We start from the raw sequence: 1,123,003 nt of genomic DNA on the forward strand, positions 1-1,123,003 counted from the left end.
AATTTCGATTCTTAAACACAGAAATAATTAATATAATGTGTAAAACATAATATATTTTTTATCATTTCATAAAAATAAATTCCCGCCAAATTATACTTCACATTTTAAATACTTGACACTAGCGACAATTTCTATAGGTTCTTTACCGGAAATACGTCATAAGCGCGGTTAAACATATAATTTTGAAAGAAATGATTATAAATGTATTTTATTAAATTAATATACATGACAATTGACCGTGAAAAAGTGACAGGATAGCAAAGTGTCGCAAGATACTAAAGAAAGGTCACGAATTCGGGAACAGAGTACACGTTTGAGGTGTATGAAGTGTCATGGTCTTAAGGTGCGGCCGTGCCAGAAGATTGAACCTGCGCAGAACTCTGCACGTGACCTGCGCAGCTATTCTTAGCAGAGGTCCGTTCAACGAGAAGAACTCACTCTTCTCGCTCACTCGTCGTCCGGCGCGCGTCCGAAACATTGGAGTTGGTTCCTCCTGTTTCTTTTGTTAACCCGTTTTCATACACCAACTATCCGATACAATATGTCTGGTCTTGCGGACCCAGTGGCATTCGCCAAGGATTTCTTGGCTGGTGGTGTAGCCGCCGCAATCTCGAAAACGACGGTTGCTCCTATTGAACGTGTGAAGCTGTTGCTGCAGGTACAGCATATCTCTAAGCAAATTTCTGAAGAACAACGTTATAAGGGTAAGTTTTGAGATAATTATATTTATTTTATAATTTAGAAAAAGAATAATTAAATCATTAATATTATAATATAAAGCTAAAGAAGAACACGAATCACAAACTACTGTGCCTAACAGTAAAACAACGACATAAGAGACATGTGACAGAAACATTTCTCTCGTGTCGGCATCGTGAAACTGTTAAGCGTTTCCGCTAAGTTCATCCACGGCGGTTAGATTCCTGTTATGTAATATCATTTCATTCTATACACTAATAATACGTCAGTACTATCTAGCTCCAATTTTCTACTTTATATAACAAAGATGAAGTTTCGAGTCTTACATAATTTTTACTACATCGATTGAATAGGAAGTCAGTTTTATGACAAACGAATGGGTCGATATTCGATAAAATGACTCGTCTGCCAGATGGCAGTGCATGGCTTTGCTCTTTGAACGAGACTCCTAAGAACCGATCGATGACCGTGCGGTCCAATATGGCCGTCTTTATGCTACAAATTAGTATTATAGATAAATTGCATTTGAAGTCATAAGTTTTTGATATTAATGAATGACTAACACAATGCTTATGATAATACATATCATATTTCAAGCAATAATTAATATAAATATGAAAAATGACTAATGATTCATTTAAAAATTAAGAATTAAATTGCAAAGATTTAAGCATGAAATTATGTTGTTAATGAATAATAATTTTTTCATAATTGTTTTAAATGAATATTTTATTTAAGATGAAAATTTAATAAATAATTTTCATAATATATATAGATTTTATTAATTTTATTAATATCTTCGTAATATATTATTATTTTAATTTATATGATTAATTTATATAAATAATGTAATTTTTAATATTTTTTTATTAAATATGATTTTGATATTATTATAATATATATATGTGAATATGTATATATATAAATATATATACATATATGTATATATATATATATATATAAATCAATATTACAATAAACTTTATATGTTCATTATACATATATTATTCTTGTAAATATAGTTTTAATTTAAGAAGTAAAATATATAAATTTAAAACTATTAATGATTTGTTATATAACAACTTGGAATTCATGATATGATACAAAATAAAGTTTATAAAATTTTGAAATTTAACATTTAAATATAAAAAAAAGCATTTTAATGAAAAAATTAAAATATTTTGAAAATATTAATGAATATTAAAAAGTCATTTTTGCATAAAATATTTTATGTAAAATATATTTAATTTTATGTTTAAAACAAAGAAAAAATATAAATATATATTTATATATTTTTATATTCCAGGTATGATCGATTGTTTTGTGCGCATTCCAAAAGAACAAGGATTCCTCAGTTATTGGCGTGGTAACTTGGCTAATGTTATTAGATACTTCCCAACACAAGCTTTGAACTTTGCTTTTAAAGACAAATATAAGCAAGTTTTCCTTGGTGGTGTTGACAAAAACACACAGTTCCTGCGTTACTTTGTTGGAAATTTGGCCTCTGGTGGTGCTGCTGGTGCTACATCTCTGTGCTTTGTTTATCCCCTTGACTTTGCCAGAACTAGGTACTTAATATATTTTATTTTGATATTATTTTTTATACTCAATTGTTAATATTTGTTAAAATTTGTATAAAATAAATATATTAATATTAATATTATTTACAGATTGGCTGCTGATGTAGGCAAAGCTGGTGGTGAACGTGAATTCACAGGTCTTGGTAACTGTCTGACCAAGATCTTTAAGGCTGATGGTATTACTGGCCTTTACCGTGGTTTCGGAGTATCCGTCCAGGGTATCATCATCTATCGTGCTGCCTATTTTGGTTTCTATGACACTGCCCGCGGTATGCTGCCAGATCCCAAAAAGACACCATTCCTTATTTCATGGGGTATTGCCCAGGTTAATAATTTTTTCTCAAATCTTGTTAATATAATTATAATTTATTTATTAATATTTTTTGTAATGTTTTTTGCAGGTTGTCACAACTGTTGCTGGTATTGTATCTTATCCATTTGACACAGTACGTAGGCGTATGATGATGCAATCTGGTCGCGCCAAATCCGAAATTTTGTACAAAAACACTCTTCACTGTTGGGCTACTATTTACAAGACAGAAGGTGGCAATGCTTTCTTCAAAGGAGCATTCTCTAACATTCTTCGTGGCACAGGTGGTGCACTCGTATTGGTACTTTATGATGAAATTAAGAATCTTCTTTAAGATATTATAACGATCCTCACCTCATTACCTTCACAACTACAATTACAACTACCATCTTTATTATCCTTACCATCCAATGTAACACCAGATCAAGTGGTTTCCAGACTGAAACAGTACACAAGCTGTCGAGAAAATTGAAGTACACTTTAGATTATAATTTTTTTTTGGTAGTTTCTTATGAAATGCATGGAGCTCGGCAGAGAATGTATTTTGACTTTAGAAGGAAAGAATTCGCTTAATTTATTGCCGGATTCAGTATTTTCTTGAAAGGGTTCACATGTGCCATATTTCATATTTCATTTTCGCAAAAAAGAAAGAAAGATATATTTATATAAATATATCTATGGAATTAATAACATAATGGCTATATGAAATATTTGATACATGTGACTACATAAGAGATGGTCAGGACATAAAGTAGTAAAATTAATCCAAAAAAAGTAAAAAAAAATAAGCGTATACAATTGAGCAAGAGAAGGACGCGCGACGAAATACCATTACGGCGACGGCGGGGCGCGTAGACTTGGGCCGCCCCCCGCCCTTATTCTCGGCCCATTGTAGATAATTAATAAATGATCATATTTACGATATCAATGAAGTTCATCGAGTTTCAGTGAACAGTAATTTAATTTCGCACTCCAGACAAATACGTGTAAGATAATGAGAAGCGTTACTTGTAAGTGTATGCATCCAATGTGTTCATGTTAGGATGCGTGCAAAGAAAATAACAAAATCAATAAAAGTAATAATAAAATTTGTTTTGCAATTTTTCTACCTTAAATCTATTTTTTAAATTTTATGATTAGATTTGTTATTATATGATTTATATTATATATTTATTTAACATATAAAATAAGATAATTATCAGAGTTTTTATTTATTTACTAAAAAAGTATTGAATTTAAAAAAAATACATTTTTATATTATATATAGAGTAAAATTATATTTTGATGTTTTTACTGTTATATATTTTATATATTTTATTAAAAACATTCCAAAATAAAAAATACATTTATCATTTAATATCATTAATCTATTGAAGTAGTAAATTAATGATTATAAACATTTTTTTTTAAATTTTGATTTTCTATCTTTTTTAATATTCTTAAGGTTTGTATGATTTTTATAGTAATAGTATATGAAAATGAAAAATCTATGCATTGTTTCTATATAACATTTCTAAATTGAATAAATTGACATTAATTGAATTTTATTGTTTACATTTGATATTTATACAATACAAAAAGAGATCTGTAAAATTTCAGAAGGGAATGATAAGAATGTTTAGAGATATAATATAAAATAATGGTTCTTATATACAATGATTTGAGTGATACATTAACAAATATATTATACAGTTGTTCTATTTGGATCTCCTGCAATTGAATCTAATATTTTAGATATACCTGGTAAATTTAAAATAATTCTTAAACCAGGTACTTTTCGTAAAACATTTATCGCAACTGGGAGGAAACCACTGTAACATTAACAACATTGAACAACATTAACAACTTTTAATTAATTATGTAAAAAATAAATATATTACTTATTTTATAATAAAATAAGTATTTAAAATAAAATTTATATACCTAAATAATAATACAAAACCATATGTTTCTATGATCATGCCTATAATAGGCCAACCCATAAGTACTACAATGATACCTCCTAAAAATGAAGCACTGGCTTTTATTTTATGTTTTTGAAAAAAAAAGCTGAGAGTTCTCTTTGGTCCAATAACACATGCTAATCCAGATATAAACAAAATCTGTACAGAAATAATTAATTCAGAAATGATGGAGTAAAGTTTTTACAAAAATATGAGAATAATCCTTACGTTTCCAATAGCAAGAAGACCTTTATCAAACAGTAATAAAACCCCAAGAAACAGAAAAGATATTCCAAAACCTACAAGTCCCACTCCAATTTCTGAAATCAATATCTTATCATTATATATTGTTTTGAAATTCGCATTTCATTTCATGCTTGACAGAATTATTAAAAAATCATATACATTTTTTATAAATTATAAATTATTTATTACTTACTTTGTGTGTCTGTTATTTCGAACATTATTTATAATTTGTGTTTAATGATAAATACTTAAATTATTTTTATAATATTATTTCGACAAGAATTCTAGTAACAGTTGTAACGTTGTGCATAACCTAACCTAAATCCACGTCATTAATTATGATACTTTTCAACTAAACACTATTTCTAATCACCGTATAAAAATTGTAAATTGAATATTGTATATATGTTGTAATAACCAGCATATCATTATTTTTATAAAATTTAGATATGCTCAATCATTAGTGAACTGAACATCATTACATATATATATGCTAATGATACGCATATAAGATTGTTTAAACTGTTATCTTGTATTTCATTAATGTACGATATGTCAATTATATAAAAATATTATATATAGTAATTATAATAGAATTTAATACAATATATAAGAATAGATAAATATATAATAAAAAATTTTATTACTTATGTAATGTTATTTCTAAAATATAATTTCAAAAAATAATTTCTAATAAGAATTTTTTTAATAAATAAATTTTATTATATATAAATTTATATTATCCAATTTAAATTAAATAAATAAATATATATAGTATATAAAACTCTGTTATGTAACTTATATTACAAATAAAATAATTATAATATAAAATAATTATATTACATATAAGATTATCATACGAGATTAGGAAGAGATTAATTTATAAATTAATTCATAAATTAATTCTATATAAATAAGAATAAAAATTAATATATGATAAATTAAATTTTCAAATTTTTTTAAAAGATTATAAATCAAAGATTTAAGACATTTAATTGTTAAAACACAGATTTAAGACATTTAATTATTTTGAAAGAAATATAATGAATGAATATTCTATTGACATTTTGTAAGTATTTCGTCTATTATCACGCGCCAAGAGTAGGACAAGGAAAACAAATAATTAAAGAAGGATAGAAATAGGATAAAAATTAACTATCAACGGCATCTCTTGAATATCAAAGACATCTCTTTAAAAAGTATAGGATAAAACAGACTAAGAATTAAGAACTAGCACCATTTTTTAGTTGTTTTTAGAAAGATGATTTTAAAGAGATATCTTTGGTACTTAAAAGATGTCGCTGAAGATCAATTTTTATTCTACTTTTATCCTATTTCTATCTTTTCTTATATATTTCATTTATAGTATAATTTATGGTATAATTCTGAATAATCATTCTGAAAATGATACTGATTTCTGAATTTTTATTCTATCTTTGTCTTTTTCTTATTATTCTCTACTCTTTTTATTTATGCAAAATTTATACATTTGAGCATAGCCTATTTTGATAAGAAATTTATTTACAATGAATAATTGTTTATTTTGAATAAAGGGACTGTACAAAATAAATTTACTTTATTATGTATTATGAATTTCTTATACAAATAACATATAATACATAGTCACTTATAATGTTTAATCAAATGAAGGAATGATGATTGCTAATGGCGAAAACAATGATATTTTACAAACAAAACAAAAAACTTTATCGTTAATTGTTAATATGGCTAAAACTTATATCTATATACGATGTAGAAAACATTATTTACAAATATTTCAAGGTACACACACATTATGTTGAGTAGTGAATTCAGCACATCAGAGATGATCTGAGCCACTAAAAATAAATATTAATATTTTATAAAATAGTTTTATTTTCTATATTTAAATTAAATAAAATATGAAATATAATATACCTCAGTTAAACTTAATTTTATAGTCCCATTTTGCAAAGGATCTTTACTTTCAAATATTCCTATATATAAAATAAAATTAAATATTAGTACAAATAAAATATAAAGATAGGAAAAACAAAAGATAAAAATATACCGAATGCATCACTCAAATGTAAAATTGCCGAAACAAAGTCGCCAAATCTAAGTGTTCCATCTTTTCTCATATATCGAAGAATTAAAATTGAAAGAACATCTGTATTTAATTGGAATCCTAATAGAAATATTTTTTAAATATTAAAAATTAATATGTCATACGTTAATAACTGAATTAAGTATCGGTAAATATTTACTTACCCACTTCTAATAATGCGTCTCGTAATCGCTCCGCTTTAAGTATACCAGTCTTTTCCTTTGTGTGATTTTTAAAAGCAGCTTGCCAATATTTTAAACTACACATAAGATCTTTGAAATCATTAAATTTCAATCGACCACTTCCGGAACTCTATATTGATATCGATTTAAGGAAAACAAATAAATTTTAAGCATAGTTAAAACAAAATTGAAATGGATAATTTTAAGGATACATCCATTGTAAGAACTACTTGTCGACATACTTCCATACAAGCACAGCTCTTTATGTAGTCTAAAAATAAAATATAATAATATTTCTTTTAGTTTAAATAGTTAAAATTTTTTAAATTCCTATCATAATAATTTTCAATAGTTTTAAATTTTACCATTTGGTAAACAAGCCTCGAGAAGTTCTTGTAATTCAAAAGCGTTTACTGTTCTATGCTCATCAGCGAGTTGCAAAAAAACGGCTTCATATTGTGAGAAACCTTTGCCTTCAAGAGGTGGTGCTTTAATAATAGCCGATTTTACCAAAGATGGCAGAGTATCAAGAAGTCTAAAATTATTATATAAAGTATAATTATATTTTTAAATAATGCATTAATGTTGAAATTGAATTACTTGAATTACTTACTTCAGTTTTAAGGGTTTACTACTATAAACTCGCAATGTGAAACTTGTTTCTTGCGTAGGTTCAAAAGTAGTGGGAACTAATAAATATCCACCTTGATCTAATTGGCACCTATGGCTGACTTGACGGCTATTCGTATATTGTGAATTTACCAAAGATTTATTTTTTTTAAAGAACTGTTTGTTTATTGATTCTGTGCTATTTTTCGGTAAAGTATACGCTGTGAATCCTATTACCTTAATATAATGAAAATATTATAAACATTATAATTAATATAATTTCTCTAAAATATATAATATATATCATAAAAAATACATCTTACTTTTATCTCCATAATAGAATGTTGATATAAAGAAACAATTACTTCTTCCATTTCGCTTAGAATTAGATGTAATTGTGGATTAATATGGAAAGTTTCTGTAACATAGATACATTAATAAAATCATAGAATATTTTATTATAATTTCAATGATTTATGTAACGCATTTTCAAATTTTCGTTGTAAAATGTTTATCATTGATAAAGTGCATATGAACCTTCATTGTTTCGACATCCTCCCGCAGTTACACCTCTCCTCCAGCTACCTTGATAGAGTTTCATTTGCCAAGTATGTTTGCTATGCAACGATGGTTCATCCCTCGACGTTTCAGCATCAAGATGTACGACTTCTAAATGAGTGAATGTCTTCACAAAATCTGAATATGATATCCTACGATTGGATTATGACTGTCATTATCATTTCAATAATATATCCATATTACTTATCATAATTAAATAAAATAATAATATTATCAAAATTCTTTTTTATCAAAATTAATTAATCAAATTATCAGAATTAAGAAATTATAATATTAAAATTAATTCACCAGAATTCCCCCTCGGCCATGTTCCTGACCGCTAAACGATCTCTTTCCATTGGTGGTATTTCATCCCATTCGAGGCCACCTCTCGCCCAAGCGCCAACATATTCCCTACCAGGTCCAAGAGGATTTCTTAATTTTACTAATTGAACTGCTTCGCCATTGAATGTTTCCACCTAAATTTATTATATAATTAACTAATTTCAGATACGAGCTAAAAAGAAATAAAATCATCAAACGAATGTTATTTACCCTTTCAATAGCATATAATCTATAATTGATCCCCATTTGAATGCCATTTGCAAGTTTCTCCGTACTAGCACGAATCTAAAACATAAGAATAATATGACATAAGAATAAATAACATTTTATTTGAAATAAATATCTATAATCTATAATTTAGAGGGAATATTAAGAAAGCTTACTTGTTGCTGATTGTTATTTACTGTACACGTGATAAGAGATGTCATGTCAAGGAGCTTCGCAAGGACACGTCCGCACGCGGTAGGATCTTGACGTATTGCGATACTCTCTGTGATTCCTCCGGTAAGATCAGATAAACCGTCTAACAAAGTTCCATATTTCAGGGCTTCGTAAGATCCGTGCAATCTGAAATGAGCGAAAATCAATTTCTCTATTTCGAGATAACTTTCTCAGTGAATAATTATCTTCATACAACGGATGAAATGATACACGGAAAATTTTATTTATTCGATTTCAATGAACTATTTGGTATTTCTAGTCACGCCAGTTAAACTCGTGGAGAAAACTCATCTATCACACGTACAGTCTTTTTTAAATGCAATGTTAAAATGGACTCAGGGAAAGCGAATATATAGAATTTTTCGACCTGTGACCTCTTCCTATTGACGATGAAACACCACAATTACTATGCGATCGCGAGTTCCTCATCGATTACACGAAGAAAGTTGAGTCGATGCGACGCGACGGCTCGTTAATCTCGCTTGCCACGCTACCGGAATATCTTGGTTCCATGAAACTAAATCTACCGAGTTGATTAAGCTGGCAATCTCGCGTTGCCGTATTTTTCATTTCAAAAATCACCCGTAACATATAGGAAAGAGAGATCTCGTTTCAATCGATAAGAGAAATAAGAGATACGAGAAGTGGCGATGTTATCTGTACGTATGTGCCGTTTCTGCGAGAATTAGCGTTCTCTAGATAACGGGGTTTCTTTCTCTCGCTCTCTTCGTCAACTAGCTCGTCCTAGTAAACACCAACGCCTTCACATCCACACGCTTTAGGCTAGATAGGGAGTTTCCCGTGCCACATGCAAGGTGGTATGCATACACCTAGTATGCACGTATAGGTTAATCTCTAAACCGTAACCATTCACACGCGTCGCTCAGTCACATGGGTATTTTCTCAGGGAAGGCAAGCGCAACGCTATCAACAGATAAATCCGTATATACCAATTGTGCATCTTTTATGGACGAATTCGGTGTGTTCTATTGGAGGAAATACAGCAGCTCGGAAATGGTCAGTGTTGGTCTACAGTTGGAATAATAGCGAAATGAGTTAACAGGGCAATAATTCGAGATTCGATTATTTTCACCGATCGAATCACGTATCGCAGAAATGAACGATTCGAACGTTAATGATTATTGGCCAAATTGTTCGCTATTGATTTGGCGTAAGTAATTTGATATGCAGTAGTTTTGGGATATTGAATAAAATTCAAAGATAACAAATAATAGATAGTGAATTTTTATCAGATTATGGAAAAATGGAATTATCGCTAGGATCATCTTCGACTGAAAACACTATGCTAACTATGTAACTGCCGTTGTCAGTTTGTGAGTCAACGGTAATACGAGTCTTACCATTGACGTATTTCCGTCCTGTGATCATCTAACGGAGTCTAATGACGTGGATACGAAATGTCATTTGCAATTCTTTTATGCAATTGCCAATGTTAATATATACTTTATATTATTCATAATAATACAAAATTAATTAACAATTTTGAAATTAATAAATAAATTGCATATGTAGAGTAATATTATCTACATAAAACCGTTTCATAATTTAAAAAATAGGATAATCTCTATATTTCTATATATTCAATTCATAAGTAACATTTTTTTTACTTTACTGAAAAAAAAGATATTCTGATATGTGTGTTTTAATTAGTGTTTTTAATTAGTTATCCACGAGAGAACCAAATTCGTAATTTCAGAATAGAACGACAAACTCGCAGTATTTATAAACCGATAAGATTTCAAGATTAAGAAATCAGATGAGTAGATGAACTTATTAACAAAGCTCGTTTTCGAGTCTCCATTAGCACGAACCGCTGTTGCAGCAGTTTTCGTGCCCGCAGATACAAGCTTGGACTGTGGTCACCGGTGCACTGACCTCCGATCCATTGCTGGCAACCAACGAACCGACTACTCGTCGAGTGAAAGTATCCGCGGATATACTTGCTTAGTATATCCATGGTTGGCATGTGCGTGCACAAATATACAGCGCCGAATATAGCCCGGTCGTACCGACGTATTCGGTACTAAGCTATGCCGAATTCTAAATTCTTATTGCTGATGAGCCAAAACGGACGATTCCACTGCTGAAAATTTCGTTCTCCGTATATCGATCTTATGAAACATCGTTCTTGACTTTATAATCTACAAAAAACAAATTTTGTTCGAGTATTATAGAGATATTTTTTTATAAATAATAAAAATTGCTTTTACCATTGCAAAATCTAAATTCGTTCAAAGTTCAACTTTCATTTTATTCTATATGACAGATAGATATATACGAAAAAAGAGAGAAAGAGGTTATGTAACAATAGATTCAATTTTGTATTACTTTTGTTATATCATTTACTTATTATGCTTTATTTTTAATGCAATGAAGAATTATATATTATCGCTTACAGATAAGAAATCAAATCACTTTTGTCGACCATAAAACACGTTAATTACTCCACGAAATGGTTACAGTTACAAAATAATTGGCGGTATCATCGTAGGACTAGCCGGTGTACGCATAATGCGTTATTTAGCGATTCTTCGCTCGAGATATATCATGCATCAGGCGCATGCGCAATGGTTTCTAATGGAAATCGCATTCAACATAATTCTTTCGCTGGCCATGCACGCGATGGAATGTAAACGTATGAGCTTTCTAACTGATTTTAATATTATTTATAATGCCAGATTATTAAGTTTGGATTCACCGTACGTTCCGAATCGATTCGATCCGCGCGACAGGGTTATCGTGAAAGATGAAAGGTCGGCCAATGAACGATTCTCTCCCCGTGAAAAGAAGTGTGCCATCGACGAGAGATTCTCTCGTTGGTTGGAGAACGTGTCCTCTTGTACGTTTACATTGAATTGAAACGCATAGAATACTAATTTGACATTGCCACGAAATCCATCGGTTTTATCATATCGAAAACGGGAATCTTCTTGCACTAGACGAATTCGATTTCACTGTTAGATAGATAATATCAATTTTATAAAATTGTAAATTTTTAACGTTGTACAAAGAAAAAAGCTTCGTTAGACACGGTTCGCATGCAATATAAATTTTAAGATCATTTTATTGCTGTAATTAGACAATAGTGAAAATAAATGGGACGATTAATAACTCAATGACTTATTGCGTTTTCGTATCGTCGAATAAACCATGTAGTAATCAAATCAATTAATTGATATTTTTGTAAAATTCTTAATTTTAACGTGAAAATGTATAACATTTTTAAAATTAAATGATTAGTTTTTTTAAAGATATATTTAAAGGAAATTAATTTAAATAAAGATCTTAATATCAGAAATATTTTAATTGCAAATTTATTACGAGAATTATATATTTACTTTAAGAATATATTTTTTCAAAATAATGATCACATTTAGTAACAGCAATTAGCTTAACTATTGTAATTGTATTTTAAGATTATGACATAGTTTGTCAACGAAAATTAATGATAATATCGTTAAAGATTCTCGATATTTGCTCATAAAATGTAAAATCCACTACGAGTTGTCTGGCATAAAGGCTAAATACATTACAATACACAAACGCGAAATATCGTTTCATCACAATCGTTTATGGGTACCAGTTGATTTCAAACGATTTAACATTAATCGATTGCATCGTTTATTCAACGTCGAACGGAAGCCATCAAGAGGCAACAACGCATTATCAATTATTAATGAATCCCGACCTCGATTCCTTTGCGAAGTTGTTGACCAATACGATCGTAGCCACATCACAATACATATTTTTCGATATCTAATCGACCAAATCGAATTTCGACTAAATCGAAAAGAAATTCCATCGCTTGAGGAAATCGCGTGTCTTTAGAAATTAATAAAAACTAACGTATATATAAATTTATCCATCTTTTCATTAAATGTTGTCCTCGCGACTTTCGATCTTTTTTCAATTCGAGAATCGTGTCATTTTTTAATCGATTTAAATCGACAATAATGCTAATTAGATAAATTTAGATCTAACGATATTAATCAGTTTTAATCCGGTAATACTTAAAGTATTATAATCATATAAGATTTATTACAAGTGTAGGAATGTATTAATCGATTATTTCACTTTCGTGCCATTTTATGATGCAAGTTATAAGGTTTGGTCTCTTTGTTCTGCTTTCTCCTTGCAGAACGCGGCACAACCACGACAATTTCTCGTTACGCGTGCACACATATTCGCCATTGTGACGCAAGATGAACGCGTTTGATGATGAAATTATAACGAGCTGTGTTCTCGACCGTTAAATAGATGTACTCGCTGCAGGTATTTTTCTTAAACTTATGAGCAATGGAAAAGATTAAAAATTTGACTCGATCGTATACTATATCAATACTATATCAGATAGAATTCTAATTCGTTAATAACATTAATAGAAATCATATTTGGTTGGCCAATGTTTGAACGAGTAACTAAGAATAAGCATTTTGTTTGAAATTTTGTTAGTTTCAACACGATATTTACGAATTTTTTTTTTTTTTTTGTAATTGTGTAATTCGAATAAAATTTAAATGAAAAGTAGGACTTTTAAATCACGCTGCGTTCGCGTTATCCAGGCATTCAAATCTCCAGTTTCTGTATATGAGAAACAAGCAAAAGCATTCTGTTTGTTAAAAAAGATTAACAAATTATAAACAATAACACTTTCTAAATATTTTTACAGTTAAATATTTATCGACAATTAATTATTCATCACTTAATGATACAAAAAATACATTTTGAATAGTTTCAAAAAAAAGTATCTACGGAAAGGTATAAGTCTTGCGTCTGTTGATCTTCAAATGATATCTGACAGATAATATTAATCTTTCGGTATAAAATCCGGAAAAAAAATTTTTAACAATCTTGTTAAGAAACGATTTACAGATTCCTTGAAATTTCTTTCATTTCAAAAACTTTGGATAACATATAACTATAAAAAACGAAAACAAAAAAAAAAAAAAAAGAAAAGAAAGAAAATCCTTTTTATTATCCATATTTAATGGCGCAATATCAAAGCGTTCTTCAGCTTCGATAAAGCAACGATACACGCACACGTACGCTACGAGCGTGTAAATATCGCGTTATCGTCGATGAGAAATTTGTCACGGTTATGGATCTCGGTAAACAAGAAAAGAGGGGAAAGAAAAAAAAAAAGAAAAGAAAGAAAAGAAAAGGCGAGGTATGAAAACTCGGCGATTCTTATCCCTCTGCTCTTCTTTCGTTGCCACTCACGGGGTCGTCTTCCTCTCCGAGGCCGTCACGTTGCAGCCGTTTCAAGTGCAACGCCCAGGGTTTACATCCCTGACGGCAAGAAACGAGAAGAGGCCGAGGAAGGGAGGCGAGTAAGAAACGGATAACGAGGTGAAGGAGAGAAGAAGGAAGGAGAAACGGTCATCAGCGGAAAGATTAAGAGGAGGAGCAAGGACCTTCGGCAAAACCGGTCATCGTTCGTTCGTCCGCGTAAACGCTTCTTCCACCTCGCAGAGGAGATCTCTTCGCGCTGTACCCGCGGCGGAGATCCGCTCCGTAGATCTTGCGAGACATCGGGAATAAATTCTGTGTCTCTACGATATGAAACGTTCGCTTCGTTTATAGTATTCGCGAAACGCTTGATTACACGCCCCTTCGTTACAGATCGTATCTTCTAAGCGTCATGACGAACCGTGTGTGTTTTCATTAGGCCTTTGAGATTGCTGCGACGTTGCGGCTCATAAGTTTTATGTATCTATTAATGATCCTTATTGCTTCTTTTTCTCTCGCTCGAAGGCGGCGTTAATTTTTCCTTTTCGAATCGATAACTAGAAATGGACGATTACCAGAAATTTCTTATTTTTCGAATTTTTGGAAGATTTAACAAAGGAAGAATTTATGCGATAACTTTTTAAATTTTTATATATACGGATATGAAGAAATATCATTTAATGTTAGCGATAAAATTTACGTAAATAATTTTGTAGAGATTATAATAAAAAATGTGTAAATGTTATTTCTTTCGAATAAGAATCTCTCTCTCTCTCTTTCTCTCTCTCTCTCTCTCTCTCTATATATATATATATATATATATATATCTTCGTACATTGTTTATGGAAAGCATCGAAAATCAGAATCATCGGACGACTTTCGAATTTTCTTCGAGAATGGAAGACCGTGGGTGGATATGCAAATACGCGAATAACTTTCATGCTACCACGGCCAATCTTGTAAGTTCGGGTGGGTGGCGTGGGTGTTCATCAGGTGGACGTTCACGGTGCGTTAGCACGAGAATCGACCTTACCGAGATCGATCGATGAACCCAGATACACCACCACGTTATACGCCCACGCGAAATCGCGATTCGATTGAAACTGATCAATTGCCCGTTTCGATGTTATAACATTCTATCTCGGTGTTATAACACCGAGCAGAATACACACGTTTCTTCAAAACTCGTTTTCTACTCGTGACATCATCATTTAAATGTCCATCACATTATAATCAACATTTTTACGTAATGAATATTTCGGATGAAATAAGCACGAAAAATAAAGAAAGTTCAATTATCCGAGAAAATTACATTATGCGACAGAGAATATTTATTAAAAAAAAAAAAAAAAAAACTTTCGACTTTACGTTTCTTTAAATCTTTAAATCGAAAGGTGAAAAGAAGAAAAAGAAATGAAAAGAGAGAATAGCGAAAGAAAAAGTACAATGTGCGATAGAATAATAGTCGCACGATAAAATTATGCGATAAAAAAGTATTTTTACGTAATTACATTATTCGAAGGAGAAAAATTCTTTCAATCTCACGTTGACATCTCGAGTCGACTCACTTCCCTCTTCTCTAAAGCCATATCGGAAAATAAAGACAAGAGGCAAGCGCGAGAAAGAATCTCATGCGCGGCCGATCACTTGATGGACAAATAGCCGAGCGCTCTCGAGCCCGACCACTTCCTACTCACTTGGCGTACGCTTTCTCCAGAAGAGCCGGCCAGAATTGATCACTGTGACGACTTTGCACGAAAGCTAGCCGTCCGTGAATCGCCGGTAGCCTGTCGTCGACGAGAACTTCGACCCATGCGCCGCACCACCATAAACGGAACCTGAATACCCCGGCGTACTCGGCCGTCGGCGATCCAGGCGGTTCTCCATTATTCCCGAATCCTTGGTCGGCTGGAACCACCCTGTAGAACAATCCTTTGCTCAGGTGGAGAACTCCCAGACAGGAGACCAGCCATTTGTCACCTGAATTTAAGAATAAATTATACGATATTAATTCTAATTAATTTTAATTCTTAATAAAAATATACGCGTATATATGATGAGTTGATAAAATGAAGAAATGTATCAAAGAAATTTATGCTTCGTTTATTCTGAGCTCAGTCGAACGATTACGCTTCGTTTCCCTTGCTATTGAATAAACAGTTTTATTTAAACAGATCAGTGGTGTTACGTAAGTAAAAATGATATAAGAGATCGACTAACAAGCTTATTCTTTTTTATTATTGAATTAACTTTTACTGAATATGAATGAGCTGCTTGTGATGCGTATTGCAAAGCATATTGATTTTTTTTTTTTTTTAAAGAAAAAGACTTAAAACAGGTAAACAATGGAAGAATGGGGAAACGTGTTTCGCAAAATTAGGTAAATTATAACTGAACGTTCTCGTTTATATATCTGTTCTTCGTTCATCGCACGTGAGATCGATATATAGATATAAAGTGAACCACATTGCGATTCAAATTAACTTTCTGTTAAGTACGTTCCGCGTTATGCGTACTGTTATCGTTAATTAATCTGGCGTAGAGTTACGAGGGATACAACTTCATTGTTCGTTGCAATTATTCATTCTATTATAAACAGAAGGTGTCGGAAAATGCTGAATAATGATTGAAAGTGAGAGGATGTTAATATTTATATAAATTCAAAAAGGAAAAATAAAAATTACGCATTTCATTTTCTTTTTGTCTCGTTATTAAAATTAAAAAGAAATATTTAACGCATAATCGGCGATTACACGTTTCGAAAACGAAAGTCAATCGAGTAATGAATCGTCGTCGTTACGGTATTCGATCGAAGTAAATGTTCTCACGAGGTTACGACACGCGTCGACCGAACATTACAAATCTATTTCACCTGTTTACATATTTTATTAAACCTGTTCCATAATTTATCGAATAACACCTCTTTCTCGCGGATTTATTCACGATCTCACGTTTGTTTTTATTCAAAACGAATAAATCAAATTATAAATACTTTCCATCCATAAGATAAAATCAATAAAAGAATCTGAATCTGAAATGTAACTGGCTCGATTAAAAAAAATCAATAAATTCGATAAATAAATTGAAATTCAAAATTTTCCCGCGCAAACTTCCATGTTCCATTTTTCCCTATGCGTAGTAAAATTGATCTTTCAATCGGTTTAAAAATCGATACATACACATTTTGATTTTCTCAAAAAATTTGCACAGTAATTAGAAAAATGAAAATCCGTTAAATATCCGTAAAATACGATATTTCTGTTCGATATTTCTAACGTTAAAAACATCGTTCATTAACAAGATTTTTACGATTCTCCATAAATAACTTATCGTTGAAGAAACTACCTTTGACTTTCTTTTCGAACGAAGAAAAAAAGTGAAGTCGTTACGACACACTGGGAAGAATATCGCAATTCATTCACGCGTGATGATCGTTTCTCTCGAAAGATGATCATCAAGAAATCGTCGCCGGAAAAAATTCGTCGTAAACGGGGTGATCGATCATTTACCATGATCTGATTAACTCTCGTATGTCTGTTCAAACGATATGCGCACCGATCCACTCTCACTGGAGTCCCGAGGCAACCGATTTTCAACCGCAAACGATTACAGATGAGCTAACCGGTGCCCAGTTTTCAACGAGTAAACAAATATTTCTACTCGACGCGAGCAAACCAATCGTTTCGTCGAGCTTCGACAACTCTTGGAGGAACAATGCCCGCGTAATTATGCCCACCAAGTGGTACTCCATTGACATTGGTGTCAAGAGTTGCAAGCACATTGTGCAATGACAGACGATTTCAGGACGATTTCGAGCGTGATGGCTTGGCTTTCGTCGAATCGTGGGAAAATAATTATTGATTAAGACTCGTGTAATCCTTATTTTAACGGCTTCCACGAGACAAGATTGTTCGATACGTTAAACGTCGTCTGCATTGTTCTCATTTGATCGTAAACATGTACGTCGGCGCTTGTAGAGCGGAAAAAAATGTGGCTTGACTATTCAAATAAACGAGAAAGAATGAACGTCTGTGAAAGAATTGTCGTGCAAGCCTGTAATTGTATGACTATTTATAATTGAAATCGTAGAACTATATCAACTATATTACGATGATCTTGAACTTTTAAATTTTTAGTTCATTTATCGTTGTTATAAATCATCTCATTCTTCGTATTACAAGATATAAAAATTATAAGAATAAATCGCACTTTTTTTTTCACGGATTGCAAAGAATTAAATTAATTTTCGATTTTCGTATTTATCCATTGTTTATTTTCACATATATAATTATCTTCTATATTAAAAGTTCATTCGTATCTAATCGATCTTAAAATTTGAATATATTAGAAAAAAATATTATTCTTTTTTTCTCATACAGAATCACTCGTGTTCTAACTGAATCACTATTTCAGAGATATCACTTATGTGTATCATTAAACGTTACGCAATAAATGAAATAAAATGTGAAGAAGAAGAAGAAAAAATATTCTATCCGAGGAGAGAATATTTATTTTAAAAAACGTCGAAACATTTCCAGTCACTATATTCCAATCACCTTGTTTCGTAACGCGAGCAATTTGAATCGTCTTAATGTAGGTCGAAAAGAAATGATCACGTGTCATGGTAATCCCCATTCGGCCGCGCATGCTGTTACATGCTTATGCACACTAACGGGACACGATGCCGCGTCGCCTTGGAGAACACGCGTTTGCACGAATTCCCGGATCGCTCGACTTCCGTCCACGATGTCCGCCAATTGCACGAGTCTCCTCACGAGACGGAGATTAAGACCGCGATGCGTTCCACGTTCTATACTTGGCGTAACTCGTAACTCGTCGACGAGCGATGCGACAGGTCGATAGAAACACGCTTGCGAGAATCTTACTGTTTAACACACGTGTAGAGGTAAAATTACAAATTGTCGAGAGTACGTTTGGAGTATGGTAAAATTATTTATATCTTTTTATGTCGAAATTTCGTCTTGTAAATCGATCGCTACTACTTCCATCATTTTTTGGAAATAGAAATTTCTCAAGCAAAGTCAATTTCGATCTTTAGATCCAAAGATATTCTCATACTTTTAATTATTATCCTGTCTATTATTATTCAATAAAGTCATAAATCTTATTTGATATTCGATAAAATTGATTTTTGATTTTCATTAAAAATTTATATGATCCTTAGCATGAAAATATTAATATCGATTTTTAATAACAGGAATAATATGATTGAATTATGGTATATATGGTACTTCAAATTTACAATGATCATTGAGTATGGATAAAAATAAAATAATATTCTCTGGCTTCCACATTCCTTCAAAGCGATGTAAAAATAAAAGTACACGAGATAGCCGTGCGATTATCATACAATACCGCAGTTCGGTTATTCGTTAATTAAATTGCCGGGAATATCGATTATATCGGTACATGGTCGTATATGTCGTGGCTGGAAGAAAGTCGTTTCGTTCTTAACAGCTTTGAACCACAGTATCCGCAAGAATATCTCCCACGTTTCTCAAAGGTTACCGGAGTCACTTTCAGGGTTTGTACGATTTCGAGGTCGTTCATAGAAAGACTTGTATCGATTCGTGTTTTCGTGATGATAATAACATCGTGTTAAGAGGAAATATTATAATCATTGATGTTAATGTGAAAGATGTGAAAGTGGCTGCAAGATGTCATCACGGATACATGAAACATAGAGCGTGATTCTTCGTCACTTTCTTCTGGTAAAATCGAAATTCAATATATTAGAAAAGATATAATAAAATAAAATATAAATTTAATCGTATAAAGTATTTTGAATTGAACGTTTATAACTTAATAATAACTTATATAAGATAAGGTGTTTAAATAAAATACAATAAACTCTATTATAATTTCTATCAAGAAATCTATTTTAATTTCCATCAAGGTGATTCATTCATGATTCAAAATTACGAGCGTATATATTTTTATGCATCGGATCAGAATAAAACGGAATTAAATATTTAAATAACTTTATTTCTTCTATTTATTTTATCTTTTTTAACGAACTAAGAGGTATCATATAAAATATATGATGATAATAATAATAATGTGAATTGCAAAATAAAAATTTTATTACACTTACCCATTTTTCCAGGAATTACATCGAACTGAGCTGGTGTATCGCTGACAAATATTGGACGATTGCATAATTCCTAAAAAAAACAAAAGAAAAATTATTCGTTGAAAAATAAATTATTTATTAGTTTCAGATGTAAATGCTTCTCTTGTTTCATTTAAAAAATACAATTCTTTTATTCGTATTAATATTTAAATATACTAAAAGTTTTATGCAATTTTAAATCGTAAGAAAAGTCTAAAACAATTAAGAAATTTATTTTGCATTACAGTATTAATTTGTCAGAAGTTTGATTACATCCTCAACTATGGAACAAAGGATGATTATATAACGTTTTATGTTCCACAACGGATAAATATTCTCAGACAGACTTGGAATGCAATTCGCAATGAGTTCTATGCTTGGTCGAAACCTTCAGAACCTACTTTCTGTACAGGTGTCATCTTTTTATCATTCTTTTCGCATCTGAGAAATTGTTTCCACGTTGTTTCCGGTTTCGGAAGAAATTTCTTGTAATTACGTGATTTAGAATGTCTAACACTACATGACAGATAGTCGTTAATTACGGATAATTATAATTCTGGAAAATATCATAAATGCCGTTTATATTTTCATTGCCATGTCCATCCAACTTTTTCCACTTCCGATTTTTATTATACAAAAACGCTTGTTTTTGTATGATACATTTCATCAGATGAGAAACGTAAGCGATTCTAAAGATATATAAAATTCTAAATTTAAAAAACTTTATAATATTTCCTTGTTTATAAAATTTTAAATTTAAAAAATTTATTTTCTAATTGTATTCGATTTCCTTATTAAAAATTAATACTCAACAGACTTTCAAAAAACAAATTAAGATGTTACGTAATATAATATAATTACATCATAATTTCATTTTGATTTATACTTCTTCGACGATTTTTCTTTTCAATACAGAATATTTAACCTGTCGTTCTTCTTCACTACTCTCGTCACGCTCACCTTCGATCCTTTCCGGTCGCAGTAAAGTGTGACACGTAAATGTGCGTCTCACGTAATACCTATTGCGTGAACGCAATTGTCGACACTGTTGTAGAAACCAGCCGATGTCAGTAGCTTTTATTACGATCATTATACGCAACAAGGAGAACCATAATGTTTCGTTTCAAAGGCTAAATAGGCTCCAGTTACGCGTAGGCAACCTTACGCTTATTCTCGTTTCTCGGTTCGTCGTGCGTAATTAATCTATCGGATCGTTGATCCCTTGAAAATTATCCTCGTATCCTCGCATTTATTTTTAAGATAAGCAAGGTAACTTTAGATACCCTCACAATTAAATATTTCGCAGCAAAACTTTTCCTTGCAAAAATTTTTGTTTCCTGTTTAACTATTTAAAATTGTTTTCAATATTTGATAAAAGTATTTAATAAAAATTGTCAATCTTAAATATTTTGAATAAATTTAGAAAAAGCGTATCTGCTAAATTTTGGAAAATTCTCTCTGTGAGAACGTTAATAATCTTATTTCGATTTTTAGAGATCCTGGAAGATGATGAAAAAGAATCTTTTTCTATGAATCTTTGTAAAAATTGTATTTCGAATATCTATATTTAAAATTACGTTGTATATATATATATATATATATATATATATATATATATATATATATATATATATATAGTAGAATAATTGTTATAAGGATAATCTTAGAAAAAACCCGTTAGTACATCATGTACAGTAAAAATGTTACTACGATCATAAGCACGAAGATGACAAAGACACGCACTATGTGTCAAGGTTGCGTACTGTCGCCGTTACGGTTCCTAGATTTCAGATTCCCCGTTCTTCCGTTGGAACTGAAGCGAATCAATGCCACTGGTCTCTACTCGATGATAAATGAATATAGTTCGCATCAATAATGATATATTGATCGCAAATGAACAGTTACAAATTTTTTGGAATTAATGGATCATTACATTAATAAGGAATATCAGAGTCACTACATATATAAAACTATACTCGTGAAATTTAATATAGGTTTTTAGGGTTATATTAGGCTGGAAAATCTCAACTTATAAAGAAACAAGAGACTATGGGAGTGTGCAAATATTTAACGCTAAATTCTGAAATCTCAAGAGAGACAAAAAAATGAATGATACCTATTCTTGGACTAAAATCATATATGTATTAAGTACAAGAAATTTCAATAGAGAAAAGTATTATCTATGAATCATGAAAAGCAGAATTTTCTAGGATCTAAACGCTTTAAGAAAGCTAGAAGAAATTTTGATGTCAAGAAAAAATGATTATTTCAAATTCATGTAGAATTTTTTTACATGTGAAACTTCGATTACAATTTCACGATTATAGAATTGGCTGTGATTTTTAAAAATTTTAGAATATATCGACTAAGTCTCGGCTGAAATTTTTAAAATTTTAATAGAATTCTTCAACTAAAATCCCATGGTTTCAGGAAGTCTCAAGTTCTCTATGTCAGATACCACAATCCAGAGTTGCTTCGCCTGAATTCTACGAACCGAGAGGTTATGCGAACTAGGTAGAGATGATGTTAACTAGTCGTACACAAATCGTAATTGTAAATTATGCTTTTCACATAAATATTACTCTTATAATGCGATTAATAATGATAATATAATTCATACAAATGTAATTATGTCGAGAAATTACCTTTGGTCTCTTCCATTGAAATTGAAACGGAGGTGTTTGATGATAGAAGACCGAGGTTTGCGTTGCTGGAAATTCTGGATCTTCCCATAATTCACCTCGTTTCAAGCACGAACGCTTGATTCGTTCGTACTCGCTCATTACGTCCTATAACAATAAAATTCCACCCGTTAGTTAATTACTACAATTTTTAATCCATTAATATTTACTTTCTATTCTTTGATTCACGTATACATATAACTGTCCCTTTCGAGAATTTCTCGTTGATATTACTACAATGAGGCTATTAACACAACTGGATCAGTGTATTGCATTCTTAATTAATATTTGCAACAAGTTATGTACGAAAGATGAGAAACTAACAGTACAAATCTTCATACTTAAATTATTATTTTAATTATTTCATGATTATTATGATAGAATTCCTTCGTAACGTTGCTGCTAGTATTAAATATGTATTAATATTCTATCGCAGACATGATCAATGTTTTTATGTTACGTAAGATAACACCGTGAACATCAAGCGCATTAAAAACGATTATTACGACCTCGATAGGATGTGATAACGTTTCAAGACTTCATCGAAAACCCATTGTATCGAGGTCAACACTTTCTCTCCTGGTTGAAAGACTTCGTTACTTCGAATACGATGTTTCCTTTTATAACCGCAAATAAATTCATTTCTATGGGCAAATAAAAATATTTTTAGATAATCATTGAACGTGAAAAAAAAATGACGACTCATAGTTTATAATTATGATAGCTTGAAATTATATTACTTATGAATCTGTGTTAATAGCTAATAAATAGACACGTTTCGTTTTATATTTGCTATATTCTTTGGATATTATTACGACTTTATTGTGTCTTTCGTTGTTAAAAAATTTTCTCAATTTGAAAAAATTATGGAAAAATTATTTCAAATATATATAACTTCTCGTTTATATTTATATTAAAGCTTTTCTTCAAATATTAACAATCTTTCTGTTTGTTAAAAGTAAAATTGAAATATAAAAATTCAAACATTCAAAAAGATTTGAAATAATACTAATGCATGGTAAATAAAATCGAAACTTATCTTATTATTTTGCTATATTGTCGATCGAGTAAATATACCTATCAATACCTACCAATCAACTTTTTACAAGATGATATATTATAAAAGCCAAGATAACTATGAAAATTACTTTTCTTTCTTTCGAATATGATTTCTTTCGCCTAGATCTGCAGATCTGCGTTAAAGCACGATCTCTCGCCTGGCCCGTGCAAGAGTAAACGCTTTCGAATCCTAACGAATCGTCGATTTCCCCTCGGCAGAATCATCCGTCTGTTATTACTGAAGATCATCTTCGTCACGGAAGAGATACCCACGAACTAGCTGATATTGTAATTTGCACGTCCAAAAGGAGGATGTTCGTCGTGGTTGAACGAGTAGTGTCACTGCAATTATATTTCACAACCATACGATTGATAATACATTTTCACTTCGTGTAGGCGATAACGCGAGAGAATGCGCATGCGTATGCGCATGCGTGTATACACTCGCGAAAGCGTCACGATTGCGAAACGCATAATTATATCGGTTGGTCCGCCACGTTCTGACCATTGTTCCAGCCAACTAAACCTGTCCACGGAACAATCTAGTGCACCAATTAAGATCGTAACGAGTCCCTACCGCATAGCGGCTAATTAGAATGCCTCCGAGACTCTTCCACATTGAACCATTTGAACGGTTTTCTGCTATACCGATTATAGCTTGACATATTGGATTAAGGTGCGCCCTTTTCTATTGTTATTTAACAAAGATATGGTATTTGTCTCTTGAATTTGTCCCTTTTGCAATAGGATAGGAACATGATCGTTTCAATGATTATTTTATGCTAGTATTTTACGCTTTCTATTCTTGAAATAATTATATGGATCTAGAATAGAGTATTGATATGCAATTCACTCATTAATATTTTAATTTTTGAAAATATATGTAAAAATGCCATTTTCGATAATATTATCAATAATCATAGTACAGAGTTAAAATACTATGATAATTAAAACGTGATAACGAAAATACAAAAAATAGAAAAAGAACGTGGTCATTATTGTTTCGTATTTCAGTTTTCTATAATGATGTGTGTGGCACTTAAATATATTTAACATTTTAACATTTAATGCTAACGTTATCATTCTCTTTTAATGTCTTTCTTAACTAAATGCGTTTTCGCAATTTTTGTTGCCTTGTTAAAACTGAATAAACATTAGACAATACGAAGCTACCAAATTATATAATATCATCGTTGTGATGTTATCTCGTTTATTCAAATCAGAGATTAACGAGCAAAAAATCAATGAAATCCGAAATATACACCGATACATACATTTAATAATCGATCGGGAATGAATATTTTAAATATTCTATCAACATATCGCACAGCAACATGTATCATATATTGCACTGAAATTAACATTAAATTCTAAATTATATACAAAAGTTTTGAAGCTCTTACAATTATATCGAATTCTTAGAAAATGTATGATTGTAATAATGACAATCGAGACAATTATTCAATTATTCATTATTGAATCAATTTAATAAATAGATCTTTGTTCAATCGTGTTTCAAGTAACACGTTCGTTATAGAATGATTCAGATTGTCGTTGATAAATTTTAATTCCGCGAACCGGTTTAAAGGTAATTGTTTTGGTAGGCCAGTGAGCTTAAGCGCTTATAGATTCCATGTTGTTTCTACGCAAAAATCTAAGAGATCTGTGATTCATAAAAGAAGTTATATGATATATTTCGTTTCTCAAAATTGATCTCCGAAAACTTTCATTCTATTTTACTTCGTACTACCTTCTCCAATTTAAAACCATTACGATCTTAAGAATATATTCAACAACCGTGCAACGTTGAACCGTGTAACAAGATAATAAAAGAAACTGATCACTCGCAACATGATTAGTGGCCTTGACCGATTCTTTGTTGAACAAAGAATCGACCAAAGAATTAACATTCCGGAACTTAGCTTGAATTAACATCAACTCGAAACGTTAATTTTCGCAATCCAACACCTGTGTTTTTTATTTATTCGAATATTTGCAATCGAGTATATAATAAATAAGTAACGAAAATCAAATAATTTATGATTCGTTAATAGTCAAAATATTTGATCGAAAATCATCTGCAATCTCATTTAGGATCCGCATCCTAACTTCAAGAGTTTAAGTTTCCATTTGAAAAATAACACAATTTAAGAACAAAAACGGTCGCGAGAAGCGGTCATCGGAGTTCACTTCGCAGGAAACCACATTTTATTTACAGAATTACCGGTTGCTCGGTAATTTTTTTCCTTTTTCTTTTCTTTTTTTTTTTTTTTTTTCTCCTTCTTTTGCACGGCCAGCATCGCGCCGCGTTGCAATCATCCGACGAAGGGAAGCATGAAGGCAGCGGCATGGTATTCCGTCAGAGATAGATGCCCCTGGCACGTACCACGGGGAGAGAGATTTTACATTGTACGTGCCGGGTTATTCGACTTCGCCTTCCGCTAAACCGAACACTTCTCTCCGATCCACTATACACGTTACCCGTATAATAGCTACCATACTCTCTCGTACCGGTCGGACTAGTTTCACGCTTGGCTCTCCCGCGGCCTTGAAGCGCGCCAACCGCCGCTTGCAAACTTGCGACGAGAGAACACCTTTATGGTTTTGCCTCTCCCGACGATTCTTCGATCCAATCGCGCGGTCTCCATAGATTCCTGCTCCTTCCGGAATTTCAGTTTTTAGCACGTTTATGCGCCTGCGATGGAAGACAACACGAGCCAACTTGGGACGCAAATTACCTACGGTAATTCTAATCTCGGCGTGTCTCTTGGTTCGAAACGATGCTGGAAACGAATCGATTGGAAACGTTCTTTCTCGAAAGGAAAGGCGTGGCTCGGAATAATAATATTTTTCGTGGAGAGTAGACGGAATTTATAGCGAATGTCGGATCAAGTAAAGAAAATTTAAAAGTAATATAGATAATTGTATCTATGACGGATATATGGATTGTCAGAAAAGTTTTCGGGGAATAGAAATTGAGTTTTGATATCGGTAATACAAAGATTCGAGGCGATGATTTGATAAAGTTATCGTACTTTATCCACGTTTTGTTTCGTTCAATTCTAAGCAATTTTTTTTTTGTATATTATTATTTTAATCTTTGAACACCTCCAAAGATATATCCACGAATATATTTACATTCATATATTTTACACGAATAAAACCACAGAAAACACTTGGCGTGAACGTGATTCAGTATTTACGTCCTCGATGACTAATCGTGCACTTTCTATTCCGTCGATCGTTTTTTTTTTTTTCTCCTATTCCACATGCTCGTTCATGATCCTTTCAACGAGTCCTTTTAAAACTGGTGTAACTAAACGCTCTGAAAAATCTCGAAACGGCACGGAATTACGCAAAGGCTGAGGACGAAAGCGTATCAGAAATTTCTCTTTTATTCCCAAATAGTCGACCTCGTTCATTATGGTTATCCGCCCGTCAAAAATCGCGCTCAAGAAACTCATCCGTAACAAAGTTCTACTCGACTAACGGAACACGTGCGCGAAGTTGCGTTCCTTTCGATTGGCATACGCAATCAATTATCACCTTACTGTTACGGCGTGGAATAGGTAAGACGATTGGGGCTTCGTCGTTAACGAGAGAAACGTGTGTCAGTGTTGAAGATTATTTCTTCGATGAGCGGCAAAGCGGTCGTGGCAAGTTGCTCGCCGTAACGGGATACCAAAGAAAGACCAAGGAGAGTTCTGTGCAACCTCGTGCACTACGACCTTAATTTCCTTCCTTCTATTATGCGCTGCTCCATTTTTCATCCCCCTTGCTCGACCCCCTCCTCTTGCTCGCGAGGAGGAACAATTCGATTTCGAAATTCGCCACTGAATTCTACGTATCGCGCTTCACGCTCCATAAATTTTATCATTTTGGGACGAATGATCTTCACGAAACGCATTTATATTTACATTATTGTTATTCAAAAGTTGAAGAATATATAAATCATATATTCTCGAGATTTCCTCCTCGTTAATTTTATTCTTCCGCGTGATCTTTTCGTTTCGAATAAAATATACATACACGCTCACACACGTATCTTAGAGGTTTCTTCGTTAGGACAAGATATCGCATTCGTTCACAGATATTCATTGTACATTACAAGCTTATAATCTGTAATAATACTTATTATCGTTTGTATAAATCGCGAGATAACTATAAACTTAAAAAAAAAAAAAAAAAACGAAAAACAAACCAACCAAGAACGAAATCGAATTCCCAACTAACCGGGAATTTTTACCAATTCTCGATACCGAACCGCAAAGAGAAACAAATTATTTTCAAGGCAGGCAAAATCCTCGAAGCGAAACCGTGTCTCCTGCAAGGTGCAACGAGATATTATATTAGTTCGTAAATGCAGGAATCGCTTGTCGTATTATTTTAATTTAAAGACCGAGCGGATCGCTATAATCCCTCGCAAGATTATCCTTAATAGTTTGTTGATTCATTCACCGGCGAGATACACCGGTAATTTTCCTCTAGGAGTCATTGCCAGGTCTCCTCGTCCTCCGACGTTCCTCCAAAGATCTTGGGGTTCGATTCACAAGTGCGTTCATCCTCGGTAGGAGGATACACATGCGCGTGGTACGTGTCGGAAATGATTAACGCGACCATGTATGGATCTCTATCTATTATTTACCCTTTGCCTCCTCCGATAAATTATACCTCTTCCATTCCTCCTCGACTTAAGTATGCATTCGGTCGATTGAATATTTCCCTAAATTTAATCTGATCTAGCATCTACAAATGATTTTTAATTATACGTTTTTCGATGTCGCGAGCAACGTTTCTATTTATTTATTATTATCAAGTAATTTTTTTTTGGTAAAATTGTTAAATTTTACATTTTAATATTCGAATGTGTAACGAATGTTTTTCATTAAAACTCGAGAGAAAGAATATATTTCTGTTATTGATAATTAAAGATAAATTTCTTTTCCGAAAGGAATAAATATTTTTATGCTGGAACTTGAAAGAATCTTCGTTTGATTCGAATCGAATTTGATATTTGGATCGAAAGAGTTTCGATTAAAAAAGAAATCCGCTCGCTTTCGTTTAACTCTGTTATTCGTTCTAATTCTCTTCGCAGATATGTTTCTTCGAGAGGGTTCCAGTGACACTGTTTAACGATCGAAAGAACAATAGAGTATATTACTTTGCCGCTCACCACCGGTGACCAAGTTTTGCTTGTATAAACGAGACGCTTTCTCGCATTACAAATAGTAGATACATTAATGCGCAAACGAGCACACGAATTCGTACATTTCAACATCTAAAACAATCCTAACGTTTATTACGTTGTATCAATATTTATACAATCTAACATCAATCTTTACGATCATTATTTCCAAAACATATTCATTATCCCAATTGTGGAAACGATTTCGAAAATTATCCTCGTTTCTCGATCGTACTTTCTCCGATTTGCAGATATACTCTATTGCGTTCTACCGCATCGAATTTTACGCAAATTTCCTCAGTTTCTCGTGTACGTACGTACGTAAAAAACGTTTAAAAGTTTAACGTTCCGTTCGAACGAGACGTTCATTATCGAAATGCACCTGGAAGTCGAATATAATCGTTTCATATCTGTGGTAACTCGTTAAGCGAAGGCGATTCCGCCTCTCGCGAACCACTTCCTGCTCGAACGCGCAGATTCCGCGGCAAAAGGGTTGCGTAACCCGGTAATATATCGTATCCGGATATCTCTGTGCCAGGATTTCCGCGGTGTCTGGTCGGGATTTTTACTCGGTTTCGAAATCGGGAATCGATCGAAGCTAGGGATAGGAATATCGTTTCTTATTTATTCATATTCACGCGGTTCAAACGGCAATCGCCATTGATTATAATTTAACGATAATATCGGTTCCCTTTTCAAACTAGTCACGCACCCTACACACACACATACATACATACGACCGAGAGCAACATTTTCCTACGAACGATTCAAGCGAGTAAATATAAACCGCTTTGTTAAACTTTCCATAAATCTTGCCCTCGCTGTAATTAAGTTTGCTCGTAAGCATCGCGACTTGTAATTTAGCATCGGAACATGGCTTCGAGGTATAAATCCAGTTTATACACGCTGTCCTTTAGGGTGCGTTCTCACCGACCTCTCACGACAATCGACCGACGATTTATTACGAAAGCTCGAAAAATCGTCTGATATCATCCGCGGCAAAATCGTCGAATAGACGCCAAGTTTTTTCATGGTGAGTACAGACTACAATAACGACAATTTCGTATTGGAGCAAGGAAGTTGGGAACGGCGAGGGAAGGATGAAATTTCATCGTACGGGAGGAGGCCGATTTTCTGGGGGTCTAAATGGCCGCGCTCCTCGGGCTCCTTTTACCTTCGAGATCGCTTCGCACGATAATAGAACAACCTGTAAGCGGCCGGCTCGTGCTCCCACTCCCTTGGCAAATACCGGAAATTTGTGCAAGCGCCTTAAGCGCTATCGTCCCGACGATCGAGGAGCACCACGAGCCTCGATCCTCCACGCACTTCACCCTCCTCCTCCACTCGCCTCCCCTCCCGCCCCTGTTCTCCTATGCATCATCATCGTTGTAGATGCAAAAAAGTTTAACGGAAGGAACGGGGGAGGAATGGTGGTTGGCTATCCAAACGATTTATCTTTTGGAAAAGATTTTGCCGCGTATCCCTCCTTCGTTGGAGTTCGAGACTTCCTGATTCTGGGAAGGGAAATAAATAGACGTAATTCTTGGGATAGGAGAGATATCGCGTGACATCCGAACACGTCGCGTTATGACGGTAGATTCTTGATTCGAAGAGAACGACTCGCATTTATTTATACGTGACTAATCGATTTACGAAGAAATTACTCATGGATCGGTGGAACTAGGTGAGAAACGATTTGTCACGGTTTTGTAATTTTTTCTTTTTTTTTTTCTTTCTTCTTTAATTCTCTCGTGATCTTTAAATTTGTGTCACAATTTCGTTATTAATGCATAAGGAACTTTTTTTTTTTTTTTTTTTTTTGAAATTGTAATTTAGGAAGCAAGCAACGCAACTTCTTTTGCGTTTTCTTTCTTCTTTTTAATTTTTTGGAATTTTTTAATGATCGAAAAGAAAAGTCTAATTTGTTTAAAATTAATTTGTCGTACACTGTCGATGTATTTTTATCTCTGTCTTAAAAATTATTCGATTAATAAAAAATAAACGATTGAACGATTAATCATTTATGATAAATGGAAATTTGACTAATCGTGAAAAATGTGAAACATAAATATATTCCACGGCTAATGTAGCAGCAAGTGACATAAAGATGAAATATTACGCATATATAAAATTTCTTTACGACGCACGTTGCTTCATCGAACACATTTTTGCCTCTCTAATCCGCTCATTAACCGATATTAATTTCAATGAACATTACTTAATATCACAACGCGTGTTAAATGCATATGTGGCCGCTTTTACCGTTTCTCTCGTGGATCGTGGATTTACCATTGCGAATGACTCGATAATTACGAACACATCATTCCTGCGGCTAATCCCCGTGTCGAGAAACCACAATGGGAAAAACTTTCAGAGATTGTTAACCGAGTATAAAAGGATTAAAGAAACGATTGAAACGTCGACGTGATTCAACGAGATGCGGCTATGATATAAATGCAGCTATGATGAGATCTCTCCTGAACGACCTTTCGAAGAATGTTCTTTAACACTGAAACCTTGACTTATTGTGTTTTATGCGTTACACGATGAATTTCAATAATTATGAATTTTATCGATAAGATAAATTTTGAATTTAATGTTTTTTTCTTTTTTTTTTTTTGATTCGCAAACTTTTCCACTCCGAATTTTCGCGAAGAAAAATATATAGTTTCGAGGTTAACTTTATTTATATAATGCGACAAATAAATACATCGACGAGTATTTTGGAATCTTTCTAGATTTCTTGAAAATCTAGTAAAAAGAATTTTGTACGGTAAAGATATTGATATTCTAGAATTTTTTAGATTTTTTTTAAACACAGTAATTAATCTTCTACGAATGATAAAGATATTTAAATTTCATAGCGTTGCATGCACGTTATATTTCATAGCTTTAAAACAAACAAAAGTTCATTCTGCAGATTGCAATGCAAATTTAATACGATTTCCAGATATCGTAATGAAGATTCTTCGATACTTTTGATCGTGTTTCTCGAAGAGCGATTGTTAATTTACTATTCGACTTGTGGCCGATTTGGAACGAAGGTATTCTTTAACTGACATTAATTTCATCTTGAAGAGAATCTGATTTACGAGGACTCGTCCAACGAGTCGAGTTTCTTCTCATCGACAGCGAGCTCTAAAATGTTTTTCTGATTCCGAGGTTGAGGTTGTTGCTCCTTACCTCCATTAAAATCGAAAAGTTCAACATGAATATTTCGTTTCTTCCATGATAAATTTCTTATTAGTTATAAAATTAACAAATTATAAATTTCAGATTAGATTTTTCAGAGTATGGAATTGAAACAAATTTTAGCTTTTAGATTATTCTTTTTTAAATCGAATTAAGTAGATTTATATTAAAAAAAAAAAAAATTCCCTTTCCATAAAATATAAAATTCAATTCTAAAATTAAGTTAATCAACGAACACCACAAATATTCGAAATGTGCAAATGTATTTTGCACAAACCTTTCCTTTCTCTATTTCGTAAATCGCAATTCCACTTTTCACAATATTGCCAACCATTATCCACGGCAGTGATTTAAAGAAAATTCAACGATGATTCATCGTGATTTAGTGGTTCGCCAACATTTTTAATCCGTTTCTTTGCGGTCAAAGATGGTTCGACTCGAAAATCGTGTCCTTGATCTCTCTGTTGTCTTCTTAATTCTTTTTCTTTTTTTAATCACTTCCTCGCTATTCGATCCTTGACATTTTAAATAATCCTTTATTAAAAATAATTTCACACAGAATTTACGAAGATTCTTTTATCGAGGAAACTAGCTTTCTAAGTTTTTACTTTCGTTCGATATTATCCAGAAACTTTATCCAGGCCGTTATTCAACCGATTTTTTTAACATTGAAAAACATTCGAATTGTCTACTGGAACTGGACGAAAACACCACGAACGCTTTCTCGCGTGTCGCAACGTCGATGAAAAAAATTCGAGAGAACAGCAATCCTAAAATTTCGTAAGTTTAATAATATAATTTAGAAAAACTATCGTTCCTTTTTTTTTTACATTTTACTCGTATTAAGCGCGTAAATTCATGCTAGAAAAAGAAACAAGGATACAAAAACAAAAATACGCAATCAAAGAACGCAGAATATCATCGCAAAGAAGCAAAAAAAAATTCAACTCATCTTCAAATTTCAAGATAGAAATCACAATGAAAGGAGGGTATCCACTTTCAAGTCTTGTTATCTTTAACAAATCTTCACCGAAAAATTCTCCTCTAAAATTTTTTCCCCCCTTTCGTTTAAATTTTCCCTCCTTTTCAAGTTGAAGAGAGGAGCACGCGAGGCATCGTGGCTGCAAGCTTAATAAATCTTGCAAGAACCAAGAGATTCCCTCCAATTTATAATCCCGTTTCCCCTCGTGGGAGGGAAGGAATATCTTCGAGGGATCGTAAATTCTAGGAAGCGAGCCCAGGCCAACCTATCGGAAGCGCTCCAACTACGGGGTTAGGGGGAGGGGAGGGGACTTTCTACCCGTCCCCGGGAAAGAGTTCTTCTTTCCTGTTGGGATCGACGACGACGACGACGAGGACCACGACGAGAAAGATCACGACCGGTCTCTTCTCCTCTATCGCTTCTCTCTTGTACGCACGCATTGCTTCGTAATTTGTGTGTTTCGAGGTCGTGGAGAGAAGAAGACCCGGTTTCGAGGCTGGAAGGGAATCTCGTGGTGGTAGGAACGTGTCGGTCGAGTTCGAGGTATGTAAGTACACGGGCGCTGTTGCGAACATAACTTATCTTTCTTCTTCTTTTTCTTCCTCTCTCTCTTTTCTTCTTTCTTCAATTAGAGAACATCGTGACAGATGGATCGTTGTTACACATTGTGTATACGTATTTGTGTATGATAATTGTAATTAATTACCAGCCAATGAAATGAAATTTTCAGGATTGTTCGCAGATTTAAATCTGGTGGAAATTGAAAATTTCGAGTGGAAGTTCTTCGAATATATTGAATCGAGTTGCTTGTAAAATATTTATTCAATTTTCACGAGGAGCGATACGCAAGTTGCAACAGACTGACCTAACGCAACGTATAAGAATATGCGGGATGTGTCGAGCGAGATACGGTTATACACCGCATAGGCAAGCCAAGTATTAACGGAAAGGTGTCGATGGCACGGATGTGGGCGACGGCGTTCGAGAAAGTAAAAAATACTCCAGGGCCACGTAGTACATTGTGTTGCGAGCACACCGCCCACTGTCAACCTTATCGTAATCGTATGCGGGCACCGTGCGTTCAACTTATGAAATCATAATAAGAAGAAGGAGGGAGGGAAGGATTTTGAAGAATGCGAGATCACTTTCGACGGATAGATAGATCTTTTTTTTTCCTTTTTTCACGAGAGAAAAATTATCAAATGATGCAATCGTTGTCTCGAATATAAATTTTTAGTTTCGATAATTTGAACTTCGTTAATTTGTGATAAAAATCTTCCGTATCGTAATTACGATGAAATTGAAACGAGAACATTTCTGTGAAACTCGAGCGGAAAAAAAATACACGAGGAAATCGAGGAAGAAGACTTTTAAAATGATAAAAATTATATATATAGCGTGTTTAGCTCGTGTATTTATCTTGTAACATTTTTAATTATACAAATGTTTAATGCTGTTTGGAATTACATAGGAATTAAATTAACAAGTTACACCAGAGGTTCTCAATCTCTCGTAAGTGCATACTGTTGTTAAATTCTGGTATCATTAAGATATACACAAATCTAAACTATATTATATTGTGTTTTTAATTTTTATTACGATTCAAATGTAATAATCCTTTCAAAAAAAGTGAAAACAATATGTTGATCGTATCGAGATAGCAATTTATATTTGTTTTTTTTTCTTTGTTTCATTTGAGTTATCTCGTGATTATTTAAAATAAAAAAAATGAAATTTTTTAAGAAATATCGTTATTTGAGAATCTTTGAATTACACTATAATAATATTTCACAATTTCTTTTTATTACACAAATTACAAAATCACGAGAGGATGACGAATTATACAATTTTCGACGAATCTTCGTTTTATATATATATATATATTGTTACATGTCAAAAGCGTTAATGCGCACGGATTTAATGCATCGAAATTAATCGAAAGAGAATTTAAGAAGCGGAAATGAAAACATAGCTTAAAGGATAAATTACATTTAGTCACGTAAACGAAAGCTCGTGTTCGGTGTGTTAAAATATCTATAGCTTTCGAAGTCGTGGACAGTGTTACAAAGAAATCACTATTCTTCGCTCGTTCCTTCGCATGCATTATCCTGCCGATATTCTCCTCCAGACTAACGTTTCGTATCTTTTTACTGGAAAACGTATTCGTGATATGAGTCTAGACGGTACATATCTATGTAAATACCTGCAGAACACGTATCCTGTACGAGTAAATTATACAACACTGAGGTGATATTTTGCTGAATTTCTAGTTGTAGCTTTTAAAATATTGAATACTTTAATCGTTTAGAATGTTGTTAGCATTAAAGTATTTTATGATAAATATATACTCATTATTTAATCTTCTTTCTAATATATCCTAATTCAATTAACGATAATGCCAGTAGAATATTATAATCATACGAATTTCATTTTATCTAATAGCCCAACCTAAGATGAATATATTAATTCTAAATTAACATGAGAATGTTCACATCTTGATTAATGCATTCTGGCGCAATAAAAACGATTTATTTTTAACAATGCATTTTTGTTACGAGATACGTCTCGTTTTACGTGATAAAACGACGTTAATATCTGAAAATTGTTTCCATTCGAAAATTTGTTTCTTCTTAATCAAAAGGATCTGTCTTCTAATTTATTCGGATATTCGATGTTCCAATCTATATCTCTGTTTTATTATTATATAATAATTGGACGTTACAGCTTTCTCTCAAAAGTTCATATTTTTGAACGAGTATACCTCTATTTATTTACAAGTTTCTTCAGTTATCCTACTCGTTCACATTCCACGTGGATCAAATAGTTTCCATTTCACTAGCTAGATTCGGTGTACCATTCCAGGGTGACTTTCACGCAAAGAAATCATTCTGGTCACATAGCGCGGCGCACCTCGCTAGAAATTCCATAATGACCTACTACTAGGAGGGAAATCTTGGCGCGCACGAGTATCCTCCTCGTGTATGTTTACCCAAGTGTGGAGAAAAACGAAGAATTTCTTTTCACCGAATACGATTTATCGGCATATCGGGCCGAGCAAATGGATCCACCTCGTAAAATATTAACTACGAATCCGTCCACAAGTGTTCACAAACTAGAAAATGTTAACAAGAAGCAATTGTGCACGAGGTTTGAACGTTTACATTCGTATGCACATTGAAACAAAACCCTCGGCTATCCCCCGTCTCGTGTTTCGTTTCTTTCATCGTGTAGGAAACGGTGTGAATGGTTTCATAAGTAATGCCAACAACTACTTTCTCCAGTCTCTTTTAATAGCCTTTGTTACATTACGTCGAAATTGGATGCGAAGTAACGTGATATGCGATTAAATATTTAAGCCATTTATCAAAATCATTGTAAGTAAGAAATATTTGAACAATTCATACACGTGAAACGTTAATTAAAAATGATTACATTTCGTTGAACGATCGTTTTCAATTAATCAACGAATCTCAGAGATCTTCGTATATTTTAAAAGTATGAAGAGTTTAACGAGTTCGATAAATTGTATTATAAAAATTAAAAATTCCTTTTGTTTCTACACTGTTCTACTTTGTTGAAACATTGTAATGATAAAAGATAATGAATTAACCTTAATCATATACAATAATTCTTTTATCAATAAATTATCATTTCGAAGAAGTGATGAAATCAATTCTTAAAATTAATCTTATTTTAAATATAGTTTTATAATAGTATGAGATAGAGTAAAATTTTAATGCTCTATTTTCCTATTGAAGGAAAATAGACTTCTATATATTCTTCTATATATACAAATTATAAGATAGACTTTTGTAAATTACATAAATACATAAATTTTCTATATTGAAATTCGATCAGAAAGCATCGTAGCAATACTCACGTTAACCATCCGTGGCTACGTTTACGTCCCGTCTTCTCCAGACTGTCACCTCTTCGTGGAGGTCCTCTTCGAGATCCTGTTCAAGGTCGCCACGTACCTCTCACTTTATCACTAATCCCAAGTCGGAAGAAAGGAAGGTCCTTACGCACACACTGACCTTACTGCCACTTGCACTTTCATCGATCGACTTCACTGCGCAGAACCAACAACGAGTTGGTGAAAATAAGATTAAAGAAAAGAAGGTGCAAAAGATCGAGAAAACGGTCACGGTGCTGGTCGATAAATCGTAACGAAGCCGTGTCGACGAGAGGTTGAGTAATACATTTGAGAATCACGCGAACCGAGATGCGAAAGGAACATGTCGCAGCTCCGCGAGCGGAGCGAGTTCTGCCACCAACTGACTACAATCGACCGACTGAATGACTTGACTGACTGTGCGCTCACTACTAGCCGTGAACTGCCACTCGCGGATCCGGACTCGATCACCACCATCCTAGCTGGCCTTCCTTCTCTTTTTCTGACGACCATCCTCTCTCTTTTCGCCTTCCTCTTTACCCGCGCGACGCCGCGCCGCCCCCCCCCCTTGCCTATCGCAGGTACCAAACTTTGTTTACGTTGTTCACGTAAAGCTTTCTTAACGATCGATTAAAATATTTACCTAGTTGTGTACGATGTAGAATATTGAATGATTCGTTGAGCGAAGAATGAATTCATATCTGCAATAAATAGAAAATTTATCGGTATATATAATTATTTTGCATTATTTTGAAAAAAATTAAAATTATTTTTTGGATCTTCGTATATTATAAGTTGAATTTTCATACGGTAATTCTTCTTTTGTGTTGATAAAGGGTGCATTTTCCGTGTAGCCTGAAATCCTTCCATTGTTTTGAGCGGTGTAGCATGGCGGGATCTTGATAAAGTATTCCATAAAATGTTCAATTCATGTATGGTTACCGGAAGTCATTCCTTTTGTAAAGAACTTTTCCTCGATGTTGAAATGAAAGGAATAAATAACGTGTAACAACGTTAAGAAGAAAAATTTTTGCTCCTTTTCATTTCGATTAATTATTCATATCATGGAATAATCCAATATACTTAAATTTTGATGGGAAGTGAGATTGAACTTTTTCAAAAATTTATATGCTTTAAAATCAAGTTTTAAATTGTGTATCATGATTTGCCTAGTGATTATCTAAATGAATCAGGAATAGGATTGAAACATGATATGTTTATTTAAGCGAACGATTAAATTCTTTCTTGTAACGATAGACAGTTTAGTCTATTATAACGGTGAATTTTTTACGACAGAAAATATACGAAATTTACCTAAATGGCAAGTGAAAAGTACACGAGAGGAGGAATAAAATGGGAGCGACCAAGAGACTGTATTGAAAAAAGAGCGTGCAAACGAAATGTAGTTGAAAGAAGAGAAAATGAGGATCGTAGCCTCTGGCTACAGGCTGCTCTGGTGAAAGCTTGTATACGTTGACTTTGCTCGAAATATTCGTTTCAATTTTATGCGAGATATTGTTTATTAAGCTACAACTGATTTCTAAAATCAGTTCATCGTATATAAATTGAATTTTCTGAAAAAAATTGTTTTTAATCACATAACTTAATAAAAAATCTTATTGGAATATTCTTTCTACGTATTTAATCTTTTGATTACTATACCTTAATTACTATACTTCTGTTTGTAATAAATATATTCGATGACAAAATTGACACATAAAAAAAAAAAATAAGAATATTAAACGAGATTGTAATACATTAATATATTAAAATGATATAAATAAAAATTCTTACCAGTTGAAAATAGTTTTGAGTGTTGTTAAACAAAAAATACTACAAAAAGATTTAAATTAAATAATTAATAATAATAATTAAATGAAATAATTAAATATTATAAATTAAATTAATAATATTATTAGTTATAATCAGTGCATTGGCGCTGAGTTGAAACATTCATATGTAAACATTCAGGGTATATTATATTTTATAAAACTATCAACTGAGAGATATACTGTTGAATTAAGAATATAATATGTAAATTTTCTATATTAAAGATTAAAACAAGTTGTAATTTTAAAAATAATGAGAGAAAGTTCAATTGACATTTCGTATCTCATCGTATACGCCAGAACAAGTATAGATAAAAATAGTAGAAGGAGAGCAGAGATAGAATAAAAATTTGGAAATCTGTGCTATCTCTAGAATGCCGTAGATAAAACACAAATATGGATAAAAAGAACAAATAATGAAACAAGAATAGAAATATAGGAAAAATTGTGAAATCAGCGCCATCTCTAGAGTGCCGCAGATAAAACACAAGAATAGACAAGAAAAGTAAATAGAAAGAAAAAGATAGAGATAAGATGAAAACTAACCTTTTGCGCAATCTAGTGAATATTTTTAGAAAAATAATTCTTTGAATGTTATTGGCATTCAACAGATGGAGTTGATAGTCAATTCTTATCCTTTTTTATCATATTCTTCTTGTCTATATTTCTAGTTTCATTTGTAACATTTTAAAGATAATGCTTATTTTTATCTTATTTTTATTCTTAACATATTATTTATTCTTCTTTTTCACTTTATAAAGTTCACGCACCAATATTTAATTCAATTTTATTATCTTTTTTTTCAAACTGTTGATAAAAATCTTAATAAAATATAATTAATCGAATCTTTTACGTCATGTACATTTTATTTATGTTTATTTTAATCACTTATCCTCTTGATAGAAGCACTAATTATATCCGAAACTGATATTTAACTAATATTTAACTAATATATGAATAATTTGTATTCGAAACAAATATTTAAAGAAAAAAATACTAACGCGACCGTTAAGTTATAATCGATGAAAAGTTATTAGACAAATGAATAAATATCGATATATAATCGATAAATTAATAATCGATAAAAAATCAATAAAATAAATAAATTAATAAGAAAATATATAAATAAAGACATTAAATAAATAATTATTAAATTAATAAATTAATAATATTAATAAATTAATAGTTTTGTATATATTTAATTAGAATAATTAAAATATATTATTTATGTAATTATTTTTCTATGCGATTGTAGAATTCGATTTCGATTGTAGAATTGGCATAGATGCTAGCCAATCAGAATGCTTCTATTTGAATTGTGGCGTGTGGCAACAGTCTTCTGTGAGAAGTCATCGTGACAAGTTGTGTTATTCAATTTCATCCATCATCGAATACGCAGTAAGTAATTTTATTCTTATTCTGTTATCGAATTTATAAATTATCATCAATTTCGTTTATTTATTATTACTTATTTATTCTTATCATCAATTAATTAGTGTTTCGAATTTCTTTATACTTTTCGTCGTCAATTTTCGAGGTTACCGGTAGTTTGTGCTTCGTGAAGATTTGAATTCACTTGCTTCATCATAACATAGTTTCTTTTTATATATTTGTTTTACGTTTTTTGATTTTTATTTGGAAAAATTATCGTTTGATTATCAGAATAATTTCGAAAAAAATGATTTACAATATACATATCATTATGATTTATAGTTGATTTTGATGTTTTATTTCTTTTAACAAAGATTATTAACAGGTTTCTATAGTTCTTTTATCTGTATCGAAACAATATACAAAGTCAATTTTATTTTATGAAATTAAATTATCTCAATTGTACTACGTATTACATTTACTATATATTACGTTTCTAAACATCTTTTCGTATGTCTTGTTTATATTTCTGTTTCTACTTTCGTTCAATGTTATATTCGAGATTGATGACATTCTTTTTCATAATATCATCTTTCAAGAAATTGAGGGTTCGCGTTTATATTATATTATAGTTATATCAGGTTCGACATATTTCGACATATTTCAGCATATTTCGATTTGCTGAGCTGCCGCGTATCTTCTCCCTAATTCGCGATTCGATAATCGAAATTGTGACACGACGCGTCACTGTACTATCGATATTAATAATTAGAAGTTCCATTTTTCTTCGAGGTGTGTGATTTATTTGCTGATATATTGTTATATATTTCCTTCTATAGTTATATATATATATTTATCATTTGTAATATTCAATCAATACACATTTATTACTAGAATTCAATTAATATATTTATCGACAATATATATATCGACAATTTTTCGAAGGTAAATTATTTGCTTTTCTTTATTCATTATTTAATGATTATAGTTTCAGCTAATTCATATTATAACTTTCTAAGAAGGAATTTGTGTTTGATTATTATTTTAATTTAATATAATCGATTAATTTTATACATTTTTATGTGTTTATTTGAAAATTCTTATTTTCTTTTATACAGATTAATTGATTATTGGATCAACTTCAAAGGAGGGAAAAATTTCAATATGGCCGTCATCATATTTTTTCAAAAAGAAGTTTGATATTTTGCTTATGTACTGTATGTATTTATTCTATTTATATTCGATCGTTTTTATATAATATACTCTATTATTTCAAAATATATTTATATTTTTATAATGAATATTCACCACAAATATTAATATTTTAGTTTAAATAATAATTTAAAAATATGCATTATATCTTATATATTTTTTTATTTGTAAAAAAGTAATTAATCTATAATTTTAAAAGAATTGTAATAATTGAGAAAAGATTTCAGGAAAAAGAATTGTATTTTCTGAAACAAATGTTTGAACAAAAAGAAAAAACAAAAAAAATTTTGTTTTTTATGGAATATAAATTTTCTTTTTTTTTTTAATTTTTTCATTATAATATACAGTTTTATTTTCAGAAGATTTTTGTGACCACGTGCAATGTGGTTGGTAGATTCAGTTAGTTTCCTGGTAATTTTTTTAATATTTTAGTGCATAATAAATTAAATTATCATAATTATTCGTGAAACTAGAGTCAGTGCTTGTTCGTCGTCTACGTTTTAAATCAACGCGATTGTAGTTTTTTTATCTTTTATTTTATTTTTTTAAATATTCGTTTTTAAGTAGAATCAGTGCTTCTCGAAGGAATAGGGCAATCATCCACCACGCGAAGAGGTAATTATTTATATATATTTTCTAGTTCAATTTTATTAAATAATCAGTATTGTGTTTTAATTATAACGTTTCATTTTTTGTTACAGTTTCCACTTCTTGATGATGACTACTTTGACGATGACATCTTGAGACGATAATGCAGATTCTTCGCATCTATTGGTGAGTCGCATGCATTTATGTTCCTCCGGTCATTCAAACATGTCGTAGGATGAAAGGTCCTAATCGACACGGATGATTGGTTGTATACGTAGATTTTTGCACGAGCACAGTGATCGCGGGTATTTATTATACCCGTGAGTAATAACATTTCTTTTTTTTTATATTTTATTTATTAGATCAGGATAGATCTTCTTGCACGTCGCGTTTTTCAGAAAATGATATTAATAAATGAATGATATTTTTTAGTGAAAAAATTGGATACTTTCTGGATTTGACACAATAAAAATGCCAATTATTATAATAATAATAATAATAATCCATATTATCATTAATGTAATAATAATCAATTTTTAATTTTATCTTTTGTTACATTATAATATTTAATTATTTGTTGATGTTTTGTTATGAATTTGTTATAAATTAAGTATGTTAATATAAGTATTTAAAATATAAAAATATGTTATTTCCTCTGTAAAAAAAATGTATGAAATATTATGTGCAAGAAGATATCTCGCGACAGGTAGATTTCTGAATCAGAGTTTTAAAAAGTTTTAAAAATTGATTTTGCATTTTCGAAAATGTACTTTGATGATGAGATCACTTGAGACATTTTCATTAATATTCCATTTACTCAATTATTTCTTACTATATTAATTTTCATAAATAAATTTATATATTTCTTTCTATATATAATAATTCATTAAATTTATAAAATAAATTTATTAAAATATGAAAAATAAAATAAAGATAGAATTCTTCAATTCTAAAGAACATTAGTCCGTTCTAGATACATTAACATTCTTTTTAGCTCAGGATTTTCAGATTTAACCTTTTCCATGTCCATTGCCAGTATTTCATTCACGTGCCCAGGTGTTACTTGGATGAGAGAAAAGCGATGGGCATGATGATCATAGTTCATAAATTTTTAATAATTTCTCAGCGACCGACGATGCGTTAGTGTATCGTGCACGACGTATTTTCCATATTGTGTGTATGGTTAGGCTATGGAACTGCGTCGTTTCATCCATCATACGTTATATACGTATAACTAAAAGATATTTATTCACGATTAATCTCATTACAATTTCCAACGAACAACTTGCATGCAACATCACAATTCTTACTTCGGTAATTTAATTGCCTTAATCTGTTCATTATTAAACATTCATGATTAAAATTAAGATATGTTTTTATCGCATTTCACGCAATGGTCGCTAGCCATCGTCAGTCGATTTCAGGAAAATGGTACGTACAGTTAGAGTGTGAAAGTAGCGTGCCAAGCTCGGGTGTCGGAGGCGTCCCGGGTCGCTTTCCCTAGTGTAGGCTCTTTGCGCCCGAGCGTTATGAGTGAGAATCGTTGAACGAGAGTGTTGGTATGCCTGTTTTGCCATTTTTTTTAAATATAGGGCTAGGTAGGATAGGTAGTATACTTCTGGTGTGCCTGTTATAATTATAAGTAGGTAGGGCCGGGCAGGTTGTCACAGTCTCTGATCGGGTAGGCGCGTTTTCGCGTGACAACCTGTTTCAGGGAATAAAATTTGAAGAATCGAGTGAATGAAATTGGAACGAGTGGGGGATACCACTCGTAACTTGTTCATCGATTTTTCGAATTTCGCGGTTGCGCTCGAGATTCTGCGCATGCAACGATCATTATAACGATCGTCGATCGTTTGTGTGCATTCAGCTTTCGCGACTTTTTTTTTTTCTTGCGATTAGGGAATCTCGAGCCTAGATTTAAGTTTCAGCGGGCATAGCGCCCGAAGGAGGAAGACCGAAGAGGCCCGACAAACTGTCACGAAGAGGGCTGCAACGAATGGTTTCTCATCTTTTGGATCTTGTTTAGGTTCAAAGAATGGGAAGTCATTGTTATTACTTTATCACTGTGCTCGTTTTAGTAATATGTAGTATATATGTTGCGTTGTGTTGTATGGCCGATTGCTTGTCGGCTCACTGGATGATCCAGTCATCATGGGCATCGCGATTTTTTTTTATTAGTGTTGCGATTGATCAATAACGGGTTGAATTAGAGTTGCATCATAATTTTCGCGCTTCTTTAATTAGATTCGTTAAAATAAGAATCGCGTTGGCATTATGAGATATCGCGGTTTTTTTTATTATAATTTTTTATAAAATAGTATTGATATTTGTATCATTTGTTATTAAATTCTTCGTTTTAATAGTAACTATTCTAGTCGTATAAAAATAATGTTTTTATTAAATTTGTTTTAAAAATTTCGATAAATAATCGCGTTTGTTTAAGTAGTGTTGCGAATATTGAATGCCCAAATTTCTTCCACTTAAATTGTGGAAGTATTCATATTCTTGGTTCTTGGATCACTTTAAGTGGCTAAAGAAAGCTGCAAGAGTGATATGTCAGCAGTCATTAAGGAGACTGCATTGGATTTCTCGCGTTTATTATATTGCGTTATTAAAATTTGAGTGCATAGAGTAAATAATTTATTTTTTGCAGGAATTTTCTAATTTTTTTTTTATTTTTTTTTTGTCAGTCGTAAATTAATTAATATTACAAATGTAATAAAGCACTCATCGTAGTTGATTTAAAAATGTTTCGTTATCGAATATTTAAGATATTTTTATTTTAGTTCTTTTTCAGCATCCTTTATTATATTCTACGTTTGTTGCAAAAAATATTGCTATATATATTTTGTCTTCATTATTGGTTAATAATTTTCTATAATTTTTCCAAATTTCTCTATAATAAATTTAAATTTTTTAAAATCAATAATGGTGAATATTCATTATAAAATTTTTTTTTTTAATGAAACCTTATAGTGTTTCAATTTTTCTTTTTTTTAAAGATTACTAATCCTTCAATTAAGTTTGTTTCAGATATATTAATTTTCAGAAAGCACCAGTTATATATTATACACAAGAAATTGTGACATTTGAGTTTGTCATCAATTAAAGTAAGTAATTATATCTTATGCAATTTTACTAATTATTTGTAATGTGATTTGTTTGAGAAACTATTATGAAATCAACCAAAATACATATTTCTTTCTCTTTTCTTATATTAATATCATTCTATAAGATAGAATTTTAAATAAGTCATAGATTCTTACAGAAATATATTTAGATTTTGTATAGGTAGGATGAATTGTATACATGAGTCTATTATAATTGAAATAATTAAATATATATGTTTTATATAAATTGAACTGCTGTTATAAAAATATTGCTTAAAATAGAATATAAGTGCATGATACATGCAATATAAGTGCATGAGAATAATAATATTGATATTAAAAGTGGTGGTGGTTAATAAAATATATATAACTCTATGTAGAATACATTTCATTCTCTCTGGTTTTTTTAATTATCAATATTTTATATTTTCATAACAATGAATGTATAAAATATCGATACATACATAAATAATCTGTAAAATTTTATGTAGAATTATTAAGATAATTTAATTTTAGGTTTAGATTGCCCTGATTTTCCTTAGGATTTCTTTTGTTGCTTGTTTTGCATAACGATTGAACGTTTTGCAATTTTACATTAGAAGGAAAATTTATCATTGATTTTAAATAAATTTTTGCATAAAAAAAAGTAGATAAGATAGATGTTTTGAATTTTTTCATAACATATATATATATATATATATATATATATATATATATAGATCTTTTTTGAAGATAAAACGAATATAATTTTTACATTGATTATAATAAGAAACACTGCTTTTTTCGAAGTCGGTATTTCAGAACAAAGAGATAGAATTCCGTAAGATGTCGTGTTTATTCTGTACTTTGTAACCGACCTGATCTTTTCTCATTCGATAACACGATAATTCGTGTTAAAATTTATTTTATGGTTAGTTTAATTTATTTAAATTTAAAGTAAATCGAAAGTTTTGATTCAAGTTTTAAATTTAGAATTATAAGTGATTTGTTTATTTAAAAAAAAATCATTATTTTCCGTGGATTACATTATCATATATCGATAAAAAAATTTTTTAAAACTATATTATCGATCTCGCCCGTTATATCTCGTTAGTATAACAAAATGACTGAAGATGGCTGGTACGAAGCGTCGCAAAAGGCGCCATCGGCGCGTTCGAAATGAATGGGAGTGTACCAAAGAACGGTCGGCGACACGGCAGCAGACCGGCCGGCACTTCGTGTATCGTCGTCGCGTCGTACGGACGTGTTGTTCGTCGTTCTTTTCTTTCACAAGGATCTCCTAGCGGTATGACACTCCTAATCAAAACTTTGCTCGAAAACGTACATCGATAGTGCTATTTGAAAACGATTCATTTCCACGGTTCTCGTTCAAATAAAACTCGCGTTAATTCGCCAAGGAGTCGTATCGTTTATCCAAAGAATGCGATTCGGAAAAAAGAGATTCGAACGATGATTCGGAAGTGAATGGAAGAACAGTGTGTTATTGTCAATTAAGTGTTAAAGTGCCTGTACAAGAGAATTTATCTTATTTAACATAATAAAATATCGGAAAATGGAGCCGCAACATTCATCGGAAAGACTCTCGTTTTTCATAACCGCCAGATGTCCCTCTCTCGGTTGGATCACTGGCGGGAACGATCGTTTTATAAGCGTCGCGAACTTGTGACGGTTGACCGGTGGTGTCTCGCTCTTCGAGACGGCAGTGTTTTCAAATCCTGTTCTTTCGGTTCTAGTGTTATGTGTGAATGTGTCGGTTGATTTCGTTTGATCGAAATCATGCCGTTCGTGCTACGCAGAGTGGAGCCGCGTTTCTTGTGTCGCGGACACGTGCCAGCGGGATCGACAGCCCAGGGTTGGCCAGTGGGTGCCGAATTGGAGGCGGTGGCGAACGGTGCGCTGACCACCTCGTTGAAGCAACTCGCCTCGCTCCTCACCATCGCCGAGGACATCTTTGCGGAACTGACTACCGAGTTGACCGCTGTTGCCGATCGGAGCAGCAATCTGCGCCAAAGGATAGACAAGGTCGAGGAACGTCTCGCCACCGTCGACCCGAAGAAAGTACCAGTCCGTGAGTACCTACCCACTTGCTTATACCTTCGCTCGCTTCTGCATTTCCGCTCACCGCCTTATCGATGCAACGCACAAGCGGCTCGTTGTGCGAGATTGAAGGCGGTTGAATGTCGGTGTATAAAAGGTTAAACCTTTTAGAATACGACAGATATTAATTTTGAAGAATTGAATGAAAGGAATTTTTGAATATCCTATCGAGAGGATTAATAAGAATTTTTAATGTTAAAAAAAAAATCGAGTATTATTTATACTTTTATAATTTATAAATACATTTCTTTTTTCTTTATAATCAACAAATATTCGAAAACTAATTTTTATTCTACGATTTTTTGTTTTATTCTCGTGTTTGATGCATGCAATAATCTTTTGTCAATCATCTATTCGAATATTCATTATAAAATTTATTTATTTTTATCTGGAAAATATAAGAAATAAATATTCGCTGAATTCTCGAAACTCGCGGAAGATATTTAAATCGAAAGTGAATCGGTCATAAGATAATTTTGAGGTTCATTCAACCGCGAAACATCCATTCATTCTGACCGATATCGAAATATTTGATTTGAGCCGAATGATAACCGATACTTTATGTTACACATAAATGTTGTGTAGATATCCTATATTCGTTCATCGGATCGAATAACTTTGAAGTTAAGTATCGCTTCAGTTGTATTTAGTGCACGGTTATTCTTTATCGAGAGGAAGCTTTAATAACATCGCGTCGTAAAGTCGAGCGTTAACCGTTGATCTGTATTTTGGCGATGAGATAGTGTGTTAGGAAAAGTGGACATTTCCTAGATAAATAAGGTAAATTAGATAATATGGTAACAAAGATTGATTGAATTTTTATTTGGCGGGCAGAAATTTTGATATCTTTAATGTTTCTCCGATTCTCGTGATTCTTTACGCGAATTATTTTTTTGACTATAGTTTTTTTTTTTTTTTTTTTTTTGAAATAAATATAGGAAAAGAATACATAAAACTTCATTTTCTTCGTAGAATATTTTATCATAGAATAATTTAATAGTTACGGTATAATGATTACAAAATATTACAATTTTATTTTCTAATTTCACGTTCTATAATATTTTTTTCAAAGTTTGAATATATGAAATAAAAATGAAATTCAATTCAATTCAGAAATTACGGTAGAAAAATCATTAAATTCTTCTTAATGATTTTTTGAATCACCAATTATGATCTAATTAATTAAAATAAAAATAATTTATTATCCGGGAAGAAATATTTTCTCATTTCTCGTTCGAAATCTCGTCTATTCGATTTAAAAGAATTCATTACTTCTGCGCGATAGACTTCAATTAGAATTCACCATTGTGTTTCGTTATACACGAAACGTCAATTATTTTTTCATCCCACAAAATCATTCCCTCTTCTGTTATAGTGCATCGAGGATTGATTTAATAAAAACTAAATTAAATGTACGTGAAACATTTGAAAGATATATAAATCCATACCTCGGTAAGATAAATTGAATCCAATTAAACCTGAATATTATTTTATACAGTAATTATATTTACATAAAATAACTGAAGTAAATTAGAATTTTAAATGAACAATAAATCATTTCTTAGAATTTTTATCGGTATAAAAAATTTAATATTAATTTAATATATTTTTGGATTCGAATTTTTTCAAGAATTTCTAAGGTTTTCTGAATTTTTTTAAAATTATTTTTATCCTATTTTATTGCTGTCCATTAAACTTCTTTCATCGTTAAAATATATTTGTTTGTGTGACAATTCAATTAATGGAAATAGTTTACCACTATTAGTTTTAAAAAGTAAAAATTCAAAAACAATTTTGATAAACAGTTTTTTTTTGTGAAAAAAAAAAAAAAAAGAAAGGAAGAAAAAGAGAAAAGGAACAGGTTTGAAGATCTTAGAATAATACATAATACGTAAACTCTTCGGATTGTCGATTTCACTTTTAACACAAGTGTAATGTTTAGCCGGAATCAATAAAATACACAATGAAACATTTCGTTTTCTCTCGAACAATTTAAACGTCAAAGCATCGCATTCGAATCTCTTTTGCGCAATCTCTTTTGTTCATCCTTTTCGATAAGTTATCCTCGAATTTTAAAATAATTCAATTCATAAAAAATTATAACTCATCTCTTATACTTATTTCATTTGCAATTACGTCGAACTCCACGGTAGATACGGCGAATTAATTTTTTTATCTGGCGAGAATGATGAAGAAATTTTTTTCATTACAAATTTTAAAAATTAAAATACAAATTACGTACACTTTTCCATCATTTACACAATCTTGAATCTTCATTCTTTTCACCGAGCAATCATAATAAAATTCTAGCTTATCCTACAAATAACACTCACAACTCACACACGTAATACTTATATAACAATCCATCCACGTGGAAAGTTGCTCGCCACCCAATCGAATCTCGTGGTGCACACACGTATCTGTTATACACCAGATCCTACAAATATTTCTCTCCGCGTAAACCACGTGTTTGGAAAGCGTCTTTATTATCCAAAGAATCGTTGTAATGCTAGAGGGAGCAGCGTTCGGAACTGGGGTTCTTCTTCCAAACTCTCGCCAGTTTCGAACCTTCTCTCCTATTCGCCTATTCTCGTCGATTCGTCTTATTAGCATTCCATTCGCGAACGCATCACCGACTTTGATTGGCGTGTTTTTCTCCGCGATCCGCTTTCTTCCCACTTCTTTTCCTGCCATAGCTGCAAGAAATTACGATTATTTCTTTCTGGGAGTTATAATCACGAGAAAGGTTCGATCCTTTTTAACTTATCTTTCGAATCATTTTCAAAATAATCCGAATTTTTCGATTTCGATGAAAACAAGCGCAAAAATATCAATAACCTCGAGACAGATTTCCTCCCTCGCGTATCCCCGTTTATCCAAAACTTTAACCAACAATTTTTGTGTGTACCGAACCAATTATATTTATCTTCGAATCAACCCTTCGAATCTATTAACACCCTATACTTCCAAGCGTTTCGAGTCCCATCGCCATAAGCGCCGAACGATTCCGAGGCAGAAAGATAAGAATGCCGGATCGAAGGAGGAGGATCGAAGAACAGTAGAGGGAAGGACGAAGAAAGAAAGAAAAAAGAGGGGCGAAGAAGGAGAGTGGAGGGAGCGGGAAGGGGATGGGAGAGATGTATCGTGGAGACCCACATTACGGGGAAAACGCTCCGGGTTACCTGGCGTACCGTGGGAAACGGGCCTCGTCGCCGAAAGCGAGTTTCACCTGAGGAGGACGAAGGATTAGCCCGACGCTCATGCCTCCTCGATCTCCACAAAGAATCCCTTGTTCCGTTCTCTCTCTCTCTCTCTCTCTCTCTCTCTCTTTTCTCGAGAGGAACGTTGGAAGGAACGAGCTTCCGTCGTATAAAACCGCCACTGCTCGGGAAACACCTCGCAGCAACAAGATGGAGTATCTAATTATCAGGGAGGTTGATCGTTGTGTAATCCTAAGCGAGGAGGAAGTTAAGTCGTTAGGAATTTCTCCGCTATTGTTGCGAAAGTGACTCGTGTTGGAAGCTCGAGGATATATAATCGCGTGGAAACGAAGATATACTTGTTGGTGAATAATTAATTCGACCGAATTAATGATAAAACCTCGAAAGAAGGAAAAGGCAATCAATTCACGATCACGAATTGTAATTGAATGTCTGTATTATTCTCGGAATAATTGAATTGTACGGGATGATAATAGAACAGTAATCCACACGTTGTATCCGTGCGGCATTGCAAAATTTCGCAAAGAGAAAATCTCAGATCCGGGGTTTCGTAACTAACTCTCGGTGCGGAGAAACACTCGAAGCGTAACAGCTTCGTTAGTAGCATCGTTGTTCCAGCTACAGCCATTTCAACCAACGTTAACCGCGACATTACTGTTTTAATTAAAGACACCTTCCTCGAACGATCACTCTTCCCCTTAACCATTATTCGTTTCCTCGGAACTTCGAAACGCACCGAAAGGGATATTAAAAAAAAAGAAAGGGAGAAAAAAACGAATAAAATATCATTTAGAGAAACGATCAGTCTCCATCTGCTTATCCATTACCTTATTCCTCGAAAGTAATTACGAAACACATTGTGCAATGAAAAGAATGGGGGAAAAAAGTATTGTTTTATTTCCCAGATATATACCTTTCTCAAACTGCCAATCTTCTTCTTAACCGTTACCTTATTTCTCCAGTAAAATAACTTCGAGAACCGTATCGAAAGGATTTCAAAAAAAAAAAGAAGAAAGTACAGACAAAAAATATACTTGATATTTTTCAATAATAAACATTGCAAATTTTGGTTGGAGAATCCGGTTGGCAGAACGATGAACTCTGGGCATACCTCTCCTCCGAACATCCTCGATAACCTCGCCACCGTAGTCACGCCACTCGCTCCTCTGCATCCTCTCCTAAACGCGCGCCGAACCGAGGAAGCACGTGGTTTCGTTCCGCCAGGTTTCGAGCGTGTCCTGCCCTCGAAATACGATCTACAGTGCAGATCCTCCACGTATGGTCCTTCGTTCCTCCTCCATACCTTCCTCTCGTCGCGCCACCAAGCCTTTCCTCTCCAACCGTGCCCTTTATTTCTCTCTCTCTCTCTCTCTCTCTCTCTCGTTGGTGAAAGATCGAACACCCTCGACCGTGCGAGGTATTACCATATTACCGTTCGAGCATATCAGCCGCGTATTACCATACACGACTGTATCCAGTAACAGCTCGAGGCGTTTCTGTGTTGCGACGCGGAACGCACGGCCTACAGGCCTAGACGCTGTAAAAAGGCGGTGGTAGGGCTTCCATCGGCAAACAGCTGAGGCTTCTCCCTACGGTCAGGTCCCCTAACCCCGAGGGATCGCTCGAGTCGTGTCCCGCGGGCCGCCTCTTTTCAGACGTTTGGGGGCCGCCCGAGCGGACAGCTGACTACTGGTGCACAAGCCCAGGTAGACGTTCAGCTGGGCCATCTCTCTTGCACCGATTCTTCTCCCTTTAACGCAAGGGAGGAAGGTTATCAATTTTTGTTACGAGATTAGAAGAGATTAGAGGTAAACGAAATTGAAAATGATTGGTATTACCAAATAAATTGAAAAAAATTTCCAACTTTTCTGCCAGCGCTTGAATATGAAATCTCTCAGATTCTATCTAATAATTTTCTATTATATTGACACGTTTGAAGGATGTACGTTGTAATTTCTACGCGGGAAAAGTAACGTTCCTATCTCAAAATTTAATATTGGTTGAGAAACGCTGTCGTAGAGCGCAAGACTTTAAATCTAACCTTTCCCTAAATAATGCGAAAAATCAACGCCTTTTGAGTTTTTGAGATAGTTTTTTTTGGGAAAAAGTGGATGTATTCATCGCCGATGAATACTTTAACTTTAAATTCGGCGTTTGAAGGAGATAAGCGTGTCGTGTATCCGCGCGCGTTCACGAGAGATGTTAAGCGATCGTTTTTAATTAAATCAGGAGTCGCGAGGCGTAAATCGTTTCTCGGTTCGACTTTGACGCGGCAATCGGTCAACGATTGTGTCCGACCGGTTAATTAAATCTTGATAGAGTGGCACGTCGTAATTTCAAGCGTAAGTTGGAGGTATACGCGAAGGCTTTGTTCTTCTTGTGGATTTTTTTTCTTGGGGAAATAATTGATATACCATGGTGGTGTAAATTCAATTAATAGAAAATGCGTATTGTAATTTTATATTGTTTCGAGTTAATTGGTATATAATATTTGTATTTATTTATTAGATAATAGAAATAATAAAGTGTAAGTTGTAATAATAAGCTGATCTTTTTTTTAAATATTAATTCAAAAGATCCGAGAAATGGATAATATTTGAAGAACTCAAACCAAGGATTTAATTTTTATTTCTGGATTATTATTATAATTTTTCCAATACTCGTAGAGATGATTAAAAGTAAAATAAAAATTAACCAATTTTAATTTATCTTATAGTTCGGGTTATCATCGTGTTAAGTTAAAAATAAAAATTCCGTTATAATAAAAGAGTAAAGAGAAAGTCGTAAACTTTCAGGAGCATAAGTAAAAGGTTAATTCTAACACAAAAATTTCGTTTATTGCATTTACAAAATATTCAAATCGTGTACAACTTGATTTCGAATCGTGGAATATCCTACTAGATTTACCGCCGATGTTTAAATTCGGTTCGACGAATAGAAAAATTACCAAGTAATAAAAAAAAAAAGAAAAAAAAAATGGTAGGCATTCCAAGGAACGTTTCAACGTTCATAAAATTGCGATACGCCGCAGCTCGAAAGTATCGACAGCCTTGAACCCTCGTATAGGCAGGTAACCTCGTGAAGGGTATCGTGAGCTGTGGTGAAATCGCGATTTATGTCCACGTAGGGAATATGGTGTTTGGAGGGAAGAATATGCTGGTATAAACATATCGTTTAGCTTGTTTGTCGGCTTCGTATTAGCATAAAGTTGCGTGTCCTGTTCTATGCTCTTACTTTGCATCTTCCAGAGGTCTGCTCTCTCGGTTTCCAATGTTGGAAAGTTATTTAAGCGCAGCTTAAGTTGGCTGTGCAAGTATACTTAGGCGTACGTTTCAAGTAAATAGAAGATTATCTTCGAAATTTAAGGTAACAGGTTTATTTAAGAGGCCTCTTCTTTCGATACATTCTTTGTTACGTATCTTTTCATCATTCGAAACTTATCGACCAATCCAATGAACTGGGTTAGCGAAATTTTTATCCGATAGAATTAATTAGCATAATTCAAACAGGTTCAACCACTTCTATTTTTCACAGCGTCATATTTCTACGGATACATAGTTGCATAAATTATAATCGATAAAATTCGATGTGCAACGCGCGTTCAACTTTCCGACAATTAACCAACGAATTCGTCGCCCATTACCTTTTCTTCTGTGTCAACAACAATCTTAAACGAATACCTTAATATACGATTTCTATTCCATATTTTTAACACTTACGATTCACAAAGCTATTTGTTCAAGTCGACAAAGCAGCTTTCAATTCCGTTTTATCATATATCATATACGATTCACGCAAGAGAATCCTTTTACCATTCCTGTTGCAAAATAGAGGATCGATTAATAATTATACCCGGTTGGAGAAATTAAACGGCACGCTCGGATGAAACGGAAATAGAAAGTTCTTGAGAAACTGGCGCGTGAACGTGGCGAGCGAACTCGTTCAACGCAGCAGCACAGGCTTCATTCATTCGTTCGAGGCAGCTCGGTTTAATCACGGTTAAAACGCGTTCGATCATCTCCATATCGATCGAACGGGAAGATAAACGCGATATTGCGTAAGGATATATCGTAGTTACGTTGGTCGCTGCGTTTGTTGCACGGTTTAACGCGTTTCCACCACGCTGCACGCATTTCGCGTAATCACCATAGGCCACTGTGCTGATGCAACGCGTGCCCTCCTCCGTCGGGTTTTGTGGAGGAGACTCGAGGAGTATGGCAGATGGCGTGCAATGGCACGTCTCTCGAATTATTAATTTACGCTGAATAAGCTGCCAGCCGAAATTCGTGGTAATTGAAATTACCACGGTCGAGGTTTGCTTTGGTGACGAAGTAGCATAGGAAATTGGCCCGTGGTGAAATTAACACCACGGTTTGTCGAAGAAAGATTAAGATTCAGTGTTTGTTTGAAAATATTATTGAGAGGGGGTGAGAACGTTTCGTGTCGAATAATTATAATAATTGTGATTAAATTTTGAGGATTTGTTTTGAGAAAGATTTATTAAAAAGAGGAGAGGTTTTAAGATTTGCGAATGATCGTGGATAATGGAAATGGAGTAGGTTTGAGTAGGATGGAAAAGAAAAGTAATTTAATAACGTAACATTCATTCTGAGAAAAATTGTAGGCTCTGTTTTTTCAGAAAATTCTTCAATTTTGTAATTTTTGAAACGATTTTATACCACGAATGCGAATTATAAAAGTAAAGAGTTGTTGTTAAAATTCTTTTAATTTTTTACTAGATTAAGAAAAGAAATTTCGCCTGTGTCAGGATTGGACGTTGCGATTGATTTCAAATTTCTTTTTCTTCTGTAATGTAATACAGTTTCACTTGAAATATTTTATCTTGCGAATTCTCTATACGTAATTATTCTTTCGAAGAAAGTTATTTTGCCTATGCAAGTAGGTCTTGGATTTCTCAATTTCAATAATTTGCCTATAAATGCCTATCCTCTTTACATAGAAAATATTTCTTAATTAAATTTTTATATACATTTGTAATAATATTTGTTTGTGGACGAAATATTTCATGTTTATATATTATATTTTATGTTCGAAGAGAATCATTTTCAATCGTTTTTTTTTTTTTTTTTACATTCACATTTTACACATTCATTTCCTTGATAATTCTAATAAACGAGTATAGATATTCAGTGACGCACTTTCTTCGACGACAATTTTCCATCATTTCAAGTCTCCGACTTTTTTCCCACTTACACGTACGTTTCTAATCTCGTACGTTTTCTTGAAAAATTCTTAATCTTTTCAAAAAGTCTTTAAACGAAACGGAACGCGTTTCGAACGAAGAATCATCTCGAACGATATCTCTCGACGATCCACTCGACTCGATATAATTCTTTTCCAATCCACTATCGCGATATCGACCATTTGCGACATTCGAAGAATTATTTAAGAATCGATCTCGTGCCAATGAACGATATCTTTCTTGTTTTCTGCCAATTATGAAAAAGAAAAAAAAATTGTTCTCGGCAGAAATCCACGACTTTTCTCCGATTCCCTCGATCTCGAAGAAGAGAAAGAGAACCACGGGAGCCCTCGATATCGGGAACGATCGAACGGTTAGAGCGGAGTAATTTTCTTGCGCCTTGCAATCTTGCGAGGAATCCTCGAAACGCGATGGTCTTCTAATTACAGGGATCGAGCGATGGGTGCAATCAGTACGTTTACGTGCAGTTTGCGAATAATTTCTCGAGATGGAGCTGGAAATTCGTGATAATGGAAGGAATGGCAATCTTAGGGTTTCTGAAAAGAGGTTTTGTTCGATGCAACTATTCTCCCTTTTTTTTTTTTTTTTTTTTTAGAGATGATTTATTACAACGAGATTCTTTTGATTACTTTTACTTAAATTTTCTTACGAAGAAAAAGGTGGGAGGAAGGAATGATTGATTTTAGATGTTGCAAAGAAGAAAAGTTTTTCTTTTCAGAAATTTATTTATAAAGAAAAGAATGTATCATCGTTAATGTCTCCAGATATTTTATTTAATTTATTCTCGAAATTATATCCTACGTAAATGTTTGCAATTGGATCGATGGAATCATTGTAATTTTAAATTACAAGGATAATTAGGCGTTTCTGTAAGGGGGAAAAAACAATATGTTAATTTTATATTATTTTGTGAAAATTAATGTCGATTAATTGAGCGGGAAATCTCAGTCAGTATGTCTGAGTGAGATAACAGGAGAGAGTAGGTATAATACTTACATGTATCCAGATAACTGGTTGAGAAGAATAGCGATGGAGCCATTATATCTAAATTACTGCAGTATTGTTGCTCAACGAGTAGCTGTTCGGCAAATAACCGAGTAATATTCACATCGTGGCAAACTCCTCGTGTTCATCATTTTCCCTTTAATATATTACTTATTACGTACGATAGAAATATTACGAAACTCGTGTTCGCATCCATATCTTATGCAAATTACCTGGAATTAAATCTTAAACAACGCAAATTAATTCTTGATTACACGCAAAGTTAATCGCTATAATATGATAATTAGATTGTGTACAACAACATTATTGTCATTACGCGTAATAATATTATCATAATTGTTATTACGATACGTTATTTATATTAGCAATTACGATAATAATCATTGTTATATCGCTAATCAGAATAATAAATTATTTTGCATAACGTAATACTTCTTACCTCACCCTTGCATCTTGATTTTCAACCCTTTGCACTCGTATGTCGCCATCCTACATTAATAAATATATGTATAATATAATTACATTTTAGGGACATTTGATTGGTAATATAAAGTGCAATTATTTGATTCGAAAATTTCGTAGAAATTCGCAAAATGAATCTTTCAGGATATCATTCGATACAGCGATAAATACAAAAGATGGAGTATAATGTTGTAGCGGTTTCTAAAATTTTCCCGAAATTATGCTTTGGAAATTCGATAAGATGAAGTAAGAGGGGGAAAAAAATATTCACGGTGCTCGTTCACGAAGTACAAGAGACGCGGCGTTCGAGCATCGATGTTATTTTCTAACGGGTACTTGGCCATAATGAAACGTACTGTTCTCCGTGTTCTTTTAACTCGAGGGTCTTGACTGCTGCCCGATTCGGGAGTTGGAAAAGTCAGCTGGTCGATGAGTCGGGCAGAAACCCTTGAACCACGCGAACAATACAAACCCGGAGAACAATCGATCGATCGAGCAGCGGCGGCAAGGCTGACGTTTCAAACGGCGCGCACATCTCTGAATGATTCCACTGTTTCGTAGTTGGAAGGTCTTTTCTTTGTCGGAGGAACGCCCTCTGAATAAAAATCGGCGCGCTTCGACGCGGTTAGCGTCTCGCTGCTAAGCGACTTATCGCCATTAGTGATACCGTTCCATAAGAGTTGACGTTGCATTTTGCGTGTATCTTAATGGATTGCCAACCATTCGGACAGCCGTGAGACATTTTTATCATTTATCATTCACGATGAAAGATATTTTACTCTTTGCCCGCGTTCGTCTAAAAATAAAACTTTTTCTTTTCTATTTTTAGAATGGTTTTAGATTGGGAAGAAGTTCGATAGAAGAAGGGTATTTATTTATTTATGAAAAATTTGTGGAAAATTTGGATCCACGAAAATTTGTTAAAAGTATACGTGACACGCAAAAAGATTTTATTCAATATTTAAAAATACATAGTTTAGTTATTAGTAAATTTCTTATGAGATTTTTTCAAGAATTTATTCTTGAAAAAGTCCATTATATAATATATATATATATATTATCAAATATATTATATTAAAAAAAATGAATCTGTCGATGATGGATATAATAAAAAGCGAAATAGCGAAATAACAGTGTCAATATTTACTTTTATATTCTTCCTATTTAAATCGTTCCCGATTTTACGTTGTCGTGTAAGATTTCTTGATTTACGTGAAACGATCGCTTAATTTTCAACCAATGATACAAATTTAACTCGTTAATCTATTACGAATTAAATTATTTCTGATATTTCTAAAGAATAGGATCGCAATTTTGATAGGTAACACATATATTTATTTATAATTAGTTACTTTCGAAATAAAATTTTTTAAAGACTCGTATAGTTGGTGACTTATAAATAAAATTTAGCAATACGACAAAAAAAGATCGATGAGGAAACAAATAGATGTTTCGACAGGGACGAGTTTTTTAAACTCTTGAAAAACTTTGCTTACTACGAGCTGATTGCTATTTCCGGTGTATCGGAAGCTCCCCGTAGAAAAACGTATAAAAGTGTCGTTCCATTTCAATTCAACCAAGTTTCGAGTGGTTTTCTTCTCTAAGTAAGTACATCTAGTCTAAGAAAAAAAACTTTTGAATTTTATGGAAATGCTTTACTCACGTCACAAAGAAACCTTTCCTCAAATGTTTCAGATATATATATAAAATTACACATCATAATTAACATAAAAATTCCTAGAACATCTTGCTAACAAGCAGCTAGATTAAAAATTCCTAGAATATCTTCCAGTTTCTACTAGCTACATCTAACATTTTGATTCAAAATTCCTAGAATATTTTCCACTAGCGGCTATGTTCAATCGTTAGGGGGGTTCACGGAAGGCGATAAATCGATCAGTAATGGATCTAATTGGGCCGCGAAAGAATCCGTGCACGAAAGGAGGGTACGAGGAGGGCACGAGGATCTGCCCGATAAACGAGATATCGCGCTCCTTGTTGTTGTTGTTGCAAGGTAATGGTAATCGAGGATGGCTCGATAAGGTCGGCCAACCACGTAACTACAACGAGATCGTTCCTTAAACTCGTTCCCGTAACGAACTCCCTTAGATCCTTTAGATGTTCCCCGTCAGATTTGTGGACTCTCGTGTTCGCGTGTACACGTAACTTATTGTGGCCGCCTCGGCCGTAAAACAATGTCAATCCGGCACAATGAAACGATTTCTCAGCATACGAGAATCGGTTCCGGAGGCCAACGTCAAAAGGTACAGCATCGAAACCTTTAAAAGTTAGATTTAGAAATGATGTGGAGAGATCGTCTCGAGAGAAGCTGATCCCTTCGATTCGTTAATTTGTTTATTGTAACTTTGTTTTTTTTTTTTTTTTTTTAAATATTAGAGCGAAAATCCTTCCACTTAGAGATTATTTTTTAATTGTATTCGTAACCGTTGAAAATTAACTCTTGAAAAGTCTCAACTTGATATTTATCTCTGGAAAAGAAACTTTCGAAATAAATTTGGGCCTTTTAGTGGAGTCTTAAGCTCCAGAGTTTAAGTGGATTCATTAGAATCCTGCGTGGATTTTCTCTGAAACTTTGGCATTATAAGTGTATTAAAAATTTCCGGAAGGAAGAGTTAAGGAATTCTTTTTTAAAGAATTTATGAATAGGTATTATTTTCGTAAAAAAGAAATACTTCGAGTGTCTCTTTTTTTTTTATGAAAAATAAGAAATGTCAAAGAAGAATATAAATTTACAAAGTCCAATAAATAAGTCTGTAATATAGTTTCCTTCGAAAAGTAGGAGAACTTTCGCCAAGTTTTCTTTAATTAAGAATATTCTTTAAAAAAAGGATGTCTCGAGAAATATTTATTTTTTCTTTTCTAAAAGATAAACACGTGCTTTGAAGTTGAATTTTATCACGGGAAGATTTTAAACATAACCAGATTTACCGTTTCTAATTTGATTAAATTCCTCTTATTATTATTTGATTTTATTATTGATTTCTTGAAAATTAATTTTAACGGAAAAAAGAAAAAAATTTATTTCGTACATAAAAACGTTCTCTAATTCCACGTGGACAAGTTTACACGATTTTCAATAATTTTATATTTCCATTAATGTAAATTAATTAAATATATCGGCAACTTTCGTTATTCCTTTTTATCACATTTATTATTAAAATTATCTATTTCAATTGACTCCATACTGACTCGATACTGATTTATCTAAGTAATATGCAAATCACCGCATAACTGCACGATTTAAATTTGTCGTTGAGCCCACGCGGTGCACGCATTTCCGTAAATGTCTGCCCCACCCTCTCCTTTTACAAGGACACGTGTATCAAATTTGCATATATCACGCTACATTTACAAGATATCGATGCACGTCCCTGCCATTTTTAGGCATCGTACAAATTGTAGAAAATAAATTGATCGTAATTATGCGACTACGTCATTGAATGTGATGATTGTTAGCTCGTTAATAGCTACTTGAAAAGGTTAAATATAACTGTAAGTAGATGTACAAAAAAGGTCGAAGGGGAAATAAAATAAGAGTCACACATTTCTTGTTTGAAGTTGTAATTTAGAATTGATTAGAATTGAACGCGTAATTATATATATATATTTTTTAAGCGTATAGAATAAAACCTTGAACTTTTGAACCTAAACGTAATATTATTTGTTGTTTGTATAAGTGAAATTATGTTTGCAATTTCAGTTATGTAGTCTAAGGAAATCGTATTTTAATAATAGAGTAAAAAAAAAAATATACTTCTAAGAGAATATAGAAATATGGTTCTAAAGAATTAAAAATTTTTTTTTAATACAATAAAATAATGTAAATCGTGGTTATATTTCATCATTTATTAAACTTTTTTATTTCATTCATGGCATTAATGTTTCGTTTAATCGCGATAAGTATATATGCGCGTATTTATCATTCTTATCACTAACTCTTTGGCGCTCAAATGCAAATTTGAGCACATCGTAGGAAGAATTTAACTTGAGAAAACTTGCGATTCCTTGAAACTTGATGTTTAAGTACACCAATTACATCATACTTGATAAATTCCGCAAAAAATAATTCTCTCTCAAAGAAGAGTTTTCGTTTTTCGCGGATGATAACGATTTTCATTAACAAACGGAACAAATAAATTAAAAAAAAAAAAAATCCACAGCAATTATAATATAATTCTTATTAATTATCCATCCTCGAAATTATCTCACTCTCGATCTTAACGACTTCTCGACAAGCAAATGCTTGTCAATAAAACTAGAAATGCACAATACACTTGAGAACGTTTCGAGAACGATATCGCGTGCATCTATCTTTATACACACACGCGCGATATTGACAAACTTGCGCTTCGATCGAATCGTCGCGTTTCACTCGGACTGGCCTAGCCTAGTTTAACCAACGTCGCATCGGCAAACACGATAAGGTCGGTCTTGGAATCACCGATACTTGGAACACTCCTAATAATTGAATGGAGCGATGATCGAAAGGGCAAAAAAAGAAAGAAAAAAAACCTCTTACATCTGAGTAATGAGCTTTAACGGGTTCATGCCACTTGCACGAGTCCCGAATCTTTTCCACTCTTGTGAGAAGTTCAAAGGCTTCGCTTTGTCGCTACTTCGAATGGAAGAGAACAATTCAAAACTGGCGTTTGCCGCGAAAAAGTAAAAACGTTTTGTCTCTGGATTCAATATTTCTAGTAGTTGGATTTCTTATTGGAAATTTTTATTTATATTTAATTCGTGAAAATATAAGTATTAAAAATTTGGAATGGATCACCGATGTTCAAAACTTATTAACTTTTGTATAGATTTATTTTATAAACATATCTAACTCGTATATCTTTTTTTACGAGCCCATGCCATATAGACGAAGTTGACGAAGTTTTATCGTACGTCAATAAAAATAAAGAGAGGAAATAAAATAATTGAATATATCGACACACAGGTTTCGTTAAACCTGTTACACGCGAATTATTCGATAACAGGTAAAAAATCAATTTTTCGTTTTTTTTTAATACATCGAAATCTCGAACAAAGAGCACAAGTTATTTTTTCGACTTATGCAATCCCAATTGTAGAAACTCGAAATTCCAATGCAATTCTCCTTCTTCTTCTTCTTTTTTTTTTTTTTTTTTTCCAAGGAGCAAAATCTTTACGCGCGAATGAAAATTGTAGGAAAAGTACAAGGTGTATACCATCTTTTCGTCGATCACTGTACTTAGTCACGCGTTTAACCTTTCCGTGGCGGCCTCGTACGGGAGAAGGAACGCAGTTTTCGCATCGAGCTTCCATCGTACTGGGGCGTGACGCGTTTCGCCGCGATTTATCTTGAGCGGCCGAGCTGATGCATCGTAAACAGAAATGTTTGAGCAACGGGGTCATTACTCCCGCGGGATAATCGAGCTGTAACGTAATGTAACGTAACGTAACGTCTACCGAGTGAGTTAGCGGTTACTCCGCTACGTGCTTGCCTCGCCGGCCAATCGTTTCGATCGTTTGAAAGCTCAGTTTTTCCATTCGTTTCTCGTGCGTACTCGCCGATTTTCTCGTCAAATTGAACTTTAAAGAGTGTGCTGTTTGCTTAAAAACTTCACCGCGGTGAATTTGTAGTCCCATTTATTTTAATTTTAACACTTTCAGTTAACGATTACGCATCTTTTATATATATATATATTGTATATTCTGCGTTTTTTATTTCGAGAAACAAGAGAAACGATCCTTGCACAAATATATTAACACTCTATATTTAGCATTGCTTAGTCATTAATTCTTAAAAATATCTCAGAATTAAATTCTCGAATACGGTCGAATGATACGGAATAAAATTTATTATCGATTTTTTCATTCGATTCATCAAAGTATGTCCTTCAAAATAAAATTGATTATCTTTAGTCTTTGATAATTCTATTGGCGAATTGTACGAATATATTAATATTCGATACATTTTATTATCGATTCTTTTATTCGATTCATATTCGAAGTCATCCAAGATAAAATTGATTATCTTTGATAATTCTGCGAATTGTACGAATATATTAATATTCGATACATTTTATTGTCGATTCTTTTATTCGATTCATATTCAAAGTCATCCAAGATAAAATTGATTATCTTTGATAATTCTATTGGCGAATTGTACGAATATATTAATATTCGATACATTTTATTATCGATTCTTTTATTCGATTCATATTCAAAGTCATCCAAGATAAAATTGATTATCTTTGATAATTCTATTGACGAATTGTACGAATATATTAATATTCGATACATTTTATTATCGATTCTTTTATTCGATTCATATTCAAAGTCATCCAAGATAAAATTGATTAATGGTGAAAAACGGCATTCTGAGTAAAAAGATCACCGTGTAGAACGAGAACAAGAAACGTTGGTTCGTAGGTTGGCTTCTCTCTAGGAACGGTCAGAGGTCGCGGATCAGCTTTGGCAGGCTAACATAGCCGAGTAATGGTAGTTAATAACAGACTCGCGAGACGTTGAGGGCAGGTGCGCAACTCGTCGTGATTAATTAACCAATGATAGGCTTTCTTGCTTCCACGTGGTGGGGTTGGACAAGAGTTCCCATGGATTCTCTCACGGTAGGATTTCCTATAAAAGGTGTATATATATATATACGTTCACCGTTTTAGGATAGATATATGAAAATGAGATTTTGTGTGTACATGGCTACATTTCTTCATACTTATAAACACGTTAAGATATTTATCGGTTTCAACGAACGATCTAACGTGCAACATAAATCATTCTAGGAATTATTACAAACGAAGAAAAGGTTAGAAAAGAGTGCAAGCAAAAAAAAAAAAAAAGAAGAAATCTTTAATGAATAATTTAATTTACATTTGTAAAAAGAAAAGAGTAAATAAGTACGCGTGAATTAATTTTTTCCAAAAATATCTTTTTTCAATTTTAAAAAACAAAAGAATATCATCTCGTTGTTTCGATCCCCCGGCGTTGAAGAAAATTGTATTTCAAACGCATGACGCTGGTAGAAAATCTTATCGTCACGATTTTTCTTAGCCACGCTCTCCTGGGATACCCGCGCGAAACCGTTACGGATGCGTTCCCTCGAGACGCGTCGAGGAATAATTACGATTTCATTTCGTAACGGATAGAAATCGGTTAGGAATTCTCGAGTAACGCTGTTACTCACGTTGTACACGAGAAGGATACGAACTGAAAGTTTGGCGCGGCTCGCGTGGGACGATAAACGCGATGCCGAACTTGGAGAGTTTCTGTCAGGAAGGAAACTTGAAATTAATTAACGGCTTTTACACGGAATATGTGGGTTATCGTGAGGCGCCACACGGGGATAATAACAGACGGCAGATAATTGACCACGTTCCACGGCTTTACGATTTCGAAACTTCGTGAATGGAACTTCTAACTCGTTGATTTCACGAATTAGCGACTAATTTACTTTGCCAATTTCCCCTGCGCCCAGGGAGAAGTAAATTTCCATTTATTATCGCGGTGCATTTACTTACGATCATTTTCTTGCGAATCTCTCCGTCCACTAACGATAGATGTTCGCGATGTTATTATTGTTCTCGAAAAACTTAGTCCTCGGAAAATTTGGCTAAATTTCTTTGCTTCGTCAGAGGCGAAAAGGATACTATTGATCTCGACAATAATTCTTCGACATATATCGAATCTCTAATAAATTTACAATTCTCGATCGAGCCTTTCAACACAGCCTGCCTCGCATCTTACGAAGCATATAAAAATAGAGAAGAGTATTATATTTTAGAAGCTAGAAATAAAAAAGGAAATAAAAAAAGGAAACAAATATTTAGAAAAGAGCGGAACAAAAAAGTTTGTCGTGCCTCGTAACCGTGTGACGACAACAACACTGCTTCCTCCCTCCCCCCTTTTGAACGTTCTTTTCTTAACGCGTGTTTCCTTCACGCCGCCGTTTCAGATCGCAGCGCAGGAATACGAAAACGGTCGCGACGTGATTTCCGCGCAGGTATCCAGGTGAGATGAACGGTGATGCGCGTCGCGGCGGTGGCGTGGAAAATATGCAAAGCTCGTTGAAGTGGGCCGTAAATCATTCGCCTACGTAAAAATCGCGCGCGGAAATATCACGAGGGGATAGCACGACGTGCAACACCAGGAAAATAAATTTCTAGTTGTACTCAGCGTGTTCCGTGGCGAGATGAATCCTCAATATCTGCAAATTGTCTTTCGGTGTTTGCGGGATTACTTTCGTTCAAAGTAGATAGATTTAAGAAATCGTTGTTGAAAGCTTAAATATCGGTCGAGGCTTATTTATTGAGTCGCGAGTTGGTTGATTTTTGATAAATTAAATTATTCAGAGTGTGGATATTTAAAATTTGAAGATAAGAAATTGTTCAAATCGAATAGAATCGAATCTTTTTGCTTCAACTCAATTTTTTCAAGAATCTGATTTTAAAAGTCGAGAATTAACGTAAACCTCTTCTATATCCACGAGTAAATTTCGACAAGTATAACATATATATATATATATTTCTCTTTTCTTCTTTCGCACGTTATTTCAATTATGTACATATTCCTCTTCCGAAACCTACGCCACTCACACGAGTGGATAAATATTAACGTTCCAAGGTTTATTCAACCTTGACCGCGCAACGCCTCCGCTTTTTATCGAAAGAAATTCGAAGGCTACGATAAATTTTTGACAATAATAATAAAACTGTCAGAATTGGAGCGTTATTAACGATTGGCCTGAACGGCTCACGTTCGTTCTCGAAGGGAAGGTTTCGAGAAGTGTTATCGCCAAAAATATCCGGCAATCATCGAGAGGCATCTGTTTTCCACGCATACACACGCGTGGTTCCACGTGGTGGGGAACGTGGAAATGAGAAGTGGTAGGGGAACGAAAGTGGCTGCGGGAGAAGAAGCTATGCCCGCAATGTAGGGAAAACGAATAAAAATAACGGTCGATCCAGTCTGGAGACCGCTCTTTGTCTGGCCATGCTTATCATTCTTTCGACAAGTTCGCCCAGGGAATTCCTAGCTAACGAGAAGTCGAACACGGTTGGCGCTCACTTACATATTGGGATACTTGTATTCCTGATACCTTTGCATCATCAAAGCCATTTATAAAGAAGAAAATTTTTGTGAATAGGGAAATTACTGTTTCCAGGTTTCAATTATTATTTTCATCGAGATGAAATTTCTTTTTCTCAAATTCTAATTATATAAATTTGTATATTGAAAATATACTATATAATGCACTTTTATATATTGCACTTTTTTCAACGATTAACTGCAGTGAAATTACGGTGATCTAGGCATGCTAGGGACTTCGGATTATCGAATAGAGTATATTGGATTATCGAACTAGAGCGTTAGCTCTAGTATGAGCTAGCAGACTGAGAGAAAGGTAATATGGTTAACACAACAGTGCAATTTGATGATAAAAATAAAGAAATCGCGAATGATTACTTTTCTTATGAATATTGTTCAATTAGGATTAAATATATGTGGTTTATAATAAATTTCTTCTTCTTTTTTTTTTATAGTTTATAATAATATTTCGTAGGATAAAATTTAATGCACGATTAATTAAAGGAATTGTCTTACAGTGGAAAGAATTTTAAACATTAATTATATACGAGTTGTGAAATTTTTTCGAATCAAAAGGAATTCGAGGAAGCGGGTCTCTTGCTTGAAAGTTTATGACGAAAGGTTTATGACTTTGGGACAGGAGACGCGAAGGTTTATGGCAGAAATCGTAACCATTTCTCCGTTTAGAATGTTACATTGTCCTTTCATGCTTTGAATATAAATTGTATCTTGCGGTTCTACCCTGTGCGAATTTATTGCATTTTCTGCTTCTGAATATGATTAAAAGACAATAGTGTACTGTTTGTTAAATCTTTACATTAGATAGATTAGAAATCATTAATCTACTGTATTAATAACCATATATAAAAATAAATGAATATCATTTTCTTTCTTTTTTCTTTTGACAACAAAGTGAAGTAAATATTTTCTTTATCATACATATCAATAGAAGTACAAAAAAAAAAAAAAAAGAAAAAAATGTCTCTTTTGATAAAAAATTAAACTCACTTTGAATTCTTTGTCTCCTTAATTCATTCAAATACTTTCATCGAAAATACTTTTTTTCAACTTGTCAGAAAATTGTGCATTCTAATTGATGAATATCCTACATATTACATAGAATATTGCTCATAATAAATAGATAGTATAAATAATAAAATATTAATAAAAGTACCAATACAACAATAGAAATATAAATCATCCTCGGTTAATACGTTTTTCTCTAATCTGTTTCGTACATAGACATTGCTTTTCTCTTTTCTCTCGTACCTTTTCTTGTCATCTTCTATTTGCGTTCCAAATAGACATTCGACGCCGTACATCTTCAAACAACTGTGAGCGTTAACTGTCACTCGACATCAATCACCCAAAAATTCGAACGTGTAATTTTTTAAAACGATTACAGAATACATCATGAAATTATAATTAAACCAAACACTTTTATGAAAACGTTTACACGATAATCCAGTCTTTTAACAAGAACGAAAGACATCGACATCGAGAAAAACAAAACATCTCAAATCCACAATTCTCTTCCCAAAAATCGCTCGCCACTCGTTGTATTCCTTTTAATCATTCCTTAAAGGGAGATGCCGTTGAACCTTCTTCCGATTTTCTCGAGGTAAACTCGAGGAAGGAAAAGCTTCGATTCGAAACACGTGCCCGTTGATGTCAAGCGGGCTAAAATTAAGCGGGTCTCCTTCCCTTCGTCCCTTCACCCTGAGTTTCTTTGCCACATCCAGCTGGCAGCCGGAAGTGAACGAGTCGAAAAGAGAGAGAGAGAGAGAGAGAGGAACGTTTAGAGGAATAAAAGAGACACTTCGAGGGGTGCAAACAGGGAGACACACGTATATATATATATATATATATATATATATATACACATGTACAAGAGCATAGTGGCCTACTTTTATTTTTCGTTCGTTATTATTCCGCCAGTGGCTCCCTCTTGTGGCGTTCCGCTGTCAAATTTCCTGATCACCCCTCGAGAATTCGATAAAAACTTGAATTCCATAACGAATGAATGTTCCGGTTCGGAAAGCACGATTCGTTCACCACGTGAGAGGCTGTTTCACAATCGAGGGCTCGACTGGTTTTTCCATGTAGATGGGATCTTTCTGACTTTCCTTAGATTTTGAAGATTCGATGGACGATTCGTGTTGTCGGTAGTTGTGGTAAATCGTATTTGTTGTGATCGATAGGTATTGTTTGTAAAATTAAACTTTAATTTTTCGATTTTCGACATTTTATTGTAGTCGGTAATTTTTGGAAATTATTTGATTAATAACTCGTTGCAAAGGGACAATTTCAAGGGGTATCTGAAATAAATTCACGCGAAATGGATTAATTAATATTGACTTCAATTTCATTTTTGGAATTAATATTGATTAACGGGAAATAAAATATCAAAGGGAAAAATATATTCTCAATTTGCTTGTAAATTCGAGTCGACGTGTATATATATTGATTTTTCATTTGGCCCGAGGAATCGATAGATTTTGTACAAAAGTGAAAGCTCGAGTTTCGTTCGAGAATCCACAAGGTCTTGAAAAGAGAGGACCGTGTCTCTTTCATTGTTTGGAAGGATATTGAGAAAAAGCAGACCTACAAAGAGAAGTACGACTTCTCTATAGGGAGCCCCATAAAAATGGCTTTAACCTTCGAATACCATTGAACCTGTTCAACCAGATCGAATGATTTTCTGCGGTGAGATTGTTTCGACTTGTTTTCAATGAATACATTCACTTTTGGAAGTTTAGACGACTGGTATCTTTCCAGATTCGAAGGAAGTCTGTTGATCGAGGAGAAACATTTATTTCATGGATCAGAAATCAGAATATAAATATACAAAAGTTTCTGTTAAAATTAATAGAATTTCTATATGTACAATAAATCGTAGTAATTATATAACGTAGCAATAATTAAATTTTAAATAATATTAATATTCGTCTTTGCAACAATTATTATTCACATTGATATTGTTTATTGTATAAAAATCAGATTGCCATCGAAGGAAATTTCATTTTCACGAAATGAAGAAAAAAAGATACATCGAACCATCGAATTTCAACAGATCAATTCCCAACGATAGTTGAGAAGAAAAATTCTTTTTTCCCCTCTCGAACCCCGTAATTTCGATTCACTGCTACTTGAGCTCGTCACAAACGCATCGAAGGCACGAATCGTCGCGTTCCTCTCAGGCGACGGAAGAGGCTACAGGTGACCAGGTTCAGCCCTCCTGTCCGGAACCGAGAGCAGGAACGCGTTATAGCAGATGTAAATGTATGTATATATGTATACATCGCGCACGCTTCGACTGGTGGCCCGCGAGTTATCAGGTGTTTCCCTCGACCAACGGACCGACAGCACCTGCTGCAGGTACACACGTTGGAAATAGAGTCAACGTACGATGCCCGACCACGCGAAACCACTTTCAACGCTCCATTCCTGCACAGCCCGTGCACGTGTTCTTTTCTCCCATCGTTCTCTGTCTTTCTTTTTTATAGGGATCGTATAGTTGTACACGAAAAAAAATCAGAGAAACCAATGGGCAGCGAAAGAGAATCCTTCGAGAATTTATCAAGGATATACGAAAATAAAAGTTTTTCTGAGAAGATAAATATTTGGATATCGATGAAAGGTAATTTTTTATTCGAAGAGTTTACTAAAATTAATCACGTAATTCACAAAAAATTCCAAAAATCGATATATTTTCCAACGGATTCCTTTCCACAAAAATTCTCAAGCTTATCGTCGAGGTTAAATTGTCGGGGAAACACGAGGTAGAGGTCGAAAATTTTCCATCCAAACGCTCGAGCGTCCATTTAACGTTCGATCAGGTAGCGGTCAGTTCGCGAACTTATAGACAGAGGGTAGCGAGCAAAGGGTAGGATCGAGAGGAGAAGGGAGGGTTCGATCACGCGACGACGACTAACGAGAGCCAAGGTTATTGACATCTTCTCTGTATGCAGACCCTGAACGTGTACAAACCCTAAAGGTATCCACTTGTTCCTTTTTGCGCGTATCGTGTCAACTTGTGGATGGATAAGCATTTCGCCTTGGGTGTCAAAAGGTATGAGGATCGTTATTGGGGTTAGGGGGAGGGGGATGTATAGATAAGTTGGTAAATGGTTTTTTTTTTTTTTTTTTTTTCACCGTCCTCACAAAGAAACGATACCGTGTCGAATTTATTTGTTCGACAGTTCTCGTTGTTTGCTTGTTCAGGATATCTGTGATCACTGTTTGATTTTTTTCTCTCTAGAGAATTGTAATGTTGCCAAGAAGAAAGCAAAACAATCGATTTTTTTGACTTTTAATTTGTTTATTCCAATTAAAAGCTTTCTTCTTATTGTATTTAATTCGAAAAATAATATTTTAACACTTTACCCTCGAGAGGCAACTCTTTATTTATGCTAGATTTCGTTATCTCCGATTAATAAGAGCGTAGCATCGATTTGTGAATAAATTCCTTAGCTCTAGGAAATAACAGGATACTTGTACTTTGAAATAGAGATAAGATACTCGGTCTATCTTCTTTCGACAATCGTTTCGCAAAAGCATTATAGCTTCGTTTAGAAACTTTAGAAAAATTTCGAAAATAAAATTAGCTCGAGCGAAGGTGAAATTAGTAACAGAGAAAAGAAGAAATTTCTAGAAGGATGGACATGTGAAGAAATTTAACGATTTTACACATTCGTCACATATGCGGAAAATCATCTCGAGTTGCTACTTTTGCCTGAAAAACTCATCGAACGCAAAGAGTTAATAATTTTCTGTGCATTTCGTGGAAACGCAAGAGGATCCTAAAAGATATAAAATAGCTTTCTAATTACACGAATAGAATTCACCTATGATGATCAGTATAAAATATTTCTTCGCGTCCTGGCAAAGTAAACAGTAAGGTGTATCGCCTTAAGCTTTATTCTTCAACGACAAAAAGTTTTCTCTTCTCTATAGACAACAACGATAGACGTCTCTATCCTTATGGAAATCTCGTCGCGCGAAGTCGACGGCCAGAAAAGAGTTCTCGTATGTAGTAGCATCGTGGAACGACGAGATATCTTGTATACTTCTTCGCATCGAAACACAGCGTGCAAAGAGAACTTTTCCACCACGAAACATCGCGCTTCCTTCACTTCACCGCGTTGCTGGACCCTTTAATTACGCGGCCACTAATTGGCAATTTATTCATCGGCACCGTGATACCATTACGTACGCCGTCTCTCTCTCTTTGACGGCCTCCACTATATATCCCTCTGCAAGTACCAATTTTTCCATCGAAAATTTACAGACGAATACCTTGCACACCTGTGCCTTACCTGTTCTTGCGATTATTAAACAATTTATTAGACCGACTCTCCTCTGGAACAAGATTAAATTGTTTATAAATAAACAATCAACTCAACTTTTTCTACCAAGTTACACAAAGATGATCGTCATCGTAAGAATGCAATATCCTATCACGTTTACCCCACGTTGTATCCAAATTTGCAATAATATTCATCGAGAAACGCGACACGAGTGTGCAGTCTAACATTGACACGATATCCGGGTAATTCAAATAGGTATTTGAACGAAGCCAAAGTGTCACGAGGGAGCAGGCACAAGTTGTGTTGTGCCCGCGATGATGAAAGCGATCGAACCACTTCTGTTCGATTCACCGGGGAAACGAGGCTTTAATTCACCGTAAATGAAGTGTCTTTCAGCCTGACAATAGCGGTTATAGGGATCGGTGCAAACACGTGGTATTTCCACCCCTCCACGACAGAGAGAGGGTGCATAATACGTATCCAGACTTAATTATCGCACGTGCCGACCCACATTCCTCGCTTCGTTCCACTTTCCACCAAGAGATCCGCATACGATCGCGACTCCAGACAGATCCCCCTCCACGGGAGGATTTAGAAAACGGTCTCTTTCCACCGATTGCGCGATTACATAATGCCATTGCGTCTTTCTAATTACGACCAATGCACACCGTGCGGTTCTGGAAAACCTTTGTTAACCTTTGTTCCTCTCCTCCAACGCGACTTTACGCTCCCTGCTCGCTGGCGCTTTCTTCTTTTGCACACGCATTCGAATGATCTGCGAGTTTACTTGGGGGATGATCGATCGATCTTCGTGTCACTCAATCGTTATTATTCTCTTTTGAGAGAACGCGAGAGTGAAGATAGCGTGAATGGGATATTTTATTTATTTAAAAGGATATTGTACATTTGTGTGAATAAAATTGGAACCACATGTGTTGAAAATATAATTTTACTTGTTGTGTCACGAATGAATGACTTGTGAGAGTGCATAAGCACGTATTTCAAAACGTTTAATCCATACCGGTTATCAATTACTCCAAAAGTAATGTATGTCATAATCTCTTAGTCACTTTAATCCAATGTAACTCTCACGGCAAATCGAAAAGCGCAAATTGTACAGAATTTAATTTAAACCAAGACCATATGTTCGCCAGCATATAGATTCTTACCAATTATAAATAACATCGATATATATATCAAAGTTAACGATTAATAAACTTAAAGGAAAAAGGAGATATTAACGATCAGAAGCAAGAGAAGTAAGAAAGAAGATGGAAAAAAGAAAAACACGAAAATATATATACGCAACAATCTCTCGAAACATTTCTGCCTTACCTAGCTGAAATATTCGAAGAACGTAGGGCGAAGAAGGAAATTCCGTATTCCGCAACCTGACGCCGGCTCACGCGTGGCGAATGTCGTTATTTGGAAGTGCGAAAGCAGCGTTGCAAGTGTTCCACGCGACGCGAGGCCCATTCCTACGTGACTGAAATTTCCTTCGGTCCCCAACTCCCTCCCCTCCCCCCATATTTCGTGGAGTGGCGGCGACCCTCGATGCAGAATTCATCCGACCGTAACTCTTTACTTTTTCGAGAGAGAGAGAGAGAGAAAGGGAGCACACGCCGGCTGCTAGTATCTTACGATTATCGCCGATTGTCGCCGAGCCCTCGTCGTGGAACTGTCACGTGTTCATTTTCGCAGGCCTAGCTAGCGCACACCTGGTATTGTTGTTGTCGTTGATCGGCGGGAAGTTTTGCCGCGTTGGAAATAGCGATGCGGTTAGTAAAAGTTATGATATTTCTATCGATTGAATTGTCGACCGGTTGTTTTTAAACCGTAACGTGATGCGATCCCATTGTCCCATTATTGGATTATTTATATCCCGACAAATATTTATATCGATATATTAGATTGATGAAATCGAATTTGTCTGAAAATTATATTTATTATATGTATATGGAAATTTATAAATCGATGAAGCGATATTATTTAATGGAACGTTTTAAATTAAATCTTACGTCTCTCTTTCTCTGGACAACATCGTGATGAATAAATCTGATGAGAAATAATTCGATACATAATGGAGTTTAGAAGTTTCAGAGGAGTGAATACCACCTGGCATGGAAGGAGATGTATATATAAAGTTGAAACTAGTTACGGTAGAACTTGAATCTAAACTTTTATTCATATGCAAAGTAACATTTGTGCAGGGTGTCTATAGTAGTATCGATCCGTAAACTCTATAGTTCTCGTCCATGTTGCTCGAAGATTTTCACAAAAGAAATATAGAGTATCGATGTATCGATTAAGTATTACACTATGGAATCGCGATCGAATAGCCGAACGAATATTTATTTCGTCAAATGTGTCATTGCTCGAAAGAAAATTAATCTTTAATGTTTCCTCGAGATACGATTACACACCCCTAATCCTTTTCATCGCTTTTTCCATTCGAGATTCATTCATTGGAGATCGATAGTTCCAACGACTTGTTCTCTCCGAATCAACGCCGTGAACGCGGCGCATACCTTTTGCCCATCAGCTTCCTCCATGCCTTTGAAACATAATAATCATCATCCACGCGAGTGCGCGTCAAATCAAGCGTTATTGCAACAAGCTTGCCAGGAAATGATCATTATCGTTTATCCATCAAATTCCAAACGAAAATCAAATCGTGTGCCCGCCGAGCGTATACGTATAAAATTCGTTCCATCCGTAAGTATTTGCCAGTGTATTCGACACGATGAACCTTACGCCATGAGGTGCACCACATGTCGGAACCCCTTCAAGTGCTTTGGCTGATATCTAAACTGATGGTTATAACACAAGTGCGCCGATATTGCGATTTTCATTTCGACCCAAGGGTCCCACCCTTTTCGATCAGTGCGTGTATATACACCCTCCAAAATCTAACGGGCATTGTAGATCAAATGTAGTGAAAACAATGCGCATTTTATTGCACCCTCTACTCTCGAAACGTTCGAGCGTCAAGCTTATGCTGAAATTATGCGCTGTTGATTTTTGACTCGATTCCTTTGGGAATGGTCTTTTTAAGAAAAATTGTTATTGAAGATATTCCTTTTCTCTTTTTTTTTTCTCCATTTTCCAGTCGAAAAGGATCGTATTTTTTTCAAGATATATTCGTAATTTATTTATTTCAAATTATAATTCTTCGTGATATAATTTGTTATTTTAAAAGATCCTTCCGAGGATTAAACTTGATCTTTTTGGAGCAGTTGCTGGTAAATGAAAACGTTTCTCATGCCCCCAGGAGAAATTTCTTAACGAACTAAGTAATTCCGTGAAAAAATATTCTAACGAACTAAAGCGTACAATGTATTCAACCAGAACAAGTTCCTAACGTAATTAAGGAACTCTCTGTTTTCCACGGGAGAATATAAAATTCCTCTACGTACTACGTATTATCAACACGAATTTTTCCTAAGGAAATTACCTAACTTTTTTAATATATATATATATATAAAAAAATAGATGTTATATAACATTTTTTTCTTATTTTTTTAAAATTAAAATTAAAATTAAAAAATTTAATTTTTTCCAAGATCACAGAATAAAATAGCAAATATCACGTTAATTTAAAAATATATAAAAATTATCTCATATTGGGGATTATTTTAGAATCTTTGTCATTTCTATAAAGAAATGGAAGAAAGCCAGTTCGAATAATCGGTGCTAATCTCGTCATATCTAGAAAGAAAATCCATTTCAAACAATGGTGGAAAGGTGTTAAATCAATTCTTGGCAAGGTCAGACTCTACTAATCGTTGGCGCAAACGCGAAAGAACAAGTGCGAAAAGTACAACGATCTCTCTCTCTCTCTCATATACGGTTATTACAATAAAAATACAGTTACATGCTTACGAACAATTCCATTTTATTATATGAGAAACAATCACAGATTCATATATAACCACATTGTTCGCATAATAAAAAAAATTCACCTAATTCCCATTTAATCAGCTATAAATTTTCAATTATAAAACCCCATTGTACCTTTATTCCATCCATTCACAATGAGTATAAATTTGAAAAGAATTATTATATTACGTATATTCTTTCCTCAAGAAGAATACGAGGAGAGAAGAAAGAAACAAAGAATAAATTTCAAAAGTAATAAAACGTGGTAGAGGCGCATCCTTAATTATTTTTCAAGCATCGAATACATATTGGCGACACATTACGTGATCTCTCGAAACTCTCGCGCAAGAGGTATTGCTCGACACAACGGACGTTTCGTCTTCCTGCTTCTTGCCAGCAGGAGGAGAAAAAGGGAGAGGGAGGGAGAGCATTATCCGAGTATAAAAATGTATCGCACTTGAGCATAATGCGAAATCGTGCAGGTAACGAAAGTTGAACAGATGTTGGAATAGTTCTTTGAAGGGCGCTGTCTTTGAAACGTCGATCGTATTGTCGCTCGGGAATAATGTCTGTTGTGGTTTGACAGTGAACGCGCGCTCCGTATGAAAGGGACTTAAATTGCGAGTGAATGGATAGGAAATTATAGCCGGTGTTTTTGTTTCACCGGAACATCGATCCTTGCTTCTCCCCTCTGTGCTCGCTCGTCCAATCGAATTGAATTGCGCGAGAATTGAAGATTTTTTTGAATTGATTGGAAACTTTTTTTTCTTCAAATTAAACGGAATTAAAAATTAGATTCGGTTTTTTTCTTTTTCTTCGACTATTGGTTGAAGAAGTTTGGAAGAAATTGACGAGAAAATAAAATTATGAGAATGTGCAAAAAGTTTTGGATCAAAACTTTGAAGAATAATTTTTCAGTGTCGGTTGAAAAAATGAAAGATTTCTGTTTTTAATCGTATGTGCACTAACATTATGTGTATGTGCACTTTGAATAAAATACAAGACTTCGATGCGTATTGTTGGAACGGAATAAAAAGTAGGATTTAACGATGTTCAAAACGATTAAGCGACGATTTTGAATTGGTCATACGAGGAACAGAAGGATTGGAGATACAATCGAGGGATAGGAAATCTCTAAACGCTTTCAATGGATCGAAAAAATTATCCATTTGAAATTTTCGATCGATATTTCACATTTTCTTGGTAAACAAGTCACACAGCGGTCTCGTGAATCTAAATGGTTGATAGTGGGAGATTAGACGAGTTTAAGAGGATGAAGGGATGATCTGCTTAAATGGAAGTGAGGGTACCGCAAAGGGTTTATCCCTTCTTTCGTTTGCCTTAATTCCATAATTAATTTTGATTGTCTGCATTTCTAATAGGATAAAATAGATATTGAAACATGGATTTTTATTTTTATTTTTTTTTTTTTATTATTCAAATCTATTTTATACAATTTTATTTTTTTTTTCTTCGTTATTCAGTATTGATGAAATTACTTTGAAAATGAATATCTATAGTTTCCAATAATAATTATAACAGTGTTTCCAAATTAATACATCGTCAATGATACATCATCAATAATATCGAGAAATAATATAATATTTTTGAATGAATGGTAAATACAAATCTTCGTTTTAATAATTATGATACGTCGAAAAAGATCAGGAAACACCGATTCATACCAATTTATATCGATCGAATGCGAATGGGATCAATATTTTCAAGTAGTTCTTCGATGGAGAGATATACTCGGATGTTTATAAAGACCAAGAGTTAGACCAATGTTAAATCTAGTCGAACTATGAATAGAGTAATAGGAAATAGTTTGTGGTCTGTGGGCCAGTCGGTCTCGAGTTCACACCGAAACGCGGATTGGATCTTGTCCAGAGAAATTTATCCCAGAATAAATAGAAAGCGAACTGGGTCGCTGGATGTGAAACGAAAACATCGACACATATTTGCGCATGATTTTATCACGAACGATTCGTAGAAAAAAGTATTAGTATCGGTATTCGTACCAGTTATTTCCTTTACGCGTGAAATAATTTCGTTGCTCGTATAACGCGTACAAGATTACTTGAAGATTATTTTTTATTAATAAAATTATAACTTTGAATCGATTAATATTTCGTAACCGAGCGATAATTAATTAATTTTTATAACCGCGCATAATTTCGTTTCGAGCCACACCACTTTCTCTTCCTGCAAATGCAACGATTGAAGAAAATACGCTTTAGATAATATCCGAGGTATTTAATGGTAATAACGCTGGAATGAAATTACTTCACGTTTGAAGTGACACTCGAGAAGGTGGCGCTTAATGGCGCGTTTGCGCGCTACACGTGGAAACTGGGCACCGGCTTATCGCGTAAACTTTTGTATAAATGCCTGTAAACAGGAAAATTATACCGGAACGTGTTTCAGATTAATTTCGAAGATACAGCGGCTAATGGCTGGTCACGTGAACGCACGCTACGTGGTCCATCGCGAAGGCGTGGCGTGGCGTAAGGATAGCGGATCATTAGCGTCAAGAAAGACGCGACGATTTATTATTTATATTTGCGCTATCAACTGTCTCCAACTTTTCATTTAAACGGGCACGTTGAATTGAAAGATACGATATTCGTTCGTTTAAATAAAATAACGTTACAATATATCGTTAAATTTTCTTTTCTCTCCTATATTATTCAATTTTAATCAATTGCCAATAAGAAATACTACTCCATATAAACTAACAATCGCTTATCACGAAACAATCAATTACCGTCACGCTTCAACTAAAGCAATCCTGTTAACCACAGTTTTCTAAATTCTAGAAACGTGGAAACTTTAAAACACTTTAAAAATCCAACCAACGATGCGAACCACCTGCGAATCCCCAAATCTGACCAGATACTATTGTAAGCAAGCAAGCGTGTCTGCTAACTGAAACGATATCTCGTAGGAGATAGCCGAAAACAAACTGCACGGTATTGCACAGATTATCTCCGGCCGTCGTCGTTCCTCCCGAGAAGAAGGGGGAGAAGAACACGCGATACCAAGTTTTCAAGAGGCTAATTCGATCTTGATAACAAAAAGAAAAGAAACAAAAAAGAGATGCACGGATCCTCGAAGAAAGGCAGCAATACACGCAACGAGAAGAAATATGCCATATTTCACTCTCTCTCTCTCTCTCGTGCACGATACGGTTCCATTGGTAATTAAGCTTGTCGGGCGCACATGGCCAACATAGGCGGTTGATGCGACGGTTGATCGAGCAACAACAATTTCGGCGCGCGTTAATTAGGATCGTAGACGCAACCGAAACTTGCTTTTTATCGATACCGCGGGATCATATTTCTGCGCGTAGGAAGCTTTACAACCGCTTCCCTTTCCGGGATCGAACTGCATCTGCCCTCGCCCCTATAATACAATAACCGTTGATTCCAACGTTTCGTTGAATGCACGTTGAAGGAGTAAAGTACAGGTTCCTCCCTTCCCCTCCCCCCCTCTCTCTATTCTTCCTTTCTTTTCTCTCTTCCAAGGGGACTAAGTGTAGATGTCACCGGGATCGATACGAATCGTGCGTTGTCGTAGGGAAAAACAGGAAATGCAGCGTAGTGGGAGGGTTTTTTTTCTCCCCGATCGAACTTCTTGAAGAAAACGTGCGTGGGAGGTGTTGCTCGAGCGAGAATATTTTACGAGAGATCGAAGTTGCAATGGAAATTTTTGTTGTTTGTCCGAATATATCGAAATAGGTATATCGAAGTTGGTATATCGGAGGAAAATTTAGCTCTCGTAAAAACGAACGATCAAAAGAAAGGGAACGGCGAAGAGGAAGAGAAAGCTTCATCTTTCCTCCCGTGAAAAGAGATTTCATCTTTGTCCTGGTTGAAAGATTGAAAATTTCACGTTTCACGCCTCCCCCGATTGCACGCTATTCGGTCACGGAAACAACTCTGGCCAAGTGAATCGGGTTTGAAGTATTGGTAATTTTCGCGATAGGAATCGATCGAGATCTCCTCTCGATGATATCGATCGGGCGCAAACTGTGCCACGCTGTGTGCGCGATCTAAACGCGGCCGATATCTTGGTTACAAAGCACGTACGCGGGCTCCCACACTTCTTGCATCCTTGGGAGAACACGTATCCGCATCCCTTTTCCTTACATATTCCACTCCAACTCCGGGAATTCGTCTCGAAGGGAGTCTGAAGTGAGAGCCTCCTACTCCAGCCGGATGAACGAGTGCACGATCCGACGTCTACTCAGACCACTCGAGCCAAATTGGATCAGTTTGCCCGATTAGTGGGCTGAGAATGCGATTGACAACCGTGTGCGGCTGCCAATCTTATCAGGTGAATGTGTATACGAGATCGAATCACTTTTTTCAGTTTCCTTCTTCGCTTTATTCCCCTTTGTTTAACTGGGTTAAGTGATTGGATTTCTTTTTTTTTTTTTTTTTTCCTTATTAGCTATTAATATTTGTTTCTTTGATAGCGGAAGATGTTGTCTTTGAAGCCATGGTAATTAGAGATTTTAAAATTTTAATTTCGTTGTTAATAACGAATCGATTAAAAGAAAGAAAGAAAGAAAGAAAAATCGAGCGCGTTTATTTGGTGCAATTCTTTGTCATCTCGATGACAGCTTTTTAATATTCAAATTTTTTTGGAAAATGATTTTTTTAAATCAAGTTTTCATCTAATCACGGAGAGTCATATGTTATATTTGATACATCCGAGCATTTTGCATTTGACACGGTATTACACGAGTAAATATGTGGTTAACGCTAACTCAAGTAGGCAAGAGGTAATCCCGTTAAGGCTTCTCGAGAATCTGGTACGTTGTCTTTTTTTTTTTCTTTTTTATTTTAAGCAAGATTAAAAATATTTACTATTAATATATTTTTCGTGAAAATGAATTCGTTCGATCGTCTTGCTAATTATTATCAAACGAAATTTTCCCGAAACGTATTCAATAAATGCATTATTTTTTAACGAATTTACAATGAGCCAAATTTCTACAACTCGAATCGTGCATCAGATAATCTCCTTTCTTTCGAGGAAATTTGCTCAATTTGCTGTTTCTTGCCCCTAATGATATCCTTGATATTTAAAACGATTAGATTATACTTATAGAAATTACTAGAAATACACTAGAAACCAACCGTGTTGATGTAAGAAACGAAAAAGAGAAAGGAAAAAAAAAAAAAAAAAACATTCATCCTCAAAATTATTTGTCACTTTTATCTGAGGGAGCACGTGTTAATTTCGGTGTCGGTGGAGGATATGAAGGTGTCCCGGGTCGTAGCAGCCGACATCAATAAGTCCCGACGACTCGGGTCACACGATGCGATAAGAACGATTCGCGAGTCATGAAACTTGACGCTAACAAGTACTGGTTCTAGCGATCCGATACCGCTGGGTCGTGGAACTCGAGAGCGAAGAGATCGTGGGAGCGAATATCCATCGACCCGGGACTCGTCGATATTGATTCACTTATTGTCGGGACTGTTCGATGCTTGGGACTTGCTGACCGGGTCGTTGCTACAATTTTCTTTCGTTACAAAAAGAAAACGAACGAAGATTGCATTTAGTATTTTTGAAGCGTAAAATTACTTCATTGCGAAAAATAAATTTCCTTTATAATATTCGAACGATTTTTAAATGTGTCATTCTATCCTTTCAATTCAACTCAAGGTCGAAATTTAAAATTTTCTCGCCAATTCCATAAACGTCGTATTTAATAAAGAATTCGCGTCGAAAAATAAATTTCCTTTAATTCGATTACACGATTTAGACGTGTTATTGTATATTGTTGCACTTCAACTCGAAATTTAATTTTAAGAAAAGTTAAAGTTTTATCATTCTTGAGAATGATTTTATATTTTACCGAGTATTTGATCGTATTTCATATTGCACGATTTAATTGGGTCAATGAAATTTTTACAATTCTTCTTTCAAGTAAAAAAATTTTCCTCTCGCGTTTAAACATTAAAATTTTCTCAACTTTAAACTTCGAATTGGCTCGTATCGATGCTCGTGGCGGAGGACGAACGCTGAAAGCGTTCATGACGTCTTCGACAAAGAAGAGCCGAGAACCAGTCGAACGTTTTTTCACGAAATATCCGAGGAACTGGTCTCGCGGAGTTACGAGCTGATACCTTATAAACCGGATACACGTCACGTCATGTCAACTCTCCGAGTATCGACGGTTGTACACAAGGATGCGTGCAGGTTCAGTAGCCCTCGCTCGCTCGGCTCGAGCCTAAGAACCGTAACAAAACCTGCAAGTTTAATTGCATCGCGAGTACTCGTTTCCCAAACGAGCGACCACACCGACGAACACGCGCACCAACCGCTTCTCAGAAATTCTTAATTACAAGGTCGGTGATAATTGCCGGTTTATTCAGCGTTCAATCAATTGCGAATTTCGTAACAAAGTGCGATTTCGTAACGAGGATTAATTCGATTTCGTGCCATCTACAATTCCGCAAATTAAATTTCATTTTGAATTTTTATCATTTTAGTAAAAGATTTTTATTATTATTTTTTCTTTTAATAAAATTTTCTACAGAAAATCAAATCGATCGCGTAGAATCTTCAATTTTATCGATTAGATTAATTGGATTAATTTCCAATTCTCGACAAGTCTAATAATAATATCAATCAATTGCGAATTTCGTAACGAGGATTAATTCGATTTCGTGCCATCTACAATTCCGCAAAGTAAATTTCACTTTGAATTTTTATCATTTTAGATTTTTATTTTTTTCTTTTTTTTAATAGAATTTTCTACAGAAAATCAAATCGATCGTGTAGAATCTTCAATTTTATCGATTAGATTAATTGGATTAATTCTCGACAAGCCTAATAATATTAATTGTGAAAAAAAGTTCCAAGATAAATTGCGTTTCTTAATTTTACAATTTTTATTTAATTTTGGAAAAATTTTTTCAAGTTTAAGTAATTTTTCTGGGATCAATCTTTTCGCCCCTCTTTTCGTTAAACATTTCAATTAAACAACTTTTCCAACTTTCCAACGTCTGGATATACACGCGATAAATTCAATAATTTTTCGAACCGCGGTTAATAGGAAACTTAAATCAACTTGGATGCATTTCCATGCAGGTTACACTATGTACTCGGAATTTACGATTAAGCGATACGAATCTTTGATATCATCATCTTGCGCGAGATTTAACTCGCTTACCAGGCTGAATTTATGACAGGATGCTCGGGCGATTTGAAGTGCAATTTGAATCCTTGGATTAAGTATCGGTAACGTTACCTTTATCTGTGGAATGTGTTTATAATACGGGAATATTATAAAAGCAACGAGCGTAGCGACATGTGATAGTAAGAGTATGAGTCATTCGAGCAAGAAGTAGCTTTAAATCTGCTTATTAAGCCTGATTTCCTCATATTTATGGATAGAGGATGGCGCGATAACTTAACTCTTTGCAACAAATTTAACGCGATCGAACGATGCAAGGAACGCGTCACGCGTTCATTGCGATTATCAATTGAAAATCGTTCTTCCATCGTAGATTCCATCTTTCGAAATTGTGAAACGAAACCATTTTGGACCTCTAGCAAATTTTTTCATCGAGACTATTGAAAAAAAAAAAAAGAAAAAGAAACAAATTTCCATATCGAATCTTCCTTAAATTAATTTCTTGCTTATTAATTTTCAAAAATTCCATAAAAATTTCATTATTCGCTTTCTTATTTTTACTTTTTCAAAAAGTTTTTCAACTCGATCGAGCAAAGGATTCTTAAATATTTTCCTAAATATTCGAAATAAAAATTTCGGATTCTTTATCGTTCGTAAAAGAAATGAAGATAAGGAGATAATAAAAACTGAAGGCAAGGCATGGAGTGAACGGAAAAAGTGAAATTAACGAGAAGTTGTATCCGGCACGCGCCACGATAGGACTATAATTATTACGTTTTATTATTCGATCTGTTGTTTATCCGAGGCTAAAGGGGGCGCACTCGAAACAAGGACAGGCTGTGTATACAGGCGTTGGATACGTAATTTACGGGACGCCGTTAGATGGGCCTATCGGGTTTATTTTAAGTTCGAGAAGAGCGTTTGTTGTCTCAGCACGGATCGCGCGCGAGATCCCCCATGTTCTTTCGCGTTTCTTCTGCACTTTCTCTTTCCCCTTTAACCGCAGCCCGTGGTTTACGTTTGAACCTTAACTGCCGTCCCAAGATTTCGCCGAGATACGTTTTATAGCCCTTGAAACGCGCGTTTCGTGATTGACATCCGGGAGACGATCGGCTATTTTCGACGCGAACCCAATAGTCGAATCGAAACTTCGAGTTTTCGAGATTTACGATTCCCTTCACTGCGTTCTTTGCTTTTTTTTTTTTTTTTTTTTTTGGAGCGATCTCACGTGATTTTTCAACATCGAGGATGAAGTTACGGGAATAGAAATTAAAGATTCGACGAGATCTTCTAGTCAGAGGTTTCGTGATTTAATAACCATTTGTGCGAATGCTTTATATTCGAAATTTATTCATGGATCGTTCAATGCGGATGAATTGAATAATTTAAAACTTTTTTCTTCTTGCTTTAACAGTAATATTTATTTTACTAAATAGTTATTGTCCACCTGTTGCACTTTCTTTTTCGATAAATAAACAAATTCTTAAAAAACTCGAATCGAATCAAATACTCAAGAGGAAAATTTTGTAGAGTCGGTGACACAAAGATCCAAGGATATTTAGAAGAAAATTTAATCAAGTTAAAATTCTCTCAACGTAGAAAATCGCGAAATTAATGATATAAAATTTGCAAAAGATAATTGAAACGCAGCAAAGGGATCCGAATAAATCGAGCCTCAGATCGTTATGCGAATAAATCGGAAAACCTGTTACACCGAGCTACTATTAAACTTAATCCGCGTTACAAGCGTAACTCGCACGTTTCGTACGCGCGGAGAATGGCGCAAGCGCAACGCCTCGACGCCGCGTATAATCACGCGATCTTAAGAGCATTCGCGCGTTCGCCTCTTCTTCTTCGTTTCCTCGTAAATTTCCTCTTGCGATTTTCTCCATTAGTGTTAATCGCCTCGGGTAATTAGCGATTAGCTTAAGCAGCGGGTATCGCTGCTGTTGGATTGGAAACAAATTAACCAATTAGGAGTCGATTGGTGGAAGAGTTGGCGCTCGAATCGAGCGTGCAAGAGAAATTTACCACTCGATGACCCCGAGAAGTCTTCCTTCGGAATTAATTCCCTTTCTCCCCCCTTCTCGTCAATGGACAACAACAAGCCGAATACGATCAGCTTTGTCCAGGAGAGAAGGAAAGATAAAAATTCGTTGTATTCGAGTATAAAAATTCACCAACCCGAGCCTTTAACCAATTTCTTCTATCGCGTTATCGAGCCATCTCCACGACTTTTGTTTGCACTGATACGAATTTTGCTCCACCCAACGTACGCGAATAACTACGAACGAGGCATAGTCTCGGCGTTGTGAAAAAGATTTCGCAATTCGCCGATAAAGCATCGAGGCGCAAAATCTAAAAAAGCTGACGGCTCGTCGTAAATGCCAGCCATGTACGGATCGTTGTCCATTCCACGTACGCGGCCGTTACGAACGATACAGGCGACATTCTAGAACCCGTTGCGCGCCGACCAACGTGCAGCCTTCCCGTACAACAATTTTATTTTATTTTATCACGAAAAAGAGTCGCCGAATTCGGCTGTGATGCTCGCCTAGGCATCGATTAACCACCACCATTTCGAAACCATCGTTAACTCGTGTACGGTTATGGCTCGTGCAGCTCATTGAATATCATTCGTGGAAAAGTGGCAACCAGTCGTTGCGCTCTCCCTTGGCCGTTCCAATGCCCATTCTCTTCGTTTCGAAAGAAGCGCGTGTTGAAAATGAAGCTGGGTTGATGGCTTCCGAATGAGTTTCTTCTCTGCTCGCGATGCTTCTTCGAATTCCGGATAGCGAGGAACGAAAATGGACGAATCTCTTAAGAATTCGAGTATTTCGATCGATTATATTTTCGATCATATTTTCCATATATTCGAGTTCTCTTGTATAATACGATTCTACGAAAACGATAATCCCCTATCATAATCTCTCCAAGAATTTTTTAAATCGTCACGCAGGGATCGATATATTCTTCCTTTATTATCGATATTAATAAATCGGATCTAAAACGCACAAGGTCGCAACGACGATCAATACGGATGGAGGAGGAGAGAAAGAGAGAGAGAGAGAGAGAGAGAGAGAGTTTCGTGGACGATCGATCGGATGAAAAGGGCCGTGGATCCGTTTTGCGGAACGACAACAATGCGAGCCAAGTGAACCAAGTGGCCGGGCTGCACGGCCATAAACATCGCATCTGCCATCCGGTTTTATCTTTCTGCGCTCTTTTTAATCCGATCCTCTCCGGCATGGGGCGGGTAGCGAAACGGCAGACGCGGCCCAACCCCCCGTGATTGCGGACCACCGAAACGGTCAGCTGCCTCCTATGCAAAATCGTTGCTCCTTCCTTTCGAACCAAGGGTTGAAGGGGTTGGTTTAACCCCTCCTCGTTAATTACATCGATGTCATTTTTTTCTTTCTTTCTTTTTTTTCAGTTTGTTCGAACTGGTTGTTTCGCAAAAGCCTGGTTTCGTTTGAGAGGATCGTGACGACGATTGGGCAGGTGGCACGAGTTTTTTGATTTTTCCACCATTTCGTTTTGTTTCTCTTTGAGGAGAAACAAAGGGATCGCGAAATTATTTCGCAGTTCGTTTAAATGTAGTGTAGAAATGATCGATACCATGTTTTGAGTCGTTTATTAAATTGTTTTTTTCTTCTATAATAATTTAATCAGGGAGTCTCTATAAAAATCTTCAAATACCAACGATCAAAACACTTTGCATTAAACCGGACGAATTGTTAAATCGATTCTTCATCAGCAACCATCGTGTCATCAAATCCAGTCGTCGCAAATCTTCATTCCTGGAATAATCAGAGTCCAATCGAACGAACGCTAAATAATAACAGTTTTAAAATCAAATATAGGAAAGATAATAAAGCTTCGATCGAAACTTGCTCCTTTTTTTTTTCTCTCACGAGAAAGAATTAGCAACGAAACGAATCCCATATGAATCCGGGACTCGTTAACCATTGGACTAATCGCACCGAACCATTACTAAAACATTACGGCAAAGAACACGATACCGATACTTGCCACGAGTAATTAGCAATAGTTGCTAGAGATTTTCCTTGGAGGAGGAGGTGGAGGAGGTCGGTGAACCCGGGTTCATCGGTCATCCCCGAGGCTCCCCGGTGGATCCGCGCACTTGTCTCGCGTCGCGATTCCCTTATTCGGAGTACATCTTTGTGCCTTTTGCCGTTCCCTGCCACCGGCTGCTCCCGGTAGAAAGCAAGGTGGTCGCCGCAACGAGAAGCTGACCGAGCCGGAGGAGAGGAAAGCCGGCTAAGCTTCGTGCAAAGCGAGAGGAAGAAAGTGAGAGGGAGAGGGGGGGAGAGAGGGAGAAAAAAGGTGCGAGGGAAAGGGAGAAACGGGGAGTGAGAAAAAGTGGAAGGGAAGCTGCGTTAACTGAAACTTTAAGGCGGCATGTAAATAGAAGGAACGAGAGAGGAAGGCGAAATATTTCGAGTTGAAGTTTTAAAGAAGAAAATTGGGAGAATCGAAAATTTGGAAAATTTGGAATTGTGGAAAACGTAGAGTCGGGCGAAAAGTTGAAATTTTGATTATGCTTGCGAAGAAAGTTGAGAGAAAACGAAAATTCGGAAAATTTCACGAACGAGAAGTTGAAATTTCGAATATGCTTACGAAGAAATCGGAAATTCAGAAAATTTGAAATTTCGAATATGTTTACGAAGAAATCGAAAATTTGGAAAATTTGAAATTGTGGAAAACGTAGAGTCGAGCGAAAAGTTGAAATTTTGATTATGCTTGCGAAGAAAGTTGAGAGAAAACGAAAATTCGGAAAATTTCACGAACGAGAAGTTGAAATTTCGAATATGCTTACGAAGAAATCGGAAATTCAGAAAATTTGAAGTTTCGAATATGTTTACGAAGAAATCGAAAATTCGGAAAATTTGAAATTGTGGAAAATGTAGAATCGAACGAGGAGTTGAAATTTCGACTATGCTTACGAAGAAAATTGGAAGAAGAAATTGAAATTTTGAATATGCTTACGAAGAAATCGAAAATTCGGAAAATTTGAAATTGTAGAAAATGAGAATCGAGCGAGGAGTTGAAATTTCGACTATGCTTACGAAGAAAGTTGGAAGAAGAAATTGCAATTTTGAATATGCTTACGAAGAAATCGAAAATTCGGAAAATTTGAAATTGTAGAAAATGAGAATCGAGCGAGGAGTTGAAATTTTGAATATTGCTTGCGAAAAAGTTTGATCATAAATTAGAAATAATGAATTAGAAATCGGATATTTTTAAACGGGAAAGAAATTTCTAAATAGTGGAAGAAGAAAAATGGATACAAGTTGGTAAACGAAATAGCGTAAATCGACTTTGATGGAAGTTTGCATGCAGATGGAAGATAATGCTATAGAATCTATTATAATTGGAAACTACGATAAACTATTGGAATTCCATCTAAATGAAGTTTGTAGAAGAAAAGGAATGGTAGAAAGAGAGAAGAAAAAAGCGCATAACTGATTACGTGCTCGGCATATATTACGCGTTACGATTTCACGCAAGAACAAATACAAAGAAGAAGGATAATAAGAAAAATGAAAAGTATCCTATAATATACGATATAAACAATGAAAAAAAATTTAACCCGTATGAATAATCAACATTTTTATTATCTTAATTTGCATAGAAATCAAAAATTAAATTTTTCGCGTATAAATATCACTGTGCAAGATCGACGAGAAAACTCTTTATTTTTCTCATCGATTTTACAAATATACACTCTTTAAATAAAAATATTAAAAGTAAAATATAGGAAGGAACATTATTTGATCAAAATAATTTTTCTGTAAGAAGTAAAACAGTAAGAAATAATCTTTCAAAATTCACCTATTCTAATTCTTTCTCATCTATCGTAAAAATGATCATAAAAATTAAACAACACACTCGAGCCATTTTCAAAACGAATATTATTCAGAATAAATGACTCTACCCATGTTTGTTTAACCCAAAATTACTCGATCCCTGATCGAACCTCGCCGACAAAGCGAGCACCGATTATGCTTACAATTTATCGGTTTGTCGTTCGAGGTATCGCGATTCGATCTTTCCCCCCCTCTCTCTTTCTCTCTCTACTTGGTTTTCCACGCTCGAATACCACTTTGAAAATTCCTCTTAAATTATGACGCATCGGCGGAATCCACGGCACAAGGGGCCGAATGCAGCCTAGCTAGGCTCGCAATAAATTTTCCTCGCGATCTCGCGGTTCGAACGAGTACGCTCCATATGCAGCTTCTTCTCTCCTTCTGTGCGTAATAAATACTCTTCATCGAATTCGCTCTCTGGAGCGTTTCGATTTAAAACGCTATAATTTGCATTTGCGAACCGTGCGAAGGTATTTAGATTTGGGTGGATCAGACGAGTCTTTGATTTCTTCTGATGGATGGATTATTTGACGAGTAGTATTATTAATCTCGTGTAGGATACGAAAGAAAAAATTGGAATTTTTCTTTTCTTTTTTTTTTCTTTTTATCAAGGTAATTGACAATCGGAGAGGCAATCTTTATTTTTATTAAAGGGAAGTCAGTTTTGCGCATTAGGACGAGTTGTAATCTCTCTCTCTCTCTCTCTCTCTCTCTCTCTGTGAAGGGAGATGGAGAAGATTGGCGGGTGGAAAAAGTTGGCACGAGTTCTCATCGGGAAGAAGCTAGGGAAAATTCTCGATGCGGGAAGAAACAAAATTACCTCTCGCTATGCTGCGTTCTCGATGTAAGAATTATTAATATTTATTCTTGAAAAGAAAGTTTGTAGAATAAAGGATTTTTAAAATTAAATTTTGTTGAACAACCTGAAAACAAATAATTCGTCAACATCAATTTGATGTTAACTCGAAAATTTAATAACAAAGTTTCAACTCGTCATTTTACTTTGATTAATTTTTATTTTTCCATTTAACACCGATCGTTCTGTCGGATATAAAACATTTTGTAGGATATAAAATGATGAAAAGCAATTTTTCTTCCACCGGGGAAATTGTGGAACAACATCGTTTTCAACGAGATTTTTACTTCCTGTGTAAATGCAATCCATACACCATACAGCAACGTGTGTATACAACAGCGGCCCATTTGTTTACACAATTTCCCAATCCCGGCAGCGCGAGTTAGCTCAGTTAATGAACTTTCGTTTTCCTGGCGTTGCAAGTCGCTACACTTTCAATCTGCCCTTTTTCCAACAAAATACAAAACGTCTATTTTCATTCTCCACGAAACAGACACCGCGGTAAAAAGCGGTAACCTCGAAAAAAAGAGGAAAAAGAAGAAGAAAAGAAATAAATATTCGAAAATTATTTCGAATTTTTGCAAATCTAAATATCCATTATTCCTATCTTTTATCTAAATACATCGAAATACATTTTCAAATCCATTCGTTAATGGATTAAAAAATAATAAGCAAAATAGAAGGAAAAAGATGGCGAAAGAAATATTCGCAACTTTCGATTTTACATTGAATGCGCTCCCTCGCATCAAGGATAGGCTTGCGACGTACGCCGCAAAGTTGGTACTCGGCAACATCTTTCGCTTAGTAAGAAAAAAAAAAAAAAAATTGTTACAGCGAACAGGTTTGTCATCGGCTATAAACTGCGAAGCAAAACGCAGAAAGGCACGGTTGTTACCATCGTGTCTTCTCTGTTTACGACTGTAAAACGCATATAGAGGAAGTCTGTATAGAAAGACGAAGGAAGTAGCGAAATACGTTATGATGCCCTTAACTACGTCGATGGAACATTTATGAGGTTTCGCAACGGATATTTTTCTCTTACGTTAATTATCATGGAAATATGGTTGTAATCTTGGTTGGTAGAAGTAAGTGTTCGTGGAAACATTCTAGATAAACAGATTTTCTCGTTTTCTTTTTTCTCCGGTAATCATAGCCGTCGTAGGTAATATTGTTTAAAAATTCAATCGCGGAATTGAAAATAGAATCGTTTTTCTCTTCTTTTTTTAAATAATTAATTTAAACTTTAATTTCGTGGAGAAAAATTAAATTAAACAGTATTATTGAATCCATCGTTTCTGATTCACAAAAGAATTATCTAATCATTTGTATATATTGTTTCTTTTTATAGAATATTGTTTACAGCCAATTACACTGTTTTATTGATTGGCAAACTCATTATCAGTTGAAATTATAGATTCGATGTTTTTTCGAAAAGAAATTTCAAAAAATTTCAACAGAACGATAAAAATTTATACAATTTTGTGATCAAATAATTACAGAACGCTAATTATATATTACATTTACAATTTTTTTTTTTTTTTTTTTTTAAGATATAGAAATTTTATCAGGATTTAGAATTAATTTTGCTGCAAGAGGAGATATCACGGTTCTTATATCATCGACCATTAAATGATGATGGTAGAAGCGTTTCTTCTTCCGCCGAATCGTTAATGCGAGACAAGAAGGCCCATTCACGGTATCATTTTCATTCACATAAACGTGACTAGTAAGAGTCTATAACTTACCTCTGTTAAATACTGTAATTAACGATTTGGGTTAAATGCATGTACGTAAGAATTCTCTAAACGAGAATTTCGCGTAAAACCAATAAGGAGAAAATATCTGTAATGAGTGGATTTATCGTTTTTTGAACGATCCCCAACTCTGCGTAATTTCTTAAGTATCTTAATTTAATGTAGTTTTTAATTAGAATTTATATCTTATATTTAATTAATACGAAAGCATCAATTTCTTGCCAAGTATGAGTTTAACGTACGTAAAATTATTATAAAATATGATAAGGAGTCCTTTATCTTTTTCTTCATCGTTCTTTTCGTCTAACGAAGGTATGGAAGGATTGTAGAAAAATTAATTGCCTTTAAGCGACCAATTATATTTTATTTCGATATAAATTCTAGATACGTCAATTACGTTATTCTCAACCAAAGTTACAAAATAATTAAAACTAGCCTTTTTTTTTTTTTGACTCACGGATCGACGAACGATACGAGTCGTTTTATTATTTTTTGAAATTTATTTTTTCGTTGATCTCAAGTTGATTCTATTTTCAACGTTACTTTTATTTACGATCCAACAATCCGTTAATACATAATTTTGATGGATAAACAAATTTTCAAAGTGTGCACAGTATAAATCACAAATCCTATCTAAAATTCTATCTCACGTCCAAAGGTAGTTCGAGATTAATCTCTGAAATACAATCATCAACTATCGTCGAGCAGTCTATCTCGATCGATGATAAATGATATAAATACGTACATCTATTAACTTCAATTACAACTTACCTCGATCTAAATCGATTTCTAAAGCAGCTCGTAATTGATATCGACTGACCATGTTACGACGTGTAGGTATCGAAAAAAGCGATGGGTTTAAGCGCGATGATTGGAACCGGTCCAACAACCGAGCGAGCCATCGACTTAAACCCATCGCTCGTATCGTGTTTCCACCGATCCGATTCAACCGATCCATCCGATCGCATCTACGCGTACGTTATCTCGTCGCAAATATCGATCCATCGACGACTAACGAAGCGAACGATTAATAATAAAAGCGATAATGAAAAACACAGGACGAGGCGATGGAACGTGGAATTTCGGAACGAACAGCGATGCACTGAGTACGTAGAATCACGATTTACGACGATAACCGATCTGTAACGATCTTTTCTTCTCGCGATCGTTCTTACGTTCTTATCCCTGAGCAATTTATAAGCCGTAAAGATTTTTCGAACGAGAGAGCGGCTACCGGTAGCTTATCGATTTCAAGAACCGATTTGTTCGAATAACCAAGGCCTCGAGCTGTGTGAATTCCAGCGGCGGCCACTCTGTTTCAGGGTTCAAAGAAGTGGGCGAACCAGTCCTCTCTCCGAGTCGACGACGACGACGACAACGACGACGACGAGGAGGAGGCCTCGATTCACGCCGGAGCGAGCGAGTAAGCCTCGCGTACGTCCCATTTCGCCCATCCATTCAACCAAATTGCTCGGATGCACTTTAGAGATCCGATTCTAATTTAGGTATCGAGTCGCGTTACATCCTGTTGGCGAGATCCTTTCGGATGCTCAACTCCTTTTTAAACGAGAATTTACGATCGAACGATCTATTCCCTCTTCAAATAATCGAACGAGGCAAGAAATCTTTGCGAATTAATTTTAATCTTATTATATAAGAGGGATTTATTTACAATAAATCTAATTAAATAACAAAATTTCGCTCGTACGAGATGTGTACGGGATCAACGAAGTATAGAAAACGACATTTTATTGATTTTTCGTTGTTAGATAGTTACAGAAGCCGCGTGTCTGTATTTCGCGCGACCATTTACGACAACCCCTTATCCGACGAGATGACACGAATCTGCACGCGTTCAAATCACTGTAATCTCGCGCGAAAGTCGCGTGTGAAAGTCGTGCGTGTCGGGATCCGTGCAACGAGCAATTTATAGATTCGAGATCCGTTCGCCACGAATAGATTCTCCTCGGATCGAAATAGAGGCGTTTATAGGAGAATTGGAAACGCGAGACCGTTGTTCTCCCCTTTAACCGACACTTTCGACAATTTAAACCGAATCTTACCAGCTCTTGGATACACGGGACCGTTTTAGAAGTTGATGGACGGGAGGGGCCAGCTTGGCTCTGTGAAAATAGAAGAAAGTAGTTCGGTGTATGGGGTGTCGAGTGATTTAATCGGGGCAGCTTTTAATACTTGAAATTATTGCACGAGTGTTATTCAATAGGAAGAAGAATAATATATTTTATCGAGATTATATTTGTATATTTCTTTTTCTTTGCTCGTCTTATTGTTCGAATTTTTCGAGATAGTATCGAAAATATGCTTCGTGTTCGCGATATTGAAAAGAATTTATTCGTTATTTTGTATAGAAATATCGATAGAATACAAATATAACCAATTGTTATTATTTTATGAAGATAAAAAAAATTGAAAGGCTTTTAAAAATTATTCTCTACGTTAATTTCTACGTTGAACATAACCTAAATTCTTCGATAATCTTGGGATACATCGTCGAACGTTATGAAAAATTTATAAAGCGGTAAAAAATCGATCACTTGCGATTTGCTTCGCATACAAATCAGCAACCAAGATCGAGTTGCCGATTTTGAAGGGGGCCGGGTTTCGAAATATTTCGCCCTAGGGAAGGAATAAGTAACGCGCCTCTTTTTATGCAAATTGCACCGGCAAGTCTGTCGACGCAGTAAGAAAAATTATTTCGTACGTTTCATTCTCTCTGCAGGACCATCCCTTGACACCGAAAATACACTTTTGGCGCTTGGCCAAGATAAAGCCATGCACCGCGGTGTCGCCATTGCATCCTACCCCTTCTCCTCCTTTTTCTTCTTTTTTTCACCTTTCCAAGAACTTTCTAATTTTTTTTATATATCCCTCGAAGGAAATTCTTCGAACGCGATTCGTCGTTTCGTTTCGTTCTTTTCTTTTTCTTCTCTTTTTTGTCGCGATGGAAATGGCGGGTTGGAAATTTAGCATCGCTTTTTTGCAATTTACGGAAGCAGCCATTCGCTGCGAGGGTTTAATTTTCAGTTATGGAGGAAAATGGTTTCAACGAAGGTTTCGTTGCTTGAAAAAACGCTCGTTCGTTATTTTCTATGAAAGAAGAAGTTTGTTAATTGTTCGTATAATTTTCTTGGTTGTTTGAAGAATACCTTCTTTACGATTTCCAATTGCGTTTATTCAAATTTAAAAAATTGTAATACTAATAATTCGTAGGAAGTATATCGTTTACTTATTAAACACACGATATGAAAAAATTACCCGAGGATAAATTTCTCGATTTTCGTCGCTTAATTTTCCATTGGGACAATCACGATTAATCGTGTCCATTAACACTCAATGCACGAATTAATCTTCAATTTGTGTCACGTCTGAATAAGGTAATCCTTACGACATAGCTCGCTTCTAATATAAGATTATTCGACGAGAAATTGAAAACGATAAATTACGATCAGAGAATCAATCACATGGCGAATTTAATAGGTTGTGTTTGTGGTAGCCTATGCTACCAAGAATGATATAAACTTTCACCGTTAGCCAATCGTGGAAGAAGTGGATGCAGTTGTAAGAAGTTTGAGGAATGTTCTGGGGGCCGGCGAAAATAGAAGGGAGCCGCGGCAATATCGGAGCCAATTCAAGATCCTTAAAGGTATCAATCCTCGGTTCGCTCCAACTTCGAAGGGGAAACGGGGCACATCGTAACGATCTTTCGCGATGTTCCAGTCCTGTCGTATCGCGAACTCTTTTATGGCTTTAACTGGAAGAAACTGTTATCGGGCGCATTGCCCATAGAAACTGTTATATAAACCAGCAACGACGATTCTACGGTTACTCAGTTGGAAATAATTTTTTTTCATCCTATATATATATATATCGAGACATTTTTAATCTTTTAAGGTTTTCTTCAATCAAGTTTTCTTCTGAATTCGTTATCTCATTGATTGTAAACAGGAAGGAGGATATTTAAATTTTTTCTCTTATTCTTCAAGATTCCTAAGATAGCAGGATAATTGCTTATGAATTCGAATAAATTCCTATTATTAGCCTCACTTATAGAATAAATTATATCCAAATATTCCGATTGAAATTTAAACTCACTTTTGCACAGAAAAGAACCTCGTTCCACAATTGTTACAACAAGTTTAAATCAAGATTACAAAGCGCCCGTCCCATCACTCCATTCCGTCCAATTTTCCAAAATATAATATAAATCTCCTTCAAAAATTTCCCCCATATTCCATCAACAACCATTTAATCAACCAAATTCGACTGAATACACTCTCTCTCAACCCTCCCTCTCCTCCATTCGTACCCAGAGCGATATTTACGACCCGTGCTCACTCACTCTCTCTCTCTCTTCTCTCCATTCCAGATAATTTCTCTTTATTACGCTTTTAATAAGCGGGGTACGACTCGATGTGGGCGGTTGCGCGTCCTCCTGCGAGGAGACCAGACTTTCTACCTTTGCTAAGGCGAGGTCGTTCCTCGAAGGGTATTAAAAAGGAAACCGAGTGGAGTGGTTATCATTGCGCGTTGAACGAGGCGGTAATCCGCGGGGATTGGGAGGCGAGTAACACGGCTGGCACAGGGCCAGTCGCTGAAACGCCACGGCCAATTTTCGGGAAGAAAAAGGGGTGAAAAAAGGGGCCAGGCCAGTTGCGAAAACGCGAGGTTTCGAAGACGCGACAAGAGTTCGCCGACACTGGACCTGGTCCAAGCGCTATTCGGCCAGACGATCGCTATCTCGATCGGATGCGCGAGAAATTGTGGACGAATCGATCGAGGATAGTGAACCTCTTTTATCGCGTCACGAGAAATCATTGTGGACAATCTTTTCTTACTTAACTTATGGAAATTTAAAATGGTGTATTTTTCTCTGTCTTTTTTATATATTTGCGCGAGAAATCGTGTATCGATCGAAGAATCAATTTTTTTTTGACGAGAAATTATTATAGACAGTCTTTTCTTACTTATAGAAATTTATATATTATCGAGAATTAAATAATTTTCTCGCATGATGAGAAGTGAAAATTATTCGTTAATGGTTTATTTTTGTCTATGTCTCGTTTGGAATGTCGGCTTGAAATTTTATTATCGAGAAATATTATTAGATTATTATATATATATATATTATTAGATGTCTAATCATTGTGGAAATTCTTTGAAAACGCTTTGCAATCTATTTGGAAATTGCGACCTATATATTGGCATATATATATATACGAAACACGTATATATGATTGTATATATTCTTTCTTTTTCTGTTCCAGGTACGTATCCTCAAATATTCATTCGTCTGTTTCTTGGCAATGATTCAAGGTAACGAGTAACGATTCAAGGTAACGTTTTAATATACAGCTAGTCGTTTCAAGTACTCTTTGACCGTTGCGGTTTCTCGGTAACGAGTAATTTCGTTAACCTCTTCTCTTGAAACGGTACAAATTTCATGGAAAATTTTAACCATTTAAAATTAATATGTATATATATATATATAAAATATTTGAACAATTTCCAAGCAAATATGCCGTTTTCAATGAGATTAATTTTTAGAAAATTAATTCGTCTCACGCTTTTTATCACCGCGATACGGCGATAAAGATAAATTGATAAATGTTCAGTCAACAAAGACGGTGTAAATACTACGAGAAAAAGGAAAAGGACAAAGCGAATTCTTGGCAAAATTCCAAGCGAAAAACTTCATCCTATTAACCTTTCCATTTCACGTCTTGGATTCGAACATGCGTTCACGATTCGTATTAGCATTCGAATCAAAGCCGACAAAAATTAAGAAACAGAGATAAATTTTGGGAAAGGATAGGAAACAGAAATTACCATATATATATATATCTTCTATTCTCCAAGGGAATCGTAGGCCGAAAATAAAAATTATCACGATTCTTAAAACAAGTACTTTATCTCTCAAACCTTCCCTCTCCAATAAATTTACACGCACACACGCTTGGAAACAAGAGTTCACACAAAACGAGGTTACAAAGCGATCTTTCACGGACCGTTTGATAATCTCCCCATCCGACAAAAGGCTCGAACACCGAGAGCCACAATGCCGGTCAGTCCAATTAAACCAGCCCTTGGAACGATAACAGCCGCGAGGATAGCCGAGTTGAAAGTAACGCGTGGTCCCATGTGGGTCCAGCTTAGACCCGCTTTCCCTCGAATTCGAGAAAATTCGCGCCATCATCCCCCAACAACCCTCCTCCACCGATCGTAAATTTCTTCCCCTTCGCCTCTCTCTCTCTCTTTCTCTCTCTTCGTTGTGGTCTGGCGAGGGAAAGAGAGGGAAGAGGAGGGTGATAACGAGAGGGAATACGAGGCGAGAACGGAGAGGAGGCTCGATTCTCGGCTCGGTTCGAGATCCGTGTGGAGTGGCGGCCGGCCACCAACGTCGTAACAAGAAAACATTGCCGACGTCGGGGCAAGAACGACGAGGAAGGAATTGCAAATTACGCGAATCGTTAGCGAATCGTGGCTCGCCGCGGCTCGTGAGGGGATTTTAAATAAAGCGGCCGCTGCTCTCCTCAACGGCTGACCTGGAAACACGGGAGGTACCGTTTTCGAGGGAAGTTGGAAGGGAGATGGTTCGAAACGACGGTGCGCAAATTATTATTTTATGCGAATTTCTTTCGACTTGCCCGATCAATTTCCATTCCACCCAGGAAAAATTATCTCTTTGCCTTTCGTTTTTGTCCTGCAACTTTTCCTCTTTCTTCTTTGAATATAAATATGCATACGACAAGTCGTGACTAGTTCCTTCCTTTATTTTCTTTTAACTTTTTTTTTATCTTCCAATACTCTTGGCATCGAGATGAAACGAGAAACTTTTGGAAACTCGTGTAAAAAAGAGTAAAATACACCGTTAATAATAATTCTCCTCGTTCGATGATCGCGGCAATTAATTAACGGCGCGTTAAGCAACGAAGGCCACTAAACGAATCGAAGAGAGGTCGGCCTCGCCGCGGGGGTAGATCGCGTTGAGGGGAGGAGCGATGCTCAGATTATCGTTTGTGTAACACGTTGGTGGATTTATTGCGAACAAAGGGGCAAGGTGAGGAGGGAACCTTGGCCGGATCGTATTCGTTCCGCAAAGTAAGCTGTACTTAGCAGAATGTACTCCCACGCGGCCACTCCGCTCGTATCGCTTTCGACGGATTTCGGAGCGGAGAGAAATGGAAAGCGGTTGTTTCCGCGACCTAATTGCCTCACCCGTGCCTTTCCCTCTCTTAACCTCTCTTGTCTTGTAACAACGAGTGAGACTCGTGGTATGAAATTTGGGCCAAAAGGTATAATAAGCCTGACTACTTCTTTCAAACGTAAACAACTGACTCGTGGGATCAAATGTAAACGACACGAGTCTTCTTATGTATTGTGGTCCAAGAAATCGAGAGTTAGCGGGTAGACAAGAGGTTAACCTTCCGACAATTCCGATAATATCGCGCGTTAGTTTTGTTAATTGCCGGTATACCCTGATAGCTGGATCTTAATCTTTTTAATGTAGTAATTGGAGCTGTTCGTTTTATTCGGTTTAAAAAACGTGTAAGGAATGATTTTTACAATTGTACGACAGTGACACAGTATTTGTGTATCCCTGGTTAACTCAAAAATTAACGTTAAAAAAATGTGAAAGCGAGCTGAAACGCGATTGTTCAATTAAAGAAACGTGTAAAACTAGTTTCGATAAATAACTCGACAGTTTAATTAACGCTTTTTTAAAACTTGGCTCGAGAAAGAATTAATATTTTCTTGGACGCCTCGACGCTACGACACTAGCGCCACGAGACTACTCTCAACTACTAAACCCAAACACCCAATAAACATTCCTATTTTTATCCATTTGAAATAATCAATTGTAATGAAACATCTTCTTGCGAAGTACAATGATAAATACAATAATAATTTGTTCGTTTATAGATATACGATCGAGCACAGAAAGAGGATTGAATTAATCCAATTTATTCGTCGGTACATCGATGTTAACGTATCCCATATCATAGAGTGCATTGCACTATTTCGAGTTTATAGCTACGTCGAACAGTGCCACCCCGCCACGGTTATATTTAACGCGGGAGGAGGAAGAGCCTAAAGATCGGAAATCTTCACGGATAGTCGGATTGGGGCGGTGAACGTGGCGCGGTTTGTCGTGGAAAACATCGGCCGCGTATCTAAATGCGGACGGATGTTTGCACTCGGTTATAGCTTGACGATGTCAAGGGCCGCTTAATATAGGTAAGCATTCGGGTTCGATGCACCTTTTGCGTATGCGCGAATAAACGCTGTCTGGATTCAGGTATTCGGGAGATTGTGCAGACACGCATGAGCCAGCCCACTCGGTTAAATGAAATTTCTGAATCGGCCGCAAATTATTTCGCGATCCGGGATTGCGAGTAAGTTTTTTGTTTTTTGTCCGCGGTGGAATATTTTCTATCGTGGATTTGGTAATAAATTGGAGAATAGAAATTTAATCGAGGAATTTTTCATTTAAAAATGAACGTGATATGATCGAAGCTCGAACGTCAAGGGAGAAGTTAAAGCTTTCGCTTGTAGAGAGACTGAATGAAAATTCGATATTTGTATGACAGATTCGAAGATAAAATAATGAGTAGCAAATGTAGTAGTAATTCAATTTACGAAGGTTTTTCATAGTGAAATGAGGGAGAATGGATAAAGTATATATAATGTTGGCAAGATAAAGAACAAGTACAGAGCACAGTTTAAACTCAGAATGTAACAAAAGCTGATTTAACAGGGACGATCTTGTCGTTAATTCTCTAGACATTAATAGATAATTTTAGAATTTTATATTTTTAGAAAAAAATATAAAATTTATTATACTTATATATGATAAAAGAAGATAATAAAATAATTTGAATATTCGTTATCTTAATCGCTTTTATCGAATATAAAATTTTATGTAATTTAATCTAAAAACTTAACTATCTTGATAGTTTTTCAAGGATTCCGTTTATGAAACATCATATTATGTTTCATGTTTTGTGTATGTATATATTTATATATATATACATAAAGTTTTGCATAAAAATTGATGCAATATCTACGTGTCAAAGAAATTTTAACAATAAAAATAATGGAACTTTAAAATTTTACGTATCATGAATTGAACGATAGTTATCGATACGTAACTTATTCATATGATATTACGATATTTTTAATCGATATATTTTATTGTTTACTCAATGTCGAACAACTTTTAAAGTACATTATAGGTGAAAGGTAAATGGGACAAAAAGGTTGAATTTGCGTGTTCACCTCGTTCGACTGGTTCAGATGCCCTAAATCTTTCATTGCAACTTCACAATGATACTAAAAAAAAGTCTTAAAATGATCGTAAAAAGAATCAGATTCTACGTGAAACGAAATTATACACAGTATTCGAATAGTACAGTATTCAAAGTATTCCAATGGGTCGATTAAAAATATTAATGGTAAAAAAAAAAAAATATGCAAATTATACTTTTAAATTTTTTGAAAGTAAGCAAGTTGTAATTACAATAAGATACTAGTGTCGAAATTATACGCGAAAAGTTTCTTTTAGCAACGTATCACTTTTAAAGGATCCTTCAAATTTCTTTTTAATTTTTATAACTTTACAAAATAGAACAATATTTCAATTACATAAAGTGTTCAGATTTTAATGTTTCGTCATTTATTGTAAAAAATATTTTCAAATTGCGTTGAAAACGTGATATCAAAATCATGATGAATTTCCCTCTTCAAAAGATATTCCATTTTCCAAACATTTAAAATTTTTGGATTAGACAAAATAATACATTTGAAAATAGATTTTCGTAACACAACCGTAATCAAAAATTTTACGCATTGATCGATTTTTTCTGCATAAATTTATATACGCATGTTCCATTGCGTTTACAGTATCGGCCACGAGAAATTTTGCTTCGCAGAATGAATTTATACTTTTGTACTTGATATTCGAAAAATTTTCTGCAGCAGTCGGGAAATTTGTTAAAATATCAAGGTATCAAATATCGTTGAATCAATGGACGTAGAAAAATATCATAAATATCTCTGCTCATATATGGTTTTAATATTTGTCTAATGAAAGTATAATGTTATTACGTTTAATCTAATCTGTGTCGTAAAGTATCGAAGTAGATACATATTTCTAGACACATAAACATTGTTGTTTTATTTCGAAATTATAGATTTTTCTCACGTGACCGAGAATAAAATGTTGAAAAGTAGGACAACATTTTAAAAAAATTGAAATTTACGTTTATTTCTTTTTTTGTTTTGTTTCGAATTTAAAATCAAATGTTTGCATCACTTTACTCGCATCGTAAAAAAAATATATATATATAAGTATTAATAATGGTGGAATGGAATTTGTTCCAACGCGAATATAAATAAAAATATTCCCTCGATAAAATGGCGCGATAAATCTTTCGATCATGATAACACCACATGTTCGACATTTCTTCTTCTTTCTCGCGATTTGATTTCAATAAATAAAATTCGTTTCGAATTATTATCGCATTTGCATCAAAAATCTTACTGAATTTCAAGTGTATACGATGAAAAGTGCCATGACGAAATATTTCGATATTTTTCACCTTATCATGCGACCCAATTTTTTGCAACATCCTGCATGCATATTGCCATCTTGTGGAAACCAGAAATTTGACATACTTCCTGTATGTAATTTACTGGGGCAAGTCAAGACCATTTGTATAATTATACAGCGAATAAAGACGATCCCTAAAGCATCCGAGTTACGTTACTTAATGTTTTTTCCTTTTTTTTTCTCTCTCTTCTTTCAGTTGAATATAAAAATACTTTACATCTAATCTCGTCAAATTAAAACGTTCCAAGATTGTTTCCCCAACCAATTTTTCTAGGTGTACGTGTCTACAACACGTGTCTTTTCATGCTCTTGCTCTTTTGTAGTCCGTTTGAACATTATTTCGTTAAGTTGGTTACGAGCACGAGTTTAAGGCTGAAACTTCTATGTAACGTAACGTGACCCGCGATGTTTTTGATGTTATCACTTTATAATTCATGACGGTTGGTGCGCAGGCAGGAGACTGAATTTCGTCGTGCTTTACGATTTACGGTTGCACGTGCAGGTAAAGTGGAGAGGTGCCGGAACACGACGAATATATCCATGTACTTCATAACCGGAGAGCCATCTTGCGAGAAGACGAAACATCCAAAGCGGAACTTTCTCTGAACGATCGGTCTTCCTTGGTCTAATATAAATTTATATCTGTATCGAAAGTTAATCTTTGAGACAAATCAACCAGATTCTTTGCTTTTAATGCAAAGAAAAATCGCAGATCGAATTTCAGATTCGAGATTTTTTAGCTTTTTTAATTCTATGAATTCATTCTAAAATAAAACACCCAGGTCTCAAAAAATTTTAAAATCCTTGTGTCTTTAATTGTAATATAAATTTATATCGATCTCGAAAAAAAAAACCTCAAATTCGAGATCTGAGATTTCAGAATCGAAAGTTGAGATAAATCAACTTTAACTAGATTTCAGATCTCTTGATTTGAGATCTTAGCTTTTAATTCTATCTGATCATTAAAGATTTCGATTCTGCGAAAATAAAATGAATTAGATCTCAAATCTGAGAATTTTGAATCACATCGATTTTTATCATTCCATTCCATCATTATCAAGGATTCCAATTCAACTTATGAACTAGGTTAAACCTGTGGAAAAAGACAATTATTTATCCGCAAATATTCTTACGAACATTAATCATTTTTCCTCAAATTTTCCTCGATATTACAATATAAACATATCCCGTGATTTCCACGACTCGAGGATTCTCTCGCGATATTTAGTTACGCGAAAGAAAAATATAAAAGCTTAATGCAAATTGTCAGCGCAATCAACGCGCGGCCGGGAAACCTGTTATTTCTGTTGAAGATACGAGGAGACAGCGAAGGCTTCGCAGGCTCCGTAAGCGATACGAAAGAACGAAACCGAGACTTTGCTTGAGTAAGCTTGAATAAACCTTGAGACAACCGGCCCAAACCCTTCCTCTCTCTCCATCTTACCTTTCGTCCCAATCTCTCTCTCTCTCTCTCTCTCTCTCTCTCTCTCTCTTTCTCTCTTCATCTGTCCAAGTCCTTCTCGAGTCTGACACGGATCAGCCACGGTGTTCTGGATTTCGTTTCCTGCTTACGCGACGCATTCTCGGATGAAACGTGGATTACTTTGGAACGACGGCAAATTGCCGCGAATCGCGTTTTATTTTATAGATAAAATAAAAGCAGAAACGATCTTAATATCGTTAAATTTGAAACGTTACTTTTTTTCAGGGTTTAAAATTGCCATAGAGAGAAACTCGTTGTTAGTTGATAAAATAAATCTGAAAAAGAAAATCTGATAGAAATAATGGTGCGGTTATCCTTCCATTTTTTTACCTGGATAATTTTTTTACCTAGGATAAATCTCCTATTATATGGAAACGAAATTTCATTTCGTTATCGATTAAACGAATTCCAATTGAACTCCTATTACTTATTACATAAACGAAAACTGCGCACCAGTGAACGTTAATAGTGAAGAGAAGAAGCTTAAAAAAAAAAAAAAAAATCAAACGAAAGAAAGAATGGAGGGTAAATCGGGTGATCGGAAAAGAAATGGAAAATCGAGCGAGCATTCGATTGAGACAACAGTCTGAAAGAGGAGGGGCGGGGGGCGGGGGGGAGCCTATGCTGCACGCCCTCGTCTCGGCTAATTCGACTTGCAGCATTTTATCTTAAATTCGCGATACAGACACGCCGACGGTTAATTGGGTGAAAGCGATGCGAACGACCGGACGGCGGAATTAATTAAGCGATTAACTTTAGGTAGGCCTCTCGCGGGGCCTCGTTGAGAGGTTAAGTTTCGAAATTGGGGACAACCGTGGCGAGGTCAAAGTTCCTACACCGCGAGAGTTGACGCGTAAAAACCCCGCCCACGCCCCTCGCGTTACAATTCCAAACGCGAAAAAAAAAAAAAAGAAGAAGAAGAAGAAAAGAGAAAGATCATGGGATGGGGATGAATGTTTTGCCATCCATCGAGAGTATTATAGTGGATATGATCGAGAGAGAGAGAGAGAGAGAGAGAGAGAGAGAGAGAGAGAGAGAGAAATTGGCACAAGGACAAAGTTGTGATTTATCAGTATACGAATAACGAGTGACGTGGATAAGAGTCACGTGTGTGTATGTATATATGTATGTCGATTAACTGGATCTTTGGTTCACGTTGAACGTGAATTCCACGATTGTTCCACGGTGTCAATTGGCCAATTGTGGCCGTTTGTTTGTCGCGATGCTCGTGTTATCTCGGCTGATTGATTTGTTTGTGTATTTAGAATTGTATATGTATACGTATATTTAAGAGAGATGGCGAAATTGTGGAATTCAATTTGGAGAAAGGTTTAAGGTTTTGGAGAACGTGTAATTTTTCATTCCTCGAACGCGATGAGTCATCGTCACGTATCCCACGATACGTTTCACGGATCTTTCGTCGTTCGTATCAACGTTGTTCCATTTGTTTTTTCGTATTTATTCGTATAAATTCATCGATGATCTTTCTTTCAGTCCCCGTAGTTTCTCGAGATAGATATTTTTTTCTTCATACGAACGGAAAGAATTCCGAAAGTGTATACGTAATAGCTTCGAGCTATTAATCGTTCAACAGCGTTCTCAAGGCAAAGCGTGGTTCTCGACAGACGAGAGTAAAAGTTCTTGGTTCGTGCCTTTCACGCAGACAAAAAAGGGTTAAACGGGCAACTTCCCTTTATCGATTGAGACATTCGTTGAGATATATCGTAATACACGTATTATTCTTTCCTCTACATTCATTTTACATTCGTGTGATAATTTTTTTCAATCTATCGTTTTTTCTTTCGCTCGATTTCAATATGGTTAAATCACGATTTATTAAGCTTTAAGATAAAATAATTTGCGCGAAAATTCTAATTGAAATAGGTTTAATTGTAACTGGAAAAAACCTTACTTTATTACGATGTAATTTATTGCTGGTGGGTACACGTGTCAAAAGTAGTTGTGAAAATAAAGAAAAAAGTCTGCTAGGCTTTCCTCCGCTTCTTTTTTTTTTATCACCGAGATAAAAGTTAACCGTTTTTCGTACAAAGAAGCCCCTTTCTTTCCCCGAAGGAACGTACCCCTTTCGACACTAGATATTTTCCTCACCTCGACGTTGTACGGTTTCTTACCTGAACCCTTGCAACGGTGAAACAATCACTCGGATAATCGACTCTCGTTTTTTGACTGTTTTCGTTACTATTATTGGCTTTCCCATTAAAAAAAAAAAAAAAATGTGACAAAATTATTCCAAATTGTTTCGATATGATATGGATATTTGGAATTTGATATACGATTTATTTATTTTATAACCGTGAATATTTTTAATGAAATGAATTGATTGATTCCATTATTGTTTAATAAAAATGTAAATTTTCTGCCCTGTTATAATAAATTTGAATATTTCGCAAAATATCGTATTATAGAATATCCTTTAAAAATTAACGTTGTTACGTCAACGTCATTGTGTATTAATAAATCTTCATAAATGTCAATAAATTTAGCCGAGTAGTCTCTTCACTTTGTGCGAACAACGCGAATATATATTATTACGTACGGCAAAATATTTACGTATGAACACGGAAAATACGTGTACTATTATTCCTCCGTAAACGTTCATATTGCAAACACACTTCTGGAAATCATCATTCGCTTAACATTACTTCCTAATGTAAACGCGCGAAATATTCCATTCGTCGTTATCATTAAACCTTTTAATCTTAAAAACATCTTCAAACGAAATGATACATTTCGATCAATTATCTATGATAATCAATAGAGAACTTACCATACACGAATCAATCTATTTTTACTCGAGTTTTATTTGAATTAGATACTCAAAGATACTTTGAGACACAACCAAAAAAAGATTCAGCTCGTTTGAAATAAAAGATGGACCCATTAAAACGTTCTATTCCACGCAGAAAACTACAAATGAAACGCGATAAATTATCTATAGTCAATAGAGAAGTTACGAATCAATCTGTATACTCAAAGATACTTGGAAACACGACCAAAAAAGATTCATCTTTCGATAAAGGCACGATCAATTGACAAATAAAATTCGTGAAACGATAGAACGAACAGAAGATGGACCCATTGAAACGTTCTATCCCACGTAGAAAGCCACAGTGAAACGAATGGTTTCGCGACAAATTACTCGTAATAATCAATAAAGCACGTACGAATCAATTTATTTTTACTTGAGTTAGATACTCAAAGATACTTGGAACCACCTTAAATTTACAATTAAAAAAATTGTTGATCTCGCTCCCGACACAGTCACGATCTCAATTGACAAATAAAATTCGCGATACGATATGAATAGAAGACGGACCCATTAACCGTGTAACAAAGATCGAACAAAGCGATTCGATTGCACGTAGAAAGCCACGGTATTGTCACCGTGAAACGAATGGTTTCGCGCGTTTAATCTATAGCGTTTCCGTTATTTTAAAATTGGCCTATTCTCGGCCCGTGATTCGTAGGCGGTTCTCACCTACCCGGCGTACACCTACATTCACAATAGAGGAGAGTGAAAAACGAAATAGATAATGGCGGGAAGGCCGACGTTTCCGGCGAGCCGGTCGTCGCACTGAATTTTTATTCGAGCGCGCCATTCGAGTTTTCGTACATACGCCGTGGATCGGCGGAAACGGTGTTTGTCACGCTGGCAACGACTTCCTTCCGCGATTCATTTCGCCTTGTTGTTGCTTTTGCCCAACAAAGCGAACCGTTCATCTTTCCAACGCGTGTACCACACGGCTTCCAAACTATAACGGCCACGGTATTTATAGATTAGTTTGTTTAGTCTTTTGGAGATACGGTGGTGGTGGCCACGATGCTTGTGCATACTTGATCAAGATTTATTTATCCGATACCGTGTCACCCTTGTCGTAACCGAAATTCGGTCGAATCGTTCAGAAGAAAGTTGTACTTTTCGTCGATGCTTTCTGACATTTCTGTGAACTTTATATAGCACGATTGCACGAAGATTTGTTCCATATTTTTTTTAAGTGTTAAAATCAATATAATAAATAATTCAACAAATGCATCCCGTTTCGAAAGTTAGAAATTTTTTAGACGAGTTTTCGATTCGATTACTGTTGGTATTTCCAATTCTATCGGGACTCGTCCGGTGTGTATCGATTTTTCGCGAGCAGGATGCAGCACTCGTGTGCATAGCGTGACAAGTCAAGGGAGAAAAGAGTGTGCACAGGAATGGAAAGGAAACGTAAATTGGCCGAGTTTAGACCGTTGTTATGTAAATCTACGTTTTGACTACGTCTACGGTGGAAGATAACTACGGTGCTCGGCCGGAAATAATGGCGCATGGAAATCGAATTTATCGCCAATTTGTTGTCGAGGATAGATTTTTTCCGGTGGAAAATACTGGAACGCATTTATTGTATACGCAATCGAAAATTCCCTCATCACCTTACATTATATCTCGTATTGTTCAGTCGTAAATAATCATTAACGTTCAATCTCTCGTCGCGAGATTATCCAATTACCAAAAGACATTTCCATCAAATGTTGCGCGCAATCACTTCCGCGACCACGTCATTCTTCAAACCGTTGCACAATATCCGAGCAAAATTATTTTTCAAACCGTTATTTATTCAACGTGCCGAGCATATGTCTATTCTTGCACGCGACAAAGATTCCGCCAAAGACCGTGAAAGCCAACATTAACATTCCGCATTGTCGTGGAATCCCAACGAAATTACCCAACTGAGTCGTTCGCGAGCGCTTTCGAAAAGGCTATACAAACAGAGAGGAGAGGAAAGGAGAAGAGAAGAGGAAGAAAGAAAAAGGAAAGGAAGAAAGGAAGGAATGGACAGGAGGAAAAACGGGAAAAAAATGGTCGGTTGACTGAGCAACGATTGGCAGCTTCTTCCACCTTCTTTCAGGGCGAAAGTTCAGCGAAGCGAGGTAAAGACACGAAGAAAGAATTGCCACGAGTGGGCAAACAGGCCCCAAGCACCGCGTCTACCCACGTATATTCTACCGTGTATACCCGTGTGTTGCACGAATCCACGTGTACTACTTGAGAGGGGTCCAGTGGAAACCTATGAATGATATTATTGCGGTTGCCTCATGCCGGATCTCATCGCGTTATCGCCACCTTCTCAAAACCGGTGACACCTCTTCTTCTTCCGCTCTTCTCCATCTCGTTGGACGATTGGACGATGTTTCTTCCACCACGCTTCCATTTCGTTTCGAATAGTGATGATGTAAAATTTTATGAAGCAATCTAATTCCTAACGATTTCGAAGGTGATCCAATTTTTAAAAATGCGTGGATCCAAATGAAAGGGATGAATTAAATGCAACGCGTGTTTGTTATAATCACCAGTTTGTCAATTCTTTACTCTTCGAACAGTTATGTGTAGTTATAGTGGAAATAAAGAAGAGATTAAAGAAAAGGGATTTCAGATTTCAGAAACTTGTATTGGTATCGAGCAAGAACGTTATAAATTCGTTGGAGATCGTCACCCTCTCAGATTGGTATGGAGTGTAATAATAATATGGGGACCACGTGGCGCAACAAGCGAGCGAGGCTTCATTAATTCAGCGAGGATGACACTCGGTGTGACAAGAAACACTTTCCCATGATATGGGATGGAAGGGTTGACGGTGAAATTGCTCCAAAAATATTATTCCTGCCGGATTTCCTCACCCAGATTCTTCTTCTTCTTAGCTGATGTTTATTTTGAGAAGAAATGAAACCGCGGTTAGACATTTTAGAACCTAATTTCAATTAGATACATTCGTGATTTTCACGATCGTCAGATATTAAACGAATATAACTTTAATATCGATACAGCTAGTTGCGAATTCAATTAATTATTTTCGATTCTTTCCATCGATCAATTATTTGCCAATGCAATTATTTCCCGATCGAAATAGACGGAAGTATTGATTATTCGAATTTATTGGAAGATAACAATGTTCTTATCTAAGAGTTAAACTGTACGCGACAAGTAATAGAACGAATAACAATAACAAATTGATCTTCAAATAATTCCAAACAAGTGTTGGATAAAAAAGATCGAATGTAGATATTGGAATTTAGATTGATCGGAGGCGAGTGAAATACGAGACGCTTTAAATAGAAAGGGGGAAAAAGGGTCGTTTCTGTGTTTACCATTACCATCCCACATACCTGTTTTAAAGGTAAAGAAAGATCACGGTTATCGCGGTCGCGATAACGCGAAAGCTTTGCGCGTTATCGATCGATTTCTGGGTTGGTTATTGAAAAGTAAAGTTCGATAAGGATTGCTCGTTGAAATTTTTCTTTCATTGACGAGAATTTTTCATTGATAAGGGCGCAGAAACAACTTGGAATTCCGATCAATGCTCCCATGATTCTGGAAAATAATAATAATAATAATAATAATAATTCTTCGAGGCTCTTTATTTTAAATATTTTATAATCTTTTACAAAATTCTTAGATCATTCGTTTTCCAATAATTTTTTAATCGCTTCGATCAAAGTACAATAAAATATCAAAAAGATAACAACACCGTTTATACCGTTATATATATATATATATTTTTTTTTTGTTGTTGCAAAAACGAATTTCATCGTCGATCATAAGTGTTGTGAAACCGAAGAAACGAAGATCTATATAGAACGAGCGAAACAAAGTTCAAGCTTATATCGATATAATTTCAAACGAATAGATATAATGGAAGAAAATGTTACGAGCATTGTACGCGTATCTCAGTACTTCAACTACCATCCACTTCGAATCACCGGGTGAAAGCGATGGGATAGAAACTTGGATATAACGACAGAGCAGAATAAATAGAACCTCCTATGTTTACTCTATCGTCGATCGAATGTACGTAAGCACGACTTGTCATTTTTTTTTAACCGTTTCATCGTACCGTTGTATCATCGAATTACGAGGAAAATTGTATTTCAACAATCCATTCCACGAAACGAAACTATATATACTTTCCTCTTTAAAATTTTATTATTATTATTCTTACATAAAAAAAAAATAATCCAATCCAATAAGAGTAATTATTCGTGCCAAAAGAAAAGTCGACCATTTCGAAGACGAGTATCTCGAGAATCCGATTCCCATTGAAAAATCCCATTGAACCTTGAATCCTCGATTACCATTACCAATTTATCGCCGACCGCTTGTTTAACACGACGTGATCAGATTATGCAAATAGGGAAGAAGAGTCTGTGATGCAACACCGGCCGCGCAATGTCTATCATTTATCCGCGGTTGCGGGCCGATTTACAAGGCTGGGCATGATTTGCGGCGTAAATACACGGATGGAAGCTGGACGACGGCCACGTGGAGAGAAAGATGGAGAGAGGGGTGGATGGAAACGCGCCCTGTGACGTCGGTCTTCGCATGATTCATTGCACGATCCTGTCTGTCGCGCGTGTTGCCAAGCGCGCAACGCTTGTTCTCGTCTTCGATCGACGAATTTGTTCGAGGATCGTTCCGAGGAAACTAGCGTATCGATCCTTTCGAGAAACGTGGAGAAGCTTTTCCTTCGATTTCTCTTTCGTTTCTCGAGTATAAATATTCTCGAAATATATATTATCGAGATAAAAGACGTCTATAAAACCGAGGAGTCGTTTTCATCGAAATTTTTTCACCTCTTTTAGAATCGTATCTCCCTAAAATCCAACTCGTGTATATTTTTAATCTTTAAATTCACAATCTTCTCTCTCTGTATATATATATATATATATATTCGAAATCGAAAGGATTAATCCTGGATGGGCGAGTTGATCGGGAAAATGATCGTTATGAATTGGAATGCATTCGAATTTAATAGGGGATTGGACGAAGAGGAGGAGGAGGTCGTTTCGTCGAGCACTTTGAATATCCTGTCGGGGCAATTGGTCCTAATCTCATTTCGGTTTAACGACTAAGTGTCCTCGGCTTTTATCCCTTTGTCCCGGCGCGCGGACAAGTGGCATTCACGGGCGCCAGAACTTTATTCCGTGTGATCGATCGACGGGATCACCCAATGAAAACGGTTACTGTATACGGTGTCGCGCGAGACGACTTCGTGAATGGTTGCTTTGATCGGATGAAGAATGACCACGAAGAAGAAGAAGAAGAATCTGCTCCTCGAGAAATCAACTATTGATGATGCTACTTTTTTTTTATTTCTTTTTGTCTTTTTTTATTTTTTCGTCTTCTTTCCACGCGGACAATAGTATCCGACGATCGATGAATAGGAGACGTGTGTACGCACTTTTTGTTTCTCCCAATGAATCGGGAACGAACTCGTTTGATTCTGCATTGTTGAGCGAGAGCCGTGCATAAAGTGACAGTTTTATATTGCGTAGGGGAAAAAAATGAAAGGGTACGTAGCGTTGAAATTGTCTCATTTGCATGAGAATAGAGAAAAATATTTATAAATTGATTTCGATACTTTAAAAATTAAAAAAAAGGAAATCTTTTCATTAATAAATATGTTTGCTGAATATGAAACTTTATGAAAAGAATGAACAAAACATAGAGTGATGATTTCAAAAGTTTCACACAACAAAAGACACAGAGATCAAATCGAAATATTTAATTATATTTAACAGTGGAAAACAGATGCATAATAATAATAATAATAATAATAATAATTTCAGAATCGATGAATTTTAAAATGTTTACCATTTTCAAAAGAATACAATTTACACGAACACGTATCCGCGATTGAGACCTTTAAACGACCCACTGTTCGTGCAAAACTTATTCTCCTATTTCAGAGAAAGTTTCGCAATTAAAACCCGTATAATCGATTCACGCGAAATTAAAGGAATAAAACACGCTTTCTAGCGAGATTTCGAAATAAGCAAATGCTGTTTCGTGTTCCAGTTCGCTCTGTGCGGGGTTTGTCTCGGCGTGGAATCGTTGCTTCGCGCATGGCTGTTTCGCCGATGCCTCGCCGCGAAAACTAGCAGCGCCGTAGGAAAACTTGGGATTCGTTCGCGCGTGCCGTATCTCGGCCGGATCCCCGCACCAGCGTCGATCGATCGGCCGCTCCACCGATAAAATCGTGACTGGGAACCGTTTGCAAGTTTTATACACCCGTCCGACCTTTCCGTGATAAACGTTATTGTTCGACCGCGTCTCCACGCACCTCATTTGCCGCCCGTTTCTAAATGTTTCGACCACGCGATCGAAACGGACTGTGAATCGAAATCTCGGATGCGAATAACGATATCACGCGAGTTTTGTATCTCGATCGGTAATTTTTATTAAGGAGGAAAGTTCCTTTTTATCGTTTAATTGTTTGAATATTTTTCGATGATATTTGGCTTCGAAGAATTCGTAAGAAGGATAATTTTCTTGGAAAGGATTTGATTTGAAAACGCTCGAAGGAAGAAGTTTGAAGTAAGTTGGGGAAGAGAGACGAGAGTTGGAGATACGTAAAAAAATTTGTATTGAGTTAGTTGAAGAAGAGTTTGAAAGAGAGGATTGAAATTGTTTGGAGAATGGTTGCGCGTTGCGAGGAGAAAGAATTTATGTTGGGGATTATAGTTTATCTTTTGGTTTACGGAGATTTTAATTGAAAACGAGGAATAAAATTGATTGGAAATGATTCGCGCTTTACGTTACTCTGCAAATTGTTTTGTAATACGATGTAATTTCGATTCGTTCGATTCAAACACGACTTTCTATGTCCGTTATCCATTTTGAAGAGACAAGAGATACCACAAAAGATAACGAATACAAAAGATCGATTAATGATCGTGGATCGTTGACTCGTTGGTGTCTGATTCACCGGGTGTGCAAACATTTGCCAGTAATATTCCAAAACCCATTGTTGGTCACGAAATTTCCATTCCACTTGGAAATTAACGTAAAGTTTAATTTCCTGGCTCAGCAAGCAAAGATATAAAGTTATTCTTATCCAACCACGCGTTCTATTTCGGTTCATAAATTTCCGTTCTCAGAACTCGCTCAATGGCCACGAATTTCTAAACTCCTAAATACATTAACTCCTTCAGGGATGCTCTGTTTCGCATCGAGAAGTATCGAGCTACGATTTATTGTTATCGCGCAACGATCCAATTAGATCGTACACATCTATCTCGAATTCTTTCAACGTAAAAAAAACGTTTGATCGAATTTGCTCGAATCTCTCTCTCTCTCTCTCCCTTTACCCCCCAAAAAAAGATTTATTCTCACGGAAACATCAAACGATTCCACGAACTCGATAACGCGAAATAACCCTGATTCCCCGATAAGCTTCTCGAGCGAAGCGGGGAAAAATCGTATCCCGGAAAAAGCGATCGGGTCGAGCAGGAAGCTGAGGAGGGGAGGGAAAAAGTGGTCGTGATTCCGTTGTTTGAGGCTTCGATCGGATCGGTATCGGCGCTAAAACGAAATAGCGGCTGTCCCAGCGGGCGAAAACCTGTTTGACGACTTCGAAACTTTTGTCCGGTGGTGGGGAGGGAGGGGAAGGGGGTGGCGGACGTTTTGTCGCCCGGCAATGCGATTTTTCCGCGTTTAACGAGGCGATCGTAAATTATGAATTATTCAATGACCCCAAGATGGAAGCTGACGATGAACCGAAGCAACTGACAAGTTCAACGTGAACAACGTGTTCTTTGGATCGGCGAGTGATCGTGAGAACGACGTTAAAGCTTGGCGAAGGTGTACACGCCACTTTAATTAGCATTACTTACGGCCGGTAATCCCACTTGGAAGATTCGGTGGAGCGATATTGCGCGCGTGTCCGCGTTCTCGAGTGAAATATCCATCTCGTTGCGCGAATGATTGTTACGAGTGTTCGAGTATCCGGATAACTTTTTTTGACTGTTATGGATTGACGGTTAAGGAGAGTAATAATTTTTTTAGTAAGTAGTTTTAAGTAGTTTTGTGTAAAATGTAATTAATTGGTTCGTATGATTATTATGCGTTCAAGTATTGGGATGACTTTTTCGATTATTCGATTATTGATATTTGATGGAATTAAGGAAAGTAGTAGTTTAAAAGTAGTTTTTGTGTAAAATATAATAAATTCATATTTGCCTTCTTCAATATGTAATATCCATCTCGTGAATGATTATTACGCGTTTAAATATTGGGATAACTTTTTTGATTGTTATCGATAGAATTAAGAAGAGTAATAATTTTTTAGCAAGAAGTTTTCGCGTAATTAATTCGTATTCTCGTTCTCATATCAAATGTCCATCTCGTTGTTATTCTATAATTAATTGATTCGTATTATATAATGAAAAAATGTAATTGGATGTAGAATAGAAAGATAATATAGCGATAAAGGAACAAATTATTATGAAAAAAAAATGGATATAATTTCCAGTGGATCTTTGAATCACGAGAATTCAAAGTAAATTCGAAAACTTGGTTTTTAACAAGTCACGTGCGACAGATTGGACAGAAACGTCTTCAATTCTCTCAATAAATAGATATATTTTTACGATCGATGTAGTGGCGCTAGTAGCAAGTTACACGATCGTAATGACGCTTCCTTTAATCAATTTCTGTTTCTCTGTCCAATGTATCTCGTCTCAGCGATATTAAATAAAAAAGTAATAAGAAATGAAAAAATAAGTCTCCTTCGATGCAGTTTTCATTAAGTTGGAAATAACGCGTAGCTTGCTAAATAAAATCATCACACTCCGGGCTGACTCATTGCCCGTAGCATTAAGCTTCTGATGGAAATCAGCCACGAAGCGTGTCGGTAGAATTTCCTTTTTCATTCGCACTCTCCACTGGCTTTGCAACAAAATTGCTTCGCGTCGGAGCTATCACGTCTTATTAGTGCAAAAAAAAAAAAAAAAGGAAAAAAATTACATCCTTACAACAAATAAAAATTTTGTATACATGTATATAATTGTATAGTGATATATATATTTCTTGCTCGATTATAATTGCTATGTTGTATCAAGTGAATGGAATATTTTAATTGGACGGTATATTTTAGTTCCACGAGTGCGCGTGGATGAAATTTAAAAAATTTTAATCGTTGGAAATTATACTCAAAGAATTTTTGGATTATTATCATCACCATTATTAAATTGTTTTAACGTTATAGACACAATATACAATTGTACAATTACGTACAATTATATTTTTCGATTTATCGAAGAAAAGATTAATTTCGTATTGAATCGTATTTATTCATACAATTTATACGATTATAAATTTAATTATAATTCTTCTCTCTAATTAATCCGCGTTCGTTACGAAAAAAATAACAAAGTTGTTTAAATCGTATAAGGAAAGAACTGATAAATGGAAATACGTTTGTTCCTGCAAAAGGAGTTCTTCCACTTTGTGAAACTTATTGTTTCACGACCACCAAACCTAAGTTATCTAGAATTATACATAGTGGAAAACTGTATAATTAAATTGGTGTGCGAGTAAACCATATTTAATAAATTAAAAGTATCACGGATCGTACGAAATTTCTTACATCCAATCCAAATTATATATCACGAAGCAAGTTAAAATTACTCACCTACTTTTCTCCAGTATACCAGACTTTCCTATTAGCAACGAGAGAGCATACGATTAGCTCGTTATGTCGTTACATTTTTCACCTGTTCAGTTACTCAATTTCCTCCTCTTTTCTTAGGAAGCTTAAGAATCCTTTCACAGCTTTCGAATCGGGCCGAGATGGGCCATAAACATTTTCATAACACCGTACGACAAACGGAATAGAGGCTGACGTTGACGTGACGCAAGATTTATTTCGTAATTTCCGGTCTGAGGATACGTATCCATGTTTCTCTCGACCCAATTTTCCTCGTCACCTTATCTCCTCGAAATAAGGATTTCCTTCTTTTTGCCCTCGCAACTCGTTTCTCGCTCGAAGACGGAAAGCTTAGGAAAAGAGTGTATCTCTCGAATAACCAAACGTTCGTTTATTTTCGACAGGATGGATTTTATTTTTTGAACGCATATGAACAAGAATCTGTGCACAAGTAAAATTACGTTATACTATACCGTTAAAGTGTAAAATTAACTTGGAGAATATCGATCAACTCGGTTAATTTTTCCACAGGATGTATTTATTAAATTTCCAATTTATTTATCGAAGAATTATCTTGGAAAAATATCGAGCTATATATTTTTTTCCAGATTATTCAATTTAATAAATGTTTGTACGTAAAAATCTACTTTGGGAAAAGAATTTTCGAAGAAATTTTAAGCTTCGTTTCTTCAATAATGTTTACAAAAATTTCTATCTATCGAATATACAAATACATGTGTAAAGTGCGACGAATACACATAGATAAGCGTGCCCTAGATCCAGTGATGAGGAAAATTTAATAATCGAACTTACGAATAAAGTCACTTCGATAAGTTATTTCAGTAATTTATTATTCGATATCTAATAATAATAATAATAATAAAGTATTGAAATTATATGAAAAACGGATCAACTACAATAACTAGCTAAATAATAATTTTTAACTAATTCCTTTCTCAATTAATGGCCAACTCTCAGTATTGCTTCTCATCGTTGATCCATCCATTGATCCCTGCACTATTAAAATAATAAAATTCAAACACAATTATTACCAATGGCCAATATCATTAGCTCGTGGTGGTCATTATAAACTGGATCTTCCACTCATCGAACTCGTTGTATCGAGATAATAAATGGCCGTCTAACGAAGCATTCTGGCCAGCATCGTCGGGGCGATGCGTTTCTCTAGCCGTGTCCAAAGCTGCTTAACCCGTCAAAGAGACATTTTCCTCGAAGCGGTAGTTAATCGTGAGATGGTCTTAAGGCGAGAAAGACGCGCACACAGTGTGTAGACAAAAATACAAAGATAGTCAGAGTGTGTGTGAGAGAGAGAGAGAGAGAGAGGGAGCTCCCTCTCGAATGCAATTCCTCTCGTACTGAATACACGATACCATATGCACTATACTCGGTTGCATCGGAGGGTCAGTGTACTGTGTGGGCTGGAACTAAAAGTCACGACACACGTATACACTGGCATAATACGTCGAAGATTGTATTTCATCGGAAAAAGGAGAGTTAAGAGAGGAGGGCCGGTATACGCGACCAACCTTCTCTCCGCCGTTTGGAATGCCGGTTTCTCTCTTTCTCTCTCTCTCTCTCTTTCTTTCTCTGCTACGGTATATATAGATACCGTAACTCTTCGACATTGTTGGGACAGGACCTCGAATTCGACTGTTGCTTGTCCCGTTACCGTTTGTCGCGAAATCGATTCGACACACCGGTGTTACGCGCGGTGGAAACAATCTTTGCCGATCGTCTCGTCCGTAAATGACGTCTGTGGAGAGTCGCGTTGCGCTCGAGGAAAGATGATAGCGTTGGATGGGAGCTTTGCCGTTCTACTTTTCCAAGGTTTCTTTCTTATATATATATATATTTTTGGATACCTTGAAACCGGTATTACTTTTCAAAATTAAAATTTTAATAAATTTTAAATACATGATTTTATCATTTATATTATGTAGAATCTGTAGTTTTATAATTTCTATGAATTTCCAAAGTTTTTGTAATAAAGAAAGAAATTTGCATGCAAAATATCGTTAGATTTTGAATAATTGGAAAATTTGAATAATAGTTTTCAATAAATACTTTTATAATTTATATCATATCGTAGCCCAGTTTCTGTAGTTTTATAATTTCTCCACGAGTTTCTCCAAAGTTTTGGAATGAAGATATTTTAAGAAAATAAGTTATTTTTGAAAGGCAGTAAAGAAATGATATGACGGGTCAAAGATGACCTAGTCATCGTCTGCGATCCGTTCGGAGGGTTGAGACGATTGACTTTCGTTTTCCTCTCATTGCCTTTGTATTTTAATGTGACACACATTCTTCGCTCCCCCTGTCCCATTAAATTATTTCATTTAACTCGTGAGGTTGTCCTATAGACTTTAATTCGCTCAAGACACAAGTGATTAGAGAATAATTAAGATAAAAAAATACTGCGATGAAAATATTCCATTGCGGAGGCACTAACGAGATGCAAATTACAGTTTGAATGAGTCTGCAAATTGTTTGATAATACCTGAATCATCCACTTATTATCGTTAATTGTGAAAGAAAGAAAAGAAAGTCATTTAAATTAAAAATTAAATGAAACGTGACAATAAGTCATTTTTGTTAATCTCTTTCTCGTCCAAGATAGATTTTCTCAATAAAAAAATTCCCTCCAATCATAAAATGTTCAATCTTCAAACAGTTTATTTATTGAGAATGAAACTTTTCAAGAATATTTTTGACAACTACACATAATTTTATTCCATTTCTATAGTTCTCACTTTTATCAACTTTTCTCGTCGTAAAATGATCTATATATATATATAACTTTTATCGCAAAAAACTCGAGTTACCTCCTCCCTTTCAATCCGTTTTCATCTCTTATCTGAGAAAGAATGCCACCGAATATAAATTATATCTCCGTTACACGATACGCGTTAACAATAGTTAATACGCAGCTCGGCTCGTGTACCCGTAAACACACGGCTCGTTACACGGCCAACTGGAAGAAGAAGCGCGTCCACGGGGTTTATCTTCAATTAACCGAACTCTAAACAGAGTTAATAGTACAATGCACTTCCTGTGTTGGCCGAGTGGTCGCTCGTTGCGATCCACGCCGTTACGTCTTCGAACCCAACACTTCCCTCTTTTTCTCTTCTTCCTCCTCCCTGGTACCGCCCTCGAATCGGCCTCCGGCATTAATTACAGTTCCGATCGTAGTCTTACGTGCTTCCTATCGGTCAGCCGGGACGAGTTGTTAATCTTCCGCTCGATTGCTACTCAATTTCTCCCCCTCCTCCCCCGGGTTACGTCGTTTCGTTATCAGGTATCACGAACGCTGGATCGTTTCACGGTCAGACAAGGCCGTCGTTCATTCAACTTTTTTTCCCCGATGGAATTCGATTCGAATACGGAAATTGAAACAAAGATTCGGGGGATTGCATTGCAATTAATAAAATAATCAAAAAATATATATATATATTCTTGGATCATATTTTATTGGAAATCAGGAACGATACTCGCAATTTTTCAAAATTATTTTGAACTCCTCGTTGTGATCGTTGTTACATCGAGTAAAATTAATAATATTTCTAATAGTATTGTAGGATTTTTGTATATCCATTTTTCGTAAGTTTTTGACAGAAAAGAATAAGGAAATTAATTCTTATAATATCATCTTCGTGAAACATGGTGGATTTCGTCTAGAAAGAAATTGGGAGATCTCATAGGTATAGTTCGAAACCATGCTCGAAGGAACTATATTCTATCGTGCAATTCGTCTACGAAGATTTGCATACAAGTCAAACGTTTATTTTATCTATAATGAAAATCTTCCACTGCCATTAAACGAATCGTTAAAATCAACCGTACAAGGACGGTTAATTAAGCCCTTGATTTCGCTTTTAATAAGCCACAATGTAAGGCGATTCGTATATGTACGTCGTCTTCTGCTCACATTCTCCCTCTCCCTTTTTTTCTTCCTTCTTCTTCTTCTTCCTCCTCCTCCTTTTTTTCTCTGCCGATGGCCCGCGTGTTTCTTAACCCTGCGCGCTCTCCATTGTGATGGTATCGTTCGATCTTGGGATTTCCAGTCATGTCAACCAACCAGACCAGACAATCTGATAGAACCTTATTGTCTCTCCGCGGTCCACGCTCCCTACGAGGCTCGGCTCGGCTTTTTTTAGGTCGCAATAAAAGCAGGAGAAGCGTAATCGAGATTTATGACGTGGCCACCACGGGACCACGGGATGATATTGAACTTTTTAAGACGTGTACGCCTTCGGTAATTATTACGAGGGGAAATTAATACGTCAGGGAGGTGGCGATGTTGAACGAGTTGTTTAGTTACGGTTGTTTAACTTTGAACGAAATAAACGAAATCGACCTGTTGACGCGCCCCTTTCTCGACGAAAGATACGCGTTTACAAGTATTGTGTTTTCATATCATTTCGTTAAATTTCTTTGAAAACCAATTTTAACAGCGCGGGAAATGGGTTAAAAAGAGAGGATGATCCTTTTTAAAAGAAGAAAATTTTTCTCAAATTCATCCGCTCGAAATATTGACACGACGTGTCAAAGATTATTCATGTAAAAATATTTTTGATGGTTTTTTATTTTCGATACCGATCAATATCATTCATGGATACGCGCGTGACAGACCGTACACTGTCCGTACGTTGTCGTAAAACAGAAGTTCTTCGAATTCTAAGTAACACTTTTACGAATGAGGCGTAAAGACTCATTCTGGTTTTACGATGTTTATTCGTGTTGTCAACTAGTTTTCTCTCGCAAATCCTGTTTCACTCGCTTATGTATTACGTCTCTAATTGCTACTTGTTTATCGATAACACGATACATTTTAACGCTATCAACGTAATCATAGACACGAAACTTTTTCCTTTCTTTTTTTCCTGATTTATCGTCCTCTTAATATATTACGCTCTTTGCTACTTGCCATGATTTTTTAAAATTCTTTACGCGATATTCTGCGCTTCGACACGCATCGTTCGCTTCTTAAGAAGACATAGAGCCTAGAGAAAAAAATATGCGATGTGGATTTATATAATTCTAGATTTCAAACAACTTCTGATATAACTTCGTACGTTTCGTAAGAAACGTTTTTAAGTAACATCGTAAAAATAATCTTACTTTCAAATTCGTGGTAAATTTATCCTGTCGAGATGTAACACGAAGAAGAAGAAGAAGAAAAAAAAACCGGCGCGGATAACGAATTCAATAAATTTCCACGTTTTTTTTTTCAACCATAAGATAAGAAATTTGGACAAAGACAGAGGGAACATTTGTAAACGTGCCAAATATTTTCGCAAAACTATAAGTTACTTTTCTCTACGACACCGATATGCAGCCAAGTAATCATGCTGGATATTTTTCACGAGCGTTGATCCTAAGAGATGCCGTCTCTTCTTGTCTCAATGATAAGAAAATCTACTACTAGCTTCAGTGAAATATTGGTTCACTTTTTCACAAGGAAGCCAAATTTATGTGTCGGCCAAAAGGTGAATGATCGCGATATTCGTTTATTCGAGCCTTGATAGATTTGGCACGGTACTTCGAGGATAATTTTTTCTTTTCCTTTTTTATAATATTATTTCATTCGCGAGATAACGCAAGATTCAAACCAAACTCGCGTTTCCTAAGAAAATCTACTTTTTAACTTTTCTACATCTCTGTTGTTAAATTTTTTCCAAGTTTGGATCACCGCCATCATGATCGATGACTTGCACAAAAGAAAAAAGAAAAAAAAAAAAAAGAAAAAAGAAAAACAATCGCGCAATCTTCAGACACGATCTTTTTGTCCCAACCAATTCATTTTTCTCGCTCGACTGACCGATCCGAGAACCGATTAAGATTCCATCCGTAGAAGAGGCAAGGTCACGAGAAGAAGAAACGAGAGAAAAAGAAGAGACGAGGAAAGAAAGAAAGGAGAAGAAGAGCAGCTAAGTTGTAAAAAAGAGCAAAGATGTGCGAGCATCTCGCGCAGAAGAGAGATCCATCTCGACGCAGAGCCGATCTTACGGACGACACGCGTGCTGGAAAACGATGGAAATCCATGGAGACAACGGTCGATCCGTTCGGTGAATGGCGCGAGCAGAGATCCTCCTGCGGCGCGCTTGCGCGTGCACACGCGGTTGGGCCACGCGGTCTCCGTTTTGCTCGTTTTTCGTGGTCCCTGTCGGGCTTTGCAGGACCTGTACGCGAGGGACTGGTCCGCGATCTACCGTAACCGCATTCCTCCTTACCTCACCTTGCCTCTCGCTCATCTCCTCCTCGCCTCCTCCCCGCTTCGAGTGACTCCATCCTCCTCTCTCTCCACCCTCCTTCCTTCCTTCTCTTCTCGCCGCTCGACTCGCCGTCCCTTTCCCCTCTTCCCTCCCTCCTCTCTCTCTCTCTCTCACTTCTCTTCCCCTTCTTTTTCACCAAACCACTTTTCTCGTCGCTTTTATCCACCCGTTCGTGATCTTAACTCTTTCCCTCTTCATCGACCTACCTACGATCCATCCTTCTTTCTCTTCTCTGCTTTTCTCTGTCGCTCTTCCCTCGCCTCTCTCTCTCTCTCTCTCTCTCTCTCTCTCTTTTTTCTCAACGAACATCGCGGACAAAAGAGTTGGAGTTCCGAAACGTAGATGCGGCTCGCGTGGAACAGGGACCCACACCGAGGGCTCTTGTTTTACCCGCAATTACACGGAGTCCTGAAGCCGCAGTCCGTTCGCCATTTACGAGAGAACTCAACGTGCAACGTCCATCGAGGGCCGCGTGTACTCGTGTACAGGCGCGCGTCTTCCCCTGCCATCCGTCACTGTTTCGCATCACGGATGGTAGACGCGTGTCGCGAGCCTTCTTCGTACCTTCTCTCTGTTCTCTCCACGTTCCACGTGGAAGAATCGCGCTCCTTAACGGTCTCACGTAAAACGTGCGGTGTCCGGTTACGGAGAGGCAGTTTAATTTTGAATGGGACTGCGTTTTCGAAGGTGGATCGTATGTTACGTATGAAATCATCGTAGGATTGAAAATGGGTTCAAGATGAAATTTTATTACAGTTCGACGAATAGTGTACGCTCGTGTAATAGGAATCTCTATTGATTATATCTCGCTATTTTTAATTTTTCTAATTAAGATTTGGATAAGCGGATCGAATAATAATACGTCGTTTTCTTGAAACGAACGTTGACGAAAATAGAGTTTTACTATACGTCGATTAAGGCCTTTCGCGTAACAGTAAAGTATCGACGTATTTATATAACGGACAGGTAATTTACGATATCAAATGTATCAATTATCCGTTAAAGTGTTACGTCTGAATATTGTAGCCCTCGTAACTCTTATAAAAATACACGTCACGCGTCGAGAAACACGATATAAGGTCCGAGAAACGGTTTCGGACGTTCGTTTTTCGTGAAAGGACACGTACTAAAAATGCAAAGCAAGTAATTTAAAGGAAGTTTTCGTCGACAAAAAAAAAACTCCTCGATCGTGGTTCGTTTCATTACCGAGGCATTGCCAAAGCGAAAGTGTTAAAAAATTGAAGGAAACGCAAGGTATATAGTTATTACACAGCCGTATATACTCTCGAATTATCAGCTTCGGAACGAGGTGAAAATTTACGCGATTCCATTTGCAAAATACACCGATTAATCTTCGAGATTCTATGGAAGCCGCTTTCCGAGATTCTAAGAAATTCATCGATCCTCGAAATTATTCGCGCGGATTGATTTACACTTGTTACCCACGGCCGATAATATCGGCTAATTGCGGGTGTTCGATCGGTTCCCAGTCTGTGATTAACCGGCCCGTTTAGAAGCCACCACCCGCGGAATACATGCAAATTTCGTATCGTTTTTTATTAACCGCTTCCCACAGCGAGGCAGGGAATGCTCGCTTTACAACGAATGGCTCGAGCCGTTTTATATAGAGCCATTTTAACGAGATACGAGTGGAAATATTTTAAACGATCCCTTTGACGAATTTATGACTTGAAATAACAGGTGGCCGGCGAGGGGTCTCGGTCGCGGATCACCTTCCTTTCATCGTGGTTTCAGTGTAAACATCGGTTTTATGCGACGATCACCGCGTCGCATGATCGCAACTTTCGTATAATATATTCGAGTTTTAACGTAACCGAGAGCGCGTGTACCGGTCGTTCGGCTCGCGTCGAGCAGAGATTGGAGGCTGCGATGTTATAAAGTTAGGGGAGTGGTGGCTGAATATTCATTCATTCGGGGAATTTTGTTTCGCGAGTCGTTCGATCGTGGCCTCCTTAAACGACAATTTTGCGACGATCATCCGATCGAAACGTTTATTAAGAAAACATTTTGTTAAGAGAGATCAATGCCTCCCTCCTTCGATGTTGAATATTTTTCATCTCAGTCTATTCCTTTTTCAAGTAAATTCATTCAAACGATACAAATACAGGAAGAAAATTTAGAATCTGATAAACGATCTAATTCTAATATTTTCTCTTTAAATCGATCGATACAACGCTCCATATTTTTTCTCATTTCGCATTCTACCTACATCTAAATCAAGTCGTACGAGTTGATCGCGCTATCATCCGTTTCGATCGACACCATCGTATCGTTTCAATGTGCACAGGGTCAAAAACCGGAGTGCGGAGAGCACGCGTTTCTGTCAACGCGGATCGGCCGCTTTTCCACCGTCGACAAACCGATAAAATCTCTCCATTTCGCGCGTCAACGACACACAGATCCAGCTACTCGTTCCACGCCAACCGAGAGTCGACCTACGTTTCGTACCGATTGAGATCGGTTCGTAAGATCGATGGAGAGAAAGAGAGAGAGAAAGAGAGGAAGAGAATCGATAGGGTATGCCGGTTGGGACTGGTAAATTTCTACGTTCACGTAGCCGGCAAGCAACCACGAATTACACGCCTTCTGATATCTTGGTTTGAGCTGAAGGCGGGCGAAGCAACCGGTGAACCGGCTGTCGGCCTCTGTGAAGGTCCGCGCGAGCGGCCCTTCGGGCCACTTTGCATAGCCGAGGCTCATCGGACCTCCCACAGCCCGACCGGCTCTTCACCATCGGAAATCTGCCTTTCTACTCCTCCTCCGCTTTCTTATTCCTCCCTCCTCCATCGCCGCCTTTCGTTTCTCCAGTGTTTTGGTCGTCGAATTTTTTTTTTCTTCCCCCCCTCTGGATTTTTTTCTTACGTACGTATTTCGTTTTGCCAATTTTGGTTTTATCTTCAGTTGTAGGAGATTTCGATTAGGTTCGCAATTTTGGATTTTTTTATCCATTGCGTCAGTTTTCGTTTCGTCGTGGAATTTTTCCAATTTTGCTGCTTTTGTCTTTTTATTTTCAATTGTGGAAGATTTCAATTGGATCGAAAGATTGTTCGATTCGTTCTGTTCGTTCGATCTCTTGCTTGTTCCTTGAACTTTCGTTAAAACCGTACGATTCTTGGCGAATTTTTTTTTTTTTTTTCATTCCATTTTCCGTTAATAACGCAGTATCGATTTCAATTACACACTCGAGATACGATCCATTCGGAATGATTGGATCGATTCGATTCGATTGCGTCAAACGTTCAATTGGACGCCTATTATTCAACCGTAAACCCGTGGCTACCAGCGAAATCGTGGCGCAACTATCACCGCCAGATATATCTACTACCGCCAGTATATCCAGTCATATTTCTATCCTCATGACCGAGCAACCTGTGCAGCCGACCTTGACTCGTAACTCGCTCTCTTCTCGCGTCTGTAAAAACTACCATCGTCCAACCCCTCTTTTCCCAACACCCGTCACGCATTTAATCCCGCTCCCCGCACATTTATCCGGCCTGGCAAGCATCTACTCTCCGTCCACACCCCTTTGACACCGGCAATATTGAATCGTTAAACGATTAAACGAGACGGTTTGTCCAGTGTAGCAAGTTTATCCGCCTCTCTTATTCGTCTTATCGAAACTGAGGCGAATAACCGTTCCGGATATTCGATTTCCTCGATGAAATTTCATCACGGACGGATCGTTTCGAAATTAATTTTCGAAAATTGTGCGCATCCAGTCAAACTTTGCTCGAGATTATCTTTACAGAAAATCGTATATATATATATATATTTTTTTAAAGCAATTTTAATCCATTGAGATTTGTTCGCGAAACTTAGAATCCTAATTTAATTTGGTATTAATATTACAATGAAAGCAACGATGTGCAAACTTTTACTGTAACCCATCATATCATATTCCATCTTTCCAAAAATTCTCAAATCCCGGGAAATTATTTCTGCAAAGTTATTTAAATCATCAGCAATTTCTTTCTCTCATCCCTTCGTTGACCCAATTCAGTTGGGAGGAATAAAAGTGGGCGGGTATAAATGGAAGTAAACGCAAAGTTTATGGATATGCTGCCAAGATTATACTTTACGGGCCGATTGTATCGAATCAGACTGGTTCGGTTGTGCCCTTCTCCCCATCGATATTCTTCGAGGCGTACGTGCACGCGTCGCTTTAGTGTTTATCAACAGTGGCAGAAATCGCTGGAGGCGATGGTGCGATATTACCACCTTCTACGCCGTGACAAACCGTTAAGGGAGAACTCTTAATTCATTGAAACGGTGGCGGAAGCCAGTTACCGGTGTTCAAGATCCCCCGATAATGGCTAATGAAAACTTGTTCTCGTTGCCCGCTCTGATTGCACGCCCTGTGTGTGTGTGTGCATCGCACTTATGCGCCCAATATATCGGATAACTGTATCGTTTATTCGATGCTCGAATACAACATGTGTCTCGTTATACGCGGTTGAAATACGAGATGAGATTTAAAAAAAAAAGGGAAGAAATCGTTGTTACGCGAGGACGATATATCATGATGTATTCGGTTGTATTATCGAAATTATCGGGTACATTTTTTTCTTTTAACGTTTTTCGACCCTCTTGAGGATTAATAATCGCACAATTCTTCGTGAAAGATTTAGATTTACAAGTTACTTTTAATCGCTGTATCTAAAATATCTTATTTACATAAAAAAAAAAAAAGAAGAGTACCATTTTTATCATACTATTTTTCTTGGCACAAAATGATCTTTCAATTATAATTTTTATTTTATCATTTTCCAATCGAATCCTCGACATTTCATTTAAGATCGAGATAATTAACTCGTTCGTATGAAACTTTCGAAATAGTTTTTACAAATATAAATCTATTAACCCTTTCGCTACTACGGGCGACTAGCCTGTCTCTGCATAAAATACTGTATCGTATGATATGACGAGTGGAGTTATTGCACATCTTTCTATGGAAATTCTGTATCGATATTTTTTATCATCAATTTTTTTTCCAATAAACACCGTTGAAACAACAATTTTTCTTGTGCACATTTTTGATGCGGCGGAAAAGTAGCGAAGGGTGATTAATGATGGAAACGGAAGATGGTTTTCGCACATCCTCGCGGACACCGAAACACCTCGAAATTTCGTTATTTCGCCATCATCTGCGAAGCGAGGGTAGAGATTGAATGAAAGGGTAGATTTGGGTGAAAAGAATGGCACGACCCTATCGCGTGGCGTGGCGAACAATGGCCGCGATTGACCCTTTCGCGTTATTGTGCAAAAACAAAAGGAAGAACAACGGGGAAGGAAGAAGAAGGAGGCACGCTTTAATGGGCGAAATCGAGGAGGGTGGCAGGGAGGAACATTGGCGGCATTGTCACGATCGTACGAATCCGTTCGTCGGCCAAAGAGGTCAGCAATTAGACGAATAACGAAACTAATCGGGAGAGAACGGTGTGTTTACGGTGTTCTTGCATTGTTTTATAACAATAATCTCCCACGAACGTCGGCGGAGAATGGAAGAGATTGAATCGGGAGAGTGATTCACTTCCGTGAGATTCGACGAGATTGCACGTCTGGTGCCACTATTTTCTCATTTTCTGTTCGAATTAATTGCTGTTGGTAAACGGGTCAAAGATATTCCGTGTTTTTATTCAAGAAATTGAGAAATAGAAAGAATAATACGTGCCATTTCGATTTCTTTGCAAGAAGAGGAAACATTTTATCTCTTCATTTCACAGACACGATATAAAATTTGTTATTTTCCTATCGAAAAATTATCAATGATTTTTATGCTAAATTTACGATTACATACATTTATATAACAAAGCAATTGAAATTAGAACGCGTGATGTAACTTGAAAAAAAAAAAAAAAGAAACTATTATTATTATGATCGTTCGTGCACGATTAAAAAAAAAAAAGTATTTATCATTTATACTCTTTGTAATATAATAACACGACATTATAAAATCTTCGTCCTAGATTTCTTCTTTAAACATCGCCTCTCCCGTGTCTTATAGTATATTTTATAGGACGCAAGTGAAAGTAGAGTTCTTACATCGTATTATGTTTCAATTCGGCGACAGTTCTCGACGACGCAGTTTGTTAAAAGATTTAGCCTGTTAGTTTGAGGTGTGCCACGGTCGAGAGCGCCGGAAACATCGAATTAAACGTGGCCCCGGAGGAAATGAAACATGAGATATGTTCTTTTGATTTAATTGTTACGCGCGACGGTGACACGAGTTAAAATTATGGGCAACATTTGATGCGACATACGTTGTCAAGCATCGTTAATATTACCTTTTCAACCTGACAATTTGCCATTGTAAAAGTCGAACGATACTATTAAAAAACTTACAGTAATTAAAACATTAGTCTTCGCAGATTTCGATAAAAATCCAAAGGAACGAAGCTTAAATAGTTCGAAGTTTAACCGAGAGCTGTATCTCTTATGAATCGTTACCTTGAAAAAGAAAAGAAAAGAAAATATTTATAGCATCGATCCAATATAAAGAACATCTTCGAATCTGTGGAACGATGTCTTACTAACCTGTTCTATTACTGTAATGTAATTTCAGCGGAATCGGATATTTGCACGTTCGCGACGAGGACGGAACATTTTCACATGGTTAACAAACCATCGACGGCGTTGTTCACATCGGACACCAGGCCGAAAGCCTTGAGGGAATTGTACGAGGCTGCCGCTATAGTCGCTGTCAGAAGTTTGGATAGCTTGAGAAGGGATGGCAGCTCCATGGATATGTTCCTCTGCACGCCCGTCCTTGGCAAGAGAAGGCGAGACCAAAGTCTCGACATCGAATCCAGGATCGTAAGTGTGATATCCTCCGCGTCTATGCTCGTTTCGATGTTAGCCTCGACAGGCGATTACCCATCATAATTATTTCTCTCCCTCTTTCCTCACCTATCGACTGCATGATAATAACCGATCGAGAGGATTCACAGAAACGAAATTTATGCGATTATTTTTAATCAATTGGAGAAATAATAGTTTAGAAAATTTTGGACAATTTTTAATACAATTTGTATTAATCCAGAAAACTATACATCCAGAAAAGCACGCGTGACCTTTAAAAAAAGAATTAGAAAGAATGAAAAAAATCATTTTCGTTGTTAAATTTTTCGAAAAAAAAGAAACGGTAAAAATCTTGTTCTTTTTCAATTTTTTTTTTTTTCTTTCTCCCCATCAATTAATGGGACAACAACTGTTCTCGAGTTTGATATCTTTGGCTCGACGCAACGATACACCTGTGCGAACGTAAACCAGAGGCACGAAAGGATTGGATTTAGCCAGGCTGCGAGTCTCGTATCTCTGCTAGATCGTAGGTATAATCCCATTGGTGTGGCCGAGCCACGATAGGGCCGTGGTTCAATGGGAGATGTCATGGGAAGTCGGGGAGATATACATTGAATTCTACACGGTGGTCGGGAGCCATATAACGATACGTATCGTTCCCTTGCATTCTCCGTTCCGTTAATGCATTAGTCCGTTAATAACGCACGATCCGACTTCTCTGATCCCTTCTGATTTACTCTTATTAGGGGCTATTATCGACAATGTATTTTTCCCGTATTATTTACTTTCATTCGTCCTTTAATTAGTGCCGTTAAAGCGGTTAATCGAGGAAAGTTTTTCACGTGATTTGATTTCGTTCGATCGTGCTTCGTCGAGAACAATGTTGATTCGAATCTTTTGCTTTCTATACGCTTTATTATACAAACTCGTGTTGTTCCATTCGATCCATTATCTCGTTTATAAATCGAAATAGATTATTTTTAGGTCAAATAGAATTCGAAGAATCTATTAAACTTAATCCATCCTCGTGATATCCCCGATCAACTCGAAATGTTCGTCGAAACGAAGAATGATGTACAGATGGTCGCGTGTTTACAACGTGTGCACACGCGATCATCGGTGAAAGAATCGAAAAGCAAAATTTTTCGTAGAACCCGACCACCACCTGGCCAATAAAATTAGACATAGTCATGATGCGCGCATACAAATCCACCATTACACACACACACATATATTTCCGTTTGAGCTGGAAGATGGAGCGTTTGTTCCTTCGTCTCACACCCAGCATCGAGAGGTTGCACGGTTATTTCACGAAATGGAATTGGAACTCGTTTCATTGCCCTGTCAAACGGTTAATTGACTCGGTGCCGCGACCCGAGCCATAAATCCGCTGCTCGTATTACAGTTCTCCACCCATGGTCACGCACCGCCATTAACAATCGGCCATTATCGAAACTCGATCGACCCTCGTCGATTTCTCCTGGATTTCCAGAACTTTCGGAGAAGATCCCCCTCCCTTCTTTATTATTATTTTTCTTCTCCCTCCTTTTCCCTCTTGCGACCCCGTTTTCATTGTCCCTCGTGGCAAGAAGGCGTTCCCCGATATTGACAAGAAAAAGGAGACGCTGCTGATCTCGATCGAGGGGAGAAGGAAATCAGGGTCTCAGAGTTCTTTGATCGGTGACGTTGGAATTCGAATGTTTCGTTCTTCGTCCCGGGGTAAAGAGTAAAGAAAACACGAAAAGCTCGACGGAAATTCATTCCTCTTTTCGCTCTCCCCTTTCGTTCTACACCGAACGACTTTTGATTTATGCTGGATTAACTGGTTTCCAAGGATAATCGAAATATATTGCGTGGAAGGAAAAATTATTTCCATTTTCCACCCTAAATTTATTCTAATATCGTGTTTTATCGCGTTTTATTACAATGCATAGTTAGTAGCTGTTTTCAAAGAATATTTTTTGTTCCCAGACAATCGAAGTTGTATGAAACAACGCAATAATGAAATTTAACGATTTAAAAACTGGAATGGAATACGGATTTTCATGGAAAGTCATCGATCGAATTATTTAAAAATTTAATCTCCTTTCGAGATGTAGGTCTTCGATCCACTTTAACGTTCATCTCTATTCTCATCAATTCTTGGAAATGGAATCTCAGATTGAGGTTACGTTTATATTCGGCCATCTGGTAAGAAGATCAATTTTAAACGCGAAGAATCACTTAAAATCTGAATATTATAGAATAGAAGTGAACTTGGCTTTCAAAATCACACTATTTATATATAATTTACCGTTCTTGATCGTCGATCGAAATTCGTGCCGCACTACCGACCATCAACGCACGCACAACTCTTCTCTCAATTGAATTTTTCAAAATGGTCCATGTTCGAAACAATCAGTCTCCATTTCTTTTTCTCGCGCGTGATCAAAAGAAGAAAACGAAAGGAAATTTTTCGGTGTATGTCTTTCGGTCGTATCCAATCCGATTTCTGACACAACCGAATACGCAGCAGATAGGCGCGCGATAAAAAGATGACCCCTCCCTTTCGCATCCGAGGAAATCGGTTATCGCACGCAAGTTACGTTCTCCTCAGATAAACGAAGATTTAATGGCGGGGCGTCCTTGAGGAATCCTTGATACCCCGGAGGCAAAGTTCACGAGCTCGTGTGACGACCTCTATTCTAACCTCACTTATCAACCTCTCCGGGTCGTTTCTAGCCACACGCTAAGATTTATCGATGCACGCGTCCTTCGAGGAAAGGCTGTGCAGCAGCAGGTTGTTTGCTAGTAACGGTTTCGATCTCAAATTTTTAACCCCATCGAACGGATCCATCGTGTAATAATCGAAAGAAAATTCTTAGAAATTTTGGAGCGTCGAATAGATTTTGTTTGGCGATTTAAGAAGTTTCGAATCGAAGCGATTCGTTTCATACACGTAATTCGTACAAATGTGGACTCGAAGTGATTCGAAAGCCATCGCTACATCGGCGAACGAATCTCCCACGGCGATAATCAGGACGTTTTTCTCTCGGGCTACCTGCTTAATAGAGTGGAATGGATAGAGGAGTGACTCAAGGCTGACGTAGCTGGATCACGTCTTTACCTCTTTTCTAAATTGCGTGCGATTTTTTTTTTTTTTTAAGGAAAGAGCGTGATCGCCCTCGAATAATTCTCGAGTGCTCGCCCAAAAGTTTCGCGTTCTTATTAACGCTGGAATCAAGTGAATTGTCGGTTGAATTAAACTTTGATCTAGAATTAATATACATACTTGTAACGAACAAAATTACTACCGTCTAATATATTCTTGTTAACACACTAGAATTGCCAAATCAAGCGAATTGTTAATTGTGGACTTTGCGGAATTGAATACGCGATATTACACTCGTCTAATTATTTCCACATACATACATACATACTACTTTACAACTTAAACGATTAATCACCGCTATAATCATTTTCACCCGTCGACCACGAGCGATGGAAAAATTCGCGAACGTGTTACAGCGCAACCCGACCTAATTTTTTCGAAAGCCGATACATCTGACACTCACACTTTATACACCGGGGGAGGGTTGAAGAAACGAGGGTTTCGGTGGTAAGCCGCGGAGCCGGTTCGCGGAAGGAGGAAAAAAATCGGTCGATCCATTTTCACCTGGTTTGAAACGCGTTGGCGCATCTCTTAGTTAGAAAAGGGCCCTGCCTGAAACACAATCCGTTCCGTATTCCGTGCGTGAAAGCCGGTTGGTCACGAGGTGACATCCGACAATGCGTGTGCCCACGCAGCGCGTAGAACAACGTCGCTCGCTTTTCGCCGCAGCGTCAAGTTTCCTCCAACGAGGAAGAGGAGGAGGAGGAGGAGGCGACGGTAGCGCCGTTCCAATAACGCGGGGATAGATTCGCTCGTCCTTTTGCCTAGGGGGGAGAGAAGGGTTTTCGAGTGCTGACGCGTGACTCGTGTGGTTGCAGCCGGCCGCTATCGAGGATCTGCGAAGATGGACGTCCACCGAGGCGCTCGGGGACGTTACAGTGCCACCCGATTGCATGTCCAGGATCCTGGGAGATACGACGACCGACGACGCCGTCGATCACAAGCTTCCCAGCCCCGAGGAGCAGGTTCAAGCCATCGCTCTCAAGTAAGAGATCTCTTCTTCCTCTCTTTCGTTGGTCGAGAGATACCGATGATTCGATGGAGATTTTATAGATCGAGGTTTTTTTAAGGTTCGAAAGGAAAGGAAGATTGAAGGAAAAATTTTAATAGTTGAAGTTAATAGTTGGATAATTTGTTGTTCGAAATAATAATAATTGTAAATAATTATAGGATGATTATAGGAAAAGAGGAGTAACTTTATTCGAGATTTTTGATTAGTTACTCTTTTAATACCCAAATCCTCTGTTTTAGACAGTTTTTAACAGTTTCTACTTCGATTTTTGAAGATAAATCTTTCTGCTACTTACGAAATGGATTTGACTTATCCTTTAAATTTTCAGTTTGACTTATGAGAGAATCGAAAGTATGTAAATCAAAGTCTCAATTTATGAATTCGAATTTTAATCTTCCATTCCGCGAAAAATAAATTCTTTATTTTCTCTCAGAGTTTCGATTCTTCTTAATTTTAAATTCGAGTTTCGAGAAGTTCGAGCGATTAGATCTTGAATCTTAAAATCTTTCCTTCTTGAACGGCGTGAAGTTTTAGGGAACGTTAAAAAATTCATCGGAAATCTTTCGCCCTTCCCTTTCGTTGCTAAAACCGACGTGCTTCTTGTGCCAGATTCCCGGCGGAAATCGTGGCGGTGGACGTAAGCGGAAAAGGATTCGAGAGAATGTCGACGAGGAGAAGATCTCTGCTGTCCGGGCCGGAGAGCCAGGAGACAGCGGTGAAGAGACGATCCCGGCCTCGAAGGCCCAGAGGAAAGAGACGAAACACGATCGCTGGTACCGATCAGAAGGAAATTCGACAGGCTATAGGAGGGTGAGTCGCACGTTTTTGCGATTTTATTATCGAACCAGGCCGAATCTCAAATTTTCGATCGAGACGGGAAAAATTATTAAATTCTTTTCAACAAGATATTTATAGATCAAATTATAAACAATTTTAAGACTTTTAATATATATCCTACATATTTTCTATTAACTTTTCGCGAAATCTTCTAATGATAAAGCTAAAAAATAAAAAACTCGAATTTTACATTACTCGACATAATCATATCTTCGATCCCTTATGGAGAGATCGTCCTCGAAGGGATTAATCGTACGTTTGATCATAATCCGACGTGATTAAATAGGTTATATCTCGCCTGTATCCAACGAGAATCCTATCGTTCTTTTTTACCCGTTTCTAGAGAAACGACGGGAGAGGAGGCGGAGGAGACGATATCGAACATGGGATCGAGAGCTCATCGATCAGCGAGCACGGACATATTGGGTTCGTCGAAGAAGGACTCGCCCGCGGAGAAGAAGTCTCACTTCAACACGTTGAAGGCGTGGGGTATGTCCAGATTGAAACTGATCAGCCCGAAATCGAGTCAGCAACAGCAGCAACAGCAACAACAGCAGCAGCAGGAGCAACAGCAGGAGGGGACAGAGAGGTGAGCGGAAAGGATCGAGATGGAGGAGACGATTATTTATAATACGATACGTTATAATACGAGAAATGATGCGAATGGGCAGGCGCAGGAAGGACAAGTCTCACGAGAGGAAGCCGAGCTCGTCGAGCTCGAGCGGGAAGAGCACCTCGAGCATAGCTGTATCCGTGCCGAGCGGCGAGAGACAACCGAGCGTGAAATTGCGCGAAAGCGCGGCCCAAAGGAGGGAAAGACGAAAGGGAGGAAGCAGGGACGAGCCGCCTCATTCCAGCTCTGGAAACTGGAGCGCATCCTCCGAAAGCGGAAGGGCGAGTATCGGAAGCGAGACGACCACCACCACGCATCAGCCGAGGTATGACGAGGCTCGACCACGGAAATCGAGCGATTTAGTTTTAATCGTAGCCGTTCGTGTTTAGGATTTTCTTTGATTAAGGGAAAAAGGAGAAACGAAAGTTTTTTTTTTTTTTTGTATCAAATTTTTGTACACGATTTATAAAGATTATAAATGTTTGGGGACGAAGAAAAATAGTTAATTGAACGTTTCTACGAAATTGTTCATTTTAAAACGATTAATTTTCGTCTCTTCTTCTTAGAATTTTAAAAATTCAACATTTCGCTGTAACATAACGTAACGTGCAATTAATGTTTCTCAAGTGTCATTACACGTACTCTTCTTTTCTTTAGATAGACAAATAAATAAAAGATAAGACGGTATTATCAAATAAGTGGACATTCATTCTCGAGGATGTACTTGAATTTTGCTATCCTCTTTAACAAAATGTTTGTGTGTCGCGCAGATCGACGACGACAGCCTCGATCGGAACATCATCGACGTCATTGAGTCACGTGAGACGTTTCAAAGGGCGAGACACGTCCACCTCGTCCTCCGTGACATCCGAGGGCACGTTGACCCCGGACATCATACAGGATATCGCCGTGGTGCCGTTCTCGGACGACGGCGAGACATCGTCCGTGTATTCCTGCGACACAGAGGGTTATTACACCTCGTTCCACGTGGACTCAGGGTTGAAAACGCTGAGGGAGGAGGATCCCGTCCCCCAGTGTCCGTTGATGAAGTCGAACGATGTCAGCTCCGATCCTACCTCGCCCATCATCGAGAACGAGTACGAACTGTTCGGAAGGGGGTCCACGTCGACGACCACCAGCTCCGCGGGCACAGTTTGTACAGCTTTAATGGCGCCGCCTCCGCCAGAAAGGAAATCTAGCCTAACCGTTGTCGCTATGGTACATGTTCTTAAACGATATTAACCGATTTGCACTCGCCATCCTGCATTTCATTCTTACATATTTACATTAATAAATATACATATATATATATAAATAAAAAATGTATAAACACGAGTGCAAATGGTCAATAATTGGAAATCGATCGAGGAGAAGATCCTTTCCGATTGGTAAGAAATCGTTTTCGATTTCTTAAACGATTTTAAATATCGCCTCGATCGAATTCTTGATTCTTGAAAATCGGCGAAAAACTAAGGGGAATACGTCGTGGTTGGACAGGTTCACGGGCCGAATCAAAATGGCGGCGAGTCGCCGGACAGCGGGCACAACACCTCGTCGTCCCCCGTGGAATCGGCCTCGAGCCCCGCCTGCACCGGAAGATCGTGCTCCGAATTCGAGTACTCCGAGTCGAGCGATCTCGAGGGTTGCGAGAGGATCGAGAGGATCCGTTCGAAGACCGCGATCAACACTAGCCGTATACCGTCCATGTGCGTGATCACGCCGCCCGGCTCGGACGACGAGCAACAGCACCACCACCACCGCGCGACGGAGACGAGTAAAAAGGCGGAGGGGGGGAGGAAGGGGGATCTTCAAAGCGGCGGATCGGTGCTGATGTCGGCCACGGTCGGCACCTCGAAGATGGAGGTGATCAACGGCCAGGACAAGAACCTGTACGCGACGATCCAGGTGTTGCCCTCGCCTAGCAGCGAGAAGCAGTGTAGCACGACGATGGTCGGCCACCAGGCGAACAAGATCAGCCCGTTGAGCGGCGTGCTGGGCAAGCTTCGTGGCGTGCTTCCGGGGAGAAAGCACGCGTTGAAGAGCGGCGTGCAGGATCATCAGGGGGGCGGGGGAGACTCCGGCGACTATGTAACCATAGCCGACGTGAGAAACAACAACGACAAGCGGCACCAGGATTCGCCGTCGAACGCCCGTTCCCCCGTCACCTATGCCAATTCGGATATATTCAAGAAGGACGCGGAATACGTGAGCCTGAGCGAGTTGCCGAAGAAGCCGGACTCGTCTTTGGAGAGGAAGAGGCAGGGTGCCAGGGTCACGTTGGACTCGGAGGGCAAAGTCGTTTACTCGTCGGACAGCTTGAAGAGGAGGAAGGGGGCGCACACTACGTTCAATCCAGGTGCGTGTGATTGCGTCGGAGGCGATGCATCGTTGCTGGTGATCCTCGATTGATCGTGTCGTGCTACGAGGGGATTCAAAAAATGGTTACAGCCAGATCGTATCCTTATTCTTCTTATTCTCCTTTTTTTTTTTTTTTTTTTTTTTGGAGAAAATTGCTCGAAAATTGATTCGTTTGAACGAATCTCTGTTCTCTTGTAAAATTTCCTTCTACGAGATCACGCGTATCTGTACTTATACTTTTAACTTTTAATTAAAAAATAATTTTCATTCGTATTTATAACTTTTCCACGATTAATTAATTTAAAACATTGAAATTAATATCTTCACGCTGCGCAACGCAATAGCAATTGTAACGATAACGATAATATCGAACCATTTTTTAAATACGAAATTTTGTAATGACTTTTGCTCCATTTTCCAACCTCTTTCGCGCAAAAAGAATATTCTTCCGAATAAAAGAGCAGGATACATTTAGATTTCGTAGTGCACACGATTCCATCACCATCAATTTTTCAAGCGTCTTCCAAGCTTCATTTAAAAAAAAAAAAAAACGTTTACAAAATCCGTCCGACGTTTACAGGTCCGTTCGTGAGGGAGGGCGCGTCGCCCAGCCCATCCCCCCTGCTCCACCGCGCGACCCCTAACGTTCGAGCAGTGACGAGGAGCAACGACACGGTGGACGGCGCGACGAGCAGATCCACGCCGCCCACGTCGCCCCAATTAGGCAAGGTGATCATCAGGGCAGCGAGAAGTCCCGAGCGGGCAGCCAGCCCGGATTACGTGAGAACCCCGACGACCGTGGTCGGCCCAACGAGCCCCACCACGGCCCACCGGCAAGTGCGCGGGGCTTACGTCAACGTGCAGGAGGACGAAGGTAAGACGAAGGCTTCTGGCACGAGCACTGACGATCGTCACTGCACCGGCTGCACTGCCGCTAGATTAGATGCGACGAATCCACGTGTTAACGACAAGTCGAGCCCGCCATCTCTGATCGCCGACGAGAGTCCGTTGCTTTCGGCCAGGAGCGGCTGTCGACCGGCTCCCGACAGAGACCTCCTGCAACCAGATCCTAACAAAAGTAAGACGAAACCTTGCGAGAAAACGGTGGAGGAGAGCAGGTCAGGGGAGAAGGAGAACGACGATCTTTCTCCCGACCTTGCACCTCTCCCCTCCCGGAAGGAAAATGTTGCGAACGGATGCGCCACGAATTCGCGGCTCGATCTCGACAGATCGGCCCTCCTCCGCCCGAGAAATCCGAGCGAGGGTGGCGCCACCCCGAAGTTGAATAGGAAGTTGTTGGTGTCCGACCTGGACACGCCCAACTTTTCCAGAAAGACGACGAGGTTGGAGGTTGGGGAGGAGACGCGAGAGAATTGGTCGAGGAACGGGGAGAAATCGGCCGTCGACGACGAGTCGGGGTGGTCGTCGAGGAGGGGGGACGATCGTTTGACGATCGAGCAGCCGGATTTCGGGGCCGATAACGCCTCGAAGAGGCTGGACACGTTCAGAGGTAGGAGCGTAGACAACGAGAGGAAAGTGAAACGGAGCGAGAGTTATCGGATGGCGAACAGCCCGATAATGTTTATCAAGAAGTTTTCCGGTAACGGGGAGAAATCGTCCAAGATTTGCAGAACCCCCTCGGAGGAGTTGCAGGAGGAGTTGTTGAAGGAGAGGATCAATTATCCCGAAACGATCTCCAGCCCCGAACCTCCCCTCGATGCCAACGTGAACTTCGACATGAACGTGACCATCTCGATCCCCGTCGCGAACGTTGGCAAAAGCCCCAGGCCCAGACCCACCGACATCGAACCCGCCAGGGTGCTCAAATATTCCGGGAACGACACCGAAATTTGGTGATTGCTGAGAAAATTCGCCCATGATAATTCTATCTTTTCGCGAAAAAGTTGTACTGCATCGCGTATAGTCTTTCTTCACGGTATATCATTCCCACCGTAAGAAGTTAGTTTGAAAGTTTTTTTTTTTTTTTTTTCTTTTTTTCCACCTGTGATACTACACGTACTTATATATATTAAAGCTGTAATAGATACAGAGAGCAGATGAAGATAATAGCACGGTTTTTTATTTTTTAAAAATATTATTTCAAATTAATCAATTCAAATTCTTTTCACACCTTTTTCACCAGAGAAAAAAAAAAAGGAAGAAAAATGCCGAAACTTGTTCCCCTAAAATATAACACTCTCGTCGCATCCTCGATTCTCTTCCTTCCCGCGCGATATACAGATGATTACGTAAAGCGCGGGTTAGATAATTAACGAGGCGAGGGCGTCATAAGCAATAAATAGATCGATCGGCGGGAGATCTGATCAAGGACCGACGAGGAGGAACAAAAGTAGTGGACGTCCAAGTTATCGTAAAGACGTGGCGTTCGCGCTCGTGGATCGTCCGTTATAACGGGAGGGTTGTCGTCATTGGTTGGAAATTAATGAGGGCAAACGATCCGTTCTACGGCCACGATAACGAGATCGAACAATGTTTTTCCGTACATATATACATACGCACGATAGAAAAGTCACGTTTCCCTTGTATCGCTGCGTTCGTTGTACGATCTGTCGGCAGCTGCCCCTAAACGGTAACGTTGCGAAACGATAAACGCGAAATTCAATCGTCTGTTGTCGCGTTTTACGGCCTACGGAATATTTCAGAGTTCAATAGTTTCGTCGATAAGGCTTGCCGGCCGCTCTTCTTCTGCAAATGTGAATGCGCATGCCTTTCGCAAGGTTAATAGATAACGCGTTACCATCAGTTCCTCCGTCTTTAACGAGCTATGAATTTGCCATTTTTCTTCGACCGGCAGCCCGATTACACCCTGTCGCTCGATGAAAAATATTTACCAGCGTTTTATCGTGAACGGATTCCTCTCTTTCTCTCTCTATCACGATTCGCTCCACAAGACGAACGTGCTTTTTCAATCCCGATTTTCATAATCGTTTATTGCTGCAAAAATTCTTCTAATTTTTTTGGGAAGGAGAGAATTTTTAATTTCGTTAATTTGCGACGAGAAAAATCAAACAAATAGGAAATATCGGTAACGATTTCTGTGTTCTTCCTCGCGCTATAAAAAAAAAGTATTTTAATAGCGGAAGAATTTGATCGAATCGATGACAAGAGTTAAGGAGTTTTGTACATCACAATTTGCAATTCCATTATCACAAAGTATTGTCAAAATCAAAAATAGAGTTGCAACGTTGAAAAATATCCTTTCGCAAAAATATTACTTAAATTACGAATACGAAAATATCGTATTACCAAAAAAATTACCCTCTCTACGATCATTCGATGATCAGGTGAATCGAAGAAATTTACATCCCCCAACGAATCTGAAAAAAGAAAGAACCAATCCTTTTCAACCCGTCGCCACACATTAGCCACAAAGAAATTGTGAAGCGAAGAAGAGGGAGGTAAATAGGAAATCTTGGCCGGCGTATTGAACCGAGGCGTGCAATAAAGCGAGCAGTTGGGGCGACGAAGACGCCGATAAAAGCTGGAAAAGTCCAGCAGGGAGCCCCCAATGAAGCCTCACTTTGTTAGCCCTTATCAGCATCATTAGCCGCTGGCTCAATAACTAACCGAGTTGCATCAGACGCGATGTTTATCCCGCCCGATAATTCCAGATCCAGATAAACAAAATTCCCTCCCTTCCCGCGGTTTCGATTCAAATACTTTCGAACGGATGCCGCAGCCCTCAGTTAGCTCCGTTCTTTCTTCAGTCTCGCGCGAATTTTTCCCACCACCCCCTTTTTCTCAACCCTCTCCACCAACTCCCTCGGTTTCCAACCAACAATTGGAAACTTTTTCATCGTCGTATTTCGTGGTGACGTAATTTTCCCCCCATCTTGCGACACCGCCTTTATCCCTCCCTAATACGAACACTAACAACGTTTGATCGTCGATCAAATTTATTTAACCGTGACGCAAAAATCTATTTCGCGACGGGTTAATAAAAAAAGGGATCTCGGTCGCATGGCATCGAGTCGCGGTAGAGAGATCGAAGAAACAGTTTATCAATGGACGTTTAGATGTACGTAGAGATATATCGTTGTTCGTGGAGGAACGAAGCGATTCAGGAAGTTGTTAGAGATCTTCGCGCGTGAATTGGTTGAGCCGCGAGGGGGGAAGAAATTCGCTTTTTTAGCGTGTGGCGATGATAACGCGGTTATCTGTCTAGCTGCGAAGAGGAAACCTTGTCGCTAGACAGGCGGTCGCCGGCTTCGATAGCCTGTGAGAGAGATTCGATCGTGAGAGGAGCTCGTTGGTATTCTAGATTTGACAGTCGGCGGGGGAATTACAGTTGCATCCCGATATGTTGGCGAGGCACCTTCTTTTTATTGCGACCAGACGACACCGTAAGTCAGTTCTTTTTCTTCTTCTTTTTTTTTTTATTTCTAACACTTTTGAATTCTTTGCTCCTTTTTGTTTTTCTTTCTCTCTTTTTTTTTTTTTTTTTTTTTTATATTATTGGAATGTTTCTTTCTAGGCGAAAGAATTTGTTATTTTGAGTTTCTTTCTCGTCTCGGTGTTATATATTTATGTAAAATTTTGTTTGTTGGAAAAATAAAATTTGAAGGAATAAAAATCAACAGGATCATCAACAGGATTAATTGTTGCTGTGCTTTTTTTTTCTTTTGGTTTTTGATTTTGATAGGGAATGTGAAATTTTTCTTTATTGATTTTTTTTTTTTTGATTTAATTTTCTTTTTTTTTTTTTTTTTCTTTCAATTTTTATGATTGGAGATAGATAGATATTATTCTTTGATAAATGTTTCGTGTCGTTGGAATTTATTTCCAAGAATAAGTGGAAAAGTTTAGAGATGATAGTTTCATGATAGATCAGGCCCCTTTATTTTTAATCCCTTTTTCATCGTATCTAAGAACGAGATGTAGAATGTATATTTAAAATATTTTATCAAAAAATTGATTTTCTGATTCGTTTCGATTTTACTTTATTGTTTTTAAAATTGATGGTATTTGGCTTTTCAACAGCTCGTTTTGCTTCGTTATTCGTGTCAACTGCGTAGTTTGTTAGTAATTAAAATTGGCGATGAAATATCACGCAATATTATCCTTATATAATAATATTAAATTCGCTATTCAGCACAATATGCATAGATTAACACTTACATTATCTTAGAAATTAAATATAGATTCTGAAAGAAATCGAAGAAATTAATTAAAAAATTTTTAACTATTTCTTTCCTCAATATTTGCATACTCGTAAAAAAAATACAATACTGATAAACAGTATAAGAGTAAAGAGTAAACGATATATAATCCTTCTTTCAAATCGCAAATTCTAATTTAAAGAGAAAAGTTTTAAAGAGTAATTTATTTCTCTAAAATTAATTTTTATTAAACAATTTGTAAAATATTATGATATTGTCAAATATATCCTCCATTTTATCGTATAATTTTCTTCTAAATTTTTCTTTTTCTAACGTGAAATCAAATTATATAATTTATTATACTCGAATAAGAATTTTTGAGAAACAGAATTACATTCGAATGGAAAAGAACTATATATATTCTTTCACAAGATCTAATTTAAAATAATCAAAACACGTGTCAATCGAGCAAATGTACACATATGTAATAATCGTATTATTTGCTTGTATATCGAGCACAATCAACAATCTCACTCTCGTGTTATGAAACATGTCCATTCTTGACAACGAATATAAACACGAATAAAACGATTTGCAATCAATGAATTGATTAATGTCCACCAAATAGGTTTACGAAATTTCACGTGTGTCGAGTTATGCCTGTGACTTTTTGAATTTATAATTTAGAAATGACAATTATATGTCATTTCTAAACATATAACGACTCATAATTGATAAATGCAAATTTTAGTTAGCAATTTACTTTATTTCAACATTTCAATTTATATTATTTCAATTTATATTATATTATTTTCACTATTTCTTGTTCATTTCTTCTATTTCACGAACAATTTTTGTACAAAAGAACAAACAATGAAAAATGTAATAATGATAATAACGTGGCGAGGACAACGTATTTATACGTCACTTTCATAAACCTAATAATCCATTTTTTTTTTTAAATTCATTTATCGATTAAATTTGATAACAATGGTAACATTTATTTTCTAACATTTGAACGTTTTAATTTTTTAGACTTAATACATTAAGTCTAGAAATTAATTCGAAGTTTGATTATTTATTGATCACTTAAACATATATTCGTTTTATATCATTATTCAATATTCATTCGATTATTATTAGCCTTTCAAGTTGAGAGTTTAAATTACGTATCGAAGATTATATGCGTAATAGTGTTGTTGTTTTAAATATTTATCATATTTTTATTAATCTCATAAAATTTGATTGCCATATCTAGAAATTATTTATAAAAATTTCAACGAAAAGATTTTTTTCACACACACTATTCTTACAAACTACGAGATTCATCTATAAATTGAAAAATTTTCTGAAAAAGAGAAGTAAGAAATAAAATGATATTTATTAAATTGTATTAAAAAAATATTTTTAAAATATATCTTAAATAGACATATTTAAAAAGGTAATGATTCAATGATAATTAAGTCGAAGAAAAGTCAAATTGATGAACTTTATTTATTTATTGATTTATCCTTTAGTTTTTGGAAAAAATTTTTCAAAAAATAAAATTAATTAATCTTTACCTTTCGAATAACTAATTAACATAGCATGAAATTTATTAAATAATAATTAAACATGATTTACAGAAAAACGAATGTACCTATTTTTTTCTAAAAATAGTTTAATTTACGTTATTATTACGTGTATTTAATAGTAACAAAAAATTCAAAAAACAAATACCAACTTTAGAGTTTCCTTTTTCTGATCATTTATATTCAATGTTATATACACTACAATAGAAAAAGATATCCGTTTTAAATAGAAATATCAAGACAAAGGTTGACAAATTGTGCGACATAAGTGTGATTTTATAGCTTTCATGATTTATAATCAGTTCATTGCTTGATTATTTTTCGAGTTACGTCATGAGAGATAGCCATAGGTCACGTAATGTAACTTGCAGTAGTGGAATTACTAATCATGTGATATATACATATTTCTGTCACTTGATAACCGACTAATTTATATGTTTAAAGTAATTTATTTGATTCAATGGCAAGTCTAATCGGCGATGGAAAGTTTCGTGATACTTTTGTCCTAATTCTGTCCTTTCACTATTCTATTAGGATTACTATATCCGATTTCTTGGAAATATCGTGTTTTCTTCTCTAAATTCCAAGACCTCAAGAGTTACTTTGAAACGTATTATGTTTGCATTATAAAGCACAATTCAATCGCAATGAAGATTTTACAATTATTTTCAAAGTATCGTTTTCCTCATCTTAATTCTTACATAATGTTTTAATTGAAGATACACCATCTCAAAAAAAAAAAAAAAAAAAAAGAAAGTGAAAGAAATTTAATAATTTAAAATAATTAAAATTTTATCTGACCTTTTTTTGCTCTTTTAACAGCGATCACACTTTCAGACTGCCTTCGAGCAATTTTTTGATAAACTCATTTTGTATATTTCATACTTTCCATTTTCCATTTTTGTCTCTTTCTTATTCCACAATAAAATATCCTTCAATATTTCTTCAAAAAGATATACTTATCGTATATTTAAAAACAAAAAAAAAAAAAAAAATCAGAAAAAAAATCTTAAACACTAATGCTTGAAAAATATTTTCTCACATTGGAGGATTCAGAATCAAGAAAAATGATTTATCCAATTCAAGAGTCACTTTGTTACTTGTGCTTGCAATTGACAAATCAACCGAATAATTATTTCATTAATTTTCATTTAGTTTATAACTTGAATTACGTAACTCATTTTCAGAGACTTAGTCTTGAATATATGCGCATTAAAATTCGAATTAAATATATTTGAAGAATTTTTCGTGCCATCTTTTTCTTCTTCCACGCTACAAAGACGACGATACAGAATGAAAAATTCTATATAACGATATCCCGCAGTGCGCATCGAAGAAAAGAAATGATTCATGGTTCGCTGTATCGTTTCGCGTTCTTGATAATCGTCTCGTCATAAATCATCGCCGTTGCTGAAAAAGTGAAACGTGTCGCGATATATAGGGGAGGAGGGGGAGGATAAAAAATGAGAACAGCTGTTCGATGATGTTGCGAATCGTATCGTATTTGTAAATAAGGGAAATTTTCATCGCCCTTTCAAAATTCCAATTAGCGCAATACGCGATTAATTACGCGTTATCTGTCGTCCTTGTGTTCTTTTTTCTTTCTTTTTTTTATTCGCTTGCACGTGATTTATAAGTACTGGGCTGAGTCACGTCGAGTGATCTATGACTAATTTGTACAAATATCTAACTGGAATTCACGTATTTCTATGATACGAAGATCAGAGAGGGAAAAAAAAACGATTGTTAATTAATCGGAAAATTTGTGGCCAGAGGAATTCTGGAATAGGATTAATATGATTTTATAGAGAGGGATTAAATTGGGAAGGAAAATAAAAAATAGTTAAATGGAAATTATATTTATATATAAGAGTGCGATTTTTAAACGATTGTCACGTTGAAATATATTCTTGATTTGAAACGAGACTAATCGAAATATTGCAAATTTTTAATCAAATGTATCATTAATCTCAGCAATTATTTCTAAATTGATATTATTATGATGATGATATTATTATGATAAATTGATATGTATGGCGGATGAGAATTATAATAACATAAGTCATAATTATAATAAATTAATATTATTAAAAAAAAAATACATATTTTTCAATTTGAATATTCTATTAGCTTTAAATTACATTCATTTTTTTCTCGAATCGAACTATTATGATTCTCAATCGACCATATATCGATTAAAAAAATGAAAATGATTCTTTAAATATCATATTCCGTCCAATCGTGTGTAAATAGCTAATATTTATTAAATTTAGAAACGAATAAAGATTAAAGTAAACGATTTCTAATATTTGAGAGGTGCTATGTTCCCAAGGTATCGTCCGATTAATACCCATTGTTACATTTTTTTAAAAAATTTTTTAACAATTATATAATGACAGCCATCTGTTCGAAAGCAACGGTCACTAAAAAAAAAAAAAAAAAAAAGACTCCTCAAAGAGATGGTAACCTAATAGGAAAACAAAGAAAAAAAAGAAATTGTAAGAAATCAAGCGGAATATACATGTACTTTGCGGGCAGTTCACCAGCTGGAATTTATGCCCATCTTGTCCTAGATTAGATTAGGTTACTATACATCTTCTTCATATGTGTGCATATACCTTTCTATTTTTCTTTTTACACATCCGAGCGTATTGAGTTACAAAAAAGTTGCACGTGAACGATGGATTCGATCGCTTTAAGAGGTTAGAATCGCCTGTTCCAGCGGAGTATTATTAAATGTAAATCGTGTATAGGAATACAAGTGAGAAAAAGAATTAATAATAAAATTCTGTACACGATAAATAACCACTTCTCCTATCTGTTTTCTTCTGTTTGCCGATATATCGGGGAGAACGAAGATAGCATATATTGGATTAAGGGAATACATTTGAAGAGTAAAAAGTCTCAGAGATTTGTTCTCACGAATATTTTTCGTAATTGGATATTGCTGACCGAGTGTAACTTTCATTCTCTCGGATGCCAGTATCCGTTAATGAAAAGTAAACTCTTGAGAATAGTTTTACTCTTTAAAACTTTAATAATTTGCATTCCAAACAACAATGAAATGAAAAGAGAAGCAAAGGAAAAATATCAATTAAATTATAATCGATAATTAAAAATAATTTTTAACACAACTTTTTATCTGTCAGATACAAAATTGTATTCTCTTTTATTAAAAATTGATTTAAATTTTATTCCAATTGTGCTCGTGTCACGGAAACGTCATCGTTGTAATGTAGTTTATACCAAAATATATATTTTATACGTTTTTGTTAATTAATTTTACTCGTGTGACCAGCGTTCACCGATGAATTGCACGACGCGATGCATAGCAAGTGATGTAAAGTTAAATGAAACGAAACAAAAAGAAAGAAAGAAAAAAAAAAAAGAAAAAAAGAAAAGAATTGTAGCAAACGAGTTCAGGTTTTCGGCATGTGGTGAAGACAGTAAGTGTGCCCCCGACTTGCCGTGTCGCATGTTAGCCGAAAGCATGCTCACCCCTCGTTGTAAGTAGCGTTTAGCACTAACATTCTAGTGACTAACTTCGAATACGGGGACTTCATCGTGTCTCTCATTCCGCCATCAACAGAGTACATTATTCGAGACTTGGTGTATTTACGTGTTTCTGAAATGTCTGCTGGATTAACCCTTGGCTGATGTGGATTTAATATCGTATAAATAATTGTGTGACGCGATCGATGGAATCATATTTTTATTCTTTTTCTGAAAAAATTTTAAAGATAGAGCATTTATTTTTTCTGTCGATAAAAAAAAAGAGAAAAAGAAATTCACGATATTTCACGGTACGTAACAAAATCAATTGATTATTATGTTATTCGTTGAGAAGATATATTCTCGTGGATATATTCTCTTTTATGAAGAATACGAAGCTTTATGTAGAGAAAAATATGTTTTCAGCAGCAATTCGATTCGTAGCACATCGGTTAAGGGTTAACGTTGAAATGAAAAATTGGAACGATCTTGTATATTCGAATTCGAAAAATAATCTAGAGCAGTGTCTTTTTTAACTTTTGCTCGATCGACAGGAAATATTCAAATTGTCGTGATGCTTAGATTTCTTGTTAAAAAAGTTTACTTTTGATTTAAATTTAACTTTTAAAATTGTACAATAGACATTTTAAAAACACTCTTTGAATACAATCATCGCAACATGTACTCTGGATTAATTTTAAATTCATATTGGATTGCACCATTTTAATCAAATTTAGTCAGACAACTAAATATACACTAAATACGCACATTATTTCACGTCTCTCTCGCTATACCAGCTTGCGACTAATATTTAAAGATATCTACTTACAACCTGGGTAGGGGAGCATGCAACACACTTTGTATCGTATATGTGTATATATACGTATGTGTTACTAGCGTGTAAGCCTCATCTTTTACTTGTGTGCACTTGTATATTCATAAATATGTATATTTCTTCTCTCCTTCCTCCCCCTTTTTTTGTACTCGATGAACGAAGAAAGCGCATTTTGCCACCCGAATGTACATACCGACGAACGATGTCGTTAAAAATTTAATGAGCGAATGTATGTGAATAGACGCCATTTTTTTGTGGAAATCACGGCTGCATTTTGTTATTTGTTGTTTTTTTTCTTTTTTTTTTTTTTTTTTTTTTTTTTGCTCACCTGTATTATCGTATCACGTACCCCCCCTCATTGTAAATACGTAACTATAATTCGTTCAAAATCGATCGATTTCTCAAGGCCGTTTGTTTTCCCGACCACGAACAAATCTCTTTTGTTACATATCCTTAAGTATTTTAATTAGATATGCGAAAAGCTTCTTAAATCATCGATTTGATAGTTTTAAAAAATATTCGACATCTCGATACTTGCGTGCAAAGCTTCGCTAATCTTTCCTGATTATAAGATTATAACATTATTTTATTATAAAATTTCGAAATAGTGTATTCAATTTCGAAAGAAAGAAATTTTTTAAAATCAACTTTTCGATATAGTTGTTTCTTTTTTTATTTTGGATAACTTATACACGTCAAAAATTAAATTGATAAAAATTCTGTTTCCCTGGAATTCTAACTTTCTAAAACTTTCTGTAACGGGATAAATAATTAATTCGCACAGTTCAGTTAATAAAATCATGTGAATAAATATTTAAATATACTTTTAAAATTGACGCCATTTTCACATGTTGAACGACTTGATTTTGGACGAACTTTAGTCACCCCAATTTAACCCCAACCTATCCCAATTGTATGTCTTCTCTCTCATTTTTTTTTTTTATTCACCTCCATGTTCTTTGTTCGTGCACACTAGGCTGTGTACATATGCACTCAATAGTTTTAGAGAAAAAAAAACATGCACCTCACACGCGTGTGGCAACCCTCGTTAGTAATTCACGTACATGTCGTAGTACCATAGTTCGTGTAACGGTGAGTACATTTTGTTTTTAACTCCATTAAAAAAAAAAAGTACACACGAGTTCGATATGGAATGTCCATTGTTATTATCGTCGAATAATGTTCGTCCATTCGAATAGAATATTATCTGGCTGCTTTATTTTTTCGAACAATTGGTCGAGATTCGTGGAAATCCGCATTCCATATCGGATTCGGGGTGATTAATCGATGAGCTGTGCTATCGTGCTTTTGTTGCATGCTTGCGTTTGCCAGCCTCTTTGTATCGTGCTTGTTTTGCTTCAACTTGACTAACAACGACGCTACTGACGAATCGTTTCCTATTTTATTTTATTTTTCGAGTCGTTTATAAAGAATTATTTGAAAAAATACATATATTTCTTTTTTTTTTTTTTTGAAAGTATCGATGCGATAATATCGGATGTGATAATAAAGACGTAACGGCAAAATAACAAACAATATAGTTTTCCTATACTAAAACGAGACTGTAAAATGATATTTCTTAATAGCAATTCTTTTCAGATATTTATAAATAATAATAATAATAAATTTTAATAATTAATACGATAATTGAATGCCTAGTACTGTACCAGTAGGAGAAACGATTGGATTTTGTTTACATACAGGGTGTCTTAGCATTCGTGGTATATCGAGGAAAATATTAGAGAAAAAGATATTACGTAAGTTTATTTAAATTTGGAGTATCGAAATTTTTCTCATTTATTTTCGTTCGAGAAAGTTATCATAATCGAAAGGAGACATTTCCGTATAATTAAATAGATTACCTGCCACGAATGCAACGACACTTTGCGCTTTAAAAAACAATCTTCTCGTCGTCGAGTCTGCTCAAAAATTTTCTTCAAATTAAGACACATCAAAGATGATCAATCAAGACACGGAGGATCGACGATCATCGACCGTCATTGTTTCAGAGAACACGCTGTTGGCGATAGACTCGGTACCTCCCCATGGCTTGGTCCAACCGCCGCCCTACATTTCACCCCCCAATTCCGACCAGTGTCGAAAGAAAGAGAGGCTCCAAGAGATCTCGAACAACCCTCCCGCCCCCCACAAGATTCAGAATGAAAAGCAGCAAACTTGTGGACGACGAGCATCGTCGGCCAAGATTTACCAGGACCCTAGGCGGAACCTGTACGACGCGAACGAGCTGCTCGGCAAACCGGCGTTGGATCGCAACGATTTGCAACGCGTCATTTGCGACCCTCGCCGTATCGTGAACATGAGAAACGCGAGGAATCAGCAGTTCTACGCGCCACCAAAGGATGCGAACCAACAATTTTACACGTTACCCTCGAGAAGACCTCAGAGGGACATCGTCGAGCCACCTCGTAGCGTCACACCGGATATCACGAGGGGTCTTGGACGAGGCTCCCTCGGCACGATGCACGCGCTTGCGAGGCACAAGGCGATGGTTGAGCAGGATTCTAATCGATACGGCTCGCAGGCGGAGTTGAACAAGAGGAACTCGGAGGCGGAGAACAGGTTGATGCAGAATCACGAGCAGTCGTCGATTGTGGATATCAGAAATAGGTGAGCGATTCGAAACTGCTTCACACTTTAAATTATTCTCAATAATTTTGAAATTTTCTTATCTTTAGAAAATTTTTGGGTTTGCGTATCCAATATCAACCCTTTTCGTATTCTCTCGAACGCATTGCGTTCGTAGTTCTATTAATCCTTTCGCTACTACGAGTATTGTACTCATTCTGCTATTGAGGTGGGTGGCTATAGTCGGTCTGCATAAGATGCCGCGTATCGTACGATGTGATGAGCGATTGGAGTCGAGTATCTTTCCCTGGAAACATCGATATTTTATCATCAAATTTTTTTTTTTCAATAAACTCGTCAAAACAATTCGGCGAGGCGTAAACGCGATCGCTGACGATCTTGCTGGAGCACCGTGCACGTTTTTGGCGCCCATAGCGAAAGGGTTAAATTAAATTTCTATCTCCATCGTTCCACGTCACATCTTCTATCTTTAACCGATCGAGAAAGAAAAAGAATAAAGAAATCGCGATAATAAATTTTTCGTCCAGCGAAAGATATCGACAAACAGAGGGGAATCCGAAATGTGATTCTCTGTTTTTCTTCACCCAGATTCGCAACACCATTAGGGCTGACAGCGCTTGGGTATCGATTCTTCGCGTCCTCGCCTGTTCGTGATCCCGTTACGAAGTCTCCCAGTGCTGATGCGTTAAAGTACAATCCAATTTCACCGATCGGGCACGGATACGGTAACAGTTTCAAGTCGTCGACGCCTACCGGCCGCAGTATGCCAACTGTTGCCGAACGTCTGGCACTGACCGCCAACAACAATTCCTCCTCCTCGATGCCCAATTCCGGAAGGAGCACCCCCGTCCAAACTTCGTCGGGAAGGAGCACGCCCACGAATCTCATCCTCTCGCCAACCAAGAGCACCATGTCCAACGAGGAATTGTTCGCGGCGATCCACAAATCGAAGAGAAGATTGAACATAAAGGACGAAAGCGAAAATCTCTCCCCTTACGGATCGACCAGCTCGTTGGTGAAGAACGATTGGAGCACGGAATTGCAGAAATCCTCAGCGGTGCGTATTCTCGATGTATCGTTCTTTCCTTCGTGACATGTCGGTCAACTTGTTAATTCTCTTGACGAATTCTTTTTTTTTTTTGTTTTTTTAAATTATATAGAAATTTTACGCGATTCGAAACTTCACGGAGAATTAACTACTTCGATTCCCGTACTCTATCTTAATACTATCTTAATACTAATAACGCCTTTTTATTTATCGAATTATTTATATAACGATAAAAATATACGAGTCGTTGATCTTCGTATAAACTTATCGCGAATTCATCGATCGCAATTAAATATTGCAGCTTCACCGAAGAAGCCGTTAAATAATAAGCACATCTATCGACAAATTCCGATCCAAAAAATTTAATCTCAATTTCTACTACTCGTCGCACCAACGTGAATCGTGATTTCCAGGTAACGCAGACGTCCAACCAACCGCCATCACCAGCCACATCTCGGCTCGACTTCAAACGGCTTCTCCTCCAGCAAAGCGTGAAGACGGGGCCGGCGAGGCTCTCGGCCGCCGAGCAACTGAAATTGTCGCGGCAGCAGTGCCAGCAGCAGCAACAGCAGCAGCAACAATCGTCGCCTGCCAGCGTCCAGCAAACACCGTCCCTGGCCAAAGTTCTGAGTCCCCGCTCCATATGGAGGTTTCAAACGCCCCGCACGGACGTGCTGTCGTCCACGATAATCGAGGACACGGCAGCCGAAGAGAAAGCGATGAAACCGTCGCCCGAGAACGCCTCGCCCGTGTCGAGAGTGAACGCGAGGCGACAACTCGATCTCTGCGACGATCTACCCGACGAGGACTCGCGAGTCGACTCTAAACGTGCTCCTCCTCCCCGCGGAGGAAGCGACGAGAGGACGTTGACGAACGACGCGGATCGCGACCCCTCGAAATCAGAGAAGACGGCGGAGGAAGCATTCGACGAAGGTCGCAACAGCCAAGGGGAAACGGAAAATTGCGCGTCCACAGACAGTCTCGCGACAGCGATCCCTTATCCGGTGAATTGCGGCCAGCTGACGCCCTCGTGCCAGCAAGCGATAAGCGCCTTCGAGTCGAGGAGGATCAGCAATCAGCTGGCGAGGGCCCAGTTCTTGGCCGGCACGCCGACCGCTCAAGGAGCGGCAACCGCTTACGCGAAGACGATTTTCCGCGCGAGGTCGGAATCCCCTCAGAATCCCTCGATACAGAGCGTGGCGCGTAGCCCCAGCGTACCGACGTTGGAAACGGCTCTGTGATGATGATGATCCCTTCTCATCTCTGTCATTCTATTCATTGCGCGTGTCTTATTGTACAGGGACCAGATTGTCTGTCGTTTCTTTTTCAATTATCTTTTTGCGAGGATTGTTCTGGGTAAGGATATAAGTAATTGCCGGGTTATCTTGAATTGAAATTTTTTATTGGTGGATGCTAGGTGTTGTTTGGCGTAGGAGGAGACGGAAACGGATGATTTCAAATTTCTTTGAATCGTTTTTCAAAGTTAAAATATTCTTGGTAACTTTCTTCTTAATTTTATTTTGAATTGTAATTTTTAATTGATGGATGCTAGGTATTTGATGCTATGCTAGGTAGAAGGAGATTTTGATAAAAGAGGATGTAGGTATCTATATCTATAACGGATGATTCTGGATTTCAAATTTCCTTGGATCATTTTTCAAAGTTTTACTGAAACGTTGTGTCTGGTCCTCAATAACTAACGCATAGTGGAAATTTTCTTACGATTCAAAATTATGATTGAAAGTGTAGAAATAACGTTGAACTTAATAATAGATTCACGCAAAAGTTCATCTTCTTTTTTTTTTTTTTTTTTTTTTTAAATAATCTGAACTAAAATTAGAAGTACGTTTTAATTTTTTTTTATTATTTAATACACTGGACGTGTTAGATTCATATTCACATTGATTAGAGTTATTTAATTGCAATAAGAATCATTGCGAAACGTATGAACTTTTGCATTGGCCTAAATGCAATAGATGACAATCGTTCGTTCGATTAGATATTCATTCCTTTATTGGATGAACTAGAAAAGGACAATAATTGAAACGCATTACCACAAAGTCGCAGTAGTATTATACAGTATTGGATTGCTTCATTGATGCGGAAGTAGCAAAGTTGAACAGATTTGCATGGAATCGAGTTTAAAAAAATATCACTGATTCGCTGAAATTTATTAACAAATATTATGTAAATGGAATCGAAGATCTTGGTAGCATTTCGTATCGTTATGACCTATTAATATCATACATAACGCTGAAAGCAATAAATCATAATGCAAATAATCTTCTCGATTATTTAGATAGTGATATAAATATATGCGATATATATATATATTTTATGCCTTGTATCGAAGAGGATTCTTCAATGGGGGGAGGGGTAGGAGGGAGGGAGGGGAAGGGAAGGGGAGACTGATGATTGAAATCACGAACGTTATACGTGGATAAATATTCAAGAGGATAACCTTGATTTACGATATTTTTGCATTTTATCGTTATTTCATCCACCGTTTTTCATTTATCATCCTTCGTTTTTCATTTCTTCGTTTTTTTCTCTTGACACTAGGACTACCAAACCAATAATATACGCATACCATAAATATATTACGTTTATTATAAATGATTAGGATTAAAAGTAATATTATAAAAATAATTAGATATACACATTTTAGTAATTATATTTTTGTTCCAAGATCGATATTAATTTTGATCGACAACAATCTGCACAATTTTAATAATTTTAAAAACAACGCAAAATCCGTGATCAGTTTGGTAATTCTAATGTTGAAACAACAACAACAACAACAACAACAAAATGTATCGTACAAGATTTGTTATCATCTCTTTGCTTTTCCAATTTTTTTTTTTTTTTTTTGAAAACGATATTAATCGAGGTTCGTGATCACTCGATAGAACGTATATCTTTAAGGTATTAATTTATTATATCGGACACATGTGGGGAGGGATTGTGTAAATAGCACGCAACATTTGTAATTTAAAAAAAAAAAAAATGAAAAAGAAAAAAAAACGAATGCATTTCGCTTTAAATGAAAAGGAAAAGGATAAAAAAGAATCGCTTGCTTGTCTAGTCGGAGTAGTTTCTTATTCAAAAATTCCGAACGATCCATTTTTATTATTCGCGGGAACGAGCGTGTATAAATCGTATTATTATAACGAGTATGGCATGTAATGGAAATTAAAGCTTTACGAATATCTGGTGGTGAATAGTAATATATTCAAAGATGATTAACGCGTAGAGTTACGAAAGAGTTGCCTTAATTAAATTATTATTATTATTATTAATTATTATTATTATTAATTATTAATTATTATTATTATTATTATTACGAGCTATGCCACGATGAATTTGTGAAACGATGAAGCGTTAGATTTTTAAGCTGAACACGTGTTTTGTACTTTGCTCAGAATAAAAAAAAAAAAAAAACAGAAACATACTTTATCGAAACACTTTTGCTGTTGTTATTGCTCATTTTTTCACCCCTTGCGATAACAAAAAAAAAAAACCGCTATTTTAACTCAACCAACATTTTTCGCCTTTATTTCGATCCTCTTCAAAATTAATTATCCTGTTCGCAACTCTTTACAACAATAAAAAAATATCGATTAATCCTCGATTCGAAGAATATCCTTAAATTTTTAAAGGAACCATAATAAAGCCAATTTAACACGTTCGTTGGCCAGCGTGATTCAATTGAGTTTCTCACGGGGTCCAAATGTTATTGTCGGAGCTAAACCAAAAATGGGTGACGTGTTAAAAGTTAAAAAATTCATCGACAGTTTTGCTTTCACGCATCGACAGTTTTGCTTTCACGCATCGACGGTCGTTCAAAATAAGTAGGCTAAGACAAGATTGGATATACGATTGCGAACGCTATCGCGTGTAGCCTATAGTACACTTCCGAACACCAAAGATAAACTTCGAAACGATTCGAACACCGAACGATTGCTCGTAATTCGATTAGTGATACGATCGTTGGAAAAAGTGACGTCTATTAGGAACGTACAAATACATTTTACTTAACACGATGATGCGCGAGTTTTTCGTCCTTACGTGTTTGATCGTCGTGCTCGAGTTTGCAACATCGTTCAACGTGTGTCCCCATAACCCATTATTGACCGACAAAGATGTGTCCAAAAATGGTAGCGATCATTTGTCGTACAGACTTCCAAAAGAGGTGGTCCCAACGAGTTACATCGTCCATCTGGACAAGGATCGAACAAATTTCACGTATTTAGGATCCGTGCAAATATTCGTAAGTGTCGTTGAACCGACCAGCACCGTTGTGGTGCACAACGATGGCTTACGTATCATGGAGGAAGAGGTGAATCTTTATCCAGCTACGAACGATTCGTCCGTTGAACCGATTCTGTGCCGATATCACGACGCGAAAAGGCAATTTTACATTGTAAAATTTGAACAGACGTTGGAGCCGGGTGAATACGTGTTGCGAATTCGATTCGAGGGTGAAATACGCGACGACGTATTCGGATTTTATAGGAGTTTTTACGCTGAAAACAACGAGACAAAGTATATGGATTTAATTTTGAAAATGACGGAAATGGAAACGTTTGTTTCAAGGATACGAATTTTTCTAGATGGATGGCGGTTACTCAATTCTCGCCGACGTACGCGCGTCGAGCGTTTCCATGCATGGACGAGCCGCATTTGAAAGCGGTTTTCTCGTTGACTGTTAACGTGTACGAGAAGACAGTGACGAGTAACACTAGAGTTAAATTCAGGACCTCGTGGTATATTTCTTTATACATTTTTTTTTTTCTTTATAACTTAGTCAGAAATTTCGAATAAAGTTAGTTTGAATTGAAATGCTTAAGTAACGTTTATTCGTAGATATTATCCGATTTATTATTACAATTATTTGCAATTATTATTACGTTTCGAACGATAAATTATCGAAGTCGCTTTATTCGTAACTTCAATTATTAAATTTTGCCCATCACTATAATTCGATTATACGAAACTAGTTCTCAATCTAAACAGACTCTTTACAAGTATACTTCTGAAAACTTTTAATCGGTAATTGTCACTCTTCTTGCTCGTTTCTACATCAATGATTTTTAGTACTTTTAAATTTTCCTCACGAATGAAAAATAATTATGAAAATATCACTCGATACAAAGATCTTAAACCCAACAGCAATTTTTCCCGTCTTCTTTCACTTCTTAAAATTAGGAACGAATATGGATTCGAGCCAACTCCACGAATGTCCACGTATCAACTGGGCTGGGCCCTTCACGACTTCGTCTCGGCAAACTCCTCGCAAACTTTTCGAATGTGGACGCGAAGATCGATGAACGATCGGGGGAGAACTGCTCTGAATTACGGGAGATCGATATACTCGTCCCTGGAAAATTGGATCTCGATCGAGAATCCAATAACGAAGATGGACCAGCTCGCGGTTCCGGATTTCAACTTTCACGCGATGGAGAATTGGGGTATGATCACTTACAGGGAGTCCGTGGTGTTGTACGAGGATGGAATTACGCCCACGAGGTACACGATCGATGGATTGACCACGATGGCCCACGAATACGCACACACCTGGTTCGGGAATCTCGTCACGCCCATGTTCTGGGACGTCGCCTGGCTGAAAGAGGGATTCGCTTCCTACTTTCAATACTTTGCACTGTCGATGGTCGAGCCCTCGTGGGGGATGATGGAGAAATTCGTGGTGAACGTGGTGCAACCGGCGATGCTGTTGGATTCCGGGAACCATAGCAGAGTAATGAACGGGCGAAACGTTGGAAGCCCCGCTAGCATCATGGCGGTGTTGGATTTTGTCTCGTATAAGAAAGGTGTGACATTTTCCACGCGTCTTCGTGTTCTTTTAAACGTGATGAAGATTCGTTTAAATTTTTACGAAATTTTTTGGATGTTGGATATTTGGATTGGAACAATAGAGGAGAACGGTTGTTTATATATTATTGTATTATCTTTTGTTTAATCTCACAATTAAAGCCTGAAATTATAAACATTCTTTACACGCTGGAATAATATTTTGATTTAGATCTCGTCTTCGAGATTATATTTGTTCGAGATAATTACACAGAGTGTTAATGAAGCTTTTGAAGGATCGATTTTAGAGAGCGAATAAAAAAACATAAAAGTTGATATTAGAACTGATTAATTCTAAGAATATAGAAAAAAATAATGCGATGACAAATTTTAGAATTTAATTCAGATGTATTTATTTCAGGTGCATCTGTGATTCGCATGCTCTCTCACATGATCGGTGAATCGGCATTTCAAAACGGTCTACGAAGTTACGTGACAAATATGTAAGTATATGAATGTTTATATTAATGTAGAGAGTTGTTTCTAATAAAATTTCTCTTCTTTATCGAAATAAGTATCCTTGAATTTAAAATCGTTAGTTTCTAATCATTTATGATAATAATAATAAAAACAGATAGATATATGTAATTAAAAGATTATCAATGAAGTGTTCGATGTTTTAAAATGTTATAAATAATTGATTTATTGTTCTATTATTTTATAACTTTCATAATGATGAATATTTCATATATTCGAAATATTATTCACACGACAATATAAATTTTAAATGGTTGCACTTTACAATAAATTATTAAATTATATTAATTTAATTAATATAAATAATTAGAATTCTTCATAGTTTAAATAAATAGTAGCTTAAGTGCTTGCACGATATAAAAAATGTATGAAAAGAAAATTATCTTATCGATATAAGAAACTAGATACAAATTTTACAATGAAGACTATAAAAAGTTGGTTATGTAAAAAGAAATCTCAATAAATTTTTGAAAATTCCCATATTTTTCAATGTTACAAAAAATCTAAATACATTCTCAATATTTTCGAGATCCTCAAAATATTTTGATATTTCGTGACAAATTCAAACACTTCTAATTTCTACTTTATATCTCTAACGATGCAAAGTCATACAGTTTTTCTACAAAAAAAAAAAAAGAAAAAAAAATACAACACACTGAATCACACAAATCACAAGAATTCAACAATGTCAACGATATCAACGATGTCATCGTGCATCAATCGTGCAATCATCTATCTTCGTGAAACTATCTTATCTAATGTACTTTCTAATAAAAGAAAAATTATTTTATTTAAAATCAGGTCGTATCGAGCAGCTACGCCGCATGATCTTTACGAACATCTAGAAAATTTCACTCACAAATTAAGCGAATTGAACGATGACATATCGTTGAAAGACATCATGGAGACATGGACAAATCAATCGGGATATCCTCTGGTGACCATCGTGCGAGACTACGAGTCAGGCATACTTATAATCGTTCATGAAAAATTTCAATGGGATCACGTTCATTCGATGTCCAAATGGTGGATACCGTTGAGTTTCACAACGGAGACGGATGCAAATTTTTCTGACCTATCTCCGAAATATTTGTTGAATCCGGAGGAGAGTCTAATCATCGTGTCCCGCATCCCGTCAGACGATTGGATCGTTTTCAATATCCAGCAAAGTGGATATTATCGAGTGAATTACGACCAGAGAAACTGGCGGATGCTTACCGATTATTTGAATTTGAAAAATTTCACGAAAATACATAGAGTGAACAGAGCCGCCCTCATAGACGATGCTTTTAATTTGGCCAGAGCCGGTTACGAGAATTATTCGATTCCGTTTAACCTTTCCAAGTATTTGGTTCGTGAGACCGATTACGAGCCTTGGGTCGCTGCCGCGAATAATTTCAAATTCTTGAATAAAATGTTGAGCGGTGAACCGAACGTGTTACAAGCTTTTCAGGTAGATGATAACATTGATATTGCAATTTTTTAATTCGACCATTATTTTAACGATTATTATTAATGATAATAATAAACAGGATTATGCGATCCATTTGTTGCGAAACATGTACGATCAGCTTAATTTCACCGAATCTCCGAATGAGGATATAACGACGAAATTACAGAGAGAATCAATCTTATCGACTTCCTGTTTAGTACGTTATGCCGATTGTTTAAACGTTTCAGAAAATTTATTCCAAAGTTGGATCACCGAGCCTGATAAAATGTATGCAAAATTTTATATTATCAATTCTGTATGCGTGAAATATTTTCTTGGATCAATCTTGCATTTAATATCGCGTAATTATTATAGCTCAATATATACACATATATCACATATCGTTCAATGATAAATTATTTTTCAATTATTTCAGCAGCCTGTGACAATTATTTTATTTCTATATTCTATAATTATTTTTCATCTTTAATATTTTTAATATTCTTGTCTTACTATTTTCAACTTGTTTTGATAGAATACCACGAGATGTTAAGAGTTTCGTTTATTGCGAAGGAATACGTAAGGGTTCCAAAGAAAATTGGTATAAAGTAATGGATAGATGGTTAAATGCTGATCTGCAGATTGAACAAGAATTGTTATTACAAGCACTTGGATGCACGCAAAAATCTAATTTGATTGAAACGTAAGCTTTCATTAATGATTCGTTGTCGTCCAAAAATCTGATAGTAGTAAGAAATTTTAAATGGGTTAAATTAAACTCAAAAATTTCTAATTCGTTAAAAATAATCATCTTTCTTTCTTTTTTTTTTTTATTATTTCCATATAAATTTTAGATATTCTATTAATTTTTCTTTAGTCTAAAGTAGTTATCATTATCAATAAACATTTATCACAAATGGGTAATTTTATAATATTTGCAAAAAATTTTCAATTTCATGCAAAGATATGATTGCTTTCGAACTTTGAACGATAATGATTAATTTAATTGATTAATTAAATTGCTTAATTGATTAAATTAATTGAACGAAACGAGTGAGATTAGACAAGTGATTAATATACATACAGAAGATTTTTCTCTTTATTATAATATTTTATATAATTTTTATTATAATTTCTCTCTTTCAAAATAAGTAACGATTTCAACACTAAAATAAATATAATACTAATTTGTATTATAATGGAAATCATGATATTGATAAAGAAAAAAAAATTGAAAGAAACTAAAATAAATAGAAATAAATAAATAATCTTCAATATGTATTCGAATTGTATTTAAAAGTAATGCACTTGATCTTTGATCAGATTTTAACCTGAAATATTTTTCACAGATATCTGGAAGCATCAATATCGAATGAAAAGAATGTTCGTAAACAGCAAAGAATGATGATAGTGAATGCCATTTTGGATGGAGATGTGAGAAATGTCGATCACGTTCTGAAATTCGTTCAATCAACCTTAACAAGAATCATCGAACTGTACGTAGAAACACATAAATTTATTACATTCATTCGTAGGATTAATTTTAACCATATTTTTTTATCTTGTTATGCTGATTACATTAATATCAAATTTCTGACATATTTCTGTTTCGAACGAATATGTCAAATTAAAAAAATAGATAAATATAATATAATTTAATCAATTGAAATAAAAGATGTTTAAGTTTATTTGATGAAAAAAAAAACGATATAAATTTAAAAATTTTATTTAAGAAATAAATTGATTCATTTTTATCGAATATTTGATTATTCTAAATTAATTATATAGAATTAAAGATAACGAGTAAATATTTTTCGTATATAAGAGGCAAATATCAACGCATGAATTATTTCCTCGATTAAATCGATATTCGTTAAAATTTGATTAGAACGAAAAGTTTAGAATTAAAAAAATTCCATGCTTCTCAGAATAACGTGTTAATTAGAAATAGATTAACACAAACGGTTAAACAAAAATAATTAATAATATTTATTTTACAAATATTCCAATAATATTATTTAAAATATATATATATTATAGATTAATAAGGTAAAATATATTTTGAAAAAAATTATTTCCAATATTGATTGAATATATCATAATAACAGATTTCTTTACAGATTTCTTTTAATATATATGAACTTTTTTTCTTCTTTTTATAGAAGGGGATATGATTTCTTGGACAAAATAATTACTGCAATCGGAAAAGCGATGATAACAACAGCACAAACGAGAAAGGTATTGCTCAGATTTTGAATTATTCATTTATATATATATACATATATTTTACATGTTTTACATAAAAATGGCATAAAACTATTTTATATATATTTATTTTCTGATATTTAACAAGTTATAAATAATTTTTATCCTATATTATTGTCTTGTTTCAATCTGAGTTAAACTTAGTAATATCTTGAACAATGAAACAAGATATATTTATCAATGATTGTGTCATAAATAAAATTAGTGTGTATGAATTATTTAATATTGAATTTCTTCGAATTTTAAAAAAAAATCGGAATTGATAAAAGTAGCAGATAAATAAAACAAAAGATTATAATTATAGATTGTAAGTAACAGTTATTAAGCACAGCTTTATTTCAAAATTTTTTAGATTAATATTAAAAAAAAAAGAAAGTTAGCGAATAGAAAAATTGCAATTAATTGCACTGATAGAGATAATTTTAATTGAAATTGAAAAATATACTCGCGATTTGAATGATTTGAACAAAATCAAAATCACATGAAAATATACATAAATATATATATCTTTTATCAATTTATTTGTATTGCAGCTTTCCGCGTTTATTGAAGAAAATTCCAAAAATCTAGGACCGAGTTTAGATACAGCGAAACAAGCATTGTCCGTGGCCTTGGAAAACGTGAAGTGGATCAAGAAATACGTGCCCAGTATCGCAGAATATTTTGAGATTATATAATTAATATATTGGGCATAATAATTAATTAATAAACGATTTTCTTTTTTTTTTAATTGTAACAAAATATTTGGAAAATATATTTTTTATAGGAAATTTCAACTTTGTAACTAAATATAAATTTAAAATTTTGTTTTGTTAATATTTAATCAATAGATAGATTAATAAAATATATATATAAATTTTCCATCGATTCGTCTTTACTTTATCATCATTCCATATTAGATAATTTACTTGAAAGCATTTTTAAAAATTTTTATATATCATTTTAATAACACTTATTCGTATCTTTATCAAGTGGCATCAGATAATAATGAGTATAATCATTTCAAGATATTGTTTATCGTGACTCGAAAGATCAATGTTTTGTGTTTTATACATTTTAAAGCTGTTGGATCGATACAAAAATTTCAATTTGATCATCGTCGTATTAAATTTCCTATCATAATAAATGTAATTTAATTAATTACATGTTACAAAGATAAGTAAATAGCAATATATGCATATATAATAATGGATAAAATAAAACAAAGAAAACACTTTCTTTATTTATCATTATTAATTTCTTTTAATCAAAATAACAAGATTCAATTTTATCAAATTATTTGAAAATCTAACAATTTATAACTGATAGTGATAATTAAAAACATAAATTATCTTATCTGGAATAAATACTTTTTATTGCATCAAAACTAATATTCTTACACAATTTTTCAAAAATAAAAGACAAACAGACCATTTAAATTTTACATAAGGTTTCGTTTAAAATTCATAAACATTAGAATTTCATAAACATCAAAAATCGTTTGACATCGTTCCATTTCCCTTAATTATTCGACACATTAGACGTTGAACGAACAAATTCTTGATTAATGCGTCGCGAAAACCATAAATATTGGATCGAATACAAACAATATCTGATAATCATCGATTCATTAAATAATCAATTTATGATAAAGTAAAACAATTTTTTTTTTAAATTTGCGTATTACAATCGATTGCAAATCAATCATAAATTAAATATTCGTGGAAAGTGATATAGTTATTGTCTCGTATTTCAAACTGTTCTGTTTATTACTTGTTACTTCTTATATATTATTATACGTACAAGAACAATCTTATATACATATACAATATAATACGTTGACCTCTTATAGAATATTCATAATTCGTAATGAAATGACGTTAAAATTTGTTATAAAAATGGAAACAGTACTATATAGAACTAATCATTAAAAAACAAGGCAAAACTGTTCAAAAATAACAATAAAAATTTATAAAATAATGAAATGATTTGACATTTTTGGTCAAGTTTATATGATCTATGATAACGATCAAATGTTAATTAAAACAAAATATTACTTGTAGTAAAAGTAAAACTGTTACTTCGCAGTGATTGCAAGAAACGAAATACGTTCTCTGTTACACAAAAATATAAAAAAAAGAAATTATTATTTCAGATTTTTTTTCTTCTAATTAGTATCTTTTCTTAATAATTAAAAAAAAGGAAAAGAAATAGTGCGATCTTAGAATATAATTGAAATATATTTCTTTCACAATAAGTAACATAGAACAATTAGAACGATAAGATTTATCATGTTATCATGTTTTACTAAATCGAGATGAGAAGTTAACGTAACGAAATATTGTTCAACCAATTGTACTTTCGATAAAACAAAGTGAAATGAGTTAATAAAGACTAATCAGTATCCAGTTAATTTAAACTATACGGAATATTCAATTCTTCAATAATTTATAAATTAAATTGTATATACAACAATTTTCGGATAAAAATTCGAACGGAGTTTCAACGAAAAAATGTATAATTTAATGTAATTAATTTTTCTGAAGATGATTAATAATGGAATCGTATAATTTATTAATGCGCTAATCGATAAAAATCACTTCGTTTCTTACAAAAATAAAGTAAAAAAATTAAATAAATAAAAGTATTTAAAATCGTTAATTTATAAAATAATATATAAAAAAATTTAAATCTCTAATATTATATTTATATTATTTCTGAATTGACAGTTGGCATTTTTTTTTTTTTTTAGAAAAAAATAAAAGGTCAATGAAACGACATATCATTTTACCGTATTATTTAAGGAATTTATGAAATACGAATATTGAATATTTATATTTACATGTTACCCATCAAAATCAATATCACCTTATGTAATTTTAAAACGGTATTCGTACGACTATAAATTTGCACCAATATTGAGATTAAAAGTATCATCAAAAGATAAAACATTCGTACACAAGCTCCACATTTTTATTTATATTTGATAAATATTGATAAAATGTGTATATTACATAAAAATTTGCAGTCCATTCGTCAAATTAAAATATAGATATCTTGTAAATATACATGTAATGAATATTTATATACAGAGAAATTCATTCAACTCGAAAATTAATTAACGAAAATTTATATAAAAATAATTGACACGTAGAGTAATTTTTTATCGAGAAATCTATCTTTTTCAGGATAAAATCAATAAAATTTGAATATTTCACATGTCCAGTTTCAAATATAATTTTGTCTGAAAATTATTTTTAGATAAACCAATAAAGCGTTAAAAGTTTTAAACGTTTCGCGATTTTAAAATAAAATTTTACTCTATCTGCTACCATTACAAAATTAGATTTAAAAAAAATTTCACCTCCTTAAAACTTCTAAATATCTTCTTGAAAAAAGGAATTTATCAAAAGTTATTCATTGAAAAAAGAATTGTTCATCGACGTTTCATTTAAAAAAAGAAATTGAAATAAAAAAAATATTCGAACACCATCAATATACCATTCATAATAATAATAATAATAATAATAATAATAATAATAATACATATCACATTATCGGATAAAACGGATGGATCAAGGTGCGCGTCAACCATTTCGAAAAAAAAATTTATACGGATATAAAATATATATATATATATATCGGTATAGATATATCGGTCACTATCCGACAGTATAATAACTTCGATCGTGACAACGCACCGATTGATAAAGAAATATCGATAAAGAAAGTTAGGCAGAATTTTGATAATGGTTTCAACGTGCCTTACCTTATAAAGCACGAACACCTGTACAGGTAAGTCATTTATAAAGCAATCGTCGACGTGTAATTAATTTATTGCCCGGGATTTTGCATGGTGTAAAGAATCGGCTGGCTGTGATCCATTTATCATCAAGGTACGTCGTTCAATTAATAATATCCGCCACGCAATTTCCCTTTATCGAACGATCGCGGAAAATCGGTTTTCGGGGAAAGATAATTTTGGAATCGAGGTCAATGAAATCTTTATGAAATCTTTAAACGTTGAGAAGATTTATTATTATTAGATTTTACGTTCTCTTTTCTTTCGTTTAAGATTCAATTAATCACGATGGATTATTTCCTTTCATTCGATAAGTGTCCGTGCAGAAAGGATACATACATACGAGATATGTCTAAAAAAAGAAACGATCAACTGATTCTTGTCATAATATTATTACGAAATTATCCAAATTTCAATTCGATTCGAATGATTTGGTAACGAATGATTAGTAAAAGTATATGTGTTATTGACGAGTTATATAAACAATAGTACATAGTTATGCAAATTTTTATCAATTAAATTCTAAATTTGTATTCCTCCGGTTCCATAGCTTTTATAATTTAATTCCTTTTTTCTCATCTGTTATTTTTGGTATATAGCGTATATATAGGCAACAGTTTCAGTTTCAGATAAAATTGTTTCCAGTATCGTTGGAAAATCTTAATCTTTATTCTATCTTTTCAAAAGAGTTATATTTCGAGGAATACGATATACACACTTTTCACGGAAGAAAATATTTACATTCTTTAACGTATTCAATTAGACCTCGTATATTTATCTCTCGATTCGTATCTCCTATTTAAACAACCTTCTCACCTTCTCGTGTGGCAAAATTCGAAAAATAGATCGCTCCTGTACACATCCACGACACGAAATAACCAGTGTACGATAAGTGATCTTACACGAGACGAAAAATAATCGAGCTAGTTAATCATCGAGTGAATGTTTATCGATCCAGGATGGCCAAAGCATTATTGCTTCTCTGCTTGACGATCTGTCAAGCGAATTCTCTATTCGGGAACGCGGTCGATCCTCGAGCGGACGATGAGCCAAGTTACAGGCTTCCAACCGACGTCGTACCATCGTCGTACATATTAAATTTGGAACCGAATTTGAATAACTTCACGTTCACCGGCAATGTGGCGATCACGATCGAAGTAAAGACAGATGTTAAGAGTATAATATTGAATCAAAAGAATCTCAAAATCAATAAAGTAGAGCTGAAAAATTCAAAGATGGGTATAGAAGTGAAAGAACCTGAGCTCGTGGAGAAGCAAGAACTTTTAATCATAAGACCTCAGAAGGAGAACATTGGCAACGGGATCTATACCCTTACGATAAATTATTCTGGCGAATTGAACGATCAGAAGAGAGGATTTTATAGGAGTAGATACATCGACGAGAACAAGTATATAAAGTAAGCACAACATTTTTTAAATTTTCTCTAACTCGTTTCGATAATGAAAATTTGCAGTGTTTTAATTTTTTTGAAAAAAGATTTAGAATACTACAAAGAATCGTTATCTTTGCTCGTGCATATTTGCAATGGAAAGATAGAAGCCGCAGTTTGAATATTTCAATGTTTTTTTGTAAAAAATATTGTTTAAACGTTTTTTTCCCCCTCTAAAAATTTTATTTTATTCGTTGCAACGATCTTTTGCTTATCAAAGAATCAGTCGTTATATTATATGCGCGAGCATATTTGAGAGTTGTAACGTCGAGAATTATTTCTTATTCATATTTTGTGAGAATGAAAATTAATTTCGAATAATCACAATCAGGATTCGCATTTCCTTGACACTATTTTCCACAAATATTTATTATTTATCCTCAACTATTCACTCTTAAATGGACTCTAAAGGGTAAAGCATCCAAAAATTCTATTATATATTATTTCAAAGAATATCTTCCACGAATGTGAAACATCTTCCACATTTAAAAGAGTAAGACTTTTTCCACAACTTTCATCTCCAATATGTATTATCGAGTAATTCTAAAAAATTGTTCTCGATAAAAGCGAGTTATCAATAATTCTACTCCATTTTCAACAGTGTCTAGTTTGTCTGTAAAAATAATTCTCGACGACAACTGTTTGCGTTTTATCATCTCAAATCTGTATCGTTTCTAAATATTTTGTTCTTGTATCTTGCAGATACGTTGCCGCGACCCACTTCGAGCCAACAGGCGCTCGATTAGCGTTCCCTTGTTGGGACGAGCCTGCTTTCAAGGCGACTTTCGACATCTCTATAACCCACTCGAAATTGTACAACGCGATCTCGAATGCCAAAAAAAATAGTACCAAATTGATTGAAAATAACGAAAAGATCGTAACTAAGTTCGAGACAACACCGAAGATGTCCACTTACTTGGTGGCATTTGTGGTCTCTGACTATAATTCGAGCGAAAAAATCGAGAACAATATCCAATTCAAAGTTTGGACGAAACCGCACGCCGTGGAACAGACGAAATATGCTTTGAACGTGAGCGTGTATCTGTTGAAGAAATTGGACGAATATACGAAAATCTCGTACGGTAACGAGATCGCAAAAATGGACCAAGTGTCGCTGAAAGATTTCGCGGCAGGCGCCATGGAAAATTGGGGTCTCGTTACTTACAGGTAATTCCCTCTCATCGCAATCGATCTCTTTATCTCTCTCTAATTATTATTATGCTATCATAACTTTCTTTCTTTCTTTTTTTTTTTTTTTTTTTTTTATATATATTCAGTCTCAGTGAGACTTTATTTTAATCGACATTTAAATATTTATTTTGATTAGATTGATAGATTTTAAGGTAGAGAATCGTGTAGAACACTCGTTGGTGTAGAAAAGTGACAAATTTAGAGGAAATTTATGTTTTCACAAACTCGACACTTGCCATTAAGATATTGATTATAGAGAGAAATAATATTATCATTAATTTATGATGTTGGAATTAATATTCCATTCGAAGAGGATGGCACGAGGATTTTGACGATTGTATCGTCAATGTGTGTGCACAACCACTTTGAATCTCGTTGTATTTTTTATCACCATTTCGCTACCGTTTTTTTTTTTTTTTTTTTTTTTTCGTACTTGTCGAAAATCGATATCTACCATCTTGGATTTTTAATTTTATGGACACGTTGAATGTAGCGGTAATCGAAGTTTTACCCATTTTAGGGAGAGCTCTCTTCTCGTCGAGAACAATGTGACGACAGATCGTTCGATTCAAGGCGTAACCACGACCATAGCCCACGAATTCACCCATCAATGGTTCGGAAATCTCGTCAGCCCGAAATGGTGGAAATACATTTGGCTGAACGAAGGATTCGCGGACTATTTCCAATATTTCATCACTCATGAGGCGAGTTTATTTTAGTTTATATTTGTGAATTTTACATTATTTCTCTACGATTTTTACACGCCATGTAAAGGTAAGGGATATAATAAATTGAACGAAGATAACAATACTTGTGGAAAGTATCGATCGAAGTATTGTACGTTTTTCATTATATATCAACTCTTATCCACGTATAAATTATCAAAGGATCTATGTCATCGTTAAACTCTTGTTTTTAATTAATTTCAGAAGTATCGAATTTTACGATCTATATATTTAATTCTGATTAATTATCTTCGGTTAGATTCTACCCGATTGGCGATTAGACGAAGTATTCGTTGTGGACAATACGCAAGGGGTCGCTTTCGTTACGGATGCGGGTATAAACACACGACCCATGAACGAGGACGCGACCACGCCCGCAGAAATCAGCAAATTGTTCGACAATATCGCGTATCAGAAGTGTAAGTGAAACGATGTATAAGAGTTTATAACTCTTATGGAGATTATAAAATTTATTTTTGACGCGTACAAATTAATCAAAATTATCATTCTTACGTAATTAGCTCGAGTTGATCGAGTCCAATACGAGATTCTATTTTATTTTATAATTTTTTTATTTTTACTTCGAATTTTACTTCGAAGCGATGAAATTTTAAACTTTCTTTATATTTCACGATATAATATTTTTTAATAACAGAAGAGAGAAAAAGAAATACTAAATAAAATATTCGAATTTTAATGGATGTTCATCCTCTTGCTCGTGAAAAATATTTGATCAAAAATATTTGAAATTTTCTCATTGGACGAAAAAAGTGTTGAGAAAAATTTTATTTTCTATTCGGAAATAAAAAAAAAATTTCTACGTGATCATACAGCGTTCGAGAGGTATTAAGACAAAGGCACGAGTCATTCAGATAAAAAAAAAAAAAAAAAAAAAAAAAAATGTTATTAGCTTCCAATAATTTCAATTTATTGATCAACGTTACGAGATAATATGTAACATATCTTATCGATCGGTTAACATTTAATCTTGAAACTAAATATTATCAGACGGTAGACGACGAAAAGTCGAGAGTTATTGTTTCATAGATTTCTATTTATTATTCCGTTGAATAACAGAGGATAGAATGACAGACACAGAAAATGTCACGATTGTGTCTTTCTCTCTTTCTTTTAATCTGATTTCATTTCAAAAATATATAATAACTTGGAAAGAAAAAGACGAACGATTTAAATAATATCTATCCACAATTATTAATTATAAAAAGGTTTGATAAACGAGAATGAAAAATTTAATGATTCGAAAGATAATAATTTAATCTTTCTTAATTTGAGATTTATGAAAGTAGATTTTATTGCGTTACGTAAAATGTTTAACGTTCTTGTCAATACGAAACGATAGAGATGAAAAGTATTTTATGCCAATGTAATAAATGGACTGCTTGAACACGGTGACACGTTACAGGCGTGATAATAATTGATAAATGAGATTAATTTTTGCTTGAAAGATAAATTTGAAAAGTAAAATTTAATAGATTTAGAGAGGAATGGAATTTCAGATTGCCGCGATAAGTAAAATAATTTTTATAGGAAAAATTCGAAGAAAAAATCGGTCAATCAAAATTTTAAAATATTTATTCGCGTTGAAAAGTCTTGCATTTTAAAAATTCGTTGCACAATTATCGAAGAAAATGCTGCAATTATAATTTATTACTACAATTTTTTATCATTTAGTATTTTATATTTAAAAATCCAAATTCTCCGTGCAATTCTTTGATCAATAATTTCTCTTTTAAAGATAAAGAATCGAATTTGAGAAGAAGGAAAATAAATATTCGAAATATTTAACCGTGTCAAATATATATGTGAAAATGACGAATTTTTTTATATTTAAAAATCCAAATTCTCCGTGCAACTCTTTGATCAATAATTTCTCTTTTAAAGATAAAGAATCGAATTTGAGAAGAAGGAAAATAAATATTCGAAATATTTAACCGTGTCAAATATATATGTGAAAATGACGAATTTTTTTATATTTAAAAATCCAAATTCTCCGTGCAACTCTTTGATCAATAATTTCTCTTTTAAAGATAAAGAATCGAATTTGAGAAGAAGGAAAATAAATATTCGAAATATTTAACCGTGTCAAATATATATGTGAAAATGACGAATTTTTTATTTAAAAAAGAAAAAAGATGCAGATACATTTTTGGAAAAGCTTAAAATATATTGCATCGAGATATAAATAAACATTTACAAATTGCTAATTCTAATGTTAACATATTCGTAAATAAATACACGATTAATTTACACGAAAAAACGAAGGGAAATAAATTAAACGACAATACATGTATAAAAATCGCGTAATAAGAAGCACTAATCATTCGCACAACATTCTTTACAGCTGGAGCGGTTATTCGAATGATGTCGCACATTTTGACCCCTGATAATTTCCAAAAGAGTTTGACCAATTACCTGAAAAAAATGTACGTATATTATAATACTTAAAAAGAAAAGTGTGACACGAATTAATTCTCTTTAATCTTTCATTATTTCCTTTGGAAAATGTTAATTGTAATATAAATAAATATCAACTTGAATATTATTACTTGGAATATTTTTCTTCATCATTCATCGTGATCGTCGTAATATCAATTACAGGTCGCACAAAAATGCCGACTCGTCGGATCTTTTCGAATGTTTCAACGAAAACTGGGAGAAAAATGTAACAACGTTCGAAAAACTTATGGACGAGTGGGTGAACAAGCCAGGATATCCGGTGGTGAACGTTATAAGGAAAGAGAATAACTATGAGATATCACAAAAACGATTTTTATTGTACGGAAATGAAAACAGCACGACGAAATGGTGGGTGCCCCTCACTTATTTCCGTTTGTCCGATATTAACAATAATACATTGCCAGAATTATGGTTGAGACCGAATGATGCATACGTGCAAGTCAAAGTTAAAGAAGGCGATGGAATTATTTTCAACACGTTGCAGACAGGTGAGTGATACTGCCATCCATTTAATATATAATACATTCTCGAACGATGCGAAAACATAGATTTCTGGTGTTGTTAACTCTTAACACAATCAGTTAAAGGTCAATTTTGTTTTTTTTTTTTTAATATTAGCAAACCTCGACATTTTTTAGAAGGTGTTGTGTTCAAATTTGAATATGTTTATGAAGTTTAGTTTAGTTTAGTTAAAAGTCACTTTGTGTGCTCCTTGTCTTCCTCGTATCTTCTAAAATGATCATTTTTGGATGTACGTGGGTTAATATTTTTTGTACAGAGAATATCGTGCTTCGTTGAATGATACATTTAAGAAATATCAAAATTTTATACTTAGCCACGAAAGAGGTAATGATAATACGCTTCCCTCAAACACTATTCGTACGAAACATTTTTCCTTCCTGAATAACAATATGGAGAAAATCAAATGAAACATCCTATACGTATCATGATATTGCAGAAAAGTGTCGGTCGAGGCTTATTTATTAATTTACGAGCGATTTCGTATTGGATGAAAATTTTGTCCTACCATCTTTTATCTTTTATACACAGATGGATATTTATTACACTTATTGGAAATTTTCAATAAATCATACACCATTTAACGCTTTAACACTTTCAATAATTTTGTACAAGATTTAATCATTTTTATCCATCTATCTATTTCTACATTCAATTTTCTACACTTTTGTTATATTCAACTTTTTAAAATTTTAAAAATCGTTCTTCTAGGTTATTATCGCGTAAATTACGACGAGGAGAACTGGAAATTGTTAAAAAATTACTTGTACTCGTTCAATTATACCAATTTGAGCCCCGTAACGCGCGCACAATTAATGGACGATGCTTTAAATTTGGCACGCGTCAACCAACTCTCTTACGACATCACGTTAAATCTCACGATGTACCTTCGCAAAGAAGTGGATTATATTCCTTGGCAAACAATATTTAGGAATTTTAACTTCTTGAATACCATGTTACGAACCTCCGAACATTATCATTTGTTCAACGTACGTATCTGTAAAATTTATTACACACTTCTTAGCCTAAATAAATAATGATGAATATCGATTGAATTTTTAACGTAATTGACATTTGAATTTTTGATATAATTTGATATAAAAAGATATCTACAACGAAGTGCAGTATTTATTATGATAAGTTAACGATACATCCGAAATGTATCTCTATTTAAATTTCATTTCCAATTTCTAATTGCGCCGGTCTAAAATTTGGAATTTGAATAAATAGATTTTAGATACCACGAATATATCAACACTCTGTTTATTTTTTTGTTTCTCGTAAAACGAATGAAACGCTTACAGTCTTATATTACCTGGCTAATGAGATCTTTGGTGGAAAAAGTGGATTACAAACCTAAGTCGAACGACGATCATCTTACCAAGATTCTTAGGCCGACCATAATGCATTGGGGCTGCAGAGCTGGCGCTGAAAGTTGTTTGAATTACGTCAATAATGAGTTTAAAGAATGGTTGAGCGATCCTAAGAAAAAGTAAGTTAACTATTTTTCTATTCTTATTTATTTATTCGTTCATTTCTCTTCACTTTTTGTTGATTGAGCTTATCAACTGGACACATATTTTCATATCTATTATCTATTTATTTTATTTGATTTGTTCCATTTTCTCCTAATATTATATAGTATATACATTTTAATGAAAGTGCGATCAATTAGCGAGCCCGTATTTCATTTGTGGTTACGCGCCAGGAATAGTACAGACAAGGAGGGTATATAATGAGAGAAGGACAGAGATAGGGTAAAAATATGGGAATCAGCGCCATCTTCAGTGTGCCGCAAATGAAACTCAATATGTAAGGACAGAAAATGTTGAAAGAAGGACAGAGATAGGATAAGAATTAACCGTCAGCGCCATCTCTCGAGCATCGTGGAAATCTTTTCGAAGAATGATCTTCTAAGACAACTGAGAGATGGCGCTATGTTTTAATTCTTATTCTACCTTATCCTATCTTGAAAGATTTCTTCAGTACTCGAGAGATGGCGCTGACGGTCTATTCTATCTTTATCCTTTTCTTACTATTTTCTGTCCTTGTGTATTGTGTTTCATTTGCGGCACACTGAAGATGGCGCTGATTTCCATATTTTTACGCTATCTCTGTCCTTCTCTTACTATTTACTTTCCTTGTCTTACTTACTAGTCGCGTACCACGAATGAACCACGAAAATGAATTACGGGATTATTTGAATATTTTAATTCGTAAATCGCTTTATATATAAATTATACTTTTATTAAATATTTGATTATTTGAAAATATGTAATTTTACCTTTCTTATAAGAATAAAATATAGAAATTTCGTTAAGACGTTAAGTTTATATAATTTTTCGCTAAAGTTGAAATATTTGCAAAAATTATGCGTTTATGAAATACAAAGGATATAGGTTAATATACATTATTTACACAATTCTTTTATAGTAGAAAACGGAATAATTTATCATTTATCATCTGTCAAGTATGTCAATCAAAATTTATTTTTCGTTGATTGAGCTCATCAATTCAATATCAGTATATATTTTTATATTTATTATCTATTTATTTAATTTGATTTGTTCCATTTTCTCTTATTATTGTATAGTATATACATTTTATCAAATAAAATTGATTTACTCGAAAGAAATATTATTCTATCGTACAACATTCTCCATGAATATAAATTTACTTCGAAACTTATAAAAACTTACTTCAAAACTTGTAAAAATATACATAATATAATATTCTCTATCGGCTTCCTCCTAATTTTCTACGTTTTCTATTCACTATTTACGTCTAAATTTTAAAAAATTTCTCGTATATAATATCGAATAAATAAGTGTAATTCGATAAAATATTATTTTACAGACTCGACGCCAATTTGAAAAACAATATTCTCTGCGCCGCTCTGAGAGATTCAGACGCGGGGACATGGAACAGTACTTGGAACGTTGTGAAAAATATAACGGATGAAGATGAAAGGAACAATTTATCACCGATCTTGGCTTGTTCGAGCTCGTCCGAAATTTTGGAGAAATATCTATTGAAAACCCTTGAGAATAATTCCTCGGTGTCTTTCTCGACAGCGTATCGAAACGTTATAAACGAACATCCGGCGGGTGTCGATATCGTTTTGAACATACTCTATAACAAATACGTGACACTGTAATTAATAATACTATCTTATTATATAAAAACTATTGCAAATGTGTTATAATTTATACGTATATATATTTTCTTTTCTTTTTTTTTTTTTTTTTTAGAGACAAAACCGAACATAATATCAAATCGTATTTGGATGTAATCGCGAACAGCATTACGACCACCGAACAACTTGGAAAGGTATGGTAATAATTTATTTTATCAACGAGTTTAATTCTAGCATAATTAATAACAACTATAATTAATATATAAACATAATTAATAATAATAATAATAAATAATTAATTAATTTTTTTAACTTACAGTTAACGTCCCTTATCTCCAGGGAAGGATTGCAATCGGATATTTTTAATATCACGCTTAAGGCGAGCAGTAACATAAATTGGGTTGAACACAACAGAAAATTCATCGAAGAATGGCTGCACAAGCAAGATTTTTCATCCGGTAACAGTTTGGTAGCGTTCGGTTCGATGATTATATTGTCAATATTTATTACTCGATTTTATTAAGTGTGTCGAGAACCAGCTCGTTGCGAGCGAACGATGAGAATAAAAATGCGATCAAGTATTGAAATAAATTTACGATGATCTTCTTGTACAGTATACGTTAATACAATCACGACATGTTGGACAATGTTGTTCAGAATGACAAGATTCGTAAGAATTTGAAAATATCTTTCGATATAACGCGATTATTTAAATTATGCAATTGTAAATATGTAGAAAATATACGTGGAATGTATTTTTATATTACGTTGTATGTAACATGTGCAATAAAGAGTGGAATTTTAACGTTAAGAATTTACATATTTTGATTTTTTAACAAATTAAAAGACAATTATAAATTAGAAGAAATTGTCCTTTATTCCGCAAGAAATAATAAATTTAAGATAAAATACGATACGTTATAAACTTCTGAAAAAAGAATAAAATGAAAGTGCGCTTAATTAACGTGCCCGTATTTCATTTGTGGTTACGCGCCAGGAATAGCACAGACAAGGAGGGTATATAATGAGAGAAGGACAGAGATAGGGTAAAAATATGGAAATCAGCGCCATCTTCAGTGTGCCGCAAATGAAACTCAATACACAAGGACAGAAAATAGTAAGAAAAGGATAGAGATAGAATAGACTGTCAGCGCCATCTCTCGAGTACTGAAGAAATCTTTTAAGATAGGATAAGGTAGAATAAGAATTAAAACATAGCGCCATCTCTCAGTTGTCTTAGAAGATCATTCTTCGAAAAGGTTTCCACGATGCTCGAGAGATGGCGCTGACGATTAATTCTTACCCTATCTCTGTCCTTCTTTCAACATTTTCTGTCCTTACATATTGAGTTTCATTTGCGGCACACTGAAGATGGCGCTGATTCCCATATTTTTACCCTATCTCTGTCCTTCTCTTACTATTTACTTTCCTTGTCTTACTTACTAGTCGCTTACCACGAATGAACCACGGGAATGAATTACGGGATTATTTGAATATTTTAATTCGTAAATCGCTTTATATATAAATTATACTTTTATTAAATATTTGATTATTTGAAAATATATAATTTTACCTTTCTTATAAGAATAAAATATAAAAATTTCGTTAAGACGTTAAGTTTATATAATTTTTCGCTAAAGTTGAAATATTTGCAAAAATTATTCGTTTATGAAATTGGAACAATGCAAAGGACATAGGTTAACCACTATACATTATTCAACTCAACTCTTTTATAATAGAAAACGGAATAATTCATCATTTATCATCTGGTCTGTCAAGTGTAGATAGTGCAGTCATCAAAAACAAAGGAAATTAGTAATCGGAACAATTGCTAATTTCTTATTGCTTCTTATTTGTAATTGTGATTAATTACAATTATTAAAGTATAAATTATAAATATATAATAAATTTTTTCCTAAGTATTCACGCTCATATCCATGTTACAAACATACGCTGATTGTATCTCTATACATATTATATCACCTATCGTTGCAGTCACGTAACATCACAAACGAAATATCGAGTTTTCTGTTGTTTTCGTGTAAAGGGCGTGAGAAGAGATTAAAAATTTTGTCATCCATTCAAAAACATAGAGAGAACCATACACCATCGAAATCGCTTTTCGATTCATCTTGATATCTCGATCCGTTCTCGAGATATAAGGATTCAAAGTGGCATAGCATTTAACTCGGTGAGAATAGGACCACGACTCACTGACCTACACTTTTTCTTGGAAACGCGTCCTTCCAAGAATCGCGTCTGTCGCTTGTCTGCAGTTTGGGATAGGTCAATGAGACAAGGTGCGAGCGAGAGATCCGAGTAAGTGACAAGGACGGAAATAGTAAACGATCAAAAATTACCTTTCGCTTTAAGCGACGATATCTCGGGAACCGGAAGTCGTATCGGGATAAATGAAAAACAGTTTTAAAGGGGGAAGTTCCACGCTTCTAACGATCGTACACTCGTTGACCGGAGATCGTTATTCTCGAAGTTATACCGATTCAAAGTTTTCCTAATTTTAATAAGGTTTAATCGAGTTTTATGATAAATTAAATGATAAACGTATTTATTTCTGGAAGAATAATGCTCACAGCGATCTTAGTAATGGTATATTGAAGATTTAAAGTTAATTTAAAAATTCCTTTACCTGAATTTTTGTTTAATTACTATATTGATTATTTAAATAGATTTTATGGATTATATCGGTTCTTGTAATATAAAAAATATATATTTGCGTGAAAATTCGCAAGCTAATCATTATTATAGATCACAGATAGATATAATATTCTATCGCAATAAAATTTCAATCATCCTTACTATTATTTTACTTTTAATAATACTTTTCTCATAAACCATATTCTAAAATACTGACAAAAATTCAATATTTATTTATCCTTTTTTTAAAATAATTAATAAATTATTACAGAGTGATCTGTACGACGATATCAATTGGAGAAAGATCGCCGCTTATATCGCTTCGATCCGAGAATTTCTCCAAGATTCGTGTGTTGAACCCAAATGATCAACGACGTCATAGAATTAATCATTCAAAAGCACATCGATCCATTGATATTTTTAAAAATTGTAACGTATTTATTTCATGAAACGGATTATATTCCTTGTTCCAGTTTCTGGACTGTACACAGTTTCTGGATATTGTAAAATTTCAATCATCGATTGGTCCTATCAAGGTAAACGAAATTAACGATTCGATAAAATTTTCCATCAAGAATAAAGTGCCCCCTCAAATCGTCAGGATTTCTTATTGCGCGTTATCAAAAAATTTAATCGATATTTCTTCTCTTCGACACAAATTAAACGGCTTGCTCGTGCTATTCGTGGCAATAAATTATCACGTGGAAAAGTTTATAAATTGACATTTCAAATGTTCTTCGTTCTAGCTAGACTGATAGAACTTATTTTCGATATCCTTATCTGGGAAATCAACGGCCAGGATCAACTAGATAAGGTAATTTTTACACGATAGTACTATTTATTATTATCAAAGTAAAGTGTCATCTTACATGTGGATTAAACAAATCATGATTATCTTTTCAGTTGAACACTTTTTTGCGAACGATTGAGATTAACAAAGGATTCCGATATATATTGTCATGTGTGTGTGTGTGTGTGTGTGTGTGTGTGTGCAAAAAAAATAGAAGAAAGTGATAAATAAAATTGTATCGATTCAAAGAAGAAATATTGTAAAAAGTGATCGTAGCACTGCTGTCTTTTCAATTAAACTGCAATTACTATTTCATTAATTTTTTTTTTTTACAATTTTAATGAATTCAATATTCTTCAATAAAAATTAACAAAATATTTTTTTAATGAAATTTCTTTAAAAATAATTAATTGTTATGTTGTATGAAATATTTTTCTTCTGAGAATACCTTTTCAATCTTCAAGTCTAGAATTATTTTATGATTATTTTCATTCCTTTAACGGATATAAGAAACAAATATAATATGATAAATATTTTTATAAAAATTATAACGTCATACGTATGTAAGTAATATGATAAAATTGATGATTTATACTTGGTAATGATTAAATAAATAAAATTTTCGTTAAAATCGATTCATATAACGTTAACGTGATTAATATGAATTGAACGTAATAAATGCGAAATATTATAAAACGTATTACAATCATTTTTTAACTATTTCGTGAGATTGTTTATTTATAATAATCAATTAGTATCGATACTCTTATTCTCTTATTTCGATTTAATCTTATTGTGAAACCACGTAATATAAAATTTTTTTTTAAATAAAACCAGCTAATCAAAAGATTAAAATTGTATTATTGTAAAAATTAAAAAAAAAAAAAGAAAAGTATTTTCATTTGATCCCATAAAGATTTTAATTAATTTCAATTAAAAATTATATATATAACGATATCATCATCTATGTATGATATTTTCTAAAGCAAGAAAAGAAGAAAATTACTTCTAATACCATTAAAAATACATTTCACGTTTAATCATCAAAATGTATTCAGTCAGAGTTATTATATTTTTATAAAATATTTAATATCGCTAATCCATTTTCTTATAACATAAATTTCAAGAAAATTTCAAGAATAGGAGAAATGAAGAAAAGGTATGAGATGAAGATAAAGTATTGTATTTATTAAAATGTTCTTCTTTTCCAAAGTTGTACGTATATTGCTATTTGAGAAGCTGAAAAAGCTGAAGTAAATTTAAGCCATATTATCACCAATGCTCATATTGTATCAAGATTTTTTTATCTGCACGTGAGCATTAATTATCACAAACATTTCCAATGTCGTGTACAATTTAATCTAATGATAAACCTAAATGGGCAATTGAGTTAATGAAGTGCTGATCTTATTATTGATATAAAAATTAAAAATTGTTTCCTGGAAGGATATTATTACTTAAATAATTGATAAATATCATAATTCGATTTTATTAATGTTTCCTCGAAACAGAATCAAAGTTTATTATTTATAATTGTCAACGAGCTATGATATTTTGTTTAATTAATCGTTTAATTAACAAAACAATTTCAGGATAATGCGGAATTTTGATGAGCGCACATTAAGCACACATTTTTATTTTGAATTTTGTAAATTAATAAGATTACGAGATTAATTTTCTAATCGCGAAATAAATAATGCATGTTCTGAGATCTCGCATTTAAAATATTTCTTCATGATCATGAAAACGAAGATATTCGTCTCGAATATATATTTTATTGTTAAATATTTCAACTATTATTATTACTATTAAATTTCTATCGATCCTTTTGCAAAATTATAAAATTTAATACATTAAATTGTGGAAAAAAAATAATAAATTTAAATCTTCAATCGAATCATTAATTACATCAACATTAAATTGCACTAAGTAATTTAATACCAATGATATATTGATAAACGAATAGAATTGAGATGCATTTACATTTTGAAAATCCAAAAATCTTAAAATAAACAAATATATTATTGGTATCAGAAATTTCAAGAGGATTAACAAAGATATTATATTATAAATATTTTTATCCCACATTATAAATATTATGCAAACGATAATGTTATCGTATCGTTTCCTCAAGTTAGCTAATGTACTCTGCTAATGTCACGATTCTTCAAGATCAGATGAGAATCAAACAAAAAAATTCAATTACATTACGTTTCAATCGCTTATTCGATAAAAAAAAATCGTGCTAAATAATGATTTTGTGATTGATTACAAGAGAAATGCTTTAAGCTTTTATCGTTTTTTTATTAACCGATCGGACATCTTAAAGGGATCTCAATTACAAAATATTTTCTTACCATCTGGAAAATCAATTAGATACAACAATAGAAAAATTTTAACTCGAAGCAAGCAACATCAATTCAATTTCAATTTCAGGATCCAGGATTGCGTAATAATCGCAACGAAAGATATTAATAAATTTGAAAATATTTAGAAATTTTGTTGCTTTTAAATTACATATTAATTCGATAATATTATCAATATCTTTGGTGATTATAAATGATTGATGTATGATGCTATATAATACATATATAATCGTAATAAAATACGCAATAAAATATTTTTAAATAATTCTTTTCTTCGAGGAAATCAAATTGGTAGTGTAGAGATTCTTTCGCGTAATTGGATGAATTTATATTTCTAAATGGAAGGAGAAGAGTTTGGAGGGAGAAAAAAATTTTACGAGATAAAAATAAATTGCTTCTAACAATGATAAATCATGATGATAGGTCGTGGTACTTGGAAGATAAAGATATTTTAAATATTTCAAGATCATCATTTTTAATTAAATTATAGATACAATTGTAATATAATGTACGTAACAAAGACAATATTTTATCGTATTTTTTTTTTGTGGCAGAAAAGAAAGTCAGAAAGCATTTCAGAAAGCTTGAAACTTTTAAAATATTTTTTATTTTTGGAGACGATTCTGAGTTTTGAAGATTTGATGATTTAAGAAAGTTACGTAATAATTCAAAGGAAGGAAAAAAAATTGAAGAATAAGAGATTGAAGAAGAAAATTCCAGTTTAAATACGATCCAAACACACGTCCAATTTTAGGTTTCAATTACTATTTAGAGCTATCAATGTTACAGAGGTTACACAAATGGTTATCTATTTTATCACATATTTTTCTGTTAGAAAAATAATGACAGAATTTTTTTGGTAATCTGATAATTATTATAATTAATTACACTTTATTATAGTTAATTACACTTTATCACTTTCCAAACATTTCCTATAACGTAACAATAAACGTTTTTCATAAAAATTAATCTACCAAATATTTGAATATTAAAAATACCCGAGAAACATTTATTTTTCAATAAAAATATCAAGACACTTTGATTTTTTTTTTTTCTTCTAAATAACTTTTGATTTTATAGAATTCCAATTGATGGCAAATGTCGAATCCAATAACCTAACACTCATTTCAGATAATCTTGAATCAAGAATCCAAGTCCAATTAAGCAAATTACACATTTATAAAATAAGATACGTTTCTAAATAAATCCATGACGCGTTAAAACGAGTCATAAAACATAAATACATTCGACACCAGTACAATTAAACAAATCTATGATGATTCCCTCGAACAGCAAATTCTTCCACTACAAAAAGAAAAAAAAATTCTACCACGACCAAACTTTAGCAATTTCTTCGAAGTTCAAATCAAATCTTCCGAATAAATTATTCAAAGAATTCCATAGGCAAGATTGCTTTTTAAAAAATAGATAAAGTAAACTCGTTCAACCAACTTTCTATCCTAGCTCGTGTCGAAGAACAAAGAACGCTCGTTCGTTTGAAAAAAAAAAAAGAAAAAAGAAAAAAATAAAGGAATGAAAGAAAAATTCGTAATATCTTCGTTTCGAAAGATTAACACGATAACATTATTATTAAGTCGCGTTCATTATCGAGAGACGAAAGGTATCAATGGCCGGGCCATCGATAAGATAATTGATGATGGTAAATAACGAATGTGCACACGATTGGATCGGATGGAACCGGCGGAGAGAAGAGAGAGAGAGAGAGAGAGAAAAAAAAGTTGGCGGCGAAAAGATCGGCGATCTAGTAAGCCGCGGGATCGCGGCGAGTTCGAAGATTTCGCAGAAACATCACGTCTCTTATCGAGAGTGTGCACGTCTATTAATAAAAGTAACGTGTCGCGGACCGCACTCGATCGTGAACTGTGTTCTGTGTCCGTGAAACGGATTGCGATACGCATCCGACATTGGTGTAGCTTTCACTTTTCGTAGGGGACATATCTGCCATCGTCGATTCGTTGGTCTTTTAGAGGGGAAGGATGTGACTATGAAGATACATCGGTACACCGGTTCTTAGATCTCGAAGCGAAATTGAACGAGTCGACAGGGGGAACGTAAGTTGACAATTTTCGATTCGTTTCGAAAGAATTTTTTCTCTTCTTTTCTTTTCTTTTACTTTCTTTCCTCTTTCGTTTCTTTGCATTTTACGGATTTTAGATTTGCAATCTTCGATCTTTTTTCGAAGAATATTTGCTATTTAAGGTTAATTGATGAAAATTCGCAATTGGAAAATTTTCTTCTAATTATCAATTTGTAATTCTTGTATTTGAAATTTCTAGGGAAAGGATTTTTATTATTACCAGGTTTAATACAGGAATTTTTGTCCATTCGAAAATGAAGAAAAGTCAAACTGCATTGTCTTTGAGGATCAACGAGGAAAAGCTTATTAGATCAAATTATTTTCTATTCTTCTATTTCACAATCGAAAAGATATTTTATCTCGATTTACACTTTTAAAAAAAAACTTTCGTATTTCTCAAGTTTTCTCTCGTTGATTGAAACACACGTTTCATTCGTTACGAAATTTCATTCTCATCTTTAATTTTCGATTTTTATTAACACTTTCCTCTTCCTAAAATTCATAACATTCCGAATTTCACAGTAAAAGATAAATCGTCGAATCTGATTCATATATTATTTTAACAACAACGAAATATAAATGCAAATATATAAATATAATTTTTACAACACAGATTATCGAGCGATAAGAAATATTGTCACCATCACCATGAATTTATTCCGGGATCAAATTTCCATCATTATCCTCCTTTTACTGTTCGCTGGATATCGAGCTGGGGGGAACAGCATCGACAAGCAGCAAGATCTCGACTATCGATTGCCAAAAACTGTCGTTCCTTCAAGTTACGAAATTTTACTGATGCCAGAATTGAAAGATGATTTCAAATTCGAGGGACGCGTGCACATCAACGCCAGTGTACGAGAATCGACCAACACCATAACGCTCCATCATAGGAAAATGGAGATATTGAAGTTGACGGTCATCTGCGACAAAGAGTTGCAAGAGATCACGAATACCTCGTATAACAATATAACGGAGAAATACGAGATTACGCTTAAAAACAAACTGATCCCGGAAACAAACGTTTCGATTAATATTGCGTATCGTGGAAATCTTAGGAACGATATGATTGGATTTTACAAAAGCTCGTACTTCGATTCCAAAGGAACCCTCAGGTAAAATTTTAAATCGTGAAATGATGCAACATGATATTTTATTTATTACACGTGTGTGGACGAATGTAGATTTAAAATTAGATTACAACTCAATGATGAATTTTTAAAATACAAATGTAATTTTTTTCTTACGTATGGATGTTCTTTTAAAGATCTTGTCAGAATAATTTGTATGAAAAATAAAACAAGTATTATATATTTATAAATAAGAAAGATTGATTTGAAGAATTTTAAAAATCAAAATCATTTAAGATTTTGCTTCTTTCAAAGTTTAAAAGTTTTGAGAAATTTCGAATTACTTTTTCTTTTTTTTTTTAAACGATTCAGGTGGCTCGCTTCCACGCAATTCCAAACGACGCATGCAAGGCATGCTTTTCCTTGCTTCGACGAACCAAGCTTCAAGGCAAAATTTATAATCAGAATTTTGAGGACAGGAGAATATACTTGCCTAAGCAATATGCGACTAAAGAAAACCATAAAAGTGTAAGTGACTACGTAGTTTGAAACATTAACGTATAAAAGTATAATTAATAAATTTTTGTAACGAACAAATATAAAAGTTAGTTACGTAAAAATAGACTTAGTGCAAGAAGATATTTAAATATCCCTTACATTTTCTAACTCGCCATAAAAATATTCAACCTAAAATTAAAATAACGAATAAAATGAAAATTGACAAATTGATTTTCAAATAAATGATTTTACAAATTGTTGCCAAATTGTGTTTGCAGAGAGCAAGGATATTGGGACGAATTCGAGGAAAGCATCCCTATGTCGACCTATCTGGTAGCCTTCGTCATCTCGGAATTCGAGGCCGTCAAAATGGATGGAGAAAACTTCAAAGTTTGGGCCAGGCCAGACGCCATCGATCAGGCCAAATACGCTTTGACGATCGGGATACAAGGCCTCGAGTATCTCTCCAACCGTTTCCAGCAAAATTATCAGCTTCCCAAGATGGACATGGTGGCCGTGCCCGATTTCTCAGCTGGCGCGATGGAGAATTGGGGCCTCATCACGTATCGCGAATCCAGATTGTTGTACGACGAGGCTACGACTTCGGATATCGCTAAACAAAACATCGCCTCGGTGATAATCCACGAATTAACCCACATGTGGTTTGGAAACATGATCACGCCCGAATGGTGGAGCTACTTGTGGCTGAGCGAAGCCTTTGCCAGATACTTCCAATATTTTGCCACTGCAGAGGTAAGGATATAGAGTGTTACTTCTGATACAGGGCAAAGATTGATAATTAATAAAAAAGTAAGTTTTTCGTGAAGATTTTTTTCCCATTCCACATTTCCAATATTTTGCCACTGCATGGATAATATGGAGTGTTATTCATAGCAGAGGATAAAGATAATTGATAAAAGAGTTTTTCGTGAAGCATTTGCTAGATATAGATATTTCCAATATTTTGCCAGAATGAGAAAAATAAAAAAAAACAGAGATTAATAGTTAATGAAAAAGTAAGTTGCTAGTGAATATTTCCAATATTTTGCACAGGTAAAAATATGGGGTGATAGAGAATATTGAATAAATCAAGCTTGAAAAAATTGTAAATATTAATTCTTTGTTATATAGAAATTAACTATATAAGATATAATCGCATTATTTTTTATTGAAATAAAAGATTGTGTTATCTACGTTAATTCTCAACGTTAATTTTCATCGACATTTTATTGATCGTTATCTTTCATTTCTATAATTATACAAATTCTGGTTAATACTATTTAAAGACATGAAATTTAGATAGATTAAATCTATTTCAGTTTTTGAACGTAATAAAAATTTTCTATAAAATTTTAATTTACAATTTAAATATATATTTTTTTAATAACTATAATTTTTCGATAATTACGGTTAAATGGTATTTATTCGTTTCCAGGTGGAGAAAACGTGGAACATGGAGGAACAATTCCTCGTGGAACAACATCACACAGCTTATGCGTCCGATGGCATCGAGACTTCTCAGCCGATGACCCGAGATGTTAAAAATTCATCGCAAATTAGCAGTATTGGAGACACAATTACTTACAACAAGGGAGCGAGTATTGTACGAATGATGAATCTCATTTTTGGATCCGAAGTGTTCGATGCCACCCTTCAAAATTATTTGATCGCGTAAATATTAATTATTAATTTAATTTCATACAGGGAAATTATAAAATAGATTCGAATCTACAATATATTTTACCAATAAAAAGTCAGAGACAAAAATTACATTGAACAATTGAAAATATTTTTAGAACGGGTTCTAAGTGATCGTAAAATCAATAGATTTACACATTTCTTTTTATCAATTGTTATATCACGATTCACATTCCAAATTTAATATTAGAAGATTATTAAAATTAAAAATATAATATTGAATATTTTAAAGATATATTTTAATCTACATTAATTACCTTGATTTATATCGATTTAAAAATAAAATCTTCGACATACATAAATACTTTTTAAAATCGTTTAAATTCTACAACACGCGTTCTTTAAAATAAATTCTAAATTATAATTAAACTTTATTTACTTCACATTCTGTGTACTCAAAACGATTGATCCAAAAATTACATTAATCTCTTAAGTATAATAAAATAATTTCTTCGATCGCATTAATTTATATTCTTTGCAGTAACAAACACGCTAAAGTAGCAAAACCAGAAAATCTCTGGCTGGCATTGCAAAACGAAGTCAATCGTCGCCAAAAACCACCGTATAACGTGTCCGTCGCCCCAATCATGACCACGTGGACAGAGCAACCCGGATTTCCGGTCGTAACCGTTGCCATCAAGAATGGCGTGGTCACTTTGCAACAACAACGTTTCCTTCTGAGGAATCTCAAGTCGACACCTACGAACTTGACGTGGTCGATACCGATCACGTGGACCACGCAAGAAAATCCAAACTTCAATAGAATAAATGTGGGACATTGGCTGCAAAATGAACGTGACACGATCAACATTAGCCAATCCTCAGGATGGGTGATATTTAACGTCCAAAGTGCTGGTGAGTTATTAAAAATATTATTAAAAAACGAGGATCGTCTCGAAACGTATCTGTCTAAAGAAGAATTTGTTGTGAGATATCCTCTTCGAAATAATTTCAAAAAAAAATTTTTTAAAATGAATTTGAGAGACAATTATGCTCGAAGATTGAAAGGTAGGATATTGTATGTAACGCGAGGAATATAAAATGTGACAAGCTTTTCTTCGAAATTTAGAAATATAGAAAACTTTAACTCTTTTTTAAATTAAGGAATCAATTATTTAAGATGGAAAGAATTTTGAAAGTGAATTTCAAAGAGAGAAAGGAATACTGTCAAACAATTTTTCTTGAAACTGTTGAAGTGCAATCGATTTTTCATTATCGATTTTTTTACTTTTCTGTAAATTAAATAGTACACAATAGTACACAAGAGTCAATTATATTTAGGGTGATAAAAATTTTAAAAATAAGTGTAGAAGGATAAAAGAGATACAGCTTCACTTTTTTTTTACGTGAGGTCACGTAACTGAAACATTTTTTTCTATTTCACATATCAAAGAATATTCTACGAAAAATAAGACGATAAGAATTCGCATCATTGAAGATTAATTTAAAAATTATTCAAAATTAATTTTAAAAAAAGTAGCTTGTAACATTTTATCTTTTTTCATTTAAATACATTAATTAAATTTAAATGATGAAGATTGATACAAATATAGATACAAATGTTACAACGTATAAAGAACGCTTTATCAACTATGTTTATTATGCTTATCATAGACCTGTTTTGTTTATGAAGAGTATATCTGTCTAGAAACAGAACAATGAACGCGACAAAAAGAACATTCATCTATCTTAAGCAATGTTCAACAATCAACCAACTGCACATATTTTACATTGTAACTATTTTTCTACATCATATGTACATTTTTACTTCGTACGTGTTTATTTTGTCGATACGCCATTTTCAAGTGGCATCGTTCAAACGGGAAGTATATTTACCAAAACTCATATGACGCCTTTTCACAATAAATACGATTTATCGTGTTGATTTTAAATAAATATAACAATCTTTGACGTATGAATGTTATAAATGATAAGTTATCTATACTTGAGTATAAAACACACGATTCGAGAGTTCAACGATAAAGAATTTGATTTAACGATAGCAAGTAAAATAGATTTGGAATTTAATGAGAGTAGAAATGGAAATTTTATTATTTTTTTAAGTAAGAAATTTAAATTTGCAATTTTTGAACCAATATATATATGTGTATATATGATCATTGTCCTAAGATTTTTCATTAAGAGATATTGTCTTCAATTCATTTTAATTTTTTTCTTTTTTATATTTTATATTTAATATATTTTTTTTTTTTTGCATAAAATAAAATTATTGTAACGAAGAATGATATTTTATTAGTCAAGATTATGACGTCGATTGAAACATTGCATTATAAAAAAAAAAGAAGTGTAATACGCGAAAATCTAATTATGAAGTTCTTCTCACTAAATGAATACATCCTGAATATTTTTTCTTCTATAATTTAGACATATCTATAACGACATCTTATATTTTTAAATCTATTTCATTTTCTATACTTGAAACTTTATCTTCATTAGATACGTTATTGCAATTGATCATCTATTTTTATGTAATTAAGATGTTATTAAGATGTTAGAAGTGATTGTTTAATTATTTAATTAACACTTTTCAAATATCTCGAAATATCGTTTCACTAACCGAAATTTTCAGGTTTCTATCGAGTGAATTATGATAACGAGTCCTGGTATCGTATTATCAAAGTTCTGAACAGCAAAAATTACGCGGACATACACGTTCTTAACAGAGCCGCCATAGTGGACGATTTATTAAACTTAGCTAGAACTGGTTTCATTCCTTATCGAACCGCCTTCGATGGCCTGCAATATCTTAAACAGGAAAATAATTATTTGCCATTCAAAGCTGCGTTCTCGGGTCTCACGTACCTCGATCAACGATTTTCTGGACTCGATCAATATCATAAGCATTTAAAGGTTCGTCAAACTTACGTACACATATACACAATATATCTGCACAAAGGTGCAAATATATTATTTGGTTGTAACGAAATTTTTTTCGATTATTTGTTATTTATCTTGATGATCACGATTTGAGAAACACACAATTCTGATTTATTTTTTATTAATTTAATCAGAACATTTAACTTTCAAATAATTTTAATTTTTAATTTTTTAGATATAAGAGATACACAGTTTGATTTAATTTTTAATTTCAAGTAATTTGAAAATATATTTTGTTAAAAAATTTATCAACTAATAATATTAGAAAAATTATATATAAAACTTTCTTATTTTGTTTTTAACAAAAATTTTGATTCGATCTTCAGTCTCTCGATTGAAAAATAATTTTTGTAGGAATTTGTTCTCCTCCTTATCGAGGATGCATATAAACGTGTCGGATACGTGGATCGTCCAAATGACGATAGATTAACAGTGTTATTGAGAAACGAATTGAACAAATGGGCATGCAACTATGGCCACAAGACTTGCGTGCAGATTTTCACCAAAATGTTTAAAAATTGGAAACAGAATAATATGGCGTAAGCAACTGATTGATAACATTGAACAAAGTTATCTGTTTTAATAAAAATGAAAATAGAAGGGGAGGAGGGAAATTTTTTCCTATTTCGTTACGTGTTCCAGAATTAATCCAAACCAACGACCTGTCGCGTATTGCATGGGTATGAAATATGGAACGACGGAAGACTGGGAATTCTTATGGAATCAGTATTACAATTCAAATTCCGCGACTGAACAAACAGTTATACTGGAAGCTCTCGGTTGTACCCAGAATACTGTACTTTTAGAAAAGTAAGAACGTCATCACGAAAATTTGGAAAAAAAAAACTCTACGAATATTTATGCAAAATTTAAAATATCAAAGAAATTTTGAAAAGCAATTTAAACTCCGTTTCATTGAAATTTAATTTTGCATAAATATCTACATACAGAGAATTTGCAATTTGATCGTGACATTGTTTCAGATATCTATTGTACGCGCTGAAGAATTTCACGGAAAGCAGAATTCGAATGCAGGACAATTCCGCCGTATACTCCGCAGTTTATAGTACCGGCGTTTTTGGTGCGGAATTCGTGCTCAATTTCGTTGAGAAATATCAAGCTGAAATGACGAAATTGTACGCTCCAAAACAATTCAATTTTCAATCTTTTCAAGTTCTTTGAACCTTACAGCCCGATCTAAATTTTGGAAAATTCGCTCGAGACAAAATTTTAATCCAACACGTTACGTTAATGACACAATTTTTATTCCCTCTCCGTTGATTCAAGATTTAAAAGTTAAATTTCTCTTCTCATTGTATTTTAACCAATTCCTATTTTTCCTCTTTTTTCGACTATTTCCAGTTACAACGGAACAGACACGATTGCAAGCATCCTCTCGTTAGCTTCGAAACGTTTCTCGACCCAGAGATCGATGGACCAATTCGAAAATTTTATCAAGCGGGGCGAGACAGAGTTGAAGAGTAGCTTGGACTCGTTGAAGAACGCCCTCCAGATAGCTAAATACGAATTGTTGTGGGCGAAAAATTACTCGATACCGATTACGTCGTGGTTAATCTCGTTTAACAAAGATCACCACGAGAGCAAAATGGAGTATAGGCTGCCGACGAGCGTAAAGCCAACGTCGTACGAGGTCTGGATACAAACCGATGTAAATGAGTTAGATAATTTTACGTTCTCTGGAACTGTATCGATTAACGCGATCGTTGAAGGGAAAACGCAGAATATCACTTTACATTCGTCGGGGTTAGATCACAATGATATTCTCACAGTGCGTGTAAGAAACGAAACGGTCGATATTAACAGAATAGAAATAATTGAAAAATACGATTTCATGGTCATCGTGCTCAACGAAGAGTTGCAAGTCGGGGAGAATATATTCGTCAAGATCGGATTCTCGGGACATCTGAACGAAGAGATGCGTGGATTTTACAGAAGCTCGTACGTAGACGGTAATGGTAAAACGAGGTGAGGAATTTCTTTTTTTGTGTTTCATTTAAGAAATACACACACGTGATGACATTATGTAATGTGATTTCTAATGATTAACGATTGAAAATGTGTGCAAAATTAATTTCTATTCAAATATAAGTCTAATTTTTTTTTTCTGATCTTCTGATATTTGATATTAATTATCCATATATCCATAATGATATTTTTATGTTATAGGTTGATCACAGTTAGTTGAATTTATATAATAAAGTGTTATAAGTTTTGTTACAATTGGATATTATTTATGTAACAGATGGTTAGCCGCCACGCACATGGAGCCAGTTGGAGCTCGAAAGATGTTCCAGTGTTTCGATGAACCAGCATTGAAAGCAACTTTTAAACTGAAGGTTACCGTGCCAAAGAATTTTAACGCAGTCAGTAATATGCCGATTGATAAGGAGCTAAATCAGTACGTAATTATTCCTTCTTGAATCCTGTTGTTTTATATTCGTTTGGAGACAAATATTCTAAAGAATTTCATCCTTTCTACTCGATATTCTAAGATTACGAATACGTTCGAGAGAATAAAACTTCTTGAATGCTAAAAAATATGAAAGATATCACATGGAAGACATATTCAGATATTAATTCCCATTCTCTAATATCCATTAGAGGAAAACTCTCAGGAACAATTTTCCAGAATCCCATTTCTAAAATCTAATTTTACGATCACTCGATGCGCAATCTATCCACAATAAATTCGATTTAAAATTTATTATATTTTGTAGGGGCGAAAAGAGAGAAATCAGTTTCGAGAAAACGCCGAAAATGTCGACATATTTGTTCGCCCTGGTCATTTCCGACTTCGCATGGTTGAACGACAGCATTTTTGGAGTTTGGGCAAGGCGAGAGGCGATACAGGATGGACGATATGCCCTGTCCGTGATGAACGGCCTGGTTAATTTCTACGAGAAGACGTTGGGCATCTCTTATCAACTGCCTAAACTCGACATGGTGGCGCTGCCTGATTTCGTGTCGGGCGCAATGGAAAATTGGGGTCTGTTGACCTACAAGGAGAGGAACGTACTCTACAACGACCAGTTATCGAGCACCGCTTCTAAACAGAGCATAGTAAACGTGATATCGCACGAAATCTCTCATCAATGGTTTGGAAATCTCGTCAGCCCACAGTGGTGGAAGTATTTGTGGTTGAACGAGGGTTTCGCAAGATATTTCCAGTACTTCGCGACTGAAAATGTAAATTTTACGTTCTATGTCGCGATTATTCTCTTGACGAGTGTCTTTGAAAATTTTCGTTTGTAGAATGATTTCGATTTATAATTGTTCTTTTTGGTAAATTTAACAGCGAGAAATATATTTTTGAATTATTTAATTCCTAGCATGTTTTAGGGAATTAACTTCTTTCACGAGAAGAAGGACAGTAATTTGATTTTTGTGTCGGAAATTAATCGTGATTATATTAAAATTCTTTTGTTCTCTGCTTTATCACATTTATATTTTATAAGGGAGAGGCTAAGAGGATTATCAGCATTTATAAAAAAAATTCTTTTTACGTTTAAGAGTAGAGATTATTAATTAAGAATACTTTTTAGGAGGAACCAACCTGGTCTTTGGAATCTCAGTTTATCGTGGAACAGGTTCATTCGGCTTTCGAGGTAGACAGTTCAGCATCCACACACGCTATGACTCACGATGTCTACAGTCCAACAGAAATCAGAGGAATATTCGATTCGATATCTTACGCTAAATCCGCTAGCGTGATAAGAATGATAGAGAAAGTATTGGGTCGCGAGGAATTCTTCGAGGCTCTTGGAAATTACTTAAAAAAACGGTAAAGTTTAGCTTAAAATTAAGAATTTTTTTTAACTCCTGTTTTCAATTTCTATTTCTTATCGTATTAACAATTACAATATTTTTTTTCTTAGTTTTTTACCATAAATTATTGATATTTAAATAATAATTATGTAAAATTACATTCAAATGAACAACTTAAGAATACTTATGAAATAATAATTATATTTAATCTATTCCAAAATTTAGTTCAAAATAATTAGTTCAAAATAATTTGTAGAAAAAAAAAATGAATCTATCGAGATACTGTTACATTTACACGTTTTTCTTTTCACATTTATGATAATTATTATATAATTATATTACAGACAATACGACGTAGCTACGCCAGAGAATCTGTTTGAGGCGTTCAAAGAAAAAGTAACCGACCAAACAATTAAAAACTTGTTCCTCACCATCATGAATAATTGGACCACTCAACCCGGATATCCTGTCCTTTATGTTACCTTACAAAACGATCGTATGAAACTTAGACAAGACAGATTCTTTTTGAACCCGGATGACAGATCCCCTCAAACCACTTGGTACATCCCTATCAGTTGGACCAATCTTAACAATCCAAATTTCACTGACACGAAGCCAAAACTTTGGTTCAATGTTACCCAAGATAGCATTCAATTACCAAGTAAACATCTTTATTTGCTGAACGTGCAACAATCGGGTGAGTGAAAATGAACAATGCAGAATATCTGCAAATTTTTATTGCAAATATATGCGAACATATAAAATTTCGAGAATACATTTTTGCAAACGAATAATTCTTTGAGAACAATTGTTTTTTGAGAGTTAACTATTAATAATATTCATTTGCAAACAAAAAAATATAAATTAGAATTCTAGAAAGTTTTATTCCTTAAATTGTCGAACATTGTCAATTTTGATCTATTTAATGAAAACAAAAATTTCAGGATACTATCGCGTAAACTACGATTATAAAACTTGGCAAGATATAACCGATTTCTTAAAGAGCGATAAATACTCGACGATACACGAAATCAATCGTGCAGCCTTAATCGATGATTTGTTAAATCTTGGCAGAGCGGAACAATTGAGTTACAGTGTCGTTTTAAACGCGACACAGTATCTGGTCAACGAAACGAATTACATACCATGGCGAGCATTTTTCAACGGTTTGACTTACATACAGAAACAATTGGAGCAAAAGGATAATTACAATGCGTTCGTTGTATGTATTGAGAAATAATTCGAATACATTGTTTCTATAAGCGTATCTACATGCAGACTGTTAATATATTTGTGGAACACTTTTGGTTCCAAACGTCGAAACGAGTCTAAAAGTTGATATATACAAAAAATTTCGATCGTTCATTTATTAAACAATAATTATTAAATGAGATCATTCCATCTCCGTTGCACCGCTGTTTTATTTCGTCTTCATCTCTCTTCAACTAAGATAGACTTCAATTGCTCGTAACTTAATAAATAAGTCTCGATCGAAATTTTTGTATAGAAAACTCTTTTTATGTTTGTTTTCGCTCCTAGAATCGGTCTTCCAAAATTATTCCACGAATATAATTATAATATTCCGTATAATACAATCATTATAGCTGTATTAATACAAAATAATACAAACATAATAACAAACGTAAATCTGTTTATGAGATAAAATGATGAAGTATTGTTTAGAAATTATTGCATTGTAAAAATTATTTAATTGTGTTGCAGCGATACGTGACCTCACTTCTGACACCGATATACAACAAGCTTGGATTTAAGGATAAATCAAAAGATGATCACGTCACGTTGTTGTTCAGATCGCACGTTCGTAAATGGGCATGCAAATTTAACGTAACAGACTGCAAGGAGCAAGCTTTATCTCACTTCGATGCTTCAAACAACGGTGCACCGTTAGTATTTTATTTATTAAACGTGCCTTTTTATGTAACAAGAATTCAATTAAATTTAATCATATAAAAGTGTTAATCCATTAGATGCGATCGTGCGATAATTTTTTTCAACAATATCAATTACTTTTACGATAAAAAATTTATATTTTAATCATTTAATTTAAAAAATAGATAATTTAAAATATAATTGTTTGATACTGAATACTTATTATATTTAATATTTATATTTTATAGATTTCAACCTAATGTTCGTAGTGTATCTTACTGCACGGTCGCTGAACAGAATGACAAACAATTGTGGAATCGTTTATGGGAACTTTACACACAATCCACATTTTCCGCGACAAAATCAATAATTCTTCAATCCCTATCCTGCGCTACCAAAGATGTCTTCCTCAAAGAGTAATATTTATTCATGTAAACGTAAATAATAATCGATATTATATTTTGTTTAACAATAATTATATATTCTTCTATTTGTTCTTAAGTCTGCTCCAAAAGGCGATTACAAAGAATTCGGGAATACGATTGGAAGATCGTTCGAGCGTGTTCACTTCCGTTATCAATTCGAGCCCGGAAGGGGTTGAAACCGTGATAGATTTCGTTCGAGAAAATCACGATAAAATGTGAGTGAATTGATAAATTTTCTTAATAAATGATACAATAATTTTTTTTTTTTTTTTACAGTTACGAGCAAGTTTCCAATGCCAACAGTATAGTGAATGCAATTGGAAAGAAGGTGTTCACAAATGAGCTTTACGCAAAGGTAATTCCTTTCCTCTTTTATGAATGAAATTGAAAAGCGCAAAATATTCAAAAATAAAAATATACATCTGATCGATAAAACTGATTTAAAGTTAACTTTATTCTAAAAGTTATGGTCTTCTATATCGTTGTAATAGTATCATGTACATCAACAAAATCATTTCATTTTTGGCAAATTGCAAAACTTTGCTAATGCACCATTTTATAATAAAATCTGATACCTAATTTATTATTCTTGGTGTCTTAATATCACAGTGATTAAGTCTTCTCTATCACAACATACTAATGGAAGTAACGTGGCAAAAGATTTATCGACAAAAAAGTTTTAATTCATTACTTTTTTTATCTTCTTCACAGTACGTCGAACTGGTCAACTTCTTGGAGGAAAAGGGATCATTGAAAAACGTGAGAGGTTACGTGGATAACGCGGTACGGGAATTGAAATGGAACCAGAACAACGTTCCAAAGATATACCAATGGCTCGAGGAAAATTATCCATCGACCAATTACCGTTTACCAAAATTATTCTCTCCTTTGAGATACGATATTATCCTCTCTCCTTACTTCGAGGAAAGGAACTTCACATTCGATGGAAAGGTTAAGATAGACATGAAACCTAAATCGAATTACGTATCTCGCATAGTGATACATTCTAACAAACTGGACATCAAGAAGATATCGGTATACGAAACGAATTCCGTCACAAAAGTGAAAAATGCGCTACGCACGAGCGGTGTTAGACAAAACACGGATACTCAGATGCTCACGATATTCTTGGACACGTTTGTGTCGTTCGATATCGTCACCCTTGAGATCGATTTTGTCGGTAAATTGAACGACAATATGGAGGGATTTTATCGAAGTTATTACACCGATTCTAAAGGAAACATTCGGTGAGTAGAATCAAACAAAGATCAAGATTTTCTTTTTTATTTTACGTTGTAAAGTGACAATTAATTTTTTTTATCGCTATCCAGACTGTGAATGAAATATAGAAAAATCTTTGTGTTATAACGATTAATTTCTACCTTAGAATAATTGTGGGTTTATTAAATAAAAATCTACATTCATTATTTCGTGAGATTTTCGATGGCGCGAAATTCAAACGTGTCGCCTCTGCTATCGAAAAGGGTTCCAGAGGAATATAGCTCCCTAATATCTATTTAAGGATTAAACTCTACTTGACTACTTGACTCTGATTTTATCTTTTAAGATGGCTGGCTACCACTCATTTTGAACCGATTTACGCGAGGCAAGCGTTCCCCTGCTTCGACGAACCAGCTTTCAAAGCAAAATTCGCGATAAGGATCGAAAGATATAAGGAAATGTATAACACGCTCAGTAATATGCCTCGATTAAAGGAAACTGAAATAACGGAGTAAGTATATCTGAAAAGAATAAATAAACGTCAAATTTATTTTAATGTGGGATAAAAATAATAAGACGCTTTAAGAGAGTGAAATGTTAAATTAGGCTTGTTTTCGCTTATCTCTATTTATTTGTACTTATGCTGAATTATTATATCTTGCAATTCTATTATGATCAACTTTGTAAGTAAATCAAAAAAATTATTTATAAATTCAATTGTTTCGACTGACACGTTGTAAAAAGAACACTGATTGAAAAATAGATATTTTCATGCAATAAATAAATAATTATCTGAGCTGATAATTATTTTAAAATTTTTCAAATCTTTCAATTATATCAGCAAGAAATAAAAAAATGCTAATCCAAACTTGCATTTATTGCACATATTGTAATGGACATCCAAATTTTGCAATAACTCATTCACTTTTGTCAACTAGAATTTTTCTTCATTCATTAAAATGATGTGAATTATTTTTTTTTATATTAAATAATTAAAAACTGTCATAAATGAAAGTGCACAACTCTCTTAATTATAAATCTTTAATACAATCTTATATCCATTTCTTTTCTCAATATATTTGTTAACGTGCATAATAATTTTCCATTTTATTATTATTCGTTATTTTCTCGAATTATGTACGTACAGTAAACCAGATCGTGTTTTGGATACATTCGATGAAACACCCCTGATGTCTACATACCTGGTAGCATTCGTCGTCAGTGACTTCAAATCTGTAAAGGAGATAAACAAGAGTGTGAATGTGTGGGGCAGGCCGGATATAGCTTCGAAGGGCGAGTTAGCTGAAATCGCAGCCACGACCATCCTCCAGAATCTCTACATAGAAACAGGATACAAGTACCATTTGCCGAAATTGGATTTAATCGGAATTCCAGATTTTTCAATGGGCGCGATGGAAAACTGGGGCCTTGTCACGTTCAGGTAAAATCGTGTCGAATTATTTAATTTAGGAATCATAAAATCTCGAATTTTTTGACACGCAACACAAAAAAATTGCAAATTTATTTAATTAAAAAAGTGTTCATAACTTTATCAGTAAATAGATCCATAAGTAATGATTATTTTGACATCGAATATAGGATAAATATAAATAAAATATGTAATCTCACAGGGAATATGGATTGTTTTACGACAAAAATGTAACATCATCTAAGTATGAGGACTATATAATCACTATAATCGCCCATGAGCTTGCTCACATGATGTTTGGAAATCTCGTCACTTGTGATTGGTGGGATTACATATGGTTGAACGAAGGTTTCGCCGAATTTATGCAATGGCGACTTGCCAATTCGGTAAGCCCTATATTTCTGGCAATAATATTTCTCTCATCTCTAATCATCCATATTAAAAACGAAAAATTTCTTATAATTTTTATACTTCACGCTTTACAATTATAAATTATTTTCGTAATTAGATTCTATTAATTATATTGCTTCAATCGAATCATGCATTCGCTAGTTTAAACAAAATATAAGCAAATTTCACATTAATAATCCAAACAACAGCTAGAAAATTATTGTATTAATTGTAAGCATGAATGATATATATTTTATTAATAATTCGTATTATTCATTAAATTAAAAAATAAAATAAATGTTTCGAATCAAAATATTGGTTATGAAGATTTTTAACATCGCAATAAAAATCATCGCAGTTCCAGTCTTCTTACGGTTACAATGATCTGTTCGTGGTTGATGAACTTCAAGCAGCTATGCAAAACGATGCTTCAGAATCGACCCATCCCATGATTAATCCGGTCAACACGCCTGCCGAAATCTCGAAGATTTTTGACAGTATTACTTACGGAAAGTGTAAGTACTTACGAGCCTCTACATTTTTTTAATCCAATGATTATTCATGCTAGCAACTATATAATAATTATCATATTGGAATTATTATTATTATTCCCTGTACAAGTTTAAATTTTAATTTCGAGAAATTAATCTATCGTTTATTAATATTTTTTTCCAGCATCCAGCGTAATACGAATGATACAGAAATCATTGAAGCCAGAAACATTTTACCGTGCTGTGAATTTGTATTTGACCGATCGTCAATTCAACACTTCAACTCCGAAGGATCTTTGGAATGCTTTCGATAAAGCTATCAACGAGACGAATGATCTAGATCATTGGGACATCGATATGGAAACGTTGATGCACGGTTGGACCAATGGCCGAGGATATCCTGTCGTTTATGCATCGTTGCAGGCCAACACGATAACATTGACTCAGGTAATTTTTTATTTTAATAATCAACAATTATTTTTCGATAATGTATGAACACTTTGATATTTGACAATAAAATATTCTAACATTCTATAAACGCTCACAACAATATTGAGAATCATTGTGACTTGGTAACTGATAGAAAATGAAGCTATAATATCATTTTAAATTAATTAATATCGATCATTTATAGGTATACCAATTACATTAAGTTAAAACCAATGAATAAGACTTGAGCTCCTCGTTGAACGTATCAATTCCTTATCAGTGTAATATTAATCGATACTGTTATAATTATCTTAAGAGGATACTCGAAATGAAAATGAAACGATTAAACAACTTTTCCAGAGAAGTTTCAACACGAACGAAATAATCGACGATTTCCACATCCCCATCACGATTGCGACCGCTTCCCAACCGGATTTCGAAACAACTTGGACCAACGTTTGGTTGAACAGCGGCCCGAGAACTCTTCACCACGCGAACCCGGACGAGTGGTTCCTCCTGAACGTTCAACAGAGCGGTTACTACAGGGTGAATTACGACGACAATTCCTGGTCCAAGTTGATCGACGCGTTGAACAAAACCGATCACAGCACGATAAACGTGACGAATCGAGCCCAAATCATCGACGATCTGTTGAATTTGGCGAGGGCGGGCCACGTCGATTACGAGATCGCCCTCAACGGAACCACCTATCTATGGAACGAGAGGCACTATATACCGTGGAAGGCGTTCTTCAACGGGCTCAATTTCATCCTGCAACGTTACCAAGGGCGGATAGGGGAAGATTTGATCAAACGCTACGCCTCGATATTGGCCAATGGCATGTACGAGAAAATCGGTTTCGTGGATGACGAGATGGAGAGTCATTCCGATCATTTGAGCCGAGATCTCATTCTTGCTTGGATGTGCAGACTGGGCCATGAGAATTGCGTGAACAAATCCGTCGAGTTGTTCGCCAATTGGATGAAGCAAGGAAATTCGTAAGAGAAAGATTTCTTTTTATTGCGTAATTTAATTCTCTCTCTTTCTTATACAGTTTAGAAGCAAGGTTCTTTCGATTTCGTCGTGATTATTTAAATTGCACCAAATGAAATAAGGGACAAGTGTAGTGGAAGCTGTGATAGTATTCTTGACTCGATGAACTTTCTGTTCTAATTGATAATTATCGTAATGATTATAGAATATAATTATACGATTGATTATCAATATTTTATCAATATTAATTTGGCAACTCGTCGATATATTTTGTTTTGGGAAATGAACTTGGCGAATGAATTAATATTCGATTATTAATATTAAAACGAGAAAATTTTTGAACGCACTAAATTTTAGGATTTCGCCAAATGCGAGAGCAGCGGTTTATTGTACAGCCATAAGGAAAGGAAATCAAGATAAGTGGGAATTCCTGTGGGAGGAGTATCGAAGCACAAACTTTGCTTCTGAAAAGAAAATTATACTCGACGCACTTGGTTGCTCCAATAACAAAGAGACATTGAACTCGTGAGTCTACTTGAAAATAACTTTGTTAAATGATCTTAATGATCGTCAACGGATACATTCATATTCATATTTTCTAAAAAGAAAAAAAGAAAAGGAAACAAAAATATTAATCAATTTTTCTACTTATTCGCAGATATCTGAGAACTGCACTGGTTAATCAATCTTCTATCCGAAAACAGGATATTAATGCTGTGTTTGCTTCCATTTATAATTCAGGGAAATTTGGAGTAGACGCGATCATAGACTTCCTAGTAAATGATTATAAAATGTTACATGATTAGTAAGTGAATACATTTAATTAAAAATAATTGTAAAACGAAGATATAAGAAACAAGAATATATTACGATCTCTTCACTTTCAGCTATAATAATTGGGAAGGAATCCAAGATTTAATTTCTAAACTGGCGCCTAAGATTTCCACACCAGATCAACTTGCGAAGGTATTATATTTATTTATTTATTACACGTATAATCACTTTAAATTTATAATATTATCTCTATGTAAAATTGAATTGTTCACATCACATTCTATTTTAAAATGACTTTTATTTTAGTTAAAAATCTTTTAATCGTTTAAATGTTCCATCAATTGAATAAGTAATTTCACTTGTCGACCGAAAGTTTAAACAGTAAAGAGATTCTTGAATCAAGTAGTGTAAATTCACACAGCTTCTGAACCGTTCGTTTGTTCCATTAAACTCGAAGAAGAAGAAGAAATTTATTATACGAAACACGTTGCTCGAATGTGTTAGAAATTTTCAATAATACTTGTTTTATTAAATCTTGTAGCTGAAAGAATTGAATACCACAGAAAGCGACCTCTCGAGTATAACGAACAGCATCGATTCCGCGATTGAAATCGCTGTGGAAAACATGAAATGGTACGAGAAGTATTCGGAACAGATTAGCACATGGTTCAACCAGACTATTCATAGGATGCAACCTAATGACGAGAGTGCAGCTACCTCAATTGTCCCGAATAATTTAGCCATAACTTTTGTGACAGTATTCTCGTTATTCGGGTATTTGTTAAATCGATAAATATTAACGCGCATTAACCGAGCAGGGACACGAATGTACAATTTTTTTGTGTACAATTTTCGAACGAATATTGTTATATATACTAATTTTGTAAATTATATTTTATGAATATTGAATGATTTGTAATGCTATGCTTGTTTTTAATAAGTGAAATAAAGTTATGTATTTGACTTATCTCATTTTATAAGTACAATAACGATTTTCTTTTTTTCTTTTTTATTTTAATCTTGGATTTTTTTACGAGCAATACAAAATCGTAGAGCAATGGAAGATTATTTGTATTTGTTGATTGAAATTTAATTGAATAAGAGTTTCAAAATATATATATATAAAGTTTCGTGATTAATCCTTACCTTTTAACTCGATATGATATTAAAAATTTATTATAATTTTGAAATCTAATTGGATCATCGTTATTTGACACATTTATCGTACATGTCATTAATTGAAATACATGTCATTGTTGAAAATTTCGGTCATTCAAAATTAAAATAGAAATCTTTCTCTTGGTATAAAATATTTATAAAAAATATTTGAAGGATATTGTTGACACGTGTGAAGGGAATTTTACATCGTATCACAAATTCGCGATATAAAACACGCCGAAGGATATAAAAATCGATACAACTTTATTGAACCCGAGATACAATGTTATTATACAATTTTTATAGTCGCAATTTTTTAATACATAATACTCTCACAGCGATGGTTTTTTTTTGTTCTACGAACAAATGGAATTGCGACGATTTCGCGTTCGATTTTCCAAGAAATCGGTGGAAAAACAATATACGTGGAATTTCATAGAAACTGGAAGATCTCGAATCTCTTAAATATTTAGAACACGATAAATTGTGCGTGGTAGAAGAAATAAACATCGAAATAGAAAATTTGTAATAAATAATTTGTGCATGTCTTTCTTTTATTTTCTTTTTTTTTTCTTTTTTTATTTATTTTTTTCCTTACTTCATTCCTCAAAAACTCAAAAACCTTTCGTCATTTGATTATTTCCGAACGAACGATTGTCCGCGGATTTTAAAAATTAGAAAATTCGAGAGACATGGGCTCACAACGCGTAAAAAAAATACCTCGCATCGCTGAAGAGAGATAGAAACCTCCCGTAATAACGATTTTTGAATAAATAACAACAAAAAAACACAAACATGGAAAACTAATTACAATTTTTCGTTAGACTTTCTTCGTAAAAAAAAAAAAAAAAAATTTATGAATTACAACTAAGATCAGATTTCAATCTTCAGGGTCAGATCATTGTTAGAGATCGAAGGAAGATTTGTATGTAAAAAGAATTAAATGAAAATTGAAGATTCGATGAAAAAATGGTGGGAAAAATTGTCAGTTTGGAATTTCGTTCGAGAAAAAGTTCCGGAAAAATTTACGTTACAAATTTCTAAATATTCATATATGTATAATACAATATAACGTTATAATATCGTAACATTAATACGATATTATAACATTATACAATAATTATATCTTAATCGCGTACAATCTATTTAAAGTTCATCGACGAGTTTTTAAAATTAAATGGTCGTTTACACTAATTCTCCATCCGAACGATTTAGAGAACAATTATGTGGATTTAATGTGCACGAGTTGCACGAAATACTTGTACATTGGCGTAATTCGACCTATTCCATCTATAAATATCTTTAAACGTTCCGTTATTATTACGTTACATTAAATGCTCAACGCGTATTTACAAAAAAAAAAAAAACATGCAAAAGAGAGAGAGAAAAAAAGAAAACAGTTAACACTTTGCCTCGTAACACTTAATATTTTGTTTCGTACTTTTTTTTTCTATTTTTTTTTTCTTTTTTCGCGATCTACGCTTTAATCATAGCAAAAAAAAAAAAAAAAAAAAAGAAGAAGAAAAGAAAAAAGAGCGCGAGATTTTTCGCGGATACGAGCATACGAGTTTCTTAGTTGTTAAACAATGGAACAATGCTCGAGGATATTACGATCGATTTATCAGATTAAAGTTTTCGATTCGAGGCAATTTTAATTACCTCCGTGAACGTCGAATGTTAATTCAAATCATATTAAACCCGCCTGGTTTTTATCGCTACGCGGTATATCTCTTCAACCAATCTTGAATCGTAGCGTGATTGGCTTCCACCCATCGTATGTTGGCTTCCGATTGCTCTATCGATTGTTGCACCGATCTTGTCGCACTTCCGAACTCTCCTATGTGCTCTTTGGTGAATTCTATTAGCTGTTAGAAAGAGAAAGATTTTTTTTTTAAATCAAATTAACGAATTAAATCAATGCGAAGAATTTCGACGATATATTATAAAATCGTCATTCGAATAATTTTATAAGAATTTAAATGTATCATTATTCGCAAGATTTGTCGTAGATTTCAATTCTGTATGAAAATTTTTGAATAATTATTAATAAGTCGAATAATTTCATCGTTCATTCTATACTTACATCTTTGAGATCGTATTTGGTATTGATACCTCTCGTCGCTGATTTCACTATGTTGTTTATGGTCAATAGCGATGTTCCGAAGCTGAAACAGAGAATATTATTGAACCTACTCGAACTTAATCCTTTTCATATTTAATGAAATTTAAATAAAAAAAAAAGTATAATCGAATCATCATCGCCTAGATATAATCGATTTTCTATTATATTTTCTATTCAAGTTAGAAGGCTTACTATTCTCGGAGTCTCGCCCATTTATTTCTGAGGAAGTTGAACGCGAGCGGTTGGCCAACAGGATTGCTGGCAATGGAGTTAAGAACACGGCTGACATCTTGTTTTCTAATTCCTGAATTGTTCGTGATCGTCCAGTCCAAGTAACGACTCAGCAGCCACGTTTCTCTGGTACAGCCGAGCGCGTGGTGAAGCAAATCCTTCTCGGAACCGACATTCGTTTCCAAGTATCTTTGCCAAGCGAAATCCCACTCGACTTGTCCACCGAATCGAATCGCCGTACAATAGACGACCATCTTCAAATTTGGCGATATTCTATAGAAAAATTTGTGAACATTCTTTCATCGATAATTATTATCAATTTGTACAATTAACAATCTTAATTTTATGATCGTAAAAATATTTAATTTTTTTTTGTAAAAATCTCTCAGACGAAGTTAATCTGAAAATTTATCGAAGATCACATTAATTTCGAGTCACTTCTAATCAATTTCTCTGTTTAAATTTAATAAATAAATAAAAAAAATTAATAATAAGTCAACTTTACGTGAGATTGCAAGACGTATATATAATTTAATTTTTTTTTTTTTTTTCGTAAGATTATAAAGTCTTGGATCACAAAGATACTTACGGATTATTCACATTTGGATTGGGTGTGTAGCGCCAATTGTAAAACTGTTTCACTGCGTTTTGCACGCAATCCTCGTGGCCAAAGTTGCACGCCCATGTTAGAACATCGATGCGGGTGAAAACTGTCAATTGGGGATCACCAACGTTATCCGTGAAACCGACCTGCTTGTACACGTTGTCGAGCAGTTTCAAAACGTACACCTGAAACGATATTTCGTGTTTGAATATATATAATATTTAATAACATTATTCGAATATATCATTTCTGGCAAAAGAAAACAAATTTCTAATCTGTCAGATTCGAACTCTTGAATTTCTCTTTATTTAAATTATATTTTTTGATCTTACGAAAATCGTAAAATTTCGTATTTACTCGAAATCGATCGTAGCTCGGCATCTTGATCAACATGCTGTCCAAATAGTGCATGGCAGTGAAAGCAGCCTTCCATGGTAAGTACTCAGTCTCGTGAGCTAAATACGATGTGACGCTCAACGCAGTGGCGTAGTCTAACCTTCCAGCTCTTGCTAAATTGAGCGCATCGTCTATTAATTGGGCGCGATTGATCGTTGAAATATTGCCGAACGAGTTCTTGTTCAATTGCTTGATTATCAATTGCCAATTCGTTTTGTCGTAGTTCACTCTGTAGTATCCTAAGGAAGCGAAAATTTCAAAGAAAATAAAAGATTAACATTTTGAGTAAACATCGACGAGAGACGAGTGTATCAAGTCTATAATTATACAAATTTCATATCTTAATTGTGGCTATATTTTTTTCAAATCTTTCACTAAAAAGCTCAATCGTTCGACTTTTTTTATTATTTTTTTTTTCCCTCCAATATTACCTTTCAATCTTTTATATCCTCATTAAAAACGTTCATGATCGATATTCAAAACAGTTATGAAAATTAGAATAATATTATCATAAGGATCATAAACTATGTATAAACTGTAATGGAATTTTAAATTCCACGTCACTTCGATAACATTTCAATATCAATCGAGTTTGAAACCATTAATCAATTTTAAAAATTATTTCACGTATATATAATTTAAAAAAAAGTAAGGAAATAATTACAATTTCCAACCGTTGATCTAAATCAAAGAGATTGATCGTTCCAAATAAAATGTAATACCAGTTTCGCCTTACCAGTTTCTTGAATATTGAAGATAACCCACTCCGAGGAATTCCAATTCAAATTGGTGAGCGTGATCGATTTTTCCGCTTTCATCCACTGAGACGGTTGGGTTGTATTGAAGTCTAATTGGCTTTCGGTCGTGTACGTGATAGGTATCCACCAAAGTGGCTCGACGTTGGACGTGGTCACCATAGTACCGTTACGAAGCATGAAACGTTCCTAAGGGAAGGGAGAAAATATGGATAAACGCGGATAAATATCGATCGTAATAAATCCGATTCACTTTTGAACCGTTTTATCTTTTTTATCAGCAAACCTGTGTCAACGTCGCTGCACCGTTATTATAATCTCGAATAACCGTTACCACTGGAAAACCAGTTTGGAGGGTCCAGGTATCCATAATTTCCTTTATCGTTACACCGGAATCGAGAACTTTGTCCTTGTGCGCTTGTTTCGTAAGAGCGTCCCAAAGATCGTTTTGCTCGGCGCTCTGATAAGCTCTGTTACGAACAGTTCATCTTATTTTCATATTTTAATTAAAGTTTAAGTTAAGTGTATATGAATTGTTATTACGTAAGGAGAATCGTGTGAATCGTGTTTGATTTGAATCGAAGAGAAGAATTGATTTTATAAGTTTAAAAGTTTATTTAATAACGCTTCGTGTTTATTTTTTTAATCGTAATAATAATATTATGTATATTTACTGTATACTTGACGTTGTTATAATTTTTAAACTCACTTTGCATTTAAATAATTCGTCAAACCTTGCTTGAACACATCGGTAGTGAGGAAATGATCCATCATTCTTATTATGGAAGCACCTGTTCCAACAACAATATAATAATATTATTGGGTTCACGTTGTAAATATATTATAATCGCAATTTTTATTCCCACCTTTCTCGTAAGAAATTCTGTCGAAAATTTCGCTAATTTCGTCAGGATGTTCGACTTTTACCGATATCTGATGCGACGATTCTAACGCGTCCAAACCAAACACGTTTTGCAGATCATGCACGACGAACTGTTCCAAAACTTTCCACGTTGGTTCCACCTACGAAAATTTTTTAAGCAAACAATCGATGGAATCCCAATATAAGAAATGAAGAAAGATAAAGAAGTATATATTTTATATTTCTTACTGATTTTTTTGTTTTTCCTTTTTTTGATTTTTGACTTTTTATTCCAAGTTTACCAAACTTACCGCGTTCATACCGATGTATTCCATGTAACTGGCAAAGCCTTCGTTCAACCATAGATCCGACCACCAACTTGGAGTTACCAAATTACCAAACCATTGATGAGCAAGTTCGTGTGCTATGACTGTGGCCACTCGTTGCTGATTGCTGCTGGTCGAGACACCTTCTTGATACAGCATTGCGGTCTCTCTGAAAATTCAATCAAATTGACCAAATTTTCCAAGGATTTTTCCAAAATTTATCATTCTAGATATATGTATAAATAGCTTTCAATGTTGAAACAATTTAAATAATTTTAAACGCAAGAAAAAAGATTAATGAAGTAACGAATTTTTGGAAATATATAATTCTCTTTTAAAATTCTAAGGATCAAGGAATTTTATTCCTCCGTAATATATATGTGATCAAATAAAAAAAAAAAAAACATTGAATACATATTCGAAATACTCGTTGCAAAAATTTATTTCGAAATATAAATTTTTTAATTAGATGTAAATAAAATATATCGGAGAAACTTCGAGTCACCTGCAAGTGATTAAGCCCCAGTTCTCCATAGCTCCGGCTGAAAAATCGGGCAGAGCAACGCTGTCCATCTTGGGCAGGGGAAATTTAATTTTGAAATAGTCCTCGTAATATCGAAGTATTTTCGGGCCGATGTCTAAAGTGTACCGTGCCTGTTGGACGGCCTCGCTTCGTGCCCAGACTCTAAACTTTCCGGATTCCGATTTCAACATCTCGAAGTCCGAAACAATGAAGGCGACCAGGTAAGTGGACATTGGCACAGAGCGTTCATAATGGTCCCACACGTATGTCGGTAATCCGGGCCTGGTTACAATTAGCCAATAATATCTGATCAACTATTTTGTAAATATTTTTAAAATTATTGATTGTTGAAATATCAAAATATTTAATAAAGATTTTATTTTAAGATATATATATATATATTTTTAAAGAAGATAAATAGGTTTAAGAAATCTGTATATTTGAATTTGGAATTTTCTTTCTTTTTTATCACGATGAAACATTACGTTATTTACGTGATCGTGGAGTTAATTTTCTAATCTTATAAAATCTATTATGAACAATGAAGAGAAACAATTAAGTTGTACGACACATCTCGCGCAAACAAATTGATTATAGAGTTAACGGATAGTTTTGTTGATTCTGGAAATTACTTGTGCGTATAATTCGCGCAAATAATAAGAGTGTCATCATCCCTCTCTAGTGTTAAATTGGCACGGAGACGTGTTACTTTGTCATGAGGAAAACTTGAAAAATAAAATTCGATGGTTTATCACGAAAAACAATTATCAAGTATCGATCCAATATATTTTTAAATTGGAAAATTCCAATTTAGATCGATAAATGTTTCGAATTTAATCTCAGCAAGAAATCTATGCAATGAATTATTTACAATTATAATAAATTAAATAATTCTAAAATAAAAAATTAATATATTCAATAAAAATATTTCAAAATCATTCAATCCTGTTTCCGCGAATTATACACGCTCAAAAATATTATTGAAATCAATAAATACGAATATTACAAAATAAAAGATAACACTCGCGAATCTTCTTTTCTTTTTTTTTTTTTTTTAATTTTTACAATTCGAATAAATATCAATAAATCAAACTTCTTTCACTCACACAAATTTCCATAACTCAAAAATTTTTCTTTCGTAACAACGTAAAATCTCCGTGACTCAAAGATATTTTTTTATCCTTGAGATTCGAGGCGAGTGGAGTCAATCGATATGACAATGTGACAGAAACGTGTCTGGTGAAATCGGTTCCCGTGGCGGGCGTAAAAATACTTTCAGTCGCTTACACTGGCATAGGCTCTCCCATTTGAGGCATGTTCGAGATGGATGTCATGTTCTTGGGCCTCGCGATGCTGATCTTGAACGTGGCTTTCAGCGCCGGCTCGTCGAAGCACGGAAACGCGCGTCGCGCATCCGTTGGCTGGAATTGAGTCGTTGCGATCCATCTGTAACACGAGGATCATCGATACAGGCTGATCAATACGAGGAATAAATATCGAATAACTGAAAACTGAGTAAAATAATTTTTAGAGTGAAATAGGGAGGAACGAAGATGAAAGTTAAGAGCGATTGGAACACCTTCCTTGATAAAAGACAACAAATCTATATTTTTCAGAATTTTATTATATATGTAAAAAGAAATTTTAAGTAGTATAGTTAAATGCAGATAAAGAACAAAGGGTGATCACGGATTATAAATTCTTATTGTTTCCTGCAAATGAAAATTCAAATTCTACTTCTTCAAATTTGAAAAATTGAATGATACGAGGAATAAATATAACTGGAAATTAAGTGAAAGCTGTTGAATAATTTTTAGACTGAAATGGAAAAATGAAGATGAGAGTTAAAAGCGATAGAAGAGTTTCCAGCAAAAGATAACAAATTTATTTTTGAGAATTCTATTATATATAATGTATGTAAAAAGAAACTTTAAATAGTATAGTTATATATATAAGATTGTATATAAGATATTGATAAAGAAATAAAAATTCAAAATTTGAAATTTGAAAAATCGAAAAACAACGATTCATCGATTCGATAGTTAATAATTATTATTTTTAAATTAAAGGAGCAAACTTCGCAAGCAACAAGATATTTTTAATTTCCATGAAGTTGTTACAAATGGATCTGCCCACCTCTTGTTACAATGTCCTCAATTCTGGGAACGTACGTGAGAATGCATGAGATCATAATCGTTGATGCGAGGGAACAATGACTGAACTTGCCAAATTGCAGATTTTTATTTAGATATGCCGTTCACCTTAGAAATATCAAAATATTTTTTCAACGTAACTATTATCTAATCGCACCAATGTCATTAAAAATAATTTAGAAAATAATTTAATAATAACATTATATTGCTAATCATTTATTATTTTGCACATGTCTCTTGAATGAAAATGATAGTGAAAAACGATTTAAATAACCAAGAAGTCCCTCCGTTTCAGTTCCTCAGAAGTCTAACATTTCTCATAGCAATTAACGTGTCATAATCTTATCCTTGAAAGCGAAGGCCGGACGTGCAACAGCGGAGCTATAATTGTTCCTATACCGTTTGACTTTTCCATAATTAAGATCGATTTATACGATTATCTAACTGACGAAAAGACGCAATGTTGATACGTATCCATCTTTTATTCATTATTCTATCCTCTACACAAAAATTGGACGTTTCAAGATTGTTATAATAACATCGAACTAAATTTTAGAAACGTCGTAAAGTTAATTAAGAATATTTTTTTTCCATTACATACAACAACGTGGAATTAGAATTTCCTTTCGAAAATTTGTCTAAATCTATTTTTTTTTTTTTTTCGTATTATATTGTTGAAAGAAAATCGTACTCTTTCGTACTTTGAGAATGAATGAAAATTGATCTCTGGATCTTTTCTATAAAACGTTCAACATATTAAAATCTTACGATTTTTCTAATTAACGATAATTTTGAAATTAACGAAGATTATTAATCGAATAAAGTTCGGATCAGGTCACGTTCACTCGAGCTTAAAAGTTTGAAACGAACCGTCACGAGTGGTTTTCAATGTCCGTTTTCACGATCGCATTGTCGTCCGTGTGGTGTTATCAACTCGAAAAATCGCAAGATCCTCGCCGCCATTCGGCTTTTCAACGATTTAACGGGGGACACACACGAGAAAATGACGTCTAGATGTGTAAATTCACGGACGCTTCCGTTCCACGAGAAGAAATATCGTCGTCAAGGGGGGGAAAACTTTCGTCGAGTTGCTAAAAGGCTGAGATTTCAGCTCTTTGAAAATTTTCGAGATAAGCAGAACGTGAGGAGTGAATAGACGCGTTCAATGGACGTAATCGTGGTGAAAATTCATCTTTTTCTCTTCGTTTCTTTTTCTTCCTTCTTCCCTTCTTTCTTTCCTTGCCGTAAGAAGCTTTTTAAAGTAAGGTAAGAGCTTTTGTTTATGAGATCTATATATATATATATATAGTTGTTGCAAAATAAAAGTTGAAATTAAATTATTATAAATAGAAGAAAGAGTAAACTTTCCTCTCTCATTTTTCTTTCTCTTTGTTCTCGTTGTAAAATTTTTTTCTCTATCAAATCTTTCAGAACCGAAAACCTCAAAGTTTCTTATCGAGTTACAATAATCAATAAAATTTCTTTCACCATAATATTTGCATATAATAAGATTTTCACTAAAATATTCACACGTGCATCCTATGTTAAAAGTAGTGCAAGAACAAATCGATTAACAATAAATATAATTTTCTCAAGCATCGAGTACGCGTTAGATTCGATAAATTGAAAAATCATTTTCAAATTATTTAAATTACTCTACAGCTTGATAAATACAAATCTTTCCAACAGTGAGTTTTCCAACGTGTTAAATTTAAAATTTATCTTCTTTTCTAATATATTTCAATTAATCTGTCGATTAATCTGTCACATTTCTCAAACAAGAATCTCGAAAATCTCACTTCAAATAATTTATCTCCGAATAAAAATGTCGTGAATCGAGCAAATTCGATCAATGGACCAAAGAAATCTCGAAAACTCGTATCGTATCGTTCTCGATCTCTTTCAGAAATAATTCGCGTTGCATCGAGCCCTTGCAAATAGATCGGTCAACTGGCCGGTAACTACAGATATTGCTTGATAAAGCAGTTTAAATTTACTGCGTACGAATAGCTGTCACCTAGAGAATGGAATTAAATTGCTTGGGGCGTTTACCTCGTTTCACTTCCAACCGTGTACGAGCTCCTGTAGAAGCCTTGCAAGTAATCGTTCAGATGGCCGACAAACTTTAGATTCACAATGTATTGCGCACCCTTCTTCAACGTGTCCGACGTTCTAATCACGTAGAACTGGCGCTCGGTGTCGTTCCTCTGCTCCAAGATTTTCACCACCTTCTCCCCAGATTTCACGGCCGAATACAATTTTATGTTCGTAAAACTTTCGTCGATGCTCATGTCCACTGCGTGCAACGTCACCTTGTCCGTGTCCTCGGTCACGTTCACCAATATTTTCACCTGGAAACGTGGAAGTATTATTTTTATAATAACAATGTGTGACTCTAACAACGTGAGATCATCGATGGAACGGATATTCATATTCCTCTTGGATCGAGCAATGAGTCAGTTCTTCCTTTGATGCTTCTTTTTTCGAGGAATTTTTACGACGAATATTACTCGTGATAATAGTTATAATGGTGAATGAATAGTGAATTAAATCCTGTTGGATTATAAGTTGGAAGAAGTTGTATCCAAGAGTGAAATTAAGTATCTCTACTTGTTATGAAGAGATTATATTCTTTCGTATCTATAAAATTTATTCCTTAATCTTTTGCGCGTAAAAGAAGAAACTTGAATTTTTATTTAATTTTGTAAGTAAATTTTTTTCCTTTTTACAATATTCAGACCAAAGTCTATAACGACACAATTAACTCTATAATTTTTATATAAAAATATCCTTTTGATAATTTCTAATCTGTCATAAAGATATCTAAACTATAAAACGAGAAATAAAATAACGATTCAAACTTTCTATCTGCTATTGGCTACTTTCACCCTTCAATAGTTACCTTATAATCACCGTCCTGATTTTCGATATTCTTTTTTTTTTTTTTTTTTTTTTTTTTTACGAGTGCATAAAGGAGAAGATTAAACGTCGAAAATTACGAATTAATTATTCACCTCTTGTTCTACATCTTTTGAATTAAAGCAAGCAAGTACTTGCGCAGCTGTAGGAATCCTTCTTTTATCCATTTAAAGGAAGAAGATATCGTTCCCCTTTGTCCCATTTTAATTCCTAGTTGTTGCTAACGTTAAAAAAAGAGATAGAGAGATAGATAGAGAGAGAGAGAGAGAGAGAGAGAGAAAGAGAGGAAAAGGAAAATTAAAACACAAAAGCATCTTTGAGGATTTATCCTTTGTGCAATGAAATAATTTTCGTCGAAGACAGTTCGTGCTTGCTTCTCGATCAGTCCTCGTTTCGCATAATATTGTGAAACGGGCAAATAAGTACGTGAACAAATATGTACACAAGAAGCGCGAACGTCTCGTTTAAAAAAGAAAAAAGAAAAAAAACGTAGAAACGAAAACACGTTTAAAGGATATTTTTTAAATAGAAATTATAATTTTTCGTAGGAAAAATTCCTCTGTCATAATTACAACACGGAAGACTAAATACAAGACTATGAATAATTCCTTATTCTGGATTAAAAGTGTTGAATTCGAAATGAAAATTTCATTTTATCGTCTTTCATCGAATAAAGCATTAATGTGAATTTTTTGGTATTTTATTTTTGTAAATAAATTTTTTTTTTTTCTAAAGAACGATTGATTTTATTCGATCAGTATAGATCGATTGCGAAATTACGAAGTTTTCAGCTGGATATAGAAGGGCAAGAGAATGTTTCAACTGCTCTCCTGAACAGGCAATACGTGCTTTCTAAAACAGCGTGTCTCTCTTTCTAAATGAATCAGCGTTCCTTCAATATCTGTTGGAACTGGTTCTGGTTAATTTAAAAGTAATGAATCATACATTTTCACGAGATACGTATTATCCTTATATTAATCTTAAACCTTTTTTCGAAGAAACAAATAAATATTCTATAGAAGAAGTATTTGTCATGTATTTTTCGAACAATTTAATCCGATTGATTCACTTATTTGTTCGTCTAAACTCAGTCAGGATGTAGAGAAAAGCGCGACAATGAAGTCGTTCTTTGAATTATCCCGATATCTCGATCCGTTGCCGAGATATAAATATTCAAAGTTTCCGTAATACTTTAAAACACGGTGCGCGGATTATGAATGGGTCTGCGTTCCAGCGACCTATATATTTTCCTGGAAATGCGTACTACGTTTTTCCAGGAATCGCTCGTCTGGAGTTTACGATAGGTCAGTGAGACGCGAGCGAGAGATCCGACTAAAAGACAAGGACGAAGATAGTAAACGATTAAAAATTACCCTTTTCTTTACGCGACGATATCTCGGGAACCGGAAGTCGTATCGAGATAAATGAAAGAGGGTTTTAAAGAGCAAAGTTCCACGCTTCTAACGATCGTTCGTTCGTTGACCGGAAGCCACTATCTACGAAGTTATAACGATTCAAAGTTTTCCTAATTTCAATAGAGTTTAATTAATAAGAGGTTGAACGGTTAAAAATTACCCTTTTCTTTACACGACGATATCTCGGGAACCGGAAGTCGTATCGAGATAAATGAAAGAGGGTTTTAAAGAGCAAAGTTCCACGCTTCTAACGATCGTTCGTTCGTTGACCGGAAGTCACTATCTTCGGAGTTACGGCGGTTCAAAGTTTTCCTAATTTTAATAACGGGTTAAAATGATTAAAAATTATCCTTTTCTCTACAGGACGATACCTCGGTATTAGGATAAATGAAAAAAGGTATTAAAGGGCGAGATTGCACGCTTCTAACGATCGTTAGACCGGAAGTTGTAACTATCTCCAAAGTTACAGCGGTTCAAAAGTATTTCTTAATTTTAACGGGCTTGAATTTAATCAAGTTTTCTAAGATAAATTACAATTGTGACAATTGTTCAGTGTCATTCGCGAAGACTTCTCGGCGGCGCGTCGTTTGAAAATTGTCTCGCTCTCGCGAAATAGTAAGAAACAAGAAATATTTCATACCTCGCCATTGAACGTGAAGTTGCCAACTTGTATGAACGGTATGAGCCTGAGCTCGTAAGAGTCCGGGACTATGGATCGCGGCAATCTGACGTCCAATTTTTTCTTTTCTAACGTGTCAGTGGGAAAAGCACGGCCGGATGAGGAGATATTATTGCACGATTTGTCGAGTTTCTCCTCGAGGCATGGCGCGAGATGGTAAACCAATAGTCCAGTCACAACCAGGGATATGAGGAAGGCAGCGCCCAAAAGGAAAGCGCCGCAAGGGGACACTGTGCACCCCCTTTTACGTCCGAACGTTGTTGTGTGCGCGTCCATCATCGCCAAAACCTCCCGGGACTGGGTCATATCATGTGTAAACCTGGAAAAAAACGACGAGAGGAAAGTAAGAGCGTTAACGTCTCGATGGATAATCGATGATTCTGATAGCAGTAATATTTTGTGATCGAGTTAACGTGGAAGAGGGAAAATGAATATCATTAACTCGAGTTCTGTCAAAAGTGACATGCACATTTTCAATAATCAAAATGAAGAATCTGAAACAATTTGAATAATTCTATCATATATTATTGATAAAAAAAAATATATATATATATATCGCAAACTAATGAATTCTAATAAATATAATTACAATAAGTTATAATTCAAATTCACAATAATGCGTATAATACAGATATACAACGCTCAAAATTCACGACGATTCATCATCGTTAAATATTATGGTTGGCAAAAGAGAGAGAAAAAAAGGAAAGAAAACAAAAACGGTATTAAACACGTTACATAAACTCTCGACACGTTAGTTTTTTTCCAAACTATAAAACGTTCGAGAATCACGATTCCCGTCATCCGCTCATAAATAATGTTGATTTTACACCTGCACACTCGTATTTGCTCGAGAATTCAATTCCTCCTCCTTTCCTTCCTTCCTTCCTTCCTTCCTTCCTTCCTTCCTTTTCTTTTTCATTTTCCTTCAGACGCGTACGCGTGCACCGGTGCGATTGCGATTAACATCCGTGACGAAATAGTCGAAGGCTGTTCGAACATTGTCCTCGCAGAAACTTCCACTCTTTCTCTCTCTCTCTCTGGTGTAAACAGGGTGAAGGCGACCGATCATTAAAAGTAATTTCACGTTCGACATGAGCACGCCAAGGGAAAAAAACGCGCGACGCGTTTAAACGAGCGAGGAGGGAAAAAAGAGGAGGGAGGAAAAAGGAGGAAGATTCCCTTTTCCCGATTGGACGTTCGCTTCTTATTGGTAACGAGTCAATTAAACGAGCAAACCGCAAATCGCACCATCTCTGTTTGGGTAAAATCAATCTATGGGAACATCGATTGGCTCGATCAATACAACATCGACTTGACACAATCAAGATGTTGTGCAACAAGCTCGTTGTTGTAGCACGAACCTTGTTGTTGGCCGAACACGTTGGCTATTCTGTTAATTCGATATATATATATATATATATATATATATATATATGTGTATTTGATTCAACGTAGCCTCTTTTTAGAGAAATAGAGATGAGGTTCGATTGATTGCACGGTGAGAGCAAATTGCCAAGATATAACGAACTTTATATATGTATTGTTTATGTATCGTGTGTATCGAGAAGATGGACGAGAAAGAATTTAAATTATAATAACTCGAATATAAACGTTATTCGTGTAATATTTTGATATATTCTGTATTTTGGTTTTCTTATGTAAAAAAAAAAAAAAAAAAAAAAAAAAAAAAGGATACGAGGATGTGTTTCGACGACTTTGAGTAACGTCGAAATTTTGTGTTTGTGGATACGTATGTATCAGAAATTTTCCGTTCGCTTGAAATACTCTTCGTTATTATATCATGGATCTCGTATCGATTATATTTTCAACTCCAATCTTATGTGTATATATATATATATATGTATATGTATAGTATAGGACGATGTGTTTATAAATTTAGTAGAATTGTATGGTGATTACATGGTACGTGTAGTTGTTTATGCTTTTGACGTTACAATAACCTCGAAATGGATGTACACAATACAGTTGATGTGTTATGGAAATTGTAGAAATTGGAAATTAAATATAGAATTGTTATTGTTGATTAAATATTACACAAGAAATTTTTATTTTTGTATCTTTCGATTAAAAATGAATTGATTTATTACATTTGTTCATAATGTGTTATAAAATATAGGTATATATTTTAATTTCGTGAGAGAGAAAAGAAGAATAAAAATAATGTACTTTTCTCGAGGATACATTTGATAAATGATCAATTCACTGATGACAATTCACTGTACATTTAAAAATTATAATTTTAATAATGTATCCTGTCTTTTTCTCTATGTAATATTGATAAGGATATTTGCTACAGTTTGTGATTGCGTACATCGACGTAAATACGTGATTTCCTTTCCTCGAACAAGAACACAAATGGCTACACAGCATGTCAATTACCATGAAAACTTTGCAAGAATTCTGTAGAGTGCCAAGTGTCGCAACGATTATACCGTTAATTCGAAACGTTTACCTGGTAATTCTATTCTTCATTTTTCATTACTTAAGAATAAATACTTAAAAAAAAGAATAAATAATATTTCACGATCATAAACATGACTCGAATAAGCTTCTTTATTCGATCGAATCGATGAAAATCTATCCACGCATTCAAAGTAAAAATTTGAAGAACAAGCACGACAATTTCATAACATTCGATCCTTCCAACTATGCGGACTATTAAAATTCCCTGAATATCCGTCCAGTGAAAAATTCCAATCTTTCAAAAACTGATAAACTCAATTTCATTTCATTTTCTTCGTGGCAAAGAATTTTTCGATCGTAAAAAAAAAAAAAAAAAAAAAAAAAAAAGAAACAAATAAATTTCGCAACAAAAATTCTACACGATCAAAAGATATATATTCGCACGATCGATCAGCGTGCAAATAAGAAAAATCTCTGAGTCAACGACAAATTTACACGCGATTAAAAATAACTTAACCTCTTGATGATATAATTTAAACATTTTACAAAATTTTTATTCGTATCCCCGCACGTCCACGCATTACCACCAATCTACGTACCTTTCAACACCGTTACGCGCATCAAATTCCATTATATAATTTACCTACCATAAACGATGGTCACACCGATGTCCGTTTCACACAGGAAAATCAATCTTTCAAAATCTCGGCGAGTGTAACACGATAAAAAATCGAGGAGACGAACGATACGATAGTTCAAGAATGTGGACGAATTCGACGTTAACTTCTCGAATAGGTCGAATCTACATGCTCATCAACGATGGTGGATGGGCGGCGAAAGAGGAGAGAACGTTTGGCGGCGCGAGAAACTGCCGGTCGGCTCGACGGTCCGCGCGAGACTGCCGCGAATCGGCGCGCATTCCAGCTTAGCCTCGACTTCCTCGATCCACTCCTTGCCATCCACCAAGCTTCCTGCACCGCCGATCGATTACTCGTCGATCGTCGTATCGCCTTAACCTCGCATCCTTCCACCTGCATACCGCCTTCCGGATCACGCGAAACCGTACAATCGTCGCCCGACAGGATGTCGCTGCACTCGATATAGCGAAGGTAGCGTCCTTGTGGTTGACCAAGAATCAATCGTGGATCAACGATTCACGATTGTGAAGTGAATTTTTCTTTTCTTTTTTTTTTTTTTTTTTTTTTTCTATATGTAATTATCATAGTTAAACCGATCGAGGATCAAGAAAGTAAAAAAGTATTTGCTTCTCTTGTACGCGATCGTTTAATTGTGGATAAGGGAGCAATGAAGTAATATAGCGGTGTATATTTAACTTTTGTTTCTTTATGATGAATTTTTATATATATGTAGTTATCGATCGAGGCTCAACCAGTGAAGCAATTATAGCAGTGAATACGCTTAATTCGCTCTTCGAAGGAATTTTTCTTGTGTTAACATTTGATGAGGTATTTTATTGAAATGAAATGGAATTACTTAATTCGTCGATGAAAGTAAATCGAAACAATCTATGTTATATCGAAATTTTTATAAATCTATCCACGTCCACCACGATACATACGCTTGAACGATTAATCAAAATCTGATGTAATCGTGCAATCATTATCGCAACAACGATAATTATCTTATATTTGTCCATTTGACACACACGCGAAAGCGAGAAAGAGAAAAAAAGAGAAAACGAAGAGCGGGTCGATTAACCAAACGTCGAATTATGATTTGAGAGCGTGCATAATTGTTCCAGCCGAATTAGAGCGCGACGGAGGGGAGAAGGGAGGGGAATATTTATCTTGCCTTGTAAATAACAATCGCCCACGGTTTATTTGCGCAAGGCTGATGGCTCGCGCATATTTCTCCAAAGATTATTGAAACTGTAAACAAATCACGGGCAACGTGTCCACGTTCGACAAATAAATGGCAACGTGCTCAAGGCGGTATCCCATCGATCGATCGAGGCGTGCCATCCATGCCGGGTGTTCCGCCGAGCTTAGAGAATTCTAATCCCTGCAAATTCAACACGTCCATGATACGGTAGAACTCCATTTATTATTTAAATTCCATCGAACGATATTTTTCTCACGAACCGATCGAAGGCCCTGTTCGGCAGGATAAAATCGGATCTCAGTTTTCGATCAAGCGATTTTTTTAATTTTACATATAAAGATATGATAATGTGCAATTGTGTTAGAGGTATTTTGGATGCTTTTCGTTATTTTATTTCGTCAATTTATTCGTCGATTAATGTTCAAAGTGATGCCATTATTTTTTTTTTTAATTTTTGGGGGATCGTAAATTTTGAGATTTTCTGTTTGCGAATTCAGAGAGATTTCGAAGAATCGTGTGGATGTGGAGAAATAAAAGGGATTTTATTTTTACGATTCGTTATGGTTAAAATTTTTAGTACGATTTCGAAGTAACATGATTTATGGATACAATTTCTGTTACAAAAATGAAGGAAACGATATCGATATATATAAAATTTGTAATAATAACAAAAATATCGTTAATAATATTGACAATGATTTTTCGATTATAAATTTTGCCACGACGATTTTAATCCAATAAGACGGAGGATTCTTCGTTTTTGAAATGCATCGAGCCACGTGAAATTATTTATTTATATTTAAAGATAATATTTCAGAAAACAAATTTGTTCAAATAAAAGAAAAAGGAAAGAGGAAGTAACGCTTCTGTTTCATTTTCCACGAAACGTTACTTATCCTCGTTGAATCTAATTTGCTGTATGATGCGAAATGAATCATTGGAAGTTTTTACAATCTACGTATGAAATGGAATGTATCCATCTTTGCGAACTTCCGCCATGACTAATCTTTTTTATTGAAAAATAAAAAAGATAGTTTCTATGAATTCTCCTTAAATAATCAATAATCTATTTCTGCTTGATTAAATATTTTCTCATTTATCGTCACATTTTGTTAAAATTTTCTTAAAAAATTCAATAACATCGAGGGGGGGGAAGTGAAAGATTTAATCAATCGTTGGATGAGAAACAACTTGAGTTTAGTTAGCAAGAATCCAATACCTCCTGATCAGCAGGAGGTGGGTAATTGATTCAGTTAGGCGCGTGCCCCTAATTGATTAAAATCATCTCTGTCACCCGCGGGTGTTCATGATATGTGAATCATTACATAAAAGCTTTACTCTAAATATACGATGGACAATCGACAAAAAGTATACGTAACTGTATAAAAATTTCCACAATAGATATTTCACAACAGATATTTCGAACATCCTTTTTTATTAAATTAATTCTTAATAACGTAAAGAAAGGAAAGCATCTCCAAAAAAAAAAAAAAAATAAATAAATCGATGTCTAATAATAAAATCTCGATATCTTCGAGTCACAACAAAATTTTAATTATAGAACACTGCCCTCCCATTAATTGATTATATTGAAATAACTTCAAAACTTAAACACACCTTACCATGAATGTCAAGATCAAAATTTTCCAAAAAAAAAAGAGAAAAACACAAGAATCTAAATCTTGCTGGAGAATCGATTGAATTTAGGTAATCGAACGTGTATTCGGGGGATAATCAAATTTCTAGAAGACATCGAATTTCTTCCCAAGCAAGGTTTCGAAGCATGGCATGGGGGTGGAATGAAAAATCCTTAGGCGCGTATGTGCGCGTAATTCGACCCCCATAGGACATGGCCCGTCGTCTGTAGGACAGGATTGGGTTACAGTTCATTGTGGTGTACTCTTACGGAACAAAATACGTAGTATTGTAACCAAGCGTGGCGAGTACTCGACGCGAGTGAACGAAGGAGATTCTACTTATGGGCAGAGCGTCGAAAATTTGGGGGGCTTCTTCCGCCCGGAAGTAAGCTCGTTGCCAAGAGAATCGAAGCCTCTCGTCGTACAGATTATATTTTATAACCGATTTGAATTTTCTTCTTGTTGTCCAATCGGAATACTTTTATTTGGAAAAATCATGATCATGGTCTTAATTTATCTTCCTTTTATCATTCCCCGTATATATTTTCTTAATACAAGATGACGAGATTATTTGCTTATTATAATTAATTTGAGTATCATTTTTAAGTATCGTTTAATAATATTTAAATTCTAAAATTTAATTTATTAATCATAACAACAAAATGTAGAATTTAACTACTTTGTCGTTACTTGTTGAAATATAATGGTATATTATTCGTAGCCATCGTGTACATTAATCAAATTGTTCAGATCTAACGGTTACATCTAGTTAGAAACTATATTTATAATAATAGCAACTACCGGTTCAAGTGGTTCATCCAGGAACAAAAATTCAGGAAAGGAGTGGTGTTATCGTGAAGACATTGATTATAATAATTTGTGAAAAAAATTGCAAGCAATCGATCTACATACCCGAGACACGAATACTTAAGGAAGTGAGTTATCACGATGACACTTGGTTCGCTGTATAAGCGATAAACCAATTATATACAGAGTGGAACTTAATTTAAATTGATAATTTAAATTTGAATAAAATTTTGAATAAGTATCGTGTATAATTTTGTAAAAGTAATTGGTAATTTAAAGTAATTCATTTATTCTCTTTTTTTTTTTTAATAAAGATCATTAAAGCTCGTTCTTTGAACGAAAATCGTATATATGTATATATTAACATCAATTATCGATTTAACTCGCCAATTTAAATTACTTTAAAAAATTTATTTTCAATGATAGCTTTAATTTATATTTTATAAAATTTACCTTCATGCTTCCTTATTTTTCATATACATATATCAAATTTTAGAAAATTCGAAGATTAACACAATTTTTCGTTAAAAAATTAAATAATCCTTTACTAATAACATTCTATTCATCGAATAATCATCAAAAAATTAATTCCATTGAAAAAAACACGAAAAAAAAAAAAATAATAATAAATCAAATTATATCAACCTCCAACTCAAAAAACTTCAGCTTCCAACTCCTTAGCTCTGACTCACCCTGTATATCCACCAGCATCATTATCCACTTGCATCTCCCTGCTCCGTTTCTCTTCCATAGGCACGACGATTCTATGTATCGTGCACGCTTATAAATTGCATAATCGGATAACTGCAACTTCGCTCTGACCGAATAAATAAACTCCAAGTCTTCGAAACTGGACTTCCATTTCAACATTTCCTTCTTCTTCTTCTTCTTCTTTTCGCTTTTTTCTCTGTTCCCCCCCTCCTTCTTCTTCTTCGATGATCTTTCTTATTTTATATAGAGAATAACGGGGACAATAGGCGGCAGCAGATGTTGCGGTCGAGACGGCGGTGATTTCGCAACTTGGCGGATCACATCCGGGCCAGAAATCGCGGAGAAATGCAGGCCAACGGCGGAGATCGTTCGACCCTCTTATCTGACGTTTCTATATTTACGGGGGTCGTCGACATTGCGACTCGATATTGCGATTCGTGTAATTCGAATAACGGAGTTAATTATGATCAGGTCAGGTAATCGTTGTTTTCCTGAGTTCGTCGTTTCGGGTGACGGGTTCGAGTGGAAATGCTCGTGACGATTAATCGTGAGAATTTTGGAAAATATATGAATAAATACGTACGTATGATGCGTGTAATTTTTATTATCCTATTAATTCTTATTGTTCTCTTATGCTATCGTTATTCGTGGTAATACAAAACTGAAAATTGTCGTTATTTGGCGTGTCTCCTTCGATTTTTGGACGAGTTAAAAATTTTTGTCATCGAAAAGTTTAGTTTTAAAAAAATCAGATATCGAATAATGTGGAAAATTTTAATTAATTGATATAAACGGCGTTATTTAGTTTCGAATTTTCAAGTAATTCTTGACTGAACTTTATTTCTTCCAATATGTTTAAATAAAAATAAAAAGAAAAAAAAATTGTAAAAAAATTCGTGGTTATTATTCGTTTGTTTGATAAAATGGATATTAAATAACATAATAACGTCAACAATGAAATACAATAGCATTTAAATCTTATTATCTCTATTGACGTTATAATGTTATCAATTAGTGAAACAGGTAGCCTATTTGATTTTAATATAATATATTAATATATTGTTGATATAAAAAAAAAAAGCAGTTACAAAAAATATTACATTATGTTATATAAAATTGGTACTTATAACTTTAAGTTAAATTTAAAAAAAAAATAGAAATATACTTTCTTATAAGTCACATCTCAAAAAATATTCAATTTCAATTTTTTTATTCGAACGTTATTCAATTTCGTACGATTAAAATTATTCTATTTCTAAAGCTAAAGCTTAAACTCTGTAATTATTTTTGTTACATTGTTTATTTTTAATGTTTATAATTTATATTCTACAATTACCTTTTACACATTTCTTTAAACGTTTTTTTAGATACGCAAAATGCGCAAAATATTCAAGTTCACCTTCGATAATGCATTCATAACAAATAGTCGATAACTACGAACAATTATACATCGAAAGAAAAAAATAAATAAAAATTTCAAACTTGAATTCCTCATTACAATAATAATACTATTAAAAAAAAAAAAATATTATTCACTATATCGTTAATACGATTACGTAGCATCAACAATAAATATTTACATATTTCATTACGTATCAATAATAAAACACATATATCTCAATAAATAAAATAAATAATTTATAATAATTTTCTAATCTTCCAACAACACAATTACACTTTTCTTATCACATGAAAGATAATCTATCGATTCCTCGACCTCATGAATACGATAACAATAGACACGGTAGCGAACGAATAAATAAAGATACGAAGGGAAGGAAGATCGGTTATAAATTTGCATTTGCAAAACACGAATAACTTAATCCTCCTCCGTCAGTCGTACATAATTACACGAGAAAAATTTTAATTTCAGTAGCGCCATGTCTTCGTTATCTCCTACCAATAAGAAGTACACGACTCGTTCGCCAGAGCGCCTCGAGGACTCGTGTCGGCAGACGGATGTCGTGCTTTCGGCTGTCAATCATTCCGCCGCTTCGTCCTCCACTATCACTTCACCAATCTGACCAATCATTCTACCGGCGATACACGTAAGTACACGTATCGATAAACTTTCATTAACGAAATTCTTCGTATCGCACTTCGTCGAAATTTAAGCAAAATCGAGGAACAACCACTTTTTGCGTTCGTTCGTTCATTGAACCTTCGCCTCGTCGTCACGAGTTACAAAATAGACGATCTTCCCGTGAAGTGAAAATTAATAAAAACGAAGAAGTAAGATCGTGCGTAAGAAGTGAAGAGAAAGTCAACGCAACGTCCAGTCGAATCGTGAAATTTTTTTGACGGAAAGGATTTCTTCTGGCGGTTTATTTTCTTCTTCTTTTCTTTTTTCTTTTTTTTTTTCTTTTTTCCTTTCAACATAACTCCGTAACGATTGTGCGAGATACTGAACAGATAACGTTTCGATGGAATAGCAGACGATATCTCGTAGCAGGTTCACGATGCAACTTCGAAAATCCGTTTAAGCTTATTGGATCACAGCTAGCTCGGAATCACAGTCCAGGCGGGAGGTCCTCCGTTTAAAAATCCAATATTCCCTCGGATCGGTTTTCGAGTCAAGGCAATGGGTCTCATCGATACCCAATTCATCCAAGGTTTTCTTCTTCTTCTTCTTCTTTTTTTTTCTTTCGTTCTCGATGAGAAGGAAACACAATTGTATCCACGCGATAATGTAGCTCGAACTCGTTACACCGTTCTTCCCTTCTTTCCTCCCTTTTATGTTGGATTATACGAGGTTATCTAATTTTCCGGTTTTTGTTCGTTAGTGAACGTGTTTGCAATGCAAATTGTGCGACATGTGCACGTGTGGAGTGGGATAATTGAAATTACTTTTTTCAATGTCGCTCGAAGGATCTTTATTACCTTTTTTTTTTCATCCTCCATTCGAGAGAATTAAAATTTATTTTATAGATCGATCGAAAAATTGCTTCTTCCTTTTTTTTTTTTTTTTTTTAATAAGAAAAAGAATAAATCGAAGTTAATTATTTTTCGATATTATCATTCGAAGGATCGTCACTTTTTTTCGATTGACAAAATCAAAATTATCGCAAAACAATAATATTAATATAATTTCGTTCGTCTTTTTTCCACGACGTTTAATTAAGATGCAGATATTTTGTAATACGATTTATAGTTAGATTCATCGCGTGTTATCATCGATTACTAATCGATTAACTCTTTCTAACGTTGACTAATCAGCATTCGTTATCAAAGGATAACGAATCCACACTGGATCCCTGGACAGTGTCAGCTATCAAGTATCAATCGTTTATTATAAAACAATTATAAAACTATACATAATAACCGCGCATGTACGCCGAAATGAAAATATCAAAAGTAAATTAAAAATTACTTTTCTCGATAACACTGTCCTGTTTGCTTCTAAAGTTATGTATACTGAAAACGATTAGGTAATAATCACATTCTATCGTATTAGAGATATATAGTCCAATAACCCGGCATCGGGGATTTGATAATTCGAAATTGTTGAAGCCCGACGCGGTAGTAGCTTGATTATCGACTACTTTTTAATTTTTTTTGTTAATTTTACGATTATATCGATTCTAGATACATCAAATACCAAAGTTACATCGATATTTGTAATGTAACTTTAAAAAAAAAAACTAAACTTGTTATCAATAATATTTTCAAAAATATTATCAAAAAAATCTACATATAACGATATCTTTTACAAAATTTCTTTTTGTATCTATTCTAGATATTCCATTCTGACACATAAGTCGAATTTAATGTTCCATCGATAGAGGACACTCCCACAAACTTTTTCCACGACGCTCCACTCGTAGATTAAACGACTGGACAAATATTCGTATCTTTGAAGTACTCGAAGAACGAAACGGAATAAAATTACACGTGGTGGTACACGACTTTCTTTGTGCGAAACAATGACTCCATACTTGTCGATATGCGACTCGATACAAGGCGCACCTTCTTTCCATCAATTAATCCCGAGGTTAAAATTAGGAACGTTGGAATAATTGGTGAAGGGGCCATAACAAGCTTGAAAAATTGGCGCTGCTCATCGTTTAATTGAGCGTCGTTCGCATTTATTTCTACCAGTGAACGAGCGTGGCGAACGGCAGTCGTGTGCTCGAAATCGATTCGAAACAGTAAGTTTAACGAGTTTAATCGCTTTTTGTTATTCTACACTTTTTATCTTCTTCTTCTTTTTTCTCTTCTCGTACGAATATTATAAAGTTGTATAGTAAATACAAGTTACGAATATATTAGGATAAACACGAGTCAGATTTAATATCGAAAATATTTTTCTGAGTTCAAGGAACGACGAGAAAATATCTGAAAAAAAATAATTGGGATAATTGTTTAAAAGTATTTTGCCGTATCTGTACGAGGCATTTATTGTTTATTGAATAAACAAGTAATGAAAACGCATAAAAATTGATTGATTAAGGTACACGTACGAGGACGAAAACTTTTTGCGAAATCGTAAGGATCGGTAAATCAAATCAACTTTGCAGATCTGTATTTTTTCAACAATTTCAAATTTAGAAACTTGATGACTTAAACACTTCCTATTTCCGTATGAATTATAAGATACGACTTCGAAAATCATCGCGTAGTGTGCACGATTTGATCGATATTCTGGACTCATTTTTAACAATCTCGTGCGCGCGTAATCTTTGGAATTCGATAGTAGATTATCTAAATATTATCTGTGAGAGTACTTTACACGAGTAGAATTTTGGTGTAATCGAAAGTGGAAACGCGATAAAGATGTTATCCGTTCGTCGCTCTTCTTTGATCCGTCCGTTGATCGAAAAAATTTCCTCCTGCGAAAGGCTACGAGTTATTTCGATAACGATTAACCCGTGGTCACTGGCGTGCATAATGAATATTACACGTATGTATTGTATAAACAAGTACGTACACTACCGTTCAAAAGTATAAGAGTGGAGAATATGAAATAGGAATTGCAGTTTCCAATTTTGGAAAAGGAAATTTTATGATAAAATTTTAAGTAAAAGTTTAAATTCTAACTTCAATTTTCATTTCTGGTTTAATGATTAGGAATTATGACTACACTTTAGACTAATAAACGATATTAATTAAGAAAGAAAAATTATTAAGGCAAATTGTTGTATAAATAACGTATGTTGAATATAATGGGTTAAGCTCTTTAAAATACGTTAACCGGAGATTCCTGAGATAAACCAATATTTTTCATTGAAACAATTTTCTTCTTTGGGGGAAATTTCACTTTAAGAAAGTGAAATCAACTTTCCAAGTTCGTTTTCATTTTCTATTAATTCCTTAAATGATACTAGACACGACAAAATTTTTAAATTACGTAACGTTCTTTGTTAAAATTTATCTCTTTATTAATTTCGAATAATAATTTAATTCCTGGAAAAAAATTGTATTGAAAACACGAAAAGTTGCTGAAACTTTGTTGATTTCATCCTCTCGAAGAAATTTCCTGTCGACGAAGAATTTTTTGAATTATAAGATAAATTTCTTTATATACGAAAACTTTTGCTCTTCACTGATAATAATTTTTCGATATTATACATGTGACGATGAGCAAGCAAAACAACGAAGAGTTAACGCGCCAATCTTTAAGTTAGTTGAAAAGGCAATTAAAAATATCACGAGGGATTAATTTGTTTGATAAAATTCACCGACATTGTTGCAAAAAATTTCGATACTTGTGAACGATATTGTACATCATCAAAATGATAATTCATACGGAGAGGACAATGGAATAACTCATTCTAGCACGCAGGTTCACCGTATATAATTTCAATGCGATTAAACGGTTCTCTTGCATTCTCATAAGAGATAAAACGATCATCGTGTACGACTCAGTTCATTTCTGGGATATCGAATGGAAAAAAAAAGTATTGCGCGTGGTTGCAAAAAAAGGAGAAATTTTCGCAGTGGCAACACACTTGTGAACTGTGAGGTGAAAAAAAACCAAACGAAATTAAGTCACGAAATGCAAAAACGATGTTTTTCGTTTGAAACGAAGAGTGATTGGTGTATTTGATTCAAAGATGTGAATAATTTTTTTTTTTATTAATAATTGCAAAAAGTGATTCACAGATATATTTTCTATATGTTCTTTACATATTTAAAGTACATATTTGCTAATTTTGTTTCAAATTAATTGATTCATTGCATATATATTTGTTATTTATACAAAGTAATACATTATCGCAAAAGTGTTAATAATGATATCTATAATTCCTCAAAATGTATAATTTGTATTAAAAATAAGGCAGATAATATTGCTCGAAACAAGATTTAAGAATAATTTTATCTTTTAGGAAAAATGCATTTAAAAATACTGCACGATTAATGAAATTTTACAATCGATTTTCTCGAAAATTGCCATTCTCTTTGATTTATTTTTGTACAAAGAAATGATCCCTCCTCGCCTCGTGTCACGATTTTTGAACACACTCTATACTCGCGTGAAAGATGTGTATCCAAGTTAGTTGAGTAGAGTTGCTGGAAGTACAATCATTGAAGTGAAAGTCTTTGCATCGAGTTTGAGTTAATTAAAATTTATTATTCCATGCTTATTTCATATACGTTGTAATAAATATATTATATATTTATCGTTAAAATTTATATCGTCGAAACATAATTTTTTGAAAAATTTATCCAATACGATAAATACAAAAATTGCAGATATAATAAATCAAAAATATCATTATAAATGTGACTTTAAATTTACTATTAAAAAAAATTAACACAACTCGCATGATATTTCACACGCCATTCATCCAAATGAAAATAGAAACAGAATTTCACCTTGTATCACAATCTTTTTTCTTCTTTGCGAAAGAAGAATTATTTTAAAAAAACGCTTGTTACTTCTCACAAATAAATTTTAATCAATCGGCTGTTACAATAAACACCCTATATATTAATAGCAATTCTCAGAGCGAAGCGAAGAAAGGTCATGCTGTAGAAAGGAAAGTCACATACATTCTTTGGCCAGAGAATAAGTAACAGTAGGTGTATATCGTTACGAGTGGATTCTTTTAATTTCGAATGTATCGAAGCTTATCTAAGAAAAAAAAAAAAAAAAAGCTATAAAGTTAAGGGATCTAATTCGAAACAAGCAAGGATAATCAAACTATCGCGTATCCATCTTTGGTATACACCAACGATAAGGCATCGAGCGTACAAGCATGTCAAGATTATTATGAGAACACCGCTTTCAGTTTGATACTGCACGTGCTGCGAGCGGTTTCAAAACTTATTTTGCAGTGTAATGTTTCATTCGAGAATAGAGAGAGAAATATAATATCTGCATAAATAAATTAATAGTGTAAAATAATATAAAAATAATAAATAAATAGAAAACGAAATGTAAGATAAAATATAGTGAAATATTGTTTAAAAGTGATCGAAAAAAAATATTGGTGGTGGACAGTAGTTATTTCGTCGTGGAAAAATAAAAGTTAAGTTTGTAAATTTTCATATATAGTTTAAGATTTTAAGTAAAAGTTATCGATGATAACGAATAATGTCTAATAATATTTTTTTCCTTCTTCTGTTATTTTGCAAATTTAGTGTAAACAAAAATCAGTAATTCGTATCAACAAAGAAAAAACTTACTTCTCTTTTTGGCAATATCTCGTATAAATTTAGTAGTAAACAAATTCGTATCGATAAGAAGAAACTAGAAGGAAAATGTGAGATCAAAAATTGTTTATAAATTCATGGGAAAAAATTAATAAATCTAGAATTAAAAATAAGACACAATAAGGCTATCTAACAATTTATTAATAATATACACTCGACCACTTCCGCCTAGATATTATAATATCTATGTATTGTCTTATTGGATGAACCAATTGTCTATTTGTGGTATGTGGTCACTTTGGAAAAGACAAAGTGCTGTCTTTGAGCGCTAGAGTAAATATATCTTACATCAAAATTAATTAATAAATTGTTTTGAGACATAATTTGAAACATCATATAACGATAAAATAATATTTTAAGAAGGAAAGAATTATCAGAGAGATCCTAAATCATTTTTAAAAATTTACCTCGATATTTGAATGTTTTATTAATAATAGCGAATATTATAATTTTATTCTATATTTTATCACTTATATTATATTTTCTCGACCTATTTTTTTACGTATAATATCTATAATTTCTTGAATCAATCCACGCGATAATAGCACGTCATATTTATCACGTTACAGAAGTTGATAGATTCAGTAAATATATTACTTAAATACCGTTTACTCTCCCATTTCAATCAATCGAAGGTTAGTCAGTTTTACCCCATCCTTCCAAGTGAAACAAAACTTATACTTAAATGTTCAACTCGAAAGAAATAAGTACACGTGAAAGGCGTTAACCTTTCAATGCACGAACTAATTTTTTTTTTTTTTACATTTTTCAGAATAATTATCGAAGATCTATTTTAAAAATAATATTCACAATTTTCACGTTACTCATTGAACTTATTCCATATTGTTCGAATCACTTTTCCGTATTTACAATTAGATGTAAATTCTAACAAAAAGATGATTAATTCTAACAAAAATCCAACAAATTTGTAATCTTCCAGAATAATTTATTAATATAATATTATAATCGAATTATTAATGAAATCTTGTTCGAAGATTTATTACCAACAACATTGATAATTGTTTCGCTTTTATTTTCAGAACCTACTTTCGAGCCGTATCGAGCCATATCAGCAGATAAAATTCGCAGAATCGGTATCTCAAGAAGAAAATCTGAGGAGGAAAATAAAAGCGGTAACGGTGCGAGGACGACCGCAAATTTTGTAAAAAATAAATCCAACGCATTCTCCAACGGACAGTACAATCCGCTTCGCTCGGTTCACTTCGTTCTGGCCACAGTGAGTTCCACTCACGGTTATCCAGTTCTCCGTGAGCATTAGAACAGTACAGTTCAGTATCTTCACGCGATTCCATTCCATTTCAACATTGCAACCAGCGATTCGTCTCTCGATTAACTTTCAACGATCGATTCGCGTCGAAATTAACGAAATTAGTGGGTTTAAAGTGCAACGTTCCTTTCTTCCCAAACAATTAAGAAAGAAGAAATTAGGAAATACGATATCCGAAAACTACGAGAATGTCCAGGCTGGAATCGACAAAGGTGATCTCGATCTGAAGAACAATATTGTCTCGATAAATAAATAAATAACAGAAACGAGTTGTTCCAAGATTGAAAGGAGGGAGGGAGAAATGGCGAGCGTGGACAATAATCTGGAGGAATTGATGAGCCATCTCGGGGAATTCGGTAAATATCAATTCTGGCAGTTCTCTCTGCACATTCTGGGCGCGTTGACGGCCGGTCTGCACATGCTGACACTGTTGACAGTGGCCGCGGTGCCACCCCACGAGTGCAACGTGCCCGAGGCCATCACTCTCGTGGACAATCTCACCGTGATCGGCAATTCGAGCGGGGAAAATGTTCCCCGAGCGATCGACGCGTGCTACTACTTAGACGCGAGCAACTCGATCAAGGAGTGCGATTCGTGGACGTACGACACCCAATACTTCCAATCGTCCCGCGGCATGGAGTGGAACTTTGTCTGCTCGCGGAGATGGATGGGCGCCCTGGCCCAATCCTCCTACATGTTCGGCGTGTTCATCGGGGCGGTCACGTTGGGCAGCCTGGCCGACAAATACGGCAGAAAGATAATATTCTACGTGTCGGCGATCGCCCAACTCGTTCTAGGAGTTTCGGTCGCGTTCGTGGACAACTACCACCTGTTCCTCGCGTTCAGATTCCTGTACGGGATCTTCGGCTCGGCGGGCGCCTACATAACAGGATTCGTCCTCAGCATGGAGCTGGTCGGCGCTACGAAGAGGACCGTGTGCGGGATAATGTTCCAGCTGGCGTTCGCCGTCGGTTTCATGCTGGTCGCGATCTGGGGAGCCGTGATCAAGGATCGTATGTGGTTGCAGATCGTGTACGGGCTTCACAGCGGCCTGTTGGTGGGCCACTGGTGGCTGATGGACGAGTCGCCCAGGTGGCTGTGGGCCCAGGGCCGCGTCACGGAGGCGCTCGCGATCGTGCAGAGGGGTTTGAGGATGAACGGTGTCGACGTGGACGTGGACGCGGCGAAATTGATCGGGGATCAGGGCAAGATGGGCGGATCAGGGCAGGCGTATCGAAGGGAGCGGTCTTACGGGGCGTTGGACTTGTTCAAGACGCCCAATCTCCGCAAGAAGACGTTGAACGTTTGCCTGAATTGGTTCGCCAACTCGATCGTCTATTACGGCCTGTCTTTGAACGCGGGCAACCTGGTCGGCAATCCCTTCCTCATGCTGTTCCTCAGCGGCCTGGTCGAGCTGCCCACCTACGTGATGACCTGTTTCCTGATGGATCGGGCAGGGAGAAGGTGCATGGTCACCTCGTTCATGTTGATCGGCGGAGTGTGTTGCATAACAGCCTCGCTGATACCCGCCGGCTCGGATTTGGCCAGGACGGCGATCGTGGGCATCGTTCTGTTCGGCAAGTCGAACATATCGGGCTCGTTCGCCGTTATTTATAATTACACGGCCGAGCTGTTCCCCACCGTGGTGAGGAACACCGCTTTGGGGATAGGATCGATGTGCGCCCGTCTCAGCGGCACTTTGACACCCGCCATAATGCTGTTGGACTCGTTGGACCCCAAAGTACCCGCCGTTCTCTTCGGTTTCGTCGCCCTTGTTTCCGGTTTCCTGTCCATGTATCTGCCCGAGACCGTGAACCAACCGATGCCCGAGACCATAGAGGACGGGGAGAATTTCGGCAGAGACGACACCTGTTTCGCCACGTGTTTCGGCTCGGATAGAAAAGGCAGGTCTACTTACGAAGTTAAGTTGAATCAATTGACGGAGAAGGACGAGAAGGAGAGGTTGAATCAGGGTGAAAACGCTAGGGAATATTCCTCTTGAAATATAACGTGGTGGGAGGGAGGGAAAAATTTCGAAAACGTAAAAGAATTATTATTATTATTTTTTTTTCTTTTTTTCTTTGTTATTATTATTCGTGAAAAAATTCGTTTCGACTTCGAATTCGTGTCTACTGAATTTCTGGATTTTCGTAATTGCAATTGGAGAAATCCAGTCGTGCAAATGATGCAACGGCCATTGTTTAAACCGCGCGTTTATTATTTTGCTTCGAATGCAATAGTTCAATTTGAAATGTTTTTCTTTTAATTATTTTGTTACAGAAAAATTCCGCAGCGTTAATACGGCGATTGTTTGACGTGCAAATGTTTGTTGTTATGCTGTTGTTATGTGCTGTGTGCAATTTTCGAAAAAAAGAAAAAAAAAGAAAAAAGAAAATTGAAGAATATTGCGATACGTGAAACATTAATTTTACTTATCTTTTCCACGGTAAATCTAGAAGCAGAGGCAAGTTTTTTCCGTATATAATAATCGTACAATTTTTATGATTATTTCTATTTACTAGTACATTCATTGTTGAAGAAATAATATACGAGTAAATTCTATTCGATAAATTTGACGCGAATATTGTTACGAATATTCTCTTAAAACTTTGCGATTTATAATTATACATTTTTTACATTTATCACGCGCATGATAAATATAGGTAATGACTCGAATAGTATGCAACGAATATATTTAAAAGGATTTAACAAAAGGCCATTGTTCCTACTCTATTTTCTATTTGGTGTGAGAAAAGATAGAGTGACAAAGAATTTATTGTTCTTAAAAAGAAATGTATGCATCTGGAAAGAAAATTACTAGAAAGACTGAAATTTCTAGAAATTGTTCAAATCAAAGTCTTTTTACGAAAGATTCTTTGGAAAATACTTCATCGAATATCTGTACACTTATAATATAAAATAGATAAAAATTTTTAAAACTTAATTTTCAACGTTTTCAAACGTACCTATGATAATAAGATTGAATAAGATTGAATAAGGAGAAATTATATTTTTTTATTATCTTGCAAATGTAAATAATAACAATTTTTGGCAAGAATAAATAACTCGATAAGCAATTTAATACGCGATCATTTTTCATACACTTGTTAAATTTTCAATAATAAGTCTTCATCTTTGTCGAATGTAAAATATATATTTTTTCATCAAACACAGAGTATTTTTCTAAAATATTTACAAATACGATATTTATAAGCAGCATGAGCAACAAGATGATGAATTTCTAAATAATAAATTGTCTTTTAAATAATAAAGTATCTTAATAAATTATTTACTAAAAACAAATATTTTTCACTATTCATTTTCTTATTATGTATTATTATTTCTCTTTCTTTTTAAAAAAATTTTATTGCTCATAATAAGTTTTTTCCTGTTATTACACACTATAAATAACGAAACTGAATTACCTTTAAGACTATTGCGTAATTATAACACACTTATGTAACTTCTTCTATAAATAATATATGCACGTATCTGTAAAAAATTTTTATTCGTTACAAGATCCATAATTTAAAAACAAGTAATATATATTAATTCTTGTTACTAATTCTATTATGTTATGTTGTTATATATTGTTATCACATGATTAGAACAATTTCAATTAGAATATTTTAAAATTTTAATTTTTAAAAATAACGATTCAACCTTATTTTATTCTCCGAACTCTAAAATTAATTTTTCTTATTGTTCTCTCATTACGAAAATAGATTTCGTAAGAAACAGAAAAAGTTTTCGAATGCTACTACATTGAAAAAGTATTCTTGCATAATCGTGTAACTATCCAGTTGCCTCATTGCATTCATGCCATTTCAATCATCGAACGTGTTCAGATAAAATATGTGAAATTATTAAAACTACAAACATAACATATAAATAATTAATTTGTGACATAATTATTTGCACAAAAATCTTGCTTTACTTTTAAATTTTACACGAATTGCAAGAAAATATTATCATATAACCATTTTTTATTTATTTTTTTTTTTTCCAAAAAATTATTATCCCATTTTAATTAAAAATCACTCTGATTTATACGCCCGTTTTTCATAGATGTAAAACGTCACGTCTCTTGCTCTTAATTTTGCGAAACAATTGAAAAGTATCATTCGAAAAAGAAAAACTTTTCTTCTTTCCCTTCTACACTCGTGATCCATTGAGGAAGGTCTAGGTCATGGACTACTGATCTCTTTCTTTGTACACATCTATGTAGTACGCTTTCTACGTATATTGAAAAGCGCATACGTACATAGTAAGCAGAAGGATTTTTATCATCATCTATGTCACGTTCTCATCGATAAAGTTGAACTTGTGCTCCGATTCTTATACACATGTTCAAGAGGAAAGTATTTTCTTCTGCAATTCAATCACGTTTTATGCTTCACTCCTTAATAAAGACGATTCGCTAAAAATATAATATCATTTATTGACAAGATTTAAAAAATTCCATGAATATATATATCCCTCGTTTATATAAAAATAAAGTTTATATAAAAATTTATTTCTAGAGTAATATAATTGTAATAATGGTAAAATTAAAATTATGAATGCAAAATAAAAGTCTCGTGTCTCGATTGATTTGGATTACTATTTTTTTTTTACGAGTTTTTTGCAAATTTATATTTATATTTTTAAAATCGATGATCAAGAATATAAAAATTCTTGAGACAAAATATACAAAGATTTTTTTATAAATAGGAACTGTACATAATTAATTACATACAAAAATTATAACTGCAATCGCACAGTTTCCTTCCTAATGGATATTTCATTGGTAAGAAATATTTACATTTTATTATTAAAATATTTATCGGTAAAATATAATAATCGTTTTATCGTACTTCTTAAAAATATATTATACGTTATAATTATTTAGGCTAAGAGAAGTTTCTTCTATTTCTATGTATTTCTATCTATGTTATTCCGAAATATTTGTGTTCTATCATTTGTGTTTGTAATACATATTATATAATTTTCGCTTTGTTAAATTACTTTATTTTTCGTGCGAGAAATTGTTTATAACAAAACAAGATATGATGTTTATAATCAATGTTATTAATTATGTTGATATTATTAATAAATGTTATAAATGTTAACATAAAATCTTTTTATTTTTTATTTTCCTATGTACTTATTATCATATCAAGAATATCTTTGAAAAAAGGTGTAAATATTCAAAAATTATATTTTATTAATAAATCGTACGAAATAAAAACACAAAGATATGAAAAAAATATACTAAACTGGCCAATCCAAAATTTTTCAAAGAATTTGAGAAATTAAAATTAAAATTACGATCAAAATTGCTTAATATTTATTGTAATATCCTAATATTTTATAAATCATTCATTTAATAGAACTATTAATTCCATTCATTGAGAATTATTCTTCTTTTTATTAATTTTCAAAAAAAGTGTCAGAAATTGATTAACAATTCGATTGGAGAAGAAAATTATTTCTGCTTATTCCTTTAGTAGAATATTAAGATACTAATAAAAATTCTTTCTTTTTAACGATATTATATATATTTTTTCATTACACGCACCAATTATTTCTTGCACCATGCAACGATGTCTGTATAAAAATATTGATTTCGATATTCGTGAAAATACTTTGCGTGCTAAATGTAAATTTTAATTGACTAATTTAATTCTAACGCGATAGAATATATTATAAATTGAAAGGTCGAAATTTTCATGACATTCGAAACTATTTTATTATTCTATTTTGCTACCGTGAAAGAATTCTGAAATTATAAAAAAATCGAAAAATCATTAATCATAAATTTATATTAAAAATCTTTATACGCAATATTGAAAATTTCTTTTTAAAGATATAATGTGCCCTATTATTTCAATTGAAACATGGCACGACTTTGATTAATATAACCAACTTTTATTATATCTCATTATATTATTGTGTTATTAAAAATTTTAGTAATATGCATAAAGGACAAATAGAAAGACCTCATCTTTTTTTTTTTTAATTAAAGCAATTTTTATACTTTCTATTAACCCTCTAATTTCTACTATATTTTTTCATAGTAAACCAAATAATTTAAAAATAATTTGCAAGTTTATTTCTTGCGTATATTCTTAATTATTTCTTATCTTTAAATTCATATAGTATTCACATTTCAAATTATTTCTAGTTTTAATCTAACTTATACTCACTTAAAATTCCTTAAATTATGAAAAGTATCAAAATTGTCGTTTAAACATTACCACGATCTTATGGAGTTTATACTTCAACGAATTAATCCAACAATTAAGTTAATGAAAGAATGACAGCTTATGCAAGCACAAGTCATTAAGTTTCAAGCTTTACTCTCTATTCAACATTGCCATATTACATATTTTACTGTAACTATAAACTTCTTCGCGTTACATTAAGCCAATTTTACGTTAGGATACATCACGCATTACTGAAATACGATAGATACGAGATACGTGTGCAATTACCATAACGAGATATTCGAAATTAACTACTGCACCCAAGTTAAATAAAAATAATAAAAAAAATATTTCCATTCCATTTCCTTCTTCCTTCCCTTTTCCCTTGTCGCGTAAGAACAATAAATCGTAATAATATATGTTAAAAGAAAAAGAATGAAAGCTTTGAAAAATATTCTCTATAAAAATAAATATGTTCTTTCTTTCTTTCTTTCTTTCCTTTTTTTTTTTTTTTTTAGTGAAATTTCACGCGTTGGAACTATTTTATTAAAAAGAAATAAAAAATGAAGGGAAAAAAGGAATAATTTTCTTCTCACAGCTTAATAAGAACAACACGATATCACAATGAAGAACAATAAAGTAAACTTTTTTTTTTTATTACGGTAAAAGTCGTAGAAAATTGTGGAAATTTCATTCTCGTGGTTATTTTACACGGATGTTATTTAAATAATAAAAAATGTAAATAAAAAGATGGATTTTACGAATCCACAATTACTGTGCAAAATAATAATAAAAAAATTGACGGTTCTATTATTATTCGTTAAATAATTGACTCTGTAATACACGAAACAAAAACAAATCAAAGCTTTTTTCTTTCAAGCTTCCCCATTTTCCACAGAAATGCATTGCACACTCCAACCAATTTTTCAACTAGAATATTTGCTCTAGCTTTAATAATAAGTTTAAAAAATAGTACTAATGATTTTATCAAAATAATTTATAATTTTAATTAACTTATAATTTTATAACTAACACTATAATTAAAAATAATAATAATTTTAACATATTCGATGATCCAATATATCCACGTACGTTTAATACACAAAAGGACAAGTTGGGAAGTCTAACTTGCTCCTTCGAACTGTATAATCTCATTGCACGCATACAAAGTGCGACGAAAAATATTGTACAACGATGCAGGAAGTGATGTGGAAATCGGGGGAGCAAGAGAAATTTCCCTTCGACTAATTTTCGATTAATTTCTACATAGAAAATCCTCTCTTCTCGATCCATTATTTTTGGCTGCACCCTGTATATGAAAATCCTACAGTATCTCACGCCGGAGTATCTGTTTAAAGGTGAACGACCCAAGTCCACGATATCAAACGCTGATAATATTTCCCTGAATTTATTTCGAATTTCGATTGTGTTATAATAAAATACAGGATCCGAGGAAGGATTATCTTACATTCATCGTTTAACATCGTCGTGCTATTGGAAATTTTGCATCCATAGGAAATTTTAAAATGTGTGGAAATAAATCTGATTTATTTAAAAAACTCAGAAATTTTTATTTCTATTTTTTTACATGTATTCATGGTGTGCTTGAAATTTTAGTTTATTTAGTAACGTGTATTATAAGAATAATGTAAAATAATTCTAATTTTAATAAATAAATTTCAATATTAGAAGAGTTAAATTCTATTTTTAATTTATTTTAATTATAATATTATGTGTTGGAATTTTATTGTTATCTTTTAGAATATTAGAATATTATCTATTTTCTAAAAATATTTAATGTTCCATTTTATGCTGTTTAAAATTTTTAACGTTGCAGTTTTAAGAAATAATAGTGTAGCACGAAGTAGTAAATGATCGTTGAAATATTTTTAAAATGAAATTTCGTTAAAAAAGGAACATATTTCATTCGTATTCTCAATATCTTTCGAAGATTATCGTGCTAATTATGCGGGACACGTTGACTAAACAGAACTTAAACAAAACTTAGAAATTTCTATTTATTCGCGAGTATATGCGTCATATCCACCGTGTGAAATTAAAATCACATATTTATATACCGTTAAAAATAAAATTTAATATTCAAACACCATCCTATTTTTATTTATATTCGTCTAATTAATATGGTAAATAATTTCAGATCGATTCCTTTATTTAAAAATTCTCGAGACGTATATAAATCACACAAAATTAATTTTACTAAATTCAAATTAATTCGATGAAATTCTTTTCTTCAAAAATAATAATATAAAAATAAAATATTCAAATGGAAGAAATTCTAAATAACTTATGTAAATTCATTTAACAAATTGTATTACCAGGCTTCTATTTTTAATAAAATTTTATGAATACGTAAAACGTAATGAATTAAATATATATATATACGATGCAATTTATTTCAGCAAAATTCAAGGGGGCGAAATCAACGGTTAAAATTTCATTTGCTTTTCGTCCAATTCGTTTCACAAGATAGAGAAAAATTTTAATACCAGTCTGTGTGTCACCCTGCTAAAAAAAAAAAATAATGTCAAATGAAATTATATTTCAGAACACGAAAAAAAAAAAAAAACTTTGGTTCCACCACTCTCGAAGAATTTTTCCATCAAAATTACTTCTACTATTATTAATCAGATTATCCTAAACTGTAAATATTAGAATACCTTATAAAGACGACTCAATCGTCGATTTTCAATAAATTCGTATTAAAGAAACTTTCACGTTTTTACCAACAAAACGTAGCAAATTCGAATTCGTACAAAAATTTACGGAAATACGCGATAAAAAATGTCTTCTTCGTTTGAAAACCCATTTCTTTGATCACTGAAACGTCTTGCACGAGTTGCAAATCCACTAAAAATTCGAGTAAAATCGAGCACACTCGCGCCAAAAATAATTTTCCACGGAAAATTGATGAATGCGGAGTGAAAGGGGGATCCGGGATTACGACACCGGTCGATGGAATTTGCGGCGAGAATCAAATGGTGCGTGTGCACACGTGTGACAATGTATACTCACCTGTGTGGCCGAGATAAACACGCGTCGAGGCACGGCAAACGGATGAGAGGCGCGCGGTGGCCGCGCACCGTTCACGAACGCGTCACACCGACTGAACGTACGCTCGCCGATTGAGGTGCGGAAAATCGTTGCACAAGCGCGCGCAACTCCCTCGGGCTTCTCCCGATGCCATGCCGATGGAAAGTCCTCTCCGTTCCATCCTTCCACCGGAGAGGAGCCATTCAAATTCTCGCTTCTCTGATCAACCGAGTGCACGAACGAATTGGCCAAGGATAAAGAGGTGACACGTTCTTTTTGCTTTTGGAGTAGACGGTCTTGAGATGGCTGTATTTGGAATTCTTGGACATTCAATTTCATACGAAATTTTATGACGATCGATCGAATGAATGAAATAGAGAAAGAGTAAGAGGTTTTTTGTTTTTGGAGTGGAAGGTTTTGATAGATAGTTATATTGGAATTTTACATGAAACCTGTGAATCGAATTTAAAATTTCGTGATAACCAGTGTAGGAAATGGACGAAATGGAAAAGATGGGAAGAATAAGTATAATTTTAGGAAACGAAGTACCAAAATGATCTCGTTTTTATGTACCACGTAAACGAGTTCTCGAAATAGAAGCTGTTGATTAATAGAAAAAAAAAGAAGAAAGAAAAAAAATGAAGCACAAATTGGAATCTGAAAAATACATACGTTTGATTATCTATTGGTGGAACTGCAAGCTTCGAGCATCTGGCTTCCACTGTTTCATTAGCAACCCTTCAAGTGTATAGGAAGGGTGCCTATCAAAGAATCTGGGGTGAATGATTGGAGGGTTAAAAGCATCGAAGCTTGAACAACATGGATGTTTCTAAAAACTACTATTCGCTAAAAAAAAAAAAAATACATTCTTCAAACAACAAAAATAATATTTGAAGTTCTAAATATCAACGTTTATTCTTCATTCTGAAAATTGTAAATCTTCTTATATAAATTTAACGAACACATATCCTTTTGTATTCTTTCACTATATTTGTAAATTTATTTCACCTATTATATTTTGGATAATAACATATGTGTATTCATATGAATCAATATAATTGTCGTGTTTTGAATTTTTCAAAGAGAATTTACCCCATATTTATTGAAAGTTTTTGGATTGAAAGTTTTTGAACAGGAAATAGCAGAAAATGTATAAAAGTTAAATCAATGCAACGTGAAGATATTGATAAAATATATTTTTATATATATTTGCATCGCACTGTTTTCAGATATTACATTAATATCTATATTGGATACATCTCTAACGACACCACTTCTTATTAGTTTCAAGATGAATACTTTTCGCAATCACTCTCGATAATTTGTACTCTAGTAACATAGAATGTACATTCCCGCCATCCTTCTCAAATTTTTATTTTTCTTCTCCTTTATTTTCTTCCCTCTCTTTCTCTTTACATTCCTCACGGTATAATAATATGCAGATATAATATGGTAAATTATCATATTATACTTTTATCGTAGTGTCACATTTCGATAATGAAGAATGGAATGAACGAGATGTGTACTTATCGACGATATGTTCGTTTAATGTAAAACAAATCAGAGAATAGTATTCTTAATTCGGGGAACTTACTAATTTTATTTTTCTGGTTTACAATTTTCATGTGTCTTTAATCGTGTGTTAAAGAAAATTATTACAAACAAAACAAACTAGAAATATTATTCCATGAAACATAAAATTTTGTCAACGTGTTTAACGTGATAAATTTTTGGATAATATTCTTTACGAACGAGAAAAAACACTGGAAATTAATATTAATACACGATATAAGTTTCGAAAGCGATTAATGATAAATTTGAAAAAAGAATATTATAATTTCCAAAAAAAGGATGTCAAAAGCTTGTCTTATTTATAAATTTCTATAATCGACACATTGAATATTGTTAACCAAATTTGTATTATCTAACAATTTATCTTGTTTGAATTGTAAAAGGATACAAATATCTTCGATTAAAAATTTCTCTTGCAATGATATTTTATGTAAGCACAATCTGGTTAAGTATAAAGAAATTTTTTTCGTCAAAAATACTTAGTTTAAAAATTTTCAAAAACATATCCTTCCAATTCGTATATAATTCGTTCGATATTTGTTAATTTGTTTATAAAATAAAAACAAGTCTTTCCGTTTTTAACACGATAGATATATCTAATTATAATTATTGCTGAGGATCACAGCAGTAGTCTAGTCTTCGGAATCTTCGGCGTCTAGAATAGATTTAAAACAAAATGGTTGAAATGGATAACCTTGGCCATCGTAGAATTTGCTCATAAACTCCACCCTGGAAGAAAAGAAGAAACAAGGAACAAGTGAAAAATATTTTTGGAAAAAATAAATAAACTAAACCTTTCTGGAAATTTTAAACTAAAATGTTCATCGTGATATTTAATAAATAAAATTTTCATTCGTCATTCTTATTGTATATCTACTATTCATATTGCATAATCATTTATATTTCGTATTTAAATTGATATTATTTTAATATAAAATATAAAATAGAGAAAAGTAAGTAAAACATATAAAAACAAATAACTATCTTCCACTTTATTCTTTGCCAAATGTAACTCTTTAACGACATATAATAAATAAGAATAATTTCAAATAAACCTTATCACACACGTTTGAGGATAGATATTAGAAAAAAAAAAAAAAAAAGAAAATTAACAACAAATATTATTTGAACAAAATATCAATATCTACATTAATTCTGAAAAAATCAATCTTTCGTGAGTTTTGTCCGCTTGAAAAAGAATTAAGAGAAATAGAAAATTGTCCCAATCGTTGCATGCGAGTGTAAAATAAAATATATTTCACGATCGTTCTATTCCCTGCACACGAATCGAATTGGCATTTAACTTTTTTCTCTTCCACGTACCAGTGAAGCCGAAGTGTATGAAGGAAGGCTGACAGGCCTTCCATCATGACAAGAATGGCAACGGTGAAAGAGGCCCATGCGGCGAACACGAAAAATAGCATGACGGCCGACACATAATTACCCTCGGCAGCGAGTAAACCCTTACGTAGAACCATTGACCACAAAACTTCGGAAAGTTGTCCGTGGGCCAACGACAAAGCCCACAAACGTAGGTAAGAGGCAGTGTGTGATATCGTTGAGAGAACGTATTCTATAGTGTGAATTGCCTGGTGTATCATTACTTCGCCGAACGACTCGTCCTCGTGTTCATCAGTTGCATCGCTGGTCGACGGATTATTTTGCAACCCTTTACTTTGCAACTCAATGTCTTGGGACGCGATTCCATCGCTCTGAAAACACGAACGGAAAAAAAATTAATCACAAAGCGAAAATACGTAAAAGTTTTGCGATAAAAATCGCGTTAATCGCGTGTATTCTTCTGTTAATGAAAATCTGATAATAAATATTTAAGTGCGTCAATAAAAGTACATTTATTTACGCGATGAAATTTATTTTCGAGATAGATTTACGTTTTTTTTTTTTTTTTTAAACGCGTACCTCGCATTTATATACGTTAAAATCGTTAAAATTTCGTTTTACGTTTCGGATAAAACGACGGACGCGACGTATTTCGAGTTAGTTGGGATTAAGTTAAGAATTATTTACCATGACTTTTCCCGCCTGTGCGTTTTTTTTGTGCAATAAGAAAAAAAGTGGTTTTCCAAACAGCATCACGGGCACGCATAACGCTGCAATTACGACACAAGCGAGCTGAAGAGTGGTCTGGCCGGGAAACATGTACTCTGAACAACCTTCGCGCACTTGGGCATGACCCATCAGTATCATATTAATAAACGTGATCAATATCGATGGTGCACAGCCAGGAGTATACGCCATGTCTACAAAAACATGGTGAAATATCGTTAAATTTCATCTGATTTGGACAAAATTGGACAAATTACAACTCGGAAATTATGATACGTACCTGGCGAAGTGGGACTGTATAAGACCCATTTAACAAACATTAAGGCTACCAGGTAGAGAAATAATACAACAAGGAAAAGCAGTTGTGGCAAGAATTCTAAGAAAAGGCTCGAGTATTTCTTGAAATGTCTACAGAGAAATATAGAAATTATTTTTATAAAAGAAAAAATTGTATCGAACAAATGATTGTCGGATGAAAAAGGATTGTATCGAAAAGTGTACAATTTTTAAGAGATTTTGCTTCTTGATTTTTTTGAAGAAAAAAAAGGAATACAATCCTTCTTACATTTAATTCAACAATTTGAGTAATTTCAATTTATATCGATTCATTAGTGAGGGGGGGGAGGGAGAGGGGGGGGGGGGGAATGATGAGAGCAGAGTTCATATTATATACAGATTGAAGTTATATATAGTAATCGTTTCTAAAAAAAAAAAACCTACATAATATTAATGGTACTCATGAACACGCCAAATATCATATGCACGACACCGAAGATGATGGACAGCTTCATTTTGTACGAATTTAAGAATATGATCTTGTTCTCGGCAAGCACCCAAACTGGATCCATACCCAATGGATAAGGGTACTGTTTGTAATCATTTTTGGCCGGGTCCAATTCCATAAGCTCATTATTCATGATTGTTTTATTGTCGAACTGTATGTCCCAACTAGACCCGAATATGTTTATTGATCTTGAGAATACGTCATTATAGATGATGCCAGTGTAAATGGAAAACAAACCCATGAGAAGGATAATGTAACGTCCGGCGAAAAATATATTCCAAATTTCGTTCGTTGTTTTTTCAGCCATAAACTTCTTCTCCTTCACGATCATAAACAGAGCGAACAGAGTCATAATTATACCTAAACAAATAAATTCGAAGTAAGTGATCCTTGCGCAAATGTGTTTAAAAAATAATATTTCATTCGTGTAAATTGTTATTTTCACATAAATTTTCATTTTCGAAAATCTTAGATTTTGGCAATGATTAGTGGAAAATATCTGAAAATATCGAAGTTGCGATCAAAACTAGTGCGAGTTTATAGTTTTCTTTTATTTCGATAAATACACAGTTTTAATTGACAACTTTGGAAAAATGGTAAATAAAATTTCCAAACGAAAGAAAGTTGTGAATTGTTGTGAATTTGTTATTCACTTACCATGTCCAAAATCGCCGAACATGATGCTAAATAGAAAGGGGAAAGTGATAATCGTGTAAAGGGCTGGATTAGCTTCGCGGTACGACGCCACGCCATACGCGTCGATCAAGTTTTGAAAACCTCTGGTGAACTTGTTCGTCCTGTTAAACGTCGGAGGATTTTCGTTCGTGTAGATAACATTGAGGAAAGATGGTATCGAACTACCGCACAGACGCTAGACAAAGTGGAAATATTAATTTTTTATATTCTATTTTTCTATCAAAAAGAGGAAGCGATTCGGTTCGGTCGGTCGATTGTTAAAAATTCTTCCGAGATTTAAAATTAACTATTCGCTACTTTTTTTTTTTTTTTACATTTTTGGATTAAAAAGTTAGAGATAATTGTACTGTTTTTTAATACATCGGTTAATTAACACCGGTTACAATAAACGATTGTTGTTCGTGGATGCAAACAAAATTTCATAAAATATAATTATCTTTTAGTCGTTGTTATCAAGTTACATATTTTTTTATTAGTAATATTCGGTATTCTTATATATCGTCTGAATATTTATAAGCGATACTCATATTGTTATAAAAAAAGAAGTGAAATTTGAAGAACCAACCGATCCTTCGTTAAGGCAGTCTCTAACGATGGTAAGATCCGATACAGGCACCCAACATTCTCCTATAAGGCACTTTTTTGTTACGTCAACGTTGAACAGATTCATCGTATGATAAATCGCCTTCATCTTTCGAACCATAATCGCCCAATTGGGCAATTCCTTGGCCACGTTGTGTAAAACGCGTTGACGATGATCGTGCGTTTGATTCAAAACCTGTAAAGCGAGAAAACAGAGGGGATCATTTCAAAAACCAATGACTTGTTCGATTCGATTGATCTGTTTCAAATAATCTGTTAAAAATAAACAAGTGAATGAAACGAAGTTTAATGATTTTCTATTCGTAATCTTTTCTTCTTTCAACTATCATTTTTCTCTAATAAGCATCTAAGATACTACATCATCCCAATAAAAAGAAGAAAGTAGCAAGGAAGGGAACTGTATTACGTAATTAATGACACACGATTCTCTTCCGTGTATACCAACTTCTCACCAAGTTCAAATCTTCCAGCCTCGTTCGAACGCCCTTCACCATTTCTTGACGTTCCGCGTGGCTATGAGGGCATGGATACAAAGAGGCGTGGAAACCGGTGCACACTTTTCTTATGCGGCTCTTCAGCTGTTCTCCTTGGAAAAATGCGACGAACACCGTTTTAAATATCTGATTGCCCTAAAACAATCCGCAAAACTTATCCAACAAGAGATCGAGAAACATAAAGTATCGGCATTTACAGAAAAAAGCGTTACGAGAAGAGACAAAGAAAATTTCGTCGTCAAAATCTACTCGTGCCATCCGAAGATCCCCTTTTTGTCTCATCTTTATATCTCGATCGATCGTTATAAAGACTCAAAGTTTTAAAGTTTTTCAATTAACGCGTGAGATTATGAAATGAATGATTATGAATTCGTCGCTCATTGATTTGTATTTTTTTCTTGGAAATGCGTTTTTCGCGTCTGTCTCGAGTTTGGGATAAGCTCGATAGTAACGATAGTAAAAATGATTAAAAATTACTCTTTGTAAGGCGATATCTCCGGAACTAGTATCGAGATAAGATGAGAAAGGATTTTAAAAGGTAAGATTTTCCGCTTCTAATGGTTTTTTTTTATCGATTGACCGGGATTTATTATCTTTGGAATTATACTGGTTTATTATAAATTTTTCTTAATTTCAATAATCTAAATAAATAGAAACAATGAAAAATAGTCTCGATAAATAAAAATATAAGATAAATATGATTCTGTGATATAAAATAAATGATAAGGTGATTCGGTAAAAGTTTTAAAAACTTTAAAATCTACTGTGAAAAATTAATTTAAATTAATTTAAAAATTCTAAATCAAATAAATCAAATCATTATTTGTATTTATATTTATGTTTGTGAGCATTGACTGTAGTAATGTCGTTTAACTTTTATTAGTTATCTGACTTTCTTTTTAAAGCGATATAAAATGATAACGTTTATTCTGCAATTAAATCTTTTAGAAAGTTGTTTCTTAATAAAAAAAATATTGAGATAAAGAAAGATAATAGATACATATGTTTCTAATGTAATGATAATATTAGAAAAATAGTATACAAAAAAAAAAATAATAATAATAAAATAAAAGAGAGATTAAGTTTCTGGAAAATTCATAGAAATCAGTTTAAAGATGTGTTAAAGATTATTTTAAAATCGAATTTTTAAATATAAATTCATATCATATTTTAATACGAGATTTTTTTTTGAATTTGAAAAAACAAAGAACGGAAAAAATCTACAAAATAACGAATAATCATCGAATTCTTTTCGAGAGAAAGAATTAATTACGAACGAAATTAAAAATTAAAATTGAATTTCTACTTAGCAATCTAATAATAATATTAACGCTAAAAATCATAATATTAAGATTAATATCTTACCAAATTCTTCGAATCCTTGTGTGTATGTTATTTTAGAGATAGATATAACAATAATGAGAAAACAGACACAACAAAAATAGATTAATAAAATTAAATCTACGTAAGCGATCGATAATTTTTACATTCTCATAAGCTAGACAAGAAAAAAATCGATTATTTTTTTTTTTTTTTTTTTTTTTTTTTTTTAGTTTTAAAAATGAAGTAGATAGAGAAAAAGATAGGAAGTGAACTAACAGTAGCTGGATCTTCTAATGGTTTGTCAAGCTCAGCCTGGCGCAGAAACACGTTTCCACGGGATATTCGCCACAACATTCTCTCGAAAGCTGGTACTCGTTCTCGGTTTATTACCCCAGCAACGAATCTACAAAAATAAAATTTCATTTCTAACAGAGCAAAAGATTAAAGAGAGAGTAAGAAAAACATTCTCGATAAATTAATATATAATCTTGAAGAATAATTAAATTTAATAATCGGATAAAAATGGTATATAAAATACTATTTTAACAATCCTTTTCGTGAAAAGAGAATAAACAGAATTGGACAACTGTGATCAAAATATATAAAAGTTTGAATTCAATAAAATTGCATCGAGATCTCCTATTTTTCTATTGAAAACCCAAAATCAAGAAGAATCAATTATTTTAAAGAGATTTAACGATTTAAATGAAAATACATTTTCATTTAATCGTGAGAAAAAAGAATATACCAGATTATTTTGGCTAATTATAAAGGAATGTCGTATCTCTAAAAAGATAAAGAGACACTGATCTAACGCGTTATCACGCGTTCAGGGATTAACTCGGCCAATCCTGGATTTGTAATAAAACCGGATCTCTTTCCAGAATGTACAGAATTAAATTCCATTTTTAATTCCACAGATTCCACCGCGCTTCGTCATCTTTTTTTTTTTTTTATGAAATATAAATTTGCATAAATCACACATTGTGTATCTGCATATCAGTAAAACATACTCAAGACGTCCCCTAATCGTCGTGTTCGGATTCTGTGGTTCCTCGTTTATTAGCGTCCTGGTGATCGAGTCATTGGCCTCTTCCTGTTGATATAGAAGAAGATACGAATCTTGATTCTTCGACAGAACGGTAACATCGATTACACGAAGGAGGACGACGCTATGAGCAAAAGCTGCTGAACTACTTTAGCTACCTCCGTGAAAAATACTTGGGTCTTCTCGAGCACATGCCGTAATTCCGTCAACTCGAGGTAGTTACTCTTCAGGTTCACCGCGTTTTGGCTCAGCTCTAATATGTCGTTCTCCGTTTCCTCGAGATGGGCCTGAAACACCGCAATCATATCTCAACACCTGTTTCGACCTCGCTTAGTATACACGGAGTATATACACGGGTTCTCAATCCCGTGGACATTGATGAGGATACGAAGTGGATTTTCATTTTTTAAAATTCTTATACTTTTAATGGAAACTTTGATTAATTTTCAATATAATTTTCAATAGTATGAATAATGTTAATGTTTGATATTTAAAATAATAAATATAGAAGATTTAGATAGAAGAATAAAATAAATAATTTCTGACTCGTTTTAAAGTATCGAATTTTTCGCAAAGGACAAAAATTTCTACTCGAAATCTCTTCGATTCTTCTTGAAATGTTGGGGGGGGGAGGGGGGGGAAAGAAAATTACGCGATAAAGAATCTTACCTCGAGATCTATGATCATACGTGGATTCGGTGCCCGTGGCAGTTCCGTGAGATTGTCGACGATCGGCACTCCGTCTTTCCTCACCTCGGCCTCGATGTAACGAAGCTTCCTCTCCATCTCGTCGCATCGACGCACCTCGTTCACGAACTTCCGTTGAAAATAGTTCACATCGCCGTTGAGCTACGAACGAATCGACGATAAAATAAAATAAAACGTCGCACTGATCTAAGGATTTTCGTTCTCCTGGAAATTAAACTCTCGGTCTAAACAAATATATGACCGATTTTCGTCGACTCGAACTTACGATCGGCCTTGAACACTTGATCCGAATCAATGGAAATGATTCATCGTGATTCACGATCGGGGATGCGTTAAGGCCGCGTATGAACCCGACACGCATAAAATCGCTTATATCAGTTGTTATGTCATGGACATTAATGATAATTTCTAGGCCAGATACCACCACGCAAACTAACTTTCAAGAAAACTTACCGAACCTTTTGCTTTTCGATTGAAAGACATAGGAACGAGATATAATCTTAGTATATCTATTCTTCTGGACCAAATATTTTAGGGATAAATTCTTTTCTTCTTTTTTTTTTTTTTTTTTTTTTCGAAAATAAAAAGAATGTAATGTTCTACAATTTGAGAATGAGTTTCGTTAAAAAGAAATATATTTATCATTTAATTACTTACTAATTAGATTAGAAATGTTTAAGCGCTTATACAAAATGTAAATATCGTTATTTAAACTTCATTTCTTTAGCCACGTTCAAACAAAGATAAAAATAGTATTTTGCATAGAGATCTATTAATAATTATTTAAGATATAAATTAAAATTAAAAGTTAAAAATTTTCAGAATTATTAATAGTTTTTTGCAATAAATAGCTTTCGAAATTGCATTTTATCTTTTAGATTCATCTAACTTTCATCCTAGACATATCGAAGATATCGTTCTTCATAATAATAAGAAGTCAAACATTATGGCGCCACAAGGTCAACATCTTTCGAAATAATTACAATAATTATATCTGTGCATTCGCAAAGATTGTAGATATCGGAGAATATGAAAAAGATTGCAATAATAATAACTTACATCACGAAACTGCACCGTGCCCGTTTCTCCAAGCTCGGAAACAGAAAGATAGGCCGCCTCTGGCTGAATGAACAGCTGGCAGAGCGCCATCTGCTCGCTCCTGAACATCGCCCCCATTCTGAAGGCGAGTTACGTTTTGTCCTGCAACAAAAAAAAAAAAAAAGAAATAATTCTTATTATTAAGATATAATGGAAAATTTTGAGACAAGTGGAAAAAGTTGCGTAACAACGAATGATCATTATTTAAAACTTGAGGTAATTTGCATTCGTTCGTGTAGGAAGATTTATATATTAAGATCTAATATTTTACGTCGATTTTTAATGATAATAAAAAATTTAGTCGAAAATTCAATTTGTTTTTCATTTTATTTTGATTTGGATAAATCATCTTTTAAATTTTTTGATACGAAACGTATGAAACGTTTATAAATTCCATAAAAATTGTTAAAAAATATAGAAGAGATATCGTTTAAAACACTGTATCGATATAGAAAATATAATGTCTATCATATAATGTGTAAAAAGTGAAAATTAGAAGAATTGAATAATTTTTAAAAAAAACATGAATGTTAATACGACTAATATAACTAATTATGACCAATTATGACCATACATGCATATACACACACCTATGTATACCTATGTAGAAGTGAGAATTTCTAAAGGTGAACAAATAACCTCCTAATTAAAGTTAAATAAGAGAAAGTTAGTGGTTAGAGCACATTAAATTAAAAAGAAAACATAAATTACACATAACGTTAAATTTATACAAGTTTATATTTTTATGAAGCTATGCATATTGTATAATCACTTTTGTATATAATCAATGTCAAATTAATATAAATATTAATGCTAAATAATTAAAAATCGCTTATGAGTGAAATCTAAGAAATTTTATTCTCAAGAATTCACAACCTGATACTCATTGATAAGAAAAATAATTTATCATTATCTGTCGGTCGTTGTATCAATTTATTCAAATGCAACACCATGCACATCAATTATCATAAATTTTTTTAAACATTTTAATCTTATTTTCTATAGCCAATTTTTCTTTTTTTTTTTTTTTTTTTTTTTTTTACATATTCATACATATTCTCTCTTCACACAGATATCCCAACTATACACATTGCCTCTTCTATTCTTCCATTCTTTCTTGTTTACTTTTTTTCCCACTTTTACGTTTTTAATCCTTTTTATCAATTTACTATTCACGTGATAAAATTCCTTGATTATCCACAATCAAGATTGTTTACGTAAGAGTTATTGACAACATCTTTCAGAACAATAATTTCAAAGTACAACTACGTGACAGATATGAGCATCGACGAAAAGAGAAGAATTTCCACCGATAACGTACGTTTTAATAACGATCAACGAAAAAGATTCTTTAAAATAATAAATTCAAATCCTCCAACTATGAGCTTACGTAAGAATTTGGAATGAAAAAGGAATAAGTATAAAGTTCAAGGCGATCATAATCTTCCTCGCATAATCCAAATCTATTATAACTACGTTCTCATGGTTAATCTCGTTAAATTATTATCAAACACAGGTGTACTCCTTGATTCTGCGTTAGATAATTTCTGCGAGATTTCTCGTTACGATTACAACTTCTACTCCAAATCTTAAATCTTATCAAAACTAATAAATATTGGTATCGAGTTGTAAAAAAATTTTTTAATTAATTTCTTGATAATTTATAAATATGGATGGAACTTTGATAATCTATTGATATAATTTCTATCAATCAATCTGATTGAATCTATTTTGAATTATCATAAAATATGATTGATTACTAGATATCTATCTGTCATGTAAAAAAAAAAAAAAAATAGTTTAAAAGATATTTTGTTAATATAAATATAAATAAGTGAAAAATCTTTTTGCATCGATTAAATTGATCGAAGTAAAACAAGCAAATTTTTGTTGCAATCAAAAATATCTTCGAAAAAGAAGTCCGTAATAAAATTTATTTCAATACCTTATTTTTCATTATATAGGAAATTATCTAACAGCTTATACTATAAGAATTTTACCTTCAAAGTTATTTTTGCATATTTTCTATTATACCGTGTTATATAAAGAACTATTTTTTAAAAAGAAGCTACTTTTTATTATTTTTTTTTTTTTTGAACAACAAATTGTTATACTATATCTATGCTAACAAGTCTCATATCCCTTAAAGATTTGAAAATTTAACGAAATTTAATACATTGTAACAAGATTTGTTTAGATATATATATATATATATATATATATATATATATGTATATAATATACATATCTAATTTAAATTCCTGTCGAAACACTTGTAACAATTTTCCATGAAAAGAATTCCATTCACATAACATCAACAATTTCATTATACGCATCAAACTTATTCATATAGCCGATGCTAATCGAATATTTGTTAATTCTGCAAAATTTAAAAGCGTATAAGAATATTGTTTCAATTGATGCGAGATAAGTCGTAAAATTTAATATGTTGTATTAATGATAATCGAGTTTTTATTATAAATATTATTAGATGAAACGATGAAACGTTCCACAATGAAACGTTGCAACGAAACGTGATCTTATCACGGAACGATAATAATAATGATATCGTGTAACACTTTCATATTCACTTTATAAGATACTTTGTATTTTATGAACAGAGAAATTTAACGATCATTGACAAGAAATCCATATCATAAATGTATATATTACACTAAATACATATTGACTCTTTGAGAAGATTTGAGAATTTAAAATGAAGGAACCAGTATTAATCGTGAATTATTAGATCGAAATTTTATCTAAAATTTTAATTACATATCTATCTTTGCATCAAACTAATAGGAAATTAAATTAAGATTACATTGAGAAACATGTTTTCTCCATTCTTCAATATGGCATAATAAATGGATATCTTAGCGTAAAAAGACGTCTACGACATCTGCCGATGCATCAAATTAATCTTGGCAAACGTTAACAATCAATGACGTTCAATCTAATAATTTTAAAGCAACATTCAAAGTAGTGACGTTGATTTTTTGATGTGACGTACCACTCTGCCGGTAATATGACGTCAATTTCGCGTATCTTGAAATACATAAATAGAAGACACGTGAACTGTTTCGTTCGAGCTATATTTTTTAATGGAATATACTCGATCATTTAACTTCACTCTCTCTATACATAGTGAAAATACAATAATAACATTTACTACTTCCATTTTTTAATATTCTTTGATACACAATTAATAATTCAATCAATGTACGAACGAAGTTAGATAGCTTGTATGATATTAAATTCATTATCATTATTAATCATTAAGTTGGGTTAATAATATTATCCCATAACATTTCCTTCAAAACTCTCAAAATTAAATCGACAAAATTATTTTTATAATACTGTATTTTCATACATATAGACATATCAGTTATATAGTCAGCTAGTTTTAATATCAAAGATACAATTTGGCCCATTTATATCCCCATACTGGTTTCCATAGATAATTCGTGATAATTTTTTCGAGATAAAACTTGACTTTCGAAAAACTGATAATGGAGATAATTAAGTCGTACGATAGTAAGACGTAGCTCGGTGGAACAGAAAATTTGTGGCGGCGTACACTATATATAGGTGTATGCAATCAGCCAGGTAATGCAATCTTATCGAGGAATTCTTTACCGTTTCGTATAAAGGAACCGAGATAGAAGTTAAGTTTGAAGATAAGTAAAAACGTTTCTTAAGTACATACAAATGTCGCATCGATTTACGCGATCTTAAATTATATACAGTCTAGAAATTTAGATTCCTAGCATAATTCCCTTTATCATTTTGCTCAAATACGTATATTAAATTAAATTAACACGAATCTAGTATAATAACTTTGAATTTAATTAACCCTTAAAATAACGAGAGATTTCTAACAGCGGAAACAGTGTCAAAGTTGCAGTGTACGTTGTAAATTTCCTTGACAAGATAAAATTATTCTGAATATTTTTATTTTCCTTATTTTATCTTTGAACACAATCTTGGAATATAAATTAAGAAAAATATATTATGATTCAAATAAGAATATAGCTAGATTTGAAGATTTTTTTTAAAGAGAAGATAATAAATAATTTTTAATTTTATAGAAGGATACTTTGGATACAAGGTGCTTCGATTTCCCCGATTATCAAAGAATAACGATAATAATAAAAACAAAATAGAAACGATTGCTGTTAAACAAATGGGAGGGTAGATTTAGGAGAGACAATTTTGGCGCGAAATTTAAATCAAGATCTAATTCCAAAGTAACCGGAACGGTTACTTTGGAAAAAGAAAAATTCTCGATGATACGCGTATCAGTGCGTGTATCTCCAATAAATTGACAGAGCAAATTGTCTGGTATTAATTGATCGTACATGATAAAATACGTATCTACTACGTATCCGAGTAATTGTTACGAATAATCTGGATCGTATCGGTATTTGCTCGTGATAATAGGAAAAACACCCGACTTTCGTTCGAATTTTCGCAACACAGTAGCTCGCAATATACTTGATAATAAGAGGAAAAAGAAGAACGGTGGAATGAGAGAAAAAAAAGAAAAAAAAAGATAAGAAGGGAAAATGAAAACGGAACGATTACAATGACTATTCTTTTTTCAGATAAGCGCGTACAATCCACGAGCACACAAAGTATAAGGTACTTAAGTTTGCGGCTTCGAGTGCAAATACTTGCAAACGCAATAATACGAATCGTCATCGTCGAAATAACTAAAACCTTCGATTTAATTGTCCGTTTTTCAAATTGTGAATAGAGGAATAGTTTTTTGGAGAAAATTTTAATCTGTTGTGTGAAATAAGCAATAAGATTGAAATGGAAAAAATATATCTCGATTATGTATTCTAAATAATTATTATCTCAAGGCCTGATTATCTTTCATCGAATAATCACCAATCCATGGTCAAGTAATCGCGACCGAGTTATGACTATCTTATTACAAAATATTTGTAATTCAATAGCGATCATCATCGTCATTATCATCGATACGGCCATCGATTTGATAATTTCTTTGAACAAAAAATGAAAAAACAAACGCTCGGGAAGAAGAAATGAAAAAGATGTATATTATCGTGCGTGAAAAGGGAAAAAGAAAAAGAAAAGAAAATAACGACGTTATAAACTTTACTTTGATTTTATTTATTTTCTCAACATCGTAATTTAATATTTTAATTATTGGATGTTAAGAGCGATAATCGTCTCGTTTTTCCATTATCCAATATTAAATATCTTTCAATTTTATCAACGTTCAAATGAAATTCATATTCCTTCTGAATATTGAATATTTTTCGAACTCGTCATCGTTCTTTCCATAACGACCACGATTTAGAATTTAAATTAAACGATTTAATGCACAGTGCAGAGGTAATTTGATACGGGTTTTTTTGATGTTTTTAAAAATTGACGTTACACGTTCCTCCAATGCAACCGTGATACGGCCAACATCGTGGACAGAACGTCGAAAGCTGGGTTTAAAACACGGCGATTGCGTGCTAAAACGTGTTTGACCGTCAATTAGCAGAACGAGCGTACATTTCCTATATAAACTGTGGGAAAGCACCGAGGCTTGAATTCCTCGTGAACGCCGCCCTAACGATCCTACTTAATTCCGAAATTTTTTAACACCTTGTTAGATTTCCTTAGTTTTCGTTTCGTTCATTCACTTCTGGCCTGTGTAATAATTGCTAAGTGTAACATCGAATTTGCGATCGTATTTTTATATTACTACCGAATGAATACTACGAATATAATTAAGATTGATTAAGATTGAAGAACAATAATATTCTTGAATTTTTAATCGAATATATATAAATAATAATCTACTAATTCAATGATGAATACAAATATTTTTTTAATACATTTATACCGTGAAAAAGAAATTTATTCGATAAATAAATTTTTACAATTTTCTAATTTAAGTTGTAATAAAATTGTAAAAGGGAATAATCTTACGACATTACGACGAAGAAATAATTCTTAAAAATATTCCTCTTTATCAAATGGAATAAGAACAAAGAAAGATACTGGTAAAATAATAATAAAAGATTATGCATAACAAACAAACAAAAAAGTATCATGAATCGTAACGCAAGCGCGAAGAAATATAAGAAATTGTACGAAATATGAAACGTCATAAATCCTAATCGTTCTTTAATCGTTCTCGATCATCTTTTTTTCTCATGAAAACTTATCTTAATCTTACGATATGTATTAATAACATCCGATGAAACGCGTGAAAATGGTGAACATGATGAAATTGAACACGGTGAATAATAACTGGATTCAAAACGAACAGCTAGCTTCTTGAACGCGCGTTGAAATTATATTGAAAACCAATTGCTGAAACAAATTTTTCGAAAACGATATTGATATTCACTGTTGCACACAATTATAAATCGCACAAATGCTTGCTATGATGTTCACGTATTACGTAAACGAGAACGTGGAAAAACGGATGCACGAGTTTCTCTATCCGAGATTACTAATTAAACGCTCGTAGAACACGCGCCAAAATATTCCATCATTAAATACCTGCTGCTGTATCACAACTGGGACAAAGCTTCTTTCTTCTTTGAATCAACGTTCGCAATCTTACAGAATGTAAATGTTATTTAACCAACAACTGTCACGTGGTTGAGAGAAAGAGAGAGAGAGAGCAAGTGTCTGGCTAAGTGTACGAGTGAAATTAACTTATTGAAAAGGACCGTGTACCTCTATTAACACGCTGCTCGTGGATTATCAATGGATAACGATCACGTTGCATCACAGGCAGAAAGATATTTTATCGAGACCAAGATATTTTTCGTTCCTTTGTCAAGAGACAACGTGTAAAAGAGGATTAATATAAAAGTTTCAGCTTCTATGTCATTGAGACGTTTTATTCCAACGATTCTTGGCAACTTTCTCGAACGATTCTTAACGATCTTGGAATTCCTTTAACGATATCTATCTATAATTTTCGTAAAAACGAAAAAAAAAAAAAAAAAAAAAAAAAGATTAACATTGCGCGTTTAACACGCTCATAAAAGAACGAGATATTCAATTTTCCTCGAGTAAAAAGCTTGTTAGGTATATATTGACTCACCCTGATGGTGCAGCAGATGTATTCAAAAAAGAAAAGAGAAGAAAAGAAAAGAAAAAGAAAAGGAAGAGTAGAAGAAAGAGAGAGAGAGAGAGGGAGAAAAAAAAGAGAAAAGGAAAACACAAGAGATTTCGATCGATCGAATTTCGACGATCGACGATGGCGATCTCTGTGAGAGAATAGTGAGAGGGTTTTTCGAAAGGGAGGATGGGAGCGGAAAAATAAAATTGGAAGGGAAAGAGGGAGAGAATTACATAACAAAACAGCGATCCAACACGATTCTGCACAATAACCGGACCGACCAGCGCGCACTCATCGACTTACTTTACTGAATCTAATTCAACACTCGACACAAGGTCCCACCTCCGTGTGTTTCGTGTGTGGTGGGGTGGCACGACAAAGGAGCAGGCCTCGTGATGAGTTGTTCATTGTACATAATCGTACACCGTAAAGATACATTTATTCAAATCAATTCGCCGTGTCAGGTATACTAGGTGTATATATATATATATATATATATATATATATATATATATATATCTATAGGAAAAATAGTAGTTGTGATACGTTTAGATCAAACGATAGATCAACGTAAGTAAGTTGATGTATAATGAGTGGCTCTCAGAGAAAAGGAATCACAAAAATTAATGCGAATAATTTGATTATATAAGTTGTTATAAATGTTGGATTTGTTGTATATAATGTTATCTAATTCAAAATTTATAATAAATGAATTGATTTTCTACGTTTATGCGATTATGCTTTCAATGAATCATCATATATTTCTAATAAAATGTTCCTTGGTCATGTTCCATTTCATTTTATTAAATTTTCGAAATTATTTGTATATTAACAACTATAGTTTATAGATTATAAATATTTTTTTGGAATATCGTATCGAATATGTATAATAGAGTTTGTCTGTTTCGATTCATCAGCAAAAATGTTACAATTTTGCAGGAAACGTGATGATCACTTGCTCACTTGAAAATCAATCTCAGTCTGATATTCGTTGCGAAGTTTGGTGAAAAGAGGAACGAAAAAGTTTTGGTAAATTACGCGTGGATACGTTTCGGAGTTGTTATTCGTGTAACTGAAAACGATCACGTAAACTCGAAAAATATTGTTTCGTAAAACGAGAGATTAAGATATATTTAAATTTTTTTTTTCTTCTTTTCCATTCTTGTTTTATAGGTTTGTTTGAAATTCTTTGAATATTTTATAATGAATAATAGATAACATTTGGCAAAATTACATTAATATTTCGTTAAATATTAATTATTATATAAGTATTAATTTTATTGTCATGCTCTTCTTTCATAAAAGAAATTCATCGAAATTTTAAAAATCATATTATTCTAAATGAATAGAACAGAATAGAACAAGATAATTAATTGTAAATTAATATATATATTTGTTTTATTAATTTTTCTAGATAATATACATTGAGGTATACAATCGTATCAAATCAGATTACGATAAAAGGATTAACACGATTACAAAAAAAAAAAAAATTGTACAAAGCAATAAATTCATTTGATTTGTAACGTGATTCACGTTATATAAACCGAAGTAAAAATGACAAATAAAAGAACTTTCGCCAAAAAAAATCTATCTTTTGAATTATTTCTAAAGCTTAGTTATTTGAAATTTCACCATAATTGGTTCAAAAATTATTTTCTTCGAACGAATCTAATATCTAGTATAATATTTAATAGTAGTTAAAATATTTTTATTGAATTAATTTCTAATGTGAAAATATATATTTTACACATCAAAATTAGTTATACAATCGAGTGAAATTGCAAAAGTCTGTTTTGTTTAATATTATGAATTAAGTAAAATAAAAGAGGATCATATTTATATCAGAATTATTATTATTTCTTTTTTTTACTCAATTAATTTTAATTCTGACTTCTAATAAAAAATATAAATCTTCTAATCTAAGGTTTTGCTTCAGATATGATATTCAAGCAAATATGCGATTCACAAACCAAATGGCTCATGAAAAATCTCAAATTAAAGTCATCGTCGTTGAAAGAAAATTTTGCTTCGAATCGAAATTTTACCATGATAAATTCTGAAATTTTGAGTCGTGTATATTTGTAACCGCACAAGAGAAACGAGAAACGATGCACAATGGAGTTGCAAATTGACGAAGAATCGTAAACGCAGGAAGAAGAGATGTTAACGGATGTTATTGAAGATTATGGCCACTTGGCGAACGAGTTTTAACATAATCGAAGTCACGCGGATAATTTCGTTCGTCGAGAAATCACACGACTTCGTGCCGACATTTGAACAAATAAAAAGTAATACTTGGAATAAAGTACGGTATGGGACAGAAAGAAAAGAACGACGAGCTTTGCAATAAATTATCGTCGACTTGTTTGCGTATATCGATCGTGTACGTGTTTTCTACACTGTCAAATTTGTGTCATTTTCTTTTTCTTTTTATTAATCGATTAATCTGAAAAATTTTCTAAAAGAAAATTCGTTCTACGTTAAAATTAATTCTCTTCAAAAAAATTATTTGATTAAACGTGCTATTATTAATTTATCGATGCAGGATATGTTTATTTGTTTTTTACTCTTAAATATAAAGTAAAATATTTTTTGCAGATTTTAAATAAAATGAATTTTTACATGAAAGTTCTGCAACGTCGTTCAAGCTTATCATTTTTCATACGTCGATCGTATATTAAAATAATTCCTCCGTTTGACACCTAACAGCTGCATTTAAACATACATAACCGTACAATGTAACAAAATAGATAGGAGTCTTCTTTGGCTTTAGACGTTACGTACAGATAAGATAACAACTGTTGACAATCTGTGAAAAATTTTTAATTTCGTGTCGAAGTTCTTCAAAAGTAGAAAAAAATTGAACGAATAGAAAAGAAAAATTTATCTTTTTGTTGGAGTTGGAGTAAAATATTTAGTAAAATTGCAATTTCATAATATTATCGTAATTTTATTAAGATAAAATATAAAGACAATGTGTCTGTTACCAGATAAGATAAGATAAGATAATCTTCTTTTAAGTTAATTATACATTTTCTTTCTATTCTAGTTTCTTTTCTCTGTTAAACGATTGTTTAATTTATGTACTAAATGATTATATAAATTTTAGATTTATATAAATTTAAAAATCTGGTAAACGATGTTAATGAAGAAAATGAAATTTTAATCTTACACTCATTCTGTTGCATTTTTATCTTCCTCGCGTGTTGAAAAATTGAAATACATTTGGTACTACTTATTTTTATATGATAAAAGATAAAATTTAAATACAGATAAAAAATCTATAAAATTTAATCAATTTCCTCCTAATAATTAATAATTTACTAATAAATAATTTATTCCACAAAATTTTTTTTATTTTATTTATTTTTAATATAAATAAATTTTTTCTCATATTCTTTTTAAAAATGACTAATTTTAATGCTCTAATAGCATTAGTACATATTACTGATATATCAAATATCTAAAAAAAAGAAATTGAACATCAATGCTGAAGGCATTCAATTATATGTATATTTATTGAAAACTTTGTAGCTCGAGGTTATAAAGAACATAATACTAAGGCCAAAATTTATTCATCTGTGGTTTTTAGGTCATTGTCAGTGATTTGTGGCATAACTTGTTCGTTTAGATATTCTGTGCATTTTCTCCAATTACGAATATTTTATTTACAATTAGATGAAATCTATTATCTATGTAGCCAATTAATAATATAGATATATGTATGTGTATAATATTTTTCGTAAAATAATTACATTTATAATTAATAATTAGAACACATATATTAGAACACAATAAACGTTGAAAAATATTAAAAGAATATATTTGAACATATAATAATGAATAATAATATTTGAAATTTCAATAAAAATAATTAGAAAATAATAAAATAAAATACTTCAGTATACATTTAAATTATTATATTAACATAAGAAATGTTGAGAATATATTTAAATTATATTTCTATAATAATACAAAATATTATTTGTGAAAAGTATATATATAGTGCAAAAATTATATCTTTCTTAAATATAAATATAATATAATTGTGAATTATTATACAATTGAAAAACAAAGAAGAAAAATAAGAAAAAAACAAGGAAAAAGTAAGGAATTAAAAAAAGAACAAAAAATAGTATCAAGGATAATAATATTTCATAAATCTCGTTCTAAGAATGTATTATCTACTTCTATCACAGTGTGTTCAAGGAATTATTTCCACCTTGTAATAAACTACGTTGTACAATTTTTTTTTTTTTTATAGAATTCAATTAATCTTACTTTTATGTAGGTAACTAAATAAAGTAGTAAAAAATTAATTGATAATAATTTTATTATACGATTATAAAAAATAGAAAATATATATATATAGAAAAAAATGATAAATAATGTATATTTATATTGTTAAATTAATATTTTTATAAGAATAAATTTTAATTATTGTATTATTAACATACAATTTAAAACAAAAATGAAAAAAAAAATGTGTTTATGTTTGTATATTTAATTACGTATATTTTAGATCATACTACTACTTTCAAAGCTTCCTAAAAAGGCCGCTAGATGGCAGATTATTCTCGCAATTACAGTTATCAGTTAACGTGATATAAGATCGTTGTAAAGAGTATGTTCTATCCTTGTCTTTGGGGAGCAAAGTATTCAATGATCGTTTAGTGAGAGTACTGTTGCTGAAGCCCATTATTAATTTAAATCCGCATCCTCGTGTTATCACGTGAGATGCAATTTTTGAAGGCCTCTTTACTTTATAAGAGGCTTAACAAGATATATCTCTTATTTTCACAAATAAAATCGTATATTATGTGAAGATAAAATAAAAATATACACAAATTGATATCATTATTTTTTCACCCATTTTTCTATAATCTGATTAAAATTACAAAATTACTCAAATTAATCATTTCAACAAAAAGAAATTCAAATCTTACGAAATTTTTTCATTTTCAAGATAAACAATATTAATAAACAAATGTATATTTGCAATTCAATTAACATAGATTGTTATCTAAATGCTTCTGTAATTACAAATAAGATGATTGGCTAATAATATTCACAATTGAAAATATTCATTCAGATAAGTTTATATATAATTTAACACATATCTACTTTCGTTTTACTATTAATCAATATAAAAGCTATTTCCAGAAAAATTAATTCCATTAGCACAATGTAAATATCAATAAAAATGTCGTGCCTCGAGAGAATATCTTATTTTCTCTTTCCACGAGGACAAAATAAAAAATTAAAAAGAACAACTAGTTAATGAAAAAGACGAAAAAGAACTTCTTAATGTTTCCACTAATAAGATTTTTTTTTCCATCGAATCATCATTTTGATCACGATCTACGATTGCATATTACGATACGTTTGCATATTATCCGTATAAGAGTTAAATATCCATTACTCAAGAATATTGTGTAACGTAACGCTAACTGTTAGAATAGATAAGTAAACGTCAAATGTGGGCCACCAAACCAGTCCTTCGTCTGCGGCTTTTATTTGTAATATCATGTGTGTATTTCATACGTATTCCATGCGTATACAGCGGTTTACATTGAAAATTATCTATCGCTATTATTTCTTTAATTTTATTTACACATTTTGCGAGTTATTCTCAAGTAACTTTATTTTTCGTGTGAATTTGAGAGTAAAAGAGTTGCTCTTAAAAACTATTTTCGCAAGTAGATATTGTGCGAGAGTGAAAATTATTCAACAATCATTTTCAACAATTTCTATTTAAAAATATTAAATATATATATATATATATAATTCTCAAGAAGAATTTTCAAAAGTTTTACCGTAAATGTAAAAATATTCGCATCTTAAAAACAGGATATACTTGTATACATAATTTTATTTCGCTTTAAAAAATTTATTATGATAAAAATTAATTATATTTATTTGTTATTAAGAATAATGTATTTCGACACGTTATCACGTTATAGTTAGATAGAAATGAAAACATAATTAAACTGTAACCTTCCTTCCTACATAATATAACTTCCGTTTTTAGATCGATAGTAATAGTAGAAAACATTGTACAGGTAACAAAATTAGGCACAAAAGAATCGATAAGATTGCAAAGCGGATGTCAAGAGCTAATTACTAATAACGTTTAATCAAGGAAGCTACTAATTAGATTCATCTTCGTAATTATTATATAATAGGTATGATTAAGTATAAATTATCATTTTGCATTATTCATCAATTTTATTTGAAATTATAAACTAGTGAATTTTTAAGATAAAAAGATTAATATACTATTTCAATATATTTAAAGAAATTAGAATTAGAATTTTTATTAATACAATATAGAAGGATATAAACAATATAAAGATAAAAAATGTCATATAAATAAAAAACAATAATTTTATTCAAGAAATCATGAAATAACAATCTCAAGCATTCAAGATATATAAGTTATATTATCTAGAAAGAGTAGTGACATAATTAATTAGGACATATGTCACAGATGTGTGGATCTGTGAAATCATTCTGTGTTGGTAATTTGTTGGATGATGATGAGCCAAGTCTGTCTAAATAACATGCGTCAGACACATCAATCAAAATAATCAACAGAATTTAACCATTTTCAACAATAAAATGAATAATTATGAATTATTTCTCTTCAATTTTCAAATATTTGTTTCAAATCTTTTTTTGTATGATTCTCTTAATTTTTCTATGATTTTTTTTCTAAATTGAATTTTCTGAATTGAAAAATAATATCCTTAGTCAAATAGAAGTTTTCTTTTTTTAAAGAAAATTTTATTTTACAACTATTATATTATCTGACATTTAAACATGAATAAAAAAAAATCTCTTTTTTATTCTACTATAAACATAGTTATATGTCATTCTCTCACTTAACTTCTTCTTCTGGTGTATAATAATGCTACAGTTTAATACTTATTATATAAAATTGCTGCATATGGCGCCAATCAGCTGACGATGTATACAAATCATTCATCAATTTCAACTTGATTTCTAACAAATGTCTTGTACAAAGTTGTGCAATAATGTTTGCTTCTATTTGAAATCATATTTCAATATTGAATGTAAATTTTATCACTTATTTTTATACATAATTTATTGTTATATTATGTTTATTAATTTAAAAATGATTTTAATTTTCTCATTATTAACTAGAATCAAAAAAAACATATATATATATATATATAAATAAAATGAAATAAAAATTCCAAATTACTATTGTATTAAGATAATTGTAACAATAAAGATAACCATAATCCTTATATTTAGTCATTAAGGATTAAATAAAATAAATTTTTTTTATTTTAAAATTTTAATCATAACTAATACTAATAGTTATGATAAATTCTTTTAAAAATAACAACTAGGGAAAAATTATCATTGAACTTATCATTAAAATGTTTTAATAACTCGTGACTATATTATTACTCCTTATCATATATAGTTCACAGAAAGTCTCGAAAGTTTAAATTTATGTCAACTAGAAAGAATTCATTTCGAGGGATTGAATGGAAACCTTGATAATAAAATATGAATGAATGGTCCGAACTAGCACTAAATAATGATTCAAAGTCACGTAACCATCAAATGTGAAAATGTTCAGCTTGGAGAAATTATTAAGCATGAGGAAATGGCACGACAAACGTAGCTAATATTAAATTCTATTTCGTATAAATATTTAAATGATATTTTTATCGATAAGAACTAATAAGCTTCGCTGTAAAATTTAATAAACTTACTTTATTACCGTTCAAAAATTTTGAAATAATTAAATAAAATCTTATAAAAGCCAAATTAGAAATTTCATTTATTTCATAAACACTTGTAATAAATACTTGTTATTAAAAACTTATATGATAATGTTACACTCATTGTCAGATAGCTTCGATTAAGACAACATTAATGCTTGATCCGAAAGTGGAGGCGACTTATAAACGTCAACGTTTATTTCTATCTTCTATGTTTCTAAAATTCAACTATATATTTTTTAATAAAGATGTCTATAAAATATATCAAAGCACTTATGTCTAACAACAATTTTAAATTAATAATATTTCTGTCTATCTAATTATATTTCTTCACGCATACTTTTTCTAATTATCATAATAAAGATTCACTATTCAGTATCATAAATCAAAAGAAACGAAATTTCATTCGTATTTTATCATTATTCAATTTTGAACACGATTTTTATTTTTCAACTCGATATTGTTAGTCGAAACAATCTAGGTATTTCGAAAAACAGTCTCGTTCCTTTGAAAATTGATTTGTACAATAGTCGTAAGACACGTATGCCGAATTCAGCAAGCGTGTCATTGGCGAACAACCTACGCCAACTACTCGCACGAAATACTTAACTAGCAGGAACCTTGGACGGCAATCAGCAGCTGAGTGACTTTAATAATCGCATAGACCATCTGTTCAACTGTAATACACGTCAGAGAATGTTCCGGGACTCTTGTGAAATCCTATCTGCAAAATCTGGAAACACTGTGCTGTATTTGCATTATTCTGAAATTAATTCCTCTTTTTAATTCTTTTTGTGTTCCAACGCGTTCTTTCCAAGGATTGGAAACGTGCAAACTCGTTTTTTTTTTTCTAAAAATGAATGATTTCTCAACTATGTCAAAATTATATTGTCGTAACAAATGAACGGTATTTATTTATAGCAAGAAATATGTCGAAGACATTTCGACGTATTCCAGAGGCCAAAAGAAACACAAAATATATAGGAAAATATCGGTTGAAGTTTATTTATTGATACGTAACATTGGAACGAAAAATCGAAGTTCAAATTTGATGATTTAATTCCATCGTTATGAAATTATTAACATTAACTTTCACAATTATATTTTCACGTTATTTTTCCATTTTAATTATTCCAATAACGAATATTTCTAATAACAAATAATAAATATTTAATTTATAGATTGATAATCCTATACTACGATTTTATCTGAAGAATGTGTGTCTTACATAATGTTGGGGTTTGTAATAATTCCAAAATATTCGCGTACATTTCATCTCTCTTGAAAAAAAAAAAAAAATGTTTAGAAAAAAGTATAGAACCTCGAAATGAGGTTCAACATGCGACGGTACAACATACATTGACCAGAAATGTTTGTAATCTGTTCATACATTGATCATGGATATAAGCAGAATCGGTACTGGAACATCTTATGAAAAATTCCTGAACAGTGCGCAAGCAGAGGCAAACAATTATGGAATTTTTCACTCAACATTCATAGATACTCGTTTAAATATGTAGGAAGTAAATTTTAAAACTTAAAGAACGTTTAAACAAAATTTTGTTACCCAGATCAACTGTATATTTTACTTAATCCGACTATAAATAAAAGCTTTAGAGGAAACGAGACAAAATCTTTAATTTGAAAAATGATTGTGGATGAAGTCAAATAAAAGTCTTTCTAAAATCTACTTTGAATTATTCATACGTTATTCTTTAAAAAAAAAAAAATAAAAATAAAAATAAAACTTGGAAATTTATAATAAAATTCTCTAATTAAATACATATTACATTCTATATATTATAGGCTATATTTATATGACGAAAATATTCCAACACTTTTTAATTTAATCAACGAAATATAATTAGTTAATATAAAAAGTCTCTAAACGAATTTTAATCTAATAGAATAACGCAATAAATAAAATTGCTAGATTAAAAAGAAAAGAAGAGAGGATTGAATATAAATTTTCCTTGCATTACGTAGAAGTAGCTCCACGTGCAATTGAAAACACATGACAAAGAATGATGGACGAAGCATGGGAAAAAGGAGGTCAATTAAAATATATTGCCTCCCAACGACATGATCTACCATCTTATGTATTTAACGATACTTTGAGCTGACGATAATCGGTGCACACGTGACGATTTGCATAATGGCCACGAGAGTATCAGCGAATTAAACGCAATCAATGTGAAGAAATGGGAGCGAACGGATCGAGGGATAGATTTTTCAAGGATTGACACATCAGTTATAAAGAAGAAATGATCTTTTCGAAAAGGAATGAGTTCGTTATTTGTAAGTGGCGTGTATAAACCTTTGTACCGCGTCGACGGATTTATATTCGTGTTTCACAAGACGAGAAGGAGAACGATTGTGACCACAAATAAACTTCACATATAATCGTATAATATAATATATTCGTATCGGTGTAAGGATCCTTTTCATTTGTTTTTGTATTTTATGCTCTCGCTTGTCTCTTCAGATGTACTTGTCTCTTGAGCTGTTAGTATATTAGGAGACGCCTTTGGAGAATCGAATTTCTAAAAGCTTCGAAACAAAAGATAAAAGTTGGTAATGTAAAAATATTGGTTGAGACTAAATAAATAAGTCTAGTTACGAGGAATTTTTAATTTGCGTTATACGCGCGATACGAAACGGTCGTTAAAATTATAAGAATTAATTTTAAGATCGTGATGTAAATAAATTTATATTATTTAATATATTTAGTTTATAGTACTACTATTAATTAATAACTTTTTAATTATCATATCATTTTATACGTTTATAATGTAATCTTATGCCTCTAATCTTATCAATCTATGTAATTATCTATATATCTATTTTAAAAAAAATTATCTTTAACAAATAAATTTTAAATATTAAATAAAATATTTTCTTTCGCAAGAATAATTTCTTCTTGTACGAAACATTTAAAAAATTAATTCCTTGATGTTTATGGACTTACTTACAGTGGCAAATTTCATTTGTTTATTTTCTTGTCTTATAATTAAATTAAAAAGTTAGAACACGTTTTTAATCAGCTTTCAAGCTTTTGTAACACGTTTTTTTTTCATAAACAAAGAAGATATAAAACGTGAACAAAACCGTGGAACGGAAGTTCATGAATATTCATGGTCATGAAAGAAAGAAAAAAACGGGGGAAAAGTATCGATAAATAGACTGTATACCGCATTACAGGGCATCGAACTTTTACTTTCAATTGAATGTTGCACATATATGTTGCAACTACTTTCCAGTAGACCGACTACGATACAATATATCGATTCGACAAATACCGATATAAATATCGACGTATTTAAAATATGGTTATTGTAAAAAAAAAAAAAAAAGAAAAAAATAAGAAACATTATAACGTGTTTTACAAAATTTTTCTAAATAACTTTTGAACAAAAAAAGATATTTTTTAATAAGAAAAATCGATCTATCATGAAAAGAATACAGAATACACGATAAAATATATCACACAATTTTTATATCAAATATTATATCAATTATCACGTTAGAAAAAAAAACCTAGCAATTAAATAAGTAACGCACGACATGTATTGCGTAACGTGTTAACATGGAATGAATAATATGAGCCATTCAGCCGAGTTTAGAAAATGACAAAAACTCGCGTGTTTTTACTGTTTGTAAAAATACAGAAATATCTATAGTTGAAGTTAAATTAAATAGGATAGGAAAAGGATTGGTAAGGCCGGGCGATTGAATTCCTTTAGCCAAATTGGGAAAGTTTACTTCTTTAGATTTGACACGAAGAATTGCATTTAACAACGAGAAACATTTCGATTGCCTTTTTTTATTTTTATTTCTTTTGATATTGCATCATATCTTTTCTCTATTTATAATAAAATCTTAATATTTTGCTTGTCTAAGAGAGATATAATTATATAAATGGAGGCTTAAGAAGATAATCGCATTCTTTGAAAATGATTTATTACAGTTCAAAATATCTTCGCATTGTTCAAATTCTCGGTCAATTAAATAATTTCTTCCATAATTTAATATTGATAAATTTTTCAATTGAAAATTTAAATAAAAAAATTTTTTATTACTATAAAAATTATTTTTAGAAAATAATGATACACAATAATTGATTTCTAAACTTTCCAGATATATTGTTTATAATTAATTATTTTCGAATTGGCGACAATTCTTTATCTATTTCTTCGATGCTATGTTTTTTTTTAAACAATTAATACTTTTTTGAAAATCGAGAAACAGATACAAAAGTATGTATGATAAAATATGTTATTATTTCGTTCAATTTGAACGTTTTAGTGAAAACAATCAGTGTCAAAAAATTAATTATCGAACAATTTATGTCGTTGGAAAACAACGATTCGAAATGAATTGTCAGCGATTTGAAAATAAGACAGTTTGAAAATGAATGCTCAATTGATCCAGCAAAGTTTGGATTAGGAATATCAAAGTTTCCGCGAGTTTTCATTTTCTAACGCGTTAAATAGCATGTAGGTCAGTGGCGGCTTGCGTTTAAAGGTAAACAAAATGGCTCGCTACTTAACGTGTTAACCTTTGCGATAATGAGGTTATCTTTGGTATGACAATTATATTTATCTCTATTTTTAGAACTGAACTTCTCTTGAAAAAGAGAAACAATTACGATGCAAAGATCTTCCCTAAACATCGAGGAAAAAAATTTTAATTATCTAACTATTTAAAATTTTTTAAGATTTTTTCAACATCTAGATTTAATTGTTCAATTCTTCGAGATTCTTGAAAAGCACTATTTTTAAAGAGATTATATATCAAAATTATATTACACTTTCGTCAATTCTGTATTATAACTGTCACTTGGAATCAATTGATTTGTTTAACACTGAACGAAAATCGTAGAAAGAAATGTTAAATATAGGATGTAATAACAGTTTGATTATTGTGCGTCTTATCCATTATCGAATTCTGACGTCATTTCCTATGACAGATCCCCTGTCGTTCACAGACCAGACAAATGAACGATCACACTGCAACTCCTAAAATCCACCGTGTAAACCAATCATCACTGTTCCAGCCATTAAGTCGACTTTCCGTCGTATCTGGTTTCTGACTCATTGCTTGCTTAGGTTGGTCAGAAAGGAAATAAACCAGTAAACTGGTATTTTAAGGGACATAAATTCCGCGGCAAATTTGCGGTACATTTGAAAAGATCGAATCAACATTAAGCTCATCATTCACAGTAATTAATCTTTTGCATTTGAAATGCTAATTATACTGACACATGTTAATAGTAGATTAATCTCGATACATTTAATTTCTCACATTGTAATGTTAATAATATGTACTATTTAAAAGTCTGGGAATTAAATTTTCATAATAAAATCTTTTTTCAATTGAAAGTTATCGAAGCAATTTATATTTGCATTATTTATTTCAAACAATTTTAATAAATTATTCTCATTTAAGTTTCTCAATATGTTTTCCTTTATTTCCTTCCTTTTATCATCATTGATAATTCTGTAGAATCTAAAGAATCTAAAGCGCGAAATACAAATATTGAATTATCCCTTAAATAAATTAATATAGGATATTGTTTTAATTTTTTTTTTATTCGATTTGATATCATAAAATTTAATACGTATTCATCTTGTAAAGATGAATTAAAAGAGTATTTAAAAATTTTAAATATATCAAATTCAAAAAATACCAAAAATCCACTTAACAAAATATAAATTAAATATTATAAATATACATATATTATCATATCGAAAATTAAATAATCTAAAACTGGATACCTAACATGAACTTAATCTAAAATGAAAAGCTTTGGAATAAAAACAAGACATTCCATCTCAAGACAACGAGGTATATAATTATTTAATCACCAATGTATGACGACGAAATTATTTTACAATCATTTTCCAAACAACGTTGGCAATCACAACATACGTGCGAGAATTCAATGAGAATACCGAAGAACGGAACGATCATTGTCAAAGAGGCGTTCGTGTAATTTTATTTTCGAGGAAAAAAAAAAAAAAAAAAAAAAAAAGAAAAAAAGAAATCTACGATAAACCACGAAAACTTAAAGAAAAATATACTTCTTATGCAGCGTGTCCGAGTTCTGCCTCGAAAAAATATTTTCACAGGATATATTTAGATTTCCATTGTGTGCGAATAGTACATTAATCTGACATCTTCATGCGAAACAGCAACGTGCCATAAACTTGGAAATCTACTTGAAAACAAAGTCTGCCCTCTTTTCGTTCCTTGGGGTGGAGAATACATTCGAAACTTTCGAGAATTACTCTCGAGAATATTGTTTACATTATAAAATATATTTGAAACTAATTTTCATCTCTCGATATCACGTGCGAAAAAAATATCCTCCAGTGAAACTCGCAAGAGTTTCACTCTCAAATGGATTTGCACCCCATATGGCTAGAGATGTCAGACAACCGGTTGTATCCGGTTAGTAGGAGACCGATTACCTAATCAGATTTATCATATTATTCGATAATTGGTTATTAATAGATGTTGATGCATGTTTGTGCAAAATTTGAATGTATAAAAATTTATAGATCGTATGACACGAGATATAAAAAGAATAAAGCAAACATTCAAAAGAGGTTATGAAATATATTTCGAAGTTTAGAATTCTGAAGTATAATATAGATATATTTAATTGTAAATCATCTACCTGAAATTGGAGCGAATTTGTTAGATAAATACTGGTTCGTCAAGATTACAGAATACTTCTTGGCTGCAATTTTGTATCGCGAAATTATCTGCCAAGAAAATAATTTATTGTGCCTTCCTATTATTAAAAATATATAATAAGCAGAAAATTTGAATTCGAAAGTCGAAAGGATATAGAAGAAAGAAAATATGATACGCAGAATGCGCCAATAGATATCTCGAATTGTTCAGCATTCGAGAAAATATTTCGAATGGAATTTATTTTGTTCCGAAGAGAGACGTGTTATAATATACAATATACAAATTTTATTTAAGAGAATTCTAACATCTTCTTTATTTTTTAAGTTTTATTTCAACTAATAATAAAGAATATTAGAATAATATTTTTTACGCATTCAATTATGAAAACAAATAATTTAAAATCGTGTTTTTATTATATAATTAATAATATGAATAATATAATAACTGAATTCATTGAAATTATCTCTCTTTAAAATGAAATTCAATAGAAGCTATTTTTTGAAATCGAATATTTAAGTAAGAAGAAAATATGTTAATAGAAAATTGTATATATTTCATAGGAAATACTTTTTTGTATTATTATCGATTCCCATGGCAGGAAATTATTTCAACATAGAAAGAATCGCGTGCGCATAATTTCACGAGAATGAAAAAACGAGAAATATAAGGAAACGAAACATGCAAACGAACCGAGCCTTTTATTACAAACGTAATTTTTTATTTGATATAATGTAAGATAAAGTTGAATACATGTTCAAATATTGACAAATGTAATAACAAATTGTTTAGATTTCTATTATTAGATCTAACAATATGAGTATATAATATATTTGTATTCATTTGAGAGTTTATTTAATTATAATTGAAATTATTTATTAAGAAGATCAAATTAAAAAATCGGCAAGTATCCTGGACAAATGAAAATAAGACAATAGTAATATCATAATAATAGATTAAAAGTGAACAATTTTCACCTCATATATCTGTGTTTCGCAACTTAACACAAATTCGAACCAGAAAAGCGTGTCTAATGAAACCATCAACCGTGAAAGAAATCAATAAACGACACATTGCTATAATTCTATATTGTAAAAATATTTTCTTATTTGAATATTTATTTTAAATAAAAAAAGACGTTTTCTATTATTATTATACCATATTATTGCACGACTTTATTTATTTCTCTCCATTTGTTCTTGTTCATTTTCATGATATAATATTAAGATTGTCAGATTAAGAAACTTTTTAATATGATAAATAATGAGCTGTAATAAAATTCCATCTTACAAAATTATTAAGTTATAATCATTTCTTCTCTTAATCTAATTAAATAATAATTTTATCGAAGAAAATATGTTGTAATATTAAAGTTTTTGCATAAAGGTGTGTACACTTAACAACTATTTCTTGAGAAAGAGAACACGAGAAAAAAAGTGTTGCATATTTATGCATGATATGCAGAATAAGTAAATGATCTATATTTTAACTATATATATAAAATTCAAATTTCAAGGATAAAAATCAAAATAAATATTTAAAATATGGAAATTTTGTTTTATCGAATTCTTCAAGTATAATAAATAATAATACAGCAAAAATATTAAAATTTTTCTAATTAATATATAATAATATATAATAATATAAATCATTTTTCTAAACAGTCACAAAAAAAAATTTACAAGTTTTATCTTCTATTTTCGAATATTCGAATTCTGATAATTAAAAAAAGAATATATTATGTACTAGAAAAGAATGAATAAAAATATAGTTTTATAAAGATCTTAGTTTTTATAAGTATCTGCTTTGTCTTTTACTTCGTACATTTACTTATTTTTTTTTTTTAATGATATTTTTATCCTTTACAAATAGATTAATGGAAAACTCAATTAAAAATAGAAATATTTGCACTTACATCAAATGCAACTTTGACATGAACTGTATAAAATTTCATAAAGTTTTAAAGCCCAACTCTGATTTAAATAAAAATTAATTCTACGAAAAGTATTAAAATTAAATTTTTTTAAACATAAAATAATTTCTGATTTGTTTATTATTTCCTAGAAAGAAAACCATGATCAAGTTATAGAGATTCGAGTGTATTTGCAATAGTTCAAGATCGGCCTTTATTCTATAGTCAGTTCCAATACGATCGAAATGTCGAACGGTGAAACTATGCGAAAGAACGGAGCGGAGTCTGGAAATCGTGTCTCGCGTATTACCAAGAAGAATGTAACTGCAAGGTGAATTCAACGATGCATTTTATGAAAATTTTAAATTCTAAATCGAAAGTTGAGCGAAATATTCGAACGATATTTTTTTTGACATACTTGAATTATTATTAATATTAACTTAAAGTTAATATTCGTTTCCAAATGAAAAACTATACACTTGTACGTTTATGAATTAATATTGTGTCTTATGAAAAAAGAAATAAATCATAACATGAAGATAAGTTAAACATAAAAACACGTATTGAATGTGAACTTCAAAAACTTGAACGTAAATATTTGTTCGTGTAATGAAAAGATTTTGAAAAAAATATATTGTATCGTTCGTTTAAAGTCTAATAGAAAAGATCATAAATAAATATTGATAAAGAAAAAATTGAATATTACTTTTTTTTTTTTAATAATTCTATTTCCAATAGATACATCATTATCAAAAATTAAATTCTAACGATCAAATTTTAATTTTTAAATTCTCGATACAATAATTAATTTGAATTCAAAATCTCTCATTTTATATATTTTTATATATTCATCAAATGATAGAAATAAATTATATTTAAGTATCTACATTTGATTTTGAAATTCTTCTTGTTTTTATATAACAACAATTTTTATATCTACATAATATATGTGTGTATAAGTATTCGCTGATATTTTAAATTTCTTTAAAAAAAAAAATATGTTTCTTCGTTTCTTCATCTCACCTTACTCGTAACAGGAACGTTACTCGAGTCTATCATCGTTAAGAAAATTATAAGATTTCACTAGGCGAAGTGCCGATCAAATGAAATTTGATTAATCGCGAATTTGATTAACGCGCGAAAGAAATGATTTCGCGTGTAAATTAAGTAGCTGCATTATATATACCATTGGAAATGAAATTCGTGTGAAAGTATCGCTCGATTATTAAGAGGTAAAAGCGTCCAAACAGATGATTGACTCGATAATAATATCGATTGCAATTCCCTCAACGGTCACCCTTCAACTTTGTTCACCCCTATACCAGGAAAAAAAATCGATATTACCTGCTTTATTTATATCCAAGTCTCTTCTGCGGGGGCGAATTAGCGAGAAAACATGATGGAACGAATCCGAGGACCTTGTAACGAGAGGAAGACATCCATTTGTAACAATTTTAAAAGGGAATTACTTATAAAATTATTGACTTAAATAATATAATGGAAAAATGTAATTTTCATACATAATTAATTAATTATCGAGTTGACAATTTTTTATGGATTTTTTCAGAATTGTATAAAAAGAATTGTTTTTCATTAGTAATAAATAATAAAATATAAAATTTATTCTCGTTTTATATAAAAAAAATTCACTCTATAAGAATTTATATTCTTATTGCACAAAATATACATGTAATACAATATTCTTTTTTATCTATATTATGCATAATGATTCAAAAACTTTCAAAAATGGATCTACTTTCATTTTATTTCAAAATCTTCGATTGTAATTATCTTAATTCAAAATTTAACTTCACATATTTTTAAATATTCATTAAATATTCATATTCATATTTTGATCACCAATAATCTTTAACGCTTATATTTTATCAATACTTTTTGCTATTTTATACCATTTTAATATTCTTTTTCATGTGTATTACATACAATAATTCAAAAACTGGATCAAAAATGGATCTACAGCCCCTATTGTTCCTAGAATCTTTAATCGAAAAGAATTGAGGAAAATAAAAAGGTAAAAAATGCGATTAGTAAAAACATCTTGCAATCTGACGCTTCTAGATTTTCCTCTCATTCACCCTGCCAAAAAGTTTTACTATCCGTCTAGACACTGTTGACATTCAAGACTGCCTTATTACTTTAGCATTGCTGATGCAAGATCGCGGCGCCAAGTTTTGTTCCTACACAATCCGCCACACGTTCACAATGCGCGCACGCAATCCTCACCGATATGCTTCTATAAAATCATTCTAGCCTCGCACGTGTAGATTTCATGTCTCGACCACAAGCAAACGCAGTCTACAATTCATTTGCATTCTCGAATATGCGATGTTTCGCGTTCGTTGTCGCGGATGACTATTACTAACAACACGAGTCTTACGTGACTCGTCGATCGTAATGCATATATCTACTGTGATATAGAATGTTCGAATATAAACTAAAACTAACATTTTCAAACTTATTATAGATAGAATATAAAATAGATATATATATATATATATAATATATGTGAATATTTGGTTTTGTTTATAAATTATTTTGAATAATGAATTGAAGTTATTAAAAATGAATTTGAAATAATGATAATATATCGTTTTGATTGTAATAAAGTATTAAATATTTCTTATTATATATATTAATTTTTAATTTTAAATAAATGTTTAGATCTCTTTTCATTTCGATTATATAGGTTAGTTTCAATGAGTATGTATTAATAAGTCACATTTTAAAAACGTTAAAAATATAAAATAAAATATTAGAAATTTTTATATTAGTTAAAATAATATGAATAATGAATAAGTCAATTTTTTTATATCAATAGTATTAAAATTAATCATTAAATTTAATTTGTGCGAATATTATGTGAATCATATATTTATTGGTACGATCTTTCAAAGAATCAAGAATATTAATAATCTTTTAACGCAAGTATTGAATGTTAGCTTACGTTGAAAACGCACTTAAAGTAGCGTAATAACGTTCAAATTCCTGATAATGATTAATGTTAAAATTATCTCCCTCGTTTAAAATAGCGTAAGAGATTGAAATTCATGGGTCCTTGTTTGTATCCCTCATATCTTGCGCAAAGTACACTCCAATTATTCACAGTTATAGTTTTGTTATAGTTTTAATTAAATAATTTTCATAAAAAATAATTTAAACTTCGATTAATATGTAACATAAACAAAGCCAACATAAAATCAAAAAATATTGAGTCAATTTTATCAATTCAAATAAAGATGCAGTACATAATACATATGCGTGTTTAGTTCATGTTCGTTATGATATGTTGCGAATTAATTATTAATGCTTCTGAAATCGAGGTGACCGTGTTAGAAATTTCTTTCAAGACGTCTGCACGAAATCTAATAAGAACGGTTGCCAAAACGCGTACCAAGTATTCCCGTGCGTCTAATATACACAAGAACGCTTTCTTCGGCGCAACAGATATATAAACCCAATTCGTCTCGTACGTCTATTCTTACGTTCATAAGGTTATTTACACTCAGTGTCTGACACCATTTTGGTAGCAAGGCACAGTAGTCGGGCCAAACGGTACTATACTTCTCTCGCTAAACCACGTAAACGCGGCACGAAAGAATCGAGCCGATAAATGCTCTCGATCGCGGTTCACCTTGACCAGAAGTTAATTAAAAAGTTACTATCGATACAAAATACCACTACACATTCTAAATCAAAAAAATCCAATTAATGATAGCTCGTAGCAATATACGCGAAAACTACTTCAAAAAATGTTATCGTCGGCGATTACTCGTCCATGTGAAAACGCACGCGACGAGATAACGGTAGAGTTCGATGCATGTATCTCGTGTTTCAAAAACCGCGAAACAACGGCGGCACTAGCGCGCGATATCGCGTAACGAAAAGAACTACACTGCATCAACTAGTGGATGTATACTACGTAACACGTAGTACATTCGATAATTCTAACGACAGAACACATTTGAATTTGTATATATATGAGAAATCTTACTCTTTATGTTAAATTTCGTGTTTCGTATCGATTTAAATATCCCTATTTACATCGGCGAATCCTTCGATATTTGTACACATAGAGGATGTATGGAGAACGTCAAATACAATTTATCAGATATAATGTCAACGACTTACCGATTTCGTTCGATTATTAGGCCAATGATAACACATTTGATACATTCACTATATCACACTTTATATCTCTATGAAACTTTCACTGTGAACTCGCGAATAATTAGTTAATGATTAATAATTAAGAAAACTACCGCGAAAACGATATCAACCGTTCGAAAGACCGTAAGGAACTGGCCAGTGGCCGCAACCCCACCACGCTGTATACCGTCGTCGAGGATGCCAACAAATGTAAACACCGCTACAGCTGATCGTGTAACATATATATATGTATATATGCGTAAGTACGTATTTTAGTGGTTTACTACCCCCGCTGCAGCTAATCGCATCTGCACGTGCGTATCATAAGTTTATGATCATACAATATAAATTAAATTATATATGCAAATATATATATATATCATATATAAATATTTTATTTGTATTAAAAATTTATTATTACTTATTATTATTATTATTATTACTTTATAATGTAATTTTATCATACATTAGGACTTTATGTAGGATTTTTTATAAATTGAACAAAAATAATAATATTAATAGATACACATTGCTAATAAGATTTGAAATATATAATTGGTTGTGATTATCGAATTTAGTATTTTGAAATAAAAAGCAATGGATCGAATTTCATATCGAATTTGAAACATTACCATATTTGAAATATAATAATATGTCAATTAATTAAATATTTTTAATTATTTAGAATTATCATTAATAAAAATAATTTAATTTTTTAAAATAATATTAATTATGAATTTTTTATAATGAATTATTAGTTTTATATAATCTTTTATTATATTTATATATGTAAATAATTTGATTCATAGAAATTCTGTTTTTTTTTATTGCATATATATATATTTGTACGATATTATTAAATATATATTTGTAAATTTTTATAATTTTTTTCTAAATTTAATTAAAAATTAATTAATTTTTATTATAAAATAAACAAAATTAAAATTAATATGAATAATAAAAAAAATTTATTACTAAATTTATTACTATTAATTATTAAAAACTTATATTAATATAAGATTTATTTAAATAAATCATTTCATTAAAATATGTAATTCGTAGTATTGTAATAGAATATGTAAAAAAATAAATACAATTTAAATAAAAATATAGATATTCTTATACATTTTACAGAATTACAAAAGAAGAACATATTAATTTTTACAGAATAACATATCTCAATATATAAATGCAGTATTTACTAATATATTTTTTTTAAATTATTCAATATATAGTAATAAGGTAATTATATATACTAGAAATTTATTTTTATTATCTTTATTATTATTATTTATAATATAAGAATTTAAAAAAAATATATATTTATACATAAATAATTAGATTGAGATTCATATATTGACTTAACATTTTTTAATTATCAAAACTATACTAATTAATATATCAGTTATGAAAAATATATATAAAGAAACATAAATACATACATATTTTAAATTCAACACTTACTTAGTTACATTTTATTATGAACAATGATATAATTTTTAATCTTTAAATTAAAAACAAGAAAATAATTGTTTATTAAGATAATTAATAAGATAATTGTTTGTTTGTACATGTATATATATATATAATGTTTGTATATATATCTGTACATATACACAAATATTTTTAATTTTATACAATTTTTATATACAATATATTAATATAATCATTTTTGTAATATTAATTTCAGAATTTTGATTTTTACATAAAATAATTATTACTATTACAATTATTATTTGTGCAAATTCTCTTTAAATTATTTAAATAATAACAATATTTTTGACTTAATATAAGTAACACTCAAATTGGCATTTAGGATTATTTTTAATCTTATATCTAATCTATCATAATCAAATATTTAATTATTATAGAGATTATATTTATTTTTCAAAAAAATTCGAAAAAATTAAAATTTACAGAAAATATAAAATAAAACAAACTGAAGTGAATGAAAAAACTTTGAAATATATTTAGTTTCAGTTAGATTCTTATGCACTTTTATATTATTTTTATTTCTTTTTCAAATTAAAAACACAATTTATTTTTACTAATAATTTTAAGTGTGAAATTTAAAGGAATGTATATAATACTGGTTTTAATTATTATTAATAAAATTAGTTTTTATACAGAAATTTTATGACACTTGTATAGAAATTATTTTGTGATAAATGATTATCAATTATTTAATGTTTTAAATATGATTATGTCATATGTATCATCAAAATTCATATTTCAAATAAAACTTTTGAAAGAATACAATTATTATAATCTATAATTTTTTTTTTTTTACATTAACTAATAATTTTATATATATATACTATTGCTTTCATACAAAAAATATACTTAATACAATTTTAACTATCATAGATTAAAATATATAGTTAAATTTATTAAAATGTATAATATCGATTAAAATATGATTTATTATATATTAAATGATACTAAATTATATAATATTAATTTAATTACATTAATAATTATCATCTTTTAATTTTGTCATGTTTATTTTTGTAAATTTTTTTATAATTTAAGAATATCAAAATAAAATTAGGAACCTGAATACTGTATAAGTAGAAAAGAAAACTGGACTAGGTATCATAAGTATTACATAAATTATTACATTCTTATAAAAACAATGATGTAGTACTTTTGTTATTATATTTTGTTATACAATTCTAATATGCATTTGTTATGCAATTTTTCTTTTATAATTTATTTTAAAAGATTATTAGGAATAAAATTATTAGGAATAAAATCTTTAAAATTATATAATAAAAAAATAACCTCATATATCTTACAAACTCATAAACATAAATTATATTAAATATTATTAAATATGTAATGTAACATATTATTAATGTAAATATGTAAATATTTTCTTTTATATTTCTATAATTTAAATTAATAAAAAATTGTTTAATATTCTGCATTTTAAATAAGTTATAGATATAATAAAATATACTTCAAATGACAAATATATATCCACAATATAACAGAATTAATATTAATCCTATAGGATATATATATATATATTTTTTTAATACAATTTATCAAAATATTTTCTTTTCTATTATACAAAAACTTAAAATATTGTAAATGTTGAAAATCAATAACTAAATAAAAATATCATCAAAATGTACTTGATGATATATCATAATCATGTGTGCTTTTTTGTAGTGGTTCAATACCCATAGTCCATATTACTGGTGAATCTGTATTGACAGTTACTTCAGAGCAATTATCATATGTATTTGATGTACTTACCAAATCACCAAATTGTAAAGTTGCATTATCTAAGAAATGAAAAATATCTTTTTCTTTATTAATGAATTATTTAATATATTATATTATCTTAATTAATACTTAATTGATTTTTTAATCATTTCACTTTCACTATATTGATCAATACATACTCAAATTCCATTTTAAACCAGTTGTTATTATACAGTTCACGGGTGCACCAACTGGTAAAAGTCCACACCAACTATTATTTTGTATTAAAATTTTAGGAATAATTATGCTATGAAATCCTGGTCTTAAAATCCATGTCATTGAATCACTTGCAATTTGAATCACCTGATTAATAATATAAAATTTCATAATTAAAATAAAATATTTTAAAATAAATTACAATTAAATTAAAGAAACAATTACTTGTACATGTTCAATAAGTGTATCACTTTTATAAAGTGTATTAATATTTCCCATGATATGATCAAATCTTCCTGAGAAGTCTGTGAACACGTATATTCTATTTAGCTGTAAAAAGTAGCTTTCTCATTATTAAATATAATCCATTTGATTTTAATTTTTGTGAAACATTCATTATTACTTTTATATTTTTCATCTTTACATATTGTCCCAATTGGAACAAAGCTTTTGCATAATCTGTATGATCTTGATCAGGTGTTTCAATAATTATTGAACCCATATTCTTCAGTTTTTCAAGAATTATAGGAGAACAACTGTCCATGTCACCAGTAATTAAATTTGGCACATATTCATTATGATTTTCATTTAATAAATCAATACCTTGTTCTTTTAAGTAACATAACCATTTGTACGTCCCACCATCAACAGTAACATTAATTTGAGCTGAATAATATGTATATTTTTGATTAAAATTTATATCCAAAAAATATTGTCATATATATGTAATCTTTATATTTTTTATTTTTTTATTTTTTTATTTTTAAATATAAAGACATACCGTTCTTCCAAATTTGAAGTAAAATGTCATCTTTCCAATAAAGTGGACTGTTCAATATAACAACAGCATACTTATAATGTGAATGATGAGTAAATATTTGAACAGGATCCCACATTGTTGTATTCAAGTTTGAACCGCATTGCATGATTAATTTTGATTTATGTTTTTTTAAAACTGAAAGAAATATGTATAAAGTTGGGTTATGTAATACAATAATATAAAATTATATAATTTTTATTATTTAAGTATTTTCAAATTTAATAAAATTGTAAAAAAATTAAACGAAAGTTGGATTAGAAGTTCACTATTTTTGTTATATCTTACGTAATAGTTGTTGGACTCTATTCACGATAAAAGTTAGATTCAAAATAGATTTAAAATCAAACATAATTTATAAAAAATTATAATAAATATAAAATAAATATAAAATAATAATAAATTTTTTTATATAAAAATTCTATTGTATGTTGATTTACTAATATAATATAACCACGTGTTTTAATCTTATAAAATTTATCTATATAGAATATATATAGAATATAATATATATATATTATAAATTTTTTAAATAAATTTTGATTATATTTTTTATTTTACATAGATAAAAAATTTGTTTAATATAAGTAAATATATTAAAAAACTAAATTATTAAAAAATAAATTTATTTTATTAAAATATCAATAGAATATTGCATCAATTTAACCGTCATTCAATTCCATCATCTTAGCATAAAACGTTGTTGTATGTATAATTATAAGAAAATTGAACAATAATTTTGTAAATATTTACAATATTCACCATTATTGAAATGAAATATTTTATTGAGTAAATGTGATGAACATAATAATAAAATTTATTATATTCATTTTTATTATAACCTTATAAAAAATATTTAAAAATTATGACATCTAATAAAATTTGGATTTGGAAGAATGTTCCTGGTATTATCGGTCGTTATAATGATATAATTTATTCATATTCAATGTTATCACCAAGTCAAGATATTCTTGTATATTTTGGAGGTGATATTCAGGTACATAATGTTTATTATTATCACTTTATTAAATAAAAGTACAATGTGTAAGCATATTTTGATTATAGGATATTCAAGAAAATATGGAACATACAGCTAGCAAAAAATATATAGAATGGAGTTTACAAAATACTGCTAAAATACTTAATATAAACTTTCCTAAAAAACATGTGCTATTAATTCGACCATCTAGGTGACATAATAAATTATTTTTTATATTAATTTAATATTAATAACTTCAATATTATTTTAGAATATATGGAACAATAAGCTCTTTTAATAATTTTGTACTATCAAATGAATATGGTGTGCCATCATTTCTTCCAATATATAATGCTTTAGAACACTTGCAAGAATTAATTAAATCTTCTCTAAATCATATTAAAATGTGTAATGCAAAGAAGGTATATATGTTTAATTACTTCATATATATAAAACTTATAAATTATAATTGAATTAAAACAAATATACTTGTTTTTTTTTCTTTTTTAGGAATTTACTCATTTTAATATTGAAAAATTAAACATAACATTAATGGGTTTTAGTAAAGGCTGTGTTGTTTTAAATCAATTATTATATGAATTTCACTATTACCAAAATAAATCAGAACCTGATATGAATATTAATAATTTCATAAATCTTATTAGAAGTATATGGTGGTTAGATGGTGGGCATGCAGGTTCTAAGGATACATGGATTGTAGATAAGTCTATATTAGAATCTCTTGCAAAATTAAGTAATATACTTCATCAAGTTTGAAATTTTTTTTAGAGAATTCTTTATTAATTTTAGATTTAAAAAATTTATATATCATTTTAGGAATAGACATTCATGTTCATGTTACACCATATCAAATTAAAGATTCTCATCGTCCATGGATTGGTAAAGAAGAAAGTCGTTTTTGTGATATTTTACAAAGTATGAAAATTCCTATAAAACGAACTTTACATTTTGCAGATAAAACAAGAAGTTTACAACATCATTTTAATATTCTTAAAGCTATTGGAAGTTATGCACAATAATTTGATATGTACCTTATTTATAATTTTTGATGAAAATATTTTATTCAATAATTAATATTCAATAATTAATTAATAATATGAAAATATATATAAATTTCTCAAACTTTTGAGAAAATAGTATCAGATTAATTACAAATGTTTTTTTACAGTAGAACCTCTATCATTTAAATTAATTATAAAATATTAATCTTTATATATAATTTTACAATTTTTAATAAAAAGGAATAAGAAAATCTATAATTGCAAGAAATTTTATTTATATTTACTTTAATATAAATATATAACTTTTTAATTTAATATATATGTATAATATATATTATATAAATTAATCAATAATAGAGGTTTAACTGTATGTTTCATATCACATTATACAGTATTATATATTATGTTAAAATTTCTAATATTTATAATAGTTATGCATAAAAAATGTTTCACAATATATTTTTTATTATATTATTTAATCAATTTTTAATGAATTTTTAAATATTTTTATGATAATTTAAATAACAATTCTATAATCATATAATACAAATAGTACATTTCACATTTAACAAAGTTAAATGTTAACATTATAAAACTTAATCTATTCACTTATGCATATATAATAGAATAGATATAGAAATATTAATTTAGATTAAAAAAATTAAGAAGATTAGAAAAAAGATAATTTAAATTAAAAGATCTATATAAAATAAGAATTTTCTATAGATGTTTTAAACATATGTTTGTATATGTTTTTTTATTAACATCTATTTTGACATTTAGTACGGTAATAAGTTATACTTCCAGATTCTGAAACAAATAGTTGCTAAATAGAAAAACATAATATTTAATGTAATTTATATATATATATATTATTGATAATTAATAATTAATATGTAATATAATATAAATTATTTAAATAATATTTTATAGTAATATATGTGTAATTTTTTAATAAATATATTTACCATTATTTAAATGTGATATTTTAATTTCAGCCCATTCATCAGATCCATCGCAACAATCACAATATCCATCATTAACTTTATAAGATGGTATTTTTACTAGGATTTATTAAAGATGTTCATAGAATTATTAAAAGAAAAATAAACATATAATAAAACATATATAAATTATTGAATACCTATAGATTGTGATGATGAAAGTTCACAATTAAAGATACCATTGTTACATGCATTGGTACCAGGTTCATCACTACCATCCATAGGACAATCACAATAATTATCATTAATTTTAATAAAATCTATTTCATCTTTTGATACGACACAAACAAATTTTCCTCGCACATTTGGTAAATATTTTGAAATATCTTGATCACGTGTACCACGTAAAGATACAGTTCGACCGTGTTTATCACGAAGTAATTTTGAATGCAATGGTTCATTCCACTTTGAATTTATTTTACCAGTAATAATATAATTAGATGTTCGTACAGATCCACTTATTAATTTTCCTACAATCGCTTGATTAAGTTCTTTGAAATAAAATAATTGATGTACAACGAATATAATAGCAGCTATGAAAACACAAATTAATGTATATTTCAATCTTTTTCGTAAAAATCGACGTTTCCAAGAAGTTTCGGTTTTCATATTTATCGATTTTTTATAATAATTATTTAATATTAAATTTTTTTTTAAATTGAAGATATTTTTAAATCAATATATATTTTTTTTAAGTAATTTGTTTCTGTAATTGTATAACTTGTTATCCATATTTTATAATGAATTTAATAAAATATGTATTTTTTAAATGAGAGATCACATCACAAATTATTTACTAATAATCAGTAATTCGTTCTATTTCTTTTGAACATAGATAAAATTAACCTGTGAAACTTGTTATACAAATGAAGTTGTCTACAATTATCGAAGGAACTCCAATTATTGAAACAATTTGAATTTGATCGAAAGATTAACAATTTTATAACTAAAAATGTTTTTAGAATCACATGTTATATGTTATATCGATTATTTTTTAACATCAATGTTAGAAATTTTATATATATATATATATATATTTGCGATATAGAAAAATTAATTTATATATAAAGTATATATAGAAATATATATAGATCAAATAAAAATTCGAAAACAGATAAATAGATATATATATTTATAATATATAACCTTATATAATATATAATAATCAAATCGAATTTGTTAAGATTTTTAATTAATAGCTTAAACAAGAAAGACAATAAAGTTAATCAGAAATCGGCAATCTCTTTTGAATGCATGAATTTTATAAAACAAATATATATAAGAACAAATAGTAAATCAAGAACAGAGATAGAATGAAAAATTGTGAAATCAGCAATTTTTATCGTTAGAGAATCGCAAATAAAATTCAATGTATAAGAAAATAGAAGGATAGAGATAAGAACTGATCATTAACGCTATTTCTTAAATATCGAATTATTATTAAATATCAGATATCAAATTATTAAATATCAAATATTTTTCTAAAAATATTCAAGAGATGGCGCTGATGACTAATTCTTATCCTATATCTATCCTTCTTTTATTATTTGCTGCCTGTATTGAGTTTTATTTGCTTTAATTTTGAAAATGGTGTTGATTTCGTAATTTTTATCTTGTCTACAATTCATAAGGAATTTCAAATATCTTTTTATTCATTCTATATATTCATAAAATTTATGAAAATTATAGATAGGAAATTAAAATTTTATTATAAGGATATGAAAAAATTAAAATATTAAGTTAAAAATAATGAAAAATAAATAAATAAAAATTTATGAACTTTGCAATTTAATAATAAATACTATTATTATTTATATTAATGAGATTAACAAATATAGTGAAAGCTAAAAGTTATTTTAATCTTTTTTTAAGCATACAAGTAATTTTTTTTTTATGTTAAATTTCACAATTGTAAAAAAAAATTAATAATTGCAATTTTATAAATGCAAAATTGGACAATGTTTTAATTAATACACATGAAATATAATAGACTTAATATTAAATGCTACTCTGATTGTAATTTTTATGATAAAATATTGAACTGTTTTGAAAAAGTTTTTGAAATCTATTTTATCATATATTACAATGTAGAAAAAAAATATGTAAAAATTGTGTTGAATAATTCATAATATATAAACGGATTGTTGCAATATGTTAATATATATTTTTGAAGAGAATAACGCAGTTTGTTATTACATTGGTCTTCCCATGCCACGATTCATTGGAGCTTGTGGTCCATTATCTTGACTACTTCTAGGATTTTTTATAGTTTCGTCAACAGATAAAATTAAACATGCTGCTTCAGTTGCTGCTGTTAGAGCATTAATTTTTACAACAGCAGGTTCCCATACATAAGCTAACATATTATCACCAATATCTTCAGTATTGATATCAACACCATAAGTATGCATGCCTTTATGTTGTTTTTGTCGCAATTTATTTAAAATATTTGTTGCATCAAAACCAGCATTATCACATAATTGTCTGAAATTATTATTATTTTGTCTGAATTTTTATTATTTTTAAATTTTTAATGATAATTCATAATTAATATTATAATTAATATTAATAAATAAAAATTACAAGCAAAAATGTGTACCTTGGTATAACTTCAAGTGCACGAGCTATTGCTCCAATTAAAAGTTGTTCTTTTCCTGCTATCACACGAGAATAATCTCGCAATGTTTTTGACAATTCCATTTCAATAGCTCCACCACCAGCTACATAGGCATTTGTTTTAAATAATCGTCTTACAACCATTATAGCATCATGCAAAGATCTTTCAGTTTCTTCTAAAAATTGTTCCGCTCCTCCACGCAATATAAATGTACATGTTTTAGCTCGTGATCCTTCATAGAAGAAGTTAAATCTAAAAATGATTATTTTGATATAAAATTATTATATAAAATTATTGATAAAATAATTTATTGAATTTAAAATACCTTTCTCCTCCAATTTGCCTTTCCTCAAATGTTTCACATCTACCAAGATCTGAATCTTTAATATCATGTACAGTTGTCAGAATACTTCCACCACATGCTTTCATTGTTCTTTTTAAATCTTCCTCAGGAACTCTACCTGCACAAAACATATCTCGATCTGCGAAATATTGTGTAGCGACATCACCAATTGGTAATTTCGACAATACAACTTGTGCTCCACTTTTATGGATTTTGTCAAGTTTATCATATAAAATTTGCCATTCAGCATCAACTATTTTTTGATATTCCGTAACATTATCTACGCGTATTTCAGCGTTATCTCTTTCTGCTTTAAGCTCTAATTCTATATTTAATAAAGCAATTTTACAATCTTGATATTTTTTGGGTTGCATTTCAAATCCTGCATAAGAAAATGTTTTCTTAAAAGCTACTCCTTTAACCAATTCTGAATCTTCTAATGCTCCACCAGAAACCTACATAATGTATATAATGATGAATAAATTTAAATAGCATCTTTTATAATATTTATACATTAATTTTTAAATAACGTTAAATGTCAATACCTTTTTAATACCAATCATATTAAGAGGTAACATTTCATCAAGCATCATAATAGCTTTTACAACCATACGACTGAAAAGCTCTTTTTGCTGATGAATTAATTTTGAACTCATAGATGTAGCTGCACATTCTTCTAGAAGTTCTACTAGTTTTGTTTGATCAGATTTATCTATTTTTACACTCACTGCATTTATTTTATCAATTGCTACTTGAAGTGCTAAACGAAGAGCTTTAATCATAATGCGTGGATGGACTCCTTCTTCAATAAATGGTTTCATTTGCTTTAAAAATTCTCCTGCTAATAAAACTACGCTTGTAGTACCATCACCAACCTATAATGTAAAAGATAATTAAAGTATATGCAAAATATTTGTAAGATGAATATAATTTAATATGTTTGAACATTATTGAGATAACTATATATCTTTAAAATGTTATCAGTCTAAGTTCTTAATGTATTATTTTCTGTAAATTAGTTAGTAATGTTATATTTTCACATTACTATTTTTATTTTTTACAGAATTTATATTATTTATGAGATATTATTTACCTCTGCATCTTGAGACTTTGCAATATCTACTAAAGTTTTAGCTGCAGGATGAACAATTTCTAGAAGCCTCAAAATGGTGGCACCATCATTGGAGATAGTTGCTTTACCATTTTGATCAACAATAAGTTTGTCCATTCCACGAGGACCTAATGTAGTTCTTACAGCATCTACTACTACTTGACAAGCATTTATATTTGATATTAATTGTTGTTTTCCTTGTGCAGCATCTGTGCCTTCTTTAAGTAAAATTATTTGCGGTTGCTAAAATATATATATATATGTATATATATAAGTAAATTATATATTCATTATTAATAATATTGATAATTATTATAATAATAATAATGATAATATACTCTCATATATCTTCCCATTTTTATTATTTTATATTTAAATGCACATGTGGTTTTATAATATTATGGCAATAGATATGAAGTCTGTCAAATTTCAAGACAAGTGAATTAAGAATTAATTTTTTTCTTTTGTTATTATATAAAATACACAATTAATATTCTATAAATCAATATTTAATTTAAAAATTTAAAATTTCCACATACAATGTGGAACTAAGCCGAAATTAATCGCCATATAAGGTTAGATTAATTCAAACTATATACGATTTTCATTTTCGTATATATATTTTAATTTATTATTGTTTTAAGATCAATGATATATCTATATATAATTTTTCATTAGTACTGAAAAAAATTACATACTTTACTTATATAAATTAAATTAATTTTATAAATTTCTCTTATAACAAAATCGCTAATATAAATTCATATTTTTGAGTAAAAGTTTTATATTTTTATAAAAGTTTTATATTCTTTGAAATAAAATATTTAATTTATAACTTACCATTTTTATATTTTGTATTACAATTTTTCAGTTTTTTTAAATGTTCGCTCACTATACTTGAGCAAAGTACTTGAGTAACCTGTAAATAGTATTCGAGATGATTCTGCTAGGATACAAGCATTAAGTATCGTTCACACTTAACGGAAGTAAATCCATCAAAAATAATTGGTCAATAAAAATTTGAGTTTTAAATTTGTTAATATAATATATTATGTAAGATAACTTGTAGTATATTATTTGAAATAATTTAAATTTTAATTTTTAAAATAGATAATTATAATTCAATATTAAATTAAATATTTTCTAAATTAATAAAAAAATATAATAATATAAAGAAATTAAATAATCATTTGATATTTAATTTTTATTAATTTTGAATTTTCTATTAGATTATTTTTTTAGAATATGTATAAAATATTTTAATATTTAGTAAAATTTGAAAATATTTTTAGCTATTTTTTAATTATTAGATGTAAATTTTTCTACAATAAATATTTAATTGTAATAAATATTTGTGATACTTATTATAAAGTTTTCATATTTTGTATTTCATTTTAAAATTTATTAACAATTGTTAATAACATATAGTCTCTATCTAATAAAAAAGATTAATATTAGTTATTTAATATAAAATTTTTATAATATGGCGTTAATTAAATAAAAAGATTCTATTTATCTGTCAAAAATAAATGTTAGTTAACATCATAAGAGAGTGATATAATTTGCGACTTTTCTATATTTATTATAATAGAACCAAGGTTATCATTTACCATACATTTATTTTTAAACATTGAAATTGTCTGTTTTATTTTTCGATTATATACGCTTATTTATATATACATATACAATAGTATACAATTATCTATTCTGGTGAATAGCTTAAGTCTCAAAATTATTCTAGTAGTACTAGAGCTAGCTTTCAAACGAGGTATTCAAGTTTCTAAAATTTCTCTCAATAATTAATACTTCTGAAAGGTGTATATCTTGTTTTCTATTATATTTTTAATTTTTAATATATTTCAGTAAGAATATATAGTTTTATATGTTTTAGATCAAGATAATTTTATTGTCGAGGTAAAAGAATATACATACATATATATATATATATATATTTTTTAATCTTGCATTACATTCTTTAATATAATTTCACATATCTTCATATCTTCTCATTTATCTTTTTAAAATTATTTGATTCATTTTCATATGATTATTCAATATTTTTTTATTATTTTTTTTTAATATTTAATATATATATATATATATTAACAATAAACTTATTGAAAAATATAACAAATTTTATATTGTTAAGTAATGATATTTTATATTTATATTTCATAAAAGAAGCTAAATATAATTTGATTATGTGTTTTCAATCAAATGATTTATGGTGACTTTCAAGTAGAAAAGTATTTATTAATTTTTTTTTAATATTTATAACTTATATATTTACGAATGATTTTAAAATGCTAAATGTTGTAAAAATTTTGTTTATTATCTAAACTGTATATGATATTGATTATTTAACAAGTTCTTTTATTATATTTTGCAAACATCACTCATTAATTATCAATTATTATTTCTTAAGACTGAATATATAAAATTAATAACAATAAGTAGTGCCCAAGTTTTTGTTAACAATTTTCCTAAATAATGAGATATATTTTTCTCATTTTTAATGTTTTTACAATTATAATATATAATCAATTTTGAAAGATTAAATTATAATACATAATTATTATATTATAAATATGGAAAAATTAAATAAATATTCATAATTTTTCATAATTCAAATATTTCATAATACTATATATTGTGAATGAGATATATGAAAATATATGTAATTTGAATCTCCACTTTTGGAATAATTCATACATTTTAATATTTATTGTATTATTTATCTCATAATAATTTTTTTATAATAATATTTTATATTAAAAAACAAATTTAACAAATTTTTATTTTGTAGCTTAAATTATTTACATCTATATCATGCTAATAAACTTGTTCAATTCATTTTATTTCATAATAGATATATATATATATATATACATATATATATATTCATAAATAATTTTTCTTTATTCCTTGTAAAAAAAATTTTTCTTCTTTTATAAAAAGAAAAGGCAAATTGATATTTTACACTTTGATCTCAGAAGAAATTAATAATATCTATAAATAATCTATAAATAAATATAATGCAATGACAATATAGACTAAGCAAATAAAATAAGATTTAAGGAATACAGATAATTTGCAAATTACGTGATGGAATGATATTTATTATTGATTGGTAAAAATAATCATGTTGAATTAATTTTTAAAAATAAGTTTTGATCGAATATTTTTTATTTCAAATTTAAAACATTCAAGTTCATCCTATTTATGTTATAAATAAATTACGAAACTATGAAACAATCAAAAGTATTAACATCCTATTCGCGTGTTTACTTACATTAATATATTTCATGGAACATTCACGCATCAATCATTTAAAAATTAACCAACCAAATTGTCATAAAAATTTTTGAGTTAAATTAATGCACAAAAAGTGCACTCTTATTAGGGCGAGAAGCAAACATCAATAAAAAACATTTGTAAATCATATTTTGAATAAGAGTATTTATTTGTTGCACTGGTGCTATTAACCAATTTCGAAAGAATGAAGATTATTTGGATAATTGGTGGACCAGGATGTGGAAAAGGAACACAGTGCAAACGAATTATTGAAAAATATGGATTTTATCATATAAGCAGTGGTGATCTATTACGGGAAGAAGTTGCCCGTGGTAGTCCTCGAGATACTTTTTTACAGGAAACAATGTCTAAAGGTCTTTTTGTCTCAACGGTAAATTATGCTTCGTAATTAAAAGTAAAAATAATTTATGCAAGAAAAAAGAAAAAGAAAAAATTTATGCAGATATTTTTTATATATATCTATGTTTTACATAAAATATTAATGCATATATAATTATATAGAAGCACATTTCATTGATTTCAATGACGTTGATGTATGTTGTCAAGCTTAATGTCTTGTTTCATTTATATGAGGATATAATTTTATTCGTGTGTAATTTTTTATTTGTATATAGTCAGATTTTTAATATATTTTATAAATGATTCTTTCGTATTTTGCTTAGAAATTTGTATAAAACAATATATATATGCAAAAATTAAAAAAAACTTTAATCTTTTTAATATTTAAAATGTTTTCCAATATTGGAAAAAATAAACGATTAATTAATGAATAAATGAAATCTAAATGAATATCTTTTATGATATCAAGAACATAAATATTTCGATATAAGCTATTTTTAGAAAATATGAAAATAAATTTTAAAAATTATTTCTATTATTTTATTTTACAAATTAAATTATTAACTTTTTAAATTAATATTTTGAATTTTTCAAAATTTATATATATCATTTCATTAATGGTGTAATTATAATATAGTTATGTATATGCATTAATAAATATTTATTATACATATATTTTTTCTATTAAAATATTTTTCACAATAAACGAATAATCTTATTTTTTATTAGGATATTGTACTGGATCTAATAAAGGAACGAATGCAAAAAGTTAAAGAAGAAAAATTGACAGAAATTGGATTTCTTATTGACGGATATCCCCGTGAATTAGGTCAAGGTCTTCTTTTTGAAAAGAACGTAAGCATTAACATAATAATTATAAAATTATATTTGTCAATAAGCAATTTCTGAAAATATTATTAAAGTTTTACATATTGAAAATAATTTGATTAAAATTTAAAAAGAATATTGCAAATTAATATTATATTGAAATAAAATTTACATTCATTTCATATGCAATTAAAATTTTTTTTTTTATTTTTCTTCTTTTAAATTATATATCTATATCTATATTTTATATTTCATAATGTATTTGTACATGATACATAATAAAAAAAGCGAAAACTGGGAAATTGATAATACAAGAAGAAGGAGAAAATAAAACTTTACATGTTTAATCAATTTAGGTATGTCCTGTTGACTTAATTATTTTCTTTGATGCTTCGAACGAAGTATTAGAGAAGAGATTACTAGGACGTGCAGAAGACTTAAAAAGAGCTGACGATAATGAGGAAACGATCAAAAACAGAATCATACTATTTAATATGAACAGACATACAGAAATCATTGATTATTATAAAGACAAAGTTGTAAACGTAAGTATTTGTATGTTAATTTTCTATTTATAAATGATTTCTTATTCTACATTATACATTATTCTACATATAGATGAATATATAGAATAATGAATTAATTGAAAACTATTTTATTTAGATCGATGCTAATGGCAATACGGATGAAATATTTGATGAAGTTTCAAAAGTAATTGATGCTTTGTTAAATAAATCTTAAATCATTATAAATATAAATATAAATATAGATTTTTATTTAAATCTAATCACTCAAAATTATATTAATCACTTTTTGTCAAGTTCTACGACGGATGATCTTGATGAATCAAGATGATTAAATCAAGAGATTTAATTAATATAAATTTATAAAAAATTTATCTTAACAAACTCTAACAAATTCTAATATATGATTAATGTAATAATAATGTATATTATGTTGTAAATCTGAAATATCTGTTATTAATAATATATTATAAACAATATATACATCTATTTATTGAAAATCATTATAATTTAATTTCAAACTACTGAAAAGATTTTCATATTTTCCATATTTCTTAAAATATTTATCTAAAAAAATTAAAAAATAAAATAAATATATTTCTTGTTTTGACTCGTTATATTTTATGGTTTTCATAAATTAATTTTTGAAGAAAGATTACTTTGTTTAATTAAGTTTAAAAAATTATTAATTTAATTTATTGTCATATTGCATTATTATGTTTCAATGTTTGTCAGTTGTCTTAATTGGAATTCCGTTTGTATCTATTGTATATATATCGCGTTGATATACAAGTTAATTATCTTTATCCGACAATGAATTATATCTGTGCATGCAATTATCGAAAAGAATTCAAATTGTACAGAAAAATCGCACATATTCGAATAAATATTCAATTGGATAAGATTTTCTTGTGACTTTAAAAATGAAGAAAATAATTTTTTTAATATACTTAGTAGCATGTTTAATATTAAATTTAATTATATGCGATAATTGTTGTGAAATTAATTCACAACAATTACCATATTATAAATTGATGAAATCTAACGCCCGTTCGAATCAGTTGATACTTTCGAGGACGTCAATTAAAAATGTGAATGAATGTAGAAAGTTTGCTTCAAACAAGAAAGCTTTGGCATTTAATTACGGCATAGAAAATAATGATGGTAAGATATCATTAAAACATATATATATATATATTAGACTTAATTGAATAATAATGGAAATGCATATTAGAAAATTATTTTTATTTATATAGAATTCAATATTGACATGTATTATAGAAATAAATCATTGAGAAAAACATGCCAAGCACTTCAGTGTCCTGAGATTTATAACTTTACTACACTTGTGCAAGATAAAAATTATAAATATTATAGCACGTATCCTAGTGTCATCCCAATTGGTAAACAATATGGAAAATAAAAATATTCAAACTATATTTTTGATAAAAATTTAGAAATTATTTTTAGGTTCTAGTTTTACATTGGTTTGCATTCCTAGGATAGGAATATTCGTATTTTCAAGTAATAATTTGAATTACAGCCAAGCCCAGATATCTTGTCAAAAAATAAATGCATCACTTGCTCATATAATTAGCGAGGAACGTACCAATGAACTCGCAAAATATATTCCATTAGATACACCTACTTTTGTTGGACTCAGTAATTATAACAATGAAAAAATATGGAAAAACGAATTTGGTATTCTATTGATAATATTTTATAAAATTAAATTTATCTAATTATTCTAATTTTTATTTTATTTTTTTTATTTGAAGAAAAATATTTTATTAATTAATTAATTTATTAGTTGAAGATATTCAAAGATTATAATATATTTAGTAAATTAAATTCATAATATAATATTTAATATTTTCTTCATAAATTTTAGAAGTTGAATTAATAAAAAAATTATACAATTTTAGGTGAATCACTTTCGTGTTTTAATTATAGAGCATGGGGAAGAGGACAACCATCTCATTCGATAGGATGTGTTACACTTGTATCATCTAAATTAGAATTTGGACCTTTTTGGAAAGTTGTACCTTGTGATAGCATCTTAACTTTTATCTGCGAAATTTCACCAATGTATCGATATTTACATAATTAAAAAATTAAATGTTTTTAATTTATAAATTCAAATGTACTATTTATTACTTATATTATTAAGCAATATTTGAAATAAATATTTTACAACAATAAATAAAAATTATTCAATTATTAAATTATTTATAATATTATAGTTATAATATAAATATTAATATAAATAAAGGAAAAATAAATATTATTTTTTATTTTATTATTGAAATATAAAATCATATAATAAAAAGGATAAGTTGATGCATTAAGAACACAAATATTAATTATATACAGAAGTTTAATATGATTACAAGTATCTTTTTCATTATTAACAGAAAAAAATTTATCCAAAAAATTATTTACATTTGAATTAATTTGAATTTATGGTCCATAAAAAAGAAAAAATACAATTTTCATTTTTTGATTATATACAATTCCACAACTATATTTTTAAAAATTGTGCTTCTTTCCATTATTTATCATCTATCTATATGCTTTTTAAATTGATTACTTAATATATAACCAGCTACTAACTATATCAATATTTTGTGTTTTAGTAGTAATTCAGTAATAATTTAATAACAATTTGATCGTATTAGTATTTCATTGCTTAATAACATTTGATATAAAAACAAAAAATTAATTTTTGATTCTATGCAAATAATATACATTTGAAACAAATAATAAGTTATTCTGTTAAATATCAAAATTTTCCAATAATAAAGTAATAAAGATTTGAAATACATTTTATTATTGAATTCTTCAAAAAAATGTATTTTTTTAATTCAAAATTTTATATGTACTAAGCAATGAAAGTGAAATAATTTTCATTTATTTATTTCCATATATACAAACCAATTATTTTCAAATTATTAATTTAAATTTTAAAAATAAAATAACATGCAAATAATATATAATTTTATATACAAAATTATTATATTTTTATATAATAATTTTAAATTTCCTCCATTTATATTTTTCAAATAAAAAATTAATTCTTTTTAATACTAAAAATACTAAAAACCACATAATTATATAATATACACATGATTAATTTAAGGCATTTGACTTGCATTTTATAAATGATGTATTTTTAACCTTTGATATAAATATATTTATAATCTATATCAAAGATTATTTATGTAATTAAAAATTTTAAATATAAATAGAAATATTTGTTTTCAAAATAGAATAAGTAATTAGTTGAAATGCAAATATATGAGAAAAATTTATATAATTTCACTTATATAAAAATGTATGTTAATACTATATTTTATTCAGAATGTCGTTGTTTTTTCAACTAATAATAATATTAAATAGTAAATAGTTTATAATATTCTAAAGGAAGACAAATTTTATTAAAATTATGATATTCAAGTAATTAGAACATTACATTTGGTCTAACTATAGTTTAAATTTTAAAATTTTAATTTCATTATAAATTTGAAGAAAATTGCTGTGTAAAAATAGTAAACTATAATTAATATTATATATGAAATTGGGAAACTTTTTGCTTTTACTTAAGACTATTATTGTCATATATTGTTAACTTGCAAATATGTATGGAATTTAAATTTGCAAATAGAAATGTTGATTCATAAAATGTAAACATATTACATAAAAATCTTATATTAATGCTTCAGCATTAATATATAATATATAAAAGTATAAAAGGATTTATTACTGATATTCTTTTGTGATGAAGTGATATCAATTATTGGACCTTTTTTAAATGCGGTCAATATGCTAAACTGTTATTAGATTAAATTGATTATGCATAAAATTATAATAAATAATGCAAATGTTTCTATATATTTTGTTTATAAAAATATAAAGAAGGATAAAAAACATGAAGTAAGAAGTAAAAAGTAATGAATAAAAAGATACTTCTTTGACAATTATTTGTAGCTTATATAATTATTGAGATTAAATTTGACCAAACTACCAATTTAATATTATTTATTTTGCATTGTATGCATTTGCTGCATTTATTCAACATAATAAAAAGTCAGAAATATTTAACACAATATCTATATCTATATAATATATAAACATATACATTATCTCTATATGTACAAGTATAGATATTGCAAAAAGAAATTTATAAAAAATTTTAAACATGATTAATGTAAAATATCAATGTAATTTATTAAAGAAATGTGTACATCAAAAGAAGATTTTGAATTCTATTATGCAACAAATTTGTGCTCTCAGTTTAAGTTTGGGGACGGATGCTACATAAAAGATACTTTCAAATAAGATCTATTTTAAGCATGATTCTTTAATAACATGTAGCATACTGATAATTGTAATACTATATATGAATATGTATATTGCAATATTTGACTTACATATGAACTTTTTAAGGATCTTGTACTTGTGGTATAATTAGATTTTTTTTTAATAACTGAATGTATTATATTAATTCTATAAACAAATATAAATGCAATTAAATAATATCAATTAAATGACATTTGACTATAATAATAATAATAATAATAATAATAATAGTAATAATAATAATAATAATAGTAATAATAATAATAATAATAATAATAATAGTAAGAATAGTAATAATAATAATAATAATAATAATAATAATAATAATAATAATAATAATAATAATAATAATAATAGTAATAATAATAATAATGACAAATAAATTTAATGACAAAACAAAATAAACAAATATAGTTACCAAAATTTAACAATTTCTAATATTTTTTTCCTTATTTGTAAAAAGAAAATATTTTATATTTCATAATTATTTCACCCCATTCAATTATAATTATATTTCATTTAAATAAGCTACATTCAGCTGAAATGTGTAAAAATTTTATACAATACTAATATTCTACTTTATATATTACATTAAATATCATTCAAAATGTAATGATATAATTTTTAATTGAATTGTAAACTAAAATTATGTAAATACATAATACTTTTAAGTAATAATTTGATATAATAATTTGAATGTATAATATTTAAGATTTTCTAAATATTAAATATATTTATTTAGAAAAAGTTTGTATTGAAAATTCTTTTATTAAAAGCTTTTCAATAAAAGAAAAAAATTACTTGAAATAAATTGGAAAGAAAAATCATTACTTTTTGAAAGATATACTTATTAACAATGACATTCATAGTGACAGTATTAGTTTCATTGGCCCTGGCACTTCAATCCTATAATCACTGCAATCTGTTTGTATCAGACTAGAATTTTTAAGCTGATATATATAGCAGCTAAATTGCAAATTACTATAGGAATTTATTGTTTTCTTTAATTCATTTATATTATTAGATATTTACATATTCTTCGCACATAGCTAACATATGATCTGAAATAATGTGATTATAATTGGCTTGCTATTTTTTTCTTTTTTAGATGAAAAGTTAAGTATATTTCATCAAATATTGATGTAAAAAATTAAATATTGTTTCGTTTGTATTTATTTCATATATCTTTAATAATATCATTCTATACTTTTGTTAAATTTTGTTCATTTAAAAAAATAAAAAGATTTGAAATATTCAACAGTTTCGTGATTATATGGAACAAAGTTATTAATATGTAATTTTTTAAAGTGAGTTTTAATGTATTTTTTCACTTTTTTATTTAGGATAAAAATTATTATTCATAGTTTGCTGCCTCATTTAATCATATTATAATACGTGATATAAAGTATCACAAATATTTATTATGTAGCACCATTCCAAGCTATTATATTAAACTTATTTCATTTTAATAAGTACATTCAATACTTTTTTAATGTATTATTTCTTGAAACTCAATACTGTTAACGTTTTTATAACAGAATTATAAAATTATGCAAAGAAAATTAAATATATTGGCACTTAAGTTATTCAATGAACTTAAGAATAGTTATTATTATGTTATAATGCGAGGCAGCTTTTTAATAAAAATATAAAATGCATAGTCTCTATTTGTTTGTGTAATTTAGCAATTTAAGTACAAATATACTTCTATAGTTATGAGATGTAATTTAAGGAAATATGTATATCAGAACGATATATTAATTTTTAAAACATAGAAATGCTTTAAAATAAATCTCTATATATGTTTATATCAGGTATTCATTACTAAAATATGTTGTAAGTTTACCTTAATTAAATAATGAACTAATAATTTTTTATAATTATAGGACAATTTGAAAAATGTATATTACATATATCTTAAAAACATTTAAATGCTACTAAAAATAAAATGAAAGTACTAAATAAAGTACTTACAATACAATAAAGTAAATTATTGTAAAAAAAAAATTTTTTTAAGTTAGGAATGATATATGGAATATTTTGTTTAGTCAAATTAAATAAATACTGTTACTACAATAGCGAAACAAATTAAAAATGCCGCTACTAAAATGAATAAATATAAGAATTATACAGTAATTATAAACTATTCTTCCATACTGTTTGTATGGAAAATGAAATTAAAATAGCAGCATTTTATATGGAAAAAACATACTGCAAAATTTATGAGTTGATTAATCTGGGCTGTTGATTGATGAAGATGCAACAGGTACAAATTGTTCCAAAATCTGTCCCATTGTTTGTTGTAACATTGCTTGTTTCTCTTCTAAGGCAACAACCTATTCATATAATTTGATTTAATTAATAACTATATTTTAAAAAAATATATAAAATATTATAAATTGATATATTCATATAATAAATAGTTTAATTTAGTTAGTTAATATATTGAATGTCATGAGAGTCACCAGTGATTGCCCCCTTATTAATGGGAGATTACTTCTAATAAGATAAAATAGAATTATATAGTTCAACTTAATATTATAAATAATATTTTAATATAATATATATATAATATCGCATAATAACAAATTCATAATTGTTATAAATTGCTTTAGGCAAGTAATATAATATTCATATAGTATGAAGTGCAGTGTATTAATAATTTTATAGTTTTTAGTTTAGTTAATAATTTTAAACAATTTTTAATACACTTACCCTTTCTAACAATTGATTATAAAGTGCAAATGGAACATAAGTAGGAGACGTTCCAGGAGTAGTTGAAATTTGTTCAAGATGTGAAGATGAATCAGATTTCTGATTTTGACTTTTATCCTTTTGTTTACTTTCTTCGCTTTCTGTTTCTAATTTATTAATACAATCGGCGACATTCGTTGTTGTTAATACTCTGGATTAAAATTAAAAACATATAGTAATTAAAAAATTTACTAAATCTATTAAAATATTCAAGTTTGGTTTGTTTATATTATATGTTACATATTGTATTATTTAATATTGTAATATTATTTATATTGTATATTGCATATTATATTGTATATATTTTTTACATTAATTTAAAAAAAAAATAATTTTAACGATTATTATTTTACCGTGAACAAGGACGTTCTTTTTTTTCTTCAGATTTATCAACTCGATCTACTGAAACAATTTTTCTCCTTTCCAATTGATTTAATTTCAATTCTTCTACCTAGAAATAAAAGTAGTATAAAAAATTATGAGTTTATATAATTAAAGAAATAATATCTATTATTATAATTATTATTATAAAATCTATATGAAAATTAATATATTGATAAAAATATAGAAATATAATATTGATAAATATAGAAATAAAATATATTAAATTACCCAAGGAGCTCTTCTTCTTGCTTTTACAGCTAATCCTTCAGGTTCTTCTTCTCGTAATTGTTCTAACATAGTATCTGCATTACCATTTGCTAAACTATCTTCCTATATTATATAAATAATATATTATATATAATATATTTTAAGAAATACAAATATTTTAGATGATGATTAATATATGTATTAGATATTAAACTAGTGCCAAAAACACTAACAGGTGTTGTAGTAATTGTTGGTCCGGCAGTGTGGCGTCTTAAACGTTGTGAAGAAGGTGGTCGTCGGTGGGGTGCTTTAGCTCTAGAAGCTGTTAAATGCGAAAGCGGTGCTCCTTCTCCTCGTTCTACCCCATCTAACTCTTCACCCAAAGCTATATTTGTATTTCCATTACCATTATTAGTTCCCGCATCACCTACAAGCCGTTTTAAATTCGATGTAGCTGAATATCCACCTATATTTTTCCTTTCTCCACTTCCTCCAATTCCTGAAGAAGTTGATGTTGTAGAAGGTGCACCTGTTGATATCGTTTTTTTAATTATATCTATGGTAAAAATAATCTCACCAGTTAAAAAAAAAATAAACATCTTACATATGATTTTCATAACAAAAATTTTCATAATTTTAAATAGTTAAAACAAAAGATCAAATACCTGTAGGTACATCTTTTGCATCCAAAGTTTTTTTAATGTGTGTTTTTCCATTCTTCTTTACCTGATGAGAATGTTTTGAAATAGACTTAATAGGAGCTTTAAGTTTTTGTTCATGATCTTGGTGATCAGGTAGAACATTTAATACTTCAACAAAATTATCAGGAAATAAACCTACTTGACCATTTAATTCTCCTACCCACCAACCCTACAAGTAATTTTACATTTATGATAATTATATTTATTTTTTAATTTAATTCATAACAAATGTGTATAAATAATATTACTCTATTTAAATAATTGTACCTTATCAGAGGCATTTGTAGATAGAAGAGTTATTATATCTCCTTCATTTAAAGTTAATTCATCAACATTAACAGCTTCATAAGGAAAAAGTACTTTGCACAATTTTTTACTCTCTTGATCTTTGTGTTTGTCAGATTCTTCATAAACTGGAGGAGATACAAAATTTGAAGGAAAGACACCCACTCTACCTTTAAGCCTACCTCTCCACCATCCCTCTTCTATTTCACCCAAAAATTCTATAGAATCTTGTGGTACTAAAGTTAATTCATCTTTATTACAAGGTTCATAACTAAAAAGAACTTTACAAAATCGTCTTCTAGATCCTCCATTTTTTAAGGAAATATCTTCAGATTTGGCATTAGCAGCTCCTTCACTTATTCCACTTCCTGTGCTTCCAACTGTTCCACTTGAAATAGGTTCTAATACCTAAATTTGAATGTAACTATTATTTAATATATATAAACTTTAAATATTTGTTTTATATTGAATATTTAAATAAATTTTATTTTTTATGTGTTATATTGATATCATAATTATAATATTGAAAGAAAATTAAATACATAAAAAAATTACATACTTTGACAAAGTTATCAGGAAACATGCCACGTTTATCTCTTAAAGTACCTTCCCACCAACCACCTAACATCACTTTAATTTCTGTAATAATATCTCCCTTTTTCAAAGTTAATTCATCAGGTTCTTGTGCTTCATAATTATATTCTACAATTGCCTCCATATTTTTATATTAACAGTAACTTTTTAACACATGAATATCACAACCTCGTATCTGTAAAAAATATATAATTTATATTGGAAACATTTAAAATAATTATAATTTATATATCATATATAAATTGAGCACGTATATGATGAATAAATGACAACACAAAGATTTTAAATAAAGTCACTTTTTTCGAATAAAAATTTGATAGATTAATTTATTTACGTAGACAGTTCAGAATAAAATTTTTAATCGTTTTCTTTGTAATAAGTTCGTATTATAAACGAACAAATTATTCTTCGCGAAAAAACAGATTGAACACAGAATGTAACATACGTATGAGTTAAGACAAATTGCGCGTTTATAAAAGTCATTTGTTCCTCATGCATCCTCCACCTTTCATGTCACTACACGTACTTATTATACTCATTTTATTATAATATCTAAGAGATATGACGTTGTAAACTGAAAATTTAGGCGTATCCCATATTCGGTTAACAGCTCGATACATCTGTCATCGCGGCCATCTTGGACTCCAAGCTTAAGTGAACTTCAAGATGCAATAAGGTGCGCATGCTAACCTATCGCTGACTCAAAGAACGCGCCAAACAATTCATGATTCATTTTTACTATATATGTGAAGTTCATCAATGAATATTATTTTATGAGATGTTCAAGATTATACGAACACGTTAATAATTCACAAAAGATATTGTTAATTGAATTATGATTATTACTTTATATGTAATTATCATTGATAATTATGACATACATAGTTTTGAAAGATGTAGGTTACCTACCGATATTTATCACAGTTAGTATCAAACATTTATATGTATTTTAAGAAAAACGTTCTTCTAGTTATGACTTATTTGTTTAATTTCAAGCGGTTGATTCATACTTATCGAGTACCTCCTATAATAAAGACTCTCACGTATAGAATATGCGCAGAGCATACAAAGTTTTCTGTATACCTAACGTTTTGAGTAATTCTTAATGAGGTCAATTTATAAAATATTTCATAGTAACATTATCTGATATATCTGATATAAAAATCTGATTTTAATTAAATTCTTTAATAATTAATGTTATAACGAAATATTAAATATAATATTTGATAATGATAATTAAGAAAATTTCTTATTATTAATAAAAAATATATATTTTATTTATAGCCGAATTAAACAGATATTACAAACTCAAAATATATTATATTTATAGCTATCCATCAAATTGTTCAAGCAAAATGTGTAGAATATTCTTATATTATTAATATAATATGTAATATATCATTAATATATATTATATATGTTTAATGATAAAAAAAGCTGTTAGTTTTATAATTAAATTATATTTATTATTTTATTATATTTTTTAACATATTATGTAAAAAAAATCATTATATGAATCCTATGATTATATATGTACGTCATAATTTGCATTACTTTGAGCTTGATAAGATTCAAATAAACATTGTGTTATCATCACTATCGTATGAGAATTGTAAATAATTGACTATCTTACTAATAAAATTGATTAAATCAATTGATTAAAAAATATATAAGTAAAATTTGCGCAGTTTATTAAATATTTGCAGTATAAACGAAATACAATTGAAAATGAATTAAACATAAAAGACCATATAAATGAAATGTCATTATGTGACTTTACATCATACGATTTAATGAATATTATCAATTCTCATATAAATTCTCAATAATCTTACATATAATCGGTCATTTTATATTTAACAATCTAACATTTTCAATAATGCAATCCATAAATATGAAATTTTGCTAAATAGATGCGAACTGCATTAAAAATGTACGTGCTCAATATAATAATATCGTAATATCATTATAAATATAAAATTGCAACATTATATTACAAATTGTATTGAGTCTAGGATTTGCAAGAAGATTTATTAATTTTGCATTTATATATCATATATATAGGTTAATTTACTTACCTGATAATTTCTTTTGAGAATAGATTATTATCTATAAATTTATTTTACGATGCGAATAAGATATTTTCGTTTCGTTTCGTATTAATTTTCACTAGCCAGGTTAACTTTTAGTTTATTAATTAAGGTGATTTCAAAAATCAAATATCTATCATATTTTGTGTTTATACATAAGTACATAAGTACATAAGTACAATTTCTTTTTTCTTTATCATTTTTAATATATAAGAACAAAACGAAAAGAAAATCAATTAAAATGACAAACATTAAAAATTAAAAACTTGAAAGGAATCTTGTAAGATAGATATATTTTATTACCTAACTGTGTGAGTTTCTCTTTTTTTATTTTTTTATTTTTTTATAAGGTGTATTGATATTATAAGCTACTAAAAAAAAGAATACATATAGTTTCTTATGATTTTCTTCAAACTATCATAGTTAACCTTAAAAAATTCAATTCTTATATAGTTTATTAGTTATTTAAATATAGCATCAATTTTAAGAATTATGAACAATTTATCATCATGAATATTAATATATTCATGTACATTGTAACTTTAGAAATATGAATCTTTCAAATTGTTTCAGTGTGTGCATTGTTTCTTTGTTAGTTTTAAATAGAGGCACATAATTGAATTTTTTTTTATTAAAATAGAAATTAAATTAAAATTCTGCGTCGAAATAAAATATTATAACATCAGTTTAGTAAATTGAAACGTAAAAAAGTAAAAAAAAAAAAAGATTAATAAAATAATTTTTAAGAAAATTAAAATTTTATCTTATGATTGGTAAAATTTAAGGATAACAAAGGTAACGATTTTTGATTGATTAAAACAAATTTCTTTAAAAATAATAAAATAATATTCTACAAAAGATCGAACAAATGAAACACAGCCAAACCATTAATTTAATCATTCGTTCGTCCATGATCGAATTCAACAATAATATATAATGAGAATTCCTTTACATTCTTGATCGCTTATGCAATAAGGAAAATTAATTTCGACATACACGACAAATTTCTCATTAACATAGGAATTTGTGACAGTCTAAGACGCGTTATTTCTTTCGATTATTTATCCATAAAATAACGTACTTATAATTAAATTTTAAAACCTTAAATTTTCATCTCTTTCTATCTTTTGCTATATCCCTTTTCTCTCATAATTTCTTTCTTTTATTCTCTCTTCCTTTAATCATTGATGGTTATAATGAAGGCTTTATTTCGTTCTTGTCAGCATAAACGAAGAGGAGGAATATATTGGTCTTACATCAAGCAATGACCGTATATATCTATTTAACTACAGAAGTATTGTGCGATACTTGCAGTCAGTGATTAGTATTGAATCAATGCATCACTCTAAAATATATTATATAATTCTATTTTTTATATATACGAATATCTTTACTATATCGCATAATAATACAATTCTGGTCTCAAACGAATCGTATTTAATATTATCCAGCATTATTCCTTCTCATCATTGTTTGCATGCGAACAAAAACGATCAACTACGATCAAAAATGCATTCGCATGTTCGAATAAAGCGATGGTATACCTGACTTTTTGGTATCTTTTCATATATTATTTTAATTGTTAACTCTACAATTAAATCCGTCAGGTGTTTTCATAATGATTATCAAAGCGCATTAATCAAAAATCGATATCGCGTGATTTTGCATGTGATTTCATTGACGTACAGATAAACTTTGTATTATATAGTGCAAATATTTAATCAATCATAGAAACAAGTGCTATTAATTTCGACAATTATGATAATTAATAAATATAGTACATTCTAAATAAATCAATTCAGTCAATTTAATAATTTCTTCTTCTTAATTAAATTTATTTTAAATTTGATATTAGATTCAATATATAATAATAATTTTACGATGAAGAGAATTTTATTAATTAATTATTATTTAAATTGGCATTATGTAATTGCTAAATGCTTTAAATTAAATGCTTAATAATAATTTAATCATAATAGTAATTATATATTGATTGGATCAAATTTCCTTTAATTACGATAATCAAATATTTTAATCTTAATCATTAATCGTATTAAACATTGTTCATCACTACAGTGAATTAAACTAACTATATAATATAGGCTACATTATATCTGTACATCAACAGATCTCGATGCAATTGAAATCACGCATGCTTCTCCGACAGTGGAAAAGCGATGGTCCTCCGTTAATAATGGTAGTGTGTTTATCTTCTTGCACGTGTGCCGTAAATATTATGATGGCAATTATGATTGCGCTTAAGTGCTTCTTATGTGAATGAGATTACATATTCGAAGCAACAGAAAGATGCTGTATATCAACATCAATATCTATTTTTTTTAGGCCTTATATGAACGTTAAGTGAGTTTATCTAAATGTTTGTACTGCTCGTGTTATTCGATCGCTGCGTATATTTATGTAAATTAATGTAAAATAATTTTTCCGCATTGAATTTAACTGGCTATTTATGTATTTTCACTGCCATGAAAAACATGCTTGAACTTCGAAATTGAACGATTATTTCATGAAGGATTAGCGATTAATTTAAATGAAATTTACGAGTAAAAATTGTGTAGCAAAATTATTGCTAACAAGCAAATTGTAACATGATATATTTTATAATACGATCGAGTTTAAAATTTTATAAAATGTTTCTTGTACAGTTGCACCGTATTTCGCTGGTTACGAATGTTATACATCTATCGTAAATTTATTAATGTGCTTCAGCCTCTTTAATTTTCATATTATTAATAATTATTACAAAGCTTATTTGAAGTTTTTCACGTTTCTTTTCGTAAGGAACGATAATAACCCATGGAATATCGCCAGAATATTATTTTCTTTTTATCTAAACAGTCATACGTAATTTTAATATTTATCACTTTCAAGTTATTATTCCCGACGATTTACAATAGTGAATCACGTCAGGTGTTGATCGTGTATGTGCAAATAGTATAACTCGAAATTACTTCATTGCTTCATTGCAATTGTAAATAGACATCTATCGTATAATATTAAAGTTAATTTGTAGCTGTTTCGATTAATGTTAAAAATGAAATTTCAGCTTGTTAGTACATCACATTGAAATTGTCAAAACGTCAGAGCATACGTTCATGTAAAGTACAAGTCTCTTTCTTCAGCAATAATACTTAGCATATATAATATAATTGTGCTTGTTGTTATGTATATACGATTTGCATTGCTCTACTTGTTAATGTCGTGTAATAATCGTACGTTGACACGCAAACGTGGTAGGATTCGTCGATTGAAAATCATTAGAGAACGAAGGTGCAAAATTCACGACAATATTTGCAATGTTTCTTGGAATATTCGTGATGAGTGTCATGTTATATCGTAGACATGTAATATTTATTTTTTCTACCCTTGTCTCTCCTAGATGCCATTTATAATACTTCCCAAATTCATTCGCATTGTACATATATAGGGTAAACTCTGCTTAATTCACGATATTTTTTCACTTATCTCTGATACGAAGTTAAAATTTAAAAATCGTTTTATATACATAGTAACTAATTTATTATTATTTATTTGAAGCATTTAATTAGTGATCCTTAATTATCGTATGCTATAAATATGTCTTTCGATCACTTCAATCAGTCTCGATGTAATTTTCAAATAAATTAAAATGAAAATAATTAATTTAACTTAATATATTATTTAATATTAATTTAAATTAATATAAATTTTGTTTATTATTGATGTTTAAATTATTTTATTGAAAAAAAACACAAATTACTAATATTTCTGCTTATAACACTTCGGTAATTAATAAGTTTTGGTGTTAGAGTTTGTTCATAATTAAATATTTAATTATCACAAAATTATTAATTATTGAATGAAATTTCTTTATTTCTTGAAACAATTTTTTAAATATCCAATTATCTAAAAAAATTTAAGGGAAAAGTAAAATAGATCGAGGAACGTTTTGAGGAACAGCTCATGTAAAAAAAGCTATACATACTATAAATATTATAAATATTATAAAGATATAAAAGGAAAAATGATTTAAAATGTATTGAATGTAATTTACATTCATTATCTATGCTAGAAATGTTAAATATTAAAATTAGTTTTACGTATGATATCTAAATCCAAGGATATCCAAGTGATTCTGAAAACAACTAATAATAATATAAATATATAGTAATAAATATAAACTTAAATATAAATTTATAACTTAATAATAATATCTATGTAACATAATAATAATATAATAAATGATTAAATCAGGAATATAATTTAATATTACATTTTTTAAAATTAAATATATTTAATAAATATTTGTTAATCTATTATTCGGTTATTAGGAATTGTTGTAGAAAAATCCTAAAATTATCATCAACTTACCAGAGTTTACCCCATATTTACATATAGAAATGACGCACTTTTCTCCTTGCTTATTTTTTCTTGTGCGCAATCACGAAAAATCTTGTCCGCAATGAATACTTCGTATTTACTAATAGTCGAAGCACGTCTCAATTCTCATAATTATAGAAACTAACATGCATTTGTGCATCTCCAAGATTCACCGGGGGGAACAGAGACTGAGACTGAGACGTGAGACGGTGATTGTTTCATAACAATATTGTTGGCTCCTTCCCTTTCTGAAGCATCGAACAAACTAGCCTGAAATAAAAAATTACATGATTGATTTTAACAATTTAAGTGTCAAAAAATCAAGTAAAGAAGTTAATTTAAGTTAATTTAATTTAATTTTGTTTTTATAATCAATAAGCATTTATTTTGATCATATTGATTTTGATAAATTAATCATTAATTTTTTTTATCATTTTACATAAAAATATAGAAATTCAGTTTTAAAAATTGATTTACTATCCATTTTTTTTAGTATTTATAAACTTCGAAATACGATATACAATTTAAAAAATATTTTTTTGATATCTCGAACATTAGAATTGAAGAGTGGCTACGTGTATAAAAAAAAAATGTTTGTCATTTAAACAACAAATAATGTTTCTTAATATTTACCCGACGAGATAAGATTTTCTAATCATTTTTTATGAATCATCGATAAACCACACGACGTAAAACATGTTAATTCGTTTTAAAAATTACAATCGAATATATTTCGCATGTACGATAAGAGATATATGTATGTATTTAAGAAAGATAACGATACCCGGCGTCCTCGTTGTTCTCGTATTCTTCTAGCTAAAGTGAGAAAAGCTTCTTCAATGTTTATGTTCTCTTTACAAGATACTTCGAAGAAAGGCATGTCAAAACTTTCAGCTATTTTCTGCCCCCTTTCTGCATCAACAGCCCTATTTGTAGTAACGTCACATTTGTTTGCCGCCACTACTTTCACGACATCCGGAGAAGCATTCTGCAAAGAAAAAAAGAACAAAGAATTTTTGTTCAATCGAAATTCGGGAATTTACGCTTTCATTTCTTTATTTTTATGGAATTTATTTTAAGAATAAATTTATTAAACGAAATATTATCTCGTATTCTTACTTCTTGAATATTTCGTAGCCAGTAGGATAAATGATTGAAACTTTCTAAACTAGTGACGTCGTACATCAGAAGGATACCCATAGCACCACGATAATAAGCTGTTGTTAGCGCTCTAAATCGCTCTTGACCAGCAGTGTCCCTTAAGAAGTCGATAATATATTAATAATAGTACAATTAATTATATATCAAGTTAATATATGCAATGATTGTATTTGGCAGTAAATTTATTATTATTATTATTATTATTATTTTATCAAATATAGTTACTGTATTTGATATATTTATATCAATGTCACCAATTAATTATACCGTTTGAACTTGTAATCCTTGAAAATAAATATTTTTAATTGATTCATATTAAATAGTTAGATATTAATGCATTCATATTACAAAATATATATGTAGATAATATATAGATAATATATAGATAATATACCGATAGAAATATATATTGAAGACAACTTGTTGGATTTTCCATTTTTTCGATTTGCAAAATTGATTGCAATGATATCTCTATATTTATCATCATGTCAGATATTTTAAAGAGATAACAACGTATATTGGAAAATTGTGAGTTATATTTAAATAAAAATACTTGCACTATAATAACATTTAATTACTTTGTAAAATAATAGAATTTTATTTATTCTTATTAATGGATTTTTTTAATATTTAAATGTTATAACTATAGTTACAATAAATAGAATATTTTCACGTTAATATATAATACCATAGCTAATAATTATTCATAATAATTACTCATACATAGACTTTCATTTTATAATAAAGTTAACACAGAAACTTGTATCTTATTTACAGAATATGAAAATGCAAACGTTTAGATTGAAAATAATTTGATGTAAGAATTTAAGATTCATTTGTAAGAAGAATTGAAAATATAATATAAAAAAATCATAAATCTATAAATTTATATACTTTCTAAATTAATTAAAAGTTATAATCGATTATATTAATAGAAAATTAAATTATTTCAAAATATTTTATATATTTGTAATTATAAAAATATAAATATTTACACGAAATTCTATTTCATATTTATATAATAAATGAAATATAAAAATACAAAACTCACCAAATTTGAAGCTTAATTGGTGTTCCATCCAGGTTAATTATTTTTTGTTTGAAATCGATACCTGTTGATTCATTATTCTTAAAAATCACAAAACAACTTTTTTTTCAATAAATATGTAACGTTTATTAATTAAACATTACGTATATAAAACTATTTACGCATAATAGAAATAACATAATGATAAAAACAAAATTTATAAGATTTCGCGTTTTTAACAATAAAAATAAAAAGAATAAACTTTAAAAATTTAATATCACATATTTTAACAATTCAATGAATTTAATTCTATTGTACAAATAAGGAATATTATTGAAATTATATGTAAGATTTCTATCGAGAGAAAATTTCCCTGCAATCAGCTGATCGATGACGTTAAACAGATATTTCTTCAAAACATCACCATATGGTAATAATTTTTTTCAATTAAAATTATTTCACTTGTGACTTCTTGTCTTACATTCAAATATATATACATATACATGAATTAGTGTTGCATTGTGTTTTCGATAGAACATAAAATTTGAGGAAAAAGAATATCATGAAACAAAACATCATCAGACATTCGTATAACAAAGATATACATTTAGTGAATCTAACCAATGAACACAATAGTAATTTTCGGTAACAAGATTGTATCTAAAACAACAATATATGCTTGTCAACAAGTTACAGCTGAAGGATCGAAATAACATCAATGGCACAATTCGTCACGATCCTTTTTTTCTTAATTAAAATTATTTCAATTCTCGACGAACATTATCGTCAATTGTATCAATGCGATTTAATCAATAGCGATTATTCTATAAAATCGTTGTAAACAATTATTTACAACGATCCATCAGCTTATTAATTTTTAACTGTCAATATATCGAATACGAAACGCAATATTCGAGGATTTCAACGATGCGTCTCACCTATCGTTGATATGTAAGTATCGTAGTAACGTTCGTCACAATAACGGTGCACGATACAAGTTTTCCCAACGTTCGAGTCACCCAACACCAAAACCTTGTAAGTGGCTGCGAAATCCAGCGCCATGTTTGCTTTCAGAGCTTTTGAACTGTTGTTGGGTTGACAAGAGAGTCGTCGGCCGGCGGTTGTTCTTTGGATACTTTGGGGGTGGAGGATCGATTCGCGAAGCCTGCGCCTTTCTACGCGCCGCTAAAGCTGCTCTCACAATTGCAACTTTTCATCGATCATGCGCGACAACATTCGACGCAAAAGAAAAAAAAAAAAAAAATAAAAAAAAAAAGAAAAAAAAAATATGCAATGAAAAAGTGCAATGCAAAGTACAATCGATAGTTTACTGTATAAAATATTGTATGTCTATTTGTATATGAAATTTAAATTTTTGTTCTGTGAAACTTGTTTTTATCCAATTTTTGACTGTTTCTTTACTTTATTATAAAAAGATAATTTATTATAATACAAGATTAAAAAAAATTTTTTCTTAAAATTATACTTGTTATTTTTTGGAATTTCTAAATTTATTTTTTCGAAAACATTAAAAGTATTAAAAGATAAAAATATATAAAATTTGTATGTGGTTATATTTGTAATTCTGGAATATAAAATTGAAGATTGATATAAGAGAATGCAATCTTATGTTATGATTGAAAAAAATAATATTGTTTTTAATGATTATATATATATACACACATATATGTAATTTCATATTATATAAAAATACAATAAATAATCTATTTGTATATAAGTGTGAACAAAGAATTTAGATTTTTAAAACAATGATATCATAAATTTATCTATGATAAATAAGGAAAATATGATAAAAAAGAATACAGAGCATTTTTTTATATTATTTTATTTACATATGTTTTATAATTCATAATTTCATCAAATAAAATACTAAGTTTTACAATTTTTCATAACATTTTTCAAATATAATATATAAATTCTCTATTGATTTATAGAATATATTAAAAATAAAATAAATTAGAATCTTAGCAATGCTTGAAGATCATTTAAACAAATAATATAAATTATCAACTAAATATCATTCAATGTTAAGTGTTGTATTAGCAATCTTCATAAATGTTTGATATGCCAAAAGTAAATACTGATAAATTATTGTACTTTTAGTAAAAACTATTTTTAAGTTTTAAAAAATCAATGTATATTCTAAATTGTATAATTGAGAGAAAAGTCTAAAATAATAAATTTGTAATTAAGTTAATAAATCTCTCAATTGATACTAAAAAAAAAAAAAATAAATAAATAAAATTTTAAATTAAGTTATATTTAATAGGATAACACTATTTGCGTTTTTTTTTATAATTTTATCACTAATTGAGAATATTAAAATTAAAAGCTCTAGAATAGATTCAAATATTAGTTTGTTTTAGAAATACATATATGACAAAACAGAATATAATAAATTAAATTAAATTATTACATATTTATATTATATTTGCAATATTTGATTTCAATCTATACAATCGATAAATTTATAAATACTATTAGTATTTCGTATTTTGTAATAAAACAATTTTTAAATTAATTGTTTCATTATTAGTGCCGTTAAAATTTTTAATATCCTGCTATTTCTATTTGTAGAATTAATTCACACATATATAATATTGAGTCAACAATAGTAACGAAAATAATTCACATTGCATTTAGGCACTTTGTTGTAGCCTTATGTTCATTATCAAGAGCACTGCTCTTTAAGACTTTAATAATTACTTCATATATTCTTGTCGTTCATAATTTTCTCTTTAGAATTTTAACATATTTATACTTTTATTTTTAAGAAACGTTACGAACGTTATATATGATATGTTTCTTGTTCGTGTAATTTATATGTAGTTATTTTTTTTTTTTTTTTTACAATTCGCAAATGTACAATATTTTAAATAAATGTAAGATATACACACGCATAACATGTTATACAGTTTTTTGGTAGTAATAACTATAATCACAAAAATATATTGATAAATGTTTTAAAAATGAAAAAATGATTTTATTTTTACGTTAAATTTCTATAATTACTATGTATAATTAATTATTAGATATATATCAAAAAATAAATACATAATTTTACGATAAATTTACGATACTATTTATGGGAATTTATTTTGATTTAATTAATTGATTATTAAATTGATTTATATTGTTGTAAACATATTAAAAACAATTCTTTAATAACAAAATATATAATTTCATATTTAGGCAACTATAGTTCGTTTTTTGAGTATACATTATATTTTGATATCAAAAATTATTATTTAATTAATGTTATTAATTAATTATTCGTTTAAAAAAAGTAATTATAAATATGTTTATTTTAATATTTAAAAGATATAAATGATAATTGCAATCTTTCTATTTATATTTATCTATTTTGTTATTTTCTTATATGCATTTTGTTGTAAGATAAATTTGAATTTATTTAAAAAGGGAAAAAAATTAACAACTTAAAAGATATATTTTTTATAATAAACAACTTGTACTCTACAGGTATTTTTAAATAATACTAACAAAATAATTTTTTACTAATATTATGAGTTCTTTGAGTATATAAAATTGACAAGATAATAATGAAACCTATTTTTTTAACTTATTAAATTAAATTGTCTAACTAAATTTACTTTTAGCATAAATATTAGCACCATGAAAAAATATTATAAAGATACATAGAATATATCTTTTAGTAAAATTCAGCTATAGATATATATCTTTCACAAATTTGTATAAGAAAATAAGTTAAATTAAATTATTATTTTATTTTTAAGACACTATTCTTAGGCATTATAAGAGCTAAGTTATAATATGGCACAAATGCATAATCCTATGCATATCATCCCTAACATATAAGCTAGATCTCTTTTGATACTTGGATCTCGTTTGGTAGAACCAGGAAGATTATATATATTTTTCCATTTTACTGCCCATAATGGAATAGCAACATGGAGAATATCTGGGATCATAAATCCAAGATCACGTACAACCTATCATATAAAAATTACTAATCATTTAAAACTAATTAATACTAAATCTGTAATGTATTATATTCTCATATTACCTGATGGGCATACCCTTCTCCTCTGACAACATTAGCAACAAATTGATCCCAACCACCCGCTACAATATGTAAAATAGCTATTGCAGCTATACCAAATGCTTTTCTATGAGTTACTGGATTTTTATTATTTGCCAAGTGAACAACCAAAAAAGTAGACATCAACTCAGTGACAGAAAAAAACAATTGATGGTACCATTGAGAATAGAACTCATCATTCCAATAATTCATATAAACCCACCAAGTATAATAATGTGAAAATATAGCAGTTGAAAAAAGAACCATCATAGAAAGTCTAAGACGATTATGAAAAGCCAGCCATGTTAAATGTTTCACTACTTCATAGAAAATGATAACTCCAATTACAATTGTGATCCATATTTTTAAAGTATTTGATGTAGCATTAAAATACATATGTTTATAAGAAGCAATGCCAGATTCATATGATCCTGTAATAATATATTAATTCTTTTTGAAAACCAATTAAAAATAATTTAAAATTTTTTAAATTATATCATAAAAATAAGATTAACTTACCCTTAAATACTGTGTCCCAACATGAACAAGAACAATATTGTTTATCTACATCTCTTGAATATTCTTGCCAAAAATAATACAAAAATGCAATATGTAATGGTGGTATTGTTAATGGTGCTAGTATTCCTAATGTTTTAGAACTGCATGATGCAAAATTTGCATAAAGCATGCGTTTTAATATCTTTGTGAAACCCATATGTGTAAATTTTTATTCACATTGAAACTCAATTATATAAAATAATATTTATTTATAATTGCCATTATTTTATTATTTAAATAATTTTTCTTTATGATTGATATTAAATGAATAAATTAGATAAGATTTACATTATTTAATTTAATTTTTTAAAAATTATTATGACATGAAATAATATAAAAAAATTGGCAATAATTCTTTGGCATATGTAGAAGTGAAATAAAATTATATTATAATCTGGCACTGTTTATCATAATATATTTCATTAATAGAATTCTATTCTAAAATTATAAATTTCTTAATCTTTTACATAATGAAGTATATATAAATACTTTCCTTTATCCAATTATAGGATGATTCTATAAATTGTATGCATTATTTATAGATCATATGCTGCAATATTAATTTCATTCATTTATATTTATTAATTTTTCTTATAAAAGTAGCAGCAATTAAACGAAATTAACAGCAATTAGACTAGTTATAAATATAATAATATATTCATAATACTGTTAATTTAATGAAGATTTTTTTTTTCGTTTAATAATGAAATAATTTTATAAATTGGCATAGCTTTCAGTCGATATATTTGATTTCATAATCAGTCTTGTTGGTATTTATGTAAATCACATAATATTCGAATTTTTATCACTTGTTTATAATATTATATTTTAAAGTAAAACATGTCATATAAATTAATTTTTGATTAGATATTTGTAGCACTTCGAACGTCGCATTTTATATTTCATTAAGACTCTACCTTTATATTCACATGACACTACGTAAAAAATATCAAAATTGGCACAAATATATTCAATGACAACTATAAAATAATATTTCCATTCTTACTTTTTATCGGTCTTATTAGACGGGAGGGCTTTGCCCCTCCGATACTATTTTCCACGCATGTGCAAATTCTGTTCCTATAGAAACATGTACTTGAAGACTTAAATAATTCCAATTTACTGAAGGTTATTAGGTTCATTGAATAATTATAATACAAATTTCAGAAACTCTTAAAATTTAAATACAAATCTTAAATCTGAATATTAATTCTGATAGAAAAAAGATCTAAGATAAGAACATTTTAGATATAATAAGATTGCTTCTATTTCTTATTTTTTTTTAAAAAAAAGCATACTAATTTTCTTTTTTTAAATAAAAAGCAATTTGAAATTGTTATCAAACTATCATCATTTTTTTTTTTACAGAGTTAAAGTTTTATAGTGAAGAATATTTTTTTAAAATATTTAAAAATTAACATGTTAAATTCTAATTCTTTTTTTTAAATAAATATTTGTAAATATATGATATATATCAAATACTTCATTATAATAATTATTTGAAATATGTTATTACAAGTTAATTTTTAATTATTTTTATTATATATAATAAATAAATGAATAAATAATAATAAATAAAGTTATTTAGATTAACAATGCAACTAACTAAATATTAAAGCTGTTTCTTGAGTGCGTAAATTTTATACAAGCAAATAGCATAAAAAATCAAGTAGAGGAAAAAAGACAGAGAACAAAAATATAGAAGCGCTATTCTCTAAGTATCGCAAATAAAATTCAATAGCAAATAATAGAAAAAGGATAGAAATAGAATAAGAATTGATTATTAACGCCATCTCTTGAGTCAAAGATATCTTTTAAAAAATAATAATAAAGAGTAAGAATTGAAGATCAGCGCCATATTCTTGAATTATTTTTAAAAAGATATTTTTATCATTCAAGAGATGGCGTTAACGATCAATTTTTACTTTATCTTTATTCTTCTATTTTTATATTAAATTTCATATTTCATAATAAATATATTATACAATATTTTAGTTTTTCGCGCTACTTTTGTAAATAAAGAATCGTGTCGTTGCAGACAATTAATAATTAATATTCTGTGAATGTGTGAATCTATATGCGTGAGATTCTTTTGAAATTACTTTTAAAATTGAAAATCAAAAATTAATGCATCATCTGTTCGAGTTATGTAGTTAAGTAATTCTATTTCTATTCCTATAGGATAATTTATAGTTTAATTCCATTTATTTAATAAATAATTAAACATTGTGATAATAAAATTAATTAAATTTCTTTATGTTTTTATCTTCTATTTCATTGTTGAGGTTACCGGTAGCTTGTATCACATTAGCTTTTCAATCAGAATTTCAATTATTGCTTTATTTAATATATAATAAATAAGTATAATTTTATATATTTATTTTACGATTTTTTGACTTTTATTTATCTAAATTATTAATTAATTGCTGGAATGATTTCGAAAGGATAATAATTTATATGCGCCACAATAATTTGTAACCAACGATTTTCGATATTTTAAATATTTTCTTTTTTTTCACAAAAATAGACGTATTTAAAATAGATTTCTATTGTCTTTTTATTCATATATAAAATATAATATGAAATTATATATAAACATATATATTTTATCGTAAATAAATTTATTTCATCAAATTACATTATATCAATGATATGATATATGATATTTTGTTTTTAAATTTTAATATTAATTTATATTTTTATCTTTTTTTCGCCTTCTTATGTTCAAGGCTGAAAATATTTCTTATCAACGTTTTCAAGAAATTGGAAGTTTGCAGCATGTCATGTTTGACATGTTTCGATTTGATGTTCTTGCTAATTTATGATTCGATAATCGAAATTGTGGCGCGAGATGTCATTGTATTATCGATAATCATAAGTTTATTTTAAGATTACGTTAAGTTTAAATGCGTCATTTTTTCTTAAGGTATGTGCTATGTAATATTATATGTAATTAAATCGTAATAACTTATAATTTATTGTTTGTATGCTAACATTCAATCAATATGTGTTTCTTATTATAATTAAAAATCCTTTTTGATTCTTAAATTATTCTATTATTTCATGTTATTATTTTTAAAATTTTTTATCTATTTTTAATATTAATTCATTATAGTATTTTTTTTACAATTTATTTATAAGAATTGTGCTTGATTATTATTTTATATTATAATTTATTAATTCTATATTCATATATTTATTTGGAAATCTTGATTTTTTTTTATTCAGATTACTAATTGATTGCTGGAATGATGGAAAGAAGGGAAAGATTTCAATATGAATACCATAACGATTTTTTTAGGTTAGGATTTTCAGGTATGTATAACATTGTATAACCTTCCCATTGTCAAAATCTCTCTCACGTGTCCAGGTACGTGTTCTACTTGAATAAGAGAGAGGCGATAAGCATATAATTATAGTTGATAAGTTTATAATAATTTCTCAATGACAGGTCATAATTGTATATCGTACAAGAAATATTTTTCCATATTATATATATGTATAGTTAACTTCAAATGGAATTCCATTTCGATTATAAATTTAATTCACAATTATTAATTCAATTACAATTTACAAATATTAGATTTTTATTATTATTCTTTTTATTATTAAATTAAGTAATAATATCAAATTTTATATCATTTATCTCATATATAATTTCATTTTTTTAAAAAATGAATATGAATATATGAATTCTTGCTATCACGAATGTTGATAATTAGTTTAGATAATTTAAGATACAACTGTTAGCATGATTTGCGCAATGATCGCTAGTCAATCGATTTTAGGAAAACATAAACGTAAACTTTAATATGCCTTTCGGCTATCGGAGATGATCCAAGTCGTTCCTCCAAGCTTTTTGCACTTTTGGAGTAACGTGTGAAAACCATGGAGTAAATATGTTAATGTATTTTTTTTTTTGTCAGTTTTTAAATGCATCATGTAAAATTAGATAGGACAGGCAGTATACTTTCTGATGTGTATATATCTGTGTATATATCATAAACAGATAGGAGCAGGTTGGTACTAATTGGTAGATAAGCGCATTTTTGCGACTTCTGCTGTTTCTTCTGGAAATAAAATTCGAAGAATCGAGAGTGAAGTTTAGATGAAACTCAGACTCATTTTTTGGAATTTTTAGAATTGTGCTGAGATTCTGTATGTATATATGAACAATAATTATTAAAATCACATGCAATTGGTTTTGGCGATTTTTTTTTTTTTTTTTGCGAGAAAATCTCGAATCTAGATTTGAGTTTTAGCGGACAATGCACTCGAAGGAAAAAAATGAAGAGGGCTTGACAAATTGTCGCGAAGAGGGTTGCAACAAATGGTTTCTCATCTTTTGATTCTAAAAATGAGAAATTATTTATTATGCTTGTTTAGTAACATATAATAATAATAGTAATAGTGGTAATAGTAATATAATAGTGGTAATGATGATGTAATAATACTAATAATACTATTTTTTTTATATCTGACCGATATATTTCGATTTATGATACAGTTATCATAATATGGACAAATTTTAATTATTTGGTGCAACAAATAAATTATAGTTTGAATTTACGTGAGATATCGTGATTTTCCCTTGATAATATCGATTTTCTATGAAATAAAATTTTTTAAAAAGTAATATAAAACATTTTTATGTTCATTTTAATTTAAATGTAAAATAACAAAGTTAAATTAGTTTCTAATTTATTTGAATTTTTGTTGAATTCATTTTAAAAGTTAGGTTATTTTAAGAAAAAGAAAAAGAAAAAGAATAATTGTTTTTATTATTAATAAATAAATATTTGATGAATAAATTATTAAATAAAACGTAATCTAATTAATAGCAGATTTATTTTTTATTTAAATATTATTGTTCTATGAATTTTCAAATGTCGCAAGATATGGTCTTTCTGAAGTAGGACATAAAAATTTCTCGAATGGTGGAAGCCATTCATCGTTTGTTTTGTTACCAACTGGTTGTAACAGATTGTTCCATAGAGTATTTGCCGCTTAAAATACAAAAAACCGTTGTCTTTTATTGCAACAATATAAAATATTATATTTTCGTTCAAAAATTTAGAAGCAGTTTTTTTTATTATTTTAAAATATTATTTTAAAATATTTTATTTCGTAAATATTAATTAAGCATTAACTTTTAATAAATTTAATACATGATTAATATTAATATTTTTATTATTGAATAAATTTCTTATTGCTTCCAAAGTTTTGGATGAAATAGTATATAAAATTATACTTACATTGTGCATTACCTAATTGACTTATATGAAAGCAATCAGTAGAAAAATATCGGTGAACTTCGGGCACTCCATTATTATTCAACGGTAATTTAACATTTTTAATACCTGGTAAAGATATTACGGTAAAGTCATTTGTATGAAATTCCGGATATTTAGAAATTTCTTCGTCTATTTCTTGCCATCTAAAAAAATAATCTAAAATAAAATACCATCGTACCAAACGAGATTATTTTTCATAAATTGTTTAACTAAGAAATAATATCATGTGAAAAATAAAATAATACAAATAAAAGAAATTAAGAATTTAAAGATATTATTCTGTATAATTATCTAAACAATTTTTTTAAACGTTTAATATTTAAATTTCTAGAATTAAACAAATTAAACAAACCTGTCCATTATTTTGAAATATTCCTCTCTTTGACTTTTGTATCGCAAAGAGAACAAACATGAACAAAATATGGTTCTCGTCGCATAGCAAATAAACGAGTTTGTTGCATTGTGCGTATTAACAATTTCCCTTAAGTGAGTAGGAATTATGAGACCGATAAAAGTACGTGGTAAATTGTCTCTTAATATTCGGAGAGTTTTAAGCAGATCTTTTTTATGATTTTCCAAAGTGGACCATGGGGAACGAAGTACACACAAATCCGTACAAATGTCGTTGAATCCAATGAGAATAAAAATCATCTGAAATAAATAGAAACATGATATATAATTCAAATACGATATTAACTTATTTTAATTTTAAATATTTATTTCATTAATCTCTGATATTTGTATAATTTTCATTATTATTAGACTTTAAATGATCAACTCTCTTATCCATCCTCGTGTACTTCTATAATTTTATTTATAATACATACCTTCCAATGTTTCTCTATATTTATTCTTTTGTCATTTTTTATTCTATTGACTAGAAATTTCGCCATGAAAGGCATGTCTCTGGACATCGCACCAACCTCGGCTACATCTAATTGCGAAGCTGAATCAGTAGTTAGAGAATCTCCAAGTGAATAGCCCATTAAGTTAGGATTAAATTCCTATTCATAAGAAAATATATCTTGTCAGAAGAATATTCGGATTTTTCCCTTAATGTATTTAATTATTAGATTGTTATTATTTATAATGAACGTGCTTTGAGGATATTGGGGATCGTCAAATATTTTCGCCAATTTTTTTCACCCCCTATAATTGCCATCACACCCCTATTCTCAATATATAGCTCTAGCAAATTGGTTGCAAAAATTCCCATTCCGCTCGTCAAAGAATCGCCCAACGCAGCAATAACATCTATGTCTCCTGGTCTCAAACGATGAATTGAATCAGGAACAGTAGGAGATCTAGTACCTACAAATATTCGATTTTAGAAAATTAAATTGTTATAACCAGTGAATGATATTCGAGAGTACGATTTTATGATAATAATAATTTGTTTAATTACCTGTCAAATTGCAAGGAAATGGAACGTTTGCTGGAACTTCTTTTTGAATTTTATTTGTATATTGTATTGTAACTCTTTCTTCTTCACCTTTCATGTAAACAAACGTGATCAAAATTATTGATCGACATTCAAATTATTATATTCAATTATTCAAATTATATTCAAATTGACATTCAATTTATTGATTATTTTTACTTGTACAATTTAGTTTGATTATTTTCACAAATAAATAAAAATTATCGTTAATTATTTAATCTTCGATATAATATTTAAAAAAAAAATTTTAATTTAGTTTGGAAATATTGCACAAATTATTTTTCTAATTCTTTTTTCATTTTTAAATAATAATGCTTCATAAATATTTACTTTATTTTACAAATTGTCAAATCACTTTGATTCATTAAAATTACACATTACTATGCTAAATAATAAAATTAATACGTACCAAATGTTTGGAAGATCCAATTACGAACGAAACGAACTATTGATCGTATATCTGGACTGTCCAAAATAGTCCTTTGAGCCACGGTTAACACGAATAATTGTAACAAAAAGCACAAAAATAACTTGTTCATTTTGTGTTTTATTAATTTGATAATTGAAGATCGTATCGTCTCTCTAATAATATCTTTGTGTACTGAATGGATCCGAAAGGAGTTCTCTTTCCTCCCTTTAAAAACTTGCTTCCATCTGAATTATAATATATATAATATATAATTATAATATATATAATCAAAATTATATATATATATATATATATATATATATATATATATATATATAATATAAATAAATATAGAAATAATCACTCTGATACTTTACACTCTGATACTTCACTACTGTAATAACTCGATCGTAAAACAGAATTTTCAATGTAATGATTGCTACGAAGGTTCTTGGTTTAAAACTGAACACATGAGTCTTGCGAGTCTTTATATCTGTACAACGACTTTATATATATATATATATATATATTACATTGCTTACAACATAATTATGATTAAATACGATTAAAATATATAATAGTTAAGTAAATTGTAGAGGATCGTTCGTATAATTGCCTCGATATTATAAATTTATTATAAATGTAAAAATTAATTATAATTCATCAGTTTTCAAGTATAAGTTTGGAAAATAATATTTTGTGTATAGATGTATAGAAGTTGTATTTGTGATTAATCAAGAAATAATTAATTATTATGCTGAATCAATAATTAAGAAAAATTAAAATTTTTCTGGCTCATTGATAGATATTGCTTGATATCACGTAACATCTGCTAATGAGTACATAGATATTCTATCGGTAATTACTTTATCGTTTAGAAGATGTTCCAGAGTTATATAAAATTGCTTATAATTTAAAGGATAAACCTCGATTCAAAATTTATACGTTAATTTCTATTTTTATTTTTTTGTTTTTAACGTTTAAAATCAATTTTTCGAAAAGTCCTTTACGTGTATACTTTACGATTCTTATCAAAATAGAACTGGAATCAATATCCTATATCTATATTAATGAAAAGGTCAACGAATAATCTTAAAGTTAATCCTCTAGATCATTGTTAAATATTTTGTCGACGATAATTTATGAATGAAATTATATTTGTTTTCTTTTAAATATTTGTTTAAATTGTTGTTTAATATTTATATTAATACCGTGTAATTCAACGTATGATATTAATAACAAATATCTCGCGTAACATTAAGCTTGAACGTTATAATTATAAATCGATATGATGGGATTTTTTGTTAGGTTTAAGATAATTTCTTCCAACGTGAAGAAATGCAGTAAAAATCTATAAGATATTAGAATTGTTATATTTCAACGTAATATTTTTCCTTATAATTTTTTCTCTAAAAAAATTTAATTCCAACAAAAATATAATCTATTTATTTGCTACGATTATTCGAACATGAGAATTCATTTCTTATTAGATGTTTAAATTTTATAAGAAATGATGACGCTAACGGTAATTAATTAAATATTATAATTAATTAATTAAACAGTAATTGATTAAATATTTCTAGACTTCGAATATATATTTCTAGACTTTGAAATATAAAAATTATAATAATGAAAATATCTTAAAATATTTTCAATAATTAAATTCATTAAATTCATTTAAATTCTTATAATATAAATATATAATAATGAAATAACTAGATATTTTTAAAACATTATTTGATTTTCATTATTTTTAAAACATTTTCATATACGATATTTAAATAATGATTCATGTTTGATTATAGTTAAAAGATAAATCAAACAATTTTTTTCTCATTTATTTTTGTATCTAAAACACTGAAGAATATTAAAATGGATAATAAAACATTATATACATTATTAACAAAATTCAATCGATTAATATGATAAAATATATAGATCATTTCATTGATAAATCTTTGATTTCTTAGAAATGTTTTTTATAAAGAAGTAAAAATTAAAAATTTATAGAAGCAGAACTAGAATATAATAATTATATAAGCTTAATCCAATTACCATTATTATATTATTAATAATATAACTTTTATATTATTATTTATACAAAAATTCCTACTATTATTCAGATAATGAATTCTTCTCTTTCGTGCATTGAATTTCAATATCATCATATCATTATTATCAAATTGTAAAGTTTAAAATATACGTTCAATTTTCAAGAATTCATCTGTAAAATAAAAATAATCATCAAACTAGGTCAAGAATAATATGTTCAAAGATTTGTCAGCTATAAAAATTTCTTTTTTTGGATGAATCTTGGCATGACGCATTCATATACTTCACAAATATGTACACAGATTTTTCATAGATTTCTGATCTATACCGGAAATGTAATAAAAGATAGGTAAATGGATATGAATATACTATCGTAATAATTGGAAAACATATTGTTATATATGTTATATTTAATATTAGATATTAATATATTTTATGTATCGTATATATGTTGCGAATATTTTATATGCATAAATTTCAAATAAATGAATTCTAATTGATCGTGCAAAAAAAAAAAGAAAAATATCTGAGATGATATCACTGGTATTCATAATATATTTTCATCATCATTGAATTTAATTAATCCATCAAGAAAATAATATATAAATATTATAAACATTAAGATTATAGAATTTGAATTATTGAAATAATATTCCAATTTGAATCTAAATAATAATTATAAATTTACGCTTATTTTAATTTTATTGCTTATTTCTTTTATTAATTTTATAAATATTATTATATTTATATTGAATAATTAAAAATTCTTCATCAAATTTAACATTATGGAAATTAGAAAATTAACATTACACTAATGTATCTTTGCTTTTCGTACATGTGTAGTGAACATGTTAGAGAGAAATATCCTTTTTTTTTAATTTTTTTTCCAATTCGATTTTTCATTTTTTTTTTAATTATTAAATTTTTGCATTAATCTGATTTCCTTTACTTAATCCATTTTAAATATACAATTAAATTATTTAATTCGTTCATTACATTACATAAATTTATTTTTATTTTTAAATACGATAAATAAATTATATGGAAACAATCTCATGATTAGATATGTTGGATAGTTATTTATCTTAATATAGAATGTTATGAAATGATTGAATGAATTGAAAATATGTGGATTGTTCTTAGTGCACATATTTAAATCCAATTTTACCATAAAGAGAATCTGTAAATTTAATTTAGAGATAAAATTGTATTGAAACTAAAGGTTAAAACATTTTATAAATCTGATCTTTACGCGCTTTTAGTAATGGTTTATTCATTAAAAGAATAGTTTTTGAAAAATTTAATTCTTTAAAAAATAATAATTCTTTTATTGTAAACAATTTTTTATTCGATAGGATTTTCAAGGTTTTTATCACAACAAGTTTTTGATTTTTAAAAAATTACGTGTATAATATTTGCGTCTAATAAGTTTATAAAAATAAAATACGTTTGATTAATTAAATTAGAAAAAATATTAAAGAAATTGATCTTTATTAAAAAATTATTACAATAAAGTTATATTACATACAAATGTTAAATGTATATAAATAAATATGTAAAAGAAAAGAAAATTACAAACAATCAAATGCAAAAACAAATCTTGCATTTTAATTTGCAATTACACAAGATCAGTTGATGTCATGATAAAATATCTGTGTTAAGATTATGTGAGTTTGCATTAAAACGATTTTTTATATCGATATTATTATATACATCGAGATTTTAATTGATCACAATCATAATATTTTACAATTACTAATATTATTTATTTTTATTTAATTAATAAATATTTGTAATTTATAGTATTGAATTTATAATTTCGATATAAAAATAATAAAAAAATTAAATAAATATTCTAAAAGTTTGCGTAAAAATATACATCACAGCCAATATTAATAATATGATATATATTCAAAGAAATTTGCAGAATATATTCAAAGAAATTTTCATTTAAATTGATACTAGAATGATACTTATGATATGATTTTTTTTGATTTTTGACACGAATCAAAAATATATCATAAATATTATCCAAAGCACATAATTCTTCAATAATATTATTAACAATTCATTTAGAGAAACTATTATCCATTATTATTATTTTTTTATTATCTTTTTTTTTGCGTTTGCTCTTGCTCTTCATTTAAACTCTCGTTTAGCTAAATTTAATAATTAATTTTTATTCATTTAATAGATAATAATTAGAAAATATAGATATGAAATATATACCTTAGTAATATCCGAAATGGATAATATATTAGATAGATTTTCAGAGAGATTTTCAATATCAAAATTGTAGAGTTCTTCTGAATCAATTTTCAAAAGATTCGAATCAAAATCGCATTCTAAGCTATCCATATCTAAAATATTTGTACCATTTGTTTCTTCCGCTTTACCTATTACGTAAATTATTATCTCGGAATAAGATCAAAATAACAGTATATATATGTATATATATATATATATATATATATACACATACGTATACGTATTTATAATGAATGCAAAAATATTTAAATTACCAGTGTTTTCCGACAAATGAAATTCTTCGTAACGTGATTCTGATGTCACTTTAGTTAACGTTAAGTGTTCTTCAGGTTGTATTTGTAACATGTCATGTATACATGAAAATTGTTCTTTTGGATACAAGTCAATTGATACTTGTGCGTCACCATTTGTTAATGAATATTGAGGTGATGGTCGAGATGATTGAATAAGCGTTGGATTGTTTTCTGTTGGCGATACTTCTGCCCTGTGTAACATTAAAATTCCTTTAAAATTCATAATTATATCATTTGATTTCATTATTTTAGATTTGTTATATAAATATAAAAACATAATATAATAATTATACACAAATTTTAATTAACCTTATAGTTTGAATATTAAATCGCGGTTGCTTAGAAATGATTTCCAAGGCGCGCAATGGAAATAATTCTTCATTTCCGAGTGAACATTGAAATGGAGCTACTTCCGATGATTCTGATTTAGTAACATTAAAATGATTATTGATTATGTGTAGTTTTATAACAGTATCTACAATCACGATAAAATAGATATCTATTAATGAAATGAAATTATAAAAATTATTTACTTTATTATTTATTATATTATATACTTATTATTACGTTCGACAAATATTCTAGATTTTTTCACAAAGTGTATTTAGTTCAGAATAAATACGTGTACTTATAACAAAGAATTAACTATTTTACTTGCAAATATACTTTTAGAAATTTTGACGATGGAACAATTACTTAAAAGTGAAATGAAAATTATTTAAACTGATAAGTTACAAAATATAATATAAAAATAAAATACTCACTATTTTCAATTTCCGTTTCTTTTTTCAATACCATGTTTAGATTGTTATTATTAATCTTTCGTTTCTTTCGTCTTAACGAATTAGGATCATCTATAAATGATTATACATTAAAAACATTATCTTTTTTTTTTTTTTTTTTGAAGACAAATGGACGTGCGATCTTCATTCACTTTAAGGATCGATAAGAAAGGCAGTTTCTTTTAGTGAATATTTTTTTTTTTTTTTTTGCAAAGATCAATAAATAAATCTACCTGGGCTGAGAGGTAACATTAGAAAAGGTAATGGTTCGCTCAATGCACCATCTGATGGTCTTTTGAGTTGAATGTGTACTGGGACTGGCTCCTCAATTTCCTGCGTGTGATAACTCGACGTTTTGAAACGAATTGCTGTCTGCATTAATTAAATTAATTAAAGAATTATCGATTAATCCAGCGTAATTTTATTATAAAAGTTAAATATTACATACATACTTGTTTGTGCACATGAGCAGGTTGAAAATCACCAAATCCTTCCCAAACTACTTTCCCATTCTTCTCCTCAAAGAATCTAATTTGTATATCATCTTTTACAACTTTTTCACACAATAAAATCATGTTCATGCCACCAGCAACCGATGCGCTATAATGACTGAGCTCGCATATCATTAGATCCGGTATTATCTCTTAAATATTCAATAGTAATTAATTCGATGCGTAGTCAAAGAATTAATATCTTAAAAACTGGATATAAAATGTAATCAAACGTACTTTTATCGAATATAGGATCGGATACAACTGGTGGTAATGGCACGTTGAATTTCCCTTTCTGCGATCCTTCTAAAAACACTTGGAAGCACAGTCTCACTGAATTCAGATCAACGGAATCTCTTTTGAATTCAAAGCCAGCTATTAAAGAAATTATATAATACGATTTGTTTTGTGTGTCGAGCATAATCGAACAAATATATAGGGGAATAATTTTAATTTACTTCGAAAAGGATCTACACGAATTTCCTCTCTTATTTTTAATTCCCTTCTAATATCTTTCCTTTTAACGCACATGATACCAAGATTTGAAAATGTCACTGTCATATCCTCTGACGGAATTTCGTTTGTACAAACACCTTTTTTACATCCTTCCCTTCCAATCAGATTATGAGGATGGGGTCTGTATGGTTTGTCTTTCGTTACACACGATGCTACAACTATAGCCCGACCTTTATATCCAACTACCTACAATCAATCTTATTTGTTATTACTCTACATTAATTCTAAGCCAAAAATTAATTCTATCCCGTATACTTTATTTTTCATTTCTTCATTACTTACTCTTATACTAGGACACGTTTTATTTTCTAATGTACTGTTCGCACCAGGTATATTACCGGCTGATCTGCCTTCACATTCATATCGAAAACGTAAAGTTTTTGTGGGTTGCTCTATTACTTCAACATACGGTAACGATTTTTTAAAATTCATTTTCATCGAACGATCTTCCTATAATTTGTTAATTTGAATTGATATTTAAATTAATGATTGAAATTCTTTCACATACCGAGAGAACTCTTGGTGTAAGTGTATAAGAATTGTAAATACGATTTTTGTTTTTACTCACGTTAGATTTTAATCACGTGATTTTATTTACGCGTGAAGCTTCGTTCGAAAATGAATTAGTCTTATACATTTTAAGTTTGTCAGTCATTTCAAAGTGACCCGTTCTAGTGTTCACAACATCGTCCTCTGTTCAAGTTTTGATCTAGAATTTTCCGTTACAATCCTCTCATCAAAGATTAAAAATTTTTATTTTTCGTGTAATTTTTAATTATATTATATTTTCTGAGTGGTTACATTTTTTAATAACATTTCGCGATATCAAATAGAAAAAGAAATGAATGTGGGTATAGAAAACGTAATTTTTTTTAGTCTTAATTCATATTTCAGGAATTTTTTTTTTTTTAGAAGTTTTTATTATTACATTAGAATTTGTATGAAAAAAAATTGAAAACAACACAATTGATATATTTTTGTAAGTATATATTTGCAAAGAATCTTCTTTTGTTAAATACATTATATTATTGCTATGTTATTGAAAGTAAGAATCAGCATCTTCTAAAAATTTAGAAATATTTTCTATATTAGAATCTAAATTTCTAAGTCTAAAATCCCTTTAATATAATAGGGAAATGAATTTATTTTAACATCATATTTTAACATCATGCTAAATTTAAAAAAACAAAGATTTAGAAATTCTGATCTTAAAAATTTGAGAAAAATTTTTTAATCGTTGTGTATTCGATTTCTTAATTCTTGTGAAATAATGAATAATTTATTTGTCTTGTCGTATTTAATTTGCTTAAGAATTATCTTTAATCATCCATAATATCTAATCAATTTATATTTTAATTTTCATCATCATTTTGTATAATTTTATACGTTTAAAAATTTGAATAACTATTTATTTCATGTTTTTTTTTATCAAAATAAAATTTTTGTGTATCTTGGGATTTTTTTAAATTTAAAAATTTTTGTTTTAAAAAATTAATAAAAGTACAATACATTGTCCTAAAAATTTTTCGATATAACGAGCAAAGAAGATCGTTTTCCATTTATTTTATGATTTACTATAAATATAGTATTATTTATAATTATATATTTATTATAAATATATAGATTTATTACTTTACAATTTAATTATCGACGTATCGATTACGTCGATAAATTAGTAAACGCGGTTTCAAGTTATTTCATTACATTAATAGTATAATCTGTGACATCTATCGGAATATTTAAAACTAAATCATTATTCTCATGATATATTCTAATCCGATATGTTCATAAACGAGATAGATACATTGGTATATATTGGTATTATATTTTATTGGATTTTGTGTATTCTGAAATATCAACTTCGAAAAATAATTGTTTTTTATAATCTCTATGATTTGCTACGTATTTCTACATTTTATATCTATTTTATAAATCCATATTTTTAGAGTTGTTATTAATTATCGGTATTACTAATTAATATTATATATAATATTATAATTTAATTATTTACTGTTAAACAATAGTATTTATTAATTTACATTTAAACTATTAAGAGGAAATATAATGAAATCGAATTATAAGATCTTTTACTTCACATATTGAGATCTGTTTGTAAATAATTAACTAGTTTTAGTTCGACCCCTTACTTTTGTCTATCAAAGGAATTGTCACAACATGAAATAACTTGAAAACAAAGACAAATAGGACATACCTATTGTTTAGTTTTGAAAAATCAAGGCATATTAAATATATTAGTTACTGATGTCTGACATTAATGACTAGTTGTTATTCATATTTTTCATATATATATCTATGAACATTTTATATAAAATGTAAAAAAATGAAATAAAATAATTAATTAATTAAAAAAAGATTATTATAAAAGAGAATTGTAAAATAATTATAGCACAATATAATTAGTTCATATGGAAATCAAAAAATTTATGAAGAGTTTAATTTATTATTTTACAAACAATATTTCTCTATTAAAATAAGAATAATATTATACATAATATTTATATTTCTTGATTTTTTATATATTGTTATATCTATGAATAATTAAATGATAACGAGGAGGCAATTATAATATTTTAAAGATTTTTTATTTTGAGAATATAGATAATGGTGGAAGTTATAAATAAACAATTAAAATTTTAAAAATAAAATACGTTTAAAAAGTATATGTATTTTAAAATTAAATTATATATGATATATAAATTATAATTGATATCCAGTATTCCTTTTATAGAAGAATTAATACTTTGGATTTTCAAACTGATCTTTTCTTTTGATCGTTTCTTTTGCTGGAAAAATGTTCTGCATCAACAGTTTTAATAATAGCGTCTAATTTTCACGCATTGATAGTAGAGATTCTAATAATGCGGATGTTAATCGATTTTTTAATCAATTATGCAATACCAAATTTATATCAATGATGAAAGTTTCACAACCATTGCTATGCAGGATATTTATATCCATATTTATATTTGGTATTTTTTTAACAGGCGGCTCTTGGATGTTTAAACGACCATATCCATATTTATATTTGATACTTCTTTTAACAGAAAGTTTTTGGATGTCCAAACGATTATATCCATATTTATATTTGATATTTCTTTTAACAGAAAACTCTTGGATGCCCAAAACGATCATATCCATCATATCCAGATCATATCCAGATTGAATGGGTTGAAATTGATAGGTTTATAAAAATATTAATATCCGTGCTCCTTATATAGAAGAATCGATACTTTGGATGTTTAAATTGATTTTTTTTTCTTTTGAAAAAATATTTTGCATTGATGATTTCAATGATAGCGCCTGATTTTGGCTGATAATATAAATTCTAATTTGAGGATATCAACCGATTTTTTAATCAATTATGCGATAGCAAATTCCAATGTGATGAAAGCCTTATAACTACTGCCATACACAAACAGTGTTATATTCATTGAAGTCATATCCATATTTAGTGGTTTTGTAGAAAAATGTTGGATGTCCAAATTAGAGAATCTATAAAAATATTAATATCCATATCTAATAATTCTTTTATAGAAGAATTGTGCTTTTGCTTTTGATGGATGGATGTTTTCTATCAAGATTTTCCACGATAGTGTCTGATGTTTGGCACATTGATAGCGTCGATTCTAATTTCGGGATGTCATTTCATTTTAATCAATTATATGCTTAATCAATTAACATGCTTCAATGAATATGCATGCATGTTCATTGGGACATTTTCTTTTATACAAACTATTACGATCTTATACTGATCCATGGAAATGAAATTTCTATTCTATTCTAATCTTATAGCATGATTTTTATTTGTCATTCATCATAGATTCGTTCTACAAAATGCGTTCCACGTTCTGTCCATGACACATTTCGAACAAATTGTTTAATTTTTCTAAAATCCAACCAATCTTTCTCAGAATCGGAATATTCAATAAAATCGGAAAGTTCAATTCAGGTTAATTACATAGAATGATTCATATATTTATATTTCAAAGATATCCAATGCCAACCTTCCAATTTGAATTACAATCATCTTTAAATGTAGTCAAGATTGTCCATAAAATCTTTTATTAGAGATTTTCATTCGGTACGTGCAACTAAAAGATGACTTTGTGCGTTGTATTGTTCTTATATGGAAAATCGCATATATCGTCCGAGTACTTGATGGCTAAAATTTGCAATTTAATCACAAATCGTCCATATTATTTTTTGGGCAAATAATTTTTGTTCCTGTAAAATCAAAAATTTTTTTATTATTTTCGCTTTAGGATATTATATAGAATTCGTAAATTTGTATACCTGAATGATCGAAATTTGTGAGATAGCATGGATAAATTAATCGATTGTCATTAACATCGTTTCTTCAAATGAATATCTTTCTCACACAAAGTATGCCATATTCAAATATTGACTGACTCATTAGAATGAAAATACTTCTTCGTAATACGGATTTTCATTTAGTAGGATAAAATGATTATCTGTCTTTTAGATCATTATCCTTATGTAGAATGAAGTCGCAAAATCTTCGTCGAGTTCACGATTGTGACATCCAAGTTTTGTTCAATCTTTTCTTAAAACCTAAATATTCAATAAATTTGAGTATTGAGTATGAGTTAATTTTGAGTATTATAAATATAGAGTATTATGACTTGTAGATTCATACTTCTTACCTTGATGATCGCAGATCGTTTTTTAATTATTGATAGACCAATTAATTAATATATACTCATATATTGCAACGCAAACGCTATTTCTTCGAATATATTCTTCTTTTTATTTTACAATGTACAAACATTGTGAATGTTATTTAAGTTGATCTATTGATAGAAAATCATTCCTTCACTTGTCACTCGTAACAGGTTAGAGATATTCATTTTCTATATCATAAAACATAATGAAATCATCATAAGGATGAAATGTACGGCTTTTTACGTAGCCAGCAATCTGCGGCACCTTTTTGGACGAATTGTTGAATTATCGTTGTTCAGTCCTGAATATTTAATAAAATTAATTTCAATTTTTGTAGAGTATTTTACAAAATGATTTATAGATTCATGTTCGTACCTCAATGATCAAACATTTGCAGGACGTATAAATGAACTGCAATCATCTTTAAATGTAGTCAAGATTGTCCATGAAAATGAAATCTCTCCTTTGTATATATATAATTAGAATCATACAAAATAAAGCGATGAATCAGCGATGAATGATAAAGCGTGTATTTTTTGTGTATTTTGCAATTTGCAAACTTTGCATTTTGGGTGAGATGTTGAATTTCTTCTGTTCAAATTTCTGTAGAGCATCTTCTTTCCGATTCAATATTCAATCGAAAGATTGGTGTTAATCTTGATTTAAAATCATCAAAATTTATGGATTCATATCCATATTTCAAATATCATTGATCTTCTAATAATTTGTGACATGAATTATTTAATTAACATATAATCCTTGCGAATCCTTTTTTCATATCTTCTTATATAAACTGCAATTGTTTTCAAATCTTTTTTAATCCATTATAAAATGCGAATGAAGAATTTTCTTCGCAAAATGGCCGTAATTTATCGAATAAAAAAATCGTTCTGATATAAAGTAAAGTCGCGAAAATTAAGATTTGATTTAATTTTGAGCTTAAATGGTATATATCACGATAAATGGTAGTGATAATGACAACGAATGATGATAGAGTGATAGAGTATTGTAGATTTTATTTGATCTACAGTCATCTTTAAACCCAAATTGATCATACTAGTATCATGGCAATCTTCATTTTACACTCTTCTCAAATGAGATGATATAAAATGAGTAGTAAAGATGATAAAAATTTTAATTTAGTACAGAATGTAATGGCCATGGTGAAGATGTTCTTGAACAGATGATTTAAATTTACAATTCTCCATACATTTTGTCCACGATATATTTTAAAAAAATACTCGAATTTCAATTTTGTGAACTTTCGTTGATGTGATTTTTCCCGTAATCACAATCTTTATACACATCCCTAATATAATTCTTAAGATCATTGTTTTCTTCTATTATTAGAATATTATGATCAGCGGATATCCACGATGATGATTCAAGCTTGCAATCCGTAGCATATTTTTGAACAAATTGATTCAACTTTTGCTTGCCAATTTTCAATAGAATCTGCATATTCTATAAAATCGAAAGATTCGTGTTAATTTTCATGTACATAGGATACATATGATACAATCATTCATAAATTTAAGTTTATATTTCAAGAATGGAATTTACATATTAAATAAAAATAAATAAAAAAAAAAGTCACATGAAACTTTAATTTTCAAATTGTACAAAATTGATAAAACATGTTTCTGATCTTGTTTAATCGATTAATTTAAATTTCTATTTTTCGCAATATTTGAAGTGTGTTGTGTTTTATTCAAAATATTTTTTTTCGGAAATATTTGAAAAGTATATTTTTTAAAAATCAGTCGAATTCAAAATACACCATCTCGCAATTACAGACGAGATATTATCCGTGACACAATATCGTTTGAACAATGTCATGGACATTGTATCGTGAGTTTCTTTATTTACAATTGAATATCGTTTACCAAATTAAGGTTACAACTAAACGGTCTTGTAATAAACAAACTCGCGGAATATCTCGATCATTTTCGATCGAGATATGAATAACGTGTCACAAAGTATCTCGTCCGTCGATTGCAAATATCGCAAATATTAAAATCTGATTAAAAATAACTTTTTGCCATGCAAATTATTTAATTGCACATATAACGATTATAAATATGCAAATAAGATAATTATTATTACGTAAAGTATATATATATTCTATATATATTGAGATACAATTTTATTTCAACTTCTCTACCGATTAATTGATTTGAAAAAAAAAATAATACAATTTTATTTTATAATCACTTTGTAATTTATTTATTTAATATTTGTAATAGTTTTAAAAGCTTACCTTGCAAGTAAAATCTATCAATGATGAAGAAATTATTGGAAGAATCGATCCTCTAGGCAAAGTGTGAACGATGTTGATCTCTGACTTGAAGCGATTCCTTCGATTGTTGATTTACTTCTGTTCGATATTTCACTCAGGTTTATCTTATATTATATCAGGCTAACCTTATATTTTGTTGAAGCATGGTGATTGGTCAATTTTTCGAATGCCAATTTGAATCACCAATAGGATTGGGTCCTTTCCCTTTTTACCTAGTCTTGCCTAGAAGAGGGGAGCATTTTCGATAGTGGTGGATGACAGGTAATTTTTTCAAAAATGTTCACTTTCTCTTATACCGTTGGAATCCTTTAAAATCCCTTATTTATGATACATTATTAATTCAGATAGAAATTTACACCAAGTAAGTTGGTTCAATCGAATCGATGAATTTCAAATCATACGTTTTATCTCATTGACATTTAATTTACACGAAATTTTTATTAAATTGCCATCTATGGATGCGATTTTATCGATTTAAGTTGTTTTAATGATGTATAAATTTAATTTAATTAAAATATACTTATGCCAATCGAAAATATGAAACGAACAAAAGAGAATTGTAAAAATTATTATTTCTAATTCTAAAAATTATTATATCTATTATTATATTTTTGAGTGCAAAACAAAAAAAAAAAATGAAAAAGAAATTGTTACTTTCTTAGAATTAAATTTCTTGATACGTGATAGCATTTTATATTTTCTTTCGGAGGAATATTGGATATTCTTTATTTTTATATATATTTTCTTTCGTTTTATTACCTTATAATTATCTTAGTAAAGCTTATAAATCTTCCAATTCGTCTTATGATTTTTTCTTCATTATTTTATTATGATAACTGATCGTTTAAGGGTTTTCAAGGCCAAATCTTATAAATTTTCCCAAGGTTGTCCATTTACTTCTTTTTATTTATTTAGTAAGCGTGACCGTTCTCCTTTCTGAAAAATTTTTCCTTTTTAAATTAACACATCGAGGATAAGAGATAATGGAAGGAAAAATACGAATTATTGAAAATTCTGAATAAAGAAAAAATTTTAAATGAATAATTCTAGAGTATACTTCTGCACTTTTTGTCACTTTTACATAGAATTATTATATTGTTAAATAAATATTAAGTATTTTTCTTTTCTTTTTTATAAAACTTGTATTTTTTTTGTTTGAAGTGGTGATTTGTAATAAATTTTTTTCGGTATATTATTTGTAAATTTTACAAGATCCGATCGATCGATCGATCAGTCAAAATTAACGAAAAATTTATAATAAAACGATTTACAACATTTTTTTATTATTTTCGATTATTTTTTTACAAAGTGTAATTATTAAATATAATTATATTTATAAAGAATTGATTAATACAATGATTAATATGATTTTTAAAAATTATTTTATGCGAATATTATATTATTCGAGATATGATACAATTCTTGACATTTTACGTTTCAGCGGAGTTCTTTATTTAGAATTCTTTACAATAACAATGTCTTCTAGGCGATAGATAGGTTATCGATATTTTATATTCAAATGAAAGCAGAGATTTCTTTACGACATTTATATAACGATTGCTTTGCTTCAGAATTGAAATTTTGAAATTATTTTTTAACAGACGTATTAAAAATAATATGTTTGAAATGAATGATAATATATATATAAGTGTAATAACAAGAACAGTATTTTATTTATTTTATTACAAGATATTTATTTTTAATTTAATGTATTACATATTTTTCATATAAATATATTATAAGGAATTAAATTTTAAAAATTTTAATTTAAAAATTTTTGTTTAAAAATATTTCTTGATAGACGATTCTTTCTCTTAAAAAATATAAAAATATCTCAATCAATAGTACTTGAGTCATTGAGGAAAGACAAGTAGGTATTGTCTCGAATATGCTATTGTCGAAGGAAATCAATATTTTCTATGTATAGACGGAATATTCTGATAACTTTATTGTTTAATATATCGATTGCAAGAAAATAAATAATATAAATTCAAAAATCATATTAATTTATATCAGAAAATTTTGTGTATAATTTCACGTACATAAAAGATAATTTAAAATTTGACTTTATTCTTAAAAAAAAATTATTTCAGCTAAAAAAGTATTTAATTATTTTCTTGATATAGAAAAATAATATGGTAAAGGAAAGATAAGAAAGAATCATTTTTTTGATGTATTATGAGTAGTTATTTATACAAGAATTTTTCCTCTTGATTCTTTCTTTTTGTTTTAATAATGAAAAATTTTACGATAAAAGATTTTAAAATAATTATGTAATTAAAATAATTGAATATTTATCGGATTAGCAAAAATAATACCTTCTTTATTAATAGATGTATCAATCATGTTCGTTATTCTTTGAATTCAACTTGTACGTGCGTCACTAGATCAAATGAAGCAATTGACCTTTCCATTCGAAATAGACACCAATGGTGATTACCTAATTCTTTGATATTGTTCGAAGAAGTCGTGTGAAATTCTTGTTCCATCTTGCAAGAAGTATATTGCATTTTATATACTTTCCATATTTTGAATTAAGTTTTCATATATTTTAATTTTAAAATGTATATATGTGTTAATCTAATTTTCATTTTATATGCGCAATCTTTTTTTTTTCCTTAATTTTTTTTTATACATATTTATTCCTATGAATTCAAATTTATAAAATTACGCAAATATATAGAAAACCAATCCCGCTTCTTTTAAGATGAAGATAACACATAATTAGTAATTAAAAATTATATTTCAATATTACATTTCACAAAATTTTTAAATTTATTTCATCGTATTAAAACATATCACTTAAGATAATATTTATGTTGTATTTAGTATAATTATGAGTAGTATCATTTAATATAATAATTGGAATTTGTTTTTATTCGGTATTCATAATAATAAATTTTGTAACAATTTACGTCATTCACGTGCAAAAAAAAATCTAATCATTCACATAATCTAGGGTTGAAATTATTAATTCATTATAAATGAACAAATAAGAAATTTTTAACAATTTTAAAAACTTTTTCGAATCTAAATTTTTAAAAATTCTATAATTATTATTTATTCTGCAATTCATTGTAAATTAACTTTAGACGATTATTAATTCTGAAATAAGTAAACGTTTGACAAATAAAATAATTTGAAGAATTTTTTATGCCAATTATTTCCCTAATTTAATCTAGCGAATTTCTCATTGATATATCGTTTTCGTGTCATAATGTTAATGGAAAATGATTTTTCTATTTTTATGTCATATTGATTGATCATTTGCACTTTGGTCGTTTTCACTGATTGAATTCTGTTTTGTTAGCAACTTATTTAATTATTAATATAAGAACACATATAGAATGTTAACAGACTTTCCTTTTATATATTAAATTATCATATATTATTGTTTTTTTTACGAAGTAATACGTCATTTATAATAATAAATTGGTTCTTTTCTACATATTAATACGCAATTTATCTATCAATGATAATTATCTACAATTATAAAAAAAAAATTCAAAATATTGAGATCAGAAATTACGCAGAGAAATTAATTTCATTTAATTTTCATTTAAGAAAGTTAGTTTTTTTATTTAAAAATTTATTTTGAAATTCATTATTCTTTCATTCTAAGTTTTAAATTCAAATTTATTATTTTGCAAAGCAATGATACAAATCCAAATTTTAAACAATTAAAATATAATATACCATAAAATGGTTATGTATAATTATTGCATAATAATTTGTTTTTGTTTTTTTACTTGTAATACGATTATGATACGATACGATATTTTAATCGCTAAAATTTCGATTTGTATTATTGCTTTGCAAAATAATAAATTATGCCGAACAATGCAAAAACAAATATTATTGTCTTTCAAAACATTTTCTCTTCCAGCGATCGAAAATGTTAAAGGAATATTCCTACAAAAGTCATCTAGGAATATTCCTATAAAAAAAAAATAAAAAATTATATTGCATAAATAATGCGATCTTTGTAGAATGCTAATGAGGGGCGTAGTGTATGCGTCATTATTTACGCACACATGGACCTTTTTTTTTTTTTTTCTCGATTTTTACGATTCCTGTGTTTGTCCCGTAAAGACTATCAATAATTAACAGGCTAATCTACATTTAAAAACAATTAAACATTGAAAGTTACTCATGGATAAATCTCTCCTTATTCTCTAGGTATTCCTCCACTTTGATTCTTTGTCTTCCTTTTTTTTAGCGCCTTTTCGAGAGACAGAATACGCTCTGTTTGAAATACGCCAATTAATAATCAATGCACGCACCGAAATCGCAAATGAAGAGACATATTACGATAAGATAATTAGACACAATGGACGGTAGTCATCTCATAATATTCTGAAATAAAGTGTTAGTCATATCGAAGATATGCGAAATGCTCTTCAATATCGTACCCGATATTACGTGAACTAATTTTTGACATGGTCTACATTACTATCTCCGAGCTAACTTGTAACCGAGTTCACGAATTATATTTGCTAGTAATACGAATTCCGTGAACTTTTCGTTGGTATATGTGTTGCTTTGATATTCACGATTGGGATTAGGAAATTTTCAGCCGGCAAAACGTTTATTACTCTTTAACGTTTACAACTATCAGCAAATTAATATTCATTGATCAATTTACTGTACGCGATTTTTATTTTCCAAAATATGTTGCAATATTGTACATGTTTATCTTTACGCATGAAGAGTTTTATATTAATCCTTCAGTTTTATATTGATGAAAGTATATCCATTTTTATATCTCTCTTATTGATAAAATTCGACATAATTCAAATATAGGAATTCAAAGCCATTTTAGTATACTTTTAGAGAATTATATCACAGAAATCCGGATATCCGATATAAATTAATATAACAATATAATAATTTAATAAAATTTTTACTGAAATTTTTGTATTTTTAAATATTTTTGCACGTTGCTTTCTTTCATATAAAAAAATTATCCATTTACTTGAAGAAAATATTTTTTTTTCTTGATGCTCAAGAAAAAAAAAAAGATCATTTCGTTGACAAATATGATTTACGTATCTAGTCAATCATTTACGTTTGAGAAATATTTGACGATGACAATGACCTAGAATACCCTTGAATTTAAGGTTATTCATTGATGAATGTGAATGTACTATATATATTGACACGTGTATGCACTTTCACTTCTTATTGAATGTGGGCTGACCAAATGATCAACGAAAAAATTTCTAGGACGTTTACGCACGCATCTATAAATTTACATTTTTTTTTTTTTTTTTTTTTTTTAAGTATTTTTTGTATATTTTTTCCAAGAACCATTTTATCCACTTATTTCATATACGTATATATGAGTTACTCGATTTTTCGAATATTTTATCCCTGTATTTTCTATATCTCTTCTATATTCCTTCCTGTACTTTCATTTTTTCAATCGTTAGCCTAATTTTAAAATTTGAAATAGTTTCAAAAAAATATTCAAAGCATTCAATTATTCCTGTTTTTATTTCATCTTCAATCTTTTCAAGAGCCATAACTGGTTTATTCGAATTAAGTGTCAATGACCTCGGTGGTCCTTGAAAGGACATTCACGATAGATTATCATGCAATATATTAAATGTATGTCTTGTAGAAGAATTTTTTAACTTTGAATTTATCGGTTGTATTAATTTATGCGACAAACGATTAAAATTTAGAATTTAAAAGTATACAAACTTTTGACAAATACATTACGCTTATTAATTATATAAATATTTTGATCATTCATTTGAGGATTCACATTAAGATTTTAATTTTTATTAACATATAGTTTATTAACATATAGAATTAATAGCAGATTTCTGTTTTCGAAAATGTGATCGATAATAATCGATAATGAAACAAAATTTAATGAATAGTATTAGATTCAAATTTTGATTGTTCATGCATTAAAAACTAATAATCTCACAATATATATTAAATATATTATAATTTATATATTACATATGTTGTATAATGTAATAAATATTATTAAAATTCAAATGAATTAAAATCCAATCTTAAAATTAATCTTAGAAATATATATTAAATTTATTATTTATATATCACATTTTGTGCAATAAGATTTTTGCATAAATAATATAAAATATTCAATAACATCAAACCATAATAATAATTTAGATTATTGGAAAGAAAATTTTGTTTATATATATAGTTATCGAACAATGGACAATTGATAATTTTATTGCTGTGTTATTATAAGAATTTATTTTAATAAATAATATATTAATAAATTTGATTATATTATAAATTACTATCAATAACAAGTATATCTTATAATAAAATTTATTTTTTGTTTTGATCCTTTTATTGGGAATTAAGTAACAATATTTTATTATAACAATTAAGTAACAATTTTTTATTCGTGTGCGTCAATTTCATATAAATAAGAATGAAAAGATTCCCTAACGGAAAATTAAATGCGTCATTTGATCGTGAAGACATTTTTTTAGCGAACAATAAAAATCAGCAAACTGGTTTTAAGAGAGAATCTCATTTTTCTGGTTTTGTTTTCGGTCTAAGTTCTAAAATGTCCAACATAAACCGGATATTCCAGTTTAATTATCTCTTTTTACAACGACTTTACGAGTTTATTCTTTAAATGATTTATTATCTGCTTCTAATACTTTATAATTCATGAATTACAAATATCAAGTTGAAATGATAGAATATCAATTCATTTCGTTTCTATTTTTTTACACGTTTTTCACTACTTGTATATTTCATTTGAAATATCATTTTATATGGTTATGTTAAAAATGAAATATAAAATATAATATTTTTATTTTATTAGAAATAATTTCTTCTTTCTAGTAAACTGAAGTGATTATACAAATGATTAAAGGCATTATAATAATTCTTTGTTTCAAAGTGGTCAATAGCTTTCAGATAGATTAGTCAATAAAATTTATACGATTTGGAAAATCAATAAATTAATAAAGAATATAAAAGTAACATATTTAAATGTATTTATTTTGTTTAAAATTAATTAAATTAAAATTTATTACTCATAAATCTATCTTTAAAGAATTTATCCTGTTAATTTATCGATAATAAATAAAACTTTCTTCCGAAATTTTTATTTGATTAGCTTTCACTACAATTGTAAGCAGCCTAGATACGATGAAAGTTAAATAAGTTTTGTTCAGCATATATAGTGTATGCCACAACTTCTTCGATTCCTTTATGACTAAGGAGGCCATCGTAATAAGGACACGATCATTGTTACATGGTTTCCATATACGAGCATATTTACTTGTATATAACACATATATACAATCATAAATTTAAATTTATATAATAATCTCTATTTTTTTCTAATTCTAATTTTTTTACATGTATCATAGCGTTTTCAACATGTTATACAATTACATAAAATACCATTTTCAAAGGTAAAAAAAATGACGCACAAAAATATGTATTCATCTCATTGATGTAATGAACAAAAAGAAAAAGATAATTATATATATCATGCTAAGGTATAATAACACATTGATGTGCAATAAAGCAAATATAATATTATAAAATAAAATAAATATAGATATTATAATTGCATCTAATATATTATAATTTATTTATATGTACGTTGCATAAACATCTAACATCTGATTTTTGAATAAAGAACATTTTTGATAAAAAAATTTGTATTGTAAAACTGATAAATAACTAATAAGCATGCCGTACATATTCTTCGTTAACTTTGTATCTTATGTTTATCTTCTTTTTTTAACAGAATTGTAAATATCAAGTAGAAAATCTATCAAAGTTAAAAAACATTTACGTCAATTCTTTAAGGCCATCTAAAAAAAGAAAACACACACAAAGTTATAAATTTTAATATTATTATTTAGAAAGATTCTATTGTGTGATTTTTTTTATAGATATCTGATTGTAACAAATAGAATATAATGAATATGTGATGAAATATAATCTGAAGAATTACTTTTTTTTTTTTTTTTTACATTGTCCAAAAAAAGATGATTGATGATTTTTCTAAAAGTTATAAAATCTTAAAAATAAAAGATAAATGAAATATATTTTTGAGATTTTTTTTTATTTCTTTTCTTTTATTGGGAAAACAAAATTATTATTAAAATAGATGAAGTATGTGAAGTTATTTGATAGTAGATGACTTGCAAAATTCAAAAAAATTTCGACTTAAAATATCATGGAAGATTACATTCCATGGAAGATCATGATTGATGATAAAATTAAATTAATCGTTTATACAAATAATCTATTAATAAATAATATGTAACGTAATATAAAATCATGTACTTTATAAAATCATTATTAATACAAAATGTAAAATTTAAAAATTGATAATGATGTCATATCATATTTTATACGATCTAGATGATCATGGTCAATTCTTATTTTTTATATGTCTTTTTTTTTTTTTATTTCTTATGCACGTGTAAAGGAGATGTTACGTTTCTTTTAACGTCAGTCGACTAGCTTCTTTTATGAATCCCAATTACGAGTATTTAGCGCAAAAAAATAGTTTAAATCGTTGAATCATTGAAAAGCAATATATACATTTTGCATTATCTTGCTCTCTTATACAATAAATGAACTACGCATCGTTGTTAGATATTTGGCGATTTTAATATCGATAGTTCATGAATAGTTCATGAATATTGATACATTGATTGTGAATATGATCTTTATATAATAAACGTATAATTGGCATGATGTCAACGTGATGAAGAAAATTAATATATTCTTCATTTGTGCGCAGTGTAATAATGTTGATTAATTTAGTGAAATTTACATATGCTAATAAAAATATATTCTATAAAATTAATTTTTTTCTTATTTTCTAAATAATTGTTAGCATAATTGTAACTTCTGATATTAATTCTTTAAATCGTTACATTATTACATTTGTCACGTATCATTTTAAAATTTTATTTCTCTAATGATATAGATATCTAGAGTTTAGTTTTATTTAGTTTATTTTTTTATTTATTCAATTATTTAACATAAAAGTAAAATTAAGAGTTTCTCATGTAAAATGTGCAAGAAATTCAATATGAAGAAATATTCAAAATCTCAAACATTTCTTTTTGCATTTCTTTTTCCTATGTAAAACGAGCGTGTAAAAGAATTTCTAAAATTTTCAAGCTTATGAATTTTCAGAAACGACATATGAAATTAACGAACATATATATATATAATAAATAGAAAAGGAATTTTACAACAATTCTATATCTTCACATCACGATGTATTATTTGAATTATTATTAGTTTTCGATAAAAAAATAATAGCGGAAGAGGAAAATCTAAATTGATAATTAATGTTAACTAAATTTGACAATTTCTTAAAGAATGATGAAAGCGGAAATATCTCTCTATTACAACTTCCTATAAAAGATAAAAAAATTTTGCATTTTATACCGACCATGACATTTGGATTCAATTCATTTTGATATTCTCGAAAATATATTTTTATGAATACATTTTTCCATAATATATCTCAAGAAACGAAAATTAAAATTAGAAAATATGTCAAGTATGTAATAACATTTTAATATCATGTATCCTGTTATCACATGATTTTATACAATAAATATCTCGGTATTTATAAGTAAATATCGTTCCGGCGAAAAAAAGTATGCAGATAAAATACAATTTTCGAATTTAATTTCACAAACTGCGAAATAAAAATTAATTCGGAATGATAATCATGGAATTTGGAAAATGTTTTATTTTCAAATTTTATTTTCATATCTACTTAACGTCATCATAAAGATTGTACTAAAAAAAAAAGAAAAAAGAAATTTAAATACGGTAAATAAAAAAATATATATATATATATATATAATTATGGACAATTAAAAAGTTAAGAATTTTTTTCACTTTTGAATTAATTATAATTCATTTTCATATAAGAATTGCGAAGAATTTTTTTGCCAAGAAACTTTGTTCTGAAATGTTATTTTCTATATGCATGATTTAATGGTTGTTTGATTTTCATAATAAACAAGAATAGTTTAATGCGATAGAAATATTAGATTCATTTAAAAAAGGAGAGGGGGATAATTATTTATCAATTTTTGCTAAATGTTATAAAGTTAAGGTCATCGATAAGAAAAAATTATATGTAATATAACGCAATAAGAAAACTAATATTGGAAAGTATTTCCTTGGTTAAATATACATCATTAATGTTGTTTACGGAGATAATATTGTTTAGTATTTATGCAAATTTGTTTACTACGTAATAATATTAAACATGTTGATTGTTGATCATGACATTAAGAACTAATTTTTATTAATATTACTAATTTAGGAAGAGATGATCTATATTTTTAAAAATATTGAATTTTATTTTTGTGAATTATAAATTACAAATAATTATGAAAATAAGAAAAAGAAATTTGGATAAAATGGATTATTTCATATTGCCCCATTATTTTTATCGAAAGGATTATTTTATCGTATATATAAATTTAGAATATCGTATAAATCTTTTACATAAAATCTAATTAAAAAATGAAATATTATGGCTTATTAAAATAGAAAGCAATAGTAAAAGTTTCTAAATTTATTAAAAATAAAAAATAATGAATTATTTACACAAGCAATTTTTTATTTTATTTATTTATTTTTCATAAACTAACGAATATAAAAAGATTCTAAACTTTATTATTAACAGTATAATTGTATGTATCTTTTCTTCATGATAAGTAAATTTGGTTCCAAAAATAAATAATCATCGAGTCGTTATATTTTAAAAATTTTCAAATTTTATGTATACAATATGTATATATATGTATACAAAGCGAGACGCATATGAATTAAACACGAGTCTGGCGCCGTCAAAAACAATTATCCATTTATATTTTAAACGAAACAATTTGTACATATTATACCGTGCCACGAGCAACATATTTTTGCTTAGTTCGTCTTACAATACTATAAATGGATCTTTATTAGATTTCATCATGGGATATGTTACATTATGTTTTTGTTTCAAAGCGAAGTTACATTTCTTCTCTATTTTTTTTTATTCTTATCTTTCGAAAGTTCATTAATTGACTTTTCAAACATAAAGTCGATTGACGATTTGTTTGATTAATACGATTGACCTCGAATAAGCGTTATATGTATATGTATGTTATATGTATATATATATGTACCTTTTTTCTTTCGGCGTGTAAAATTATATTATGCGCATAATAATAAATGTATTATGCGTAAATATTACGCGAACAAAAATTTTTCATCCTTGACTTTCATCTTCTGTTTTCACACGAAATAAGAGGCGATTGCACTTGTTGTGGCATGTATACAACATACAACGTACCGGTGCACCTGTGGGCCGTTTGCGCGTTATGAACTACAAAGCCTCAAGTCGATTTCGCCCGAACTCGACCGAAGGATAACGAACGTTGTGCATATATAAAGCCAGCAAGTGACGCTTAGCGATCATTCGAGCGAAGTTAGATCGATGCAAAGTTTCGAGCATTCGATCAGCATATCTCTCTGTGAAACATAATCGAAATTCGAATAAAAGAAAAAGTGATACAGTGTTTCGAACGCAATCAGAAGAACGTTCTCTTTCGAATATAATTTCGATCGAGAACACAGATCCAAAAAAAATTCCATCTCGAAAGAAAGAGGCCGAGAAGAAAACAAGATGTACACCAATCCATTTAACCGCAAACACAGCACTATTCGTCAGATGTTGGACCGGCTGTTAGATCCGACTAAGAAATCGATCAGGAGATCTGAAAGCGTGTCGAGTTCTGGAAGTGGCAGTTCGAAGGGTAGTAACAGCTCTCTGAGCAGATGCATTCACGGCCACAGAGGAGTTTTGCAGTGGGGAAGAAAATGAAACGTGGAGGAAGGGAATCGGCGAATCGCTATATCACTCTCTTCTTTACTCTCCGTTTTTGTTTCATCCTCTTTACCTATCTTAGCGGAGAAGTGTACCGATAAGGGAAGAAAACGGAGCCATTATAACCTTCTGTGATGATGCGAGCCATTGAGACGAAATTTTGCTGTTAACGGTAATCGGTGGTGTATACTACAGAAAATACCATTGCATGAATGAAAGGCGGGCTCGTTAGAAGGGAATGCGTTTTGAATCGAGGCGCGGGAAGTCGTGGCGCGACTTCATGGAATTACGAAGCCATACAGCAGCGGGATAGATGTTATTATGCCGTGAAGAAAATCGATCGGTGTTATTTACTCGGATCGATGATCAAAGGATGTCGTATAACGTCGTATATGTCACGGTTACACGAGTACTCGGTATTAGGCTGCGATATGAATGTCGTAAATTTCTCTGAATATATATGTAATATCATTTTCATTAATCATAGTTTCATTAATTCATAGTTAATGTTCGACATATACATATATATATAACAATAATCGAATGATAAATTCAATTTGAATATCGTACGCATTATATTTTTATTATATATTTTGTATGTTGTAGATTGTGTGCCATAATCATATTATAACTTGAAATATATGTATAGTTTGCATCAATTTATTAATATGTTAAAATTGTATTTCTCTTTTCTGTTATGTATATGCTTTTCAGTTGGCTGTTAGTGTTAAGTTACTAGTCAAATCCAGTATTAATCACCGAATTTATGAACCAGATATACATGTAAAAATTTGTAAACCGATGATGTTATTATCGCATGATTATTTTTAATTTATTCGTCATGTGTGATTATTTGAATCAAATAAAAAATATTTATCTAGAAAATTTTCTATATTAATCTTTCTGTTCCTTCTCATTGCAAAATATTTTTTTTTATGCCATTTCTATTTTTAATCTAAAGTTAGTTACAATTTATATCACTGTTATAATTGTGCTTGAAATTGAGAATTCAATACTTTATCTATTGTTAAATTAAACGTATAAGCTGTATATGTAGAAATTCACGAAATAACATTTCTTTAACGTCTTAGTTAAACAATGAAAGTTCATGTTTAAATTAGTAGATAGTAGAAATATGATAAATTATTTTACATTAAATATCTAATATATTTGATTTGACTGTTTTAGAAAAATAGTTGTTTCTGAAAATATTTTTATTTAACTTTTCTTCAAGATTTAATTTTTATTTACTGTTATTAGTTAAAATTATTCATTAAATATCAATCATTATTATATTATACAAATCATTATTTAGACGTTATTTTGATGTTGAATAACGGTATTAATTATAAATTCAAATTTATTCAAATATAACTGTAAATATATTCCATTATATATTTTTCTTCAAATCATTTAAAATTCATTTTTAAATTAATATCATTACGATCTGTTAAGTTTATCTATAACAAGTTTTAATTAAAATACTTAAATAGCAGATATTTCTTATGATAATGTTAATTAATTGATTGTCAAATGCTTTTTTTTTCTAATCTGTTAGTTAGTAAAATCAATTTTATTTGATAAGATAATTTCAAAGTAAAACAGATATTTTGAGTGTATGTGTATATATTTTAATTGAAATTGTTTGTGTGATTGTGATAGAAAAAAAATTATCTTATCAAACAATAAACAAAAAAATTTGTTAATTTTACTAATAGTATATAGTAATAATAACTATACTAATAATAAACTAATAATAATTCCGATAATTTTCTTCTGTATTTATAACATATAACATATAAAAAGATAATATTCTAATTAAAGTATGCTTCAGCATAAAAATTAAAATAAAAAATTAATAGTAATAACAATAATTTTATTATGACAAGAAAAACAATGAAAATATGAAGGAAGTCGCTGAAGGACAGTGAGTTTAATCAATAAAAAAGTATATAATTTTATAAAAAACTTATTAAACAAGTTATAAATAAAAAGCATTTATTAATTCTTTTTTGTGCATGATATTTATTACAATTTAAAAAAAAAAGGCGATATTAAATATTCCATTTAAATATTGAAAAAAAAAAATGATATTATTTCTTAATACGGAATATCGAAGAAGAAAGTTTCAAGATAGAAAATTTTTAATGAAAGGTGATATTGATTCTTTACGCAAGAATACACCCTCTTAACATGTATTATAGCGTATGCGACAGAAATTCGATCGACCTTGCTATGAGCGAAAGTTCTAGTAATACTTTAAATAAGCGTCATATTTATGATGTCTTAACATCAAAAAAAAAAAAAAAAAAATCATTGTCATTTTCGATATACGAAAAGAAGCGCAGAAAGGAAAAGAACGATTTTACGAGAATATTTAATAAACGAAAATACATTTCGAATGTATAAATACTTTCATTACATTAATAAATTGTGAACATAGATATTTAAATTGTTCACTTTTCCGTAAATCGTGTCACAATTTCCGTATTGTTTTTCCATTTAATGAGATACTCTGTATGTACATCGATGCCCGGATGCTATTTAAAGCCGAAATTATAGGTCATTATAGGTAGGGAAAATCATTTATAATGTTCGTAACAACTACTAGTAATTCACGCTCTATCGTATTTAATGTTTTATCGATATAAATTTCGAATACATTTTATCATAGAAAAGACAAGATAATTTGTAAAAGAAATTATAATAATATAGTATAGTGCGAAATAGAGTGTAATAATATACTAAATAATAATATGATATAGCGATAATAGTATAAAATAATAAAATATATTGTCAATTATAATTTTTTTGGATTGCGTTATAAATTTAATATTATTCGCGAATTTTTATATATAAAAAAAAAAAAAATTATAAATTATCATATGAATCCTTTTTCTAGAAAGTTTAACAATGAAACAAATGAAATTTCGAAGTAAGTAAATTCTCATTTTATAGTTAATATTGTCCCATTAAAGTAATGAAATATTATAAAAGTTGAAAGTTCTTCTTTACGACAGAGATCTTTAATCTAATTGTCACTTATCACTTATCAATTTACTAATGTCATTGGAACAGGACATGTTAGGGGAACAAAACACTTCGAATAATCGAACAAGTAGTTCCGATAATAGAGGTTTTACCATCTATCTTCTTCATCCGTTCTTATTAGTTCAAATAATAGAAGCTGACGTTTGAAAAACTGAAGTCAAGGACGTCGCGCGTTTTGTCTACCAATAAAATAACACGTAATTTATTACATCGTGTACGGTATGCTGTCGAATGCATAGAGCTTTGCTTCCCATGCATTATGTTGAGAATTAAGCCGAGTGGAAGCTCGATCGCCAATTTAATCGGGAGACAAAATAATATAATAAATTATATAAGATATACACACATGTTTGTATGACAGAGCTATGAATTCTGATTATAGTCGAAATCAAAGTCGATATAATTTGAATTTTAAAAGGAAAATTAAAAAAAAAAAAAAATGACGAAGTTTATCGAGTAAGAAGAGTTTATACCAATAAAAATTGTGGTGTACAAGAGACTGTATAAGATATAATATTTTTACAATTGTAAAAAAGACTGAAAGAAGAGAAGATCGTATCGATGTCTGTTCGTGAGTATTCGAGTTTCAAATACTTAAGCGATTGGAACATGTATTTAGTAAAGACAATGATGATAAAAGTTTAATCTTGAGAGGAAAACTTTGACTTCTAAAAATCGGATTATTCTGAATTCGAATTGCAGAGATAAAATAATGTACATTATTTCGATTTATAATGATTTTTTTATAATAAAATAAAACGGAAGATTTTTAGTCTCAAACTTATTAGTATAAGATGCAGATAAACAAAATTCTATATTATATTTGTTAAGTTATTCTACGAGAAACGATTAGATACGATTTATTTAAAGAAGTCCTATATTGAAATCTTCGATCGAAACTATGATAACTGACTTTTCTTATTTTTAAAATAGAATCGTATTATTTTCCCCATCTATAATTAGAATGGTTGTATCTTGGACTTTGTTAAGATTTTCACTTTTTTTAGCTTTGACATATTCTAGCTATTGGATGACTTGCTTTTTTGATGATTGATTTTTTCATTTTTTTCATTTATGTTATATTATTCATTTACATTATAATTTTTTTTTTCGAAAATTCAAGTTCCATATTTATATATTATATGCAATATATATATTGCATGCGCATAGCATAAAGTTTTTTAATTATTATATCATATAAAATTTAATTTTTATTTCTTTACATAATACAGAACTAAAATATATTATATTTTTTATTATTTATCCAAAATATAGGAATTCTAAATAATATTTTTATATAAATATTTAAAAATATAAGCATTTTTCTATTTTTATTCTTATCATTGTATAGATAAATTAAAAATATATGTACATATATTGATTTGTATATGTGAATGCTGTATTACGTTAGCAGATACATTACACATATCTTATGAAAAGGAATATAAAATATTAAAATTTTCATATTTTATGATCATATTTGCTAATAGATAGTACTTAGTGACACACATTTATTGATTATGATTTATGATGCAATATTCTATGAATGAAACAATGAAACCGTAGTGTTAGAACAAAGAAAATAATATATGTATATCCACAGATATAGATTCTATTGTAATTCTAATCTCGTCTGAATATTATGGATGGATGAAAATAAAATGGACTATCTGAAATCAATATTTGTGCTAATATCACGTAATAATATTCAATATTCCATCAACGATAAGATATTCTATTAATTTCAATTCGTAAAGTCAGAATATTGTAACAGATAATACTTTAAACCAGAATAAATTCAATTATAATAATTTTATTTTCATTTTAAATTAATATTTAATCATAAAATTGTTATGAATATAAATTTCTTTACTAATTATCATTAAGAATACATTAGATTAATATTTCCATTTAATTTCTTCTTCATTACTATAATAATGTATCTATGAAATTTTTTTTTTTTTTATAGTCAAAAATTGAATATTTATTTTTCGTGAAATTTCAATTCAACACAAATTATAGATCTATCCTCAATAGAAATCAGAAAAACAATGTTAATTTAATAGCATTGATTTATAAATCGTACCATTAATGTTAATCTACTTATTTTTATGTAAAAATTACGCATGTATTAGATATTCTATTCTGTCTCTCTCTTTTTTTTTTTTCATTTTTAAATATATTCATTTCTCTGATATTGATAAGAAATTTATGATAATGAATAATGAATAACGAAGTAATAAAATTTACATATTATTATTTTGACATCATCTTCATTGATGAATAATAATGTGGAATAAAGCGAATATGTATATCACTCAAAAAAAAAAAAAAAAAAAAAGAATGAGTTTATTTCCTGATATTTCAGATTTAGCATTCAAACTTAATGTAATGTTTTAATTTTTTATTTTATTTTTTCTTCATAATTTTGTTTGTTTTTCTTCATAATCTACTTCCAATTATCTTTTAACTCTATTCACCTCTCTCTTTTAATAATTTCTTTCTTCCTTTATATATATATATATATTTTCTTTGCAATGATTTCTCCTGTTCACGAAGAGGTCTCTTTTCCCAAAGAAACTTTCTATTTGTTGTTTCAACGTGTTAAAATTGTTTGCAAATGTATCGAAAAAAAAATAAACAATGTTTGATATATCTTTACAAGTATAAATGTAAAAAAATAAATGTAATAAAATAAATTTTATTCTCCGCCAGTATATATCGTTTTTTTCGTTCGAGAAACTGTTTGATTCGCCGTTGTACATTCTTAGTTGTGCGTCTCGTAGCGATAAAGAATATGCAAGATGCGTCACGAGAACATGTCTTGTGCGTGAATTTTACAAAATACTTCCTTCTCTATTGTTTGATGGCGTACGTAAGTAAAGAAAGTAAATTGTGAATGAACATGAAAAGTTTCACTTCTTCCTCTACTCGTTTATTCTTTATGTAATTGTATTTCCGTAATCCATTCATTGTTTGTTGAATTTGATTTATCGTTATGGAGTATTTATATAATACTATCGGTTTATTTTATTTTTCATTTCGTATTTTTGTAATAAAATTATTATATTTTACTTTCGTTTCATTAAGTTATTAGATATTAGATATTATATATATATTTTGGAATTTTTGCTATTCTGAATATATAAAAAATATTAATTAATTATTAAAATATTGCAAATATTTTCAACTCTTTAGAAATGTTTCTTTAGCTATCAAGCGATACAAAGGTCAAAAGCCTTATGAAGAAATGGTTTTATCATGTTTTTCCCCTATGATCTTCAATTTCAAAAATCAATTAATCAGAACGCGTGTTATTCCAACTTGAATGAAGGAAAAACTCGAAAATATAATTCATCCTTCGTCAAAGACAATTGGTCACATGTTCATTTAGAAAATTCTCCTTCATTAACAGTGCTAATTCAATGTCATTTAATACGATATACGAATGAAAAAAGATGCATACTCGATTGCATAACTGTCTGATGTATAAATCCAGACACAAAATACATCACACGACGATAAGAAGGATTATATTACGATGCATCTATAATTTCACTGAAAATTATCATTTAAGTTTTATATGTACGAATACATAAGATTATATCCACATAACACGTGTAGTTCATTAGTTACATCAAAGATAAGAAATAAGACGTGGTTTCTTTTTTCTTCAAAATTGTCTACCTTCCGTTTTTTTAATTAATTTTTCAGCGTCTATTTATTTCGAAAAAAAAAAAAGAAAAAAAGAAGAATTGCAAAAACTGGAATAAATAAACATAGAGATAGTTGATGCGTAGTTTATAGCAGGAAATGCTAGGAAATTTTCGAAGTAAGATTTTCCAATCCGGTGCACACACTAATTGACATTACCATGCGTTATAAATTACGTTGATATTTTGTAAATTATATAATGTTTACTTTAAATTTTCTTTTTTCATTTCAAAATTTAATTATATTTGATAAAAAAAAATTGTATATCTTTGTGATGACTATTAACTTTTTTTTTTCGTTAGTGGAAATTTCTTTCGACGTGCACAATTCGTACATTTTAAAATTTAAATCTCAAAATTTCTATATTTTTTTTTTAAATTAATTTTTATTTTGTAATTTTAAAATTCATATTTTTTGAGGTTATTGTTTTTTGAATCAACGAATTCAGTTTTATTGACACGAATACTACTATTTGATTTATCATTAATAACTTCTTCTTTAACTATATTTAAGATTCTTGCAAATCTCTTGTTAGATTATTTTTAGATGTTGCGAAATGCTTAGAATTGAGAAGTAGATTCAGAAAAGTAGGAAATAACTATCGTTTAAAAAAAATTAGTAGAAAATGTATGACAAAATATATTCTATAATGGTGGATGGAAATTAATTTTTATTGATTTGAATTAATAATCAATTTTTTTTTTTATTTTTTATGTAATATAATGACATGTGCGCACTTTAGCGAATAAAAAAGTTTTCGCGAGTCATTTTTTAATTTTCAATGAGTTTCGTTCAAGCATTTATTTATCATGTACAATTATTAATAATCGAACATTGGACCAAAGTCTATGTTCGAGTAATATTGATGATTAAACCAATTATAATTGCACACCGATGATACTGCAATTTACAAAATCGTTTTTTGATTTTATTATATTGCTTTTATTAAAAAATTTATACAATTATATTTTATTTTTATGTAAAAGTCAAAGAATCGAAATAAAATATAAATTTATTCAATATATATTTACATTATAAAACATTATTTTGAATAAATTTTCAAAAATTATTGAAAATTAATAATGAAAATAAATAATGAAAATTCGTGGAATAAGTTTATATGTTGATTTCATTTGATTGCTATCATATCTTATAAAGTTAGATTTATTTTACTAATATTTATAACTGTTTTATTCAAATATCTAATAAATGTATATAATCGTGATGCAGAATATTTTATCTTATTTATTGTTTACATAATATAGTAATAAAAATTTAATATGTAAACATTAAATATAATATTTTTACAATAATATTTGCCAATCTTAAAATAAACGAGAATTTTTATTGAAAAAATACTCGAGATTTAAAAAAATAAACAACCAAAAACATTTTTATAATTTGTTAATTTCAATTATATAATTATATAAATCTATGTAATTATATTGCATATACATAATATATTTGATTGACATTGTATACATTGTATATTTGATACAAAATAATAATTTACTTTTATATCAAGAAATATTATATAGAAATATTATTTTTGGATTTTTTTTTTTTTGCATACATTTTATTTATAATTATATTTTTGGAATTAAACTTAATATATTGAAATATATTTCTCATATTACGTATAACATATACGTTTCTTAGAAACATTCAATAATATTTATTAATTTATGCATGCATATACAAACATTTTTTGAAATAAAGCTTTTTTTCTCAAACACATAACTATATTTACGTCAATAATCCAAACGTTTCACAGAGATCTTTGACAATCTATTTATAAAATAGAATTATCTTGATATCTATAAATAAATTTCAATGCTGCGAAGAACTATTGAATTACATTTTATGAGGTTAATCGTAAGATTAAGTATTTCGTAGAAGATGAATATTTTTTTTAAGTTATTTTGATCTGACACGAATGAAAGAAGGAAGATTCGTAATATCTTTGATACGTTTATAAAATAAAACGCACGATAATAAAAGTAGGACAATCATCGGTGAACCGTATCGTTACAAATTGCTTTTGTTTTACAGTAGAACGTTTTTACATACAAAACTAACTTTTCGCAATTAAAAGATATCTATTGCACAATACTTCTGATGAGTATTCTAATCGAATTCGCGAAATGATCGTTATCTAAACTCTTTTATCAATTGATTATCTAGCAAGTCAGATCTTTTGTAAACATTTTTCATATATTACATGAATCATCTTTTTTATCGAATAATGCAAAAATTTTGTGTAATTGCGATAAAATTGATGAAATTACGCAATGCACTTTTTATTATTTTTTTCTATTAAATATACACACAATAGATGAAAATATATAAACAGATATATCTTTCTAAGAATTAAAAATTTTTTTAAATTCCTTCCATTTTGGTGTTTGAATGATAATTATTCATTATATATTGTAATAAATTATTCTCTCTATTTATTATTCGATTAACAGTTTTTAATATTTTAACATTTTATAGTTTTATAGTTGAGACGAGTTTATTAATTTTAATTTTGAAAAATATGATTTATTTATCGATAACGTGTTATTTCGAAGAAGAACGTTGTCATACGACGTGATCACGATTTGGAGGAATTTAAGGAATTTCGTGAAGGCCATACTTTGGTCATCGACCGTGAAAAGGGGAAACCCCATTAAGAGTTTCGATCCCGAGAAGGAGACGTTCACTGTTAAAAAAGCAAACAAAGGAAACCTCATTTTCTATGGAAAACACGAAGACAATGTATACAGAAGCAAAAATGTATTTTTTTATGTAAATGAAATATCTACAAGACGAATGGACCAACTACATTTACATTTTGCAACATAGTGTCCATTATTGATGTGATTTTGACAATGACAAATAATGGAAATAAAAAACAAAGAACGGAAATAAAGAATTAATGAAGAATAATATTATGCAACATTTTTTAAGATGCTATATGTTTTCAAATTTTTAGACATAGACATTCAATATAATAAATTTAACATATTAATATTCTTATCATTTATTAATATTGATGTTTGGTCTATATAATTTATTGTAATTTATTATAATTTATTTATAAATGGAATTAAAGTAAGATTCCATACGCAGAAATGACGTAAAAATCAGGAATAACGAAACTTCGTGGAAAGTTTTGATTTTGAAAAAAATTTATTTGGAAATCGATCGAGTATACATACATCGTATACGTTTAATTAACGATTGACTTTTATTAATTTTTTCCCAATTCTGTCATGATTATATTTCTGCATGTGATGCTCAGATCAAGATAGATAAAATTAGGATTTGCATATTACGGAGAAATCCTTTTTTTTCTTTTATTAAAAAAAAAAAAAAAAAAAAAAATAGAACAAAGAGATGAATCGTATATTTTAATTTTTATTTATTAAACTGCTACTGGTTACTTCTCGTTACATATTTTTTTGCGTTTTAATTATGCATTTGTCGCAAAGTCGCGAGATAATATGGCTTTCCGTTTCACTGAACGGAATTCATGTAATTAGAATTCATGCAAGCACACGATGATTACCGTTTGATTACAAAAAGAAAACGAATAATTATTTGCTTATGTAAATTTGCAAAAAGTGGAAATGACGTATGGAACGATGGATGAAAACAATTTTAAAATCAGTTTCTTTTCTGCATTCTTTTTTTTTTTTCATTACGAATATGACGTTATTCATCTTTTGCATTTTCATCCGGTAAAAATGAGTTACAAATAATAATCCGCTAATTAAACATTTCAAAAATGTCAAATGTTATTAACAAATATAGATGACAGAGAAAAATTGCTCATAATATAAATAATGAATAAGAAACATGTATTATTCGAATGATACTTTAAATCAAAACACCGCAAATATCTTAATTCGAAGTAAATTGAATGAAAACGCATTAATTTGTCAGTAAGAAATAAATTACTATTATTCCTTTCTTATATTCGAATAAAATTCAAATTATCACTACGCATATACCCATTATTAACATAAATAATAAGTAACGAATAAGTATTATTCAAGTGATAGTATAAATTAAATTATATTTATATCTTACTTGAATGAAAATATAATCAATCAGAAATAAATAATATTATCTTTCCTACTTATTCCATTATTTATTTCTACATATTTTAATTTTCCAATAATTGGATAGCTTTAAATATATAGTCATGAATGAGATACGAATTACATGAAATGAGATTAACACTTCGAACGAGATAATCCCCTCCTTATCAATAATATAAGTACTTATTTATATAGAACGCTATGACACTTATCAGTGCCGTGTTTCGATTCGTTTTCATTGCTAATGGTCATCTTATCTTAAGAAGGACAAAAATTTTAATAAAAAAGAAAAAAAAAAAAAAGAAAAAAAAATACAAAACTTAATTTTTCCTATTTCACTCAGAAACGCTCATTATTGACATACTTTCTAACTATCGCAGAATATATTACTATAGACATAACTATCGATCGATTTGTTTAGAATTAATTTATTCAAATATAGCTATATCGAATTTTTTGTTACGAGTTTTTTTAATTTTAATTCGAGATTAACGATATGAATATTAATAGAAATTTTATTTATTTTTAATAGATTTTGTCCGAATAAACAAATTTGCCAACGATTTTACTATGTATCACGATTCACTGGATTCCTTTGATCGTCGAAGTCAATCTACGTCACATCGATTAATATACTCGGATGACCGCTTTGGAAACACCATTACGTCTTTGATAGTGGTTCGAAATTAGGACGACCAACATTCATCCATATCAGAATTCAGAAAGAAAATTTAATGGTCAAAAATTTTATATTTTTTTAATGGCTTCGTTCGTAAAAAAATTCTCATCAAACATTCATGAATAATATGTACACAAAATTTCATTATTAAAATCAAAATTAAAAAAAATAACAAATTTATTTATAAGATAACTTTTCTGAATAACTGCACTTATTCTCTAGTATTATTATTAATAATAATACTAGATATTAATAACAAGAACAATAAAAAAAAAAAAAACTAGCAAAATTCTTGATCTGATACATTTCTTTGTCAAGTTCTTCGATTTGTTTGATGGATTCAAAACCTTTGATCGGTAATGTATGTGCAACAGAGATAGCCATAGTGTGCACAATATATCGGCTTTTTATATATATATTGATATAAAGTCTGTGTGCATGAAAAAACATAAAATTTTCCATTGAAAATTTTCAATCTGGAGAGTTGAAATTGTTCCTCGAGAACACGTGTTGGTAATTATCACAGGTGAAAATTTTGCTATCGTAGTTTCTACGCACGTTATCTGGCCATAATCCCATCTTGGCGCCCTGTCAATCGGAAACGTCTCGAGTTCACGTTCGTAAAAATGTACGGAGCCTTCTCGCTCGGGCATAACAATCTTTCGAATACCTGTGGCAGTCCTCGTTCCGTTTTATTCCCGACTGGTTCCAGCATGTTGTTCCATAATAAATTCGCCCCTGAAGTTGAATTAAACAGGAATGTTATTTTTTCATATCATTAATTTATATTATTAATCGAAGTATAGAATATTGATGTATGTATTACATACGCGCGGATTTCTTGTTTTGTATTTTTTTAAAACCGTTTAACAGGTTTCAAATTATTGGAAATTCGCCCCTGAACTAGAAACAAGTGATATTTCATTGCGCGTTATCAAGAAAATCGAACTTTATAATTGATTGACTGCGGATTATTATTTTGTATTTTTATCGTTCAACAGGTTTCAGCGTATTGTTTCATAATAAATTTGCCCTTGAAATCGAATAAAAAACGTATGATATTTCATTGCGCGTTATGAAGAAAATCGAAATTTATGATGGAAGACTGCGGATTTCAGTTAGAAGTAAAGTGCAATTAAAATTCCAAGTTATATTTTCGATGAAATATCGTATTTTAAATGTTATTATTAGGTGAAAGCAATATATATCTTAGAGATTCAAATTGTTAAAAAAAAAAAAAAATATTTTTATAAATTTAAAAGTTGTTTGGTAGAAAAAAATATGGACACACGTAGTAAAGATTATATATATATATAAAGATAACATTACAACAGTATTAATAATTATTTGTATTGCAAAATTATTTATTTGTTAGGAATTATATTTTAACGTCAAATTGAAATACTTCATGTACGAAAGACAAGAAACACGCAAAATGATATTTATCTTATTACGTTTCCTTTATTATATATGTAGTTACATATATCTATATATGCATACTTACATGTAGATAGTAAAATTTATTTTACATAATTTATAATTTATAATTTCTGATGCAAATACACGATTGCATGCTCTTGATAATTGCAGATCATAAAGAAGAAATAGACTAGATCTTATTGAATAATAATGAGCTTTTAAGAATATGCATACTACACTTTATAATTTTGAAATAATTTTTAATTTTTTTTCATTTTCAGGAAGTGTCGAGTTTACTATTGCTAATTATTATTATTATTTTTTATTATAAATTAATAAGTTTTGATTATTCGTCCTGCTAACTCTTATAATTTTGTATGTAATTTTTTTGGATTCATTAATATTGATTGGTTTTTTATTTCATATTATCTTATCTTATATTAATAGAATTTAATGACAATTTTCTCAATTATTGACTTATATTTAATTGATCGATAGTTAAATCAAATAGAATTTAATTCAAATAATATTTAATTCATATATTCAATATGCAAGATGCAAGATAAATACAAAATTAAATTTTTTTATAAAATCAACAGATATATTAAATAATTTCTCTGTTTTTCTTATCAATATAAAAAGTTAATATACATTTTTTTTTAATATAAAATAAAAAATAAATTTTACTTTCATTTCCATTTTTTTTCTTATTGCAATACGAAATAATTCAGAATGCAATATCAATAAAGAATATATTTCAAAATTATTTATATTATTTCCAATATTTTTTTTATTTATTATGAAATATATTTTTTTTATTCTAGTATCAGAATGAAAAAAAAAATTTGAACAAAACATTTTAAAAATTTACTATAAGCTATATTAAATTATGTTTAAGTTAATTTGTGTATTGCAATTTCCATTAATTATTTGCATCAGTACGTTGCAAAAACACGATTATTCGTTCAGTCTTATTACGTAGCAGACATCGAACGGACATAAGATATATTGTCTCATTGTCAAGCCATTCCATATGCGTGTGCGTGCATGTATGTGACTTCTGATTAACTTCTCTTACAAAAAGTTTAACTACTTGACTTTGCTATACCCGTCGTTAACTGATTTGTTCTTTCGTTTAAGACGAATGACGTAGAAGACTCATAATGGCAATATAAACTTTTAAAATGTCAATTATTCGGAATTATTTTTCAGAGAATTTTTCGGAGAATAAACAAGTCAGAAATGAATGTTTAAAGTTGTAATATAAGATAATATTTACAAGATTTTATTATTAATGCATTTACTGCATTTCATTGAATAAGTTTATAAATTATTTATTTAATAATTGAAAAATTTTTTTATCTAAAATATCTAAGTATAATTTAAAGTATAATATTTTCTTATCAATTGATAGATTTCATTAATAGAACCTGAAAATACTATTAGTTGTAGTTTTTGTACTTTAGAAATTCGTGGAATCAAAAGTTATGTCACATGTGATATATATTCGTTTTAAAATAGAATGAGATAGCAGCGCTATTGAGATGAGAGGAATTGTAATTAAGTGTAGTGATGGTAATGTCATATGCGATATTATCGATTTAAATTAAATAACAGCATTATCGGGACAACAGGAATTCTAATTAAATATATCGATCAAGTAAAATATGACATTATCGATAGAGATTAGAATGAGATAGTACTATTGAAGTAAAAAGAATCGTAACATTATAAATCAAGTAATTATAATCAATTATGTTTTTGATATAAGATTAATTATAATTTTCATTAATTTATAGATTGCAGATTTGATATAGGACTTATTTTTGAATTGGAATTGCGAAGGATAACTAAATCTAATATAAAATAATATATAATTAATTTTATTTTTTAGAGTTCTCATCATATAGATACCCGCGTATTCAAATTTTAAAAACATCGAATATAATTATTATATTATAATAAACATATTAATTATTTTGAATATTGGATATTCAAATAATTAAAGATTTATCAGTATACTTGTATTTAAATACTCGAATTTAATTAAATGAACACTTGAGTATTCAAAACTTAATATTCTTGAGTAGAAAAAAGAAAATATATGCAAGCAATACGAGAATATGCAAAAATATATATATTTTATTCCATAATTCCATAATAATTAATAAAGCTAATTTATATATTATAATATAATAAACTAAAATCTATTAATTTTATTATTCATGTTCTTACCTAATGCATGTCCCTTTTGGCTAAAATGAAAACAGTCATACGTTATCAGACTGGGGTCAATTGATTGAGCCCTCCTTGGATCTGCGTTTGGTGCATTAAATAATTTACTGAATGGTTGCAATACCACTGTGAAGTCCGAAGATTTGTCATATCTGAAATAAAGATAAAATCCTACCAAATAAAATGATATATTATACACAATTTTGTATTATATATATATATTTTTTTTTATTTTAATATTTATTTTCTATAATTTATCTTATCAACTTAATTATACTTAATTATTTATCACAGAAAAACATACCTTCCTGAATATATTAAAGCTTCGATTGCTTGTTGATAAAGATGCGACATTTTCGAAGCTTCGATGTCTGGTCGATTACCTTTGTGCAAGCAAGCGCAGTAAAACGTGTGCAATATGCGACATATGGGACTTCGTGGTATTCTAACGGAAACCGTAACATCTGCATACAAATTGGAACAATTTAATTACCGAGTGTTCAAAACGACATTCATAAGATACACGAATAACATATAAATGTCTTTTTCAAGCGTTTCAATTCTAAATATTACCTATAGCCGGTACAACGTTGACCAATGTACGGGGTAAAACAAATTTCAAGTAATCCAACGTTCTTCGTAAATGATGAGCGTATCGAAGGGGCGAAAAGTGTTCAGGATTGAAGCATTGTGCCGAGCAAATATCATTTGCGCCAAAAAAAATTGTAATTAGCTGTAATTCGTAGATACATTCCAATGATTCATCTTGCATTTCTAATTATTGTGAAATTTCACAATAACAGTGATAAGTACCTTCCATTGCTTCTTCACATTTATCTTTGGATTGCTTTTGATCCTTTGAACGAGAATTCGAGCTTGTTGAAATGCATCCTCCGTGGCCGCGACGGGGAAGGCGATATTTAGTTTCGCATTCGTTGAAATAAATTCACCTGTACCCGTTGAATATCCGATTAAATTGGGATTGAACACCTGATGTAATAGAATAATAATACAATGCAATTCTATAGTTGAATAATAACAATAATAACAAATAGAATTACAAATAAAATTCATAAGACGAAGAAACTTATATATAAAAATATTTCTGAAATAAGTCTTTTTATAAATTAATAATTAAAATTGAATTTAAGAAAAGAAGAAAAAAGGAAAATATACCTTTAACAAATTAGGAAGAGTTAAGAATTGTCTCCAGTCACCTTGACCACCTATGCACCAGCTAACACCACGTGCTTCTATAAACGTTCCTATTGCGTAGTCCTCGAGAGCTCCACTTCCTGCGACCAATGAATCGCCTAGACTACCGATCACATCTATGTCGCCAGGTCTTAAACGATGCACGTTGTCAGGCGTTGTTGGTGATCTGATGAAAGAACAGGAATTACAGATTTTACAATTCTTTTTTCAAAAGAATTTTAAAAATATATTTGATAAATCACTAAATATTGTCAATTTCAATATCATCAAGTATCGATTGATTATATTATGTATTATATTTTTATCGATGATGGAGATATTTGAATTATTCTGTATCGATTCGAAAAATTTAAATTTCCTTTTTATATACAATCTTTTGTTTCTTTTTTTAAATTCGTAAATTTAATTAAAATTATACTACCTTCCAAATTTTACATTACACGGAAATGGGACGTAATCAGGAATACGAGGCTGATTTCTTATGCCACTATACAATACAGGATACGTAATTCCTTTTTTGTCGACATCAATCTAAAAAAAAAAAAATTATCATTTTTATAATAATTTGTTTTTAATACGTTCGTAACATAGATTTAAACAATATATTATAATTATTTTGCAGAAAGTTTCTTTATTTGAATTTTATTTTACCTAATACTGAAAATTGGATATTAGTTGTTAGTCTTAATATTAAACAAAAATTTAAATGCTAAATACAATCAGCCTTTGTTTAATCAGCAATTTTCTTAGAGAGGCCTTTTTGCTTTCTTTTTTTAACATAAAACACATATATATATATATTAATTCTCTAGCTTTCATTTTTTGTTAGCACAAGTAATATATGTACATTGTACATATATTAAGTGGTCAATATAAGATTTCACACCACTTGTTTCATTTAAAATATTGGCTTTTCGTTTTTCATAATTAATCTTTTCATCTGGTATCTGGTATCGAGCACGATGCTATTTCATCAGAATTTTATTCCTCATCGTAATTCCCTTTCGAAGAATTATTGTATCCACAGTACAAACAAATGCTGTTTAATTTCATTAAAATTTTATTCCTCGTCGTCATTCTCTTTTTTTATACCACGTGTTGTATACTTGTTCAAATTTGTTAAAAGTTTTACTCTTCACTCCTCGACGTCCACGGTATATCGCACACAAGCACAACACACCGTTCCATCGGAATTCCATCCTTCATCTTCTTCTTCCGGTCAACAATCACCGTTCAGCTTCGCCGGAATACGAATCCTTGGCCGCCTCGTCCTTTATCGTTAACCAACGCGCGCCGATTTAACACGCGGTGCACGTCGCCACGTTTGCTTTCTTTCATTTGCATTCAGCCGTCTCGCGTGGCTTAAATACCATCGCAAATAATTTAATCGTGCACCGAAGTGGGCCGACTGAACGGGATCGTCTCGCGGATCTCAACGAAAAGAAAAGTGCCGGCCTTTCTCCCATTCCTCTCGGCATGCAAACCAAACTTTTTTCACTTCTACGTCCGTCCACTGTTTCCGTATAATATAGTAATTTCGCGTTAACGTAATGCCGTTCAGCACGATCGAAAGAGAAATGGAAATGAAACGAACGTCTTGATCACCGAGAGCGACATATATTTCGTGGAATAATTTAATTAACGAGTGATGCAATATATTTTTCCTCGATTGAAACTCGTTTCTTCGAGCATCAATTTGATTTTTCGATTAGGTGTTCTCAAGGAATCGAAAATGATCGATATTTTTGAAATCGTTTTCATTGAAATATTTATCGAAAATTTAAGGAGGAAAATTCAATTTTGTGATTGTTACAGAACATCTTATCTGTCAATGAGAATTCTAGTTTGTTACTATTAAAACTATTTGTTAATATGTATGTATTTATGTGTATTTATTAGTAATAAAATTAGTAAAATATATGTGCATGTATGTACAGTATGAAAGGTTAACGAAACGAGAATATTATTCAAATAACGCTCTTACCCAAAAGACTCACCCTTCCTGATTGAAATATGCTTCGCACCAAGTCCTTGAGCGAACCTGTGACAGCGGGCAATAAGATCAAGATTAACGACAGTCGCATCGTTTCGATTCTCATCGTTAGGACGAATCGGATGAAAATTTTTTTTTAAAAAAAATCGTTGAACTTTTCTCGAAGCTTTCTTCCAAGATTTATCGTTGCTCAAGATTTATTCCAACGAAACTTTCTCCTCTTTCCTCGTCGTATCGATGCGATTTTTTTTCTGTATCGCCGAAAACCTTGAACGTGAGCTTTCCTCAACGATGCCCTGCCATGACCGCCAAACAGCACTGTAAATTTTATTTGCCATTATTTTTCTACGCACGCGCACGCCCATCCAGGATAATTGATATTCTTATCTCTCTTAACGATCTCTCAACAGTCAATGAGTTGTGTTTGTGCAACAGATTGTATATTCGAATAAATGAATGTAATGAAGCAAGCACTTGTGTTCTTTGTCTAGAAAAATTGTTAAACTTTTTCCTTTTTTTTTTTTTTTTTTTAATAAAATTACAATCGTGATTTTTCTTTGCGTTTATTTATCTACTTAATTACATTACTGTTTGTTTCTGTGCCATTGATCGATGAAGAATATTTCGTTATAGATTTTTTTCTTTAAATTCTTTTCTTTTTTATTTTCGTTTGATTTGTCGTTGAAATTCTTGAAGTAATATATTATACGTGTATTTTTCATAATTTATGCCTGTCGTTAATTTTTTTATCAGTACCAGAAATCGTTATCGTAATAACCGGAATTTTGTATCAATCTTGTATATGTCGCGTACAAATTCTAGAAATATATAATTGATATTATGTAAGTCATAAATAAAACATATTTAATTCACGTATAATGTAGATATGTAGATGGCTTTAAGTAATACGATACGACTCATTAAGAGGAATTGCAAAATTTATTTTATAGCATGACAGAATTTCTCATTTGTAGATTAGGCATTAAAAAAAAAAAGAAAAAAAAAAAAAAAGAGAGAAAAAAATTGTAGAATCTAAAAAAGAGAGAATTTTTTTTCTACTATTATAATATAATTTTTTTGATGGAATAAAATTAAAATTTATTTTATATCTTTCTCCGATATTCCAATTTATGTAAATCTTCAAATCTTAGTAAATCAACACAAAGAAAAAAAAAAAAAAAAAGATTAGAAAAATTTACATATTTCTGATATAGATAAGAGAGAAATTAAATAAAAATGCAAATACTGTTTATTGTTATTGTTCCAGATTTTTGTTTTATTTTCAATTTTAAATTTTGACATTTCACACGATTTATTGGAGAATCATTAAAATATCCGACCCGAATTCTTTTTTCCCACTTTTCACGCTATAAATTTTACTTTTTATGGTAAGATTCCGTGGAAAAGTATAAAAATTCATGCGAAACATACGCGAGTAAAAGTTTCTAAATAATAATAAATAAATTTATAAAAATCGTTTTAAAGCTTAAACGAGAAGAGATTAATTTGAATAATTATAAATTGTATACATTTAAATTTAAATACCGTTTGAATTCAAAAATTATCATTTAAATTTAATAATCGTGGCTCGTGTTATGAGAAAACCATAAAAGTATTCATATACTCGATTAACATTTTCAATAGTACATTAGAAAACAGCGTGTCGCGAAATTACCAGAACGAAAGAATCCCAGAAGAAAAAGATGTGTTGTAATTTCGTCGCTTTCACGCACAGTTCCATTGTTTGTAAATAAAAAAATTGCCTTTACAACTTTTTCCTTTTTTTTCACCCCGTTCCAAGTATCTCTCGATGTATATAACGTGCAATAATTCGCATCCTTGCCGCAAAAAAATTAAGATCGAATTATGCAAATCATTCACTTCGCTTCGATATCCCGAATGTTTGCACAACATTCAACCTTCTTTCCTACCGGATTTTCTAATCTCTACTCGAAATGAACGACACTTCAACGACACACCTTTTCAAAGATGTGGTCGGAAGTTGAAGCTCGAGCTTGAATAATAATTTCGAATGCATGCCGCGTATAAACTTTCCATTATTCTTGTACGAAGTAGCAGTTCGCGAAATTCGATGGATCGATAGCCCCACGAGCAACAATGGGGATAGAACAGCAACACCGTTCGAACGGTATTATCTCAAATTGAAACGGAAACGCGCGTTAACTTTCGCCGGCCATCACAACTTAACTTAACTTAATGTGTGCTTCATTTGTCCTCGTGCCTGTCGATCGAATATTTTTTCTTCTTCTTCTTCTTCTTCTTCTCTTTTTTCTTGTCACATTTCGTGCGATCGAATTTTTTGAAAGGAGAAAATTTTGAAATTGGAAATTGTACGTATTGTTGATTTTTGTTTCATATAACTTTTGTAAATATAATAAGTGTAAATAAATCGTAATACGAAATCTAGATAAAATTAATAAGAATAATAGAAAGTAATAAGAATAAAATAGAAAGTGAGATTCACTCATAGGAAATTTTGTTGAATTTCACCTTTTTTTCTTTTTGTAGGAATCGTCGAGAAAATTTTTGAGAAAGATTTTTCTTTTTCTTTTTGGAATATTATATGAGGAATGTACTCGTCGCATTTGAGAGAGAGTTAATTTTTGTTGAATGAGAATGAAAAGTACTGTGTAGTATTTTGATAGAAAATTGATAGAAAATTGATTATATGAAAAAAATAATGACTACTTACTTATGAAGGCAGAAGGCTTTAAAACGATCTTTTAGGCATAAATTTTCGCGTGTCGTATATATTGTTTGAGTATGCAAATTTCATTCAAGAATTTTAAAAATATTCGTAATCACATATACCGTATGAATGAATTATGTAAATCGTGTGATGAGTGAATTATATTCGAAGAAAGAAGAATTGATTTTAGTTACATTTTACTTACAAATTAACGAGAAATGCAACTAATAAATAGCGTTTGGAAACTTCTCAGCACATCAACAATAATGCGTTGCTGTCATATCATCGAGAACCACTTGTCACATCATTCAAATCAACGATACTTCATTTTCATTTATATCCTAATTTGTGAACACTCAATTTTGCACCATACATTATTTTTATTCAAACTTTTGATGAGAAAGAAATACATCATTTTTATTTATTTAGCAATTTTTATCAAGCACTTCTTCGCTGCTTTTTATTTTTTTTTTTTCGTGAAAAATAATAACGAATCAATGTATTTATATATAAATATAAAAAGAGAAAATGGCACTATAAAATTAATCTTAGTGACACCGACAGAAGATGGAACAGAACATGAATGAAGACAGTCGAAGAAACGTACACATATCTATCGATAACCCCTCTACTTACTTTTCTACTAAACGAAACACTTGAGTTCTTTCGTTTCGTATTCTTTTACGGTAGTAATCGTACGTGAGTAAGAGTGGTGAGGCCAAAGTCTTGCCACCATTCACATTGCCAATTTAGAGTGGTGATATTAATATCGTGGAACGATGTCAATAAGATGTTATTTATTTATGAAGAAACTGTTTTTTATTTTAGATATGAATTGATATATCGCGAGGCTTTATGATATATTTTACGATATTCTTAATTTATCGTTAATCAAAGACGGCATTATTGATGATAGTCATATTCAGTTCACATTAACATTCGAGTTGAATAGTTGATAAATAATTAATGTATTTTAATTTTTTTTTAGGATGAAAATTTTTGGTGAAAAGTTTTGTTTTTGTGTCAGTGATTTTGTTTTGATTCATTTAAAAATTTTGTCAAAGATTCATTAAAGTAGGTAATAATTCTGGTTTACAAAATTTTTTCTGAAAAGATTTTCAAAATTATTTAATCTTTATTTGTTAAGATGAGTACTGCTTTTCATTTTTTATCAATTCAGGAAGAAATAATAAATATAAAAAAAATAATAATCTTTAATAAATTAAATAATAAAAAAAAAAAATTCTTTAATAAATTTCAATGCAAAGAAAAAATTGAAAAATATTTTAAAATTATTCGGAAATTAAAAATTGTCACTAGATGTTTATTAAATGTAAAAAGAAAAAAAAAGGAAAAAGAAAAAAGAAATAACACTTTTAAAAAACGCTTAAATTATTAAAAAATATGCAAATTTTCACAAAATGTTCTTTAAATGTGCCATTTACTTTATTTTGCATTCTCGAATAAATTTCAATTTTAAAAAAAACGTGTATCAATCTTCACCTATCTTAATATATATTAGGAAATAAATAAATTATTGCAGTTGATTTAAGACCAGAATAAATATATATCACTATCTTATTTTCATATATTAATGATTGAGATATTGTCTTTAAATTGTACGATTAAACATTTATATATAAAATGGGTATTTTCTATCCATATCTTTTATGTCAATATCACAACATTTGTGATAATTATTAAACTATGATTTTGAAGAAATTGTTGAAGAAATCTATCTATCTATCTATAATTGCATAATTAAAAAAAAAAAATCCATGCTAAATAAACGAAAGTAGATTAAAAATCAGATTTCTATTTTTATATGAATGTTTAATGAACACAAAATGAATCTATCGAATATGTATTTTTGATTAAGATATATGATAAGCTAGATTAGGATAGCGGTATACTTTCATAAAGATTGTAACGAAAAAAATAAAGATGCTGGAAAAAACGTTTAATTTTATTATATAAATTAAAATAAATATTTGATATTGCAACAAAAATGTGAGAAATCAGTAATTGGAAATAATTTTATTTATAACCGAATAAATTTCAATAATAACAATAATAAAAATAATATTACATTATTAGATTGTTAACTAGAATGGCACGATTTTATCACATCTAGATTTTAACATTTATAATTAAAGTCGATGGATATCGTAGAAAGAAAAATTTTTTTATTTTTGTTTCGAATTTTCACGCGTCATCAGGAATGGTCTTTCAGGAGTAGGACACAAAAATCTTTCAAATATCGGTGTCCAAGAGGTAGATTTGTTACCAACGGGTTCTAACAAATTGTTCCATAAAGTATTCGCAACTTGAAACACAACAACAATTTTTTTTTTTTGTTCGAATGCTAACAAAAAAGTAATTGAACTATATATACATGGTGTCAAATTTTTTAATCTATAAATCAGAATTACTCGTGAACTGTATAAATAAATAATTTAGATAATTTTATATAATTTGTATAAATTTATAATTTTTTTATAGGACATGAATAAATAAAGAAAATCATATACGTACATATGTTTTTTTTTTTATTATTAGATAATATTTTTCTTATTTAAAAAATACATATATTATCTTTATATTATTCCTATCATTTATTTATTATTATTTATCATTAAATTGTTGAATATTTTTTTTATTCACGAGCAATTCTCACTTATAAATTAAAATTAGACACGCTATACGATTAAATCTGGGATGTACTCACTTTGTGCATTACTTTTCTGGTTTAAATGAAAGCAATCAGGGGATAAGTATGATAAATCATAATTTCCATCGTCAGCCAATGGAAGCGCAGCATTTTTGAGAAATGGTAAAGCGACTATAGTGAAATCATTTCTATGAAATTCTGGATAATCGGCGATTTCCTCCTCTAATTCTTGCCATCTGAAACATATGATACCATATATTTTCATCTTTTGAAAAAATTATTCAAAAAAAAAAAAAAAATGAATGTACAAAATTATAGAAGAAAAAATGCAAATTAATTAAATTCTTATTAGAATTGTCAAAGATATGTTATATATGTTCCTGAAGCCATTGCGAGTATTGACATCTCTGATTCAACAGTTTAATTTCCAAATGTTAAATTGAAAAATAAATTATATATATATTTTTTGCTATGTCAAATTTCACTTCGTTCCTACATCAAGAAATTAATGGTAATAATTAGTCTAAATATTGAGAGAGAGATTGCACGTTGTCGATGCATTTTCAATGATTCTGTTTCAATATACTTTGATGTCTCCTTGAAATAATTATAATCTGATATTATTGCACAATTATCGCTGACAAAAAACTGGTTATGATTGATGATATTTCGTTGATCTTATTCCATTTCGAATTTTATCCATTGGTTCGTTTTTTATTAAAATTAATTAACATATCGTTTTAAATAATTAATGACTTTCGTTTTTTTTCGAAAATTAATTCACAGAATTTCGGCCATTTTCACTCCTTTCGTGTTTATCGAACATTATTTCTGAGGTCGAGGAGAGACGTTTGGAAGAGTCTCAAGGCTTTCTTTCCAATAAAAGAAATTCTCAAACGAATTGTTATTCTAGTTATCCTTCGAAAAACCTGCTTTAAAACTTGATTAAATACGATATGAAAAATTGTTACGAGTTTTATAAAATTTTAGGGTCGTGAATAATTTTTTGAAACGTATCGACCCATTGTTAATGAGTCAATTTACAAATGAGAGAGAGAAAAAAAAACATTAATTCTTGGAATTTAAATCATACCTTGCTATTACTTTATAATATTCCTGCCTCCAATCTTGGAATTGCAAAGCAAACAGGCACGAGCATTCGATCATTGTCGTTACGTAGCATTTCAACGAGTTTCTTCCCTTGCGTGAAGCGACGAGTACTTTTAAATGAGGCGGTAATTGAATGGCAATAAACGTCCTTGGCAAATTGTCTCTTAATATTCGAAGAGTTTCGACTAATTGGATTTTATGATTTTCCACAATGGACCATGGAGAGGGAACTGCACATATTTCGGTACAAAAATCATTATGCCCGATAAATATCGAAATCAACTGCAATCAAACAGAACGAAACAGAATTGCGTAAATAATTACGAGAATTAATTTATATTCGGTAATATTTCATATATGAAGAATAGTTGTTTGATGTAAATGGGAAATATACGAAAGAGAAATTCAAAATATCTATGAAATATGATAGAACCGAAAAGGGGATGATTCATGATTTAAAAATGAATCTATAATACGATAGTTTGTTTACAATATATTTTTAAGTAGGATTTCATATGGAAATTTTACTTTATACTTTTTAAATAAAAAATCATCCTCTCTTGGATTTTATCATGGATTGATACCATTGTATATATATATATATATATATATATATATATATATATATATATACAAGTAACAAGTAAGAAATATTTTGGGAATTGATTCAACACTTCAAAAACAAATAGAAAATATATAAATATACATATGTTTCGTTTCAATTTGTAATCGAAAAATGTAATTTCATTTCATGTTTCAATACTTTTAATTTATAAAAAGTAATCGTTGTTATCGTGCGAACATTCTTGAGAAAATTTTCATTCAATTTTATTTTATGTTTCTAATTTTAACATTTTTAACACATATCTCCCACTTTTTATTACATTTATGAAATTTATTTAATTCAAAATTTAAGTCAAGTAAATTTTTACTTATTTTCCAAGAAAATATTTTTTTAACTAATATTACATATATATATATATATGTAATATATATATATATATAAAATGATATCATTAAATATGAATTTTAAATTTTAAATTAGTCATATCGTTCAATATTCTCATTAACATATTAGAATGATAATAATAATAATAATTATTTATATTATTTACGAACCTTCCAATGTCTCTTTATATCTATTCTAGCATCCTTCTTTATTTTATCGACTAGATATTCAGCCATGAAAGGCAAATCTTTTGACATCGCGCCGATCTCAGCAATGTTCAACTGCGAAGCTAATTGAGTACTTAAAGAATCTTCAACCGCGTAACCTATTAACTTGGGGTTGAATTCCTACACAATACGTCACATAACAATAAAATTTTTCTATCAAAAAAAAAAAAAAAAAAAAAAAAGAAAAAAAACGTGCTTAATCCACACTGTTATTGAATTAGTTACTATCATTTTCATTCAATTATAATTATTAATCGTACTTTGAGGATATTGGGGAGGGTAAGATACGTCCTCCAAGTCCCTTTACCACCGATATTCGCTTGCACCCCTCTGTTGTCCACCAATATTCCCAGTAGATTTTTTGCAAAAATTCCAGAACCGGCTGTCAAAGAATCCCCTATTGCCGCAATCACATCTATGTCACCTGGTCTTAAACGATGGACCGAATTCGGAATTTTAGAAGATCTACCGCCTAAAGAAAATCAATCAAAATATTAGACATATAATTTTTGACTGTGGTCAAAACAGTATATTCTAAAACAGAATTGATCGTATGTAATGCAGTTTTATACATTTATTTAAAATTTGTGTACAAAAGTTTACAATATCAAACTTTTTGGAGCAAAGAATTTAATTTAAATTGGACAATGAATATATAAGACTAATTTTTCACGAGTATTTCGATGATAATTGAATTTGTTTAAGTACCTGTTACGTTGCAAGGGAATGGAACGTCCAATTGAATTTTTCTTTGATAACTCGTTGCAATTCGTTCCTCATTTTCTGTAAGACAAGTATTAATTCTAGTATTTTTCGATCACTGTTTCCGAAGAAAATATCATTTTAATTCAAGAAAATATTAAATTCGAATTTAAAATATTATTTCAGACTGATAAAATTCAAATTATTTGCTATGAACTCCCTTCAATTGATGTATTATATTCAAACAAATATATTTCTTACTTATTTTTTTTTTTTTATATTCAACACTGCTTAAAATTACTATAATCCATCAACGTCTCGACAAAATTCTACTTCTTTTTTTTTTTAACGAAAATATCTCGTAATACTCTTTCATACTCTTTTCATACTCGTAACGTAAATTCCATCTCCGCTAACTTGTTTAAAAAAGAAAAGAAAAGAATCGTCTCAGAATCAGAATTCATCCTTTCCGTTATCAGGAAACACAGGAAACACTTTGAACAAAATAATAAACCGAGCACATACCGAAAATTTGAATTAGATAATTACGAATTGCACGCAATTTGAAGAGATTGAACGGCGAATCTAGGAAGGTCCTCTGACACGCGGCCAGCACGCATAATTGCGAGATAATGCACAAACCAACTTGGAAATTGACCATCACTCGTGTTATCACTTCGTTAATTAAATTTTCACATTGATGCTCTAATCGATGAGTAAATTTTTTTTTTTTTTTTTTTCTCCCCGTTCAGTTATTTGCTCTGTAGCGTTACCGAGTGTGCCTGAAATTGCATCACTCGCCTCCCTTTTAAGCTTTACCACCATCCCGAACAGAAAATGTATGAGTGTAAATACAAATGCGAATGCGTATCTTCTCCAACGACCTTGATCGTGAACGTAGATTGTTTTTTCAATGAGATTCAACAGGCCGCCACAAGGAGATTGATCCCTCGAATTTGATGCGGATATAGGAAAAAACAGGATGTATATACGCGTTACATAAAATAATTTTTAAGCATTAGCAAATATTAATAGATATATATAAGGAAGAGACTTGGAGTACAGTTAAGATAGATTATTTCTATATTCATCGATGATAAATTTGATTGACGTGTATATAATATCATGTTGTATGTTGTTTCAATTTTAAGCAGAAAGATAGAAAAGATTAGGTAGTAATTGAACGATAAATTTGATGAATTCAAAATGTGATTTGAGATTATTTGAAAAGCTTACAGTTTCATTCATATGGTAATTGAATGATGTGATAGAATTATTGTTGACACATCAGATGATATCGATTTTGAATTACATAATTTTAAAGAATACTTGCTATTGATTAATTAACTAAGAATTAAACACTCATCATCATTCTATTTACGTTTCCTTTATCCATTTTTGATACAAATACAATAACTTCTAACAAAATTACGATTGAAATATTTGTTATATCTGAAATATAATTCTTCTCTGAATTTTTTGCTAAGAAAATGAATAATTGTTTATTCCACATATTCCGTATAGTTTAGAGTTGTATAACGATCGATTTCATAAAAAAAAAAAAAAAAAAAAAATGATTTACTCATCATCGATAGAAAAAAATTTATCAAATTTTATTTCACTAATTTTCAAAACACTTATTAAACCCTTTGCAACCGCTAAGGCGACATTGTTGGATAAGCAAATATCTCTGTTGTCGCTGCAGCAGCGACAACGTTAGATATCCTATAACTCGTTTGCGCAGCCAAATCTAAAAGCAACCTTGTATTTTTATAATTGTAAAATTTTCTTCACTTTTTTGTGACGCATCAACAAAGTTATGTATAAGTTAAAATTATTATTCAAAAAATAATTTTTATTTTCTGTAATGTTATATTTTTTTTATATTGTATTGCTTTAATAGAACAAAATTTTAAAAAGTACACGTGTTTCGTTTTTACGACAAAGCAAGATTTTCAATTTATCATAGAGGCGTGTTCACGCCAATGTAAATAGTCTTCGAATAGCTGATTGTTATAGTAAAAATCACTCGGAGTTGTTGGCAAGTCATATTAAAAATTGCTTGCAATGCAATTAATATTAATTCATATACATCTATCCAAATATGATTATCAAAGATATGATTAATTAAAGAAACCTAAAAAAAAAAAAAAGAAAAGAAAATATTTCGAAACAAAGTTAAAATATTTCTAAATAAATAATTATTTTCTGTAATAAAATTATTTATAAATCCTTTTTCATACAAATTATTCGTATTTTGTGCCTACCATTGATTCAACGAATAAACAAACCAAAAATTACATTCGGGAACAGTTGTAATTGACGACGTTTTCAAATAATTTTCTGTCTGCTCGATCCGATCTTTTTTTATTTTATATGACGAAGAAATCGAAGAACGTGACAAAGAGGCTGACATTCTTAGAAAGGTACCACGTACAACCAGGAAGTTCATGATATGAATAAATAAATAATAAATCGCATCTACCGGTATTCAAATGATTCGATGATCATCACTCGGAAATCTTTCGTACAGATTACATGATGTACCGCATTTTTCTATTAAAAAAAAAAAAAAAAAAGAAAGATATTGTAATTGTACGTATTTATTTGTAATTATTATTATATTTATTTTATTTATTTCGTATCACTTTTGATTTGAACATTTTACAGAAGATTTATTTATTATATTTATTGTATTTATGATTCATTAGAAAAGTAATAATAATATTTTTTTTTTCTATAAAAGAAAATTTATGGTATATGTTAAAGAATTGTAGATGTTAAAGAATACAGAAGATTTATTAATCATGAATAATTGAAGTGGAAAATAAATTTATCTGGTTCTTTCCAGTTAAAATTAGATATTGGAGGGGAAAAATTAGATATTGGGTAATACGAAACCGGTATCGATTATATTGCTTGATTAATATTTGCTCAATCACTTATTAATATGCTTGCTTAAGGAATGCTGAAATACTATTCTAAAACTATAAAAATAAGACAGACTTGTAATAATTATTATAACATCGTACAATTTTTTAATAAATTAGTGTGACATATATTTTAGCATGTGTTATTGATATTGTGTTATTTAATATATATTCTAATTTTTATAATATTTTGCTTCGTAGAAAGATTGATAAATTTCTAACGATTGATTTTAAATTGATTTATAAAAATATATAATGAATCAAATATATAAGAAATATATTTATATATAATATAATATATTAATTCAATTTTCAATTACGCTTTTATTATTTTTATTAAATATAATTCTCTGTGAAGACAATTGAAATGAAAATGTGCTTTATATTGTAAATTGAAATTGCACACACGATTTCCGTGAGTAATTTCTCAAATTATGCTGAATTATGCACAAAGAATACGAAATATTCGCGAATTACGTGCATGGTATATACTTTAATCTAAACAATTTGAACAAAGAAGTTAAAAAAAAAACTTTCCGATGACTGATGCTCGAAACAACATAAATATTATGAAGCGTGAATATTTATTTCGAGTATAAAAATAAAAAAAATAAAAAAGTAATGATATCAAAATTTTTATTATTAATGAATTATTTTAAACGATATATCGAATAAAATTAGAAAAATTGACGAATAATTTATAAATATGAAAACGAAAAATTAAAATATTATAAAAAGAGGTTAAATAAATGAATTAAATAAATCGAATTTTTTTTACAATGATCCTATAATAATCTAAGATTTTCTTTTTTAAAATTTATAAAGAATAATTATATACTTCATTGTACTTAGCATTAAAATACTTACTCAAAATTTGTTTTATGATTAGATGAAAAATAGATTTCAAGGTATATAACATTTTCAGATAGAATGTGTGTAATCATTAAAATAAAAAATAATGCAAAAAAACAATATGATATAGAAAAAGTATTGATTTTATTGAAATATAAATAAATATTTTGTACTGATACAAAAAAGATTGGTTCAATAACCAACATAATATTCAAACGTTGTACTAAATTTCAATATTTTTACTTATTTTAATTGGATGGATTTGTAAACGTAATTCAAATTTTAATCAATGTCAAATTATATTCCGCGAGTTTTCACGTGTCATCAGGTATGGTCTCTCCGAAGTAGGACATAAGAATGTTTTAAGAATTTTTGGATACGATATCTGGTCTGACTTGTTACCAATTGGTTCCAACAGATTGTTCCATATATGATTCGCCACTTACATGAAAAATATTAGAACATTATCTCGCAGAATGTTAATGAAAAAATCATTATATTAATCCATCAATTGTTACACTTACCTATCGCGTGACATTTTTGGTTCAAATGAAAACAATCGATAGAAAAGTACGACAAATCGGTGAATCCATCTTCAGCGAGCGGAAATTTTATATTTTTCAAAATTGGAAGAGTTATTACGGTAAAGTTATTTGTATGAAACTCTGGATAATTAACGATTTCTTCCTCCAATTCTTGCCACCTAAAAATTGAAATAAAACAGAAGCAATAAAATAAAGTAAAATAAATAAAGTAAAATAAAGTAAAATAAAACAACGCATAAAATAAAGTAGATTATACATTACATCTTATAATTAGAATCGATATCAAACTGTTGTAAAAAAATTGTAGGAATACGAAGTAACAAGGAAATAAAAGAAATTTATTCATTTCATTTTGATTAATTTTGACTCGACCCATAATTTTTCACAATAAAGTTTTATAATCGAAATTAAACGTAGAAATTTGTATTATATAATCGTTCTTTTCAGTTAAAAACATTTTTTCGTATTGCAAGTTATATTGCAAGAAATATGTGAAATTTTTAAGTTTTTTTTTTTTGTTTTTTTAAATACAGTATCTTATATCGTTTGTAAGAAATCTAGAAATATTTTAATTTATCTACTCTAACCGGAATAATAAAATTTCACTTTTCTTTTACGTCTTGAAATCTTGGATTATTTCAATTAAATATTATACAAACTTGTCTATTATTTCGTAATATTCCTGTCTTCGTTCTTTGTATTGTACAGCTAGCAAACATGGACATTCTATAGTACTTATCAAATAGCATCTCCACGAAAATCTTCCTCTACGTGCTCTGACTATTTCTTTTATGTGAGGTGGTATTATAACAGCGACAAAACTCCTTGGTAAATTATCTCTTAATATTCGAAGAGTATTAATTAGATCTTCTTTGTGATTTTTCAAAATGGTAGACGGAGAAGGATTGCTACACATGGCGCAAAAATCATTAGGCCCGATCAATAGTGAAATAAACTGCGAGAAAATATGGAAAGAGATATTAGATATTTGCAATTTATTAACACTTTATTAAAATAACAATTTTTGTCAAATTTGATTTTAATTTTAAAAATTCTAAAATACTTAAATGTATTTTGTGCGAAATACGAACCTTCCAATGATTCTTTATATCTATTCTCGGATCCTTCTTCATTCTATTAACTAAAAATTTAGCCATGTAAGGCATATCCATAGAAAGTGCACCACCTTCACCCACATTCAATTGCGAAGCTGGATGGGAGGTCAAAGAATCTCCAAAGGCGTACCCTATTAAATTGTGGTTAAACTCCTGTGCATAAAAATATTTATCAGTCGAAAAAAGTGTTTTACACACGCTAAAGATGATCGTGATTTTTTTCAAAATTTAGCCTTCTAATATTATTCTACGCAAAATAATATCTAAGAATAAATCTTAAAATTCTTAAATGAATTTCGTTATTTCATGCACAAGAATTTTAGCACAAAAATTTCTCTGATCCAAAGAATTTTTTTCTCGAACATTCTGAATATTGATCAAATATATATTTGCGACGATAAATAATTTCGTTCAAATAACGTTATTTCTATAAAAGAGAAACAATTCTAGCTCGTCTCTCATTTAGAAATTTACGATCGTTGAACATACTTTGAAGATATTAGGGAGCGTCAAAACCTTTCTCCATGTTTCTTCACCACCGATAGTCGCCACCATACCCCTGTTTTCAATACCTAACTGCATCATATTAGTCGCAAGTAAGCCAGCTCCTGTTGTTAAAGAATCGCCCATCGCGGCAATAACGTCAATATCACCTGGTCTCAATCGATTTACCGAATCAGGAACAGTGGGAGATCTGCCTCCTACAGACATTAAATTATCAAATTACGAAACGATTATTAAATTTTACGATTAGTATTATGAACTTATGTATAAATATAATTTTAACAATAATAGATGGTAATAGTTGTACAACTGCACGAGATATAAGTGGTATAAATGAGTATTATTCGTTCGTTTCCTATGAAATATCAGAAATAAACGAAAAATGATGTATATTTAAATCTTTGTCTTCTTTCGATACACTTTTCTAAAATACTTTTTTTTGGTAAGATATAAAATAATTTGAAATTTTGACCGAATCATATTTGAATTTATTATGTATTTCATAAATACTCGTTGATTTTTGTGCAGTTATTCAACTTTTATTATTGATTGAAAATTTGTTTAATTACCTGTCACGTTGCAAGGAAATGGAACATTTATTGGAAATTCTTTCTGAATTATTCCCGCCTTTTGTGCATCTAGTCTCTCTCCTTTTTCTTTTACGCAAAAAGAACAATTATTGAATACTTGTAGAACTTTTTGCATTTATATCAAAGTATGAAAATATATTCCATTTTTTTTTTTATTTTTCCATTCATTTTTTAGATTTTTAGACTTTATCGATAATATTCTGCAAATTCAATTCTTCAGGAAAAGTTTCATTAATATTTTCTCGAAAAAGATTTATTGATATTTTTATTTGTATTATTATATACATATGTACTTATATCTATAATATTATTCACAAATATTATTTTTTAGAATATTACTAAATACTCAGATATATGATTTTTAATTGCTAATGTTCCAACAATGAAAAATATGTTATGAAAAAATAGTGATTTTAAATCTTTTGCGAAAGAATGATTTTATGTGTAATCTTTAATAATCTTCAATCAATCTTAACTTATTATTATTAATAATTTAGTAATTTTTTTTATAAGAAATAAGAATTTATATTGTTTTTTTAAAATATAATATCCATTTAAAAAATTAATAACGTAATTAATAAATTATATAGCTTCGAACATCATGATAGTTTTATGTGAAATGTTTCGACTTGTTATATTATTTACATAAAATAGAAAGAATAAAATGAAAAAAAGATTGGCAATGATCTTAATGATCTTGAAAGAGATGAAAAAATTAAGAGAATAAATGTGTATTAATATATCTTTAGTAAAAAAGATTGTGTAATTTGACATAAATTCTATTTTTCCGAGTTAATTATTCAAAAAAATAATTTTTTTTTTCATTTTTCTTTTAAGTTATTTATACATGCACATTTTTAATCATTTCTTTTCTGTTATTTGTATGTTGTAATATTATGTATACATGAAAAAAAAAATCTCATTTTAATTCTTAAATATTTCATATTTTAATAAAATCATATTTTAATAAAATCTTTTTATGCTTTTCCAATTAGGGTCCAATTATCATATAATATTGCTGTTTTCCTATGTTTACACGTACAAAGTTTTTTTCGAGAGATAATAATAAAGTTTTATTTTATACGAGAGATAAGTAGAGATAGTAAAGTTGATAATATTAATAGAAAATTATTATTATATTAATTGAAAATTTATTTCAGCAAGACGAAATATAAAATATTATTCATATACAAAATAGGAGAAAGTGGGATCTAACTCGTTTTTTAGATTGACAAAAGATCAGAGAATGAAAAGAATACCGAACGATGCTGGAATCTTTAAACGGATCTTGCACAATTATAAAGTGAGAATTTTTGTTTTTATCATTTAACTATTAAAAATAAGATAAATAACGAGTTGAAACTGACTGAAGTATCAGATTTGCCTTCAAGTAAAAGATTTCACTTTTTAATACATATTCCACTATTTGTAAGAACATACAAAGTCCATGTTCATTAGAACAAGATATAGAAAACTCGGCTCAGCTTGAATTCACAAAAAAACTTGAAACATACATATATATAATTATTTGGATAATATACTTGAAAAATATTTCATTTATAGAAATTATATTATTACCGATTTTCTGAAATAATTAAACATTGTTTACGAAGTGACAAATATCTTTGATCTTTGAAATAATAAAGTATTAATGCTATATGTTTCAGAATGAAAATAAAAGTTACGTACGTACAATTAATATTAGAATATTCGAAGAATATAACAATAATAGTAATAACTACAATTAAATATATTAATTTCAGAATAGATTGCAACCTTTACGTTACATGTATATAATATTCGCCTACCATCCGCCATTTTTCTTGAAATAAAATTCACAACTTATTAATTTTTATACGTTACGTGACATATTCGATTCACATAAACAAGTTTAAAATTTTATTATAAAATATCAGAAGTTGAATTTAAAAAATCAAAAATCTCGTTCATTATAATAACAGTGAAGCTATCAACGCTTTATTTAATATAAAACTTAATATCATCTATGAATATTTTGTTCCCATCAACTTTAACAAATATCACACCCCCTAATTATTACTAATTATTATAAATTCTCAACATCTCGCAAGAATTCCACTGTTTCCAATGTAAACATACACATACACACACGCACAAATAAATAATTTCTCACATTCTCACAAAATCATCAAAATTATGAAAAAGCATATATCATTGCAAGAAACGAATAAAATCAACTGAATACATACCAAAATTTTTCAATATCCAAGTACGCATCAAACGGAATAATATCAAATTGTCTGGTGTGTCTAAGAAAGTTTTATTCATTGTTGCTGTTATCACGCATACTTGCAACAGAAGGCACATATGTAACTTGATCATATCGCGAACGATCAATTCGACGAACGAGAATCTTTGAGATTAATGTTTCGTGACTAACTTCTTTATACCTTTGAAGTTACTGTTACTGATCAGTTCTCAAGTTCTCAAATGATACGTTTTCCCTTTCGAAGTTTGTCCCGACTTGAAGTGGGAGAATTACAACATAAGAAACAAAAATTGTCTACGTTTGCCGCTATTTAAGTGTTACAGAATATCTTGACTGTGTATCTGAAATGTGTACAATGGTCTTTACGAAGGTTGATAATAGAGGCGCGTGATTGATGAAGCGTGTGAAGCTGTTACGTTACGCGAGTTTGGTTAAACTGTGAAATAATGCGTACAAACAAGGTTTATATATATGTTAGTATAAGATTGCATAATGAGACATCTATATTTATTTTAAAGATGAACAGTTGTTTTTTTGTTCCTTCGTTACGAGGATTATAAGTTTTTGTCACAAGTTTGTCGTTATGTACGTTAGGTTAAGATTATATTATTGGCACGTATAATTTCAATATTGTACGATATGTCTGAATTGTCTTTGATAATTTATAGAATTTAGATGTAAAATATTTTTTAACGAATATTTCATTGACATGTTTTACAAATATTTTCAATATATATTTATTTATTTACACCTTGTAACTATAATCTGTTAAATGATAGTCTATTTATTAGACAGTCCATTTTATTTGACAATGCAACGTGTTTAATATACAATTCATTTGTGTAACAATCAAAATTATATAGTTATAGGTTTAATACCATGATGATGATATAATGTACGGTTCTTGCGTATTTAAGAACACATTTGATTAAATTTTTTAAAAAATATTCATAATTATTCAATTATTTTACCGTAATTATATATATTTTACACCGATTTAATTACAGATATTTATGTAAGTGTGTTACGCCATACATATAACGTAACTAACGTATGCGGAAGATATGCAAAATAAATACAATAAATAAGTACATGTAAATAGGTAAGTAGTTACATATCATAATTTATAGTATTTATAATTTAATAATAATTAGCATTTATTAATGTCGAATAAAGTATATAAAGGACGAAATTACAGGGATAAGTTAAATTGTAAAAATAAAAGGTTTCGTTTTCATCGGCACTGGATTAACTACTCATCCGGTAGAAAAACAAAGAGTAAATTAATCACAAATTACAATGAGATATATTTCGGAATAGAATATAATTTACACGACTCCACGGACGCAATATCAAATTCGTGTATCATTGTGGACGAGATATTCCGCGACGTGGAGGATGAACTTGTACGATATTGAAATGTTTCGCGGCATAATATATATTTTATAAAATTTCATGGATGAAATATATCCACGACACCATACAGTTTATACGACACCATGGACGAGAAATTTCGTGATATAATATATTTCATAACACGCCACGGACGAGATATTCCGCAACACAATATAATTTATACGACATGAACAAGGTATCTCGCAACATTTTTATTACATTAAAATTACATTAAAATTACACATCGTTGCTTGTTCATTCATTTTTATATATATATATATATATATATTTATATTTTATATTTTATAAAAAAGGAAAAAAAAATATATCTCTAATATATCTAACCGATTATACGTGTATTCAAAGTGTTATTATTATCGATGATCACTTTTATGATTTTTATAAGAATTTTTTACATTGCTTTCTATTTTGAGAGTTTTTTCGAAAAAAAAAAAAAGATTATGCCAAATAAAAAGAGACTATTAAAGAAGAATAGGAGATATATGTGTGGAATTTGAATAAAAATAAAGTATATGTGAAGGTTAATTGTATCAATTGAACAATTATATTATAATTTGTAAGTTTATTGTTCAATATTATAAATTTTTGTGAAAGAAATATTAATTTTGGGGAAGATATAGGTATATCATTTGATAATACCTATAAAAAAAATAGGATCAATAACAAAAATAATTATTATAAAACTATGTACTAGATTTTAACAAAAATAAATTAATATTTTAATTAAATAGCTATATATGATTTTTAATCACAAATTTTGCTATTTGATTTTCATTTTTCTCTTCTTATATACGATTTGTTTGAGATAGGATATAAAAATTAAAAAATTTCAATTTTTGTGTGTGCATTGTATTGTTTCCAGTTTGCAACAGATTGTTCTAAATATAATTCGTATAAAATATTTTTAATTGAATGCTAATATAAAAATCATTAAATTAGATAAGGATTTAAGTAGTATATAGTATTTCTTAAATAGAATTCTGAAAACCATAATTGTGATAATTTTTTTTATTTAGTTTATATGACAATATATGTATAAATATCAATATATCCATAGAAAATGTTACAGCAACATTTTAATTGTTACGCAGAAAGTATACAGGTTTATGTACATCAATCAGTTACAATTATTAGATTTAAAAATACGCATTATTTAATATCTATTTTACATATGTATAGATTTACAATAATAGCTTACTCAAATAACGTAATTGAAAAGAAGAAAAAAAAAGAAAAAAATTGTAGGGAACACAATAACGGCAGTGTACGAAAGATTGTTGTAATTCTTATTAAAACTTTAAGAGAATAATATACATGTATGAAAATGTAAGTGATTCGCAAAACATTATAATTACATTGAATATTTCTTCCATTTTATTATTTTTATTAATTATTAACTAATAGTTTAATGGCTTAAATGTCTTTATTGAACTTTATATTACATTAATAAAGATATTTGATTAGATTACACTAATATTTGATTATATTTAGTAAGAAATCAATATTTTGCTTATTATATTTTTATTTATACTATTTTAGTTTAATTAATATATATATTTAATAAATTCTTTTTAGATTACTTTTACGTTATACATAAAATTATTGCAAAATTAATAAAACTTTAAGTATTAAGAAGAAACATTATATAATGCAATATAATATGATATAAATTTAGGAATAAAAATATATCAAGATTTAATTTCAATAATTGTTCTCTAAAGTATCATATTTTTTTTACTAATAAAATCAAAATTTAAATTTAAATTCAAATTTATATGTCTATAAAAATGATGAACTTCCTGTTAGCAGTTCTTAATTTATACATTTGCAATAATTTTTCATTATATAATAATGATTTTATGAAGAATAATTTATAGATAAAAATAACTATTATAATAACTATTTATAACTTTCATCTTTATACATGGTTATTATACACTGTATTGTTTAAAAGATCAATTTTTAAACAATAATATGAAATATGAATTAATATAATATATTGTAAATATTTTTTAAGCATATTTCTTATAGATAAATATTTTAAATATGATTTACTGGAATAAATTTATAGAAAAATTTATTTAAGCAAATATTATTACGTAAAAATTTCATATGTTTAAGTATTCCATCTAAATATAATAAAACTTTTAGTGAAATTTTTATATGTATATTTTTTAAATATTTATTCATATATTCATATAATATTGTAATAAAAAATGTAATTATTTTATATATTTTCAAAATATTTCACAAAATTACGAGTAATAATACGAAGAGAAATAAATATATATTTATTATATGTACATGTAGAATTATTTTTTAATAAAAATTACATGAAATTTTTTTTTCTATAAAATTTTGAAGAATATCACATCAATTTACAAATGAATCTTTGATTAAACATTTGGCACGCTAATTTATTTATATAATGAGGATAATTTATTTCTATATTTTAAAAAAAAATTTTGTCATAGCCGACATTGCAATAATTTTACGTTCTATAATAATATAATCTCTTGCACATTAATTATATTGGTCAAGCGATTAATTATTTTCTTACCTTTAAATACATTACAATATTTACATGATGTTTTATAAACATTCTTTTTTTCTTTCCTTCGCAAGGCAATGATTGTGAATAAAAAAACTGAAATAATTAAAAGTAAATTAATTATTTTGAGCTTAAAAAGAAGCTTAATTAATTAAAATAATTTATTATTATGCATAAAAACAGAAAAATCTTCAATATTTTGATCGAATTATTAAAAAAAAAAAAAAAGATAAATAATAAGTAAATAAACGTAAAAAAGGGAACAATATAATTTATTAAAATAAAAATTGAAAATATAAAATGTAAAATATAAAACATATGTAACATCTTATTATTTCTTAATTAAGGAAATATTGTACATGATATATAACTGCAATATAATATGCAATTGTTAAAGTTAAAATCTAATTATTTTGCATTCGAAGTAAAGAATACTTCAATCGTTCAATGTGTTCAATTTATTCAAATATATACTTTCTTTTCTTACGTCGAATTTAGTTTAAGACGAAATATTGCATTGAATAGAGTATATTAGGAAATATTATCTGGATATTTCTAAATCTGCATTCAGCACAACTTTTATTACTATTATTGCTAATTTTGATATAATTTAATTTCTAATCTAACGACTTATCAAATAATTTATCTATTAAAACGAAAAATCAATTATCTCTTTCAGCAGATACAGATTAATTTAACGAAAATTATATTTATTTTTTTTTTTTTTTTGAAACATCTATCTATCAATAATGATCACGGTCAATGATCACGTAATTTTTTCTGTGTAAATTATTTCATAAGAAACATATATTCTACTATTTTTAAGACTGTAATCACATTTTGATTTATATATATACTTCTGCATTTTAAAAGAGAGCGAGATATTGCTTTTTGCTTACAAATCGATTTGTATTTTGTGACGCTACATTAGAAAAAGAATATAAAATAATAAAGAAGAAACACAAACCAAAAAAATCTTGAATTTATTAAATCTTGAATATTTTAATCCTTTAACGATTATATTCGTGCTAACAAAATTTCGATTAAAATTTATGTGAAATGAAATAATTTTATTCTTAAGGCATTAAAATAATTTTTTAAATAAATGATTTTTAAGTTCAATACAGACAGATTTTTATCGTTACGATACTTGAGGTAATGGCTGTGAAATTTAAACTTATCTTAATTTTAAAGAAGAATTATTCATAATAATATCGCGCGCATCTGGCCTGATGTAATATATGAAAATATATGAAAACGCGTAGTAAATACGTACATACATATTTATTACTCTAAACAGAATATATCTCGTAAAATAATATCGAAATCTGATTAACAAATTAATTTAATACGATGATTTAAAATTATTTAGATTTATCAAAGATATCAGCGCTTAATTTATTATTTTCCTCTTATTATTGATTATAATTAAACAATTACGTTTCATTGAACACATGGAAACTAAAATATTTAATTATATAATCGATTGGTTTCCTAAGGAAATAATATTTGCAAGTATTTACATATTTTTTTTTTTTTATTTGAGATATACATAGAGAAAAAAATGGTATAGTGTTTTACAATGATAGCGATAATAATATTTAGAAGTTGTATTTTAATGTTTGAAAAAATATACAAATTTTTCTTTTTGATTAATCTTTAACTTTATCCATAGTTTTCTCGAGTTAAATATAGTATCACTTGTACCACTTTTTCTCTAAGTTGCTCAGTTATAAAATAGTTTATGGTCACGGTTTGTCATATTTGAATGAAAACTATTGAACTATTTATAATATTTATAATATTTGTAGTTTGAAAGTATTGAAACTTATTAAGTATGACTGAAATTATACGAAATAATTTATTTGGTATATATATTGAGTATATACTATAATAATCTCGGTAAATAACTGACACATATTTCTTGCATCAATATAAGTTGTATAAGTTGTGTAATATATTATATGTACAAAGATATATATTGTATTATCATGGAAATGTTTTCTTTGTCTTTTCTTGAAGGCAGTAGTTGTGAAAGATGAAACGATACTAAACTCATGAGAAAAAGTATGAAGTATTAAATATCAGAAAAAATTTATATTACTATTGTATGTTAATTTATAGTATTTTATATGAATCACTTGTATATATTTAGTTACTTATCATCTTTTTCCCTCTTTAATAGTGTAAATAGTTTGTTCTGAACATTTGCAATTATTTTATTGCATGATAAATCTAATATATTGCATAATAAATGTAAATATAGAACAAAATATTGTTCTATATGCAGCATAATGTAATATGGAGCAAAGTAATATAATAATGTAAAAAATGAGAGAATAAAAAGAATTTTCTATATTATTAATTATATTAATGTACATATGATTTAATATTATATATTGACATTCGTAGTCAAACAAATATAACGAAAAAAAAGAACTTAATTTAAAAAACTTAATTAAAAATTTACATAACATTGAGATAAAACAATTTCAAAATAATGGAACACGGAAATCCATCTGGAATTTTTTTTGATTCAGAGGATGTCGTAAATTTTTTTGTAACAAATATTATCCTGCAATTATATTAATTGATTAATATTATAATCTTATATTAACACATTCGTAGTTTCTGATGTAATTTCAACTATGTATATCTTTTTAACAATTTACAATGGATTGTCTATATATAATTAATATCATTATAATCAAGTTAATTACCGATAGTATAATTTTGCAATTTTAATAATGAATCAATAAGTAATATTTCTTTTTTTTTTTTTTAGTAATTTTAATTTTAAAGTCTGGCAATATATGATTATAAACTTTTGAAAATTTAAAAAAAAAATCGAAAAACTACGAAAGTATTAATATAATCCCATATTAAAATTTAATTTAATTTAAGGCTGAACAATTTAGGCTGAAAAATTATAGCCTTAAGAAAATGTTAAAACAGTTGCACCTGCAAAATAGTTGAAACTTCTTATCGATACGAGCAACAAAAATATCACGTTTTTAGAACACATTTTATCGTTATCCAATCGATCATGAATAATATTCAGATATTATTTATTCACAGGTTACAACAATCGTACAAGTTTTGAAAGAAAAAAAAAATTTGTCCATACAAATCTTCATTTATACCGTATTGTAAGAACCACCTTAATGTATATGTACATATGTATATTCGTATAAAAATTATTTGAGGAAAGAACAAGAAAATCAAGATTGAACGTACACCTCTTGATATTCCATTTTATAAAAGAGTATTTTCATTGAAACTGAAAACATTTTCACGCGGACCAGCCGCTTCACATGTTTACATGCTATCACTAGTTTGGACTCGATACTTTCATGTAATTGTTGTTCTTTTGCTAAATTGATAAAGGAAAAATTTAGCAAGTCAAAAATTCAGAAAAAAAAAACAACAATTTTTCACATAATAAAAAGCGAAATTAATAAGAAAATTTCGTCTCGAATTAGAAATTCATTTCATGGATCGAAACTATTTCTCCAAAAATTAATAAATTTTCCCATCGTGTAAAGTTTTTCTGAATTGTTGAATTGCTCAACATCCTTTTGTGAATAATGAAAATGAATTTTGTTCTTGATAAATTTGGTCTTGAAATATTCAGATATTTCGTGACTGATTTATTTGATCGATATTTATCACTTTTCTGAAATGTAATTTCCGTCAAAATAGAATTTTGGGATTTTACAGAGAAATTGGACCAACGTGTCTTGCCGACGCGTCCCATTAATCAATGAAAACGTTGAATTTATATCCGAAATTGATGTACCAAACGGACGGACTAGAATTAGAATGCATTTCTCGAGTTTAAAAAATTAATTAGTTTAATCACTTAATGCGAGATGCACAATGCTTCGTGCAAGTGGTTAAAATTGGTAAAAAGTATGTACGCAATTGTTGCAAAGTATTGTAAATTATATAATTTTGCTTTGCAATTTCGGTATGATTGTCATTCTCGCAGGTATTTTGTATTCGTGTTCTCTTCCATCATTAACATCAATGTTTTGAAATATATATATATATATGTCTGTACATATATGTAAAGCATTATTTATGCGCAATATAAAATATTATTTTTCGCGTGAATTAATTACATTGATCTCATCTCATGGTTCCTTTTCAAAATGTAAATTATTGCTTGTTACATGATGTAAAATTAAAATGATAATGTATTTATTACATGCAAAGATTACTGAAATTTAAAGAAATTGTACATTTTTAACATAGATATGAAACTTTCAAAATTATACGATCAAAAATTCTCTCGTCTTAACATCCATTTCTCTTTTCTCATTTATTAGAAAGCTTTATATATTTCCTCCATTCTTTCTTTTTTTATCCATTCGCACACACAGATTAGGAACGCAAAAAAAAGTATGAAGACTCCGTTTGGTACGTTCGTACGGATATATGTACAAATGTATGGGTTGAATATTTACAAGAAGCATGGCATCCTTATTTTATAATTATAATCCAATTTCATTTTTTTTTCCATTCAAAAAGCAAATAATGTGTATTGATTAAGCGTATTTGCGCTGTTCGATAAACTAAAGGAGAGAGAGAAAAAAGAGGAGGTATATATAGGTAGGTACATGTATAAAATAAATTTCGCAAGGAAAAAGATTACACGAGTTTGGTTGATTCGAATCGAAAGAGGAAAAAATCGACAAAAGAGTTCGAAAGATAAAAAAAAAAAAAAAAAAAAAAAATTGAATCGATTGAATATATGTATATAATACTATTAGTCACCAGTTGTGCTCGCTATTTTCTCGAGGTATACTGACATTTTCTCTGTTTGTTAAACGACCGAGGAAAGTTGCGTACAGAGTGGAATACAATCGTTTGAAAGAGAAATAAAATATAAAAAAATACAATCGTTTAATTTTTAATAATCGGTTAAAAATCACCAATTTGAATCGATACATTGTAAAATGATTCGTGAGACGTTGTCTCGAGGCATGAGCCGCGATTAATGATGACACCAGACCTCGGCAAGTCTCGTCTCGATGGAAGCACATAATGTATATATTTAAAAAGGGTGAAGGTTATAACGTGATATCAAGTGATTTTCATTATTTCGATCTTATTACATGCCTTGAAACAAGTTTCATTAATTAACATTTATACTTAATTGAAATTATTAAATCATCTCGCAAGTAATGCCATTTTAAAAGAATAATTTTGATAAAAATTACTTATGTGCATTTTTAATTGAATAATTACTATTTGCCAAGATAATAATTTTTTTGAATTGAGATTAATTTCTCTTGAAAAATATGAACAATAATTTAGTCGTTCTGATATTATTATCGATTTATCTTTCATAATAAAAAAGAATTCTTTGCAATTTTATATAATCATCGTAAATTAATTTCTAAACTCTAATTTCAAAAGTTTAAAACTTAACTTTTAATCCTTCGCGCTTATAATTATTTTTCTAGTTTATTCAACTCTGTTTCCATTATTCTCGTTTCAATTTATTTCATTCATATCAACTTTAAAGATTAAAATTATTACTTGCGAAATGTTTCAATAATTAATACACATGTACTGTGTTCTCTCATCATTATCAAGTCGCATTATCAAACCGATACAATCATTTGATTATCGAGATCCATCTTTTCCAGCAATTCTATCCCAATCTATACACACACAGCCACGCATTTATTAAATGCAACGTCGACGATTAACGAACAAATCGGAACGTTGGTAACAACGTTTTAGAAAAATCCAGTATTTTCGAATCGAGCAACTAGCACCTTTTCGTTCCCGATCGATCGGTGCTGAACCGGGCTGAATCGTGACGAGATACGATACAACAGGCACCTAACCTATCGACAGAGGGAACGTGTCGGCGTGTAACGCGGGATCAATATGCTCGAGCAACCGTTTTAACGACCAATTGGAGCAAGTTGGAAAGTTATTGTGTATCGCGTGTTGTATGGCTTTATCCCTCGTATCACGAGACTTTAGTGTGCGGTGAAGTCGGCCGTGTTCACCGCGCCCCCACGACATCGCGTCAATCGACTTTAATACCTCGACACCATTGTACGACGTAAACCGAGCAGGCAACACTCCGCTTTCTTTGTCCTCCCTCCATTGACCAATTGACTCTTCGTCCTTCCGCTTATCTGAACTCATCGGCATTTTTCCTCGGAACAAAACGACAATATCAATTTTTCGCGATCCATCACGCCTTTGCGCATAGCGCACGATATTCGAATGTGTGTGTGTACATAACGTTGATATACTCGTGAGACATCTTTGGAGGATTGATTCTAGGGGCTTAAGTAATATAAAGGTGTGCGAGAATTTGAAAATATTGGAATTTTTTTTTTTTTTTTTGAAAATACGCTGCGATATACAAATGTATTGATTAACAGAATTCAAGTCGTGTTTCGGGACGAGCTTCGTCGAATACTCGCCAGAGGCGTGTGTGAGAAATGTCTCGAAAGTATCGTGTGACGCATAAATATTGAGATTCGCAAAATTCGAGAAAGAAAAATATTCGAGAACTCGAAAATATTGGATTAAATTCTTGAAAGTATTCTGTGTATTTTGAAATGAATTTTATCGAACGTGAATTGGAAAAATTTACGAACAATCGAGTGAATACTCGACAATTTGGTTCTTTGAATCTTAAAAATTCTGATATTTATATGTAATGCTCAAAATTTTGAACGAGTCTCAATCGAAACTTTTGTATATCGATTTTGTATATTTTGCCCACTAGAAATGACTATCCATAAATGTCTCACGAATATATGTACAAGCACATTCACGCTACAATTGTTTTTGTACACGTGTCTTTCTTTGTTTCGCTTATCGAATGAATGAATGAATGAATTAATTAATTTTCTTCTTCGTAAGATATACTTATTGTCCACGTGTTAAATTATAAACTTTCTAACTAATCGAAGATATTATTTTAAAATCAATTTGTTCCTTCGAAATAATTTTCTCTTAATTTTCTCCTTTTTTCCCCTATTTTTTTGCCATTATAATATTCGAATATGAATTAACGATATGATCATAAATCACAATTTTATATCTGAACACATAGTGTTACTTTATCATTTTATATACTTAATTATAAAAAGAAAAGTGATGAAATTATTATAACTCATCACAAGTTATCATTTTCATCGCGACAACGAAACGAAAGCGAAATCATTTTCTCTCGCTACTTTTTCGACAAAAATACAGAATATGCAACAAGTATTACGCTACGTTGCGTCATAAAACAAACGAAACAGCTGTGCCAATTCGATACACATTGTCTCTCGACAACATAATAACGATAATTCAATGTAATTATCAATAAAACTGTGAAACCGTATATACTCGCTTAAACATAATTCACAGCTTTATTACGCTTATACGTAATTTATATAAAATGAGAACGGACCACCGTGTGCGATCAAATTTCGAAATATCTTATTTCCGAATAATTCATGCGAAACGACGAAGGTGAAAATGAGAGATGAAAGAAACATCGCGTTCAGACTTCGTTCTTCGTGATCTTCTTCTAAATCCTGGAATGTCGCGTGGAATGGTGTCGATTCTCACGTCAAAGGTCTCATGTTTATCGAGATCTTGGACGATTATCCCAAATCGATCAACGCAATTGATTAGCATCTATTAGGATAAGATGCTAGACTGCCGTGGGGGCTCTGAATTGTCAATGCCACTTTGCCTTCTGAGCGAATATGTCCGCTCGAAGATTTTGAGCGAAACAGATCCCCAAAATCTGGAAATAACAGTGGAAATTACACGATTAATGATACAGATAGAGAAATTTCTTTAATTGAACAGATAACACGTAATGATGGACGAAATATTAGTGCGATTAATTTGTGCTTGCGATATTTTTTTTTAGTGAAGTCACCCTCTTAATAATTTTCGAATTAATAATTTAAAGATTGGAGTTGATGGGTTAAAATGGTATTTTTTTTTTTTTTTTTTTTTTAATCGAGTGGAGAAAGAAAGTTGTTGGCACAAATTAATGTGTGAAATGACTTTTTTTTCTTTTCGTTGGCCTCGTGCAACGATTAACGTCTATCGCATTTTCAAGCATTCCGTATATATACATGCTGAAATATGTATATAAATACGTATACGTGGTAAGCAGAATGGAATTTGTGTGGTACAATCGCGTGGAAAAATAAGTCGAGAAAGAAAACAATTTTTTCGACTTGGTTTTTGAATAAATGGAAATTAAAAATTTGCGAGATATACGTATGCAAATTTGGATAATTCTCAATTCTGAATTATTCTTCTGGAAAAATGTTATTCCACGCGTGAAAGTAAAATTTTTGAAATATTGAAATTTTGTTCTACATTTGTTACACTTTTTACTACACTTTTGCAATTATTAGAACATTCTATTAATAATTGTAATCGCTTAAGAATTAATCAAATTCATATTTATTATTTATTATTCATAAATTTTTTCAATTTCTTCCGAACGAAAAAAATATTATTCTTTTTTCTTTTTTTCGATTCATCTATTCCCGTTGCAACATTTATCATTCAATCCCATTCTGTTTATTTGAATAGCACATATGCACGTCATAGTGTTTCACCATGTGTTTCATTTTTGTTTCAAAAGTATTTTTAAAATCAAAAACAAAATGGAAAACAACGGAAATTTCGATAATAAATTCGATGAGTGAACAATGAAATGAAATAGTTTGTTTAATATTCCGCTCGATAATCGTGCGAATATCGAGAAATCGAAATTTCATGTGTTCAACGAAGATTACGTAACAAGCAAAAAAGGATGTGATTTGAAAATAATAAAGTATACCTGCGCAAAGGCCGTGGCAACCGCCCCAGTTACAATCGCAAGAAGATTTCGTTCGACCCATTCCTCCCCAGCTTGAATACAACCTTTTTCATAAATCACTTTGGCAACTTCAAAGTTCTGGAAAACAAAGGCGATTGGCTACTTTCGCTTACCGTGTTGTGCTCTCGAACCTCGCGAGTGTAGTTGTTAGTCCAACACAATTTAGTTTAGAAACAGCGTGAAATTCGTTGGAAAAAAGAAAAAAGAGAAAGAAAAAAAATAAAGAAACTGTAGGCAGAATGGAAGAGGAAAGAAGTATAATCAATAAATCGATCAATTTCAAAATGGAAGTCAAATTGATCGACTCGAACTTTGTGAAAAGTTCTTAATTTTAAAATGTTAAATTAGCGTTTATGTTACTTTCTGAAATTCAAACGATTTAGTTGATAAAGTTGATTAGTTTCGGTTATTTTTCTAAATCTTAGTTTAATCTTCGATGTTACGGTAAAATTATTGATTTTTGAGACTTTGGTTTTCAGAAATTAACACTTTAGTGATAGTGACGTAGACATATTGTCTGGCCTGTTTGTTCATTTATGACCATGACTTGGTAAGTTTTACACGCTTTTCATCGTATTTGTTTTGCAATAGTGAAATGATGTATGTACACCATTCGTCTACGTCTACCTCAACTTCGCAGTTTTGTGCAACTAATGGGAAAATAATTTATTGAAAAATTCCTTTAAAAATGAAAAAAAATAAAAAAAATCTATCGATAAACGCGTCTTGTGCAATTCTCAAAATATTTGTCCAATTCTAACATCCTTTAATTTCTAATTCTAACTATCGTCTAATCTAAATCAACGAATATAACCTAAATGGAAACATGGAGGAGGAAAAGAAAAAAGTTTCTTTTTCATTTTCTTCGATAAAAAAAAAAAAAAAAATTCCAATTTACTTATCGTTCCAAACTTTTCTTATCTTAAAACGAGATCCAATTAACGTAGACTGTGTGTGGCCGCAGAGAAGTGCTCGTGAGAATGAGTAATCCAAATATTCAGAGATGGCTAGATGACTCGAAGTCACGTAGCTATCAGGTGACACGGGATCGAATGTTTGGAAGATGCGTGGGAGAATTTAGAAGTGCAATTCGATATTGCGGCCACTGAAGAGGAGGGGTTTCATATTGTTTCTAAAAAATTTGATCACAATGAGTTTCCAAAGACACTCATATATATATATATATATATATATATATATAATATTAAAAAGTATTAATTAATTTAAATATTATATCGGTATATTTTAATTCGGCAAAATAAAGGTAAATTTTAAGTTTATATCGTTTATAATAAAAATTTTATGAGGATAGAATATGGAAAATATATGCTGCTGCGATTCATATACAAAGGTGGAAATATCTTTAGATGGACAATTATAAATACCTAACATCTATTTGATCAATGGTCTTTTACTTTTTTTATATAACCATAAATATAACCACGAATATTTTGTCTCTGAATCTCTTTTAATCTTTCCAAGCATGAAACAAATAAGCGATCGATACTCTGTTCGGATTTAAAAAATTTTTCGACTTGAAATATGAAAAAAGGGAGAGAAATTGATAAGAAAGTAGCCGGCGGTACAAGCCGTCTGTGTAAAATGTCACGTCAGTACGCAGGGTAAGTAACAAGCCCACTTTATTACAAGCCGCCTTACATCCACCTCTTAGAGTTGGGAGTAACCACGCAAAGCTTTTAACTCCCTGCTTCGACCCTGTTCTCTTTGCCCTCTTTCGCCCCCTAACTCTAACTTTCCGCCCCGTTTCCAACCGGAAACCTTTTTCGCGACTTCGCTTCTATTACGATATCGCGATGTTGCGCGGCTCCCTCATTAGCAAGGTGTTAGATGCTCTAATTACTCGAAGAGTCTTCAATCCACAAGTTTTAGCCAACATGGAAACTGCTAATTTATTCCGACAGCGTGAAAGGAATCGTTCGCGTTGTGCGAAGAATTAATTGATAAACGGTAGATTTGTTTCGTAATTTCTTCTGAGTGTCGTCCATTAATATTTTAACCGTTCGCGAACGAGCATTCCGTACTTTCGATAGATAAAATTTTCCGAAGCGAAATTATAAAGATCTAAATGTTTGTGAAAATTGTACATGCAATTTTCTGTAACTTTGATTTAGTGGTGGCACAAAAGATGTAATTATTATTCGTTTTATCGTGTTACTTATCAACGTTTTTCAGTAATTGGAAAGTGTAATTATTTTTCGTCGAGTTAATGGATTGATTAATTTTTCATTTCAAAATTATTTTAATTTATGATCGAAACATAGTGCGGCTGTATTTTTATTCTAAATTTTCAGAGGCTATATTTTGCATTCTAATGAATGATAGCAATGGCACAGCAGTGAGATATTTCGTCGTTGAAAAAAGTAATTTTAGAATAATTTTAAAATAAAAATACTTAAAATTAATTTTTACCGTAAATTCATATTATTTTTATATGAATAAACTAATGGTTAACTATCAAAAAATTTAAAGCAAACTGTCCAATGTTATAGCTATTGATGCAAATCCATTTCGAGAATGGATTTTCCGCGAAAATAATAACGCCACCTGTCAAAATTCAACAGAGATGAATTAATAGTTGACAAGTGCGAGGAGATAGTCGCGGCTGAAATATTTATTCGCTTACCACTTGCATGTCGCTTACGTTTCGCCAGACTTTTATTACGTATACCGAGGAAGGAAATGTAATCTCCCCAAATGTCACGATTATACAGCAACTTCGTCATAATTTATTGTCCTGATTATCAGCCAGGAAAATCTACTGTATATACATGTATATATATATACGTATGTATCATATTTTAAGCTCATGTAAGTGGTCCATTTATCATACAGCGAGGAATATGGATATTTCACCTACGCTCCTATCCATAATGGTATATATTTTATATCATATATTAAGGGAGAGTTAAATGGATTAAACGAGTTGTGCAGTGAATGTTAAGAAACTTTCAGATAAAATTTGTTTCGTCTAAGAAAACTAAAAAAAAGATTATTTCAAGTACGTATATTGTTTAGAAATTTATTCGTAATATTAAATTGACGAAATTGCTCATTCTGGGATAAATACAAAGTAAAACTTTCATATCCTGTGTTGTCTACTCTCGTGGTATTCCGTATCTCCCCAAAGATCCACCTCGAATTTTTTCCAAACTTTGAAAAATTCTAAAAATATTCTCGCTTTTCGTTTACTTTTGTATATCTTTAAAAATGCTTTTTTTTTTTTTTATTAACAATCAAGTTAAAATAAAACAATCTTTTTGTTCGTATCGTATGTCATGATCATATATCATTAGAGCTGAAATATAATACTTAACAATACTGCAAAATTGATTATATCTGTGTAATCAATTATTATATAATATATCACGAGCATTGTAATTTACCAGATTGGCAATAATATCGCAGATGAAACATTAAATTCCAATTTATACTTACCGCTCTAACCTATGATATATGAACTATAAACATGGATCGTTTACCAATTTGTCCACGTGCTTATTAAAATTTTCAATTACTCCTACGTACTTACTTGCTTTTAACGTAGCCACGTGAATAATAATAGAACGTCTACCCTTTTTTTTTTTTAACGTGCGCCTGGTCATACACGTGTTGTTAACACAGCGGGGATATATCATTAAATAATGTGCTCTAAGCAAATGAAATAAAAGATGCGGGTAAATAATTGAAAATACTTAAAACATGGTACACTTTACATTTATCATGCGACACCATGTCTGCAATTCGTGTTATTTATCGACTAAGATACACATCTTTTGAACAGTTGAAACTTTCTCCCAATTCTTTTGATCAAAGTTGTTTTGTTTTGAAATTTTCTCACGATTTTTCATTATCATTTAAAATAAATATAATTCAGAAAGTTTAACGAAAATTATCAGTCACGTTAAGAGAAAGTTCGAACTCTCACGTAGCACGATCAAAAGTACGTATTTCAATATTGTATTGTACCTGTAAAACCATAGTGCTGACAACAGTACCAGCGACAGGTACGAGATTCAATTCTAGCCATTCTTCGCCTGCTCTTAGACAGCCTCTCTCGTATATACTCCTCTCCCCAGTCTGCGTTTACCAGGGTTATATGAATAAACAGAATGATTGAAAAGAAACACACGCTACAAATGTCATTTGCCTTTAGAAGTATTACTTTATTTCGTGCCTGCGGCATGCTAAATAACAAGTATCGACACCCAACTTTTGTAATACTGTGTCACCACTAGCTATTTTATCCTTTCTATCTTTCACTCTCTCACGTGTCACGTTTGCCAACGTAATACCTACTTATCGGTGAATTATATGCTGGCAACCACAACTATTCCAATAGTGGAGAAAATTTAGAACTACTTGGATACAGGGTGGAGAGGATTAAGCGTTACAACGTGTTTGAGCCCCGAATTGAACGGGGACGAGACAGATGGGGAGAAATTTAAAAATTTAAAAGGGTGGAGACAGAAAATTTTGTAACGAATCAGGAGGAATTTTTCCTTTTTTTTTTTTTTTTTTTCAAATGGAAAACTGTCGCGAATAAAACGTCTTTTAAAAACTTGTCTCTGTTCTGCACAGTTGATTGCAGAGGATACGAAAGGTAAAAGAATTCACATTGAATTTTATCTTTTTCATATCCTCTTACGTTTCACTATAATTCTATAATTATAATGAAATAGGAAGGTTTAAAAGAAAAAGAAAAATATGGATTAGTTTTAAAGAAAAGAGTATGTAGTACTATATTTGCTCCATCCTGTATACGGCGAGTACAGCTACTAATTTAAGATACACTTTGTATAATAAATTTATTTCTCAGAAATTAATTATTGCGCTATATTATTAAGATTTTAGAATGCAAAGCGTAAATAATAGCGGATACTATTTTCACTTTAACCAATATCTATACTCGAAGTCATAAATTAACGAATGTTAATAGTAAATAAAGTATTTGATGTAAGATGTATAATAATAATAATAATAATAATAATAATAATAATAATAATAATAATAATAATAAAAAAGAAAGCAGAGAAATGAAAAATGATTTGAGAAGAATCGCAGAAAATGGCGAATAAAATGAAAATGAAACGTCGTTTTGAAAAAATAAACGAATGGAATAATGGTGCGATCAATGCGATAAATTGAAGAAAAATAATGTTGCAAACACGAGGACGAGAACGACGAGAGGACGACGTAAGAGCTTACTTAGCACAAATATTACGTTTAGCCTTAAATATTACGTGGAAATTATTTGAAAAAAAATTACTCACGTAGCTAGGCTTCCTAACGTCGTAGCCGCATTGTTTATTTTTGATAATCTCCTGAAAATGTTAAAGAAAAGAGAAAAAAAGGTATTACTTAAATTATTTTCACTTTTCAAAAAAATATTGAAATTGAATTATATATAAGATTATATATTCAGAGAAACAAAAAGGGGGGAAAAAAGTTATAGAATACTTTTTATATGAAATGGAAAGAGCGGAAATTACATTTGGTTTTCGTTTACAACAGCTAAAAGGCACGCCGCACGCTTCTCTCGAGCCAATGTCGCTCGATGAACAATTGAAGTAATTGTTGCGATCCCAGTCTTTAGGGCCCTCGATGCCGCAACACTGTAACTGTGAAATGGATAAAAAGTGTATTATATCGTACTTTCATCGAAATCGATTTTCGCGCGGCCGATAAATTTATTTTCAAAATAAAAAAGGAGAGAAGAGGATGAAGCATGACGCCATTGATACCGATATAATTTAGATATAATAATTTCGAGTTACGAAGTTCGTTAAAAAGAAGAAGGAAGAAGAAGTTTCTTAACGACTGTTCGTAAAAGCTATATATATAAAATACCAGATATCTTCTTCTGTTCTCGTAAAAAAAAAACTGGCGGCTTTAAAAAGTTTTTGATGGCATCAATTTGCCATCCCTTTTTTATTTTTTCTTTCTTTCTTAAAAAAAAAAAAAAATAATCCTCCCTTAACATTGTAATATCCTGCGATTTGCAAAGCAATCGACGTCACAGATTTTAAATCTATTTCAATTTAATATAATTGAATCATAATTATTAATAACGTTAGCTTGAAAAATAGAAGATCTTTTTTATCCTTCTTCGATTTCTATCGTCAGAAAATCAAAGTATCTCATTGATTCGTATAGAAATGCAAGCGCAGCTGGAATAGCGATGGTGGTAATGATGTTGCAAGGGTTTGAATCAACGTAGGATAAAGAGGATTGCAGTTTCACTATTGACAGTATTGCCGGAATTGTGGTGGCGTGCCGGCGTTTCCATTGAAATCTCGCAAACCACAATTGATTGGCAAACCATTAATTATTGAGTACCGCGGCAAGACTTTAGCTTGGATATTTTTAACGTCACAATTTTCAGTGATTTCTATTTTATTTGATTAGATTAATGGAACGAGATTCGATTCCAATGTAAATGTTAACATACTTAAAATACATTTCTTGTATCTGCACTTCTTTTACAAAATACCGTATAAGATGTGAAATGTGTCATTTATAAATTAGAACAGCAATGAGATTTATACTTGTCGAGTAAACCGTTTTCTTAAAATATATATTTTGAGAGGGATGGCAACGATAAATCCATAAAGCTGACAGGTGTAGCAGAATTTGTAATTGTAACTTTAAAACCATGCTCGAAACTATTCTAATCCCTTTGGAAGAACATTGTTAACAGATCTAAAAGCTTTATTACCATACACGTACAGTTAAAATTAAGCAAATAATATAAGCTTTCTTTATATAGCACGCAAATACATCGTTATCTACTTTAACGCAAAAATTCTTTCATATTTATTATTTCATTTTTAAAAAATTGATTATAATTTTAATTATTCAATGCATTTTTATTTAGAGGCAAGTGTTTTATAATTCGATTTTTTGAATTTTATTAAAGAGAAAAAATAGGAAATTATAATAATATATTATACGTATTAATCTTTTAAATCATTCTTATAAAAAAGTGTTTACACACATTTTTCTTTCATATTGATAAAGATATCATACGTACCCAATCCTCTTGAATCCAATCGATGAGATTCTGTTGATCAGGATCTTCTCTATAATGAATGATAAAAGCTTGGAACCCACCAGTCGCTTGTGACTTTATCTATACGTCAAATCAGTATATTTAAATTTTAATTTAGTAACAGATTACTTGATAACGAGTCATTCATTCATTCGTAAGGAAATATGAGATGCAAAATACATGTGTATGAGAATTTAGATAAATATTTAACGAAACTTACCCAGTCTTTAAAGATAAAGCCTAATATACCAGCTGCCATCTCCATTAACAACAGTAACGCCAGAAATATCGCATACTGAAAGGAAGTTGTATAAAATTATAATTCCTTTTGTTATATGTTAGATTTTAATTCACAAACATTGCAATAAGTATATGACAATCATTCTCATATTAAAAATGTTATATGTACATACAGATTAAAAACAAGTTTGATGAGCATTATAAATCACTTACATTGTTATAAACAATTTAAACCTACAAAAGATTTTTCTTTCCCTCAAATTTTTTAATTCGCAAAGAATAATTTTTACAAACATTATTAATTTCATTTAATTTTACTCTTTGTCCGAGAAGCGACAAAATACAATGTAGGCACTTGAGAAAACTTGAAAGCCGATTTTCTACTCTCGTAGTAACAAAGGGAGCAATTTAAGTTTTTTCCCCCTTTTTTAACGAAACTTTGCCAGTTTGTAAAACTCTTAAACCCACTTCTTCTACACTATCTTTTCGTCGCAGATGACTAATAGTTTATATATAAACCAATAAAAAATTAAATTTAAATCATGATTTACACTACTATCCTACTATAATTATAACTATAAAAAGAAAATTAAACACTAAATAATGAGTAACTATAAATACTAAATTGACAGATATACTTATATTTCTTATCTTTATTTATATTCATTTTATATTATATTGTAAATTTTCAAAATTAAACATATAATAGTTACAAATAATAATTATTATTAATTTTTCACAATTTTCACTGATGTTGTAACAAAAATTTACGTAGAAATCGTACTTTAAATTAATGTAAATAATATGATTCATCTTAGAAAAAAAAGAAAAGTATCTGTGCTTGATGCTCTTTTAATTAAGTTATGTAATTCACAAATATTTTATTATACGTTTAAATGCTTACCGTAGCTAGGAGGCACGTATTTTCCCTGAGTGCACCGACACATCCCGTAAATCCAATTATAAATGTCACTGTGCCTGTAAATAGGAAACAAAAATCTATATTTAAAATGTATATTTTAAATTGCACGTTGATATTTCACCACCACGAATCCTAATGTAAAAATTATATCGGATAAAAGAGATTGGTTTGGGAAATGATTTTGCACAATTTTTGTGCGAATGACATTCTTTCAAATATTCTTCCATTCGCTAAAATAAATAAACTTTCCTTGTTACATAGAGAAAAGCCGTTTTAATCTTTTAAGTTCAACCTGTTGAAAGCGGTGATTACATTGCGCCCAATCATAACCTTCATAGTAATAATTTGTTTATTTAACTCTCTTCTTTTGAAATTAATTGAATTGCTTTAAATTGTGTGACTCGTTGTTTTATATTATCAAGGAAAAAGTGCAAGTTTATAATTAACAATAAAAAAAAAAGGAAAAAATTATAGGAAAGATACGATACTTTTCTCCAATAGACGAAAAGAATATTTCAATTTTTCAATTCTATTTCATTCTATAAAGAAGAAAGAATAATTTTGAAAAAATAATTTAAAAATAACGAAAATAATAATCTATATAAGAATTATATAATTATTGATATCAAACAATTATTAAAAATTATTTAAAATTTTAAATGTATAATTTTGCAATTCTAATGATTTCTCTATAATTGAATTAATTACAAATATACATTCGTTGAAAAGTTATTAGCATATTTGATGACCGTAAAAATAAGTACTCTTCCAGTGCAACCTTGATGATTCTTTTCTTGGACGGGATGGGGAGATAGTAAACTAGGAAATTTCCCCCAGGCCTGATTGTTCGGTCAGTAGGATTAAATTTTGCGGCACATTTTCAAACTCACGAGAGCGAGACAACGTGCGAAAACTTTATTTCGATTAAATTATTCCAATTTTTCTCATGAGAATGAACTTTTGTGCACGCGATAAAGGAAAATCTTGTATCTTAACGTAGTTTTCGTAATTGCACCACTTACTAATTAACGAAGTTACTTCATGAAGAAAGACTCTTGGAAATTGATAAAGTTATCTTTTACGATGCTTTCTCGTTTAAAAATTTCTCTTTTGTTAATTAGAATCAAATAGATAATTTTTATTTTTAAAAATAAAGAAACTCCATTCATCATATTGTCCATTGCTTCGATCCAAAATTAGAACCTTTTTAAAATTAAATTATCACTAAAAGATAATTTCTGTAAAGAGAAAATAATCTTGCCAAACTTTACCAAAAACAAACTAATTCAATATCTATAATTGGATAAAATCCAACAAATACATTGTAATACATTGAAAAAGAAGATTGTTTATTATGAAAATCGTGGAACGAAACTAATTTTCAGCGAATCGTATCGACAATAATTAAAAAGAGTACGACTACATTACAAAAAAAAAAAAAAGAACACCAAGAAAGAAGATCCATCCTTTTCATAGATTAAATATCTAAAATAAACACCGTGAAACGAGTTACTGCGCTCTCTGTACGACGAATGGAACGGAACAATGATCATCCTTAAATCGGATTTTTACTTTTTTTTTTTCAAAGTCGGCCGTCAGCCTTTCCGCTTGATTTTTGTCCTTTCGAAATCAGTGGACCAGATCGCGAGGAAATTCGATTTAGTCTGTTACGATTCCAGGAAACTGATCTCCGCCAGAATGTTTGAATTACTTGTAGGACATTCGTGAATTCTCACCATTATGCTCGGCTACATCGCGGTTAACCGATCACGAGTAGCTTTCTGCCTTCTATGCTGGAATTCCTCTCTCTGTACATCCCTGATAATCCGACTTACAGCGCTTTGTTGAGCCTCGAATGGCGGAAAATCAGTTGGTCAACTATTACGTCGTACAACATGTTCCCTTTTCAGTATGCGACAACAAAGTGCTAGTAATAATAATATAGCTAGTTTAATTCTTGGATTTGTGGACAAATTTATATTTTTCGAAGTAATGTATTTCAATTATTAAATATTGTTGTTTTTATGTGCGTAGATGAAATATCGATTAATAATATGTTATAGAAGAATAATTTAACACTTGTTATAGTTTCACTCGAAATACAATTTGAAAATTCATTATAAAAATAAATGAGATTTATACATAATCTTTCTGAATTTAAATTTTCCGCGGAATTATTATTATTTTTAATGCCAAAGTAAATAAGTAAAATTTAATGGAATTTATTAATGATTTTATACCTCGTTTCAACGTTATTTTGTAGAAAGGGATATGTATGCAAACTTGAACATAACAAAATACGCTGGATGTGAGTGTCATTTGCATGCAAAACCGAATATGCATAATCCTTGACCACTTTTTGGATGGTAAGGTGTCCATATGGTCCAAGTATCATATGGTACCTGTTCATATTCTGTGACATATGAACAGGTGCAAGAAGAACAAAAGTTGACGAACGAATTATTAAATTTTGATTACATACGCATATTATAAATTATTGATTATTCAAAAAACGATATTTTTCACTCGTGTCGAAAGTAAACACAAAAAACTATTATTTATTGTTAGAAAAAAATCAACCTCTCTTAATACCTATAAAGAATTTTTAATCAAAAATCATCTATCTTTTTTTTCTTATCAATGATGCAATTTGATAATTATATAAATAATATAAATTTAAATATTTTTTTTCATAAGTTTTGTTTCGAAGATGTTAGAGATACAAATATATTCATTTGCTGCAACAATGATACAATTTGAAAATTACAATATTAGTAAAAATAATGTTAAATGTTTTGTTATAAGAAAATTGATTAAGATTGATCAAAATGTCAAATACAGAAATTTTTTTGTATCCATAATTTATTTATTCGTTGTAAATTTTAAATTGTATCATTATAACAAAAGTATTCCATTTTTAAATATTATATGGATATTTTTTTCATTTTACTTTTATTATATTCTCCTTTCTTTTTAATCATTAACAAATGTACATCATTTATACACAATAAACGTTGTATTTCTGAATAGACTATCACTATCAATATATTCATCAGTTTCTCTATTGAAATTTTAAAACGTTGGATAAATTTTGTATGCAGTTTACTCAGACTTTTTCAACTGACTTGAAGTATAAAAATCTTCTTTTTTAATTCTGTATGTGATAGAATCTTCGTGCATCCCAATTACAACTGACCTGCTTTAAAGATCAGACCGTCGCACCCTTTTTGATGCTCGTCACGAGCACTTATCTACCTACGCTACCTCCATCCTTCCATTTAAGAGTTTGTACAGTTAAAAGTTTGTGTAAGAATTAAACGAACCAATCATCAGTTCCTATTTTTCTTGTTTGAAGAAGAATCATTAAAACGAATCCTTGTCCTACTCTGGCTTTCCATCATTGAAAAATTGAAACTGCAATTTTTGCAAAGATAAAACACAATAATATTATTATTAGTTCAATAACATGATATTATTACTTTATAAAATCTTATGAATATATTTGTAAACTTATTACATCATATAATAAAAATTCAATCATCAAATATTAATTTATTCCAAGATTGCGACACAATCGATCGTTACTTTGCATCTTAGCAAGGAAGGAAGAAAAAAAAAAATCCGCTGAATTATGATGCTACAAAGATGAAACGGACTTTTAATTGAACGAAATATCTTTTCATTCTTAAATTTTTAACGATAGCTTCAACAGTATTTATCTCTAATCGAAGACACGAGAATATTACTTCGAAATTTCATCGATAAGACTAAAGGCCACTTTGACACGTTCAGATATCTTTATTCGCATAGATCAACATGTTTTAAATGGATCAAAAATTTTAAATGGAAGAGAAAACTAATATAAATTGCTACTCACCGACTAGAATGAGGATAAATGCTGGATCGAGTGCTACATTCGTGAGCCTAGACAAATTGTTGAATGTGTCTTTTTCGGTCCATGCCCATACACCTACAGCCATAATACCCAAACCCAGCCACTGAAACAAAAGAAAAAGAAAAAGGATTTAAAATGAATAGTTACATCATAAACATTTAATTAAAAATCTTAAATGATTTTTTTTTCTTCATTTTCCTTGATATTATTAATTAACAATATAGAACAACTGTATTAGGGAATAAAATAACTGAAATAGTTTTTATTAAAAATTCAATTTTAAGCATGAGAAGGGAAGAAGCTTATTTGCCTGTTATTAAAGAGGATTAAAAGTTATTGAGAAATATTGCTCCAGGAGTTCAAGCATGTCTGCTTCGTTCTCGGTTAATTCCACTAGGTGAGAAATATGTAGATTTCCTAAGCCGACGATTCACCGAAATGAATGTACTCTTAGGAGAACATCACCTCTGGGGGAAAGTCTCTCTCTAGCGATCTCTGGCTAAGCTTCTCCACAATTTCCGTTATACTCGGCCATACGTGAACTTAATATCTGCCCACTCGATACGAACGAACGATTCTTCTATAATTAAAATTTTTGCAAATTTTTATATAGCTAATAAATACGTCGTATTATGAAAATCATTAAATCACATCTCTATGTACTTTTACGTAAAGCAATGGATCGTTGCTTCATTCACATAAAGTCACAGATGAAGCTTTGAGTTTTCATTTGAAAAATGCGAGAAGGAAGTAAATGTTTCGTTGTCAAGAAAACACGTCTTCAAGTCTAATTTTTTTGTTTCATTCCGACGTCTCGATCCGTTGTCGAGATATAAAGATTCAAAGTTTCCATAACGCTTAACGAGACAATGCAGAGATTATGAATGGATCCAGATTTTTTTTAAAAATGCTACGTCCTTCTAAGAAATGGCTATCACATTGCTTTTTCCAGACTTTAATTCTTTTTTTTTTTTTTTTTTTTTTTTAATCACTTGTCTGGAGCTTCGAACAAGTGCGAGCGAGAGATCCGAATAAGCAAACGATTAAAAATTATCCTTTTCTTTATACGACGATATCTCGGCAATCGAAAGTCATATCGAGATAAACGAGAAAGCGTTTTAAAGGATAAGATTTTATGTTTTTAATGATCGTTTATTCGTTGACCAGACTATTCTCGAAGTTATAACGATTCAAAGTTTTTCTAAATTTAGTAAGATTTAAATAGGATGAAAAATTATCACTTATTTACACGATATTTTAAGAATCGGAAATTGTGATAAAATGTGTATCGTGATAAAGTTCTGCGCTTTTGAAGCTATAGCAATTCAATCTTTTTTTCTAATTTTTAGATTAATTAAATCATATCTATAAATTTATTTATTGTTGTAAATATATTATTTACAACAATTTTATCATGTATTATATTTGATTGTAACTACGTCATTATATATATATATGTTACAGTAAATTCTGTGGTAGATTATTATAAATTGAGCCCAAAGGATTAGAAACGATAATCCCACAAAATACATAGGTGTTATCTACTAGTTTCAGATAGTATACTATTCCTATTTAAGCCAATTCTGTTAAATGACGTATAATACATCCGTTTCATGTTAACTGTATAAATCTGAAATTTAATGTAAATAATATGAAAATAATGATAATAAAATGTTTAATAAAGGCATTTACAATTGTCAATTATAAAATGGGATAATATCTTTCAAAAAAACGTTATCTACGTTTCACGTAGATAAAGTATTTACAGAGTTAAACTGCTAAAAATAGATTCCACATGAAATATCGAGTTATATTTATAAATTAAGCGGAATTAAACTCAATTGTTTCCAATCGACTATATTTATCGAACGAATTACGCGTTATAACGTCGAGAACGAGGTGAAGGGGGACACGATATTTGTTTAAACTTTTCTCATTTCTTTCTCTAAAAACTAAATCCACCCGGAAAACGAATTTATCGTATCGAACACCCTGTATATTTTTCTATTTGTCCATTAACGCATACCAGCGCATCGAAATTGATTCGATGCGACCAGTGGACAACCATCTGCCATTCCGCAATAATTCGATGAACGTGGTAGTGGTTTTACATACAGTTTAACCTGGAAATGCTACTATTCGTGCAAGATGGGAACAAAAACTGATGTACAAAAGCCGTAAAAATTTATTTTCCCTTTTTTCTTTTTGTTTTTTGTCTATCGATCGCGATGTATATCAAATTCTTTGTCGTGTAAACGTCCACGTGAAAAAAAAAGTCTTCCATATCGTTTTCGAAATCCCATTTCGAAAATCTCGTTCCCGGATGCAAAAAAATTTATCATGTGAAACGTGAACATGAAAAAGAACCGCGATTGTTATCGCTATCGTTCCGAGTCGACGATTAAAATAAAATTTAATTCGATAATCGCGATTGATAAAAAGACGTTTTTATCGTTAATTTTGATCGACGACACGGAAAACGTTTTATCGTTAATGATTGAGAATAGATATTTAATTTTTAACGCGTGTTTAATCGTTTACGAGATCGATAATGCTTAGATGCTGTTGGAAAAATTAATCATTTAAAACGTTTCGTTTCGATGCTCGAAGAAATTAATGGTTATATAATAATGGTTTTATAATAATAATGATCAATCGCTAATTATTCTGGGAATAGATAAAAATTTGCGTGTCATTGAAATTTCTATTATTGATATTATTTCCATTATTGGAATACACATTTTTATCATTAACGATTGCTTCATCATATCGATCTATATCCAACTGATTATCCAACCCGTGTGTGAAAATTGCCCCGTGTATTTCGGCTAATACCACGATATTACCACGTTTCGAATCGCGCCACAAATTTCCAATAATCGTTGGATACGATTCCACGTCAAATTGTGAATAGACACATCAGCTGTATAGGAGGTCGAGAAGTTACGAGATTCGTACGAGATCATCACGACGAGATGAGTTTTTCGAAGGTATTCCCTTGCGAAAAATTTTTATCACCAATCGTCGAAATTAATAATAATTGTATTAGACGTGTTGCAATTTTATAATATCTATGTCCTATGTGACACACGGGTGATTACATTTCCTTGAAAATCCAGACGATCGAATAAGATGATTACAATCCAGAGAGTTAATAATTGATTGCCCTCACGGTCGATGCACTCGCCGGAAAATATAGATAATCGATCGAACTGTCTAACATAATAAAATGTCTGGATATTAGATATTAGATACTGTCAGTCGATCACATCGAATTATGCTGCAATAATGTAATGCGAATTATATAATGTAAATATATAGTGTTATAACGTGAGCAAATGAACCATACATAATGTTTTAGCTAGAAAGAATATCGTTGTTTATCGCGACACGAAAAATGTTTATGATACAATTTGAACGTAGATTAGATAATATTTGATAGAGAATATTCTGAAAAATAAATTTTTTGTCGGATTATTTTTTTTTTTACTTTTAAGATATTTCTCTGTATTACACATAATGTATATTCGACGAAAGAAAATGATAAAGATGATGATTTAAAATATATGAGTAATATAGAAGAAAATAAGGAAATATATTTATATGAAAATAGGAATGATATATATCACATTGTTCTCGTTTCGAGAAATTATAGAATATGTATATGTATTTTTAGAAAATATTGGATTAGTTTTAGATAGATAAATTGAAGAGATAAGAAATTAAATTAAAAAGAAAAAATTAATGAAATACTTTCTAAATATATATCTGAAATATCAAATTATTTCAATATCGATTCCATCGAGATAAATGGTTCGATTTCTTCGAAAAGTTAACACAAATGATATTCGTATTTTTAAAAGTATTAGAAATTTGTGTATCGAAGATATGTGTAAAAAGTGGAATCAATTGGATTTCACTTCTGAAAGATTCAAATAAAAATGAAGATACGTTGATAAAAGATAAAAAAATAGCATAGAGATTAATTGACCATCTCGATTTTGATAATATATCCTTCACTGATCGCCTCTCTCTCTCTCAGCATTTTTGGTTTTTGTACTCTTACTTTGGTTAGTAATCAATACACTGTCCGCATGCGTCTAGACCTGTTTACTCTCTTCGGTGCTGTTACGATGCATTGAAATTTTTATTCTAGGCAATTGATATAGAAAATGTTCACTTACATTTCTCTCACATGATTCTCTCTTTAATATCTATGTTCTTAAATATAGTTAAAGAAAAAAAAAAAAAACATTTCAATACATTATTATATTCTAACAATAATAATTGTAATCAGAATTGTTAAAAAATTAACAGGATATACAAATGTATAATATTTGTAAAAAAAAAAAAAAAAGGAATTGTCGAAAGTACAATTGATTTTATTTTTCAGCAATAAATTTCGAAATTTAAAATTTTTATTTCAAAGCTAACAAATAAATTGATGAATTTAAAGTTTGGAATTTGTAAATGCAAATTTTTGAAAAAAAAAAAAAAATAAACAAACGAACATCTCTCGTATGAAAAAATATTATTTTTTCTTTTCGATTTCGTTTTATTGCGAAATTATTATTCTTTCCTATATATATACGTATAATTTATATTTTTATAATTTAAATTGTGAAAACTTTTCAAAACTTTCCACTTTTTTGTTGATTAAATTCGAGATTCTACACTTTGATATATGTGCTCGTGATATAATTATCAGAAACTAACATAGTCCTCAAGTCGGAACCTAACTTTCACTTCATTTGTGAGGGGTGACTCACATGGGCTTTCCCCGCAAAGTGTATTTCGAAGAAACGTGTTAAACAGTTTATGGCAATGCGAATATTTTTTGATGATTGAAACGAGATATTCGAATTTGATTATTGCAAAATATTACATTTACATCACATTTCAAAATTCATATTTTAACTTGTTTCTACATGATAATGAAATGTTATAAATAATATTTTAATTTACTATTTATATTTTATTTATGTTACATTTTAGTTTATTATTTAAACTGTTATATTTTTAAGAAAAAATTCTTTATACGCGTTTAAGAATACTTATACACGACTATGACTGAATTTTTTATATTTTTAAAAAAATAAATTATATGTACTATTAAATTTCAATTGTCACACGTTATGAATTCTTAAAAGGTAATGATATTAATTTTCAAAATCGGGGTGAGAAATATCATGATTTTACGATTAATGATAAAATATTAATTCCGAAATAAATGAATCTGTCTCTAAAATGCGCTGATCAAATGAATTACTTATATATTATATCGGTAAAATTTATAATCCGTTAAAAATAAAATGTCGTTGTATTATTAATTTATTTTTATGCATATTCATAATTGATACTCTTGAGATAATATAGTAAAATATTAAATATTAAAAAACCATCTCGTATTTCTACTACGATTATCCCATCTTTCTTATTATATATAGAAAAACTGTAACTCTAAAATTTTCAATGCAATTTATTCGATTCGCATTTCATTTGACAGACTCTCTCCTCAAAAATATCCAATAATAAGAGGAAAATGTTAAAATAAAAAAGTACAATTTAGGCAATATTAATATTTCTTTCATCCTTTGATATTGAATAATAAAATTTTTCAAAAAGTTGGCAAAATTTAAATATTAACCCAATAATTATCTAAAAATTATATTTATTCGAAAGAAAATTATACAAATTTTATATTTGTACGCTATTTTGCAATATATTACAACGAAAATATTTATCTTGAAGAAGTTCACACTGCAAACTTCGCGTAGCAGGATTAATATTAGAAAGGAGATCAGTGCTTCTCGTTACAGGAGGAAGGGGATGGGGCGTTAGTTCCACGATAGCTGGATAGAGGATCGTTTTTGACATGGACGATGTCATCGTCGAGGCGGTGGATGGCAAAAAGTGGTAGGCGCGTAGAGGCGAATTCAGAGACAACAAGTCGGAAACTTTCAAGCTCAATTAAACTTGAACGAAGTTGGAGACGCCTCGCGGCAATGAGAGCGGAGAAGTGCTCTTTCAGTTGGTTGTCCGGTTCATTTGGTGCCAATTCGAAAAATAAAATGGAATGGGTCAACGAAGAACTACGAGGAATAACGCCATTGTGCGGCGGACGAGATTTTTCTCGATTATTATTTTCAAAATTCGAACGAAACAATTAACAAATTCCAATCTGGTGGTCCAAACAAAAATTTAAAATTTTTCAAAATAAGGCATATTTTTATACAGTAAACCAATAAAATTTCCCAAATTATTTTTATGATTCTTAGCATTTCTTTAATTAGTGATTTAAAAATATATATCAATTACTTTTCTATTAATTCAATATTCAATTTCAATTATTTCCAAATAAAAATACAGGAGCGAAAAAGAAAATTATTAATAATTCATTAATGATTTATAACAAGAATTATTATTCCAAGAAAGATTTAAACGACGATCGAACACTTTTTATCACGAATTATTATTCGTTTACTTTTTTCTTTTTTCACTCGTCCGACGATTTATTTATTTAAAATAACCTTAACAACCTCGAGATGAGAAAAGTTTCACGGGAAGCAGGTTCATCAAATTATCAGAAGGGGTATAATTGTTTGCTCGGGAACGTGAACGAATCTCGCATAATTGAGTGCGTGTACTCGCACTTCATGAATCCAGGAATAGACCACTGTCCTTTGTGTAATTACACCCTCGTTTGCTCCGCATCGTGCACGCTTAAACTTTAACCCAATGACGTACCCGTCAGGCTGCATTAACGTTCCGGTTATTCATAAAGAAGCGGACCGTTGTGGAACACGGCACTCGCGCATGGAAAATCAATTATCGAAATATCAACGTGATGCTAAATTGAATTCAACGGACGAATATTTCATGGAGTTTCATGTTGAATGCCGAATACATGAATATTCCATTACATTAATAACATTAAGATATTTGTAAATATTAAAAATGAAATAACTTCGTATTTTTAAAATGAAACCCCATTTTTTCACGATTCATTTCTTTTGTTTAATGATTCCTTCGTTTGCTTCTTGATCATAAAAGAAAAATTATATATATATATATATTGAAGTAAAAGTAATATTATCATCTTTCTTTCGTCGTAGAAATTTGTTTGTATATTTGAAATATTTTTCATCTTATTTGGAATTAAAATTATACTATGGTGTTTTAATGATTTAAACGAAGAAATTTATTTAGATTATATAGATCTATTTGCAAAATCGATATTTATATTTAAGAAATCGTAATTTTCATTATATTTTGTTGTGAGCAAATGTACATATACAATACAATTACAACATATTATATATTATATGACTGTTTATAAATTATTATTTAATATTTGCTTAAAATAAAAAAATCAACAAATGGAAATAAACCTAAGTCAAATGAATCTAGAAAAAAAAAAATAATAATTAAATCGAATTTTTCTTTCTTACGAGAAAAAAAAAAAAAAAAAAAGAAATCATCGTAAATGAACAGTATAATGTCTAAAACTGATAAAAGTCATATAAAAAGTCAAGGTAGATAAAACAGACAAAAAATAGAAAAACGAAACAAAATTTTAAAAATATAGGTACATGAGTATATGACTTTCAAGTCACGGCGGTGTTATAGAGGATTAAAGTGACATTTATGTATGTCACGAAGAATATGGTGTGTCGTTTGCACAAAGATTAAGTACACATAGTACAATGTAGTGCTGTACAACACGGAACACAAGCGTGTTGGATGAAGGTTGCACAAGTTGAGAACTCGATGTTTTCAATGTTAATTTAGATCAACGGCAATATCGCAATAATTGTATACAGTTTCGCACATCCTGTGGGGTAAAATTGGAAAAAGGGAAGTTAATGCAAGTATGAAACTTTAATCCTTTGCACTCGGAGATTTTATCGATGTTTACCACAAAAATGGAAAAAGTTTTTTGAAACTAGAAACAAACTGCACTGTTATGCGTAATATCTACAACAATAGATGTTTTATTTTATTGGAGATTTTTATATGAAGATAGAACAAATATTCTCTCTAAATTCTCAAAAAAAAAAAAAAAAAAAAAAATAGTATTGATACAAAGAATTGTATCGTTGTTGAAATTTCTAAAAATTATGACGATATAGTTTTGCAATTTTTAGAAAATCTATTTTTTATTTTTATTTTTTGTTTCTGAAACTTCGTTTCGAATTCTTCTATGAAATCTATTGATATTTCGTGTAATTCTCTCGAGTGCGAAGGGTGAATTTTTAAATTCTATTCATATTATTTTATATTGATTATATATTATCATCTAATGATGATTTGATTTTGAACATGACTCTTGTTCAATTTCATTCACGAGATTTCATGATTTGATTTTGCAATACTATTACAAATAATGCCATTTCCTAAGTTTATGCGACAATGTCTATAATTAATGAATATTTTACTTAAAGAAAAATTAAATTTATCGATAAAACATATAAACTTTAAAAGATTTTTTATACGAATCCTTAGTTTATTTCACGAAAAGAGTTTTAAGAATCTTAAGAATACAATTTCGCGCAAAGTATAAAGTATTCTTTTCACAAAAAACGATTTCGTATTTTGTACATGTCGAAGAATGTCCGACAACATGGTATAAATATCGATCGGTTAGCGGTACCTGAAAAATCAATAGAATACACGGTTTCAACAGACTGGACACCAGTTCATGATACACCATAGGTTTTCAGCGATTAAAATTGTCACGTGGAATGATTCATCATGTGAATTTCATGCCTCTGAAAAGCACACACGGAACCCCAATAAATTTGTACCTTTGTACAATTTTAATCTATTATATGATCTCACGTGAGTTTCGTTCATTCTACGTTAGTTATCGAACAATTAATATTCACATAATTTCTATTCGATCAATTATCACTCTTATTTTTACATAAGTTAGTAAGAGAAATTTATACGAGAAAAAATGTATATCACGATATAGCTATATCGTGTCATTTTATTAAATTTAAAACAAAAAACTTATCTCCAGATCTTATAAAATTCTGCAAGGAAAGAGAAGATACGATATAATGGAAAATTTTATGGATTTCTTTCCATAAAATGCAATCTTTGATCCTCGATATCTTATAATATCTTGAAATAAAAAAAAATTTGTTTTCAAAAAAAAAAAAGTATGATGTAGATATTTACACCCTCATAACGCGTATTGGATATTTTGGAAATACTTAGGAAAAGATGAATTAAATTAAAGTAAAAAGGCGGTTTATTATAGCGACATCAATTTTAGATCATCATGATACTCCAACGTTTATGCTATACATATATATCGTGTTCAAACCACTTTCGATAATGATCTTTTATAATATCTATAGTGCAATTTATAAAAGGATATTCTCTTATAACATTACATCATTGCTTTCTATCTACTGTCAGTGATTCAAAAATATAAAATTATCTATGATATTTGATATATATTTTTTTTATAACATTTAATAAAAAAACAATACATCGCCTCGTCTTATCCATCGTCAGTAATTTAAAGATATTTAACATTTTCTACAATATGTAATGAAAGCCAATATATCGATGTGCCATCTTTTTCTTATCCACTATTATTAATTTAGAGATATGAAATTTTCTATAATATCTAATAAAAACCAACATATCGCCTTGATTCTATCTACTAACAGTGATTTAGAAAATAGGAAATTTTCTATAATGCATCACAATAAATATAAATTATTTCTATAATAATTGCAACGAATTTTTCCAATTAGCATTATTAAATTGTCTAATCCTCTCTATCATCTCATCGTTATCATCGAGCAACGATATAAATCTTTCGCATCGAACACGAGAAGAGATAAATATTTGATACTCGCCCTTTTCCATATACGCGAAATGCAGCCCTGTTAAATGCATTTCTAATTTAAACGGTAAAGATCCTTCGGTGAGATGCCAAGAGAGGCGTGAAGTGCATTTGAAAAGAAATATCTTAAGCATCGTGTTGCACCTCACGTACTTACAATCTTCTCTGCTATTAGAAGGTTGTTAGCGCACAACGAATCAACGATACTTGATGAATTAACTCTCGAGGAACGATCTACGTAAGGGAATAACGTATCACGTATCGCGAAATTATTAGAAAACTTTTAACGATAAAACGGGTAAAATTTCGCGTATAAATTTAATAAATTGCAAATTATAAAATTGTACAAGTTATTCTACGAATATAGCTGCGTGTAATTATAATATTAGTGAAAAAATTATTCGTATCATGCAAAATACGAAGAATTTTATTTTATTCGAAAATTTTATTGGAAATTTGTATGTGCATAGGGTATAATGGATTGTATTGAGTATAGAGCAATTTCATGTGGGGATAGAGCACTAAAAACTAAAACTATTTTTGAAACGAAAAATTTTGAATTTCATTTTTTTAAAGTGATACTCTGCTAAAAGAAATTGTCACACATAAATATACATCTATAATGTATTATGTTCTTACGAAGTTTTATTAAAAATTTTTTTCCGTTTCTTGAATTATTCTGATAATTTTATTCGTTAAATCTTAATAAAAGTTCTTTAACGAAGTTAAATATCGATTGGACAGGACAAAATTAACTGCAGGATGACGTTTAGCTTCAAGTTCAAACTCCGATGAAACGACATTTCATATACACCAACCTAATATACATAGGACAATGGCCCCTTAGTCCCCTTCTTGGAAGGATTCTCCTTGAGACTTTGCACGCTTATTCCATCCATCCTTTCACTTTTCAAAACTGCTTATCGTCAATTGCCTCTTCACTTCTTTAAAATTTACTAAAATTTCTTTCATATTGTGCAACGAATCGAATTAATTATCCCTTATTTTTACTTGACTTTCAATCGTCAATTTGATATAAGGATGAATGCCAATTTGCTTCATAGTGTTATTAGTGCCTCGTATTTCTATAAATTAATTGGAAAGATTTATAAAAGTATTTGATTATATCTAAATTCGATAAAATAAATTGTATGCATTTTGGTTAAGTATATGAATCTTCTTTCAAATCTGAATATTTTATTTTCGAATGAGAATGAGTCGATAGATATACGTAGATACTACTAATTGTATTCATAAAAAAATAAGGACGACAATGGAAATCAAATTGGCGGATGTTGAGTCATTACGTTTGAATCATCGTGCTTTCTTAGTCTTTCTACTCTTCTAATGTGATTTCCTTGCATTTTGTTCGAATCTATGATATTTATGAAAAATTCAAACACATTTTCAACAACAAACAATAAATACACATAATATTACAACAATATTTTTACCCATTTTTTATACATCTTTTTATATTCATTTAATTCGATAAAATTTATTTTATTTTGATTAATTAATACCATATATTAAAAAGAATTGTTGATCTTTATTTCCGTATTTATAAAATAATAAAAATTTTTAAGAATCAGAATCTAGATCTTTCACCATTTGTAAGAAAATTTTTCGAATTTCATTTTAGAAAATGAAATTTTCCTTTTGTAAGTATTTACCGTAAGAAGATAAAAATTGATGAAATATAAGAAAAGAAATAATAATAAATATCGAGAAAGAAAAGAATTTCTTTTTATCTTACATCAGAAATATCATTTCATAACAATTTAAATGTAAATATTTCTTAAAAACGCAATCGATGAAATAAAAACGATTTCATGTATTTAACCACAAAATAAAATTAAATCCAGGAGAAATAGATATATTTAGCATATATATATACGTTCAAATACTGTTGAAAATCAATTCGATACGATAATTGTTCGCGAAAATTAACAAAATACATGGAACTCGATTTCCCCATCATTGAAGGATTAACAATATATTTCAAGCTCATAGAAATCAATGTAAATAACAAGTTTATCGTATCATATCTCGTGTTTAATATTTTTCAATATCTACTTACATTAGCCTCTTTCAATTAAATCAATTAATATATAAATTAATCGATTCTTGATAAATTCAGTTTCCATGAAATACGTTTTGATGATATTAAAATTTTAAAAATGTTTTATCGATCAAACAATGAAGTCTATCCGTAGAAAAAATTGAGTCTTCTGGTTAATTTTATTTTCAAATCTTTTCCAGCTAATCATGATTGAGAGTATTTATAATCCCACAGAAATTCCAAATTCTAGTATTATTATAGTAATATTTAATATAGTATTTGCTATTTTTTTTTTTTAAATACAAGTTACTCATTCTTGTATCTTTATTTACTTATCAAGAAATATGATTTCCAATTGTCTGCTTTTATCCCATATATCTTATAAAGCTTCAATATTTCAATGATATTGAAATCGCCATCTTGTTTGAGGTTTCGTACAAACGCATTCGATTCGTTTCATTCACGAACGAACGAATTGAAAACTAGAATGAAATAATAAACACGTCCGCGAACCTGTTTCATATCGACATTCACAATTACTTATCCCTTTGACAGTACTATTATCACCAATTGATATAAACGAATAAACCTTGATCACGAGTTAGTCACAATGCAAAATGAGCACGAGTTTTTCTCATAATTTTTTTTTTCTTAATTCCTTTTCGTCTTTCATCACGTAAATCTAGTAGTAAATTGTTCGTTTTTCTCTCGAGTTCGCCTGTAAAAAAAAATTTTTTAACCGTTAATTATGATGTTTTTTGCTCGGTATTGCAACAATACAGCATTCAGGTTCCACGCTTCATTTCCCACACATGATTCCTTCCACTTGAAATTCACATAATACATTCATTTTTCCCGTTCATCGCACTTCCATAAGAAATTTCTTTCTTGGCAACAAGAATTTAGATTATTATCTGATTATATTGTGGTAAATTCAAATTAATGCTAAATTCATTCCTCGTTCGTTCGATATTCTTTTCAGAGCACGCAAACTGCAAAGAACCGTTGTTTAATCGGCTAACTGTTTCCTGAACTTTATGCTCGGCACAGTGTAAAATATGGCAATTTTGCAATTTTGAAATAACATATGAACTTTTATAAAATAATTTATACCGTTAAATACAAATTCTTAATATATTGGAAAGTTGTAAAGTGATAAAGGTATTTCGTATACGAGAAAAAATCATTTAACTCAAAAATTCTGATTTTAGAGAAAATAGTGTGCCCAAAATATTGAACATAGTGAGTTATACATGAAGTAATTTATTTTTTACCGGAATATTGCCATCCTTTAAGGAAGCGAAATCGATATTCGAAAATTTCGCAACTTTTTCATATTTTGTCATGAAATTTTATCTGAATATTTTTTTTTTTTTTTTTTTTTTTTACAACAGAATAGTAACAGAGCAGGAAAAAAATTGGAAAATTTTGTTAAATTTAAAGTTCGCACCATTGAAAAGTTACATTTTATGGATTTTATTTTATTTAGAAAAGAGGGGAGGGGAAAGGAGATAGAGAAGAGGAAATGTTATGAGTGTAATATTTTTAAAATCTTCAAATCCTTTAAAAATTTCAACATCCGATTAAAAATGATTAAATCATATTTGATAAATGCTTCAAGACGATACGTAATAGATAATAGATAAATTTTTAATAATAGAAAGATAGAAAGAAAATATTGCAATAATGATACATTTTAGATAACGTGAATTGATTACATTTGAAAAATATCGATTTTAGTATATAAAGATCCGAATTAAAAGCTCGTCACATATGTGTCAAGCTTGTCAAGCTTGTAACAATCGTAATTAAAATCTCGAAGATGAGACAGGTAATGCTTCTTTTATTTTTATCTATTTTTGTATCATACTTAACATTTATTCAATTATTTAAAAGAAAATAAATTTTTCATAGATAAAATTCCATTCATAATCTGATTTTTATATTAAAATTATTTAAAAACGAATTAGCAACACCTCTTTCGTTTCAAGAAACGAATTTCTCTGAATTTTTAAAACATTCCTCTTTTTAAATTTCAATCAACAATCCTTAGAAATTTGTTTATTTTCAGATATTGAGAGCAGGATTTTTGATCACTTTTCTGGCGTACGCCGTCACAAACATCGTTGCCGACAGTGAGTATCGAAAAAATTATAATTACCAAATAAAAAATAATAAACCGGTTTAACTCATAATAATTTATTCAACTGCTTGCGAGTAACGAGTATATTATAATTTTTTTTACGATTGAATCTTGGTGCTGCAAAAACTCGCCACTGTAAAAATATATAAACGAGCTACAATTTCATTAAAAAAAAAAAATACACTTGCCCAGTTTTTGCATTCCATCTTCTCGACTAAAAATCTTGCGCGTTCCATTCGACGTAAATAATTAAGCAAATAAAATAATAATAATCGCATTAAAAACACAATAACTTTTCCATCATTCAGACAAGATCGTCTGCTACTATGGCAGCTGGTCCACTTATCGTCCCGGTGCCGGTCAATTCAATCCCACCGACATAGATCCAACACTGTGCACCCATATCGTGTACACGTTCATCGGTATTTCTACGGATGGCAGCGTTCGCGTATTAGACGCCTGGAACGATCTTCCAGGCGGCAAGAACGGTTTTGGAAAATTCATCAGCCTTCAAAAATTGAATCCAAACGTTACAACATTGGTGGGGATGGGCGGTTGGAACGAGGGATCGTACAAATATTCCCAGGTTGCCGCCAATCCTACTGTCCGTGCAAAATTCGTCAATAACATGGTTGCATTCCTGAAAATGTACAATTTCAACGGTCTGGACCTGGACTGGTCGTATCCAAACCAGCGTGGGGGCGTTTTTGCCGACAGAGAGAATTACATCTTGTTGCTGAAGGAATTGAGGCAAGAGTTCGATAAAAATGGTTACAACCTGAGCGTGACGGTTTCCGCTCCTGAATATTCGGCCTCTCAATCCTACATTATTCCGGAAGTGTCGAAATACGTCGATTTCATTAGTCTAATGACGTACGATTTGCACGGAACATGGGAGAATGCCGCGCTACTTCACTCTGGCCTTTACCCTTCGGGCAAGGATACCAATATTCGACTTGACTCTAACGTGGTAAGTTCTAATAATTAAAACGAATAATTACGTTTTAATTTTCGAATATTTGGAAATACAAATTTTTAGAGATATTCCTTCGGAGATCGTATACATTTAAACATTTGTTGATGAGAACGATGATCTTTTGAAATGTGTTAATTATGCAGTATTGCGTGTAAGTTTGGCTTCAAGGTTAAAGAATAACACAGTATAAAGCTTAAGTTTACGAATAGTTTAACCTCAAACCTTAAAAATTTTCAAATTTCATAGACTTAGGTATTGTTGTTCGATATTCCTCGGCTTTTAAGATTAAATCTTGATCTATATACACGTGTTGAGATGCATACCTTTGGAGAATCGATTTCAGAAAAAGAAAATTTTTTTCAATTTAAATATGTTTGATGACACGAGTATATATACAAGATATTCAATTTCTCTTGGGATAGAAACTACAATAGATTCTATGGACTTTCAGAACAATTATATTAACCATTTAATCTTTTAAACATTTGACTAACTAAGGTTGTGTGAATGAACTAGAGATTTCATATTAAAGTATATTAAAGTATGGTAAAAAAACGATATATTCACATAAACGATTTTTCAACTTTGAAAAATAGATTTATTTATAATCGATATTAAAATATTGCTGATATATTAAATTCGTAAACATGGAATTGATTTACAGGATTGGTGCGTCAAATATTGGCTCACGCAAGGCGCGCCAGCTGACAAGATCATTCTAGGTATCCCAGCCTACGGTAGATCGTTCACCTTGTCGAATTTGACGAACAACCAACCGGGTGCTCCAATCCTGGGTGCTGGAATCGCTGGTCCTTACACGCAAGAAAGTGGTACACTTGGTTACAGCGAAATCTGCCAGTACATTAAAGCAGGATGGACTGTGGAACGGGATTCTAAACAACGGGTACCTTATGCTTACAAAAGCAACCAATGGGTTGGATACGATGATGTCACGTGAGCATTTATTTTACAAATACACTGTAAAATTAATTAGTTAGAAATATGGGCAGGCAATATGGAAAATATTTACCATTTTAGATCCGTCGAAGAGAAAGTGAATTATGCCAAGTCTAAGGGTTTAGCTGGTGTAATGCTATGGGGCATCGAGAACGACGACTTCAAGGCTTTCTGTGGTGAAAAGTATCCACTTTTGAACGCGATAAACAAGGTATATAAACAAAGCTAGAGTGTAAACTGTTGTTAACGATTTTTAATATTGGTATGATTTAGAATAATATTGTTATACAAATGTATAAAGAAAAATAAAAGAATATTTATTTTATTTTCTTTTTCATCGGTGATTTCCTAAGTTTTTTTTAAAACCCTGAATAAATTGAAAATAATAAAACGAAAGTATAGCACATATAATTTCCATTTTCTATAAGAATACTTGTTAATTCTTGAAACACTAGTTATCAAATTGTCCACGATTATATTGGTATTAATTTGTTTAAATATATATTTTTTATTTTATACACAACAATTTTTGATCGCATTATTAAGCTGTACATGTTTAAATTAATGTCTTGACTTTTCGAGAAATTTCACGAGAAAATACAATTGCTCGTGTTATTTGATGCAAATATAATTAAGCAATTTTGACTAACAATTGATAATTATGTTATACAAAATTTCGATTGCAAATTTGTTAGAGAGTCTCGTGCAATTTTAAATCTTCTAAAGAAGATTAAAAGTTAGAGTGATAAATTCTACAAGTCATATAAGGCAAGGAAAATGCTTACTAAGAACTGAGATAAGGATGATTTATTAGTCAGATAGATTTATTATTCAGAAAGACGGTGCGCTATACAATAAAAAGAACTGAAGAACATTTTTCATTTCCGATTTATTTTGATTATAAGGGCCGCCCGACAACATTATACATTATATTTTGAGGGAAATCTTGTATATTGAAATTTTTAAGTCTAAAAGGGAGAAAAGAGGACAGACGTCATTGACTGATAAAGGAGCGTAGGAAGGATAAAATAATTTCCGGAACATCGGAACACGATGGTGGAGGATCTCGATGGGAAGAGTCGACCGAGCGTTCCTAATCGAAATCCGGAACGAGAGAGAACAATTATTGATGCGGACTAATTTCACTGTACCGTCGAACAGCAAGAACGAAGAAAATAAGATTTTTCTCTGAGAAAAGTAACCGTTTTTATTTTAATTTATTTTTTTCTAATACTATTATTATTAACTTGAAATATGCTATGAAATCTCGAAACTTGATTAATTTGATTTGACAACGAGATATCGATCGATTTCTTAAAAATAGAAAATTGAAGCTTTGAGTTAAATATTTATGCAATTTAAAAATTAGATCATCGAAAATATTAGGAATAAAACAGTTGATCGAGTTTTATTGCAATTTAAATTTGACATATTCAAGTATATTTATCGTTTCAAGAAGTTAATTTTGTAATTAATTTTGCAAGTTATAAAAGTAAACTCAAATTTTAAATATCTTTAATAACGTAATTCCGTAAAGTGAGTTTATAAATTAATTTATTAATTAATAAATAGTTAATTTTTTATTATTTCATGGATAAAAAAAAATATAGTAATCATCCGTATGTTTTAATAAGATAATATGTGATTCATATTTCTTGTGTTATTCTTTGTGTTATTATTTAAAAATCATAAAAATCAGTTTCTTTGATATGATTATAAAAGATAGATATCTTATAAAAATTATTTGTTTTGATGAAAATTTTCAATAAATAATATTTTATTTTTGTATTTCATTACCATCTGTAACAAGATTATTTCTATTATCTTCAATAACATTTTTGCAATTTAATAGACGTAGTAATATCGAGAAACTATGAACACACGATAATGTATTTTTTATTATAGCTATATAATCACGTTATAAGAAAAGATAAAATATTTATTAAATTATTAATAATTTCAATAAAATTTATTGTATTCGACGATTAATTTGAAATATCGAATTTTTTTAAATAATTTTTTATATATACAGATAGCTATATTATATATACTATAAAATATCCCAACATTAATAACAATTTTATTATAAGAAACGATAGAGAAAGAGATAAAATCGTCTCACTTCATCCAATGCAAACCTATAAATCACTTATAACTTAATAAATTAAGCCTATAAAGTCATATATTTTTACATATTTACTTTTATGTTTGTTTTGATTTCTAAAACCAACTATTTCAAGGTGTTCCACGAATACATTAACACCTTCTATTACACCATTAAAAGCATAAATTTGTATAGGATTCGAAAACTAAGCCTGATCAGCATACGTTACACGTAACACGTATAGGAACACGTAATTATAGAAAAAAGTTGTTTAAAATGTTGCCCTCGACAACATATTTCAAGAACATTGAATTCGACCAAGGCAACTGTTTTATGAATATAATTATCTCATATTTTTAACATTTAACGCCTAATTTAATATTCGTTATGAGATACGAGATACGAAGAAATAAATTTATATGATAAAAATACTATTTTTGTATTTTCTATAAATATATCTTAATAAATTTGCGAACCGAATTTCAAATATACTTTACTTTCGTCGACTGATCGACGACTACTACAGTGAAAACAGTGAGAACGTATTTATAACGTTTTCAACCATCACCGTATATAAACATAAGATTATCGCCGCAAAGAGAGAGGTAACACAAATTTTGAATTTACTGTCTTTACGTAACAATTGAAAAGGAGGATCATTCTTCGACACGATTTGAACATCGAAACACTTCGGTTAATACAGAAAAACGAATATTTTTCTTTGTAATTTAAAATTAATACATATGAAGTTAAATACGATGACGAACATGATGGATTTTCATACTTCGTTTTTTTATATGCTTAACACTGAAGCGAGTGAAGATAAGTTGCACGAATATATGAACGATTTTTTTATGGATCCTCCTGTAGTCTCTAAGAAACAAAAATGTGGAAAAAGTCAATTAATGGATCTTATGGGTAAGTTTAATCAAATTTTTATTATTATGTTTCTTATATATTTACATTTTTTCCCCTTATATTTATATATAAGACATTTTATTTATTTAAACATTTTGAAACGATCGTATATCTGTTATAAATTTAACAAAAGTCTGTCAACAATGAGAAAATTTTCAAAAAACTCTTCAAATTTTTATTTTCATTTTATTCATAATGTTATACAATCGATTATTCCTTGTTGAAAGAAACGGTTAATATAAAACATAATAAATTATTCAAAAAATAATGGAATAAAAAATAACGAAAAAATATTAATAATATTTGTGTTTTATTTTAAAAGTGCAGGGAGAAATCAAAATGGTGGAAGGGAGATACAACGAAACAGTTGATATCTGTACGCAAGGTTTGCAACAGAGTCTTCCATTCAGTGCACAATCCGCCATTTTGTACTTCATTCGAGCCGAAGCTCTGGAAAGTCTTCAGATGTACGAGGAGAGTTTGTTAGATATCGATAGAGCGATAGAAATTTCTGTCAGCAGAACGTTAACGGATATGTTGCAAAAAAAGAGGATTGACATATTAAAGGAGGTCGCTTCTTTCGAGCCGAAAAAATTGCGAGATAGATGCCATTTCGAAAATATACCACAACTCTCAAACAATCATCACAAATATCAATCAGGTTTGAGCGATGCGATCGACTTGATTCACAACGGGCGATACTTTGTCGCGGTAAAGCCGATCAAGATGAAAGACGTTATCCTAATCGACAAGTCGCAAATTACCCATCTTCACAAAGATGATTGGGACGATGATCCTACGAGTAATATGTGCCATTATTGTTTCAAATACTGTAGAGCGTTGATTCCATGCGATTATTGTTACCATGCGCTATACTGTTCGAAAGAATGTCGCAGCAAGGCGTATCACGACTATCATCAAATCTATTGCCGATATGGAAATTTGGATAACAAGTCTTCGTTCGTGCTTAAATTGCTGCTGAAAATTACGGATAACGGCACGAGATTGAAAGAAGCTATCGAGTATCACAAAGAACTGGAAAATATGAGCGAAGGTGATTTAATAATTATATTAAATTTATTAAGTGATAGTTTCGATAAAAAAATATTCAATGACGTGATCTATATATTATTTACTTTTGATTTGTTTATTTATATTGCTTGTAAAATTTCACTCGTTTTTCAATTTTATTTTATTTGCACATTTGCACGTGTATCGAGTTGTTTATAATTGAATTGTTTATATCGATTAATTTTAATTAATCAATAGTAAATTTTTACTTGTTTATATTTTTATATCGTATTGTTTTTGGAAAGAAATGGAGAGAAAGGTTTATAATCTCAAAGGAATGAAAGAAAACAATTTAAGGTGTATTCTTAATTTGAGCATTCCTATGAAGAAGGACGACAACAGGACTGAAGATAATTTATTTTATTCGGCCAAGATAGCTATGCTGCTTCGAAATCATAGTAATTATATGCAAGGAAACAACGATATTTTAAATTTAACTAAATTACTCTGTCGTTTATGCTATATTTACGACGTGCATGCACGTATGGTAAGTACTTATTAATTTGTGCATTATATTTATTTCAAAGTATTAAAATTTTATAATTTTATAGATTTAAGTCAGCCTAGGTGCATATTATCGTTAATCACAAGTTTGATACAAAAGATTTTCTTCAAAATCTTTTTTTCTTTATCTTACTTTAGAATAATAATATAACGTACAAAATAACATTTTTAATCGTACATTTTAACAGATAATTATAATTAAAATTTTTTTAGATAGAGTTGAAAATTATACGCGATTTTCAATATTCTAATACATAGTTAATTTCAAATTTCCCCATGATCTTAAAATAATATCGTTATATAAAATCTTCATTTTGATAAAAAAAAAAATTTTTATTTATATATATTTACAGGACTTTGTACCAATTTTCGAAAGATATATCGCCCTAGTACAAAATTTGTACTTCTTGCTTAACCTGGTCCGCCATTCCTGTTCCGGGAATACAATATATACCGTGCATAAAAACAATGTGCTCGTTCTACGAGCGGCTAAAGATATATATCCAGGCGAGCTGGTAATGAATTTTGATTTTTTTCTTTTTTCTTCTCCATTAAATTTTGAATTAAATTTTTTATTCATTACTCGAACGAATCTTTCCCTTCATTTTGCAGATCACCTTTAACTTCATGTCCAAATACGTCGCATTGGAGTCCAATTCTATGCCTCGAAGCATCATGCTGAAAAATTTCTTCGATATTTCATGCGATTGTGAAGCTTGCGCGAAAGGTTATAAATTTAAACCCGAACTCGGTACAAATATAGATATACCGAATCAATTACAACAACGTTTACGAAGATGTCGAATTGATATTGATGCTATGTGGGAATTGCTTAAGATAATTAATAGCAGCACGAGGAAACCATGTTTGGAGGTAGAAATTCTGAAATATTCTATTTCGGATGCGTATTACGGGGAAGAATATTTTGTAAGTATACATATAAATATACAAAGTTAAAATAGAAACATTGTATTAAATTAAGCTTAATTTTATTTTTAATTCGATATGAGTGCGAGTGTGAGCAAAGTCGAATCATCGTTTTTTTTTTTTTTAATAACGACTAAGAGAGTTAAAAAAAGTCAGAAATGCAACTATTGTGATTGGATAATTAAAAGAAATTAAAATTATTATAAATATATTGATGAATTCCATTAATATACGATCAATTATATTTTATACACATATGTACATATGTATATAATATTTATATTACACATACAGTTTAGTTTTTCAAATCAATATTAATTTAGAAAATTCTGAATGAATCTTAATTAATTTATTAATTCTTGAATTATATATTTTTCTTCTTTTTTTTCTTTTTAGTGACTAATAAATTAATTTTTTTTTTTCAGCATCTAAGAAAGCTATACACTTTACTTGGAATTTTATAAAAAGCCATAACAAAAAAATAATTACCCTTTTTTAAATTTGCTTATTTTTAGTAAATTTTTTAAATTAGGGATTATTTTTTAAATTGAAAATCTTAAACAAGAATTGTTTTTAGAAAATTCCATTCGCTTTAGGCAACTTTATCGCTTTTAAACAAATTTTACTCTACATTTTCTCGTTCTCTTCCTGATTGTGCTATGATTACTGGGGCATCCTGTATAAGGCATAACAATATAAGTGCCCACTTCCCTCTCGAAATAATTCGTATAACAAAAGAAAGGTTTGATATTGCAAATTGCGAATGAATATCGTCCATGTAATATAAAAAAGAATTGTAAAGTATTTTTACAGAAAGAGTTTCGTAATATTTCATATACATTAATATTCTGTAATCTTCTGTGTTTGATCGATTGCATCAGTTTATAAACTATGTATGCAATCTTCAATTATCCGTTATGTATCTTCAATTAACGCTAGAACTATCAAACCTGTGTCAAAATGACAGATTCCAAATTTGTCGTTTTACAATGGAAACATTAAAATGTTTTTTTGACAAAATAATAATATCGTATTTCATTGAAATAGAAACATAATTAAATACTATTTATTTCTATCACATTAGTATAATTACAATCATTCATATATAAAATATTCAAATATTTTTTAAGATAGTTCTAATGTTAAACTGGTTGTAAGATCATGTTATAAGATCTAAAAAAAAAAAAAAAGAATTACAGAGATTATATTTAATGAATATGAATGTTAAATGTTGAATATTAGAAAACCAGAAGAATAGTAATGCTGTAATAATATACGTAATACATCGGTTAAGTTTTAAGATTCATGAGAGTTGAATACACGTAAAAGAATAATTGGCAGCGCACAATTGTTACAAATGATGAGGTTTTGTCGGTGTCATTTTTACAAATTCACTAGATTCCTAGTAATTATTTTTCACATACTGAATAGCTGACACGTCTGGCTATGTGAAAAGAGTAGTAACGAGCAAGCAGAGCCACGCAGAAAAAATGACATTCATCGCCTCTGCTTCTGGTATACGAGGAAATCAGGTCACAGATATCTTTTATTATGATTTCGAACAATGAAATCTGTGTCTAAAGATTATATTCTTATATTCGCCTAAAATTTTATCAAATGTTAACCTTTAATAATGATAATGATATAGCTAAAAATTGTTAAAATTGTTTGTTATACGATTAATTTTAATTATGTTATTTATGATTCCATTGTAAAATATCTTGTATATAGGGATAAAAAGACATATGTATATGTGTAAATATGTAAATATGTACATCTGGAAATTTACCATGGTAAATTTTATTTTTATTTTATAGCAAAAAAATATAAAATTTTTAATTTGAATATATATATATATATGTCGTATGATTTATTAAGATTTTATACAAAAATTCAAATGAAACAAAAATTTTTACAAGTTAAAAATTAAAAGAAAAATTCTATTATTAAAAAATTAAAATCATCATGAGAATATTAATTAAAAAATTTACATATAATGCATCCAAATTAAATTATATCACTATATAAAAAGAAAAGCAACAATAGCAATAATTATTTCATAACTTTTTGAAACTTATACAAAAGTTGTTCGTTTAAATCTTTATATTCTTTTTATATTTTATGGTTTTTACATAATAATTTAAGATTATTTATGAAACTTTGTAAAAAATGTATTATATGTAAATAAAAAAAATTTTCCTATGTACAGCAATTCAATATTGTAATAAATATTTTTAATCTAATATATGTTTTATTATTTTTTTGTATTAAAATTTTTACAATGCTGCATACAATAATTCATTAAATATTAAAAATATATAGATATTCTTCCAATGGTATTAGTAACAAATGAATATTGAATGTTGGAAAGAATAATCGGTTGAATAAAAATTTTTAGAAACAATATATAAATGGAAAAATACTTTATCACCTTTCATTCTTATTATCTGTATAATATGTAATAAATTACATATAATATTAATACAATTATTACAATAATTATTAATCATTTAATACACTAAATGATGCCTAAATTTTTTTGCAGCATAAAAAAGCAAATGAATGAATTTCTTTCAAACGTAAGACATATATTAATGGCAATCTTTGCGGATGATATAAAGTGAGAATTAAACAAATTGACTTATAGAGAAGTAGGCGTAGTATCTTGGTACATCGTTATAAATCATCTTTATTGAGCCAGATAGATAAAGGGGAATCACGAATGATAGAGAATCCCAATTAAGATTTACATGATTGCAATTTTGATTTGAATCTTTCGTCGTTATTTCATTTCACGAAGCTTCACGTGCTATCCCTTCAACGAGATTTTTTCTCGTTTCCATTTTATAAAATTCTCACGAGTTCCATTATTTCGATTGGTGATCGCGGAAAAATTCAATTATGATGATTCGAAATATGTATAGAAATATTTTTCCTTAAATTATTTGTATTCCCAATTATATTATAGATTGCACAGTCTGATCAAAATGATTTATCAAACATCGATATACAATTATAAAGCAAGAGTTCTTTAATGTATGCTGGGGACATTTCTTCTTATCGAAACTGAATATCGATACAAATTCACCACCGTCCTACTTGGTATGCAATTAGGCCAAGGATGAAACCTAACAATCCGAGTTAACGAAGCTTTGCAACGTTCAACAATCTGAACTCTCTCTGATCTGCATTCATGATTCAGAATTAAGATAAATCCTCGATGCAGTATCTGCTATAAAATTCTTGTAAATCCTATTTATTAGTATAGATATACATGCATATGCATATTAAATAAACGAGGAAATTCTCGGTTATCCGTAGTAGTATGAATTTAACAATGTTAATTGGTGAAAAAGAAATGCAAATGTATCATCAAGTGCGGTATCCATGATTTAAATTGAAACATATTATTAAATTTCATTTATTTCGTATAACTTAAAATAAAAGAAATTTAGAAGTATAGTAATTTATGACGATATATAATGAATTTATGAAAATAAAAAGAAAGATTTGAAAACAAAATAAAGAAGTGATAATTAGAAGAACAACATATTAACAACAGAGATATCAAAAATAAATAACTAAGTGAATCATATTACTTATTTTTAAAAAATAAAATAAACTCTGCTCGAGTGGAATTTATTTCAATCGTTACTTTACTTCAATTTTATAAATTAAGTTTGATCGTTCTCATTTTTCATTTTTCATACATCAATACATTTTTTTTTGGATTAATCTATTCAAACGTATAACATACCACTCTAAATATATATTCTTTATAGACTGTCGTAATAAAAATTTACTCGTCAAGATCAAAAATCATCGAAAATTTTTCACAATTAGAAAAGTTAACAATTGCGAAATGAAGGTATACATACGAAACACGATCAATTAAAAATAATGCCTTTAAGTACGTTCAAAGGACATTTTACGTCGACATCGATCTCGTGTTGACACAACAGTGGCCACTGTGTTCAGTGTGCTTGAAAGTTTCACCCCAACAGGAACGACTTTACTTTCAACGAGGGGTCATAATGAGCGTAGGGTGAAACGGGGGAATGATAAACGGAGGGAAATGAAATCTGCGTAAAAGGGCGCAGCTAACGTGCATGGGGACAACTACTACGCTCGATCAAACGCAATGTACCCACCTGAAACAGTAGCCACCCACTGGCACAAACTTGACTCCCCAACCGCGTGAAGAGCAGCTTTTAAAAAATTAAAACGAATCGTTGAACTCGAATATAATTTCGTACGGTATTATTCCACGCGAAAAGAAAAGAAAAAAAAAAAAAAAAAAAAAGAAAGAAAAGGTGAATGAACATCATTCCGAATGCGTGGATTTTCAAACACGGTAGATTGTGACGCGCGTGGAAATTTAGAGAGAAATTTTTATGAATTGGTAAAAAATTGTGAAATCCCTTTCTTCTCTTGATATTTTCACATTTTATTCTCCCTGTTAATTATTTTCGAGATGCGTTCGAGTTGCTCGAACAATTCTCTGTCCTTTTTGTAAAAATAATTTTAAATTACGTATATATGTATCATATTTATTTTACAAAACAAACAAATTTGAATAGATAGTAGATTTTCTTTTTTTTTTTTTTTGAGGTGAAAAGTAAAATTGTTGGATTCATTGAAAGGTAATAATTTTTAGATTGAAAAAAAATAAAGAGAAATGGAGTATCGCGATAAAAAATAACATTGTTTTGCATCGAATTCAATTTGCATATTAATTCGCATGTACCGTTCTTCGACGATATTTATTAGAATTGTTATTCGTTATTCATCACTGTATATGATTATATCTCTGGTTTAAAATATGACGTTTATTGTTGACGAATGTTGAATCTTATTCAATACAGAATAAGACTTGGTACATCAACAATTGAGGACACGGATGCAAGAACAGCATAAGTGCACTTACCCTCCTTATGCGTCCGAGCGCATCATCCAGCCCTCCATACCTGACCTACTTACACAAAATATACTTGCGTAATAAAAGGTCGGTCAAATTGTACAAAGTAATAAAAACTTAAAAATAATTCTCAATCAATGATTTTAAGCGTCTTATTAATTGATATATTATCTAGTCTGATATAACCGAAGAATTAATTTTATCTCTTGTACAAAAATAAAATAATCACAAAATACGAGCAAGTATTTAATTATACGAGTTTTCAATTTTAAAAATGTCAAATAATAATAAATTAACTAATCTACTTATAGATTTTCTTTTACACAAAAATTTTTAAAAATATGTTTTTTCAAGAAAAGATACAGATAAGTGATAACAATTTCAATACTTCGATTAATTGATTTTTTATTTTATCAATTATTCAATTTTGTTTTGGAAAATATTAAAGTATTTTATATTATTCTAAAAAATCGATCACATACAAAGAGAAGATTAAATAATCTCAAAATCCAATTAAATCTCAAAGGACGAATAATCCGCTACAGATATATATTAGCACGTATTACTTTGATAACATTCATATCTTCTAATCCATGCAGAAGATCCTAACATCAAGCTAATTGGAATAACACGATTAATACGATACACGTATTATATGAGATTTAGCGTTTTGTAAGATGGGTTTAAATGTCAAAGTATCGTATTAAACTGAATAATCAGAACAAAAAGGTTCAGGTTGGTCGGAAATGCATTTAAAATGTACTAGGCAGAGAGGATACAGTAATAACGTTGTTCATAACATTTTCCGGTGGCCGGAAGATAGGGTTTCACGCACGCATGCTGTACTTATTCGTCCGTGTGACTCATGACAAAAGGTCGTCGAACCCGTTTTGTGCATAAGAACCTGCGTGCTGTTTCAATCGAAACAAATGGAAAAATTACAATCGATAAAGATAGAAATCTCTCGATATTATATGACTCGGTAATCGTTACAATATATCTTTATAATTGGAAATCATAGCGATTAATTTTCTTTCCTGCGATTCTATCGTTTGCTAAGCCTAGCTATTTTTTTTTTCTCTCCCTTGAATTTGTTGCTTTAAAGGAAATTGTATTTTATTGTATTTGTGTAATTTTTAAATTTAATCGACGACGAATGAAATTTTATTAAAAAAAGAAATATCGTAGATATCGTAGATATAATTTGTGCATTTTGTCATAATTTAATTCGATCGATGACTGTCAATTTATTGTTGTTTGCGGTGTAAGTACGCAATTTTATATACATTATAATTATTTATTTATTTAAATAATCATAATTGAGAGATTAGATGCAAATATTTTTGAACAAATTATATTGTACAAAGAAAAAAAATTCATGAAAGAAAATATAAATAACGTAAATATAAAATTAATTTATGTTTCAAGAACATTCATTGATTTCTCTTCATTGATTATTTTATTTTTATCTATTTTTTTTTATAGCTGTTGAGTTCAAATATTATTTATATTTTTTCTATAAAGAAAAGGTAAATTAAATATCAATTATTTTTGTAATGTAATTAGTAATTAATAAAATTGATATTAAACACAACAAATTAATTAACTGTTCCTTTATGATCCAAGTATCAAATGGCTATAATATTGTTACAACATCTGTAATACTCGTTACGTAATGATTAGAAAGCGAATCGACGACACGGTTCGTTATAATGCCTTGGATTCTGATATTATTTCAATTTAACAGATTGATTTTTTTTAATCGAAATTTCTTATAACCTGTTTCTTGCATTATATACAATTGCGATTACTGAACAGATAGAGAAACTCACTTTATTTCTAGATAATATACTTTCATACAATATTTCTTATTCTTAATTCCTTTCCTTCCTTCGTGAACAAGTATATTAAAATTTATTTCAATCTGAATTGTGTATGATTATTTTTTTCATTGTTTTAGGCTCTCAAAAAACCTGAAAAAATTCTGCATTTTTCTGCTTTATTCCAACGTATTAAAATCGAATGTCTAAAAGATTCATCAGAAAAAAATAAAAATTTCCTCTTTCAAAAATAAAATTTTTGGTTCAGACACAAACTAGATCTAACTTTACTGTTTTAGACTCTTGAAAACCTCTTCTTCCTTATATAGTCGTCAACTCGAACGTTTTAAAAGGTTTATCAGCAAAAATAAGAACATTCCTTCAAAGGGATTTAAGAAGATAATACAAGAAACTCAACAAGAACCAATAGAAAGAGTCCATAGAAAGTTAAGGGGCGTAATGAACTTATAAATAATAGCTTTATACTTTTCTGTTTCTGAATTCTCGATTACAGATAATTGTCTAAGTCTTAACAAGATCGTATATAATGGATTCTAAATGGAATTGTTCATTCTTACGGATGTTTGCTATGTATTCAATTAGAACGATGAACGATATGAAACACATAAGAAAAATTTTTTAGCATCGATAAACCGCAAAGTCATTCTACATGTGCGCACAAGTAGTCGGGCAAGATTTGGTAAGGAGATTTAGACTTTTGAACTCAGACGTCTTACGTAGTATTCCTTAATCCTTTGATCTTTTTTAATCTTTTTGACAAAATTGACTATCTAAAATTAGAGAATTATTGTCAAAACTTGATATTTATATTATAGATAAATCCATTAAATTGGAAGGAAAGATAATTGTGGTAAATATAAAGATAATTAGAATAAATGATTCATTTAATGAACGTGTAGTGACGACTTGAATACTTTTTAATATTTTTTAACTTTTTATATCGATTATTCTTTTCTCTGGACAAATAATTGAAAAAATATATGAAATTTAAATCAAAGCTTTTGTTTGTTTTTTAATCAAACAAAATTTTGATCGCATTTATTAAATATTGTGAACTTTCGATGATAAATTGTTATTTCACTTGTTTGTTTTTAATTTTTCATGATATAAAAATTTAATATTTTTAGTAATTTTTATGCTTCAATAAAATTTTATATAAAATTTCATTGTTTTTTATTACTTTCTATAACAAAAGTGGACAAACCACATTGCTTCACAATATATTCTTTTTAGGAAATATTTTTCATATTAAAAATAAAATTTATTGCAATAACTTAAATAGATAAATATTTAAATTTTATCTTAAAAGTATAGTAATTTAAGTAATGATTTAATTTAAATACTTTGACATTTCTTTTCCAATTTTTAAATTTTTAAATTGATCGATGGTAATTGGCCTTTTATTTGGAATAAAGAATTTTTTTCCTACTTCCTTTCCTATTATAATGTGCGCCTTATTACCAAGACCTTCCATCATATTCCAATAGATAATTTTATTTGTTCTTTATTAACTTTGAAAGAAGTGAAAGATTTTTTTTTTTATGCTCTGGAGGAACGTGATAGAGAAAAAATTCAACTTTTCATTTTTTCTTTTCATTTTTTTAAATAAATGACGAATTGTAAAAAGTGAAGACACGTTTATTTCATTGTTAAAAAGTAATTATGTATTCATGGAAGTTTTTACAACGTCGAAAGTTTACTTACCGTGCAAGGGAATCGAAGAAGTCACACTTACTTCGAGAAAAGCAAACCCATGCCATAGTGGCCGGTTGCACTGGTTAGAAACCGGTTTTACAGGCAAGTTTTGTAATGAGATTCCTCAAACACAGTCCTAGCAACGAGGAGACAATAAGAATGAGGAGTTACAGAAAGGAAGTAATAAAAACAGGAAACAATTGACATTTTCGTGAAAAACAGTATAAGGCATATATTATAACATAGGTAATCAAAATGAGCAGAATTTTATTCAAAATCGAACAATTTATATATTTGATAATATGTTAATAATAAAATTTTATAATAAATTCAGAAAGTTTAAAAAAGTTTTTACCTAAGCAAAAATTAAATCTAACTATTATTCCAAGTATGTATGAAAGTTTACATAAAGATACTTTAAAAATCAAATAATTTATTAATAATGAAATATTCGTCAATTTTAATGAATTCTGAAAGCTTGAGAAAATTTTTATTCCCAAAATTATTATTCAAATCATTTTTTTTTTAATTTTATTCGACAAATTTTTAAATAATTTTTATTAAACGTAGAAGTTGCTTTTAGCATTTAAAAATTAGAAATAAATTTAATTTTATTTTTTCTCTATGAAATATTTCTAAAAATTTATATAATATTGTTACTAAATTTTCCAAAATTTCCTCTTCAACGTATCAATTTTCAACAGTGCAGTTCATTCGGATAATTAACATCGCAATGAATAAATATAATTCTCTGGTATGTATATATAAAATGCTCATACACAATTTTCACTATAAATAGCACATATAATATTCGTATTATTATATGTATATTCTATGTACATTAATTAAAATATGATAAAGAGATTGCAGATCCATAAATATTATCTTATTATCAACTAACGAACTGTTTGAAAAAAATAGCATTGTGAACGAACTCGGTGAGTATAATCAGTCACGAAAGAGAAACAGTTCATTACCGAACATCTGTTCGCCGAGTTGAAGGACGTTCAACTGTTTCCCAAAGAAAAGTGAATATAGTATCTTCGTCGAGAATCTTTCAATAAATCACTATTTAAATATTTAAATATCAATTTAACTCTATTTAATTCACAATATAGTGAAAAAAGTAAGACTTATTTTATCCTCCTGTCTACATTACTATGCGAACATATGGTTGTTCATTCTTTGTCATTGAAATTCAGTTGTCTTTGTACACTTTAAAGAAACTAATTCTTAAATTTAATTTTTAATCTAATAATTAAAGTATCATGTATTGCTGAGCTGCATGAGATGTATGAAAATTAATATATATTTAAGGAATTTAAAATATTTGAAATATTTAAATTTATATTTATAAAATATTATATTTGGAATTTAATTTTTAATGTTTAATTTTTACATTTTAATTAATCTTGAAATATACAAATTTGTATGATTTTTACGTTTTTAAAAGTGTATATATACAGTTATGAATATTCAGTGTATATATTACTATGTATATGGTATAAAAATTATAATTATAGAAGTTATAAATAGATATCCTGAATTGTTTTTGAAATTGGAGCAACTGGAGTGTGCATGAGCTGCATTGCAGATTTTTCACGATATTCGTAAGAATAATTCGTTGCTACACAATATTTATAATTTTTTTTTCATTTGTATATGTATAATTGAACGAGTATTTTAATTTATAAATGTTTCCTCATACATAATTGCATGCATTTATATAAATTTTTTATTATTTTTATAAATTAATTATAAATGTAAAAAAGCAAAAAATTAATTCAACAACCGATATTATTTATTATGTAATTATTGAGGATATATAAGAAAAATAAATAAAGAGCAATAAAATATTAAATACATATATATACATACATATATATATATATATATATATATATATATATATATATATATATCATCAATGGTAGGTTAATTATTAATCACATCTTATCACTTTTACTTGTCAAGACACAATGTACTGTTAAAAGTTTATCCTCCTTTCTGTTCTTTGTTAAAAATAAACAAATTTCAATTATCCTACCGATGATTTGATAAAACCATAACGAAATCCAATAAATTCGAAGCTGATACATTTTGTCAACATCAAGCTAAAAAATAGACATAAAATGCACATATATATTATACTCACCCAAAACATAACGTTAAATCCAAAGATCACATATTTGAGACAGCAGCTCACTTCACTGGTATCCCTTCTATACTTCCGCACAGCAGGCATGGTTAAGACACATTTATCTAACGCTTTTCGCGAATTCCACGCATACGTGCACACAACACACCCGCAAAAATGCAGACCACTATATACACAACACAAAAGAGCACCGGTGCCCTACAGACAGAGCGAATCACAAATACAATGACATCGCCGAAAATGCAATTATCATCTTTTTTTTTCTTTCTTAATTATCTCGAACAACTCTAATATGTCGTTTCTCTCTCTTCAACTTTTATCTTATGATTTATTCACGTATTCTTTTTTTCGATTTTATCCTTTCGTTCGAGCCCAGTTGATCAGCTGATCACAATAACGTACCGTTTCGCAATCACGACTACCGCCATTGTCACGTCACGGTACGTACTACCCGTAGCTGGATCAACGAGACTGTGAGCGGGTCAGACTTTCCACTCGCTATCCGATTCTCCCCACCAACTAAATCTCACTCGTTTGTCCCTCCAACGCTAGATGTTCCACCCTTTAATGCCCTCTACCATGTCCTCTCTCACATCATAGCTCTGCCTCTCTCTTACTTCCCCTATTTCCTTCTTTATTTTTCTCGATCGATCTTTCTCTCGATCATCTGACTTGCTTCGCTCTTCGATGCGATTTTCTTTCTCTTTTCACAACTTTTCTTTCTTTTCGAGATATTGGAATAAAGTATTATTCTGTGCATTTTTTCATTTCATTACCATCATTGTATCGCATGCGATGTTATCAATTCAGGATGGAATGAGATAGCAGCGCTATTAAAATGAGAAGGATTATAATTAAATTAAAAATTAAATATAGATAAGATACGCAAATGAAATACATAATTGATTTAATATTCATCATATTTTTTGTTTTATGTTTCGAGAATCTTAACATTTTGTCAATGTCATTCTCAACATTACCGATTCGGATTGGAACAAGATTGGGATAGTAGTTGGTTGGAATTGAAATTAAGTTTCAATATAAAATTAAACAAGAAAAAATTCCTCTATAAGAATCTTCGATAGAATATTTCAAAAGTTTTTCTTATCTCCTTTGTCACTGGGACTAGACTTTCGTTTGTTTAAATTCTATTATTTTTTTGCGTTAAAAAATTCGTGAATATTATATTTTAGGAGGTAAATTATAAAATCTTATCTATATTTATTATCTATATTTTTTATATTAAAGATATAAATACATTATATTTTTGAAAGAAAAATAATGAAAATGTATTTAATTTGACACTTCATATTTCATTTATAGTTACCCGCCAAAAGAAAGTATAAACAAAGAGAGTAAATATTAGGAGAAGGACAGAGATAGGGTAAAATTATGGAAATCAGCGCCATCTTCAGAGTGCCGTAAATGAAACTCAATGAACAAAGACAGAAAATAATAGGAAAAGGATAAAGATAGAATAAAATTGATCATTAGCGCCATCTCTTGAATATCAAAGACATTTTTTAAACATAAGATAAGGTAGAATCAAAATTGAATATCAGCGCCATCTCTCAAGTTTCAAAAACATCTTACTTGAGATGGCGTTGGTATTTAATTCTGTCTTTATTTTGTTATTCAAGAAATGGCACTAATAGTTAATTCCTATTCTATCTTTATCCTTTTCCTATTATTTTCTATCCTTATGCATTGAGTTTCATTTACGGCACTCTGAAGATGGCGCTGATATCCATATTTTTATCCTATCTCTGTCCTTCTCTTATTATTTGGTCTCCTTGTCTAAACTTAATTAAATCGTAAGAGGGCTCTGAAGCTACTCGACATGGAGATGGGACATGAAAATGCATTGAATGTTAGGTAGTTAGGTCTATTCTATCTGATATTTTATCTATGGTTATATGTATTTGCACGTGTATAGTTTATATTTGTCATAATATTGAAATTATTTTTATATAATTATTAATTTTATGTTATTTAATTTATTTTATTATCTGTAATTCACATATCAATTATAACGCGATTTTCTTCAATTTCTCAATACATTATATATTAATTCTAATCTCAGATTTCAAACTTGTGATACTAATATTATTGTTGATAAACAAAAATTGGTTTTAAATAAATATTTGATATTGACTTCATGTTATTTTTTTGTTATTGTCTTCATTTTTTTTTATTTCTTGTTATCTTTATAAATAAATGTATTTAATAATTGAGTAATAAAATTTGCATTTATGTGATTTAAAAAGTTTATGTCGTAAGAAGGTTATGCTCAAAATTTGTTTTTCTCGATTAATTCGGGTACGAAATATGAGTATCTTTATTCAGTGTTTAAATCCTTTAACGGGAACAATTAATTGGGAAGAAAAAGATGAAAATTATGATTATCACCAAGAAATTGCTCGATCAGCATTTGCTGATATGTTGCATGATCATGAAAGAGTTAGTACTCTTTATTAAAATGTTTAAAATGATTTTCTATTTATCATGTTTAAAAATTTTTTTATAATTATAGAATCAAAAATATTACCTAGGTATTAAAGCTGCAATTGAAAAAAAGCATCAGAATGGAGAAGAAGCTAATGTACTTGATATAGGAACTGGAACTGGTTTGTTATCAATGATGGCTGCTAAATGTGGTGCAGATAGTATTACAGCTTGTGAAGTAAATAAGTTTATAAATTCTTAATATTATGATATTATTTGTATATTACAAAATTATATTTATGGTATTATTTTAGGCTTTCACACCAATGGCTAAATGTGCTATAAAAATAATTCAAGAAAATGGTTTTGAAAACAAAATTAAATTAATACATAAACGTTCTACAAAAATGACTATTGGAAAGAATGGTGATATGATTAAGAAAGCAAACATTTTGGTTACTGAAGTATTTGATACTGAACTTATTGGAGAAGGAGCACTTTCTACATTTCGTCATGCTCATGAAAATCTTCTTGAAGTACAAATCACTTTTTGTAGTAAATTTATATAATAATTTATATAATCTAATATATTTAATTTACTTATTTTATATTAGGAAAATAGTATTGTAATTCCACATAGTGCTACTATTTGGGTACAAGTAGTGGAGAGTTCTGCTGTATGTGCATGGAATACAATATGTCCTATTAAAGTTAAAAATAAGTATTTATTAAACACTCCACATTCTGTAAAATCTTGTTCTGGGGCAGCTGCAGTACATGATATACAATTAACACAATTTCCTGATGATGCATTTAAGCCTTTATTACCTCCTCAACCTATATTTAAGTAAATATATGTATATATATTCAATATTATTCAATATTAAAAGAATCTCATTGGTAATGAAATATAAAATGAAAATTTTAGGTTTGATTTATCTGGTAAATCAACTCTATTATATGATGAGAAAAAATGTTTACATGTAAAACCAATTATAAATGGTACTGCACATGCTATTTTTATGTGGTGGGATTTAATTATGGATGTAAATAATCAGGTAATTATTATTTATTAAAAGATTTTAAATTTATTATTAAATAGTTCTTTATCTAGGTTTTATTAAGCTGTGCACCAGTATGGGAACACCCAGATACAAAAATCTTACAAAATAAAGGTTTCAGTTTGAAAACAATAGCAGATTTAATACCATGGAGAGATCATTGGATGCAAGCTATTTATTATTTACCTGTTGAAACTCCAGTTACTGTTAATAATGAAGTTAGTTTAATTGGGTATCACGATGAATATTCATTATGGTTCCAATTAATAAATGAATCAATGTAAGTCAATGTAAATATTTCATTACATTATTTTATAATTTGTAGATTTGTATATATCATTTTGCTTACAGAAATGAAGCACCAGATTGTGAAAGACCTGTCTGCAGTTGTAATGTACATGTGGCTTATTGTAGAACTCGAATAGGACAATTAAATGATTGTACACGAAATGAAAAATATATCAAAGTTTTAGAAGAAAAAATTACACCAGACACAATATGTTTATGTCTTTCGGACGGTTGTTTATTGGGTCTTGCAGCTATTAAATTAGGTGCAAAAAAGATATTCGTTTTGGAGACAAATTTTTTATCCAAAAAATGTATTGAAATGTTTGTTAAAAAGAACGAACTTTCGGAAAAAGTAGAAATTATTGAATCAGTAGATAATTTACCTCCCGAAAATGAAATTAATTTAATTTTTGGTGAACCATATTTTATTACTTCAATTGTACCATGGGAAAATCTTTATTTCTGGTATTTAATTTCAAGATATTCATCTCAAATACAAAGGATCCCAATTGCAGCAACAATAATGGGAGTTATAGTTGAGTTCAATGATTTGCATAAAATACGAGCACCTCTTGGAGTCTGTGAGGGTTTTGATCTATCTATTTTTGACAAACTTATACAAGTAAGTTAAATACAAATTAAAAGATGTAATAAAAAAATTAATTTTTATAATGTACTATAGGCATCAAGTGATAAAAGTGATAGTCCTGTAGAAGTTCAACCATTGTGGGAATATCCTACTAAAGCATTAAGTTTACCTTTCGTTATTAAGAAATTTGATTTAACACAAAATGTAAATGAAATTAAAGATGTAAATATTTCAGAAACTGTGCCTATTTTAACGTAAGCTCTTATAATATTGTATATTAATAATTGTTATAAATTATAATATTTATATTTTATATATTTTTTATTTAAATTTAGGAATGGAATGTGTAATGGTGTAGCTCTGTGGATTGATTGGCATTTGAATTCTGAAATCACAATATCGTCGGGACCTACCGTAGAAATACAATCTGGAACCCGGATATCGTGGGATCCGTTTACAAGACAAGGCGTACATTTATTTAAAGATATAACACATGTTACAGAACAAAGTACTGTTTTATGGTCATTTAGTTTTGCACCACAATGTGGAAATATGAAATTTGATTTTCGTATATTGTCAAAAAATATGAAATAACATGCTGCAATATTTATAAAAATATACTTTTAAATTAAAAATGTTATTCGTTTATCTTATTTGTATCTTTGTATTTTTCAAAAATATGGCTATAAAAATTACATATTTCTTATAAAATATCAACTTTCTAAGAACTATTAAATCAAAAATGTCATGTAGATTCCTCTGGCAGCATACGTAATTGCTTAGCTAATCTCCGTCCTATAAGTTTTGGATAAGCTTTCTGTTTAATTAAAAATTCTTTACTTTGATGAGTTACAGCACCATTTTCTAGTTGAAATCTAAAGTTTTTAAATTATTATTTTTATAAAATTGAATTTATTATGTTATTAAAAACTTACCGACAAAGATAATGTAATGGTCCAAGCATTTTATCTTTCAATTCTGGATCATTTTCTAAAATGGAAAGTGCAAATGCACCAGTTTCAAGTGTAGATAAACAACCTTCAGTTGGTTGTGTTCTAATAACATATTCACTTGTTGGAACTCCAACTAATTTACATGCTTGTAAAACACACAACGCTGGACTTGAATGGTATATTGCCTATTAAAAATAACATTTTTATACATTTCAATATATGAATTGATGAAATTACAATACTATATTACCTTTGCTTGTGGCCAAGTTCCATCTAATAAAATAAGATTATAAGGTTTCTGTCCATTAATTCCAACAGGATTTAATTTATCAAGTGCTATGGCATCTGGAGATGGATATAATAATATACTATTTTTATCATTTAATATTTCTGTTAGGCCTTCATGTTTTGAAAGTGGAAATTTTTTCCCTCTAAAATAAAAGAAAATTATAACATTAACTCTAATTTTTCATGTAATATTTTTATATTTTAAATTAATTACCTGTAAATTATACACTTTCCAGGTTCTAATCCTAGAGCAAGCATAGGTGCCGTCCTTAAGCAACGTTTTGCTTCAGCTGGATGTTGTAAAATTATTATTTTTGATGCAGGACATATAGGATGTTTTGGTAACCCTGGACACCAACATACTGGTACTGGTCTCCTGTATACATATAATGTTAATATATTTACTAAAAAAAAAATAATGTTAGAATTTATTTTTTTATTTTATTAATATAAAATATATTTATTTCATTATAAAAATTTATATAAACATAACCTAATCACATATGTTTACATACTTGCACTGTAAGCACTTATCTCTTGTTTCAGGAGGATCAGCAAATATTTCTGATAATTCTTGCCACACAGTTTCTTCATTCATTATCTAATTATGAATTATAAAAATAAAAATAAGTTATTGAACACGTTAATAATTGACAGTATAGATTTAACAATATAGAGGATAGTATTGACTCTATAAAAATGCTATTTATATAAAGATAATTCTTCCTAGTTAATTAATAAATTGTTCTTTTAATATTAAATATCGATAAAAAAGTAAAAAAAGTATATTTTACAATTATATTTATATATATATATTTTTATAAAAAATAGTTTTATGTTTTATGTCCATTCAATAATGAAAATTTAAATTTCGCGCCGTTAATACAATCGATTCTAATTCTTTTGACTTTTTCGAGAATCGCAAGCATGACAGTTAGAAAAATGTGAGTTTGAAAGTGCCGGTGTGATTTCTTCTTTAGTGACTTTAAGTGCAAAAAAATATACTTTAAGAGAGCAAATAAGAGAATGTAAGTATTTTTTATTGTATTTTATAATTTATTTTAATGAATTTATGTATAATATTTTCATATTTCGTAATAATATCCATTAAAATAATGCATATGATATTTTTGAACGACCCTTAAGAAAAGTTCATAATTTTTGCCAAATATTCTTCTAAAAAAGATATTCTAAATAAATATTCGTATTTTTAATGATTAATTTTATTCAATTTAATATTCATTATTCTTTAATATTTAATAATAATACACAAATGATAATAACATTATTGTAATCTATTTCAGATTTCTGCTCTACAAAAGATATTATCTATTATATATTTGTGTTAAATTGTATGCTGCAATTAATTTGGTGGACTCGAGAAACAATTTTACATCAAACCACGTTATTATGTAAGTCATTTTACTTCTACATTTATTGTCTCATGATTGCACATGAGTTCATTCAATTTTTAAGAATATATATATATTTCATATTTATTTTTAATTCCATATGCAATAAAATCTTCATATCCTTGATTTAAAATGAACATAGTTCGAAAAAGTATTATATAATAAAAATAATAATGCATTGTTTAAATTATTTACATTATTTGATATTAATAGATAATAATAATAATAATATTAATATTAATATATTCATTATCATATAATGATCATAATTGTTTTATTTTATTTAAATTAAATATTATTTTATTATTTAAATTGTGTTAAATTATCCATTAAAATATATGAGAATTCATTGCAATACATTTAGTTCCAATTCCAGTCACTATGAACGTTCTAATCGTATTCTTTACTGAATCGATAATGTTGGAAATGATATTAAAATGATATAGAGGAAATGAAGAAAATATATTAAAGTAGTGAAAATTTCTATTTTCAACTACAATTATGTTATAAATATTTGTTGCATTTTATTTGTCTAAATTATAAGAAAATTTTAGAAAAGTTGCAAAAGAAAAATCTGCATAAGATTTTTTTGAATCATTAGTCATATAAGTTATAGATTTTTCTAATAGAGTGCGCTATATCGTTAGATTATTTATATTGTAGTACTATACAGGTAGGCATTGCATGTACAATTATCTAGATGAAATTTTAATTTTTAATAGTATTTTATTAAATCATATATAAAATCTTAGTAACAATAATTATTAGAAGAAAGAACGTTATATTTTATAATTATACATATAATTATAATAACTTTATAGAAATATGATTTAGAAATATGATTTATTCTTTATTTTTATTAAAATTAATGATTTTCGTCGTATTTTAATAACTTTTCTGATATATTTAAACATTTTTCATATATCAATTATGAAATAAACAAATTATATCATAGAAAATTTAATATACTCTATAAATATCCATAAATAACAATCTTAAAATTGTATATTAATTAGGATCCATGAAAAGCAGAAACATTCAGATTTCTTTTTAAAAAATAAAGCGTGCAAACATTTTTTTTTCGTGTAAACTTTTTATTGTCAGTTATAAGACACCAGTAGCGAAATTTAATTAACTTCTTCAAGACAATAAATAATACGAAGGTTTGGCATTGTCGACAGTCGAATTAAAGCATCTATACAAGTCGTAAGGGTCAATAAATAAAGAAAGGGAATATTCGTGGTAGGACACACGGATGCTATCGGTAGGTGAGATCGTGTCGATGTCGCAAAAAGCGGATGACGTTGGTATTTTTAATGGAAAGCCGAAGGCAAGTTGAATAGAACAAGCTTTTGGGTAGGGAAGCGACACTCAGTTTCTTTGATCAATAATGAAAGTTCTCTCTGTCTCGGTTTCGCGTTCTTCTTCGTTTCACTGTCTTCTTTCGCCCCAAGCTATTGGCTCTCTTTTTCTCCTTCTTCGATCACCGACGCTCTCTATCTTATCTTATACATTTTTAACCCTTATTCCGGTCTCCGTGCCCCTCTCCCAAGAAGGAGGACGAAACGGTGCACGAAGGTTCAAAGCGAAAGCCAAGTTCTAACAAGCCTCGAGCCGTTCAACGCTTCTGGCCCTCTCCCTTAAATAATCCACTCCTCGATCCGTTCGTACGAAAGCCTTTTTGTAAAAGCCTCGATAGCCTTCATCCACTGGGAAGAGAGTCTTAAAGAATTTTGGACTCTTCTTCCCGCTCAACGGAATTAAGAGTCACGTGTCTGCGGACCATTAAGATTCGTTGGAAAATATTTCGACATCGGATCAGACGTGGATCGAGGGTTCGAATCGTTTCTTGTTAATCCTTCTTGGTATCAAATCGTGCTTGATATGGATTTTAGAATATTTAGAATATTTATATTTTCCTTCTTTCGAATTTTAATCGCATTAATTTAGTTACAATAAAATTAATATAAAAATATAGAAGAACAAATTATTAAAACGATAAAAATATTTGTAGGATAATAGTAATAATTTATACGATATCGTTCAAACATGACATCAGAATGTCGATTCTATTCAGTATCGATTCAAAAACTTTAATTAATATTTACGCGTCGGTGGTCGTGGAATCTGAATATTTCCAGCGCCGTGACTTCGAATATTGTAACAAAAAGGACCTTCTTCCGTATAGTTCGCGGCGAACAAGTCCATTGTGATCCGTTTCCTTTGACATGGGCTAAAAAAAAAAAAAGAAAAAAAAAAGAAAAGAAAACGAGAGAAAGGACGAGTTTCTTGTCTTCCTCGACCTAATAAAAACCTCAAAAAGATTGGCGAGACTATCGCCGTCGTAGGCATCGGCTTCTCGTTCCTTTCTTCCCGGTTTTCTTTCTTTCGTTTCTTTCCCTTGTTTGCGACATCGGTCAAAAGCGCACGGGGTACAGAAAGTAGAGGGAGGGGAGAGAGAGAGAGAGAGACGGATTAGTGTCCTTGCGTAGGATATACCGGCGCGCTAAGCAAGCGGTGCGCACGAGGAGGGACGAGGAGGGCGAGGGAGGACGGGAATTCGCACAAAGCGAAGGGAGGCGAAGTGAAGAGGGGGTGGTAGGGCGCGGAATAATGCTTAACAAGCCGACTTGAAAGGACGGCCGCCATTTTGAGTCAATACTTGAAAGTCTTTGCTCATTAAGAATATTTTACGTCTCCCTCTTCCAACGGAATCACCACCCTCCCACTGGATCACCCATCCCATTCACTCTCCTCCATCTCCTCGTTCCACTTTTCTTTTTCCACTTTTTTCATCTCCTATCCCTCTCTCCTTCTGTTCCGGGGAGAGGTCCATCCCCCGTGACGGGGTGGGAAGCGGGTGGTTGCACCCTCGAAGATGGAAGTTATTTACGCGGCACTCGGAGGCACCCTCCACCATCGTAACCATCCCCTCGTTTCTACGCCGGCCTCCCTCTTTCGTTCGGTAAGACGCAACCTACGCTGGCCCCACCACCACTTCACCTCACCCTCTTCTCTCACCCTCGACCCTTCTAGTCGCAACCTCCACCATAGACTCAACCGATGGCCAGCGTAACCCCCCTCGGAGAGCGTAGGCTAAGGGAATTCCGACTTCGCCGCTGGGCCCACCTCCGTTCGACCGCCCTTCGCGACCCTTCCAACCCTCCGAGCCCACCATCCGCGTCCAACTTCCCTCCGCGTAATCATCGTCCCATTTCGCGGCGTTTTTCCTAATTCCTACCCAATTTCGCTTTTAGCATTTCAATTTATGCCCGCGGACCGATTTGTTAGACGTACCCCCGACCCTGCCGGATCGCAGGATTAAGAAAAAATTAGCGGGAACGATAGAAAATTTCGATGTGAAATGTATTTTATTTTTCTTCTTTTTTTTGTTATATTTTTCTATTTTTTTATCTTTGGAGAATGATGAGAAAGAGAAAGATAGGTTTAGAAATGGTATATTGAAATATTTTGATAGAGATAGGATTTCATCTTGTTTCGATTCGATTTGAATTAGAATAGAATGATTGATCGATATATTTGTTTCTTTTCTATTTTTAAATTACGTTTTTAAATTATCTTTTATCGGGTATACGTCACCTTTGACGTGACAATGCAATTTTACTGTAAAAGTCATATGTCACGTTGAAAGTGACGAGATCCAATAAAACTGCAATGCAGGGACAAATTATAAGCATAAATTGTTGTGTTCGATAAAGATTAAATGTGTCAAATTTTAAATTTCATGTGATTTAAAATTTATAAAATAAATAAATTTTATTGGTAAAAATTTATAATAAACTATTATAATATAGAATTGTATATATATATATATTGTCTTTCTGTGATCATAGAATAGGTAAAATCTTTATTAAATAAGCGAAAAATAAATATATTTCTAACGATCAACATGAATAATGAATATATTTAAATAATTTATTATTTAAATAATTTATTATAATATAATTTTAAATATTTAATATATTTAAAATTATATTATAAAATATAGATAGATATTTATTTATTTTATAGTCATGGAAAAACAACATACTACGGTACTATTTTGTATATTTTTTTGGTCTTTTAATTTGGCAATTTATGGCGTCACATGCCATCTCGTGTCGGAATGGTGTATAGGGGATGTTATGTCACTACGTGGTCGATGATTAATGGTTGCGTACTGTATGGTGGCACTAAATTTTGAGTTACAACAACCGTGTATGGTATATGCAATTATTCATTCAAACTTTGGCACATACTGCCTTTATTATTTCATAGAAAAATATATACTATTGAATCCATGTTGAGTTGAATCTTTATATAATTTGTTCTATTATATCTTTAGATAATTTGTTCTATTATATCATAATTTGGTTCATATAACTTCATATAATTTGGTTCATATAAATTGAGGAATTGTAAGTCTCTTTTTGGTAAATTATTTTTAATTAATTTTAAAATATATCCAATATCCCTATATTCTTTCTATCTTCTGAAAATTCACTTAATTTTCCTTTTATTTCATTCTTTTGAGAAAGATTCTTAATTTTTTATGTTGTGTTGTGCAATTTGTTGTTGCAATAATGACGCAACATAAAAATCACGATAAAATGTAAAAACGTGACATAAAATATCAAGTTTAGACTTGATAAATCCATTTATATTACATTTCACTAACGAAAATAGTTTTTCTACATTAAAAAATCGTAAATTTATAATCTTCCCATTAGTTTATCCGTCTTGTTATCCAATTACTTTCCCTCATTCTCCCATTCTTTCCTTTACAAAATTGCCAACCTCCATAATTATTATTTCCATTCTTTGTCGCGAGAGCGAAAAAAAAAAACGCAACAGTTCGATAATCGTAATCCAACCAGTCCTCGCTTCCCCTCCCTCCCTCTCCCTCCCCCCCCCCTATCCTCGCGACGTTCGTTAGCCGTAACGAACTTTCCGAACAAAAAGGCTTGCGTGTCGAGTTTTTAAGTCATCGCGAAGGTATTTCGCTTGGCAGGCGAACGGTGGCAGGCGAGAGAAAGACAATGGGCCGATACGTACCCCCGTGGAGGGGTGGCTGCAAGGTCTGACTGTAAAAATAAATCACGCGTGCAACGCGTCGCCGTTTCTCGCTCAATTGTATCAACTTTAACCCCTTTTATTGTATCGCTTTTTTTATTTCCATCCTCGTTCTCTCCTCCTCGCCTCCGTTTGACCGGATTCGCATCGACCCCCCTCGCCTCTTTTCTCCTCGTTGCGAGCGAATCAGGTTCGAAGCTCGCCCGTGCGAACACAATCGTGGCCGTGTACGAACGATAGAGAGCGCACGTATATAATAAGCCGGTGAAGAGAGAGAGAGAGAGAGAGAGAGAGAGAGAGAGAGAGAAAATGTGGAGTGAAACAAAAACTGGTCTCGCTAGGTAAAACAATAGAAGGGGGTTCCTCGGGCCGGTGAAAGAAACGGGAGGAGAAAAGTAAGCGTGTGCGAGCGAGTGAAAAGAGAGTGTTCACGGTGAAAGGGCAGGCGGTGGGACGGAGAAGGAGAAAGTGGAGGCAACCCCATCGAACCGCGACGTGTGTGAAATTCAAGAACCTGTAGCGAAGAAGAAGAAGAACAAAACGGCGGCGGTGCCAGCTGCACGGTGCATACGTTATTAGTGGGTCGTTTTGTCCTTCCGCCTCGAGATTTCAATATACCTGTATCGCGGCGTAAAAAAGATCATCACAACTCCGTGAGACGGTGGCTAAGCGCGAGAGAATAATAATTCCTTCGTTGGGATCGTTCTCTCTCTCTCTCTCTCTCGCGTCTCTTCCTACCCCCGTCCCCTTCCTCGTTCCCTTCCTCGTCCGTTCCGAGGCACCCGGGAAACAGGTTCCTCTTTATTCGTCCTGCTTATTATGCAAGTTATTGTTTTCGCTGAGACACGAGAGCTTCGGGAGTAGTACTGGTTCAAGTGAAGGAAGGAGAGGAAAAAAAGGAAAAAAGGAAAACAAGTCCTCGAGTGATTCTCGTTCGTGTATCTCGTTCTCAAGGGTTGCGCGAAATAATTATCATAACTCTGTATCGGTAGTCTGTTTGAAGTGCCCTCGCTAAACTCTTTTTCTTTCTCTCTCTCTCTCTCATTATACTGTTGCAAAAATCTCACGGACGATTCTCTGTGAGAAAGAAGGAATAAATTGAGAAAAATAATATTCCCGGAAAGAGGATAGAGGTTCGATCGATGTGCGTTTCTTACGTATACAATGATGGACAGTGCGTGGTCCATAGCGTGGTTGGTACTCCTCGAGATACGGTCGAATGGAGTGGCGATCGATGGCAGATGTCCAGAGACGACTGGAAAGAGGAATTTTTTTTTTTTTTTGCCATGAGCTCCCGCGGACCGGTCCAGGTGTCCATTGTGAGTCCGAGCCAGGAGGATTCTCAACCCTTAATCCTTAACCCTTTGGCCGCACGCATCCGCTGGCAAGCACCCATTTACCGATCCTGAAACAATGCTGGCCGGACCGCACCCCGGATGCGCACGTTTATTAAGTAATGTCCCCCTCTGGTTTTGCGCTCGGCAGCTGCCTTGGCAAAAAAACCACTGTTGCTATTGTCTATTACTTATTCTCATTGCTCCACGACGCGAAGGTTCCATAAGGATCCGTGAGCAAAGATCGTTACGTTGCCTCGTAAGATTTCTCGTTTCTTTTGGCCTCCCATTATTCTCCATGAACGTTTGGCTAAGTTGATATAGATCTGCCAAATATCTTTGTGCTAATATATTTTTTGTGAGTGAGTTTTAATTTAAACTGTTTTGAGATGATTCGATTAAATCCATTTCGTGTTTTAATTTCGAAAAATTTTTCTGTTATAATAATAAGATTAGAGTTTGAAAAAAATTATTTGTCTATGCTTCTAATCTATGCATTTCTATTTATTATTAAATTATCAATTTGTTTAAAATTAATGGTTCTTAAATTATAATCAATCAAACCTTTCTTTTATGTGAGAGTTAGTATATTTTTTATTTTTGTTATTTCACATTTAAAATAAATCGATCAATATGATTTTAAACTCTCGTTCAATTTCAATTAGATTAAGATCTAAAATTGAAAATTTAAATCTATCGCAAAAACCGTTTTCTTTTTTACGAATTCTTCATTCCTTATATTCTTCGAACGAACTCGATATCACGCTCAGAATTATTCTCTAATTCTCTTATACTTGGTCTTCCATGGTTTAACCTTACATACTCAATAAAGGTAAACTTATACATCCCAGAAAGGTCCAGTTTTTGTACCACGAATTGCTTATAAGAACGAATTCGTATGGAATCTTGAAGGGGTCATGTGAAACCTGACCGAGTCCATGAGCTCACCCCACCACGTGGTCGACGAAAGGGTGGTCTTTGCCATTGGAACCAGTCCTACGTTCATGCAAAATGCAAGAGGCCAGTTTCAAAACGGCCGGCCATCATATCTCCACGTTATTACGCCTCTAAATTATCTCGTCGAGATAGTAAAAATCGGTGAAAGCGAATCAACGGATTCTTCGCATTCTCGGATGTCGTAACGAATTGGGTGAACGAGAGGAAAAGGGTAGGGTAGTAATTGCCAGAGACGTCTGACGAACAATCAAGGGAAATTGATTTCCAATGTTTCATTTAACGACTTTAAAGTGTACGTTTAATTTAGAATGTTGTGTTGCCGTAACATCTACTGTGCCGTATCTCCTATTGTGTTGTTCTTTTAACGAAGGTGATTCTTCGGATTGCCTATTTTTCACTTGTATTCGAGTGTCAGTGATGAAGCAATTAGACCATGGATGAATATTTGATTTGAAATCGATCGAGAGAGAAAATAAATGATTGATTCAACTTCTGAATTTGAATATGTATAATATGTAATACGCTGAAATATAAGATCAAAGTAGTAAATGAAAAAAAAAAAAATAATAATAATAATAATAAAAATTTTATATAAAAATTCGTGAATTACATATTTTGATTGGGAATTATTCTTTTCTTATTCTGTCGAATTAATATTTTTAAATTTTGAATTGAAGATATTTTTTTCTTCATTTTTTTGGATTTTTAATTTATAAAAAAAATTTATTATCTCTGTGTTGTAGCGGTAGTAATATTTTTTATAAATTTTTTAATTAAATTAACAAATTTAAATATATTTTTTTTTATTATTATTTTGTATAAATATCAGTGAAATAATTCTTAGAAAATTATTTAATTAGGAACATCGAATTCTGAAAAAATATAAGAGCGTTCTAGAATTTTCTGTTATATTTTATTCGCTTTATTAACATATTCAGATGATCGATATTGACCTCGGTGTAAAATAATAAAATTTAGGAAGTACGTTAAATCTAAAACAGTAGAAAAAGGCAATCATAATAAGACAGCGAAAAAAATTATTTCAGGAGAGTATATCTTTTTACTTTTTATTACAATTAGCGGTAAAATATATAAAAATCTAAATGAATCTTTTAATTTTCATTTATTTACTCGCGGAACAAAAATATCATTGTGAAAGATTTCAGCAACACGGAGCCAATTAATTTTAATTAGCTAAAAGTTTTTCGGGTCGCCATTTCAAGACGATGACCTTAATCTCTACAGAATCAATTAGTCGCTGATTAATTCTCGCGAAGTATCCTCTCGGCCATTTCCTCTTCGATTGTCTGTGAAATTATCGCGCGTAATTCAGACCTCATAATGATCAGCTCGACTTTCTTCCCCTCGACTTCTATAAAGTTGCAACCCATTCCCGTTCGCGCCTAATTACAGCTAATTAGGACGAGATTCGAGGGGTGACCCTCAGTTTAAAGTTACGTATTTCTTTTAATAAAATATGATGCTGTAATGATGCAACAAAAAACGTAATTAATTATCGGTATAAGAAATTTAAATGATTAAAAAAATTATATTAAATTCATATATTAAATTTTTGGTAATAAAAATTGAAATAATTTGCACGTTTAATATTTATAACTAATTATTAAATAGAAAAAAATGTTCCGTGATCTTTTGTCCACCATATTTGAAGTTCGTCACGTTCGTATTCAAATTCACTATACTTTTCTTAGTAACTATGCTTAGAAGAATTATTTATCAAATAGAAAGGAAATAGCGTCAAATTCGATTTAAATTGAATTATTTAGATATACAAATTCTAATGAATCTTATCTTATTTCCTACCTATAGAAACAAGAGATAAATTCATTAATTAATTGTTTATTATAATATCACTAAAATATTCATCAAGTATTCTTTCCAATGATAACAAAATATTAAAATATCGCATTTATCGAATATTCTTTCCAAATTTTTCTAACCCCTCAAAAAAAGAATCTTTCAATTTGCCCCCAAAAGATTCGTTCCAAGACGATCAAGATCCCCGGCTGTAAGAAAAAAATCCCTCGCGAAAGAATCGTCCGAACGAAGTTAATTATTCCCCGGGAATAATCTCGAGAAGAAGCGAATCTTAAAGGCAAACTGAAAACAGGGACAACAATTGCAAATGAGGGTGTGGTTGCTTAAAATGTCGGCCGCGAAATCGTCCGTTATCATCCCCTTCTTCCCCGTTCGCGGGCCCGGGTGGTGGGCGGGTGGACGGGGTAGCGAGATCCCACCCACCCTTTTGTACGTCCAAGGTATGGAGCCATTGATTTTGAATATGTAATCCGAGGCATTTTATTATTCCATCGTACTTGGAAGTTGGGGAGGGGGGTGGCGTTCCTCTGTAGGCAGGGGCGGTTCGACCTCCACCGCCATCGACCTTCGTCCCTGGTCACAGTCGAACATAGAAGGATGGGGTGGGGGGTGAAGACGAGGGGGTTTCCGAGGGTGATTCGATTCTGTGCGCGCCACCACTACCACTACCGCTCGCACGAGCCGACATCCATTACTTACCACCACCGACGCAACAACCACCACCACCACCACCACCCTCGAGTTCTTGACGCGTGATTGAATATTTTTTCGCTGTGCGCGATTGGTTCGTCGTACCAGTGGCAGGCAGAACAAACGAGTCTGGAGGAGATGGAGGGTGCTGGAGGAGGGTGGTTGGTGGTGGCTGCAGCCACCTGTCAAGCAAAAGAATCGCCATGGTAACCAGGCACCGTCGCCATCGGCTGAAGGGACTCGTTCAAAGGGGGGAGGGTGGCGACCCGGTCTCGCAGGGGTGCCCGCGGGGCTTATATTGAATTTTAAGGAAGTTCCTGCCGGCGGAAAAGATACATGTAGCCGAGGGGGTGGTCTCTCGCGGAAAAAGGTATCGATTGGTATTTCTACGATTTTCAGAATTTTATTTTCTTATCCAATTCTTGTGTCGTCTGGATATCTTTTAATGAGATCTTCTGCTACCTTTCGACCGATGTTCAATGGCGATGTGTAAGGAAATTTTCCTTTTGTCATCGACTATGACTTTTTCCTCTTCTTCTTCTTTTTTTTTTTTTTTTTGGTTTCTTCTTAAGTGTTTATGAAAATTGGTGTCCATGTTAAAGATTGAAGGATTGTAAGGTTAGATAGTTTGAAATGGTGGAAGTTGAAGTTTTGTCAAAATTATTGAAATATTTAAATTACAATACAAGTGATTATGGATGAACTGAAAATTGAGAAAGAAAAAATTGTCTTTCTTCTTCTGTAATCAAAGAATCGCTTGAGTGATGTGATTAAATTACGTTTATGATTGTGGATCTTCTATATTTTCAGTCATCTTCATATTTCTCTTTGATTTCTTCTTTTGTTTTAAAAGGAATCCTCTCTCGGAGGAGAGCTCTCATAAAGTTTGTATGCTTAGCAATACAGACGAGCAGAATCAAACAAAGGGTGCACACAGTTTTCCACTATACTTTTCACTAAAATTAAAGGAAAAGATTTTCCTTCGAGACCAATATAATTATTTACTCTTAGTAGATTGATCTTTTCTCAGACTTTTATTTTAGAAAATCTCGAATATTGCATCATAAATAATAATACTTATAGTTGATAAATAATAATTTTTCAATAATTAACTTCGAATCTGGAAAAATATTACAGTGCAATTTATTTTAAAAAAATACTCTTCCTTTAAAATTATTAGATATTTTTCAATACTTCTCACATATATCTTATTCAATGCATAACTCCGCATTCATATCAACTATTCTCTTTCCCATCATCACATTTTCCAACATCATACATTCTCCAAAAATAATACTACGAATCTTCCAATTAAGAAAATAATTTTAACATTCCATAAATTTTTCGTACATCATCGATTATCGTTATACACGCGCAAATTTCGTTTTAATTGACGGGGAGAAAAACGGTTGAAAAAAAAGAAGCATCCATCGGTTCAATCAGTTTAACTTTGAAGAAATCACGACAAGACGCCGAAATTCGCCGTCTGAATTCGCAGTCTCGGTCGCGGGTGTAGCAAGTGGAAAGAATTTAGAGCCCCCCCAAGGGTCGAAAGCGAGCGAGAGAGAAAGTGAGGGTTGGAGGAGGAGGAGGCGGGATGGGAGTCGGAGGCCCCTGTAATGATCTTACGGCCGTGGTAACTTTTTTAATCAGCGCCCGGTTTAATTATACGGTCGATGAGGAAGGTGCTCGTCCTCCTCTTGCTCTCGCGTTCCCCTTTCACCACCCCTTCGTCACTGCCTCTTCGAGCTTTCCTCATCAATCCCTCGCGCAGACCCGGCCAGTCGTCCTAACTAGGCACCGACTCGCAAACAAGATTTGACTTATTGCACTCGAGCGATTTCTCCTTCGTTCCCTTTTGCCCTCCGCGGCGAACACCGCAAGAAAATTTCCAAATCTTTCCCCGTAATTAAAAACCTACCCTTGTTGTGATCACGTTGCGACCGAGGGAATTTCTGATCGTGATGAATTTGTATTATCGCGGATTATAGGATTTTTGCTTTTAAGGCTTTTGAGACAATTCGTTATTTCTTTTTTATATGTGTTATTATTATTAGATTAGATTAGTTCATTAAATTAGTTTTTCGTATGATTATTTACGATAGCTTTGCACCGTGGAGTGGCACTGGCATTTACGGAAAGAATTTATTATTTCTTTTATATTTGTGTCTGTTTATTTGTTGTAGTGATTTTGATCTATTTATTAGTAATTATTAGAATTTTTTTATTTTTTTATTTTACATGTACCATATTTTTATATTTTTAACATTTATAAATATATGTGTAGATATAGATATAATTGAATATTTAGTTTTATTCGAAGGAACGAAAAGATTATAGCAGTTTGCATTATATGATAATAAAATTTGAAGGAAATTTTATCTTTAGTATCGATTTTTATTTATGAAGTTTAAACTTGAACGTTAAAATATTTTTATACTTTTTATAAAAATAAGATTCTAATAGATCTGTAAAATATAATAATGAGAGTATTAATAGATTCATATCGTAAATGATAAATAAATCATTAGAGTAGTAAGTTAGTAAGTTTTAATGAATTTTTCTCTGAAGGAATTTTACATTCTTTTATGAACAGTTATTACTTTTAATTGCAATCAAATATTTTTCCATTTTAATGTTATAAAATAGATATCGTTTCAAAATTACTAATAATTTATTTTTATTCTCTTCTAAAATTATAGTTGAATATAAAATTTGTTGAATATTTTATATTCAACAATAAAAAATTTAATAATTGGAATACGATAAATTTTACAAGTAGAATATGGTGCTTGTATAATCGTAGGGTAAACGAGGGTGGTTAGGGTGGGGGTTAGAGGGTGGTTCCTCGGCCAACGATACAATTCGAGCTCCTCTTCTGTGCAATGGCGCCCATTTGAGTTTCGTGTCCCTTAAATGTTCTCGTTAAATCTATTTAATTATCTCATTAATCGCGGTAAAAAGAAACTGAAAATTTAACTATAAATATATTTCGATAAATTAGCTTGAAATTCCATGACTTGTAATTTTTCTTGGAAATTCTATAACTTTAATTCAACAAAACATAACTAGATGAGAAATAACAAATAAAATTTAATAATTAAAATATGAAAGGAAAAACAATTTATAAAATAAGTTTATAAAATAAACTTAAGAATTATCAAAAGATTATTTATAAGAAAATATGAGAAAGTAATATAGAAAAAAAAATTTCTAAACGTAATTATATACTTGTAGAAAATTATTTTCTTGTTTATCTAAAAATAATATTGATATGAATGCCAAGAATAACTACGAATAGCACAGTTAAAAGATTATTTTCAAAGATAGATCTTAATAATGGAATTTCTTTGTTGGAACGTGTCAAAAGTCAATTCTTCATCTTTTTGAAAAGTCAAAAGCTACCCCTTCGATAATATTCGATGTGAACCTGTGAATGGTTTTACCTGGTCGCGTGCCACCTACCTGCTGTGCATCGAACAGGTACGATATCGATTCTATTGGGTATCGAATCAATGGTGCGAAAATAATAGAAGGTATTGATACCTGTTGCTGAAAGCCCGATTTGTTACCTGCTTCCCTTTCCGTGCACCAGGCAATTTAACCATTTCCTTCCATCCAAATAGGATATAATTGTAAATAATATTTGTCTTTTCAACATGATAAATATGTAGGAAATACTCAAGATATATACCATTTTAAAAATTCATTTAAAATAACATGATGAGGATTAAATTCTTTTTTTCTTTTTAAAAGTTAAATTTAAATTCATATATATATACAAAGCAAGATATATAGAAATTATGAAATGGTTGTTACATAATTATGCCACATAAAGTACACGAATTTTTATGAACTTGTTCACGTAGAGACTTTATAAATGAGGAATAGAAAATAAGGAATAATAATAATAATTTCGTTTTTTTGTTTCGTTCGTCACAGTAAAATGAATTGTGCAATTAAAATTTACGTATCTACTATTTAATCTACGCATTATTTAAAATATCTGTGATTCCGTATAAATAAAATAGAATTAGAGAGAGAAAGAGAGAGAGAGTGGAGAGAGAAATTAGAGAATATTATTATAAAAGAGAATAATTATAAAAATTATTTCCAACGATGTAGGTATATACTTTTTCAACTTCGATTCAAATAAGGCTGTCTTATTTTTAAATTATCCATGCGTCTTATCGTTATCGAGTCATGGAATATTAAAAGAACGGTATTGAAAATATTTTCAATTTATACCGAATAATTTTCTGTTTGTCTCGGTATTTGCAAAACGAGATCCGCTCTTATATCGAAGGGATCTCAAACACTTCCCGCCTTCAGCCACGTTGTTAAAAGTACGAGCTATAAGCGAGCGTAAAATGAAGTTTTAATGGCGTCGCCGTTCAATTCTGCCCCGATCCCTCTCCACCCCCTTCGTCTTATTTTGTTTCCTCTTTTTCTATTTTTCTTTTTCTTTCTTTTTTTCTTTTTTTCCTTTTTTTTTCGGTGGAGGTCGATAATCGCCATCGTCACGTTTTATTCCGCGCGTCGGGTACCGTGGTTCGGGTTTACGAAGGATTTTCGTGGTAAGCGGTGTAAAATCGCTTCGTCGACATTTTACGACTTCCACCCTGACGATGGTGACGACGAGAGTTAATTACGGCGTAATTAACGTGTAAGGTAATCCAGGACTTACGTTTCGTTCGAACAAGAGACCCGGGATCGCAATTAGTGCGTAGCCTTGTAAGACCTATCACTTTGTAGGGGGTAGTTTCGAAGGGAGCTATGTTTTAGGGCTGTAACGGATTTCACTCGTGTTGAAATTTCGCCGAGATTCTACGATAATTTCATCATATGTTAGGTATTCTTGTTTTTACACTATTTGAAATTCATTTGTTGCTTTTAGATAGTAGCATCTAAATATATTCAAGATAAAAGAATACGAATGCAAAAATAGTAAAGGTAAATAGGCAAAAATTATTCTTTTTTTATATTTCTTTTTATAATTCTTCTTCCTTCACATCGTTTTTAATATTTTTTTATAAAAATAAAAATTAATTCAAAGTGTGTATATATATAAATGAAATTCATAGGAATAAATGTAAAAAAGGTTACAATAATAATCAATTATGTTTGTATCATCGGTGTATATAGTATTTTACTATAAAATATTAATAAAAGGAATAAAATTGAATTAAAAAAATTAATTTAACAATCTTATAACTTTGATCAATTGTTATCGACAGCAAAATTATTCTTAATATGTTTCAGCCACCCTTCGTTAGAGGGTAGGCACATCTGACCGCGTTTTCTCCCATTTTGACAAGGTAGAAAGTTTTTTTACCTGCAAAGACATTTAGGGTAGTAGATTCCTGTTTTACCAGATCCAGTGGCTCTCAAAACTACATCTCTCGTTAATTTTCACGTTCGAAGGTATCTCACGTATTACACGTGACGCATCGACTCGCTTTTAAACGATTTATATGCGCGATAAAACAGTCACTTAAGCGCTGAAAGTAAGAAATGTGGTCGTATAAATTCGAATTTAGAATCTTAATTGCTTTCGTTTATCTCCGAGGAAAAGTATTTGGACGCATTCAAACGACCACTAATGTGTAATTATACTTTGCCATAACGAATACGCAATATTAAAATCGTGCATATTATCATTAAAATATGCAATTTATTAATCATATATTTGACAAATTTTACGATATTAATATATCTTCATTGTTGCAATAATTATATTTTTAAAATGTATTTCTTAATATTTATAATATATTAAAATTGTTATTCGTATAATATTGTTACATATAATTGTAACAATTATACTTTTGAAATATACTTTTTTCTACAAAATTTCACATTACATTTATTGCAATGCATTAAATTTTAAATTACATTGATAAACTACATTATCAAAAATAATAAATTAAATGATAAATATTTTATTTTTCGCATAAAAAAGAAATCTAATAATTTCCATTTTAAATTTAAAAACGAATCTTCAAATAAATATCGCCAAAAAAAATTAATTCAAGGGGAAGAATCTTTGTTAACGAAACAAATTCGAAACGTTCCTGAACGAAAGAACGTGCGAAAGTAATCGAACGTGGAAGAAATCACGTGTTGAACAAGTCGAGGAGAAGCCGGTTTTGCCGTGGCAATGTATTCTCTCCTGTAAAAACAGTTATTATTTTTCCGACAATTGTTCGACCAGGCAGATGTATACCGAAAGGTCGCTCGTTTCCTCTCTCTCTTTTTCTCTCTTTCTCCCTGTTGCACTTTCGTTTCGACGAAATTTGCATACGCGGGAACGAATCGCAGGATCCGGAAGGACGTCAGGTAGCGATGCCGTCACAGCTTCGAGTTTCGTTTGTGTGCGTGCATACGGTGAAAATGAAGTGGCCCAGGGCATTAATAACTGTACAAAAGGGCCTTAAGACCGGGGTGGGAAACGTTGGACCACGATGCATAAATTAAATCGAAACGAGTTTCGCGAGACAACAGATCCGGAAGGGTCGAAGCCTCCGTCATTTTCTGCTCGCTCTGAACACTTCTACGGTGTGGCTGTTTTCATTGATGTTCACAAGCGACAATTGAGATTGAAGTTTCCTGTCATTAACATATTAATGAATAAATCTTTTGCACGGGGACGTTACGTTGTAAGTGCTCGTTTCACGATGGTTCTTCGAGAAGATAATTGGAAATTTAAAACAATGTTTTCTCGAGTCATTATCGAGTGGTTAAACAGTTGGAATTTTTCACACGATTCCCCTCATTTTTTATATAAAAAATTATGTAAAAAATTTTGATTGATATACTTTTGAAACATCTGTTTCTGATGCATAGATATTCAATAAATTACACAAAATTATATTATAACATATATTTTGTGATACGAAACGCAACGAAAATAAATATTCTGAAATTCTGAATTTATCGCAAAATTAATCACAATTATTCACAACACGTCAAAATAATGAATAAGATTCGTAATTACGGAGGCACGCCAATAATTTTATTTTCGTAATATCTTTTCTGCCAACTTTGGAACACGATGACGGCGACGATGATGATAATGAGATTATTATTGAAATAAATTAACACGGCGCTCGAGAACTAATCACGATATAATTTAATTATCTCGGAGATCCGTGACGATGTCTAACCCCTGAACGTCGCGGATGAGAGTCGTGTCGAGCCGTAACGACTTTTAGGCCGAGGATTAAGCGCGATGATCAGCATTGATAAAGACACAAATCCCCGAGGAGAAGAGGGGTGGGGGAAGATGAAGAAGGATTCGAAGAAGAGGGTGGAAGGGGGAGGGAGGACGAACGTGTCCACCAGGGTGCTGAAGAATGCGAAGACATCACGATGCTCTTATTTTTCGATCCCCTTCGGCTCTGTCGTGAACGAGACAGAGACACCATCGTTCCTGATAATCCTTATAAATTGGCACGATCGTTCCTCATCAAGTTTATTGAATTAATACGCGATCTCCACCGTGATAATTGCAGCCTCAGCACTTGATTCCTTCCCTTCGAATTATGAGAAATCGAATTGAGATATTCCATTGTTCGTTTCAAACTCGATTTTTGGATTGTTTGATTCTATTTCACGTAATGCAAATTTGCAGTTAAAAAAAGAATAAGCATCTTTTAATCTTTTGCGCTTGAGAGAAACGATTGACATTTGCCAATCGATTTTGGAACAGGAATTGGAACAGAAAGATTCCAAAAGTAATGAACGTACTGGCAATAAATATGTGTATTTCTTATCACTTAGGATTCTAAGCAAGACTTTCTTATATTTTACAAAAATTGACGATGTATCTACGATTTCCATATCTCAAGATATTTCATTTTTAATCGAATTTATACTTCTTATAAGATGGAATTCATTTCTATTTTTATATTTGTAAAAGCTTTCATTATCGTTGCAGCAAACTTTCGTTAAAACAGAAAGATTCAGATTTTGGAAGTAAAAAATATATCAAACTATATCGCTTCTTCCAACAACTTAAAAAATTATAAATTCCAATCATTGTCCCGGCAAATGATCGATATAATTCGTACTACGTTGCGTTTCGCAAACGAGAAAAGAGGGAAAAAAAAAAAAAAAAAAAAAAAAGGAAGAAAGACGGTTTTTGTCGTCGTGTTAAACAAAAGCATCGGATACCATCGGATCTTTGAGCTGTCGCTGTAACTCATCTTGCAACTTTCACCCTGCTTGCCTGTACACCACCCCAGACAGTTTTGTTCCTTTCTGTCGGGCGGAAAGCAATTGTTTCGACCTGGCAGTCTGCAAGAGAGAAAGAATAAAATACGAAGAGTGGTCGGAAGGTGGAGGGAGGCGGGAAAAGGGAGAGAGGGAGGCAGAAATTATAAATGCGCGACTGGCAGCGACACCCCATTACTCGGTTGGGGCCCTCTTCTTTTCGGCGCCATTGCATCGAAAATGCTCGCACGAGTGAAAACAAAAGGCGAATACTGCAGCCTCCCTTTTGAGAGTTGTTTTTTCGCTCGTATTAATGCGGTACACGGTGCAGATACACGGTTAAAATATTAAAACGCGTTGGAATTCCAACGGAGGCGCGCACCCGGGCTAAATTTCGCGAGGAAACATTTCTACCCTTTTCTACCGGTGGCGACCAAGAAAATCTCCATCGACAAAGATCACGAACCGGAGACAAAGGGATTAAGCGTGAGATCGATTCGCGATTACCGAGATTTTGATACGAATTGTGCTGTCCGGGAGAAAAAAATGTTAAATCTTGTGTCGAGGAGTATGAAAGAGAATTTAAAGAAGAATTTTATTTAACACAATGGTTAATCTTCGCTTGAATACACGAATGCAAAAACGTTTAAAAGTTAAGATTAAATATTCAGTATTTATTTGACGAAAATATTTCGTTGAATTGCTACGAGTAACTTCAAATTTTAATTGATTCGATGTGGGTTGTCATATATCAGTGTTTCTCAACCTTTTTTACAGTAGTCAAATAATATGTGATTTTCCTTTCTTAATATTTTTATTATACGATTATACATTTGATAGGATGAGTAAATATTCCGTGGAAATTAAAAAAGAAATATTAAAATGTTTAATACGCGCAATCGTATATCGTGAATTTTCCATTTTCATCGTTTCGATTATTCTATTAAAATAAACAAGCATGTAAAATCATAGAATTTTTCATACAAATAATTACAACGATTCTTAGAAAAGAAGTAGCGATTCACAAGAGAAGAGAATCCATATTTTTTCCTCCCTATACTCGTTTTCGAATAAATAATCGTACACGAAAGATATTTGCAATAAGTGAAAAGTTCTCGAATTCCGAATTGATTTATAATCTCGCGTTTCGTTGTGTACATTGGAAGGGCTTACACGATAAGGTCAGGAGACACGGCTGTTCCCTTTTCTTCTCGTCTTCTTTTTTCCATTCGCTTCAACCTCGTAAATCCGCGTCCATGTTGGTCTGGGGTTGAGCGCGCACTCCGACGCGCATCGATCCGAGACGTCGCGTCGCCTGCCTCTCTTTTTGGATCCTCGGCATGTGTTTCCCTTCGAACCTACCGACCAACACCATCTCCACCTCGCTTTTTCGCCAATCTATGTTGAAAGAAGTTGCCAATGCATCGGCAAAATTCTGATATCCACCGTTTTCGATCGAATTCTTCTTCGTCCAATCACGAAAAATAAATATTTATTACGAAGATATTTATGGATAATTATTAGAATTTTTTTTTTTTTGTTAGTTTGCAACTTGTTCAAATAGTTGATATACAATTTTGACGTTGTAGCGATATTGAGATTATTTGTATTGTATAAAGTATTTGCAAATATTGAATATAGTTTGAATATTAGTTATGTAGATTAAAAGAAGATATTTGGAATTATGTATCAATAAATTTTTTCAGAATTTAAATGATAGAAAAATACGCTGAACTTGGAAGATTGAAAGAATAGGGTAATGCAAAATTAATAATCAAACAAAATAAATTGTGAATTCCTTTATTTGTATCAAACTTATGATTTGTTGTTATGAAACAGATTATCAATTTTGTTTTGATTCAAGAATATTTTCCTTATATATTTTTCAAGATTATTGAAAAATGTATGATATTTAATATTTCACGCGAACTTTTGTCTTCCATCGATCAAAATTAATTCAGATTAATCAAAATCTTCGAATAAAAAATTTTATCACACCTTAAAACGGTATATCAAAGCATTAATTTTACAACAATTTCTTGTATAAATACCAATAACAAAGGTAAAATAGTTTCAAATTTATGATTTGAAAGGATCGTAAAACGAGCAAGATCTTTTTATTCCCATTAAATTTAACGTTTCCGTGAATCGACGTGAAAAAGCGTTGGAACGGATCGCTTGATCCTCGAAACTTTCGTATTCCATTCACGTTATAGTGATTTAATAAACGGAAACTTTCGAGTGAACTTGGTCTTGGTAAGAAATTAGTTTGAGAATCCTGTATTAAATTAGTAGAACGATGGAAAATCACCGCGTAAGCATAGCGGTAACATTTACCATGGATAATATCCAGGAAGTTACGACACGCTAATGAAGTTAAGCTCTTCCTCCCGGACCAGTCAGCCCGCCCTTTGTCCGGGACAAAGATGAAAAATAACAAAGAGGACAATGTATTTCAGGAAGTGGAATTTTAGATACAAAGTTCTTTTGACACGTTGTGATACATATTTTCATTCAGTTTATTCCTTATCACTCGCTAATTTCCACCCCCTTTAAACAAAATATTGCATATGTACTTTAAAATAATATACATAGCAGGATTCATAATTGGATTTGTCCAAATTTGCAAAACAATTAGAAATTAAACAATTATCAAATATTGGCGTTTTATTAAATAAAATAATACATACCTCGTGAGAGAAAGGAATTATGAAAAATGTAAATATACGTTAGCTTAAGTAATACACTTAATACACTAATCTTATACTACTTATAATTCGATTATAATTCAATAAAAATCGAATAATCGATGTTCCAATTCATAATTCAATTTTCTATTCAATTACATTATAATTCATAAAGATTCCTTAAAATAGAAAATTACGCTTCATTCATTCGTTCGAACAAATAACTCGTTTACAACGTCATTTACGTACGTACGAAAATAATTAAACAATCAGGATACATTCTATTTCGGAATTCATCCGCGCGAATCAACTGTGAACGATCGAAAGTCCTGCGGAATAACGTCACATTCTCCTTCTCTCACGTGAAGAACACGAAGAGGAGGGGGAGGAAAGGAGTTTGCGGAAGCCGGGGAGGGGGAGGGGACCGGTTTCTCGTATTTCCTGCCTCTTTCTCGCATCCACCCGCGATCAATAGCGTGTATTCTTGACGCGCACACATTGTATCCGACGAGAGAATGAGAGAGCACGCGCCCCCTCCCCTACGTACGCGAGAAAGGGAGGAGGCGAGCATGGGCGCGCACTCGCGCCGCGAGCTGGAGCGTACATGCGTGTGCGTTCGCGAGGGAAGCGCACACGTGTGGCGGTGAGAAGCGTGGAGGAGCAGACGCGAGCATCGAGGGACGACTCGCGTAAGCTTCAATCTTCGCCTTCCATCCGCGAGAGAGAAGGCGAAGGGGGTGAGACAGGTGGTGGAGGAGGGGGAAGGAGCGAGAAGAAAGACGAAGGAGAGGATAGGCCGATGGGATGGCGGCAAGGAGAAATAGAGGAACTTTTATCCGACCAGCACCGAACCGAAAAGCTTTTTCCAGCTTTCGAGCTTTTACACACTCGCGCTTTCCCGAGCGACGGAAAGGCCGCCCCAAATGGAAATCGCTCGAATTTCTCCCCCTCCACGAGCGTGTGTGTGCTGTATACGCCGGTGTATACGTCGATTGCATACGCGGATCTTTTTTGCATGGCCCTATTCCGATCGAGGTTAATTTCTATCTATTATATCTATTCTTAGTGGAAAAGAATGATGTTTTTCGATTTTTTTTTGTCCTCGTTTAGAAAGTTAGAAAATAGAAAATTCTTCAATGAGGATACAGACATGAGTAACATGAGACGTTACTTTGTGTATGTTGGTTTTGTTTTTATCTTTAATATATATATATATAGAATTAATGATGAATTATATATTGACAGTATTAATAGATATTTCTATATACGTATATAATTATTTATTATGCAAATTGAATTATGATTATTCGATATTATTACTACGTGTAGTATATGGATTAGTTAGATAGATATTTATGGAAAGAATAATACACATCAATTCTTTAACGTTATAACATTAAAATCAACAATTTTTCAAAAAGTATACTCGATCTCTTTGATTCCCAAATAGTTCAATCATTTCGATTTCTGAATGATTCAATTCAAAAATAATCAAATTTGAGAGTAAAATTCTCTCTTATAAGACTTATCTCTTTCTTAATCATCATCATACCTCATTGAGAGTGAAAATTATCATCCAAACTCTCAAAAATATTTTTTACTCTAAATAGATCGACTTTAAAATTCTCCTTACACAATTCCTCTATCAAAATAACATCATCTCTATAATAGATTATTACTACAATCGCAAAGTCAAAGTAACGATCGATACAGATGATACTATCTTCTCGATACTCCACGAGACATTGTTTCGCTGTTTTCTCCGGTGATTTATTGATAATCGGCATAACGGGCACGAAGCCGGAGACGCTGTAACGATGCCACTCCATCTTGGTTCAACCCTGGCGACGCTATTCGTTGCTCTTTTCTCTTCCTCCTTCGAGTTTTTGCCTCCTTCCGTTCGCGCCCTCGGATGCCGGTGATGAATGGATCCTGGCGAATCTCCAGGACAGAAGGGAGTGGAAGGAGGGAAGGGAGGAGGAAAAAAGATATCTCGGCCTATGCGAGAATTATTCGAAGACGAAGGCTCGTGGTGCTCGGGGGTGTGAAAGAAGAAACGACAAACACGGAGGTGGCTGAGACGGACGGGGAGGAAGGTCTGCCGACGACGTCGAGCTTTTCGTATGATTGATCGAACCGGTTATATCCCAGCTATGGCGGATCATCGTTAACGATGGATCCATCGATGGATCCAACCTGATCTATTATTAACGCTGTCATCAATATCTTTTCGCGAGCATTTCTCTTAACCGTATTTCCAACCACGTGATGGGCGGTGGATCTCGTTTATCTCGCATTCGAACCAGATATTTTTCGCCTTCGTGAAACGGTAACGTAGAGGTAGATTTTTCTTAACCTAAATTTGGTAAACGAAGAATAGATAGGAGAACTTATCGATAGGGGAGAAAGATTAGATTCATTTCGAATGAATTATAAAAATTTTATCGTCAATTATAATTAGATATATTTTTAAATGAGATGTGTAAATTCGAATGTTTATGAAAAATACAACTTTTACAATATAAATGATATTCACATAGTGCTATATTCTTCAAATACTATGATATATTCTGTGCATTCTATAGATTTCTCTACATTTTGTAAATTTCACATAAATGCATAAAGATCAAGAAAAAAAAAAAATACAATTTTATTCACAAAATATCTTCAAGTAAAATATCGCAATTATACGTTTACTTTTAATTTTTCTTGAGTAGCTAAAAGTCGAACACGTAGCGTTAAAAAATGATTTTTAGAAGTGTAATATTTATGCATATCCGTCCAGGCACGGAACACCAGTCCCATTAGCATTCTTTCCCGTGGAATATCAATGGCCATCGATACGTGTCATCTTCTTTCTTTTCCGCGTCACTACACACCTGCCCCATCCAGGGGCGCAGGTAAAACACACGTCGGATGTTTAAATTAAACGTGGGAAAGGGATGGCGTGCCCCGTTTTGACGCTCTTCTCACAGAGAGAAGATCGCATAAATCAGCATACATGCATTCGACGAGGAAAAAAACCTCGTACGTGCCGCGTTCGAAGGCGAAGGGTGTGTTTTTCTTCGGAGAAGTCTCGAGGGCCTTTCCACGGCTGGGGTGAACGCCAACTGGAGGGCTGGAAAAGAGCGAGAAGGAATCGCCGTTCGAATTTTTCAATTTTCAACTGCGTGGATCCCTTCCATTTCGAATAATGGTCGTATCGATTTCAGATACGAGGGTGGAAGTGGACGTCGAATAAAATCATGTTCGTTCGAGATTTCAGATTGTTTAGATATTAAATGAATAAATACTTAGAATCGTAGTATTTTATGACTATAGTTAAAAGAATCGAATTTTTCGTATTTTCGTGAACTCTTTCCATTCGTTTTCGAACAATAATCGTGATTTTTTGTGATTTTCGAGGAATTGTATGTAACTAAAGTAAGAAAAGTTTTCATACATTACGTTGCAAAGAAATTTAGTTAATCTAAGTAAATTATCATTCTAGCTATGACGAGCAATTTTATTTTGAAAGAAAAATCTATTTAAAGAATTGAAATTATACTGTCAATAAAGTTTCATATAATTTCGTCCGAGGATCCTTTTTATAACTTACTCTTTTCTTTTTTTATATGAATATTCTTTTTGTAATAACAGGAACCAAAGACACGTGACAATCGTAACTAATAAATCAAAATCGTGTACATTGTCAAGTGGCTCGACAAAGGATATTCGATAGATCGTATATTCCGGGCCCGCAAGCTTTGCGGTTTACAATAGCGCGGCGATACAATGGTGACGATACAAATATACTTTAAACATCAATTAATCAATTCTGAAAAAAGGTCGAGAAGGTCGAGAATGATCCGACAAACTGGAGTGCCAGTTAGAAAATGCAGCCATCGTCCAATGTTACAAAAGAGCTACTTACACTTAGTCAAAACTCCATCATTTGTATCAATCTCTCCTACTGACAATATAAAAAATAAATTTCATCAATTTATTCAATCGTTAGATTTTAAATTTTAAATTTAAAGAAAAATTAACCAAAAAGCTGCTCGATAAGATAGAAACAAAGAGGTTTATGATTATTCCTAGCCTTTCTCTACCCTTAAAAAAAAAACAATTTATTTATACAAAAGAAAGCTGCGAACGAGATCCTCAAAAGGTATCCAAGGACGTCGCTTAAAGTTAAAAAATCGATTCGAGAAATCGGGCATTTCACGGTGCTCCTCCGTTACAATGGTGTTTTCATTTCTTCGATCCTTAATGATGCATTCTTTTATGCCGAGTTCCAGTTCTCTTATTTCTTCCCTTCGCCTCCTTTCTCCCCCCTCCCTCCCTCCGTCCCTCTCTCTTCAATTAACGAAGCCGAAGATCGCGCGCCGACGCGCTCGTTTAACCTTCCATTTTTTCACGATCTCTCTCTCTCTCTCTCTCTCTCTCTCTCTCTCTCTCTCTCTGTCTCTATCTCTCTCGTCTTCTATTTATTTTCTTAGTAAATTACTTGAGGACGGTCCGGGACACGGCGGAAAAGGGGTGGCCGGTCGGGGAGAGACGGGGGGAGGGGATGAATTGTCGGCGAGAGGTGTGGGGGTTGTGGGCGGAAGAGAGAGCGGGAATGAACGGCGAGAGGAGAGAAAGAGAGATGATCAGAGAGAGTTTAAAGACGTCCGCACCCACCTGTTGAGACGCTCTCATAATTAATTCCATTTCATACCGCCACGCGCTTACTTTCTTTGGACCACGATGGCGCAAGAAGCAAGAAACCGGGTTGGAAAGGGACAGCGAGAGACTGATAGACCGCTTATCGCACAGTTTAAGCAACTCTTCACCGCACGTGTTCCCTCCTAATTTTATAACGACCGGAAAAGTTTTATCGGAACGGAAGTTTAATCTTTCTCTTCGTTGGGATTATTCGATTAATTTTAATCCTTTGATTACGATTATCGAGAGAGAAGGGGGAGCTCGATGCTTTATTTAATTTAGGGTGTGAATAAGATTTTTACATATCTATGATGATATATGTTTTTTTTTTTTATTTATAACGAGAAAATTGAACTTTTTCGTATATTTTTGTCCCGAATCATTTAATTGAGGGGGGTTACGAAACGTTAAGATACTTTTATTGTTCATGCTAATAAAGAAAAGTTTGTACAGATATATTTATTTTATAAACAATTCTTTAAGGAGCACGATATTTATCGCAATATCCAATAACAAGAGAAAAGTTAGAAATTGGAAAGTCCTTAAGAGCGAGTAACATAATATAAAGTTATAATTGAACAATTACATTCAAATTTTCCGGTTAGTTTCCAGTTATAGAAAGAATCGGTCGAGACGGTCTCTGGAGAAAGGTTGGCCACGTATACACATACACACACACACACACAGAGATCGTTTCTAGTTTAGACGGAGTATAGTTGGGCGGCAAAACTTTCTTTCGCATCCATTCGGTCGCGTTTTAATCTTTCTCCGGGTTTGGAAAGCCGCGGGGCCGTCTGCTCCTTCGGGTAGTTTCATTTCAATTTCATCCCCCGTCTCGTATTCCACCCATCTCCAAACCTCGAAGCTAACGGAAGAGGCAAGGAATAGATATCTACATTATGCTGATACGGACCAACTACGTTTCATCCGCCCCCCGACCGCGATCCACCCTCCTATCCTTCTGGCCACCCCCTTTTTCCCCTTTCTTCCTACGTTTCTTCCGCCCTTTGGTTTAATCTTGCCAACTATGATATGTAATATGAATTTACGAAAGTATTTACGATCGTTGGAAACCGGTTGTCGCGATACTTTTTTCTTTTCTTTCTTTTCTTTTTTTAAAATTTTAATTGAAAATTCTTGCTTTCAAAATCCTTCTCTTTTAACTTTCAAGATTTAATCTAGAAATTTGCTTACAACGATCGGAGTTTATAATTGTCTTTGTCCAATCAGTAAGATGATTCATTACGATGTCACGATTGAATATAATGATATAATGATTAAATATAATTTTTCTGAAGTAACAAACAACATTTATATAATAGCATGAAAGAAATATTTTTTTTTTTCTATTTCTCTGGAGAGAGATGAACAATTCTCGAGAAGATCCTTGCACGATCAGAGCAAGTATCAAGTATCTATCGTTCCAGAATTCGTATCGGCGTTTAGTCTCGTGCGACGATGGGTGGCGTCGCGGGGGAGAAACAGGATACATAAGAAAAGTAGCCATCGTTCTGGCTAAAAGCGGAAAAGGAAATCGTTCTCCGCCCCCTGCCACGCTAGGGTGACCCTCTTCCTTCCTCCTTTCCCTTTTCCTTTCCCTTTTCTTTTTTTTTTTTCTTTCTTCTCCTCTCCTTTTCCTCCGAGTGAACTCATGCGAAATATCGATTCGCCGTGGCAGCATGGAGCATATAAATAAGAAGAGTTTTCCTGCGTGCACACGCGTCACTGCCCACGCCACGTTCTCGCAGCCCCTCCAGCCCATTTCTCTGGCATTTACGTCACGGCAACGTGGGGGAAGTTTTACACCGGAGATGGGTGGAGGGCTGCGCCCGTGGAACAGAGGATGAGCGAGCTTCACCGAGTCGTCGAGTCGGGGGTAGAGGGATGCGAAAGAGACGGGCCAGAGGGACGGAGATTATGCTTCGGGACTTGTGGGCGGAGGGAGGGGGTGAAACCTACTGCCTACGAACGAAACATCTCCCTCAAAAACCACCCCTTCCATCCCGTGTCCCTTCCGCCCTGTCTCCTTCTCTCCACCGCTCGACCCTGTACATCTACCTCTGGTATCGATTCACTCGCGATCTTGCCACTGACGATGGGATACCTTCGCGTCGAGAAAGAAAGAAAAAAAGAGGAAGGAGGCCGACGATAGGTGAAAGTGGATAGACACGGCCGTGTGTCGACACGGGTCAAGATTGTATTTTATAAGCGCCCCCTGGAGTATGCTTGGAATAATTCGAGAATAAAGCGAGAGAAATTCAAGGAAAATTCTTGCACGGTACGGTGTCGTTCATAGTTTGCAATTACCTCGAATTTGTCGGGGAATGCAATATGCCGTGGATTCCGTAGAATCGCGATTATATATAATTTATGTAGAATTCCCGTTTCAAAACTGTGGACGCGTCGTTAAGCGGGTGTTTCGATCGGCTGGAAGAAAAAGTTGCCTTTGGATAATGGGGGAAGGGAAGAGAGGGAGAAAAAGGAATACGATCCGGAATTATTCGATCTGTGCTTCGGGATTCGAGTGGTACGAGGGTTTGGCGCAGGGGTCGGGGCTGTTTTGGGCGACTTGCGGAGGGAGGAGATGGCGTTCGCGTGGCTGCTTGGAAGTTTGCCGGGCGGAGCATAATGTCTCTAATGAATCCTCAAACTCAAATTAAAAGTTCGAAATTGTCGGCAGTCAACGAATGCGACACTCGATTTCGTAACAATGCGAAAGTTCGTTGTATATACTCGGTGTGTATAGCTCTCTGTTCCCGAATCGGGGAGAAGAGGCCCAAAACAAATTATCGGCTGTCTCGTTCACAATACGCCTTCGAGGGGTTACATACACGCACAGCTACACAGAAAAGAATTTCTCTTTCCCCAATTGACATCTTGTTTCCCTCTCGAGGAGGGAAAAGTGTGTGTACTCGTCCGATCGGACGATGCTCTGCCGTGCTTCGTTAATCCGGAACAAATTAACCGAACGGTTGAGACGACACAATGATCCCACCTACACTTCTATTCTTTCGTTCTTTCGAAGGCAGCAGCAGTTTCGTCGAAACTTTACGACTTTACGTAAAGTTTCCTCATCCTCCCTTTCAACTCGAAATTAAGAATAAGAGGTGGTTTCTCTCGATAAAATTGATTTCATATTCACGATAAAAGATACGTTTTTCGATCGATGGACGGATAGTTTTCGCTGGTTATTAATTACGAAGAAATTTTATGCTTGAATTCGTCCAGTTTGATAACGAAGGAGGGAATCGATCTTCTTTTAATTAACTTCCTTGAATTATTCGAAAGATCTTGTTGGATTAACAGGCTGTAAGCGAGAAGTAATACCTACTGTTGAACCAGATTACGATTTAATTCGTGTAACAAACTTCCGCTCTGTTAAATTATTGGCCTTATCCGCCGGGCAAATAATCTTCAATTACTTAACTTTCGAGTAGGAAAATCGAGGAGTTTTCAACTCAAATGTTATTCTTTGCAAAGTACTTCACCGTTAAAATTATTTGAACAGAGCGTTTAAACGCTCTCATTATGTACACATTTCTAATAATTCGCTTCTCTCTTTCGTATTTTGAAAATTACCACCAAATTATTTGTCGGAGCAAAATACTTAACCATTTCGCAAGCCTCCGATAAACAAATTAGAATCTCCCATACCCGTATATTTGTATATTCGATTCATTCAGGAAATAAAACAATTAAAACTCGTTTAATAAACCAGTTACGATCTTTTCAATAGCCTCGTTCACATAGGCGAAGAACGAAGAAAAAAATTATCCTATCATATCGAAATTATCAAACGATCTCTTTCATGTCCCGTAACAATAATTCGAAACGAATAATCCCTCGTCTGAGAAAGCCTCCCCCTCCCTGTCCCCGGGTGGAGCAGCGGTTACCTTACCCGTCCACGCGCACCCGCGCCACTAATAATTCAATAAATCGCAGTCGACATTGTTGCAGCGCCGCGGCTACTACGCGTATGTTTGCAGCCGCTTGTTACAAAAAGAAAATGATTACCTTTTGCTCCGCGGCCAACAGCCTGGGTAATTTTCCGCAGGAAATTTACCGCGGTACATCATTACCTGCTGCACTCTCTCCCTCTTCCACCCCTTTCGCGTCTATGTTCACAAAGAAACGAAACGTGCGAGCAGGAAGCAAGTAAGGAAAGAAAGAAAGAAAGAAAGAAAGAGGAGGTTTGTACCACCTCTCTCTCTCTCTCTCTTTCTCTTCCCCTTTCACCCCTCTCGTTTCGTCGGTCTCGCTTCCTTGCTCGCGAGAAGCGAAAGAACGTCGTTAGCTCGCGTACATCGTGCCGGGTTGCCTTCCACACCACACCGACCCCCTCCGCCGTATAGACGTCGCAAAAGCTAACGGAGAGAGGGGTGGAGGGTGGCTAGTGGTGGGCGTTGGTTGCCGAGGGTCGTCGTCGACCTCCACCCTCTCTCTCACCCCTATCCCCTTGAACCGCCTTCCATCCACGCTCCCTCTCTTTCTTTTTTTCTTTCTTTCACTCCCTTCCCCATTTTTCTCTCTCTTTCGCCCACATCCCCTTCCTCTCCACCCTTCCTGACTGAGCCGCGTTCGACGAACGGAGAAAGAGAGAGAGAGAGAGAGAGAGAGAGAGAGAGAGAGAGAGAGAGGGAAAGAGGAAGGGAGAGAGTGAGGGTGGCCCGGGGTGGGATTGTGTATTCGAGATAAACCACCCTCCCCGTCGACGGGGCGCTGCTGCCACGTGTGCGCCGACCATTTTGCTGAAACATAATGTAACTCGGAACGATGTTAAAATATGGCGCGGCCTCGGAATTACACGCACCCCCGCGTGTATTAGAGAGCCACCAACCACTTTCATCCCCTTCCCCACTCCCCGCCCGCTCTTATCGGCAATGGATTCTGGCAGGTTCACTTCGCGCGATTGAATATCAAGCAAAATGGAAAGAAAATGAAAAAAAGAAAAAAAAAAAATGTATTCCACGGACGTCTCTTCCGTCTACTTTCGCGAACAGGTATCTCCTCTTCTTTTCGTTTCGTCCATTTATTTGTAAAAAGAAATAGCCGATTATTCGAACATTGAGTATCATATTCAAATAGATTATCCGAAATACACAGAATATTTGTGAAATTATAACATTCGAATTTTAATTGAATTTCTATAAATGAAATTCTATTATGTATATACTTTTAACGTAATAAATCCATCCATATTTGAAAATTGTTTAAATTTCAATTGATTTATGACGTGTCAAGAAATTCGGTTCTTTCTGATCGATTATTCACAGATTTTTTTCAATTAGTTCGGAATAATTGACGTTTCATTGTACTTAGTTACACGAGTATTTATTGTTTTTTCTTTTTTTTTTTGATCGTATTATATCGATATTGTTTTGTTGATGGATGATACTTTATATCATAATTTTATTCATAATTATTCGGTAAATCCATATTTTTGCACGATAACTTATCAATTTTTTTAATAACTAACGATTATAACAATTTACAAATTTTAAAACACTCTTTTCTATAAATTTACCATTTTACAGGATAATAAAATTGCAAAATTAAAAAAAACTTTGTTTATTTCGTAAACACTTTCACCATACAACACGTAACTTTTCGTAATTCGATAAAATTTCACTGATAAATTGGCGTAAAACCTGAGCGTCGATCGTTCGCGTTACATCGATTCAAAATCCACTGAAATGAATTACTCGTCGAACTGTGTATCTCGATACACGGTTTAAAGCCTCCCTCGAAATTCATTCACGTCGTCTTAAAGGGGAGAGGGCGGTTGCGGGAGCAAAGTTTCGACAGATACGAAAACCCTTCTAACGCAACCGAGAAAGACACTGATAACAAGCTCGGCCGCGTTTTGAAAATAATATCGCTCGACGTGGTTATTTCGTGCATGAACGGCAAGGGTGGCCGGCTTCTCGAGGCCCGGCTTGGACGGCTCGTTAATTTTCTATAATTTCGACGAAAACGCGGCTCTTTTCCGCTGCCGAGACCCACCACCGCGTTTAAATGTATAATATTCCAGCACACGCTCGCCTCGAATTAAAGCTTATCGTGCGTCCCCGTCTCTCGCGTGACACGCGTGCGTGGTGGCCGGCGAGCGAGAGCGAGACGGAGATAGAAAAATGTCACGGTTACGATTGAATATTTATAACGAGACCGTGTTACGTTCTCGCGTCGAATCTCGCCCGGGAAACTCGCCCCGTAGAAACTCTATTACAACGTCGCCGTTTATTTATGTACCATTAAAACTTATAACAGAAACTTTTCCTTCCGTGGTGGCACCGGCCACCACCATGTAAGAACTGTCACAACTTCGTCCCGCGACATTATGAAATTACTTGTCCGCTCTCGTCGAAAAGCGTGCCGGATCCCTCCTCCTCGTGGAATAAACTTAGACCGTTGTGTTAGACGTGATTAAAAACTTATCATCGCGCCACGACAGTTCGATCGTGCTTACTCGTCCCAGATTTTATGATCGAATTTGTAAACCACACTGTGCGACACGGAGCGACACTGAACGAATCGAAGGAAACGTTTCATCATATTATTCGTGGGAATATTTTAAACGGGGATTGTCGAGGATTTTTTATCCGCGATAGATGTGAAACGCGTTCGATGGAGTCCTCGAAGATCACGTTTCGAGTGTAGGTGTAATCGTGGTGCGTCGTGGTAGGCTCGATGTGTCACTCGCGAGGTTGATCGAAAAGTACCGAGGGGATGCACCGAGCGGCCAGTCGTTTTGCGAGCTACTGACCACTCGCAGTTGCATCCGCTGCACGAGATGCATTCACACACACATGCGATCATCTCGTCACATACTGCACCCAACGAGAACGAGGGAATCTGCATGATGGAGCGAACACTTGCCCGTAATTCGATTTCTGGGATTAACTTTGTTGTTTGCGTGCTCAGATATCCGTCTATATCCCTCTCTCTCCCTCTTCCCCAGCTTTTTGTACAAATTTTGGAAAATTTACGAAACGATCAACTGTTCGAGGAAATATGGATCAACGAAAATTATCGTTTAAATTACAAAATTTATTAATTTTCGAAATTTACACTTTCGAGGCCTTCCTTTCGAACGATTATTCTAATTTAATCAATTTCATCGTCTATCGCGAATAAAACTCCACTTTCTGGTCGACAAATACATATTCCAAGCCGCGTGCAACTATTTTTCCGACCGAAACGTCGTATAGTCCCGTAACGACTAGTGGACCTCACCCCTTTCGCCTCGTCTTTGAATAATTTTTTTCTCTCTTTCCCTCTCGCCGCCTCGCCCCACCCTCCTCCCCATGAGGTACGAACAAAGGCCTGGAATAAATACAAATAGCACTTTCGAACAACGGCCAACGAGGTCTCCGCCTATGGCGTTGTCTATCAACCGGCCCCCGTCCTCTCTCGTTCTTCCTCCTTTTTTTCTTTCATTTGCTATTCATTTTCTCACCGGTGCATCGCCCGTGTGCGACCCTTTATGCGTCTCACGGAGACGTTTCGAGAGGGAATAGACGAGAGAGAGAGGGGGGAGGGGAGAGAGAGAGAGAAGAGAATCTATAGGTCGTACGCGACAGATCCCCACGCTATAATTGGCTTTCTCCGGCGTATCGATATTGCATTATGCTTGCTGATTAGCATACTTACCTCTCTCTGAAGATCTCTTTCGTCACGCGCATAACCATCAGGTACGCGAGAGTAAAGGGTCCTCGGCCTTTGCCGTGATCGGTGACTTGCCTCGAATGGAAATCGACGTTGGTGAAAATCTTTTTTCACAAGTTTTATTCTAAAAGTTTTTTCGCTCGAGTTTATATCTGTTTAGAATTAGAAGTTTTTTTCTTTTTTTTTTTTCCTAAGAGAATCGCTTGGAAAAATTTATTTAATTGGATTCATAGGCAGGTTAAAGCGTGGAAAATGAATCATTGCGTGTGGAAATAAATTTTGAATTATACGGAACTTGCTGAAGATTCAAGACGATTGATTTTAAGTTTCTTTTGATTAAATTAATGTTTCATTAAAACTATAAATGATTAAACGATTAGAATTAAAAATTGTTTTAAGCTGGTCGTTTTTAACATCTCTTCTTTTATACGAAGTCCCTATCTACGCTTCAAATTTAATTTTGTGAATTCTTGATTATATGGATGTAATGTTGTTTTTTACAAAAATTTTTCAATAATCTGTTTTATAAATTAATAAAATAGAAATATTTATCTATTTTAACTGTTTGTATTTATATAATTTGTTCTTTTTTCTAATCGATTAGAATATGTTCGAATTTTCTTTAATTTAATCAGTTGAACAATATTTGATTGAATAAAAATTTTATTTGAGAAACAATTTTTATTATTAAACGTTCGATGTGTGTATCTTTATTGTTATTTTTGTTTTCTCGATTGTTGCTTTTTTGCGTTCCTGTTTTATGCAAATCGAATACGGGATTACGGTGCCAGGGGCGGCTGTACTTTTGCCAGCCAGACCTGGTTTTGAATAATTCCCCTAGAACCCAATGTCACGGTGTCACCTGGGTGAATGAAATCCGAACAACCATGAGAGAGAACGAGACGCTTGAAATTGTGTTCAGACTGTGACGAAATACACTCTTTCCTATTAGTTATGTTCTTCAAACAATACCGTATTGTTTCTATATTATTTTTTCATTTACCTTTGACACTTTAAATTTTTCAAAATTTCTCATTATATATAAATTTAAACCTTTAAAAGTAAACTCTATTTTTTTTCAATTACACAACGATTGAAATTAATATTTTCCATAGTTTTTCTTTGAATTATATTTTATTTCATTCACTTAATAATCAGATTGTAATCAGACATAAAATATACGAATCAAAAACATATTATAAGGAAGTGAAATAGATCTTCATTTGTAATTATATTCGTACAAATTTAAATTTCCATAAACATTCGCGATCTCTAATTCCATGCTCTAAACATCAATATTTCAAAAAAAAAAAAAAAAAAAGATCAAAAAATTTCCCAAATAAATAACGTAATTCTATTAACCAATTGAAACCAGGTTACTCGTGCAACACGATTCCAAAGATTCCTTTCTTGGTTAAGCCGAGAATTCAGTCGATCCAGTTTAATGAATATTAATGCACGTAGTTACCTCTGAGGATGGTTAGTCAACAGTTAGTCCCGAGGGTCTCGTGAATTCTCGCCATACGCAATTCTTGTCATAGAGACGAGGAACCGAAAGTTAATTTTGCACTATAATAAGAAAGCATCAGTGAAGGGGAGGGGGGTAATCGTATCCGTCAATGACTTTTAGGAGAGGAAGAAGAAGAAGAAGGAGAAGAAGAAGGAGGAGAAAACCCGTACGGTTGATCGTAAAGTTTTCGACGAAGGTCGAAGGTCGAGCCCGTTTTTAATTCGAGGTCAATGGTACTCGAGGGAGATTTAAAACTCGGCCGAACGATGGGTCTGTTGACCCCTAAGATTTTTTACTCAGGGTGGCTGAAATCGGACCACCCTGTCATTAGCATACAAAGGTCTGGCTCCACGGCGAGAGGCCGCACCGTGGTTAACGACAGTCATTACGCGAGCCTGCCAGCTCGTAAACTTTCCTTGCGGTTCTTTAAAATTCGTCCCTTCTCCACAATCGCACTTCCGCATTCACCTTGTCCATTTAACGTTTATTCGCGCGTTATCGCCTGCTGCCACTGTGCTACGCGCGACTGTACGATCGCTTTAATCGAAGAATGAGTCATTTCATCGAAAGACGAATAAATCGATGCTCTCTATCGGAAAATTTTGCTGCTTGGCTCTAATTTTTCTCTTTCACGAATTTATTTCTTTTTCTTTCTTTTTTTTTTTTTTTTTTTTGGTGTGTTTTGGTTAATGTCGCGATGAATGCTTCGAATGTTTTCTTCGAAGCATTTTCTTCGTTATTTAATTTTTAACTTTGATTGGTAATCTGGAATGTGAATATAGATAGATCGTGTTCGATGAAAGATGTTAAATATCGGTATTGAGTTGTCTAGTTTTTAATTTCGATCCCCGAATTTTTTTAATATTCCATAATGTGTAATCAGATGGTATTAACAAGGATTCTTTCGCGTTTCTCCGAAACTTAAGAATATTTTTTTAATCATAGAAGAAGCGTAATTAAGTCAAAAGTAACTCGAAGGACGTGGTAGAATTAAATTACCTGTAGCGGAATTAAATTACGCGCAATCAAGTATATTAACAGGGATTCTTTCACGTTTTCCTGAAACTTAAGAACCACGACAGAAATACACAATTAAATATAAAAAAAGAAAAAAAGTGACCCGAAGACCATTTTATCTTCCAAAAAAGTAGAATTTAAATTAAGATAACGATAATGTTGAAGATAGCTTCTGAAATTAGAAGCTCTCTTCGACAAAGATTTCTCACGTTTATTGCGCGCCAGAAATTCGATATGCAAAAAGCATTATATACGTACACGTACATTCATCACAGAATTTGAATGGCATGGCCACGAAGGTCTCGTTTCTCAGTTTCAAGAGACGCCAGCATCTTGGAAGAAGGAAGTCGACGTCTTTTTTTCACTCTTCCTTGCCTTTCTTGTCCCGGCCCAGTGAAAAGGGTTACGGGCAAAAGGGAAACGAAAAGAGACGGAAACTTGGTGAGCTCGTAGAGAGAGAGAGAGAGAGGAAGAAGGGACGATCGTTGTTAAGACGTGTGGGAAACTGGCCTACGGTATGCAAATAGGCGGTCGGCGTGAAACGAGAAACGACAGAGGGGGATGAAGGGTGTGCTCGTTGTGAAAAAAAAAAAAAAAAAAAAAAGGAAAAAAAAAAGAAAAATGCCAACCTTCAGGTTGGCATTGTGCTCTTATAATGGACCAGTGGCACCGATCTTATGTAAATCGTCGCTCTGATCAAAGACGTGCCAGTTTCCTTCTTCCTGCTCGCCTTCTGATCTTTCTGATGTATTCCATCGATTCACGATGCACGACTTCTCGACTTAGTTTCCTTTATCCATCCCTCCCTGGCACAGGGCACCAGTAATTAGTCTTTACGAGCTTTTCATTTGGCCCTTATCCGAGCACTCGTTGTCTTAATAACGACGACGAGTGCTCGAGCCGAGAATCTATTTTTACGATCCACGCTGGAATTACGCTTACGGAGTAACGGATACGATTAACAGGGATGAATATTTTTTCATACAAACGTTTATTGAATCAAAATGAAATTCGCCCCCATTAAAATGTATATCTCGGGGGAAGGAGAAAGGGTGGTGTGTTTATATTTTTTAATGGTTAATGGGTCTCCTCCTTTAGATAGGCCAATTGGACGTCGATCTCCCCCAGATGTTGGCGAAGTTCCTCGAGCACTCCAATTTGAATTTGATCCACGTCCTGTGATGGACAATATTCGTCTTGACTGGATCTGTAAAAGTTGAATATAATTTGATCGTTGCATCCTTTTCATTAAGGTGTTGCATCAATAATCAATAAGCGTTTAACCATTCGTGATCCTGAGTTTTCAAGGAATTAAGAAAAAATTAGGAATTATTTATTAATAATTTCTATTCTATCATTATTATTCAATATATTTTTAAATTAATTACGTTTTAAGATAAGAATCAATAGAAAAGTGACGATTTTATTCGTATGATTTCAAATGTATATTACGAGAGATCAGGAAAATTAAATTTTTAAACAAAATTTTCTATATTTTAACTTATATACGAAAAGAAATATTGCGAATAAAATCAAATAAATATCGAGGAATAATAATTAATAGGAATCGAATCGATCGAAGATTTGATAAAGAAGTAGATCTCTAGAAAGAAATTTATTATTCTCCATTGTAAATAGTTTATTCTTGCTCGTTAAATTCGTTTTCACTTTTTGTTTCTGTTTAATCGCCGTCTGGCAAACTGAAAGAGAATCTCGATGCCGTCCAGAGGCGACATCCGGCGGCGTTTCCGCGTCTTTCCCGGAAGTGAGGGGTGCTGGGGGTGGAGACCAAAGGGTCGTCGAGGGCTGCAAGTGGGCCGAGTGGGATGAAATCGATTTTTTTTCTGCCACCGCCGGAAGTCCGAATACTATTTCCCTAATTTTATCACGAGATGGCGCCAAATCAACCATTTACGGATCATTCTATTATTTCCATCCGCGTTTCCATTGCATATTTCTGACGTTTTACGAGATGGATTAACGATTTTAGACATCTTGTCTTCTTTTTGATACAGTAAATATTTCTCTCTCTCTTTTTTTTTTTGCATAAAGTAAATTGTAATATGCAAGAATTGTCACGTATGATTTTACGTGTGATAGATTTGAATTTAAAATGATGAATGAAATATCATCTGCGTTCAAATTTCGAGTGAAATTATTTCAACAGCAAGAAAAATAAATCCTCTTTTATATAACGTATTAATAAACGAGAAATGATTTGATACGCAATCATTTTCTTTTTTAATTGACTTTTTTAATATTTCATATATGCTTGACTTGATATCCAAATCTATATATAATATATTACATATTTCAGATCAGTTATAAAAATATCGATAAAATTAATCATATCAACACAACCAATTGTTATACGCTCGTGTAAAAATTCTCCATTATTTTTATATCCTAAACATATTCCCAATTGTAGCTCATTTTATAAAAATAGTCACGAGTCACGTCGATTTTATTACGCACATTATCGCGAAGCTATAAATTTCAAAGAATTCGTCACGATTCGGCGGGCACATCTCGAGTACAAGCGTGGAAAGATTTCCTCTCTCGCCAGACGTGATCTCATTAGTATCGTCGCGTCTGCCGCGTATGTGTTTCATAAATCACAATTTCTCGTGGCGTGGCGTGTTTATTACGAGAGCCGGCGAAAATTGAGAAACGGATTACCGTGTCTCGCCTTAATCATCCGGCCAACTAGAGCGTGGAACAGAGATAAAGGAATAATTAGCATCTGTCGCGGGACATCGAAGACAGAGACATCTGACAACGAGTGCCGAAAGGTCGGGATTTGATTTCGTGCACCCCTTACGAGGCAACCCCTGGCCCACATGGAGGGGTGGGGCTTGATGGTAGCGGAACGTCCATGAACCCACCCTTCGCCCGGCCCAACCATACCACCCCTTACGATCCTCCCTTTTTCTCTATTTCCAGCCCTCCCAGCATCTTCTTCCACGCCATCTGCGACCCTGCCTCCCTGCTCTCTATCCAAGATAGAGGCGGACAGCCTTGGAATTCAATTTGACGAGCTTTAAAAACGTTTCGCGGCTGGATTTTTATCGACGGATATTTTTATTAGCATCCACCTTCCGAAAGGATGCTCTCTCTTTCTCTCTCTCTCTCTCTCCTTTATTTTCTCAAGTTTCGTATTAAAATATTTTTTAATAAAATATTTTGGATTGTCATTGTATCATAAGAGAAGATTTGAATTAAATTTCCGTACAGTTATTTTGTTACTTTGATCGATTAGAATTCTGGGAAATAATATTTTTGTAAATAAATTCGTCGCAATATGAAAAACGCAAAGTTTGGAAAAAATATTATTCGTAATTTTGCGAATTTAAATTTCCATAAAAGAAAGATTTCGTGTAAAAATTTTTTGTCAGGATAAAAAAATAATTTTGAAAGTACGAATTAGACACGAGAGTGGGTTATATTACCTCGCAATCGTTACAATCGTGGGAGGAGCAGGCAAGGCAGCCAAAAAGGATCTAAACGTTCCGCTGATCAATCGATCGAGATCATTCGGCTTGGTGACGTGGTCTGGCAAATCTGTATCGTCTCTGGTGCATCCTGCATCGTGTATTATTTTCCAATCTATTTCCGATTGCTTGTAAACGCTGGTCAGCTCTCGATAGATCAGTTCTACAGCCTCGTAACTGAAACAAAAAATAGTACAAGTTCATACCATTTTACATAATTACTCATAAGATTAAAAATATTACACTCAATTTTCTTCTACGCATTGTTCGAATGAAATTTATATATTATTTTTCTTTTTACCACATTATTTTATCTTAAATAATTTCCTTTTGCTTTTTTGCAATTTACACATACAATCTGATCAATTTTTCTTATTTCACTACACCATTATTATTATTATCACAAAACTACAAAAATTAAAGAAATTGCGAATGTAATGTTTAAATTCATAATAACTTAAGAAATTGCCAAACATTTTCGTCATACGTGTATCTACGAGATAGAATCAAAAGTATGGGAACGCGTAAGAGAAAGTTGCATCAAGATTCGACGAGTTCGACCGAGTCACAAAATTGTAAAGTCCAGAGTGCAAGGGCAGACCGGTAAATTTCGTTAACGCGTCGTAAATAATGAAGGCGAACGAGGAAAGGGAAAATGGAAAAGAGAGAGAGAGAGAGAGAGAGAGAGAGGGAGAGAAAGAGCAGGCAATGGAAAGTTTATAATGCCAGGACGATAACACGTGGCTGCAAAAGTTGAGGCATTTCCCGAAGGCACGCGACGAAAGTTAACACGGCCACGAGACCAGTTTCCGGGTGGTCGTAATTTGTACTCCGCTTCTACCCGCCTCCCTCCTCCTCACCCACTATCTCTTTTTCTCTAACTCTTTTATAACGGCCCTCTCACGCCTCCCCCTCTCTTATCTGATCATAAGTTTTCCTCGTTTTCTGCAGCTGCAATTCGTCCTACGGCCCGCCTCTACACGCTTCCGTTATCAAGGCTACCGAGATTTCGCTCCAAGATTGCCGATATCTATGTTAGCGGATTACGATTTATTCGCGAGATCGTTGTTCCTTCTTGGCATAGTTTTTCGATTATCGTTAGAAATTCGATCGATTTTCGAGCGAATAATTCACGTTGAGCATTCCTCTTAATCAATTATAATTCGAATTATCTTTTTATTCTTTTTAAAAAAAAATAAAATTAAGTAATTTTATTTCACAGTGTAAGTTTTTATATATATACATATATACAAAATTTAAAGTTAAAATTAGATCTCTAAATTTTTATCTCGTATCATAGAAGATTATATTGCATGTACTTTTTATTTTATATTTAAAAAAATTTCGTAAAGTTTTTGGTATGGTCACGCGAGAGATCATTGTCGCGGCAAGAAATTCAAAAGTTCCGGGAACGCGAAGAAAACGTGCGAAAGATAAAATCGGTCCCCCGAAATTTCTGGGGCGTCCAGGTATGGCAGATCAAACGTGAAACAATTACGTGGTATAACGGGGACGATCGACAACGACGAACATAATTGGGCCCCGAAAGTCTTTTCCCCCGGAGAGGACCAGCTGCGTGTCTAGAAGCACGCCCCGTTTGCTAACGCGCTAACTGTTCGTAAGAGAAGACCATCGCCCACTTTTTCCTCGCTGAATATTAATTATTCTCTCGGAAAGTACACCTGCCCTCACCCCTACGCCGGACACAACCTATACATACGCCGCATACGTGTATCACGGCTCATGATTCTCGCCGCAGATTATCCTAACAGTTGTGTAACGAAGTTGGTAACGATCGGCCTCTTCAGGCTATGAAACCGGTCCCTTACTTTCCGTGACCTGGTAAAAACTGATGGGAATTCAATAATTTTATTATTGAACGTCTACCTTTTTGATGTGATTCTTCGATTGAAATTTGTAATTGATATTTTGTAAATTTAACATTTTTTTTTTTTTTTTTTTCCGTGAAAAATCGAACATTGTTCTTCTTATTTTCGTATAGGTTACATAGGAAAATCGAAGGAGAGCGGTTCCTCGAAAGTGTGGAACGATAATTTTTGATAAGAGGCTCCGTTTTCGAGAAAGTTTTAAGATGTAATTTAACAACTAATTGAACAATTTTCACGAATAATTTCCTCAAAAACAAAGAAGGATCTCTCATCTTTCAGCTTGTACTACAATTTTCAATATATTATCTCAATTTCATAGAATTCTTTAATACATATCTTTGCATCATAAAAGAAAGAAAAAAAAAAAAAAAGAGCAAAATTAAATTATCATACGATCAAACTAGAGTACCATTTGAAATTAAACTCGTTCTAAATCGGCTCTCATTGCGCTGCAAACGTAAACGTTCGTATCATCTCCCTCCACATTCATTAATTTTTTTTTCCCTCCACATTCATATCTCGAAAAAGCAGATGCAGTTAAAAGAGTGTCCTTCCAACGTTTTTCACGCTTCCACCTCTATCTCTACGATTCATATTTTTCGACGTGTAACCGGTTCTCTTATTTCCCTGTCACTATTTTCTTTTTTTTCTCTCTTTTTTTTTTCCTCTCCCTTTTTCCTCCCCTCTCCTTAACGCGAGTTCCCATCCCATCATCGAATCGACACGACGACAGTGGAACATCGCAGCGCAGAGCCGCGTAACACACGGGGTGAACGAAAGGCACAAAGGTCGGTGGAAAAGATGAAGAGGATAACGACGAACGGAGGAAGGGAGGGAGATACAGAAGCTGGTCCACGTCGAATGAGTTAACGGACAATGGCGGTCCACGTTGGAAAAAATAAAGGAGAAGGGACGGTGGTGGGGGTCCCTCATTACGAGGGGCGCCCCCGGTGTATTTGTCGATAAGGGGGGGGGGAGGAGGGGGGAGGGGACCTATATGCAAATGGTCGTCCCTCGGCCATGCGACGGCAAAGAAAAAAAGTTTCCCTCTTTCTGTTTCACTCACTCCGTTTCCCTCGGATGCACGAATAATGCTCTCTCTCTCTCTCTCTCTCTTTACCGCCATCGTGTACCAAAGTGGAGAGAGAAAAAAAAAAAAAAAGGGAAGAGGGTATAATGTATCGTAATCAGATGATCAATTATTAAGAGCGCGGCAAAAAAACAACGAGGGTTGACATACGACTGACAGGAGAGGAGCTGTATCCGGATATACCCGAAGGGGGAGAGGGGCCCCCTCTTCGTTCCTTTTCCTTTTCTCGATATCTTCTTTTTCCATTACGGTTTGGCAAACGTTTGGAAACGGTACGATATTATACGGTAATCGATAGCACGAATTTCAGATGCGAGATGTGAAAATTCTAAGGTTTGGAAAGGTTTCGAATGAACGTTTTTAATTTAAAATTTGAAGTTGTTAGGCGCTTGTTAATCTTTTATTAATATAAAAAATGCGAAGCCGGATCGGCACGCATTTATTCTTGCATGTATAATAACGCGTTGCATTATTAATCGTTCGGGAAAAAAAATTGAAAATATTGTTTGAAATAATGCTCGTACGATGTGTTAAATAGATCGGGCAAGTAATGTTGCGTTTAAAGAACCAATACGTTATTTGCACAGTGACACGCAGTGAGCATGTTAGATAAAAGATATAATGATAAATTGTTTCTGATAATAAAATATATCTGATCAACAAGATGAATTATAGATTAGGTTAAAAAAATTCGTTACACGCGTGCTTTTTAACGCGACATTCACTTACCGCTTCAATATCGCGAGATTAATATATTTTCAGAAAATCAATTATATATATTAATAAATGTATTATTATTATTTTTTAACAAATAAAGAAAATCCGAATTAATCTTTCTTTTATCGACAACTTTTAAATTATTTTATCCAGGGTCTATCCCTCAGAATTATTATTCCACGATGTGAATAGGTATAAGCGCAAATAACATTTGCCTGAGAAAATATAGAGGAAGGCACGTTAAGTAGAACTTTTCATGTTCCGGGATGGAAGATTGAACGCGATACGAAATTGTGCGCATGAACAAACACCGTTCACGAGGAAACCCGTCCAGGATATTGTTTAGATATGCATAATAAATGTATCGCTTTCTTCGGGCCTCTTGCATAACCGAGCAAACTTTCTAGGCATGTGCGTCGAGAACGTTAGGACAATAACCCCCGATATCGAGTTACCAATTTTTAATGGATGTGGATCTAGCTGCGATCATGCGTGTGATCGGAGGTAAAAGCTCATCGCGTCGATATTTAAAACACGTGTCCGTTATATTCAAAACTTTGCTTTGTAATTATAATACGCGTATGCGTGTTCTCATTGAAAATGCAGACAAAAGATATGTATGAAAGTATACGAAAGGATATTCGAGAATTTCGTGAAAAAAGGTAAAAAATTTTAGAAATTGTTTAATTTCAAAGAAGTATATGCATATCGATAATTCTATTTAAAGAATTTACAATTTTTATTTATGAGAATTTTATTATTTGAGAATGATAATAGAGAGATATGGAAAATTTTATAATAATAGGTGGCGAGTTCATTGAAAATGTCTAATTATTTAAAACGATCTTGATAATACGTAGGGAATAATAGGTAGGGAAGCGTGAATGTATAATCTCCTCGAATTATTGCTTGACTTTTTGGATTAATAACGCGATTTCTGATACATACGATCATTTCCGAGTTAACCTCCGGGTTGTAGATCATCTTCCCAAATTTAATGAGATATTTGAGTAGATTATTCCCCTTACCAATTTTCTACTATCATCTTTATTATACTAATCACAGTGATCCCGATAGAATATAAGATAATTATCGCCATCCCAAACGCGAGAAACCATTCTCGAATTCTCTCGAGATCGTGGTGAATAACAAATCACTCTATAATTTACGATCAACAATTCGGAAATGCGATCTTCATACCATTCATTTAAGTCGTTATAACGTTCTAAATTACCGTCATTCTATTTTCCCCTTCTTGACACTTTTAAACCTTTTGAGAATAAATTTTTTTTACACACTCTGGTGGACGAGATTCTTTCTTATCACTTATTAACAATATTTATTAATATAATATAATAATATTTATTATTTATTAACAATATCTTATCATTTATTAACAATACTTTTTTTATGATGTAAAGACACAATATTAATGCAAATATTTAATAAAGAATTTAATTTTTATTTTTTCTTTTATACATTTCACAGTAGTTGAATATTAATAATTTCTCTCGACGATATCATTCACACTTGCTCGTCGGTTGAGTTAATTTTTCTAAAGATTTTAATGCTGATTATCCGTATCGACTGTGAAAATTGAAAAGGACAACGATGCGTGGATGTACCTGACTCGTGGCACGTGGCCCTGAAAACAGGACAATTTGCTGCATACTCGCAGGTAGCACCAACATATTTGGGGTTGCGGCAGGTATACGCCCATATATCGAGGCGATTCCGAGGGGTAGCTTTGCCAATCAATAGATATTCATCCCCATCGAACCATCGATACACCATTGTCGGTACACGGTGCATTCAGCTACATTGTGGGACACGCAGGTTGCACTTTGATGTACCGTGTTAAAGAAATCATTCATCAAACGATCGACACAGGTTCCTATATCGTTTTTCTATATCTTCTTTTTTTTTTTTTTTTTCTAATAATTGAAATATGTGTTAACACAGATGTGTTAAGAACATAACACAATTTCGATGTGTTGTTTAATCAAATTTACATAAAATAAAATAATTCAATCCTCATCCTCAAGGATTTTAAATCGATTAAATTGAAAATATTGCCAAATTACTATCATTATATAACTACTATATTACACTTTCACTATTACTAAATAAGAGAAATTTTTCAAAATATTTGAAAAATTAATAATAATAATATTGTTCTCGAAACGAAGGCAATGAACGAAGGAAAGAGAAAAATAAATCATTCATCATTGAAACGAGAATTAATTAGCCGAAATTCGCTCTCTTACTAGTCACGGTTACCATTGAAAATTTGAATCTTATGTAACGGGTAACCACCCTTGGATCCCTCCGCGTGAAATTAATTAATTAACGGTCGATTCGACATTGACTGAGAATACGTGTCGCGCAAAATCGTCGTACGAAACGTTCGGTCCCCGTGCACGAGGAGGAAGAGGGTGAGAGAGGAAGAAAAGGGAGGCTGGTCTCTCTGCGTGTCCCGCTGCGCGAAAATTTGCATACACGTTCAACGATTTAATTAGGTTACGCCTAGGAAACGGGTTGAAGTTCACACACTTCATTAGAAATTCGAAAGGCCCAGGTTTTCATTTTGACGTGTGCGCCTTTCTTCTTGTTTTTTTTCCTTCCCTCTCTCTCTTCTCGGTTCTTCCATCGCCCCTGGTTCCTTCTTCCGATCCAATAATTGAATGCGGACGGTATTAAAGATTTATTTTCGTGTTTCGTTTCTTTTCATCGACGAGCTAGAACGTAACTAGCATGTTTATTTGCATGAAATTTCGCTCGAGGGAAATCGGATCAAACCCTTCTCCTCTAAGAGCATTCATTGATAATTTAACTACGGAATACAGAAATTAATATTGAAGAAGAAAGAAAGAGAGCGAAAGTGATAAGAAAATACAATAGGATGTTGATTATCCCCGAACACAAGTTTTATATTTTAGGATAACAAATGATTGATTGATTTTCTATAATGCAATCTCCTTGTACAATTCTTTTATCTGGCTAATAAATAATTTTTACATAAGAAATTTAAATAATGTACAAAAATATATAAAAACATCCTATCGATGAACAATTCGAAACACGAACAATCTTTCTCTCGATTAATTCTCTCTCCAGATCTTCTATCACACTAGAATCGAACATTGAGCAAAACAATTCTCACGAGCCTAATCAATAAACGTTACAAGATATCGATGACAGAGAGATTATCTCTTCTTCTGAACCGCGAACATTTGCACGGCCGATTATATTCAACGACACAAGAAAGAGAGATACGAGTAACACGATACATTGCAAGGATACATGGTCGCTGTTATTGTCAGGATAATTTGCATACAGCCAGCCCCTGCTAATTATAAATTTCATGCGGCACAACCGTGCCTGCCTGTCTTCACGACGTACACCAACATTCTCATCCCGAGGCGGTGCCTTAAATCAGGGCCTTTTATGTAAATGATATCGCATCCGTGCATCAGCTGTCTTAGCCTATATTCCTATGGATTCTCGAAGGAAACGAAAATGGATCGAGCCTCCAAAGGGGGGAAGGATGTGAAAAGGTCTCTCACACGGATGTGTGGAGCGGAATTCTCGACGAAAAATCGAAGCGAATATATATATAAAACTCTCGACGGTGTCTTAATTGCACGAGCACGATCGACAATTTGTTGGAACGAACTTTAACGAACTTTCCCTTTGTCACTCGTCCCCATCGTCGATCGATCGCGGTTGAATACCGTCGGGGAGTCGGTGGTAATAATTTTTTAAGAACTCTTCACTCCCCTCCGCCCTTCCCTCCACGTGCATTTACGCGCGGCCGCGACTCGTATAAATTGCAATTTAACAGTGGCAAGAAGGAACGAAGTCGATGAACCAACCAGTCGAAAGAGGAAAGGGAGGAGGTGGTTGGTCCTCCTCCTCCTCCTCTCCCAGAGGAATTTTATCGAGAGACTCGTAATCCTGGGAGGAGGAAGGAGGAAGGCGCGTTTAATAACGTAATTAGCCCCAAGGATCTGGAATTTCTGCGCCGGATCGGGAATAAATTAATGCAATTATCGAGGACGATCGCGAGTGGACGAAAGGGGTGGAGTTGGGGCCACTAACTTCTTCTTCCTTTATCCCTTTTCTTTTTTTTTTGGGAAGAAGGAGGAGGGTCGCGACACAATCTCGTCCCGCGAACGATTTCGCCTTTTCCTCGACTCATTGTCGCCACTCCACCTTCGGGGATGGAATTTTAGCCATCACGGAATCGAGCGCTTATTAACATCTCATCGATTCGACTCGGCCAATTAACTTACTTTTTTTGCGCGCGCCGCTCGAAAGCTGCATCCTCGAACTCGTTTTTAAATGAATACTCCACGGAACCGACCGCCCCGCGGGTGGTTTCTTTAATATGCTAAATATCCCGCCGCACCGCCTCTGGGGAAAAACGTAAGTTCCTAAAAACGGCTGACCATCGGTTAATAGTTCCTTCTCTTCTTTTTTTTTCCCTTTGTTCTCTCTCTCTCTCTCTTTTTTCCTTTCTTTCCTTCTTTTTCTTTTCATTCAAGCCTGCCTCTCTCGGAATTTTCGCGGCCGAGGCGAGTAGTTACGGTCAATTATTAAGTTAACGACGTTACGTCGACGTAACGTGTTCCCTGAATTGCATCACCTGTACGAGACTTTCATCGTAAATATCCCGCTTTGTAAGTCAGATATTATGCAAAACGATTCTTTTTTTTTTTTTTCTTTTGCTTACTTGCTTCGGTGTCCGATAAATAAATATACTTGAATTATAATTTTTATCAGTGGATTATTTTTTATTACAGCTTCGAAAGATTCCTCTTGCCTCGTGTATTATGTATTAAAAATATTAATTAAAGAATTATAGGTATTAAATATTCAATCGACAATGAAGATGTATTTTATTGACTTTTCCACATTAGTTTCATCGCTTACAATACATTTCCCTGTATAATTGAATAATTTATTAAATAATTGAGACTTATCGAATAGTCTAAATTGATTGAATCACAATTTTAATTTTATCATACACAATTGATATTCTGTAATATCAAACGTCGTTCAATCGTACGTTTACATTCAATCGAAAAGAAAAATTTAAAACTCGTGTCATTCAAGTATTAAAAAAAAAAAAAAAATATGGAGCAGAGGCTATTCAAGATATTCCATAACGCGTCTTCCACCCTCGTGTTTGAACGTTTATTCGATATATAGTAGATCATCGGATGGCGACGTGATCTCGCACGAATTAACCGGCCCGCATATGAAAAACGATGCTCGTATCCGTGTGAGTCATGGAAAAAAAAAAAAAAAAAGAAAAGAGAAAAGGAAAAAAAGAGAGGAAGAAAAATAACGAGAAAGTAGAGGAAGGGGAACTAGTATAATTTGTACGAAGGGGCACGTCTTCCGTTCTTCTTTCGTGGATGGGTCTAGATTCTCAGGCACGGGTATGCAAATGTAATAAAGAGTATTCAGGGACGTAGCTGATTTTCGGTTAATCGAGGCTTTATGACAAGGTTTTCATCCAATTTACAATTTGATAATTTCGATGAAAATATTATAGATACGTGGACTTTGGTTTTTAATTTGATAGATTAAATATAAATTATAAATAATTAATAAATAAAATAACAATATTCAGTGCGAATAGTTATAACATTGTTTATATTAATTTAGAAATTACACAAATATTTTTGAAATTAGCTCACAAATAATACATTCGATTAATCAAATCAATTTCTCATAAATTTTTACGTCATTGTTTTTCGAACCAATACTAAACGAACAAATTGAAATAAAATAAATGATATAGACATTCCTCTTTAATAATCGTTATACATCACCAACTAAATTCTCAACATTCTCAAAATCAAAACAATTTCTTAACAAACTTATTCAATTCCATCCACTCGACTAAAATTTTATCATACCCCAATCACTCAAAAAAAGAGTTACCTAAAACCAACAACGATTAATATCTCGAATACACTTGGTCTCGTTGAAATCGCGATGCGAAGAATCGAAAGGAACGGAGCAGATGCTCCCTCGAATCACGTCCCTGGAAAAGAAGGAGGGCCTGAAGGTGGCCGTGGCAAAGGGCCCATTACGCGAGCCGGGCCCGGAACAAGAAAAAACGACACATTGTGATGCGATGTATGCGCAAAGGGTCGCGCCGTGGGACTAGAACAAAGCGGCGCGATAAAAACTGGGCATGGATCCGAAGAGCCCTCGCGTCCTAGCGCTTCGAGGAGGTGGGGAGAGGGGCCCGGTGGGGGCCCTTCACGCTTTCAAACCTGCTCCAATACTTTCAGTCATCCGCCGCGTATTCGAGAAGCGTTTCCGCCCGTTTCTTCGCCTCGCGCTCCTTTTGTCCCTTTACACGCGATCCTCTCGGCCAGATAACGTTCGCGATCCTACGAAACGGAAGCTTTGAACTTGTTTCGCGAGTCATGCAACGAATTGTCCGAGTGAACTTCCTGTGAGAATTAATCGGAAATGAAGGGTCTAATTAATAAGTCGAAAGGGGATCGAGAAATGATATGGATGGACGGTTTGTGGGAATAAATGTGAAATCGAAGATGATGCTGTTTCGAGTTGTTGAAACGTAGATTGATCTAAAGTTTTTTCGTATTTTCTTCGATATAAATGAGATTATTGTTTCAGGATCGCGTGACAAATAGAATAATCAGATGATTTCGATGATTTTTCCATTGAAAGAAATTTGATTCTTTCCGAGCGTATAAAAATTATTTTGCAAACGAATCGATGAATTTTCGAAAAATAGAATAGTGGAAGTTCCAAGAAGATCGTAATAAAGGAAGAATATTTTTCTAAAAAATCTTCGACACGAAGATTTCCTTTTCATTGTTTAAATAAAGTAAGATTGCAAGGGTAAAAGTGAATGGTGGGAGGCGAGGGATGAATATGGAGTTTTTTTCTTTCTTTTTTTCCTTTTACCGAGTCGTAGGTTTTAGTCCAGTGTTCACAAAGGAGTTTTTGCGCGACTCCACGTGGTCCATACAAGGACACAAGGGCCGGAAAGGAATCAAGATTCGTGGGATCTTGAGAATCGAGAACCGGAATGATCTTACCCCCTCTCGTTAGATTTGCACGAGTCTGGTCCAATGGTTCCACGAGGTTGGGCCTCGAGCGACCAGTTTTCGAGCAACTCGCGTTCGGTAAACCTGTTCTCCCTCTTAATCGTCGTGAAAATAAAGAATACACATCTTCTTCATCGAGTGTGATACATTTTTCTAACGTATATAAAATGTAAATTCGAGAGAATTTTAATGATATTTAACAATAATACGTGAAGTAGAGAAGAAAAAAAAAGGGAAAAGGAAAAGGAAAAGAGTCAAAGTTAATTTATAAAACGACGTGTTTATCGATCATTTAGATTGAGAAATGTTCGACGTGTTTGTTATTTGCAAAGATGGCCGCTGTTGCGTCGATGGCCATGTTATGGGGATCTGGAGCATTGGGGCACCTCGTCATCTCCACCCCTGTTTGTAGGGCGCAGGGCTGTGGAGGGTGGTCAGACGCTTCAAGAAGTTTGTGTCCTTAAGCAGAGAACATTTCGAACGTGGTGTCTCGTTTCATGCGCGATAAAAATGTTGTATTTCAAATGTAATTAACACAATATGATATTATTATCGTTACAATTTAGAGGGAGTAGAAAAAAATCGAAGGATAATCACAAATATTCTCATCGATATCAAAATTCGTTTTATCAACGATAAAAAAAAAAAGGTAATCATCGATCGAATTGTTCGATTAATATTTTTGTTATTCGTGTATGGAAAACAAGTTGGTATCCTCAAGTAGAGAACATTTTAATATGATATGATTTCATTTCGCACAAAAATACCGTATTTAAAAAAAAAAAAAAAACATCCAGTAGGATATTATCACCATTGCAATTTATAAAACGGAAAAATAAGATTTATAAAACGAGAACAAAAAATAACCAACAAAAAGATATTTCTATCTTATATTAAAATTCGAGATCGATTCCTTCCGTTTCGTATTTCATTCATTAACGAACGACGAAAGAAAAAGAAAGAGAAAGAGGGAGAAAAAAACAATTGAATCGTTCGAGTGATATTTTTATTGTATTCGCGTTCCACGGATGGAAAACGTTGGCAGGGTCGCGTAAAAAACAACGTCGATATTAAACACGCGAGTTTACGCGGGGTGGAACGAGTCTACCTGGTTAGCCGGGCTTTCATCCCTCGCGATATAGGGAGCGCGTCTCGAGAGAAAGAAGGGGAGGAAAGGAAAGGAAGGAAGGAGAGGGAGGGAAAAGAGAGAAAGCAGAGCCGCGTATGGATTTGCTTGGGACCGTTTCAAGGGTGAGGTTAGACCTGGGCGGTTTGAAAATGATGAAAAAGCTTCTTGCGTCACTGTCAGCCTCTGTCACCCATCCCCCCCTCGCCCTCTCCTTTCCTCGTCACCTACAGAAGAACCTTGCACCCTCGCCCCTATCCATCTTAATATTATTATTTCATTCCGCGAGCCCGTTTTTTAGAGACAACTCTCTCTCCCCCTCTCTCTCTCTCTTTATCTCATCTTCCTCCTCTCCTCCCCCCTCTCTCTTTTCCCGATCTAATCGTACGAGTCCGACCTCCTCGTTCCCTTCACGGTGAAAACCACCTACCGCCCTTACCCAGCCCTGGAACCAATCCACCCCCGTCAGGGGACACCCTCCACCTTCCGGAGCACCATCACTTACGGATCAATAGGGTATGGAAGATAAACGCACCTAGAGGGGATCCAGAGGGGCTGTCGGTCGAAAGGAAGAGGGAGAATAAAAAAAAGAAAAAAGGAAAAGGAAAAAAGAAAAAGAGGAAACGCAAATGGTATCTATACTGTGACTCCCTCCGTCAACAAGCTGTGAGAATCGTCGATGCGGTTTAACCGTGGTTGGTTACAGTTGCTGTTGTTGTTTAACGCTGTCGTGTTTCATTTGATTTGATCGTAGGATTGTTGAGAAAAATTTAATGAGTTTTAAGAGGGAAACGTAAGTGAAGTGTAGTTACCGTTCAGAGTTTTGAAATTTACTTCATCAGAGAAGATGCATCGATAATGGTGTGCAACAAGATGATTTAATAAATTTTGATCCATCCGAGTCAGTAGAATTGCTTATTTAGTGAATCGATTAAAAATTAAAGACAATCTGATAATCACAATCATAATTAATTAAATGCTATTGCTAAATATATCTTTCAACGTTTGTTGCAAACAATAACAATAACTCTTCGATACGATCCCATAAAATATAAAGGTTTTATATATCTTTTATCCTTTCTCATTATTTTAACATTTTTTATATGATATATATTTTTAAAAATTGGCAGATATTTCATTATTTCGTTTCATCTCTCTCTCTCTCTCTCTCGCTCGTGAATATTCAAGAGATTGCACCTTCGCATCCTCGTTAAATAGTATCGTTGTAGCTCGTGGCCTGGCCGGAGGAAGAGAGGACCAATCTTCGTATCAAGATGAGCCCTCCCGAAAATATATATTTGGGGGCGAATCCCGTCACGTTATCGCGAATATCTCGCAGAGAAATAGGGGACGGGGGATACCTTATTCAACGTCATTTCTTTTATCGATGAACGAGATGAAGCCCGAGTTCTCTCCTCGGAAAGAAGGAAATCGTTAGGAGAGCGACATGCAAATTCGTTCGAAAGTTTCGCCCACCTCTAGCACCCTCTGGGCAAGAAAAAGCGGGGCAAGGGTAGGCAGAACCCTCGAAGAAGACGAAGAAGCGCGGGCGGCGAAGAGGAGCACGATAAAGAAGAGAAGGTGGCCGAGGATGTTTTCTGTTCCTGGCTGCTGGCGATTTATGCGCTCGAAATCGCATCTCCCCTAAAATGAAACGACGAATAGGAAGGGCAACAACGCAAGAAGGGAACCTGTGGGTGATCTGTACGTGAGACCTTCTTCTCGCATAATATCTTTTTCTCGCCTTTAAAAAGATTAGAGACAATTTTTCTCTAGGAAAAGCTCTTTCAAAGCTCTTGAATGTCTTTTCTTTTTTTTTTTTTTTTTTTTTCTGATATGAAATTCGAAGAATGAAATAAGAATGAAATGTAATAAAAGAATCGAAGAATCTCTATTTTCTTTTTTATCGAATTTAATTTTTTCTCTCGAGTGTCTTTCCTTTCGATATTTGCGATAAGCAAAAAATTAGTCGTCTTATTTCGAGATTTTTAACATCGTTAAAAATGATATTGCGAGTGTTCGATAGATGTAAGGTATTTTCGTATATAATTCCAATACTATATGTATATATATATATATATCGAGGAGTCTGGGATATGATTGGAATCTCAAAGTCGGCTCAAAGCTTACTCCGTCGAATGTTCAGTTGCGCATCGGCGGGAAGATCAAAGAAACAACTTCTCTTTGTCTCCCGGTCCGGGGGTTACTTGGGAGAGCAGCGAATATTAAAATCTGAGAAATGAGATTTTCGCGAGATCGAACTTTCGAATCTTCAATCCCTAAATCACGAGATCCTATGTATCTCGCCGGAAATTCCAATTATTTACAGAATCATCGCTGTTTCTCTTTCCTCCCGTTCGATAATTGAACGGAACGATATTTAACCAGGTATCGATTAAATCTTCGTATTATCGCGAATTTCGCAATTTCGCAATCCGATTTATATCGTCGATTTTTCAGCCTCGAAAATGTGGCCGAGGAATCAATTCGACTTGTAAAAATAAATTACACGACGGAAAAAATGATCCTCGGTATTATCAGAGAGAGAGAGAGAGAGAGAGAGAGAGAGAGAGAGAGAGAGAGAGAGAAGGGGGGGGAGAAGGGAGGAGGAATGAAAACGTTCAAGGGCTGTTTATAGATAACAAATTCTCGCGGTATCCAATTATTTTGATATCCCTCCCGGGGCATAAATCTCGCAAAACGCGAGATAACGCAGTTATCCACGAGCATAAACGCGCGAAATCGCGCGCGAGCCTCGTTTTTCAAGCTTCGTGAATTTTTATCGCGTTGCATCCGGCGGTGGCGTGTGCCATATTTCCCCGGCTACCCGATAGATTTTTTTAGACCGCGCAAAAATATCGTGGACCGCGATAAAATACTCGTGGAAAAAAAGGGAAGAGGTAGAAAAAAAAAAGGGAAAAAAAAAAAAAAGAAAAAAAAGGAAGAGAAAGAATGAAAGAAAGAAGGGAGTAGAAAAAAATAGAAAGGAAATGAAAAAAGAAAGAGAGAAGAGGAAGAAGGAAGAAGAAGAAGAGAAAGAAAAGGAAGGAATGACCAGTTGGTTTCGCCGCAGCCGCCTACCGACTTCCACCGCCTCCTCTTTCTCTTCTCCTTCACCCCCCCTCCCCCCCTCCTCTCTCGTTTTTCGTCTTTCTTTTAATCGGCCGCGTGCCGTCGGCACAGGGGCGGATGGCAATATTCGAAGCGAGTCGGGCCAAGCCCGTTTAATATCAGCAGATCGAGGCACAAATGAATATTCATTAAACACATTTTTCCGATTTTAATTACATCCCCTAAGCGGATCTGGCCTGGGCTTACGCAGCGGTTCCCTTGGCCTCCACTCTCTCTCTCTCTCTCTCTCTCTCTCTCTCTCTCTCTCTCTCCTCCGTCTCTTTTCCGTTTTTATTCCTCCATTTTTTTCTTTCTCCCTCCTCATATTCTCATTTACTTTCTCTCGTTTCGCTCCATCCTTTCTCCAACGTCTTTCCACCTATCTATCTGTCCTTATCATTCGCAGTTTCATCCCATTTCTCCGCCCTTCGTTCTCCTCGATTTCTCTCTCCGCCCGCTTGGCCGCTTTTTAATGAAATCCACCGCGGTGCAGGAGCACCGAATGCCATTAATACCACCGGTCTTATCGTTCGCCAGTAATAAAGAATTACTTTGTTATTAATTCCAATGTTCGCCACTCGTCTCGAACTTTGCCCCGAACGTTGCTCGAATCGGCGTGGACATGGAAAAAAAGGATCCCTTCGAATTGAAACGCGCGAAATACTTTCTTAGCAGATCGTTAAGTCGAGACTTAATTTATGGTAGGGGATAAGGAAACGCGAGGAACGTTCGCTTTCTGACAGAAGGACATGTCTCTTCGTTCGATGTCTTTGATCTTCGGCTTCAACGATTCGAGTCAATTTACAATTTTCCATCACGATTCGACACATTTTTGAAGCGATCATTCGAGACGAAATTTCTCACCTTCCAAGTCTAAAAGGATTTTTATTAATTCTCGAAAGTGTAAAAAACAAGATAATAAAAATCGTACCACAACTTTCGAATTGGATAATTACAAGTAATACGAAAGAATCAAATTTTTTTCTTTCAAAATTGTATCTCATCATTCACGATCCATTGTATAGCATGCTAAACGATTCATTATCCCGCAAGCTCACGAAACATTGTTCGGGGATGTCTTACGCGTTTAACGAGAAACGAAGCGACGACCAAGTCTGAGGAAATGTTCAGCCCGAAGGGGCTCGTTAAACAATCGTTTCGGCCGTTTTCAATCCTTCTTCTCTTCTCTAGACACCCCCGAATTTTTCTTTGTGCCGTACCTCTCTCTCTCTCTCTCTCTCTCCCTCTCTCCCTCCCTCCCTCTCCTCCCTTATTCGCACACAGAATCGCGCACACATGACGCGATGGCGAATGGTGAAACGAGCACGCATGCGCCCTCTTTTTTTTCTCCTCTTCTTTTACCCCACCCCATAGGCCAGTTGCAAGACGAGGGGTGGTTTGGTGGTTGGGGGTGCGGGTCTGCGAAGTAAGGGTGTTGCCACGGGCAACGCTAACGAGCTCCATGAGCGACGTTAGATAGAGCAACACACCCCCATAGCACCCTCGGAATTCCCCTCCTCTCGTGGTGCTGGTGCCACCGCTACGACAAACCCCGTAGAAAGTTGGTTATGTATAAATACTCCCTCTTACGTGGCCTACCGTCTATGCGACGAGAGAGTATGGCAGAAGGAGGAAGAAACGAGAGAACAAGGGTTTTGGCTCGCCGATTCGGATCGTTTCTTTTCCTATTCTCCTTTTTCTACGTTTATCGTTACGACGAATTTGTCGTGTATAAATATATATTTCTTACGAAACACAAAATGAATTCTTCTTTTTCTTTTTTGTATGAATAAAATATTTCTTATACAAGCTATGATCTAAAAGCTAGAAAATTGAAAATTATGTATAAATACTATCCCTTGCATGGATTATCGTCTATGCGAATAAGAGAAAGAAAATATGTTGATTTTTCTTCTATAAATCGAGTAGAAAATAGGTTATAGGTATAAATATTAATTTCTCAAGCTATCGTTTGTGCGATATGCGAACGAGGCAAAGAGAGAAAGGAAGAAGAAGTCGATTCAAACTATTTATTCTTTTTCTTCTTCTTTTACTTCTTTTTTTTTTTTTTGTACAGACGTAATTTAACCACTTTCTCACGCTCTTCTTCTTTTTCTTGCCTTGGTGCAAGCTTTGTTTCTCGCTGCTTTATGTCATGTCTTTCCTCCATTCTGTTGTTCTTACCGAAATTGATGGCGTGAAATTCGAAATGCTCCTTCTCGATTTCCGAGTTGTTGAGGTGAACAGATTTTAACAATTTCTCATTAATTTTTCGGATCATAAATTTTTGATCAGATATAACATTCAATATTTCATTTTGCCTCCAACATATTTTACGCATCTTTGTCTACCTTAGTCTCTTCCTTATTTTCACCTTCTCTCCTGTAATTCGATATTTTCGATTTTTCATCTTCTCTTCCGTTAATATCTCGCCGATTCGATCGATAAGATAGCCGTGCGCAGGTTAATGGACGTTTAAGAATTCGTGGTCGAAGGAATTAATTCGAGTTAAAAGGGTTCTTTCCTCGCAGGAAGATGTTCAGGGTGAGGATCACGCAGCCAGGGGTGAATCAGCGGGGGGTTTACCAGCCACGACGGGCTGTGGGAGGGTGATTGTCGGAGAGGGAAGGCAATTACGTAATCAAGTAATTAGTCCCTGACCTGAGTTAACAGGTTTCACCGTGCCATTCAACCGTCCTCATTTCCTACCGAATCTCGCCTTCCTTTCTTCCTCTTTTCTTCGCGGATCATTCGCGCACTTTGTCGCGAATTTTTCCCCATAAATTTCCAAACTTTTCCTTCTTTCTGAAAAAAATGTGTTAAGGGATAAATTGGTTTACGGTTTATGCCATTTTTTTTATTAGTTGTTCGATTATCATGTGATATTCGATATTCGTAATAATTGTCAAAATTATGAATCTCAGATTTATTTTTGGAAATACTTATTGAGTTATAGTAGTTACTATTTTTGACGATATATAAGTATAAATATACGCGAGAATATCAAATCGATTCGATGTAAAATAAATAAAAAAAGAAATTTCAATTTTATTTACGTTATAAAGGAGAATACGGAATGAGAAAATAGAGTGGTGTTTGGTTGAGAGGAATAATCGTTTAAGGTGTATTTTTTAAAATATTACGATTATTTTTATAACGAATTTTGCATATTGTTACGATAGAAATAACAAGTTTTTGCAATCACATACTAGAAATATACAGATGATTCTGACGAGGTTAATGTTAAACTTTATTGATGAAAAAATATAATTAGAGACTTTTTCATAACACTTTTAATTTAGGGGTTAGGGAACTTCAATATTAAACATTACTACAAATTTGCAACTTTCCAAGAAAGTTTTTGCTTTCGTTTCATCACGGGATAATCATTAAAAAAACAATTTTGCATTTAATTAACGTAGTTTCTATTTATTCCAAAACTATTTTGATGAGTTCAGATGAGCAGTAGAACTCGGTTTGTTAAAAAAAAAAAAAAAAAAAAAAGGAAAGAAAGCAAATCGAATGAACTCGCACAAATGAACGAGGAAAAGTTTTTTGCGCGAATTCCTTTCGAAAATCGTTCACATCGTTCGATACACGCGAATATCTCTAAATTTGTCTCTTTGCTCGCGCGACGAGTATATAAATTACGCGTTTAAATTTTGTTTTGTGAAATGATAAAACGAATCATACTACGGAACGTCATGGAATAAGTTGCCTGATAAACTGGTGACAAAGTAACGCGATTTTTTTCACGCGCGAGGGGGGGTGGAATTCATGTAGAAATATTTATTGGAGCGAGAAATGCGACACCGGTAGACGGTGGACCGTTTTTTTTTTTTTTTTTTTTTTCCCCTCTCCTCTCACTCCTTCGATACGAAAGTTTTGAGTAAATTTTTTAAAAGCGCGATAAAAAGACTAGATGAGGTAACGAGGAGAGGACGAGTTTCGCGCAAATTGGAGAGTTCCTTTTCGCAAACACGGTCGCGGGAAAATCGTTATATTTGAACTGCGTACACTATATTTAAAGAGGAGAAGAAGGAAAAAAAAAAAGAAGAGGAGGGAAAATTATGTTCTCACTCTTTGCGGATACGCGTACAGTTATTCTTAATGAGATATTCTCGTGATTCTGAGAGGAGAGAAAAAAATGTTAAGATTTGCGAATTATTCTTTATTCTTGAAATATGAAAATTGTGTCTCTGCTGTAAATTGATCGTTTCTTAGTAAGTCGTTAATTCAACTTTTTAGAATATAATTTATTATGCTATATTAAATTTAGATATTTTTTTATCGTATAACTAGGATCATAGAGATAATTTATTAATTTTTAATCAAGATACTTAAACTTAAAAAATCGTTATTTAATGAGAAATTATATACTTGCGTAATAATTTTATGATAAAAAGAAAATCTCAATTTTACAATACTTTGTATATTTGGTACGCAAAAGTGTTTGAATTCTGTTCTAATTCATTTCCTTCCCTCGAGCAAATGTATAACGCTTTCGACCCAAAACTTCCAATTAATAACAATCGAAACACGATATATACAATATTTATAATCTCACGAAATTCAGTGTTCCTACATCGGTCGTCGAGTTGAGTCGAAGAAGAATTTAGAATATTTCGTATCTTCTTTTGTTCCACGAGCGAACGTTCTACCAAGAGCGTCCCGTCTTCATCCCAAGAAATGAAAAAAAAAATCCCACGAGCACACGGGACAAGAGGGTGGTTCGAGGGGTGGGGCTTGACATCGAAGGCAGGAGAACAGACGGGAGGGAGCCTTACTTATTGCTATGTTTTAATATAACGATGCTGTAACGATGCTTCGTCTGCTGTTACGTTTATTCTGATGTTCCACTCCCTCGATCCCCTCCCCTCCCTCGGTTTCGCTTCAATAATCCATTCGCGATACTCGTTTCCCCGCGTAGGATCCGCGACATCATCGTTCCCCATCGACCCACACCTCCTATTTCTGATTTTTTTCGCCGGGCTATCGTTCGATCCGCAATTGCTCCGGCCTTCTATTATATTTCGAGAGATGGACCGTGCGCGTTTGTGTGCAGCAAATATTTCACCGCTTGAACCGGTGATACGAAGTATCGGCGGGAGAAATAAAAATATCGCGCAGATTGTGTTTTCTCTGTATCCTCCGAGTTCCAGTATTTATTTATTTGTTTATTTTTATTCTTTCTCCGTATTTTAATGGGAGAAACGAGAAATTTTTGGGGAGGGGAGGTGTTCGATTGTTAAATCATGCGTTTCGATATTAGCTGAGAGACACATTTCTATACTTTTCGTATCGAATTGAACCGCGATTACACGATTAATCGATAAATATATAATTTTTCGGTAACGTTCTAATTTCTCTTATTCATACAATAGAAATTGTTCGTCCAGGCATGCACATATTTCAAGAAAAAAGAAAATTTATAAACACATTTATTAAAAAAAAACTTACGAAAGCAAGGAAAAGCACTATTCCTCCTTTATAATTATTTTAATCCAAGAGACATATACCAACTATTTCGAGCCAGAAAGTATAACCAAGATGTAATCGAGAATTACTTTCCCAAAAAAAAAGAAAAAAAGGAATCCACGTTCACTCATCAGGAGCTATCTAAAAATTCTAAGACGCGTATCAAACGACAAAAGGCTCGGTGCGCCCAACATCTCTCTAATATCTTCTCCGGGCATAAATTACTTCTTCACTCGATCGTCGTTGCTCTCCTAGGAGGGCGTGCGTCTCCGACTCTTCGAGTTGCAACGACGGCGAGGGGGAGAGAGAGAGAGGGTTCGAAGGCAGGATTGGAAGGATATATCCCGGCAACGAGGAAGAAATGATCAACGGCAGGGAGGAAGAGTCACAGGCGGCGGAGTGTTCTCTCTCGATTATTGTGCACAGCACAAAGCCAACGGTTCTTTCTCCGTTTCTTTTCCACCTTCTCTTTCCAACCACCCCTTCTCCCCCCTCCTCGACTACATCCTTCTGTATCAGTTCCTCCACTCGCCTCCGTCCTCATCTCGGCGGATAATACCGGCTTGGATATAATAATACACCCCCGCGCAAAACACAATGTGATATTTTTCTCTTGGTAAATTATCTCTGTGTCGCTTTTCTCAAGCTTCTGCCTTCCTTTCCACCTACCGCCGTTTCCCTTTTGACGATTACTCGCCACCCCTCCCTCCTTCATCCTCGCGTCTCTCGTCGTCTGGCAACCAAGTAGTAGATTTCGTTAGCAATGAATTCCAAGTTCCTTTACTAGAAATAATACGAATTGCTCGGCTGGATTTATGGAAAGAGTGTCGCGGAAAGATACTAAAGTATATGCCGTGTTATGCCGTATAAATTTGCAAGGGGGGGGAGGGTGAATTATTTAGATAGATACGGAGGATTGAATCGAGGAATTTTATAAGTGCTATTAATTGTATTCTGTATTCTCGATGATGAATTTGTTCACCTATATTCGCAATGACGAATTTTTTATTCACGCTGTATTTACGCCGACAGAATCATCGTTCACCGAGCGTGAAATATCCTTTCCTTTGCCAGCTTTGACGCGAGTTTTGATACAGCAGAAATAACAATTGAACGAGGCAAAGAAACGATGGGAACAAAAAGCAATCGTATTTCGATCGAGCAAACAATCTTCGAATTTTTCACGTATCACGTACCATGTCGTCCATACGGTAATACGCATACGGTGTACACACGTGTATATTTCTGTATCCCGAATCCTTCTATTTTTACAGTCTACAGTTGCGCGGCGCAATCCGCGCGCGGAGCAAGCAAGCACAAACAAATCCTCGCTCGCTCTCGAACGACAAATGTTTTCGTTCCGCAGTTGTCATCGGAGGTGTAGCACTTTTAAATCCAATTCCTATAATGCCCTGATCCATCTCTGCGTCCACGTGGCGTCGTCTCCTTGCGTCTTTCGGTCCAAGAGGAGAGGGCGAGGAAGGGGGTGACCGAACGCGTCCAAACAAACCTAGACCGATGGATTTAAAAAGGGATTCGAGGAAACCGGCTTCCACTGTATCACAGTCGATTTTCTGCGAGAGTCGAATCCTTGAAAGGAAATTCTTTCTTTCCTCTTTCGACGCATTTCTCGCCGATTGAAATCGTTTTTGGGATCTTCAAAAATGTTTTTTTACGACGATATGATTATTTTGAGGGAAATTGGTGAATAATTTGAATGAGTTTGATTTTCTCATTTGCCATTTACTTGATAAGATGATAAGTTTTAAATATAAGTATTGCGAAATATTGATTTTTAATATTGATTAAGAATTATTCCAAAGAAGTATATATAAATATATATATACACGTAATATTCCATTCTTATTGCTCACATTTTATTATCTGATCGAATAATTTCGACGATATTTTTGGCAAATGTCGGTTTCAAATAATAAACTTTCAAGTGCTTGAACGAAGTTTGGTTGAAAGTGGCGAGGAGGACTTATCACTACTGATTCGAAAATGGGTATCTACAGAGATTGTAGAGTAACATTTCATACCGAGAAGGAGGAGGAATACATATATAAATTTTCGAGGCTGGGAATTTCGGCTGACAAAGCAAGTAATTTCATCGTTGGATGCGTAGTTCCTTTGAAACGGACACGGTTACGCGGCAAATTATGAAACCGTCCGAGTAGAACGGTTCTTCACGGGGGAATATTTTGCGAGAACTTTTACGTCTAGTTAGACGACATACCGTGCTTTGTCCGTTTTTGATGAAATTATTTTATACAGTAGAAGGAAAAAAAAAGAAAAAAAAGGAGACAATATAGGATGTATCGAAAATATTGGGGCTGTTGTTCCGTGAAAAAAGTTGAGAATATTTAGAATAATTATTTTTTCGATACTTTTCTTTCTGAAAAAAATATATTCGTTTCTATCAAGTTTTATCACGACAAATTCAATAACAAATCTCAAAAAAAGATCCTTATCCATCGATACTTAAATAACGATAAATCGATACTTAATCATCTCGTAAAACTTTAAAAATTTAACCAATAAAGGATCGCGAATTCAAATTAATTCGTGATATACGCATTCGTCGCAAGTGTCTCAACTGATAAACAACTGGAGCTCAAGATCCAGAAACCTTTAAATTTCCCCGGGAACGATTAAAATTCCACCATCGCGGTTTTTCCCGCGATTCTTCCCGGTCGGTCGCGTAGAGATCTACCAAGTAGGTGGGTGACACGCGGCTCCTGTCGCAAAATAATCCCCCTATACCGGCTTATTGATCAGATCACAAGTCGCTCGAGCACACCACCCCATTTCGTCCACCCCTCCCCTGCCCCATTCTTCCCACCGCCGCACTCCAGTTCGGTCTGAGCAGCACTCAGAAACCGGGCATTTTTATTCGTGCAGCCCCACCCCCACCCCCTCGTCCTTCCTTCCTTCCTTCCTTCCTTCCTTGCTTTTTCCATCTCCTCCTCACCTCACCCGCCCCCTTCAACGACACCGGGGTGGCAAAGTCGTGAGAGCGCCATTTTTTATTTCACCTACGTCGAGGAACGGCCGCATGGAGATTCATTAATAACAAGCTGCGGTGGTTCCTACGAGGATTAGAGGGAGAGAGAGAAAGAGAAAGGGAATTCCCGATCGAGATGGGGGAGGAGAGAGAGAGAGAGAGAGAGAGAGAGAGAGAGAGAGGCCTCGTTTGTTAGGTGGGATCAATCCTCGGTTGAACGGGGGGGGGAGAAGGAAAATTGCACGAGTCGAAATATTCGGCGGATTAGAGGACACGTGCCAGCCACGATATTCGCGCATCCCTCCATTCCGCGGAAAGAAATTGCTAAGAAATTTTAATAAAGGCGGTTGTAATTCGGGGGTTGCTTTATCGCTGGCCGAGCCGATCCTTTGATTTCCTTTCGTGATCCTGTGTCTCGATTCACTTGCTTCTCTACCGTGATAGAATCTCGTGGTAAGATTTATTTTATATATATATATACAGATTCGAAATTATTCCAAGCGATCCACTTTGATAAATTTCCTTTGTCAACACTTTCCTATCCAATTTCTATTACCTTTGAATTATTTCGAATTAACCTGTGTTGTGTTCGAACGTTTCGTCGTTATATATTTCTACATCAATTCGTTCGTCCAATCACCGTTACGACGCGATCAAACCTTATATTCGTTTCGTATAAACTGCGGCAAGTTTTAAAAAAATGTGCACGGAGTATCTGGCGGGAATTCGAGACATCTGTAATTCAAATATGAGAGGAGAATGTCGGGCGCGGATAAGGTGTTTTATTATGCGTCAACATATTACTCCTCTCCTTCTATTCTCCTTTCTTCTTTTTCTCTCTTTCTTTCTTTTTTTTTTTTTTTATTTTTCGCCCGTTTACTTCTCTCCAACCGCCGACACTTTTATTTGCTCGATCCTGAGGGTTCCTGGTCTCTTCGAGAGAAGCGCCTTAGGGTGGGACGACGCCGTTGCAACGAAGAAAGAGGATTTTTGGTATTTTTCGCGAATAGCAGGGAAACAGGGCGGCCGGAAAAAGGACAGATTATATAGATGGTTGGAGGGGAGGGGAGGGGAAGGTCGGTTAAATAAGGAACAGAAATAAATAGGAAGGGAAGAAAAGAGCTCGTTAGAGGGTCTCCGTGAGTTTCTGAGTACCCAACTACCCGGCCAAACCCTCCTCTTTCTCTTTTCCCTCCCTCTTCCCTTCCTCCTTCTTCTTACCTCCATCCTCGTCTTTTTTCTTTTTCGCCTCTGTTCCCCGTTTCTTTTTTCTTTTTTTTTTTTTTTTTCTTTTAACTCGAAATTCCACGCCAACCTTCCGCGTCCTCGTTTCGCCCCGATATTTTTTGACGTCGCTGTTTACTCTTTCACGATTGTCGCGCCAAGACAAGCTTATCAAAAAGTTCGGCGGAACGAAACGTCCAATTTGACCGTGGCAAGATTACCGGATCTCCATTTGAATATTCTCTCGGCCTATTAACTCGAGACTGTAAAGTTTCACTCTGGTCAATTTTTTCCAGAACTTGGAAGATGTTATTTTTTCTTCTTTTTAAAGATATACTTTGTTTATGTTTTACATTGTTACTACACCGTGAATCTTTACTCAAACTTTGTACAAATCGTGTTCCTTTATGCGTAATATTTCATAGGTTTTAACATCAAATTTCTTCGATATCGAAGTTATCAATTACAGAATCTAGTAAACTTTCGCATACGTTAATTCTTTTTCTCATAATTTCCACAACGATCGATTAAAAATCCAAACAAAATTAAACGATCCTTTCCTCAAGAAAACCTCCGCGGTTTAATCGTTCCTTGGCGATCTTGAAATTTTAACGGTTTAATTTTTCCCCTCCCCGTGCGTCCAGCAGTAGAGATCTCACCAACCCTTTCGAAGGAAGGAAGGAAGGAAGGAAGGAAGGAAGGAAGGAAGATCGTCGCGAAAGGGTCGGCCAGGTTTTGTCGGGGGTTCGCCCGGCGAGTTTAACGGGGTTTTGCCGGTCGGTGGATCGAGGGTTTGGGCGGGGAGAGGTGGTTCAGCGAGTTACGAGCAATTGCCCACCGCCATTCTGCGCCATTGCTTCGTTCTTTAACCGGCCAGCCACTTTCTCACCCCCTTGGCGCGAGAGGGTAAGCGGTTGATAGGAACCGGTGAAAATTGCGTGATTAACCGAAACCGGCCTCCCTCCGGTTCATCAGTACGCTCCTACGACCACAAGGATTGGGATGCCTTCGGGTTATTTGGCCACAGACAATCCTGAAGGACCGCGACGTCGTTCCATCGCGTGTTTCGAGGACGGATACGATGGGGAACGTTCATATATATGCATATATATATTGCTTCATTCGTTCATCGACCCTGTTTTGCGGTTTTATCGTCGTCTATCAACTCATCAGAAATTATCGAATCGAAGGTGTTGATACTTTGCTCTATGACTATGTGTTTTTTTTTTTTTTGAATTTTTTATTATTGGACGATTAAAAGTTGGTGCAATTGTAAGGGTTGAATTTTTGAATTATTGTAAATCATAGCAATGATGCATTTGGAATTTGAAATTTATCATATGTTTAAGTCGTTGATCGATTGATGAAGAATTGTAGAGTTGAAGGGGTTATAGGATTGAATTTCTCGATATTGCATTTGAAAGTTGAGTCGAGTGTAATAAATATTTTGTATCGTGTTGAATTTTAGTTTTATTTTTAGAGTGGGTGATTTTTTAAAATTTGTCCTTTATAATGGAGGCTGGTGTCTTCTCTCGCTTCGATTTCCTTCTCTTTCCACTTAAATCCTGCCGCAGATCGAATTATCCATCGGCAGTCGCGAAATTACGCGAGCAGAATCAGCACGAGGAGCGAAACGAGGCGCAAAGCTTAATGTGGATAATCCGCGGTTGATTGGTTCAATTAAAGGTGTCCAGACGAGTATACACGCTTAGATTTCTCTCCCCTTGCGCCGATAGAAATTCGTCCAACGATTTTTTTCAATAAATAAAAAATATACGAAATCTAAAATTCCCTTTCCTTTTTATTCAATTAATGATATTATGAATTTAAAATTTATCAGAAGAATATTTAATCTTATCTTGTGCATAAATACAATGTAAAATTATATGAATCGAATCGACTTCTCTATTGAAAGTTACTATATTTGTCTAAAACAAAGTAATAGTAGGAAATAGAGTTCACTCGGTCAAAAGGTGAAGAAAAAACCCATTAACGAGCCTGCCGTCAATGTGTCTATACTTTTCTTGATATTTCTCGATCCATTCCATTGTCTCTTCTCGAAACAGGCTCTAATAATTCTGTCGCTAGTTCTCGTATTGTAATCAGAGGATGCTAGTGTAATCACGGCTTCTGGCGATCACCCAGCTACACATTCACGCGGCATCGATATTTGATCATAGCTAAGGCAGAGGGAAGAAATATTACCACGATAATACGTACATAACGGACGTTTAAATTTTTCTTTCGTAATCTCGAAATTTAATTTAAATTTCATCTACGAAGAAATTAATTGCTTTGATATTATCACCTTTCCCTTAGATTTACAATTAAAACTATAATTGATTGTAGAATCTTCGATATTCACGGATGGATTTTATAATAAATAAAACTCACCTTGTCGCGTGATTATTACAAATTTATGGAGCTCGCGAGCAAAAATATTCCAGTACAAAATTGAAAATAAGAAATAACGTTTTACATCTGCAAAGACTATGGCGTAACGTGAGGATAATCGAAGGCAATATTCACGGCCCGTAACACGTGGCGCGTCTATGATCTGATTTCAACCCCATCCCCTTCGCCGTGGCGACGGTGGTATAATGTAATCGGAGTCGCGCAAGCACATTAGCTCGAAGCAACGGGGCTCGATATCCTACCGTGTTATGGACCGTTCTAATTGTCCCTTAGGAGGCGATGTTTGCACAGGCGAAACTTTTTCTACCGTTTTTCTTCCTCGTCTACAAACAAAATTATTTCTCGATCCGTCAACGAGTGGCGAGTGTAAATATCGAGTTTCGCGAATAGAGGCACGCTAAGTGTTTAGCGTGGAATTACCACGTGGAGGCAATGATTGAAATTTTTCCTCCTACTCTCTCGCAATTTTATTTCGAAGATTCGTTCGCTCATCGAAATACAGAATATTTCCTTTAAATTCAGGCCAGTTGGATATAGAAGATGAGATATATATGGATTTTAATGAGGGTATTGTTTTAATTTATACAATAAAATTGAATGATACTTTTGAATGATACTGGAAATTGTAAATTAAAAAGCGAGTGAGTGCAAGTAAAATATGTCTAACGTCTGACGATTGATGGCACGTACTACTTACGTTCACACTTCTTGTCCATCTCTATTGTACACAACGAAACTTTTCTTCGAACATATTACGACTATGAATCAATGATTTCGAAGAAACAGGATAATCTCAATAATCGTTATTTTTCCTGAAATTAATTAAATTAATGATTTATACATGTAAATAGTTTATATCATAGTCTCTTCTTTACGAGGTTTCTTTCTTTTTAAATCTCACTTAATTCTATGCTCCATTTCGATAATTGGGTCTAACTCGTTGACTTGTTTGCGTTCACAGCAGCGAATCGTTCATTCGTTCTCGTTCAGGATGACGTTAATTAGGCTGCGGTCCCTGCTCGAGGGTCGTTTAGGTATCACCCCACGATTATATCGCGTTTCCAGAAAGACAACGTTCAGAAGGCCTGCTTCTCTTCCCAATAATTGAGATCGACCATACCCATTTGTCTCCGCATTAAAACGGGACGATTAACCGTCTCTTCCGCTTTCCGTTTTATTTATCCGCTTCGCCACTTTCTTGTTGCCCTAACATTTCGAACGTACAAAATCTCGTTGATCGTTGTTTTAATGAAATATTGGTAAACGAGAGGAAAATGTCGTTTGTACTTTCCTTATAATAAAAAGATTCAAATTTCTTAAAAACGTTCTATCATTCGCGTAAATATATTTATAAAATTTTTCTTTCTCTTATTTCTTTCAAATTCACATTCGTTCTATAAATATAATTAACACACATATACCAATAATTTCAATATTCGTCTCGTTCTACTACTAATTCAATTTCTTTCGAAATATTATTCCACCAAAAAAAAAAAAAAAAATAGAAAGCAAATACTCAATGATAGTAGCAAGTACATCGAAGCTCGATATAAAATATAATCGTTCAAGGGAAAACAAATCTTTCCGACTTTTCGGTTGGCGTGAAGGCTGATCGACCGGTCAAAGGGGATCTGCGACTACGAGTCAGAGGAGCGTGGAACAAAGTCGTTGTCTCAGTCGGTGTATAAAGAAAGTGTAGAGGTGGCGGATGGAAAGACTGGGAGACGAGGCATAACCGAGTCTTGTGGCGTGAGTTGAACCATAAAGGAGGCTCAATCTGGCGGAATCCTGAAGAACGGACGCCGATCCACTTCAGGACCGGTGTCGGGAGCAAATCGCCTGGAAGATCGTCTTCTAAAAGGACCAGACACAGAGGCAGTGGCCCAGCCACGCGTGTACACACACGTGTACGGGGCGTATTTTTTTTTTTTTTTAATATTTAGAAATGGAAATTAAAAAGTTCGTATAAATATCGTGTATTCTAATTATTTTTACTTGAAAAATACTTGGGAAAAGTTAGACGACACGATCAACTTTTAAAGGAAAAAAAGGAAGAGATTTGTGTAACAGAAATGTAATAGAAAATAAGAATAATTTTTAGGTTTTAAAGTATGAAAGTATACTTTTTAAAAAAATAAAATGTTATAAACTTTCGAAATTAACACTGATGAAATAACATTTAGCAAAATTGTTCCTGGTTTCGTATTTATTACTCGTTTAAAGAAAGAAATGATATTTAGAAACATTGTATAAAAATTTATTTATTTGTATATGAATGTTTAGAAGAATATTCCAAATTAAAAGTTCAAAAATTAAAATTGATTCTTTCTATCAATAAATAAAGAATTTATTAAAACAAACAAAAGCGAGCAATACGTACGAACTCTTTTCGTTTCGTCTTTCATTTGTACGATTAATTTTTAAATTCTTGAGTAAACGTACGTAAACACATTATAGATTTTCGTGGCGAATATACGGTTTCTGAATTTCCGCGCGCACATAAAGAGTCGATCGAGCGTGAGAACGTCGTTTGCGAGCCCCTGATTCTTCAAGCTTAATTGGTCCACCAATCAATTTGAGAGGCGAAAAAGGAAGAACAGGTAAACCACGCAGACTTCTTCCGCCCGTGAAGATCTGCCGCTAATTTAGCGTTAGACGATGAAAGAGCTGGGGTTCGACTCGAGTCAAGGTCGGCCTGGAATGGGATAGACACGATGAAAATGATACGAGTAGGAAGATCGGTGGAAGTCTATTATTGGGATGATCGATCGATGGGATCGATTAGAAGATTCCTTCGAGTTGGTAGAATTTGATGAATGTTACGTTTCCATGAAAGGAAACAGATGGTTCGAAACAATTTTTTCAAGTAAATAAATACGCGTTCAAATGTTAAAAATATTTAATTTAACCGTAGGATGATGTTTTATTCGTCCATTTTATAATGTGACAATTTATTTCTCTTTATGGGTAATAATAAAAATCCTAATTATTAATAATTGATTCGTGTGCTGAATTTGTGAATGACTTTATTTTGGAATCATAATTTCAAATGTTTCTCTTTATAATAAAATAAATACTCTTGAAAAATAAATTGTTCCATAGGTCATTATTATATCTACATATTCACATTATTGCTAGTTAAATTTACATAAACTTTATAAAAAAAACTTAACATTTCTACGATAAATTTTATCCTAATTATTTTCTCTTAAACATCTTCACACCTTCCTCTCGTTCGAAAAACTTTTCTCCTCGATCAGCAATTTCTCATCGTTTCTCAAACCAGGTTATCCATCGACGCAATTTCCAAAACCAACGTTCAGAGCTCAAAGCTCGAACAAAATCGCCGAGTCCGCGCCTCTTTCGACCAGAGATTAATCGACTTCGTCTCTTCCCCCGATGACGAGGTTTGACAGCGATCGGCGGTGGTCACGAGGGAAGAAGACGAATTTTCGTCTCGTCGCGAAAAGCCAAGAGCAGGCGTAAAAAAAGAAAAAAAAAGAAAGAAAAGAGAAAAGAGAAGAAAAGAAAAGCGGCGTAATCGAAGAGACGATTGGGCCGGGAATGGGCCCGGTGTCGGTTGAGCGATTTTGCCTGCGGGCGACATGTGGACAGGCGGCAGCAGGTGATCCCGATGGTGAAAGTGTGCGCTCGAGTGTGCGCTCTATCTGGGTTGCGTGCACTTGCACGTGACCGCTTGCACCCACGTGTCGTTCCTCAAACCTCGCGTATGCACCCTGTAACGATAGCGGCCCATTAAAGCGCAACGAATCGCGCTGGACGGTGTCCAGCTCGGAAGCGGCGACGGGAGCCGCTCTTCCCCGCCGAGATAGCCATCTTCGTATGGAAATTTATTTTTACGGCTCCGCACAAGTGGTCACGTACGTTGTTGAGGGGAGGAGGAGGAAAGGTGGAAGGTCGGAAATTTTGTTGCAAGTGGAATATTTGTTTGTTGATTTTTTGATTAATTTGTTGTTCTCGACAATTTGTAATGATTGTAATTCGAACGATACAATTTAGGGAGGAGCTTCGTTATCTTTGAATTGTATTATGATATGTATGTGGCGGATACTTTAAAATGATGAATACACGTGTCAAGAATTAAAATATCTTCTTCTTGGCACATTTTATTTGCTCAATGAACAGAAACGAAGAGAAGAAAAATTGAAAAAAACTGTTTTTCACTCCGTGAAATATGATCAAGTATTTTCGACTAATTGTATTTTCATATCGACGATTTATCGTTGAAATCGAGTAAACATGTCGTAGGATAGGAGATCAAGGAAGTGTTGAAACAATGTTGAAAAGAATCAGAGAGAATAAAGACATCCGTGCTCCTCTTACAATTACCTTCCCAAAGATCGTATAACACTCTATCTTGCTGCGCTTTCTGGCAAACAAGCCTAAAATTCGAGTCAATAACCGTCCCTCGATCGATTTTCGATTAATCAGCATACATGCATCGCGAATTGGCGTTTTCAACCCCCTCCTCTCCCTCCTCTTTGTCGTGCCGCGACAAGTCCTGTACACAATCAAGACGAGCGGATACTGTTTACGAAGCGTCGCATCAACGACGACAGGCTAATGGCTTCAAGACATTAAGTTAATTGCTCGCCACATCGTACCTATGTACTCGCATTTGCGTGCGCATCGACCACGAGCCCATCTTTCTTTCTCTATCCCCTTTCCCACCTTTTCTTCCGTCGTCACGTAATGTTCTCCGTAATGGAAGCATCGTAAAGGACATAAGTGCCCCCCCTCCTCCCGTGGACTTTTCGCGGGAAAGAGCGTCTCGTCTTCCTCGTCAATATTCGATCCATTAAAGTGGAAGTTTTTAGACCGGTGCCTTCGGGCCTTCGAAAAATATTTTTCTGTCCGTTTTCTGTCCGAAGGGAACGGAAATTATTCTCGTAACGGTCGATGTAATCCACGGGTGAGGATCAATTTCGAGAGGTTGCTTGTCGCGACTTTGCTATGATAAAAGTGTCGAGAAGTGTTGTAAAAAGATAGCAATTAAGACCGATCAAACCTATCTAATTGGAAGATTCGATCTTGTATCCTGATTCCATAAATATCACGTTGTACACTGTATATATTTATATATATATATATAAATATAGGAAGAATTTAAAATGATAAAAGTAATTTTGAGTACGTATAAAAGTGTTATGCGTGAACAAAAAAAATATTTCTATTAATTGGTATTAATTAGAGGAAAGAATTTTTCTATATTTATATTTTTTATCATTGTAGATATACAGGAGCAATTTCTCGTAACAATAATAATAATAATAATAATAATATCAATACAAATAGAAGAAACTTACGATATACGTGGAATGAATTGATGGAATCGTTAATACGCTCAATCGTAAATTCAAACAATCATTGAAACGAGACGTAACATTCGCCATCTTATATCCCCATTCGTTTCCTTTCCCTTTTTCTTTTTCTTTTCTTTTTTTCTTTTTTTTTTTTTTTCCTATTTTATTTCCGTCTGCGATCCGCGAATCGAGACGAAGCGAAATTATAACCGGGGCGTGCATGGGGGCGTACCGTTTAATGGATACTTCAATTAAAATTGGTCCAATCGGGGGGACGGGTTAATTGAAACGGTATTTACAAGAGACATGAAATTTAATAGAAAATTCTTCCGTTCATCCGTTTCCTTGTTGAAAGTCATAATGCCGATTATGTAACCGAGTGAAAAGCAAGAAAGAAGCAACGTGGCATTCATTAAATTCGTGGCGATGGGACGAAGACAGAGGAGGAGAGGAGGAGCGGGTTAATCGTTATAGAAGAAACTGCTGACGAATTCACGATGCGAGCCTTATAAATATGGATGCCGTTCTCGAACAAACCCGCCACCAAGGCCCGGCCTTCTTACAATTTAACCTAGAATAATTGTAGAATTATTTCGAGCCGCCCACCCTTAGTAGATTCCCTACTTTCCAACAATTTTCTCTAACAACGATGGGAAAATCGTTGTTGAAACCGTAACGTCAATCGTAATGCATATTAAACGAGAAATTTCTCCCTGTTAGGGGGAATAATTAAATCGATAATAACTTCGATAATTATTTTCTAATTATTATCTTCGTTGTAACGTAAGAGATAATTAGAAAATATTCCCTATTTCGCGGGAAATAAAATTACCTATGATTTTTTTTTAATACGTATATGGATCGTATAAAATTTTTTTAACGACTCGTAATTGAAAAATAACACGATACTCGATTATTATCGTTATCTTTTTTAATGTAAATAAAATAATAATTACGAAGAAGATCGCGGTATATTAAAGATGTACGATCGATGAGAAAAAAGAAAAAAGAAAATCTACGTTTCATTCGCCTTTGTCACGATATATGTAATGAAAAGAATTTAATATATATATATATATATATCCACGGTTCGACGTGTTTCTCTTCCTCGAGAGAAGAGAAGAAGAAAAATAATATAACTACCGCGTCGTAAGGGTGGAATGAGAGGGGGATGACACCTTTGCCGCTGATTTTTCCTGCTCGTCGAACCGTCTACGTGTATTTACATAAAAGGGCGAGTCGTTGGAATTTTTAAATCAAATTCCTTATCGGACAAGCGCGAGGTCGTGCAAAGGAGAGGTCGCGGGGGTGTAGTTGGTACAGGATGTGGGGATGATGGCGTGGAAAAGGTGAGTCTCTATCCACGGAACAGGAAGAGGTAACGAGCTCGTTCCGATTCCCCTGAAATACTCGCGACCCCCTTCTTCTCGACAGTCTTCTTGTTCCATCTTCTTTCCCCTCCTCCCTGTCTTTCTCCTTGTTTCTCTCTTTCTTTTTTCTCGCTTTTTCTCACATTATTCCGAACGACATTTTTGCGGGTAATGAGAAAATGATAAGATAATACGAACTTAATAAAAGGAATATTGCATTGTTAATACGGCCTCGCAACATGGTCATTGGAACGTAATTCTTTTCTGTTAATATTTTACGATATTATAAGATCGTACGTTATTAGTTAGTTAGGGATAAACATGGTCGTCAATATTCCAACAGTATTGGATTATATTGCGTGGAAAATTTGATAAAAGAATCTGGATCTGAAAATTGAAGAGTTTCGTCAATTAAATAATTGAAGTTTAGAATTTTAATCTTAATATCTTTTTTCCTTCCAAGAGTATCAACAGTATCATAAATAATCGGGTAGTTTGATATTGATTAAAATTCCTAGCATGCCCGAATTGCGGAAATTCTATTCGTATCTCGTTTCCAATTGTTTCCATTAATTCCGACAATTTCGTGTAATTACGCATATTGAAATACGTATTAAGGGCAATCGTGTAATTAGGAGTGAAAATATCTTAGATATACATGGAACGGTGAGAGATTGAAAAGGGAGGGACAAAAAGGGAAAAGGAGGGGTTACCGAGGACATAAATCTTCGAAGCTTCCTTATCAAAGGTGCTCCGTTGGGAAATGGCGGCAATCTCGGACCTTTTCGTTCTTGAAATGAAGAAAAGCCGATCTCAAAAGCCGATATGCCTATTACGCAGCTACGTCTCATTCAATGAAATATGGATCGCATCATGGATTTCGCGGGCCTCGTTTATTTCACAATTTTTTCCTATATTATTTTCTTTCTTAATTTATCACGTATTAATTTAATCCCAGAGATAAAACATTTCAATTATTTTTTAATTACCAAAAAATTAAATAGATATATACAATATTCTCTCTTAAAAATTACCTTTTCTCTTTTTCAATAATATCAAATACCTAAATTAAATTTCGCTGTACAACAATAAATCCCACTCGCGTTGATTCATTTTCACTAATATTCCGTCTTTTATCCTCTGCAAAACTGCAAAGACCATGATCCTGCTTTGCCATCCGTCCCATAGAGGCGCTGGCATCGTTAAACCGGCATTAAAATTATTTCTCGATCATATATATATATATATATTCTTTTTTCCTTCCGTTTCTTCTTCCTCTTTCCAATCATCGGCACGGCGACAGGAACTTTTCAGTAGGCGTAACAGTCGCCGTTATATAATGTATTCGCATACATATAGTGGCTGGTCGTTATCGTGGTAGTCGGTCGTTCCTTGAAGGGCTGTCAGGTGAGAGAGGGCCCTCGAGCGTAGGGAAATAGGAGTGCTATCGGGGTGAGAAAGGCGGGACGAGTGCGAAGGGGGTGTGCAGAGGGACGAAGAAGTTAGAGGGAGGGCGAGGATGGAGGAGGAGAGACGAAAGGAGGAGAGAGAGAGAAAGAGCTCTCGGCTTTCGCGAGTATTATCTTGTCAGCGTGGATAACGACACCTCGGCGTCGTTCTACAGCCCTCATCAATTATAAATCCCGGCTACCTCTTACTACCAATCGCGATATCCCTATCTCGACGCCCGCAATCGCAGATCGAGACGTCTCATTATCTCGCTAGTCGGCCATTGCGGTTTCACCAATGCTGTGAAAATAGATTGATAGGAATGATGTTTATCGTCGAGAATTATCCTCACTTTTCTAGCCATTTGGTAAAAAAATTGTAAAATTGTTCGTTGAGCATTGAGGATATCGAGTGATAATAAATATTGGTGTAAAGTTGTCGCTATTAGTTTGGACAAATGTTATTCCGATAATAGCTGTAATTGATGTGATAGTAATAATACGGGATGTAATACCGGTAAAGTTGTTGTCATGTTGAAAATATTAATCTTGTTTTATGGGGAAGAATTGCGTGTAGCATTATCGATTATTTAAAATTTTTGTGTCTGATACAAATCAAATCATCTTTGTCAATAATCATGGATTAAATTATAAATTATAAGCAGACTTCTTTTTCGTAATCTATAGATACTATATTAAATTTTGGCAGGAAAATCAATCGATTTAAAAATTATAGATAAATGAATGTATGATTTTAAAGTAACGATTAATAGAATAAGTTAAGAAATTACTTGTAGATTATAGAATTTGGCCCAGTATTGTATCAGGATTAATTTAGATACATACCAATTATTCTAATAAGTATAATGCAAATATTATAACTTCATAGGAATGATACACTTGTGTTTACAAATTCTCATATGACTTAATCGAATAATGGAGACCATTCCGATAATTAAGTTTATATTATCGCAATGTATGAACAAAATTCACCAATTCCACACTTAATAAATTTATTAGAAATATCTCCGTGTTCAAATATTCTCGACTAAACTAATAGCATAATACCGATATTTAATAATTCAGTTTACATTGTTAACAAAACTTTCTTCGAATTATAATAAATATTTAATAAATGGAAACACAATAATGTGCAATTTATTTTTTCTCTAATTCACAATGCTATTTTACGAAAATAGCAAGATTCGATTTCTATTTTCTACGTGGACTACAACCAGTGAACTATGTTTTTCGAATACAGTAGTGCATAGACGCTAGACATTTCATTTGAGTAAACAGATAATGTAACGGCTAACGGTTATTAGGGCGTGCTCTTTACGAGGAACGATGGCCAAATTATTTGGTATCCGGTCATAGTTTCCTGTTGATACACGTTCTTGTATAAATGGAGGCAAACAACCCCATAAGTAAGCAATGGGCAAAATTGAAATGCCAACGCTCGCGTTAAACAACATTGTAATAGCCTCGATGTTCCGTTAAATATAACTAATTATGTTTAGAGAATTCGGGATATGTGTGGTACGTTGATGAAACCACTCTGCATCGTTTCTCGTTTATTCAGTTCGTAAATTGTTTGCCGAGTTGTGATAAAAATTACGCGAATTTTAATCGACAAGTTCGAAATAAGATATCATTTTTCTTAAATTATAAATTATATTTTTACATATGAGAAATTATATAAATTATATTTCAAATATAATTTAACATTTTTTTCTTCTCTAACAAAATAAGCTTTGATTGAAATTGATAACCGGTATTCTCTATAAAATAAAACGAGAAAAGAGAATCTATAAAATATTATCGATGAAGGAATAAATTTCTTTCCTTCCAAACAATTTTCCATGCAATTTGAAAAGTCATCACAAACCAGTTCCACGCCAGTCTTCCCGCTAACGAAGCTGCAAAGATGGTCGAATCGTAAAGAAGAATGTAAAGCTTTTGGGCTATCAGGGGCTAACGATCCCGTCATTAAGAAAGCCCAAATGAACGGTGGTGGTGGTCTTTGTCGGCGCGTCTCAAACGCGAAACGACTTTTCCTTCCCGTCTCGTGTCGTCTGTCGAAAGAATTCCTTGGCCATTTCCTTTTGGAAAAGGAATGGTTGTAGCAGGTCCACCCCCTGATGGACAAAGAGTGTTCCACTGTAATGAAGGGTTCCAGCCTGGCCTAATAACGACGACAAAGCATCCGTCTTTTCCTCGTGGATGCGATAAATACTTTCTTTTGTCGCAGGGAAATGATCCCTCTCCACCGGATGTCGTTACAGTTATCAAACCGATATCTGTTCCTAACGACGACCAGGCTTCCCAACTGTCGAAAACTTTTCATTCCGGCCGCGTTCGAGACGAATCGAGATCGGCCCCATAGATTTCTACGGCTCCGTGAAATTGCGAATTTCATGGCGCGGAATGTGCTTTTGCGGATGCGAGAAGTATCCTATACTTCCTCCCTTCGAGGATGTAATTTCCGGACCACTTATGTGCGAAAATGCGCGCGGTGCTTCTATGGTGGGAGGTGAAAAATGGGAGTAAAATTCATCGGTTGTTTAGTGGTTTGTACTTCTAAAGTTTTAAATTTTGATTATTTTTGTTTTTCATTATATTTAATAGTTTAATAGTTTGCGAGAGATTAATAATGATTTATAAAGAAGGATGCGTTTATTTTGTAAAATAATTGTAAATATTTGATAATTTTCTAGGGCGGGATAATTTGAATAATTACACGTTTAAGGGAGGCGAGCTGTCGCGTTACGATACCTGTGTGACGTGGTTGATTGTCAGGTTGCCTAACCCTAGGAGTGAACGTTATGTATATTAGAATCGGCTCACCCTTTAACCCCTTCGTCACAGAATGTCTGGTTGCTCAATCGTAGGCGCTTAAATGGATATATATTCTATCTTTCAAAATTTTTTACATTTTATTCTAATTCCATTCGATTAATATAATATAATATTTTATTAAAAAGTATACGAGCAGAAAATATTTGTTTAATTATATCAATTATTTAAGATATATATTGAAAATAAAAAATTAATTTAATTAATCCGGAATAAAATTGTTCAAATATTGAAAAAAAGTTATGTATACTTTACGAACGAATATTTTTTCTCTCTCCTTTCGAAGAGTTATGTATCCAGGGTTGAAATCCTGGAGGGAGAAGAGTTGAAGGAATGCATTAGTACCGTTCAGGGCCGAGTGGGTCGCTGGCTTCGAAAAAAAAAGTTACCCCTTAAGAAAGAATTCTGCCGCATCGATACGATGGAGGGTCGAAAAGGGTGAGCTGTTTTATCGACCCCAAACTTCCGTCATGCTAGTGTCATTTACGAATTCACCACTAGATCGGTCTGACGTGTCAACAGAGTTTTCAAAATTATCATCCCGCTGTAATAATGGATACTTTCTTTAATTTTCCTCTTTAAACACTTTATGACACTTTTTATCGGAAAAGAATAGTCTAAAGATGATGGAAATATATAGAATAATTATTTTGCTTACCACAACCGTTTTATATATACACGCGTCTTTCTATATAGGGATAATTAATTAAGTCTTAGGGAAGGTCATCAAGTGCCTCCCCTTTTTGTTTCCTGTGCCAAGTTTTAAAGATATTATTGAAAGATGTGATTGAATTTATAATAGGCCACGAAAACTTTGCTCAGAACCACAAAACAGATCTTCTCACTTTTCATCCCGTTATTGAAAAATTTCCCTAAAAAAAAAAAAAATTTAAAAATCTTCATCAAATTCTTATATAAATCCAGAAATAAAATTTTCAACGATACGATAATCAGGATCCAACACATTGCGAACAAACATAGATTTGATTCGAGATAAATTCGACTCGAATTTCGATTCGAGACATTCATCCCCTCCCCCCGGAATCATATGCGAATTTTACTATTACAGGATTTAAACAACGCGAACGCCCCGTGGAATGCAATATCCCGTGGATAATAACTCTTGTTTTATTTTCGCACGGCCCACTCCTGTTTACGACTATTATAAAATACGTATAGATACCACCTACACACGCGTGTAAAACTCAGGCGTGTACAACGTGTACTTTACGCCCTCCCCGTGTCCATTCGCCCCGCGGATGTATCGCTGCGGGGGCAGAAATATCTCGAGCGTGTAATAAAGCACGGAGAAAAATGTCGAAACTCGAAACCGAGACGAAGCGCGGAGCTGCATAATGTACGAGTATCATACGTCACAATCAACTGCACGCGGCGCCAAACGCTTATTTCTCGCGATGGCGCTGCCACGCTATGAAATTACACCAACTTGACTTACGTTCGGGAACGACACCGACCGATTCTAAAACTCTGCCTCCCCGTGGAAAAAAAAAAAATAATTTTCCCGTATATTTAATGCCTGTATTTATACGTCCATCGCAGACCCACGCAGGCCACCTCTCCTCTCCTCTCTGTGGTAATCAGCATCCCCCCAACGGGGTTAACGAGATATAAAGAGGGCTGCTGCCGTTTCCTCACCAAACGATTTTTGTATTACGCGTGTATTGCCTCGATTAATCCGTCGAAAAACAATTGTTCTTATTGGTTACTTCTCCTTTTTCCTTCTCCACAATCAATTTATTTCCATATTTACCCTCATAAATTCTACGCAAGTATATCTATTAACGAATATTGCTATCGATTGACCGAAAATGTCCAGAAAATATATGTACGTATGTATAAATAAGAATCAATAACAAATTCAACCCAACCAACTGCCCCCTCGAACAATAAGATTTATTCGTTTAAGAACCGAAACAATGCCACCCGACTACAAACACCACCCAAAATCGGTGGATAATCGGTGGAGCGAGCCCCCTATCTGGCCGATCCATCGAAAATACATACACGATACCATATGCTAATAACTCACGCATGGCTCGCCCCGTAAAAAAAAAAGAAAAAAGGAAAAAAAAGAGGAAAAAGGAGGCGATGGAGAGACGAGGCGAGCGGGGTGGTTAAGGCGGTAACCGCAGCGTATTGTGCTCGCGAGGACGGGTCGTACAAAGGCGGTGGGATTCCGCATTGTGGCCGCGCGCGTTTCCAACGACGTTCGAGGGACGGAGAGACAGAGGCCGCTTTAAGGCCGGGCGGAGAAGGGTTTTAAACGGTGCGAGGAACGAGACGGAAGCCAGATAGGGTTTGGATGGGCGCGAGAAGGGCGCCACGAACGCGATATGTACCTGCGATGCTGCTGTCCGATCGAATCAATGGACGCCTCGTTTCACCGGATATTCGACGTGTACAAAAGCAAACACTCGCCGGCCAAGGGAACGAAACGAGCCGCAAAGTCGGAGGCAGCAGCCGGGATCGGTTTTCTTGTTTACCTTGGCATCGGTGTTGGGCGGCCATGTTGAGCCAACGATACTCGTGGAATTTTTTATTCGGCGGGTATGTTACGACGAAACGGTCCCTCAGATCTACTTACGTAATCTCGTTGACGAAGCAACTCGACAACATTGACGAATTAAGTTTAAAAAGTTTAAGCGTTGAAAATTATCGCAGTGATCACTGGATAATTCGAGGTTTCGCCTAATCCATTAACGGATTCGTTCTTTGAGTGTTATTGGTACGATTATTGAAAATAATCGTTTCTCAATGATTTCTGATAAATATATATATGTAACGTTTTTTTGGAATCGTGTAAAACAACGATGAAAGAAAGTATTGCGCGATATCCGCGATAAATAACACTGGGGAAACGTGTTGTGAAAATCGGTGAACAGATTTTTCCAATTTTTGAAGATGCTTTTAACCATCGAGCAGTTTTGTTACCCGGAAAAAGCCACCAATAAAAGTGAAAACGACAGAGGCTTCGGTATTTTGAAAACACATATTTCATACCTACCGTGAAAGCAGTATTTTCGTGACGATCGTGCGCGGCAGGGAGAAATGAAAAACGAAAAAAAAAAAAAAAAAAAAAATAGAGAGCGAGAGAGAGAGAGAGAAAAGGAAACTCGATTGATCGGTAAAACAAGCGGCGAACAAACAGGGTCAGTGGAATAGGAATGGCCATTGGCTTTGAGCTACGAGTTTGCCGATTGATCGACATCGGCCCCCAAACCCATCAATTGGTCGAATTCGTCCCCCTATGGCGTACCACGGGGTGGACGCATTTCGATTTCCACCCCCTGCGTGCGAGGGTGCGTTTGTCATCAAACGGCTCGGCCATGCTTGAAATTTCGTGCGATACAACCGTGGAATATCGATATTCCCTGCCAGCGTTCCACGATTCCTCAAGGACGACATCAAAGAACGTTATATTCGGATTACATCTATACGGTTGTGCATGCACGTTACAATTTTCTTCTGAAAAAAAGAAAAAAAAAAGACTCCATCCCACACGTATCGTTCCGCTCTCTCGATCGCCGCTCCCGCTTTTTACCAATTTTACCGTAGATAGTCGCTCGATTTGTCGTGGAAAGAGGCCGATTTCACAATAGCGGAGAAAAGAACGGGTGCAGAGCGATCCCTCCGCCAAGATGGACAAGATCGAGACCTTTACAATCGCCAATTTCGATCGTATCGAACGGAAGGAAGGAAAGAAAGAAAGAAAAGAAGAAAGACTCGAGGAGAGAGAGAGAGAGAGTCTTGGTTTTCGAAGGATCGCCATCGCTGCAGAAAAAGAAGAAGAAGAAGAAGAAGAAAAAAAAAGAGAATTTTCCCTCGTGAAATTGGCCTCGACGTCACCGAGAAGAAGATAATACTATAGAGCAGCGAGCACACTCCTCCTCGAAAACCTCTTCCGCGAGGATCCATGCTGGCACGGCGCATCGTGATTCTGGTTTCCACAGAATCCCACCCTCTCCATCCTCCCTCTCCGTCCCACCCTCGAAGAAATAAATCTTCGGCCCGGGGCTCTACATCACAGGTTGGCAAGCAATTTGGGCCCCGACGATAACTCATACATGCATCGATAGTACCTGTTCCTCTCTCACCCTCCCCCTCCCTCTCTTCCTCGTCCGTCTATACCGCGGCGCATCTGTGTGTGTGCGCGCGTATACGCGTAATATATTATGTATGTACGTATATATAAGCCGAGGAAACCGATGGAGAAGATGCAGGACGATGATTTCGTGGCGCGATCTCTCTCGCAAGCGAGATGGGTGCGTTGGGACGAGGAGGAGAGGGAGCGAGAGAGGAGATGCTCGCTCGCGGTTCATCACGGATGGGGAACGATGGGGAAGGAAAGATCACTGCCAATTTTTAGCCGGCCCCTCGATTTTGAATCGCGTCCAATCGATTCCGAGGAAGGGGTGATGATAATTCTCTTTCGCCTCGTTCTCGGAAGAGAAAGAGTTGTTGTTGCTCGCGATTATTCTCTTATCCGATCGATATTTCTTGCAATCGTGTTTTGTGCGTATTCTTCTTTTCAATAATTGAAGGAATTATTCCTTTAATCATTCCTTTGAAAGAAATTAATTTAAATCAAGATATACTAAGGTATGTGACAATTTTTGAAAAAACTTTTTAAAAAAGCTATTTTAAAAATATTTTAAAACAAGAATATATTTTTTTCTTTTTAAAAAGATGATGATGAAATTTGAATTATTATTATCCTGTTATTCGAGTAGAAAAAGGAAATAATTAAATTAATCTTGCATAAGAAAATCTCGTTTCTCGTAGCGGACCAAATAATATCGAAGGAGTCGTCGTCCCTCGTTCAATACGCTCTCAACATCCGCAAGCGCATTTCCGGATATGGTTTGTACGTTACGTAAGCGTATCGCTCGGTTTCTTATGTAAATCCTGACAGGGTACATAGGTAGTTTCGTACGTCTTTGCATATAATTAGAAGAGCATTGAATCGACCCCCATCGGACGTCTTTTCACCATGAAAAAGCAGGATGGGACCACGGGGGTAGGTTTCTGCCTCGCATCCGAGTCACGGGGACGTCTCTCTCTCTCTCTCTTTTTTTTCTTTCATCCTTCACAAAAAGAGGTCTCCTTCGCTCGATGGAAAAAGAGAAAAATAATAAAAAAAAAAAAAGAAAGAAAGAAGAAAAAAAGAAGGGTTGAACGCTCCTTTCCCAACCGGCAGGTACATGTCTGTGACACGATCTAGAGCATATGCATATTACCTGACAATGGGCCATCCGGAAGAGGGCAACCGAATTAGGCCAGTACCGTACCAGACTGGCTCTAAATCTGGTTGACGCAGGAACAGAACAATCTGTTGATCTTACTTTCTTACTTTCTCGTCAATTTTATCAATTTCAATTTTCTTTGAAATTGTTTATTGAAATAATAATTTAACGATATTCGTACCAATAATAACGCAGTATCATTTATTGAAGTAATCAGAACATCTTAATATCAGAATTACATAAAATTTAATCCTTTGCAGCCTTATACCTGTCTACGATGATTTCGTTTTATGCTTGGATTATACGTCAACGATACCAATTAATAATTTCCTTTGTTTGCACAAGAAAAATAAAACTTCTCTTTTTTTTTTTTTTATTTTCATTAAAACCGAGCAAACATTTTTATTTTTCCCAAATTTCTTTTGAATCGAAGCCACCACGTATGGAAAATAATTACACAGAGAAGTTTCCAAAGTTGTTAAAATTTTCCAAAGTTTTTTTCACCCATTTACTATTTTTTTTTTTTTTTAAGAGATAGATCGAAGAGATGGAAGATACGGTCCTGATACGGAGCAACCCTTTCCTCCTTGGGCCCCGTCCGCTTCCTTGAAAATCATCGGCATAAATTATGCATGCAGGTAGTCGGTATTGTGCGGCCGCTCACCTCAGCGGGGCCCGATGATAAATTATTGCACATTGAGATTTTCGGGGCTAACGAGGGTACGAAATTTGAATATCGTTCCTCGCGCTTTTCATTCTCACGTCTCCTTCTCTCTCTCTCTCTCTCTCACACACACGCACACACAAACAGTTCTTGCGTCTTTCCTCTTCTTCTCTGCCATCCCGACGGCCTACCTGAGGCCACAATGATTCTCTGATTTGATTTATCGAACGATTTCTCTCGTGTGAGAGAAGTTGCATGCATCGAACGACTTTCTTTCCGGCCTTGGATACTTGTACATCCTTTTCCCATGCCGGAACTGGGACAAATTGATGAAACTCTTAATCGTGCAATGTATTTCCTTGGATATTTGTAACGATTTGATATTATTATGTATATGTTATAGTATAAAATACTATATGTTTACGTATGGCGAATTTGAATTGTTTTGTTAATAAAAATAACGTATATTCGTTTTATTTGTGCAAAACGATTTGATTTAATTACGGTTACACGAATCATAAGGAGAGTGATAACAAATTAGTTATTATCTATAAATATAAATAATTATATTATAAAGTATAAAAACAGTAAGTAATTTTAATCAAAAAGATAATTAGAATTTTTGGAAAATTTTTAAATATTATCACGTTCCAAATAAACGTGAAGGTGATACGAGGCATCGAGAGATTCGAATCGGACACTTGCCAAATTTTCATTCAAAAGATAAGTAAATGAAAGATAGCTTTATGCGATATATAATCGTACGACTCCAAAGACAATATCGAATGTAAATATAATTAATTCTCACATCGCGCGAGTGTTTCATTGATCAAGGAAAAAAGGGAGGAACGAAATGATTCGAAGGCAATAATGAAATTCGTAAATGATGGAAAATTACGTGGCGGTCAATCGGCGAGGAGGAATCCGTTTCGAATCGAGGCGAACCGCCCATCGATGCAAACCTACACCCTTATAAACAATCGAGGGCCGGCTCGGTGGAGGGGTGAGCGTGCATGATGGCCGCCAATTCGAGCCGAGTGCCCCTATCACGAGTGAAAAAAATAATGAGCTTCCTCCTTTGAGCCCGCCATTCGGTATTTTTTTCGTCATGGGGCACCGTAAAAGAAAGAGGAGACCTCGAAAGTTAGAGAAAGAAACGTGTGGCCGAAACGAAAGAAAAGAAAGAAAACGAGGCTGTGCAGGGTTAAGGAGGAAGAGAGAAGGTTCGTTAGAGAGGAGAGAAAGAGAACGGAAGAGGAAGAACCCCACGCGAGTGATTTGCATACACGGCCAGCCGGCTGCGCGATGCGAGTTAGTTTTATCGACGAGGGGTTAAGTCGAGTCGTCTCTCCGCTTTAATGAAGTGCCGTTTCAACGACCAGTTTTTTTTTCCACCGTATTCTTTTTTTTTTTTATCGTGTACGGGATTTACAAAAAAAAAAAGACACCCTTTGTGGTATGTGCGCGAGGGTTGTCGGCATGATGCGAATTTTTTTGAAGTTGTTGTGTCACGTCGATGCGATCGGTGATGTTCTGTGGGATGTTAACCGTTTTGTGTGATAAAATTTGTGTAACAAAAAAAAAAAAGAAAGAAAAAAATTGAAGAATTATTGTTTTTAATTATTTTCGTTAATTTCGCTTTCATTGTAACCAACATTTTTGTGGTTTAAAATATTAATTACACGTGGATTAATCGTTTTAAAAAAAGTGATTATACATGAAATTGAAAATTGTAAAATTCGTTTCGGTGCAAATTTAATACATGGATTTATCCTCCATGCTAAGAATTTTTATTTCAACGAAACGTCGTACGCATATACGAGAATAAATTTCGATAAGGCAACACTATAAATTTAAAATCCATAAGAACGATATTAACTAAAAAAAAAAAAAAATCAGAATATAAATCAGAATATAAATATATCTTCCATTCACCAATCCTCGTTTCTTTCTTTTTTTTTTTTTTTTTCCCCACAAAAATTAGGTCACCGTCTTTCACGGACGAACGTGCATCTATTCCTCGCAAATTATTGATCGCCGAAAACAAGCGTTCCCTCTCACAAATACGAAGAAGAAACTGGGCCACGAGTATTCTCCTTATCCATCCCTTTATTAACCCATGAATTTCATTTACATAGAATAGAACGATCGATTTCGCGAATGGGAATTTTTTTTCCAACATGTTTGAGAATTTATATATGCGTTTGCAAAAATATTCGTCGATCGAAACACACTTCACCATTCCCTTCGAAACGAGGGTATCGAGGCGCGTCGCGGAATAAAATTACGGAAAATTGACGACACACGAAACGTTCCTCTTCCATTCGAGGACGCTCGACGCGGGATCGCGAGTGGCACGAAAGCACTTAACGGCGTTTTATTAATTACTGGTACGAGTTAAACGAAGGAGAATCTAGCCTGGATGGAGGCGAGAAGCAGCGGCCATCTTGACGCCTGCGTGGAGAGGCGCCGCGACGCTCTCTTGGGGCGCCGGGGGCGGAAAGGGGATGTGCTCTGCTCGGCGAGAGCCCGATTCTCGGGAAAAGTATTGACTGCGATAAAAAAAAAAACAAAAAGCGACAAATTTTGATCCACGATTTTTCAACCAAATTTCTCCCATCCTTTCTTCTTAATTTTCAGAAATAAAAGTTATACGAAGGATACGGATATTACAGTCTCACTCGCGACAACGTAAAAAACAGTATTTTAATACTTTTCGAAAACTTTAAATTTAAATCGTGAAAAGTAAAATTTTCTTCGTCGATCTTACCATCAATTACGATATTCGTAATTCGCAGTATTGTGTCGTTTCGTCGGGACAACGACAACAAACAGAGCGAGGAAAGCGCTCGAGGTTTACGTATACCGCGGTAGAAGAGCGATGGAATCGCGAAAACAAGAATATCTTTCCGTGGAATTTGATTGGGGCGTCGAAAGGGCTTCCACGCGCATTTTACCCGAATATATTTCACGTGCACATGTAAATATTATATTATAAAAGCGTGGGATCTGTGTGCGCGTGTATATTCGTCCGACGGTGAATATATATATATATATATACATAGGCAGATGGGACGCAGACGCCGGCGTCGCGACGTTCGACGGTACAGTTCCCGTCGGACGGTCCTTCGAGATGGTAGGATTCGGTCCCGGATCCACTCTCAGTCCTTTCTACGCCTTCGTCCCGACACATCGCTCCATCCTCTCCTCTTTTCTTCTCTCTCGTCAAATCACCGACCGATCTCCCACTCCAAGCATCGTGAACTCGATATTCTTCGGTGGATTGTATCGCGCGACATATCCAAATGATTTATCCCCCATTTCATTCGTCGTAAATTAGAAACTTCTTAAAAAAAAATTCATTGTGTGAATTCGAGTGGATTCACGATTCCATTTTCTTCATCTTGACGATCGGAAAACGATAAAGTGAAGTGAAGTTTCTTTCTCTTCTCTTACGATCTTCATCGACACGAATTAATTATTCTTTCCTCTCTTAATCCAAAGTCGTTTTAATAATTTTTCGAAATACTCTATGCTTTGTATATATATATATATATATGTATGTACATTTGTAAGTAAAATTTATTTATATTATTATAAGGATCGAAAGGAAAGACATCGGTGGAACGATGTTTTGTTTTCGTTCGACACAGAGTCAGTCTCCGAGGGAAGGCAACAGCTGATTGTTTCCCTCTCGCGCTATACGCGTCGACCATCCCTCGAATTAATTACGTCACGGCCGCCACCTCTCCGCGAGCAACCAACCCTCCCGCCTCTTAATCATCCACCCTCCCTTCCACCCTCTCCACCACCACCACCACCACCGCCGCCGCCGCCGCTCATTCATTTCCACTTTCTCTTTCAGTTACTACTACGTCCGCATCGCACTTTCGCCCGCTCTTATTTACGCCCACCCACGTATTCCGACGGTGATTTCGAGAATCATAACCGGTGTTCTTTTTCGTTTCGTGCAAATTCGACTCGACGATCCATCCTCTCGAAGAAAGAAAGACAAGAAGACAGAAGAGCACGATCGAGAATTATGGTAAGTGTTTAAATGAGATTCTTTTTATATCGTGTATATATTGCGTTCACGTGTTTCGACACGTGGAAAAGGAAAGATTTTTCTGTGGAAAATAATTGTTGAAATCGATGTTGTTACGGCGAGACGAGCGAATATTTACAAAGCGAGGCTAAACGGTTGTACTTTTGCGCGAGTAATAAATACGATTTTCTTCGGCGGGGAGGGCGGAGCACAGAAATTGATAAACGCATTACGGCCGAGTCGAGGCGGAATCTTTAATTTAGAAACCGGAATATTCCGAGGGGGATAGAACGAGTCGACGGTCGCGATCGTGATCTAAACTGGATCATTCACTTTGCTAGTCACTTCATCCGATTTTTAACCAACGGAATATGGTTTAACAGTCGACAAGTTTATCGTTCGATAAACTTTACGCAAATTTCAATTATTTCGAATAATTGAACTTGTTGTGTTATTAACGTTGAATTACCGAATATCGTTGAACGATTTCGATTGAAATCGAATTATTTTAAGATATGTTGTTCACGGATGGAACGGCACGATTATTCACACGACGAAAATTCTCATCTCGATTTATCCTCTCGTTTGGTGTTACACGTATTAATCGGGAGTATACGATTCTCTTACCACTTTCGATCGTGTCGCTTTCTCGTCCTCCTGGATCGAGATTTCGTGTTAAACTGACACGTTTCCGATGACAAGGATCCACGAGGCCGTTTTGTCGACTGTCGGGGACAGGGGGTGGGGAGGAAGACACCGGTTGCACTCATCAAACCCCCTCTCTCGCTACCCTCTTTAACCCTTTAACCCCCTCCCTCTACCTTCCCATTGTACTTTATGCATGTGTAATTACGATCCCGTACGAAAGGGAAGCAAGCTGTACAACACCGCGCTACATTCTTCTTCGATTCTTATTCCTTCTCTTCTCTCTCGAGATCCTTTTTATCCTCATTTTTTATATAATAAATCGTCTTGAAAATTTTAAACGTTTCATCGATGAAAAACTTTTGAAAAATTGTTTTCGGAAAATTCTGATTCCGACATAAAATAATTTCAATATTTAATATATATATATATAAAGAAATTTTAACGTTATACAATTGTGGAAAAGAAAAATTTAACAATCATATAAAGATATTCAAACTGGAGATTGATCATTCAAAAATATAACTTCTTAGACTGTTTACGATAAACGATATTTAATGATGTTTCAATTAAAAGTTATTTATATCTATATCATCAAAAATATAATATAAATTGGTAAAATAAAATTTTTCCAAGCAATCTTCTCGGGGGGGGGGGGAGGGGGGAAAAAGGTTTAGAAGATGAAATATTAGTTCCTTCGAATCGCGGCCCGCTTTTATCTTGTATCACGGTGTTAGGCACATCCTAACGTAGGTAGCTCTCACTCTCAACCCTTCTTCTTTGGCAGAAGGCGGGCGGGATTCACCCCGCTGCGGGGCACCCCGTTGTCGTACCCATTGTATACCGGCCCGAATAATGAATTATATTTTTCTTTTCCATCGAAGCATAGATTATAATATTTTTTTACTATCTATAAAAAGCAAACGGGAGAGAAAAACCGGCCGTGTCGGTTGGCACACCCTTCTCTCTCGCCTGCCGCCGAGCGAGAGGGACACACACTCGACGGGTTGAAAAAAAGGGTTGAAACGAGAGGAGGGGAGGTATGGCACATAAATAATCAGAGCGACTCTACCTGGGTTTGCATACACGTTAACTAACTAAAACCGGGCGAACAGACAGTCAGGAAGACGTGCAGTGGGCAAGCCACGACATATGCAGTGGGTTGACCCTATCTGTGTTTAATGACCCGCTGATGTACGCCGCTCTTTCCCTCTCACGCGCTCTTCTTCGCCCTTCTTTTTCTCCATCCTTGCCCGCCATGTTTCACGCTCGTGTTGCGTAAAGGAAATTTTAAATATGTATTTAGAAATTTTACGTATTTTTTCGTATTTTCAGAATCAAGTGTGTTGTTCAATGGAATTTTTGGCTTTCAACAATTCTTTTCTTTTACCTTTCTTTTTTAGAAACGAATTGAAAAAATAAGATTTATCCTCGTACTTTGCATATTGTAACAACTTTTTGCATAAATGCACAAATATTCGTATAGACATAATTCGTGAAAATTCCCATTAATTAATAAGAGAGAAATATTTTAAAATAATAGCCTAAATAGATCGTTATTCTAACGATCTATGAATTTTCATCGAAACCGATCACACCCCTGCGATAATTCGAATTCAATCGGAATCCTCGAGCTTCGTCCGGCAACGAAGGAATCGAACGATTATCCCGTGCATCAGAGGTAAAACGTGGATAAGAGGTGAAATCTTTTTTGGTAAACGGCATTTGTATCCCGTTTCACACATGGTGCCGCGAACCCCTTTTTGCCGTCGTGTATTCTCCGTCTGGAGCAATGTTTTAGATCTTATCCCCGAAATTATACGTCTGTCTGGCTGTCTGCTACTACTCCAACCCTCAGGACGTTGGCACGCGGTATCAAACGCTAATCGCATGCCACGGCCCTCCCCTTCTTCCTCCCAATCTGCTCTCTTTATTCTTTCTTCCTTTCCTCCCGTCCTGTCTGGCCCCCCTCTTCTTCCTTTCCGTTCCCTATCCCGCAGGATAACCGGCCGTGTCTTTGCACAAAAACGTGAACCCTATCTTCCAGAGATTTCGAATTTCGTAGGGAATTCGTTCCTCTCGCGTCTCTTATTCGTGAATTCTTATTTCGACCTGGAAAATGTGATTAGCTTTAGGTTATTCGTTCGTATCGGGATGTTGCTTTTCTTCCTGACTTGAATTGATCGATCGAAATTTTGACAGTTTAATAATAGTTTATTAATTATAATCATTGGACAGGATGATGAAATTACAAAGAATTCGAAACGGGAATATTTTGATGTTGCAGAATGTATTTTTAGCTGTTTACAGTTTGTCAATAAACTTCAATAATCAACTTATACAAATATATTCAATTATCCTTAATAAAATTCACTGTGAAAGCAAGATTCTTTTAAATTGGGATAAATATTAAAAAGATACCTCGTTTCTTCTAGGATTAAAGCGGCTATAGGATTAAAGAAGTGAATTTTATTCGTGTATAACTATCCGATTCGGTTTCGTTTGTTTTCATCGAATTTATTTACCGAGAAGTAGGGTAGTTAAGTTTGAACCGGTGGATTTGACGCGTTAAAGTCACGGTTTCGCCACGCCACTTTGCACTTTCATTCAGTAATTTCACGTTAACTGTAGTAACAGAGGAGCGGTATGCAGATTAGCGAGAAGGAGACAAGGAGGCTGCGCAAGCGCGGCCATCGCGCAGGACTCACCCCTAACCTCTCGTCCTGCGTTATTATGCAACAAGTTGCTTTACTCACCCTCTTTCTCTCTCTCTCTCTTTCGCTCCAGTCACTCGCGGTTATTAAGGGCGTCGTTTTCATTGGGCAACGTTCCAAACAAGCGCGAGGATATTTAATGCCATCCTTAAAGCCGATGGTTGATTATTCGAGCTAATTCTTTTTGTATCGTTTTTACGGAGAAATCTTTCTTTCTTTCTTTGTCTTTTTTTTTTTCCTTTGACTCTGATATTTCGTATTTCTTCGCCCGATAAACGAAACAACGAAAGAACGAAATTTTAAATAATAATATTAGAAATTGTGTTATTTTATATTTAATTCGTTTCCTTTTTATAAAAGGAGAAATTATGTTTCTTATAAATTCTTTTTTGAATTTCTGCCGATCAAATACTTTCTTCCAACTCATCATTTTCTTCTTCCTCTTTATACAAACGTCGCACTTATTCAATATTTCCATTTATTCTTCATAAAATTACTTAATCACTAAAATACTTATGAATAAACGTTTAAAATCCGACTCTAACTGTTTTCACATCTCAAAAATTACCTGATACTATATATATATATAATAAATTTCGCATCGCATGAAATTCGTGTTGATAACATTGTTGCAGAGGTAGAATGGTAAAAAAAATTCGCGTTGTCGGGGCAGAAATACATTTCGAGCCGGTTTCAAGATTACACGTACGATATTTTCATATTGTGAGAAATGTCTAAGAAAAACCCAGGGACAAAGAGAGGGGAGAAGGGAAAGGGACAGCGAGATTCCCGAAGTAACGTATTCGAGTCGCAATAACGAGGACGCCCATTTGAATATCCCGCCTTCCTCGCATTTTATTCTTCCTCTCCACGGCTTTTCCTTTCTTTCTTCCTTCCTCCTTCCTTTTCTTTCCTTCTTTTTCTCTTTCCTCCTTTCTTTCTTTCTTTTTTTTTCTCCGCTTCCTTCATACATTTCGTCGTTTCCTTCCGATACCCACGCAACGCTAACGCGCGCTTGTTCATGCGTGACAGCGATACGCACGTGCACCGAATTGTTAGCACGGAACCAGTAAAATTAGAGATCGTAAATTTTCTTTCGGGCGCACAAACGTCAAGGAATTACGGTTTTCCAGTCGATATTCCCGTTTACACAATGTTTCAAATAACGTTTTTAAATAAATCTGAATTGGAAATTCTTTTTATTTTCTCGAATATAAGGGATCGATATAAGTAATAGTGTCAACGAAATAACGTTTGGACACGTGACAACATCGAAAGTGGCGCGAACTTTTTTTATAGAAACTTTTTCGAATTAAATATCCCTCGACGTTGTAAACAATATCGTACTCGAGCCATTTGCGCGAACTCGAAATCGCACGGTCGATCGAAAAAGCAGAATGGAAGGTTTTGCTGATTTATGGGCAGGGCCGGGAACGTTCAACCACCCTTTAGCACAAAGGTCAAGGTGGATCCTCGAAGAACGAAGGGTTAATCGTATGCGTTTCACGGGTCCTCCTCTGTCTGCGGGCGCTCCTCTTTTTCGCGCCTGATATTGCGTTATTTCAGCATGCCTGAGCACCGTGACGCGCGTGTAACGTCGCAATAAATCGCGATTATCGATGTCCTATTCGACTCTTTTATTCGATTTCACCGCGTCCATATGCAGATACGGTCGAGTTATATGGACCGTGAAAGCGGGAAAAGGCACGGCTGCGTTGGCAATGGAATGAAAAAAAAAAGAGAGAGAGAGAAACGAAAGAGAGGGGGGAAGGGAAAAAAAAAAAAGAAAAAAGAGCGGAACGCGTAAAGTCACATTTTCGAAGCCGCAACGTGTTTTCACAGAGTTAGCGGATCTCCCGCTCGAAAAATGCTGGGGGTTACCGCGGTGTGTAGCTACCTGACTGTTGAAGTGGCGCAAATATTTGACGCTCGCCGAGTGCATCCTTTTTATACCTCGTAACAATGCACACGGACATTGCGCGTTTGTTTAAGCGCAACGATTCCAATTCGAAGCGCCGTGTCACCGAGTTTAACCGTTTCATTCATTCGCCACATCTCGATCTTCGTGGTTAAGCGATAAATAAATTCAGCTCTCCGGAATCTATAAATATTTGAAATTGGGCGATGAAATTATAATTCCGATAAATTCGCGATAAAGTGATCCTCGATCAATGGATGGAAAGATACGCATCTTCAGAAAAGAAATGTAGACGGATGGACCGATCCTTCTTAATCTCTGCCTCGACAACCAATCGAGATAATATCGAGATATTAAAAAAGAATCCCACGTTATAAATGTTTATATTTCTCCTCCGATATATTTTCCACACGAAAATTCGAACCACCATTTACGATTCTTACGAATCCAGAATCTATAGAGTCGCGTTATAAATCATCTTACCTAACATACATTTTCTTTACACACTTCGCGAGTAAAATATACACACACACATACACAAATCAGCTTCGTCGATACCCTCGTAAATTAAAGTAATTTATTCGATTCCACTGCGCGGATATAACATCCTACGTGCGACATTTCTCGAATAACTTTTCACATTGATATTATATCTCTATCTCTCGATCAACGGGTCTCGTTACGATGGCTGGTTACGAAAATGGCGCGGCCAGATTATAACTGCGGATCGTTAATGATCGCCGACCGAAGCCATGCTCGTTTGTACAGCCACGCTGTTCCACAAGCTCTTCCTCTACAGCTCGCAACCTTTCCACTGTATTCGTATATATACATATATATATATATATCACATACGTTGTTCAATTTCAACGACGACGTCTCGCTTCGATTCAACCGACGGATTTTCCACCGTTACTTGAGCGGCGTATTCCACTTTTTTCTCTTTTTTTTTTTTTCTACATCCTCTCCTCCCTTCCATCCCTTTCGGCCTGTTCAGTCAGGTTCAGGGACGCGAGCATCGAACTTTGTGCGGCGAAGACAAATTGGAAATATCTTGGGCCACGAAATATAGGCAACGGGTTCGACTCGACGAAATATATATATATATATAGCCGGGGCGACAACGGTATATCCGGTCGTGCCGGCTCGTTATTAAATATCCGCCCTCTTGGCGTCCTATACACCTCTAAGGAACCGGTTACCAAATGGCTCGTGGTGTTGCTTCTGTTACGTTTCTGCCGATAACGAACCTCGAAATTGCCCTACCACTTTCCTCGATGAATTGATTCCGCCTCGTGCACGCTTGGCCGGGGATCGATTTCGCTTCCTTTCGTTTTTTTTATCATTCCACTTTTCCTTCTCCTCTCTTCTTTTTATCGTTTCCCTTCTGGATCCTTTTCTCTCGGTTATGATGGAATGATAAAAATTTGTTTCCAACTTTAGCTTCATTTATCCAATATTTTTTTAAAAATTAAAAATCAAGAAGAATGTTTAATACTCCTCTCTCGTGACAAGTATAAAGTGAATGCTATTAAGAGGATCATTACGGAATAATAAAGGAGAAGCTTAGCGATCGCTTAGGCACCCGATTCGGCGGATTAAGAGGGAAATATGGTATAGTTTCGGATCGTTTTGGTAGGAGAGAAAGGGTTGGCACGGCCATTAATATCGTCGTTCAATATAATGCCGCATTAGAGAACAGTGGCCGTGTAAAAGGTCCGTGAGGGGTTGGAACGCCGGAAATCAGCGTAGAAATGTTTGTACCCTTGCAGGTAGTCGAATCGTTCGCGCACAACCAGGGTTCCTCTTTCTCTTTCTTTCTTTCTTTTTTCTTTCTCCCTTCCCTCCACAATCCGCAACGACGAATCTTTGGAGGAGAAATCAGGATGGGCCGATTAGAGATCAGGTGTTACAGGTAACGCGACTCTGTTTCTCCTAACAAGAGAGAAATACAACGTTCTTTTTCTTCCCGTTTCTTTTGTCGTTTCTCTCGGTCGCGACACGCGAGATATCGACAACACGCTATCCTTTCAACATTTTCCATCTCTTAGTTGTATTTTATTTTAACAAGGAAGTGATTCAAGGAAGACGTTGCGTAATCCAAACTGTACGCATCGGCTAGGAAGATATTGACAATCAGAGTGGAACCACGTGAGGGCAAGATTCACGTTGGCCTTGTTTTCCTTGAACATTTTTTTCCTCATTAATTGACGACAGACAATTGCATACAATTCGCTTAATTCTCTCCACGATTTTTCGTTCGATTAACCTTCCAATAATATTGATAATAAAAATAATCATCGTGTAAAATTTAATTCATAAAATTAGAATTTTATTATTATTATTTTTCAAAAATTATCGTGATTAAATAACAATATCCTGCTTCAATGATCAAACGTCTAATTAACCAGTATCCGTATTATTTTACAAACAACTTACAACAGTCCTTTAATTTCGTTGTTTCATTAAAATGAAATTTCAACTGCAACTCGAGCTTTATCTTTCGCTCCAAAAATATCGACACGCAGGTCGATTCTCCCAGGTAGATGGAGCACCCCGTTATAAATGGTTATGCAACCCCTCAACTGGGGGGAACGAGAGAGAGAGACGAGTGGAACGCGTGGAGTAGGTAGATAGATAGATAGGTCCGAGGAGAAGAGGATGAGAAAGCTACCTACCTACTGAACTGTCGGCACAATGACACCAAATAGGCGGTTGATTGCACAATACGCCGATGTTTATCGACCCATCATCGATACTCGCCTCTTGTGTGCGCGCACACATATAAACGTGAATGTGCGCGCGCGCGGAGTCAACAACCGAATGTTACACCCAATTTAAGACGGCCAATGCGGATGTGTTTGATGCGCATTAGAAAGCGAGAGGGCAGAATTGCCCTTTCGAGGATTTCAACCGGATGTCACCGGATGCTCGATGACGTTTCGATGGGAGAGGATCGCGCGTGGAAGGAGATGGAACGGAGGAAAAGGAAGTCGATTAAAATCGGACGAGAGATATTGTTTTCAATATCTTTTACAATTGGTGTTTTATTGGTTTTATATAATTATATCGTTTATGCGAAAGTAGAAGAATATTCGCCGATATTTTTCGGAAGAATTTATTTTTTTTTATTTCCTTCAAGTGCAAGTGAATAACTGTGGTTAATCAAAAATTATGAAGTTGTGGTTTTCGTTAACAAATAATTATTAAACAAGTTATTAGATAGAATTGGAAAAGAGAAATATTACTTTTCGAAACTTTTGAACATTAATTGAAATTGATTTCATTTGTCGTTAATAAAAGATACGTAAAGTAGGTACACATTTCTTGGTACTCTTCTATTTTATTTTCCATTCTTTCTTAAATTAAAAAATTAATTCTTTCCTTTGAACGATCGTAAAACGTGTCTATCACCAGCTCATAAACCGACCTCGCTTACAAACCACGAAAATGAATGGAGAAAAAAGTGGTAATTTTCAATGTTAAGTCTCTTGATGCCGGCGATATTCAACAATTTAAGCCTTCGAGTGGACGGACGAGTATTACGGTATTCCATTACGTGTATTAAAACGTTGGACGTAAAATTCAGAAAGTTAAGCCGGCTAAGTTAAATCTCTTCACGGTAAGCTTAAAAAAAACCGTGGACGACTACGGAGGATGAGGAGGAACAAAGTGCATGCTGTACGAAGCGAGTGGTCGTCGAGTTAAAAACTTTCTTACATACTTGCCGTGCTCTTCTTTCCTCCTCCTCCTCTCCCCTCCCCTCCTTCATTCTGTACTATCACACGATATCCCACCGTGTAAATCTCGCTCGGAGTGAATTAAATCCACTGAAAGAGTGGATCTTAAATCTTCTTGCTATCGGATCAACGAATTTTCAAAAAAAGGAAAAAAAATTCGCTGGAAATTGAAACGTCATCATCCAAGGAAAAGAGGAGAAGAAAGGAGTGATTACAAGAGATATTACCGAAACAAAACAAAGGAAGAATAAAAAGTAATGAAAGCGATTGAAATATCTCCTTTCGAACAAAGTAAAAAAGAAAAAGAAAAAGAAAAAGAAAAAGAAAGAAACGATTAAAAGATCACCTTTCGAAAGACGAAGAAAGACGAGAAACAGACAGAATTGTCTAAAATATCCAGGATAAGGAAAACTGAGGAGAAAAATGAAAGAAAAAAACCGTTGGCTAAACGATCACCAGGATCAAGAGAGAGAGTGGTCGATCAGAGTGGCGGGAATTAAAATCAGCGTGGAAGTTGTCGAGCAATGAGGCATGCTCGTCGTGTTGGATAATCAGAAGAAAGAAATAGTACGCCATGAGGCGAAGTAGGGGAGGCTCAGAAGGGGGTTTTGGGGTTGGTCGAGGGTGGTGTGAGTATGTGGGGGCTGAAAGGCGTTGCCTGGCAACCACCCCCGGCTCCGCGTAATGGCCGCCACACACGTCACACACATACTCCCTCTTCCTTCCCTCGTCCTCCTTCCTTCTTCCGCCACGCCGATCGCTCCGTCCTCCCTCAACCCTCGTCTTACACTCGGCCAACACACCGTTCCTCCCGCATAATACATATCTCGTGCGGCGTAGGGGTAAATTCTTAAATTTTGCCCGAATTGAAAATTTCCATATCTTATTCCCGTGGCTGCTTGCCTACCTACCTACCTACCGATCCTTTTCTCTCTCTCTCTCTCTCTCTCTCTCTCGTCCTCGATGCGACAGCTGCGATCGAATCGAAAAATTTCCCAAACCCGTCTTATCTGTCGATTCATTCCATTGTTAGAATCGGTTGGTAATCGAGAGAAACGCTGCAAGACGATTTCCCGACGGTTTCGAAGGGGCTTGCGGCTAACAGCGAGATCGTTCGAGGAAATGTGCAGCGGTTTCGTTGTTACTCCGACTCGATATCGAATTGCAATTTTACGATCGGTTGTAAAGATGTTCTTCGTGCCGGTTATTCGAGATCCACGCGAGTGGATTCCCCGTGCGAGAACTCTGTACTATTCTTTCAACTTTGTTCTGCCTGTCTTTAAAAAAAGATTTAACGTTTGTTTAATAACCATTTTTATATCAATTAATTATAATACTTTCGAAACTAAAATTGTTAATTTATAACGTAATCAAATCCTTTCACTCACAAAAAAAAAATAGATTCTCTTTTGATAATAGAATGAAATATACAAGAGAACAGAATTACTTCAATTTCTGTAAAATCATGCAAAAAGAATCTGAGATCTTCGTGAGATACCTTCGAGGAAAGGACGAGGTGGCCACTCGAACGGGATTAAGCAGGATACGAAGAGCGTTGAGACGTCTGAATTCCGGCCGAATCGAGGCTAAATGGATCACGATTAAAATGATCTTTGCACGAAACGGGAAGCGCAACACCCGGAAGCAGGAAGCGGAGGGTCGCGAGTCCTTTAATCGGATGTCGGGGCACGTGTTTCGCGGTGGCAGTGGCTCGCAGCTGCCAGGACATTTATGCAAATCGTGGCTCGAGCCGGCTGAGCTTTCGGCTTTATGCACTCCGTTTTAGTTGGCGAATTTGCATCCGTTGAATCGACTCTCTCTCCTCTGTCTCCTTCCCTCTCTCGCGCTGCCTGCACCCCTTTCTATTTTTACCTTTTACTCGCGACATATACCTGCGAGTACATATATATATATATATATATATATATATATATATATATATATATACCGAGCCACCGCGTAACGCACGACAATATCGGCCAATTTGCATACGAGACGCGTCGCTACAGGCTCTTTCAAACTTCCCTTTTTTATTCCTCTCTCCTTCCCTCTCACTCTCTCTCTCTCTCTCTTTCCACGCGCCAATCAACCGCTGTCGGGACGAGCGTTCCTTTCCTCGTTGGCCTTGTCTATCTTGTTCAACAGGGTTGAAACGAGAAAGGGTAGCACGGTTGAACGAGATCGATTGTTTGCGTAAAAATAAGTGGAACGCGCGATATAAACTTTGTACAGTGACTCGAACGTTATCTTGCTCGAAAATCCTGTGTTATATATATGCAGTATGGAGTAATTTCTTCTTCTTTCTTTTTTTGATGGAAGGTGTGTTTGAAGTTTTTATGTGTCGCCCTTAAGTTATGTATTAGAAAATGTTTAAACAGTTACAAAATTTATATTAAAGCGATAATGTTGCTATTGATTTTTTGAAATTATTCGTTCCTTTCTTTTCCAAGGGCAAAATTGCACCAAGCAAAAGATTTCACATTTCCTAAAAAACCTAGACTTGCTATTAAATTTACACGGAGACACATAGCTCGTTTCAAATTCACATCACATAATAACAATAATCGATCTCGTAGAATCCTTCTACGTCTCATCATCCGAAGAAATTAAAACTGAACCTTACCTTAAACCTCGAACGAAAAAAAAAAAAAAAGAAAAAAAACAGAAAATTTCTCCTTCAAATTCGTTAAAATCTTCTTGGAAACCTTGTTGAAATCCACGCAACACACCCACACCCGGATATTCGACCAGAAATCTCATCCCCGCATAAGCCGAGCCTCCCAAAGTCGATCGAATGGTGGAGCATCCTGTAGCCGGCGAAAAAAGAGTAACCAATCCGCGTATGCTTGGAGTGGAATAATATTGTCATGCAAATACAGTTAGCCCGTGTACGTATGTTATTACGTACGCGCACACGCGGATCTTCTAACGTGCGTGACACACGTGGCTGCACGATACGCGCTAGGACGGGTGCTCCGCGGTGATTTGCATACACCTATGAAGAGAGAGAGAGCCGCCATCGAGAGAAAAGAGAACGAACGAGGAGGACTGGAGAGAAGAAGAAAAAAGAAAAAAAAAAAAAAAAAAAAGGTTCGGCTTTCGCTCAACATCTACCTGATTATTCGTTCCGGAGACCTGGAGGGTTCGCGGATGGCAAGAGGGTGCGAGACAGCGAGTGGCAGAGCGAGAAAGAGAAAGAGAGAATAGAGAAAGCGGTGGAAGCATAGATCCGGGATACGTACATATTTGCAAATATATTTATCCCGGTTCGACAGGGTTGTTAAGTTAAAAGGGCAAACGACGTATGCTCGATATTCCGTACGAGCTCGTTGAGCCACGGCCAATTTAATGATTTCGTACTACTCTTTGCTTCGTGCTCCGTGCTCAGGGGCGTGTCACGGGAGAATCTAATCTCGGGCTCGACGTCGTGGAAGGGAATTAAATTATATTATATTACTGATGTTAATTCTTCTCGTTTTTTTTGGATCGTAATTTCCAATATTGATAAATTTGTTTTGTTTATATTTCTTTCTTTTTTTCCTCATAGTTTTCTCATTCTTCGTCGCATCTTCCATACATAATCGAATATCTATTGAACGCGGTATTTTTGTCGAATATGTTAATTTGAATTATGGTATGAGAACGTGTAACCGTTGTAGGGAAGATTCGTATCCCAGCCTCGAGTTCTATTCTATACGAAACACGGGTACACCCAATCAAATGACGCAGGTACGCGTCTCTTTTTCAGGACGAAAGAAGGGGTTGATTCGATCTCGAGGTCGCACGAGGTACGTGCGACGGGGTTAGTTTCTTTTGGGACACCGTGTAAGGTACATGGAACAACGATTCGACAGTGCGGTATAACGTTTAATACTTTCTCGCAACGCTTCGATCAGTGCTGTTTCGAGTTTCCCAAGTTTTTACCAAAATTTTTATTAAATCGGATGCAAGAAAAATTGTTTGCAACATCTTTTTGCCAGTCTCGCGTTATTTTACAGATTACAGAAACTGGATTCCAACAGATCCAGTTAAAAAAGAAAGGAGAGAAAAGAAATTAATCGAAAATATACTCGTTGGCGAACAAGTGAAATAAATTTGATTCGCGGCACAATCGGATACGCGTGGTTCTCGCGGAGGGCGAGAGGTGGTCGTTGTTCGTGCGTATTCGAGACAGCTCATTCCGTATCTGGCTGTGAAATCAAATCTCGCGGGGCGAAGGAAAAGTGACAGGCTCTCGTTCGCGATCGAAGGAGGTATGCGTGGAATTTCTGGTAACCCGTCGCCACCCGATTTCCAACCACCCAGGCACGTACTCCAGGCCAGCTCCGCAACTTCTGACAGATACAAATCTTCCCCGGGTACCGTTATTTGCAGTGGCGTTAACCCCGCCGCCTCCCTCCCCCGTGCGCACTCGACAAATCTCGATATGGAAAATCCGCGAAACGTATAAATGTAGCTGTCACTCGCAGCTTGCACCCATAACACCTTTATCCTTCGCCCCGGTTGCCTCTTGGGGTGCTGCTGCCCTGCCTTCTACTCACGCGTGTCGAGGAAACACGTTTCTACGGCGAGTAGAACCGAGGATTTAACGTTTACGCGTTAAGCAGACAAGTTTGGATTTTCTCTTCCCTTCTCTCTTTTCCCTTTCGCTCGAATTCATCGTATTATTGGACAACCATAAAGGGGTTGTTGCTTAGGTGAACGAATTTTTCGGTGTTTTTGTCTTATGGCGAGTCAGTGAGGTATTATTCTCGAGATCGTTGAATTCTTTTTTTTTTTTTTTTTTTGTACGTGCGGATAATTTGTCTCTACTTTGAAGTTTTTCTAAGCAGATAGAAAAAGGCCATTCCATCTTCCATGAAAATATAATCCAATTCTAAAGAAGAAACGTCACGAGGAAAAGTATAAAAGTTATATTATATTTGGTCCTTTCCTGTTGTTAAACAGAATTTAAAAGATTAAAACGTTGGATAATTTCTATCAGGTGTGCATCAAGTATTTCGTATCGGTATTTTCATTTTCTTGTCGATTTTCATCGATGATACGATACGACGAGCGAAGGGGCATCGTTATCGCAAGATAATTTTCCACCATTCTGGGTCGAAGTTCCCTCGCAACATCTGGTTTCGTATATCAATCGAGGAGCTTTTGATTTCGTGTTGTGCATTACATGTCTATTCTGTCGCGTCTACAGAGAAGGAATTTTTCCTAGGAAAAGCTCGCGACTTTCCAAGAGTGGCATCGAGATATGAAAATTCCTGACATCCTATATTCGGGCCTTGCTTGCTCGTCCCTCTCTTCTCTTTTCCCGCGAGCTCCCCTGGGGCCTCCATTCTGATAGGGTTGCCACTGGCTTTTCCATATCCGCATACATCGACGCACACCAACAACACGTACGCGTCACCGCCGCTGTGTGTGCACGCGGATACTCGAGCCACCCTTATCACATATTTTTGCATATCATGCCACTGTTCTCGGAACCACACCTTCCCGCGAAAGGTCGTAAGATAGAGACAAAATCGTCGGGGAACGAGCTTTTCTTTCCTTTTCAACGATATTATCGTCCTGCCCTTTTAACGGAAAAATTAAAATCTCCTCGTGTTTCTCGTTAACGTTATCATCATCTTTATCTTATCGTATATCTTATCTCTTTCGTTCCTCCAACATTATCTATGGACGTGTGCAATGAATGTATATATATACATAAGTATGATCTGAAACTTCTTGTACATTTCGATAAGATTGAAAGACAATTGAAGAAATCTATGTGAATTCTATTCTATTCTCGGATTTATTTAAAGAATAATTCTTTTTTTTTTTTCTTTCCAAGACAATAATTTCACGCATAACCAAATCTTTATCACACAAACTCAGTTTACACATGCCTTTCTACCAGAAAGGAAATTTACAGTGTCGCGACGACAAACTTCCTTTATACGTTTAAATATTCGCGAAGAGGAGACGACTTTCGCGAAAGTTTTCGCGGCAAGTTTCCCGCTTCGACGTCCACACGCTTTTTAATTCGAGGAAAAATCATTGGCGGATGAATCTTTGTGATGTGGGAGGGGGGGGAGGAGGACGAAACATGGCGTTTAACTTTTTTTATCCATGGAATTTTCGAGATCGAGCATCCGCCATCATCCTCGAAATGGCGGGGCGATGTAGCAAGGCGCGAGGCGGAATTGTCAATTTCATAGTTGAACGAGGTGAACTCGTATCCGTGGAGGCGTATTTGCCTCGGCCAACCCATATTTATATTATTATTAAACATTGCAATGCACGGCTCATGCATACGTTCTCATATTCCAAACCGTGCTTCCGCCCTCCTTACTTCCGCGAGATATTCCATTTGCGCGCCACTCTTTCTATTTCGTTCTCCTCCGTTAAAATATCGTGCTGTTTCGAATCTGCTCGATTAACCATTGTCGTTACAACTATTTTCACAACTACGATATGTGTTTCGTCGGGGTTAAAAATTAATCTAGAAGAGAATTTATTTTGTATAGCGTTTTAATGTAGAGTTTATGGTACCCGATCGATCGGTGCGAGAACAAATATTTTTTTCTCTCTTCTAAATATATTAAATACTTTTTTTTTGGAGCAAATTTTTCAGTAGCCCTTTATACCGAACATGCTTTCAGTGCATTTTGCATCAAAGAGCAACCTTGATCTCCCATATCCTTTATCAAACAACTTTCCTTTCACGGACAAAGCGAATTCTATTTTCCACGAAGGACGAATAGGGAAATAATCACGTTGATATCGTTTCAAATAGTGCACTCTATATCAACCTTGCCATACTAGAATCCTTCGTTACAACGATCTATATCATTGCAAAAACGTATATATATATTTTCATACGTACGATTCCCCAACCCCGTCCATAATTCAAAAAAATTCCAGAACTCATCTTCTCGTCACAAATATTCCATAATTCTAATTGATACATACACCCATATACCTCGATATCTTATCCTCCATACTTGCGTGCAATCGTGTACACAGCGCAGATATTTTTTCATACATATTTTTCATATACAGAAGTGCAGATATTTTTATTAAAAATTCACCGAATACGGTCGAATATACATACATATATATATATATATATACATACGTATAACTCGGTATTCACGAGTGGCAGCCAGTCTACTCATAGCAGCAGAGCGCTATTCACTCGAGACATTTCGCGACGTTGGGTTTTCCTCTCGTGCTCGAGGCCATCGAAAGGGAAGAAGAGAGAGAGAGAGAGGGGGGGAGAGAGAAAAGGCGCGGTGGTTTCCGGAATTCGAGGGGGCGGGGGCGGTTTTTTCTGTTCGTTTCTGGCGGGATGGGAGTGTCTTATACCGCGGGTGCACCGGCCGCCTCTCTCTTATATGAAATACTTATACAGGGGGATATTCGGCAAGCTTATATTCGACTCGCATGCAAATCTCCTCCATACTTGATTTCTCGTGGATGCGACGCTCCGGGGGATGATGGCTCGTTTTACGCGGCAGCCACTTTTCCTTCTATTTCTCCCCTTTTCCTCGTCGTCGTTAAGTTCGACCAACGTCGTAATATCGCTGTTCCTTTAGAGAAGGATCGTGTGCAGGTGAAGAAGTGTTGCTTGGAGCAGTCTTTTTTCGCGCGGACGATACTTTAGAAGGGATTAATCGTTGTACCCTTTTCGATTCGTGGAAGATGATTACAATTGTTCTGGCCACCTTTGAAATACATCGTAAATGTTTAATATAATTTTTGTTTAATATTTTTTATTATCGAGTAACGTACGAATGTATAATTTGAAAATCGTTGAAAGAGGGTTGGAGTTTTTGGCCAGGCGAGATTTATAATTGTAATTTCTAATATCAGATTTTTATTTTTTAATTGAACTTCGTGAAAGAGTTAAGACACTTTATCACAACAGTAGTTAAGTAGATACGGTGATATTGAATACTTCAATCCTCATAATTATTCGTATTTCAATATTAAGGAATTTTTCTCGGAGGAGATTCTGTTCTCCCCGTAATATCTCCTCACATGTTGGAATAAAGAAGATACTTTCTTGTATTTATAATCCACTTCAGATTTCAAATTGAATTCCCTCGAGATCAAAAGTTGTCCGTTCAAAGATTGTAAAATATATCAAATAATACCAAATAAAAATAAAAAGTAAAATACGAGTTCTTAAACAAATATAAAGAAAAAAAATCAAATATATCAAAATCATTGAGTCAAAAATTTAGATAACCAGAAATTTGCAAAGATATACCAAACGTACCATTTTTCGTTTACTCAACGGTAACGAAAGAGAAACGATTCGATCGCGAGGTATCCCGTTTTTCCGTTTACGTCACTGCCATGATTCCTCGGCTGTTATGGCGAGGCGCGTGCCTCGTGGGTGGTACAATTTTTTCCATGGAAATATGGCAACCCTCTCGACCTTAGGAATAATATAATCTCGCTATTTTACTTGAACTACTACTACTACTACTACTATCTGCGATATGCGGGTGGGGCAAAGCGGGGGGTGGGGCGTGGGGGATGAAAACAGAAAAAAGGGGAGGGGAGTGATGTAACGCGGTACACCCGGAGGGTGTGCAGAGCAAGGGTGGCAGGAATACTGTCGGATAGGGCGCGATGGCCTGGCTTAAAGTACCGAGACACACACTGTCTAGCTGCGAAATTGTTTGGCGAAATACGCTGGGACTTTGTCACTTCTTCCCGAGTACATTCTCCTGTAAGCGTGGTTACGCATACTCCGTATTCGAATAGCTTCTCCAAGAGAGAGAGAGAGAGAGAGAGAGAGAGAGAATGAATTGATGATGCTCTGCTTCGATGCGATCCTCTTACGTTGCGCGTCCGATTTTTTCGATTAAAAAGTTTTTCGAACGACGAAGTTTCTTGATTTTTTAATTAATCGGGGACGTTTAATTGCTTCTCTTAATCGGTGACGAGAAAATTGTCGAGAAGTAAAAAAATATTGGAGTGGAGTGATATTTTCTCAATATTTATCAAGGGAAGGCAAGGGGATTCATGTACAATGCAATTAATGCAATTTAATTTCTATTTCATTTTCAAATTGGCTATGGAAAAATTTCTCTCCTTATTTGGATTGAAACATTGATAATTCGATACGTATAATAAACGGTAATAAAATCAAAATGAAAAAAAGATATTAAAGATTGTACTTACTTCGTTTTCGAAATATATATTCATCGTCATTCAAGAAACAACATTAAATTATCGATCTGTCGCGTATGCGTTGAAATTTCTTTCTCATCCATTTCACGAATATTTTAAACAAAATTCCTCTCTGTCCCCCCCCCCCCTCCTCCCTTTTTTCAAATTACACCGAGAAAGAGAAAATACACATAGATAAATAAAGGTTTCAATCTCTATATAAACCCTCACTTTGATTACTTCAAAAGTATATTCTTTATACGGAGAGGAAAAATTACATTTTCTTTATCCTTCCTTCCCTCGAATCGAAAATCGTAATTTTTCTTTCATCCTGCCCAGACAGCCCGGGATTTTCCCTGAAAATTCAACTATCGCGATCGGACTTGTCGAAGACAGAGGGGCGAGGGGGGCAGGAGGAGGAGGAGGAGGAGGAGGAGGAGGAGGAGGAGGGGGGTAGGGCGACGTACGGATTCTTCCCCGTGACGTTCGTCTCTCTAACTCCCTTGTGCAAGTGTATGCGCGTGTGTTGCAAAAGAGGGCTGGGTCTTAGGAGGATAGGATCCCGTGGGAGGCGTCTTGAAAGATAGGCTAGATAGTGGCTGCGAAATATGTATGCCTTCAGGATTCTGCACCTCCTGAACCGCCCGAGCCTCGAGAAGAAGCGGCAGGAAGTCACTTCTCGTATCGCGAAATACTTTGCGCCATCTCTCCTTTTTATGCCTTTTCTTCTTGATACGAGAGCCAATAATGTTCCAAAAAAATCACGTCACGTCGACGGAGGGGAGGGGGGAGGACGGGGAAGAAAAACTTTGTCGAGAATATACATCAAAATATTTTATTGGTAAAAAAAAAAACAAATGTAAAAAAAGAGTTAACATCAGTTTCGAAATTTTTGTAATCCAGTTATATAAATATTTAACTAAATTTTTTCACGATTCGTGAAAATTACCTGTTTCGTGAATTTTCGATATCAAATATTTTTCTCGATAAAATTTTTTATCACGAATTGTATCTGAGAAAAGTATTATATGTATACGTATATATTTATGATCGATTGAAAAGATATTATTCAAATTATTCGAAGATCCATTTGTACGCTAATAGGAGGATTATTTGGCAATGCGAAGGGGCGATAAATTACGGCAATTCACCCTCGTTTGCTTAACACGCGACGCATCTCTACGCTGTGTGTTCATTTCTCGAACGTCCCTCTGAAATAACATCGCGCAGAGGAAAGTCCTGACCCACCTTAAGAAGTTTCGCAAAGTACTTCGCAGTAACTTTCACTCTCGTCGAATGAACTTAGCCCGAGTTAACGGCCGAAGTAACGAGGAACACTTTTCCTCTCTTGCACGAGCTGCACCATAAATTTCTTACGCGATTCTTATACGACCGAGAGAACGAAACAAACCGTGGAACAATACACTTCGATACGACGCTTATTGCTTACAACTTCCAACAACAAAATTTGAATAAATAAAATTCTAAATCCATCATACATTCGCGCAAAGTGAATAGAGGGAAGAAAAAAGAATTCATCGAATATTATTAATTTTAATAATAAACGATCATTTTAAAAAATGGATTACAGATCGTAAATCTATGAATGAGTTTAAAAACTGTAGGGAAGAGAATAAAATGAAGCGAGACGGAATTCTGAGATATATTTATTCCCATAAAAATATAGAAAAAAAAAAAAAGAAAAGAATTTTTATATTTCTTAAAATAATATTTTACGTAAAAATTTTACGAGAAAATTTACTCTTCAACGATACGATTTTTCTTTCGGATCGCTCTTTTTCGGTTTAATATGAAAATCATTGTTGCCTTATGCGAGAGTCGTATTCGAGAGATTCCAAGTATCGCGTCTATCGATTTTGCGTTTCCAGTAATTTTACGTTTCCAAGGAGAGAGGCTAGCCCGAAGAAGACGGGCGAACGTGCGTACATACACACACACACATATGTGTATTTATATATACGTATGTACGGTATGGTACACGTATATCGCCTTATGTGCCTCGTACGCCTCCCCATACGAATACGTGTGTCGTATGGGGTAAAAAGGGGGTGACGTCGCGGCGCCATGACAGATGCGTATATTCTGTTGAAGAAAAAGATGGAGTCTGAAATGCTTCGCGTGTAGTAAAAATACTCCAATATCATCGAGCGTGGAGAAGCTTGTTTCAGACGGTGGAAAAAATTGGAGCTCGTATAAAAAATTAACCATAAGAATTTTATTGTTGATAAAATTTTTTAAAACTTATATATATATATATATATTCTTTAAAATAAGAATTAATCAATACTTTGAATATATTGATTATACAATTTCAACCAATTTTTTTATTGAATTTTCATATATACTGTGTTATAGAGTTAAATATTATTCACTGTTAAATTATTTATTCGATAATTTTCTCTTGGAGCAATAGTCGAAAATTTGTGAAAAAAGAAATATACGAAGGATAAAGTTATATTACTTATACTGTAAAAATTATCCCTTCGAGAAATGATTAATACTTATCGCAACATTTTTATATTTCCACGAACGACGACCTCTCAAGATATACCATCACGTATGACAGGTTTTTCATTTTTAACTTCGCCAAGTTGCACGCCATAACGGCGATTCCCGGTAATACGGTAGAATGTCGACGTTGAACCGTCATGGTGGTACTTAAGAAACGGGTACAGGATATATAAGGGATGAGCGATGATGCTTGATATTAGGCGAGCACAGGACACACGCCAACCCCGCGAAACACTCGGGTGTAACACGGTGTTGCGAGAACATGGATGGGTACGAAGGAGGAGGGAAACGAAGAAAGAAGAAGAAGAGGAAGAAGGTGGAGGAGGGTTGGTTGGCAAGGATATAAGATAAGGATATACGTGTGCATCGTATCCTTGATCCTTTATCCCAAGAGAGCTCACGTTGGAGATGGAGCTTTTCGAGTCCTCCTTTCAGCCGGGACTACCGTGTACAGGTCGTTCCAACAACAAGGAGAGCTTTATACCACCGTTCAAATCATTGAAAACTAATCATCGTCGAAACCGTCCGATCTTCAAACACATGGCGTACAAATGCTCGAAATACCTGTTCCCTCCAATCGATCGATACATTTCACGATTCGCGTGAAACGAAATTTGAAATTTAACGTATCGTGAAAACATGGAGGAGAAAATAAAGGGAACGAAATGGAAGGAATGGAGGAAATCGGTGGAGCAATACGCTTAAGGGGATACTGGAACGGCCTGTAGCCTCGGCCGTAGAAGGTTAACACGGCAACGTGACGCGAGATAGACCGTAAAAGATTACTGCGACATACACTGTTCCGCTTTCTCCTCCGTCTCGAGCATCGCCTCGCGATACCACCCCTCTTAACCCACCCTCGAGCCCTCCTTTCCAACGCATCCCGTATCATATTATTCACGTCGAATCCCCTTTTCACATTCGCCTTCTCGTGTCTCTTCTCGTCTCTCGTCGCCTATTATGCACGTATTATCGCCGATTTATGGACATCGATGAGGATGAAACATTGAAATTTCGCGGCTCGCTCTCTTCTATTTTCCCATCCTTGTCCACGACACGCGGCTTGAATGGCAGCCGGGTATTAACGACGTGTCTCTCGCTTGAATTTATAGCCTCCTCCCGTATCCCGGGAGGAGAAAATTGGAACCACGATTTTCAATGTCACCTTTGCCTTCGTCTCGCGGAATGTAAGGATTAGGTTTTGATTGTTTTTTTCGCTTCGTTATTGTGAAAAAAAGAGGGGGATGTAAGGTGAGCTTTATGTTCCTTTTATCACTGTTCTTGCGTAATTTTTAAGATACTAGAAGGAAAAGGAAAGAGAAATTACAATTAAATTATATATAAAAATGGATATATATATAAATGATAGTCAATTAAACAATTAACAATTAGAAACACAATTGTGTAACATATTCAATAACGATAAAATATTATCTATATATGTAAGACTCTTTGGACACGTAATAATAACGAAGTAATTACACCGTTTTCAATTTCAATTTTCTTGAGAGCAAAGGATTCGACCAAAAAATATCCTATCCTATTTTTCGGTGAAAAAAACTTTCAAATTCAATTTTCGTTACATTTAATAAAAATATCCACACGTATCCACGACGTATCCAAACACATCAATATTCGAGCACAGCCTCGAGTTTCGATTACCCAGCCTCGTATATCGTTAACAATGCCCGAGCAAGTCATCGTCTCGCTACTTTCCCCGGGAAACATTTTAATACGCCTAATAGCTCTACAGAGTTGCACAACCATCGTTACGAGTACTTTTTTACTGTACACACATGACCGTCCCGCGAAACGTCGTCTCCTCGAGCACGTAAGAACACTAAGGACCTCGTCGGTATAGTTTTCTCAAGGGTCGTTCGTTCCTCTGAAATTCAAGTCGAAGAGCGCCCCCTCTCTCTTCCGTCTCCTTCCAACCTCCCTCTCTTTCTCTCGTTTCTTGGTGGATTTCTCGGAAACGAGGGCAGAGAGACGGAGGAGATCCAAATAGGATTTTGCGTATTCCGGCAGACGTCAGGACCATTACCGGGCCAAGAAACAGAGGACAAGGAAAACCGGAGCGCGTCTTGCTCGAAGGTAGACTGGAAACGTAGAAAAAATACGGAATAAGGGAGGGAAGAGTGGAAGAAAGGATGGCGGGATTGTTATTTTTAGTATTATGGTTTGAGATGTTTTGTGTATTTCAGCGTTTTTATTTTTATTCGAAGGAATTTTATTTTCGATTTTATTTTCGTTGCTCGAAAGGGTGTATAATGTTTACGATTAATCAAAGTTGTACGATAAGATGTGAAAATAATAATATGGATAATATGGAATGAATAGAAAATGTAATATATATATATATATATATAATACAATGTATTATCAAGGTATTATCAATAGCAGAAAAGAAACGTAGATTCAAATAACAAATAGACAGATCTCCAGCAGTAGAATCCCGTTGATTGAATCTTGCTGACTGATGGCTCGAAACTTGAAAGGCGTTTAGAATTGGGTCGTCGACTGATGATAGTGGTATCTTTGAGATGGTTGACATCAATGAAAAAGAAGAAAATGATAGATTCGTGGAAAAAGAGGAGGGAAAAATTTCTCTGTCTACCGATGAAACCGATATAAAAGATATACAAATCGAAATGTATGCTTGGAACGTGTATATACACGTAACCTGGATAGAATGATCCATTTGATTCCAACGAAGCATGAATCTCGAAGATACAAATACCACCAAATATTTGTATTTCGTACACATGGACGTTGAAGAAGAGCTTCCTCGATGACGTCTTCCGGTCTGATTGGCGAGTCGAAGGTTCAGCGACCCCCCCGGATTTCTCGTATTAAAAGGGGAGGGTCAGTCTGGTCAGATGAACGAAATGGACGAAATCGTCCTTTTTTAAAGCTCGGATGGACGAAACTGGATGAAAACGTTTTATTGAAGATGGAGGGCGCGGATGGGGGACAGGAGTCGAGGAATTATCCTGAGAAGTTTAAGGCCAAGCGAACGATCAAAAGGGATCTCGGCCGAGGGTGGGATTATTTGCCTTCGAAATTGAATAATGGAACCCTTACGTTTGCAATATTTGCTCTTTTCTCTTTTCGGCTCGGCCCTCGAGTTCTTTCCCGAGCTCTTTTCGAAAAAGTATCTTATCTTTTTAATTACGATTCGATATATAATAATTTACTGATTCTTTTTTTATGAAAATCGTTAGAATTTTACATTTTTTTAATGATTTTTAAAAATATTAATTCCTCGAGAAATAAATTTGAGAAATAGATCAATTGATTAATTCTTCTTCACAAAGAAAGCGTCACGAAGAATTAAAAATTTTAAAGATGTTGATTTATCCTTCGATCGAAAAGTATCAAGTTAAAATTATCGTTGAAACAATACTTGAATTCGATTCAATTGTTCGTTGGTTCCCAAAATTGGGGAACGAGTTTATGAAATGGAATGGGAAGCGTTGACTAGGAATTTTTGCAAGAATTCCGTCGCGTGGCCCATTTCAAAGGTCGGTGGGATTTAATTGGCATGAATAATGAATTCCGGCGCGCGGCTTTCTCGCTGGTACAGAGATATACGTTGGCTGGTGGCTGGCCGGGGTTAGTTGGGGGAGGTGGAGGTGAGGGCGAGAAGCGCAACAGGTTCCACTTAATTATTGAACACTATAACCGGCTGGCACAGCTGCCACCCCCGTTTTTGCACCCTTCAGCAGTGGCCCGTAATCAACCACCTGTCCGCGATTACGCCAAGGTTAAGGTCGATCGTTATCCACGTCGATCAAATGTAAAATTGATACGCTCTCTCGATCTTTTATTTTCATCATTATTATTATTATTATTATTATTTTATCGCTTGAACTTTTGAATTATTAAAAGAAAAATTTTGAAATTTTCCTTCCTTCGTTGTTTTTGTCGTTCAAATCTCTTTTCACAAATTTTTTTCTCGATTTGTCCGATTCAATGATTACGCATTTGGTAAAATCGAAGGCAATTTTCGAGAGGAAGAATCGTGTCGGTTTTGAAAATGCAATACCCTCGTAAATAATTCAATTTGGAATTTTAACGGGGAATATCGGAGGTTGATTCGCGAGAGAGAAGTGTACGGTATTTTTCATTTGTCACGGAATAGAAATCGGATTCGTCGGGGAAAGAAATATTTCGTATTGGTGAACGTCTCGTTCCACGTTGGCAGCACTGCACGCGGCAGTACGGGAAATGGGTTCAGAGAGACGGTGAGACGGTATTGATTTTCTATCCGACGTATGAGAGATGCGTGTTTCGGATGTTCTCCTTTGCTCTTTGTTTTCTCCGTTCTCGTCTACTTACCATCGCGGCGCGCTGCATTCTTTAGAATGCACTTTGATAAAATATCTTATTTACGAGTTTAGAAAATACGACGTTGGATGGAGCAGAGAGGCGGGCAGATCTTCCAAGCCGCTCCTCCTCCCTACTTTTCGCAGTATTTCCCCAAGACTTTGATGCCAACTGAATTCCCCTGCATCTCGATGATATATATATAAAAAAAAAAAAAAGAAGAAAAAAGTAAACGTGAAATTGCTTTCTCATTTTTTAAGAAAACAATTTTTCAGGAAACAGATCGGATTACTGTCGAATATTGTTGAAAACGGACGAAGAGGAAGAAACGTAGAATCGTTCGATTTCTAAAAAAAAAAAATTGAAATCTTTTCTCTTGAAACGACACGTTATTAAAATTATATTTCTGTTGCACAGTAAGTTGAGAGTGAAAAAGTAAGAGAGAAATTTCCAAATTCCATTCTTTCGCTCTTCGAAATACTTTGAATTAACCGTAACCGTGTTACGTTATTTGGAAAATAATTTTCCATATCAGGAAAAAAGATTATCCCCGATATTTCTATTTTCCTCTCTGTTATTTTTCATCTCTCCATTCGGAATAATTCGACAGTTGGAAAGAATAAGTTATCGTACGTCAGTTGGCGTACAGGCACGCGAGAAATGGCGTCCCCCGTGAAGAATGGATTCCTTCTTCTTCTTCCTCCTCCTCCTCTCTTCCTTCTCTTCTTCCTCCTCCTCCTTTTCTTCCTCTTCTTCTCACGAGGGTTTTTGCTCCCCGTGGAGAGGGTGGGTGGCCCGCGAGGCCGGATGACGTTGACGAAATGCTATTTGGAAACAACAACTATCGAGAAACTCCGCGATATGGGTAAATACAGTGGCTCGGTGTGTGCTGCGGGCGACGTCTCCCGAGTTTTCCTCCATGGAGTTGCGTACACACGCGGCTACACTGTATGTAAATTCGCGGAAGTGCGCACACGTACGCCCTGTGTGTGTGTGTGTGTGTGGAAGGCACCGCTTCCGGCGACCGAGCGCGGAAGAAAGAAAAACGCGGCTCAACCACGCTGAACTTGACAGATTCGAGAAAAGTTGAAAGAATGCCGTCAAGTCTGCTCGCCTGAATCGTTTCAGTAATAAAGATCGAACAAGGGAAGGGGTGGATAAGAAATTCGCACGATTTCGATATCGTTTTGTCTCTTCTTCTCTTTTTTTTTCTTTTTTTTTTTTAAAGAAATTATTTTCTATTTCGGGATGAAGAGAAATTGAAAGAGAGTTAGTAGATTAATTATTCATAAATTTTTCTGTAAGCTTCTCATCATCTTTGACGAAGAAAAGTTTTCGACCAAAGGGAAAATTTATTATTAAAAATATCGCGATTTTTTTGAAAATATGGAACATCATAAATCGACGTGTTGAATTTGAACTTTTATTTTATAAAAGAGAACCAATTAAAGAATTTGATTCACAACAATTTGTGAAACAATAAAACTTATTTTTTATATATATTCATTTTACGTATAAATCGAATTTTTATGGTATAATATAACTAACAAGTTACAGTCAATTTTAAGAAATTTTCTATATTATTGCTTAACTTAATCAAACCAATCCGTTCTACAAACCAAAATTACAATTTCACGACTTACATAAAAAATTTCATCACTCCGATTAATCCAGCAACGAGCATACCAACTAACGACTAACTTAAAAATTTTTTAATAATAAAAATTCAACGAAAGAATATTTCGAATTCCTGTTTCGAAAGTCGCGTGAAAGAGCGTCACATTGTCAAGCAGTGTTTGCGCGTGTTTTATCGCGGCGCGCTCGAGGAGGAAACGACGAAAGGTCATGGAATGCATTCTGCCCCGACGAAGGAGTCCGTGGAATTAGCGAGATTTACACGCGACATAAACGCCGCTGAGGGCGTCGTAAAAGTTTTCAGATGCGCGCCGTTGTTGCGCGTGTGAGGCGTCCAACACTTGGACCCACGTGTGGGGGGAGGACCCCCTGTCCTACGTGAGACGTTCGACTGGATAGGTTGGTATCACTGGCGGAGCGGTAACGGCCCCATAAAAATTCGGAATCGCGCTGCAACGGCCAAACTTTCTTCGTATCTTACGAGCGTATAAGGGAGGGCAGAGCCTTGTGGCGGAGAACAAGCGAGGCGTTTTTCATTGATCGATGCGCCATTGATTTCCAAATATGTATCGATAAATTCGAATTCGAATACCGATTTTATCGAACAGCGAATAAAATTTTCTTTTCTTTACGGGTGACGAGGATGTATTTGATTTTTCGTGATCGTGGGTTTTACGCGTAGATAGTAATATTTATATTTTTCATGGTTTGATAAATTTCCGTCTTTGTAATTCATTTTAATTATAATCGTTTATAATCGTAATTTTTATTTATATATAAAAAGATATGCGCGATATGTAATGAAAATAATCGATAATCAATAATTTTGGAAGGTACGATTACGTACCAGCCATCTGTCTGACTATTCACAGACTATTCTACTGGCACACGTCCAACTTTATTGCTCTTATATTTTTTACATATTATTTTCTTTATGATGCAAATATCTTTATAACTTAATTATCGTTATAAATTAATATCATATATTGCAACATTGATTGACCAATGAGGATACGAATTAAAAAAATCGTGTTATTAAAAGCAAAGAATAAAAAAGTGGAAACGATAAATCTCGTCTAATATCGGCGAGAGCTTTTTCGAAAAATGTTCGGCTACGTTTATGGGACACCGCAGATGTGGAGGGGTTTGGCAGAAAATGTCTCCGATATAGCGAGCCATTTGTTCCTGCCCTATCTACATCCACAACGTGCTCGACGTTGCTCGATGAAACATGGCCGCTTCGTTCCCGAAATGGCACTTTGCGAAAACGAATTTTCAGGTTTCCGCAATCTTCGATCGCGCCTATATACTCGTATAAGCGAACACGTGGCTCGATCTTGGCGAAAAATATAAAAGGTAAAAAGGTATGTAAAATATATTATACGAACGAATGTTAACGAAATAATCGAGATATTTCTTATAAGCTTTATAACGTTCCTTTTAAAAAATTATTTAGCCTCCTAACTTTTTTTCACATAACCCTTATCTCGAACATATTCCAAAATTTTTTAAAGGATTTTGATTCCTTTTGAATCTATGTTGAACGGGGTGCGTTCATCCATACACAACTTTCTACTATTCCTTTACGGTACACTTTCTCTAACTCTTGAAAGCGTTTCACCTAATTTACGCAAAATATTCCTCATCTTGAACAAAATAACTCAAAATCTAATATCAATTCCTCGACTCGTACGTACGCCATCATCACTTGAAATCACTTCGTTTGAACGGTAGTAATCGTAGCCTCTTCTCGCCATTCACATCGTCTGCTCTTATCTTTGGCCGACCGGGTCGAACTTAAGGATCGACGTCGTCGAAAAAAAAGGAGATACGACCAGGAGGAGGAGGAGGAGAGAGGGGATGGCTGTTTCTCGCGTCTCGAAAGATTATCAATATCCAAACTGGTATCTCTCGAAGGCGCGTGTACACGTTTCGTCTACATGCTAAAGAGGCGGTATCTTCCACGGAGGAGTAAACGCCTCCATAAACAGGCTCGCAGATTACACGGCCATTGGAGCCATTGGAGGTTCTCCGGGCTCGTCAGGAGGACCGACACCGCCCTCACCTCGTGTAAAATCGTTTCATGGTCGAATTGAAACGCGTGTCGCTGTACACGGGAATCCATTAGCCTGCACTCGACTGGGCTCGTTCGATTTCATCGATTCATCACTCGCCATCGTTGCACCCACCAGCGCGGGGATGAAATAAAATTGCAGCCAGTTATTGAACCGGCGATCAATCTTCTTCTTTCTCGCGATGCACGCACTGTTGACGTTTGTTTACGGGGGAGAGAGAGAGGAATTGGTGATATTCGAATAACGTGACGTTGCATATCGCGAGGAATTTACCTTTTAACCTACAAAATTCTGGTAGCGAAATAGCGATTTTATTTTTTGGGACGAAAGAAAAAAAGAATCGAATTAATTTGAGTAGATAGAATTGAATTATAAAAGGAATTTGTGACGGGAAATCTCGTCAGTTTTAATGCGTTTCGTTTCGAGAATTTAAAAGATCGAGTATTAAATATTCATTCGATATTAAAGAATTAATTTTACGACTTTATTTAAAATTTTAAAACTTTACAATTTTTCTTAAATAGCATTAAAACGATTTAAAAATTCGAAAATTCTGGACGATAATTATCCTCAAAATCGAGAGATTGATTGCTCGATTGAATTTATTCGAATTGTACAATCGTTCCACGCATAACTCAACATACAAATTCAACTTGGAAAACAAGGTTTCAAAAAAATCTAATCAAATCGAAGGCGTGTACACGCGAGACGAGCAGCGTCGTTTTCCATTCAGCATTCGAGATAAGAGGCGAGCGAGAAGGCTGCCTTCAGCGTTTCGAGGGTGCAGTCGAGGAGGGAGGGTTGAAGACGGCTGCGGATGCGAGATGGTCGCTCGAAGACAGCCACCGATAATAAATCATACGATGATACATTCTATCGTTCCATCGGCGTCTCCGTCCCGCTTGAAAAGGAAGATCCTGGAGAGAAAGCTCGAGCTTCCTCGAGAGAGATCACCTCTGCTGGCTGGGAGAGAGGTTGCCTCGTCCTCGCGAGGAGGCAATCTATCACTCTTGGAACCTACTATCCACCAACCCCGCCACCCCTCAACCACACAAGACCCTTCCACGCGCCTCCCAACACCATCCACCTTCCTTATCCTCGTCCTTTAGCTCCTTCAGCATCCAGACATGCCGACGATCTCTCCCCGCTTGCTAAACTTTATTTCTACGTGGCATTTTTCCTCCGATCGCCTCCTTATTCCACTGTTCCCGATTTCCAGAGGCTAAGTGGATGGATTTTATTCTTGATCGTTGATCGTTATTGGGGAAACGTAACGTTGTTTATATTCCGCAGAACGTGAAATCGAAAATTTTGAACGAAACTTTGAAATCAATCAAACTTTTCAAATATAATAATATTTGTGACAACGTGATACGGAGCTTGAGAATTTTGAATCTGTTTAGATTTTAATTTTCTATAAAATAATCCTAAAAAAATGCGAAAAAGTTTCTTATATTTTCATTCAGATATTTCAAGAACGATTCCCTTGTTTTTCATCTCAAGAACTTCCTTATCAAGAATAAAATGATAGATGCTTGAGAATGGATCCAACTAGAAATGACAAATTGCAATTCCTCCTCCATTTTCGTGGATATTCAAAATCAAAGTTTCCGCGTTTCATAAGAGGGTATCGCAACAAGAGGATCGGGGATATCATTTCGTGTAACGAGTGCAAAAATATAGCATGATAAAGTCGAAAGGACTTTGGCGATAAGAGACATCATGTAAGTTCACTTGTTACAACGGTAAGAGGATCCTCGAGAAAGAGGGAAAATCTTTCGAAATGTCGTCGTAACGAACGATTATGCAACAAAAGTTCCAGGTAATTGGGGATTTGCAGAGGCTTTACACTCGAGCAACTTGCGCTCTAAGCAAGCATGCACGTTAACAAATGTTGGAATAAGCCGCTTGTCGACGCATGCGAAAGGACGGATGCAACGATCTGCTCATATTTCCTTTCGATAGCGTATCAATAATGTAATTAGTTTCAACAATTGTAAATTAAACTTGTCGGGCGAAACGAATTGAGCGGGCGTATAGAAAGATATTGCACTCGATTGATTCTCCATTTGGATGAGATATATTATAATTTTCAAAGAAATAATAATTTTTAATCGATATATATACTCCTCGTGTTTCGTAATTTCGATTCGAAATAATTAACAAACAGGTTTAAAAATATCACACGCGTATATTATTTGCTATTTGTAGATTGTATAATTTACATCACAAAATGCAATACAAAAATTAAGGAGAAGGATTGAACGAAGAAGTAAAGTGCTATTACGGAGGACGATGTATCGATCAGGTCTTGAGGGTGTTATGATCTTCCACGCGGGTGAGTTCAATATTTTTTACCGGGACAAAGTCAAGGCTCCCACCCCACACTGTTTCTTTTACCTTTCGACGCAACTCACTGTTTCATATCGCCGATTTTCTAAGAGACTGCCTCCAAGCCGTCCAACGCGTCAGAGTTTTGCGCATTCGCGGTAATTTCATAAGGAGCCGCCGCCATCCGAAACGATCGCTTCAATCTTTCCCCCTCGCCCCTGTTCTTTCTTCTCCGCTGGCGTGTTCTTAATCCAAACGTTGTCCACATTCTTCGAATTTCTCTCTCTCCTCCCTTTTATTATTATTATTCTTGATTTCGCGTCAAGGAGCAGTTTTGCAAAATTTTTTTCCACAGTTTTTAACACAATTTTCATATTATTCTTTTTCTTATTAGATTTTACAGATCGTTGCTCTTTTTTTCTTTTTCAAAGTTAATTCTCATTTGAAAGAAAATAACGAAATCTTCGACTAATTCCATAAAATATTAGCGAATTTACTTTTGACATTAACAATATTTGAAACCACGTTACGGTAATTATTATTACATCGCAATATTCTCGTTTAGAAGAAATATTTTCTTCTACGATGTTGTTTTTCTTTTCTCTTTATTACAAGCGATATCTTGCGCAAAAATATCGAGGAGCGTATCACGAGCGATACGGGACAGGAAAACAAGGCTGTGTACGATACATTTCACCGTCCACGATGGGATAATGGGGAGTAACGAAGTATCGCGTGGTTTCTTTCGCGGCACGTCATCTGGAGGGAGGATCGCGCGTCGATTTCTCCCCGTGCACGTTAAGAGTAATAGAATTTTGATCGAATACAAACAATCGGGCGGGCGGCAACAGAAAAACTCGCTCATGGGAATATGGAGGAGACTCTCTCTCTCTCTCTCTCTGTATATCGTTCATCCAATCATCGCGAGGTTGCCTCCCTTCATCTCGCCACTTACTCTTTCATCTCTTTTGTCTTTATACTTTTCCACGATCCATTTTCCAAGCGCTGATTCGATACGATTGAAAAGAAGAATTTCGTTCGCGCACTTAATATCGTTGTTGCGTTGTTGTTGATTTTTAGAAAATAATCTTTGATTAAACGAAGCGATGATGTAACTAAGAATTGGAATAAATTGGAAAGCTTGTAGCGAAAGCAACACGTTTGTTTCAAGTTCAGTTGATTAGATATAATTAAAAACTTCTGCAATATAATTATAAACGTATGAGCGTTCGTGTAACTTCTTATGAAAGTAGAGAAAATTTGTATTTACGTGTATATAAAAATTGGCAAGGCTTCTTCTATAAACTCTACAATTTCTTCAAATCCATTTCGACATCCATTCGTTTCAACATCTACCACTTCCAAGAAATTAGTTTACGCGGGTGTCTCTTGTTATCTTTCGTTATTACAAATCGATCCTGCGACGAAAATCGTACGACAAACCAGAAATAGAAAAATGAAAAAACTCCATCGTACGAGGCTCATTTACAATTTCTAAAAAATAAATTTACCCAAATATTCCTTCGCCCTCCTCCCCTCTCGATCGAACAACATCTTCAAGAAACCAAATCAGTTCACGCTTTATCTTTAAACGTAAAAGCTGGAACGGAGGTGGTCGCGTTCACCGAAAAAAGAAATCCCTCGTCTCGTCATCGATATTCCACCGGAATCGAGCGACAGACAACTCGCTATTTAACGATTCAACGTTTTCACGAGGGGGTGGGGAGAGGATTGTTCTCGAATCGTATCGCGTCCAATCGAGAATGGTATCGCGAAATCGCGTGACACACTCGTATACCCCCTTTAAATCACCCCTCCTTCCCCTCCTCACGAGGATGTACGCGAGGAGGAAGCCTCGACCTGACGTTTCTCTTATTTGATCGTTGATTGTCATGCGAAACGCCGCACTTCCTATTGATTGGGGGTTGCTACACCCCTGCTCGATATCGCGTGTGTCCTCCCGGAGGCGGAAGAATATATACGCGTCTTTTGTTGTGTAGGCGCGCCCTCGCTGCGTATCGCGGTATCTCGCGGCTGGTGGTGGTGGCGGAGGGAAGAATGTGGAGGGACAAATTTAGGGACCGCTCGAATGGAGATGCCGTGTCGATGTTACTCGCATTTGCATTCTCGACTTTCGATACAAACCTCCCTGCTCCTTATTTTCCTTCCTTCCTTCCTTCCTTCCTTCTTTCTTTCTTTATTTATTTATTTCTTTTCTCGGCTACGTCTCTTCCTTTCTTCTCTTCTTCTTCGTTTCGGTGTTCTTTCTTTTTTTTATTATTATTAAAAATTGGACAGCGTTCTGATGATTGGATGGAAAGTAATTGGAAGGTTTTTTAGGTGGAAAAATGTGAAAGGTAATGAGAAGCTTAAAAATTTAAATTTTCATCAGAAATGTACCTCAACTTTAATCACGATGCGAATAAAATATTTCCAAAAGAAAGTCAAAAAATTATACAAAGCGATCCATCTTGCGGAAATCAAGATCCATTTATTTTACGCTAGAAACTGCATATTAATGTCTCAAAAGAGAGGAAAAAAAAGAAAATGATTCGTAATTCGAAACGAGGCGGAAAAATTTTCGCGGAAAAGGGGGTCAGCGAGATTGCTGGTAGAATTTGTAGAGGAAACGTGGTGGTGGAGGAAGGGAGAGAAAAGAATAATAAGCGATGCAGGGAGGAGTGAGAGAAAGGATGAAGGGGTGAAGGCAGAGTGATATGTACGGGGCGCAGGTATGCGGGGTGAATATTTCACGAGGAAAATTCAGTTACGGGCCGAAGATTCTCAGGACACGTAGAGCTCGTCCGAAGGCGTGCAGCATTTCGAAGTATTTCAGACTTAGTTAGAACGTTTGCGTTTCTATTTAACGTCCGAATCCGCCGCGAGTTTCCTTCCTGTTTTTCCCCTAAGAGCGTACACCGAATTTTTATACGTCACCAACGACTCGTGATCATTTTTAACCGATGCCACGAAATCTCGAGGACATTTTTAAAACGTTTCCAAGAGTTTTGGAAAATTTAGATTCGTTCCTTTTAATCGTAAAGCAAATTTTTCATAGTTTGATCCGTTGAAACGGAAGATATAATTTTATTGAGTCGATACATCGTGTGAAACATTGAGAGAATTCAATGTACCATTCCTGGCAATAATATAATTCAGAAATTCGTCAAAAATAATTGTATCGTGTAATATCTTAAAAAATCATGTTTTCCTTGTTCTTTCACGCAACACAAGGAATATTTCTTCCACTTTCTATCCTCGACCATCTCCATATCCCTCCATTACATCCCCATTTTGAAACTCACAAAAATCACTTTCCTCACCCATAGGAATAAATTTTTACAAAAACCCTCTTCCCGAACGTATTGCGCGAAGCATGGACAACGAAGCATGTGGTCGAGCTCGAAAAATTCGGAGGAAGGATAACAAATTTGTCATCCGGCCAGCCAAAACCAACGCTCGAAAGCGCCGTTCTCCGACAATCTCTCCCCTCTAAAAAAAAAAAAAAAGAAAAAAAAAAAGAAGAGTTCGCCACCGCGTTAATATCCTCTCGTCCATTATAAATCGCTGACACAAGGGCCGAGTCGAAAGTAAAAAATTCTCGTGTCTGTAGGTTGTGCGTGGAGCACTGTTCTGGCGCGGTAGCGCAGAATCGAATTCCTCGTGCGCGGGGAGTGGGAGGGTCGATGGAGGGCGGAAAATGGAGGAAAAGGGGGTTGGAAGCTGAGTCGACGTCTTTCAACCGATATAAGCGTGGAGTGAACGGGAGGAAAAGAGAAGGAGGAGGAGAGAAAATGGAAAGGAAGGAAGGAAGGAAGGAAGGAAGGAAGGAGGTGGATGCGAGATTTCGTGTGTCTGGCTGGCTGTCCGTCGGTCTGAACCCGGGGGCACATCAGCAGCCGCCAACGGAAGAAGAACTTGGCAGATAGACGCATGCCGGGGGAGAGAGAGAGAAAGATGAGGAGAGGGGGGAGGGAGAATAAAAAAGATAGTACGGATAGAGTACGGATAGGATAGGTAACCTAATAGAAAGGGCTGGCAGGGGTGGTTGAGCCGACGTCATTGGCAGAAGGCTGTCGACTCGTCTGTGAGAGCGGTTTAAAGTCGAATTCAGAAAAGCGAAATCCTCCTCCGGGTTATCTGTCCTCGCGACGTGGATGCGCGTAATACCCGTGTGCACGTGCTCGAGATAAATAGCGGCTCGTTCCGCGTTACTACTCTTTACCCTCGTTGCCAAGCTAAAAACACCCTCGTGATTTCCTCTTCTCGAAACATCGGTCGAGAATCGAAACCATCGTGATTATTAGAGCAAGTAATAATTGTTAGGATTTTCGATGAGACGGTTAATTTATTCCTTTAATGATGCAGTGGTATATGAAATTTTTAGCTCAATTTTATGGTTACTTCGTTTCGAATATTCGAAAGAATTTGCTTTGGAAATTAATTTATAACGATCGATCGTTCCGTTCTGGAACATACTAATAGACAAATTTCGAGGAATATCATTCTAATGCTTATAAAATTGAAATATCAGGCGAGAAATAGTTGGGAAGGAAGTAGATTCGTTCGATCTAACGAAATTTATGAATTAATCTACGCAACGAGACAAAAATGATCGCGTACAAATTCGAAACTCTATACAAATCCTCCTCCAGACGTACGTACAGACATGTGAAACGAAAAACACTTTGGAAAGGTAGCGGAAGAGGAGGGTGGCTACGTTGAAGCGTACGAGTTTCGCGTCACCCTTAGACTCCATCCTATTCCGCGATTCTACTCACTCATCCCACTTTGCTCAGCCCCTGGGAACCAGCGGGACTTCTATTCCTCCCTTCACATCCCACAGCACCGACACTGACGTCCCGACATCCGCAGTCCTCTCTCTCTCTCTCTCTCTCTCTTCCGTTTCTTCTCCGTTTCTCGTGTTTTCCTTCTCTAACTGCTCGCCCAGACTCTGCTTCCTTTCCACCTCGTCGTTTCCCTCTTTCCCTCGACCCTCGAGCTTCGTTCGTTCGTTCGTTCGTTCGTTCGTTCGTTCGTTCGTCGTTTTCAACCCTCCTCTGCGTCAACTCCTCCCGCCTGGTCTCGTTCGTACATCCAATATTGTAGATATGTCCCGAGTTTCGTCTCGAGAATCGTGAATACGCGGCTGCCGACGCGACGATTCGCACAGGTGCGCGCATGCAGACAGGTGAAAGCTGCCGCCACCTTTCCCCGGGAAATCGGGGAATATTCTTTGCTGGAATTGCTCGTTGTCGGGCGGAAATTGTTTAAACAGTATGAAGCAGTTTTGCTCTTCTTTCCAGAGTTCGATATTTTTCTGTCGGTTTTTTTTACAGGTGGATGTAATAATGCGATTCGAGATTTTGAGAAAATCTATATTAATTAAGCGAATGGATGTGTTTTTGAATTTAGAAAGACAAGAGAATAGGGAAAAAATGGAAAAGATAAAATTTTATTAGAGGTGATATTAAGTGGAGCCATAAACAAATTATCAATCTTGCATATAATCTGTCGATGATCTCAATGATTATGTCTATGATCTTGAAAAAAATAAAATTTAATAACAAAACTTATATGTTTTAGAATGTTTTAAAGATGATCGACAGCTTGAAAATAAAATAAATCATTTCGCCAATTTTTATTCCCAAATAAAAAAAAGAAAAGAAGGTAAACACCTTAAAAAAAAACAACTTAATTTATCGTAATACCAATCCGCAGAAAAAATCCACGAATCCTTAAGAAACAATTCCCAAAAGGCAATCCCGTCTTCGTTCCGTAATTCGAACGTGAAACACGCTTGCCACGAGTTTAAACCGTAAATTCGATTGTCACGGCCGCGAGCTCGAATTCCACGAGGATTCATTTGCCCGAAGCGTATCATCCCCTGAGTCAACTTGCTCCGTTTGCTCTACATTCACCACCCCCTTCTCTCTCTCTCTCTCTCTCTCTTCCTCCCTCATTTAAGGGTGCACTCGGAGTCAAGGTCGCTCGATGAGACGTGAATGAGGGAACGAGCGAGAGGGTAGGTGGCGCGAGAACGAGAGAGGGAATGGTACCGCGAGATAAAGAAAGGGAGGGTGGATAGAGGAGGGGGTGAAAGCGAGAGTGAAACGGGGAAGATGAGGCGAGCGAGGTGGATCCACCCTTATAATTAATGTGTAAGGGTAGGTCGTGGCACGATTCTCCTCTCTTCCTTCCGAGGGAATTAAATTACATCAGCTGATTCGTGAGACAGAGAGAGAGAGAGAGAGAGAAGGGGAAGGAGGACAAAGAAGAGAGCCATTTCCTCACCTTACTCCTACCATCTTCGGCCCTTCCTCTTCCTTCTGGACCAGCCACCCTCCCCGGCAACCACTTGTTAAACGATTCCATTGTCCTCGGGACTGTAGCCGAGCGAGGATGAGCGCTTGATCCGAGAGGAAAACTTTGTCCAATGTTGGAAATTCAGTTTTATATGTCGTTCGTCCGATTATTATATCTTATAGTTAATAGTGTAGTAGTTAATAGTGAGTATTTAATTTATTTAATTGTTTTTCGTGATCGTTTCTCGCAATTTGTTATTAATTGTGCGAGTGCAAAAATTTGTGTTTATCGCATTCTGAAAAGAGGACCGATAATTTTTTATGGTTTTAGATTACGTTATGTTTCCATTATTTATGCAATATTATAAGATATGTCTGAACACGAAATTTATTAATTCAGAGAATTATTTGATAAAACAAATATGATAAAATTTATATATTTTACTGTTACAAAGTATTACATTATACAATCTTTGTATCTATTTGTTATAAAAAAAAAAAGATACGTACGAAATATCGAAGTGCCATGTTTACAGAGTTTTACTCGATAAAAACTTCACGTTTCGCACAGCAACTTACACTCGCGGATAAAACTTCCTCGTTCTTCGAGGATAAACTAAAACATAACAAAAAGATACAAAAACAAGAAAATACTTTTTCGTGACATTTATGATCCTCATTTCCCAACTGTTCTAACTAATCTAATCTCGAGCGAATAACATTCTAATTATCAATTTATCCAAAATCGAATTTTTATAAACGCGTTTCAATTGCTAAACACACGACATTCCTAATTTAAAATATATTCTTTTCCGTGCGCACTTTCCAAAAAAAAACCAACTTCGTTTCCACGAAAATCTCCTCAATAACTTTTTTCAAGAAACGATTCCTCGATAAACGAGTCTCGATTTCAGAGGGATTGCAAATCGACTCTAATCAAGGTCGAGCTTAGATCTTCCCTCAAGGATCCTTCCACTCGTGACACTCGTCTCGCGGCATCAGATCGAGGAAAGTAAGAGATATACGGGGAATATTCGGCCTCCGCAGAGGGGGAACGGTGGGGAGGGTGGTGTGTGCACGTTGGTAACAATCTCGGATAAGGAATAAAGCTCGCGAGGAGGTCGTGGCGGAGGAGGAGGAGGGTTGGATGCGGTAGGACGACGAGGGATGTACGGAAAATAGAAAGAATTCAGATCACGGGACGCGGAGGACGTGGAGGGGGTTGGCTCGGTTGATGGTGGAAGTAAGCGACGAGGTTGGCTCTCTAGGAGAAGAGAGCAACGAGGAGGAGGGTGGGGAGGGTGGAGAGGAGGGAAAAAGAGTGCCTAGAACGAGAATGGAATCAATACGTGGAGGCACAAGTGTGTGCCTCACTGGTCCCACATGCGTGTTTCGGTGCCCGGGGAGGCCAAACACGCGAGTTTCCACGCGAAGGGGGTGGATAAAGGCGGCCGCCTCCTATCTCCCTTCCTCCTCGCCCTACGGGTCCAACCCTCGAGGCCGCACACGCGTGTGCGCCCGTGTGTTGCCCGCGTATATATATATGCGCGGAATTCGATGGTATCGAATGTTATTGGAATTTCTTTCTTGCTTGCCTCCGAGGAACAAGCAGTTTGCTCAAATATCGCGAGAAATTATTGTCGCCGGTCTTTTCCCGATCCCGAGAAGGGAAGGAATTCGTAATTGTCGGGGATCATACTGCTCCCTCTTCGTAAATTTTATTCGCCTTTTTTCGTTACGATTTTACACTTTTTTCTTTTTTAATCTTTCGCGTTGTTTTCTCGATTTTTCAGATCTTATTTTGATGTATATATATATATATGTGAGAATGAGAATGCTTGGTCGAGAAATTGATTTATGGGATAAATATTGTATTGTATTCTGAGTTTGAACATTTCCAAGTAACGATGAGAAATTCAGTTAAAATGAAACTTTATTTAAATAAAGTTTATTTCTTCCATTAAATTCTCATTTACGCAAAGGGGGAAAAAGTACAAATTATACGAAAGTACACAACATTCATCTTCTTCGAGTTTAAAATGTTTCGTTTTAACAAAATGCATTGCTTATTTTTCTATCGTTGGATCCAACGATTGTTCAATGAAAAAAATATTTGTGTACATTTTCAGAATATATGCGTAACATTTGTATAAGATATATATATATATAAGAATATGTTGCTCTCGACTTGATCTGACTCGAAGCATTTCCAACAAAATTCCTCTTTGCGATTTCCTTCTTATCGCGCGCGGTACAAATAATGAGTTTCTCTTTTTATAACACGTGCATCAAGCGCACAACCGTGTTCTACCATTTACCGCTTCCAGTCATTTCTGAAGCATTACCGGGATATCGAGTTTCGCTCCTTTCTGAATCTCCAACTTTCCCCTCCATCGTTTCCATACGGATTTACGCCCGGAATTCGCACAAGGATTTGCCTCGCTTCGTTCGATCGCGCACTTTTTAATGCGTCTCGCTTCCTGGCATATACATTTTCTTTTTTTTCAAAAAACTTTCAAATCGACTTATCAAAATTTAGCAATTATATATTTTTGCATTTATTGATTTCTCACTATCTTAATTTTTTTTCTTTCCATTTTTTTTTTTTTTCATTTTCATTTACAAAAAGCGCTCGAAATAAAGTTTTTCGAAATAATTAAAAGGATTCATCTTCCGTTCCCTGTAAATGTTCGTTTAAAAAACGATAAACTATTCGAGGAAGGAGGAAGCAGGGGGCGCGGAAAGCCCTTTACGCATCTTCTTGTCTCGCCAATAAAAATGAAACTCCCATCACGTATGATCGATTCTTTCTGCCTTCACAGGGGCTGCAACATCATTTTCGTTTCCCTTCGCGCGACGATCTACCCTCGTGCTTATCTGACAGGATACGTAGGAATATATACCATTCGTATAAGCAGACTCGAGGAGAGAGACAAGGATGAGGGAGAGGAATATTCTTGACTGTATCAATTCTCCACGGGAACGGTTAGCAGCCACCCATGAACTCTTTGACTCGTTGTTGATCCGCCTCGAGAATCATCTCGTTTGCCTCCTCTCGTTTTCGCCATCATCGCGAAAAAAAAAAAATTTCCATCCGGATTCGAGAAAAATTATTTCGGAAAAGATAAAGGAAACGATTCGATAAATTATTATAGTTTTGATTATACTTGACATTTGTACTCGTGCAGCAATAATTTTCTAAATTAAATATCACGTTAATCTTTTACCATTTAAATATTTAGAATACCGATTTGATTTTTTCAAAACATTCGAAACAGAGAAAATGGCATACATATATATATATATATAGAAACCAAGATAATCGACAATCAAGATAAGAATTAACTTACACACTTTCGAGAATCTCTTCGGATCAATCAAATGCCCATTTCAATGAAAGAAACATGACTATTAACAAGATATATGAATATCGTTTCACTTAAACCACGCGTCTTTAAGAGGGACAAAAACTCGTGTGGCGCGGCGTTGCCCTACGCGCTAATGCCACTTAACTCCATCACGCCGCGTAGTGGCGAAGAGACGCGTGAGGAGAAATCCCATTTAATTCCATTCCGAGCGCATTTCGTAAAGCTGCACGGTATTTACGAAAGTACGCGCGGTGCTTCGATAATTCCATTTCCGTCTGCGTTGGCGCCTGGTCCGATTACGGAAATTCTGTATTTAAAACGGTGCAATCGAAACGCGACAATTACTGGACCTTGACCTGTGAAACCTTTCGATTCCGTTTCGGATCGAGAGTAAACGATGAATCGTTACAAATCATCAGGGAAATAGTTACGAGGCGATGTTAAAAAAAATTATGTGGAGATCCTTCTACTTTGAATTTTATAAAATATTAATTATATACGGGAATAAAATTTGTGTATTAAATAATATCTGAAATTGTATCGAGGTAAGACGGGCAAATTTCATATATTTATTTATTCAATTAGATAATTATATTTATTTTCAAATTATTAGCGATTTTTGAAAATTGGATAATATATCTTACAAAAGTTTAATATTAAAAAGATTGTGCGATTATCAAAGCCAATAAAAATTTTTGTTTTTAACGGAACGAATGTAATGTAATTTAAGAAAAATAACAATAATTTCTTCCCACAACGGAATTTTGATTCTTTCGATACATATTTCCGAGTAAAACTTTAAATTATAAATTCCTCGATCACAAAAATATCCCTAAAAATTGTATTCGAAATTTAACAAAAATTTTGATCGAAATAACATTCCATTTAAAAATGAAATTATCGCATCGCACGTAGCATTAACTTTCGTTAAAAATCAAAAAATATTTCGTTGATTTAAATTTCCTCGTCTCGAAATCCTTTTATCTTTCACCATACCTGCGACAAGACGTGAATTCATTCAAACACGACTCGTTTGCATCTGTTTAGACTTAGAGATTGTCGGGAAGGGCGGATACCTTGGAGAAAAAAAAAGAGCACGCTTACGAGTTATGCCATAACTCGCGTTAGACGAGCGTTAGAAAGAGAGGAGTGGAAGGGAAGAGGAGAAGGGAGGAGGAGGGAGGGGGGGGGGGGTAGTTTTCCCGTGGACATCTCTGGAAGAAAGGCACGGGGTTGTCATGGCGACCACGGTGAATTCCATAGACACACGCATCCCTCGGGCAGGGGTGAGTTGCACACGTTCTACGTCCCTGATTGGGCGTTATTTTTTTTCCCGATAAGGGTGCACATGCCTTTCACCGAGCCCTTTCGATCGTATCTACGCGCGTGAGCGCGTATACTCTCGAGGGTGTGGGTGGTCTCGAGATTTTAGGGTGGATGGATTTCTTCGTGTCGCCTATCGTTTCCTTTGTCGCGCTATACTTCTCGTGGCTCGTCGATCGGTCTTAATCTTCGTGGTGAATAAGATTCTTATTACAGTCGCACAAGTGGTTGGAATATTTTCCAGTTCGTTTTTTCGAGGATTTAAATAAGATGTTACGATTGTATCCTTCTTAGAAAATTGAATGGAAAATTTACAGTTTAATAGATTTGTGTTAATAAGTTTTATTCTTATCAGTGGAATTTTAATGCTCTTTGAATATATATATATTTAATAATGAGTGCAAGATATTCAATAAATAGAATAGATAAAATCCACTGTGCAAACTCACGCGTTTTCTTATTATTCTATATTTATTTAATCGATGAAATACATTTATAAAGAAATGGATAAGAGTCTATTCCAAATCTTATATAAAATTTTACATTCAACAACCGAGCAAGAGACTCATTGGCAATCTGGGTGAACGACTTACTTTAAATAAATCAAAATTAAAATTCTCGCACTATCGTTGCCATGAACACGCGCAAACATTCGAAACACCTGTAACAGATTCCATCTATAAATTCAAAAATTGTTCATTCGACGTCCTTAAAAAAAAAAATCTCTCTCGATCGATCAAACGATCCACTCTCGAAGAGGTTCCTCGAGGACCGCCAACCATTCTTTCAGCCTGATGCGACAGGAACGAGCGTTCGTTTCGAATTGGACGGATGGGGGGCGCGAATGATGTCGGTCCATTTCGCATCCTGTCGTTGGAGGAATTCCGCGGATGCCGAAGACGGGCTGCGGCGCGGAGCCACCGTGTTTATTTGGCCGGAAGTCCGTTCATAAATCTGGCTGTTTTCGAGTCTCCTCCGTGAAATATGATAATAGATGCGAGAAAGATGGAGGGCTGTCTGTTGGAGAAGGTAAATCCTGGCGAAACGAGAGAGAGAGAGAGAGGTTAACCTTGTGCGGCCACCAAGGTTGAAAGTAACCGGCGACGTCTTCGTTCAACCCTTTCCTCAACGAGAGCCTCTCTCGACGCGCCCTTGTTGGATTCTCTCGAGTTTCTCCGAGAAAGTTTGCCGATTACTCGTGCAACGTATCAACTCTGTGAATTCACTGAGTGAATGAACTCGTTGGATAAATACGTTCTGTGTACCTTCTAGTCGCTTCTTCGTTTCTCTCGCGATGCCTCTTTTTCGCATTTACCCTCCTTTTTTACGTTTTCATCTTCCACCTTGTGTGTGAGTGAAGGAGTAAGTTATATACGAGTTTAAACAAAAAGGCTGGGATCATTTGCTGAGCGCATGATTACTTTGCATTGCAATCCTGTAATGTTGTAAATATATTTAACCCTTTCCAGAATACTTTAGAAATATAAATTCGTATTAATCGACAAATTGTCGTGGAAAAGGAATTGATTTTTCGAAATTTCAAAATATCCCCTGATTCTTTCTTTCGTAAAAAGTTACATTAACAATTACAAACATATGATAGAAGCAACAACTCAAAGTTCAACCACGAATCTTTCGCTCCAATATTCAAGAACGATAGTTCAGCCTCTCCACCCCTTTTCTCCCGCTCAAATATACATTGCCGCTTCTTGTTATCCCTCTCCATCCCTCTCATTTGAAAGTGGTTGCTGCCGCGTTAAGTAGAGACAGGGTCAGGTTAAGGTAGGTCGCGTGGCTCATAGCCACTCTCTCTCCCTTCCTCTCTCTCGCCAGCCGAGGGAGCAACCTCCTTCCTTTCTCCTCCTCCTCCTTCCCCCATTCCGCAATCTCTTTAAGACTTTAAGGGGGGAGACGAGGCAGAAGAGTATTAATAAAAACTCGCATCGCATCTTATCATCCCTCCTCCTCTTAACCGCCACGTGGAAAATGCTTAAACCGCCGCCTTACTTTCTTTCCCCCTTCGTCTCTGTCACCCGCTACGAGAATATTGTTTAAACCCGGGACGGAATTACACCCTCGTTGATTTACGCGACACGATTCGCGGTTATTTATGCGTTTAAAATTCGTCCCGATTTTTTATGGAATTCGCGTGTCCCTTACCTTCACCGCCGACGCCCCGTCGTTACGGCGTCGAACGTTTCGTAATATTGACGTTGACACGGGTGGAAGGGAGGGAGGGAGTGAGTGACGTTTTTGACTCGTGATCGATGGGGATGAAGTAGTTGTCGCTGTGTGACTGTTATTAGCGGGATAAATTGGACTTTGATATAAGGTGGTATGGAAAATTGAACGCGGAGAAATGGTTGGGAAGATATTGGGAAGAAATTCTCGTTGGGAATTTTAAGATACGAAATTTTCCCGGCTTCAACTGGGAACAATTGTTATTTAAAATTCGTCCTAATATTGCATCGTTACATTGAATTTCCTTAACGATATATGTGACACGTGTAAGCAATATTCTTGCAGAAATAAATATATTTATCGCAAAATTTATCTTATCGGTTGGATTAAAATGAAGTAAAATTTAAACAATCAAAGACCATTGGAAGAACTTTCTCCTTTAAGATCTTTTTTTCATTCGTCTCGATGCTCAACTTCCGGGATATCGTGTAAAGAAAAGAGTAACTTTTTAATCGTTTATTGTCCCCGCTCTCGCTCACTCGGATCTCTCGCTCGTTCCAAAATTTTAATCCTTACATCTTGACTTAACCGATCGAGATAGAAAAGAAAACACGACATTTCGACGGTATCGAATTCCTTTATTGCGAAATTTTTTCATTTCATATGATGATTTTCCACAAACAACACATTGACAAATGATGCTCTTCTTTGCAAATATTATACATTATTACATATTCAACGAATATACTTACACTTACACTTACTCCTTCTTTTCAATAAAACCATTCTCTTCGAAATCAATCCAACGAATCATAAAACTCGCATCAATTTATCCATCTATCGCCACATCTATCTTGGAAGAAACGTTCCACGTTAACGACCTCTCTCTCTCTCTCTCTCTCTCTCTCTCTCTTTCTCCTCCTATTAAGAGAAAGTTTTAGCCGGAAGTGGATGGCGGTGGTTAAGAGACGCGAAACAGGCGCGTGGATGATGCCAAAAGGGGAGGATCGGTTGGAACGTTAGAACGAGTAAAATATAGAGCGGGGGAGAGAGAGAGGAAGGCGAGGGCGGGCGAAAGGGCGGATGAACGCGTGGGGTAGTTGGCGGGGGGGGGGGGAGGTGGAGAAAGTGGGTAATGGAATTTCGAGAGCGAGAGTCGAGGACAAAATGGCTGGCACGCTCGTCGCTTTCGGAACGAGAGGGTGGAAGCTGGTGTGCAGTCGAAGGGATTGCGCGGGTTAATTAATTCCGGGACATAAACCCAGCCAGCCCTTCTCTCTCTCGTGCAACAACTGTCGTATCCCCCTCTCCCGCTTCATAAACTATTATCAAGCGCAAGGTCGCCCTTAAATTGTGCCACTCTGCACAGTTTAAAGGGACCGAGTCGGAAGGAAGGATGTTTTAAATCTCGGAGGGATCTAATAAAACTCTCGAGAAGACGAAGTTTGGGTTTGGAAAAATTCTCGTCGACCGAGTTTTTGCCGTGAACCAGCTTATCGAATATTTATTTATCTCCTTTTCTTGTTTAGAAGCGTTTTCTTCTCTTTTCATCGTTCGTTGTGTAATTTCGTTCAACGTGTAACCGCGTGTATACGAATCGAAGGGATTTTTCGTAGAATTTTTTTTTTCTTTTTTTGTTTCTTTTCATCCCACCCCTCTTACTTTAAAAATGTTACGAATTTTTTTTTTATTTTTGTAACGGGTAAGAATTAAGAATTTGTTCCGGTCACGGAATATAACAATGTGTTATATCTGGTTCGGATATTTTGCATATCCTCGTATGTACGCATGCTTGTCTATTGCTTGAAGTTTAAAATTTCCCATAATTCTTCGAGTATCCGCAATCTGATTATCATATAGCGGATGTTTATATACTTGTAGAAGAAATTCAATTTAACACAACACGCGTAAAAATGTACACGTAAAGTAGAGTAATAGCCAGTGGAGTAAATGAAGCACCTATAATATCTATATCATAATTATATTAATTGGGTTCATAAAGATGAATTTGAATTTTATACGTATAAATATTTCTGATTGCAATTTAGATAAAATTCCTATTTTTTTTTCTTTGCACAAATAATAGAAGCACAGCACGGTAGAAATCAAGAGATTATAACAATGAAATACGATTCAATTAAAACGAAGAAGGGAACATCGATACGATTTGGATCTCAAAGAAGTTATACTTACTAGAACGATAATCTATCGAATAAGCTTGAAATTTTCACAAGATGGTGGGTTTTACCTTCGATAACTTTCTCTGGAGATGGATCCGCGATTTCCCATGTAAATGTATACGAACATTCATCAGGGGCCATTGTAATGGCGTCTCGCGCGAGAATGTATTTCGACTTGGCTCGTTTATTGCTTATCACGGAATTCATGGAAGAGTGTGTCGGGCGCCACGCACGATCGCTACGCCACTGCCACCTCCCCTCCTCGTTCCTGATTGAATACGTAATCTACGGTGCTTTCGCGGCAAAGTTGGCGATACTTGGACGATAAATCGCCCCGTGTGTGAAATACTTGAAACTGGTTGAAAATGGTAGTTGACAAGCGGAGTCATCTTCCATTTCTATTTTCTTCTCCGGATATATCTTTGGAAAAAATATCACGGGAATGTTTCTTATCCTCTGATTCCATTTTCTTCCTCTTATAAGAGAGAGAAAAATAGAAATCTTTCATTGCTAAATGATGAAACGACTTTTAAGGACCTCTAAGATCATGATATCTTCGACTTCTTTTTTTTTTACTTTAAAAATAGAAAAATTTATTTATCATTATCTTGAAGATTCTTTGTGATGAAATATGATGAAAGGAATATAGCTCGTCAAAGAAAAAATTTTCATCGCACTATATTTAAACAATTATCCCTTCGTCCATAAGGATACGCGCGATCAATCAACACGACGAGAAATGCCATCGTGGTATCGTGATACGAATTATTTAACCTTTAATTGGATTACCAACCAATTCCATCGAAACACGTATATAGGTGATTCGATTACGATCACCGCGGCCATAAATCGAATAACCATTTCACGAGTCGAACGTGGCCATAATTATTTGGATCGTCGTGAAGGCGATCGGCCGTGTCCCTGAACTCGATAATTAAATGTCGGGCCGTATCTTCTATCAATTTTTAACCCGACATCGATTACGATCGTTCGTCTACGCTCGCATCTGCGTATCGTTCATCGGGCCACCTGCCTTCTGCGACTCGTTCTCTCGCCCGATGACGATCGAGATCGCACTTCTTCCGCGCTACTCCATTCGAATAATTCTCTTTGACCGCGCATTTTTAAAATTCCCTCCCCGTTTCTTTACAGTTTTCGAGTCTTTCTTTCGTTTCTTGCGCGTAAGAATAAAAAGAAGATGGAATTGTTCTAATCGATCTATCCAATCTTGAGATATTTCTTGGGAAAATTTATATCAGCTCATACGTGGATTGTAAAAAAGTATTGGAAAAAATTTAAATACTTACAATCTTCTAAATTTTCTCCATTCTTCGATATTCTTACTTCGATATTCAAGCAATTCCTCGTTTATCAATTTTTATAACCAATTATCCTTCTTACATTATACCTACCCGATATTCTCTAACTAAAGATCAAAAATCAATTTCACAATTCTAATTCTCCTTACATTTGTGTAAAACTTATCCGAATTAATCGAGTACACATCGAAAAAAATTTCCACACGATTTTTCGCACAAATCTTCCTCCATAACCTTATGCTTGCACGGTAAAAAAGAAAGAAACTACAATATTTCCGTGCATAAGTCGGAAAAGAGAGGACAAAGCTCGGCGTTAAACGAGAGTCGTGATCCTCGAAATGTTGCTCGTTGCGTGAAATAACGTCGTTCGAGGGCCGTTAGCGGGGGCCCCTTCGATAATGGGCGAAATTTGCATAGGGGACGTTCGTTCATTATTCAAATCGAATTATGCCGGCCGATTGACACGTTCTCAGGTGGTGGCTTTTCAAATTGCCGACACGGGGGTCCTCCACGCGCGAGACGTCGTGAGAGTGCCGCTCCCATTTGCATACGGAATTGAACTCTTCCATTCGTCGACCCTTCCTCGCTCGAAAAATTCGGCGGCCAGGGGAGGAGAGGAGGGGGAAGGGAACGGAAGAGTTGTTTCTTTCAGGCGCACTGACTGTGCGGAGGACCACTGACTGGTTGGAAAATTATTACGTCTCCCTGTGTTGCGTGTTTCGTTTTTTCGAGGAAGAAGAATGTGGATTTGGAGAATTGGAGGAAATGGTGTAATTTTGCTTAGTTTTGATTTTAATTGAACTCGATAATTTAATGTATTTATGTATGTAAGACAGAAGTTTGTTGGTTAAACGTGAGGAGTAAAATGTTATGTCAAATATAATTTATAATTGCAAATAATTGCGCGAAAATTTATCCAAAAAAATGATTTGCCAGATAGATGGTAAGAGATATTATAATGTCGATTATAAAAAACAAATCAATTGTATCTCAAATCATTTTCTTATCGATATACAGCAATAAAATAAATAATCTTCGTCGAGGAAAAGGAAGAAGAACCCCTTTAATTCTCATTTCTATTTCTTTTTCCACTCAATTCTCATATCGATTACGTTCTCGCAAATATATATCGATTGCGCAACTCTGTTATGAAAACTTAAATATGGATATCTCGTCAGTCTGGTTTTTATGAAACGTGCCTCTCTCAAACAAAGAAAGAAGAAGGAGAAGAAGAAGAAAAAAGAAATTAACGCGATGAATCTGCAAGATTCATACGACTGAAGATCTTTCATCTATTGTCCCGATTTCCGAGAAGTGTCTACGAGATGTTAATTAATGTAAAGGAATAACATAATACACACACACACACACATATGGTTGTCCTATCTCGATTTCGCGATCTTGATATCATTGTTCGCCAAGAATTGCATATTCAATAGGTTGGAGAAACAATTATAAGCGTTATCTGTCTTAAGCCTATTCACAGCTATCTCAATTCCACTACGAGCCGGTATGCAAAAAGTTCGAGATACGCTCTTTCGTTTGATTAAATCCTCGTGCCTCAAATGTCAGTACTATTATGCTGTCACACTCGATTCCCTCTATTTTAATCGAGATTTTAGATACGCTTATCCGGCCACGATCCACGCGTTTTATACGAATATAATAGCAGAATAATTAGAAAATTTTTACACGAGAAATTATCGAGCGGAGATAATTGTTTGAGAAGGTTTGCTGGATATTATGAAGCTTTTATCATCGCTTTATTTTTCAATAACTCTAAGTATCTATTATTTGAATGTTTTTACATTTTTCTTTTTTCTTTTCTTAGATTTCGTTTGATATTTATCGTTTCGCGATGTAATAATTGTATTATTCAATTTCTTTTATTTTTCGCGGGAAAAAGAACGAAGATGTGAGGAAAATAAGAAAGATTGCAGTGTTATCATAGATATATCTCTTCGACTCTTGTTGCATCAATTTCGACTGAGGAACAATAAAGGGAATAAAACAGAGGTGTAGGGGATAATATGGACACTTTAAATCACGCGTGATGATTTAAGAATCTATTTGGAAGATACGAATGATAAGCAGATGATAGATTAAATGAATTAAAAAATTAACAACGTGCATTCGTAGATTGATTATATAAACATATGTTTAATTAAAGTTGTTCGAATTAAATTTTGTAACGAATAAAAACAATTTATATATTTTTATCGAGAAAACTAAATCTTAAATAATTCATTCGGGATTTAAAATCTCGATTGTAATGCCAATAATGTAAATAAATAAAATGGAGTAGCTAAAGTTTTATATCATAATTCAGCTGTGATTAATTATCGATATACGTCTTACTAAATTTAATATCTCTCCTCTTTTCATTTCATCTTAAATTAAATGAATTATTACGTTCCAATGGGATTCGAATGAATACTTTTTGTTCCCGATCATTGTACCATTATAAAACGAATCCAAGAACAGTACTATTTATTTCCACCCGCGTATTATATTTCGTGAGGAAGTGGAGACCAGGCAGATACGTTGACACGTGCATACATTAGGAGGCAAACATCTGTCGGTGGGCAAAGCGTGATAGACGGTTCTAACAGGGTCGTACAATGGCCGAATGGCACCTTGAGAGGTTGGAGGCCGATACACTGGGAAATATTCCGAATGAAAGACTTTGGAAAAACAATTTATATCGTCTGTACACTGTCACTCGATCGTGAAATGAAAAGTGAAGTAAAGTTTTGCAAAAAATTGATACGTAAAATATTTAATTGTGTGGAAATGATGAAGAACATTGAATTAATTTTTATAAAGAATAATTATCAAGAATCGATGCCTTCGTCAAATTTAAATTGAATTTTATATTTACCCCAACTTTTGAGGTAATATAATTTTACGCTCTAATCGTAGGAATAATTAACGGAAGTGTTACGTGATGAAAGAGAAGATGGAGAAGAGATTGTTAATCATAAAACTATTTTCAGTGGCATTTATTCACCCTGTTTCTTACAGAGATACGACGAGTTAAATGATTTACATATAATAACGCCCACCTGAAAAAGCACTTTATTACTATGCACTGTGGACTCACGCACGCACGTTTCAACTATTTAAAATGAAAAATCCCGACTCGCATTGGATTAGAATAAATTAAACCGGGAGCGATAATAGTATCGTTACATGTGTTATGCCTTTCTTTGTAGTATATTCAATTATTCATTAAGTTTTCCTTTTACACTGGTGCAAAAAGATGAAATCAATCGATCAAAACTTTTTTCAACCTTTTAATTCAACAAGATCTCTCACAGTTGCACAAATTCGTTCAACAATTCCTTCCCAACTATTCCCCCTGAAAGAAACATTTCCGTTTTGTCGAAAATTATCCCTCGATACGGAAACTACAACCGAATCCGTATGCCGTTCGTCGGAAATGGTATTTCATTCCGGTGGAGCAGATCCTCCGAGTTGCGAATCATTTGGGGCTAAATTTATTCCTGTGGGAAGACCAAAATCCTTAAATTTACTGCTTCGATCTTACTTCGGTCCTTACAGAATCCCCACGGTAAACGAGATTCGATGAGACCATGTACCAATGAGATCGATAGTCTCTCCCTACGGATGGTACCGGCTTCCGCGCCTGTAAGCATGCAACTGGAACTACTCTTCCGTACGGCGATCTGTTGCCTGAAAAGATGCTGCCATCTTGTTCAGCTGCGACGATGCGGGATGCGATGTTGCAGGCGTTACGTAAAAATTCTAAAGCGAAAGAAACGAAATTTTTCTTTTTTTTTTCCAAGATATCGAGAAGGGAACGGAGACAGTATGCTTTATTTCTAGAGAATTTATATTTTATTATATTACGTGTGCGTGTGAAGTTGAATTATTATTAAACAATAAAAGAAACGAGAGGAAAAATTTAAGAAAGGCAAATATCGAAATTATTACAAATTCAATGATAAAATTCTCTAAATTCAATCTTTCCAAAAATTAATCAATCCAACGACTGGCAATTCGATCCCAATCAAAATCCTTATCGTCTCTAACACATTTTCATCACGACATTTTTGCATTTTCGATCCTATTAGATCATATCGCTTTAACGAAAACTCTTCGATCGATTAACCTTGATACAATTCCAATTATCTTGCTACGCCAAAATCCATACGTTAGACTACCACGTAAACTGCGAGTTGTTGCATAGACACGGTCTTAGACTCAACAAACTCGGTTAACCCCGAGTTACGATTCAACTCCCTCCCCCGACTTTTCCTACGATAGAAGTACGCCGAAGAAGGCGGATGAATGCTCGACGGGGATGTTAAATCGTGCGGTAAATTCGCTTGCATTTCACTCTCTGCCGAGGCAGTCCCGAGTAATACGTCGTCCTCGTCGTCGTCGTCGTCGTCGTCGTCGTCGTCGTCGTCATGGAGGGCGTAAGAGGGACCCGGAGCTATTGGAACGGGGTCGAGTCGAAGGTCTCGAGATAGGAGGGGGTGTGGGCGATGGAAAAGGAGGTTCGAAGTCTGATCAGTTTATAAGCGCACATTGAGTTATTGGTAGCTCATCTGCCTCTGTCGATATCCGACTGGATGGCTGTTCGTCGTGCTCTCGTTTTGCTTCTTCCCTTCCACCATTCGAAAAGAAATGCCTCCTTATGCGTTGTTTCGAATCTCGCGTTGAAATCTCGTTCCTTTTTCGTGATGTATATATGTATTTATCGATTAAGTGATTCGAGATAATAAGTTTCGAAAGGAATTATTTATTGATAAAAGCGAAATTAAATTGTCGCGATATATAAAGTTTATAAAGAGAATTGGGAATAATTTGTTTCTTTTTGGTTTAAATATTCTTTTAAATATTGTGAAAAAGATTCTCACGAACGTCGATTAATAAATCGAAAGTATAAGGTGATGTTATATATTTTTTCGCTGTTGCAATTTTTTTAAAATGGTATTTTGAAAAAAATTAATATTTCAATTATGAATAAAAATTTCAAGGATTTATCGTTTAATATTTAAATTACTCTTTAATAATCTTTTACAATTATCTATTATAAATCACGAATCGAAACTAATTATACATTAAATAATCCCGTTAAATCGTTTTCTAAACAAATTATTCGACAAGTCTCCATCGCAATGCTCCGGTGCAATGCTCTCCAAATAACCGCTGCTAATTAAACCTCTCTAATACCATTAAGAGAGAAAGAAAAAAAAAATAAATAAATAAATCGCGCTCCCACTAGATAAGAGATTCAAACCGATATTATAAAGACTCTCAAACCCATTCCTAGGAAAACAGGAACGAATCGCCACATCACTCAGATATATATATATAAAAAACAAAAAACTTAGACGACACGTTTAATCCTTATGTAAATGAAGCACGCGTACGCTTTCGGCTTTCTCTTCGAATCGGTCGCAGGAAATACAAGATTAAGACTTTCGCGGTTACCTTTCATCGAATCAAAAAGAAAAAAAAAAAGCGTAGTACGTATATATATAGTTATGCTCGTCAGACGTAATTTAGAATTTTTGACAAAATACGAGCCGATAAGGAAGGGAAAAATCGAGGGAGTATCGTATATATATATATATATATATATATATATAAAACTGTTTATTTCGAGAAAGAGACAGAAAGGAGAGGAGCAAGGAGCGGCGAGAGAAGCAGATTACATAGGGAGGAGTACGACGATATTAAGAAATTTTTTTCGAAGGTGAGATTGCTCGAGAAGAAGAAATAGGAGGCCGATACATTAGCGCCGCCGATTACGAGTATCGATACTCGAGAGGAAAAAGGGGAGAGGGAGGGAGGGAGGGGGGGGAGGAGTGACTCTTCCGTTCAGGAGGGCCATTTTTCTTATTGTTTTCCCCAGACTGACGGGGGAAAAAAGCGGAGGAGAGAGTCTCCTCCCCCTCCCTCCCGCCACTTTATTCCTGTTTCTATTCTCGTATACCATACCTAGACGTATATAAATTTTAAGCCGATGGATTTATTGAATTGCAAATTTTTTTTTCCCCTGATTGAATTCGCGAATATAATAGGCACGAGTAATATATTTTAATATTTTCCATTCATCCCGCGATATTTATTCCATTAGTCTTTTCTTCTTTTCTTTTCTTTTCTTTTTTATTCTTTTTTCCCTTTTTCTCTTTTCTTTCCTCCCCCCCCCTCCTCCCCTTTTTGCTTCTTTTGTTTTCTTTCCTGTCGTCGAGCAAATACGCCAGACGACGCGTACGATAATACGTACTACAACACCACTCACGTATGCAAATCTTCAATTACTTAATGCATCGGGGATTCTCACGAATTTTACTACGTGACGTTAACCCAGACAGCCTTCTCGATGTATATTTATTATATACGTGTTCGTACGACGTTAAATATCGACTGGAATTATCATTTTTTTCGTTTTTTCTTATGACGGGATAAATAAACGGTTGACGTTATTTTTTTTAAATCTTTTCGATTCGCAAAGTCAAGAGAATTATATTGAATCAAAAAATGAATTTTTAATTAGATTCTAAATTGAACTGTATCATTTCATCTAATATTTATATATATTTCTCAGATATAATTAAGTAATAATTTTATTTCAAAAGAATCAAAGCTTCATCTTCTCGAAAACAAGCCCTCGAAACCAAAAAAAAACGTCGTTCCTCCTTTCCAATTCCGTTCAATTCTCGATCTTCAATCTCCACAAATACGGAATCGCCACTTTCCCTATAGTATCACGAATCACAACCTCCTCTTATGCGAATCACGACAAGCTCGATACCCATCCGAAGATCGAACGTTTGTTTATTAACAGTTCCGATTTCAGTTCCAGTTCGTCGTATAAATTCAACGAGGAACGAATCCCCGTGTCGTGTTTACGATGCTCTCTCTCTCTCTCTGTCTCTCCTCCCTCTTATTCGTACATTCGGCAACAAAAACACGAGAAAGGATGGAATGATAGGTTCGAAGGCAGCGGTGGTGAATCCCGCGGATATAACTTCCTATTACCGAACCTGGAGGATCCGCGATCCGGGGGTGGGGAGGGGGTGGTGTCCCGTGTGCCAAAGAAGAGGCGTGCATTAGGAGATTGTGTTCGACAGTTGTTTACGACTAGCTCCTAACCACCTTCTTCCTCTAGCCTTTTGTGTCTCGAAGCGTACGCTTCGATCTACGCGCGAGGGCTTCTTTTATCTCCTCTCCTCCCCCCCCTCCCCTCCGTACCCTCCTCCACCAGGCCCTTCTCACAGCCAAGACACGGCAAAGGCCCGTATTTACATCGTTGCGCTCCCATAACTCTGCCCGACAAACTAGCGAACCCCTTCCTTCGCCCTTCTTCCTCTTCTTCTTCTCGCGCTTCCCCTTCCTCCGTGCTTCCTCCTCCTCCCGTGAAATCTAGGGATAACACTCTTAAAAATCCCTTCTTTCTCCCTTATTTCGAGTTCAGGTTTTTTTCTTTTTTGTACTTTATCTCGTTAACGGGACGTTAAGGGATGTTAAGGATTTAATTGGTAATTGAATTTGATTGAGGGATGGACAATGGTAGTGTTAATGTTTGAATGTAGCGCCAAGCGTACGGTAGAGTGATTTAAAAAATACGTATATAAGTGTTTTAATAGAAAATAGAGGCGATAAAGTCGAATGAATATTGACAATTGGAGTGAATTTGGAATTCGTTGGAAAAACTTGAAATATAAGAATTAAATAGCATGGGAATAGCGTCTGACTGAATAATATGTATACGAACATCTTGATGAAGATTCGAATATTGAAAATTTTTTCACCTCGAATTACGAACAATCCAATTTTCAACTTTATAACGGGAAATTCATAAATCGTCATTAAAGTAAAATATCGCGTATACATTCAATATATATGATAATGTAATAACATGTTCGATCTGCATCTAATAATTGACAAGAAAAGAGAAAAGGGATGATTACGATATCGAAAACATTTATTATAAATAAAATATAACCAATTAAGTGGCGCGGATTAGAAATACATTAGAGGCTGCGACAACCGTCACTTTCTTCCTTTTCTGCCTCTCCTCACGTCCTCGTGTTCGAGTCAACCGAGTAGTAGATAGGTAGGCCTTATCGATATTTTCTAAATAAGCATCTCGATTCTCAGGCTAGCCTCGCTGATAATCGACCAACTGGTCCAGTATGATTTTTCTTCTTCTTTTTCTCCTTCTTCCTCCTCTTCTTCTTCTCGTCCTCTTAAAAATCTTTTTCTATCATCGAATCACCGTTTATCTCCCTATAACGGAATTAAATAAAACTCGTTCACCGCCAATATCAATCCGTTTTATTCGAACCTGTCTTGTCCAACAGATTTAACAAATGATAACCGATATCGAACACCAACATAAAAGATTAATTCCTTCCTGCAATTAATTTATTTTCGATTTATTTCGATTTTAAAAGCTTTAGCGAGATTCGTATCGTTATTCCACGCGAATTATCCCATCGATTACGATATTTTCTTTTTTCTTTCTTTCATTGGAATCAAAATGAACGCGTTAGAAGATTCAACGCGTCACATTCGATACACATTTTTCTCTTTCTTCGATAATCTTCGCTCTTGATTTAAGAGCAACTTCTATCTTCCCGTTAAATGTCCTCTATTCTTCGATAGCATAATTTATGCTTGATACTTTTAAAGCGTTCTGGAAGATATGTATGAGATTTAGCTTGAATAAATTTAAGTAAGTAAGTAACAGAGTGTTGACGTATTTTAGGGAAGACAAATAATAATTTAATTTTCTTCTGACAATAATTGGTAATTTTAATAAGATTCGTATGTGGATCTCTGGAACAGAGTTGGTGTTGTATTTTCAGAAAAAAAGGAGAAGAAATATTCAAAATATTATAAAGCACATTGCACGGGAAAATTTGAAAACAAATTATCCTTTATCCGCAGAAATTTATTATTAAGTTTCGTTCTCTAGTTTAAAGTCAGGTTATAAATCATCGAGAAGTTCAATTATATTTTAACGAGGAAAGATCATTATTGTACGTTAAATTGGCAATGAGTGGAAGGATACGTAGGAAATATAGCAGACACACGCTCGATTACTCGTACTATCGATAAAGGATCGATAAAAATATTGAATCACTTAAAAGAAGACGAAGTAAATAGAAGTGACGGTCTTGAAATCCCGGTTTTAATATAACTTAAACCGATAAATATGACTCGATATGAAGCTGCTTCGAAGAGCAAGATCCAGAAGTCGCACAAAATAATCGACGAGATTTTGCATAATTTTTGTCCAACCAGCGTTATCTGGTTGCGGAATAAGGATGCAGTTTAGAATCGTAATTCCATATTCTTAATATGGAAACTTGTTAATCCTAAAATTCACTTCCATGGAATTTAAAATTTCAGGATATATAAATATACGTTGCTTCGCAGATAAAACGAAACACGGAACTTGGTTGATAACTCGTCCTTTATGAGGTATTATGATAGGTTTCTGGCTGAGTGGCGATCTGCAACTGGTTTCCTAATGCAATCGTGTAATAATTAATTTTTTAAAAAATTAAAGGCTTAATTTAGCTTTCTATCAACTGTTCATTCGGTAAAATTTAAAAATTCAGAATCGCTGACACGTTCACCAACCAGTAATTTGCCTTCGGATCGTTATTACTTTTTCTTGGAAGTCGAATTAAAATACTAGAAAGGAAAAATTTTAAAGTGACTTCTAACTGTTTAGATATTTCACAGATATTTTAATCTCGAATTTCGTTCCAAATTTCTTTCGAAATTTCTCATACTTGTAAATCTCAAAAGTGATAATTTAAATAATACTGAATCAAAAATACAAAAGTATTTCGACGCTCCTGTTAAAAGGGAAGATTCGTGAAAAAAATCGCATCGTCTTAAAACGAGTTAAATTGTCACTTGACATAATGATTCCTGTAACACGCGAAACAGAGCTCTGATTTTTTCCCCCTGGATAAAATTAAGTCGATTACTTCGCAGAATTGCCCACGAGATAGTACACTTATGACAACGGATTAATAATACTCGGGACGAGCAAAAATGATCATCGAATTAGTATCCGTCGGAATTATCTTAAACATAATTAGAAAGAAATATTTAATTCCATGTAATTTAACCTTCGATTGTATGCCTCTTACATGGACGATCTTAAATAATCTTAATTGCTATCGCTTATCGAACGATGTACCTCACGATCGATATAAGAAATTCTCGATATCGAAAGTATGTATTTATGTGTGTGTGTGTGTGTGTGTATGCGCACAAGCAGGTGTCTTCGTATGAACTTATGGACAAGATAAATCGAGCGACAATATATATAAAAATATAATTAAAAGGGCAGTAAATTAATATGTCAATATGTTACTCGAGATGACGGTAATTTTATTTGTATTGATATTTTTGACGCAGAGAAATGCTTTATAATGAATATTAATGGATATTTTTTTGTAACTTCAATTTCTTTCGAATTCGTAATAAAAATTATCGAGTGTGATTTTCATTCATTATTTTAATGGAATATCGTTAATAATAATATAATATAGTTATGATATCAATAATATTTTTATATATAAGTATTTCAGTGTACAGAATTTTTGTTTCCAAATTGGATAAATTGGATAAATTGGATCTTTCTGAGAATAAAAATTCTTGCATTCGCATTTTACACTTATATGAATTTAATTATCGTTTATTGTAAAATCGATTTTTTTTAACGAAAATTTCATTCTTAATTAATACCTTTCACTTGAAATTAAACTTATAATAATTTCTATCTTTCCTAATAAAAAGATTTTTAAATCTAATTCGACTCTATTTGACTATTGATTCACAGATTCTATTATTTAAATTAAAATTACTTGCATTGTAAAATAATAGAAATATTTCTTTATCTTTCAAAATTACATCTTAACTAATCAAGAAAATCCTGTACTTCTCCAATTTATAATTACTGTACAAAATTTAAAATTTTGCCAATACTTTCGTTCGTCACTGTATTTCTTGAAAATATTCGAGACAACAAGTGTTTCGTGGAACGTATCCTCGTAATGAAACGTAACACGACGATTACTGGATGTTTGCAATAGATCGTTGAAGCGGTTGGACAGCCATTAACTTCTAAATTTTAGGTGTGGCTATCGTGGATCGGTTGTTAGCGATACACGTAACGAGAGATCGTCGGCGAAGATACGATGTATTGAGTAAATAACGGGTCGAGAGTGAAGCAAATGAAAGTGGTTTGCGGGTATATTGCAAAATGAAACGCTTCCGAAATGGCGTCTCGCGCCATCATCCTTGCTATCGTGTTATTAGCCACCAATTAATAAGCAACAATGTTCACGTACACAGCTTTTATCACAATACGATGCTACGTTTACTTTGCCTATAATTAACTCGTTTCAACAATCGCGTACGAAGCCTTGAGAAAGATGATCTCGGTTCAAAGATCGTGTAAATTTTTTTTAAATTTCTTCATTTTCATCTTGCTTGGCGATTTATTTTTGTTACACGTGTACGATTACTTTGAAAGTGATACTTAGCTAATAGGATCGTATAAGTTTTTTCATCTTATTAAATTATTTCGATCTTCGAGTTATATTTTAAAATATAATTAGAGATTTTTTATTATGCTCTTTTTCAATTAACAAGATTTATTCTTCGGTAAAAAAATGCAAGTAGAAACGTTGATGTTTCTCTACCAATAACTTGAAAATATTTCATTAATATTGCAATAAATAATAATAAGCTTTTGGAAAGATCTGGATCCTATAAATATTTCATTCCATAATTAATCTATTATTTATTAATTCTATCCAACAAGTTGCAACAAGGAAAGGAAAACTTGGATATTGAATATTACAATCCGTGTGTTAAAAGTATTCTTTAAATACTTCAAAATTCTTCAAAAGTCTCGAAATGGAGAAACAATGTGCCACAGAGAAAAGATTCGCACGGTATCGATGGTATCGATCATCATCGATCATTATATGGCGTGATCAACGTGCGTATACGTGGTCTCAGGCCGAGGAAAAGACAAACTGCGTTTCGTGCATTCGAAATCGATATGATGCATCTGCCTCTGCATCGATGTTGTAATTTTAATCGAATGATTGCATAGCACGCATTCGAATAAGAGGTTGTCCGATTATCCGATCGAATGAAATTGCATTGTGTTCCTTCGAAAAGTAGTACTGTAACCAGCAGTTAGCCGGTTTTCGTGAGTTAACGATGATGATGGTTTCGATTATTGAAGATCGATGGTTACGTTCAGAGTTCAGATTCGATTGATCCCTAATTTCTTGGAATTTTTTAATTCGCTCGATTTTTTAAACTTCGCCATTAATATAACGCTTCGTTCATTGAGAACAGAGATTCAAGATTGATAAAAAAGAAGTGGATCTGAAGTGAAAATTGAATTGAATGAAATTGAAACATGTAATTTTAATGCAAAGTTGTTTAATTTATTCACTCATTTAACCCAACGTGGAAGATTGATAGATTGAAGTGAATTTTTTAATTCAACGTACATGGAATTAATTCAGTTATTTGGAATAGATTGCACGCACGATCATCATCATCATCATCATCATCATCATCATCATGATCGTTTAAATTGTAAACGAGCCTCAGTTTGCCAAGTATGAAGAATTTTTTAATTTTAACGTGTGATTGTGATCGGTACTAAAGTGTATTAATAGCGTTATGCTAAAGTTTCAAAATGCGAAGGACGATAAAAAAGGGAAAGTAGGTCCCCCTACTTGCATTTAACACGCTCGTTTTAAACAGCAATATCATTTTATTTTGACGTGTGATTAATTCACTCGTGTTTGAGATTAAGTTCAAATGGATAATTCTGTCCAACTTGCAAATAAGTCTGTATCTAGTTCGATAATATTTGAAATAATTTGCATATAATTCTTTAGGAAGAAAAAAAATTTGAATAATTCTTTTTCTATTCTTTTATTCTCTAATTTTGAATGAATATTTGAAATTTATATTAAGACAAGATAATTAAAATTATTATAGAACTCATATGAATTCTTACAAAATATTTCGATTACTATCGATGATTTAATGGAATATATCTGCTATAAAAAAAAAAAGTAAATTTGCATAGGATAGAATTGCATAGGATAGAATTGCAAAGGACAGAAAATCTGCAAAAATTGGTGGAAGGCGTTCTTTTTGTAATTTTTCTAATTTGTACGTTATAAATTATATAATAACAACTTGTTTGCCATATATCGCACGTTATATCTTTATTACACTATAATTTGCTAAACGATGCATGACAAGAAGTAAAGGACAAAAAATTGATGTGCAGAGATAAATATAGAAGGATAGCAAGAATTTTTTTTATCATTAATTGCAACCTTATTAGCTAAAGTATTAGTCTGAATGTTATACAGGAAATTAAATTTTTCTATCCATTCTCAGCCATGAAGATTATATATATATATACATTTTCAAAATTTTTCTAACAAATATTATATATTTCTATCTTTATGAACTTGATAACTTAATTACTAATAATTTATATGATGATATAAATTATTTTTTCAGATTATATTTCAGAGGAATTATCTTAAAATTATTATTCCAAGAACGATTTGAATATCTTAAAATAGTAATTCTTATATTGCTATGCAAAATAGTGAACGAAGTATCTTTATGTTAATTAGATTGTTAAAAAATTTTTTAAATTGAGAAAATGTTTAGACATTCAATGTTTTCATTTCTTTTTTTAACATTAAAATTACCATTTTACATCAATTTTACACAAAAGAAGAAAAGAATACCAACCATATAATTAATCTTATTCCCCCATTATTATCCCTCTATTCAAGAAAGTCGCGTTTCCATCCATCCATCGCATCATTTGCCTGCCTCGATACATGTTGTAAATTACTATAAACGCTATTGCTACAGCATAAGAGTAATAAAATTTATTGCCGACAAAATTACAATCTTCAATAAAACCAACATCACACCTCGAAATAAAAATCTCTAGCAAATTCAATATTCACGATCGAGGAAACATCTTTGATTGCTGCTTTCTCACAATCAGTGTCGAAGCATATAATTTCAGTCATTTTTTTGGAAAAACTTCGTTCGAGTTTCTAAGATATAAACTACAAATTATTGTAATTTTAATGCAAGAATATTGCATCACGAACAATTCCTAAAGATTAAAATTTAATTCTTTAGATTTACAATAAATTGATTTCATAAATACAATATCACAAGGATATTCTACACAAACATTATAAATAAAATGAATAATAGAAATATCCAAATTTGATTATTCATTTTCTATTATCGAATGATATTTTTTAAAAACGATTGACAAATTTTCTTATTAACTACGTATTCAATTTAATCCCTAATTAATTTAAACGATCGAAATTCTACGTGTATCTCATTTCTTAACATCGTTACCAGGCCAAAATCGTTATCAACCCATACTACGTTTCTTTCGAGCGCACACGGAGGAAGGAACGCATCTCGAGCCTCCTTTCCATACTTACCTCGAACAACGTTGGTAAGTAGGCTCGTAGGTAAAATAGAGGTTGGTAACAAATTGAATGGCGCGCGGGCACGCAACGAATGGAGATGTTCGCACACACGTGGGCGTGTATAGACGTTCGACCAGTGAAATCGGCAATCGTACAAATCGAAGAGATACGCGATGTTTAGAAATAGCGAGCAGGCGAGCAAACGGTGCGACGATGTACCATTCCCGCGGATAGAATCTCCTGTTCATCAAGGGAAAAAGGAACAATCTGTGTGTAATGTATTCGAATCGGAACGTTTTTCGAAAAGTCGCTTTTGAAATTCAGCACGGCGTACGTTTGCGAACGTTTAGAACGTCGTAGTTTCGTAATATTTACGTTGGCAACGTGTGTAGAAGACGTGGGCAATCCTCGAGAAGGATCGTAATTTAAGCAGGAGAAACATTGTTCTAGGTAGATGGGTGGATGAGAAAGAAGGAAGGAAAGGAAGAGAGAAAGAAAGAAAGAAAGAAGGGGAAAAAAAAGAATTCTTCATATTTTATGCATTCAATGCACCGCCAACGCGAAACATATTTGTCGTGCTGGCGACAAGTGTTTTCTTTTCGCGTTCTCCCGTTCCAGCTACCTTCCGTTATTTTTGCGTAATCTTCGAGGTGCATAGATGTCGGTAGCGGTGTCAAACATGGCGATGGTCGATCGAGGTAAGCACGTTCGAGTGCATTGTTTCGTCACTTCTGTGTACAGAGATGTTTATTCGAATTAATTATTTCAAATATTTGTGTTAACGATGATTTAGCAAGAAACAGTGATGATGTCAGAAATGTGGGCATTTAATTAATTTAAATGATTAGATATAGTTGGAAGAATTGCAAGAGAAGAGTAATTTTAAATAAATGTGTACTATTTTGTTATATGCACAGAATCGTTCATTCGAATTAATTGTTTGAAATACTTGTATTAATAATTCGTTTGCAAGAAAAAATGATTTATGGTATTTGAAAATCACGGTAGTTTTAAAATGGAGTTAGTTTCTCGTACATCTGTGATTAAACGATAATATTATCTCAAAATCTGTCGCGCTCTTCTCACAATTTTCAGTTTTGAAATATTATTAGAAGCAGTGACTTTTACCTATTACATAAAAGAGCGCTTTCAAAGTTGAATTTGAGTTATTTTCTTGTACTATGCTATGAATAAATTAATTTACCTTAGAATTAAATTCTTCATAATGTTTTTAAAAGTTATAGCTATATGCATGTATCGCATAAAAAAAAACAAAAACTAATATGCATTTCGTACAATATAACATAATCGTCGGAACACGCGATGGAATTTGCTTAATCACGTCCATTCGACTCTACTTTATCATTTACATCCCCTTTTTTCAAAATCCATCCTCCTTCCATCCTCGTTCGAGCAAACTGGTTTTCGCATCGATTAAAAGATCAAGATTCGCTCTCTCGTACCTACGTTTCTTCCCACATCTCCGATATTTAACTTGTCCTTTTAAATCATACACCCAAACCCTTCTAATTATCCAATTACATAAAACCAACCGACTGTTCAACTTAATAAGACGAAGGAAGCCTCGATCATTCTTCGTCGAGAACCCAAATCCAATTCGATGCGAATTTTATTTCGATGGATTCTGCAAAAATTCTGTTGCAACGAAAGAACCGAAAAACGGAGGGGGGGGAGGGAGGGAGGGAGGGAGGGACGTTCCGCTGGCCGTGTCGTAAAAAGGATCGACTAGAGCGTAGAGACGAGAGAAGAAAATTATACGCGGCGTTTCTCCACGGTGCTGTAACCCTCTTCTCATTAGAAACTCGTAAAACTGTTCGAGGCCCGGTGTGGTCGTAGATAAGAGGAGGATGGAAGCGGTTGGAGGGAGGAGGAGGAGGAGGATGCCCGACGAGGAGAAGCGAGACAAGTAGGGGAAGAGGGAGACGAAACGTGGAAACCAGTTCCTTGGGCGTTACTCGAACCGAGGAAGAACGATTTCTTTCCCACGTGGAAACGCCATGGATAAATATACCTGTGGCTCGGTCTCCTTTTATAGGTGTGCGCGATTAGTCACTGGGAATTCACGGGTGCACGTGTGCTTTCTTCTTTTATCCCTTCTAACATTTTTTTCTTTTTCTCTTTTTTTAATTATTTCTCGGCGAACGTTGTTGCTGCTGCTGCTTTCGACGTTCACGGCGGTGATTAATCGGTGGATGATGATTCCTTCTTTGGAACAGGTACGGAAACGTGGATTTCTTTGTTTCGCTGAATGAAGGAAGGGAAAATGGAATTTTTTGTTAGAAATTACTCGTCTTGAGCGTGAACGTTGTTGTTGCTTTCGATATTGGCGGCGATGATATGATTGATCGTGGACGATCTTTCTTCTTTGGAATATCACGGAAGCAGGGATTGAATTGCGAGTTTCTTTATTTTAAAGTGGAAAATAAAATTGAAAGATACTCGTGTTGGTGGATCGCGTTGTTGCTTTCGGTTGATTCGACGCTGATTAATCGCGATCGATTTTTTCTTTGGCACGTGGAGATGGGAATGGATATTTCTTTTGTTTTAAAAGTTAAAACAATAGAATTTTTATTAGAAAATATTGATTTACGAAATTTTCAATGATTATTAATTGAAATATCATCGTTGATCGTAAAAATAATACCATTTTTAAAATAATACGGACTTCCCTATAAAACAGGATTATCATTAACATCCCGTATAAGAGGATAATGATCAATTTAAAATTTTTACGAGGTTAGGATATATATCAGATTATTTCGTAGGTTATGCAAATAAAAGGAGAAATGGTGGAATAATAGTGAACGTGATTGCTTTGATAAGATTCATAAACGCGGAGTTACCTTTCATTCTCGTGTGAAAATTCCACGATCAGATGCACCAGAGGTTCGCGGCCCCTTCTTAATTGCATACAAATTATAGGACTATTTACATTATTACTTATTTTTCACGTTTTACGACCGTTCTTTATTACACATCGTTACTAACAGTTCTACCGAAGGCATTTTAATGTTTTTCGAAACTGAATTTTTTCTCTGCAATAAATACCCTTTATATTCTTATAAAGACGAATTGTATTCATGATTCCATTTCAAGTTTTATTTAAAAGAAATAATAATAATAATAATAATACGGTTTGATTACTTTTCCATTAAATCTTAAATTTTTGAATAATAAATAAAAATAAGCGAATATCCTAATTTTTTTCAACACGTTCGAACAACAGCATGGAAATGCAACAAAACGCACAGGATCGATAATAAATAGAGTCATCTGCTTCGCGATACTCGTAGTGGTTGGCTCGTTTCCGCCAATTCAACATCAATCCATTCTTCCTGCACGTTTTCGTCGTAATATAAAGAGATGGACAAATTCAAAAAAGAAGAAAAAAGAAAAACGAAATCCAGCATATGCAGTAGGAAGAGAAAGAGGAGAGGAACGTCAGGTTCGTTAACCCAACGCGTATACGGGGCATCCTTGCAGAAATGCAATTCGCCAGCTGACGATGCGCTTAACTGCAACGAAATGATCGTGATGCAGGACGTACGAGGAAACGCGACGAGGAGCAGGAAGGTGAGAGGAGGAAGAGGAGGAAGAAGGAATGGGAGGAAGTAATAAAGAAATGGGCTTTGGAGGACGATAGAAATAGGTATACAGCTTTCTATCCGGGAAATAGGATGGGATGAAAGGGAGGGGCATCGATGCATTCGATTTTTAATTTCTAATTATTTCGTAATTACCCTGCACTCCGACCCTATCGAGCGTCTATCGTGCACACCTTATGTCTCGATAGGGGTCTTTAGTTATGGGTTGCGATAATTGCCAATTTCCATCGAATCTTCTTCTAGCTTCCAATGGAACTCGTGTGCGTTGTCTGTGTCTAGCTCTTTCCAACTCGCCTGAACATCCTGTGACGCGATCCTTCGAGTTTTTACGAAGGAAAGTTTATTCGGTTATAATCTTCACTGCTCGTTCTTTCATTTCGCCTCGAACGGAGGAATGTCTGTTTTATCGACTGGGAAAGAGAGAGAGAGAGAGAGAGAAGCGGGTATTTTGAATTATGTATAGGGAACACGAAGTCTGGAACGTTACAACGTTTAAAGTTAGAGGATAAAACTCGACTCGTAGATAGGTGGGAAAAATTGTACGGTTAATTTATGGAGGATGGGTGGAAGAGAGATGAGCCGTGGCGCCTTCAGAAATCACGAGGAGCAATTAGAGATTCACCGTGACGGCAATCGAATGATAAAATCTGCATATCTTAGTCACGAGCCTGGATACGCGTTTATCATAGGGAAATTTTTATCTGTAAGTCATTAAAGTGGTAGCCACTACTGTATGCAACTAATTGCGCATACCATAACCGAGATACCGAATTAACAACGGACGGTTAAAGAACGAGCAATGAATCAGCTCGGCCGAGAATTATTAAATCTCGAATATTATTTTCACCGGGGAATATAAGATTCGGATTTAATTAAATCATTTATCATGCAGGCCAATCGAAAAGAAACGCGAGAATTTACAATAATCGATGGTAAAAACTTTTGTATTCATAGTTTCATTTCTTTATATTTAATAATAAATAATCTTATTCTTCTAAAATTTTACTATACTTCAAATTTGTGTAGAATTTATTTTATTATCAACTAGCATACCGAATCATTCTAAATCATTGTACAGAAAAACATAAAAAAAATCTGTACACTTTCTCGTACAAATTCTTTTATTCTAGAAACGATATATGTGCCATCGAAAAATCTCAAGACATTTCTCTTTATAATTTTAATATTTTCATTTGTTTCTTTCCATAAAAGATTCTTCCACAATTCTACACACAAATTACAAAAATACATCAATATTCACAATTTGATTCTAAAAAAAAAAAAAAAACACTCTCCACTCTCAAGATCCTCGCCAATTTCTTCACCCCTCCAATCAAACGACCACCGCCGATGTGAGCGTCGCTTAATCCGCGAGACGGGCGCAAATCATCGGGATCGCGGTTGCCAATATCCACTTTGTAATCCGTGCACACGGCCGAGCCGGTGATGCACGGATGCACGAGGAGGAATCGAAGGTAGACCCACACTATCAACCCTCGGATTCCTGGGTGTGCGGCGTCGTCTCCACATGCAACACGGGAGGGGGGGGGGGGGGACTATCTGATTCCACTGAGCGGAAGTCCTGCTCTCGCTCAATAACCTAGGCGATCCGCGGAGAATAATAATTGTTGGGGGGGAAGAGGATCGTAGAAATACGCAGGGCAGGTGGAAAATGCTGGCCTCCCCGATATCTCTCGATTTGTGGCCGTTGTGTCGTCGTCGTCGCTCCTGTTGTTTGCTCTCGGGTTAATATCCGAATGAAATTCCACGATGTTTCCGCGATAAGCCGTGTTCACGCAAGGCGAGGGAAATTTAAATCAGTTTCGCCGATGAGAATGAACGATCGAGAAAGAATTATAATTGTAATTGTAAATTATGGTATTTCGTATTGTGACATTGAATTGATTGAAATTTTAATCGTTTTGAAAAGTGTTGGTTGGTTATAATATCGTATCACGATATGTAGAGAATATATATTGGAAATAATTATAGGTTTTTAGAATGGAAATGGGATAGATGGAATTGTAATTGATTTAGAGATATTATTATAAGAAGAAAGAAATATTATAGAAAGGATTTATAAAATAATGTTTCTTTAATCATTATATTATATTCTTATTTGTTCTCCTTTTATAATATATAAAAATTTCAATTTGGTTTTTTTTCTTTTTTACGTTCATTTCATGCCATATTGATTTTATGTTTTTCAATAATATGATCACTTTTAATGAATTTCGGCTGAGAATTTTTTTTTTTTTTTTTTGAATAAAGTTATTTAATCTTCCTCGTGGAAAAAAGTTTAACGAATTTTTCAAAATATTTGAAAAATATGATGTTCGTTTGAGTACGAGAATAATTGCCATTAAGAAGGAAAAAGATTACGCGAGGTGCGGAAGTGTTCTTCGTTTGTGATGGAGAAAGTTTTATGTAATCTTTTTGTTAGAGTGAATGTGATATGCTTTCGAAGGCTGATCGCATGATTCGGGAACATTTCGTACGTCTGGTCTTAGGATTGCAATATTTCATAATCGTAAAAAACATAGGGAAGAGCTTAGACCTAAAATTTTTAACGTTATTTTTTCCTAGATGAAGAAACTAGTAGAAACTTAATCAAAAATTTTTAAATAAATCTAATAGAAACTTGATCAGAAATTTTTAAATAAATCGTTTATTTAATTTGAAATTGCACAGGCACAGAAATATCGAAAGTTTACTCTATTAAAATTCTTAAGATATTTACATAAGTATTATTTCATGTAACAGATGGCTCGTCTCAACCTTGAATTTAACTTTCAAATTTCAATTTTCTTCGCACGCAATCTCTTCAATCTCGAAGATCACCTCTTCAAAAGAACACAACGAAACATTTTAATAAAAATACAGGTCTCGATGCATAGCTAATCACGGGTCGAAGGTATGTTAAAAGGGGGCATCGAGATGACGATTCGATAATTCGAAAGAGGAGCACCGCATCCGAATTCGAGGCGTCGATCCTCGTTATCGATGCATTAGCCCGTGAAGAACTCATCAAGATCGATTCTAGATCACTTTGGCAACTTTTCTTCGCTCCCATGATCACCTGCCCCATGTGCACGATCATTCTTGGCGACAGGTATCGCACCTGTAATACACCTGCGACCGATCGGCTAATTTGAAAGAAATTTATTGTTCCATTTCGATTATCATCCATTCATCTGCCCTGTTACGAATCGCTTTCCAAAAATTATGAGCCGCCCCAAGGCGTTATGACTATCTTCCATCTTCCCGATTACGGCTCGAACACGAGACTCTACTTTCGTCCGGTATCCCGGAAGCTGATGCATCGCGAGATAAAGCGAGAGATAACGCTCCAAGATTTTGATATTTTTGAAAGCTCGTGTATATATCTCGTCGCGGAACATATAATTTCGAATATATTATTTTTTCAATAATATTGCGGCGAATGGATTAGTTTCAAAGATCGTGGTGTCGAGGATTTTGATAAAATTTAAATATGATGCGGACGTGATCGAATATCACTGTGTGTGATTTAATATCAAAATAATAAATATTCGACAGATATTTCAGCATTTTAACGTTTATCCATTGGAATGATTCGATCGATGTGATGTATCGGTATAATTTATTAAATTGATAATTCGAAAGATCATCTATCTTTTTTATTAAACACATATATATATATATGTCTTTTCAGTAGATCGGATTTTTCTTCGCTCATTAAATTTCGCAAACTTGAAATATCTCTTAAAGATAAGATAAGGATAAAAAGTTTCCAAACATCGCTTCTATCTAAATTCTTCTATCTGAAACTACACGGATGGGCACGAAATTTACACGAAATATGTTATTTATATTCCTCTCCGCATTCCTCTGAATCTCCACTGACAATCCTCGTCAACTCTTGTCCACTTTCACTTCGGCCAAACTTCCACCAACATTCCAACTCCGGCCAATCTTCCAATTATTCGAAATCCTATGACTTTCTCTCGGCAGAGCAGAACCTGTCTCTCTAATCGCGAATCGAGGCAAAGATTCGAAGGAGAAAATTCGAAGTCGGAGACGGAAGTGAAACGGGGCTGAAACAGAGGCGGCGTCGGGCAGCGCTAATTATCGATCATTATGCGCGCCGTGGGCGGGTAATTGGAATTTATGTTCTCCACGATAATCCATGGTTAGGGTGGGGGAGGGGAAAGGCGAAGGAAGGCGGCGAAAGTCCGGACTTAATGCACCACGGGTTTCGTTTAATTGTTATTTACGCGGAGCGATCACGCTATTCCAAGGATCGAAAGGTGGCAGGAGAGAAGGACAAGTGGAGCAGAGTGAGACGGATAGACGGGGGGGAGGGGAGGGGAGGGGGAGGTTGAGCGGAGAGAGAGAGAGAGAGAGGAAGGAGAACGGGGGTCAACGGACTGATTTACAGTGCTAATTCGCGACAATTATCAGGTGGAAGAGATAGTAGCTCGAATCACGCGGATCTGTAAATCTTTCGAATGTCCCGCCGTGTCGAGGTGCGCGCGCATTAACCCTTTGCACTCGCAATATCCGCTTCACCATCGTGCTTTGTCGCAGATCTTACGCGAAATCGCTTTAAAAATAGGTATCGATCGAATTTTAGAATTCTTTTTCGAAATGAATTTTCGTATTTAAAATAATCCTTTGTTGTGGCGAGATTGCAGAACGGTTGTAGAACACGAGAGAAATTTAATCGAGATAATAATTTGAAAGTGGATATTTGTTTCAAATTTGAATTTTGAAATTTTATACAAAAGATTCCCCTTTCTTGAAAAAATTGTGGGTTTGCACTATTGGCAATTTGTTTCAAACTAATATGGATCAGACAAGGGAATAGACTTTATAAAAATATTGATTTACAAGTCTCTTTGAGCAGCGTGTAATACTATACACGACGATTAGGTACAATATAATAGATTCAACTCTCCATATTTATTATTTATGTATTTATGTATTATGTATATTATAGGTGTTACCGGTAATAAATCTGTAGATGGCGGTATCGTTTATACCTATCGTATGACCAACGTGTATTATTTACACGCAGTTCAACTTTTGCTTTAAAAGTCTACTTACATTTTTTATGTAATTCCACCACGACTAGAAGATTAATCTTCTTTAAAATGGGAGCAATTTTCCAGCATCCAAAGAAGAATTGAAATGATTCACAAAATCCATACCCATATCTAAACGAAACGTGAATCCAAACCCACATGACACCTAACCTCGCTCGAAGAAAATTTAAATTCGAACGCACGAGCGTTCTCTAACCTATAACGCAGCAGTAGCTCTAACCTCGCTCAAAGAAGATTTAAATTCCGCATCTTTATTAAGATACCCATCGCAACGATATTTTCCATTATCGTCAAACAACACGTACAAAAAGAGCGAGGAGGCGAAGTAATAATATCGTTTGACGGGCGTAAGAATCGTCTGTCCACTTTTAACGTTTCTCTTTTTCGTGTGTGTACCGTGTCGCCATCAGACGGAATGCCGGAAGTTTCGATACCGGCCATTCGCCGGCGTAAAAGCCACGACAACACCGAGCAATCCGCCGGGCAATAAAATCGGCGACAAGCAGTGAATTCGTGACACGACACCCATAAAGGGATTTATGCGCACGTTCGAGAAGAACGGGCGACGAGGTCGTCGACTACACGACCACGAAGAGGAGGAGAAGGAGGAGGAGGAGGAGGAGGACGATACGAACGATAATGCTGGTTGGCCTTTCGACGATGCTTCGGCTTGCGTGTTTTATCCTGGAATTTTGCGAAAGACACGCGTTGGTGAATAGATACGATAATTGTCAGAATGATTGCGATCAGCTACTGATCGTGAAACCAGCGATAAGGCGACGAGATTTTATCAACGGGATGTTAATTCGTGTTGTATTCGTAAGACATCTTTGGAGAATTGATTAATTATGGAAGGCAAAACAAAAAGTTGGTATATTGAAAATATTTAATTGTAAGGTTATGGTGATTTTATTTCTTAAATTTCTAACCTTAAATTTATTAATAAATAGCCGATGTTGTTTTGATGTTTACAATTGACACTTTCCAAAAGTGTATTTTTATGTTAATGCTGTTATAGTATAAAAATATCTGTACATTGATTTAATTACAATTAAAATGTTGTACGATTATCGAACAATATTTGCAAAATGCTGTAAAGTTTGTAAGAAAAGAAGATAAATATATACGTATATATTTCGTTCGTGGTCAAAGTTATACGATTTTAAAGGATGAAACGCCTTTGTTTAGTCGATTAACTAGAATACTAGAGTCGAATGTGGCTTGCATGGTGAAATACGTTATGACATTTTATGGCTTCTAGGAGTATGGGTAAGGAATATTATTCCTGCGGACGCTGTATGTGGTTCGTGGTTGGAAGAATGTCGAGGTTTTTGTTCGAGTGGTGGAATTATATCGTTGGTTACGTTGTATGAAGTTGAGATTATACGTTTTCAAAGTTAAAAATTATTTTATCTCTTATTTAAAACATAAATATCGAATTATTATATCATCGATACGATATATCGTGAATAAAAATTTCAAATTTACAAATATTAATTGCATCCTCGCATAATCAATCCTTTTTAACTAAATATCAATATACCCGAATAATATTGATTTTCAATTCTTCCACCAATGCAAAGATTCAATTATTAAAAAAATGAAAATTATACATCGTTAATTAATCCTTCTAAAAATAAAAAATAATTCATTTTCATCCATATCCATGAAAGAATCGCCAACAGATACAGCTCGGCAGAGGAGGATCCGGGCATCGTTTCGAAAATGAAAGAATCCCGATGGCTTTTTTCCCGCTTTTGTTCCCGCATCGATTTCGTCGTCGTCGAGCATTCGTGTCTCGGCGACTATTTTACAAAACCACCATTGAAACGGTGGTTCTCCGCGCACTCTCTCTATATATACACGTGTATATATACACGTACGTGTGTAAGATCCGGTATCGACGGCAACCACAGCGGACAACAGGGGGAGGGGGACCTGATGCAGCGTGCTCGAAGGATCAGAAAGGCGGAGATCCCGAAGGCGGGCACAAAGGACAGACGCGATGCAAAGAAATTGGTAAATCTCGGACGCCGATGCAACCGCCTAATCAATCTTCAATCCACACGATTGATTCTCTCCGCTTTCAACCAGCCGACTACTTGATCTCGACGCCTCTCCTCGATCCACCATCATCCCGACATCTTCTCCCGGAAACCGCGTCTTCTCTTTCGCGGAGCCGGCTAATACTCGTCGATGCAACGTGACAGGAAAAGAGCAGGAATAATTTTATAGTATAATTTCTTAGTAAGAATAATTTTTTTTTATTTCTAATTCTAATTTTTTGTAATAATAATTTTATAATTATTTAATTGAAGATCGAAGAATTCTTCTTCTTCTTTTAATTATTGGACAAGTTTTGAAATATTTCGTTTAGATCTTTGAATTATTACTTCTTCGTATAATTCTCGTCTCCGCGAATAAGAAAACTGTCGAAGAGAAAGAAATTTTTAGCATAAAATTCGACGCAGATTTATAAATTCACTCATCATCGTGCCGAGTAATAATAATTCTTTCGTAAATTGCTCGAAGAATCGCAGTGGAAAGTCCATCTTATGGGACAACGATTCGTTCATCCAACGTCTCTTTTCTATTCGTTCCCTCGAAACGCTTTCCATCTCTTGATGATCGATATACCGGAGCAGAGCGACAAAATTTTTAACATTCAATCTTCAACGGTCCAATAAAGTCGTTCAGAATTGAAATTTCACGCGAGTCCAGCCTCCAAAGGCTATCGATAAATCCTACACCCGAACGTGTGATAAAAAAGAGAAGATAAATCGAAAAATCGAAGAGGGAGAGAAAGGAAGAAGCCACCTGGTAATTCTTGCACGCGAAATCGCTCGCGCCTGTTCTCTTCGATCAACAATCGGGGAACGCTAATAAAACGCAGCCAATCCGATTACGGGGGCGAATGTTCCCGTATCGAGGCATTTCGTCGCCATTTGACTCATTTTAATCCCGTTACAGGCCGCGTGATTTACGGTCACCCCATGCAAATTGCCCCATTCTCGACGCGTGGACGTCTAATAAAAAAAACGTAGGAGAAATCGTGCAAACTCACCGCGCCGATCTCTCGCCCTCGTAACCCTGCAGCCCTCTGTGCTCGTCCAAATGGCCGAACAGGTTTTCCAACTCGGTGAGCTGCTCGTTCCTCGCGGCTGTAACCTCCCTCAGAACCTGGAGAAAGGGAGATATCTCATTGTGAGGATATAGTAGTTCATGGTTAACCGGTTAATTTGTCGCGAGGATCGATCGGTGACAGGGGTTATTCGGTGTTGAATGTTTACTCGTGATGATTTTTCTGAAATGGACGTCTCTGTTGAAAGAGCGGTCGAGGAATGATGGAATGGAATAATCGGTTAATAATAATTCGGTTATTAGATATTTCCGATGACTCGAGATATTTTTTTAAATATTGATAATGATGCGTATTGAATGAATAATTTTAATTCTCGTGATTTTAACTCGGTTAAGTCGACTTGATAGTTTCGACGAGTTCATTTGGCCTCGAGAAATTGGATTTTTCGCAATGTATAATAATAATAATAACGATATACAATAGAAATTACATATATTAGAGATTTTGACACGAATACCAAAGATCCAAGCTGGCTACCATTACTACTATCCTTCTTATTCAAACACGCGGATATTCAAATTGCAATTCATCTACATTTTCCTTCGCCATTTCAAGTATCATCACGTTTCATTTCCATCACTGTCTCCTGCCATGCGATTTCTTCACAAATTGTACGTAAAACGCAGAAAATAACGGATAGCTTCCTATAAGAGTTCGCGTAAAGACAGCATAAATTTGCAGCGCGTCGCGACGATGGCACACGTTATACACATATGCCATGCATAAAAATGGTATCCATGATACGCCGACGTGATTTACATAAATATAGTACTTCTGTCTTCCATTACGTCACTACGACGACATAAGGAATCTCTTTCTCTTTTTCTTTTTTCTTTCTTTTTTTTCTCTCTCTTTCTCTCTCTCTCTCCAACTGTCTCTCCGGAAGCCACAAGGGCGTAGAGAGAGCAAAAAGAATCGCGGGAAACTGTATCGTCAACGATAGAAATAAATTCAAGGATTCACGCGTAACACGTAGATGGAGCGTGTCCTTCGATATCCATATTTTTCTCCATTTTTCTTTTTTTTTTTTTTTCCAACGATGCACGCGATTCTTTTCAATCCCGAGCTCTGTTCGAAATCATTTAACTTTCGTTTGTAAATATTTTTTCAACATTTTCAAAAATAAGTGACATTATTCCAGATGTTGTATGCACGCAGGAAATCCGTTACATTTTCGACATTGATAGATCGGCAAATTTTATCTTCGCGTTCAATCGCTATACGATTTCTGCGCGTATAATTTTATTCTTTTTTTTTTTTTTTTTTTTTTTTTTTAACTGTGGATTAGAAAGTCAAGAGAGTGTTTCGGTTAAAAACCGAGCCGACTTGTACCAATTAGATTGTGGTATCATTAGAGAAAAATTTAAAAATGAGAATCGTACGTGGATAAATAAGGGAATGATAAATATGGAATTTTTCTTTTAGAACAGAACATATATAGATACCATCGATATCAGCTTGTGAAATCGATGGACGAGAAGTTGTCACGGATGACAATATCTAATAAATTACACGCGTACATTCTCTACCTTCCATTCTATCGTCTAATCTGCATAAAATGGACGCAACAATCCGACGCGTATCTATAGACACTTTATCAATAGCGTGTGAAAAAAAACACGCTACTTACGTTACACGGAAAACGAATTCTCGAGTAACACTATCCCTTCTCCGAATAGTTTCGATCAAGACTCTTCGATATACCCGAATATTCTCGCCTATCAATCTCCTTTTAATCATCATTCCCTCCCCCCTTGCAAAACGAAAACACACACACACACAGAGTAATCAACCAAACCACTATCAAGTAGATTTTACCAACGGCACCTCTGAAAAAATTTCCTTTCTTTCTTTCTTCAAGCAGGCCCTCGTCCTGTTCCACAAGATTCGAAAACGATCGAAAAGGAAGCTCACGATTTCGAGAAGGAAGGGTGAAGGGAGGAGAAAATGATAGAAGGGGTGGACGGTTCTCTCGGCAGAGAGGAGGGGGGCAGGAAAAAAATATCGAAGGCAGCGTCCCTCGAAAATAAAATCGGTTTTCCGATAACTGGTTATTTGCTCGCACAAGTGGCTCGCTGACTGGGCGAGCACATCGGAAGCGGTTTTCGCGTGTAATATTATCGAGTTATCGGCGGCGGAGGAGGGCATTGATCGGCAGCCGGAGGAGGGTGGAGTAGGTGGATGCGGAGGGTGGGTGGAGAGGGCTGGGCGAGCGTGCATTGCACGGGCACAATATATCCGCGTGATTACAATATGTCGGGGCTCGAGAGACCAATATCAACCTGAAGTCGGCTCAGCCAATGCTAATAATCCCTATTGTTGCTGCCTCCACTCGACTGCCTCTCGCGATCGGATACATCTTGTTTCGAAATTTCGAATTGCCTCGTCCACCCACCGCCGATCCTCGCTCGTGTGTGTGTGTGTCCTCCACTTGTTGTGTCGTGGAATTTTTTTCCTTTTTTTTTTTTTTTTTTTTTTTGTTTTATTTCGTTTCGCAACGGAATACGAGGAGGATCGATATCGATCGAATCGTTTCTTTTTGGAGTTGGAGGAATTTTTGGAGAATTGTTTTTTGGGGTAGATTCGAAAAAGATACGATGAAAGTTTTCAATAATTTTGAACAACGAAATGTCCATTAAAGGGAGTGAAATTTTTAAAAATGTTTGTATGTAAATTGGTAGTCAGTTTTGAAATATTTAATTAAGATAAACAATTTCATTGAGAAAATAGACTCAAAAGTTTCGATTCTAGAACAAACACAAAAATTTTATCAATTAACCTACAAAATTATTTATAACTTAACAAACAAACCTCAATCGATATTTTTACATATCGATTTTCACGTTTATTTTAATCCTAACGTATAATCGAAACGAATCTAAAAGTGTTTCACGAATGGATATCAACACTCTACGTACGTAGATATATCGCATATCCTATTACAGCTTTCCAAAAGTCGAACAGCTACTCGATCTTCGATGATGCGTCGGATTAAAATTAATTCGAGAGATGGAGGCAGCGATCGAGCAACAAATTACTACAATTTCCTCGCGTATCGTGTCGGTGGATCGGTTTATAGAGATTGGATTAATTGAGCAATCTGTTCGTCGTACGGGAACAAGTTAAAAGACGGCCCCATAATAGCTGTTAGATAAACGGCGAAAGAAATGAGACTTGTCCTCGACTTAGGATTGGCGTCGGCAGGCCAGGCCTCCTTTCACACGTCCCACACGAAAGACAACGAAGCTCGATCTCTTTCAAAACAATTACGCATTCTTCAACGCCAGTTCTCCCACGTCGGCATTACGGTCTTGATGCAATGCTCCTCTCCTGGCTTGCCTACACTATTTTCATAAAAGATGCTTGACGTTTAGTGTTCTTGCCTTGCTTATTTGGGACAAAAGTAACGATTCCTGTGTGAAAATTATTTCAATTTGTTGAATCTTTTTAAGGAACAGGTCTCGTTTTTTTCGTTCTTTTATTCTTATTTGGTTGCTAAATATGAAATGATTGACTTAACAAATGTGTAAAACCATAATGTGAAAGTTAGTGGTCAAATATTATATATTGTTATAAATGTGTTATAAATTGTTTTATTAGAATGGATTAAAATTTTATTGTTTAAGTTTATCCTTTTTTATTTTTATTTTTTTTTTTTGACGTTATTGTTAGCAAAAATAAATTTGATCCGATTCAAGATCTTTAAAAGACACGTAGAGCTTTCTAATTTTACTTGAAACGTAAAGGATGTATAAAAATAAAAAAATATTAAATAGGACACATTTTCTCTTTATCATTGATCTGAACTTTACCAAAAGTAAATTTTTCAACATTCATTTTAAAATATATCTATTCTTAAGAATCTCTAAACGATGTTTCATTAACTTGGTGATTTTCGTTTCAGATATTAAAAGAAAGACAAAGGTCGTCCGTGATCCAATTATTCCAAAGCCGTAAGTAGAGACACACGAGTACACTCAACGTGCAATAACTTCTCGATAAATTCAAAGATCAATAACAAGCTTAAAAATCGTCACGAATATTTATACCTGATCATTTGAATATCTATAATCAAATTCAAACCCGAAGAACACGCGTTTAAAAAACGAAAGTACAATAATCGATACAAAACTATCCATCAACCCTCATATTTCTCCATTTAATTACCCCCTTCGATTCGATTATCATAACAACCGGACGCAAATATCGAAAACGATCGTTCATGAACCGTTCATCGTCTCGAATAATGAAAATCGAATTTAATTCATCGCCACACAATGATATAAGAATAACGACGAGAAAATATCCATCAATTTAAATCGAACCTGTTAATCTAACAGGTCGTGGTTTTTTTTTTTAAACAACACTTCGACCATAATCGATGCTTCATATTTAATTCCATCGAGCATGTTGCATGAGCCCTCTCCTCTCGCGATTAAATATAGATAGGTGATGAATACTTTCGATAACGATCGATCGAAAAGGTTCATCGAGGGTTTAATAATCGGATTTCTCGAAGCGAAATTTTTTAAACGCTTAGGATTAAAGATTTCCATTAAATTTGGTTAAATATATTCGTGGAAGAGATGTGGGACGATTTAAACTCGATCCATCACCCTGGATTGTGGTTACACAGTGTGGTTATATCGCGGTGTATCTATGACAACAAGAAAGTGATTCGATGTTTATCACGGTGAAACGTACGGCCTGATAAGAGCGGATCACGGCCTCGTTAATCAGCTCGAGAGCTGATTGGCTGCGGGAGGCGTGTTCAATTTAGGTCTGGCTAGGATATTAATTAATATTAGCGGCGGTGTAGACCGGTCTCGGTGTCAGAATTCGCCCAGGGGATGGAAACGTGGATATAGTCGAAACTGGTTTGCTCGTGGTTGTGTAGTATATACGTTATTCAAAGTGATGAATAATTCCTTTCCAATCTTGATTTTGAATTCTATTTTTATTATTTATTTCAATGAAAAATATTATTTAACAAAGGAACAAGTGTTATTATAAATTTTATCCATTTTACGAAGAAACGACCAAATATTCTCTTTTCAAATTATATTTTATACAAAATATTTATAGTGGACAGGTTTAAATGGAACACTCTGTATATATATTTATATTTTTTGAATTAATAACAATAATAATAATAGAACAAAATCTATGCATTATCCTTATATATATATATATATATATATATATATATATATATATATATATATATATCAGACTCGTGTTTTTTAACGAACCTCCATGAGAATCCTTAGATGTATAAATTATAGTGCTATTATGATGATGAATAATAAGCGAGGATAATGATCAATGCTAATGCATGGCAATTATTTTTCTAAGTGTTGCATTATGGCTAAAAACAAGAGAGAGAAAATTTGAATATAATAGAATAACTTTATTATTAAGGATAAGAATCGAAGAATTTTGCTTCATAGGGCATTGTTTCGTTATAATATTATCACAATTTTAAAATAATTATCTTCAATGTGATTCCCCTATGAATATCATTACTACATTATTATTTGAAAATTCTTATACAATGCATAATAAGTATAAATTATTTGAAATTATATTATTATTTAACCCTTCTTAAAGTCTAGAAATTTTACCAGAAGAAAATCTAGTATCTTAGTCGATAATCCAACTCCATTCTGAATTTTTGTCTTTAATCCGCGAAAAGTACAAGAAAAGACGGTTTACTTCACCGCTGAATGTGAATTCCCTCGAAATCGTCAGTGTGCAAGAAGATAGAAAAGAAATTGCTAATATTGTGTGTTTACTTTCACTACGAGGATGGTTATTTTCACAATAGCTGTGTGGGAAGTAATTACTAAGTATACATTACGGTTCGATGCACGACGAAAACAGCAGTTTCAGTATATCTGGCAGTAAATATTGTTGAGTTAGCAGTAATTGTGGCTCGGAGAGGTATAATGCCGGTGCTTACACCCGGCATGAAATAATTGTTACGACCGGCAGCCTGTATTTTTGCGGTAAACAGTCACTTCTTGGATTTGTAATCCTATTGTCCTCTTCGAGAAATATATTTTACAAATTAATGCTTGTTACACTTTTTACAACTGTCATTTCTTTTTTTATTTTTCGAAAAACCCGAGACAGAGAGTACATTAATTAACCGAAGAACATTTATCTTTTTAAATTATCTAAACATAAATTAATTCCATTTCTTCGTTCTTCAAAATCAATTAAAATTATATTGTCTCGAAAAAGAAATCCTCCAACAATACGATTCATTAAGGGCTAATTCCTAAAATAAAATTTTGCCTTTTTCGGATATTTCGATCGAAAGCAATTTTTTAATCAACTCTCCTCTGCAAACTCCCCTCCTTGCTCGCCCGCATGCTTGTCCCGCTTCTCACGCGTTTCAATTAGGCCCCCTCTTTAGCGGATAAGAATCGCGAGCCAGTTAGCCCAGTTACGTGGAAAGCTATCAATAGTTAATAAATAGCCTCGTCTAGGATCGTCGAGGCTTGCCGCGTTTCCCTCCGCGTATTTCCCACGTGCGTTTCCCCGGCTTTCCTTCACCCAGTGCCAGTAGGATGGAATTCCAACCGACATATCGGCACCGATCGTGTTCATTTATCCCACTCGCGATCGGCCTACACGCGGCTAGAATGCGCTGAAATGATATGATTATGCTAATCGGTGCGCGGTGGTAAAAGGAGAGGCGAGGGAAGGGAAGGGAGGATTGTGGATTCCATTGAATTATTCCCGGGTAACTGTCGAATACGTGGTTGGCGAATAATTATCCAAGTCCATTCATCTTGATCGACTTCAAAAGACGTCCCGTTAACTTCTTATTGTTACTTAATATACGTCCATTGGACGTACTATTATATCGTTCTACCAGAACGGTCAAATTCACCGTTTTCAAACTTTTACACATATTTAAAGTATTTAAAGTATTAAATATTTAAAGTATTTAAGTGTTATTACGTCGTCTATCAAACTTTGATAACGTTTCCTAAAATATGCATGCAATTAAATATTCTTCTATAACTTTTTTAAGCGAGGAACTGTCGATAGGTTAAAGCGAATTCTTCCGTTAATGCGAAAGTTTAAGAAGAATATCAATCGATAAATTTTCGATTGAGCAAAGATGAGAATAGTTTAAAGTGTTATTGTTCTTCACCAAGTTGATTCAAAGATCAATCTGAGATGCTTACGAGTGGTACGCCTTTCTTTTTTTATCCTCGTCCTTTCCCGTTCGGCGCCGATGGAGAACGAACGGGATGGTGGAAGGAGTGTAATTTACGGGACGATTTGTAACGTGTACCGGTCGCGGTGTACAAATGCGTCCGTTGAGCAGCAAGTATTCAAAGCAGCGAGCCCGGGACAGGATCGGGATAAAGTTGTAAAGCTGGATAGGCGATTAATGCGAAAAATTCAGGCCAGCCTCAACCGGTGGCCTTGACGGCACTCCTATTTTCCCTCCCTACACGAAAAATTGTATCGATCCCGATGCAAACTTTCTCCTTCGATTCGCTCTGAATGTCACTGCGGGACGGGATTATTTCCAGTTCGAGTTTGTCCGTCACTTTCGTTTTCTGGAAGTATACGACGATGCTTTGGTTCCATGCTCGAGAACGATTCGGAGGAGAAAGAATTCATCGATAAAAGTTACTTACTTTTTTTTTTTCTTAGAATAATATCGTCGTTAGAAATTTGAAAATTAATTTATCTATATAACAACGTTCAGATCACATATTTATATTTTAACTATTAATTAAATCGTATATGAAATTTGGATTACGTCGATCTCAAGAAACATGGAAAGAAAAATCGAAAACGCTTTGTCCTTTACCCAAAGTGCTCGTAACTCGAGTGCGCCATCTACAACGTCCGAGCTGGCGTCCGTAAATTGCGAAATTAATTCCGGCGTGAAAGGCGCCACGATGCGCCACGATGCCGTGTCCTCAGAAATTAGGCAACGTCCAGAGCGGAGAAAGCGGCTCCGTTTCTGGTTTCTAACAAGGGATCGTGAAAATTGCGAGCGGATAAAGGTTAACCGCATGGAGAGCGAAGGCGCGGGTAAAATGGAGAGAGGATCGTTATACCTCATTAGCCTTATCGTCTGTTCATCGTTTAACCTCACACCTTTCCGCTCCTCGGCTGGAGTGTCTATCTATTTATCGGTGAATATTGGAATTTTAATAGAGCATCGGGGGATTAACGAGGGATCCCAATTGTGCGATTAAACCGATCCGGTCACAATCGTGGCCCCCGTGTTGAAGTTGGCCGTCACGAGGACTCGTCTCGAGGGTGGGAGGAGGGGAAAGGGAAGGAAAGAAAAAAAATATGGATCCTTGGCTTTGTCATAAACACGGGATCGTGTGACGTAAGACAATAAATTGCGCAAACGAGCGAGCTCGCGCGCCACCTCTCGAACGAAAAGGTCGACGAAACGATCCTTGCTATTTCCTCCGGGTGATTTATATACCTAGGAAAGATCGTGAAGATCGTCGTAGCTGATTCGAGGAATATGTGAAAATAAATGTCGGGATTGCCGGAAATCGGCAAAAGTCCAACTGTCGCGTGACGTGAGCGACAACTTTCTCCCGATTTTTCCCGACTAATTTAGTAATTTTAGAGAATTTTTTTGGTAAGGTTTTTGTCTCGTTGAGGCAGGAAGAGACGTTGTTGTAATTCGAAAGATACAAGAAAATGTTCGTCGATAATTCTTTTTTTCTTTTTTTTTTTTTTTTTTCTGAGAAGATTTATATTTTATAAATGGTAATGAAGATTGCGAGAGATTTTGAGAATTGAATTTTCGCATGATTGATTATTCTTGGGAAAAAATTATAAAGATTGTATTATTGTGCAAATAAAAAAACAGGATGATAATATTTTAAATAATAATTGATGATTTTGAGATGTGGAAAAATAATTTGAACATAGATTGTATTTCTTTCTATTATTATCAAAAATCAAAATTTCAACTTTTCACTTTTCAAAGTATACCTTTAAATTATATCAATCTAAATTTAAATGAAATGAATTAAATTATTGAATTTTACAGTTACTAAGAATTTACAATAAAACGTAATAAAAGTTGTAATTCATGTTTCTTAATTTTCTTGATTCTTAGAATTGTTCATGATATATAGAAAAAAATCGCTCATTCATTTCGAGAAACGTCATCTTATATTACACGAACTGTCAAATGTATTAGATACGATGAATTCGACTATATACGTATCCATCATGCTGGATTTCACTAAACATTGCCGAAGGATCTTATTAAAATAGAGTCTCTATAATCCGATTTCGGATCGAGAAAGCTGACAACGTTCTATCTAAGATCTTATACATTCGAAATCGTCTCTGGGTATACGCGTTCCTTCTTTTTCGCCGTTTCATTTCCTTCTTTCTTCGTTCTTTCATATTTTATCTTCTAACATTAGGATCAATATCTTATTTTTTTTTTCCTTTTTTTTTATTTCATCCTCTATACAACTATGAATTCTTGTGTATCGATTAAATAATAATCGTTTTCGTAGATAATTTCTCGAGAATTTATTTATTCAATCGGAAATAAAAACGCGAAGAATATAAGCAAACGTTAGCGAGAACTCAAGTTTTTACAACACAAGTTTTTACATAGCGTTAAAAATGTCCATTCATAACAGGTTTACTTGTGTCTTAAACGTAAGTCGTAAGTTTCTTTAGAGGCATTCACTTCTAGGCTATAAATCATAAATAATGATACTCGTTGGTCTCATTAGAGATCCAATTTACATAAAAATTACATAAAACTGAGGTTTTTTTGCTAATTGAATGTTTTCGAGGGATAGATAAATATTCAGGGATATATGTAAAATCTATAAACCAAGTATAAAATATAATAGCTCTCGAATTATTTTTACATATGTACATAGTTAAAATATTCTATGTATTATTCTTTTTTTTTCTCTCTCTTTTTCATTTTTCAAGATAAGTTTATTCGAAATTTCATATTTTCTACTTTCTAAATATAATTAGAAAATCTATACGATTTAATTTATAGAGATCTAAGAGGAACAAGAGAAATTCATAGGAACAATCTAATTTATTCATTTTAATAAGAGATAAAGAAAATGATAAAAGTTTCACGCTTTCTGAATACTTTGAATATTAGAATATTTTAAAATTTAAATTAAAAAAATAATAGAAAAATATATTTGAAAACTTTTACAATATATAATTATTTTCATTTGCAAAATTGTTACTACACCTCTATATACATATAAACACACAAAAAAAGAATAATTGCATTTAATTTTCCGTAATATTTTTATAGAATAAATTTTTAAATTCATTTATTCTTCATTTACATGAATATCTATTACTATTCATATATATATATGTAGAAACATGTGCAATAAATCTTTACTTTTATGCAATTCAACATTACTATCTTCAATAATTTACGTCTTTCTAATTGTACGTATCTAAAAAAAAAAAGAAAAATTTAAATATGATCACCTTTATCCCTATCTCTTGCACAAAAACTACATTTCTCAATTTGTTTCTCAACCCAGTTTTTTTACATCCTTTCCTTGACTGACTAGTTTTTACCATCGATTAATCTTCCCTCGTAGAGGAAACGATCATCAGAAGACAGATATTACTCTCTAATCGTAGAATCGGACGACGACAGATTAAATGCAACCGTGTCGAACTCGCCATGTCATGATCCATATTTATGGGTTCACATGATGCAACTGCACCGGTGGATGCTTGCTCTCTCTCTCGACACACCTGGTTGGCGACGATTTACCATAATTCATGCTTAAGACTTCAAAACTTGTCCAAGTGAGATCCTTTCGAGAATGTTCGAATGATATATGTTTACATTATTGTGCAGGTTTAAATAGGTTTGGATGATCCCTTTCAATTAGTCATTTATTTATTTATTACTTTACTATTATACTATTATACTTTATTTATACTTTATTATTATATACTTATTATATACTATACTATACTTTACTATTATATATTCGTTCGCCAATTTAAGTTTCAAACTTAATTAGGATTAAAAGAAAATTCTATCTATCCAGAGGATTGATTTTGAGTTAAAGTTGGTTTTTCTCATTGCCATATAATTGCTAATTAAAAAATCAATAATAAATAAGTATAACTGTGTCATTACTTTGCATGTAGTCTCCTGCTACAAGTTTTATTCGACAGTTTCAAAGCCTAAACCATCGATTCCGTCACGAGGAGCCAATTGATTTCGCGTTTAAATCAATATCCCAGTCCGAGTTCAACCGGCTATAAGCTCGAATTAGCGAGCTATGCACCTCGATACACGGAATCAGGGGCCGTGTTTGGAATAGAATTGATAGTCTGCATCGACTTTGAATTCATAGACGTGATGGTATCCGACACGTGACGCGGTTTCACGTGTTTCCGTGAGCCTTCGATCGGCTCACCATGCCTGTCGGCTAATTTCGTTCGCGCGTGGGACTCATTGACGGATAATTGCGTTCCTCCACCCTCGTGGGCGTTATTGTTGCGCCATTATCGTCGCGTTTACTGTTAAATGCTGTGTTCCACGAGGAAGGAGAATGAAACGTAGATTTCCCCCTCCCCCCCCCCGCCCTTTTTTTTTCGTGGCTCCTAGATACGTACCTGGCACGCGATCATTTTACGAAAATTAGTATCCTAGAAGATTTTAAGGATATCGAAGGTATCTTTATCTCGTATTGCTATTGAAAATTATAGGGGGGGAGAGATTTGATAGATATAATAAAAGAGATCGAGTTTCAAAATATATAATTTTTTAATTTTATAAGTTGATTTAATTTTCAAATCTTGCAAAAATCATCATTGTGTCTTCTTTACAAAATTGTCAGAAAAGTATTCATCAATCTAACAAATTCTATATAAAGATTGATCCTTTCGGAAACTCATCTCTTGTCAACAAACTTTGCACAGCAAATTTTAATAAAATACATAATAAGTATAAACAATTAACAAATATGATCTCAAAATATGTAAATGTACTGATGATACACTGATAACACTTGGATCTTAATTCATTAAAATCCGAATATATATATACATTGTATAAAAATTGTATAAAGAATCGATCGGCAAAGAAATATTATAATATTTAAAATATGGAGACACGGCTCGACAGAAACATGTGCCGAGGAGTTGTCGTTAATTCATGGTTATTACCCCGCGTCCCGTTCATTCCAAAATGACACGTTCCACGCTGGGCTTCGTGTCGGAATCGGGATTCGTAAACTAAAACCATTTAACCGGTGTTTAAATCAAGCACAATTACGCGGCGAGGAAACAGGTACAGGGGGACGTCTTTGAAATGAGGAGCGAAAATATCCTTGGTATCAGATGATTGCCTCGTTTCATCGATGTACAGTGAGAGACAAAAGTATGCTTACCTGGAGGAAATTTATCTGGTTAAAAATTTTCTGATAAAAGTTTGTGCGTAATCTCATGTGTCATGTGATTGATTGTGCGCGATTAATTTGTTGAAGGAATATCACCATTGACGGAGTAATATCGATATTCTTAAAGTTTTTTTGTACTTCGAATAAATAAAATTTCGATTGGAAATATTTTTTACCACAAAATACCTAAAAATAAATGAATCTATATAAATAAATAGTATGAAATAATTATATTATAAGATATATGAAGAAATTAAAATCTTGTATAATCTTAAATACTAAATTTATTAATAAATTTTAACATCACTTTTCTCTTTTTCTCTACTATCGTTATATTAAAAAAAAAAAAAAAAAAACGACTGGATCTGTAACGATCAATTTCATCCCCTAAAAAAATAATATTCCACTAAAAAGAATTTTTTTGTACATTTAATAAACTGATTACCTTTTGCACACAAAGTTTAATTAAAAATCGAATTTTCGTCGATTATTTTCGATTATTCTCGTTACCCAAACTCGGTTGGACGATTACTTTTGTCTCTCACTGTATAGCTACACACCTACCCTCAATTTAATGCTCAGTCTGAAAGCGCAACGAAGCGTGGAATTTTCTTGACAAATGGTATGGAACTAGCATCAACACTGCTAGTACGTCCTTGGTGGAAATCGCATTCTCCCCAAGTTGGTGATACGTTTGGCCGAGCGATTAAAGCGAATGCGATATATACGCTCGTGTTAAGTTGATACAAGTATCGGGGGATCGGTTGAACGGTTATGAATCGACGGTGAATAAGACAGTCATGGTGTCCCTGTAACATGTGATGGAAAAATATCTAACGCGCGTTGAATATCTTAATATTTTAATGGATAGTTAACCTGTATGAGCGGATGTTACGAAATTATTTAGTTGTTGCGGAATATATTTGTGGAATTATAAATTGGTTTAGTCGAGGAGTAGGATTGGAGTGATTGATGAAGTGATAAAAATTAAAAGAGAACTGTGATTTTGGAATTTTTATTTTTTTAAAACTTTGGTTTTCGATTCTTTTGGATCTTTCGATTCATAAATTTCAAAATTCTAAATTACAGGATTCTCAAAAATTTTTCTCAAACTATCAGAATCAAATAGGTTCTTAAAAATTTTTTAAATTCTCGAAATTTCAAGATCTCTCAGAATCGTAAACTCTCGCGATTAATTTCGAAATCTCAATCTTCAAAAGAATTTCCAAAAAAATTTTCGATCTTCTAAATTCTCGAGCTTCTTAATTTTCTAATTCTTAAATTTTTTTAAATTACGTACGTACTCTACAAATTGCAAAGACACGTTGTCAGACCGAACTCGATAATATCGCAAAAACATGTCACGAATTCGAATTAATGTCGGCTGGATTCACTTCATTGCTCGTGTTACTCGATACTGTGCCGATTTCAAACGGAAGCATTTGAACGGATTTATGCGGCTTTCCTTCGTGCATTGCGTTCTCTTTTAATTGCAATAAACGTAACTCATTCCCAGTTGCAAACGTAAATTAGCACGGGTTGCAATTCCACGAATTGTAAGCCGAGTATATACTATATTGCGCAATGCGATACATCGTTAGTCTTAGCTTTAATTGCGATAGCGAGAATACCGCGGTAGTAAGGGAACGCGCTGCTTGATTTCGAAGAAAGGAATTATACTGATAACTAATTTCTCTCTATGCTAAAATCCTGCACTCCCATAAATTTTAATTAATCTAAATCAATTTTCTCTTTGCTTAACATCATGAAAAAAACTTAAATTAACAATACGCGAAACCTAACCTAAAAAAAAAGTGTAAATTCGAAATTAAACTTAACTTAAACTTAAAATAAAATCGATCAAACACTTTCAAGAACCTTGCTTTGTCCCATCTATTAACCCGCAGTGTTCGCATCGATCGAAAATAAACGTGAAAAAAGAAATCTAACGAACGATCGGCACAAAATCCAATGAGACATAAATCAGAAATACAAGCTCGTTGGTCGCTCGCGTGATACATATGCCTCGTATAATTACAACGAGCGCGAATTAGCGTTGAAAGTGGTTTTACAAATTATGCGTTGTTACGCCACCGTCTCGTACACCGATCGGACGAGCATCGAGGGACGCAGTAATTCTTCTCTCGATGCAACAACAAGGATCGTGAGCAAAACGATTTAACGATCGCGTTTCCGCGAATTAGAATTTCGATAGGCAATAAACTACGTTAGTTTACTTTCCTAACCTCGTAGTTTCCAAGATGGCAAGACTCTCTCCCGTCGAGAATCGTTGCACGAATACGTTGAACGCAGGTGGCGAAGGTGTTAATTAATTCGCCTTTGTTCCACCGCCTCTTAGAGGAAGGAATCGCCACGATCCTCGATGGGATCGTTAGTCATCAAAAATTCAACCGCACCTGCGAGCTTCGAACGAACGATCGCGTTATTTATGCGAGATTATACTCACTTGCGGTACGTGATGGCGCTCGAGTCGCGTGCTTCCATAACGCACCGTGCATGAGCGACTGACAATGAGATGTTGGGGCGGATTAATCCTTCGGTTTATGACTTTTTCTCCCGGTATAATTATATACGATCACGTTGGATAATTACTGTTTTAAAACTCTTTATAGCGAGCGTTGAAATATCGCGTATATGATTATAAGCATTTCCTTGTTTCATGCCACGAGTGTGATTCGATGTTAATGAGGTGAGTAGTTAAGAAGTTGAGGAAGTTGGAGCGAAGGAAACGTGTGCGTGGAAAGTTGTATCGATGAGTTGGTTTTCGAATAAGTTTCATTTTAATACGATTTTAATCCATTTTATTATTTTCGCGATATTTATATTTATACATGTTTTTTACTTCGTACGATAAAGCAATTGGATTTTATCTTTTAAAATGGATAGAAAGACTCGATCGATCGAAATTATTATAATTATCTGTGAACAGTTATCTGAGTTAATATCTCTTAGATACTTAATCTTGTCTCGCAGTTATTAACGTTGAATTTGTGAAATTAAATGTTCACTTTCTTTAATAGAAATGTGTCGGAATAATCACGATGAAAAGGATATTATCGCAATAATTTTATATATCTCGTTGAACAGATGAGTAATCAGTATCGATCGCGAAGAATTAAATTCGTCCCCTTTTTCGAAACTTTTAACGTAATATCAATATAAAAAATTCTCCGAACAATCGTTATACGATAAAAGTGATCAGAAATCTAAAGCGGTTTAATTAAGTGTTAACATCTCGCTGATAATGTAATACACGACCATAAATCTTTTAACGGTCGTAATAAAAGCGTGTACCATGAAAACGAAACGAGAGAGAGACAAAGGTGAGTTACAAGGTGGGTGGTCCGAGACTTTTGCGCGTAGCTGTATGTTTCAACCGTTCCAATTATAAACAGCACGCCATTAAATTAAATTATTTATGAAGCGAAACAGTAGGAGATAGCCTGTCCGGTTTTATTCGCGAGCATTCCCTCCAGGCTAAATTGCTATACCAGTTCCAACTGTTATACTTTTTGCCGTGGATAATCGATAACTGAAACTGTTCGTACAACTAGACGATGGATTGACTCAGCGAGGATCACTTTCCATAACCCGATCCTCCATTTCAACGTTGCTCGTTGAATTTCCTTCGTGCAAGGGACCAATGGACAAGAGGGATTAGCATTGCAGAATTGTACGATCCGTTTTCCCTTCTTTGCCGACAACAAAATGTCAAAGGCGTATACGTATATTTCAATCGTTTATCCGATGAAACGTTATATTTCTATACCTGTTTCGTTCTTCTCTTCTTCGTTTTCCCCTTCTTCTTTAATTATATTATTTTGTTCCGAATGATAAAGGATACACGAGGCTTTCTTTGACGGCACAAAATATCAGAGACGCGCATATTTTAGTTCATTTCATTTATTTCATGAAATATCAATCTTCCGTATTTAGATTCTTCTCGTTTTATTTCCTTCTTTTTTTTTTTAAATTAAATCGTTTTAACATTTTATATTTTTATAAACGAAACAACACATCCGCGCGGGGGATATTTTTTTCATAGGAGAACGGATGTGCAATTTGTGGCGCGAAAAATTCAAACTACTACTCGAAATTAGGCCAGCTAGTACTTCTTTCTACCTTCGAAGATAGAAAAAGTATCGGAAGAGGGATAAAACCGGTTAACGTTGAAGAGGCGCTTTTCCGCAGGTGCAACGATACACCTGCAACGTCACAATACATTTGAACCAAGTAATTATTTTCTTACCCATTTGCACGTGGAAATAAAAAATTCATTTATCATCAACGCGAAAAGCGAAATTGTAACATCTACGTATTATTTAATAAGCACTTCTCTTCTTCAAAAACGTGACAGTATTTATCATCATCTGCCCTTGCATTAATGATATCAAGAAGATATAAATTCTTTTTCCTTCTTCATTTTCAAAATTACCATTTCAAAATTTTTCAATAATCAGGACAATCTCTCTTTAAACGAGTATTACAGGCTTTTAAGAATCGAGATGTAAAGAAGAGAAAGTGTGAAAGTTAAAAGTTATCAAACATTGAAGTATCATCGACAATATCAAAATTTTACGTGCATATATTATCCTCATATACATAGATTGATAGATCCTTTAGATCAACTTTAGATGATGATTAAAAAGTGAAATGATCTTTCAAAAAATATAAAATTCCTCCGAAAAATTCATGGCTCGATCCACTCGCAACGAGGGCGGAAGTTGTTCGAAGATGTTCCAATCCAGCCGTGCAGGAGCAGCACGTTTTACGCGCAAAAGGCGGCCTGGTAACGCGCGCGATTCGATCGGTGCACTTTTTTAATTACAGAGTGCCACGCGCACTGCCATTCCGAGTCGGTTAGATAGGATCTAAGGAACGGGGAGAGACGACGTTCGAACGATCTCGTAGATTTCATCTGCGAGTTTCTGCGTGGAGAAGGGGGGAGGGCTCGTTACTTATTCGCGACGACACGAGGCTTGGCCGCGGGCGAAACTTCGATGGATATTCATGAAAACGTTATGCAATTAGGATCGTTGCAAATAGGAAAAGCCGGATGGAGACGATAAATAAAGCGAAGCCTGTCGGTGATGGTCGAGCGAGGAACAAGCTTTTTTTCATAACTTTTGCCCCTCCAATTTGCCTGCCCGTTGTTCGATCCTTTCAAATCTTCGTTTCGGATCTATTTGTTCGAATTTTGTTGTTTCAAAATATATATTTGATCGTACGTGATCAATGATCCATCCAATGCATCGCGTGTAGGTATAACGAAACGACGAGAGAAATATAGGCAGAGATATATACTGTAAATTAATTTTTCGATGAAAGAGAACATTTTATTTACGAAGTAAAGAATCTTTTTCAACGGTGCTGATAAATTCCAGTAAAGTAGAGTAAAGAAAAAGAAAAATGCTCGAAATTTCACATTCGATTTTCCAAGATTTTCGTACATATTATCATCGGTTCTAAAATCTCATCGTAATTAATCAAAACTCCGCTTTCACCACATCCAAATGAAAACGAAAAGCTTATTTCGAATATTCGTCGTGACGATATTACATCGATAAGAAATATCATGCTCATATTTATAATATACGCGTAGAAGAAGAATTATTTCACAACATGAAAATCCGCCAATCTCCTCTCTTTCATTTTTTCATTTTTGGTTCGCTGGTAAAACCATTGCGCGTAATCATTCTCCACGGTACATTAGCCCCAATTAATACTTTGTAAATCAATCTAAAGGCGGCGTAAAAGGAACGCGGTTCACGGATGCAACACCCGTGCGTTCCATCCGTGGACTTGGCCTTTCGCGGCCAACGCGAAGAATCCGCCCGTCTAATAATAATAATACCTTGCGAGCCAGGGGAGGATAATTGCTACCCTCCGCGTGGAAATGGCCATTCTCACTCGAGATAATCGCGCAGAGTCGTACGATTAATAAGCGATAAAGTCGGTGGGCCCTGCCCTTCGCCGCCCACCGCTTCGCCCTATTCCTCCTCCTCCTCTTCTTCTTCTTCTTCGTTCCGCGATCTTTTCATCCTGGATGAAGCGGAAAGCTCGAGAAAGGACGAGGAAACGCGTCCTCCGACGCGCTAGCCTCGACGTCATGCATCTGCTGTTCGATGACTCGTCGAGGAACTCTGCGAATCGCGATGCGGAGAGTCGTATCTTAATGTGTGTGTGTGTGTGTATGTGACGTTGCTTTGACGTCTGACTTCCGCCAAGGCAAGATTCGTTTATCGTGTGGTGGCCATTGAGTTGATGACAGAGGGGATGAACTCGAATTCTTGGGTGAGATTGTTGATTGGAAATTTCTTTTTTTATAATTTTTAAAAATATGCAGAATATTACAGACAGATGAATATAATTTTAGGTACGTGTGATTATGTACGTGTCTCTCTCTCTCTCTGAATAAAGTTATAAATTTTGTTATTAGAAATGATTGCACGTTTAATCAAAAATTATTATGCGAAAGGTGATTCGTTTCAAAGTCTCACCTTATCATCATTCGTTCTGCAATACGAAAGAATGGTGTCGTTTAAAAAGATCACGATGGTCTTTGATTGATCCTTTCAAGATAAATCTTCCGTGTTTTTTTTTTTTTATATTAACACAACTTTTTCTCGAAAAGTTTCGGGATTAACCGAGTGATTTATACGATATCCTCTGGAAATATATTAATACCAATTTCTCAACCCCGATATATCCTCTTCTCGCGTTCAAAACGGACAAAGCGTGAACGTTGACAAAAACGAAACAAACGAGCGTACGCATTACGCGAAAAGTAGCTCGAGCATTAGCTTTCGTTCCAATCTCAGCGATTCAACAGCTTCCCCTGAGAAAAAAAAAAAAAAAAGAAAGGCAGCGGAACAACTGGCGCAACGAGCTCACCATCCATCACGAATCGTGTCGACACGACCGTTGCAAATTCTAAAGTGTCTCCATCACGCAATTAGCGGTTCTATTAATAAACGTGGACCAATCTTTCGCTCAGCGTTGAGAGTGATCGATATCGTGTATCGATATTCGTCCTTAATAATAAAGTCTACGACAATGACGTCGCGAGATTTTTCACTCGACGATATCTTCGAGCCGGACCATGTATGTCGAGAACACATTTGGTCGACTTTGATCCAATCTGTTCATAAATTTCTTTCTCAAAGTTGAAGATAAGAATTATTATTGAAAGTAGAATATGCTGTTGTTACATTTTTATATTTAGTTTCTTCTCTTTTTATAATTTTATAATTCGTTTCGCATTCTTAAATTTTCCCCAATCAATGACAATTTTGTTTTGTAAATACAATACGTTCGAACGTAGTGAAATATCTTTAAGAGAAAAATGTATTACAATAATCGTTCTATACATTCGTTCTAGACATGTGTCAGAATCATACAATTTTCAATTGCGAACAGAAAGAGCCTATTGAGCCACGTTATTTAGAAAAATCACAAGTCACAAACGAATCGTAAACGAATAAAAAAAAAATCCCTTCGTCATTGCTTATCCTTTACCACTCCATTCTTCGATCGATTAACAACGATTATCACCCGACATTATTATTATCGTATCACCTAGATATTATCACCACGAATCACCACCTATCACCACCTCGATCGATCCGTTCGAAAAGAAAGGAAACGCGCGATGTTCCCGGGAACAAAACAAACGCCTATTATTCAGCCTGGGATCTCGCGTACCGATAATGGCGTACGAGCCACGGTCCACGTACGATTTATGCATCGGCTGTATCGAAAACAGGTGGTTGCCTAATTAATTCCACGCGATCGGGCGCGAGGGTATGAAGCGGCGGATGAGAAGCTCGGGCGGATTATTCAATCCGGAACGAATTATCGGTATCTGACCGATGTATCAGCGTCGAGCAAATTCGAGTGATACATACACACGTACGTTATCGAGGGGGGGGGAGGAGGAGGAGGAGGAGGAGGAGGAAAGGGGGCTCGTATCCGCGAGCCGGCCTCTTTAAATAGGCGCGCCACAGTGTGTAGGAAACGGGTTTGGGAAACGAGCGAGCCTGTTATCTCTCCTCGAGCCGAGAAGGTATTTTCCGCGCGTAGGTACAACGATCGTGGCGGATAAGGGGCAAATGTATAGGGGACGCTGCGTTTCCTTATGGCGATCGATTGTAAAAAGGAAACATTCTTTCCTGCCTGGAAGATATCTCTCGAGAGATATTTAAATATCAACCGAGTACTATACGATAATCTTCGATTAATTGTGAACGGGGGAATTTTGGGATTAATTAAATTGGAACTCGAATTGATGAAATCCTCGTTTATATTAAACCACTTAGCCGCACGAAATCGTTTGATATAAAAGATTCACTGCCTGTAAAGAATCGCGTTTCACGGTGATTGACTTAATAGAGGCGAGTATTAATTGGCGAGTTCCAATATTCGCAATATCTATATATATATATAGATATTAATCTTGTAAAGAAACAATCTTTTCATTCGTCTCGACAAACAAGAGATGAAACAAAGTCCGTAGAACGTTTCGGTTTTGGAAGATCGATGTAAATGTGGTTAAAGGTTGGCGTTAAGGGACAAGAGCGGTGTATTGGGAGGAGATCGTGTGACAGCCGGCGGCGGTACGAGCGAGAATGCCGGGTGTGCCGAACGACTGGCATAGCTACGAGTTTGCAGAAATCGTAGATCAAAGCTCGATTAGTCGTGGAGACACGATCGTACCTCGGGCGATATTAATCTTTTATGTAGGCACGCCTTGTTTCATCATATGGGAGAAGGGGAAGGGGGTGGAGGGAGAGGGAAAAGCCACCGGTCTGTACTGTTTACCATCGTGATGAGACGATTGGAAGACAAGAGGAATTTTTAGACACGGTGGTAATTGAATGTAACTAATGGCCGACGTTATGAGAGAGAATCGGAGACAATCGGGCATTGTTCGGTCGACTGTCTCTCACCGTGTGTGTAATTAGTCGTTAAATATCAATTGTAATTAATGATTCTTTGTGCTCGAGATCGTTTGCCGGAATGCATTTCTTCTGTGGAACGAAACGAACGACTCTGTTGGATAATTTGATCCAGTCGATGACTCGAATTTGAATCACGAGTAAATGTGTAGATAGAATTAAATCTAGAAGATGGAGAAAGGAACAGAGTTCGAGGAATTTGAGGAAATAGAAATGAATTATTATTGGGTTAGTTATTTAATTATAGTTCTTGAATATAGTATACGTTTTATTATCATTGTGAATTGTGTTAAATATTCTGTTTTATATATATATATATATGTTATAGCTGAGTTTGATAGAAAGTAAGATATTGTTAGAGAAGAAAATGGATGCAGAAATATTCTTTTTCTTTGTTATAGAAGCGAGGAGATAGGATAGATAGATTCGAAGATAAATAGAAAAAAATTCTCAACTATCAATTAGTTCAACCGTTGATTAACATCTTGATTATTTGAATCGAAATTTCGGCATTCTTCCATCAATTCTTCCATTTCATTCCATAATTACACTTTTTAGTTCCGCTACACTTTCGATCTTCCTTATTTCCAATTATTAATATTTCTCGAGTTATAACAACGATGAAACTCGTTGCAAAAATTCCAACGTCTTTGATCATTCTAATCTTTTCTAATTTCCTAGAGATGATAGATATACGAATACATCGTAATTTTACATAATTCTACGAGATATAATTTCATTTAAATTACAACACACTTGGAGAAAAAAGATTGTAATCGCAAAAATTTTATCAGAAATCGTAAATCAAGTTTCAAATTAAGAAATAAAAGGATTAATTAATTTCCAAATATAGATACGATCTTTTTATATACATAAATTAAAATTTAAAATATTATCTATCATATTTCGAGATTCCTTCGTGATAAATCTATCTCCTAAACATCAACTAAATAATTTTTAACTAAATAATTTAAAACTTCGCTGGTAAATATACACACAGAAAAATAAAATTACACGTTCAATTAATATTTTGTTCGTTTCCATTTCCCTTACTTTTACTCGTGTTATATCATTTCGTTTCATTCTTATCCCTCCTATCAACAAACATCCAACGAACTGTAAAACGAAGTTATTGATGAATAGTGAATTGGCGCGCGTTACGTGAACGAATTCAAATAATCGCGCTCTCATTACCGGAGCAATAAATTACACACAGGCCGATTAGAATTTCACAAATAGATCCTGATCCCGATACCGATCTTTCGGTATTATTTTATTACGCGATTAGTGCACCCTTAATTCGCCGGTGTATTAAGTTTCCGTGTTTGCCGCGCGCGTGGCGGAATTTATCGTTGCTTCGTAACACTAATTTGTAATACTAACTTCGGGAAACTCGAGAAAATTGGCCGGGAGAACGTCACGTTCGAAAGGATTTAAATTATACGGAGTCGAGAAGGAATTGCTGTAATTTCGATAATACGATTTGAAAGCGTATGCATCGTAAGGAAATATACGAGCGCAAAAAGGGGGGAATTTATTTTAGTGGAATAAACGGGAACCGACTGAAGATTTTGAATTATAACAATTTTTAATTATTATTCGAATTATTTTTAACATCGTTCGAGCAAATTTTATTAATTTCAACTTATTAAAAATACACCATATACTGAAAATTTTCGCAAATCGATAAATTCAAAGAACGAAATTTCCCTCGTCTTATGATCTTCTTAATCAAAGTAAACGATTTAAAAAATTACATATATTTATCGCGTGAGAAAAAGAAAATTATAAAATTTTTACAACACTTCTCGGCAAACGCAAAAAAGGATTTGTCATTTTTTTAAAAGTCACCCCCTCTCGAGGGTCCACTTCATTACACGGAGTTAAGCCTTCCATCCTTTCCGGCCGAAATTCCTTTTTCCTCGGCCGACCATCACTCAGCTTGAACGCATTCCCAGCTTTAAATCATCGTGCCATTAAGCGCATTATTATCCATCCTCGCCGCGATACACGTATCCGCGATAATGATCTTTGTAACGATTTTCTTTTTTTCTTTTTTTTTTTTTTCCACGAGCATCGCTCGACGTTGATCAGAAAGTTACGACACGTTCAAATTATCCTGAACGATCACCGATTCTCTTGCAATCCTTGCGTCCTTCGCTCTGCGAAACTCGTGGATAACAACTTAATCGTCGTTTCTATTATTTTTTGAGAGCCTCGGGCGACGCGCATTACGTTTCAACCGATTCATTTCAATATGCTTTGAACGCGTTTTTTTTTTCATTCACAGATAAATTAATCGTTAATGCCTGGCAAAAAAGAGAAAAAAATTCAATGCAACTAATTTAAAAGAGGATTATCATATAGCCAAAACACGTGATCAAATTCATTCAACTGTATGTAGAGGAGAGTATGTTATATCATGTATCGAAATCGTATATACTCATCAAAACACGCTCAGAAAATAGAGAAAGAAGAAACGATGCCATTGAATTCATTCACGTGTTATTTTTTTCACCTGTCTCGATGAAATTATGAATGAAATTATGAAACCCTAAGTTTTTCCTAAAAGAATCATACTTGTCTAAAGTTTGGAATAGAGTGGAATTCGATTAAGTAAGAAGAACGGAGATGATCGATGAAAAATTAGCCTTTCGTTTACACGAGGATATCTCGGGAACCGGAAGTTGTATCGGGATAAACGAAAGAGGGTTTTCAAAGGCAAAGTTCCACGTTTTTAACCATCGTTCGTTCGCTGATTGAAAATGATTATCTTCGGAGTTGTAACGGTTCAAATTTTTCCTAATTTTAATAATCGAGTTCAACGATTAAAAATTGCCTTTTCTTCTACGCGACGATATCTCAGGAAGCGAAATCGAGATAAGTTTCGAAGAGACAAGTTTCAAAGGGCAAAGTTCTCCGCTTCTAACGAACTTTCATTCATTAATTAGAAATCGCTATCCTCGAAGTCGTAGCTTAGGTTCTTAATAAATATCCGTTTAACCGATGAGATTAAAAAAGAACAACTCTTGTTAAAGAATTCTCGATAAAATACACTCTGGAATAAATTTAATCCATGAAAGTTTCTTTCTTTTTCTTTCTCGATCTAACAAATCGAAAGAGATTCTTTCGAGAACCTGTTCGAGGATGATTTTCCAATCGTGGCTCAACGGGAGTGACTCGCGTTTAACGATCGCGTCCAATAATCATCGGCGCGCACCACCGTCGAGGATGATTTGCGGCGAGCACCGGCCGAGCTGGAAGTCGAACGTCTCAATTAGTCTGGATGTTAATTAGGAAAGAAGCTGCGTGCCGCTTTTCACGAAGATGTAAAGCGTGCGATTAGTCAGCCATCTTCAATTACATCCCGGTAACAAGCATTAGGCCGGCGTTGGGCAATTAACCGTCTACAATAAGGCTGACAAATGATCGATGTTGTCGTTCGTAATGGTTCGCGCTCGCGATGATCGATCGTTCCGCCTACAGCTTTTTCAAGATTTTCAACGAATAACCTTCCCGTTCATTTACGCGTTCGCGTAATATCCCGTGATTATCGGTGGTGGGAATCGAGCCCAGTAATGCGAGTTTCTCGAAAGAACAGGAAGAAGTATTTTTACACGAACGAGACACGCGTGGAAATCTTGTTTCAAAAATTTCTCTAATAATCCAACACACGATATTCGATTTTTATATATATATATATATATATAAGGGGTTAAGAATGATTGGATATCAATTAATAATTACGGTTGAGCAAAAGATTTTAAGCAAAAAATTGGTAAGATATTTTATTTCAGTAGGATAAATAATGCTTGCGATTATTGATTTTTTTTATCGAGATGAATATCTATAATCTTTATCGTCCTCGTGTATATACAAACGTACGCGATAGATGTTGACCAATTTAAAATTCCTTCGACAGTGTTTTACGCGTGATCGATCGACACGATGAAAATCCATAATTCCACCGGAAACGGCCGATTATTACGACGGATTATTAGACGAATCGCGTGAGCATTATGGAAAAAATCCATAAATGACGTGAGCGTAATTCGTAGTATCAAGCAATCGATTTTCTTATATCGATAGATATTAATGCTCGTAATTACACGCGTTTCAATTACACGCTCGAGATATTTTCGCAAAAAAAAAAAAAAAAGAAGTTTCGAATCAAAATAATCTCTTTTCCTCGTGTTTTCAATATTCGCAACTTCTTCAAACTTCTTCGATCTTTTTAACGAAACGTTAAAGAAAAACTATAACATAATGATTCGAAGAGAATAATATTTGTAATATTATTCGCGATTTATGATAAATGATAAAGGGATATACTTGGATCAAAAAAGAGAATCATTGCCAATTAATAATCACAGTAGTGCAACGTTTGACGGAATCAATTTTGCCACGGCTGATTGATTATCGCGGTGCCACACGCGAGACGCGAGGATTCCTCAAACATCGTTCACCGCGGTGGATCGACACCCGTGAATTTCTATGCTTTTGACCCGCGTGACACGACGTGCATCGCTTGTCCCCCTGCTAACGATCCCGTGATTATTTATGCACAATCAGGATAGCGGGCAAGATTGGGGTCAATGCAAATAGCAACCCTGTACAGGATGGACACCGTTACGAGCGTACATGGCGCAGAATGCAGGGACAATTATAGAAAGTCGTTGGCTTTCAAAAATTAAATAAAAATTCAACAGACGTTAAACAGAGTTTAAAACAGATACAAATACAATATGTATGCAAAACGATTTCCTTTTTATTAGAATTTTAACAATTAACGATTGAAACATTGAAAAGTTTTTATTTTCACGTATAATTGATCGATAACATTAATAAATTCATAAGCGACAAACTGTAAATCAGATACAGTTTTTAACGAACATTTCTACTCGAAAAAATTTATTTGCAATACCGATCAGACTCCAACGAATCAGAGCCGAAAGATCAACGTATGAGAAACTCGCGTCGAAGAAACGAGTGGCCGAAGCAATTTATACCGAATTCTCGCATAAAATAGTTTAGTGGCACGGAAGTGGAACGTGGTGTGTCCCTTCGCGATCGAAACTATGCGAGACACGTAGCGCATGGTTGGCCGTGTATGCGCGCGCGCGTGAGAGTGAATCGGCGTGATTGCCATACGACTTGAAGAGCGAGGAGGAAGAGCAGGAAGACATATGACGCGGTATATATCTTCCGTAATCACGTATGCACGTGTACCACTTGTTGATAACAAACGTTTTCCTGCAAACAATTCTATAATGGCGAACGAGCAAATAACATTCCCATAAATACGATCCCGTGCCACCATTTTGAATAACGGATCGTACGGGGGAAAGAAATCCATTCGGCCGTCCATCCGACGCTGTTACTCGTCCTGATAAATTATCGAACGGGCTGGAAAAATATTTACGCCGATGCCTGTTAGACTGATGCTCGTTATAAAATGTCCAATAATGTGGGCAATAAGTTTTGACGAACGATTTAATGCCCCTCCTCGGCTCGATACGCTCGGATGTCGATTCCTCGTGCACGATAATATAAATCTATCCGGTATTTTCTACCAGTGTTACTTGTGTACCTTCCACCGATGGAGATAATGAGGCTCGAAATGGTTTCCTGGGACGCGTAAAGAGTATTCGATCGAGGAAAGGGGTTTGAGGTATATTGAGATAATTGATAAAAAAATTCTTGGTTTTAAATGGGAAAGTATCGTTGCATAAATCGTTCGCAACGATAATCTCTTAAGTGGATCTTACTTTTGTTCCATTTTTGGGGAAAAATTCGATGGTATTCATTTTTTTATCTTGTTTTACATCTTTTTCTTAGAATTTTCGATCAATCTTAATTCAAACTCGTAAACTTGTTACGAATAATAATTCTTCTTTCGCGAAGGATATTAAAAATAAATAAATGGAGACAACGTTCGATGGTGTATAAAACATTTGATAAAAAAATAAAGATATTACTGGAATCGAGTAATCATTGCCGCATCCTGTTCGTTGAAGAAGCAGGATGAAGAAGGGCATGCGTGTAAATGTACGAAGAGGCATCGCTTATTAATACATCGAGCCAGGTCGGGCTCAATGTTTTGTCCAGGAACAGATGGAGATATTTAAATGTCAATACCTTCTGGATACGCCAACGGCTTCTTTACGATCGGTCGTTAGAACCGATGTAACGTGGTTACATCCGGCGTTTACGTTTTACGATCCCTTCTTCACCCTTCCCTCCTCTTCTCACAATACCCTCTTCATCTTGATCCCGATCTCCGTTTGGAGCATTGCTCTTTTTATTCGACAGGATCAGGTCTTGTTCTATCGATTCAAGCAACGTTGTTAAGAATACATGGGAATCTTGCAAAATTTTATCAGATAAAAGATATATAATTTAAAAATAGAAGAATCGAAGGTAATAAAATTAAGAAATAATCCCAATGAATTTCATAAAATCTTTTTTTCATTTCCATTTTCCCCTTCTTTTTTATTTTTTGCAATTCTTTTCTTCCTTCATACGATGCTTCACACGATAAAAAAAAAAAAAAGACATCGCGAGACTGTATCGTTCGACCGCAACGAGAATATTACCGTGACGTCCACATTTTCTAACATTTCTAATCTAGTTTAATCCACTAGCTCGTTCCACAATTTTTCCAGTCGATCCATCGAGGAATTTAATTACACGCCTCCCGTCCACGGTGAAACAGAGAGATAATAATCGAACGTTATATAATCGTGACGCAAAAAAAAAAAAAAAAAAAAAACCTAGGACACATATAACAGGCATGCTTGCTCTTACACCGTGAATATAATTCGTGGGATTATATTCGAAATTAGCATAAAATATTCTCTGGAGGAAAAAGCGATAGTGGATATCGATGATTCCATTAAGCCAGAAGGCGAGGAAAAAAAAATGGAGGCAGAAACAAGCGGGATTTATTGTGGTTGTATTAGCATTCAATGATTATTGCTCGCCGATGATAAAAGATAATTGCGTCGAGTAGCATAAAACGTGAGATATACATAATGTATCCAATCGAACTTAATTACGTATAATTATCCGCGCACGCTATGAATATTTGACGTGACTTCGTATTTCGCGAAATTTATAAGTGAAAACGGCCAAGAAATTTATTTGGAAATTAAATATTCGTGTCCAATAACTCGTATCGATTTTACGTGGGTTCAATATATATTTTATATCGATCTGTTTTAAATATTATGAATTTAATATATACACAAATTTTCGAATAAATCGTGGGATATAGGAATTTTGTCTTTTTCTCTTTTTTCGTAATTGAGAAATATTCCAATTTAATTTAATTAATTTTCCCACGATTTCGATACATTTTTTAAGTTGCTATTATTTGAATTCTGTCCAATTTAAACCACTATATACTTCTTCTTCACAAATTCATTTATTCAAATTCGAATTATTTATTACTCGCGTATTTTTATAATTATTTATCTAATTAATCGTACGTTATTCTTCTTCTAATTCAAAAAAAAAAAAAAGATATCAGATACTATATCTCAAACAAAAAAAGGAATATAGTCTAATTATATTTATTAAACTTTACAATTCCTACATTACTCCAATTAATTAATAATTTAAAAAAAAGAAACGAATTATAATTACGATTTTTGTTGCACACCTATCACGCTTATATGTACACGATATCTTCTCTCGACAAATCCATTCTACTCTCAATATCTGGATATTCTATTCCTGTACATTGGACATTCCAAAAATGTTAAAATATAAAAAAAAAGAAGCGAGTCGCGATCAGTATATTTCCACGCACAATTCCAAGTACCGTTAAAAGATATTGTATCGTTTCCGATCGTTTCAGTTTGAAATTATGATCGCGGCCTAGAAAAGCGATTAATTAACGAGTTGGAGGACTCGCGTGACTCGATGAAACTCCATGAAAGGTGCAGCCGAGGCGGCGAGGGCGCGGCTTCGTTCTCAGCCACTTGCCGGCTCGACCATAAATTAACCATAACGATAAAGCAATAGAATATTTTTCGCCGACGGTCCCGCTCGTTGTACGAACAAGTTAATAATATCGGCGATTTGTACGCGTCGCTCACGGTTAATAAAATTCCGACCGATTGCAACAGTGACGCTTGATAAATTCGTTAGAACCGGAGATAGGCTCGTGGTTTAAAAAAAAAAAAAGAAAAGAACAATCTCGATTGTTTTTTGTTGTTTTTTCGATATCGATCGAAGTTCAAGCCGTTTTGTGTTTATAATACATGGATATCGGCGAGAATTATTTTTGGAAGATAATTGAATTCGTTTAAGGAAATAAAAGTAAGGAAATTTAATCAATTTAAAAAATGTTCGTGACGTTTTTGTATTCTAAATTTGAAAAATGTATTGCTGGATATAAAGAACGTTGAAACTTTTCCAAATTTTTTTTTTTTAAATTTAGAAGTCACAAAGATAATCTTAAAATGTTAGAGAATAACACTTGAATATTTGACAAATTTTTACAATAGAATTAAAAAAGAATTTAATAATTGTTTAAACGAAAGATAGTCAACACTTTTCCAAAAGTCATTAAATGATATTAATTTTGAAATGTTCTGACGATATATTATGAAAATCTATTAGATTAGTTATCAATTTTTTATTTCTTAATGAAATGTACAAAAGTATCCATTATTATTCGTGAAAATATATCACAAATATTCACGGTTCGCAAATACAAATGTGGATAATAACACTAGATTTTTTTAATCCTCGACTAAGAGGGTGGAAATATCTGATTCACGACGCAATGGTGACAATTTGATCCTGATTAAGAACCGAATGGAACATGTATTTAAATGGTTTAAATGTTAAGATAGGATTAAATGTAAGGCTAATCTGATAGATATTGTCAGTGGAATTCGTAAGTTTTTTTAAGTAATATAATCCTGCGGGTGCGTTTATTGCCTTAATACAATAATGTTTTAAAATTATTGCTTTGATATTATTCTTTTTGTATTAATTAAAATAAAAATCTAATGCGTAAAATATATAAAAGTTTTATATCAATAGCGATAAAAAATGCGTTAAAATCATAAAATTTAGCAGAATTTATTGCAGAAATATTTGCAAAATAAATATGCTTTATACTAATAAACTGTTTTATAGGAACATGCAAATCTCTTTAATAATATTTTCTCTGATTCAAGTAGTTTAAAAGAATAAATATCATTAGTTATAAATAAGAAATAACGATTGTAACATCATAAAATAAGAAACCAATATCACACTTCATTATAGAATAGAAGACATTAATTATATAAAACATTAAGATTTTCAATCAAATAATTAATTCTTCTCTCTTAATTCGAAAGTTCCACTAGTATTACACGTAATAAATTAATATGCCGTAACATTTACACAGCAATATCAATAAACATTAAACATCTCCTCATATATATACAAATCTATTTTTATATTTATTAATAAATAAAAAAAGTTACATAAATTATCATCAATTAAAAAACATAATTTTCTCAGAAAAATATTAACAATCTTTGCTATACAATAAAAATAAAAAGAAAAGAAATTGTGAAAAGGAATTTTTAACAATACCATGCGAATAAATTATTTTCCAAATTTAAGAAAACAAAAAAATATCCAATATTTCACAAATCTTAAATTTTTCAAATTGCAAGAAATAAACAAAAAAAAATTCTAGTAAAAATAATTTGGATATAATTATTTCTGATAGAGTACAATAGTACAATCATAGTAATTTCATTTATCATACAAGATCGCATAGTAGCAATCTATACATTGCTATAATTTCTAAATAGAATTCTATTCACACATCTCTCGTTATTAATATTCAAATTTCTAACATTATAAATTACTTATGACTTAAATTAAATTAAAAAGACTTCAAATATAATTTTCTTAAAATTTTCATTCTCAACGAGATAAATACCTTTCAATCAAAAAAAGACACTTTCAAAATATCTCCATAAAACTTCATTTTCGCGAATTCAAAATTAAATTTCGATCCATCTCTACGACAACAAACATATATATTCTACAACGAAAAGTAAACACGTTCTTTCTTCGAAGAAAGCGGACATCCCCACGTGTTGTGTACAACCCAATACCACACGTCGAGGCCACGAAGTTCCAGTAGCGGCCAAGTTGGCGAGCGAAGTTAGCGGTTCCATGATTTATAGAGTCGTAAGACTAGGATATCGTCGTTGTAGCGAGCTCTCACCATGAGATTTTATGGTTTGAGGTTAGAGAGGTCTGGAGACGCGTCGATCCCTGGCGTTGCCACGATCGTCCTCATTGTCTATCGGGTCGGCCGCGAAATTTCGCCGACGTGGCCTCGTAAATTCACCTAACGACGGTCTTCGTTTCTTCCTGGCCGAACGTCCAGCCTGTGTCGACCTCTCTTCCGGTGAGGCACGTTTATCATCGACCGTGTGAACGGTCCTGGCAAACGCGGCAGGATAATCAACGATGAGCACGCTCGATGACGAGGCTAATTTATAATTCGCTGTATGGTAATGCGCGAGCATGAACAGATTGTTGTTGCGAAGGGAATATTGGGTGGAAAATGAGAAAATGCGATTTAGGTAAGCGTGATTGCAAATTGGAAAGTAAGTAGAGAGAGGAAATAAAATGTGGATTGTTGGAGAGAATGTAATGGAAGAAGCTGAGAAGAATGAAGAATAATTTTGAGTGTTCAATTTGTGCAGGAAATATTATTTTACGAAATTATAATTTTATTAGTAAAATTAATCTTATTAAGATTTATAACGTGGATTAATTATTTTCTAAGAAATATAAGTGAAAGAAGAAATGATAATTTCAAGATCATGAATTCATTTCGATTTGTATAGAAAATAAAATTCATGATTTTAATATTATTTCTTGATATTGTTATAATACACATACGTTTATGAATATCTATTTTTAATGTAAAACTAATTTTCAAGTTATATATTCAAATGATCGATATTTCTTCCTCGTTGTAGCTATCTGTTTCCGTCTCCATTGTTGTTTTTCACACACATAACGAGAAATATATCAACACTACACGTATAACTACACGAATGGATAATAACGATATATCTTCTTTACACCCGTCGAAGTTAAAATAACAATTCATTAAATCTTTAAATATCCACGCGTAGCAATCTTTCAACACCCACGCAACACAAGAATTCAGACTCCTAGGACAGTATTTGCACTTTCGTCCAACCGTTTAACAGTAAATCCAAGTGGCTAACGGAACGCCCATGTACAGTTTGTCGACACGAAGCTAGCTAGCCTAACTAAGTGAAATACCGAGGAAGAATAGCTTTATTAGTCATTAACCATAAATGCAACTCGTTAGTATTTCAGTATATATTGTGGTTCGATAAATTATTCTGATTAACCATTTATTAAATTAAGCATGGAGTAGTTAATGATTTTCTAAGTTGAATAATTAAATTTTGTACACTTAAAGTGTGTATCTAAGAAGAAGAAGAAGAAGAAGAAGAAGAAGAAGAAGAAGAAGGAGAAAAATTCAAGAAGGAAGATTTACTGTAATTTCAATGTCTTAACGATCGAAAACGGATAACGATCAAGGTGTGGCTCCATCTTATTATTATTCTTATAAAACTTATAACATAAAATGAGTTATTCAATCCTCGTTACTATCGATAATTACGAGTTAATTATCAAGAATTAAAATCTAAATAATTACGCTTAAATTAATTATCCAACTATCATAATCACGAAAAAAGAAAATAATAAATTTGAAATTTCTTTTAAAGATACGATGTTCAAAACGATCGATTATACGCATAACCTTAAAATCAAAAAATCACAGAATGTCCAATAACAAAATTAATAAACTTGAATGAGTTACGCTTGAAATAATACACGTCGTAATCACGTGAATAAAAACAATGATTCAAAATTTTCTTTAAAAACTTTATATATATGCAAAGCTATTCCACAATGATTATGCGCATAACCTCAAAATCTAAAATTCACAAGTAGCCACACGGTTAAATCGAGAAACTGGAAAATGAAGGAAACCGTGTAAAGGGTAACGTTCAAGTGCTCTCTTAATTAACGGAATTGTATCTATCGTGATAAAACCGGTCGTTACACACAGCCACGATCTCATGGCGTTCCGCTAAGTACAAAGCGTCGAGTCGACGCGTGTTAATGTTATGGCATCTCGTTAACGTTTAACCAGGCACCTAACGTGCTCGATCGAGGGTGGCTGGCTGCGTTTAGCCGATTGTTTAATTAATTCCACGCCGCGTGTTACATCCCGTGGGTACTGCACGCTCGTCCCGCGATTGCGTCAGGTGGCATCTTTATTCACACGCGAGTTTATTTTTAACGAGAACTTCTAACTCCAGAGAAGAATGGCTCGAGCGCTCCTTTCTTCTATCTGTTTCTCCTCGTTTCCTCGATTTTTCTGTCTTTCTTCTTGGCTTCTTGGCATGCGTTTGATTAACGTTCTTGTTTTCCTCTTTTTGTTCTGTATTTTTTTTATTTTCTTTTTATTTTCCTTTTATTTTAATGATCGTACGTGTTGAATTAATGAAGCGGTTGGAAAGGTCTTCGTTGGGAATAATGCTACGATGACCGTACGCGTGTGTTTTCATGCGATTCTTTTTAAAAGATGTGAAAATTATTGGACACGTGTTAATAATTTTGGAATTATTTGGATTTTACAAATAAATCGACCGATAAATTGAAGAAGAATATTTCTATATTTTGAATATTTCTTATATTTAATTGATAGTATTTTAAAGTAATTTATTTTAAAATATGTTAGTTTGGTCCGAGTGAAATATTTTGGAAAATAAAAGGTGAGAGTTAATTTTTATGATGATTGAGAATTGTTATGCTCGGGAGTAAAATGAAAGAAATTCAACGAGTTTTAATCAAGTAATTATGGAAATGCAACGATCAAGATAAAAAGTTTATTTTAGCAGTCTCTGTTTATATTAAACGCAAGCGAAGGTTTCGAATAATTGGAAGTAATAAAAATTGATAAAAGAAACAGCGTAACTTTCCGCATGTGCAATTATATCTCATTGTATTCAATGGGCAATTTTATCTTAATCGCCTTCAATGTGCAAATTTCGTCGGTTCTTTCTACTTTTAATCCTCAATAATTTCGAATAATGATTTCAAAGAAGTGTTTTAATGAAATAGATTTATTATTCTTTTATAATATCAAATTCTATTTTCCTAAACGTAAAAAAATTTCATAATTAAATGTATATTTTAAAATTTATGAGTTAACATCCTTGATTGAATGAAGAATGAATAATGTAATAAGTATATAACTGTATAAAATTATTTTTGGATAACTATATGCATTTTCCTTTTTATAATATATCTAATACTTACTTTTGAGTCTTTTATCCTTCTCAAAATTTTCTCAATATTCCAAACTTTTCTTTCTGAATTTTTTAACAAAATTACTTTCTTTATAATTTTTTACAAGATGAAATTTGTCCTTCAACAGATTCAAGGACATCGTTAAGAAAAGTAACAATAATATACTCTGTTTCCATTATAATTGCAAATATTTTAAATATTATTTTAATCTTAAAGTTAGAAAAAATATAAAAAAAAATTTTTTTAAATTATCCAATTTTTCTCAAACGTAATTACAAAAAATTCCTCTCTCAAAACTATAATAAATTTCGCAACGTTTAATCCACGATGGCAACTCGTGCTTCCGGCGCGTTTCGTGAAATTGTGACCAGCGAAAAAAAAAAAAAAAAAAAAAAGAAAAAAGATTCTTTTCTCTCTTGGCTGAAAAGTTTCTGTTGCGGCGTGCATCGCGCGAGATGTAATGGAATTCGTTAGGAATTTAATTTCGCGTTGCAACGTTCCTCGACGTAGAGCGTAATCGTTGTGGTTCGAAGCTGGAAAAATCGTTACGACCTTAATACGCTTGAAAAATATACGGATATTTGTATCCCCCTCTTTTTTTTTTCGCTCTCCAACACGTTGCATGTTATTTTCAATGATCATTTTTCCTCTGTTGAATCGATTGCTTTTTTCTTGATTGAAGAAAAATCATCAGAAGAATAGATCATTCATCATTTGGTAAATCTATTTTAAACGACTGCTAAAAGAAAAAGTATGACATATAAGATATTTTCTTTTGGTTTCTGGATCTAGGAAGTTTCAGAATAGCTATGAATATGAAAATTTAAATGAATAACTTCAGAAAATTTCGTATTTAATTCTTTTACTTCTAAATAAATATCTATTAATATTTTGGAATTATGATTATTGCACAATAAATCCTTTAATTCTTTCAGAATCCACTACTTTCCTCGATCGAAAACCAACAAAAAGCTTGACAAAAGTCAAAAATAACGATTCCTTGAAACACGTGTGATGAATGCAACGCGCGTCCTATAACCCACATGTTCGGTGTTTACACAAGAAACGACGAAACAAAAGCAAACAAACGAGGAGCAACCCTTACACCGTGTAAAACAAACGTTCCACCCTCGACATTGCTTTTCGAAATTGTGCGGAACACATGGCACGAAATAAACACGTGAAAACGACAGAACACGTTAGATCCTACTCTATTTTTTCTTCTTATTCTTTCTCTTTCTCTTCGACTTTTCCGTTGTTCGATCTTGTGGAAAAGGAGAGAGAGAGAGAGAGACAAATAAATTATCGAAAAAGGGAAAACCGGGGCGGTTTTATGGCGTCCTGGAACGCGGGTGTGCTCGCAGCAGGATTTCTGGAATTTCGATCCTGGTATCGCGCGTGGTATCCCTTTATCGGTTTCGTTCGAGAAGATAACCGTGAGAGGTTGTCGGGGTATTTATCAGAATTACAAGTCCTCTGCGAGCCAACCATCGCTCTGTCCATATGACATTCCTCTTGAGATTATGAAGTCTCGTGACGTTTACAGAACATTAGTCGGTTCAGTATCGAAATATTTCTTTTTTTTTTTTTTTTGGATTTAAAATGAAATATTTTGAATTTCGAAAGATATTTGAACGGAAGAGTAAAGAACTGTTTCGTGACTTTATTGAGAATTTATTGAGATAATATATACATACTTGTTCGAATTAAATTTTTATTTTGTTAATTCGAAGAGATGTTTATACGTTAAATTTGGAAATTTGATGATTTTAATGAAATTAAACGAAGCTACGAAGCTAGCAGGTGCAAATGTGAAAGATCTTCAGCAACAATAGGGTTTCATAGTTCTTCTCTTATCTAGTTCCCTGCATCTCTTCCTCGTAGATTATTATCTATTCAAAAAGACAATTTTCCCCGAGGAAATTGATAAATTAAGCATGTGAAATATATTCTAAGAATCAGTAGATAATAGACAGTTTGTTTAAAAATATAAAGTGCATATAAAATACACTCATAATTAATATTCTATTATATTTATAATAAATAAATAACCATATTTTCATTTAAGCAAGAATCAACATTAATCTTTTACGATATTATTGCAAAAACCTGTCATTTTTTTCTAAATTTAACAACTCTAACATCAACCATGTTATGCCATTAAACTTTATTAAGCACAAGCTTAAGAGAGAACTTAACTAAACTTTAGACTTATCTATAATTAAAAATTAATACTATTGCTCTTGTTTTGTCTTTCTCGTTCCAAACGCCTGAATAAAAAATATATCTACACAAACACGAGCAATAATTTTATATAAAATACACATATTAGATTACTATATGTATCGAATACATTTCTCGATCGTATCAAATTTTCTTTGCTCCACACGGAATTCCTTCCGTATTATGTTTTCGACACCCGTTACGTGAAAAGGGTATTCACATGCTGTGGACGGTATCCACCTGCTAGTTCCAAGCCAGTAACCCTATTCCTTCGGTATCTGGAATCTAGAAGCCTCTCTAGACGGGCGAGCACTCTCCAATTTCGGGGGCCCGACCCCTAGAAGAAGAAGGGGCCCCCATAAAACGAACTCGTTGCATTCTCGGCCCGGCCTACGTGGTCCACCACGAGCTAAGCTAAGCCTCTTAAATCTCGAGCCACGTCTGTCTATCCAGCTCCTTTCATCTGCCTACCAAAAGATCTTCCCCGAGATTTCGTTGTTCCCTACTCCTCCTATCTTTCACTTTACCCCCGGGATCACTAAAAGTGCATGGAATAAAGAATACTGACACGAGAAAACGTAAGTCAGCCGATTAGTATGCAGGTTTTTTCGAGGTGTAGAAAACGTCTCTTACATTGAATGCTTTTCTATTTGAGAAAATTTTTTGTTATCTCTTGTATTTTTTCTTTTCTTTTCTTTTTTTTTTTTTTTGTTAGGTTGTATGTATTAATCGTTAAAACATGTATAATGAAATGAAAATTTATTTTAATTAATTGAGAGATTTGTGAGTAAAATAATTATTTAGTTTTCAAATATGAATGGTTGTTGTACACGTATATATATAATAAGAGAAATGGATAAAATATATGGAAAATTTAATAAATTTTCACGTGATTTTATCTGCCAATTTTAATAAACTGAAGTTCGAATAATCGAGATTCTACTATAGTTATATATTATAAAAATATTAGGTCCTACAGAAATAATAGTATACAAATATAATAAAGAATAAGTTTAATTAATAGATAGTTATTATAATAAAATAGACACAAGATCGAATCTTCTAAATTTTCAAAAGTCGAATTGCAATATGAAATTTATCAATTGTCAAATTTTATTTAAAAAAAAAACCAAAATATATCCTCCCGAATCTACAATCGAGAAAGAAAATTTATTAAACGTAAAATTAAATAAATCTTTAACAATGAAAGAAAAGGAATAATAAAAATAGTAAAAGTATTCTTTGGAAAAATAAAATTTGGATTCCTCGTCCCTCCTCTCCAAAAAAAATTAAGAAGCATCATGTGCACGATCGGCGCCAATAAGAATCGTTTTCCGGTTCTTTCTTCCGCCACTCAGAAATGGTCGATCGTCCTCGAAACACCGCTGTTAACCTGGACTTTTACGATTCGAACCGCTCCGCCTAAGTTAAAGGCTGGAAAAGGCGCAACAAACACGGGTAAACGAGCGAAACAGGAAAGGGAGAACGAAGGAGACATTTCCGTGGCGTTGTTTGTATGCTGTTCGCGATATCGGGCTCGTACACGACTCCTTCGCGTTTCCGGTACGCGTGCCCCGCCATCTTCGTCCCACTTTGGCTAAAAAACAACTGAACACGATACCTTTGCTTAATCCATTAACGCCTGTTTTAAGCCTGGGATTGAAAACGTTTTGTGGAAAACATTGTAAGCGAGGCAAAATTATTGGAAAACATGGTTTTACTTCTAATATTTTAGTATCAACTATTACTCTTTTTTTTTTTGTAATAGTATGACAATACCAAAAGATGGTATCCTCGTGATACCTTCAACGTCGTCTTAGAAGATAAAATAAGTGTCAAAAGTAAGCTTATGAGTTAAATATTTCGATTGAAAGTTTTTTATAGAAAACACAATTAAAATCGATAAATTTTCGTTTAAATTGGTAAATTTATTATTTATATATAATTGATAATATTGCGTTTGTTCTTTCTTTTTATTGAAAACGATGTAATAAAGTAGTGATATTCTTTTTTTTTTCTCCGCATTTATTCAACAATTATTTTTATAATTGTGCTATTTGAAACCTGACGCAACATTAATAAGTTGTAAATTTATTCGAGATTCGTTTACTCGTATTCTTAACACGCGAATGTCAAGAGTATTTTACTTGTTCTTTGCGGAGGAAGCTGATTCCTGATTTCTTTTTTTTTCTTTTTTTCTTTTTTTTTTTTTTTTTTTTCTAATTTAAACGATTATGAGAAATTTTATATTAGGAATATACGGAGTTGAAACTGATGGTATTGGTATTTATTATTTTTTCGAATTTGGTGAGTAAATATTCATTTCGTGAATAATATTGCGAATTAAAGGTATACTTTATATAATTTTTATAGAGAATGATTGATATAATTGCAATGAGTAATTATTGGAATTTAATAGAAACGCTGACAGAGATTTAATAAATTAGAAATATTTGATACACAATGATACGTCGAATGGAAAATCTAAATAAGTAAAAATTAGAATTTAATAAAAATTAAAACCAGTCTATTTACTGTTATTTATTATTTACATTTGTCTGTCACTTTTTATTAATTGTATAAATCATGTAAAAAAAAAAATTTCACTTGTAGTACAAAAATATCTTCGATTTCCATCTAATTTCAACCACTCGTATAATCAAATCTACGATAATTGTCTAGTTAATTTAAAATCACTAGACATTCCCTTTTAATTGCATTCCGCCAACGAGGCTCTCGTCGATCGATGCATAATAAAAGATCTATCAAGTACATAGACCTCTTGATCTTTCCTCTTAAAAAAAAAAAAAAAAAAAGAAGAAGAAGAAGAAAAGAGAGAGAGAAGAGAGAAATGTTCGTAAATGGTAATGATACATTCTTGATGTAATCTAAGCATACTTGGAAAGAGATGGTAATTAAATATCGACGAACCAAAGTGGACACGTGGCAATCGTCAAAGATTCGACTCGTATCGGAAAAATCAAAATGGCCTCCGTGACACGCAGATGGCGTTCGTTCTGTTCGTTGAACAAAGAGAAGAGAAATTTACGATTGAAAAGGAAATTTCGTAATTCGTTTTTAGAATGTTTGATATAATTTAATAACTCGGATGAAATGGATGAAGGATCACGAGTAGTTTCCTCCTCTTTTTAATGAGAATTAATTAGAATTGAAATTTTAAAAAAAACACGAAGTTTAATTAATCGTGATAAACGATAGACAGTAGAGAGTTGTTGGCCATGGATAAGCTCACGGACATTTAGATATTGATATTAATTCATACGGCGCGCTATGAGCAATTATTTGAAATATGCAATTCAAGCAACATTCTAACAGATCGTTTACGTTATCTCTGGTTAGTTGTAATTAATTAGCTAAGTGTCTTTGTTGATTAAATTTGTACTAATGTGTTGTGTGCAAGTTTAATTTTTTATTTAAATCATATGTCGATGTGTATAACGAGACTCTTTGTATGTTAGTATGTCGATTTTTTTAGCATATTAACTCTTTCTATTTTATTACACAATATATCTTTCTGTTTGTCGTGAAAATTTAATACAATTTGATAATAAAATTCTAATGGAAGGATATGCTAATGGATACAATGCTTTGAATTAAAATTTCTATCTAAATAAAATTATTACAATTACAACAACACGAGTTTTTTCTGTTTTTTATAACAATTATTTCAATGGTATGTTTATTTCAAGGTATTTATTCATAACAATATTTTACTTTATTTCCGTACAGTGCTAATTATCATAGAAAACGCATGCATATGCGTTGTGAAAACTGCTCAAACATTTTTTCAACTTCCGTTTATTTTCGCACAGCACGAAAACAAAGCTTTCACCTTTTTCTTTCATTTCGTCTTTAGCGAAAGCCGTTTCCCGGTGCTCTATTACCTCGGCAGGGCTTTCACGTAGCCAATAAATCGTGGTATTTTTTCCCAAGAATTCCTGGCATCATTTGCATCGGCTGACAGTCATTCTCCGCATGCTAGATGTTTTGCTAAATCATTTACCGAAGTTGCATGCATGTTCGAATATTCTCACAAACGAATGAAAAGGATGTATGTCGGGGGATCAAAGAGATTGATATGTGAGAAGGAAATTTCTATGCCTGGAATCGTATAAAACCAAGGACAAAAAGTAATGGAATTAAACGATATCCTAAAATAAAATTCCAAAAGAATCGTAATTCATAGATAAAAACCATTCCAGTTCCAAAGTTTATCACGAATATCGTTCATCAAAAATAGTCAAGATATTGCTTTTTAATTTTTTCCTAAAATACGATCGCTATTAATAAACATTTCTAAACAAATACATATCTGCCATATCGTTTTATTCCTTTCTTTGCACTTTAATTAATAAATCAAACATTAACTAGAAAGTTTAAGTGGACGATCCCATTTCTACGATCCATTCCACGAAAAAAGAAAGAAGGAACATTGGTATTTTTATCGACACGGATGAAAATACGGCGAGGCGAAAAATACATTTCGAACGTTATTCCCGAAAACGATCGAGCGTTGTATCGATTCTGATCCACATCAGAAGCGTGGCGACCGCGCGCACCGCTCCCAAACCCACTTCACCCCTTTTTCTCTTTTTTTAATTCCCATTTCGAGTCTCCTCCATCGACGATATTCCACGGTAAACAATATCGATTCCGTTATTTACCCAACAATTCAGAATCATTCTCTTCGGTATCAAGCTACGAAAGAGGAGAGGGAACGGAGGAGGGGAAAAAAAAAGGAGAGAGGGAGGGAAAAAAGTAAAAGAGAAGTGGAAGAGAGAGAGAGAGAGAGAAGAAGAAAAAAAGGAAAACGAAGGAAAGTATACCAGACGCGCGGAGGACGAAAAAGAGAGGCAGATATTTACACAGCCGTGACTTGAAATACCCTGAAGCCTTTCGTATACGCTATTTAACGCTATCGAGTTCCCTCTCTCCCCCTCCCCTGCCCAAGCCCCTCCTCCCCCCTCTCGAGCAGCTTCTCTATCTGTCGGCCTAGAATGCACCGCGTTGCCTTATACCGCGACTGGAAGCCGGCTCCTCCGTCGAGGCTCTACCTCGTAGGTAACCTCTGTAGATAAGTTTTCAAGGGCCCGTGGAGTCTCACCGAGCGGTGGACCCAACCTCGTGACCGAAAAAAAAAAAAGAGAAAAAAAATGGGAAGAGGGACGCGACGAGCACGGGGGAGGGGGGGGGGAGGGAAAGATAGGCCGGGGATCCTCTCCTACTCCGAGGCGAGTAGGTGTGCCGTGTGCGCGCGTAGAAAAAAGCACGAGGCAACCTCGTATAGCCACGGGGTGCAGGTCAGTTTCGTGTCAGCTGCGTTACGATGTTGGTGCATGCACACCACGCGTCATCCACCTCCGCGCGATGCCTGCAACACCTCTTCCGGTCTCTGTTTCCCCGTGCGTGGACGCGCGGGTTCGGGACGTTGGAGGAGTTGGAATTTGGAAAGGTAGGAAAGGACATTTCTTTTCTTTTTCTCTCTCTCTCTCTCTTTCTTTCTTTCTTTTCTCTTCTCTTTTTCTCGACGAAGAGGGGGAAGTTGTCGGAAGGTGTTTCGAAATTCGAGCGATTTCGAAAATTTGTGTTTCGATGAGAGAAGAGGTGAAGGATTTTTTTTTTTAATTTAATTATGTAACTATGTTAGAAAGATTGATCTTTCGAGTATTTCTTTCTTTCCGTCTCTCTAAACTCAATTTTTGTTTTATTCTTTCCGATCATTGGAAGTTTACTCTTTTACTGGATGAAAATCGGTAGTCGTTAATATTCTACACGTAGAAATACGTAGATCGACACAAAAATTTTATTGTGCATTTTAAAAAATTATACTAACGATCTTAATACTACAATTGTTAGATCTATAATAATCTACAAATAAATTCCGTATATAATAAAAATTAATAATACACGGATAATATAAACAGCAATAACAGATATTTCCACGTTTTTAATAATCGTGTCAAAAAGTGTAGAATCTAAAAACGATCGTTTTAATAATTGTGACAATTCTCTAACATAAATACAATCGTTAATTCTCGAAGGAATCCAAATTAAATTAATACAAATAACAAAAAAATGAAAAAAGGGAGAAGCAGAAGAGGAGAATCGTCGGTTGGGAATAATTTAGAAACGTTTCGCGTGCGTGGTTGATAGGTGAACGATAAGGATCAGCCGGGAGGCATTATTATTCAACGGCTCTCAGTGTGTATTATCCTTATAAAAGTAGCTAGGAAACGTTAATGGTTGATCCTCGGATATATCGGCCGCTGAAGATGAACAGATACACCGTGTATTCTCGCGCACAGTGGATACAATTAAAGTCTCTGTTAGAGCGTGGCCGTGCTACACGTTTCTAGCGGAGTTGCTCACATTATCCCTCTTTCTGATGTAATTTGTGTGGTAATCATCGCTATTATTAACCAATAACCAGTGTAATTAGGCAGGATGGTTGGCCGTGCTCGGATGGCAAGAGACAAATGGACGCCCGTTACGTTGCTTTATGCTCCCTCCGTGCCACGGCAACACGTGACGAATGGCGTACATATATTCATTATCGTCGTCGTTCCTCGTCAAAAGGCCGCGATAGCCTTTTCGCGAACAGGATTTCGATGGATAAACAGATTTTTTCTTTCTCCTTTTCTTTTCCTCTCTCTCTCTCTCTCTCTCTCTATCTATCTATCTATCTTCCTATCTCTCTTTATCTCTATCTCGAGGCGAGTTTAATCGATAGGAATTTCAATTCAGTCTGGGAAGATTTATCTTTCGACGGGCGGTATCCATGTGCGATCGTGATCGCACGTGAAAATTGTCAGATATGGAAATTGATTTCGATTAGAATAAAACGTTTTATGTTTCTCTGTACGTCTAACATTTATATTACAGCAGTTTCTTTGAAACGGGAAATAGATTTGAATAGAAAGGATAATTGATTTGACGCGTTAAACATCTTGGCTTTCGAGAACGAGAATCTATTTAAATGTGATCCTATCCTTGCTTGTAAATTAACAAATTCAAATTGGAGATTAAAATGTGCACGAACGCGAATTATTGAAAATAGGTGAGAAAATATATTTAGTATTATGATATATTGTTTTACGAGATAATACTTTTTATTAACGAGATATAAGTTTCATTCAAGAAAATTTTTACGAATTTTTTCATCTTAAATATCACAAAAACGCCGAGTATCCGTTATTACGGATGTACGACCGACTTCTCAATTTCGATTTTACCCGCGAAATCTACGAGCACTCCGCCTCGACTTCTGCTTCTTCGAAATTACCCCATAAACGGGATCGTTAGAAGCACAATAGATCCGAGAGCAAACTACTGGTTCGACTTCTCGACCAGTCGAGAGGCAGGTCTCTCTCTCTCTCTCTCGCCAGGTAGAGACCCCTCGAGGGTCCAGGTATCTGGAAAACATAACGTCTTCCTGAACACACACACACACACACACACACACTGTGCAATCGAGCCGTGGAAAGTTTGTGGAGATCTTGTTGAACCAATGCGATACAGGTGCGCGGGAAAAAAGCACTCGAAATCCCGTAATCCGAGAGAATACCGTTCCGTCTCTCTCTCTTGCTCTCTCTCTCTTTCTCCTTTTTTCCCCATCTTCCTGAAAGATGGCCACAAAAAAATGCCGCGAGGCGTGACCGATCCTTTCAGCAGGTTGATTTTTCGTATTAAGGGCTGATTAGGGATACAGCCCTTGTAAAAAAAAAAAAAGGAGCGATCGTCTGGGAACGATGGGATAGAATGGGACCACGACTTGTAACTTTTCACTCGATGGGCTTTCGATTTCGCTCGAATTTTTTATTACCTTTGCTCGAGTTAATCATCCCTCTTTCTTTTTTTCGATCGAGAAAAATATCATTCTGAAATTCCGTGGTGTAAATATCGAGGATAGATAGAAAGGATAATTTTTCCGTTTTCTTTCGACGAAAGAGCGTGTTCGATCGATTTCGTAAAAACATTGTACGCGAAATCGACTCTCTCTCAAATTTGACGATACAAAAGTCGCGTATTTTACAATCGTCGGTGTAAAAAGTGTCGTAAAGTACTTCCGCGGCTATATTACTTCGCAGTTTACATATCGCGGCAGATGCAACGATCGAGGAGGGGGAAAAGAAAAAAGAAAAAAGAAAAACCTGTGCCATAACTAAACTGTTACAAGAGATAACTGGGAATAATCATGCGTTGGATTATTTATCGCTTCGAAGGACAGTAAACAATGTTGTTTAATAAACGATATGTAACATCCTCCTACGCAACATTAGGAAAGTGTAATTAGGAAAATTATCATAATCTTCCAAGAATGGAGCACAAACTATTTCGCATCCTTTGAGAAAAATATTTCTCTAATTTCCTTCATTTTTTATTCAACTTTGGATTTCCAAAAAAAAATTAATCCTTCATTTCCTTTAAGAAGTGTGAAGAGTAACTCGTCGACAAATAAATTGACCACATCAAAATTACAATTACAATTTTTTCAGAAGACTTAACTAAAAAAAAAAGCTTCTCTTACTTAGTTATTATTAACCAATCGGCAAAAAAAATCAATCCAGATCGATCGTGCCCGACATAATAAAAAAAGAAAAGGAAAAAAACAATTTCGATCAAAACTCAAAAATCTCGACTTTTATTCTATCCTTTCCTATCCAGTCCCGCCGAATCTCAAGCCAATCGCAATCTTCCTCGAGAACGAGATCGAACTCGCGAAGAAATTAATTCGCATTAAGGCGCTCCTCCTCGAGGAAGAAAGGAAGGATGACTGGGATGAAAACGAAGGGATCGTTTCGATTTCGACTTTTAGCTGACGGTGACGCAGCGAGTGTCGGCCGGTCAGCGTCGTTCGTTCGTCGTTTAAACGGAATCAATTAAGGCCGGCGACAGGGCTGGCGGCGTAATCCGCCGGTTGTTACACAGCCGATTCCACGCGACGTCGGCCACGGCGGGGTGTCCAGTGTCCAATAGGCTCGCGGGTATTGCGAAACGCCGTGGGCATCCAATCATGTCGGCGGATCGTACCTTTAAGCCCGTCATTACGTCGAATTAGTCTTCCGGGCTTTCGTGGACCCGGCTACCCGTAATCCGTAGCCGCGTGTTGCATCGAATGGCAACGTCATCGCTCGATATTATTATACGCCGTGCTCGGGGACGCGTTTAAAATCTGTCGGATGATGAAACACGGCGATTTTGATTAAACGCATTGATTTCGACCGTGTTTGCCATTGGAATGGATTGCGATTGATGTTTGACAAAGCTGTTCGAGATGTATATAGAGGTATTCCTCTCGATCATTTCATTCGATCGGTGATTTTGTGATCAATAATTTAATATCGTGATATTTTGTTATGATAATTTAAATATCGCGGTATTGATCGAAGGGGGTTCGATAACGTTCGTGCAAAAGTGTGTGGAACGATAGATTTTTGACACGAGGCTTTGTATCTTAGATCGATTTTCTTGGAAACGAAACGTCGTATCGAAAATTCATGTCATTCTATATTATTCGATTTATTTTTGTACGAAAAATCATCCTCTTTTTCGGTACACTTTCGTGTATGCATGATTTTTAATAAGTGGAATGTTAGACCTGTTAAAATATTTAGAAAAATTCTTTTTGAATTTTTTTACAATTTAAAATTCAATTTATCGTCTGTTTCTTTTTTTTTTTTGCGAGAAAAAAATGTTAACGTTTTAAAATAAAAGGATTATTTTAATTTTTAAATAATAAACCAATTTGTAAAGCAATTACACCGATTTTGCATGAAATCTAATCTTGATCGATTGCGTACGAAAACATCTTATTGATGAATACGTTATTTCCTTTTATCTATTCACATTGCTTATTTAATATGCAATGACACATGTTCTCGATTAAATCCTTGTTTCTCGCTTTGTCAACGCTCCTCTGTAAATGTTGCAAGAACAAAAGAGACGATTCACTCCTAGATCGCCTACATTGCGAGCATAATTACAATTCAAGAACGTCAGCAGGGCAGAGTAAGCAAGAGCGCAACGAGCAGTTCTCTGAAACGGTAAATTGCTACTAATTTCACGCTCGAAAACGAGGAGTGTTTGCAAAAAAAAAAAAAAAAAAGACACCTCGTTACGTGGTAACCGAGCAGACTGGCGAATGCACCAGTTGATCAAAATGCGAATACCTTTAAATCTCTTCGATCATTATTGAAATCAACGTTATATCGAGAAATCGAATATGTATTACAAATTCATTTTATTCGACCATCTTATCATATCAAAATATTATTACAATTAAATTTTCTGAAAATTAATGTCGCTTTAATTATACATTATTAACATCCGCTAAATTGGAACAATTTTTACAATTAAAAAATCAAAATGGATTTCTATCATAGATACTCAATGTTTGTTTCCTGGATGGATTCATCATAAACAACAACGCTATATATTGAACTATTTCTTTCAACGTACAAGACAAAAAAGAACTACAAATTCTTCTAATCGAAATTGCTCGAACGAACGAAAAAAAAAAAAAAAAGAAAAGAAAAGAAAAGAAAAATAAAAAAAATCGTGCGACACGCAAGATGAATCGTCAATTCCCACGTTTCAAAGGGAGCACGCGCAAGAAAATGCTGACTCGAAACTCGTGTGTCACTCGACCGACTCCTTTGTCGGCCGATTCGTTAATCGTGGCGCGGTTGCATTCCTCCGGACTAACCGGAAACGCGTCGCCCTGGCCCCTTTTCCCTTTTTCTTCCAACGGGGACAAAAAGAAAGAAAGAAAGAAAGAAGGGGGAAAAAAGGAAAGAAAAAGAAAAAGAAAAAGAGAACAAAAAAAGGAAAAGAGAGATAACCGGTAATAGCCGGCTTGGTCCCACACGCATAATTATCGCCGACAAACCAACAGATCCTTATCGAGTCCAGCGTCATAATTATCACCGTGCCGGTGGTCGCTTACGCGTTACACGGCCACGCACATACCGCGCATTGTTTCGCTCGAATTCCGAGCGGCACCGACAGATGCGCGTAACTCGTGAAGCGGGCCCTAGAGTAAGAGGGAGAGTGGGTTGGTTGTAGCAGCTATCGTGCACTGCTGTCACGCGATCGAAATCGATACCACGGGGACAAAAATCGCGCGCGGCATTTCGGTCCAGAGAGATAAATGGCGACGGCCGCGCGGTCTGACCATAATCGTCTTAATCTACTTGACGCGCTCGCTCAACGCATGACTGCTTGAATTTCTTTCGACTTTTTACCGTTTTTCCCTTTCTTTCTTCCTTTCTTTTTTTCTTTCTTTTTTTTTTTTTTTTTTCTTCTTTTGCGGTGTAAATAGTTTCGCGGCTATCGATACTTGGTTGCGAATCGTTGCTACTGCATTCCGATAGATCGATAAGACCGATGGGAATAGGGAAATATGATTGACTAAATGGAATGGGGAATTAGTTGGGAATTAATCGAGAGTCGGGAATATTGAGTGTATAAGTGATTGATTGATAAACTGGTTGTTGATAAATTTGATGGTATGATGTTTGCTGGATACGAACAGGTAATTTTTCGAAATATCTTTGATATAGTGGAAAATTTGAAGATTGACATTGAAAATGAGTGGAATATGACGTATAGTCATATTAGAAATTTTTATTTTTATTGGTGTAAGAGAAAATTTTGTGTAGATGATTTGTTAATAATGAACTGATAACGAATATTTCTTTTTTAAAAAATTTTTGTGTAAGTAATTTTTTTATCATAAAAGATAATTTTCATTGTTCAAAACACTTGCTATTTTCTCTTACATAAACATCGTTTTGCACGATGTAAATCTATTTTGTGCGACGAAAGCGAATTGGTTTGCAGGGCGCTCAATTGTACAAATCGGTGACAATTATACCCATGTGCGCCATCAGGGATCTCGTTTGCACTAAATTACGAGTTAATCGGTTGAAAATTTCGTGAAATAGACGCCTGCTTTATCGACCTCACGGGAAAGTAGGGATTTCATATCGACGTAGCAAAGCAACCCCTTCAAGAAGATTGTTCCAATAATATATATTATATTTTCATTTTTTTGGCATTCCATACATTTTCAAGAAATCGACATTTCGTATTAAAATTTAAGATATCAATAAAAAATATTGTTTTTATACTTATAATTATACATTGAAATTACAAGTATCAATAATTTTAAGCCCCGAATATCGAAATCACTAGGAACTACATTCTATCTTAATCGTCATTATAAAATTGTTTCTTGAATCTATATTATTTGTATATCAGTCCAAAGTTTACGTTTAAAATGTCAATGTCACGCTAGGGATAGATTTCATCCTGACAAATTCGCCAACAGATGTCGCCAAGGTTCAGTCTAGTAACTTTATAGGACACGATCGATAAGCGAAACGGAAAAGTTTACTTCCTTATCGATGTAAGATACAGTAAAAGAACTTTGAAGGAATTTTTACGTTCTCTCAAATATTTTCAATATTACAATATTATTTTTATCCACAATACTCGTCCAATTCTCGTGTTAATTGAATTGAATGCCAACTAAATCGAACTAAATCTGAAATTAACAAAATAACATCTCCTCTATCGATTACATTCTGAAAATTTATTCCTCTTCTAAATATTTCGAAATTATTTAACACATATAACCTTTCTCGTTATCAATCGTCATTTCTGAATCTGTATCAGCTTAATGATACAAAAAAAAAAGAACACACAAAAGTGTAATTCGCGCAAAGCGCAGAATTCCTCGAAACAACCCCCCGTACGGAAAAATATCCGCCGCTAGATGTCAGCAGAATGTCCCAACAGCGCTAACTAGTGGGAATCGCGGCGACTGTTTCTCCCGCCTATCGGGGAGAGCCTCGAGGGGAGAGAGCCATATTCCCCGGAAAATCTGCACCGTTGGAAAAGCGCTGATGGGGAACCCGTCGAAAGTAGGCGGGGCATTGGTCGTGCAGCGTGTTTGCACCGCGGAAGAAGTGGGAAAAAGGCCGAGTGGCTCGCGCCTGCTCAGCTTTTTTCCTCTCTGTCGCCCTGTCTCGCTCTCGCTCCCGTCTAGGCGGAGTTTAAAAAAAGATTTCGCGCGTCGTGAGGGGGGAGGTGGAGCCACGGACGCGCGGAATTCCGGAATTTCACGAGTCCCCACGGCGGGGGAGGAAGGCTGGAGACGGTGACGGCGGCCCTCGAGAAGGGATGAAGGGGAAAATATCGCATATATCGAGTCGGTGCGAGTTTCGCGCGATGGCAGGCGCGAGTGAGACAGAGAAAGAGAGAGAGAGAAAGAGAGAGAGGGTAACGCGCAGGGAAAGTGGCGAAGGGGAAACTCGCCTGCTCCGGGCAGACCGATCGAGCTCGACAACAGCCAGTTCAACGCGTGCCAACCCTCTTTCGAGATACTGTCTTCTATCGTGACGAGTAAACTGCCGCGTCGGTTTATCCTTGTTTTCCCATTCGTCGACTCGAATTCCTCATTCGTGACGCGGATTTCAGAAGGGATGAATTTTCTTTATCGCGATAAATAAAAGTGTGCTTAGAATGTAATATTAATAATAACACTGATAATAATAATAATAACAATAATAACAATAATAATAACAAGAACGTGACGTTTGCAGTGATCAGTGGAGTTTCGTTATGCCAAGTTTGATATGATATATAGGCAGTTTGATGGGAACGTGGTTATCGTGGTCAGGTCTGGGACGGCAGGCTGTGTAGAGAGGAGGAAGAGTTCATACGCGGTGGATGGCTCATTGAGCTGAAGATCGTTCAAAGTTGCTTGGTTCGTATAATTATATCTGTCATGTACCTTCAAAGTGCTGTGGAAGGATATACGTTTAGGGAGAATGAACTTTTACGGGGAGTGGTAGCGGCGCGATTAGGTTTATTTGGAACCCGTATATACCCGGAATCACGTGGCCGAGTGACGGGAGTAATGGTCGACTAACGACTCGCGATCTTTTGAAGTTTAGATTCGATGGTGAACGTTCGGCTGTAAATGTTCATCGAGTGTACACCACCGTATCTTTGACGTAGGCTTCTATTTCCGTTCGTCTTGTAACCGCGTGGTTAGGGCCGCCTTCTACTGTCCCCTCAAATTTACGACGGTACTGCGGGGCGCAGAGACACGTACGCAACACGCACACCCGGGAAGGGCGTACTTAGTCAAGGCGGCAACGACTTTTAAAGGGAATAGAACGAATTGCACCACCGATCAGGGACGTCCCGACGAAACGATTACGAGTGTGTAAATATGTTTCCACTCCCTTCGAAGCCAGTTTACTTTCTCGTCAGAGCGAAACTAACGACGCACGTTATCGTCGTACAGTTGAAAGTGGTCGTGTGTACCTTGGCAGCGAGAAGTGATAACCGCGTTGTTAGCTGCGAAATAAGCCCCGTGACAAACACACGCGGCCTCAACGATAGCGTGATATAATAACGATAAGAAAACGTTTCTCCAAAAAGATCAACGAGTTTCACTCTACGTTGGTATATATACGATAGTTTCCACGATAACCTTGATAAACTGACCCCACGAGTCGGCCACGATAACGAGAGAACCAGAAGGTTTTCGATATCTTCGAACACATCAATTCCAAACTCTCCACTTCATCCATCGTTCTCTCCGCGTTCTTCATTTCATCGAAATTTTCCCACTAGCAAAGTGAACGAACGCTCCTTTCGACAGCCCAACGAACATTTCTCGTACGATCTGAAAATCGGGATCCGATCAATCGAAACGTACCAACGATCTACGACACAACTACGATCTTCCGATATTATATAACATATATCGTCACATACGATACGACTTCCTCCAAGGAGAAAAAAAAAAAAAAAGAAAAGGAGAAAAAAAAAATAAGTATCACACCGCTTTTCCTCGCGTCACCAGCATAATATAATCGCAGCGTGGAGAGCGCGTAACGCGTGCTGGCTACATCGCCAAGTCCTTCTGCCCCCCACCACCGCGCCGTATTTCTCGCGCACCTACCCCCCTCCACCGACGATATTTCATCACCCCTACCAGGAACTCCGGTACGCGGACAGCGGCGACAAGGACGGGGCGATCGGCGTACGCACGAGGTCGAGTGTAACGGAGCACGTGGGCCGCCGGTGGGGGTGGAGGAGGAGCGATAAAATTGGAGGGGAAGCGTGGCGGAGGCACGACGAGAGGGGAAGTTACCACTCCCCTTCCACCAACCAGCGGAGCGCGTTCTCTCCCACGTAACGGCGCTAACCGACGGGACCTTTGTTGCCCGCCACGCTCGAACGAGTGTCCCGCTCGAGAGTTTGGACGCTGGTGCCGCCCAGCGGTGATCGCGGGAACTTTCGTCTCTCGGTGGTGGGGGCGAGGTGGGCAGCTGGTGGGGGAACCGCGGCGCGGTGGTGGGGGTAGAGCGTAGAGGGACGAATGGTGGGGATGAATGCGGAGAACGGAGCGAGTACGAGGACGGGGGCATGCTGCTCTCAGGACGCGCAGAACGTCAGAGTGGGTCGAAAAGGACGGGTGTATCTCTCGTTCTCGCTCTCTCTTTCCCTGTTTCTCTCTCTCTCTCTCTCTCTCTCTCTCTCGCTTTCTCTCCGTCTCTCTTTCTTTCTTCGTTTCTTTCGATCATTCGTCCCTCTCGCTCGCTCCTCGTGGAGAGGCAGAGAAAGAGAGGCCGATGGCGGGGTGAGAGCCGGCTTACTACGCGGCGAAACGCTACCACGGCGTTCAGTCGTCAGCGATCAGACCGCCGGGCAGTGTGAACCTTCCTGGGCAGTCTCTTCATCTTCATAACCACTCTTCCTCTGCTGTCGTCCCTTCATGGACACGACGCGGCGATCGGCATCTGGGAAAAGTTGGAGTACAGTTTCCGAGATGGATTTGCCTCGATCGTGGCTGATGATGGACCCCTGATGGATCATCGCGGCTTCGATGGAGGAGTTCTTCGAAGCGGAGTAGAGGAACGAGGAGAAAAATTTGCAAGAGAGAGAGAGAGAGAGAGAAAAGAAATCGCATCGAGTGAATTTTAGGAGAGACAGAGAGAATACTCGTTGTGGGTACAATTGCAACAATTTTGAAGGAAGACGCGTTCGAGCCTTGGCTATTGAGATTCGCCAGAACATTGTGACAGAACCGAGGAGAGCCTTCAAGGACGCTCGCGAGTCGTTCGATAAGCAGAACCGAGGCTAACAGATGTTGGAAAAGATCTTGCCGTGCGAGCCGATTGTCGCGGTTCAAACTAGCCGAGACGATCATCGCGGGAGCATCGAAAATCTCAGAGAATTCCAGAAATCGTTGGATATCGAGAAGTTGGTTTAACGACACCCGAAGATACGAAGAACTCGCTCGCGTCGAAGATTCCGGGAAAAAATTAATTCGAGAATCGAGAGTTTCGAATTTTTCGTTCTTCGAAATTTCGATCGATATTCTCGAACAGTGAATACGCAACGCAACGATGTTCGATGGTCATAGTGAGGATCGTTGGTTGGGAGGCTACAAGTCTCGTTCGTTTGTGCGCTCGTTCGGGCTTGCGTCGAGCCACGTGGTGCTCCGAATCGCGCGAACGAATCTGCGCTTCATAATCCTCGCACGTATATGCAACCTTCTCTCTTTGCGAAACCGCGTCTCGAGAAACGGCGAGAGAATCCGGCGAGGCGGCGACGAATCACGATGAAACGGGTGAATCGAAATTATTAATTAATTTTTCTTCGTTGCATCGTCGAGCTATGTGGTGCCTACGTTCGAATCGTATTTACGCAACGGAGAAACGAAAAAACTGTTCACGCCTCGACGAGCCGAAGACGTGGAGATTTTTGCACTCGGGGATAGTGAGACAGTGTGAACGGATCAGTAATGAAAGGATCCGGACGATGGATCCGGAAGAAAATAAAAAATAAAAAAGAAGAAACAAGAAAATGAAAAATTGAATAATAATAATAATAATAATAATAATAATAATAATAATAATAATGGTGTGGTTAAATTTAAAATTTAAAATCGAATAAAAGAAAGGTATTATTAATTGGGGGAAAAGTGGGAGGAATATAGCTGCACGTCGATTTTATTCTTGTCGTCGATTAATGAGACGATTGAAGAGAACGACGAAGAGAACGTTACGCTTTACGGACGCGTTACCAGCCGACGGCTCTTTGCCAACGAGATCGTCACGAATCAACGATGAACAAGTGAGAGGTAAGAGCCAAAAAATAAAATCGATCAAAAGCGTGATTTTACCGAAACTCGCAAATCAAAACCCTCGATAAATCTCCATCTGTTCCACCTTCCTCCTTCTCGTCCATATCTCTCCACGATAGTGAAGTGTAGATATTCGAAACGCGAAAATTGGAACACGCGATAATAATTTTTTCACGCGAATAAATGTATATATATTTTCCCAATATTTTCTCGACATGGTGACGAATGATCTTTCGCAAGTGAGAAATTCGTAAAGTGAGCCTCGACAAAAAAAAAAGATCTCACGATCTCTCTCGATACATATCAGTTCGACTCTATCCGCCAACTTCGTTATTCCATCCGATATTCCAAAAAAAAAAAAAAAAAAAAATAAAACAACAAACCCCACGATACCTCTTCGATACGAAATTAATCTTCGAAAGCTTCATCCAAGGGTGCTATCGTCCAAAGTGGTGATGGTGGTGATCGAGCAACCGCGAGTGACATCTTCCACAGGGAGTTTCCGATTCTCGCAGTCGTGGACTCGACTCGCCCAAGTTAAATTTCGTTCGAAGGATTCGGAACTTCGAACTTCCCTCCCCCCCCCCTTACCCTCTCCTCCCCTCCCCTCGGAGGAAGAAGTTGTAACACAGCGGACAAACAAACAGTTTCCCGACCCGATCGAGACAGATCCACCTGTTAGGCAAACAGGGTGACCGCAAATCTGCAGCTCGAGGAGAGTGAGATGCGCGGTGTGGTCCACCTGTGGAGCGGCGGTGTGTGCCCGTCTCGCGTGTCGAAAAAATTTCCTCCGTATTCGAAAAGAGGAGAGCACGTGTTCAGGTAACCGCGCCCCCGGGGTCGCATTGTATCCGAACGAGAAAATAGCGAGAGAGGTCCTCTTCTCTTCTCTTCTCTTCTCTTCTCGCTCGCGCCGCCTCTTTAATCCCGCGTTCGACAGAATTGGGAAGTCAAGTGGCCCATTCAGCTTCTTCCTCGAGTCGAGGCCACCTCAAGGAAGGGAAATCTCGTGACGCGTGCGTGCGGCTACCTGAAGATTTTTCGAAAGTTTCAATCCCCGTGGTTTCGATCGTGGTATTGTCGCCGCTTCCCGAAGTTTTGTTCGATGGTGTTTTCGTGTTCGAAAGGGAAGTTGGAGTGATTTTTTTTTTTTGGTTCAGAATCGAGATCTACTTTTCGAAACGAAACTGTGAGCTTTGACGAGGTCGAGAGAGGTGTCGATTTCGATGTGAAGAAGAAGAAGAAGAAGAAGAAATATTTGTGAAGTATTGGAAGCCTATTTGTTTAGAATTTCGAACGAATTTTTGTAGTAGGATAATCAGGGATCGATCTTTGTTGTTAAAAATATTTACTAAACTTGGCAGTTGTTCTTCTTCCTGTTCGTCGTGACGTATCGTTGTGACTAGACGAGCAAATATATATTATAGGAAGAAAAGTTAGCTTCAAATGACCCAAGTGTGATTTTATGCAGGAATGATTATGATTATCTCGATGTTTAAATTTCAGGACGATTTCCAATTCTGACTTGCGTCGCGGTTCGCGTTACGGTTACAGAAACTTCGGGCAAACGGTAGCAACTTATCAGTGTTTCAATAGCTTCCAACTTTGCGAACGATCGTTAAACGTTGACGATTTTCTTTAAACTATATCTCAACGCATGAGTAAAAAATTTTCTCGAACGACAGCTTCCTGGCAAATTTCAATAATTTTCTTCCAAATCTTCTTTATTCCTACAAAATTACTTAAAAACGTTCTCGTTCGACAAAATTCAAATCCAATTTCACAACTTTGCAAACTTTCACTCCAGCGCTAACAAACTATCCCCACAAATGTAAAAAATCGTGTAACAAATTTTTCTCGCAAATTTCGATGATTTTTACCCTAAACCTTCAATCTCTTCGTCCTTGCAACAAAATTCGAATCCAATTTTCCACGTTTCGACGTCGAAGGCCGGGCGAGGCCAGAGGCATCGTAGGAAGGACTTGGAATCCGAGCGTGGAGGAAACTATCAAGAAGAGTATTAATCACACGCGATCAAGTCGTTAGACACGGATATCGCGGCGATATTTCACGCCGTCATTGGCACAACAGCCTTCCAAGTGCGATTTTTCTCTCTCTCTCTCTCGCTTCTTTTTTTCTCTTTTTCTTTCTTTTTTTCTTTTTCTTCGCCATCGTCGTTGTCGCCGGTTGTACCGCAAGACGAACCGGCTTCTAATAATTCATCGCGTTGGAGGGATCGTTTCGAAATCTCCTCATCTCTCGAGTATATGTATATATATATACGGGTATAAATCTTGGTCGATAACTCGTCGGTTGATTTTCGCGCGGATAGATAGTTCTCGAGGGGAATGGCGACGTTCCGTTGAGAAACGTCGACGAGTTTAGAGGTGTGCACATTTGATCCTCTCTCCGTGCCTGTGCCCGTCGGATACCACAAGTGTTGAATAGCCTCGCTCGAAGTGAGCTGGTCGAACACCGCTTGATTTATGACCGGTGAGTGGGAATGTGTGTTAAAATGTGGACGTGCACGGCCGATACGGATGGCGAACGAGCCTCCAAATGTAATTTCGTAATCTTTTGTGTTCTCGATGCTGGGGACCTGGACTTGTACCAGGTGTTGAGATATCGTTCGTTCCAATATTATTTCGTTGGGTTTCGCTTTGAATTATGTACTTTCGGAATTTTTCCAGGAGGAGGGGAGGAAGGCGTTCATTACGAAAGATTTGGAGAATGCTACGTAAAATAATTCGAGAATGCGAAGTATATTATTTTATCGGTGATAAGGAATGAAGTATCGATCGATAACGATTTTTACGATTCTCCTTATCTATCCTGTCAATTTACCAAGCTTACAGATTTGTTATTGACACTTATTTGGAACAAAGTTCCAGCTTCGATGGATGAAAATTTACATTCACGGTTTACGCGAAACTCGAAAAACCGTCGGTAAAAGTGTTACGTTCCCCTTCAAGCTCGCCCATCAATAAAAATTCAACGTTCGTCGAAAGGAATATCGCTGTTCGTTTCCATTTAAACGTAACAAAATTCACCCTCCCATCCCCTCCCATCGAAATCCATCGCAGATTCCACCTCACCGGTGGAGGTGAAAAACAACCGGTCCCGTTTGATTTAAAAGTCTCGGCGGGTTTAAGGTATTATTCGCTCGAATCGTGCAAGTATCGCAACGCGGTAGTATCGGGTATCGGCGATGAATGAACAGCTCGCGAGTAATGCGTTGGAAGAATGTCGGGGACAATGTGTCCCGGGGCAGAAAATATAAAGAGAGGTTAGAGAGACCCCCGACAAGAAGAAGACAATCGGTGGAGCAACTTTGCTCGCTAACCCTGTGTACAAGCTGCGGTCCGGTATACGCGGGGCCTTACTACAGGGGCCATTATCCGATCGTGGAATTTGAGATCTGGCCCTTTCAACCGCGCGTCAAATTATCCCCGAGCACAATGCGCCCGTTGATTGATATCTTCAGTCGTAGCTGCCGTAACGTGGCCCGGCCACGTTCGTTCCTTCCTTCGCCTCCTTTTCCATCCTCCTCCTTCTCGCTCCCCCTTTCTCCATCCTCCTTTCTCTCGTTCGATCGAGTCGTTTCGGTTTCTTCTCTTGCTTCTTTTTTCTTCTTCTTCTTCTTCTTTCTCTTCTTCTTTTTAGGCCTGGCCCTCGTGCAGCGGCATTCGCACAAAGCGAATATCTCGTGGACCCACGCAACCTTTCCACCTTGATTCGTTCTAAACTTCTGCCTTTCCTCCTTCCAGAGAAGAAATCCAAGTCGCGAAACTTTTTCGATTGTTATGGTTTTATCCGTGGAGGGTGTCGTTTCGATCAGACGAAGATGACGTTGCGTGGAAATTGTGCGGTGGGAGAATAGTGTTTAGAGTTCTTTTAGAGTTTCGACGTAGCTCGGGAGAGACAAGTTTTCGAATGGTTGTTCCATCTCGAAATTTGAATAGAAGGCGAGACGAAGATTGTCTCGAAGTCGGGGATTTTGGGTGAAACTACGAAAACTTGGAGATATTTATAGCTGTTGTAGTGAGCTTGTTGTTTTTCCTGAATTTACAAAGATCAGATTTTTCACCTTTCTTTGAGATAATTAAATTTGTCCATGTGATACGAATTGATAAAAGTGCGTATAATTAATTTAATAACAAGTCAAATTTTCTATTTTATTTATAAGTTAATTTATAATTTACTTTCCACTGTTCTCCACAATTCTGGGATGCGAATGTATAGTTAAGAGTAAAAACTTCCAAAGAGTTTTCGTTAATGGACACTTGGTTGAGAGGGAAAGTTATCTTCAATTCTCAAATATTCTTTTATTATCGATAGATAAAAGTTCTCCTTTTTCGAAACTATTCGGAAGAATCTTCCATGAAATTTCGTGAGTTAGGCATCTTCGACGGTATACACGTGTCACTTGCAGCTGTCTAAGAAACATCTCGAAAGTGACACCCCTAATCATGGATAATTTACGCATGGCCGAATTAGGTAATTACTCGAGGCGCAGGAACGTCCATTCATCTTTTTACTTTTACCCCATTTTAGCACAAAATTGGTATAATTAGCGCGAGGATATAACGCAGTAGAAACTCGTGTCCTTTCCTCCAACAGAGGATTCAACCCCACTCTTTATATAATTCTCTTTATCGCCGGTGTCCCTGGTATCATCACCCTTTCACATTTTTCTTGTCCGTCACTCTATTGGTGTTTCCATGTCCCTTTCAGTTTCTTTGATGTCATCTTTTGTCGCGCTCGACGTTCGTTTACCTTCATTTGCTCATTTTCTGCTAGCTAATTATTACGAAATTGGAATACATTTTATACCATCCCAGTCTCGAGCATTTCGCTGTCGAGAGTCGTTTAATTTCCTTAATAATAATTGACATTTATGAACAGTTCTCGAAAGTTTATCGAATTTTTATACATTTTTATAAATATATTTATAATATATATTCCGAATGTTTCGTGTAAATTTTTGCTCATAGCTCATAAACGCAATTCATCAAACAAAAGTAAGTAAAGTAACAAATAAAGTTTTCCACCTATAAAAAAAAAAAAACTTTTCAATTATAATTAAACAATCTCGCTTTTGAATCCAATTCGAATTATTCACGAATTAATCACTTAAGCATCCTATCGTTCGAATAAACTTCCCTAATTGGACAAACGCGTATTTGCCTTTAAAAATTTACACTTGCGAAAATTCCAACCCATTCGTCCGATCAATTCTCGAACCCCCCCTGTCAAACCATACGAATCGAGGAGCTGGCTCGTTCGTTCGAGAACTCGTCAAAGAGTTCGTCTCCTCGCGGAGAAGGAAATTTTCCGCGCGCGAAATTTTCGAGGCGACCATATCGGGGCCATTTTTCACTGTCGGCCTTTCCACTCCTCCCCCGTGTTGGCATTTCAACCGGTCCAAGGGACGTCGAACGGCCGGAAGCGAGTTTTCCGCGCCGTCGCCGCCGCCACCAGCGTCGCCGTCGAGTGGATTTTTCTCGCTTTTCCACTGGCTGCCGTCGTAACGAGGTTACGCCTTAAGTATTTGCTCGTCGATTTCGCGACGATGGGGAACCGGCTCCCTCTCCTCCTTCCTTTCTCCCCTCCTTCTCGCTCCAAAAGAGAGCCTTCGAGGGCCACGAAAAATTCACCATCCGGAAAAAAGAAAGAAAGAAAGAAAGTTCTACGTGACTTTTCCTCTCTGCGTTCTCTCTCTTGCTTCTTTTCATCTCGACGAATTTCCACGTTAACTTTCCATTCTCCCCCCTCGTCCCTTTTAACCTTCTCTTATTCTTGAGTAAGGGTGCGAATGTAGGAAAAAATTCGAGAGCAAATCTCTCGAAAGTTGCTTATTTTTTTTATCAATGAATATTGGCGTTCGAAGTGAAAGTTATTCAAGGATAATCGCTGGTACATGCTCTCGACGAATTTATTCATACTCTTACGATACGTTTGATTTTTTTTTCCAGCTCGTTCGACGATGAAAATTTCGCTTCTCGAATCTATACGCGTTGCAAAAGAGTAAAGAGTCGGAAGATGATTTTTTCTTTTTTTTTTTTTTTTTTGCGAGAAGGAAGACGGGATGGACACGGAGAGGGATAATGGTCGTTTTCGTTCCGTGCCACGAGCGAAAAGACAGAACGTTGCGTCGTGCATGACCGGTGATGGGTATTGGACGAGAGTAACGGCGCTGCACTTTATTGGATAATTTAGTGGCGATCTAGAGAACGATTTGGGGGGCTAATGGGATCTTTATTGCGTGGGTAGGCCGGCTGAAAAGTGATTTTTGCGTTATGAAGTGGATAAAGAGACTGGACTGCGTTCGGGGGATGAACGACTCGAAATCGTTCCACTATTTAATCGTTGATCCTCTTCCTTTCGACGTTTTGAGAACGTGTGCGTGGGCCCCCTGATTTTTCGTTGATTGTTCGTGTGCTAGATTGTCCTCGAGACTCCTTCGTATTTTCGAATCTGGTTCTCTCGTATATCGTCGTATTATATGATCGTTTGTTTTCGAGTTTTTGAAAATTTTTCTATACACTTTCCGCCACATTTTGATGAGAGAAAATGCATTTTTCAATAAAACAGTTTTTTTTTTTTTTAAATATTCTTTTATATTTTTCCTTCGAATAAATTCTTCACACTTTTCAACTCCGAAGAAAATTATAAATCGTTCTACAATTTTTTAACGATCGAGAAGATTATCAATATTTTATTTTTTATTATAATTTGACAAATATCGGATATAAATTTTTCAAACATCTCGTAATGCGAAAAATTCAACTCTATAAAACCTTTTAATGACACGTCCATCATGGCGAAAGTATCGATTACGATCTCTCGTTATCTTCGATCCGAAATGTCAAAATTTGCATCGACCGTTTTTTTTTTGAAATGGAATATAATTACGACACTTGAAGTGTAACCTTTTTCTCTCTCTCTCTCTCTTCTTCTTCTTCACGTACGGGAATCCCAAAGGTGAAAAGAATACGATCGTTTACAGGTGTGTCGCGTCTATTCTTCCTATCCACCACCCCGTTCGATTCATCCTAGGTCGATACCTATATTTAAAATTTCAGTAGGGCTCAGCGTTTCAGGTCATGCGTGGCGTATAAATATTGTGCATAAATAAGGATGCTTATTTATGGGAATTTTATGAAAATTTCTCGTGCACGAAGGGTTAAGGATCTTTGGGGTTAGGGAGAGAGGAGAACCGTTAACTATCCGACTACTGGATTGTAAATTTTCCAGTTTGGATCACCGTCAATTCTATCATTTTAACACACATACACGCAAATAAGAATAAAAATATAATAATGAGAGATAGAAAAAATTCATGCATGTAAAATTGTTCATTAATTTTTAATATTATGCTTATTCGTTATAAACTCATTAGAATTAATAATTGATTGATATATTAATTATAAAAATATTAAAAAAATGATATAATGATGTAAGAAGATTTAAAAAAAAAATCTCATGTTGATAATTATTATGATATGTAATCTTTGATATTTGCTCATTAGAACTGGAAACTCGTACAGGCGTAATTATTGTTAATACGAGTTAAATCTGATTTAATTGATTTTTAATGTATAAAAGTGATTATGTGGAAATAATTAATAAATTGAATGCTGGAATAAGAAAAAGAAGGAAGAAGAGGGCAACAAAACAGTTCTTCTTTGATGAACATATTTTTGATGTAAGAAACTACAAAGGAGTAATTCAAACAAAATTTTGAATTTGGAATTAATTTAAATATCCTTCTTTGAATAACGTGCAGACAGTTTATTTTTAATAAATCGCAAGATTTGTCTTTGATTCAAATTTCTCACAAACATTCAGATACAATGGCTGCAAAAAGCCATCCAATTATATTACATTTTATATCGTTTAACGATATTTTTACATAACTTTACAAAACAAATTAATTTCATCAAAATGAAACGTAGAACTCGATAAAAAATACGATTCTCACAAATATATATTTCGTGAATAATTATCGCAACAAGTATCGTTTTTTTTTTTTTTTTTACGTAAAATATAAAAAAAGAAAGCTTCGCACAATATTTATACAAGGATACAGCATACGAAAACAAAAAGAAAAGAAAAGCGGTATCGCGTTCGAATATCGATGGAAGAGAATGGAAGGAAACGGAGGTAGAGGATAAAAATTCATTAATCGAGTCGATAAATGGGCGAGGATCCGTGAGAAACGAAAGGATCATCGCCTTATGCTAATAGACGGAGGAAAAACACCCTTGGGGAGTTTTCTCACGGGATGCTCGCAGTCTAAGGAATATTAATAGGCGCCCCACCACACTCCCTTCGACCCATCATTCTTCGACACGCGGGAAATTTCCGCGTGGAAGGGTTAAGGGCCGATGGACCATCTGTGTACCTACTTCGAAACCTTCGTTTTCCTGACGCGTTTCCATTAGTATGCCCGCGCCATTACGACATAATACACACGGCCGATCCATCGTGGAAATATTTATTCTAGCAGGGGAGCAGGTAAAGGGTTGACGCGGCAGGAATTTAGAAAAACTGCCCGATGAAAACACACACGGATCCCTTAGTCTCGACGTATCACTATTTATTGTTTGAAAAATGGAAATAATAACAACAGAGGTGGAGGAACAATGGTGGAGGAAGAATTAAATTGAATCGAAAATTACTGTGATCGAAATTTTTCGATACTCGAAGCTAAGATACTTATTGAAGATTCTTAAAAAGTTTATTTTGCAATCGTTTTTTCGATGTTTCGATGAGAAGATTGTATTTCTTCTGGAAAAAAAATTTTGGATGGAATTTATATTAATATTTGGAATTGATAAATGAAGTTTCTTCTTTCGGGAGTTTAGAATTAAATTTAAAAAAAAAAAATTGTTAATTGTAATCGTAATTGATTAATGTTTTAGTTATTTGGTAATTTAACCGTGTCGATGTTTAACAATTACGACCGGTAGAAACTTTTCCCATTTTTGGAGAAATTTTACAAGGCTTGCAACAACGGAATATCATTAATTTCATTAAAATGTGTTTCAAAATGGATTAATATCACGGGCGTAAAATTAAAAGCGAAAAAGGATTTGTAATTACCTATGGAAAAGATATCAAAGCGACCATATAAATTCATTACAAGTTTGAATAAATTTATCGAACTTTCGAGATCAAAAACTGCATCGATGAATAATTATGACATGAAAGAAATAGCGTTACAAAATCAAAAGACCGGAAAGGCTACTACTCGCACCTCGCAAATATAATTAAACACGAAATTAATTATCGGTTGTGTTGTTAAAAATTTACAAAAGATTTTAGATTCACAAATAATTAAAATAATAAATAAAACAACAAAAGATATCAAAAAAATATTGAATTTACATACGCATGTAAAAGATGCTGTTAAATTAGAAAATATACAGGATGAAAAATCCTCCAATTTCAAGAGTAAAAGATCCAACGCTTTTTATAAATATTACCAAGAATACAAATGAAAAAAAAAAAAAATAATAAAGATCCAAACTGGTCCCTGAAAATACTATTAAAGTAAAATAAAATCCGAAACCAAGAATGACACAACGCGTTCCCAACCGAGTCGGGCCCCGATTCGTTGCACGCCGATTCCAACGGCGATCGGGTCGATCAACGTGGCCACAAATCTTCGCGATTCTCGAGATCTGGAGATCGAAATTAGCCGGGTCGTTGCACGTCGTCGTAGAACGAAAATTACGTGGAAGAATCCTTTGGCCAGTGCCCTTTCCCGGGGCCCGTTGCACTCCCCCGTCGACATCATCCTCCTCGTCTTGATGCGATTATAATGAACGCTCGGTTTACCGTGGAGCCTGATAACCTAACCTCGAACGAGGAGAAGGGAAGAAAACAAGAAGGAAAAAAAAAAGGGACGAGGAAACAAGAAGAAGAAAGAGGAAGGAAGATGAAAGTACAGAGAGAAGGAGGAAGAAGGAGGAGAGAAGAAAAAAATAAGGAACGGAGAGAAAAAAAAGAAGAAGAAGAAGAAGAGGAAGAAAAAGCAAAGAGAGAGAGAAAGAGAGAGGGAGAGAGAGTGGAGCAATAATATGAGAAGGCGGGGCAGGCCGGAATACGTAATGCGCTAAGAGTGAAGCCGAAGCGCGTCTTGAACGGAGCATGAAATTGGCTTTTCGGGCGGGATCGATTTGCGACAAAAAAGTTGTTGTTGCTGGTTGTTGCCGCCGAGATGCAAAAGATACAATCGTGCCTGCCGGACTCGACGCGCTCGCTGTTGCTAATTTGAATTCATTTCGTGCACCCGTTCGATCGCCGGTTGCATCTTGCGAGCGTGAACACGAGAGGGGCACACGTTGTGCTCCCTCTTCGTATTTTCTTCTTCTTCTTCTTCTTTTTTTTTTCTTCTTCTAATTTTAATTCTCGACAAGGAATTCTCGCCTCTTGATAAGATTGGAAAGTCGATGTATCGGATAGTGAGAATTTTGAATTTGAATTAATTATTTTATAATCACTATCGATGAGTCTGTGTCTAATAATCTACGATATACATATATATATATATACATTCGATAGGAGAGCACGATAATTGATTTGGTAGATAGTATTTAGGACACGATAAGCATCTTGACGTGATACATGGAATTCTGATACTTGTTTACGGTAGTTATGGTAGTTATGATAGTTACGGTAGCGACGAGAAGACTCGAGATCTTGTTTTGAGAGTTTATGAGGGAAGAGGGGTCGTTAGAAGTTGGGTGAATTTCATTGATGAATATCACGATATGTAGGTGAGGTAACGAATTTAAAATCCATCTCAAGTTGGCTCGCTTTAATATCTTAATAAAGCGATTACGCGATATACTTTTCGACATTGAAAAAAATATTTTGCGACAGAAATATTTCCCAACAGAGAGTTTAGATTTAAAGAAGAAAAAAATCGTACGACTTTCAGCGTGCAACAGCGTATTACGTTCAAGAGAACATCACGCGTGTTCGAATGTAAACGCAAAAACGACTCGCTTGCCAATTTTTGCGCGCATCGAATTTTACACAATAGCGATTTGTTCGATAACAGGGCGAGAGAGCGTTTCGAGCATATAATTTCTCCGCGACATTATCGTTTCTCCTCTATGTGCATTTACGTCAAGAGACGTGACGTCCTACCTCTCTCTTCCTCCCTCCCACCTTTCGAATTCGTTTTCACTCGACGTATTATAACCCGTGATTCACGATCCTCCGCGTCGTGAAATTCGTATGATTGATACGATTGGATCGGAGTAACAACGATTATTATTATTATCGTTATTATTATTATTAAGCAGGAGCGAATCGGTGAAACCGCACGCTCGTTTCCTGTTTCTCGAAAAAAAAAAAAAGGAGAGCTCGAATTATATTTTATCCCATGTGGGTCAAACGGTCAGCGATAGTAAAAAAAAAAAAAAAAAAAAATACAGAGAATAAGAGAGGATAAAAAAAAGGAAATAAAGCATTCGGTGAAAAGCGAACGGTCGAAAAATGTCGAAAAATCGCAGCGATATAGTTTCACCGATATTCGTGCGACCAACTTTTCGCGTATTTACGAACCGTTCTTTTTTTTCCCCCCTCTCTTTCCGTCCTTGCCATTTTTTGGCCCGCTATCGAGAACACTTGTAATCCGAGAAACTCTATGCATTCTCGTCCGAATATCGTTTCACACGAAAATGGAGATCGTTCGGCAAATTCTCTTCCTTCCTTTTTTTTTTTTTTTTTTTTTCGACAGAGAGAAGCTTGCAATCTTGCAATCAAATTGATCGATGATTTTCTCCCTGTTTGTTCCAGGTGTGCTACGCTCGGTTGGAAGTGTGCATGTTGCTTAGTGGCGGTATTATTCGGTAAGAAGGATGAACTCGCGGGAAATGGCGGAAAAATTTGGAAGTGTCGGAATTTCGAGTGCACGGGCGAAATCACGAGGATGGAATCGGTAACGAATATTTTTTAAAAGAAAAAAAAAATGATCTCTAGTCAAAGTGAGACGATCGTTTCTTCGATAATAATCGAACCCTATATTTAACCTTTATTTTTACATCGGATTCGATAGAATTCCTCGAGAGATGATATTATACGTAAAGGATAGTATTATAAATTAACGTGTATAAATCTAATGATAGGGATTACGTAAAAACTTTACAAAATACCTGGGTATCTTCGAACCTTTTCCTTGTTAAAAAGTTTCCCCATAAATTTGTCACTGTCACACAAATGATATACGCCCCGCCAGCTTCGAAATCTCGTCGAATTATCTCGTTCCACTTATCAGGGAATACTTCCAAACAAACGGCCACGCCCCCACTTCTAAAAAAATCTCCCCTTTGAACAATCTGACCGAAACGGGATACGTCGAGGAAAAATTTACAACACGAAATTTACGAAAAAGTCTCGTTCGAAATCATCATAAGAGATCTCTAACGAGACATTTCCGAGATTCGATTAAGATTTTCGAAACAATAAGTCATAAATAACATATTATCGATCGATCTTTCGTTCCAAAATCTCGTAACATTTCAAAAATCGAATTCCAGACTTTCAATCCGAAAATTCTGCCTCCAAAAATCTCGATAATGAATAGAAACATAATTGTTATACCCACATTTTTCAAATTCAAAGATTCAATCGAAGGATCATCGATGAATGAAAAGAATGGCGAGTGGAAAAAACGAGAGATGAAAAGAAAAGGAAGATGTTTTCGCGCGATGGAGGGGTGGTTGGGAGGGTCCCGTTACGTCATCAAGGTTGGCAAGGCGCCGAAGAATCCGGCAAGACGATACGGCCCTGCCGGCCAGATAGGGTATAATCATGGCGAGTTTCGTATCTCGAAGGGGCACACACAGCGAAGATGGTCCAACATCTGCCGCTGCAGGGAATCTCTGCCCACATGCTGGCCTTAGTGCGCGTACGTACGCACGCACACCGGCAAAAAGTGACATAGCTACACGCCGGGACGTCATGTAAATTCATTCGAAACACATGGCAGGGCCGAGCCGGCGGTTCCTTCTCGTTTCTCCTCTCCGAAAGGGTTCCTTCTCCACCACCGAGCCGGAATCTGGAGAGGGGCAAGGGGGATGTTGGGTATAAAAAAAAAAAGAAAGAAAGAAAGAAAGAAGAAGAAGAAAAAAAACAGACGATAACTTCGACTTTTAGACGAGGATAGGACGTGCTCCTTTACCTCCTTCTTCCTTCTTCGACCTCTGTACGGGGGACCACCTCGCTCGAATCGGTCATCCCCCTCCCCGTTACCCCCTCTTTTCATTTAATCGCCTCGACGATCCTCGGATTTTCGACGTGTCCAATGCAGTTGGCAATTTGTTTTGCCAACTCGGTTGAAAAGGTTGTCGTTTTGGGGGATTGGTCAAGATTTGGCATGCGATATTTTTAAAAGCAATTGACGGAATAAGAGAAATTTGAGAGTTAATAATAGGGAGGGTTGAAAGTTGGCTGATTATTAGGTGATATTAGGTCATTAAATTATTGAAGGTAAAATAAGTATTGTTGTGTAAATCTTGACAATATGTGCAAATATGAAAATTTTTATATATTATTTTATTACAATATCATTATATAATATGGAATATAAATTCAAGGGATTAAATATGAATAATATAAATTTTCTTTTTAACCCAACATAATAAATTATCACGTATTTCATTCAATAATTATTTAAACAACAAAAGAAAAAGAAGATCAAATCAACGTTACATTATCATTGAAAAGATAAAATATTTTTTGGACAAATGAAATTAAAAATAATTTGTAATAATAATACAAATAGATAATATCATTTTCTATTATTTTCTCGAAATTAGATTTTCAAAATAATATTACTTACAGAAGAATCGGATGGAATGATGATTATCAGATTTGAAATCGGTATATTGGATGAGAATAATAACAATAATAATAATAATAAAAGAACGAAATTATCGGTTCGAAAATCGAGAAAAAAGGGGGAGGAAGGGAAAGCAACAGGAAGAATATAAAAAAAAAGAGAGAGTAAGAGAGAGAGGGAGAGAGAGATCCAACGAAATAACAGGGTATTCGGATAACGAGTGTTCCTTTTAACGAGGGTTTCCAAAGAAATCGTTAACGGGGTAATTCTCGCGTTCCACAGCTAATTACACGTCGAAACCATGAAATTCCACCGTTCCTTGATTCATTATGCTGACACGAACAGACAATAATGGATCGTCTTTTGTTTTCGATTCGTCAAGTTTAAAACCAGGGGGATTTCGATTCCGCTCGAAGATAGCGCGGAGAGGGGTGTCTCGTTGAAATCGTTAATCGGTCGAGAACCTTAGATAGAAGAGGAAAAAAAAAAAAGAATCAGAAATTGCGCGGATAAGAAGGAGATGGATGGATAGATAGATGGAATTTAGGAGGAATTAGGGGAGATGAAAAATAGAGGAGGATGAAGAGAGAAAGAGAAAAAAAGAGGAGGAGGAGGAGACGGGAAAATAGAAGTAAGATCGCAGCGTGGAGAATTGCAGAACTGCCTTTAATTAAAGCCATCAAGCTAGTTGAACAATTATCATTAATTATGGACGTTGGTTGGCCGCTCACACGAGCCATCGTCGTCGTCGTTGTCGTCGTCGTCGTCGTCGTCGTCGTCGTCGTCGTCGTCGTCGTCGTCGTGGCTGTTTAGAGAGCAATGGTTCAGCTTCGTTCGCGTGCACGTCGTCAATTTGAAAGGGAAGGGTGAGGGAAGTGAGTTAGTGAGAAGGAGAAGGAGGGAGAAGAGAAGAAGAAAACAAAGAAAAGTATCGAAATCGAGAATGAGAAAGAAATATAAATTATAAGGATCATTCCTTCTCGATGTCACTTACTCTTCTTTTTCCATTTTTCATCATGGAACTTTCTAGTTACCGAATTAATTAAAATCGAATTATTGTACACTATCTCTACATATAAATATTGTACGCAGATGTTTTTCCTTATCGCAGCAGTGGAAATAGAATTTCATTTAATATTAATGTTGAACACGTAATAACGTGTACCTATTGTTCTATCGAAACCAAATCAAAAATACTTAGAAATTAGAAAGTAATGAAAGAAAATTCTATTAAATCATTAACTAAAAAAAAAAAAAAGTAAAATTGAAAATAATTTGCAAGATGTGTAAATCTCTTTCGTAAAATTTAAAAAATTCTATCGTTCAAGAATAATTTTATCTCCCCATTGATTCGAATAATGAAAGTTTTACCTCTTTTTTCATAACTCGAATTCGATCATCGAATCATCGGATTAATCGAGTTGATCTTGGAGAAAAAAATAACTTTCTATTCGGCTCGTGTACGAAAAGGAAATAAGAGAAACTTTCCTCTTTCGGATTTCCTTCTTTCGGAGGTGTAAAACAAAGATTCGGCGGTTGGGGAGTGAAAGGAGGAGGATGGAGGAGCATCTCGAGGAATTCGACGATTGTTCAGAGGCGTTTAAAATTCTTCGGGGTTGTTGGGGTCGAGAAACGGGAGACGCAACGACTGGCTTTGGCCTGTTTTTACGTGGGACGAGAATTTCGAAAGCGTCGGCGAACAAGCGTAAAGAGGATCGCGGCGCAATAAAAATGACGATTTACGCTCGACGTCATCGTTATAAAACCGGGGGTCAATGACTCCAATGGATGAACCACCCATCCCTTCTGTCTTTCTTTGATCTACGCGCCCCAATTCTCTTTGGATCCCGAATCATGGAACTCTATTAACTCTTTATTACAGGCTTTGTCTCGATATCGAAATAAATTGTGCGTTCATTGGTTCATTTTGTACGATTCTGAAAAACGCTTCTTCAACGTTGGGAAAAGTTTTGTGTAGTTTTTTCCTTTTTTTTTTAGATTTCTTCGTCTCCCTGAGATGCTAATTTTAGTTTGGACAGTGTTTGTTACGTTTCAATTTTAGGACACGGTACGAATCAATTGTGTAACTGTTCTTCTATATTTTTAGTATCAAAACGATTGCAAAAATGAGGGTGTAAATACGTAATAGACTCATCTCGAGTTATTAAGGAATAATCACAGGAATGAAAATTTCGAAACAAGTAGTTAGACGAAGTTTTCTTCTTCGATAATATCTCATTATTTATCATCGTTTATAGTCTATAATAAATAGACTTGGATATCCTATTATGCTCGTGTATAGTCTTTAACCTCCGCTCCAATCCTAGAGTAAACTATCAATTTACTTTTCAAAGAATATGGAAGGAATATTATTGTCTATATTTACCTATTGCAACAACTTTAATCCAACTTTTCGATTATCGTTTACTTCGTTTTAACGACAAATTACCCTTGAATAGTTCACTTTATCTCCTAGATAAAAAAAAAACAAGATTTTTCTAAAAATCTAATTTTATTTAACGTTCCAGACATGCCCAAAATATTTATTAAACAATTTTATCGGATGTTTTTATACACTAAATGAAACAATTCTTCATTAAGAATCCAAAATGTCCAATTACAAATATCAATTCAAATTTTTCGTGAAGTTCGATCGTTAAAATATTATTCGAATATTTCAAATTCCCCGCGAAAAATAATCTCCAAGAAAAGTGAGCAACAAAAAGAGGAGGAAAATCAATCAACCTAACAAGTCCCTTGAAAAAAAGCGCGCCCGGTGGCTAATCTTCTCGCGCCCCATAATTAATTACGCGTTATCCGGAACAGGCCCCGATTATCCCTTAACGGGACAACGATGCCCTCTTCCCCCCTCCCTCCCCCCCCATCTGATAATGGGCCAGATAGGATGGGCCTTATTAGGAAAAATGCAAGGCTCGATCCTTTTCGTCCGCTTTACGAGCGGAAACCCGGCCATATTTCTCCGTGAAATTTAACGAACCTCGGCCGCGATGGGACACCATTAAAAAATTCCTGGGCCGTCATGTGGCGTGGTGGCGCGCAACCGGCCGATAAACGGCGGCGTAAACGCGAGGAATGATGATATTACGAGACGTTTCGCGCGGAAATATCCCGTGCAGAAGTCGGGATCGGCGAGAAAAACACTGATTTATCGGAGGCGGGCTTAATTGCGCGCGAAGCCGATTTACGAGCCGTGTTACCAACGTTCGATGGAACGTTGGTCCCAGACTACGAGAGTTTCTATTGCAAGAAATTCTATCTTGCTGAATTTTCATCGAGGAATTTCTGGTGATTTTTGTTTCTTGTTTCTTCTTTTTAAGTTTTCGGTCAATTATTATTGGGGAGACATTCAACCGTCTCGATTCCGTTTTCAAGCCGTTCGTTTAAAGGTTTTGGAGAGGATTAGTCCAACTGCATTGGACACGTCGATAGAATCGTGACTGTTTTAAATCCCTCAAAGAAACGTTGAAGATGAATATCGACCAGAGAAGATAAAATAAAATAAAATGTGATATCGTTTCTTTTAAAGTATCGATGAAAAATTAACGTTTTGGCCATCTCTTCGGGCACGTACGGACGGACGTTTCAATTATTTAAGCTGACAACGAGCGCACTCGGCCGAAAGAGTTTGGAAACTCGAAAGTGCATTTCGTGCACGTAACAAACTTAAATAGACGGATCGTGTGCACGGGTTGGACTGCGACTATTATCAGATCAATAATTGGCGAAGGAGGGCCGAACTTGCCGAACTTCGAGCCCCGTTTCGGGTTAATTCCCGTCTATCAAGCCTCGTGTCTGTCACTCGTGGCTTGTTCGAGGGGGGGAAACAACGAGTCTCATCGCTTGTCACGGGAGAAATGTAGTTGCCGTGCAACTGAAACTGCGTCAAAAAATATCAAGGATCGAGAAGATAATTTGAAATCGGGGTAGACGAAGCTGTGATCGAGATTACAAAAAAAAAAAAAAAATATATCAAAGATTCAAACTCGAACGAAAGACATTGGAACCAGAATTAGGAACAATCTCCTCTTACGTTGAACATTTCACATCATTCTCGAAAATATCGAGCTATTAGAAAATCTTTTTAAATACTCTTAGATATTTCATTACGCCATACCTTCTAAAGAAAAAAAAAAAAGAAAAAGAAAAAGGAAACTAGTATTTCAAATTTGAAAACTACCAATCAAACTCCACTGAATTTTAAATACCACAAACACTATCATTATACTTGCATTTACTCTCCCTCAGATCCAAAGAAACGGTGCTTATTTCGAGCGCACCCAATGTTTTACAAACAAAATTATGACTTCAAGTCCAAGACCAATTACCTTTAAAAAGAAGAAAGAAAGAAAGAAACTAAGAAAGAAAGAAAGAAAAAGAAAAAAATTCATCGAGAAACTAAATTACAGTCCACCATTTGAACCATCTCCCCAAGTTTCTTCCTTCCTTCCTTCCTTCCTTCCTTTCTTCTTTTTCTTTTTTTTTCGACTCAACCGAGAACAACAAAAACTTTAAACGTACGCATCGAACTAACATGAAAGTATAATCCTTGCCTCGAAGAAGAAGGTATTACACGTGCAACAAGCGAGGCGGCGGTGTGTCTACACGGCAGGAAAAAGCGACCCCCCGCGCGTTAAAAGGGTTCGAAAGAAACGGCATCACGTATTTCTACGATCGTGCCGTGGCAACAGGAGTAGCAAAATCGACGACGTTTCGCGCATAATTAAGCAGTTGTTGGCCGTAGTATTTTAGGGCCGAGGTGACGTCTCTATCCCGTGCGGCTCGCTCATATCGCGGGTGTTTACTCGGATTTACATCGCGCATACATATGTATGGAAGAAACTACGATTTGTATCGTCACGTTGGCCAATTAAGGGGCCGGGGTCGTTAACGAAGAGAATAATTAGAAAGCACGTTGGCAAGCCGGCCGGTGTGGACGACCTGGTGTGCACGTACTCTTTTTTCTTTTTTTCTTTATGCTTTATACAGCAGGATACACCGCTGTGATATGGCCACGAGAGAAAGGGGAAAAAAGAAAATGAAAAATAAAAAAATAGAGAAGGAAACGAAAAAGATTCGCGCCACGTTCCATAAACGCGGGGAATTAATATGTTTTAGCCGGGCATATTTGCATTCGGAATGCCTGCATATGAAATGGGGATGTTCGGCCTCGAGGCGGGCCCGGAATAACCGAGAAACGGGCAATTAAAAGGGGGTAATTGGGTAGATTCCTTTTCGCGCGACCACCCAGACCACGCGTGTGTATTATTGTCGTTTGAGATTGAAATAATATTGTCTAGGAATTTGTACTTGTTTCTTTGTTGTTTCTTGAAATATTCAGATTCGCTCGAACGTTATTGAAAATTGGTAAAAAAAAAAATGTAAGACTCGAAGGCCATTTTGTCCGATAGTTTGTCCAAAAAGGGATCGGTTTAATATCGCGTAATTTTTCTCGTTGCGAAATATTCACTGAAATTGCATCAAAGGATCCAATTAAATGGATTTATCATCGAAATATTATCAGGGAATAAAAGTCAGCGAGGATGTAGAAAGAAGAAGGAAATTAGCATTACAGTTCCCTTGCTCCTTTGCAGATTTTAATTCTGATTGATACTCGCTTAATTACTACCTTCAAGGATTAATTACGGACCAGTTAGCACGAGTATCCAGTTAGTTCGAGTCTGATCAGAATTTAATTTATCCAACATTTTATCGCCCCAATGTTGTACCCATCTTGCGGCATATAACATGTTGCTGCTTCCTTCCGTTATCACCTCTATCCATCTTCTATGCCGATCCTAATTTTACTTTATAACATCCAAGGAATTTATTAAGTATTCAAAGATTCACCCTTCGAAATGCAATTAACAACGAAGGATGTAGGAAACAACGGGCGCGATTAACGAGCTTGCATTGCGCGAAAAAGTAAATCGCACCAAAGAGATGACGATCACGCGTAACATTACGATATCAGATCGATCGAAAAAAATAATTCTTATTATTCCATTCTCGGCAAATCGGAACGAAACGACACTCGATCGGATCGAGTGGACGCGTGAATGGACGCGACTTTTTTACACACGCTCGAAAAAACAGAAAGGGAAAAAAAAAAAAAAAAAAATAGGGGAAAAAAAAGAGGAGAAAAAAAAAACACGCGTACGCACGGTGAATTAATCGTCTCGATGGTCGATTCGCGGGCCGGGGATCGGATTTGTTGTTTTCACCGTTGACGCAGATTTTTTCCTCCCCCACCCTCCCTCACCGGAGAGACACGTTCGCGAATTAATGGTGATGGCGGTGTGGTGGCGGTGCTCGAGCGGGGAGTTTCGAATCAAGCGAGGGGAAAAAATTTGATAAACTGCGCCTCTGCGGTGGCTTTTTTCTCTCTCTCTCTCTTGTTTCCACCCTCTGTGAACCGGACCGGTTTTGATATTTGCCATGAAAATCGTTCCGCTTGTCGGCAAACACGGCGCGCCTCCCAACGCCGTCGCGCGAATCGCGTGAAAATATATTCCGGTCGATCGGTGTTTCCCGAAATCGTGAGCCGATAAAGAGCAATAGCAAACGGTCACGAGAGGGGAAAACAAAAAGAGGGGAGGGAGAGGAAGAAGAGGAGGAAAAATATGCGGACAGCGACACGATTTTTAGAGGCTGTAAAAAACACGTGTTTGCACGGGGAGCCGCGGCTCGGGCCCCGATCAGATGGCTACACAGGGCTGATTTGCATGCGACCTTTGCCTCCAGGTGTTCCTGAATTTGCATACGAAAGGGTGGCGCTCACAGATTTCTCTCTCCTCCCCTTCTCTCTCTCTCTCTCTCTGCGTTTCCGCGTCTCTGTATCCCTCTTTCTCTCTCTGCCTCGTTTCCCTTCTGTCTTCCGCTTTCGTTCTTCTCCCCGGCTGTTCTCTGTTCAACCCCCGGTGCACGCATTTATGGGTTACTGGCTCAGCGTGTCGCGTCGTTAACTCGCCGTTAAATTTTCGTTAACGTCGCTCTTTAATCGGCAGGCAGAGTTTGAACGAAAGTTACGGCCGAGTAGGGGCACGACGGCGATATCTGATCGCCGATTGAATCTGATTGAATCCTCGTTCACGAGAAGATAATTCATTTCGATTCGAGAATCGATCGGGGCGAAACGAAACGAAGAGTTCGGAGAAGAAGAATTGCTCGTTTTAAATTTACAGACGCTCAAAGGTTGTTACGTACAGGGATAATATTTGTTCAAAATCTCGAGATGTTTTGCAATATGTTTCCCGTTAATACGATTTTAATCTTGTTGTACTTATAGGATCGTTCCTAATCATTTCGAACGGAATTATCATTTACTGAAAATTAATATTCATTTCAGATTCATTTTCAATTCGTTGGAAGAACATGATAATTCTATTGAATTCTATTACGAAAACAATGTAATAATTTAATAATTCCTGAATCTGAAATTATTAAATCCTGTTCGTGTGAAAATTCGTTGTTTTCTACGATTTATTTTAATATCAATATTCTTGCACAATACAATACTATCTCTGTAAAAACAAAAAAAAAAAAAAAATGAACAAAAAGAAACGCAATAATCTATCTTGATTTCCTGGCAAGCATTGCTTCGGAAAAATAAATAAATTCCATTGTTCTCTCTCTCTCTCTCTCCAATTTTCAATTCGCGAATTTTTAAAGTGAAATCGTACACGCGACAAGAGCTTAATAACATTTTCGTCACAAGCATACCTAGACTGGTTATTCCCATTCTAAAAAATCGAATCGTCGTGGGGGAAAAGAAATTTCTTCCTTCGCGACTGTTGGAGGGAAACGCGGGGGCGGCGAATTCCGCGAAACGGCTCGCGAGCGGAACGACGATCGGACGAATGAAAGCCCCGATTATAAATTCAATCACGCGCACGGTGGGCCAGAAACGAGCAAGCTGAAAAGAGTGCCGTGCAATTATTTCTGATTACGGGCCTGTATCGGGCATGATCGAGGCCGACGCGAGTAATCGCTCGCGTGGCACGTAACGAGCGTTTCCACGCGAGCCATTGATTTATTTATCGCGGGACGTGAGCCCGGCTCGGGCTGTTTATCGCCGCGAGATTATCCATCTGGCGTCGTGACGGGAACGGTTTCTGGCTAATCTGAATATTTCGCGACGAACGTCGCTGTTTTGCTCGAACGACAAACATTTAAGAGGAAAAGAACCCGGCTTTGAGGAATTTTAATTGGCGAACACGTGGAACGAACCGTGATAAAGGCACTTAACGATTATATTGTAAAAATGTGTGCGCGAGTGGCAAATTCCACCGTGTTGCTTTTTTTAATTCGTTCCAAATTGATCCCAATGTAAAATTTTTATTATTCCTTGCTTTAAATTGTGCTTATGTCGCGGATGTTCTCTCTTAAAGATGTATATAATTCCACCGAAAAAAGAAAAAAAATGATATAGCGTATTCAGAATGAAATAGGAATAGCGAGATTTCTGTTCTAAAATTCTTCGAAACAGAGAACTTATATATATCTGTCTTTCTACGAGGGAATTGCATTATTTTTCAACTAATTATACCGATTCGGAATTCGAGTGTATGACGTGATAGTCGTAATGATAGAGGCGACGTTGATTTACTTGTTTACCATCTGCTTATTTCTTCATCGAAGCGTCCGTTTCTTGGAATATCGGATTGCAATTTTTCCTGTCGCAAATCCGATTGCACGGTGTCACAAATAATGACAGTGTTGTCACGAGACGGCTGGTTAATTTTTCTTCGAGAATATCGTTTTCTTTTCAACCGACAATGAGAGCTATTCCCGCGTACGTGCGCATTAATCTCTGCTCCGATTGCATTTACTTTTTCCTTTTTTCTTTTTTTCCGTGTACAACACAATTATTCGACGCATCGAGAAAAAATTACGTATGAGGATTAATTTTAATCGAAAATTCATCATCTCGAGTTTCAAAATGGTGTATTATTAGCAAGGCAAAGTGGTATAAAGGTGAAAAAAATTTTATTCGCCGTTAAGCCTGATTTAACGTTGAGTTCCACTACTTCTGCCTTTTATTCCCCTGAAATTTGTTGCGGCTATTTCTACTTGTCGCGATATTACGGTGTCTGATCGCATAAAGGAGGTATCCACTGGCTCGAGAATATTGCCACATCGATAACAACAACGTGTTATTCCTCCAGTATCGCGAGAAATAAAAGAGTCTTCTTGGCTTCGTCCGATTTATGATATCCCTTGCATGATTATTATATTTTACGAGTATGTTTCATCATTCCAATCCAACGAGATCAAAGATCGAAACAAGAACTCTAAATCAAAGGTCTCAACGCAGGATACTCTTATATCAACTCTCCCGATAATCCATCATCGGCTAAAGAAACATGTTCCTCAGCGAAACAAGATCGCCTTGAAACATGCAGATGCAAACTGCACTTCGTTTTCTTTTTTTCGCAATCTCGATATTCTCTTCACTTTTCCATTATCATTTTCCAAGATCAAACTTATTAATTTAAATCAAACATCGGTACTCGTTTTTCGAAATAATCATCTTCCGCATCCTCTTCGAAAGTTTCGTACTCGATTTCATTCGTATTCTTCTTTCTAAAATTACGAAAACACCGATCAAAAATTGATCAAGAATAGCCCAGCCGTAATAATTTCTCGACGAAACCTGTAAGAAAGGAAAAAGAAGAAAACACTCGATCGAAAAAATCGCTAGAAAAATCCTCCGGATTTTCGATTTTTCATTTTCTCTCCCCGCTTTCCCTCTCCCGTTTCCGACTAATCACTTAATCTGGCCCGGAACCTCCCCCAGTATCATTGCGCGTACGATGGCGTGTGTGCGTGTGTCTGCGTGCGTGCGTGTTCCGCCGCGATGATGAAGGAGAGGGCCGGCCGGCAGCCATCTTGGCTGACGTCAGCTCATGCCGAGCACGCAACCGCGAAACGCCGACTTCCTCGTTGCGATAGCCGCCTTACTTTTTTATTACTCCCTCTCATTCCCTCCTCTGCCCGACCCTCGCCTCGTGTGTTGTTCAGCCGCTTCTTTCGCGTCCCCTCCGCTCTCTTCCTCCACACACACACACACACACACACACACACATGTGCACACACACGCTCCTCTTGCCTCACCACGCTCGATCGTGCGCGATCCCGTGCATACGTGCACGTACGCGCGTGTGATACACGCGTTTAGGCCGCGAAACGAACCGAGACACCCCTCCCGCGATATCTAAAATGGCGGAATTTAATGGACAAACGCTCGGCCGCTATTCGCCGCTCGCTATGAAAATTAAGGTAGGCGGTGGCGGTGATTCTTATCGGCGTGCATTCAATTTCCACCGCGTGGAAACGGCGAGAGAATCACAACCGTTTGTTTCTCTCCTCGGTTGCGAGAGAGGAAGGATATTCGAGCGGTATTGACGTGGATACCGCGACGATGGTAAATGGAAGGGAGAGGAAACGATTCTTTCCTCGGATTTTGGATCACTCTTCGAGCAGTTTGTAGTGGTATATAGGCTGGGTATGGGAAGAAAGAGGGAGCAAAGAGGAATTATAAATAGTTTAAATCTATGGGGATGGGGAAAAGTAAGCGATTCAAATTTCTCAAGAATGAGAAAATGGCAGAAAGTAGTGTCACTTATTGTATGTGTTAAATTTTGAAGTTGAATCTCAATTTTTATGGAATAAGTGGTGGTTCAATAATCTCTGTTACGTAAAATAGAATTGAAAGGTAAATTTCGAGACGATTAGAATCGCCAGGAATGGGTCAAGAGCGATCAGTTTCTACTGAAGTTCTGAGATGTCTGACCAGGAACGGTCTAAATCTCTTGCACGCTCGGTATCTACTGAATAAACAGTTGCGCGCGAAGTTTACCATAGGCTTCAACGTTATAATTTTATTAATTCGGCGTACTTTTACATCATTTCTATATCTGATCGACATTTTAACATCAGCTCAGCAATATCATATAAATATAAAAATATTCTGCTCAATTCGTCATAATAATAAGTTTTGACGAATACGAATCGTTGAAATTTACGATTATCTAAAAATGACTCCGATTCGTCGTAGAATTGCGATATCAGGAAAGAACGTGCAGTTTTTTTCATAGATAATAAGTTTCGTTTTTCTTTCTTTGCTTTTTTCCCCTTAAACTTGGAATAAAATAAATATAACGATATATTCTAACGATGTTGAAGAAATTTCGTAAGAGTTTAGTTTGTCTCGACTTTGTTCGAGAATTGCAAGCTAGATATGTTTACGATTCGTCGGGCAGTTGTTTGTTACTTCGTACTAACTAAGAAATGATCCAGGTATATACATATAGAAGCACAGTAGAATCTGGAAATTGTCTTCGTAGACACGTTCCTCAAACATGTACTTATATATCAGACATCGAGTTCTTTCGATATTCAATTTCGATCGTTAAAATTGAATAGCTATCGGTTGATATTGAAAATGTAGATTTCGCACTTCGTTATCGTTTAATTTAAGTCGTAATTTTAAATGCTTTATCGATTATTCTCTAAACATTTCGTTAATATCGCTTAAGTTTCGTTGTAAAGATTTTCATTCTTTCGAACGAGTAGAAGAAATAAATAACCTCGAAAGATACAATTTTCAGAACGAATATTCTTTCAATCGTCGTATTTTACTTTTACATTCCCGCAAATTATACGATATCATTTAAAAAAAAAAAAACGAGATGAGAATCCATTACCCTCGGATTAAAACTAACAATTCTTAACATCGAGCCTATATCATCTTCTCATTATCAAGATAATATCGAATCTTATTTTATCATTAATCGTCCCTCGAGAATAGAAAATCAAAAAAAAAGAAGAGAAAAAAAGAAAAAAAAATCTTTATAGATTCAATGAACTTTGTATCGTTCGACGATCCCTCGATTCGTATCGCGAAGAACCAGTTTTCAAAAGAAGAAGAAGAAGAAAAAGAAGAAGAAGAAGAAGAAGAAGAAGAAGCAAGGGTGAGAGAGGGTGCAAAGAGAAAAGAGAGAATGCAAAAGAACGAGCGCGCGCTCTCGTTGGGTCCGATAAAAATTTACCTTTTTTTTCTTTTTTTTCTTTCTTTTTTTTTTTTTTTTTTTCCCTCCTCTTTGCGAAACCATTACGATTTATTGCGGCGCCTACTGCTCGTCACCGATCGAAAACCTGCTCCGGCAAAAAGCGGATGAAAAACGAGATCGATAGCCGGCCACATCTCGCTAATCCGAACCGAGCTCGTGTTTCGTTTTCTTTTTTTCCTTTCCTTTTTTTTCCTTTTTTCCTTTTTTTCTTTTTTGTTTTTTTTTGTTTTTTTTTGATTTTTTTTTTTTCGTACGAACCTGCGAACGGATGGTTAACGCGCGAAATCGAACGAGTAAACTGTTCTGAAACTGTTGCTGCGTCCGTGTCCAGGTGAATATTAATTTTTTTCATCGTCGAACCACCTCGATCGAATACACCGATTATACGAGAATAGTGAATCGATGTTGAACCAACAGAATCTGTATTTTTACTCGCTTCTCGAACATCTGGTATCAACTTGGAAAGCTTGAAACGATTTAACGACACCTGATAATTAAGATTATCGATGTCTGGTTTTTCTCTTTTTTTTAGATAATGGTATTAAGTTATTGAGAGAAGGAAAGTGTCGTGTTTCTATAAAATTTGAATGAAAATTTTAAATTTATTTCGATTTAAATTGATCATTGAACAATTGATATATCGAATACTTGGAGAAAATTTTATTTATACAATATTCGAATTTTCTTTATATATTATACTTTCTCCAATTTCCAATTCGATTCGATCCGAATAATTTATGATCCTAATCCTAATGAAATATTTCAAATTAATATAATTAATTTCAATCTCAAGGAAGAATAATCAAAGTATCAAATCTTTACTCGTTTTAAAAATAAAAAATGAAAAAAAAGAAAAAGAGAGAAAGAGTATTAGCTTGGAATTTAAGCTTAGAACCTTCCACGAGGGAAACAAACGATTTGCACGTTCAAATTATCGTTCTGTCATACCCTATCGAAGGGATTACGGGTGCTGACTGTTACTTGTATACTTTATTGCCTACTGTGCTGCCGCGCTACCACTATAATATGCTAATAGAGGGATGCCAGCCCCCTTTCGTAACGACCTGGATCCTGTTACGGGAACCCATCCCATATGTACCCCTCGTGTTCGCGAGAACGAAGATTTCAGTAAGATTCGTATCAAAAGTGTTTAGCGCGAAACATCGATTACAAACATCGAACCAAATCGAGGATATGTAAATCCAAAGAACCTCGTATCATCCTCGTTCTTTCTACTTAATTTTTTTTTACATAAAAATTACATAAAAATTCAATCAACTTAATCAAAATTTATCAAAAACAAAAGAGAAGAAATCCTTCTTCTTCTTCTTACAATCACCAAAGTAAAGAAAATAAAACCCTTCCCCGACTCGAAAAGAATAAAAAATGTCTAAAGATAAAAGAAAAAAAGAAAAAAAAAAAAAGAATTCTCATCTGTATCGCCCCTCTAACTCTATCAAAGTCAAGGATCCATCGCGTTTAATCGTCGAGCTATAGCGGCGATCGACCGTATCGGAAACAAAGGAGGCAGCCTCGTTGTTCCGGAAAATTTCAGTCCAATTTCCTTCTCTAGGAAACAAAACCTTAATACTGTTCCCAAAAAAGGAGAAAACACGGCGAACAAACGAATCGAGCAAAAGAGAGAGAGAGAGAGAGAGAGAGAGGTTGGAAAAAAATAGGGAGGATAAAATCAAAAGCAGCGTTCCGCTGTTTGTACGCATCCAGGTTAAACGAGGATCAGTCTCGCGCACGATCATCCAAGCAGGACGATTGACCGAGGGTTGGGCTTGGTTACGGGCGTGGTGCACACGATAAAAATGGCGCTACGAGGCGGCGGCGAGGGTGGCCTCTTTTATTCTCGCATAAATGCCGCGTGTGCCGATGCACCCCCAACAGACCGCCCCGGTTTACTCTGCCGAAAAACACCGTTCACCTCACCCCACCTCCTTCGCGTGTGCCATTCTTCCTCGCGGCCTCACCCTCGACCCTTTTTCGTGATTGGGAGGCACGAATTTCCCGGTTTAACCCCCGGTCGGGGGGTTATTATGCGACGGATAGATGGATGGCACGGGGATGGTTTCGGGATTGTCAGAGGGCACGTCGACGACAGATCGAAAGATTTTCGAGGGTTTCGGCTCGTGGCGTGACATCCAAGGACTTGGTTCGCTCGGATTGCGGATGATTTTGGACTCGCCGTGCTCGAGGAATTTTTCACGGATGTGAGATGAACAGTGAGATTAGAATTTTGACTTATTTTTGCGGTAGATGTGTTTCCAATGAAATAATTAATTTTGGGGAAGGTTATTTGGGACGATGATCGTATCGAAATTCGAAGTTAATTAGAACTCAATAATTCCTAATTTTTAATTACTAATTTTTAATACTACAATTATCATGTACTGTAAACTCAAAATTAAATGAAAGGAAAATATCCTTTTGGGAAATATCATCGGATCAATCGTGGACAGAAATTTGTCTCGATGGGATCCCTTATTTCATCTCGAAGCACCTTTCACTTGGCAACGAGGGTTGCTCGTTGGTAAGGACTCGTGAAGAGATTGACAGACGCTTCGTGGAAGGTTTTACGTTAAACGTGACGTCTTTCGACGGTGTGAATGGCAGCGATCGTTTGAAATATTCAATATCACGAGAACCGACATTTGTACGTATACGCAAATGGATAAAGGGAGAGAAGATTCAGAGAGCATTTGCCTAATTATAACGCGTATTAATAGATGAAATCGCGAAGTGGTTGATTTCAAGGAATTTCAAGGAATACCGGAAGATGTGATAATTTAGAATAGCAATTTTAAAAATTCTACAATAAAAAGTATATTGTTATCTACATTTTTTTCCTCAACTTTTTTCTACGTTCTTTTTCTGATAAGAACATTTTCTTATCGCGTAATTCCGACAAAAAAGTCTACAGTCTACTTTTAATTAATTCACAGAACAGTAATTGCTCCAAATAAAATAATCATTTATCCGATTATTAAATTAATTTAAGACGATTTCAAAGAATTTTTTCATCGTCGCTATGGTACGATAATTATTCCCGCTATATTTCTATTGTTGCCGCCGACTTGTCCGTGAATTTTTCGTTGACACTAATCTTCAAGTATTGTCGATTGGACAAGTAACGATCTCTATCGAAGAGAGTCGGTCGTGCCAGTGACGCGGTTTAATCTCGCTTTTCAAAGACCACTCTTGAGGCTGTCATAACAACAAGCCGAATAGGGGATGCGTAGGAAGGTGCAATCAATAATTAAATAAACGACGAAGGTCGCTTCGAAGCCCCGACGATTGTTCGCGTGATGGGCCTAATGGGCGGGCGTTATGGGGTTTCGACGCCAGAGGGACCGGAAATTATTTGTTTCTTCTTCGCCTCTGACGAAACTACCCATCGTTGTCCCTTCTTTCGCGACACTCTTTATTTCATGTATAAGATTCCATGGTCATTCGTTATCTTCTAGAAGACACATTAATGATTGAGATTTGAGAAAAATTTCCAATGTGTAAATTTTTATTTAATTGAAATTAAAGGATCGAAAGAATTTCGTGAAAGATTAAATTTGAGAGATTCGAAGTTTGATATATATGACACGTGTCTATTTTTCACTGACCTCTCAATTATCTACAGAATAAAACAACAGCCTACAATAGATCGATTTTTCTTTAAAAAACTTATCGGAAATTGCTTGTTTTATCTGCAAATTTTTTCTCTTCGTTCATTAACTGGAATATTTCTGTACGAGAAATATTGACTCATTGAATCAAATACTTCGAATCGTTCCACTCAAAGAAACAAATTTCTCTTCGCGGGAAAAAAATCCCCGAAAACAGTGTCACTCTCACCCTCTCGACGGATTACAATTCCGCTCATTGCCTCGCGTACGCGCCATTCATCGGCGTGAGACACCTCGTGCGGTCAATTCACGGGAAAAAACGAGTGCCGAGATGAAAAAAAAAAAAAAAAAAGAGGGGGAGAGAGAAAAAAAAATTGGGGTTAGGCAGTCGATGGGTGGGCGTGTAAAGCGCCCTGTAACAATTCCATTTCCGCACGCGATAAACCGTACGATCGCGGCCAACGCTGTAAACCTATCGAGCCGGATGTTCCAGCTTTGGCGATCTCGCATTGAAATTTGGACGTCGGTTTTTACGCGTGTCCTCGAAACCGATCCACATTTCTACGTGCCCGTGTTTTCGACTATCCGCTGCATTTTTCTGAATCATTTCATGATTCTCATATCGATCACCTCTTCCATTTCAAAGACGAAATTATCTATAATTATGAAATTTTCCGAACGAAATTGATGTTATATTTTAATATACCGATCTTATTAAATCTAAAGGATCAGACAATTTTAAATAATTTTTCCTCTCCTCTGAACAAATTACCATTAAAAAAAAATATTCGTTAATAACACGTTAAATGAGGAATACTCGCGTAACCGATTCCAACTTAAATATTCATAATAGAATATGTATGTATGTGTCGTCGCGCGACCAACACCGACAAGATAGACAGAGATAGATAGATAGATAGATAGATAGATAGAGAGAGAGAGAGAGAGAGAGCGGATGATAGCGGATGGAAGAAAAGAGATGGGCGCACCGTGCGGGCACGATGTGTCGCACGGACCATTCGACGAGGGGGGGAAGGGTGGAGGATGCAATTGCATCGGCCACACCGTCACGTAGCCACGTTTACGTGGATGCCGGTAGACACGTATAATGGCAGTGCGCGCATCGTCGATAGTTATTGCTTTGTTATTGGGCCGCCTGACGCGCACCCGGCCGGCACCCAATGTTGGATTTCCCTTTATTGGAAATTTCCCGCGCCCCACTTCTCCCGATTTCCCGCCCGCAAATATAACGGGCGAGCCGTCACGCGTGCGATTTCACCCCTTCCGCCTCACCCCCTCGCTCTCTCGCCTCGCTTTCCTTTTTCTCGATCCAATCCTGCCCGATTGCGACCGTCCTTTTGATTTCGTTCCAAAGGGAAGGAAGGCAGGGGGTGGTGCATAGGCGCGAATTGGAACGAAGTTAGATTGCTCGTCCGGCAAGTTATTTTTTTCGATATTTTCGGATGATGGATTCGGGTGGAGGGATGTCTTTGACGAGTTCCCCGTGAATTTCTTTTTTTTTTTTTTTTTTTTTTTTGTTTGGTTAATTTGTTGTTTGAAATTGGACGAATCTCTCTCTTTTTTTTTTCTTTTTTTGGAAGTTAGTTTTGAATAGAGAATTGTATTTTCAATACGATAATATTAAGATTAATTTAATCTGCGATCGATCTTGTATCGAGTATCTCTAATTCGATAAGTAAAATACGAGTATATTCCCCGTGGAAGATACGTGCAAATTAGTTGGTAATTAACATATTAACGACACGTGCTGACGTAAGTGGTATTTATAGTTTGGAGAGAAAGGTCAGGGAGGTTTTCTTCTGTCTATTTCAATTGATAATAATAATAGTGACGTGAACCGTGATGTCCAGTGGTCATTTTTATAATTAAAAAAAAAAAAAACCTAATAATATATCACCGCCGACAATTCATCCGGATAACAAAGAAAGAATAATAAAATATAAACGTTGATGATATAATTTGTATAACGAAATTATTATCCGAACAGGGATAAACTAATTACGTAGCACGGTGAACTTAAATTCACGGAAAGTTAATTTCAATTCTCTCTGAAAACCGAGTAACCGATCGTTTCGATCGTGAGTAAATAATTCTCAGTTCAAATTCTTCAAATCGTGCATATCTTATCTTATCGAAAATCAATCCGGATCGAAAACGATTGAACGTTGATTTCCTCCATTTTGGAGGAGAATCTTTCCACCGATCCAATCACCGATGCAACGAAGGAGAGGGTGGGGTTGCACGTGGCTTAATTGATTCGATTTCGAGGGGTTTTCATCCCACTTTTCGCTTCGTACGACCCCGCATCCCTGTATCAACGCGCCCTTTCCCTCCCTCCACCACGTAGCCTTCCCCTACGGTTTTCGAAAAGGTCGGATCGAAGGGTTCGAAGTTTAACGGGTCACGGGCGGCGGCCTCCATCTTGCCGATTCTTTCGATCGACGTTCTTTCTTTCTTTTGCGTCGAAGATGCAATTCGAAGGATTCGATGCCGTCATACGAGATACACTGTCATCCGATAACGATAATCATCGAGTCGCGTTTACGGACGCGGATATCGTTTCGCCGTTACGTCATTTTTTCGTTACGTTCGATTATATGCCTCGTGGCCTCTGGTTCCGGATAACCTCTCTCCGCGAATTAAGAAGAATTAAAAAATTGCAACATATCGAAAACACGATGTATCGATTTTGGCTTGTTATTCGCCCGAAATATTTTTATATCGATGATCTCCTCCTTCTTCTTTCCTCCTCTCCCCTCCCTCTTTTTTCAATACGATTGCACGATAATGAGTTTCGCGTTATCCGTTTCTGGTTTGCCGATAATGCGCGTGTCTGCTATTTTTAACCCGCGCCATGTTTCCTTTATCTTGTGTCTGCATGTGTGAGCGTGAAGAATTCTCAGAATTAAAGCATCGATACGAATAATTGACCCTTGCGCTATTTGTTCTCGATTCGCATAAAAATTGTAAAGTATTATTACACAACGTCCGAGACGACAACAACATTAGAATTACAATTGTAAAATAAAGTCTGGGTTTATTTATTTTCGAGGAATAGTTTTTTCAAAAATAAGAATTTTTTTTTTTTTTTTTTTAATATCGATTCACGCGTATTCGCACGTATTAACACGAACTCGAACTCCCGATCGAATCGCGGATTCATTTAAATGCACGAGCGCACGTTATCGCGCGATTTCAAAAAAAGGGAGAAAAAGAGGAAAAAAGATCTAAAGTTTCCTGCAGCGTTTCAAGAAATAAAGGAAACCACGTAGCGGAAGAAGCTCATTAGGTCTTCTTCGTGGTATCTTCTCTCGTGTATATTCTTTATTAAATGTTTCTCGTTAGTGGTTCATCGTGGTAATCCTTCGAAAGTGTGACTCAGACGGGCGGAAGTATGATTCATGGATTCCGTCTGGTTGCAAAATCGGCGCGAAAGCGATTTTTCTTCCGGCGGCTGACCGGGCAAAATTATATCTCGGTGAAAATATATTCGCGTGACATCATCGCGCATTCGTAATTTCATTCGCGGCCCTTTCTCGCCTGATTCCGGGCCCGATGGTTGAATGGAAACCGCGACGGCGCAACAACCGCAGCCGCGAAATTTTGCCAGAGGAGTGACTGCGTTGCGCAACCAAGTTGCACAACCGAAATACGCGAAATGAAACATCCATTTCCCAACGGGCCGATATCGAGCCGCGGTTTAAACTTGCCATTCCTCGCAATTCCTCGTTGCGACAGAGCACCAGTCTTCCGTAACCGATTTTACCATGCAAATCATTTCTATTTATAAGCGGGGAAAATTGGATAAGCTCGCGCTCCATTTTCTACGATATTATTCGTCTTCTGTCTATCCCTGCAACAATTTGCGGTAACGTTCTAAATTGCCTTCTCTCGCGAGGGATTAGCTTGTTTTGATATGTGTCTTTATTTTTGGGCAGAGACTATTCATTTTTTTTTTTCTTTTTTGCCAAGATTGAACTTTCGAATTCTTTCTAGAGTGGAATTATTTCGTATTGTTTCGTTGTAACGTTAGAAGAGAATCTTTGGTTAGAATGATTTTTAAGTAACTTATTTGATGAAAATATTTAATCAATTGCGGATTAATTCGAATTTTTTCGTTGAAGAACAATAAGAAAATTGAGGCAATAATGGGTTAGTTGTAGATCGTTTGTAAAGAGCTGGAGAAACTTCTCCTTGAATTTTTTGAGCAATAATTGAGCAACGAGAAAGAGCGTGATTAATTGGAAATCGTTATTTTCTTTCTTTTGAGACAAGAATTACAATTATTTAATAGAATGAGTTTTGACCAATAGTTGGAAAAAATTGATCGACAGATATTACGATTTTAATTCTTTCATAGATTTTATTAATAATTAATCACAAATTACTCGTTCATTTAGGAATAAATATACATATCTTATTCGAAATTTTCATAAGTATGCACAAGAAATCCAATTCTAAAATCCAATTTACGCATTCCACTATTAACTTCACTCTCGGCCAATTTTTCATCCCTTCCAACACCTCGTGCCCGCCGAAATCTCTCAATATTCTCGACAAATTCCCTTGTAACTCTTTATACAAGGAACAAAGAGGAGAAAGGTATGATCCACCCCTTAAGAACCATCCTTCCAATCCAGGAAGAAGAAGAAAAAGGGAAAGAAACGAAAGGGCACGGACGATGTTGCAGGCAGAGAGTTCACGGAGTAATTTTCAATATCCACCTTATTAGCCCGGAATAATATCTCGTCCCAAGAGTTTCCCTCCTCCGGATTACACGGTCGCGCTCGCTCGTTTCCATCGGCAGAGCGTGGCCGCCTCTAATACCGGCCTGCCACTCGAAACGAAATCTTATCCATATTTCGTGGGGGTGGTGGACGAGTTGCAGGGGGAGGGAGGGAGCGAGGGGTCGGGATTTCCGCGAGGGTGCGGAGGAAACGCGGAGGAATCCGCGCCGAGGGTTTCCTCCCTTCGAACGACGCCTCTTTACGACCACGTAGGCGTTTTTACGCGCCCGTCCTCGATCTCGTATTAAAATTCTCTCTTACTGTCGACGTGGACATTGCACGTATAAAAGGAATTCGATCGTTTCGTGAATAATGGAATAACTCTTTGGAATAAAAAGAGGTTTCTTCGAAAGGATTAGAAAATTATTTACCGGATGAGAAAAAAGATGGAAGAAAGAATTAAAAGTGAAGAATCGGTTAAAAATTTTCAAATAGTAGTCCAAGAGTAAGTAGATTGATATGTAAGTATGAATTTAATCAAAGGTATCTATATAGATACAGATTTACATTTGGTTTCAAAGACGATCCTACTCTGGTCGAGAAGATCGATGAAAGATTTCGTGCGATAGAATACAAAGTTTGGTAATTTTTCGAGGAAGACACGTGGAAGCTCGGACCACTCGTCATCCTGTCGAGGAGTTTTCCTCGACAAGTTTGATTGCCGCGAAGCGTCGGCGGATGTCAGCGTTTGGTTCGTAAGAGATGAACGAGCCACGGTTGAAAAACGATTCGAACAAGGGGCGCTCGTTTCGTGCATCCCGTGTACATCTCGTTCCTGCTTCACTCCTCCCTCCTTTTCTCGCCTTTGGAAGAGTGGGAGACTCGAGGGGGTCGTTCGTTTTGATAGGGCGCTCGAGTGGCCTTGCCAATAAATTGGGAATCATTTCTTCTTTTTTTCTTTTTTCCAAGGTCACTGACTCGGGCAATTTGCTTCTTTCTCGTTGATTAATAATCCCAGCTTAATTTTTAATACGTTTCGAAATAATAATAAACACTATCTAAACTTACTACTTTTTCTAATATTATTCCAATCATGTGACGATTTGAAAAAGTAAAAAAAAATCTATAAAATCCGACAGTATAAGTCAACTCAAGTGACGAAATAGTGACGAAACCTGTTAAACTTCGAATTCCGCGAGAATGACGATGAGGAGCCGAACTGGACCGATTCGAGGGTGATATGATCGAAAACATTCCCCCGGCTACCATTCCATCCCGTCCCATTTCGCGATTGCCCACGGGCCCCTCTTCCCTTATCCGACGTTTCCTCGTCGGTAGGTACGAGGGCGCGATACCTCTCGTAACAGGGAGCAATTTCGTTGGGAGGGAGGGAGGGGGCCGAGCACCTTGCTATTCACCTTGAAACCGGCTCCGGATCCCCGCCTCGGCCGGATCGGATCGAATCTTCGTGTCCGATCTCTCGTTCACCCGCAAACGAGCCCCCCCCCCCCTGTATACGCGAGAATGATTCGCGAGTACCCGTGTTTACTTGCCGAGTCATCTTCTAAATTGTAGCGTGTTACGGGGCCGCGTGTCGATCTCGGATCGATATTGCGATAAAAAGGCGAGGGGGGAACATTATTGGCCGGCGGCGCGTTCAAGTAGCCGCGAGCGGACCCGATATCTCTCCTATTCTTCCCTCCGCCACCCCGCCCCCTTCATTCGCTCCTTTTCATTCGCGTCGCTGCGCGGAAATATCACGAGAGAGATATTTCCAATACCAATACCTGTGTGTAATTGGATCGGTAAATTGGATTTCTAATTAACCGTGACTTTGATGAAGATATTAAGGGAAGGGAGGAGACGTTCGCCTCTTCGAAACGAAGAAATTTTTTAGAGAGATCCGTTGTTTGGATGGTGGTCGTTCGGTGGTTGGACAAGCATTGAAATTTGAAAGATACTCTGGCTACGAAATATTTGAAGAGGTGGATATAATAAGTAATTGAATTGTTTGTTTCTTGGACGATATATTTGTTTAAAAGATTTCTAATTAACAGTCGATTCGATATTTCGAATATTTCTTTCCCCATCTTCCGATCGTAAATTACAACGATAGAACAAAATCACGTTATTTTTTTTTCTGAAAGATTACAGTAAGTATCGTTCGACGAATCTTTATCGTAAAAATTCAATAACAAATTGAACTCCATCTTACCGTAATCTTATTCGTGATATTGTCGCGATAAAACGCGATACGTTCTCAATATACGTGCATCGTAGTTGGATTGGGCGAAAAGTTGGTCCAAAGCGAGAAGAGAAGTAACGGAGAAGCGAGGGCCCTCTCTCGTCCGCAAGAGAGGGAGAGATCGGCCGGTCGCGATACATAATGCCGCTGGCATGACAAGGCGAGAGCAATTAGATGTCGCCGGATGCAGCTGCAGGCGATTGCGTCATCAGAGTTACTTTGCAACCTTGATCTCTCCGGAGGGGTCTCCGTTTCCCTGTCCCCTCCCCACCAACAAGCCTTCCTCTGCCGGTCCCAACCGCCTCCTTCTTATTCTTCCTGTTCTTCTTCATCATCATCATCAACTTCTTTTTCTTCTTCTTCTTCTTCTTTTTTATTATTATTATTATTACACTTACACTGGCCCCTTCGATGACGTTTCTCGCGTTTTCTCGTTTTAGATACGACGGTTGACAGAAGTAGGAAGAGAGTGATGATTGGTCGATGGAATTTAACGATTATAAGTTAAGTTTGTTTGTTTGTTTGTTTGTTTTTTAAATTTGTTGCTTCTCCTCTCCGTGGTTACGAGTTGGATCCTCGGGTGGGAGATAATTAATGCGAAGGAATAATTAGTTGCTATGTTCAGTATCTAGTTTTAGAATATTTAGAATCCAAGTAATGATAAAAAATTTTCTCGCTGATAATAAATATCTTCTTCTTCTTCTTCTTCCTTATTTTATTTTTGATGTTCGTTACAGTCTCGTGGATGATGTTTTCCTCGTGTTTTACTACTTTTTTTTTAATAGAGAGGAAATTGGATGAGATGGAAGAAGAAAGAGGGTGATGACTGGTTGATAGAATTTAATGGTCGGTCCGTTTTTTCTTCCTCTTTTTTCTTTCTTTTCTTTTTTTCCTTATCTTTTCTTCGAGCAAGAATAATTGAATACATCACAAAATTTTCCAAATGTTTAATTTATATACATCTTACATTATTACACGACTGCTCGTACTTTCGTAATTTTTAATCGCGAAAAATTAAATAATTAATTACAAAATAGATAAGTCATATTATCACTTTCTTCCGAGGTATTCGTCATAATTTCAACGAGCAAGAAATGAAACGAGAAAGAAAAATAAGGGAAACAAAGAGGGGGAAAAGTCGTCCATTCTTTATCAAGCGAAATCAAACAACGTGTTCGAGTCGCCAAAATTCGCCATCCCAAACAATAGGTTGTTCATTTTCTTGGGCAGTTGCGCGTGTCTGTCGGAAACTTGGCGCGTAAAATAGAATTAACTCGTAAATCTGGGAGCCCGGTGGCGTGACCCGGAAGCGGCCATCCACTTCGTATAATTCAGACGCCTATTACGCGAACGGTCGTTAAACACCTTCCTATCATAACGCATCTAACGCTCGAGATAGGTGTGATCCTCGCGAGATATCGCCGACGCCTTCAGACCCGCCTCGCCCAGCTCTTTCTTTCTTCTCGATTTTCCAACCGAGCAAGGAAACAAAGGCAAAAACGTGCGACCAAACGAACGAATCGGCCCGCTTTTTGCCCTCCGGCTCGATCCTCGTGTGTGTCGTGATTCTCCCGGCTGAATCGTGGGACTCGTTAAACCGTGCCTTCGTCCAGGTTAATTATCCTTCCAGGCCTCGTGTGTTTATCCTTGGAGATTTTCTTGCCCGCTCGGGGGAAAAAGAGGAAGGAACGCCCACTGGGATGACTAGATTATCCGCATCCTCGTCTATATCGGGAGACACGAACTGTGTGTCGATTTTTCTCCTCTCTCGCAGCGAGGAGAGAACTTTGCACCCACTTCTTGCAAAACTCCGTACAAGATTCATTCGATGTATTCCAATCGAATTTCTATCATATAGCTTATGTAAAATGTCTCTCGACGAGATATATATTTTTTTCTCTGACAAATTTGGTCGAAAAGATTGGCCGCCGTGTTAAATTTCAGAAGAACAAGTGGAGAAAAAGAAAAATATTTCAAAGATTCGAAGAAAACGGATCGAGATCAGTTAGCTTCGTCAAAGATTTTTAGGCCAATTGATAATAATTCTTAATTCGGGTACAACAGGTTGGTTTTTGCGTTAGTGCGATCGAGGTTACAAAATTTCTCGCTAGGACCTCTCTCTAGTCTCTCTAGTCACGCGTAGGCGTGAATCCGTATAAGGCCAGAGAGAAACACGTCCGTCCAATCACGATTTTGAATTCCTCGCGCTTACCCAACAGACTTGTTATTCCCATTGAATGACCTTTTAAACTAACATTATTGGTGTAACATCCCGTTAACGTTATCTGAACGACAATAGAGACGAACAATTTCTCTAGCTCTTCTTCTCGAGCATTTTACGACTATTTTTTTTTTTTTTTTTTTTTTTTTTTAAGGATCCTCGACTTCTTTATCAGTGGTAGGTAGTTAAGCGAGACCGATAGATGGCGCTCGGTTCGATGATCTTTCGTCATGATCGAGTCGATTCTAACTGCGAGCGATTCGTGAAGAATGAGAGGAGGAGGGGTTTCTGGTAATGAGTCGAGTTTTCTCGAAGGAAGGAAAAAGAAAAAGTTCCCACGGATCGCGGAGAACTGCGGAAGAGGGACGGTGCAGCACTTTCGAGAGCACGTGCAAGCTTCGAGTTAAAGCCGATTCCACACATGGCCGAGGCGTTTCGTGGTTCCTCCGTTTTCAGATGCGTGTTCCTTATGCAAGCGCGACTGTTAGACATCTGTTTGACGTGTTTGTTAGGCCGCTGCATTTTGGAGGGGAGGGCAGCCTTCGAAGACGAGACGAAGACTTTGATCGTGAATATCTCATGAAATTGGTGTTGTTTCCGAGGAAAGATAATTTTTCGGGAAAAGATTTTGAGGTCTTTTTGTTGAGGTTATTTTGAGATAGAGATATCCAAAAAAAAAAAAAAAAAGAATGTTGATACATGGAGAGTAATTATAATTGAAATAATTTTCTAGGTAATGGAATAGTCAATGTTTTTTACAATGAACAGTTTCAAGAAACAAAATAGAAACTCGTTCCATATATTTTCGGTAATAATACTTGTCGAAGGTGAAGAAAACGTTAATCTTTCCTCGCTAGAAGGAATGCAGTCAATCTGCATTCTGTTTGACTCGATTGGTTCAGCGGGAGTCCATTGCCGCCAACTGCTTTGAATAATTAACCGAACACCGTCGATTCTCCTATTGGCCTCACTCGAGAAAACAATAAAAAGAAGAAAATGAATAATTCCTTATCCATTCTACGAATTCTCGAAAATAAGGAGGAGAGAAAAAAACCTTTGTTTCAAAAGAGATTAAAATCCACAGCCTTGAAATAATTTTTTCAAGAAGCATAGCATGGAACAGCATGCGTCAATGGACAAAAATCAATGTCGATAATTCACTCGTTGGATCGTATCTATGAAAAATCTGGTTAAAAATAGCAACGACGAGTTTGATCCGTAATAATAATAATTTTCTCGATATCCTCTATTTTTTTTTTTCATTTTTCACGTATTGATATCATTTTTAATGCAAAGTAAAAAGAAAAAAAAAAAAAAAGAAGACAAAGAAAAGACCGTGACGGACACGTGCGACGCGACGGCGCGCCTCGCACGGCGATAAATGAAACGATTTTATGTAAATTCTAATCGTCCAACAACAGTGATATCATTCGACTGATTCACTGGTGATCACGTTGATCGGGCTAATGCATTTAAGTGCGAGGCAACCGACGGCCTGTACTATTAATCGTCCGGTAATCGAATCGCTCAATTGACTCGATTTTCCTTTGAACGCCGGATCGTCTATTGTGCACCGCCTCCTCTTCCTCGGGTTCATCGAAGGTGCGCCACGCGATTTATCCCGTCACGATGATATAATAACCGTATTATTACTTCGATTTTCGAGGATCCGTGCATTTCTTCGTTTCTCTTTCTTTTTTTTCTTTTTTTTAATTCTTCTCGTACATTAAAAGCGTTATATTGTTCCTTGTTTCCTTGAAATGGTCATGAAAGGATTAACCGAGCGACACGTGTATCGTTATTCCGACATTTAAGAAACGCGTTCCTTTTTTTTCAAATGTCTCTTTTAAGTTTTATATTTTATCGTTTCGCTCGAAGTTATACACCGATTAAATCAGTGATATAGAATGTAAAATGGAAATGAAACGGTTCTGTGATTCTTATTATTTTGAAAGAGAAACAACGAAGGCAAATTTCGATGATTCTTCGAAACGAAGAATTCTTCACTGTGAAACGTCAATAATTATTGTGAGTAAAAATATCATTTTCTTTATCAATTTCCCAATTTTTATACTGATTTTCCAAATAACTAAAAAGAAAAAGAAAATCTACTTTCGTTTAACGTATCCAAAAACAAATCAAAAATATTCATCGACATTTCAATTTCACTGTTACAAAAACTACGAAAGAAAAGCTTATGCACCAATATCATTCGATTGCAAAACTATTCCCAAAAACTGTTCTTTCCGCACGCTACCAATTCGTTCGAAGTGAAAATAAAAAATGAAAAGAAAGAGAGAGAGAGAGAGAAAAGACGTGTCTCTACTATAGGTAGCAGCACGATCTCGATCACGCTCGATCCCGATCACCGCCGATCCACGCCGTCTCTCCTTCCTGTCCCGTCTCCCTTTCCTCGACGTCTTCTTCGTCTTCTTCCTCTCGGACATCGTGTCATTCTTCACCGCCAGGGGCGTCAGTGTCGCCGGTGGACTCGGAAGAAGGAGGGGAAATCAGAGGGCCGTGTGTGTCTTCGCCGTGTGTGTTTCTATCCGGTGCCCCTCGAGACTCTTCAGTGCTTCGCGGGCCTTCGTGGCGAGCGGGTTTCGATAATTTCGGTTTCGACTCGATTCCCTCGTACATTCCACCTCTCTCTCTCTTTTTTCTTTTCTCCATTTCCAGATTCCTCAAAATCCCCCCTCAATCACGATCGATCGAATTCGTTTTCCGGCCGTTCGTTATTGAAAATTATTATCCATCGTTATTGCGGGTCGTGATTCGTGGAACACGTGTCGAACGATCGAGTAAAAGAAAAAAATCGGTTTATTATCGGTCCTCGATTGGATACGGTATCGTGTAGTACGATAGCATCGTCGAAGATGGGAAGAAACTCTTGCTAACTGTTTTAATTTTAATTTAAATTTTAATAAAAAGAAGTGTTAATAAAAGTTCTCGTTTCGATTATTATTTGTATAAAGAAAGAAGTGCGGATAAAAATAAATAATTATTAATAGTAAAAAAAAAAAAAACAAAAAAGAACGAGTGTTGAACGAAAGTTGTTCGGTGGTTCGCGACGGTTCACTGTGATAATCGGGAGCACGATCGAATTTCTCTGAAGTGAAAAAAAAGAAGAAAGACGTGTGATCTGAAAAATGTTCAATGTGTTCAAAAAGAAGAAGAAGAAGAAGAAAAAGAAGAGAGAGAAAATTAAGTGAATCGAAGTGAGAAGAGATCTACAGTGCGTCGAAGAAGTGGAGGAACACGGGGGAATGGAGGTTAGGGGTGTCGACAGGGGAGAAAAATACGAATCCTTCGAAACGGTACGATGCATGCACGTACTCATATATGGTAGAGATCCAGCAGCGAGGTATAGAGTTCCTACGTAGTGTTCAGAAAGTAGGAACTTCATACCGTGCTCTTGGACTTGCCGAAAGATCGTCGAATTTTGTGTGTGTATATATATAAAATATATATATATATATATATATACATATATATATATATTTACATATATAGATATATATTATACGTATAAATGTAACTGTACGTGGTGCGGGAAGTGATCGAGACGAGGCGATGCTTGATGTTGGGGATCGATGATGGAAAAGTACCAGCGGACGCAGTCAGAGAAGGCACCGATAAGCACCGGGGATTTATCAGCGATCGCTCGGCCAGACGACCAACTCCAGGATGCTGATTTTGTCGAAGTAAGTCACGTTTTCGAAAAACCTCGACTTTTCCCGCGAACGAATCGGCTCACCTTGATTGGAAGTCGCGTTGCGATTTCCTTCCAATTAATCCTCCCGAACAGTTCTTGGAACCGAGTTCTGAAGAATCGATGTTCGTTGAATTTATTATTTTTCTTCTTTTTTGCTCTTAATGAGAATTGAAGCGTAGTAAAAAGAGGATAGTTGATGGATAGTTGATTGGAGATTTACGTTGAAACGATTACGTGAATTTAATATTTGTTGTATATACGTGTCTGGTTGAATATAGTTGAGTAAAATGATTGAGCTGTGCTGTGTTTAATATCGGTGGTAAAAGAAGTTTCGAAATCGATGAAATAAATGTGAAAAATTTAAATTGAGAGATATAATAAGAATTCGACCATCTCAATTTGATTTATTATTTTTAAATGAGCGAAACGATCGGTTTAAAAAATGAAACTAACCCGTGAACGTTGATACGTGATTGATAAAATTGACAGAAAGAAAAATTTAGAGAGATCGAAGTGACACTGATCGTTGATTTTTTTTTGAAAGTCTTGGTACAGTACTCGACAGTTCGATAATCTAGAGAACTCGCTTAGTCTTCGCGCTAATCGAATAATCTAAAATCTTGTTTTGAAAACGGATATCTCGAAGAGATTTGCATTAAAAATAAAGCGTCTCGAGAGAAAGACTCGTGCAAATACGATTTGAAGAAAAGAGAAGGAGAAAAAAAATTGGAATCGGTATCGGTGGAATATGTATGTCTAAAAATAGTGATGCTGAAGTTTCTCGGTTAGCAACCGCATACGCGAATCCGAGTTTCGTTCCAACGAGAGGATAACGAACCTTTTTTCTTTCTTTTTTTTTATTTCCCAATTTTTCAAATAATAATAACGCAATTTTTTTTTTTTCGTTCTTCTTCATCGAAAACGAATAAGAATCATTGGATTGATCGGATGAATATGAATACGATCCGAAAGTAGACTCGGATTATTTTCGTCGAGTCGTTCGATAGTGCTTCGAAGGTGTGAGAAATTCAAAGATGAAACCGTCACGATTAATAATTACCGATTAATTATCGATTCGTCGCGTCACCTGACTGTGCACCATATGACCCACCACTTTTACGCGAGCACCACGAAATCGAAGCATTTTGCGCATCGAGCCGATCGTTTCATTAACCGATTTATTTAACGCAGGAATAAAAAGAACGAATCGTCTAAATTATATACGTTTTGCAAAATATATTTATATTTATATTAGTCAACGATTCTCGGTCATTTATTCGGGAATTGATCGTATAAACGTAGTATTGCGGATAAAAAAAAATATCGGAACTATTTTTTCTCTTTTCTTTCTGTTTTTTTTTTTTTTTTTTTTTTGAAACATAAGTAGGTAGTATGGATTTAACTGAAAATATTTTGAATGGTGTATGACGGATTATATAAATATTTTGAAAAGTGTAATAAAAATGCATGGTTATACCGGCTATTTCTAGTCCGTCGAAGGAACTGTTTTTATGAGAAGAAATTTAAAACGAAAATATTTTGGAGCTGCGTGTGTGGTTATTGAAGTAAATAATACGAAATGTAAATATTTACGAGACAGATTTCTAAGAAGAGGCTGAGAGAGCGTAACATCGATATGCCGTACAATTTTTGAAATTTTACTCCAAATTGATTTTTCTTTTCCCCAATCCTTGAAATTATTAATCAACATTCGATTCGAAACATAAAAATCGATGCTATCCAAACGAAGATCCATATCTTACGCAGACGTGTAATTTAAAAGAATTAAAAAAAAAATTAATCAAAAATAAGAATCAGAAGATTGCATTGAATCGAGTTAAAAGATTTAAGAATTTAAAAGCTGAGAAAAAGATTCAAAATCCTATCTTATTAAAAAAAAAAAAAAAAAAAGAAAATTTCAACCGATCGATTTTTTCTTCAGGAAAAAAAGAATCGAAGAAAAAATTCGCAAGAGAAGAGACCGAATAAATTGCCGCGAAATCAATATTTCCGCGCGAAGAGGCGGGCAACAGATAAACGTATTGACGATTCGCGCTTAGTCGATAAGCCGATATTTTTCTCCGATTAACGATAACAGCAACGATCTATCCATCCCCCCATGGCCGGCGTATACACTTATCACTGGTCGGGTCGATCAATATTGACGAACGTCAGATAGAGGCTCTATCTCACGATTTCGAGTATCCGCTGTAACAACAAAAATCTCCTTCATCGATCGGAAAAATCGACCAGTAAAAAAACGTTATACACACATACCTATATATATATATATATATTAAAAAAAAAAAAAAAAAGAAAAAAAAGAGAGAGAAAAAAAATAAAGAAACCTTTTCCCCACAGCTTTTTAAATTGGTTCCGCCCGTTTTACACGTATACGTACAATCAACAGGGGGTGGAAGAACGTCTCGAACCGATATTGGATCCCGGATCGATGTTTGCATGCGGTGACAGGATTATCTTTGACTCAGCGAATCAGTGCCACGGCCATTTGTCACTTCGAGATTAAATAGAGAGCCCAACTGTCTTGGAGGAGGCGGCGAATGGGGCACGGTACAAGGGTGATTATTAGGCATCTCTGCCTCTGGCTCATCCCCACGTTCGCTCTTATTTCTTTCTTCCTCTTTCCCTCCTTCCTCCTTTTTTTTCGTTTCTTCTTCCTCTTAACGCTGGTTAACTGCGTTACAACCCCCATCGAGAGATAAGACATCTCCCAGAGAGAGAGAGAGAGAGAGAGGATTCTGGTCCCTGGTCGTTGAATTAGCATGCGTCGGTCGCGATGATATTTTTCACGGCGAGACACGTACGGTTTCCTCGACAAATTGTCGCCAATGGGCTCCAGATGGATATTTGCATTTGGGGGGCGCGGGAAGGAGGTTCCGGGAGTTTTTTTTTTGCCCCCCTTCCCTCCGCTTGTTCTTGTTCGATCGGAGTCACCTATTCAAAGTTTATCTTATGCGGTTAGGTTTATTTTGGGGGACGTTGGAATTTTTCTCGGTAACTCTTGTTTATTATTCGAGATTATTATATTGCTGGTTGGATCAATTTTCATTTATTATTTGTATTATGTTAACAATATCGATATTAAAAGTGGTAATAATAAAATATAATTAAAGTTTTATTATATATATGATTTAAATGAAAATGCATTTTGATGATGGATTTTTTTTAAATTTCGTTAAGATAAAGATTTTTTTTTTTTTGGAAGATCGAAACTGAAGCAGTTCTCGAAAGCGAGATAAGAGTATTATTTGCGAAGAGATTGCGGATGATGACCTAGACATCTTGACAATTTTTCGTTAGGCTTGGATACGCTGAAGAATTGATAAACTCGAGTACTAACCCAATTCAAACCACTTTTTCCTCTATCGTAATGTATTGATATGTTTTCGTTATCCGAAGTGGTTCTGAATCATCCGATAGGTCACTTGTATTTTTATTAAACAAGCAGAGAGCGAAGAATATAATTTATCTAATGAAGTTCGTATTGAAATTTCGATCACAATATTTGTATCGTTGGATTTAATGTTTAAAAAGAATCATTATATGTTAAAATTAAATATTGTGTTTTCGTTATATATTAAAAACAATTTTACCACGATGAAATAATACAAATTTTATTTTCAAACTCTCATTAAATTTAATGCATTTTTTTTTTTTGAAACCAATTCTTTAAAAAAATTTAATCAAAATAAATGTTTTTCAACTATGAAATCCTTTCAATCGGAACCTTTATTTGGAACCTCTTTTTTTTCCCGACACTTTTTTCTCCACATTTCCACACGTGACCCATCCATTCTCTTTTCATCTCTCCTTTCTATTTATTTTCTTTCTTCTCTTCTTTCTCTTTCTCTCTCTTTTCTTTGTTTTTTTTTTTTTTTTTTTTTTTTTTAATTTCAATTCGATGTGACATTCGAAACGGTTCGGCATTTCGAAAAGTTTCGATGGCACACAGCATCTGCCCGTTTTTCCATGCGACGCGTACAGCCCCAGCAAAAATCACGCACGTGAAGGTGGGGTGCATAAATTATAGCCGAACGCCATCTTTCTCCCATGGCGTGCCGATTGGACGACGAATGAAAAAAATATCCATCCCTCGGCCCAAGTGCTCCTACACACGGCCCACTATTCTCACCCCGAATACGCGAAACACCCTGGATCGCGCGCGCCATTTTCCTTCGCGGGATTTCCACCCCCGATTTCCGGGCGCGCTCCATTAACTCGAGAAAAACATATCCATCGAATCAATCGATTGCCCCGAATTATGAAGAAATTAACATTTTTGAAAGATTTAAAGAAAAATTCCTTATCTCATAGTGTTCTGAATTATTTTCGTTGAATTATTTTGCTGTAATGCAATGTACAAGAATTAATCATTGTTTCAGGTAATTTTTGTAAATATTTTTGTGAGAATTGTTATTCTTTTTTGATATATTATTCTGATGTTTCTGTGAAAATTCTTTTTTTTCTTTTCCAGTGTTATAATACGATTATCTTTCGATGATAAGTTCTCTTGTATTATATTTAATTTGTATTATTCTTCGGTTAGAGATGATTTACGATCGATATGATTTTTATTCGCTCGTAAAAAGAAATTTCACATAACTAAGGGAATAATTAAGGGTTTTATCGTTATTAAATTATTCATTTATTTGTATTATCTGAATGTTTAGATATTTATCACTGTTTATCCGCTCGCGTGCTCAAATAGGATTAATAATTAATTTTCAATAGCCTCTTTTTCTCCTATTTACTCTGACCGATCTTCTCAAATCATAGCTTATTTATTATTCATCGCAGAATTGATGGGTCAACGTTTATCTTAATTTCGTTATAATTGATATTCGTTTCTATCAATTTCTACTTAACTGATAACTGCACAGCAATAAAGTAAGAAATGGGACCATTGATTATTCTTAAATTTTTCACGAGACGTGATAAAGATGATACGTGGAAAATTATAAGGAGAAAATTTTAACGGCTGACAATTAATTCGACGATCTTTTCTGCGAAAATTGTCGTCCCATTGATATAAAAGAAGAGACTAGTCCGAGAAACTATCTCTCGAAAGAAATTTCATCGTGACAAAAGAAACGAAACATATTTCGTCGCATTTGTGCGAAACGATCTACTTGTTAGCTCGGAAACAGGATTAAAGTTTTATGCACTTTATCGTGTCCGTGTATAAGTTTTTACAACGTTGAACCGCCATTATTGAAAAACGGTTCTTCGTGACTATTCGTTTCGAAGAATTAAAAACAAAGATAAGGAAAAACCGGTTATTTGTATAAATTGTAGATAACCTTTTTTTGAATAAAAATAAAAGGCTAGCTATAGAGCAATATATATATATATATTTTTTTTTTATTATAAAAATTCAATGTACATTTGTATCATGATACAGATAGAGTGAATATGAGCAAATATGAATATTTTTAATATCCTTTAGACCGGATAAATTTATTTCGATTTATTTGTATTTTTAAGAGTGTTGCGTTATAAAAAAAAAAAGCTTTCAATATTATTTGAAGCTTTGATAAATTAATGAATGCTGCACGTTCCTTCGATATATTCATTTCATAAAGCTAAATTTTGTTCGTGTAAATTTATTTCCATAAGTGAGTTTCATCAATTGATTTTTACAAAATACAGAGAGATACGCGACTCAGAAACAAATAATTATCATTTTATCACATACGATTTTCGCAAAATATCCATGGATAATTTTATTATTAATTTATTATTAATACACGTTTGATTTTACACACCGTGATACATCTTCCTCATATACATCTCGCCTATTCTTTTCTTTAACGATATAACATCACCAAAAATTTATCTTCATCTTCCATTTTAGATCCTCATAGTAATGATTCGTTAATCTCGATATCCATTACGTATATATTACCACGTCAAAATGCTTCAAAGTCGTGCATGCGTTCGTTAAGAAAAAAAGAAGAAAAAAATATATTTGGCACGTAAAATAAATAACCAACTCAATAATAGAATTTTCGCAGCGCATCGATGAATCTTCGTCATAAAAATCATCCAATCCAAGTTTATTTACGCAACTGCTCTCCATTTCTCTCTCTTTTTTTTTTTTTTTCGTTTATCGACTCGGAACTCGAGGCGTCGTTTCCCACCCCTTTCCGCCGCGTAATGAATTTCCTCTCCTGCGGCCAAATCGCCACGTTCCAGGATGCTTTCTGCGACCGTATGCACCTGGCGCAATTGCACATTCGGCGAAAATTGCGCTGCATTGTGCTTCATGACGCCGCTACGCAACGGCGTGCAGTAGTAACTTTGGTCATTGAACTTCGTTAGACATGTGGCCCGAGCCTCGCGTGCACAAGGTGTCCAGAAACTCAGGATGCTTGCACATAAGGCGCGCGAAAGGGGGATGCAGTTGACTATTACGTCGGCGAGATTGAACGGACGTCGATGGAAGCGTGAAGGAAACGTTGGGTGGAATTTTTTTTTCTTTATGAAAAATTCGACGGGAGATTTATTCGAAGGGTTCGATTCGTGAGAAACGAGGCCCTTGCCGATTTTCCAATTTTCCTTTTTCCAAAACGAGGATATTTATTTTTGGTTGGTTGGAATTTTTGAAAAGAGAATTTTCAAAAACGAAAAAATTTGTTATTCCCGAGTAGCAACGAGTTGACTTAATTTTAGGGGTGCCGCACGAGGTGGGCACGTATCACGATACGTAAATAGAATAAATTACATCCTTTAAACATCTCATTTCGTAATAATATCCACTAGTGACCACCATTGTTCACATTATTATTATCCTATTCTCCGTTTCATTTTCATTTGTACGATTTTTGGGCTGAATAAACGAAAGTCCAGATATTTTTGCAGTATGAACGTCTATTATTGATATAAATCGTGAAAAATTGTCACACGTAAACTGTTGTTATATAAATACTTATCTAAATCAATTAATTTTAATCAATTATCGTATCACAATTATTATTTCACACGATGTAAAACTTACTTTTCCCTAAAACATAAATCGAATTAACAATCTATTTTATTTTGCACGTAAATGATCGTGATTAAAATATAAAAACAACCATAGACAGGATTTCAATTCGAAACGAAAAGACAGAGAGAGAGAGAGAGAGAGAGAGGAAAGGCCAACACGGTGGAGGACAGGTGAAAATGAAAAGGTCGGGAAGGAGACGACCACCTATGTTAAAACCCGTTCGAATTCCTCGCGTACTTAAAAGCCTCCGATCGATCGTAATAAGGGGCGAAATTTATGGGGGCGCGATAAACTCGACGATTTACGGCGCCATCGCCGTTAATAAATAACAAAATCGTCGAGCGAGCGCGGCCGTCTGAAAATACAAAAGGCCGGGCCAGCGCGAAGTGTAATTTATAAATATCGGCCGGCCAATTTGTTCGCGTCCCCGAAGCGATAATTTCGCGTACCCGATAACCCGCTCGCATTGTGCGCCGATTCATAACTATCGTCGCGGCGTACCGTCGTCGTTCGGGATATCGTTCGATTCTCCTTCTTCCTTCCTCCCCTCTCCTCTCATTTTTTCTTCCTTACTTTCTTCTCCACTCTATATAGCTTGTTATTTTTTCCCCTCTCCTCCTCCTCCTCCTCCTCCTCTTCCTTTTTCGTCTCTCTGGCATGGCGAAGGTCTCGCTAAACGGCCATAAGTGGTGATACGTTGTGTCGGATCATCGTGGTGATGGTGAGAGGATATATGGGTGGGTTGAAGAAGAGTGTAGCGAGAGGAGTGGAAAGAAGTGTAGTTGAATTGGATCGATGTGTTTTTCTTTTCCTTTTTTTTTTTTTTATAATGACGTTTCTTCCTTTTTCTCTATGTGAGAGTGGACAGCGGAGAGGAGAATTTATGGAAACAGGATTCTCGATAGCGAGGAATATTTTTTTTTTTTAATTCGTTGGAAAATTGATAAGATTGTTGGTGGGATGTATTTTGGAGGAAGGGGAGAGATCATTGGAAAAAGTTTGGTGAAAAGTTTTTTATTGGAAAGATTTCTCTCTGTGAAAAGATCTATAAGAATTTGATTTTTTCATTATTTATTGAAAAATTGTCGGAGGAAATATTATTCGTCGTCAGTGGAATCTTTTGACGAAAGAATCTATAAGAATAGGATTTTTTGTTTGATTAATCGTTTGAAAAATTGAAAAAAAAATAGAAAGAAAGAAAGAAATATTCTCTTTAGAATTAAAAGTTTAATTCATTATTGAACAAAAATTTCTTTATTTTAACTTATATTCTGTTCTCGTTTTGGTAACGTGTCGTTGAAGCAACAAACAAGGTTGATACAAATCGCAAAAATCGTTTCGTTTATTCGTATGAAAGAAACGAGCGTGTAACCGTGGAGTATCTCCATGGACCCCAAACGATTTTACAACACCCTATGCCGCAATTGACGTAATTGCCAGCACAAGCAAATCAAGTCGCGTCCGCCGACGTCGCGTGCACGTATTCGAAATCGTTTCAACAGGTCGATGATCTTCCGGTTTCAAAAAAAATTCCATCGCCTCTTTAGAAAATTGTTAATTGATCGTCGATTAAGAAATACCACAATATTTATTGTACATCTCATTTCTTGCCATATTGCAAGTTAATAATATTAAAAAATATATACATATTAATTTTTTAAATTTCATTATTTCATTCAATGTGTATAAACCGATTTTAACTCGATCTCTTTTTGTATGCGTGTGTTAATTCGTTGCAAAATTGAAAAGATTCAATTAATAATAAAATTAGGCATAATCTCTTAATCTTAATTTTTGAACATTTTTCAATAATCTTTTTTTTTTTTTTTGAAACAGATCATATGTATTTTTTCTCAATCAATCTTTAAAGGCTTCTTATTTCATATTTCTTCAAGCGGAAATTCTTTTTTATTCCGTTCTTTTAGATATGAGCGATACGAAACGAGCGACACTTACGAGAAAGTACGTTTTCCTTCGCAGGAAGTCAAAGGTGCAACAGTCGTGTCGCGCTAATGGAAATCATAAACATTAATTAGCGGAATGGCTGTGGTTCTTGAGCGAGGAATGGATTTCTGAACTGTGTGCTACATGTCTTTATCGATTACGGAACGTTAGTAGTTAGTACACATGGAATTAACTACAATCACATTTAAGAAAAAATTAAATTTGAATTTTTTAGTTCTTTTTTTTCATTAAGAATTTCGTCCGAGTTTAAAATGAATTAAAAAACAAAACGAATTTTGATATTCTTTGAAAGTTTTACGATTTTCTTATCATCAATTCGGATCTTTATACAAACAAATTAATTGAACTTGAAAAATCCAACTTTTTCCAATAATTATATTTACATTTCTATTACTCACAAGAATATTTTCGAGACGACTGATATTCCATAATAATTAACATCGAATTATTTAATTCCCAACAAAATTGAACACCGATTCAAAATTTTTCAAAGAAATTTCAAATCAATCAAAATTATCCACGTCTGGGCGCCGGTTCAATCCAAACACGAGACTCCACTTCCTCCATTGGTTAACTTAAAAACCAATTTTAATCCCGATTAAACGAGGAATAAAAGTATTTTAGCCGCATGCAGGCGGGTGCAGCATAGGGTCATCTCCGAATAATCGATAGCGGACGAAACCGAGGCAGAATTTATAACCGACGATCCCTCTTCGTCTCAATAAACTTGTATAATCGCGCAATATGGTTATATATCGATTCGCCATAAAACAGACGACTGCTCCATCCCGGTGAAATACCGCGAAAATAACTCGCTACGTTTCGTTTAACTCTCCGCAGATCGCCGCGATAAAATCGCCTATAAAATTCAACTACCTGTCGCGTTCATTTGGAAAAAAAAAAAAAAAAAAAAAAAAGGAAGGACGGAAGAAAAAAGGAGAAAAAAATATGGGAGGGGGCAGGGAAGGGGAGAAAGAGAGGGAAGGAGAGACGGAAAAACGGAACGGGGGAGGGAAAAAAAAAAAGAAAAAAAAAAAGGGCGTATAAAACTACGTGACGTGTGTCATACACACAGGTCGATAGGTGTCACGTAGATCTGTACTGTGCACACCGTGTTCACCAAATCGTTGTACAATCAGGAAGAAAGTGATTGTTGATTTGTAAAAGAGGTGTTTTTTTTTTTTTTTTTTTTTTAGTTTTGTTATTGACTGCGTTGTTTTTCTTTTTTTCTTTTTTTTCAGAGCGATGAGTTATGATTGGATTGCGGATGTTTGTGGACGGTTTGTGAAAAATTTAAATATACGGAAATCTGCGAAAACACAATTTGAATACAATCGTATTTTTGCACGAAATCGCGAGTCTTTTATGAATAATTACGAAACTAATCGTTTCGTACGTATTAAAAACTTTACGCAAAGAGAAATAGATTAATAGTTGGGATATTGAAAGTTTGTTTAGAGATAATAAAAAAAAAAAAAAAAGAAAGAAAGAGAGAAATTTGGTGAAATATATTGCTTTTGTTTTTTTAGAAGATGAATCGAATTGCAGCAGTGAACGTATTAATTTGCATTGAAAAGATTCACGAAGAGTGTAATAAATCAATCAAATGGAATATCTTGAAAGATACTTCAGCCAAAGTTCAAAACTTTATTTCTTAATAGTATGGCACAATATTTCACCTTCGATCTTGCAAAAATGATCACTCGAAAGATAAGCGAAATACAAAAATATCCGTTTCCTGTTCTCTTATTTCCCCATGGCATGAAATTTTCTATAAAAAGAAAAGAAAGGAAAAAAAAATGCAATTTTGACAATTTTGTCGTTTTTAATGTAAATAGCGCGTAATCCGATACATCACACTCAAAATTCTGTTTACGCAAAGTGTCATAAAGCTTACGCTACGATAAAAAAGCTACGACAGACGAATAGAAAAAAATTTCTCGCCTGTTTCTATTTGTCGTTCTTTTTCTTCTCTCTTTTTTCAACATTGAATAATTTATAAACAAGGAAAAAAAGAAAATAGAAGAAAAACTCGAGCATAACTCATCAATTCGACGATTTATCGTTGAATACGACACGGAGGGATGTCGTAGGATTGGAACGAGGTAAATATTATTATTTTTTTCGGTTTCGTTGTTTTCGACTCGAGCCGCATTTAATCGACTCCGATTTAAACTGTGCAAATGTTTTGACGTCTGGTGTTCTTCTCACGACTCGTGGTTCGTCGACTCCACGAGTTTCGCGACAACGGCTAAGCGTTTCGTCAGTCGACGCGTCGTATTTCCCGGAGAGAATGCTATCTGTCGCGCACGTTTGTCCATTTCGTTATTCTTTTTCTCTCTTTCGCTTTCGTTTCGTTACTTTTTCTTCCTTTTTTCGTTTTTCTTTTTTATTTCTATTTATTTATTTATTTTTTCTTTCTTTTTTTTTTTTTTTTTTGGCTGTTGCTCTCACGATAATGTTACGATAAACCTATCGTTGACGCCCTATCGTAACTTCCCGTGAAACGAAGGCTCGAATAGAAAAATGGCTATCGTCGAATGTAAAAATTACGAATTAGAATTTGTGAGATGAACAAGGAAGATATTATGCAGGAGAAAAAAATATATTCGGAAATATTTTGCAAAGATTTTTAATTCTTTTAGGAATTTTCTTGAAAAAAGAAAATATTTTTTTCTTCTTTTTTAGAAAGAAGAGAAATAAACTCGATACTGAGCGAAGAATTTCTGGAAAATTTTGTTCATAAATCAAGATATCATATCTTTAGAAATTTTGTTGAAAGATAACGCGTCCTTTTTCTTTTACAGGGGAAGAAGTAAAACGAGCTTTAATAGTTTCTTGAATGGTTAATAAATATTTTCTTTCATCTCTTTGTGATGCATAAAATGATATTATAAGCTTCATACGAATTTCAAAAATGCAAAATACTGAAGCATGATAATAATGTAAGGCGAGATTGTTAAGAAAAAAAAAAATATCTGAAATATATAATTCTGCTTAAAAAAAAAAATATTATAAAATATTTACGATAACGAGGAGACGCTTAATTTTTCCATATACATCTTTATCCATGTTTAAAGAAAATTATACGATAAAGTGTCTCGGTATCGATTTTTTTAAACGGATACTTGAATATTAATCTTCCCTCCCCCCCCCCTTTCTTCTTTTTATAACGTAATAACCGGCATCTTGCAATGTAATCTCAATATAAGCAATACAAGTGTATTGGAAGGATCAAATATTTCTCCAAAGAAACAATTTTAATAAATCATCAAAGGGAGAAGCTTTCTAAAAAAAAAAAAAAAAAAAGAGGGAAAAAAAAAACAAATTTTAAAAATTACAATCCGAATGAATAAAAATATATATATTTCAAGAAAAAAAATATCCTCATATTCGGTTATAAAGGTTAAAAATTAATCGTTTAATTAAATCCATTCGTTATGATTTAATTCATCCTGGTTCGAACATATATTCGAAGAGGAAAATAAAAATTAAAAATAAAAAAGAGAGAGAGAGAGAGAGAAAGAGAGAAATAGAGGGGGAGGAAAGTAAAACGCACAGCATCGCAATTAAATCCATAGAATATGGTCGATCGTGAATTATTAAAATTGAAAAACGATGGGGGAGGGGAGGGGGAAATTTTTCAAATGAAACTGGTTACAACGAGGAGGGGGAGGGAGGAACACGATCGCGGCAAACCTTCAGAACAAACGAATATTTATTTCCGGTTCGCCGGCTGCCGTTTTAATAAATTCAATTAAACATCTTCCACGGTGAACGAACAAATTTCTGTAACGGCATTTTCGAGGCGCGTAAATTGTTTCGACGGCTGTGTATTTATTCGCGTGGAGGCCGTATCATTATGAAAATTTATACACCGTTATGAAATGATTTCGTTAAATTGCTTAATTAGCGGGCCGTGGTTTTAAAACGAGTGCTCGGCCCGAGCCGATATTACGCGAGCAGAAATTTTCGGTAATTTCTCCCGCTCCGACGAAATGTTTCTAATTAACGATTATAATTTAAACTTTGGCCAAAATCGCGCAAAAGGAATTACATCTTTGTTTTTTAACCCGCGACGATATTTTGACGCGGCATTTATATGTCGAAACGTGTGTTTTTTTCCTGTTAAACGAATTAAATGTGCCAAGTATTAGGTTAGGTCTCTGAGGGATTATAAAGTGGCGCTAGTGTTCTCAGATGTATTCCACATTTACTTTAATTAGTCGCAAAAAGTTAATATTCCACGCACGATGTTTCAATTTTTATTTCAATATTATTCTGTGTTTTCGAATATTTACTGTTGCGAGTTATTGAAAATTAAGTTATTTCAAATTTTGCTAGAAATATTAGATGCGATTCGGTTAAAATTAGTTGGCCAGATATCGATCGCCAATCGAGGGAATAGAATTATTTCAAATAGAGTTATTATCTCATTTTGATTTCTGGTGAAATGAGCTACGATACTCGCGAAAGATTAAAATTTTCATTTCAAAATAACAAGATTAACATCCAAAAATCCCGGCAATATTATAACACTTATGACGATCACGAAAATTTCAAATCTCGACATATAAATGATTTTAGAAACGAGCGAATAGCGATGGGAAAAAAAAATTTCAAAATGTATTTTTATTTCTAACGAAATGGACATTTTTCCATAGGTATATTATTTTCAGTGGAGAGCCAATGATTTCATCGATGCCTCTGGCTACTCGTTTGTTTCCGTTGTAATCCGTCTTTCTGTGTGGTCGATGATCATCAAACGTAGATATTAAAAGAGGATGGTTCATTCCTCGATATCTATGGAAGAAGATCTCTATCTCTTGGCGGACCATTCCTCTCATAATTGTATTCTTTTTATTCCTGAAAGGTCTTAAGCGGAGACGATTCAAGAGCTTGAAAATTAATTCTCAATCTTATTTATATCGATGCTTACATCTTTTCTTTTAATGTCAGTTTTATGTGACTTTATTTAAAGTCTTATTTATTTATGGTATTTTTTTATCTTCGTGATTCAAGAAATTTTATTTAAAAAAAATAAAACTTCGTATTGATTTATATTCCTTTTTTAATATATACTTTAAGTAGATTCGTTTCTGCAATTTTATTTCATTTAAGAAATATATTTTTTTTCTAATATGTATTTTATTTCCTATTACTAAATATAAAGTTACATAATGTTATTAGAACACGCATAAATGCTATTTTCCCGAGTTTCCGATTGTTCATTATTAAATTTCATATCTTTCTATTTCTGCAATTTATTATTATTTTTTTTTTTATTTTTCTTTTACAAAAATTGATGAATTATTTTTGTCATTTTTATAGTATTACATTAAAAAGACTTAATTTCAGTTAGTTTTTAATGAACATACACTCGCTTATAACACGGTGTTTAAAAACAACACGAGTTTAAAACTTTAAGAATATTTACCACTGTTTGCGAAGGGGAATAAAAATATTTAATCGATACAGGTTCTAAAATCAATACTTTCGGTTTAAAATATAATATTTTATATCTCTCCACGTACGGATATTTAAAAAACTTATCTGCTTGAATCGAATTTAAACATCTTTAATTAAATTACTATCGACAATTAATTTAAAATAAAACTATTGAATAATAAAGTGCTATAAATATACCAGCAAAACATAATCTTTTCATAATTTTTCTTTAAAGTGGAGAAAATGGATCCAAGCGTACCGCAGTCATAAATACAAATTTCTTCATTGCATATATTTTTTGCCCAACGCCAATATTAACGTAGTCTAATACCCAAAAGGATATTACAATTACATTACCAAAAAAAAAAAAAGGAAGAAAGAAAATGATATACACGTATGGTTAAAAACAGATTAAAAGCAAATGAATGCATATTCGTTTATCTGTAATTTCCAGAGTAAATTACATCCTGTCAAAGATAAGCAAGACTGTTGGTGCGCTCTTGAACACTGGTGGAATAAATACGCAAGATTTTCAAGGAGTATCGTTCGATTCGTTTAATTTCGTTGTTTCTCGGCCGACAATTCCCTCTCGTTAAAATCTACGTCATGATAAATGAACTGCCGATGCCCGCCAACCAAGCCAGAATGCGGCGACGTCCGCTCGAATAATCACGAGATAATTACTTTCCTGCACACGGTCCGCCCAAACCGCTCGAAAGCCGGATCTCCCGCGGGAGTTCCAAGGATTCACGAAGCGGACGGACGCGTTAAACCGCAGGAAGGAACGGTTTTTCGCCGGCCCGGATATCTAACTCGCTTAAAACTTCTCTAAGAATAATTCTGCTCCCAACTTTTTTCGAAATTAACTCCTCGTTGTTTCGTTTTTTTTTTCCCTCCCCTTTACTTTGGGATTCGTTCAAAAAAAAAAAAAAATGGTTTTTCTTGGGTATTATGGAATTGAATTTTTTTTCGTAATAGAGTTTATAAATCTGGGATATTATGTATCGTGGAATTAATTCGTCGTTATTTCTTCAGGGTTCGATTCGTTTCTTCCGTAAAAGATTTTTTCGGGTATTATGGAATGATGGATGGGTTTAATGGATATGTGTTTTCGTTTGAAATATGTGAGCAATGAATATTTTTGTAAATTAAATTGGAAATAGATCGTGAATAGAATGAAATTTCTCTAGGGTATTATAATTTTGACAGATATATGTTTCTTTTAATGAAATCCGAGATTTCTGTTTCTAAAATAAGCGGTAAAGCAATATGAAACGAAACAACAGGAAATTTAATAAAATGGAATAATGGGATGAACTCGAGATGAAGCTTGGAGAGTTCAAAACAATTTGGACAGGAAGTGGCAAACGAGATCATAGCATAGCTAATTTAGTATAAACTCTGTCTGAAAATATTTCGTTCTTTGTCTTTCAAGAATTGTTCTCTCTCTCTCTCTCTCTCTCTCTCTCTCTCTCTCTCTCTTTGAAAAATAAGACTTTAACTTCAAATTAAATTTTAATTATAATTATAATCGAAATTTTATTTCGAAACTTACGATTCATTAAACTTTCATAATAATATAAAATAACGTTTAATCCGAAATAGATTCTTATTACACTTTGCAAAACGATAACAAGTTTAATAACAGAATATTATATTCGATAATTTACAATAGACGCTTATCCCAGATGATTCCAAAATGACAAAATTATACTGCCCGTGTCACTGTTACACCTACATCCAATCTTCCATCATTGACGCTTTCGGTTGTAAGTGGTGTCCTCTTAAAACAGAGAAACATCGAAAATTTCCAAGCATTGCGAGCCATTTCAATCAAAAATTCAATGTATCAACATATTTATTTAATCTCCTATTCTTTTCGACGAAAAAATTAAAAATCAAAAATCGAAACACACCGAAGATACTGATCTCTGAAGAAACGAACTGGAATAGAAAACATCGGAATATTTCTTCTGCGAAAGGTCTTACACTCCAAAAAAAAAAAAAAAAGAAAAGAAAAAAAAAAACACTCGACCGATCCCTGGAAGACGGTAAGTAAATTTCCAGAGCGTGTCCATCAAGAGATCGAGAGGCTGTTTATCTGCCCCGTCCTGTTCCTAACCATTTCCTCTTTATTCCCGTCCTCTCCTCCTCAACAGGGATTCCAACTACAGTGGTAACAAAAGGATCGGCGCGCGTATGTGCAGGCGCACGTAACCGAGGACAGCAATATCGGGGGTGGGATTTATGGGGCATGACGGAGATTTACAACGCTTCTCGCGTCCATGGCTCTTCATGGATCGGTGGATCGGTAGGGAGAGGCCATGTTCCGCTCGCTTTCGATCGTTCTCGATCTTCTTTCCGCCGGTGAGCTACGCGGCCGAGCTCTGCACCTGCACCCACGATCACCAGCGCGGATCGTCAGATGCGCCGAACGCGAGTCGGATTCGGGTTGGATGGAACGCGTGGGAGGGCCCCGCGTGCCAGGACGTGCCGTTGAATCGTAATCGACTCCGGTTAAATCGATCCAGCGCGAGACCGCCGCTCTTTGTCCCTTCGTTTCGGGCGTATCTCGAAAGAGGAATCCGTTCGAGGACGATTTCCGTGATCTTAAGTGTGAGGACCCCGTCTTCTATTAAGATTCGTTTGTGGAAAGAGGGTATGGTTAAATAAAAAATATTTGAAAAATTGTGTTTTCTATTTGATTTTCAATAAAGAAGGAAAACTTTCGAAGATGTTTCCCTGATTTTAAGTGTGAGAACCCCGTTTCTCGTTAAGTTTCATGTATGACGGTGTTCCTTGATTTTAAATATGAGAACCCCGTTTCTCTTTAAGTTTCGTATATATATATATATATATATGGCGAGGATTCTTATTAAGATTGTGATTTATCTTTACATTTTAAGAAATGGATTGTTCATAGATTAGTAGATACAGATTTAGAAGTAATGTTTTCGAAAGGATCGTTTCATGTTTCGTAGTTTTTCTTTAGTCATTTGTTAGAATAATTACACGTTTGTACGATTGCAATATATCGAACGTGATAATCAAAATTATTCTGTTCTATCCACGATCTAGAAACTCGGTTCGGCGATCGTTCCATTTTCAAAAAACGAGGAAAGGGGAGAAAAAAAGCAATCCAACGATCGTGGCGCAGGGATTAATTGAAAAATCATGCATTTTCTTCTACGATTAATGGGCATGGAGGCGCGTGCAGCTACGTACACGAGTGTAGCTAATTGGCGCGAGTCGCGATGCTTTGGTGGCGAGCATTAATTTGGGGAAAACCGTAAACACACGCGTGCACCGTTTTTGGATATTATTCGATAGAAAACCACGATGGCTACCACACCGGCTATCGGTTGTTTCATCTCTCTCTTTCTCTCCCTCTTTTTTTTCTTTTTTTTTTTTTACCCCTCCCTCTTCCATCCACTCTCTTTTCATCGACGCCGATCGATAGCTAATTACGCGTTTACACGGAACGAACAGAATCACCCGCGGCCGAAATTAAAATGATTTCAACCTCACGCCGCGTTTTTCGGCGATAACAAACGGAAATAATGAATAGTCCGAGCCTCTGAATACCGTTCAAACAAAAATTAACGCGCATGCGCCGCGTCGGGCTTATATGCATATTTGTTTCATTAATATGAATGCGATTTCCTTCTCTTTCTTATCGGGTTTTTCCATTTTTCCTCGCTGTTCGACCGGCTGTGTGTACACGTTTGTTCGACGATCAAAAGATTCTTTCAAGTCGGATTTGTTGTTCGAACAAAGGTAGGGTAATTTGTTTAAAAAGAACTCGTTTTTAACTGCTTTTTCCTGGAACGAGTTATTTCGAATTCAATTTTATAATTCATAAAACATTAATTGCTTTCCTAGTTTTCGTATTAATAGGTATTATGATACTATTAATAACATTGTTTTTTAATAACGTGTTTCATGTTTGTTCAGAAAATATATATCTTATATACGTCATATTTAAAATTTAATTCAGATAATTAATTCATTGCTTTTAATATTAGAATGATCTGTAATAAACTTCGATTTAAATATTTCTAACATCTAGTTTGAAATACGAATCGTTATCGGATGACTCATAAAAGCGAGTAAATTTAAAAGTAAAAAAAAAAAAAAAAAAAAAAATAAAAAAAAAAATAAAAAAAAAACAATTTACCGATAATTTTCACACTTCGAAAAGATGAAAGATATCATTTGTTTCAACGTTTCGTCTGACAGATACTGACATTTTCAAACATCGAAGAAGCCATACAAAAATCGTGATGACTTCATTCTCATCATTCTCTCGTCTTTCCTTTTTTTCTTTTTTTCTTTCTTTTTTTTTTTTCTTTATCAAAGGACTCTAAAGAATAGAACAAACTCGCCGTCGAAAAATGATATTCGAATATTGGAAAGAGCCGAATGCGGTCTCTTTCCGAACCGAGTAATAATTTTATTTTAAAAATCGAGCGAAATATCCGGCTGGCGCAAACTTCAGTTTCGATAGGCAGTCGATTGATCGCGCGGTGTGTAATTAAAAAGACTACGTCCCGGAAACGGATTCTTCGCGGTGTGGATGATGGATTGTGTGAATTGCGGCCGTGTCATGCGCGAATGTTTTGCGGAGAAATCCGGATTGGACGGTTTTTCCAAAAACAGGCCGCGAGAGGGAAAATCGATGGAACAACGAGCCATGAAAACTACTCGTCGCTTGATTTACCGTGCACACTCTCGTTCGACTGGCGTATTGTATTCTTCGCGCGCATCAAACGTGTGCGCACGGTGTATGGAGTTCGTTGACTTGAGACAGATTGTCACGTTCGCAAATTGCATACGTTCTAAAAACCATTTTTTCCTTTCTTTCTTTCGAACAAGGAATACCACGAAATACCATTACTTTCGATACTTGTTTAAAAACACAACTTTTTGGAATAATAAATTTTAGAAAAATCCACGGAATCTTAATGATATTGAAGACTCCTTTCATAGATTTTTCAAAGATCAACGATGATAAATGTTAAATTTTCTTGTCATATCTTTATCTCGACATATTTTAATTTCATTCTTGTTATACGCGATTTTCTACGTTGATTGGCCAACCCTCGGCTGGAGCTCGTGCGGGATCGTTCGAGAAACTCGCCGATCGAGCGGCAAGGTCGAGCGATTTGAAAGTGGCGGCGCGCGTGCACACGTGGACACGCGTCGAGGCAACGCCTCGCGTATATCTGCCCGCGAGGACGGGTTAGACGCACACCCGTCGATCCAGTATGTAGATTTGTGCAGGTGTCGCAGCGTTTGCTCCGCGTAGTTCTCAATTTTAATCGGGCAGAGGAGGCAAAGGAGAGAAGAAACCGCCCGGCTGACGCGGCTCGCACGCGTACACATCACGACATTCAAAACCACGGACTGACAAACCCTTTCCTCGAGAAATTGAGCGTTCGATTTTTTTCTTTAAGTTCCGACATTCAGAAAATGTTGTTCGAAGTTTTGTTATTTAATTCGCATTTTCTTATTATTTGTTATTATTGATGAACAATGTTTATTTGGTATAGAGAGGGATAGTGTACGAATCTTGAGATATTTGAAAATTTTGAAACTTGGATAGAAAAATTCTAAAATTTATATTTTACGAAAAAATTTTTGAACAAAAAGTTCAAAGTATCAAAAATATATCTTAAATATAATTTTCTGCGAAGGAAGAAAAATTTGATGATGGAAGATTAAATTGTGCCCGTTACAAAAATGAATGTTTCCAATCTGGAAACGACGAGAGATGGAAAGTTATTTCGAAGATTGATTACGAGATAGTGCCCCATTTGATAGGTAACAAATTTTTGATCGCGACCTGGCAATTGATTAATTTATGAGAACGATAAAATTTTGAACGATTGGTCCATTTAAATCTGATAACGAGGTCAGTTTGAGGTCGTGTCTTCGTGTCTTCTATATTTAAATCAGATGGTTTAATCATTTTCTCTATAATATAATATAAGAGATGTAGATTTAATGTGAAAGCGAGAAAATATTTTTCAAAATTTCCTTTTTATTACAACACGAAAATGGCAAAATTAAATGTACAGACATTCTAAATTTGAAAGAGTCATAAAATAAAAAAAATAAATAAAAAAAATTCCATTCACTTTTGCTTGAATAATTTCAAGGTTTTGGTTGAATAATTTGTAATCGAAAGATCTTTTTTTTTTCGTAATTATAACTTCAATAAATCCGTACAATACAAATCGTATATAAAAAAATGACACGAAATCATTAAGAAGTAATAATTGGATAAATCTAATTTGTTATTCTCTAATAAACTCTTTAATAATTTTTTATCCAAAATATATAAATATACCGTTAAAAAAAGATTTGAATATGAAAATTAGAAAAAAAAAAAAAAAAAAAATCTGAAACAACGTCATTCTAAGGGATATTTTTTCCAAATATATTTGATAAACGAACAAATTTAACTTATATCGTTTATTATAATCATTCGTGCATACGTTGATGCTTCACAACATCGAATATATTACGTGGACGTAAATGGTTCGACATTGGCCGAGCGACAATTAAAAAATTTCTCCGTGCACCGTCAAGTACGCTTATTAATAAACGTTACTTCATGCCGCGCATAAATTATTTCGCATGGCCATCGATGCACTCGTTTAGCACATCTTTAAGGCGATCGACAACCGCGTGAATCATCGAAAAACCGAGCAATATTAACCGTCTAAGAATACGAATGACTCCACTCGATGCTTCTGCATACGTATATCCGTCGAGTAAGTACATTAAGAGTTACGACGCTTTCTCTGCCACGATTAATTCGTTTCGCAGCACGAATCGCGAAAATTGCAGAAATCGTAATTAAATCTATTAATAATTGAAAAAATTCATTAATAATTAGAGATTAATTATTGATGATTTTTAGCAGTCTCAAGGATTTAGGCATATTCTTAAAATATTTTAAGAACTAAATTGAGATCGATATTTCGATAATTTTATCGAATACTTTTTTAAAGCGTATCTAAGTACTTTAACGTGAAAAATAAATTTTAATTCTGAGATGACCTTAAACGTTAATTTTAAATATTCTTAACGAAATGCAAATTATTTTTAATTTTGCTAGTTTATTTTTATGACAAATTATTTCTAAAGCAAAGATCGATTAGCATGATTTGTATGCAATTTTTAATAAAGCTCATTTGGCTAAAAGGGAGTCGCAAACTACTTTTAATCAAAATTACTTTTAGACAATTTCTTCGAGAGAATTTCAATTACATTGCAATATTCTACTATGCGCTAGTAGCATTAATTTTTCCACAAATCGGAACGTAGAGGTATAAATTATTCGAGTAAAAGAAGATGTCAGAAATTATTTTTAAAATTAAAATCAGAGAACACTTCTTCGAAAGAATTTCTGCCATTTTTATACGAATTTTATCTATTATTTAATATATCTTGCGAAGAGAAAAATTCATATGTTGTTCAATTAGATACAAGAGACATAAAAGATTTAAAAATCATTACTTTTAATAGCAATACAGATATTTAACGATACATCGTTTTCATAATGCCTTCTTTTCAGTCTAATAATAAGCTAGGTTCCCGTTTTGAATCGATTGTGCAATAAACTGGAAGATATTTAAACGAAGGAAGTAATGGGCCCAAAGAGGCATTAGCCGGGTACACAATTGAAAATGGCAGGAACGAGAGAGATCGTTCACCCACGCGAAAGTCTATCAATAGAGTCTTTCGTCAGGCCCATTTTGCAACATGGGATCATTACGAGTTCTGAATTATGCCACTTTTCTTTTTGCATGTGTGTTCATGAATCGAATAGCGTAATTAGTTAGACGTCACGTATGCACCATCGTTTTTATCGAACGTTTCTAAGCCATGGAAGAAAAATATTTGGAGTTGAGAAATTCGAAGGGAAAAATAGAAATTTCAAGTGTTATAATTTTGTTTGCCTTCCATTCTTAAGATAATAGATATGATTTGTATGAATATTTGTATGCGAATATCAATCAATTAACTACGTGCACACACGAAGATATTTTTATTTTAAAAAAACAGAAATAAAAGTAACAGATTTCGTTTCTTCAAAACGAGATTAAAAATTCGGACGAAGCGATATTTGAAAGGCATCAATGAAAAATAAATCATAAAATTTCAAATTTCACGAATCAATAAATAACAGTTACAAAATTAACTACTGAAAGACAGCTAGAAAAACACAAACTTAACTTCAATCTTTCAAATTCATTAAATTAAAAAAAGAAAAAAAAAATCAACATTAATACAATCAATATTCTATTAAAAGGATACCCGTGTCATCTTTCACACCCGTTTCAAAATGATAAGAAAATTCGTCTTACTTTTCTTTGCATCCTCAAAGAAACAACGTTCTTCTTGAAAATGAAAAGACGAAAAGAAAAAGAAAAGAAAGAATAACTAATAACTTCATCGATTACAAGAAAGAAACAATCTTTTCGCCGATTTTCTTTACGACTCTCTTCAAGTTCCAGACGAAAGCTGAATCTTTTCATAAGATTCTCAAACGGAGAATTAATTACACGTCTTATAATAGCGGCGATATTGTTTCAAATACCATTAAATACCACCACGGGACGATTAAGAAAACGGGAACACAGGCCGTCGTTAATAAGGGTGGTTCGATGATTAACGAATTATCACGCGGACCGATCTCGACGAGGTTGAAACGCAGCTCGCTCTTATTGGCCGTTGATGCATGCGTTATTCATGCGTTATTGTGCATCCGCGATATCGCTTCATCGGGCTATTACGCTTTTTATCGAGACGAATCTGGCTCGTTTACTCGTGGAATTCTATTCGATTTGTGCCGGTTCAAAATGAGAGAAGAAATTCGAGAATTGAAAGAGATGAGATAGATAGAGATTTTTCCTTTCGTATGCGATTCTAGAAATTTATTTTGATCCGCAATTGAGTTGTGATGAAAGAACGCGCGTAATGAGTAGTGTAAAATATTTTCCGATGCGTGGACAAAAGTTACTTAAATTTTCTGTGGATTAAGTTAAAATTTATTTTGAATAAATCATTACGTTTTAAGCTGAAATTGAAATTTGAATTTGATGAAAAAATCCTTTGAAACGTTGTTATTTCGTTTTAAATTTTGTTCTCATAAATAAATCATATTTCTCTTAGTAGAAAGTAATTTCAACTTATTATCACGAGTAATAATATTCGTTAATTACTTTCAATAATTGTAACAAACGAAATTCATTCAGATCAATTTCTTGGAAACGCTGGATCTCAGCTCGAAAAGAAGTCGTAGCGATTTCCCATTGAAAAGATTCCCATGATTATAAATAATCATACAAGCAACCCATCGAAGTAATCGATGCGCTGCTCATTGCCTGTTATTATGTCATTAAACCAATTAGAACGATGCAGAATGTTTGACATTTCGTTAAACTCTCTCTCCCCCTAATGAATGACGGATCACGTCACGTATAAGAATAGAAAAGTATCGTTCCGTCCGTCTCGAGCTTTTAAAGACCGACGATGGCTATCTGTTTGAAAATGTTTGATTGCCGAGGCAATCTTTAGTTACCGTATAATGAGAATTCCTCGGAGATTACGAATCCTTATATTTAACAATCGATGACAAATGTTTCACGAATATATCAGAAACGAATCGGTTTATCGAGCAAATATTCGTATTCGTTTATTAGCGTATCCTCTACGTGGCATCGTGTTATCTATTCAACGAATCGGGAAGATTCGTTCAGCCCCGTTCGCGGCTTTATAAACGGCATGCGAATTGAATTGTTTGCCAATTTAATTTTAAAACTGGCGTTATTGCCAATTTTAAAATTCACGCTTTCGCGAAGAGATAATTGTTGCAAGCAAGTATTTGAAAACTGTTTGTAAAAGAAGAGACAAATTACGTAAGAAGAGTTTGGCTACTTTTTTTTCTTTTTATAAATTCTTCGAGAATTTAGATATATCGTTGATGTTTCGTGTATTTATTAGAGATTTTGCATATAGCAAGTATACAAAACGTTCAAATCTTCATTAATCAATTATATTACTTTTTCCTCTCGTATTATGAATTTATTGATAAAAATTAAAAGTTAAATTAATATTCCTATAACATTCCATTAAAAGATTCCTTCAAATAACAATAAAATAAAGAACAAAGGGAAGAACAAATTTCCACAATATCCAGCTATTTTACAGAAATAATATTGAGAAAAAAAAAACGGATCGAGGGATCAAAATTTAGAAAAATCTAATTCGAAAGTTACGAAGTTCGTTCGACGCATGCATGCATGCATTATCCCAACGTGGAAAGGTGAATGACACCGGAGGCAGGGCAGTCCCTAGATTCGGTTCGTGCGAGAAGAAACCCTTTCCCGGGGCAAGAAACTCGGATGGCATCAGATGGCCCAACCGAATGGGCCAACTGCAATTCGTTTTTGACATGTGCGAGCTGCAAGTGCACCACTTGCAATTACTCGCATGCGAGCGCACGCGCCGCTCTGAAAAGGAACGTGCGCGGCAAACGCGGAAAGCGCGAACACGCCATCGCCGGATGCGCTTACCCCTTTCTCAGATTAATGTCCACCTTTGCCTTTCGTCCACCGGCGAAAAAAGAGAGAGAGAAAAAGTGTACGACCGGTTCGATGACCCCTGTCAAGTTGACAGGGAAAGCGTAACAGGCGCCTCGCAACAAGGTCGACGAACCCCGACGACGACGACCACTAGGAAGCCGCCTTTCTCCCTGCCGATCCTTCCCTTCCGTTTCGATGGCCCTTGGACGCCACTCATCACCGTGAATTTCGAACAAATTCATTGGATCGATTGGCTTCCAGTTATTTTGGATTTTTTGACGCGTTGAAAATTTTTTGCTTGGATTTTATTCTTGTTGTAAGAAGTTTATCGAGTAAGAAGGATTGATCGAATATATTTGTATATTTTTCTAATTGTCGACGGATGGAGATAGATGAAATAGTTTTAGAGATTTGAAAGATACATGGACGATTAAAAAAATTAATTAAAAGGTATCATATTTTTGAAATTTCTCGTCAAATCCATAAAAGAAAGATTTTTTTTCGTAAAAATAGATATTTATTATAGAAATATGCCTTGTTTTCTTTGTAAAAAAGAAAAATATCCGATACAACATCATCCAGTTACAAATGGATCTTTTATTAAAATATTTCATCGTCGTCGTTTAAACAAAAATCCTGAACGGAAAGAAGTACGCGATTTTATTTCACGATGAAATAATTGACGTGACGGTGTCGTATCGTTTACTTTAAAAGCCAGACCGTTTGTCCAAGGCTCGTTTTCAATGCGCCGAGGGACGCACGATTCGATTTTTAGGTGTTCAACAAGGGACAATGAAGCGAAGCTTCGCCCTTTGGCTTTATGGATACGTTCGTATTATATTTCCACGATTAAACAATGTGTAAGCCCTGAGAGAGAGAGCCCTGTCCAACCTTCAATAAACGATATATCCGCGATGTTTGCTAATAGGTATTTGCGCGTACGAGCCGATTAATATTCGGATCTATATATATATATATATATATGTATGTATTCTATTATCCTCGAAATGAAAGTTCTCTCTCTCCATTTGCCGACTGCCGCGTAATGAATTGCCGTCTGCCTCGAATCTCGTGGAGTATTAAAATAATGCAAAAAAAAGAGAGAGAGAGAAAGAAAAAAATTCGCGCCACGTCGGGTAAACATGGTAAGAGATAAAAACCGATCGGGTTTTTCCTCATTTCCTAAAACGAGCCGGCTAATTAAAAGTCTGTCTTTAATTGTCGAAGAAATTCGGATTTCTTCATTCGTTGTATATATTTGTGAAAATTGATATTTTTAATAACGAATATTCTTATATATATATATATATATTACAAATGATTTGTATTCTCAAGTTCAAGTTTTCGTTACTTTTCTAAATGAATAATTTAATAGTTTCTTAATCTTTAAATAGAAAATTTATAAATTCAAAAATCGATTTAATTCTGTCTTCCTCGCTCGTTCGTATTCCTTCGATGAATATAATAATTTTATGAACATTACAAGGTGTATCCGATTAAAATTATTTATACAAATGAATAATATTAGTATTACACAAATTTATCATATACATGGATAAACTTCATTCTCGCATCAAAGGAGAATTAATAAACGAAACGAACTTCTTACACCTTGTGTCTTAAAAAAATATCGTAAACCCTCAACCCTTCTCTATCCAAAAATCACTCTAACCAAACACGTAATCTAAACAAACTGAGATAAAATAAGAAAGAAAAATAAGGAAAGTCGACAACGCGCAACTGTTACTCTCGCAAACGTTATTCGCACGATCGAATAATAAATAATAAAAAATAAGGTTCGAAAACGTTGTGGATCATTTCTCTATTCATTCGTACCGTACTCGTCGAAATGGTGGTGGCCCACGTAACTGCGTGGATCTGACGGCGTAACTATTCTTCGATCCTATTAAGAAGCGAGAACACCCCTAAAACCAACCCTCCCCATCCCACCACCCCCTGAGGAGCTTGCGCGTGACCGTTTAACGATCCGCGGCCATTTTGGGCACATGGCGTCGGCGTCGCTCGTCACGTCACCCCCAGCCTGTGCGGCTTATCCGGAAACTGCGAAGGAACCCCTCGTTCTTATCACCCATAACAGATGGCGGTGTTGGTTCTTATCCGATTTTCCCCCAAATATTCGCGCACCGTTATCGTCCTCTTGTTGTTCGAAAAAAAAAAAAAAAATCGATTGTCCTCTTCGACAATCTCGCGTTTGATGACGCGATGAAAATTGTTTGGATCGCGTGTTCAACTTTTAATCGGGGAATTTTCTGTGGATTTTAAAAACTTTTTTTCGAAGAAAGACGATCGTAAGTTAGCATTCATTTTGTTTGAACGTTGTTGTTTCCAGTTTGAAGCAGTTGCATTGAAAAAAAACGAGGGTTCATTGTTGGCAGGATGAATTTTGAAGGTATCACGATTATCGAAAGGGATTTCGAAAAATTTGACAAATAATGAAAGTGAAATTTGTGGATAGTCGTTGGACGAAATTTCGGAAAGATTTTTAATTATATTAATAACGCGTAATAATACATATATTTATGCAAATACGTATTTTTATGAACGAAACTATATAAATGGAGATTTGTCCCGTGTATACTGTGTACACCTTTAAATTTTCTATGAATGTATAATAGCATCTAAGTAGTAATTAGCAATAATCTTTATGGGGGTTATATTAGATAAAATTTAATGGCTTTGAAAATTAACTTTTAAACGACGTTTAACAATCTTACGTTTGATGGACAATTTTCATGGAATAACTTTCTCTCAGAGATAATAGACTTTTAGTTATCAGCTTAAGAACTTAACTTTCACGACTAGAATTTTTTCAACTCGTTTTTTGTCAAAAGATTTTCAATCTCGTGTTTCCATTTAGGAAAAGAAGCTTGCAAAATGACTAAGGTTACGACATTCTAAATTTCATGGAACATCAGTCACGTCACATGTTTCGAGAAATACGCGTTTACGTGTTTTCCAGCAATGTCGTTTAATTTCACGGTGAAACCAAGTGCTATCTAATTGCTTAATGTTAACATGGACTTCCCAATGATGAAACGCAACGCGTATTGTTTACCTTCCATATACAGTATACATTTAATTTCATTTGTTTCATCACCTTACACCCGCAACACATAAATTATAGAGCCGCCCCGGGGCCACGGTTCAAGATAAATTCGTTCTAACATTCCAACATTGCAGCCGCAAGGTCGCCCTTCGCCGATTTCTTTATCCCATTCTTTCGTAATTTCTTTTATGACAATAATTATTGCAACAACACACTGCGTTCCTTAAAAGTAATTGCAGTTTTCAAAAATGTAAATTGCCACGCGATGAATATTCATAGGGTGTAATGCGAAGTAAATACAAATAATAATAATAATAATAATATAAATTTTTTTTATTATATAAGGAAAGTAAACGTAAAGCAACCAATTTTAGTTGGATAATATAATTAATAATTTCAATGCCAACGCATAAATGTAATTACGAACGTGGAAATTTTAAATAGGAATTACGAAATGTTAAATAGGAAGTGTTTAGAAGAAAAATAAAAAAAAAAAAATATTCATTTCTTTCAGAGTTCACAATAACCAATTATTCCAATCTTCCTTTCCAAACATTTCCTTTCAACTGTCGTTCCATTTTCCCCTTTACGATACACGAGAGATTATCTATCGTTACCATTATTTATATACCAAACTGTTTCAATAAACAACCAACAAATTCCGTTCAAAATCTCTTCGCTTCGTTCTGGTTGCGATGCCACTACGTAAAAATCACGTATCCACCAAAATACTCCAATCCATCCAATTATTTTTCCAAAAAATTGCCCAATTTTTTACCATAATAAATTAAGTAGAGCTCGATTACAGAAGCTTGGCTCGATCGAAAATTACACGAGGAGAGATCGGGCCGCTTTATTAAACGGGGATCGATCTTAACGACGGTTCCTCCTCTGTAAAATTGGGACGAGGAGTTATACTCGCATAAGCGCGTAAGGGGCATCGGCATAAAGGGGCGGGCTTTATCGATTTAATTGTCGGTGGGTTTAATTGTAGGGGATGAAGGGGCGAGCTTGAGAAGGGCCGACCAAGCCACGTTGAAGCGCGCCACTTCCGTGAGAGAAGGTAATTACGAGGAGTGACCTACCTCAACGAGATTCCCCTTGCCAATGAAGAAATCTTCCCTCCAGCTTGATCCAGTTTTCGTACGCCTGCTTTTAAAGAGGCTCGTGTCTCTCTTTATCGGGAAAAATTGCGTGCGGGGGAAAAGTTCTCTGTTCTTTCTTTCTTTCTTTGGTTTCGTTCGAATATCGAGGCATTTAACGATAATTGTTTCGTTATCGATGCTGAATATTTACGAAGCAAATGTTTATACAGTTGTAATCATAATCGTAAAGATAATTTGTTGTCGCGTATAAGTGTTGGCGTATAATGGATAACCGTCGATTATCGGAATTAATCGGAAGAGAAGTCCATTTGGATAAAAGATTTTTCAGATAATAAGATCATGCTTTGTTTCAAACGTTTATCGTTAGGTTTACAGACTATTGATTGATTTGGATAAGTGATTTTTTCGAATTATAGAATTAAATTTCTTGCGAAGCAACTAGGAATTAAACATAGATTTCTAGATAAAAAAAGAAATAAGGAAAACGGATAAAAAAAAGATAAATTAGTACAAAAGTTTGTTCTTTGTAAAAAAATACACTTCCTTCAAATAATATTGGAAAAAGTATTAAAACTTAAAATTATGATTCGACAATATGATGATACGTACTTTCGATTTGCAAACACCAACTCATCCTCAAAATCTTCACCAGACACTTGGAAGGCCATCGTCGAGGAAGAGGAGTACTCGAAACGAATTGTAAAGGAACGAAGCGCCGTCTAGGGCGAAAAAACGAAAGCTTTCCACCCATCGGGTGACCAGCGTGTTTCCTTCGATGGGAAATCCGTGAAAAGTCACGATTGAATTATCCCATCGACGACGGCGACAGAGGCAGCCTGAGTACGTGAAGGAGAGCACGAAGGAGAAAGGGAGTAGGGTGGAATAGGGAAAGGAAAGGCGGCAGGGTGGGTGGTTGGCTGGCTGGCTGGCTGGCTGGCTGGCCTGACACCGGGGGTGGAAAGTAAAACGAGAGAAAATAAAATACATACCCGGCCATTGGCGCGACTTCGTTTCGTACATTTTATTCGAGCCAATTGGATTTATTTATGCGGCCGGCTGCCGCATCCGTGGTGGCCTACGGGGGAGGTTGAAATGTCGCGCAGCCGGTAAAGCAGTTTTGCTTCTTTTCCACCCCCACCACGCCCTTTCGGTGTCCGGAACCGGCCGCTTTTATTGTATATTTAATTCCACGTTGTTTATCCACGTCCCGTTCCAACGTTCGGTCGCGCACCAACTTCCAGCCAGATATTTCAACGGGGTGAACGTTACGAGGGGCTGGAAATGGTGAAATCTTGGTCGGGAAGTTTATTGCAACGATCCGAATTCCAACTATTTCGATTGTTTTCGTTGTGGATCTTGAAGGAAACGTTTGGGCCGGTTTTTTAAAATTGTAATTTTAAAATTGGAAATTTATGATCTCCAATCTCCAATCAAGTGTGATGGTAAAATAATTGGTGATTCACTTTAGAGTTTGATTTTATAATAATACATTGTAGAAACGAGGAGTAAAAAGAACGGATCAAAAAAGATTAAGTACTTTTTCCAAGTTAAATTTACTGAAATGATTCGTCTGTTATTTTAACGAAGTTAACAATTGAAGTTATTTGAATCATTTAATTACACTTTTCAAAATTCGAATCATCGAGATTCCAACCCTGCGTCCAATGCATCGAATAAAAAAGAAAAAGAACGAATTTAATCGAATATCAATGACCCTCGAAATTCAATTCTTATTTAAAATTTTATCCAACAAGAATCTTCTTACGATTGAAAAAAAAAATCATTTAAAAAAAAAAAAAAAAAGATTAAATCGCGCTTAGATGCATCGAGTAGAGGAAAGAGAGAGGGAGAATTGATAAATCGGGTCCCTCGCCGCTCCCGAAAGGTCGTGCAAGAAAAAGTCAACGACTATAATTCGACCTCGGCGAAAAGAAAGGGCACGTTGCAAGGAGGGAGAAGGCGGGGTATTGGCTTACTTCCGGCTCGTCTATTCGCGTCACCATCCGGCACGAGCTGCATTCTCACGCTCATTTGCATACCCGGCTACACATCAATATTCAGGGAGGCCGGAAAACGGGCCCGTTTTGCATACTGGACCCCCCGCTCGTGTCATTCCTTCTCTCGTCCGGATCCCGGTGGGGCATCGCGACTTCGATCCTGAGAAAAAGAATCCGAGCACCAAAGGATTGGATAAAATAAATCGATCGATATATTCAAATTCATCGATGAACCGTGGATGATATATAATTCAATTGGAAGGATATTTCGTGGGAAAAGAAAAAAGAATAATTTTTTTTTTAAGATGCGGAAAAGGAACGATTTAATCTAGATAAAGTTGTAAAGTTTGAATTTTTGAATTTATCTGCTAATTTCTCCGGTAAAAATTGAAATTCGTGTGTCAAATATAGATGGTCTAACAGAAAGAATTGAAAAATTGGGAAAATCTTTGTCCCTTTTTAAAATATATTGTCATAAGTACGATTTATTTCTCGAAAATAAATACTTCTCATTAATTCTCAGTCGTCTGCAAAACATTCGGGAATAAATATTTGCGCTTAAAGAGTATCGAGTAACGGTAATTTCCTATACACGGATTCATCCACGCGTGAACCGTTTCACACAAGTCATCGCTCTAAATCATAAATTCTGCAGCCACGATAAAAATTCAGCTTCGACAAACGTTTAATCGAACCAACATGTTGACCCAGAAACCCGATCGCTCTCCATCCACCTAGCTCGCCAAAAATCTTGTCCCCCTCCGAACAATCACATTCCTAGCCCTTTCTTCCTCTCATTCAACAAAAATTATCATAATCGAAAAAAGATCCGCCACATCTTTTTCCCACACACGAACATCGAAACCGAACGAAATCTCATCGACATCCGTCATCGATCAACGAACGAATCGAAACGACGAGATATATCTCGTCACTAGTCTTCCTAATAAACTTCACCCCTTTACCTTCTTTTCCATCCCTTACCCTTCCTTGCCGCAAGTTCAGCTCGGCCAAGTATCGCCGGGTTGCATACGCACAGGCGCAGACTCGTCCTCTCGGCGGAAGGGGGGCGGGTTGCGTAATTTAAATAATTCAGCAGTGACCCTGACCCCGGTTAGGCTGACCTGGAGAGCCGACCGGCGATTAAAATCACAATGCGGTTCTCGAGTTCTCAGGGTAAGACAGGTAGCAGCCACGGCGTGGCCGCATACATTAGATCGAGGCGTTCGCGCAGAGGGGGCAGCCTGTGTGTACACACACACACACACGGGTGATTTTATGCAGGAGAACCGAGGGCGAGAAAGGGACGACATCTTTTTCCAGCTCTCTGTGGAGCGCGCGTTCAACCGGACCCGGCGAATTAGCATAACGATGCCGGGCGATTTATTTTTCGGTGACTGAAAATCCCACGGTGAGCACCACGGATCATCGCATCTTCTTCCGTACGATCGAAGCGAATTGTAATAAGTCGGAAAACGGTCGTATGGGGATTCGTAAGAAGTCGAGGATCGGCGAAACTGGGTCGCGGTTGCCTCTCTCGAAGGGATTCGCATGGAGAGAGGATTCGTGAGAAGTACGGAGGAGAGTGGAGCGATACGGCTGGATGAATGGGGCCAGTCACGGTCTCGCTGATTTACTTCGTGAATTATTAATTGGAGGATCGTGTTGTTGCACGGGGACGCGATGCTACGAGATGTTTCGAGATGGGTATAGATACGTTTGAAGAAGTTTAACGGAAGAACGGTTTCTCGGATTCGATTGGAGGATCGGAGACGTTTCGTTTGAAATGAAATGTATGATTTCGTAAAAGAGATGAATCGAATTTTCTTGATGGAAGTATTTGGTTCAACGAATGATTGTATATAATTTGGTAGAGGCAAGTATTGTAAATATTTTTCTTCTTGAATTTTTCTCAGAGAAGAATAAAATATATCTGCCTAATTGCATGATTAATTAAATCTACATCCTTCCTTTAAAAAAGAATTTTTAAATTCATTTTCTCTCGCTTAGTTATTCCCAAATATTTCGACTTACAACGCGCACCAAAGAGGCCCAAAGAAAGAAAAAAATCTGAGAAGAACACTACGAGGCATCCTTTTTAAAATCCTTCTCCCAGACGATGCCTACCGACGAATCACCACCCACAATAGTTTCCTCTTTCCTAAGAACAATGGCGGTCGATACAACCTCCGGCTGTTGATTGTGCACCGATGATCGATGGCAATCGAACGGGTCGGGGAGGATCCGCGGGGATGGAAATTTGCATCCACGATGCTGGAAACCAAACACTCGAAGGGGTTGAAGGCTGGGATGCAGATGAGCCGGCGTGGCCGCCCTCGAAAGCGGATGTTGGCAGTCTGCAGGCTACGTAGACAATGGGCCAGTTGCCATTATGTCCGTCGAATCCTAAAACCCCATAGAGTCGTTCTTCTCTGTCTATTATCCCGCTGGTGGCAGGCCACATTGTGTATCCGGTCTGCCACGGGACCCCGGCTATTGTCGGCCCACCTAATTATTCGCAAATCTTCCGCTCGTTGCCAGTACACACCCCTCCCACCTCCTCTGTCACTCTTTCCACTCTCTCCACTCCCTTTCCCTATCTCTCTCTCTCTCCGTCCAGTTTCGTGCCCTCCACGCTTCCTCTCTCGCGAAATTCCGTCTTTGGCCCAAGGGCTCGCCTGTTCAACGTGTAATTCAGCCCTAATTCGAACTGCCTCTCTGGCTTACCAGCGATTGTTTAGGTAAAGAGGGAGGGAGTTGGTAGACTCCGGGAAGAGTCGAGATTTCGCCTCTTGCCTCGCAAAACTTGCGGCCGCAATTAAATCGTGGGACCCCCTCCTTAATTCTTTGAATCCTGTTCCGCCTAATCTGATACTGCGAGATGGCAGCAGCGTTTAATGCGTTTTTTTCTTTCTCCTTTTTTTTTTTTTTTTGTTTCTCATCTTTTTTGGTTCGGCTTCGAAGTTGCAAGGTCAATTTGTGCGAGCGCGCACAATGCGGAGTTACACGTTGGAAATATTTTTACGAGGGTTACGAGGTGAATTGATTTAGGCAGGTGGATAAGAAGAGGGTGGCAAGATCGGTTCACGAAAATAATTGAGGTGAGATCAAAAACTTTCTTGAGAGAAGAAAGTGTGGTAAAATTGAGTTGTACGAGGGTAAAATTGAAATTTGTAGAATTATAGAAGTATAGAAAATTGGAAAAAAAATTTCGTACGAAAAAGTGTAACATTCGTGGGTAAGAAGTTCTTGGCTCTGTCTGGAAAAACTTTTCTCGAGCAAGCACTACTTCCTTGCATTTTCCACGGGCAAATCTGGATTATTTGTGTTCATATTATATTTTGGAATATACGTTTCTATCTCGAATCGTTGCACGATTCTTCAATTTAGTAAAATGTTCATCAATAAAAATAAAAATTCCTTCGAAGGTATTTCCAGATCGTTCAAGGAACAGTTAAGACAATATTTTTCATTTGAAATTTATTTTCGTGTACTTACCTCGTGATCCGTTGAATCGGGCCGACGAAAAGCGTAGAGAGTTGCAAGTTTATCGTAGAGATTTACGCGATCGTACAGGTTTTTGAAAGGATTCTTGGTGCTGAAGAAATCCAGATCGATGTCTAAAATGTACGGTGTATCTTTCTCAGGCAGATATTGACGTAGAACAGAGCTAACCGCGAGAAAATCATCTTTCTGGAACATACAGATTTCACCTTCGTTAACGTTAACTTTTATCGAAGGTAAATATTTTAAATTGCGATTATAAATCTAACTAAAGATAATCGAAATTTTTAGTTACTTAAAAATAGTGAATCAAAAAGGAAATTATGAATTATTTTAAACACGATGCTCAAAGATGACAAAATTAAAGATCAAATAAAAGTCATCGTATCATAAATTCAAAGAATGAATTTCCAGATCAAGAGTTCAGTAAACCCAATATCTTATTTTGCGAGTCATTGATCGCAATTTATATCCTCCATTTTATTTTTCGATAAAAAATTAAAGACCAATAGCATTCGAATCGATCAGAAACCTAACCCAACTTGCCCAACACCCATTTCACGACCTTTCTTTTTTTTTTTTTCGCAACTCATTGGTCGCAATTTACAAATCCGTCGTTCCTTTCCCGCAGAGGGGGCGAAGGGAAACTCGAAACCCGGTCGGATATTGTTCGAAACGAGGCTAAACGTTGCGGAGGGGAGGGGTGGGCTTTTTGTGACGCGCAAAAAACAATGACTGCACTCGAATTAATCCTGTTAGAATTGATACTCGTCCCAGGACTGGGATCGCAATTTGCATGCGTTCACAACAATGAAACGCGATCGGCGGCTCGCTGCCGCGCACCACGGAGGGTAGTCGCGATTGTCGAGGGGGTGGAGGCCTCGAAAGCAAAGCCAACAACGATCACTATGGTCAGCGGCTCTCAAATGTTTAATACGGGACCTTCGATGGGCCGGCTGTCGTGTTTTTTTTCTTTTTTTTTTTTTTTCCTTTTTCCATCCTCGTGTCTCGAGTGTTCGCGTAATGAAATTTAATTAACGTCTCCAATTTTTTTTTTTTTTTTTGCTTTTGATCCTCGCGGATGAGAATTCGAACGATGAAATTTCGATGGCAGGATTATTGTTAATATTCAAAAAGAATTTTTGAAATATTGATTTTGTACTCTGCTGCTATTTTGGAATAAAGAATAATCGAGTTGCGTGCGTGATTATATAAGTTCTAGATTTATCGATTCTCGTACGTAAGTAAAAATATACTTCTATTCATGTATTTTGCATGATAAATTTTCGAAAATTTAATTCTCCAGAGCGTGTCACGATCATTATAACACAACGATCCAAATTTGTAAAAATTCTATTTATTAATTTATATAATATATATTAATTATATTAATTATATATTAATTTATATAATGATGCATGTTGTTATTGAATTTTACCATCAAAATTGTGAGAAAATAGGCAGGAAATTGACAAGTTAATGTAAAGACGTGTAACCACACATCATAATATTAGGTGATATTTAATTACAATTGTATCGTCTCGTGGGCTTTGCTAATTAACACGAATACAAAACACATTGTTGATAATATCGTTCGCATCACATAGAGAAATTAGTATCGATCGAATTATAATTTATACGACAGCAAAATAAACCACCACGGATAACAAACAAATTAATTCGACATTTCCAATGATACAAAACACAATTACCATACTCTACCGCCAATTTAACAAATTCCACATTTGTATTCTCACAAACCAAAGGACAAAAGATGAGGAAAATAAGAAAAAAGAAACAATTCTTTCCAGTCTTTTCGAAAAAAAAAAAAAGAAGAACTCACTCGACCAGCGAGCGTGAGCGACTGACTCCATTCTCGGCCAAATTTTTTCCCAAAAAAGAGCCCCTTCTAAACCATTCCATCCTGCAAAAATCCAAAAAGCATGCACAGCGAAACCGCATCGAGCAAACATTAGAAGCATGCTGTAGAATAGTTGGTCGTTCCCTCGTACGGTATTCATTTGCATTCGCCTAACATCAGCTTTTTCGTATCCCCTCGTTCCTTCTCCTTGCGATGCACGAGTAAAGAGAGAGAGAAAGAGAGAGAGAGAGGAGAAAAGGAACGTTGGAAGTGGTTGGTTGAAGAGAGATCGATCGAAAAAGGTGCACTCGTTTCTTCTTCTTCTTCTTCTTCTTCTTCTTCCTTCTTCTCTCTCCCTCTTTTTCTTCTTTCTCTTTTTTGCTCCGCTTGCCACCGTGACAAAGCACACCGTTCTTTTGCGCCGAACTACCAAAGCTCTTTTCTGACTGAAACCCGTTTCCCGTTTATGCGAACCGAACCGGCCAGGGTGTTCCTGACTGGGATCGAGAAAGGACAAAGGACTCTTACGGAATCCCCGTTGCGCTTAAACCAACAGCTATGGCACAACACATATAGGCAAACGTCTCTGTCAACTTCGCTCAGAGAGAGAGAGAGAGAGAGAATGCGTGATTTTTAAATATTTTTTTTCTTCGTCCTAATCCTTGGACGAAATCTTGAGCATATCGATATCCTCGATTATGTGATATTGTTAATAATATTGTCATAATAAGGTAAAACGTGATCGATCGATCGATCACGTGAACGAAAAGATGGAAATTGGAATTTTCTTATTGTTGTATTTTGGTACGAATGCTATACCAGAACTCCTTCAATGAAACGATCGAGAAATCTTGAAGAGCATATCATTTTCTTCGATTATAGTTACACGATGTGATACCATGATATTGTTAATAATATAATTAATTAATAATATGGTGAGCAGTTTCGAGAAGATTGAAATGAAACGAAAAGATGAAAATTGGAATTGTTGTATTTGGTACGAATTCAGCAGCAGAACTTCTTCAACGAAGCGAGAAATCTTGAAAAGCATGTCTTCGATGATTATTAATAATATCGTTGATGAGCAGTTTCGAGAAGATTGAAACGAAACGAAAAGATGGAAATTGGAATTGTTCGCGTTGTATTTGGTACGAATCCAGTAGCAAAATTTCTTCGACGAAACGATTTGAAGAAGTCCACCGGGGCAAATTCTAATTTTACGTGATCTACGCCACGCAGAATCCACGAAGAAGGCCGTTGCACTCTTCTGGATGCGCAATAACGCGATAATCGCTTCGATTTCGGCAGATTTTTTCAGCCATGTGCAATCGAACAGCGGAGCAGTGTGGAGAAGAAAGAAAAAAGAAGAAAAAAAAGAAAAAGGTCTCAGCAATTAAGTATCGCAAGGAGTATGTATGCAAATCGAAGCATTGTCTTTGGTGGTTGCTCTTTCAAGAGGACGCTCTGCCTAATTCCTTTTAACGACTCGCTCTTCGCACGACAGTGACAGCGAATTGAAGGAATGTCTCTCTGTTTTTATTTTTACGTCTTCTTTTTTTTACTTTTTCTTGATTTTTCTTGAGTGTAGATTGTCTTACATGTATCTTCTCTTCCCGTTGAAGATGATTTCACGTGGTTTATGCGAGACGTAGGAGGGCTGGAAATGGAGATGGAAGAATTTTCCAAGGTTTGTCTTTTGGATCTTTTGAAGATGGAGAAAGAGTATATATTATTTTTAATTTTTTAGTTCGATTTTAGTTGATTCTGAATCTCTGATTGATGGCTATAAACAATTTAATTCTGTTTCATTTGACAAAATGTTTGAGTAGTAAATAAAGGAAAAAAGAGAAGAATATTTTCTATTTTTCAATTCGATTGTTAAACTCTTTCTTGCACGTTCGAGTACTAGACAAAAGACAAAAAGAAGGAGAAAAACCAATCTTCCATTTTCAAATTTTCGATTCGTGCTTGTTAACTAGATTATAATCAACTCATCGATATTCACGTTCTACATTCCAACGTCTCTTCCAATTCACGGGGAAATCGCATCAATTCTAAAAAATCGCTCTTCCCAAATCGTCTCGAAGGATCGATTGCATTGGTTTCGAAAGGGTTGAAACATGCACGTGTATTAACATTATCGAATACCCGGGAAACGAGGCGTATCACCCCACGACGTTTTATACGTCGAAATCATTAAGCGCGCGATTGCGCAACAGCTGTAATCGGCTATCTTTGTCGCGCGATTTTTCATTCGCCGCTGTTATCTCGCCGCCACGCAGCGAGCGTGGCGAGGATCGTTGCTCGTGCAAATACGTAGTATGCCCGATCCTAATGACTCACTCGGACAGCGTTGAGCAATTCCGGCCGCGATGCATCATCCGCAGGGTGGAACAAAGGAAAAGCGAGCGGCTGCTCGATAACAATTTGCCCGCGAGTGGCCGCACGTTTTCACCAACAATCGGCGGTAATTCGGAATAAAGATGCGCGACAATCGACGGCTGGCAATCGTTAAGGCAATCGTATGAGTCATAGTGTAGTTGTTATTTCGCGGAATTTTGCGTGGAACAATGGACGTCGTGGGAAAAAAATTTTTATCATACCTTTCGAAATACGAATATACGAGTTCTCGAATAATTTTGAATTTCATTTCAATTGATAGAAAACGGTTGTTTATCTTTTGATTACGATATTATATGTGCGTGTAAGATAGGGGTAATTGTTACGTGATAATGGCAAATCATGAATTTCATTAAAAATTATCAATTTTATCCATTCTTAATATTGTAACAAACGTAACGCTTGAATGAATAATCGGCGATGATTCGAAATAATAATATATGACGACGATGGCGTGCTTGTCCATGAATATTTATAATCGTTTTGTAGAATTTTATTTAATTTGTAGAATACTACGTGTCACGAAAATGAAAATTTATGCTATCGATTGGAAGATATCTGAACGGTAAACTTCAAGTAAAATAGAATGTAATTTAATGAGAAGCGATACGATGATACGACTTTATCCTCTAATGTTATTGCAGGTGAATAAAATATTGCACAATAGAAAAATATTATGACACGATGAAAAGTGGTTTTAAAAAAATAATTCGAGATAACGAAATTCTCGCCTGTGGCGTAAGTAAAAGCGAGTAAACTTACTGGGTAAAGTTTATGGTGCTGATTTCTCTTTTGACAAGTTATTATTTCAATAATAACAATAACAATAACACAAACAGTTTCAAATCTATCGTAAAAACTTTGCATGGAATTATTGAAATTTAATTCCATTACAACTATTGTTTCGCAAAAATTGATAAAATTGTTATATAATAAATATTCTTATTCGTAAAATAATAAAAAGAGAAAAAGAAAGGTAAAATTTAAATGTAACGAATCGGAGAATGCATTACAATTTCTAAAATCGAAATAACTTTCGACGACGTAATTTTGCGTCGAAGGAAGCGAACAAACTCGAAAACAAACAGATACTTATTGAGAGGAAAGATGGGAGTGATCTAGATCGCGGTCTCGCGATTTAGTTCAAAGATCACTCGTTTGTCTTAAATCACAGAGGAGACCGACGAACATCTGCAACAGTAGAATTCGAAGATTGCGCAAGGCGCGAAGAGCTTTTATCGCTATTAAACTGGGGCAGGAAAAAGAGGAGGAAAATTAATCACGGCGCTTCAAAGAACAGCTCATGGCGGCGTTCGCGATACACGCCGACGTATTCAATTCGAGAAAGCATCGATGATGGAGCGGTGTTTGAATGAATCTTTGATTAAAAGAGACAATTCTTGGAAGATGGCTATCCATTTCTATGAAATTAAAAATCCTCGATAGATAAATATGTATTCGAAATAAATTTACTTAAAGAGACGAAGAGTATTTGTTTATTTCAATATGAAGCGTATTAACATTTGTGTAAAAATACGAATATATCGATAATTTAATAATTTTAAATATTATTCGATTGCAAAAATCGTATAGAAGTCGAGGTTACGTAATAATTAGTTATTTAAACTTTAGAAATAATATTTTTCAAACAAATAATTTTGGAATGAAAATTATTATTTTACGTTTACTTTTAGTAGAACAAGTATTACCAAGTAAAGAAATATATAAATAACACACGTTTAAACCAACTCTTATTATTGTCATCGTATCACGATTATTTTCAATGAATAATTTCCTTCAAAGGATAAGATGGAAAATCCATAATGATATTATCATTACTCCCAAAAGATCAGCGAAAATAATTATCGTCGTTTCGAGAAAGCAGCATCTCGAATATCAACCCCTCCCCCCATTCGAATTTTAATTCACAGGACGAAGGGGTTTTTGTTCCTCGAGACTCGTCGACAGATTCGTCGTACGCTGTATTTCAACACCCTTTTTAATATTTCTCGGGCACAGTTTTCGCGCGCGCAGCCTATTCGACATTCCATTTTTGCAATCAACGTGCCGCGGCCGGTTGTGGAGGTCGTGTGTGCGTGCGACCTATCGCGTGCCAGATGCAATGTCGATCGTGACGTATTGTTCTCGCACAAGGCGAATTAGTTCTACGTATACCCGGCGAGAATTCACGGTTTGTTAATTAAAACAATACGCTCGGATATTGGGAGGAGGCGTGCGCGCGGGAATTCAAATTTCGCGCGCACATGTCGCGCCTTTTCTCCCGTCTCGCCTTTGTTCTCGCCTCGAGGCGAGATCGATCCCGGCTTCGTTTGTCGAGCGTCTCTAATTTACATCATTTTTCGTGGATATGGGCAGCTTTAAGCGCTTCTTCTTTTTTTTTTTTTTTCTTTGTTCTCTGTGTATTTTATTATTTTAAAGTCAAGATTCGCGTTGAATGGGTTATACAAAGTGTAAGAATAAAAATTTATGAAAGGGAGAAGAAACTCAATTCTAAAAGCGATTGGCCTTCTGAATGAACGAATGATTTTTCGAATGATCGTGCGATCTATTTTCTTTTTAAACAATATATACGTCGTCATTAGAATGAAGTAAGAAATATATAAAATAATATGTACGTTTACTGATAGAAATTAAGAAAGGAATTAATTTAACTCACAAATTTCTTTATTATTATTTTTATTTTTACCTGGTACTTATTACGCGAGCGCAAAAATATTGATGAACGCATGAATTTCAATATGTAATCATCCTATCTATTACTTTCAGTTCCAACCTATTAATCTTAAAAGATAACGAACATAAATAAATAGTTTCTTAATTTTTCCATCACATTCGGAAAATCCGTGTCAACTTGAACATTGAACGTAATTTTATTTGGAGTTCAATTGCAAAAATGAGGACAACAAATATATCGAATGTATGCAACGATGCACATATCACGTAATCACATATTTTTCCAATCGAATTTCCATAATTTCATAATCTCGATACACCTCGTTATCTACTGTTTCACAAGTTCGACGAGAAGCCCGTCGTAAAAAATGTTAATACCACAATTTCTTCACGAAATCGAGAAAATGGAAACTTTGCTGGAACGATTAGATTTCAATTATTCGAATCAGAAGCGGGCGCTATTCCATCCTCTATTTATACGCTCTCGAATGGCCGTGGCGAGCCGGCACGTTTCCTAGCTGGACCTCAGAAGGCTGTTCAGTATGCAAGCTCGGTGTGGGCGCATCCGGTGGACGCCGTAAGCTCAGAAACTCACGTTGCATTATATATCCGGCTGTCGATACGAGGCAGCACGCGTCATCCCGTTGATAAGAATAGAATAATAGAATTTTCTATGAGCCCGTGACGACGTGGCCTGCCTGGAGGGGGAGGGGGGCGAAGGGGGAGGGGGAGGGGTCGACGTGCGCGAAACGAAGAAAATGCGCGCGGGGCCTTTTCCGGTCTGATGATCGACGACAATCCGCTACGTGTCCTCCTGCGTTTCGCGTATATCTTTCCTGTGGATCTTTCAACCTCGGACTCAACCTCGGTACTCGTCTTTTTTCTTTCTTTCTTTCTTTTTCTTTGCCTCTCAAACTCGCCGCTCGAAATCCTCGCCGCCGATAAAACGGCAGGACGTGTCGCGATGCTTCTTCCCTCGCGGCGCGATCTCGTCGAGGGGAACGCAGGGGAGCGAGAGATAATCGTAGCAGCCGATCCGCTGGTGTTTCTCACTGTGTCAATTTGTCGCCAGGCTGACGTTTGAATTCGTTCCTTGCACACGTTTCCTTTTCTTTCTTTTTTTATCATCTTCGATTTATTTGCGTGTATCGATGCGTTGGAAAATTGATAACGCGTTACCTCGTACGCGTGTTTTCTTTTTATCCTCTCTATTTGTGGGGTCTGAGGTATCTTCGCTGCGTGCAACGTCAGAGGATGCGTTTGAAGGATATAACGAGTCAGTATGTATGCAAGTAGGTGATATCTCGTTCGATCGTTCTTCTTGAATATTTTTTTTTAGGAATTACAACAGCGTTTGTTGTAGAATGTATTGGTTATCCGAATATATAGGATGAGTTGATACAATTCTTAGATGATATTTAGAAATAATAAACATCGAAAAATTGTTTCTTAAGATCGATTAATTCCAATAAATCCGACCGAAAATTTAAAGTGCTAGGTCAAATTGGAATCAATATTTCAAAATTCAATCCAATATTTTATCCACAAACTGGTAACTAAGAAAGGATATTGTTATTCGCATGATATCCACATTTAGTTTGAAAAATTAAATTGCACGGATTTCGAAATGACGAATATTTCCAATTTCAAAAAATTCCTTCGCTCCGTCGCTCACAAGCGAAAATACACTGAACTCGTGATACCCTACATATTCCCACTCCTACAATTCATTCCCTATCGTAATCACCGTACCGTGAAACCGAGCATGATCGTGCATCGCGAATCCTCGCCGTAAAATAATCCCCCCCGCTCGTCATCGGATGACGATTGGGCAAAAAGCCTGATCGTGCCCTCTCCTCCCCCTACCACGTCCAATTAACGAGAAATCGATAGAAAAGGCGAAGGACCGGTGCCTTTGGATCGCGCGACCGGTAATTACCGGACAATTACGTGCGTGGCGCTGACGTATTTACTCGCATGCGAGAAGAGAGCTCGCCCATTGTTTGTTTGCCTCGCCTCGTAATTACGCGTAATGCTCGCGGAGAAAATTGTCGATGGCCCCCCCTTCGCAGCTGTTGCCGCGCTCCCTTGCCTTCCACTCTTCTTGGTGATCGACGGACGGCGGTTTCTTTAATCGTTTCGTGTGGTCGAACGATCGCCGTGGCGGCCGATCAGAGGAAAGTGGTATTTAATGAAAAAACTGAACTGTATCACGGCAAAATTAATTTGCGATAAATCTTTATGGATCGTTGTATCGTTTTTAAGAAACGTATATATATATATATATTCCAGGATGCAATTTATTGCTCTTGTATTTGATAAAGAGTTTTCTGACATATAAATAGATATAAATAGTGTTTTAAAAATTGTTCATTTCAAAATATGAATAGATTCTTTTTATAATGTAAGTGAGTAATCTGTGTAATATTATAGTGGCCGTTTGTTAATAATGTTAGATATGAAAAACCATTATATTGATTCTTTTACTTATCTCTATAAGTATCTTAAGTGTTGAGTTCTTTTTTTTTTTTATTACGATTTTTATTCTAGATAGGTATTTTTAAAAGTGATCACACATGATATCGTTATAAAGTTTGATTATACGAAAGGAAAAATAATGGTGGGAATCTTGGATGTTGAATACTTCGTATTATTTAAATATATGTTCGAAAAATTTAGATAGATGAATCAATTTCAGAATCACGTTCAACATGATGCATCTTTGAATAAATAGGTTGACGAAGACAATTGTGGATTTTTATTTCGCGATTCTTTGTGAAGAAAGAGTTTGCAATTTTTTTTCTTTTTTTTTACAGAGAATGGAGAGAAATCGCACAGAGTCATTTGTGCGCAAGGTTCTTTGACTCTTTTGGATTTTATTATTTGCCTTTGTTACTAATCGTGTACACGATCAGGATTTAAGATAGCAGCGCTTTGTTTTAAACGATGAGTAACTGCCGAGGTATTAATGAGTAATTGCTGATTGTTTCTTTCATTGTCTCATGTTGACCAAAACAGAGATAACTTCATTCCAAGTTGATCACAGCCTTTGTTCTCGTTGCACGACCTTCGATAGCGATTAACAAAGAATTCTTAGCTCGTGAATTTAACTAAAAAAAAAAAAAAAGAAAAAAAGAAAAAAAATAAAGTACAGATATAGCAATATCTCATTATAAACATACTGAAATAGATTTTTCTTTATTGAAATTGCCTTAGACTTTTATAGTCTATAAATCTTACCGAAGTACTTACATAAAATTTACTTTTCATTGCAAGACTTCATTTACATGCACATATCGATGAAATATACTTATATTTGCACTTTTGCACAAAAGTTTTTAAGACATTTTATAATTATAGAACATTGATTATAAAATAAGATATTTTCCAACCGTGATCGATATATTTAAATCTTTTTTAAATAGAATGCGATTTCTTTTTTACAAATAAATGAAACAAATATTCTAAAAACGAACTGAATGTACTCACGTGACTGAAAATCACAAAACGAGAAACATATGTTTCAAGAAAATTTTATTCCTCGTCGAAATCAATTTTTTTTTTCTTTTTTATTTTAATAAGAGATTTTACCACGTGACTAAGAATAAAAGAAACGAAATGTAACAATTATTTAAAAAACATCTCATTCTTCGATCTGAACAGTGACCAAACGCAATGGTCATTACTAACCAAATGAACAAAAGAAAAAAAAAAACAATGGTGAGGCGGAAGAGTCGATTCGAATCGAATGTCTCAACTAAACGAAATCGTCGAATCGGACGTTTGTTTGGCAAGAACGAAGACCAGCTCGCGTTCCCAATGAGTCACCGATAGAGGCCGGTTCCCTGGACCGGTTGCCTTGCTCGAATGCAGCTTAGCGCCTTTTAAATCGACGGAAAACACTTGTTAAACGCTTGCCGCCCGAATAAAGCTTGCTATCCGAACTAAAACCATAAATACGTCCCTTATACGCCGTCACATCCACACCTCTCTTTAGCGAATCTTTTCTTCTTCTTCTTCTTCTTCTTCTTCTTCCTCGAACAAAATCGTTCCTCTTATATAAATCATAATTCCACTATAAATTTTCTTTCGAACTTTTGTCAATCGTAAAAGGATAGAGAAAATAAAATTTGAAAAGAGAGAAAGAAAACAGTAAAATGCATTTTATTTACATTTTATCCCATTCTTGTAGAAGGAAATCTTTTACAAAACAACTTCAAAAACGAAGAGACAATTCACAATCTCGTCTACACGATACGCAGGGAGGGAGGGATTAAAAGCGAAGGAAAACATCGAATCTGATTTTCCACAAGCAGAACAGATTGATCATGGATGTTCAAAACAGATGTGAATTCGAAAAACGGTGGAATTCTACTTGGACGCCTACGGCGGCGTCCACTTTACAAACCGCTCTTAATTGGGACGTCCGATGGTCCCAGTGTTGGTATCTGGTTTATTTCCAGCCGGAACGCCGATCCTCGATCGGCGGGGAAAGACACCGCCACCTTAATTACGCAAACACCGTAATTTCGCCCGTTTAATTGGAACGTTCGAGCTTGCGGAACGCGACGGATTCTTCGACGGTTTAATTAGCGGATCTCGCGGCAACGCTCGAAAAGAAAGTTCCATCGGAAATCGCGAGCCGAGGTGTCGAATCCTCCGCGACCTGAGAATAATCTCTTTGACCGTTTATAAAAGATGGATGGAGATGAAACGTTTGGAAGTCGAAGGAAGAATATAATCATTGAGAAGCAGTCGTTCCATTTTATATATTTATTTGAAGAATAAATAATGACGAAATGTATAATAAATGAAATAAATAGATAAGTAAAAATAATAGAAAGGAAAAAAGGAATAAACGGTTGGTCATTGGCCGAGGCACAACGAGGAACGATGTTATACGATGAGATGTATTCGAAACACGAGCTCGAATAATCGAGGTATCCTGAGAAACACGTTCGAAAAAAAAAAGATGGGCCAATTCAAACGGAAATACGTGTGAGAGTCAGTCACGTTCCCCGAGTCTAATCTCGCGAGGATCTTCGTAATCGGATTATCAGCGAGAACGAGGGAGCAAAACAGAGATCGGGCGATTAGATCTCGCGGGAGGTCGGAAACGGTTTCTCGTGTCGTGGACATTTCGATTTTTCCATCGTGTACCGTGGCTACACAGAGTACCGTAACACGTTTCCTAGCCTCGAACCGGAGTCCTCCCCAGCCAGGCTCCTCCCATAAGTTAAGTTCCCATAAGTTAAGTTAATAACAAGATATCGCGCAGATATAACACTCTTTTTCTACCTTTTTCATTTTTTTTCAAAAGTACGAGATTACATATCACTTAATTAAATCAAACAATCAAAATTTACATAAATTAAGTTAATACGAAATATCATGCAGAAAGAAGTTTCTTTTTATTGAAAAAAATATATTTATTATCATATATATCGAACAATCAAAATCTACATAAATTAAGTTAATAACAAAATATCGTGCAGATATAACTCTTTTTCTATCTTCATTTTTTTCAAAAATATACGATCGATCAATTCGAAAAAATCAAAGAGATTTCTTTTTATCGATATAAAAAAAAAAAAAATCACACACAGCGCTTAATCAAATCGAAATCTACATTTTCCAAACACAAATTCTCAATTCGTACGATATATAAACTTGATAGATCTCAAGTATTTCGTTCCGTGCTTCGCTCGGCTAAAACCGCTGGGAAAAAGGCGCGGTTGCGCGCGGCAATGTGCGATGGCGAGCGATCACACCGCGCGGAGAGGAACGGTATTTCATATTTTACGATCGAGCCGTGCAAGGAAGGAGGGCAGGCTCACGAACGTGGACACCGCTCCTAGCTTTGATGGGGGACAACAACATCGTCCACGGCCTCCTCGAGGATCACGATTCGGTGACGTGTGGCCGGCCCGCTATCGGGATGCCGTCGTGTACGGGCGCATATAAACGTAAAGTTGGCGACCAAGAGGGAGACCACGTTCACGAGGGCCGCACACCGTTTCCTAGTAGTTCTGGAGTAGTCCCATAGGATCGGCCGGAACTGGAAAACGGATCGAAAAGCTGCTTGCTTCGTGGCCCGTGAATCTGTGATAAATAAACGCGAGCCGTGCTCGTAGCCAGCAACCGTTCCGCGAAATCTTGCATCGTTTTTGCAAGGGAAGAACGAGCGAACTGTTGTCTGGGCCAAAGAGGATTGGTTAAGAGGAGGAGGCTGTTTTATTTCTTGTGGGAATGGAAGTTGAGCTTCCTCGTTTGATAGAAGTGGATGGATCGATCGATCGAGGGAAGAAGTTGGTGTGGGATACGCGGTTGATTTTTGTATAATTTTTAAGAGGAAAAACATTTTCTTTCCAATTCATTCAGAACGAGGTATACTTTCTTGCGAATTAAAGTGGCGTCACGCGTGTTTCTATATCTCTGTCCATTGAAGAAAATATACGTTCGATCTGATAAGAAAATTCATTATACGAATTCATCGACAGCATAACGAATCGTAGCGTCGAAATGAAGAAAGAAAAAAAATATATTTAAACGGCAATTGATGCTTTCCACTTTACATAATTTATAAAAATCGATACACGTTCCGACGCTTAAATGTCACTCGACGTTTATAAATCTTCCGATCTGAAAGCTGTGACTGTAAGTTAATGTATCATTGACGGTTCTATAATCGCGTATTCCTATCAACCGTGTCAAAATCTTTTCTCCGTATAATATGGAAATGTTGTAACGATATTGACGAGTCATCGAGATATCTCGCTTAAATCGTTTCGAGTCACAGTTTGTATCAAAAGTTATTCGATCCTAATACCAACGAAGAAGAAATCTTTTCAACGAATTACAATTCTCAAACCGAATTCCGCACAAAATTTACCAACTTTTCCAATTTTTCTCCTCTTAATTTATAAGAAACGATATAAAATGCAAATAGCATCGATTACAAATTGATCGATATTCATCAATGGGAGAAGCACGCATAACGAACGCCCGAATATGCATAATTTATTCAACATTTTTATTCTTTCATTTTTTAAAAAAAAGCAAAAGTTTAAAATGCAATGCAGAACTGTTATTAAGCATTCTTTCAAAAAAATTTCTTCTTCTTCTTCTTTTAGAGATACCGTAATTATAGCAATCTCATCGGTATATCGATCAAACGTCGATATTTTGAATTATCGAATCCGCATTTCGATTCGCGTTCATGCGAATCAAGAACACGTTCGCCAACCCATTCCAATCTGACCGATCTGGATTTGTTCTGGCAACGAATCACGATAAGGTGGAATAAAATTCATTCGGGATTTAAGGCAACCGCGGAGGAAATTGTTTGCCTTTCTCGAAGCCACTTTATCTCGGTTCCCTCGGTATATTCGCAGAATACCAGCTCGAAACCTTCACTTTCTGCGATCGTAGATAGAGCAGGAGGTTTGAAAACGACACGTCACGACGAGACGAATTATTATGTTCAGAGGCAGCGACGTTTCGATCGAAACGAGTTATTTTTGTTCTTTTTTTTTCTTTTTTCCTTCGCATCGAATATCTTTTGGAACGTTGTTTTCGGTGTTATCACTCTCTAGAAAATATATTTCGATAAAGTGTCCGTCTTTGATCGAGGTGTAATTTTATTTTTTTAACATCTGGGATTGACTTTCATAGGTAATTATGTATTTTTGGAATATTTAGAATTCCCTTATAATTACGTTTAAAATTATTATTATTCGTTCTAAAATCATAGTACTCGATGTATTTTCAAAAAGAAATTGTTGAAAATGATTATTGAAATAGAATCATCTTATACATAAATTATAAATGGTATATAGATACAACATTTATAAATATTTACTTTAAATTATTATTTCGCGTGGAATAATTTAATTTATTCGAACAAAAAAAAATTCTGAAAATACTTTCTTTTTCATATTTTAACCCCTTCACTTTATATATTTCTAAAGTCACTACGAAGATTTAAAATTTTATTCGATCCATATTCGAGCCAAACCGTAATCTAAGAATCGATCTTAGATTATCTATCGCAGATAATTATCTTGTAAAAACGAAGATGAAAAAATTCTTCGCGTTTAATTACGACTTAATCTCTCGTGTTCGAGAGATTAACAGTTTAAAAGATTAGTCGCCAATAAAACAGACGTCTGATCGGTCGGGACAAAACAAACGGACGGAGCGATCGAAGAGAAAATTGACGAGTGTAATTCTTTGGCATGAAGAGCTCGGCAACGAAATCTTGGTTACGATAGTTGACGATGGTACGACGAATTTACCATTCCACGCGACGTACTTCGCTGGTTACTTGGATTTTAATGATCCTCATTTGTAAACGGAGACATCTCCCATGGAAATCGGTAGCTCTCTACGCGTGCGCGTTCGATCGTGATCATTCTATCGATGACAAGTACCGATTTAAATGTCATTCGTGGAGGCACACGAATGGACGTGCCGGGTATTCCAAATCTGCCTATCTTGCGACATAATCGCGGAATCAAGATTCCCGCATTCCGTGTTTCTAATCTTCCTCTTCCAATTTCTTTAATAATATATAATTTTTCTTAAGTCGATCATTCATTCTCTCTCTCTCTCTCTTTTTTCAACTTTGAAATCTTGTAATCTCGAGTTTAATATATAACTGACTTTTTGAATCAGAATTCATTGTTTAAAACATCTACACGCTCGCTTACGTAAGATAAGGTTCTATTTCACAGAGATAAGAATACGTTTATTTCTAAAAAGCTTAAAATAAAATTGTCGTTCGAGAAAGCATCAATTTAATTACAAAATTTTACAAAATTCTTCTCCTCCAAAAAGTAAGAACGCACAACTTCAATCACCTCTCTATTCCTTCACCACTTTTTCCAAATTAAATTCTCCCATTGAAACGATCGAAGAGAAGGAAAAAAAGAAAAGAAAGATCGATCAAAGATTCAAACCTTTGTACACCGTTTTATTTCGGTCCAGCGATCTCTCCGGATGGAACGGAGCCCTGTCCTTTCCTAAGCGCGTCCGTCATTCCACCGATAACGAGCACCGACTTAAAGTCTTTACGGTGTCATACGGGCTTAATGCCACGGGCACGGCGACGGGACGTGAGCCGAGATAGCGAAGGCGCTATTTAATTAACGATAATAGCCCGGCTTAACAAGAACTCCGCGGCATTTTCTTTTCATTGTCTTTCCGTGATGCGACACGTCCCTGCCTCCCCCCCTGTTCCCACACCTCGTCGTGATGGAGCATCGTAATAACACCGCGACCCGATCTATGCGAATTTCACCCATAGATCTCGCCATTATTCCAGATCGCTCGTGTATCGTTCTACATCGTTTGGAGTTGGTTTATATTCTGATACGAATTTTTATTACGTCACCACCGTGAATTTTGGAGGCATCGTTGTTGTATCGAATGATCAAGAGATTTTGTGCAAATTCGAATTTTAAATGTCACTTTAGAGAACGAAGTATGATTTATTCGTTTCTTTGCTTCTTAAATTTACGAAGGAATAATAAGCGTACGTAAAATTCCAAGTTGCACTATAAATATTGTCGGATTCAAAGTTTCAATTTCTGTTTCAAAATTTCCCAATTTCCCTTTTCCTTCCAGAAAATTGCACGCGAGAGCTCTGCCGAAAAGTGGGGCAAAAATCGGTGGATGGATGCGCGTGCAAGAGGGGAAGGCTGGGCAGACCGTGGACGCGTTGCAGATACGCCGATACTAATTGCGATTTATGCCCGATTGGTGGTGGTGGCCGGTGCACCGCGACAAAGGGGCACGCACCGCGGGCGGCCGTGGTTGCGTTAAAGCGTTTCGAGAGGAGAGCCACCGCGGTTCACGCGGCTGTTATTGTTGGCGTTGTCGTTGGCGCCCGTTCCTTTCCAACGTCGCAAACGTTTCACCTGCTTGTCCACGCGAATCGGCTTTACGAGGCCGGCTTTTGTCGGAATCGGCGCCGCGATTCGCGTCCCCGCTGCGATCGACGGCTGTGAAACGCGGACTCGTTCTTGCTCGCCCATCGACGCACTCTGCATGATAAACATGCCGTGGGACACGGCTCGCGCGGCGAGGGGCTCGTCCTTAAGTGATTTTTCATTCCGTCCCTGATTTCGAATTTGCCGCCGTTCCGCCTCGTCACGGACCAGATATTTATTCGCTTTCGATTCTTTCTTTCCTTCTTTCTTTTCGTTCTCTTTGTTTCGGGAGAGAGAGAAGGAAGGAGAGGTTACGTTTCTGGGAGGAGAAGCAACTCGAGCGAAACGAACGAGGTTTTTTCCTTTTTTCTTTTTTTTTTTCCAGTCGTCAACGATACTAGCGAGATAGTGGATTTGTTTTTATCGATGAGTTTTTGCTTTTACGTAACGAGTAAAATCGTAAAACACGAACGTTGTTCTTTATCAGTTGTTCTGATAATGCGTGAGAGATGATACAGGTGTGTGTGATTTTGGAAAAAATGGGTGTGTGAAATTGTTTTTAAATGATTCTAAGTGATTTCTTTTTTCTATTTCCTCGAGTTGAGATCGATTTCAAGAAGATTGACTTTTGTTGCTTTCGTTCATCGCGTCCATGCTCGAGTGAAATTCACAGGTGGTGTCCGATAATAGAGAGAACGAGGGCAATTTTGCATTATGATAATTGAATAGATCCGCACAGGGATTAATGAAATATCAAATATCCCAGGTCGGAATAAACAATGCCGCGAAATCTATTTAAACGATGCTCGATTAAATATCCATTGGCCACCGCTTAACCCTGTTCAACCGGATGGAACGTGTAGCCTATCTCTTCTTACAACAAAGGCCTAATGCATCGCGCGTTGTACGGCAGATTAATACGTGGCGCAATAGCGTTTTGTTCGTTCGGCATGGTTGAACAACATCCTCGAACGATGAGAATCATCATCGAATTTTTTCAACCAACAGGATGAAGAAATCGTAATGCCATCTTTCGTAATATTTCATCCCCATATTTTGAATTTTATTCCTTGTTACAAATTCGATTTGAACGAAGAGAATAATGCACGATATTATCGGATTATATAAAAATTACTTCTCCTTCTTTCAGAGACATTAACTGAAAATTGTCAATAAGACAAAATAAAACTAATTTGTTCAAAAATAATGTTCGATACTCATCAAATGCGATCTTTAAATCTCTACTCGAAATTTTTTCAAACGAATTACTTGTTCCGTATTCGGCCATGTTATTTCATCTCTTGCAAAGCTTGAACTTTACCTCTACAAGCGAAATTTATATAATGACGTTCATTCGTCGAATCTCAAAAATTACAATATCAATTTCACTCGTATATACCAATAATAACAATAATCCCCCCCCCCTCTCTCTCTCTCTTTCATCCAACAATAAAATCCTTCCCTCATCCTTTACCCAAACTTTGAAGAAAAATCAAAGTCTCATCCCAGATTTTCAAAATTTTCCAGTCAATCAACGATATCAATCCCTTCCTCCTCCTCCTCCTCCTCCTCCTTCACGTTTCTCGAACGAAAGCCACTAAATGCTTAAACACCGCTCGATAAAGTACAAACGCACAATGGACGTGGAAGCATAGAAACACGTGGCACATAAATCGCGCATTATGTTCGGCTCTTTGTGCGCGACGAGAGTAAATAGGCCTGGCGTGCGCGCTCTCTCTCGGCTACCCTTTCCTTTTGGATTTCCTTTCGCCTGGCTCTGTTCGTTTGTTGCGGCAGCGGCAATAGACGCGCGGCCATTACGCCGACGCGGCCGCCGTCGTTTTTCGCAACCGATCCGCATCGTGATTTCCTCAAGGTGCAAAGAGGCTCGACGACAGCCACGACAACGTGCCCGGCCGAGGCTTAAGCCGCATTTAAGACTCGACCCACCGCGACAACGCCTCCTGTCATAAATGCTCGATCACGAGGGATTGCGACACGTGCTCCGAATAGGTACGGTGATTTCCTTTCTTCCTTTCTTCCTCGAATTGTTTTTTTTTTTTTTTTTCGTTGGTTTTTTTATTAAGCGAGAAATTAAACGAGAATTGTATTATTTCGCTGAGGAATTTTGTGGAATGATAGATAGTTTTTTTGAGGGGAGAGGGATGTAGAAAATTTGACAGGCGTTACTATTTTTGTAAAAGTTTCGTGATATTGGGAATTTAGAGAATGATGATCGAGAATTAAAAGTAAAATTCTCGATCTCTCGAGGAATTAAGAATTCGGTGCAGGGATGGTTCATTTCGAACGATGGAACGTATCTCACGGGAGGAAATAGCAGGGAAATTGGTGGAAAAATATTGAGGGGATTGGCAAGTTTTTAATTTTCAAAAGAAAAAAAAAAAAATGGATCGAAATTCGTTAAAACACAAACGCACGGGTGAAAAATTGTTTTAGTCGTGCACTTGTAGGTTATTGCACTTACGAGGCGAGTTACGGCTTATGGTTTATTCTCGGAATTTGTCATTTGTAATTCAAGAAGAATACTGAGAGCATTGTGATTAAGAGATCGTTTGAGCGGCCAGGAGGCTCGAATTTATGTGCAACGAACGTCACGGGGAGAAAAGAAGTAATGCAAAAATGATCAGGTACGTAGGAGCCAGCGAGCGTGACGCTTTCAAGCTTTTTCAAGATAGTTACACACAATGGTGTGCAATCGTATCTCGAATCGTAACTCGCCACTTATCGCGTTAATTTTGTAATAAAGATAGGAAACACGATATTTCCGGTTTTGGTGAAATATCGTTAATGATACATTATTATATCTTGAAACGTTGTGATACACACAATGCGATCAAATATTTCTCTAACCTTGTCGATTCGTTCTTATTTACATATTCAGGGGAAAAATTGTACGAACGAAAATTCACTCGTGATTGATGAGACGTGTTTTATTGTGTACACCCGTAAAGGCTTTGGAAATTCTTATCAAAATTAATTGAAGAGATTTCTAAGTATAGATTATCTGTATCGTTTCTTGCACTTATCATGTTTGTAAATGCATTTGTATTTCATTTTTTCGCGGAGTTTGCACAAGTTCAGCAAACCTAATCTAAAATATCAAACAGGGAATAAAAAATATTAATCTTCAATTGCAATTAGCTGTTATTGCGAAATCTTTGAGTTTCATTCGAAAAGTTTCAATAATTTCAATAATTTTTCTTCTCTCAATTAATAGTTATTTTCAATCCACCAACTTTACATTTTTATTTTACTCAATCGAGTGGCATCTCATCACAAATTTAATGTATTAACATAATTCAATTTCACTACAGCAATTGAGGATTAAAACTATAAAACACGTAGATACAGTTTCGTCATTCGTTTAACAATTTACTTTACAATTATTATTTTTAATTTATCAATCGAAAAATAAAAAAATTACAAATATTGGACTTTGCTCAATAAAAAAATCTCATTCGTATCTTATCCATCAGATTTATCGACGATCATCAAAACACATGAATACACAAACCATATATTCACTTGTATCGAAACAAACACGACGTAAAACTTTTTCGAATTTTTTTTCTTTTTTTTTTTTTTTTTTTTTGAGAATTATGGAAGTCTGTGGTTCAACTGGTTTGGTGTAAATGCGGCTTAACGTTGCGGCTGCGCATAAATCGTTGTCATGGTTAGAGGTATTTAAGGCGAGGTCCCTTTTGTCCCTTTCTAATGGTCTGCTCTATCCTTAATGTGGTATTTTTCAACTTGGAACTTATTAACGTGAAACCTCGTCGTTTTTGTTTCTTAAGAAGAAAGGAAGAAAAGGGAACGGTAGAAGGTAAGAAGAGAAGAAAAAACGCAGAGATCTTGATTACCAAAAGTGACTCCTCCTCTGCCTCGCGTCTATTTTTATGGTTTTACGAAATCCAATGTGTTTCGAATTTTATACACGAGTTTTATATACAATCTAGTTGCAAAAATTGTATTATTAAGTTATATATTTGTGCACCATATAAAACTGGTTCGTTGGAAACAGACATTTTTTCTTTTCCATATTAAATAAGTTGTTTTACATATTCAATTAATTGGTAAATAAAAAAGATATGAATATACGAGATTATACAAAGTATTAAGATATTCATAGAATATTTTTCTACAGATTCAAAAATATGAGTCGAAGCTTATTTACATTATATTATTATATTATTGAATTAGCAATTCATGTTTGAAACGTAGATGGAGACAGATTGAGATGTGACAGAGATAAAAGTATTTCACTTCACTTCGTCTCGTTTCATTTAATGCAAAATTCAATTGTTTATTCAATTATTAAATGAAATTAACATTCGTGTATTCCAATTTACAATGAATAAGAGTGTAATCTTCACTTCATTATCAAGATTCGTTCTTTCAAGAAAAAAAAGATATCGCTTTACATAACCTCAATTTTTATTCCATTTCAACTCATGGAAGAGTACATCGTTTCAAAATTTGTCGGGTTTATATATATATATATATAATAAAGTATACGGATAAGCATAATTCCAAAGTAAAAGAGACACATCTTTATCAAACGTACGTCTATAAATCTCGCGTGAAGATTTCTATAAACGTCAACGTGAGATCTCGCAGCGTAAAATTAAGAAGGAAGAGCGTAGGTGACAAACACGTCGATGATTGTGAATACGTACAGCCTTCTCGTTCTCATGATCGGCTTAGCTCTCTTAAACATCGATTACTCGAAATCTCGTAGGCGTACTCCGCTTTGGAAACGACATAAATCTCTTCTAACTCAACTCGTAACACCTTTTCAGAGAATCAAAGCAAGAAGAAAGTTCCTCGTTTCAGGGCCCTCGTAAAACGTTCGAGCAACGTTCACGTACGAGGGCCTGTAAAATTAGGAAATCGTGAAAGATGGAATCGAAAACCAGATTTAATTTATTATAGTATTGGATGAAATTAAAAATGGAAAAGAGAATATATCACGAAACTTACTTATCGTAGTCCATTAATAAAGGAGAATTGAATTTTGGAAATTTAACAAAAATGAATCGTAATTGCCGATAATAAAATCGATTAGATTTCAATTAATTTATTATTTAACAAGTAAAAGTCATTACTCTTCAGGATTGCGCAAAAGGAAAAAAAAAAAAAAAAATTAAAAGATTCGTGATTTGGAATCGAATAAAAGATGGCCATTCGAAATTAAGATAGAAATAGCGCGAAATGGGAGGATGGATTGTAATACATTCGAAAGTTTATTATTAGAAAATGTATTTAGAATGGGTGAAATAAATCAGTACCTAGTTGCTTACCAATCTCGCACAAAGCAGCATTGTGCAGAAACCTGAGTAAAGTATATTTACTGCTTCAAATGAAAGTGATGTAGTACGTCAACTATATAATGGCTCTTAGTTACACGGGAACATTCATCTTGCTAATATTTATGTTTTCGCGGAGAAACTTTATTAATTAGCCTATTGTCGAGTCAAAGTGGTACAAAGACTACGTCTTTGATACTATATTCAGATTTGTTTCATGCTTCCCGCGTATATCTCAATTCCCATAAAACACCTTAATGATCTGCCATTCGAATTTGAGTGAAATTAATGCCTAAATTAATGCCTTCCCTTTCATATTCCGGACATTTAAACGCGAGAGATATTTTAATTCGTAATATAAATGCTCTATTTTCCAAGAAAGAAAATTGAAGTTTAAATTGGAGATACGAAATATCAGGTTTGATATTTTGAAAGAAAGGAAATCGTAGCGAATTGATTCCAACCGATGATACGAACTATTCGGATATTTTTAAATTCGAATAAATTCTATTCCTGAATTCAACTTAATTCTCGTTTCATTCTACGGGCGTTGCAATCAGGCATCAAAGTTACGATTGAATAAAAATTTAATCGAATCAAATAATCGAAGTTAAACAAAATGTTCTAATAATAAAATTTTTCACGAAAAAACAATCTCCCCTTATTTCTAATATTCGATATTCTCTTCGATTTGTAATCTTATAATAATATAAAAAAATATTACGAATCAAAGTCATCCTCAGAACAAAGAATCGAGTATAAAAAAGAAAATTGGAGAGGAATTCATAATTTCGAACGACTTCTTTTCTTTTTTTAACAACTCTGCCTCGCTCCGTTTGGAAAATAATAGAAAATAAAAGAACGATTAATCGCAGAGGAGCGCGTGTGTGAGCGCCGCGTTTAAAAGAAGTAAAGAAAAAAAAAAAAAAAAGTGTGACGAGAACTTAATACCTCGCGATAACTGGATTGTTCCCGGTTGCTGAAACTTACGTAAACAGGTGTACGGGTATACTGGGTCAGTCAAACATCGAACTTGTGTTCGCACTTGATTAAATTATGCAAATCGATCGGATCGTACGTGTCCGCGGACCGGAATGTAAATTGCGGCTGGAAATACTACTGTGCCCCCTAGTTTCGGTGCCTTGTGAAACGGTTTCTTGCTAATTTATTGGCCGATCGATTGTCGAACGACTGTCGAGATCGAGCCGTCGCGTACCTCCATACGTGTCGTGCCACGACATATTCGTTAACCAATCGTGAAGAGTTTATTATTCGCTCCTTTCTTCCAACATTTTAATACGATCGTCACAAGTTGTGTCGATTTTTAGATTACCGTTCGATATCGGATCGTATACAACAAGATACAAATATACCGGCGTAATACAATCTTGTAACGAAAGATATAATAAATATTCGCATAAAATATAGACGATCGAGAATTGTTCGATATTATCCAATACGATCTATTTTAATATTTTAATATTCCTCCAATTTTCAACGAACAGATAGATTTACAATTCGATTCCACTTCACTTTTCATCTCATAATAAAAGTTATCGTAAGAATTATCAAAAATACGATTCGTCAACGATTAATCTAGAATTAAATATCGTAAAACTCGCTCCTCATCCTCTCCCAACCGACTAATATAAATTCCTGACTAATACACACACCTTCCTTTCAAAAAGATACGAATCGACTAAGTTCGACAAAATGTACATTTATCCCGTACACACATCATGTCTCCACATCTTCCAAAAATAACTATATAATAGTTACTTTCGATGTACACACCTTCTTCTTTTTTTTTTTTCCCACAAAGATCCATCATCCATCAAAGATACGTGATTTCAACTAGGCTACCGACCTTGTAACTTGTAACTTGTTCAAAGGGAAACGACCAGGCACGAACGACGTGTAGGTCCACGGTTAAAAAAAAAAAAAGAAAAAACGAAGAGAGAGAGAGAGAGAGAGAGAGAGAGAGAGAAAGGTGGGTGATCGTAGACAACGTCGTCGTTCGAAGATCATATTATTATGTACAACGACGGGTATCCCCCGTGGTGCGTTGGTATGCATGGGGAAGCCGATTGGCCGGGAGAAAACGCGCGTACGCACGCACGTACGGCGCAGCTGGTTTGTACGCGAGCTTGCACCGTAGTCAGGGCATATTTATGGATTAGCATACAATGGTGGTGTTTATTAGAGATTCCTCGAAGGTTCCCACCTTCGACGCCGGCCACGATGCTTCTTCTTCTTCTTCTTCTTCTTCTTCTTCTTCTTCTCCTCCACGGTTCCCGGGAACCGTGACGAGAACCTCCCTTCCTCCCCCGAGGCAACGAGTCGAAAAACCACGGTCGAAACCTCGTGCGCGCCCTCTTCCTCCCGCTCCCCTCTTTACGTAACCGCGTTTCTGACCGCAACATTGACCTTGTTCTCGCGTTACACTTTTGCGAACTGTGTCCTCTTTGATGAAGGTGGGGGAGAGGCGGACAACTCGGCACCGTTGGCACCGTTTCGGATGAAGAGTGTGCAGGCCTCTTTCCTTTCTCGCGAAAGATTGAATTGAGGGAACGAACTCGACGTTGTTTTCAATCGAGATGGAAAAGTGATTTTTCTATTTTTGCGAAATGTGCGTGAAGCTTTTCGAAAGGTTGATGATCTTGGGAAAAATCTATCTATTGGAGAAAGATAGAGGAGTGGTGAATTTTTGAAAGGATTCGTAGGATAGATATATATTTTAGAGAGATAGAGAAGTAATGGATTTTACTGAATTAGCTAGACTTTTGTGAAATGTGTCTTCGTTTAGAAAGAAAGAGACGACCGATCCATAGCTATTTCGTGAGAAAATAAAAGAAGGATAGGAAAGAATACGAAATCGTGATATCCTTCGAAAAATTTAGAAGAAGAAACTTCTTCCTGCTCGCCGAGAGAACCCGTTACCCACAACATTGTTCTTCCTCGAACTCCGCCTCTAACCAGAAACTAGCTTCCCGAGGAAGGAAGGAAAGGAGTGTGGGCATCGTGTGAAGACGCTGAAGAGGAGGAGTCCAAAGAAAGTGGCTTCCTCGGAAGCGGGCAGCAAGAAGGAACCGTACGGTATTCCAAGACGAGTGATCCCTAAGAAAAGGGGAGGCATCGGCCGTGCAGCCGTCTCGGATGCCCGTTTTGGTCAGCGGAGCTTCATTCGCATGCAACTTCGTCCGCGGCTCTTACTTGGAAGTACGTGTGACCACGTCGCAACCGGTAACCGGGCAACGGCCACCGCGGTCCCCGCTTCTTTATATCCTTTCTTACAAGCGTCGACAAGCTTCATTCAATGGTTTCGGCCTGAATCACGCGGGCCACGAGAAAAAGACGTTTCTCGTCCTTCCGAGTCGGGGGCATCCCATTTTCGATCGTGTTAAAAATGACTTCATATCAGCAGAATGGATGGGTTAATGGAAATAACTTGAGAGAGGTTGATCGTGTTTGGATAATGTTTCGGATATGAATGGAGAGTGGAGAGGAAAATTAATATTTGAGCAAATATTATTTAAAGATACTACTTGATTTAATGTATAAATTCAATATATAATTAAATAAAGCATCTATTTTTATCGATACATTGCTACATAAATAAATATAAATATAAAATGAATTTATCATTTTGAAAAGATACCAGAACAAATTAATAAATCATAAAATTAATAACATAAAAATTATTCCAACTGTGTGCAAACATTTTATAATATTCTTCGTCATCAAACGAACAATTTAATTTAAGTAAGATACATCTTTCGTATTGTCTCCATTAGTCAAATTCAAATAATCTATCTTGTCGCCGTTTTCATGGCGCGCCCCTAAAAATCCGTTGAATCGAACACACTTTCTCCTTCCTTCCGCCGCCATTCTCACGATTGCTATGCGAATCGCCTCAATTAAATTCGCATCAAAATCCATTTCACCGGCGCTGATTCATTACCCGCTCACGCTTTAATTTCACTCGGCCACGCGGTATGCGCCACATAATTTACCGCCTCGGCCTTTTAACCTGGCAGCGCCTTCGAGCGCCTTCATTTTGTCTCTAACACCGAGAGCGGGCAACGAGAGGCGCTACGAGAGGGGCACCCTAACCGATCCGGGTCCACGATATCCCCAAATTACCGAGACCCGTTATGTCATCCCAACTTTCCCTCTTGCCTCTCGTTTTTCTTACCCGTCCACGCCTCCTATTTCTCACGACATTACAGCCACGACCTTCCTGGAGAAAAAGGAGGAGGAGGGGGAGGAGGAAGCGATGGAGAGAACGCGGAGAAAATCAACGTTTTTTTCTTCTTTTCCTTTCGTTCTTTTCTGATAAATAGGAGAAGATGTGGGATGCAAAATGGAACGAATATGTTTGTTTTGGTCGATGAAGAAATCGAAAGATAAAGTAATAAACTTTATAATCGAGTGAGATTGACCGGTTAGATTATTCTTTTTTTTTTTGTTTTCGCAATTATAAAAAATTAATATTGATTTTTATTCGAGATAAACATAATATACATACATCTGCATATCTAATTATTCTCACAATTATTTTCTTCATGCTATGTTAATTTTACACGTGCACATTTAAATACATATTATAGATTGATAGTTTTTTAACTATAAGTTAACATAGTACAGACACCAGTTTAAAATAGTTTTCAACGATTATTGGAACGTGAGATTTTTATGGAGATACGACGAATTAAGATTTTCTGAAAATTCCTACTCTAAATTCCACTAAAATTTTAGAAAACTTTCAATTGAGATTATTTCCTTAAAGCGTTTGACAATTTAACATTTAACTTGCACCTCGACGAAATTCATCGAACGATAAAACGAAAAAGAAAAACCGACATAATTTCACCCAAATCCCATTTTCTCCAATAACAGTAACAAAACTTCTAAGACCAAACTTTAAGATCCAAATCCTTCTCCTCCACGGCCGATCCAACCATATAATCGATCGATTAATTATTCCGCAAACAGCCGCGGTTATCGATAATTAGTCGCGTTAATAACGCGGCTTGATCACGCGTGGGCAAACACGCGTGCTCCGTTGAGCCGGTGAATGTCGCTGTAACGGGTGTTCTAAATGTCAGCCACGTTCCACGACGAAATTACGCGGTTGAGATTTTTTTCCAACTTTCAAAACCGTTCGACGCCTGCACACGGCCGACTTTAAGGTCATCCCAGTAATTATACGCCGACCACCGCGTTCGATTGGACGATCGAGCATCGACGTTGTGCTCCCTGTGGAGCCTGGAGATAGAGAGAGAGAGAGAGAGAGAGAGTGAGAAGGATCTAATTGTGCAACGCGATCGAACGGCGGATACCGTCGCTTCACGGCTGTCACGGTTTTACCAGCGACGATGAAGAATTTCGTGCCACGATTGCGTGATAGTGGCGGTATAAATCGGTGATACAACGAACTATCGGGGCGACAAGGCGGCTGTTTCGAGTGTGCGGTTTGCCTGTGTGCTGGGAGGGGGAGGGAGGGAGGACCGATGTATTTCGTAGTGCGCGAGGCTTTGCGCGAAATTGGTCGCCGATGAAGAGGGATTTGTTAAACGTTGCTTTTCGATCTATATGGGCTGTTTCACGTGTAAAGCGCGAATGAAACACGGGGATGATGAATCTAATGTGTGGCGGAGAAAAGATATTTGATACGAAGATATTTGCATTTCAAAAATTAATATTGTTGAGAATCGTGTGAACAGGATATCGAAAGTGTGGATCGAACGAATTTCATTTCGTGGAAATTTTACGGAGTTTTTATTGGTATTTTACATTGATCTTGGTTCTCAATGATGACAAGTTCATAAATTTCTCTCTAGATCGTAGAATTCACATAATACTGTCCCGCCATAAATATCACGAGTAATCATATCCTGAATGAATATGTAAAATAATATATATCGTTGAATTAAGATATAATTCACTATAAATAATCAATCAGCCAGAAGTTATAACATAATAACTATAATTTCGCGGCATACGTCCCCGTAATAATTTTTATCACCGTATTTAATAGGTCCCTTATCTCGAGCAAACAACAAAGTGAAATTTTCCCGTGTTCTTCTATTAAGATTTATCTTAATTATTCAGCCGCGTTTGATAAGTCCTTTCATGTATCCAATCCGCTCCGGCAGATAGTTTTTGTCGTACACTTTTACCCGGCTCTTACTATGACATTTCAACCTTTTCACGCACCATTTGCTCTCTCGTGGACAGACAAATTGCAATCAAACTGTTTCAATGCAAATTAATCGGTTCTTCAAATGAAACGCCAACTCCAACTCCTCGATCCTTTTGTTCCGATCTCCTAAAAGATTCTCCCGATTGGATCGCGCGAGCTAATCGAATTGGCCACGCACGTTCGTTTATTAATCGCACGGATAATGCAAATTACGATTATTACTGTGTAAATAATGACAAAATAAATTTTATTCGAGGTAATAATGTGAAACGTATGAAATATGTTTGACGACATGTAATGCGTATCTAAATGTACGTGTAGCTAAATGATTGTAATTAAAGTAAAAATGAAAATTGGTAAATGTTTTACAATACAAGATTGAATGTACGAATTAGTTGTAATATAATTTATTACTTGTAATATAATTACTTGTCGAGAATTAATAAGACTTTAAATTATTAATGTCGAAATATGGAAGTTTAAAAAATAAATATATGGAATTTTATAGAAAATAATACCTTAAATGAATATAATTTAAAACGTTAGATGTTGAAAAAGTATTCTCTTATGATAAAATGTTTTTTTCAATATGCGCAACGTTTCAAGAGCAATATTTAAAAAAATTTTCACAAAGGAATTGTGCAATAAATTATGATCGAGCATATGTTTACATATAAGAGAAAGAGTTAAAACGTTATGAAAAAATTATATAGTTTCTATTGTAAAGAATTTTTAATGAAAAAATCACATAATCCATTATTATTTAAAAGAAAGATATATGTGGAATAGTAACAAATAAAAAATACTGTTACTCATTACATCTTCCTTTCTTCGTCCCAACTTATATCATAAAAATTACAATAAAGGTTCATATATTGTATTATGGCGAAATAATTCATAAATTTATATAAATAAAAAAATATTTTTCCTTTAAACGATATTAAGATAAATTAGGAAAGCGTACGTATGTCAAAAAAGTTCGCCGTATAATACAATTCCTCTTGTAAAATATATTAATTTGTGAAATATTCTCTCCTTATAATATTCGTAAAAGTTTTCAAGATATTCATAAAATATATCTGCGCTGTTTAGGCAATTGAACAACGATTCCTACCACAAACAAATCCATAACTGTCTGCTAAGAGTGCCAGCGTTAAAGACACGTCTCTATACAAAGACAGAGGACAAGCACGTCCACACCGGCATTCGTAACAAACTCCCGTTTCGCGGTTCCCCCGCGAAAAATCCGCCTTTTAGTCCGCGCGGCAGCGACGAGCGTGAACGAGGCGTGCCTTAAGGCAACAGGCCAACGGGGCGATGGAATACAGAGGTGAAATTAGTATCGCTGTCGCCACAAGCGCTCTCTCGCCAGTTACGAGCTGCAATTCTTCTTTTTTTTCCTCCTCCTCTTCTTCTTCTTCCGCCTCTCTCTCTCTCTCTTTCTCTCGCCAGCTCCTTTTCTTGCCTTTATTTCTTTTTCAACGTCGTAGCAGCCCCGGCGACGATTTCCAGCGAAACCGCCCGTGGAACGAAGAGGAACGAGCGGCCGCCGTTGAATTTATTTGCCGGAGAAAGAAAGGGAGCTTCGAGAGCCGTACCGCGCGCTTCGTACGCAGCATTTTAATTACCGCGCTCCGTCCCATTCTGTGCGCGTTTCGCTGCGGCGCGCATGCGCTCTCGCCTCCCGAGCAACCGTAAAAATGCGCGTGCGCGCAACCGTGCTCGTTTTCTTGCGCCTGCGCGCTTGCGCCGTGCCCACCGTTTCCTGGAAACCGATGCATCCGACGACGGCGCGCGGTTTAACGAGCTATATCATCGATCCGATTTCGACGAAGAATATCGAAATAAATATTATTTCGGCCCGAGCGAGTCTCTTCTTTTCCTTTACCGTGCGTCTAAAGTGATTTGGTGCGCAACAGAGAAGTTTAATTTTTAGTTTAATGAAGGCAACAGGAAAGGAATTCGATTTTGTGAAATTTAATTTTAAGGATTATTTTAGGATTTTTAAAATCTTAAAATTCAATTTTCTTATTTCTTCTGAGCACCAAAAAAAATATATAATCAAAAGACCTTTGCATATGCCTATTTTATCACGCTGTAATTACCAAAAATCTTCGAACCTAAAACTTCACGAACCCCTTCCTCAAACCGTGACAGGTGTCACTGAAGTACGTCGTCGCGGATTTCAGAAGCGCGTTTGCCGACTCGCACCGAGGATGCGTCAATATTGACGCAGCTCTCGGGAAACACGTACTTCACCGATGCTTCTTCTTCACTCCCAGAAGATGTTCGCCACGAGGCGAACCTACGGATCCGGGGAAAGAGACGAAACGAACAGTAGCCGGAGTGGGAATGGCGGGATCAAGTGGTGAGCAAACAGGCGAGGACAGAAGGGGTGATTTCTCGAGGGTGGTGTTGAACCGGTGGTGGAGGACACGCGACGAAAGGGCAGCTTTGAGAATACGTGATCTCTTGGACCGTGTCATCAGCTTTGCGCCGATTCACGATCGTTTGCGCCAAAGCTGGTGTTACAGCTTCGAGTAAAGTCTGGTTGGCCGGCTTAACGTATTCCTACTTGGCTTCGACGAGCTTTCTCTGCCCGTCTCTCGACGATGCGTATTCCGCGCGAGCCGAGAATCGCCTCGCGAAACTGGGAGTAATTGTCGTCCACGCTAATGCGTAATTTTAAGGTGAATACTTGAATCGATCGTTGCTCGATTAGATGACGTGTTTAGAGAAGAGGCAGGCCGTTTAATTTTCGGATCGATCGATGTGATTCCAGGCAATCGGATCGAACTATTTAATCGTGTAAAGTGTTCCTCGTATCGAAGGTAGGATTCTTTCTTTTCTTACGCGTGGATTTAATAAATATTGCAAGTATTATCTTTATCCAAGAATTATTACGATTTTTCGTTTCACATGAATGTGTATGGAAAATTCAAGAACAGAATTCGAAAATCCATAAAATATAATTTTAACCACAAGTATTAGTAATATGTTGTCTTTTGTTTTGTTATAGAAAAATAGAAATAGTAATTTTTTTTTTTTTTTTTAGAAAATAGAGAAAATTACTCGATTCAATTCGCACTCGACTTTCTCTTATTTAGCTTCGTGCAATTTTCATTCCGCTCGTACGTAAATCTTTCTAATTTTTCCCTCCTTCAACTTCTCGCCGATATTTCAATATACCATTACCATTCTCTTGTAAACCATTTTCGGTTACACTTTCTTGTATCACAATCACACTTAACTCTTAGTTTATCATAAGATCGCGCAAGATTATTTTACGTTCATACCATGTAATACGTTGCAATTTGCGCGTGTATAAAAAATATTGTTATTATTATTTGCAACGATCTTTCGAAATTACACCAGAACCTCGTTGCCCGTTGTTCGCGTTTCTCATATATCACGTACTTTACAGTTTCGAGTTTACGTTCGGGATGGTAACATCGAAAAATTCCTTGTCGTTGTAAATCGTATTATTATTTATACGAAACGACACGGTGAACGATACGAATACGGTTTGAAAGATATTCTCTATTCTCGGGATTATACAATTTTCGTTCGAGCCAATAATAGAATGGTAAATGGCGTTGCGCATTTATCCGATACTTATCACGAGTAATGGGTTATCATGCGTGGCGTATGCATAGCAGTTACCGTCGGTTCGAGAATTGAAATTTTCTGCTGGCAAATAAGGGAAAGGCTCGAAATCTTCGAGCACACGTGTGACTTTCTCTCTCCGTCCACGATTCAAATCCCTACACGATTTCCTCCAATATATTCGGTTATTACGAAGATTTATTTATTCCCGTAAGAGAACAGTAGTTGATTTTTCGTGCAAAATATTATTCGAGTGTAATACAAAATCACGTTGCGAACGAAATCTGTGCGAACATACGACGAGATATATTAATGATTTATATCACGCGTGAATACGTAACGTAAATCGTTTCTTACGTTACATACACGATTCTACAAATTTTCTGTTCGAGTATGATATAAGATATGATCGATATTTAAATACATCACATTTTTTGATAATTATAACGAATATTCTGAGAAAATGTCAAAGGGAAAGGCTTCTCCAGTTCACTTTTAAGATATTTTCCCATTTAAGAAATTTAGATTAAAAAACCTAGTGTTGGTTGGTTATGCAGTGGTGAACAATAAATAAGAAATATACTGATTTAGCTGAATGGATATATTTTGGTTATACGTGAGCGCACGTGTCGGGCTACAGAACAGTATGCCAACTACAGAACACTGTTCAATAATAAAATTATAAATAAAATTTCAGTGAACTTTATACCCTATAACACCTAGTAATTCTTCTCATTCCAAAAATTCCTCGAAAAGTTATCGCCCCTTTTAATTTCACAATTCTCGTTGAAATATCTCCCTCTATTTCTCCACTTTCTACCGCTACAATAGCCTCGAGCCTCTTCCTAGGGTTAACACCTTCCCCCGAATAAATCTTCGATTTTTCCAATTCCCTTTCTTCCCGAATCCGCGGGGGGAAAAAATTCGAAAAAAGGGGGGGACGCGCGAGAAAGAGAGAGAGAGAGAGAGAGAGAGAGGAACGGGAGAGATGGAGGAACACGTACAGGGATCTACGGAGGAGAAATTTCTCTGCGTCGTTGCCCATTATCGTATCGAGTATCGACCGCACGCCGCAATTTCTGCCCACCGGGTCACGTCCAGCCGCGAAATCGGTATGCGGAAGAGAAAATATCGATGTTTATCGCGATGCGGTGCCCCGGAGAACCTAATCTCCCCCAAAGACGCTTCTAACGGTGCGCTTGCAACCGTCCTTCCTTCCTTCCTTTCCCACTTCGTTTTTTCCTCACCCCATGGGACCGCGGGGGCAAAGACACCGCGGCGAATCTGAATTGAAATGACGAACGCGGTGGGGACGTTCTGCCCATTCTTCGAATCGAGATTTCCCTGCAGGGGAACCGTTTACGCTGATGGCTGAGGGAAAATGGAAAAATTGAAATTGTACGCTTGCTTTTCCTTTTTCTTTTTTTTCTTTTTTGGTAGTGGAGATAACTCGAGTCTACAATAAATGGTTTTTAGTAGATTAATTTTTGAGTTTTTTGTACTTTTCGATTGGATTATTGATCATAATATTGCAATCTTATGTTACAATTGTATCTATTCAATATAAAAATAGAATATGATCTATTTTATTTGGTAATGATTTGTCAAGATTGTTATTGAATCTTTGTTCTATGTGTAAAACAAGTAGCCAGCGATGGTTCTTTCTCGAATATAATTTACGTAATGTCAATAAATACGAAAAATAAAGATTAAGCGATCATCTTGCTCCAACGATTTATCACATTTTTATCACATTCAATTTTCTATATTTATTATAAATTATAACATTGAGCAAATTTCTCTTCTCCCGATCAATCGATGCGAATTACTTTGCTCGTAAAACAACTGCTGAACACAATTACTACCGCTAATATTCCCTAGAAAAAAAGGAAAGAAAAGAGAGGAAGCCAGAAACCCTCAAGTGCTCCGTCATCGATCGATGATAATCGAGCGCACAAGGGGCAAAAGAAGCTTGCATGAATTATTAAATACATCTACAAATAGCGACATAAGCTTCTTCGTACCAACATCACATTCCTCTACATACGATTCTACCATTGGAACGGGTAGGGCTGTTCTACGTTCAGGTCTCGTTCAACAGCAAGGAATTACATACATCGATGTGCATGGATCCCAGCCTCTCCTCCAGCGTATCGCGGTTATTCTTTCCTCGCATACACCGCCGCATTAATTTTTCTTATCTCTCGCGCCGAAGGAGGTCGATCGGTCAATTAATTACACGTGATCACTGGATAATTAATGCCACGGCCGGCTTATTCTCCAAACGTTCCACTCGAACGCTGGGTGGCCTGCGCCTCGGCATTATAAGATTATATATATACGCCCGTTTCGAGCAGAAAATCCGGGCGTGGATCTTTTTCACATATATATATTTATATATGCCTCGTAAGATATGCAATTACAGCGTATTCGAATGCATTGCCAACCTTGACGAAACTTTCGAGAGCATCGAGATACGTGTTTTAGATGAAAGTCTTGTGTGATTCCTTGTCAGGGTTGTTGAAGAAAAGAAAGCTACTAAAGTGGAAATGGAAATACTGTACAGAATTTTATGGGTTATGCGAAGGATATTAAAATTAACAGTTTAAGAATAATTAGCAAGTTAATCGAAGATAATTAAATGATTATCGTTCTTTTCAAATTTGTAAACTAGCAAGAAGTTAATTTACACTTTCTTTTTTAAATTTATCCATTAATCAGTCACCAATAATTTAAGACGAGTTCGAGAATCAATAGCAGACATAGTCTATTCTATTTCGAAATTGAATAATCGAATTTTATCTCCGTCTCTCCGCTAAAAAAAAATTCCTCGAAATTTCCAGCGAACCCTCCTCATCCATCTCTCAATTTTCGTTGCACCTCGAGCAACGATCCCTCTCGAAGGGGCCCGTTTCGTCGTAAAACACCGGTTCACAATTCCTTGGACTTTTTCCACCGTCTTCCTGTTCGGCGATGCTAGCCTCACGGCGGCGAACGGAACGGAAAAAAGCCATCGCTATTTTCGATGCAGCGCGCTAATCATTAATTAGCTGTTTCTTCGACGAGGGATCGCCTCCTTGCCCCTTTCGACGGTTCTTGCTCCTGGGGACAAGACAAGCGGTTATGGAGGGAGGGAACGGTGAGGGGAGACAAGGACACGCGAGCGTGGTGAACGAGGTGGAATGTCGAGGAGCAGCCACCCTGTAAAGGTTCGATTAATTTTTCGTGTCGGTGACATCGGTCGTTCGATCGTCCCTGTTTTTCAGCCCGACCCGGCTCAATGAAGATCGACGAAACACGGATCTTGCTCGTGGTGCTCGTGTAGGAACGCCATCGTTAACTGGAGATCGATGGTTTCGCGTAACCAGATCCCGGGGATCTATTTCATTGCTCGTTATTTGCCGAGTCTATTTGCTCGTGAGAAGATCGACACCGATTTGATGTGGAACTGATGTGGGATATTTGTTGCTGAGCACGAATTTGCGTATTTTTTGGAGGACGTTAAATTATTAGAAGTATTATTATAAATATATTATCAAGTATATATATATATATAAATTATACTGTAAACAGTTTTTAAGTATCATTACATTTTAAATAAAATAATTGTCTTTGTCTGTTTTGACTTGGATGATCATATACGTATATCTACATTAATTAATCTATTGCTACCTTTGCTATTTGTTCATTCTTTTCTAAAAAAAAAAAAAAAAATAAATAAAATTTGTAATGACGCTCGTTCAACAAATTTATAGAAACTATCAAGAATCATTCTCCTAACGATCAAACATCTCAACCTTTCCCAATTTTTCCCAATCTCTGAAAAAATCCACAATTCACCGTTCCTCTCCTCATCTTTCACCCAACACGATTCTTCGCCTACCTCTCTATCTACTATATCACAGATCGATAGCACAGCTCCTTGGCCGATCACCGCTTCTAAAGATATTTTACGATCGGCATCGTTTATTTCCACCACGAGTCCTCCAGAGAGAGACGTGGATCCTCGCGTGGACACCCGTGCTATCTTCGCGGATATCAAGTTCGTGCTATAAAGTCGTCTCACAATTACGAGGCGTCTGACAGGTGTATAGCGCGAGGAGAAACGTTAAGAGGTTCGGCTGGTCGTGGAACAAGAGGGCAGAGAGAGCAGGAGGAAGGAAAAAAGAAAAATGGTTGATGTAGGGCCGCCCGATGTGGAAACACGAGATGATCTCCGCTTCAAAATCATCTTGGAAATGGAAAGGAAATCGTGCGAGCTTGATGATGTTGCAACGGAGCAATGCTCGATCAGAAATTATCGTGGCTTTTGTGCCACGATGGAGGAGGATCCGGAGGTTGCGAAGATGGTCGCGGATGATGTGCACATATTTTTGGATCTTGTGCTTTGGAGTGTCTTGTTTATTTATGAGTGGATGGTGTAGCATTCGGTGTTTGCGCACTTTCTGAATTATTTTTGGTTGGGTAATAAGCTGAAACTTGGGATTCTTCTCTTAATTTTATCACGTTTATACGTGTTTATTTAATTATAGACCCGCGTTTCTAATCCCAATACACGAATATAAAAGATCTCTGGCAATTTCTCTCTTCGATTATCCCTCGTTTTAAATAATCCATACGAGAGCCATTATAAATATCTCTTAATGGATACCACATCGAAACTTTCTTCGGGATCGCAAAAACACGGGTTATAAAATAATGTTCGAAGGATGAGGAACAAGGCCGATAGACGGGGATTCACGCATCGAGGGAAAGGGCGTGAAAGTAGCATCGAGGAAGAAGAAAGGGAGGGGCGGATGCGCGACGAAGAAAAGCGGAGAACGAGAGAGGGAGAGTGAATGATGAGCAGAGAGAGAGGAGGTCGGCGACCCGCACGGAAATAGGATCAAAACCTTAGGTAAACGTAACTTTTCCTGCGGGAAGGGGTGTTGGAGGGAGGGGCGAGAGCGAGGGGGTTCGGCTGATTCGGCGCGTTTGGAAATCCGCCAAAGAAATCCAGGAACGGCGCTCGGCGTCGTGGCGATTTCCCTCGCGGCTCGCCACGACGACGTGCCATGCTTCTCGATCCATTAGCACGAATTGCGCTGCCGGCTAAGGTAATTGGACAGCTTCGAGGAATAATAATACGCGATATGTATCATGCCGAGCAGGCAGGCCCACGATGTCTCGGCTAAACGTAACTGGCTCGTAACTGGCACGATTGACTTTATGGATCGTGAAACTGTTTACCTCGGATAACGATTGCGATCGGGAAATGGAGAAGTTTGGAGGTGCTCGAACACCAGGACCGTTGAACGATTGGATGATTGGATGAGTGTGATTTTTTGAGAAAGATTATCTATTTCGAACGAAAGCTTGAAAGCTTTTTTTTATTCTGCTAGAGAAATAATTTTATAGATAAAGGATATAGATATAAAGTGGAATTATTCTTTTAAAACCTGTCTTTGATTTGAAAATTTTCTTCGTTATTCGAGATATTTATGAGACGTTTAAAGCTTCGAAGCAAAATCAGAAAAATGTACAACTTCGGATTTCAAAAATGTCAAAGATCTTCTATGAAAAAAATTTTAAATATTACGGAAGTCAACTTCTCTCCGATACACGTGAAATCTTATTATATATTTCAAAAAAGATTATGGATGTTCGTGCATTTCTGGAAAATTTAAATTTCTGAAAATCTGTAGAATACACGTGTATAAAGATATAAAACGTATATATAGAATAAAGTATACTTTATATAACGTTCAAGAAAGAAATCTTTATTCCCATTTTTTTAATTGTGAATTCGATAAATGTGAATTTGCATAAATATCTGTCTTAAAAGAAAGAAAAAAGAAAAAATCTACAATTCAAATTCCATCCTTCTCTCTCTCTCTCCCTCTCTCTCTCTCTCTCTTTCTCTTTTTCTCTTCGAAACCCAATCACGACCAGGCGAAGCGATACAACGACATCAGAAGCAGAAACGAGAGCGTATCAAGGAGCAGGTTGCAGCATGGTAACAGCTTATCTCACGTTTGGTATCTCGTTGTACGAAGAGATGCTCCATGGAGCAATCTACATGGTCCAGGAAGGACACGAAGTGGTACGAGTTCCCATACTTGTGTACGACACAAAAGTAGAAAGTCTTTCTCGTTCGATGACCCGTAGCCACCAGGTCTCTTTGTCCAGGAGGATCCTGATGGCGTGGCCGAGATCACTCGTGTAATATAGAAGTCGAACAGCCTCTATGGCCACTGGTGTTTATTCAGGAAGAGTTCTCCGTTGCTCGTAGATAACCATGTCCGTGGACAGTAACGAAGTCCATAAGTTTTCAGCTCTATACGCGCCACACCGATCAAGAGGACGAGGAACATTCCAAGATCGTTCAGAAAGTCAAGATTTGCATGAACATTCGGCCGGTATTTCTTATTATTTTCCACAGCGATTCCGCAGTCGAGCACTTGTTTGAAGATTCGTGACTTTTTTCTTTTCTTTTTAATTATTAATTTCTAAAATTTTCGATATATTGTTATAACCCTATCGATTATTATTCTATGTTTCTTCGGCTCGTACATCTCGTTCTCAATTTTATAGAAAACTTTCGAATCGAACCAAGTTCGAGATTGTCCAAAATTGGCTTTTTTATTTCACTTGGTTTACTTGCATTTACTTGGAGGAAATTTAAAAAGTAATAAAAAATTATGAAAAAAAATGTGATCTATACTTTCAATTGTTACTATTCTTAATATAATTCCACTCATTTCAATTATTAAAATACTGTTAAATAACTTCCAATTTTATTTCTTTAAAATTAATCGATCATCTGGAATCACTTACTTCCTAAAACTGATAATGTTTGAGAATTATCATTGCTATTAAATATATATATATGTATATAAGCAAGCACGAAGCAATACGAAGGAACTTCTCTCCAGTCGAAGTCTCTGTGTGGAATCGATGGAAACTATATTTGGATGCCGGGGAATAAATTGTAATCACTAGAAACGTGGAACGGATCGCGGAAGGTCGACCTAGCTCGACATTTATGTGACATTCTTAGAGGCGAGATTTATGGGACGGTGAAGACTGTATTGGTCTCTTTCTCTCTCTCTCTCTGTCTTTCGTGAAAATTAAATCGGATAGAAAGAAAGAGAGAGAGAGAGAGAGAGATTGGACGGTTTTATGGCGCCCTCTTCGAGAACGCCGACGCGACGCTTCTTCCGGTCTGCTCACGATTTTTTCCTGGGATTTGCTTTGGGATTCTTGTGCGTACGATGACGTTTCCTCTCTTGGATCATTCTTAGGCTCCGTTATTCTGCGTTTTAGAATGGAGTGCAGTAAAATGGATGATGCTTTTTTGAAACTTTTATTAATTTCACACCTTCGCAAGAAATTTGTCTGAAAGAAATTTCCTCCAGACAGAAATTTTCATTTTCAGAATTAGACGAATTTCTCTGTAAAATATCAAGATATCAAGAATAAATTTTCTTCTTCTTTCGAATCTGAATACGTATAACAACTCGCCTGTTCCTCCGCAATACAATCAAACGATAATATTTAAAAAGAACGGAACGAAATTGCATCACGTTTCACCGAAGCAACGTTTCCTCTTCTGGCTACTTGTTCCACAAATAGCGATATTTGCATAAAGCGAGAGGTTAACGCTTGCTTATGATAGATGGATACCGAAGTACCCTTGTGTTTCTCGTAACACGACGAGTGGAAAGTTCGTTAATAAATTCGCCGTGATAGAAATACCACGTCCCCTCCTCCTCCTCCTCCTCCTCCTCCTCCCTCGTGAACAAGGGAATCGTCGAAATGCGAGACACGTTCGCGCAAAATGCGCGAAAAAGGAAATCGATGTTGAATGGCCAATGCAAATTTGCATTGCACTTCTTTCCCGGCGATAGATCGGCACCGATATTTCGTAAGTAAGTGAGAAGATGTCGATTCGAGGCATTTAGAATCGGCTGAATGACACTTGACTATAGACATTATTAGTAAGTAAATAAGGCAATGTTTCGTTTGTCTCGAAGTGCCTCGACGAGTGAGGTTAATGATTGAACGAGTCTGCTATTTATGTGATATGTATTCTTCGTTGCATTTGTCGTCTGTTTGTAGCCTGTCAAAGAAAAATAAAAATAAGAGAATCGAGGGAAAGATACTGTTTATAAAAATTACTGTACGCGAATAAAAGAATGATATAATTTTCATAATATTTTCATGATATAAGTTTTTGCGCTATATGCGGGATGTAACAATTTTATTTCTTTTTTTTTTTTTTTCTGTGAAGATTTTTTTTGGGAAAAATAATTACAGCGCAAAGGATCGATTATAAAATTTATGAAAAAAATTTTTATAAATTCTACGAAAAAAATATGAATCAATTTTCTCTAATCTTTTTTTAATTTTATATCCTTATTCGTGATAAAAATCTTTTATAATAAGTAAAATTAAAAAAATTAATTACAATTTTATTACAGTGGAATGACCAGTGCCACTATTTTTAAACTTAAATAGTTGTTGTTGTGATAAAATATCCTTGTAAAATGACTATATAATTAATTAGTTACTTAAAAATTATATTATTCATTCGACTTTTTTTTATCTGATAAGTATTCTAAGAAACTCTTATTGGTCGAAAAAAGCGCAAAAAGATTATCTCGTGTTCTTCTATTTTCTTCTAGAAAATTATAAATACTTCTCGATACATAATAATAAGCGTATTGCAATATTCTCCCCCCAAAATCTCACAAGTTACAAACCCATCCATAAATCCTTTCGAAATAAAAAAAAAAAAGAAAGAAAAGAAAAAGAAGCAGGTGCTAAAACCACTCGAAGCTGGCCATAAAATTAAATAACGAAATCCTCGCACGTACCATCCACCGTCCAATGAAAATTCCCATCGAGATACACCTCTCGAGTTTTCTCGAACCAAACTTTCCTTTCCTCTATTACCATTACAAACACTTCCTCGACCGCTCGAGGAAGCTACTTGAGATACGTCTGGCAATCGACGTACTTGCCATCGAATACCATCGAGCGACATCGTTCGAAGAGGAGGAAAAAAAGAAGAAAAAAAGAAAAAAAAAACAAAAAAAAAGAAGAAAAAAGAAAATAAGAGAAGAAAAAAGAAGAAGAAAAAGAGGAGGAAGGATAGAGACGAGGTATTTCTCAGGGAGGAGGAAGCAACCAGAAAGAGACGTGATGTCTGCGCGAATCGGATGATCGATGGTCGATCGTCCAAGCCATCGATCACCAGCGACCTCGCGTCATCGCGCATCGATGGCTGCGGTCTCGCTTCCGGTATCTGGACGGTGAACGGAGACATTCTCGAGACACACCGAGTTGGTTTCCACGATGGAGGAACGCGGGGCGCGAATACTTTAATGATGCTGTTGGTTATGTTTAACAGTGATCGTTGTTTTGAGATCACGTTCTTGGAATATTATAAAAATATTATTATTACCTTCTCTTTCTTTTATTAGCTATTCAAACATCCAAATTTTTAACGTTGCTGAATTGAGAGTGAAAAATTGTTAAGGATGTAGTGCGCTTAGTGACGATGAAAAATTGTATTGATATTAGTCTTTCTTTTATATTTTATAGTATAACGCACATGAAATAATTGTCTTTGTCTTTAAAGAAACTAAGATAAAAAGAATACTGGATACATATCAAAGAGACGATTTTTCGATCAATTGGTATCGAATTAAGACGAAAAATTAATTCGTATATATAAAATCTTGATTCGTTAATTCTTTAATTTCTTCCCCACGATTGAAATTCATACGTACGTGCGCGTATATCAATTAATCTTTCAATTCCCTTTACCATTCACAATACCATTCTTCCATCGAATGCGTGCCTATCTACCTCGTTTATCGAGCGAGCATGGTACAATTTTTCCAAAATAACCCTTGAAACGTGCAACCGTTCAACCAGTCCTTCTACTTTCTGATATATTTCCTTTATCGCGGGCAAGAAACAGAAATTGATACGCCAGAAGGAAGGTGGTGCAACACGGCTACAGCCGACCCACTTAAACAGCTTCTATATCGGCGAAGAAACAAGGCGGAATGCTACCAATGCTACGGGGACTTTCACTCGGAAGGCTCGTGAGCCAAGTTGGGACCAAGGCGATCGATTGTTTTCGAAAGGTCGCCGTCCGGTCCACCATTAGCGGTTTCCCATTAGTGCTTAACCTCCTCCCTTTGGGAATTGTTTAAAGGTCACGCCGAGATTATTCGTCATTTTTGAAAAAAAATATCGTCGCCATTCATCGTCTAAATGAAAACGTGAATGGGAAAGAGAAGAGGGCGAAGGAGGATGGAGAACAAATTATTATGAGAACACCACGAGTGGAATTTCGTTTGTTGAAATTTTTACACGATTTCTTATGTTAAATTTTACTATTTTATCAATCTTACCATTACTCGTATCGATTTTTAATTTATTGTTATTTTCTTAGATGCAATTTGAAAGAGTTAATAAAAAAATGGCGGATCTTTAATCGCGAAATCAAATTCCTCATGTATCATAATATTGCGAATTATATTTTGTGTCTGTTCAAATTTTCTATAAAAACGCGTAAAAAAATATCCAATACTCTATCGATCAATTACAATTTTCTTCTTCGTTCATAACCGAGAAAAATTTCTCCAATAAAATTCTTCGCTTTCCTCAACGATATAGCCGATTCTGCTATTTAATCTTCCGAGCTATCCAAGGATCGATTGTGATCATCAAAAAGAAACCATACTCCCCACTTTCCGCTATTTAACTCTTTTTCACAATTACTTAAAGACTTGTGCCCCTTTCAAGTCGAGATCGATCAAATAATTTCGAAAAAAATACGTCAATACGACCTAAGCCCTCTCCAGTCTGGGATAAACGCCGGTGGATAAAGAGACAAAGAGGGTGAAGGAGGGAGGAGGAAATCGGAGGGGACAGGAGAACAGACAGGGCAGACGGACGGAAAATATTTACGTTTCATTACGTGTTCCGTGGAAGCCAATTAGCGCGAGTCGCCAACGCGAAAAACGTGAAAGGGAGCTCTTTGTGTCCCTTCGTTTCCAGCCGACTCGTGGACAGGCGGGGGGGAGGGAGGGAGAGGGGAGGCACGGATTCGTGAAGATTGCGCAATCCCCGTAGGAACGATTGGAAATGGAATCCTTCCCGTTGGACCGAAAAGTCTTGATTGTTTCGGATTTTCGGAGATCTCCGAGAGACTCGGTTTCCAAGGTTTAATGACACGGTGAAAGGGTTGAGTATACGGAAGGGGCCGGTGAAGGATGGTCTTCAATTAGAGCCTGTATTCGATTGTTCTCTTAATATGAACGTATACGCGACTGTTATTCAATTTGGGCTGAAAATGAATGTAAGGAATTAATATTTAATATTTTTCGATCCTTTTGCATTTTGTTTGCGCTGCGCTGTGTTTATTTATTTTTAATTTTCTAATTTTCATTCAAGAGTTGCGTAGTTGCTCTCTTTGTTCAATTCTAATTTTTTAATTTTTACTAATAATTGCTTTTTTTTTTAATAAATAATAAATTATTTAAAATATTCAAGATTATGTTTGCCGTGCAATAGTCATTCATTTTATTCTCATGATCATTTAATTTTAATTTTCTATCTTCCTCGAATACCAACAATTTAAAAAAACTAGATACATCTTCTTTCCACTTCTTCTCATCACCATTGACAAAAATTGCAATACTGCAATGAAATGAATGAAAAAAAAAATAAAATAAAATAATATCCATTCCATGAAAACAATTTCACAAAATAGAGAGGAACAAAACACGCGTCGATTAAGCATGCATCTCGTGAAAGTTCCTCGTCTCTGTTATCCCGCGAGCCAACTCGAGGAATCGTCTCGCGGGACATTTTCGTCCGGCAAAACATCCGTCACCGATCGCTCACCGATCGTTCCATAAATCTTGAAGAACGTTCGGTTCTCCACCGCAAGAAACCGAACGCCGGGTCACCGGATATCGTTTAGACGCTCGTGGATGGAACACGAGTAAGAAAGAAAACCGCGTCCCCTCGTACGTCACTTCGGGGCGGATGGAAAAAGATGGCCGGGACGAAAGTTGAGAGGATCGCGGTCGGAGGATATTATGCGAATTCATTAACAAACGTGTCATGCAATCAAACTGCTATTTACCAATCGATTAATTCAACGATCGAATCGATTTACGATCGCATAGCTGATCCGCTACGAGAATCTACTTTTCTTTCTTTCTTTTCTTTTCCTCTTTCTCTTTTTTTTTTCCTCGATTTCTTATGTCTCGCGAGTCTTCGAAGTCTTCGAGGAGTGTTTACATCGACGGCCAGTCGACAAGAAGTTGAGGGAGCGATGGGTAATAATTCAGTGTGTAAACGGTTATCGAGCAAACTGTTCTTAAACTCGATCACCGCCGAGATGGATTATCTGGTGTATCGATGGACGTCCTTTTGCGAGATGAATCGCGTAAGAAGGGAGGAGGATATGTGTATCGCGTCGTGATTCTGCTTCTTCTAGTTTCGATGTTTTATTCAGAATTTTTTTATTTCTCGAGAACGCGCGTTAAAAATATTTTTCCTAACAATGTAAGTTTCGAGCGAATTTCAAGGATCTTTTCATTCCATTCCTTCTCAACATTTTACATATGCTTCGAAATGATAGTTGGAATTAAAGAGGACAATAATGTTGCACAATAAAGAGTTATATTATCAAATTATTCGATAACTGCAACATGTGATGAAACATATATGTAATTCATTATTGTTTATTCGTTTTAAAAGGAGATAATAATTCATCATTCTTGTTTATCATTTCTTACTTCTCAGAAGAGGATGAATTGGGATAATTAAAATTATCCAATGCTCTTTGAAATCCTCCGTTTCTCATGAATTCTTAATCACGAGTCCTTATCATCGTTCTCTCTCGGTCCACGTGTCGAATCGAGACGTAAATGTTATGCAAGTGTGATTGTCGATGATCAAAAGGGACGAGATGTTCTCGTACTTCACTTATCATTACGTGAATCACGCGTATCGTCGTTAACTGGGCTTTACAGCTTCGAAATAGGGCCGGATAACGTTCTTGGTTGAACGAAAGGCGTGGAATCGAACGATTTCGAAGTGAAGAGGATTATATTGACGGCTATTGTATGGTATAATATGGATATACTAATCCATTCGTTTCGTCGTGAATGGTATGGTATTAACTTATTGGAAAATGTCCATTGTCGGTCGTGATCACAGTGTTTAGAAATATTTCGTATCACAAAATAGCAGATATCGTTCGATGATATTAGTTAAGATTATTAACTTTTATTTTTGGGGATGAAAGGAAGAGGATAGATTAAAATTTTAATTTTTGATCGAGTGATAATTTTTTCAATGATCTCTTGAAAGGTATGATTAAAGGTAATCGAAATCTCGTGAACCTCCTTAGCTATCTAGACATAAAGTATTATAGGAATTTCTTACAACACGATTTTTGAAATGTGAGCATAGATTGTTTATTAATAATATTTTATAAACGAGTAATGTTTCAGATTTTTAGACACAGGAGAGATGAAAGAATTATGATGACGTTAAATTTTTAGATTTTTGACATTAGACAGTAGATAATAAAAGAAAAAAAAAAATAGTCGAATTGATTGGACTTAAATATTAGTTTGTGTATGTTATTATTTTCGTGTTTTAAATTAATTGTATACGTCATTCGACGGCGATAAGAATATGTAAAGTGCCAGTATGAATTCTAACGTTTGTACCAAGAACAAACGTATAAGAGGAATTACCGACTAAACGCAGTAAATTAAATTTAATACCTACCTATAAATTATCTAAATATAACTTCTTCTATGTACGTGAAACGACAAACCTTACTTGATTTATTACCACGTTGATCAATTATTCACTTTCAAAACGTTTAAAAGAGATAAATATTGATCACTCAACGTCAAACTAATAGCGACAAAAACAAGACATCAAATATTATATTTTACGATGCTATTTTTCATATTTTTGATACGAAACTACTCACATTTATTGTAATATCTAATATTACTTAACTACTGTTATTATTTCTCATTTCTAATATCTCTCATACCCGTTTTACGATATTACCACCGATTTTTACCACGATCGTACACCTTCACGAGGGCACGTATTTTCATTAATAACGAAAATATCATAGGTAAATTTAAAACAAGCTTACCGCATATAAATCAACGCAACGTATGAAACACATCGTACGACGTACTGTTTTCATACTTTGCTACAACGTTATTATAATTTTTACGAGTCACGATGAGTGCGCAATTTTATTCCTATAACGAAAAAAAAAAAAAAGAAAAGAAAAATAAAAATTATAAACTCAAATGTGAATCAAGTCTGCGAATAACACAAACGCGACACTACTTTTTTATCACGTACCACCCTTTTCGTCGCAACGTTCGTTTGCTACAATTTCGCGCACACCTTCGCTCATTTTCAACGGAAAGGAAAAATCATTGAATTTAAAATAAACGGGATTTAACATCAGAATGTAGCAAAGCACCGAAAAGTATCAAGAATAGATTCCAGATATTGAAACGCGTATCTCTGAAATCCGGTTTTCCAGTTTATTTCTAGCCGCTATAGGAGGCGTTAAACCATCCTCGTGGCGAGCACACGTTTCAGGGGACGTTTCCACGTCTCGATTTCACGGGGCGGGGTTATCAACACCCGGACGATTTCCGGTCGATCGTTCCGTCGATATTATCGAAATAAATGTTACGTTTCAGCGGCGCGGCCGAACCACTTTCGTGCAACGCTTATTTGAATTTTTACGACGTACCGGGGTATTTTCGATTTCACCGTAATGGCGTCCTCGGCTGAGATACCTTGGCAACGCATCGTTGCATCATCGATATCTTCTACACGTCGATCGTTTCCGCGGGATACGAGCGTGCATGTGTGTGTATGTGTGCGTGTGCCAAGCCGTGACTAGTTTCCAAAGAATTTTTTTCCTCGAGATGCACCAGCAGCGGAGGCGGAATGACGCAATCAACAGGCGGTTGATTTTACGTCCGATTCGTTCGAATTTGAGAGTTTGACACGCACAAACTTGATTTTTGTTTCTGGTGATGGGATGGATATGGATGTTCGTACGTATTCGATCGTGACGATCCTCGTGAATGAAGTCATTTATAAATCAAAATTTCAAATTTTCCTCTTTGTAAATGTATCGAGTGCTCTTTCTAAGAATTCTGGCTATTAATTTTTTAATCAAGTGTATATCGTTTCGTTACTTGTACAGGCAATTGGATGGGAAATGGAACGTGGAGCGTTGAGCGTGTATATTGCACGTGATATATAAATATTAATATTAATCGATACAATTGGATACGGAAATATCGTAATAACAACATCTCGTATGTATTTTAGTGTTTGGAGAGACAAATTTCTTTCGTTAAAATTAAGATTCTACATTTTATTTTTTTTTCTCTCTTTTACGCTGTCGCTATAAAATTTTATCGTATTTTAATGAGAAGGGAAAAGAGGCTTGCATATTTGGCGATAATTAACACTTTCTCTTAAAGATGCGCGCAAAATAAATATTGTGCGTGTAAAATTTAACGGAAGTTATTTAAGCAGTTTTCAAAACAGATTCATAAATATCCCGTAACACAATGCGTAAATTTGTCATAAAGACGTGAGAACAAATAAGCGAATCGCACGCGACACGACTTCTTACCAAACAAGTTTAACAAGAATCGTGAAAAAAAAAAAAAAAAAGAAAGAAGGAAAGAAAAAACGATCCTCGCCGAAAAACTTCGATCATCTACGAACAAGATTATCTCCTCCACCAACACTCTTCCCACACTCTTCGAACCGTATGAAACCGTTTCACCGAGAGATATAAACTCAACGATCGATCTCTCCGTTAACAAATCATACAAGGATCGACGATACATCCCACAACATTTTGTCGATGACCGCCCACCAGATGTACCGACATAAATCAATCTTAATACACCATCCACGAGGGCAGCAACAAGCTGAAGAAACAACCGGAAGAAAGAGAGAAAAGAAAAGAAGGAAGGATCCGAAAACGTTTCGTGCTTCTCGAGAAGCCGCGCGCCCCAACACGCGTTTATCGATCAACATCATCAATGTTCTTCAGCCTTCGCCCGAACACGATCCAGTTCACTCTTCCCGTTTCTCTCGGATCGATGGAAGGAAGGCAACCGGTTGGCGCCATTCCGTCGACCAATCTCGAGACAAACGGAATCGACTCTCTCTCTCTCTCTCTCAGCAGGGGGCTCTCCGGCCATTTAGCACACAATACGCGATTATCGCTTCGCGAGCGGATAATGAAACGATTTCCGCGATACGCGAATAATAACTCTCGCCTGCGGGAACCCTCTTTGTTAACTCGTCCTCCGATCATCTCTTTCCAGAGAATTTCCCCCTCCCCCTTCGATCCTTCTTATATTTACCACGATTTGAAGTATATATGTTTCTGTCTAGAAAAAAGAAATTAAAAAGACATCTTTCCTATTATTATACTTTCTTTTGTCACGTTTGTACGCTGGGACAGAAGAAAGGGATGATCAAATCCTTTCCAAGAATCCTTATCTCCGTAATGCGACGCGCGTTCGTGAAAAATTCCATAGGAAACTGCGAAGATAGGATCGAAAGGACGCGTCGTAGATCCATTGGAGTGGATTCTTCAAACAGTGGACAGCGTGTCGCGGGTAAAAAAAAAAAAAAAAAATGCTCATTTTTATCGATAATTTACAGCCATCCCAAGTGTTATTGTACTTACGAGCTGGAGAGCTACTAATGGAAACTCCGTGTCCGCCTAACGCATCGCGGATTAGAGATAGGGGGGGGGAGTCAAGTTGCCAGCAGGGTTCGCCGATAAACCGAAATAGGTGTTTCTAAAGTGGGTAAAGCGCGAAATCTAGCCGCGAGTCTAATTTTAACGAGTTTCACTTCTTTAACGAGCGTGCTCGAGCGGAGTAATCGGGCTTGCTCGTTAATGGCCAATGGCTCGGATGCCGTTACGATTTTTGTACGTTTCACCGCAACGGGAGGCCGTTTCGCCTGCTTAATTGCGTAATTGCCTTTTAAAGGAGAGCAGTGGGGCCCGGCCGTTCTCTTTTATCACTCGGAGATATTTGATGTTCGACGAAAGGGGGCGAGAAGGACAAGTTTTCTTCCCAGTGTGTTATTTATATTAGCTTCAGTAAGAAAACTGTGCGAGATATAGAAAGTAAATACTTCAAATATTGGAACAAAACGATTGATTTGAATTCATTCGCAAATTGGAATTGTCGTGAATAAAAAAAAGAAAGTTTCTGATCCATCTCTTGATATTTCAATCAAACGAATATAGTAAATGAGCTGGAAATGAGTACTACGTCTTTCTAGGAATTGTACTGGGTTCTTTTTCAAGGATTACTTGGAATTCGACGTAGCGAGCGAGAGGTCCGAGTAAGAGACAAGGAGAGGGATGATGGCCGAATAAAAATCATCCTTCTGTTTACACGACGATATTTCGAGAATCGAAAATCGTATCGGGATGAATTGGAAAGTGTTTCAAAGAGCAAGGTTCTGCGCTTCCAATGATCACTCATCTGTTCACTAAAAGTCATTAACTTCGGAATTATAGCGGTTCGAAGATTTCCTAATTTTAATCAGGGTTTATATGATTATCCTTTTGTTTATACGATTATATTTCGAGAATAAGAAATCGTGTCGGAATAAATCAAGAAGTTTTATTTTAAAGGAATCGTTAATTCGTTGATCGAAAGTCATTATCTTCAGAGTTAGGATTCAAAGTTTTCGAAGTAAATTACGTGATAAATGTATTTATTTCTGAAGCAATAACGTCGCTTATAACGATCTTGCTAATACTGAATTGCAGATTTTTCATTGACTTAAAAAGTTTTGTGAATTCGAAGTAAGTTGAATGAACTTGTTTGATCGATTGTTTTAGATTTAATTACGTCGATTGGTGAAAAGGATTTTGAAATAAAGAAAAAAAAAAAAAGGAATAACCTACCTAGTTACCAATTATTTATACGAAAGAAAAATTTTCTTCCAACTTTAAACCATAATCGTAAAATATTACGACTCGTTTCTAATAGAAAACAATAATTGTTTTCGCGTAAAGAGCACGATTGCGCATTGATTATTTGTTCTTCTGACTTTACCTTCGTGTAAACAATACGCGTTCCTGGTTTGAAATAACAGCCATCAATTGTAAACCCGCCAGTTCGAACACACCTTTCTCCAGTCAACTATAATATAACCTTACTTACCAAAGGTTCCAAGTCTCGTGAAAACAACCATAACATTCGACTATCTTTCCAGTTTACAATCAGCCATAAAATTTATTCTAAATCTTACAAGTCTCGTTAGCTCTGTTGGCTCAACTCACTAAATTGTGTTATAAAAATCAACAATAATTTTGTTCCGCGTAAACATTACAAAATTTTACGGATCACAATTCGAGGTCGTGTTCAATCCCTATCCAACATGCGTATCCAAACCTCCATTTACAAAATTCCACACGTGGAACAATTTACGTTACATTTTACTTTCGATAATTACACCTTTCGCTCTTATTCTCCTCAAAAACAAACAAGATAAAAACAGAGCCAACCTCGAGCCCCCTCTCCTCTTTTTCCTCCTCTTCTCGCTCCGCTCGAGATATTAAATTTTCATACCCCCCCCCCCTCCGCACGGGGCCATCGTAATTCAAAATTCAATTACCAGAACTGTCCTCTCCCTCCTGTCCCGATCCAACCCGCCCGTTTTTCCATCCGACTCGAGGTTAATGAGAGGTAACTCGTTCCGCGATCGGTGTAATCAAATGACGGTGTAATCAAAAAAAAAAAAAAAAAAAATAATAATCCAAGCCTACCGATATTAATACACCGTAAGAATTCGGACAATTAGGATAATATCGGCGTCCGAGCGAGTAATTGCAGCCCAACGACCTAACCCTCCTCCTCCTCCCTGTCGACGCCCCGGTGTTTAATGACATTTAATAATCTCGCGATTCGCGGCACGGTAAACGCGACGTTTGCCCGTAATTACAACGTGGACGAGGCGACCTCGCCTCCTTTTCCCTCCCCCGTGCTACTGCTCCTCCCCCTCCCTCTCCCCCTGCGTGGTAAACGGGTGCATCTCGAGGGCTGGAAATTAAGCCAGCGCCTAATGGCCACGGGGCGTAAAAAAGTTGGTCGCGGACTTTTGTTTTCGTGCACCACACGTTAAATTCCCCGGGGGCCCTCCGGGTTTTTGGCCCCGGTTTAATTTCGGCCACCGCGCGAACTCGGCCACGCACAGATGTTACGATATCATTTTCGAGAGGCAGCTTCTACTCTCTTTAATGAGAGGTTTGTGCGCTTCTTCGGGGATAATTTTGTTTCTTCGCCACGGCGGCCCGTTCGAGAAGGGGGGTTGGGTAGACGGATGGAAATTCTCTCCGATATATCCTGTTTGTTTCACTTTGGAAATGGTTTGGAAATGGTATTAAAGCTTATTTGTTAATTTTTTCTTTTCGTTCCTCCAAAGTAGCGGAACGGAGAACATTTCTTCTTTCGTTGGTAGTGAAGTTGGTTAAATAGGTGTTAATATTTTCTAATAAAGTATAAAATATCGAGTTAACACGTGATTATAACGTGATCGCTTAGTTTCTTCTTCTTTTTTTTTTTTTTTTTTCTCATTATAAGTATACGGTGTCGTTGAACGAGCCTGATACATTTTGTAGATATTTTATATAAAAGTAATATATTATCGAGATAAATCTAAATTACCGCAAAAAGGAATAACGGTTGCACGTTTCATAGATAAGGATAAAAATTAATAAACGACAGATCAGAAATTATAATTATAATTAATTATCCAATGTAATTAAATTTAGTTTTATAATTATTTCGTTATTTAATGGTTGAACCGGGGGGGGGGGGGGGAAAGGATTTCGTTATTTGAATTATTCATACGTTATATTAAATATTAATTCAGATGAATATGATAAACTATTTTATTTAATTAAAAGAGACAGATAAAAAGGAATGAATGCGAATAAATATATTTGTTTCTTTTTTTTTCTTTTCTTAATTGGAAATATTCGCATATTTTCTTAATTGGCCTAATTATATCCTGTACAAGACGGATCATCGTGATTCAATGGTCTAAATAACTGAAAAGATATAAATTTCTAATTCAAATTTCTCATCTCACACGGAACCTGCTTCTTTCAACTCGCCTAACAATTCTATTTTATATAAACGAATTAAACTTGTACAAACAATATGTAAAATGTTTCCTAAACCGGTATCAAAGGAATCTCTTACCTAAATTTGATACTTTTCTCTAGAAAAAAAACAAAAAAAAAAAAAGAAAAAAAAAGAAAGAAATATAACACACGTTTCCCGATAACATTTCATTTATCAGGCTTAACATTCGCAAACAGTGTGGAAAGGAACGTGTTTGCGTAAAAATGTCCCCGTGAAGAAAAACCGTGTTCATTTCTATTTAAATTATTATTCGAAGAAGACATTAATCTCGAATGCTAAATATACAATACTCATTGTAAAAGGGAGCGGTGAAATTTACGCTGTACCTGTCGGTACAAGCGGTGGTTGCACAACGAGTCGGGCTTTACGCTTTATTTACTATAACCCGGAGATATAGCTGCCATAAGGCTACCGACTCTCGTAAATAAAAGCTGCGAAGCTTAAAAGGCCGATCGTTGCGCGATCGAATCCTTCATTAATTCTCGTGTGCCGGCCGGCGCAACGTGACGAATTTAACGACATTCCGTGGCCAATCAGATTTACACATAATTCCTTTGTCAGTGAGCAACGTGTGCATTGGCGACGATAACGGTTCAGGGCTCGCGTATGATACTCATGGCGCATAACATTAACACCGCGGCTCAAACGCATTTGCATACGCAATCTTCGACGCGTTCTTCGCGCGTGCGGTTTCGTACATTGTTGCTTCGTATAATGAATGTTTTGCAGTTGGCTGTGGCCAACTCATGCATACCTCTTTGCGATAATTCTCTTCCCACTTCGAGAACAACAAGTGTTTTTATTGGCTGGCTGCGAAGTGGCATTTTATTTTAGCGATGATATTCGTATTTTCTTTTTTTTTTTTTTTGTGTCTTATCTTTAAAGGACAAAACTTGTAAAAAAAGTTTCTCACTCTGTTCACATATACACACGCGAACCCTCTCTCTAATTCTAAAATTCTGTAAAGCATCGTCGATTCATTTATTCATTCCAAGTTGATATGTCGGGTAAATTGAAAGAATCGGATCAAGTTTCGTGCGATTCTCTCGCTCTCCAACCGACAAAATTACACTTTGAACGTCGATTATACACCGAGACAAACAACCAATTTCCTTCGACTTGGTTCGTCCGACAACTTGGAATTTGAAGCAGAAGCAAACATGTGTATCTGTGTATAAACGATGCCGGTTTGTATCCGGTTATACTTAACAAACCTCTGGTCGCCGAGCGGGGAACTGGTTTTTCAACAATGTTCCGCGATATTACACGCGGAAACGAAAAAGTATTCATTAATATATCGTCTCCCCGATCGAAAACCGTATCCGCGTAATCGCGAAATACAATGTTGTCGAACTGGATTTTGCGGATAAATTTTAAAATGTTCCCGTGCTGGTTGCCCGGATATTATTATTCAGCACATTCGTGGAGGAAGGATTGAGTTTATTTGAATGGGATAAGAGAATAAAATGTGGAATGGTGGCGCGGCTGAACTGTTGTTAAATGAGATCGAAGGGAAGAAGAGGAGGAATCGACCGAAAGAAGAAGTGAATCAGTATAGTCGATTCGAAAATGCATTGTATCGTATGCTGTATAAGATTTGTTCGAATTTTTTTAGATGTTATACAAGTATTGGAAATAATTTTAAATAATTTTCACGATTTTATACCTATGAAATATTAAATGTATTTATACAAATTTTTTCACAGCTTTTTTTTTTAATTTTAGAGTGCAGAGAAATGGTGAAAAATCTTTTTTTTCTTTTTTAAAAAAAAACTTTGCTTGAATTTAAAAATTGGAAAAACTGTATAGTTTAAAACGCGCGAGTGACGGAAAGGTTGACCGAAAAATTTCTGTAAAAATGAATCGGAACATTTTCGGATAAATTTTACGTGGAAAAATATTTTGAGGAAAATATCATTTTTCTTCATTCGATGATTTCCACGAACGAAATAAAATTTCGTAAGCAAATGCTATCTCTCGTCGTCCAATTTTTTTCCTTCCCAATTTAACAGCGAATCATTAATCGTTAATGTCCGCAATATCGAGGACAAAAAGCGCACAATGCATCGCAATAACTCTCTACCACCCACTGTACGAATATGAATAAGAAGAGGATGCGCGTTGTCGTGCATCCTCGTATTAATTATCCACCGATACAAAGAAATACAACCGCGATTCCGCCATCCTGAATCGGCGATTACACTTAAATTACACAACGCAGGTATCGAGGGCGCGTGAAAAATGTTCCCTTAATTACTACCTTCCAAGGATCAATTTAACACCCCATTAGTCATCCGTACTCGATAAAGCCGGCAATTAAACCAACTCGCACAATCGCGTCCCCCGATCATCACGCACCTTCCAATCAACGGTTGCCAACGGTATCTCATATCACGAGAAAGAAAAAAGAAAAATCATCGATAAATTTGCTTTTGAACAAACGTATTGTATATATGGAAAATATTAATAACGCTTAAATAATGAAATAAAGAATCGTATTATAGTTAGAATTATATCCTACAAATATCGAATTAATATAATTAACGAAAGGATATCGAGATTATAATATAAGAGCTAATCTTATATGTAATTTCGTGGGGTGAAACGGATGCTTGAAGTTTCCTTACGTCTCTCGAATGTCTTTTTAAATATAATTCCAAACTTTATGGAACGAAATATTGCATGGTAATATAATTTCTCGGAAAAAAAACACGAATCCATCTTTCGAAAAAATTTCCACAAAACGTTTTACAAAACCGCTCTTATGGAAAATATCGAAATTACATTCAAAATACGAAGGAATGTTGAAGCAATTACGCAATATAATCCATCAAGTTCTCCATAGAATCCTTCTTAAAATCGGGATTATCGAATTAATCGTAAGCGTGTTTCGCGTGCGACGACGATCTAAAACTCCCTCACTCTCTCTTTCTCCCTCATTATGCAGCGAGAGAGGATCTTTCTCTCCGTTTGCTCGCGTCGCGCGACGTTAATGCGAAATCTGAACTTATCGCGCCACTAAGGATGATATTTACGGTTATCGGGGACCGGTGCACCGGCTGCTAAACGCTGTAGATCTTGCTCAACGCAGAAACTTCCCGTATCTGAAGTCGTAAGTGTTGGCGATCGTGGTTATTAAATCGTGGAAAATATGGTTTCGAGCGATCGGAGGAGAGGAATCGATCGACGAATTAACGACGAGATGTGGCCCGTGTTCGAGGAGGCGTTGACCCTTTTTTCTTTTTGTTAAGCGTATTAAAATTTTTCGCTTTCTTTTTTATTTCTGAAGGGAGAGATTGTTTATTATATCAGGAAATTTAAGAAATATTAATGGATTCGATTGGAAGAGGTTGGTGTATTAATTTCTTGTTAATTTTTTGGGGATATTCGTTCAGGTATAGTTTGATTGATTCGATCGAAGTATTAATAACACACTTGTGATGATTGAGGAGAATATATTAATTTTGTACTCGATGTGATGAAATATCAAGTTAAGCCCTTCGAATTTTCTCCGGTAATAAAAAAAAAAAAAAAAAAATATAAAGACCTTCGTTATAAGTTCGCGTGTTATCTAAGAACTTGCTGGTACATTTAAGTAAAACGTTAATTGAACTAATTTAAGGAAACGATAAAAATTGGACAAAAACACGGAGGAAAAAGACGGAATAAAATTTTGCACAGCACGAGAATAATATCATAATATGTTACTTATTTAAATATACATCTCACAACAATACAGACATACAATTTATCAAAATTCAGAATAAAAAAAAAAAAAAAAACACGAATCCATCAATGCCATCTTTCGACAAAATTTCCATCCCTGCACAAATCTCTCCGATTTCTTATTCTCGTCGATACGGCTAATTTCACAACTTTTGCAACGTTATATTATAATCAACAGATGACGCGCACACAGAGGAGACATGGCTCACGTGACACGTTATTTCTCTTTTTCCTTTTCTTTTTCTTTTCGCGAAAACCGAATAAATTGCTGACGAACCGCTGGACGATAACGACGTTTAAGATAAGTGTCTCTCGGTTTCGAGTCGGTGATAAGGGAACCGGTTGACTCGATGCCAGGCTAACGGTGAAACGGCCCTGAAAGAATTCGAGTTCATTAAAACGCGTATCGGTCCTACCTGTGGAAACACTTTCGTATTTACGCGTCGTATAACGGGCTGTCCACCGCTTATTACAATCCCTGTTTACACGCGCTTAATCGGAAATTTGTATACCGGTGTGCTAATTACGTGTAATTTCCCCGTATATATTTATGCGAGTTTATGGCCGCCGATTGTCGAGCCGGAAAATTACGTGTCGTTTATTTTCCACGATGAAAGTAGCCCTCGATGATCTATGACGACGAGAAGAAAATTTGGGAAGGGAGATGTAGCGTTTTCGAGTTGTTTGTAGGAATCAAGTTGTTAATTTTTCTTTTTAACAAATCAAAGTGAAAAATTGTTTCACAAGTGAATTCGATTAATTATTCTTTTTTCATAATTATATTTCTTCTCTTTGAAAGTTCTATTAACGTTTTATTACAATATTTTTCATATGTCATCTCATTTATTGCAATAAATTGTACTTCAAATTCGAGTGTTTTTAACGGGAGCTTAGAATATAAAACAAATTGTTGTTAAAATAGAAGTTGGAGGACAGATATAATTTATAATAAGTGTTTTTCGATCAACGACATGTAGAATTATAAACGTCAATCAGTCTAATAAAAAGGATGATTTAAAATTGATGGAAATTGAAAATTCAATAAATTAAATCACATCTTGTTCGTTTCCTCGAGTATGACGACGATAGATACGAAAGGAAATGTAACTTTGATTTCAATTCAGTTATTTATAGGATTGTTTGTAATTAGAAAAATGATGTAGGCGAAAAGCGTGGAGACTTGTGTTTGTAAGTACGTATTGAAAATTCAAATGGTAGAGGTTCAGGTGTACTTAGCGGGTATTCGAAGTTGAAAGCTCTTAGAGGAAGTTGGTAAGTAGATTATGAAGTTGAATTGGGTTATTTGGTTATAGGCTACTTAGCGATGATTCTATTCGATTTTATTACGGTGCCGGGTGTTTTATGGCTATTTCTTTAAACCGAAAATTTTTTCCGTGATAATAAGAATCGAAATAGTTTCGAAAATTGAAAAATAATTTTTCCATATTTTTATTTCTTAATAAAATAAATTCAAGATTAATTATAAAATTTCAAAACCGTTTGTTGCAATTAATCTTGCAATGATTACACGTTAAATTTAGATTGTAGACAAATTTTTGTTTTTCATATTGTTTTCTCCAATTCCGCGTGTATTCAAAAAACACGTATTCCAGCAAAAAAAAAAAAAAAAAAGAAAAAGAAAATTTCAGTAAACCTTTGAACTAGAACATTTTAATCAAATTTCCAAATCTATTTCCCCAATATACTGGCAATATTACGACATTGCTCGCCGATATCGAAGGGTGTAAAATCGGTGGAAAGCGCGAGTCAGAGTGTAAATTACCAGCATCGACATTAAACGCACGCAGTCGCCAACTCGCGCCATTTTGATTTACGGCTAATTGCTCGATGTTTTTCCGGGCTTCTTAACGCCGTTTGCATCTCATGAATGACAAATAGCATTATTCTCTCGATTGACATTGCGTGTTAAATTCATTCGTGAAATAAAAAAATATGAAGAAATATGTTCATTCACCGAATTGCGTATTACACTGAAATCGAACATGCAGGGATATTGATTCGATAAATCGAAGAACAGAGACACTTATCTAGCACTTATCTCGTCTTGTAAAACTTCTAGAATTCTATTAGAATTTCTTTAACTCGTCGATAATCTCGGTTAAAATAAAATAAAATCAAATTACTTCATCTAAATCGTTATTAGATTCAATATTTACGATAACACAAATAATTTATATAATTATTAACACTTACAAAAGATTATAAAAATTAAATAAGACGAATAAAATCCAAATCTTCCATATCACGAGAATTAAAAAATTATCTTTCCAAATTCTTCAAATCGATCTCAAAGATTTTTAACCAAAAAAAAAAAAAAAATAAATAAATAAATAAATCCAATACAACGATTGAAATAAATTCATCGCCTTATACCATAATCGGTTGATGCATAATTCCAGAGTTTACCAGAGTCACGCGCGACTAATATTCAATTTTTTAATCGGAGAGAAAGAAAGAGAGAAAGAAAGAAAGAAAGAGAGAGGGGACATTTCGCTTCGAACTGGTATCCACTGAACCACTAATCGTTATCGAGACAACTTCTATTTTGCACATTAATCGGTCCACGTTTTTATCGATGCACTTTATTGCTCGTGCAGTATCGTTTATATCACCGGCGACAGACATAACTCGTTAGCGCGCGCGTGTTCACCCACTCGTGCACAGTCTTGGCCACCGTGTAACACGCGAATTTATTCGACACGATGGCCACTGTTCAAGACGCACACGCGAGTCTGTTATGCGCGACTTGGAATTCGAGCTCGTTCCCTCGGATCATCGTCGATTTTTACTTTGTTTTTCTTTCTTTTTTTTTTTTTTTTTTTTCGCTGGTCGAGAGAACTTCGAAGCACACCCGATGTACTTCACGAATCGCTCGTGAAACAGAGGAAATTATATCATGGGATAATGTAAAAATAAAATTCTTGGTTATTCGGAATATTTTGTTATTTTGTCGTTCAACTACGAATCTAAAATTATGTGCTATATATTTAAGTTTTAAAATTGAACAATTTTTTGCTAATGGTACGATTAAAAAAGAAAAAAATAGATTATTTTTTTCTCTTTTAAGTTCGTTCGATTTGTTTTGTTTCGAGAATGAGTTTATGGAAACGTGGATATATATGGATATTCATATCCATATCCATATTCAATTATCACAAGTACTAAGAATAGTTTCCTCGAATATTTCTTTTGATTAAATAATTATTGCTCAAAGTGCAAATGTTACCGTGTCAATGAATGGAAATAATATTAATTTCCGTTAAAAAGGGAGTCGCGAGAAAATAAACATTTCAAATGAGATTTACAGTGAAAAACATTGCATACATATGTAAAATATATGGAAAAAAACAAAAAGAAAATTGGAAATGATATAAAAACCAAATATCACATGTATAGGTATAATTAAATTCATTATCCGTTTAAGTGTAATAATTAATATCACAAAAAAATATATATTAGAATAAAAATTTCGATGTGAATTTTATTTCGTTTTTATTAAAATTAGAATTTAAAATTTTGCAAAAAAAAAAAATACGTTATGAACAAAAAAAGTTAGTAATAAAAATAATGAAATACGATATATTTTAGACGAAAATAAAAAAGAAACGACAAGAAATCGTAAAAAGAAAAAAAAAAAATGTCTTTTGTCATCGTCGAGTCATCGTACTCCGAAAGAGAAAATAAATCGTCGATGTGTATGTCAGAAAAACGTAGAATGTGTTGTCAGAGCGTCGATCTTTGCACTCTATGCGGGCATCATATATCACTTTTCGCGTTTTAAACTTAGGTAAAAATTTCTACGACGTGAACTATAGGAAGCAACGTGAAAAATATCGTGAATGAAGAAAATAATAACGTTCTACGTTCACTTCCTTTTCCATTTCCTCTTTCACAAATTTTACAACGAATATCATATATATATATATTGAGAATACTTTTTGCTCTTTAAAAAAAAAATTAATGCAAGAGGAATATTTATATATCTATGAATTTTCTAAATTTGAAAAATTTAATTACAACTTCACATACCTTCGAATACTTTCAATGTTTCGTAATTATTACAAATATTTAATATACGATCATCATTCTTCAAAATAAAATAACAAGTATACAACATATACGTTATAGAAATTTACATCGACTTTTTCTTAGAAAAGAAACGTACAAAATATCCAATAAATGGCTTCACAATTAGCATAGATTGCACACGAATTATCATTAAAAATTTTCATCAAACGAAACGTCGAGAATTCATTTCATCCTTCCTATCGGGGATACTCTCTCAAAAAAACATCTAATGCATCGGCCTCTCGTGCGTTACGTTAATTAACAACAGTACTTTCAGGCCAACACGCATACTTTCATCGTCAACAGTTGTATTCGAATACTTTCGCGAGCCACCGTGCACCCAACTTATTTAAAATTCTCCTCAGCCCTGGACGAGCATAGTCTTCGATTCCTGGCCGCGCAAAAACGCGCGGCTTATTAAAATTTCAAACGTTCGCGATGTCGTCGTACGTTCCGCGCGCTATCTAGCGGAATCATTATCCGTCGAAACCGCAGCCTGCCTCGGCGTAATCTCCTCGTTTCTCGCGAGGAGAGCACGAAAGGAGAGAGAGAGAAAGAGAGAGAGAAGGTCGAAGTGTTCGGCCACTCCGCTCCGGAGAATAATTTGTTTACCAAATCTGTGGTCTGTGTACGTGAGCGATACCCCGCTGGAAAAAAAGAGGAGAGAAAGACGAAGGCAGCGAACGTTTATCGCGGTTCACCGCGACGATTTATCGGTGTCGCCATTCCTATCTCGTCCGGCTTGATTTGAACTCTGACCAACGCACGCGAGTGCGCCTGTTGAAACGGCGGAATTATTTTTGTTATTCCTATTGGCCGGATCGAAAGAAGAAAACGGATCGATAGGTGGATCTAGAAGTTTTGAGAAGTAAACGCTAAAAAAATCTATTCAAATCTAACTTAAATCTGATTTACATCTAATATTATTAATATTATTAATGTTAATACTTTGTTGAGAGGATATTAAGATTCGAAGCTAAGCTAAGAAATATAAATTTAACTTAGATCAATGCAACTTATCCCAAACATAATTCTAAATAAATAAACTCGAATCTCGATATTAAAATACTATTAATATATCTAATATTATTTTCAAGGAATCTTGGTTGGCGAAAGAAATAACGTGAGAAGTCGATGACCCATTAGTGTACTCTACAAATATGTAGAATCTGGGGGAAAAAAAAGGAGAAAAGACAAAAAAAAAAAAAATTCGTTTCTGGTAATCGCTTATGAAAAATATGTGACTAGTGTCTTCTCTAAGAATACAATGGTTAAACTTCAAATAACATAGCTGGCACCTCATTACCTTGTTAAAAGAATAATATTACAATGCTGCAAATGGTTTCGAATTGTTTGCAATTTTTTGTTCTGATGAAGTGTTACAATGAGAACAAAAGGCAATCCTTTCGGATGGGCTTTTAATATTCATTGGCACGTTACTTCTCTTTCAACGGTGATGAATATATATTGTTGTTGCAAGTGCGTCAAACCGCGCATGATTTATCAAGCATTGACCCCTCACGAATATCGGGAAGTGTGTTGTGCAAGCATGCAACCGCAGAATATTTTTACGGGTATCGAAATTCCACGCACGTTACCAGGAATTCGAGAAACGCCCGTTGCCTCGTAACATTGTGCAACAGATCTTGCAAATAAGAATTCCTCCAATTTCACAATTTCTCCATAAAATTAACCGAAGCGCTCTTAATCTTTTAACAAATGTGAATCTAATTTCGCTTAGGTATTGTTGACGGGCAATTTCGTAACTTGAAAACATTAAGAGAGATGATCGAGCAAGTGCGTCGTTCTTTCGTTGGAAAAATCCCGGTCAGTGTCATTGGATGAGTCTAATTTCGCTTAGGTATCGTTGAAACGAAGTCCTTCGACGTAGTTAGGAAATATTATGCGGCCAAATGCGTTGTTCTTCCATTGGAAAAATCCCGGTCATTACACGTCTAACTTCGCAGAAATATTATAATAACATTGGCACGTATGTAGTTTAATCTTTCTTCGATCCAAGCAGATTTTAAGAAATAGAATTATCGTATTAAATAAATGATATAAAATTTCAAAACATATTCCTTTAATTATATTTACTTGTCTTTCTTCTTCATGTTCACGAATATATATTTCACGCAATTTAAAATTAAAGAATATTCATTCCTTTTATAACAATAAATTCATCCCTTAAGAGGTTAAGTTTCCATGGCTAGCAAAGGCTTCGAGACGTTACTTGAGAGCGCCCTCTACGATACGTATATTATTGGAAATATTAAAACTGCTAATTTAGAGACAATATTCGATTAGCTAATTTTCACAATTTGCTTGAAAAAGTTTTTTTTTTTTTGATAACAGATAATCGTTTAAATAATAACTTATATAGTTTAACGTTGATGGTGAGTAGTAGATAAATATAATCGATGGTTTTGCAATACTACCAGCAAAAAAGAAAAGCGATCGAAATATTATAATCTGTTTCAATTTCAATAAACTATACATTTAAAAAATAATGTTTACTCTACGTAATCGTGAATTAATTTTAGGTTATCATGCGATTACCAAGTTCAAAATAAAAATTATGCTTACATTTTATTCGCTTCGAATATATCACAACCTCTATGCATGATATTATTATACTGGTTTTCTTGTTGTTAACAGAAGAACGTATGATAATTTTTATTTATCGCGTACACATGTTATTTAGTCAATTAAATTTAAAATTACAAATTAAATTGCAAATTTTTCTCACTCCTTTGATTTGTAATTTGCAATTTTATGCGGTTCTCGTCTATTGGATTTTCATGTTCCCTAACATGATTTATACGTGCAAGCAAATACGATTTCTGTATTTAATCTGCACGTGCCTCTACAAAGAATCAAACATTTTTCGAATAGCGATTCGCGAAGGATGCCAAACACTTCAACGACGAAAACATTAATACATCATTCATCGCGAATAAATTAAGAAAATGTTGCTGTCAAAACAACAAAGCCAAGAAAAAATTCAAACACCAATCATATCGAAACATTTTTCCAAATAATCACCTTTCACTTCCCCATTAAAAACACTTCTATAATTATGATTGATAGCGAAATTGATCATCTTTGACTACCGATTTCACAATGTATCGCAGAAATAAGTGGTAAGTAAATTTAAATATATATATACATATAAACATATACACACGCTAAAATCATCTCACTGGCATCACTGTTACTCAGCAATTTCTCAGCGTAGAGCGTAACTCGGCGGACTCGTTCCTCTTATTTTTTTTTTTTTTTTTCTTCCTCCTCTCGAAATCGCGTTAATCGCGGCATAAATCATCGAACGCTTCTCTCCCTCTCTTCCTCTGTCTCTCTCTCCCGCAATCGTAGAAAACAAACGTTCGAAACGAAACATCCATTACAGGCGTCCAAGCGAAATAGAATTTCAATCAATTCCCCATCAACGTTAAGTGCCGGCCTCGTTCACTGTCAAGAGATCGTTCCTCGACTTCCGCCGCCGATTATCGCCATCGCCTGAACGTTCGTCACTCGTTCGTCGAACGTTTCCTCCTCGGATTGCAGAGGAGAGAAGAATCCGGCTCGGAGATGCCGCTGACAAATAATCTCGAACGTTCACGCTTTCGATCGGTGAGACACGAAGATTGCTTCCTCGAGACAATTGCGGAAATGTCCGCCTCTGAGGCGAAGAATTCGTTTGAGGAGATATATTGTGGGATAAAAATTCGATTCGAAACGCGGAGGAAGAAAACGATTTCTAAAAATTGAGTGGGAAAGAAGAAGTAACCGATTTGCGAGAAGAGTTTGTATGTTTGCGTTCCCACGAATGAAATGTAATTTTGGATTAAGCATGGAGTTTCGGATTATCTGAATTAGTGGCGAGAATTAATAATAATTAATTAATTAGATGCTTGTCAACTTTGCAAAGTCTATCTATTGCGAATGAAAATGTTCAAAATCATTTTTTTTTTAAATATTTTAAATACTGATATATGTTTATTTTAACAGCGGTTACGGTTACTTTCGAAGATATTTTAACTTTAATTTCGTGTTGAAATTTAAAATCGTAAAATTAAAATTATTCGAATGTAAAGAGTTCAATAGATTCGTGAAGATATTGTTAATAATCGAACAATGAAACCTTTAAGAGATAGAAATCGAAAAAAGAAACGTGATATCTGATTATTTTTACTTCACTTTCGTTTTCGAGTGGAATTCGGAACAATCGAGGATATGCTCGAATTTCATCTTGACATTTAAAACAAGAGATATTCTTCGCAGAAACAGGTTTCTCTCTCCCGAATCTCTCAAATCTATCGAACGAAAGAAATCCAATCCGAAACCCAAAACGAACACTTTTATCTTCTTTATTAATTTACACGTGTTATTGTCCAATTCTCTAATCTCTTCATAACATTCGCGGTAAATATACTCGTGTAATGTATCAACCGTACATATGTTCTCCCGATCTTTGAATTCATCTCGGTAAAATCGCACGGATCTGGCTCGAAGCCAAAGGAATTTCCATCATTTGTGCGGGATACGTAACCGGCAAAATATCGAGTCGATCGGATCAATTAACGAGAAGCAAAATCGTTTTTCTCTCGATTCTTCGACCGTAATTTCAAAGATTAAGAAAATGAAAGAGATGAAAGAGAAATCAACGGGAGCCAACATTCTGATTTTTCTACTTCCACTTGGTATCCTACCCTTGGACGGGGAGAGAAGTTGTTTGGGATTCACATTCGTGGATGAAATTATCATTATAAAATAAGGAAAATATTGCATCGGTGGCTACATATTTTGAAACTTCTTCGAGCGGGGAGGCTAAGTTACGGCATCGATTACTGTCAACCGGTATCTAAATTGGCATGGCGTCATGCACTTACAGATAAACAGGAGCTGACCGCGAGATTATAACGAGGCTCGTTCCACTTTTCTACCTCCGCGTATGATTAAGATAACTAACTTCCTATAAATTAAACTGACTCTTGAACGTTCTTATTTATTTATTTATTTATTTTTTCTTTCTTTCTTTCTTTTATTTTCTTTTTTTAGTTTCTTCTTGGCAATATTTTCTTGGTTTATTTCATTTCTGTGGAATATCTTGGAGCGTAGGTTTCTTTTTTTTTTTTCTTTTTCTTTTTTTCTCTCTTTGTGAATTAATCTACGTTAGCAATGGGGAAATCTCTGGTGCAATAAGATAAAAACTTAGCGTTTGAAGTTGTATGGAACGGAATAAAAATAAGAGAGAAAAATGTGATATTATGGGGCTTAAGATAAGTTGATTTTTTTTTTTTTTTTTACTTCGTTCTTCGTTTACACGTAAGAAAGATATCCAGTAATAAACTGACATATGTTCGTTAATTAGAGAAATATAAATATTTCGTTAAAGAGAAATACATTCAATGGAATATAATCGTTGATATTGTTGATGCAACGTAAAGAATATTTCTATCTCAATTATGATCGCATAACAAATGCATATTGTGAAAAGGAGATTTTTTCAAACGTGATATGACATTTTTCTTATCGAATCAACAATTGTTTAATTACTTTTCTTTCGCTTCTACTCCTTTGTATTTAATATCATTTACATTACAATTTAATATACGAATTAGATTTTAAAACGAAACTAATAAAACTAAGAATATAATTTAAATCGTGAAAAAAAAATTTGTTTTCTCTGGCTTAAGAGAATTGCCAATAATCTGATGCGAAAGAAGAATCTTCTTATAAGGTATTTTGTCACAGTTTATTTATTCGATGTCGTCAATCAGTTTATTAGTCTGATTGGCCAATCTTTTGACCTATTCTTAACCATTGAAGAAGGTGAAAGGGAAATGAAAGGGAAAATGGAAAGAGAATGGTAATTACTTTTCCAACTGTGCGACACAAAACTTTTCGAAAGTGTCCACGATTTATGGAAGACTTATTGTCTCCACGAGAAAACATCAAATCCTACTAGATTAAACCAAATACTCGAGTTATCAGCTACTCTTCTCACCTGTCAAACCGCATACTTCCATTGCATACAATGAAAAAAATCTTCAAACAAATTGTTGTGTCATTTATAAATCTATATCACTTATAAATTTCAATTTTTCTTTCGGTAATCACACTTATCTCATTCGAAACGGTACGAATATTGCATAATTTTTCTTTCGAAAAAAATAACAGGTCTAAGTACACACGCACGATATTACATTTCTCGATTTACCATCTCCTCTCGTATTCAAAGTACAGTATATATTTACGTATGTACATTCCATCTTTCACCGCGATGAAAGCAAGCGCAATCGTGGAGCGGAATCGTGGAGCAAAACACCGGGGAGCAAATTGATTTACGAACATCGCGTACGTTCTCGCGTGATTCAGCAACATCTTGCGCAGCTCGGCCTAAAATCGCTGACGACTATGCTGACCCGTGCTCCCCGGGGTAACCAAATACCTGGGTAACTGCCGCCCGGTCATTCGTGCTCATTATCCCGTGCACTTAATTCCATAACAGCTCTCGCGTAATCGCGTGACACTGCTCGATGCCAGACTCACACCAGACGATAAATAAAAAGACGGATCAATCTTCCGTAAAGATTCCACAGTTTCTTTCCTTTTTCCTTGCTCTACGAAAGAAAATCGTTTGATTTTATATAATAAATTCTCGATCATTCGTGAAAAAGCACGGAAGGTGAAGGAAGGTAAAATCGAAAGGATGTTTCGATCACTTGTTCGATTTCTTAAGGAAGGAATCAAATCTACCCAGTTCACAACGATTAGAAGGAAAAAAATGGAAGAAAATTCGCGTGGAGACGAATCTACATACACAGGCGAGCATAGCACACTCCTCGAAGGCTGTGCTCGCTCGTGCGGGGAATTCGTGAGGGAGAAGAAAAGCAGAGGTATGCGCAGGTGTACGTGGCGGACGTAAATGCGTTCGGCCAAGATCCTTCCGTCATTATGTTTCTTTTCCGACATGCCCGGTTTTCTCATCGACCAAACATGTCCCGATGTGAGTGTTGACCTCGCGGTTACTGGGAACCCATCGAGATACGAACGTGGACGTCGCTAGACATCTATCTATGGTGTTGCCGGACGGTTTTTAGGCACGGGAAGAATTGACGCTTAACCCAGGTTGGGAAAGTTGAGTGGTCGTCATCGGGCAGGCAGAAAACATAGTGGACTCTCGCGTGTACTACACTAATGTAATTCGCTTTTTTGTCGATGCCCACGGCCATAGCCGTGCGATACACCGGCGAAACCACGACTGCTTTTTCCCCTCCCCCATCCTCCAACACACCAACAAAGGGTATTTCGAAAATGAATTTGAAGCATTATGGGGGAACGACTTGACGCTCGGTCGAGGTGCGATTGATTTCGGGAAATTAGTAGTAATTTAAGAAGTCCTTTTAACAATCTCTTTCTTTTTTCATTTCGTGTTATAGAAAAAAATCGAATTTTTGCAAATGTTGATCCAATTTCTTTTTCTTCTTGACGACATCCAACATAGGAGTTAGGAGAATTTCTAATAATTTTTATAAATCCTTTCAAATCTATTCTGGATCAAACGTGTACTTGCTCTTGTCTTCGAAAAGTACAAACGTGTAGCAATAGAAAATACGAAAATAAAGTTGATAAAAAGAGCGTACTATTCGTCGTACGTCAAAATCTAGATCCAATCATCGTTTCGAGTGTTCTCGAAAGTGGTATTTCTATTTTTACGCAACCGTACACTTGCAGATTCGAATCCAATTAGACAATATTCGAGGCAACTTGCCAACCGGCCGGTTGATCCGATCGTGATCAACCGCGAAAGGTTCTGTTTTCTACCCGATCGGACCCGAATGAGTGAAAAGAGCAAGAACACGGCCGCTTTTGCGCAATTTTCCCCGTTGCCGTGCAAACGGCCACGTTAATAAGGTGTTAGGCGGCCGAGCCCACGAGGCATAAGATACGACACAGGTTGCAACAAAGCAGCAGCGACGGTTACGGACGAGCCATATCCGGGACGTCGGCCAATAAAATTAATCGCTTTTGCTACATTGCTTGAATAATTTATGCCTGCTACGCCGTGTTTTAGGAATTGCTTGATCATAGCTCGAGGCCGTGTTGCTTCGTGGTTTACACGCTTCTTCCCGTTCGAAAGGCATCGTTTCGTATTCGCCTCGAAAAATCGACTAACGATCGGTTCGATCCCGCATTTTTTCACGATGATTTTGAGAGTGGGTGGGGGTATAAGCGCGAGTGATTACTTGAGAATGTCGAGTGTTCACGTATTCTTTTAGAAAAAAGAAAAATAAATAAATATACGAAGAAAAAGAAAAAAATAATATATTCGTAATGACGATTCGGTCAGTCGACGATTTGAGAATCCTTAATATAGGAAAGGATAAAGAATGATGGACGATCACAGAAATAAATCAGAAGCGTTAGGTTAAATTTCAAGCTGTTGGCGTGTTTAACCAAATAACACTTCGCTCTTGTCTATTGCGCAAAAGTTCTCAGAATTTCCGAAGAGGCCGCGAAGATCCATTGCCATTTCCACAGATCAATCACTTTGAGCCGAGCTGTCTTTTCCACCACTGAAAATATCTGCGTGTCGTTGGCTCGTGAAAGCTGTCTACGTGCCAATTGGAAGATGCTTCCGTTTAGCGTCTTCGTTCTTCGGACAACAATGCTTCCTTCGTCCGTGGTATGCATTATTCAACGCATCCGGAAAACTGCTTCTGGATTTGAAGAGATTCGCTCTTCTTCCTTCGTTCGATCGTCTCTAGTTTTTTTCTTTGCTAAACTTATTCGATCGAGGATAGAAAAAAAAGAGAGAGAGAGAGAGAGAAAATGGCATGGCTCGTTTCGTTTGGAGAAAGAAACTGTTCTGGAAACATTGCTCTTTGTAGCGAGTGAAGATTTTTATCGTCGAAATGAATTAAAATAAAATTGTGGAAGAGAGAGAAAAAAAGAAGAATATAGATATAGAGTTATTGCGATTACCACACTATTACTTTCGGAAAAAGAATGAAATTTGTCATATGCAAATTTTACGTTTCGTAGATAATATAAAAATAAATATAAAATATTTGAAAGTTATTTATTTGAATATAATTCCATAGGTAAATGGAGATTCAGAGAATCAGTTATAAATTTAAGGAATTTACGACTTTAAATTTTATTCTTATATTTATTATTTTTAGTTTTAGTTTTCATCGTTTCCCAATTTTAAATATCTTCGATTTAAATTCTTTTGTACGGAATATAGTATAGGTACACTATCGAAGAAATAACTTTAAAACTGTAAAAATCATTATACATATGAATTCCTGGAAGATTACAAACCTGGAATACGATAAAATCAGAAATAATTTCCGTGCATTCTATTCTCAATAAGAATAAATTTGTAATATTCAGTGTATCGTCAGTGTAACGCCAACCATAACATCCTCCGTTTCATCAAGCAATAACAAATATATATGTAATAATAAATATTTTTAAATCAACTTGAACAACTTTCTATTTCCTTCAATCATGATTCTTATCCTCATACACATGTGTATAAAATCTATTTTTATTGTTATTTTATTATTTGTTGTACAATTTATTACACAAAAATTAATAATTCTAAATACTTGATGATTTTTCTCACGTATAATAAAGTTTTATCGAAGCTTATAAAATTTTTTTCTAATTTTTCAAACATTTTATAATTTTACGAGCGTGTAGATCTTGATGAGCAAATAAAATTACTAGAATTCTTGCCATCTTCTTTGCAACACATTCTAGTTTTTAATTAACAAAAAAAAAGTAAAACTTTTAAAATTATCTAAAAACTCATTTATCCAAAAACTCAACCCTCCAACGTTTCAACAACATTTCAAAATTAGAGAAAAAAATTAACGCAAACCTTAAAGATTTAAGGTTCTCGCTATGATTGCAAATCTCGATCGTTACGAAGATATTTACGTCGCGTATCCACTTGGATCATCAAGGGCTCATAAATAATCCCGTGGAAACACACCGTTGAACCATCTCGAAGCATAACGGTCGAGGATCATCGACGTAGGCCGTTCAAAGTATAAAATTCAATTAACACGGGTGCAAGCGTGTAATTTCACGGGCGTCCCTCCTTTTGTTCCAAACCCTTTTACACCTACGGTCTATCCAATATCTTTTCTTACTCTATCCGGTTCTCTGGATCGGATCGAGCCGTATTTCGAATCGGTCGAGTATTACAAACACCTGGCATGATTCACTCAGCGATGCTTCTCAATATCGATTATCGATGACAAAGGATCGTGGCATGTGATTGGCAAGCGCGCGCTTCATTCCGACTGATCGAGAAGATAAATGAGAAATCGACAAAAATTAAGCTTAAGGATTATGGATCTAACAATTTTTGATAGAAAAAATTTTAATACGAAATTAATTTGAGCAATTTCAAAATTTTGTCTTGAAATAATAACTAGTTGTTCATCTTCCGCCTTCTTCCCTTATATATAATCAAAATCTTTGAATCGGATGACTCTATTTTCGACTCTATATCGAAAAAATTTGAGCACAAAGTTAATTTTAACATTTAGATCGATATAACGATAGTTTCAAAAATTTATTTAATAAAATAACTGTTGTTCGATTTCCCATCGAACACCTCCCTTTAAAATCACAATTTTTAAACCAGAATCAAATCTCCTTCTCTGATACATAACATTTCCCTGCAAAAATTTTTAATTTATCCTCTCTTCGTAGTCTCAATTCCAAGCTCAAAATATCACTTTCATCCCCTCCCCTCCTCTGAATAAACTCGATTGGAAGGAAAAAATAAAAAAAGAAGGAATTGCTTGAAAGTGGCCTCATCCCAGTGCGATCCAGTGGTCCGTTTCAACGTCATCATCGTCGGAACAAGCGTTTCGCGGTTGAAGCGCGAAGAGAAGAAAACCGGTTTCCCCATTATTTCACACACGAAGTTCGCGTCACGAAGTTGCGATCGGGCACGAAGTCGGATGAATTATCGCATCGGTGGTGGTAATTATAACATTAGCCGGGGGATTTAGACGGGGATCGAGGTAGTGGCCGGTTGTTAGAAGGCCGTCGCGCTTTGATACAGACTTGACGCGTGTTTACCCGGTTAACCTTTCGCGGGTTTATACACACCAGTTTGACGCGTGGTAGCTCGTTCGAATGCGAGGAGAGGATCGTGTTTTACAGGAGGCTGCGCCAGCGTACCAATGTCTTCATTATTTCTTCACGAATCTCGATCGTGAAATTTTCCCCCTTAATTACTCTCCTAACGATTTTCTTTTTCTTTTTTTTTAGAAAATTTTGTTGGTCTCTTGTGGCTGGGAAAGGATAAAGGGAAAAAAGGATTTTTGTTCGTTGAATCATCCTATCCGATTAATCTTATAGATCGTTACATGAGGTTTACATTTTCTTATGTATATTTCTATGACGAAAATTTTATCGATCAACATCTAATATGTTATCTTTTATTTATAAAAAAATATATAAACAAGAAGATTGATTTTGATTATTCTACTTCTCGTTTTAGGTATAATTCTATCGATATATTTCGTTGCAACATTTAATTAGAGAAATTGCTACGTTCGCCTCGTTGCACAATTACATGTTAATAGATCAAAATTAATTTAAAATATTCTCAAATTTTCACCTGTGAACCTTTCAATGAAAAGAACGAAGCAACTTAAAGAAGATTGTTAAATCACGATGATACCACGATTTATATTAATAACAATGAAAAATAGCTGATGAGTGGGTTCGAATTTCCAATTTTTTCCAATATAGCCCATCATTACTTACGGGGTGGTGGAAGCTGAGGGTTTTCGAGAGTGTAACCCTGTGCCTACGGTAGCCATTACGAGCAGGATTAGCGGTTAAAGAGGCGGCGCATTCATAAATCACTTGGGAGCGACAAGCAATTATAATAACTATCGTTGGCTATAGACGCATAAATAAAATAGTAGAACCCCTGGGCCAGGTAATGAGGCGTATGAGGCGAGGGATGCGAACCAGTTTCTCGACTCGTTAATCGCGACACGGGCAAACAGAGAAAGCTAGCTTTCATGGAAAAAGGTGGTCGCAACGAACGAATGATTATTTTTCCACGGGGTTTTTGAACAGTACGACGACTTGTACTGGGTCCATTGAAACGTCAAGTCTCCATTCCATAAGTTCAGTTTCATTGTGGATGATTCCTCGACTTTGTGGACAACTGTTAAGTGGCACGGCTTAGGTTCAAAGTCTCGACTTTAATATATTTTCTCTGTATAATTTAGTTTTCAGTGGTGGGCATTAGCCCAAAGCCTCAAGCTCCAATTCCGCTAATTTCTCATTCAAGTTTGTCCCGAGCATTGCTAGCTGAGCAACTGTTAAGCACCGCTAGCTTAAAGTCTCAAGTCCAACTGCTCTAAATTTCCTGTTTTGCTTTTCGTAGTTTTGTTCTAGACTGAAGTTTCAAATCTACACTACACTCTGTTACTTCTGTTGCTCACGGTTTTCTCGTTGCCATTATCACGAAAATGGTAAATTGAATAGCATTGATTTACGAGGAGAAGACAAAGGGAATGTCTTCATCGAAAAAATTGAAGTGTAGACAGAAATAACTGAATAAATTTTCTACGTTAACGAGAAAAATTAAGTATTTTTCAATACATTTCTTTTGATGTCAAATTGTTTAAATATTTTATACGCATTTAAAAGACAGCATAATAACGTTTCACTTGGATCTGGTAAAATAAATTTTTGAAATATTGTATATTAGAAAATGTTATTTGATAATTCGATTATCAATTTAATTCAAAGCTACCATTAATCGTTTACTGTAAAAAAAAAAATTTATTAGACTATTTTGTACCGTTACTTTTTTATCTGGAGATTTATATTCAATCGTGCACCACGTCTCGAAGGAAACTATTTCGATGAATTCATTTTGAAATGCATAATGATAATCGCTCTCCGTGCATAATAGTTTTTACGGTACAGTTGTGTCGTCATTCGTGAAAGGACGCCTTTAGTTTTTAACACGAATGTTGCGTGGTGGTGATTGGCAGATCGATTCATATGAAATTAAAGACAATATTTTATTGGAACTCCGTTTCTCTTTCTCTTTCTCTTAAAGATACGTTATTGCTTCATAAACGATGATTCTTGATCTTTAAACCCGTTCCCATAATCATAAATAACATTGGAAGTGCAATGTTATTTACAGATCATATAAATGCCAATTACGTATCAAGCTTTATAATGTACATGGCCTGACAAAAATTCGATTCATCTTGTGCGTTTGTAAAAAGATTATAGCACGGAGTAGAGATTGAATGACAGTAAGTGGATAATTTGTAATTCGTGCAATTTATTTTTAATCCTTATGAGTTTGTTTCAATTTTAAATAAATACGAAATAGAAACGTTTAAAAAAAAAGAAGAGGATCTTTTTCTGAAAGAAGATATCTTGTTGGAGATGACTTCGTTTTTTTTTTTTTTTTTCAATTATATAGAAAGAATCTTTTGTGTGCAACAAGTTTTTTAAGAGTTTGGTCCATTATATTTTAAATTTAAATATATTTATAATGAATGATTATATTGGAATTTTCAAATTTTTATTTATAAAAAGATGGAGATATTTTATTAAATATATTATTGTTATTTGCAGGAGAAATTTGTAATTTATGTTAATATTTAATTTTCGAGAGTTACCATAGAATGTACGTCACGATCAAATTTTTCATTTCGATTGAAATCAAATAGAATACTATATCCAGTAATAGCAAAACATTTGAATATTGAAATATTAAGATAACAAGTGAAACCTTTACACAAATGAAAGTTCACACAATACGATCTTGCTTGTATCAATAAAGATATAAATACACTCGTTTCATCATGCTCGTAAATGATTCGAATTCGCATCGATAAATCATGAATCTTTCTGTTAAAGTGGCCCAGATAACATTATACAATTATCAAAATTATTTATGATTTATTACAATTTATTCTTTATCACTTATGATTTATTCAGACGAAGTGAATAATGAAAAATCCGTTTACCAATCAGTATAAAAAATATTTCGTATCTCAAGATGTACCCAAACAACTTAAAAACACCAGCATGCTTTATAAATCATTTCGAATCAAAACCGGAATGGAATCATTTATTTCTCTTATTTATTTAAAAGAAAAATTTACTCGACTCTATTGATTTTCAAAAACATTCTGATACTTTTAAACAAGTCACTTTTAAACAAATTAATTCTTAACCTCGTAATTTAAATCGGAAAACGTTGTATCTGTGTGTGAATCGAAAAACTATTATTTAATTTCGCTGAAAATTCGCATAAATGAATCAATCGAAAATAAAGTTCTAAATAAAAATCCAGAATATGATAAAACTTGCAACAAATAACATTCGAAACATTTTACATCTCCGATTAACTTCCATCAGAGTATCAACACTTCCAATCGCCCAAAAAATCGTACGACAATAAAATTACGACAATTACCCGAGTAAAATTCAAAGGTAACCAGTTTTCCAGATTACACGAGTTTTACACGTTGATAATCCACGCAACGAAAGAAAGAAAGAAAGAAAAAAAAGAAATCATGGTTTTCGAGTTGGAAGAATCCAAGAAACGATACTCTTATCGATCGACCGGGCACAAATTGGCACCGATCGATCTCGAGAATAACACGATTACTAGGCAGGAACACGTGTCATCGAATGTTTGCCAGGGAGCCATCGCGAGGCAAGGATCGTCGCCCTGTCAGCCCTTGTTATATGGCACGAGATTAACGATAACGTGACTACGTTCTGCCACCTAGAGCGCAAAGACCGGCCGAGTTCCCGGAACGTTGCCCCATGTAGTACTTCGTTCCAGGTAAAAACGCATTAATTAGATTTCCACTTAAGCTGTCCTTCCTACGCAGCTATCCAAAGCGAAGCCTCTAAAGCCTCAAGGTCGCGGATACCTCATCGACGCTGGAATTCGAGACGAGTTTCGTATTTCGAAGCGGAATGAATGCGAGCACCTCGTTCAAGGAAAGAAGTGAAAGAAAGGGGAAAGAGGAAAAGGAAGAAGGGGAGGAGGAGTGAACAAGAGTGAAATGCGACAGTGGAGATAACGTGGAAAGATGATTGGAACAAGTGGTGGATGATTAGCAGTGGAGAAAAGTGAGAAACTAAAGAGTACACTGGAAAGAGATAATAAACGAAAGATGATATATCATTGGAAAGGAGAAAAAAAGAATTTTACCAAAAAAAAAAAAAAATAATGTATTATATGAAAGGTGAAAAGACAATAAAAGAATGGAGAAGCAAAGAAACAGCAGAAGTAACGGAATCAAAGAGAGAGACAGAAGTAATTGGATAGATTTTATATCCGTTTCCAAGAAGACGGTTTAAAAAGGAGTTTAAAAAAAAAGCGAAGGAGAAGAGAAGTGGTCAATTAAGGGTATAAAACGATGCTCCGCGAATACAAAGTAGCGAGTGAAGAAATATTAAAGCCAAAGATACGAGACCGCGAGGTAAACGAGAGAAAGAGGAAGAGAGAGAGAGAGAGAGAGAGAGGGAAACGAAGAAGCGGAGAAGTGCCAGGAATCCCAGATAAAAGGGGCAAAAACACGGAAAGAAATCCTGAGAGAATCTGAAAAAAAAAAGAAAGGATCGAAAGAGATACGAAGATACATGGGAAAGAAAGAAGGAAGGAAGCGAAAGCGTGGCAAGAAACGAACGATGCAGAGGGAAAGGAACGAAACAAAAGCAAAAAACTTAAATTCACGGGAAAGAAACTACAAGAATGAAGCACGGTAGAGGAAGCACGAGAGTTCAAAACGATAAGAAGGAGAAGAAGAACAAGGACAAGAACAAGAAGAAGAAGTGAAAAAAAAAAACACGGCAAAACAAAGACGAAGGTAAGAAATAAATAACTTCGATCAAATGGAAGTACAAGAAGTGAAAACACAAGATAATACAAAATGAAAAAGACACGCGAAAAAAAAAACAATTATCTAAAATATAAAATAATATAAAATTAGGAATTACACGTAGTACAGAATATTGATATGGAACACTTTCGAAGGACCTTCAATTCCAAACATTTTACATAGAAAGAGACAAATGTTTTTTAAAGAACGTTTTTTGGAAAGAAGAAAAATGAAACAAAGCGATAAAGATAAAAACTTCATGAACATTTTCATACACGAACATTTATTTTATAATCGAGGTGTTCCACGAATATATTAACACCCTGTACAGCGAAGAAAGTAAAAAAAAAAAAAAAAAAAAAAAAAAAACAGCGAGGAAAAAGAGGATCGGATAGCTAGAGAGAACGCGAGTGGGGCCAAAAAGTACATCGTGCGGCTCTCGCGGATCGCCATAACCTTTTATCAGTTATCTAATTAGCCGTTGCATTTAATTAGCGACCCGGAGGAGAGAGCGCAGATAGGGCGCGAGACCGACGTACGGTTCTCTGCACGATGGTAATTTTAATCGGTGCTCACGTCAGATAACGAAGGGTCGACGGATGAACCGGCATCCGCAGCGCTTGCAATTAGCCGTGTTTTTATTTATTCTGTAGTATCTGTTTCTTATTGCGCCGCGCGCCACCGACCTCCAGAAGGAGAATCGGACACGAGGAGGGAGGGAGGGAGGGGAGGAGAGGCCTCTCCTCTTTCATTTTTCAAAGGAACGCGAGAACCTGCACGCTCGAGAATTTTTTTTTTTTTTTTTCATTCTTCTTTTTATCTCGGGATAAGTTCTTCCATTGCTTTGTCTACTTTGAGGGGATAAATAATTGCTCGGTAGTGTTAATCGAAAATAAAATATTGGGATAATCGGTTCTTTCGAGATTTAAGGAAGAAAAAAAACTCATGATAAAGTGTTCTATAGTCAATCATATAGTTATAAATAAGAAGTTACGTTATATGAGATATTATGAATATAATACGTAAAATATAATAGTTTAATTCGAAACTAGAAGAATCGTCATCTTGGATTGATTTCACGCAAAGAGATTTTCTACCAAAAAGGAAATCGCTGTATAAACTTTAACGCTTTGCGTAAATACAAAAATCAGTAAGTTCTAGCTTATGTGAATTTCCTTAATAAGATAATAGGAATCTTGTGATTGATTGTAATTTATCGATTTATCGTTCCAAAAGATTTTCATATCATTTGTGCGTGAAAACAATATAAATAATGGAACGATTTGTTCGCGATTCGAGAATTTTTATGCAAGATGGTGCGTTTACCTTGGTTGGATCCTCGATGAAACTGCCAATGGTCATCACGTGTAGGGTGATCTCACGTGTGTTCTCCAATTCCTCGAGAGCGGCGTAGAGACCCTCGCTGACGAAATAAGGCTCGGGGCACGTGAGTCTGTAAGCGATTAGCAAATTAGATAATGAACAGGAATGCGAGTTGCATGTGTCGATGATGAAACTACGGCTAAACTCTTCTCTCTAGAAGCCGGAATGTTCGTAAATACGTCCTTTGGAATTCAAAGTTTGAGTTAACGTAACCTGGCAATGTTGTGCAATGTGATTGTTAATCACCACGATGAGTTTAATACTCGTTGAATTTTTAATAGTAATTTTATTTATAAAAATTTGTAAAAGACAAAGTAGTTCCGTCATGGCGAAGAATAGAAGGAATCGCTCTCGAAGAACTAACTCTGTGGAGAAATATAAGTAAATTTGTAAATATTTGTAAAATATAAGTAAATATAAGTAAATAAGAAAAAGAAATATAAGTATATAAATTTAAAACGAATGGCTCGTGGAACAATTGTAAAATCGTTCGTGTAATTCGATTTAAGTATTAGATAATGAAAACGTATTTTATCTAATTTTAAGACGAATTAATATTCCCAGGCAGGTAGGTCGTACATATTCTTAGAATTCAGAACAGTTCGACAACATGTGAAGTGACAATAGAGGGCTTTCTATAGGGATAAGTATCGCTGTGTCTCTTTACACGTCTAGTACACGGCCTCTAGCCATTCAAATTCCTAGCAATACGGCTTACACGTTAAAGCCTCTAACAGTTTTACGTTTGAACAGTAAGAAACTCTATTTACCCCACGGACGACACACGTAATCCAATTTGACAGAGTACCTCTAAAATAACTAGAGCATAACTTACTTACTTGCTTACCTCTATACGGAAAAAATACAACGAGAATAAACGTAACATTAAATGTAACATATTATATTCCAGAAGAGAACGATTCAAAATCATAAACCAAGATATTAATATCGGTAGATGGACGCCGTTCTCGCTATTTTTGTATGAGCAAATTCAACCATTGACAATGTCATTAAAATCATTAAAATCGAATCATCAGTGTTTTTTTGGATAAAATACGCTTCTCAAAAAACTTTCGCAACTCTATCTACATACCAAGAAATGGAACGACTCCAGAGTTCATCGCACGTAAAAATTTATTTGTCATTTTTACAAAAAAAAAAAAAAAATAAAAAATCAAAAAATAAAAATATTCATCTTATTGCTCTACGAACACGGATCTCCTATTAGAAAAGAATAATATCGTATTATATAAAATTACGTTCAAAAAGGAGGAGGCGTTGAAATTTCCAATCTCAACGATCATCATCCTCGACGACACGCGTAATCAATCGTCCGGGAGTATTAAGTCATCGCGAGGAGTAACGAGGATGAAGCGAGATGAATCTCGACAAAACATCCTATTTACGAGGCCATAACCAATAAAGTATGCTGCGGGGGTCACGGGCAGCCGTATAATAAATACGTTCACGCGGCGTTCGAGTGTCGGAAAAGGGGGATGGCGAGAAATATCGAGAGCAGGAGCTCTCGAGTGGCCCGGGGAGATCGCGTGGCCGGTCAACATCAATTTTGAAAGTGATTCCAGCCGCTGTCGGAAGGGCCTCGAAAATTTCGAATGGCCGCGTAATCGGGGAACCTCTTGGTTACGAGGGAGGAGGAGGAGGAGGAGGAAGATGCCTTTACCTCCCCTTTCCCCACCATCTCTCTCTGTCTTCTTATTTTTCTTGCTTCCACCGATTAATGATACCCACACGGCTCTTTCGATAATATTGATGGCCCCCTCGTGTACCTTTGCAAGAATGTCGAGGGGGAAAAAAGGGGGAGAGAAGTATGGACTTTTATGTAATAGACCCCTCGTGGAAGAGTTGTCGGGTACGTATGGTTAAGATCGATTCTCGAAATGCTTGTTTTCGATGCTGGTGGATGGAATTTATTGCCGATATTGAAAACGTTTATCTTCTGTTCGTTGCGAGATATTAAAATTCAAAGCAATATTGTCATAGATGATGGCTCAAAATTAAATTAAATTAAATTAAATTTACTGAATGATATGAACCGTTTTTTTTTCTCAGAATTGTTACGCTTATATCTCAAAATCCATGAAAACAGAAATTCTAATCTACACTGCTTCCATCCAATTTCTTCAACGTTAGAGACGCATCACAATTCGCGGAATCGTAACTAAACAATAGTCGAAACAATTAAATTTTCCACAATAACCGGCTAAAACATCGTTCGATACTGGCACTATAATCCCGCTAATAAGTAATCCTTAAACACCGAACGAGCGCCATTTACACCGACAATTAACCCTTCGAGTGTTCTTAATACGATCCCATTGGAAAATTTACGGCTGTTAACAAAGGCCCACAAATCGAACGGCATTAACAAGCGGTTAGGTCGTTAAGTCGTTCAAGATTGGCCGTTAAAGCGATAAATCAACAAAAGGCGAGGCCAATAATGCCAAAACCGGGGTGGAGGGAGGGGGAGGAGGAGGAGGAGGAGGAGGGCGAACGTTTTTGCTGGGAGGATTTTTTAAAACGCGATCACCCGTTTTTCAATTAACGGCCACTGGGTGTTACGGTGGCGAGCAAACAAACGCACCGTCTCTCCTAGGCGGCCGCCACGATCCTTTTCAATTAGAAACGGGGTGTGAAAATTAATTACCATTCGGGCCGAAAACCGGTCCAGCCACGAAATGCTCCCACGCGATCTTTACAAGCCGCACGGTTCCGTATAATTAACAATTTATACGACGGTGGCCTTTCGCGTGCCAGGCCACGTAACGAATAGATCCCCTCGATCCCGAGGATCGATCAATCGCCCACGTGGCTCTCTCGCGGTGAAATCGAGACCGCTTTTAAATATCAAGACCCACGGATAGGATTTTTTTTACAACTGTGTGTTTTCTTTTTTTTTCTTCTTTTTCTTTTTCTTTTTTTTCGAGATAAGTTCGAGATGTTGTTTGTTTCGCGCTCTTGGACGATGTGTTTTGATTATCTCGTTTGTAATATTTATGTAAAGTTAATGCGATCAGACGCTTTTTTTTTTTTTTTTTTAGAACGACGAAAGAAGGTAGGACCGAGATTGGACTTTTTGATGTGGATTGCTTTTGAAATTGTGAAAAAAAGAAAAATGTAATTAAAATGAATAGAATAAGCGATCGATAATAACGAGTAACGGGATATTTTGTCGAGAAGAAAATTGATACGTTGAATTAAAATTAATTCTATACTGTAACGTGTGATTATTTCACACGTCTCCATTTGCGAATCTAAAATTTGTGTAATATATATTCTTTCGAACGTGTAATTTTGTAGCTTTAAATTATAGATGTATTCAAATATAAATATTTTATATTTTATAACTATTACACTTTTAATAGTCAGCCTGTCCTTTCACTTATGTAAGATTGAACTTGGAATTTGAACTTAGAATTCGTCTCACCTTATATCCTTTAATTTAGATCTGTTATTGATTCAGATTTCAAAATTACAACTTAATTAATGAAGAATTATTGTGATCAATAATTGAATGATGTTATAAATTTTAAATATAAACATAAAATTAAGGATAAATATATATATAATAAGAATAATCTTACGGATTCGATTGAACAATAATTATCATCCCAAGAATTCTTTGGTTTATTGGATTCAATCTTTCCGGTGATACGCCTGTAATTTTCATAATTGAAATTCGTTAACATTCCGGTTATCCTGTTATTCGATCGATTTTATAGTCGATGTATCTATAATTAAATTAGAAATTGATATCACGATTTTTACGCGGTCATTAATTAAAAAACTGGTGGAATTAATTACAAGAGTAATATGCCGATCGTAAAACGAGTCTGAGGAATAAAATGATTCCGGGGAATGATAATCTTTCTCAAACCCTCATGATATTCGTGCCACTGAAATTAATTTCATCGGTTGAAAATTATTAATCGTACATGTAAACCGCAATCGTTTCTTTCTTTTTTTTTTTTTTTTTCAAATTTTAACAAACCCTTCTTCGTTAATCGAGGCTGACTTGTTTGCACGCGCAAGGGGCAAAAAAATGTCAAATATTAAGTGTTTTTTCTTAAAACTATTGCAGATATTAATAAGATTTTTTCTTTAAATAAACGATATATAAAAATTAATTACGTAGGTATAAAATTTCTTAAATGAGAACGAGATATATAATGATTATCAATTTTTACGACCAAGATTACTGCTATTGAAATTAATTAATTTGAAACATTTTTCTATTAAATAGTACATTAATAAATAAACTTATACTTCAGAGGATATGGAATTTATCTAATATTTCTTCAACGATATAAACTCTTTTTCTCTATATTCTTTTATTCTTTTATTCTCTAATAAATTTTAACTGTATAAAGTAGAAGGAAAATATTTTGATGTTATTAAATTCCGTTTAAAGAAAAAGTTCGATATCCTTGCCGAAACTTATCTCTAAGAATGTTTGAATGTTTAAATAATCGACTTCTACGTATTACTTAATTTAAGAGAGAGGAAGCACATCAATTGTTTCGAGACACAATTTGTATCCGCTCCACACGTAATTTCGATTAGAAAAAGAAAACTATCTCCGTGATAAAGCGTCTAATAAATATCGTTTAACTCACGTTATATTTCTCAGTCTACGGTAAACATTTATAGCCCGAGAGATTAATTTACGAATGAGTTTCGAGACTGTTCACATTCATCGCGACTACGGAAAACGCGTATTTTACCAACGATCGCATCCCGATGGCTCATTAATTTATTCGCTGCGTTTCCATGAATCATCACCTTGCCCGGTGCTCGATCGTCGCTTACTAATATCGATCCTATGAAAAATATTTTGCAATCATTTTTCCGCGGTAATTGAATTGGACGTGGATTAAGATGATTTTGTGGAAAATTTTTCAATGAAAATCTCTATATTATGTGATTTATTTTAAATTTCAATTTTAATATCATTTGTAAATTTAATTCGAATTAGAATAAAATGATGGATGGTCTCATTTCTTCGGCGAAAAGAAGAAATTGAAATCCGAAAATTCATTATTTCTAAGAAATCATCGATCATTCTTTAAACAAAAAAGTGTTTACAATAGAATATTAGAATAATATGCTAAAATTACTTCATAATTTTTAACCAGAAGAATTGCAATTGAATAAAGTATTTCGATTATCTTTCCAAAAATCCTTTTTCGAAATCTCTTTGATGAAGTGTCTCTTCCAAGACGCTTATTCCATCGTACACACCCAATTACATATATCTATTTGCATATGGCGGTTAATCCAGAGATCACGCGGAATTCTTCCAGTCCTTGTTTATTAAATATTTCTCAGTCGTATTGCCGAGTTAAGGAACTCCCATTTCTACAGAGTGATAATAATCATGATACTTGAAATCCAGGCAAGAACGTACAAATGGCCACAAATCTGTAATTTATTTACCGAGATAAAAGGTTAGGCATATTGCAATATTGTGAAACAACATATGCGTAACCATACGTTGAAAAAGCACTGGGTCCGTGCTTTATATATACTGGTACTAATAAAATATGGATATAGTATACTTTGCAATGGTTTATACGTATATAATGTTCCATTTCATCGAGTACATTTAATTCTTCAAAATATTTCTTTTTAAAAAGAAAAATATGCTTAATAAAATAATTTCAATAATAATTCAACAATAAGTGAAATAATATTATATTGAACAAATTATATTGTTCGATAAATAAATAAATAAAATAGGTACTATTAAAATTAATCAGAATATTCGAGCCATATAATAATATATCAAATGGAATATGAGATATTAAAATCAATAAATTATTGGTATTATAATAGTTTCAACGAGTGGAATATGTAACATTACAATTAATACAATTTAATATTAAAACGAGTATAATGTATAAAATATATATGATATTAAATATTAAAGAATAGCATCAATGATTAAAATCCGTTGTAATCAATAAAATATTAATATCAAGATAATTTCGACAAGTGAAATGATCAAAATTAAAATTTTTAAGATATTATTAAAATGTTTAAAATTTTTTCTTTGACAACGATTGAATTCTCTAATTTTATGAAAACAAGTTTTGGAATAATTTCGTCGTTAAAACATTTTATTACCATCAATGGATGACATTAATATTTCAAAATATCATTTTACAACGGATTGTTATCACGATTTCTAATTTCTTGAAAATATTTTTTCTCTTGCAAAAATCCTCCATAAAATTGAAAGTGGAACAAGATTAGTACACGCAGTGCATCTACACTTTACAACGTGATAAACAACCGATGGCTGCCAACAATAATTTAATAATACAGGTTGAATAACAAAATATTAAATTTCAACGCAGGTATGAGTAATTGCCTCTCGTGCAATTTAATTGCTCTTCGGTTATTGAGCTTAAAGACAACAAAACGACGCAGTAAAATATTACGTGAAGCAATTAAGGAATTGGTGTCTACTAATTCTCAATGAGAAAGTACGAAAATACGAAATAATACAAATATTGTCATACGAATATTCCCAATTTCTTAGAAACCTTTTTATATCTTGAGAAAAATATGCGAGAATCCAAAAATTTGATAGTTTTATACATTTAACGAGTGTTCAACCGAAATACGATTTCTCGGATATTTACGTGTCGTAGGATACCTTCGAGAACTCGATCCAACTTGATCCAATATTTTCGAATTTTTACGCATTTTTCTTTTTTTTTTTTTTTTTTTTTTTTTTCAGTATTGGAACGAAACATCTCTATTAAAAAAATATCGAAAAATCTCGTTGGACGCAAAAATTCTAATCGTTCGATTCGTAATAAATTTCAAGCGAAACCGATTTGCACGCACGAGTATCAACAACACGAGATCACGAGGGAAAGCATGTGGGCGCCTCTATCGAGCATACATATGCATGGAACGAACTGGTTTCCTCGATGACATAACGTAAAATTTCGTGACTTTTGTGAATGGTGGCCTATTTATTTCTCGCCAAACATATTCCTTCTTCTACGAGGAATATATTTTCGAGACGTTTGCTAATTAGAAAAATTTCGACGGGGACATTATAGAAATGTAGATTCTAATACGCTGTACGCGTGATAAATAATGCGAACTGTGTTGGAGAGGATGAATACTTGTTTCGAAATTTCGTATTCTCAGTGGAGACATGTGTAAGTACAGTTATTTCTAAAAATATTCGGACACTTCGTATAATTTACGATACAAAGTAGAAAAAAATTCATTCTGCAAGAATGTTTCGTTACAAATTTATTCTATCGAGTTGAAATAAAGAATTTTTTTTCTTTTTTTTTCTACAAATTTACGTGGATTGAAACGGATCGTAAAATTGGTTGAAAATGACGATAAAAGCTGGGAAAAAAATTACGAAATTGACAAAAAATAATTTTTGATATTTAAAAAAAAAGAAATCACTTAAAATTTATTATCGATCAAAAAAAAAAAAAAAATAAAAGAATATCGAGTCAAATATACTTTTATAAAAAGCTGTTATGATAAATAGTTTTTTTTTTTTTATATAAAAAATTTGATATAAAAATTTAATTTTACTCGATTTTTTATTTCTTTTTAGACAATCGTTCCCACTAAAAAATTTTTTATTCTTTGATATCTATATATATATATATTGCTTTTATACATTGAGAAACATTCTATTAACATATTAATGTTTTCAATATTTAGATTTTTTCATTTATTTTAAACACCAAAAAATATCAAAGTCAAAATTAAGCTAATATTCATAATAACAAATAATATTATTTAACAAATTATTATTAATTGAAAGTATTCCCAACGAATTTTCGGTATAAATCAAAATTTCAATTTATCATCTTCCTATAAATTGTTTTAATTATATATTTTAAGCAAGAATATTAATAGTAATGGTTATTCAGGGAATTGGAGAATAGAAAGTTCGGTTATTCAGATTGGATCTAAATATAACGGAGAAGCGATTAACATAACGATTTGTTTTGAAGAAACGCGGACGTTTGGAGAAAGTGTGCACTTCGTTTCGGATATGATACGCCGCTAATTTGGAAATAAATGTGTTTGCGCGGTGAGTTAATGTAAGATCGGTGTCGTAAATCTTTTCGATGTTGGTGCTTCATCACTTTAATCGCGGCTATCTTTCAAATTACTTACCAGCAAAATTATTCCAGCTTCTTATCCTAAAATTTGATCGTACTTATCGAAGCTATTATTATATTACGAAACTTGAAACATTCTTTTCCAGATAAAATCCTATGTATCACGTTATAACTGCCTACACAAAAATTACAATAATTTGAACCTATCGTTATAATCAAAATAAAAAATTCAGAAAAATTTACAAAAATTTACAAAAATTCTTGCGAAATAATCCTGCAAAATAAAAATAAAAGTTCTTTGCCGATCATTCAATTTTCCACTTGAAAATTCCTCACCGTCCAGCAAAGAAATAAGCCAAATTAATTTCCAAAATAAACGTTCTCCGAAAATCAAGATCCGCGAAACACAGATATCAAATCTTTCGTCGGGCGCACGTGACTGGGCCCCGAGAAGACCGCGGGCCCGATGCGCGCGCACGTTTCGAATTAAACGAACTTTTGCCCGCCGCGTTACCATTAATCTTCGTGGCCGCGGCGGTGAAGGAGCGGGGTGGTTGTGGTTCCCGATAATTCGTTAATCGTCACTTAATTACGCCTTCGATCGTCGGCCGGTTAACGATTCGCGCGTGCGCCTGGCTCTGGCGGGCCTCTTTCGAATCGCCGGCTAATTACAAAATCGTTCCGCGTCCACCTCTTTATCAATCTTTCCTCTCCCTCCTCCTCGATTTCCATCTTTCCTTCTCCGACACGTGTTGAACATCGCGCACGATCCAGATGAGGAAGAAGATCGATAAGCGTGATTAATGAACACTTTCAAAAAATCAGTTTCATATTTTTCGATCATATTTCTCACGATTATCTATACGAAACTTTTTCTTGCCAATTATTTTGTTGCGCCAATAAGCGATAAAGATTGATCCATATCCATAATTATTACACATAAGAAGAAGCAATTGTTGTTACATATACGTATATATATAACATAGGAAAAAAATAAGCGTTCGTCACGAGTGGTGTCACAATTTATCGTCTATTGACTTTTGATTGTAATTCCATAATGATGTTATTCAACAATTATTACATTTATATTATTATTAAGAATAATCGTTCGTTATGCAAATTATATATACCGTTAAACACATTCATTCACAAGAAAACTCTCGAAGATCGGATAATAATTTCGTCAGCAAATTCGTCTCGATGTTATAATTAACCGTCCAATTTTTATTCCATCCGACGGGGCATTTAAATCATCGCGAAGTCATGATGCGGGTTAAATTACGAGATCAATTTGCCAAATGGACACACGAGGGCGGCGGAAGCGAGGAGAAAAATGTCGGGCGGGCGGAGGCGGAGGGAAAGACGCGAAGAAACGCGAAATAGGAAGGACGGGGGGGAGGGGAGGAGGAGGAGGAGGAGGAGGAAGGCAACACGTGGCCGCACCCTGATTTCATGCATGCGACGACTCGTGCAGAGGAGGAAACCGAACGTGTGGAGTTTGCTGCCTTGCCTGACCACGCGCGCACGTGAAACGCTGCGGCTATGCGGTCAGGGGACTGATTCATAGGCTCTCCTCTCTCGCGTCACCCTAAAGCTTCTCGTGCCTCGTTTTATTAACGCGACGATGAGCCCTTAAATCGAGGTTACGACTTGTTGTTTCGAAAAGGGAAAGGAAAGAAGAGAAATCGAACGAAGCTTGGAAAGAAATCGCGCGTTGTGAATTTTAAACGAAAAAAAAAAAAAAAAAAGAATGATGGATAAAAATCAGTTGCAATTGTTTGGAAATTTGGAATAAAAAAAAGAAGTTACATATTCGAAGGACTATAAGAGGACTTCGTTGAAACTTGCAAGAAGCATAATTTTATAAACGAGAGTGTATAAAAATGTTAAATACGACAAATATTGTGAAATTATTGGGAAATTTTGAAGAATTACATATGGAACGAAGATATTTTAATTTTTCCATTCAACAAGAGGCGATTTCGTTGTATACAATTATTTCAATATTAAGATTGGGAGAGAAGGATAGAGCGGCGGTAACCCAATTAGTTATCTCGATCGTCTTCCAAGCAAAGCTTAAGACTCCATTATTCCCACCCAGACAACCGTGTAACCAATTCGTTTCCTCCCCGCGTGGCTCTCCCCGTGTTCGTACGCCCGCTAATTGTCCACGTACGTTGTTCCACGCGCAGAATCACGCGTGCACACACGCGTGTCGGCCAAGAAGCTCGGCGATATTAGGCACGAACGCCCCGGGGTCGTCTACCGGGTGGTCCGTGAGACGGATCTCGTGAAGCGAAATGTCAAGCCCTCGATCTTCTTGGACAATCGATCATTTTAGGTTGCATCATCGGCGGCCCGATACCGGCAATGTGATGCAACCCGTAACCCGTGGAACGACACTCATGTAAGTACAATCGACTTGTGGATAATTTCGATCGTTGCAACAGATTTCTTTTTCTCGAGTCAACTGATATATAATTGATAGTCGATTAGTTTTAATCGTTGGTTGAAAGATGAAATATGTACACTTGGAACGCGCTAGATGTGGAGAATAAACGTAAACTTTTGTTCATTCATAAATTCTTCCATATTGGAAAAGATATTATATTCTTTTTTTAATATTGTTAATATTCGTTCAAATTTTCCTATCTAAATATAATAAAAAAAGGTGTTATGTTTGGAAATATCGAGTTTCAATTTCCTTATTCTTTCTATTTTTATTTGAAGAATAATTTTAGAAAAATCTGTATAACGAAAGAAAATATATAACAGATACAACAATTTTTTCTTCATTTAATCAAACACGAATGGATTTGCGAATATTCGACGAGTTATTTAAGAATCATATTATTTTTTATGTCACCCTATAGATGACAGTAAAAAATCGTATCATAAATTCAACTCGCAATGATTATTATGAATCGAATACAAATTGCCTGATAACACGTATTATCGATTCACGTCAGTTTCGATGGCAATCGATCGATGATAATGCTTTGGCGCCACGTCGATCTTCTTGGCCAGCCGCCATTTCCGTGACACGTTTCCTCGGCCATTTTGTTCGTTCGCGCAACCTGAAACTTTTAACGTTCTCGTTAAACAAACATGACGCGCGTTAAGCTGTGAATTAGCATTTTTATTATGCCTCGCGGCCTCCCATTGGCCTTTATTGCTCCTCATCCAAGTAGTTATCCTTGAGTAAAATTTAGTTTTCGAGAAAAGCAAAAGAAGCATACGACACGGAAGAGAAACAAAAATGTATAACACGAAGCGGGATCGTTTTCAGTATGCGTAAACTTAATCAGATATTCTGAATTTAAAGAAAATATATATCGATTTTATTTATAAAAATTTATTTATAAAATCGTATACTGATTTAATATCTTTCTTTGATATAATATCCTTGATAATAAATTCTTTCTTTTTCAAGCAAAGGAAAAGATTACGTGGATATGTATATTTTATTCGAAACTGCGAAATTATTAAAATTTGTACTGGGAAATAATTAGGCTTAAAATTACAAATAACCTTAACATAACTTTATAATAAGTGTGTATTAATAGGAATAACAAGGAAACATTTACTGTTATTCAAATTTTATTAACAAGATTAAAATTTTAATAAGCGATAATTTCGAAGTAGTATCGTGATCGTAGTATCATACTTGAACACGAGATACAAGGAATGATAATAATAACACAACAAAGAGAAACAAGATAAATACTATTGAATAAAGAAAGGGAAATATGTAAAAAGGAAAATTCAAGAGAAAGCCTAAGGGAATAATAAAAATTGATTATCGACAGAAAGTTATCGAGAAGAAATCGTTTAATTGCATTATTATATCGTTAAATTGTATTATTCATCATTGTCGTGTAATCATAATTATTATGTTAATTTAAATATATCTACAATTTAATTAAGAATTTTAAGATCTTTATCGATTATCTTCAACGAGACAACTTAATCGTAGACAATTCTTGTACATTAAATCATAGTGCACAATAAATTTAACGTTTCATATATCATTATTTCAGAATGAATATATTTAATTATTTTATTTGAAAAAGTAAGGAACAATTAATATTTTTAAATTCAAATTCAACAAGTAATAATTGTCAATGCCTTAAAAAAAAATCAATTTTTCATAAATACTTTTTAATTGCCCATCTGATTTTCTTATCTTTATCGAATATAATATAATATTTGGATTCTCTATCTTTCAATCTCGAAATCGTTATTACCATTAAATGATCGAAATACTCGTCATAAGAGAAAAATTTTTCATCATCATGGTATACTTTACTTAGAAAAAAATATTCTAACAATACTTAGCAAACGAAAAAGTTCACGATAAATAGAAAATTCTTGTTACAAGCTTTATTCTTCCATCATTTTACTGATTCTGTTTATTTTTCTATTCTTTCATGATTATAGCATGAAAAAGGAAAAGGTAGTTTAAATACGTGTAAATGAAATGAAGGGATAGTGGAATTGAAAATGATTATACGAGATAATTTATCGCATAGATTTTGACATTTACACAGTTGCGTAAATTTAAACGAGATTGGAAACTATATTTTAGCCTGAAGGGTTTTGTATTATTATCGACGAGATAGAATCACGACGAATATAGTAGTTATAATTAATAAACGCATTAGCCGCAATGATTTTCCTGAATGGATCAACGCAATCATCGCATGCATCTTTGTTCATTTTAATTTTAATTAAACGTTACGAGTGAATTATAATATTGACTTGGAGCGTTTATGATATCGAGCAATAGAGTTTTTTTTTTTTATGAAAGACTTCAATTTGATTAATCAGTTAAAAATAATTTATGCCTACGATGAAATTTAACGATAACGATTAATTCTTACAAGATTCCAATATACGAGACGCTAAAAATTTATGACATTATATTACGATGGTGAATTTTGCAAATTTTTTACAGTGAAATTATTATCTACTTTATCGTCGAATGTTGCTTACCTTTAAAATATATCCATAATTTTATTACGAAAAATTCACAGATTTCGTCGTCAGATCTCCTACACGATGATTCCACAAACGGTATTCCAATTCTTTATTCGTCACTATGTAAACATATGTAAAACATTTGTTAAATTATATATTTTCATAGCGCTAGAATAAATCATTGTATTCACAAAAAAACATGAATAAAATTTCGAAATTTCATATAAAAAATAAAAAGAAGAAACTACAAATTTTGTCATTTAATCTATACAGGGAACAGAGAAAACTATGCCATTAAAATTCCTTTTTGTTTTATCCCAATATCTCAATCGGTTGCCGAGATATAAGGGTTCAAAGTATACGTAACGCTTAAAGGATTATGAATAGGACCGCGACCTATATTTTTTCCTGAAATTGCTTATTACGTCCTTCTAAGAATTGGCTACTACGTTTTTCCAGGAATTATGTCTGCTACTTGTCTGTAATTTGGGATAGGTCAGTGAGACAGGTGCGAACGAGAGATCCGAGTAAGCGACAAGGATGGAAATAGTAAACGATCAAAAATTACCCTTTCCTTTACACGACGATATCTCGGGAACCAGAAATCGTATCGTGATAAATGAAAAAGCATTTTGAAGGGTAAGATTCCGCGCTTCTAATGCTCTTTCATTCGTTGATTAAAACCCATTATCTTCGGAGCTATAGCGGTTCAAAGTTTTCATAATTTTAATAAGGTTTAGTCGGATTTAAGATATACGATTGAAAATCATCCTTTTCTTTAAACGATGATATTTCAGGAACCGGAAGTCGTATCAGGATAAATCAAAAAGCGTTTTAAAGGATAAGATTTCGCGCTTCCAATGATCTTTCACTCGTCGACCAAAAGTCATTATCTTCGGAATTACAGCGATTCAAAGTTTGCCTAATTTTAATACGTTTTTCATTGAGACGGAACAATCGCTCGTGTTATAAATTGTCTACTCATCGCTGTCCACTCTCAATCCAATGCTTCAATCACCGTGTTTACTGTAAAAGCTCGAACGGCGTGAAATTTCTTCTCGAGGGAAAGGGTTGTGCAAAAATATCCAGGTATCTGTGTCAACGGGGCGACATTTCCTGAAAAACGGTGTAGAGCAAAGGTTACCATTAGCCTACAGGCACTCGTTATAGCGGGCTAATGTCAAAGTCGATCGAAGCGGATTAGCTAGAGCGGATTATTGTTGCACGCGCACTCTTTTCCCCGCTCGCCCGCTCGTTCTTAACGAGTACAATTTATACGATCGTTCATTATAGTTATTTAATAATTGGCGGTTCGTAGCTGTGTGCATATCTTGGAATCGAATCGAGCGCCAACATTAATTACGCCGAGTTGGCAAATACCAATAAAGATTCTTTCCGTTGACTTGTGGGTGTAACGAAATTGGCTATCATTTTCTATGTATCGAACGGACGCGTGAATGGAAATTATTAATGATATAAATTTGCATCAGGAAAGGGTAAAATTTTACGACATACTTTATTGATGCTCACCATCGGTTCGTATTATAAAATACATATCGTACGAAAGATTAATTAAGTGTTACAGCATGGAAATTTTTTACATTACAAACGATGCTTGTTTCTTGCGAAAGAGAAAATAAATTTGAAAAAGTGTATACAGATATAAAGTATATCCATTGAATATTGAAATTTTAATAAAGACGAGGAATATTATATCTACAAAATTTTTAATACTCTCTCTCTCTCTCTCTCTCTCAAAAGCAAATATACAAGTATACATATTTTTCCATAATAAAATCTTCAATTTACTCAATATGATACATCATTAATTATACGTCATCTATATATAACCTATCCTTAAAAAAAGAAAAAACTATCACAAAAATAAAGAATGAAAAGTAAAAAAAGTCGGATGATGCAAGCGTGGGTTGCAACCCGGCCCAGGACCAACCCGTAACAAGGACACGCCCTGCACGCCAGCCTAACCTAGCCTAACCTAATCTAATCAACGAAAGGGCTAATAAACGTTTGGTCACACTTTGCAAGCCGGGCGAAACGCGAATTAACCTTGGTGCCGCGCAACACCCTCGCGAACATTATCGCCTCCTCGTAGGCTTGTTTACGGCCGGCCGTGGCTAATGGGCATCCTATTAGTCGCCGGTGAGCCTAGAAAAGTCCTCCGGCGTCCCTCCTAATGCGCCTCCGCTCTAATAGAATAATTCTCGTGGCGCATTAGTCAGGCCGCGGCTCTAATCACGATTGCGGTGCAGGCCACGGGATGAAAAAAGAAGCGAGGAGAGGGAGAGAGAGAGAGATAGGGAGCGAAGGAGGAGAAGAGGCGTGGAAAAACGCGGTATGATAATAATTGAATTAAGCGAACGTCGCTTAATGACAGTCGTTACATTACCGATGCTCGCAGGGTCGCAAGAGGAGCCACCGTGATCCCACGTGTAACGCGATGGCGGAGACGATGCATTTTGCATTAGCGGCAATGATTTTTCTAAAGTTAAAATAATGAGGATTTTTACGAATAATTCAAAACAGAGAAATCGCTTCAAAAATTGTGTACTGCCATTTGGACATTTTTTCGTGAAAGATGGACGAATATATATAGTTATGATATGGATACATTTCAGATGAATTTTACATTGGATAGATTGAAGTATGAATTTTTATGCGGAATCAAATTTGCTTTATTCATCAAAGATTCTAAATATCTGCAATATAACGTTCTATCTCTTTTATAATATTGGATAGGAGATCTTCTGTTATTTAAGTGACACATGAAACTAGTAGTATCTATTTTAATAGAACTGCTTGGAAACACCTGGATACCTAAACAGATATACATATAATTTGAAACATATATCCGATGTACAAGCAAAGAATAAGAAAATAAAAATTATCAATCTACTTGTTCAAAACTTATATAATATAAGAGGAACTAGAAATTATTCCTCTCCCGATACCGTTAAAAAAGAACAGGGGGGGGGGGGGGGGGGAAACGGACAACTTTAATAACTCAATTTACACCCGGCACGATCGTTCTCATCGGAAGAAAATCATCCTCGTAGCGAAGGATCATCGTTCGCCTAAAAAGTCGCTACGAGCGACTGTCAGCCTCGGCCGAAAGGCAAGGAAACGCGCGCGTAAATAGCGGTAATCGCGCGGCTGGATACTTGGAAGTGCAGAGAAGCGGTAAGAAGAGGAAACGCTAGAGGAGGCCTAGAGGAGGAAAAGAGGGCCCTCGAAGGGAAGCAGCGGGAAAGCACACGGAGACGGGTCCGTGAATGAATGGACAAAGCCGTGAGGCGAGGAGAAATCACAGGAATTAGCGAATGGGCAATCTCGGGCTAATAGCGAGCATTTCCACCACTGGTAAACGATGTCGTGATACGAGCATAAAAAGAAGATCGGTATGTGCCGAGCTACAGCATTTAAACGATGTTAATTCTGTTTTCCCAGGAATTTGGTTTCCAGTCAGTTTTAAGCCAGTTCGGTTGAATTCGAGAAATCGAGTTTGTCGCATTAAATTTTTGTCCTGGAATGATGAGACGAGAGTCACTTGATCGTATTTTGATGCAAATGCTGCTCCTTGGTTTTCTTTATATTTTTATGTTTTAAATAAGAAATTATTCTAGTTGAATTATAACAAAAGATGGTATTGTGGCTTATTATTAAGAATACTTGTTAGATATCTTTATTAATTTAACGTTGATATTGTATTATTTCTTAGATTAAATTAAATAGAAATTCATATCTAATGTGAAGATGGTTTTGATTTTATGAAACTTAAGGTTAAAGATTCTAATTAGAATTTATAAGTCGAAAATATCAATCAATAAAAAAATATTTGATTTACAACTTGTATAAAGAATCTATGTTATATGTAACATGATTTTAATTATGTCAGTCATAAGATTATTCTTAATATTTGTAATTTTCATTGCATTAATTACACAAATAAATATTCTTAACAAAAATATTTTCCATCCATTGAACACTTTGTGAATTTTCTGAATACTTGCGTGTTTAAATCTCCAAAAATCCATCCATCAACCTGGTCCCAATACCATTATGATGCAAATTACGCAGGATTCCTTAAATATTCTTTTCCAAAAATAATCAACGTCGGGCAATAATCATTCAAATTAATCGCATCACCTCTATCTTATCCAATTAATCCGTATTAGACGATGCAAAAGCATTTTTTATCGATATAAATTGAGACGTTAAGAGCATAAATTGGAAATTTATCCAGTATACACTGTGCCATGCATGCAAGTAAATTGCACCGATTTATCGGTCGCAACTAATCAACCACCTGTCCGATCCCGACCCGATCCGATCGTCCCAGTTTAATAATATATTTTAATATCGCATTAAAATTTTTAACCGATCTCCTCTTTATCGATCGAGCTGCACTGTAATTTCACCTTTTTTTTCGTTTTTATCCGGTCGACTTACCGTTCGATCGATCCAAAAAAAAAAAAAAAAAAACGATCGTTTTATTTGTTAACTTGTCCTAACGGCAACCGATGAATGATAATAAGAAGAGGAGAGACGCGGATTTCCTCCTTTTTTCACGAGTGGAACGATGCGAAATCTCAGATAAAACGAGGCTGCACGATGATCGATTTGCCGCGAACAGAGATCAATACCAAAAGTATTATAGAATCGGATACATGGTGAACGAAAACATTGTTTGGCGATGAATCGTGCCCTTTTATACCTCTTTGTTCCTGCTGTGGAATTATTTTTCGAAATGAATTGTAGAATTATTCGTCACATAATTTTAATCAAGAACGAAGTATAAATTAAAATAGTGTAAAATATTCAATGCAAGTTTTAATTTTTCAATTGAATGGAATTTAATTTGTAACAAAATTGAAATTATACGTAGAAAAAAACACAATGAAAGATCAATTTTACATATAACAAACACAATCAATATATATATATAATCGATCAAAATAATTACTTCTCCTTCAAACATCTCCATTCCACTCTAATCCAATCGATAAAGCTTCATTTACGCGCCAAAACGTTCACAAATATCAACCAACGTGGTTATCACGATTCTATCTACAGCAGCGGCACGCGAAAGCTAAGAGAAGAAAACGAAGGAGAGAAGGAGATATGTACGAGAAAACTTGAGGTATTAAAGTTGGCGAACTTGATAGCCGACGTATCCACCCTCCTCCTTTCCCCGTCTTTTTATGCTTCCACACCCCCTCGCCCCTGTTTCCACGCGTTCTCTGGCAGGATATTGCGATAAAAGAATTACTCGTTCTTCACTCCCCGCGAGTGTGAGAAGAGTCTCGCTTGACGAGTGTGAAAGAAAACTCGTGATATTAAACCGAATCCTGAGGCTGTCTTTTCTGTCTGTCGGATGCCTACGTCTCCGGAAACTGCTTCAAAGAATGTTCTCTCTCTTCGACCGTTGCTTTCCTTTTTCTTTTTTTTTTTCTTCTTTTCTTCCTTTCATTCGTTTCGAAGAAGAAAATTCAGATGGTGTTATCAATTAACGATTCTGATTATTCTTGCTTATTTATGGAAGTCGAGATTAACGCCAATTTTTAGAAAGAAATCAATTTAATGGAGAAAGATTGGAAATGGAAAAAACAAAAAGTGAAACCACTAATTGAAAAGTTCCCTTTTTTTAAAGTATCAAATAGATTTTTCTAAGCTATCATTATCGAACGAATTAAATTTCAAACCACAAACTTACTTTTATTATGTATCAAAAATTCGAGAAACAATAAATTACCCGATTGTGCAAAATAATCCATTTATTTGTTCATCGTGCAAAAATAACACTCTCCAATACCACGTTCCAATCACCATCGCAGCAGTTGGCCTGTATCAACAATCGTTAATCGCAACAGAACAGAAAATCGCAATTCGAAGAAGACTACCCCCCTCCTTCCCCCTTTTCCGACACGCCAACCGTGGACGCAAAGAACAACACGTTCGCAAAAAAGGGGGGAAATAAGAAGAAAGAGGCGAACAACAAACCTCTGGAAGACTAGACGCCGGGAAGAAAGAGGCCGATGTTAGAGAGAAAGAGAGAGAGAGAGAGAGAGAGAGGAAGGTTAGGGGGGCGGAAAGAAGCGAGAGCCCGCCGCTTCAAAGGACTATAAAAGGCTTAATCCTGGCGGCAGGAGTTATGTACGCTTAGAAGGGACGTAGATAGAATTGCGGTGGTTTATAGACGCCGTGCCCTCCGGTATATTGCAATGTGGTTAGCGTCCTCCTCATCCTCCCTCCTTCCATCCACCTCTTTCGTCCTCCTCCTCCTCCTCCTCCTCCCTCCGTCCCGTGGGGTGCGCCGACAATGTGACATGCAATATGGTAATCACCGTGGAACGCTTCGGGGCCCTGTGTGGATGCTGGACGCCGTGGCGCGGCCTCTGAATAGACTTCCCGGGGCTCACGGGAAAGGAAGTACGACAGGCCAACGACATACATCCCCCTCCACGCGTGGCGCGCGCGGCGCATGAATCACTGCGCATTTTTTTCGCGAATTGCTTTCCTTCGCTATTCGGGGGAGGGGACTTCGTTTCGAAAGGGACGTGGAAAAGAAGAAGTTACCTCGGATCCGAGATTTGTGAAATAGGTGAAGACAATTTTAGGATTCGAATTTGAGTGGACATGGAAAAGGAGAAGTTGCTTTGGATCCTATCTGGGATTTGCGAAATAGGCGAAGAGAATTTTTGATAGGATTCGAATGGACGTAGAAAAGGAAAAGTTGCTTTGGATCTGAGAGTGAATTTGCGAATTAGGTGAAGAGAATTTTTGATAGAGTTCGAATTCGAATGGATGTGGAAAAAGAGAAGTTGCTTTGGATCCTATTCAAAAATGGATTTGCGAAATAGCTGAAGAGAATCTTTGATAGCATTTTTTCGCGAAGGAGAATTGCTTTCCTTTAGAGGGTTTCGAATCCGAATGAACATGAAGAAATAGCTTTGGACCCGATTCCAGGATAGATTTGTGAAATAGAGACGTAAAGAAAATTTTTGATAGCATTTTTTCGCGAAGGCAAATTACTTTCCTTTCGAAAAGACTGGAGAAGTTGCTTTGGATTCGATTCGAGGATGGATTTGAGGAAGAAAATTTTTGGTAGCGTATAGTCATACGCGATCGTGTGCATACATACTTGTTTCACAATCTAGGACAAAAAGAAAAAAAGAAACGTTGACAGGATCGAGGCGTCTGCAGCTTTCCTAATACGAAATTTCTATTTGCCACGGAAATGGAAGGCGAATGGGCCTAGCATGTAAATTTCCCGTATTACGGTGGCTGCACGGTGGGGCACGGGTTGCACGCGACCAAGCATTGATCGGCCTCGTTCGAAAGGCCGAGCCGCACGTTCCTTTGTGCGTATTCGCAGACCGCAAAGGAGGTAGGCGATATCGGCCGCCATTAGTCCTTTTACAGCACAATCGGGCGCGGAAATTGAAAGGAAGCCTCTTAATCCGTGTACCGCAATTTTTCGCGGGGACGCCAAGGCAGAACAAACAATCGCGTATCCGGTAACGCCGCTAAGGGACGACAATGGGAAGGCGTTCCTGGAAACCCGTGGAAAGCAAGCACGCGACACACACACACGGTGTAAGGAGAGTACACGCTGGTACGTTGGTGGATACACGTGGCGCGTGAATCACGGGACATTTGTACCCGCCAACGTGTCACAGGAGACAATGAGGGAGAATCTTGGAATGTGGGTATTTTGATCGATATTATTCTTGTATGATGGCGTTATTTTTTTTTTTTTTTCTTTTGGAAATAACGGATATAATTTCGATGATTTAAAGGAGTTTGTATCTTGTGTGCGAAATATGTAACAATAAGACGACTATGGATACTAATATTTTCGAAATGTTACGTTCTTATTTCACTTTGACTGAGTTTATTATGTAAGGAAATTTGCATATTTCTTTATCTTTGGTATTAAAAAAGATCGATGCGTTACGTTTGTTTCTTTTCATTATTTTTTCTTTTTTTTTTCTAGCTTTAAAGTTTCGTTTCTATTAATTGCAAGGTTATATTTCTTTACACTTAATATTTATAATTTAATACGATTTACGATACTTCAGAAAATCACCATCATAAATAGATCAACTAGTGAAATGAAAGAACTGCAAATCCTTTAATGCGTCATTTATAAATGATATAGTTTATAACTCGCTAAAAACTCTTTGTAACAGAACGATCTGTTACAAATCTGCAAGAAGAAAGGAAGAAAAAAAAAATAACTCCAATTTCAACTTGCAATTGTTCGGAATATCACGCGATGAATCGTTTCCTAAGATGTTGGCGGATGGCGCAATGGCGGATTTGCCTCATCCACCGGCACGACATTTAGATCGAAAGTCCATCGAATGATCTCGTCTCTGAAAGATTAATTCGACTTATTATCGGTGAGTAATCACTATTATTATCCATGTCTTCGATTTTGTTCGCCCACGATCGAAACGAACGCAAAAGGTGTCCATAAAGAAAAACAGTTTTTGCGAAATCGATCGCAAGGAGGAACTAGCCTTTCACGAGTGTTTGTCGAACGAACGATATTCGATCGAGTATGTTGCGTGATTACTTAATTGTTGGACGATGATCAAGTGACTACCTCGTCTAAGCGTGGATGCGATTAAATTTAATCGATCATTATTGTAATCATACATAATTATTTACATGAAAATAGAAAGAGTATTTGTAAAATACGAATTTTTGTAAAAAATGATGAACATTTGGGAAGAAAAGTTTCCTTTTCCATCGAAAAGTGTTTAACGAAAATGATTGTTAAAAAGGAAAAAAAAAAAGAATTTTTAATTCGTCATAAAATTCGAATGTAAAATACAGCGTTTGACAAACTTGCAATAATATATATAGCCATATCGTAATAGAAATATAAAGAAAGAAAATTGTGTCTTACTCTCGATACAATAAATACTTTTCAAAAGAATTACATTTACTATCTCGTAGAAAAAAAATTCGTGAAACGACACGTACAATTTTCAACCATCCACGACTAACCTTAATAATTAAATTAATAGAAGAAATGCGTATTTGTTATTCTATATTATCATTGCTTTATTATTAAACACATTAAATATTAAAATTATTTTTCAACTACGATATATTATACACGAGTCGATAATTCTTGAACAAGAAGGGTGCAATTATTCCGCGTTTCATAATGGTCTTTCGAGAGTCTGTCACATTCGGCCACGTGCGTGAATTTATTCGCTTCTGTTCATTGTACATTATACGAAAACAAATGATTGTCATTATAGGTGTAGAATTGCTTTATTGTCTTTGAACGAGGAAAAAAAAAAAGAGGGGGATGGGATTAATGGGTTAAGAGTTGATCTCTGATCTCCTCAGAGTTTGTCGAATAATCACTCTATTAGTCGGACTATCCGTTTACGATCCATCCATTGTGATCGAATCGAAGAGTATTTTTCAATAATGGAATAACATTTGGAAATATGTTTATCTTATTAAGCAATGTTAATTATTTTATCTTGTTCTTATTTTCCTTCCTAAAATATCCAACAATATATCCACCTTCCAATTATTTTATTCAATTATCATCATCCACGTGTAATATTCTTGACAAGTTTCATAAGATTCGTCACAACTTTACAACTTGATTGAATATAGCGTTACAAATAACACTTGTAATACTCCTGCAGCATACAGTAATGAACATTTGCATATAGCAATGGAATGAAAATTTAAATTTATCAAAGATAACATTTTCTATTAATCTTTGGAAAAGAAACATTCCAATTGATAAATTATCGATTAATTAACACGCATATTTACTTCTCGTACGATCATTGTTTCTATTGTACGTTTTCGCATCACGATCAATACATCCTCGAGGATAAATCTATCGATTTCTCCACAAACGATACATAAACGATAAATCTAAACGAGAAACGTGAAACGAAGAGAGGCGATTCTTTCAACGAATCGACGAAATTCCGCAGATAACAGCAATGATGTCGTCCAGAGGAAGACACACACACACGAAGCGGAGGAGTCCCGTTTGCAGCGCGTATGTCCTTGAAGCGTAGTTAGAATAACAGAGCACAAGGGTCAGAAGCACTTAGGGGAGCGTGACTGGAGATGAATTTATAATGACCTTGTGACATGCAACAAGAGGCATCGCTTCCGCAGAAATTCGCCAAGAGAGATTATCCAACTCCTCTCCCCGAATGCAACAAGATCAAACATCGGCCAACCAGGTTGAAATCGTATATACATCCGATTCTTTCTCTCTTGAACATGATCGCGGAAGTAGGGAATATCTCTTGAAGAAGAAGAAGAAGAAGAAGAAGAAGAAAACGAGAAAGAAAGAAAAAAGAAAAAAAGAAAGGATTCGTGGACGATCGAATCGCGCGAGAGCCATCCAACCGTTGCATCGTCGTCGAGGGTCCGCGATCGAAGATGAATTTATAATGACTCGTTCGAACGAGTAGCAAGTATTGAAAGCGGAGGAATCGTTCCTCGGAATGCACGACGATGATTCGTGTTTGTTCCTTTTAACTTATTGCAACTCTGGGCCATCTATGCTGTCCAATTATTGTTTGAACAGATGTGAATAACAGATAGATCCAGCAGAGTCTAAAATTTCAAGCTTTTATTCTGCTAGTTTATTGATTACGATATCGTCTTCGACATCGACAAGTGGACAATTGCTATGCACCAATGATTCAAGGTTTCAAGTTGTTCTGCAATTCTGTTAGTTTCATTCGTTTTATCCTCAGCGTTGTTTGTAGGTGAACGTTAGCCGCAGCACTGATCCTCAAATTTCAACTTCACTGGTCTCGTGGCTTTGTTCTCTGAGTCTAAATTAAAAATTTCAAACTTTGTTATTTCCTTAATTTCATTCTTTAGTTTCGAATCCTAATTTCATTAGTTTCACTTGTCCAATTTTAGTTTTCATCAATGCTTTAAATTAAAAAAATTCCGTTTCTTTATTTTCGCTTCATTCTCATTGTTCTCAGCATTGGCTGAAAACACTTGTGATTGGATTTTTTGCTGATGTTTAATCATTTATACAAAGCAATTGAGTTATCGTAAAGTGAATTTGATCTATAAATGTTTTAAAATGGCGCATGCAACTTAAAAATCATTATTTTCGATTTTATAAATTTCCGTTCCACGATTTATTCCACGTTTAATTTTTGACATTTCAAAAATAATTTAGAGAATTAGATATGGTTAATGATTTTAATTACCTGGAACTTAGTAATGTGGTGTAATATAATTACGGTCTTTAGTGTCAAAAGGGTTAACGAGAAACCTGTTCACATGAGTGATCATAAGTATATATGATGGATTGGATATTTATCAGCTTTTTGCGCGGATTATTATGATCCTGTTTTTTCCAATGCAAAGATCGTGACTGATCCCTGCACCTCGTTGGTAAAGAAAGATTATTAATTGCACCAGGGGTTAGAGATGATATTAATAGGAATCTTTCGTACAGGAATGTTAAGTTTTTCTCCAAGTATTTTCAAAAATGACATTATATTGGACGTTAATCCAATGATCAATCCAAGAAATGACCTCGAAGAAAAATTTGTACCTACTATACCAATTTAATCGATGCATTGCTATTATGTATCAACTTGAAAATACCCAATAATAATCACAAACAAATTTCAACGTGTTGACAAAAATTTTTCGAGAAAATTGCGAAATTAAAATAATCGCTAAAAAAGAAAAAAGGGAGGGGGAAATCATTACGAATTTACAAAATATGTATCAACCTGAAAATACCCAATCACAATCACAAATAAATTTTTAACAAATTTCAACGTGTTGACAAAAATTTCACGAAATTAAAATAATCGATAAAAGAGAGAAGAGGGGAAGGGGAAATCATAACGAATTTACGAAAAACTGGAGTGGCAAAATCGAAGCTCTCTCTCTCTCTCTCTCTCTCTCCTTTCCTCTCGCAGACCCGTGTGGATTCGATTTTCGAAGGGGCGTAGCTCTCGCGCTTCTATATATACGTATATAATTGCGGCAGGACACGAAGGCGTGATGGATCGAGCGAAACGTAGGAGCGTGTAATGTAGCGTGAGCCGCGCGGCCTTTTACATGCCAGCCAACTTGGCCCGTTGCAGGCGAGCTTGAAGAATGGCCCCTCCGCGCCAAGGTGTTGGTTTGTTTCTGCGAAATTTCCACGTTTGATTAATAGGGCCGCGGGTGTTTCTGAAAGGACGATTCCACCGATTCGAACTAAGCGGGAGAACGGTTTTTCGAAAACGACACTCGACGCTTTGCCCGCGTATATACTCTAATAGCCCAAGTTTACGCCAAGTTATCGCGATACTCTTCTCCTCTAGCGGCGAAATGTGAAGTACTTGGACGAAGCGAGCGAAGTAAACGGCGAAAAAGGAGCGAAGATCCTGGATCCTGTTTCTTCTCGTCGGGTATCGATGAGTTTTCTACAGGGTGTCTTCTATTTTGAGATATTGGAATTGCGAGGAAAGTTGTGTTGCTAATTTTGATCAAGTTTAAGTGAAATTTAATAATTTTGTAAAATTATTCGATACAGATTTAATCTAAATATTCTTTTGAGATGATTTTTCTTTCTACGAGGTGTCTTTGATTTCAAGGTAAAGTATGATATTTTTATTACAATTTCTGTTTAAATTTTTAAATTATGTTTCTATACCATTCTCCTTTTCTTAATTCTAAGAAAAAAGAAGTCGAATCACATTGAAAGCCGATCGAATAAAGAAGAGCCGAGTGATCAGCGATCATAATCAGCTTAAATAATTTCGTTAAAGCCTTTTCACGAGATACGAAACGGATTTCGCAATCCACGGATCACAAGGATCATACTAGAAATCGTGATATCCGTTCCACGATAGGAGAGGTGGATGGATCGATCGTTCGAACCATCTTTTGCACTTTTCTATTCTTAAATAATGACCGGTTCCCTCCTTTTTACCCAACAGGTTATCGCGGTCATCGCAATGTTCTTTGCGCATTAATCAGAAGCCGATTAATCCTCGTCCTCCACGATGAGAAATAACGATTTCACGATTAATCAACCATTTGACGAATCATTTATTCTCTCGTTATTCTCTCGTTACTTTATTTATACAAATTGTTTTGTAATTACAAAACAAATCGAGCCAAGCATTTTTTTTATTGCAGCAATAAAAAAAGACAAATATTTGATACCTCGCATCTTGATATCGAGGGTTTTTAACAGGAGAGGAAAGATGTTCGATTGTGTTTTTATTTTTTCGAATTTGATTATGTATTAATTATTATCTAAAATTGATTTGATATCAATTGGCGAATTGTTGGTTTATTTTAATATATCAAACGAAACGATATAATTATAATCGTCAGATAAGAACGAGAACAGTATAAATTAAATCAAAGAAATTATACTTAATTTAACGTACAAATATATTGTTCGTTGAAAGAAGAAAGAAAAGAAAAATAGAAATACTAATTTAAAATCTTTCTAAAAAAAAAAATTCTAATACAAAATTCGAGTACAAGCTTTATAAAAGATCAATTCTTCCAACTATTTCCATTATTTTGTAAAATACCTAAATGCTGAAATATATTTATTTTTCTCTCGTCGATCCATACCCAACCATCTTATCGTTAACAAATCAATCCCTACGAGAAATCGGCAAAAATTTACAAGCAAAATTCAAGTTTCACTCGAATGCTCGCCCACTCGCGGGCTAAATTTAGCCCAAGTGAACCCAGAAATGGAAGAAAAGAAGAAAAGAAGAGGGGAAAAAAAAAAAAAAAAAACAAAAATAATGAAAAAAGAAAAGATCTTACAACAACTGTCCAACGAAATAATCGTAATTTATCCGAGGAGTTAGTTTCTGTCGGGGTCTCATTCAAACGGGCGAAATCATGAAAATTCATAACCGTTCCTATCGTCATAATCCGACGATATCCGACGAGATGTCACCGTTCATTTCGCGGTAATCGTACCGCTCGTTATCATCGGCCCTTTATTCGCGTCTGTCAGTGAACCGACTCGAGACATCGTTTCCGTTGAATCTACGAGCAAGTTTCGTAAAACTCCTTCACTCCTTCGAGTTCTCCTTCCTCGCCTCCTGCGTCCAAAGTTAGTAAAATATCGACGAATGGACGAATAAACGTCTTGGGATGTTAAACATTTGCAATTTGACTCACAAGGAAACGTTATGTCGAGCTTAGGACTTGTTATGTTGGAGATTAAAAAATGATATGTAAATTTTACGATGTTTAGTTAAATTATAAGATGGTCTATTCAGTTTTAACACTCCTCGAGATTCTTTAATTAAGTCTTAGGATCTCAAACTTCTATATAAATATAATAAAGATTTAAGGTTAGTCAGGAATATTCAACACAGGATTTTTTATTGAAGTATCTAGTTGTTAAGGTAATATTGGTAAGATATTAATTTTATGATTATTGTTTCTTTCTGAGAGATGATTATTTTTTCCTTAAATTGCATAAACATTACGATCTTACTGCACTAAGTTTTACTTATTAAATTTATGTATTTGAAAAATAAAAGATAATTGTGAAATTCGAAAAGAAAAAAAAATTAAAAAATTAAAACTTGATATATCGATGTAATTAAAATAAAATTTAGAATTTAGAGAGATTAATCGCGTTAATATCATTAATTTTGAATAATTTTAATAACAGAGAAAAGAATTTTGTGAACGATTTTTAAAAAAATATTCAAAAATAATTTTATTTAATTTTCTTTCCATATTGATCTTGATATCACTCTCAAATCAGTTTTCAAACTTACCTTCAATCTTTTATGCAAAAGTATAATTCTATAATCTTTTCATGACCTCCAAAGTAATGACATTTAATTCTTTCAAGTAAGTTTCCAGTCACCTTCCTTTTATACATCTATAATTCTATAATCCTTTCGTGACCTCCAAAAGTAATGACATTTATTTTTTCTTTCTCTCTTCTTTTTTTTTTTCTCTCTACATCTTTCTCTCGAGCAAGTTTCCAAAGTCACCTTCAATCTTTTCATAACCTTCAAAAGTAATGACATTTAATTTTTTTTTCTATACTTTTCTCTCAGTAAGTAAGTTTCCAAAGTCGCCTTCAACTTTTTATAACTTTATAATTTTTTCACAACATTCTAATGACCTGTATATACATATTTTTATTATATATAACGAAAAATGCAAAAGAATTTGTATTTCCTTTATCTTATTGATGAAACGAATATACAACAGTATCGAGTTAAACCTAGACACAGATCGAAAAGGGTTAAAGGTTTAGCATAGGTGCGTCCCAACTATATCATTGGGAATAAATCAACGTGTACCTCGTTGGCCTATTCGTTGGTTAATCTCAGGCTATCCAAGTGAGTAGCTATGATTGCTTTATTTCGTTCTGACTGGAATATCTCTTAAGATTGCTCGTTTCGATCGATCAATCCTCCCTCACGATTTAGATTCCTCGTTCTAAAGTAGTTTGTATCCGATGGAGATTTGCATCAGATAATTTTGTAATGAATTTCGATACGAAACTACCTTCTGTTTTATTCGATGAAAACTGGTAGGAATTATCTTTCGTAGTTCGAGAGAAAGGAAGAGAAAAGCAAACGAAACGAATTAAGGTAATTCATATTCTTCAAACACTCCTCCTCTCCTCCAGTGAAAGAGAAGTGTGTATTCAAAGGACAAGAGAGATTGAAAGGGGAAATCTTTGCATCGACAATATTATTGCGATATTATTGTCATTTTTCTTTTTTTTTTTTTTTTTTTTTCATTACTGCTTGAGATGGAATTTCGTAATAGGAAATTTTCCAATGAGTCGAGCGTTAAATGTAATTCCCGTCGATTTGACGAAATGACAATGATTTCTATATTATTAAGTTCGATTGGAACGATCGTGAAAAAATGATTATTCCATCACGAGCGACGATACGAGTATTTCGACAACAAAACAAGAAGAAGAATTATCGAAAGATAAACGTTCAAAAAGAAACTTTCGATAAAAATATTCCCTTGCGACACAGTCACAATCTCTTGCAACTCTGAAACTCTCTGCTCAACACCCTTTATAAACCAGATCGAAACGAATTGGAGGCCCGAAACGCGAACATTTAACTCCTTCCATCCGCATTCCACGGCTAATTTTATTCTCTCGTAAGCGGGTGTCCGCGCTGTTCATACCGTCTCAGGAACCGTGAAATTCACGCTCTCTAGATTCTCCTCTCTTTCTCTCTCTGACACGATACTCACCACCATAAAATTTCTGCGATCGCAGAGAGGAAGAGGTCTCGCCAGCGGACGACAATCGTTCAGAACCGGCTATTCTCACGCCGCTCCACCACTCTGTTCACCGCCTGTGCGCGAACTATCTCGAGAGTGGCGACTAATGAATACAAAACATGTCAACAACCGTGGGAAGTCGACGACGAGGAGAGGTTTCGGACAAGCGTGTGCGCTTTAATCGAGCAGTCTGATGAGAAGAGCGGAGGAGGAGGAGGAGGAGTTGCAAATATATCGCCGTATGGATTTATTTGTTTCGTTGAATATTTGAATATTTTTAGAAAGTTTTTTGAATTAATTTCGCAATAAATGTGAGACAAACAGGCCAACTTTGGCTTCGTTTCGATTTTTAACTAGATAAATGAAAATTTTGCAGAGATGTATATCTCGTTTATAATTCGTTCGGAGGGAATTAAATTAAAAAGGGATAATTGCGAGGCCTCTCGAAAAAGAGGGAAAAAAGTAATGATTGTATTTTGAAAGAGCATTCTTGCCTTTAATTGCCGCTCGGAGGATTAGAATTATCTACGTGCAGTGGTCTATTCATGGTGCAACCCGCAGCCAACTTCACAGTATATTCACCTCCTGGTTTATTTGCCGATGTAATTGCCATCGAGGCGCGCCATTCTCCACACCTGGTGGAGTGGCCCATACCTTTGATACTCCGCGGTCAGGCCTCGCACACCGAGCCTTCGACCCACACGAATTTAGCGTACGATCCACGGAAGCACGTGGAGAATTGCTATACACAATGTTTAATCTCGACCTCCTCTTCTCTTGGCTACCTTTCAAATTCCCTATTCGTCTCGATAAATATATCGGGTTGAGCAATAATTTCTCGAAGGAATACGTGTCGTTCCTTCTTATTTCCCTTCGTATTTAGTAGTATCTCTTTATCTTGTCCTAATTATAAGTAAGTTTCTTTAGTATTTCTTATTTGAAATTATGAATAAAAATATCCGAATATTTTCTTAAACACGATATATATATATATTTCCACTATTAAAATAAAATTTGTATACATCCTAAAGAATTATTATTTCATAAAATTCACTTGTTACATCTTAAACAAATATTTTCCATTTTATACGACGAAACAAATTTTCAAATACTCTTCTGCAACAAAATTATCCCAATTATCCCTCCGCTTAAAAATATATCCAGCACAACATACAACGATCGAAATTTTCTGTTTTTACAAAACTTGCACCTTTTTAACATTTTGTCACATCCGAGAGGAAAGCCATCATCTCTTTTCTAAGCGTGGAAGGAAAAAAGGGGAGGGGAGAAAGCGAGCATAAACGTGTTATTCAAATGGTACGATACACCGCAAGGATCTAGGATCTAGAATGCGCGACCGCACAAATGTCGCAACGATTCGACGCGGCCGCGGCTCTTATATTCACACGTCGTAAATCCAAAGAATAGAGTAGCCCGCGCATATCCCAAGCGCAGCCGGTCATCTGGAAGTTCGTAAGTCACTTCAATCAGCTGGTATCGGCGGACATATCGCGGAGGCAGCTTCGTTAAGCACAATGCATACGAATGCAAGAAATATCAACCACTGTAGCCCCGATGGTGCTCAGTCATGCGATAAATTTTCAAGCCGTGGCAAACGTAAAAGCGTTCGCGGGAGAAATATACCGAGGGAATCGCCTACGAGCGAGCTACGGACATAAGCGGGCTTTAAATGGTTTATGGCGAGCCTTTCTTTTTTTTTTTTTTTTTTGCCAAAGAAGAGAAAAAAAGAACAGAAATACCGATGAGATGCTTTCATTATTCGTTTTTCGCAGGCGTGTATTTTTTCCTTTTTTTTTTTTTTTTTTTTTTTTTCGATTCAACCGAATTTGGAACGAGTATAGACAGACTCTTGTGCATTGACGGCATAATAAATTGTAATTTCGATTTATGAATATTTCCAATTATAAGAACGCATAAGAACGGAAGGTAAGTATTTATAAAATTCTAATAAAAAATATAGGTGAAGACGGTTCTCCTCTATGTTATGATAATTAAAAGTTCTTCCTGATTATTCGAAAAGTCGTTTACCTAAATGGACTTTTTATCTCTATTAGTTCGGATAGTGTAATCGATGTAACTGTATTGTCACTGTTACTTTCCTGATTCCCAGCATACATATATTTAAGAAATAAGTATCCGAGTTGTTTACTAGGAATCCGTAGAACTTTATTGTATACTAAAGTAATTATATTCTTCGTTCATAATTACTATCTTTTTTTTTTCTCAAAGATTCTGCGAAATTAATAGAAATTTATGGATCTCAATTTAAATTTTCAATACGTACGTACACACACGCAAAAACGTGTACAGAATCAATTCGAAGATAAATCGCTAACTATTTAAAAATCTATCCAACATCTCGAATCGAATATAACAAAAATAACAAAAATATATAACATTTCGTTTAAACTTCTTCTCAAGAGATAAATTCGAAACCAATCTTCAAAAGCCATTTAACTCGCACAGATTCCACGTTAAGATAATAAAGAAGAAGTGGAAAAAAAAAAAAAAAGAAAATACATATACATAACGTCAAGCTACCGCTCCACCACAGTGCAGATATAGACATTAAACAGTAAGTATAGGCATTGGGAATAAGTTGTCGTGAGCGCATCGGTCAGAGGAAGATTATAGAGTCGTGCGCGCAATAAAATAGCTTTTGCGCGTGGACACGCACCAAGTTCCATATGTATGCTTGCTAAAGTCTTCCGGGTCATCGAATGCCTCGTCTTCGAAGGAACACGAAGAGACAGCGAAACGTAATAAGTGGCTGACACAAGTCATTTACCGTTCGTCATTCTGGACGATTTGGATTTCTCGACACATCAGCCGCGTACGATTTGTCCATTCCCTCTGCTCTTTCTTACTTTTTCTTACTTTTTAAAAAATAAATCTGTAACCGTGGAGAAGAAATATTTGTCAAGGAATCGTGGATTGATTTGATATCAGAGACATTGTCGAATCGAGGTGAATAAATTTAGAGGATCGATAAAATTAAGAAATTAAACTGTGTGCAAACGCAAAGTTGAATACAAAGTATAGTAACGATTTTGAATTTGTGAAGAAATGAAGAATAGGATAGGAGAGAGAACAGTAGTAGTAATCGACATATTTTTCTTCTAAACGCAGAAGCAGCGAAATCAACCAACGAGTTTCCAATCTCGATAACCCCTTCACAGAATCAGAATCCGGTTAAACATCGGCTACCTATGCAATAATCTCCCTAATTGCATCCATTCTCGCAGCCTCTCAAGTTTCCGCGAACGTTGGATACCTGGATTTCTGTATCGCGAGTCATAAAGCATGATCCCAACCGACGATAACCGGCCACCACTATTCAATAATCGCGGATCGGCTTCGCGAGTCGAGATTAAAGCGGACACTGATTTTACGTCTCTATGAAGCGGCGATAATTTCCGCAGTTGGAGTGTGCTTCGACCAACAACGGAATATCAAAAAAAAAAAAAAACAAAGAGAAGAAGAAGAAGAAGAAGAGAAGAAGGATGAAGAGAAAGAAGAAGAAGAAGAAGCTTCATTCAAGGCTCCCCAAGGCTCGATTATCCCTGCAATCGAGATGACCCCTTGGGTACCTCGACGACGACCGTAACGATCAACCTGGATACGCTTCCTGCAAGGAGAGAGGTGGAAGGGTTCGCAGGCAGAGATAACTGATTGCTTTTGCCTCGCGGACGAGACCTAACGGGACGAACAATCTCCCTTGGACCTGGCAGCGTGTGTTTCCATGGAGGAAAAAGGGAGGAGGCACGGTTGCGTGGCCGAGATCTTACGTACGGGAAGAGGATTCGGGAGGGAAGAGCTGGTGTCGAGTTGCAGCGTGAAAATTGGAAGATCCGCGTCACGCCTGTTGACAAGCGGTAATTTGCTGATATTAGCGAGCTGCCTACGAGAGTTGTCGAAAAGTCGTGAACAACAGGAGTGTATTATACCTTGAACGAATCGAACGTGTGTATGTGTGTGTGTGTAATAACAGCGAAACTTTTCGAAAGGATAAGTTTTTGAGTTGGAGTGGAATTTGGCGAGAAGTTGCAACGATAATGGGAGAAGGAATTTTGGTAATTGAATTGAATCAATTTAAAGAAAAATTCGTTGAAATACGATTTTTACATATGACAGGAGATGATGTACATGTATATGGTTCAGTATCAGAAATATTCGAAGAACGGATATACACGGTTTGAAATAACACAGTTTTTTCGAAAATGGCATTTCACGTGTTCAAGCAGGCGCAACGTGGGATTAGGGCAAGCCAACGATAAACGATGTTGATACGTCAATCCGTTTACCGAAATCAACAATGGTTGTTGCAGTAACCAATTCCTGATCCTCCTTTCTCTATCGAGATCTATCGATACAACGAGATACCCTGGTAACCAAACGAGCATCGTGTATCGAGATAAACTCGTTCGAGCCATTGCAAAGCGGGAATAACAGGGTTTCGCGATCGGCTTTCTGAACCATCCGCGATGCTTGATGTTACGTTACAACTACGAATTTCGTTCACGAATGTTGGATACACCTAACATTTATTTACTTAATAAGCATTGTCTAAATGTCAAGTTAAATACTTTTTGAACTTGCCGTCGAATAATTATTCTTATCGATACTTCGATCCTCTATGGAGGAATAAATAAATGTCAAATATTTTTGGTAAAAAATCTTCAAACTGTTGTTAAAAGTAAAAATAATAAACTTTTAATCATTAATAAATTACAAATTCAACGTTACGTATCCTAGAAAACAGAGAAGAACAGATTAAACTCTTTTCTCCATCTTCTAATTAAAAAGAGCAACATCGTGAACAATTAAAAATTTCATTATATTTTTATATTCCATTACGATCGATATGATCGATAAAAATCATTCCAATTGCAAGAATGAGACAATTACAAAATCCACTCGTTGTCGATTTGCACACGTATCGAATTGCATCGTTCGCCAAAGCAACCACTTATTCTTTCTCTCTCTCTCTCTCTCTTTTTCCCACCCACGCGCGCGAGTCCAGCGCGTAAACAGCGCCGACGATAATCCTCCCCCCTCGTTATCCTTATCGGATTCGTATCGGCTAAACAGAGGCCGGAATTTCGTAAATATTTCGCGGTACGCGGCAACTTTTCTCGGAACAACAAAGGCCGCGCTGGTGTTTGTCTATTTATCCACGGCTGTTTGCGAGCCCGCATGCTACAACGATGCAACCACACGATGCAGTCACACGCGTCGCACAGGCATGGCGCAGCACGCGAGTTCACGCTCGTGTTTGTCCCGAGAAGCACGGAGAGTTGAGGCCAGCCAACGGCATTACGAGCCAAGGTGCATTGCAACATCCAGGTGTGTTTTGCAACGCGCGGCTCGATAGTCGATACGCCGCCGTCCGCCTTCTTATCGGGGTGTCTAAAACCGCATTCAGGGGCCGTGTAAACACGCGCGTAAGAACGTCACCTGGCCATTCTGGATCTCTAGTCGAAACCTTGGGCTTATAATATTTTTTTTTTTCTTTTAATTAATCCTTCTTGTCGCTCACGTTGATTTATCACGTATTGCTCGGATGTCGGATTCTTTTGTTACTCGCAAAAGTAGATGAAATGAGAATGGTAAATAGCGAAGGAGACGATGAAAAGTTGTTATCGATGTTGAGAAAGTGATCGTAATTGTTTAATCGAGAATTAAATTTAACTGTAATAAATCGACAGAATAATAATTTTGGCTTGGTTTCATAATTTTTCACTGACAATTCAAGCAATACAAACCCGTTCCTCTATTAAAGCGTAAAATCTTCTTCGGTTACTCATCCATCACGAGATAATTACGACACGAAAGTTGTAACTAACCCATCCACCAAATAAAGCTGCTTGAAATCGTCGCTTTTATTTTGCAATAATGGTAGAGAAAAATTTCAAGGATAGAAGAAGAGCGAGAAGTGGATCCTGGCCAGGGAATAAACGTTCGAGCGCGATGTGTCGCTAGCAGTTAACCTATCATGCAGTTAAGTTGAGAAATTAATACGGGGCACCGGTGAACGATGATTGACGTGCGCCGCAATTCCTCCCGAACGTACGATAATGTAATGCAATGCAAACAAGATAGGGTGCCATTAGCCTAGGGAGAAACATTACAAACAATTGCGACACACACGCCAGAAATTCAACATCGAGCCATTATATATATTTGGCTGAAAACGTTTCATCGATGGAACCGCTTGCAATCATGTTTTTCCTGTTCCACGGACATTTACACTAACACCGAAACAGGCGGAGATGAAAATTCCGTTCAACAAGGAAATCGTGTACCAAATGCGAGGCAGCGATCGAACCGGTGAACGTGTACCGTTCCACGGTACAAGGAACGTTGAAGTTGAAGTTTTTTTTCTTCAACAACAAATTCTCATCTGACACGACCGATCTACATACCTTTTCCTTTTCCTCCTCTCTCTATTTCTCCACAAATTTAAGGATCGTGCAAGATCGAAGAAGAAAATAAATGAAATGGCAACTCGAATTGGCCATTTCTACGATGAACGTTCAACTCGTGTCTTTATTCATACTTGTTCTATCACGTTTGCGTTGCCCAAGTAAAATTTTCGTGGAGTAAAATTCCGAAAAACGATCGAGAGGTGTTATTGATGAGTCGTCTGCGTAGCGAATATTTCAACGAAACAGGAGCGGATTAATCTTCGATCCGATAAATCGAATTCCCATTAATAGCTGTTACAAGTAACTATACACTGACTAATGTATAATAGGCTCGTGTGTATACGAATCTCGTACAGATACGATCTTTCGTGTGTATAACTTGCCTCTTCTCTCTCTCTGTCTTTCTCTCTGCTCTTCCCATTATCTCGATCTCCCTTCGCCGAATGGCCTACGACACTTTTCACTTATGGATAGAGTCGTTAGAGCTATTGGTTATAATAAATAGGCGTAACACACGGGATGAATTTACAAGGCTGGAAGAATATCTTCGTAAATTGGACGGTGTTTCTTTTTTAGACGAATCGGATGTAAAGATTAGAAATTACTGTATCATTAAATTCATTGGATTGTGAAGAAAATGATTTTGAGTATCGTGCGTGTTGGCTTGAATAGGAGAAAATACATAGTTAGTTTGATGATTGGATAATTAAGAACGGTTGTAAACGGAGAAGAATAAAGAGAGGAGAATAAAATCGGACAAAGAGATGGCATAAATATCAAAGAGAAAAAAAAAAATGGGAAAATCCAGAAAGATTAATCTCGAAGAGCGTCGCGAGCAAATTTGTTGGAATTTCACGTCTCCAAGTTTCCATTCTTGTACGTTTCAATTTATAAAGGATAGTCACATTACATTTAACGACCTCTCGTTAATGTTCCACGCAATAACATTATTTTTACTATTATTATTATTATTGTTGTTGTTGTTGTTATTATTACTATTATTATTATTATTATGGTAATGCTCGCGTCAATTTCTTTCTTTGGCCATTTGCCAAGCCACTTTTATCACTTCGACATTACAGAATTTTAATAAATCCCCGCGATATTTTATCCGCCGTGATCATCAAGTCCAATTACCTTTACGACCGAATAACACCAAATAAATAACCAACCGGGGTGGGCAACACCTTCGGAAGCTATTACGACGCGTTAGATGGGCGCCCACCGATGTGTCCATGCTGGCTAGCTTCCTACTAGCGGCGTTACCACTGGGCTGCAATTTATGCGCATAATTACGGCACAGTAATGGTTTAGATTACACCACTTATTGCGCGATTAATAATTCCGTCGCGTTACCGCGCCACAAGCTGTGATTTCGCGTTTCCAGAATAGCGGCGGTGCCGAAAAATCCGTAATGGATCTTTCGCGCCTGTCCTTATCCACCACGCATTATCACCATTATCGTGTCTCGCAACTAAATCGATCGAATCTTTTTCTTTTTCTTCGAGAATTTCCTTCCTCCTCCTCCTCCTCCTCCTCTTCTTCTTCCTCTTCCTCTTCTTGTTGCAAGAGTAAGAGTCCATTTGAGAATGATTCAAGAGTCGTTTCTTGTGCAAAGTGACATTTACTTCCAACGCGATGCACATTCGCTGAAAATATTCTTCCGAGAACGTAAATCTCGAAAATTGTATTGTAAATCACGCTCAATTTAGCGCGGTTCAAATTATTAATTATTTTGAAAATTTTGGAAAATATATTGACGGGAAAATTCAAATTTTCGTGAATTAAAATTACTCTTGAATAACGATTATTTTCTATATATAACTAAATAACACTCGACAGTTTTACAAATTTCGCTTATCAATTTCACACGTAAACTTTTAATTCGTTCCACATTCAAAACATACTCAAACCCCCAATGTTCTTGGAACATTTTCAGAAAGGTTATACATAAAGATAGTCTTTTTCTCGGGGGGCGAAAATTTATCGGCGGTTAGTGAGCAGAGACGGTCAGGTGCGGAAACGAGGAGCGTAGGAAGCTTCCGCAACGTTTGAAAACAAAACGAACTGCCTCGTTTCCTCCCTCTTTTCGCGATCTTCGTCCCCCTCCTCGTCCCTTTCTCCACTCCTTCTCTCCTTTTTCCTCCGTGTTGCCATCTGCAGTTGCTACACGTGTGCATTATACGCGTGATGCACCGCGAGAAGGCGGAGAGAAAGGGAGAGGGAAGGGATCGTATCTCATCTGCTTCCCTTCTGGCCCTCTCCGTCCCATAGATATCGCCCTCATACATTTTCATTCGGTCTTAGCGCTCGCCAACGGGAAGGAGGACGAGGAGGAGGAGGCAGAGGGATGAGTTTCTCCTAATAAGGCCCCCCTCCTCCCTCTTATCGCCCTTGCTAATCGGCCTGCCCTTACTAGGACACGAAATAGACTCTCCATTTTTCGCCGCGCCATTTTTCGAGCTCAATTTGTTGTTTTCGCGGGTGCATGTGATCGAGGATGGATAAGTGGACGAGATTAATATGGATAATTGAAAGAAGTAAAAAATTGCACGTTAGATGATAGAGAATAGAATGGAATGATGATGTGATCTAACGAGCAACGTATAAAGGTAAATTGAATATATCTATCATATTAATGTGTCCTCGCAAAAGTTATTTTTATTAATATTGATTATTCGTTTACAAAATTTCATTGATATCATTGTACGATTTAGAACAAAAAGAAAACATTTATTAGCAATTCGAACCTCTTTAACTCTTGCTGCACAAGAGCCATTATCAAACCAACCTAAATACATACTTTCAACTACTCGACTCTATCGACCCGCATAATGTATATTGAAAATCGGAAGATAGCGTAAAAAAAAGCGCAATACCAACGTAATTATACCAACATTCTTGGAACTTGCGTGAAAAAGTATCGAATGATACCGTGTACACATGGCTCTCCGCTGCAAGAGGACGATGACGAGCAAAAAGAGAGAGAGAGAGAGAGAAAGAGAGAGAAAACTCCACTCGAAGAATGCTCCAAGACGAGTTAAGACATAGTCCAAATTTATCTCGTACAGAGATGCGTGGAAGATGACTGGTCGATGATCGAAAAGTTACCTCCATCGGAGGAGATGGGGTGACCCATCCAAAAACCGGTAGGCTGGCCCGTGAACAACCGGCCGGGCGTGATCATAATAAATCACACGGAGTAATATATATATATATATATATATATATATATATATATATACACCCTCTCCGTGCTGTTATCGGAAGAGTTCGGTCGTACGAGGCGAGCAGCAAGAGGAACAAGCGATTCGGCAGCGTCACGACTGTCTGTCGTGACATCAAAGCCGGCTCGAGGCCACCAGCCACCAAAGACTTGTCTGACACGCGTGTCAACGATGATAAATCGCCGGCCTGGCTCGAAACCACTCTCCACCCGACGTGAACCGACCATCGCCGCCACTCACGTTCGCAACCCCCGTGACCGGCCTCCTCCTCCTCCTCCTCGAACGTCGCCTCGAACGTCGTTCCAGGCCGTCGTGGAAAATTCAGGGAACGCGGATCTTATATCGCGATTCTTCGTAGGTTCTAGGTTTTCCGCAAAAGGTCGTAGAATAAATTTCCACGCCGCTGTCCAGGTTGATCTATCGTCCAGGCGCGCGTATTTTTCTTCCTCCTCCTCCTTCCAGCGCCTCCATTGACAATGCAAACGTTGGACGTCTCGAGCGAGCAAGCGCGTTAAATTCAACTTTTACGATCGTCTATGCGTCACTTCTCGAGCTTTCCTCGCCACGTGTAAACAAACGTTGGAACGGGCTCGAACGACGGCGCAATACTTTCATGAGGAGCTCTAAAACGAGAGGGGCTCGGCTTGCAACTCGCGGCGATGACATCAGGGGTCACGCGGCTACTTGACCCTTCCTGTTTTCCATAATATGGTCAATTAGTGGAAGACGGAGCTAGCTAGAGGGGGAGCTGGCAACTTCAACTTTCGTACGTCCGTCTCTATGGGAATGAATTTATCGCGGAATCTTGTGCGGTTCTTAATTTGTGCTTAATTCGCCGTCGTCGTTGATCGCGACGATGTAGGGAACAATATTCGGATCGTTTCAATTTATATGGATATTTTACAGGCTGAGTTGGAATTGTCATCTAATAATAATAATTGTAAATGTGAGATGAGAATATTATTGCTAATTTTAGATCAATCGGTTGAATTTAAGGAAAAAGAATTTTCTTATTTTATACAAACAGAAATCTTCGTACACCATGTAAAAGTTTCTCTGAAAAATAAAAATCTTTCTCCATAATGAGTTGCTCCATAATTCAAGATTGAAAATCGACGAGGAAACGACTATCGATCCAATCGATGCACAGCGATAGAATCAATCGCACTTAGTTCGAGGAGAGATTCGAATTAACGAGTGAATTAACATTTCCCCGTTAACGAGCCACTCGTTACTACACTCGTCCCCTCGATTATACGATCCCTGGATCGCCTGTATCGAACGACACGTGACAACGTTTACAAACCCGCGAAATGAATTATCCCGGAGGACAGCCGCTAATGAGACTCTCGTTAAGAAAGCTTTGGAATCCGCGCAATAACCTGACATTTGCCGCTACGAAATCACAGACATCGATACGACGTGGCGTTAACGAGCCATTAATACGTCATCATTAACGATCCGTTGATCCCTGCTTGAAAAGGAGAACAGATTTCATTTCATTCATTCCGTTCGAACAAACGTATTATTATCCGCCGATCGGACAAGTAAACTTGTCGAAAAAATTAAAACGAACTCTACTTTAAACCGAGTAATAAAAATTTCTAACTCAGAGAGATTAATATAATATTCGGCAAGAAAATTCCACCACTCCCCCAATTTCGAGGGAAATTGAACGACGAATCCTTCGCAATTTTTCTAAGCGATGTGTGGACATCGTTGTTCGCAGTAAACATGGAACCGCCTTCTCAGATTCGTTGCGAAACATCGGGCAGAGAATTCGACGCTCGGCCGATAATTGGACGCGAAAGAGGCCTCGGCTACCACGCGGAGACACCTCGAGACACGTAGGTTATACGGGGCGGTAATGCGTATGGACAATTTGACATTTGCAAATAGGGGATCGGTTGTATTCACCGCTCGTGTCGGCGAGCGTACGTGCAAATTACTCCTGGCCGCGTAGGCGGAACAACGGGTTGATGCAATGAACGTGAAACGCGAAGTCGTCGTCGGCCTTCTAGATCTTCTACGTGCACGGATAAAGATATCGAATCTTTAAGGTAATTAAGAATTTTTTATAATCGAATACACATTTCCTCTTTGAGAGAAGAATAAATAAATTAACGAGGTTAAGTGTCGTGGACGTAAATTGACGAACGAAATCAACACGCGATTATTACAGGAATTTGAATTACAATTTTTAGATGTTAGACGAAGAAATCGTTGACGAAACGTAGAAGGAAGGTAGATTGATTTTCGAATGGTTGAAAGGCGGGCAGATATCGGCGAAATATTTCGCCGTTACCGAACGTGGGCAAGATTGGTAGCGAGAGCCTGTCCTGTGGGGGCTTATCGAAAGTTATTTATGTCGCGTACAGTAGCTAACTCCGCGTGTGCACGCGGCAGACTGCACGTGCTACCGAAAATTCCGTCAACACCCACGCGCGGCCCAGAAGCACCTGGCCGACGCGATAAAAACACAGCGAGGAAAGAGAGCGAGTGGCCGGATCTTGATAAACCCGCAGACATCGCGGCCACTCTCTGATAAATCTGCAGAGAACAAGCTCGCGAAAACTTTGTTGTCTCGTCGGACGAGCAATTTTAGTCTATCCGATTTAATTTTTCCATCTCTCGTGTATTTTGCAAAAAAAAAAAAGATGAAAGAAAGACGAGAAGGTATCGTGCACTTTTTCCATTTTTAGTTGCAAAGGAATCTTGAAATGGGATTTTATACAGAGTCGAGAGAGTATGTTGCGAATTTATTTGCCTCGATTTTTCGATGAAGGATGAACGTGTTAATAGATCTACATTGACAATGATTTAATAATGTTTGAATAATTACTTTTGACTGACCACAAGTACTATGTAATATCGATTCATTTTTCTTCGATAATAAACATTAGAATTTAAAGGAATCGATAAAATTTCGTATCAGGAGAAATAAATAACAAAAGTAATAATCAAGAATCTGACAGGGGACCAGATTTCTTGCCTGACGATAACAACAACTACTAGAAACCATTTTCGAAAAGCATTGCTTCAATCAAACAAAAAAAATTCTACCCAATCAAGTTACCTATACCTTCAACATTCCTCTTCAAAAACGATCTCCCTATCAGCCTTTCTCGAAACGACTCGATCGAAACTCAATCACTTCGTAGCCGAAAAAAATCCACGAAAAACCAGTGGAATTATCTGAAACCACCGGAGAATCTCGTCGTACGGCGCAAAGGAATCACCAGTCATCGATACCTCGAAAGGTCAAAGGGCTTCTCGTCGCGTTGAATCTCGTATTTACGCGACACCCGCGTTCGATTCTACGACGAGTATCCTCTCTCTTTCTCTCTCTCACCTCCATTCAAAAGATTTAGAAGGAAGAGATAGAAGGGGGAAGAATAAGTCCGATGAGGAGGAGGAGGAGAAGGAAAAGAAAGAGGTTGGTTCGAGGCGAGTAATGGAACAGGCCGGTGTTGGCTATCTAGCCGCACCCGCCACTAAATCACGAGATATTACCGGCATTGTGCTCACAATCAGTCGTAATACCCACCACCGACACGATACGACCCCGTGTCAGAATATACCACGGTTATCCGCCGTCGGTTACCGCCGATTTCCGATTATTATTCGTGTGGCGCGGCCGATCGTCGAGCCACGCCGGTTCCCAATTGCACCGCCACTCGTTCGGCCATCCGTAAATCCGTACCGGTTTTCGCGAGAAACGGAGACGGGTCTGGGGTTGGATTCGATTCGAAAATAAAAGAAGCAGGTCCGTGCAGCTTGTTGTTGGCTCGTTGTTCGAGGACCTGTTTCTTCGGACGGGCAGCAGGTGGTTCTTCGACGCGTGCATTTTTTCCTGATCCTGTTTTACTAATTGCGCGGAAAAATTTGTTTTATTGGGTCGATCCCGTGCGGCTTGTTAAATTTGAGAATGAGTCGTTTCTTTTTTTTGGGGGGGGAGGGGGGGAGGGGCAGGCAAAATTAATATTTGCGTATCGGCGGAATTTATTGTTTGGTATATCGGTCATCTTTGGTTTTTGAAATGTTAGGCTTTTGTTTTACTCGGAATTTGCATAGTTTTCTAAGATATTGCATCATTTATTGAGCATTAATTGGATATCGAGCAAAATTTTGGGGGCAAATGCGTGCGCTAAAGTCAATACATAAAATTATTAATTATTAAATATTAAATATTACATTGATATTAATACATGAAATAATACTATACCGATATATACTATAATTTTCAATTAATCACGTGTATTTCCAAGAGAATCATAAAACATTATATGAAATAACAATAATTAATTATAAATTATACGCTTATATATTAGCCTATACGAAATGACTACACGTATATTCCGAAGGAAATCATAAAATATTATTTCAATTACAAATTTATCCGTTAAGCATATATTTATATATACGTTGCTTCAAAACATCATCCTATCGAAAAATGAAAAAAATTGCAGGTACGTGAAAAATTTCGTACAAAAAAATTTTCAAGAACATCTGCATCTACGTTTTTGGTAGAAAATTCGCACACGGTATTTTACACCATCGTCGAGGATGAATTGCGCCATAAAATGGTAACGAGGATGAGCATCCCGATAATTAACCAAGAGAGAAGTAAAAAAAAAAAAAAAAGCGAGAGTAAAAAGTTTAACGAGCGAGGTGACGCAGTTTATCGGCAAAGTACGAAGTTCGTCGCAATGAAATTCATGGAATTCAGGAGGTCACGCCCAAAAAGTCTGCGAATGGCGTGGCGTTTCGGCATTCTGTTGATAGCGGAGCGCGGCAGCTGCGCTGATAACGCGGTGTGATAAATAGGCGCATTCGGAGCACGTGACTGCCTGCTAATAAATTCATTTTCCGTGTGGCCGCTGTTCAATGGCCAAGTTGAAAATATTAAAAAAAACGAGAAAGAGAAATGAAAATAAGGAGACGGGGAAATATTGGTGACCAAATGTTTGGGCGCTTTGTAAATGAAAGTTAACGTTAATTTTACATTTTCCACGACAAGGAGATTACGAGGAAAGGTGGTGTACCAGCGATTGTACCAAACAAACTTTTTATCTTCGTCTACGTTACAGTGATAAGTCTTATCAGGAGGCCGCGTGGATGACAACGGCCAGACAGAAGAGGAGAAAATATCTAAGTACGCGTATAGGGTGTTCCGTAAATACGACTAGCTTATCTTTTTAAAAGTGTAATCGTTTTATCGTAGAAAATAATAGAGAAAGCAAATCTTGCTTGGTGTAGAATGTTTTTTCTTTTCTTTTCAGTCCAATTGTTGCGGATGTATAATATTATCTTGCAAACAATTACTATACAGTTTCTTTGAATAACATATCATGATGAATATTTAAACATATTTCGATTGCATAAAAATCAGTCTATCGTCACACCTGTCTATATAACAATTTTCTAATAAAATTTAAAGATTTCGTCACTTCTCTCCTGCCATCTTCTTAACTCTTTGCTACATCGATCGTTGCGCGACACTAGCGCCACGTGATTATTAACTCCCAGATTATTAACATCCTCGACATACTTCAACACGTGACACGAGCATATTAAATTAGCACCTATTAATAAATTCACTTATGCGTTTCTTTAATTACTCGCTGTTCCTACTTTCCCATACTAATTTCGAATACTTGATTTATCATCATTCATTTCACAAACACGGCAAAAACGTATTTTATTAATTCTTGACACGCTTCAAACCTAACCGGTTGCCGCATTATTATTAATTATAAATCTTAATCAATTTCAAGAGAACATCTAACTCATCACCGGCACAACCTCTCCTATTCCAGATAATTCTGGAGGAGGGAAAAAAAGAAACGAAAACCACGAGGAGCGCAACAAGCCATCCAAGTCTTTCAAAATTACCGCGGACACCGTGTGATTACCTTGACACGATTGAATATTCATAAGCAGGTAGGTAACAGGTATACGCCGAGTTGCCGGTCGAGTTTGCCCGTCGAATTAATTGCGTGTGTATCGCAGCCAAGTTAGCGTGGTCCTTTTTCCATCCGTTATTATTAGAAAAAGGCGCGCTTTTCCGGCTTAATAAAAAGCCGCCTTATTATAGCTGCACCCCTGACACTCGCGAGGAGTATCCTCGCAGAGAAGACTCGCGAGAGGCGGGGCGGGGCGAGGCGGGGCGAGGCGAGGCGAAGCAAATTTATTGTGCTCGGACTTATATTGTCCCGCAAGAACAAAGAGAGGCAACACGGACAAAGAGTAACGTCCTACGGGGACCGAGGAAAGGATCTCTCGAGAAGACAGGAGACAAAGGAGGAATATATTATTATACATCGGTGCCACGAGGAAATTAGGCGAAAGCTTCGAGCTGCATCCGAATGGGTTCTGCTGACGCGAGACGACGACTCGTTCGAAATGACTTGTCGTAATGAATGAATTATGAAATTCCTTTTCCAAAAAGTAAGTTGTTTTTCCGTTCTTCGTAATACTTACGAATATTGCGTATAAAATTATATATTATACTGCTACGATACGAATTAAATATTTCATTTTTAAGGTTGAATACACTTTCTTCGTTCCTCGCATGATATCGAATGATGAATTATGTTTTCGAAAAAGTAACTCTTTTCTTTGTAATACTTACACTTGATATAGTTATTAAGGAATTAGATATCTCATTTTTCTTGTTCCCTCGTATTCCTTGCACACGCAATATCGATCAACTTTATGGTACTTTTTCTTCAAACTCTCGATCGAATAATTTTCTGATAGAAAATTTCTAAATTTGTAGAATTTCGAGGAGTTGAATTCTCGAGAGTTTGTTTTCGATCCATACGTTGAAGATCGGGGGCACGTTCTCCGATAGAAAATAAAACTCCTTTGGAGGAGAGTAAACTAATACCGGTTGCACAAGCCGATACGCTCGTTACGACCGCAACGAAATCCTGTTGCGCGTTATTCAGACGAATAATTACGACACATCGCGCGGCCTTAATTCCATTATAATTGGAGTACGCAAAGTCTGCGGTTCTGCTCGCGAGTGCGAACGACCTCGAGACTCGTCTCTGACGCCATGACGTCTGTCCAGCTGCAACGCGATTATAATGCAACAATCCTGATCGTGACTCCTCCTGATTCGAGAGAAACGATAGACCATATGTTTAGCAATTTTTCTTTTCTTCAGAATTACGAAAGTCTCATAATTACATTTACGTTACGTAACGAACCTTCAAGAATATCCGACAAATTAAAAGAGAACACTTATTACGTAATATTCCTTCTTCTAATATTCCTCTAATATTATGCTACTCGAAAAAAGAGTTCGCGGTTTTATATAAATATTGATAAATATAAACAATATATTAATAATAATAATATAAAATTAAGAAACGAAACCAATAAAATTATTTATAATTATAATTAACCGTCATCTTGAGAGGACGGTAGGTAGCAGTGTTCGGTTTGTATTTTCTCGGCAAACGAGATTAACGCCGGTCATCAGCCTTTCAGGAGATGGGATAATAACGCGGCGTATCCTCATTCCGTGGATTTATAGTCACGATCTCAGATTCGAAATAATTGATAGAAGGAAGCCGCGGTGAAACGAAACGGAATGGAATATCGGGCAGTGGCCGTTCAAAGGGGGGAGAGGATGGGTGTACAGGGTGGCTGCTCGATTACTTCCCGCCTCGCCCGATACCTTATTCGCTGGCAACGATTTACGGACGCGAGAAAACCGTCGGCCAGGCCGCGTTAATAAACCATCCAAATACCGATACTCGGCCGGTTACATGATCCGATCACGAGATACTTCATCGTCAAACACGATGTTTGTTGTTCAACCTTCCGTTTCTGAAGATACGCCTCGAAGAGGTTTAGCCATTTGTTCAAAAATATTTAAGCGCTCCACTCTCTTCCTTATTGTTTTTCAGATTTATAGTCAATACAACGTAGTAGGAATTCTGCCGAGGAATGTAAATTGTGTCCGCTAAGATATGAGGATAAGAGGGTATACGAGAAAAACCAATAAATATGATTGATGAAACGTTCTTGTAATATTTTGTCGTGGAAAATAAAAGAATTTTCTCCTTAAGTATCTAATTATATCTTGCTTGTACATCTTTTAACCACTGAATACATAAAATTGTTATCACATTTTCCTTCCCTTTTCTTAATATATATATATATTAATTAATTAATATTGACCATGGCATTAATAAAAATGTTCTTCTTACATCTTGTTTGTACATTTTTTACTACTGAATACGAATTCATAAAATTATTATTATTTACTTTCCTTCCCTTTTCTTAATATTAATTAATATTGATCATAATATTAATAAAAATGTTCTTCTTACAACTTGTTTGTACGTTTCTTAACTACTGAATACGAATTCATAAAATTATTATTACACTTTCTTTCCCTTTTCTTAATATATATATTAATTAATTAATTAATATTGATCATGGTATTAATAAAAATGTTTGTACATTTTTTAACTACTAAATACGAATTCATAAAATTATTATTATATACTTTCTTTCATATATAACATATATATATATGTTAATTAATATTGATCAGGGTATTTTCGTTAAGACTGCGCTTAAAATTGTGTTTCATCCGATCCAATTAAAATGATTAATTACGATTATCCGCGGCGCTTTTATGGAGGAAGCGAAAACTAGTTCTAGCCGTGTTCCTTCTCCTCCACAACGTACGTATCACCGATTTCCTGCGGCCGCGTTTCCGGTGTCGTTGCTCCACGAATTCTCGCCTCGAGTCACCGGATGCGCCGATCGTCCCTCGATACGGCTGAAATCGGCAGCTGGGAGCGCAGGATGTGCGCGAGTATACACGCCTCGCGAGAAGATTAAAGCATCGGGCAAGATAGGAGGCGGTAATTGTTATCGCCTATGGTGGTGTCACTCAGATTACTGGGAATCGGAGAAATTACAGTGCGCGCTCGGCTCTGGCTTCGAAAGGTTCCGTGTACTCGGAAGATTGTATGATTCGAGGAATGTGTGGAGAAACAAGAAGAGGGGGAGGCGAGGAAGATGATTCGACGAGTTCTTTTCGATGTTGTTTGGGAGGAGGGGAGATATATTTAAGTTAGATTACTTTGTTACGAATTTTGTACGATCGCACTTTTCGATATCGAAATTTTAAGAGATTATTCAGAATAATATTAGAAATTGTGCGACATAGGTTGAAATTGTTTAGGAATAAAACAAGTTAAGAGGATTAATATTGTTGGATTGTCGTTGATGCGGTCAATGAACACGTCGGTTCAATATTTGGAGTATTCGAAAAGTGAAAAAGGAATTATATTATAAGGGAACGGAGAGGCTTAACCTTTACGAGTTACAAGAGCGATCTCAGGAGCGAACAAGTGTTCTCCACAGGCGACCCCTTTCACGGATGGCCGTTCCCTTGACTTCCGCCGTGGAGCACTTTATATCCAAGACTAAATAATAATTCCACAGTGGTGCGGAACAAGCGAAATACACCGCACCGATTCTTATTTCTCATAAATCTCAATTTCCAACTCCAATTATCCAATAATTTATTTAAGTTAATTCGAAAGATTTTTTTTACCTAACATTTAATAATTAATCCAAATTAATCGTTGGAATCTATCATTGATAATCCAATTCGTCGCTATTTCTATTTCATTGTCTGTTAATTTTTTCCAAATTAATCATCGAAAAGTTCACTAACATCTCGAACAATTTCTCAAATTGAAATTTTTCCATCGAAATGTTTCTTCGATAACGATCAAAGTACGTAAGAATGACGTCAGTTGAGAGTGAAATTTCGCTCGTGTCCGAACGGACTCAAGGACTCCATACCACCAAAGGTTAAAAAACACGACGATCGTCATGTTCACTTGACACCAAAGTGTGTTCGCATACGATCCGTTTTACGTTCCGTATACAGCCATGTATCCACACGCGTCACGGCCGTGTGCGTTGGCCAGATTGCTGGCTGGCCCTACACGGATGGAGATTGCGTGCGGTTTCGCGTGGATCGTCTACTGATTGACGTGAGCCGAGACCGCAAAAATGCTCGCTGTACACGTTTAAACTGCAGTTATTTCGTACGCGTTACAAAGTACAGTACGTGTATTCCTTCTTCCTTTGTCCAGTATACATTACACCAAGTTAAAATAAAGAAAGAAAATATACATTTGATATATAAGGATATCGTATGTAATTTGCAACAAATTCTTGCACAATAAAAAATACTAAATTTCCATCATCGTTTGAATTTAAATAATTCACGAAAAAAAATACACATATATATATACATATTTAGATACGAGTATAATTTAGACAGAAAACTATAACAGATTCTTGCGAAATAAAAAACTTTACGTCATCGTAAATTTAAATAAGGCATCCGTTCCGCTCGTCAAATTTTTACCTTATCTACCGTAAAAACGCGATTGGCCGGTGAGAAATTGGCGGTAAATTCAAATACGCTCGCGTACGAGAACCCTTTTCCCCCATTTCCCTCTTCCCCACTGCGAGAAAACCACGAGCATCCACTTAATCAAACTTAGGCCGCGCGATATCAGGGGCCGGAATAAACGGTCTTCAACCGTGAATATATTCGTACGATCATTTAATAATATATAGATCGTAAAACGAGAAACGAGAGCTGCTGATAACACAATGTAGCTGTAAAAGTTATCAACGTGCAACGTTCCAATAAATTTTCTCTCGTTATTATCATCCCCTCGATCCAAGCCCACGCACGAATATTCCCCGTTTCACCGGATGAAATCTCCTCCTCCTCCTCCTCCTTCTCGACGAGAGAATCGAGAACCCATTACTCGATTTTGTTTCGGAGCGAGAAAAAAAACTTTTGAAATTTGCACCAAAGGGGCCATAACCGCGCCACGCGGGAATACGCGGTGTTACGCCGTTATCTAGCGATAAACAGTTGATACCGACAGATGGCAGATAAAGCGGGACGCGTGGATCTCCGGCAGACGATGTGAATGCACCCTTATCTCCCCTCCTGCGACATCGTTTACAGCCACCCACTCGTGCAACCCGATTGCAATAGCCTTGAAGTTTGCAGCATGGAGAACCAAGGTCGCTATTTACAGCGGAGGGAACACACAATCACTTTCGAATTGAGCGAATATTCCGCTCGTTACATCTACTGGGTGACCGAAAGGAAAAATCGGTGGCCACGATCGAGGAATGGGTCGAGTAGCAGCGCAGCATGTTCGCTCGAAGCAAAAATTTGCTTTAATTTTACTTTTCATTTTATATAGATATTCGATTTATATATATATATAAAAGATAAACGATCGTTTGATAAAATTGAAAAAGCTCGAATTTTCTTTCTCTTTTGGACAATTTTTTTTTTTTTAGAAACGCTTTCTTTTTAATGATCCACGAACAATTCAATGCAAAAGTATTATTAAAAATAAAGGAAAAGTGAGTATAATAAAAATCTTTGCACATATACTGATTAAGTAAAAGATCGTATCCACGCTAACATTTCATAAATCAAGTTGCGTTTTTTCACGCATATTTCTTTCGCAATTGTAAAGTAGAAAATAAGTATATATAAGGTTAATTTTACTCAGATCACTGCGTACAGTTTGTCGACCGGTATTTGCACGATCGTTCGCCACGCGATCACAGTTTGTCGCTCATTGCAACTATCAATTTTAGCAAATTGTTGCAATTGGCTTACAACATTACTCTCGAATAAAGTCATTTACTTATCGGCCTGTATACCGTCTAATCTCTTTGTTTGCACACTTTTATTACACGCTCTTCGAATCATCACACGTATTTTATTGAATCGTATAAAATTTATTAATATACAACCGTCTAGACACGATTTGCCAACCGAATAATTCGTTGACCCCGATAATTACGATAATAGAAATTTCGAAATTACAAAAGAATATAATTTGAGTGAATTTCCAATCTAAAATCTGTCTTTCGAAATCGAATATCAAAATATCAGATAAAATGTATTATTACGCAATATCGAATTATTATTGAACAAAATTGTTTTCCAAGATCTTTCCACATTCTAAATCTCCCGTATAAACTTTCACAATTTCCATACGAATCTCACTACAAATCTAATTCCATCAAATCGTATTACAAAAATAGAAAATACCAAAAAGTCTGTCGTAATTTTCTCACTGTCCTCCATAACTCCATAATTATTACGAATAGAGACGCACAAACCTTCTTAGATCCTCCATTATCTTATCCTTCGCATACGAAACAATTAAATCTCAAGAACAAACAACGTTGAAATGAAATATCGAAAAAAAAAAGGAAAGAATCGCATCAGCCTCATCCTCGCCCACCCGATATCCTTTCCCTTCCATCCCGTTCAATCACGCTATCGCCCATCATAATTTCCAAGCCTTGCCCTGGCTTAGAAAGAGAGCGGCGCGCGAGTCGGTCGTACGTTCTCTCCTCACTCGTGTGCATTGTATTAATATCTCGTTGTCAACGATGACTGGCTGGCGGGCCTGGACTGATATACCGCCGACACACCCGTCACATTGCGATACAGGGAGATACAGAGGCTGCGAGGCCGTGTGTTCCACACGATAGAACGCTCCCTCCCTCTCTCTCTCTCTCTCTCTCTCTCTCTCTCTCTCTCTCTTTCTCTCCGTCAGCCTGTCCTCGCCGTTGAACGTGCAACACACGACGGATGGAAGAGCACATCACGTTGGTCCGCGGTTGATACTCTCTCTCTCTGTGATCGCTTCTTCTTTTTCTTCTTCTTCTTCTTCTTCTCCGATGCGGAGAAGAGGGAATTATCATGGATAACGCGGGGGAAGGAAGCAGGTGCGACGAGGGGGATCGAATGGTGGGGGCGAGAGGCGGAATGATATGGAAGAGGCGGAATGAGAGAAAATCGTTTGCAATTTATGATAGCCTACAGGGTATTGTTGTTGCTGTTGCTCGTGGGCAGAGGGGTGGGGGTAGGAGGGGGCGTAATGCGGCTACTGGAAGTGCGAAGCGTGTCTAGGTGGGTTCGAAGTTTCCTTTTTTGTTTTTGAAGTGTTTGAGAAGTTGATAGTTGAATGTTCAATTCTTCTTTTTTTTTTTTTTAATGAATAGATATAGTTTTCTGAATTATGTATTTACAAGATAGAGAAACGAATTTTATATTTAGAATTATTGTTCTCGTTTTTTTACTAGAGGAGATCAAATGTTTTGGATCTTTTTAAAACGAATATCTTTGTTTAATTTTTTTCCAAGATTTATTTTTGGAACGAACACGTTTGGATCGTTGATTGATTTAAATGAATTTATAAATCCAGAATAAAATTCAAATTCACGAGACAATTGTCCATAATTTCGTTTGACTCCGCTTGTTTCAATTTCAATCACGATTTAACACTTGGGCGAAACCAACTTGCTCGTCTTGCCGAGCTAACATGACCACGTCATCGCGACAAGCGTGTTTACCTCCTGGTAAAATCGTCGTCGAGCGCGAAGACGAGCGAGCAGAGTGGGCGCGACAAGCTGTTAATTATTAAGAAGGAATCGATAGACGAAGGGCCGTCACGACGACGAGCCGTGAAAAAGGGAAGGGTGCACACAATGGAATGCAAAAGGGTCGAAGAAGTTGGATGGTGGGTGACGTGACGTGAGAACGATCGATCAACAACTCTCGCCGATTTGAAGGCTGTCGGTCTGGAATCGAGCGGGTCGCTTCTTAAGAAACTCAAGTTCGATGATGAAATAATAGTAGAAAGAGAGAATGGACCAGATCCGAGAGATGATTCTATGATCACAAGAAACGAACGTACGAGGCCTTGTCAGTGAACGTCTCTTCTTCCCTTCGCTCCTTGATCCCGGGAAAAAGGTGCAGCAACGTGTAGAGAGACTTGAATTATCGTGAATTTATTTGCCTTACGTGATGTTATGGATATAAATATAAATGTAGCGTAGAATGTGAGGAAAATATGATCGTAGTTTTTCGGCAAAAAAAGTAATTACAGTCAAAGATGTTTTAATAACTTGGCGTTATTAATTTCCTCGAATAGCGTGTGAAGAGGAGAGAAGCTATGACAATGTTTTTTATAATTTATAAAATCTATGTATTTTAAATTGAGCGTGTGAAAATTTTAAGTATAAGTGAAAGAAAGATAGATAATTCCATTCCAGTTTCTTATCTTTGTTTCATAAAATTCTTATAATAACGTGTGCTATTGTTATAATTCGTTCAAGAATTAATTAGTAACTACTAGTGGTGACAAAAAGTATTCAAAATATTTATTATATTTTTACGTTATTTACTGAAAAATTTCTATAACAATATGAAAACAAAAAGAAATAAATGTATGTACAAATATCTTTTACAATTACTGTACGTGTAAATTTTTCTTTAATTCAAGAATTACTGTTACGCATTAAAAAATAAGTATCTTCTTTCTCAATAAATACATTCCAGAAGAAAATCGAAAAATCCAATTTTTACGAACAAATCAATACAACTATCGCGGAAAACACTATTCTCTCTCAACAATCACAATTTTCCAAAAGAATAGTGTTTCACAATTTCACACATTGCATAATTTTCAACGAACTACATCGATCACGATCAAATCGTCAATCGTGAAAAGAAAAAGAAAGAATTCGTTGGAGAAATATAATTTTCGCCCCGCGTTAACAATCGCTCGAATTCTCGAGTCTTCGCTTCGGCTCGTAATGGCCGATCATAATTATCGTGAAAACGACGACGATGTCTTTTTTTTTCTTCTTCTTTTTTACAAATGGAACCACGTAATCGTAATGGGCGACTTCCACCTTTGCCCGGCTCTCCTACCTTGGCCGAATTCCATCGAACGCCTACTTCCTGTCGAGCCTCTGAACACGATCTATCGCGTTTGCGCGCGCCGTGTTTTCTTTTCTCTCGCTCCGACTCGACGTTACTTCGTTATCGGCCGTCTCTCTCCCTCGCACGGTAGAACCTCTCACGCGTGTCGTCCGTCGCACACGATTTTTCTATTTATTTCTATCCTTCCTTTTGCATTTTTGAAAAATCTAATTTTGCAAAGAAAATTTTCGAGAAATTAAGGGAACCGTTGTTGCTTCTCAAAGAAAGTTTCGATCAAGCGTACAAATGAATTCGTGGAATTATAAAAATGTTTGAAAAATATTAAATGCCGAATTAACTAGAAGTTAGAGAAAAAGAAAAAGTCATAAGATAGAAAAAATTATAGACAAATTGATATATTCGAGCAATTCCTCGAAACGGAGGTGATACAACCGTTTCCCATCCGAAAATTACAGGCGCGCGTAACAGAGAACGCTGGCGGGGAGGTGATTAAATCAACAACAATGAAGCTCGTTAAACAATTGAACGTGCAACGTGCAACGGCATTTCCATACCCGTGCACTTTGTCCTCGATCGTGGATCGATAATTGCCGAGGCCGAGGCAAAAATACGGTTCCAAACACTTTCTTCTCGTGTTAAACAGGAGGGGAGGGGGAGGAGAGGAGTCGCGCGAGGAAGGGGGAAAGGCACGAGCACAAGCATCGTAAGAGAAGGGTTTTTCTGTCGAGAAAACGTTTCTTCCCACGACGTGGCCCCCAGACATTTGGTCCAATAATAACATTAATTTCGTCCACCGAGGAAACCTATTGTTCGGTTGATGCGGATTCCCGCAGCGGATGCAGCCGCTTCTTTTTTTATTCTATGCCGCTATGCGCTATACCTGTTACACTGCGGGAAACGCGTAAAACGCGTGTCGGTTCCACGAATGTTCACCTGTCTCCTTCCTTTCTCCCCCTGTTCCTCCTTCCTTTGTTCTATTCGATTTCACTCGAAAAACGGACGATCTTATTTAGCCGAAACTCCTCACTTTCTTTCGCAGATTGGATTTCGAAACTGGTTGAAATGTTCGATCTGCGTCGCAATAGCGAGAAGACTAACTCAGGTGTCTACAGATAAGAACAATTGTTCGAATGATTTGAAGAATATTCGCAAAGTGTAAAGATAGGTAAATTAATTTTTTATTCGCAATGTTGATTGATTAGAATTTGTATGACAAAAATGACGTGGAAATTCTGCCTTTTTATATTAAATCGGTATCTGACAAAGAAAACGTAATTAATAACGTGAATTAATAAAGAATACAATTACTTTTGTTGAAAGGAACTTTGATCGATGATTTTGAGAAATTTTACAGGAGCATATTTTACAGTTAGTTAAATAAACGTGAACAATGTTTTATCGATGATTTTCATCTCGTTAAAAATGTGACCGATTAAAAACGAAACCGGATCTTACCAAGACATTACTCAAACATTTCTGAAACTGAAGAAATTTTTATTCAGAATGCCTTATCAACTTCAATAAACGTACAATCACAACTTATTTATCACAATCGTGAAGTGCCAAGTACTCGCTTATCAAAACTTCACGGTTCAGTAAACTCATGCAGTAGCAAGACTACCTAGATTACAAAATAAAAATTGTAACAAATTATCAATTACACATTCGCAATGAACTTTCGCACATCGATCATCGACAACTACCCAATATTTTCATTATCTCGAGAAAAAAGGAATGAATTCAATCATAGAAAGATTAAAAAATAAAAATTCTTTAATTATCTTGAAATCGATTGGAATACCGGCAATAAATCAGAATGGCGAGATTACTTTTGATTACTAAGAACCAATATTCATAAAAAAAGGACAAAATTTAACAGAAATCGAAAAAGAATAGGAAAGAAATAACGGCGTTACGATTTCGAAATCGGCCGAAATACCGGCAATAAATCGGAATGGCAAAATTACTTTTGATTACTAAGAACCAATATTCATAAAAAAAGGAAAAAATTTAACAGAAATCCGAAAAAGAATAGGAAAGAAATAACGGCGTTACGATTTCGAAATCGGCCGAAATACCGCCAACAAATCGGAATGGCAAAATTACTTTTGATTACTAAGAACCAATAGTCATAAAAAAAGGAAAAAATTTAACAAAAATCGAAAAAGAATAGGAAAGAAATAACGGCGTTACGATTTCGAAATCGGCCGAAATACCGCCAACAAATCGGAATGGCAAAATTACTTTTGATTACTAAGAACCAATAATCATAAAAAAAGGAAAAAATTTAACAAAAATCGAAAAAGAATAGGAAAGAAATAACGGCGTTACGATTTCGAAATCGGCCGAAATACCGGCAATAAATCGGAATGGCGAGAGTTTCTGCGAGGATTGCACAACGACAAGCGGTTCAACGACTCGCGAACCCAAGATCATTCCCTCCCTCCATCTTTCTCCTCTTTCTCCACGGCCCTAATCCGTTCTCTTTCACTCTGCCCGGGAAGTTTATCCCTGTCCCGGCACTCGGATCTAGATAACGACAAACAAGACGACGAAAATGGGAGGAACGGGTTCGCGTGAAAAAGCTTGCCCGTTATCATCCTCGACATCTGGCTGCGCCTTAATTATTTTCTCGAATGGGATCGCGGCCACGGAGAAACACCGGAAGCAGGGACGAAAAGCATAATTCCGCTTTGTCGCTCCGAAACACCGGAATGCACTTTCAGCCGTGTTGTGCGTTTCTCGCTTCTTCTGCGTGCCGACTGTTGTTGATCGAACAGGAGAAGGAGAATTGTTCCACGGAGTGGAAGAAGCGACACCGACCCTTTCGTTTCGTCCTCGCTTTTCCGTTTTTCGGATTACACGGGTCGTTAAGTTTTCCTTCCCGTTGAACGATATCTTCTTTCAGTTTCGTGAAAATTTTGAAAGAAATCGGTAGTCTTTATTTTGGAGTATACCGTGATTCAAAAGAAAATTTTTGTGACTTAGTAAAGTGAGACGGATATATTGGGGCAATGAATAATTAAAGTACGCGTGAACTTTTATAAATTTAGAAATTTTAAAAATTTAACAAAATTTTCGTTCAACAATAGTGATTTTTAACTGATTCCTAAATCGATCTAACTATTCCATTTCTAAGAATTAGTCCAATCTGAAGTTGCAATAAAATAATCAACAAATGTTGATTAAGAATTAACATATACTAAAAAATGAATAAAAAATATATACATCCACCTCTTACAATTGACAAAAATGAAATTCTAACTAATAACTTTCTACGATCAAACTCGAATAGAAAACTCGAGCATTGCATAAGCTCATACGTGATCGAAATAAGTTTAATAATTCCAAACCGTTCATCGCATTTTTTACTACTACGTAAAAAATTACGTCTATCCATAAATGTAATAATACACAAAATTCAATTCAAATAATTTCATCTCGCCCGTAAGATCTATTCACCCTGTGTATTAAAAAACCTGCTGAGAAAGACCAAGTTTCCACTTGGTCAATTCCCGTTCTCCCATAAGGGAATCAAATCAATCCCTGAAAGAAAGCGAATCACGCGCAATTTCTCAGAGATGCATTCTCCGCGAACGCGCACGAATCTCGAGAATCGAAGTAAAACCAGGCACCAGGCCACTGTCTCGAATCGAAACTCCTCCTTACCCGCGCCGTAATAGCTCACGAGGGGTTAACGCGCCACTTCGGGATCGCCGCTTCTTAGCACCGGTGAAACGCGCCTTTCGAATCACAGAGTACCGGACGAATTACAGATTCCATATACGTGCAACGGCAATCGAGTTCCTCCTCTTTTTTTTTCTTCTCTCTCTCTCTCTGTCTGCATGCTTATCGCTCGTGCAAAAACACGAAAACACCGAGGCACGGGATCCATGCGAATAGCGAGGCCTAATGACTACCTGCATCAAGCCTCCCTGTAACACGAATATAAACGATTCTAAACCGCGTTTAGAAGTTTCAATATTCGCGTCCTTCTTAAACTCGATATCGGTGGCCATCACCTTTCTCTCTCTTTGTTTTCCCTTTCGAAAAAAATTGCGTTTAGGACACGCAACGATAGACGTCTCGATATTCCCTCGTTTTACTTTCTACTCTTTATTTATTTATCCTTTTCATTTTGAAACGGTTGGAATTATATTATTCGAACAATATCTCGTATCGCGATGTAACAAGCGCGATGGAACTTGTAATGGTGGATAAGTGGGTAGATAGATAGGTGTGTTTGTTGTTGTGTTTTTAATGGGAAATTGATGGTGGCGAGGATGGGCAGAGAACGTAACGATGAGACGGTAGTTTCGTTTCGCGTTTTCTTTTCCTTTTTCTCCTTTCCTCTCTCTCTCTCTCTCTCTCTCTCTCTCTCTCTCTCTCTCTCGACGTTGTACCCTCGTGATGAGAGATTTATATGGTCGGAGAGGGGAGGAGGGGGAATTTAAATTGAGAAAAATCAGTCGGTCGAGACGGGAGATCGATGAAATTGACTTCCTTGCCGTGATTAATATTTCGAGAGGGGGAGGATTCGAAAATTGCAGAGTTTTAAATCAAATTTACGGAGAAAGAAGATTATTTATATTATATTCTATTCTGTCAAATTTTTCTATAGAAATGCGCACGATACGCTGAAATATAAATCTTATTTGAAGCTAGGAAGAATTTGAAAGAAGCTGTAATACCGAGAATAATAATTCTCGATCAACGAGCGAAAGATCATTGGAAGAGTGGAATCTTATCCTTTAAAATCCGTTTTACGACTTTTCATTCCAGATGTATCGTCTCTAAAAAGACAACATTTAATCGTTCGCCTAGAGGAAACGCATAGTGCGCATTTCCAGGAAAAATATAGATCAATGAATACAATGTAAGTTGATAATTTCCGTAAAAGCCTTATGGAAACTTTCTTAATTTCGAGATAAAAAATTATTCCCTCTGTTTGCGTCAAAATTTTCCTTTTGAAAATATAATTCTGTTATAATAAAAAACTATACAGAGAGTACAACACTAGTAGTGTCATAAATTTAAAATGATCAAAGAGAAAAATTGAGACAAAATCTTGATAATGTATCACTTTGCTGTACTGAAATTATATATTCCATAGACATTCGAATCATTACATTATTCAATTGCGGGAAGTCAGATAACCGGCCATAATTTTACGACTTCTCACGAATCAATTCTAAGTATTCATAAAGCATTTCTTCCGTTGGCGCGTTAATACACGCTCATGTTTTTCGAGGAACACGCCATATACGGCTGTCGCCTTCTCTCTTCCCTCCTCGGAGGATTTTACCCTTTTATCGCCATCACCGCCACGCGTATTTCACTTAGTTGCGGCTTCTTATGCTGATGATTATCCCGCCAATTTATTCGTCCTAACTATCGCGCGTAATCGTTCATTCAATTACCATTGGTTATCGTCTTTATGCTTTTTCCGCGAACGCGACCGGCGTGTTTCGCCTCCCCTTAATGGGAAACCAACGCCTCTTTATGGCTTCCGTTTTGTCTCGCGTATGCTCCTTATACGCTGCTTTTATATATATCCGCTCGCGCCTTGCCTGAAAATGGCGACGAAACGCATGCCCGTTTTATTGGATACTTAATTTTTTAATATCTTAAAAAATTGATATTTAACAACTTTCATCGTGTACCCTTTCTGATATACTCGTTTATTACGTCGTACAACACGAGTCTGTTTACATTTTAAGTTTTAAAAATTATATTCCGAAAAATTATATTTCTCGTTCCGAATGTTAACGACAAATTCTCGTCCCACGAAGAGAGTTGAATTACATCTTTTAAAATTAATTTCGTGTAATTTAAAGAAGTTAATGTAGATAGATTTTAAACAATTACTCGTCGAGGATAGAATTACTTAATATCGATATAATACGATTCGGTGTGGGATTACCATTGGCCTTCATCCCGTCAGAAATGCAGGTGTCCGCGCGAGGGAAGAAAAATCGAGGTACGATCGATAGGTGGTATCGGGAAAAGATCGAGGTACGGGAAAGGAAACGTGATCGAGGAGGTTTCGTGATCATAAGACGCGATATATGAGCACCATATTCCGCCTTCTCTTTGTTTCTCTTTCTCTATCATTGTCTCGAACACGGCATTTCATCCTTTTATCTACGATCTTCGATCCCGATTCGCCTTTAATAAAATATAATAGTGAACTCCTCGCACTGTCATCCTCTTGAGTAATTTCTTCCTGTCGATCTTAGATAACAGATATCATCGTTTTGCAGAACGACCTCTGACTGCCCGAGTCTGACTGCCATGTTTTGACCAATAGCCGATAGCTACCGATCAACTACGTCGAAATGAATCGTTTCGTGATTTTTTTTTTTTTTTCTCTTTTTTTCTTCTTCTCCCTATTTATTCATAACGGTGAATTCGTATCCTGTGATCGAGTACGTACATTTCATTTCAGTTTACGATGAATATTTAACGCGATTTATTTATTTTATTTTCACGCGAGAGCGTTATTGTGGACACGCATGGAAGAAATCTTTTTCAAAACGTGACTAGACTTTTATTATAGTCAAGTAGTCCCATAATTGGAGAAAATGAATATTTAAAGTGTAATATTTTTGAGAGGTGAATCGGGAGAAGAAAGATTCGAAATTTTAATAGAACTTAAAATCGAATATTTTTTAAAACGAAACTCTCTCTGTCCATTCTCTTTTGAACGAAATGCTTCTATTTACATCTCGCTTAAATATATACCTATCTTTATCTCGTTTCAGCGCGTGAATATAATATAAACTTCAATTACTCTAACTTAATTTAATCCATAATACATAAACCTCGATCTTATTTACTTATCAAAGGTATCCCATTAATATTTATATCCCCCGTATAGAGAAGGTACACACACACACACACACACACATATATATAAATTTATCCTGGATGGACATTTGATCCTTCCTTAGCCCGAGGAATCATCCATGCATTACGCACGTTGATTAATTAATTCTCCGAATAGAATAATCGGCAAATATCTAAATAAATAATTTCTTACCCAAATAATTACGCTTATGGATTACATTTAATCCTCGTTCACACACATCTTTACAAATCTCCTCATTTCGTATACGATACCTTGGAATCCTGTGTTATTTCAAGAATTCACAAATTTCTCGAACAACGTTTACCTATCCATCGCGTCTCATTCCTACGTAACAAGAAGGGAGGTGGCAACGTGACGTGGCGCGTATCCTATTCCAATTTCGCTCGTATCTCATTATCGTTGATTCCACAGATGCTATCGCAAAGAGGGAAAACGAGAGAGGGAGAGAGAGGGTTGGATAGGCGGCTTATGCAAACGGAGTAAGATCGTGCAATGCCTTTCCACGGCCTCTCCCTTTCGAAGAGCCACCTCCCGTGAAACGTGTCCACGCATTTAATGCCGTTGCACACGCACTGGATGGATCTATGCACAGATCCTGCCAGGCGGCTCGTCCATTTCCTGCTAATTAAATTAGTGTATCGGCCACTGTCCGGTGTCGTGCTCGTCCAACCTCTCTCCTCCCCTCCGTCTTTCCATCTGTCTTTGCCTCTCCAGAGTTTAACGACCCCTTCTCGCCTCCTTTCCGCAACCATCTTCATCAGCGCTAGCCGGCCGATTCCCAGGAGCCTCGTATCGGACGCGACTGTTGTTCTCATTAGGATAAAACATTGCCGCCGAGCTGGGATCCTCTAAGGCTAATAGCCGCGTAGACGTTTTGACGAAACGGCGCCCCTTTGACTGCGTGATGACGAGAGACACTGGTATTAGTGTAGGAATAATTTTGGAAATATTGGATCGATGATTTGATCAATGATTTGGCGAATAATGTTGTAAGTGGTATAGATTAATAACGTGAATGATTTTTAGGAATATCGAAGGAATGGTAAAGTGTGATCTTGGAATATTAAAATTTAATCTTTAATCTTGATGGATACTAGGAATAATTTTTCGACGATTTGGTGACGGATTATTTATGATGGTGACGAGAGACAGTGGATATGAATAATTGGAAATATTTTAATTTTGGAATGAAAATTTTAGGAATATGGAAGGAATGGTAAATTGTGGTCTTGGAACATTGAAATTTAAGTAATCTTGATAGGAATTATTTTTGTACAGATATCTTTTTCGACGATTTATCGATAATGGTGACGAGAGACAGTATATGAATAATTTTGGAAATATTGGATCGATGATTTGATTAATGATTTTGTGAGTCGAATAATATTATAAACGGTATCGATTGATTTTAGGAATATCTATTTAAGAAATGGCTTGTGTAATCTTGGAAGATCGAAATATAAGCAATTTTGGATATGTCTTGATAAATATTAACGACAATTTTATAGAAAAAAAATGATTCAGATGACTAATGCTCCGTGTCTGAGTGGCGACGAATTTGCCAACGATAAAGTGTAGCTAACCTTTGATTAGAATTCAGAAAAATTATAAACGGCACGATCCAATGTCGTTCAGTAATGATAATACATCTGGCAGTATTGACGTTAAATACTGATCTCGACGATGATATCGCCAAAGAATACGCAAGAAGAATAAGAGAGAGGACGAAAATAAAATAGGAAGTGAAGCGTAAATCGGATTACCGGATGTGTTAGGGCGGCCACGTCGCCGGAGGTCAGGAGTTATAAGTAAAAGGCTTCGTTGACGTGAAACGAAGAAGGAAAGTTCGAGCATTAGCTGTTCATGGAATCGCATCAACAGGGTTTTTAACCAAGAAACACTACGATCGATCGTCGCATTTTCCTAAGAACAACCAGTAGTACTTCCATAATGAAATTCCCACTGAAATATCCAATCTGCAATTAAAATTCGCTTTTCGTGCAAAAGCGTGAATTGAAACGTGAAGAAATTCCCGTTTTCTAATTAATTCAATATTTCATCACGAGTACACTCGAATGTACAAATTTATCGAATGAGGCACGTTGTGAAATATATGCGAAAAACAAGTTCGTTTTCTATCTCTGCCGATGATTACAATATTTATTAACGCAGCCCACACTTTGACTAAAAGAACTATCATTGAATCATCAAGAACCGAGCTACTTAACCTCAATTCTTTCGATAGAAAAATTAATCCTTGACGCGTTATTCGGTCCATCAAAACACACATTGTATCATTTCATTTTTCATCTGAAAAGAAAAATAGCAACAAATCTTATATTTTCAACAATTTTCATACACCTGCGATTAAACGAAGTTAAACTTAAAATTTAAACAACAAAATAATCGTCGTACAATTTCTTTCCCACCATACCTCGATATTCGAATATCATCCATTCTCGAAAGCACTCGTGATGCACAGAGCGCACCATCGTCCAGGCAATTCCAAATCATCCAGCTGGATACGAACGGAATTGGCGATATCTCCATTATTCGCGAGAATCCTTATCGCCTCCAATCTCGAATGCACCACCGGTGAATAAGGGAGGGGAGCGAGGCTGGCACACCGGAAGTCGCCAAGTAGGGAAAACTCGGCGCGCTCGGCCGAATATAATGCGAGCGGGGCCTGGTGACAAGTATGGTAATGCGACTCGGGTGCATACGTGCATGGATTTCGAGTTCGAGCGCGACCACGCCCGCCACAATTCTTCGCGCGTTCGAATTTTCGACTTAATTCGATGATCGCTCGAACCAGACGCGTGTCGTTCTTAAATTCTTGAATAATCGGAGTTGAAGGGTACGGTGGTTTTTTTTTCAATAATGAAGAGATGATCGATTCGGTTGCAGGAAGGGAGAGAATGTTTCTTCTGTGGCTAAAGGTGGTGATTAGTGATCGATGATAATTGGTGGTACATTTTCACGTGAAGATGAGACGGATGATTTTTATTCAAAGAGAATTATCGAATAGGAAATATTGTTGCTAATACGTTAAATTGTTTCACAATCGTAGCGATTGAGTATATTTCATAGATTGTTACCTTTTATTTCATCATATCATAGCAAGCAAACGTATACTTGATTCACGGTATATTTTCACGGAAAATTTAAATATTCTTGCCAAATTGAACGAACGAAATCATAACCATCGATCATCACCAAAGCGCATTGCATAATTCGTGATATAATAAATTATTGCACGCTTTCTCTGATATTCGTTAGCAGTGTTACAGAAAATTATTACACGCATGGAAACTTGACACGGGATAAAGGGATCTTCTGGCGAGGGAACGTAAAACGTCTTCGATTCCATTTATAATGATATATTCGACAATTCAAGCATAATCGATATCTCATAAGTAACCAACCCTTTCGAGCCATTAACGAGCGCAAGCTAATGGACACGAGCGGAGTATCTTCCGATAAATCTAACCAGTTCCTCCGTTGAACACCGTCTAAATCACCGCTCCTCGATCAAAAATCAAACACTCTCGGGACGCAACGCTGCTGTAACGCATTGTAACGTTCGCCTTATCACGCTCGCCTTATCAGCGATGACTCGGTCGAACAGGAATGACGCATTAATCACCGGCAACAATCTAATAAATTAACGGTCCGCGTAAACACCTCGCGTCGTACAATTAATAAGAACACCGTCCTTGCACACCTCAAACACCTACCGTTATCCGTTAACATTCAACAGCTCTGCAACAGCTATTAAAACGTAATTTACGACCAGATCTATCCGCGTTCTCCATTTTAAAGAGAAAGGGAAGGGAGGCGAAAAAAAAAAAAAGAAAAGAAAAGAAAAAAGGAAAAGGAAAAAAAACTCAACAACGGAACGACACTCGTGTTTCTCCGTTTAACACGAACCATGATTTTTCTCCATCCATTTTCTGATCCATTCCGATTGGTCGAGCGGTGTATTTTATCGGACGTGGCTCGAACGTGTAATTAGCATGACAATAGCTAATGCTTAAGGAAACCGTGTTTTACGATAAAAGAAGCAGGAACGTTTGACGCGTTTGAGGATAAATCTTGGAGGCGGAGGGGGGCTTATATCTGGCCTCCATTCCAATTGGAATTCGAAATAAATCTTTTTTCTCGCCGATAAAACAGCCGGAGTTGTGGACAGACAGCAGTTGTAATCGGATTTATTCCAATTCGTAGAGATAGCCCGTGGCCGCTAATGATATTCCGGCCCACGCCTCGACACGCGCGTTAATTACACGCTCGTGACGCTCGTGAACAATGTAAGGCGCAAATTGGCCGGGTAATATCGCTCGTGAAACGATGACCAGCACGTGGCCAATCGAGGGAAGGAGCCGAGATCGATGAGAAGAAATTCCACATCACGATTCCACTTTCGACGAGTTCTTTTTTTTTTTTCTTTCTTTTTTATAGAATAGTATTTCGAACATTTGTTAGTGGAAATTAGGACAGAGCGTTTTAAGCTAAATTTTAAATAATTATTTGAATAATTTCTCTCCTCTATTGAAAAAAAAACTTCGATTCTTCCTTCACCCTAATATACAAGATGTACAAAAGGGTATTCGATCGATTATTGATAGCTTCATCCGCAGTCTCTTTCTGCCACCAGGTGGTCAGATATTCCAACGGACGAGAGCGAAAGAGAACGATTCGAGTCGACCGAAAACAAGAGAGAGAGAGAGAGAGGGGGCGAAAGTTTGGGGAGGGGAAATCGGGCGGCTGGTTTTGGTTTACGGCGTGGCGATGTTTGACTAATGCTCCGCAATTTTGGCTTTTGTCGGTGAACGGGTCGCCCGCTGAGCTCGGCCAAATACGAAAGAGGCTTGGTTAACCCAACCCTTCGCTCTTGGGAAGAGCCACCCTGATCGACGACCCGCTGGGAACGATGTTTAGGAAGCGTCGATCATGTTATGGGGTATACGATTTTTTACGCGTAATCGTCGACTCGAAAGATGTAAAATCGGTTACGAGTTTGCGTTTGAACGATGCTACGAGAGTTCTTTTTTCTTTACCGTCATATCTTTCGAAGAAATTCTGATTTTAATTCCCCCTCACGTCGAAATGAAAAATGTTTCGTAAAATTAATTTTTTCGGTTTTGTGAAAGATTTGAAGTTTCAATTTCAAGAGAATGTTGAATGCAATATTGCAAAATATTGAAAAAAAATTGTGTGACTAGAAATCGTGTTTTAATTTATATATATATATATGATATCCATAGGAGAACAAATCTATACACGTAAGTCAAGGCAATGAACACAGAGTTAAGACGATTACTTAAATGGCATTCGTGATTGATTTTGTAATTGAATCTCCTGCTATATATTTGAGCAAATCAAATCGAAGAGATTCCAATACGTATTTGTCAAGTTACACATCCGCCCCTATATATATTCCAAGGATTCGATCTATTGCAACAGATAATCACTATGTCTCGTTACATATCCTCCAAGATCTAATCCATAGACTTGTGCTAACTAAATTACATCCTATATATTTATTTCTCTATGATTATTAATAAACATAAAATCTATTATATAATTTAATTCCTAATTTAATAATCAAATGTTCTAAGATAGATATTCGGCTATAAAATTTCAAAACGAATAAATATACAAATTCAACTAATAAATTTTACAAATTACAAGTAAACACGATAAAATCTTTTGTCAATTTTCCTATGAAGATTATTGTCAAGATACAGATAAAATTACAATTCTCAAGAAATCATCACACATACTTCTTCAACTTCCCCAATATTCCATAAGAGCGAAAATTATTATACTCAAATATTCCGTTACACCATTCCATAATAAACATTCTATGATACAGAGAAGATAAATTTCACGCACATTACATGTTACACATTAAAAAACAATCTATCTATCCCGAAGATACTGATCATCCACCAACAACCCCTCTCACATCATCTTCCACCAATTTCTCCCCAACAACAACAACACAATATACTCAACCCCAAACGATTCTCAACAAACTTCTCCACGCGGTCGAAATCTCTGACGGCCAGAGATCGCCTCCCTCGTCGAGGAGACGCGCGGATGGAAAAAAAGAGGGAGGCGAGAGAGAGAGAGAGAGAGAGAAGGAGGACAATCACCGGATGCCGCGCAGGTGTGCCACCGCTTATACGGCGAGCGCCACGACACCGGTATTAACGTGCCGCCATATCGATATCGTTATAATATGCAAATGGTGCACGCACACGTGGGGCGAGCCGAGCCGAGCAACAACACCCGAGAGCAACACGTGTTGCCCCGAGAGGCCGGCACCGGGAAAGGAGAGATCATCGATCGCGATCCGTCCAACTCGCCGTCCACTTCTGTTTCCGATCCGAAGATCTCTATTCCGAACCCGGGCCCGCCGTTATTTTCCTCGCGTGCCTCTTCCAACCGCGTTCGCCACGCGCCTCTCTCTCTTCCTGTCGCGCGTGCGTGGCTCTCTCTCTTTCTCTCTCTATTCGAGAGATCGAAATGAAGTCGCCGGATTGATCGTGATAATATTGATCGGATTTGTGAATTCGATTTTGCGAATCGATAGACGAGGTGTTAATAAGGAGTTCGTTGTGTCAATAAGACGGAGAAACGTGATTCGTGGCTTAATTATTTGGTATCACTTTATTTCGAGTGCAAAATTATTTATTTGCGTTCAATGAGTAAGGATTAATGCAATTATTTTCCAGTATTTCGATTGACAATATCACAGTATTCTATTTCATGTTATTCTATTTTATTTATTTTATATTTATTTGTTGAATAAGAAAGGAAAAAATTAATGATTTTTCCTCTTAAAAGAAAAATAAAGTAAAAAGAAAGTAGGAAAATATTTTAAAAACGAATATACGATTCCGCTAACCTTATTCCACCTGTTCGTTCGCGGCAACATCAGCTTCGAAATGTCATATATTCCTCTCACCAATTCCCAAAGCCCAGCTTCCCAAGCTGGTCGTGGAAAAAAAAGAACCGTGACTCGTTAACATCATTACTCGTGCTATTCCCCGCTCTAAAAATCTAGAGTTGTATCTTCGAAACGAACAATCCCGTGTGTATGTACGTTACGTACAACGTACACTGCCGATCAAAAGTTTGGAATAACTTGTTCCGTAATATTTAATATCAGAGAAAGTCGGATTAGAATTCTACAAGATGAAAAAAAAAATGCGTTACGAAGTCGTTCTATCAGAGAATAATACAAATTTAGGGACAATTAATGCTCGATTCTTTAGTTTATTTTAAATCGAATGTGCAAAATATATTTCCAATTTATTGCAGTTGAGGTAATAGAAACTTAAATGCAAACAATCAGATGCTAGTAGTGGATCCTCGTTCGTTTGAATTGTTATTTCAATTATCTGTAAGAATCTCTGCTACAATCAGAGACTGATATATTAATAATTTATAAAATACACGAACTACTTTTAACAGAATATTCGTACAAATTGATTTTTACTGTAATAAAATTTCGAAATATCGATTTTTGCCAATCTCAAATTGAACGACCATACTTTTGCTCGATAGTATACTCGGTGTATCGTATCGTACTCTTGCACTCGCGGTATCTTTATTTTCAATCGTTATCTTAATGTTCATTAAACGTCCAGTTATCGCGGGAGTGGGGCCAGGATCACAATAGGGAACAACCGAACGCAAGCCCAGGAGGCAGGTAACAACGCTGGAAACGCGGGCGATCGCAGAAAAAGAGAGAAAAAAGAGAGAGAGAGAGATAGCCGTTTACTCGATATTTAAAAGAAACGGACCCGTTCTGGTTTAACCGAGGCACCTGGATATATACATATATAGCAGATCATCGATCGCGATATCGTTGTTCAGCCTCCTTCGTATTTACTTCTTTATTTACCGTCGATAGATCACACGCTTCCAATTCGCGGCTTGTACCTCATAATTCAAACGAGTCGTTACAGCATATTTAATAATACCTCGAGTATTCTCTCTCTCTCTCTCTCTCTCTCTCTCTCTCTCTCTCTCTCCCGATATCGCATCGTTTTTGCTGGGAAGAAGAGGAAGAAGAAGAAGAAGAAGACGAAGAAAATAAAAGAAGGAATTCTTGCCTTACAGCGGATTGCCACGTGGCAGCTTTCCGAGAACCTTATCGCCTGGCCTTGAGATACGGTCCCGAGACGTCCAATTAACCGTGAGAATAAAGAGAATTTTAATTTTATTTTATTTTTTCAATATTCTTCGTTCTCTTATACGCTTTGTCAATTGTGTTTAAATGTCGTTCGTGTGTTTGTGGTTCGAGATGATGAAAAAAGAAACATCGAGGTATCAAGAATTGAACAAAGTGATATGGCGATCGGTGAGGCGACACTAGCGCCACGTGATCATAACTAGTTGTAACAAATATATTATATTTATCTATCTACGCATTTCTCCATTTTTATCATCTCTATCTGTTCACTCCTCAAACGTTATTAAGAAATCATTTTTGAATTTTTTAAAAATTATTTGAAACTATTAAAGCAATTGTTATAAATGTGTTTGGATGAACATGGTGGCTATGTGTACATAGGATTTAGAATTCGGCGTTATTATCAGTTTCTGTACATGCACCTTCCCTTCGACTATTCTACTAATCCGGATGCTAGGCCATCTGCATATTATCGCTAATTCTGCGGCTGCTGTTGCTATTAAAGGGTTTCAATCGTTATTACGAAATCGCTGTTTCCCGCGAGTTCCATGGCTAATCGTCGATCCATTTGAATAGAATCGTCTTTCCTAATGCATATTTCCCTGTCTGGGAAATTAATAAGCAATCTTAGCGAACTTAAATTTCAATTGTAAACGAAACAAATACCATTCCTTTTGATATCTTCGTTCTGTTCAATCAATTTCTTTTGCAAATCCACGTATATATAAAATTGCATTTCTTCTATCGATTTTTTAAAAAAAGAAAATAAAATAAAATCCTTCTTTTTTCTTTTACAATCCTATCGATTGATCTTTGAAAAAATACAATCATTATTTTTACGCGTATTACGATAATTAACAACAATTCTATTCATCAAATTCATCCTCCATTCGAATCCATTTCAAAATGCACGAATCTTCCACAAAGCGAGCACGATCGAAACACGCTCCTCGATCTCGATCGCCTTGTCACCCGCATACTTTGTCGGCGAGGCGACCTTTGCTCGACATCGTGATAAATATATTAAAACCGGAGGCGAGTTCGTGAGCGACGATGACTCAGTTGGTTCGCGGCCCCCGTGATTACTTTTCTCTTTCTACCTTCTTTCGCCGCTCGCGAGGAAAAAGCACGGCGACCGATCGGCCGCTAACATACATTTGCTTTCAAGCAACACGTGTTGTTTCTGGCCGCCGATCGTGATTCATCTGGTCGCCGCTAATCGACTTCCGTTAAATCAAACACGTCCCTCTGTTCGCGATTCAGCCGCGCAATTGGCCAATACCTGACCGACACACGCCGCTGCACGCTAGTATCTCGCCGAGCGAGCGGAAAAGGCCGCTTTGTCCACTCGAGAACGAGTCCTGTTTCACGTGTTTATTCGTTTCGTTTTTTTTCAATTATTCTCGATTGGGGAACATTGGGGACGATTCTTCTGTAAATTTTCTTCTGATTCTAATTGAACGAAAAATTTATCGAATAAGAAGGTACAGGCACGAATTGAAAAGTAAAATGAATCTGTAAATCGAAAAGAAAGAACGATAACAAACTTTATAATAATTTACTCTTTTTCAAACGAAGAAGGATCTTAGTCTTGAACAGATTGATCAGATCGCGTATACCGGTTCGTCTGGAATTACTTTACCTGGAACAGAAAGAGATTAAAATATTTTTTAACAAATGAAGATTATTATTTACGATCGATTGAAAAATTTCAATATATATTTTTGTACGAGAAAAGAAGATTATTTAATCCGTTTTATTTTTTAAAAGAAATACGTATATAAATAGACGGAAAATCTATCTTATTTCGGATATCATTATCACTTCGTCGAGTGTAATTTTTAAAATAGTAGCAGTTAGAAGTACCGAGAGAATACGAGTAGACACACTTGGAATGTATACTCATACGTCATTAAGAACACGTCTAAAACAGGTACGGACCCGGTATATATACCTTTCAATGTATATATGAAGTCTGTCAATTAAATCTCAAGTTAAACATTACTTCTGCAAATAAACCTGAGCCTCATTTAGACCCATCAAATCAAAGTCAATTTATCATACCTTCATCACTTAACGGCATACGTATATCATTAATTTAAACATCAAATTTTAGACATGCAAATATGTATTTACTAAATCAATATAATTTGGAATAGCTGCATAATGAAGTTTCAATGTGAAATTGTTTTTCAGAAATGAAAAACAAACACATTTAAAATATTTATTCGTACATACTTATAAATGGAAGGAATCTTTACACCGAATTTCTTCCTAATAATTCCATATTTTAATTAACTTCGTATATATTTTTATAATTTTCGTAATATCAATATCAGATTTATTTTAATTAAAATGTTGTCAAAACTCTCCAACTTTCGACGATTCTAAATTCTTTAATCGAAAATTACGTTCGAACATTACCAGTTGCAACAATCCACCACTTACAATCTTAATCTTACAATCTCGGATCGAATCAGTCGTAACCCCAATCCCGGATCCATTAAACCAAACGCAATTAATCATCCCTAATCACCTCCCAATTCCTCCAAAATCAAATTCCACTCGTCTAAATAACTAAAACAACCCTCGACAAAATCATCAATTATCCTTGAAAACGAACCAAGAATAAATCAAAAGAACCGAGAGAGACAGAGAGGGAAAAAGAGAGAGAGAAAATGAAAATGACGGAATCTGGCGCACTGTTTTCCCACCACGTTTCGTTCCATCAGCATTTTTAAATAATTGAACCAGACCGTGGCAGAGATCGTGGCATAGTCATTTGCATACACCGAGGGCCCGATCGAAGCCGCTCCGTTAATTAATTAATACTAATTAATCATGGATGACGATGGGTCGACGATAAAGCCTACGGTCGTTCGAGCATTGGGTGTCGCGAGGTACCGATCTCTCTCTCTCTCTCTCTCTCTCTCTCGCCTTCTATGATTCCTTTTCGTTCTTCTTTCCCTTTCTTCTCGCCGTTGGACCGCGCGAAACTAATTACTCGAGCGTCATCGTCTCGTCGCGGGGAACAGGAAACGAGAAACGAGGTGAAAGACGAGAAACGTTCGAACGACTAATTATCCGTGCTTGGATCCACGCGCAACAACGTTTTTGAATGCTCGTTTACGAATGCGGTAATATTCCATTGCACTGTTATCGCTGCCTGCCTTGGGATTACACGGCGTGAATATACAGGGTGTCCTGTTATTCGTGGATGAAATTGGATTCCTCGTGAAAACGAACGAAATATTTTTCCATTCGATTTCGTGGAAATCAAACTTGGAAAGCAATGTAAAATAAGATATAATTCTATAGGGTGTCCTGTTATTCAGTGTGGTTCAGTTAGACAGGAGAAGGATTCCTCGTGGAAACAAACAAAAAATTTTTCCATTCGATTTCGAGTAAATCAAACTTGGAAAGCAATGTAATTATGGATAAGATACAATTCTATAGGGTGTCTTATTATTCATGGTTCAGTTAGAAACAAACGACGAAAGAGAAAAAGAATTTTTCCATTCGAGGCATTTTTCGTTTTCGAGCAAATCGAACTTGTAAAACATGCAATTACAGATAAGATGGATTACATATATTTTGTTTAAAAATATAATTTTCAAGAATATTATATACGATTCCTCGATTGTAAAGCTTATTCACTGACCTGACTTATAATTAATTAATTCGTATCGAACCGAAAAATTCATTTATCCTTTTTCGCCTTTCTCGGCCAGGTGCTGTTTCACGAATAACGGGACACCCTGTACACGCACGCGAAATTTCGTTCGTTTGTTGCACCGTATAAACCGTAATACAGGTGTACGAGAATGGGCTTTCGAGACGACGCCTCGCCACTAATTAGCGCCGCCAATTAACGAACGAGCTCTTTCTCTCCCTCTCTCTCTTTCTCTCCATCCCTCTCCACCCTTCTCCATTTCCATCTTGTTTCCTTGCCATTTCCATCTCGTTCCAGGCTACGTCACTCCTCGAATAATTCGGTTCGGCCTCGTCCACGAGCTTTTCCACCCGTTTTATCCATCGATCCCTCCACCCCCTCGCCGTGGCCACGCGTTTTTCGATCCTCTCCCTCCTCTCCTCGTCTTCCATCCCGGCCATTTTCATTTTGCGGATTTTAATTTTCACCTTTTTCCATTAAAACCGAAATGAAAGGGATCGCGCTATATTTTCGCGCTCGTCCTCTCTGTTTCTTTGCACCCTGCTCGACTGCGGGACGCCCCCATCAGCATCCTGGTAATCCGTTTCGAATGTACCCCTTTGGTCAAGAGATTTTTTTCCTCTTTTCTTTTTTTTCTTTTTTCTCTTTCCATTCTCGTCGCCGCATTCGTCATTTTCCATTCGATCGTCTTGTTCTTCGTCCATAAAAGGGACAAATTTCGGATTTGCGAGTGAAAGCAACGAGGAAATATCGTTTTTTTTTTTTTTTGGTTGAGAGATTCTTAATAAAACATAGCAAACAAATTAATGGCTACGTTATTACACATTTATCTATTTATGTCCTTTCGATAGATGTATTGGAAAGGATTCATTTTACGAAATTTGAACAAAGTTAATGCTTTTAATCGTGGCGAGAGTACGATGAAACAACTTCGAAATTGCAATTTTATATCGATTATTATCTTTTTAATCAATGTAATTTTAATGCACCTCTGAATATTTTGAAAACGTTTGAACTTTTTAATATCAATATATATATATATGTATTGGTTTTTAGAAATCGAATGATTAGTATTGATGGAGTCGATCAATTTGGCTTTTGAATGGCACAAATACACTTCCCTGAGTTAACGTTGCATGCAGATATAATATTCAATAATAGAAACAGATCGTCCGTCGCATAAAGGACGACATAAATAAATGGAAAACACTAGGATAGGAACATACGGGGCATCGAGGAAAAGTTGCAGGGCATAAAACTGCATAATACTCTTCAATCTCCACAAATCAACTCTGTCAGAATGAGAAATCACCATTTTTTTTTTTTTTTTTTTTTGATTCCCTTCGACGAGCATCGCCCATCTTTCTAATCCCGAAACCCCCCTCCCATCTATCGCGAAACAACGAACCGAATATTCAACACACGAATACACTTAAAATTTATCCCCGAAAAAAGCCAAAAATGAAATGGAATAATATAAATGGAATAAAGATTAAATGAAATTAATCCAACTAAGAAACGTGGCGACTGAATTGAGATATCAGCTCAACATCTAAATCATGTCGTGACTGGTTTAATCCTTAATTGATGTAGCGGATTTGCGTCGCATAATTATGGAGGATCAAAGCGACTTGACACTATCCAATAGTGTATTGTATGGATATGAGTGTAATTAAGCTAAACTCGCAATCAATACACTGCTTACGTTGACAACAACAGAGCTCCGCTTGAAAATGATTGAAATTAATCGATTTGCTATTTAATGTAGAACAAAAACCAACGAGAAATACTAGGATAGGTCGAAATCTAAATTTTGTAGAAAGAAAGAAAAAATAAAGATATTTTATTCTCAGAAAATTAAATTTTCTAAAAATCTAAAATTTCGTAACTTTCTCTCTTCAATTTCGAGCAGTTTCGAATATCTCATCCCCTAAAAAATACAAAACTTATAAAACATCGATCCGACTCAATTGTTGGTTAATCTTATCGACACGATAATTTATAAAAACAATAGAATAAACAAAAAAAGAAAACAAAAAGAAAGCACAAGGAACGTAAGGAACGGACAAGTGAAAAGGACAGCTGCAAACCGAGTGAAAACGTCGTGAAAACCAGAAGGCGTTCCGCATACGTATTTAAACGTAATTTCCATGAAGCCTGCCCGGTATAATTACGCCATTAGGACCTCTTTAGAGTCCATTTAAAGTCATAATCACTCAACAAGCGGTTTGCTTTCTCGCGGCGATTTCACCCATAAACCCTTCCCACCCCCTCCCCAACCTTCTCTTCGTCCTTCGCCGTTATGGTCTCGTGGTTTCGTACCTCGACGAGGACGAGGAGCGGAGACAACAACGTTGCCAGAAATCTTGGCACGATAATAGGACGGGCGTAAATCATCGGACAATGGCAGAGTAGGCAGCAGGTATCCCTTTTCCTCGCCCCTTTATCCTGTCGTTCGGAGTTAAGCGAACGTGGCATAAATCAAACGTTAAGGTATCACGGAACACCGCTGCGAGAGGATCCCGCCCCAAGGCTCTTCCATTTCGGCGTTGGACCTGAGGACGCATCGAGAATTGTCACCTTTTTCACGGTTCGAGAGAGTCGTTATTTGGAGTCGATCGATATCGATTTAACGAAATGAGATAATAGAGAGAAAAAGATATTTTGTATAAAAAGGAAATTCATTTAATGATCCTGGTTTTAATACGTGTGGCGACACTAGCGCCACGTGACGCCATTAACTCAACAGTTGCTTAATATATTTATTCGTTTATGGAAATACGATTTTCCAGATAGAGAACAATAAAAATTCTTTCTAAAAACGAAAATATATTGTATATCGTTATTATTTTAGACTTTAACTTTATTTATTATTTAAAATTAAATTATTATATTTCAGCTATGAAAGTATGTAATTGCGTACGAAATAAATGCGTTGAACGTAATTTCAATTAATTGGATAAATAGTATAAAAGAAAAAGGGGGGAGGGGAGGGGAATTCGAGGTAGAAATTATAGAAGGAATAAACGAGAAAGAAAATGGGACAAGCAGAAAAATGACACAGAGACGGGGGAGAGCAAAAGAGGAAAATATAAGAGTAAAGAAAAATAGGAAGAAAAAGAAGGAAAAGTCAGTGACATCGGAATTTTATTTTCCCCGTGGCTGAATTGCGCATTTAACGCTATTATTTCAACGGTGTCCTGTTTACATCTTAATTCTGCCAACCAAAATATCTACGCAACAGATACATTGTCATAAAATCCAAATATTTTATAATTCATCCATTGTAAAAAAATTTTTACATAATTCTACGAATTATTTTTGATCGAACATATACAAAATTCATTAAAATTGATCGAAAACAGAGTCTAAGCTTCTTTTTTTATTCTTCAACGAATTCTTGGATTCTCTCATAATAAAAGATTAATTTCTAAAAAGTCATTTCAATGAAAAATTTGTCAAATTTTTCTGTTCTCATGATATCTTCATATTCAAAATTAATCTTGATTATCTCAAAGCTAATCCTAAGGATACGAATAAATAATAGATACACAAGAATTATTCTCAGTACTTTCAAAAAATAATCTCGACAGTACGCGTATTCACACGCTTTAAAGAAAAATAAAATCAAAAAAAAAAAAAATCATTTTACATAGCATGCGATACGATACGATTGCAAAAGCGCATCCTCGTAATCCAAGTCCGGTTAAATCTCGATGACCAGGCGAGATAGAATAACGGAAAGCGCACGATATCGCCCGTCTAATGGCGAATCAACGTCCTTCGCATAACTCCGTGATCATCGTGGATAGTGATGGATCACTAGAGATGCACGTGGACGTGGGTCACGGTTCGTTACGATTTCTCGCGGTATTTTGAAGGGTCAACTCGAAGGCAGAAAATATAATTATGTGTATGGGGGGGGGGGGGAGAGAAGATTCGAATTATTCGATGCACAACCAACGATTCGATCGCATTCGCTCTCTTAATTGTGTGCCACGTGTAAGCATACATCTCCTTAATGTCATCGTGACGTAAACCCCCTGTTTGTTGTTTTCCAATGCATTCGTTTCACACGATTGTTCGTGGAAACGTTCTTGTAATTAGATGGGGGAAACCTTGGTTATGGATCTCTTCTTTATCGAAAACCGTGATTTCGTCACCTGAAAAAGAGATCCCAGACGTTGCTGGAAGATGCAAAACGTGCAAAGTGTTGGAATACTATGATAAGCGTGAATCCATTTAATCATTTTAATTGATAAAAAAGAAATTCGAAAACTTTACAGATATGTTCTCTTTTATCTTTAATTTTTAATATGGTTGATAAATTTTTAATAAAAATGAAACGAGAGAATTATAAAAATTTTTCTATACCTTATCTTATTTCAATTTCGATGGTTAGTAATTTAAAATAAATTGTGATTCACGATGAAACGAAGAAATAATTAAATTTTAATAAGTATAAATATTTATTAACACAACGACAATATCATTTAAACGAAATGTCATCGAACAACGTTAAAACAAAAAAAATTGCAGTAAAAAAAAAAATATATATATATATACATATAAATGGACATTACTGTTACTGTAAAATTACATATAAATGACATATTTTATTATGAATTCTGTTCGTCTGCTCAAAGAAGCAACATCAAGTCCCGATTGACAAGCTCATTATTCGGCCATTTGCAAATTATCCTCGGGCAAATTTCAATTAAAATTTTTCATCGACGGTTTGAAAGCGAATGGCTACCGAGGCATACTCGCCTACGGCGTTATTTTCATTGCATCATTTTGAAGAATTATTTCATATCCCATAAAAAATTCAATGGCGATGGGAATGGCAACCGCGTACAGATGCATTTTGCGATACCGTTTCGTCATATGATTATCATTTTTCGAATATGCGATTCCGTTTCGTTCAAACGATCCGTGCCCTTCTCTGAAATAATTAATCGTGTATATTTCGCGGAAATCGTAAGCACGTGGGACGTGGAAGGAAGGATTCGATGAAATTGATCCTTTCCGTGTAAATGATTATAATTGAGGAACGTGAACCATGAGATTAATACGATATAGCGACGTAAGATATTAAGTTGAGAAAAAAATTCTATATAACAGAGTTAAGTGTACATGATTCATAAAAAAGGAACAAGATCATTTTATATATATATAATAAATAAATAAATTGTATGCTTTATTGTTCATTTAGCAAAGAAATGAAATTAAAATTTATTACGTGGAAATATTTAATTTTACAGGCAATTCTTTTTACTTAGTTTGAAATAATCATAAAGATATATCAGATGTTGCTTGTCGCAAGATTGTCCTCGATTCTAAATATACAAATATCATAAAAATGGAGGAATTTTGCGAGAAGAGAAAATTTCTCGATAAATAAATCCCTTTATGAATAAATGAATCGTGATTGATCGATTGATCGACGATAAACGGACAGAAGATATTAAATCTTCGATAAGGTGTATAATAATCAAATATCACGAACCTCGCCCACGAGGTAACGAGAACTTTATCAGATACCCGTGTATTGTATTCTCGTAACGATAATAATCATAGACAGAAGATACATCGAAATGTTGCATGCATTCATTATTCATTTCCGCTGGGAATGGAGTTAGATCCGCTGTTTGATTTCGAATTAATGGCGCACTGTATCCCTTGTTACGAAATTATTTTGATTCGATCGATTTTGGTTTGATTCACTCATTGACTATCGAATTCAATCTTCTTCCAGATTGATGACTCCGTTGAAATTTGGCACGCTGATTAAATCAGAATCGTTTTCCCTAATTAAAATCTGAATTCTCGTTTTCCAAATTCATGCACTCGTAAAATATTTCTTCGAATTAAATCGGTATTCGAGGAACAATTGTTAATACGCGAAATAAAATTCTATGCATTTTAATTTTATAGTAACGTTTGAGACAAAGAATCGAACGATTTCCACGCGTTTCGATCGATCAACCGAGAGCAAAATATCGTTCCAAGAACGATAGAGAGGGATTCGTAGGCTGATCCTCGATGAAGATGGCAAATCTTCCCCGAGATGTATGATAATCAGGGATCATACGGCAGCGTCTATGCAGCCGTGCATCTTATCTGATGTCTCGTATTGTGTTCTTACAGCGGCGATAACCTTTCTCGAACAACGCGTGTCTATTGTTTATTTTTCGCGGGGGGGCCGATTCATAACGCGGTGTAATAAAGTTCTTTGCTCCTTATCTGATAGCCAATGTCGTTGTCGCGGCGTTCGTTTCATTGTTCGAGTTTCACCCAAACGAAACTGTGCGGTAAAAGTTGAACAACTGATATATGGCGTAAGGATTCTTCCCGATCGTGTAAACGATTTTGCTCTTCAAAAAGAATTTCAATACCGTTCCATGAATGCAGAATTTGTGTTTCATCTTTCGAGTTTACTATTTCATTAAACTGTTCCTTCTTACAATCGTTTTTTGAGTTTTTTGAGGCGAGCCAATTGTAAAATTAAGTGTTTCGATACCGTTATTCCGTGAATGCAAAATTTGGATCTATCTTTTTTGGATATTTATATGTATAATCAGTATATGTATACAATCAGTATAATCAACTTTCATCGAGCAGAATTAAATTTTAATACTGCTGTTATCCAATATTTTTCATTTTCTAATTAAATTTCGATACGAGTCCATTCTCGATTCTTATTTATCCATTTTTTATAGCGACACAGTTATTTCCAATTATGTCAGTTTTTCACGCCATTTTTTTTTTTTCTTAAATATCGATCGATTCGAATCTTGTTCGCATAATCTTTCGTGAAGGGAAACACGTTCTGAAAAAAAAAAGTCAGTGAACCGATTGTAGGTAGACTATAATTACGAGGAACGATACGTGGTAATTGCCGCACTCGCGATATTTACCACGAAGTTAAACTGTTGCAAAGCTGCTTGGCACTTGAACTCGTTAATCGGCGTCGTCGGCGTCATTACAAGTGCCGATGGCAGTTAAAGATAATCGAAGCTTCCGGATGCAAGAATTGGATCGATTACCAGATGGAGAAATGTGTGTGCGCGTGTGTGTGTGTATACCGTTGGCCAACCAATTAAGCGGTGAAATAACGCAATTTTTACGCGTATAATTATTTATTATTTGTTAATTAATGGCATCAGTTTCATCCAGACGACATTTCCATATTTTTACGCGTATGATATTTGATCAGATCGAAGATTCTTTTGTCCCAATTTAACTGATGCAAATTAATTACTTTTCTTACGTGTATATTTTACAATTTTTCCGATACTTGATATTGATAAGAAACTCTATCATAAAAGTAAAGATTATACAATCTCACGTTCAATTGGACAACAATTTATTAAAAAGAACGATCTAGCGAATTAATCAACTTCAAATTCCTTCTTCACGTATCGTCATCTAACAAAACACATAGATACCTCTCTCAAAACTCTTTTTCACCGGATCTCGCATAATCAACAACTGAAGGTAAATCATCGAGGCTGGCAAAATAAAATAATCGCGCCTCGTCGAGCGTGTCGCAATCCAGAGGCGTCTATCGTTCGTCGATTATTTTAGTAACGTTCATAGGGCAAGCAAACGTAAAACGCACACAGAGACTCGTAAAACGTTGCGTGCAGGTATCGAATGTGTGCGAGCTCGAAACACCGAAAGCTCGTCGCAATCGGCAATGAGATCTCTGACAATCGGTGACTTCGCGCTAGGCAATTCATTTCGACTTATCTGATATTCCACAACACCTCTCTCTCTCTCTCTCTCACTTTTGCTTTCGCTCTCTTCGAGTACTTCGAGTTCTGCTACGCTATTTGCTAGCTGCGTTTCACGCAGATAACTCTCGGCTCACGATCGTTTTTTCCAGCAATTTACGATCGTGCAAAAGCTGCGTGGCGATACTCAATAAAATCCGCGCGCGGATCAACGCCAATAGACACCATTTCGATCCCTGTTACTTTTTCCTTTTTTTCTTTCTTTCTTTCCCCCCTCCTTTTATTATTTACTCCTCGACGAAATTTATCGTCCAATCTGACGAGAAACAGAATTATCGCCTGTATATGTATGGGTAGATGTGTGCGTGTGTGTGTATCTGTGTGGTCTTCGTTGGAACAAAGATCGAGATATTCGTTAATGATTCGTGATTAGATAACAGATTAAATAGAATTCTTCGATTGCGATCGAAAGTGAGTAATCGGGGGAGAGCGTGATTTAGAGAGAGTTAATATTACTCTCGGCTGTTGTTAAGCGGCTCAGCTAAATTGATCGGACTGGGCGCATGCAGGCTGGACCGGCTTGATTAACTTCGTAATAATTTAGTGGAATGCGTTTGGTCGGTTGGTATCGTATCGCGTAGATGTATTGCTCGTATTGAAACGTGAATTTGAGATTCGTGGATTGATAGTTTGCGAGAGGTGATAAGAGCGCGATAGATAGACCTGTCAATTTCTATAAATTGTATTTAAACTTGCGATGTTTAGTCGAAAATCTTCTGAATTCAAAATTTAAAAAAAGAAAAAAGGGAAAACTCCACTTCGCCGTGCAATCCATTATGCAATTTCGTGCAAACACAGTATTTCGTTAAAATTTTCCTTCGACGATTAACACAGTATGAAAAACACAGTAAGAATAATAATTATCGAAATTTTAAGAATTTAATAATTTCATTAATCGAAATCCTCCGATCGAAAGAGGATGAAACAATAAAATCAATCTTCCACCCAATCACCCTCCTTCAAATCTGAATGCAAATGTTACTGCACGCGAAACAATATCCATCACCGTCGTCGAAACGTCGAAACGTCGATCGATACGCGCGATGAAAATCCACGCATCGAACGAACAAGACCATTAAAATAAATCCATCGGGACTAGATATGTATATATATATATATATATATATATTTACACCGATAATTAGATCAACGATCCACGTTGTAACGGCAATTAGAACACGGAACCGGCCTGTTTGCCAATAACTTCGATTTTCGCGTACATGTATAATCGGTGTGTCCACGGGAACCTGGCTAATTTACCGAGCCAGGATATCCTGTTGATCGGCATCCGGCCGGCCGTTCGATCGGCCAATCTTCGCCGGGAATCAAATGACGAGGCGAAAGCCGGGCAGAACGCGCGACGCCATAAAACACGTCGCGCTAATTAACGATTAACCATGACCAGGATTCCGGACTGGCGGTTGCTCACTCGCGTTACGCCTACTACGCGTCACCCGCGAATTAAACCGAGAATCAGCGCATGGTGATTAGAACGTCGATGGGCGCCGATATGCGTTTTCGTGTTTCCACGCGGTTTTTTTCTTTGTTCCTGTTGCAGTATGTCGTTTCGTGGAGAAGTAAGAAGTTTATATTGTGATTGATCAAGAGGATTGAAAATTGAAGATAAGTAATTTTGAATTTTAAGGAGTGATTCGTTGATCGCCAAGATATTTACTTGTTTTCAATTTTGAAGAGTATACTCGATTTGATGATTTCTTTTTTTTTTTTTTTTTTTTTGTGAAAAAGTCTTGTCGAAAACTCGTATATCATCTTGAATAGAAAATGATCGATTTTTGGTGACAATTATTGCGCCTCTCGCTTATATTGTGATAACGTATGATTTACAATGTTTCTTTAGTATTGTTCAAATATTGTTCAAAAAAGATTAGACACAACGATTTCTCGTCTTCTAAAACCTACCAATTAATCAATTATCAATAATCTTAAAGAGAGTTGCAAATCTTTTCAACCATTATTAAAAATAATAATACCTTCTCCAATTAAAACTTGAATATATCATTCTTTCTTATTCGTTAAACGAAGAGAAAGCAGTAAAGATAAATTAGCCAAACGTGTCGGAGTATAAATAGCTAATTAATCGCAGTGGTTAATCCGTTGAAAAATCTTGGACAAATTTCTCGAGGATGCCGCAAATAAGCAGGTTTCGCCGTTTTATGGGTGAAATCAGAGAGACGAAAATCTCTCAACACGTGCACCAGCCACTGAGAGGCCAGATATCGAGGATTTACCCAGCGATCGGTGGCCTATAATCAAGCATCAACGTTAATTGAATACCGATTATGAATTATACGATAGGATGATGAACCGTAATTATTGACGGATTCCGCGTTTTCAATCTGCCTCGATAGCGGGCCTATGGAATCGTCTCGAGCGGATGTACTTTCGGATGTGGAATGATCGTGGCCAGGAATCTTCGAGTTTAATCTGTTCCGCGGTAATTGATGCGCTTTCACGAAGAATCGATTGATCATCGTGGAGAACAAAGTTTTATAAACGAAAGATCAATGGTTGTACAACGAATAAATACAAAATTTCTTTTCGCGCGTTTCAAAATTTTCTTATTTTATAATTGTAGATATACACGTATATAAGATTTATTTAAAATTTTTTGTAATAAGTATTACTCCAAATCTTAAAATTTACTCATTCATTGCCAATTTAAAATTTTAATTCTTGTTCATTAGTCAGTTCAAAATGTTGCATAAACTGATTCATAAAGAAGTATAAAATACTTCATTGAACAATTATTACGTTTGCAAAATTGTTTCATAGGAATGTTCATATACATAGGAATGTTATTACACGTTTTAGAGAGAAAATTGAAATTCGTGAACTCCTGTCAAATGGATGAAAAAAATCACACGGTATATACACAGATATAAATGGATTTCAATTATAATATAAATAACGTAATTATACAAGAACTTGTGCTTGTCTCCTTGCAGGTTCGTAAGCTACTGATCAATCCATTCTAACTGGTTTATATATACGTATGAAAAAAAAAAAAAAAAAAAAAGAAAGAAAAATAGACATAAAAACGTATAAATTAAACTTCTCGTTAAATCACATAACATAAAAAGAGCATGGTAAGAGGCGAGCTCTTACTTTTCACTATTTGGCTCCGAGCTAATCGCTTGTTCGCAATTAAATTTTACTGTCGTCTAGATATTTTTATTACACGTTTAATGCACGATCGCGATCGAGAAATAATATCGAAACGGTATAGAAACGATTAACGTCGTCAAGATTAAGAAAAGAAAAGAAAAGAAAAAAAAAAAGAAAAAAAGCAAAGCGTGTGTATTGCACCTGCATCGACGAACTCGTGTACAAGGCGAAAACGGTCGACGTGGCGAGTGGTTGGTAGTCCTGTTTTGACAGTTCATAATTTATCGTGCGCTCGTAAAACCGATTCCACCAACTCCTTTCCCTCTTCTTTCTTCCATCCAATAAGATTGGCTTCCAGTTAACCGTTAACGAAAAATCGCTCGAAGGGGGAGTTTTTGCGCGATCTTCCTCCTGATCCGTTTCCAATAACTAACATCCTTTCGATGATAGTGGATGCGGATTTTGATGGCGATTTTTCAGATAGGATTTTTTGAATTTGGATCTTTACGTGATTCCAAATTTATTTGAATACATATTGTTAATATATTTTATATTGGAAGTTTATAGCGATGAAAATTAAAGAAAACTTCTTTGTTACTTTGTATGGTACATAATTAGGATCTACTCTTCCCTAAAACTTATTATTCATGATTTCGAATTTTAGTTCTTGTTAATTAATCTAAAATGTTAAAATGCTAATTATATTTTCAAGCTGGCTTTAATTAGGGACTTCTTCAAATCATTTTAAGCTTCGAAGACTTGAGAATTTAAAATTTCAAAAATAGATATTTACATACAATAGACTTAGGATAATTTAAATATTTAAAATTCACACAATTTAATTATAATATATATTTATTAATTATAATTTAAAATTTGGTTTGTAAAATCACTAGTTTTGAAATTTTTTTACTCGCAATTAGACGAAATTTACATATCTTCATAAAACATCATCCTATATAATACGTAGCTACTGGTAAAAAAATTTTTAACCAATTTATACAAAACAATTATCATGTATAAAAAGGATTAAAAATTTTCGAAACATAACAGTAACCTTGAAACTGCTCAATCTCAATTATCACGTACTTTTTACACGAATAAGTTATACGTTTCAACGATTGATTTTCCAATTTTTTCCCCAACGGTACAACGTTTTTCCTTATAAAAGCTAAAATACCCGGCGATCATTTTCATTTTTAACTGCAGCGTAGCGCTTAGCGACTGTGAACGCGTTTTTCTCGCCATCTCGCGACACGAGAATGGGCAAGCCTTACAATGCAGCCGTTGGCCAACGATTCTTGTAGCAAAAAAGGGGGTCACAGAGTTGTATCATCCAGACTTGGCTCCGGCACACTATTTTCTCCTCTCCCTTGCTTAAATTAACGGCAGACACTTTATGGATGCTTCCGAAATTCAACAAACCGTGAAGATGGCGCTCATTGCGATCACGCTCCACGCGTTTTCCTTAGCCTTTAACGCACCTCGTGATCATGACTTTGTATCGATCAAAATTTAATCGAACACGGTGCGAACTGTGATTAAAGTTTTCCTTCCCTTTTAAAGAATTTTGTAAATTTTTTTCTTTTTTTATCAGAAATGATTCACACGAATATTGGTCCTATCTTGTCCTTTTGCTTCTTTACTTTTAGTACCGTTATATAATATATTTATTTATCACAACAATAACGAAAAAGGAAAGAAACCTTATCGTTGACAATTTTCAGACAAATATCCGCAAAAAACTAGGAATAATTCTCGATGTTAATCTGTTTTTCGTTGCTGCAAGAAAAAATTCACGTCATTCAACCACATATATTATACATGCATCAAACGCAACTAACTTAGAAATACAATATGCATTATTATTATAAACATTATAAACATTCGAAAAGCTTGTCCTGAAGAACAGAAATCTGTCACGATCTTTTTCAAACTCTTTAGCCAATGAATATATACCGTTCACCTATAGTTAATTCTCAGACGGAATGCATCTCATAACCGGGAACCTCGACGATTTTACGATCGCCATTTCGGTCGTTGTTGTTTTATAACCATACGTGCGGATTACACGAAGCCAAAACAGCATCGGAACGATGGCGTCACGTACGCGTGTTAAATTTTTACGTTTCAATTAGAAACGTAACTTACGTGGCTGTTAACTGGGCATTTTTAAGTTACCCGAGACGGGTCCCCCGTTGAGTCGCTTAAGAACAACGTTTCTCTCGTCCTCTTCCTCTTCCTCTTCGCTTGTTCGACGCCTGTTTTTAAGCTCCGTTTACATTAGGCAACTCGAACGGTATAATCGAGCGTATCGATCAACGCTCTTCGAATCGAATATTCTTTTCGCTGATTTTCAAGTTGTATTAAGGTTATTTAAGTTAATTGCGCTTTTCGTTATCAGGAATTTGTTAATTTAAAATTTAACGCAAAAAGATTTTTCGAAGAATAAATTCGTTTCTTTAAGTTCAGAAAAATTTGATTTTCTTGTAAAAATCATAATTAACGGGATAAAGAATTCAGTACAGGAGAAAGCGACAATTTCTATTTTAAATTATCGAATTAACATAATTTAACACGTTTCCATTCAACAGAGAAAATTTGGATAAAAGCTTCACGTGGAACGACATTCAGTTCAAAAGTAATCCGTTCATCTATTTTTCCAGTTCACTCAAAAAAAGTTGCCTAACGTAAACGCGGCTTTATTCCCCCTCTCTCTTTCTCTCTGAATCGACTATTATCTTTCAATATTATTTTTTCCTTCTTTTTTTCCCGTTCGCAAACTGGACAATCGAAAGATGAGAATCCGGTCGCGATTTCTCGCGAGCAATGTAAATTTTTACGTTCTAATTATACGGCACGTACGCCCCTGGAATTCGTAAGGGCGCTGTCCGGACTCGAGATGGATGGCCTCAGTTTTTTGCGGCACGGTGAACGACCAGCGCCAAGGAGGAGGAGGCCTCTGGAGCGCGAGCTGACTTATGCTCGGACGATGATCCCGGTCGCGTGCATGTAAAAGCTTCCCTGTCGATCTTATATTGCCTCGACGTCTTAGATTAAATTTATTGGAACGAAGGATCATTTTACTTTCCTTTCCTCTCTTTTCTTTTCCTTTTAAATTCTAGAATTCGATTTTGGAAAATTTTAGGGGGGATCGAATGACATCCGGTTATTATTTCACATTGTTGCCGAATAAATTGTTGATCCACCGATTCTCTTACAAAATTTTAATAACTCGTCGATGGTGTTCAGATATATCACAAATTTATAATATTTTCTCCTCCACACTTATGATTATAATTTATTCGAAAATAAGATGATTATACTCCACACAACGTTCGTACGATTTAATTATGGATCGGAGAGTAAAGTAAATTTAAAAGTTGGATAAATTTTTAAATTGCGCATAAAGAATAAAAGAAATGTGTAACACGAGGCGATACTACAACCGGTTTAATAATGTAAATTCGATCGATTCTCTGTTATCAATTAGTAATTTATTATTAACGGTGCGTGTTTAATCTCGCGGAGCGGGGCCATTTTCAGGGAATAATACTTTTTTGAATCCCGTTCTCGCCGGTGGATTAATTCAACGCGAGGAGGGGGCCGATTATTTTTCCGTGTTACGATACATTAACGAAAATACGCGGCTCAGACACCGTAATTGCAAATGGTCCCTTTCTATTGTGAACTGTCCATCGCATAAATCATGCTCGCAACGCAATTCCGCTTTTTATGAAGCTCGTATTTCATCGAATCTCGCGAAATGGATTCCTCTCGTAGAAAGAAGATTCGTAAATCAAAGATACAAAAGGTGAACGACGCCACTCGTAACAACATATCCTTCCTTCACAACTTAATCGAGAGTTTTTTCTTCTTAAAACACCTCTTCGATAATTAATGTATTTCAGAATTTCTAAAAAAAAAAAGTATGTAATAATTTTACATTCCATATATATATATTTCAGAAATTAACACGTGCTTATCCATCGACGCTTCGAACGCTCGATTCAAACAATACCTCGTTGGATATTTCACACACGTCCCAATCGATTCGAAACGGCGTAAATACAGAATTCTATCGCGTATTATCCTCGGCCGACGCTAATTCAAACAACGCAAGCAGGTCGATTCGAAGAGATTCCCCTCTCCCGTAGACTCTCGAACGTAAACAGGCAGAATTGGAGCGCATAACAATTCTGTACGTTTACGAAACCACATCTCCCCCCTAAGCGGCCGTAAATATCCGCGGCTAAACTGTCTCCGTGGGCCCCCTCCGGGGCGCGAGTTCGCGCGGGCCCCCTCCGATCGGACCACCAACGCTCGCAAAAACTTAATCGCGTCCCGGCGCGAGCAAACTTTAAACGCGGGCGTGATTTATCGCGCGTACGCCCTTACAATGCTAACGCCGATGCGACGTTCCTCGAAAACGGTGGCCTCGAGCGGGGGGGATTTGAGAAAAAGGCAGGGGCGCTGATCGGTAACAGGATGATGCAACGACCGAATCGCGAGACGTTGGAATTCGTGGAACGCGAAGTTCGAAAAACCGTTGTTGTTTAGAGAATCGATTTCCACGAGAGAAGAATTGTTTGAATTTGAGGATTTAGCCTAATCTCGTCTAATTCAATAATTTAAACTCGCTCGTCTTCTTGGAGAGTGAGAGGAAAGTCGAGTCTGGTCTCTTGGAATTTTGTAACGAGAAGTTGAGTTAAGCTTGTTCAGGAAATTTAATTCGATCTTGCGGAATTTGTTATTATTATACATGAAATAATAAAATTTCTAAATATTTCAGGAAATCCATATGATATACGGATGTATAAGCGTGGAGGAAGTGGTGGACGTGGTTGATTTGAATTTATTTCCAATTGGGGATAACTCATCTGAATTCGTTTGTTGTGGCTCGCATGACAATTCAATTTCTCGAACGAGTGGCATTCACGAGCTGCCCTCCGCGCAAAAAGCGTCGGTCAGAAATGGACCGGGGGTGCACGAGCAACACGCCTTCTGACAGCAATTATTGATATTTATATGTACCCGTAAACTGTCGACCAGGGATTATTTACGATGAAGAGTCTGTGGCGAACACTAAAATATGTTTTACTGTCGCAACTCGTCGACAGTACGCTGAGAAATTGTGGGTGTCGCGACGCGTCCAACTCTCGAAAGGAAGATATTATTTTGAGGTTAAATCAAATGTGAAAAATGGCATTCGAGAATGGTTACTGAAACGACGTGGTATTAATTATTCGATCGTATTTCCTTCGAAAATATTTTTCTTGGGAAGATAATCTTAGATTCTTCTTCGTAGAAGAGACGAAAGTTGTATAATAATGGACAAATTGTGAAGAAAAATATTGAATTGCAATCAGATAGTCTCTAATTATTGAAAAAAAAATTGAAGCACGAGAAAGACGGTTAAAATTTTAAATTCGTGTATATACAGAAGAAGAATAAAAATAAAAATTCACTTATCACGTGAGAAATGAAGAAGAAGCATTGAATAGAATCGCGTATCATCGTAGATGACAGCATCGATATTAAAAAGAAGAAAGAGAAGGAAATGCTTAATAATCGTCACACCTTCGTTCGCCTGCTGTTCCTTTCTGCATCATTAAACACGTACGAAACTAGGAGCCGTAATTATTATAACCAGCACGTTGTTCATAATACGAAACTGCCTGCGATCCACGATAATTTCAAAGTTTCCTGTCGTCAATCCTGTCGGATCATGAACCGTTGTCAACTTGCCTACCCTCGACGAAATGTCGGCGCAGCCTTCTCATGAAATTCAATGACCTCTAATTACAATGATTCAATAAACGATTGCACCGCTAACAAGAACATTCTCTGTTCGACCAGGCTTCCCCGGGCTAGCGGCCACTTTCGAACCGATTAAAAAATGTCATGTTGTTGCTCGTTCTATGACGTAGAAGATTATAGAACGATGGTGAGTAGATGTACAACCTCGAGACAAGCTATCCAATCGATAGAATTATATTTCACCAAGATAAAGAAATAAAGAAAATTATAATGGAATATTATGATGATATATCCATAATAATGGAATATATTAGAAAAGATTGAACTTTGAATTTCTCACGCTTGTCAGATTTGTGCATACACGATTTTGCGACCAATTTTTAAAACTCGTTTATCGAAATTTTCAACATAGTTCCATAACCTTTTACAAAGCCACTTAAGTTACTTTTCCTAAAATCGAAATTTTCTAAAGTTCCTAAATCTTTTTATTCCAAATACCAAATATCGAACGCCACGTTTCAAATTTTCCGATTCACGAGGATACACGTATTCGTCCTACGATCGATAAATCGCTCTCGACGAACTTTCTTTCTTACCGGAGAATCACGTACGAGCGATTTATCGAACGCCCTTAATAATCGATCGTTGCCACACTTCGTAACACGCGAACGAGGATCGCGTTCCGTGATCGCGCGACACTTCTCGATGAGATCGGCCGTAATTGCACGTACGAAGGCAGGTGATCCCTTCGAGAAGAGGGAAAAATGGGGGACGCGACACGGAGGAGCGTCCAATTTGCGCTCGCATCTGCCCGACGACAGCCGGCGTTTGACGAAATGTAAATTGGCCATCGGCCGGACTCCTCTCCGAAGGTTGGGGCCTTCGATCGGTTGCCACCGATCCTTTACCGTGACGTGAAATCGTGAGACGTGCGATGGATCCACGAGGAAACGACGGGCAATTACGGAGGAGGAGGAGGGGAAAAGAGAAATACGGCGGACTCGGTAAGTGATAAGTGAAAAATTATCCCTGCCCCTGAATGGTGTATGTATGTTGTAATTAGGCGGTTTTTTTTTTCAAAATTGGAGGAGATTCGGGTGTGATTAATGGGTGGTGATCGATAATCAGGTAGTAGTCTTTTGCCGCGTGAAAGAAACGAAGATTCGAGTATTTGTGGAAATGCGAAAGGAAATATATGGGGGGAAAAATGATTGGAAAGCACGTGATGTGCACGAATAATTGTTCGATGGTTCTCTTCGAGAAGAGAAACGTGAAAAATTATCCTTTCTTTAAAAATATATAGAAAAAAAAATGTGTTATAAGCATAGGAATTTCATCGAGTAAGTAATTTTTTACAACGAAAGCGTTGAAAATTTTCGAAAGTTTTCTTCAAGTCCTCGTAAGTATCCAATTTGCATTACACGACGTTGTTTAGCGCCGCGCGGCTATGAACTTAAATCACGCGGAGATGATCAAGATTCTCAAGTACGTTCACCTCATTCCAAGTTAATTAAACCACTTAGCGACTCGTCGTAAAATCGCGAGGAAAGCCACGGTCGGTGTTCATAAATTAATTCATGGCTCTGGTCAGCTATTAACCGATACTCTCGCGGGCCCTAAACCCTTGTACTTTATGCCTCCCCTTGGCTATATTTTTAAAACTTGCGGAAGTGTTGCGGGTGCAACGGCCGTGCTACGATAACCGGGCAAATCGGCCAACTTGGAAAAATATGGAATTGCTTTTGGATCCTCCTTCCTCCCTCCCTAAACACGAAATATGCATATCGGTCGGCGGGATACGTATATCGGCATATAAATAATGCAATTTTCGCTTATCTATTTCCGTATATTGTATCCAACGTCTGCACAAGATAATTGGAAAAATTAAAATTTCCCTTTAAATATCAGAAGAATTTATTTTGGGGAGATTTAATTTTTTACACGACGAGTCTCCAAAGTTGCTTATGCGTCTCAATTACGATCACAAAGATCACACGATAATGATAATTTCTCTCTAACTTGATTTTAACGTCCATCTGTATAAGAATCATTTAAAAAAAAAAAAAAATTACTTCTCATTACTTGTCGCAATATCTATTCACCTTTTTTAATCGTCAATTCGATAGAAATAACGAATTCAACCGCGAGAACCGGTTCATAAAATGATTACAAGCATAACATTTAAGCCCTAATATTAATAATATTAATGTCTCGAAAAAAGAATTTATGGGGGAGATGCGTGGGGGCCATTGAACGACTTGAACTCCATCTTCGATCCTATATGGGCGAGTTTCCAAAGATTCTGAGGAGATTTTCATTGACGCCATGGCTCCTCTTACTCGACCCTCCTGTTGTTTCATGATCAAATTTTACGAACTTATGTTCGTTCTTCTTTCGAATGATCGTGGATCAGGATATTTAATAATAATTATTATTATTGTATTGGTATGATATTGGTATAGAAGAGATTGTGAATTAAAATTTTATAAATTCTTATCCAATTATAACGAAAAATTGATACAATGGTTGTAGTGTTTTTTCAGAGAGAAGGAAATTCTTGAAATTTGTTTAATTTTATAAGGACAAAAATTTAACTATTATATTCGAACTATTTATTCGAATGTTACCATATTTTCTTTCTCATTTTCGCTTTCGTTACACGAAATTTGAATATTAAACGAAAAGTTCCTTCGATACTTTCATCTTGTCAATCGCTCTCTATTATTAATTCAATTGGAAGAATATCGTGCATATATTTTTCATTTGCATCGGTTTTCACCCTTCCAATCGTATCCGTAAACGAATCCTTCGAATATGTATACATATATAATCGAATATGCATCTGGTCTGCATCGAGTTAATAAACGAGAGAGAGAAATTGAATACGAACGAGAGGCGGAGAATATCGATGTTTGAAAAATATCGAGACTAAGAGACCGTGATATTATAGCCATATGAGAAACTGTTTTAGAACACCGACTCGAGAAATTAATATGGCGAATACGTGCACGTACGTACGTGTGTGTGTATACGTAGATGATGAAAAAAAAAATTCTCGTAAAAAAATTCGAAAGCTGTCCCCGCAGAGAACGATGTAATTACAAGAATAAATTCAGAACAGATATAATTTTCCGCTGCAACCTCTGCTTGTTCTCCTACACCGCTTAATATTCGCTCGCATAATTAGGGGCATACTTGACATCGCGTCCTCGACAATACCGTTGCAGCCACTTTCAGAGACGCGAAAAAACGAGAGAAGAGGCCCCCTTAATGCGGCCTTCTCGAACAAATTTGCGTTACGAGTTCCTGGTCAAGCTTCTTATCGCGAGACATTGCTCGAATGAAATCGACCGTGTTTCTTGAGAAGAAGAATATGAAAAATATGACAAGTATATGTATTGTTTTATTCCACAATTTTGTAATATTATATAAATTTGAATAGTATATTCCGTTAGAAAATTTCTCTTTGATCAAATTCGAAATTAAATTATATTTCTTTCGATTATATTTTAATCGTTTTTCTTTATTAAAATGTTACCATTGTAAACTTTAATACACTCTTTAAGAACCAAATCATGTAATCACGTTATGCAACACACAATTCTCGTCTTCCTTTAAAATCAAATTCAATACTTTTTCGAGTATACAACAATTTTTGAAATTATTCCAGCAAATCTTCCATCATACTTTGATGGAAGAAAAGAGAGGAATAAATAAAGAAAGAAATTTTGCGTAGAAAGATGCTAGATTAGAAATTGAACAATCGTGTTGGCAAGATGGGAACAATTAGCAAGCGACGAAAGGTCGCGGAGGGGATCCAAGATGGACGCGGTTCCGGAGGTGCATAGCCGTCGAGTGCATTTTCGAGTGGGTTTCCTGGAATTAGTCCTCTCCGTCTTAGGTGTGGGATACGGACGTTTCTCCTACGGGCATACAAGTATATACTGGCTGGCAACAATGGCGGATTTCCAAGTGGCCCTTGAAACGGCTCTAATAATTTATATGCTTAAAGGGGCCTGGGCTGCCTACGTGAAACGTAGACGCCATGAGACAAGGGGTCTACGAAGAGAGGAGCGAGTCGTGCTCAAGGGTGGCTCGGGCTACGAGATCCGCGGACGAGGACCCTTCACCAAAGGAGAATTGCTGCTGTTGCTGCCGCCTGGGGTCCTGTCGTCTGTCGTCTGTCGTTCGCCATCGACCGAGCCCAACCCGTTTATGACCGATTCAACGTGCTTCTTATTGTTGCGCGAGTTCACGATGCAACAATTCGGCGAGAGTTCAGAAACGATTTATATAACGAGATGAGTTACGACTAGTGTGTATCACGCTCTATTTCAGGACTTATGTACTTGTTAACATAGTTTTTGCTCTGATAAACGTGTCATTAGTTTTCTATTACATCGCACAAAGGATTAACTTTTTAGAATCTTACTTTTTTATGTTATATCGATATTAATTTACTGGCTTTCTTCAGAAAATGTTTAATAATCTTTTCATTATTTATTACATCTTTTACCACCACGAGTAAACCGAAAAGATTACGATCGAATTTCCAATCCCATTCCAACTAAGCAAACTTGCATCGAAATTCAACCGAATCGATCCTCGACGCTATCAACGATTCAAGGGACATCCTCGACCGATCGATATATAGGCACGATCGGGTGTTTCGTCGTGACACGGATTCGAAATTACGACGTCGGGGTGAATTTGCAAAGTTTTTTTTACAAATCTCTCGTGGTCCACGAAACAACGGGACCGACATCGATGGATCCCAAGTATCCAAATACTTTGAATGTTTTATGCAAATCAAATCGTTCGAGACCGAACTTAATATTTTTAAATGATCACTTGACTACTATATATTTATGATTATAATTTTATCACTAAAAGTCGAACGATGCTCAAACTTTTGAAATATATAATTTATAATGAACAACCATCCTAAAATAATGAAAGAAAATGAAAAATAATCTTGCAGAAATATTTTACGTTCGATATAAACGATGTTCAATATTGCAACAAGCAACTCTTTGCTTTCGATCCATTCGAAATATCCTCCCAACAATACGCACACCCACCAATCACCGGGCAAACCAACCTCTCAAAACACGGTCGAAGCATCGAATGTGGTGGGAAGAAAATCAACTTGGCCGGTTGTTGTACACGCGTTGCAGTCGGTGGCTAAGTAAAACATCAGTTCTAACAAGTAAAGGGGGGGCCGATGGCGGGGATATAAGCGGGGCCCTTCGCGCTGTCGCTTCCATTGCATCGGTGAGCATCGTGAAAGCTGTCATTGTGCCGGCTCATCCTGGATATATGCGGGCTCGTGTGCATGCGAATGCACATGCCCCGGCCAGCTTCTTGGACCGGCGAATGCACACAGCGCGATTTTTTGCCCGAGAAATACGGTCCCTGCAGTCAGTCACGGCCGTGTATATCCACGCTCACAGCTGTCCCGCCCGTCCTTTTCATCCCGCTCAAACAATAACAACCATTATCTGTTTGCTTATATAACCCCTGGGCCAACGTCTCGAATTAAATTCGTTCCCTCCCTCCGCGCCCCTCGCTCGCGAAGAGGATCGAAAAGTGGGGATTGAAGAGTTTCCAGAGTTTTGAATACGTTGTTCTAGCGCTTTCGTGCGTTTTTGGTGCGTGGCAATTTTTAAAAATGAAAAGAGAAGAACGATATTTCTTTCTTAATAATTGTGGAAGATTTATTGTGATTTACGTACCTTTGAGAGAGAAAGAAAAAAATAGTAATTCTTTCTCTCCAATATTCTTTTATTAAAATTAATTTTAATCTATGGTCGAGATTTTTTAAAATTTAGGAGCTTACAGGAGGAATGTTAAACATTCTTATTCTAGGATGAGAAATTTTGAAAAGTATATTCATTAAAAATCTTAAAGAACACGTAAGGAACGTTTTGAGAAAAAGGAAAATATAATTCGTGTGAATATACGCGTATTCATCGATACAAAAGGAAAGATACAGAAAGGAAAATCGAAAATTTAAGATTTGCAAAATGCTTTTCACTTGCAGCGAAGAACGTGTTTGCTAAATGCTTGCGAAATGAGAATCACTGGTGAAACGAGCAACGAACGCGACGAAAACATCGGGTTTCCAGCGAGTGGATTAATAACCGGATGGCGCTAGTTCGTTCGAAATATTGCCAGAACACCCTCCCTCTCCCCTTCGACCCCCTACGACTCATTTTTTTATCACATCGTGGATCGTTTGTCTTAATAAACATCGTCTCATTGCACGTATCGCAAAACACAGGCTCCTCGAATACGCGAATTCGGTCCCACGAAAGAAATCGGGGTTGCTTCGCAATTTCACGCGTTCTAATTATTATTAATGGTTTATATATGAAACATCTCAAAACTTCAACAAATCTTCTTCTTTCGCTCGGTAATAAAAAATGGACGATCGTTACTTAAAACGAACTGTTATGAAAGTTAAAGAAAGCAGTATCGATAATAAATAAATAACGAATGTATAATATTCGTTAAATTTGTCAAAAAAACGGAATACTTTTTCATCTTGAAATTTCTACAAAATTTCGATTAAAATAATAATAATAAAAACATGTCAAGTAGTAATAAAGAATAAAGTATCATTGTCCAAGCCTCGAATTTAACGTGACATCTCCCAATTCACTGTATACATGTATGGTCACGACAGCTTTTATCCCAATTTACGAATCGTGTTATTCCATTTAAAAAAAAAAAAAAAATGGCAATTGCTACGGATCCAACAACGACCGCCACTTTAAGCAGATGAACTAATTATTGTAAGCCTCTTAACCACCCCAGGTCATCGATCTTCCAATTACTCCTCCAGCCGTTATTCTACCGATTAACCATTTAAACCACGTGCCCTTTTTTTTTTCTTCTTTACAAATCCTTGAAATAAAAATTGGTATATAAAAGAAAGCTCACAATTTCTTCTTTTATAAACAGATAAAAACGAACGATGACAAAAAATAAATTTACAAAATCTCTTTTCGTTTATACATCAATTCGATTCAAGTTCAACGCGAGTATTTCGTAGTTGTTTAATTCTTTTCAATACTAATTATATTAATTTTTCGAACGGAACAATAAACTTGCTACGCGTCAAAGGAATATCACATATTCTCCATTTCCACCGGATCTACAATTTTTCATAAAAATATGCCCTAAATATCCTTAGCAATAGTCCCCTATAATTTGGGGGCCAACCGTACATCTTCTAACTGTTGATTACAACGTTCGTTACAACGAGCTTTCTTGCCACCACACATTCGCGATCCCGATCGCTTAATGGCAGTTCACAGACCCGGCTCGGCTCGGTGCGCGAAGATTCATGGTCGGTTTTCGAGCGGATTCGAGCGTCGATGCACATGGCCCGGGCTGACGTAATTTGTCCCGCGCGCAAAAATTTCGAGTTACGCGATGGAAGGGGTGGGGATGAAGGAGGAGGGACCCTACATAACGAGTGCTCTCTAATGAATGCTGCTGCACCGTTTTTGTCCCGAACAAGGTTCCTCGTTGCACGCTTGCTGACCGCTTTCATGGTTACTCGAGCGAATTCTCGAAAAATTATATATTTCGTGACAACGATCTTCAAAAAAAAAAAAAAAAAACCGGATATTCCCTACTCCACTTATTTATCCATTTGTTTAAATTCCACGCTTGTTCGATTGTTTCTCCATTTTTCCGTTGCAGACGGAAGACGGTTGAACACGCACGATTTATCGAAATCGGACGCGATCCGCGTGGAACGATCTGAACGAAAATCTGTAACGAACGATGAAAAAAAGAAAAATCGCGTTATATTGTTTCCACGACGCTCAATCTTATTGGGATTCAAGGTGTTACGCGTTCCCGCGATAAATACGAATGAGCGATTCATCGTTGATGCCCGAGGGCACGCCGGCGATATATCATATTTATTAATGGAACGCAACGTAATACGCTTTGCCGAAACGCTTTACGAGTTTTCGAGCCCGAAATTTCAATTGAAAATCTTCCAGTTGTTTCGATCGATATCGAGCCTTCCTTCGAATTTTCTTTTTCTTTTTTTTTTTTTTTTCAACGTGCATTCAGCTTCGATTTTTCTCCGCAAAAGAGATATAAACGTGTGATTTGAAGGATTATTAAGCGATGGGGAGAAGAAGATCGTTCGATTTTTTAAATTTTTTAAACGTTACGATTCATCGTTCGTTGAAAGTGGATCGCTGTGATTGTGAATTTTAATTGTTATTGCTGTTATGAAATATACGATATGTATATATATACAGGATAAAGAAATTGTGATGTATGCACATAATTTTAAATAATCCTGTTAACTCTTTTGAAGCTGGTAATACAATTTTTTAAGCGAACTAGATTCTTGGTATTTCATATATTCTTTGCAAAAGAATAACAAAATAAATTAATTTATGAGAATTTGAACGAAACGCCATCTACGCAATATCACATTATTATCAAGATGAATAAAAAAATTTTTAAATTACGATAAATAAATAAAATTAGAATTCTTTCGTGAAAAAAAAATATAAGGAATTAATTTACCGACAACAAATGTGCAAATTACATTATTAAAATTCGATACGAAATGTTACAATTTTCTCCTCGTTTTGTATTTAAAGAAGGAAACACGTGGAGAGATTGGCGAATTTATACAATATTCTTTAAAGCGTACGTGTATAAAATCCAAAGGTGCAAACTCGTTTCGGCCGACTCGTACTCGGCTCGTAATGAAATCCGAAAAAACATTCGGCGTGATTCGAGTAAAAAGGCAGCTCCAAAGCGCTGCCTTTCCACGTCGTCGAGAAACAACCTGTTGTTCGCGCAATCTCGCCCGCGAATTTACAGAGGACAACAATAATCGAAGGGATCGATGAAAAATGGAAGGGAAAGGAAGCGCAAATGATGTGTTTTAACACCGACGATCCATGACTCGTTATTAAATCCGAGGTGTGTGTATGTGTGTGTGTGTGTGTGTGTGTACGTACTCGTTCCTCGGACGAAATACCGGTTCCTGGGATTACCTCGGGCGAGAATGTTTCTCGATACCTTCGCTCCAGTCGAAAATATTTAACGGTAACGCCAAAGAACTTCCTCCATCGACGTGGAATCCTGCATCGCGTGAAGATTATGCGGAAAAACGAGGGAAGCGGATTCACCAGTCATTCGAAGACGATCGATGCACGATATTTGTAAATTATGAACGATCTGTACACGTCAAATTCTGTTTAAATTACAGAATGATTTTGGAAATGATTGCGTGTATAACATAGATAATAATACAAAGAAATTCCTTTTTCTAATTAATTGATTGATTCAATTTCTTTTCTTATTTGTTTATTATTATTGTATTTTTGTAACATAATTTGTATCGATCTTATGTTTATGTTATATTATATTGGAGGACAACAGGTTAAAGATAGGGTTAAATTTTTATAAAAGGAGAAGGTAATTTTCTAATAAAATTATAAATTTTATCTCGAATTTAACTTCGCACTGTTAAAATTTTAATATCACGGTTACATTATTCCTATTAAATTTTAATGAAAATGAATGTTATTACGAAATTATTTTTCTTTCTATGAAATTATAATTCCATTCTGAAACTTTATATCGTATTACTTGCTTGGCGCAATATTATCTCACTATTAAATCTTAATCCCTTGTAACGATGTTTCAATAAATTTTATTGTACACTTAAACTATTTTGAATATTTTTACTTAACACACCCCCTCGGAATATTGTTCCTCGTTCCAGTTTCGACAATTAAACACCTCGATTCAACACCTCTTGTTCGAGTTTAAATTACAAAGAAGAGAGAAAATCGATAAAAAGATCACCAGATCGATCTTAAATTCGGTTAAATTCTCAAACTCATCGCTATTACGTGATTACTATCCGTCCAGCTATAATCCTCGGAAACTTTTTTCAATTAAAACTCTTTTCTCGCTCGGAATATCGTCGTGATCCATTTTTGATTCCGGCTACAATCATCCTCCCCGCACCATACATTCGTTATAAAACAAACAAACCGTACGCGGGACAATCACACGGGCCAACACCGAAACACCCGTTTCGATCCTGAATTCAAACGTGGCCCCTCTCCCTTTCTCTCTCTTTCCACCTGGCGAAAAACACCCGTCATCATATCGTGCTCCATATTCACGGATCGAAAGCGCGAATCAATCGACAACATCCTCTGGCGAAAGTCACTTCCACATCCATTGGATTGCTCCACGCGGTACGAATTGGCGAGGCGCGATCCCGAGATTATTCACCGATATTACCATTTCACTGTCCCGGATAACGGTCGATTGATTTAGTGTCGGAGCCAAAAGTGCGATCGTGAAACGGGGGATGAAACGGAGGGTGGGAAAGTTCGTGAAAAAAAAAAGAAAAAAAGGAAAAAAAAAGATTGGATGGAAAAAGAGAGAAAAGGAAAGAGGAGGGGAATGTATAAATGGAAAAGGACGACGAAGGGAAAGGATGAGGGGAGGTATATCGTTCTTAGCCTTTATTACGTAATGGTGTATATGATAAAATAAATAATAAGCTTCGAATTATAATATTGAGCTAAATTTTGTACATTTATTTGTGTTATATTTGCTTGATTTTATACCTTATTCTTCTACACTCTCTTATCAATATCAGGATTGATACCACGTAAAAATTCAATCTTATCCAAACGAACAATTCCCTGTAAATTTTTATGAAACACGTTCTTTCTTCAACGATTCATCACGAACGAATTCCTTTTCACATTCTTATTGTTATTTTCAATCTATATCAAGCTATACACTCCATCCACGCGACACACCCTCTTTCTGGCCGCACAAAAGGGGTGGCTCGCTCGCCCGACACGAAGAACAAGAACTCGACACGGTCCACCAACATCGGTGTCCTGACATCGTCAACATCGTGGACACGTTTCCTTACCCTCTCGACGTTGTCGTCCCACCATCAACGAACTTCTCTCCACCCTCTCCTCCTCCTCCAAGGGGTTGACGCTAAAAAATTCTCCCCTCCCCTCGGTCGCGATTCTATCTCGCGACCGCGTGACGGGGGATTGTCGAAATGGGCCGAAACCCATTGTTCTGTATCTCTGTGAAACGAGACGGACGCCGGCTGCGGAGCCTTCCTCCTCTCTCCCTCTTTCGCGCTCTTGGCCGCTCGATGTCCCGCCTCGACATGTGGCGAATGAAAAGGAGCCGAGCGCAACCGACGAGTGTACACGAGAGACGATTTTTTCTTTTTTTTCTTTTTTTTTATTCTCTTCCCCCTTCTCCTCCTCTTTCTTTTTTTTTTTTTTTTTGCTTTTCTCCCCTCTCCTTCTCCTCCTCCCTCCCCCTTTTTTAAACCGCGCCGCTTTGTTTTCGCGCTCGCGCGACCTTTCAATATCGCATTGTGCGGTATTAAAAAAAAAAGAGAGAGAGAGAGAGAGAGAGAGAAAATGAGTGGATGCGACGATGGCGTGACGTAGGCAAAGAAGAGAAAAAAAGGGAACAATCGTCGCGTTGCTTTCGACGACGACAACGATGAATTTTACGTTGGTTGGCCAGATATTGGCCGATTCCATCTATTCTCTCTCTTGTATAGGGAGAGGAGGCTTTCAGAGGACGTAAGTGAAATGCGGTTCGATTCGCGGTCGAAGGGATTAACTAATGCGTGGAGGTGAGAATCGTGGGGATTGTATGAATATTCTTCGGTGGTGGTAGGGATTGTGACAGGGGATGAATGAAATTAGGTGAATGATCGGTGAACTTTCGGTTTTCGTTATTTTGCTTAGATTTACTATAAAGTATATGGGAAATCTAGGTGAATTGTCTCTTACTTTTGTTAGCGTTCTAACAAAAAGAAATTTTTATAATTTTTAATAGAATTAGGAAAAGATCTTATCTCTTCTTCTTCTTCTTCTTCTTCTTTTGGATGAATTTATCTTGTTAAGAAAGGCTGATTGTGAAAATAGATGTTCTACCTTCTTTTTTTTTTTGTTAAGAAAGCAAAAGAGACGGAAAGGGGGGAGGGAGGGGATACATTGCATTACAGACGAATAAATCTAACGTTTCTGCTTAAACATTCGCCATCGAGAAATTTATAGCCGTAAATCTACCATTTTAAAATTTTACCTTTTTCAATCTACCTTCATTTCATCTTTTTAATTTCACACGAAAACACGAAATTGGTCGTAAATCGGCGCCAACATACTGCACACTGTCGCAGCTGGAATCTTATATTTCAGGGGAGGGCGAGGAAATTTTTTTTTTCTCCACACACACCCCTCCCCTCCCCTCCTCCCCGCGTATTGATGAATAAGTAAACACGCGTGAGGGAGAAGCAAAAATTTTCGAAGCATCCTCCCGGTACAATTCTCACGAAACCACCTGCACAACACATTTCGTGCGTTGCGGCCATTTTTCATTCTCTAAATCGGCAAAAAATAGACTGCCGATAAAGGAACACGCGGGGTCGTTCTCCTCTTTATCTTTATCAATCCGTGACGGGGACGATATCACCGGCTCAAATCATTTTCAACGTGGATCCTCGTTACGGGGATAATGTATAGCAATTAAACTTGTTAAAATAAGAAAACGCGAATTCTCTGCCTATTACCAATTCGAATGGAAAGATAAAAAAAAAAAAAAAATGCTCTATTTTATGCCCTCGCATGTGGTATACCATTAACTTTTTACAGCACGATGGATCCATGCTTAATTAACATATTAGAACAAAGGAGAGAAGTAAATTAATTTTTAAACGAACGAGTAAGAGTAATAGCATAAAAAAAAGAAAGAAAAAAAAACTTGTCAATTTTCCATGTACCGTAATCAGACCGTGAAGTCGCGGTTATGATTATTCCACGATTGCGTTTAAATCTTCTCTTCGAGATATTCGTTAGTTATGCATTTAATCGAATCGAAGAAGTCGCGGTAGAGAAACTTATTTCAAGAGAAACTTGATAAGAATTGTTTCACATATATATAAAGCGGCATACATCCATGTTTCCCTGAAATTTTTACGTACAGATCTTGCCACGTGCATATGTATACGCGCATACATACGTGATGGGTAAACAGACGTGTGCATTACGCGTCTCCCAGGCGACACGCATCCGGCATTGTCGAGTGAGTCGAGCAATAATCCATCATTTATATTAATTGCGCCCCGCGGTACGTCGCGTCTCTGCATAAATGATATCGTTGCGTTTGCACGGCCGCGGCCTGCTCTCTTCATAAATTCTAATTAAGTTCGCGCGATCGAATGACGGAAATCGCGCTTGTCCCCGCTTCACGAACACGCCCCGACTTATTTGCTCGCGTTCGAGAAACGTTCGAATGGAAGATTGCATGATTATTGTTAGAAAAAGTCGAGAATTTTTTTTCTTTCTTGACATTGATAAAATTTGGACGCAAGTGGATCGTTGAAAATTAGATTGGATTGTTGGTATAGTATGGATGGAAGGGAGAAGGGGTGATTTTTAGAGGAATAGTATTTCGAGAATTTTGAGAAATTAATCTTTTTGATTATTATTATTAAAATTTGGATAAAAGAATTTCTTCTCGAAAGAAATAATCGAGATTCTATTTAGTAATATTGAAATTAATCTTAAATTCTAATATTTTAAATAATCATTCACAAAATATATTAAAATACCTACAATACAAAATTTAACACAATAAAAAACAGATGCTAAATCTATTCAAACAAAAACCTAAATAATTATTTCATAATCCATTTCCTCAATACTTGGCTCGATACGTTCGCTACTTTCTTTAACATCTCCATGTTTCGTCACTCCTATAACAATCTACGTTCTCCATGATTTTCAACGCGATTCGATGTAAATAATCGATCGATCGATAAATTATCGCGATCACGGATAAAAATGAGCGAAGGTCTCGAGTCTATATCCATCCAAGTCCCTTCCACGCAAAAATGCCAGGCCAAACGCGAGGCACGAAAGTGCAACCGCACTGGAAGTTCGCAATTTAGTCATTACTGTTCCCGATGCCTTCAGTGTGATGTATTGCTTCCCTTCCACCTATGCAGGTTCTAAACGGGCCCCTCCTATCCGTGATTCGCCTTATCAGCTTCTATATCAGCTTAATAAAGAGAACGTCGTTTAATTACGATAATAAACCGTACCCGCCATCTCTCTCTCTCTCTCTCTCTCTTTCTCTTCGATTTCGCACACTTGGACGGAGGAGGAGGAGGAGGAGGAGGATTCGTAGTCGCCGATAAACGATGCTCTCGGATAACGATGTACAGGGACAAATGAATGCAGGATCGTAATTTTGTTGAAGCTTGTACAGCCGTTTCGTTTCACCGTTTTAATGGACAAACGATGGTTGGATAATGATGGGTAAAGACAAATGGACCGAGAAACGTAACTTTGGTGCGGAGCTTGATGTTCTGCGTGCCAGTTGTTCGAATTCTATTTCGACTCTGAGTGAAATTAACTGTGTATTTATATATATAGAGTGTTCGAATGAAAATGAAAATTTTCAAAGGTCAAATCGAAAAGGAGAATCGTAATTATATAGATCGTTTGAATTTTATTTTGATTTGAGAGAACTGAAACTTGATATATCTATAAGGTGTTTAAAACAAAGAAGAAATAAAGAAAAGTAGAAATTAGAGAAAGGATTAAGCAACAATTTATTAAAATGGATGAAGAATCGTAACTTTGTTGCAGACTTTTGCAATTATGCTATTTCTACTCTTTGAATTCTACTTTGAACGGAGAAATTTAAATATAATGCGTATTCATATATAAAAAGATAAATTTTAAGGAATACTCAAATTTTCTTATTTCGTTCGAATACTTATAGATATATAGATTCATCATTGTCTTAAGAATAATCGTGGTTGAATGTTTGAGCAACAGAAGATATCGATGATTCGTGAAGCCTTGTCAACCATGATTTTCGTGTTTCTTGATACAATTCGATGCTTCCTCCTGAGCAAATTGTATGTGTCCGTGTTTCTAATAGAAACACTTCCAGATAGATGATTGAGAGAGACACAGACTGTTTAAACCAATTGTACTTGGCAATTAATTGGACGAAGCTGGATCAACGACAGTAAATCATGAGCGATAACTATCTAGATACGTTTTACGATGAATAACAATGGTGATTCGATGAAATAAATGTAACAAACGTGTTAATTGCAATTAATGACACTTTGGAACGTCGTTAAACATGTGGATGTTTAACTGATGCTTATAAATGGAGGATTGTGAAATTATAATTAATCGTAAAGTTTCGAATATTTAATTAAACGCGTTGCTTTTCCCTTTCTGTGAAATGAGAACAAGAGATTATTCCATTAAACAGATTTATGTTATACAAGACAATTCTGAAACGAATGAGTGATTAATTATTAAGCGTGTAAAAGGATGGAATAGCATTTATATTCCTGTTATTATAAAATATTAGTAAACACAGAACTCATTATGATTATGGTAAATGGATTATGATACGGTGGGGTAACACAAAATGTTTCATTAATTTGTGACTCACTGATTTATGAATACCACTCACTAAACTATGTGACCGTTGAATATGAAATCGTATTATGAATAGAGAGTTGTAGACCCTCGTTTAAAAAATTAATTGTAAGCACTAACCATTCCGCCCACGAGATAATTATTTATGATTACGCGTGTAAATATTTTCCTGTTCCTCTCTATAATATTATTCCTCCTTCATATGTAACAAATAACCTCTTTTATGAATGCTATTTCTTGATTTAACAATTCAAATTTAACATTAAAACGAAGAAAGAACACGACGAATCATTTCAATTATAAATATAATTCTCCAATACAGAATATTCGTTACAATTCTATCATTTAAAAAAAAAAGGAATCATTTCGTTCGCCCAATTTACAATGGAAAAATGCCAAAAAATTATCCGTCGACGTAATTTCAAAGAGAACGATTTTTTTTATCAAAAAAGAAACAAGATGTCGTACATCGAAAAATCCTCTAAAAGAAGCTCAACACGTCATTCCATTCAGTCCAACCATAATTTCATCCGCTCGTTCGAGGTAATTTTACGATTTTAAATCGTAAAAGTGGCCCGATTTTTTTTTTTTCCCTCCCTCCTTCCTTTTTTTCTTTTCTCCTCCCTCGGTTGTCTCGATATCGCGTTGCGCGCATGGCGGAAGAACAATATCCGCGATTCATTGCGAAGATGAAATATCATAAGTGCCGTCAGCGTCTACTTCGAGCGGCGCGCATTGAGCCCGATCTTGCTTGAACACAATGTCCCTTGCTCTTGTAACACAAGACCACATTAACTCGACACTTGAGTAACAGATGTTACGGATACTGGACGTCGGCCTCCATAAAAGAGCCGGTAGCATTCGCGATTAGCGGCAAACTATACTTCGAATCGTATATTCAATCCGTATACCTTTCAACCAAGTAGTTATATATCGAATTATGTTACCGAACTCCTCTCGAGAGAGCGTGTTGGGTGGCGAGGGGGGCAAGTTTAAGGGAGGTGCTGTTGGAATTGAAGACTGAAAAATTTACAGAATAATCGGACGCTTCGTTCTTTGCGTCATCATTTCGAAAGATATTAAAGAATTGGGGATCGAACGTTAATTGAATCTGTTCATTGCTAATCTCGAATCGATAATTTTAGGGTTAAGAAATCGCAGAATTGATCAGTTTGAATTTTTTTTTTTTTCCAACAATTGTGAAAAGCACTTATCGACATCCTGAAATTATAATATTATCAATTTCCAAAAAGAAAAAATTCTTATGTTTTATCTTATCGAGTTGAACGATTAATTAAAGTGGAAGCTCGAAAATACAGAAGAATCTTGGCAGACAGTGTTTTTTTCACGATCCAATAAGCAATAATTTCAAAAATTTTCTCCAAAATGTAATCCATAATGATACGTCGAACGTGAATTTACAAACTTATTTTCAACATCGCTCGGACAAAACGAGAGTTCATAGAAATGGACGAGCAAATCGAATTGATTAATTAATTAAACGCAAAACGTAAAATATCATTCCCGTGGTTCTACGGAGGACGAATTTGAGAGTCGCTGCGGATTGCGTCGGCGACCGAGTCACAATGCTGAGAAAAATAATGGGGAGAGGGGAGGGGAGGGCAGAGAGGGGAAGATGGGGAAGAGGTTAGGAGGAAGAGGGAAAAAGTGTCGCGTACACCGCAATTCCCACGGGGCGAGGACCGATTTAAACAACACGCCTCGTCCATGTAACTGGTGAAATCATCGAGCCACGGAGCACCCTCTCCCCCTCCCCCTTTTGCAATTTGCGAAAAACGGACTTTGACCATCCTCGTTCATGGTAAACATAAACACGACGTGGTAAAATAGTTGTCAAAAAAGGAGGAAAAGATCGATGGCTTTTTTAATTTACGCGTGTATCTTTTCATCGTTGAGAAATTTCGAATGGAGATAAATAAAATTGACGTGGATCGATGATGGGTCGTTTCGGTTGGAATAATCTAGTTACATATAATATATTTCAAGATATTGCAATCTTGGCAAAGACAAAATTACTTATCTATATCTCTACCTTGCCTCGATAGAATTAAATTGTAACTTAACAATCAACGTACAATTTTTGTTTCGCTAAATCTATCCTTCATACCAAACCTGTCGTACCAAACATTACAATACCAATAAAATTTGACGACACGAAAAACTACACCGATAACAGGAAGCATATCTAGGAGACGAGCCATCTAATTCCAGAAGCGTCGTCTCTCCTCGTAGAGAGAGAGAGAGTTCTCCAGGAACGAGGGACAAGCGAGGACGTCACACTCTCGGCCGGCGCGGCGTGGCCGCTAATTAACCAAGGCGGAGAGAAGATCGACTGAGAACCACTATACTCGCGCTAGAAGGCAACGAGCGAGTCTACGCCAGGTTGTTTACTACAAAGAAGGCAAGGCGTGTCGTTGAACCTGGCTGCGGAGAGTAGCAAGCGCGAGGCGGGCCAGGCCATGCCTCTTCTCCTCGTCTTCAGCCTCTTCTCGCTCGCTTTCAACTTCATACGTTCCTCGCTTCTTTTCCCTCTTACCGACACTGCCCTCTTTCTTGCCTCCTCGGCCACCAGAAAGCCCCGTTTCTGGCTCTTTCATTGCCAAAGCTGCTGCTGCTGTTGCTCAGACTCCACGCTTGTTAATATCGATCGAACAATAAAGCTCGATTACACGATTCTGGATCAAGATATATATCGATGACGATGCGAAAATATAAAGATGTTTTTTTTAGGATTAACCTACGAACGGACGTGGGGGAGCGAGTGATTGTTTTCTTCTTTTCTCTTTCTTTGGATTTATTTGTATAGAAACGATATGGATCCTGATATTTTGATGTATTATTTGGTAACGCGTTGCATGGAATTCGATAAGAGGAATTAAATCAGAATTTTGATTTTAGATTGAAAAATTTAAACGAAATAACTATGCGCGTTACGAAAGTTCTTATATCGATAAATTTATAATTTTATATTAAATTATTTTTACATCATATTATTTTATTCAATATGAAAAGTGTTACGATGATAGTAAACGATGAAATGATAATATTGCTTGGTTATAATAATATGTATATAAGGTAATAATAGCTAAAATGTGGAAGACGATTAAAATTATTAAAATATTAATATTGGTAGTGTCAATTTATTTTTGTAATAATAAATTAATAAATTTAACATACGTCTATCATTACAAACAAGATAATTCTCAATATTTTTGCATCTAACGTGCATTTAATTGATAGATTAAAAATTGGACTTGTGGTTTGTGAAACGAGGTTAATTCCTCAAAGAGAAGATAAGAGAGTAAAGCACTTTTTTTTTTTTTTTTTCAATTAAATACGATCAGAGGGGATTAAACGCGACACGTGTTCGATGAAAAAGGATTTTAATCTTTGGTGAAAAATTGAACGCGAATCAAGGGGGAAGGGTAGCACGTCTCCGTCGCAACAAGTGCAATGTACACGCAGATGGACCGACTGGCAAGTTTCCAGGCCGTTTTCGTGCAACGACCGTGATATCGTTCCCATAATTTTGGCCATCCTCCGTGGCTATCCGCTCGTTCTTTCCGAGTTCCGTGCGTTTCTTTCGAACGCGCTCCATTCTCTTTAATTTATCATCACTGGCCAACTTTTGTAAAATATAAAAAAAAGAAGGAAAAGATTTTTGTGACGAAACACGAAAGAGAACGATTTCTTGCGAAACCAGATTGAAAACGATTGGAAATTTATAAACGGTATAACGACTTGGATTAAATTGAAATTCTGATAATATAACACTGAAATTAAAAATTGTTGGTCTTTAAACGATAGTAAATTCATTGTTTTGTTCATTTTATATTTTAAAATCTCTATTTTTGCATGCTTGAATTAAATTTTCCTGATTTATTATTTTCTTTTTCAAAATTAAATTAATTATAAACAGTTCTTATCTTATTTCGCCACATTCTACATTGAAATTTCTTCCCTTTTTTAAAACTACTACTCTTTCGAGTCTTGTAACATGGAATAACCGATCCGCAGAACCCGGTTCGTCGCGTGTTCTCAGTTGATTAAAAAATTCTTGTTACAAATTTGAGGATGATTGAAATCGGTATTGACACGAATCAATCGATGCCCCGCGAAATTATAGTGGAGAGGATTGAGGATGATCAATCCTTCGGCAACTGACGATACCACGCGATCATTCTTCGAAGAAAAATGCGCCGAGTCGTGGGCTCATCTCGCTTCTTTCGGCCGATATGCAAGACCTGATTTTTTTTTAATAAAATAAACATTAAAACGTGTATAAAAAGATCATTAAACTTGAACTCGATCGCGTCGATTATCATACTGAATTCAATCTTTGTGTTTAATCATATATTGAAATTGAATTTGAGATGGTAATTTAAAAAAAATAAGAAATGAAATTAAAATATCCTTTTTCAAATATATAATTTCATCCGGATCAAATTTATTTTCGTTCGCGTCAATCACGGCCAAATTTACAGTGTTTGAAAATAAACAATTCTAAAATGGAACCATTCCTTATAACATAAAATTTTATTCAGCTTCAAACACAATCAAACAGAACTCTATCAATTTTAATCTCGACCATAACTTATGACATTTAACAATAAATAATGTTCAAAAAGAATCCTTTACCCCTTAAAATCCCTTCCAAACACGATCAAACTTAACCATATCGATCAACCTCGACTTTCTCCTCCTCGATCCACATTAATCACAATCAAACTTATTCTTAAATAACTAATTCCAAAGAGAACACATCCCCACAATCATCTTCAAACGCGCTCAAACCTGTCAACCAAAGCAAATCAATGATTTTCATCGATCGCAAATTCACATTGGTCGCTCGTTCGCTAGAGAACCAATTAATCAAAGCATCCATCCAGAAATCCACGTCGTTGACCAACGCCTTTTCCTCGAAACGATCGTTGGCCAACGAGTGGTTCGCGTGTCGTTTCGACCGATTTCGCCGAAATCCACGCGGTCCGCACGCACACACGCCTCCTTTCGCAGCCGTGGAGAGGAGAACCGGCAGAGGCACGTCCTCGTGGAGCGGCGGATCCGCGCAGCGGAATCCGTGTGGACCGGATTCCGGCCCGTGCTTTGACCGTTGCCGTAATAAAGGGCAATCATCGGCCATTACTTGGACCGCTCGCCGACTGGACACGCTCGCGCGCGTGTCCATCCCCGTGGAACGCCTGCACTGTGTAATTGTGTTCCGTGTATTCCGCGATGATTTTTGCGTTTTGTCAGTCGGCCTCCAAAATGCATTTGCCCTCCTGACAGAGCGTTCTTTTTTTTTTTTTACCATTTCTCGATGGCTTCAGCAGTAGTTGACGCTGTGTGTGTTTTTCGTGATGGGATCATCATGACGACCACCTCTTCTCCGCGGTCGATAAATTTGCGGTATTCGAGGATTTTGCTTGTTGCGCAGGGAAAGTGTTCTCGATATTCGTTTAAAAAGAAGAAGAAGATTTTTGAACGCGTCGAGAATGGAATATTTGTTTTAGAATTGCCACCATACTTTTCAATCTTGTAAAATAATCATCCGATCGATCGATTCCTCGTTCGAAAAAATCCTTCGAAAATCCCTCTTCTTTTCATCCAAACGAAAGCGAGATCACCCCGGTGAAATCAATGTCCCAAATTAATTCTATTCAAACCTAAACAATCGTATCCTTCATCCCCCGAGCAAGCGGTCGCTTTCATCTATCCTCGGGTTTGCCGCATCATTTATGCACCGGGAATCGCGTGCGCCCTGTAATTACCCCGAATAACGTAATACCAGACGAATGTAAACATTTCGTGTGCGCTCTATGTACTCGTAATTAGGGGAATAAAATGCACGAATCGTTAATTATTACCGTCGTGTACACACACGTATACGCACATAGACACGACGCGCGCAGACACGATTTTCGACGAGCCGCAGAGACAGAAACACAAAGAGAGAGAGAGAGAGAGAGACGACGCGTATGCATCAGATCCTGCCAGTCTGTCGATCCTGTCGCGGTCTCTCAGTCGGGCAGATCTTTTGCAAACGGTGTGCGCCGATATTAAATGTTTGCAGGCAATTTCAGCGTAATCGGTGGGCCGCGATACCGTTTTCCAGTTATTACGATCCGGCCAGGTGCTGACGCGTCTCGTATCTTCCTAGCCAGGACGATATCGACCGTTATTAAACCGCCTCGTCGTCGAACCGGTCGCTTCCGTTAACGTAGACACGACCTGAGCACGAAGGTAATTCTTGACGAAATTCCCGATTTAAATTGTTGATTTTCACGAGAGAAGGTAATGAATCGAGATACTGCATCTTTCGATTCTCAAGAATTAGAAAAAAAAGGGACTCGAGATATATTTAGAGAGGAATAGCGTCGAAGAAAGCATCATTCGTATCAACACGATCGATCGAAATATATCACAACGCATTCCTGTATGTAATCCTGCCGAGGAAGGATCGAATTTACGAGCAGAATTTACGATAAAAATCGACCCTGCACCTTCATCATTGGAACGAAAAAAAAAAAAAAAAAAAAAAAAAGAAAAAAACGTGGACGAGCGAGCAGTTACGAGAAGGAATTACGCTGACACGTAACAGACGCGCGACATCTTGTAAGCATCGGGTGGTTACGCGAATTTTACGCCCCGGGTATACACGGGACGCGCGTACATCAATAAACGAAGCCACGATTCAACAACAACAACACTCGGCCCGATCATATTTTCCCCGTGGTCTCGCCATAAATACACGCATCTCTAAGTGCACGGGGGAACCGCGAGTGGAGCACGCGCGGCCATCGATCAGCCGGAAGTCAAACAACCGCGAGAAGGGACATTTTCGTAAACAGAACGGGCCTCGTCTCTGCAATACTCGTCGCCAATAATCGGGCGTGGAACGGCCCCCCCTCTCTCTCTCTCTGTATATCGTCCGTTTCTATTCGCGGGACGGGGCGATCTTACGGCCTGGCGGATATTTTCGTAACGAAATTAACGGGCCATCGCGCGAATGGCCCGGCCCCACCGTGCCGATAAACGTCCGCCCGTACTTAGCCGGATGAAATATCAGCAATGAGAGATCATTACGCGGGAGGATAGTCGCGAAAATCGTAATCCCGGCGCGCGTGATTTAACGATCGGCGAGATTTACGTCGGAGCGCGGGTCGAGTTATTTATCGAAGGATGGGGAGGGGGAGGATCGTCGGTGTAATTGTAATTTTGGCCCGCCTGGCGGGCTTTTGCGAGATGGTAAATTATATCCTTGTGACGTGTATGCCGTCTAACGAAAAACGCAGCATCGACGAGAAATCAATGGAAATGGAAACGTGGAATTTCGATACGAAGGAATCGAATATTTCGTCACGAAAACTCATTCGAGGCGTAGAGGAAACCGTGCCATTGAAAATCGTTTTTGTTTTATCTGGATATCTCGAACGGTTGCCGAGATACGAGGGTTCAAAGTGTGGGAAGCGTTCAAGGGATTATGAATGGGACCGCGACCTACATTTTTTTCCTGGAAATGCTTACTACGACCTTCCAAGAATTTGGCCACCACGTTTTTCCAGGAATCGCGTCTGTCGTTTGTCTGGAGTTTGGGATAGGTCGGCGAGACAGGTGCGAGCGAGAGGTCCGAGTAAGCGGTAAGGATGGAAATAGTAAACGATCAAAAAATTACCCTTTCCTTTACACGACGATATCTCGGGAACCGGAAGTCGTATCGGGAAAAACGAAAGAGCGTTTTAAAGGGTAAGAATCCGCGCTTTCAACAGTTTCTCACTCGTTGACCGGAAGTCATTATCTTCGGAGTTGTAGCGGGTCAAAGTTTTCCTAATTTTAATACGCTTTAATCAGATATAAAATATATAGGATTAAAAATACCCTTTTCTTTATAAGACGATATCTCACGAACCGGAAGTCGTATCGCGATAAACGAAAGAGCGTTTTAAAGAGTAATGTTTTGCGCTTCTTACGAACTTTCAACCATCAACCAAGAATCATTATCTTTGGAGTAATAGCAGTTTAAAGTTTTTCTACTTTCAATACAGGATCTCGACACGACAAACACATTTATTTCTGAAAGAATATCGCTTGTACAAGAATTTTATCAACGATTCTACAAATTCTAAATTGATTTAAAAAAAATCACTTATTAAATTGAAATTAAATCTTTATCCAATTTGACTGTTCGTATTTCATTATTCCATAAGTTTTTTAAGCATCCGCAGCCGAACTTTTATTTCACGCGCATTAAAGTATCCAAAACACAAGTAACGCGAAAAATATATATTCGCATGGAAATCCACAGTCTAGTTATAACCTTTCGTTCAACAGCTCGGGCTTCTGTGAAGCTGCTTTCCTGGGAACCTCCACGCGGCTCCCCTGGAACCGCGTATAAATACACATCGGCCAGGGTACATAAATATATCACGAGATCGTTCGCGGCGAGATAAACGCGGTTGGAAAAATTTCGAGCGCGCGTGCATCGCGCTGAAAATTTGTTATCCGAGGCGTACGGCAACCGGTAATTTATGCGTGAAAAACGCGTCGGCCAATCGACGCCCGATTCTCCCGCCGAGTCAGCATCGGTGTTAACAATTCCGCTACGCGATAAATACGCGGTGGAAACGCGTATTATGATACTCTCTCCCCGTTTAACGCCGAATTTTATTTTTCAACCGAAAACTCCCGATAAATCTTTTTTACAAATAATCGAAAAATATATATATATAAATCCGTATTCCAATTTTATTTTTCTATCCCGCAGCAGAAAAGAAAAAATAAATCCAATACCAATATTCTGTTATATTCGTCAAAATCATTCCACCTTTTTTTACACCAAACGCGTTCTATATTCTCCTCCAAGGATCTGTCCAACCTCGACACCTTCTCGAACACACGAATCCGTTCGAAACGAATTCGAATTATCGAAGCATCTTCGCATTATTCCACGTTCCGTGACCACCGCAACGGGGTGCACACGGAATCTCTCGAATGGATCGAAAGTCAAGCACCGGCACCGGCAAAATCGGACCGCGCATCTGTAACGAGGATCGCATACTGATCCACTGTCATCGGGTGTAGATTTATAGGAGCGCTTTCCCCCGGGGAAGCGGATCTTCCAAGAATAAGATCGACTCCTCTCCCTCGCGATTTCTAACACGATTAATTATTGATAACGCGTTATGAATCGTGGGAAACAGGATTGGCCGCGGTTTCTGGACAACCGACGCCGGGAATAATTCATGTTTCGCGCGTCTTCTCTGCCCAACCACCTCTCCCTTCCCTTCGTCGATCGAGCCGAGCACGACAAACACATATATATTCCTCCTCGCCTTCCAGCATTTTGCTTTCGTTTCTCCCTTCCCTCCTCTCGCGCTTTCTTTCGCGAATTCTTCCGCGGGCGGATAGATACAAATTGCAAAACGCTGTCGGGGACTGTTTTACCCACCGACTCGTCGAGACGGCGGCGGTTTTTCCTCGCCCCCGTTGTCGTCGCCGTTCATTCTTGGAAACGAACACTTCCTTCGTGGCCTCGCTTCCGCGTAATGTTTGTTTGCTCGTTCCCCTTCCCCCTTCGGGCGCTGAGGCGGAAATTTTCTCAGGAGAGGAAAGAGAAATTGTTCCTCGTGATATTTTGTACACGATGCGAGATGACACGCGTTGCAGAGATTGATAAGCAGATGTTGACTGAGGATGGTATCGTCTAATGGAGAGGAATTTGGCAGAAATTTCCTTACGAGAATGAATTTAATCTTAGAGTTGACGTGGAAAAATATTATTCATAAGTGGTGCGTAATATATAATTCGTCCAAAAGCGATCGATTTTAATCGTGTAGAGAGAAATATGATCCTTAAAACGAAGATCTCTGTTTAGTTTTACCAAATCTCGGTGTACGAGGCGATAGCCCACACTCTGATGAAAATTAGCTTCGCGTCTCGGGATGGAGGCAGCTGGTAAGCACGAGTGAAAAGCAAATGAAACGTCGTCGGCTCGCTTGAGAGTATCCGCAAAGGACGATGGAGTTAATGCGGCGTTGTTTCGCGGAGTGATTCAATTAAGAGACCGTTAATTAATTAATGCGAGGAGGAGGCGAACAGAAATTTACCCAAGCCCTAGACTTCTGGAGCAGGGCTGAGGAGGGGGAAAAGGAGAAACACGCTCGCTTGGTTTAACGTAGCAAAGAGTTGAAGAGCGACGAATAAATGAAACGAGGAACCTGCGTGAAATATATAATTTCTCAACGTTTATCGTCCTTGGAAGTGTATATCGTGTCAACTTTTCAAGGAAAATAATTCTCTTTGTAAGTATTTCATCTTGATTAATTAATTAAGCAAATGTGCAAACTTTTCAATTTCAATTTTCCTTGTGCAGAAGTTTGAATGGAAGATGGAGATCTTTCTGAGATTGATAAAAATTATATATTCTTTATTAAAAAGATCAAAATAACGAAAATCACTAAATATACGATTATTTCTTAGATTATTAATTTTTCATGGAATGTATTTCGGTAATTCCAAACTTCTTCGTTTTCATTCAAGATTCATTCAAAGGAAAATTTTTCAAATTCTTTCAAAAACACGATAACACAATGAATTAACCAGTCGGAAGAAATATTAAAGGATATCATTAGTCCCAAGTTACTAGCAGTTCCAAACTCTTAAGCAGGCTAAATCCACATGGAGGAACGTTTCCTCTCGCTGAACGATCTTACAGCTAGCCAAAAGGAAATCCCTTCGATTCCGGAAGAAAGGTCCAGCCAAGCGACATCACTTTCCGTCGCAATTACGCGAATTAATTTTAGCAGTTTTAATCCGTGCAGACCAAGTTTCCGCTGCTTAATCCTCGGTTCTGCCCCGTTCCGTGTGAAGCATGACTTCTCTAAGTAAAAGTTCTCTCCAAGTTTTTGTGTCTACGGAGAAAATAACGGGAAAGACCGAGGAGAGGATAATTGAGGGAACGAGTGAGAGCGAAAGTGTCGAAGTCGTTTGCAATTTTCTCCTTAACTTCTTCCTTGAGTGAATTTCACGAAATAATTTTTCTTATCGAGTACAATTATCAGAAATTGAAAAGTACCTTTATTCGAACAAAATATTGTTCTCCATAAAGATAAATAGTTATTTATTTTTTTTATAGCTATTACTCTCTTATTGCACTCGTGTTACGAAAACAATTTCTTCAAATTTAAAATTCTAAAACTCGGCCCAACTTCTATTCTATTCAAGAATATCGATCAATCTCGCAAACTTTGCCACATTTATACCAAAGAATCAAGCTGAACCCATTCAACGTCACCAAAACCTCATCGCTCAATTAGTAACAATTTTCGACAAATCCTATCTCTTATCTTCACAAAAATTGTCTTCGAGCGTAACCAAATCCTAAATGGCTGCCAGATATGATCTATAGCCGCGTATATATACGACTCCTTAATGGTTCGCACGTACATATTCGAAACACGCATTCCAATCTCTCCTTGACGCCGATCTCTCTCTCTCTCTCTCTCTCCCTCTCTTCACGGATTTATTCACCAACGCCACGGTTAATCGCGCTATGAGATATGTATGACCTTTCCCCGCGCTCCGTGAGACGTATATTTACCTCGATGGGCCGTTAAACGACGGTAATTACAGCATTTAGCCGGACGGTAGTTCAGCAATCGTAACGAATCGCGGCTCTCGCGATTTCAAAGATACAAAGGATCCCAACGCAGGTATAGGCCAACTCTTCCTCCTCCTCTTCTATCCTCTCACGGATGGATCGTTATCGCGATATGGATGGATCCACGAAAAGAAGGAAGGCAAGGGCAAACTTCCAGCGAGGGGAAGTCTCTTCGCCGCTATCTCGATCCGTGAATCCAAGAAATTCTGAACGAGAGAGAGAGAGAGAGAGAAAGAGAGAGTACCGTTAAGGTTACCTCTCTCTTGCCGCTGTTATCTCACCACCATTTAATCACATTCTAATTGCCGCCTGTTACCGAACGTAATACGGCCTCCTCGTTAATTTCCCGATTTTTCCCTCCCCTCCTTCTTTTTTTTGTTGTCAAACAGGAGGAGGAGGAGAGAGAGAGAGAGAGAGAGAGAGTCGAGCTACGATCCGGCTTATATCCGAGGAGGATCGACGCACGATCCCAGCCGTCACGGTCGATTTTACGATCCTCACGGCTCTCACGTGGGTATTAGTCTCCCGGTGGTATCGTGGCGAGCGATCTTTCTCTCGCGGACATCGCGTGCGTTCGCGCGAGGAATTCTTCCTGGATGGGCCTTGGAGGGAGGAGAAAGAGGGAGGAAGTGTCGTTAATGAGAGGGCCTGGCTCGCGTGGGCGTTAATGAAGAAATTTTCCCATCTTGAGTCCGATACTTCGATGGGTTTGGAGATTCGATCGGAGAGTATATAGATGCGTCAGATTATAGGTATTTAGATCGGTGTTCGTTATCCTTCGATTTCCTTTTTTTTTTCTTTTAGATCAGATAGAGCTCGAGAGAAACGCTCGAATAAGAGAAAAGTATGCTTCTTTTTTCTGTTCTCAATAGATTATTAAATTTTAACAAGAAAATGGTCCAAGAAATGAAAGTGACAGACAAATATAACGGTCGGTTATAAGCAAATAAAATAATATATTACGATATACGCATACTCGAGGAACGAGTGTACAATTGTTATAAGAAGAAATTATTAATCACAAAAACTAAGAATTCCACAAAATTCCGTGAAACAATATCATTATTATTAATACGCTCATCCATGCATGGGTTAAATTTGACTCTTTAAAACTGGCCGTTTATAATTTTTACGGTTGGACCGTGTGCATCCAACGTTCGGATATAATGAAGAAAAATAAACGTTTCGCGAGGAAAGAGCAACCGGTGATTATCATGGTTCCGAGTTATGGATTGCCCGGCAAGAAGGAGCGAAAGAAGAGCGAGAAAATACGGAGGAAGGAAAGGGATGAAGAAAGGGTAGAAACGCTTGGGACACGAGAAGTAGAATGATGAATTGCAAGGCGCGGCAATGAATCAGAGGCCAGCGACAGGCGGTACACCTACCAACAATGCGGGGCCCCCGTTCTTCGGGGCCCACCAAGGTTGTCCGCAAACACCTTTCTCCGTGTACCCTCCAAGCTGACCGCTTGAACAATCGCCGACCGTTTCCTGCTCTCCCGATTTCCTCTCGTTATCGCGGATAACTTACCGATCGTGTCCACCGTTTTGCTTATTTTGCCACGAGAGAATTGTTTTGTTTTTTTTTTTTTTTTTCTTTCTTTGATCGTTTCTCGGTCTCGTTCAATGAACATATTCGAGCCACTTTGTCCAATTGAGAGGTTTGTCCTGATATTGGAAAAGAAGTTGTGTATATAAATTCGTTTTTTAATAATATTACGAGGCAATTAATTTTAACTCGAAACAAATTCTAAATATTCCATCTTACTTAGTTATGGATCGAATATGTATACGTTACGTTGAATCGATTTATTTTTGCAAAGTTACTTTCTCATGAATTACCGCGACAAGAAGGAAGCAACGGTGTAAACACTCGATGCCACGAATAAGGCTTGCAGAGTACAATCGTGAGAAGTAAGTGGGTGGCGCCCATTCGAGTGTGTAATCTTCGAGTTGAACCGATTATGACTCGTGTGTGGCCGTTCGCCTCGTTTTTCACCAATTTAATTTAACCACGAATGCTACGGATTAATATCACGATACACCCAAGTTGAAATTGTGTCTCATCAATTTGCTTCTCTGATATTTCATATACTAAGCGAAATACAATATTTTGAAATTTCGATTGAGATTCATTAAGTTGCGAGCAATTAAAGTTTGTGAAATAGCTCTATTTCGCTCTCTAAACCTAAATTAATCCTCGAATCAATGATAATAAAACGAAGAAGAACACTTTTGTCTGACCAAGGATTAATAAACATCTATTAAAATATTCTATCGAAATTTCTAACAACTTTTGCCTTTGTCTCTCTAGAATCTCTTTCAAGGTGTTCCACGAATGTATAAACACTTTGTGTATACACTTGCACGAGGAGGAAGAGGATATCTATCCTCGAGTACTTACCACGAACGAATTTATAAACGTTCGAAGCTGTGCCAGACACGATGGAGCAAATGGACGCGATCGAGATTTCTTTCTTTCTTTCTCTCTTATTTCTTTTTATTTCTCATTCGTTCCTCCGCATCGGAATCCAACCGTTTAATATTATGATTTTTTGAACGGTGTTTAATAATATTTGTGTAATTTGCGTAATAAGAGTGAGCGTGAATAACGGTGCAGAAAAATCAAGAGAAGAACAGTAATTGTACAATTATAATATCATACGTGACTTCGAAATGGATTCGAAACTAACGGCGAATAGTTAAATGTTATTAATATACGATTCATAATAATTATAGAATGGAGGTTGAACCGATTTAGAAATGTGTTAAAATTTGAAAGAAAGAAAAATTGTAACGAGTTGGAAAAAAATATTCGAAGGAATTTTATATGGTTTTATATGTGATATGGTGGAACAAGTGAAGCGGAAATCGGTCATTATAATTGGTACTTATTACGTACGTAAATACTTGTTTCCAATTTTTGAAATGACTATGATTATTGAAATATCTGAATTTCCTGGAATTAAACATTTTTATACACATTGTACATATTTTCATTAATGACAACCACTTACTGGTTGTTTTAAATTTAACTAGCTATCGGGAAAAATATATTTTTTCTTCCAAAACTAATTGTCGAGAAGATAATAAAGTAGCAATTTTACGATATGAGCAAGAAAATTGGCTATTTTAAACCGTTTAAACGTATAATTAATTTTGAAATTGCTATTTACGAGAAAATTCACGAGGTGTGAAGAATATATACGATTGTCAGGAATTTGTCTGTTGAAGAAAATAATTAAAAAGTTTAAAAACTAAACAATAAAAATGAAACGAAAATCAGCAAATATAAATGATAAATAAACGAGATGAAGTATAAAGAAATTAAAAAGGAATTAAAAAAATATAGATAAAAATCTCAAATAGAAGAAATTTAATGAATCCAAAAAATACACAGATTAAATGAAATGTTAAATAAATAAAAATAAATAAATAAATAAAATAAAACAATATTACAAAGTTCAATAATTATTTATTTATCTATTTATATTTATATTATATACTATTCCAACAAATCAAATTAGAAGCACACTTTCAATGTTGTTGAATACCGCTTCAACAAATAAAGTTTTTAATTCATGATATCTAAAAATTTTAACACTTTATCTTCCTGCTAATGCATACGCCGTCATCGATCGACCAAGAAACATCCCTTCCTTGGAATTCCTCATTTTTTCAACAATTATTGTTATACATACACTCCGATATGTGGCGTGCAACGTCAACAGGATGACGGAGTCGCATAAAAATGCAACCTTCGCGCCACAACTGCGTCATTCGATGCCACACGTCGATCGCAGTGACGAAGATCCACCAGAATTGAATGGTTACGAGTCTCATCTCTCTCGTTCAAGATCGAGAATAGAAGTTGAGGACGCGTCGCCGGGAGGAACGACGGAAGTGGTCGCGAGGAACTGCAATTAACAGGAAGCCACCGTCCTTCTGGAAAGTACGGTGACGTAACAGTGGCCGACATAACGTGGCCGTCGAGCATGGCGTAATTACAGTCATCGATGGCACACGGCAATTTATTCGCGATCGACGAATCATTGACGTGCGCGTGGAAAAGAAAAACCGCATCGAGACGTGACACGATGGCTCTTCCCCTCCACCGTTCTTCAAATGTCACCGTTTATGGGAGGAAATACATGTATGTATATACAAGTGGCGTTTTAGCAAGAACGATGTGGCGGAAATTGGACGATCGTCGAATGCATCGAGAGTGAATTATATTTGTGCCAATTCTTTCTTCTGTTTTTGAATGTGATGTATCCCTACACGATTTTTACTTTTCTCTTAATTAAAAACTGCCATTGACGAATCAACCGATTCAGAGAAAAGCAAACGAGGTTACCAAAGATTTAAATTTCCTTGAAAGTAAAGAAATCGATAACAGGATTTTTCTAAACAACAGGTGCCGAATGCTCGCAAACTTAGATGGCTGCTCGTTGGTGGAGAGATCGGATCTGAAGCGCAGGAGAGAACGAGGCGCAAGCGCAAAAGGAGGAAGAAAGAAAAAAAAAGAGAGAGAAAAGAATCGCTTGGCGCACTGCCACGAGAGGAACGTAAACTGATCGCGCAATCTGCCGGTGCGCGCGGCGAGTCAACTCTGGCCACGAAGAATTTCAATCAGTAATAATATCGCTGTGCTTTCCATCTCTTCCCTCCCTCCTCCTCGCATCTTTCCAACACCGACCCGTGTTTGCATCTCCCTCTATCCCTCATCCCTTCGCCCCTTCCTCCTTCGGTCCAAGGGATCCGAGCCGATCCTCACGCCGGTTACAAATGGCGTCATTATTCCTTAATAATTCGAGATACCGACCGACCAGACATTTATTGTCCGCCTAGACGCTCGGCCACGGCCGAGAGGGGGAAGATAACTCTCGCGCGTCGCCGATTTTTATGGCGCGCGTTTATGAGAGGGGGATAGCATCTCCTAGTACTCCTGGCGAGACGAGAGAAACGACGATTTACACGTTCGACGTTGGATCCCTGGAATCCCTCGTTTGGACAATTGAGGTTAGGAGGAGGCGAGGTGTCTTCAATGGCGGTCGCGATGCTGACGCCATCTATGCCTAGATTTCGAAAGATGAGGAGGATGATGAAGGTCACGTATTTCGTTTCGAAGAAATGAAAAGTTTGGAGAAAGGATACGTGTGAATATATAATGTAATTTAACGTGAATTTTATATTTACGGGTTTTTAAAAGATTATTTTGAGAGAATTTTAAGAATCTAAGAGCAGTGCAAGAATTATTATATATGGATTGAGAACGAGTTTCAATTGAGAAAAATTCTTTATTTAATCCAATAATTTGAAATTGTAATAATTTTAAATCGAATCTGATAAAAAATTCATATCTAATACCCACCCATGTCTAATAATTAAGTATTCTCAATCTAGCGACATGATACATACACATATACGCAATTTAAATTTTCACAAATGCTTTTTCTACACGACTCTTTATCTCTCGATTCTTAATTAAGAATTCCCTTTTACACGACTCTGAATTAATCGAGCGTCATCCCAATTATGATAATAAAACGATATCAGCGAGAAATTAAATTCCATCGAGTCACGGCGGATATGAATCGAATTCATACCCTAAGAAGACAATCTCTCCTCCATCGGGTTTGCGTCGATGTGCACAACACAAACGGCAACGACATGTCGCAATTCCCCCTTCCTTGACACGAATGTGTTCCAGAGCGGCAAACAGTGCTCTTCGTAGGCGACACGAGCGGAAAAACTTCTCGGTGTTCGCCAGTTGTTATTATTCACGGCACAGCACCACGGATACGAGACAGGAACGAGTTTTCCCGGGTGTGAATCGATAAGAAATCATCGGACCGTGTGACATCGAGATCACGTGACGGATCGCCGCCGAAGACAGGGTTTTCGTTTCAGATCCAACGATCGTATTTATACTGCCTCCATCATCGATTACCACTCGACGATTGCGAAATGAAGATTTTTTTTTTTTTGATCGCTTTTTTCTCCTCTTTCTTTAAATTCCAATTTTGTCAATACTTTCAGGTGAGTCGTTCACCTTTTGGCAAAAATACTCGACGAAATATTCGTTTACGCGTTTTCTGAAAAACTTAAAGCTTTAAAAAAGTGTTAATGAGTTAACATTGAACTTTACATGAATTTCGTGGCGTGTTTGAATCTATTTGATAAATATCGAAATTATTTTTTGACGTATCGGTATTTTGAGCATGGATTTTAAAGAAATATTGAAAAGTTTCTTAAAAGATATTTTAAAGAATTGAAAAAAAAAAAAAAACCATACCTTCATCCTTTTTTCCTTGGCCACAAGTGAAAAAGAAACATCAATGTTTACCGAGATATTTCAAAGACAGTTTTAATAATTCTTTCCTAAGAATTTTTTAAATTCCTTCCTCCGTAAAATTTGATCTAATTTAAACGCTCGATTCCAGAATATCATTCGAAAGAAAGGAGCCGAAAATCGTAGGACGCCACGGAGTGTGTGTAACAGTACTCGCATACTTGGTTCCCGTTACGCGTGTAAAATATTTCACGTCAATCGTTGCCGGGGAGAAAAAGCGGCGGCGCGCTATAAACGAAATAATATAAACGAAGGAGAAGAAGCAGAAGTCGGCGGCCCCCAACATCCTCCAGATTCGGTAGCCGAGGGAAGACGAGGGAGGAAGGGGTACAAAGTCCTTACGGTTAAAAGTTATAAATTCTCGATTTTACAACTGGAACGAGCGACGTTTACGGTTATAAGCCAGCTGCGTCTCGTTGGATCATTGATTAATACCGATCGGACGCCAATAAGAATCTCCTCCGGTTCTGGCACCTGTTACAACCTCTTCCCCTTCTTTCCATCCAAAGTCGTCTCCTCCTCGCCTCGCGTCCATCAAAATAGATCATTCCACGATCCTCCTTCGCGGGAAACGATTATATTGAAAATAATTGGTAGGATGCAAGGGGGATAATGTGAAACGGGAGAAAAATCGAGGCTCGATCTTCCGGTTTCGAGAATATTAACGGTGCAGGAGGTAGTTGGTTCTTTCAGGTTCTTCGATTTCTGCGAATTTGTACGCGGTTCTTTTTTCTGAGATGCGGTTCTTTGAGAAGGAGGATGCGAGATTAAATTCTTTTTAATTCTTTTTAATCGTTGGTCAAGTTTGAAAAATGTTGATGTTGCTTTATATTTTTGCAAAGCAATTTTCAGATTTTTATTTTTACTTTTACACATCTCGTTTTATATTGTAATTAAAAAATCGTACGATGTTGACAAGCAAATTTCGTTTCGATTTTCTTTTTTTTTTTATTATATGATACATTGATATTCAATGCGTCAATAATCTTTTTCTTCGAACGATATTCTCTTTTTTTAATCCTCTTGCTGCACACAAATGATGATAAAAAAAAAAACATCGATACAGCTGCTATTTCAAAGGCATCAACATTAAATTCCAAAGACACGAGATCTTTTCAAAGATTCATTCAGATATCCAAAGCATTCTGTTTCTTTTCTAAAAAAAGAAAAAAAAAACAAAAATATTCAACGAAAAATGGAACCACTTTAGAGGCCGATCTCTAAGTTCGCTATCGGGATTACTTGGAAAAAACAATCCTTGCTCGAACTCGTCGTTACCCTGGAAGAGGACAATCTACATTTCCAAACCTCGAAACGACACCAAACTCGCTCGTCGTCGTTCGCATTCCGCGCGGGATCCCGATTTCCGCGTCGCCGAGTAAAATTCCGCGCGCGTGTCATCGATAAATTCCATTCGAACCGTCTCTTCCCCGGATAATCCGAACTTTATTTCCCTGCCTCGCTTTCCCCGCTTTTCCGAGGAAAAGTTTACGGAGAGAAAGAGAAAGAGGGGAGGGGAGAAGGGAAAAAGGGGCGAAGAAAAAGAGAAAGGGAAGGAGAAAGGGGACAGCAAAGTGAACGCGGAGCACTCGCTAGATGATAAATATCCCGAAGTTTCATTTCCTGCCAGTAATAGGTCGTTCTTTCGGGAGGATCGCGAAAGATCTCTCCTTTCCTCCTTCCCTCGTCTTTTCGAGAAAACGCGGAGGAGAAGAGACCCGTGAGAAATAGTTTGTTCGAGTGAACTCGTGTCCGTGTTTCTGCAAAACGCAACGGCTAATCACGTTCCTCGTGGAGCGGCCTGCGGTGCGCGAGAAGACCCTAGAGAAAGGATATAGGCAACCCTATACAGAGGGATTCAGGTTGTCAAAGACGAGGGGAAAAATCTGACTCGATGTTTTCAGATCGAGAGGTTTTCGATTCGCTTTTTTTCGGATTCCAATTCTCGTTGAAATGTAATATATTGTTCAGAGGGTGGATAGGCATTCGTGGCAGGCGTTATTAATTTATTTCAATGTAATTTTCTAACGATGGAATTATAAGCTTATATAATAATGGCAACTTATTCTAATAGATTCGAAAATTTTTCGAAGGTGAGGAGACAAATTTTTAGTTTTAAGTACGTAAGGGTTAAATAGAGTAAGAAATTTCAATTTGCATTGGATGAAACGAGACTGAGGTGATGCTTAAATTCTCCAAAAGTATTCCAAGAATATAATATCAAATATATATATATATAATTTATTCTATTTTAATTTCACGAATTATAATATTGGTAATAGAAAATCATTCAATTTCTCTTGACACCAAAACGTAACAAAGATTCAACATGAAACACACGTTGAAAACCCATTCGGTAGAACATCTTGTTGCGAGTCGTTAGATTAGAACACTAAAATCGGTTATATCATTTTCAACGTGCCCATGCAGGAAAAAAGTAAGTGAATGAAAAGAAGAAACCATAGAATTAGATTCACGATCGACGTTTGATTCTTTCTGCGTTTCTTTCCTGCGACAATGAATCGTAATGAAATCTTACGATAAAATTTACTACATATACATAAAAAACAATAGATTATAGAATTTTCTTTTAATGGAACGCCACTTTGATTATATTTCAAATATAACACTCTGTTGAATAAATAGAAAGACAGAGCAGTGAAATATTCGAATATTTTTTAATCTAAAATCTTTCTCTATTTCAAGTTATATATATCCAAGAACCTCAACATTTTCTGTATCGGCTCAATTTAAGCGACAATAAATCCAAAGAAACAGATCGCCTCGTGTAAATTTTCAAACATTATTCGACCGTTCGATTTCAAAGATTCAACTCAAAATCAGAATTCAAAATCAGAATTCTCGGATCAAATCAATTTCCTCCTCGTAAGGGGGTGTAGAAACTGTGACGGAATCTCGGAGTTTATTCGAACGATCGTGCGGGGGATGGTCGATGAATATTAATGAATATCGTGGCACCTGTCCACGCAAAAGCCGGTATTTACGGAATCGGTCAACCGGGCAGAGATCCGCTAATTTTCGAACGATTCGAGCCACTTTATCGGGAGTGAACGGGGCGGCATATACGAAACGCGGCGTAGAGGCAATCAGTCGTAACCAGCTTGCCGTTGCGGTCGTAATTGCGCGACTGCGTGCACCGTGATACGGAATATTACAGTTTGTCCACACAGTTTTGGATACGTTGGCCACGTGGCCGTGGACCGCGTGCAATTTCGGTCGAGTAAATATCGCCGCGAAATTACGCGGTCGCCGAGTTTATAGTCTGCCCGTCGCGTTATATTATGATCGTCGTGGATACAGCTGTCAACGCGCACGTATAAAATTATCTCGAAAGGAATATATTTATATCGCCGCTTTCCAGAAGAAGAAAATTCCAATTTTCGTTCAATTCAATTATTTTCCGTGTACACGATGATCCCAATTTTTGTCGCGGGACAAGAAGTTAAGAAAGTATATCTATTCTTCAAATGGAATATTTAACGAGTAAACGATTACATACGACACTTGAGCAACCAAAATTTTATAACTTCAATTACATCATTTATATATTGTATAAAATAGATAGACTTAAGAGTCAGTTCTATTCTATAATTTCTTGCACACACCTGATCAAGAATCTTAAGATTTTATAATTACATGTCAATAATACCGATCCAAATATGAACATATGGATACATTTTACAATACACAGCGTCACACGTGAAATTTTCTACAAGAAAATTCTATAAGAAATTCTTCCCTATATCTACAATTCCTTGAACATATCTGATCAAGAATCTCACCCACTCGTATATATAATAAATTATAATATATAAAATAGAACATATGGATACACGGATGCTCATTTTATAATAATAACGTTTATTATATTTCACCGAACAAATTCTTTCTAAGAATCTCACGAGAAGCCCTCGATTCGAACTCGACAAATTAACCCTCGATAGAATTAAAATCTGGAAGCGATTTACCACGGAACGAGCATGGATCCTGCGATCCTCCTCCTCCTCGAGGAGGAATCGTAATCGGAAGTGCCACGCCGAGAGGGGGGTCGAGAAAAAAATGGAAAATGCTTTCTCGCTTCGTAACGACGTCGCGGACGCGAATCATTAATCCTCGCTACGTGGTGCCGTGTACCTTGTACCTGCTCGTGATTACGGCTCCCTCTCTCTTCCCTCAACCTCCTTGTTCGACCAGCGGGCATCGTGCAGGCAGCCTTCCCTTCCTCGCGGGGTGGCTGCGAGGAAGGGAACACACCTACGAGTTTTTCCACCTTCGCCATCTCCGTTCAACGCCGTCCTTTGCTGGAGCAGAGGAAAAATGCTGCTCCTTCCACGGATCCACCTTCAGGATCTCTCCCTCGCGCCGAGGTGTGGATAAATTTGCGAACAGGACTCTGATTAGCGTTGATGCGGCATAATGGCTCTCTCGAGGAATGTTAATGGTTAGAATCCCGTGCTCGAGCGAGGATTTCTCCTCTTCTTTCTTTCCACACACGAATATACCACTCCACTCGTGTTTAGAATCTCGTCGTCCACGATAGAAAGGCTTCAGGTGAATGATAAGGTAATTTGCGGGAACAGTATTTCGATCGAGAATTTTATTTATGGACACGATGTCTTTCTAGTTATTTGTTGTTAACAGTTCTAGTATATGTTCTCGAACAACGGTGGAATTCACGAATTTCTTTGCAAAGTGATGGAATCTGTGGAGTGTCTAAGTGAACTTTTTCTACGAAGAACGGCTGTAAATTGAAACAATTTTTCGTGTGCGTGTATTTATATAAGTTGGAAGAAAAAATAGTAGAAACTTGTAGCGAAAGAAGAGTATTTTTCGAGAAACTTAAAATGATAAATTTCCAAACCTAAAATTTATCCGATTCGCAAACACGTCCGTAAAGATCAAGATGGAATCCGTTGTTCCATCGAACCCATGCGATCACGTTCGCTTCCTCCATCGGGTAACAACTCGAAACACATCGAGGATGTCGATTATTCTCTCCCTTTCCCCCCTCCAACCGTACACGCAGCCAGCTCGTTTCCTCGAACTTCCTCCAGGAACGTTCCTGGCGAGTTTTTCTCACCTCTCTGCCTTCCCGGAACACGTAGCCAATGCGTTTCACGGAAGAAATCGAGGGTGTACCTGCCCACGCCCTCGCGATTCTCACATTGAACTTGTTCAAGCGGATTACCTTTGTGATCCGTGCTACGATTCAGCGAAGATTTCATTTTAATTATCTGATAAGAAATTTATCGTGACAATGTTATAGAGGAATAAATTTATACACAGAAAGTAATTTAATTTTTGATTCAATAGAAAGTCTGTTCAATTTAAATTACAAATAAATTAGAATCACGAAGGGCCAGTTATTAACTTCAAAACTTCGTATTATTATTATTTTCTTTTTTTTTTTTGCAAGTATAAAAATAATTACGGATCGAGGAAGATTAAGGTTTCACTCAAGTGCATTACGGCTGATATCGATACAAAAAATTGTTTTCGACAAGTTGGATCACAATGCTGCACCAACGATACGCTTGGTAGCATTTCGCAATGATCCTGATTTGCTACCTGCGTACCTGCTTGTGGTTGGGACGTTGCAATAAGAATATTGGATATTTCAAAAAAAAAAAAAAGATAGATTTTTAACTCTCATTTATTTATTTTTCCTTTACACGATCCTTGTTTTTATTATTATTTTAAATATAACTTTCAATATTCTCGGGTTTTGATTAACAAAAAAAAAAAAAGAAAAAAAATTGAGAATCATCATTTACTGATATTTCTACATTGTTATTAATGTACAAATTTAAAATAATTATCTCGTCGTGTTTTTCTTTGCTCTTTTCTCTTTAACTTCAAATACAACTTATAATATAATATAATAATATAAATTAGCAATAACTAGCAATGAGAGCATCGAATTCTAAATAAATTCCTAATAATGTATCATATTTCTATATCTTCTCATCATATTTAACAATCTATTCCAAAATTAAAGATAGAAATTATTCCACGATTTGGAAAACGATAATTCGATATATATATTTCCAGGAATCGCTTACTTTGGTTAAACGATAAGGAAAACGAGATCGTTCGTTGAAAAAGAATCGCGAGAAAGAAATTTGAATAAGTAAAAAAGAAAAAGGAGAAGCGAAACGTATAATAACCTCATGAATATGTATAGGGGGCACGTTTTTTTCAACTGATAATTGCATTCTCGCGGTGCTACATTTTGTAGCAGAGGCTCAAGACGTCGGTTAATATATATATATATATATTTTTTTTTTCTTGCGACGCGATCCCAATCAGAAACCATGTCGCAACAGGGACGTCAAACGTGTTTAAGAACCGAGTGACAAGCTGAAAATTGTTGCTTCGAGCGCAGTTGCACAAATCGTGAAAAATGATCCGGAACCGCGTGGTATTCCAAAGATACATCGATACCGATGCATTAATCACAATTTAAATAAGGGAAGAGGAGAGCTCGTTCGAAATTGCTCGTTCGAGGACCTCTGAAACGTGCAGGTTGTTCGATCGAGAAAAAGTAGGGGGGGTCTTTAACCAAGCATCTGGACCATGAAATAGTCATTTCTTCGCTCAATTTGAACAGCTGAACTCTATTTCTAGAAGAACCTTCTTCAAACACTCAACATCCACCGACACTTCAAGCCTCAACTCTTAAACGCGTTCAATCCACGTGATACGGCTCGTGTTCGACAAACCGAACCGCGTAACGCTTGGATCACCACACACACACACACACACACATATTTTATTCCACTGTTGTTTTTATCGTAAGTGTTGCTTTTACGATCGAACTTCATTAGCACGATCGTTATAAGGTCGTGGATATGTCGAAACGCGAGACGAAACGGGAAATGTTGAAAACGGACGTAGACAAAAAGTTATATTTCGATTGCGCGTATTACGAGTGGCGTTAATTTAAAATTTCACTCGTCAGTTTAGGTAAGCATTGTTTTTAAAAATTTATATACGTTCGTGATCACATTTCGATCTATCGATAAAAGTACTATAATTATTTGTTTTAATCGTATTTTAGAAAATGCTATTCAAATTTTTTTATAAGTTAATTTTAATAATAATAAATAAAATCTGTCTAATGTATCTGAAAATGAACAATGTATACATTTATATATATTCAAGATTCTCACTATCACTTTTAAGTATCCACAATTAGTCAAGTTTCGAAAAAATTCAATAGTAACGTAAATAAAATATTATCAATTGTGTATCGTTTTATTCGAAATTCCATAAAGAAACTTGCTCTAATCAGGATAACAATCCTAAGAAAAATTCTTTCAACAATCAATTCACACGTTACATAATTATAATTAATTTCTAATTTTTCGTACCAAATAAGTGATCCAAATCGTATCAAAGCTTATACTCTTTGCAACGCTCGAGAATTCCACGAATAATCGCGAATGACGACGATCGCGATGCGGATTCTTGGATCGTCCCCGCTTTGAAGTTTCGATCAGGCCGGAACCGAGCAACTGTCTCCTGTTATTCCTCCGTGACGTCTATCACGTGTTTAGTGCGTACACGCGTGACAGCGAGCGTTGCGCCCTCTCCTAGTGAATCCTGTTTTTAGGTGATTTGCAACGTTGATTTGGAACGTCTGGAATAATTGACGATTAAAAGGAAACGGAGGAGCACAGGAAAATCGATCCGTTGATATTTTAGATACGGAACGAAGTGCGAAGCGAGGTTACGAGTTCAGCATGCTGCTCTGGAAATGTGATTCATGTTGAAATCGAGGATGTCGGTTAAATATAGCATCGTTCAAATTGATTGCAACGCGTGATCAAATGGATTTTAACGCAGAGTTTATTTTATGATAGTTATTATGGGATACGATGGGATATCGATTCATTTTTTTCCAGGATTCGTTTCAATCCAATCACGATTATTATATTTTTGGATTATCATATAAGATCAAGTAGAAAACAAAAAAAAAAAAATAAAAATTAAATATGGAAAATTAAGTAGAACAAGTTTATGAAAAATATTTAAGAAAGTATATCCAAATTGATTTTCATATCTCCACAATTAATAATTCGTAATTTTATTTATATAAACCTGTATAATAATTTTCATTTTGAAATATAATTATTCTAATTTCTAGAAGAGATTTTTCTCTTAATTTAAAAAAAATTTCGAACGAAATAATCAAGAAATTTTATAACAATCTCAAAATCGATCGAACATTCAATCAGACTCTCAACATAAGATTTTCAAATCAAGATTCTCGATTAGATCAGATCTCTCGAGCAACTCTCTCCCTCTCTTGAGAGTTGGCGCCAAAATCGCACGTCATAATTCAAATCGTTAACAAGACGATTCCTCGGCCACCGGTTTCCGCACTTATTTGCATCCTTGTCGTCCCCTCCCCTTCTCTCTTATCCCTCGATTTTCCTTTTTTCCCCTCTCCTCCTCCTCCTCCTCCTCCTGCTCCGCGTGTACGCGCGTCTTTATGACGCATCGCCCGCTCTTAACGAAGTGAGACCCCGGCCGCTTTTAATTAATAGCCAAGCAGGCCGGTGATCGAACGTTTTCAAGCTACTCGCGCAGTTTATCGAACAAACGAGCTTATTCAGTGCAACAGAACCGCATGGAAATCTTTCCCACATGGTTGGCCGGCCCGCTTGTTAAATGCGTGTATTATATCTATTAAGGCGATACATCGGTGTATGAGAAGCCGTAATTTATAGAAACAAGAAGCCGAGTTGCCGAGCAGGCCAACTCTTTGACCAAACCAGCCGACCAGTCCGTGTTCTAGAAATAATAATGAATCTTGCAACACTGTGGATCCGTTGAGTGCTACTCATGCTGCGCACGAACATTCAGAATAGAACGTTCTATCCTGTGCTTGTCTGCCGACTTTATTAAACCATTAAGCGATCGCACGAACCGAACGATATGCGTTATAAAAAGTTATATTTATATATATTTGTGTGTGTATATTCGAACGAATTTCAAAGATCTTAATTTAGAAGAAATAAATTTCAGAAAAATCTTTCCATTATTCTCCTAACTTTCTAAAACTTCCTCATTTTATCACGATCTGTCAACAAGCTTCGACAAAATTAAAAATATAACATTCTAACATTCTCCGTGCTTGTCTTTATTAAACCATTAAACGATGCATTATAAAAATTATATTATATCTAAAATTTCAGGCTTCGACAAAATTCATGCCACGAGGCAAAATTCTAAAATTCCCTACATTCCCTCCGTAAGACCGCACTGGGAAACATTCCTTGCCGCTTCATTTTCCTCGATCGAAGAGATCGAGGAAACATAATTGTACCGCTCGAAATTCTCGATTACTATACGTCTCAGAGGCTCAGCTCGCGACGTACACTATATGGTAATGCGCGGCAACAGGTAACACGCCTCTCACCGTGATCGCATCATCCGCGGTGCAACAATGCATTCGTCGGATCTATCCTATGCCGGATGGATCGATCAAATCGTATCGTTTAATAATTACGTCAGAAACAAACTCTCACACTCTATGTTGAAATGACATCTCTCGATTCTGTCCATCTGCAAAACTGTTTCACAAAACGCGTGTACGTATTTCTTCGCAAGGTGTGACATGAGATCAAAGAGCAATATTAATCGTTCAATCGACAATCCACGGATCTTCACGCGAATTCTGAGAAAGCAGATTTTCCAATCGAAGGCCTTGACAATCGGCGCGCGAAAATAAAACGGAATAATCGGGATTCAGAACGGGATCCCTCGACTTCCGGCACGCGTCGTACCTGTTGCCACGGCGGACATATCTGAGAATACGTGACGATTATTTTCTTGCCTGTGCCGACAACCGTTTCCTGATCACGAATGCAAACTCCAACAATTAACATTAACGATCCCGCCCGCCATTTAAACCGCCGTCTAACGCAGGATTCTCGGGTTCCAAATCTTTCGGGATCGTTTCCACCAGCACGTGTCGTGCGAGCAAATCAACCGGTTCGCCTGTTCGTGGTGATGGATACGCGCAGCGTATTAGAAGTCTTGACAGGACGTTTTGTCACTTAATGCGGGCAAAAGGGGTATCGCGGATGGAAGAAGCGCGAAAAGCGAGGCGTGAAGGATGGGCGTTTGGCGTGAAGTCGAAGCGCTTTGTAATAGCTCTTGGACTTGGTAAAATAGATTGGATTGGTTTAAAAGATTTAGAAAGTTGTTTTAGAGAGATGAGAATTGATAATTTTGTCGCAGTTGGAACAAATGTTCGAGCTTAGGGAATGAAAGTTTTGAATAACTAAATTTAATTTAAAATTTTTAGATATTAATCGAAGATTGATAGTTGTTGAAGTATACTGCGCCTTTTTTCTCTGCTTTATTAAGAAAGAGAAAATAATAATTTCGAGAAATCATCGATCATTAACATCGATTCGAGGAAAATTTGCAACATTTTTCAAATCTCACTGATTAATTTTAATCTCGATCTGCTTTAATTGTATCGGTCTGATGTCAATCAAAGAAGAAGAGAAATTTTGAGGGATCATATGATATTAAAAAATTCAATTAAAGTCGAGGAATATAAAATTATATTGCATTTTGATATTTACGCAAGTAAAATTAAATTAATAATAAGATAGCATGATGACAATTATTGACAAATTAAATCCAGACTCCCGACGGTTTGATCTGGCTCCACGCCAGTTTTATTAATTACGGAATTAATAGCCGCGTTGGGCAAAAGTTATAATCCAAAAATCTCATCCCTAAATGGACGATGGAAGCTTAAAAGTTTCCCGTGTGCTCAGACCAAGAAACTTTCCTCATATTCGAGAAACTTGGTGATAAAGAATCTGTGTTCGTCCACGGATCTTGCTTAATTGTTGCGTGAAGAATCTTTACGTTAAAGGGACCATGCATCAACACCGTGTACTTTGCGCATTATTTTCCGCAATGGAACATTGTCCAAGTGTTTTGTGAAAATGATTTATGGAGCTCGAGTTGTACAAACTTTTCCGAAGAGCAGAAGGTATTTGGAAAAAGGATGAATGTGTAAGAACGTTTTAAAATAATTTTTATGATTGCTTGTGCAATAATACTGTTGATATTAATAATTAATGGCAATGTTTAAATTAAATTTATTAAAAATTAATAAATATTAATAGATCAATTTTTCACAGACGATGAAATCAATTCCTACAGTTTCGTTGCTTCTTTATTATTATTAAAAATTTAACTATGCGATGCAAAATAGAGAAAAATTTCTATTACAATAATATTAATCTATCTGTATTGTAAAAAAATCTTTTAAAATATTATACTTAAAATTGATGGATGATTTGTGCGCACGCGGAATATCGTTACGAAGAATGAGATCGACCCTTAAAATTTCTAATAATTCTTGAAGAATTAAATATAGGTGGGAGAAGAATCGAAAGTGAATTAAAACTTTTGAATCAGATAAATTTCCTTGCAAGATAACGTAAGACTAGAAAATATATTTTTTCCCTTTCACTGTTCAGAACCACACGTTCATCGAAAGTCCACGGACAAAACATGTTTTTAATCGTTTGAATATTAATATTTCCCTTATAACTCAACCGCCAACGTGCACCAGTTGCTACTATGTTAATTAGAAACAGCCGCAGAAGGCAATGGCTTCGTAGCTAATTTACATGATTTGCGAGTTCTCCTCGAGGATTACGCACATCTTTAATCATCGGCCTACACGAAAAAAGAAAAAAAAAAAAAAAAAAGAAAGAAAGAAATCGCGGTAATAAGCCGCGAGTATACGTTTGAAACTCGCGCGTTTATGAAACTGATTTAATTTGATTTAAGTCGAACGATTAAGCTGGCCGTTTTATATAGTATCCGCCAGGTATTTTCGTTGCGACACACACGACCGACGATTGCATAAATCATCATCGAGTATCGAAGGGAATAGAATATTATATAAGTATAAGATTGTTAACTTGGATTGGTTAAAAATTCTTCGATCGAAGATTTAATAAAATATGATAAAGAAATATCGCAAATGTTACATTAGAATTTGAACAATATGAGAAAATTGAATTTAAGAAAATAAAAGTTGCCATTCCATTAAAAATTAAAAAATTAACAACAGGATACACACGATTGATAATTTTATCACTATTGATAACGCATTAAAAATAATATCATTCGTCGTACGCTCTCAGAGAATTAACGAATTAAAGAAATTAAAATAGAAAAAGTAGTACATCTAAGCAGAATCACGGTTAACCGTACGTGTGAAATTAAAAATTAGAAAAAGAAAAAAAAAAAAAAAAGATAAGATCGTCCACAGGAGAATATTAGGATTTTTCTCTCTTTGAAATGTGAAGAGCGCGATTAATTAAAGTGGCATCGACGGCGAGAAAAAGGACGCGATGCTAACGAGCGAATTAACCCTTTTCACGTTGAACTTTCCTTTCCAAGGCAATCGTGTTTTTCCCCCGGTGAAAGGAAAACCGTTTTATTTAAATGTCATTGTGCGGCTGAAGGTTTTAATGAGATCCGAATGCCGAGGATGCCGCGGATATAAGCGGCCGATTTTATGACTCGCGAATATAAATATCAATGACAACCCACAACGTGATTGCGATCCGTATTTGGATTTTATCGTGGCTTTCAAGTTGAACTAAACTTGTTGCTCGCTGCGAGGGAAATTAAAACTGAAATTGTGCCGATTCAATTAATTTTAAGAAATCTATTTTAATACCTTTTTTCCTCTTTTTTTTATTCTTAGTCCTGTAACTGTATATTAATTAATCTGAATTTTCAGGCAGTATTATAAAGTAACAGATAAGTAATTTTGCTCCGATAAAAATGACGATAAACGGACGAGCAAATATATGGTTAGAATGTCGATTATTGAATAAATTCGTTAATAAAGAAAATCGAATAATGGATTAAGTTTGATAATATTCCCATGAAGAAACTAAAAGTAAAACAATTTTCAAGTATAAATTTTTATTATTTGGGTAAGTATTTTTTAAATAAAAAAACAAAATCGGTGATGAAAAAGAAGAAAATTATTTGCAAACAGATTTACATCGTAAACGAGATTTTTCCATACAAATTATATCTATCCATCGATGAATTTCAAATACATTCCTTTATGACAAATGAAAGAAAATAGAAGATTTTGAATGGCAGATTCTTATCGACGAGCGTGCTTTTCGAATTCGCGATACCTTTGCCTTTTTTTTTTTTTTTTTTTTTTTACTGGCCAATTCAAATCATTAAATATCCATCACGGATAAATTTAACGACCAATAAAAAAAACGGGCTGTCTTCGAGACATCGCGAATTCGACGGAACTCGAAGTCTCGAGTTTGGAAAAAGAAATGGGCAAAGAACGTCGTAAACGTTGCGGGTAGTCTCGGAATTGCGCATGTGTGACGATGCGTGCTCTCGCCACAACTGCAATATCAATGAAAAAGATAATTATTCGAGGAGAATCTTTAAGAAAGACGAACATTTCGAGACGAGGAAATAATCGTCGAATCGATGAAAAAGTGTCGAAAACGAACCCTGAAATCGGCTTATAAAATCAGCTTTCGTAAATTGGAAATAAATTATTTATGACAAATGTCATAAGTGGAACTTTTCAAGTACACCTCATATATGATACGTGAGAGGTGTGATTCTCAATGCCTCGTTGCAAATAATAGAAATAAAATGATAATTGAAATTTTGGATGTATTTAAAGATATTTCAAGATATATTAAATTACACTTTTTTTCTTTTTAATTTTTCGTAAATTTACACATTTTCGAAGAACGAGATAAATTATGCTTCGAATTTTTCAAATAACGCACGAATAACGATAATTTCATAAGATTTCAAACGTGTGAATAATAATTTTTACTTAAGATTTGCGAAATTCTTCCAGTCAATCGTTTTCACACGATGATTATTTTTGAGATAACTCGATATGAAAAATGAAACTGTACGATTAACGAGACGCTGCGAACTGTCTATCTTATTCATTTTAATTAAAATCTGTCGATATCGGGAAATGATCGATACTCTTGAGTGATTTTGCATGTTTTCGCCAACGAGAAATTAGTTGGGAAACATTAGCAGATAACAGTTGTATAAAATGGTTTGGATTAATGATTTATACTCGTGAAGTGGCTAGTGAAGTGAAAACTTCGATTAGAGTATGGCGAGTAAAGAAAAAAAAAGAAAATATACGACATTTGGATTGATAGGATTCTAATTTAGAGAAAATAGAAAACCTGTATGTTAAATGTGGAATTTTAGTGTCTTGGTTTCTTCTCACAGAAGCACGAACCGTTCTTCGAGGATATCCTCGAGTTCGTTTTTAAAGAACAGATTCACGAACAATCTCTTCTCTCTCTCTCTCTCTCTCTCTCTCTCTCTCTCTCTCTCTCTCTCTCTTTCTCCATAGATCTTTGATGATAGATCGATAGATCGATTTAAAAAAAAAAAAAAAGAAAAAAAAAGTTAGTTCGAACGAAAAGAATCTTAACTGCATGGGAATGCCAGAGTTCCGTTGATCTCGAGAATCGTCAATATCGAGCTCCATGACTCTGAGGCTCGTTATCGAGTTCTAGTCACTTGAAAGTCGTCAATTATCGAACACCAATTACACGAGAGCGTCGCCAGTGGATCCCGTGATTTCAGAGCCGGCAGTATGAACTTGGGATCGTCGATATTGTATCCCAATTACTCGAAGCTCGATAGTTACAGATATCTTACGAGATATATGTAGTTGCAGACTGTCGTGAGATCACAGGTATCGTAATGGGACAAATTTACTTTGATCCATTATAGGTTATTATTTGTTTTTATATAATAACGAAAACAAAAGATTCGTTCTCTTTTAGTGATAGCAATTACATAAAAATTTTTTTCTTTTTGTAATTGTTTCTACATTCCATATAATTCTTGAACAAATTAAAACAAATTTCATAGAAATTTTGAGTCGTAAGATATAAAATAAATAAAATCGATAATTCTCTTTTCATCTGCGTTTCAAATTGTAATGTTAATTGTACCCTTTGTGTTTACAGTTTTATTTAAAAAATTTTTTCATATTTACAACTCGATAGAAATTTATGCGCGTTTTAATTGTGACGAAACAAATTGAAAAATCCGTAAGAGAGAATATGAACTTTTTTTTAATTTAAATTTTATTTAATTACGAAAATATTATATTGCAATAATACACTTATACGTAATACTTATACTATCAACTATTAATCATACCTAATTATTCTTTCAAAGAAAATACTCCTCTCAATTTCCTACTAAACTTTTCAACTAGATATTTCATCAAATTTCAAATTAAAACAATCGATTTCCTTTTTATAGGAAAAAAAAAGCCAGACGCAATAAAACCGAAAATAAACAAAACAGAATTTATTGCAATCATTTCAAAAATCAAAAAAAGTCTCAAAAACATAACGTATTCAAGAGCAACGATCCGTGGAATCGATGATGAGGATTCATCCCTTTTTCGCCATTTTTATCCTGGCCTGGTTCGTTCATATTCATCGATCTTCGACATTGTTCCGTTGTTTCGAGCAAACAACACGCGCGCTACGTGCCGAAGCATTTTCAATTAGCGAGCGATAACGAAGAATATCTCTAATGCAATGCCAATTAGCAGGCAGGCATCGCTTCGAAGGACAAATTGTCATCAATGCGATATTCCCATCCCCACGTGTAATGGTATATGTCAAAGAAACGTCAGCCATTTACGGTTCAATTAAAATACCATCGATTTTTACATCCGTGTCTGTAGAAAAATTGTATCCCGTCGATATGAACGTATGTGAGATAAGAATATATATATATATACACACAACGAGATGGTTGATTTCGCATAGCGAAAGCGCCAAGTGTTTCCTTGAAAATAATTAAACTTAAAATTGATATTTCTGATTGGTTTTCAATTTTTTTTTTTTTTAAAGTTTTAAAGATATTGAAACGAGAATAATTACGTAAAGGTGGAATCAATGGATCGATAAAAATTGTCAAAAATCCTACTATTGATCTTCGCTGAGGAAAAAAAAAAAGAAATACTAATCCAAGCTGAATTTCTCTGAAATTAAACGACACTGTCAAAATCGATGCAATATCTATCGACTCTCCCAAAGTTAACAAGCAATTTATATATAGAATTTTGCTCAAAATATCATCTCCAAGCAGGCATCTCACGTGAAAAGGGGCAAGGCAATCCTCGCGATATCGTGAGACGGGAGAGATTGAAACGTTTTCTTCTGGACACTGGTGGCTTGAAGAAAATTAGATTTTCGCGGGTGTTGCCAGCCGGGTGACTAACGTCTGGCAGACACCTTAATCAAGATACCATCCGGTCGATGCCCCCCTCCCCCCTCCTCTGTTCGAGAACTCCATTAACATATTTCATTCTTTAATTCACTGACCACGAGTGTCAGCATGCGGCGCGTTTCACGGGGCATTAGCCGAGCTACCAGTTCGAGATAGCGCTTCGTTTCAAACCAATCGCGCCGTGACACCGATTTATATTTTCGAAAATTAGCGCCACGGATGCAAATTTAAATTCTGCTTTAGCAATTAAACATATTCTTCGCTTCGAAGAATTTCGAAGTTGAGACCATCGATTCGTTTCAATTTTTCTTTCTCGAAAATAAATAATTTCATTTTATAGTTCCCTCTTTGAAAATAATTTTTTAATTCTAACATTTTAACACGGATGGATATCGGAATGAAAGTTGAATGATTTAGACGCGGCTCGATGAACGATATATCATTTCGTATACACATTGTAAGAGCGTATAAATTTTGCGACAGACGCGACAACCGGACTGATATTATTACATTGTGTATAATATCGATCGAAAACTCGAGCGAGTGAAATATGTGGAACGCGTGGAAAAAAGTGGAGGAAGAATTCGATGGGGATAATCTATTAATATAATCTGCACGTCGGCGTGGAAATCTGAAATGTATGCGGTATATTATTCATAATCTTGAATCAAAGTTAAATATTACCTCTTGATAGAGGAGAGAGAGTGGCTCAATTCATTATCCCTGTGACACTATCAAGACAGAATTTCGTGACAAAGAAACAAAATTTCACGTTGTATCGCCGATAGATCATAATGATCGCGGACGCGAGACCGACGTGGCCGGTCGGTCGGCCGGTCAGTAACGGTACAAATGATATTTCATGGGAACGGTAAATTGTGATTTATCGTGGGGGGGGAGGGATATTATACGGACGGAATTTTTTAATTATTCCGTGTAATCTCTTTGAATCATTAATTATTACTTATCAAGGTAGGCACGGCCACGATTTATGGAGTCCTGTTTAAATGCAAATTCGTTCGCAGCAACACATTTTCCTCGGTCACGGCCGATTCGATTTCCTCGAATAAGTAACAAGTGTCGGGGCGTAACTCGTTCACGGGAAACGTGTAATTTAAACAAGTGTTGCTCGCTCGTTGGACTAATAAAATTGAGCTAAATGACGAAGAAGAAGATGAAAGCTTGTTGAATTGGATCACGGAAACGGCGTAGATATAATTAGCAGAATTTTTTTTCTGCAGCTAAAACTGTATTCGACTGGTATGGAGAAAATATATATCGTATTAAATTACTAAAACTATCTGTATATTTTATATCAAATCGACAAATTATTACAAAAGCTGCGTGAAAAAAAATTTCGTCGTCAAAATCTGCTCTGGCAATAAAGAATATCTCACGATTGAGAACCCTTTTTGTTTTATCCCGATATCTCGATCGGTTGGCGAGATACAAGGATTCAAAGTTTGCTTAAAGATAGAAATTATGAATGGAACCGTGACCCACATTTTTTCCTGGAAACGCGTACCACGTCCTTCTAAGAATTGCTTATCAGTTTTTCCAGGAATTCGAAGTTTGGAGTAGGCGCGAGCGAAAGATCCGAGTAAGCAACAAGGATGGGGATAGGAAAAGGTTAAAAATTATCCTTTTCTTTACACGACGATATCTCGGGAACCGGAAGTCGTATCGAGAAAAATCAAAGAGCGTTTCAAAGGGCGAGGTTCTGCGCTTCTAACGATCTTTCATCCATCGACTTAGCGTTATTATCTTCGGATATACAACTGTTTAAATTTCCTCAAATTTTAATACGCTTTTAATCGAATTGTAAGGCAAATTACGAGACGAATTGCTCTAAATCGATTTTCAATTGCCAATAATTAAAGAACAATAACTTGAAATTCACTACAGTATAAAGTTTTTTATAAAAAGAAGAAAATTATTCGAAAAAATGAATTCCACGAATGAAAACGATTCTATAATTTTGCAACAATATTTTCACTCGATTACTCGAGTGAAAAATCTTCGAGCAGTTGAGAGTTGGCACGGAAATGGCCGTTGGAGAACCGTTGGCATCAAAGGGGAACGTGAAAAACGTGCGCACCGAAAAATAAATCGCGAAACGTTTCCCTGACGTGGTTTGCAATTCAATTAGCATCGAGGATTTCGCCCGAGACCAAAATGGCCGATAAAGCCCCGCTGGTCCCACATCCGGTGGCATTCGACAAATCTCACGGCCCTCAAAGCGGCCGCGTCTCCCCGTTAACCTCTGATTTACAAACCAAAATTCACCGTGCCCCCGTAAATTAAAGCGGCGAAACGACGATATTCATTCAGCGTCATCATTTCCATCAATGTCTCAAGGGGAGACTTCCTCAACCGAGGCAGACTGGCTTTACCTAAATCTTCGTGACAGTGAGTTACAAGAAGAACAACTCGAGGGCATTCTTTCGGTGTCGATCGACTCGATCGAGTTTTTTTTTTTTTCTATCCACCTGTTCTTTCTCTTCCCGAATTTAATTCAACAACAATTTCGATCAAAAATCTCCCCACTTAATTCTTCCATGCAACGCGGAAAAGTGATATTAAATCCAGAGAGAAACCTTGCTCTCTCTCAACGTTTTCCACGAATACAATTCACACACACACAATATATATATATATATATATATAATATTCCAAAGATTTTCGAGCGAAGGCGTACATCATAGCAATAATCAGCCGGACATATTAAACCAAACACGTTACCGTCGTATATTCTCTCCGCTCCGTCCGTGACACATACTTAGATTTAATACGACGTCGTCGGTGATATTAAATCGTGCGAACAGAGAAAGAGAGAGAGAGAGAGAGGGAACGAAGGGAAATGGCGTTGACTGCGTGACTCGTCGCCAGCCGCTAATTGAGGGGAAATTACGAGCCGGCTTATTATGAAGAAACTATTCGGCTCGCTTCGACGCGAGCCATTTCGCGCGCCCCGTCACCGAGTGGAGTGGCGCAGGGCAAAATTATTCAGGCCGCAGGATGTTCCTCGTGCTTATCGTCTCTCGTCGCCAGAGATACGCGCGCTCCTCAATCCTTGGCCGGATAACGCAGCACGGGAAATTGATGATATCTCGAAAGTATTCAGGGCCCAAAGCCTCGATGACGAGGGAATAATCAACGGTTGTTGACCCTTCATCTCGAATGAAAACTCGAAACTTCTTTCTCGATTATACTACTACGTGTATACGATTCGCTTATTATCATTTTTTTTTTCTTTTCCTTACATCAAATTCTTCTTCTATTTTTGTATATCGTATTATTCGCGTCACACCCCTTCGCGCGAGCGATACACCTACTTGTTACCGCATTGCTCGTATCGCGTGCGTGTTTTCGTGGTGGTTTGGACGTGTTGGTTTATTATCGTGGATATTATTTTAATACGATGTAAATTGTTGGGATGTATAATGTATGTAGCCATTTGTTCCCTGTTATCTTTTGTCGTCCGCCTCGTCTTTTTGCTCGCCGGACGAGGTGAGGAAACGAAGGTAGTTGAAATATGCGCGGGAACAGATTTCAGATTACAAGGAAATATTGGATATTGATTCTACCGAATTATCGCATTTTCCTTTCCTTTTCTTATATATTATTTCAACGACGATTGCTCCATTATTCCAATATCCATTCTTTTTTTCCATCCGTTTGCATGTAATAATTTTTTCTTTTGAGAAACTCTTTATCCAGATTTAGATAAGAATAATTCGGAGAAACGATTTAAGAAAAGTTTCGATAATTTTAAAATTTAGCAGCCAGCAATCATTCGATTCGAATCCATTCTTTTTTCCATCTGTTTGCATATGATAATTTTTTCTTTTGAGAAACTCTTTGTCCAGATTTATAAGAATAATTCGGAGAAACGATTTAAGAAAAGTTTCGATAATTTTAAAATTTAGCAATCATTCGATTCGAATCCATTCTTTTTTCCATCTGTTTGCATATGATAATTTTTTCTTTTGAGAAACTCTTTGTCCAGATTTATAAGAATAATTCGGAGAAACGATTTAAGAAAAGTTTCGATAATTTTAAAATTTAGCAATCATTCGATTCGAATCCATTCTTTTTTCCATCTGTTTGCGTATGATAATTTTTTCTTTTTTGAGAAACTCTTTGTCCAGATTTAGATAAGAATAATTTGGAGAAACGATTTAAGAAAAGTTTCGATAATTTTAAAATTTAGCAGCCAACAATCATTCAGATTCGATATCCAACAGAGTGGCAGAGGGCCACGAATTAATGGCGGCGCGAGTGCGCGTGAATTAATTTCCAGACGGAGAGGGGGAGAGTTCGCGATTCGTCTCGTCCCGCGATTATTTGTACACGTCCAATCGGCCACGTGATCTGAATTTTTGAAATGGTCGTTTTGCCCGTCCGACAGGCTGGTCGGCTGCCAAGTAGCCGCTATTGGGACGGGTTCAACAGCCATCGCGCCGCCTGCACCCGTCTGATTTGGCCTCATTTACGACGAGGTACAAAAATTCCTGTAAATTGGCCGTAATTTAGCGCACAATGGGACGAGTTGAACCGCTCGTCCCTTCCATTACTCGGTCTCGTTGCGCCGAGAAATTTTAGGCCCGTGTTACGTATACACGGCTCACAATGCCCCTACCTTTTTTTTTTTTCCTCCTCCACGATAACGATAGAATACGTGGAAACGAAGATCGGAAAATTTTATGAAAATTAATCTTCGTCGTGACACTAACAGTTGCTAAGTGAATCGAAAGTATATTCTTTGCAAGATTTAAATATCTTTCAAATTGTTTTCAACACTTTATAATTTTTTTTTTGTGATGTCCACGTAGAAAGAGAGTATCTTAAGTTAATTAAATTCTCAAAAATTAAAATTTATAGGAATTTATAATTTAGCCGAAATGAGCTTGTATTTCCATTTCCCATCCCTTACGTGATATTTACAAATTTATCAGTTTCAAAGTGGAATTGGTATAATTAAAAAGTATATATATATATAATAAAGATGGCAATGTACGATGAAAGTAAATATCCTTCTTTTTTTAAATATCTGCGCGTACAACGTACGTGCAATTAATATTATCAGTATCTTATATTCGTATCTTATAAATCATACGGCAAATATTACCTATCCTCCGCGTGCAAAGCAAACAAAAGGACGAGATAAAACTGTAATTTCCTGGTGCAAGATAAAGGACGGTAGCAGAAGTAGCGGTAATTAATAGCGACAGAATGTTACCGACTTACGCTGCCCGTACGTTCTTGGACGCATGGTAATCAGCGATGATCGAGTGGGAAATTCATGGTTCGCGTGAGAAACGAAAAAAAAAAAAAAAAAAAAAGGAAAAGAAGAAAAGAAAAGAAAAAGCAAACGTCGTTGTTACGGTGGAAGAGTGTGTGATTACTTGTGTTAATTAAGATATTAGCAAGCAATATAGAAAATGGGTTGAGAACACGAAAAGATATTCCGGACAAGCGTTGGAGCGCTAGTCAGAGCGGAGTGTGTGCAAATTAAGATCAGAATGTCCATTTGTCCACGTCTTCCACTTCCGCCATCGCGATTATTTCTTTTCATCGATCTAAAATAATTCTGGTGTAATAAATAATAATTTTTTTTAAAATCAAAATTTTCTTAAAAATATTTCTCTTATTTTTCAAAAGAAATGATTATAGATATATTCATGGATTGTAATATTTCATATCTTCTTTTCGATCTTTTTTAAACATTTTTTTTTTTTTACGTTATTTCATCGAATCTTTCAAAATTTAATTTATATTTATATATCATCTCGATGAATTTTATTATTATTACGATTAATATTATTTACAATTCTAATTGATGAATCTGCATCGTCAAATTATTTTATTTACTCCGAATGAATCGTTATCGCAATATTCAACCATCACTGTGCAATCAAAAAAAATATTAAAAACTAAAGAAATACGTTATTGCATCCGTTTTTTCATAATAGTATTTCTATTTACAATTTTTATTAATAATCACAATAATTAATCAATTAATTATTATTTAAACAAAATCGATCAATTTATTCAACAATACTACGTTCTCGCGAGGAGCGAAGAGAAAACACGTCCGTCCTACTCGGCGTTCGAAAAACGACTACGATTTAATCGATATCAATGTCGAGCGATGTTTTCATTTTTCTGTGGCGCAGTTTATATCGATTGTAAAGTTCCATATCGTGGTTGTCGATGCTCGTAACAATATCATTGACATAAAATAAATAAAAAAGATTAATTCGTCATGCGTGTTTTACAAACAATTATTATATACTTGCAAAATTATTTTCAAATTTATCGTACAATAATATCGACACATTATTATCCATTTCGAAGAACATGAATCTCACAGAGTTGCATCATACATCGATGAAACGCATACTTGAAGATAGACAAACGATTCTTTGCCTTCCAACGAGCGATTTAATTGCGAAAGAATCGCAAGAAAGTATTTACAAGTAGCGTCAAATTGAAAATAAATGCGTAAATATTGATCATTGATGCGAACAAGAGTGCAAATAACGAAGGCGAGGAAAAAGGATTCTGAGTACGGGTCAAAATGGATTAATTGGAACGGAGCTAATTTCGTTTCTCTCGAAGCAACGAGGTCACATGAGTTTGGTCTTGGAATTGATGGATAGATTGGGAAATTTGGAGGATGAAGACGAAGAGTTTGGATTATTGTTTGCAGTGTGTGAATTTTTATTTTTATTTTCACAACTTTGATGGGTTATTGGAATGATAGAAAAGGTGTTTTGTAGTGAAATTGAATTCTGAAGTATCTTCTCAAAAAATTGATCTTAATCTGAATAAGTATAAGAATTTGTTAAATTAATTTATTTTAGCAATTAGAGAAGCAGGTGTATATCGCTTTTGAAAAAATTTTTCAAAAATATGTTGTATCAACTGCTTCTTCAATTTTCAAGATTTATCAATGACAATATTTCCTTTTCCGTAATACATTTGTCATTAATCGTTTAAATTTTCAATATGAAAAAAATTAATAATCAAAATATGCAATTCTTAGTTTATTATAAAAATAATTTAATTTACCGAAAATTTAATAAAGATATAATATTCCATAATCTATTAATATACATGGATCGTGATACTTTGCACTCGATTCCGCTTACGAATTACCTGTTGCAGTCCAGATCTTCTTATCTTATCCATAAACGTGGCAAAAAAATCTCTCTCTCACTCTCTCTCTCTCTCTCTCCCTCTCTCTAACGAGCTACCAGAATCAGGCTTGTAATTTAATAAACGATCGAATAAAACGAGCAGGCCAGTTTATTTTTCTCTTCACATCAACTACGCAACAATTCCAATAAACGCAACACAAGCCTGTAATGGTGCATGCACGAGGTCAGAAAAGTACGAAACTGCTAATGATTACCGGCAACACCTGTAATACCGCATTCGTTATAGCTCCCCAGATAGCTCGGATAATTCTCAACGATATCAACGTGGTATCGCGTGATTCACGCTCGTGTAGGATACCTGCATACTCTTATCCGTCCTTTTTTTCGCGCAACGGATTCGTGCGACCTTGAAGCATGAAAGATGAAACACGGAAGTGTTCGCGATGAATCATCACGATCCCCAGCCAGATCGATAGAAACGGAAATTGTTGTTTCACGAGACTTGTGGAAACAACTTGCGTGACTGCAAACATCGAAAGGGACGCGGACGAACTTCAGATCAGATGGAAGTTGGTTGAAGTGGGTTGAAAATTTTCATTTCATAGATATATACACAATATTCCCTCTTTCGAATCTTCAATTCTGGCAAAAAAAGGAATCTACAAAGCCTCGAACCAGAGACGTTCGTCTGAGGATGCTGGCGCCAAGCTCATCCCCTTTGCGCCAGCGTTCTTTTCCGTAGCTGCTGGTCCTCTGCCATCTTTCGACATCCCCTTCTTCTTATTTCGCACAATGTCACACGCATTCGCCGCGTATAATCGTGCGCATTGTCTCGTCCCTCCTCCTCCCTCTCACTCGCATTTGGATTCTGCAACTCTCTCTCTCTCTCTCTCTCTCTCTCTCTCTTCGCAGAACGAGACTCGCGTTTATTCTCGGCTTGTTCTATATTTATGCATACGGGCAAGTCAGAGCACGGGGTTCGGGTCAGAGGACACACCCCTGGGTATGCGAGGAGATAAAAAGGATAAGCGCGGCGTCTTCGTTAGCCGCCGCTGTCGGCTCGTATAAACGTTCGACCGGCGAACTTGATGAACTACTTGCACGAGCGGAATTAATTGACCAGCCTCTGCCTACACGCGGCGCCACTGTGGAACGCGCCTTCCAACTTTTGTTCCTTTGATTGCACCCCCTTGCACCCCAGGGGCGAACGATTCCTTTCGAGGAACGCCAAGTCGGAGGTTTTTTTTTAGCTTTCGAGGCGTGGAAAGATGGAAGGATCGTTGCGATAAAGGGAGAAAATAATAATGACGAGTAGAGATTTTTTTTTTTCTTTAAAGGAGTAAGTGTAATTTTTGAACGTAGAACAATTTTCGGTTGACAAAGAACATTGTGAAATGTGAAAATTTCTCTCGAACTTCGTTTTTTTTCTTTTTTAGTTGATAAATCAACTTTATCGTCGTGTTTAACTTGTAAATGATAATCGATTTCCCCGACCGACAATTTTTGCGATTAATTTAATAGTTAAACGAGCCTTGACATTTTCGAATTTTCTTCAAACCTTCGACGAACGCTTTTAGCGAGACGTCTCGTAAATCTGTAAAATAATTTAAAACTATGTGTCGTTTGAAACAAGGCAAGCCAGAGATCGAGACGTTGATTGGGCATAAATTTTTCCAACGTCAAGTTCACAACGTTCACTCTGCCTCAAAGTTTCGCCAATCAATCGTACCCGGGAATACACCGATAAACAAGAAATTTGCTTTTCTCAATCTTCGCCTCGACGCATTAATAACTTTGTAGAAAATTTACAATCGTGGATAAAATTGCTCGTGACTGCTTTCCGCGGGCCTTCACCGACCCAAGGCTGCCACGCACGTTGGCACGCCTGGCGGCGGAACGCTTATTACTCGTTTCAGCAAACGTCTCTAGGAATAGCCCTAATGGTGTAGCGTGTGTACGCGCGTGAAGAATCTCGATACTTTATGGCAGTGATTATCGTTTAGCCGTCGCGGGCAAATCGCGCCAGCGGCTGCCGAGTCGCCTCTTATTTTCGTCATTAGGCTGTGACTAATACGCCGTATTACCGTGACAAAACTGGCCAACATCCGACCGATGCCTTCGCCCGTAACCACCGACTCCATCCTGGAAAAACTATCGTTACACGGCCAATGACGAATTCGGGGTGCGAACATCTTCATGGTACATTGACTCGCGTGAACGTTCTCCGCTTCGCCGAGTTGAACTCTGGGCTTCATGCTTTCATGCTTCGCAGAGAGAGAGAGAGAGAGAGAGAGGGAGAGAGAGAGAGAGTTGAATCGATGGTGGATGCGGATTAATTATAATAATGCGAACGAAATCATTGGTGAAAATAATAATCCATGAATGGATAAAATTAAAGGAAATTTCTATCTGATTTGTAGATAGTATTTTCTTTCTTTTTTTTTTTTTTAATGTTTTTAAGAGAAATCGATTCTCAAAGTTTCGAATATATATTTTTCAAGTTTTGGTCTGTCATTACAAAATCGTAGAAAATTTATCATGTATTATTTTATTCTGTATGTTAAAATAACGTGTAATTTCGAAATAACAAGTTTAAAAGTTTTTTTTTAAATCACATCTAAAATAAAAGCGCAAGTGCAAATCATCATTTCCAATCAACTTCAAATATCATAAATCGTAAATTAACAAATTAACAATATTTTCTTTATTAATTATACATCTATAAAATTGAAATCTTTGACTCAACGAATCGACGTTGCTTTTTCAAAATCCCTTTGCAACGATCGTCAACCAGTCTTCCAGCGTGCGACTGAAGAGGATCGATATCGACAGAGGAAAGACTCGTACGATCGACGATAGAATTTCTAGATCACTTACCAACTAAACGAAACGACAAAATAGATGACGCCACGGACGAGTTATGCAATGATTGCAACGTGGTTCTCCTCGCCATCGAAGCGAGATAGGACCAAAGAAACGAAAACTTGTCAACGACTGGAAGTTTCGTCTTGGATAACGGATTTCCTTCGCGAGATCTTCATCGTGCGAGAGAAATGTAAACACGGCAGGAAGCTCGGGGACTAATCACTCTTTGCGATCTCATTTTTTCCCCTCCCTAGTTGAAAACTACGATTTTTCGTGGTAATCGCTGTCCACGATGTATTTTTAAATCAATCATCCAGTTTCTCGACCCTTTTGATTTTCCTGTTTTCAGTCGAGCACGCGTGAGAAGAAAATCGATGGCAGGTTTGAGGAAGCGTGTAACGTGTTAACTTGTCTCGTCGTTCGTGGAATATATTTCAGTGATCAAAAGTGAAACTATATTTGTGCAAAATGGATAAGAGAAATTTGTTGATCGTCTTCCCTGTTATTAATTAATTGAATAATTATTAATTAAATTATGAGCCGAGGTTTTAACCGTGTTGCATCTTTCTTTTTATCCTTCGTAAAAAATGTTTGCTTACGAAGTTTGATTAGAATTTTGCAACAAGTTTTGTTTACAATATAATATTACAAATGGAATAAAGCTTATTGAAAATTTTCACGCACGAAGGAACGTTAGAATTATAGAGTGTAAATCAAATTAGAAATGGAATCATTATCGGAACGAGTGTCTGTAAGAGGAGAGATTGATCGGGAAATCGTTGACCCGATAAAAGGCTCAATAAGGAATCATTAAGAATCGTCTAATAAGTTATAGTTAGTTAGATATAACGATAATTAGTCCATAATTGATCTCGAATAGAACTATAGTTTCTATAGATTTTATCGGTAATCGGTGTCGAATTGCGTGTATCTCATTGGTTATCAATATCAAATCTCAGAAATTAATAGTGGTTCAAATAGAACCTTTACAATTCCGAGGCAATGGATATCGAATTTCACGTTTCCAGAGATCGTTGGTGTACCACGTTTGATTACTATGAAATCATTGACGTCAAATTTCATGATCACTATGGTTATTAAGTCTCGAATTTCACGACTCCGGATCGTTAATATCGAATTCCATAAGTTGGCGAGCCGTTTTATATTTATATCCACTACTTAAAAATCATCGTCAATTCGTTCGAGAAAAACATCGATCCAACCATATCCATATCCTAGATCGAGATCATTCTCCATCTTTTAAATTAAGTTTATTAATTTCACGCGAGGGATCCAATTTTTCATCGGAAATATCGAAACGAGGCTCGTCAAATAAACGAATCACTCGTTTATTCTTTTTTTTTTTTTTTTTTTTTTTTTCGTAATACATCAGTAAACGTGCAAAATCTTCGAAAGATTAATTCTTCTGAATAAAAATTTTTTACACGACGCAATCACAGAAACGATCGTTCGCTTCTCTCTATTTTTTTTTTTTTTTTTTTTTTTTCATTCGTTCAAAGTTTTCATACGTCTGCATCATCGTCGATGGCTCGCTTCGTGACTTTTGCCTCCTTTCCTCTCCCATCGAAATTGCATCTCCATTCGTACCAATCAGTCCGCGAGTCCATGAGATGCTAATCACTCGCAGAACAGGGATCCGAGTTGTTCGTAGAAGCGTTTCGCAGGAGTGGCAACAACGTTCCCTCAAGTATGTCAAGTAAGCCACGTTCAAGAGCGCAGAATCGTGTTTAACCGTGGAAACAAAGGATTGCCTTGCTTTGATGTCGAAATGTGTACTGTTCGATTCTGTAATTTCTCGGTTAAATATATGTACTCCCACGCATTTCCCATTCTCACGGGAAGTAATTATATTCCCATTTAACGCGTTTCACCAATTAACATGCCCCACACATCGTGTTTGATAACGTATTTATCACATTGATTGAAATAAAACGAATGGAGGTTTCTTGCGACAAAGATCGAGATTTGAAATGATTTGAATGTTATCGAGAGGATGAGAAGTGGTAATTTTGAAATGGAAATTTTATCGTCTTAAGAAACAAACAAACAAATAAAAATAAAATATCAAATGTATGTTCTTCTCTTATTTGTTTGTACAACATTTTAAAGAGATAAACAAAATTGCAATTGCGAATTTTAAAAATGATTGGCACATATCATAATTTTTCATAATTTCCTGATAATCGTAAACAAATTTTTATCTTGTTTGATTGTAAATAGCGAGAAAATTTACTTTCTGGCAGCTACGTTACATTCCACACCCGTGTTATTTCAAGCTACGCGTTTCCATTGAGAAAAAGGAAAGAGACAGAAAGTTATTCGGAATTTCATCTTCATCTCATTTCCTTTAGAAATATATTTGCATACCAAAGCATCAAAATTATCCTATATTTACACCTTTCAACGTCAACCACGAGAAACTCCGTGACGTTCCTAGAAATGTTGCGAACAACGCGGTCGAGAATGTCTGGCGTGCTGCCTAATCACTGACACATCGACTTGTGACGAATTAAAGGAAAGTAGGATAAAGTGGAGAGCGGGTGCGTGGAGCGGAACATTAACAAAATTTAATCCAATTCCATTTTAATTTGTATTCCATTCAACATTTCGTCCCCCCTTTTTCGTTTTCGTTTTATCGCATCAAAGCAAGCTTTCATAAATTTTACTTGAAATTTCTTTCTTTCCATAGCTTCAAACTTTCCATAGTTTGCATCTCGATAGTCATAGAAAAAGATATACCAAAGATAGACCAAACTATTTTAATAAAATAATTTAATTCAAGGTCGTCAAAAAACAAAGTCGACTTTCACACGATGACACCCTATTTTTTCCGCGCATCAAAAGACCATTATATATCGAATTACGCCTCGATCCAACGTCTCTAATCTAAAATACATTTTTTTCCATCACCAAAAACACTCGAGACGTATCTCGTAATTACTATAAATCCAAACAGCTTCTTCGAACGCCTCTGAATGAAGATCTAAAACGCCTGGGCATTTTTCAACAAAACAGAAAAAAACACTCGATAATCAACAACCCCGTCTTTTCATCCCCCTCACGCCTCGTCCAGCCAAGCTGAGCGATCCCCCAAGGTTTCATTTGTCCCCGTTGACAGTGGGAAATCGTCGATTCTGGCGGATCTATGAAGAGATCTATAACGTCGGACGTTGTCCCGCCTCGCGGTTGACATTCTAACGCAGCCCAGATAAATTGGATTGACATCTCGGATAGGCGGGATTGGCCTGGCTCCAGCTTCGAATACCTTGATTAATATACCGGTAATTAGTTAGCGCTGCAACCGCGAGTTACAGATATTATTATGCTAATTACGACGGCGACGTTGAGTAATAGAGTGCACGTGAAGCAACGGGCCCGAGAGAGGCCGTGCCGGCTGCCCACGTTTCTGCCATTTGCACGGTCGACGTTTAGACTCCGAAACGGACGGGGAGAAAAACGACGACCTTGAGGAAAAAAAAAAAAAAAAAAGGATCGTGGATGGAAAGCGAAAGGGTGAACGTTCCTTCCACCGCTTGATATTCCCCTCGGTCTCTCCTCGGTTTAGAAATTGTTTCGCGGGTTTTTTCTTTTTTTTTTTTTTATGGAATCCGAGATTATGAGAGGGGGGAAGGAGTGGAGAAAAATAATAACAATAATAATGCGAAACGAGCGTTAACTCCTCTTTTCAAATTGTTGCCAATATTCGAAGATAATAATTAAACACCGAACGTGAAAAAGAAAAGTGAACGATATTCTCTATTGCTCCTCGAATACCAATTTTCATATCCTTCAAACTTTTATCCCAGTCGATATATATTCCACAAATCGAATATTTTCAACGTTTTTCTTTTCATCATTTCGCCAACAAACGGAAAACAAGGTTCGCGGCGAAAAAATAAAAATTTCAAACTTCTTCTATTTGCCACGATGATGGCGGAGTGGAGCGAAAACCGTATTGTCAACCAAAGAGAAAGGAAGAGAAAAAAAAAAGGAAGAAATACAGAAGGTGACGAGCCAGGTTCGAATATCGAGGCGAGACACGGCAAAGAAGCGCGAACATCGAATCGTAAGGAAGAAACAGGGGAAGAAGAAGAAGAGGCACGACAACGGGATGAGAGAGGAGGTGTCGTTTAAACGACGGATACCTATGAAACGGAAGGAGAGTGAGGGGAAAGGACAAAAAAGGAGAGGACGAAGGACGAAGGAATCGGCGATCGATCGAAGGGTTGTTGGGTTCACGAAAATCCTCGATCGAGAGATCGAATTCCATCGAGGGAGGAGCGATCATCGACCACAGGCCTCGTTTCTTGTCCGTTGCACCGCTTCTGATCGGATTTCGAGCTTCTTAGAAACTTCGCACGAGTATTTTAGCCCGCGCCATCGCCCTCTGGCGAACGTTTCGAGGGACGGGGATCCCTCGTGTCCCCGAAATTTCTTACGATTTCTCTTCGACAGCGAACGAAATCTTCGATCGATCTCAACAATTTTCGATTTCTAACCGGTTGAAAGTTATTCTCATATGTTCGAAACAATACGATGATTTTAAATTAATGTCTTTTAAATAAAGTATAATATGAGTCTTTTTTTTTGTTACCACTTGTACAACAAATAATTGACGTTACAATTCTTCCATCCTCTTTTATTGTGTTACCGTTAAACTTCCTAGCAGAAAAATCTAGAATTGGTTAAAAATAGAAATTTCTCGAAACTTGACTTTGGTTCTAGGAAGAAGATGAAAGCTCGTTTAATTTCACAGGAATCGTATTATATCATTAAACTCGTAACTCGTAAAGAGACGTAATCTTCCCTGTTAGAAAAAAATAATCCCGCCGATGCAACAATAATCACGCGGTTTTCATCGCGTAATTAATGGACTTCCGCGTTCAACGCCGGATTCTTCCCATTGTTAAGTCCATCGGCGTTGAATCGGATGCGCACCGCTTTCATTAATTCGCTTTTGTCGAGGACGCGCCGACTGGACGTTGCCTCGTGAAATAGAAGCTCGAACTCGGCTCGTTTAGAGGGCGAGCAGAAGGAGGAAAGAATGTCGCCATCTTCAATTCCGCGGGATGGACTTGAAAGTTCGGCTTTTGTCGAGTTTGGAGTTGGAGCTAGGATTTGATTAACTTTGATTTTTGACGTTAATGAGTTTCTCACGATACTTTGTTCCGTTGTTTAAAAAGGAGACGACAAATGCAGATGGAAAAATCTTATTAATAGTGATCAAAATATTATTTTATTCTTTATCGATCCAATCGAACTTGATAGAAAAATTCGATGGAGGGTACAGGGAAGAGATCGATAAGTCATATGTTCTGTTTTCATATTGAAATAAGACTTTTCTCCAAGTATACAATAGTTTTGTAATTTTGATTCACATTTTATCTCTAATTTTACCTGTTGCTCGAACGTAGAACGCAGAACTATTCTATTTTCGATGCGCAAATGTTTAATTAATATCACGCTTAGGAATTAATATCGTACGCTTATACCACTTTCGTCACGCTCCATTGCTCGATGAGTTAATGGAGTTATCTCCGCGATAAATCATCTTCCTGCAAATTCCGCCCGATGCATAATTCATGCACTTGTAACTTAGAAATTATGATCACGCGGAACTCCGCGTTGCTTGTTTCATACCTTAATACGTGGAAATAATAGCTTTGCATTCGATTCAATTTTTGGAAAATTCATCTTTCCAAATTCAAATTGAGATCACGGTTAACATACAGATTCGATCGAAATAAAATAAACTTTCCATCTTCCATCATTGATAACAAGTTTCATCAAGTCTTTTCATCGATACAAATACTTTCCCATTCCTTTCCAATAATTCTTAATCTTTTCCCTTTCTCAAAAAATTCTCAAAAAATCCCTCGATCATGGATGCAAAATAATCTATTATTAAATCTTTCCGTTCAATCGAAATGGAATAAATTTCTCCACCCTCCGAATTTTTCATTCCGTCACGATTCTCAAAAAAAAAAAAAAAACGTTCAGCTTCGTTCCATAGTTGGCAACATTTGGCAATTTCTATCAAGAGACATGCATACATTCAACGATTTTTCTTTCTTCCACGATTCTCGATCGATCCTAGTCCAATCCTCCAAGCGAGCCTCGTGGAAACGTCATGGAAGAGCGTCCAGCCGCGTTTGTTGTCCCTCTCAGAGACGTCTCACGTCCCCTGTAATTCATTCGGATGCTTTTCTCGCGTCCCCCGCTTTCTTGTTCCGCGCGGTGTTCCGTTTCGAAGCGGCGGAGACAGGCACACGTGCAAGTTTTGCACGATCCCACGGACGGGCAAGAAAAGCGCCGCGGCGTTATCTTCGAGGTGATCGGGGCGTGCGTGCCGACACGTACGGCCGACCACATTTCTCCTTGCCCTCCGCGATCCCTCCTTCCGTATCCGCCGCCGATTTTTGGATTTTCGATCGGAACTGGCGGCAGATCGGAGGAGGATCAATTTGTAAAAATTTGTAAATTGAAGATGCAATTGTGAGGTATATAAGAGAAAAGACAAATTTTTGTAATCAGTGTTGTCTGGACGGATTAAAGTTCGCTTATTTTTTGGCAATTGGTTTGAATTATTTTCAGGAAAATAATTAATTTTTTTTTTTTTGTTAACGGTGAAACGTGCGATTAATTGAAAATTAGCCGTTTTTCATTGATCGAATATGTTTTTATCACACGAGGGAGATAGATTGGATATATCTGCATATTAATTATTAATTTTCTATAGGAAATTGCTTTTTATCAATTTTTACTCGATCTGCAGCTCGAATATTTTAAAATATATTATTCGTTGCGATTGAAAGATAAACATTTATAAAGATCGTTTTCTCGCTGGTGAATTTTACAATTCAATGCAATTCAAAATTAGCGTAAAATTCATTCTCGTGGATCAACGTGAGAAACAATTGCCTTAAATAATGCAATCGGGTTTAAAAATTCTCACGTACAAAAATTATCTCGAATCTCGTCAAATTGTTGCGCACCCAGTTTCGAAATAATTCCACGATATTATTTTCGCTCGGCCGCCACCGATCGACAATATTTTTTAAAATTACAAAAAATTACACCGATTTCCTCCGATCGGTTTTTCGATCGAAAACCAATATCCGAAAGGTTAACAGGATACAAGAGTGTTGGTCCCCTCTCCCTCTTTTTTTTTCTTTTTTTTAAATATCGATGGACCACGAAATCGACACCAATACGCCACCGGTAATTGACTTTTAATCGGTTCTAATAACCGGCCATCAAAATAAGTTCGTCGGAATAAAGCGGTAAAGTGATCCGACGTTTTATTTGCGATCGATATCTTCGTCACATCACCGACACCATCGATATTATTACGATCGCCATCATCATCATCATCATCATCATCATCATCATCATCATCGTTATTACGATCGTTATTATCGAAGAATTCTTTCGTTCGACGCACGCATTTATTTTCTTTCGTAAAAATTACTTGGAACGAGAAGAATTATCGTGATTCGTACAATCGACAGAAGAAAATTATTCATGCATTTTGCTTTTTAGTAATTAATTAAAAAAAAAAAAACCGAATGATAGTCGGGCAAACAAAGAATACCTCAATATTTCGAAAATGCACGTGATTTTAGGAAAGATAGATATATAACTGTATTGTTCAAATAAATTATATTATTATTTTATTAGTTGAATCATTGTTGAATCATTTTTTTACATTTTCATTCTTGAGAAAATTAAAATGTGTGATATTGTTGGTTCGAAAAATTCGAAAAAAATTGATATCTCTGCTTAATCCATCGTTTCATTTTTATCCATATCTTAAATATCTTAATTAACGTATTTGTCAGAAGATGTCAATCATAAATTTTGCACATGTATTTATTTCATAGACTATTGAAATTATAATAATTTAATACACTTAATAAATATGTTACGAATTCCATCGTATCGCCGTTTAAAAATAATATCAATAATAATAAATAAGAAAAAAAATAAATAAATAAATAAAGAATAATTTCAAGAGAAGAGAAGCAATCGATTCAATAATGGACAGGAAGCGACCGACATCTCTTAAAATCCGAGATAAAATCCGACAAGCTCTTCAAACACGAATGCGAGGATCGTTTTCATGCGGATTGTAAATCGATTAAACCGTAACACTTCGTCAAATCGACAAGGAACAACCGAGCAGGTAACTAGTAACAGCTCGGAAGAGTAGCCACCACTTCTCAGCCGTGATCGTGTTCCGGGAGCGGTGAAATCGAGGATGCCGGGCTTCTCTGAACAATCAGAAACCTGTTTCCAGAGTGGTACCTCGGGCTGGATCCTCTTTCTCTCCCTCCATCCCTTTCCGTTTCGCTCCGTCTTCTTTTCAAACCCCTCTCCCTCTCTCCCTCTCCCTCTCTCTCTCTCTTTCTTTCTCTCTTGTTACACTCCTTGGAGGAGGAGGAGGAGGTTAGATGAGGATCGGCGGGCGTTCATCAATCATCCATTGAAACGTAACCCATGGCGTTCCATAATTAACGACCTCGCCACGAACCACGAAGAGGTCCCACGCCCATACGAAACGCTCCCTCTAGCAGCGGTTACATTCTGTGGATAACGGTGATGGGGGAAAAGGTCATCAAAGCTTCCTTCCAATTCCCTTCATCGAGGAATTTTCATTGATAACCTTTGGTGAAAGGTGTAGAGTTATCGTACTCTTTCTCTTTTGTGTGTGTGTGTGTTTTAAGTGTGATTATCTGTAATTATATTTTACGTTACGCGTTTTTCTTTTTTTTGGAAGGTTTGAGCAGTTTTCATCGATGGCATCATGCTTCGTGTATTTCGTGTATTTGTACAGTAATCTTCATTTTTTTTTTTTTTTTAATGATTGACTGATTCAGCTACTGCTTGGTAATAACAGTCATTATCTTAATTAGTTTCAAAGAAGAAAAACTGCAGCTGCTTTGGAATAGAAGATTTTTTACCGCGAGATAATCTCTTTAACCATGTAATAAGAAATATCCAATTATTACACGTAAAAATTCTAGTTTCGTTCTAAAAATTAAAATCAATTCATCGCGCAACCATGCTTCTCGGCACATTCAAACGGTCCAAACAATATTAATAATATTAAGTCTTGCAAGTCACGAAAAATGGAAACTGTTCTTCAACGTATTAGAAGAAACTTAATAGATCACAAACATACACAGATTAAAATTCGCAGAGTCAAAAATATTAATCGATTCTCCGCATAAGCATGCACCAAGTACGCGCTTTTACAGTAAAAATAAAATGAAACCAGGAACGAATGCTGATGGAAAAAGAAAGAAAGAAAAAAAAAGAGAAAACATACGACTCCGTCAAAAAAGATAAAAATGACGTTGCAATCTTTGAAATATCCATCATTTCCTGATCAAGCGTACACACACGCACGAACCATGTATAAATCATCATCATTCCTCAGAACCGTTTAATTTTGTTCCACCAAGTTTTATTCCATTCTCTTTTATGACTAATCGCTCTAAGCATTCGAAGCGAGCGTACGAGAAGAATAGAAGAATAAACATCCGTTTAAAAAGAAAGAAAACACGAAATCTAAATCGAGGCGCAACGCCATCTCAGCGAAGGAAATTGCTGCCAACAACGAAACGAGAAAAATCGAATTCCCTGTTAATCGGTTAACGAGTTACGAGGTGATTTTTACAGCCGCACGAATCGCGATCCTCTTTCGTGAAAAATAAACCACATCCTCGCGCCAGTCTGTTTAAAACGGTACACGTGGTAGACGTATAGAGAATAAAGAGGGGGGAGAGAAAAGAGGAAGCGTGTTCGCACTTACTCGACCCGAGTAGATTTACAACGATCGAGAAAACCGGTGTCCAACCCCTTTTGCCGGCTGCAATCACGTGATCAATTTAATTATCACCGGGCCCCCGGTGCTGGTAGCTTTCGGCTGATTGCGGCCATCAGCGACTCGATATCGACTTCCGGCGGCCGTCCGGTCGTCGCTTAGTCCAACGAAACGACGAGAGGAGAGCCGGATGAGGGAAGGGTTTTTAAAATTGAAACTTGTCTCAAATTGTTTTAAACGAGCATCGTTCTCCCCGATCGAGATATTAATTGATTAATTTTTGACAAGAAAAAGAAAAAAAGAAGGACGAAACGAATGGGAATTAAATTCGATGGTATTAGGCGAAAATGAGACTTGTTTCGATTAATTGTTTAGATTGGATTAAGATTGGAGTGTGTTCGAGTTGAATTTTTTTTTTAATTAAGAAAGGACGATAAAATTTATTCGAGTTATATTTGGGAAATTTCGAGTTGAAAACGATTCGTTACGATTATTAAAGGATCGATAAAAAAAATTTCGATGATCGGCGAGAATGCATAGGTTTATTTAATAGAGAATAGTTACTGTAGCGTAGAGTGTGTCCACAAACAACTGTCAATTAAATTTCAATGACAATATATCTGGCATCCTGTGTAAAGAGAATTGAAAGACGACTTCCGATCACGCGATTCACGGTACCGTTAATCAGAAGAGAGAAACGAGTAACATGTTAAATATCTTGTCATATAGATCGGCAAAAATCTTCCAATTAGTTAAATTACAACAGCAATTAAAATTTATATGTATAATAATATATAATTTAAGAATAAATTTCTTAAATTTCCCTCGGTTTATAGTTATGAAGAAAAATCGCAACTCCCAAATGTCAAAAAAAAAAAAAAAAAAAAAGAAATACCATACGCGATTTAAATAAAACGTAATAGAAAAATTGAAACGCTAAAAAGTCTTAAGCATTAATTTGAGAAATTATCATGGATGCAATGCAAAACAAAGTGAAGCGATAAAAAGATAAACCGTGTCGTCGGATCGCGATAACGAATGGAATAACGAGGGCAATATCGTGGTTGATAAACGAAAGACTCGAGGCCGCGGCGAAATTAAAGAGTCTCTTCCGTTTCGGTGCTCGATTCCGGAGTGGAATCTCTTAATTAAGCGCGATTCGATCGGAGGCTGGTAATTAGATCGGCCGATTCGGCGTATAAAAAGAATTTTAATAGAATCCATGGCCCGTGTCGTTCGAGGTTTGGTATTAACGCGTGTAAGTCTCTCCCCCCCTCGATGATTAATCTTCCTCGAGTGGAAGAATTAACAAGCACGAGAAAAGACATTCGATAAATATCGGTGGCTCGAACCGAGTAGATTTTTGAAAGAGTTGGAATGACTGGTCTGTAATTTTGCGTACACGGTAGCAAATGGACCTCTTTTATCTTTCGGTTTTTGGGTTAAGAGATGTGTAAACGTGCGGATGATTAATAGGGGAAATTAACACAAGAGTCGTAAGTAACAAGTAATGTTATTAAAAATATAAAATTATTGTGAAAATTATGTTGTTTTATTTGAATATTTAACTTCTTTAATATTTATTATTGAAACTGTTTATTATGCAGCAGTTATTAATATTAAAATATGAATAAAATTTATGAATATAATTTGTAATGTACGTTACCTTCAAACTAAACAATTGAAGAAATTAAAAAATAAAACTAGCTTTGAAGACGAATTATTTAAATTATTTTTTGTAGAAACATAACGAAGTTCTGCAATAATACACACGAAATTATCAGTAATGAAATAGATAAGAACGAAAGTCTTTGGTAGAATTATTATAATGCGTCTGTAATATTGTTGCAATAGTTGATCGATGAAAATGATATCACAAAGACAGAAATATGCATTCGTTTTATTTAATTATAGCAAGTTGAAACGTTTGATGAGATAAAGAGTCGGAATTGCAACTCGAATTATCGCATAATTGATAAATATCCACCATGAATTCATCCGTCACGGATGAAGTAAACCGAAGCATAATGGAAGACATAGAAGTAAAGAATGAATTAAGGAACAAATTAGAAGCAACTTGATTATTAACAACTACACGTAGAACTTGCACCGCAGTTTGCAAAACGATCGAAAACGAAATTCTGATAAATGAAACGAATTATAAAAAAAATAAATAAATAAATAATCGAGTAACGATCGAAATGTTCCAAACGAATCGACCATGAATCAAGTAATCGTAAATGAAGTAGTATCGAGATACAGAGATCGTTCTTGACAAATTGAAGAGATGTAAATTGCGTGACTATAGTACGAAAGATCCTTCTCTTCCTTTTTTCTTGGTCTGCGCGTTATTTGTCATGGTGATCGTATAATCTGCACTGGTATCATTTAGACGATCATTTATATTTAACATGTAAATTAAATAAATTGTAACGCTGTTGTACAACATCGTCCAAAATATTTTATATTGTGAACAGATTAAGAAGCGTTTGAAAAATTTAAATTTTCCAACATATCGGAAATCGTTCTTTGTTTTATTATTTATTTATTATCTATTCGAAAAGATTTTAGAATTTACTCGTATTAATCGACAATATAATAATTAACAGAGCAAAAAGTTCCAAAAGTTTCGTGTCCTTTCATTTCTCAATAACAGAATTGATCTAGACGTTAAATCGTAAGATTGGTTTCCATTTTTTGGATTGAAAATAACAAAAAAAAAAAAAGATGAAAATTACTTTGACCACATTGTTCATAATCGAATCGAATCGATCAAAATTAAATCAAGTAAAGTATATCATACTTTCAAACTTTGGGAAAGGGAACATTAAGCAAACAATTAGAGAGCAAATAAAAACGAGTATATCCAACGAGATAAGGCGAAATTATTGCAAATGGCGAGAAGAAGAGATCTGAAATGAAATCTCGGGGAATGGAACTGTAAACGAACGAAGCCATTGCAAATGGAAACTTCGTTTCAAACGGAGGGAATCTACGAACGAAATACGGCGCACTAAGAATAGTTACACCATCGAAGGATCGTATATTCAAGTAGATCCTCCTCTAGTCGAAGATATTGGTCGAGAGATTGAAGATAATCCCAACGACAACGTGTACTTTCTTCGATGTAAAATTGTCGCCTCTTCCTCTTCCAATCTTTCCCTTCTTTTTTTTTTTTTTCTCTCTCCTATCAGTCTGTTCTCTTCTTTTTCCCTCTCCCTCCCCCCCCTCTCTCTCTTTATCTTTTTCTTTAACCATGATCTGTTAAACATTATCATCGTATACGGAACTCGGATGGGAAGGGGCGGCATATATTACGAAACCGGTAACAGACTAATGTCATGAAAACTGGCCAAACGGGTTAAAAACCGGCCGGCTGACCGTCCTGGACTAAACCGGCGCCAAACTGGGCCCCCAACTCGTTGTTCTCGGAAAGACGAAGTCTCATCGATATCGAATTAAAAATTCCTTTTTTTTTCTTTCTTTCTTTTTTAACGCCATTCGACGACACCTCTTCCCGATTTTTCTCCCTTCTATTGGAATTTAAGATTAAAATGTAGGATTTATAAAATTGCAAAATCGAATTGAAACAAAATTTCTTTGAAAAATCGGATTCTCTCCTCTGTGCCACGGGAGGAAGAGTCGCGTCCGCGATGAATTTTTGATGATTTCATTTGTAAGTAAATGAAATTTTGAAATTTCACTTTAAGATGATTACAGAGATTATGAAATTGATACAGTTTTGATGTTGGAAGTCGCTCGTTAAAAGTTAAAGTGCAATGTTATAAAAATTCATTATCTCACGTTTGTGGTATAAAAATTATCCAGAGAAAAAAGCTATATCACATAATTATAAGTATATCCTCTTTTCATACGAAAGCCTCAATTTTAACCTCAAGAATAGCCTTCGAGGCATCAGAAAACCATGCAAAAAGAAACATAAACCCTGTATCACGTAATTACAAGTATATCTTTCACTCGTACAAAAATTACAAAAATTAAAATTAAAAATCCATTTAATCTGATCGGCTAACTTCAAGAGTCAAAAAAAAAAGGAATCTTTTTTCATCTACAAAGCAAAGAATAATCCTTCCAGATGATCCATCCCCAAAAGCTAATCCCCTTTCGACCCCATCGACTAACATAAGAAACACGCAAAAAGAAATATATGAATCCTCAAAGGTTTTTCTCACACGAACGAGAGACACGCGTTGGTGAAATGGAGAAAGAAGGCGGTCAAAAGGTTTGGTTTGGAGAAAATCGGTCGTTCGGATAAACGTTCCCCCCTCTCTCTGTCTGTGAAACTGACCGATATTTGGTCCCTTTAATAGGGTGGATTAATGGGCCAGGATGTGGAGTGACTGGCGTGCAGGTGGCCAGAAGAGAAATGGATGGGACGAGGGAAAAGAAAAGACGGTTCTCCACTTGGGGAAAGGATCCTGGCCGGTGGATCAGGGGTGGGGGATGAAGAGGTCCTCGAATGCTTCGTCCATTCCGACTGACAATGCGACCGATATCGAGAACGGTTTCTGTGTGGTTAGATATGTCTACGTCAATGTACCGGGTGTTCCGTTAAACGTGTCATTTTAATCAGATAAAAATTTTAAATGTGATATATCTTTTCATAAGCCATTGAAGTACTTTGAAGTGTATCGTTAAAAATTTTTTAGATTATATCCTAGTTTGTATCCTTTTTAATTTCCTATTCCTTTTTACGAAGATCTAGAAACAGTCTAATTTGTATATATCCTAATAAGGATGATACAAAGAAAGCGATGAAACTTTAGAAATAGTGGATAACATGGAAATATTTTGAACGGATTAAACTATTATTAATAAAAATATATTTATTATAAGATATGTGATAGATTAATTTAGTAGCAAGATAAATAAACATCAACAAGTAAATCTTTTTCAATTAACGGTCACCCGAGGATTATCCTTTCTTGATGCAAAAATTGTAAAGCAAAAAGTATATGATTCGCGTTTTACAGACAATTATAATAATGTAATTTCAATAATTGAACGAACGACGAAATAATGAAGCGTTTCACGATGAGACACCCAGTATAGAGTGGAATGGATACAAGTATCAGAGAAGCCAAAGCCTGGCAGGTATTATTCCGCAAATCGGTTGTAAGATGTTTGAAGAAACGATTGTTTCGAATCGATCCTACGCCGGAGGTTCGAGTGTTGAAATGAAACTCTCGACGTCTGATCGAGAATCCATCGAGAAGCACCACCTCATCGGTACTTTCGAGCCCCTCCACAATAGATATAATAGAGCCCATTCAAGTTAAAAAGGTTCTTCACTATTCTTACGCGATTCCGCTTTAAGTCTTACCTGACTTCAGTTTGAATACTTATGCTCGACGTGCCTTTCCCCCCCCCCCCCCTCCCCCCTTGTCAATTTGAACGAACGAAAAGAAATCCATTCTCACTTTTCACTTTCCTTCCGACCTGACGAGAGATAACTTCGACTAAATATTTCTATTAAATAAAACACGTTGGTGTACGAATACGAGTATACTTTATCTCGAATAAAGTGTTATTTTGAAAGTTGTAATAAATGGAAATAATACTACCTGCCATGAAATTGGAAATAAGTTATATTATTTTTAAAAAATGATTGAAGATATACAGAGATGCAATAAAGCAAAATTGAATGTTATGATAAGTGATGCACAATCTGGATATAATTTTATAAGTTAATATAATCCTATAATTTCAACAATCTAATTTTAATACCTCAAAAATTTGATAAGCTACACGGTAGTATTCAAATTACTGTTTCTTCTAATTCATTTAATTATAATAATTAATTTCACAAATTAATTACAACGAATGAAATTCCCTAGAATTAGAATTAAAAAAAAATATTAGAAAAATCGTGTAAACCTTGTACGATTCAAACATTCTCTCGTTTCGAACAACAACAAAGCGCTTCCTTATCAGTTTAGACAGCAGGCATCTCGAATGCCGCGCGCATATGCTGCGATTCCGAGAGGAGCATTAATATCCAGCAAACTGTCAAGCGCGATATTACGTTAATTAACAATCGTTATTCGAGGAACACGAGTCGAAGGGAGGCGTTTAACCGCGCGTATAATACGGTTGAATAACGGCACGCAGGGCCATCAAGACGGCGAGCCCGTGTGCAAGCCCGTGTGCAAACTTCGCAGGAGGAGAGGCCATCATTTTCTGAAGTTCATGTCTATAATTTAACCGGTGTGACAAAACGACCGTGATCCTGCCCGTGTAAGAGGCGGATGCGCGTGTCAACTTGCCTCAACGTATCACGGCAAACTTCTTGCTTTCTTCTCTCCTTTCTTTTTCAACAGCATCGCCATGTAATATTGGTTTATCACTCGACAATGGCGATACCAATTCTCTTTAATTTTGTTTCCTTTTTTTTTTGTTTTCAAAGTCATTTCGAAACAATTACTTTTTCCTATTCTTGAAAATATATCAAAATACATAATTTTCAGAGAAGGGATAAGTTGAAGAAAAACTATGAAACTCGTGAAATCTATCTTTTTGAAAATTTTGGATCGAAGGATTGTTATGAAAGGAAGATGAAAAAAATTTGTTTTCCACAAGCGTAACGTTAGATCGTGAGAGTGCATCTTCTTATTCGAGTTTGTACACGAGGATGCCTTCGTAATTGCAGATTAAACATAATTTGCGCAATAAGTAAGGTAAGTAAAAGCAATTTTCTTTCACACCTGATAATAAGTCAGGTTGGAAATGGTTCTATAATCCGTGGATTTCCCTTTATCCTTTTATTTTTCGCGATTCTGGGTGAAGCAATTCGAGCAATTCGATTCGATTCGAGAGATGAAAAAAAATTATGCACGAGCAGTGTTTTTGCTTTTTGAGGGAATAACTAGCGTGAGAAAGAATTATCGTAACGTGTGTGAATTATTAAGAAGCAGAAAGATGGTTTCTCGAGTTTTTTGTTCGAATACTTGTCTCCGATTAGTCCGTTACAGGTAATGATTATGAAATATTCGAATATTAAATGAATGGAGATAGGTAAATAGATAAAATGTAATTATGATGCACGTGCAAAGGAAGAGTTAGGGATATTTAATCATCCACTCTAGGTTGGAAATATTAAACAAATATATTTATGAAAATTAATCTATCGGGTATTTCAAGTTTATAATCGAATCTCGATGATTGAAATCTTCAAGGAAGAATTGCAATATTTGAGTTATCGAAGTTTAATGAATAAATAAAAATTGATTACAAAGATTAATATTTTTTTTTCAAACGTAAAAGCTGAAAGAAAATAAAAATTTATTTCTTTCTTGTTATTCTTTTAAATTCTAATTGAAAAAGAATATAGATTGTTATTGAAAAATTGTGAGATACAATTATTATTACAAGTCAAGTCGTAAAAACAATGATGGCAACAAAAGTTTGATTTATAAACTTCGATTTTATAGAGTCTACATTGCAAGTGTAGAAAGAAAAACGAATGAACAAAATAACAGTCAGAAGATTTCATTACAGAATTATTAAGAAAAGATTACTCAATTTGTATAATTCTTCACTTCTACATAAAATACCAAAATTCCAAAAACAATTATCTGAAATTAAAAGAATGGTATCAATAAATGATTTTCCATTTTCTAAAAAAATAAAATATTTTTCGTCCATTTCTTACAAAATTACTATCATCTAAGATTAAAACTGGCCATTATCTTCTGAGCAACGTTGATAAAAGACTGCAACAATATTATTAAAAATGATACCGTGAAATATTTTCCATTTATATTCCTAAAAAATATTGCCAATGGATGGATTGCCATCGTCCATTCGAACGAGATCTCTTATGCGTCGAGCATTAATCATCGGCGATACACAAGAATTTAATATAATGCGTAACGCAAAAATCTATTTTATCCGGACACGTTTAAGAATACATTATATGGCGAAGGTAGCGTCGAACGTTTTAATGCCTCTCAAATGTATCAAGGCTTCCATGTCCTTCGGCTTTTTATGCCTCTTTTATCGTACTTCATTCCGTAGAGTCTCGCTTAATACATCCGCTCGAGAAGCTTTCGAGCTGACAATAAAGATATTGAACCCTTACGTTTCAAGCGGACTATTGCCACGGTATTAATTCACGATAAAAGCGCTCCTCCCCCGTTTCCTAAACGTTTCGATCGTTCGTATTATTATGACGAATGCGGCCGCCCGTCAATCCCATCTCCCCGTTATTATGCAAAATAAGATTTTTCCCTCGTTTTTAAATTATATTTTATATACGAGAGATCGTGACTCGGGATAAGGAAAAATTATCGTAGAAAAGTGACTTAAAAACGAATCCTGCCGTTTCGGAAAATAAATAATAATAATTTTCCGCCACTTCGTTTCAAATCAATTCCATCAAACAAGAAACTTACTCGCATGGATTTGTTTTCGAATAAGAAGATGTATATATTTTTCTCCGCTCGATCGCAAATCCAACCCCATTTTCACTGACGTTTATTGCATCGATATTAATCGATTAGGAAGAAGGGTTCTGTGTATCGGTCTCACCTCTCTTCCCCCTCCCCCATTCGCTCCATCCTCGACCTCTGTCGAGACACTACCTGCTCGAAGCGCAGGGGGGGGGGATGTTTGCGGCCATTTCGTAGTTGTTTACTTGCGGTATAAACGGCACACTGTTTGATACAATGGGCCAGATTTAATGGATGTTTCTCGCAATAGGAAATCGCGTTTTTCTTCTTTTTTCTTTTCTTTTTAATGCGCGAGACACTTGTACAATCCGTTACAATACGTTCAAACGTAATTGCAAGGGGTGAAATATTCATCTTGATAAAGGATCGATTCTGACCATTTTCATAAATTAAAGTAATACGGAAATGACGGCGAAGTCAAAGGAATTACGATTCGAATTGGAGCGAAATGTGATTTTGTTCGATGAATTATTGATGAATAAGATTTTTGGAGTAGATAAATAAATAGTGAAATTAATTGGCGGAAAATTCAAATCCAAACGGTTTAAATGTGTTTACTTATCGATACAAGCAATTAATTGCTAAAAAAAAAACGCCTAAAATACAAAAGGACTAAATACATTTATCTACTTCTTTATTTTCTGCGTTTTTCTTCTTTTATCTTCATTCACAATTTTAATACATCACAAGCGAACGTATTAACCACCACACAATTTACTTCGTCATAGGCAAACGCGTTAATTGAAAAAAAAAAAAAAACAAAGAGCTAAATACATTTATCCATCGATCTCTTTATTCTCTGCGTCCAAGAAATCCCTCAATCCCTCATCTACGTACGTTTACGAAGAAATATACAATTCAGAGTACAGAATCGAAAATCCAACTGCAAAGGGTTTATCCATCAATTTCTCTATTTTCCACATCCAAAGCATCCTTCATACCATACCATACAATTTACCACGTCACAAGCAAGCGCATTAATCGCCATAAACCCCCTCTCCCTCCCCCCATTCACACACGCATCCCCTAAAATACCCAATACGAAAAGCGTTCGTCGTTCACAACAATATGCGAATAAGTGGTTAACAGGGATCGATGTCACCCCGATCCCATTCTCTCGTCGTCGGGAGTTACCCCCTTCGAGAGACTGGTATAGAAATACAGGAGGCGCGTAAACGATGCACGGGATCACGAGTTCGATGAATACGACATCGGCGCTCTATGACTCCACAGGTATCGATGACGTATCGATGGGCGCCCATTGTGGACCCCTCTCCTCCTCCTCGACAATAGAAGGAACGGGGATCTCGAACGTGGAGCAGGTAATGATTGCGGTGATCTCTCGATTGATACGATTTCCAAGTGAAATCTCGCGCCGCCATTGTCGCGTCGACTTACGCGTGTCTCTTGAGGGGGAGAGAGAGGTTGAAAAAGTTTGATTCCCTTCGGGGAAATGGAGCAAGCAATGGGAAAATGGATCGCCTGTTTTGTGCTTTTGTGTGAACAGAGTGATAGGATTGATTTTTTGTTTTAATACTTAATTGGATTTGGAAGTATCGTTATTTTGAATTTTAGATTCAGAGTTCTATATTGAGTATATTGGTCGGTAAAATTGTTCAATAGATTTTGACAAGTAGTCTGCTTTCGAATTGGCACGATGTTCTTTTTTAAGGAAGATTTTAAGGTTCGACTCCTTTATGCCCAATTTGAATAATTTTAATAGGGAAATAGATTGGAAGACATTAGAACGATACAACTTATCATTAATGATTAGTTGTTATTAAAATTGATATATTTTGCGTTTTGTTTTACAAATAAAAAGAATTTTCTTCGTAGTCTCTGAAACAAGGGAAAATTGATTCTCGACAAAAATTTGCAATTTCTCGGTTCAAGAAAGGATTAGAGATAAATATAATAATAAGAAATTAATTAAACGAATACGAAATTTGTTTAACAAATAGGGGGGAGAGAAAATTCGAATTCAGAGTAGATTTTAATTTCGTAGCGAATTCCATTCGATTGTAACGTGTTGATTGGATCCGATGAATTTTGAACAGGGCGAGAACGTTCGCCGTTAAAATGAACTATACTCGACGGTGCTATGGCGGGCAAATTGGAACCATGTTTCAATTTTTGTACCGCTCGCCGATAATTTTATTTCACTGTTGGGAATACTGGGTAGGATTTTTGTTAACCGTTGATAGATGAGTTCGATTTTCCTGATCGAACCCATCAAACCATTTCGCTCATCGAAACAACGCATTCAATATTTGAAACGATATTTTACTAATCTTTCATAATTTAAATATCCACTAGATTACTTTGTTACTTTCAATTAATATTAAAAGTGTATCAATTATAATATATAAACAAAACCTTCGATTCAGCGAACTGCTCAACTACAATTATAAAAATAGAAAGGTATCTGCGAAAATTTCACATTCTAGAAATTAAGATTCTTCTTTTCCTCCCAATGAGACGTTTATTTATTCCGCAAACGAGATTCATATTTCAAAAAGAGAAAAATTTCAACAAGAGCAAACGTCAATACACTTATCTTACCTTCATTTTAACCAAATTTTACGAAACGCGATCCAATCGAAAATCAATCAAGAATTCCAAAATTTCGAATTTCTCGAAACTTACAAATAACTTAATCGTATACACGAAATATCACAGAGTCGCAGGGGAACGAACGAACGAAAAAAAAAAAAAAATAATAAAAATTTCGTACAAGAAAAAAAAATAAATTACGCAAGCCGCGTAATACAGCATTCGAATTTTACCGGACTGCCGTTATTTACGGCATAAATTTGGCCGCGGTTGGCCGGCCGTGGCCGTTCAATTAAGATGGGTACACGCGAGTGACAGTTTACAGTCGGGCGTAATTGACAAAGTTTGTTAGAGAATTCGACGGAAGCGGAGCACCGCGTATCGTATGACGGATCGACGCCCGCCCGTGGCCAGTGATTGAAAAAGCTCTGTATTTGCCGGAGGAAATTTTATATTCGATCAAAGCACGGCCGATCAGCCAGACAGGCATCCGAGGAATTCGATTAAAGGTGATCGAATTAACGTGACAACGCCGATTAAATATCCACACACACACACACCGTGCCACGGAAATTTTTCACAGGTTTTCCAGAGCAACGATTTCCCTCCACTGCGAAAATTTTTTCCAAGATATTCGATTTTCCTTCCATCGATCCTGCTCAAATTTATCTCATGTGTAAAAATACAAATTTTTATATAAATACAAAATATATTTGTGCAAATGTATACACTGCACGAAAAATTCAAACCGACATTTTCACATTTCCCAAAATCTTTTCCACTCTATAACGTTCTTATAACTGACTCCACGTAACGATTCGTGGATCCCTTTTAAAATTATCCGTTGAGATCGGGACACGAGGCGGCATAAATAAGATCGTCCATCTGCTTGGCAGGAAATCGACGGGTAACATCCAGCCTCGAACGGCAAACAACGTGCACACACGCGTTTCCACCATTCCCAATCGTGATCGTTTATCAATTAAAACGAGCCGAGGCCTCGTCCAAGCACTTTGCAACGGGCGCTTGCACTATCGAACACCAAACCCCTCTCAACATCCTCCAACGCCGTCCGATCGACGCAATTAATGCGACCGCCTTTAATTATCCCCCACCAGCTCGAGATGGCGGCACACGCGCGACGAAAGAAGAACGAAAATCGGACGAGGACGGAGAGCATGCGGGCTCGAGATAAACGAGCCGGGGGGGGGAAGGGGAATACAGCGAGAGGAGCGGTGTAAATAAAGAGGTTTATTTATACGCGTGCAATTAACCGGCGAGCGGATCGGGAATCGCAGATGCAACTCGAGGAGAGTGCATCAAGTAGCCTGCTTATCCATGGCTGCAACTGGGCTTCTAGATAGTGCTAATAGCGGTGCGTGCGCGTTCCGAATAAACGTCGTTAATGCGACGTTATCTGGAAAATAGTTATATTACCGTTTTATCGGCTCGGTTCGCCGTTCGTGTTTTTCGATAGCCGGAGTGGTATCTTTGGATAGAGATAGAGCCTCGACAAATGTAGTCGAACGATGTGGGGGAATAGTTTAGATTAGTTAGGTAGGTCAGTTTTACAATTCTTTTTTTCAAAAAACCTTGTACCTTTCGACAGAGAGGTTTTTCGAGTGGGGACCGAGATTGAGAATGCGGGGAAAAGTGTTGACGGCGTATACAAATTAAACTATGGAAAGTTGATTAAAAAATGACGTCAAAAATTTTGAAATCGCACAGATCGATTTAAAATAATTATATTATTATATGTGTAAGTAAGTATTTTATTGGATTAATGAAAGATCTTGATGCATTAGATTTAAAAATGTTAATTTGTAATGGCATCTCAAGAAATAGTTACAACGGAAATTACTTGTATTAAATTTCTTGCAATTTATTCGACAACCTACAGACTTGATTAAAAAAAAAAAAAAAATACAAGAAAAGAAGAAAAATTGTATTCACGAAAAATTAGATAATTGGAAATGAATTTAGAATGTTTCGAGTACAAGGTCAAACGATGAATAGGGAACGTCTCGTAAATAATAATTATAAACACCTGGTCGTTAATTGAAACGTGCCAACGAGGCCTTTCCACTTCAATCACTGTAATTACGTACTACTTATAAACGCTATTCAGCGTTCGTCAGAGAGAAGGTCTGTCCAAGTCTTTCCCCCAAGTTAATGAGCCTTCGTTATGCACCGTTCGACGCCTAATAGCGTCTTCGAAATGTTTTCGAATCGACGATCAACCTCATCCTCGATAAACATCATCCATCTTGATTACATACACATATAATTTTCCACGATTTCAAAATTCAGTCTCCAATATCCAATCTCAGATACCCATTTACATAGCCTCGCTGCTATCATTCGGTCATCCGATCTTTGCAACCGAATAACATTACCCACCATCCAACTACTTCGTAACCACCAACGATATCCATCCAAGGATTAATCAACGACTCGTTTCCAACCCCCATCATCCCCAATTGGCGAGCATTAAAAGATCGAGAAAGGCTGGAACGGGCCGGTGGTGGACGCGTTATACACCTATACACCGTCACGGTCTCATCGATTCTCGAGCCAGCTGGTAAAACGTCCGCGTAACAAGAGGAAAATAGTATCCGGTATCGATCGGTGAGGGATCGGGTCGGATTTTCCGTGGCGGCGGTCGACGCACGATTTCACGGGCGTTAACTCGAATCGAGGCGAGCCGTCGATGCCCGGTCGATCGCGACAAGATAAATGACCGTGCGTCCGGCCGACCAGCAAACCGGCACTATTCTCCCAATTATGTGGCCTCTCCATCGACCCCGGTGTCCACCTGTCGCCGGGAACACGCCGTGATTGATGGACCACACGCGAGCGGTACGTGCCTCGCCATACCTTTCTCCGTCCTCCTCCCTCTCTCTGTCCGTCCATCTGCTTTGTCTTTCTCTCTGTTTTTCTTCTTTTTTTTTTTTTTATTACTTCTCGAGGATGATGCTTCGTGATGACGCTTTAATTGTCCGATTTTTAATATAATTTCGCGTGGCCTTTCCATTCGCGTGATTGGATCGTCGTCGGTTGGTTGATGTTTTTCCGGTGGTTTTTCCAGATTCAAAAGCATGTTTGTAAAAGTAACGTTTGAGATTGGAAATGTGTTTTTTTATTACGCGATTTATTTAGCGCGTAGCAAAGATCGAAGATGCTCGAGTTTCCGAGGGGGTTGCATCCCCAAAATTCTTCCCAGGGAGAATCCCGCGGGCCTCGATTGCACGTTTCGAGGAACCGCTACCCGTAGGCTCGTGGTAATCCAACACCAAACTGGAGTGACATCCTTCCTTTCTCTTCCTTCCTTTTTTCTATTCAATCTTCCCGATCTTTCTTTACCTTCCTTGCTATCTCTTGCCGAAACGTAAAAAAGACACGCTAAATGTAACTTCAAATAATTAAAATATTTTCTTATATACAAACGGATAATTCATTATTATCATCCCCTATTTAAAATTATTTTAATTCGAACGAAAGATTAACTCTTTATTTGGAAGATAAAAATGATCGATTTTAAAATCGTTAACTCGTTAATTCGACTCACTAATTAAAAAAAAAAAAACGTATCGCGTATATATTTCTTTTTTTAAAATTAACTCTAATAAATAGTGATTCAAAAATTCCTTCTCTTCCTTTCCTTGTCCCAAAAAGTCGAATAACCTTCCCCCCTACGGTCCATGCAAAATCGTAAAACGGGAAAAATATTTGACCTCCCGCAGTTGTTTAACCGCAGGCTTAATTAATTGAACATCCCCAACCCGTGGTCGCCTTCTCGGCCGCCATTGCGTTTCTTCTTCCCTGGCAGTGATAATTGGCCGGGCCCCTCCTTCGATCGAATCGTTCGAGCTCTTTGATCTCGGCCCGATAACGTTTCGCCCCCGCTGCTTTTTTGATTTATCGGGGGGTCCTCGTCCTCGCGGATAAGGTTTCCTCATATTTCCATTTCGTTCATTATTCGATCATTGAATCGGTAGCCCAACGTTCATTCCTGGGCCCTTCTTGGGCAGAGGAGATTCATCGATATGATATATTTCATCAAAAATCGGTTTGGATTAAGTGTAGCTTGGTTTTGGAAGAGATGGATAAATAAATGCGATTTGATTGATTGATGGCATTTGTGAATATTTTTGAATATTTCATTTTAACGCGAAGCTGAAGTAATATTACAAATTTTTATGTAATTTAAGATTGTTAGAAGCTATTAATGCATGACGCAATAATCCCAGGCTTCTGTTATCGTATCCTTCTCCTTCTCTTATATATTTTCAATCAAAATTGTGAAATTTAAATTATACACATGAATATATATATATATTTCTATGTTACTTATTTAATTTGATATCGATATCCATTTCGTGTACATTAAAGTAATCGCAAGTAATGGTTAAAAATATGCAAAATTTATCGCCGGTATAAAAAAAAAAATCTTTCCACAGACTCGATCGATGTAATATCAAACCGAGTCTCCCGATAATTTTCCAATTTCTCATTTGAACACGACGTAACAGTCGCTAAAAATCAGCATCAAAACCGGTCACTATCATTACCATTCCTCGGTCACGAGAACGAGAAACTGTAGATCGAGAGGCTGAATAATACTCCTTGCGTTGATAATCTTCGCGCAATTTCGCGGTGGCAGGAGATCAGAAAACGTTGAGAAGGAGAGATCGGTGAGAATCGTGGAGCGATTTAAGAAAGCATTCCCGTATATATATATATATATACGTGGCTCACTCACAGCCACCCCTGTCATTTACATATTCATACTCTATCGGTGGATCTCGATCACCGATGCCGATAAAACAGTTTAAGCGCTAATGCAGCGCCGATGTTCCTCGCCTTCGAGATAATCTTCTACGTTTCGTCGGAATTTTTAATCGACGAATCCATCGCTTTATCCACGGATGGAACCGCGAGAAATTACGACGGAGAAAGGTGAATGGAAACGCGTTCTGATCAATGCTTCGTGACGTAAGATGATGTTTGTTTGAACGAAGAATGATAGATTCGCATGGAACGAGTACTTGTCTCAAACCGGATCGAACCAGTTCGTCGAAAGTGTTTGAGAAATGTTTGTATTTCTTCAGTTGGAAAGATTAATTATTTCGCTGCTAAACGATAATAATTAATACCGACCACTGTTTATAGTAAATTTATAACACAAAAATCATTTGCCATTTTCCATCCCATGCTGCGTGTGTGCAAAATCGAATAAATCTAAACCAAGTTGAACGAAAAAAAACTTGATATTCGTATTCCTTTTCGCCAGAAAGGAAAAATTCGTTTAAAAACGAACGAAAGAGAAACGAAAGATCCGAACCTACACTTTTCCAACACATCCATTTCGAATATTTTCGTCCTCCAGAATCTCGCCGCACAACAATCGTTTGCACCGATCGACAATACAACCTCACCCACGTTTATCGTCCCAATAAGAGACGAGGAAAGATGGTATCTGGCGGAACAAGAGGAGAGAGGGGGAGGGCATTCCGTTGGTTCGAGCGGAAACCTAGAATTCCTGCTCGGTATCCATTTCAAAGGACAATGATCCGCCAGTGTCTTTGTGCGATCCGCAATGGAGAGAGTCTGACTGTCGGACTGTCGCTGATTACTGGCAAGGAGCATCGCCAAGGATGAGGAGCTGTATGACAAGGGGTTGGAGAGCGGTTGGAGGGGCGGGATGAAAGTTTGGACGGAGGGTTGCTATCAATCACACGGGCGCCACGGGATGAAAGCTTGGCAACGCGGTGGCCGCTCTCTCTCTCTCTCTCTCTCTCTCTCTCTCTGCGTCGTCCCCATTGTGAAATACCAGCCGAAATTCGAGCGCGATTCGGCCGAAATTTTGGAATTTTAATTCACCCCGGGGGTGGAAAATCGATGGACGTGCGTGTCCCTGGAAATGATCATTGATACGTGGTGACTTTCGAGTTTAATTTTTTTTTTTTTTTTTGGTAAATGATTTGTTTCTTGATGAATTCGCGAGAAAATATGATCCGATTTCTTGTTATTCGTTGAAAAATGAGAAACACTTGCAAGATTGTGGGGAACGGGACTCTCTTCTTAAGCCTTGTTCCAAAATTGATCGATTCGAAGTGAGGAAATTTATTTCATCGCGATGTGAAATTAATTCATAAAATAATTTCGAATTTTAAATGAAGCTTGAGTTCTTTCAACTTGAACTTCAAACATATAAATTTCGCGAAATATTAAATACTTTAACACTCTCTCTCCTCTTTCAAATTTCTTTTCTTACGTCTTTTATATCTACGTTTTTCGTCACAGTTTTCGACGAGATTCGTATCGTTAAGAAATTGCTATTTTCGAGAATGAGAGAGTTCGAATAAAACAGAACCATTAAAATAAATCCACTCCATAATAATATCCATCACTTAATTTACAATTCAAAATTCAAAATCGTCTTAACCGAACTCTTTTACATTCCTGTCGCAGGATTCGCGAATCACGTGATATATCCTGCTGCCTCGAAACGACGACACATTTCTTCCATGGAACGACGTTCCATCTCTTTATCGTCCACCTTTATATCCTGCCTTCCTCCCTCCCCTCCCCCCCCTCTCACGTCGAATTCACGGCCAAGGAAATCACCAAGGAAGGATCCTCCTCCTTCCATCCTCCTGTCCAGGTTTGAAGCCTTCTGAGAGACGATCCTCGCGCGGACGTAATTCGTATTTTTATCAGCGTCATTATACAACGACGATGACACGACATCGTTCCGTGGAATGACTGCAATTAAAATTCCATCGTGGACCTCGAAAAATCGTCGAACGACCATCGTCGTCCAATCGATGTCTCCTCCCGTCGTGTAATTTTTTCCTTTTTCTCTTTTCTCTTTCTTCTTCTTCTTCTTTTTTTTTTTCAAGCAAATTGGTTCAATAACGAAGAGGCGGAAGTGGATGACCTATCTACAAGGAAGACGTCACTCGAACTGGTAACAGGATCGTTAGGAACGACCTAGTAATAGGATCTGCATAAGATCAGCTTCTCCTTTGGAACACGAACACTCACTTGCTCACCTTATTTATCCTTTCCTTGTCCTCTCCATTTTTCTCGTCTCCCTCCCTTTGCAGTTCTTCTTTCTTTGCTCTTTTTCTTTCTTTCTTTCAATGTACAAGTTGCTATAACTTTTTTGTAATTTCATCAGAAACTAGCCCCACGAAGGAATCTAACACCGGCTCCTAGATTTTCATCGAGGACACGAAAGAGTTCGTGTTCACGTAACACGTGCGGCCGAATATTATTTTACCTGGGCGCAGGAGGGGAACGAATTAGATGTCCTGGGGCGGGCAGCGGTTGGTTTCTGGTTACACATGGACCTCCTAAGGTTGTCCGGGAGTTAATAAAACATTGGTATCGTAGATACAAGGTCCCTTTATTATCGAGCGCATGTGTCAGAGACAAATTTTCTATTCGGCGACACGATGAAACAAATAACTCTCAATCAACTTTGTGCAATGGATATTTATTTAAGTGGAGACGAAATAAAGATGAAGAAAGAGGTTAAGGCCATTGTTTAATCTGCGCATATTTTTTAGATTATTTTTTTAATATACGTGTCACAGAGTTACACATTACACATGAGATGCGTTTAAAGGATCAATTTTCACAGAGGTTAAATATAAAAGACGCGTGATATAACGAATATGGATTAAGATTTATTTATCGTGTAATTTACGATAAATGCAATGTTGGAGCAGAATTTTTTTATTACACTCCATAAAAAACATAAAATTTTAAATATAAGAAAATTATAAATATTAAATCGAGTATTACTCAATAATTAACTTTAAATTCTGCAATCATATTTTTATTGCAAAATTCAAACAGATAAACGAAAAGAAAAGAAAAAAGAAAAAAGAAGGCCAACGTGATACAATACACATTTAATGCGCATTTTCATTCATTTGCCCTCGAGGGTCCCGATCATTTACATCCGAATAGATTATGATCGACGATCATTAAGACGAAGCTACTGCTCGAAGCTGGTCAGACCGAGAGATAAGGAAGGCGAGATAGGGAGAAAGGGCTTGGAACGAAAATCGAGAGAACGATTTATACCGACTCACGGTAGTCGATCGATCGATAATAATCCTGTAACGATCGAACCCTCCTTCTCACGATCGAGGCTTCGAATAATTGAGCTGTATGCCCGAATAACCGAATTATATACCCGTCCTTTTTTTTTTTTTTATCTAAAACAAGAATCGACAAGGATACATACGAAGAGTATTTCTCGTCGCATCATTGTACGTCATCAATTACATCGTCACTCTTTCGTGATGTAAGGCCATTTTCGTATTGTCCTGTTATCGTAACTTCTCTTATTAACCCTTTTATTCCACATAGGATTTTTGCGAAGAATTAAAAAATAAATAACGAAAAAAAAAAAGAAAAAAAGACTTTCGAATCTTTTCACACAATTTAATCGACCCATTAATCGAGGTATTGCTTAAACATCACGTGACATGATTAATGGAAGCACAGCTTCCAAAATACAAGATATTTTGGAATAACTCGTCGAAAAATCGACGAAAAATCGACACGTTTGAGTTCATCCAGTGCGAGACAAATATAGAAATAATCGACGAAAAGTCGAAGGAAGAACGAAGCGCGATATTTGGGCAGGAAGTTGTCGGATTAGGGTCTCGCTTTCACTCCTTTCATCGCCGCGTTTAAAAAGGTGGCTAACGGAGCCGCAACTCCATTTATGTTAGCTGTTCCGCACGAACGGGCCCCGAAATGAGAGGCCCACGAAACTGTCCACCTCCAGGGATCCATTTACTCGGCTCGCTCCGACCTCCACGCATCGCCTCCTTCCCACAATGACCCACCACCCTCCTCCATTCTTTCGCCTCCTTTCGAGAAGGATACCGTACCGTGCCCATTCACCGTGAATGGAACATACTTTGATGCGTATGATGTTAAAGATCGTTTCGGGCATAAGGTGTTAAGAATGGGACCAAGGATCTCGTAAATAGCATTGTATAAAGGTGTATAAGAGAGAAAGTGATTGATACTTGAAAGTGAGTACAATAGGATTGGGCGTATGTTAAAATTTCGTCTTTCGCCATACCCATTTTATTCTGTGTCAAATTTTTTTAATTAAAGACTAAACGAACGAAAGGTTTGATTTTAATCTTCGAATTTTACTAATTTGAAATAGTAAAAAAAGGAGGAAGGAATAATTTATATTATACTTGCAATGAGAAGAGCCAATGAAATGTACTTTTGCAATTATATATCGAATCTTATTATGCACGACTTTATATGCATTTTGTATATAAATGCGCTTACATCAATCTTCACGTGTCAAAGATCTAATTTTTCATCGAAGCAAAAACTCCATCGAACATTTGCAATTGCTCAATATCTTCCATTATCGTGTAAGTTTCACGCGGGTATATTCTATCAGTCTCAACAAAGACTTCGATTTATCGATAAAATCTACACGTATGCCGAGCCTTTCTCCTCGCCCTTTTTCAAACTTCGCCAATTTGCGTTTTTCAAGGCGTATGAATCGGTTTCATGCTTAACAGATATCCGTGACGATCCCTCGACTCATTTCTATTCGAGGATATCCATTCGCCTCCGGTAAAATCCACGATATTTCGATTATGATCTTTGATTACGATCTCTTCCATCTCGAGGATCAAAAGTAAGTAAAAGTGTCGAGGAAAAATTTTATTTTTTTTTTTCTGGAAATGTTTCCAAAAATTGTACATTACATTTAAATACAAAAACTTTTCTACGATAAGTATTCACTTACGAAACACATTTTAACATCTAGCCGTTTTATCATTCCACCATCTTGCATAAATTATTGCAAATATAATAATTTCATCGCCGTGAAAAGAAGACTTCCAATCATTGAATAACCACTTGCCAACCAAACACGTATTTCTCAACACCGAATATCTCGCGCGAACTAATCTACAGAAAATCTACAGCAGGAAAAGAAGGGGAAAAAAAAAAAAAAAAACGAGAAAAAATTCTCAAAACCAATCTCGATATTACTCGGCAACAACCATCGCTCAATTTCAAGAATAGACACCGTCGAAACGAACTAGACGAGCCATTAATTCCCTCCGAGGCACCGGCTCTCATCACCGCCAATCCCGTGAAGACGTCAAGAGCAATTGAAAAACGGAATCGTTCTTCCCAGCTGGAGTATTAGACCGGCTCGTAAAACTCTCCCTCTGGACAATTTACGAGGCAACAATTCCCTCCTCCTTCCTCCGTTTGCTTGTTCAACGCGGGCATTTTTCGCGCGCGCAACACGTCGCGGTACAGTTATTTCCATCGGCAATGCAACTTCATCTTCGAGGAGAGAAAACAGAAGAGGAGTTGGTGCAATTTAATTGTTTAAAGCGGGCCAAGAGAGAGAGAGGGAGGGAGGGGGGGGGGCTGCGTACGATTCGAGGATACGTTTCGCCCGCCCTGGAATTAACTTGGAGGAAAGATTGTAGGGTAGCAGGAGGAGCAGGAGGACGGTGAGTGTGGGAAAGGCGAAGCTGGCCCACATGACGCGAGAAAAGTAGCCTTCGTGATCCGCTTGAATGCGAGCCGATTCTTTTTTTTTTTTTTTTGAGAATATTTCGTCGAGAAATATTGTTCAGAATTTTTATATCTTGATATTATGGATTACGGGTAAAAGATTAAGAAAAAAAGAAAAAGAAGATGCAGACAGTGTTTCTGCTTCCCTTCGATTTCTATAATTTCTATAATTATTCGCTTTGTGGAATTGTGATTTCAATATTCTGTTTTAGACATAATTTCAAAATGGTTAATATAATAGTAATTGGATTGTTTTATCTTTTGAACACGAGTTATAATTCATAAACTGTTAAAATTATCATATATCATTCCTTTTACTACGTATTATTCACACATTGATTTTCATCGAAGGTAATTTATTATATTGATTAAATAAATCAAATTTAAAAAGATTCTAACGTATCGTGAAAAGGATGAAAAAATCGCAATTGAAAATTTACGAGGGAAATTTGGCACGGATGCCACCAGCCGACCATTTGCAACGAAGAGAACGCATTCGTGACCGAGTTACGTTTCATCCGCGTAAATCGGTTCTTAAGCATCCGTCCCACCTTTGTGGGATCTTTCTCTCTCTCTCTCTCTCTCTCTCTCTCTCTCTCTCTCTCTCTCTGCCGTTTGCATAACGCCATCGAAATTGCCATCGAAAATGGCCACGCACGGTTATTATTGAAATTTCTCGCGGTCGCACGGACACGACCCTGTTCCGGCGCGCGGTTTACAGGCGAGAATGAGAACGGCGCGCGGAGGGCGCAATGGGATCAATGGATCGTCGTCTTCGAACGCCGATTTCACCTCGATCAACGGCCCTGTTAACGCACGGCCGGGCTATCGAAAGGCTGGATGCGGTGGATTTCGCGCCCGCCGTTTGTCGGCCAAGCGGTTTCCACGCTTTGATTAATGAAACGTGTGGAGAATGTTTCGATCGATCCGCGTCGATCGCCTTTCCAAACGTTTCCAAAGTGTTCGTCTTTTTTTTCTTTTTTCGACTGCGAAAGATCATGAGAATTAACGATAAGTATTTATATAAGATAACAAGATGGGATGGTGTTGTTTGAGGAAGTTTGAGACAATTGTTCTGATGATTTTTGAACGAATAACGAATATAATAATTTTATAAGATAATATTTGTAAGATGGCAAGATGAGATGACGATGTTTGAGGAAGTTTGAGAATGTTGATAATTGGTTTGATGACTTTTGATGACGAATAACGAATATAATATTTTTATAAGAGAGTATTTGTAAGATGGCAAGATGGGATGGCGATGTTTGAGGAAGTTTGAGAATGTTGATAATTGGTTTGATGACTTTTCATGACGAATAACGAATATAATATTTTAAATAGTGAAATTTAACTCGAAGGAGATTGATGTTTATTTCTGAAGAATATTATATTTCTAAGGTAGATAAATTAAAAGATATTGAATAAACGTGGCTCTACAAATTTCTCGTTTCGATTAAAACAAGTGACGATTAAAATTATTGTAAGTACAATTGATTAAAAAATTAATCGAAAAGTATAAAAAAATTTCGTTCTCTAAGAAAAACTACTACGTTCGAAGCGATAAAATTGCAAGCATCGAGGACTTGCAGCCAAGAGGTTGCAATCCAATTTCTAAACATCCCGACGAAACCTTCCAGTTTACGAGCGAGCGAGGAGTCATTCTTTTAACGTTTACGTAACGCGAAACGCGTCGAAACGTATCCAAACGTATAACTAATGGCAGCAACAGTTTTATGATGAATACCGACGGATACGGGCGACGAAGAGACGAGGAGAAAGGAGAACAGCGTTGCCTCGATGAGACAAATTGCGTTTTCTCAACGGCACGTTGCCATTAATTGACTCTTCCATCTCATCTGTTGCGTCCATCGCGGCTCTCGAGCGTTCATAATTATCACAGCTCCCGCATAGTAATCGCGAAATTGACGTTTCAATTAATTCCGCGGATTACGAAATCTCGCCTCGTTATTATACCGTTCGAGACTCGACTGGTAACCGAACGTACAGTCGGTAGTAAAAATTCGGTGTAATCTTAATTTCTGGGCCTCGTATTTCGAATGAACCAATGTAGCCAATCACGAGTATGAAATTAAAAAAAAAAAAAAAGATTTAAAGTTTATAAAATTGAAATAAAGAGTTTTTTTCTTTTTATATTAAAGATCATTCTTATTGAATGAGAATCAAAGTGAATAAAATCAATAAGAAACGACAATAAGACTCGTTTCATATTTCTACAAATTAAAATATACTTTCATATTCGTAAAAGTAAAAATTTTCTATCATACAAATACAGGTGTATTAATAAAAAAATATGTAATAACTGCTTATCACATTGGATAAAATCAATTATCTTTCATCTCGATTTTCCTTGCACTATTACACAAGCTTACAATCGTCTTTCGATCATCCTTTTTATTCTTGAAATCCGTACACGATATATACTTGTAATATGACGTGCCCAAACGAATTTTCATCGTACTTAACTCGTACATTTATTCGAGGAACAACAATGAGCAAAAAAGATTGTTATACGTAATATTTTTGTGGCCGATTGTAATAATAACTCTCTCTTTCCCTCGTTTCGTTTCTAATTATGAACGCGTCGCTCGACCTTTGCTCGATGAGAATTCCGGTAGGATATTTATACTTTAACGTTTGATGGGCCAAGTCACGCGTTCCGCGGGGATTTTGATCGATGATTATTGACAGACAGAGGATAAGCATCGCGGAAACTAATGTTACTTTCCCTCCGCCGATCTTTACGAGCGGAGATCGCAAATGGAGACGTAGATGAGGAAATATAATTGATACGAGCGTAATGAAACGCGAAGTCGGTTTTAGCCATTAATTTGTAAGCCCATTCGTCTTGTTGCCCATTCTAATTGCGTGTACCATGGTAATTCTTTACCTTCCCTTCTCTTTTCCTTTTTTTTTTTTTTTAACTCCGATTTTTACCAACCTTTACACCAAGTAATTTCCATCCACGAACCTGGAACAATAGATATTTACTTTCGTGCTCTAATAAAATCCCCCTCTCCATTTTTCAGCAAGAAAAATCACATTATTCTGCGCGATCAATTTCTTCGAATTTACAGTATTTTACATCTTCAAATAATTTCGATCCACGCGCTTTCCTTCCACGAGCGTGGAACAATAGATGTTTACGTATCCCCTTCGTGCTTTGATTGAAAACTAAAACTATTTTCTAATTCCCCTCGATTTTCCATCAAGAAAAAATACCTCGAGTACGCTTCCATCGATTAAAATTATCGAATCACATTGTCCTTATTACACGCGCGATTCGAAATTTCTTCGAATTTATTTTGCATCTCGCACTTCGAATCGTACTTCGCTTATTGCACGACGAGCATGAAAAATAGGAAGTTCCCGGATAAATCCCCCTCCCCCCGCCTTAGGGGATCGTTTTGTAACGCGAGACGGACACAGGGCATCGGCGTGTTCGCCCTTTGTCGGCAATTTATCAACTTCTTGCCTTCGAATCGCATTAATAATGGGATTTATCGGGGCCGATATCGATCGATCCTCCGCGACCGGGTGAACCTATATCCATCGCGATCCAGGAACCGGTTGGCTGTTGGGCCCAGGCCCGAGCCAACGATACGACGGGAGGGCGGTTGGTATTTATCACGCGCGATCACGATCAACCGGCCATTTGTCACCGCCGCCGATTCGGCCGCCCGCGAAACTGCGATCCTTGGGTATCGATGAGAATGATTGGTTACATCGCGATCGTTGCTCTACCTATCTGCCTATTTCGATCCACGGCTCGGAATTGGGCGACAGTCGAGGGTGACTGGGATGCAAATTCGAATTGTGGAAAATCGGGGATTTTGGAATTTCCTTGAACAATTGAAAAGATTTCCTTCTCTAATAGTCCAAGATTTATTCAAAACTCATCGTAAAAGAATATATCTCTAAGTTTCATCTAGACTTTCCCCCCAAAAATGTATCAAAATCGGCAAGATAACGACTTTTCCCGCCATATTCCTCCCCCGATCGGCGAAACTTTCGACCCAGTTGCCTGAGAACCTGGCCGTCAACCTGGTCCAAATCCCTCCGTCACACCGATAACAGGATCACCGTGTTCCACCCGTGTTATTACCGTTTCCTCCTCCGCCTCCTCCTCTCTCGAAACACCTTCTTTCCCCTTTTTCCCTTTTTCCCTTTCGAAAGAGAGCGAGCCGAATCGCGGCGCATCCATCACGAGGAAGGATCGACGAGGGACGACACGTACACGTCCCGATCGCACACGCAGGTTATCGTATCCGCCGTGCACGGCTGCCGTGTTTCACTGGTGTGTTATTGCGTGGCGCAAGCCGTGGCTGCAGCCGGCTGCAGGTGCACCTTGCATTACCTCTCCGATCCGAGCGGAGAGGAGACGAGCGTTTCGGCGGCGTGCATTGTGATCGAGTGATATAATAAAAGGCCGAGCGAAGCCCGTGGGAAACGGGAGAAACGGAACCACCTGACGCGCCTGATCGCCACGCGGAGAGGAGAAAGCGCGGGATGGGCCACGTGACCGATGCTGCTGCCACCACGCGTCGTAAATACGCGTCCCGTCGGAAACTGTCGCCGAGACGGGACGCGAAACGCTTGCTTCGCTTCCCGAGAGGCGTTTCAATGGATTCAGCGATTGGCGTCGCTTCCGAGTTTGCGTACGCGCGATCTTGGCTCGTTGTTGGCGGCCAACATTTGACAAGCTTGATAAAAGAAGGTGAAACAAGACATGGAAGACATAAGATCGTACAGGTTTGGAATCATCGTGAGTAGAGGTATATATCCGGTTGGTCCATCGAGTCAACGTACTGGATTGTCGTTCGAAGGCACCTTTCACGATAATATAATTATTTCAGCAACGTTTGTTTGTTGATAACGTTACGTCACGTTGTACGATGTCATCATCCTCGACATCATCATCGTTACCGTAATTACGCTGTCAAACGGCGACAAAGGAAAACGGCGATTCGAAATGACAAAAAAGAGAAGGGGTGGGGGAAGAGGAAAAAGGAAAGGAAAGAAAGGCAAAAAATATATATATATATACATACGACAGATGATGGAACGATATTAACAAACAGATGACATATCGTATCGTCAATTAAGGATATCATTAAGAAAAGTGCCACGGGGAGAGAGGAGGAATTTGTTACCAGGATGCGAAGGGAGGAAAATTACAACGTGCGCGATCAAAAATTAAAGTCGTTCTCCCTTCGCGTTGCATTATCCAATGGACAGTCTTCGTTCTTCGATGTAATTGCGCTCGTCGTCTGCGTAGATGTAATCATCATGTGGAAACACAGCGACGAATATTTACGCGTTGCGGAAATTTTAATTTTTTATATACACAGGGGAGGAAATAGAAATTACAATGGTCGAATTAAAATGTATTCCATTCCTTCTCCGATGATAGAAGTTTATAACTTCCCTTATACTGCTCGTACAAGACAGCGCAGCTATCAGGGACACGAGGATAAAACGGTTTGTGGAAGGCGCATCTAGGAACTATCGTGTTGCCGTTTTCATACGAATGAAAGGGTGAAAGGATTAAGGATTTTTCACTCGCCGAGGAATCACGGAGGTAGGAGGAAGGTGTTGGTACTACGCCCTCGCAATAAGAGAGGCAAAGAATGGAAAAAGTGGACGAGTTATTGAGAACCGTTTGCTCGCAACGGGATATCGAGCCGGTATCCAACGGGGCACGGCATGGTGCCGCTATCATCCGTAGCTTTCACCATCGTCATCATCATCGTCATCTGGCGGCTCCCTGTGCCGCTTACGACCGTTGCCCTTAATGGCTCGATTCGTCATAACCCGTTTCAACACCTTCGATTGTCGATCCAGATGAAACTTTGCGATCTCATTTTCGGAACGGAAGCGATCGAGGTATTGGATCAACCCGATCTTCGCGAGTTTTCGATGATAAATATTCGCCAGTGAAATCCCTTTTTGTTTTACCTCGATATCTCGATCGGTTGCCGAGATATAAGGGCTCGAAGTTTCCTTTCGAACGAGTCATCTAGTGATTTAGAACATTTTTCCCTAGAATACTAGTACTTTCTAAGAGTTAGGTATAGATAAGCGCGAACGAGAGTAAGCGAGAAGGACAAAGGTAGCAGAAACGATTAAAAATTATTCTCTTCTTTGTACAACGATATCCCGAAACTCGTATCAGAATAAACGAAAGAGCGTTTTAAAGGACAAGATTCCATGCTTCTTTCGATTGGGAATACCATGGAAGTTAAAACGGTTGAAAGTTATTTTCCAGTTTCAACCGAGTTAAATTAAAACAGGATATATTCCACATTAATTCCACCTGCATTCCTATTTCAATAATCTCGCAATTTCTTGCCCTTGTTCACGAACTCGAGGAGGATAGAACGAGTACTCCTCCCCACTTGGATCGTCAACGATTCCATTCCCCTCTTAATAGAGTATATCCAGTTTCCATGGAAGCTCGATCAGGCGAAACGAGTAGCGTGCGCACGTGGAACGCAGATTTTCTAAAAAAGAAAAAAAAAAGAAAAAAAGGAAAAGGAAAAGAAAGAAAGAATGCGGCGTTTCGGTCCACGCGGTACAATGGGGAGCAATTTCTGCCGCGGGTAAACCGCGTTTTACATATGCATACAAAGCCGCGGCGGTTCGAGCAGGCGACAATGCCGGTGCCATCGATTCGAGAAAAATAAAAGCGGCAAAGACGGCTATGACGCCGGCACCGGTTACCAACGCTCACGTCCATAGAAACGTCTTACGGAACGGCGGCCCATTTATGTAGCCGCCTCGAGGACCGGATTAATAGCCCCCGTGCATACTGCTCCAGCGCATGGATATTCGTTCCTTGCACCTTGTTCCCCGTTACGCGAGCGGACGCTGACAATTTGCAAGGCCAAATAGGGTGGCTCATTTAACCGGCCGATTTATTTGCCTTCGGCGAGCCTGATGATCGGATAGTTTGCGGAAAGGAATGAAGGAAGGGATTTTCGCCGAGTTTCGAATTCCTTGGAAAAGAAAATAATAGTTGAACCCACTTTTTCGTCTATACGATGGGCGAGCACGGTAAGTTGCTTATTCTTCTGGCGTCTATTCACTTGTTTTCAGGCTTGCGTTTATATATGCGAACCACCGCCAGATGAAAGCAATGCCTGTGTAAAAATGAATATATCATTCACTGGTCAAACTTAAAATCCAAAAACTCAAATTTCGAGAATCGACTCTCTCCCTTTATTTCGCGCGAAAATAAATTTTAACTTTCCAAAAATGTGCACAGTGCTCGAGAAAGATCGTTGCTGGTGTTTTATGGAAACAAAAAAATTGACGATAAAAACAAGATATCGACGATACGCTTCCAGAGAAAGGTACTCGATCCCTGCAACAACTCCGATCCGTGTCGTACGATACGCGGCATCTCGTGGATAGCAGACGTGTGAAACGTGTGGAAAGAACAGGATGGAATTTCGGGAATAATAATAAATTTCCTTCGTGTATACACACACACACACACGTGTCAAAGTGTCAACACGATATCTCGACGTTCCTCGATTTCATCACTCGAATCAAATCGCGGATAAACAGCCACGGAAACACGGGATATAAACGGTTCAATCGGTGTATATAAACGCGTATCCTGTTAGTTATCCGTTCCGTGCCTTACGTATCGTTCCCAACTTGGCAGCGACAATTCGCAACGCCAAATAGGACCGGTTATTTAATGCTCGTTGCCCTATGTTTACCCGATCCGTGGCGCACAATTGAATTGCGCCCATTAAATCGGCCGAGGGACAGGGCTCCTTTCCGCGCCGTGCACACGCTTGTTTCTCGCCGCTTATTCGCGCGTATATATGTATATTATATATATATATATATATATATATATATATATATATATATATATATATATATATATATATATATATATATATATATATATATATATATATATATATATATATATACCATCCACCGTGAAAATTCAATATTTTACAGGAGCAGATAATCTGGACGGTTACGCCGGCTCTGTATTTTCTTCCGCTGAGGGAATGCCGCCTCGTTCTCCGCGTGTACCATTACCCCATTACCATGGGCTATGAAGACGTATGGCTCTATTTTCCAGGCTGAAACTGAAGGTACAATTTGCCCTGTCAAAGAAAGTTATTATATCCGAGGCGCGTTGCCGATTTACTATCGAGGGAAGGAGGGGGGAGGGAAGGCATGGATTATTGGAAGCTGCGTGCAACGATTTGCCAAAATTGGAGGACCATCGGGAGGAATGGGTGTCGGGTCGAGAAAGAGTTTTGGCGATGCGTGTCGAATTCGAGGTATGTTTTTGGAAACGAATGGCGTTTTTAGAAAAAAGAATTTTTTTAACGATAAGCGTTTAAAAAAGAAGTTATTTATTTCGATGAATACGATATGTAGCAGTGCGAAAGTAAGAATGAATTAATTAGAAAAGAAGTTCGAAATGTCAAAATGAAATATATTATAAGGAATTCAATATGTATTTGAAGGGATATTTTTACATCAAAATAATTCATTGATAATAATGAAATTATAAGTAGATAGTATTTATATAGTGGCGAGAATAGATAGGCGATATGTTGAAGAATAATAAAATTGAATTGAGCGTTTTAATCTAATTGAAGATTAATGTATGTAATAAATTTTTGCTTTTAATATTAATATCAATTTCTGATTTAGTTTTTCGATCGAATATCCATCCTTTAAAAATTCAAATAATAATAATATCCAAAACAAGGAAAGCTTCTACCTGGAACAATTTATAATTTATTAACGTAAACTGTTGATTATTACATTTATTAAAACGTCATAAAGATATTAATCCCCTGTATTCATATGAAAATAAGTACATTTTTCAAACATTTATGCATTGAACATTCGAGAAATTAATTCGGGCTAAAATTTATCGTGAAAATTTATAATATATGTATACCGTGAAAGGACACGTATATTAAATATATTCTTCTTACAGGATATCAATTACACCCTTGTTGCACGGCTCTTTTATAGCCTTTGGCGCGAAAATATCATTAGAATCGATATAACACCGACTAGCCCACTCCCCTCCAGGATCATCCCTCTTAGTTTACGTTTACTCGCGATTCCGCACCCTAATATTTCCCTTCGTACAATTTCCACGACGATGCTGTCACTCGGCATGGCATTGTATCCCACGAAACTTTCCCGTGTCCTCTTTCGATCATTCGTCCCTTTACAGCGAAAAAGAAAGACACGATACTTCAAACAATTTTAGAAACTCCCTGTTATTCGCAATTCTACGGTTATTTAAACATTCCTCACTTCCAAATACGATATTTCGATATTTATACAAATTATATTTTCAAATAAAAATCTTCCAAATTGAGAACGATCCCTTGATCCTTTCGTAACCAAATTCTTTTAACGATTGCTATAATAAAATAATATCTCTTAGCATTAAAATTTAATTACGAATTCATGGAAAAGAAACAAAACACAGAAGAAAAGACGCAAAATTTACATGGAAAAGAAAGAAAAGAAAAAAGAAATATTCCATCCCACAATTAATCAACACGAATACGTTTTTCCATTAACGAAAATGCAAGGCTAAGAGTAGCAGCAATACACCCTTTCCATCTCTCGAAAACCTCTCCATTATTCTTCTCTGTTGGAGAGGAAAGAACCGGGAGCAACGTTCGTTCATCCCGTGTATATATATATACATTCTTTCGTCGGTTTCGCGGTGATATTTTTTTCGGTATGACCCTGAGGAGCCGGCAACTCTTGTCAAGTTGTTGGAAGGACACGGCGAAATCCGGCGGCATCCTCGCGAGGGTGGATGGAAACGAGAAATTGGAGACGCGGGGAAGAAAAAAAAATATATATATATATGTATATACATGGCCCGAAGGTCCAAGGGGGTCGCAGCCCGACGTTGTCTTCCGCAACGAGGATTTGCCTTCGAGGGAAGAAACCACCCCCGCTAAGCCACCATGATTCCTCGAGATAAATTCCCCCCTCCTCCCCCCCATATTATGTCGCCCGGGATAATACGAAAAACCCACCGCGAGTCGGCGGCTCGGTGTGTATCGAAGCGGTTGTGTACACACAGGCGGACGAAGGAATACACTGGAGCTGGTTTATGGACATTTTATTAACCCTTTCAAGATGGATCTTTTTTTTTTTTTTTTTTTTTTTTACGACGCGATGAATATTGCGCCGATAAGAAAAAGGGGAAGGAGGGAGGAATTTAATTGAGAACAGATTCTCTGGCAATTTCCAGAGAATTATGGGATTGATGATCTCGTTTCGTTTTTTTGGGATATCAATTATAAGTTAGAAGAATCGTAAGAATTTTGTGTTAGTCTGAAAGGATTAAATTGTTATGTTTAGTTTTTTTTAAATTCGTACGTATATTCGTACGTATATTTTATATACAAATGGAAAGAAAATTTTAATCTTTCACATCGATATAATGATAATACGTAATTATACTGAAATCAAATGATTGCGATTCACACTCGGAACGATTATCGTTTTTATTAATTTAACGACAAGAAGTTTTCATTCGGAATTTCATCTCGCCAAAAAATAATAAAATTCAGCCTCTCCGGTATACACGCGCGTAAAAATTTTTACGATCGACAGTGGCCAGGACGAAGCTTGGCGGAAAGAAAAGGACCTTCTTCAGTATCCCGAAAATAACGAACATAACTATGCGTGTCTTTTTTAAATTGATTTCGAAAACGAGCGGAGAAAAAACCGAAAGAGATTCTCTCACCGAGATATAAAACCAACGTAAAAAAAAAAGAGAAAGATTAAAAAAAAATATACAAAAAACAAAGAAGAAAATATTCCAAAATTTCGGAGGATAAAAACGCGATCGTTGGGGATCTGATAGAATTTAAGTTAATCAATTTCGAGGAACGGACGATTCGCACGAGTTGCGTTAATCGGAGAATAATTTCCCATTGCAATTTCGTCGAATTAATAATTTATTTTACAACTGTTCGAGAAGATCCAAAAGGGGCCAACGACAGCGATAGAAATCGAACGCAACAAAAGCGTATGTGGATCCACGAGAGGATTGCTCATCTGATCATCGTAATTTATAAATCGTTACGGCATTCGATGGATCCTTGGATTCTTTCCTCATCCTTGCGATTCCGAAAAAACAAAACGTTCGATGAAGTTGAATTTTAGATAGAAAATAGAACGATGTTATATACAATATTTTGGAAATATAGATCTTTCTCAGATGAAATTGTACATCTTTCAATGCAACGATATTAAAATTAACTCGCTTACAAATGATAATTATAATTACCGTTTCTTCAATAAATATATATTTCGACCATGTATTTTATAAAATAATCATTGCTTGCACGAGGAGTTATTAATTTTGAATACAATAACTTCAATTTCTTTAAAACTTGTAAAAAGGAAAAGAAAAAAGTCTCTTCCTCACAGCGATCACGCTACCGAACCGAAACGTGAACACGCATTCTTCGAGGATAGAGAGAGAGGGAGAAAAAAAAGAGAAAGAAGAAGGAAAACGAGAAAGAAAAAGAAAGGAATCCGGCCGTAAACGTAGCCGGGGCCGGGCGGTGGCTCGTATTTAAAGAAGTTTAAGGAAGCAAGCACCGTTTCGACGATTTCTCGTTCGACCCTTGTTCGGGTGGACCCAGCGCGTTTAATTAAGCTATAAATCGATGGGGCCCCGGCTACGTTTATTGCGGCCCTAAACTATATCAGCCGCGATGAAGAAAAAAATAAAAGAGGGGGGAGAAATTTCGAAACAGTTTCCTCGTTACGATTTTTGCTCCTCTCTCTCTCTCTCTCTCTCTCTCTCTGTCTCTCAATGGAAGAAGGACTCACGTTTTTATCTCTGACAACCACTTTCCAACCCCTCCCAACCCCCTTCACGTCGCCGTGGTTGTTAATGACCGAAGAAGCTCGTAAACAGGGTTGCGCGTTGATCGCGGTGGTCCTCGGGGATCCTCCTCCTGTGACCCACCCTCCCCCCAACCTTGCCTCCGGTGCTCAAACTTTAAGCGTTTTCATTGGCCCTTATTCTCACGTGAGGCCGTGGTTAAATGCGACGATCAAAAACAAGGTTAGGGGCCGCCTTCCTCCCCCGTGTTATCCTCGGCTTATCGACGGGACGCACGCGCGGATAATAGCCGGTAAGCGGTAAAGTTTATCGGTTTTAAGTCCGGTGTTAATTATACGTTCATCGGCGCGATGAGTCCAGCCGTTTAGACCCTTTCAAGATTAAGAATTTTCAGAGGATGGGTGGATTTGATGGAAAGGATAGATGGTTAGGAATAGAGGTTAATTCAATTATGGAAGAAAATACTTTTTGAAATTAATCCATGTGATCCATGTACGTTGTGTATAGATTTATAAGGGTTTAAAGTGAATCGCCTCTGTCTATTCAAGAATGCACGAGAAAAAGATTAGTGAATGAAAAGTTAAACGAGTTGAAGCATTTCGAATCCATCATTTCGATCAACAATGACGCGGTTCCCTCAAATGGAACGTTTCTCCAACTATTCCATCCAACGAGGAGCAAAATCATTCTCACACCCTGATCAACCTCTCTCCACCTTTCCAGAAATGCTGGTCCGTTCGAAACGCTTTTTCCCGAGCCACCCACGTCTAGCAGAGAAAATACGGGAGAAGAAAGCGGCGGAAAAAGCGAGTCGCAGAGATGCAGGTCGCATCCGGCGCAGCTCGTCGCCTTCCACTCCCATTTGAATAAAAGCAACGATAAGCACATCCTTAGAGTCACTCGCAGTTCTGAATTGTTTCCGCTTCTTAAATCCCCGACAAATTTATTATAATAACTACCCTTAGCCGGCGGATCCTCCCCCCCCCTCCCCCTCTCTCTCTCTCTTCTCGAGGTTGAGGAGAACAGTCTCTCCCGTCCTCGTCCCGCCAACGGCATCCCGCGTAATCCTCTCTTGGCCGCCGTTTTTCCTCGCGCCGCGCACCCTTCTCGCCCCTTTTCTTCGTGGCCGCGAGGCGAAAGGAAGGATCGTTTCCGCGAATAATGCGTTCCCTCTCCGCATCGGGGGTGGCATCGGTCGCAATATCCCGATGAAAACATTACGGGAACGAGTTTCGCAATTTTTCTTTTCTTTTCTTTTTTTTTCTTTTTTTTTTTTTTTTTTTTTTTTAGATAAGGAAATTTTAAGGGCGGGGTTCCGTTCTTTCGGGGGAGAATTTGAAGAGGAGAATTGTTATTGCGTGAAGGATTCGTTTTGTTGAAAGAAAGAAGAAACGTGGAGCGAGGAAATGTTAATGGTATATACAAATTTAAATATTAAGGGAAGGGAATTACTTCGATTCTTGTCCATTTTTTTTTTTTATACTGTAGAAGATAGTTTACGAATAATATTTATTTAAATTGAATTTTAGAATTATTATGTGATGGATACCTCGCACGGATTCGATCATTGTTCAAACACTTCAACGTAAATATTTTGTGTTTTAGAAATCACGATGAAGATTGATAATTAAAATATGATGATAATGATTCGTGATTGAAATGGATGGTAATAAAAATCATAGAGGAATTCTTTCGATATGTAAAGTACGTGATATAAATTATATTTTTGAATCAAGGAGAATTTTCAGAAATTCCTATTTTCATTAAGACGATAGAAAAAATTCAACAGTGCGACACGCAATTCTTACAAATGTAAAAGAAGAATCGAAGGGGAAGGAAGACGAGGTCCAGGAATAGATGAAGGTACGTAATTGCTTTCGTAAGCGTATGAGATAAATGTTCTTTGGAAAACAAAACGTAAATTCCGAAGCAATCAAGGTTTTGATAAAGTGAAATATGATTCGTGGAAATATTAAATGTTAATGCTAATAGCTCATGCGCTTGTTTACATTGCAACTGTTCACAGTTTACTTAGAGAATAATAGCTTCGCTTGATACTATTTGTAGCAGCACGATGGAGTGCATTTATAAAATAAACAATTGCTCTTTGACGTTAACGAAAGATTCTAGAATAAACGTATCACTATTTAAAAATAATTGATCTAGTAAATTTCATTAAAACAATTGACAAATATCGATTTAAAAATTACGAATTTTTTCTTAATCGTTTCATTTTAAAAATATTTATATTTAAAAATATTTCCCCATTGAAAATAATTATTTCCATTAAGTGACACAACTCCAAATTACTTTCAAAAAATTAATCCCCAACAAGAAGATATCTTTGAAAATAATTCCAAATTAACGACAAAATATTTCTTCGAAGATTAAAAAAAAAAAAAAGAAAAGCGGCTCGTCTCAAACCTGTCCCCTCTTCTCGCTTCAAGCACGGTGCATCATCATTAATTGCATCGATAACTGCACTTTCACGAAATCGTTTCGCGAGAGAGGCGTTAAAAGTTTTCACGAAAGCGCGAGAGGGGATGGAAAGGATAAAAAGCGTTAAAACGGGCGTAACGATGAACGGCTACGCTGAAAACAACGAAAGGACTCTTTATTGTTTGTTCCTTCAGCCGGATCCACGTTTTAAACGAAACGCGGCAAAACACGGACGAACGCAACATCTCAGCTGTTAAAATGCCTTTCTTCTTTGGCCATGCGCCATCGTTAAATCATATCGGGTTTTTTCGTCGAAAAGAAAAGAAGAATTTTCCAAGTTTTGTCCCGGTTTTTAGGCAGAAAGGCTTTTACCGAATAATCAACCTTGCGATAGAGTTTTAAAATACTTTTTGGCGAGAGGAGATCTTTCCTTTTCTCTTTTTTTTTTTCGTCAAATTTTGTCATCAAAATTATTTCAAATTTTCACGTTTTTACGAACGACGTTTAAACGACTTTCTATTGATATTTTAATAATAATGATAAATTTTTTTTAACTTTCACATTCCTACAATCTTCAGAAACAAATTTAAGTTATTATAAAAAGATTTAATTCGCGTTGAATTAAATTAAATTCAAATTATAAAATTAACCCGTATTAACAATCACATTTTCAAATTCATTGTGTCGAATTGTTTCGTTGAAAAATAATAAGAAGATTGTATAATATCTTGCTGCCCTTCAAGGACGTTCGCACGAACAAAAATGGAGGAACGAAACCACATTTCGTTTTCATTTATACGCAATATCCGAAAAACGTGCATATAACCTGGAGACCGCAAAAAAAGATTATTCGACTTTCGAAACGAATAAATGCCGTTTAATTCACTTTCACCGTTGGATCGTTCGAAAAATAACATGTTGCTCTTTCATTTTCGCCGACGTTGCGACAAACGAAAGGATTCTTTTTTTTTTTCTTTTTTTCTTTTCTCCCCTCATCCCGACCTGTCCCTGTCGTGCATGTCGTTTCCGTAAACGAAACCGGAAACAGTACAGGCACAGGCACATATTCATTTTCAACGGGAATAATGGGCGTTTTAAGTAGGGCGACATTGCTCCTTTGAAACGGTCTTTCGCTCGGTTAAATGAATGTAGTTAAGAATCTCTTTCTCTTCCTTCCCCCCCCCCTGTTTTTTTGTTTTTTGCAAGAATTTTTGGAGTACCTTGGGAAAAAGACGAGAGAGTTGGAGAAACATTGCGAGGAATGCTCGAATAATGAGTACGTTACGTGAGTGTACTCGTGAAACTTCATAGGTGGTGGTGTTTTAGAGAACCTATTCTTCTTGCTGTTTTTCTTGTGAATTGCGACGTTTGTCGCAATTCTTTTGACTAATGTACATCACTATGCAATTCGAGATACTATTATTCTTATCTTTGATTAATCTTCTCTAAGCTTCAAAATTTTTGTCAACCCCTTGTTAGCAATTATTTGTTTATTCATCGTATTTGTTTGTTGTATCCAAAATTATTTGTCGTTAAAAAAAGGGGCTAGCAAAAAGATTTTTCATCAAAGGATTTAATTTAATTCGATTAACTTTTGTACCAAGTTTAGTTTTAAAATTTTTTCTCCATTCAAATTACTTGACATACAATTATAAATACACATGTTTGTACTTGGAAACTTTCCAAATGCAATTTATTAAAAAAATTTTTTAATTTGTACCATCATAAACATTCTACATCGCAATCCTTCATCGCACGAACACACCGAACAGAATAAAAAATCTCCACTCATCGTTATTTCTCACCAAATCGATCTACATTAATAAATCCCTACTTTCCCAACAACCGCTCACAACTTTCACAACTAAAACAAATCATCTCGAAAAATAAATGAAATAAAGAAAAGAATTCGCACAAAAAAAGAAAAGGGGATGCGTCGAATTAATTGCAGAACGTGGATTGTACACGCAGGAGAGGCAAAGACGGAGGCGCGAAGGAGGAAACAAAGGAGGATTACGCGAAGAAGAAGCGGCGCAAGAAGGTGGCGCCTGGTAACAGAAGGGGGGTAAGGTCGGCGAAAAGAAACGAGCGGGTTCGAGGGGGTGCGCCACCGACGTGGTATTTACGACGTCATTTCCTCGCTGACTGTCAATAATTTCCCTTGGGGGATGTGGAGAGAAGAAACCGTTCCTCGTGTGCGCCTCTCCTTTCTTGCCCCTCCTCCTAGGGAGGAGAACACTTCCTTCCTTCCACGCGTTCCTCCCTCCTCCTTCCTCCCACTCCCTCCCCCCCCCTCCTTTTTTCCCACAAGCAAGCAAATTGAAAAGCCACCGACGCCGAGACGTCCTCGAGATACTGTTTCGCGGCGACCGAAAAGTAATATCGCGGGGATGAAATGAGATTGCGTCGGATCCGAGTGTACATTTTTGATAATTTGTCCCACCGCGTGGCGAGGTGGGATTATCGTAATCTCGTTGATTAGAAAGATGGCGCGTGACAGATGATCCGTCCAACGATTGCGTCTTTTGAATTTCCAAGGGCGAGTTTTGGAGCATTGCAAATCTGATCTTTACGGTGATCAAATCTTTCATAAAAAGTTAGAGCGAGCAGTGATTAAAGAAGATGATGAATGTATGACCTTGGAAACGATTCAAGAAATCCTCATCATCCCCCCCTTCAAGAATCTGTTAAAAGGCAGGGATCAGCTGATTCTAATGAAGCATCTCCTTTAACTAATTTACAATCAGCGCCCTCGTGGCGGAGGAAGCAGGGAGTATCTAAGTTTCCCCCGGTCGCCTCCATGACCCAGAACTCTTTAATTCCACCACCACCCCGTCGTATCCCCTTTAACTCATTAGACTCAATCAATTATACGGGCGCACGGTTACAGTCTCTCTTTTCCCTTTCTCTCGGCGGCCACCCGCCCCTCCCAGAGCCGATCCCGGCAGCCCTCTGTCGTCCCGTCGAACAACCCTGTCTTAATCCCTCCGACCATCCCGAGTGGTATCCCGAGATACCGGGGTTTACCAGGGTAAACCTCTTAGCCGCCAAGTCAAGGTCACGGAGGAACAGATATCGACCCTGCAAACACTCCGTCAGATCTCGTTGGCCGATGATCTCGTCGCCGTTTCGATCGAGGCGGGTCGTCTTACCTGGAACAGAAGATTCGTATTCTTATTTTAGTTGGAGTATAAATTTTATTTGTTTCGTTAATCAATATAGAAAGAATATTAATAATTTGATTACGATCGTTGAGACTGTGATCTTTAAAAATGAAATTTATCTGGAAAATATCGTACGATAAATTATTCGTAAAGAAGTTACGATGCAATGTTCATTTTTAACGAATCGACGAGTTCGAATAAACTCAATATTATAAAAATTCATTCAATCTGCCAATTACAAATTCATCGATTCGAAACGAAAATTAATTCGCGTTATCTGTGCACGTGTAAAAAGAGGAAAAGAAAAAGAAAAAGAACACGTTATTCGGGGGTTGAAGAACCTGTGCACGACCTGTGCCTTGCAAGGGTTCGTTATCCTAATCTACTACACGCGCCAACATCCATATCCCTGTGTGTACACGGCACGCTTAACAGGATCGCATTATGGCAGGGTGGGCAATTCGTTTTCTCCACGTCCAGGCCCGTAATGTCGGCCGATAAGGCCCCGATAATCCACTCGCTCGCGTAGTGTGTTAGCCGGCAGTTAAAACAGTTATCGTCTCTGCATCTCGTGTTATTCGTCAGCCCGTGACGAGTGGGTGGAATTTTACGTCCGGCCGTCCCCCCTCCCGCACTGTCCACGGTGAAATAAGCTCGATAATACGGGCATAATGCTGGATATCCGCTCCTCGTCGATCAACATTACGATCGACTTAATGAATCGAACGCGTGTCCCGGTTTTCGTTCGACCATCTAATTATACGTCCGACACGGACAAATTAATTTGCCCGGCTCGGTGATCGCGCGATAACCGAGTACAACAGGGGTACGAGAGGGTTACAACATCGTTGCACGAGATCCAAAAATGACGCGTGTACGTTTCTTTTTTTTTTTTTTTTTTTTTTTTCCGCTCGAAATAGGAATTCGACGGAGGTTAATTAATGAATTAAAAGCGAAAGAGTTTTAGAAACAGGTGAAACAGTTTTTCGTTTAGAGATTTAGATTCGAGTTTGATTTGTAAACGCGATCGATTCGAAACATCGATTTACATTCGATTTCGAATCTATGAAAATAATTAAAACGAAGTGAAATCTCCGGCGAACGACGAGTCTATCTTTCTAATCTTCGAATCCGCTTATTCGCGTAACGAAATTAAAAATTTGCAAGCGAAATAACACGAGGGTACACGTTTCATTCGAGCCAGTTGAAGGAAATTTCATAAACTGATACACATGTGCGGAAATTAGGCCGATCAGTTGGTGTCGGTTGGGTTGCGTGCGGTTGAGCCAAGGTCGTTAAATAATTTCAGAGCAGGGTAATTAATGGCGAACGCTTTGTTATCGCGTCGAGCGATTGAAAGAACAAGAGGGGGAGTTGTGATGCGCGGCCTCAAGGCGATGTCATATTTATTTCGTTAATCTTTCACCCCCTTGGCCGGTTCGCGGCCCGAGAGACCACCTCCGCGCCGCTATCGTTCGCCATAATGGCGGACGATAAAGAAGAGTAACGCTTATCGGAATTAACAAGCCGATAACGCGAGCCGCGTAATTTTTTAACCAAGGAAAGAAATACGATTTCGTGCGTTCCGAGATTAAGATATCCCCTCCTCCTCCTCCTCCCCCCCCCTCCCTCTTCCGGTGAAATTGAATAGTTTCCAAGCCGTTTGAACAGCGCCGCTCCTATTTAGAAAGGAGAGTTAACGTTTCGTGCATGCGTCGTAAATTAATTTGAAATAGGAAATATGATGCAACGATGATTGTGAAGTGAACGAACATTTCTCCATTGTTATTTTACTATTTTAAAAAAATTAATTGGATCGATAAATTTTCTCGACGATCCTTTATCGTTACGGTTTTGTTTGTTAATCGGGTGATAAGGTGGTGATAAAATTTTAAAATTGTACTCCTTTCCTCTTTGATGTCGTAAAAAATCTGATGTTGTAATCTTTATTGATGAAAACTTATTGATCGAGTACAACAAAAAATTTCTTAATTTTTCTTCGACATCTCGTTAAGAGATTTTTATTTCTCTCTCTCTCTCTCTCTCTCTCTATATATATATATATATATGTCTGTTCACGTAATTCGAAGAATCGAGAAGAGGAAGGGACTGTCAAGACTGCAGGGACTCAGCCGATGATGTTATGCAGGATACGAAGGCAGGAAACGGTGTAACGTTGGTCGGTAGAGCCTGGTATACGAGGGTGGAATATGCTTAACGTTAATTTGTACGATAAAGGAATTATTGATTTTTACTTAGGCGGCTCAGTCAAGGGTGAGAGAGGTCGGAGGGGCGATGAAACGTCGCTTTAAAGTGGAGGTACTAATGAGACGCTCTCAACGCGACGTTCAACTTCCTTCGTTCACCCATCTTATTCTCCCTTATAATTCTTTAAACGCGAGGATCATTCGACTAAACGTCCAATTTTATAATAAACGTGAGAAATTTCACAATCGAATAATTGATGTTATTTGGACATTTCGTTCGTTGATTCGTAAATTCTCTATATAGGATGGGGATTTATCAAAAAATTGTCTCAAAAAATATCTATTGATTAAACTTTCTTTTTCAAATTTTACAAAAGTGAGAACTTTCATATGGATTAAAAAAAAAAAAAAAATAGTTGCATAAAGGTTGCCTCGACTTGGAAAATACATTTCCGGAAGTTTTTACTTAGCTCTTTAAAAAGTTTAAATTGATTCAAGTTTGATAAGCTCCGCTGGCATTTCTTTTAATAAAGAATTTCGCATGAAATGTACCGATGAATAGTTTCAATTCAGAGAGATACATAACTTTTTTCTCTCGCGTTAGAAACAATAAGCTTCGCTATTCCTACACCCGAGTGAAATTTTTATTTCGTCCAAAAATCGATCTATTCACACGATTCACACGATTTCTTGTACTTTGATTTATTCTCAAGAAACATTGAAAATCATAGACGCACACACATAGATAGTGCATAAGTGTAAAATTAATGTAAAATTAATCCAATAACAAGCGAATACAAATTACTGTAATTTTATTAATTAACCGCAACCGAGTATTCTTTTCAGATTTCTTATTATTTTTAAAAAAAAAATCTGAAAAAATTCTAACTCATCAAATTACTCATCTAACCCGTAGAAATTCGATGCGATCAAGACAAATCCTCTTTAAACGGCTTGCTACATGGCAATAGCGAACAATTTTCTTTTTTTTTTTTTCCCAACCAAATGGAACAATCGTTTCTCCTTTTCGAGGAATCTCTTTCTCCGCCCGCGATGCGAGGTATTTCTAATAAATTCAATCCCCCGCCCCGCGCCATGAGCGTTCGTCGATGAAAAGAAATTTCCTCCGCCCTGCACCCGGTAAACCACCACCCGCCCCAACCCCGGGTAACACGGCTTGGCGAACTTTTAGCCGCACGCGTCCACAACACACCCGTCTTGCGTTGTGCGTGAATGTGTGCGCGATACGCGGCTTGAAATTCGGAGTAATAGGAAAACTCCTGAGCGGAAAAGAAGTTCAATCTAGCCGGCCGAGGGAGAAGCTCGCTGGAAAAGCTCTTTTGACTCCTTTGATTCCGACTCAGCCTCCCCCTTTCCCTCACCCTCTTCCGAATCTTTCTCCAACTTTCTCCTCCTCCTCCATCGGGGGCGACAACCACCGATCCAACCAGTTTCAAACCCTCCCCCCTCGGACGGACGAACTGGGGCTGAAAGATGGCAAGAGGTTGCAACGAGAGGAGGTTGGTCTCGGTTTCCACCCTCAGGCCTTGATACCTCGTCTGGGCCAGTCTCGAAAAATCTTACCCTCCCCGGCTTGGAAGATTCGACTTTTTGTTCCGCAAGTGGTGGCGCAGAGCGGGCGAGGCAGGAGGATCTTGAGGATTTGCGGTTTTTCAAACGGGGGTTGGGGAGGGAACAACCGGCGGAGGATCTTTTCGAGCAGCGTTTTCACGGTTCAGGGTAATGGATGGCGAGAGTATTTTGGTCGGAACAGCGGTTTTCTCCGCTCGTCCGGGCGAGCTCTCTCTCGTTCGAGAAGAAGAAAGCCAGAGCGCGAGAACCATCGAGAGATTGTTACTTAAAATCTAGCCGATGGAATCTTTCCTGTACGAAGTTAGATTTTTCGTCGTTGAACTCTGTATACATGAGAATCATTTGGAACAAATGAATTTATGGCACAAGCTCATAGAAATATATCAATACACGGATAGTTTCGATACGAGAGCCGATACACCGATCATTTCGTGCCCGATCCGTGAGCAACAAAGCCCTCCCCTCTCCTCCCATCACCTTTCGCAAAACAGTACCCTTTATCGAGCGCCGTTTCCTCTCAAGAGCCGCCTCTCAATCTGCATCAAAGGAAAACATCCCCATCCGCGCCAACTTCAACTCGGGCAATCATTTCACAAAAGCGCATCCATCCCTCGCGCACACAGACGCGCACAAGATCGGCGTGTTTGCCTCATTATTTTCCTCCTCCTTGTGCCCCTCTCCTCTCCACCCCCTCGTTGCCAGTAGGTCAACGAAATACTACTAACCAACTTCCCTCCGTTATATATCTCTCGAAAAGGTCACGAGGGGGGCGAGGTGGCGCGCCACGTGAAGAGGAATGGGAGAGGAGGAAGAGGGGGTTGGAAAGTCGTGGCCGCGCGAGCAAAGAAATAATGAAACTCCGTGCTCGCCAGGAAAGTGCTCGCTTTATTGACAAGAGGGCCCTGGAGGGGCGGGCGGAGGTGCGACGAGGGAAAATATAGTGCTTCCATATCCGTGCGCGGCTGTCTATCGATTCTCGACGAGTATAAAGTACTGCGATTCCGCCCGACGCCGTCGCCTACTCGACGGAATAAATTTGCGATCGGCCGGGTGGAAAGGGGTGAGAGTCGCGGGCCGTGGGGAAGGGGGAGAAATCGAGGAGGAAAGGAGGGAGGGGGAGGAGGAGGAAATAGAAGAGGGGAAGACAGTGGTTGCGTTTTGGAGTTTTTCGATCGATCGAATCATGGATGATTCTTGGTAATGGAAATTTTTAGGTTAGGTTTCGTGTTTGGAGAGTGGAAATTTTTACCTCGAAGTAGCGTTCGGATTGTTAATGAAAATATTGGATAATCGAGGAACTGTGGGGTCGATCTCCGATTAATAAGAAAAGTTTTGTTTAAGCGTTAAATAAAAGGTTTTCTCTCTTATGTATGTATCTTGCTCGTTATACGAGATAATAATTTATGCCCGATAACACTCGAGGCCGTTGAAAATTTATATTTTGTATTCCACTCTCTTCTTCTCTTCACTTTCGTGAACAATGTACGAATTAATTTCCCCTCGAATCAACCGCGATTAATTTATTTCTAACGCGATTCTAAAGAGAGTAAAATTCCTCGAATCGATATCCCAAAATTGATTTCCCGTAAAAGAACGATGATCGAATATTTCCGTGACGTTACGTTTCGTTAAAAGTCTTTCCGAAAGAGGGCTGTTAAAGCTCGAACATTCGAAGGAGGAGAACGTGATTTTCCACTCGTAGGACGAAAAGACGAAAGAACCCTTTCCCTCCCTTTATTCCCGGTGGATCGTTTCGAGCGGGGAGGAAGGAAGGAAGAGGAGGGAGGATCTCTTCTTTGACGGTCGAGGATCATTACGGGGGCTGATTGGCGGGAATCTTGTTAGAGGTTTCGTTTGAATAATCGCCGCTCGAGCCGGCGATTTTCATGACTCGATCATCGTGTAATGACGCGTGGAAATTCGGCCCACCGCCCTCCATCTTCCCATCTATCCAACAATAATTTCGAGGGTCGATTTCTTGTAAGCATCCCGCGTGTTCCTCCTCTCATTATCGACCAATCCAATTCCGCGTTAATAATATTCTCGAACAAGGAATATCGTCATTCTTCAAATCCACGATTTACGAATTTTTCTCCATCGTAACGGATCCGATATTTTGCGAATTAATTTTGTAATCGTGTTACGTGTCGAGTTTTATACGAAAAAGTAACGAATCGTTCGAAATCAAATGGTTTACTCGATTTTCCTGTATATCTTGCGAATCATTAATTGTAATAATTTCGTAAATCGAAACAACGAATGCTTCAAATCGTTAAGCCAATTTCTTGATCTCAAGAGTAAATGCAACTGATCAATCGATTAACTTTTAATAAGTTTAATTACAACGAAAAGAATTGCAAAAGCATTAAACAATGAATAAAATTTCAAATCAATGTAACATCCCTCAAAACAAATATTCCAAAACTCAACTCTTGAAGATACCAAAAATCCCTCTTTACCTTTCTCGCCGATCTTACCCTTTCCCCCAATGAAGAATAAAAAAAGCAAACATCGAAACAAAAATATTCCAAAAGAGCGACCACCGCACGCGGAAATTTGTTTCCGTTTCAAAGTACCCTCAGGTGTAGCTTTACACGATTATCCCGGCTCCCTTTTTCCAAGAAACTTCCATCCCTTCGCTCTCCACCCATGGAAAAACGCACAGTTCAGGTGTACACCCCAAGAGGAGGGGGTAGAGGAAAATAGCGGGAGGAACGAATAAAACGCGTATCGGCGAGGTACGCGGCCGGCAAATCAATCTTCGCTTCTTTCCACGTCCACGTTCTTCGTTGTATGGGTGGCGCGGCCGCCCTCCTCCTCTCCAACCCTCCCCTCGTATATCCCCCCCGACCATCCAGCTTCTTCTCTTCCCGTAGACGCGGCACACGTACGGAACACGCACGCGTGCACCAACGTCCCTAGGAAAAATATAACCGGCGAGGTCCCTCCTACGGGACGGCCGCGAGTGTACCACGTTTCCGGATTTATCGAGCGTGGCCCCCGTGCCATTATTTCAGGGATTAACGGCGCGGCGGGGCACGGGCGAATTTTTCACCGGCTCGTACATCCTTCTTCGACGCCGAATTTCGTTGGAAAAAAATAAATGGGGGCGAGGAGGAACCCTTGGCTTCGTTTCGGCGGAGATATTTTCGAGTTCGTGGTTTCTCGACGCCATAAATATTCGGATTTCGGAGTCAATCTAATCTTTTTCCTTATTTCTCTTCTTCTTCGATGACTCGTTGCTCTTCCCTTTTCTCGTTGGAATCTAGCGAAATGGAAAGCGGAGAGAATGTAAATGGGAAAAGTTATTTCGTTCACGTGTTTGAATAAGTGTAAATTATATTATTTTCAAAAGATAGATTTCATTCAAAAAATCTTACATGATTTATTTCGTCTCGTTAATTTTTGGGAAAATTCGAGGAAATTTCGTCGCGTTCAGTTTATCGTGCGCACTTATTCTCTTTTCCTATTCTTTCTATCGAGATTTGGTTAAGAAATTTTGTGCTCGTCTTAATAGGACTTGGTAATAGTCCTTGGAGCGTGAGCATACGAAATTGTACGGCGAGACTCTTTAACGAGCCGCGTGGACCGTGTCGATAAGATTGTTTGCGGAACGGACGTTTATTTCAGAGCGCGAATACACCGGATTTCCTAATTATTCGGTGCAAGTGGAACTCTTATCAAGCGCCGCTACGTGCTCGATACGCAAGGTAAACGTAATAGTTTTCGAGCTGGGTCTGGGTCAGGACGTTGGATCGAGACAGGGTAGACACTTTTTCATTGTTTTCCTCTTTTTACTAATTTTTGAGAAATTAACGTTGGGAATAAAAATCTCCTTTATAGATCTTATAAAAACTATATCGAGGATACGCGGTGCGTGTTCGAGTAAAGATTGGTTATCGAATATACGGATTATAAGAGGATTGCGAATATTTATGCAAATTCATATTTCTCATTATTATAGGAAATTGAATAAAAATATCATTCATTTTCTAAATATCATAATTATTCTTCAAATTGTATATTCACATCTCTCATAGAACATCTAAATAATGTAAATAATCAAAAACTTCTCTTCCAAGTACACAAAAATTTCGTCAATCCTCAAATTCAAAAGCCACCCCTTCTTTAAAAAAACTCGGGAGAGCAAAACAAGATGAAAACGAAAATGAAAAACTTGCTTCCAAAATTTCCACGAGATCGAAACCACTGAAAAATCATCGACACAGGCGTGGTCGCGAAATCTCCTCTTCGAATATTTCAGGATCTCCTGGAACGGAGGCCGTGAAAAGAGCAGAAACATTGAAAGAGGGAGAAAGAGAGAGAAAAATGAAAAAAAAAAGAAAATAACAAAAAGAGGTAGAAAACGAAGGAAGCGTAGGGAAAGAGCGAGCGAGCGAGCGAGCGAAGAAAAGAAGGAGAGGAGGCGAGAGACGGGGAGCGATAGGGGTGGAGGGGGTGGTTCGGCGTTCCCGGGGGCGAAAGTGGCGCGGCGTCCTAATGCGATTCCGATATCGGCCCGGACATCTCGTGAGCCGACTACGGCTCCTGTTTCTCCGCCTCTCACCCCCTCGCGCCGTCCCCAGGAGCGAACTCACCCCATCGCATCGGTTCGATGGACGGGCGAAAGAGGAAGAAAGAAAGAAAGAAGGAAAGAAAGATAGAAAGGTAGAAAGAAAGGAAGAAAGGAAGGAATGAGAGGAGAAGAGGAAAAGAGAAAGGGGAGAGGAGAAGGGTGGCGGAAAAGGGGGTGGGCCGTGAAAGCGAACAGGGCTACCCCCCCTGTAAGGGCGGGGTGGCTGCTAGAATGGGCCGATATGTATGCCGTGGGCGCACCGCTGCCACTCCGCCGCCATCTTGGAATCGATGTCGATCAAGCGGAAGGAAGGAACTTCTGCGCAGCTCGGGGGCGCCCGGGGTGCACCCGATCCCCTCCTCTGCGTGTGTGCGCGCCTCCACGCACATATTCCACCACCTACTCTCGCCGTACCACCCCCCGTCTCACCCACGTAAGCAGCGTGCGTAGCAGGGTACGTACGTCGATTCTGGATTTCTTCCTCCTCCTCCTCTTCTTCTTCTTCTTTCTTCACCGCGGAAAAATTACCGTTAATCGTTCTTTGTAATTAAAAATGGTTTTATTTTAGCTTCTTTGCGATCTTTGCTCTTTGCGTTTTATTCAAGATTGGAAGTTTTGATTGCATATTCGAAGAAATTTGGATTGGTGAAGAAAAAGTTGATGATAATTTACGTACGTGGATAATGTTTATAGTTATGCTGTTCGATTATTGATAAATATTTGTAACCACGTGAAAAAAAGAACTATTATCTACACGTTACCTTTTGGAGAAAAACTTCAAAGACACCAAGAAGTAAGACGTGTTCGCCTTTAACGAGAATATTCAACGGAAATCGGATCGTCTTAAATAGGTCCACCGGCGGAAACAATACCCGACGAATAAATTACCCCTCGTGGGGTGCTCACTCTAAAAAGGTTCCTCTCGAACCTAAGAAATATCGCTGTCTACAGCGTTATTTCTGTAAAACGAGCGAAAAAGAGGCGAATGAAAAAGAAGAGCGAGAAAGAGAGAGGGGAAGGTTAGATATAGACTGATGTGATCGTACGCGAAGAATCGACGGGGTTACGGGGGCGGAAGGGAGGCGGAGAAAGAGGGAGGCTGATTTATGGGATTGCCAGGTTGGCTGTATAAGCGAAAATGGCGTCTCTGCAAATCGATCGTAAAAAAGGATGTCGCGTGGCCGTACAATGGCCAGCATCTCGTTCGTTAGAGCCTTGGAACTAGGGAATAAATAAAAAAAACAGGGTGGAGGGGGAGGAATCGATTCGAGACGTTCACGGGGTTGCGCTGGTTATCGGGTGGCAGAGGAGGAGGAGGAGGAGAAGGAGGAGGAGAAAGCGCTATCCTCCATAACCCATAAAGGATCGAGGCCTACGGTGATTTATTTTATAGATTATGGCGGCGTTGCACGCGATCCTTCGTGCAACAATGGCGAAAAAGAGACGAACGGTGTACGCGTCTTTTCATCGTGCTGATCGTTGCCAATTTTATTGGAGAAGGAAAATCCGTCTCTCGTTTATGATCCATCGATCGATCGATCCTGTTTCTCGCATGGATTGACGTGAAGCAAGGAACGAGGCTTAACTTGGAATTTATCGAATGATAAAAGAGATGAGGAAGTTATCGTTTGCTATTAAAAAACAAAAAAAAGAAAAAGTTGCACTAACTTCTGTATAGAAAATACAGATATAAATAAAATAGCAAAAAGAGAAACATTGAAAAATAATATCCCACTTGTTCACGTAGATAAGCTTTTCAGAGAATTGGGAGCGAGTTGGGAACACGGTCAGAGGATAACGAAGGAGTTCGGTAATAAAGGAGCCGAGAAATAATCGAAACTCGGAAGCGGGGCTTAAGGGTAAATTCGGTCAGTGTGCCCCGTGGGCTGAGGAATACGGAGAGTTGAATGGCTCGTGACCTTGGCCCCGAGGCTGTTAGCCTGGGGCTGGCAAGGTAATTAAATGCTATGGACGGGGTTGGTCGCTATAACCGGCAGGATAGAACGAGGGGTATCCAGGGGGATGAGGCTAATTGCCGATGCAAGGAAAACCATCCCCCTCTCCACGCCACGCCAGGATCTTTCAAGGTGCTCATCCTTCGGATTATACCGCCATCTTATTAACGATCCTCTTACACAGCTCTGTCGACGAGAAATGTCCTCTTCCTCGCCAACTAAATCCCATTCACAACATTCCCCGCTGCAAAGTTCAACGTTCTCGAATTCTCGTTCCTTGAAAAACGTCGAATCGTTTTCGAAGCATTGCGAAAATTTAAAAATAATTGGATACGTATAATTACATCCCATAAATAAATAATATTAATCGCCCACTTTTGACAAAGCGCAAGAATAAATTTGTCCAATCCGATTCAGTTTGATAATTTCAGTGTCGCAATCAGTGTCGTTCACCTTCAAACCTTCCCCCCCCTCTCCCCCCCCCGCCCAAAATTTCTCAATCTCATCGATCGCAAAAGCTTTCAAAAGAACTTTCTTCGTTCTTGCTTCGAAACAAGTGGCATCGAGGAAATCCCCTCCCCAGCCCCAGAGAAGTCCAAGACCAAAAGTCTAAGTGGTTGGAGATAAAGTTTCGCGTGACGGGGAACCACTGTCCCGGAAGTAGCCCAGTTACAAATTAGCATCCAAGGATTGCCCTTGGCGTCGCTCTCTACCCTCCCTATCTCTCCCTCTCTCTCGAACCCATTCAACTCCCGATCTCCTTCTTGTTCCTCCATCCTCGTCGCGCCGAGCGCTCGTGCTCTCTTCTTCTCGGTTATTAAAGAAAACCGCCTTCGGCGTCAGGTCGGGTTAGGTCAGGGCGGCAAGGAATAATGAGCGGGGAAAAGTTAAACGAGAGTATTTTTTACCGAGAGGAAAATTACGCCCCGCTCGCGTAGTAAAAGCGGCGAGACGAGGAAAGGGGGCACAAGTCCAAGCACGAGACCACGTGGCCACGACCGAGAGAGAGAGAGAGAGAGAGAGAGAGATGAGAGGGACGAAGAAATTCGAACGAAGATATCTGGAGTGGGGAGAAAGAGAGAAAGAGAACTGAACGAGAAATCCAGGGGTTGGAGGTCTCAGAGGTGGCACGAGGGGGTGTCTTCCATTCATTACCGCCGGTTACCCCTTAATGGAATCTTCGTGTCCTCATCTTCCCACTGTCCTTCCTCGCCACCCGTGGTAATTTCTGTTTTGCCGAACAACGAGAAGTCGTTTGTACCCAGGGCAGCCATTCAGATACACGACTTGTACCCTTAATTTCCTCTTCTCCTTGATCTCTCTGTTCAACCGGCCATTCGATGGTTTGGTTCGAGAGTAGATTACAATAAGATGTAACATAGGAGGTGTGGCACTTTTTTTTTTTTTTCGATCTTCTCTTTCGAATATACAGTTTATATTCACGAAATGGATGATTATAAATGTTTCTCCTCCGAGGATATAATCGAATTTCACGAGCCACGCTTGTTTCTTATGAATCACATAAACGAATTATCGATTCTTATTAGATATGGAAACAATGAAAACATTCACGTAACATTTCTAAATTCATCCTTCAATGATAATAAGATCGAAATGAATTACGTAACTATAAAAACTTTTGATTAATTGATAACGTGTGATAAAAATATATATTGCAGACAACAGCACGACGTAACAAGGTGTTGTAAATTATAATAATTTCCTCGCGCGCATCGATTTCAAAAACGGAAGGAAACGGGGAAGGGGAAAGTTGTCGGCGCGGGACAAGAAGCAAAGAGCAAAACACGTTATAAAGGGCGGCGTTATACTACCTACTCTTTGAAGCACGGGATATCAAATTATTCTGCATAAAGGATGACACAGGTCGATGGTAATAAACTGACTCGGGAAATAATGGCGTAACGAGCATAAAGTGGGGTCCGCAGCCGGCGGAGCAGAGAGGCGGAAAAGGGGTTGGAGGACCAGGTAGGCCCATTATACCCGGTGTGTGCCCGTGTATACACAACAGGGTGTCTATAAATGTTTCAGGGACTCTCGATTCTCGCGGTGGTAATTTATTCGGGAAGTCACTCGCCACCTGAGTAACGTGAGAACCGATCGAGACGCATCTGCATCCAGATGTAACGCGCCCAAACTTTGTCCATTTCGTTCTAATTTTCTTTTCTTCTCTTCTCTCTCTTCTCGTTCGAACGTATGATTCGAACCACGAGGCGAATGGTTCAAGAAAATTAAACTACGCTTTAGTCGCAATGGATAATTGTAACTATAAGAAGAAGAAAGTGAGGTTAGAAGATAATTTGGATAAAGTAAAGAGAGATGATGGATCGAAAGAGAAAGAAACTTCATATAAATAAGATATCATCGAGATGTCATGTGTCTCATCGATAAATGTAAATTTTTCTAAAAATTATATATTCCTCTCTATTTTTCTCCATTCGAAAACATACAGGAAAATAAAGTGAAATTGAACAGAACAGAAAATGTCAACGTTCTTTCGTAAGTTTCGAATGTAAGGATTTGAATATCCGTATTGACTAACCGTTCACCTATGGAATTTCCCTTTGCACACGCAGGGTGAAGAGATTAGGTTTCTTCGGATGGATAGGCCGGCTGGTGTCCGCGAGATAGGGACATGGGAAAGCACTCCTCCTTTTCGTATGTAGATTTTACGGGATGCCCGAGGGATCTCGGGACGCAAAGGGTTGAAGGCAAAGAGGTTCGATACGGATAAGGGTTAAGATATACGCGTGGGAAGACAGTCGTCTGGAATTTTCGAGTCATGCCACGTGTTTCTTCGAATTAATCAGGAAAATGACTTTTCCTTTTTTTTCCCTTTCATCTCGTTCATTTTTCAATTAATTGAATCTTGTACGTTTCGTTCCAGGATCAATTATATAATTGGCTTTTAAATTACGTCGAACTATAAACGACGTACGAAGATGATATGTTATTTTAAAAATCGACGCAATTAATCATTCCAAACAAACAAACAAAAAACCATTAATTTTAATTTGAATTATAATAAAATTTGTTATATGAAACAAAAAGAAAGTGGAAAAATTGAATTTTCCAACGAACACGGAATTTCCATAATTATTATTACCAGAAGAAGAAGATAATTGATTACGAGAAGATCGTTTCTTCCGGGATAACTGGACAAAATTAATAATTCGATAGGAGACGAAACGTAAAGGAACAAATACTGTGTTTGGCCGATCGTACAATTTCGTGGCTGGCTGCGACTGTTTGACGGTCGTGTTTGCTCAAGGCCCGTTTACACGCGAGCTAACGTCGTTAGAAAATGTGACAAGGTATGTATACACACGTGCCGGCTCCCTTCCTCTTTCGGGGCAAATTTACACGGGTACTTAAAACTTGGGGCGAAAACACGAAATAAAATCGAGGGAGGGATGTGGTATTGCCGTGTCTTTCCAGGTGTCAAACTTCTACAAATATTTTCCCGCCTTTCCCTCGAAATTCGAAATAACTTTTCAAATTATTACGTATTTAATTGAAGATTAAAAAAAAAACCAAGAAATTCAAGACGATACTTAACTTGATCTAGCATCAACTTTGATGGTACAAATTTCATCGAGATTCTTTTCTAATAATTTAATATTGGTTATTTTAAACTTTGGAATTGATATTTAAATTGTTATTTCTACGTTTCGTCAAAATTTCTCAAGAATTGAAATTCAATTTCGATACTCGAATACTCGAATGTTGAAGGCGTGTTTGGTCCTTGACCTTGAAGAAAAGTCGAAACAGTTCAACAAAACACGACCCCAAACACGAAAGTGCAGACAGGATACGCGGGAATTAAACTTGATGACTCAATACAGTTCAAATGGGAATTAACCCACTCGTGTTCTCGGCCAGTGGAAATTAGGCTTAACCCTTCGCGGTCAGAGGTCGGGACATTCACAGCTGAGTACTTTTACCGTTTAGACCGTATGCCAGGAAATATTCAGCTCAATTTGTTTAATTCGGATATCAACTTCAACTACCACCCCTTATTTACTTATATCATTCTCCATTATTCTATCTATGAAATTAAATTTATATCTCTCACAGCATAGAGGATATTTTTAATCAAATAAGAGAACCCAAGCTACTCGATACCAATTATTCTTCATACAAGCACTCCTTAGCACTCTTTTCCTTTTTATTCATCTTAAATTTCTACGATTTAAAAACAGAAGCACACGAGGCAACAAAAATAGATACGCGTAATATAATCAACCGAGAATTCAATCGTTTTCTCAATCCTCGATTCTCAAACCTTTACATTGCTCGAACCTTTACGATAACCGCGATATTCCTATCATCTCTCCAATTATCAAAATAATCATAATAATCATTCTTCTTTGGTTCTAATTAAAAAGAAAAGAAGATAGGATAAAAAAATGAGGGAAGCAAAAAAACGCGTCATAACGATCGATAAACCTTCCCTCCACTTAACCTTGAACGAAAGGGCGCCTGGATCGTTTTACGATCCTACAGGGCCGGCAGTTTGCAAATTGCGAACGGCCACCGCTTGATCATTGGATTTCCTACGGGGAATAGTTTCCCATACGTGGCGGCCGCTTCCTGGTCACAGTTTGCGGTGGTTTCACCGTGTCAGAGTTCAAACCGGCGAACAAATTACCGCGAGTAGCGGTTGGGCATTACGGCCAAGTATTGTCGGCAATTACGGGATTTAGGATCGGCTTCCAATAATCCACGCCACTCGAAGGCACTCGAATCCACTTGAGGGTATGGCACACGATATAGGGTGATCGTAAATCAACCCTCGAATGTGTATCTTTCGGTCATGGATGGGCGGCGTGGATGGACTGGATGTTTACACGTGTAAATGCGTATTTTTAAAGTGGTTCTTTTTTCTCGTTTCTTGTCATTTTAATTTCTTGTTATTTACATTTATTTACATATTCAATTCCATTTAATTTTTTCGATCCGTGAAGGGAAAATATCACGAACAAAACGTGCTAGTAGAATTTTTGAAGTATTTTGAATGTTTGAAGACTATTTTTATTCGTTAACTTTGTTTTTGTTGGAAAAATTTTTTAAAATTAAGTCTATTTATTTATGATTGAAAGTTAGCCAATAAAGGATTTGATAATTTTTTCGATCAATATGGAACGGCTCTCGTTTCAATTATTAGGAAATAGACTAGTGTTATAGTATTTTTTATTAAATTAATTTCCATCAACTGGATAACTTTCCTTTTGAGAATAATTTGGAGAAAATATTTCTCCAAGTAGATTAGAACTTAAAAAATTTGCAACCTCGCATAAATAAGAATCACTTATGTAAACAATAATCGTAAGATTCACGTTCAAGATTCATATTATATATAAATACGTTACTATCCATTTTGAGAACAGCATGTAGTTTAGTACGTTTCATGTAACATCGTAGGAGGTATTTGATATGGTCGATGAGATTCGACCATAATAGCCTACATCGACGTTCCATGTAACAGATAAACGAGAAGCAATTTCTCGTACAAGCTACCTAAAGAAACGCAAGGGAACGTCGCAAATGTCTATCCATTATTAAATCGTTATCATCGAAAGGCATTTATTACGTTGAATAAGTAGGATCTTTAAAATTTCATTCTTCACGAAGGCAAAATTATTTCGTCTAACATCCTTATCTGGCTATAATTTATCCAATCGCTCTATAATCTCTTTTTATTAAATTTTTATTCAATTTCAAAGTATAAAATAATAAATATATATACTCTTGTTTTTTCTTCAATGTTGAAAGACAAAAAGGAAAAGATAGCTTATTATTGTTAATCTCATCTGCAATATAAAAGAACATATATCCTGATGAAAATAAAAAAAAAAATGAAAATTACTTTCCAAATTGAATTACTCTAAATTACCGAACGACGCATAAAATTTACAAAATCAATGAAATTATTAATTTCTATAAATATTTTGCGATACTCCCAACAAATACTACTATAGAGTGCAATCTATTCCAACTTACAAATAGCGAGAAAAAAGAAGAAAAATGTTCTACCCTACATACACATTCGACGCGATAAGAATAATCGAGGTCGTTCATGGATAAATGGGCGAAACTAGTTCTCCCTCAAAAATCCTCAACAAAAATCGAGCGTCAAAAACCCATCTTATCTTATCTCTGCGCGACGAACACGAGAATATCGGACGATAAAAATTCGATCTGATAAATTTTCGACCCCCCCTTTCTTATCTCGGGATCGAGGTAAGCCGTCATCCCTTAAGGAGCTTGCTCCTGACCCCTTCGTCTTCGTTCGATAAATCCGTGATGTAACGTAATAGCGAGAGATTACTCAAACGCCGCTCCCCCAACTCACCTCTCACAACCCTCCTCTCTCTCCGTTTCGCGTCACAGAGGTCAGTCAGCCTTCGCTGCAATCGCTATTTCTCCCGGTCACTTGACCCTTGAATATTGAAATTGTTCCAATCTTCCAGTCTACAAAGCCTTATTGAGACCGACTCCCTCAGCCCTTGGGAACGACTGAATGGAGGATGGCCTCGTAAACAGAGAACAGAGCGGGGAGGGAGAGAGCGAGAGAGAGAGAGAGAAGAGGGAGGGAAGAACGCGTTGTTCGCGAAGATTAAAGTGGAATGGCGCGAACGAGAGAGGGCCAAGTTTCGTGGAAAATTAATGAGCCGGAGTTTCTCGCCCTCTCGAAGGAGATACGTGTTGACGTGTAAACTGGGAACAAATGTTTTCTGTACTTTAACCTGAATATGTTTATATATATATATATATTATTTTTAAGATTAAGTATTGGAAAGAAAATGTATATTTCTTGTCTTATCTCTTGTGATATTTTTGGTATTAATTCAGAGAAAATAAAGAGAAATGAAAAATTTTAATCATCAAAATCCATTGAAGAAATAGAGAAAAGGTATTGAAATCTTTTTTTGTTTTATCTGAATCATCATCGAGACACAAGAACTGAAAGCGTCCAACAAAGGATTATGAATGGAACATTTTTTCCTGGAAATATGTATTTGGGATAGGTCAGTGAAACAGTTGCGTTCAAATAAATAAAAAAGAAAAAAAGTAAACGAGATTAAAAATTACACTTTTATTTGCACGATAATATCTCAGGAACTGGAAGTTGTATCGAAACGAATCGAAAAGCATTTCAGAGAGTAAAGTTCAACGTTTCTAATGATCGTTTATTCTCGTTGTTTGAAAATCATTATCTTCGAAATTACAGCGGTTTAAATTTTCCCTAATTTTTAACAGAATCGAATCACACAGATTACGATTTATTTTTGAAAGAATAAATTATCTTGAACCATTGCTATCGCTTAGAAAAGTGACGACACCTTTATCCATTATCCAATCGAATCTGATCCAAAGTTTACTATCGGTCAGAGCAGAAGAGGATGTTGCTTAACCGTGAAGCGTTAGAGCAACGTATCACAACTTCCGCTAATCTCGTCGTCACCCGACCTGCGCCATGGCGTTGCGTCAGAATCGTGTTTAGGTAGAGGAACGTTTCCGTATCTGAGGATCGAGACAAGGCCGCGCGCATTCCTCGTCCAACTTTTCTCCCCGCTCGACGATTAGGCCTCGACGATAAGAGGCCCTTAACGAGCCACCGAGCTGACGATAAACCGTTCAACGGTGCTCATTAACGTGTGCTGTCGTAAGTTTCACACGTCTTCGTACATCTTGTTGATATCGATGATGTCGAGGTCGGACCTGCGAGATCGCGATAACGTTGAAATACGCCGTTTTCGGCGATAATCCTCGATCGAAACCCTTCTCTCTGCCCTCCACTTCTGCTTCTCTTCTATTCGTTGCACCGATTTTCGAATGCTAAATGCTGCGTTCACTTGTCCGTGATTCATTAAAAAATGCGATAGATGAGAGGATCGAAGCGATGATTTGATGGAAGAATTCTGACGGAAGAGAGAAAATTGATTTCAAATTGAATTCTGATTCGAGACGAGAAAGAAGGAAGAAGAAGGAGAGAAGATGGAGAAAGGGAGGATCCACCTACACCTGTTCGACCGGCGCATCGGGTATTAAAGAGAAACTTCAGACACTGGTTTTCGAGTTCAGTGATCAATTTCAGACGAGTTAACGGAGCAGTCTGAGCGGGAGGAATTATGGCCACGGGCTGATAAAAGATCGTTAAGTTAATTCCGGATCGTTGTTCGACTCTTGTCCCGACAAGGGAGAGGAAGATTCAAAGCGGTTTCCAGAACTTTCCCTCCTCCTCAATTTCTCTCTCTCTCTCTCTCTCTCTCTCTCTCATTCTCTCTTATATATAATACTCTTTTAAATCCCGAATCAACGCGTCGAATTTAAAACTTTTTCTTCCTTTCTTCTTTTAAGAACGACACCAATCCCTCGAATCGAAAGTAAAATCTTTAGATTCGCCAACGGAATTGCTCGGCTCGGTCAACCCATATAGCCCAACGTTTCTGTGTCGATCGAATCGTGCTCGAACTAAAAACTGGGCTTTCTCGTTAACGAAAGCGGGACAGCGCCTCGTTCGCGATTACATCCGAATAAAAGATCCCGGCGAAGAAGAAAAGAGAAGCGGGAAACAAGAACAGTTATACAGCTCGAGGGAGAAGAAAAGGAGAGGCGGGGGGGGGGGGGAATAGATATTCTCCTGGTTTGGTGGAACGAGAAACAAAACAGGCGAGAGTGGAATCGCAAAAACGGAGAAGAGGACGGATAGAGAGGCGCCCTTGAGAGGAGTCTCGGGGTCGGTTGTGCGCGCGGGCCAAGCGTGAAAGAAGAAAGGAGCCGGTGTAGAGAAGAGGGCATGATGAAAAGAGCGATGGTAGATTGTAGAGTAGAGAGAAGCTGGTGGCTGGCTGGCTGGCTGGCTGGCTCCGGCTGGCTTGACTGCCTCTCCTTCTCCCTCTCCCTCTATCTCCTCCGTGGCATGTGCACGACACTGATGGTGGTGGTGGTGGCTCGCGGAGGGAAAAAGAAGAAGAGGGAAAAGAAGCGGAGGTTGGAGGAAGCAAGGGCGGAGGTGAAGGAGGAAGCGAGGGGGAGAGACTGTACTAAGAAAAGCCGACACGCGGGGCGGCTGGGAGCGGTGCAGATCAATGCCAGCCAGCCAGCCAGCCAGCCAGCCGACCGACCGACCCAACCCTTCCGAGTCTACTGCTCTTCAGTTCCCTAACCCTTTACCCCCTTTTTTCCACCCCGACTTCGGCGGACTCACCCGGAGATAAAACACGAACGGCTCCACGAGCCACCCCCGCCTATCCTTTCCCCTCCCTCTCGCGTTCGTCTTTGCCTCTCGTTCATCCCCCCGCATCTTCCTTCTCCCTCCTCTCGTGCACTTTTTCTCCTTCTTTCCTCGTAGTAGTAGTAGTAGTAGTAGTGGTAGTAGTAGTACTTTTTCGCTATCGTTTTCGCTTCGTATCTACGCGATATACGCTTGGACAGGGACCAACACCGATGAGGAATAATAGGCAAGGAGATGGGGAGGAGAGAGACAGGGAGTAAACGCACTCGAGGCCGGAATTACCGTGCAAAACGAGCACCTTCCCTTTGACGCCTCGAATGCTGTGTGTGCTTCGACGAGTTACTTTCGATTTCTTGTCTAGTGGAAGATTCTTTTTCTTTTTTTGGAGGGGACGTGCAACGTCATGTAGCGTCGATTCGATGCTTGAAATCATTGGACGGAATTTCAATAAAGATACGATGTATTCTTTATGCTAACGAAGATTTCTTGAACGAGAGATTTCTAACTTAATTCTTTATTTACAATTATTCCTTTATGCATAATTCTAGAACAATAACTTAAGTATCGATTAAAAGATACTTGTTAAAAATTTCATACGATATACAAATCTCCTAAAAAATTGAACAATGAAAGAATCTAGAGAATTTCGAGTTCGACCACTTAAGAAAAAAATTCTCCGAAAAAGGTCTCTCAAAGATCTCTCTCCTTTTCTCGACCCCAAAAAAAGGGCCCAAAAGTTGCGGAACAATCGTAACAGGGAACGTCAATTTCCTCCGCCTCGACGACGAGGTGATCTTTCCGCGGAGAGGATGAACTATCGTCGAGGGAGAGGGGGGCTGCGAGAGGGAAGGAGGGAAGGAAGGGAGGGATGAAACGCCTCTCGCAATCTGCCAGGAGTTACTTTCATGTTTCTACAGAGTGGTGCGGTGGCGCGGTCGCATATAAAACAAATTAATCTCGTTAGGGGAAGCGTCTACCTTCGAGCTCCCGCGCCTTTCAGAAGCTTCCATACCAGGGATCGCATCCGACTATTTGACGGCGGATCCGGACCGACTTTGCTCCTCTTTTATCTTAATTCGTCGTCTAAATGAGGACGGAGTCGCGGTTATCGTGGTTCCAGAGAGAGATCCCTCGAATCGGGACGGCTCGAGAGATTCTGTTCACTTTTCACTCCGCTACCCTTATTTCTCCTCTTCCTTCCTTTTCTTCTTTTTCTCTTCCTTCTGTAGCGGATATCCTTTAAATGGGCCGCGTCTTTTCGAAGCGAGACGCATTCGAGGATAATTTTAAGATGGAATAATAGCGAAGATAAGTGTGTGTAGGTCGAGGGGGAGGAGTTGCAGAGAAACAACAAATAAAAATTGATCGATATTAATAATTGTTAGAGCGAGCAAAACCAATCATCTACGAAGAAATCGAGAATTCGAAACGAATCAATCGATCCTTCTTCATCGTTCCAACCAACCGGTCCAACTTCTCGCTTCAAAGATTCCACCGTATCCATAAATCCCCATATAATAATCCTAAGGAGCGAGCATCGTTCGAATCCAATATTCCACGAAACCGAAAGGCTGAAATTTCCTTCCACCAGCCTCCTCTCCGCACAGCAAGCGCACAGAGGGAAGAGGAGGAAAAAGCACGAAATGAGAAACTTGGAAAAGGTTGGGTGGGCGGGGTGATGCCCGCGCCGCGGAAGAAACGGTGAACGAAGGTGCACACGGTCGCGTGTGTACGCGAGCGGATCGTGTGTGCGGCGTCTCGCGAGGGGGTGCGCGCATGCGCGTACGTGGGCGTCAATACGGGCCGCACACGCTAGCTACCCTTTCCCTGTCCTTTTGTCACACGCACGCGTTCCTCGGCTCGGTCCACGTGCACCCACACACGCGCAGGTGTGCCGGGGTGATGTTGGCGCGCGCACGTGTTCACGGGAAGAAAAATACGCGCTTTTACGTTGCGCGCCGGCCAAGACGAGCGGTTTTACTGCTCGAATAAATAGCGGTTCGAGCAAATTCGCCGCCTCTCTCCAACTCTCGCTTCGATGATTAATTAAACGTTGCTTAGAGAAAGAAAGAGAGGGGGAGAGTCTCGCCGGTGATTTTCTAATTAAATTGTTTGATCACGGCCGGCTCGGGAGGAGAGAAAGAGAAAGAGGATCGAGCGGCGCAATTAAGATGTGTATCGCGAATTGAGCTCGTTAATGCGCGCGCCGCGATCGTTTCGCGATGATAATTAATGACACTTCGTTTTAATATTACGTTTCACGGCGCTGCGCCTCCCAGTCGATCGCGAGAATACTCGCGTCACGGTGACGCTCTGCGTCGGATCTCCTCTGTTTACGAATCTTTCGCTCCTTGGAAGGATATATATATATGTATTATTGCACGATTTTGCAATTGGATCTCGAGAGTTAAATAAATAATAACATTTGTTGGGGAGAATGTACGCTTTACGAATTGTAAGGTAACCACTTGGTCGATTGTCAATTTGTTTTTCGTGATTTTTCTTTTTAAGGTGTGGTTGCACGATTTTAGAATTGTATCTCGAATGTTAAATAAATGATAATATTTCTTGGAGAGAATACACGTGTTTTATTTCGTATTAGGATTATTCCATTACTTCTTGAGGAGAAGAAATACGTTTTATTCTACATATATTTCAATTTAATAAACATCGCTCAAATGCACACATTTGCTCGACTCGAACGTGTGATTCGTAATAAGATTAATTCACGTTCCGGCTATTTCTTGAAAGAATTTTGTTACAAATCGCGGATACGATCCGCACAAATCAATTAAATTCCCATTAAAGTGATCGAGGACACTAGGACGGAGAAATAATTTTTCATCCCCGAGATAATCTTAGTCTTAACCACGGCCATCATCCATGCGGGGAGAGGGTTAACGCGTGTGTTAAATCCATAATCGCACGATCCGCAGCAACCGGTGACCGCTCCTTAAATATAAACGGACGATCCACGGGTCGGCCCACTTTCGTATTCATGCGAAAGTTTGCCTCGTTAACTTTGCATAAGGAGAGAGAGAGAGAGAGAGAGAGGTGAGCGCGGGATCCGTTGTCACCAACACTCTCTCACGGGGCCCTCGGTCGAGTCCAACCAGCCACGGTCATTTACCACCGGTCCAACTTGCCAGGTAATTCGAGCCATTCCGCGGAACGGAGTAACGAGTTTGTGGCTCGGTGAATTGTTCGGCTCCTGACTCGCTCCTCCATGGCCAAGGTCGACGCGGATCGAACGAATTTCCTCTCGTACGCCAGAATTTCGCAGCTGCTTGCAACACGTTTCAACACGTGCGTCGAATTGTTTCGATTTATCAATCGAGTATTCCTTCATTCGACCTTTTACTCTTTCCTTGAGAAAGTCAAAATTGGTTGAAAATCGAGGAGGATCTCGATTCTTTTGCCAAAAGCACGAAGATGAATCGTAATTAGAGGGGGAAATGGAAGGAAATTCGAAACGATTGTACGAAAAAAAAAATTATCATCTTTTCATTTTTTACCAGTATCACTCTAATTTGTTAAACACATCTTTCTTAATCGAACTTAATCACCTGTTTGTTCGATGACAAATATTCATTTGGATTCGTATGTACATTGAGCACGTTGAGCAAAATTCCGTTAGAATTCTCGTGCACACTCGAGCAGAAAAATTTCTGAGAGAAACCTGTAACGAGAATTTACTAGGAATCGTAATACGTTTCACCGTTAACGTTCCTCCTCTCGTTCCATATCGCGGTAAAAATACTCTGCAAAGAGAAGAGGGAAGACAGGAATATAATTTACACACGCTACTATTCCCGGGCGGAACGTCTTCGATGGCCGTAATTTAATACGCATTTTCAGACCCATTAAACAACATGGATCTCGATAAGTCACGAATCAACGTATCGTTAAAAGTAGTAATGATGTCACGTCGCGTGAGAGGCGAGGAGCCTACGTCGTTCCTGCCCGAACCCTTTCATTTCGTGGCCATTTTAAATGCCACGCTTCATCGCTTAACCTCAACCCCTCAACCGATTTGCGCCCGACCCTGGCGCAAAACGGTTAAAGCGATCAGCGCGAGGAAACCGCTCGGTGCTGCTCGATGAAACGGAACCTTTCTCGTTGGATCCGCGTGACATATGCTCGCCGAGCGTGAAAACACGTCGAGTGCGAGCAGAACCGGACGTGTCCCTTTAACGAGGCGACAACAAGAGCAACAAGAAACGAAAACGGTTCGAACGGTCGAGCGCGATAATTGCCCCAGAAAACAATTAGCACCGGCTTGACGATTAATTCCTTCCTTCGGGATGTCCCTCCTTCTTCGTTTTCCAAGGATTTCGTTCGAGGGATTTATCTCGCTCCACGAGGATTGTCGCTTGGATTATTTCAAGTCTGATTAATCGTGTAAATATACAGTGGAATGTATAAAACGTATATTGTATAAAGTAAAAGTATATTCGGATATACGTATGCAAATATTTTTCTAAATGATATCCTTAACAAATATTTTCAATGTCAAAAATCACGTTCCTTATTCAATTTTAATTCAAAATCGGTAATTTCAGTGAGCAAAGAATAGATCTATCTAGATATAAGATTATATATTTAGGATTGTAAGAATAGAATAGTACTAATATTTCGATATCGATACATTCAATTTGACTAATAGAAACGAAATAGCACGTACAATAAAGAATCGGTTTACTCTGTGCGTATTCCACTAATTTTGAAATTAGAATTAGAATTAGCAACAAGTGCGACTCATTAAATATTAAGCGAGCGAGGCTCGTTAAATATTAACTCCTTTAAGTGAAAATGACGACTATTGTCGAATTGATATTCTGTATAGAAAAAAAAAAGGAATTAAAATAGTATTGGTTGAGGATGAAAGAAAGGATTCGATTAATTAAAATCGATATCGAGTAATTATTTATGGTAACATAAATTAGAAGAGAGAAAGAACCTGGCAGGAAACTATCGCTTTCTTCCTTATTCTTTGGTTTACCTTTACACGCGCGAATAAATCCTAGCGAGCTTGGAACAATGGATAGTAGGTGTATTTTTGCTCGAACATTACCATAAGTTGAGTCTCGTCTCTCTTCTTTCTCAGATGAGAAACCGTTCGTCGTTCGACGAGAAGAGAGGCGAGGAATGAGACGGAAATTGCACTGTCTATTATTCGAAACCGAAACTCGAAAGTTTAAATTTACATTTAATCGAATACTTTTGTCCCTCTCCTCTGAAACGTATGTGTTGATTATTAGAAAATTTTTCTGGACACTTTATTATTCCATATTTCATTTTTTTCTATTTAGAAAAAGAAAAAGAATACGATTCTGAAAAAAATTCGTACAATTTAATTTCCGCGAGATCGCAAAAACACGACTCGAGTTCCAATTAATCCAATTAACGAGTACTAACGGCTAATTTAATTCGATGCTCGAGCATTTTTTCGTTGAAAATTTACTCGTTTGCTCGAAATATTTTAATATAAAATTATATTTTCCATTGCTAATAATTTTCTTTCTTTTTTTTTCTTCTTCTTCAAATCGCAATTTTTACTTGAAAAAAGGGGGAAAAAATGGGGAAAGAGAGAGCGGAAGGAAGGAAGAAAGGGACGAAGAAGAGGTGGGCGGAAGTAGGAGCGAAGAACGGCGGCCGGGAACTTTTTAAGCAAATTAATCAATATCAACGAGAACGGAAGTTTACGCGGGCTCTGGTGGAAAAAAAATTCCAGCGAGGGAACATCCGGGCGCGGACCACGCTAATTTCTTTAAAGTAGTTTGGCAATTTATTATTTTCCAATTTTCCGCGAACTTGCGGCCCGTGCACGCTGTCTTCGTGCCCGCCGCCTTTATTCTATTCCGCTCTTCTATTTTCCTGTGCCGGGATAGAAAATCTGCCGCGAATTCCTCGAAATCCTCCAATCTATCTTCCAAACTTGTTACCAAGACAATAAACGTAGTTTATTAAATCATTCACGATATTTGCAATGATATAAAGCGTCTCGTTGGAATTTATAAAGTAACCTTATTTCTTCGAAACCGTAATTACAATTACCGTAAAATTGTCGATCGATGTTATTTCATTACTTATAATAAAAAGAATTTTAAAAAATGGCGATTAATCGTAGCAGAATTTTATAAATATTTCAAATTGCACGAAAATCATTTATGCCAAATTAAAGAAAATCAACTTTATAAATATATATATATATATATATAACCAACGCTCGTGTAAATGCACGTACTCGATGTATTGTCCGCGAACAAAAATACACAAATCGTCCCAAGATTAAACCCGCCAAAATTCCAACCTATCCAACTTGGACCGATTCGAGGAAGTTCCATTTCCAGTCGAGAGTTTTTCGCCCGCTAACGACCGGCGATGTTTGAGCGCGGTAAAAGCGAGGATCGCGCAGACGAGGCAAGTTTCGGCTAACAAGGGGCTCCCTGAAAGAGTAGGCAGCACCACGCCTAGGTATGTAAATCTCGTTTCACCGAGGTCGCGCCACCTCAACCTCCTCCACTCTCGCTCTCCCTCTCCTTCTCTCCTCGCCTCTCCCTCTTTTTCGCTCTTTAAACCGCCTCCAGCCGAGCCAGTCCACCCCTGAGTCAGGTTCTTTCTCGCAGGCAGGGGTGGATTTTAACCCTTTTTCCAGCTATCGATTTTCAGCTCGAGACGAGCATGAGAGGAGAGAAGGGCCAGAGGGGGGCTGTGCGCCTTGGGCCACTCCGCTTCCACACTCGACACGCCACTCGACCGCTTCAACGGCGAGACTCTACCTGGCCACTTGTCCTCCTCCTCCTCTCCCTCACACGGCTTTCTCTTCGCCCTTCTTCTCGCAGAAGGTTTTTCGAGTGGCTCGAAACCCCAGGTGAGACGCGCCGACTTTGTACCCGGAGACGGGGCGAGAACGATCGTCTTCGATTGGCCCACTCGTGGAAACGCTTGCCCAAGCGGATCTCCAAGCGGAGAGTCCTAAATCACGAGGGAAGGAGGAAGCGGATGACACTCGATGACGATTCGGTTTTCTTTCGATCGTTTGTGCTCCTTTCTTCTCCTTTTTCTTTTGAGAACGGAGGAGGGAAACGTTGGTAATTTGGAAATATTACCGTATCGATTAAATTGGAAACGATTCTGAGAGGGTGAAGGATTTGTCAGGTGACGAATTTGGGTATTTCTCGAACCGCATTCATGTTTATCGGTATATGAACAAGTGTTTGTGATTTGGAAAATCATGATTTGTTGATCTAACGCGTTGAAAGATGAAAGATTGGACTTGACAAATTATACCTCTGACAACGTACGTAACGTGTTTTTCCAAAAATTTTGAATTCATCCCTCTTCACGAAATAACGCGAAAGCATTCGAAAGCAGATCTTAAGAATCGAATGCTTTCATCTTCGAACACTATCTCGAATTGCCGAACATCTGCGTTTCCGTAACATGGTCGTTCTTTCGATAATGGCGAGGAGAAACCATTCCAGCGGCGAAGCCGGCCAACCGCGACCTCCTTTTTCTTACGAGGAATCCTCGTGTATACGCGCCACGGGGAAGTCGTACGTGTGTAATCTGCGCAAGTCAACCACCCTCTCGTGTGTTAGACTCCACCCTGGCAATCAATCAAACACACCCCGTGCCCCGTGCACCGCCTCGAGAACAGCCAACCGAGAGGCGAACTTCTATCGGCCAAAGATAAACCTCTGACGGAGGCAATCCGACTGGTGGGTGGCTCTAAGAAAGAAATTTTCGGATCGAACGCAGGCCAAATTCTGCGGATCTTGCTCGAACCTCCTCCATTTTCCTTTTTTTTTAAAAGTGTTTGCAGAGATGGTAGGGATAGATTGAATTTGATTCCTGATAATCGAGGGATGGGACGTGCACCCCTTCCAACGTTTATCTAAATTCGAGCCGAGTTAACAGAGCGATCTGGAACGATTTCTTCTAATCCAAGGGAAAAGCATGAGAATCAATAATCTGTCTTTTCTCTCCAAATTCATCGATAAAAATAATTTGAAGAAACAAATTATATATATATATATATGTATATGATCACACAAGTATCTCATCAAAATGTTATAAGAATCAGAGTTGTGAACGATTTAATGTAAAATATATATCGAGCTAAGTTGTTGGAAATACGAATATGAATCGGTAGCTTCAGCTACCGGGAATTCAGCGCGGAGGAAAGCAAGGAGTGGAGAGAAACCGTACAAGTTTTACGGCACACACGTATCGTTTCATGGAGGGTTGCGCGTGTGTGCGGGTACACGCGTGTATCGGGGGTGCTCGAGGGGGTGGGTGGGCAGAGACCAATCGGAAGCAAGCATTCTTTATCCGAGCGAGTATCTTGAACGCATGCCTCACGTACGAGGCGTGGTTTGGGGCTACCCTTGCTCGAACGCTCCGAGCTTTCTTTCTTTCTTTCTCTTTTCCCCCCCTTTTTTCCCTTTTTTTTTCACGGCCGTTGCATTCTACCGTCCCTATTACTACTACTACTACTACTACTACTGCTACGCCATACTAATCTGCCTCGAATTCGCGTTCCATGCTACGACGACGACGTGCACCGGGTATACCCCGGGTCGAGGTGTCGAGCAAGTTGTGCCTCTTTTACATTTTATCTTTAATTTTTAAGATTTCGCGAGTCTTTTTCTTCTTTCGTGTGAAAATTTATTTATTCTTTAAGCGAATCGATGTATATCGCGAAGGGGAAGACAGGATTCGTGGATTTGCATCCGTGTGTTGTATAAAAGTATCTATAATTCTGTGAATTTAATATTTCCTATGGTTTGATATTTTTCAGATTGGAAAAATTAATAGAAGTAATAAGTCTGAAGTTTTAGTAACGTTTTATTAAAATTCATATTAAATAATTTATTTCATTACTTGATTAGTATCAAATTAACTTCGGTTTATACGTTATTCACGAAAAGTGTTGGAATCGATTTATTATCTTTTTTTTGATTCTCTGGATGAATTCTTGATGGAAATGTTGATTTTTATAATTCGTTTATTTTTACAGAGGATATTTAGATTTGCCGGATCGTTGACGATTCTATAAATACGAAACAGGTAGAGGAACTAAGATTTTCACTTATCGGCCTGCTCACGGTTATGACACTTGGCTGTACATTTCACACTATTACGCGTTGTTTACACAGGTGTTCGAGCGGTGCAACAAGCGCTCTTTCTAGCTGACTCCTGCCTTCGGATGTTTTATGAGGCCTCGGAATATGCGCTATCAATTATGCTTCAGACTTTAAAATTACGTTCCAACTTTTCGAATACGTTAATAATTTCGTGTAAATTGAAATAATTATTATTATTGAGAATGCGAAAATTAAATGAAATAATATTTTATTTCAAGATGTATGCATTTTATACTTTATGCGTATATATTTTATTATTTTATTGCGAGAAGAGTGAAGAGAAATTATATATTTTTCATAATATTTTACATTATATTTCAAAATTTGAACAGAGAGAAATACGAAGTTGAATCTACATTTATTTAAAAAAAAAAAAACACAACTATCTTCGAATCTAAAATTAAAAAGATAATTAAAAATCTTGTTACTGTTTTTCGAATTTGTGGGACGATTCAAAACAAATATTTAATGAAAAATTAAAAAGCGCTATATTTTTATTACTTTTGTATTACAAACTAAATATTACACGATAATCTCTATAAAAATACAAAAATATCTCAATCATTATTGAACCAGAGGACAAAAGAAGATTGGAGAAATACTTATACGAGATATTTAAAGAGGACTCGCCAATGGAGATAAGCTCATCATATCATTGAAATCACTACAAACTGTGCTCAAGTGAACAAATTAGCTCATAGAATTTATTATCCTGATATTAGACTTTTGAATATGAAATGGCTGATTTCACCAATGCGTAGTTCACCATTCATTCAGAATTAAAACTTGAAGCTAAAGCTACGCTTCAAAATCGAATTGGAACGTAAATTTTCAGTAACAATAAATATTACATTTAAAAAAACAAATAATTCTTCAATTCGTTAACGAAAAATTCTTACACTTGAAGAATCAAAATTTTTCCAAACACCCAATTTCCCCCATTATGTTCAACAAGTCCATCCTCCTCCACACACACACACACACACACACACAATTCGAGTATCCTCTTTGACTTCCTCGAAGAGATTCTCTTTTTTAATCGCGGAAGGCGGTTATCGAATTCGGTTAAATTCCAGCGTTGGGGAGGCGTGCGCACAGCGATGCGTGTGCTGCGCGACCAAATTGCCGGCCGTTCCTTTTTGGCTGGGTGGAAAAATTGGCAAAGGCAGTCGGTACGCCTCCTCCTGCAATATGTAAAATAATGACGGCCGCCTGAAAGGAATGCATAATGAGAGATATCTCTCGACTCCGTGCACCGAGGCGCCTCCGCCGCCCCTCCCCCCGCGCGCCGCCACCCACCCACCCACGTGTCTATCAGCTCACGGCCCATGCATTATCGTTACACCGCGAACACGCGCCCGGCTACCGTCCACGAATTCCATGGAAATTTCGTAATCGGCCTCGCATCGCTCGTCTTATCGCCTTCCTCCTCCTTCTCCGTCGCTTCTTTTCTTCGAAGATGGAGTTACGTTCGTTGCGTTTTAAATAATTAAGAGATGGAATCGATATATCAAAAGTATACGGATCGATTGAACATCGCACAGCAATGTTATGAGTATATTAAATAATTATCACGTTATAGATAATTTATGAAATAATCGAAACCGAGGGAAAGGAAAGATCTTTGGATCTCGTGTTTCTAAAATTTATCAAATTCCTCAACTGCAGAAAAATGCAATCTCTTACTTACGAATCGCCTATATATAACTACTCTTCCATTTTTAAATTTCAATTTCGCTGCGAACGATCGTCTTCAATAAAATTTTGACACCGACACACAGTTTCGTGATTAATCGTAATTCGAAATACAATCATAAAGTTTCGATCGAAGTTGCTCGCGTACAAAAGGATCCCTTCCGTCCCTCCGTGACGCAACGTTTTCGTACAGCACAGCATGCGGCAACGCGAAATGAGAGAGAGAGAGAGAGAGAGAGAGAGAGAGAGAGAGAGAGAGAGAGAGAGAGAGAATGACACCTTGATTGATAATTAACCGGCAGACGAAGCAAATGATAGGATGTCGAAGGAACGACAAGATCGTTAAGCTGTCCGAGTATTGGACGAGCCGGGAATTATGGTCCTCGTCGTTCATCGTCGTCGTCGTCGTCGTCGTCGTTGCAGTTTCTGCCGCGCCACGTGTAATTATTTCCACCGTTTGCTCGACTCGTATTCATTGTTTTTAATTACCTCGGAATGAGAAGGTGATCCGAGCCAGATAGGCGTGCACCTTGTTAGACGGTAGCATTTTATCGTTTCAAGCGTGACTCTTCGTTTATGTTTGTACATGATATCTAGATTTTTTTTCCTCTTTGTTTCTTCCTCTTCTTCTCTTTTTTTTTTTTTTAATCAGAAAGATTAAAAAGTATGAGCTTGATTGGCATGTTTCTTCTCTCTTTCGAGATTCATTGCGAGAAAGGTGTGTAATTAATTCTTCTTTAAGTTCTCTCTTTCCTTTTTTTTCTCAGGCAGAATAAATAATCTTAAAGATCTTGTAAAAAGAACGTTCATTTCCCTCTGTCTGATACTTTGTGATTTTCAAATATAATTATACAAATTACATCTCTATTTTATTATACCAAACTTATGCAAAATTCGAAACTCCAAATCGAGTCTTTTCCTCATCTTGAAATTCCTTTGCGCATCCCTCCCACCCTCATCGTTCCCCCCAAGATTCCACGATGCAATAGAAGGGAAAGGAAAGAAGAAGAAGAAGAAGAAGAAAAAGAAGAGGAAGAGAAAAAACACGAAACAAAATGAAGGAAGGAGGAGTAGAGCTCGCGTTCTCGCGGCTATACTCGAAAGAGCTTCCCAGCATGGTCTCTGGTAACTGGATTTCCCGATACCTGATTCGCTCGAAGGCTCGTGCGGATAGCGGGCATCGATTATTCGAAAAGGGCGTTCTTCCTCTCCTTCGGGAAGAAGAACCGTTTGGAAGAGCGGAGCCACCTGTACGTGCACGTAAGCCAGATAAATCTCGGGCCGAATGCGAGAGGGGGAGCGGTGTGGAGCGGAGAGAGGCCGTCCTATATGTATGGTAATATCGACAGGGAGGTCCCGGCGATCCGATAGCGAGCTATCGCGCGCGTATTATGCGGTGGCGCCGAAAAAACGAGCACAGGGACGGAAGGAAGAGAGGGTGGAAGACGGTGGTGGAGTTTCGGTGGTTCTCGTCCCGATAGGGAACCGGATAGGACAGAACGGATAGAAAGTGGAAGTGGAAGTAAGAAATAAGATCCGGAAGGAGAGAGAGAGAGAGAGAGAGAGAAACGATGGATCGCAGTGGGAAGAGAAAAGAGACGCGTATACATATATATATATATATAGATTCGAATATGATTCGTTTTCTTTTCCAATTCCTTCGTTCCTAGATTCGAACTCGAGGAACGAGTTATGGCACACGACACGGGACAGAGGAAGACGGGCACAATCGAGAGGAGTGGAAGAAGTGGAAGAAAGTGTGCGCGTGTACCGGGAAGAGCGGAACATCGGGCGGAGTATGGAAATGGAAACGAAGGATAAAAGAGAGAGAGGGGAGGGAGCGGTCGAAGGAAAAAGGAAGAGGGCGAAGAGTAGAAGGAGGACAGGGGTGGATGGGATAGGGAAAGAACATCTCTCGGTTCTCTCTGGGAAAGCATAGAGGAGAGTAGTGAGTCGGCGTCGCCCGGGCAACGGCTCTGCCACCTTATTGGATATGTTGAGCAATTTATTTTATTTTTCCCCACCACCCACCACCCCTTCGGTGGTGGATGGAGAAAGAGCAGCGACACGCCGAGTCGCGAACACGGAGAGACAGACAAGAGAGAGAGTGAGAGAGGGAGAGGGAGAGAAAGAAGTGGAAGAACGCGTTGGGAGAGCTACCCTCCACCCCATCCCTCCCTCCACCCTCTTTCCACCGCGTAACCCTCCGCGCGCACACATCGACGCCATTTTCCAATATCGCGTCAAGCGTTGCCTCGCTTCTCCTTCTCCTCTGCCTGGCCTCCTCTCGCTTTTTCCTCCCTTCCGCCTCTTTTCTCTCGCTTCCTCCGCTCCTGGTGGAAGAGAGAATCTCTCGCCACGCGGCACGAAACGAGAAAAAGGGGAGAGAGAGAGAGAGAGAGAGAGAGAGAGAGAGAGAGAGGGGTGTCGATGGTGGTAACCCTGGGATCTGCGATGGGACTGGGAGAAAGAGAAAGAGAAAAGGGGAGGAGGAGGACATGGGAGGTAGCACGAGGAGGAAAGGAGGAATGGAGGCTAGCCAGGTTAGGTGAGAACCGTACGTTCCTCCACCACGTAAATTGGCAATATTCATGCCGGGCCGCGTACACGGCTTCGGGAGGGGTGGGTGGGTAGGCTGACTCGTAGAAGGGGGTGGTTGGGCTGCACAACCGATTCCCATAGCCCCGGGGCCGCACCCGCGAAAGCGCTCACCTAGACAGTTCGTTCGTTATTTTTACGCCCCTGCCGGAATGAGGATAAAGCCACGGTAACCGCGCTTCCACCCTCTCCTCCCCATCTCGACGGTTCCTTCTCCCTCTAAACGCGGCTGTTGCTCGTCCACCGCCGCCGATGGAAATTCTTCTCTCTCTCTCTCTCTCTTTTTCGCGTTCTCTTTTTTTTATCGCGACGACGATTGGTTTTCTCTTTCGTTTTTCTTTTCTTCCCCCTCCCTTCTTCCCTCTCCACTTTTTCTTCTTTTTTTTCAACGGTCGCGGTGTCCCGACCGGCTTCTTTCAGACGCTCTCGAGGCTGCTGCGTGCCTTTGTTGTGCAGTTAGGCGGCCGTTTGTCTCGATGAAAGGTGACGATGGGAGTGTTTATCGGGCTGGCGCTGAACGAGGGATGCGAGTTTGGAGGAAGAGTTTGAATTTAAAGCAATATACGTTTGTTCTTTTTCATAATGTGGTAGACACGGTACGTAAATTGTATCTTTTCCTTTTTTCGAGAATCGTTCACAGTTTTTTTAATCTTTGCATGATCATAGACGATCAGTGATTAGATCATTTCTTCTGATTCTTCTATATTATATAATGTAATAATATTACATTAGATTTTTCACATTTAATTCCGTATAAGTAATTTTTTTTATTATTAAACAATAGAATTATATATATTTGTACATCTTTATTGCAATTTTAGGAATATTATATCATTTAGAGATGATTAAAGAATTATATAAAAAGCTGTAGATATAAATTACAAAAATATAAAACATGTGATATTGATAATCGAATTTTTACAATACAAATCCACCTTCAAGATGCATTTTTCTATTTTCATCGTAGCCAGTCAAGAAACAGATTGATATTTTCAAAAATTCGACGCATAAAATTCCTTGATCCACAAAAAAAAAAAAAATCAAACATAGGGATAGATTTCGGCAAATCTTCAATTAATCCGGTCCTTCTTTCCAATAAAAATCGCTTTACTTGGCACCATGGTGCTCGAGCCACCCCCTGCCGCGACCTCGCCGTGCGACCATCCCTCGGTCGAGCCCCGGGAAGCGAGGAAGCCGGGGGCGGCTTTAGAAGTTCGAGCGGTATTCCAACTTTTAAAATATGTCAAATTATTTTCCTTTCAGAGGAGCTGTCGTCTAAATACATTTCCATCTTTCCCGATGTATTTAAATACACGGGGCTGTGGAACCACGTCCCCGTGAATACTCGCCCCCCTACCACCTTAAACCCCTGGCGCCCTGTCGAAGCGAAATTATTTCGCGACTGACACGCTACGAAACGAATCGAGGAAATACCGTGGATCATCGATTTCCCCCAAAACAGGGAATATTTACTTTAATAGGTGGAAGTAATATTGTGATTCTTTTCTGTTAATAGGGAACGAAGGGCGGGGAGGGGGGAGAGAGCAGTGGTTTTTGACGTTTGACGTCTCGATCCCTAAGTGAATTTAATCCCTAAGTTGGATTGGAAAATATGATTCGACGTTTAACCCGAGTTTACATTCGTCGATTATCATAAATTTTGACAAGGGATATTAAAAAATAATTAAATTGATTATTTGGGCGTCGGTTTTCCGTAGCATTTTTTAGTCATCTCCGATATTTTAGAAGAAATAATAATTAAGATTGGCCCATAACAAACTAATTAATATTCGAAGGGTTAATAAGTTGAGCATTGATACATCGCTTTGTAAAATTGTACTTTCCTTCTTACTCGATTGATATATTTTTAAATTAACTCTTTTATCGATATAAAGGATCATTGTTAATTGCTTTAACGTAAACTTTCTCCATTCCAATTAAAAAAAATAAAATAAAAACCCATCCATTCTTCCTTCACTTTCACAATCTTTCTCCAACCACATCCTTCCTTCAAACGCAGCCAAACTAATCTATCTCGTTCGAACGAGCAACCTTGAAAAAACCCAAAGTTCGAGTGAAATATCCAAAGTTCAAAAGATGGGCGTAAAAACGATAAGCTCGCGTACGAGCTCCCCTCTCCCTCTCCTTTCGTAACTTCGATTCGGAACCTCGAATCGAGGACGAAAGAGAAAGAGTCAACGACTTCCATCTCAATTACAGCAAAAATTCTGTCGAACAGAATTCCCGGGGAGCGCCGGCACCGATTTCAAGCGACGCTCAAGAAACTCATTTCATAGCGTAGTGGCGCCTGGCAAAAAGAGGAGAAGAAGAAGGACGAGGAGGAGGAGGAGGATCCTGGACCGTAGCGACAATCACTTTAAACGGTCCCGCGTTTCTTCGAGCGGCGGCCGATTAAAACGTTTCCCGATGCTTGCGCGCGGAATTTTCAAGCGAGCACTTTCATTAAAAGCGCGACGACGATAACGACACCCGGCCAGTTTTATTCGGTCGACAAAGGGACACGTGGACGAAACGTTTCCATCCCCGTCACGTCGATCTCAACGCTGTCTGAAATTTTCTTCCCATCTTCAGCTCTTTTTTCGAAAAGTTGGTCGAAGGCAAGTGCAAGAGTTGCTCGATGCTTTGTGTATTTTCGCGTAATTGTGAGCGTTTTACGAAAGTGTAATGACGTTGAAACTTCATCGATCAGAAAAAGTGTATATAAACGTAAGCCATGAGACGATGATTAATTAAAGAAAATTGGTAAATTGAAAAAAAAGAAACGAATCTACGTTCGAGAACATCAGCCAACCTATCATCTCTCCAACCTCTCCTCGAAACGGAACGCAGCTACCTTATCCACGCAATTACATTACGCGCAGCGACAACTCTTTGTGCCAGATTGGATATCAAAGCGCGATACGCTTTTTCCCTCCCCCTCTTATATATGACGAAGCAATAGAGAAGAGTCCTCGCCTTTCCGCCATTCTATATCCGCCAACTGTGCTCGCGACGCGGTTCTTCCGCCGTCTGAAAGTAGCCGCCTCCTCCTCCTCCTCCACCCCCATATCCTTTCTTCCTCCCGTCTCTCGGTTCGACCGGCTCGTCCGTGGATAAGGGAGGATGGAACAAGGGAGAAGAGACAATTTCTCCGAGGCGCTCCTCTCTTCGATCCACCGTTTCGTTGGGACACCATGCCTGCGTACACAATAAATTGCTCGCAAGCTAACCGTTCTCTTTGTGACGCGAGTAAGTTTTCTTTGCGCTGGGGAACGAGATTTCTTAGGTTAGGAAGCAACGAGATGAAGAATGTGGTTGGAACAGGGGTATTTTGTGAATATTCTTTTGTCTCTGATTCCTTTCGATTGAAATTTCGAAATGAATTATATGTTAATTCGTTTGCTTAGGAAATACAGTGTGGAGGAAGAAGGAAGGTGGAGATTCTTATTTTTTTATTCTCTCTTTTTTCGGGTCGTTTCTTAATTAGAAATGTATCGAGTAGTTTATTATCAAGCGAAATATTTAATAGAAGATGTGAGTTTTGGAAGAAATTCTTTGTGGCGTGATAAAAATGCGGATAGGAGGAATAAAGTATCTAGAAATATTCCGGGATATACTTGAAATTGAAAGAAGTAGAAACTGAAAGTAGATTTTCTTAATCCGTTGTGCGAGAGTGAAAAATAACAGGATCCGAAGATTTTTAAAATCTTTTCCACCAGGACGAGCTTGAAACTCTACTTAAGGAAAGTAGATAGAGAACGCATAATCTCTGAAAAAATAATACCGTGATCAAATTGAAAAATACAAAATTTCAAATCATCCCTCGTTCTTAAACTCCTCCACAATCCTTTCTTCAAAAGTGTAACAAAACATCTTCATATTCATATTCATTTTTCTTCGTATCTTCAAGAAAACACGAACTAAACACACAAATTTCTTTTCAATTCAATTAAAGAAGAAACTTCGTGCAATAAGAAGAAAAAAAGAATTCCAAAACAATACCTAACTTACCTCTCTCCATACACACACCATACAAAAACAAAAACTACCCCAAACACATCGAAACTACCGAGAGAAGAAAATATATATATAAAAAGAAACATCAAAAGAAAACAAATCGATCATCTTCAATCGGCGCATTATCGACAGCTCGCGCGAGGAGAGCAGTTAGCTTTGTATTTCGAGCTGGCGGGAACGCACGCGGCAGTTTTTAATATCGCTTTGGCGCGGCCGCGTCTGCCAACTGACAAAAGGAGGGAAAAAAAAAAAAAAAAAGGAAAAAAGGAAAGAGGAGGCGTTAATGGAGAACGTTTTCGCTCTAACGAGCATGGAGAAAGGGGTGCGGAGGGGGTGAAACGGGCCAAGACTGCACCGGGGCTGTGGAAAGGGGTGGACCCTGGCGCCTACTCGCTGCCCATCAGACATGCTCGCCAGACCGTATGGTTTTTGTGCGAGCGGAGGCGGAAGAAGGAGGTAGAATAAGAATGAGCGGAGCTTCCTCCGGGAAAGTTTGGCAGAGAGAGAGAGCCAGGACACGACCGTTTATCGTTTCCTTGGAGGGAAGTCGCGTCGTGAGTCACGTTGGCCAACCATGATCTCCTTTTGCTTCTTCTTCTGGGTTGCCGAATTTCTTTCCGTTCCGCTTCGGTGGATACGATCGCGAGTTGAGAATTCAATTGGAAAGGGTTAGTTGTTTGGACGTTCGAGATGCGAGGGTGCGATGTGTTTGATATTTTTGGAAAATATTTTTTGGAAAGTTTGCTTGGATAGGATTAGATATCGAGTTTCCAATTATTTATGAGAGAGAAATTCGATATTTTATATTCTCAATCGAAATGGATTGACTGTATCTTAATGACTTCGTTTATATATGTAGTACAAGATAATTTATCTTGAAACTTGTTTTGAAGTAGACCCAGCAAGTATCGATCATTGAGGAATTTATAAAAAAAAAAAAAAAAAAAATGTGAATTTCAATGATCTTATGGAACAAGAATGAAAATAAACGGGGGTTGCAAAATGAATAAGCAACTAAGATTAATTAAAGCGATTAATGTAATTGTATTAACGATTGTGAAATAATTCAAAACTTAATTAAAAAATGAGAGAAAAAGAAATATATTTTCTGTCTTTAAATAATACCAAATGAATAAAATTTTTCTTTAAATTATTTCCACTCGTTTGAATTTTCTCTTAAAAATATAAATTTAACCTAAACAACAAAGAAGAAAAAGAACCAACTAGAAAAGTCACTTTTTCCCTCCTCTACTCTCATAACTCATAGAATATATATCAATCTCGTTGCACTTTTTATAAAAACGTTGTATTTAGATCTATAATTAAAGTTATGGACTCTCTGTATAAATGAAAGACTAGAACAAGCCGCAATCCTTATAAATAACTATTAATAAATAACTGATTAACCTATCATTAAGATTCTTGTTGCAGAATTGGAATTAGAAATTAAATTTTTCCATAATAATAATAGTCGAAAGGCTATTCAATCTGCAATTTTGTCTTGCATCTAGCAACATCTTCGAGAGGGTAGATCGTATTCTTTTATCAACGTGAGTCATTGCATCGAAAGATCAAAGAAATGACAAGAATGTACTGTTCTCTTCCGCTCTTTGAACGAGAAATTTCTTATATTATCGTCTGAATCTTCTTCCATTCCATAAAATGGAATGGTCGTGCGTTCGAGCGAGATATGTATGCCGAAAGATGCACACCCTTTGATCTTCGATGAAATATTAAGGATTAATATCGCGTTTTTGTTTGTCTCATTTGTATGTATATTATCCACCACTCACATCTATATACTATTGTATATCGATAAATGATATTGATTTTGAATAATTTTCGAAATTAATTACAAATATTTATCCAATTACAATTTTATTCCTCGTAATACTATTCGTGTATTATAATGGTTTTCAAATTTATACGTTTCGACGAAAATTATTGCTTCGTTAACAATAATATTTGTTGTAAATATATTTTTTTGTTAGGCATAAATATAAAATCAACAAGAATAATTATATCAATTATATTTTGAAATTCTGTACTCACGAATTTTTTTTTATCCATACTCGTTTTATCCATTGATATTTTACATTGATAACAATTAAATTATGTAAATTTTGAGAAACTGCTCAGATATCGTCAAATATTGAAAATTAATCAAAATTTCCGCATGAAACATGTAACAATGACAAATTCTAATAATATGTGCTAATAATTTTAAATCAACGAGATTTAATAATTAAACAATTCAAAAAGTACAGCAGAATAAGTTCGACCGATAGAAAAAAAAAGAAGAAAGAAAAAAGAAAGAAAGAAAAATAAGAGAGGAAAACGGAGAAGAAAAATAAGCGATATGAACCGTTTTATTTACGTCGAGTCGGTAAGTCCCAGTCTCGTCGGATCTCCTTCGAAGGAACGAGGGTTGGAAACGGGGATGGTTTTAAATCCAATCCCGCCACGCGGATTAATAAAAGGATTCACGGAGTTTAGGCCGCTCTTATTACTTCGGCTTTCTTGGGCCTCGAGAGAAAAAAAAAAGAGAAGGGGAAAGTGAAACGAAGAAAGAAAGAAGGGGGAGGATTGCTTTCACCTGCCCCCCTCGACCTTCTTCCTTTATCCGTCAATATTAGTAACATTGCCGCATTTGAGGACGTGTTTACAAGACCTTGGTGGCTGTCCTCCTCGGCCTGTACAAAGCCGAAAGTTACATTATTAAAGCGATATTAGCCGCGGATATTGGAGAGGTTGAGCGAGGAATTTAAATGTATTTCCGATAATAAAAGATTCCAAGGGCAACTTTTAATTATGAGAGTCTACTGTTGCCCTTCCTTTTCTTCATTTTCGAATAACTCGGCGGCCGAAAGTTTTACTTTAGAAACAATTATTTTCATTCGGGGAAAAGTTGAAAGAATATCGCGTTATCAAATATATATATATGCGTATAAAAAAATTATACACGGGCATTGATTTTCTTGAAACAGAGTCTTATAAAATCAGTTATATTATTGGATATACATCGTTTTAAGGAATTTTTCACGTAACTTGCAAAATCAAATTTATGCGTTACATATATACGACATACATAAAATTTTCGATTATTTTTATCCACATCCGATATTTCATCCGCGAGAAAGAAGAAAAACGAAAAAACAAACAAAAACGAAATCGAACATTTTTTTTCCGACGAGGAGAGAGAGTTACAAGAGGTTAGGAAGGGAACAGCTGGAATCGAGCCGGCGAAATCAATTAAATCCAATTTAGCAGCGATTCGAAAACGGAGCGAAAAGACGCGCGGACAATGAGCGGACTCGCGATCGAGCGCGCGATTCCTACGAATCGATTAAACGTTCGGTGCACCGTGAAGGGAATACTTGCTAGCAATTAGCAGGAGCGCTAAATGCCTTCTAGTTAATCCGAAGGCGGCAAGAAATCGAGCGTTGGCTGGACGCGGGGCCACGTTGTCGAGGAAGTAGTAGGAAAAGAACGAGGAGCCACCCGTTTTAATGGGTTTCGCCTTGTCACTAACCGTGTACCTCTTCGAGGGAATAAAATTCGTCCCCTTCGTACGCGTAGCATTCTCACGATCGCGTTTCAAGAGGGGCCCTCACCTTGTAAAAATTCCGCCACGACCGATCGATTCGGCGCAAAATTTAATTCGTTTCGTGAGAAACGATTAAACGATTTCCGTTCTTCCGTGATTACCTTGTAATTCGATTTTCTAATTTGTCGACGGAAAGATTCTTTTTTTTTTTTTTTGAGCAAGTTTATAACACAGAGATAACAAAATAAAAATTGCTTGTTAGAAAGCGAATGGACAAAGAATATATTTATCTTATATTTACAAAATAATAATTTTCCAAAATTCCATCCTCTTCCATCCAAATGTTACTATCAGATTCTTTAAGCTCTTCGATTTTCTTCAAAATTTTTAAACCACATTAGAAAACTATGGCTATGTTCGAAAACTGTTGAATAATTCATCATCTTTCTTTTCTCTCGAGATACGTATAGTTTTTGAAAAATCACAGACGTCTTATTGTCGTTAATTAAAAAACGTTGCTAGCCAGATTTATCTCGATACCTTCGTTTACATCTACGCTATGCACACTCGGGGAATATATTTATTTGCTTCTCTTCTCGACGTTTCTTGGAAAACCCGCCACCGACCGACACGAAGAAGCCTCGAACTGCCTTCTTCCCACCTTCATTACTGCGAGACCGCAGAAAACACCGAAACAACTTTTCGCGGCCTCTCCCGCGCACGAAACGTCCATATCCATGACCTTTCCCACCGGCTCGATGGGCTATCCACGGATTTTTCGACGAGGCTTCGGAGAACTGCGTAATACGATGTTGAAAACGACGAGCTCTTGGAAATGGAGATGTTACAGAGATTTCAGGGATACACGTGAGATTTCAAGAGGAGATTTTAAGAAATTAGGATATACAGGGCGTGTAAACGTTTTCTTCATTTAATTAACGTGAAAATATTCAAATGGATCACGTTTTATCATTTTGTACGATTTTGCAGAAATTTCGTTTAATGATTTTGTTTCATGACGAAGTTTGGTCGGGGAAACTTGGAATCGTACGGTGTTCGAAATACAAAAATTTTGGAAATTGGAAATTATTGCTCATATTGGAGAAAATGATTAAATTGATTAATTCCATCTACTATCTTTAAATTAATAGAAATAATTTTGGAAAAAAACTAAGATAAATCGTTAAAAGATTTCGATCCATTTAAAAATTTGGAAACGTTTGCTCTCAATCATTATTACGAAAGTTGAAAATTCAGAACAGACCTATCAACAAATTCGAATTCGAATTCGAAGGTTTCGAAGATCGAAGGATAATAATAAGACTGCTACCCGTGACACTGATACGATTCTACAAACCATCAAATATTTTTATCCCAGATTAAAATCATCAATTTCGGTTCAACGAATCGCGAACAAGTTGCCTCGTTCAATCTCCCCCGATAAGCAAGATTACGCGAGGAGACACGGGGACCGGGTAATTGACAACTGGTAATTATTAAGAGCTGACGGGCAGCGAGGGCGTGCAGAGAAACGGGCACGAGAAGGAAACATTAATCTGCATCGCGGGTTTCACAAGACCGGGCATTAAACGACACAAACCAGTCCGGTTGATCATTAGAATTTCCACATCGCCGCTGATGCAAATAATTGACAGTGAGATAATTACGGTCCCTGTCGCGGCGTAATGCGTACGAACAAAAGAGCGAACAATTTATTGCACACTTATCGCTTTTGCATCGATCCTCGTCCTTCCACGTGTGATCAGATGTGTGTTTTTCGTGACGAAAAAGAAGAAGAAGAAGAGAAAAAAGCGCAAAGAGGAAAAACTCGTAAGAATTTCCCCCTTGCGTTGTGCTAACTGTCCGCGAGTCGATGTATGATTTACGGGTGTCGGTGCCTCGTTGCGTATAAAAGCGGTTGTCGCGTCTGAATGGCAGCCTTATCGAGATCAATTTAGATTCGAGGAACAACGAGGCTCGATTACGCGGGAATTAATGCATCGACTCGAGAAAACCAATTCCGCCTCGATATAGCAATTTCGACGGTGAATTATGAATGGTGGTGAAATGGTTGGCCGTTGGCAGGATCGTTCAGGGTTCACCGTGTACAATCGTCTTATTTATGCCGATATGTTTAATATGTTTACAGGTGTATCGATGTATGAATCGAACGGAGGTGTGGCACGATTCACGGTAATTAACTTGATATTCAATTGAGATCCTTGTTTCCTTTCATTATATCGTTTATCGCGTTATCGCTGTTATCGCGAATTTTCGTTTTTCTTATTTTCCTCAAGGAGTTTCAGAGAAATAATATCGAGAGATTAATTTCTTTTTTTCTTTTCTTTTCTTTTCTTTTCTCCTTTTGATTACGACGTAAACGTGATTTCTCCACGTGCGACGATTGTTTTCCTGGAAATATTAATGCTTTTACGAATAATCGTATACGTTAGCTTGTAAAAGTATATCTCACGAGTTATACACGAATTGAGTTATTATTAAATCGATAAACGTATTAAGCATAATAAATTAAATTGAACCGTTAAACCTGATATATTTAATTCAGGATTTAAACTTTGACCTATCCATTCCCCTGCACACGTCCATTCTCTATCGCTCGAGGGAATAATTCCCTCGAATTCTCGGGAAGAGCCTAGTCGAATATCGAACAATTCCATTCTTATTCAATCGCTTCTTAATTAGAAATTAACTGACGCACAAGATTGTTATTAATTATATATATATATAATAATAACGCGAAAAAATAATATAATCGAAGCAATATTAAATATTATCCACCTAATCCTACTTCCAAACCCTCTTTATCTACCGATTCAACCACGATCATTTCATTCAAACGAAATGACGTTTGCGGGGAAAGGAAACGAGCGCGCGATTCGAATATTTCCTCGACGATCGACCGCCACCACTTCCTTCCTTCCTTCCTCCAAAAAGAGAGAGAAAGAAAAAAGAGAAGCCAAGAAAGAGCGTAACAATGAAAAATCACGAGAGGAGCGTCTGGAACACGCTCCTCGCCGAGCCCGTTTCCGGGAGCGGCTCGCTCGTCCAAGATTTACGCTCGCGCCTAAACGCCGAGAGACGAAGGGAACGCGTTATTCCCGCGGCAGAAACTTCCTTTTAACGGAGAGGAGGGGAGAGCCTCCCTCCCCCCTCCCCTTTAGAAAGTAAAACGATTCCGCAACTTCTTGGCGGAGGAAATAGTCGAGGCAGCCGTTACGACGAAAAGCATTCCGCGACCCTGCGGATACTGTTGGCCGTGGGTTGGAAAAGGACGGGGATATCGCGCAGGGAGAGAGAGAGAGAGAGAGAGAGAGAGATAGAGGATAGAGGGCCATTTGTATTCATATGAAAATATTATCTCGCAGCGCGTCCTGCCTCTTCAGGATCGCTATTGGGTTTGCATAGATACTTATGCATGAAGGTAACATTGCCCGGCATTGTTATGCAACCCGCTGTAGATCCTCAATATAGATCCTGGCTCGCGTTTCCATTCGCGATTTCAAGAGCCTCGTCCTCGCCTTCGTCGAGGAGGAGGAGGAGGAGGAGGAGGAGGAGGATTCATTCACCGGGGCCAACTTTTAAAATCGAAATCTCCTTTTGCATTTTTCTTTGACTCTTTTTCTCTTTTGTTTTCTCTATTTTTTTGCTTTTATTTGGAGAAAAGGAAGACGGGGTTGTTAAAATGTAGAATTGTAAGCGTGTATTGTCTTCGTTCTCCGGAGAGTGGAAATTGTTGGAATCTAGGTTCGATCAATTTTCTTTTGATTAAGTGCCAGTATTTCGTGTGCAGTGAATGCTTGGCCTTTTTCTCTAAATTGGAGATTGTGAAAAGGGAAAGAAAAAGGGAAGCTTGTTTATGATTAGTTTATTGATTAGATAATTTCTTTTTCTTTTCTCTTTAAAAAATGATGTATATATTTCACGTTTGTTCCGTCGATGAAAATATGAGATTATATTCCCCTCGTGTCAAAAGCATGAATGTGCAAATTGTGTTTGATAAGCGTAAGTTGGCTTGTTTTTTATCTTTAATCTCGCACAAGCTGCAAACAACAAGGTTGTATAATGAAATTGAATTTTGAACTGACATCTGAAAAAAAGTTGATCTCGATAATCGACTTATCATACTTTATGTTTTCAAGTATCAGCACATAAGAGGCGATATTGTGTAAGTACAGTGTAATAAGTAAGATGTTGATATATACTAATCTATTAATCTGTTCACTCGTAATTAGACTTTCATAATTAGATTATAATAAATGTCTGAGAAAAGACCAAGGATTTTCGATTTCTTTTAATGATTCTTTTAATGATTACAATATATAATTATATGTAATACTAATTTTTTTATCGCAGGAAAACAAGATACAGGATTGCACAATGTAACGTAGTCATTCGTACACCAAGCTTGAAGTAAATCTTATAGAAATAAAATTGAAGCAATACGAAAACGAATAACTACTTTTTTTTTAATTTTACATTTCCTGCCGAATTGTATTTCCATCCAATATCTTGTTGCAAAACTCGCGTTGCGAAATTACTCTGTAATTTCCGAAAATATTTTCAAATCGAAGGAAAATATTCTTTTGGAAAGAAAGAAAGAAAGAAAAAAAATTACTTCAAAATCTCAATTTTGAATTACTTCAATTCAATCGAAGAAAAATATCGAATCGTTCGAAATTTTTTTTATTACATTCACAATCGAAAGGGAAAATATTCCAACCCTCTCTCCCTTCCCCCTCCCCCCCTCTAAATCTAGTTAAACAAATACCACTGCTTGTGGGGGGACATATTCTTCTATGCAGAAGCATGAACAGATCAGATAAATTGCTGAGCGCGTAAAACAAAGTTTCGATTCAAAGTTTCACGTACGAATCGGTATTAAGATTTCGATCTCGGATGGAACGGGGGGGCGTGCACGATCCCTTTTGCCTCGCTCTTGTTTCCACGCGAGTTTAATGATTTTTAGATAAAGTTAATCGGCCGGGAAGATTCTATCGGCGCACAGGTGCGCCCCCTGTTTTGTCGTACGACAAAACTCCTCCAACTTTCTGACGAAGATGAAGTGCACGCTTCATCTGCATAAAACAACACTGCCACTTCCACCTCGTCATCGCGTGCAATCCGTATTCCGGACTAACCACTCTGTTTTACACCGGATGGAAATTGCTGTTTCACCACTGTCCCTCTTCTTCTTCTTCTTCTTCTTCTTCTTCTTTCTTTTTCCCCCTCTCTCTCTCTCTCTCTCTCTCTCTCCCCCTCTTTTCTCCCTTCATTGTTTCAACCATCGTTCGCCATCGGATATCGTGGTAATTATTTCGCGACGTTTATTGATCGATCGTGTTGGATTAACGCGTCCAGAGGAAAATGTCTGCAGAAAACTGTGTGGATCGGAATATTTATAATTCGAAATTCGACGAGCGGTTGTTCTTCTTGCATTTATATTTATCGTGTTTGGTACGTTGTGTTGATTGATGGAAAGAATCGATTAAAGAGACTTTTCTTTCTTTTTATCGCGAGACGAATGGAGAATAAATTGAATAAATTTCTTCGCGCGATCCACTGTCAACTATCCATTGTCGTAGAGATATTCCAATTTCTAAATATTCGATTCATCGTCCGATTAAATTAATACTTAAAATTAATACTTAAAATAATAAATAAACGCGTATAATAAAATAAACAACGAACGAGACCAGCCGATAATTTTTTCTTTCTCAAAAGAAAGTGAAAGTAGGCAACAAACACGTACAAGCAGAGAGACCATTGATACTTCCGATTCGAGGGACGGGGACCGGTTTATACCAATGCGGAAAACTTGACGAAAATAAAACGTAAACACACTAAGGCTGACATTAGCGCGCGATCGTTGTATCGACGCATCGAGTTCTCGATGCAGAATGGTGCAACGAGGTCAGTGGACAGCGAGGAACCCCGAAGAATCCTCGATTCACCAGAGAATTTTGTCCACCGTTCCTCGTTTCACCGATCGTGTACACTTTCCTTAACCGGCAGCCCCTACGCAACACGACAAGGTGTGATCGAATTTCCAGTTGTCGGAACGAGCAATTCCACTTTGATACTTGAACGTGACGCGTTCATTTAATCGCACGGGCTCTTTATACTCGATACAACCACTCGTTGATGATTTTTCGAAACGAAAGTAAAACGCTTTTAACATTGTTTTTTTTTTTTTTTTTTGCTATTGACAATTATACCAAAGCACTGACAAATGCTCGATTAAAATTAAAAAAAACTTTGAATCGTTATAATTCCGGAGATAGCGAGTTTTGGATAAAGAATGGAGGATTATTAGAAGAGAAGAGCATTATCCTTTGAAACTCTCCTTCATTTATCCCGATACGACTTTCGGTTCCCGAGATATCGTCGTGTGAAGAAAAGAGTAATTTTTGATCGGTTATCTATCTTCGTTCTTACGTGAGCTGGATATAAGGGCATAGCACGCATTTTCAAGAAAATCTCGATCCCATTCATAATTTCTGAGTCCTTGAGATATTATTTTCCATTATATAATTCTTCTTACAAGAAAATAACTATGGAATTTTAATCCTTGCAATTTGATTAATTTTTATCTTTAAAACATATCCTTGATAAAGTGAAAATATTGTGGAAAAATATTGTTGCATGAATAATTAATAAATAACCCTTTAACCCTTTTTCAATCCTGAAAGAAAGGAACGTTTCAAATTTACCAACTTACTCGACAACCACTTCTCTACAATTTTTCTTCCGACTTTTGCCCTTTACTTCCTCTCCGTTTCATCGAACGTATATATATATTCCACCGCAAGGGTCCACCGCGGCCAATCAACCCCGGATAACAGCCAGCTTCGTTTCCACGTCCGTGTGTACAATAGACGGTGGAGAGGGTGTGTGCGTGAGCTCGCGCGGGATGAGCCCATCTCTCACACGAACACAGCCGGCGCGCGTGTGTCCACGCCAACATTTATCGAACCCCCGTATGCCACTATGCAATCAATAATTACGCGAAGCTGGATTAATGTACAGCCTCGGACGAAAGCGTGCTCGCAATATATACGATTTAAATTCGTCCAGCTCGACAAATCTTTCGGATCGAAAAATTTTGTAAATTCTTCTTTCTTCACCACTTTTGATCACCACTGTGAAAAATCACTGGAGAAGGTCTCCAACAATAATGATGTGATTCCATAAGAAATTTTTACCGACGCTTAAAAAATAAATTGTACACGTAAATCGGTAGCAACACAAAATCACAATAATCTTTTTCCCACGTTGTCGGAAAATAATTCTGTCGACCACGTACGCACAACACGAATTTGATTAGGATCACGCGCGATACACCGGTGCTCTCGGCCGAGACGGAGAGCAAGAAAGGGATGAAAGAAGGCCGAGCTATAAAGGCGGGCGAATATAGAGCAGGAATGGAAGGAAGATGGAAGGATAGCGCGTAGAGAGGGAGGAGAAGGATTCGACCCAAGTATGAGATTACATTACACCCGTGTGGTCTGCGAAAGAAATTCAAGACGGCAATTTCGATTAAATTTAATCTTGCGCAGGTTTCGATTCAGAACTGGTGCGGCGCAATGAAACCGGAGGGGGTTGGGCCGCCCCCTTCCCTCCCGTGCGAGCCAACTCGGCTGGGCTGAGGTTACCTACGATCATCTTAAAAGGGCGGCCCTTCTCCGAAATCTACGGTTTCACATGGAATTTCCGATTAAAATTCACTGTATCCGTTTACCGATGTCATTCCAATTTCAGATTGGCCGACAGATTGCGCGCCGACTCGTTTGTTTTACTTTCGGCCACCGCGTACGAAGCAGTTGCCGTTGTAATATTATTCCAATTGATCTGGTGATATATTTTTTTTTTTTTTTTTTTCCGTTGAAGTTCGAGAACAGAAGGATACGATGAAATATTGAAGATATTTTTCTCTTTTCTAACGCGAAAAAAAATTTATTATTTATCTGCTTTCACGAAATAATAACATTTTCCACGTGTTTCGTATTTAAAAAAAGTAACAATTATTGCAATGATTCGTACAGAAGGAATCTTAAAAACGTTTCTTTCCTAAATTTTAATAAAAAATTAACTGGATTATAAATACAGAGAAGTGTAATCAATGGCTACCATTTGAAAAATTTCTACAAAATTTACATTTTCAATAACACCTCGCAAGCATCGGCATATACGTATATCGATTCAATAAGCGATGCCAATAAATTTCCAGTCGAACAGCAGACAAGATAGGCGATCGCGAAACGAATCGTCCACGCGTGAAAGCAAGACAGTTCGACCCAGAAGAGAGGAAAAGGGATAAGAAGATAAAAATAAAGAGGAGCCCTGTAAGAGGATGAGACAAGGATGAATCCACGATGTTCCGAGCCGCGCATAGCTATTCATTAACCGTGCGCGCGCTGGTAAATCCATAATGACAGGATAAACTAGCTGTTTACAGGTGATTACGCCAATTATCGGCGATACCACGCGAGCGTGCGTACACGCGGCTTGTTTACATTTGACGCGATCCTACGCGGGTCCACGCGGGTACACGCACGCATAATGGCGTCGGCTGGCGCACGGCCCTGTTCGAGACAATTTATTGCTAGCACGGAACGCTAATCGGCAGACAGCGGAGGGAAGATAGCTTTGACAGCGGAGAGACCAAAGACACGACCGGATATGCGCCATGGGGGCTCGCCTCCAATCCCCTCCCCAAGTCCTCGAAGGTCACTGAACAGACGGCAATGAAATACTAACTGGCCCACCAATCTCGATGAAGCTGGACAGCTTCATCGTCTACGATGTCATGTCACACGTGACGTGTTAATTAGTGGTTTTTTTGCTAGACATAGATATAGATTCGTAAGGTAAACGGTCATTGATGATCGGATACGGTGTTATCTTTATCTTTCTCTATTTCTCGATAATATCGATATATTATCTGGATACATTTCATTCGTTCGGATATAAATGAATATCTCTGTTTTCGTTCTTTGAGTGGCGTAGTTTCCATTATCGAGAGACCGGTTAATAATAAACACGTAAAAATATTAGAAATATGTGGGAAATCGGGCTTCGAGATCTGTGAAGGCAGCATACGAGTAAAATTGATTAAGGTCTTCAGTTTGCAACATGTTTCGACCGCACAGCTTACACGCTAATCTCGCGAGATTAAGTTACCGTGTGACGTACAAGTTATTGCAAGCTGTGCAACAGATGAGGCCATTGGGATGCAATAATTAACATTCTAGTGCCAATTTAACTACGTTCTAACCAACATACGGTTAATTAATGGCCTAATATATTTGTCTGTGTAACACGACAACTACAATTACAATGGCCAGTTCAGCATCACGGCGAACAACACCATGTCGTCTCTTGTGACAGTATAATAATAATAATCTTCCTTCCGAAATACACCTCGATCGATATTCTTTATCATCCTCGTACGATGAAAAAAAGAAAAATTCTATAAAACGAAGAAAAGAAATTCGTTAATAAAATTAATAGAACGAAAAAGTATTCTCACGATCATACTCCAAAGAAAAAGTTTCTCTTGGCTCGATCGAGATCCCGGAAATGGAAGTCGCAGTGGAAGAAGAACAAAAACGATTCGATCACGGTTAAATTATAATAATACGGCTATATATCGCAGCGTTATTAAAACTGTACACTCGAAGGCGTGGCGTTTCGAATTATACTCGATTTGCTCGCAAGTGAAAACGAACGGGAACAGGCCACCCTCGCGTTCTCTGTAAGATCTTCTCGCGACACGCCTGATGATAATGAGTCGTCATCGAGATGGCGGATTAAACCGATCTACAATTTTCTTCCGTGTTTAATTATCGTGCAGAGTAGAAGAAACTCGAGATTATCCGATTAACTCGTTCAACTCGGGATCTGGATTATCTTGGCTTTTGTTCAGAAGCGAAGAAAGATGTAAGATGGCGAATAATTAAACAGGATTAACATTGTCAATTATCAAACTTTAGTATTCGTTAGAAATGTGCGAATGGTTTTTGCGATCGAATCAATTTTAATAATAATATTTAATCATTTTGTATTGGAGCAGTTTAATTTCAGTTATCTTGCGATATATAATAAGAATAATAGATATGAAAAATTGGATAATAAAATGAATAAAAAGGCGTAAGTTAAACGCTATTAATATTGATAAATTTTCTTTATAAACAACTATAAATTTAATAATAAAATAAACGGGATTTCACAAGTGAATTTTATCATTTATTAATCAAGTGACAAGTCATATATGATTATCCTCCTACCTTATGTAAAAGTATTTTCAATTTATAACTTGTTCATCAATTCACATTCGTAACCTGTTTTGCAACAGCTTATTATCGAATATCGATTTATCTTGGATAAATAAGCATCTCTTGATTAATCGAGATCCAACTTTAAACAGGATATGGATTCAATTGTACGGATCTTTGTATTTTCTTTCCATATCCATTTTTTGTTCTTGTGACAGTATTTTCACGAACGAAGATCGATGCGTTAATTAAACGATACTCGTAGTAGATTTTACTCTCTTATAATCTGTTAAGTAAATATCTTAACAATTTTTAATCTACGAATATTTAATAAACAATTCAACCGCTCGTGGTCCGAGATATTTACGACGCAAGTTTACAATTTATTATTTCAATTTAAATTCCCTTTTTAAACTTCGAATAACAAACAAAAAAGTTTTATCGTAGGGCAATTTGTGCTCGTCGTATTTCCTTGACTCGTTTCACTATCATCCCCGGGTTTATTTATCGATAATAATTACTCAGTTTATTTATCGATCGGTCCAATATTCCTTCTCCGTTGACAATATCGAACCATGTTTCATTTTAGTAATCAGCTCGAGCAATTAATACCTTACCTGGCTGCGAAACAGTGATTACCAATTCAATTTACCGTATGAAATTCCATGCTAATTTATAACTTCATCGTATTTTTCTTGTGAACTTTTAATTATTCGATACGATTATAACTAAAAACTTCTTTATTTCTCTATTTAAATCGAGACAATAAATTATAAATAATCGTATCATCAATATCGGATGTCAAGCAATTAAATTGTGTATTAAATGTACGTAGATTGAAATCGAAGTATACAAATCGAGTATACAAATTTTTCGAAAGAATTTCTGTACACTGAATATAAAATACAGAATAATCGAAAAATAAGTGGAATTAAAGTCTGCGATGTAAAGTGGTATTTTTGTCTGAACAGAAACGGACTGATATCACTTAACATCTCAGCATATACAATAACGCTTAATTTTTATGATGGATGGTTCATTGATTTTTATAAAATGAATTCAAAAATGTGTAAACTTTATTGAATTTTCTAAACGACACATGTCGTATTCTAAAATAATAACCATGACTTCTTGATCTTTTCTGATTGATTACAATTTTTTAACAAGTAAATATCTTTGATCTACACTACACTGCTATCTATATCGTTACATTAAAATTATTCATTCTTTTCAGTTCATCAACAATAAATTCGTTTAACGCTATACACATATTTTTATCCATGATAAAAATTATTTCCAAAAAGAAATGAAAATTCTCGATCGAGTACTATTTCTCTGCAAAGAAAAATCTGCTTATGAAATATCTCACCTTCGAATCCAGAATACTATCCTCACGAATAATTAACACCAAAGAAAAAAAAAAAAGAGATCAATGCCTTTAAACGTTGAAAAAAAAAAGAAAAAATTTCAAATATCACAAATCGTATTTTCTTCACCCGCCACGAAGAAATAATTTTCAAAACTCGTTCGAGGAGAAATAGTCAGTGTTTCGCGTCGTCCATTCGTTCGAAAAATCGTCCCGTTAACGGGTGTAAGAGGAAAGGTCTTTGCTCCTCCGCGCAGGATCCCAAGACAGGATAACCGGTCAGACAGTTTCATGGCAAAATAAGAGGACGCGCCTTCATTGGCTTTAATGGGATGGCAAATAGGCGGGCAGGAAATTTGCGTTTTTTCGAGGCGCGCGCGCGAGATAGCACCGCGAGAGGGCACGCAGGAAATTCTAAGCAAGATGGCTGCGACTAAGGGGATCCCACTGATTCAATAGAAACTATTTGCACTGCCATTAGACGGTACGCTCGCCTCGGTTGGCGCCGTGGCCTGTAAATACGCTGCGAGAATCGAAGCTGAGCGAGAGAAGGAGAAGGGGGAGGGAAGGATAAACTCGGGGAAAGGAAGAAAAAAAAGAAGAAGAAGAAGAAGAAAGGAAGGAGAGAGAGAGAGAGAGAGAGAGGAGGAAGGAGAGAGGCTTAATGGCTCGCACTGTTGCGAGAGAAACTCTAAATTATCGTTGCAACAGGCGTTTCATTACAATTGCTAATAAATGGCACGCGGCGATGGTCGTGCGAGTTTATGCGCTTACACGCTCGTAAGCGCATGCATGCACCGGTGAAAAGACGCACAGCCGATGTCTTTATTTCGTTTAAAGGCCACGCGAGCTTCCGAGTTTATGAGAATAAATTATGCACACATTCGAAGGGCCGTGACCAAGCCGACCAAGACCTTTTGTCTCTCTTCGCAGTTTCGCAGGAGGGGGGGGGGAGGGGGAGAAGAACCGGCATTCCGCGCGTGTCGCGACACCGTAGAGAATAAAGGCCCTCGCTGTTCAACAGTTCGTCACATTCCATGCTCGTGTCGGCGGCTTAATGTCGAACAGAGACCTCGAACAAGATTCGCCCTTTCAGCAAGAGTCCTCCTCTTATTCTTCTTCTTCTTCTTATTCTTCTTCTTCTTCCTCCTCCTCCTCTTGCTGGTTCGTTAAGAGCGTCGCGATAATGATGAAACATCGGGTCGGGTGTTTGTCTTGAGTCGCGTTGGATAAAGTGGACGGGTAAACTTCGAAAAGTTGTTAAACGTTTCGCTATTTAGTTTAGAATATTGCCGGCAGCTACTGTACCCTTTTCGGTACGAGGAAGATCTCTCTAATCTCTGGGATGCATTGTTGGGGAAGAATCGTTTGTTTACGAAGAGTTTTTTCTTTTTGTCGAGTTTTAAAAAACATTCTCTCCACGAGGACGGGATTGAATTTGAAAATTTTTAATCAAATTTCGATCGCCCTAAATGTTCCCATGTGCTTTTGAAATGTTATTTATTGGTTAGCAATATGATTGGTGGCTTGTTTCAAATAGTATTTCAAGTACCAATTTCTGAAAGCATGATTATTGCGCAGTAACTTGCACAGGAAAAAAACGACTGATCGATCTCATATTCCTCTTCTCTTTATAATAATTACTATTTTGTTATAATCATTCCGTTACATCGATGTTTTAAATAAACAATCTCAGTCCATCCACTTTCATTATTCTTCACGAAATAAATCGTTTTCTTCTCCTCTAGAAATCTATCTAAATCCACCACTTCCTTATCAAATAAATTACCTCCTTCTCTCTACACCCAGTCCAGAAAATTTTCTAAATTTTCAACAAGAAAAACACGAAAACCGTTGTATCGCGTACAGATCACGGACAATGGATCCCTTCAATTTCCGGCTTCCACCTTGGTGATGGCCGAAATTGCATTTCTCTCGAAGACGTCGCCGAACGTGGCTGCGTGCGCCATCCCTGTCACGCTGGGAGGCACAATTTCCGCTCCACTTCCGGAAATGGACCCATTGTCCGATGTAATCGGAAGACAACAATATCGTGGACGATGAGTATCTTGCCATCTCTCTCTCTCTCTCTCTCTACTCTGCTGTATCGCGCCACGAATCCGCAGGCACAAGCGCACGTATGCGCAGGGGATGACACGCGATATAGAGGGCGAGACCATCGATGAATAATTTCCACGCGACTTGGAGGCGAAATGGTGAGCCGAGGAAGGAGTTTGAATGAATGTCGAACGAACAGGAATTTTTGCAACATGTCGTAGAATATTATCGCATCATTCGCTGTTATCGCTGTTTATCGATTGAATCGATTATAATAGAAAAGAATTTAAGGCGTAGTTAATTATATAATATTCGTGATCATCTTTGTTGAATAAAAGAAAAAATTTTATGAATATTAATTGGTAATAATTCGTGACGAAAGATGGCGATGATGAATGTAATAAGTATTGGAATTTTTTCTGTAACTGCGTTTAATTAATCGTAATTGTAATTATTTTATTATTACGCGGTAATAACACGTGCCTCCTTGTTGCGTGGCTAATTTTTTGGGGCAATTATGCGCGTGATTTAATTAAATAAAATATAACGAACAACATCGTTCATTCTTTCTTTAGCTGCGTTTAATTAAATTATTTAATTATTTGAATTTAATTACTTTGTTATAGTTAAATGTAATTATAATATGTTCTCTTTTTTTTATTATTATTATTATTATTATTATAACTTATCCTTCTTTTCTCTTTTTCAAAATAAAATAATTTATCATATCTGCACGCGAATTATACTTTGCTGAAATATATTATTAGTTTAGAAATTTTTCAAAAACGAATAAGCACAATTGAGAATAAATTACAAAATTTAATAAAAAAAAAAAACGTAAAAATAGATTCTCGATCGCAGAGAATATATTTTAAACGCATAATTTTAGGCGAGCAAAAAATTCAATCTCCATGAATGCATAAGGTGGTGTAAATCAATTATTACAAAATCTCATGAAACTAAATGACTTCCTAAATTGCTTATGGCTCGCGAACCTTTCAATTTGCCCGCGTATCTCCACCAGTTCGATCTATTACGATACGCGAGTCAAAAATCACGCAAATCGAAAAGAAAAGAAAAGGAGAGAAAAGATTTTCCTCCACGAGGAATTGTTATCGAGGATGCGAAAAAGAAGAAAACCGGTCAAATCCCTCTCCTTGCCCCCCCTCTCCTCAAAAAAAAGAACATCCTTCGAATCCACTTTCATCCGATCCTGTTGGTCGACGATCCTGATAATCTGGCCATAATGGTTGCTCGACCACCTGGGCAAAGCGACGTTATTAGAGCTCGTAAATTCCATGGGCATCGATTACCATCCGCTACGAGCGGGACACGCGATGTATCTTTTTACGATCCGTGATACCCGTGTACTAGCATAATGCAAATACGAATGAAAGTGACGAAAAGATGTTCGTGGCGGATACATGGTGGAGGAGAGAAATGGAGGCGAGCACGATCGTTTCCAAGAGGATCGAAATCATCTCTATGGCGGCCCATACGTGTACATATATATATATACATCTCGTATACTGGGTGAACCGATAATACGATACAAGATAGAATTTTTAATCCGTGGTGCAACAATTTTATTTCATTAAATGGAAGGAAATATAAAAGTGTTGGTGAATAGTAAAATACACGTAAATCGTTTGATAATGCGATTAAATTTCCCGCTTCGTTCTTAAACAAATCTAAATTCCATGGATGTTCGAACGATAACAAATTTAAAAATCGAATCATTGACGATTTCTGTCTGGATAAATGCTGATATTATTTTTATACGAACCCGGTCAATTCAAACAAAATACTAATTAAATTTTCCCTTCTACTCTCACACGTTGTCCAACTTCGTCAAACATGTACCATAAAAGCATACACTTTGACATTATAATTCGAATATGAAATATTCGAATATTTGATTAATATTTCCCTTCACATCATCGTTTCTTCTGAAACGAAATTTTCCAAAACATCGCACAAACTTTGACGACACGGAATCGCGAAATTCCAGATATGAAATCAAAATGAAGACGCGTTTCGAGCCCACCCTGTATACGGACACTCTTGGTATTGTATTCATAGAGTGCACAGAGAGCGGGGGATACAACGCCTCGTCCGTGTTGGTACAAGCGCATGGTGTACGGTTTGATGCATGCGAATGCGTATCCGGATCATGGGTAAATTAGTGCGAGAATTAGTGTGAGAATTAGTGCGGTACGCGCACCGACGTATATGCGCGTGCGGTTAGAGAGGAGGGAGAGAAGAGAGAGGAGGGGGAGAGAGAGAGAGAGAGAGATCGGACGGGTCGTTGCATAACGTTAACCCCGCGTGTCGTGACTTGTAAATGCGGTGTAAAGACTGACGTGAATATACGCACTAATGGAGGCGTTGCGGGAGTTCGTGATGGAGAGTATATGCCGTATATGCGCGGGTTAATGAATTAAAGAAGATAAAGGGGCATGCGAGTGTTTCCACGTCGCGTGTAAATCCATCGATTCGTTTCGAGGTGTCGTTCGGGATGAACCCCCTTCGAATCGATCGCGGCTGTCGTGGGCGAAATTCATGGACGCCGCCTCTGACTTTCGTCTTTCCGCTTCGATTTTAACGCGTTCGTGATGCATAAGCCGTTTCGATCATATAACGTATTTCGCCACCGAAAGGTGTGTAAATCACGCACCGATTCCAACCGATTTTTCGAAATGCCTTGCTCGAGATTGAGTTTCCATCGTTTGTAATTTTGAACAATTCTTTTTTTTTATGTTGTTGGAGATATATAATCGGAAATGTTTCTAATAAAATTCTAATAATCTTATCGATTTATGGATCATCGTATAACGGATTTGATTTGATCGACGTTCGTGATTTAATATTTTTAATAAGAATATTTTTATCAGCTGTATTTGCTCCTTGGTCGTAAATTTTTTCCACGACTTCCACTTTATTCGTGCCTCTTTGTTCGTCTGCTGCTATTAATTTAATCACTATAACAAGGATTATTTTACTTTTACAGGATCAATCCCCGATAAAATCGTTCGCACGCCGTTAACGGTGTTCTTGTAAATCGGTTGCGCTCGATATACACTTTGTTCGCCGTTTTAACATATTTAATAGACAGACTTGTTTAATATGTAAAGTAAGGCGAAAATATATGGAACGAGAACAAAATGAAAGGAAAAGCAATGGTGGTTGTGAAGCAGTGACCTAAGATATATTCAATATGCAGACGCGTCCACTGTGTACGCATATTCATAAATTAGATTGATTGAAAAAATAAAGCAATCTGCTACCTCTACGAAGCAACGTCTATCTCTTTCCTTTTATTGGATAAGTTATATCGAGATAAAAAAGATAGAAAATAAATAAGAATTAATTCTATTAATCGAGGAAATGATTTTATATACACACACATTTGTGTGGTTAATAGTGCAGAGAAATTTATTATGTGGAATTTCAAATGAATATATTAGTGAATTAGGCACGAAGTAATGTGAAACTTAAATTAATGATAGGAAACATTAGGAATAGGAAACATTACATTTATATGAAATATAGATAGTTGAACAATTTCTAGAAACATATCCCAAAGTTATTTCCCAAAGAGGATAAATAAAATGGAAACGTTATATAAAGTACTTCATGCGGAAATTCTCCATGTCTATTGAAGGTATAGTTAACTTTGAACGTAAAATGATAACGTAACGTCTGAGCATATGGGTCAATAAGTGGTTTCCACACGTAACTGTTCGTTAATTGTTGAATTAAACGCGTATAAGTTGCGCGGTGGAAATATTTTTGAAACGATCACTTGTTGTTCCGAGTGATGCAGTTCCATTAAATTCTACTTACGAAATCATCGTTCTTAAGTGAATATTTTCTTTACATAAAATTACTATATAGTTTTCTCTATTTAACTCTGTTTCATAATTTTATATATAAATTGAAATCGAATAGATGCTGTAAGTAGAATTAAAATTAATAAGAGTTTATTAACGAGTCGTACAAAAAAATATAAATGGAATAAAAATTGTTAAGTGAATTGTTAAATGAAAATAATATTATGTGTGATGAAAAAGTGCATATTATGCGTAAAGATTAAAAGAATATTATGAAGAACTTAATTATTACTAAAGAAGAAGAAGAAAAAAAAAGAAGTATAAAAAGATAATTACATTCTGCGGTTTGAACATTTCCATCAGTTCTGAGAAACCAGTTGAGTTACATTCTCTTAGGCTTACCTGAAATCAGAATTAAAAAAAAGTAGTCATTAGATCATTTATAATTAATTTCGAAAATTATAATCACGCAATTTTAAAGAGCACGCGTATATAAATCATACAAAATTTTCCGTCAAAACTGAAATGGAAAAAAAAAATAAATAAATAAATAAAAAAATTAAAACACGAAAATCTAAAATTACATTTTAAAAATCACATTACATCCACAATTCTCAAATTAAACAATTCTACGTATACGTGAATTGTACACAAAACATCGCTTTCACGACCCAAATTAGAATTATACGTTAAAAACTACATTCACACATTTTTAAACCTCCGTTTATATGCACGTACGTATTTACAAAGCATATTTCTCACGAATTTCTCTCTCTCCCTAAAAAACTCACGCTTACACTCCCAAAGCCTCGTCACACAGAAATCATCCAACCACGATGCACGTAGGCTAAGCCACCCCGTATATCACACCACGTTGCTTACATGGCCCCGTTATGTACACACGTATCGTAACGCGGTCTCGTCAGGTAATACAGGCGGGTGGATGGCGAGCTAGACGAGCACGTGCATTCGTGTAGAACGGGGTCTCGTGCTTACGCACAGGGCGCAAGAGAGATACGCGCAAGCGTAATTACGTGAACCGAAGGGAGGAAGGCAAGTCACGGTCGCACCTGCCTCTCACCACTGACATCCAGAGTGGAGGATGGAACCGGTCGAACGAATCGGTTATTGTCCTGTCCTCGACCAGGACACGCATTACCCTATTGACTTCGTTAACACTCGATACCTATCGAAAGATGTTTCCTGCACGGTGCCTCGATCACTGTCAACCATCGGTCGTCCACGTATCTGGCTGTCATCGTTAACTTGGACGAGGCAAAGGTTAACACCGTTTAAAGTTCGAGCGGTAACGGTGACGTTATCGACGGAGACGACTTGCAATTTATCGACCATGCTCGTACACGATCGAGACGAAAGTGTGGTAACGTTTGAATTTTCAGTTAGGTTAGGTTATGATGCGAGTAGATGGAAGAAACGGAATTTTAAAGTTGATGATTCGTAATGATGTTATTGATCTGAGATAATGGATTAATTATTGTCCAAAATTAATTATTTGGAGATGATTGCTTGATCTAACCTCATTTAATCTGATCAACCTAATCTTAACCAATTCTTATTGTTAGATATACATGCAAATGAATATTGTAAGTTAAACATTTGCAACAATTTTTGAATCATAAATACAAGAAAGAAAAACATTATTTGTTACTTATTATTTATACACTTTTCATTGAAGAGAATCTTAATATTATAAAAATAATAATTGAAAATTGAAATCATTCGTTTGAAATTCATCGTGGAAACGATTATCCATTCGTTTCGATCGTAATCATCGCTCGAAATGGGGCCTGTATCAGCCGGATGTGAATTTACAACGCGGATAGGATTAATCGAAAGGAGAAATCGTCGTTAATAAAGGCGGCCGTGTTTAAAAGGAAGACGTTCGACGACGTTAATGAATATCGTCCCGAGCCGTTTCTTTGTCGCCACTCGGATGGGCGGAAAACAAATTGGACCGGCAGTCGTAAAGTGTCGTTTCCACGACGATGCAGAAATAGAAGAAGCGCGATACGGGCAACGGCGCGAATCTTGGTCCGCAGATTTATGCCGACGCTGTAAATACAGAGGCAGAGGGAAATCGGGTTGGGAACGATCGAACACGAGGTGTATATCTATCCGAGCTCCTCTTATTAGAAATGCGACAGGATAAGAGAAATGATGCCCGTGCACCGTGTTATTTGAGGCACGGCGGTCCTCCATTTAATTCGCCGTTTAATCGATAAAATCGCTTTTAATGATACCATTAGAAAATCGTGTAATATCTTCTATCACTTTTAGCCTCTCGTTTTTCAACCTTGTCTTCCCCTTTCTTTTGGTCTTGTTGCCCCGGTGTGTGCGTGTAATTTTCGTCGAGCGCGATCCAGGTACAGTTTGTGACAAAATGATGGCGGTGTGAATTTTCGAAACGAGTTTAAAACGAAGATCGTACGAAGGATTCGCTAGGTGATCAATGATGCAAGTCACTTTTTTTTTTTGAAAATGACTCGTGTAACGATTATTTCGATAGTTCGGCAATGATTTTTTTTTCTTTTTGAACAGGTAAAATTCGTTGAAAAAAATGTAAACTCTAGTTCAATTTTTCTTCTATATTGTTAAGGAAATTGTTCCATCTGGATATATCGCACGGTATGGAAAAAATGCTGAAAATCATGAAAAGTGTGCGTGCACCATTTTGTCGCAGAATGTAAGCTTCCTTAGAGACAAGCAGAGCCTGTATCGGAAATTTAAATATGGAAAGAAGAAAGAGATTTTTCCGTATGCGTTCACGTGTTACAAGTTGGTATGATAATATACCGGTTCAGATTCGTTATTAAAGAAACTTTTCTAAGTTATAAATAGCGATAATCATCGTGCGAGGAAGAATACTTTTCTGATGGATCGTCGTGCTATATTAAACTTAGGATGTTCATCTTAACTTAAAAAATGAAATGAACGAAAAAAAAATCGGTAATTTTCAATTAAAAAACTAAAAATAATCGAAAGAATTTTAGATGAATTTGGATAAATTTCTTTTCTTAAACTCTTTTCATTATTTAAAATATTTTTTGCAAGATAATCTTCGATAAAAAAATTTTTGTCCACAACTTCAAGATTGCCAATCGTTGATTCTGATCTACATTCTACCGAATTGATTGTTTCCACGTAATCACGTATATACGTAGAACAGAGATACGTGGAAGAAAATGAAATCTTAATAAATAACGCTCGAGAGGACGTGAAATGAGGGATAATATTTTAAGAATATCGCTCTTCATACCCTCTAATTACACGTAACAATTTTCAGGCTTCAACAATTTATCGTTATATGTCCCCGAACTCGCGGTTGGAATATCAAGTGTAAAAGAGGAGAGGGGTGTGGTTTAAAGATGATCGTGTTGGAGAAGATGTAACTTGTTTGATCATTTGAAACGAAACAAGTTTCGCTGTAACATCGTACGTTACGTGCTTTAATACGGCCATCGAAATAACGTATAAGTATCGCGGAATATTCGAGGAGGAAACGATTTTCCTTCCATTTTACATTTTTCTTTTCTTTCTTTCTTTTTTTTTTTTTTTTGGTTTCGATTGCGATCCGCGCAATCCTCGTATCGAATATACCGTTTTCTAATTAAACAATTTGCAATTCGTGACAAATTTGTTTCCATACTTCCATTCTTTCGATCAGATTAAAAATTATACGTGGTTCATTCAAAAAGAATTATATTCGACCGACATTCTTACTTTCGCGAACAGGAAAGGGAAACTGGAGAACGCCTCGTATTAATTAATTTTCGTCAAAACGCGAGATCTATTACATTCATCTTATAAATACGACGAATATAATTAATTTTACATTAATTTTAAAATCACATTCTTATCTTCTTATCTACCAATAATCATCATCGATGAATTTTCCACCAAGCTTGCAAAATTAGCAATTTAACTTATACCAGCATAATTTCAATTACCTGTGACACGTGTGAATAATTTTTCTCGAAATACATGTACAAATATCACAACTCAAGTAACAATCATTATTATACAAAGCAATAACTCTAAGAAGATAATAATCTATATCTCTATTCCACAAAATTCGTTATTCGAGTGAATCTAGATCCGAATATAGATTATCTCAAAGCATTTCACACACACGATTTGCATCATCGTTACGATTCTGAGCCACCAAAAGGGGTAACAAACGAGAAAAGCCTTGCGCACCAACTTCCTTACCAACCTTTCCTCGATTTCCACACCAAGATAAGGGACTCGTTAGCGTCCAGGACTCGGGTCTTGTCCATGGGGATAGCAGCCTGTGAACCGAGGAGAAAAGAAAAGAAGGCCTTACCTCTGACGAGGTAATTATCGAGTCCGTCTCCGGGGGCAGGTTGCGATCGTTTGCGTTTCGAGCACGCGCTCGAATCCGCGCGTATCCTCGCGCCGTACACTTCCAACGACCGCCCCAACAAATTACAGTTTTCGAGGTGGAACGATCGAGGCCCGGCTTTGCATAAAAAATTATACGCCGTTTCGGAAGTAGGCCGCTTCCGGTCTCCTTGACGAACTATCCTGTGCAAAGGATAGACCCGCCTTTACGAATGCACGCGTCTCCAATTTTTGTGTGTGCGTACGTGTGTGTCTTTCTCTTGAAATTTCAAGAGAATGGAACTGGCAGATAAAATCGATTTTCTTTGTTACTTTTTTTCTTTTTATTTCTTTGGTAATTAATTGCGACGAGTGATGGATGACAGGAAGGGAAAATTGTTCGAGTAATTAAGCTATATTTCTTGGTAAAAATTGTAGTTGAAGAAAGAGATTGGAAGTGAAAGTTGAAAATGGTATTTTGAAAATTGAAACAGATCAATACCGGAAGATATATTTGTAAATGATATGTGAAAATTGGAATTATTTCTCTCTTTTGTGTGTTTATTTTTTGAATTTTATCACGGCAGCGTGTATTTCAAGAATTTACACTACTTTTTAATGAATTATGCATCGCGTTTGATCTTGAAGAACTGGTTTTCGGAATAACTCGTTTCGGAAAATATAAATAACACGAGTAACACGAATTATTAAATTTTTAAGATTTAACGCTTGATGAAAAGTTGATAATTATTAAAATAGTCGAATAGAAGATAAAAAAAAGTATACATCGTGATAATTATTTTTAATTTTATGGATATTTATGAAGCGACATTATTCTGCAATTTATCGCATTTCAGATACATAAAACTTTGCACGAGGCTACAAATCTGGTAAAAATTGATATGTATTAATTAAAAAGAAAAAAAAATAGCCAGTCCATAAAGTAACAACGATAATTAATAAATCAATCTGAATTGCTGGAAAAAAAAAAAAAAGAAAAAAAATATCGCGAATGGTTAATATTCGAAAGATAGATCGTTCCGAACTTAAGTGATCGACATGTTAACCAACAGGCTGTTATTACGTCACTTTTTCCAGCGATTAGGACGGTAAAAAAGGGAAGAGGGAAAAAATGGAGAGATAAATACGCGCTCAGTGAAATCGATCGGGGGAAAAAGGACGTTTAAACGACGGAAGTCGTTGAACGTTGCTCGAGGAATTAATATGATCGAGCGTGCAAGAGAAGTTTCGTTGTGAAATCGTGGCAGGCATGAAAAGTGAAATTACAAGGTGTTTAATGCACTTCGTTATGGACGTTGTAAACCGCGGTATTCGCTTGATTAGGAGATCTTGGTAATCAAGATCTTGGTAGAAAAATGTCTTTTTTTCTTTTCTCTTTTTGCTGTGTAGAATTATAGCGAAATATGAATTTCGAAAATCGTTAAAGATTACGTAGAAAATGCCTTTTATTATATGGCATTGTAATTATACTTGATTGAATAACATCGAGCATTAAATGTAGAAAAATGTTTATATAAACGATTCGGATAAAAATTTAAATTGTTTTTCGTACTGCTTAATTAAAGAAAAAAGAGAAATTCAATTTTGCTTCAAGTTTTGTTAAAAATCGGGCATTTTACACCGAGTTAACCGAATTATAGATATCGATCAATTCGAACGAAAAATCATTCAATAATCTAAAAATAAGAGAAATAGTGAGAATAGCCTACTTTTCCTAGCCTATCTTCTGCTAATCATTACTCACTCTAATGTCACCTCGAAGACAAGTGAGTACGAGTGCCAAATACAACCACGAGTATCAGCTCGTCCCTGTTGAGAATGGAAATACGTTTCAAGAAGCTGTCCCCATTGGAACTGGCATGGTTTCTGAATTTCTAAATCTACGAGCGTGGTCGATGTGACAAACGTTTCAGTCTCACAGTCTTCCCGTCATTAAACCCAGGCGACAGCTAGTCTACCACGACCGCAATAAATATATACGAATGAGGACGACTATCGTGCGTGGACCAATCGTGGATGCTTTGATCTATTCTCGAAACGTGCCACTTTATCCACCTGCGAATATTTTTGCGAAACCACGTCCTGTTTTCCTCGCTGTTAGATTTTAGACGATCGTGAATCATTATTCTCTATCATTATCCCATCCAAATTGAAAATCGACCATCTCCATATCTCCTTCTATCAAGATGATGTTTAATGATGTTAATTGTAAATTAAAAATGAGAATGATTTAGGTATCGTTCTTCCGAAGAAAATATTCTTTCTATTCAAGATTTGATAAAATAATGATGAGTATAATTTAAATATGCATTAGAAATAAAGTAATCTTGGCTGTAAATGGTTTAAAATTAATAGTTCTTTTTTTTTTATAAATAATAACGTATGCATCTATTTGTTAAAAATTCGATATTCTATCGAAATACGTAATTGACCTGTCTGCATCCATTTATAAAAAAAGTAATTGCATCGTATTGCATTCCTCTTGGAAATCATTTGACTTTTATCCGAAATTTTCTTCGAATGAATATTTTTAAAAACAAGTTAGAAAAGATATTTGTAAATAATAAAATTAACGAGATATCATTCGATATTTTACATAATATTTACATTTACCTGTAATATTTCATTTAATATATTATATACAATATATTACGTTGCGTTACTTTACGTACAAAATTTATCTTATAATAAATTAATCTACGTAATTTATTATATACGCAATTTAATAATAAATTGATAATCTCTAAAAACAATAAGAAATATATACAAATAAAACGTTGCAAAAATGAAAATTGAAATATTAACAATAATTATGTAAACGAATAATAATTACGAAACAACCGGTTAATCATGACTAGTTGCAACGCGTAAAAAACATGATGTAAACAAACGGGATTGGATCGATTTCCACGTAAAAAAAAAAAAAGGAAAAAAAAAAGGGAAAAAAAGAGAAAGAAGGGGAAAAAAAGAAAATTGAGGCGCAATCGGTTGATACCGCGGTGCGTACACATTTTTACGCGCGGGCAAAACAACTGTTCCGACGAAAAATTCAATTAATCACCATCCCGTCGATATTTCATCTTCACGAGATGGACAGGCGCAATTTGTACGTATCAGGAGCAATAAATTACCAACGTAGATCGACTCGATTGTTCTTCGCGGATTCATAGGTGAACGAACGAGCGAAAGGAGGTTTCCACATTCGTCGTGATCTTACAGTGATAAAATTGCCCGCGTGACGGAATACTGTTATTGCCAACTTAAGAAGAATATTGTTAAACCTGTAAAATTTCATAGATCGATCGACGAGAGGAATCGTTAAAAGATGGAAAATAGAAAAAAAAAATAGAAAAAAGAAAGAAATCGATAAAATTTTGCAATTAATCATAAGCATAACATAATTTTGTCGTTCAGAAACAAGAAAACTCGTATTTATTCTGCTTCCAAATTCTTAAAAATAATACTAAGCAAAAATACAATTCTCATAAAAAAATTGACTTGTCACGATACACAAATATTCACCTCCGTCCAAGATCACCGTTATTAATACAATTCGACAAACTTTCAAACTCGGATAGAGAAAAAAGCATCAAAGAGCGAGAAAAGTTTAGCAAATTAACAGCCTCGTTCCCCAAAACGGTGAGCCACTTATCCGACAACACCGGTCACCAGCTGGATGGAAATAAATGAAGCTGGGTACGGGGAAAAGTATTTCGGTCGGGTGTACCACCGGCCGGCGATCTATTTTAAATTTCGCGGGGGGATATAATAAATTCAGGAATTACCGCTCGCTTAATCCTTCCTCCCCCTCCCTTCCCCCTTTCACGATTCGACAATATCCGCCCCTCCCTTTCGCCACGACCTATCCACCCACCGCCACGCTTCTCCTCCCGCGAAGATGCGATCAAGACGACGAGAGAATTCATATTTTATCCCCGGTGTCGCGTGCTGTTTCACGCGAAACGGTACCACGAGAAAGAACGTTCGGTAAATAAATTGAGCGTGGCGGGGCCACCGCCGATTATTTACGAGGCCGGGGGGCAACCGAGTCGACTTAATTAATTTTATGTAAAAATATGTCTGGACGCGAGTCGACGACCGGGCGGGAAAAGAGTGGGTTTGATAAAGTGTTAGCCGGTGATCACGCACCTGCCCGAATACTCGCCGAATACTTCGCGCCACCGCAACCGAGAGAAACCGAGCGCATAACTTTTTTAAGCGTTGCCTAACTTTTTCCACCGCGCGCAAGCGTGAATTAATGGCGCGGCGCCGCCGTTTCGACGACGGCGAGCATTCGGCCCAATCTACGCTCGAGACGGTGCGTGTCGGCGAAATTTCGCTCGAGTGATTTACCGATGGCCCCTCTCTCTCTCTCTCTCTCTCTGTTTTCTTCGTTCGCCTCGAATAAACGGCGAATATCGAGGAAGGAATGGCTCCGTTTGAGAATTATTTCGAAAATATTTTATATTTTATCTTGGTATCGGTTTGGAAAAATGGTAAGAATTAAGGAATTGGAGCTTTGAAAATATTGTTACATGGAATATTTATCCTCTGTTTTTAGCCTCTGTTAATTGTTTAAGAATCAATCTGAACGCATTTTTAATCTGAAAATTTTAAACGAGAAATCTCGATCGTTGCAAATCATGGAGTTCGTGCAGAACGTTTAAACGACAGATCATGTGTGTGTGTGTGTTGAATTCTTGAAGAAGGAAGATGGAAGAGAGGAGAGAGGCAAAGTGGTCGTGGCCGGGGTGGATTTGGAAATCGAGATTCCGCCTTGATGGACGCGGCGGGGGTGGGTCTGGGTGTGGCGAAGAGGGTGCGCTGAAATCGCTGTCGCCCCGAAGAATGAATCTCTTTCCACACGTATCCACACGTAAGTTTCACGCGAGATCCCTTTTTCTTTCTCGACCAACCCCCAACCGTTCCTCCTGTGACATGCGTGCCACGCATGCTGTGCGCACGCACCATCTCGAGGTAGGTTTTTTTTCCTTCGTCGAGTTTGATCTCTCAATCGAAACCGAGAGATTTTCAAGAATTATAATTCGAAAATTATATTGGGGATTTCATGAATTGTTTCTGATCTCCTTGTATTATTTATTCAAAATTATTGAATTTAGAAATAATTCAAGAAATCGTGCCCAAATTATTGTATAAAAAATTTAAAAAAAGTACAGAATAATTAACCTAACAGAATAATTATAATCAATCTGTATTTATATTAAAGATTTTAATTTACTTTATTATTTTTCATTTTTATCATTTCATAACGCAACCAAATGAAATTTTATCGTTTACGAAGAAATAGTTCAACAATTAAAAAAGTAGTAATAATATAAATATAAAATATCGATCGTACAATTGCATCTGGAATAATTTAAATCTTTCGCGATTGCAATTGCATTGATCGACATTAAAACGAAACAAGCAACGCGAGGATATTTCGCATAAAATCATCGCGCATTGAACGTAGTCGTAGAACCGTGACAGGATCCTCTCTCGCGGAAACTTTCGGAATAAGAAGGCGCTCACAGGTTCAGCCTGGGGCAAGTAAATCGAGACGTACGCTAAACTGGAACTGTACAAAGTACCATTTCATAAATCTTGGCCGGAAAAGCGCGCGCCGTTTCAGAAGGGGGCGGATGGAAAAGAAAACTGTTGATAGATGAGGAAGACGACGGGGAGGAGGTCGCAACGCCGGGAGCACGAGCTGTTGGAAGCATTATTTCGGAGACGGTGTATGATATTATAAACCGAGAGGGGGATAAGTCTGAAGAGAATCTTTCTTCTTTGTGTACGTTGCGTATCTCGTGGAAGAAACTGTGTGTTTGTCGAAGATTATTGCGAAAGGTAGAATACTTGCGGACTGGCAGAATTGAAAACAAATATAATTATGATAAGAATAATTGACGACAATACAAAGAATTGTTGAATTATTGGTGAATAGATTTGCAGAATTTTATGCATAGGAAATATGGAGGAAACATATTGTGTGTTAAATGAAATACATTTCAAATTTTCGTGTAAAAAGTGTGAAAAGAAGTGTCAAAAATTTTTCATCAAAATCTAGTCAGGAAATAGAGGATAATGTGCCATTGAACTCACTTTTTGAATTATTCCGATATCTCAATCGGTTGCCGAGATGTGAACGCTCAAAGTTTCCATAGCGCTTAACACCGAAATTATGAATGGATCTAGTGACCCATATATTTTTCTTGGAAATGCGTACTACGCTTTTCTAGGAATCGCGTCTGCCGCTTGTCTGGAATTTGGGATAGGTCATTGGATGGAAGTGCAAGCGAGAGGTCCGAATAACCGATAAGGACGGAAATAGTAAACGATTAAAAATTACCCTTTTCTTTACACGACGATATCTCGGGAACCGGAAGTCGTATCGGGAAAAATTAAAAAGCGTTTTGAAGGGTAAGGTTCCGCGCTTCTAACGATCTTCTTTTCGTTGACCGGAAGTCACGATCTTCGGAATTATAGCGGTTCAAAGTTTTTCTAATTTTAATAGGATTGAATCGCGTTTAAGATAAACGATTAAAAATCACCCTTTTCTTTACACGACGATATCTCGGGAACCGGAAGTCGTATCAGGATAAATGAAAGAGCGTTTTAAAGGGTAAGATTCCGCGCTTCCAACGATCGTTCACTCATTGATAAGAAGTCACTATCTTCGGAGTTACAGCGGTTCAAAGTTTTTCTAATTTCAATCGAATTTTAAGATGAATTACACTAAGTGTTCAAAATGACAAAATTAAACTTAAACAAAGAACATTAAGAATAACAAAGAAATCGTTATTACCACACACTCGACAACCAAATTACAACATCTTTACAAAGTTAAAAACGTCTATATTTTCATTTCGAACAAAGAGAAATGTTTTGCTTTGAAGTATGAACGTTCGTGCTCCCTGAACCGAGCGTTCTGTACGTTAGACAGATAATGGAAGACACAAATGGAAGACGGAAAGAATAAAGGATAGGAAAGATATGAACAATATATCAACGGGAGTTGGCAGGAAGACGGAGTCTTCTCCGAGGAACTCGCGTCCTCTTCGTTTCTTTTTATCCTACAGTCAAGAAAAATCCCGAATAATCCGGTTGCAAGGATTATCCTGCCTCTCGCCGATCTTCCCTTGTTTCATATAACTCGACGAATATCGTGGCTCTTATGCCGCAGGCTCACCCACTTTAATTCAACTCCTTTGGTGAGTCAATTTTGAAAAAATAGTTTTCTTCCTTCGAAAGAAAATTGTTTCTTTTCGTGCTAGCTTATTTTTAAAATAATGAATCAAAAAAAAGAAATCTTCATACGTTATCAGAAAAATTTAATCCGTTAATTGTGGTTTCATCATCTTCCGAATGCAACTCCGTTTAAACTCGCTTCTTTCAACAATTCTTTTATCTCTTCTCGTCAAACCGTTCAAATTAGTTGAAACCAACACGAAACATTTCCCACGCGATTTCCTATGCGATATTTTCTACCCGTCCGACCTCCGCAACCCTCATAACTCGCAACAAAGCGGCTCAGAACAACTGCTACTCTAAACGCGGCTCGATCGAACAACACTCACTTCTAAGAATGCGCAAAAGCGCAAATGCATGTCAAGATCCCTCAGAGTTACATAAATACATCTCAGTCTGGGAAACATGGGCCGGAACGAATGTATTTACGCGTGGAAAGCGGTCGGCCGGTCGCGTTTTATGGTGTAATAAATTTATTTAAAAGACATTAATGAATGGCAGCCCCGCTTAATGGCCGCGCGAGGGATCCGCGATTATGTAAGCGTAATCGTGGCGGTGATCGCGATGGAACAGGTATGAAAATTGCGCGCGCCATTCGCCGCCGAGATCGGGCGGCGTTGAAACAGGCGAGAGAGGGGTATCTCTAATCGGCCGGCTCGCGCGGACAACAAAGTTTAGATTCGCAATCGCGACGCTCGGTGCAATCATATTCACGAAACGCAATAAAACGCGTGCGTCGCTGCAAACGCTGGACGTGGGATCGAAACCGTGGTTGCGAAACACCGGAGGAATCCCGATTGTAAAATTTAAAACGGTGACAACTCGAATGGATCTTCTGTTTGCGAAACGAGTGAAAATATCGCTTCAATTAAGATTTTTCTATTTTATACCTTGCGTTTTAAATTTGTGGTTAGAAGAGGAAAGTTTTCTCGGTTTAAAAATTAGAAATAAATTTTTCTGCATTTATTATTATTATTGATTATTGAATATATTTAAAATAGGAAAAGTTATAACAGATATTATTGTTTAATAATGAAGAGAAATATGTCAGATGAATATAATAATGTAAGGAAAAAGGTATACATGATATCATTTGTTATACGATGAGTAAAATTGTCAGTATATATTCATCGAGATTCTGTATATTAGTTTTTTAAAACAATAAATGTGATGTAGTAAAATATAAATTTGAGAAATCGCGAGAAGTTGCAACATTTTATTGTCGATTGGTTTCACATGGCAAAGTAGCTGGATCATTAATTATCATGTTTCATTACGTTATTAAAAAACGTGTCTTGTGTCTTAAGTGAAAATGATAGAGATATAATTGAATGGAGTAATAAAATACAAAAGTCGAGGAAAAACGAATAATCTTAAATCGTTGAGCTGATCATTTGATACTAAGATGTAAAAGCTTGTACATTCTAATAACAGACACGACCTAAAAATATAAAAATCTTTAAACACAATACTTGAAGATTAGAATCTACCTTTTATTAATCCTAAAGAACTACTCCACGGGAGAAGTTTTCCATCTTTCGTAATGAACTCTCGAGAAATATATCTCTAAAATTACATCCCTTTCCTCGAACACAAAAATAATATTCGAACAAAATTTCAATTGTAACGAACTCGACCCTCTTCCAAATTATATACAATTTTTCAAACTTATCTCCACGTATCCCCTCCCATCCTGGACCATTCCAAAATACCGAACCATTCCCTCCAATTAAACAAACTTTCCCAATCGAACTTTCCTCGCGTTGATCAATTGTTTCCTAGTCGAATTTCTTGCGTCGCTCGTTTAAGACGCTCGTTTAGAGCCACCCTTCCGTGTGTTCCTTCTGCCCCATTCTCATACCGACACTCCCTTTATCGATCTCTCCACCCTCTCTCTCTCTCTCTTTCTCTCTCTCTCGAGCTCTCTTTCCTCCTTTTCTTTCCGCCCCTCTCTTTTTCGCCCTCTTTCGCTTCCTGTCGCCTCTATCCATCTCGCTCCCCCTCCCCGCCAACCAAGCCTCCATCCCGCTTCACCACCCAGTTACCCCGGGGAAAAGCTAGAGAACCGGTTCCATCCTCCTCCTTCGCAGACGCCACCACCATCGAAGCAGCCTCTGTAAACCCGACCAACCAGGAAGCACGTATCTGCCCTTTCGAATTATCCGGCTGGCTTGCCGCCCTTTGTTGCACGAGGAATTTCGTTTAATTAAAATGAGACTAGTAAGGACCGACTGGCTTCCTCGTGAGAGGAAGCCTCGCTTCTTCGTCTTCGATTGTGTCAGGTGAGAAGAGAGAGAGAAGGAGAGAGAAGTATATACGGGTTTTTTTTCTGCTTTTTCAAAGCTTCGCGCTTTGCTCCTATAAAAATCTATTCTCGATTTGCTTCCGTTCGCTCTGGAAGGATTGCTTAGAATGTTGGTTGATAATCTCATGATAAGATCGAGGTGGTTTGGCGGATCGTGGATTTAACGGAGATAGATGTGTAAAACAGCAGGAAGATTGCTTTGTTTTCGGGGATTGAATCAAGGTTTAATTTGTGCGATTCTTTTATATTTACGAAATAATAATAAGGAAATGAATTACGAGAATCTCTATGCTTGACAGTTTAAAATGCGTATAAAAAGAATTAAGAAGAAGAAATCTGCACGGTTTAAAATATAATGTGAATTTGAAAAATTTTCTACTTTATCTTTATAATTATTTTTTATAGCAACAGCATTGATCAGAATATGCAAATTTAGCAAGGGACGAGCGGATAACAATGGAAAAATAATCATACGACCATCGTTCTTCCTCTCGCTCTTTCGTTGGACGTAGCGTTCTCGTGCGACCACGCGGAAATTAGCCTCGATTGCGATCTTGGGAGGTGTAAACCGGCAAAATGGCGGTATTCGAAGAAGGAAATACATTGTTCAGGGCGGAGCCAAGCCACTGGAAAGGGCAGACCGGTGTTAATCACGCTATCGAGGTGAGAGATCGACTAATTAACACCGAGTTAACCGTTCAAACTCGAATCAGTCGCCGCCATTCGGGACGTGTTCCACGAACTTTTCACGATCGAACGAGATAATCGACATCGTGCAATGTCGTCGTCGATTATGATGCAACAAAAATATTCCGAATCAATATAATCCGAACAACCACCAATCTTGTTGCCTCGGAATAACGCACACTCCAAAAAAAATATCCAAATTCGCACAAATTCATCTTTCCATCTATCGTTTCAATCATTCAGAAGAATATTTCTCACAGGCAACAAATTTCAACAACAGAAAGCTTCACAACAACATCTCCACAAACCGAGGAACCAACATTCGAGAAAATCTATCATCGAAAAAGAAAGGAAAGAAAAACGGAAAGAAAACGAAAAGAAAGAAACGAACAAAAACCAAAAAAAAAAAAAAAAGAAAAAGAACCATCGTCATCCATCACTGTCACGAGTATCACCGTCGGTCCAAGCTTAAAGCTGCGTTCACACTTCACCCCCATAGAAACTCCTCTCCCCCGCCATCCTAAACGATTGATCTATTATGGCCCGTGCACACTGTTCTCCTCTCACTCTTGACGGTTCACGCCATCCTCCTATCCTCCCGATATTCCAAACCTTGGGGAGGGGAAAAGAAAAAAAGGAAGAAAGGAAAAAAAGGAAGAAAGGAAAAAAAAAGAAAGAAAAGAAAAGAAAAAGGAAAAACGAAGCCCGATTCGATCATCCCAACGCAAAGATCCAATAACGACAGACCGGCGATTACGATTAGACAACGAAGAGGTATAAACTCTCTCTCCCTCAACGCTTTTTCCCTCAGCAAGTTAAATCGTCCACGAGAGACGACGACACGACAGAGAGAACACAGTGGAGAAGAGAGGATTGCAAGGCGTCGCGGCGCTGGTCGGCACTAGACTTGGCGTCGGTTCGTTCGTTAGCTGGACCCTCTTGCTCGCCCGTATTAATTTGCTTCCTCCTCCCCTTACCCCCCCCCGCCCTTACCGACACCGCCGCCCCCTCCTCCCCCGTCGCGGCCACCCTCCCCTCGAAACGAAAAGGGGGGCTCGAGGTCGCCCTCCCGGTCTTAGTTCCAACGGTGGCCAACGCTGTGCGCATGCGGCCTCCGCTAATCACCCTTCGTCCTCCACCCCCTCGTCCTGCACCCTCTCCGATGCGCTTTCCGCGCGCGGCGCGGAGGCAGAGGCGAGATGGAGGTGGAGGAGGGGAAGCCGAGGAAGGTGAGGCGGCGGAAAATTAACCGGAAAGCTAGCGAGGCACCGGTCTCTGTCTGGCCACGGCTCGGATGAATGGCGGAGAGATTGGCCGGAAGTTGGCTCCGGTCTCTGTTCAACGAAGGGACGTGCTCGAGACCTAGTTCGAGGTAGTTAGTCGCGGCCGTGACCTTCCGGTTCGATGGAAATTAAAGCTGGTGGAGAATGGTGGAGGGGCACGGGGAGGGGGGTGTACGCGAGGGTATACGTTCGAGCAGTTGGTTCTTTTTCTTCTCTCTCTCTTAGAGAGAAAGAGTTAGTTCGTTTATAAAATTCGTTCGATTAAATTGATTGAATCATTAAGCCCGATTAAGCGTGTTCTTGAACGAATTGTCAATTGTTATTTTGTTTTCGATCATGAATTACACAAATTCTCATTAATAGCAATTTACAATAATTAATATAGAAAATATTCTCTAAAACTCCGGGTTGACAAGCAACCTGATATAAAGATAAACTGTGAAAAAGAAAAGGAAAAAAGGTTCCATCGCCGAGGAATTGGACGTTACACGAAACTCGTGACGCTTAAAGCACACGTGGAAGCCCGCGTCAAGAACTTCGATGGAATCTCTCTCTCTCTCTCTCTCTCTCTCTCTCTCTCTCTCTCTCTCTCTCTCTCTCTCTCTATCTGCTCTCGAAATTGCGCTCCGCCTCGAGAGGACATATCGCTCGTTTCTCCTCCAACAACCCACACACAGCGGGCAAATGCGCTCCGTCCAAGCACACCCAACGAATTCCAGCGTAATTTTCATAGCTTTCGGCGGGGCAGGTGATATTTTATCTGCGGTTACGTGGATGGAAGAACGGCGGGGAAGAACGTCACGCGAGCTTCATCCCCGGCAAATTGGCCCCGGTAAAAATGCGCTGCTGCCTGATCAACATCTACAACGAGCCGGTGTTAATGCCCCCGGCCCACCTTCCCGCTACGATGAACCGGGCCGTCGTTCGGTTACGTGGCCACCGACGACGCCGAGAACGATAAAGCGTCTCCTTTTTACGGCCAATGAGGCGAAAAATTGCCGGCCCCCTCCCGATTTTCCAATAACTCGTTTACCAGCGCCACCACCCTCTTGACCCAACCGTTTCGGCTCCAAAGTCTCGTCACGTCATCGATCCCTTCGATCCATCATTAGACACGCGTGTATGCGCGTGTTACGTTGCTCTCACTGTCATGTTTTAATTGGTTGCTACGCTTCTATGTGTGTATATATAAGTAAATGGTGTTTGGAATTCGTTGAAGAATTATTAAACGCAATGCAAAAGTTGTTTGTTAAAAAATTCTACGTTACGCTAAGTTTTTGTGTTTTAAAATTCGTCGATTGTTCCTAAAAGAATTGAAAATAAAGTTATTGTAAAATTATATAGATAGAGCTTGGGATTGAATAGAATAGGAATTTTTGTTGAAAGATCGTGGCAATGTAATATAAGGATTTTATGAAAACGTGTATTCGTTAACTATTCACTGTATTAGCGAGCTCCGGGAATAACGATGAACAATAAACGATTACAATCTCTCGAATCGATGATTCTCGTCACAAGCAGCTCTCGCCATAAATAATGCAAGCAGGAACAAGAGAAGAGCCAAGCTAGCAGTGTCTCCGGCACATTAACAAACAATTCGCATTAAAATTCTGCCATCAATTGCTCTAGAAGAAAATATACCGTCAACAAAATTCAAAACGTTCAACATTCCGACACACTGCTACATCTTCGCAAAACAACCCAATCTTAACCTTAATCGTTAAAAAATTCCGTGAATACGATTGGGATAAAAGTTTTACACTTCGAAAATCGACTCGTTTCGCAACCCAATTCGAAATCTCTCGGGACGAGTTAATTAAATCAACGAAGATCCCAAGATCGAAGTATCTTTCCTCGATCGAGATGATATAATAATAACAAAGAGATTCGCCTCGAAAAGAAGGAGCAGCGACGGAGGAGGAGGCGGCTCGATAAAGGCGGACGGGATGGAATCGGGTTCAAAGAGGGCTCGAGAATTCCGGCATATTCGCGGGGCATAAAACAGCGAAACGCTTAGCATAGTAACATCGCGGGAGGAGAGGGAGGAGGCGTCATTACCGTATTGATCGCGGGGGTGGTTCCACTCTCACCCCTCCCCTCTCACCCTGTCCCTCTTTTCCGTTCATCTCCCGTCCCATCCCCCTCACGCTCCTCGAGGACGAAAGGGCTAGGAGAAGAGGAGAGGGTTGAAAGTAGGGCAACGAACTTGCGACGAGTCCTAATCGGATGTCAAAGGGTGCGCGTGGAACGATACCGATAATTTGGGATCGCGCGCCATCACACCGATGTTATCGATCGCTTTCGTTACCTAGGTACGCGATGATTCCGGACTGCGCCCTCCGTGATGACGCATCCCGCCGCGCCGTGTATAGAGGCAGGAAATGATTTTCGGGATTATTTAGCCTGGATTGAGAAATCGAGCGTGCAGTTAATTAGTTTCTTTCTTTTTTTGGGGGCGGAGGAAAAGTGAGAAGAGGTATTTTTGTATCGATGAATGAACAAGGAAGTAATGTGCGATCATTTGGATTGATATAGAAACGATGGAATAAATCTGAAGTTATTGAAGTTGGAGTTAATATTCTTGAGAATCGAGATTGGAATTTTGGGAAGAAGTATTTTACAGAATGATTTGAAATCATTATTATCGAAATTTGAAGGCGATACGAGGATGATTATTGGAGTGACAATGTATGCATCTGTCAGACGAATATGATTTTGAATTATTCTTGGAATTATGGGTTTAATCAGGAATCGACTATGGTTGAAACAATCTTTTATGAGACATTTCAATATACATTCTATTGAACAGAATTTTGGGAACGTAAAGATACACAAGTATCGCGCGAAAGGAAACATTGGAAAACGATAATATATTTATTTTAAAAATATCTCCTGTTCAAAGATTAGTTTAACCAAGAACGATGACGAAATGCACCCGGTTCCGATTCGATGACCTCGAAGCGTGACGTCAAACGAACTTGGTGGATACTTATTTTCTTGCCGTAACTCACTCCTTTACATCCTCACCGATGGGTCCAGGACCCGTTGCAGGACCGGTTTGGTAAGAATCAACCGATCACGGAGGCAAGAAACAACTGAATCACCGTGGTGGCTTCGACCCTTCAACTCGGGAGGAATCGAGGCATGGACTGCTTCGCGAGGACGTCGAATATTTCAAGAATCCAAAAGGAACGAACGAATCGCGATCGATGCCGTAATATCTTTGTTGTTGTATAATTAATTATGGAGATGGAGATATTTAAATCTCGAAATAATATTCCTTACTTCCATTTACTCGAGCTTTTTATCGATACAAATTAATTTTGATTTGATTTCTCATGGATTAACAGTTGTACAATTTTTAAAGGCACCACTTAATCAGACCCAAGTATATTATTTGTTATTTAATAGTACTTCCATTATACGATAAATACCGTGTAAATAAATGTAAATAAAAATTACGACTATTTTCATGACATAAGTATAACTAAAGAATAAAAATACTTCTGAATTAAACAACTTAATATAAAATATTACAACATACAACAGTTATTGACAAGATAAAATCAAATCACCACTAAAACACGATTATTTCTTTCACTTTAATCGAATCATCTTATCATTCCACTTCGAAGGAAGACAAAGAAACGCTTTTCTCAAAAATTTATTCAACGTTTCCTTCGAAGCACCTGCCCGTCAAAAAATTCCAAATTACGAAGAAACGTTACGTACCGTTCCCGTACACGACGATACGCAACAAAGGATACACGAGGAATGAAATTCGCAGTGAAAACTTATTCGTCACGAGTCTATACACGATATTATTTACATATATATATGCCGGGACGTAAGGAGAAAAATAAAAATAAACGCTCGCCTCTTCGTGTGTGGCGTAGTTATGTACATGGCGCGACGATAAGTTTACCAGGGCACAATGAGCACGAAAGGATGCGAGGCCTGTACCAAACAGGTTACAAAGGAGTGGGTTACGTGAATCACGCTCGTGTCGCGTGCAATGTAACCGGGTTGTTCGCGCGAGCAGGATCGAGGCGAGGAGGAGAGGTATTTGCCCTATCGATGGATTAAAAAGATTCCAGTTATCACGTGCAGGATGTTGAATCACCGTTTATTACGATCTCGATAGATAAATCTCTATCGGTATAAAGTGTATCTTGTAATCCATACGAATGGCTACAAGGATTATTCCGTGGATCAAAGTAAGACGAAGATCGAGGTAATAAATTATCGCGTCGGATTATTCCCTTCTTCCTTTTTTTGAAAGAATTAACGTCGCGACAATCAATTTTAAATTAAACTCTATTTAATTTAAAATTCTAATATTATCGCGCAATTCGATTGTTCGGATAATAGAAATTTTTATGTAGAGAAAATATAGAATATAGAAAAATATGCTTCGATAAATTTGTCATAGTCTCGATTGGCTTTCACATTTGATTTACAATAAAGAATAACGAGATACGAGAGAAAATTCGGGGGAAGCAGCGTGTTCGTGCGAAGTTTAAAATAATAATTCGGGAAATTATTGCTTCGACAGTTAGAGCTAAAAGAACAAACAGAATTATACATTCTGAGATGGATTTCGTCGAAATTTCAGGCTTGGCCGGCGACATGGGAACGGAGGAAAGAATTGGCCGTGATCGTTAACGTAACAGTGCAACAAGTAGGATCGGAATGATTTAATGTAGCAGTTGATTACACAGGAAATTCTCAATTTCCATACGGTCTTGCAACGACACACTGACCGGCCACAACCAGAAGAAAGCAAATTGCCGCGTGTCCTCGTGTGCGCTCCCTTTTTCGTCAAATTGCAACAACCCACTCGTAGGTTGAAACTGAAACGTGGGTCGACCCTTCTAGATTTCTAAATTTTCGAGACGAATGTACGCTATGTATGCTATATAATTTGAGAAGAAAGAGAAGAAGGAAGGAAAAATAGATATAAATGGAAGATAAGAAGTGGCAAAAAGTATTTGAGGAAATGAGAGAGCTGCGTAATGGAAGTTTCGACTGGTTACACAGGAACTTTATAATAATCGGTGCGATTCGCGTTCAATTGTGAGAAATTATACACGACGAACATAAATCAAGAGGTATGTTGATTGCACTAGAGGGTACGCGAATGTGCGTGATAATTGGAAATTAATAATTGGAATACGTTGAAACCGAGTGTAGAGAACGATATACACTTTTTCCTTCTTTTTACATTCTCAAATGTGCTTTGTGCTTCGAAAGATATCGTGATACATTGTTTGTGGAAAAAATATTTCAAATTGTTTCAAATTCGAGGATCGATTTGTGAAGAGAATAATCGTTTAGCGATAAATAAAAAGACAAAAGTATATTAGATCGATAGAAAAATTATCTATTATATTATTTTTAACTTCATTAACGATATACCTTATAGATTATGGAAGATTTTAGAAATATAAAACTGATATATAACACCACCATTTGATGAAATAACGCCACTGGTATATCTCTCTCGAAAAATATAAAAAAAAAAAACCATTTACCGGTACGCTCCATAATAGTTTCGCAATATTTACACGAGCCTCGAATCATTGAAAAATTGGATATACGTATTTTATTGCATCCAATAAAATAAAAATGAAGAAGAAATAAAAAGAAAAAAGAAGCATAAAAAAAAAAATACTTGAATAATTCTCTCGAACGCAAGCTGACAAATAAAAATGCTAAACTAAACTAAAACAAAGATAAAACGAAAGGAAAAATGAAAGAAAAAATCGTGAAAAAGGAAGAAATCCTAAGAGATCTCTCTTCTTTCCCCTCACTTTCATGCAACGATCCACGGTCAACGACTCGCTCGCTCGATCCTCTCCTCCCGTGTTTGAGTTTTTAAGATTGCCTTCTGTCAATGCCACGTAAAATTACCATTCCCGCCACTGTCCGCCGTTATTATCGAGATTACGGATCATTATCGTTGTGCGAGCCGAGCCGAACGAAAAAAAAAAAAAAAAGAAAAAAGAAAGGAAAAGAAAAGAGGAAAAAAAAGTTCATTTATCCGTGGATCAAGACGTTGGATCGCGACGAAGGCGTGCATGAATTATTCAGCGAGATCGATGATTCGTTTGGTAAATCGCCTCTACCCTTTTCCACGTGTCGGATAAATTAGATCGAATAAACGGGTTCCGTGGATACGCTCGATGATCACGACGAACAAGGTTGCGATTGATACGTAGCACAATTGCAGAAAATTGGCCGAGGCCTGGATCAATCGTTCGGAGAAACGTTCGTTCGATAAAGGCGTAGCGTTTAAAAAAGACGATCGAGAAAGAGAGGTTATGGTCACTTTAAATAGATAGGCTGCTGTTTTTGCTTTGAACAGTTTTTGTGGAAAATTTTTTAATTCCTCGAACATTCTTGGTAATAACTTTGCACAGGTTTTTGAAATTATAACCATTTGGTGGTGCGATTGGAACGTGATGCAGGGATTGTAATATTGGAAAGAGGAGTAAAATATTTATTCGTGGACAGATTCGGTAATTTAACGACTTTCGTTAATCTTGGCATTGTATGCAACATTTTTCATCGAGTTTGTAAGAACTCTTTGATTCCAAATGTCCAAATTCTTCAGAATTGTACATATATCTAATCATCTAACAAATTCCATCTAACTTCAAAATTCTTCCTCGCTATAAAAAAGGAAAGAGAGCACACGCGAAGCGTACTTATCCGTCAAATTTTCGAGGCTGGAAGAAGAAAAGGGGGGGGGGGGAAAGAAAGGAGATTTAAAAATCAAAGGACACCGTATCACAGAATGCCAAGAACGCGGCTCATTGTTCTCTCGAAAGAAGCTGGTAAGAGAGGAGTATCATTACAGAGGAGTTGGTTCGATAAACGAATCGCAGAAGAAACCGTATCGTCGGACGTGCCTCTGCCGATTCTCCTTCCTCCTCCCCCACCTCCTCCTGCCTCGTAGCTAGAATCAAATCGTTAGACATTCCTCCGCGTGGTCCTCGTGAACGAACGATTGAGACGTTCACCACGGCGACTCGTGTGGCGCATACAAGGGAAGTCCTTGTTACCGAGTCCGCCAGTCGCGAGTTGCATGCTTGGTAATCTTTCTCGAGCACGGCTGCAAAAACCGGCGGCCATTTAACCAAGCTTAAAAACAAATCTCCGCGTTGTACCTCTCCTGCCTCGTGTTCCACACATATACGCGCGCACCCCCTCTTTCACGTTGCACTCGACGCAACGACGGACACGCGAGAGAACGTATCACAATGCCTAACGAGTGCCCCTCCGTGTGCTTGATACGTCGTACTGGCATGTTTCTAAAGACGCACCAGAGTGCTTGTTCTGCTAAGCGCTTCCCCCGTTTCGCTGTTTCGCTTGTTACCTCCGTTCTTTTCGGCCTCTTCGCAGTATTCCTTTCCTTTCTTTCCTTTTTTTTTTTTTTTTTTTTTTTTTTAAGAAAAAGGAAAAGGATTCTCGAAGGGATACGGATCGACACGATCGACACGTGGTACGATTGGTTGGAGAAGTTTAGATTTTGAAAGATTTGTTTATTGTGTCTTTGTTTCTTATTTTTCGTTAGATATAGTTCGATTGAGAAGTACTACGTGATAATTATATAAAATGAAGCATAACATGATGATTGATTTTGAAATCAAGCGTATATGATTTACGTGTTCGCGTTGACGAGTAAAAGAATGTTTCCTATCTTCCGGGATACATTAAAATGTATAATTAGAAGAGGGTAGCAATCGACTGGAATCTTTTTCATGATGTTTCGATAATGTCTTGTGCTCATCTAGATTGAAGGGTAAGTTAAAAAATATATCATTCTTTCTTGATGAATCTCACGATATCACAGGTAACTATCGTGGATGTAACTTGTATCATTTTTCTTTTTTTTTTTTTTTCTTCTTAAATCGTTGTTAAATACGATTTTATCTCGGTGCAAACGATTCATTAATAACGACGAAGCGAGTAATTAATTCGAGCGAGTTAAAAGAAAAAAACGGGTACCAGTCGATACTTTACATATCTATCGCTTTACTTGCCTCGAATGAAAAAAAAAAAAAAAAATGAGACTGTCGCTTATTTATGGCGTATAAAAAAAACAACGATAATTTATTTGTGTCGTGTAATCAAGGTCTAGATCGTGATTCATGAATTATTTAAATAATTCAAGGCACTGACAAATTTGCAGCTCTTAAACATTATACGGCAAACTGGTTATCGCCCACATGATAAATCAAGTAGCAACCGAATTTATGCATTGCTACACGCTTCAAACGCGTAGGAGATATTCCATTCTCGAAATTAACATGTGGGATGCGAATCTTGTGTAAGATCAAATTTCTTGATATCGTTAATTTAATACTTTTCGATATTTCCTCCTTTTTCTGTATCATTTCAATCATTCTTTTTTTTTTTTTTTTCCGTTTGTCTCGTATGAACGAATAAACATGGACGAATTTTTTAAAAGTATTGCATAACGTGGAAAAAACTTAGTGAGCTTATAAAAAAGTATTTTCATTTTCAGAAACGAGGTAGAAACAAATGGAGATAAATCTTCTTGTATCTACTTATTTTTTGCACAATTATGAAACAACAACCAAATTTTACTTTCTCTTTAAAACTTTAACCGTTGTGATCTCCAAATATATATATATATATGTGTTACAAGCAAAAAATGCTTTCTTGTAGAATTCATTGTTACTCCCTTTACTACTTTAAAAAATTTTGAACATTTCAAATCTACGACATGTTCCAATATTTATATTTTAACATTTAAACGAGCACTACTTTCAAAAATAAGAATTGCCAATGGAAACGTCCACTCGAAATCTTCTCGACCAAAGAAAGAAAATGGAGAAATCCGGTGTTTGTACAACGTTAACAGGCTTAACTTTCTTCCAACCATGGATTGCAAAATTCCCCCGGTATCTCGGCGGGAAAACTGACTCATCGGAGCGTGTAGCGGCGAGGAAGCACGGTTGAAATGATATTTCTCGTTGCGCCTCTGATCCGGGAGACGTGGCATAGAGGCGAACGGCCACCATAAAGGTGTACCTAAGATTTCCATGAAACGAGGAATCCTCCTCGTTATCTCGTCGACGAAGAGGCACCAGCCTCGGGCCATCTCTCGATCTCGCGTGATAAATTGCGCGCGAACGCACGTGCGTGTAGCGAAGCGCATTCCACGTGTGCCCACGCGCGCAACGCGGGGAGGAGATAAGGGGAGGGAGAGTGGAGGAAAGAATTTCGAAACGAGAGTATTGACTGTTGCAGAACGATTTGGTTAGACATCCAAATTATTGCGATTTAACCAGTGATCGGGTTAAGGTTATCGAAAGTGATCGAGCAGATTGTTCTCTTTGAGCAGAGAATATAAAGGAATAGAAAGGGAATTTTTTACATGTGTGATATAATTTAAGTAGAGATTTTAATAAATTAAGAAAAATTGGGAAAAGTATTAATAATTTGCGAAGAACGAGTGGGAATTAAATAAGAAAGTGGATTTAAAATATTTTATGTAATATCGATGTTTCGTTCGAGAGGAACGCGTGCCAAATTGATCCGACGATTTTTCATTGGATCGACTGTCGCAACAACGTTGTTGTGCAAGAACGAAGAAACAGCTTTGCGACTTACTTCCACGTAGAACGTAACAACAAATCGCAAGACGGGATCAAATTGCAAACTTACGCCCACGCGCGCATTTTGCGGCACGCTTTGCCGTCACGTGTGCAAAAGGTTGAAAGCTCGTTCGCTCGAGTTGACACGTACGGGCATACGTAGGCAGCACGGTTCAAGATTGAAAACTATGGCTCGATATATGTACAACGGGACACGGGGGAATAAAAGCGAAATTCGCAATTTTCGACCGGTCTAGCCGCGCCGAGACATGCGTGGGTCGACGCCATGATGGATTACAAAGACCTCGAGAATTGCGTTCATACGATCCTTATTGTGAATCATAACGTGAAATCATGATTTAAGTAAATGGAGCGATATGAATACGATTGTACGATTCTTCCGAATCATTCGATCGTGGATTGATAGCAGAACGAATCTGCTATAATTTGTAAATATATTTTCGACGTTGTTAATTATTAAACTACAACTAATGTCATAATAAACATACGTTAAATTATTATTTAAATTATATTCTCCTATATTTTATTTATACGCAACAGCAGATCATTTACATTCTCACAGAATCACGAATGAAACTTGGAATTTTTATATAAACAACATGAGAAAAAATTAAAAATTTTATCGTCAAAATCCATTTGAGAAATAGGGGAAACCATGCCATTGAAATCCCTTTTTGAATTATTCCGATATCTCAATCGGTTGCCGAGATGTGAACGCTCAAAGTTTCCATAGCGCTTAACACCGAAATTATGAATGGATCTAGTGACCCATATATTTTTCTTGGAAATGCGTACTACGCTTTTCTAGGAATCGCGTCTGCCGCTTGTCTGGAATTTGGGATAGGTCATTGGATGGAAGTGCAAGCGAGAGGTCCGAATAACCGATAAGGACGGAAATAGTAAACGATTAAAAATTACCCTTTTCTTTACACGACGATATCTCGAGAACCGGAAGTCGTATCGGGAAAAATGAAAAAGCGTTTTGAAGGGTAAGGTTCCGCGCTTCTAACGATCTTTTTTTCGTTGACCGGAAGTCACGATCTTCGGAATTATAGCGGTTCAAAGTTTTTCTAATTTTAATAGGATTGAATCGCGTTTAAGATAAACGATTAAAAATCACCCTTTTCTTTACACGACGATATCTCGGGAACCGGAAGTCGTATCAGGATAAATGAAAGAGCGTTTTAAAGGGTAAGATTCCGCGCTTCCAACGATCGTTCACTCATTGATAAGAAGTCACTATCTTCGGAGTTATAGCGGTTCAAAGTTTTCTTAATTTTAATACGATTGAATCGCGTTTAAATGATTAAAAATTATCCTAATAATAAATTAAAGATTTATTATTACTAATTATAACTACGAATACTTTTACTAATCTTAAAAATATTTTATATGTATGTATAAAATAGCAAAACGAGTTAATTAAATTAGGAAATATTACGTATTTACGATACTATCACAATTTTAAAAGGGGTATCTATTCAATTTCTCGCGACTACAGAAGTCCATTTCGCATAATTAAATCCGACTGCTTTTCATACAACTCGACGTATATGTACATTCTTTCCTCTTTCCAATTAAAGCATCATTTATCAAAGGACTCGTCACTACGAAGCTTCAATTAACCACCTCCCGAGAAAAATGAAACGCATCGTCTACCTATCATCCCGCCTTCATCTTCAACGGTTACTCATTACCACGAAAAGCATCCGGGAAGTGTATAGAGATGCACGACGTGTAAACCGGCTTCAAAGCTCGATTGTGAAACTGGCTACACCGTTGGAAAGGAAAACGAAGTAGCAAAATAACAGCATGCCACAACCTATTTGACCTACGTGTATTGCATTTCGCCACAAGTTGCAGTCAATAACCCAGGCAGAAATAAACGCCTGTCATTTAGGATATGCATTTAGTTCTATGCGAGCTATGCACCACCTATACGTTCCACCATGTTTTTTGCAACAATCGCCCAGCCTAACCTTTTTTGCATCTCATCCATCATACGTTAATTTTTGTTTTTGTTTTTTTTTTTTTTTCCTTCTTTTCAACCGATCACAGAACTATTCTCGTACATTATTACTCTTCTACTCACCGCTTTGAAAACACAGTTTCGAAGATTCCTGATTTTCGAGGATTCGAAACTCCACGATTATATTTATGACTTCGTGCTCCTCCTTCGTGGAACGTGTATCGTTATCTTCTACCCAGCCAGAAGACCAACTTCCTCCTTTCCGCTCGATTCCTTCTCGAATCTACATAATCCATGCAGGCTGCTTAATGGGGATTTAATTTCGACCAGTTACCATGATCACGCCATCAGTTTTCATGGCTTTCTGCAAATCTTTCTTCTTCCAATTTTTTTTCTCTCTTCGTTTTCTTTTTTTTTTCTCGACGAGGTTTAATGCGTTTTCATGCCGGTTGTATGGATTGGTTGTTCGAATTGAATTTTTGTAATTGCGTTAGTTTAAACAGTTGACGATCGTGTATACTTGATAAATTAATCTTTTAGAATTTTAGACATATTAAATTTTAACACAACATTCTTTCAATTCATTTCTTCAATTCATTTATAACCTATATCTCCAATCGTTACTAGCAAATGAATCTATTAAGTATTAATGCTCACCAATTACTCAAATAATTACAAGTATATAATTACACTAAATTTTACTAAATCTTTCAATGTGTATTTATTTTCATAGGTTCTAGAAAGTACATAAAAATACTTTCATACAAGTTGATGTAATTTTCCAAAGAAAAAAAAAAAATGAAATCAAAGAAAAGCAACTTGATCAATATCAATTGCAAATTGCATCATTTTATACTCTCCATCCTTCCCCAACCAGATCATACAAGATTTACAAGAGAGAGAGAGAGAGAGAGAGAGAGAGAGAGAGAGAGAGAGAGAGAGAGAGAGAGAGAGATGCCATTTCCGCGTTCGAGAGTCAAGAAAGTTTCGTCCCTATTCCTCGTCCACTGTTCGCCAATGGCCAAGCAAGCTTGATCACGGCGTTCAGTTAGTAACTCAATCCACACCGAGTAAGGCTTTTCCGGTGCTGACCGGTGCAGCGTCGGTTTATTTGCTTAGGAGCTCGTTAAGGCTAATCCACGTCTATTTACGCCGATCGATAAGCGATCGAACGGTAACTACCGGTGTCGGCAATACCTCGAACACCTTCCGCGAACAGAGATCACGGAATGGGATTGAATAGGGATTGAATCCTTTTTTTCCTTCCTTTCTTTCTTTCTTTCCTTCCAATTCGATTGAATTCCATCGGTTTCATTGTAAACGGTTACCGTTGGAACTTGATTCGATTTTCAGTCGATGCGTTTCATCGATTGTTTTTCTTCCTGTAACGCGGCTATATTCCTCCGAGAATATTATTCTTCTGCGCAATTTTCTATACAGTTTCCTTGAGACTAGACTTGTGCCGCTTGCACTTTTTAATATTCTCATTCAATTTTTCTTGTTGTCCGGTTATTTCATATTGTTAAAAATGTGATTAAAGTTTGAAAAAGTCTTGGGTAAATTTGATAATATTGTCGTAAATTATATGTTCAGAAGTATTTCAAACACTGTAATTTCGTTGAAAAAAAATTCCGATTCGTTCTGATTCTGTGCACACAATATTTGCAGTATATTATGAAAGAAAATACAGAGAAGTGTTACGACGGACACAAATAAAATTATCTCTTTCACACCATCGTGCAACAGATACACAGTAATACAATATTTATACTTAAATAAACTACTTCTGTTATTCCTCGTTTATTATTATAAATTACTAATTGCTTCCTTTACACCGTAATTACACGATAAATAATTAAAAAAAAAAATACTATTAACAACTTAAACAACATTCCAACTTATTAAACTTCTTATCAAGGGTGTGTTTCTTCTTCATTTTCGCGAGAAAAATTAAAAGATTAAAAAAAAGAAAAAAGAAAAACATCACACGCGAAGAAGGACGAAGATTCGCGTCAGAAAAGCGGCAGAAAACTGATCGAGTGGCCAATCTTCGAGCGTGGCTTCCACCTGGACAACCTGAGAAGGGGTTGCAAGCAACCCGCCCTTGGGGTTTAACGTGCCCCATACACGCCAGTAGAACCTGCGCCGGTTCCCCCCTTTTTCTAAATCGAAACGATCGTTCACCCTCGATCCTCGTGATCTATTGATCCCCACTCGACCTTCGCGTCGTAATCGTATATTTCATTGGACGAATTGAAAGGAACCCGGCTACGTTCCTTCCGTTTCCCTCCAAGGGCCGATTGTAGTGTCGCGAGTCTCATTGTTGTACAACGACTTCACGCTGGAGTGGAATGAAAGAGATTTTTCAGAAGTTAACGTGCCCTTAATCGTGCCCTGTTAAAATCTGCGGTTGGTGGACCATGTATGTAGGTGGTGACGATATAAACAGGTACGTGAGAACGATATAAACGTTTGTTGCAACGAATGAAAATTTACATTACCTAAGATTTTTCGTGTAACTTTATATATTATTATAACATTGGTTCTTGATCAAATTTTTATTGCCACAAGTATGTTTAAAGATTTAATGATTATATTACATTAAATATAAATTCTAAAAATTGATAATTAATTCAATTTCATTTATTTCGAGTCAAAGTTTCGAAAAAAGAGATATAAAATTAATCAAAAAAATAATTAAATTTCAACAAGAAGGTATCAAACTGGAAAATTTACTACGTGTAATATTCTAAAAGTCTAATCTTGATACAACTATTTCTCTTCGTCTACCCTTTCGAAAGTAAACGAAGTAAGTTCAAGAATGGATTTGTAGGCTTGGTCGACGAGGCGCGATCTAATGATCCATGATCGATTGCCGCGCATCGATGATAATGGGTATAATGAGAGAGCGATATTACGGTGCAACGATAGTAATCGATGAACACCAAGCTGGATATCTTTTAAAATTCTCTTCGCAAATACGTGGTTTCTTGGGACAAAAGCTTTATTCAACTGACCATTGTTTCAGACCTGTGTCTTTCACAATAATTGAAATTAATACTATTATTTTGACAATATTAATAATTGTAGATTGTGATAAAATAAATTCAGTATAATTAATAAAAGTGTTTAAAGAAATATATAACAATTATAAAGAATATTCTTACATTTATATCTAGATATTACTATTTTGAATTTCCTTTTGACAACATCCCTTAAGGATTGAATTATTTCATTTGACATAAAAATTCAATATAATTGAAACTGTGTTAATAAAGTCATCTTTTATGGTGATGGAAAATTCCACTCCACGTGTAAGATTAAATGTATATTTCAATATTATTTACTATCTAATATTCCACATAGTTGTTTACAAAATAATTAGTATTCGATTATTATTTTATAATAAAAAGATAACTACAAAATATTAAACTTTATTATAAATTATTTATCACATTTACAATCCCTCACAATCAGTAATACACCTTCTCTCTTCCACAATCACTCCTATTCCTAAACCTCGAAACAAATCCCTCCAATCCTTCCCACTTCCCACATCTCACCATCCAAAAATCAAACACCCTTCGTTCTTTTTTCCCTCTAACTAACCCCTCTGTACAAAAAAAGAAAAAAACAACGTCTGTTCCTCAGGAGAGCCTGAGAAAGTCTCCACCCAAAAATATACACTCTCTCTCTTTCTCTCTCTCTCTCTCCAGTCCACGTTCTCCCTCGACGACATGCAAATTAGAAGCGAAGGGGTGAGAGAAACTCGCTCTTTCGAACGATTCGTCGCGTGGAGAAAGGGAGAAGCCGTCGAGCAACCCCCGAGGAGGAGCGCGCCTATTTCTCCGTACGGCGTTGCATAAAAAAAAAAAGAAAAAAAAAAGAATAAACCGTCGCTAATTATGCGAGAACGTATACGTATATACCTGGCCCCGGTCGGTGAGGACATTAATGCTAAAGTTGCGGCATTATGCGCGAAACGCGCGCTTATACCTGAGCGTCACAGACAATGGCGTCACGTTAGAATACACGCAGAAAATTCTGTTTCCGCCTGTCACCCATCAACGTCGTCACGGTTCGTTAGTTGCTACATTTATATTAATCACGGGACGAAACCGAACCGTTCCGGACTGGTTTGAATCGGTGAAACTTTGAACTGGACCCGGTCTTCTCCCTTTTCGTCTTGAAAGGTTGTGTAGAATTTTTCCTTTTCTTTTTTTTTTTTTTTTTTTTTTTTGTTATCGGTTGCGTTGAATATTTGTTAGTTTCTTTCTCGTTGTGACCTTATTTTGGAGAGATCGTTAAGAGGGATTGTTTCGTGTAATTGGAGGAATTTTTGAAACGAGTGTACGAATAAACGTGGCAATAATGAAGTCGTGGCGTCCACCTGTCATTCCACCGGCCTCAGTCATGCCGGCCATTTCAGTCAGCCACGATCCTTTCCACGATCTTTTGTAAATCAATATGCGACACTCTCGATTATCGCCGAGTTCGAGCCGCGAAGAAAGAAGAGGGAACCGGTTTCCAGATGTTAAGTTTAAGTAAAAAATTGTCGCAATATCTGGTTTCGGATGAAGAGAATAATTGGTGAGGTTCGAAACGTTGGAGTTTAGTTTTTAGTCACGCGAGATAATATAAAATGTATATGAATTTTATACTTTCAGAATTATTAGAAAATAATTTAACGTGTGAATATTCATCACGAAACAAGAACAAATCGTTGTTCGATTTGTTAAAAAGAGAAAAGAAAAATCTTCCAAATCTTCTTTAAATTCACTTAAGAAATCTTTAAACACCTCATCCGATGATCTAAGCTAGAAGGGAAAGTTGCATATAATTTTGACTGAAGAATTTCAGAGCCACGTTCTCGAGCACCTTCTGGCGAGCAGAGCTTTCTTTTTCTATTTGGCCCTTGCCGAAAGAAGCACGCCCCATTTCTCATGCTAACTCTCTCGATGGTTCGAGCGGAGGCACGGAAAGAAGGACTTTTCAGATTTAAATCGGGACGCGGCTGCGTACGTAGGCTAGCCAACATTTGCATGACACTGTCGGTTAAAAACCACGCCGTTCACCATGGCACGCACGAATACAACTCGAAGGAATAAATCTGAAGTGCGGTGCTCATTGTCGGCCGAAAAGGGGTTGCTAACCTGGGCAACAGATTATTAACCGTGGAAACGAAAGGTGAATAATTTCTTTCTTTTTTTTTTTTTTTTCATACGAAATATATATCGTACGCAATATTAGAGTTTCTCGTTTGATAATTTGAAAATTTGAAACCCTTTTCTCCATTTATGTATCTACATAAATATCTTTAAATCTTTCGTTAATATCGTGAATTAATTATACAGATTATACTTTCGAATTTTATCAATTATTTCTTTGGATTCATTGGTATCTACGTATAAATATAAATATTATCGTAAATTTTATTTACATCGATAGATTGTTCATTAATAAAATAACAATTTTTTGGTTACAACATCGATGCAAAAAGTTTTGAAAAAAATTCAAGTTTCTTACAAATTCTTACATAGCAACGTTAGAATTGAATGTCAAACACAGTCGCAAATAAATTAAGAAGAGCAACTTATCAAAATTATTGACGCAGAAGGAAAAATATAACGACCATGTGATAAAAAAAAAAAAAAAGAAAAATAAAAATATCTCGCGTGTTAAACTAAATAGAGACGGTTACACACGGGTACAGGAAGGGTTTTTTACGAAAACACCTCGCGGCCGGTTAATTATCGATCCGGACGATAAATGTTCGCTTATATCACGATCGCGTTTAATGAATTTTCACTGTAAAACGCCTCTCTGTTGGGCTACTGCGGAGGTAAAATGAACGAAAAAAAAGGGAAAAAAACAAAAAAAGAGAGAGAGAGAGAGAGAGAAAAAAGAAGAAGAAGGAAAAAAAAAGATAAAACGGTAATGAAGAGTAATTATAATGACGCTCCCTTATAATGCTCGACGATGGTAATACCGGTGTGTTATACGTGTCCACACACAGGTGCACACACGCGGATACACGATAATTACGTTTCTTTCCGTGCATTAATTCGCGATTCGCTCACGCGTGTGACTGAAATTTCATTTAAAAAGCTCATTGTTTGCGGCGCGTACGGATTCACGAGTACCGGTGAATACTATTCGCAATAATGATCACGGAAGGTTTCCAATTAACAGAGCCGATACTTTGACAAGGGCATTTTCGCGTGTTTTCATGATCGTTGACGATCCTTTCTTTTTTTTTTTTCCCCCTTCCTTTTCTTTTCTTTTTTTTTTTTTTTTTTTTTTTGTACAAGTCAATCAAGTTTTGATTGAGAAATAACGACGAGAGTGTATCATTTCGTGAAATATATTTCACAGATATAAATGATTTTGTAAAGATTTGATTTCTATCAGGAGATTAATTAATCGTGAAACGAGTGCAGAGAATGTTTGAGATTGAGGATATGTTTCTCTTTTTTTTTTTCAAATGATAATATGTTTGATATTTTTTCTCTAACAAAGAATGTATCGTGTATAAATTTAGAGTATCTAAATCTAGAGGAAATTGTTGATTAATAGTTTTTGACTTTACATTGGACTTGATTTAATTAATCGTTTCATTTTTCGAGGTTAGGTAATTTGTTAATTAGATAATAATAAGAAAGAAAAGGTCTATCTATCAACAATTTATCAAACGTTTGTTTTCTGTACAATCTGTGCAAAATTATTAATGGGAAATTAATAATACGTTGCGTTCAGGAAACGAGAAAAAACACGGACTACACAAGAGTCTACAAAAATGCTTTTATGAACCCTTTCAGAGCGTAACGACGAAGGATACAGAAGGATCATCTTATTAACGATTCTTTTCTTTTTATAGTAAAAAAAAAAATTTCCCGTCTGGTGTGCCAGCCACACTAAATACACGCAATTTTATCCACCTTTATATCCACCTTTATCAGATAAATTTGAATGATTATGTGTATCGTACAATTATTAAGAAATGAAATTTACAGTTACTGTTTCAGACTCGAAGTTCGAGTTTTTTTTTCTTTTTTGCATACGCTACAACAAGGTGAACGAATTAAGGAATTATAAAAAAAAAAAAAAAGAAAAAAAAAGTGCTCTTGTGAGCAACTTTATTCGTAAAAAGATAACTATCGTCATTGTCGATTATTATTCTCGTAACTTAAATTATAACAGGTGCGAGGAACGAGAACGAGCTTTGGGAATAGCATAGCGCGAGCATCGTAAAATATTCGAAAAAGTTTTTTCACTGTTGTTACTATATACGCGAATGAAAGTTTTTTTATTGCCATGGAAGGTGAGAAGAACTTTCGGAAACCTGTTGCAACTTGAATCCCTGTTAATAAATTCTCTGTTGCTGAATGGTAATTGACAATGATAACAATGATTCGATATATTAGTTATCGGATAGATAACACAATCTCAATTTAACGGGATAATGAAACGTATGATTTTTTTTTTATTTTATTATTACTCGTAGAATTGATATTTTTGAAAGGATTCGTATTTTTCGAATTTTTTTTATTTCGTTCCCCGGTTTTTATTTTGTACAATAGAAATTTTTTCAGGTATTTTCAAATATTTTATTTTACAGGTATAACATGGGTTTTTTAATTCTTTTCGAATTAGAATCACGGTTATCGGAATTAATCAAATATTATGGAGAGCGAGAGGCTGATTCGTATTCAATGATATGAATACTGAAATTGATCAAAAAGCAGAAAGCTGATCTTTTTAATTTCGAATTCTATTAATTGAAATTTTCATCCCTATATTCTCGATGCATCGATATATATAACTCCATATCATTTTAAATTATTCAATTTGCCTTTTCTTCTTTTCTCTTTTATAATTTTTCCAAAATATTTCGCACAATTGAAATTTATAAATTTTCATTACAAAATTTCATTAATTATTCGAGAAAATTATTCTGACCGCAACATATCAGATGCATGAAGATATTCCAAACAAGTGTAGCGTCTTCCTCTTCGCTCGTCCTCTTTTTCTGGTTGTTACTTTATCTCCCCTCTCTTTTTCCTTTTCCTTCACATCCCCCTCCCCCCCTTCTTTCCGGTTGACTTAATTACATTGTTCGAACGAGGCATTACTTACAATGCAATCAGTTTTGTTTGCGTGCGGCAAACGTATTAATTCCCATACACACCAACAAAACGAAACGGGGACACCTGCTCCCTGCAATAATTTGTCCCTGTATAGGCATGGGTGTGCAGGTGACGTCGAATTATAGAAATTCGTTTCGAAGATTCCCGGTTCTAAATGCACGCAGATGCGGCCATGGGACGCGCTTTCTTCCGCCCGATCGAATCATCTCACGGAAGGATTTCCATTCTAATTTCAGGGTTTTTTTCGATCTCGATACGAGAGAAACGAATAAATTATCATATGGGATGGATGCAATTTAATTAATTATTAGATAAAAAGGAAATTTATTGAGCCGGTTCTCGGTGCGTTTCAAAAGCAGTTTTGACTTTACTATAATAAAAGTAAATATAATAAATTCGCTTAGAACTTGCCAGCGTGCTTCGTTTATCTCGCTCTTTTGATAAAAATTGAGATTAAAGAAAAAATTTGATCACTTGGATTACTGTGCTTTTATACACAATCATCATATCGAAAAAGTGAGAGATAGAAAAATTAATGGAAAGCTTGATCACTTGATCTTCTTTAATTTTTCCATCATTGGAATCGGTTAACATTTTTTTTCAAGATCGTCCACGAAAATCATATCGAATCAGAAACGATTGATTAAAATAATGGCGTGACAATGCAACTGCGGCCTCGTCCAAAAATCAATCGAATCGCGACGTGTCTCCCTCGATACCTTTGTTACACAATCATGTGTACAATGCACGTTTCCAACTGCTCAATGCAAGTCATTACGAGCCTCGATTATCCTTCTCCGAATCGGACAAAGGTGGACGGAATTGCGTCATTGTCCTTTCGACTACTTGTGTGGCAAGACGAGCAATCAATGGGACACGTGAATGGGTTAGGCTTAATATTTAAGTCGTAATCAGATCATTTCGAAATTGAATCGAAAAGGATAAGCCTGAGTAATTTTCTGTTAAGATACAACCACCTACTTGGAACGTTGTCTATTTGTTACACGGATAAAATTTTTCACAATAATTGCTTCCCGTATTTTCACATATTTCGCAACGTAATCAATAAAAATTCAATATGAACGTTAATTATTCGAACGTCTAATCTTCTACAATTTTCTATTTCCTTCTTTTCCTCTCAAAAAATTATTCTTTCAGAGAGCACGCCAAATTTCCAACGAATCGAAAAAAACTAAAATTAAGTCTAATCTTCCAGGGTTATCAAAGTTTACAAAAAAAAAAAAAAAAAACGAGGACGCTGGATTTGCATGTTCGACGACGAGCCGTGTATGCACGAGTCGTCGAACGAGGCGCAAGTAAGCGGCGGGGTGGCACTGTAATTACGATTTCCGATCGAGATATCGATTACGGGTACAATGGCAATTTAATCGAGCCGCGCTATCTTTAGAAAAGCCACCGGGCGGAGAGAGGCCCCCGCTGCTGTAACTGCTGCCTGTAGCATGTTAATCATTTGCATTTTCGCATGGAGGAATCGCGAATCGTCGCCCGTACTTATCATTCGCGCTGGATGGAAAATTACCCGCATCGTTGCCAACCCAAGATGGGTTTGTAATTAGGCCGATGCCTGATTAAGATGTCGATTGCGCGCAATTTATTCCCCGTGTTCCGTGGATCATGGACGATCCCCGTACGTTGTTTCTTTAAATTTGGAAAGAACGTGGAAGATGAGAAATCGGCGGATTGACCAACCGATATTGTGATTACGGCGTCAAGAGAATCGAATGAAACGTATGTAAAATTTCTTTGAATTTCGAAATGCATAAGATTTTATAGAAATTGTATTATGTTTTTCTTTATTCATCCTTAACGAACTACTGTCGAAATCTGTTGCAATTAAATTCTCTGTTATCCGAACTAACGTCTATATATATATATATCAATGTTTATTAAACAAACGAAAACAAACACATAGCGTAACAATGAGTTAACACAAATAGATATAATTGATCGAAATTAAATCCGAGTCTAGAGAAATCTAAAAGCAGAATAATCTCGTTACAAGAATCTCTACGTATCATTCTCCAGGATTCGTATACAAACAGAATCCTAAATTCCATTCCTCGTGAATTCATGTAACACTTGCAAGAACGAAACGTATCCCGAATATGAAATCCCTTAAAATAAATTCACCAAATAATATGCACGAGATAGATTTGAAATCGATCTCGAACGTAATAATAAGAAACATGAAACTTGAAATCTCAAAACCAACCGGTCCAAACTTCGAATCCTTCGAATCTTTTCCCTGTCCAAGGAAGAAGAGGCATCGAAAAACCGGGGATGGAAAGAGGGTGGACGACAAGCCGCGGCTGGACGACCGAGGAAGAAGAAAAAGAAGAAAAAGAAGAAGAAGAAGAAGAAGAAGAAGAAGAAGAGGCATCGTCGTGAGGAGTGGCGGACTAAATTACCCGGACGTGGCCGCGCAGATAAGGCTGCCTGTGTACGCGCATAATGCGCCACGTAATGTACAGTCCACGAGCAACCATCCTCTCTGGCCCTCTCCCCCACCCCTTCCTCAACCAGCATCGCTATCACGCCCGGAGGAAGAGGTAGGAACCTATGTACCTACGTATGCAGTCTGTGTGCTCAGAGGCTGGGCACATATTGACCGATACGTACCGCCGGTAGCAAGATAAACAGTCCTCTCCGCATCTGCTCCCCTCCCCTCCCTCCACCCCTCCACCTCCTCCTTCCCCTCCCTCTTCCACTCACGACTCCCTTTTTACGCTCTTTGACCCTGTCACTGGATTGTTACTGCCTTTGCAACCGTTCTTTTTTTTTTTTTTTTTAATTTCTCTCTCTCTCTTTCTCTCTCTCTTTTTTTTGCACGATTGTTGATCCACTTTTGGCAAAGTTTTTTCTCGTGCCACGTTTCTTCGTATGTTCGAGCGTGTCTCTTTTTTTTTTTTTTTTTTTTTGGAGAATTTTGGATTTGGAGAAGGCAGTCAGTTTCGAGGGAGGATTAGAAATAAAAGTTTGAACGAGGTTGGATGGGATAATGGATTTTTGGATCGAAGATTTTTGGAAGGGTAGGAATTGAATCGAAAGTTTGGATGAGTTTGGTACGGTGGATTTTTGGAAGGGTTGAAATGGAAATTTAGATGTGATTCATTTTTGATTTTCCTTTGGTTGGAAAATTTAGATTTTTTTTAAAGTTAGAATGAAGATTATAAAGTTAGAATAATTTAATAAATTTCACTTGGGTGAATTTCAGATAAGAATTTAAGATGATTCAGACGAAATTTAAAAGAATAACTCTCTCCAATAATTCAATTAATCACCACTCCGAGAAAATACTCCTTTCTCTGCTTGAACATCAATCTCCACAAAAAAAAACAAGCCTCCAAACAAAATGCCGTCACAGAATTCTGTTTCACATGCACAGGGGATAATTCTAAAACTAAACTGAAACACAGGCATTGCTGGGATCCAAAAATGGAGTAGAAGAAAAATTCGAGAGCACCGTGGGAGATCGCATGAATTGACAATGGCGGATGAAAATTCTTTTTGTTCCGTCGAATCGACGACGATTGCCAATTGAACGAGTCGAAAGGCCATCGTTAGGCGGAAGCCAGGGCCTACGGCCACCGTTTCAGTATCCGCTTAAGTGGCGGCTCCGCGCGCGCTCGCCTTTCGTTACACGCGCCGAGTTTATTCGCGTGTCGTGCAAATTTTATGTCGAAGCTCGCACTTGAAGGCAAAAGGTACGAATTCCACGGATTGAAATTGCCTGTTTTATTTTTTTCCCCCTCCCCTCTCCTTTTCTCGAGGGTGGCGGCGGTCCGTGATTCGTGTGTCACTCCATACCTCGATGCATCGGATCGATGCAACCGACAATTTGAGGAACGAAAAAGGCTTCGAAATGAAGGTTACGAGAGCCCTTCAGAGAAATCGGTTTCTACGTATACGGGAGAATTATAACGTTTCGGTGAAAATAAACGGTGGTATATCGAGGGGACAATCGATGGGTAAAGAGAGGGGAATTTTGTGGAATTTTCTTCGCATATATTACGATAAATCGTACGTTCTTCCCTGCAAATTTTTACGTTACGTACGTAGTATAAATAAATGCCAGAGACGATTCATGGTTCTTAAAAAAATTTTAAAAAGAAAAATCGCTTTTATAATCTCTAACTACTTGTTAAAATTATTACTATCAAACCATCATTCATCATCAGGACATTGAAAATTTGGAGATTACTTTTTTCTCGAGAAAAATTCTATTCTAATCTCTCTAAACTCGTATAAAAAAATTTTTCGTGCCGCGAAATCCGATAATTACTTACCGAAAAAAAAAAAAAAAAAAAAAAAGATACGCGAAAGGTAAGAGAAACGAGAGAGCGGTGCTGCAAGATTTAACGAAATTGAAAAATATACAAGGTTATTCTGTATTCCAGTCAACACGGAGTGGCTCATACGTGAACGTACGAGCGGAAACGCATGATAAGCATATGCGCGTTAATGGTTCCGCAGCCGCAGTTTGCGTTGCGAAGACAATGATAACGACACGCTTGGTCGCACGAAACGTGCACATACGAGAGCCAGATACGTGTGTGCTAAAGTACACCGGCGTAACTTAGCCGCTTCGGTATTTATAATTCTTAAAATATTCACCGTGTAAGCAACACTTCTGCGTAAATAGATTATCGTATTACGAGCACGATATATATTTCTTTTGCTACGTTTTTTCTTTTTTTTTTTCCCCTCTTTTCTAACTTTGGACTCGCTAATTTCATTCGAATCGAAAGAAAATAGAAAGAACAAGGAAGTTTTTAAAATCATCGAAGATAAGAATTTGCACGAATTTTCGAACAAATTAAAAAAGCTTAGATGGAGCTTGAATTTATTAAGTATCGTAATAAACACTTATCTTCATTGTCAATCAACAATCAATACAATATATATTCGTCAAATTTTAAAATTTCATCTTTCATCTCACGATCCACTCCGCACACATCTCGAAATACCAAATATCGACCGAAGGACGTTTAATCGAAGACACTCTATTTCCCCTCTCGCGGTAGGAAATGACGGGATTGATGGTTGAAAATCAGGCATCGGGGAAAAGCGAAAGAGAGGACGAGAGAGAAAGGTGAAAAGAGGAGAAGGAAGGAGAGGAATAACGATAGGAGCGAAAAGGTCGGAGAGGAAAGGTGCGGGTCTGCAAATTACATTGTGAAGTGCCATTAATGGCGATGTAATAGCCACAATAGCTGGCACATAACGATACGTGAACCGTTGTCGCGTGCACGAGAGTGTGTACACGCGCCACCAACCGACGTCCACCAAATGTTGCTGGCGACTAGAACAAAAAGAAGAAGGAGAAAGGAAAAAAAAAATGGAGAAAATACAACCCCGGTCCCGTTCATTGTAACCAATAATTACTCTGTCTACGCGCTACGTAAGATGGCGTATTGTAATTAAACAAAGGAGGGTCGTTGGAGTGTAACCGTTGTCGATATGGTCAACCTCTTCGAGAAGCCTCGTTTCTCACAGAAAATGCTAGATGTGTCGTGACAGAGCGTTGTCAGAATGTCGGCGAATTGAAAAAGAAGAGGTAGAAGTCGAAAGGTTGAATTTCTCCATTCGACACCTGTTATGTTAGAATGATGATTTAATATGTGGCTTTTGAAATCATTTATTTCACTTTTTCTTCTTCTTTCTAAATGAATTCGTACGAAATGTGCAATCGGATAATTTTAAATTTTACTAAAAAACAAATGTATATATGTTTGTATAAGATTGGTATGATTTTAGCGTGTATATCTATTGTATAGTTTGTGGTTGAATTCTATCATCGATTAGTTTGTTCTTTATCAAAGAGAACGAATACATAAATGAAAACGTAAAACGGAAAATTAGTATCGCAGAGAATTCTTTCGATTTTCATACGAATTAACCGGCACGAGAATATCCGATGGAAAAGAAGGTTTCTATTTCAGATATCCTTCGAGCAAGGACCTTAAAATTTGAATCTTAAAATTTTTTTCTTTCTTTTTTCACTCTCTCTTCGAGGAAAAATTCTTTTACGTGTCTTTTAATTTATTATTTGAATATTTTACGAATGTAATTACATCGTTTTTATTCATACAAAAATTGATCATTTTTGCAGGAAAGAAAAGGATAGAAGGACATTCCAGGATATGCAGCTAGGACGAACGCAAGTACGATATTTTGCCACAGAGGGAACCACTTGCTAAGCGATATGCAACGAGCCCAGCGCCAAATAAGAAGGGAGGGAAACAGCGAAAGCTCGAATTCCTTCCCTTTTCGTCCTCTGACGATAAGGTAGTGGTTTCCTTGATAAACCTGATAAGCGACGACTATCATCAACGCACACTTGCCACCGTATGAAAACTCTTATGATAGTAACACGATTGATCTACAATATGAATTATTAAAACGTAAGATGATATAAAAAAAAAGTGATATATACCAACCATCTTTTTATCTGACGGGAAATCATCACTCATTTTGACAGAAATATTTATATCTTTTTTAATTGTAAGAATAAAAAATCTGAAATTTAATTTTTATATGTTTGATAGATGATATCACAAATTTCAATGGACAGATATTAAGCATAAACAATACTAATAAATTGAGAAAACAAAGAGAAATTACAAGTACGAATTACAAAGTATAATTGTTAAAATCAATCAGAAATTGAATTTTTATTAAAAAGTTAAAACTAACATGAATCACCGACTACGTTCAAATCTAATCTTGCAGAAATTTTTTTTATAAACGAATCGTTATTCTCAATAATATTAAATCATTTTAATAAAAATATGGACATATAAATTTATAACAATTAATAAATTACAAAACAAAATATCGATCGAAGAAAGAAAAATGTAAAACCCGTTAACAAAAATATCTTCCTGCTGAAATTCAAAGAAATTCGCACGAATCAGCATAATATACATAACGAGTCCCAATTTCGAGGCACAAACGTGTTATTCTACCTTCGAATATATTCAAATGTTTATACCTATCGACCAAGGCAAGAAGTCCAAGTGTAATTGCGCCTGTTCAAAAGTTTACGAGCGAACATATTACGCCGGATGATCGGTCGGGTTGAAAACCTCATTCCGAAAAAAAAAAAAAAAAGAAGAAGAGAAAAAAGAATACGGTCCGTCAGAGTTAAAAATCGCTAGAGAATAACAATTCTTCGCACTTTCTGCGTCGTTTATACCCACCGTTATTTTTCTCCCTCTCATCGTTTTAGACTTTCTAAAAAAAAAAATTCTAACAATCTTTATTTCCAGATATCAGATATTTACGTTAAGAGTCCCTATTTCTTCTCCCTATATCCTGAAAAGGACGAATATTGATTTTTGGCGAGTACAAAAAACAGCCGCAAAATGGCGAAAAACGCGACGAAATTCAAAATGGCCGTGCATTCTAAACGGAGAAGGAGAAAAACGCACTCTTTTTCACACTTCTCTATAAAATCTTACTTAATAAATCCCTAAAAACGACGTGTTAAATATATCAATACAAAGAGACTGATCTGTTCCAAGAATAGAAAAAGATTCGATAAGATTCAAAACTGAAATTTCGCGCCAATAATAAAAAAAAAAAAGAAAAGAACAATTCCTAGCAACGTTTCCTACGATCGTATCCATATTATTCCACTCTACGCAATAAGAATCCATCTCCTCTCCACGGATGGATTCGAGATTCCCTCCACGAAACATCGTAACTCCTCCGCCGCGCTAAAAACAATGATCTATTTTTCACAAGCGTTTCACGGAAATCACGACACAACCTCGAAACAGCCGCGAAATTTCACGGGCAATTTAATCGCGCCGCTCCGCAGAACCGTGGCGAGCGTATATAAGTTTGTAAACGTGGCCAGGGAGGGGGAGAGAAAGGGGGAGGCGAGCGGAATGATCCCGTGATCAAAATTAGGATCGTAAAGGCGGGAAGAAAGGTTGGTTCGGTTTTACGGCGCGTAAAGCGTTGGCTGCCGAGGCTGCCAGCATCCCAAATGGGAAGAAGAGCGTAATTAGAAGCCGCCCCGGTGTAACTGGTGAACTGGAGGAACACGTCGAATTGGGATGTTTGGAAATGTTCGTCGCTCAGAGATCACAACAATCGAGGATGATTCCCTCCTTTTTTTCTCAGTTTGAAAAAGTTTGAAAAGAAAGAATATTTATTCTTCTAATTGTACATGGAGCAAGGATATATGTTATGGTAAGCATTATTGTTAATAAAACTGAGAATGTTCGTGCATTTATGAAAAATTTGAATGTTGAAAGATGTATGGAATGTGCACGTGCAAAAAAGCAGGAAATATTTAAAGTATGTGAATTATGATATTCAAAGGAATAAGACGAATTTCTGTTCAACTTGTATTTCTTTGATCGCGTTCATAAAAGTTTTATTCTGCATAAGCATATTAGATTATTAGAAATCGATGCTATTTGAGAAATTTGAGAAACAAAAATTGTCTGAAGATATCTATATTCTTTTAATCCTGTATTTATTCTCTTTCTTCTTGTTTTACTGAATCTTAACTCGATGATGATAAAATAGTTCAAAATTCAGATACCATCTGAAACGATTTTTAAATTATTAAAGATTCGTAATCAAAAATAGAATCAACGATAAAAAGTGTCAAAGCACATTCGTGGAATCGCGTTATCACAAGCATTGATTTCTTGATATTAACACGAAGAGAGTGTTAAAACGAATATGCAATTTACAAAATGCCCCACCAACGATTATGATTTAAGATAATAGCACGTCAGTTTATCGTGGCGTAAACGTATTACAGTTTTGAACTAGAAGCGTATTAGCAAGTCAAATCGTGAGGCAGTCATTGTTGAAGCGAGTGGATTTCAGCCTTGATTTCAGCCTGTGAATGCACGCAAATATTTTCGAACAGTTTCTAAAATTGTCCCACTTAGAATAAATACAAATATATGTAACAAACAGATTCGAGAATACAAAAGAGTATGCATTAATTTAAATTTTGAAATTTGAAATTTGATATTCGATAAAAATACACTTTAAAGATAATCTCATATCGATATTCATATTTTTGTATGAATTCTTCGAATTACCCATATTGAATATTAAATTTAGATTAATTGAAATTTCAGATTTCAATTTCAATATTTAAAATTTAAATTACTTTTCACGAATATATACACCATCGACATCAATAAACCACATGATAATTAATATCCAAATGATACAAGTTCACATCCTTCTTACTCGTCCAATCCACAATTTCTCCATAAATCCATTTCCTCATTCATTTTCTCCAAGCGTCAATATCCAACTAATTAATCTTCCTCGACCAGGCTGTATATACAATTTCTCTGAATATTTATTCGATACCACAATTGATCAATCTTATTCGACACATTTTTCAAATGTCAGTGGTCGCCAATTTTCCACCTTCTCCGATTACATTATTCCAATACCGGTGTCATTTCCTCGATCCACGACGGAGGATCGTATCTCACGTTTCCACGTCTAAGAAATGCCAATTAGCTATATCCACTCGACAATTTCTTTTTCTTTCTTTCTTTCTTTCTTTCTTTTTTTATTCCTTCCCCTCCATCGACATGTTTTTCTCTCGTGTCATGCTAATACCGTGTCGTAGATGTTGTTACCAAGTTATAAAGTGTACACGCGCTGGAATCCTGGTTTACATCATTCCTGCGCAACGAACAAACGATGGAATCTGTTACAAGACGTTCACGCTTGAACCTTAAATTCCAAGTCGTGACATCTTCTTCCAAGATGTTGGATGGAAGGATTGGTATACAATACTCGTGGAAAGATCCTGAACAGATCGATTGGCAAGGTTGATTGAAGTGAGATCTTCAAAATAGGATGTTTCGTGAGATGAAGATTGAACATAGTACGATTGTGCGAAGTGAGATGTAATTTAATGTAGAAATTTGGAAATCGAGATCGTGCATTTTTATAATATAATGTCGTTTCGTTGTTGAAGGAACGTGGGTTTGATATAGGAAACCATGACGAAAAAGGATTGAAAAATCTTAATGAAGATAACAATTTCGATTTGTTACGCGATATACGAATGAAGTGAATTGAGAATTTAATAGTTAATTAAAATTCTATTAAAACATTAATTGATTTTGAATGGTTAGTTGATTTAAAGGTTACCTAACACAAAGGTTGTCAAGTGATGGTACTCGTGCCATTTGTAATACACGAAGGACAGCTGGATGATACGTGCATAATTTATATTACGTAAAAAAAATAAAAAAAAAAAATAAAAAAAAATAAACCTTTATTTTCAAGGATATGCGAGTAGTTTAATTTTAATTGAACAGAAAGTAATTTAAGTAAAACATCGTAAATTGCTCCCTCCCTCTCCCTTTTCTCAAATTATTTTCTTAAATTATATATATATATGTATCCAATTTCTTGTGCGACACATTTAAAATCGAGATTCATAATTCAGCATAAATCGTCCGAGTAGTTGATTATTAATCCTTTTTTAAGAAAAGAAAACATTCAAAAATCATAGTCGAACGAAAAAAAAAAAGTTGAATTTAATTTTTGAAAATTAAACTAATCTTCGAAAATTAAATTTTACAAAATACCCAGGTAAAAATCCTCGCTCACATTTTACAATAGTTGTTTCATTATGCAACATTTCTGACAACGGTATATTCGTGATTCATGTTTTATTTGCACGTTTCCATTTGCCCATATGTCATCATCATGATGTCATCTTGTCATCGGATTGTAA

At 35.1% G+C, this 1,123,003-nt stretch overlaps 29 protein-coding genes, 9 long non-coding RNA genes and 1 other non-coding gene across 83 annotated transcripts; 18 read left to right on the top strand and 21 right to left on the bottom strand.

The window, feature by feature from the left end:
- The first annotated feature begins 337 nt into the window (after window positions 1–337).
- Window positions 338–3,677, top strand: Ant (ADP/ATP translocase). Its single transcript, XM_003692907.3, has 4 exons — window positions 338–704; window positions 2,006–2,267; window positions 2,370–2,604; window positions 2,681–3,677. The coding sequence occupies exons 1-4, from the start codon at window positions 542–544 to the stop codon at window positions 2,921–2,923; spliced, it is 903 nt and encodes a 300-aa protein (XP_003692955.1). The 5' UTR covers window positions 338–541; the 3' UTR covers window positions 2,924–3,677.
- Window positions 3,678–4,112: 435 nt separating this feature from the next.
- Window positions 4,113–6,010, bottom strand: LOC100870103 (vesicle transport protein GOT1B). The gene is made up of 4 exons (XM_003692908.4): window positions 4,972–6,010; window positions 4,761–4,852; window positions 4,513–4,691; window positions 4,113–4,400 (listed from the first exon to the last, which is right to left on the bottom strand). Exons 1-4 carry the CDS (start codon window positions 4,994–4,996, stop codon window positions 4,274–4,276), a joined length of 423 nt encoding a protein of 140 aa, XP_003692956.1. The 5' UTR covers window positions 4,997–6,010; the 3' UTR covers window positions 4,113–4,273.
- A 325-nt stretch (window positions 6,011–6,335) lies between these two features.
- CalpC (calpain C) lies at window positions 6,336–37,871 on the bottom strand. 4 transcript variants are annotated; one of them, XM_086910394.1, is made up of 18 exons: window positions 37,362–37,778; window positions 24,212–24,464; window positions 23,573–23,707; window positions 23,028–23,171; window positions 20,365–20,434; window positions 15,947–16,229; window positions 8,942–9,125; window positions 8,769–8,843; window positions 8,523–8,692; window positions 8,193–8,365; window positions 7,979–8,073; window positions 7,660–7,892; window positions 7,412–7,581; window positions 7,259–7,317; window positions 7,029–7,176; window positions 6,829–6,945; window positions 6,696–6,754; window positions 6,336–6,616 (listed from the first exon to the last, which is right to left on the bottom strand). In XM_086910394.1, exons 4-18 carry the CDS (start codon window positions 23,163–23,165, stop codon window positions 6,590–6,592), a joined length of 2,001 nt encoding a protein of 666 aa, XP_086766520.1. In that variant the 5' UTR covers window positions 23,166–23,171; window positions 23,573–23,707; window positions 24,212–24,464; window positions 37,362–37,778; the 3' UTR covers window positions 6,336–6,589. The 4 variants fall into 4 exon arrangements, with proteins under 4 accessions (XP_086766520.1, XP_086766522.1, XP_086766521.1 ...); XM_086910396.1 differs by lacking the exon at window positions 23,573–23,707 and having other exon boundaries at window positions 37,362–37,851; XM_086910395.1 differs by lacking the exon at window positions 37,362–37,778 and having other exon boundaries at window positions 24,155–24,464.
- On the bottom strand, window positions 10,434–11,545 carry LOC147657364 (uncharacterized). Its single transcript, XR_015292633.1, has 2 exons — window positions 11,231–11,545; window positions 10,434–11,161 (listed from the first exon to the last, which is right to left on the bottom strand). It is a non-coding gene; the product is annotated as an uncharacterized LOC147657364 (long non-coding RNA).
- LOC147657365 (uncharacterized) lies at window positions 33,827–35,053 on the top strand. The gene is made up of 2 exons (XR_015292636.1): window positions 33,827–34,024; window positions 34,212–35,053. It is a non-coding gene; the product is annotated as an uncharacterized LOC147657365 (long non-coding RNA).
- An 8,804-nt stretch (window positions 37,872–46,675) lies between the features above and the next one.
- gukh (NHS actin remodeling regulator GUK-holder) lies at window positions 46,676–155,257 on the top strand. Of its 2 annotated transcripts, none has more exons than XM_086910402.1 (12): window positions 46,676–47,557; window positions 128,914–129,164; window positions 133,119–133,285; window positions 133,922–134,122; window positions 134,493–134,738; window positions 134,821–135,087; window positions 135,533–135,980; window positions 136,260–137,118; window positions 137,701–137,994; window positions 150,148–150,766; window positions 151,334–151,802; window positions 152,207–155,257. In XM_086910402.1, the coding sequence occupies exons 1-12, from the start codon at window positions 47,266–47,268 to the stop codon at window positions 153,032–153,034; spliced, it is 4,941 nt and encodes a 1,646-aa protein (XP_086766528.1). In that variant the 5' UTR covers window positions 46,676–47,265; the 3' UTR covers window positions 153,035–155,257. The 2 variants fall into 2 exon arrangements, with proteins under 2 accessions (XP_086766528.1, XP_086766529.1); XM_086910403.1 differs by lacking the exon at window positions 46,676–47,557 and adding an exon at window positions 70,124–70,231.
- LOC147657366 (uncharacterized) lies at window positions 56,783–58,057 on the bottom strand. The gene is made up of 4 exons (XR_015292638.1): window positions 57,855–58,057; window positions 57,476–57,525; window positions 57,028–57,260; window positions 56,783–56,898 (listed from the first exon to the last, which is right to left on the bottom strand). It is a non-coding gene; the product is annotated as an uncharacterized LOC147657366 (long non-coding RNA).
- A 463-nt stretch (window positions 155,258–155,720) lies between the features above and the next one.
- Window positions 155,721–162,699, top strand: LOC100871494 (aminopeptidase N). Its single transcript, XM_012485401.3, has 10 exons — window positions 155,721–156,338; window positions 156,407–156,559; window positions 157,002–157,624; window positions 158,026–158,107; window positions 158,943–159,594; window positions 159,674–159,861; window positions 160,109–160,276; window positions 160,923–161,069; window positions 161,736–161,811; window positions 162,372–162,699. Exons 1-10 carry the CDS (start codon window positions 155,836–155,838, stop codon window positions 162,513–162,515), a joined length of 2,736 nt encoding a protein of 911 aa, XP_012340855.2. The 5' UTR covers window positions 155,721–155,835; the 3' UTR covers window positions 162,516–162,699.
- Window positions 162,700–165,579: 2,880 nt separating this feature from the next.
- Window positions 165,580–175,929, top strand: LOC100871376 (aminopeptidase N). 2 transcript variants are annotated; one of them, XM_086910036.1, is made up of 12 exons: window positions 165,580–165,713; window positions 166,578–167,036; window positions 167,772–168,236; window positions 168,781–168,964; window positions 169,245–169,404; window positions 171,348–171,429; window positions 171,605–171,951; window positions 172,694–172,971; window positions 173,287–173,474; window positions 174,839–175,135; window positions 175,234–175,312; window positions 175,438–175,929. In XM_086910036.1, the coding sequence occupies exons 2-12, from the start codon at window positions 166,579–166,581 to the stop codon at window positions 175,639–175,641; spliced, it is 2,742 nt and encodes a 913-aa protein (XP_086766162.1). In that variant the 5' UTR covers window positions 165,580–165,713; window position 166,578; the 3' UTR covers window positions 175,642–175,929. The 2 variants fall into 2 exon arrangements, with proteins under 2 accessions (XP_086766162.1, XP_086766163.1); XM_086910037.1 differs by having other exon boundaries at window positions 165,620–165,713; window positions 166,465–167,036.
- A 6,766-nt stretch (window positions 175,930–182,695) lies between these two features.
- Window positions 182,696–201,986, top strand: LOC100871143 (uncharacterized). The gene is made up of 31 exons (XM_086910038.1): window positions 182,696–183,001; window positions 183,641–184,142; window positions 184,470–184,625; window positions 184,874–185,348; window positions 186,031–186,266; window positions 186,775–187,148; window positions 188,884–189,164; window positions 189,546–189,730; window positions 189,834–190,001; window positions 190,175–190,327; window positions 190,554–191,177; window positions 191,455–191,610; window positions 191,930–192,398; window positions 192,755–192,993; window positions 193,322–193,674; window positions 193,922–194,199; window positions 194,700–194,881; window positions 195,116–195,283; window positions 195,370–195,507; window positions 195,569–195,647; window positions 196,004–196,539; window positions 196,860–197,024; window positions 197,661–197,954; window positions 198,145–198,328; window positions 198,691–198,847; window positions 199,008–199,270; window positions 199,613–200,250; window positions 200,603–200,770; window positions 200,904–201,050; window positions 201,133–201,211; window positions 201,561–201,986. Exons 2-31 carry the CDS (start codon window positions 183,676–183,678, stop codon window positions 201,810–201,812), a joined length of 8,064 nt encoding a protein of 2,687 aa, XP_086766164.1. The 5' UTR covers window positions 182,696–183,001; window positions 183,641–183,675; the 3' UTR covers window positions 201,813–201,986.
- A 438-nt stretch (window positions 201,987–202,424) lies between these two features.
- On the bottom strand, window positions 202,425–240,873 carry superdeath (Suppressor of ER stress-induced death). Of its 2 annotated transcripts, none has more exons than XM_086910040.1 (15): window positions 240,752–240,873; window positions 215,124–215,481; window positions 212,202–212,500; window positions 209,284–209,442; window positions 207,979–208,278; window positions 207,459–207,642; window positions 207,152–207,308; window positions 206,995–207,076; window positions 206,572–206,755; window positions 206,267–206,474; window positions 205,492–205,769; window positions 205,120–205,319; window positions 204,492–204,803; window positions 204,261–204,342; window positions 202,425–204,042 (listed from the first exon to the last, which is right to left on the bottom strand). In XM_086910040.1, the coding sequence occupies exons 2-15, from the start codon at window positions 215,466–215,468 to the stop codon at window positions 203,893–203,895; spliced, it is 2,940 nt and encodes a 979-aa protein (XP_086766166.1). In that variant the 5' UTR covers window positions 215,469–215,481; window positions 240,752–240,873; the 3' UTR covers window positions 202,425–203,892. The 2 variants fall into 2 exon arrangements, with proteins under 2 accessions (XP_086766166.1, XP_086766165.1); XM_086910039.1 differs by lacking the exon at window positions 240,752–240,873 and adding an exon at window positions 218,237–218,500.
- Window positions 231,503–236,648, top strand: LOC100869146 (organic cation transporter protein). 2 transcript variants are annotated; one of them, XM_086910048.1, is made up of 2 exons: window positions 231,503–233,434; window positions 233,811–236,648. In XM_086910048.1, the coding sequence occupies exons 1-2, from the start codon at window positions 231,832–231,834 to the stop codon at window positions 233,843–233,845; spliced, it is 1,638 nt and encodes a 545-aa protein (XP_086766174.1). In that variant the 5' UTR covers window positions 231,503–231,831; the 3' UTR covers window positions 233,846–236,648. The 2 variants fall into 2 exon arrangements, with proteins under 2 accessions (XP_086766174.1, XP_012340860.3); XM_012485406.3 differs by lacking the exon at window positions 233,811–236,648 and having other exon boundaries at window positions 231,509–233,532.
- Window positions 240,874–241,944: 1,071 nt separating the features above from the next.
- Vha100-2 (V-type ATPase subunit a family protein Vha100-2) lies at window positions 241,945–279,023 on the bottom strand. 7 transcript variants are annotated; one of them, XM_086910047.1, is made up of 15 exons: window positions 278,791–278,962; window positions 275,986–276,059; window positions 251,124–251,264; window positions 250,026–250,205; window positions 249,515–249,643; window positions 249,322–249,404; window positions 248,585–248,711; window positions 246,944–247,120; window positions 246,454–246,666; window positions 245,850–246,063; window positions 245,129–245,552; window positions 244,689–244,816; window positions 244,370–244,602; window positions 243,665–244,053; window positions 241,945–243,070 (listed from the first exon to the last, which is right to left on the bottom strand). In XM_086910047.1, exons 3-15 carry the CDS (start codon window positions 251,238–251,240, stop codon window positions 242,974–242,976), a joined length of 2,511 nt encoding a protein of 836 aa, XP_086766173.1. In that variant the 5' UTR covers window positions 251,241–251,264; window positions 275,986–276,059; window positions 278,791–278,962; the 3' UTR covers window positions 241,945–242,973. The 7 variants fall into 7 exon arrangements, with proteins under 7 accessions (XP_086766173.1, XP_086766169.1, XP_086766171.1 ...); XM_086910043.1 differs by having other exon boundaries at window positions 249,322–249,437; XM_086910045.1 differs by lacking the exon at window positions 275,986–276,059 and having other exon boundaries at window positions 278,791–279,023.
- Window positions 262,901–263,024, top strand: LOC116414269 (U4atac minor spliceosomal RNA). The gene has a single exon (XR_004224753.1). It is a non-coding gene; the product is annotated as a U4atac minor spliceosomal RNA (small nuclear RNA).
- Window positions 279,024–281,211: 2,188 nt separating the features above from the next.
- LOC100868914 (uncharacterized) lies at window positions 281,212–287,339 on the bottom strand. 2 transcript variants are annotated; one of them, XM_003692900.4, is made up of 7 exons: window positions 286,200–287,339; window positions 286,024–286,119; window positions 283,019–283,192; window positions 282,641–282,903; window positions 282,463–282,567; window positions 282,222–282,384; window positions 281,212–282,101 (listed from the first exon to the last, which is right to left on the bottom strand). In XM_003692900.4, the coding sequence occupies exons 1-7, from the start codon at window positions 286,666–286,668 to the stop codon at window positions 281,938–281,940; spliced, it is 1,434 nt and encodes a 477-aa protein (XP_003692948.1). In that variant the 5' UTR covers window positions 286,669–287,339; the 3' UTR covers window positions 281,212–281,937. The 2 variants fall into 2 exon arrangements, with proteins under 2 accessions (XP_003692948.1, XP_086766176.1); XM_086910050.1 differs by having other exon boundaries at window positions 281,212–282,119.
- On the top strand, window positions 283,174–286,034 carry LOC100869027 (mitochondrial protein C2orf69 homolog). Of its 2 annotated transcripts, XM_086910052.1 has the most exons (6): window positions 283,174–284,051; window positions 284,120–284,244; window positions 284,305–284,455; window positions 284,544–284,787; window positions 284,871–284,933; window positions 285,009–286,034. In XM_086910052.1, exons 1-6 carry the CDS (start codon window positions 283,920–283,922, stop codon window positions 285,071–285,073), a joined length of 780 nt encoding a protein of 259 aa, XP_086766178.1. In that variant the 5' UTR covers window positions 283,174–283,919; the 3' UTR covers window positions 285,074–286,034. The 2 variants fall into 2 exon arrangements, with proteins under 2 accessions (XP_086766178.1, XP_003692949.3); XM_003692901.4 differs by having other exon boundaries at window positions 283,334–284,051; window positions 284,871–286,034.
- Window positions 287,340–287,892: 553 nt separating the features above from the next.
- On the bottom strand, window positions 287,893–291,127 carry CCT7 (chaperonin containing TCP1 subunit 7). 2 transcript variants are annotated; one of them, XM_086910049.1, is made up of 7 exons: window positions 290,971–291,072; window positions 290,469–290,810; window positions 290,113–290,373; window positions 289,565–289,894; window positions 289,002–289,474; window positions 288,659–288,928; window positions 287,893–288,543 (listed from the first exon to the last, which is right to left on the bottom strand). In XM_086910049.1, the coding sequence occupies exons 2-7, from the start codon at window positions 290,484–290,486 to the stop codon at window positions 288,252–288,254; spliced, it is 1,644 nt and encodes a 547-aa protein (XP_086766175.1). In that variant the 5' UTR covers window positions 290,487–290,810; window positions 290,971–291,072; the 3' UTR covers window positions 287,893–288,251. The 2 variants fall into 2 exon arrangements, with proteins under 2 accessions (XP_086766175.1, XP_003692947.1); XM_003692899.4 differs by lacking the exon at window positions 290,469–290,810 and having other exon boundaries at window positions 290,971–291,127.
- A 587-nt stretch (window positions 291,128–291,714) lies between these two features.
- Ak1 (Adenylate kinase 1) lies at window positions 291,715–295,615 on the top strand. Of its 7 annotated transcripts, none has more exons than XM_086910054.1 (6): window positions 291,715–291,945; window positions 292,022–292,044; window positions 293,534–293,815; window positions 294,514–294,639; window positions 294,969–295,157; window positions 295,276–295,615. In XM_086910054.1, the coding sequence occupies exons 3-6, from the start codon at window positions 293,630–293,632 to the stop codon at window positions 295,351–295,353; spliced, it is 579 nt and encodes a 192-aa protein (XP_086766180.1). In that variant the 5' UTR covers window positions 291,715–291,945; window positions 292,022–292,044; window positions 293,534–293,629; the 3' UTR covers window positions 295,354–295,615. The 7 variants fall into 7 exon arrangements, with proteins under 7 accessions (XP_086766180.1, XP_086766179.1, XP_003692946.3 ...); XM_086910053.1 differs by having other exon boundaries at window positions 293,629–293,815; XM_086910058.1 differs by having other exon boundaries at window positions 291,817–291,898; window positions 291,994–292,044; window positions 293,629–293,815.
- Window positions 295,616–295,869: 254 nt separating this feature from the next.
- LOC147657367 (uncharacterized) lies at window positions 295,870–297,345 on the top strand. Its single transcript, XM_003693064.4, has 4 exons — window positions 295,870–296,300; window positions 296,393–296,539; window positions 296,607–296,837; window positions 297,062–297,345. Exons 1-4 carry the CDS (start codon window positions 296,060–296,062, stop codon window positions 297,244–297,246), a joined length of 804 nt encoding a protein of 267 aa, XP_003693112.2. The 5' UTR covers window positions 295,870–296,059; the 3' UTR covers window positions 297,247–297,345.
- Window positions 297,346–301,153: 3,808 nt separating this feature from the next.
- Window positions 301,154–305,524, bottom strand: LOC100868325 (uncharacterized). 10 transcript variants are annotated; one of them, XM_086910069.1, is made up of 11 exons: window positions 304,947–305,084; window positions 304,386–304,595; window positions 304,114–304,234; window positions 303,809–303,954; window positions 303,681–303,710; window positions 303,506–303,566; window positions 303,074–303,369; window positions 302,862–302,963; window positions 302,603–302,700; window positions 302,211–302,400; window positions 301,154–301,831 (listed from the first exon to the last, which is right to left on the bottom strand). In XM_086910069.1, the coding sequence occupies exons 2-11, from the start codon at window positions 304,542–304,544 to the stop codon at window positions 301,727–301,729; spliced, it is 1,308 nt and encodes a 435-aa protein (XP_086766195.1). In that variant the 5' UTR covers window positions 304,545–304,595; window positions 304,947–305,084; the 3' UTR covers window positions 301,154–301,726. The 10 variants fall into 10 exon arrangements, with proteins under 10 accessions (XP_086766195.1, XP_086766194.1, XP_086766190.1 ...); XM_086910068.1 differs by having other exon boundaries at window positions 304,866–305,076; XM_086910064.1 differs by having other exon boundaries at window positions 303,809–304,234; window positions 304,947–305,524.
- A 1,855-nt stretch (window positions 305,525–307,379) lies between these two features.
- Window positions 307,380–314,792, bottom strand: LOC147657368 (ras-related protein Rab-8A-like). The gene is made up of 5 exons (XM_086910072.1): window positions 314,014–314,792; window positions 313,100–313,160; window positions 312,007–312,145; window positions 311,672–311,875; window positions 307,380–311,157 (listed from the first exon to the last, which is right to left on the bottom strand). The coding sequence occupies exons 1-5, from the start codon at window positions 314,135–314,137 to the stop codon at window positions 311,029–311,031; spliced, it is 657 nt and encodes a 218-aa protein (XP_086766198.1). The 5' UTR covers window positions 314,138–314,792; the 3' UTR covers window positions 307,380–311,028.
- Window positions 314,793–315,925: 1,133 nt separating this feature from the next.
- LOC100868451 (uncharacterized) lies at window positions 315,926–318,783 on the bottom strand. Its single transcript, XM_003692897.4, has 3 exons — window positions 317,676–318,783; window positions 317,142–317,587; window positions 315,926–317,067 (listed from the first exon to the last, which is right to left on the bottom strand). The coding sequence occupies exons 1-3, from the start codon at window positions 317,869–317,871 to the stop codon at window positions 316,882–316,884; spliced, it is 828 nt and encodes a 275-aa protein (XP_003692945.1). The 5' UTR covers window positions 317,872–318,783; the 3' UTR covers window positions 315,926–316,881.
- Window positions 318,784–319,637: 854 nt separating this feature from the next.
- LOC147657369 (uncharacterized) lies at window positions 319,638–361,846 on the top strand. Its single transcript, XR_015292554.1, has 3 exons — window positions 319,638–320,640; window positions 320,943–321,029; window positions 361,524–361,846. It is a non-coding gene; the product is annotated as an uncharacterized LOC147657369 (long non-coding RNA).
- Window positions 322,476–325,337, bottom strand: LOC100870904 (phospholipase B1, membrane-associated). The gene is made up of 8 exons (XM_086910405.1): window positions 325,249–325,337; window positions 324,859–325,103; window positions 324,414–324,500; window positions 324,108–324,319; window positions 323,836–324,012; window positions 323,361–323,659; window positions 322,970–323,151; window positions 322,476–322,720 (listed from the first exon to the last, which is right to left on the bottom strand). The coding sequence occupies exons 2-8, from the start codon at window positions 324,986–324,988 to the stop codon at window positions 322,587–322,589; spliced, it is 1,221 nt and encodes a 406-aa protein (XP_086766531.1). The 5' UTR covers window positions 324,989–325,103; window positions 325,249–325,337; the 3' UTR covers window positions 322,476–322,586.
- LOC100870781 (embryonic polarity protein dorsal) lies at window positions 328,946–331,698 on the bottom strand. Its single transcript, XM_086910404.1, has 10 exons — window positions 331,543–331,698; window positions 331,203–331,446; window positions 330,982–331,119; window positions 330,706–330,896; window positions 330,487–330,625; window positions 330,236–330,325; window positions 329,781–329,946; window positions 329,433–329,662; window positions 329,140–329,306; window positions 328,946–329,069 (listed from the first exon to the last, which is right to left on the bottom strand). The coding sequence occupies exons 1-10, from the start codon at window positions 331,696–331,698 to the stop codon at window positions 329,019–329,021; spliced, it is 1,572 nt and encodes a 523-aa protein (XP_086766530.1). The 3' UTR covers window positions 328,946–329,018.
- Window positions 333,842–371,728, bottom strand: LOC100870658 (phospholipase B1, membrane-associated). 4 transcript variants are annotated; one of them, XR_015292551.1, is made up of 15 exons: window positions 371,448–371,728; window positions 368,537–368,850; window positions 366,961–367,070; window positions 366,501–366,705; window positions 366,138–366,314; window positions 365,898–366,057; window positions 365,629–365,788; window positions 365,325–365,476; window positions 362,229–362,408; window positions 339,023–339,199; window positions 338,225–338,485; window positions 336,340–337,428; window positions 335,946–336,265; window positions 335,575–335,853; window positions 333,842–335,505 (listed from the first exon to the last, which is right to left on the bottom strand). XR_015292551.1 is itself a non-coding variant. In XM_086910071.1 (10 exons), exons 2-9 carry the CDS (start codon window positions 368,636–368,638, stop codon window positions 362,230–362,232), a joined length of 1,245 nt encoding a protein of 414 aa, XP_086766197.1. In that variant the 5' UTR covers window positions 368,639–368,850; window positions 371,448–371,728; the 3' UTR covers window positions 359,419–359,607; window position 362,229. The 4 variants fall into 4 exon arrangements, 2 of the variants coding, with proteins under 2 accessions (XP_086766197.1, XP_086766196.1); XR_015292552.1 differs by lacking the exon at window positions 371,448–371,728 and having other exon boundaries at window positions 368,537–368,924; XM_086910071.1 differs by lacking the exons at window positions 333,842–335,505; window positions 335,575–335,853; window positions 335,946–336,265; ... (1 more) ...; window positions 338,225–338,485; window positions 339,023–339,199 and adding an exon at window positions 359,419–359,607.
- A 1,536-nt stretch (window positions 371,729–373,264) lies between these two features.
- On the bottom strand, window positions 373,265–377,694 carry LOC100870423 (phospholipase B1, membrane-associated). Of its 2 annotated transcripts, none has more exons than XM_086910073.1 (7): window positions 377,427–377,694; window positions 376,908–376,982; window positions 376,460–376,671; window positions 376,143–376,319; window positions 375,007–375,305; window positions 373,971–374,149; window positions 373,265–373,568 (listed from the first exon to the last, which is right to left on the bottom strand). In XM_086910073.1, the coding sequence occupies exons 1-7, from the start codon at window positions 377,560–377,562 to the stop codon at window positions 373,429–373,431; spliced, it is 1,218 nt and encodes a 405-aa protein (XP_086766199.1). In that variant the 5' UTR covers window positions 377,563–377,694; the 3' UTR covers window positions 373,265–373,428. The 2 variants fall into 2 exon arrangements, with proteins under 2 accessions (XP_086766199.1, XP_086766200.1); XM_086910074.1 differs by having other exon boundaries at window positions 377,451–377,662.
- Window positions 377,695–380,808: 3,114 nt separating this feature from the next.
- LOC100870306 (phospholipase B1, membrane-associated) lies at window positions 380,809–386,125 on the bottom strand. The gene is made up of 7 exons (XM_003693059.4): window positions 385,666–386,125; window positions 383,417–383,503; window positions 382,833–383,044; window positions 382,320–382,496; window positions 381,888–382,183; window positions 381,208–381,386; window positions 380,809–381,124 (listed from the first exon to the last, which is right to left on the bottom strand). Exons 1-7 carry the CDS (start codon window positions 385,796–385,798, stop codon window positions 380,976–380,978), a joined length of 1,233 nt encoding a protein of 410 aa, XP_003693107.1. The 5' UTR covers window positions 385,799–386,125; the 3' UTR covers window positions 380,809–380,975.
- An 8,426-nt stretch (window positions 386,126–394,551) lies between these two features.
- On the bottom strand, window positions 394,552–443,270 carry Tsp26A (Tetraspanin 26A). 4 transcript variants are annotated; one of them, XM_003692896.4, is made up of 10 exons: window positions 442,793–443,270; window positions 410,639–410,759; window positions 406,744–406,817; window positions 405,820–405,894; window positions 405,582–405,680; window positions 404,041–404,169; window positions 403,822–403,872; window positions 402,518–402,628; window positions 398,492–398,608; window positions 394,552–397,432 (listed from the first exon to the last, which is right to left on the bottom strand). In XM_003692896.4, exons 1-10 carry the CDS (start codon window positions 442,880–442,882, stop codon window positions 397,364–397,366), a joined length of 936 nt encoding a protein of 311 aa, XP_003692944.1. In that variant the 5' UTR covers window positions 442,883–443,270; the 3' UTR covers window positions 394,552–397,363. The 4 variants fall into 4 exon arrangements, with proteins under 4 accessions (XP_003692944.1, XP_012340874.1, XP_012340875.1 ...); XM_012485420.3 differs by lacking the exon at window positions 402,518–402,628; XM_012485421.3 differs by lacking the exon at window positions 398,492–398,608.
- LOC105735221 (chitinase-3-like protein 1) lies at window positions 396,148–426,984 on the top strand. Of its 2 annotated transcripts, none has more exons than XM_086910075.1 (5): window positions 396,148–396,290; window positions 424,655–424,718; window positions 425,035–425,696; window positions 426,367–426,656; window positions 426,741–426,984. In XM_086910075.1, the coding sequence occupies exons 1-5, from the start codon at window positions 396,246–396,248 to the stop codon at window positions 426,886–426,888; spliced, it is 1,209 nt and encodes a 402-aa protein (XP_086766201.1). In that variant the 5' UTR covers window positions 396,148–396,245; the 3' UTR covers window positions 426,889–426,984. The 2 variants fall into 2 exon arrangements, with proteins under 2 accessions (XP_086766201.1, XP_012340873.1); XM_012485419.3 differs by lacking the exon at window positions 396,148–396,290 and adding an exon at window positions 424,321–424,414.
- Window positions 429,507–432,213, top strand: LOC105735220 (protein-lysine N-methyltransferase SMYD4). Its single transcript, XM_086910210.1, has 5 exons — window positions 429,507–429,681; window positions 430,004–430,735; window positions 430,998–431,239; window positions 431,610–431,771; window positions 431,869–432,213. The coding sequence occupies exons 1-5, from the start codon at window positions 429,507–429,509 to the stop codon at window positions 432,211–432,213; spliced, it is 1,656 nt and encodes a 551-aa protein (XP_086766336.1).
- Window positions 443,271–444,598: 1,328 nt separating the features above from the next.
- Art7 (arginine methyltransferase 7) lies at window positions 444,599–447,813 on the top strand. Of its 2 annotated transcripts, none has more exons than XM_012485405.3 (9): window positions 444,599–445,255; window positions 445,329–445,478; window positions 445,555–445,776; window positions 445,855–446,087; window positions 446,169–446,298; window positions 446,355–446,581; window positions 446,653–447,211; window positions 447,272–447,432; window positions 447,514–447,813. In XM_012485405.3, exons 1-9 carry the CDS (start codon window positions 445,082–445,084, stop codon window positions 447,770–447,772), a joined length of 2,115 nt encoding a protein of 704 aa, XP_012340859.3. In that variant the 5' UTR covers window positions 444,599–445,081; the 3' UTR covers window positions 447,773–447,813. The 2 variants fall into 2 exon arrangements, with proteins under 2 accessions (XP_012340859.3, XP_086766314.1); XM_086910188.1 differs by having other exon boundaries at window positions 444,692–445,255; window positions 445,348–445,478.
- A 9-nt stretch (window positions 447,814–447,822) lies between these two features.
- On the bottom strand, window positions 447,823–449,303 carry Dtwd2 (DTW domain containing 2). Of its 2 annotated transcripts, none has more exons than XM_003692895.4 (5): window positions 448,935–449,303; window positions 448,634–448,795; window positions 448,382–448,562; window positions 448,114–448,316; window positions 447,823–448,053 (listed from the first exon to the last, which is right to left on the bottom strand). In XM_003692895.4, the coding sequence occupies exons 1-5, from the start codon at window positions 449,015–449,017 to the stop codon at window positions 447,924–447,926; spliced, it is 759 nt and encodes a 252-aa protein (XP_003692943.1). In that variant the 5' UTR covers window positions 449,018–449,303; the 3' UTR covers window positions 447,823–447,923. The 2 variants fall into 2 exon arrangements, with proteins under 2 accessions (XP_003692943.1, XP_086766315.1); XM_086910189.1 differs by having other exon boundaries at window positions 448,634–448,823; window positions 448,935–449,285.
- A 21-nt stretch (window positions 449,304–449,324) lies between these two features.
- On the top strand, window positions 449,325–711,729 carry LOC116414238 (uncharacterized). 3 transcript variants are annotated; one of them, XR_015292594.1, is made up of 6 exons: window positions 449,325–449,447; window positions 449,724–449,831; window positions 536,943–537,122; window positions 615,173–615,221; window positions 677,307–707,986; window positions 710,359–711,729. It is a non-coding gene; the product is annotated as an uncharacterized LOC116414238 (long non-coding RNA). The 3 variants fall into 3 exon arrangements; XR_015292595.1 differs by having other exon boundaries at window positions 710,408–711,729; XR_015292596.1 differs by lacking the exons at window positions 449,325–449,447; window positions 449,724–449,831; window positions 536,943–537,122; window positions 615,173–615,221 and adding an exon at window positions 661,592–665,486.
- On the bottom strand, window positions 467,467–469,220 carry LOC147657370 (uncharacterized). Its single transcript, XR_015292546.1, has 2 exons — window positions 469,109–469,220; window positions 467,467–468,019 (listed from the first exon to the last, which is right to left on the bottom strand). It is a non-coding gene; the product is annotated as an uncharacterized LOC147657370 (long non-coding RNA).
- Window positions 486,476–849,599, bottom strand: LOC100867650 (misexpression suppressor of ras 6). Its single transcript, XM_086910190.1, has 6 exons — window positions 849,504–849,599; window positions 820,063–820,189; window positions 742,686–742,880; window positions 611,191–611,306; window positions 488,953–489,171; window positions 486,476–486,710 (listed from the first exon to the last, which is right to left on the bottom strand). The coding sequence occupies exons 2-6, from the start codon at window positions 820,096–820,098 to the stop codon at window positions 486,581–486,583; spliced, it is 696 nt and encodes a 231-aa protein (XP_086766316.1). The 5' UTR covers window positions 820,099–820,189; window positions 849,504–849,599; the 3' UTR covers window positions 486,476–486,580.
- Window positions 849,600–864,092: 14,493 nt separating this feature from the next.
- On the top strand, window positions 864,093–867,292 carry LOC147657371 (uncharacterized). Of its 2 annotated transcripts, none has more exons than XR_015292599.1 (4): window positions 864,093–864,364; window positions 864,987–865,152; window positions 865,307–865,659; window positions 867,132–867,292. It is a non-coding gene; the product is annotated as an uncharacterized LOC147657371 (long non-coding RNA). The 2 variants fall into 2 exon arrangements; XR_015292598.1 differs by having other exon boundaries at window positions 865,029–865,152.
- Window positions 867,293–889,550: 22,258 nt separating this feature from the next.
- LOC147657372 (uncharacterized) lies at window positions 889,551–890,766 on the bottom strand. Its single transcript, XR_015292600.1, has 2 exons — window positions 890,685–890,766; window positions 889,551–890,574 (listed from the first exon to the last, which is right to left on the bottom strand). It is a non-coding gene; the product is annotated as an uncharacterized LOC147657372 (long non-coding RNA).
- Window positions 890,767–991,601: 100,835 nt separating this feature from the next.
- On the top strand, window positions 991,602–1,009,604 carry LOC147657373 (uncharacterized). Its single transcript, XR_015292597.1, has 2 exons — window positions 991,602–991,862; window positions 1,008,906–1,009,604. It is a non-coding gene; the product is annotated as an uncharacterized LOC147657373 (long non-coding RNA).
- The last annotated feature ends 113,399 nt before the right edge of the window (window positions 1,009,605–1,123,003 follow it).

Source organism: Apis florea, unplaced genomic scaffold (assembly GCF_048593485.1).
Source record: "Apis florea isolate Af1SG1 unplaced genomic scaffold, ASM4859348v1 contig_3170_pilon, whole genome shotgun sequence".
NCBI classification, from domain to species: Eukaryota; Metazoa; Arthropoda; class Insecta; order Hymenoptera; family Apidae; genus Apis; species Apis florea.

Coding starts and splice junctions, on each gene's coding strand:
- LOC100870658 (XM_086910071.1), bottom strand. CDS start 368,638: ATGAGAATCGAAACGATGCGACTGTCGTTAATCTTGATCTTATTGCCC. Junction 366,058..366,137: donor ATGTGAAGAAGCAATGGAAG/GTACTTATCACT, acceptor TACGAATTACAG/CTAATTACAATTTTTTTTGG. Junction 362,409..365,324: donor CCAAAAGGGACATGCATTAG/GTAAGAACATGA, acceptor ATTCAACTTCAG/GGGCGAATTTATTATGGAAC.
- superdeath (XM_086910040.1), bottom strand. CDS start 215,468: ATGACCCAGTCCCGGGAGGTTTTGGCGATGATGGACGCGCACACAACA. Junction 207,643..207,978: donor TGGGGCTTAATCACTTGCAG/GTGACTCGAAGT, acceptor TTGAATTTTCAG/AGAGACCGCAATGCTGTATC. Junction 204,804..205,119: donor AATCCAAATGTGAATAATCC/GTAAGTATCTTT, acceptor ATTTTTCTATAG/AATATCGCCAAATTTGAAGA.
- LOC100869027 (XM_003692901.4), top strand. CDS start 283,920: ATGACATCTAATAAAATTTGGATTTGGAAGAATGTTCCTGGTATTATC. Junction 284,052..284,119: donor ATTTTGGAGGTGATATTCAG/GTACATAATGTT, acceptor TTTTGATTATAG/GATATTCAAGAAAATATGGA. Junction 284,788..284,870: donor AGAATCTCTTGCAAAATTAA/GTAATATACTTC, acceptor ATATCATTTTAG/GAATAGACATTCATGTTCAT.
- Art7 (XM_012485405.3), top strand. CDS start 445,082: ATGCTCAAAATTTGTTTTTCTCGATTAATTCGGGTACGAAATATGAGT. Junction 445,256..445,328: donor TGTTGCATGATCATGAAAGA/GTTAGTACTCTT, acceptor TTATAATTATAG/AATCAAAAATATTACCTAGG. Junction 446,582..446,652: donor CAATTAATAAATGAATCAAT/GTAAGTCAATGT, acceptor TTTTGCTTACAG/AAATGAAGCACCAGATTGTG.
- LOC100870423 (XM_086910073.1), bottom strand. CDS start 377,562: ATGGTCAATTTCCAAGTTGGTTTGTGCATTATCTCGCAATTATGCGTG. Junction 376,672..376,907: donor ATTCCCTTGCAACGTAACAG/GTACTTAAACAA, acceptor GATTTTCTTTAG/GCGGTAGATCTTCTAAAATT. Junction 374,150..375,006: donor TATTATAAAGTAATAGCAAG/GTATGATTTAAA, acceptor CATATGTTTCAG/ATGGCAAGAATTAGAGGAGG.
- LOC147657368 (XM_086910072.1), bottom strand. CDS start 314,137: ATGGCGCTGGATTTCGCAGCCACTTACAAGGTTTTGGTGTTGGGTGAC. Junction 313,161..314,013: donor TACTTACATATCAACGATAG/GTGAGACGCATC, acceptor ATGAATCAACAG/GTATCGATTTCAAACAAAAA. Junction 311,158..311,671: donor GAGAACAACGAGGACGCCGG/GTATCGTTATCT, acceptor TTTTTATTTCAG/GCTAGTTTGTTCGATGCTTC.
- LOC105735221 (XM_086910075.1), top strand. CDS start 396,246: ATGAATTTTATCGAACGTGAATTGGAAAAATTTACGAACAATCGA. Junction 396,291..424,654: donor AAAAATTTACGAACAATCGA/GTGAATACTCGA, acceptor GTTTATTTTCAG/ATATTGAGAGCAGGATTTTT. Junction 426,657..426,740: donor GTTGGATACGATGATGTCAC/GTGAGCATTTAT, acceptor TTACCATTTTAG/ATCCGTCGAAGAGAAAGTGA.
- LOC100870103 (XM_003692908.4), bottom strand. CDS start 4,996: ATGTTCGAAATAACAGACACACAAA. Junction 4,853..4,971: donor CGAAATAACAGACACACAAA/GTAAGTAATAAA, acceptor TATTGATTTCAG/AAATTGGAGTGGGACTTGTA. Junction 4,692..4,760: donor GTCTTCTTGCTATTGGAAAC/GTAAGGATTATT, acceptor ATTTCTGTACAG/ATTTTGTTTATATCTGGATT.
- Ant (XM_003692907.3), top strand. CDS start 542: ATGTCTGGTCTTGCGGACCCAGTGGCATTCGCCAAGGATTTCTTGGCT. Junction 2,268..2,369: donor CTTGACTTTGCCAGAACTAG/GTACTTAATATA, acceptor TATTATTTACAG/ATTGGCTGCTGATGTAGGCA. Junction 2,605..2,680: donor TTTCATGGGGTATTGCCCAG/GTTAATAATTTT, acceptor TGTTTTTTGCAG/GTTGTCACAACTGTTGCTGG.
- LOC100867650 (XM_086910190.1), bottom strand. CDS start 820,098: ATGACCATTGGCAGTTTCATCGAGGATCCAACCAAG. Junction 489,172..611,190: donor GAGGGCGAGAGATCGGCGCG/GTGAGTTTGCAC, acceptor TTTTTGTTTCAG/TTACGAGGCTGTAGAACTGA. Junction 486,711..488,952: donor ACGATTGTAACGATTGCGAG/GTAATATAACCC, acceptor CAACTTTTACAG/ATCCAGTCAAGACGAATATT.
- LOC100871376 (XM_086910036.1), top strand. CDS start 166,579: ATGGCCAAAGCATTATTGCTTCTCTGCTTGACGATCTGTCAAGCGAAT. Junction 167,037..167,771: donor GACGAGAACAAGTATATAAA/GTAAGCACAACA, acceptor TGTATCTTGCAG/ATACGTTGCCGCGACCCACT. Junction 168,965..169,244: donor AATATTTCATCACTCATGAG/GCGAGTTTATTT, acceptor ATCTTCGGTTAG/ATTCTACCCGATTGGCGATT.
- LOC100869146 (XM_012485406.3), top strand. CDS start 231,832: ATGGCGAGCGTGGACAATAATCTGGAGGAATTGATGAGCCATCTCGGG.
- LOC147657367 (XM_003693064.4), top strand. CDS start 296,060: ATGAAGAAAATAATTTTTTTAATATACTTAGTAGCATGTTTAATATTA. Junction 296,540..296,606: donor TCCTAGTGTCATCCCAATTG/GTAAACAATATG, acceptor AATTATTTTTAG/GTTCTAGTTTTACATTGGTT. Junction 296,838..297,061: donor AATATGGAAAAACGAATTTG/GTATTCTATTGA, acceptor ATACAATTTTAG/GTGAATCACTTTCGTGTTTT.
- Vha100-2 (XM_086910041.1), bottom strand. CDS start 251,240: ATGGGGGCGATGTTCAGGAGCGAGCAGATGGCGCTCTGCCAGCTGTTC. Junction 246,667..246,943: donor GGCTGGAAGATTTGAACTTG/GTGAGAAGTTGG, acceptor CTCGCTTTACAG/GTTTTGAATCAAACGCACGA. Junction 244,054..244,369: donor CACAGGCGGGAAAAGTCATG/GTAAATAATTCT, acceptor TCGTGTTTTCAG/AGCGATGGAATCGCGTCCCA.
- LOC100870781 (XM_086910404.1), bottom strand. CDS start 331,698: ATGAAAATGAATTTTAAAAAATCGTTACCGTATGTTGAAGTAATAGAG. Junction 331,447..331,542: donor AAACGTGTCCTAGTATAAGA/GTAAGTAATGAA, acceptor GATTGATTGTAG/GTAGTTGGATATAAAGGTCG. Junction 329,947..330,235: donor AGAAACGGAAATTGAAAATA/GTGAGTATTTTA, acceptor TCGTGATTGTAG/ATACTGTTATAAAACTACAC.
- LOC100868325 (XM_086910060.1), bottom strand. CDS start 304,544: ATGGAGGCAATTGTAGAATATAATTATGAAGCACAAGAACCTGATGAA. Junction 302,964..303,073: donor CAACAATTACTACAACACCT/GTTAGTGTTTTT, acceptor TATATAATATAG/GAAGATAGTTTAGCAAATGG. Junction 302,701..302,861: donor CAAGAAGAAGAGCTCCTTGG/GTAATTTAATAT, acceptor TTTTATTTCTAG/GTAGAAGAATTGAAATTAAA.
- LOC100868914 (XM_086910050.1), bottom strand. CDS start 286,668: ATGAAAACCGAAACTTCTTGGAAACGTCGATTTTTACGAAAAAGATTG. Junction 283,193..286,023: donor AATATCACATTTAAATAATG/GTAAATATATTT, acceptor TATTTCTTTCAG/TTTTAAAAAAACATAAATCA. Junction 282,568..282,640: donor TAAAGATGAAAAATATAAAA/GTAATAATGAAT, acceptor TACTTTTTACAG/CTAAATAGAATATACGTGTT.
- LOC100871494 (XM_012485401.3), top strand. CDS start 155,836: ATGATGCGCGAGTTTTTCGTCCTTACGTGTTTGATCGTCGTGCTCGAG. Junction 156,339..156,406: donor GCTGAAAACAACGAGACAAA/GTATATGGATTT, acceptor GAATTTTTCTAG/ATGGATGGCGGTTACTCAAT. Junction 161,070..161,735: donor TTAACAAGAATCATCGAACT/GTACGTAGAAAC, acceptor TTCTTTTTATAG/AAGGGGATATGATTTCTTGG.
- LOC100868451 (XM_003692897.4), bottom strand. CDS start 317,871: ATGGGTTTCACAAAGATATTAAAACGCATGCTTTATGCAAATTTTGCA. Junction 317,588..317,675: donor TTGGGACACAGTATTTAAGG/GTAAGTTAATCT, acceptor ATATTATTACAG/GATCATATGAATCTGGCATT. Junction 317,068..317,141: donor GAGAAGGGTATGCCCATCAG/GTAATATGAGAA, acceptor TTTATATGATAG/GTTGTACGTGATCTTGGATT.
- LOC105735220 (XM_086910210.1), top strand. CDS start 429,507: ATGAAGTTAAATACGATGACGAACATGATGGATTTTCATACTTCGTTT. Junction 429,682..430,003: donor TCAATTAATGGATCTTATGG/GTAAGTTTAATC, acceptor TTATTTTAAAAG/TGCAGGGAGAAATCAAAATG. Junction 431,240..431,609: donor ACGACGTGCATGCACGTATG/GTAAGTACTTAT, acceptor ATATATTTACAG/GACTTTGTACCAATTTTCGA.
- Tsp26A (XM_003692896.4), bottom strand. CDS start 442,882: ATGCCTGCTGTGCGGAAGTATAGAAGGGATACCAGTGAAGTGAGCTGC. Junction 405,895..406,743: donor ATACGTGCCTCCTAGCTACG/GTAAGCATTTAA, acceptor ACTTCCTTTCAG/TATGCGATATTTCTGGCGTT. Junction 402,629..403,821: donor ACGTTAGGAAGCCTAGCTAC/GTGAGTAATTTT, acceptor TGGTAAACGCAG/ACTGGGGAGAGGAGTATATA.
- CCT7 (XM_086910049.1), bottom strand. Junction 289,895..290,112: donor CAAAGTCTCAAGATGCAGAG/GTAAATAATATC, acceptor TTTACATTATAG/GTTGGTGATGGTACTACAAG. Junction 289,475..289,564: donor ATATGATTGGTATTAAAAAG/GTATTGACATTT, acceptor TACATTATGTAG/GTTTCTGGTGGAGCATTAGA.
- Dtwd2 (XM_086910189.1), bottom strand. CDS start 449,013: ATGAAGAAACTGTGTGGCAAGAATTATCAGAAATATTTGCTGATCCTC. Junction 448,563..448,633: donor GGAAAGTGTATAATTTACAG/GTAATTAATTTA, acceptor CTTTTATTTTAG/AGGGAAAAAATTTCCACTTT. Junction 448,054..448,113: donor CCATTACATTATCTTTGTCG/GTAAGTTTTTAA, acceptor TAAAAACTTTAG/ATTTCAACTAGAAAATGGTG.
- CalpC (XM_003692906.4), bottom strand. Junction 7,893..7,978: donor ATTCTATTATGGAGATAAAA/GTAAGATGTATT, acceptor CATTATATTAAG/GTAATAGGATTCACAGCGTA. Junction 6,946..7,028: donor AGACGCATTATTAGAAGTGG/GTAAGTAAATAT, acceptor TATTTCTATTAG/GATTCCAATTAAATACAGAT.
- LOC100870306 (XM_003693059.4), bottom strand. CDS start 385,798: ATGATCAAGTTACATATGTGCCTTCTGTTGCAAGTATGCGTGATAACA. Junction 383,504..385,665: donor TTGGATATTGAAAAATTTTG/GTATGTATTCAG, acceptor TTTGCGTAAAAG/AAAAAGGAGAGAGACTAGAT. Junction 382,497..382,832: donor CGCTCCCTAATATCTTCAAA/GTATGTTCAACG, acceptor TTTTATGCACAG/GAGTTTAACCACAATTTAAT.
- Ak1 (XM_086910054.1), top strand. CDS start 293,630: ATGAAGATTATTTGGATAATTGGTGGACCAGGATGTGGAAAAGGAACA. Junction 293,816..294,513: donor AAGGTCTTTTTGTCTCAACG/GTAAATTATGCT, acceptor ATTTTTTATTAG/GATATTGTACTGGATCTAAT. Junction 295,158..295,275: donor ATAAAGACAAAGTTGTAAAC/GTAAGTATTTGT, acceptor TATTTTATTTAG/ATCGATGCTAATGGCAATAC.
- gukh (XM_086910402.1), top strand. CDS start 47,266: ATGCCGTTCGTGCTACGCAGAGTGGAGCCGCGTTTCTTGTGTCGCGGA. Junction 133,286..133,921: donor GTTCAAGCCATCGCTCTCAA/GTAAGAGATCTC, acceptor TTCTTGTGCCAG/ATTCCCGGCGGAAATCGTGG. Junction 135,088..135,532: donor ACCACCACGCATCAGCCGAG/GTATGACGAGGC, acceptor TGTGTCGCGCAG/ATCGACGACGACAGCCTCGA.
- LOC100871143 (XM_086910038.1), top strand. CDS start 183,676: ATGAATTTATTCCGGGATCAAATTTCCATCATTATCCTCCTTTTACTG. Junction 184,143..184,469: donor GATTCCAAAGGAACCCTCAG/GTAAAATTTTAA, acceptor TAAACGATTCAG/GTGGCTCGCTTCCACGCAAT. Junction 185,349..186,030: donor AATATTTTGCCACTGCAGAG/GTAAGGATATAG, acceptor ATTCGTTTCCAG/GTGGAGAAAACGTGGAACAT.
- LOC100870904 (XM_086910405.1), bottom strand. CDS start 324,988: ATGAACAAGTTATTTTTGTGCTTTTTGTTACAATTATTCGTGTTAACC. Junction 323,660..323,835: donor ATATAGAGAAACATTGGAAG/GTATGTATTATA, acceptor TATTTATTTCAG/ATGATTTTTATTCTCATTGG. Junction 322,721..322,969: donor TCAATTAGGTAATGCACAAT/GTAAGTATAATT, acceptor TTGTATTTTAAG/CGGCAAATACTCTATGGAAC.